At 38.0% G+C, this 1153433-nt stretch overlaps 8 protein-coding genes across 21 annotated transcripts; 3 read left to right on the plus strand and 5 right to left on the minus strand.

The window, feature by feature from the left end:
• Positions 1–475: 475 nt before the first annotated feature.
• Positions 476–65505, plus strand: UTP20 (UTP20 small subunit processome component). The gene is made up of 62 exons (XM_080394176.1): positions 476–634; positions 1278–1358; positions 2160–2226; positions 2423–2555; positions 3045–3233; positions 4715–4796; positions 5855–5992; positions 6393–6548; positions 8208–8354; positions 8870–9004; positions 10443–10520; positions 11192–11370; positions 13354–13509; positions 14031–14119; positions 16495–16600; positions 17750–17900; positions 18327–18389; positions 18718–18876; positions 20088–20164; positions 21046–21125; positions 21402–21645; positions 22650–22850; positions 24677–24767; positions 26344–26429; positions 26998–27123; positions 27683–27849; positions 28367–28575; positions 31877–32020; positions 34430–34509; positions 35396–35622; positions 36554–36698; positions 37123–37210; positions 38556–38699; positions 39310–39360; positions 39452–39604; positions 40616–40771; positions 41161–41301; positions 42203–42340; positions 44185–44324; positions 44801–44880; positions 45732–46021; positions 46514–46653; positions 47122–47278; positions 48094–48192; positions 48814–48981; positions 49667–49833; positions 50704–50845; positions 51100–51216; positions 52054–52224; positions 53002–53130; positions 53652–53762; positions 54480–54559; positions 55286–55355; positions 56393–56575; positions 57529–57660; positions 59145–59277; positions 60445–60644; positions 61005–61076; positions 61833–62105; positions 62665–62791; positions 64658–64803; positions 65117–65505. Exons 1-62 carry the CDS (start codon positions 590–592, stop codon positions 65270–65272), a joined length of 8385 nt encoding a protein of 2794 aa, XP_080250302.1. The 5' UTR covers positions 476–589; the 3' UTR covers positions 65273–65505.
• Positions 65506–65921: 416 nt separating this feature from the next.
• ARL1 (ARF like GTPase 1) lies at positions 65922–72005 on the minus strand. Its single transcript, XM_080394193.1, has 6 exons — positions 71765–72005; positions 69787–69924; positions 68331–68412; positions 67310–67421; positions 66461–66639; positions 65922–66258 (listed from the first exon to the last, which is right to left on the minus strand). The coding sequence occupies exons 1-6, from the start codon at positions 71766–71768 to the stop codon at positions 66228–66230; spliced, it is 546 nt and encodes a 181-aa protein (XP_080250319.1). The 5' UTR covers positions 71769–72005; the 3' UTR covers positions 65922–66227.
• A 1872-nt stretch (positions 72006–73877) lies between these two features.
• LSMEM1 (leucine rich single-pass membrane protein 1) lies at positions 73878–98227 on the minus strand. 2 transcript variants are annotated; one of them, XM_080394194.1, is made up of 5 exons: positions 97473–98227; positions 93461–93592; positions 90009–90146; positions 83191–88221; positions 73878–74055 (listed from the first exon to the last, which is right to left on the minus strand). In XM_080394194.1, exons 1-4 carry the CDS (start codon positions 97498–97500, stop codon positions 88013–88015), a joined length of 507 nt encoding a protein of 168 aa, XP_080250320.1. In that variant the 5' UTR covers positions 97501–98227; the 3' UTR covers positions 73878–74055; positions 83191–88012. The 2 variants fall into 2 exon arrangements, with proteins under 2 accessions (XP_080250320.1, XP_080250321.1); XM_080394195.1 differs by lacking the exons at positions 73878–74055; positions 83191–88221 and adding an exon at positions 88228–89641.
• Positions 98228–98362: 135 nt separating this feature from the next.
• IFRD1 (interferon related developmental regulator 1) lies at positions 98363–111297 on the minus strand. Of its 2 annotated transcripts, XM_080394185.1 has the most exons (12): positions 110977–111296; positions 108292–108396; positions 107254–107335; positions 106685–106809; positions 106224–106381; positions 104897–104947; positions 104625–104803; positions 104411–104519; positions 102254–102388; positions 100876–101004; positions 99816–99911; positions 98363–99060 (listed from the first exon to the last, which is right to left on the minus strand). In XM_080394185.1, exons 1-12 carry the CDS (start codon positions 111020–111022, stop codon positions 98971–98973), a joined length of 1305 nt encoding a protein of 434 aa, XP_080250311.1. In that variant the 5' UTR covers positions 111023–111296; the 3' UTR covers positions 98363–98970. The 2 variants fall into 2 exon arrangements, with proteins under 2 accessions (XP_080250311.1, XP_080250312.1); XM_080394186.1 differs by lacking the exon at positions 104897–104947 and having other exon boundaries at positions 110977–111297.
• A 41308-nt stretch (positions 111298–152605) lies between these two features.
• ZNF277 (zinc finger protein 277) lies at positions 152606–207553 on the minus strand. 2 transcript variants are annotated; one of them, XM_080394183.1, is made up of 12 exons: positions 207398–207553; positions 185172–185370; positions 181969–182057; positions 179918–180000; positions 169641–169732; positions 168123–168233; positions 164933–165065; positions 157765–157832; positions 156414–156510; positions 155839–155881; positions 154488–154662; positions 152606–152956 (listed from the first exon to the last, which is right to left on the minus strand). In XM_080394183.1, the coding sequence occupies exons 1-12, from the start codon at positions 207438–207440 to the stop codon at positions 152764–152766; spliced, it is 1326 nt and encodes a 441-aa protein (XP_080250309.1). In that variant the 5' UTR covers positions 207441–207553; the 3' UTR covers positions 152606–152763. The 2 variants fall into 2 exon arrangements, with proteins under 2 accessions (XP_080250309.1, XP_080250310.1); XM_080394184.1 differs by lacking the exon at positions 207398–207553 and adding an exon at positions 206296–206873.
• Positions 207554–207639: 86 nt separating this feature from the next.
• DOCK4 (dedicator of cytokinesis 4) lies at positions 207640–461748 on the plus strand. 4 transcript variants are annotated; one of them, XM_080394177.1, is made up of 54 exons: positions 207641–207870; positions 297002–297085; positions 298083–298123; positions 300543–300598; positions 302448–302544; positions 306387–306535; positions 307917–308001; positions 309731–309882; positions 332202–332283; positions 332900–332960; positions 334857–334989; positions 336461–336549; positions 351204–351329; positions 368569–368693; positions 370160–370322; positions 371885–371991; positions 372679–372835; positions 378619–378716; positions 378822–378905; positions 379001–379101; positions 379812–379893; positions 380971–381141; positions 382615–382807; positions 390190–390317; positions 392511–392645; positions 396306–396404; positions 403635–403729; positions 411947–412022; positions 413624–413724; positions 414379–414437; positions 416569–416717; positions 418283–418368; positions 423553–423579; positions 423742–423837; positions 425517–425577; positions 429218–429311; positions 433047–433195; positions 434268–434354; positions 436146–436250; positions 438528–438669; positions 439281–439447; positions 440697–440783; positions 442486–442662; positions 446133–446216; positions 448057–448176; positions 448530–448651; positions 448896–449016; positions 449534–449615; positions 449832–449941; positions 451088–451255; positions 453417–453489; positions 455973–456086; positions 457018–457079; positions 460391–461748. In XM_080394177.1, the coding sequence occupies exons 1-54, from the start codon at positions 207834–207836 to the stop codon at positions 460814–460816; spliced, it is 6075 nt and encodes a 2024-aa protein (XP_080250303.1). In that variant the 5' UTR covers positions 207641–207833; the 3' UTR covers positions 460817–461748. The 4 variants fall into 4 exon arrangements, with proteins under 4 accessions (XP_080250305.1, XP_080250303.1, XP_080250306.1 ...); XM_080394179.1 differs by lacking the exon at positions 451088–451255 and having other exon boundaries at positions 207640–207870; XM_080394178.1 differs by lacking the exon at positions 423553–423579 and having other exon boundaries at positions 207644–207870.
• A 20423-nt stretch (positions 461749–482171) lies between these two features.
• IMMP2L (inner mitochondrial membrane peptidase subunit 2) lies at positions 482172–965648 on the plus strand. 7 transcript variants are annotated; one of them, XR_013929243.1, is made up of 7 exons: positions 492746–495966; positions 499432–499569; positions 506376–506479; positions 803289–803354; positions 863086–863188; positions 880014–904383; positions 915882–916802. XR_013929243.1 is itself a non-coding variant. In XM_080394190.1 (7 exons), the coding sequence occupies exons 1-7, from the start codon at positions 495964–495966 to the stop codon at positions 881343–881345; spliced, it is 564 nt and encodes a 187-aa protein (XP_080250316.1). In that variant the 5' UTR covers positions 492746–495963; the 3' UTR covers positions 881346–913879. The 7 variants fall into 7 exon arrangements, 6 of the variants coding, with proteins under 6 accessions (XP_080250314.1, XP_080250315.1, XP_080250316.1 ...); XM_080394190.1 differs by lacking the exon at positions 915882–916802 and having other exon boundaries at positions 880014–880155; positions 881338–913879; XM_080394188.1 differs by lacking the exons at positions 492746–495966; positions 915882–916802 and adding an exon at positions 482172–486098 and having other exon boundaries at positions 880014–913879.
• Positions 673545–722116, minus strand: LRRN3 (leucine rich repeat neuronal 3). 2 transcript variants are annotated; one of them, XM_080394182.1, is made up of 2 exons: positions 720315–722116; positions 673545–688506 (listed from the first exon to the last, which is right to left on the minus strand). In XM_080394182.1, the coding sequence occupies exon 2, from the start codon at positions 688153–688155 to the stop codon at positions 686029–686031; it is 2127 nt and encodes a 708-aa protein (XP_080250308.1). In that variant the 5' UTR covers positions 688156–688506; positions 720315–722116; the 3' UTR covers positions 673545–686028. The 2 variants fall into 2 exon arrangements, with proteins under 2 accessions (XP_080250308.1, XP_080250307.1); XM_080394181.1 differs by having other exon boundaries at positions 720087–722116.
• Positions 965649–1153433: the final 187785 nt, after the last annotated feature.

Raw genomic sequence — 1153433 nt, forward strand, 5'->3', positions numbered from 1 at the left:
CCAGCCCCGGCGCACCTCGCAGCCGCAGGCGGAAGGTGCGGCAGGCGCGGCGCTGCTGCGGGCGCAGCTCCGACCGACCGTCAGCCCGCAGCCATTTGCGATGGTTCAGCTGCACACGCTTTGTCCGGGGTGAGGTTTTGGGGGTGAGGTTTTTTGAGGTCCGGACAAAAGTCTCTACTGAAATCACGGCTGTGCCAGCTGGGCAGCCTCGGGCCGAGCCGCCAGCGCTGCGCTGGGCGCTGCGCTCCCCAGCATAACCTTTTCTCGCCGGTACCGGTTTCTTCTCGGGCAGCGCCGGTGCCCCCCGCGCTGCACCAGAGCACGGAGCGGAGGGCCGAGCCGGGCTGCTCTGCCCAGAGCCCTCACGAAACGCCGCGCATCGCCCAGGCGGGCTGGAGCAGGCACAGCCCCCCCTTCCCCCGGGTCCTGCCGTCGGGTCCCGGCCCGGGCGGGCCCCGCCCACCCCTTCCGCCGGCGGGCCCGCCTCCTCCTCCCGGCAGCCCGCGGCCGGCATGGCGGCGCCCGGCGCGTAGGGCCGCACGTGTGGCCATCGGTGCGGGGCCGTGTCGCCAGCGGGGCCCGCGCCGCCATGAAGAGCAAGTCCTCAGCCCACAAGCCGGGAAACACGCACCGGGTGAGCGCCCGCCCGCCCGGCCGCGCCGGGTCTCCGCGGTTGGTGGCCGGGGAAAGGGTCTGTAGGTCGTTAGTGGTAGCGGCCGGCTCCCGAGGCGGGGCGGGGGGTCGCCGTGAGGGCCGGGGGGAGCCGTGAGGCGGGCGCTGTGGCGGGGACGCTCGGGTCCCTTCGGCGCCGCGGGGGGGGCGGCCGAGGCACCCGCCCCGCCGTGCCGCCTCTCCCCCTTCCCCCGGCACTCGGTGGCACCTCCGCGAGCCGAGCCGCGGCAGCCCTCATGTAGAAAACTGACAGAACTTTATGAAAAATTGTACCCGGTGGGGACATTAACCTAGGCGTTGTCTCAAGGAAGGCGAGCGCTGGGCAGGCCGGGCCCGTTTCGCTGCCGTTTTTTAACCGTGTTGCAGAGACGTGAGCTGCGGGCCCTGGGGAGAGGGGCAGGTCTGCTCCTGGGCGTTTGAAGCCTTTTTTTTTTTTTTTTTTCCCTTAAAATTCTGGTAGGGCTGTTTACAGGTCGATGGGTGCTATCTAGCAGCCCGCCTTTAGCCATGGCATTTCTGTTTGTGGTGTGCATGCTGTTGAGAGGGACTTAGGAGGGCCATTCTCGGAATTGAGCCAGAAACGTCTGTGTCCTTTCATTTTACAGTTTCTTACCTTTTCGGAGCGCTTAAGCAATGTTAACATCGATATTATTCATCGGATTGACAGAACTGGAAGCTACGCTGAGGTAAGAACAGCAATTGTGGTAATTTTCTGAAAGCACATCACAAGTAAATACGCTCCATGAAAGATTCACTTAAGAAATTTATTCAGGAGGGAACTGGAAAGAAGCTCCTGCAAGAATTGCCTTTCCTAGAGCTTCATTTCATGCTGTGTTCCCCTTTACTTCTTCACCTGCTTCACAGTATTGCCATAGAGCCTCTTTGGCTGTGCCACCCTGATGGCTTCCATGTGGCTGGTGGGTGTTTCTCATTGTGGGAGATGCAGCTGTGGCAGTCAGCGGTCCGAGGTCCAGACCTGCAGGTGCTGAGTAGTTGCAGTACCCACAGCATGTGTCTAAAGCATGAGTTTTTATAGATCGTAAAGAGCGTTCATTTGTATGGGTCCTAGAGATCATCATTGTCATTATAGTGCTTTGCAGGTTGTTACGTCCTGACCTGCTGGATTGTTCTTCTGAACTTCCCACTCAGTAGCTGTGAGGATGCCAAAGAAATCCCAATGCATTTGTGCTGGGTGGGGTATGGCTCAGCATCTTAGATTATCAAGGCCAGTCAACAGAGATACAAAAAGCAATTATGTAAACAAGTTCTGTCACCAGAAAATATTTTCAAATGTGTTTTGAATATAGAAAGAAAAATCTTATTTTTGGGGAGATTCCATAGCATCTTTTGAAATGAAGTCATCAAGATTCTGTGAAATATTCTTAAAATACTTAAGGCAATTGATAGTTTTCATCATTTGAACTGCTCATCTTTGCAGGCTATGTTCATTAGAGTTGGCAGCTATTATTGTATCTTTATTTTGACAGGAAGTTGAAACATACTTTTTTGAAGGACTACGGAAATGGAGGGAACTGAACCTCACTCAGCATTTTGGTACGTCATATTTATTCATGTTTCCTGCTTTCCTTAAACTGTTAAAATATGTTTCTTCTGCATCCAGAGCCCAATGCAAGATTTTCTGTTGACTGGGTTTTAGACTGGGCTCTGGAGAGCTGGTATTCTTTAACATTCTACATGTTTACCAGGAACTGGACTAGCGTTCAGGGTTTCTCTTTTGTGCTTTGAACAGTGCAGTTCTACAATGAAGTGGCCAACAAATGCCAGTCCTTCAACCAGCTGGTTTATTACCAGAGTGACATAGTGCAGAGCCTGAAGACACATTTGCAAGTCGAAGGCAGTCTTGCTTATCAACCCCTGTTAGAGTAAGTATAAGGTGACAAAACGTAGTCAGAAACCTTGACGGTATTAGAAGTAAGCATGAGTCCATTGTGAGTGTTCTTTTTCTTTATCGCAGCTGAGGAAAATATAGCAACGAGATGCCCAAAGTGGTCATGTTTCCCTGATAGAGCTTTATGTTCTAAGTCTTAAAAAAACCCCAAAACACCTATGACAAGGCAAGCAAATTAGCCCAAGTGCTTACTGAGTGTCAGACAGAATATTGATGTGCTTTGTTGGATGTTAGTCATTTATGTCATCTTGTTTACTGTGGTCTGCATTATTTATTATTTTTTTTAATCTTAAGATTCTTGCCACCCACAGCTGCTTAATAGATGATATTTAAATAAAAGTGAGAAGTAAAGGTGATGCTCTTTCTTTCCAAAGAGACTGTGCTGGGTTATGCAATGTTTGACTACATTTTTATTGGTTTGTTTTTGAAATGCACTAATACTGGTGTATTTTCTGAAACGCAGCCTAGTGGCGCAGCTGGCTCAAGATCTTCAGGGTGATTTCTATCCTCACTTTCATGACTTTTTCTTGGCCATTATCAAGTTACTGGATACACAGGACACAGAGCTGCTGGAATGGGCTTTTACCTCTCTTTCCTATCTCTACAAATATTTGTGGAGATTGATGGTGAAGGACATACACAATATATACAGGTAAAAACTGTACTTAATGTCTGTCTTGATCAGCAGTTATTACGTGCTATAGAAATGTAAACGCCACACAAATACATGGCTTAATGCTTAAATATGCTTGTTAGCATGCTTTTGCAGCTTTCTGAGAGACTCGGAGACTTTTTATCATACACAGCTCCTTTGAGAGCCTGCTGATTTTCATGGGCTTCTGTATTGGAGGAGGCATGTGTGTTGGGCTTGCAGATTTGGGCCTTTGGTCCCCTTGCTGCCGGGGGGATAGGAGAGGAGGCATTCCTCCTCAGCTGGCTAAGCAAAGCTCAGAAAGACACTGGATTGTCAGAGTCGTCTTGGAAGCCTGTGACCAAGTCTAAGTTCAACATAGATCTCTTAAGTGTCTGTCAAGTACCTCAGTCATAGCTGTATAGTTTCTGTCATTCTCATGTTGCAGACATCCAGGCTTATGACATTGAATGGATTCCTTGGAGTCTTTAATTGTTCCTTTCCCATCATTTTCCCCTTTATTTTTTTCCCTTTTTCCTGTCTGTTTAGTGAGAGAGCAGATGGAGTATGCACAGTTTTGTATGCTTTGAGACTTCTTGCAGCAGGATGCTGTGAGTGTGGAAGTTTGGCATAGGTTTGAAAGGAAACTGGCCAAGTTGGAGGGAGTTTCCAAATGCATAGGAGCCACTTATGGCTTGGGGAGTGCCTGAGCTGCAGGTGACAGAAGACTGATTTTGTATGTGCTTTCTCAAACATCCACTTCTGGCTGCTGCTGTAGATTGAATACTGGGCTGGATGTTCCTGTGGCCTGACACAGTTATGACTGCTTGTTCAATCTTACATTACTGTGGTAGCAGGGCTTTTCATTTTGTCATAGCTAGTGGTCCATGTTGCTTCCTCCTCATTGCAATTTGGAACAGGTGAAGCAAAAGAGAGGTTACAGATTTCCTCCCTAACCCAGCAAAAGCTGTCAAGCATGTTGAAAAAACGTCTGCTTGGCTGTGAATCCGAGGCATCACTCCTCTGCACTTAACATGTGGTGAGCCACCTGCAACTGTTACTGATACTTACCAGCAAACTGCAAATATTTATCACCCCTGTACATTGTATCTTTAGAAACTTTTAAGAGCACAGGAGAGTTTGTTAGCTCAACTGAAATACAAATCTGGCTTATCAGAGTCTAGTGTCACCAGCTGCTGAGTATGTATGTTGAAAATCTTGATGCTGCAGTTGAATCTGTGTGGATCCAGGGATTTTAGACATACTTCTGAATTCAGTTTAATTTGCCTGGCATTGTCATATGACCTTCTTTGCAAAACTGTTCTTTATCCAGGGAGAGTGGGACAGAATTTAGTTGAGGAAGGTATTTTCCCTCTCTAGGAGGACAGATTCTTAGTGTTTGTAAAAAGTGGCAACGTAAACTGCAAACATAGGTTTTAAAACCAATTGGTGGTAATTCTTGCATTGCCATTAAGACAGTGGATTATTTTGTGTCTTTGTAGCCTGTACAGCACTCTGCTGGCTCACCACAAACTTCACATCAGAAACTTCGCTGCAGAAAGTTTTGTCTTTCTATTGAGAAAGGTGAGGTGTTTAAACTATCTCCTGGTATCTCTCTGTCTTCTAATATCACTGTCTCCATTTTGTGGTTGCTCTTGGATTCAATGTGTAATACTAGGTTTCCTCCAGAGAAGGATTAACAAGGCCTGAACTGACATTCATCATGTTCCGAATTGTCATTTTTATTGAGTGTTTTGTTTAGAATGTCATGCGCTTCATATCAGCAGTGGCAAATAGAGGCCTTGGCACTCTGTGTTTTAAGAGCAGTTAAACCAAACATCTGTGGTTTGTTTATCTAAAATGACTAAAGTGATAACATAATCTTGAAAAAGGGAGGGGTTAATTTGTAAATGCAGATTTACTCACTGCTTTTTCACTAATGCTTTAAGGCCTTTGTAGAGCTGAAATTCTTGTGACAACCTTTTTGCACTTCTGAAAATCACAGTATATAATTTTCCCAGGCAGATCAATCAAGATCAGACAGCAGCCTTCAATGGAGTAAAGAAAGGGAGTGGTAGTTGTTGGCTTTTATTTAGTCAGAATATGCAAAAGCCAGTATTTCTGGGACTGGCTAGCAAATTTGAGTATCCTCGTCTTTGTCCTAAGTTAAGAGACCATAATAAAGCACATTTGTTTGATTGTTTTCAGAAATTGCTGAACTTCCAGTCAAGTACGTCCTTGCAGTATTCCCAAGTGTGGTTATGGTTTTGGATGACTGTGTTCAGCTGATACACGTCGCTTTCCACACCAGTGCAGTGATCTTTGTGTTTCATCTGGGACCAGTTTAATGGTGTATTTATGCATATGTTTAAAATCCTAAGAATAATCAAAAACACATTTCACCTGCAATGATCTCAGTAGACCCGTGTACATCTTGGGGCCTGGAGGGCTCTTGTGACTGAATAGCTGACCATTTTTCTCCTTTCAGTTTCCTTGTGTGGTTGCAGAAACAAGGAGTTTGAACTGTTATGAGAAGGCAGGACTAGGAGAGTAATGTGGTGCTGTGGAGTTAGTTAATTGCCTCTATCCATATGGCAGCTCTGAATAGAAAATAACTTTTTTTTTCTCCTTATGTTTTGTAGGTTTCTGACAAAAATGCTGTCTTCAATTTAATGCTCAGTGACTTGGGGGAGCACCCCGAGAAGGTGGAAGGTGTAGGACAGCTACTTTTTGAGATGTGCAAGGGTGTTCGAAACATGTTCCATTCTTGTGCAGAGACGGTAATGACAAGAAAAGATTGCTGGTTTACATGTTGCTGTGATGGAGCCGTAGGCAGTGCTCAGTGAAGCCACTGAGTGTTTTCTTGTTCACTTCAGTGGTTACTTAGTGATAAGTATGCTGTTAGTTACTTAATAGGATCTGAAAGCCTCCTTGTAAGAATATTCTTCGAGATAGGAAGGTTGTTTTTAGTAATTCCTATATAATTAGTATTCCTATATATTAAAATAGTACTGCTTGCTGGTATTTCAGATTTTAAGTGAATGTGTTGGTTTCTTCCCTGCAGTCATTCTAGAAAGAATCAATATCACTGGGATATGTTAGCAGTATATTGCACTAACTTTAGAATTGCTAGATGTATTTTCTAAGTACAAGGACATGATGTGCCCTTTTCCTGTGCAGGCTATGAAGTTAATTCTGTTAAAGCTGGGGCCTGTTACTGAAGAAGAAGTGGAACTACCATGGATAACTGTAGGAGAAGCGTTTGAGCAGATGATCAGATCAGCTGTAGTGCATATCCATAAGGAGCATTTTGACATTGTCTTCAAGTGCTTGGAGGTACATTGATTTTGAATATTTATTTATTTATTTTTACTCATGAGAGACTGAAAAAAACCTGTGCTTTTACCGAGAAAAGGATTTGTGTTTTACTGGATCAGAACTGGGGTTTTTTTCTGCTTTTTTTTTTTCTGCTCAGTGTCATGTGCATGGGACAAATCCCAAACTGCTGTTGTAAGTTCAGTGACTCTGGTGAATGTGCTGTGAGTGAGAAACAAATTGCTGTGTGCGAGACTTGGAGCTCAGTCCCATGACTGGGCAAGGAGCGTTTGTAATATCTGCCTGTGCAGACATCATGGACCCATTGCAGGGGTGGGAAGGCTAGGGCTTGTATTATATTGCTGACCTAGGTATATTGGTCATTCCAGAACTACTTTGTGACAGTAAAGGGAAGCTTTTTCCCTGCAGCGCTCTCTACAGCAAAGACCTGGGCTTAACCTGGAGAGCCAAGTTTAAGCCTCAGAGCCCAAGTACTGAAAATCACAAAGTGTTTTTGGTTTGGGTGTTCCTATGTTGCTGCTTGGAGGTTAGGCTCTGAGGTTTGAAGGCACATAGCTGAGTGCCATGGGCTGTGCTCTGTTGGGTCAGAGTGATGTAGCATAATGAGCAAGGGCCTAGCAAATGTTTTTTACTTAACTGACCGACGTTTAGATGTTTTCTAACTAGCTATTGGGATTTGTGAAGGGGCATTGAAGCCTTTTGGAACTGACAACGCCGTCTGTGTCAGTTGTGCTCCTCAGAGGGGTGAAATGGGAGACTGGAGGAAATGGTACATGTGAACTTCAGGGTAGTCCTTACAGCATGCATTAATAGTCCTATTTATTCCTTCTTGGAGTTCTTCCCTGTGACTGTCCATAGTTTCCCAGAAAATTCCATCCTGTTCCTCCTGCCTCACCCAGTATGATAGCAGTTACTGCCTGTCACTAGCTACAGAATTGTTTGCCACTGGATGTTTTGTATCTCTGGGATCTGAGACACTCGGCATCTGCAGTTGTGATGAAATCTTGCAAACTGGTGGCATAATTCCCTTTACTTTTAATGAGTCTTGGTTTTTTTCACCCTGGGAACCAGGGGCTGCATGGGGATGTCTCGCTCAGAGGGAAATATTCATGTAGTCTATGGTAGCTCTCTAAATTGGGTTCAATTTTTAGGATCAAGGACGGGTGCTTATATCCCCTGGACAGAAAGGGACACTAAGGGGAGTGATCCAGAGCAGCTCCATGGTCTGTATAATGTAAATGATACAAGTGATCTCTCAGCATTCCCATAAGCATAATGATGCCTGAAGTGTAAAAGTACCTAAGTTCTGATAATTCCAGTGAAAGCTGGGCACTTCCATAACATTGTGTGTCTGGGCCCAAGTATTTCTCTTTCTTCCTCTTTCCTATTTCGTATGTCATGAGTTGGCCTTTCAGGAGACACTCATCTTAGGAGGTATTTGTGTTCTGTCCAAGGAATCTGGGATGTATGTGTTTACATAATGGGAATCACGTAGTGTCTCTGCAACATTTGGTTTGTTGAACATGGACGAGAGAGTCAACAATAGTCCGTTGGAAACACGAGGTGTTGATTCGTTAGAATGCCTTTCAAATAGCAGTAAGTGAAACAGCATCTGATCATTTCTCTGAAACAGTTTGCTTTCCTTTTTTGTTTAAACAGCAGTCACTGTTAGACTTGCAGAAGAAAATAACTAAGGCCAACTGCTGTCTGGCTTCAGAGCAGGTGGAAAGGATTCTGCAGGCTTATCTGATCCTAGTGGAACATGCAAATGGATCCAAAATCTCACTGCCTGAAGACGTCTGTCGGGTAGGTCAGACCATCACTTTGAGTGATGTGCCAGAGAAGTATCAATTAAATATGGAAGATTTGTGGTCAGCTGAAGCACTCGTACATATTTCTGATGCACCATTAGGCTCAGGATTTGAGTAGAGTGAACAGAAATGTTTGTTTTGAGGAGGACTACCTTGCTGATCCATTAGAATTTACTTCTGTACTGTAATGTTGGTGTAGTTCTTCTTTAAATGAGCAAGGGAGAAAGCAGGCTGCTGCTTCTAGAGACCAGTTCCTGCCATTGTGGAGGAGATGGAAACACCCATGTCAATGTTAGAGCAATTCTACCAGATTCACATACGTTTGACTGACCCCGTTGGGTTCAAATATAGGTTTAGTGCCTTCAAACTTTGACAGGGCTGTCAGGATTAATTTCTGTGGGCTGAAGCTTAGAACACCATGCCCTCCTGCTCCAGGGACTGTCCAGGTCATTCAGACCAGACAATCACTATCTTCATAGACTAATGTCAGTTTTCTCTCTTTCTTTTCAGATTTTAATAAAAATGTTACAAACACCACATCTCTCATCATCTTGCTGCAAGACCCTGCTGAACACCATTTCTGCATTCCTGCTGGCCGAGAATGTTTTGTTGCCTGATTCTTTGACCAGGGAAGCTGTTGAGAAGGTAACAAGGACAGCTGAAATCCCAGAGTTCAAGTTCCCTAGAGCAGGCTGATTTCAGGGCATTCCACTTGAGGCTAGGAAATATACTACAAGGTTCCCTTTAGCCTTCTTGCACAGATAAGGGAGAAACTGACCAGTGCCTTAAATGCCTGCTGAGGTCTTGGGGCTCCTTGACAGTCTTACACAGACTGTCAGTGTAGAAATGCAACTGGCAGACACCTTTGCAATGAAAACCAGGCTCTGATTCAAATACTTGCAGTCTCTGTAGAGAAAGGAGGGATAACAGACAAGGGACATGTTCTGCCTTAGATTATAAAGCAGGTCAGTGAATTGGACTTAGTGAAAAAAGTATGTTTTAGTGAGCATGGCTTAGCCTTGTGAACAAGGTTCAGGCAAGCACAGTCTGATGTAGAAAGTAGGACAGACACGTTTCAGTACTACCACTGCTTCTGAAGCTTTGACAGGATTAGCTGCACGCAGTGTTGCGAAGATGAATAGGAGATGCTACTATGCAGTCTAAGTCTTTAATTTTCTGTTACAGTACATTATAATTTTGCAATTTACAGTGTGGACTGTTGTTGTTATATATATACTGTATAGTTGTACTGTGTGTATAAAAAATACTTGCAAGGGAAGGTGTCGTGATTTATAATGGGAAAACAAGGCTGTTGCAATTGTTTAAAAAAGATGAAATTTCATCTGGTCTTCAGTGTTGGCTTATGTTGAAGTAATATTGGTTCTGCCTGTGGCACGAGTCCAGTTTCACTCAGGAAACATGGTCCTTCAAACATTTGAGGATGTTTGTATGGGCTTCTGTTAAACTGGAGGAGGCTTAAAGCTGTTCTTGTCTTCTGAAGGGTCTGGAAAAGAAAGGTCTGGGTGCGTATTTCTATGTGGCACATCTCAGCATTGAGGAGCACTGATTCTGGATATCTCAAAGGACCATTCCTTTCTTGGGTCCTTCAGAAGCACAGAGGTTGGCTCTGCCCATGAGGTGGTAAACTTTCTACATCCTGCTATGCAGAAAAAATGGGGAGTTGAAAGGTCTTTTGGGCCTATTTTTTTTCCTCGCAGTTGGTGTGTCTATGCTGCGGTCCTAGAACTTTCAGCTTACATTTTCCACATCACACTAAAGAGATACCTAAGCTGGCTTTGCACAGAGCCAGCTTGGTTCCTGGAGGATTTGTTAAGAGTTGTGTCAGCAGGGTCTGTTAAAAAGGACTGTGGTCTTCTCTACCTGAACCGTCACTGGAAACTATTGCTGTGTGTGCCTGAACTAACAAGCCTGCTAGCCATGAATGGAGAGCCAGGCTGGATGTCTCAGGTTCAAAGCATGGTTGATCCATAAACCAGAAAAATGTCCCGTGGGTAGTAGAGAGCTGACTATGAAATGTATCTTGTTATTGTGTTCCTGTCGACCTTTCATTTACGTCTTACAGGTATTTGCAAGTAGATTTGAATGGCACTTTCTTTTGGACTTCTCCGAAGCAATGTTCACAATGAAGCAATTTGAGAGGGTAGGTGGAAGCTTTTGTGCATTTTGTTTTTCTTGCCAAAGGGAACAACTGGGAAATCCATAGTACATTTACCTGCTTTGTATGCTGAAGCATTTTTGTGTATTGACATGCTGTGTATTTATACTTCTGGTGTGATCTGGTAAGAATGAAAGAGGTTACTTATGCCACTGTGTTGAATTTTGGTAATGGTGCTCAGTGTTAGACAAGGTGACAGGTATCAGCGCTCACAAAAAGAAGCTTGTTTGTTGGGACCTAAAGGGGTGGGCTTGTGGATGGGATGAAGAGAAGGAGTTCTGGAGAAGGTAAGTGGAAATGAAGAATAAGGGATGTCTGATAGGTCAGGCCTGGAACTGGTGATCTGGGAGGAATCAAATTAGTTAAAATGAGTAGGAGGTGAAAGTGAAGTTGGGGGATCTGGAATGTCCTGATGAGACTAAATTTAGGGCAAACTGAGTTTCTACATCAAATCTCTGTCCCTGCTGGGGTAAGAGGATGTCTGTGTGCTGGTATCTTGGGGCACCAGGACTGATAAGTTTGGTGCTTTGCTGGCTCATTTGTATTTGGATTCCTCTGTGGCTAGTGTCTTTTGTTTTTTGTGGATTTGATCATGATTAAAGAGGCTTGCCAATCCTTGACTTTTTTTTTTTTTTTTTTCCCCTTTGTCCCTTCAGCATTTTCTTCCATGCTTTCTAGAGTACATTGAGCGCTGCTTCTCTGGCACAGATACCCTTGCAAAGGATGAGGCAATGGCAATTCTGGCTAAACTCATTCTGGTGAAAGCAGAGCCTCCTACCGTTGGTTCAATGGCATTTGAAAAGTACCCTCTCGTTTTCACTGAATCATCAGTCAGGTGAGACTTCTCAAGTTTAGCAAACACTAGATATGTCTGCATGGCTGCAGGCTTGAAGGCAGTGAAGAGCTACATAAAAGTTGCCCCCTAGTATTTGCTGGAGTTGTGTAAATGGCAACGTTGCTGGCAGATTTGCAAACCAAGTGAATACGGTAGGATCCCATTTTTCTTTCTGAGATTATTTGAGAAGAGATACTGCTCTGGAAAGGCTATCCCTGATGTAGAAAGACTAGTGAGTGTTGTGGTAGGTGTGTGATGGAGATTTGTTACACCAACATGCATGCTGCATCGTTGGACAGTTAATCTTTGTAGTGATTAGTAGTGTAGCTGCAGTCCAGGTTGTCATCATTACTAACCTGCCAGTGCCCCATCTTTCTTTCCTGTATGCACGCATCTTGCCCAGGAGCTTTCTTGGCAGCAGTACTGTAGTCTTACCATGGAGCACAGCTGGATACCAAGGTGCATGTAATTAATACAGATACAGCAGTGTGCTGGCACAGCTTGACTGCCTCTAGTTGCAAAGCTAGCTTTTTTGCAATGAAATGGTGATTTTCACCCCTGGAGCCTCTTTGGAAAGATTTGAGGTAACCACTGTCAAGCACAGAATGACCGTTACTAGTCTACTTCTAATGAGTGTTCTAATCATTCTAGCTCAGATAATTCAAACCTTTCATCTGCAGAGTGATGACTTGTATTACCTTTTATATAAGGTTTTATTTTTCCTAAAAGTAATCCACTCTGGGGTTTTTTCCTATTTGTATTTAATAGAGTAGATGTATTAGTGTCTAGAGAAAGAAGGTTGAGCCAAAATAATTAAATTTGGGGGTTTCCCCCTTGTTTTCTTTCTTTATTGATCTCTCTGGATTTTCAGTGTTATGGAATACATAACTGATCTTGGGACTTATTTGTGTTCCTGCAATGTCAGTGGTAGAAATTAGGGCTGGGAGACATCTCAAGAGTTGTATATCCCGCCTTCTACCTAGGATGGAGTTAAGTCCCAAATCAGTTCTGAAAGATGTCTGACCAAATTGTTATTAAATTCTGGAGATTCCCCAGCTGTCCCTGACAGTCTGTGCCAGTACTTTGCTGTCTTTATGGTTACACAGGTATTCAGTGTTTTTGTTGGGGGCAAGGGTTTCCCTCAGTCCTCAGTGTGTGAACTAAACTTCCTTTTCTGCAATTTGAATCCACTGCTGCTTATCTTACCTGCAGGGAATGTAAACAGCAGAGTATTTCTTATTCTATCCATCTGCCTTTTACAAATAATGGGCTTTGATCATCAGAAACATCTGAAATCTTCTTTCTCTGGACCAACAATCCTAATTCCTTTAGGTTTATCTCATAAATTTTGTTTCTTAAACCTCTAATGATTCTTGAGGATGTCTTTTTGTTGGCTTCTCTATTTCCTGAAGGGTGGAGCTTATGCAGCCTTCTGACTGTGGTGTTGCAAGCACTGGGTGGAATGGAAAGATTGCTGTCCATGGGGTGTGAAGTACTCCTGTTCATATGTTGCAGTATGGTCCAGTCCTGCAGATAGGCTTGTTGATTTGGGCTCAGCTTGCGGTTCCTTTTAAGTCCTCAAACTTTTACCTTACTGGTTGTTTTTTGTCATCCATTAGTCTTATCTGTGTCAGCGTGCTCATGATTTATTAACAGTAATTACAGAGACAGCTTGCAGGTGCTCATAGAGGCTGTATGTCCTAGTTATGAGGCTGCCCAGCTGAGAACGAGTGTCTTTCCTTCTAGAAATACTAGTTAAACTTGAAATACAGACCTGACATTTCTTGTGGTCCGTGTTTTATGCTTCTCAGCATGACTAGATGGTGCTTTGTGTGGACGACATTAAAAAGAAAAAAAACCCTTGGGTTGTCCAAGTCCTTTTTGCTAGAAGTAGCAAAATAAAATTTGGAATATCTTGGGAGGAAAAGGAACCATCTCTGATATGCAGTGGTGGGTTACTAAAAAGTTTCGGTTTATTTGTAGCTCTAATACAAGGCAACAAACATGTAAAAGACAAGGAGGAAAGGCAGAAGTACCGGTGTTGGATCATGTATTGTCTTTAATCCATTTACAAGAGAAGGAAGACATCACTGACCTTTCACAGCCTTGGGTTGCCTTGGTTGTACTGCCACATATGAGGTAAGTGATATTTTAAGATACTGTTGTCATGTATTTCTGTAATACTGTCTAGTTCGCTGTCTGTCAGAAATCATTTTAGTAAAGCAAGGACAACAATTACTCAACCTGTTTAGGGGAAGCTGGGGTTAGAAGGTGGAAAAATGCTGTGTGGCAATACTATAAGTCAATAGTAAAGTCAGGAATACAATATAATTTTCTTGATTGGCCTAAATTTAGTACTCTAGTATGTAGACACGTTCTTGATACATTCCAGTTTCTGTGTTTTAAGTGCTGTGCTTTCTGGGCAGTGGGTTTTTCAGTAATTATGATGTTCTTGCATGGAAGGAATAGTTGGAAAGAAGGTGCATTGAATGCTACAACTTAAATTGTGAATTGGAAATAGCAAAAATGGTTTGCTGCTGGTTTCAAACTTTGGGTGAGCTCTCTGTAATTTAATACCACATAGATGTGAAAGAAAGCTTTTGTATGTGTGTAGGTGTCAGTGTAACAAAGGTAAAAGTCTTCCCGTTTATTTTGGACAGACCAATGGACAAAGAAAACGTTCTGCCCCATGTGACAAGTTTTATAGACTCTCTCTTCACAGCCATTGACAAAGGAAGCCTCTGCAGAGGTCAGTTAAGGTTATATCCTGTTTATTTGCTTTTTGTTGATATACTAAAAAAAAAAGTATAAACACAGCATGAAAATGAATAGCAGTAGGATTGTATCCAAATTTATTGACCAGCTCAAGTAAAACTAGAAAAGCAAAGCCTGGGAGGAAACACCCTCCAGGAAACAGTTCTGCATTTGCTGTTGGTAATAATAATGGGGCAGCAGATGTTCTGCAAAGTGGAGGACAGAGATAATTGGGAAGGAGAAAAGAAAGTGGGCAAAAAAAGAAGATGGAAATCAATGTAAACCAGATCCAGGTTGATGCTCCAATTAGACTACCACAAACCTATAGTGCAAAGTTTGGGACATCACCACCTCTGACTGAAGTGACGGCACCAATTCTAAAATCCCTCCAGGCATAGGTGATCACTAGTTGTCTTCCCTCTCTGGCCAGAAAAAAGTGTTTTAACCGAGCTTGCATTGAGCAGGGCAGGTGCTACTCACGGGATTGCAAGTGTTTGGCCTTGTGTCAAAGTATGAGCAAGTGTTGGAATGCCCCAGGTTCAGTGTTCGTTGTTCCTTGGTTTGAAAGAGCTTGTCTAGAGTCTGGCCTTTTCCCTTTATAAGTCTCTTTATTAACATTCCTAAATGTGTCTGCCAATTGGCTCTGTTGCCTTTTCGTCTAGTCTTTGTCAAGCATGGTCCTTATTGATTTAGCCTTTTCTTCTATCCTGTTTGCAGGGTTTGCATGCTTGTTGTGATTGTGTTAGTCGCAGTGTACTTACCCTAGAAAAGGAATACCCAAACTTTCTTTTCTTGGGTCTCATCTTTGGTGGTATTAGGAGCAGCTCTACACCAGCTTTGTGCGTGTGTGTGCACACGCATGAGGCACATTGCTGTTTCTTCCTTTGCCCATAAAAGAAAACAAATGCAACCTCAATCCTACACTTCTGCCTCCTGTCTTCCCATCCTACGCATCTTTGCTTGATTTTCCTCACCCTTCTCCCAAACTAAAGTTCCAGGACACTTTCTTCATCCTCCGGCATTCTTTACAGCTCCATGATCTCTGCAAGTCTTTCACCTTCTACTAGGACTCCAGCTCTTCTCACTGCCTGTGCAAGGCACACCCCAGCCCTGTGCTCCTTATTTGACCTGCCTGGCCTCTGAGGCAAAGTGCAAGTCCCAGAACGGGGTGTTTTTCCACAGTTGCTGTGGAGTGCAGCGAAGCTGACTTGTGAACTGGGACAGAGCAACAGCGGCTTACCCCTGGCAGCTGTTCAGGGCTAACTGCCTGTATGGAAGCGCATAGGTGCATTTGTAGTGAGGTGGAAGCCACTATCTTTGTCCAGCAGAGGCATACTACTGCCAAATGATGTGCAGATTACAGTTTGGGAATATGAGCCCTTACATTATAGATGCAGAAAGCTTCATCCTGCTATTGCTTCTTGTTTCTTCTTACTTTGAGGAGCCCCTTAGAGAGTGGTGTACAGAAGGTGGGCAGGATTTGTCATACACCTGGGGAATTAAGCAACTTTTAATAGAGGGACGTTTTAAAAGGAATAAATGGGAAGTGGATGCTCACTTCCCCTTCTTTTCCATTGCAGCTGGCAGAATGTAAGAAAATTATATCCTTTAGAAACTTTTTTCAGTTTGGCTGGATTAGAAGCAGTGTTTCTTCTGCTTGGAAAGAGATGGAGGAGAGGGGAATTTTTATTTTGTATTGTTTTTAAACAACCTACTTGCTAACTTAGGAGTGTCAGAGGAAGGCAATTTTCCCTCCTCTTTTCTTGCCTGGAAGGGCTTTGGCTCTCCTGTGCTACTGGAAAATCCTCCATCCCTAAAGGAGGTGAAGAGGTTTAGGAAGGAAACGTGATTGCTGTGACAAAATTCACCAAACCCACTTTCCATTCACTAACAAATATTCAGTCTTCAAGTACATGGGACAGCTCTGAAGTAGTGCATTGCCAAAAGTGCCAGAGTTTATAGGCACTTGTGGGGAAGCATCTTTTTGCTTCTATTTTGCTGCATTAATATCAGTTTGGGCATCATTTCTGAGTGCCTTTTATAGTATAGAAGTCTAAGATTTCTGCAACAGTGCTTAGCTCCAGATCTCTGCTCTCTATGTATGCATGTGTGATGGAAACAAATGCAAACTGGGAGCTGCATGCAGCTTTCAATGCTGGTTCACTGGAGTAGGCCCTTACTTTGATAGCCAGAGGAGCATTTCCTTTATGGGTTATGATAATGGCTAGAAAATACACGTGCCAGTTCTGGAATCCATGTTACCGTATTTCTGTGACTCCAGCCATTTCAGGATGGGTAAGCACCGTACAAACACAAGTCATTGAAAGCTGAGTAAATACACAGGCTGTTCTTGTTCTCTTTCTGCTCCAGGAAGCCTGTTTGTGGCCTGCCAAGCTGTAAGTACTCTTCTTAGTTTGGCAGAGTCCTCTGAAATACTCCATTTGTTACCTGTGGAGCGTGTCAAGAGCTTGGTGACGTAAGTAAACTCTGCCTGTTCTGTGCTCCTTCATGATTCTCTTTGGTATGGAAAAGAGTTGATGTTGCCTTGATGTAGGGACTTGTTACATGCCTCTTCGCGTGTTGCCCGTTGTGTTACGCCAGCGCATTGCTTCAAGGTTGTGGTTAGGTAAGGTAGCAATGTTGCAGGCGCTGTTTGTTTGGAGAACTAAGTAGATGTATGTTCCTGTTCAGCGAAGCTTTCTTAAACAGCTGCAGGGTAGTATGTCAAGTAAATTGGTTGTAGTTTTATCTAGGAGTGCTACATTTAGTACCTGTTTGTTATATTGTAATGATACAAGACATGAACAGCACTTCCTGAATTGTGTCAAAAGCCTAAACTTCTGCAGTCTGCTGGTGGTTTAGGGTTTCCACCATGTTCTTACATACCGATGCGTGTGATGGCTTCACAGTGGGAGGAGGTTTTGTATGCTCAAGTTTTATTTATTGTAACTCTGTTCTACTTATAATTGGCACACATAACTGAGTGGCTGGAGGGATCGAGGGAGACTTGATCTTCCTCCAGCAAATCCTGCTGAACTTGTCATCTCCCATCACTGTTGAGCTGGAGCATCTCCAAGGCTTTGGTGGCTTGAGCTTCAGAACATCCTCTTTCAGATAGGAAATCATGGTGCCCATGTCTGAGGCATGATGGAGTTTAAACAGCTTGCCCAGATCAGGCAGGAAGTCTTGGCAGGGAGCTTCAGTCTAGCGCTTTTCTGCCAGCTCTGGGCTGGGGATGTGAAACCCGCTGAGGAAGGGATGTAAGGTAGCAGGGGGTTTCCCTGGTCACTGACTGGGCACCTGGGCAGCAGGCAGCAGCCCTTGTCTGACCTATGCAGATTTGTTTTCTGGCACTCTGTGTGTGTGAGTCCATCCTGCTAGACCAGCTTGACAGGCCTGATTAATTCAAAGGAGGAATCTCATGCCTCTTGGGCTATCATAGGTAATTGAGCTTTGAGACTGTAAGCCAGTATGATGGTGGAGTTTGACTTCACTGGTCTGCCAGCGCCAGCAGAGTCTGAAGCCATGTGGAATTTTCCTCTAATATTGTCACTACTGCCTTATTTTCAATAGCTATATTGTTGCAGTGCTCGCTGTATGCTAATAAAACACACTGTTGTTTTAGCACTTTCCCTTCAGACCCCTCTGCGTTGCTGTTGGCTGATCTGTATTACACGAGGTTGGCATTGTGTGGCTGCCAGGAACCCCTTTCCCAAGGGAACCTAATGGACTTGTTTGAGAAGTTGCACCCTAATATTTCCACTGGTGTTTCCAAGGTAATCACTTACAAATTGTCTTGTACAAGCTCAATTATTTTAAACAATGTAATTTAAGAGTAAACTAAGTTAAATGATAAAGGCTGAAAGAAGAAACATGAGACCGTGTAAAGCTATTAGTTCCATAGTATCTCTTTAAGACTGTCTTTCTAAGAGGCTGCTGTGGGGCATGAGTTAACAGAGGTTAACTTTTAGCCCTGCAAGGCTTGCCTCATCCCTGGAGGTGAATCAGAGCAGGAACCTAATGTATTCATTTTGAATCGCCCGCTAGACTACAGGAGCTCATCCATTTCTCAACTCCAGGAGGAACCTAGTGAAATCAGCCTCCTGTGCAAAACAATAACCTCTGTGTGGATATGTATGTGTCTGCGTATGTAGCCTGCGTTCTCCTGCACGCTTCTGATGTTATGTTTCCACTTTGCATAGGTCCGGCTGTTGACTGTTCGAATTCTTAACCATTTTCAGAGTCCACCTTCTACGCAGATTGAGGTAGGGCTAAAACTTTTCATTTGACATTTCAAAGCCATCTGTGTTTGATGTTCTGTGTGAACTGTTTTCCACTTTGCAGGAAGAAAGCATGTGTCTGGTAGAGGTTGTCCTCTGCTTTTGTGCTTTCATGTTCCAGTTTTATCCTTTTTCCACCTGCCTCGTGATGTTTTCATATGTGTGAGTTTTGGTGCCTAATGGTGGAAACCAGAGCAAGTCCCTTGACTTTGTTCTTTGGTCCAAAATGGCTGGGCCTTTGTGTAGGTTTGTTGAAATACCTTTCAGTGAGAATAAGATTTGCATACAAAATGTGTGTCACTTGTTTGTTCAGGGTGATGGCACAGGGGAGCTTCAGCCAGTATTTGCCACGCTGCTCCAAGCAGAACTTGTGCCAGCAACAGTGAATGATTACAGAGAGAAACTTCTCCATCTGAGGAAACTAAGATGTGATATAGTGAAGTCTGCAATACCAAGTGGATCTTTGCAGGAGGTCAGTGGTTATTGTCAAAAAGCTGTTGTCGCATTCTTTTATTCCAAGAGATCGTTCTTACTCCATCACATGGATAGCAGAGTTTTTAATAAGTGATTTTTTTATGAACTCTTAGGTCCCAGATTAGGTTTTAGAAAACTTACTTGTTAGTAGGGATCACAGCTCCCATTGTCCTTGGGACTGTTGTGTTCTTTTGTGTATTTAGTCGAACAAGAGTAGTATCTAGGTAAATGGCCCACAACCAGATTAATCAGGTTTTGATATTGTGGAAAGGAAGGCAAATGTTTCCAGGGAGAAGTGAGTCATGGCAAAATTTAAAATCATGACTTTGCCATATCATCAGCATGGTGGGACTCCCACCGGAGAGCCTGGGTTCTGAATCTTGCTGCAGGGTGAGAATCTTGTATGCCTGTGACTGTTGAATCTCCTCTGCTGCTGAGCTAAAGGGGAGCTCGCTTTCTAGATGTTGGAAGATTCACAATTTTACAACTTTAAATGATCGTGGATTTGGTAGGAGGGTTGGGGGTTTTTATTATTGTTTTTCTGGCTGTTGCTGTACCTGTATAATTTTTTTTTACCTTTACTTGTAAGCTCCTGTGAGGAGGGGTTGTAGGTCATTCCTACTGCGTATAGGTCAGCAAGGAGTCCGTCCAGAGGACTTGTAAGCCTAGTGCAGGGGTCCTCAAACTACGGCCCGTGGGCCGGATACGGCCCCCCAGGGTCCTCAATCCAGCCCCCGGTATTTACAGACACCCCTGCCGGGGGTTGGGGGGGAAACCAAGCAGCCGCAGGTGACTGCCTGCCACTGCATCCATGCACCGGCCCCCTGGTTAAAAAGTTTGAGGACCCCTAGCCTAGTGCAATGAAGACTCCTCAGGGCAGACTTTCCTCTTTCTGAGGTCCTAATGCTGCTGTGGCAGCCCTGAAGTTAGAGAGGGAGGCAGGCAATCAAATCACGTGCTGTGCTGAACTGGTTTGTGCACATTCATGGTACGTAGGTATGGTGACTAGATCTCAGTGCAGCTCACAGTAAATGGGCTCTAGATTTTATCATGCAGCTGTGACACAAGGAATGAGGATGTATGTGACTTGTTTCGTTACTTGTAGTACTTTTGAGAACTAACTCTTTGAAAGGAAGAAAGGTTAGAGGAGGTTCATTAGTCTTTACTATTGTTTTTTACATCTCAAGATGGTATTGTATGTCATTCTAGGTGCCTCTTCGGTATTTACTGGGAATGCTTTATATTAACTTCAGCCCCTTATGGGATCCTGTAATTGAACTCATAATGTGAGTATATGTGTGTACACGTTGCAGTCTGTGGTGGTCTCGCAGAATGTTCCTTCCATTGTTCTGTGAAAAAAAGCTGAGGTAAAAATGTCTGATTTGGGGGGAGATCTGTGCATTGGAGCCTTCATGTGAAATAATCTGAAATTAATTTGATCTCTCAAATCTCAACCTGTGTAGACTTTAACTTAGTTTCTGATTTTTTTTCTTGCTATTAAAGGGAACTTAAAACAAATACAGTCAAATAGCATCAGTATTTTCAGTCAAAGGTAGCAGGATTTGATTAGTGTTTCACAAATGCTTAAAGGAGCAAGAAGTCCTTCTCAGTTTCCCTGTCTCTGACTCTTTTGTCCTTACTGGAAAACCTCTAAATCCTACTAAAGAGTAAGGAAGACTTACCATGGTGACAGCTGAGCTAAATACAGAAATCAGTGTCTGCTTTCAGCACGGTGTTATCTTCTTGATTTTTCTCCTCTGTTATATGATTAAAAAGTATAGGATTTTCCCCTTCAAACTAGTGAATTAATAAAAATAATAAAAAAATAAACCAGCTCTTCAAAAGATATGTCTGTGCTAATTCTTCCTTTGGTTCTATATATTACTGTACAGAAGTCAGTAGAAAACTTGAGAACATTTTTTTCACTCAATTTGAGTTCATTTGAACTCATGAGATACAACCAGATTATGTTAATAACAATTGCCATTTGGGACCCATGAGTAAAGGCAAGGCAGTGCCACAGCTGTATTGTGCAGATGTCCCGTCTTCAGACAGCCACATTAAAGCAGTGATCAAAGCCTTTGATTGTCTTAGTTGTTAACTTGCCTAGTGACACATGGCTTTTTTTATATTCTCTTTAATTTCATGCTGTCTTATGCTTTGTTAGTTCCCATGCAAAGGAAATGGAGAATAAACAGTTCTGGAAGGTCTTATATGAGCATTTGGAGAGGGCTGCTACCTATGCTGGTAAGTCACAGTTCCACCCAGCTAACTGTGAGTGACGTGACTCTTGTTTTTTATGGGCCCCAAATTTACATGTGATGGGGGAATTCAGAACCAGGGCTCTTGACTGCCAGTGTCATGTGTAGGGCACGAATGGAGAGGCTTGGGAGAAAACTGTTAAATGCAGTTGTCTAAACAGGTACATGTCACCAAAAGTATTACTTTTGTAATGGGGGACCGCTTACTTGTTACTGGCGATTATGAAGTAACCTGAGGAGATTTTCTTCATCTGTTGTATAGAAATGGAGCTGCAAAATGAACTAGATGAGCAGGAGGAAAGCATTGCTGAAACAGAAAGTGAGAAGATGCCAGAACGAGAGGTGGGGACTGTCTTCCTGAAGCAACTGAGGACTAGAACAGATTGCAGCGAGCGGCTGGACCACACAAACTTCCGTTTCCTACTGTGGAAAGCACTGGAAAAGTTTCCAGACAGGGTGGAACCTAGGTCGAGGGAACTTTCCCCGCTACTTTTGAGATTTATTAGGTAAGAAAGATTTACTTTTCAGTTGAGAGGACACATTGCTTTCAACGTGTTACTGAGCTTTAAGACTATGGCTGTTGCATTATAGACTTTATTTCCTGAATGCATGGCTGATGAGGTGCCTGTTTCCAGTTAAAATAACTTTTTTGATTGAGTTGTAGAATCTGGTAAAAGCATCGCACAAGAAGCAGGCTGAAATGAAACTGGCAGTACATTTGTGCTGCTCGATCTCTCGTTCATTTGAATTGTCACTGTCACAGCCTCACTATTCCATCAGGGAGTGATTTCAGTGGAAATAAATTTCCTTTTTTTAATGTGAAAATACATTTTAATGTGGAATCAGAGAAAAGCAAAGTATTTTCCCCAGGACTGGAAAAATACTGGTTTTGTTAGAGGTTGACTCAATTTCCTTCCCCTGGAGGGAGAGCAGTGGGTGCTTGTATGCTTGATTATGTATGATTGTTCCCTTTAATAGCAAGGCGTGCACATATCAGATATTATGGTGCATATGGGGTAGATGTGATCTCTTGGCAGAGGAAGGTTTCTCATATTCCTTTTCCATGATTAGAAAACCTATGTTTTGCTTTCCTTCCAGAAAAAATCAAATCATACTGTAGTAAGTTATTTTCCTCACTCTCATGCTGCCATTCGCTGTTCACCTGCCTGCTCAAGCAACCACAAGCACCATGCCCTCCATATAACCTCTTTACAGACCTGTAGTAACTCAGTGACTCAGTCTCTCTTTTCCTTTCCACCAGTTACCTCCAGTCTCCTTTAGTGTATTTGGTCACTGCCTTATATCTCTGTAACTTGTAGGCAAAGAAGCATATACTTGCTGAAATAGGAGTTTTTAGCCGTATAGTTTCCTGAAATACAGTGCTGTAAATGAGAATGGTGGATTGTGGAGTTTTTAGTTATTCTTGTGCAGAAACCAACCCTGAAAAATGCTATGCTGCTTAATTACTTCTTTTTGGTTTTGGTTTGGTTTGGTGTTTGTTTAAACACAGAAATGAGTACTACCCAGCAGATTCATTAGTGGCTCCATCTCAGGATCTTAGAAAGAAAACTACTGGTACAGTGGTAGCAAAAGAAATATCTAGTGAAGAGGTGAATGATGTTGCTATGGAGGAGGAGGAGGAAGAAGAAAAAGAAGGGGAACCAATTACTTTAGGACTACCGAAAAAGAAAACAAGAAGAGCTGCTGCTAAGTAAGTATTTTTAGTTTTCCCTTGCTAGTACTTTCACAGAAAGGCAAATTCAGCAGCTCGTCTTGAGATAAAAAGATAAAAGCAATATTTTTATATATATTACTTTTTCTTCTCTTGCTTGCACTTTGTAATTTTTCAGTGGATTATAAGCATTTCAGAGTGAGAAACGCTGCCTGCACAGTACTAAACATCTAAAGATGCTGCTCAGGCTTTATCGCTATCTCATTACCTGCTGACAGTCTGTGGTTTGTGTTGCTTTAAGCAAGTTATGTGGTATTCTGAAGTTTTCAGAGGCTATTGTAGCTGCATTCCCTTGACTTCTCTCTGTGTGTTGGTCTTTTAAAATCATGGGTATCGCTAAACACTTTGAAAAATGACACTATTTGTTCAGGTATTTTAATACTGGGATTCTGCCATTGCCTACCTGTTAAAAATCTTTTTCCTGGTGTTTTTCTTGGGGACAAAGATTTTTATTTGGTGATGTTTTAGAAGCTACAGAAGCTGTTGTAGTGTCATTGTTTGCAGTGCTGAATACGTGGAGAAAATGACTTTGTATGAATTCTCCACAATTTCTGTAATCAGTCTTTTTGCTCTGATGACCCCTGTCAAATGTCCATCACAAATACATCACAAAGATTTGTCTTTTGCCACTTTTTCTGCAAAAGATGGCCCTTGTAATGACAGAATTTCAAAATGTCACCTTACATGTTGGAACACAAATATTTGATGTGTAACCTGAATTGTCATTTAATCCCAGGTGTCTTAGAGGTGTTTCATTTTGTTCCCAGATTCTGACTTTTATCTGCAAATTAGCAGCAATTAAAATACAGTGTCAGTCCATGATGTTTTGTTAATTTTTTTTTTATTCAACCTCCATCTCAAAATGTCCATATGCTTAAGTGGAAACATTAGTTCCTGGTGGCAGTAACAAAGGCATAGAAGACTTGGGGGAGGCGTGTTTATGAGTTCTGGGTGACCTCCCTTCATCTTGGCCCTGGATAGTTCATGCGCTCAGGGCTGTGCCGCGGAAGGAGAGCCCTGGCAGGGCTGTACCCTGGCTGTGAGGTCTGGCCGAGGCAGCGGGAGGACCCACGCCTGCCCCAAGCTCAACACAGGGTTGCTGGAAGGCATCGTACTCATCCTTTGGCTGAGCCCAGCCATGGAGTAAGGTGGCCCAGCTAAATGTCTGGGGAGTTCAGTGTAAACTACCAGGGTGAGCAGCTGTGTGAGAACAGCCTTGGTCAGCCCCGCAGTGTATATGGTAGAGGAGATCTCACACCTTCCTTATCCTTGTCATCTCTCTCCCCTCCCCTAAAGTGGAGGTGGGGTAACACAACCACTTGTAGAGGAACTGCCATTGGTGCTTACAGCTTGGCGTAAGTCCAGCACAGCCTGTGGCTAAACGCAGCCTTTCATGTTGCTAGAGTGAAGTGGGCACCAGTTAAGGACAAGTGAATAAATAAAGAGGTAAACTCACTTGTTTGGTGTTCCAGGCTGGGCTGGCAGAGAGTAGTAAGCTGCATCCTGCCTGTTTATATTCCTTTTTCATCAAAAGCAGAGGCCATCTAGTGCTACTGAGGAAATGGCCTTCTCTGTGCAGTAAAGTGACATTTGGAAGGAGCTGCTTAGGAGAGGGAACGGGATACCTGTGTCTCTGAAATGGAGGCCTGTAGACTTGGGATCCTCTTGTTTTGGGGTTTTTTGTGTGTTTGTTTCTCTTTCTTGTTAATCATAAAAATTCCCCGTTTGTTTATGGTAATGCAGGATTGTCTCTTCTGGTCATTTTAAAAAATAACTGTTCTGTTTTGTTTTGTTTCGTTTTACAGGCAACTAATAGCCCACTTACAAGTTTTCTCTAAATTCTCGAATCCTCGTGCATTGTATCTGGAGCAGAAATTGAATGCATTATATACTCAGGTAATGCTGTTTGCTGGCTTTTAGAATTACTGCTAATAAACTCATTTGAATGCAGTGTCTGAGACTACAGAAACCTGCCATTTTCTGAACCGAGCTGTCCTTGAGAGTGCTTTCTAGCAGGCGTCACTTGAAATGAGCCCCTTTAGCGAAGACCTGCTTTTGAGATAACTGGCTTCATTTGCCAGGAGTGGCTCATGCATACAGATCCGGCAGCTGACAAGTAGTAGTCTTTGGCATGGTGGAGGAGTGGCTGTAGAGGGAGGCTGTTGCACTTGCACAGCAGGATCTGGAAGAGGATTTTGAACCCAACGACTGAGGAAGGTCTGAGGAGATTTGTCCTTGTCTTACAGTGTTGTGTCTAAAAAAAACATAGTTGGTGTGAACAACAGATTGTTTTGCATCAAAAAAAGGAAACGGAGTTTCTTCTTGAAGGATACTCGGTTTGATAAGATTCCTTTTTGAGGAACTTCCTTGAAGGAACTGTCAAAAATACGACTCTGAGGAGGGATTCTCAGTCTTTATCCTACACTCCTTAAAAGGCCACTTTATTAGTTTTACTGGGGTTTCTTAGTTCCTGAATTGTGGATTTGTTCACATCATTAGGGTTTGCTCTAATTGTTCCCAATTTGTGTTCTCTCAGGCTGTGTCAGTGGGCTGTAGAACTGTATTAAATGGTACAAACCTGTTAGTTCCCTGATTTCCACCCAGTGTGGGAGTTGGAAGGTCCATTCATTACTCTGCAAATTTGAGAATGTAATGAACATTCCCTCTGTTTCAATCAACCTTAGAGGTTTGCTTAGGAAAAGAGTGAGTTGGTCCATGTGTTTGCTTGCCTGTATTCTTAGGAAAATATTGGACAGATGTGTACAGTTCAAAACAGTGTGAAGAAGAGCCTGATGTAAGAAGAGAGATTTCTTCATCGCTTACTGTTTGCCATTTCTCTGTCTTAACATATGTATTGTCATGGCTGGTGTGTCCATCTGGCATAGGGATGTCATGGAGAAGTGACCTTTGATGATTCTAGCCTGTGCTGTTTGGTAGGAGACTGACGAACTGATAAGGGTGCTGCCTGGGGAAATTATCTGTATTTCTTAATATCTAGGTTATGAGGAGACATCTTCAAGAGAGGACAAATCTCAGTAATACTTTGTATATCAAGACTTAGGAGTTATTTTTTGTTTGGCACAGGAAAGAAATACAAGTGTCTTGTGATGGTTTGGCAGTCTGCATTTTAATCCAGTCTCCCCAGGTATACAAGTGGTAACTGATTTTGGACACTGAAAACGCAGGCTGACAGTGGTCCAAAAGACAATTATGAAAACCCAGATATTATAACTGTCCTGTGTAGAGGGCAGGGAAAGCATATATGAACTACCAGCAACTATGTCCACTTTTTATGAGTGACAGTTGTATATTCACATCTTAGCTTTGTATCGCAACACATGCATTGTTTCCATTTTGCTAAGTTAGTCCAAAACCTGGTTGACCTTGGAGCCTGTGGGTGGTTTCACTATTTTTCAGTGATCTCTCTTGTCTTCTAGATAGGGACTGATTTTCTTTCTTTTGTGATTTGCAGTTACTGTCCCATCAAGACCAGAATGTACAGAGAATAGCTCTTGACTGTATAATGACATACAAGCATCCTCATCTACTGCCATACAGGTAAAAGCTTTTATATTATATTAGCATCAGTGAATGAGCCTGCTGTCATATCAGAAGCCTGCTTGGGGTCAGTTGCCTCAGAGAGAGAGCCTTTCCTGTATTTGTTGAAGGCGTATGTATAAATTTTGATTTTAGCCAGCTCTGTATTTCCTATCTGAAATGGGAAATAAGGTCTTGATGTTGGTCAGTCTCTTTCATTTACAGAAAAATGGCAACACTTTCATTCTGTCTTAGAATAGTGTGAGCATAGTACTTGAATAATTTTCAAAGAGGTCTTTTGTATTGGATGATTTATAACCACCCAGAGAAAGTGACAGCATAAAACGGTATTTATGGTTGAATAATCTCTTCAGATTGTGTCCAGGAAATACTTCCCTACATAATTAGCTTGAACTTGCTGGCTTTTTAAAATATTTTTTGATAAAAGGGTGGCAACATAGTATGTTAATATTTTATATACAGCATACATTAGATAGGTAGGTAATTAGATATAGATGCATGTGTATGTCTGTCTGTCTGTTTGTTTTTATAACACTACCTGCCCTCGAAGAATGTTTATTACTTTCAGGGAGAACTTGCAACGGCTACTGGAGGACAAGAGTTTTAAGGAGGAAATAGTCCATTTCAGTATTTCTGAGGAGACCGCAGTAGTAAAAATGGAGCATCGCCCAGATCTTATCCCTGTTCTTATGAGGTGTGTTACGAAGTGTGGGCTTAAAAGTTTCATGTCAAAGTACCATGAACAGAGATGTAAGGCTGCTGCTTCTTGTTTTAAACAGTTGAAATACACCTATGGTTAATGGTATAGTTTGACCACTTAGTTTGAGATGTTCTCTGTGGTTTCCTTATCGGCACATTACATAAATGTGTTAATACAAATGGTGTTTTCTTTAAAAACAGTTTTTTGGTAAATACTATTTCTGCTAAGGCTTACAGAGAATTGTGAGAACATTTCAGTTCACTGAGCATTGCCACTTATTTTTATTAAGACATAGTGATGCAAGTTGTCATGGAGATAACTAGTTTTATACCTGAAGTCTCCAGCAAAGCTTCCATTGCAGTAGCAGAAGCTGATCTTTCACTGCAGTGTTTTTGGGTAATGTGTACTAATTCAGTGGAGACCCTGAATCGGGGACTTCCATTCAGGTTGTTCTCACTAGAGAATACTTTTCAATAGAGTTTCTGCAGAATAAGAGGCTAGGAAACAGATGGCTTGCTGAAAGCTAACGCAACCTCTTCTTTTACTCTTGAAGAATTCTCTATGGCAGAATGAGAAACAAAACAGGGAACAAAACACAGGGCAAGTCTTCAGCAGCCACTCGCATGTCAATCGTTCTGCGATTTCTTGCTGGTTCACTGCCAGAAGAGATAAGGATGTTCTTGGATCTGCTCTTTGAAGCTGTGAAGCAATTCAGTAATGGTAGGTACTGGCATTAGAACCTGGGGGTTTGGTGCTTCCTGACCTGTAGAGATGTGGGAGGATAAATAGGCTTAGTACTGTTACGTGCTTCAGTGTGTCCCTAACGGTGCCTTGGAAGGATGAAAGGATGAAAGTAAACTTTTGGTAAGGACTGTGATTCCCCTGAGTTTTTTCACGATTGCTCTGTTTTACAGGGCCAAGGTCAGAGAAACTGAATGACTTGCCACAGCTGTGCAAGTAAGCTGTAACAGGTCAAGAATGAGTGATCGCTGGCATCGTAGCCTAGCCTGTGTATGATGGCAATAAAAGGTGTAAAGTGCTCAGATACTGTAGCAGAGGGAGATGTCTGAGTGTCACAAGGAGATGGAGACCCAGAGTTGACCTTATTTAAGAAGTGAATGTGAGGATCTGTAATTTAGGGCCAGATTATACTACTTCTCATTTGAAAATTATTTTTGGTATTGGGCATCTTTGTGGTGCTTCTCTAGATAAGTTGCTGTCCCTTTGCCTACTGCAGGGCCTTGCCAGACTGCGGTGCTTCGAAGTATGTCAGAGCTGGACTTAGCTAAAGTCCTGCCTCTTGGGCGTCAGCATAGCCTCTTTAACAGTCTTGAAGTTGTATTGAGAAACATGGGACATTTGATCCATCAATACCTGCCTGAAATTCTACAGATACTGCTCTGCATGACAGCTGTGGTGTCCTGCATTCTTCAGCAGAGAGAGAAGGTACAGTATGTATGCAAACAATACACAAACAAACATAAATTTAATTCCTTTCTCTTCTTGACCGCTTAGCTTGCACATGTACGCACACTTATACTGGCTCAGGTAAAGATAAGCTTTAATGCCAGCATGGAGTGAAGCTTAGTAATTAGATATCTGTCAAAATAGAGGCCAGTGATACTTGAAAATCCTACAGGGCTCAGGCAGTGCAGGCAGAGTTAATGTATTTAGAAAGCTGCTTTGGACTGCATTTTTGTTTGAGTTACTGAAGAGAGGGTTGAGGGGGATCTCTGCATTGCTACCTGCCTGCTCTGTGGAGGCATGGGCACGAGGGAGAGCTAAATGATTTCTTGTGAGGGTATAACAGGGTCTTATGGCTGGAAGTTGAAATTGGCCTTAAAGATGTAGCTTCTTCAAACATTTTTGAATGGAAGGAGAGGATTAAAAGTTCCTTGCCTGAGGACTTTGGAGCAAAACTTGTCTTTGAGGTGTTTTGTTGCAGTGCTAGACCCCAGGGGAGTTCTGCGATGTGGATGATCATAGAGATTATCTACAGTGATTGTCTCCTGTCGTACATGCCTTCATGTACATGAGAACATGCTTTCAGCACACTAGAAGTACGTTCAGCTCTGTATCAGTAGTAGCCATGTTTATCCCGTGTCACAATCTGGGTCTCAGCCAGGTATCTGCAGAACACTGCGAATATTTTTTTCCCTTGCTGTGTAATGGCTGTACGTGCAGAAAGGGTCAGGTGAGGAAAACATTCTGTTAAATCTTGGCTGCACCTAGAGATATGGGGTGTGTTGCCTTACTGCTGTCCTGTGTGCAGGAGGGCAGCACAGAGATTCCTGAGCTCTAGCCCAGCTATATCGGGGGGGTCTGTTGCCAGCTGTTTGGAAACTATGACATTGAGCCAGGCTTTTCTGTCTTTCTGAAACAAGTGCCTTTGCCAGGCTTCAATCCAAATAGGAAAAGGAAAGCTTGAGTCTGGTCTGGTGCAGAGCCTGGTAGTATATTAGGTGCGAAACAAGCAAACTGCACAGTCGTCATCATCGCTGTGACGTTGAAAGGAATTACGCGATGATAGACTGAGCAATTGGTGTTAGGTAATGAATGTGTTGTCAGCACGTGTGCATGTTCTTGCCAAGGCTGATCTGTAAGCGTCTGAGGATTGAACTTGCCTTGAAAACAATCCATCAAACAAAGCAAGCCCTTGCAGTCAGGCAGCATCCAAGGTCCTATTGTTGCCTGCAGGCTGCACAGAACCTATGTCTTCATAATGAAGGGGACAAGTGAATTTCAGGACAGGAGCATCCCACAGTCTGACTTAAGCAGTGGATTGCGTGCATCTACATGATTTAAACTGGGAAAGGAGTTTTAAAAGCTGCTTCATCCATTGCTAAGAGAGTCTCATTTTTGCTAGGGTTACTGTGGTAATCCTGTCATGGCTGTGTAATGTATGGAATGACAGTCTGTCATTTGTCTGAACTTTAGCACTTCATTAGCCCATGAGATGTTAAAAGCTCAAGGAAAGTGTGAGAAATCTGTTTACCTTGGCTAATGATTAGAAGACATCCTTGGAGTTTGAGAGTAATTTACTGCAGGCTGATATTGCCTGGAGAGTTAAATGTCAACTTTGACCATTTTGAGCCAAGTTATTAATTTACTGTTTCCTACTGATTGTATTCAGTATTGAGTCTGTTTGTCTTCTCAAAGACTTGGTCTTAGAGGACTGCTCTTCTGGTGACTGAACAGTGAGAGACAAAATTATTTCACTTGGGGGTCAGCATTAGCAATAGCAGCCTGGTTTGTGCTTTCTTTGGCCCTTCAAGCAGCTCATTTGCTGTCTGCAAGGTGGTTGTACACCATTAGTAGACATTCAGCACAGCTTGGGAGGTCCCGGGCAAGAGCATGTTTGTTTCCTTTTTCACCATCTCCTTTTTGTCTTTTTACCTGCTATTTTGGGTACAAAGGTGGTATAGAAGAGTATTGTATGGTAGAGGGTAGTGTCTTTAGAAGTCTGTAGGTACATCGGATAAAAAAAACTGTGATGTCTTTCAGTGAGACTTTGTCACCAAAGCTGCTTTGTAAAATAAGAGATACAAGTGTTTGTGTGGTGGATCATGGTATGTACTGGAGACCCTGAGGAACCCAAGACATAGCTCCAGTCTCTGATAGGTGCCTTTACTTGCTTTGACATGGCTCTGTTGTTTCTGAGACCTGGAGTTCAGTACCTCTGCGCTGTGGAGCTACCTCAGCTGCGCTGCGCAGTATGGAAATAATTTAGGTGACTCAAGTCTTTTCTGAGGGAAAAAGAGTCAGAACACAGCAGTGCATGAATAACTTCATTGTTAGCTGCGTGGCTGGTTTCCTTATTGAAAATGCTTTTCCCAAGAAAGGCTATGGAATGTAACAACTAAATGGGTACAGAAAGCATCCTCCTCTAACCAAATGCTGTACTCCACCCACACACCACTGGAGGAAGTGATTCACATTCTTGCCTTCTCTGTTTCTCCCCCTTCTCATTGTCTGTTGACTTATTTTCTTCCCAGTAGATCTCAGCGTGCAAAATACAACTTTGCTTTCAAGAGCTGATTTGGGTCCTTTCCTGTGTAAACCGGAGTTATTTAAGTGTTAGGGCTAGAAATGTAACTGTGGTGTAGTGTCACAGCACTCTCCAAACTATCAAGCTGTAACAAGGTCTTTTACCGTCTCATACCAACATACTCTTTGGCCAGTCCCTCTGCTGCCTTCTCCTGTTCTCTCCTCACCCAGGGCGCTGTTCTCTCTCCCCTCTGCTTTTTCCACCTCTCTTCCTTCTGCTTTTTCCACCTCTCTTCCTTGGCCTCTCTCTCTTCACTGGCTGCCCAGCCTCTTACCAGAACCAGCCACAGCTGCACCTTGTCTACATCAGCCAACCCACCACCCCTGAAGCCAGCCCACAGCTGTAGGTTATCAATGATAATTAACCCAGCTTCATTCTTCTACAGTGTAGCTTTATGTATTTTGTCCAAAAAGGGCAGGTGCTACTTCAGACCTGTCAGCACGGATTTTCATGAGCAGAAGGAGTCCTGTGAAACTGACTTAGTGCAGGAAATAGGCATCTCTTAGAAAAATTCAGGTCAGTTGTGAGAGGTAGATTGCTACTGTGAACAAGTTACAGGAGAAAACAGAAGAACATTGTGATAGTTCCAGCAAAGATTGTATCTGGTTAGTGAATTGCTGTGTTTAATTTCAGAGCAAGTAGGTAGTAGCTGTTCTGCAGAGCTCTTATTGGGGTGGGTTTTTTGTTCTGTTTTTACAGGTTCAACCTAGGTTAATTAACCCACTGAAGAATTTGAGACGTCTTGGACTCAAGCTTGTGGCAGAGTTTTTTTCTGATTATGAGACCTACAGCTTTAGTGTGGAAGAGATTGATGCAGTTTTCCATGCAGTGGTATGGCCTCAGGTAAGTGTCAATTGTTCTTCCAAACAGCTTGTGTGTAACACGTATCATGCAGAAAACTCTAGCCGCACTGGAGTCCATCATGTCAGCTATGTTCGTCACAAGATTGGATATGGCCTTGGACAGATTCTGGCATTCTGATGTGTCTGTGCAAGGCCAGTTTCTTGTTTTGTCTGATTAGTTCTGAAATAATCAAGTCACGGGCTAAAGTACAAATTAATTCATCTGAATAAAATGCATGCCATTTCTCTGATCTTTAACCGCATAAGCAGACTTCTTCCCTGGATACTTCAGGGAAGCAAAATTATACTTGTCCCTTCTAGGTAGACTTTGCTACTTTTCTGTGTGACGGTTACTGGGCCTGTGGTAGGGGACTGCAGAAACAAATGCTGCTGCAGGAAAGGAATGACCCCAGCATGGTCTGTCAGTGGGCTGTGTGCTCTTATGCCTCCCTGCTGGGAGTCCCATGTGAGCACAGCAACAAAGCACACAGGGTTGTGGCCTTCACCAGAGAAATTCAGGTTGCCTCTGAGCTGGGAAAATGTACTACTGTGAGAGGAAGAGAGAACACACAGTATGGAAAATGAAATTGTGCTGGCTGTTTCGGTGCACTGGGCTCTGAGGTTATCAGGGAGTGCCTATACCAGCTGCTGGGTTGTCTCTGCTCTAAAAGCAGTCGTCTCCACCCAAAGAGTAGCTGAGCAAGATGGGCTCACCCCAACAAAACTGTTTCACTGGGGCTTTTGAGGTATCCAAATGTTCAGCTTCCTTCAGCAGAAAAGCCTTGGTAACAGGCTTTTTTTAAAACAGGAGTAACTGCTGTGGTCTATGAAACCCCAGATCTGCTTCTCTAGATACCGTGTTTGTTTACTGCTACCCTGTTTCTTTGCTGTACCAATAATAATATGCGATGTATAGTATGTGTATGTGGAAAAACAACAGATAAAATGGTTTCAGGTAGTGCATATACCTCTGAATTTCACTGGGCTGAGCCACAGCAACAAAGTTCTTGGTTTGTCCATGGGGTCTTTTCAAGGCCAGGGTGCCACCTGGGCAAAGCAGTGAACATTTACCGCAGTCCCAGAGCAGTTCAGGCATGTGGTTCAGGCTTTAAGTCAGCAAAGCACTTAATGCTTTCAGGGAGAATTGGGTTTGGAAATGCTGAGTTAGTCTGAAAAAGATGTAAAATTGTTGTTAAATAGAATTTCTGTTGTCCCTATAGGTGTCAGGGAGACGGAGATGGTTTTGGAGCTTGGACGGTAGTATGACCCAGGAGCTCCCTCTAGAGGGAGTCTCTGCCAATGAACTCCAGGAAGATTTGTTGGACTTGTGCGCTTTCCTTTTTTAAGGCTATGGAGCAGAGGTGTATTAAAAACTCGTGGAGAGAGCAAATTGTTTTAAGCCTGTTGTACTTGGAACTGGAGTTTGCTGCTCTTCATACCGCAGGACTTGCAGAGGCTTAGTATCATTAGCCTGCACAGCAGCATTCCTGCAGGGCTGGGTTAACAGTTTACTTTTCATTGTACATCATTCAGGAAAGCTCTGTTCTGTGCAGAGCAATAACATTACCAGCCTTTGGGTGCAGGAGTAGAAACTTTCTAAGACCCTGGCTGTGACTGTCGGACCTGCCTTCTTTGGTGTTATGCTCAGATCTTGAGCCCAGACTGAGCTAGTCCAAACCTCACATGCATCATGCTGGCTATTGCCTCTGAATGCAGTGGAGCCTTTTCTGCCTGTGTGTTCAGTAATGGTGTCCTGCTGACAGTCCAGCTGTGGTCAGGGTGACTTGTGTGCAGCCTGTTGGGTTGCAGAGTGGCAGTGAGGAGGGAGCCAGACCTGTGTACTAGGTCTCTTTAGCCTGTGTCCAGTCATATGAAGGAGCAGCAGCTACTGTGTGGGTCTTAGGCTGCACAGCTGTTAGGTGAGGTTGTTTTAGACACAGAACCCTGTTAGGAGATCCTATTCCTGGGATGCAGTGCAGTGCTTGAGCCTCTCTCTGAGCAGAGAGGGTGCTTTTATAGCAGTGAGGCCATGCAGACACAGAGCAGATGCTGTAATGGCAGGTGCTGTGGTCAGGGCATAGGAAGTATGGGGAGGAGTGAGTCTTGGGTGTTGCGCTTGAAATCTCATAGGTATATCTGGGAAGCATTGCTAGGTCTCTGCAGCCAGTGAGATCCTCGATGGGGAGCCAGTTTCAAGTGGAAGGCAAAAATGGTAGCTGGAATAGTGTGTAAATAGGAGTAAGATAATCAAAGAGGCATTCCACAAATAGGGAGGAAGCTGGAAAAATGATCATGAAATTACTTTCTTTAAAAAAGGTAGACTGTAGATTGTAATGAGGTTTTTGTTAGAGATGAGGATTTTAAATGGCTTTACCTACTTGTGTTGGTATCTGATTTTTATCTCCTTTAGGTCTGCAGATTGGCTTCAGAGAGTCAATATTCTCCAACTTTTCTGCTCAAACTCATTCACACCTGGAGTAAGAATCCCAGGTAAGTGTTCTCCTCACAAAGAAGCAGAAGTATTTCTGAATACCAAAAAATCAAGGAAAAAAGAGCACAGTAACAGGTTATAAATAATTGTGTCAAAACCCATTTTTTCTTTTTTCCATTAGACTGCTATTCTTTTTATAGCAGTTCAGAAGCCTTCCAGTTTATGCAGTTGCTCTCATTTTAGTGGGCTGCTTTTCCCATATATTAACAACTAAGCACATATGTAGCCCAAACCCAGCTGACTGGTGAGGAGGTGGGCTGACCTTTTAGAGTATGTCTCTGTCGTGACCACTGATGACTTTGTCTTGGGAGGTGGGAAGTCAGTTTTACAATATATCGTTTCATTCATGTTTTTCAGTGCCCTGTTTCTTTCTGTTTCGTGAAAGAACATGGGCAGGTTCAGCACAGAATCTGTGACTGAGATTCTGATACTGAAAGTTGTAAGAGAGTATTTTTTGATACAGACACACTGAAAAGTTCCAGCTCAGCTGTCCTTTTTGCCTCTTCCACAGACTCGCTGCTTTTCCTTTGCTAAAGTATCCAGTATCTTTTTTAAGACATGTAATTTGTAGGTGTGAAGAACTTTGTATACAAACTTCTGTAAAAAATGGTATTGGATCAGTAGCTCAAGAGCAGACTAACAGGAGACTTGGACAAGCATCTATGTAGAAATTAGGTTTAGATGGTGCTGTCTTGAAGCAAGGAAAGGGACTCAGTGACCTCTCAACTGCCATTCATTGTTTTTCATGACGCTGTCGTTCTGTGATTTGCTGTGCTTTTTCCTTGTTTGAAGTAGAAAACAATTGTTTTATGTGACTTTTTGCAGAAAGGAATTATAAAGTTCTGAATATACAATTTTCAGCCAGCTGTTTCTATAATCTTCCAGGTATTTCCCCTTGCTGGCCAAGCAGCAGCCAGATCACCCAGAGTGCGATATACTGTCAAATGTGTTTGCTGTGCTGTCAGCCAAGAATCTGTCTGAGGCCACATCCAGTCTTGTGATGGACATAGCTGATAGCCTTCTCAACAGCCCAGATTTTGAACCCACGGAGCAGGTTTCCAGTTTGAGTGTGACTGACTGTGTTGTCATGGTCACTAGAGATGTGACAGAAGGTATGCCTGCATAAGGGTCATGAGAGACCTGCTGGGTGCTTTGGAAGGAGGTGTTAGATTACTGTGATGAGGTTGTCTTTGTGCTGGCTGAAAATATGGGGGAAGGAGACCTCCCAGTGGAGTTGGAAACATCAGTGTACAAATTTGTCTTGACATGCTCAAGAACTGTAAAGACGTGCTTTTCTAACGACAGGTGAGAGCCACATTTAAGTGTCAGGGTCTTGAGTATGGAGAAATTCCATATGAAGAAGAAGAATGGTTGTGTTGTCGATCTGCTTTGTCTGTGAAGCTTTGACTGATACAACCTCAAGAACTGCATTGCTAACTTCACTTTGAGCCTGACATCAAGTTTTATATAAAGACCCACTCCCCATATGCACGTGGTTGTGTATCACTTTGATGTTTAGACTGTGGTCCTTGACAAGAAAGACCTTCCATCGATTCCTTTTACCTTTGAGTGGTAGTAGACAGGAAACACCCTGTGTTTGATGCTGTGGAGCCATCTTTCACCTGTAACACTCAAAGGTAGTAGAAGGGAGAGCACTTATCACTGTGCCTTTGTTATGGCAGCTTGGATTTGGACAAGAGGTCAGTGGTAGAATAGAGAAAACTACATCTATAAATGCTCCAGTCATTGTGGGCAATGGTTGCTGCCTTTGAGGAACACCATTGGTACCTTTTGATAAGCCCATACTTACCAGGGCTGTTACTGAAATTTGTGAGGATTTTAATTCTCCGTGTGTGCTTTCTTTGGTCCCAGCTCAGATGTATTTGACTTGGTCTCAGCAAGTGCTGGGCTGCCTTTCATTTTCATAGCTCCTGTTACTTTTTTTTCCTCTGATGAAACCTTTGTCTGTATTTTCCCATTGGATCTCCCTTCTGTTGCTTGTAGCACAGACTTTGGTGTTGCTAACTGTTGTATCCCTTACAGAGACCCTCAGCCTGGGTTGCCGCTTGGTTCTGCCTCATGTTCCTGCCATACTTCAGTACTTCAGCAAAACAATGTTGAATGTGGAGAAGGTGAAAAAGAAGAAGTACAGAGCTCAAGTCAGCAAAGAGCTGAGTATACTTTCCAAGTAAGTGGTTCTTAGGAGCTCAAAACAGTTAAATATTGGAAGGAGGAAGGAAAAAAGAGGCTTTTTGTAATAGGTTCCAAATTAAAAAACATTGTCTCAAAGAGTTTAAATTTAGAACAGTTGAAAATACCTGGGTCTGTCATTGACCTTGCAGGTTGCTGGTGACTGAAGTGAACAGTTTTCAGAAATTTATTCTGGTTGTTTCTGTTGCTGGTAATCAAACCAGTGCCTCTTGGGGGTACGAAAAGGTACAGAAATGCCTGCAGTCATGTGGAACTGAATACTTGGGCTGATACCATGATTTTAGTTGGTACGCTCTATTAGTCTGGATGGGCTGACAAAGCACTAGTGCTGAGTCATTCTTTGCTCTATACTTTTGACTGGATTGATATAAAGTAGTAAATTATCTTGTCTCATTGTGCAGGATCAGCAAATTTATACAAGAAAAGAGTCAGAATTCAGTGCTTGTGAGCCTTCTCCTCCCCTTCCTTTATCAGAGTAACATGGAGCAGGTAGGTAGAAATTACTTTCCCCTGCTATTAAACGTATGTTTTTCTTTTAATAAAGTATATTTGTTTATGTTAAAAGTCCTATTGATTACATGCCATTTCTTATGATTAGCCTAAAATCAAGACTTCATGTGTTTGTAGTCTGCTCAGAACTCTGTGCCATTATGTGTTAATGCATATGAATCACTGGATACCATGCAGGGATGCCAGTCTCCAGGCTGACTCTGTTCCCCGTTTTCTTGGGGAAGGTCTGCAGAAGTTTTTATGTAGTCTTTACCTCCTTTGCCACTGTAGACAATCCACCAAATTCCTTGCGGTGTTTGAAATAAGTGCTTTTCTTCACTGTGAATTTTATGCATGCCAAATCCAAAGGCACAGCATCTGGACAGCAATATAAATACATATGGTTGAGTATGTAGTACATGCTGTGCAGTGGGCAGTGCCACATAGGTCTATTGCAGGATGAAAGGCAAATGTTATACAGTACTGTCAACATGCTCCCATATCTCCTGCTTCCACCTGTTCTTCTTTGACTCTTAAGGAATCCACCTGTGGGTACAGAAATGTATCTCAGAACTGAAACATCCCTAAAATCCTAAATTCCTTAGACATGCAAAGCATATGGGCTGCAGTTGAAGCAGAGGTCTCCATGGCTTAGGTTTTTGTAAACTGTTAAATATATCAAGCGCTGAAGATATCAGTAGACTATTTTGTCTGAGTTTCCCTTGCTGCCATACCTTGTTTTCAGAAATATAGTCCTCATTGTCCCCAACTATTGATTATTGAGCTTGATTGCCTGAATCCTTGGGTCAAGGCTTGGGTCATCTTTTTCTTAAAAGACACAGTGTTGCTCAATGAGAGATTTTAGGTTTGCAGAAAGAACTGCTAGGCAGCAACCTGTAGCTTCTGCTTTGGAAGTGGTCATTTAATTGTTCACAGAGGATTCTTGGTTTATAAATATGTGAATCATTTCTGTTCAGAGAGGTCATGCAAGCATATGGTGCTGTTAATGTTCATTTCACAGCTTAAAGAAAGATTACTTTTTAAAGCTCTTAGTTCTCTTGACCTTTGAGTCATTTGAGGAAAGACACAAAAAAGAGGTCTTTATCATAGTGGCACTCTAACACAATGCTTGTGTCTAATTGAAAGGTTGCAACTGCTTCTGAGAGATTTGGTGTTGCATTGAGTGTGTCCTCCTAATTCTTTGTTGTCATTCAGTATCTGTGATCTGAATAAAATACAGCAAAGTGGCTAAGTTCACTCTGTGTCTTGAAATATTTCCCAAGGAAATGAAATAATCTTGTGATGGTTCAGTGTTTATTGACAGTTAGTTATCTGTCTCTTTCAGGGTACAGAGATTGATATTCTGGAGACAGTGCAGAACTTGCTGAAGCATTGTGCAAACCCTACAAGCTTTCTCAAACCACTGGCAAAGCTTTTTTCTGTCATTCAGAACAAACTGTCTCGACATAAGTTGTGCTTGGTATTTCAGGTATTGCGTTTTTATGTGTCATTCTTGTACTGTTCTTGATCAAAATAAATAGCAATATTTGTCTTTGTTGTACATAAGCTTAAAAACCTTTCCAATCTACATAATCCATTAAGTGAAAGTAACAAAATTGTATATGATAGAAATTAATGAGCTGCACAAAGATTTGTAAAAATTCTGGCTTACAGCCTGGTTGATGGGAGCATCACCAGGATTCTTTTGTGTTGGAGAAGCCAAATAAAGCACACTTCATCCGTAATGAACCCTGTATCTTTATGAAGTAAGAATGATTTTCAGTGTCCTGAAGATTATTTTTATTTGTATTCTTCCCTCACAGATTTACAGTAGTCAGGCCGTTTGTTACTTCCTTGAAGTGACTTACATAATTTTTTCAGCAGGAAAACCCAGGGAACACTTAATGTAGGTATTTAGAAACTTAGGAACTTAAAGGACATCTTCCAGCTTACAGAAGAATGGTTCTTATTCAGCTTCTAACATAGAAAAATCGATGCTGCTGTTTTCTTATTTTTTGTCTCAAGTGGTAAAGTCATGAGTTGTCCAAATTTTTAGCAGCTGTAACAGTTAAACTATTTTCTTTTACGTTTCTTTTTAGACTTTATCTGATTTTGACAGTGAATTGAAGTATATTACCGATGTTGTTAAGGTATGTGCAGTTTCTTTGCTCAGTTTTCCCCCTAACATTGTATTGTCAAGTTTGTGACCTTTTTCATTAAGAAGTTGTTGCTCTCTCTTAGCTGAATGCCTTTGATCAACGACATCTTGATGATATCGACTTTGATGTACGTCTGTCAGCATTTCAGTCAATCACAGCCCGCATCAAGGAAATGAAAGCCGTGGATATCGACTTCCTCATCCCTGTTATGCACAACTGCTTTTATACCATCCAGGTTGGCTGAATGTTCCTTCTTCTGCTTTGTGTACCATGTGTCCATGATGAATCTAACTGTCAAATTGTTTCCATTGGCTATTCTTTGACACTGTGAAATGTTCAAAGAGCATATTTGAGTCTTCCTACAAACACCTGTTTTTAAGTTTTGTCTGCTTACCTTTTCATCGGTGTACCCAGAAGGGTAAATACAGTGCAGCAAGAAGGCTCACCCAAGTGCAGTGCACCTTTCTGTCAGTGAGCCCTGGAACTGGTCAGTGAATTTGTACTGTATGAAAGGTATTCTGTAGTCCTGAAAGTCTGTTTTTGTTGCAGTGTGTTCTGGTTGTTTGGGCCTTCCGGTAAATCGAGACAGATTTTTCCTAATTGGAAGGGTGGGCATTAATTCAGGACTGGAACTTCTGCAGGAATGATCTCAAGAATTAGTGGGGTTTGTTATGATAGAGTCATCTAGGTTGAAAAAGACCTTTCAGATGAGTTCCAGCCATTAACCTAACGCTGCCAAGTCCACCCCTAAACTGCGTCCCTAAGTGCCATGTCTGCATGAATCTTCCAAATATCCCCAGGGGTGGTGACTCAACCACTTCCCTGGGCAGCCTGTTCCAGTGCTTAATAACCCTTTCAGTGAAGAAATTTTTCCTAATATGCGCTCTAAACCTCCCCTGATGCAACTTCAGGCCATTTCCTTTTATCCTATCACTTGTTACTTGGGAAAAGAGACCAACATCCACCTCACAACCTCCTTTCAGGTAGTTCTAGAGAGCGATAAGGTCTCCCCTGAGCCTCCTTTTCTCCAGGCTAAACAGCCCCAGTTCCTTCAGCTGCTCCTGATAGGACTGGTTCTCGAGTCCCTTCACCAGCTTTCTCTTCTTTCAGTGTGCTCTAGCACCTCAGTGTCTGTCTTGTAGTTAGGTGGTACTGTTCAGTCTGGTCTTTTGGGGTGAAAAATGTGTCATATCCAGACTCATGTACATCTCCAGACTCATGTGGTACTGTTTTTTCATCCATTTAGCTAGGGGATATGGCTCTCAGTGACAACGCGAGCCTTTGTTTGACCAGCCTTATCCAACGACTGGCAGAAATCGACCACACAGAAAATGAGTACAAAGAGCTAATCCAGCACACTCTCCTGGAGTCTGTGAGAAGGGGGCTGAAAAGTAAGACTGAGGTAAGACAGTGCTATCTGATTACACATCTCCAGCTGTCTCCAGGACACCAGAGTATATAAGACATTTTATGGATGAGTTCTTGAAGTCCCTTGCTCAGATAAGAAGTGCAGGTACCCTCTGTGAGCTCACCCTTCATTTGAAATCTTAAAAAATCTAAAAAGTTATAGAACTCAGCTGTCATGTGTTTCTTTGCCATTGTTCAGCTTTTCTTAGTTGTAGCTCATTCTTTGGAGGGGAGACTTTAATTTATATACAGTCCAAAATATAGGTGTATTTGCTGTTACCAAAGTATAGGACTCGTTGGCCTGAAACACTTGTACATGACAGCAGTGCTGTTCTGAGGAGTGTGTAGCAACCTTTCCAAATGTTCACTGCTTGCTGTTTGCAGAGCATCCAGCAGGACTACACATCATTGCTTTCCTGCCTCATTCAAACGTTCCCAGCAAATCCTGAGTTCCGGGATTTGGTCCAGTTGACCAACCGCCATGATCCTGACATGGACTTCTTTGAGAATATGAAACACATGCAGGTAAAAGGCAATAGGCATTCCCTAGTGCCTCTCTCCCCCTGCCAGAGCAAAAGTATTTTACTGTGGGGTAATGTCTTCTGAAGCATCTATGCGACATCTTTACAGAGAAATTGAACCTGTGTCATGAGATGCTGTTAAATAAAAGGGATGTGGGCATCATCACATGGGTGACTGTGAATCAAAGTCATATTTCTCTAGAAATTTCTTGGGTTTATGATTTCGTAGTACTGCTTTTTACCTTTTCTTAATTTAGCTAAAAGAATTACTTTCATTCTAAGTGGTTGTTCATGGTCTTGAGCAGGCAACTCCACATTAAAACCTGTCTGACCCAGCCCATAGTCAGCAACAATGACATAGGCAGGGAACAGGTCTTTTTGGTTTTTTTCTAGCCTGTTCCCTGCTGCTTTCCATTTGGAGGCTCTGCAGCCCCTTTTTGTTCACAGACCTTTGTAATAGAAATGTTGCACAAAGCTTGGTGTCTGGTTTTCTCTTGTGGTATGAAAATAAAACGTTTCTCCTACTTCCAGAGGTGCAATCAGAGAATGCCTTTGCTAAATATGTAGTTATATAGAGAGTGTAAATTTTTTCTTTGTAATTTTATCAGGCCTTCTCATCTGGTATCAGTTGCCTCCCTTGTCTGATACGTGAAGATGGCATACTCATATGATTGTGAATTCTCAGTGAAATATGCCATTGAGTTGGAATATTTATTGAGGCAAAAGGCTAGTGAAAGCCCAGAGACTGAAGGAAAAGGCCATGGCCTGTCCTTGGAAGTGGCCATAATATGTTTATGTCATTACTTAAAACAGAGGCATTTTCAGAACTGCTGAATGTATGTGCTCCCTCTTGTTCGCTGTGACTCAAGCACCACCTCATTCACTGTCTCTCATGTTTGGCTCAGATCCACAGGAGGGCACGAGCTCTGAGGAAACTAGCTAAGCAGCTCACTGAAAAAAAGCTTGAGCTGTCTTCTAAATCCCTGCAGAACTACGTCATGCCTTTTGCTACTACTGCCATTTTTAATGAAAAAATGCTTAAGGTAGGCTTTCAAATTGAATACATTCATTTGACCCTTTCTTGTATACCATTCTCCTTAAGACTAACCACTTCAAAGGCTGATAGGTTTGTGGACGAGAGTGCTGTGCTGCTTTTGGTGGCAGAAGGAGGGTTTGGAAGGTGCAGATGTAGTCTGGGATCAATCATATCTGCTAAACCTGTCCTGTTTCTTGGAGGTAGAACTTTTAACCAAACAACTCTTTGGTGGTTGGGATTTTTTTGTTTGTTTTTTTTTACTCGGGGTTATGTTTGTTTGCATTTTTTGTAATCAGTTGATTATTCTTTTCCCCTTCTGCCTCCAAACTGCCCTATTCCTGTTCAGTTGTGAGATGAGTTACTGTCCATCAGCAGAATGTGTGTGGTGGGGAACATAGGTTGTGCCTGGTAATTGAGGTGGGAATAAATACTGTTTTCTTTGGAGTTATAGGGGAGCTGCAGGGAACAGCTGAAAACCTCTGACATCATTAGCAGCTTTGTAATTAAAGTTTGAAGGGTGACATTTTATTAGTCACTTTCCATACATTTTATTGAAAACATACGTAGTGAAATTACTTGCTATGTTGTGGTTTAACCCTGGCTGGCAACCAAACCCCATGCAGCCACTTGCTCGCTCCCCCTCACCCAGAGGGATGGGGAGGAGAATTGGAAAAGAATGTAAAACTTGGGAGCTGAGATAAGAACAATTTAATAAGTAAAGCAAAAGCTGCACATGCAAGCAAAGTAAAACAAGGAATTCATTCAGCACTTCCCATGGGCAGGCAGGTGTTTGGCCATCCCCAGGGAAGCAGGGCTGCAGCACACACAGTGGTTACTCGGGAAGACAAACGCCATAATGCTGGACGTGGCCCCCTTCCTTCTTCTTCCCCCAGTTTATGTGCTCAGCCTGACATCATATGGTGTGGAATACCTCTTTGGCTAGTTCAGGTCGTCTGTCCTGGCTGTGTCCCCTCCCAGTTCCCCATGCCTCTCCAGCCCTCTCACTGGCAGGGCCCAAGAAACCGAAAAGTCCTTGACTGAGTATGAACATCACCCAGCAGCAACCAAAAAGATCAGTGTGCCATCAGCGCTGTTCTCACCCCAAATCCAAAACATGGCACTGCACCAGCTGCTAAGAGGAAATCTAACTCTATTCCAGCTGAAACCAGGACATATGTCAGTGTGGATAGACTTTCTACTTGTGACATGGAAAAGCAAGGTTTCACAGTTCTGTAGTTCCCTGCGCCCTATCAGGAGAACAGCAGAGATGCTTATGTCAGACCAAGCAAACTTCTAATTTGCTTACTGTCAGAAATAATTCTTCCGAGGCTGAAACAGTTAGACCTTAAGCACAGGACCCAGCACCTGCAGCCGTACAGACTGTGCCCATCAGTAGAGTGACTGCAGTCGCTCTTTGACCCATGAGGTAAAATGCATGGATTGAAACCTGGGTGAAGAAACAAACACATCTTATTTCACATCAGAAATGGGTTAACAACGTGTATATCTAGTTGATCAGCATAGCCCAGCAATGTGCCATGTGTCTGTGGTTAGATACCTTGACTGGTTTTTAGTTCTTAATGCAAATGAACCCATAGATTTAGTTACATGAGAAAAATAAAGTATGTGCAGAAATATTTGGGGGAAGTGGGTCTGGACATCTGCTTGTTGAGCTGTGATTTTTTTTATTTTTATGTTTTACCTGGTGATTGGGAGGAGATCTAAGCTGAATACGAAGGATTCCCACTAGACAGACATTACTTCTGGCTTTTGTTGCTTTGAGTAAAGTATGGTGTAGACACATGTTCATCATGAATGCTCACAGCAACTGAATTTCTGTCTTTTGAGCAGCATGAAAATATGGTAACGGCCTCAGTTGAAATTATTGGAGCTGTCTGCCGACATCTCTCATGGTCAGCATACTTGTACTACTTAAAGCATTTCATCCATGTCCTGCAAACAGGACAGATCAGTCCGAAGCTTGGAGTCAGGTAGGTACTGTGAGTGATGGTGCTTTATATCTCTGCAAAGACTGCTGAGGCAAAATTCAGTGTCTTGAGTGTCACGTGGATTTTAGCCTCTTCCTTGGGATGACGATTGCCGACTTTGAGGTGGGCTTACAAGTTAAAGTGAGCATGGCATTGCAGCCTGCAACTAGGAGGATTAACAAGTCATCACATTCTCACACTGTGTCTCACTGAGTGCATGCCAGCATTAGCAGCTTCTGCTTCTTTCAAACTGTCCCTGCTCCTGGGACACATTGCTCCAGTACCACTGGAGGTTTCATAGTGAGCTAGGTCACAGAATGAAAAGCAACCAGTTGTTATTTCAGGATAAACCTCCTTATGCTGAGGTGTTACTGAGTCTGAAGTTTTCCAAAAAGTGCTTTTAAGATATTCTGTTGTGTTGGTCTATGCAGCCTCCCCTTTTTGTGCAAAGGGCTGATCTTCATGCTTTCTTTCCACAGCTTGTTAGAGACAGTGCTGGAAGCCTTTCATTTTGACCATGAAACGCTTGAAAAGCAGCTTCTGACCATTGGCAGCCAAGGTGAGCTTTCTGCTCCTGATTGTAGAAACACTACCTCTGACTGCTCAGAGCGCAGCTAATCAAAATTTTGTGGTTTACTCTTGAGCTCAGCTACTCCCAGCTTTTTAAAACATGCACACTGGAAGCTAGTTTTCATTTGCCTCCCCAGGAGCAATGCAGACTGTCCTCCTTTGTGTTGACAAAGTGAGGAGAGGTGGGGGGAACCATCTTTACATTACCTCTCCATCCCAGGCCTCCATAAGCCAAAACAGACAGGGATGGGTTTATGCAAATCTGGGAGGTTCTCCAAGGTCTGCATCCACCCATGTGGCTGCTGAGACATCTGAGTGGTTTGTCCTTGATGTTGGCAGTTCTCATGGTTGTCTGCAGCCTGAAAAGGGTGCTGTATGTCTTCACCTTGGTTCCTTGGCATCTCATGGGAAGAAGTGATATCTTTGGCTTTTTCACCATTGTGGTTACCTATGTTGTGGCTTTTGGGATATTCTGAGGAAGGAGGAGGGTATCTCAGAACTGTGCTTGTCAGTACCTCTTGCCTTGTGAAATTTTCAAATGTTGGCAAATGTCAGTTCTCTAAGGTTCAAGCACATTGACCTTTGCTAAGCTGTCTATGGAGTTTAGCCAAAGAATAACCCAGTCTTTGCTTTAAGCTTAGCCCTGAGGGGTGATTATCAGAAACCAGCATGCCAGAGCTTCTCTACCCAGTAAAACAACTCCAATGCTTACTGATTTTTGCTGTTGCTGATGATAGGTAGGAGCTTTGTCCAGAACAAAACCATCACAAGAGTCTATTTTAAGGGCTGAGTTTTTGTGGCCTTCTATATTTACCTGTGCTTTTGGCAATTACCTGACAGAAGCTGCTGCCATGGAACTTGAGCCAGTGGTGGAGAATGAAGAAGGCATGGAGCTGGAGCAGAGTGAAGGAGAAGAGGAGGTGACTGAGGAAAGGAAAGAGAAGAATCTCCCTGAGGAGCTGGCAGAACCTGAGCAAGCAGCTGAGACACCTGAAGATGCTGAGCAAGTGACCAAACCTGTGTCTTTTTTACCCCAAAATAAAGAGGAGCTGGAGTGTCTGATCAAGCACATTCAAGATACAGTTACAGTCAACATCTTGCCTAAACTGCACAGGTGTATTGTTGCAAAGGTGAGGAGTTGGCATTGGAAGGGTTTTATACAGGCCTGTGCTGCCGCTATAAAAGTTGAGGTGCTACTTCAGAGCCAGTGTAAATGCAGCACATTAAAAAAAAAAAATAGACACAACTGGAGAGAGATTACCTGAAAGCACAAAAGAGGCTTCATCCCCTTTGTTGTGTCATGGGGATTACTGACAGACCCTCTGGTCAGTCTGGGTGTGGTGTCTTTCCTTCCCTGCAGAGAACTGGCTGGAATCACACAAGTGAAACAATTCACTTTGTGCAGCCTGTTGAAAAGTTCTCGGCCACTTGCTAGCACCCAACTTAGCTTCTGTATTGAAAACGCAGGGTTTCATCTCACCTGTCCTTTAGCTTTCTGGGTTTTTCCTGTAGTCAACAGAGGATAGCAACTTGCCTTGTTGGCCTCTTCTAAGGTTCATTGAGAAAAAGCAGGATTTGTTTATGTATATTAAATGTGCGTTGTGTCTTGCTCTCTTAAAAAGGTTAAGAGGGATGAGGAACACAAGCTCGTGAAGTCCAATGTTGTGAATGACGATGAGGTAGTGCGTGTTCCATTAGCTTTTGCCATGGTCAGGATGATGCAGTGTCTTCCCCAAGACGTGATGGAAGCCAACCTGCCAAGGTAAATACTGTCGGAGCTCCTTAAATGCTGTTCATTGTGCTGAAAATGAGTGCAAGCACCTTTCTCAAGATGTGGTTAATGTACCAGGCTAAATCCAAGAAGAGCATCCCTAAATATTTCTTTTGGAAACTGATTTTCCTAGCAATATTCCCCTCTGTCAGCATTTGACTTCTGTAAAGCTAAGTTTGAAAGGAACTTCGTAAATCCTTAGATAAGAGCAGAGCTGTGAAACAAGGTGCAGAGGTAGGGGTGGCAGAGTGGGGAAAGAATAATGTACAGGAATAAAGGACAATCAGTAAAATGTCTTGAAGGACAGTAGGTATGTGTATGACTTTAAAGCCTTTCTGTGAGGCTGGTTTTGAGTATAGCTCTGGTTGTGAAACAGCCTTGAAAAGCAGCCTCCTTAGCTAGCAGTAATTGGTTCTGCTCTGTTTGGGGGTGAACTAAGCTGTCTATCTCTGTTTCTAGTATCCTGCTGAAAGTCTGCACGTTTCTGAGGAACAGATTTCAGGAAATCCGGGACATTGCCCGTAACACCCTTACTAAAATCATGGAAGTGTTGGGAGTACAGTACTTTCTATACATCTTAAAAGAGCTGCAGTCCACTCTTGTCCACGGGTACCAGGTAATGATGAAATTCTTCCTCTTCTGCTCTCTGTAGGTTTTGGGTTTTTATGTGTTAGGAGGAGAATTCAAAGGGAAGGTGTTGCTGAAATTGTTTTACACTGATAGAATAGCTTGATACAACTAAATACTATTGCTGCTGCCTGCATCAGTCTTTGTTATGCCAAGTGTCAAATGAGAGTCTGTACCCAAAGAACGTGGAGTCGAAGCAGGGAAGAAGAGAGGATCTCCATTTTCCCAGTGAAGAGCTGAGGTATGGAGGTCAAGGATGCATTTCTGGTTCCAGTGAGATTAATGGAAATCTTTCTAGTAAGGTCATTAGGGCCAAGCATCATCTGAGGTGAGTTGCCACAGAGACTTGCACAGACCACAGATGTGGTGATGCTAATTGAAATCTTACTTCCTAGATCCACAGCCAAGGCTCTGACTATTAACTCACCTTGTGGAGATAAGAATAATTTTCTATGTGAATTACCACAGTGGCATAGTGTGAGCTTCTGGCTGCTGTAACAGTGAAAGCACCAATTAACAGTGCCTAAAAATATCAGTAAGAGCACTAGGGGAAAGAGGAGATGCCAGTTCTCTTGCCAGTATGTGGAGGGACAGGAGGTCTTCTTCCTGCTGCCAGTACATGGATTGTCATCCTTCCAGTGATTGTTTTTTTTTTTGTTTTTTTTTTTTTCTTTCCTCCCCTATAATGAGAGATCAAGTGCAGTGTGTGTTGTGATGTTTCTGCAATGGGAGTCTCCCCATCCAGTATTATCAAAGAGGTCTATGCAGGGGTTTGGAAACATGATCTGTTCTCTTTTTCTCTAGCTCCATGTGCTGACTTTCACTGTGAACCTGTTACTGAAGGGCCTTAGTACCAGGCTCAGAGCTGGTGATTTGGACCCCTGCTTAGATATCCTGATTGAGGTAAAAGCTATTTGAGATTGAAGGAAAGAGCATTGTGAAGCATCTGGGGAAGGTGCTGGGAGGAGAAGGCTTTCTGTAGATTTGTGTTGGACGTGGTGGCAAACAGGGCTGATTGTGTGTACTGCAAGGGAAGGAGACCATTTTCTACTGAGGCATCAGCAGACCCCTTGTAGAGTAGCCAAGTATCTCTGGGGCTGTATTCTGAGCCCTGCATCCTGACAGGGAATGGGTTCAAGATTAAAATACCTAACTGTGTTTCCCTGTACTCTAAAAAATGGATGAGCAAGTTAACAGACATCTAGTCAATGTGGTCCATGGAGCCCAGGAGCTCAGCTAGCCACCCCAGATGGGGTATATTTATTTGGATGTCTTGGTCTGACTACAGTGACTACTCCTTGTATCACAACACCACAGAGGGGTGTAAAAACAGCATTCTCACCTGGTATGCTCAAACTGGAGTGTTTTACGCCGGCAAAGGAAAGGGAGACATGATTTGTGGGAAACCTGGAGAACTGTTTTTTTCTCTGTGTGTGGAAAAATAATGTTGTTTTGCTACTACTGGACGAACCTGGCTTTGCTTTTCTGCTCCTCTCATTCATTTCTCTTGCCTGATTTCCTAAGATTTTCAATCAAGAGTTGTTTGGGAATATAGCTGAAGAGAAGGAGGTAAAGGGAATAGTCTCCAAGGTCATGGAAGCACGCAAGAACAAGAGTTACGATTCCTATGAAATTCTTGGAAAGTTCATAGGGAAGAGCCAGGTGACAAAACTTATTCTGCCACTGAAAGAGGTAAGAAAAGTCAGCCAGAGTCTGTCTTAACTCTGAGCACTCTCAATTCTGTATGGTCTAAAAGAAACTAGAGCCTTCAGGTAGCTACTGTGAAATTATCTATATAATCCTGCTTTGGCTTCCCATTTTCCTTTCGGAAAGCAGCATGCATCTGGCTTGTAAAATAATACTTCACTATTGGTATCCAGGGCAGGGAGGGGCATTCTGGGAAGCTTTCAACCCCTGCTAGAAAAATCCCCCTATGAGTTCTTTATGCCATCTCCCTCTGCCAACTCTTGTTTTCTTTGGAGCTCCAAAGTCCCGCAAGGCTGCTCTGTGTGGTTTGGTGTCTTCTGCATGAAAGAGATGTCACCAAAATGTATTCAGGGTCCATCCATGTGCAATAATTGCCTTTTCAGAGATGCAGGGTTTGGACTAGAGTTAAAGCTCACACAGAAGTGGAGCCCTGGTTTACTCATGAGCTCTGGAGTGTCCTGGTGTGGTGATAGGGGAAGAGACTGGAGAGAAAGGGAGGGATGTTGGGGCAGAGCTGAGGCGATGGGACACTGTTCATGGAGAGAGCTGGGAACCTGCAGCAGTATGTGACGAGTGAGGAATTGCTCTGGCTTTTCCCATGATTTCTGAATGCAAATAGCAGATTGTTGCCCTCATGTTGCCCTGCTGACTGTCCTGATTGCCTTTGCAGATTCTGGAGAGCACCATGAGCTTGAAGATAGTCCGGAAAGTGCATGAGGCACTGCGTCACATCATGGCGGGACTGATCTTCAATTCCGACATGAACGCAGAATCCCTTCTCCTCCTCAGTCATGGTCTCATCTGTGAAAACTTGCCTCTGCTCACTGAGAAGGCCAAGTGAGTTCCAGGATGTTACCCAGACAGTCTGTTAGTGGTTGGGAGGTTTGCTTGCAGAAATGGCAGCTCTCAAAGCCAACCAATCAAATGTGTGAGAGTTTCCTTGCTTTCATTTGCCTTTTGTTTTCAATGTAACTGAATTTTATGGGCAGTCAGAACACTTGCTGAACTCGGGGAGTCTACTTTTGCAAGTGCTTAGGGCCTTCGGCCAGGCTTTTTCCCCGTTTGGTAAGCTGGTATATGCATTTGAGTGTTTGGATGAAGGGACAAGGGGCAGTGTTTAGAAGTGAGCTGCAAACTACTAAGCAGAGGTGTTTGGGGTCCTGGGCATTTTCATGAGGTCAGGAATAAGAGAAACTGGGCAGTCACTTTATGGCTTTGGTGCTCTTGCAGAAGCCAGGGAGAGCCATCAGATTTCCTCTCTATCTGGTGGTGTTGCTGCTCAGAGCTTGGTCTGGGTGTCTTGCATTTCCTGTTACGCAGCTCTAGGATCTGACAGCTGTTTGCAGACTTCTTGGAGCAGTTTTTATAAGCAAGTATCAATAAATGGATTGCAGTGGGCAGTGACGGGACATAGATTTGCTTGAAGGAACTCGAAAGGTTGGTCTGTCCACTGAGAGGAAAAAAGTGGGGATGTTATGCAAATCAGTATGCATTTTTTATCTTCTTTGCTCTCAAGTCTGAGAGTCCCATCTGTCATGCTGCTCTCAAGTTCGTTTTTTATTTAATTTTGTTCAGGCTGTGACCTGCTTTTGCTTGCTGTGTGGGAAGCAGCCGAGCACAGTATGGCTCTATTCATTCCCCACAGCAAGCTCGTTGTGGAAAGGGTTAAACTCTGAATATTCTCCTTTGCCATATGTTGCTTTTCAGAAAAACAGTTGCCCCTCCTCCAGATCCTCGGCTGCAACCAGAGAGCTGCCTGCTGCTCCAACCCACTCCCACAAGAGGAGGGCAGAAAGCACGTGTCAGCAGCAGGACTAATATGTATATCTTGGTTGATTCAGGACTTCGGGTAAGGATCTACTCAATACAAAGCTTTGTAGTCAGAATTTTTGTTAAGAGCATTCTGGATAATATGGTGTTAACACAGCCACTACCTTAACTTTATTTTGTGTGTGATAACTCCAGTGCCTCTCGGCCTTTTGCAGATATTTGAATGGGATATGGCATAAATTCTACTATAACCTAAAACAATGTGGGACCTTACTTAAGTTATTTCAGTCCCAGCCTGAATTTGAAATTAATATCCTGTGTTTTCTATGCCAGTTGCTACACATGAGCCTGAAGAGATCCAAAGTAAATTCTTCAGAGGAGCATGTTTTGGAAATGTTAGACCCTTTTGTTCAGCTGCTTATAGACTGCTTGAAATCTATGGATGTCAAGGTACAGTTCTGAGCTGGAGTCTGTCTATTCTCTTTGTACCACTAAGAACGGTCCTGCCCACAAATGTCATCCCTCACTTGATCTGCAAGAGAAGAGAAAGTTTTCAAACCTCATTGCATAGGTGTGCAGATGAAGTTGATTGAGGTTACGTTATCCTAAGGGGGTGGAGGGATGGTGGCTGATGGAAGACTGAATGCTCTGCCCCTAATGCTGTAGATTCAAGGATGGATTAGTGTTCGTAGAGCATGTTCATACAAGGACTTTGGCAACTTCGTGGGCTATCTATGAAGAGGTTCATGAGGTCCTGTGGCTGCTGGGAGCAGTGTTGTCATGACTGTGGTTTCTTTTGATTTAACTCCAATGTCTTTATTCCCAGCACCATAGGCAGCCTCCTTTTTGGGCTGCTTTGGGTTTGAGTGAGCCTAGGAAGGAATCTTTTAAACCTTGAGTTTCCCAGGAATGGAAGGCACGTCTCATACGCTGTCAGATAGGTGGATCATGGCTTTCAGGTGACCTGGGGTTTTGGTAGAACAGCTTCTGTGCCTTGAAAGCACCTCTGCTTTAGGAAGAATTCCTGCCATCTGCTGAATCAGCACTGTTTTAGTGTCTTTACCTATTAAAATCAAAGTCAGAGGATTAGGGACTGGCAGAGAGTGTTTTTTAGAACTGAGAAACCCTTTGTATTACATATGAATGGTTTGAAAGAATTTTTTATTTTTGTTAGTTCATTGCCTTTTTACCACAGTTGCAGATAGCCTGACCATGTCTGTAACAGTGAGAAAAGTGTTCTGTCAGCGTCATTGTACCCATGTGCTGTCCTTTGGATCTTTCTTACAGGTGATAACTGGTGCACTGCAGTCCTTGGTATGGATTTTAAAGTTCCCGTTGCCTTCTCTCAGTACTAATCTGGAGGCACTGATCAGGCAGCTTTTCCTCTTGCTGAAAGAATTTGCCAAGACAGGAGTAGCCAAAGGCCAGAATTTCCATCTGGTCGTGAGCTGTTTCAAAGTAAGTCAGACCCATCTCTGCTCTTCCCTTCTCTACTTCAGGATTAACTTTGTAGACTGAGACTCCTGCAACTGCAGATACCTCCTGCAGCTGTCCCTGGAGAGGTAGTCTGGAGATCACAAGGTAGCGAGAGAAATGTAGCCTTGCTGATCTTTCCCGAGTGCAAACTTAAAGAAGGTTACTACCAAAAAAATACACAACTTGTATCTGATTTTTTTAGAGAAGCACGTTTGCCTTCTTTCTTCTGTATAATAGTATCTTGTTACCCCCCTGTCTTTTGAGAGGTGTCGGTTTTGTTCTTGAACAGCTTGCTTTTTAACATGATTCATTGGAGTAAACCCTGGCAGCCGATGTGAGGCAAGGGAAGAAGGAAATTAATAGTAGTAATAACTACACTTAAGGTGTGCAGTGTCTTCCTGTAGAAGTCTTGTAAATGCATTGCTGGATTAATTACAGCTTCATGATCAAAAGGGAAAGTTAAAGTAATTCATGCTGAATGCCAGTGCCAGAAGAATTTCCCCCTCTTCTTGGCTGTGTTCCTGCATCATGGTTCATGGCTGAGCATCCCCAGTCGTTTCAAGGACTAGTCTGAATTTGTGTATTTGCTCTCAAAATTGCCAGCTGAAAGCAAAATGTGATGAGAACGGTGTCAGCTGCATGTTTCAGAGCAGCAGTTTGTCTTTCTAAACCTAAGTGGTATAAACAGTCAGGCTTTAGTGTGGGCTTATATTTTATGGCACTGCATGTATATTGACAATGTGCAATTTGATTTTGTAGTGCGTAACAATACTTGTGAAGAATGCAAAGAGTCAGATAACAAGCAAACAGCTTCAAGTGTTGCTTGGCTTTGCTGAAGAAGACATTTATGATTCATCACGCCAAGCCACTGCCTTTGGTCTTCTCAAGGTATTTCTGTGGAGCAGGCCTATGGGTTCTGTGAGCCACTGGAATGACAGTGATTCTGCCTTATGATGAAAGACTGAACAATCTCACGTCAGGATCAGGCCACAGAATGCTGTTAAGGCTCCCTGTTACCTAGGGGGTGGGGGGAAGCAGCAAAGCTTTCCTGTTTGACTTGTAGTCACTCTTGTTTGGGAGGCTGTTTTATACACATATATATGAGGATGTATTTGAATCTGAGGATGTTTTTGCTGAAGAATTGACATCCCTGATCATTAGATCAGGTATTCTGTGGCATTCAAACAAAACAAATGCGGATTTGTAAGCAATCCTTCTACCTCTTTTTTGCCCATACCCCCTTTCCCACCACCCCTGTGTTTTTAAAGTTGCTCTGGCTACGTTTGAAGATCTGAAAAAGTCAGTGTTAATGTACCACCTGAGACCAGTGTAGTCGCAGGTTATGGTACTGCATCTCACACTGCGTGAGCAAAATAACATAACTTCAGCTGTGCTTTGAACATTTTTAGGCCATTTTATCCAGGAAGCTGATTGTCCCTGAAATTGATGAAGTGCTGCAGAAGGTTGCCCAGCTGGCCATCACAGGTCAGAGTGAGCCGGTGCGAGTCCAGTGCAGGCAGGTTGGTAGAATGGAAAATCTCTTGTCTTAATTCACTTACAGGTGTCTAATGAGCTAGAGGGCTTAGTGTGGGCATCCCAGCTCACAGACATGTGCCTTAGCCCTGCTGAACCCCTAACCCCAAGTCCCGTGCTTACTAATCCTTGCTCCCCTTGTTATCTGGCTGACTTCAGTTCTTGTGATAGCAGAATCACAGACTGCTTGCCATGCCAAACCTTCAGAGAGTTGCTCATCAGCAGTGACATAGTCCCTCCTTTGGAGTCTCTTAGGCCCATGTAACGAAGAGCCTTGCCCTTTTCTGAATCCCAGCGGAAGAGAATTTGCCATAAATCCATGATTCCTTCCCACTACTTCCTCATTCTTTCCAAGCTAAAAGCAACCAAAAGGCAGAATTGGTTGCTTCTCTTCAAGCATTGGGATACAGATGCAGCAGGAGCTGTGCATTGCCATAGTTACAGGATGAATTTTGAGGATGCAGAATCTCTCTGTAACAGAAGCCTGCACAAATCACAGTAATACTGTAAAGACTGATCTGGCAGTTGTCAAATGCCTGCAGATCCTGTTCCAGGCACAGAGCTTGTGAGCAGTTGTTGGCCCCTTAAACTTGATGCTCCATCACTAAATTTTCTTCATAACCTTCCTATAAACTGCTAACCTTCCCAATCTTTCCTGAGTGTTTCTTGTAACTCCCTTCTGTGTTGTCGTTTTTATTTTCCAGATTTATTTAAAATATATTCTGGACTACCCCCTTGGTGACAAGCTGAAACCCAATCTGGATTTCATGCTGGCACAGCTGGAGTGAGTTGATATTCCTGACATCGCTAGGAGAACAGAGCTTTGTTGCTTAAATATGTCTTCGGTGACCACCTTGTGTGCCAGGGGCTGTTGATGAGGAGCAGAGCATGTGGCTGAAGTCATGATTTTTCCTACCTCTGAAACACTTTCCTTTTTCATAGATGGGCTGTTTGATAAAGCAAGTCTTTTTTCTCCTCCCTGTTTCACAGTGGGTTTTGTTGTTCTTACCTGTTGTTAAGCAGAGGCTCTGTTGTGTACTTAGTGCTTAACCAGCTCCACTGGTTGTGAAACAGCTGAACTGGAAAATCCAGAAAGAATCAGGGAAGGTGCATTTATGTGAGTGCTGTCCCATGGCAGTGGTCGCCACTGCAGTTGCAGGCACAGTTGCTACTAACTGCACCAATGCAGCAGGAGCAGTGAGCCTGAAACCTCCTTCTGAGCAGCACCCCTCCCTTGCTCAAGGTCACAGTAATTTCCTGTGTTTCCCAGCTCCATGCTGGCTCAAGTTGACTGGCACCCTTTTTGCCTGTTTGTTGCCCTGTGCCCATTCTCTGAGAGCTGGAGCTGATGGGCCTGCTGCTTCTCTGCTCCTGAGTATCAGACCAGGTCTGGTAGATGTTATAGAAAGACCTTTGTCAGTGTGTACTTCTAGAATTGGCCATTCTTGTAAATTGTTAGTAGCTTTCTAGAGTGTTAAGCCAGCCCTAACCGTTAATCATTTCCTCACAGGTACGAGTATGAAACTGGAAGGGAATCTGCACTGGAGATGATTGCGTACCTCCTGGACATGTTCCCACAGGTAATGAGCACCCCTTGGTGTTCCAAGCATCAAATAGTTACTGTGGCTTGCGGTAACAGCTTTTTCAGAGCAGTTTATTTTGGAAGCACTTGGTAGTTCCTCTTCTCTCTTATCATGAGCAGAATGTTCTCTAAAGAACGTGGCTTTGCTCCAAAAGAGAAATGATAGGCTGGAAAATTTGCAGTACTTCTTTATCTAATGTGCTCAGTCTGCAAGTAAAATAAAGCTCCGTCAGCTGGAGTTGGATAAACTTGATGGTGATTTATGCCAGGAAGAAACACAAACCAGTTTAGGAAAAAGGGTATGAATAGAAAGCGAAGTCTAGAGTTTTCTCACTGGAGGGGTTTCTCAACATTCCTGAGAGATATTGTTGACTGAACTGGTGTGTGATGTACTGTATCTGTTTTCTTGGCCTGACTGAAGAGGGAGGGGTTCTCAGTGAGGTGGATCAAAATGAAAGCTGAAGAATAACAGTGCATCTATGCAGGATAACATATGCAGAATGCTGCCTTGAAGCTCTGCAGCTGGAGCTTGACTGAGCATTCAGGAGACTGAGAGAAGTGCAATCAAGCAAGAATTTTGGAGGAAGTAAGAGAAATTCTGCACAGTAAGCTGTGCTTCACCACTGCCTGATTAGATTTAATATCTCAGCTTGGATGCGGCCTCTCTGTTAAGTAGCAAAGAGCTGCTATCTTGAGAGAGGGACCTTTGGGCTGATTGCTGCAGTGCTGAGGGGCTTAAGCCTGTTTCAGTGAGAGCTGGGCATGATAATACCCTGTAAGGTCTGACACTCAGCGTTGCTGTCCCAGGGACATGTTAGCAAGTCAGAGTCAGAGCAGGGCTGTGGCAGCCATGCATTCCCTGTGTGTTCCAACAACTGGATCACCCCATCCTTTCAGTTGACGTACCTTGATGTGCACCCCACTCAGGGCTGACATTGTCCCTGCATGCAGTGTAACAAACGCCCTTCTTTTCCCCTTTAAATGCCAGAAGTTATTTGGGGGACCTGCAGCTGACTAATTGTTGTTCCTTTCTAGGATCTCCTTCACAAATACTGCGGGCTGTTTTTTCTCTCTCTTTGTATGATGATGATAAATGATGACTCTGCCAAATGCAAAAAGATGGCGGCTTTGACGTGTAAATCTCTCCTCAGTAAGATAAACAATGAAAAACAAGATCTGATGTTTTCGCTTGTCACAGAATGGTTTCACAGCAAGAAGGTATTCTTTGGTCTTTTTGCTGACCAGGTCTGAACTCTGCTTGGGGGCTGGGTACAATTAAGGCAAGTGAGAGATTCCTAGTAACAGGTTTGGTGGACTGGTGGCTTCAGCTGGACCTGACTTAGTAATTTTATGAAAGGAGTATGGGCAAGTGTAAGCTTAGAATAAAAGGAATTTAAAGCTGTACCTAGTGCCACAGCTCTTGGTAATGAGAAGAGCAAGAAATGGTATAGCTTCATAAAGCTGCACAAACGTAGGGAACTGCTGATGCTGTAGGTCAGTCAGCCTACAGACTTCCCAGCTGCATTGTGCTGCTTTCTAACAGTTCCTCTTTTAGGTCAGGTATTTCACCAAGTGTAGTCTTCGCGCAGGTTAAAGTATTGAGCAAATTCCTTAAAGCACTTCTGATCCCAGTAACTGGCTTTTTGTGCTATCCTTAGCTCAGACTTGCCTCATTCTGTTGCCAGCAGCTGGAAGGTGGCAAACCTAGTCTTGCAGATCTCCATTTTGATCTGGGTGCCTGGGTGTTTCGTTACTCTCACACTGGAGTCATGTTCTGTCCCTCTACCCTAGTGGAGTAAGTGTTCTTCAACACTTCGTCCTTTTCGTCTCTATTGTGCTCAGTTCTGGTTTATAGCTGTGAGCCATCTGTTGTGTTGTAAAAAAAATCAGAGTACAAAGTAGCCCCCAGAGCTTTGCAGCTGTGGAAACTGGGATGGAAAAGGCTTCTCAGCATTCAGTTTAGGGTGTGTTCCCAAGGGTAACTTGTGCTGCCAGGTGCTTTTGTCCCTAACTGGCAGCATCTCCTTTCTCAGTAGTACTCTGAAAACCGTCTTCTCTTCAGATGCTGTTGCTATAGGCAAAAGTCAGGGTGGCTCCAAGCTCCTGCACGTGGCAGTTGCAGGATTTGATTATCAAGAAGTAACAAGGGGTGTTATTCTTTCTGTTGGCAGAGCTCCCACAGGAGGTTGGCTGCCCAGGCATGCGGTTTGTTCGTTGAAGTAGACGGAGTGATGTTTGAACGGCGGCTTGAAGCTGTTCTCACCTTGATTGAAAAAGAAATCAACCCAATTAAATTTGAAGATGTAAGTAATTTTTCCCTTGGAAAAGAGAGGCTCGGAAAAAGAGAATGAAGAAAATGAAAAAAGTAAGGAATTGTAGGAGAGATTTAACGGTTGGCTCTGCTGTTTGGGACTGAGGAAAACCACAAAACACATACATTCGTTCTGAATAGGACCTTTACTGACCTAGAACCATATTTTTTATCTGTAAGCCCAAATTTGATGTCATGTGTCACAGCACAAGGGGCAAAAGAACTTTGCAAAGCCACTAGGTCTAAGCCTGCAGCCATACTGTGTAACCAGCAGAGATACTGCTCCTTGCCCCAGCCTCTATCAAGATCTCTGTGGGTGGAAGGGATCCTTAAGACAGCCCTCAAGTCTCAGACTTCTGCTTTTTACCAGTCAGACTTGGGGGGTTGACAGCATGTAGCAGTATGTACGCTGAGGTAGCTTTCCCTGCTTCTGGTCTTTCCTGTGGTACGGCCGGAGAGAAGGAACTTCTGGTTTCTGTTTAAAGTGGGGTTATAAAAACCACCATCAGAAAGAATGGCAGGGTGCACAGGTAGCACTGGGATGGGTTAGCATCTTTAGTTGGAAAAAAACTGACAATCACAGACAATATCCACTTAACTGGAAAACGTGTCTGCTGGCTGCAGAAATTTCTGTAGGCGTGGAAGGTCAAGAGTGCACCGCTTGTGACTGTCTGCTTTGTTCAGTGTTATCTACAGCTTTAGCTTTCAAAGGAGTTCCCTTCCTGTACGTCCTAGTGTGGTTTTGCTTTAAGAAAAAAATCTTTTTAGTGCACATCATTAACGCAGAATAACAAGGCTGCCTCAGATTCTGCTTGCCATGTGATAATCCCAAAGGGATCCCAGTCAGTGCCCCTGGGGGGTGGCCACATACATTACTGATGTGCAAGGGCAACATGCTGAACAAGAGAGAAGAACCTCAGAGTATGTAAATTGGCAAGAGATGAAAATAAAACACCTGCAGTGAGGAGAAATTCAGTGTAATCGCCCCCTGTGCTGTGACATGTAGGTAAAGCACTGAGTAGTTATATCAAGCCAGCTGGTGATTGCAGGCAGGGTGAGGACCTGAAGGTGATTCACTGAAACAGTGTTGTCATAACAGCGTGGGGCTTCCAAGGTGACACAGGCAAATCTCTGCTCAGCTTGGCTCTAATAATGAGAAGCAAATGTGTACAAATACGTGTACAGACATAAATGGTATACACTGTGAGTAGTTGCTTGCATTTAGAAACCTAACAGTTTGTTATAGTAATGTTCGCATAAAAAACAAGAGTGATTCTAGGGACAGTCTGCTGCAGAGGTTCAGTCTCCAGAGGAAATGCCTTAGTGAAGCTGCTCCTCTTCTCCTTATTTTGGGAATTGGGTACACGTCAGTCTTCTGTTTCTTTGCAGGGCTGATCTGAAATTCATCTAGTAGGGCAAATAAGCACTGTCTTCAGGCTTTCATAAGCATCTTTGTTGACTTGCTGGTTTTATTAGATAACGGAAGAGGAGGAAGAGAAGGCTGCAGATAGGCTGCTGTTCAGCTTTCTTGTGCTGGTAACAAAGCTCATCACAGAGTGCAACTTGATTCAGTTAACCAAGAACCGCGACGCTGTGAGCAGTATCTGGGGTAAGCATCGAGAATTACGACAGCTGTGTTACAAGGAAGATTCTTTGTGTGCCATGTGGTTTTTCACATCCTAATATAAACAACTGAACTTTGTTGTACAAGGTTTGCATGCTGCAGAATGCTAGTACGTGGCAGTTACTGGGCAGTGAAAGATGATGTTAATGGAAAAGGTTACCTGGTTGATGAAAACAAGATGCTCTCTGTCTCAGTTTCTGGGAAGTATTTTCTATTATCCCAAGAGCAAACAGTTGCAAACTATTGCTTGTTTGCCCATAATTACATCCTCTTGGATGAAAATGTTAGTTCTCTTGGGAAGGAGGTTTTCTTTATGAGACCATGCGTACCAGCCAGCAAGTGATGACACATGGTAATACTGCTGTTAATACTGTGTGTCTGCCAGGCTGTTAAAGCCCGGAGGTTATCTGACTCAAGCAATTTCTCTGAGTGAGATTGCACAATATCAGGCTGGCTTATTGGCATTTTATTGCCTTGGTTTTAATTGCTTCATTTGCTGCTATCAGAAGGTTAGTCTTTATAGAGTTCAGCCTGCCAGGTGCCTTTAGTGAGACAGGAGATAACCTTATCTCAGTATATCCAGCATTGCTTGGTGATGTGCAGCTTGGACAGAGGCGGGACAAGAGGGCAATTCCATCTCTTCTCTGAAGCATCCTCAGCCTCTGTCCAGTGCTTCAATGTGACCATCTGCAGCAGGGCCAGCTCACCAGAGTCTCACAGCAGCCAGTCCCCAGACATCATGGGCAGATAAGCTGTGGCACCGAGTCCCTGAGGAGACCATAGTTGCTGCAGAAACATGACTTGTCAGCCAGGATCAGAGCAAGTGTCTTTGTGCCGTGCCCACTTTTTCTGCCCAGTTGCCAACACTTTCTAGCAAAGGCCCCATCTTCGGATGTTTGTAAGTGCTGTGGGTGCATTCAAGAGTGCCTGGTCACTGGGGGGACATTAGGGTGACCTGTAGCTTTTTGTCACGCTCTGGTTTGGCTGGATAGAGTTGCTAGGAAGTCTGATTACGTTCTAAGCACATAAGCACTGTTCATTTTCTTTGTGTTTTTATTGTAGCATGTGCTGTAGTAATTCTGGAGGGACCCGGTTCTTTTTCTGCTCTCACTGGGCCAGTTCCTATGCTGAAAGAGGTTTTCTTTCCCCCAGGTCATGTCCAGTCTCACCTGTGGTATCCTCACAGCTGGGTCTGGCTGACAGCTACTGAGATCTTTGGCTTGTTGTTTGCATCTTACAAACCAGAAGATCTTGTCAACAAGTGGAGGGAAAGAAAGGCAGGCAAGAGGAAAAAGATGTCAGCAGAGCTATCTGCATCCACAGTCTTCTTGACTGCTGAACTGGACAAAAAGGTAACGATGTCTGTTATTACTCCTGCCCCGCTGTCCATACCCATTCCCTGGCTGAGACATAAAAGTAGTGTTGCAGTTTGGTATGCACATTTCTCTTTAGTTGCTTGTCGGCTGCCTAATCCTCATCGCTTAAAGCATATGAGGAGGTGTCTCTAATGCTGGGAGGGGGCTTCTCTGGGGTCTTATTCTCAGCAGCACAAAGATTCCCCTTCTAGGCTGCAAGATGCAGGCAGAATTTGTGTTGAGCTGAATCCTTGGCCTCTGCTGGGAACTGGCCTTTGAGGAATGCAAAACATTGCTTTGAATTTCTGCTGCTGGCTCCCTTTCATGGAGTAATTTCCTTCTTTTTCCTCTTGCCAGATGAAGGAACTTGCATTTGCATTCTGCCATCAGCTGCAGTCCAAGTTCCTGGACCTGTCTCTGGGAGAGCAGGTAAGAGCAGGAGCAGGTCTGGCACTGCAGGAGGGCACAGAGCTGGCCCTGGCCCATGAGGGAGTGTTACGTCCTAGTTGGGACAGCAGCACTGCTGCCGGGTGGTGGTTCAGGGCAAATCCACCGTGCGGGGCCAGCTGCTCTGTGCTGAGGGCATCTGCTCAGATGCATGTCTCCGAGGGGCCGGAAAAGTCCCCCTTGTGGTGTCAGCCTGCTGGAATTGATGAGGGGTGGCAGGGACAGAAAGGGGAAGCACCATGCAGGGCAGAACTGGGGTCCCTTCTGTCAGGGAGAGTCTGGCTCTGCAGCCCAGGCTGGAGCAGGTTGGGTAACCACATCCTGGAGCAGGGATCCAGATCACTGGTTCCCTGTAGCTGCACTGGAACCCTGACTGCTTGCTTAGTCCAGCTTTATGCTGTAGCTTGAAGGTCTGATTCTACTGTGAACCTGCTCAGAGGTTTCCTTGTGGAGAGCCAGAGGCGAAGACAAAAGGAGCAGCCCTGCCTCGGGACGTGCTGGAGCCCCAAAGGCGCAGTAGCTTATGGGGAAAGGCTCCCAAACTGCAGGATATTGAGGTGGGCCTTCCTGTTAAGAGCAACATGCTCTGTCACATGGCTCACATGGCAGTGGGTGAGGCCATTACAGCTTCCTGGGTTGGCAGGTTCATTTTTGAGATCTAGCCTTGGCTCTTACATGCCCTGGTGCAGACAAATGAGGATACCCACAGTGACCAACTACTCTCTTTTCACATTTCAGGTTATAAAGAATTTGCTTTTTGTGGCCAAAGTTGTTTACTTGCTAGCCCCTGCCTCAGAAGAAGGTAAAGAGGCTGAAAGAGAACTTGGCTGCGAGGTGGAAGAGCGGGAGGCCTCAGAAGATGAGGAAGAGAAAGACACTTCTGCTCAAGGAGAGGGAGAAAGAGAGGAGACGGAAGAGAAAGGCCAGCCAGCCACATTGCTGTGGTTAATGAAGAAGCTCTCTCTCATGGCAAAGCGAGAAGCCGCGTATTCTCCTAAGGTCCCTTTAAAAGTAAGAACAGTGTTAGACAAACCGCTTTTGATGCAGTAGGCACTTCCACAGGCGTGCTGCTGTGGCCTTTTGCTTCCAGCTGCAGAGAGTGCTGAGAGCTGGTGTTAAAGCGAGGATTAGTAGGTGCCAAAGAAACAACATGCGTTTCAGTTCAGGATTCTCAGGAGAGGCTTGTGCTAGTCTGTTTCTCCTTGCTGATGCTTCTAGCCTTCTTGTGGGGTGGTGGAAAAGTGAGTAAACCCAAAGGCACTGAGTTGAAGGGGGCAGAGCACTGCCTTTGAAAGCCCAAGAGTGCTAGGTTCATGCAGGCAGGAGAATGGCGGTGTGAGGTTACTTGCTAGGGGGTGGGAGAGTGTCAGGAAAAGCACTGCGCTTCCTCGTGGGTCAGTTAGAGAGGCTGCCTGCCGTAAGACCTTGTAATAGCAGCACTTGTCTGACTCCAAGTGTCCGAAACGCCACCTTGTGTGTTGAACAGTGATGCACAGCGCTCCTGTAGCAGTTCAGTTAGGCAGTGTTCTTCCAGCATTCCTTACCTCATGTCCCATGTGCTCACTTTCAGAGAAGCTGCATCTTTAAGTTCCTGGGAGCAATCGCGGTGGATCTGGGGAAAGACAGGATCAAGCCCTACCTCCCAACAATCCTCACCCCTCTGTACAGGGAGCTGAACAGCACCTATGCGGAGCAAGGTAAGTGATTTCCCTCGCAAACAGGAAAGTATGTCGGAGCTGTGTCATTCCTTTTGTCTGTTGAGGCATAGACGCCATAATCGGTGAGTTTCACCTACTTGCAGTCTAACTGAAATAACAGGAAAGGGAGTATACGACAGCTGGAAAATTAAGTGTTGACAAGACTGGCATCAAGTCAGGCAGGCTCCTGCATGCAAGCGGGTAAAGCTTCACCATGTGATGTAGTGGAATGAGTGTAGCACTCAAGGGCAGACTCATGGTGGCAAGACCCGTTTCAGACAGGAACAGAGCGTAGGTCTTAAGGCAGGCAGAACGAGACTGCTGCTAAGTGTCATTGGTTTTGAATTGCCATGTTAAATCTGCTCTAAGGCTTAGGGGCACGAAGATCCATGCCTTCTGGTTAAAAGTGTTTCGGTTCCAATGTAAAATAAGGTGTGTTTTATGGCTGCTTGTTATTACTGTAGGGCAAGGGACTGTACAAGTTGGAATTGCCGGTTTGCTGGTGGTTGCTTGACATTTTCCCCAAACTCATCCTTCTGAAATGGAGAAAACGACCTTCAGTGTGCGGCCTGTGTGCGCAGTGGCTGAAAGAGTAACCTTTGCAAGTAGGGGAAAGGGAGCTGTGTGCAGGCAGGTGTATACCTGTGAACTGTGTACAGAACTTCTCCCTTCCTCCTGAATGAGTCCAGGTCACTCTGTCCTGCTAGATACTACCTGAGCAGGAAGAGTTGTTTCTCCCTGGAGATCTATGTTTGTTTAAAAGATTTAAAGAAACCATACCTGGTGGATGAAAGACAAACCAACTTCCCATTTAACACAAGTATCTCGGCTTAAGAGGAAGACAGTGGTGTTTAGTTAACACATTTTCATGAACCAAGTCAAGCAGAATCCAGTGTCGGGAGAAGAACAGAAAGCAAACCAAAGTATTATTCTAAATCTGTGGTTTATATATGCCATGAAAATTCAGTGTGCAGCACACTGCATCCTCACATCTCAGAAAGGATAGAAAAGAACTGAAAAAAAAAGTTAAAAACCTTGGAGGATAGTAGCAGTGTTCTAGGTAAGGAACAGCTGCCTTAGCTACCATTTATTTTTTAGCTAAGCAATTCAAGAGACTTGGAAAAGATACGGTAAAGAGTGGCAGTATTGGGAGTGGATAGAGATCAACTTTTTGCTTTCTCTGCCAGCACAAGAACCATGAGCCTTCAAATGACTTTTTCAGGAAAACTGCAGAGATGTTTTTTCGTATGATAGGGGATGTAGACCTTGGGAACTTGTAACTGAAGGATATGGAGGCAAGCAGCTTGCATAAGGTTCTCTCTGGTGGCTGTACAAGCGCTTGGAAGTAGGATCTGTTGGAAGACATTTCCCCAGAGTTTTCCCTTAGCACCTCTTTATAGCCTTCCTCCCAGTATCTTTTTTTTCCCCCCCTAGTGATTGTAGTAACTAACTAGTGATTGAAACCATTAAGATAGCCCTTACTGTGTGTACTAGACAAAGATGTTGACCAACAAGGCTGGAATCATCTGTTTCTAACAAAGCCTATTCCAAAAGGGCCCAGGTGGCTATCTATATACAGCAAGCCGCTTTTAATAACACCTGGCATACCCTTATCCCTCTGAAAAAAAATTAATCCTTCTCAGAAGCATTGTTTTTTGTTTGCCTGTGTGAAACACCACTTGTCCTCTGGGAAAGCTGGTAAAGAACCAGCAGCTTCCACAAGCACCTCTGCTGTGGTCTCTACAGATATTGGGCAAGATGAATCAGTACAGTTGTCCTTTAGTAAAGGCAGAGGAATCCTTACTAGGCCATTAGCTATCATTCCATATGCTGAAAAGACAAAGCAAATGAATTCTGTTTTATTAGATCCAACACTGAAGAACCTTGCCCAAGAAATCATAGAACTGCTCAAGAAGTTAGTTGGACTGGAGGATTTTTCGCTTGCCTTCTCTTCTGTGCAGAAACAGGCCAATCAGAAAAGAGCGATGAGGAAAAAGCAGAGGGCCTTGCAGGTAAGCTTCTGCCTTCTCTTCTGGAAAAAAGGGGTTTTTCTGAAGGCTTGAGAGCTGACCAGGAAGGTGAGTTGGAGAAAGAACTTCATCCTGCATTGAGGCAGTTTCAGTGTTTCATTTCTAAAACTTCCCAAGAAACTGTTCAAGATCAGCCTGAAGAGCACCGGTAAACCTGGGCAGAGCAGCCTCAGTTTTGAGGAGCCTAAGAAAGCATGTGTGTTGACTTACCAGCCACCAGTTTCTAAGGAAGTAGCTGATGTTTACAGGAACAATTTGTTTAGTTACAACTAACAAACATCTTGTTTTTCACTAGACTGTTGCAAACCCCGATATCGCTGCAAGGAGGAAGCTGAAGAGACACGGGAATAAAGCAGAAACCAGGAAGAGAAAAATAGAATTCCTGCGCCCTACCTATAAGGCCAAGAGACCTCGAAGTCATGCACTGAAAGATTTAGCAATAGTGGAATGAAGAGGTTTTTCCTTCTGGGAGGATTAGTTTATAAAAAGCTAAAATTTACTTTTTTAAAAAAATTACATAATTGTATTTATTAGTATTTTTCCATGTCCTGGTTTTCATCTGGGACCTTAAATAAATAAAAGCTCTTCAGTTTTTTCAAACCTGTATATTATTTACCAGAGCACATAGAGTTGAATAGACAACCACCATGATCTTTTATATTAAATTTTAGTTCATTTTTAAAAGATGGGTTATGTGATGACTGCATTTGTGCCTGTGAACATCCTAGCTCCTGAAGACAAAACAGTCTGCCTCCCAGCTTTGACTATTTCAGTTTCTGCAGCTGTACTGAATAACTTGCTGGCAGTTCTGGCTAAGCTGAAAGAAGAGGAGTAACAGCTCATGAAGGTGGAAGTTACATTCAAATTAAAGTATTGTATTGAAGGCTTTTTTTCCTTTCAGAAAACCAATGCTATGCTAACAGCTAGAGGTGCGCTTGTTATCTCCATTGCTGTACTGCATTGTAAAAGCACATCTACACTGAAGGATCTGAAGCATAACAACCTCAGCTTAAGAAAACCTCTTTAAATGCTCAGTTTTCTGGCTGTTAGAACTGGCAGCAGTTGAACTTGCTTACAGAAACAAGCATCACACTTATGAGTACAGCTGACAGTTCCGGATTTTATTAGTGTTTTAATTACACCAATATAGTAGCCACTCACACTTAAAACCAAGGGCAGGGGAAGACAAAACAAACTCTGCCAGGCAGTAAGACTTCCACAGAAATAAAGAAATGGAATATCATGATGTACATAGGCATTCGCTTGGTTCAGTTTTACAGTTCAAGAGAGGCATCCACATTACAGGAGTCTGTCCTATTTACAAGTATTTGTGGCCTGAAAGTACTTTACCGCCAAAAGAAGTATGTGGATATAGCTGAAACTTCTTTGCAATGGTCAGCTTTGTATCACTGCCTGCTCTTCAAGGCCTCCACCAACCTAGGAAAAAAGGTTAAATCAGTTTACTAAAAAGTCATTTCAATTATGTTGAAATATTTCCAAGAAAAAGCTACTCTTTCTTCTAACGTAGACTCTTGTCTTATGTCAGTCTTGCACAGATCCAGTCTTAAAAAATAAAACAAACCCAAGAGTAAAAGACATTTTTCTAATGAAGCTAGTATAAATTAGACTGTTCACTCACCACTCCATTGCTTCATCAAGCCCTGTGCCTTTAGTTGCAGAAGTTTTGAATATCTGCCATTTTCGGTCCTTCAAAGCTGGTAAGCCAAGTGCATTTGCCATTTCTGTGGGAGTCATGGCCTGTTCCATGTCCTGCTTATTTGCAAACACCACCAAAATGGCTTTCTTCAGCTCTTCTTCCTAAAAATAGGGAAATCATGCAAGATGTTGCAGAGACTTTTACTGAATTTATTTAAGCAGAGAAAACCCATAGAATGAAAAGAAGTTCCAGCAGCTCTCAAATAATTTTCAGTTTGCCAGTTTTGTTCTTTAGGAAATTCTTCAGTGAAAAAATGGTACGCACTTTCAACTCCAGCATGATACCACTTAGGTGCAATTCAAAACATGGTAGTTATGTCTGTTACATTATGAAACAAGCTGGTGGTTGGATTTAATAAGGTGTATCAAAAAGTTTGCAGGAATGTGGGAGGAAATACAAAGTTTTGCTCATCATCTTACCTTGTTCTATATATCCTACTATGTTTTGAAACTGAAGATCATACTAATTACTGTTAATGCTTCAGGGCCTGATTTTGCCACCACTGAAGTACTGAGCAGCTGCCCTTGCAGACAGATACATTTCCATATGACCAAAAGGCTACCTGTAACTTACTGCCCAGACAGTGCTGCATGAAACTATGAAATATCTGCAGCGTACTTTGTGCTTTTCAGTCAGAAGTGCTGCACGGGCTCATTCTGAAGTTTCACAAGTAAAGCTGAGCTTCATTTGGTTCACTAAATCAAATTTCATATTCACTCCACAAAGGCTTTGATTTCTCAGCTTTTGATACAATTGTCATCGTTTTCTTACCTCCAACATAGCAACAAGCTCTGATTTTGAAGTGCCAATTCTGTCCCGATCACAGCTGTCCACTACATAAATGACTGCATCTGTATTTGAATAGTAACACCGCCAGTATGGCCTGTAGAAGAAAGGTAAGTTCCAGTCATGCAATTTGCACTTTTAAGCAGTCCTTTTCAGCCAGATGCCGGGGTGGGGAGTGTAGCAGCCTTAAAACAGGGGAAGGACACAAGTCCTGGGGACAGACTTATTTGGGAATCAGCCTGCAGGACATCAGGTCCATAACTGTGGCACAGGGCAGAAAGGAAGTTTAAACACACAAGCTTTTGCCATAGGTAATCATTATGGCATATATGAGAAATCTTAAATGACTAATTTATACAGGCAAGTAACAAACAAGGCTGAAACCACCATTTTCAGAATTACCTAACTGAAACTAAAAAGGGAAGGAACCTGCACCTTACTAACTACACTGGACTTTACTACCAAGCATTCAAAAAGGAATCACAAAAAGATCATACGGGAGTACTGAAGAGATCACTACAATTACGCATATAATGAATGACTGCAAAACTTGTAACGCTTGCTGAAAAATTATCATCTGCAACTAAATGCTACTTCCTAGCTTTGCATTCTTAAGAATATTTAAATGTATGTTGGGGTTTACATCACTCACTTCCTAGCTTTGCATTCTTAAGAATATTTAAATGTATTTTGGGGTTTACATCACTCACTTCCCTCGTTCTCAGAATGCTACACAATTACCTACTACTAAGTAGATTTGTTTTTCAAAGTAAAACCGTGTACAAATGAAAACGTTCACTTCTTTCTTTCCAATCTGTAGTCCAAAACAGGTTTTACTAACTGAATTCTGAACAGAACGAAGTGCAACAGATGAAAGTGCTCTCATGCCAATGGGCTGGTTTTAAAACTTAATCCATTTTCAGAAGTGCCAGCTAGAAGAACTCCAAGAACGCAGTACTTTTTCGAGAAATTTAATTATATCTTTTGATTTTAAGAGATCTACTACCTTATGCTTGTCTGTCCTCCCAAGTCCCAAACTTGAAATTTCAGATTCTTGTACGTCACTGTCTCCACGTTGAAGCCAATGGCTGAAACAAAGTTAAAGAAAAATCACCAACAGTGGAATTGTTTATTTTTCTGAATAACATTACAGCACTTCAGTTTAAAATTTTCAGGCCTGAAAATTATCAGTAGTTACATTATGAAGTTCATGCCCTTTGCAAAGTCATCCCAACATTTATGGCTCAAAATAACATAATTTTTTTCTTTGAATAACAAAAGCAAATTGTAAACACATTGTCGAGATTTGTAACAAAAGCCAAGGTTGTTAAAAATGGATGGAAGGGTGCCTGAAATCACCACAACAGAGCAAGCGCTAAAAGAATGGCCTCTTTTGATAACCAAGCACACAACTGACAGCAATAAAATACCAAGGAATGTGTCCTTTGTGTCAGCACCAGAACTGTGTTCTCATAAGACCACAGCAGAACCAGCTTCTCAGCAGCAGACCTACCTGACACTGTGATATCTGGAAAATGGCAATAAGGTTACAACATACTGCATGTCATTCCTTTTCCTGCCAGCCCAGAGAAACACAACACAGGGAAGTGAATGATGGACACAGACTGCCTAAAATTTATGGCAGCTGAAATAAGCAAAGCCCTAGGGCTAAAAGATTATGGCATAGTAAACTGCTGGCTTCTAAAGGGCAAAAAAAGACCTGACCAAAGTCAATTCATTACGGCCATTCAGGAGGAACCCAAGAGACATGACAGGGACTCAAAAAGCCAAGCATCCCTTGTTCTTGACGTTACACAGAGTGATCGTGGCCAGACCACTTCAGCACACACACACTTCGGTGTTTGTAATAAGTGAGCAGGGCTGCATGAATGCCAAGACAACCGGTGAAGTCAGGTATGTTTTTTTAAGCATCATCTCCTTCCATGAGATCTCACACCAAGTTTTGTTATACCTTCTACATAAAGTTAAACAATCTGATTTCTTCTTCTTCTCTGTGTTAAAAGTTTATATAACAAACTGAAGACCCTTGTCAAAAAAAAGAAAAATAGGTACGACTTACTGACACCATCCCAATGTACCATAATAATGATCTCTAAAATTTGCATTACAGCTATATTTAGAGACAAACAGCTTACACAGTCAACAGTGACCATCTACTGAACGTTTACCTATCAAGAAAAGCCTGCCAAATCATGGTAGAAATCTTAAGGTCAAATACTTTTTGCATTCAGCAGGGCAACGTAAAATACTCCTTTAGGCAGTACTTCTATAGCATGCTGTAATACTTCTATGCAAGAAAGTTCTTAAATACAACAGTGCAAGGCTCCTACAAAGTAAGGTCCTTTTGTTTACGAAGGAAGCACACAGCGAGTTCAGCTGATAGCTTATGGATTAAAGCTACAGGCAAACTGGCTATTTTCACTAAGGGACTGATCACTTACTCGGAATGGTGGTAACAACTTCTCCAACTTGTAACCTGTAGAGAATTGTTGTTTTTCCTGCTCCATCCAGTCCCAGGATGAGAATCCTCATCTCTCTGGTTCCAAACAAACTGGAAAAGATGGTGGAGAAAAAGCCCCCTACAAAAACCAGAACACAAAAGATGTTTTGATTTCAGCTAACAATATGGAAGATACGGAAAGGCAGACAGATCAATCACATTTCTTACTGGGCAACAATATATTTTCTCCGGTGAAAACAGAGAAATCTAGGTTGTAACCTAGACACCTGTGTGCTGAACTACATTTATTTTCCTGCTGTTTATGCTGCTATTTTATGGTAGCTCAACCCAGCAAAATCATGTTGCAGCAGCACCAAGCTTCCTCTGTGTGGTTAGGAATTTTTCCCCCTTTTCTCTCATATGCCAGAACTTGAGCCAACTACTTTCTGTCTGTATAGAACACTTATATTTTCAATACAAGAGACTATACAATCACAGGAAAGAACTCCTTCTGATGTTTACCGTTTCCCTAAAGGACCATCCACTTCTTTTCTTGTATGAATCAGTAGGTACATGTTAAATCACAGTCCATTACAAACTATGAAACTGCACTAGATTAAGTACACGAATGCTACAGAGAAATCTAGGAGCTGATTTTAAATGCCTCTTTCCCCCCTTTTTTTTTTCTTCCCAAAACTGGCTTGCCCAAACATCTCATTTATTCTTTAAATGCATGGAAGACTACTTGTGGCCAGACTAGTATCTGATTTCCACTTATTAGATGTTTAAGTGCAGAAAGAATACTAATGTTGTAAGCCAGTAAAATGTTATTTTTCCAATTATTTTTATAAATATACCTAATACTAAATAATATTTTTTTTAATCCACCTAAACCCTGTAAAAGGTAATGAAACACCAAAGAAGCTAAAATCACATGTGATACCTACATCGCAGAAGAGGCGAATGAAAGATTTGCAACCAAAGTCTTACAGAAGAAGGTTTTGATAAAAATTATTCCCAGCGTTTGCCTTTCCAGGGGAAGTAGGGAGCAACGAGCTGCATGCTTATACCTCAGAAGGAGTTCACACCGGTAACAGGCTGTGGGCCTGGAGACCAAGGGCAGGTGTGCGGGCCCCTCTGCGGGCGGGTGTGCGTGGTGCTGCTCGGGGCGCTGCTGCCCGTGCGACAGGCACAGTGCCCGCGCAGAACCGAGCTGCAGGTGTTCCAATAGATACAGCCCAAGTAAAAGGCTACCGGGCGACCCACGGAGGCCTAGGCGCTAACAGCTCTCCTCTTGGTAACCTGCTCGCCGCCAGACACCTCCCGCGCCCTCCTTACACTGCAACCGGCTTTTCCCGCACACCAAAACGCTGCCCCAATACACCTGTAACAGAACCGGTGCCTGTCCACCGCCCAGCCCCCACACCCGGGGCCTCCTGCCGTTCCACCTACTTTACTTGCTGTTCTTCACAGCTCCCTTTCCAATTAATTCCTTGCCAGCAAGCCGTTACGGGCTGAACCAACACAGCCGCGCCTTCGGAGCACGGAAGCGCTGCGCTCCGACCGACGGCAACTCCCGGCAGCACCGAGCGGCCGAAACACCGCCCCGAGCGCCCCAGGGAGCGGGCCCACCCCGCGCTGCGAGCCCGGGAGGGGGCAGCGGGCAGCGACCGCTCCCGCCGGCGCTGCCGGGCAGAGGTCGCGGCCCGCAGGCGCCCCCTCCCCTCGCCCCGCCGCGTTCGCCACCCACCCGGTCGGCTGCGCAGCTCCCACTCCCGCTCCGCCCTCCCCCGCGGGCCACTCCGGCCCCGTCTCCACAGGCCGCCGGGGGCGGGGGGCCCCTCGCGCCGCTCCACGGGCCGCCGCGCCCGCGCGCCGGGGCCCGCCGCCTCGCGCCAGCCGCGGCCCCGCCTCTCCCCGCCGCGCCCCGGGCCCGGCGCCGCGCGCTGAGGCCGCCGGCGCCGCCGCCCGCTCCTCACCCATGCCGAGCCGCTACGCCGCGCCGCGGGCGCCCCGTCCCGCTCCGCTCCGCCGGCCCTGCCACCGCCGCCCGCAGGCTCCACGTCGAACGCCGCGGCGAGTAAACGAGGCGCCGCCCCCGCCCCCCCCGCGGCCTCGCCGTTTCGACACGGAGCCGAGAGGCGCCCGCCCGCCCTCAGCGAGCAGGGGCAGGGCTGCGCGCGGGCCCCCGGCGCGGGCATACCGGGCGGGGGTGGGGGGGAAGGGGGGGACACGAAAGGTGTGACCCAGCGGCCCGGCAGGAGCGGTGGCGAATCTGCGCCGGCGGAAGAGCGGGTCCGGGGGGCGGCGCTGAGTCCGCGCGTGCCTCGGGCGGGGCTTCCTGCCGCCCGCCGCGCCCGCACGCGACCGCACGCCGGGACTGGCGCACGCGGCTGGAGGCAGGCGCCGGGTCACGCCCCTCCCGCCCTGCTCCGAAAACAACGAAACCGAATAAATAAAGAGAGCGAGAGAGCGTGTGTGAGAGTGTGTGTGTGTCTGTGTGTCAAAAGCCAAGGAACTTTATTTGCCCAACAATAAATCTGCGAGTGCAAAGGAGAGAGAGCGAGAGATAAGGAGAGAAAGGAAGGCAAGAAAGGGGAGGGATCAGAGCGACAGCTACCCCCACCCCGGAGCTGCGGTGTCCCAACAGTCCGATTCGTTTCCAAGTCCGGTGGGGAAACGTTCTGTCCCATGTTAGTTGGCTCCGTTTTTTACAGAGTTGTTACAAGCTGTTCTGCTCAACCACACCCCCCACCCAACAACGGTGTACGTGCCCAACGTTCCTCAGGGGCCTCCAGGCACCTTGACCCCCCTCCCCCCAGGTCTGGGCACGTGCACAGGGGTTTGGTTAAGTTTTGCAGGATCAGCCTCCCCCGTTGCTCCGTGGCGTCAGTCAGTAGATAAAACTACGGTGGCAGTGGTGTTACCTTCCTGCCTTAACAATGTATAGATCATTCACTGTGGTGATGGCGTGAGTTTCCTGCCATGGCCATGGGGAGACAGCACATCTGCTGCGGCGATGGTGGGTCTCACCAGCGCAGTGTCTTAAGTGTGTCTCTGCGTGCGCATCTGTGTGTTCGTGTGTCTCTCTCCTCTCCCCTCCCTTCTCAATTTGAAGTAGGCAGGCTTCCATTCATGATGACCAACCTTGCCTTCAAAAGGCAAGTGAATACAAATAAAACACCACAAAACAAATATGCGAGTTAGCCAAGCCATAATTCTCAATTCAGTGTTGACAAGCATAAAGATGCAAAATCATTTCAATTCCAACATACTGCATGGAATGTCTTTGCTTGTTTATAGCATACATAAATTTTAAAAAAGATCTATGTAAGTAAAAAGATCAATGCACAAGTCTTATGGAGATGATGCTGTGAAAACGGCAGAAAGTCAGTCACATGCCTCTACAGAAGATCAGTCCATCCACCTGGGGACCATGATCTCCATGCAGTTTTAATCCCTGGAGTTATAAATCACAGGAGAAGAGCATCCTTTGAAGACAGTTGTCTTTTTTTTTGTTCTGGCACACAAAAAGAAAAATAAGCATTCAGCCACCAGCAGCAGTAGCAATAAATATTCAACATTCTACTATCTAATTCCTGAGCATTTATAATCTAAATACCGGTTCTATCAACAGTCTGTTTTAGCATGGTCCAAATTTTTATCACTGACTTCCAATCTAAGATGAACCACCAGAAAACCAAACAATAAATTACTTCTGGCATTATATCCTTGTCATTAACAAAAACAACTTGTCCTTTGCTGTGTATAAACCCATTTTCTAAATGTTTAAATGTTGAACAGGAGTGATACCAAATTCTCTACGCTAAACCTTTCCCTGCCCCGCCCCCCCCCCCCCCCCCCCCAGTTTAATCCCTGTTTTTGCAGTCTTCTGATTTGGAGCAGCTCCCAGATGGCCTCCAAAGTAGTTAAAGCAAATGACCTGAGGGCTTCAGGGGACCACTGCAGAAATACTGACCATGGAATGCTTGCATGATTTTTCCAAATGACTATTCTCATTAACGTTTTGCCAGTATGTTTAGATGAACCATAGTGGAATTATTTGGTCTATAACTACACACAAATTCCTACCTTGCTAAAAGGCACATGGTAATCATGATTCTCGAATCATTCTCACATCAGTCCATATTTTCCTGCTGTAATGCCATTAGTTCCACTGAAGTCACGCATGTAGCCATGGAATGAGAAGTGTCCTTGGGGGCTGGAGGGCAGCCCAAGTTGTGGGCTTCTACTTTTCACAGCATACCTCCTATAAAAGAATTAGTGTGTCTTGGTTAGAGCTAAGTAATTCTATTTATACACACCTGTAGTATGCAATGCCAGTACATGCATGCTGTCTCTCTCTCTCTCATACATACATTGCTGCTCCACAAGAATTTCAGGATTGGAAAACTCTAAGAAATCAGCCACAATTTTGTAATAGATGTTAAATCAGAAAGAATTGTATCCACAAAAATGTTAATTCCACAAAAGTATGAAGTACAAAAGAGGTTTTCCCCATCTAACCTAGACTACACGAAGCAACAAGGAAAGGAGGCGTCACCAGTGTCCCAGGAGGCACTGGACAGAAAAGCCAGTGGCATTGGGGCTTACAACTTTTAAATGATTATAAAAACAGATTGCTAACCAAATGTCTGTACTTTTCGGGTGGCACTATCTTTGCAGTGGAAAAATGAATGAGACAATGAACAAATGAATGTAGAAATGAAAGAAACAAATTTCAAACTTGGATTGGCCATGAGCTATAAGGGCACTCATAGTCCTAAATAACCTCACCAAAAATAGGAAGACACAACCAAACTGAAAAAAATGACATAAACTTAGCTTTTTACATTCAGAACTGTATCTTGATATGAAAGTGTGTAGAAAGGAATTAGATAACTGAACACAGGAAAATAAAGATGCAACAGACAGTTCATACCACAGCAATGTATAGTCCTTCTATACTCAGTTTGACTTACTTTTGAAGTTAACCCAGAATCTGAACTATATAGCAGTGCTATTTTCCTCAGCATAGTAGTTGGGAGTAGGATAAAACTCATGTAAATGAAATTAGGTACTCATGTCTCATCCTGGAACAGGCTTTGGCTGTATTAATTCCTGGTGGGACATGATAGTCACTCCATTGCGCCTGAGTAAGCTAAATACTCTTCATATGGAAGTCAGGCCAGACTTCTATCGTAAGGATTTTTCTGTTTTTATGTCATGAAATAAAACAAAATAAGTCAAATTTTTCAGCAAATTTCCCCACTGTAATTTTATTAGAGGAGAGACTGGTGTTTCTTACAAGTTCACGAAGATTCAAACATAAGTGTTTGAAACAGAAGTTGTTCAGAGATGCTCATGCATGGGTTTTTATCTTAGCTAAAATTTTGAACTGTTTCAAAGCAAGAGGTAGACTCCAGAGAAGTCAACGCTGGAATGCTTTGGGATGCTGAAGGTCCCTCATTTCTCTAGCATGGACAGCTGCGTCACGGAGTCAAAGGTCTGTGAATACGGGATGTTGGAAACTTAACAGTTGTAACAGTACAAGGAAGATATGTAAGGTCTAATATTTTTCTTTCAGTGGGTGAGAAACAACACACATCCAATACACAACAAGCACGCACATTTACACTGCTCCAGCCACTGACTGTCCTGGTGGTCTTCTGCTGTACTCAAGCTACTTCAAGTGCTGAGTAAGCCTACATTAGACTTTACAGAGAAGTTACACCATAAAGTTTGCAAATGCTTTCATATATGCTCACTGATGTACAAAAGAAACTGTAGGCTGTCTGGGTGTAAACTTGGAACTAAGTTTGCCCTGAACCCTGAGATTATAATCACACTGTGGCAGTTAGTACCATAGACTCTGAAGCTTGTCTCTTCTGCAGCCAAATGCCTGATTCAGCCTGGAGAAGAGAAGGTTCTGGGGAGACTTCATAGCAGCCTTACAGTACCTAAAAGGGGCTTATAAGAAAGATGAGGACAGACCTTTTAGTAGGGCCTTTAGCAATAGGACAAGGGGTAATGGTTTTAAACTAAAAGAGGGTAGATTTAGGTTAGATATAAGGAAGAAATTCTTTACTGTGAGGGTGGCGAGGCACTGGCACAGGTTGCCCAGAGAAGCTGTGGATGCCCCATCCCTGGAAGTGTTCAAGGCCAGGCTGGATGGGGCTTTGAGCAACCTGGTCTAGTGGAAGATGTCCCTGCCCATGGTAGGGGGGTTGGAACTTCGTGATCTTTAAGGTCCCTCCCAGCCCAAACCGTTCTATGATTCTATGATCCGTAAAGCTGTCTGAACCCTAAATTAAAACTAACTAGTGTAGGTCCTCACAGAAATGTATGTTACAGTACAACACTCAGCACAGGCTTGCCCCTGTGTTACTTACTGTCTTGGGTGAGCACTACAATCTGAGATAATGTTGCTGCAGGTGTACCCAAGCTAGCTGAGTCAAGACAATTTAGTATTGATATATTCCATTTTTATGATGGGAAGCATTTGCAAATGAAGTGGTACTTTACCAGGACCATTAAATAGCAAATAAAGTTGAGAAGTACTGTAACTTCTGCATTTTAATAATATTTTCCTGGCTGGAAGTCTCTGCACAGAGAAGAAATGGTTTGGATTGCTGATGTGATTCTGTGTAACAAAAGCCTCTAAATTAACTTTTATGTAAGTGATACTACATTTTTGAGGGTGAAGGATAACATTGCAAAATGAAAGACCTAAAATTAGGTGTAACATTTAATGAATAATGGATTTCTGGAACTTACTACAGAGTATCTGTGGAATGCAGAGCTTCTACTGCTTATATTTAAGCAGGGGAAAAAAAAAAAAAAAAGAGGCTGTCTTCTTCAAACAACTTAACTTTTTGAATGACACTCCAGAAATCAAAGCAAAAGGGAATAACTGCCTCCTTTATTAACATTTCCACTGCTGTAGTTTTCAGCAGTCCGTAAAAAACACCCAGGAAAAAGAACAAAAATTTTACTTAATAGGAGCAAAGTAAACTAATTGTGGCTCTATCTAAGTATTGCCAGCTAACTTAAGATTTTCTGTCATTCATTGCTGTAGCACTGCATTTCAGTTCTGATCTGGTCTTCCCATCGTAATGTATATGTAGCCAGCATACCTGTTTGCTTAGATTTCAGTTGAGCAGCAACCAAATATTCATCTCAAAAAAACCCAGAAAAAGTACACCAACTTCAGTAGTCACCCAAGTACATGAATGGCTAATTCACGGAACAGTATTTTACACTAGTTTCAGAATAACCACTGTATGCTCCGTTATTTTTTGACAGTCAGGCTGGAGGTAAGTGTAACCGGGCTTCCTGGCACAATCACTTTATCCAGAGAAAGGACAGATAGTGAGAAAGCCTCTTAAAGTAAACAGAATTGAACAGGCCCTCTTCTGGTTACCGCTACCAGTGCTGCAGTTCATGGCCATTCTCTAGAAAGGTGCTAACATGTTTTCTGTTTTGTTTTCCCCTTGGTTGTTAATATCTTTTTCAAAATTCTCCTGAAAGTACCCAGCCACATTAACTACACAGTACAGCTTAATTTCATAATCCACTAGGCACCATGCGCACAGGGGGATCCTCAGCTGGGGGAACCTGTGCAGAAACCGAGACAGCCTCCAGGAGCACATAGCTTACACCACAGCACATGATGGGACCTGGGCAGGGCCAGCAGCAGCAGTGCCCAATCCCCCCACATGCATAAAAGAAACCCTTAGGGCAGTGCCGGTGACTGGGGCACAGAAGTTTACATCCCGTTTCCCCCAAAAAAGGTGGTGGGATCAACAGCCCAACTGAAGCGCATCTACACCAATGCACACAGCATGGGCAACAAACGGCAGGAGCTGGAAGCCATTGCTCAGCAAGAAAATTATGACACAGTTGCCATCATGGAAACGTGGTGGGATGACTTGCACAACCAGAGTGCTGCAATGGATGGCTCTAAACTCTTCAGAAGGGATAGGCAAGGAAGGAGAGGCGGTGGGGTAGCCCTGTGTGTTAGGGAGTGTTTTGATTGTCCAGGTTGTCAATGACGGTGATGACAGGGCTGAGTGTTTATGCTCTGGATGGTGGCAGATTCCCACCACCTAGTGGAAAAAAGTTGGTCTTGTCTCCTGAAAAACTGCTCAGATTTCGCTCTAGCGCGTTTTAAACCTTCCCCATTGCAAGCTCCTTTTTATCAGCACTTATTACCAAAGTAATTTTCTTTTTTCTATGCACTAGTGAATGTGCCCAGGTGTATACAGCTCTCCTTGAAGGTGTCAGGTGTTACATATTCCACAAAACATATGACTCAATATATAGGAATGGAAAGGGAAACTGAAAAGTTTAAAAAATGGAGCAAGAGCTGCCAATGAATGTCACTGCTTCCCAGCAGTTCATCTGCTTCACAGGGAACCCTGATCCCCACTCAGGTGCATACCCCAGTGCAAACTATGCCAGTATCCTCCATACTTATTCAGGCAATGTTCTGTGCCAGCATACTCTGTGCTTTCAGTGCTGAGACTGAAATGCCAAGTCAAGGGAAAAATTCCAGAAAGGGCAAGGTTAAAAAGGCAAATGTAAGCAGGGCCATTATCACCATTTCTTATTTCTGCCAGGAAATTCTCTACTCCTTGCACACCTAATCCCCCTTCCCACCTGTTCCAAAGTGAGCAAGATCCCTCCTTTGGCCTCAGAAGAGAAGAAACTACTTTTCAGATCCAGCTTTGAATGGCAATTGCCAGAGATAAGAGCAAAAGGGTTAAGCTCTCTTCCTTTCACATTGTCCAGGTAGAATAATGACTCTTTGAAAAATCCTGTGCCCATTGAACCCAATAGATTTTTTTCCCTGTTGTTTTCCCTGGAAAAAAATATGCCATTATCTGGTTCTTATCGCTAGATGACTTACTGTATTTAGCTTATCCTCATAATGCCTCTTTGAATCAGGAAAATGCTACTACCTCCACTTCACACCTGGAGATATACTGCTCATGGAGATTAAGGCTGTTGTGGTTTAACCCCAGCTGGTAATTAAGTATGAGGAGAATCGGAAAGGAATGTAAAACTCAAGGTTTGCGATAAGAGCAGTTTAACAATTGAGATAAAATAAACACAAAAGAACAATAATAAAAATAACAGTTATAATGAAAAGGAGGGAGAATGGGAGAGGAATGAAATCCACAGGGAAGGGAGAAAAGAAAACTAGTGATGCACAACACAGTTACTCGCTAACTGATGCCCAGCCACTCCCCGAGCAACTATCAGCAGGCCTCGGCCAACCTCCCCAGTTTATATACTCAGCATGTTATGGACTATCCCTTTGGACAGTTCAGGTCAGCTGTCCCGGCTGTGTCCCCTCCCAGTTTCCCTGTGCCCCTCCAGCCCTCTGGCTGGCAGGGCCTGAGAAACTGAAAAGTCCTTGGCCTAGTACAAACACCACCCAGCAACAACGGAAAACATCAGTGTGCCATCAATATTGTTCTCACACCAAATCCAAAACACAGCACTGCACCAGCTACTAAGAAGAAAAATAACTCTATCCCAGCCGAAACCAAGACAAAGATGTAGATTTACAAAAAGCTATCATCATGACAGTTACCTTTAGGAGGTGTAGGATTTATGACACCTTTAGCAGTTACTAGGATTTGAGTGCCACAGGCATCCTGAGAGATCTCCTGTTTGGTTGTCTTCCTAATCCTTTGGACTGAGTACCAGGATACAGCTTTTTTCCAGCACCTTATTTTCAGCTAACGGCCATTTCATTCATCTGTGCTCAAAATCGAGATCTTCAAAACTCCATCTAATTTGCCATGTAACGCTGGAAGCATGCAAATACATCTTTCCAGAAAAAAAATTTCCCTGAGTGTCTAAAAACCCTTTCCTGGCAATGCTGATCACACACAGCTAGTTCACATCTAAGGTCTGCCAGGATTCAGAAATGAGCTGTATGCACATCTCTCTCTACTAGAGTACCCAATCTGCTCAGTCTTTTGGAGCACATCTGGTGAATCAAGGATAAAAAAAAGCCAATGGTAGTATTTTTGTCCCTTCTCTGGCTTTGTCCAGTAGCTCAACGAGAGGCTGTTCAGCTGCCATGTGGCATGCTGAAGATTTCAGCTGTTGCTTATTTCCCAGGTAAAGGCTATCATTCTCAAATTACAGGCTGTTTAAATGTAGCTCTCAGTGACACTTGTTAAAGTTGTACAGTTTACATGGAAAAAATACATTTGAGAAAGCAAAGGTTTCAAGTAAACCTATCAGTAGTTAGGACTTTCATATGAAGTTTATGTTTTTGCAAAAGAAACAAGAAAAAACAGTGCATGAATAGCTGGCAAGAAATTAACAGTAGGTGAGAAGTACAGTCTCTGGTATTCATAAAAGAATCCCCCAAAGAGGCAATTTAATTAGAAATTAGAAATCCCATTGCTTTTTTAGATACCTAACAAAGAACTAGAACTAAGCTATAAACCACAAATTGTTGGAAACTTCCATAAAGGCTTTTTACTTGTCAAGAACATCTGGAGCTGGCAAGGAGAACCTGGATGGAAAGTTTTCCAAATAGTTTATTGCAAGCGAAGTAATGGTATTAGTGATTGTTATTCCTAAGTAAAGGACAGGAGACTTATATCAACTGTTTGGGAAGGGGGTGTGTTTCCCTTACAATCAGCCTGTGTAATACTTTTGTGGTTGCAAAAATGTGGAGCCTGCAGTCCTTTAAATGGAAACAGGACTCTGTCCTAAGATGCACAGAGTCATGACAACGTCTGTTACAAATAAGATGCTTCATGTTCTGACAAGATGCATAGCTAAATTGACTGTAAGTCCTGGTCAAAATTCCTTATATACCAGAATGGCAGCTTTAAGGAGACAAGCAAGAGTTTGTCTTGAAATACCTTAAACTGCAACAGGTTGCAATCACTCAGAACAGAGAAATGAGCCAGATTGCAGCTATCCTGTGAGCACAAAGCCAAGACCACAGGTCCCCCAGGAAGAAATGTGAATACAGGGGAGACTGCAGTCTCTCAGTGATGAGACTTCCAACCCATTCTGAGTAGACCCAGCTCGCTTCAGAGTATCTAACTTCTCCTTTCAAAAGCAGAAAGAGGTGGTTTGCTGGCTACTTTGGGATGGCAGGTATTGCATAATAATGTAGTATTGAGACAGCTAATGTAGCTACTTCAGTAGGATGACAGAAATTCAAACTACAAATGCCAGATTCTTATGGAAAGGGAAACGTTGGTCTATAAAGCATAACAGAGGGCATTTATTGAAAGAAATGGCTTCATCTTTACTAGCCCTGCAGTGTATTGGGAAGGGTTCTTTAAATGGCATAAGAAATTCTCCACCTCAAAATGTGCGGATAGATCACATATAAAATTGGCCCTTGCATTATAATAATTTTCAAGATGGCCAGCATCTCCCCCAGATCCATGCACATGTCTAACCCTTGTCAAATAGTAATTTAAGTGTGTGCCTCCATGTCAATGATTGTCTAATAGGCTTAACAGTATGCTCTCCATCAGTGTGTGAATAGCCATTCTAATCACTGGCAAAATGTCATTTTATCACAGATGTGGAAGGAAGAAAAAAATAGGCTGAATAGACTGTGAGATCCAAGTTAACTGCCTCCGAGAAAACACTGCCCCAGCTACCAGGCCTGGCAAACGCTACGTGCCGAGCACAGGGCACCCTGGCTCCTGCCTTACCTGTCCCCAGGGAGGGCTACATGTCACATGCCTGCTGGGGCCACCACAGACCCAATCCTGGGGACACACACACCAGGCTCTGCTGGCCCAAAACACCCATTCCCCACCTCCAAGCTGGGCTGGGGGTCCTGCTATGACAGTCCCTGCCGCAGCTCTGCCCCACACATCAGCAAAGCAGGTATTTGAAAGGCACATTTCCTGGGGCTGACCCACCAGCCACCACCAGCACGTCCATGCTCACCCTCTGGAGCAGGGCCTCGCCTGCCTGCTGCTCCTTCCCTCCGTCCCCGGGGCAGCAGAGGAGCGCAGGCTTCCCCTTGATGGCTGCCCTTCCCTGTTCTCCTGAAAGGCTGCCCTGTTTACAGTGCAGGGGAACGCTGAAATGCTCAGGGACATTTCAAAAGACTTAGTGCTGTTTTAATTCCTTTTTAGACTCGATTTGATCATGAGCCCCTGGGTGTACTATTGTAGTACACAGCGGAGTAGCTTCACAGACCTAGGATAATGGAGTCAGCAGCGACTGGATCGCAAATACTAAAATGAAAACTCACAGCAGTACAACCCTATTTCTCTCTTTAAGATAATAGTTTTGATCAACTGCCTGTTCGCCAAACCTCCTTGCTCTTTCTCCATATGTAAGCCTGGCAAGCGTATGAATTAACGATTTCCATCAAAATAGCAAGAGGCGCATAAAAACTCATTAGAAAGCCATCACTGCTGCCCTTGGGCGGGGGGTGGGGGTGGGGGGCGGGGGTGGGGGGCGTAGGAAGGGGGGTGGAGGGGGGGGCGCGGGGGCGAAGAAGGAAAAAAGAGAGCCATTGAAGAAAACCAGACCTTCCTGACAGCGGCTCTGAGCAGCAGTGCCCCTGTGGCTTAAGCCCACAGAAGCGCCTCCTGTACCTTCGCTCCCGCACTTCTGCGCTACCGCCTGCGGCTGCGGGCGCTGCGCCCCCAGCCCCCGGCCGGCCCATGGCGAGCGCCGCAGGCCGCGCTGGCCGTACTCGGCTGCGGAGGCGCCCGCCGTCGCTCCTTCGGGCGGCACCGCGCCTCCCACGGCGGTGCCCAGGGCTCCCCCGGCGCAGCCGCGCCACCGGGGACACCCCGCCTCACGGGACAGCTCCCCAGCGCCCCTGTCCCTTCCGGTGCCCATCGGGCCCCAGGCGCGGCCGCCCGCCCCACCGGGCAGCAGGCGCCGCCGGCCGCCAGGGGTCTCCCTCGGCCGCGTTGGCCGAGCTCTCCCGGCGGGGCGCGGGGCGGCGGCGCCGGCGAGAGCGGGGCCGGGCTCCCGGCTGAGGGCGGAGCTGCGCCTTCCAACAGCCGTCTTCTGGATTTCTGCGGCAGGTTTTTAATTGCCAGCGGGGTCCCCGCAGCTGCACGGGCCACCAAGTCTAAATAAAGGGAAGATCTTTCTGGTACAGACACCGCAAAACACCGACCGCCCCCGGGGCCTGCTGGGCGCCGCAGCCGCGGGCACGGGGAGGTGAGGCGGTGCCAGCGGGCCCGCCGGGAGCGGCCACACCGAGCCGGGCTGCTGCTTCCCGCGGCCGCGGCGCTTCATTACGGCCTTAAAGCACCTGCTCAGGCTGCAGATGACTTACTGGGGAAGACACGGAAACATGAGGAGCGTCAAGTCACAGCTTTCAAACTCAGGGGGCTGCTTCCTCGCTCAGCAGTTTAGCTTGGTGTCATGTTCTTACCCCTGTTCCTTGAGGAGGAGGCCTAAGTGCGTCAGCCGGGGTTTATTTATAGGCGCTGAATCAGTTTCCGAGGCTCCATTCACTGCCGTGCACTTCAGCAAGCTGACTCACTTGCTGCCCGTAGCCAGGGTTCCTCCCGCCGCACAGATTTGTGTGAAGCTGAACGTAGTTCAAAACAGCCCCAGACCGCTAGGCAGGACCTCAGGGGGCTCTTTTAAAGCCATTCGGTTACTATATCCGTGCCAAGAAGTGCAACCCAAGAGCCGCTTCAGCCCAAAGTAGCAGCTCAGGCACAGCAGTCTGAACTGAATCTTACAGGTAAGCATCTACAAGAAGCACCTGTAAGAAAACTTTCCTTCCACTCCACAGTAGGTTGGTTGACGCTGTTTTTTTAAAACAACACTACACTTGAAATTCTATTTAACATAGTATCATTAAATTCTGTTTGTTGTTGATGGTTTACAGGTAGCAAGCTTTTCCTCTGTTACCTAGTTATTTAAGCTTGCTCCAGGATGCAGTGTCAGTCACTGATGATGCACAAAAAGAAACGGAATCCATGTCACACCTTCTGTTGAAAAATCTACACATCTACCCATATGATTTTGAGTACTCAAGGAGAGGTCTTCTGAAGAAAATGTTTCAGTGTTCCTTTCAGAAAAAAAACTGAAAGCATTATTGGAACTTAATGAATTAGCCATGAGCTTTTGCTGAGGAGCAGAGGGTGTCTTTGAGTTTCAAAATTTCACGTCACCTTGCAGACAAGCACTGTTCTCCAAAGTCGGTTATGTGGTGAAGAAGATACTAAGATTAAATGGGCAGTGCAGAACTTGAAAAGCAAAGCCATAATTATTAATAGATTTTTAAATTGGCAGGCAATCGATTTTTAGATTGTCCTTTCACCCTTGTGTGTAACACGGTTTGCCTCACAGTGATAAATTAGCAGCAGCACTGTGCTGTGACTGTTTCTACTGGAAGGTTCTCATTACCATTCAGGGGGTTTGCTGGCTCATCAGTGAATCGTGGACAGCATTTTGATTGCTGGTGTGGCCCAGAAACCAGAGAAAGGACAGGAAACGGAGTCTATAAAAACCTTTTCTTGAATTCTAAGATTGATCGGGTTCTCAAATAAGACTAACCTTTTTGGCCAGAGTGTTGCTATTTCTTATGTATCACACAGAAAGTGGCAGTACATTCAGCCCCTCTGTTCCTCTCTTTAAATCTCAGTATCCTTGTTAGCCTGTCAGGAAAATAAGAACAGTAACATGTAATGGACCGAATGTGCTTTTTTTCTTAATTGAAGAAAACAGTTCCCTTAGTTTCAGTAGCACTGGCATGTGATCTAAGGTTTTGATCCAACTTCCATTATGCATCAGTGTCTTCCAAGATAAATTACACTAGCAACATATAAGAAGATCAAGTTAAGAATATAGGACAGAAGATTTTCAGTTACTAGTCCAAACGTAAATCCAATTATTTAGTTGCTATTAGGCATTTGTTTTATCTAGGTATTGCTTAATCAGATTTCTAATTAGAACTGGATGCAATTTTGTTTGTCAAAATAAACATTTTCAAAACACTAAAGCTTTTGTGGAGCACATTGCTTTGCTGCCGTTTCCAGTGGGGTAGGTTCTGAATCTCAGAGCAGCAGAAACTTGTCAGACAGGGTGAAATGAATGAGAAAATTTGGAATTTTGGATCTGAAAATGCATATCTCCAGGCAATTTTGTGTAATTTTACAAGTTTATGCTTCGGTAGAATGAAAATAAATATTTGATCTTCAACAACCAAAACCTCATGAAATGGGATTTTGTTCTTCAGATAATTCTAGTTCTGACAGTATTCCTTTTGCTTTGTTCCACATTATTCCACTCTGCTCGGTTTGCAAATACCTTGACACTGCATTTAGCATTCTGAACAGTTTGGATTGTGTGCAGCACACAGCACATTACCTTCAAGAGCACGTGGTCTAACAAAACTTGTGACAATCCTTTTGCCACTCCTGGAATTTTCTCTTCTCTTTTCCCAGTTTCAGAGTACGCACATCATTACTGGTTTTTTACACATGTTTAACTTTGTATTGTTAGCAGTGAACAAAACACATGAACTGAATTCATTACTAGAGTTTAAGAATAAATGTTGTATTAAAATTCCAAGTATCTCAGTGGGTAAAAAAGTTTTCTTGAGAGTAAAATTGCCTTGCAGGGTTAGTCTAATATAAAATAACTGAAAAATTGGAAGGTAACTAATTTTCATATTCACATGCAATAGATAGGTAATAATGGGCTTAAATTTCAGCAAGAAAAATTTTAGTTAGAGTTTGGGCAAAAAAATAACCATGTGGCTAGTTAAGTACTAGAAAAGGAGACTTGTGGAAGCTCCATCATTTCAATACTTTACAATACGAATGGACAAGCATCTGTCAGGAGTAGTGTAAGTAAATCTGATGCTGCTGTCAGGCAAAGGGATGGATCTGATTGCCTCCCAAAATCCCTCTTTACTGCCTGTGCATCATTTTCTGCTGAAGATGCCCACTGTCTGGATTTACCTAACCTCTGAGTGGTTCATAGACAGGCCTCCATAAAGAATGTGTTGTCCTCAGTTCTTAGGTGCAGCTTGTAAATATTGGGCTCTGTTTCCTTCTAGAGGAGCAGAAGACTGAGCACAGGCTGATGTTCTCATGGTAACATGACCCCAAGGAAGGCAAACAAATGCGCACAGTAGCTGACCCTCTATTACTGTATAGTCTCTCCATGTGTAGTTCCACATAGATACAGTCTGGTGGTTTTGGGTTAACAAGAACACAGACGTGTTCTAATAGCTGCAGTTGCAATGAGGGATGTGACAAATCCACAAGATGCACCAAGTACAAAATACAAGAGTTGCTGCTCCCTGGCTAACAAGTATGGATGTGTGTCAGTGCAAGACAGGAGCTTGAAAGCAGTTACAGTAACTACAAGATGAGTGGGAGAGATGAGAACTTAATACTGTCACTAAAGAGCAGATGACAGCTTGGAGAAAACCAGAGAAACAATGCAAGTCTTACGATACTTTTTCTTTCATCATTTAATGGCATTTACAGAAAGATGTTTGGGTTGGGCTTCCACTTCTTTTCCCTTAACAATTTATACCTACACTTACTTCTGTCATTCTCAGTTAGCTATATTAAAGTAATCTTTGTAACAACTACCTGTGATGTTCAGAGGAGGTAATTACAGCTGCAGCTGGGAACTAACAGCAGGAGTAATAAACTCTTGAAGACCAAACCTGACTGCTTTCATGTGAATGACAGTAACACATTAGGAAAAGAAAAATCAAGAAATAGAAAGAAGATGATGTAAAACATAGGTGTAAAGCAAAACACTACAATAGCAGGGTTAGAATTGGCAGGCAAATCCTAGTAGAGTGATACCAAGAAAGATTCTTGGACCTAGTTCTTCACTCTGTTATAGACAATGAAGTAGTCATCACAGAAAGGACTATTATTCATTCTGGAAAAGGAGACTACAATGCAAGTTGTTGGCTTTGATGACTTTTTTTTTGCAAAATTGTCCCGAAGAGATAAGAAAGCATTGGATGAGAAAGAAAACTCAAAGTAAGACAAGATGTTGGACATACTCCACAGTGTCAGCTGCCTTTGCACTGCTGTGATAGGAGTAATCACTGTATTTATATTGGAGGTGGCTTCTTAATGTATGTACCAGTAGAAGGTTCTGAATACTAAAATGACAAAGCTACTCAGCAGTCCTTTTTGTAATCACACTTTTGAGTGTTGGTCTCCACAAGTCCACAAGTGTGTAAAGTCAGAGTGAGAAAGCGTCGACTCCTGCTTTCATGCTGTGAGGTACTGCTCCATTTTAAAAACGTGAAGATTCAGACCAGATTTCACCTGGACCTTCTCCAATAGTGGCCAGCAGCAACTACAGGGAAGACTAGAAGAACATGTAGTATTTTCCCCACACCACTTGGCCTTCACCCCGAAACTGCCAGCAGTGTACCAGCATTGCTATGAGATGGGTATTTCCTGACTGAGTTCTCTAAACCCATTTCCCATGTAAGACAATATGGCACCCAGCTTTCAGTCAATCCAAATTTGGGCTGAATATAGCATGTTATGAAAGGATTTGTTTTTATTCAAGTTTCTTTTTTCACAACAGGAGTAGTAAGTCAATCTATTTGGAAAACCACCAAACTCCATGGCAGAACTGGATTTATTTATAAGTTACGAAATCTGAAGTTATCCTTAAATACAAATAATACAGAAGCAAACACAAAACTTGTTCCAAAGAAACAGGAGAATGACTAAGTGCACAAGGTCAGGCTGGAATCATGGGAATTGAAATCACTGTTTTCTGTGATCATTTACTTACATTTAGAGCAGGGCTCCTCAAACTTTTTAACCAGGGGGCCGGCGCGCGGATGCAGTGGCAGGCAGTCACCTGCGGCTGCTTGGTTTCCCCCCAGCCCCCGGCGGGTGTGTGTCTGTAAATACCGGGGGCCGGATTGAGGACCCTGGGGGGCCGTACCCGGCCCGCAGGCCATAGTTTGAGGACCCCTCGTTTAAACTAAAACTGAGCCCTTAGCCCTGCAATTTACAGTGCACAGAGAACCTGGAACTCTTGCCTAAAAATTGTTGACAATGCATCATCGTAAATCGTATGGGCATAGTTTTAAAATTCTATATGCACACGAAACAGGATAAAATCTATTTTCTAATACTTTTAATTCAGCTGGGTTTTCCAGTGCTCCTGTGGCCATATCAGAATGTTTAAGTAACCTGTGTGCCATCTGAGTACATAAATATGCTGAATTTAATTCCAGCGATCTATTCTCCAGGGACTTTCAGCTCAGCATGGGTAAAGAGGTAATCATGAAGATCAGGAGACTGTGTGAAGAGATATCTCCCCTTTTCCTTAATTCGTGATTGATTTAGATGCTTTAATATCATCTTGTTCATTTTCTTAAGCTCTTCTATGTTCTTCTTTTCAGATATTAGTCTGCTTGATATTTGGTCCATCTTGTTCCTAGTTTGAACTTGAAAAGGAAAATGTACCACATTAAATTGGCAGTATTTAAGTCAAGAGCATCACTACCCTCTCTTGCATTCCTCTGGGAGTTTGTAGGGAAATATGACAAGTAAAAATATTGAAGAGGAAACCAACTGCAGAACCTCATGAGAAGTTATGCATCTGGTGGAGTTACCTGATCACTACTTTCTTTAATTGCTTATTTTCTGTTTTATTCAGTTTAGTGCAGTGTAATAAAAACAAATACAGCTCAGACAAATTTTGCAGTCTTCAGGAGTGTATCATTCCAGTAGTGTCCACAGGAAAATGTTTTATTTAGGGGCTCCAAGATACTATTTGTGGGCAGTATGCATCTGTATTTTTCTAAAAGTACAATTACTTAAACACACAGTAGACTACAGTCACATCACTGGAATCCCTAAAGCATTTAGATTAAAGGAAAATTCTTGCAAATATTGGCATTTGGAGGCCAGTTTCCTCTGGAGCAATATGCAGTATCCATCATGGACACTGGAGCTATTTTTATTTTGGCCTTCTGAAGTTAACAAAATTTACCTATGGGTTTTGAAGCCTAAGTCCAATGGTGCCAGTGTTAAAAGACTCTGTCTCTTTGAATTGTGACATCATCTGAAACACTGCTGGAAATCAGTTTCAAAGACCACAGGCTGCCACCAACCCGGGCCCAAGCAAATTCCTTTAATCCCTGTAAGTAGACTTTTCACTATCACTTTAACATTTTTCTACTAGAGGGGCACATTACTCATTTTTCTGTACCAGAAAAAAATACTCTTTTTTTCTAGTTTTAGCAGCAACCTGTTAAATAAATCTGGAATTCAAGTATGAGGTATTTTAATTAGGGTTTTACCATCATTCCACTTTAAAATTTCCTTTGTGCTCTTTACGTGTCTGATATTCTATTCTCTGAGCGCTTGTGAGCAAATTCAGTCAAGAGCTAGGATTTCCTGTTCATAAAGGAAAATGAGGATTTTTCCTATGCTCCAGCAAATTCCCTACTATAGGATAAAAGAAATCTTGATTTTGCATGGATCTCAATTAATTAAAAAAGGACTTTTAAGTTAAAATAATGCACCTCATACTCTGCTCAATACCATTAGCCCAGAAAACCCCAAGTTCACAAGGACTCCGTAAACCAAGGTCACCTGTAGCCACATGTTTAGCCAAGCCAACCCCACAAGTCCAGCCAAAGCAGAACAATAATTATGTCTACAGGCTCAATGCTATGTGCCAATTGTGGTATATCTTTCTAATTTTTTTCTTTCTTATGTCTGAGATATTCTTAGTTCCAAACCAATTTCCAGTCAGTACATAGCTGGCAACCTTCAGGTCTTTTTTCGGGTAGCCTGATTTAAGTGTTAGCCTGGCTGTAATTCCATTTTCAGTGGAATGACACCAGTAGTGAGTTCTATCTGGAAAGGAATGGAAAGCATGTTTTCAAAGTATCTCACTGCCATACAGTCATGTTTAAATTTAATTTAATTTCCACTCAGCATTTTTAGCAATATTATACACAGTATAATCCTGCCGAGCAAAATTCTTTACAGCTGTTGAACCTTATAAAATCTTTGCAGTAAGAACAAAATTGTGCCTTTTAGCTCAGAGAGTAGAGGCCTGTGATTTTGCACCCAGGACCAACACCCACTGTCCATAACCAGCCAAAGCCTTTGACCATGCAATTTCAGCAGTAGCATGCTATAGGGCAGCATGATGCATTTCAGCAAAGTTCTTCTTCCAATTGGCCCTACATTGTTATGAAGCACTCTTTGGTTTACTTACTTATTAAGAATATTACGAATGAAACAAGTGCCAAACTGACGATCAGAGAAAGAATGAAGACGATGAAGAACAGACACTGGTTTCTTATGTTGCTCCCTGCCATGTTTTCTCCAGTACCACCAGTGTTCTCTTCCTCATCTGTTATGAGATGACAAATCATTTGGTGACAAAGTTTGTTAAGGTTGGTTAGGATAAACATGACAAAATACTTCTGACTTCATGACACGATGCAGAATACATTGTCATTTTGGCCAACAGATTTTATTTCCTGTGATACTGCATGAGAAGGGAAGAAACCAACTTTATGAGATCAGCTTGAATTTGGAAGTATAAAACCAAATACATCTGCTATAGATGTTGGATTCAACAAAAATATTTCTGTTGTTGAAATACACTGTTTTCTTGAAGTTGACCTGTTTTACAGCTCAGTTTTACATATACAAAGTTGCAATGAAGTTTTCATGAAAAGGCTTTCTAAGGGCCTGAATGGACTCAAACTTTTCAAAAGAGAAGAGAGAATAATTAATACTGAAAACCTAGGTACAGATTCATCCTACTCGTTCATCCTCTAGATCTGCTTCTTTTTCTGTTTGACCAGAGAGTATCCCTGGGATGATTAATTTCCCAAATCAAGCATCTCATTTAAGCTCCTGATGCTGGATAGTATGCATGTAAGTCTTGACTTCTTATCTTAAAACAAATGGCTTCAATATTTTTATTCTTCTTCAAGTTCTGTTGGTTTAATTCCAATAAAGAATGAGGTACATATCCTTCCAAACTGTCAAAAACGGAACAGATTCTCACATGGACTACATATGTTGTCCTTCAAGCACATGAAAAATGAGGGGGAGAAAAGGACAAGTAGTTGCTATGCTGCCTTTGAATCAGCACAGCAAGCCAGTTTATTGCTTTTTGAAGAATTTGTTGCATATCGGGAAAGTCAGTAGTTTCATAGAAAGAGTTGCAATCAAATGAGAGGTGGCAATAAGCCCTAAAGATAACAGGCAAAGTCAAATGAACACCGTGAGGAAATTCATGTGAACATAAAAGAAATTTATAGTTGAGCCAGATTTGTTTAATGCCAAGTTTTGTGCACTACTATAACTACTTACTAAGGTTTGGCTTTATTTTATGTTTTTGGGGGACCAGGGAGCTAATGTAATTTCATGTTGGTGTCAGTCTCATACATCCTAAAATTACAGGCAAATTACTGCAATTTCTTCTCCTGTAATTGCTGGCTTGCCATTCTGAAAGGAAGAGTTGCATGTGCATCTGTGAAAAATATACTTCTAGATCATGTTCTTGGTTTAGCTGGTAGAAATCTCAGAGGTCTTTGAAACTGAGCCTGCAGTGATAAAGCTGAGGGAAGGCAGCATATGCCATTACAGCATTTAATAATGAGCCAATCTGGGGCTGAGCAATTCACTGAACTAGTAGGAGATCTCTGGGAATGTCTCAGCTTTTCTTTATTGCGTTTAGCAAGCTCCTGCCTGCGGGTAAGTTGAAATCTTTTAATATTTGGGGTTTGGGTTTTTATTTTTATCCCCTTAGCATTCATAACAAATGCATCATATTCTAAGTGCCTGCATCAATACTGATTCCCAATCAGAGTAATAAGGATGGGGAGGGCCTGCTACTGCCGTCTCTCAAGCATACTAAGCTATCAGTAGAGGTCTCAAAAGTGGTTTGTGCTTGCTCTGCATCATGAATGCTTCTTACTATTTCAGCTGGCTGAATATGCCAGACTGTGGTGTTGTGAGGAATCAGTGAGCACACATTCTTGCCAAACTGCAAACAGCGGGACCATTTTCTGATCTAAAACATAAAAGAAATTACTGCATGTCTGCTACCAAGGCAATCAAAAGGTATATACATTTTAACATGATTGCTAGTGTGATTATGCCAGGTCACATTAAGCTACTGAACAAAAGGATTGCTGTCTACTGCAACACTCCTGAAACCCTGGTTTTAAACCAGATTGGGCATCTGCTATACTAAAAATAGATTGTTCACAATATTTTAGTATTTATCAGAAACTGAAAAATACCCCACAGATTTCACTGATTTTCTGGCAAGGGAATTTTATGCTGCTGAATAAGGCAGCTAAGGACTGCGAAAAAATTTTTTTCATGTATTTAACTGATGGGGTAATATATCCACAAAATCTCCCAAGTGTTTTTTTTTTTCTAAAAAGTATGTTAAAAAGAATAAACCTAGAAGGAGCCAAAGCACTTTACAAGTTGATGCATAAAGTATGTATTAGGCTACCTTCATTTACTGCTGAAGTGTGAGGAAAAGCATGCCCATGATTATTCCACAGAACAATATATGATTCCACAGAACCCTCTATATTTACCTGGAAAGTAAACAATACTGTCTGATAAAAATTACAAGAGAAAGCAAGACAGTCACACTGCAAAGGGTTTCTTTGACATTAAAACTGATTTATCCCAGAAGTGACAATACCAAGATGATCTACATATGAAAGTTAAGTAGCTTATGTCTATCATCTTTGTGTTAAATACAGAAACCAGCACCACTCTAGTTAGTTGCATTAGAAAAAGTTAGAGGACTCAAAAACAGAAGTAATGGAAAGACATGTAAGTCCTATAAGTAGAAGTAGAATGATCAAATTGTGGCCATCTGAAACTCATTTAAACGTAGCTGTTGTTCTATAGTTTTTCTCAGTCAAATTTGCCCTTACAGTAAGGGAAATAAAAGCAGATTCAAATATTGTTATGTGGAATGCTGCTGAAGAACTCCAGGTGCTAAAATGTTTTCAGGTCACAAAGAATGCAAATATGCTGTAGCTGTCACTGCGTGAAAATATTTTTGGTTGCCATGAGAAATCAAAGATAAAAGCCATATAAAACCAGTAGAAGTGTGAGAGCCCATATCTGAAGTTGCAAGTAAAGAGAGTCTGTGAATTAAAATGCTTAAAAGTCTCATGGGACATTTCAGATAACTGGTTTGAGTCCTTAGGAGATGTGTCTTAAAAGAATGAATATAAATTCTCTGGTGTTTCTATTACTGCATGTGAATTTTAGTGCTTGTGAAGAGTTACGGTGCTATTTATGTAGTAGGTGTATATTGAGCATTATTAGAGACATTATCCTGCATGGAATCACCTCATGAATCCCAATGGAAATTGAAGATAAGCTCAGGCTTGACAGTGAATCCCTAGCCAAATGCAAGGATTTTTAAGAACCTAATTACTGAAATACTCAGCAGGAGCAGCTAAACTATTAAGCTGATCTGTCTAAATTATGCCATTTTCAAACTTTTTCTTATATTTTTCATTACAGAGCTTTACACATACATATATTGACCTATTGGGCTGTTGACATCAGTGATACACAATATGGGCAGCCTTTTCAAATGTTATACATAATTCTTTTTTGATGGCCTAATCTATGTATAGAAACCCACAGAGCATCAGCTATCATACATACCTGGCACATGTTGGGACCCATCTGGACAAACATTTAGTTTGTTTAGGTTGTTTAAGGAATCAACTACATAAAGTTTTCCTTCTTCATGAGCATCAGGCAGGTTAATTTCCAAGGAAGGCCTCTCCATTGTATCTAAAATAAATAATAATTAAAAAGGTAAATTAAAACATGTATATGGGAAATAACTGCTAACAGTTGGCTTCCTGTTCTAAGGAAATGCTGAGCAGCCTTAACAGCCCTTAAAATACAGGCATTTAAAGGACAGCACACTTATTAGCCCTTGAAGGCAAGGGCAGCTCAGCACATAGCACTTGTTTATTTTTGGAGATCTTTGATGAGTACAAGATTTCATTTCTACATTGTGTATGCATATGTAGGTGTGTGGAGAATGGGAAAAATCTGTTTGACTGGCTCCAGCATTGATGTGAATGTTAGTTATTTAGTTGTATAACCCTTCTGGTTTGGTGCATACTTGGTAAGATGTAGGGTGATATCCTGATCACAGTGACAGCCAAACCTTCACTGGCACTGCCAGGAAGGATGGCACTCAGGTCCTCTGCTTTCAGCATCAAATAATTCAGAGATAAGACAGAGAAAGCAGGTACAGATGTAGGAGATAAGTGGTAAGAATATGGGTCTGCTTATACATCTTAAAATACCACTGTGAAGTTATTATTTGTGAAAAATGGAGCAAAAAACAGTCTTCTGATGTGGTTCTACTCCACATAGATGCTAGTTCTGGACAAATTAAAGCTGATGACAAAGTCTTTTCTTCAGACTAATACTTCTTCCTTTGAAAAAAGTACTGGATGGGGCTCAGTCAGCAAAAACAGCTTCTCTGCAGAGTCTGGGTGCATGAACTATTGAATGATTATTTGTGTAAATACAGTTAGGAAGGAAGATTATATATAGAAAAGAAGCAATACCTAAGCAGGCTCCTCTATGAATTGCATATTATTTCTTAACAGTCTTGGTTTTCTTTATGCTACCCTGCCTGACTCCGAAAACATCTTCTAGAAACAAAATACAGTTCTAGCCATAAGGACATGCAGATGATCTAACTAGGCATCTTCAGCTACACTGCTCACTGAAAACTCCCTCTGTAATTATTGAAGAAATATACGTACATCCAGGTAGTATTCCTTTTATTCTAAGATAAATCTTTTTGACCTTACATTCACAGTCTAAATGTACCTTTCCCTTGCTAGTGAATGTGAGGAGGGAGCTCACAGAGACTAGTTGAGACTTGGAGTTGAATACATCTTACCCATTTTGTCCTTTATCAAAGTTCAGTTTTACCTGCCAAACGTAACTCAGCACTTCGTGGGATGCAAATCTCCTGTTGATGGAGGGTGTTAAGCACCTAAGGGTGGTTTCTGCATCCTCGATGGCTTGAACAGCACTCTTGATGTGCCTCTGAGCCCTCCTTCCCTCTCCAAGTAACAGAGAACGCAGTGTGGCCAGATTCCTAACATAGCACATAAATTAAAAACCTAAAGTCTGAGGAATATAGCCCTGAGTGTTTACAGAAAAGACCCACTCCTTCCCTCATCAAACCAAATGCAGAAGATTGTCATAATTCCCCCAAATTTGAGCACACAGCCAAATAAACACTCACTGAGCCTCAGTAAGTTTGAAGACCAAGTGCTTAAATTGCTCCTGACAATGGGGCTCGTTTTCCTGGTAGTGGAGGTTGACAGGCCTACATGTACAGTTTAATAGGGTATAAGGAAAGATTACAGCTTATTTTTTCCTCTGTTCAGAATTGTTGCTGCAAGGTACAAAGATAAGGTAGAACAGCTGGCATAGTCGTGGTTATGCTTACCTAGTGTATGATTTTTAGGCGTGCAGCAATAATGTCAGGACGGACGGCTGTGTCCACTGCCCTTCCCCTATAGCATGCCCGTGGTGCCAGCAGCACATCTGCCAGCTGCATCCCCACCAGCGCCGCTCTGCTCTCTCCACACAAGCACATTGCGGTCAGCCACAATCATGACAGAGCCCTGCGTTTCAACAACGGCGCGCTAGAAGTTACCGCCTCATGCACAGAGGCTTTTGGTTATTTTTAGCTTCCTAATAGCAGTAGTTTCTCTTGGGTATTTTGATTAGTACCTCCGTGAAACTTCAGGGAAGGCTATTCTTAACAACTTGAGCTGTAATAAATGTGAGTACCTTTGGTTCATTAATATTATAAATGATATGTTTCTGCAGTCATCATTAATTATTTAAAACGATTTCCCCACTGTGCATGTAACTGCAACGAAGATAACCACCGTTAATTCAACAACGGCTATATTACATTTGTTTGATTCCACTGACATGCCAAACAAAGCAGAGAGGATACAGACATCAGTGTCACCGGCCAAAAAGCAGTCATTGATTATTGTCCCAACAAACTAATCTTAACATTGGGGGTTTTGAACTTGCTCTATCTTGTACTTTAACCTTGCTTAAAGTAATTTTTCCCCACTCAACTTTTAAATTTCTTCTTAAGCTTTCATGGTAAAACTAGAACTTAGAATGAGAACACACTAAAAATTCTTCACAGGAAAAAGGAAATCAAGTCTAAAAGGAATTAAAAACTGGGACAATGAAATGTTACTTACAACAAAACTATGTTCAGGTAATGTGCCGGTATGGAAGAAATCAGCCAGTGAAAATCACCCGGAGAAATCTTGTTCTGCTGTTCCTCTCTCTACTTTTAGACCCATAGGAACCTGTCAACTCTTGCAGGACGCATGAAGGCAGCTATGAAACAGACTGCCTCTTTCAATCTATATTTAGAGTTCATCTTGGCTTAATATACTGGCTTCACAATATTGAACTGTTTAAAAAGAAATCGGCACATATACAGCTCCTTTTTATTACACTGGAATTGTTATGATAATACCCTGTCATGAAGAATGAGGAGGTTTGTTACTGATGATCAATATTTCACTAACCTTTTGGTTTATGATGGCTTTTTAAAACTCATCTGATATGCAGAAGAGTCATCTCTACAACACTGTAGCTATGAGTAACCAGTTTGCTATGCAGAAGAGTCATATCTACAGTATTACGGTCATGGATACTTCAAGGGCATAGACTAGAAAAAACAGGGTATTTTCCTCCTCCCACACACACCTTACAAATTCAAGCAGGACAGTATTATGGGATGGACTAATTTGTACGGCATCCTTAGTTGTTCAAAGAATAAATTCTGAGGAACTGTTTGTGAGTACTGGTAATTGCTCCTTCACATATAGTTCTTTTGATAATTATTTTTTTTTCTTGCTGATGTGGCAGAACATAATGCTACAGCACACTGTAACGACAGGCAGCTGATGCTTACACGAAGGGACCACAGCTTAGAGCAACAAATCCTTTCTGAAGCCATTCTATGTCTAAAATTTTCGACCCCTCCAAACTGACATTAAATGTATTTGTCTTTCAGGAAACAACAGAGAGAATACATCTTCTGACTCATAGTTCCCACCCCAAGCTGACAAGCTCTGCTGCTGCCCAGTCTGAGCAGCTGGGCCAGTAATGCAGACGTCACAAGCTTGCTCCCTTTCCACAGGGGTCTCTCCTGAAAGTCCTCCCTCCAAACGAAGATATGCAAACCAAAAAAAGAATCTCACCTCCATCCCCAAAAGATTCCCAACACCCAGCCCTCTCCAGCTGTAAGCTTGAAAAGGTCTACAAACCCATCAGACCTCTGCAGGGCTGCAGGACAGCCCACCCCACCTCCCCCTCAAACAGCCTTGGAAGCCGTCCTCGTCTGTGTGGTTGGCAGCTGCAGTGTAACAGGGGAAAGGGCACCACATGCTTGGCCACCAGCCAGGAGGTGCTGTAGAAAGCCATTTGGCATAAAACTGGCAGAACAGGAAGCCATCAAAAGCACTTTACACTAGCAAAGCACACCAAAAGTGACTACCCAGGAGCTGTGAGACAGACCAGCAGTCTCGGGGGAATGGTTTAACTCAAAGCGGGTATAATCCAGGGCTGGGCAAACACAGGCAGACAACTTCACCTAGTTCTAGGATCAGAAGTTTCTTCATTTGTGTGACAAACACTGACAAAACATGTAAATTATAGCACAAATTTCAGTTGAAGGCCCTGTTGAAGTCTAAGTTTCATAAGCCAAACAAGTTCTTAGAAAATTGTTTGAGAAAAAAAAAGTTCAAAGGTACAAAATAGATTAGCACATACGGATTTTCTGGAACAGGTTCTGCTATAACCTGAAACTAAAAAAAAAAAAAAAAAACCAAAACCACCAAACGAAAACAACCAAAAAACAACCACCACAAAACCAGACTTTCCTTATCAGAGCAAGCAGTAGTTTTCAGGGCGTGGGGGTGGTTTTTAATGGGGGTGTAAGGTTTACTTCCTTTGCTAGTAACTCGACCTGCAGTTTTAAGGATGTTTATTGTAAGAAGTGCTTGTATTTATAGATCTTCTGGTTCAGAAACTTCAGCTACCTATGTTTTAGTGTCTTTATTACCTAACCCTCCCGCACCACACCTTCCTTAAGACAAACAGTTCTCAGTTACTGGCACTTTCAGTCCTCTAGAGCCAGAAACTGAGGGCAGAGGAGTAGTTTTCAACATGACCAAAACAGGGCAGCTGGAACGGCTCCTCTAAGATAAGGGACAAGGTGTTTTGCAGTACCAGAATATTTTGACCATGACACACATGATTACAAATCAACAGTAGGCTGTTGTGCAGACCATACATAAAGAAGATATACCTTCAAAACACAGCCAGGTAGAGTTTGACATTGCATCTACTAAATCATCAAGACTAACTCAACCCCACATGTCTGAATGGGCAAATACACAAACCCATCTGTTCCAGCCTGTAGGTTTTACTAGCATTCCAGCTTTCCATTCATGTAGTAATCACTTTTACACAGAGAGCAAGCAGTGAGAAACATCTTTATTCCAAAAATTAAACACCCGATTTCAGACCATGAGAAGCTTGTTTTTATCTTACACTGAGGTGAGTATTTGTCATTCACTACTTCACTGTAAGTGAAGGTAATTGAACTTTATAGTCTCCTTCAGGTTAAAGTCAGACTATGTAGAAATTTTTGTCCATCTGCCATTGAAAAGTTTAAAAAAATTACTAAAATAACTTCACATAAACAAGTTCATCTCTTCATATTAGCATATTCTTACCAAAACACTTGGCCAATGAATTAATTTAATTTACCTTTATATAAAGTAAGGAATCCAATCTTACACATGGCATTTGACTAGTGACCCACCCCATTTAATAGTTCAGTTACAATGTATTCAGCCTTTGAGCAAGTTGCACCTAATGCAAGCGCTATAATGTATCCCCGCACCCAATCTTCTATGGATCTATATACAGTGTATACACAACTAAGCAACAACATGCATTATATTTACAGATTTTATACAACATCCCAGCGCGTAAGTGCAAGCTGTGACTACGGAAATTAAAAAACTACATTTAAAGGTTACAAAACTATTTTAAATATGGAAATTAAACCCCATGGAAAAGATCTAGAAAAATTCCCCCACGTCTGCTCTTTTGTCACGACATTTACTTCTAGCCTTTGTCCGGGCCTTGAATGCTGCAGAGTTGTACAAGTGCTACAAAAGAAAAAGAAAAATTAATCACAGATGTTCACAAGGGTTATGTCCTTTAGAAACTTTTATGTTAAGAAACAGCTGAAAGTATCTTTTTTATTAATCCATGAAGTAAATTGGTAGACGTTCTTAAATCAATAGTATATATTTGCACCAAAACAATGATTCATTTTATTATGTATACATTTAAAAGAAACTTGGACTGTATAAAGGCTGAGCTAGAAGCAATTCTGGAAGCCAGTCTATCTTAAACATCATACAGACACAATGCAGATTAAGTTTGCCCCCAGATTAAACTTGGTAACACCATTCCACAAACTGTTTGTATACGGGATTAGTACGTTCACAGCCAACAGAACAAAGTCATCCCCCTCGTGTCCATTTTCAACTAGGGAGTTCGGGATAAGACTCAGTTTCTATGGTTTCCTATAGGTCCCTACCCCAAAACCTACAGTTCTTGTAAGAGTCCAAAGTTTCACATGTATGGAGCATGAACTAAGTACCAATCAGCAATCAAGTCAACCTTCAGACCCCCTTGGGAGAAAAGCAGCAGCAGACATGTGCCTAGTTGAGCTCTTATTTTAGATTTTCCAAAACACATACAAGCAAGATTTGGTTTCATTCAGATGAATATGGGGCACTGTTAGAATTAAAGTGACAAGTTTAAAGATGATGGCTTGTCAAGTGGGTGTTTGGAATACTATTAAATTCAGGAGAAATATATTAGTGTGTAAAGTAAAGAAAATACAGTGACATACCCTTTCAAACCGAGATATCTTCATTGTTTTAAGAGTTGCAGCATCTAGCATTACTGGTGGACCAAGCTCAAAAACATTCCGGAGAAAGTCATTTGACTAAACAAGAAGCACACCAAATGATCAGTTTCTTCTCCTGATTATTAAATCTCCAGTAAGAAACAGCAGCAATTAGACATAAATCTTAGATCTTATTATGCAATTAAGCCAGGGAATGCTTCCTCCTTTGACCAGAGTAAGGCTAAGAACTAAAAATGTCCTCCTGAGAAGAGACAGCTTCCCCACGACCCTGATATTTTTTTTTTTGTCCCAACAAATTAGGTACTGTTCTGTTACATCCTCTAGACAAGATCAGGCAGCTGGAAACAGACCCATATGGTTTCACAACACCGATTTTAAAGCATCTGACCGTATATTGGAAAATCTGAAAAAATGCTACATATGCCTGGGCTCCCTCAGTCATATAAAAATACAATTGACACTGGACTGAAGATTTTAACACCATGATTATTATAGCAATTTGGAAGCACATGCTCCTATGCTACAATTCCTGCTTCTGCTTCGTATCTAAACAGATGACTAGTGAACAGCAGTTCCTACAACAGAGATGAGGACTCAACCCTTCACTTCTAGAATGCTGTCATCATCGAGCTACAAGTTGTGTTCATAATTTTTGACTAAAACTTTGCGTACCTTTTTACAGGCTTGAACAGGAAGTGTTTATAGCTTTATTGCAGCCAGATGGCTACACTACTCTGCTGAAAGACAGCATAAGGATTCAGGACGAAACCCTGAAGCTAAGATAATTCAGCTTGAATCTCCTACTTCTTGGAGAAGTCTTCTAATTAATAAGCCAGTATACTCAGGCTACAGCTCCGAAGGAGCTCACCCCAACAGTTCCAACCCACTGTAGTTCATTTTGCAAGTGCTGTCTTTTAACCCTTCTAATGCAAAGCCCATCATTCTACCAAGTTCTACTCATGATTTTGTAATTCAGACTGAATTACTATGAAGAAGCCAGATGGGGAACAACAGTCTGAGCAAGTACCAAACAGCAGCTCACCTGCAAATGATATTGCATCCCCGACCCCAGAACCTCCTTGAAGGTATCATAAGTTTGTTTCTTAACCCAGCAGTCAATATACATGCGCTCAGGTCCAAACTTTACCATCTCTGTAGGAAAGTCACGTTCCTATCCAAAATTAAAGGAAACAACAAATATGATTTTAATTCAAAGTCTTTTGTATTAGGAATTTTATATATATCAATGAACTTTATTTTCATTGATAAATTTGGCCCACAAAAACCTTCCAAATGATATAATATGCATACACTGAAGATTTGTTCATAAACTGATGCACACCTGAAGTTAAATCTCATATGAGACTTGAAGCTGACATTCTTCAAGTCAGAAAGCATTTTAAAAAAAAGAACACTTAACTTTCATCTTTAAAATTACTTTAAGAATTGGACTTCTCTCCAGAAAAAACAGTTCTGAGTGCAGGAGTCACCTATAAATCAGTTTGTAAGCTTCATTTAGTCCTCTCACCTTTCAAGTGCAGCAAGCTACATATGTGACAATGGAACGTAACAAATGCTACTAAGGACTCAGATTCTTCTACAGGCAGAATTTTAAAGGTGACTTCAAATCACTTCAAAGTCTTCTCCTGTTTCCTAGATGTTTAATTGTTCTGAATTTCAACTAATATTTAGTTCATCTTACCCGCACAGCAACATAAAAATTATCCAACAAATAAATAATCTAGTTTGAGAGGTACAAGATAACAATGTATTTAAAGTGACAGAAGTTTAACATTTGCCTTAGAGGCTTTACTCAGAAGTTATGTCACTAACGAGGTATTTTTAGTCCTGCTTTGTGTATTGTTCTCTTAATCTGGATACAGAAAACCAGAAGATTACCGCCCAACAATTAGGACGACACCCCTCCTCATACACAAACATTTCTTTGGCCCCCAACAGAGGTTCCATTTGGAAATGTATCTTACTATTAACTTGCTCTTTGTTTATTATGGACCGAAGTTCAGTAAGAGACAGTACAATAATATTGCACAGAATTCAGGACACTAATTTAGATGTCCTACAAAGCTTGCTATGAAAAAAAAATCTGCTCATGGTATAAAATAAAAAAGAATTTAGTATTTACAAGTGCAATGTTTAGCCTTCTTTAAAGAAAAAAAATATTCTTCAATATGAAAGTCAAGTTTGGAACAAAATAAACCAAGTTTGACTTACTTTGTCCTACACTCCTAAAAAAGCAGCTATATTTTGTGTAAGTGATCGGAATTTCCAATCTCATTTGAAATAGTTTTTTCCTGTTGCTTTCACTGAAACAGTAATTCTATTTAATAGAAAAGACATTTTCATTAAATTATACACTACACAGTTAACAATCCAGACATTCAAAGTAAGAAAAGAATCACCTCAACAGCTCGTAGGACATCTCTGAAGACAGATCGCTGCTTTCTTTTATCTACTTTGGCTCGGTGCTTGTTTCCATCAGTAGCCAGAGCTCTTAGTTTCTCTGTTAGAAGTTCCATATCTTCATAAAAAAAATCCTAATGCACCCCACCCCAGAAAAAAAGAATATTTTTTTTTGTTTTTTTGGGGGGTGTTTTTTTTTTTTTTTTTTTTTTTAGTTTCTGGCCTCAAGATCCATGCAAATAGGAAAATAGATCTGACTTCTGGGTAGACCTCTACACAAACTGTTACTTTGTTATTTAAAACAAACTGTTACTTTGTTACTTAATGAAGACACAGATGGCACTAACTTCTTGTACTTCCATTTGCAATGTTTAAACTAGCAAGAACAGTCACAGCATCCAGTTTACCAAGCAGGATTCTATCGAACTCTGTTCTGGTAGTCTGAGCCACATGAAACAGTACAGCTCCTTCAGTGTGTCTATATACCTGTCAATCTGTTTTGCTCCATAATTCCAAGGGACTCAAAATGCTTAACTGATAAGCTGAACCTGGCTGCCACTCTGGTCAACGAGCTGAGGGAACTTTCAGGCTATTAGCACAGAATTCACACTGCTGGAGATGGACGGGGAGACACCATTAGACTGACAGTATGAATATTTAGTCATAAGTCTTGCATGGGGTGAAAAATAGAAAGCAGTTTTAAAAAAATCCTCAACAGAACACTCCAAGTAAACTTCAATGTATCATCCTTTAGCAGGAAGTATGTTCTCCCCTCCATTTACAAATTCTGAAGTAGTTTACCTTGATTAGTAAGAATGTATGTAAACTTATGTAAAAGCAGGGTTTTTTGCTTGTGTGGGTTTTTTGGGGTTTTTTTGGGGGTGGGGGGTGTGTCCAATCTGGATGTTTTCTCATGTCAACTAAATGGGCTGAGTTTACTTGATGCTTTTTGCAAGAAACTGGTCAAAGGTAAAACACAACAATCATTTTTAATCTGTGCTGATTGTTAAGGATCCAAATAATGATTAAAGGGGCATTACCTCAATGGAATGGAGTGATTTTTTAGCAAATATAGTATTACTTGTTAATGTATTTTAAGATTTTAGTTACTTGCAGTCAGTTCGACCCAATAATGGATCAAGTTCCCTTTTTTTTTCTTTCAAAGTTGAATTCCATAGGAAAGAACTCCTACTGTCTGCAATTGTATATAAGTCTCAGCATATTGTTTCAGATTATGCAGTGTTAGTGTGTGATGCATCCTGACTGAATTGGAATTATCTTTTCAACTTCAGACAGTGTTCTGGCAAAGCACAACAGCCTTGATCAAGCTAGGATCCATTCAGGTAACTCTTGCAGACTGTGCCATGGGTAAGTGGAGACTATTTCCTTCAGTGCTGTCAGAAAAACAGCTCAAAAATTAATAAGGCATTTTGAAGAATGTAGAGACAGGTTTAGGTGTGTATGAGGTGCTACTGAGAAGCTTGCACCTAATCCAACTCAAAAGCAAACCCCACGGAATCTCACCAAATGTAGTAATACTGATATCTGTGCAAGTCCTTTCAAAATCTCCCCTTCTAAACTGACTAGTCACCAACTGACTAAAATAGTCACAAATGCTGTGAAACCATCACACAGTAACTAGTTACTCTTCTCAAGGTACCTAAATAAGGATACTGGAAAAACAATACTACAGGTCAAAATGGTTTCTACTAAAGGATAGATTTTTAGCTATGGAAGCAGAATTGTGCAGGTTAGGTATCACTGGAACTTATCTGCCAAAGTATCTAATGAGTGTTCCCACTACAGTAAACAATAATGTTTTACCTTGGAATCTATATAGGGTTTTTTCCAATCAGCAACACCTACAGTGTGTTGGATTTAGATTTTAAAGCCTGCACACGACATTTCTAGTTGCTCCTCAGTACTGTCTGATGCATTTTATTATTTACTAGTATGGAAAACAGTGTAAAAATGATAATTAAATTGCTGTCAACCATTGCTATACCCACTTAGACTGGGGCAGACTCACTACAAAGAACATAACCCAGTGAATTATCTGCCACTTGCTGAGATCTGGGGTGCTACACAACGCAGTAAATAATATGCCTTGTTATCATCCCCAATGAAAGAAAATTTAGCTGCAGTCATCTACTTACAGCATCTGTCTCACGTGCCAGTTCAAACAGAAGCGCTAGTGTTTCTCCAGCAGCTATTCTCATGTTGAGATCATCACAAGACAGCAGACTTGGAAGTTTATGCAAGTGCCTAAGGAATAAGTCACATTTCATTAAGACGTAAATTCTGTGAACACTATTTCATTGCATATAAAACTGGACATTACAAATTTTGTTTTCCAAGAAAGATACTCACATTTCAATTTTCTTCTTCACTTCATTCATTGGACAAATAGTCAACAACAGTGTCCAGGCTAAAAGAGCGCTAATGTGAAGTACAGTGTTATGGGTACTTGATACACCATTAGTGTCTCTGTCTCGCTGATAGGCCTTTGTGAAGATGTTTTCCAGGCATTCCATAGTAGAGTGCAGCTCCTGAACAGGGGAAAAAAAGATAACGGAAGTGGCTTAAGATCCACACATTTTCATAATGTCCATTTATAGATTAAAAAAAATATTTATCCTCACCGTAATGTCATCAGTAATGATGAAACAGCAAATCCCTAAGCAGGTTGCACACTAGACAACAGAAAAAAAACATCAGTATTTTACATTAAAGTTACTGTTGACAAAAACCTTCAAACTCTGACCTTTGAAATTTAACATCAGGAATAATGGAAACTTGAGATTAAGACCTTAACAGACTACAAGTCTTCGACACTTTTTAATTCAGCCACTGTCTAATAGTTAGCTCTCAGATTCCATCCACTGTCAGGATCATTTTACAACACAGACTACCCACAAGCCTTCACTTTTCATGCTGTATTATTTAATATAGCTTACAAAGCCCTTCCAAAAAAGCTACATGTAGCACCCCTCTCACCCAATTATTTTAAATCTCACTAGGATTCACTAGGAGAAATCATGCTGCTAAACAGTAATGGATATATATTTCTTCACAGCTACAGGAAGTATTTTCCCTTCTCTGCCATCTGTTCCAACTAAATGTCATGAAAACACTGAACCTTCAGGAGCTTTTCCTAGAACTTCCCGGTTTTTGCTGTGAGGTCCTACGTATCTGTTCCCTGTTCCCCATATTCTACTCCATCTTCTCTTACAAAGAGGAGACTCAAAATTACGCTTAAGCAGGACAAGCTTTAATAGCATTTGTAGAAATGGCTGCTCTTGAACCAACACTAATTCTTCTTCCAGCTGACAGTATCTATTGTAACACAGCTTGAGCACAACAGAGAAGCAGCCAGCGATGCAATGATAAAGGCAAGTTGGAGAATATTAGTTAAAACTGATTTTTTTAAAAAAAGTCTTGGTAAGAGCTTTAGACTGTCTTCAGTCAGTATTTAAAATATATCACTGACATATAGACAAGATGACTGGGCGAAAAACTTATACTTTTGGTAGTGTGAATGTATCAAATACATAGTTCTAAATCTGCTATATGCAATTTTATCATATATAAACACATTTGCATAAGCAACATTCCTCTTGTTAAATGCTGTTAAAGAAGTTAAAATTAATACAGTAAGGATACATAAGTCAGGGGGAAAACCTTCATTTTTTTATATAGGACTTCAACATCAGCACTCAGAACTGCAGTACAGAGACTGCAACATAGTGAGTTAAGAGACTTGACAAGGTAGTTTCTAGCTTGAAGAAGAAAGTGAACTTCAATCTCTAGGTAGAACTTTTTAAGCCAGTGAAAAGTACTATGCATCATTTAGAGCATATGTCAATACTCTGAGTTTACACTAGTGAAGTAACCTTTAGTTCTGGATTACACAACAGTGAGCTGGTCAAAACTCTGTCCTTGTCTGGCAAATAAACATTTTATACTTACAGCCTGTCTGGCTTGGATACTGGCTGTTCCATCACAGACAATCTTCTTCAGAACTGGACCAAGGGTCTTAAAAATCTCTTCACTTTCAATTCCTGACCCCATCTGCACACACAGAAGGCATGCCAGTCCGGCAGCTGCACACTGTTCATCGCTCTTACCTAGAGATTAACACATTATGAGTAATCACCTTGTGCACTGCCTCCTTCCTTTAACCCTTTGAAGATAATAGTCTGAAAACTTGCAAATGGAAATTCAGAAACCAATACAGAATGTCATTTCAGTTAATTTTCTAGGTCAGTTAAAATATGACATCTAAAGTAAAAAAAGGAATGTTATATTAACATAACTAAATTATTAAGCACTCTATAAAGTACTAGAGAAGTCTCACAGTCTTAATTCCTTTTGAACAGTGAGCTATTTCATTGGGATTATTGCTTTCTAATAGCGAGCATATTAATTACCTTTCTTTATGCAGCGTTCAATGCTATCAGCTAGTGTCATTCTCCTTTCCATGACAAATTCATATAGTATTTTAGAAGAAAAAGCACTTTTCAGACTTTCAAGAGCTGCTTGTCTTGTCTTTGCACTGTTGGAAGACAGAAGGAAGACCTCTTGGAATCAGCACATACCAGTTAAAGCTCAGCCTTTATTTTTATATGTAGTTTGTATTTGCCTGCACCCAACAGAAAAGTAACCCACAGAAGTACCATGCAGTATGAAATGCAACAAATTTTCTCCTTCTTCAAGGACAAAGAAATTTTCATTGCAGATGGAGCTCACAACAGTGCACTAGACTAGAAATAAAGCCATTTTACTGCAAGCTATTAGGAAAGTCTGACTCTCACTTATCCAAAAACTCAATGGAGGGAAAAAGTTCTGCTCAGATCCAGAAGAAAAGCCAGTCCCTCCCCAGCATGAAAACATTGTAATTTCAGTAAACATATAAAAAAGTTTGATGCATATTTCCTTTATTATGTCAGAGGAAGCTAGTACACAACATATGAATGCATTTCTTCAAAGCATACTATACCTCTTATCCAACGTAAGATCAATAAATCCCTTCAATTTGTATTCTAAGTCTTCTTGAGTGGCTTCTTCATCAACTTCAGGCCCTAATCCAGAGGAAATAATTTAGTCCTGATATGCATTTTATTAGCAGTCACAGTAGTACCCAGCACTTAATGTTTCCAATACTAATAAGAAAGCAGTTTAACACAGACAATAGCTACAGAATTGTTCAGTATTACAGCAACAGAATGGTGTCAAAACTACTACATCAAACTGCCCCTTAAAATACTTCAGCAAAAACTGATCTATTCATACATCTGAGCTGTTTCTACACCTGCTTCTTACATGTGCCAAGAACAAACGAGTGAACTCATCAGATCTTACGTAAACTTGCTACAACTGACACCCATCAGCCAATCCTGTCAGCAACACATTTTCATCCAGTCCACTGCATTCTATCCCTGGAGTACACTGGGGTGTTCACTACTGATGCAGCAAGTTCTGTCTAAGCAGCCTGTCCTATCTGGCATCACTTCAGATGCCTCTGCAACAGCAGTTCATTTAAGAGTAACAAGTATTCATAGGGAAGGTTCTCTGCCTTATCCCCCTGTAGCAGGCTTTCAGGTCCCCTACTCCCAAAAAAATGACATTAGAGCAGCCCAAGTTGCAGAGATGGTAGAGGAGACAAAGTACAAATCCAGTTCAAAACAGGCAAAAATGTGATTCTTTCCATCTCAAATTCTTCTGCAGTTCTTACCACCTCAACTATATGTTATGAAAATCAATGTCTTAATAATGACCTTAAAATTCTTATTGTCTCCAAAAGTTAGCATTGTATAATTTCAATAGAAAAAAGCCTAATAGTTTCATGAGAGGCTCATGAAACCAGGAATATATTCTTACCAAACAAAAACAATAGCCACTAGATTAACAATCACACAGTGTTTACCAGGATGTCATAATTTTGCTACTGCTACTTACAGTCTAGTACTTAAACACCTAAGTCAACTCAGGTTTTATGTTTTTAAAAAGATGAATAGATACAAGTGAAAGAATATACCATCCTCAGTGAAGCTAGCAGGATCACTGAAGCCACTGCAGTGGCTCATAGTTTCAATTGAAGCATCTTCATCACTAAAAGGCTGCACATTTCTGGGCTGACCACCTTAAGGAAAGACAAAAACAATAGTTTGGTCATTTTTCATACAGAAAAGGAAGATCAGAACACCAAAAGTAGAATTCAACCGCCCCAACAGATTCATTTTCCTTGACCCAGAAAGCATATTTTCTTCCTCTGCTGGTTCCTTTACTCCCATCTGTTCTGAAGACTTAGTTGGCTTTGTTCGGGAGGATTATTTGTGAATGGTGGGGAAGAACCCACCTAAGTTTTCAAAGTATTGGTAAAATTCCTAACTCTAGGTTTAGGGTCTTTCTACAATCAACTTCAGGTTAAGGCAAATTCCTGTGACTGTGTTTTAAAAATAGTTTTATATTAATTTAACTTAGGACAAAATACCTAAAATAGACTGCCATACAATCTTTATTTTTCAGTTTTGAGGGACTTCAGACCAGGATAAGTTATACATTTAGACAAACATACGTTACCCAGTTCAATGCCGGATTTATGGGATTAAGTGTAGTATGTGCAGCATCAGCAATGTCCAACCCTGTTTTAACACTGAATTACAAATACAAGCCAGAACATCAAATGCTTCAACAGGGGAAAATTATTTTCCCTCTCAGCATCAAGAAGGCCTCAGGGCTCAGTAACTTCAGTCTTTTTGAAGAAAGCATCATTATTTTATACCTGTATCTCATTGTTAGAGCATTAAGAGTTGGAGGAGTTTCACCTGATAATACTGCGATCTATCACTGTCCTATCCTAGCCCTTTATTTGCATCTACTAAAGTTAATAAAAGAAGAATAAAAAAAGTTGAATAAAGAATAGTATCTCTGTTATTTCTCCACCAGCTCCCAGATGTGATTTACAGATGTGCTGGTTTTGGCCAGGCTAGAGTTAGTTCTCTTCATAGTAGCTAGTACGGGGCTACTATGTTTGGACTTGTGCTGGAAACAGTGTTGCTACTTCAGGGATGTTTTAGCTGTAGCTGGCCAGTGCTTAGGCAGAGTCAGAGCCTCTTCTGTGCCTCATCCCACCCCACCAGCAAGTAGGCTGGGGGCACGCAAGAAACTGGGAGGGGGCACAGCCAGGACAGCTGACCCCAACTGTCCAAAGGGATATTCTGTACCATATAACATCGTGCTCAGCCATATAAAGCCGGCGGGGAGAGAAGGACAGGGGGACATTTGGAGTGATGTTTTTTGTCTTTTCAAGTGTCTTACACATGATGGAGCTGAATATGGCTGAACACCTTCCTGCCCATGGAAAGCAGTGAATGGATTCCTTCTTTTGCTTTGCCTGCACGTGTGGCTCTTGCTTTACCTATTAAACTCTATTTCAGCTCACAAGTTTTCTATTACCTTTCTGAGTCTCTCCCCCAACCCACCAGAGGAGAGCAAGCAAGCAGCTGTGTGGTGCTTAGTTGCTGTCTGGGGTTAAATCATGACAACAGCACTCATAATTCTGCTCTTCGACTCATTTTTTGTGGTACAATTGATTCTAAATTATTTAACGCGGCAGTGCACAGCTCTTGCCAGCTTTAGACTGGCTTCCCGACTACCAAGATCCCCCAAAAGCATACTGATCTGGGCAGAATCAACCTCGAGGTCATCACTGTCCAAGTACTTTCCAATGAAGTTAAACTCACACTCCAGAGGTTTTGCTTCATGGGAAGTTTCTTCATTTGCGCCAGGGAAGTTCATGGGAAAGAATGACAGGCAGTTCCTTCACAAATTAAAATAAAAGCAGCTGCAGAACGACCCAGTGAACTGCTCAGCTCCTGAACATTTGATACTAGAGACAGATGCCGCTCACAGCCACAGCCGCCTGAAGTGAAATTCCTCACCATCCCACAAAACCTCCGTTCTGCCCAGGCATCAGCACCTCAGCCACACACATTCCGGATCCGCGTTAAGATTATTTTATAGCATCCTCTTTTAGGCTAAGAAGATTATTTTAAAGAGACTGCTGCCTGTGGGAGCACAGCGCGCTGGCATACGGCCACACCAGCCACCGGAGTGACAGCAGCAGCCGCCCCCCCGCCCCGGAAGGGCCCACGCCGGCGGCGGTGCCGCAGCGCGGACACCGGAGGCCATGAGGGCCGCGGACGCGCCCCAGCACCCCGCGGGCGCCGCCTCGCCCGCCGCAGCCCGGCTTCCCGAGCTGCCCGAGGGCGTCCGGGCGGCACCCGCGACCGCGGCGGCCAGGAGGCCCTCGGCGGGGCCGGCGCCGCCCGCCGCCCTTCGGGCGCTGCTCACCGCCGGCGGCGCCAGGCACGGCCGCCGCCCGCCGCCTCCCCGGGGCCGCCCGCGCCGCCGGGCGCATGCGCGCAAGCGGCGTGAGGTGGCGGTTTCGCGGCCGGCTCCTGCCAGCCTGGCGGCGCCGCCCGACCCGGGCCCGGCTCCGTCCCGCCGAGCGCAGAGCTCCGCGGGCACGCCAGTCCGCCCTGCCGCTTTCACACCAGCCCCGCAGCCAGCCGCGGCGCAGCCGGCCCGCCCGGCCGCGGTCTCGCCGGCCAAGGCCGCCCTCCAGGGTCTCGGACGGCCACGGGAAACGCTGGGGGAACTCCGCGCTCCGCGAGGCCGCCCGGCCCCAGCCCTCGGCCGCCGGTCCGGCCGCGCTCACCTGCTCCGCGCTGGTGGTTGCTGCCCCGCTTCTTAGGCTTGGGCATGGTCGCAGCGGCGCTCGGCTCGGCTCCCGCGGCCCCTCTCCGCTCCCCCCCGCCCGGGACTCAGCGACAATCAGCCGATGGATGAGCAGGATCGCTTTTTACTCCAACGCCTCTGCGAGGCCGACTTCCCGAACCGGGGCAGCGGAGGTGATTGGCGGAAGCAGGCGGAGGACGAACCGGCGGCGAAGGCAGAAATCCCCGTGGAGGCCCGTGAGCGGAGTCGATGCATCTTTCTCCTCTCAGACACCCGGGGCTAAAGGCGCGGAGGCGGCGCCGGCGCCGGTTTTATAGCCGCGCCGGGCTGCGGGGGCGGGGCCACGCGACGCGCCGTTGCCGCTGCCAATGGCCGGGCGCTACGACGGCGAGCGGGTGACTCAGTCGCGTGAGCCCGTGACGCGGCCGCGCCGCTACCCAGTGGTGTGGCTGGGACGTCACCGGCGCTTCGCGCGCGGCACGCCGCGGTGTACGCTGGGGCGCGGCGGGCTCGCCCGGCGGCCGGCGGGGGCGGGGAAGGGCGGGGAGCGGGGGGAGCAGGCGGGCGGTGGCGGGGGCCCGGCCTCACCCACCCCGCCGGTGCCGGCCCGCGGCTGAGCCTCCGGCTGGGGCTGGCAGCGGCCGCCTGAGCCCGCATGGTGCTCAGCGCCGCCGGGGGCGGGCGCGGGGTCGAGCGAGGGGCTGCGGGCTGGCGGGCCACCCGCGCCCCCTCACCGGCAGGGCCTCCGCGGGGCGGGCGGCGGCGCGGCCCGGCCGCCCAGAGCGCACCCAGCCGCCCATCGTGGCCCCCGCCGCTGGAAGCGGAGCTGCCGGCGCCGCGCAGGGGGCACCTAAGGCCGCGAAGGACGGGGGGAAGCCCCGGGCGGCCCCAGCGGGCCCGGCGAAGCTACGCTGCTGAGGTGCCCGTGCGGGTTTGCCCGTGCTGGGCTTTTATATCGGGTCCTGTGCCGTGTTCGTGGCTGGCGGGGGAAGGTGTGGGCTCGGCTCCGCCATGGGAAGTGCTGTCGGCCTGCGGGGCGGCTCCGTCCCCGGCCGCAGCCTACAGCTGGCGGGAGATGCCGGAAGGGCGCGACCCTGTGCCTCTCCTTCAAAGACAGACGTGCGGGATAGCTAGCTTGCTTCCTCGCGACAGATCTTCTTCCACACACAAAAATGTTTTTTGTCGTCACATTTTTGTCAGTTACATCTTCCAGTTTAGAGACTTGCACTTCACGCGGTTTTATTTGTAATCCCAAGCTGATTTTTTTCCTGTTTTCTGCTGAACTTCAAATGAAAAAAAATAGGATAGCATTCCTGTCCACCACAAAGAGATTGGTTTATAATATTTCTGAAATGTGAATGTTTCTGTGTGATCACCAATGGGCTGTAACAGGATTTGAGGGAGGGAAGACAATTTTGCAGAACATGCTGAGTTGCATAAGACATGATAGCAATTACACTGTTTGAGTTCCTTTGCATGCGAAATATATTTACTCTGACTTCTGGCAAGGTAAACTTCCATAATTCTATATAAATGTTACATGAAAAATAAAGTAAATGGGGTTTACTGACCCATTTGTGCATGTTGAGCAACGAAATGCTAGTATTGTCTGTTTCCAGAAAATGGTAGGTGTCAGCTGTGATACCTGTGGGCGCTGGTAGAGCCTGATGTTTTGCATTGCTGTGCAGTTTGAGCCTCCTGGTGAACAATTGCTTGGGCATGGGAGAGACAAATTTCTGAAAAGGTCTAGCAAGTTCTTTCAGCATCCTATTCAAGAAAAGAGACAAAAGTCAGTACATACTGCATGCGTAGAGGACAACGTATGAGTATCCCAGGGGCAACAGTTTTTCTCCTTCAGGTTGAAATGTTAGAGCAAAGGACAGCCTTCCAGGTAAGTAGGCGGAGGAGCTGCAATTAAATACAGAAGGCATAACTGTACCCTTGGATACACGAGAGTTAATTTTAGAACAAGGGAGCAGTGCTGGATAAGCTACAACACCTGATAGCAGCCAAGCAAACTTGTACAGTGGGAGTATTTGAGATGCAAGATGGCAATAGCATTTTATTAAGGTCAGCCATGTCCTAACAATTTCGTTTGTGCTGGCCTTCTTAATACATAAATTAATCTCAGAGGTGCAGGCTGACTGGCCTAGACTTAACTAAAATCATTGCCTTTGTGCACGCAGCCCCGTTCCACAGGAATGCTGCTGGCAAGGTTGAGGTTAAATGCTGAACTCCTTGCAGGTATGACAGAGAGTCATACCTACAGAACAACGTGCAGAACTGTGCGCACACACATGGTAGTCCTGTAGCAGGCAGGCACAGCAGCGGTAGTACCTTATGGTGGAAGTGAAAGAATGAAATGTCAGAGCCCTTGTGTGTTTGAAGGTGATCTCAGCAGGACAGGCAGAAGAAAGAATGTTGCAGCTGAGGTGGGAAAAGCAACTGCTAAGGTACAAAAAAGTGTAGCCAGAATGGGACAACCACAGTAAGTTACAAAAGGTGACAAAGCCAAAGAATTTGTGACTACTTTGGATATGTGACCACTTTGAATTTTACTTGGGCTTCTGAAATACACAGACTCCAGGTTACCAAGTTTCCCTGGTACTGTGGCCAGCAGTTCAGTGAGATCGCACAAGTTGTGTATCACTGCTTAGTGCTGCCGTCTGTGGCAGAACAGACTCTTTGTCTCGATTTCTGACTTCTTGCCCGCTATCCTGATTTATCCTATTGGCAGGAATGTGTGGCGCCAGTAAGCTGGCTCAAGACAACTTTCTAACAAAAAATCTGGCTAAAAGGAGAGTCACATGGTGTCAGCAATCTGTATACCTATACTCTAGTCTGGCTGGTGCTAGAGCTACTGGTGTCAGGGGTGTCACAGTCCCATTGGCACCGATGATACCAGCGGTAGGTGAGAGGTGACATCCTTTGGAGAAATGCATTTTATGAAGAGGCAAGGAGAGCAGGGGGCAGAGGGTGCCAGCAAGGCAGGCATGGCAGTGGCTTCGCTACCAAGCTGGAGCAGCCCCACAGCACCCAAACAAGAAGACCAAAGCAGGTCTGGTGGCAGTTACGAGTTTCAGCTAAGAGTATAGGTTGCCAGTGACAATCCAAGTGACCAAATGACGAGGAGGTCTGAGATCAAGGCAGAAAGCACCATCAGTGAGTCTGGGTCAGAATTGGGTTCAGTGACAATAACCAGGGCCAGCCAGCCACCAGTCTGGTCAGCATCAGACAGGCCTGCAGTGGTGGGAAGGATCTGAGATCATTCAAGGTGGCTCAGGGTTTGGACCAGCCTGTGCATGGCCAGCCACAGGCATATCTGTAACATAGCTCAGGCAAGGACTGAGGGAGAGTGCTTCAGCGTTAGCAAAGCTCCTGAGCTTCTCACAGCTTTTTCTCATGCAGTGGTCTGATCCAAAGCCATTGCACTGCACCATGGCAGAGCTGCCTTCAAGCACAGGCAGCTTAATGCTGACAAAGGCCCCAAGAAAATGTCTAATGAAGAAATGCAGCCAATCTGAGGGACATATGTATGTGACTGACTCAGTGTATGTGGTTTAATAAGTGTTTGTGTGGGAGAGTTTATTCTAAAGACATGTAAACTATCACCATTGTGAACAATTGGTGGCATGGCCAGACATACTCTGTTTACACTATTAAATGTTGTAAAGAAGTCAGAAATTAAGGAGTCACATGGATTGATTCATATGGGTGTTTTCTTCCTCTTTTGACACAATGCTTCTGCTATCTTTGCAGACAAAATCCTTTGAATTTTCTTTTTTCTTTCTGCCATTCCTTAGGATATGACTCTCTTCAGACACAGAAGAGAATCCCAGACTTGTCCTGGTTGCCTTGTGTTGCACAATCGACTTTCTCACAATCATAAAAGATTTAAGTACCAAGAAAAAGGGTCCAAAGCTGGAAGATGGGCCATCCCTGGACAAATACTCAAAAATGCCTGTGTTTCTAGTGACCTACTAGGACTGACAGGCCTTCAGAGCATGAACCTGTTAGCAGTGCCACGGTCCTCACTCTGGAACACTTAATGCTTCAAATGCTATCAACATCAATGTGTAGCCTCACTGCCCAAAATAAATCTGCCCATCACAAATCACAGCCACAGCCCCCCTCTGTTACGGCTGCAGTGGTACGCTTGGCTGGGGACTTACTCGGCTCTGTAGGCAAAGGTAATTCACTCATTTCCTTCACGTAGGTAGGGCACCTGGTCTTGTGTCTGGGGAGAAAGACTAAGACTTGGAAGGGGAAGCTCATGTCAGATCTTTACTGGGAAAGTGCTCAGATGTGCTTCCAGACGTATGTGCAAGATGTAGCTGATCAGTTCTTACAGAGTCCTTAATGATGTTTCTGAGATAGCAATTGCAAGTGATGTGAATTTTTAATGGACAACAGTAAGATAGAAACTTTAAATAAAAATACAATGAAGGAGAGCCAAGAGCTGCAGCTTTTTTTCCCTTTGAATGCTGGAGCACATTGGAGGGCTAAACAGTTCCCACTGTATTTCAGGGGTATTACACTGCAGCAAAAGTTGTGTAACATCCAGGTTGGAGGTCCTTTCAGTTTCTTACATGATTTACCTCCCGTCTTCTGATTTATATTTTGGAAGCCTGACCAACTGTGGTCCAAGTACATCCAAGAACCCCAAGTCCAGAATAAAATTAAATATGATGGCAGGCTTGCTATTGGAGTCACTATTATTAAAGCCTGACAGAATTTTGGTCTTAGCTGAAGGAGTACACTCAGACATTGAGGGAAACTCCTGATGTCTACAGCTGCCTGAAGTCCAGAGCTGTAAGAAGTTGCAAAACTAGCCCATACTCTTCCCTGATTTCAGCAGCCCTGTGTGTATGGACATGCAGAGGACATTTTGAAGGGAAAAGAAAGCAATCAGCAGAAAAGTTCATTTATTTCTGGTGAGTGGATGGATTTAGCAAGCCTGCCTGCTGAGGCAGACATGACCGTGCAAATCAGCTGAGTGGTTAATGGTCACAGATACCATCCTCACACAGCCCTCACGGTGTTTATACTATATATACAGTGCTAGAGGCATATATTGCACTCCACCCATAAAAAGAAAGGTGGCTTCTGTTCTTTCAAAATACAATCTTCTTTATATTAACAATTTCTACAGTACAATACATGTGGACTTTATCAAACACCATGTATTTTATGTGGCTGAGCACATCCTCAGTCACACACTACCCTGACTTTCCATGGCAGGGGGGTTCAGCTGCATTCATACCCCAGGTATTTTGGCCAGTTTTATCCATATTCTACTGATACGTACCTCCTTTTCTTGAGTCAGATCCTTTGCTCCATATTTAGGACTCATTCATGCCAAACTTTATTGGCTCTCAGTAAGAATTTTTCCTGGTAAGTCATGAAGAAACAACGCATACTTAAGCTCTCTGGTACATATGCCATTCTTAATTTCATGTCTAAATTTGGCTGCCTGAACTTCAACTGTCACTGTCAATGGCAACTGACCACAAACATTATCCCTAACAATAACAGCATTACAGAGCAACTGTGCCCCCATGGAAAGAGAAGTGTAAATCTCTTTGTCAGATGTAAAGCCCTTGCAAACTTTTTGCAACAGATAATAAGATTTTGCTAGAATAATGGTGAACAACTTTTTTGACAAAAAATGTATGGGAGTCTAGATTTGTCTGTAGTTCATTTTTTCTTGTGGGGCTTTAGTGAACAAACAACTTTGAGTAATGAGCATTGGTGCTGTTGTAAAACTGTGTTGTAAAAGCATGTATTTCATGCCTCTTAAGGCTTTGTATGTTGTCACTTTGTGTCTTGCTTCACTTGTTTCTCTGCCTGTTTTGCAAAATTGTGGGTTTCCTAATGTCAGCCACTAAGCTCATGCTAAGTATTCCAGAGGAAAGTGTGATATTCTGCTATTTTGAAATTAATTTTTTAAAAAATTTTTTTCTTTCAGATCCAGTTTTAAGTTTAAACATAAAATTCTTAATGACTTCCATCCCCCAAATTAATTTCAAAATATCAGGGTTAGATAGAATTAGGGGACTGTGACACAGTCATGTTTCCCCTAGCATGTGATACAATAATAAAGAGCACACATCTTGTTCCCCTTAGCAAACATGTTTCTATTGCATTATAATGTCGTTGACCCAACTGGTTACCCAATATTCAGTGTCACTTGTAGGGGAATCAGATAATTCTCTGTTTCTGCCCCATTATTTTGGGACAATGTGTATAGAAGCTCATTCCACTGAAAATTAGGAAGGATGAAACAGCAGGAGACAGTACCCTAAATCTCATTTCTGCCAGTGCTTTAGCCAACCCCACACTCCCTGTGCTCGCACTCCCGTGTCCTGTTGTAGCTGTTTGCCAGGAACTTGGCTGTGCCCTGATGCCTCATACAGCAATACATAGCTGCACTCGATAGGCCATGTTTGTATTTGCTGGGACACTTTTAACTGCGTGTCCCAAGCATTTCAGGCTTGCATGTGGTGCTGGCCAGTGGGCAATGATTTTCCATTACCGCAACAGTCATGAAGTGGAAGGACACTAACTTTGCCCAACTGGCTCTACTTGTATACCCTGCGCACACATCACATAGGCCAGTGACAACTTGAAGCATGCTCATAGCGTTTCAGTTCCTTGTGGACAGCACCTTGCCATGCACTTGCCCATCGCTTTGGAGCATGTCCCTCCCTTGCCTTGGGCAACACAAGCATTTTGCTCAGTTTGCTGGGACTTATAACACAAGGCTAACTCAGACAGCCAGCGCTGTAGCTGTTCTTTGTTTTTCTCTCTAGCAGTTCTGGTCCCAGGAAGTGGATTTTGCTGTCCTTCCCCTTCATGCAGATGGACAATGACAAGGCAGAAGCACCCTCCAATAATTCTTCACCAAAACACACGTCATTTTGCAAGACATCCCTTTTGATGCAGATATAAAGGATTAGCTCCATTTGTGTTCAGTAACAAAACCTCCCAAATAAACCAGCATAGCACAAAGGATCGTAAGGGACCTTTTTGTATCTGCCAGTTCAAATATTTGCTCTTCCAGGTACATTCATCACATAACATCTCACACAAACTCATTCAGCTACAATTTAACACTAGCCAAGTTTCTTCTTCCATCATTGATATACAGAAGGCTGTTTCCAAGGATCAACCTTCTGTTTATCAGAACAATTTATTTGTGCCCACCATTTATCAGTTTGTCCTGCTGATAAACTTGACCTTCACCTCTTCTGTGGTGTTTACACTTCTGGGAACAGCTGGTTCCTTTCTCAGCGTTTGTTTTTGAGGGTGCCATGCAAATTCCTTGGGACAATATTCTTCCTATGTAGCTTAAAGTATTTAAATAAAACTTCTAATTTAGGAGCCAAGTCAGAACTTAGGTAGGCTGAATGACTGGAGATGCCCATCACTTTCCATTGACTACAGGAGTCCCTGGTGACTGTGCTCCTAATTCATGTGTCTTTGTGAAGTATGTGAAGTTGGGCAGTGTGAATGTGGGCTTTGATGCTGTTGGTTTTTATTTCCTGACCAGTCTTGAAGTCCTTCTCTGCACTGATTCCCATGGGAATTTATTTTTCTTGAAAATAGATGACCGGTATTCCAGAGGAAGTTTCACCAGTCATTGATAGCGTTCCTGCTTCTCTGTCAATTGGAAATACCCTGTCTGAAATAGTTTGCCATCGTGTTTACTTCAAACAGGTCTGAATTCTGTACGGTATTTCCTTCCTCCCCATGATTTATAGTTCATTTACTCCTTAGCTGAGACCTGAAATTCATGTTAGTCCTGAAGTCCGTGATCTTTCACCATGGATTATTAAATTTTACTTCTGTAGCCTAGACCTCATGGTCAGTTCTTCCTAGGCAATATGTAAAAATTCCTTTATAAAGACATGACCTCCCACTTTACGTGCCAATTTTAAATTTCATTAACACCCCCTTGTTTCTGGTGTCCTGGTAATTAGTAGCAGCATTAGGTTGCTTGCTCCCAAGAACAAGAAAATCCTGTTGGAAGTCCACATTTTGTGTTGAATTGTCATCCACTGGTTGCTTATACATTTTCCGGGCTGCCCAAAAAGGGAATATTGGAGGGTGTCATTTCTTTATAAATATGTTCTTGAAATGGAGGGGAACGTAACAATAAAGCTGTTTTCAGCTATCATGTAATTGCAGCCCTGTTTCCATTCCATCAGTGGAAACTGCTACTTATTTGGAAGAAGATTATTTGATTGCTGCTTGATTGCTGCTTATTAGAAAGGTGATTTCTCACTGCAAGTTGCACTGAAGCTGCTGGGACCTGCCAAAGCCTGAGCTCTCCAGTCTGAATAATATACTGACTTCATACTTCTCTTTACAGCAAAAGCTGGAAATGTGAGGAGTGGTTCATTGTTGGAGGAGAAAGATTGTTTCAGCTGCTGGCATGTAGGGAGCTGGTTGAGCAAGATAGGGGGAGGAGTGGCAGAGGTCGTTTCCAAAGAAGGGAGAGTTGGTCTTTCTCTGTCTTACCAAGAGAGCTGATAGCTAGATGGCTTTTATTCTGCCGAAGTCAAAGCAAGTACCAGGCTGTACACCTTGTGGTGCCTCAAGGTCCAAGTCCTGGTGCACCCCCGATACTTCTGCATTCCTGCCTTCCTCTTCCCCACAGGATGGCTGTGTGCTTCCTGCCTCTCTCTATTCGCCATCTCCAAGTCCTTCACTGCAGGGCTTCTATGTCACCCGTATCTAGGTACATTTTTCCTTCCCTAAGGAGTTCAACATCCCTTGTTTCTTTTTCACTCCCCCCAACACCATGATTTCCTTCTCTCTCATCCTTCTCCCATTCTCCTTCACAGACTTGATCAAACACTTCGGACTTGCACTGAGAAGAGGTGAGAACTTTGCAATGCTGGAAGATTCTATGAACTTACTTTCTGAAAGGTGGGCAGTTCCACCTGTTGTTGGAAGTACTGGACATGCTAACTAGAGGCTCCGACCACTGCTGTCTGGTTGATTGGCCTCAAATCAGACAGCTTCTGCCCAGGGATGTCTTTAACATTACTCCAATGTTCTGGAAATGATTGAACACAATGTTGTATAGTTATCCTATTACAGCAAACATAAATAATCAGACATGGGTATGAAGGTGTCTGCGGGCCCTGGCTTCAACTCCCAAAGGTGAGGACTCACTCTTGGATGCAAAAGCTGCATTACCGGTTCAGGCACTGATGTATAAAATTAACAGAATCAAATTGCTAGTGGTAAGTATTCACCATTTGCTCAATAAGCAACTATACGGAGGTGCTTTTGTACCAAGGGGAGAAATGTACATGCCTGGCAGGAAGCAGAAGGCCCTTCCTGTCAGAACAAGTATGTTGTCAGATGAAAACAGAGAAAAGAGCATGTGAAGGGAGCAGAAATAGGATGTAACACATGTAGAAAATTCCTGTGCAATCTATGGAGTGTAGGGGATGTACAGGGCAACAATGTTTAGATTTTCCAGTTGTTGTCAACGCTGGCCAGAAATAATGACTCATTCAAATATGCTTAAGAGCTGCACTTTGAAAATAAGAATCTGGGCAGACAGGTACTGGAATGGAAATGTACACAGCAGTTTGTTTAAACAGTGTCTTTCACAACCAGCTACTCAGTGACATGTGACAAGCCACAATACTTTTGCCACATCAGTAGCCTACGCTGCCTGTCCCAGCTCTGTCACCTTCATCTGGGTCCATGTTTGGCACCCCCATCACACTAACCTGCCCAGCTGCCACATGACTCTCATCTGCTCTCAAGAGTGTTTCAGCCCTGACGACATGGCAGTACAAACTCATAGTCTTATTGGACACCTGCTCTCCCCATCCTCTCAAGGTTTTCCTATGGTATACAAGCAATTTTTGGAGGTTGTTTAAGAAAAGAAGAATTTTGTCAAGATAATTGTTGTGTAAATACCCATCCCCAAGAGAAACTGTTGGAAAATAGATGTATGCGTGCCATTTGGAGTGAGGTCTGTGGGTAAAACCATGCTGTCTTCCTGATATTTGAGTATTCCCAGGAAAAGGACCTTAAGAAAGAGGAAGAAGAAACTATGTTAAAAAAAAAAAAAAAAAAGTGAGGGAAATTTGTGACGCTGCATGGGTTTCACATTGAGTGCTTGGATGTGTAAAACTCCACATGGGAGACCTCCTGCCTCCAGCAGCTTGCTCTCTCATACAAGAGAAAAAATACTGAAAATACTGCTAGGTGCTCATCATGCACTGAGGAACTTGGACAGTGGAACTTGGACAGCGTGTCTGCAGACCCAGGGATTCCCCTGTGGCCTCTGCCGCCACCTCTGATGGCTGTCCCTGCAGGCAGCAGCACGGAGGCATTGCCTCCCCCGAGGGGGTTTGACATGCCCCTAATGACAGCTGTCGTGAATATTGTAGGAGAGACGAAGTGAAAATATCCAGACTCATGTCCTCATGAGCTGGCTTGTTGGAGGCAATAATCACAACGTATAGCGCAGGCAGCATTCCTCTGCCTTGAGGTCAGCATTCCAAACCAGTCAGACTGATGACAGCACCTCACCACACCTGCCAATAATGTTATTAAAAGCCAAATCCTCATCTCCAAGAAGTCAGTACCAAAGCCCTCTTCAGTCCTTTACTGCCTTTTTGGCAGCCCCAGCCATCCAGCACCTCCGTGGGGTGGGGACAGGCCAAGGCCAGGTTGGGAATGTGGGTGAGGGTCAGGATCAGGCCCTGTGAGAGATCTCCTGACATCTGGCAGCTCCACTCCACTAGTCTCCCTGCTGTTTCTAGGACAGTCAGCGGGCTGAGGACAGAGATCAGTATGAGCAAGGCCATAATGGAAGAGATAAGATGTCGCAAGATATAATACAATACATGTCGCAAGATATAATACAATACAATGCAGTGTTGTATTGTGTAAGATATTGCTGCTGTGGTTATGAGAGCTCTAGGTTGATCAAGCGACAGGGAAGGGCAAGGTAACTCTTTCAAGTTGCTTTCTATTTATCTGCGTTTTGGTGTTTGGCTTTGGGGTTTTTTTGGTTTTGTTTTGGGGTTTGGTTTTTTTTGAGATTCCACTACTAAATCTAGAAAAATCTCCCTTTTGTCTGGCGACACTGGTGAGAGCTGATGGCTATTCTAGCCTGCATAATAAATCTGCATCTAAATTCAGGCATTTCAGAGGGCATCTCGGCTTTAAAGGAATCTAACTGTAAAGCTCTGTGCTGCAACTTGAAAAAGCAGCCAGCACCCAGCCTGCAGCAGGGAGAGGGATGGAGCTCACAGGCCTCCAAGCGCCTTTCCTCCTCCTGCAGGGCAAAGCCTATGGAGCAAAAGAACCAGAGCAGGACGCTCTTGGATGCTGCTGCTCAGGACCTCCACGCTTCTGAGTGATACCACACCGCTGCATGCCTTTTTTGCAAGCATTAAGAAAATCTGCTCAGAGGACAGTTAAACGTTGTTTCCCTCTTCCTGCATCACAGAATTTATCTATTCATAATTGTACCTAGGATTATTGAAATGTCTTTAAATCTCTCTGATCTATTTGTTTGCTATATAAATAGGGCTGGAGGAATGAGGCATACCCTATAGATCAACAATATGCCAGTAGTGCTGCATGTACTATCTCTTCCATTTTTTTATTTGAAAACATTTCAGAGGCAGTAAAATAACATGCTGAACATTAAAATCTGGCTGCCTTTTGTTGCAGTTGAGTAGCTAGAATAAGGAAGAGAGACAGATATACATATTAGAGTATTATAGACCCAGGTAGGATGCGTACTCACTGTAGCTTGTAATAAAATTTTTGACTCAGGTAGTAATAGGACATAATTATGTTCGAGGTCTTTTAGAGAATACAGACTAATCACCGGAACAATTAGAGGTGCAAAAGTCCATTTTCCTCATGTGCTCTCACAGAATATATTAAACTATGAACAAACCCAGAGGTTGCAATCTTTTGTTCTGCAAATTAACTAACCTCATAATAACAGTTTTTTTGTATAACTAAAAGAGGCTGCTTTTGATCTGCTCTTCTTTTAAATCACGTTGCTTTACATCAAAATAATGACTGACCTAGTTTGCACAGGGGACATCCCCAAGCAGTATTAGTGAGACTTTCTTGCAATAGAGCTCATTATGTCTTGAGGGCTCTGGATTTTTAATTTTCAGAATGCAAAATTGCTCGGAAGTCTCTACCATGATTGAAGTGGCTTGTAGCTACAAACCCCATGTATTCCTGCTGGCAATATTAGCCTTCCTAACTCAGGCAAGCCCCATAAAATCTCCTAACATCGTTTGTTTCCAGTAGTCACAACTAATTTCCCACTCATGAAAAGAATGCGATGCAGGACAGATTTATTTCCATAAACATGATTTACTTTGTTATCTATCTCATCAAAACAAGCAATTAGCCAAAGCTTTAGGTATCACAGACTTTTCTGTGAGGATATGTTGATGATGAAAACAGATGTTCCTCCAGGACAGGAGTTCCTGCTCTTCCACAAAGGCAGTCACACAACTTACACCCCCAAACCCAACAAGTAACGTGATGGCAGGCTGTGTCTTTTCTCACCACTCAATTTCCCTTTCAGGGGAGCACATAACCAGCAACATTTGCCTCCTAAACTTTGTGGGGACAGGGTGCCCCGGCTGTGCTGAAAGCTCTGGGCATATCAGAGCATTTGTGCCAGCCGTAGTGCCCTGGTGCTGGTGCTGCCATCGCTGCCCTGCAGAGCCCAGTACAGCACTGGGGCTTTGCTGTGGCCCTCAGCTTCACTGCTCCTTCTACTCAGCAGGTCACAAACACTACCCCCTGGCGGGGACGTTCATTTCCCCCATGTGCTCTTTATTTTGGGCAATAAATAAATAAAATAAATAATATACTGGGAGCAAAAGCTTGCAACTGAAGCTGAGACAGTTTCGCGTTTATCATGCATGATAAATCCTGGCTGTCACACAAGCACTCATGTCAATAAGTTTAGCAACTGTATTGCCCTGAAGACTGGTCTGTATTTAGAAGGGTAAATAAGATTCTACTTTTCCTTAGCGGTTGCTGAAAAAGCTGGTATCAGGGCTAATAATGCTCATGTCCTGTGGGAAATATGTATGTTAATTTGCCTGTGTAAACACTCATTCCTCCTAAGGAAATACTCTGCCTGGCTCTGTGTGTTCCTCCACATGTTTTATAAAAACAGTTACATAAACAGGTCCCTCCCAGTGCCCCTCCTCACTGAATCAGTGACACGAGCCAGAGTCCAGCAGTCCAAAACTTAATCTCTGATTTTTACATCTGCAGAAACTGCCCAGTCCTCCTCCGCTCCAGAGTCAAATGCTTTTTGTTGCGTGCCATGAAGATTTAATGAATTAAGGCTGCTTTAGACTTATTTGGTCCTGGCAGCCTGGGAAGGTCACTCCTTCCAACATCTTTATTTACGGACAACTCTGTCCCTGGTCTTTGCAACTTACGCGTTGAAAAAAATGACCTTTAAATCTTGGGAAGGGGGCACGTCGTTCTTTCCACGCTTCACAACTTTTTAAACATCTTTCAGCATCTACAGCTGTGAAGACTGCTCTTCTTGCTTCTTTAAAACAATTTTTACACGTTGATTAACATCATCGTATCAGTGCTTGCCGCTCTGCATGAAACATCATTTATGAATGGAGGGCGCGAAAGCGGTTTCCATTGCTGCCACCTTCTGGTGCAGTTACTGCACGCCACGGCAATAACAAAGGCACATCGACGGTGGAGAGAAATTAAAGGAACTCAGATAGCATATAACTCTTCCTGAAGGCAGCTGCTAGACGCCCAAAAAGCACCTCAGAAGGTAATACACACCAGAAGGACCATTGCCAGCTGAAAATTGCAATGCTTGCTGGAACTGCCTTGCCTGTTGTAGTACCAATGTAACACCCGTGATGATATTAGGAAACATAAGGGGGGAAAAAATATTTCTCTGTGTTTTGGAATGTGTTTGGTATAGCAGCTTCACAATCAATTTTATGGCTTTGCTGAAGTAATTTTGCTGCTGTTTCTACGGCTCTTTCAAGGTGGGAAAAAAGAGAACAACATTTTGGGTTTTAAGCAGGTAAATGTGAAAAATGGAAATTAACCAGGAAAGTTCAAGGAGAGGTGCAGGGTTAGAAATTACTTTGATTTACTTTTTGGAACTGGTCAGGTGACAATGTCCCTGTAGTTACTGTGGTTTGGTAACTGTGGTAAATGAAAGGAAAATGAATAAATTTCCTGGGGTTCAGTAAAGGCAAAATAATAAAATGCAGTAACCTGAGCAAAAATAAATAAATATATTTAGGAGCTATTTTTGCTGCATACCACAACGCATTTCATGGCAAAAGATAGGCTTTGTTCTGCTCTGCATGGAGAGTAACTCCATGAGGGGCACAACTGAATCCAGCGGGAATCCATCATACCGATACAAAATACATTGAATTTCTGCCCTCATTTTGTGAACAAAAGTACAGTATTCTGTCTGTATTCCATTCATTCATGCTGAATTTCAAATTCTTTGGAGTTTTGTCAGTGTGTTGGCTTGCTTGTGATCTGAAATTAGTTTTTAATGATTTAAGAATCCAGGATTCACTCAATATTTACTGAAATCACACCTATATACTTCAACTGCAAGCTTCACTAATCCTCAGAATATCATACTGCTGCCGTTATGGGGGACGATGGAGGACTCTTTAGCTTTTTGATCTCTTCCACAATCGTTACTCCATTCATCAGCCAGCCAGCTGGCTGCATCGCCTCCCTTTGGAGTCCCTTTCCCTGACTAAGCAGTGCTGCCATAAAACTGCATTGTATCCGCGCGCTCTGCCCTTCCTCCACAGATGTTACCATTTCAATGGGCATACACAGTCCCTCAGCAAAGCTAAAATACTGCTTTGCCAAGTTCCTCTTGGCCAAGATACTTCCTGATGCGGATTTTTTTTTTATTTTTTTTTTAGAGCTTGTGCCAACTGTGTACCTTTCCCACCCCAAGGACAGAATGTCTTTGGTTTACCCTGGCTGGCAGCCTGCCCATATGACATCCAGGTTTCTGGAGTTCAACATGGTTTCCATATGATCAGATTAAATTATTTTGGGATAATAAATGATTTGGCAGTGCATAGCAGTCTCTGGAGCATAGTCATTTATGCTCAACAAATATTTTGCATACAAAAATGAATGCAAAACTCAGAAATGTAAAACCTAACCTTAGGCAGAGCTATTTTTCTTGCGTGGTGGGGTAAAGTAATAGTGTCAAATAAAATGTTCTCTACCCCATGCAATGAACCAAGTAATTTTTATATCTCATTCTCTATGTTTTAATCCCACTATCTATTACCTGTGTGAAATACAACTGGCTCTCATGAAATTGCACAAGAATAACCGTGATCAGAATTTGGACTTACTGTGTGTATGATATCACTGCTGTTCAGAGTAAGCTAACCAAATATGCACTTCTCTTTGTTGTTCTTATGGCTTTCCTAGTTCGTGTGTCATGTTAAGAAAGCGTGTAAAAGAAAAACAATTAGCACTTACTAGAGACAAGTGCAGTCTAATAAGGAATTCACGGGGAACAGCAGGATGAGCAGGGACTGCATGGTGACAGCCGTGGTGGTGGGCAGGTGTCTGGTGTGATTCAAGGCTGCTTACAGCAATGAACATCAGACTTAATGCTCTCTCGTAGAACGGGTGAGAATGAAGGTGCATGGAAGACAGTATAAAATATTTATGGTTTATTTGTTTTTTCATAACTGCTATATGTGACAGATATACCTGTGGGAAAAGTCCCCTTATCTTTGGCAGATGCCCGGGAGCGTTTGCAGACAGATTGCAGCCTGAATGAAGCATTTCAGCAAGCTGTGGGCGCGTGAGCAAGAGGAAAGCTGCAAGCACATGTGTTCGGGCTGCAGGTGGGGCTCAGGGCAGCTTCCAAAATGTTTCCACTGCAGTTACACCGCTCAGCAGTTTTATCATTGACCCCAGGAGGGAAACTGGAGAGTGAGAGGCTCGGTGAATGGCGAACAACAGGCCCACCTTTCCTTGAAGGTATTTCTTATTAATGCGGCAGATGTTGACTGTGCCTCTCTGCCTAAGTCAGGGACAGCGGCTGCCGTGTTTTCCAGCCAAGCAGCTTTCCCAGGTGCACAGTTACATTACATGCACAACAGTTAGTTCCAAGTAGTTGTTCCGTGGGCAAAATCTGGCTCATCACAGATCATTTCACATGTCCCCCCACAGCCTCCCACACATGATCGTCTCAGTCACCTCCTCGTCATCTCTGCACCCGCTCTCCTGTAACACTGTTCAGATCTCCATCTCCCTTACTCTTTCCCTTGTTTCCTTCAGCTGTACATCATGTTTTCACTAATTCCTCACTGTGGCGCTTCATCTTCCTCTCATGCCTCTATATTTTTGGCAGCTCAAGAGGTAACATACGCTCCGGTGGGTTCAGAGCTACGTGTGCTGCCTGGCTCACCAGCACGCACATGCTGTTCATGCAGTGGCACAATGCTTCTTGCAGCGGAGGAGGGCTGAGCGACCCCTTCCTCTCCTCTTTCAGGGCACTCCCTCAGTACTCTCTACTCTGCCCAGTCACCGCTATTTTGTGATCCTTGTAGGAGTTAAACATTTTTGAGACTTCTACTTCTTTGGCAGATTTGGTAAAAATAGACTGACAGCTTCAGGATTCTTTGCGGGGTGGGGAAGCAGACAGGACAGCCAGCTGCTGCGATTGCACAGCTCCAATTCCTTAGAAAACCAAGCTAAAAGTGAATTACATTCGTAAAAGGATCCGAAGGCGCTGGACTCAGTACCATCCCCTTTTGTTTGTCTACCAGGCTTCTTCTTGTCTCTCATTCTGAATTTAGACTGCAAGGTTCGTGAGGCAGGAAATGTATTTTTCCTCTCTGTAATTCTCCATTACAGTTATATAAAAGCACATGAGGCCAGTGGACTCAAACTTCAGTATGATTGAAGGTGCTGCAAGTTGCCTCTTGACCTCTTCTCCAGCTGCTCCTTTCCTCCCCGATACATTTCTTTTTGCCACTGTGACCTCCTGGCACTCGGTATGCCAGGTCTCCATCCCAAATCTGTTGCCATGGAGATTTAGGCCAGCACTCCTGGGGGAGAGTGTGCCTCTCAGCCATCCAAGTGACAAGTCCTGAGCAAAACTGCAAGCTGAAGGAGCGTGGTCCCCAGCAAGGTCTGCCTGCCACACGGCTTGTCAAGTCTGCCGGCTTTGCTGGGGTGTCACGTGATGAATGTAATGCAGGGAAACAAACTGTGAATTCTTAAAACCACCAAGGTTTGTCCAGATTTCCTTGCAAATCTGCAGGCTAATCACAGGAGGTCACCCGCTGGCTGGCTGCACTGCCACAGCGTTGAGAGCCATAACGAAATAATAAAGCAGGGGAGGTTGTGTTCATGATGTGCTAATAACATCTCTAGGGTGGTCTGGAGTGAGATGGAGTGATCAAAACTTTGCCTTGATATTCAGTGCTGAAGGCAGGGGGTGAGGGACATCATAAAATAATGAATCAGCTTAAGAGAGTTAAATTTTCTTCCTTGTTAGTTTGAACAGTAGGATAAGTGATTGATATTCATGCATGTTACAAGGGGACCAGAAAGATGGAGGTTAGCTCACGCAGGAAAAAGAAGCAATATTAAATATCTATCCAATATGAATAAGTGAAAACCACTGTAAACAGATAGAAGTAAGCCTGCTCTCAGAGGTTGAAAATATGGTAATATTTATGACCATTGTCCTGCAGGATACAACAAATTTGCCTGTCTCAGGTGGCCAGTCAAATGAAAATTAAAATTTCTCTTTTCCAAAAGGAGGAGACAAGAGCTATGATGCCAGCTTATCATTTCCACTCTTGTGTTCCTGGGCTGAAGGTCTTGCCTGCTCCTTGCATGTTAAATCACTCCTCAAATCCACACAACTGTTGTTTGGCTCTGCCTGTAATCCAGCCCCCAGGCGATGGAGAATATTGGTGAGGTTTAGCACCTGCTAAAGCAGAAGTGAACTGGAGCTGGGGATTTTCCCAGAAGCTCTGTTTCTGTTTTTACACACTTTGGTTACCTGCTGTTACCCTTAGTTTGAATCCAGTAAAGGCAGTGTTTGGCAAGGGGACAGAAACAGGTATCACACAAGAAAGGGGCCAAGGGCTCGGCTGTCTAACTGCATGGCATTAGCTGGTGCTGGCCCTTTGTAAAGCTGTCCCTCAGAACCGAGGCACTTTGAATGCTGAAGCTGCCCCAGGCTTATCTGGAACCCCCTGAGGAAAGTCCCTTCTCCTACATGTGACCCCAGCAGGGTGGAAATGCTCTGCCTTGAGCTACCTTGTAGTGCTAGAAGATGTAAAGTCATATCTGGCTCTTAGTTACAGATGGTGAGGAGAGCTGTCTTGCTCTTTGCTGATTGTGGACAAGGGGAACTTCTCAAGAGACTTTCTGGGTATCCTTAACTTTCACAATACAGGCTGCATGCAGCAGCCTGCCTGCCCCAGCAGGCAGGGTCGTATGCAGCAGAGAGACGTGAAGGCGAGGGCTGTGAAGGCAAAGGGGAGCACGCTTGAAAGTGGTGCCAGTTGCTCTGGGTTGGGCCTGGCAGTGACAGGTGCTCTTGCTTTCTGCACCCAACTGCGAGGCCAGCTGGTGCCTGCTGGGTGCAGGTAGGAGGAGGGTCCCAGCGTGGCCCCTGGGGCATCACTAGGAGGAAGACTCTGTGCTGCTGTCACTTGCAACGGACCATGCCCTTGGGGAGGGGAAGAGGTGTAGGTTTGTATCAGGCTGGTGTGAGAGCTCAGCAGCCCACAGGGCTGCCCAGAGGCACTGGTGGGCTGTGGCCACCCAGCTACCTGCTCCCCTCCTCGTAAGCCATCTGCCTGTTGGTCTCTGCCCACAGCACTCGGCCAGCCCTGTGGGAGCCAGCGGCTTTCGGCCAGCGCTGTTTTGGCAGGTGGGCTATTGAGGTGCTTTATTTCTGGGGCTGCAGCTTGACCTGTGCCTTCCCGCTTCCCTGGGTGCCTGGTGCCCTCCTGGCCCAGCAGCACCAGCCAACCTTGCCGTGGGTTGCTCTACCTTGCACTGATTTTGCTTTCCTCCCTCTGCAGAAATAGATGGGTGGATACTGAAGGCTGCACTGACATCTGTGACCTTATTGCTACGCTGGCTTTCTTTGTGTAGTGCTTGCAATGTTCTCAAGCAAGTCGCTGTCCCCGGGTACATGGAGCCAGGGCTCAGGTGGGTGTTTTCCTCTCGCCTCCTCGCCTCTTGTCTGAGACAGTGGCAGCTCTGTCTTTTGCTGTGTGACAAACGGCTGCTGGGATAAAGTCATCTCCTGCCGGGGGCTACACACAAGTGCCAGAGAAAATGAGCGCAAGAAAATGTGGAGGTTTTTCATAGAAATTAGTAATTAAACATACAGTCTTTGAGGCACGGCTCCTGCCTGTATGCACGTGCTGAGCTCTGTCAGCCTTTGGAGAAGGGCAGATCACAGCCACTTACACAAAACACTCGGCCTGGCTGGCTTAACACCATGAAGCTGCTCAGTCTGAGGGCTGCTTTGCATTAAAGGTGTGGAGAGAAGCAGCCAGGTCTGTGACAGGAGAGGAGTTTTATCAGTCGGAGCCCTACCCTAAATGAAACACCCAAGGAAGACCTGAGCCCCAGCAGGGTGTCCCTAGGCACCAATGACTGATGCAGGGACAAGCGTGTGCTGGTGGAGGAAGGAAGGAAAGGCCACAGCCAGAAGAGCAGTGCGACTGCAACAGAAAGCCACAGGAGCTGCTTTTCTGTATGAGTTAAAAAGGAGTTTGGAGCTGTAAGCAAAACAAATCTCAAGAAAATGACTGTTATTAATAGGGAACCTAAAAGGGGCTCCTGACTCCACCAATTGACAACTTCCATGACCCCCAAATCATACAATCATTCAGGCTGAAAAAGACCTTCAAGATCATTGAGTCTAACCCTTAACCTAGCACTGTCAAGTCTACCACTAAACCATGTCCCCGAGCACCACATCTACACATCTTTTAAATACCTCCAGGGATGGTGACTCCACCACTTCCCTGGGCAGCCTGTTCCAAGGCTTGACAACCCTTTCAGTGAAGAAGTTTTTCCTAATAGCCAATCTAAACCTCCCCTGGTGCAACTTGAGGCCGTTTCCTCTTGTCCTATCACTTGTTACTTGGGAGAAGAGACCAACACCCATGTAACCAAAATGATTTACAATATTAGCTGTGGGAAAAGCTGCCGTGGGATACCTGAAAACCCTGCTTAGGCATCAATGGCAAAGCATTTTGAATGATTGATATTCCCTTATTCCCTTATCCCATCCTACCCCATTCCAACCCACCCCATCCCTCCTTTTTTTTTTTTTTTTTTTTTTTTTTTGTAGCAGTTCATCTTTGGTTTAGTCTTATGCATGAACTAAGTCACAGCAGATCATCACAAATTATGTGCTTATGTGAGATGTGAGCACTTGGATGCTCAGGGGTGTACAGCTTGTATTGCATCCCCTTTTAAATTCCAAGTAAGTAATGAGACAAAAAGTCACTGAAACTTGTGTCTTAAGGAGAAAAAAACCCAACAATCCTGTCTCCAGGTCCTTTCTGATATTGTTGCAATGCAGCAGATTTAAAATACCACTGTCAACAACTATTAAAAGAATGTGGCTTCACTAAACGAACATCCTAAAAGCCATTTCCCTAAGGTGCTAGTCCAGAAGCGGCTGTAGCCAGCTGCTTGTCTTTGGCATTTATTTCTATCCTATTTAGGGTAAGCCAAGTCATTCAGGCCAAGACTGATTAAAGCAAAGGCCAGGCAGGACCAGGAGCTCTGGTAGTTCTCTGTAGGTGGGGTGTGTGTGTGGCAGCATGGGAGCAAGCAAGGACATAACAGCCACTGGCTGATCTCTGTAATGACTGTGAAGTCCCCACCAAGCTGGCAGTGGCACAACACAGATAAGCAGTAGGACTGGATTGGGAAAGAGCTGTTAATTCCAATGATGTATGTGAAGTTACAGTCTTGTGTGATCTCTGATTCAGTGGCTCAACAGGATAAGCTTATTTTAACAGATTGCTTGGGCAAAGGCTACCCGATCAGTATGCACTGTTTCCTGACTCAGCTATAAAGCAGTGTTAATGGCATAGGAACATATGACCAAACGATCAGTGGGGTGTGCTGGCAAGGCTCCTCCGCAGATGTGTGCCCTAACTGAGGATCTGCCTCTGAACCTCTCTGCCTGGTTTGGTTGGTAAGACATGTGATCTCTCTGATCCTGCTATCCACTTTGCGATGGCACTCTGACCCTGTAGACACACTTGCTTCCGCAGCCTGCCAGCCCCTTGGCACTTGCGTCCTTCTCCTTGGCCCCCTTCCAGGAAGCCTGCTCTTCTCCCTTTGCTGGGAGTCTGATGTCATCTTTCTGAGTTAAAATGAGTTCAGTGGCCATGTACTTGGGCAATAAGACCGAATCAGTCACCGTCTTCATCTGACACCTTCTACATCACCTTTTCTGGAACTGAGTTTTGGCATCAAGTTCCCAAAATGTTTTGCAGGTTTTCCTGAACTGTCTTTTGTAGACGCCTTAACCATGTGAGTCGTGCTTTTGAGTCACTCTTTTCTAATGATTTAAAACATTCATCTTGCTTCCATACAAGTGGCATGAGAACTTTCTTTCCTTTTCCTTGCTTGCTCATTATTTTTTCTGTTGCTTCCACCCACTAACTAGCAAATGAGAACATTTCTCTCTCAGCTGCTTTTCTAATCCAACATTTTCTTCTCAACTTTGTAGGTCACACTCTCTGCAAGGACATATGTTTCTTTCTCTTTCTTTCCCACCTGTCTCCACATTGCATTTGGAGACAGCTTGGCTGAAAGAAAGGTTTAATATAAAAGAAATTGTGTTGCATTGTGCTGAGAATGCACTTGGGCTTCGATGATGCAGCAGACCAACAGGGTGCAGTACCACACTGCACGTTGCTCCTCACAGACGTAGCACACACATTGTCTCTTTATATGGGAAAAGAGTAATTTTCCAGCTCCAAAACATGAAATTCAGTTGGTTCTCCCCAACTTAACATCTATTTTGCAAGCACGTTAGCATTCTTACCTAAATGAATTTAGATTGCGCATAAATAAGAGAGGGCAGATAGAGAAACGGCTTTCTTTGTAAAGCCACTTAAAACAAACACTTTTTACCTGCTCAGTTGAAACCCTCACAGTAACAATTACCCACAGTGTGTTTTCAAGGCTATGGAGCCTCAACAAATAGCTGTGAGTCTTCAGATGAGATGTACGCATGCTGACTGCAAAGGGGATTTAAAGTGATCTCTTATAAATAGTTAATATAGCGTAAATGGAGTATAGAGAAAAAGAACTGCTAAGCAGGAGAAATCGAATGGTGTCTTACTTATGCACGGCACTTGCAGTCAGCCTGAATGCTTTTCCTCTAACACAGTACACCAATTTCACTCATGGCTTGCCATTTCAATCCTCTAGCTTGGCTAATATAACTGCCTAAAAATCAGAGGAGCTGCAAGCCCATGTCTGTCATTTGCATTACAGGGTGCTGGCCACGAAGACCCTAGTCTTTGGCTGCTGTGAAATGGCACGGGTCCACTGAAAAGCAAAGAAAACCTGTTCTGTAAACCAAGGCACTGCTCTATTTTTATAGTCACACTATAACCTGCTTGAGATGGCTGGATTCTTTAGTTTTCAGTCCAAAGGTATTTCAGTTTCCCTTGACAATGACAGCAAACAGCCCAGACAGCCTGTGTGTGAGCTATCTAGAATCTAATTCCCATGAACATTATTTTTTTTAATTCATCTTCCAGACTCTGAAAGCTAAAACTGCCTATAAATCCCCTGCAGGGATATGCAGAAATACCAGGAATTTGGGGCTTGTATTCTTAACGGGGACACTTGTTATTTCTGAGGCAAGCGGAGAGCCCTAGGGCAGTGAGGGCAGCAAGGCCTGCGCACATCGCTGCCTCCCGGGCCACGGCTCCCGGCCGCAGCAGCCCTTGCGGGTGCCGGTCCCTGAAGGTGGGGTGGTACTGCTGCACAGCTGGAGGTGATGCTCCTGTGGGTTCCCCCATTTTCGTGCAGGGAGGATGCTGTAGAAAGCTCTGATAAAGCACCACTTCTGTGCCAGACAGATGTGATGCACAAGGAGTTGTAGATGAATGTGTACCTGGGGCTTCTCTCACAACTGTGAGATGTTTTTTTGCTACCTTTGGGTAGCAAAGGGTTTCTACCTTTGGAGGAAGAGAACTTCCTCCACTGTTTTGCCAGCAGCTGATGCGTTTGGGCTGTGCACAGATGCTGAAGTTCAGCCCTCCCCTTGCAGAGCCCACTCCTGCCTCTGCTCATACCTGCAGCAGGGCTCGGGCAGCCAGCAGCGGGGTGCAGCCCGTGCAGGTACCACCGCAGACAAAGCAAGCTGCAGGAACTGAGTTTGGGCAAACAGTCCTAAGTCTGTGGTGTTAGGGCTGGTTTTGACAGAAGCTGAAATGCACCCCCTTTGTGTGAAGTCAGTCCTAGTTAAATGGCTGCTCTGAGTCTCTATTACTACTTCTAAACAACCACAATAAACCTAACCTTCCTCAGATATTTCATTCATTTTTGATTATTCTAAGAAGACATTGTTAAAAACCTCTTAACAGAGAAGGAGAATGGTGACTCCTACTAGCACTCCTGATATTTGCAAACAGCATTTTCTTTCTAAAACTGTTTTGTTCTGTTTCCTTCCTGGCTTCTGTGTGACAACACTGGTAACAACAAGCAGAAGACAAAGGACAAGGAAGTGAGAGTTCAGTTCTTCAGATATGAGATCATCCCCAAGGAGAAGCTGCCTTTATTTTTGTGATCTGGCTTCCTTTTCTCCTCTAACTTACCTTCAGCTATCCGTTTGCCCAGTCGCTGTGCACTGCCTGAAGCAGTGTCTCCTGGGGTCGCGGACCTTTCCTACCACTTTTTGCAGTACTGTGCAACACAGACTAGTCAGCAACACTTTCTGTGGGACTAAAAGAGGGAAACAAAAGTATTTTAGAAAGAAACTATTAGGCACTTCTGTGTTGGCAATATTAGGAAGTTTATCACATCAGTTGTGGGTAGTGCAGATGCAAGTAGCAGTGATGGTGGCACCAGTGAACATCAGCCAAACAGATAGCAAAGGGGTGAAGGAGTGGGGAGGCCAAAATCTACAGGAAAAATCACCCGTGGAGTATTCTGATGCCTGAAAAAGCTAAAACAAAAGCCAAGCCTGTTGCTCACACCTCTGTCCCCTGCTGAGCAAACCCACGGGATTTGGCAGAGAAAGCCCCTAAAGATGCAGGCAAGACTACAGTGGTTCTGGGAAGTGCCACCCAGAGCTCCCGTCAGCACCAAGGGCATCTTTGATGCTGGGGAAGTATTTAATTGAGGAAGATTGTCAGAACACAAAAGTAGGATTAAAAGGCTCTGAAAGCCTTTTAAAAGCCTTTGTACTGTTTCTAAAAAGTGTTGTGCCTTTTATCTTCAGAACTGTCAAACCAGCCCTTCAGAAGATGTAGTTGTGGAGTAGAAATGCATTAAAATGCTACTTAAAATCCATTCTGTTTTCTGTTAATGTGCCTAATTTATGTCTTATTCAGGTGTGTCTAGGTTATGTTTTCATGCTTTTCTTGCCAACAACGAGTGTAGAGTTACCCTTACAAAAAACAGAAGGCTGCTGGGGAATTTTTTTCATCGCAAAGAGCTACAATATTTGAAAATGAGCAGAAAACTATGAAACTTGTGTTAAAGCTGTGGAAGTTCACGTCACCTTGTCCTTTACTGTAATGCTGATGCATTTGTGCTTATGTTGGTGCTGAGCTCCCGTTTTGGCAGGGGGGAGGGGGAAGGCCAGCAGCTGGGAGCTGGCACCAAGGTTTGCTGTGCCTGTGTGAGCAAGTGCTTCCTCCGTTCCTTCAGCTTTCAACCCAGCACAGCACACACAACTGTATCCGCCAGGAAGACTACCTGTGCCTTGCAGCTTACTCATTTCTTGCTAACAGTGCATTGAATTTCAAGATGAGACACAGATGATGGCAAATGTCAGTTTTAAGGTGCAGTTACATTTTCTTCATTACCTGTGCTGCTTTTCAATGCCTTGCAAGCAGATACTGAGGTTTTAAAGAAGGGTACAGCCGAGCATGGGCTCAGAGAGCAGCAAAAGACGCCTGCCTTTGGTGTCCTTCAGGAGTGGGGGTGGCTTCTCTCCCTGCACATGGAGAAGGGAAGGAAAAGGAGCATGAGGTGGCTTTGATCCCTCCATCCCTTGCCCTGTAAGCTCCTTGGCTGCATGATGTGACTGTTTCCCCTCAGAGCAGGGCTAATGTACCCTCACTGTGCTCTGTCCACAGGGTGTCTGGATACTCCCTGGTCCTTCCCTGGACCAGACAGCAGCGAGCTGGGCTGCCTGCATCTGTACTGGGGCTCAGTGAGGAAGTTTGGAGATCTGAATAGATGGTATGGAAAATAGAGGTGCTAATGAGCCGAGAGAAACAGATGAACTGACAGATACCTTGCAGCATTTCCAGGCAGCAGTGAGTCCGGTCATGCTGTGCTCACAGAGGGGACTGCGGAGGACAGCAGCAGAGCGCTATGCCAGCACTGGTGGTTCCTGCCCTGCTGGCTCAGCTGAATTCAGCTCCGAGAATGTGGAGCCTGCCAGCCCCGCACCGGTGGGACACGTGGGACCCCTCAGCAGGGTGTACAAGCAGGGCATATGCAGAAGACACTGACATGGTGAGACCGATGAGGGGCCAGGAAGATGCCTGTGACCTCAAAAGGATCGGCTGTGCCTCATGTTATTTGGCTTTCTGTTACCGCAGGGAGGAAGGATACTGCACTGCTGGCACACCCAGGGCAGCCCTGACTCGTGCTGCACCCCCGGGAAGCCCTGGCAGGTGCTCCCCGCTGCTGCAGGCTGCCCTGCAGCATCTGATTGCTGGTGGCAAACCGCTCTGATCTCCCTCCCTGTTTCCAGGATTTCACTCAAACCCTGTAAAAATGCAGAGGACTTTCAGTTCAGTAATAGCAGAGTGACTGCAGGGGCAATACAAATGATTAGGGCAGGCTGAAAACAAGTGAGGTACCAAGCTTAAAAATATTCTACTGCTTTCTTTTCTTCTTCTCTTTCTGTTTTTTTTTTTTTTTTTTTTTTTTTTTTTTTAATATATTTTCCTCTGTGAATGCTTATAAGAAATTCTTCCTTTTGCACTGTTTAAGCTTTGACTCCAGCCCAGTAGTCCTTCAGGGAGATGCTTCCTTGACTTAAACTTGATGTCTGTGCGAACACTGTCTGCAGTACTGACATCTCCAGTCTGAAGGTTTGTAATGCAGAATCCCTGAATTCATGAAACACTCTACTGTATTTGCTAATTCTCACCTGTGCCTGTCACTCGCACTACATCCCAAGTAAGCTGGATAAAACATGGAAGCAGTGTCTTCTCTTGAAAGCTACGTGCATGAGAAATAAAATGCATGAGACTAAAATGAGTTTGTCACAGCAGAGGAATGAAGTCTGCATTCTGGATTTCCTGCATGAATCATTCTGTGTGTCTGTGTGTTCCTCTTTCGGTGACTTGGCAGAGCAGAAGTGCATGTATTCAAAGCTGGTCTGGATTCTGCCCTGGGTTTCCACCAGCACTATGGTTTGTGCAGCAAAGGCATTCAAGTGACAGTGGTTTACATACAGGATTAAGTTTTTCCTTTGATTCTAAGATTTCTCAAATGGCCTGTCCAGCACAGGGACAAATATTTGTGTCAGCAGAGAAATGGAGAGATCATGATCTTTCTGTTTATTTTATTAACACTGCCTGTGGTAATGAAATGATGCTGCAGACATGGTAACTACGATCAGTTGTCTGTATGACCCTGCCTACGATAAGGGTTAAAAATATCTCATTTTACAAAGAAACTGGTCTGCCTGGAAGGGCAGAACAGGCAGGAACCAGATCACTGAAGATACTATAGTAAATTATTAGATCATTTTTGTATTTGTTCACCAGAAGAGAAAATTATTTGAAACCACCCCTGCAGATACACGACCATGATTTAAACCCTTTATAACTGTCCTGCCTTCAGAACTTTGTACCAACGAATGGAGATGAGAATTGGCCTCTCCCTTGTCACAGCCTGAGAAAGACCATTGGTTTAATACACCTAAAGCAGAGCTACTGCCTCTCAGTCTCTGCAGTTATGACATGTTTATTTTAGGATTCGAGCAGTTTGTACTTCACTGGCAAATTTCAGAGATTTCTGTTGTACAGAGAAGATAGCAGCAACCTCAGCCGTGCTGCCTCGGGCGGGCTGCTGTGTGCACTGCCTTGTGTGTGCAGCCTTCAGCCTCAAGATTCAGCTTCTAATTGCCTGGGCTGCTGAGCAGCGGTCTTTGCTGTGGCCACGAAGGAGCACGTTCCCCTCCTTGCTTTCACCAAGCTCTCCTGTCCCCCAGAGGGGTCCTGGGCTATGTGTAGATGAGCTGGTCAATCTTCTGCTCATTTTACAGTATTAATCAGAAAACCCATGATAGGCATGCATTCTGTTAGACTCATGCCCTTCGCTATTTTAAAAGAGCTGTTCACAAACTTTCCACCCATATTCCTCTGCTGAAAAAGCAGACTAGCTTAGACCCAAATGTCCTAGGGAAGGTATTATTTTGACAACATCTTAATTTTCCATAGAATATTTTGTCTTCCTCTTTTGAATAGTAGTACATTTCAGTACTTGAACCAGTTACCAGTTCTCAACTGGAAAGCAAACTGGCCCATTAATGGCCCACTAGTATTTTTTAAATGGGCAGCAAGCAGATTTTTCAATAACCAATTATCTGTTTCTTTTATTGTCATTTATTCAACTCCAACTTTAAGATAAAAAGATGAAAACAAAATTTATCTACCTGACCAAAACAATTTTTTTAAAAAATCTGTCATTTTCTGCCATGCAAGCAAACCAATTTGCATAATGTCATAGTTGCCACAAGCTGAAATCACCAGCTTGCATCTAGCACTTGTGTTGTGTTGGTGAGAAGACACATGGAGGGAATATCATGCAAGTTTACTACAAACTATTATATAAAATATAATATGATCAAATGAACATGCTTTTGTTTGCCTGCTGAATCCTCTAACAAGAACCTATACCTAGTTTTTGTTTTGCTACAGAGTTTGAGGATTTGAGTAATGAGTTTATATACCGAGAAAGCAGATGCACACTCAGCCACCCCTTTTGATTCTTTCCTTGGGTTCTCTGTGCTTTGATCCCTCTCTGAAAGTGAAAAAAGTCGCAATTCTCCGTTTCACAAGGAGTTTATGATGTATTTGGGAATTTCAGAGAAGTAGCTCAGACTTGCTGGACTCTGCCTGGCAGCATATACTCATGCTGCCAGTACACAGCCGTGGCACTCTGGCAAACTCTTCTGAGACTGCTGAATCTCTTGGGAGACCTTGGTTTTGCACTCACCATTCATGACAACTGCAGTATCTTCCACTTTCCATGCAGTTTTGAGCTTCTGAAAATAAATGTACTCATCCCAAAGAAGTACACTTTGTGGGGCGTACAGTCTACTAAAGGTGTATAGCCTTAAACACCAGATGCTTGAAAAAACAAGCAACTTCGCACGAAGCCACTGCTCCAGAGGAACCCATAGCAGATGGTGCATCTTCCACTGTGCTAGCTGGGAAGCACCAGGCTCCCCTTCCCCCAGAGAAAACAAAAGGAAAGCTTAAAGTTAGGCTTGGCTTTGAGACAGCCCTGGGCAAGGCTTCTTGTGCTCTGTGTAGAGATGCCCTTGCCAGAGACCAGGATGGTGCCCAGCCTTTGGTGCTGCGAGGGGCAAGAGCTGGCTAGGAAAGCTGCTGGTGACAGGCAGCAGCACCGGGTGGACCTGGCTGAGCTGGCCAGGGGCACGGTGGGGGGACTGCTGGCGTGATGGCCTGATGCACTCCAGAGGAGGATTTGACTTAGGAAAGGTTTTGATTCCCTTTTCCCAGTGTGGATGCGCTGCCTATGACATAGCCCTCCAAATGGACACACTGATTGCAGTAAAAAGCTTAATTATGGTCAAGAAAAAAAATGTGCCTCCCTCTAACAGTAATGCAGGTGCCTGACTGCTCCAGTCTGTCACCTGAAGCATGCATGGGCAAGGTTAGGCTGTGAAACACAGCTATCATCACCACATTTTTTCAACAGCTATGCTTCCTACCTGATCAATATTCCAAATTCAATCTTCTGTTAACTGCCTGCAGAGAATCTAATTTAGGCTTATGTATTTCAACCAGCTCAGCAAGCATTTCAGAGGTTTCTTAGGTATTATCAAGCTGGGATCATATTTTTTTAAGGAAAAAAGAAAATAAACCCTCTCCATCTTTTAAAGGAAATTAGGTTCCAATTGCTACACAGGTTTCCAAGTAATTTCCTTCTCTTGCAGAAGCAGGTGATCCCCTAATAATACTTCTAATGCTCAAAGAAACTGGGAACTGGCAAACCCACTGCTGCCAGCAGTGACTGGGGTTGTGAGGGGTTTGAATATGTGCGATGAGCCCAAAGCAAATGAAGTGTGAGGCCAGAATTCTGGATGCTGGAGCTACAAATGCTTTTTTTTTACTGGTGCTCCCATGGCTCTGCTTCCCTGTGAAGCAAGAATGCAATGTTCAAAGGGAAAAAATCTTCAAAAGAGACAGAGGTAGACAGTGGACCCAAACCTGAAAGGAAAACATCATAGAAAAGGAAAAGCTGGCACAGAGCCTGTTTCCAACAGAAGGGTTTCACAAGCAGTCATCCAGGCTGCCTCTTGCCTCACTTGTTTTCCTGACTTGCTTCTAGCCTTGTAGAGCCCCATTTGCAACACAGCAGTCTGTAAAAGGCTGTGCAGAGCACCTAACTTGCATGTCTGATTGCTGGAAATGTCAGATTTTCAAGGTATTCACAGTAACGGAGCATTTAACTAAGCCCTGCTGTTGTACATGAACTTCTGAGTGCAGCCCCGGGCAGATGTCAGGGTTTTTTCTCATGTCTGTGTATCATTTTATGTCTCCAACCATAGCAAGCTGCTCGATGGGATTAGCATATGACTGATTCTTAAAAAGGACTTGACGAGTTAAGGTTTAATCTCTGCCTCCCTGTCCATAGGCAGTGAGAGCAGAAGGGTTATTTTTGGAATGGCCCTTGCACATCCTCTTACTGTGAACAAAGATTTAAAGCAAGGATATTTAGTTGCCACAAACTTGTAACAGACCTTACCTTGTGCTCTCACTAACATGGAAATCTTTTTAATGACCAACCCAGTTATAACATGCACAAAATTTGTAACATGTAAGCACCATGCAAAAATTGTCACAGCTTGAGGAACGTCTACAAGGCGTAACACCATATCCTACAGCTCGTATTTGGAGGTAGCTTGATGTTTCTCTACAGAATTACCGCATGCCGGAGACATGAGCTTTTGAGCTGGAAAGGTTTCCAACTTAAACTCAATGCAGACATGGGTCAAGTCAGAAAAAACGTTTGCCTAAAAAGCTTACAAATGCAGCCATGTTTTCACAGCTCATCTGCATTTCCTGCCTAGCCCATGGGCACACGATCCTAAACCAAAGCCCAAACCAGTCAGCATAGGAACTGGGGAGCCAGCAGAAAAGGACAAAGAAGTGTGCATCCAAAAGCCCTTTGCTTGCTAGCATCTAATTGCCTGAACGAAGGCTGCAGAAATTTCACCTAGGTAAGGTATGGAGCCCACAGTCTCCCCTGGAGGTTGTTTTCATCTGATTTGAAATTATGGAAAGGTGTTCACTGCTTTCTTTAATGCTGCAGGCAGAATTGCCACATAAGGGCCCAGTTAGTACAGTCACCTAAAACAGTTTCAAGCATCTTCTGTATGGGCAGCCCCATCTTAAGCATTTTTAAGTCTCACGGATGTTTTGCCGCAGAAGAGAAAGGCCAATGCAAGAACGTGGCACCAAAACGGGCACAGGTCTGCAGCCGTGCTGAGGGCAGGCAGCCCGGCGGGGGCAGTCCCTGCCTCGGAGAACAGCACACAATCCACAGACAAGCCCTCACGGGGGGGAAAGACCAGTCATGGGAACTGGGAACCATTCTGCTTAACTCATTTTTAAAGCACCCAAGTCCTTACTTGGATTTAGCCAAGAAATTCAGAGATTTCACTGAAAATTAATCTGTTCACACGTATGAAATACCGTAGCAGGAAATTCAGTAAGCAGCGCTCTAGTTGTGTTTTTAGCTGGCATATTAGCTAGTTCCCTCAAGGGGAAGGAGAGATTAAAGAAATGGGGGCCTGACAGTGACCCATCTGCCTGTAACCCCCTACGTAACCTGCTGAAGCAGGGATATAAATTTGTGCTCTGCCACAAAGTGGAGAAGGGTGACTATAAACAAAGTACTCTTGGAAGAAGGCATCAGGAGGGTTTCTCACTCTTCTGGCTATTAAGGATGGGGAGGCCATAACCTTCCACCACCACAGGGGAAGGAGAATTTCAGACAGGGCAAGGTGCCATGAGATGAAAGGGCAGTCGGCTGCAGAGCAGCTGGAGGATGGGAGAAGTCGTGTTACTGAGCTGCTGGAGAAGGAAGGGGCGAAAATGGAGAGGTATCTTTCCCTTCCTTGTTGTCTTTGCAAGCAGTTAAGTAGATCTTTGTCATAAAAAGAGGTGCTGCTCACTAGAAAAATACATTATAGCGTGACACTGCAGTTACTGGCTGCAGCAGTCAGCCATGAGAGTGGATATGTTCGGTGACTGCATGTGTAAGCTGCTCCGGGCAGCTCCCATTGACATCAGGGAGAACCAAGGGCCCTTGAAACCTTGCAGGTGGTTTGGGACATCAGGACTCATCAAAGGGTGGGAAGGGAAGGAAAACCTCTAGGAGTGATTCATTAGGGCAACGTAGTTTTACCTCTGCTGTTCTTCGGTATTCAAGCGAAAACAAGTTACATCTACTTTGTCGATATGCCTTCTAATACCTTCTGTGTGCTAAGTAATCTCAGTGTCTACCGTTCCTGAAAAATGAAGATTAATTTCAGAAAAGAAATACTAATGTATTTCCAATTTTTGCAAGAATTCTGACTATTCTGGGGAAAATATGCATTTATTGGCATGCCTTTGACATTTTTGGAAATCTTGCATCTTAAGCTGTACCACCATTACAAGGTTTCTGCCTTTTTTTTTTAATTTCAGCTTACAGACTCTAAGCATCCTATTTTCCACATAATGTGAGACAAAAATAAAGTCAATTAAAATAATGAAAAAAAATAATAGAATTAAAGGAGCTAAAGCTAAAGGGTATTTTAAGTCAGTCACTGAAAATGAGATTTATTGGATCACTTTTTAAACAGATGGCTGCCGTCTCACCACGTGTCTTAGCTAAGACAATTTCAATTTCTATTTAAAATCAGAAAGGCAAGGAGTTAAACATATTACAAAACAGAAGAGCAAGCAGTGACCACTCAAAACACCTGGACTAAAAGATCAAATCTGTTGGATGGATATGGCATTCTCACAGGCAGACATAAAAACTCAGTAAATAAAAGGACGAAATACTAACTGATTCTTTGAAATTAGAAAAAATTCCAGATTTCCTTTACTATTTTGTAGCCCCCAGAATATTAATTCACAGCCCGCACAACAGATGACACCAATCATCTGTTTCTATTATGCTCAAACATTGCTACATCCAATAGATTAGTACATATTATCATTGTGATTTATAAAAGCCCTTTTGCAAGATCCCATAACCATTGATTTACACGTGGATCATCCCATGTACATGTAGAAAACATGTTCTTGCCTTTTCCTACATGACTAGAGCACACTAACAACATTTAACGTCTTACTAGCTTCCCCTGCCTCTGCAAAGTCCTTAGCCTGCATAGGAGGCAGCCTGCACGTGTACGAAATGCTGCTAGACCCTTAGCTACTTAGAAGAATATTTAGTCTAGTTCCCAGATGATACAGTGATATCTCAGTTACATGGCTTCATCTGCAACTGCCACTTCCACTTAGGTGACAGTTTGATGCTTTGGGTTTTCTCAGCTCTCTTTTTGGTTAATGTTGCCCTGACATTTTGAGCTTAATAGTTTATTCTAATAGAAGATGTTTGGTGGTTGTCTTGTTATCTTTCTTAATTTTTTTACTTCCAGCCCTTGCAGTCACTCTGGAAGGCAGTGCAAGTTTCCACTTCACATTCCAGGAGGGTTCCTTGTCCCTCCTGTGATTTCTCCACAGCTAATTATCCAATTTTCTCTTTCATTTTAGTCTTATTTTTAAGGTAGTGCTCGGGGTATCATTTTTACAAATTCCTTTCTCTTAGTCCCAAAGCCCTTTATTTCTTTTCAGGTCAGCTTTCTGTGGCTGTTACAGCCTTATTAGAGTTTGTCATCTCATGGGAGGAGAACCAGAATCTGAGCTTACTGTGCAGATGACTCCTGTGAGGCTGCAAGGTAGACCAGACTGAGAAGTGGGAGGTGGCCAGGGGTAATGGGAGGGATGGTGGCAGAGGAAGAGATGAGGAATAAAACAGTGTGCCAAAGAAAGGGCAGAGTTTAAAACCATACTATTTTTAATCAGCACAAAGCCCAAAAGAAATTTAGTGGATAAACTGTCAAACACATTAAGGAGTTCTTTTTTCAATGGAAAAACCCCTAAAGAGCAGAAAAACCTTGCTTGGCAGGATGCTGACATTTATTTTAGATATTGATTGGAATCCTATCTAATTGGTTTCAAACCAGTCATTACGGCAATTAGACAACTTTCCCAGTAGCACCAGATTCTACCAGGAAGCAGCAGGAACTCCATCTCTTTGATCTTTAAAGGTCACCAGGGACAGTCCAGCGTCAATGCAGAAATAGTCCATGCTGTTCCACCACAGCATGAATCCCAGCATCCTGCTGCAGGCTGGAGGTGCTGCTTTCAGCTGCCTCGCTACAACACTTAGAGAGTGAAGGGTCATTGAGAGCACTCTGAGACTGCCACAGATATAAGCAGCCATCTGATGAAAATCTCCAAAAGATTTTTTGCCAGCCCAAATAGAACAGAGGTCATACAGAGGATATCAGCAGTTCTTTAGTAAAGATTCTTTAATGGATCGTCATTGCTTTCTGTGCAAAAAGAAGAGAAAATAATTAAGATTTTTTTTTCATACTTCATGTCTACAGAAACAGTATCAGCATTACTAAGCGATCAGTCCTTTCACAGATTGCTTACCTGAAACATAGCCTGTTTGCCTACTGACTCAAAGCAAGTTAGAAAAATCAGGCCTGCGGCTAAGATGAGAATAGGAACAAAAGTGCCATTGCAGTAACCTTTGAGAAGAGAATCTCACCCAAGTATCAGCTCTATTAGGGAAACAAAGTCCTGTTTTATGCAGAAACTGTCCTGGGATGAAGCAAAGGCAAGGTACATGCGGTAAGACAAGCTTAAGGGAACCCTGAGAAATCTTATCTAGCTCACATGTATATACTCTATGAGGTAAGTATTAAACCTGCACTTGAAAAGTTCTTAGAGAGCTAGGATTTTAAACAGAGACGGTTTACAATTCAAAGGAACAATTAAATGATTTAAAGGATGTATTTATTTTTTTTTTTTTAATCTCGGCCAACTCAGGGTTTTATAGCTTTTAAGGCTAAAGGAAACTAGCATGAACACCTCTAATCTGTGTGGACCATAGCTACTTTACATTATGCAGTGATTTTTTTTCTTACAGAAAATCAGTCTTCCTTAGTATGCAACTAAATAAACACTTGGAAGATCTATAATGTGATTGAAAGCTGAGGATCTTTTTATATAATATTTCTCTACTTAAAAACTTCAAGTGATGGCAAACCAGACATAGTCTGAAAAATCTGATTCAGAAGTTGACCCTTCTTTTTAAAAGATGTCATTTTCAAAATGTTTGATTTTTGTTTCCTTATGGGAAGAATGTACTCACAACACTAAGTTTCTTCTTCAATGAGCAACTATTTTGTCTGTGACCTAGTCATAAACCAAGTACTTTAAATATGAAAACTTGACTAATGCAGATCAGCTGCACACATACGTTGGAATCCAATCTTATATGTGCCTTTTTTCCCCTGGTAGTTATTATCATATAATCACAATCTTGCTGTTTAGGAAACTGAGGCACAGGGAAATAACAATATTTGTCAAAGGATGCGTGGTAAGTTACTGTGTGTAAAAATACAGGAGGCTAGCATCATGATTCTTCTTCAAAAACGCTAAGCTCCATCCTTACTTATTTGCCCTTTATTTCACCTAGATTCAAACAAAATATCAGACAATTTACAAAAATAGGTCCAATATTTGTGAAGATACACAGCAATATTTCTGTAAATGGTGTGAAGACAGACAAATTGACCAAAATACAATTGGAAGTTTAAGGCTAAAGCCACCTGAAGGTAAAGCAGTACTCTCTCTGCAAACTGTGGCAGGCAGTTTATAATGGCAGACTCTCTAATGAGCAATCAGCAATTCCTGCATTATTTATTTCTATAATGTTCTGGTATTTCCAGAGAGCATAAAAATAAAAATTAAGTCTCCTCACACTCAGTGAAACTGTGGCCGAAGGTGATGCCAAAAGTCTGCCTGTAATTACTCTGAGGGATCTCACTACATCCTCATGTGATGTGATAGAAAAATGCATTGCATGACCTCCTCAGAGTTTGGAATTTTGAAGCATTTGTTTATACCAAATAATCACATTTGCAACTTATCAGTGTTCAGCTGCTTGGCAGTTAATACCAGGGAGCTGCCACTGGCACTTCAAGGCTCCTTGTGGTGCGAAAGGGAAGAGCAGGGGCTTCTGGAATGTCTCTTATCTGAGTAACGATACCAGTGGGTATACTCCCGAAAGAAACGCTGCAGGAGCAGTAAGAGTCTGACTGCACGTGGGTATGCCGGAATAGTAAATGCAGATAAAGAGCATTATGTTTTTCTTCCCTGTGATGCGATAAGGCTCCTCATACTCCTTGTACTCTCTTTGCAATATAGTCAGATAGACAGTTTGTAAAAACAACCGCTCGCCTGCAGATTTTAAAACATAATTAGCACTGACTAATATCCGGTTTAGGTTTCAAACCTAGCAGCAGCCGCTCTTCTTAGAATTCACACCAAAGTCCTTGTGGTGTTCCGCTTTACTGGTTTATGCTGGTACTGAAAGGCATGCACTGCCACAGGGAGGGACACATTTTGTTGGGGTCTTTTCAGTCCTAGTCTTGTGCAAAACTACAAACTCTTTCCTTTGCAAAGGCATCCCAAGGGGATATATGTTATTTTAAGTGTTACCTGATGTTTTCTGCTGTGATGAGTTGGTACAAAGATTGTTACAATTTGTCAAGAGCCAGGTTAAATTAATCACCATAAACCACAGCTCTTTTTTTTGAGATGTCATTACAATGTCATTACTTTGCATTGTATTAGTGCCTGCTGGTTTCAGTCTGGTTAAGCCATGCATGCCAAATGCTGGAAATAACATCTTAAAAAAGAGAAAGCTAGTTCTTGACCCAAAATGCTTGTAAACAAAGAGATTATGAATGAAAAACCTGGGATGTGGTTAGAAAGGTACGAGTGGGAGTCAAGTTTTAGCCGTATTCTTTAGTAAGGTCTATGGACTTCTATTACCATCTTTTTCACTTGCATACAGTCTCAGGAGGGACTTCCAAGACAAAATCACAGCCACAATGTTCATGGGCAGGAAGAACAAAGACATCACAACATATCTGCAGAAACTGTTCAGCCTCTTGACTACTCCTGTTTAACATGCATCTATTCGGTAGCAGATTATAATCGAGATTCCTTGAGTCACGGAAGCTTATCTATAAAGAATGTTTTGTGGGCTACTTCTGCTATGTCTTGGTGGTTTCTACACTTAGATCCATGATTATAATTTAACCTGTGACCCTATGTGCCAAAGGGTAACCAATTGTTGTCCTATCCCTAAAGCTGTTGTGGAAGCAGAAACACTTAGAGCAGCAGAAACTAAATGACTAGTTTTAGGTATTTCCAAGGTAGCTATGGAAGCTTGTTCTCCCTTCCGGAAGACAAATCATCTGATCCATGTAGATATCTACATTCAGATTAAATGAATTGCACAATAGTAGGGTAGAATTCAGCTCTAAACTAATATAACTAAATTTAGGAGTTCAGATGTAGTGGAACACATGCGACCTAGGTGCCTAAGTTTCCATTACAGCTGATGCAGCCCAAAGGAGGTATTTACTTCCCAGCCAAAGGTGCTGGATTTAGCTGCTTTGACTTAGGCATGCCTCAATGCCATCTGAGATGCTCCATGGTATCTGAAATGCTCATATGTGGTTGACAGAACGGACACGAGACCTGTAATAGATCAGCATCTTTCAGGAGAAGCAGCTGGAGACCATGGTATTTTCAAGCATCTCGGATGGACGCTAGATGTCTGTGGGAAAGAAACTGAATAAAATTTTAGGTGATTACTTTAGGGTGACCTGAATTATTCTAGAATCCAGACTAGATTTATTGATTATAATGGCAGCTCAGACAAGAGGCTCATATGTAATCTACACATAGGCAGCTTCTCAGTGTCATGATGGTAAACCAGATGGAGAGAACTGTTCCAAGGAACATTTGCAGAAGGAAAATATTTTTATTTCTATATAAATTTATGCAAAGACAACTGATGTACTTTTAGGTGTAAATATCCTAAATTCCCCTGCTCTTCCTATGGAGACAGTGAATTTATCAGGGATGTAAAATACTGAATGTGAGTTCAACTACAGGGTTATGTGGTAATTTCTTAAAATACATACCTTATCTTCATGAGCAAGAGCCTGGGAGAAGCTGTAAAATCAAATTCAAGAAACAACTAAAGATTTCACTGGTGGAAGAAGGTAAATTAAGCACGGCTGAGTAGCAGAAAACTTCCAGTAGAAAAAACCCCATTAACCACTGGGGAGAACAGCACATTCAATGCTCATGGAGAAAAAGAATGTGTTTTACATGAAATAGCTTCCTCATGCAGCCACTGTTGCCTGTAGTATTACTACAGCAGCTGATTCTAATGACTCTTATTACATGGATGAAGTAATTCATTCTAGGGTTACAAATTAACTGTTCCATGTAACCAAGTTTGAGGTACCTGGCAGAGACAGATGAGAGCATAATTTGACCACAGACACTTAAGTCGTCCTATTGTAACTAAGGCCCTGAAAGTACCACGACTTAACAAAAACTCTTGGGGAAAACAAAGTATTTTTCAAGTTGCTTCTGTGAAATACAGCTTTTCTCCAGGGATCTTTGATTCTCTTTTCCCGCTGTATAAATAAAATGCCAATCGTGCAAGACCATTTAATGCAGCACCAAGTCATAAGCAAAGCCATGGAATTTGCTGCTGTTCAATGGCAGTGGATGGCAGATGCTGCCAGAACCTATGTCCAGTGTCCACTCTGGACTTGAATTTGAGCATGGAGACCGGTAACCTTAGAAGTGACTGCACTTCTGTTCACAGTTCAGTTTCTGGTGTCAAATTTAGGTCAACCACACTGTAAAATGGGAGAAAGACAGACACTGTACCAAACACCTCGCTCACTTGTAGAGATCTAACTGCAATTCAGAAGCAGTGATGGCACTGAGAGGTGACAATAGCAGAGAGACTTTTCAGAGACTTACTTCGGTGCTTTGCACATCGGTTATCATTTAGCCAGCCAAGTGCAACCGCTGACAGCTCTCTCACACCATGCCAGACAATGTATTACAGAAACTGAAAACAGTAAGCACCTTAAATGAAAGTCAACAACCATTAACTCGTTAAGTCATATTAAGTCTGCACAGAATTATCAGAATTAATTGTGTGTGGAGGAGCATCAAAGAAATAATTAAGGTATTTGTAAAAAGGGCAGGAGGAATTACCAGTCACCAGGACACAAGCCTATTTCCTCCATTTACCCAGCTCCTTCTAAACAAGGGGATGGGTTTAGACAAAGCAAAGTGTGTAGCACCTATCGTCCTCCTGATCTGACTCTCTCAAGAGCATGTGCCTACCCCAGCTGTCATTCCATGATTTATGGTAACACTGTTTTTGTTGTAATGTTCCAAGAATGGTCTTTTCTTGGAAGGACATATTTTCTCATATAACAGCTGAGCTTATACACTGCATGCAGTCATAACTGTGTCCTCTACTCGTGACAAAAAAATAACTTCAGTTTTTAAACAGACACTGATGTTGGCTTTGCTTTAGATAGAGGACAAGGATGCCTAGGGAAAACTGTGGCCATTATATGAACAAATATGTATGCTCCAGCAAAATGCCAATTAGAAGCATAATTGTGCTAAATGAAGATGCTCAATTTTAACTCTAGAAACTGTACCCAACTCTCTGAAACTTAAACCTACTTTGTTGCTGACTCATGTTCCTTATGTTTTCAGAGAACAGTTACACACTGCTGATAATTTTTTCCTAAGTACCTCCTTCTCTTTACTCAAAAAAGACAACCAAAACATTATTTATACAAGTTCTTTTAAGATATTCTTTTAATCCTACACTGATAAACCTACACTGATAAACTGCTATTTCAAATACCATACCAGTTATGCCATATTGCTGATATTAACATTCCTGTTTCCATTTTGTAGGGATTTGAGTGACTCAGCATCACATTCCACATGATTAGGAAATGTTTTGTAATTTCACTTTATGATGTATCAATAAAACATTATCTTTCCCTTAATGTGCCCTTCTGAGATGGGCTTGCCATAAAACACATTAACATGCTGCTAATTTAGCCATAGTTCTCTTGCTGATTTTTACTATTGCTCAACACACAGATGTAAACCCCATCAACTATTACTCCCACCTCAGCTAAGAATCTGACTGAAAATCAGACTGGAATTAATTTCTAATTTAGGAAGAAATTAACTGTTTTGGAAGAAAATCCCTTCAAAGAGAAAAAAAAAATAAACAGCAACAGCCATTGCAATTACTGTATGAAATTAAGAAATTTACAAATGCAAGAAGTACAGACTATAGCTTATTTAAGATGGTCAGATGTTCTAGTTCAAAAATATTGGAGTTGCTCCTCCTAAATTTTTGTACCAGTTTAATCAAAGCCAGTGCAGACATATGATTACACCTGCCCCCTTCTTTTGTCTTTTGTCTGTATTCTCAGCACCTGCTGAACCACTTCTATCCCATTTCCTTTTGACAGAGTCAGATGCTGCTTCTGGCTCTGTTTCATTGTGCAGTTAAGTGGCTGATCTGTCTTCCTCAGTACATTTTCCACATCTTGTTCAAACTTGCCTCCAGCGCACCTACGCCCCAAGAGAAAATAAGAAAGGGGAAGCAAAGAGAGGTGCTAGTAATGCCAGGAGTAATGGGTGACGGGCAATGCCAGGAGAAAGCAAGTTCAATGCAAATTAAAAGAAACTGATGCAAAAATATTGTAGGGTGAATTAGGCTGGATGTGGAAGCTTAGCAGAACACAGGTAAAGATTTGAACTTTAGCCCCTGCTCCCATGGGCTGCTATATCATTCTCAATCGCTGTATAATGACAAACAACAACTCTTACTGACAGCAATCTATTTCAGGTAAAGAAGGCTGTGCAAAGGCAGTGCCATGGCTTTAAATCTTCTCAGCAGGGAAGGGCACTGAGCTGAGACTCCTATACTTTGAGCCAGTGCTCTAACACTGACCTAAAGAAGAAAAAAAACCCCATGCTGCCAGTTTTGAAAGCAGTTATACATATCAGGGAAAGCAAAACCTGAACTCTGGATATATTTCTTAAGATTCCATAGCAGAAAAAGAGGCAGGAATACCTAGTTTGGATTATCCTAGCAGGACCTATGCTCTAGGCTGCTTTGCCCTATCAAGACTGAGGTGCTTTCTGGACATGCTGACCACCTTCTGGTACTTTGGAAACTTTAAATGTTCAGTATTAAAAGAAATACAGTAGCTTTACTGGAGAGTAGAATCGAGATTTTGAGGATTTAATCTAGATTTATGCATCTGCAATCCCTTAAGTAACTCTTGTGTATCTCAGTTCATGACCATACAAGCAGTCTACTTTAAATTCTTCGGATCTTTGATGCAACCAAGATTGCAATTATTCCTATGCTTTTTTTAGGCTTTGGATTGACAGCTTTCCATACAGTCAGATATCCATGGGACAGACAGAGCTCTAACGGTGTTTCTAAGTTTTCAGAACAGGCACCATATATCTTATATACTAATGCTGAATAATAGAGAGAGAGATATCTGTTTTCACTTTGAAGAAGGTCTAAGGTTAAAAATAGCAAAATTTGTTTCATGTAACAGACCAAGAATTAAATTCAAGCTCTTTTCTGTGTGCTCTCTAACAGCAATGACACATAGAAGATTCACTCATTGGCTCATATATCAAGATATATTGTCTCAATTGTTTGTGCCTTTCACAAGATGGCCTTAAAATAGAATTCCAATTCTGATTTATAAACAAAACCCTAAAAAATGGTGAAAAATCCTATTTGTAAATAATACTAAAGGTAATTGGAGAGCCAAGCAGAAAATCCAGCATATAAAAACAAAGCTAAAATTAAAAGGAAGACAAACCACAGAAGTTTACACTTACATTTTATTTAACATTCACTTATATATAATATTTGCCTAGTGATAACATCTATCAGTTAAATTGTATTCCGGTACTAGTGAAAGTATGTAAATTTTTTTGTCTTGCAGAAGAAACACTAAAAGGTCAGCAACTGTAATTCAAGGTCAAAATTCCTCCTGATTCTTTTCTTCTTTATACAGGAGCTGGTTTAAAACACTGCTCTGTTTGAGAGCTTTTAGATTGGATATATCTTCACTTACAACAGGGCCATCTTCACTTTGACCTTCAGTTATCAGATCTTCACTGTCCGACAGCGTACACAGGAGTGTATCATTTTCATAGGTAGGAAAATAATACCTGAAAGCAACAAGGCCTAATTACTAGATAGTCACATATTTTGTTTGAATCATGCTGAGCATATTTTATGAGATTTGATTTTTAAAAAGGAAAAATGAGAAAGTCTGGTTGTCTAGAATGACACTGAACAGCATACCCAAAAAAATCAACTGGTGTAGAGGAATTACAGAGGAATGAAAGCAGGTTAATTATCATTGATAACATACAGCTGTGGGCTGGCTTCAGGGGCGGTGGGTTGGCTGATGTGGATAATGAGCAGCTGTGGCTGGTTCCTGCTAAGTAGTTAAATAGGTCTAAGGGGTATGGAAAAGGAGTACTGGAGGAAGAGACCTAGAAGAAGCAGAGGGAGGAGAGAGAGTGTGCCCTGGATGAAGGAGCAGTCCCAGGAGAAAGAGACAGAAGAGGGCCTGGGTGAGGAGAGGCTGGCTGGAAGAGGAGCCTGGAGAAGGAAGATCCTGGAGGCAGCAGAGGCAAGAAGCAGGGTGGATTGGCCTGAAGAGGATGAAGAAACAGCACAGACAGTAGATGACCTTTTGAAACCTTGTGGGGGATTGATGGCCATGCCGGGGCAAGGTGCAGAAACTACTTATTGAAGTTAACCTGGTATGGGGCAGTAACAGCCTTGTTGCAGCTGGCTAGTTTGTATAGTGCTGTGACAAACTGGCATGTACATCTTAGAAGAGTCGTACAGAAGACTTGGCTACAGACAAGTCCTTCCCTCTATTTCTTCACCTGTATGTTGTCACAACTGAGGCTGCAGATCTAGATTTGTTCCACAACAAATGCTCAACTGAGGTGTTTGAGTTGGAACACTCCCTGTGTTCTACCAGCTATAGCATCATCCCCCAGACCTATTCAGCCTACTTACAATCTGAACCAGTGTTATGTTACACTTTATTTGCTGTGGAGAAAACTAAGTGTAAACAACCAACTTGCTTTGATGCTTTAAGTTAGGCAAACATTATGCATATATTAGACAAGCAAAAGAAGGTGTTTGATTTGGTTCTAGAACCATATGTCCACAGCACATCTTTACTGGCAACAAAACATGTGCTAGATGGCCATCCCAGGCACAAACTGCATCTGTGTGGAGAGCCAACAGCTGGAAGACTTCATGCCTACAACAGGGACATTAAAGATGTCACTGGTGTACAGACTCAGTCTTGGTTCCATGAGGAGGGAACGTGGTCTGCACCATGTATGCCTTTCACTGTATACTGCACAACTGCAAATACAGGCAAACGACCATTTTGCAAACTTCTCTAGTATGTTGACTTGACAGTGCAGACAAAACCCACAGGGACAGTGCATCCTGGATGCAACCAGAACAGCAGTATCCCATGTTCATTTTAGCTTCAGATAGTACTGAGATCTCATTCTGAATAGTTTTCAGACCACTTATTTTATCTGAGCCAGTAAAGCTGGGGAGCTCAGGGTACCTTTGTACTGGCAAAACCCAGAACTTTCACCTGTTTTACAGACATTATCAAGTAACAGTATAAAATGCTGGAAGAAACATGTTTGCACTCACTGTGGTTGATCCCACATAGACCTGGCTGGTAGCAATCTAATGTGCTTGGTCTCTTCCATGTGACTTATCAATCCTTCTTTAGACTGAAATTTCTCCTGGCAGTTGTAACAACGACAATGATGGATTTCTCTTCTGATGAAATTCACTAGCTTTACTTGCCGATAGAAGTTCAGACCTGGGAGAGATGGTAGCAAACAAGCACTTGGGAAACATAAGACTTAATTTACAAATGCTTTCTTGGATTAAGCATAAAGATTGATAAGATTTTCCTGAAGACCAGCACTGCCTGAATGCTGTAACAGCAAATTAACTGAACAAATGCTTTTTCCCAGCTGCAGGGGAGCTAGTCCTTCTTTCAATGTAAAATTTGCAAACACTTTGCTTTCTCTCAGTCTAAACCTCTCTGCTTAATGGCAGGGCTCCTAGAGGAGGTGAGTAGGCTGAGGAGTATCAGGGAGTGCGAGAGAGACATACTACTGGAATCACATCTTCCCTGAGACAGGCCTAACAGGCAGACAGGACACATGATATGGAGGATTTCCTATCCTTTCTCTGTCTGTCTGAACATGATGACTTAAGGGATAGGATGCAATGGTGACAAGCCCCTGCCCAGCACAGCAGGAGCATCTCCCCTGCGACTATCACACCTTCCCAGGCCCCCTTGCATAATAAGTATAGGGATCTGCAAGTGGAACCAAACAATAACGAGGACGATGGTTCATCTAGCATGGAGGTGTTGCTGAGGTTTAAGAAAAGTTTCTTTACTGGAAGAGTTGTCAAGCCTTGGAACAGGCTGCCTCAGAAGTGGTTGAGTCACCATCCCTGTAGTATTTAAAAGATGTGTAGATGTGGTGCTTAGAGATATGATCTAGTGGTGTGGTGAACTTAGCAGTATTAGGTTTACAGTTGAACTTGATCTTGAAGGTCTTTGCCAACCTCAATGACTCCATTCTACAGCAGAAAGCAAACGTTGCCCGAATAAAAATTAGCAAACAAAAAAAATATTCTAACCTGCAAACAAGTATTAACCGGCATAATAGTAGTAGTAAAACTAGTCATAATCACAATATTTTCAGGGCTCCAGCAGCCAGACCTGGGACTCATAAAGTGGGTCTGCAAAAGAATCTGATGTTTTTAAAGAAAATGGCACACATCATTGGCACTAACAACAGTTCCAGAAAAATGAAGTGTTCTTGGCTTTCTTTTTAAGCTGGCAGAAACAGTTTCCATAACAGAAAATATAAATGTCCAAGCAAAAATCAGATTGATAAAGTTGTTTTCCACTGTTCTTATGATGTGGTTTTCCCCACACTACTGGCAAATGCTGACAGTTACAGCACCTCTTACTCACCATGCTCTGACTTTATTTTAGGAAAGTCAAATCCATGTGATTTCTGAAGGAAAAAAAAGGAAAGAAAAAAATACCTTATTTCCACTATTTCTATTACTCCAAGTCAAAAAGGCTCAGCTTTTCATAGACTGACACAGACATATGCAAACACTAATACATGAAACAAACCCCCAAAAGTTTTGTTTTGTCAGACTTTTGTATTGTGTTAAACTGCAATGCTCCTGCTAAATAGTTTATTAAAACTAAAACACAGATGTTAAGTTTAATGGTTATTAAATCATCAAGCTGCTATATTAAATGGTGTATTAAATCGAGCCACTATAATATTGATGCTACCTCTTTATTGTCTGTATCAATCTGTACACTCGCAAGTAATAGCTAGTCATACTCTCAATGTAAAACTTGACTCCTCTCTCTGTTTTAGAGAACAGATGCTGGACACGCATGTAGCACTTTAGTTCTGTGCTAAAGAGCGCATTCTAATGCAGCAGCTGATTTGATCTTAACAAAGATGCTACAATTCTATTTTTTAATTCCAAAGTGATGAAAGAACTGTTATTTGAAACAAGTCTTACCTGCATGTGAAGATAGAGCTTTTCTGTGGTGTCTGCTTGTTGTTCACAGAACAGGCAAACTGCACATACAGGATGCTCTTCCCAGTCAGACCAGTCTCTTATGATTAAGAGTCAAAAAGATTCATTTAAATGTGGAAAAGAGAAGAGACATTTTGTGAAAAGGCCCTTCAGATTCTGCATTCACAGCACTAGAAATACATCCAGAGAAACTGAATACTTTAAAGGAGTGGAAGAGACAGTGTGGATTTATAATTGGATACACAATTTGAACCTGGTTTACAGTCTAACAAAAATTACAGATTCAAGAATAACTGAGCAGTTACTTTTGGGTAAATCCTACTTGAATTTGCCTGCACTAACAAACAGGATCTTAACTTCAGTTTCTAACTGGTTTAGCAAATCATAGAATCATTTAGCTTGGAAAAGACCTTTAATATCAATGAGTTCAACTGTCAACCCAGCACTGCCAAGACCACCACTAAACCATGCCTCATCAAATATTGCATTCAGTGTTTATTTTTATAAGGTCTTTTAAAATTCTTTTTTACCTTTCTAATCGTTCAATACGCCAGCCAAAGACATAATCATCAGGCAGAGTTCACTCTAAGTGTTATTTACTTATTAAATATTATTATTCCTGGAAGAGACACTGATTTATGCTACATTTAGACATGCACACAGAGAATGCATGCACACCAACATGTCCATTTAAATCCCAGTACTGCTGAGAAGTAGAAATATTATTGCAACCAGGTATAATCAAGTAAAATTAAGTTCAAGTCACAGACAGAACCAGGAAGGTCAGGGGCCCTGATACCCACAAATTACTTTCTGCTGATTCAATTCTTTATGGCCAAGGAAGTCACCTCTGCAGTAATCTGAGGGCCTGGACCACAGAAGAATGCAGAGGAGAGGTGGATTTGCCCTCAGTCAGCACTGCTGACAAGTTTCCTTCAAAATCCTGTTTTAATCTCTAGTTGCAACCTTTTTATCAGACTTCTGCATAACATTCCTTTCTCATGCTGACATTTCTGATGCTTAGTCTTGATTTTTAAATGTGAGCAAAACCCGTTCAACTGTTTTTTGGTATAATAGTAAAAAATAACCGATTTTGCCTACATCATTACAAATCCAGAAGGCTCTTGTTTAAGCTCTATGCAAATGAAAAAAAGGCTTCTGGTTATGAAATTTGCAGCTCTTGTTGTGAAGTGTCTTTAATGAGAACAATTTGATTTTATTGGCTTAAATGTATTTTGACTGTGTACTAACTATGCATAGCATCTTCCCTGTAACTACTTTCAATAACAATGGTCTTGCAAGTGTTTATAATGGGCACGTAAGTAACTCTTACTCTTCTAGGTTATCTAGTAATTCCCGGTCGTCCTCTGACTGCACTTCCTCCCAGGACTTTCCAAATTCCTGGGGAGAAAAAAGAAAAAAAAGTATTTCCTGATTCACATCACATTTTATATATCAACTAAATGAACATCTCAGAAGTCATGATCAACATCTTATTTTGGGTCACTTTGGTATTTCTCTGAGTTAAAGGTATCATGTAACACTGGTTTAGTAATAATTTTAAAATCACAATTTGTTTTGACCTTTAGTGGGGCATTCCCCACCCTGTGTTTGGGAAGAAGATGATTTGGAGCTTTCAAGAAAACCATCCAAGCTCTGTGTAAAACTAAGAGCGCTGCAACACTACCAAGATGCTCCCAAGGTGGGTATGTTATCACTGTCTCTAGTTTGCAATCACACTTGCTCAATCAAAAATGCTTACCTTGCTCTTCATGCAGCATACGCTGCTTAAACAATGCAGCTATCACACCTGAGACTTAAGTTGGCATAGTTACACCAGTCAGTGCTCATACCTTGTACAAGGTTATGTCAGTAAAAATGCACGGTGTAAACTTACTCCAGAAGGCAGCACGAGCCAGGGCATAGGTCTCCAAGCTAGACTCCAGTTTCTCTTCCATGCTTTTCTCAGATATGAATGTAAGCACATTTAGTCATGGTGTTCTGTTCTTCCTTTTATTTTTTGTGTTGTTTATATCTTAAAGACCTTCAGCACTAAGCATATCACAATATGTTTGTGCAGCATTCAGCACAATGGCAAGCACTCTCAGCATGACTGCAATATAAATAACAGGCAATAAAAAGCACTCTACTGAAATACCAGGAGTGATCTTTAGCTGGTGTTTTTCTTTCCTCTGATTCTTCTTGCCTTTAAAAATAAACCTGCAAAAACTAACTTGTAATCAAAATCATATTTTTGAATTCATACTTTTGATGGCTGTGAAGGATTCACAAAGATCATGGTTGATAATCTTGTCTCCATTTAAAAAATGGGAGCTAATAAAAAGATCATTCTTTCATTTACTTCATTCAAATATTCCCTCTAATATATTTAATAACATCCTTACTTACAAGTCTTATTATTGCCTTTATGGTTGTTTGGTAAAAGAAGGAAAAGATATCCATCATTTAACAATTTAATGAGAATTTTAAAATCTGTTACTGTAAATGATAAACAAATGTCTCTAGACAGCTCTAAACATAATGTCGTCGTCATATATTACAGAATGAAAATTCAGCAATTAATTCAGTGATGCTACATGGTAGTGTGTAAACTCTCTGAGTTACAGCGGAGACTCATTAATGTCACCATTACTGTGAGATAACATGAAGCCATTAACACCTCTCACCACATGTTCTCTCAGCTGCACACTAGTTTCCTGTGGCTGCTAATGTTAACACCTTAATGAGCGGTTAGCAGCTCACAACCACTGCAAAATGAAGATGATTCCATCTAGCTCACAATTTTTCCCCTTACCAGGTTGAAGTATATGTGTGCAAAAGAGTATGCTCAAAACCGCAGCCAATATTAAGCTTCACCTTTCAATTAAAGGTGGAAGGGGAAAAACTACTCACAAGCTTTGTTACTGTTGCTGATTCTTTATGGTGTTTCTGTGGAGAAAGCAGAGAAGGATCTTGCAAGATGTCTCCATTTCCCTCATCTATTTATATTCAGAGGGGGAAAAAAAAAAAGGAAAAGAAAAAGCTAACCAGGTCTTGTATCACTGGAAAATTACACAGTGAATGGATAACTAGGGACGCTGTGATCGAAGTGCCAAGAGACTGAAGCTGACCAACTGGGTGGGAAAGAGTTCTTTAAAACATTCTTGAAGCCCTTTCAAATTTTTTTATGCTTTCTTTTTTTAAAGACATTTCTTCAGTTCTACAGCTTGATGGCATCTGGGACCAAGGGTGCCCAAGGGTTAAGTATTCAGCTTCCCTTGCTCTTTTCACACAAGATGCAAGAGCTCCCAGCAATCATCTCTAGAGATTCCCAAGAAATTCTTAACAAAACCAGAGAAAAAACTAGACTTGACATTGTTAATAGTTCAAACAGTAGAAAATACATAATTAAAAAACCTGCAGGCCTTACTATATATCCAAGGAAAACCAACTTCTTTTTTAAATACTTGCTGTGTACCTCACAGAGAAGATGATCGTACAGAAAAGTGAGGAAAGCATGCAAATGAGTGTGGTTTGATTATTTCCTCTTCCAAAATGAAGTTCAAATGCACAGAGATTAATTGCCCCACCACCAATTTACCTTCTCAACTTGAGCGCAGTTTTAAAGGTTCTACAGGAAGAAGTTCTGTGTGCTGCCCTGAGGCAACATACCCCAACTTGGGTAGAAGTGTGGAGATGGGAAAAACTAGAAATGGCAGCTGGTATCTCAAGCAGTTTTGCCAAGAGCGGTTACTGAACTAGATGCAAACAGAGTTCCAGGCCTGTGGAGCTCAAAAACTCCAAACAGACGCTGTTTTCCTCTACAAATTTCCTCTCGCCCTTCTTCTCACCTGCCTTACTGTGATCATCCGAATTGTTTTATATTGCTGCAAAACACAAGATGCTTTATCACATAGAAGAGATGGTCTTATCCCAACGTTAGTTAATTGACATTGGATGAATTTTAATATGACGCATTCCTCCACGTGGGGGATAAAGGGCTTCCCTTTAGTATTTTACAAAATATGTGTAAGTCAAAACAGGTTATTTACAAATAGTAACCCCCATAACAAAACATTCTTCTCCTGCCCCCAACAGATAATAAAGATGACTTAGGGCAGGGGTCCTCAAACTATGGCCCGCGGGCCAGATACGGCCCCCAGGGTCCTCAATCCGGCCCCCGGTATTTACAGACCCCCCTGCCGGGGGTTGGGGGGGAAACCAAGCAGCCGCAGGTGACTGCCTGCCGCTGCATCCGTGCGCCGGCTCCCTGGTTAAAAAGTTTGAGGACCCCTGATAGGGCTTGCCAATAAGGAGAAAACATCTTTCTATCTTTGAAGAAAAGTAAAGGCTTTATGAAGCAAGTTTTCTAGTAAGTAATAGGTGCCATTTTTCAGCTGTCTAGCTTAGTCATAAGTGCATTCATTATAGTGATGTTACATTACTACAGATACATGCCATTAGTCAATTTCAAAATAAACATCTGTGCTTCCTAGGAAGGATACTCTATATGAAGTGCTGCTGGTAACAATCAGGTGAACATAGAAGGAAAGGCCCTGTCAGTCTCGGCCTGCCTCTGTTCCTTGGGCTGGGATAAGAGAGTTTTAATACTGCCTTCTGTTCTTCTAGGGCCTCCAGCAGGCACCACGGACTACAGGTTCTTCCCTCCCCATTTTAACTGGCTCTTTGTGCAAAGTGAGTCATGAGGCCACAGGCTACCGCAGGCACAGAAATGAGCAAATCAGGTTAGAAGTGTTTTTGGAAAAAAGAAAAATAAGGTGGCCTACCTATATATCTTGGATACATTGTGGCTCAGTTCTTCAACCTCTACTATCAGTTGGTCTCTTTAAACTTATACTTCAAGCTCTTCCAAATAGGATTGCTATAATCTTCCATGCTTACACAATACCGACAAAAGACCTCCAAATCCACTAGGGAAGAGACCCCACTGCCTTTCAAGTAATCTGCATTATTGCAAAACTCCCACTCTAATTTAATGTAACTATTTAATAATAAATTTTGATACTTATTTGTGAAAGGAATCTATCACACACATGACAAAAAAAAAGCTTCCACTCTTACTAAAGATCACATGTAATCTTAACACTAACCTGTGAGCAACAGAACAACAGAAATCAATGATACGGGGGTAGACAAATCAAAGCAGCTTGCAGGTCATGACAGAAGTCATAAAAAGTCTCAGAATACCAAACTACTTACGAAGTAATTTGCACTTATTTGTAATTTGCCAAATTCAAAATTTAGGAAAGGGAATTACTAACACACATACATAAAATGTAAATTACGTTCCCAAAACAGATTCTTACAACTGTACTAAAAACACAAGTGAAGACAAAGGCAGAAAGGAGGGAAAGGAAGAAGACAGGCAAGCCTACTGCTCTAAATGAAATCAATGGGATCTCTGCCATCAGCTTAAAAACACAAGTAAGAACTGGCCAGAAGATCATGAGGCAATTCAGCAGACATTCTCAGGACATCTGAACAAAAAGCTCTTAAAACCTCTCAGTACAAAAGGCACAAAATGAAGGAAACCACCAGTTCCAGTTTAATAAGACTATTTTACACAGTGCTTGGTAAATATAATATGTTATAGAAAAATATAAGAAAAGGACAGTAATGCCTGTAAAATGGTTGTAATAAAGAACTATCCATTTAAATAGTGTAAGATCCAGCTGCTGATAGAAAAGCTTTATGGTGCACATCCTAAAAGTAAAGTGTGTAAGACTGTGATAATATTGATGTTTATCATTAGAGACCTACTTAGTCTTAGTCTTTTTATGATGAAAACAAACTTGATCAAACTGGCATATAGAAAGATCTTTGTTACACTCTCAAAATTCAAACTCTTCTGTGAAAACAGACAAAAAATAGATACATTGTATGCCTACATCTTTAGGTCAAAGTGAATTAAGTAGTAAATTCTGTCATTTCAGAAAAGATACATAATCTGTGTCTGTGACATCATATAATTCCCCTGAACATTTAGAGCAATGTGAAGCACAGATCTTTAAGACTCATTGAGAAGTCAGACTGACAGTACACACTAAAAAAAACACCTCTAGTAACTTGTAAGATGCTAGGAGAGGGGATCTAAAATCACTACAAGTCATTACAGAGAGCAGACCTTGCATAACGTCTAGAATTCATGGAATATAGACTCAGCTTGAAAAATAAGCATCCTATCACATTAATATAATCTACTGTAAACTACATATGTGCAGTAGAGAATAACAGTGTAATTTCTCCTTACACGTAAGGACCAATCTACTGAACCTCCAGTGATCAAATTATAAAGTTCTTCCTTTTAATCTTTTTCTCCTTTGTGCAAAAATAAAGGGTTTTCCAAAGGCTACTTGGAAAGCAAACACTCTACTATGTAGGAAATATCCTAAAAATTTCATGTTAATGAAAATATAATCTCATGCAACATTAGTGTGCAAATGCACATTTTATAGTGAAGTATTTCGTAAGTGTTTAAGACAGAAGTTTTAGTCTGTTATTAATCTTTTATTCCCCCCCAAATCCTTTCTTTAAAAGAAGAAATGTCAGCAATTCTGATATGGCTACAGTTTGAAGGGTCAGAAAGACAGTAGAAACAGTCCACTGCGTGGAATGTGGTGAAAGACAACTGAAAATGTGTAGAAAGAAAATATGCCTGTAGCAGAGCACATAAAGCCAGACAAAGAACTGTGATCATTCACAGTATGTCCCAGAAGCAGCACTGGCAGCATGCTGGTACAAACTTTGCACATGTAGACCTCCTGCCCAGTTTTAAACTTTTTGGTGGTTTGGCATATGTTACTTGAATGATATTTACCAAACTCTGTCTGTAACAGCAAGGACCTGAAAAATACACCTCTTAAATGATACTGCTAATTGATCAATACCTGAATTGGTTCAGGCTGGCATAAGAAGTTACTCTGCAACGTTGTGCCCAGAATACTGGCGATGTCTAGAGATGCCCAAGTCCCTGACTTGAGCACTGTCCTCTGATTGCCCATACTGTGTGAAAGTTTGCATGTTCTGCACTACCCAGACAATGCCTGGATGTTGTTTGGGAAGCACACAGGCCACAGATCATTCTCACTAGTCAGTGTGGACAAAGCCACCAGTTTTGGAGACACTGGAGAGAGTGGGAAAAGAGGTTAGGTATATGAATATTAGTCTTGCTGATATATTTACTTTGGCATATTCTGCTTATTAACATGACACAGCCACTGTGGCTGCACTGATGTTATGACCTCCCTGCATGTATCTCAGGTTTCTGAAGGAGTATCACATGCTTCTCTGTGCTTCTGGGCAGTCATCTAGCTCAATTTCCTGATCAAAGCTGGGACAGATTAAAATCTGAACAATGAATGCAAATTAGAGACAGAAGGTAATTTAAAGAGGATGCCAAGTTCTGAAAACAAGATTATCTCCAAGACTAGCAGAGAAGAACACACTATTAAAAACACTTAAAACAACTACAACATTAAATTCAAGTCTGTTAACTTGCAAGGAAGAAGAGAATGCTCAATTCTGTTGTGGAGCTGAGAACATCTACCCTGCAGTACTTGTTCTCCACTGTGCAGCAAGTACAGGTCAGTTTTTAAAGCAGTGATATCCGAGTATCTATAAAAGAGAATATAGGTCTCAGATCACTGATTTTTGGAAGGAAAGTATACAGGATAACAGAGAGAATTCATTCCATCTTGGGTAGAAGGGATTTGGCAGAGCATTAAATGTACAACTTTTTGATCTTACCATTAGAGTAAAACCTAGGGAGAGAAATCAAAGGGAAACAGTAAGTAAAACAGCCAGGGATGCTTATTTATAACCTGGGTATTAACACATATAGAAGGCACAAAGACTAGTTCAGGTGAAATATAGTTATTTCTGGGACAGAATGTAGCAGCTTTTGAAGCACGTCCTACATTCGTAAGTTGAAGACAGTAAGTGAAAATCTGTTCCACACACATGCATACACACTCTCAAAGGTATGAGATAAAAAATATTAATACTTAGCAACATACACCTACCTGGAGGGCAAAACCAAACACTTTTTCTTTCATCTATGTAATTTTCACTCCCCCCCCTTCGCATTTAATTTATACTCTGAAGAGCACTTCCAGCTTAAGGTTTGTAGAAAACAAGCTCAAAGCAAATAGCATTCAAGTTAGACCTCCATTTACTGTTACTTTATCTCATTTTCCCTTCTGGTTATTAAAGCAGAGACTGAGCACTAATGACATGATGATTAGTATCTCTTCAAGCTACATTCTTGCATCTCTCAAAATCAATTCTCAACAACAAATATTTACTATTCCTTAGTTTAAAAATTATTCAGAATATCAGACCACAAATGAACATATTTCTTAAGAGTCCTTCACTCGATTTTTGACCTTTGTACTAATTGCTGGTTTGGAATTACTCACTTTCAACAAGACATTGTCTGTATCTCTTTAGTCAATTCACTAGTTATTCATGGAACCACTTACCAAGTAATTAATGACATAAAATTTGTCATATTCTTTGTTTTTGGCATTGATTCTGCGATGCTGCTTCTTTCTCATGTGATCTTTAAGCGTGTTTTTGTCTCTGAAGACTTTTTCACAGTATAAACACTGCAAACTAAGATAGAAAGATAAACAGGTCAACATATTAAAATGAAAATAGTAACAGGTAATTTCCTTAAATAAGCTGGAGATACAGACAGTTAAGATTAATCCCAAGCATGTGAGAGCAAGTTAAATGAGAAATACAGTTTAGTTAAAAAAAAAAGTCCAAGATAATCTTAGATCACAGTAGAGTCAATCAAACACAGAGATGAAAAAAATGACATAAAATGAAAATACAGGTAATAAAAAAGTTTACTGTTCACCCCACATGCAAAGTGGGAGAGAAGTCTGATTGCCCAAAATTGACCTACCAGGGCATGGGAAGGTCAACGTGAACTCTTAACTCAGCATGCACTTATACTGGCATGTAACCCACCAGTAACTGTTTCTTTGTAATTTAGACTGAAACTCCCTGAACTCTGAATGTGCTAAATATCTTAAAAAAGAATTTAAAATAGCTAAACTGAAAGTTTTATACTTCTAGCTCAACAGTGAGGTTAAATGAAAGTTTTCCAGGGTGATCGATGGGTTTTGAAATCCTGAGAAATAAAATTTATTAAATAAATTCATATGTACACGTGTGTGTATATATATATTATTTTTTTCACATTTATGTATATACATACATACATATATGTACATACATATATACCTAGACGTGCTTATATATATACACATTACTTGAGTATACTTGCTGTCTTAAATTCTCTATTACAAGTACTACAAAACAATTGTTCTCTCCACTAAAGTTTCAGCTGACATCTGAAAGTTGAGCTTATAAAGCATTAAATGAAGTCTCTTGACTCAGACTGCCTGAGGACAGCAATCTGCATTTCAGCCTAAATAGACAATTTAGAAATAGATGATGGTCATTTTTTTCTGGCAGAGAGGTAGCTGAGCCCGGAGCTTACAGGAACATACTTGTTTAATGGATGCAGGTCTTGACCCTCTAGTTAGCCAAGGTGTTAAAATATTTTTCTTCTAAGTGATGGCTTAGGTATCTTACCAACATGTAGACAGTTTCTTGGGCTGTTTGAAAAAATTATCTCCACAGGGGTGAGGGGGCAGTGGGGAAACCCCCTAGAAAGTAATTTCTCATGAAATAAAAACTTTGTAACTGTGGCATTATTATCTTTGTATTGGAGGTGTCGGTGAGCAGGAAGAACGATTTGATGGGAGGTATAAACAACCGCACTTTAAGACATAAACCCCAGGGATATAAAAAAAAATGCAGTGGTTTTGAATTAAAATTATAGCTTTTTTTTTCCTTTACTTACAAATGGAAACATGCCTGATTGTACAGTCAGAAGGAATTTTAGCAGTGTCTAGGTCATCCCTTTCCCAGGGGTTTAAGATACAGATGTTGAAGAAGAAAATTATTTTCTTATTCAAGCGTCTGACCCCATAAAAAAGATTAATATTGTACCTACAAGGTCTGTACTACACCCTGTAAACCCTCATACTCCTTCAGCAAAGGTGCATCCAGATTCCCCTTAGCTCTTGTGTGTGGAGCAAGATTCTCAGTAGTTTTTTGATTTCCAAGAACTGCTGTAACATTTATGCTTACTATTAAGGAAGTTTTGAATTCTCCTTGTGCTTGCAGCCTCAAAATCTGAATACTGCCCTGCTGGTGAATTATAGGTCCGATGGCAGAATATGTCTATGAATTTTAATATCTGCTTTGCTCCACCTGCTAACAACAAAGTGTTTGGTCTACTTCTGAAAAGCATTCCCAGGGAGAGCACGTAATGCTTTCCCTCACCATACACAACAGTCACACTATTTGACTGAAGCAAGATTTTTCTCCTCTTAATAATACTTTCGGGTACTTTTCTACTAGCATATCTATTTAGTCTGTTCTTAGCAGTAAGAGGAGTGGCCTTTCACTACTTCGGAAGCAATTTCAGCATGCGTATTAACGACAGAGAGGACTGGCTCTGTGAAGCCTCCATCTAAATGAAAGCCTCAGGTCCTACTTGTAAATTGTAAAGCTACAATCTATCAGTGAGGATGGTAACTCAGTGCACTAGGCAACACCAATGATAACATAAAAGGCATTCTTAATACATCTTCATTTTTGGAAAAAGTTAACATGTATTTATTGTGACTGCACATTCTTTGCCAGGACAAAGACTAAATTAGAGAGCGCTGTTGCCTTTTGTGTCTTTTGAATCTCTTCCCTGCTCCCCTGCCTTAGATGTACAAACCAATGGATCCTAAATTTACTTGAAAGAATATTTAATCTAATTTCCATACCGCAATTTTCACAAAGCCCAGCGTTCTGTGGCTTTTCATAACTAAGCCTAAGATTTAGGCAAATTACTCCCACAGTTTTTTATTACTAGATTGTACTAAAATCTAATAAACTTGTTAAAGCCACAGTTTTGCTCTTAAGTTAATTTTCTGTTAGAGCCCAATTTATATTTGCAGCATACTTCAAATTGTCCCATTTAAAAAACCCATAAAGGGCACTTAGATAATTGCAAAGAAATCTCAAAGTGAAGAGTTTCCTGCTCTTTGCTACCCAATTTCTTCTCCCAAATTCCCTTTTTAACTTCTTCAGTCATCTCAGGTTTATGTGTTTCTGAGGCTGCGTATACATTGGCTTTCCCTTTCTACTCTGAGATGTACTCTGTAAGTGGTAGAGAAGGGAGACACCAAACATCCCGTGCTATTGATATACAGGGACAAACAAAGATTGGCGTAAGAACTTTGTAATCAGTGATTAAAGAGATGTTTAGCAAAAAGATTGTTATGATGAGAAAGAAGAATATTAATTCTAACAGTTATGAGAAAAAGGGAAGTGTTGTCATTGAAGTCAACGGAAACCGTGCCATGCATAAGAACTGAAGCACTGCATGTGACTCCAGTTTTCCAGCAAATTCATGCAAATTGTTATGAATCTCCTTTCAGTAAGTCAAGAAAAGCCTTCTAAGAGCACTCACAATAAACTTACATTGACTCTTTGTTTCTTCTTAACTAACCATGAATGTTGAATTAATTTTAACCAACTTATTTCCAGGGTTAAAAGAAATATGATCTAAGTCGATTAAAACAAAAACCTACTTACTTGTCGAGCTTCCCCTGTAACACAGCCAAAAATTCATAGCAATTCACAATGTTATCTGGCAGCCCAATGTTAAAAGCATGCTCTCTTGCCATATGATTGAGAAGGACAGATCTACAAAACACATTCAAAAAGAACATTACATATTTTGGATACATATAAGAATTACTCAATTGGTGACTTGAAGTACACCAACTGCTCTAAAAATGCATAAAAGCCAACATGAAATAAAAAATAATAGTGTTGCTCCACTGCTAGAAAGAAAGAATGCAACTTTATAGGAAGTTTTCAATTTTAGCTCTGCTGAATATTCAGTAACATTTCAACTGCTTAATCCGCATGCATGACATACAATTTTAAACAAAAATTACAATATAGTTTATTTTGATCCTCACTGTTAGCAAAGTTCATTTATTAACTTGAATAAGCAAATCATGTTTCAAACAATCATCTTGAGAAACATTTTAAAAAGTCATTTGGCAGTTTTTTCTATGCTGGTTAGCAAAGCAGAAATACTTGGATGTGATACACTTTTACATCAATATTGCTTCACACGGCACTAGCAACACAAGCAGCACTCAAAAGTACACATAGACAAACAAAATGGATATTCAAATAAGATGTTTTTCTAATAGAGATAAACTGGTTAATTCCTTAGGTAGCCAACACCTCTATATGCCTCAGCTTCTGCTTTTGCGGACTAGAGATAATATGCAGGTGTTGACACTGCTAAGCCTTGCTTTCATCACACTTCAGGCTGATTTTCAAACAACGTATTCTACCTGTCAGACCCAAAAGTAAGCAGAGGATGAAATTTTTGGGGGCTGAATGATGTGAGCTTCACTGTACTAGGCAGTATAGAGAAAGGGCATGTGCACAGCATTGGGATGACCTGGAGACACATGACCCTGGGTTCTTCTACCTATCTAGAGCACCAGAACTATCCATGCAAACAGACATTCAGGGATAAGACTCAGTCTTTCCAGATGAAACTCACTTCTGTGTATAAACAAAGTTTCTTTGGAGCAAGCACTTGAATGCAATTCCTCGCACTTGACTGATGCTGCAAAGCACTCCATTCTCTAATTTTCATCTCCTCTTTTTCATTTGATATTCAAATTCACACTGGTTTGGTGAGTTTTAAATAGGAAAATATGTAACTGAATAGAAATATTTTTTAACAGCCACACTGGCTTAAACAGCTCTCCTTGCCACTAATACAACTGCTGAAAAACTCTCTCTCTCTTTAAAACGGGTCAGTTCCCAACTCCAGCTTACTGTGTAGTATAAGAAGTTGTACTGGAATAAATAAAGGATTGAGAAGTAGGACAGGGTCTGTTTAAAATAGCATTGCAGTTGAAATACTTAAACTGTACCTTAGACTTATTTCTATCTTCTGAGTCCTACCATTAGGAACTGGTTCAATGACATTAAAACCATAAACAAAGATGATGATATGAAAGAACAAAGATGAAAGATATGAAAAAAATAAACCAAAAGCAAACAGGTCAAGAAACAAACCTGTTTCCTGTGAATTCTTGATCGCAGAACATACACATACTATGAAAACTTGTGTCATATCTTTCTCGCTGTTGCTGTTCTAGAACTTCTCTCTATGAAAAGAAACAGATACAGTTATTCAGATGAAAAATAAGAATCATTCCACCACATAAGCTTATTATACCTCTGTCCTTACTGGTAACAACGAACATATAAATTTAAATGTGCTGCTGACACAAACCAGGTGTTAGTATTTTTTGAGGGTGGGTTCTTAGAAAAATTGCAAGTTTTTTCAAAGGTAGTATGTGCTCCAGTCAAATTCCAGTAAAATTCTCCTAACATTATACAAGATGCATGGAAAGAAATATAATCCACAATGAGATTTTATGTAGCTATTTAAGTTATTCTATATATAACATATCAGCTTATTGTTTCTACTTATGGTTCAGATTTAACTCTGGTATTAGTGTGCAAGTTTATGGGTAACCACATAATGCCCAGTGGAATGATAAACTCAATTTTACATGGCTAACTGCAGGCAACCCAGAGGACGACTTCATAATACGGGACCGATGACAAAAGCCCTGGCAGTTTCTGCAAGGCACTATGGCACATACTAAACCCAGAGAAAAGGAGAAGCTGATTGCCTTCATTGTTGGCCCTGTTTAACATAGAGCAGCAGGCTAGGCTAGGCACTTTACAACGCCTGACACCATTTTCCTAACAACAACAAAATCCCACAGCAGGCGATTTTCTCTGGTGCTGTAACAGCAGCAGTGTAGTTATACTGTGGAGTTACTATGCACTTCAGATGCAAAGGCTGTAATGATCCGAGACATGGAAGAATTGGTGTTTGGATTAAACCAGCATATTTTCAGCCCAGCAGTACACTGTCTTACACTTGCGTTTGGAGTACTGGTAACTGGTAAAGGATTTATTTTCTGTGTAATGTAGAGGTGCCAATGCCTGCTTTCTGACATTTGGGATCCTGACTGAATTTCTTGAAGGATTTCTTGATCTCTTTATCTCCTTGGAACCTGCGATGGTGGAGCTTTGTGTTTCTCACCTACCTCTTTAGTTAACTCTTCTGTGTGGATTAAAGCCCAAATTTGCCCATAGTCTATACCTGAATTCACACTCAGCTACATCTGTTGAACATGCTCCACAGAAGGTAGAAAGAAAAAGAAAAGAAAAAATGAAAGAAAAAAACCCAGAAAGAGAAAAAAGAAAGGAAAAAATGACTGCACCTCCCAAACCCCAGGGAGGGGAGGAAGGCTTCAGCTATTGTCACTACAGGCTCAAGCGTGTCCTGCAGCACGGATGGGCTGGTGTGGGCCCACCATGCCACATCCTGCTGCCCACTGAGAGATTCCAGGAGGCTGATATTGGGCATATAAATGTGTTGGTTTCTCTTCCACAAGCACAGCGTGCCACAGCTGCATTACCTGGGCCTAGGGCCAGGGGCTGCTGTGGGGGGCAGCGCGCCGTGCCACAGCCCATCCTAGGGACCGTATTTAACCACACCATTTGGGAGCTGTAGCCATTGCACATCACCTAAGAGTCTGTTACCCTGAAAATGCAGATCCTAGGGCTTTTTTGTTTGTTTTTATACTACAGCATGTGTACTTTATATTGAAATTATGCTCTGCAGCATCTACTCAAATTTTAGACCATATCCACTCACGTCCTGCTGCGTTACGGAAAACACAGACTGACAGAAATATGGATTCCTATTTTTCAGGGATGACTCTGTAAAGAGATAATGGAGCATAACACATTTTGTGAGAGCCCTTTAGCAGAGATGCAATTAAGTAAGGATATCTGCCTGCTCCGCACGGGCAGAGAACATCCCACAGCACGTCAGCAAGAGCTGGGGCGCGCTCTGGTACTCACAGCTGTCACCCCCCTCCACTCAGCGGCATGTCCGATCCTGTTGGGCTAACCTTGGATATGAAAGCATCTGTGTGTAGTTTATATGCTTTTTAAAACACCCTAGAAATTATCTAAAAGGCAATCAAAAGATACTGTGTACAATTCAAACATTAAGACAGCAAGGGTGTAAACACCCTCACCCTTCCATTAATGACAGTCCAACGTAGCTTCCTAATTGTACTCTACTTGGAGAGGAAAAAATGTTCTGCGATACTTGCCTGCCTAACTCACAGATTCCCAACTCACACAAACTGTTTACTATATCCCTGGTGAGCTGCTGCTCCCACTTATGCCTGAGGGGGAAGAAGTGCACTGTATCCCCCGCGCAGATGGTGCTCCTGCTACTCTGCTCTCTCACCCTTCCCGTTTCCCCCTACACCAGAATGCCTGGCAATTGGGAAGCTTTGACTAACGTAGCATCGTTGCTTTATCAACTTACTTAATAGAGTTTAAAAAAAAAAACTTTCCAAGGTAGACACTCCTTTTACCTGTTGACATCCTTCATTGCTAGAGGGAACTCTCCAAGCCAGAAAGCAAACCCAGCACTTGCACAGGTGAGGAACTGAAAGCACTGGTTCAAGTCAAGTACAGTAAGACCAAGAGGGGCTGTTCTTTCCTACAGACATTTCCAACACTCCGCTTTGTTGCTGGGACTCTGAAGGGAGAACAGCAATTACAATAACTTGTATAAAGCTTTAGAGATTTTTCTGGGTGGAGGCTTTCAGCTGGTAATGAAAGTCAAGCTCCAGCTGATATTATGAGGCAGGAAATCAGTAATTTACTTTAGTACCTGCACCAGTTTCCAAGCCCTTTGAATTCCTGGGGATATTACCATTAATTTGTGGTTAATACTAAGACAGAAATGCCGAAAGGATTTCAGCCCTGAAGATTTTCCAGAACTCTTTTAGGATACTGTGTCATATCGAAGTGTCAGAGAATGAGAAGGCGAAGTCACTTGAGGAAAAAGCACGTATATTATTTTTATTTTTCCATAATGAATAAAAAATTAAGCATAGACAGAAAAGGTAATCCAAAACACTATAAAAAAGTGTTTATACTAGGATGATCATCTTTAAATACACCAGCACACTAAACTGATAATACAAAAGAAATTTGATCATTTGCATGACAATTTATAACTTGGAGTCTAGAAAAATGTCCCACACATTCACGACGCTCAGCTTGGGGTTGTGAGGAGTTCAGACTTTCTCTTAGGAGATGGTAATTTAAAAAGTGCCTGGAAAAAAATGTGCCCGTTCCTCTCCTGGGAATCAATATTTTGGAATAAATTACCTGTTTTTTTCCAGAAGCGCTTAAGCAATATGCATCAGCAAGAATCCACACTGATAATCAGTATAAGATGAAAAATGCATACTTGCAGCTAGTAAGCACTTTTCTCTAAACAATTACTTTGTCTCTGGTCTATAGCTCAAGAGATATTCAAGACATAAAAAATGCCTTCAAAAAGCAAGGCTAAAAACTAACTCCTTGAATGTCAAAAAGTCATGGACTCAGGACAGTTGGTTTTATGGCATATGAGATTTTTCTGATACTGTAATTCCTGTTATCCTTCCCTCCAACAGACACTGTATCCCAGGTGCTAAACTATCTTTCTTTATTGCTGGCAGGCCATTACTTTTTTTTTTTTTTTTTTGTCGTAAACCCCTTTACAAACGAGGCCCTCATAAATAATTTACATAGCTATTTAAAAGCATGGCTTGGATCACTGACATAGAACAACCATTCACAACTAGTACTCAACACAAGTTTTGCTGCTTCCAACTTGAAGAAAGAATTGGTGGTCAAAATTTTGCCTGTTTTTTTCCAACTATGTCAGTTGGTCTGACAAAAAAAGTATTACTTCGCCTTCCAAACCTGGCCTATTTTATAATCACAGCACTTCTGACAGATAAGAAATTAAGACAGAAAGTATTCTCTAGTGTTAAGATAGAGGCAGATTGCACTCTGCAGTTGGGGACAAGATCATACAGTGAATCTGTGACTGTAGTGAGACCTGAACTTATCATTCCTCACTCCAGGAACCTGCTTGTGCAGTGGAGGATAGATTCTGCAGCTCAGTCTGTAAAACAGAGCTAACAGCTGTATATGTCTTTCTTCTTTTTTTAGATGTTCAGGACCAAAACCAACCAAACAAAAAATTACTGCCATAAGCCCTGACAATGCAAAGTCAAAGCCTCTGTTCCAAAGACATAAGCATACAAGTGCTCTCAACTTTAAGTACTGTGTTTCAGTACTGGCTGCACTGGGGCAACAGCATTTTGTAGTTTGGTGTTCTTGTTGCCATCTACCTTGCCATTTCTGGTCCTTTGCTCTCATCCTCTCTAGGCAAAGAGATTAGAAAGACAGTACATTACACAAATGATCGCTTGAAAGAAGTTCCAAGAAAAGCTTTTTATAAATGGTGCTATAACCTCTGGAAAGGTAGTCTGCCTAAAGATGTTCCTTTGATCAGGAAACTTCACAACAGTTACAGCATGAAAGACTCAAACTTTGAGTGCTCAGTCACACTGTTGTGAGGAGTGTGTAATCACAGGACACATTCCTTCTGTTATGGTAACGGACTCAATACCACTGAAATCAGAGTGTATGCCTGGGAAATGAGGTATTACCAGAGACAGAAATGTGAGTATGAATTTGGATCTAAATAAAGTAAGCTAGAGACTTCAAAATAAGAATATGTATTTTATCAAGCTCTCCTAGGTGATCTCGCAAACACACAGCATGTATCTTAAGTTGTAGTTCCTTCCAATTTAAGTAAGAGTTACATTTCCCTGCTGAGTGCTCACAGAAACTAGCTATTGCTGTAGGCAAAGGAAGCAAGTGAAACAGATACTGGTTTAAGTACAAAACAAAATGAAAAAATTGTGCTTACAGATCACAAGAAGCTGCTTATAGACTTTCTGGCAATAAAACAAACCAGCAAAGTACACTGAGACAAGGAATAGGATTGGTGACACCTGAGATGCACTACCACCTCTAAAAACTTGCCAAGCACATTATTTGACAACTATGTACACTGTTAGGATAAACTACTTTTGAAGTAAGACAACTACATTTGGTTTTGTGTCCAGTTTCCTCAAAGACTGACTGATGAGCTTTAGATTGTGCTTATACTGCTAAATAGGAAAAATATTTATAAAGCGTCATGGTATCAGAAACTTCATGTCTCTGTAAAGACCTGAAGTCTTATCTGTATATCAATAACCTGTCTCCTAACTTCTATAATCAACTTATCTCCTTACTAATTGCTATATTCAGCTCTCCCACTTCAAACAGTACTCTATTGGCTCTTGAGCATAAAAACCCCCAAAACTTCTGATTCTGTAATCATTATCATGTCCTCTCCAATGTTCTCTCAAGAATTATTTTTAAGGGTACTGTGACGCTGATGTAGAAGACACTCTTACACCTTGTTCAGGAAGCTGAGTCAATTAAGAAAGGAAGAATTTCATGATATGATGAAAACTAAGTAATTGCAAAGATGTATAAAAGAAAGAGTGTTGTAGTTACAGTAGACATGTATCACAGGCTGCCAAACTGAAGCAGGAAAAAGATTAAGTTTGTCTGAAGTAACACAATCAAAAGAAGATGGAAACAGGCTAACACAGTAAAATGGAATAGCAAAAAACCAACTTCCCCCACACCCAATTAGAAATAAAGAGCAAAGAAAAGCAGAGATCCATTACTTAATGTATGAAGAGACAGAACACAGACAAAAGAGGAATGCTTGTAACATTCAGGGCTTCAGTCTTTGCAGAAAAGGTTAGTTATGTCACAACCATTAATTAAAAGCATTTAAAACAAAAGTAACGGAACAATGACCAGAAAAGGGCAAGAAAGGGTTAAAAGTTGGACATTATATGTATTCAAATCTGACAGAGTTTACCCAAGAGTCATTATGGAATTAGATAAAATGATTTCTGATCATTAGGGTGACAAGTCTCCAAAAACCGATGGAGTACGGGCTAGGTGCCAGGGCGCTTGATAAAAGCAATAAAATACTGAATGTAGGCAAAGAAGAACCTATAGAATCTCAGACATAGGTATTAATAAGCTGACATTATTAGCTGCTCTGTCAGCACTTCTGATGTTGCATTACACTCTGATGTTGCTAGCGTCTCGATCCCTTCCAGTATGTAGCTTCAACTTCTTGAATCTCATCTCAGCTTAAGCTTGTGACAAACTGGGGATCATACAAGCAACTCGTCTGGGAAACTGGTATAGCTGAGTCATCTTCCGGTTTTGGTGAAGACTCCTCTTCAGGGTCTATTTACTGGGAGGAAGAATAGCCTCTTCACCTAAAACTACCAGTCACAAGACAGGAGAATAGCTGCAAACCTTACAGCAAGACAAGGCCAATGCTGCAGTAGGAAGTGTGTATTTTCAAAAAAATATGTTTGGGGTTTTTACCTTTTTTAGAAAAATCTTAAAGCTACGCCCAAGTGGCTTATACTGACACTGTCCCCCCTAGTATCTTAAGTTTTGCTGCCAGGACTTCATTGTCTGGTACTGCTTCACAACTACAAATTCTTTGTCAAGACTGTTTTTCCAAAAGACCGTATCTGTTCTGTATTACATAGCCTTGTCAGCTATTACAGCAAGCTGTGCTCTCTAACCTAGTTCAGGCTCATTCCTTGGCTTCTCTCAATACATCACAGTCACCATAATGCCTCTGCATGCCATCCACCTTGGCTAGCTCCCCTGCTGCAATACGGCCTGAAATATCCCTAAACTGGAGTTTCAAAACTGCAAAATGAAATGCTTCAGCTAGCACATTTTAAAGACAACATTTGTCCTTCTTTGGGCTTGCTGTTGGAGACAGTTAGGATTCAAAGGCTGCAGAAAAATCACTAAAAGTTGTATAATCCTGGTCTTTATTCTGCACCACTCACAAGAGCCCATTTGCCAGCTCACTCTTAACTGCTGGACTTGTCTTGAGGTAAAAGACTTTGCAAAGCAAAATAACTATTTAACTTGCAAGTCAACACTCAGAATGCAGCAAAAGGAAATGAAAAAATAAACTGACTTCATTGCTGTAACTAAAGTGGTGACTCCATTAGTCTCAACTACAGTTGCAGCTTGATTTCATAAAATCCTTCTGTTAAAACTGAAGATACAATTCTGATATTTAAACCAGCATTAATAGCAAAGACTATTTCACACCGTAATAAGAGTGCATACCTCTTTCTTTTCTAACTTAATTACTCTGCAAACAAAACCAGCACTTGCTTTGAGCTAAATCCTGCACTCTTTTCTAAATTTAAGGAAATATGTGTTTGCAGAGATGAGATGGCTCGCCTGCCAACAGTCTCTGCACTCCCTTGACACTGGTAGCAGAGAGAAGGCATAGTTGGAAAAGGACCGCATAGCACAAAACGCCACAAACCCAGAAACAAATACCCTTTAAAAAAAGAAAAACTACAGTCCAATGTATAGCAGCCAGGAGTTACTATTACAATACATGAGCTGCATGCTCAGTCATGACCCTCTTTCCTTCCTCAAAGCCACAAACAACATGATATGTGCTTGGGAAACTAACATCATTATGACACTGCATGCCCGCATGCAATACTCAAGATGCCTTTCATAACCTCAAAGGGATTTACAGGAAACGGAAAAAGTACAGAAAAGTGCAACAATCACGCACAGTGAAGAACCACAAAATAGACAGCTTGCTCAACCTCAATTCACTGAATCACTGAGGTTGCAAAGGACGTCTTGAGAGTAACTAGTCCAACCTCTATGCCAAAGCAGGGTCACCTGGAGCTGATTACCCAGAACTGTGTCTAGTTTTGTTTTGACTGTCTCCACAGATGAAAAGTCTACAACTTCTCTGGGCAAGTTGTTCCAGTGTTTGACCGCATTCATAGTAAAAAAGTGTCTTACTGTTTTCAGAGGGAATTTCCTGATTTTTATTTCATGCCCATTGCCTCTTGTCCTGTTGGTGGGCACTGCTGAGAAGAATTTGACTCCTTTGTTCCCATCAAGTATTTACACATACTGATAAGATACCTCTGTGAGCCTTGTCTTACGGGTTTAACAGTCCAAGCTCTCAGCCTCTCCTTGTATGAAGGTTGTTGCAGTCCCTTACTCATCTTTGTGACCCTGCACTGGAGTAGTCCGTAAGTAAGTCTGTATCTTTCTTGTACTGGGGGAGCCCAGCACTGGACCCAAAACTCCAGATGTGCCTCACCAGTGCTGAGTAGAGGGGAAGGATTGCCCGCCTTGACCTGCTGGCAACACTCTTCCTAATACAGCCCAGGATGCTGTTGGCCGCTTTTGCCATGAGCGTGTACTTCAGCACATGACTAACAAAAGACAAAAAGTAAGGTAGATAAGGTAGATAAATCAGGAAACAAATCATGAATGGTTTGGATAAGATTAAAGATTAATTGTTCACCACCTCTTCTAATATAAAAACCAGTCAAGTGTGAGGTGACAGGTTCAAACAGCTCAAATAGGTGGCTCTCTCCCAGTGTGTAGTTAAGCTGTGCAACTCAATACTGCAGACAGCTGTAGATCCTGGAAATTTGTGTGGATTAAGAATTGGAGGTTCATGAAAGAGAAATCTATTGTGTGAATAAACACAGATACAATGTTGCTGAATTAGGAAATTCTTGGGCTGCCAGTTGCTGGAGACTAGGAGAATACTTTGAGAAAGAATTACCACTCTGTCAGAAGGGGGGAAATACCACAGACACTTCACTGCTGTCATGGATAAGAGACTAATCTAGACAAACTTTTTTTATTGATCCAGGATGGCTTCTCTTATGATGAATTGGAAGAGAAGCATGCTAGGCATGAGTGTATCTACTGCTTTTTTCTGAGTCCATGCCAATCCAATGGACCTACACAGGAATGAAGATTTCAGCTAAGCCAGCTCCAAACCCGTGGGAAATCCTCAGTGGCAGAACTACCACAATCCTCCTTTGCAGAAGCTGGGATTCTGTGGAAAGCTGTGTAAAACTTGCACGTAACCGGTTCTAGGGATTCACTAGTCATGAGTCTTGAGCTGCAGAACATTACTTTAGCCAGCAAACTGAAACAGCACTCACAGGGCAGTTGAATCAGATGGATTTTGCCTGCCAATCCCAATTTTCCTGGGGACTAAAATTTGTTTTTTTGTAAGAACCTCCTTCATTCTGAATGTTTATGATTTAAGGTATCTTTAGTTGCATGCTGTGCACATACAGACTTGTACTAGAAACATACCAGAAGAAACAGCATAACAAAGAGTTAAAAGGTCTGTGTTGACAGTTCCCAGGACATAGCTGCCAGCAGTAAACTGAGGAAGATATTTATGTAAAGACTGTAAGGCCTGCACTCCAACACCTCACAGTACAGATGACTGGCCAGCAGAAGATCCTGCATCCTAACATAAGGAGACTGGCAACAAGGCCGCTACGTCTCACATAACATTCATTTTTAAATTAGTCCAACAGCAAAAACAGACTACAGACATGTATTTCAAACAAGAAAACAGCAAAAAAAACCCCAGTGGTCAGCAACCTGGACTAAGACTCGTGGAAGCTGAAGTCAGCAAGAGCTTAACATGAAGGACCACCCATTCAGAACTGACAACTCCTGAAAGATATGAGAGAACTGTCCAAAGTACTAGGTTGCCATCACTGAGCAAGAAGAACCAGAGCAGTTCATGAGGACTCAACATCTGGCATTTCTTGTCCTTTGCATCCCACAGAAACAATACTGGTCAGACTTCCTCTGCTCATGCACCATGCTGCCTGTGAGTATGCAGTTCATGAGGACTCAACATCTGGCATTTCTTGTCCTTTGCATCCCACAGAAACAATACTGGTCAGACTTCCTCTGCTCATGCACCGTGCTGCCTGTGAGTATGCGAGTGTGAATTCATGAAATCTGGGTAAGAGAGTGTGAATGCAAAAAACCAACATGTTTGAAGATTTTGTAAATAAGTATCACCTTCCCTTTTCACAGCATCCCACACTGAGTTTTATTTTGCTAATTTTCCTACATGTATATTATTACACAAAAGATAGTGTGTCAATGCATTGCAGATTCTTGCAAGAAAAAAAACTGTTCAGCACACTCAGCCTTTTTCAGTGCTCTGGGCTTATTTTCCACTCATGTGGAACACTGACATACAGCCTGTAAATTTATTCCAGGGGAAAATCTTTAAACAAGGCGTTTGTTTATGTTTGTGCAGCAGCCAGGGTAAAAGCTTAAAAAATATACAAAAAAATGAGAATTCTGCAGTCTAGCAAAAAACCCAGGACATGCTTTCACTTCAAAATGCCCACTGAGTTACCATATATTACACTACGGAACTGTTCACCTCAAAAAATGAAACAAGGGTAATTTCTTACCAGTCTTTTCTGTTGAAGCTGTTCTCTAAGTAATCTGTCTTCTGGTAAAACATCACATAGAAGAAAATAATTGTCCTGTTCTTCTGTTAAGAGATTAGGAAGTGTGTATAAAGAATGGGAAGTTGCAGCTGCTTTGACTGTTTTTGGCATATAATTTGCTAAACCTTTGGTATGTGTTAAGAATGTGAGAAAGCATTTTTAAATCCATAAAAGTCAGTTATTTTAATTTCATAATTTAATGAAACATGCTTAAAAATTTGTATATACATATTTACAAGACTTTTACATTATATATTTTGCAGCACAAAGACAAAAGTCTTGTATAGGTTTTCTCCACTACCAGCTTTACTCTTTTCTATGATGGTTATTTGGGAGACATAAAGCAATTTTCATCATTTACAGTATAAAGTCAGCATGAAAGAAACATGAAATCACCTTTAATTTCATCTTGCATGTGGGATTTTCAGTTATTTGCTTAAGTAATGGTCAGTTTCCAGTAGTTAATATCATTTGGTATAGCCTCCCCTTACCCTGACAGATCACATTACCATCAGATCTCGTTCCATCTGCCAATATGCACGACAACTGTTTAGCAACACTACTTCTGTGCTTCACCCAGAATTTACTTGTACTAACCTTTTACTATTTATGTTCATATCCAATTTAATAATAAAACAGATCTTATTCAAATAAATTACCTTAAAAATACTCAGCAGATAAGAAAACAAAAACGCAAATGCAAAATATTTTTGTAAGTTACTCATGTATTAATCAAAGGGTTATGTGGTTGGTGAACTGAAGTCACCATTATTAAGTCTTTTACAGTTTTAAACTTGCTAGATTTCAGCCTTTCCCATCTTTTCAAACAGAAGCCTGTGTGAAGTAAGACAAACCCCCTGATTCCTGAGCTATCAAATCTGAAGGAGCTAGCCATTAAAATTAACAAATTTGTTATCAAACAAATAAAAAAGTATGTTCATTGTCCTCTGGAAGAGCTATTGATTGTTTATAATTCTGGCAAGCTCAGACATCAGATGCTTGATTTGCAACTTTCAAACTGAGTGTTAATTGTTAACATTTCAGAAGCAAACCCATACTTATGTAAGAGAAACACAATTATGATATTTGGACTGATTTTCATGTTTTATAGAACTATTTTTCTTAAAATTAGTTTGAATAATTAAACCAATTTATTTTCATCCATTTTATACCCAGTTTCCACCTTCCATTCATCTCTGACACCAGCAGCATGCATTTCTTCCTCTCTGTAAAGCTCTCCATGGAGAATTAAAGATGTAGGAAAGCCCTAATGTTCTTTTATCTGCTTTCAGGTAAACTCTATTTCCCTGTTAGAAAAGGGGAAGCCAAAAAAATGAATCAGCCACTTCTGAGAAAAACACCTCCTTCGCACAGTCATCACTGTCCTTACGATGGAATGCCCCACTGTGCCAACACACCAGAACTGTGAAGTATGGTATGGCCTTTGGGCTTGTGCTGGAGCCCAGAAAGCAGCAGTCTTGGAGCCCAGAAAGTGGCAGTCTTTGTACCCCTGCTGTGAACATATTGTCTCCTAATACTCTCGGGACAGTAAGCACTGTGGCAGGGGAAAGGAAGGATGATTGCGGCCGTGATGAAGAGTTAGTGGCATCAGCAGGGGTGGCGGACAGAGTGAAGTCAGAAAAGACAAGTCACTGGAAATGTTTCTCCACATTTCTGGGAGAACTGTCACCAATTATTTACGCAGGGGGTACCAAAGCCTCCCCAGCCATGATGTAAGCAGCACTGCTTCTTAGGTCTCGATTTGCAACCGGCCCCACTTGGGCAGTGCATTTAAGCATGTATTGAGCTCATCCTCACACAGCACAGTGCTGAAGCACATGTTGCGATCCTTGGAAAAGGTAAGTTTGAATATGTGGTTAAGAGTTAAAACATCACTTCTGTGGTTTTCTGACCTGTGTCAGATTACTTCACACTTGGCTGATCAAAGCAGCAGTACATGCCAAATTGTCATATGATCTGGCCAACAGAGAGTAAGCAAGCGGCATACTTACCTAATGGAGCTTCTGAGTTTGTTCTTATCACGCTACAGAAGTCTGTGACGGGCTGTTCTGCAAACCTCCTCTTCCAGTATAAGATGTACCTTTGAAAATAAGGGAGACATGATTAGTAAAAAAGGAAACATTGAAAAAACTTTAATAAATAGTTGATCAGCTCTTGTATTTTCCATCTTCTAAATTCCAAAGTGCTTTGTGGATTTTTTTAAATTCCTGTCTCTCTTTTTCCTTCCTTTAATTTAATTTTCAAATTCATTAAATTCATTCAACTTCCATTAAAACTGGGTTTAACTATCCTGTCAGACAGAAATGCCATTCAGATGCATCTTTACTGAGAAGATATACTACAGAATACTCTCAAATTCCCAAAATATTGTGCTCTGTGTTCTACAAAATGCAGGCAGGAATCTGAAACCTGGTAAAAACATCAACTTGTCAAAAGTGAGGTTCTGGCAGGTCTCCTGTGGAGTTACAGTGAAAGCTGTAGCTTGGCAGACAACCAGAAAGAGAGAAAAATGAGGTCCCCAAACACCTGGGGGTGGGGTAGTAGACAGAATAAGGAAAGACCTAACTAAATTGAAGGTTTAACCCATCAACTAGAGTTGTTTAAAAACATTCTTCTGCTATCATTGTTTGTATTACAGCACCATCAACAGATCCCAACTGAGATTAGGTTTCTACTGAACTAAAAGCTACTGTCTAACCAAGAAGATATCATCACCTTCAATTATACGATGGATTAAGGATTCAAGCAATCCTTGTGCTAATTATTCAGAATCTTACTAAAAAAAATAATAATCTGAAAATGCTTAAGTGCGCACATATTTATACTTATGTCTCATGTGCATGATATGAATTATGCAAGAGTCAATAAGATAAAGGCTAACTGTTCAATGACAGCTTCCTATTGACATGCCAGCATACTAGGAAAAGAATCATAAAAAAATCAGATATCATTACTATGAGGACATTTCTAAATACTTGTAGCTTTTAATACCTGTGCCATCTAAAAGTGTACTTGCCACAGCTATCACATCCCACAGTGGTTCACATTTACTTCTATTTGCCATCTAACTCAATAGATAAGGACTTCAGCTGCAGCACGTACTTGTTTCTGCTAAGTCTGACATGGAGAGGATTAACCTCCAGTACAGCAGACAGCTAAGCACAGTGAAGCCAGCATGCATGGCTGAAGCTCATTCAGAAGCATCATTATATGTCAGAAACAGGCAAGCATTTTGTTGTCCCCTGCCTACTCCACTGTTGATAATGCACAATAAAACAGTCTTGCTGCTACATAGAACAGCAAGTCTTCCAGAATAAGCCATCCTTGATCTTTAAGGACATAAATGTGCAAATGAAGGGATTTCAAGACGTCATTTAGTCTATCCCCTGCACTGAAATTAATGAACATCATTCAGACAAACTCACCTAACCATAATCATCTGTGCTGTGAAGCTTACTGTTAAGGGATTTCATATCATAAGACTGAACCCAAATAATCAACGATCATATAAAGCAAATGCCTTGTCACACTTCCAGGGAGACAGAATAAGTGATTAGCGTCTATGAGTGATCATGTCCAGTCATGCAATGGAAACTTATTCCCCTTGTCTGTTCCCCTTGCCCTAATGCCAGCTTATCTTTATTCTTCGAAGATTATTAAAAAAAAAAGTAAAAAAAGTTTTCCATTAGCATTGCTCTCCTCTGGATTCTCCACTTGTAGTTCCGTCAAGAAAATGTATTCCTAAGACCGATTGTAACTCACTGCTAAGTATAAAAAAAAAATACTGTTTTTATAGTTATTTTCCACACTTCAGTTTAACACAGATTATACTTCCTTTTTCTGTATAGTATTAGATCATTCTATGTATAGCATAGTACTAGACTGTTTCACTGGTATTCAGTACAGCAAATAAGAGAAGGCACACTTCAGAGTAGCAACTCCATTTCACATCCTGGGGCCACATTCTATAAGATCTGGCTATCTTCCAACTGCATTAGCAGCAAAAAGAATCTAAATGCGCATTTTCTCAAAAAGGTGATTTTAAAATACATTTCTATTAACACAGAATAATCCTCTGAGCACTCTTAAACTAGTGGTCCATGACTGAGCAGCTCCAATCCTTTTATTTATCTGAAGAAGCTAGCATTATCTCCAAAGAACATTGCATTCTTGTACTGCCTGCTTTCAGCATAAAACCAAACTAAAACAAGTATCAGTTTTCAATTTTAAGCAATGTTAAGCTCATACATCTGAATAAGGATTTATATGACTTACATTTCTCTTCCTTAATTTCATCTTAATATTTCATCTTTTTTTGGCATCTTGATAGACAGAAGTTATTGACTTTGGCACAGAAGACCTACTAGAAAACTTTTTAGTTGAGAAATTATCCAGCTAACATTTAAACACCGTAACAGAACTATCTATAAACTGGCAGGTACCATCTAATCTACCACCTGGCCCATACATTGCTGTGTGTGAAAGCAAAATGCCAAGCAAGTGCCTTGTCCCTGAAGTTACAAGCCAGCTGGGACCATGCCAGCTACTGGAGGAAGTTAAGAGAGAGAAAGCCAAATGCGTCCCTGCTGAGATGATCAATGACACAGCTGGAGGAGTCACAGTTGTATGTAGATCACAGTGCTGTAAAGTATAGTCAAGGGTTAAATGTGATTTCTATGGGGAAATACTGGCATCCTTAAAATAGGGCAAATGAATTTCATTCCAGAATGTAAAAGATCCTCTACTGAGCAACTTCTGCATACAATACACAGCTTTAGGACATTGTACAGTGGTAGAAATAGCCTTGTCCTATACGAATAAAACCCCAGATTAGAAGAGTTAATTGTTTAGAATGTGCTTTACGAAATAAACAGCTTTCTGTTTGTACACAACTTCTTGATTAGTGACAGGACCTGAAAAGTCCCTAGGATATGTCAAAGAATGTCTAACACAGGAATTGCCCTGTATTCCAATATCAAGTCTCCTGGTCCCAGGAACATCTAGGGGTTGGACAGTAGAAGGGGTACAAGAAAACAGCCTTACAATCCTGCAACAAAAACTCATTGAAAAAGTAATAAAAATCCTCCCACAACATCCTACCGCTTTTTAAAGTACTTTAAAATGATGACCTCTAGTTTTCTGAAGGTTTCTATCTGCACACACACACACTCATTGTAAACAATATAACCCTTACCTTCTAAAATCTGCAACCAGTTTCACATCTGCTATGACAAGTTTGTGTTCAATGATCATGTGCTTCAGGAGCTGTTTTTGTTCTGCTAAGAGATAGTATTCTTTGCAGAAAATACAAGGCACATACGGAGAACCTTCTACAGCAGCAACACCACCTGGACTTTCTGGCAGAGACAGAGGCTCCAAAATACACTCCGTATCTAAAACAAATAAAAAAAATAATTAATTTTGACTAAGTGAATAAATCTACATTACTTGGAGGAGTACTTTTAGGCAGTACATGCAAAACCTGTTTTGCTGGGTCCCAGTTTTGTTGCATGGATCACTCCAACACAGTGCTTGGCAGTGAGATGACTGCATTATTTTCAAGAAGGACAGTGGGAGGTTAGCACAGGACAGTTCTCAAGTATCTGAGCCAACTGAAACTCCCAGCTGACATGAAGTCAAACAGACACAAGAGCTCTGCTTATTACCAAAGGAAGTTTTATGAGACACCTACTTTTCTTCCTCTCACTACCTAGTCTACCTGCCGGTATGAATGAAGCTACTCTCTTTGCCACATTCCTCATACTGTCAGGAAGGCTTTAGACTGTATAGCACAAACTGTTTTGTATGTTGATTTCTCCTAATTATACTTTTATTTATTGCACAATACTTCTATAATTTTCTGATTGACTCTTGAATGTCTGTACGCGTTTCTCGACTTTTTTTTCCTCATGAGTATCTCATTTACTGTTCTGTGACAAAGGAAAAGACTCTTCTTGATAAAGATTACTGCCACATCGAAGCTTGTGCCCACTGAAACACCTTCTTACTGCACAGATGTTGAGGAGGGGCGCAATGTAAAAGGGTCAATGGCCTGTGTTTGCACTATACTGCACCAATCAAACAGGTTGCTCAAACGGCAGAAGCACACACTGGTGAGTCAACGGCTTATGTTCTCCAGGTTCGCTGCTATTTGTAGTTCAACAAGTGGGTGGATTGCACAGTACTGCAGTAGTATTGCAAACAAGCAGACTGACCCAGGGTATATGTGTGTAGCAGTGTAAATTTGTAAGGCTCTTCCACCGGTATAAATTAATTTATTAAGAAACACTGTGTGATCAACAGATTTCAACAGCTGACCTCCCTAGCCTAACCAAATTCCAGTTGTCCAGAAATAAACCACGGGGTTCATTTCCCAAACAAATCATACCTCAGTCCTTGCTAAGAGTTTATCTTTGAAGCAAATGCCAATTTCAGTACGTATCTTTGATTTTAGCTACATCAGTTTTGGACAGCAAAAGGAGAGTAAAAGCATGCAGGAAAAGCTCCCCAATATTTCCCACACTTTGAGGATGAAAACTGAAAAAAAACCCCATCACGGGTCTCCTTGACTCTTGCGGTATGAAATTAACTTGTGCAGAAGGAGAATAAACTGTATGGATTCCTGCAGCAACATGATGCCTCTTGTAGAAAAATGAAATTTTACAAAATCATAGAATGGTTGAGGTTGGAAGGGACCTCTGCAGGCTCTCTGGTCGAATGCTCCTGCTCAAGCAGGGCCACCTAGAGCCAGTTGCTCAGGACCATGTCCAGATGGCTTTTGAGTATCTCCAAGGATGGAGACTCCACCTCCCTGGGCAACCTGTGCCAGTGCTCAGCCAGCCTCCCAGTGAAATTGTGTTTCCTGATGTTCAGAGGGAACTGCCTGGGTTCTAAAGAACTAAGAAAAAGGCCTTCTCCAAGTCTATTATTTTGTCATGCAGGAATTTTAAAATGGGTATGTTTAAAGGAACTTTAATAAACAATATTTACCAGATACAAGAATCAATGTATGACAACTTTCACCCTACAAAATTCACGTGTATGTATCATACATTGGCAACCACACTAAATCTGATAACCTGGTAACTTGTCCACATGGAAAATTTGATAAATAATTTTTTAAAAAACATAGCCATTTAGCTTTTTTCCCCTAGGAAAATAAGCTAATGGAACAGTGCTCCCCCCACCCCTGACTTTAAAAGAACCAAAGAAGCGTTACAGTTACAGAGATTGACCTGAGAAGCTCCTAAAAGTTCTGTGAAAAATTTCCATTCAGGTAAAGGAAGAGGCATGGAGAGGGAAATGAGATTGCCATCCATTGCACATGTTGTTCAGCAGTGGCCGGCGAGCCAGCGTGGACATGTGGTGCTCCAGAGCAGCCACAGCATGTACTGATGGCTGCCTGATGGGGTTGCTCCAGGGAACTGTCAGTAAGCTGGAGCTACCGGGAGCCACAAGTGAGAAGGGGTATAAAATCACAGGAAACACAGCTTCATCATTTCCATGCTGCTCCTGGAACAATGTATCTGCCATGTACAACTGTTGAGGCTTCTACTTAGGATGTCTGAAAAATAAAACTTCCTGGAAAGTCAGTGACTTGGCTGAAGACTGATGGCTGGGTTACACTGAATTCAGTTTATACCATAAAAAGCAGCACAGAGAGATGGCAGCAGGCAGAGCATGGCATTACCTGGAGCAATACAACTGCTGTTGACAATCTAACATTTTTCCTGTTGTAATTTTACCTGAGCTTCAGCCCATTCCCTTTCCCTAGACATTTCTTTATCAAACTGGCATTGTACAAGTTGTTCCTTTTTTTCCTACTTTAAGAATAGCAGCTGCTGCACTAAGTGCTAGAGCAGTCCTCATGATAGGGTCAGCTCTCCCAAGTAAAACTGCTGTTACCTGCAAGAATCTAGCTTTGTGTATTCTTAGAGTCAGTATTAGTTTTTAGGCTAAAGAATAATTAAAACATGTTTACTGAGAAAAGTAGAGCAACTTAATTTCCTTTGCAATTGCTGACTCTCACTGATGCCAAGAGAACTAAGAAGATACTCTGTCAGCCAGTTCAGCTGTGCCCAGTAAGCAGCTACACTGCTTTTTGTTCATTTTCAGTTTAGGTCTCTTGCAATGACCTATTTAAACATTTAGAAGTCCAAATAAACACGTGCCTATCATCTGCTTCAACAAACCAACTTTCAAGATAGGTGTGTATGGCAGGAACTGCTACTCAACATACACAAGGAGCTGATAAGAGTTATTTAGCATGAGTGCTCAGGAACAGCAATTGTTTGGGTTGGAAGAACAGAGCTGTTAATCTTTAATTGCAGTGGTGAGGAGCTGAAAGGAATAAACTGGGGTGAAGTTTTTTTTTGCTGCCCAAAGAGAGTAGCTAATACTAAAAGAGAATAAACTATAGACTACTGGACCAGTGTGGCAACTGCAGAGGCTTATGCAATTTATTTCAAAGGCACTTAAAGGAGGAGGTGAGGGGAAAAAAGAATTCATGAAAATATCTTTGTATTCATCTGCTGCAAAAAACACTGCACAAGAGAATAAATGCACAGAGCTGAACAAAGATGCACAGCCTTTAGCACAGCACTTAATGGACTAACACATAGCACAAGCCTCAAATGGTACAAATAAAGCTAAGCATATTATTGAAATCTCTGCAAAACCAGCTAATTTTGATTCTGTATATGGAGCAGAGTGGCCACAGGTACTGAAGAAAAGCTGTTAACTGAAGCACAGCTAAGGGCTAACATGGAAATAAAAAACCCTCAAGATAAACTTCTCAGACTCCACCAGGACTCCCACATTCACACATACTGGAAAATCAGGGGAAGGCAGTGAACTTTTCCCTTAAAATATACTGCTACAAGAATGACTTCACAGGGTCAGATTAAACATCCCTCTAGTGCAAGTGCCCTGGGTGACAATGGCAAGAAGCAATTACCTGGGGAAGTGTCTAAAAATAGGGCAAACAAATAGGAGTCACACAAATAGCATAGTCTTCCAGAAATCTGAGGGCTGAGAGTTTTAAGTCACAGGCTATACAAGTACCTCAGTTTAACAGCATTTTATGTTGGTTTTTGTGTTTTGGTTTGGGTTGGTTTTTTTCCCTCTCCATGGATTTTTTTCTACACTGTTTTAAACTGTTGGTCTTTTAACACCTACAAAAACCTGCAGCAACATTTCATGTTCTCCTAATGGTCCTTCATTCCTTGTTGTCCTTGCTCAGCTCTTGGCTACTTCTGCACTACCTTTCTTCATGTGCTGGGGTGAGGGGTTGCTTCAAAATGCTCGAGTGGAAGAAGATGGGTTTCTAAATGAGCACGGTTTTTTCTCAATCTGTTCTTTATTTCTTTTTTATTCCTAGCATTTGCTTGCTTTTAGGATCATTGAATTAACCACTGAATTATCTTCAAAGTCTCAGAGAAGCTGTGAATCAGGTGTTAATGTACAAGACAGTGGACATACTGTGTTCACTCCCATCTGTGTTTCTCTGCATTTATTAACACTGAATGGCACTTTTTTTTTTGTCCAGTTCACTCAAATACCATGATATTCTTCTGTAATGCTTCATTTGGCCCTCAAGCTTACCACTTGTGGGAAAAAAAAAGTCTATTAACAGCAAAATTTATCAGCTTCCTATTTGTGTCTGTGGTGAACAGTATAGGACCTAGCTCCCTATGAGAAGAGCCCTATAAAATCCATCCATTAAATTTCTGCCAAATCATCCTGTCACCACTGAATTTTCCTCCTCTGCCTAATGGAAAAACAGCGTGACTGTTACACAAACAGATACTCCAAAGTCTTCACAGAAAGCCCACCGAACTTAGGAACTAAGAAAATCCCTCTCTCATTCACAGAATTGACAGTTCACACCATGTTGTCCAACCTTTAACAGGACAGATAAAATTGTGGTCTTTTACAGCTAATTCAGAGCTAGAAAATGTAGAATAGTAGAAAGAAAAGACTAGAGGAATATATTCTTTGACAGCAAAGACTAAGAAATACACCCAGCTCTTCAGAGGAAAATAAAATGAATCCTTTGAAGACATCTGACAATGAGATGGTATAGAAAATGATTTGGATTACACAAATTACTTTCGAAACTAGAATGAGCACTATTTTTCTTTATACGCACCCATAGGATACCTAATGCAATGCAGTCCTGGTCCCTGCACAGGAATTCTACACACTGTTACAACAGTGATAAAAAGAAAATGAAATAAAAGGCTGCCTATTACAGTAATTATACGGCTTTATTTTAACTGTTGTTATAATATAGACTAGTTAATCTTCACAGCTAATGAAGCAACAGGGTCAAAATGCATTAATTTTCCTTACTGGAACATTTTTAGTTGAAAACACAATTGTTCTCAACTCAACACTAATGTTAGTTTGCACATTAAGTAAACATTAACACCCACACAGTTCTCATACAGAGTACAGCAGTACAGGCAATGTACTCTACCTGCACAATCACACATGGAATTACCACAGAGCAATACGCTGTGTAATTTTATGGCCAATTCAATAGATGTGTGAAAATGAAGGTAAGATTCAGCATTTAGAGATGAATTGTGAAAGGCAAAGTTCTCAGAGATGGTTTAGCCAGCATAACAGCTTGCTGCCACCAGAAAGAGAAGGGATGTCTTGTTATCCTGTCTTTCTCCACCTTACCCTACCACTGCAAACTATCTGCTATTGCCCTTGTGCTTGTGCTGGCTCCTAGGCTGGGCAAATCCTTTGAGGAGTCGATTCAAACTCTAACCAGACAGAACTACTCACTTCCCTTCTTTTTGCTTAATAATGTTGAAAATGCTCACTGAAGAGTCCACCACATACAAGAGCAAACTAAAAAGTGCATGGCGAGAAGCAGCAAGATGTAACAGGACCTTCCTCTTATCTCAACTTCCTCCTCTCTTCTCAGCTTAACAGCTTCAGCTGCTTCATGTAATTTTACCATAAGCATGCCTTAACAAAGTGTGCAACGTTCCTTCAAAAGCATTACACACAAAGGAAAAGAAAACACTTAAGATTTTATCACTATGCTTCCTAACAAGAACACCCAGCATGGACTTCAGTTTGCAAACCCTATTATTGCCAGCGTAGGCATATGTAACATACTAAATGCATTAAGAGCTGTCGTGCTCAGTTCTTCTTGGTCGCACATCTAACTGTGCTCTGACTAGATCTGGGGACACACTGAACGCTGCTGCATAAATTACATTCTCTACCTGGAAAGTGGAGGTACTGGGGTTCAGATCAATAACTTCACTGTTAGAGCTCCTAACTCACATGGCTTGGCCCTGGGGTACAACCTGCAGCTGTGACTCAAGCACCAGACTTTTGGGGGAGGCAAACCCCCCCAGCAGGCAAGTAGGGAGCCGAGGGAGGAACTCCCTCAATTAGTTTGCAGGGAATGATGAGGAGAGGGGCACTCGCATCCTTCTTTTTGAAGCTTTGCCCCCAGGTGAAAAGTAATGAGAGTCACAAGACTAGAACAAAAAGGAGATACAAGTCCAAAGACAAGGGTTTTTAACAAGGAAATAAGAACTCTAACTAATTTTAAAAAGATTTAGCATAAGATGAGGAATATTCTGAAAATTCAAAACTGTACATAGTCTGAGAAATGAAATGAGGAATTCATACAAATCAGGTTAAGACACATTTTTACAGGTTTCATGTATTTTTTTGCAGTTTATGGCACAACAACAGAGCTTCAGGTTGAAAAGTGTATTATGTAAATATAGACATGCAGAGTACATAAGCTCACTATTGGTAACACAAGGATAATGACACAAAATAAGAACATCTGCTGGAATGTTAAGTGTCTTTCTAATTAAGTCCAGTAGTTGAATGAATCAATTCATTACCAACAAGTCTGGTTTATTATCTCATTAATACAGCTGGTTAATATTATGAGGAGATTAGCACAGGAACTTGAAATGATCCTAAACCAAAAACGAACTCTACAAAGATATGCAGGCAAATAAGGGAGCCCAAACAATGAGTAAAAGACGGAGGTTTTCAGACATGTAAAGAACAAAGGGGAGAAAGAATGACAGGAAAACAAAAGACACCTAGCAAACCTGGCACTCCACACTAACAGCGTAACAGATGCTCACTGGAAAACAGGCTGAGCACCCTCCCCCAAGCTCACACTGATGGCAAAACCATTTAGTTATCAAAATGACCAGACCCCCAGCTATTGTAACATTAGGGAAACAAGCTGGATTCCTACAGGTAATTCTGCACAAAACAGTGCTGTGTTTAAAATTAGTTGGGAAATGAGTAGTTTTAAAGCTTTGTCTAGTATTCAAGGTTTTTTGAGCTATAACGAAAATGAGTATTGAGAAGCACTGGCTTGACACTTGAAATACACACATGACAGCTTCCAGTTTTGCAGCCTTGGCACTGCAGCATCTATTCGTTGGCACAGCAGCATTCCCTAATTTGTGGTCATATTCTTGGAAGAGATTTTATACTGATTACAGGATTTTTCCTTTGTTTTCTACAGTATAAAAGATGGATGACTAATGACTTGCCAAATAAACAGTATTCAAAAACAAAACTCAGAATAACAGAAATAAAACACGCTGTCATCATTCTCACCAATACTACATGCAAATATGTTCCTCAGTGAAAGAAGAATCAATGTACATTACCATTTCCTGCCTCTATATATTAAAGTGCTGAAGTACTTCCATTAAGTTGAATTGAGTCTGAGTTCATGAGGAATTATTTAGCTATTACTTCTGCTTGTTAACACGCTAAGACTGATATTTAGTTAAAATGTCCATGTGCTTTAGGAGACAACATATCCTCTAACTGCCCCCAAGATCAGTCAGTCTCAACCCTGCCCGGTTTTTCATTGAATGCAAATGGGCACTTCAAAAGAGTAGTTAATCCTACAGCTAAACCTTGTCAGTTTTACTGAAACCATACATATTCTGTAGCATCCACTGTCTGGAATATGAGAATTTTACTCCAGTCAAATGACAGCTTTAAGAAAAGCTGTGAGTTACCAAATCCTAATATCTCAGGACACAGTTTCTATAGAGCAGGTGTCTGCTGGGAGCTGGAACTAACAGAAATACAACTGTGCTTAATAGCCATATTTAACAGGGCTGCTCTGTCGGGGAGCTTAGGATGTTGCAGTTTCATTAGCATTAACAAGTGTTGCTATGGGTACCGGTGCACAGGCATCAGAACACAAGTGAATAGAAGGAGTGGGAAAGTGATTAATAAAAATATGAAGTGTTGGAATTTTAATAAAACAAAACCAATGTGCTTGCCAATAAGATCATGTTTAACTAATAGACTACATTATTGCCCAGTTCACCAGCAGATATATGCCGCTGCTTGTCGTCTTTCTGCTTAAGCCCAGACAATCCCCTGCATCAATAAAAATAAAGACTAGAGCAAAGCCACTGCTCTCACATCGAGAGGGACACACATGCACACACAGGAATTAAAGTGACCCTAATAAACATTCATAACAATATTTAATTGCTGATGTTAATATGCAATTTATAAATATTTAACATACTACAGCCAGGTTCTGTGCAAGCTCAGAGCCACATAACACCTCATGCCCATGTAAACGGCATGGAACTGCATTAGTATAACTAAATGCAGGCTTTGATATCTTGGTCACAAACATGAAACTATTTATTTATTTCAGAATGAAATTTCGAATAATTTTATTACACTCTTCAGAGCTACTCTGATTTTTAACGACTGTTGTTAAGCAAAATTAGGACCACTTCAGTTTACAGAATACCTGAAGGGTGAAAGTAGTACTGCAGGAGCATCTGTGTTATACTCAAAATACAAACCCAGTTCCTACTCTTAGCCAAACTAGGAAAACATGCCTTGCCCTAATTACTAAACAAATGTATGTTTACCCCCCTTTTTCCTCACCTTCCCTGTCCAACAGTTCGAATTAAAAAATGCACAACAACAGTAATCGCCACAAGTGACCACCCATGTGACGATTAATAGCAGAACTTCTGCTTTGCAGTTTCACTGCGCAGTGAAGGCTGTAGTTTGGACTCACAGCAGGTATTTCCTTGACTTTAGCAACATCTTTGAAATATCTGTCAAGTCCTAACACATCCACTCTCATCCACTTTTGCCAGTCAATAAATTCTTAGTGATTCCTTTGGAGGTGCCGTAGGACTTACTTGTGTGGCCTCCCTCAGCTACGGGTGCTGCTGTGGGCTTGCAGGACAGAACACACCTATTCCATATGAGCTGCACTGTGACTGGCATGCAGTTTTTCATTACTCTCATGGCCAAAACATGTTCTCAAGTTTCAGCCTGCCAGTCTCCCACACCTCTGCTATAGCTTCCCTTCTAACCCCACTCTGCCAGAGTCTTCCTCCTCTGAACACCTTCAGCACTCAAATCTCCTCAAGGGTGTGACAGGAATCAGGAAACCAAGTTCAGTTTAATTCCTTTACACAATTTTCCATAAAACTTAATTCTCTGTTTCCTGCCCACTACCCAAAACCTCTGCAGCACAGAGGTGGCACACGTATGAGTTACATCACCAGCCATCAGTCTCCCTTCACGCCTCAGCTCCCTCCTTCCAAGAACACTTGTTTATCTTAACCTTTGCCACACAAGCTCACCAAAGCTTTTCCTTTCCTGAATTCTGGCTTTGGATGAAGTTTTCCTTGCAATCTCCGTGGTCAGTTCTACAAACATTTACCTGTGCAAACATTTTACTTACGTGAACAATCTTAATCAGTTTGGCAGGCTATTTGACTTGTTACTCACCTCAGTGTATTTTCAAGATGAGAACTGTTGATCATAAATATGTGAAGGCTGTCTTAAAGAACATCCATAAAGATCTAAACCCCTTCTTTTGTTGTTTTGTTTTTGTTTTGTTTTTTGTTTGTTTTGGGTTTTGGTTTTTTTTGTTTGTTTTTTAATAGAAAACCAAAAAAGCAAATCAAGAAGACTCTGAAGTGGTACTCAATACTCAGTGGCCTTCCCTGACATTTTCTCTGTAATTAAATGGCTGATTTTAAAAATTGATATTTATGAATTACCTAGGCTTGTATGAATTTTTATACTGATATCTAGAATAATAGGACACTTCAACAAAAGGATATTTTTGAAGTAAATAATATCAAACTTTTCTTGTTCAATGTGATTATGTGACATGGTAGGCATGGAGAGCCGAGATCCATGTTATATACTAAAATCAGGGATTAAGAAGCAATGATTAAACCTTACTCTATTATCTGGAAAGATTAACAAGATAATTATGCAACCAGAAACTCAGAATGTTTAGTTGCAGAGAAGAGGAAGAAAATACCCAGCACAAGAATTTGAAATGGAAGGACAAAAGTGATCATCTAGGTTCTTCTTTTGTACATATCATCCAAATCTAATTAATTACAATTAGTAGCTTTTCTGTGTTTTATCTTGCTATTTAATAGAAAAGCATATCAAAGGCATCTTAATAAAGCATAAACAATGGTGCTTTAAACTTCAAGTATAAAGACTACATTTCTGCTATTTTCACATGAAAACTACTTAGGAAAAAAAAAAAAAGTATAATTTCATGCCAAGCTGATCAGGACTATAATTTTAAACTTTTAAAAACATGTACTGGAAGGCATCACAAGTAAACATGTGGATGTGAATTTAGGACTTGTGTATGCTACCACTGTTCCGCTGACTCCTCTGTAAGCGTTAGCAAGCTGGAAATAGGCACATCTTAGTTTCCATTCACTGTGATTGTGACCTTAGCTCTTCCACAAAGGAGGGGTCTTAAGAGTGTGTTTAATACTGATAGTAAAAATTCTTCATTGCTAAAATTTATCTTTGCAGTGCCTTTAACAACTACTGTACTAAGCCTAGTAACTTTTACACCAACATTGCTACATAAAATATGTTAATTGGTTTACCTCTTGTTGTCATTATTTAGTAGAGATCACTAATTCTTCATTACAAGGATTTCCCTTATCTTTTCTCTTGTCACCTGTCCTATTCCTCTAACAGGATTTAATCCCCAAGCAGGTTCATCCTGCTGATGTTAAAAGGATTGCCTAGTGGTCTTTTTAAATGATTGCTTTAGCTACATTCTCTAGCTAAAGGAAAGGTGGTGTGATTCTCATTTAAAAACTTAAAGGCCGCTTTAGCCATTCCTATGATACACCCCCATGTCATTATGACAGGAATTTTTACCATGCTCCTGACTAAAATGTTTGCATCACAGGGTTTATAACTCTTTTCCAGTGCTAGACATTCTTTGAAAAAAGCAACGATTTGAGAAAAACAATGGAAATTAGTGTGAAATTTTCATTTAAAATGTCACTTTAATTTTTTTCAAACTCACATAAATTAGAATTAACCTCAAAGCGCACCCTGAGAGGTTCCATTTCTGAGATTCTGATGTCGGTGGGTTTCATACCGACAGTACAGGCTGCAATCTGCTGCAGGTATTCTGACACTCAGAAAGCCTTCGAGGCTGAATTGTTTAACCAAATTTTGTTTGTTAACTGTGGTGTTAGAAGCTCCATGGTCTGTGGCTGCTTTCTCAGTGAACTGGAGCTTTTCCAGATGAAAAGTAGCAAAATAAGTTGTTTCTACTTTTAGAATCAAACCTCCATAAATTGGTATTCAAGCTGGAAAAAACAATGGCTGAAAAGAAAAGTTCATTATAGCATGCAGTGATGCGGATCAACATACTTCAGCCTAATTGATATCTTAGCTCAGGAAAACAAAGCTTTGACTGTATTTCAAATAATCCACTATTTATATACTTCATAAATAAATTTCTGAAAATTAATTTCAGATGAAAGTATTTTCAAGTCAGAGCTCAAATACTGATGTCTTAGATCAAAGGGACATCTCACAGCAGGCTGTATCAAATTTCTACGAGCATATTCTGACTGGGTACCAGAGTTTGAAATAAATATTTTTGTGATACTGGAGTAATTTCTCTTGTCTTTCATGCATTCATTAAACATATGACTCAGATTTTGACTTCTTAAGTATGATATACAGTTACTAACTGATACTGCTGATGTAGCTCAGGGACATGAATGGTAAAATAACTCTAATTTCCTCAAGAAACAGGACTAGAATGTTAGAATTTGTGATACAAGTTGGTCATGTTTTTCAGGCAACATTTTGCTAACTGTATAAATACATGCAGATTCCTGAACATTAAATCAGTACGGTAATAACACAGACTGCATGTTTTCATCCCATATAAGACAAAATCAAATTAGAACTTCAAGCAGGATGCTTTCTGTTACATACCAGCCTGCAGAGAAAAAGCTCTACCTCATTTATTCATGCATTACTGAGTCATAATAAAATTCAATGCTGGCACACTGGTCAAGACAAATGATAGCAAAATGCTCTGGTAACAGCAGTATCACTTATTACTACATGCATTTGTTCCATAACCATTCCCGTTTTTGCATGGTGAGTCTTGTGTACTCCTATCATGGGACTGCCAGGGCTGACCTGGGGCACACACTACACACATTAAAAGTGGTCCTGAATCGCAGGATGCTGTACCATGCTTCCCTGTGCAAGCTGCCAGCCCTGTCCCTCTTGCATCTCAGCACAGTTCTGACCCACGCAGGACTCCTGCAGTCCCTAACCGTCCTCCAGCTGCTTTGCACATTGGCTACATTTAGAGAGCAGTTTTGGCGCATGTAAATCAGATTCATATGGAGTCCAGGTACTTAGGAAATGCATCCAACCTCCCAGCAGAGACATCTGGGTCTAAACCAAGGGGCTTTTCTTCAGACAGCTTTGGAACATCTGCACGTTGAGGTTGGTTGGTGTGGGAAGACTGACTACAGGTAATCCAAAACAAAAACAACAAATCATGTAACATAGTTAGAGACTGTGGCACCAATTGTCTTTATCTACTGCACCTTATTATTTGCTCATGGGGACAGAGCCACACCACATCATACCAGCTTGTGAGGTACAGATGGCGTATCCAGTTATAAAGCTTATATACCAGAGGGATAAAGAGAAGGCTCTTAAGCTACTACTACACTGGGCAAGAAGTAGAAGTAGCTACTCCTTGGGGATGGAGCCACTGATGAAAAATGGGAGGATGACATCTCAATAAGCAAGAATCAAACAGAAGCAGCTGGGCCATTTCACATGTCTGTCTGTCAGTCATAAAAATTAGAGAAAAATACAGGGAAGTGGAAAAAAGACCATTTGGAAGAGATGGTCCAGTGAAAACACAGGGCAAAAAAGATCAAAAGGGAAGTTCAAGAAACCCATTTGAAACATATTACTAAGAAGAGACAGGTATCAGAGTTTTGGACCACTGAAGCCACTGACAAAACATCTACTACAATTTCTCATTTACAGGTCTCCTATAGCAAAATACTAGGACAGAGTGCCAAACAAGCATGAACATGGAATTACTTGCTGGAAAACCAGGCCTTGATATCAATGATCAGACATCAGACTTTCAACTACGCCATTCCCTATAGTGCCAAAACATTAAAAGTTGACAGTTACTGCTGTACACTGATGACCTAAAATCCTTTATAATCAGAGAATAAACTCAAGCAAAACACAATGCCCTTTTCATTTACTTCATAATTACAATTTGACTGCCAAAACATGTAGCATGTTTTGGAAAATCAGTAAAGACTCTGGTTGAGCACTCCTGGCTCCATACCATAATCAAAGAATTACATATGGGTACTATTTCTCTACAAAGTAGTTTGAGCGTTTCACATTTGTACAGCAAGAAGTGTCATTGTTTATACTACAGAGCATAAATCTACTGCCCTACCAAGTGGGGCAACAGAAGCTCCCTAACAAAACTGTATTGCATAAACAGCCACACACATTACATTTGTGCTCTTATGTAGTATCTGGCATATTCTTACTGAGAAAAACTGCTTGCGCGCCCCCAGATTACCTAGCTCTACTGTTTAGTAGTTAGACATCTTTCAAAAATTTGCATGTTGTATCACAAGCTAAGCAGCACGGTTTCAGTCTGGTTATGTGGTTTTAATGGTACGGACCAATACGTTATTTAATTCAAGAATTATCAGGTCACTGGATGCCAGGTTTTTTCCACTCAAGTGACTGTAAATAATTACTGATGACTCAAGACAACAACTCTGCAAAGAACCCACACTTTCACAAACGCATTCCCCTGACTTCAGTGAGACACCACAGGTCAAGATAACGTGCCTGACTCCTCACAAACACAGATCCGCTTTAAAGCAGCACAAAAGTTACCCCATTATTTCCCTCCTAGTTCTCCAATGCCATGGTCTTTCCCACATTGTGCAGGGATTTTACTGAGGCAATATTTAAAGGTATTTTAAAAGGTCCATAGAAAGACATTCAAATGCCTTCAGGCTTTTCTCCCAGCTTCAGCCTGCTGGGAATTCTTGGATGAGAATGTGAAGCAGAAGCCTCAGAGAGAGCCTGGGAGCAACTGTAGTTTTAGGATGCAGATGTTCACACAAAGATGCAGAGTTCTAGCAGGGGTTGCAAGACAGGACATGGTAGTAAGAAGCACACAGCGTTCAGAAAGGTTATGAAGGCTGTTTGGACAAACAAGAATTTCACCCATACTGAAGGTAAAACACCTAACGCTTGTAATTTCATTATATTTAAGCCCTTTTCTTCCTTTCCTACTGTTCACTCTTATCCTAACTGTACCCTAGTTTGAAACCTGCATCCCTTCATCAAGAAAGCTGACTAAAGTCTCAAGGGGAGAACTCTATCACCTGTTCATATGACAGGAACAGCTTTTGGCAGGCATCATTTGTGACAAGGACTCACAACTTTGGTGCTCTTCCAGAAAACCAGCACTCCTCAGTAAAAACAAAATAAAACAATGAACAACATGTTTCAATAGGTGTAACAAATTATCCTGGCATCTGTGTTACACTTCGAACATTGAAAAACCTTGTAATACCCTCCTAGTCCACACCTCTGCATCTAAATAAAACATGCCCACATCTCAGAAAGACTTTTTGGGCAAGAATCAGGTATTTGCTAATACTGAGACAATTTAAAGGTCTTCATCCATCTCTGGACTGATGAACCACCACTCGCTATTGCTGAAAGCCTGAGCAGAGATTTCACAGAACTTAACTGAAAGGCTTTAACATAAGAACAAGTTATAATGTGTAAACTGCATACATGGCTCATATCAGGTAGTCTGAAGCAGCTTACTTCTTAAAGAACTCCAGTTAGTATACAGAGCAGCTGATACTTGGTAGTTTGTTGATGTACCAAAGCCTTTACCTGCTACTGAGCAGGCAAGAATTGGCTTAGATTACTGGAATTAAATACACATGCATGTCCACTAGTAGGCAGTTAAAGAAATTGTATCTAACAAAGATAAGGGCCATCTATCTGTGCTTTGAAGCTATGACAGGTGTCTGAATTCAGAGAAAACCAAACAGCAAGCCTTTATTTGGTACTTTTTTGTGAATATAACATATCCTATCCCTTGTGCTAATGGGAGTTACATATTAGTGCCAAGGTGCGGGGATGCCCCTTTGTCTTCAGCTTTAGCTGAAGTGCATATTTATGACACAATTATTTGTAAAATTACAGCAGGATCACAGGCAGTTCAGATCTGTATTACTAAGCAATACAATCCATTTACTTATTTTATTAATCCATTACTATTCATTTAATGAAATACTTAGTTTCACTTGTATATTCTCCCATCATCAGTTTTTTAAGAAACGTGCCGTGAAGGCTAAAACCACTAACATCTTATTGCAACAGTTACATGAAAGGATTTTGCCTTTTTAATTTTCAAACACAGAAGCACATAAAAGGTGACTTTACAAATAACAACTTAGTAATTTCCAGTCCTCTACAATATCCGTTTTCTTACTGGGTAACTGGTTAAACTGCCTATGAGATGGCATTTGTAATTAAAAATCACAACAAATGCTCTTAAAACATTTTAAAAGAATACTGTTAGGAGATTCACTCTTGTAATCATATTAAAATAATGTGTTGCACTTGACAGAATTAATTAGTGAACCTGTCCTCCAGGTATAATTGCTAGCTGTTCAGTTCACAATGATTAACCTGTGTCAAACCAAGATCTTTTACAGAGCTTATAATGCCTACTGGTAGAAGGAATGCTTTCTCTCCTCCAAAAAATATGGTATGGCAGAAGCCTCAGGTCTTGAAATCCTTCACTGAACAGAGATTTAACCCAAGAAACGGATCACCGGTGGCTGAGGATGCAACCACGAGTGTGAATGTTTGGAACTGGCCGAGGTTTTAGGGAAGGGTACCGAGCAGCATACCAACCTCTAAAACAATCAAACAGAAACAGGCAGATATGGGTGGGCTGGGTGAGCCCATCTGGCCAGCATCTGAGGAACTCTGATAAACGAGCAGCCAAGAAGTGGCAGCTGTATGCTTGGGGTAATGGCTGCTCTAACACCTTGCTGGGGTATTCACCCACGGCAGCACGCAGCCAGCAGCTCCTTATTCACAGCCATGTGGATATCTGAAGGGAAGGAGGCAACCCACTCACTGGGGGCTGATCTGAATAGGAGGGGCTGTGTTAAGGATGTGTGGGACAGGAGGGCATCTGGTTCCTTATTTGGTTAAGGACTATTCAGTAAAAAAGAATTAACAAATAAGAAAAGTGGTAGATTACACACAAACAAATACTTATGAGCAGGTGATAAGAGAGACAATGTCATCGTCATTCACCACATGAAGTTATGCCGTTAAAGGAGCTACTCAGACACAGCCTTAAACAAGTTCGGCCTGAACTTTATCACTGAGAAGAAAAGGGAAACATGATTATCGTATGTATTACAGTATATTTGAGGGTGTTTGTGGAACTACATGGAACTTGCTATGGGATATCAGAAGGGGCTTGTGGGATTATGTATGTCATGTCTTATGCCAAATTTAGAGGAGAGGTCACAGGCAGAGAAAGGGAAGGATGACGGGGAACAAACACCAGAAAATGGAGGCAGGGAGTGGGGAGGCATAAAAAGGGCCAGCTGCATTGTATGTTTCTCTGATCAAACCCTGCACCTGATCACCACAGACTTTCCTTTCTTCTTACTAAATGTTTTACTTAATTACATTTTTGTATAATTCACCCTCTGTCCTACATGTGATACTGCTGCAAGGTCTAAGTGCCAGCAACTGCAAAAGACGCTGCAGATCTCCAGGTCTGGAGGTCCAGGAACCAACAACTGGAGGGATCATGGTGTGTCCATGTTTTTCTATACTTAACCCCATATGCATGTGTACGTATGCATAATTTGCTAGCAAGGTTCAAACTGCAGTAGCCAGTGAGTAGAAGGGGACCTGCACCTGCAAAGACTCAGGGTCTGAGTCAGTGGCTGGGCAAGGGGCCCGGGAGCTGATGACTGGCAAAGGCAGTCCAGCCAACAGACTTGGAGACGCTGCTGATATTTGAGGGATCCGTGATGAGTGAGATAAATGTGAGCTTGTATATCAATTTTGATAGCCAACACCAAGTTGGATTTGCTAGCAAACAGGAAGAAACCTGCATTCTGGGTAAGAGGGCCCAGGCACAGATATCAGACAGGTTTAGAGGCCACAGTAATGTTCAAGGGATCCATGAATGTGCATGTGCTTCTGAATTGGACAGTGTGGGTGTCTGCTCAGTGTCTACAGTGTTTTTACTAGTGCACTTCAATCCCGGTCAGTTTTGGCACCAAAATGTGACTCAAAAGTACCACCCTCCTTAGCTTTCCACATCTTGAGAACTGGCTTTAGGTCTGGGCACAGCCACATGTATCACTGCTGTTGCCATTTCCCTCCCTGCCTAGCTCTGCCAGGGAAAGGGAGTCAGAAAGGGAGTAAGAGAAGTTTCCATTGCTGATGAGCCATAGGCAGCCAGGGGCCACTGCTGGGGACCTGCTTTAATCACTCCTTCAGCAGGGCGAGCTTGAGCTTTGTGTAAGCTGCCCTGCAGCACCATACCCTGTAACATAACCATAGCTTGGAGTGGCAAACACGAAGGCAGCTGTCACTACAGTGCTATCCTCAGGAATTACTGATAACCTGGGGACGTAACTGAAGACTAGAAAAAGGGAAACACTTGTCCACTCCCCTCCTTACTTCCCAGCTTCCAAGACAGAAGTGAAGCAGCAACATGGAGGCCAAATCCCACCTGTGTTTTAGGACACGGGACCCAAGAAATGCCTCACTTCCCCCACTCCCAAAAGTTTTTGGGTGGACTTCTAGCTACCCAGCTCAGTAGGTAGGAGAGCTGCAGAGAAACTTAATCTTTCCGTGACTCCTAATTTGCTCCTGCCTTAGAGCAGAGATTACGATGCTGCTGAGAGCCAGGCACCTGATGTAGCAGTCATGCTTTGATGCTCTGCTTCACAACCTTCTGTGCTGTTGTGACTCCATCAGGTCTAGTGAAGTTTAATACCAGGGAAGAAGATGCAGGGACTATGATGACAGATCACACAGGTGGAGAGCCAGGAGTGGTATGGAGTTAGAGGTGGAAAAGCATAAAGAAGAAAAAAAAAAAAAAGTATGTAGAGTGGGGGTGAAAGCAGGATCTAGAAGCAGTTTGTGGGCAACAGCTGTTGAGACATATGGCAGCGGGACAGGAGCGGTGGGACCAAAGGAAGAGCTGTAGGCAGTGGAGGCTGTGGAAGGGAAAGGGGCAGGACCAAAGGAGTACCTGAGCTGGGTATAGGAAAGAACAAGGGCAGGAGGGACCAAATTAATGTTGGAGAGTAACCAGCTGAGGAACTGTCATTAGAGCATCAGAGGAGCCTTCTAAAAGCAGGAGGCAGCTGAGGAACAGAGGCCACAAGTGAGAAATGAAAAGCAGGCTCCAAGCAGATGAGAGGACAGCATGAAAAGCTGGAAAGCCACGAAGGAGTTGTTGCAGAAGTGAAGAGACAAGCCCCTTTTTTTGCTTGATGGGGAAAATCATGAAGAAAATGAACTGGAAGCTAAAACATCCACCAAAACCTCAGGCTGATGGAGGCCTGAGAAGCAGAGGGGTTACCCTGAGAGCACAGCGATGAGACAGCAAGCCCAGCTTCTCGGAGCTGAAACTGAACACAGGGCAGAAAGGGTGCTCAGATAGACAGGACAATGACTGGGACATGGACTGAGGCTTAGCTAACATGAGAAACTACTGGGCATGACATGAGGAATGGCTGAACATAAATAACAAAAGTGAGAAGCTTGAAGAAGTTTCTGAGAGGATAATGAGGAAGGGCTGGGTTTCAGGTAGTTAAGAGGGGGGTTATGCAAGAGGCATCTGGGCTTCACAAAGGCTTGGGGGTGGTGGTGTTGGGACCTTTTGGGGGGTGAAATTTTGCAAGGCACACAGGGCTGAGGTAACTGTATCAGTGATACCGTGTGAGGCTGAGATGGCTCACATAAGAGCATCAGAAATAGGAGATTTGGTTATGCATCAGGTAGACAACATCAAGCTAGAGCAGCTGGTGAGTAGCGGGAGACCCTCAGCTGGAAAGACTCGGTGTCCGAGCCAGTGGCTGGGTAAGGGGCCTAAAGTTCAGGAAAGGGTGTTAAACAGACTTAGAGCCCACGCTGATATCCAGGTGACCTGTGAACATGGGGGAAACTAAAGAGAAACGCATCCATCAACCCAGATGGAGAAACCTCTCGGGTCTGAGAGTACATGGGACTGGCTTTCAGTAACCAGGAAAGAGGACCCCTGGATCCAAGAGTCCACTGGGGTAAGTGGCTCTCATAGCATCCTTAACAGAGAGAACTTAAGAGCTGAACTTACAGTACCATGAACAAAACAATTTTCACTAGGTAGCAATGAAAAAACGTATACCTGTGCAAGACCAGTCAAACTTTAGTTTTCCACAGTGAACCAAATTCCCTTAAAAATGAGACACAAGATAGACATGGAAGGAGTAAGAATAACATGCTATGCTCCAGCATGGTACGCTCCAGCAGCATAGTATTAAAAAGCATTTGAACCCATAAGGACCCTGAGCAGGAAACCGTAGCTGTCAGACTGCCAATGAAACTATTAAAGATACACTTCTAGAAAAAACCTAATGTTAAAATCCATTGACAGATGCTGTAAGAAATGTTGATATGTAGCATAATTAATGTAGACTGAACAAGTCATACTGTGGACAGTGGTATGTTTACTAAAAGCCACTTGGTGAAGGCTGCTGGAGGGAACCAACTAGAAAACAACACAGTCCTAGATTAGAATAGAAAAGCACAGGCTTTTCTGTAAATAGGAAACAGCAAGACTGTAAAAAAACACGTCATTTAATTTTTCCTATATACTGTCTCCAAAGAAGTGACACACCTCCTGTGCACATGCAAGTACAAGATGTTGCTAGAGCAAATAGCTTTGTAGCAATGAAACCTCTGAAAGAATAAGAATTTCAGTCAGAGGCAGGAAAATGATAAATATTAGGGTGAGGTAGTTTTTGCCCACAGACTGTGGGATTTATAGTAGAAGATCTCTTTACCATAAACGACTGGGTTCTCAATGAAAAATTTTGAAAAGGCTATTTCAACTATTGGGTAGCATTGTCTTTGTTCAAGGGAAGAAGAAAGACATGCTCTGAGCCTAATACAAACGTGCTGAATTCAGTCATGATTAACATGACAGACAGCAGTTAAAAGGCTGTGGCAGAATTTCATGACTCCCAGCCAGCATGTTGGCAGCCCTCTCTTATGGAGACAGGGACAGCTTGGATGTACGTAGAAGTCTATAGGCCAAGGTGGAAGTTAATTTAGCCTGGGACCTATTATTTTGATTTTCAATAGTGACTTTTACACATTTTGTCACCTAGAAACTCCAAAGGCTCTGCCAGGGGATGCAAACCGAGTTTGGGAGCAAAGACTCCAGAAGTTCACTAATCCTTTCAATGAGTGTTTGAGCTCACCAATAGGAAAACAACATAGGCCTCTGAATTCCAGTGGAACAAACCTTTCTTTTCATCACAGTGCCAATCTCTTTACAGGAATTACCTGGAAAAACCTCAGAGTAACCTCATCCTCTCTGGCACTCCACAGACCTAGAAACAATTTCATACAGCAGAAGACCTGCACAGACAAAAGTGTGCGTCCTTTTCAACAGTTAAAACTGCACAGCTTTGCCTCTGGGTGCAATTACGCCAGTGTGGAAGTGCTCTAGAAGGGTCTGGCTTTTCATGTAGGAGGGGCTCAAGCCAACACACTGCAACACATAAATAAAGAGTAGTGCTTTAACTACTAGCATAAATGAAGTCGTATTACTTTTATGAACAGAAGCAGAGTACATGCTAGAGAAAAACACAAAAGTCACTTACAAGAACACCCAGTACCACAGTTTGACAACTAGAAGGATAAACCTGGAGTAAGTGCACTCCAGCTCTCCATTTGAAACTGCCTGCTTGCAGATGACTTCCTTCTGCTGTCCTTCACACTATTGGCGACTTTAAAATTCAACGTAACTTCTCAGTAGAGGCTTAAAGCCAACCTGAGATGAAAAAAAATTAAGCCACTTTCCCCTCTTAAAACGTGAAAACATTAAATTCTATTTTTGTGTCCAGCTCCAACTGAATCATCCCATAAAATTCCTCTTTACCAGTTCAGGGTGCTGGTTTGATTGGAGAACGCTTTTTTATAAGCCAGACATAGTCACCCTAGAGACAACCTGCACCCAGGGAGGCCTGCAGAGCAGCGCCGTATCACCCGAGTTCTCCCTCCTCCCCGCTGCCTGTGCCTTGCTGCAGGACCAAAAGATGTAACACCAAGCCCTTGCTCCCGTCTCACAGCGCCCGGGTTTTTCTCACAAGGATCGGTCCAGCACCCTCCCTACGCTGAGCTCCAGCTAAGCTGCTTCTAGAAGGGCAGAGGCACACAGGCCCCTCGGCGAGGACGCAGGCCTTGCTGCTCCCGCTGCTTGCGGTGCCCGACTCGTCCCCGGCAGCCCGGCAGTGCCCCCGCCGCACGCCGCCCCGCTTCCCTCCCTCTCTCCGCACGCCTGTGCCGAGATCCGGGTTTATGTGGGAAGCCAAAAGCCACCCCGACCACCAGCTGCACGTCCCGCCCCCTGGCACGCTGCCGCCACCCGTCCTCTCCCCAGCACAACTCGCTGCTGAAACCGCTCCCTGTCCCCACAGCTCCGGCCACCAGACGCGGGGCTTCGCTAAGAGAAGGCTCGGCGCCAGCAGGGCCACAAGAACGGTCTGGAACACCGGGAGGCGGGGACGGGGCTGCTCGGCGCGCTCCGCGGAACCCCCGCTCCGCCCGGTGACCGGCGGCGACCCCGCCGCGCCGGGCCGTGAGGGCTCCCGGCCGTTCCACACGCGTCCGCCGCTCCCCACGCCCCGCGGCGGCAGCCCCGTCCCGCCGCCCGAGCCAGGACACGCGAAGCCCGGCCGTTAGGGTCCCCCGCAGCGAACTCACCTCTGCGGGCCGGAGGCCCTCCGGCCCTGCGGGACGCAGCCATGCCGCCGCGCCGCTCCGCCCGCCCCGGGGTGAGGCGGCCTCCGGCAGCCGGGCCCGGCCCCGCCCCGCTCCGCCCCGCCCCGCCCCGGCGGGGAGCGCGGGGCCAGCCGGGGCTCGTAGTCTCTCCCTCGGCCGCGGGCGACGAGGGGCGCGGCCGCGCTGAGGCACTACGTTCCCCGGCGTGCAGCGGGACGGGGCATATAAGTGGCTGGCGGTGAACGCGTCTCAGTCAGTCAGTCCGCCCGCCTGCCCGCCCGAACAATGCCCGCGCAGCCAGGGTCGGGCAGCCGCGGCTGAAGCAGCCAGGCAGCGGACGCGCTCGCCGGCCGCCGCCGCTCCTAGCGGAGGGGCTGTCGGCCGGTGGGGGGGTGACGGGCGCCCGCCCGCCGCCAGTATGTGGATACCCACGGAGCACGAGAAGTACGGCGTGGGTGAGTGAGCGAGGGAGAGCGGCGCGGGGGGCGAGGAGCGGCGCTGCTGGCGGAGAGCGCATCCCGCGGCGGAGCGGGCTCGCCCCGCGGGGCCGGTGTTGGCGGCCGGCGCCTCCCGCGGGAGCAGCGCCCCGCCCGTGTGAGCGGCGGGGGCCGGGGGTCCCGGCGGGGCCGGGGGGCGAGCGAGCGGTCCCTTTCCTCGGGGCGCAACAAAGGCCGGCGGCGGCTCCCGCTGCTGCCCGGGGATGGGGCCGGTCCGCCGCCGCCGAGGCGGGCGCTGGTGGAAGGGCCGGTGTTCCGCGGGGAACAAAGCCGCCTTAAAAAAAGCTCGCTGGGAGAGACGGTGTTGGCGGCGGCGCCCGGGGAGGCGCGGGAGCGGGGCCGCGGGCATTGTTCGCGCGTCGGGGGTTTTGTCGCTGCTTCAGTGGAAACCAGACAAAGTGCCGCTTGTGGGAGTCGCGCTTCCTTGCCGATCTATTCAGCTGTGCCCGGTGCAGGGCTCTGAAGCCCGTTCGTTTGCCTTACGAAGTGGTCGGGGAGACTCGCTGTGATTTTTACATTTTTTTGACATCACCTACTAGAATGGCTAACGCTTGCTGAGCTCAAGGGGGCTCGTCCCGGACAATGGCCCGCTCTGACACAGAGGCAGCTGAACTGCTATACCGACCTACTAGCGTAGTAAGCAGCTTTGTGTGAGTTTACACCGCATTTGAACGCGGAGTCCTGCCCATGACAGAAAAGGCAGGAGGAGCGCGGAGCCCTCCTTTGTGTGCGTGTGGCAGTGCGCTGGGCAGCTGCGGGAGCTCCGTCCCATCTGGAGTTGAGCCCAGATGTTGCTGGCCTCCGAATGCGAAATTACAGAGATCATCGGTGGGATTTGTTTTCTTGACTAATTTATTTGCCAGGTCACAGCTGGGTGGCAAGATATTGATTAGTCCTGCCACCCGCCTTTCTTTAGGAGGATGGGCAGAGGCTTAAAAACCGCCCTGGGACTCCCTGGAATGGCAATGGCATGCTGGATATTAGCAGTCAAGTATTTCTAGCTGCAGCACTCCTCTAGGTCTGGTTGTTGGGGTTTTTATTTTTGAGGATAGTGTGCTATTTCACAACTGAAGCGGGTTTTTGGTTTGTTTTTGTGGGGTTTTTTTTGGTGTGTTTTTTTTTTTCCCTTCTGGATTTATGAGCTAAAAATTTCTGTGGAGCATCTCTTGTCATACTGAAAGCCAGCAGCCAAACAGCGTTCACCTTAATTGAATAATTACCTCCTGGTTGCTAAACAATTAAGTGATATCCCTTAAATAAGACTTTCTATGTTTAGTAAACCTTTTCAGGTACTCACATACAGATTGCTTCCAGCACTTAACAGGGCTGGTGACACTGAACCCTTATGCCTGCTGAAGGGATACAGTTGTGATTACTCAGTAGTGGGCTTCCTTTGGATCAACCAGAACCTGTAGTTCACTACAAAGATCCTCTTTATTTGTGTAAATATAATATAGCCACAAAAAAAAGATGATTGTTCCTACTTAAATTAATTCCATGGCTTTCTGTGAGGTGGCTTCCAAAGGCCATTCAAGATAGTAACAAAAAGCCACTGTTCAGATTGGGTCCTCTATACCCCTAGGATGGGAGTGATATTGTAGTTCATATGACCATTGCAAAATGTTGAAATACTAACAGCCTAAAGTAATTTTATTTTTCTCTCGGGCTGCTTTTTTATTATATATTTTATATATAGCACATAGTTTTATGCTCTGTGCTTGCTTAACAGCATGATGAGTGCTGTCTGCAAAGCCTTCACACCCAATTATCATATAAGCTATTGTGCTCTACAGCAGTGGTAGGGGAGGCAGGAGAAAGACTTGTATCTTGCCATATAATTCTTTAAACTTCATGTAAAGTGAATTTGGTAGATCTAGCTTACATTTTGCACTGCAGAGCCGCTTACATATTTTCTTTTTTAGTGATGGGATTATTGTGTTTCCAAACAGTTTCTTTTTAATACTGATGTATTTATCTGCCCTGGGAAAATGGGTGCATTATAAAAACCCCTTTGAGAATCCCGATTAGTTGTACAAAGCATATGTATCCTTTGTATAAAGAGCTCAGGGCTTGCATCAACGTCAGACCTCATCTGCATTTTCAATCTGAGTTTTGTAGCACATGCTGTGTGCTGCACATTTCTACTGTGACATGCCAAAATGGATGAATAACCAGGCAACAGCCACCTGGTTGCACTGAAGAAGGGTTGCTGGTAACCAGGTGGCTGTTGCTTACTTGCACAGCCTGACCAATTCCCACTTCGAGGTGTAGTTAATACAAGTAATAGTCTTCTCTTCTGTAGATTTTTAAACTTCTGCCTGCTAGCCACTGTTACCTAATTTCTTTTTACTGAGCAGGTTGCTTTACTCTGAGTTCATTTGCTAATAGGCAGACACACTTCCAGTTCATTTCCTAGTCGATGGTACTGTCATAATGAAGAATGTTACTACTTAATGTTACAAACTTTGTACTACAGTTATGTGGTTTTTGCTTCTGAGGCTATAGATTTGTCTTTTCTGTATTATTCTTTAGGATGTTAAAGGTGAAATATGCATTGGGATATTCCTGGTTCTGAGAGAGTTTGCTTTGTCTGGGTTTTCATATCTTTATTTTCAGAACAGAAGGCCACTGTATTTCACTTTGAAATTCCGTTTGTTTTGAATCATGCCTACAGCTGTTATGTCAAACTAGCGATGGCATTGCACGAAGGATCCACTAGTCAGTTATGTGGAGTATTTAGCACAAAGTATGCTGATGTAGGGGTAGGAGAGGTAAGATTGTTCTGCTGTTAATAGTATTTAAATCTGGTAGGTGACAAATGGAGTTGGCTTGCATAAATGCTGTGTGTTTTTACGTGAATTTGGAACCTAACAGAACAATACTGTTTAGAACAATAACCAAATCCTTTGTTGAACTGAGTCATTTAAGACTGCATAGCTGTGGGAGCTCCGCAGGCAGCAAACTGTTAAGTGTAGCTTTCAAAGGTGACTTACTGGTTGGTGCAAACTGGAAACTTTGGCTGTAATAAATAAAACACAGGACTACATAGTTTTCTTGTAGCTGCTGTCTGGAGTAAAGATACAAGTTCTGTTAGACAAACTGGTCCTCTCTATTAAGGCTTTCTTTTTATCTCACCAGATCTGCATACTGTCGTATCATCAGATTTCTTTGATTTACCTGAATTTCTAAAAGTGCAGTTAAGCTTTCTGGAACATAGGTGGTTCACCTTTTTCTGCTAAACACAAAGCTGCTCAGCATTTCTCAGGAAGGTGTTTTTAGAATGGAAGGATTAATTAGGGAGAATAATTAAAAATGGTTGCTGAATGCATTGTCTAATTTATAAGCAGAGTAGTATTCCAGATCCTGAAGTCATGCCATACAGTGAAATACACCAATTTAACTCAGACAAGTTTAAATAGTGCTTGCTATTTTTAGTGTGGGTAAGCCATAAATCTGCCTTCTCAAGGGTGTGTGAAGTGTGGCCATCTCCTATTTTATTGACAGAGAAATGGAAGGATCAAATGACTTTGTGCTGTAAGCTGAGGTTTATAGGAGGAAAAAAGACGGGTGTATTAGTTGATCACAAGAGCAGTACTGACTTGCAGAGACAAAAGCCAAATCAATTGGCTTGTGCCCTGTTCTGAGTTGCAGCCAGACTAGTCTCGATAGCAGTCCTGTTGCAAGATAGCTAAGACATCTTTATCTTTGTGCCATAATCACTTTTTTTGACTGCAAGCTGATTTTACTGTAAACAAGCTTGGTTTGTGTAGCCCAACAATATCTCTGTCAATAACATGCTAGACTTGTTACATAATGTGTTTTGTTTGACACAAACACTTCATCAGCCTTTCTTGCATCCATCTCCAAGTAGTACAAATGCAGCCTTCAATCTTGTTTTCTCTGTTCTACATTTCTCTTGCCTCATGTTTCTATGGAATTCAGCTTGTATCTTTTTTTCTGTCTGTGGCCACTAATAATAAGCTATATCCAAAATTTCTGTCATACTGTCTAAATAACTGTTTAGAGGTGAGGCAAGGAAAAACATAGTGCGTTGTTGAGCTTATTGGGCTAAGAAATGGGTGGAAGATGATCTTTGCTTTCTTGTTGCAGCTTGTAACTGTTCATGGGGCTAGCCACCTGCAGGTAGGTGAAGGTGAGGTACCATTGGAGCACTGAGAATGAGTTTAGCAGGGTACCAGTGCTCCCTGATCTTCACTGGGGTGATGGGAGCCCGTTCCTAGTTTATGAAATACCCTGAGTTCTAGCTACAGAAGATAGCAAATACCTACACATTTTCTATAGGAATATTTTTGACATGTGATATACTGTCATGAAGGCTTTTATATCAGTTAAGGGTGCCAGTTGGATAAAGATGGTGTTTTCCCGGTCTTCTACATAAGCAGTAACTTTCAGTATGTTACAGAAATGGAAAAATCTCAACTTGCAGCTCCTGGACAAGAAAAATAACAAAAAAAATAACTGACTGTATTCTGTTGGAATGCAGAATATGAAGGTTGAGATTTTTAAGTCATTTTGGTCATAAGACTAGTCTTAACTTCACTTTATCAACACTTGTTTGTCTTAAGACTAAATCAAGATTTTAAAAGTTTTTTTAACAGCTGCCTCCAAAAATCTAATCTTTAATATGCATGTGATGTTTTAAGTGGCTTTATCTCCTAATGGACTAACCAGCTCTGGGTTGTCCTTAACACCTCCTTACATAGTGCCCTTCAGAGATCTCATCTCTCCTATTCACTGTCTGTCTAGAGCTACTGGGAAAGATTTTTTGAAGGCTAATGTGATTTCATGCTTAGCTGTATGCTGATGGCACTGTTTTTCTTCCTCTTTTACTGTATTGAGGGTTTTTTGCCACCATTCTCAGTGTTGGACTGGTGTGGCTACTAGCTGAATCAGATTTAGCCAAAAGGTAGTGGAACAACGGTGATTTAAGTTACATAAGGAGGGAAGGTGAGAATGTGGTCTCCCTGCTGAAAGGGAGGATGCTTTTTTTTGTTGTTATCTAGCATAGGCTAATGTAATCTGTGCTTGCTTCTGGGAGCTCAGACATCACGTGATGGTATCACTGACTTCCCTGTCAAGGAAGCTATAATTGGTTATTTTATTTGTACTATGCAGATATCAGCAACTTCTTGTACTGCTGCAAGAGTGTCTGCTTTGACACATCCCTTTGCTTCCCTAGCCTACGGCCCAGAACAGAACTTCAGAATAAAACAGGGTTTCATGTTTACAGCTTGGTTCAAGGTGAACATGTTATCTACCTCATTCCATAGTTTTCAGTTCATTTCTGGGTGTAACTCACAGTGTAGGTTTTGGTCTATAAAGTTCTCCATAATTTGAGCCTCAGGATCAGGTAAAATCCTGAGGAGAGCATTCTGACTGCTTGAATAATTTGTGACACTTGCCTTGTCTTAGTTGCTGAATACATTCATTTTGAGCGGGGGGTTTACACCCCTGGGAGATGTGTTCCCTCATTTCTTTAGTTTTGAGAGACTGAGTGTTGTGTGTGGTTGTTTTTTTGGTGTGTTTTTGTTACTGGGTTTGTAGTTGATTCTGTGAAGGTACAGGGGAACACACTAGGTAACCCCTCAAAGTCATTTCAGACTTACCTTTGTGGTTCTGTACAGAACGGATGAAATGCAAAAGTTTTGCTTCAGTTTCAGTCTGGAATTTCTTTTGTTGCTGTGGGGTTTTTAGCATGTAACTACATCATTGACTAACCTTTTGTTCTGCTCTTGCTCATTTTCTTGCTATTTGTCTTTTTGGGAGGAGCTGAGCAGAATGCTTTTGAGGTGACCACTGTCCCATTCCCAGTGATTTGGAAGCCAGGAGACTAACCTGGAGGGAGATGTCCGTTATTTGTCATAGGCATTTAATTTGTTTTAAATGTCTCTGTGTAATACAAGGGATTGATGTTTTTGTTGTTGTTTGTTTTGGAGATGATAAATAGAAATGTAGAAAAAGTTTTGAGATTTAATCTGTATTACTTCTTCAAGGCCAAGTCAACTCTGTCACTTCTGAAGGATTGCTGATGACAGAGCATCTGCAACTTCTGTAGTAAGTGCTTAGCAATCTTACTACTAGAGTGTTTAGCACTAAACTTAGTTTTCCTCTTGCATGTATTATGTGTATATGAAGAGTTGCCAAGACAGTATCCATTTCCTTGTATGAGATAGCTCCAGTTATTTCATCCTTTCTTTGTAGATGATGGTTTTCTTAGCTTTGGCCAATTGATCTATGTTCAAAACTGGACAGGAAAGCTTTATCAAGTAAAGAAGGAGAATCTTTTAGTGTGTGCTTTAGGCAATGTGTCTGCTTGTCATTCCTGGTGTTATGTTTGTTCCTTTTGCAATAGCATTGACTCATGTTCAGTTGGGAACTGCTAATCAATCCTTCAGACCTTTTCCGGAATACTGTTGTCTAGACAGTTGTTCTCCCATCCTGTATTCATCAGCTGATTATTTCTGCTTATGTATACTTAGTGAACAGCACCTCTCTTCCATGCTATTTCTCTTGTTTGTCAGCCATTCTGCCTCCCAAATTTCCTTCGTCACACAAGACTGTTGAAAGCACCTTGTCTGACAGCTTTGTGAGAGATGCAATTTAGGAACTTCACTTGCTAACAGCAGCTGAGCTTGCTAGGAGAAGCAATGCAAGATGAATAACTAAAGACACTTGAAAGCCACAATGATTTGCCATTAGCTTGCCTTTGTATGTTTAAAGTAATGTATTTTTCATATCTTTACAATGACAAGAGACTGTTAGCTGTGTTCTGTTTCTCTTCATAACACATGTTTTTAGTTATTCAGAATGCGTGTTCCCGGTTATATAGTTTAAAGATGCTATGACAACTTGTCAACTTTGCATTCCTGGGCACCTGAAATATTTTGTTTGAAAATAATGCTGATCTAACTTCCAGATGCTCAAGGGTGGATAGGAGGAGCTGCAAACAGTGCAACTCTGAAAGTCACCTGTGCTATAGGGACAAAGAAAGAAGCTTGGATTTTGCAATTTGTAATGCCTGTGCTTGCTGATTTTTCTTGGTTTGAGTAAGAAAATAGGATAAAATCAAATCAGTTTTGCAGGATTAAAAAACCCAACACAGTCTTACGGGATGAGGCAAAAAATGTGCTCTTAAAGATGAGCCAATATAAGGGAAAAAAACCCTGCTGATACTGATTACACTTCTCATCTTTCTCCAGTTAAGCAACCAAGTCAATCTGTTTTTTACAGATTCACATTTTTTAAATAGTAACAGCTGGAATTGTTACAACTGAGAGTGGGTAAAGTCTGTTTACTCAGCTCTCTAGTACATTGAGGTTTTTTCTTTATAGGTTGTGTTTAGAAAACGTAAATAGTAGGTGAGGTAATAAACCTCAAAATGGGGTTGTTAGTTAACAGAATTCACAGTAAGGTTTTTAAGGAATTTATTTCAGTTTTGCTTTCAGCGTTACTGGATTTCAAGTGTGTGTTCCCTCTCAGGGCTCTAGAAGCAGGCGGTGGCTAGTCTTAAGCAATTAGTAGCTAAATGATGAGCTTGTTCAGCTCTTTATACAGCAGAGAAGAAATGGAGTGCCCTTTCCAATCCATTGCTAGGGATTTCTTGATATATTTTTATTATTTGCACTGAATTTATGATGTCTGAGTTGTATTTAGAAATGCAGAATGAGCTCTTTAACTATAAAGGTGTGTACTGACATTTGTTGAAAGCAATTTGCATTGAGTTTATGGGAATCTGTATGCTGTGGGTAAAAGGTGAGCACCAACTGTGCAATAGGGGCTCTTCTGCAATAAAAGTTACTGAATTCTATTTAGCTATTTTTAAAACAAAACATTTTCTCTTGATATCTTAAATCATTGACCACTTAAGGTTTCATGTTTTGAACCTCTTTAAAATTACAGGTTGCGGTGCAGAAAGCAAATGATTACTCCATGAAGCCTTATTTTAACTTTTCTGCAGAGTACTATAGTGAGCTAAATATGTACAAGGCATTGAAGCTGGGGGGGTGGTGGGGGGGAGGGGGTTGGAAACCAGTACTTCTGATGTTTTGTTACGCAAGTTAAAAGCAAGTGAGCTGCAAAAATGGTACTGTTTTATTATTGTATTTTATACAAACAGCAGTCGGTAACAGCTTGATCCTTAAGCTTAGATATGTCATAGACTATAGAAGTATGAAATAGCTGTACTTATATGAAGTAGCATTCACGTTTGTGTGGAGTGCCTTTTTTTTTTGGGGGGGGCGGGGAGTGGCAATGGGAGACCTAAATGTTATCAGTGGTTCATAATGTTACTTTTGACTGCATAGATACAGCTGTGTGGTCTGCTCCCTGAAAGTAGGCTGTATAGAGATGGGTCATGGGTTATAAATACTAACATTTTTTTAAGTGGTAATATTTATAAGGAATGAAGTTGGCTAATACTTTGTAACTTGAAGGAATAAGCCTTCCTAGGCTGTGTGGTTCCTTTCCTGACATCTGTACTAGGTCTTTAAGTGCAGCGAGGATACAGAGCTTGACTTGGGGTTTCTGCCTTTGCATGGGATACAGAATTGCTCCTTCTGGTGTTAACATTATCTCTCCTATTACTGTGATAAGAAGAAATCTGAGCACGTATTTTTGAAACAATTTAGTGGACAACAGCTGGCAGAGCTGCTGTGTTATTCATGGTTAATAGTGGAAACTTAAACATTCTTCACTTATCTCTCTTCCTTATTCCTCTACCTTCCCCCCCTGCCCCCAGCTTCCTTCCTTTTTTTTGGTCTGTAAAACTTCGGACAAAAAAAGAGGAAATCCTAAGGTGGAAAATAGAAGATCCCTGTTCTTCTGTTTCAGTGTAAGAGAGCATGTGTTGGTTTTGTGCAGAGTTCATTACTGTTGCTATACTTACTACTTTTCCTCCACCCACCCATATCAGAAGAAAATTGAAGAGCTAATTATAACACAAGCCAAAATGATATTACTTCGTGATATCCTTTCTTCCTCTTCGAATAACAAGATCCAAAAGCCAAAATTCTTCTCATTGGGCCAGATACAGTTCTGAGTGCTCAGCTGTGTTGAACAAATGGGATTATTCCTGCCATTTGCCAGGTAAAATAGGTAAAATAAGGGTGGAGATATGTGACAGCACATATTTTGCCATTATATTTGTCTTAATGTCAATGATAATAGTAAACATCTCAAGTTAAAGATTTTCCAGTTGCTCACATAACTGGAAAGCTAAATCAAATAATTTAAACTTTTTTTTTTTTTCAAATCGGATTAGAAGACAAAAGACTTGTCTGTCTTCTGCATACAAGTTTGGATAATGAAATCATTCTTAAAAGCCTAAGACTGAACAGCTTCTTTCCACCAATTAATTGAAAAATCATAGTGAAAGATGCTGAAAAAAATACTAGAACAATATGTTTTTTTCTAGGAAAGTGTGCTTCCTGAATGTGAGGCAACTGTTGTTGCATCTCCAAAGACAATCAAATTCTAAAACCATGGTAAACAATGTTCATAAGAATCTGAAGTAATGGGCTCCCCACTTTCAAAGACAGGATAATATGGAAATCGCTTAATTCCATAGTTACTTGGAAAGTGGGTTTTGGGTGTTTTTTAATGATACTCTCAGAGGTTGCTTGTAAAAAACTGTTGTGTTGGGGGTTTAATTTTTTTAAAATAAAATAGTAGCTTTATCTCAACCTGAGCAATTAGGATGTGCTTTGAGAAGTAGTATTTAAAATTTCCCCTTGATGAAAAGCCTTGGCTTCCTGGCAGCGTGAAGGAAGGATGAGTCATGTCAGTCCTGCTACTGCTACCTGTCTGTTCAGTGTTAGACCACATCCACTGCTTTTGCATCTTAAGATGTAAGTGTGGTCATACTTGGTTTAAAGAGTGAAAATTGTTGGGTTTTATTGTATTTGCATGTAGAGGGAAGTGTCTTTGTTTTGCTTCTGCAAAGATCCTGTTCTGCTGAATAGACTGGGGCTTGAATAGCAATGCCTCTAAAAATGTGTTTAATAGGTATATTAAACAACACCAGTTTTGAAGATGGCTGAGAAATTACAGAGGGTAGTTGTCATATTAAACAAGCATAAATGATGTGGTTCCCTCTTTTACCAATGTAATCAGAAAAATGTAACCTAGTAAAAAAAAAAGTGCAACTGTAATTCTAGAGAAATTGCGTAGGTTTTTCATGATGATTCTTGCAAAGATCTGTTTGAATTAATATTGATAAATATTGCTACTAGTGCTCTTTGAGCAGCCAATTCACAGGATCGTAATTGCAGCATAAAGGTGATTGTGCAGCAGATGGAGGTCTGTGGTCTGTATCAGTGTGCTTTGTCTCTTTGTGGGTTCCTCAGCAAAATAATGACCAGGTAGAGAGGGACTGGACCGATGGGGAGGTGCTCACTATTAGAGATACAGAGGTCCAAGAATAAATTTAGCTGCGAAGTGTTGAATCAACTAGCAAGTTAGAATCTTTTGGTTAATCTATGAAGCGGATTTGTTGTTTGCAGAACTGTTTTAAGTTTAGCTTTTTAACTACCTCTGTAAAATGCTATCCATATTTTTACATACCTTATGCAAAACCTCAAAAGCACTCTGCAGACTACAAATCGCAGATTTTATGCAAAAATACAGGGTTTGTGTAGGATAGGAATAAGTACAGCTACAGTGACATGTGTTAAAGCAATTCAGGACACTCAGAATAGCAATTGTCTTGAGAATGTGTGTATGGGGAAACTTTGAAGAGCAGAACATAATTGTCTAGGGACCAGCGTGACCCCCACCACGCTGGACGAGCTCTGGTGCTCACCCAGCTCTGGCCATGTGCTTCCCCCTGCTCCCTTGTAACAGCTTCTGTGATGAACAGTTGGGAAAAGCTGATCTGGCTGAAAGCTAATCACTTTTTTGGCAGGAGGGCTTTCCACTGGATCAGCACCTCTAGCTGGGCTCAGATTTGCTGGCATGCAGGCTTTGGCAGACAGGGGGAGGTGAAGGAGGGTGCAGCTGGGAGTACAAAAGATGGCAGGACCCCGGTGCTCTTCACATGTCTTGCTTAGAGCGCCTTGCAGCCACAGCATCCTGGTGCTTCCCCATGCTATACCAGTGCTGCCAAGCTTGGGGCTTTTCTGCTTTGAAGAGAATGTGGCTGTAGGGTGAGCCCACTGGCTGTGTGGCTCTGGAGGTGCTGGCCTCCTTGGCTGGTGATGGGTGACTGGGTTGCTGCTGCACAGCTGCTGGCCCTGCTGCAAAGGAAGCTGCCTTGCTCAGTCAAACCTGCAGGCACATTAGATGAGGTGTAATAGAAAGCTATGGCCCAACGAAGAATTCTGTTGGCCTGTCAAGAGTATATGGCTTTTCTCATGAGGTAGGAACAAATAACAAGGTGAAGTGGATACTTTACTTGTATATCTTCTCATTCAGCTGTTCAGGCTGGATTCATGAGTGTGCTGCTTACTGAACCCACTGTTAGTTCTAAAACGTTCATGAATTTTGGGTTACTTCTACTTGCTAGTGCTGTTCAGAAAGTCTTAATTTGAGCACTTTGACTAGCATGGCCATAAGTGTTTTCCTATTCTAGAGGCTACTTGGTAAGCAATTGCTTGTCCTTCTTGTCGCAAACTGTCTCCACGTGCAACAAACAGAACTGTCCAAGCACATATTTTTGGACACTAAGTTGGGAATGAGTCTTGTCAACTGAGCAGGCTGCTAAACTAATTTGGGTGTCACAAGATCAGAAACTAAGAACTCTAAAGGCACAACTTCAGTTCTGTGGATGTAAAATTTGGCTAATTTTGCCATGTAGCAAAACTTTTGGGAAAAGGTAGAACAAGGACAGAACTGAGACCTAGGAAATGTATAGCAGGAGTTCAGTGAGATGTAACAAAGTAAAATGAGCACAGATGTAATACTTCTAACATCCTTTTGAGAGGTCTGTCTCACTGCTACATCCAGAACTTAAACTGCTAAACTTTGAGTCCTTTCAATACATTAATATGGGAAAGAAAAATAAACACTTCTGCCTGATATAATGATAACACATATTTTCCAATAATGTGCTTGATATGAAAACTTGATACCATGAGTCTGATGAGAACTGCTGCTTCTCAAAATGATGGCTCCTAAGCATTGCCATTGTTGCTTCAGCTAGGATAGTTCTGGGGATCATGCTGAAGAAAAAACCTTGGCAGTTGTTTCTTCCAACTATCTCTACTAGTCATATTCCATTTTTTCCTTTGCTGTGGATGTCTGAGGTTGCCCTCCTGGAAACAGTGTGTGGACATCCTGCACTGCCACAATAATGTTCCCTTCTGGCTTTTGTGCCCCATCACCCAGATCCTTTGACTTCTGTCTGTTTCTTTAGGTCCAAAAACTGGGACTTGAGCTTAGAAAAAATATTTTTTTTTGCTAATTATGCAAAGGTTTTGTACAAAAATAAGTTTTGGACATATAATAAACCTGATTTGCCTGTGACCTATGGGGATACCTAACTTTTCAATGTTTGTTAAACATAAAGCAGCATACTTGTAACTCCTCTGCTATGGTAGCTCTAAAGGTAGGGTGTCACATTGATCATATTGGAGGCATTTTCTTGGGTGTCTTCCCTCCCTTTAACTCAAGTAATTGTGAACTGATTTTTACTGTGTTCAAAGCATTTTTTTAAAATCTCAAACATCCCCTGAGAGTGTGTGGTGGGTGTGTTTGATGTACAGAAATATATAAGAATAGGAACTAAAATGTGATATGTAACCTGTGTGTGTATTTTTTTCTCCAAGTTGCTTAAAGTTGGCAATTGTCTTGCTTGTGACACTTAAATTACTGAGTGTGTTTTCAACTAGTTTTCATACAAGGTTTCAGATTTGTGTGTCACTGCTCTTCAGTCCTACCACAATGAACTGGGAGGTGGAGGGGGGAAAGAAAGAGCTACTGTATGTCTGATAATCATTGGCATAGCTCAGATCCAGGATTCTGTTTATGAAGAGCTCCATAGCATGATCTTAAAATGTAACTTGTCTGAAAATGTCAATATTTACTTTTCCTCCTGGAGTCTTGAATCCTTGAAGTATTTTTAAAATTTAAGGGCCAGCTAGTTGTTGTTGGGCATCAGTATTACTGTTGCTTTTTGCAAAGACAGCTTAGATAACCCTTAGTTTTCACATTTGTATATGTGCCAATAAATTTTTATGTTCTGTAGATGATATTTTTTTTTTACAGATCTACAGTATCAGTTTGCAAAAGGAAGTGCTTTATGGGTGATATCTTGTATGAAAGGGTAGATAGGAAGACAATTTAATGGTGAAATACGTAAGTATTTGGAAAAGAATAGCTGGTCTCCTTAGATCTATATTTGATAGGAATGCTGTTTGGACAGTTCTGGCTTTGCTTCTTTTTAGTTCCAAATGTTGGATACTGGGTAATCCAATCAGTCATTTTTCTTCCTCTGTAAAGGAGTTTACCTCCAGAAATTCATCAGTATGTAGTTCAGCCATAAAACTATTTGACTTTTTCCTAGTATGAGTTATTATGCACTAGCTAAAAGTGTTCTGTATGGATGTTGACTTAATGAATGTGTGGAGGCATTCCTGCAGCCTGTGGTAAGTAGCGCAGGCCCTGGGGAGGTGAGAGGAATGCTGCGGCTTCAGACGTTGCACTGAAACACTGGCACTGCTAGTGTAAAGTGTTGCAGCGCATAAACAGTATAGCATACCTGATTTAAATATCTCAAATTCTCCAGGGTTAGAGACAGAGCAGGATTTCATATAACTTGCTTTGTAATCTCATGTCAGGCTCTCTTCAAGTCGGCATTACATACTCATGTGTGAGGGTGAATAGCACTTGGCAGGCTTTTCTGGCACTTGGCTCTTCTAACATCTGCAATAATGACTTAGAACCAAAACTTCTACCCTTCCCCCTACTTAAATTACCCATGTGTTTCACCCAAATAACATAATCCTTTCTGTACAACGTTAGTTTTAAGCTAAATTAATTTATTTTTCTGATATTATGAAGCAGAAATCTGTCTGTGCTGTTGTGTGGAGATACACACAAAGAAGTTATGCCAGTTTTGTGGTTACTTGCAAACTGTTTTTACCTAGAAATTACTTGCTTTGTTAATCTTACAAAAGTGAATTGCTGTAACTCCTGAAGTAAACTGGAAAATGTTAAGTATGTACTTTTTTGTTATTTTTTTGAGGGGCTTTTTTTTTTAAATACAGGAGCTTGCAGATTTTTGCAGCAGTTCTGGCTGGAAATTAAGGGAGACTTGGAGAGATGTACCTAGGAAGCTAGACTTGGCGAACCCAATAGAGGATGGTCCGTACTGGGTTTGGGAAGTGACTGGATGAGGGATTATGGAGCTTCAGTTAAGTGACAGGCAAGGGCAGAGAGGTCAGAATTGCCACATGGTTTTGTCAGGTCATGAAGTGGGACTTGCAAAAGGGTTTACTAGTGAACTGACAGAGGGAAAAGCTGGTAGCTGGGCACAGAAAGTGGAGTTAATGACTGTAGTGAAAGGCTCAGAAATATGTGGAAGTGTGGGAAGCTTTGTGAGCAGCTTTCTTTGTGCTCCACTGATGGCCTCTTTGTGGCATTTGCCTGCTGGCCTGTTCGGTAGGGAAGCTGTAATTAAAGTTTGCTGCAAAACTTGCAGAATAAAGACTGTGGGGAGGAGAGCTTCTGGGCAGTTGCTTCTGGGCAATGTGCTGTCAGGGATTATGGTCTGGAAAGTATACATAACATTACTTGTGGTGCTAACTGGATCTTATTGAAGCATACTTCAGAAACAAGACCATGTCAAGATTTTCAAGTGCTTGATTCAGCTTGAATTTTCATGGTATCTTGCTTAGTTGTGTGGTTTTAGGTAAGGACCTCAGATTTAAGCTTTCTGTAATCAGTTGTATTTATATGTTTGTAGGTCATGCAGGTTTTAGTTTGCTAGATAACTCCCGAGATTCTTGAATGTTGCTAATGAGCTTTGGGCTAATCAAAAGTCCTTGTCCTGTGGTGCTAAGTAAGGGCTTGTTGCTCTGAGCTGTTTCTGAGCATACACAATTTCTCACTTTCAGAACGCTACTTGGAAACTTTTGGCTCTAATTGTGACTTCTAAAGAAGAGTGTTTGAGTTGAGAGCCTCTGGGGTAATGCTGTTTCCTGTGTGATGTGCTCTAACCATTGGGGTGCTGGTGAATTAGCTAGGAATAAGCAGTGGTTAGCTGCAACTTAAGGATTCAGTCACTTTTGTGACAGACAGTGGTTGATGTTGAAAGATGTTGACGCTACAGATCTTACTGGTATCGTTAATGCTCCTTCACCAAGGTAGTGGATTCTGTCAGTGTCCTGTTGCTTATGGGAATCAAGTTTTAAATTTCATTTGTAAGTGAAGTTTCAAGTGGCGACACCAATCTTGATTAAATGACATGTTTGCTTGCCTTTAAAAGAAAGGCTTTGTTTGCTGTACAATGCATTAGCATTCCCTGTATTGTCTGTGCCACCTTGTTTCACCTCAGTGAAACTTAGAGACTAGAACTTGTGTACCAAAAAAATACCATTTATTAAATATAACTAAGAGTATGTATTTGTTCAGAAGGGTAGAAAGTGATGAATGAGTGTGATTTTGTTGAGCTAAGGTTGATTGCGCACTGCAGGCCTTTTTGGAGGCTGCAGTGTAGTAAGACTTCTGGGGCTTCTGGCAGGCACTTTTAGTTGGAAAACAAGGTGTTTGAGTACTTGTGTACCGGTACTGCTCAAAATACCATCAGAAGGGGCTGTTGTGCAGTGGTAGGAGTTGAACCTGCATTATCATGAACTGCATGCAGCAGAAGTATGATGAACACAAAGTGTTTCTGTGGTGGCCTGTTATTGTCTTTTGTCAATGGATAACATTAAAATGTTTTAAATGCCTCTTTTCTTTTGCAGTTCACTTCTGTAACTTCAAATATGCATCTGAAAGTGCTTTCTGTTTTCTTACCAAATATGATTTAAGTTTTCAAGTAATGCAGCTGTGTGTGTTGTGGGAGATGCTGGTGACCTTACTAAAGACCAAATTCAGGCCATTTGGCTACTATCCAAATGCTCTGCCAGCTTAGCTACTTGACCACCTGCTTCTGTTTTTCCATTCCCTTTGCAAATGTAGGTTTTGTTCATTTTCTGGCATCTCAGCATTGTCTTTTTGTACAGGAAAAAAGTGGCTAAGGCCTATGCTGTAGAATGATTGGAGGTCTTTGTGATTCTTGTAGTCACTTGAATTTTCATTAGCCATTCAAGCATGGGCTTGTTGGAAAAGAACAGAGAATGATGGCTTCTGCACCTCCACACTTGCTTTTCTCGAGCGGGCTTGTACACTTCAGGTTGTAAGACACAACAGCAGCTGTGTAGTTCTGCTCAGTCATACTATAGCTTTCCTGCTCTGCGTGAGCCTAGTGGCAGTCTCCAGTGGGAAACATCCAGGTAGCATTGACATGCTGTTGGGGTGTGATGGTATTTCTCAAACTGCCAAAACATGCAATTTAAGCTTTTTGTCTCTGTTCGTATCATTTCAACATGAAAAGTTGAGGAAAAAGGAAACATAGATCATAAATCTGACTTGGAGACGCAATGGTAAATACCTTTTCAGTCTGAATTCCTTAATACCCTGATGTGGTTGAAGTGCTGAATGGGGAGTCTCCAGTAATGAGTTACACTCCCACAGCAAGTGATCTGCTCATTGACTATGTCCAAATTACATGACCTCAGTGCCTGGTTTGTAAAGCAGCATGCTGAAAAGCAGGCTGTCGCTGCTGACTGAAAACTTGTATACTTGTATCCTCTGGCATAGCTGAGATAGTTCAGGAGTTACGTCTGTAGTGGGTTGATGAAAACTAAAAGAGAAAGGGTTGGCTGTTCTGTGACTTCTCACTGTTAAACACTGCTATCCGTTTCTAAAGTTTCTGTCCCATTTTTTGTCAACAGATATGACCATGAGGCAGTGACTTGGATGCACACGGAATCATAGAATAGTTTGGGTTGGAAGGGACCTTTAAAGGCCATCTAGTCCATGGATATTAAGGCACTAAACTTTAAAACAGAAAAACCTTAAGTTACTTTTGGTATCAGTATAAATGATAATGGATTGTTTTTATCTTGTAATTTTAAAAATGCGTTAATCATGTGGACAAAAGTTGTATCTCTTGCTTTTTTCTGTTGTATCTGAAGGCTGCCTTGGAGAAGCCATACCTAGCTGACACACTGAGTCCATGCCACACTTCCAGCACATCCTAACAGTACCCACGTTGCAGTGAGTGCTCATAGCATCACTTGTGTGAAGCCATTTTACTTCTCAGCAAATGCCCAGTGGTACTATGCTCCTCAGCATGCATCTGTACCTGGCCCTACCATCCATATATACAAGTGTTGCTTGGTGTAACTCGCTATCACCCCATAGTAAAAGAGGGTCTAAGCTTTTCGGCTTTCACCACCTGTCTCTGGACTTCAGTATATGCTTTTGGTGTTCACAGGCTTGGTCACCCAGAGTGAATAGGTTGGAATAGAGAGGTACTGCAGAAGCTCTGCAGATAGTTGGAGACCACTCACTTTTATTTTGGTGTTTACTTTCATTGCATTCTGTAATTCTTGCAAGAAGTGCCGTCTTTCAAAAGGTGGCTTGACCACCTGGACTATCTTCTGCTGGTTGTTTGGGCAGGAGAAAAAAGTGGGCTGAGCAGGCACTGGCTATGGATCTGATCTAAATATAGTCAGCTATGCACATACTTGCAACATTGGCTGGGTGAGTGCAGTGTTAGCTGGCTCTATTGCTTGTTAGACAGATTACAATGAATTGGCAGTGCTTAAGTGGGAACTTTGACCTGTGAGGCACAGAGTCTTTTAAGAGGGTTGAATGCTTACATGTTCCAACATTTCAAAAAGTATCTGTTGTGTTAGGATTATGGGATCTGGCATCAGGATGTGGATGTGAAGACTCCACAGTGAGATATATAGGGGGACCTGCGTGATATCCATGTAGGTGTGGGGTTTAGAAGTCTGCTGGATTGCCCCTGTGGTGTCTGGAGGTCCTAAGGTTTCTTTCTGACATCCTAGAGGATTGTCATGAATCTTCCAGTTAAAGTGTGACAGTGTGAGTTGTCAAGAAACTTAACTTTCTCTATGCTATCATTCTATAGAGACTTTGACAGAAACACTGAGAATTCTTTAGGAGTAGCTTACTGGTTTTGATAATTTATTTATAAGAAGTGAAATACTTGAGCTCCCACTCCTGAGCTTTCTACAGTAAATATTTATGTTGTCTTTTGATTTTCATTACTGGGTACCAAAGGTGTACTTGAGAGCCAGTGTTCCTTCACTCATTTCTCTTCCTCCCCTGATAGGTAAAGGAATCTGTGACAGAGCAAGCCCACAACACAAGATGATAAATCTTTGTGGTTTGTTTTTTTTTTTTTAAACACCACAGAAAAGAACTCTGAAACAAAATACAAAGCCACCCAACTTATACCAATTAGTGCTTAGTATTCTGCTTCCAGGATATTAGAAAGACAATGAAATTAAACTCTGCACACAGAAACAGTTTGCTTCTTAAAGCTAGTTACTTGTGAACATCAAGAGTTAAATGGAGGAGGAAAAAAAGCTGGCTTGCTGTCATCAGGGGGAAGATTTCTGGTGTTGTCCTGTTCATGAAGTTTCTACTTCCCAAGTGGCAAAGTACTGTATAAAGGTCAGTTAAGGAAAACATTACCTCTTTGAACCAATGATATTAGGGTCCTGTGTAAATCACGTGCTGTCAACTGGTTTTCAGTGTCAAATGGAGATATTTTTTTGTTACTGTTTGTAATAATTTAGAGACTGTGTCAACAAAAAGTGGATTACTCTCCACCAGCAGTGTGCCACTGCAAGTTTGAAGTAGTAGTGTTTGGATTAAGATAACAAATAACAGCTTTTCCTGATATACCCTAAAGAGAGAGTTGTTATTACATCCAAGCTCTCCAGAGACTTTGTTTTTTAACTGGTTATGTGCTCAGCGTATCTGGGCTTCAGCCTGGAGAGATTTTGACACATGTCTGCTAGGAAGAGTTTGAAGAGGTGGTAAGGAAAAAGTAGTATTTTGTTTCCAATTAACTGTGCTTTATATTGATTACTTATGTTTCTTGTGGCTAAAATTTAGGGTCTTATTTCTCAGCAAGTGCAGCAAACTGGAAATTCTGTGATGCATCACATAGTTTTGTCTTATTTTCATTTAACCTTTTCAGTTGTAGCCATTTGGGCAAGGGATGCTAGCAATCTCAAAACCAGTTCAGTGTAGTAACAGTTGGGTTGAGAACTGACCAACCAGTTGTTTGCCCTTCATTGTTAGATTACTGAAAGAAGAAACAGGATTAATATTCTTCTTGCTATTTTCCAGACATTGTCACTGGAGAAAAACTTACACTTATTATGGCTTAAAGGTTTGACAGTTGACTTTATTATACCACATTAAACATGATGTAAATGTGCCATACATACCACAAGAGTGCTCTTAATTCTGTCTGTCGTGCCCAGTAGAGTCTTCAGTACATGAATAAATAATCATTACATTAGCTTGCTGTGACAAATTGTGTTGAGTGTGAATGGCCAACAACTTGTTGCAGGGGTGCACTGGGTTTGCATGGCAAGGTTTCTGTGGTGGGGGGGCTACAGAGGTGGCTTCTGTGAGAAGCTGCCAGAAGCCTCCCCTGTGTCCAATGGAGCCCATGCCAGCCAGCTCCAAGCTGGACCCACTGCTGGCCAAGGCCAAGCTCATCAGCAACAATGGTAGAGCCACTGGGATAACATATATAAGAAGGAGGCAAAAAGCCTGCAGTGCAACAGCAGCTGGAAGAGAGGCGTGAGGCTGTGTGAGCGGAGCGTCCCTGCAGCCCCCCAGGCCGGTGCAGACGGAGGGGCAGGGGGGGCTCCAGGCCCGGAGCAGAGGTTCCCCGGCAGCCCCTGGGGAAGCCCCTGGTGAGGCAGGCTGTGCCCCTCAGCCCATGGAGGGTAACGGTGGGGCAGATCCCCACCTGCAGCCCCTGGGGACCCCACGCCGCAGCAGGGGGTGCCCGAAGGGGGCTGTGACCCCGTGGGCAGCCCGTGCTGGGGCAGGGTCCTGGCAGGGCCTGTGTCCCCGTGGGGAGAGGAGCCCGGGCTGGGGCAGGTTTGCTGGCCGAGCTGGTGACCCCGCGGGGGACCCAGGCTGGAGCCGTCTGTGCCTGAAGGGCTGCGCCCCGTGGGGGGGACCCCGGGCTGGAGCCGGGCAGAGTGTGAGGAGCCTCCCCCTGAGGGGGAAGGGGCGGCAGGGACAGGTGTGAGGGACTGGGCGCAGCCCCCAGGCCCTGTCCTACTGCCCGCTGGTGGGGAGAAGGGAGAGAAATTGGGAATTGAGTCTGGGAAGAAGGGAGTGGTGGGAGGAAGCCATTTTTAAGATGTGGTTTTATTTCTCATTATCCTGCCCTGATTTGATGAGAAAATTAATATATTACCAAAGTAGAGTCTGTTTTGCATGTGATGGCCATTAGTGAGTGGTCTCTGCCTGTCCTTATCTTGACCCAGGAACCTTTTGTTATATTTTCTGTCCTCTGGTCAGTTGAGGAAGGGAGGGATGGAGCAGCTTTGGTGGGTACCTGGCATTCAGCCAGGGTCAACCTACTGTGGGGAGGAATGGGGGTGATGAGAGGTGTTTGAAAGTACTTGCTGCAACAAAAGGAAATAATGCTGTCAGATCACTTCGTTTGGGTCAATATTTAGGTTTCTTTAAGTTTGGAAACCAGAAAGGCCTTGTTGTCAAAAGCAGACTTCATGACAGACAGATTGGAATACTTAAACAAAACTAAACTCTCATTACCCATTTCTGTCAATCAGACTAGAAGCTTGTCAGCTGCTGGGAAAGGAGCAAGTGGGATGGAAGGGGAAATAGAAAAGGTAAAACTGGAGTTTCTTGGAAAATGTCCAGTTATCTAAGGTATTTCTGAAATGGTTTTATTTCCTATTGATATTTCTGCTTGACATAAAGATTTTGGTAGTATCTAATGCAGGATTTGGATTAACGTTTTCAGCAAGACTAGAATATTTTTTTTGGACAAAAATACTTTATTTCTATATTTATTACAGTAAGTCTAGGAAGCTTTTTGCATTCTAGCATCTACATATGTTCTGTAGAAACAGCTACTCTAGGGTCTTAACACTGTTCCATGTTCCAAATAGCACTGGAATTCTGTGTCCTTCAGGGCTTATATGGCAACTTGTTAGCTCTTCCAGATGACTTTTAAGTATAGGGAACATTTCTATTTTTCAAGAAAACAGAAGTTCTATTAGTTTTGAGTAACATTTATTTCATATACTTAACAGTTACTGCCGGTGGTGATGTATTAAATACAGCGAGACATACGTTAGCTGTACTTTGCACATAGTTTGGAGATACGAAGTGGGAACAAACTAGAAGGGAAAAGTAGCAAAGACTGGATTTTGGTAAGATGAAGCCCCAGAGCAGACATTTAGGAGTGGGAGCTTGAAACTGTCAAGAAGTATTTGAAAGAGGAGACTGGGAGGCAAGGAAAGGAGGATTTTGATCTGCCTTTGGCAGTTGTCAAAATCTGCTTGAGCCCATGAATATGGGAAGATAAATGAATAGGGAATGTCACCTCTTTGTGGTCGAGCTGTAGCCTTTTTTCCTAGCTATCTCTAAGTACTGGAGATGTTATTTCCCCCTTTTCTAACATCTACTCTGTCCAGTTGGCACTGACAGACTGGGAGTGCAGATGCTCTGGTTTGTTTCCTGGGTAGGCACTTGGTGTACTGCTGATGTCCTGGGCTGCCATTACCCTTTGCAGCCTGAGCTGGGCAGGTGTGCTCAGCCCTTTTGTAACTTTTTCTTTAGTTCATTCCCAACTAATGTCCTTGTTTCCAGCTGTCATTTTCAAGTTCTTCTTGCATGCCTTGCAGCAGGTCATTGTGGAGAGAGTTAGTGACAGGAAGGCAGTGGGACGGATTTGGGGAAATCAAAGCTTGGAGTTGTGAAAGTAGAAGTATCTCAGGCAGGAGCTATAGAAGGGGAAGTGAAAACAGATTGATGATTAACGGGCAGATGTCTGGACAGGACTCCCTTGTGCTAACCTGTTTGGGTGGGTTTGTTTTCTTCACATGCTGTCACTTCTCAGTGCATGTATGAGAGCTCAGGTCTCATGCAGACATACTCCTGTTGCTTCTGTTCCAGTCTTGCCTGGCAAGCACTGAGATACGTGTGCCTGTCTTCCCCGCAGGCCCCTCAGTACCAGCTTGGAAGGTGATGCAAAGCAGCTGCAAAGGCAGTTCTTCCTAATACCTGTTTGTACCAAGAAAAGCATTTGAAGTATCTTTTGACTCAAAAAGTATGGGGAAGGCTTCAAATTAACTCAAATATAGCATCACTTTCATATAGTAGTTTTTACTGTTCCTGGAGGACATCAATAGCAATGGCTTAAAAGCTATCATTAAATATACATAGTATCTAGCATGCTTGAGTCCTGAGGACTTTACATTCTATTGTAATAGAAATAATGGTCTCTATTTGTGGTCCTCTTCTATACCCAACATGTATGCCTTAAACTGGCCACACATTTTACATACAAATTCCTTGTACTTGCAGTCCCCAAACAGTGGATTGGTGTAAAGCATACTTTGAGAGCTACCTTGGTTCTCTCCACTGACAAATGTCAGTGTGGATAGTCTGCCCTGAGGCTGTACCAGGTAGTTGCTGAAGGAAAGTTTTGAAAAATAAACAACCTGAGTCATGATGTGAGAGAATTTAAGACTTGAGCTTGAGAATGCTTTGAATGTGCCATCAAAGCACTTGTATAAACTACATGTAATTCTAAATTAACCTCCACTGGATGCTTGACTGTACAGTCTAATAAATATGTATATAGGCTGAGGTTTGTGTGTTAATGTTGGAAGACTGCTGTACTGGGGTGGATGGGAATTTAGGAGGCTAGTGCACTGGTCAAGCTTCATGGCAGTCTGGCACATGAGGAATCAAAACTTATGATGGGCCATCTTACTCTGGTAAAAAGTGGTCACCTTTCCATGTTTCGCATAATGCAAAACACTGTTTCAATTTTTAGCTAGTCTAAATGAATTTGGAAGTGGACATAATGGAGTGAAGTTTGATCTTTACTTCAGAAGTGAATCTGAAGTAACACTAGTGAAGAAACTTGATCCTACCTAAACCAGAGAAAGAGGGGTTGTTTTTTTACTGTAAAAACACGTGTTTAAGTTGATTTTTAATAAAAACGTTGATATTTTAATTTATAGAAATACATGTATGATGAAAACTGGATCTTTGGAAAAATTTAGTAGTGTTACTTTAAGTAGATATTTTAACAAGTAATTTTGATAAAATATTATAATTTATGATTGGCAGCTCCTCTGGTAATTAGCAGATGTCTTTCCTGCATAAATGTTTTTTTGTTATTAATGAATGTAATGTTAATCAAAACCACTTTAACTCATAAAAGCAGGCTAGTGAAAAGAAATAATTACGGAGAGCTACAGAGACACAGGAAAACACTTTGGGTTATCAGTTAATTTTAATGACTGCTTCTAAAATGCCTGGAAAAAGAGCTTTGAGATTTGTTTTTAAAATTAAACCGTGTCTGCCTCTTTCTCCATGCACAGAATAAACTGCCATGTGACAGTTTTCAATACTGGTTGTAGTGAACTTCCCAATGGGTCTAGCATTTCTTGCTGTGTCAGTGTACACATAGTACTGCCACTTCTCTTGTACTGGACTTGTTTGTGCCTATGAGGATTCAAATGATTGACAACATTAAGTAGAGTCTTTGTATTTTAGAAAGAGCAACTCTGATAGAGATGAACCCTGTTACAGATCTTCCCTTTCTCGGTTTATTAATCTGTGCCAATATTTCTGTACGATATGAGAGTGCCTTTCTCTTATGGAGGAATAAATGCCAGCCTCTGTTTACAAATTCTTTGCAGAGAGCAATTGTTCTGTTATAGTAGACAATGCTCAATGTGATGGTCTAGAACTCTTCTTTGTGATACATGGAAGCTGTTCTAAATTTCTGAGCTACTGTAGAAGGAAAGTGATACGTGCTTTCTTCTTTTCCAGAACCATAGTAGAACTTAAATGCTTAAAGTAACCATTTACTCCAGCAAATATATAAGATATCCTTCAAGAAACGCTACTACTTCTATTGTCCTAATTTTTTTTTCTCCTGCCACTTCTGCGAAGAAATGCAAGCATATGTTAGACTTCAATGGACTTCTTACTTTCTACCCTGTACTACATGTCATGTAAAGCTCAGTGAATACTGACAAGTGTTTCATTATGTAAGGCTGTTAAAACATGCAGTTACCACACCTTGCTTACCAACATTTTTTTCTGCAAACTTTCTTTAGCTTTTAATTGCAGTCCCTTCATCTTTGTGACTCTGAATTGTCTTCATGTCTCTTGCACTGGAGACCCCAGAACTGGATACAGTTCTGTCCATTTGGGGCCTTCCCTGGTGCCGAGTGGAGTGGAAGGATCACCACCCTCAGCTGCTGGGAATAGTGTGCCTAATGCAGCCCAGGATACCATTACCTTGCTTTGCCACAAGGGCACACTGCTGGCTCGTGTTCAACTTGGTCTCCACCAGGACCTGCAGGTCCATTTCTACCAAGCTGCTTTCCAGCTGGTTGGCCTCCTGCATGTACTGGTGCCTGGGGTCATTTCTCCCCAGGTGCTGGACTTCTGAGTTCCCCTTGTTGCACTTCAGGAGGTTCTTGTCAGCCTGTTTCTCTAGCCTGTTGAGATCCCTCTGGATAGCAGCATGACCCCCTGGCTTACCAGGCACTCCTCCCAGTTTTGTCATCAATAAACTTGCTGAGAGAAACTCTGGCTATGTTGAACAGTTTTGTACGTTGTATTGACCTGTGGGGTACACTACTGGTTACTGGCCTCCAACTGGGCTTTGTGCCACTGATCACCACCCTCTTGGCCCCACCATTCAGCCAGTTTTCAATCACCTCAATGTCTGCTTATCCTGCCTGTACTTCCATCAGCTTCTCTGGGACAGTCTTATGGGAGGCAATGTCAAAGGCCTTACTGAAGTCCAGGTAGGTACTAGCCACTGCTCTCCACTTGTCTACTAGGCCAGTCATTTCATTGCAGAAGGACATCATGTAGGTATGTGTTTGTACAGATGTGTGTGTTTAACTTCTTAATCTTCAAGTGTTGCTCTGAGCAGGTTTGCCTCAATCTGTACTATTTAGACCATAAATCTCTTCCTAGACTGCCACACTTGAAGCTATGAACTCCTCTGTTTAAGACAAATGACAAGTGCCATGCTAATTGAATACAAACAAATCTTGGAATGCTGTAATGATACATTTCAAGGTGAACTTCCAAGCTTTGAAACTTCATTTCCAGATATTTTTAAAGGCATTTCATTAAAAGTAACTATGGAGTGATTTGCTGTAGCTATCCCTGTTTAGTCTATCTTACGTGATAAGGCTTGTTACAATCAGATAAGCTTTACACTGTTTAGTTCAAAGATAAAATTACAGAAAGTTCTACCACAGATTCCTGCCTAAAGGCTTTAATATAAGCAACTCAGAAATGAAACTTAAGCTTGGGAACAGCATTATGATATTTTTTCCTATCTGTTAAAAACAAATAAAACACCCCAAAGTGTCCCACAATTGCTAGGTTGCCATGGCAACTAACTTTGCACTGTATTGTTTCAGAAATGGATATAGGTACACACTTGAACTGGTTCAACAGCAGCAAAAATAATGGTAAATAAACTGTGTGATGGTAACCTTACACCTCTTGCTTAAGCACCTTTTGTGCAAATCTTTTTACAATGAGAGAGTTTGTATAATGTTTTTATGCTAAATTTCTGTTGTACTTGTCAAATAAAACAAGGGTTACTGCTCTGCTGACTCTGGCTGCCTGCTTTTCCTTAAGTTACAGAAATGAATGACAAAAAAGCTGTAGTTCTTTCAGATGAGACTGTACCATGTTCATAGAGCACCCAGTGAATTTTCTTGGGCCACTTCATGTTACAGGCGTTGTTTGAGGGGATTTGTGTGTCTTCATTGAATTTATAAGAGTAGAACTAAGGAGAACTTGCTAAAGTAGGAATCTTTTAGTTTAGAATGTTCCAGGTCAGGTATCTTAGCCACAGTAATGAGCTACTGAATCTCTAAGTGGTAGGACATGTGAGGCACAACTGAAAGGTTTAGGTAATTGAGGAATATTCACATTATTATGTAGAAATTAATGCCTATTACAATTGTAGGTGAGTTTGCCAAACTGTAAATGTTGGTCTGTGGCACATGGTGACATCTTCCACAGCAGATACTGAACTTCTCTGAAATTACATTTGTCTGAGCTTGGGCCTAAGAGGTGGTCATCAGTGATACCAGAGTACCAAGTTTACCTCTCACCACATGGTCCTGTCCTCAGGCTTTGTGCATGCCCTTGGAAGTGCATCACTGAACATCTAGTATCCTTAAAGATCCTAAAGAAGAAAATAAAGACCAAATCTCTTATCTCAGTCACTGACAAATTTCAGGGCACTCATTTTTTTTCTTTTTTTTCTGATGGCATGCTTGGCAATAATATAATGTTAATACAGTAAAGAAGCTCTCCTCTGTAGCATCAGATGCAGAAGGGAACAAGCATCTTCTGTAACGATAAACAATGACTTAAACTTTTCATGTTGGGGGGAGAGGAAGGACTATATTCTTTTAGCATTACCATAATGTCTTCAGTAGATGCTGCAGCCCAGGAATTACAGTACAGAAGATGCAACAGAACAGATGCTTTTTCAGTTCCACTGTAGCTGATGTTGGCTCTCAGGAATGCCCTGACCAACTTGCTCCTTCCAGAGTCATACAATCACAGAATGGTTTGGGTTGGAAGGGACCTTAAAGACCATCTAGTTCCAACCCCCCTACCAGGGGCAGGGACACCTTCCACCAGACCAGGTTGCTCAAACCCCCATCTGTCCTGGCCTTGAACACTTCTAGGTATGGGGAAGAACAGCTTCTCTGGGCAACCTGTTCCAGTGTCTTACCACCTTCATAGGGAGAAATCCTTTACTAATATCTAATCTAAATCTATCCTATTTCAGACTGAAGACATTCCTGCTTGTCCTAGCACTACATGCCCTCTCTAGCTTTCTTGAGGGCCCTCTTTAGGTACTGGAAGGTTGCTCTAGTGCAGGGGTCCCCTCAAACTGTGGCCTGCAGGCTGGATGCAGCCCCCCAGGGTCCTCAATCCGGCCCCCGGTATTTACAGAACGCCCCTGCCCCCACTGGGGGTTGAGGGGGAAACCAAGCAGCCGCAGGTGACTGCCTGCCACTGCATCCGCGTGCCGGCCCCCTGGTTAAAAAGTTTGAGGACCCCTGCTCTAAGGTCTCCCTGGAGCCTTCTCCAGGCTGAACAACCCCAGCTCTCATCCTGTCCTCATAGGTGAGGTGCTCCAGCCCTGTGATCATCTCTGTGGTCCTCCTCTGAACTCAACCCAAGTCCATGTGCTTACATCTGTGCTGGGTGATGGGCTAATGAGAGCATGACCTTTATTAAATACCTGTTCCTAGAGCTCCTAAAGGACAGGTCTGAGGAAAAGCCTTGGGCAGGAGTCTGTCAGACATCACTGTAGCTGAAACAAAGGTCCTGAAAGGAAAGGTGTTGATTTGCATGTTTCTGAGTATCTGTACAGTATTTATTGTATAGGACTGATCTGGGGGAGACACAGTTGCTATGGGGCTTCTGATAACTGTAGACAAAGTACAGAATCAGATAATGTGTGATTAGAGTCCTTACCACAGGCTTCTTGTTTGAATACTTAATGGAGGCAAAAACTCTAGTTGCCTTTTTAATTGTAACAAAACCAAAATAAATTTCTTCAGGGATTAGAAGTATGTTAAGGACTTCAGCTGTGGGATTTGCATTGTTCATTTATGTCCTTTAATTACTTTCTGGCTGCTGTCAGCCACACACTTCTTGCAGTATAGTTTTAGCCATAATAATTATGCAATAATATACAGAGCCTGGGCTGGGAATAAGGAGACAGTGTTCTATTTCTGTCTGTACCTCAGTTTCTGTTTTGTGACATGCTGCAAATCACCAAACGTCTATGCTAATTTGTTAAGCCTAGGAATGAAATGGTATTCTTACATTTCTGAAATACTTGAAGATACTTCAGACAGTTAATTGATGTGCAATGTATCTTGGTTTTAATCTTTTAATAGAAATAAAGATATTTGAGGAAAGCAGTAAATTAAACTCTTAATTTGTATATTTTTGTACAAAAGGGAGCTTTTTAGTTACAGGATGCCATGGTTGAGGTAAAGTGTAAATAATACATAGAACAAAGACTTGAAATGTAATAGTGTGTGAAAATAGCGGTGCTTGCTAAACAATCAAAATAGTAAACAGTGTTTGGTACTAGTTAGTTTTGTTTCTACATTTTTATAATATACACAATTTTTACAATATAGAAGTAAACCAGTTTATCCTGGTATTAAGTTTAACTGTATGGACTTACATTCATGGTGTGCTCTGGATATTTTTGGAATAGCTGGAAGCAACATGTTTCCAAGAAAAAATGAAATGTGATAACTTGTTAGTATCACTACTAATGAAAAAATCAGATTTGGTAAAATATGTTGTATTCCCCAGACTGATTGTAATTTTGGGGAGATGAACTGCTAAGTTTAAGGCTTTCTCTGTTTGGTGGTTTGTTTTGTTTTTTTTAAATTAATTTTAGAGTGTAAGGTAGGGATACTTGAGCATAATGGAAGAAGTAAAAGAGTCAATGTTCAGTACAGATTTGCTTTAAGTATACTTCAGTTGCTCCAGTATTAATTTCACTTCTGCTAAGAAGAAAATGAATTGTTTTGGTCATTTGGTCAGAACAACAGGAGGAGATTTTTTTGTGATGCCACAGAGCCTGGCTCACAGGGAGGAGCTGTCATCTGTCAAAAGTACTTACAGAGAGTGCAGGTCACTGTATAAAACACACCATATTAATGTTTACCTAGGGACCTAGACCTACGGAGTCTATAATATTGGAACGATTGCCATGAGTAGACCCCAGCTGTATGTTGATAACAGTCATTGTATTTATATGGTAATAGTTTTTTCTAAAGACATAGTTTGAAGTATCAGAGTTAATTGGGGTCAACCTCTTGGCTACTATATACAGAAGCTCAAGTTAATGGAAATGTGTCTCCTGTGGTAAACGTACCCTTTTATGATAAAAAATTATGCCCCTAATGCTTTCTGTTCTTTAAAAGGATTGAGCATGGACATAGATCATAGATGCTTCTTTGCATAAAGTGGGGATTTTCTTTCTTATTTGAAATTGTTTGAGCAACACGTAATGAATGGGAGAATTCTTAGCGTGGCCACTTACATCACAGGTGAAACCCATTTATTAGCTGACTGTATTCTACCTGACCTGGTCACAGAGTCTTCACTCTACTGCCAACCTCTTATTTAAGGGTATCACAGAAAAATAGGAGGAAGTAGACCCTTTTCTCGCTGCTCAATTCCTTTTTCTTTTCTCTTTCCTGAGTCCTCCACGAAAAGTGGAGTTGGGGGAAACATGCACCTCTGAATTAGATCTAACCAGCGATATCCGTGATTTGGCTGAGTGACAGATCTGTACTTCCTTGCATGGCGGATGATGGTTGGGCAGTACTCACTTTCCTTGGCTCCATCAAGGCAAAACAGCTATTTCAGCAAAAGGGTTGAGGTTTGTTGGCTAAGTCCAACTGAACAGTGACTGTTTGTTCATGTTAAAACACATTTTACGCAGACTATGAAATCAAGCACTTGTGCCTGAAGAAAGCAAGAAGGGAGAGAATTGCTCATTCTTGTAGTATGATTGTGCTATTAAATGTTCAAACGTTCCACAAGATATAAAGAGTCAGCTTGTGGAAATCATAAAAGTACAGTTCAAAAGTGTATCTCCACTCTAAGCTTACTTCTGCTAGGAAAAGCAGAATGAAATAAAGGACAGAGTGTGAGATTATTTTAAAGACTATTTCAGGTGATGATTTAAACGAACAAACTTCCCTTGGTTTTTATTGTGCTTGGCTTTATTATTTGGACAAAGCAATTCTTGAATCATGGTTTTATAACACTTCGGAAGAAAAAGTCAACGGTTACAGATAAAATTAGATTGATACTTGGACTTTTCATGTCTGCAATAGAGCAGCAATAATTGTCAAGTGATAAGAACAGTTAAGGAAATTTCACAATTAAATTAATCTTTAGTTAGCTGTGTTGGGATCTATTTCCTTATTTCTGTAATAATTCCAAATTCAGCAGAATTTTAGTTTTGCAAGTGAGTTATGTAGGTCAGGATGTCAGTAGGCTGATATCAGTAGAATTCGTAATATAGCTGGCATACTTAAATTTTTAAAGGAGAAAGAACACGGCATAATTTTCCTCTGCTTTGTACTTCAAAGAATCTTCATGTGCTACTTAGCTGTTTAGGTTTTGTTTTGTCCTTTGAGAAATGGCCTTTCCTAGGAAGGATGTGGTTTCAAATGCTGAACTTAGCTTTTAGGTAAACATTTATTTGAGTTTATAACATATACTGAATTGCTGTAGAATATTAAGACTTCTTTTTGAATTGTAGAAACTCTGTGGGTGTATATGTGTGTTATGGTATGGTCTTAGAGATCTGTTTTTCTCCTTGTAACATCAAACAATGTCCGGTGGTGACAATGAGTTGAGCATGTGTATGAAGGGAAATGTTACTGCTTGGTGACTTTTGAAGAATTGCTGTGGCAGATGTTGTTCTTGGAAGGAAGATATTTTCAGGTTTTATACCAGCGCAATTTCTGGGATGTAGAGTAAGAACTGAAGAAAACATTGGATTATGAAGTACCAAAAGATTCAAAGAAAAAGTATCAAGAACAGAAGGAAATAGTAAAGGGAAGACTTATAAATGCCTGATTTGTGGCCAAGTATGAATTGGGATATACTTCTTCAAAAGCTGCCAAACTTAACTTAAAAATGAAAGTGGCTTAGAAGGCTAGAGCTCTTCTAGAGTAATACACCTCATCCACTGTTTTTTTTTTTTTGGACTTTGCTTCTGTATGACTTTCCTGGGTGAAACTTAACCCTTTCCTTCCCATTAAGCTCTTGCTGAATCTCAGTGGTTTTTTTTCCATGTGTCCATGATGGAGCAATCACTTAGCATATACAGCTACTTTAATTTAGATTTACTTTTGCATTCACACACTCTGCACACAAGGAAAAAACCAAAAAGCAAAGACTATAAACAGTTGCCGAAAGTTGAGATGGATTATTTAAAGCTTGTTGCCATCTTGAATACTGGTTCTCAAATGCGTATTAAGTATTGCACTCTTCTCCATCTCAAGAAAAAAAAGTAACTAGTTAACTGTGCTTGTAAGTTGGAAATATTATTCCAGCATGGGAATTACTAAATGCCTTTAATTGCTGATAACAATGCAGAGGTTGGGCAGTTGAATGTCTTAACTCTACCCAATTACTATGGCTGCTGCTTTCAGTTCCCTGGAGGAATTGAGCTTGTTTCTGTTTTGTTGGAGCTGTGATCAAGCTTGGTAGGAAGTGTGTGGCCATTCAAGTCTTGATTTAATGTACAGCTTGAGGAAATAATAGTCTAAAGGCTTTGCATGAACAAATTTCCTTGAGAAATGCATTACTAAGGATGAGTTCAGGCAGGATGTTTGGATATTTACTTGGAGAAGTGGACGACTTTATAGAAGGCCCTGTTGTCATTGATTAGAAAGGAAATCTGACTTACAGGTGGTAAGATAAGACTATTCCATGTATTTTAGGGAAAGTATAAAAAGCCAAAATCTAGTCTACATTCATAAGAGTGACTCTCTGCTGTGCCTGTCTTTGCATGCAGTTCTAGCACTAGCATATCCCTGCTGCTCCTGTGTTTTGCGCAGGACAAGGTGGAATATGCCAAATGTGGAGTTGGTGGGTAGTAGTGTTTAGAACTGCTTTCAGTTGTACTTTTCATGTGATTTAGGTTTGGGGACCCTGCTATCCTGCTGAGTGAGAGTTAATTCCAGTATCTGTATGCAGTTATCGCAATGCTCCCAAAAAAAGAAAGTTTGAAGAAATGCCTCCCTCCTGCAACAAGCTGGAGAATTTCAGGTCCCCCAAACAGCCATGGGCTGGTTGTTAGAGACCTTTTTGTTCTAATTCTCCAAAAACTGCATGGAGTCCCCATGGCAAGCTGAGCAAATTCAAACTCTGAATTCTGCAATAATAAGACATTATCAATGATAATTCCCAAGCTAGCAAGTTCTCTGAACAATCAGGTGACCTGGAAATTACGGGGCTATTTATACTACTTATGCTGTAGAAACTAAAGAGCCACAAGGATGAAACTTGAGGGAGAGAAGAATTTTCTTTTTACTTCCTCTACAGTTTTTCCTGTCTGTTCTTCTGTGCAGCTCTACTGGCATGCATTATTTCTCATGACATTGGGAATGCTTAATGTTTTGAAAACAAACGTCCAAAACCACTTTGCAAAGTGACAGACACTAAGCCAGGCAATTATAAAATTGTAAAATTACAATTATAATTCAGTTATAAAATTGTAAGGTATAAACTCTGGAATAGATAGCTGGTATTTATTCATGGTGTATGGGGAGATAGGAAATGAGAAACTCAGGAATTCTGGTGGGACTGATAACCATGACAACAGTGGCTAATACAAACTGGACTGCAGTATAACGTATGGCAAAATGTATTGAGGAGGTAGTTTTCTGGGGGGTTATTTAAAATTTTGCTACTGAATGCTTTGAGTTGTATAACTTGAAATACGTAATTCAGGGTTTTATGAAAATAACTGTTTAAAACTTAGGATTCATTTATTATACATTACACTAGCACATAACTCTCCCAAAGTAATTAATCTCTTTTTTCTGCTGCACAATTGAATATCTTTCAACTGTTCAGCCTACTCTGTTTGATACAGGGAGCTTAACTTGATAATTTGCAACAATCTCTTCCTATTAACTTCCTGCAGGTGAGTAAAGTGTTCTCTCCAATCAGTTTTAAACTGCTGGCTGGAGCTCCTTGGTGTGCTGTTTCTGGGCTAAGAGTTTGGGTGTTGGAACAACAGTAAATTGCTTTAGATCAACAAAATTGGGGAAAGATGAAGCAGGATTTAGCATGAGTTCAGGAAACAAATCATCCATCTCTGCTTTGTGAACAGACTGCTTCACTTCTAAATGTAAACATGTAGAAAACACTAAATGCTAGCATTTGTGTCCAAAACATTTATAAGGCTGAAAGCTTTGGAGGGCTGACTTGTACAACTGTGTATATTCTGTGTTTCTTAGCTTCCCTGAAAGTTCAGAAGACTATTAACAAAACTACATTGCAAGTTGGTTGCCATACCTACATATGTGATTAATGCACGTTTTCTATTAAATGAAGATAAATGGAATGGCCAGTTAACTGTTTTAGTTGCGATAACTAACACCTCACTCCAATTTAATAAACTATAATTAGATAATGAGAACTTTTTTCTTTCACAGTGGCCACAAAGAAAAAATAAAATCGAATTCTTGACCTATGTGTGCTGGTAAGAAATGGAAATTGAGAAGTTGAGGTAGAAAATGCATGTGACAAATTTCTGCATTACTGATTATACTATTCATGACTGTAGATGGGGCTGGAATAAACTACCAATATTTCAGACATGCTTAAAAAACAAGTGAGCTTTTTTCTTTTACAATTTTGTTATATGCAAAAATTTGAAGATTATCTCTTACAGATGGATCATGTAGCCTTTCTTACAAAAATACAGAAACCACAATTTTAATTGGAAAAGTGATTCGCTTCAAGAGGCTGGGGTCTGTTTCAGTGGGAGGTGTAAAAAGACCGTTTTGGGAGCCACAGAACCTGCCAATGGGGAAGGGCTCCTCTCATTTGCAGGGTAATGTATATCACCTATGGATTTGTGAACATTTCGGAATAGTTCACATCTTACGTGTTGCTTCTAACGTGTTGAGTACCCTTGCAAATATCCAGGGTTTTCTGGCAGTTCTACTGAACACTTGTGGTCTTTTTCTTCTTATTAGACACAGTAATTACTGCATAGAATTTCTATTTTTTCTGTTACAAGTTTTAATTTAGTAGCCTTTCAGTTGCATCATCTACTTGTAATTTCATGAGAAATGTTGAAAAGATGTTCCTGACCTACTTTATGTGTGCCGTTCATCATACTGTATATCTCTACTATGTTGCCCCTTTAGAGACTTTATTTTTCAGGGGAACAACTCCTTCTATTATCCCTTCATTAGGATGCATTTCTACTGCTCTAATCTAAAATTTGCTTTGGCAAAATTAAGAGGCTGTGGTCTCCATATTGTCAGCACTCAAAGAGAACGTTTTTTCCCTTTTCTGATATTTGTAAGAAAGCTTTTGCAAGAGCTATTTCCCCCAGGGAAATTTTCTTTTCTGCCTTTTTCATAATTCACTGACAAAACACACTGCTGTTATGAGATGGAGTATCTTGCTGTAGGTGGATTCTCTTACTTCTAGATACTTTACCACTTTTTCTCTCACCCTCTGGCAAGATAAAGATTTTTCCAGGACAGAGGAATGAGCTTTCCTGTATTTAGATATTAAATTACTTGTGTGCAATTACATGTGTCCTGCCCTCGAGGAAAGATCAGTCATACCTATAAAGTCTGCGCATGCTATAATTTTTAAGTTTTCCTTATTTCATGACTTTACCGCAGTAGAAGGGTTAAGGAAGCACAAACCTTTTTCTGCTTCTTCAAACAGCTGTTCACAACTAGGAAAAAGGATGCTTGGATTGGTCTTAGACAATGGCAAATGTTCAATTTGGTTCATCCAGAGAAACCATTTACTAGGCTATTTGAACTTCGGTTCTCTAGACAAACTATTTTTTGACAGTGGCTGAGCTGTGTGACTACAGGGTTGGCTGAAAAATTGCTTTTTCTTTCCTGCAGATGGCTTAGCATATATGAATCTTATTCGGTCACAGGCTCGCTCTGATTTAAGGCACTGTTTCAGTGGATGCTTGTTAGGTATCTCAAGTTCTCATGACTTAGTTGCCTTCTGTTACTTTTTGGTAGACAGTAGTTGCTCTTTGCCACACAGAACTTGGTGGAGGCTGGTTGGGATAACAATGCTTTACTGGAGGAGGAAAGCCTCAAGAAGAACAGGATTTCTTGGGATGTGTTGGGAAACCTTAAGCTAATCATGTGGGTAATTTCTGTCTGATTATAGATTGGATCTGCTATCCTCTTAAGTTTTTTGAGAAGGTATGTACGAGAGGTCATAGATCTTAATTTGGGTTAAAAGTTCAAAAATGGAATTTACGTACAAAAGCAAGCTTCTTACTTTCCAAAAGGCAATCCATAAACACAGAGGAAATGGGTATTACTTCCACATTCAGATAATATTTAGAGAAATGAGGGAGGGATAAGCTATGGTACACTAGGTATAACTCCTTAATTATATTCTAGCTGGCTGCATGTGTGAAATGAAATTGAAAGAGATGCTCAAGAAAATAGACAAATATTTCAAAAGTACCATCTGTCTAGATTGCCTTTCAGGAAACTACGGGTAAGCTATTCATGGGGAATGACTTCTAGGCAGTCATCGGGTGGTTTTATCTTCCCAAAGTCTGAGATCAAGAAGAATATTAAGCTATTCAGAAATGTCGCCTGGAAGAGGTGTTCCGAGACTGCAACATGAATGTAAGTAAAAGAACTGCAGACATTGCACTACTTGGGAGTTAGCAATGTGGTATGGTGCATTACAACAAAGGTAAGGGCTCCGCAAGATGGGTCCACATGCAGGCACAGCAGTGTTCACTACGCTTATATGTCTGCCTGTGTTCATGTTAGCTACCTAGCTCAGACTCCTCTAGCCTATAGTTACAGCCATAGCTGTGGAGTGAGGCAGACATACTGTAGATCCCTTGTGACCCTTCCTTTCTGCTGGTGCTATGCTTGTGTGAATGTGTGGAAAATCAGTCTGGAAGCAGCGGTTTTGGGGTCACTTTAGCAACACAGCATTTGCAAGCCTAGGAAGAGCATCTTGCAAACAAATTTTTAGTGGTCTCTGAGTAGCTGTCATGTTCTTTGCACCAGTTTGTATATGGACCTGTACATTAATATGTTTAGTAAATAGCTTTGCTATCCTGGGCCTCTGCTAAATGATTACAGTGAGCAGTTCATCTTGGGAGGAGAGAGGTCGGCATAATGGCAACCTATCATGGTATGTCAGATTGCAAGGCAGTGTAAGTTATTTGCCCTGTAATCGTCGTGGGATGCTAAGAAATGAGATGTCATAGTGCGGAGACCTAGTTTGAAATCAGGTGAAATGTGAATTTCATGCTGTAGAGAATGCAACTATGGGGCTGTCATTTCAATATAGTTCCAAAAAAGAGAGCAGAGGAGAGGTCAGAGATCCTAGCTCAACCCCCCGCTGTAACGAGCTTCTCTAATGGTTGTGAAACACTTCCTTTGTCTGCCTGCTCCCTCACAGGGAGTGATACTGACAGTGCTGGTTCCTCTTTTTCCATCATGCCATATTTTGAAACCAGAGAAATATTTTTAGAAACTATTTGTCTCTGGCATTCTTTGTGAATGTAGCCTATCCCTTTTGGAACCTGTAATTGTGTTTATACGCACTAGAGTCCTTTGTTTTTGAAAGAGCTGTGGAAAATAACCTTAAAACAGGGAAAGTAGAAAGCAAGTGGGTCATCTTCGCTTTTGTTTTATTTTATTACTGTCCTCATCTTCTTTCCTGCAGAAGACAGCATCTGAAGTCTGAAAAAGCTAAAGCTGTTGGGAGGCAAATAGTTCTACCACTACCAGGGTTGCTTTTTACAATAAGGTTTCCATAAATATAGAAATTCAGAGTAATTGTGTAGATGAAAATGAAATGAGGCAAGATGTAAAGAGCATGTACGTAAGCAGAAAACCACTCAGCTTGCTCTGTACCCATCTGCAGTTTGAGTCGGTGATTAGTCTGAAGAGAATCTCTTGAAAAATGCAGTTTCTTACTCCTTCCATGCGGTGTCAACCGAGAAACATAGGAAATAACAAGGTTGTTCATGCTCATTATGCCAATGATACTTCTTCTTTCTGTCCCCTACTGTTAATTTTCTCTACTTAATATGGAATTACTGTTATCAAAATGGCCCTAGTATTCACCAAATGAGCAACAATGAGACTTGAATGTTTGTACACTTACTGGCTGGCTGTGTAGAACATGCCAGTCTAATTTGTTAAACGGTTTATGGTTTTTTTTTTTTCGTTTTCTGAGATAAAGTTGGGGATGAGCTGTGTATTTGAGTGTCAGTGGCCTTGGGTGGTGATGTTGCCAATTGCTGAGTAGTCAAAAATGTGTGCTATTCAAAGCAGTGCTGAACATTGCGCAAGGGGAGACACTGACACAATCTGAGAAATCTGGCTGGATGTTCTCTGACATACTTGGTTTCAGTCTCTGAAACTTAAATTTTATTTTTTTCCTTGGGTAGTAATTACATCTCAAGTGTTTTAGAAGTTTCAGTTCTTTTGGACCAAACAGTTTCGGCAAATTCACTAACAGAGGAAAGGATGAACTAATTATTGGCAAATGTGAATTAAGTTAAAATCTCCAATGTAGCAAACTGCAGACATAAGTTGGAGATGAACGTATTAATAAAAACTGCTCTTGAAGAACTAACCAACAGGATTAAAAAAATGGATGAGGCATAGACAGAACTTCGGCTTGAGGTGTTTCTTACAAGACTTCAACTAAATCACAATGAAAAGGAAAAATACTTCATCTGATGTGGGAAGGTAATTGAATAACGGTTTTGGAAAGAAAAAAATAATCACAAACTACTGGTGTTAGTTATTGACAGCTGCCAAAGGGCTGAAGGAGAACCATGAGATACTTCTAACATTTTTCCAAAGAAGTGTCAATAATGATCAGGTACGCTTTAGAAATTAAGAGAAGCCTTCTTAAGGCTGACAAACACCAGAAAGGTTTTCCTTGGCTTAAGGTTTCATTTAAAAATTAGGATACAGGTCCTACACTGCTGCACACTTGATGTAACTAATTTTTAATTGGAAGATACTCTAAACAGAAACTGCTGTGGTTGAGAAGGAGGAACAAAAAAATGAGTGACCATGCAACAATAATTCCTATGCTGAATGCTTATTGTAATTGGCTGGTTTTCACTATGCTTTCAGCATCTTGATTTGAAATAGACTGCAAGATCTAATCATTGCATGCTAATCATCTTTGCCTGCTTGAGGTGAGTGTGTGTGTATTGGGAACACGCATGCACAACTACTTCTAAAAGGTTGTTAAGGAATTGCCGTAATACATTATGGTTTTGAATTAACTTCTTCTGTGAGCAATGACTTTTATACTCACTGGAAACTCTTACTATACCCAAAATAGCTGTTTTGGAAATGCAAGCAGCCATTAGTATAAAATCTGCAAACCTGAACAAGCTGGATACATGTTGTCCAAAAGCACTTCCTCCATTTCCTGCCACCTTATTGACATTATGGTAAAAATCAAATGTCTTCGAAATTTGTTTACAATTAAATGAATCTGTTAAATTGAAGCTTGAAAAGGTCTTCCTATTCTTACTGTCCTGCTAGATTAAGGAATAAAATATTAGGAATGCATTGGAAGGAAACCTGGCTTCAAAGCAGAAATTTAAGAAATTAAGGAAACATCGTGGGCACACACCCTTTTTCTCCTGCAAATTCCACATATTATGTAGGTGTAAGTTAATTTCCCTTCTGCAGCTTGGCTTTTCTAACTACAGCAACATTCTGCACAAACATTTTCTGTGGCTTGATATGTATGTACATGCAAACATACCTAGAAACTGTCTAGGATGTCTTCCTTGTGTCGTCTTTGAATGGGAATATGGTTGTCTCATGCATCCACAAGCACAAGAGGTGCTCAGAGGAAAATGCTGGCCAGATTATGGCAGGATAAGAGCCAGAAAGTATTTGGTGTAAGTTATTACAGAGACGTTAAAAACAATAAATACAGACATGAAACAGGTCTCTAACTAGACTTGCTTATGTGTGCAATAAGAAATTTGGTCCATATCAGAAAGTTCTGTACCAGTGTGAGCTAAGGGGAGTTAAATGAGTACTCAAGTGTGGCCAACTTGTCTAAACTGACTGTTCAACATAACTTCCGCAATGGAGAAGGAATTTAAGAAAAAGTAGATTTAAAGTGGCTCCTCCAAGTATATTAGGCATACATGTAAGTTCTTTGAAAAGTTAAATGATGGGTGGTTTGAGCCATTTACATGAAATAAAAATATAGCCTGTAATCCTGAATAATGCTTTGTCTATTGTGTTATTTAAAAATCAGATGTTCCTTACAATTCAAATTTGCTGTTCTTTGTTATTCTCTGCAGTGGGAAGATACTAATAAAATCTTAGTTGTTCTATGTATATAGCAGATGGAAGCAGCTATTAACTGGATCAGGTGGGTTATACAGAGGGATTATGATTCCTAGACAACTGGTAAGTAAGGACAGGCAGATATACTGGTGTGGTGAGCTGACCTCGGCTGGCTGCCGGATGCCTACCCACCAGCTCGCACTCCTGCCCCTCAGCAGGACGGGGCCAGGGGGGAAGCAAGATGTAAAGTTTGTGGTTGGAGATAAAAGACAGAGATCACTTAGCAGTTACTGTCACAGGCAAAGCAGGCTTGACTTGGCGAAAATCAATTTATTGCCAATTCAAAATAGAATAGGATGGTGAGAAACAAAGACAAAAGCTGAACTACCTCCTGCCAGCCATCCCTCTTCTTCGCAGGGTCAGCTTCATTCCTTCATTCCCAGCTGCTCTGCCTGCCCAAGCAGCACAGAAGATTGGGGAACCAGGGGGCTGTGGTTGGTCCATAACAGTTCCTCTCTGCTGCTCCTTTCTTTCTATACTTTTTCTCTGCTCCAGCGTGGTTCCCCCCTGGGGTATGGTCCCTCAAGAACTGCTCCAGTGTGGGTCCCTCCCACAGGCTGCAGAAAACTGCTCCTGCATGGACTTACCATGGGCGGCAGCTTCCTTCAGGACATGTCTGCCCACTCTGGTGTGCAGCTCTCCATGAGCTGCAGGGGGACAACCTGCATCACAGGGGTCTTCTGCACAGGCCAAGGGCAGTCTGCTTTGGCTCCTGGAGAGGAAGTACAGCCACCTGCCCACACAACCTCTCTCCTTCAGCATAAAAGTTTATCAGTCTTTGCTCCTGGAGCACCTCTTCCCCCTCCTTCACTGACCTGGGTGTCTGCAGGGCTGTTTCTCACTCCTCTGTCAGGCATTTTTGCCCTTTCTTAAATCCATTTCCCCAAGGCACCACTGCCATGCTTGTGGTGCCCTTCAGCGAGTGGGCTGGAGCCAGCTGGAACTGTCTGGAACCAGCCTGGGGCAGCCCTGGCTGCCACTCACAGAGGTTGCCCCAGCCCCACCGCTGGCGCCTCACTGGGGACACCCGGTGTGGTTGGGTGTCAGCTGTCTCAAAAGGTACTGTCTGTTGTGGAAAAAATCCCCCAAATAAGCTGCTGTGTTTATGTTAAAACAGTGTTTGACAAGTACGATGTGGTAGATTTCCAGTTGGGGCTTTTCAGGGCACCTTGCTGGGCAGACCGGGCTGCTCTGAATTGAGGGATGGTGGAATCCAAGTATTGCGCCTGTCAGTATGTATATGGATTTAAAACTCAGTGGGCTTTGTGTTCTTCATAAAGCTTTTTCAACATTTATGGAAAAAGACTTGCTTAACGTGATTTAATAAGCTATTCCACACTTGGTGCAAGGTCTTTCTAAAATTTTTATGACCATATACTTTGTCTCATAGAGATGTAAACATCTTGGATCTTACCCGGCCCTTCCCAAACAGACTGCAGTTATGAGGGTGTCTGTCTCATGGAACATATGTAAACCAAGAGAAGGAATTCACCTACCCTCTGCCCCCAGTTTTAAAACTCATTAAATTCTGTACTCTTATCTTCACCCAAAATAGAATTTGGACTTTGTAGCCTGCCTGTCTGGATAGTCATTAAATGTGATGTCTTGCTGATCAAAAGTGACATTAATTCAGGGTCAGTTTTCCTGTGCGAAGAGGCCTGTGAGCCCCCACGCGTGAGCGAGTGTTTCAGCTAGAGCGCTCTGCCGAGCGTGTCCTTCGGAGATAGTGGAAGAAAGTCCGGGGTTTGGATCTGGATGCCAAGATTTAATGCTTTTTCTGTTGGTCATATTTGGGAATAAAACTGGGATCTCTTTTCTTGAAGAAAGTTGTACATTGTGTATAGTTTTTCAGTCTCATTAGTAGAATTGCAAATTGTTAATGTGCTTGCTGGACTAGGCCCTGGGGAGGGGAGGGGTACATGAATGCCAGTTACGTTTAGGTCTAGAAATGTGCGGAGGTTTCAGTAGCTTGGCCAACATGCTGCCATAAACTGTAGGAACCCAGAGAAATATTTTTTTGCAAAAAAGCTAAGGGCGCTTGTAGATTTCATCTGTGTATTTAAAAACCTGATTAAGTGCACAGTGTACAGTTACAATGACATTTGAGTGAAACACCTTAAAATACATACTATAACACTAAATGGCTGATCAAAAATAGAACATATTATTGAAACAGGCTGTATAGGATAAGCCTGATGAGCTTCCATTAAAACCTGAGTGCTTTAGCAGAAGCTTTGGTGTAAGATAGAGAGTGTGTGAGCCAGTTTACTTGGACTCTAAGGAGCGATTTGTTTTTATCCTGAGGTAGATGTCTGGATGCAGCTGGGGAATTTCACACCTCATGTTCATCGCATGCATTTGGTGCCTGAAATCTTAGGCAGAGCTCTTTCTGATTTGAGGCTGAAAAAAACTGAGCTAGCATACAAAAAAGGAGGATTTTTTTTTCTCCCTTTTCAAAGTAAAATATAGATTTATGGTAGGTACTTATCTTCTTTGGAGGAACATACATTTTAATGTAACTGCAACTATCTGAATTTCTGAATTAGCTGTCTAGCAACCTCAGTACATGGTGTCCCTTCCCCTTCTTTGAAATATTAATATGGGACTTGATCAATGTGGTAGTATTAAATATTCTAGAGTGCTTTGTATACTTTAATGATTCTTGAGGTAATTTCTACTATTTATTGTTTCTCACATAAATATGCAGAATTTGTGGAAGAAGCAGGAACTTATGTTGGAAAACTTTTTTTTAAAGCTGATTCTTTCTATGCTTTCAGGAAAGACTGTTGGTTCTTTGTGATTAACTGTGAGCTGCTTTTATGCACACATGCGCACACACAGTTTTACAGCAATACTACTTAAGCTTGTGGCTTTATTGTTACCTGATAGTACATTCCTGAAGTAGACTGTTTCAATGGAACTGTTTTGGAGAAACATTTCCCTCCAGTTGCCTTAATAAATATCTACTACTTCCGTTCTCATTCTTTGCATAATCATCTTGCTTTGCTAATATGTAAATCTGGAGCAGATGTTACAGTATGCTTATATAGAAACAGACTCATGAAACCTGATCCTACATAGGCCCTTTGGACACTAATTCCTTAATGTATTCGTGTCTACAGCTGATAGGAAAAGCTTGAAAAAGAAGTTTCTTACACTTATAATATATAGGATTTAAAAAATTAACCCTATTAAGTTTTTCTTTCTAGCTGAGACGTCTAATATGAATCTCAGACATGTCTTCATTAAGACACACATTTGCTCGGTGTCAGATGAAGTTACTGACAAAAAAAACCCCCACAACAGACAACCCAAACCCAATTCATTAGTGTGTTAGTGTGCTTTTTAAACTTCTTCCTTCACATGGTTTGTCGGGCAGGTAGTATGTTGTAGCCTGTGGCCACGTGAAGGTTTCTGCTCTGCAACTTCTAAGAACAAGGAGGTTGCTGAACAGTGGTAGCTGTTAAGACATTGAGAGTAGATTGTGAAATGGTTTGCGCCAATGAGTTGTGGCTTAAGCTGAAAGATAACACCTTCGGGAGACTAACCCTGTATCTTGCATTGAAATAGTATTGTGTCCCTTTAAGTAAAGACTCGAGAGCAGAAAATATTTCTGTAACCAGTTATTTTAAATGGAGTAAAATGGGTATATCCCAAAAGGGGGAGAACCTGGGGAATGCTAGGGACATAGTACAGGAACATTTCAGTGACTCTGCAATAGTTGCCTTTTTTTAGCAGGATTTATCGATCTCTGCAAAATATTAGCCATGCAGGACCTGAAATGACTCTAAAACCAAACAAATGTTGCTGCAGTGCTCAGGTTCAGCATGAGTACAAGTGTACAGGGCCAGTAGGGACCTCAATGCAGTGCCCTGGTAAATAAACCTTCTCAGAATCCACAAAACTGGGGGATGCAGCACAAAGCTGTATTGAAGCTTGTGTGCCTTTCCATTTACTATCCTTGGCTATACATGAGACCTGGGGGTTCTGCAGCATGTAGTCCACAGTTCAAGGATTATGGTCTTAAAACTAGCTGAGCTCTATAGCCAAAGTGGGTAGTAACTTTTTCAGGTACAAGCCAATCCTGGAAGTGATACAGCTGTTCAGCCAGGCCAGTGATCATTCTTGTCTCTGCCTCCCTTGCTATTACTGCTTTGTAACAGGAAAACTCATTATGGGTGCTTGAAAGCTGACTGTGTTTTTGATGAAAAGGCTAGATAACTTCTTCAACTCTGTTCCAAAATTTAAGAAAAAGTTGAAATCATATATGCCTCAGCTTGCTATATTGTTCTGCATAATGGATCCTAAATCATTCAGCCTTATTTTTTTCTGACTTGCTTACTAATGTCTTTCCTTTAAAAGAACTGTTCATGCTTCTCTTAAAATTTGAGGTAATTAGAATTGCTTTCTGTAACTTCTGTAAATGGCGGTTCTGCCACAAGAACCTGTTATAGCTTCCCACTGTGCCCATGGAGCACTGTCAATGCAGTATTTGAGGCACATATAGTAGGACTATCTGTGTACTGAAATGTATGTACACATAATTAACATGCTGTCATTTGCAAAATGTAGAAACAGCTCAATATTAGGATGATGAGGCTGCTAGCCTTGTATATCTTTCTAGAACAGATAAATTGTCTGGTTTGCAGGAAGAATGCTGGTGGTGATGATGGAGAGAAGTGGAGTTGTTTATCCTTTTAAGACATGTGGCCAAGAATCAAAGACCTGCATCCTCCTGGTTCAGCTGGTGCTGGTATGAAACTTACTGAATTATGCCTTCTGTCGTCTTTACCCTAGGCATTGTGGATAATGATTTTCAGTACTTATTTGTACAGTACTCAACATTAGAGTAACAGAAGTATTAAGAGGGAAGATACGATAGCAATACTACAGAAGTAAGCAACTGAAACCTCAAGGATTAAATAGCCATCCAAATAATCAATGAAGCAATAGGTTTAAATGAGGGTTTTGTGTTGTTCGGGTTTTTTATAAATCATTCCTTGATGGTTTTTGTTTTAAACGAAACCCAAAAGAACCCAAGTGAAGCCATCATTGGTTTTACCTATTTTCATCCCTGCTGCCTCCCAATTTTTGCCATTGTAAGGAAATTCTCTTCAGGATTTTCTACCTATTCTGGCAACTCGTTGTTCATGGCTTTTTTTTTTTTTTTTTTTTTTTTTTTCTTTTCCATGCTGCTTGTCTCCACATTGTGAACCAAACGAGGAGTGGGGTGGGACAAAGTATTTCAGTCTGTAGACTATCAAAAGGACTCATGTTTTGAAACAGAATTCTACTCCCTACAGACTTGATTGTATTCTATCATATGTCAACATCTAAGGATGTCTGGTTTTCATGGTTAGTTATGCAACTTGTGGATTGTACCCCTCTCCTTTCATCCCTAATTGCAGCTTTTAGAGACATGATTCAGCACAATACTTAAATAGTACTTGTACACTGAAGGGCTTTGAATTTTGACATGGACCACAAATGCAAGTGAATGGTGGAGAAAAGCCTACATTTCCAAGGTTGGAATTGCTGTAGATGACATGAAAAACTACTGGTCTGGGGTTCTGTTTAATGTTCCCTGCAAAAACCCTTTTTTTGTGGGAGATGGCTGTTGCATGGATTCAAGTGTATGTGCCAGAGCTGTACTAATGTGGTCTGTTTTTTCCACTTACCAGCTACATCTTGTTTTGAAGGTACACTTCTGATGCTAAAGAAGTCTTTTTAGATGTGCAAGAAGCTTGAGTGCAGTCAGCTTCTGTAAAGCTACTTCTTCCATTATAGTAACCTTTTTGAAAACTATGTAGTCTTCAAATACTTTTCCAAGTAAACAGGCTTTTCAGTTTCTTCCAAGTAAAATTACAGTCTCATCAACATGTATTTGTATGTTTTCCCTTTCCCTATTATGTGAGAACTGGAGGACTAGCCTCTGCCATCATCAGTGCTTTCTTAGAAATGAATAAGCAGTTGATGTTGTATCTTGGGTGTAATTCCAACACTTTTATGATAACACGCCACTGTCTCGTTGACAGTAAAATAAATTACTCCATTCCCATTATTTATACACTGGGGAAAAGAGTGCAATAATACCGTGTAAAGTATGTGAATTCTTTTAAGAATTGGCTTTGTTTACCATGATCACAGCTGTAGCTTTTTTTTTTTCATGCTGCTGATGCAAAAATCCTGTTGAATTTCGTATTGGTTGCAGTTAGGAGATCTACTGTAGTGATTATTTGTATTTTTGCAAAGAGGAAAGGCAATATCTGCATTAGTTAATGTACTTAGCCTGTGCTTCATATTCATGAAACTCATGTTAAATTATTTCAGTGTTTCCTTAGGTAAATAGTAATTTAAGATTTGATTTGTTATCTTTTCTCTGTGGCAGTTCTTTGTATCTGAATTTGTACTTGATACAGCTTGGAAATTTTTGAAGATCGAAGGTTTCAGTAAAAACACTAGATGCTAAAGTCTCTAAATAATTGTGCATTCAGCACATTCATATTATGTGTTTTAGTCTATTCGAAGTTCTGGCAAGTCTGACAGAACAAACTGAATGGAAGTATTTAGTTTAAATCTGTTGTAAAAGGAAGAAATGCATTGTTCTGTTTTGTATGCATGACTAGATGACTTCATAATTAGTGTTAATCAATATGGACATCTGATTTGATATCTTACCCTTTCCTAGAATTGTGTGGGTTGTGTTAAATAGTTTTACTGCTTAAATTCAGTTTTGGGGAGCCTTAATATTAACAAATATTTGAAACAAATATTGTTTCAAAAGCTACTGCTATAAAGCAGTGGTTTTTTTCTGATTGTATGTGCTGAAGACTTGATCCACCATCGCCATTGCTTATTTTGAGATCTGGCCATAATACCTTAAAATATGACACAACCTGTATGTAGCTGGCTCTTTGAAAGCATATGGTGACTTAACTTTAGAAATCTGAACTCATGTGAGAGTTCATAGGAAAAAGGATTTTTGGGGTGCTTGTCCATTGCTCCTGTTAATGCTGATTTAAATGTCTTGAAAGTTGCATGTTTTTATTAAGCAAATGGTGATTAAACAGCATGATTGGGGCTAGTATTTGTTATATAATATTGATAGTTATGTTGATGTAACTTCTTTGAAGTTAAAACCATGATTACTGTTTATAAGATGTTGAGCTAGCAGTGGAGGACAGGTTTTGGATGATTAAAAGAAAGATTTAAGAGGAATCGAGTCCCTTTTCCCATTTCAGCATTTTGAATTTTATTATAGAATGGGCCTAATACCTGCCCACACCCTTCTCTAAACTATCTTTAGAATTGCATCAGCAATTTTCAACATTGCTCTCTGTAGCTCTTCAGCTGTTCAAACCCTGTTGGTGTTAATGAGAATTTAGACTATTGTTTCCTCTAGTAATTTCAATTTGAGTTACATCAGCCCAAGGAAAAATGATCAGTTCTCATAAAATAACATCAGAATCCGCATTTTGTGACAACATTCAGTTCAAAACAGTTTGTAAAATTAAGTTGCTTATGCCTACCAGTCTCTAATTTCTATGCTGTCTGTGTTGCCCTTCACAGTTTTGCTGTGTCTTGGGCTTCTATTTTCATCTGCTGAGATGTCCCTTTGTTATATCCCCAGAAACCCTTCAACTGCAGTTCTCGTGAAGTATGCAGAATTTACTTTTTCTTCTCAGTCTCCCTGCCAGCTCTGCTGTTACGAATTCCATTAATGCTTAATACAACACTTCCAGACTTGTAAACTGAATAACGTGCTTCCAATTTTAGTACAAAATGAACTTGGTGAAACTACAATTGAGAGGTAGAACCTTGGCTTTTAACTTGCTAGGGGCAGCGTTGCTGTCTAGAGATTTGTGTGGATGGCTAGCTTCAAGGCAACTTCATTGGATACAATGAGCAGCCTAAGTAAAGGATTATTTAAGTTAAGTTTTCTTGGTTGCCAGCAATAAGTAAACTTATGTTTAGCTGGGATTGGAAGGATTTAACTGTCCTGAGGATCTACCAAAACATCTTTAAATACTAGACAAAACCTCTGTTTGAAACTGGATTTCATAACTTTGGGCTGCCTCAAACACAAACATTCCCCTGAGCTGTTTAAGTTACATGTGTGAGCTGAATTTTATTCATGTTTGAATGTCATCAAAATTGTTAAGACTTAATTACATCTGCCTGTAACTTAGTTTCTGCCCCTTTCAAGACCATTCTGACTGATTCAACATGCTAAGTCTGCTTATTTTGGCATGTAGATATAAAGGAAGAGAAATGTATGTATAGGAGAAAGGTATTTCCTGCTAAGCAAAATACAGTAGAAAAAAAGTAATTCTACTGCATTGTTTGATGTAGTCTCTAAAAAACAACTTTTAATTAACCTAGTACCCCCTGACTTTGAAGGCTTTCATATGATTTTTTTTTTCTTCTGTAGGTTACTTGTCTAATTTGAAGCCCAGCATTACTCTTATTTCCTTTGTTTGTTTTGCGGTGGATTTGTGTGTGTGTGTTTTTTTTTTTTTCCCAATCTGCTGTTGCAGAGGGAGATACAACCCTGAGCTATGCAGGTGCAGTAGGTTAGCTAGCAAATGACTGCTGTACTCTCTTCTTGGCTTTTAGAGCAGCACAATGTTTTTCAGTCTTTGCCAGTTCCTCTCAGTAAAGCTTACCAAGAAAATGTTCTGCATCTTGCTGACTTCTGTTCTTTCATGTCTCACTGCTAGAGAAGTAATGCTACTTCATTCCGTATCTCTGAGCCAGACTGGATGTAGCAAAACTGATGAGCTCTGATCCTTATGTCCAGCCAACGAGACCTCCCTTAGTGATTAGTAGTCACTGATCTCAAAGACAAAGTAGTTAAATATAATGGTACTCTGTCCTGATTATGATGGGCTTTAAAGCTGGGATCATGGTATAGAAAAGTTCATGGTTGCTACCATAAAAGATAATCGCTTAGTCTATTCTCTTTAAGACAAGAGAGTCTTAAAGCTACAGTTCAGATTTGTAGTAGAGTGTATACCCTTCTCAAGACTATTGTACTGTGCGTGATGTGTTGGTGTACCAAAATTTGTCACGAGTGTGCTTGTATACTATTCTATATTATATTTCAACTTCTTTTGCTAGAACATGCTCAGATGACTGCAAGTTACCAAACGAATAGGTATGAGAACGTGCTCCTGTCTCTCCCAGGCTGAAACATGGCATGTGATAGTGCTTCTGCCTCTGGTGTGCTGCACAGAGGAGCAGGTCAGTTCCGGCTTACCCTGCAGCACATGGCTGCGGTCATCTTAAGACGCTTGGTGCTTGTATTTGGCTGACTGATGAGGCAATAATAGGATCTAGTCTTTCCCATTTACTATGGATAGATCATTTTTCTAGACAAACATAACATTTTTTTGGTTAACTTCTATAGACTGTTTTAAACATCAATAAATACACTTAGAAATCTGTGTTCATATAATTTGTTGCAAATACTTGCAAAATAAATGGTTTTATTTTTATATTTGGTTTATAAAATAGAGCCAGTGTTCTGTTTTGTGAAGTTAGTTTCCCTTTTTTGCAAAAAAACCCCCCAACCCTCCACAGTTACAAGTTTAAATATCCAGCTTTCATATTTACTCTGACACTGGAACAGACATTGCTGCTCTGTGTTTGAGAAGCTGTCTGGTGTTTTGAAGTTTAGAATTAGAAGTCACTCAAGTTAAATTTCTTTTGTGCATACCAGACTAATTAAGAATCCATTAACATGATCTGCTTTGCCAGTTTTTATTGGTCATGGGCCTGGAGGTGTAGAATAAAATCCTTGAAATTTATTTCACCTTCTAACTAGAGTGTTTGGGGAATAATCACTTCTGAAGTAGTATTCCAATAATCGTAGATCAGCACTTAGAGATTGGGTTCACACATGTTTCAATATATTGTAATTTATGTAAGCTGTGAACTCTGCATTAATGTGTTTACTTCTACTGTGATCCCACATTGTTGTTTTTGTGTACATATATATAATATCTCTTACACTGGGTATGACTTTAACTTTTCTGCTTGCACTTAAATATCTGGAAGTAAAACTTTCTTGGTGTATTTAGTCCTCACTGTTTTTAAGGGGGGGTGGAGGTGGGGAGTGGAATATCTGGCATAGCTCTGAAAGTTCCATGTGGAAAACATATCATAAATATCACCTAATTACTATACTCTGCAAGATATTTGAGAACATGCCTGTACCATAACCAGTTACAGAAAATGGAAATATGGTAGAAAGTGTGCTTGCTGCCCTTCCTACTGCATTATTAAAGTGATGCTTAGCATTCCTGTCCTTAGTATAGCTGGTAGAGAGCCCTGAGGCTTTTCAGTCAATATGTATTTGCACAGTAGTGTAGATAGGGGACTCCTTTAGCATCAGGCTGAAACCTTCATAAATCCTCAAAGAATTCCACTAATTTTTCAGTCTTTGAACACTAAGCAATTGAGATGGAGATTGGGAGTGATATTAGTTGCAGAGAACTGATGTTGCTGTTTCATGCCATGTGTGAATCATTTCAACAAGTAATTCACTTCAGTTAAGGTGAAGACAGCTGAGTTCTTACAGTTCTTCATGCTCTCTCATCAGACTTCAGGACAAGCTTCTTTCTTCCTCTTGGGTACTTCCTGCTGTGGTAGAAGACATTATATTGTTGAATGCTAGAGTATGCTTCCAGTAACATATAACAGCTGTGAAGATTGGATACTCTTCTGTAACTAAACTTAAAAACAAACAAACAAAAAAACCCCAAACCACAAAACCCAAACAAAAAAACCCTCAAACCACCCACCCCCACCCCCCCAAACCCAAAGTCTTCTATTGCTTTAAAGAAACTGAAGTAACATGTGCAATACAGTAATGATGCAAGTAAATGCTTAGATACTCATCGTAAATTTAGTTTGGAAATCATCCATTGATTGTAATTGAGCATAATAGACATACTTTCCAATGGCCTTCTCATCTCCTATTTTTAGATTACTTTCCATAAAGTGATCTACATGTTTTCTTTGCCAGAGATGTAAATGTTCAGTAATTTAGTATTTCTCACTTGAGTTACCTGTAAACAGTACTATTAAATTTACTAGAAGATGGATTATGGATTGAAAGGTTCCTGGGGTTGTAGGGTAAAGGCAGGAGGTAATTGGGATGCCTTTGCTCCCCTGTCTGATCATGGTCAGTGGGAAGAGAGAGGATGCTCTGTTTCTGTGGGGTACCTCAGTTCATACCTGAGGCTACAAAATAAGGTGCTGTGGGGGCCTGGTCCTGTGAAGTACACAACCTCCTCCACAGGTAAGCCCCTTCTCTCTCCCAGGACTCAGTGGTGCTTTTGCATTTGCCTAATGCTTGACACTCCAAAACTACAATTTTTTTATCAGCTGAGCCTGACTTCTACAGAGGGAGGAAGAAACTTGAAACAAAGGCCTGAAGTAGCCACGTGGTCTGCGACTGGGCTGTAATAGTAATCAGACCTCTGAGTAAGATATGACTTAATCTGTAGTAGCTCACAGCATTTCCTCAGAAACTGATGGGTGCTGCCTGGACTACTGTCTCTTTATTATACTTACTGGTTCTTGGTTTTTTTTTTTATAAAATAAAAACAACACAAAAAATCATACCCACCAAAAATTCTTTCACTCCAGTGCCCTAATTTTCCCTCCCCTTGCATTTGTTTGTATGTATTCACTACTTCTTCTATTTTGCCCTTATTTACTCTGGCTCTGTGGATTGTATCCCATTTTGCCTTCCCAACAGAGCTTTTAATTTTATAGCATAGGGTCTGGGGCCATTCTTGCTGCAGAATCCTCTGGGGACAGAAAGCAATAAGAGCAGGATCATCAGCCTCCTGTTCGAAATGGGAGCGAAGGGCTTTTCCCTCCCATTACCTGGCTCTTTTCTGGAAGAAGAGGAGGGAAATAAGAGGAGATTGCTGCCACAACCACAGCTGCTACCACTGCTGTCATGATCATTTAATTTCTGCAGCACTCTCAATGCCAGCACATGGGAGTAATTAACACTGATGAGAGAAGATCATAGTTGTGAAGTGCATACCCTGCTTTACATATCTCCATGCAGAACAGGTAAATCAAAATTAGAATTCAGCAGAATTACACAAAAGCAACTTGCTGCTCTTGGCTTAGTTCTTGGGAGTGGCAAACTTGGGCAGCTTTTTGTTGCAAACATAACTTGAAAGCATCGCATACTGTAATACTGTAGAAGTGAATTGTTAATGGAAACAAAGCTCTTTGCTTGTAGGGCATCTCATATCAAACTGCACTGGAGGCACTCAAGGCCAGCAAAGGCACACTAATCCTACAACAAATCACTTCTAGAACTGTTGGATTATATCAAAAGTCCAATTAGAAGCCATCATTGCTCTCTAGTACAGTGTTAATATATCAGTTTTTCCATTAATTGCATAATGACTGTTAATTTAATCTACAACAGATCAATAGTAGTGAACTGTGGAGTATGGTATTTCTATTGATTAGCAAATAAACAGGATGTTTGAACTAGTTTAATGTTTTGTTGAAAAGGACAGCAATTCATTGATGTGGAAAACATGAATGGGAGAATACCTGTATAAAACATGTGTGAATCTGTTTTACCCTTCCTATGATTTTTCTGATACTTAATTATAGTCATGACATCTATAGCATTCACGCAGATTTCTGTGAAATGATCCCTGATGATCAAGGAGATAACAAAAATTAAATACAGTTTGCTGTTTTATAGAAGTATGCGTATCCTTTTCCCAACTCTTCCAACAAATTTCTCCCTCTTCCTATATGGAAAAAAATAATCCATCATAACTTCTTCCCATGACTCAAAATCCCAAATGACAAGAAACAAGCTGAAAAATCCATTTAATTGAACTGTATCTCAGTTGTTTGTTCATCCTGTTGACAGACTTAGTTTCAGGCCTCTAGAAGTCTTAGACATTTTGTGTGATTTTTGTTTTTATTAATAAACCCTCAACAATAAGCATGCAAGCAGTCTGAGATACCTAGGCATGGGATTTAATGAGTGCTATCAGGAGAGTTGTAGCTGGTATTTGTACTTCCTCCTTGTATCAGAAGATTACTATTGGTTAGCATTTGAAAATTCAAATTACTACCTAATGTATTATCAGCAGGTTACTTGTGGTATTTAATGTAAATGAGTTTGGAATGTGTCTTCCAACTCTTGTGTACAACAATTTTTTTAGTTCTGATAAAATGCTGCCTCCTGTTTGCACTCTGAAACAGGTTAGAATAATTTACTGATATTTCTGGTATAGAGTGGATGAACAGGAATTGATTATTAGAAGGGAGTAGGGAGCTTCTTCTGTGGAGTCTCTGTGAGCTGCTGTGAAAGGTTATTAGCTGTGAGGGGAGTGGTTCCTACCTACCTGTCTGGCCAGAGGTAGCAGATCAGAGTGCCAGCTGCCTTTTGGTATGGATGAAGAAGCAGGAAGGTGTAAGCAGTTCAAGAGATGAAAAAACTTATAAGCTGTGACATCTTCATATGTAAAGCTTAATATTTTTAACTCAGTGGGAACTTGGATAAAAGAAAGTATAAGAACACAATGTTGTCTTAACCAGTGTTGCAAGAGAAGGGTTTTTCCCTTAAATTTTCTGTTTCTTTTTGCAGGTGACTTTAAACACTGAAGGAATTAAAATAAAATGGGTACCAGTGTGGGAAAGCAGAGGGCATGTATAGTATTTAGGCCATGAATGATATGTTTTTTATCATTCTTGTATTTTATAAAAGCTTATAATGAATGTACAGAGGTGTTTGTAGGAGATGTGATGCTGTTTTAGTATGTTAAGTGTGTACGTAAAGGGAGTCCTACAGTATACTCATTTTCATTATGGTTGTATAGTCTTTAGCACCAAAGGATATATGCTTTGTTCTCAGAATTCACTGATTATCAAATGTTATTGTTTTAAGTTAGACTTTTATCATTAAGAGGTTGATGTAAGACAAGCATCCTGTTTGGAAGGTCTTCAAGAATTCTGGAAACTACATAAGTAATGTCATCAGCTGTATAGGGAGCATATAATAGCTTAAGTTGAATAAGAATTCCTGTCACTCACATTACTAGGCACTGAAGGCTGGTGCTAGAAAGACTTTCAAAATGCAAGTGCATCATGCTACAGTAATGGAGGCATTTAACAAATGGGTTTGAAGTTACCTTGCATAAAAAAAGATTATCTCCCGGTAACTCTTCTAGTTACTTACTCGGATTACTTGCTTTTGTTCTCCTTTGCCTTTTTGCCTTAATGTGGTAAGAGAGAGAAGATACAGCTCTCAGTGAAAAGCTTTTTGAAACAATAGGTTGGATGCCGGAAGTGTAGTAGGTTTGGGAAAGCCTCCATGATATCCTGTCCACTGTCAGCAGGAACATTCCCTTGATGTTTCTGACTTGTCTTTCAGTGCTTTTGAAACAGTTAGTAGAGGAGCAACACCACTGACAAAGTGTAATTCTACAAAAGATGTAGGGAAAGGAGAGAATGTAGGTTATTATTATCACCAACACCAGGAGCACTGGTTTGTAGTGGCCATGCCTTGAAAAACATCCTTCCAACTTACACTTCAGATATCATAGCTCTTCAGAACAAAAGAAGAAATCTTGCAAGACTGTCTTGCTGCTTTTGCCACAATGTAGCTGAATATATACTTATTCTGTGGGTTAGTTAATAATGTGCTTCATTTAATCAAGAAGCTTTCTTGTAACTGAAATTGAGATTGGGCAACTGTAAAAAGTATCCTTTATTGAAAGTTGGGTTTGTTCGTGTTGTGTACCTGTGATAGCCGTGCATTCTAGTGCTGTTAGTACTTAAGGTTAATAGACCTTATGTCAACAGAGATCATCTTTCCCTTAGCTAGGTCTCTGGATCAAAAGAATGGTATCCTTAGGAGACACTATGCTGGGAATTCTGTAGCTTTGACCTGGGTTCTTATTTTGCTGTGATTAAATGAAATTGTGGCCTGCCATTTCCTTTCAGTGTGTATTATTTATTCTTCCCATAGCAGAGTCACTCATTTATCTGGGTTTTTTTCTGTGTTTGAATGGGTATACAATTTGGTAAAAAGAGCCTTCTGCACAGAAGTGTACAGCTTTCTGACTTTTAGTTGTGCTTTCTCCAAAGATCACAGAATCACTTGAAAGCAGAGGCTGGAAGACACCTCTGGAGATGATCTAGTCCAATCCCTATGCTCAAAGGAGGGTCAGCTGTAGCATGTTGCTCAGGGCAGTGGCCTGTTGGGTTTTGAGCATTTCCAAGCATGGAGACTACATAACCTCTCTGAGCAGCCTGTTATGATGTTCAGCCAAGCTGAAGTGTTTCCATAGGTATTTCAGTTTGTGCCTGTTGCCTGTCACTAGGGGCCACTGAGAAGAGTGGCTCCTTCATCTTTGTTCACTACTGCAAAACTGGGTATTTATATGCATTCATAAGATCCCCCTCTGAGCACTCCCTTCTCCAGGCTAAACAGTCCCAACTTTCTTTGCCTCTCCACGTATATCAGTGCTCCAAGCTCTTTATCTTCATGGCTGTCTACTGAATTTACTGCAGTAGGTCCACATTTCTCTGGAGAAGCCCAGCAGCAGTTGGACTAGACGATCATTGTAGGTCCCTTCCAACTGAAATGGCCTGTTCCTGGCCCTGGCACTCTAGATGTCTCATCTCCCTTGACCTGCTGGCAGTGTGTTTCCTAATGTAGCCCAGGATGTTACTGATTTTGCAGCAAGGGCATGTTGCTGACTCATGTTCAACTTGGTGTTCACTAGCACCCTGAGGTTCTCTTCCAGAAAGCTACTTTCTAACCAGTTAGCCCCCAGCATCTACTGGTGTAGGTGTACTAGCGGGCTCAGAGTTTATGGTCTGGTGGCTGAAAGGGGTGCATCACTGTTCTTTGCAGATTAGGCACTGGGAAATCGCAGGAGATTCTTTTAAGGACACGTCTCTGTGAAGATGATGATCATTGTACTGATGTGTACCTATGCTTTTGAAAGCATCAATACTAATTCACTCAAAACTTACTGTTTAAATATGTAAAAACATTTTAAATTGAGTTTCTATTTACTCTACATATGTCTTTTGCGGTTTGTGTAGGAGTTATAAATTGTAATGGTACATTTTGAAAAAGTTCTCAATTTTCAAGACTGATCAGAGAATTTTGAGTGCTGCTTTGAAACTTTTAAAGGAAGGTCTAACTATTAAAGCCTTATAGATCAGTGCTTAGTGAGAAGCAGAACTCCCCTTAGATGTCCCATTCTTCGTTGAAAATACTGGTGTGTAATGCAAGGAAAGATATGGAAATAAGTGCATGAGCAGGTGGAATAGCATGTAGATTAACTGTTACCAAAAGATTTTTTTGACAAGTTACTATCAGCCCTCAAATTTTTTCACTGACTAATGAAAACCTTGTTTATGAAACTTCGATTCTGGAACACCACTGCTTATGGTCTCCTGTTCTGCCACTGGTTAAGACTGAGATGGTTAGTGTGTGTGAGAGAGCTCCATAAGCCTTGCTTGTAAACTGTTGTCAAATATTTGTTAATTTCTTACTTGAAAATAAACTACTGTCTTAGTTTTACTCTTGATGTATCAAATACTTTAAATTATTTAATATGCTGTGAATTGTGATATGCCAGGCAAGCTTTATTACTTGCGTAATCTTTCGCTTTGAAAACATTCATGAATGCTGTATGCCTCTCGTAGTCAGAACTCTAGCGGTGATGTGAAATAAATAATTTCAAACAGTAAGACTCCTGCTATGTGTATCTGATAGTAAAGAGTGGTGTAGCAAACATTTTTGTTTTCTGCTTGGATCAGGTAGCTTACTAGTCTTATCTTTCCTATAACATGCATTGTTGAAAATAAGGTACATGCAGTTGTTTACGTTATTAAATACAGAAGTGACTGCCTAAAGCTTGTGAAACCCACTATAGCACTAATTAGTTATTTTTAAGCTTACATATTTCTACATTGAGGATTTGAACTGAATGCTTAACCCAGGTGATTTTTGCTAGCTATTCAGGGTCTGAAACAGCACTGTACTGACCAAATTCTAGCATAGGGCTCTACTATGTAGTAGGAAGTAGCAGACATGCTGTCTATACTGCAACTGTTTCCATTTTCCTAGGGTTAGTAAACTGATTTCTCTTATTAGAAAGACTCAAATGCTGTGCAACATGAAGTACTTAATGTCTTATTCCTACCTTTAAGAGATCGATATAAACAGATGCAGATTGGTTGGTTTGTGAGCAGAACTGTAGATTTTATTTCAGTCGTGGTGAAATTTGAAGATGGAAGATGGTGCAGTAACGCTGATGCAACCTGCAGGCAGTGCTGTACCTGCTTGGTATTGCCAGTACCTTGTGGTGTGTAGCCCTTGATTAGCATTCCAAGAGCCTTTAACTTTATACTACAGTAAAAGCTTTCTGTTAATACAATCAGATTTCTAGATTTAAAAAGAATAAAATTCTCTATTTGTGTCTGAATTTTATTTAACTTATGTATTAAATAGTAAATGCGTTTTGTGCAACTCTGTCTTTCCCTTTGCCATTAGATGTTACTACTGTTGATTAGGAGGATGCTTGAAAATGCTTCTCAAGTATTGGCATAAAATGGTAGTAATATCAGCAATTATGTCAAGATAATATTTTTAATATAAGTAATTCCTTTAAGTTACGGAATTTTGACTTGGCTGTTATGTGCTGAAGACAGGTGAGGACCATTTTGTGTGCCAGGCAATCTCCCTGAGAGGGCCTGGTTGTTTGGCTGACAGCTGAGCTAACCTGATTCAGCTGGAAAGTGGGACAGAGTTCAGTAGTGCAAATCACTTCTTACATGGAGTTACTGACTGCATTCGCCGCTTCTTCCCTGGGAAGTTTAATGTTCAACAAAATCGAATGTATGTGCAGTGTCCAAGGCCCATTTATCAAATGAGAAAAGTATCTGAGGTCTCAAAGATTTGTTCAATACTTTGAGAAATAAAGTGGTAGCCTTCTATTTCAGTACTGTATTTCCCATACTCATTTTGATTTCTATTCTTAACTGCAGGAATCTATCTAGTGTTCACTAGAGAGAATGCTATTTGCTTTTCTTTATTTTCAGTTAGAAGCATAGGCATTTAGCAATATGGGTCACAGTTTTTAAATTGTCCTCTGATCCTTCAGTCGAATACTTCTACTTAATTTTTGAATATGAACTAAAGTTTTTCATATCTTACAAATCATTGCTTTCCTTTTTTTTTTTTTTTTTTTTTTTTTTTACAATGCTATGTCAGAATCTGTTCGTTATTGTTCTAGGTATCGTACAAGTCTCTATTCTCAATTTGCTGGAGATTTAAATAACTGAAAATTTTACTTCATTATATATAGGGCAAGTAAATTACTCGTTCTGTAACACAGGTTTTCAGCTAGGCTTGTCTAATATGGGAAAGTTCCCTGGGACTGCAAAGAGCTTACTTGATCCGTATATGTTTATCAGCTGAAAACACGGAATTTCATAGTGACACATACACTCCCCTGAACATTGAAAAAAGCTGTGTTACTTAGATTTAAAAATAGAAAAAAAGACTCTGTTCAGAGAAACACTGATTTATTTTTCGTTGACTTACCATGTTAGGGTATTTTTTTTTTGGTAGGCTTTTTATTCCTCCTTAGGGGAAACTTCCCCTAAGTGTGTCCACATGAGGAAGTAAAGTTAGAGGTAAGAATGCTTTTTCTTTCTAGTTTTGGCCAGGTAGAGTAGGTAGTCCAAAAAGAAATGTCTCTAATACTAGAAACATATGTTGCTTGTGGTGGTTGTTCAGACAGGACCAAAAGGAACAGAAGTGTTTTTATGACTTTTCAGTATTGGTGTTATATTAGCAGTTAAAGATGCAGGTTCCACTCAGCTAAACACTGTAACAGCACACAGAAATATGTAACTGCAGTAAGTAATGTCTTTCCTCTCCTACACTCTTGTCTTTCTTTTTATTTCTTTTCTATGAGATAATGTCTGGGAACATAGGACTACCAACATTGTGAAGCAATCGTAATTGAAGTGTTAGGGTTTGCTGCACTAGAAAAATGAAATAAAAATGATTTTCTGCATAGTTATTAATGCTAGCTATGGAAACCCTCTCCACAGAAGTGTCTCCAAGGCGAGTGTCTGTTAATAGTGCTGAGCTTTGTGATGATTTGAAGTGGGCCGTCTCTCTACCTGCCAGGGGAGACAGCATGAGGATTAAAACATAAGTGCAAAATGTTTCATAGCTTTTCTCCTTCAGACTTTATGCAAATTCCATAATGGATCAATTTGCATATTCTCAGGTAGTTTGCATATCTTGTTTAAACTCCGTGGTTTTGTTCCAAAGATTAATCTTGGTAAATTAGGTTTATTGTTTCAATGTAAGATAGGGATGGGACAAGTCTCTATTACTCCGTTTATGCCTCACCTTGATCCCAAGGGTATGGGTTCTTTTTGAGCAAGTCAACAGTCTGGGTTTTCATTGTCTGGTTTATTTTTTTTCCAGTTCTGCTAAGCACTAGATATGCAGGGAGTTTATGCTGTGACAGTCATCTTTGAAATCCATTTTGCTCAGGAGGTGCCACCAAGCACTCAGCTGAAGTAAAAGCTACTGCTGACAACACACTGGTATGTGTGGGCCTACAATAAATGTTCAGTTGAAAGAAGTGATGTTATAGCACTAAAAATGCAAGTTAAAATTGAGGCTCACCTTCCCTGTCAAATGGGTTGAAGGCAGTGTGCTGCAGGTCTGGAGCTTGTGGATTGAGAAGAGACTTGTGATCTATGCTGAAGAACAGTCTGATGAAAACCCAGGACAGGAAAAAAACTAAGTTTTCATGCACAGATAACGAAAGCCCTGGAGTTGAGGGTTTGGAGGATGTTTAAGTAGGGTTTAGCTGAGCTACATTTATTCTACATGAGCCTTTTCAGTATTTGTTATGAACTCTGTAAACCCTATTTTATTTTGTCACCTTGTCTCTTTCTTGTTTCTGAGGGCTCTGGAGCTATTTATTGTCTTAGTTTCTCATCCTATTTGTCTCCTTGTAATTGTTTATAACTAATGATACCAGCCTCTCCAAGATTTCCAAGTCTCATGAAATGATGGCCTCTAGAATTACCTCCTGCTTTGGATGGTCTGTATTGAATCAATATTGGATAGAGCTGGTGCAGTGGAAAGTACTGCAGGAGCTGTGTAGCTTTCATCAGTCTCTCTTGAGATACATTGTATGAAAGAATAAAAAACAAAACTGGGGAGAAAGAATTTCACCCAAGTGATTCTGGAGGTTGCTAGAAGGTGGCTGGCAGCATGAAGCCAGAAGAAACATCAAAGGTGCTACAAAGAATCAAGCTCTGAGAGTTTTTCCCTGCCCTTGATAGCTAGGAGTTAAATACAAAATATTTCAGCTAAACAGCGCAGCTCTTTCTGTTGGGGCATATGCGATCAATCATCCCTGGAAAGTGCTATTGACTGGTATCTTAACTAGACTGAATGAAACACTGTTGTTTATTGCAAGATGTAATTTTACATTGATAGAGGAATTTGCTAACGACCCAATAGATGGCTTTTACTTCTATTATTCACTTAAAATGCAGACCTAGAATGTAAACTTTTCACTGAGGAGTAATTTGAGTAGAAGAAAGAGTTCCCCTTTTTTCCCCTGACTTGACTGCTGGGCTTGTGTAACAGCTTAGTCTTTGTAGAACTGTATCAGTAGGGATTTCAAAATGTACAGTTCTTTGTATGCCAACAGAAAGGTTTAGCTCCTCTGTGTCCAGCTCTATGGGAAATAACGTTAATATCCTGTGATTTTTAATATTTTTTTGTTCCTACCTTTTCATAGGCACAGCTTGCAGGTTGTGTGATGGTAGGTGGTGTTGGGGTGGTTTTTCTTTTTTTGTTTTAATGTTTGTGGGGTGTTTTTGAAAAGGAAGTTAAACTGGAATGGAAGTTACTACTTAATGGGCCTATTTTTTGTCAGTTTCCTAGTGAATGGGTTTGTTGCCTTAATCTCTCAACTTCCCAGTTTAAGCCCATTGCCAAAATGATGCAAATATTTATATGTATTGCATAAAAGCAAAAGTGAAGGACCTTCTGCCTTCCATTCATTGTATATGTTTGATGTTTTGGTTCTGTTGATGGTTTTTAAGGGATAGGTGGTGTTTTCATGCATTTTCTCCCATTTTCCCTGCAAAGTAATTAATAGGTGTAGTCTCTCTTTTTTTATTTTTAACTTCTAGTCTTGCAGGAGAGAAGAGTTCAGTTTTAACTGTAATGCAGTGAGGTGAAAGGTGCTTCTGTTTGGTTGTCATGCAGAGCTGAAATCTAGAGTCCAGATGTCTGGCTTTAGCTCTGTTGCATGCTGTGTGTTGGAGTTTGTTGTTCAGTCTTCTGCTTTTAATACAGCAATGATTTTTATCCACCTCCATGATTTTTAGGGGCTTTTTTTTCCCCACAATGAAGCTTTACTTATGTTTGTTTTGCACTAATGCAGAGCATACCCACATTTCTTAGAAACTTTTACTTACCTTTATCCTTAGATGCAAACTAAAGATTTTCTGGAGACACTTGTTATTTGCTTTTTACCTGCAGTCTATCCTGCTGTTTCAGACGACAAATGTAGTTGTCATCATTTGTTCTTTCATTGTAATTACATATATTTTAATTATGTCTTCCTACTTAGACATATATTGCACATAATTTTTTTTTGTTGGAGGATGTGCAGGGATGTTCAGATCCAAATAGTTTGTACTTTCTCTTGAACTTTTTTCCTTGCAGAATTCCTTTCTACCATTTGTATTTTGATTTTACTTCTGGGGTGGTTTCTGTGGACATATTTTTATGATTTCCTAGGTAGCTTTCAGCAGTTAGACTGTTTTATATTTGTCATTTTAGATACCAATACTGCCACCAACAGTAGGGTCTACAGCTCAGGCAGATTTACGTAAGCAAGACATGGCAGTGCTGTTAGTTCTTTGTCAGAAGTGCCCCTTTCTGTCTCTGAGAGCAGGATTCAGGCAAAGGACTGTTCTGAAGGAGCTGCAGGCTTTATTTAGATAAGTCTGTGTTCATGTAAATAGAAGTTGTATTCGCTGTAGTCTCATCTGGGCTGGGTACGAAATGTACAGTTACGTAGCTTTTAAAGTAAGCAGAATTTTGTCGGAATACTGAATAATAATGTTTCTTCCTCCTTTTGAAGATAAAACAAGATTACCCTTAACTTGCTTCTGAACATGACAACAGCAGCAAGACTGTAAACATAGTAAAGGAGCTATTCAGAATTTACTTGATAGTTTTGAGCTTCTTTTCGTGCATGGTTCAGAACTGTAGTCACAAACCCGGCTTGAGAACTCAGAATAAATCATAGTATATTCAGGGTGGAAGGGACCTCAGAAAATCTCTAGCCCAACTTTCTGCTTGAATCGGGGTCGAATGTGAGATGAGACAGATTACTGTCTTATCCAGTAGCCTTGAAAATTCATATCTGCGGAGACTGTACAACCGTCCTGGGCAACCTTCTGCACTACTAGGCTGTGTCGTGGTGGCAAAGTTTTTCCTTACATCCACTTGGACACCAGATATCAAAGTCTAGAACTTCAAAAGGAGGAGGAAGAAGGAATCTGTCTCTCTTAAATTTCCTACCTCTGTTCTTGTAATTTGTAACCTTTTCCCTCTTTAGCCTCTGTTTTAACTTTATCTCTATTACCTCTCCTAGTGTCACTGACGTGATGTGTCCATCTCCTTTTGAATGTCCCACAAGCACTTATTTTTAAAAGTTTGTAAAAGTGATGACAAAAATAACCAAAAAGAGGAGACCAAGGCAAAGAATGCTTTGCTGGTATTGTTTATTTAAAAAACGTAGCGCATCCTTGACACTCCAAGCCTGGTACAGGTGGTAAGCAAAGGAATATGCTACAGTTATTTTTCAGTTTTACTTTTCTGTTTAAGGATACCGTAATATGTGTTAAAAGTATATTTGAAAGTTTGTGCTACTAGAAGCTACGATATAATGAATGTTTTTTCAGTAATGTTAAATATGATATTCTACGAACTGCTTCAGTAGGAAAAATGTAACAACATGCATACAATTATTTCTGATAATTGGTTTTGTTTTTTTTTTTTTTTCAATTTTGGTAGGTTAAAGTTTTGGTTAAAACAATTTTTTTTTCTTTTAATGGCCTAGAGTGAACCTCAGTTTTGCACCTAAAGGACATTTTATGAAATTAATAACAAAGATCCTGGTTTTTGTTAGAATAATAGTTGTAAAATTAAGAACCGGTCTAACAAAAAAAGCGAAGTATGCAGAAAGAGGTTTCAAAATATGATTACATGGAATTCAGTGGGTTACTCAAATATTAAAAAATGAAGATCTGCCTTGAAAGACTTGAAAAAAGTGACCATGGATTTTGTGTCTAAAGTCTAATGAATTTAGAAACCAATTGTATGGTGTGAAAACAGAGTTTCTCTGGATGTGAAGTCAATAAGTTGATATCTCAAGGGAACAATGCTGCAGTCAGTGTTGCTATATGCTTTCATCCATGAGGCAGTGGAATGCTGTACAAGTAAGGTGATACGACCCAACACAGTGGTGACTCACTGCTGTTCACATTAATAAAAACACAATGAAGTACTACTACCAGAGCCTCAGAGCCCAGCAGAAAACAAATAAATTAACTTGCACTAGTCAGTTACGTTAAGAAAAAAACCAACTTGTTCCTATACTTCTCTGACTTCCAGGTTCTTCATTTGGAGGCTGGGAGAATGGTATTAGCAGATTTTGGCAGTTAAGTGACAGCATATCCCATTCAAAAGAGGAATTTAAAGCAAATAGGGTTCTTCAGCTGTTTTGAAAACAAATACGAAAAATGTGGAAAATGCATCCATTGAAATGGTGACTTGCTTTCAGACAGACTAGTAATCGATTCTAATGTCATACCTAAAACTGAAGCAGGCTAGGTTAGTGAATCTAAGCTGTTCTGAGTCAGAAATGAAGTTAAAATGGTTGCTTACAGATTTATTAGTGGGACAACATGAAATGACAGAGAAGCCAAGAATTAATCCAGAACTGAAAGGCAGCTTAATTACCCCAGTGTGTAGATGGTGCTTTAGATAAGATACTTGCTGATCCTGTTGTCTCTTGAAAATCTGGACATTATCCAGAAATAATAATAATAATAAAAACAAACCTGAAACCAGTTCATGCTATCTCATTCACCTCCAGGACTAACTTGAATTTATTGTAACAAATTATTTAATAAATTAAAAATATTTTCAAAGTCTTTCATAGGAAATCAGCTCCCAGGTGATTTAATACAGTTTAATACACTAGGGAAATCATTGTATCTGGTTTTGTAAAAGGCAAATGTAGTAAGTAACCTGTGGTGGTCCTCATAGCGTGATAAATTATGAATAAACTGCCTATCGAATGTAAAGTTTTCTACTTTTTTCTGTCTTACAAATCTGTCAGCATAAAGAATAGCTGCTTTCAAGAATTTTTAGCCTGAGCAAAGGCCGTTTCTAGGAATGAATGTGCTTTTCTTGGTAAGGTATGACCTACAGAAAGTGGATGAGAGCTCCAGGCTTTGTTTGGAATAATATCTTATACAGGTGAAAATCTTTCTTTCTGAGGATATGTAACTTGTTAAAATTGGACTAATCATACATTGTTCTTGTCAGTTGGAATATGCAAATTAAATGCACTGTGGTGGTTAAAATTTACATAAGTCGTTGAACTTGAATTTGAAACTTAAATTTCCTACCTGTGGAAGAAGGAACAAGAAAGTTAGAAGTCTAGAATGCTGTGCATTTACCTTTTTCAAAAACACAAACAATAATGCAATAATGGGTTGCCGGAGACCAATGGATGGTTGATGAAAACTTTCTTATGAAGAACAGAATTGAAAGTTAAATTTTGCTGGTTTTTCTGTGTGGAGAGAAGAGTACTTATTCTTCTTCAAGGGGGCATGCCATGTGATTGCCAAAATGTTTGTAAAAATGCTTGTTATCCTCAAATTTATGCTCAAAACATCTCAAGGATAATGTTACTGGATTAGAATTGAAGGGAATAAGGTTCAACAGACTTCAGTAGTAAAAAGTACTGAACTCTAGAATGGGAAAACATGCCATGAGAAAGCCAGAGGGGTAAGTGGAAAACATGCATGCAACCCTGTCCTTAGCAATGCAAGACATATAAAATAAAAGATCACGGAGGTGTTGTCAAGGTGTTTAAAAAGAAATATTTTGTTCTAAGCCAAAACTTAAATGTTTAAACTGCAAATAAACATTTACTGCTCTGTATTTCTAGTTTTGTAACAGATTGTTCTGTGTGCAGTGATTTCTGAGGCTTGAGTTAATATGCTTATTCTTGTTGCTGTTTTGCAGAAGCCTTTAATAAATTTTAGGAAGTGAAGAAAGTCCCTTTGTACTTCCTCATACTTTTGGGTTTTGAATAGGCAATGTCTGCTTTTGTTCCTTTGTTAATTGTTAACAATTAATTGCACAGGCTGCTCTTCCACTTGTTGAACTCTGCTTTGTACCGCCCAGTTTTTCACTTGACTGTTGCTGAAAGTATGTTTGATAGGTGTTTGTACTAGGTGTTTGTGCAGGTCTTGCTATAATGGTGATGTATGGTGTCTATAACAAAGTGTATCATTTACAGCATTTATTTTTAAGCAACTGTGATGTTTCTTACTGGCTTAATGGTGCTGTCACTAGACCTCAACTTTCTGTTTTCTTGGGGAAGTTGGGGAATTTTGAGACCTGAGAAGAATGATACAGTGAAATAGTTCAAGCTTCTATCAGTGTTTGATTTCTTGGTTCTTTATGTAGTGGAGGAACTTTTTGCTTCATGAATAAGGTGGTTAAGTGAGGAATTCCCTGTTTCTTGGGTCCCAAGAGCATTGAATGGATTGCTACCTCAATAGCTACACCTTAGTTTACTAGTAACTAATGACATAAGGTATTTGAAGTAGGAACTTGCCATGAATACCCTAGTCAATTTAGCAAGGAAGAATTAAAAGAAGATTTTTAAAGTTGTCTTTTATGGGAGCTTTGCTTCTGCAACAGGTGAGCCCCAGTGGCTGCAATGCCAAGGTGCAGAGAGCCAGTGGGTAAATGCAGTTGGGCCTTTTAGAGGGGGAATAGGCGATGTATTACATTCAGGCTTCCATCTGCAAGCACAAAGGTGAAGAGATGTACATCTGCGTTTTTATACTTAATGCCTATTGTTTATATGCTGTGAAATACAGAACATCCACTCCTGTTTCTGTCAAAAGGTAAGTCATGGTTTAACCCCAACCGGTAACTACGTCCCACACAGCCACTTGCTCGCTCCACCCTGGTGGGTCAGAGGGAATCAGAAGCGTCAAAGTGAGAAGACTTGTGGGTTGAGATAAAGGCAGTTTAACAGGTAAAGCAAGAGCCCCATGTGCAAGCAAAGCAAAACAAGGAATTAATTCACTGCTTCCCATGGGCAGGCAGGTGTTCAGCCATCTCCAGGACACCAGGGCTCCACCATGCGTAATAGTTTCTTGGGAAGACAAAAGCCATTGCTTGGAACATGCCCCTCCTTCTTCCCCCAGCTTTATATGGATGAGTATGACATCATATGGTGTGGAATATCCCTTTGGTCAGTTGGGGCCAGCTGTCCTGGCTGTGTCCCCTCCCAGGTTCTCGGCACCCCCAGCCGAGAAAATACCGGTGGGTGGGGTGAGGGGCAGAAAAGACCTTGAGTGTGTAAACATTGCTAGGCCATAGCTAAAACATCCTTGAAGTAGCAACATTGTTTCCAGCACAAATCCCAAACGTAGCCCCATACTAGCTACTGGGAGGAAAACAATCTCAGCCAAAACCAGCACAAGATAATAAGCAATTAACTTTCCAATTTCTGTTTGTGTGTAGGCTCACTTTCCATCCTTCGCTTAGCTCTCCAGACTTGGAATGTTGGTCCTGGATGTGGTGTCGAAATTAAATGGAGAGACTAGCAAATATGCCAAAGCTGGAAACTAGGAAGCAAAATCATATGTTTTGCCTATGATATTCTCATGTTTGTGTCTCTAACTGGCAAGCTGCCAGAACGTTTGAGATCTGGTCAAAGGTAAAACGGCTGTGTGAAAAGCTGTAGTCACAGACATGATGTTCACGTAAGCAGTAGTTATTATAGCAAAAACCACTGGTAAACTAATTTAAGTATTAAATGCTTTATTCGTTTGCTACTTTTGGTAGTTTGATCTTATATAGGCTGCTTTGACTGGATGTGAATTCCACTGGTAAGGGCTATGCCTTTTGTGTGTTCCAGGTGTAGTAACTAAGAATGAGCTTTGTTGCAGGTCCATCGGATGGATGAAGAAAATAGGATTTGAGAGTCTCATGTTTTTGACTAGCTGTACAAACACTGGATTTTTGGATAAGCAAACACTTTGAGCTCAATTTAAGTGAATGAGCAGCCACTCATGAGATTGATTCAGATTCGTTTTTTTCCTTCCTGAACTTTTAAAGCTCTTCAGATATTTTTATAAACAAAAGCAAACATTCTTTTGGCTCCTGTGCTGTGCATATTGTGCTGTTGACTAGTGTCTTCTAGATAGAACCATTTCTCTGGGCTTGTCTTAACTGAAGGCTTGTTGCAGTAATAAATACCTTTGTAGATATTAGATGATGTTTGTCCCTTGAAGTAGTTAATTATCTTGTAATTGCTAGTTTGGCTGTTGCTGGAACTTTTATTCTGGGCTACAGGTATTTGTAATTTACTCTGACATGTCTAGCCTGATCCCTAGGGTAAATTGCAATTATTTGTTTTAGTTCAGAAAAAACAGTTTAGGATCGCCTAGGTAACTTTGACAGTTATATTTATGGCAGCATAATTGGTTCAGTCATCTTGAGTTTAAAATATAGTGTAATTTTACAAACTTAGAAAAGGGTGTGGGGGATGTAATTGAAGAAACACATCGTCATCCTTTGGGACAGAGGTACCAATGCAAATCTCAGGGGGGAGGTTTAGTTTTGGGGGTTTTCTATTAGGTTGGGTTTTTTCCTCAGTGTATCCTAAAACTGTGTAACAGCCAGTTACACTACAGTTACCTTGGCTGTCTTTCTGGAGTACTTGATTTGCCTTGGTTTTGTAACTGTGTGTTCTGAAAGGTGGTGGCCAAGTCTCCCTGCTAGTGTTAGGGTAGGACAGAGTAGCCTGATAAATGTGGAGGACAAGAGCAGGAGGTGTGTAGTGGTGGGCTCAAGTAATTGAAGTGGAGCTTTGTCCCACCTCCAGGCTGTTGGCACTGATGTGCTAAACCCCAAGTACTTCACAGAAGTTAACAAGCACTTTCCTGCTTATGGGAAAGGGAATCTCAGCTACAACTTGTCTTAAGCTGAAGAATAGAAGTCCATGTTTATCACAGCATCTCTGTGATTACTGAAGTTTTCCTCCAAAGTAACACTTGTATTACAGCCATGGCTGGGAAAATGAGTCTTTGGAAGAATCTAATGACTTGTGGTCAGCTTGAGTGAATTCCGGAAGACAGGATGAGTTGTTACAGAGGTCAGTGTGCTGAAAGAGCTGGTTTCCTACCTTGCTTCCTTGGTGGGATTTGTGCCCATAGCAACACCCATTGGCAGCTGTGAGATTGCAGCACCAGTGCTGCCCAGCCCTCTGCAGCACTGCTTTTCTCAGCACACTGACCTAGAATACTGCCCTAGATCTGTTTCACAAGATTTCTTTAATTTTCCCCTTCTAGCTTGTCAGAAACCCCCTCAGGATTAAAATGGTTGGTGGTTGCAATGTGATAAATTGGCTGCTAATTAGTTTTTTCTGGAAACATTAGTTCTTACCTTTTATTTTTTTTTCTACCCTGCACTTACTTTTCTTGACACTTTACTTTCTCTGACACATCAGAATGTTAATTAATCTCTTTAATCTATTTGTGTAGTTACAGATCCTGTAGGCTACTGTTTCCTATTCAATTTTGGCTTTGTATGACTGTAAACTAACAAGTTCATTGACTATCAGCAGTTGCAAACATTCCATCACCAATTTTTTTTTATTGCAGTGCTTTTGTTGTGATAAATGACAACACTGAGACTTTCATTCACAGTAATTAGTATCAAGTCACTTCAGTATGAAGTACTCAACTGTCAAATATGAAATGCTGACTGTCTTTTTTTGGCCTGTGCCTAAATAAGAGACATAAATAACCCTCTAAAATAGGAAAGGGCGCTGATGGCTAGTCAGAAAGGGCATTCACCTTTGAAATGGTCAATGTAATCCAGAAGTCATAGTAATCTGCTGCTTGTTTAATGATTTAACTGGAATGACTCTTCTGGTCTTAGTCTGATTCTCTGAGGACAAATGACCAGATGATAAAGGAAGCATCAACGCATGCTCAAGTCCTTTGAAGAAAGCAGTCTGAGAAGCCAACAACCAATTGCTTTTTTCAGCTTCTCTGAATTCAGCACCTCTCCTTTCTTTTAAGATTTAAAGTTCTTTGTAGTTTCCTTTATGCCAGCAGTTAACCTTCTCACTGAATAAATTTCAAAACCCAGCTGTGTAAGAGCTGCTAGGCTTGTGTTAGCATTATTGTGTGTCGCTTCAGTGTGACAGTGTGCCTTAGCGTTTCTTAGGTTACGGTAGACTCATTTTGTGTTTCATCTGCACTTGCCTAGTGAGGGTTATCTCTATGCTGTCCTTCTGTGAAAGTGGGTTCCTGGTGCCATGTCTGATTTGGTGGGACCACTTCCAATCTCAGAAAAACTCTGTCTTGAGAAGACGCTGTTCTGACCCTGTCAGCACTGTTAACAGTTACTTATCTAGGTAAATGTTGTATTAAAAAGATACTAAGAATATTTAAGTATATGTATGTTTCTGAAAGATTTCTCCACCTAATTGCATCATTCCTTATGAATAAAAAGTTTCTAGATTTTCTCTCTGCCTTAATTTCTTAACTTCTCTGGTGCTTGCTTTCTTTTGCTTATATTTGAGTCTTTGAAGGGTTCATTCTTATATTTCCCCCCTACCTCACATTACATCAACTTTGCATCGTTGACACAATACCTTTGTCCTCCTCCTAGAAGTTCCCTGGTATGGGAATAAGCTACTGTCTCTCCTGCAGAACCTTTCTGCAACTTCCTCAGATTCCTCAGATCTTTTGACATACTTTTGTTGCTTCTTCCAAATCTCTCCACCTCTGCCCACCTGAGACCAAGACTTGCAAGAATCTGCGTTAATAATTGACAAAAATGATTCTGTCTTGGAGTTTTTTCCCTTTCCAACAAACTTGGTCTGACTTCCATGGGTAGAAGTTGTTAAAGTTTAATGATCCTTGATTCTATTACTGACCCAAAGGCCAGTTGGGTAACACACATCACCAACCTCTTAGCAATGGAGAAAGGACTTGTGATATAACCTGGGCATGGACAGATAGGCACTCTGAACTGTTGCACCTGATTTACTGAATATTTAAAGCCTCATTAAACAGCATCAGGAAGTTCTGTTCTGGCACCTTAAGGAGGATTTGGGTTTGGAAGATTCCCTTATGTACAGCTACCTTGATTACAAAGCAGATATCTGAAAACATGACTGTATATTGACAACAAAGATGAGTCCAGTACTGTGGCCCTTAAAATGTAGAGAACAGAACCTAAGTTTTAAGACACATGGTTTCACCTAGTCGGTGTATTATATCCAGTATACTGTAACCATTTTTGTTCTTCCTTCTTGCATCAAAGCCTCACAAGTGTACAGTCTTTACATCCGATTTTTTTTTAAAGTTGTACAGAAATAAAAGAAGAAGAAGAGAAAGGCTGCTTGGCAGTAGTTAGCTAGATTATTTCCTGGGTAAAATAATCTAGAGTACAATTAATGTGCTACGTTGAGTGCAGTGTTGGTGCAGTAGTAGTATCTCACTTGATGTTATCGTGAGTACATTGCTTTGTTCCCATGGTGAATTCTGAAACACTGAGCTGGAAAAAAAGTCTCTAGATAAAGTAAAATCTCTATCAGAATATAGCTTTCAGATCTAAGAATGTGATTTGGGAGCTGCTTGTAATAGTTTTACTTACGAAGAATTTTTATCGTGAAGTGTTGGCCTTCCCTTGGGCAATAAGGCAAAAAAACTGTTTTGAAGTTCTAATATCCTAAATGCCCAAGTTAACTGATTGAATATAGGGAAGAGACAAATTTTATTTGATTATTTAACTTGGTAAGTGTTAAGCATATTAAGTGCTGAAAGTGATGATTACAGTTTGTAATGTAAGGAAGCCAGGCACTTTGCAGACTTTTTTCATTCTTGGGTCATTTTTTCCTTTTTTTTACCAATAAACATAGTTTTCAGGATGTGCTGAACATTAAGATAAACGTGGCTACACAAATGTTTCTTAGAAATGTTGCTCAGAAAGGAATAACTGTGAGTTTACCTCTTTACCTTTCACAGGTACATCAGTTAATTGAAGTTTGTTCTGAAATTCTTCTGGAAGTTAGGTTAAATTCTCCATTAAGCCTGAGTTCTGAGAGTATAAATAAAAATTTTGTATATTTAGAACTAGGATTTCTAAGTAATGCATTCAGTCTCTTTAATACCTTCTAATCATAGCATTTAAGATCATACTGAGCAGCTGTTAACTATTCCATAAACAAAGTAACAAATTCTAGATCAATTAGAAGTGGTCTAAAAGCAGATGGTTTGCATGAATATTATTTTTAAAGGTGTGTATGTAAATATTGCCCTGTCTGCAGAGACAGTGGATCATTTTGTAGTTGAGGCTTGGTCAAAATCAAGGGTGGGAGGGAAGAAGTATCAACTTTGTAAGGAAGGTGATTTGCATACTATTACCTCTTAGTCTTTGCTTTCTGTCAAATTGTAAGCCTGCTGTGACCTACTTTAGAGTCTTATGATGAGATTAACAATTCCAGTGAATTCTGTTGTAGGTGACAGTAGTTTTAGCACTTGTGTTTACATTACCACTTTTGTTTTACTCAGAATAATAGTTTCTTACCTTAAGCTTTTGATTAATTTTCCTGTACTGATTCTTGTTTTTCTTTGTTGTTTTTTCTTGTTTGTGGGTGGCTGTTGTTTTCATGGGTTAGTTTGTTTTCGGTGTTTTTTTATTGTGTAAAAGAATAATGTCTTGTTTTCATGGTTTTCAGTTTCCAAGTTATATCAGGCAAATATTGCAGTTGCAGGTTCACACCAGCTGTTATGACAGTCAGCTTTGTTATGAATTCCAGAGCAAACTCAGCTGGAAACACTTGTTCTGTGCCAAAATCTTCTAAGTCATTGCCAGAGTATTCTTTTTGTCATCACAACTATGGCAAGTCTGGTAGTTCCTTTGCTTTTTCTATCTTCTGTATACTTCTGTATACTTAGAAAAATTGGAAAAGCAAAACCCACATATACGAAATGTCACTCCGACACTTGGGTATTAGTGACTGTATGGCAGAATGTAGTATCTTCCAGAGATACCAAAGTGACTCTGAAAGACCTTTCTTGGATACCAAAATTAAGGTTAGATAACTTTGTGTGGTGAGTAGGCATGAGTTAATATATTGTCTGCTGAGAAAGAGGTATAGTGTATTATTTTTTACAGTTGGACTTGATCTTAAGGGTCCTTTCTAACCTAAATGATTCTGTGTTTGTGGTGGTGGCTATTCTGCCACTTGCATTGCTGCTTCATGCTACTTTACTAGAAATCAGCATATGCAATTTTACATGGGTCCTGTGTTGTAGTTCATGAGTAATCCATGGTTTTGAAAAGCATGAAATATCAGTTTCTGTGCATTAACAGTTTTATAGTTGGAGATAAAAGGAGTTAAGTAAGAAGTTCTAAGTTGCAAAATATATGCTTCCAAAGATGGAAAGAGTTTTTTTTAATAAAGGAGGAGTTAAAATGGGAAAGCATCTTTCTTAGAAGCACCCTAAATTCAGGAGGCATGAGATGAAATACATCCATCTGAATTACCCCAGTTTTTGCTCTACTATACTTTCATTAGCTTTTGAGTTGCTAAAATAAGAGACCTGATTTTCAATAATTTTGGAATAAATTAAACAAACTTTTAAGAACTATGAAAGGGAAAAAACTCTACCCTAAACCAGAAAAGCCAGAAAACTTTTGTCCTGTCACTTAATTACACTTCCCAGTCCTAGCTGTGCAAGTTTTAAATAGGGCTAACGTTGATGAAACCAGGTCAATCCTGAATATTTTATGTAAATCCCTAGTCCTGATGAAGTATGTTCATAGCTCAAAAGTCTACCTGGGCAAAGAAAGTTGCAGGGTTGAATCGTTAAGATGATATTTTAGTCTCCATTTGGCATGTACTTGCCCTACATTGCAATAATTCCATTAATCAGTTTAATATTGTAATGGAGACCAATCTCCACACTTAACATCAAGCCCTTTCTGTGTCCTGGTTACTACTGTGCTGCTTTTACAAAGGCACAAATTAAAAGGTCTCTTCAGTTTAACTTTTTATTCTATTTCATTCATCACTATTTGATCACTCCTTTTACTGATTGTTACTTGCTGTGTGCCAGTGTTTGGTGGTTTTCCTTTAAAAGGAGGAGAAGGAATTGAAACAATAAAACGGATGAAAATACGTACATCAAATTTCATAATCAGCATGCCAACTCTTTTTCAGAAAAGGTGGTGTGTTTGTAGTGGTATTTCCTAATAAAATTCATAGTCTCTCTTCCCATGTCTAATCCAACTGAAATATAAAGGCTGCAAATTCCCCAAGAAGCACTTGAGCAAGAAAATTCTGTTTTGACTCACTTGATACCTCCAATTCTTTTGGAGACCGAAAGCATAAAATAGTCTAATTTCCATACATGGTAGAAAACAATTATGAAAAGTCATAACACTTCACTGTTTTTGCTCATATGTAATTTCCTTTCTGTGACGCTTTGATGCAAGCCTTCAAGGAACAGGTAGGGTTATGCTGGTCACGTAACCCTTCTGGCACAACAAGTAACCAAGCCACCAATGAGTGTAATTATTATACCCATTAACATTGCTGCTGGTTGGAACTAATGAATTCCAGTATGAGCCCAGCAGTGATTGTTGGCTGACCTTTCAGATAATCCTAGTGAAATGGAAAGGGGATTTGTTTTAATTGGGATGGTAATTTTAGAGTTAATAAACTGCGTATTTTTTTTGAGTTGAATATAGCGTATTGAAATTAAGGAAGTTAGAAGCTGTGTTGCAAGCCTTGGTGTGCCTCTTACTCTCCTCTTCCTCCCAAAGTTTAACTGTGTATTGGGTTGCAAATACTTTACTACTCCATAAAATGTCACTTTTATTCGATTTGGTCTCTTCAATTCGCTGTTAGGAGGAATAAACCCATTACAGACTAGATGTGTTATTTATTTACACACCTGCAATAGTTTTAATTAGTGAGTGGGATTATGATATGGATCATGGATCAAAACCTGCTGCTGAATCAAATCCAAAGCAGTGTTTATTCATGTATGGTGCTTCCAGGGATTCTATATTTGAATTGGTATCGCAATTATTTAAACTCAGAGGTCTCAGGCATATGATTTTCTGAGAGGGGGGAAGGGGATAATGCAGAAGTACTAAATCATAGAGTTGTTTTACAGCCAGATATGTCTAAGGAAAGCAACTGTTGTTTTGAAAGTGTGTATGTGCTTAGTCATCTTCAGATGGCTTGGCTCTCAGCAGCTGACTTTTTTCCAGTGGTATTGAAGGTCTTCCAATTAAAAGAAGAAATCTCCATATAGTAGACATGCCACATGATGTTAATCTTACCAGTACTAAGGGCTTGATTTGCTCCATTTAAAAAAAAACAAAAAACAAAAAACAAAAAACCTCTTTCTAGTCTACTAATCACCTAAATTGCTAATTTTCAACATCTGTATATTGCTACTTAAGTTCAAGTTGGTATCAGAAACTGATTGGTGGTGTATAGGAAATAAACAACTGTCAAGCTGGATCGAGCCACAGATGTCGGTAACCTGTCCATTAATCCTTTATTGGGAAAGCATATAAGAAGTAAGGTTAGTATAGATTTAACAATAGTTTTTAGAGGCTTGCAAAGCCAAAGAATACATTAGGACTGTTGTAATTAAGTCCTCCTGTATCTTTAATCCCTTTTTTTAAACTTTGCCTATTTTTGACCTTCACAGAGTTTTGTGACAGTGATATTCCAAAACTTGATTGTGCCTTTGTGAAAATATTATATGGTTTGTTTCAAGTCTGCTGCCAGACTATTCATTCCTTGAAGTTGTTATGCTTTGAGAAGGTGATAATTCTGTGTTCATTTTCCCATACCGTTTGTGATTTGCATACCTCTGTAGTATCTTGTCAGTTAGTTTTCTTTTCCAAGCTCAGTTCTTCACTGCAGTGGAAGATGGTGCATGCCCCTGATGAGCCTTCCTGTCTTTCTCTAACCAGAATCTGTTCTAGTGGTTCTTGTGCCTTTTATTCAAAAAATGCGGAAGAGAATTTTGTGCAAGTGGGGGCCTCACCATGGATTTTGGTAGTGGCAGAACTTCTGAGTACTGCAGCAATTGGTTTTATATACTCTTTGGAGCTTTGAGTGTGCTGTGTGTATTTTTTTTTTATGTGCCACTTGCTGCAAGCTGACCATGATTAAACAGAGTTTTGCTTATGCCTTAACTGTAGAGTTTTTTGTTTTGCTTGTTTATTGTCATGGTGACAGCTACAGCTGTTATCTGAAGCATTGACCTTTGAGTAGGATGTAGGGTAGTGGTGGTCCTCTTGATGCGGATAAAAACTCTGACTTCCCTGTTTCATGTATCTTGCTTCTATGGGTAATGTGACTGCCAGACTCTGAGAGAATTTTTTTCTAAAGCTAGATTGGTGGGAACCATTGGTTCTTCACTTGTTTGGGATTTTTTGCCTAGTGGATTCCTGAGCACCGTCATTGCTGTTGGGCAATACTGCTTTCTGCCTGCAGCACTGTGCAGCTGCAACTTGGTCTTTGAAAGAAGTAAATGAGATATTTTTGTGGTAAATTATTTTTATCAACATTTATTTAAGGAATAAATTCCTTTCTCGGATGTCAGTGTTCGTAGCAGAGAGGAAAACCTCATATAAGGAATTCCCAGAGTAATTTGCAACTATCTGTCTTTACTTTGTCTGTGGACAGTGCAATTTTGTGCATTATCTTGACAGTGTCCTGCAGTTACCACTGCAGATTATAAAAACGAAAACAATTACATATGTGACTGTACCATAAAGTTAAGCTCTGGGTGATCTATTCTTGCCAATTAGTTTCTGAATTAATGTCCCCTTTCTAAGGGTGTTCATATGAAAAGCCAAAGGCCCAATACATTTGGAACCAGTTTATGAAGGTAGATGTTAAAAACAAAATTTTTAATGGCTGTGCAATGGAAAAGGTCCATTCACACTCCACTACCTGATGAAATAATTTGTTCAACCAGGTGCATAACAGCTAAAGGATACGATCTCCATGGTTTATCACTTAGTAAATATCCATTTCCACAAAATTTACTTATTTGTTGAATATTTTTTGCAAGGGGTCTTCTGCTTGCGTTTCATATTCTTGTTTCAGAAGGGCTTTTCAGGCATGGGAGGAAAATGCAACTTTGTCCTCTCCTTACCTCAGATGCTGGATAAATCGCATGAAGCCTTTGTCATTCTATCTGGATCCCCAGGAAGCTAGTAATTGGAGAGGGAAAGAACCGCAACACCCTAGTATTTAAGAAAATGAAATATTTTAAATTAGTGTAATAATTATCAGCTATGTGTGATGTGATGGTGCTCTTGATGAATTGGGACACTGTGGCCAAGTCTAACTCTGGAGTTGCTGTCCCTCCCTGGGAGTGGTGTCCCCTCCAGGGCCTCAGCCTCCTGGGAGGAGGCTCTGCCTTCTTTGCTACAGGTTTTGCATTGACTTTCATTTCACTTCATTCCCTGCCTTGTCCGTGCCTCTTTCAAGTGAAGTTTGGCAGCTTCTTTTCCTTTAAGTCTGTGAGTTTTGTACCTCCGTTCAGTTTAGAACAAATGATGTGGTTTAATAGCGTGGACAGTGGCCAAGTAGATAGATTGCAAATCCGCTTGATTTGAGTTAGCTTATTTCAGCTTTGTTCTTAACCTGCTGACAGGCAGCTGGGCTGGCACAAGTCTTTTTACCTCCTGTCTCTGCTCATCTTTCTTATATACAAAACAGATCTTTACTGAAACTCTTAAAAACCACAAGTAGTAAGAGTCCTGTAGTAGTTTCATCTGGAGAAGGATGGGATAACTCCTTAATACTAAAAGAAGTACCTGTGTCTGGTTTGTCTTGGACTGCCTAGCTGCTGGTCCATACTTTGACTAGTTTTACTTGGAAGTATTTAATGGTGCAGGATGATAATGTGTTTCTCCCAGTACTAATTTCTTAGAAATATGTCAGTTTTCTATGCTTTCCTGGACCTGTGGTATCCCAAACATACTCTAGGCTTCTGTGCCAAATCTAGAGGAAGGGGTAAAGAGAGAATTGTTACAATAGCAGTTATTTTTAGTGACTCTCCCAGGGTGTCAAAACCCAAAAGAATTCTCTTCTCTGTTTAAAAGTACTCGTGCATAAAAAGATAAATGTTCAGATGCTGCAGTGAATCGTCATATAAACATTATAAAGATGACCCTTTGGTCATACACTTCTTTTACCCCATTACATCAAACAGAACAATCACCCCCTTGTCAGCAATCTTCATTATCCTTAATTAGTTGCATATACTTTTCAGCTATATTTTTCTCATGCTGTTGTGCACTTTTATGAACAGCTGCCAACTGAACCTAAATTCTTTTCATCCTTAATTATGGAGTAACAGGCACTGTTCTTATGCAAGCATGAGCAGAATGTAAAGGTCCTGGTTTTTCAAGAGGGATCATACAGTTGCGCTTCTGAAAGTGCACCCTAATACCACAGAGATACTGTTAGAAGTGTACATCCCAGTAGTTTTTTGTTGGGTTTTTTTTTAGAGCTCTGGTTTGGAAAAAAGCGTATGCGCTTGTTACAGTTCTCTTTGGTCATACATTTTAAGATACATGTGGGATTATGTTAAACATCCCTGAAGTTTTAACTTTACAGAGATTATGGATTAGTGATGAAACTGCAGGGCTAAACACACTGAATTCTGCTGGTTCAACTATTGAAATCAGTTTGAAAAGTGCAGTGGTTATTTCCAGCCATTAAACCTAATAAACCAGTTTAAAGCCAGAGTGGGATGTTTGAACTTGTGTTCAGCAGTCTCTGAGGATTTGCACAGGAGAAAATAGTTTTTCTTTACTAGTCCCGATAGCTGTATTCCAGTGTGCTTGTAATGCCTCTTAATTACACTAGATCAAGAAAGTTATGCCTCATTTAAAAGAAGAAACATGTGCCAGGGTACTTGTAAGTGATTTGTAATCATTGTCTTCCTTAGCTGCACTTAATTCCACACCTTGCCAAACTGTCCTGTGTTTCAAGAGGTTTTCTGATACTGAGTTTGTATCTACAGAGAACTGGCAGACCTGTAGGACAGGCTACAGGAGCTCATAATTACCGTTTACTTTTAATGTTAGCTAAATTGCACAACTTGCTTATTGCATACGTTGGTAGGATTTTTGTTTCATTACTGAAGAAATGACTATTTATGATTAAAACCATATCCCAAAGATTTTTGATATGCAGCCAAAAAGTGACATTTAATAAACGTGCATTGTAAGTAGCAATCTGGTTAAAGCTCATATCTTACAAAACACAGAATAATTTCTTGAGTTATGAAATGCTAGAGAGAACATTGCAGGTAGGTTAAAGTCAAAATAAACAGAACTCTTAGTGGTAAAATGAAAATATTTAAAATAAACTTATAATGAAATGGTTGAATGTTATCAGAGACGTACAGATTACCAGAAAAATAAAATTCATCTGAAAAATAATAATACCAGACAAGCTTAAAAGAAATGGCATTGAAAATTGCAGGATACATTGACTTTCTTTTTTTTCTACATTCTTTCGTGTGTGTTTGCATTTTGTTGGTTTTCCAGTGATGGGGGTTTTTTATTGTCTTCTACCAGTGGCAGGTCAACTACAGAGTTAAACTCTGCTCTTCTAAAGGAAACGGGAGAAAACTGGAGTGTTTCATCTATATAAGGTCATTTGATGGACCTGTCTGTTAGAAAAAAAATTACTGGAGAAGGTGGGTGCTCTGTGTCTTTCGTATTAATGAAGTTACACCCTGCTTTTCTTGGCTTCCTTGAACGCTATTTATTACTTGAATGGGAGTAAACACTGAAATATTAAGAGGAAACTGGTCTCATTTGCCAAACGCTTCGATACCAAACACATGAAGTTTCTCAGCTACTGTACCGTTGTCTGTTTTTCCCCTTAGGTGGCTCTGATCATTAGCAAAGAGTAATGCTTGCAGCTTGCACAGCAGTCTTGTTTTCTTTGCAGTTCACAAGACTCCAGCTCTTCTGAGATTGGGTTTGCGTGGTGCTGCCTGCAGTTTAAGGCTGTGAAATTATGCCTCCCAAGTTTGGAGCAGCATGTTGTATTATAATGCTTTTGGGGAGGAAAGAGGAGAATTGGGAAATGTCTGGTCATTAGGTTTTGGACCGTACCAAGTGTTCTTGCATTAAGTCATTACGAAATTGTAAGGAAGTACTTACCTATTCAAGACCTATTTAAAAAAAAAATAGTCTTCATATTGTTCTGAAAAAAAAGTTAAGCATTTTCTGGAAGAACATCCTCTTTCTTTAGTTATGAGAGGCATTTAATCTTCCTGTTCAATTTCTGCTGGCTTTGTACAAATATGACAGGTAGCCAGCGAACCTTCCAGCACGTACAAATGTATCACCATAGATCTGGATTTGAAATCACATAGAAACTTGTGTCTCTTAAATCTAACTTTTTGGAGACTTTTGGTGAGCACGACCTCATGCTTTAAAGAGGTCCAAAATGCACTGAAGAGTTGTCATGAGATCAGATGTCTGCGATCACAGGGCTTTGTTGGCTTTGATGGACCTTAGCTGATGTACTTATACTGTGAATACATTAGCCTGCCTTCTTTACTGTACCTGATTCTTACAGGAAGTTACAAAAAGTCCTGACGGTTTATTTGATTTTAATCAGAAACTTCAGATCTCTGAAGACTGTGAATGAGGCAGGAAGACTTCTCAAGTTAAAGTTAAATAGCAATAACTCTTTCGCTTGATCATGCTACTAAAGATCAAGGCAATTACTTAACAACGTTTGAAAATGCTTAGAACCTTGGAAATACTTAGTCTTAATAAAAGTCATAGTGAATAACATAGTTACAAGTCTAACCTTTTTAAGTTAAAAGTAAAGACCTGTTGGTTTTATTTTCTTTTTACTTTTAAATTCCTCTTTCCAGAACTAATACAAATCAAGAAATTGCTCGTAGCAGGGTTAAGAGGTAGACATTACAATATGCAGCATGAGTTCAAGAAATATGAAGGGCTTAACTAGCTGTTTGACAGAATAAAACCACCAAATAAATCTCATACCTGCAAGGACAGGGACCCTGGTAGTACATGCTGAATTATTCCATTTTTGGTGTTCTAGATTGGCAACCATTCTCAACAGCAAATAGGTGCCATGACTTGTTAATTTTAGTGCTCTTTTCTAAGTTACATTGTCTAATAGCTAGGGTATCAAAAGGAAAGATTTAGCAAAAACGTTGGCAGGTATTGGGAAAACTGATCAAACTGTTATCAAAGAGGTGGTAAGGTTTCTGCCTGTTGCCGAGATGCAGAGTGAGGAGAGCTTGACGAATGTTCAGACAGTCACACTAAACTGATTACCTATGTTACAATTGTCCTATGGCTTTTGGAAGCATTGTAATCCAGGATTTGAACGTGATTACATTGCTGAATTCAAATGTTGAGACTAGCATTGGAAGGAATATGGTCCGTTACAGCTCTGTGTCCTTGTGTACTTAAAACTTGGCATTTGTCTTACGTATATGTAGCTTGTGCTGTTGGGAGTGGGAATTGCAGATGATTTGGGTGTTTTTTTTTTTTTTTAGAGATGTGAAGAACAATTGTATGTAAGTATTCTACTTTATATAGTATTTTCAAAGCTTTGACATTGATACAAACTTTTTTGATTGTTTTTGATGTGCCTTGAGGTATTTGTATGAGTAGCTGTTCAATAAATGTTCTTATTAGGAAAATTCCGTGCAAGCACTTATCTCTTAAGAACAATTGAATGCTGCATGTGAGCAGCACTAGAGATGTTGAAAAGCCACGTGTGGCTCAGGAGTCCTGGGCTGCCATCATCTGAGCTATGCGTTTGATCCTTTTAATTGTGCTGTACGTATAAAGGTGAGAGAACTCACGTTCTTTCATTTCAATATAAATTTGAGTGTGCTTATCCTCAGTAATCTGCAAGAGATTTAAGGATCTTTTATGTTATTGAAACTAACATTCATATATATTGTGTTTATTGAAAGGAGATTAGATTGATTTCCCACCCACCCCCTCTCTGCTCTTCGGTCTCTGTTTTCATTAGCTTGTTTTTGGTTTGCAGCAAGCCTCCTAGGGTATCTGTAGGCAGCACAATGCATTACTGAACAGATGCCTGAATTAACTTGGGTATTAGAAGCATGAGGATGTAGCTATGCTGTCATGCTACTCCATCCGGATCAATTCATATGTAGGCAAAGCTCAGTGCACGTGATGGCCTTTTACAGTAAGCTTTGACTATTCTGTGTTAGCAGAGTTAAATGCTTCTGTGTTTATGCTTCTAAAAATTCTGCCTATTTAGAAATCTAAAAAGGTTCTTCAGCTTTTTTTAAGCTTCATCCTGGAAAAGGTACAGCGAACATGCAGGGAGGGTGACAAGAATTGCTTATTCAAACTTTCCCACAAGAACAAGGGGACATGAAATGAAATTTCAAGTGGCACTGTGAAAAAAAAGGAAGACTCTTTTTCTGTGAAGCGTATTTAAATTGGAATGCTTACTGAGTTTTTGGATGCTAACACTGTGATGGACATAAAGCCTGGTTAGGCAAATTCACAGAAAAAAGATCTTATCAATGGTGGTTGAACACAGCAATACCATGTCTATTTCAGGAGATCCCTGTGCTACAAAATAGAGAGCTCTACCACTGGATGCTTGCATTGCTTGCCAGTAGTCAGTAGCTTCAGATCAGTTTACAAACACTATCCTGTGTAGTATCCTTGGCATGATTGTTGTTTTTTATTATTATTATTTGCTTGGGTTTTTTTAATAGCTGTCCTGATGATGTGCGCTCTCTAATGCTGCATTTTCTGCAGCTGCTTACAATGCCAGATGTCTTTTGTATTTACTAACCATAAGTACATATCAATTCTACAATAAAGACCACTGAATCAGAGCCTTCCTTGAAGACAGTGTGTACACATAATTCGTTACTTATCAGCTAAAGAACTACTTTAAAACAAGCTTAATTTTCCATCAAAAAGGAAAAACGCAACATTAACAGATTGTTTTAACTAATGTCAACGAAATCTGGGAGCTTCTAACATTATGAAGTTGTTATAGCTTTTTAAATTATTTTTTCTACTGGTGAATAGGAAGGAAACCCCTTGACATGATTGTACCTGAAAGTTTCAATCTGGTGAAAGAATGACACTTCAAGGCCAGAATAAAAATTTCAAAAATTGCTTTTGCCACTGAGAGGACTTGATCTCAATTATAGCAGATAATATTTGGAAGCAGTAGTTTCTGGACATCTGTTAGGAAGAAAGGAACAACGTCTGTCTCATTAGTTCTTGTGTGGAGATTTCCAGTTATTTGGGCATAAACATTGTAAGAATGTAACCCAAAGCAAAACTTTGAAGTGGGCCACCCACCCCCTGCTACCAGGAAATCAATTTCTTTATCAGAGTGTCTTGCTCCCCATCAAAACCAGTCCCTCTGACACAGTGTGCCTATCCTCCAAATCTGGTGTTTTCCAGTGTGTTTTTATTACATGTCTGTGTGGTTCATGTTACCTCTGACAGCTGGGGCATCATGACTTAGGGCATTGAACTGGAGTCTGTTTTTCGCTCCAGCATTTAGCATTTACAATATGGCCAAGTAATTATTTAAGTAATTTAGATTTTTCTAACCCATATCCTTTCCCCCCTCCTCTTTCTTCAGTTGAAGGACTGTTGTTTATTATGTGAAACCTGAGTCTGCTATTGTGGTACAGATGCCTGTTTTTGAGGTATTAGTAGTTACTGTAGGTGTTGCCTCTACTGCTGTTGATTCCTTTATATGTGGGGATGTATGTCCTGCTACTCAACTGGGAAGTACAGTGTACTTGGTGTTTCCTTTTGTGGTGTTGACCTTAATTTTAACTTGTGATGGGGGCAGTCTTGAACACCATGTCACGTTGTATGCTTTTTTTGGGAGATGTTTTCATCTTGTAAACAAAAAGTCAAGCCAGTCATGAAACCCAGCATGCTCTTGGTGAGTATCAAACGCTTCTATATAATGCTGGCTCATACAAAATTTGAATGAGGTAGTTGCAAGTAGAAAGAGAATCTTGTTTTATTTTTTAGAACAACAAGGCTGTCAGTGCTCTAGGTGAGCAGAAGGTGAGTTTCTGCACCAAAAAACTTAGTTTAGGCTCTAATTTAAGACCTTGGGCTTGGATTGATCTTTTTATACATGAGGTGCTTGCAGAAGTGCTGGGTCCTGCACTTGAGTCACAACAGCCCCACGCAGCACTACAGGCTTGGGGCAGAGTGGCTGGAAAGCTGCCTGGGGAAAAGGACCTGGGGGTGCTGGCTGACAGCTGGCTGGACATGAGCCAGCAGGGTGCCAGGTGGCCAAGGAGGCCAACAAGGTGTTGAAAGGGTGTTGAAATATTGGAACAAGCTGCTAGGGAGGTGGTGGAATCGCCATCCCTGTAGATATTGAAAAGATGTGGGGCTTAGGAACATGGTTTAGTGGTAGACTTGGTAGTGCTGGGTCAGTGGTTGGATTTGATGATCTTAAAGATCTTTTCCATTCTAAGTAACTATGATATGTAAAGCTGTCCAACAGCGAGCACAGACAGGCAGTGATGTGGATGAAAGCAGAAACATCATGTTTCGTTTAAGAAGCTGGACCTTAAAGTGTCATTAGATTATTCCTTCTCTTTCCTTTTTTTTTTTTTTTTTTTTTTTTCTAATTGCATTGGTGCTCTGATATGAAGGTAAGGAATGGAAACTTCTTTCCAATTATTAATACATGTCCTTGTAGTGGAAACACATAGAAAGGATGTTGTGTAAGATTTCATATTGTGTTGACAGATTGAACTGATTCTGTTATATTGAAAGGTAGAGGAAGAATATTAAGAAAATATTACAGTATTTGATTGATTTTACAAGTTAATCAGGTAACTTAACTGGTTATGTCATAAAGGTTCTTCTCTTTCTGATTATTTCTCCATAGTTCTCAAGGAAATGGGTTCTTTAATAACTTGGGTTTCACTGCACCTGTGATACTCTAAAAATTCTAAGCTTGGCATTATACCCAAAGCTGCTTTAGTATTGCATGTCTTCTATAACTTCACCTTCTGTATGGATTAAACTTTTGTGTCCTGTGTTGTTGTCTTGCTTTCTTACCCTCTGAGTACCCTTTGGGAGCAAGAAAATACTTAATGTGAGCTGGCTGTTGTATTTGAACTCAGTTTGTAAAAGAGTTTTGAGATAATGTCCGCCTACAAACTTTTATTGTGGAGTTCCACATTTGTCCTGTTGTTGAGAGGTGACTGAAGCGGGCATCAGTCACTACACCTGTGCTTCAAACACAAACAGGACATTTATGACCTTCAAGTACTACAATGACAAAAAAAATGTATCTAGATGTAAGTGCTTTTAATACTTAGCTTCCTGGGGGCATGCATGCGGACAGCGCATCTGCACAGACTGCAATAATTGGTAGCTGAGCTATATTCAGAGTGGATTTCTTTTCTTCTGTCTGTCGTCTTATTAAGGCCTCTGCTATCCAGTTGCAATGGAATTGAGAAGAAAGTGATAATTGCACCAGCTACTGTTATTATGAGAATGAAAATGGTGCGTATTTGTGCATGGCTCTGTGAATGCTGTGTATATAAAAAGCCCAGTTCTATGAGTATGATAACTATGTAGTGCTCTCAAGGTAGGTTGAGAACTCCTTAAGTCATGGTCGCCTCACAGTGATGGATTACGTATTTACTACTACTTGGAGAAAGAATTAGGGAGCATCTGCAAAGTGTTGCAGAACAATGCGGTCATTGGAGGAAAGGGCAAGAGATTTAGTGCATGAAATTTGTATCACAGTGTTGCGAATGAGTGGTTTAGGTTGCTTGAAGAATCACCATAAAGAGTACTAGCAAAACAGTTTTAATGTGCATTTGTGGGAGTGTGACTTCACAAAGTTTGATGGCAAGGTTCAATCTATTACTTATTACATGGGTGAAACATACGAAAGAAAATCAAGTTAGAATCAAGCTAGAATGATTTGCACAGAGATCAAAGATGCAGAAGGGGTAAGGGAGACCCTCCTGTTGAGTGAACCCCTTTGCTTTCTAAACTCCTGATGGAGCTTAGATGCAGCTAGATCTAATCTTGGTCTCAGGCTTGGACAACAGTTTATGCCTAATGGAGGAATATAAAGGATAAAAGAAATCCTCCTGTTAAGTCATGAGGTTCAGAACAGACCCACTTGCTTTCTAAACTCATGGAGTTTAGGTGTGTCTAGGTCCAATCTTAGTCTCAGACTTGGAGAATGGATTTAAACCTAAAGGATATCTAAGGTTTATTCACAGTTTAAAGTTGATTACAAGATTTTATCAGCACTTAATCATAGACTAATAAATCATAAAATCAGTAGGGTTTACTTGAATTACAACAGTGACTTAACTATGGATCCAAAATGGTAACACTTATACTATACTTGCTATGAGGCATATAAACCAATGCACATACACACGCACACAGAACCAAAGGAATAGATGGAGGGAGAGAGATGTACAAAGGTATACCTGTTAAAAGCTCCCCTTGAGTTCAGTGAAGTACTCACATCAAATGTATTTGCATTTCTCAACAGGTGAAGGGTTGAGCCTTGAGGAGCAGGTGTATAAGCCCATGCCCCATCATCATCTTTCAGCAGTGGTCTTCCTAACTTCACAAACTTGGGAGTTTGCAAGCTCTGAGCGGCATCCTGCTCAGAAGGAGGTGCTGTCACAGTCTGCTGCAGTGCAGGAGAGCTCAAAGGGTCTCACTTAGGACTGTTCTTTATAAGGTTGTGAGATGATTGGCTTTAGTCATCGGTAAATTTCCATCCTGGCCATAACCTGAGTAATTTATTTTTCAGAATTCCAATAATAATGGTACTGTTCCACTCAGATTATAATTCAGGTCAGGAATCTGCAGGGCTGTCAAGGAATAACTGATTGTCCCCCACTCCCGTTCCCTACCTTGGCCAGGCAACAGGAGTTCCTGGTACAAACAGTGCAGTTCCCCATCTTAGCCATGCAAGAGTTGCTGGTATGGTCAAGGGGCGCTTCAACACCCAGCTCATTACACAAGCACTAAGGCCTAATGGGGATTCATAAGACTGTAGGGTGGCCCAGAGAAGGATGTGAAATGCATCACCACAGATGACTTGGTTAGGAACCCTGTGTCATGGCTAAACTGCTGAACCCTGGGTTCTTCTCTGGTGGAACCGTAACTACCTCTTCCACGACTTCTTCGTTATCCTCCGTGTAGTCTACTTCTGTAAATACACCACAGATAAACTAAAAAGACATGAGTAGCCACCTTCTCTCTCAGTCCCAATTCTGTAATGTGACTTGTTTATTAGAAAGTCAGGCAAGCAAACATTTGTGTGATAAGTTTGTGGATTCCTGTGCTTTGCATTAAATTCTCTGCTGCTCTGCGATGTACCTTCTTTTGTTTTGAGTGGCATTGCTAAAGACAATGAGCTGCCTGTTTTCAGCCTGACCTCACTGCAAGACCTCCACAGGAATCCAGCCAGACGTCTATGAGTCGATGGGGTAGATGTGCTGGCTTGGTGGCTCAGGTGATGCCCTCATTTCTTTCTTTCTTTTTCTGATATGCTCTCTAGGCCATCATCCTAGAAGATATTTCAAGGTATAACTTTTTTTCTTCCATACATGCCCTAAAACAAATTCTAGCTATTTTCTACGCTGTGCCAGATTTCAATCTCCTTTTGCCCTAAAAGTGTTTTTTTAAAACTTCCTTTGGAAAAAAAAGACCAAAAAGAAATCTTTAACAGATTCAGTAACTGCATAACACAAACTGAATGTCATGGCAAAGTCAGATCATAACTATGTGGCGAGATATGTTGGCTCTTAAGGAGAAAATTACTGTCATTCTTTGTATCTCATGGAGTTTAAAAGTAAGACATCTCACAACTGTAATAATACGCAAGGGTTTGGTTTGGTTTTGCATGCTGCCTCTGTTAATACCTTAACTTTATTTCAGTGGCTGCAGGTGCTATTTTGGCAGGCTTCATAAATTGGTTTTGGTTCTTGCAAGCTAGAAAGGTGACTGGAATGACTCCTGTCAATCCAGTGCCTCAGAGGAAATTAGATACACGTTGTATTGAGGGAGTTTTGGTTTCATTTTAATCTGTTCATAGTTAATAAGCTGATTTAATTTTTAGGTCTTTGTATAAAAATCAATTAAATCACATTTTTCAACTCTTGGACAAACTTTTTTGATGTAAAAATACTGTCGTGCAACTAACCTTCTTTAAAAATGATGTACTTGATCATGATAGGGGAATCAAAGTAGCTGTTTTTATTTCATAATGCTTATCTTGGCGTATTCTAGTTCTACCCTTGAGAGTAGGAGGAGCTCCAAAATGAATAGAGATTTATTCAAAACTTTTGCCTTGGATTAAAAAAACAACAACAACAAAGAAAACCAAACCAAAACTTAATGCTACAAATACTTGTCATGTTAGATCAAACTCTTGGGGACTAACCAGGCATATAATGTCACAGGCTTTTTTAGTAGGGATAAATAAAGATCATGGGTTATGCACAATGATGATTGAAGGGATCATTGAATTCACTGAGCTTTGAAGCCTTTGGATTCCGAAGAAAGTTTAGGCAAAAATGTACTTTTTGTACATTTTTATACATTCCATCCTATAGTGTAAACCATATCCTGGTGGTTTACTCTTAAATAAATCTGGAACTTTCTGGCAAAGATTCACAAATGAATTTTGGGGTTTTGTGGTGGTGCTACATTGCAGCTAATCTCTCCTGCTGCCTTTTGACACACAATTGACAAGCACAGGCGGTGGATGCCGGGTTATATGGTGTTTGAGCATAGTCTCTGCCTGTTGCAGGAGAGACCTCTGACAGCAGACGAGAGCCACCAAAATGGGTTGTTGTGACAAGATCTTGCCAGTCCTTTGGTGGAAAAGTAGTTACTTCATACGCTTATCTGCACCCATGGGGCTTCCTTTAGGCTTTTACGTGTCAGGATTTCTTCTCATGCCTCTGAGTTGGTGTGTTTTTCACTTGGCTGGGGGATTTGGGTTTTCAAATCTAGGTGGATGGATATTTGATAGCAGCAAGACCACTGGTAGGCCACTAAGTAATTTTGTGCATTGTACCCTGCTAATACTGGTAGAAGGCCGTTTTCCTCTTCAGCTTCAAAATTAAGCTCCAAAAGAACATTATAATATGGAGAATCAGAATCACTATTGCTTGGTCTCATGGCCTGGATTAGGCAATATTTTAAGTCAGTTTCAGATACAACAAACACAGGATTGAGCAGCTGAATTGCTATCTAGCATGTTAATAGATTTTTAGCATTAGTTGGAATAAGAATTTTGCGTGGCTTTTGAGTATTATATTTTGAGTCTGAATGAAAAAAAAAAAAAAACCACCACCTGGCTACTTTTTCAGCACTTACAACGTAAGTCTTAAAATTTGACCATTGTGAGTTTTTGGGAACATCACTGCTCTGGCAGACATTTTGCTTCCGAGATATTTTTTATCTCCAGCAAGGGAAGACCATTTCTGTAGCTCTTGTCCCAGCCTGAGCTCATGACCTGGACTTCACTGGCATCGGGGAGGCTGCAGGGGAGATTGTGTGTGCACTTAATGTATTCTAGTAAACAACACGCTTTATTGGTCTGCACCCCCTAACTGTTTCCTCACATTTGGGATTATATGGAGTGTTGGTTCTATAGCATCCATTAAGCAAATGTGAAATAAGGTTTTCCTTTTTTTGGCATGTGGGTGGAATAGATGGCAACAAAAATACTGGCACTTTCAGCTTGCAAAATTCTGAGGTCTGATATGTGTTACTGTGAGCATTTGGAATAAAACAGTTTCTGTCCTTCTGGGTAGTTATGGTCTGGCTAACAGTGTTCTCCAGTAGAAGCTTTCTATTCATGTAAAGGAGGTTTGTAGATGTTTTGGTTGTGTGTTTTTTTTTTCCAAGTCCTATATTTTAATTTTTCTGCTCATAAAAGTGGCTTAACCTCTGAATCTTTCTACAGATTATTAAATTTCAGTAAGCCTGTTTCTTCTAAAACTTAACTTCCCCTGTTAATATACTATTTTTGTTAAGAGGAATAATAATTTGTATTTTAATGTTGTAAGTAAATGAAACTTATATTTTTCAGTAATAGCTGGTTTTCGAGGGACAGTCCCACATGGCCTATCACTGGAGATCGGAGACACCGTTCAAATATTAGAGAAATGTGATGGTGAGTTCACAGTTTGGAATTCCAATGATAATGAAGTTTCATATATTGTTGATTCAACCCCATTACTATTCACTTACTTTCTTAAATGAACACATTTTTGAAGTCAATAATATAACGCATTCTGACCTCTTAATTTTTTTCACAGTTCCAGTGTGCTCTAAGACCTATAATAATTAAATTTCAGTTCATTCTTAGTATTTAATCTCTCTGTTTAGTAAACTTTCATAGAGGTTAACAGTTAAGACAGCAAGGAGTTCTCATTGTGATTCTTATGCTTTCTTGGTATTTCCAAGGGAAGCCTGGCTGCTGTCAAGACCCTTTCAAATAAATTCAGTCATAACTTCAAATCTTAAAGCAGTATAAACATTCTCTTCTGCCTCTGTTCTGAGGTAGAGAATACTAATACGATTTTAGCAAATGTCCATTACTAGTGTAAGAGAAATTAAGTTTCATTTTTTACATAATCTGCCTCCTTAATACATTGCTTAAGGTCTTGTCTGCCAGTATGAATTTCTGATCATTTAGGATTATATAGGTATTTTTTGGTTTCATATCAGGATTATATACCTGTAAGGATACAGGAGGCATAGGATCTGTTCTTTTCAATCAGGTATATCATGAATTTTTTATTGTAATGTGGTTTATAGATTTAGAGCATTAAGTCCCAAAATTACTTGTAAATGTTGACAGTCGATATGAAACAATTTCCCTTTTGTCTGGTGTGGTGTCTAGTGCAAAATGTGCCTGGGTTACAATGTTAGAAACATTTGGGAATAGAGGTTTAAAGAGTAGTTCCTTAAATTGTGTGAATTAAGTAATCTGAATATGAGCTGGTTTAAACAAAAGACTTTTCTTTCATTGTATGGAAGTCTTTTAAATGTGTGAAGTCTGACAGTTTTATATAATTGTCCTATCTGTCCAAAAGGGAAATATGAAATCTGTTTTACATATGGAAACAATTTGCATACTTTAAAAACAAAATGTTCTTTCTTCACAGGATGGTACAGAGGATTTGCCTTAAAAAACCCCAATGTTAAGGTAAAGATCAATTACAGTTTTCCACTTTTTGGCAAAAATGGATATTTACTTTCCAAAAGTTTGTAGTCTCCATGTCAGTGTTTGATACTTAAAACCCCTAAAGCTTAGTGTTAAGTATATTATTGATTTTGCTTTAATTAGATTTGGACATGGACTGCACTCTGAAATGCTCCAGTGTATTAGGATGAGACACTTTAGAAATCTGAGGCTCTGGTGAATTTTCTTTTATTTCTGATTTTTAGATTGTGAGCTCAGAGAAAGCCAAGTTGAAGGGAAAAGACTTCTGAGAATACAAATTGTAAATACTGTTGGAAAAGTTGGTTAGACTGTGACTGTTTTGCTTGATGCTGTAAATTAATTTGGAGCAACCAGTGGAGACGGCTAGTTACAGAAGCCACGTGCAGAATATCAGTTGAATAAAAGATCTGTATTGTCATGTAAAATATATTGTTAGTTTTATTTTTCTTTGATGTGTAGTTTTTATTTCCATAGTAGTGTAGTTGATAGTGCTCTAAACCAGACTTCACGGATATTTTTTCTGCATTCAGATGTGAAATATGAAATTTGTATTTCAACATTTGTTCATGTTGAATATGTATAGGCTTTACCTATCTTATTTGTCTTTCTATTTTCTTAATCTCTCCTGTTGACTTGTATCTGTGACTGGAAAGATTTTATAATTTTTTCCATATGGGAAACCATTTCAAGATTTCTGTTTTTTCTCAACACATTAAGTTTTTAGTCTTATTAAAGCCAATGAAGGAAGATCTTAAATCATCTATTGCTCCTTGAAGCCCCATTGTAAGCTTTGGGGTTTTTCCCCCCCCTTTCTGTTTCCAACCTTCTTCAGCTGCAAAATAGGGCACATGTGTGCTAATTTCAAAAGTTTCTTGTGCTCATGTCATAAGTAATTGGCCTTTTGTGCCTAGGTATGCAGTCTCTGCTCACATAAATTTCCTTTGCTTTATATGGAAGGTCAATGTGAACAATAAATTTAGCCACAGAGTCTAATCCGATGTTTACTACTTTGACCTCATGGATATAATGCAATTTGATTTCTAAGACATGAGCAGTTGGGATTTGTTATTGCATCTTCTGTGTCTTTTGCTGCAGTTCTCACCACATGCTTGCTGTCAGTCTTGCTTTGTGATCTGTAAAATGTGTTGATAGAAGTTATGAACAGGTTTTCTAAACATGACTTGATGTGTGAAGAAATGAGATATATATTTTCTGCTTTCCTGGTGTGAATGTAAACAGTTTCCTGAATTGGATTTTTGAAGGGAGTCTCTCCGAAAGTAAAGTAAGAGCACCTTGTAACTCCACTTGTTATTGGTATTGCTCTTATTAAATAATAAAAAATCTCTGAAGAAGATTCTTCCCTTTTTATTCTGCCAGCTTTGACACTCAAATTTTATCTGTGGCAGCTGGTCTGCAGTAAGCATGCATATGCAGCCATCCTGATTTCTGGCACTTCGCTACAAGTGCGAGGCTGTACATCTTACTGTCCTTGGGAGATCCTCTCCTGAACTACTTTACATTATAGAGGAGTAGGAGCATTTACAAGAGCAGTTGCCTCTACATAGTAGATGCATTTTTGTTGGAAGTCTAATGTCTATGTTAAAAGCAAGTGGGACACCGTCATCACAAAGGAAAGCTATATGCAGCTGTACTTATTGTAAAGAGAACGTACATGTATTTTTCCCTCATTGCATTATGTAATGAGCTGTAGTATATTATGTTCCCAGGCAGAAGCTTGAAGTTGAGTTGCGTCATCTTGCACATTGTTCTGATTTATGAAAGTTGGTGTCCTGTAAGAGCAATTTGACTGTTGCAGCAATGCTGCCCATTCAAAAGAACAGTGGAGAGCCCTTAAAAAAAGGACTGTTCCTGTCAGGCCACTGAGGCTCTTTAGTAGGCATCTACAGTAGCTTGTTGTGCATTGCAGGGTATAGTAGCCACCAAATAAAACTATGTTGACTTTATTTTACTTAACAAGGTTCAATAAAAATAGTTAACTTTATTTATTTTGCTTTTTTTAAAAAAAAACCCTAGCTGAAAATACTATTTTTAACATGCAGTTGATGTTACCCCCCCACAGCTGGTCCATTTTTTTGTCAAGGTGGGAATAATTGATAAAAACATCTAAGAGGAGTGAGGTCTCAAGCAATCTTCGACATGTACTACACTTGTTTATGTTCTAATTTTCTGAAGTATTCAAGGATTTAAACTGTACTGAATCATGGCATTTTCATTTCCATTAGATCTATAGTGAGAATGTATGCTTTTTTGTGAGTGTTTTTGGTAATTATTTGGAGGACTTTTAATTCAGCAAGCATTTGCATATTAAATGGTTCTAAATTACACTGAAAATATATAAGGGGAGTTTTTTTGGTTTTACCTAAACTATTTTATTTTTCAGGGCATATTTCCATCCAACTACATTCACTTGAAAAATGCGTGTGTTAAGAACAAAGGGTAGGTGAAATGTTCTGGATTCAAATATTTAATCATGGTCAATGGCTTGTACCAAAGATCTTTTGTGGTTATAAAATCAAGTCATGATTTTGTTATGTTGTAATATCTTACTGCCCCAGAACTTGAAATTACTGTCCTTTTTAAACTGGTACTCCTGCATGGTCATAAAATTGGGAGTGATGTATTGTGAAAAGACACGCAGCACAATTGGGAATATCTGTCTGTTTTGTCTAGAGGAAAGAGAAAACAGTTGCTTCCTGCTGCTAAGTTTGGCTTGAAAAAGGTATTGCCTTAATTAGAAGTTACTCTGTACAGAAGCTGGCTGTTTAAGATTAGTTGTTTTCTTTGAGGACAGCAGTTGTGCCCATTGTAAAAAAAAAAAAAAAAAAAAAGTGTATCACTTTTGTAAGATTTCACTCAAACTGTAAATGAACTGAGATGTGCTTTCCTTTACTACTTCAGGTAATGAAGAGCCAATATTTTTGACAACAACTGATCTCTCCATTTTTAGAAGAGTTAATAAAAAACATAACAATTGATTAAAATTAGTTTAAATAAAAATTTAAATAAAAATTAAAAATAAACTGAAATGTTCTGACTGAAAGAAATACTGACTATTGGGGGTTTTTTTAGATGTATCACTTAAAAAAATCTGTCAGTGATGTTCAACAATTTTTTTTCCGATGTTTTACTTAATTTGGGAGCATTCACATTTTATCATTTATTTATATAATTAATATTGATACGTAACAGTTTGAAACCTGTTTGGGTAAAAATATTTCTCACCATAATAGATGGATGCTTAAACATCAGGTATAGGTGACCTTCATTTTGGGAGCATGATTGAGTAGAAGGTTCATGATTCATGATGAGCAAAATAATTATGAAGACTGTATTCATATTTAAAATCTTGTTCCCACAGGTGAAAATGGCTCCACATTACTGTTAAACACTGTTGTTCGGTGTGGAGCTCAAGCCACGTATGGTTTGTTGTGGGCTCGATCCTTTCTCCCTTAAAAGTGGTTTTAGATAATACTGAAAGTTTGGTGAAATAAAGTTGTTGTAAACTATCATAGTAAAAAAAGGCTTAAAGATGGAATGATTTTTGTCAGCAGCCCCCCTGTGACAGTACTTGCCAGGAGTTCAGTCGTTGTTGCCTATTTCCTTTGTTAGTCTTTCCCATTCCACATATTCAGTGCCCTACAGTGCGTCATAGCCAGGGGCTGTCACATTGTTATGTGACAAAAGTAATCCAGGCATGAACGCAAATCTTTGAAATACACTGTGTGTCAGAGCAAAGTGTTAGTGATGATGCTGTACGAATTGGTGGTGTGGTAGAAAGTTTTTAGTCTTGACCAAGCCAATCCAACTTTTTCTTGGCCAACGTCAAATAGGTGAGAACTCACTCACACTGTGCTAGTTTTCTTTTGAGTCTTTGTATCCTCTTGGAGTTGAAGGAATGACATTTTCTTGTCTTATTTCTATAAACAGAGATGTAAAAGAGTGGCAACAATTGCTGGTTTGGGATCTAAGCTTAAGTGGCAAGATCCCTTTGGAAACTGCAGGAATTACTCTGCTGTTAAAGTAGTTTTTGGCATGCTTATCTCATAGTAGAAAACTCACCTTGACTTCTGAAGGACCAAGACTTTCCGTGAGGTTTACATTATTTTCACCCAAGACTTTTCCATGGGGATTAATAAAATATACGACTGAAAAGTGTCATGAGCTGAAAGAGCACTTATATAGGTTGATAAGCATCCCTGTTGGCAGGAAGGAGGTATTTATATTAGTAACTGTAATGGCATTTGTAATGTTTATGTAATATCATGTGTTCTTCTGCATGTTACAGACAATTTGAAATGGTTATTCCAACAGAAGATTCTGTTATTACAGAAATGACATCAACTTTAAGAGACTGGGGAACAATGTGGAAACAACTCTATGTGGCAAGTACCCTGAATAACATTGCTTTGATTTAATGCCAACTCAAGACACAGTGTTTTAGATGCTCTAGTTTAAGTACATATTTCAGAAAAAAGCATTCAGTTTGGTTTGAACTGTGCTAATTATGGACTAAATAAATGTCTTAATTTGTTCCAATCGTTGACTTACTACTGCTGCTGAACTTGAGCAGCTTAGTGACTGTCTTGTCCAGCTTCATCGTGTAACTGTTGCATCTAGGGATTCCTTTGCTCAGTTGAAGTTTTGGAAGTAGGTGTAACAAATTATTGGAGTTTTATTGAAATATAGAAATTCAGTAAGTTATTGAAAATATCTCAGCCAGTTGATTTAATTTATACCCATTTTCTTACACATTTTTATTTCCTTTCACATTCACACACTTAAGAGTGCTGAGATGTATCCATGTTATTTGACCAGGATCTCTTGCATATGACACACAGCTCAAGGGATGCCAGAGCTTGTGTCCTCGTTGCTGAGGGAGGCTGGGGGCTGGTTCTTGACTGGCAGTAATGAACTGATTCTGGATTTATGTACTGCACATTATAGAATTGGATTCTGGTTTTGAACTTCTTCCTTATCTCACACTTCATAAGTCTGAAGTCCCATGTTTCACAGTTCTCTTGTTTTCCTTATCTGGATATTTTGTGGCTCTGGTCTTTCTCTCCCTCTCCCCAATATCTTCAGGTCAGTTTGGTTTTCTTTTGTTTAAATGAAATTGCACTTACATGCCATAACCTTTCCTTGTTCTGTCATTTCTTCTCGTACCTATGTATACATTTTCATATTGCATTCATACCAGTCCTAGTAATTTTATAACAACTCCCTACAGAATGCCCCTCTATGAAATTGTTCTGTTTTAGTAGATGCTTACAGTCTTACCTTTGTGTTTAACTATCTTAGTTGATCCATCTTCTCAAATTTCACTTTAAATCATGTTTTTTGGCCTTAACCATTCCTGTTTTCTAACCCATATTCTATTTGTTGCTGCATTTCTGGGCTAAGAACTGGATATAGTATTCCAGTAGTGGCTGTGCAAGCAGCAAAACACAAAGTGGCAATAAATAAATAACTATTCTTTCTTTCTCAAAGAATACCCGTGGTGTGTGTTATTTCTATAAATTCCATTTATCACTCCATTGTGCTCACTTTGTAAATTGGGCCTCTCCAATTCTGTAATTACATCCCTTAAAAACTTCAGTTGAAGCAAAGATTATACCAATAAAAATTCTACCATTTCCTTCTCTAACTGGCTACCACCTTAGGTAGAAATTGTTTTGTTTTGGTGTACTTAGAACACACAAAAAGAAATCTATTCAATATCTCTCTTTATTCTGACTGAAGTCCAGCTTTTGCTGACTGTTCTGCATTTTTCTTTTTTTTTGCACATCATAATTAAGGCATAGTAATAGCTATAACTTCCTTTTTCCATGTCTACTTCTATTTCCTCTGTCAACTGAACTTTTTTCTTTCTCTTGACTGTAGAGTTGTGTCTTTAAAGGTTTAACTAAAATACTTTCATTTAAAATTGTGATTTGCATCATGAGTTTCTTAAGTTTTAACACTTGACCTTCTAATCTACTACACTACAACCAAAACATGATTTGGACTGGGCAACCATGTGCACACATAAAATGTGGTCAAAACCTGTTCACTTCCATCTACGTAGTCTCCAACCCTTCATGTTAACTCATTGTTGATTTGATAATTATAACTTAATTGTGAGAAGATTAGCTACTTTCTGATTCAGGGGCAGCTGCTGCTACATAAGAAACAACAATAAGTGATGCCAGCAGACCTTCTACAAATCAGGATGGTACAGAAGTAGATAGTCTGCTACATTTTTGAGACTCTTGTATGGGTTGTGTTCAGAGAGGCTTTTTGGAAGCAGATGACCTTTCTGAAACCTGCAGTTGCAGCAGTTTCTAGTTTGCTTAGTGAAAGCTTTTATACAAGAGCCTACAAAATCAAGTATTTATTTGTTGGATTCTAAGTAATAGAGTATCGCTTTACACTTGACAGTGAAATTGTAATTAAGCAGTATGAACTGCTTCTTGAGAAACAAGAAAGTGTTTCTTCAAAGCTTGTTTGAAATTTCCCTAGATTATAATGGGAAGTAGCTTTCTCTGTCTGAAGCACATCTAAGTGTGATTGCTTTTTGTATGTTAACAAGTATATTAGTATATTGGCTTCTCCTGGAACAAAAGGAGCAAAAATATGATCCCTTAGAGACCTAGATCTACAATGTAAGCACAATTGTTTGCAGATCCAATCAGCAGTTTGAGATACAAGCAACTCATAGACAAATTCTAGAGCTTTGGAAAAGAAAGGATACCTGAAAATGTTATTTTGAGCTTAATGGTGGTGTTAAACATTAGCATGTCTCTTGTATTCACATGAATAATTTACTTCTGTAGAGCTTTTCATCAGATACCAAAACCAAAAGTGCACCTGAATTAGTGTTTGGTTTGTTTTTTACCTGTAGAAACAAAAATCTTTATACACTGGTGTCAGGAACTGTGAAAACATACTGTCAGTCTAGTTCGCTAAAACATTTGTATAAAAAAGTCTTTTTTTGTCTTTTGCTCTTAATTTAAGGGCTATTTGTATGACCATTTTTTTTGTTTTCTTATAAAGTTCATATCTTCCTATTGTTCATACTGAAGTTGTTCCTCTTTTGGCAGCTTTTTCTTCACTGCTGTTGTTATTGCATGTTAAAAATATACTGGCTTTTTTTTCAGACAAAAAGCCCGGACAAACAAATTAATGCCCATTTTATTAAGCTTATGAAGTTGAATGACTGTGAAGTAAAAATAGCAGATTGATCAAATGACAGTTTGTCAGAGCCCTAGAAACATAAAAGTTACTGACAGAGAGTAATGGTGCTTCTAAGTGAATTTTAGCTTTTATGCAGCAGAAGTAGCTGAACTTTGTTTTTATGCTGTTTGTTCATAGGAAGAAAGAAAAGGGAAATGGTCTTAGGGTCTTTTGGCAAGAATTAGCAGAACAAATCTGAATAGGAATGTTTTTTCAACTTTGTGTGATGCATCATATAAACGGAGGTTGCAATAATTTCTTCAAGCTAAAGTTTCTCAGAAAAACTTTGTATCAAGTAAAACTAGAATTAGTGAATGAAGAGTTAAAAGAAATTCTGTTTGGGAGGAAACTTATTGGAAATTGTTGTCCTTAACTGGTATATAATTAGAGTAGGAGGATGTGGTTTAAAAAGCAGTTGTATTCACGTAATTTCTCCTACTTCACAGTTACATGAAGAATAACTGTCTGGGCAAGATTCTGCCTATACGATACTATGTATTTATGGTCAGATAGTAGTGTGTAGAGTTATATCCATGCAAGAAACTGTTAAAAGAACATGAACACTTTAAAGCTATTGCCCTTTCAAACACTTACACTTCAAATAGTCTTGAATTACATGATCACATACTCAGTTTGGATGAGACAGCAGCACAAAATGAATATGAATGAATATGCTCTTGGAATAAAACAGTGCTATGGCATGAAATAATTTGTTGTTGAGGGTTTTTTTTATATCTATCAAAAAATTAGTCTGCGTTAACATGAGACATAAGGAATTGGAGTGAAATTTTGGAGTGAGTGTGGTGCAAATACAGGGTCTGTGCTAAGCTCTGAAATTATTTTATATGCATACCTGTGTGCAAGGTAAAATGGTTGCAGGACGATGAGGAGAAAAAAGACTAAGCAGGGGAATAAGGAAGGAGTTTTATTGATTTCCCCACCATATCTGTATTTCTTAGGATTGTCAGCTTATACAGGTGATGTAGAGGCAATTACATTTTTTATCTCACAGAGGAATGAGGGGGATCTCTTTCACCGACTGTGGCACATAATGAATGAAATCCTAGACCTGCGAAGGCAGGTACTTGTTGGCCATCTCACCCATGATCGCATGAAGGATGTCAAGCGACACATCACTGCTCGTCTGGACTGGGGCAATGAGTGAGTACTAATTATAATGCCATGGCTTGAGGCTCAGTGTAGAATGTTGAAATAGGAACAAAGTTTAGATAGGCATTACCATTTTTTTTTTCTTTTAACAGACTTTCTCCTTCATTGTTTTTCTGTTCACTATGTTTTAACAGTGAAAAGTGACTTGGCACTTTATTTAACTTTTTTCTGTCTGTTTATTTTACATAATAGTGGCACTGTCTACAAAAGAATTGCATTGAAGTATCTGCAACATCCTACTATGTCTTTTTAAAACATACCTGGCCAGATTCCTATGTGATGCAGTTAACATCGCTTTATTGTCTTAACTGAAACTGTACTGGCTGGAATTGCTTTCTCTTTGGCTTGTATCACACAATTCAGTTCCTACTTTGGTGTCTCTTAACGTGCATCTTGCTACTATGCTCTGCGCCTTTCTTTTATCTGAATAACTCATAAGAGCTAACACAAATCATATTCTCCTTTTTGTTTGCTTGGTTTTGGTGGTTTGGTTTGTCTTTTTTTTTTTTTTTTTTTTTTTCCCCAAAAAGTGAGAAAAAGGGCTGTTTTCAAAGACTTCTCTTTAGCCTATATTTATTCAGTGAAACTCTGACTAAATGCAGCAACATTCAATATCAGAATTCCCTGAATTTCAGGGTTTTCTGCAGCTACTGCTATCTGAAAGCTGAAATACGTAACACAGTGGAACAACTGTGATTAACATTAACTGTGTATGATTAACTGCTCAGAATTTTGTGCTAACCAAATGGAATTTTGATAGGTTTTGAAGTGGTTAGTTTCTACTCTTTAAAAACATATTTTTGAAAAACTTTCTAATCTTTCAAGTTTTTCAAAAGTTCAGCATGGGTGCCCTATGTGTTCTTAATCTTTATTGCTTGCTGCTGTAATGAGAATAAGTTTTATTCCAGTTGATACAAGTTCATTTCATTATTTTGTTTAGGGGATACAGCCAGGCAGCTCTGATGCCTTCCAGTCCAAATTAAAAATAAGATGATGATTTGGCATTTGATGGATATTCTCCTTATCTTCTTTTCCACAGTTGTCATTCAAATTGAAGACGCTAGTGTGATTGACATTATACGATGTCCACAATAGTACAAAGGACAATATCAATTGCACATTGTCTACAGTGTGAAACAGATGTAAAAATTTTGGGGAAATATATTCTATTAATGTCACAAAGTGAGGAAAGTGGGGAGCAATCATCTGTGAATGGTGGATTCAACCAAAATATATTAAAACAAACTCTAAACCAACTGTAGAGTACCAATTAACATATACATTGTTTGTTGTAAATGTAAATGGAAGCTATGAGTTAATTTGTTTCCTTTGGGTGCCGAAACTACCTATTGTTATTCCGTTTTTCATACAGACAACTGGGACTTGATTTAGTTCCAAGAAAAGAATATGCTATGGTGGATCCTGAAGAGATCAGCATCACAGAGCTCTACAGGCTGGTGTGTGAATATAGTACTCAGTACTTTTGCTATCAAATGACATACTGATGTTTTAATGCAGCTTTCTTCTACTTAACCAAAAGTACTTTTATTGATAAAATAAAATGACATTTCATAGTGTAATGAGTTTTACTATGAGGGAAGTTTTCTTTTGAATAGTTATGTCATCTTTACATCTGTATGAGATGCTTTGCTTTGATATCAAATTTGTGTGCACACATGCTCATTTTACATGTTATTTGTTAAAAGTTTTATTTTCTGATATATCACTGAAATTGTGACTACTAACATTAATTTAATGAGCAATAAAAAGCTTATAAGACTCTTTTTCATTAGAGTTTTACCAGACACTGGAGTCCTGTTAGGTAAGATTTATGGAAACACTCATGGTACAAGTATCGTCACAGTTAATCATACTGAGCTAGTGGTCTTTTTTAATATGTTAATGTAAATGGCAGTTAAACTGCATAGAAGAGCTCTCCTTTGGATATAAGAGCCCATCTTGATTTAATAAAAGCAGCACTAATATTTCTTATTCTGGTTTAATCTCCAGTGCGGTCTAAGAAAACTTGCCTATTAACTTATGTGGGTTTTGGCTCATACAAGTACTGCGGTTGTTACAGACAGACAGTTCTGAGCCTTACTTGTTTAACACTAAGGTTTTATTTAAACTAGATTTTGTTTATATTAACTCTTCTGCGTTTAAATACAGAATAAACAAAAATATAATTGCTACCATTTTCTGTGGAGCTGAAATCATATATTTTTGATAATTTTTAGCTACTTATGTTGATTACTTGTGATGTCACACCCAATAGTAACTTCTTCATGCTAGAATCAGTATACCTTTGGGCAGTTTCAAAGTCATAGTAGTTGTACAGAATCCTGTTGAAGCACTAGATGAAATAACAGTGAGGAACCATTAATCATAAGAAGAAACATACAGAGGAAGAATAACCCAGAAAACTAATAATGGAACTCATGGAGTCGACTTTGGAAAATAGAGGGGGTAAAAAAGCCTTCAAACTGAGGTTATCTTGGGCTAAGTCACTTGGGAAGATTGATGTTTAAAATTATTTTTTATGCAATGTAAGGGAAAAATAGTACAACTTAAGATTGTCCTACTCTTAATGGGCAGTTAAAATGGTGAAGATTAAACTGTGAAATCAAATCAAGAGAATTTAGTATGTTCTTCGTAGAGTCTGCCAATTATAAAATATGGATGTGATTTTTTTCCATTTTAAAATACTGGTATTTAGTCTTTTGCAAAGGCATTTTTGTGTATTTGAATGCTAGAATATCAGATCATTAACTATTTAAACTAGCTATGAAATACTATATTGTTCCAGCACAAAGTTTTAAAGTGGCTTAGAATTTTCAGAGTACAAAAAAGGTACAACTTCTAGAGTTATTGTTTTTCTCCTAGAGATGATAATGGTGCAGTGCAACGCTAGGAAAGTCACTTCCTTGCATTCTCCTTCTCAAATTAAAAAAAAAAAAACAAAAAAAAAACAAAAAAAAAACAAACAAGAAAACCCAACACACACACCCCTGCAAACCCCCCTGCCCCCAAACCCCACCGCTTTTATAAGTTAGTACTGAATTAAATTTTTTAAAATTAAAAATCTTCATTAAGAAACTAGTTCAGTATTACATCTTCTACCTCGTTTTGTTTTGAGATTTTTACAGTTAATTCCAACTGCCTGCTTGTTGTTTGTGGTATTTTTAGATGGAACATCGTCACCGAAAAAAAGACACACCAGTACCAGCGAGCAGCCACCATCTTTTTGTTCAGATGAAGAGTCTAATGTGCTCCAATCTGGGAGAGGAACTGGAAGTAATCTTCTCGCTCTTTGACAGTAAAGAAAATCGGCCCATCAGGTACCTCATGATATTTCACTGGAATACTGATTTTATAGACTCCTAGAATCATTTAGGTTGGAAAAGACCTTTAAGATCAAGTCCAACTGTTAACCTAGCACTGCCAAGTCCACCACTAAACCATGTCCACAAGCACCACATTACCTGTCTTTTAAATACATCTAGGGATGGTGACTCCACCACCTCCCTGGGCAGCCTGTGCCAATGCTTGACAAACCTTTTGGTGAGGAAATATTTCCTAATAGCCAATCTAAACCTCCCCTGGTGCAACTTGAGGCCATTTCTTCTTGTCCTGTTGCTAGTTATCTTGGAGAAGAGAATGACCCCCACCTGCCTACAGTCTCCTTTCACATACTTGTAGAGAGCAATAGGGTCCCCCATGAGCCTCCTCTCCAGACTAAAAATCCCCAATTCCCTCAGCTGATCCTCATGAGACCTGTGCTCCAGACCCTTCACCAGCTTTGCTGCTCTCCTTTTGGCCACACTCCAGCACCGCTATGTCCCTCCTGAAGTGAGGGACCCAAAATGTAACACAGTATTCTAAGTGCAGCCTCACCAGTGCCAAGTACAGGGGGACGATCACTTCCCCTGTCCTGCTGGCCACACTGTTTTGGATACAAGCCAGGATGCTGTTGGCCTCCTTGGCCACCTGGGCACCCTGCTGGCTCATGTCCAGCCAGCTGTCAGCCAGCACCCCCAGGTCCTTTTCCACCAGGCAGCTTTCCAGCCACTCTGCCCCCAAGCCTGTGATGTTGTGCTTTACATAAGCTTTGTCAATACACACTGTATGTTTTGATCCAGGTGAGAGATTTCACATTAGAAACAAGCAGAAGAGAGTCTTGATTCAGGATAATTTTTTGCTTCCTTTTGAAACTCAGTTTCTATACTTAATAGTATCATTTTAGGTTTAAATAATGTGTATTTCTCTGTCTTACTCTGTTTACCTGTTTCAATTTTCAGTTGATTTTGTTTATCTAGGAACATATACACCGGTATGCATACAAAGTGAATGTTAGTTCTGTGACCTACAGATCATTTTTCGGTATCTCTATTATACTGTCTCCTGATCAGTGCACATTCAAAACTTAGAACTGTTGCTTGCTCTGTAATATTTATGAGATAAATTCTCCTAGGTACATGACTGGAATTAGTGAATTAAGAGTCTTTTTTATAAAAGGAACCTGGACTTCAATGAGGAAATGCCAGTTCTTCGGTAAAAGTCAAACTCAATCTCACATCAACTTTGGGTTTCTTTTGGCCTCTTTTTTTTTTTTCAGCTGGCAGCTGATCCTGAAACCATTCTTTTTCTGTTTCCTAGAGCTTAAATTCTGTGAGACCCCTGATAACCCTTGAATTTTAAAATATTCAATAGTTAGTTCTAGCACATTTCTGGATGAGAGAGAGAACATGGGAGTGAAGAATATTGGGACCAGTATGCAGTTAATAAATATGAGCACAGGAGGAGAGCAGAGTTCTTGCAAGAGCCTTGTAAATTGTTTGAGGAACGTGTCAGGAAGATTGAACAATTAAATGCCTGTGCAGTGGTGATGCAGGTGGTAGGTCGACCCTGGCTGGATGCCCAGTGCCCATCAAAGCTGCTTTGTCCCTCCCCTATTCAGCTGGACAGGGGAGGAAAATGTAACAGAAGGCTCATGGGTCAAGATAAGGACACGGAGATCACCCACCTGTTACCATCATGGGCAGGCAAAACAAACTCAACTTGGGGAAAATAAATTTAATTTGTTACCAGTCAGATCAGAGTAGGATAATGAGAAATAAAACCAAAGCTTAAAAATGCCTTCCTCCAGCCCCTCCCTTCTTCGCAGGCTCAGCTTCACTCCTGATTTCTCTGCCTCTTCCCCTCCAGCAGCACAGGGGGACAGGGCCTGGGGGCTGCGCTCAGTTCATCACACTTTGTCTCTGCTGCTCCTTCCTCCTCAGGGGGAGGCTTCTCATGCTCTGCCCTGCTGCAGCGTGGGGTCCCCAGGGGCTGCAGGTGGGGATCTGCCCCACCGTTACCCTCCATGGGCTGAGGGGCACAGCCTGCCTCACCAGGGGCTTCCCCAGGGGCTGCCGGGGAACCTCTGCTCCGGGCCTGGAGCCCCCCCTGCCCCTCCGTCTGCACCGGCCTGGGGGGCTGCAGGGACGCTCCGCTCACACAGCCTCACTCCTGTCTCCCAGCTGCTGTTGCACTGCAGGCTTTTTGCCTCCTTCTTATATATGTTATCCCAGAGGCGCTACCAGTGTCACCGATGGGCTCAGCCTTGACCAGCGATGGGTACGTCTTGGAGCCGGCTGGCATGGGCTCCATTGGACATGGGAAAGCTTCTGGCGGCTTCTCACAGAAGCCACCTGTAGGCCCCCTGCTATCAATGCCTTGTCAGGCAAACCCAATGCAATAGGAGATCACCTTCTGCTCAGAAGGCTCCTATTCTTCATTTGCTGCTGTTTTTTGGCCACTGTATTTTTCTCTGCTCTCCTCGTGAGAGAAGGAAACGTGTTCTGGAGGCAACAAAAACCATCTGCTTTAAAACTGACCGCCAGAGAAATGAAAGGCTGTTCTTCAAAACAAAAAACTGCTTAGATAAGACAGCTCAGAAATACATTAAATATAAGCTGCTCCTCTAAGTCTGTTAATAGGGTTAAAAGTGTTACAGTCATGGCTTTCTATGCATTTTGAGTGTACTAGTTGTTGTTGTACATACAGCAATAGACCAAAGTCCATGTGGTTCCACAAACTCCTGAGTTTGACAGATTTATGTCTGTACCTTTTAGTTAGGCAAGATAAATAACCAGCACTTTGAAGGAATATGACACTGAGTAAATTGATATTTGTTGTTAATGAAATCATATATAAAAAACTGTTGTTACAGTGTTAGCTGCTAAATACTGACAATTCATTCTGGCTTGCACTTCAGACCTTAGTCACTGAAATGCAGTTTACTGTTGTTTCTGAGGATTAAACGTGCATCAGGGCATATCTTTTTTGTTCACTCCAGTGAATGCCACAGCAGGTGACAGTTTTACAAGGGAGCTTCAGATCTTGACAGAAAAAAAATTGGGGTGTTATGGATTGCTGTAAACAAGGTTATGGCAGTAGTGATGGTGTGAAAGCAAACGGATTGGATTTCATGTTCACATGAGAGCACAAATTCTAGAGCCGTTTGTCACATGCTTGCCTTTATCTGACCTTTAGATATTGATTCCTGCCTCCAGTGTCTGTTTGCAGCTGCTTTACTATGTGTGAACTTCCTCATCCCATTTCTGGAAAACCTTGAAGAAGTGAAGTGTGTTGCATTGAATCCAAACTGTATTGTAGGGTATGGGGGGAATGACAAGATGAACTTTGTGAAGGTAGTTTGCAACCATCTGCAAAACAAACAAATGTACACCCCACAACAACAAAACCACAACAAAAAACCCTCACAAGAAACATTTACCTCTCAACGTGTTTGAAAAAGCTGCAGCGGAAGGGATTTTACAAGAACAGATGAAATACAAGTTATATCTGAATTGCAGAATGAACTCTGGAGTGCAGAAGTGTCCAAGTTGGAGATTTAGATGGTCTTTCTTGACTAGACCTGGAAGTGACTAAGCTAGCTGGGTTTGTTGTTGCACAACAGTATGGTGTCATGTATAACGTGTATTCGGTACAAATGGATGGGGTATTTCAGAAGTCTTTAGGCCCTGGCTGATGCATGCATGAAACAGCCTCCCTCACAAAGATGATGTATGAGAAGAGACAGTTTCTGTGCTTCTCAGGTAATGCGCTTCACACTCTGCAATGACACCAAAGCCTGCTGGCAGTAAGAGATTTGTGGAGCCTGGATATGCAGACACTTTTGCTCACTTCTGATAAAAGTGCAGGTCAAAAGCTGTGTGTAGCAAGCTTAAGGTCTGTCACAACCTAGCTGTGTCACTTGTCTTGTGGTCCAGTAGAAAAATGCTATGAAAATAATAGATGAAACTTGCTAATAGCACAGTTACATTATCATGTATAATTCCTTAAGTTTATTTCCTGAAACAGAAAATCTTTGATTAAGAGTAGAAGTATATGAATATATATGATTTAAATTTTATTTCTTCAATTTGTTACTGACAGTATTAGAATTTTTTAGTTTGGTTTCTTTGGACTTGGTTGCTTTTTACCTCAAGTTTTGGTTTTGGAAGCAGTGTATGTGTACCAAACTTGCTTCGGGTGGGTAATCCTGCTTGTTTTAATGAGACCATTTCAATGCGTAACATTGAGTAGAAGCTCACAGGTACAATTGCTCCAAAATGTGCCTTTGTGGATTCTAATACAGTGTTCATTGTCCATCTGATAGAAATTGGCATAAAGTGAGTGATCTCTGTAGCCCTTAAAGAGTTCATTTGGAGAGAGTAAAAATAGCAGAATTGACATTTAATGATAGAATTTCTGTTCTGATATTTTTCTTAAGACTAACTTAGCTTCTTGGCAGGTAGACCTGCAAATGTAAGAACCCTATTTGATTTTTTTGTAACCTCAAGTTTATGCAATTGGAATAGCTTTAAAAAATTGTTGGAGGACTAGAACCAACATTATCTGATTAATTTTTTTAATTGATTGCATATCTTTTTATGTTTTATGTTACCTGTTTCATATATTCAGCTGTTTGAACAGAAACATCTGTTCCAGTTCAACTGAATTGCAATTGTAGGTATTGAAGTGGGGCAAGTATCTACAAAAACGAATAGCAAGGCTTTAGGAAGCTTGAGTATAGTAGCTCCCTCCTAGTCCAGCTCCAGACTAGTGCAAGAAAAAGCAGAAATAGTATGAATCTATATATTGCTACAGAGTTTTTACAGAATGTTTTCATAAAATTTGGAGTATTTATACATTAGTGATAAGAGGATGTAATTTTTACTAAAATGCATAAAACAATTTCATTTTAAGATAGTGAGTTGGTAAATTTGCAATTAGTGATTTTTTTCTAATCAGCTAATGTCAGGTACTTTGAAATGGTTTAATTTTTCTCTTCCTTTATTTGGAAAATATCTGAGTTATTATTAATGTAGATAGCACATTACCATGTGGAAAAGTCTGTGCTTTGAAAAAGCAAGGAAAAAAGGAGGTACTTGGTAACATAGGAAAGGTATGGTTTAATAGTTGAGCTATATATTAAAGCACAAGAATAAAGTCATCCTTAGACCATTGTAAAATTGTAGCTTTCTCAGGCAACATTAAGAACAGATAAGTCTTAGTCACTGAAAAATGAAAGGTAATGAAACTTTTTGGTTTTTTTGCTATAGTTAGATTCTCTATGAAAAAAAGCATGCCATAGCAGCTGAGACAAAGCAAGTTATAAGCAGAAAGCACAGTGTGTTAACAGTTCTTCTGTTTGACCTGGGACTAGAATTGAGTGTCTCATAAGAAAACATGACATCATTACATGCTAAGAACAGATTAAAAGCATATAGGTGTATACAGTAGAAAGAAATTAGATATCAAATTGAAAGCCACGATCCTGAGTTTTGGCACACAACTTTTCTCTAATTCTCATGAGCCTTGTGTTTTGCCACAGGATCTAAGGTCAGTAAGTATTCTGGATAGGGCTGATTCTAACAGGATGCAATGTTAGACACTGTTTGTCTTTGTAAAGACAACCAGAGAAGGAAGAGGACAATAGTAATAATTGTAATTCCCTTTACGCTTTATACAATATCTTAATGATGATTGCCGTGGCTTAAGAGACAGTCCAGACTTCTGGAAGATAGGAAATGTAAGTTTGAATATTCAAAGGCAGAGCAAGAAACTGAACATGGCACTCTTTTTCTTAAAGAAAAAATGAACCCATTAATATAAATCTGTTCTTCGCCTACACTATGATCTTGTTTCTCTTATTAAAAAAAAAAAAAATAATTAAAAATCCAGAGTGGTCACAGCATGCTTCATATTTAAATTTATCATTGGTTCCTCTTCATCACCTTTTGTTTCTCTGATTAGTTGTGCTTCATTAAAAAAGAATCTGTCCTGAAAGAACATGCATGTATGTCTTCAGGGTGGTGGTGGGTGGGGGACGACTATGCCATCAGGCTCTGCATGAGTAGGTGGAGGTATTTTTCTGTAATTACGAGTAAGATGCCAAAGTTAAGACATATGCCAATGCTTAGCATTTCCTTTTTGTTAATTTTAGAAGGTTTCATGATGAATAAATGGACTTCAGGATTGGAATCCAGCTCCAAAGACATCTAAGCTTAAGACCTTTGTGTAAATTGCATCTCTAGGCTCCTGTCACAGTCTACAGAGACCTAGTTATAGTCAGTGAAACCTAGAAAGCTATTCAGCTGATGAAATGTCTGTGTTTTCTTTAGGGCATGTTGGATAGCTCTTTAAAATCCATAGACTGTATTGATTAAAGAGCTGCTCAGCATATCCTGAGGTAATTTTGAACTGAATCTATCCTGTTTCTTTTTTGGATTCTGTTTCAGTACTTTAGATCTCAATGAACTTTGGGCCTTCAAGTTCAGAAAAAGTTGATGCTGAATTCGTAAAGGATATAGATACTCAATATTAGTTATCTGACTTCCTGACATTAGCCACTCAGGGTGGAATCCTTATGGAAAACAACTCTGAATTTGCTCTTCAAATATTTGCAAAGGATTTAGAGTAGATGGATCAAAAATAAGTTATATATGTATGTACAATTTTACTATTGTTTCTTCAGTAGATATTGAAATTCTTTTGTTAGAAGAGAAAGCATGGTCTGTGTGTCTGTTATGTTGTGGTAAGCAGTGTACATGTTTAAGAATAGTCTTCTAATTTAACATATAAATTGGTACTGTCATTGTGTGACTTACTGGTGCATTTCTAGGATAACACCTTTTAAAATAAGAGGTGTAAATTAAAGCAATAAAACAAATAAACCCATTATCATGGTTTGATAATGTGTGCTTTAATAAAAGGAAAATTAGGTAAGTTTACAACTATTATTATTTACAGTTAAACAACTTTTCATCTTAAAAGCGTGGATAAATGCTCATAATTTTCCCAACATGTACTAAGAATTAAATAATATATTTTTCAGGTGAGATGTGAAAGTGTGATGTTGAAATGAATTAGTGACTTACCCAGAGGAGAAAACTGATATCAGATAGTGACAAAAAAATCATTGTGATGCTTGGGATTCTTTTTGACCTTCAGTCTCCCGTACTAAAAACTTTTCTAGATTCGTTAACAGCTGTGATGCATCACTTGCACCTGGTGTAGTGTGATTAGTACCCGCTTTGTGCAACAGAGATTTTTTCTGTCAACTTTAGCAAGCTAGGGATGAATATACTTTTGCAATCACGTGCCATTTGGTTGGAGCAGTATGGGGCTGTACTTTAGTCCAGGCTTTAAGTGTAGCTCGAAATTGCTCTTAAAAATAACTGTTTCTAATTGTGTCGGTTTCCACAGTAACTTCAGTTCTGTTGTGTTAAGTTAGATGTAATAACAAAATACAGGTTTATTTATACCTTTATTGTTGTTATTAATAAACAGTAGTAATAAATATTACTTTGCAGACTCTTTCTTTATTGATACAATTGTCTAATGTGTGTCTTCACACTTTAAAAGGCTTCTTTTGGATGTGAATATTCTACTTGTATGAAAGCAAGAAAACTATTTAACTGGAGTGAGTAAATCTCAGTAATGACATGCTTATGCACTTGATGCATTAGGACTGCAGTTGCCAGTCATTAATTTTCTACTTAATTGGTGCATACCAATTTCACTTGACTGTTCATGCATATGTATATATCCATATTTTCTAGCTAAACTAGCTGCTAGGAATAATTTTTGTCATCACTTAAATTAACAATAAACAGCTGAAGTCAGCCCCTGGTGATTCTTGGAGTTTTCCCTGGTGTGTTCTTGTATCTTGTTCCATTTGCCTTCCCTTCTTGCTGTTTTGCAGTTTTCTTTCCTAGAACAGTAACAGCCCCTGAATGGGAGAGAGCAAGTGTATGAATGGCACTGCTTTTAACATGGTACAGCCATATGGCTTGTCCTAGTAAAATTCTTATTTTATGCATTACTACATCTTGTAACCTTACATTCCTCCTCCTCTTTCATTTCTGTTAAGGTCACAAGCCCTGGTTTTGTATTCAATTTTTTGTTCTTTAAGGAAGTAAAAAGCTATTTTGATAACAATTTAATTTGTAGAACCGATCACACTGTTAGAATTCTAAGGCAAAATTTTTAGCATACACAGTTGTAAAGTAGTGTTGTTACTGTATTTGGAAAATAAGAGGTTCATGATCACATCTTTTCTTGAGGCTTTTTTGTCTTTCACTTCAGTCTTGTTTTCCTGGCCACTGCTGAGCTTTTACTGGCTACTTAGAGTTGTACAGCATCTTAGACTGTTTCTGAAGTATTTAATCTCAAACATACTCTGTCTAGATCTATTGAGAATCCAGATGGTAGTTAATTAGTGTTCTTAAGAAATGCTTTTATGAAGTCTGTTCCTTGAACCTGGCATGCTCAACAAACATTTGAGAAAAGCAAGATCGGAAGGACTTAGCAATTTAGTACTGAGCTTTGATTTTTTTTTTTTGTATCATCTAATGTTCTTAGAACAATATGAACAGGTTGAAAGTCTCAGACTGCTGTCTACTTCAGCAAATAATGACAGCCAGTAGGAGTGAATCTGTAGAGCAGCGGTTCATGCTAAGCCCAATGTTAACATGTGTAAATGTTTTAAGGATTTTACATTCCAGTTCAGTTTTACGTAGAAGAAATCCAGTTGACTAGCTTGGGCTGTTCTGCGTTGTGAATCAAAGTGCAGAGATGATCAGAAGATTTTGTTCAGAAGCCAGCACCTGATTCGAAGTAAGAGAGTCATGTAGATGATAAAATAGTTATGTAAGTTGAATAATACAGGATCATGGTTTGAATGAGGAAAAAAATCCTGTAAAACATGGAGTAACTCAGCTGTACTTGGATAATTTTTTTTTACTTTAAAATTTAAGTAATAGATAATACATTGTTGGAGCTCCAAAGGAAGACTGGGAATGTATTTTTAATGTTTCAGCAGAGTGCAACAATCCTGTGTTCTGATGCTCTTTATTAGCTGCTTTATAGATCTACTGTAATGTGTGGTCACTTATGAGATTTGTGAAGTTTTTTTGGGTTTCTTCTATTACTAAGAAATTATCAGTAGCTTCTGTTCTGTAAAGTTGAAATATGAAGATGGTTAGATTCCCAGTATTTAGAGTACTGAAGAGTGTAGTGATCATTTGCTTTGGGAATATTTCCTCTTACCAGAACAAAAATTAATGAAATGAACCTTTTTTCCCTCAGATAGATCACACTTACAAAGCCAGTACTATGTACTTCCAAAAGATTACGCAGTTGCGGGTTTTGTAGGGGCAGATTTTCAGAGAAATAAAAGCACAAGTACTGATGATAGCATGTGCTTTTCCCCCCTGCATGTTCATATCATTTACCCAATACAGCAGTTTATTCCAGTAGTGATGACCTTAGTGTAGCCACAGGGCCCACTTACACTGCAGCTATAAGAACACCAATCCTTTAATCAAAAATAGATAGATTTTTTTTTTTTTTTTTCCTATCAGATCCTGGAAGGATCTCACTTATTAGCTTTTAATAGAATCAGTTTAATGAGTTGCAAGGGACAAAGTAACAGCTTAGCTGTTTTCCAATGTGCATTATTCACTGAGATTCTGTTACCTTTATTCTTGCCACAACAATATCCTACTGTTAAAAAACAGAAAACAAAAAAAATCCAAACCTGAAAGAAAATGTTTATCAGGTGACTGTAAATACCTACCTTTCTATTGTAGGTACTGTAAGTTTATATTTATAGCTATCGAGAGATCTTGCCTGTTATTTTTTTTTTAAGAGAATTTTGAAAACACCATCACCACTGGCCACTGTGTTACGAAAAAGGGAATGGAGGGTATTAAGCCCGCTGTCTACATTTGTTCAATTCAGACTGTGGACCCTCTTCTTGGCATTGATGAGTATGCATAAGAACACTGCATGATTTCCTGCCCAAAGTCACAATTACTTTACTGACCTTTACATTTATGTAGGGTTTGTGCCTCTGTGTTATGCCAGCATACTGCTGTAGAAATTATTATTCTGAAATCTGCAGTGTAACAGACAGTTCTTGGGTAGCAGTGTGTTTTCTAAACCATTTTCTTAATGTTGTTATTTTTTCCAAATAGCAGTGCTATTAATAGGACAATTTAAAGCAGCACTTCAGAAAGATGGAGTGCAGTAAGATTTCTCTTTTATTGATACATACTTCGTGTCTGTGTCAATATGATATGAATGTCTTATCACAAAAGATTGATGGCTCTGGCCCCATCTGTGTGAGGAGCAGAGATAAGTTGGCATGCTAATCCTCCTTTTCCTATCACCTTGAATAACCTTGTTTGTAACTATCAAATTGCCCTCAAATGAGCACGGATTCTTAAGCAGCACAAAGAGGAATAGGCTGTTTATCCAAGGCCAGTGGAAATGAACTGCATTTTCTATTTTGTGAGTTTTTGATTATATGCTTAATGTTAGTGTAAACTCCAGACCGTATCAAAAAATGAGAAGATTACCCTTCCTTTGCTGTGCTCTTAACCTCACCTTTTTGGTGACATTCACACACAGCATCAGTCTTTTTATGCCTTTCTTCTTTCAGTTCTGCTATTACTTTAAATCAGTTAAATCACTTGCCAAAAGCTGAAATACACATTTTGTTGGTTAAGATATTTACTACTCTGTGTTCTAAGTTACCTTTTCAGTTTATTTTGTTTTGGGTGGGTTTTTTTTGTTTTAGTGGGTTTTTTTTGGTTTTGTTTTGTTAGTTTTTTTCAGAAAAAAGCCATAACGTCAGTGTTTCTCCCTCTGAGAAACACATACTCCTCTCCTCCTTATTCTATGAAAATGTTAAAGGATTTGGTATAATAAGAGAATGTTTTAAGTCATTTTTTGCTACCTCCATCAGCATCTTCAAACCTGAGATCTGCTCTGTTCTAGCACAGCTCAAACGACCTAACTTTTAATCATCCCTCTAACTAAAGTTTACACAGCAGGCTGTTGTTAATTATTAACAGTTAGAACAACAGCAAGGAAGGACTTGGATACCTTTTGAATCAAGCTGGTAATACATTTCCATTACCTGGAACGCTCACTACTGAGAGCCCAAGATGTCTGTCTTCAAAGGTATCGCTGTGGCCTCTCTTGAGCAAGAGCTCAAAGATTCAATATTACTTCAACCATGTAAGTGGCTTACACTTGAGTTTCAATATCTACTGCTCCAGATATCACCACTCTAAATGCAGGAGACTTGAACAGTTAAATTCTTTGTTGCTTCTGAACAAAGTTGAACCTGGAGATGGAGAATATATTTGTGAAGCTGTAGGGTGTGTACTCAGTTACAGAAGTTAATAAACTTCTACAGAAGTTATTAAAAAAAATACAGAAGAGAAATCCTGTGTGGATGGCCCTCTAGCTAATGAAAATGTTGCATGTTGTTGTGAAGAACAGTTCGTTAATTATTAATTGTTAATTAACCAGTCATTTGGAACTTCAGGGCAAGTAAAGCCAAGTGATAAAGTGTTGTAGCCTGGCAGTTATTAACTCACAGATAGAAGATGAAGAAGAATGTGTAAAGAACCTCATTTCTCTAAAGATCCAAATGACCCAGCTATCTATCCATGCGGCCTTTGTGTGGTACTTACACATAATCAGAAAAGCCCAGCACGGTTGGGGTTGGAAGGGAACTCCAGAACTCTTCTGATCTAACACCCCTAGAGCTGGTCGCCCAGAACCATGCCCAGATGGCTTTCAAATGTCTCCAAGGATGGAGACTCCACAACCTCCTTGGGTACCCTGTGCCAGTGCTCTGACAGTCTCACAGTAAAGAAATTGTTTCCTGATGCTCAGAGGGAGCTTCCTGTGCTTCAGTTTGTGTTTACTGCCTCTTGTACTGTCACTGGGCACCACTGAAAAGGGCCTGGCACTGTCCTTTTTGTACCCTTCAGATATTTATGTACACTAATAAGGTCCCTTCTGAGCCTTCTCCAGGCTAAACAGTCCCAGCTCTCTCAGCCTTTCTCTACAGTCCCTTAAACGTCTTCATGGCCCTTTTTGGACACTTCTTCATGGTTCCCTTGTACTGGGGAGCCCACATCGGTACGCAGTACTCCAGGTGTGGTGTAACCAGTGCTGAGTAGAAGGCATAAGGATCACCTCCCTGAACCTGCTGGCAATAAGTTGTCTAATGCAACTCAGGATGCCATTGTCTCTTTTGCCATATTTTTTGCCACATTACTGGCTCATGTTCAACTTGGTGTTCACCAGGACCCTCAGATCCTTTTTTGCCAAGCTGCTTTCCAGCTGAGTAGCCTCCAGTATATACCGATGCCTGGGATCATTCCTCCCCAGGTGCTGGGCTTTTCACTTCCCCTGGCTGAACCTCAGGAGGTTCCTGTCAGCCCATTTCTCCAGCCTGCTGAGATCCCTCTGGATGGCAGCCCAACCCAGTTTAGTGTTATCAGCAAACTTGCTGATAGTACGCTGTGCCACATCATCCACATCGTTCAGCACCATTCTGGCCATTCAGCCAGTTTTCAAGCCACCTTGCTATCTGCTCATCCAGCCCATATATCAACAGTTTGTTTTGGAGGATCTTATGGGACATAGTGTCAGAGGCCTTACTGAAGTCCAGGTAGATACTATCCACTGCTCTCGCCTCGTCTACCAGGCCAGTTATGTCATCATAGAAGTTTTATCAAGTTAGTCAAGAAGTTTCAGTTCAGAACCACCTGCTAATTAATTTCAACTTCTTGATGGTTCTTTTTGTAGCATGCTTATCATACAAGTAATTTCCTGCTAGAAATGTTACTTTGGGCTTTTTTTATTGTATATGATGTGTGTGACTATTTCTTTCCATGTTCTTTCCAGACACTTGATTATTTTAACATCAAAGAAGAGAGCAAAATAGGTTTGGAAATAGTTTGGAGGGCACTTTAAAACCAGATCTGGAAATCATTTTTGATGGTGCAATGGATTTCAAATATAAAAGCTGGAGAGAGAGAGAGGGATAAAGAATTTATATATATGTCCGTACATGCACACACATGAGTTGATATTCAGATTTTCTGCTTTAGTAGTACAATATCTCATTGTTCAATATTGAGGTTTTGTATTTCTGAATGTCATAGAAATTCAGAGGTTTTATTATTAAATAATGCTGCATAAGGAGAGAGGGTTTGTTTCTACCGTGATCTATGAGAATGAACATCATCCTGAGGAAAAAAAGTGTGCGTTTTTCTTCAGTTGTTTAAGGATATGTTTTAACCGTATCTCAGACAAAGTTGCCTGAGCACAGAATTTCTGGGACAAGTGAAAACTGACTAGAGAGGCAGAGTTCAGACTGGACTTTGCAGTTTTTCAACAACACAGAATTTTTGTGAAGAAAAAAATTATGTACATGAAAGTGTGCTCAGTACAATGCCATACCATATGCTACATGCAACCTAGGTGCTTCTCATAATTTTTAATCTGTCATTAGTTGATAGGCTACTCTGCCTTTTCCCCTTAATATATTTTTTCATATGCATAACCTTCACTGCATTAATACTGTTCCTTGGAAATTATTACTTGGGTACCTCCACATTATCCGTGGTCTCCATATGAATGTGCCTGCTATGCAGGACAGGGATTTGAGCTAATGCAGGTAGCAGGGTTTCTGGTGGACGAGCAGCCTGTGGGAATCGGAAGCAATGAACTAGCTCAGGGCTACTTTTCCTTTATAGTATTTCCACAAAAGCATAATCTGCACTTTTACTGGATTACAGCACAGGGTATCTCAGTGTTATTTTCAGCTTCCTGCGTGGTCTGCACAAAAATATCTCATCTAGCATGGTATTAAAACTTGTGCCACAGCAAATTCCACAAAATCAGTGTGTGTGTGTGTTCGTGTGTGTATATATATATATATACGCACATCTCATAGATACAGAAGAGATTAAAGCATCTTGGATTTTCTGGCTAGCAGACCCTTTTAATTAGTCACTTATTACTCTGTTTTGTCCCTTCTCCGAAACAAGATAAAACAGAACCAGCCTGATTTTATTTACTTCCTGCCCGTTCAGGAGGTAATCCTGATTTTAGCAGGAGAGTTGAAACACCTCAAAGGCAATGCACAGATCACTTTGGCAACAGAGCAGCCACTGCTCTGTTAACAGTCCTTTATGCATTTAGAATAAAAAAAAACCCCTCTTTAGATGGGTAACTTGGTATGTACGTTTGTGAATATAGTAGCTAATTTTTTTAAAAAAAACGTCATCCTTTGTATTGAGATAAATATACATACACACTCAGTATATAAGCAGGCTTAATCATTTCACTGTTGGCTTTAAGGTACATGGTAATTTGCCCTTGTGGACAAGAATGTATTTGGTGTGATTGTAACTGCAAGTAAATACAGGGTTATAAAAAATAGCTTAAAAGAGAAGCCTGAAGTTTCAGAAACTTTAAAAGCTTCTCTTCAGAAAATGTGCCTCATTTTTTCCAGTTATTCATTGTGAGCAGAAAGATTCCTATGTGCAGGAATATAGTCAGGATGTATATAATTAGTCAGCCTTTTCTTGGCAGGAGTAGTGAAGTAGTAAAAATCATAGGGCTTCTCCTCTGCTTGGATCCTAGGTGAGGAGAAATTCTGGAGCTGGAGTTGTCAGAGGTGATTGCAAAAGAGTTGAGTCTTGGTCCCAGTCAGACTGGAAATGTGAAAGATGTGCTTCAAGGGAATAATACTTTTTGCTTGAGAATACTGACTTGAGCTGCCTGCTGTGGAGCAACACCACAGCAAAGGTCAAAACACTAAAGGTGTGGCCCAGTCAGTCAGCGTGCCCTATTAATTATGTTTTCATTTGTTTTACAAAGCATAACAGTTCTGAAAGCGAAGACACACTCACTGTAACTAACAGCCTTGGCCTATGAAGTACTCAAGATACAATAATCAAACATTGGAACTTGAGCCTCTTTGTTACCCCATGAGTATTCAGGGTACATACTTTACATTGTGAGAAGATGTTGGTTTGTTCGGGTTTTTTTACCCTGAATCTGGTTTTGACCCGAAAACTGTTCTGGATTTAGAAAGGTTGGTATCTTACAAAGATTTCTGTAGGTCTGTCCACTTTTTCCTTTGTACCTATTAATATTTATATTTTTTTAGCTTTTGGATATTGGTAGCAAAAATGTATTTTATTTATTCCTCACAAATAAGTAATTTTTTTGGTAGCTCACTTTTCCATACTCATCAACAACAATAGTAATAAGCAGATATGATTCACATAGTGGAAAGAATGTGTATGAAAGGAATGTCTGGCACAGCTTTATTCTCCTGCCAAATAATTTGGCCTTGCAGTAGTTTCTGTAATAAATGCCTTTTCTACAGATTTGTATTGCACTTCATTGCCAGGTGATCAAAAGTGTTCGTCCTGGCTTTAAGAGGTTCTAGATGGCTTGGTAATGCTTTTTTTGTGTGCTGGTTTTGGCTGGGGTAAATTTAGTTTTCTTTGCAGTAGCTAGGGTGGAGCTAAGTTTTGGATTTGTGCTGGAAACAGTGTTGCTAATTTAGGAATGTTTTAGTTATTGCCTGGCAATGTTTACACACTCGCCTTTTCTGCTCCTCATCCCACCCCACCAGTGGGTAGGCTGGGGGTGCACGAGAAGCTGGAAGGGGACACAGCCAAGACAGCTGACCCCAACTGTCCAAAGGGATATTCCATACTGTATGATGTCATGCTCAGCCATATAAAGCTGGGGGAAGAAGGAGTGAGTTACGGTGTTTTGCCTTCTCAAGTAACTGTGAGGCATGATGGAGCCCTGGTGTCCTGGAGATGGCTGAACACCTGCCTGCCCATGGGAAGCAGTGAGTGAATTCCTTGTTTGGTTTTCCTTGTGTGTGTGGCATTTCTTCTACCTTTTAAACTGCCTTTATCTCAACGCACAAATCTTTTCACTTTTACCTTTCTGATTCTTTTCTTCATCCCACTTGGAGAGAAAGTGAGCAAGCAGTGGTGTGGTGCTTATTTGCTAACTGGGTTAAACCATGACATTTTTAGAAATCATTCATTTAATCTGACTTTGTGCAATGCTGTGTAATTTGCTGTCATTAATGAGACATTTTTGATAAATTGCTCTTTAAATACTGACCATTCTTGAATTGCAGTAGAATAACATTTTACTTCGGGGTAGCATTCCAAATGTTTTTTGAGGAGTTGGCATTTCAGTAAGCCATTGGCCTGACTGCCCGGACTGTCCTATTCAGCAGTTGTACAGGAACTGCTGTGTGTGACTTTACAGCAAAATAACTACGTTTGTGGATAAGTAAAATGAGGTAGATATGGTAGGAGTGAGTTTCTAAAAAAAAAGGCACTAGTGTAGTCTAGCAAGAATATGCTTTTGAAAGGGTTTGGTTTTGTATTTTATGGGGAGACAGAGCCTGGTTTCATCTTTCATGTTGCCTCAAATCAACAGGTACAGATGTATTGGTCCCAGGTGTGAGGGTATTTTAGAAATTAGTTGTATTGCATGATGTAACTCAGTTACTCTCATGAATGCCCATATTCAGTGAAACAAATGTGCCTATTTACTGTCTGAAGAGTCTTTTTCAAATATCTTCTGCTTGCTGCGGTTAGAGTAAGTGTGCTAGTTAATACAGATCTTTGATCTGATCTTCTGTATATAGATGCTTTTTTTAAAGCAGACAGACCAACCCAAGCAAGAGGAACCTGTGCTATCGGTCTTTCATGTGCATTAATAAATAATCCTCTTACTGTTTGTCTTGTAAAAATTGGAAAGTAACAGGAGAAATAGCTGTTTTTAATTGCAGTGATAAAAGCACTGAAAGAGATGAGCTTAAACAATTAGGCACATTCAGAAATGAATGCAGCGTTAGAATAGTGGTATGTGTACCAGCCATGACATATTAGTGATGGATTTAGGTAATGATGAGATATATTCAAAACCAGTGGTATTCTGGTGGGTTTACGGATCATCTTCCTGAGAATATATTGCAGTTGCACTGGCTACTGGCAAAGGGCATATTAGGGTCAGCACAGAAATTTAGACTTGCTGTTTGTAAACCCCCAAATGGTGATTAATACAGAGAAGCCCAGGTGTTGTTGGAGGGAAGGGATTTTTCTTAAACGTTATTTATTCCCTTCACGTCTACCAATTCCTCCTGTTCTCTTTGAGTTTCATTTCCATTTTTTTGGGAAGATACAGCAAATTGCTTGTATCTATGCTGTTACCTCAGTGACTAAGATAAAATGACTGTAATTCAGCTTGAAGGATCTGTAGCTCTGTGCACCAGTAATGCTGTGCTGTAAAATGTTTATCCATGGTGGCAGACTAAGCTCACTATTAGTGAGAGCTCTGGCTTCTGGTGTATGTTGTTTCTTTAGTTGTAAATACCTGCTAAAAGATTCCAGTATGTTGTCTTTCTTTTAAAACTGTATTGTCTTTCTCTGGATCCTGGTACCTCATGAAAAATAGTTTAAAACTACTGCTTGCTAGCTCTCCAAGAGATGTGTGATGCCATCTTTCAGTTAAAATACAGGTGCAAATGGCTAAAATAATGTAGGTTGTGTTAATAAAAAATAATTTCTCAAGGCTGTCTTCAGAAAATAATGAGATAGGAGAAGATGAAAGCAGGAGCTTGAGTTAGCTACATGTCTGTTTTTCTTTCCTCCCATCTTCCTTTCTGCTTTCCCTTTTCTTTTTTTCCCTGTTAACTATACAGCTAACCAAGGGAAATTGGGCTCCACAGCATAAAGTTAATGTTTGAAAATGTTGTTTTTCTTCTTCCCCATGTTGCCAGCATGGCTAGGAGACACGAAGATAAGCTTTGATATATCGTCATAATATTGTTTTGTTTGGTTTATTTTTGTTGGTGTTAATGCTTTGATCTTTATCTGAAATTGCCCAAAATCTTATTTTTATAGTACTTATTCTTCCTTTTCTCTCCCTGTTTCCTCACTGCTACTTATTTTACAGTTAGAAATTTGAGTATTGTTTTCATAAGTGCCTAACAAGTAAAATACAGGGGCTGATTTACTGTGGAACAGCTTGTACTGCTAAGTCATGTTGTCACACTTATCATTCAGTTATTCTCTGATTAAGAATAATTTTTAAGGCTTTTCTGTCTTTACTTCACTAACTTATGACATGTTGTACCACATTTCTCTGCATTTCACCACTAAATATGAGGGTAACATTTTGGCCTGATCTTGGTTTTGTAAGTCAAAGAGCCTTTAGCTGTAAATGAAGTCAATTCAAATTCAGGTTCTTAATGAACAACCATTAACGATGTTCTGGAATGTGATAAACTTGAGCTGGTGAATTATGTCGCAGTATTCTCTTACTGTGGCTCATTATTTGCTTTAGAAATCACTGTAACCTGTATTTAAGTAGAGAGCATTTATAAAGATGTCTGGAAGTGAAGCTATACTAAGAGCTATGACTGTTTGATGACATAGCTTTAACACAGGGATATGCCATGTGGTATAAATCTGGCTGGTGGTTGGTGTTGGGTTTTTTTTTGGATGGTGTGTTTATAAATCATAGAACAAGCAATCTGTCTAGACTGGTAACATGTGACTGGTAACATTTTCCTGCTAATACTAAGGAAATAGGGGTCAGTAAGGAAAATAGAACAGTTTATGGCTGTGTTTCTTTTAAATGCGTGTGTTAAGCCTGCAGATTTGGAACACATTGTTACTTCGCTAATACACGGGAAGTTACAGTACAAAAATCCCTTGTTGACCTTCTTAAATCAATCTCTCCAGCATTAGTTATTTCCTTATTTTCAGTGGGAAGACAGCAGAGTTTAAATGTGTACAGCATGTTTAAGTGGCAAGATTGGTGCTTATAAAAAATTAATTGCAGTCTAAACTAGAATATAGAATAAAAAATCATCTTAATACAAAGGAAAGGTATTTCCGCTTTGGGGTACTGCTGTGTGTATTTACCGTACGTTTGTATGTATAACTGACTGCTGAGAAAACTGCTGTGCAATATGATGCTAGCCCTGGATTTCACCCTCTGGAGATTTTGCTGCTGTTTGAAGCCAAGCTTTCAGATCTTGGGAATTCTGTCATCATTTTGTTTTAAGAAGGCTGTTTACTTTTCTTAACCATTTTCTAACCTGTTCGTCTGTATAGAGATCTTAGAAATGATATATAAATGCACATGCTCTCTGTACTTAGATTTAACGTTGCCTTTTTTTTTTTTCTCATAATCGTATAAGTCTAACTGCTTCCATTTGGTCCCTGGTAATGTTCAAAGATAACTGTTTTAATCTGAGCTGTAACTGGTACTGTGATACATTTCAAGCAAAAAATGTATCAAAGCACTAAACAAGGATTAAGATTTTTATTTGTTGTTTTTAGTTTGCTTTTTTTCATCACCACTGGGTCCTACTCTTCAGTCAAACAAAATTTCAAATTCAAATGAGGAAATTAGGTCTGCATAACCATTAAATGTCTGTTGCAATCAGTGCATTTCTTTGTGGCATGACAAAAGTGCCTGGCTTTTAATTGTGTTGTGAGTCGTAATCTCATGGTCTGTGAGTGTAAGCAGAGCTTGAAAATTTCATATTGTAGTGGATAGTGAGTAGGAAGCTTTCAAAAGATGTGCCTTTGTTTCTGCAAAATGTAAGCTTCGATAAAAATAGAATACGCTCCCAGTTAAAGTCAGTATTTGCCAGTTTCATAGGTAAACTATGCAGATAGTTTATCCACAGCAAGATAGTTTCTTATTGAATGATATTTTTCTTTGACCCAACATGTCTAGTGGTTGCTTTAAAGAAAAAAAAGAGATGTAGTGAAATGTGGTGTGTACGTGTGTATTACTTTTAAATAGTTCTACAGACTGAAGACAAGGTGGTAAAATTTAGAACCACCTTGTATTGGCCAAACTTGTATTGATGCATACCAGTGCACTGCAGGCTTCAGTGCACAAAAGCTGTGTTGTTACTGCTGGAACAGAGACTTTTTTTCTTTTTATTCAGTTTTGTGTGGTGCCCAGCATAGTGGGGTCTTAAAACTTTAGCTGCTTCGGTAATACAAGTACTAATTCTTGCTCAATGTACACTAACTTTGTGTGAGACCTATAAAGAAAGCTCTGCACTTTTTTCTGCTGTATTTTCTCATACTGCAAATGAGTTAAATTTAAATGAAAGGGCAAAATTATTTGAAAACCATTTTTAAATCAACAGCAAAATACCAACTTGTTTCTCTGTAAAAATATACTCACATAAACAGTCTTTAAAACTCAGTTTTAATGTTTCTATGGAGACCTAAGCTGGAGAAGTTGACGGTATCATGAAACATGGATATTTCTGAGAAAATAGCATTTTCATGCTTTAAGGTATTTGAGTTCAACTCTGCTATTCTTAGGTTCTACCTTTTATGTTGTCTGATAAAAAGGCTGCATAGCTGAAGATTGCACAAATGTTTTCAAATAATCATAATAAAAAATTCTAAGCTTTTGTACGTTCAGCCTAGATAGCTGGCACATAAAAAAAATAAAGCGTTCTCCAGACATAATTCCTAAGAAATGTGCTCTTGAGTGTAACAGCATCCTGGGCTGTGCCACCAAGAGCATGGAAAGTTGCTTAAGGGAAGCAATCATCTACTGCGCAGCATTGGTTAGACACTGCCTGTTGGGATCCTCCATACGAGACCAATAGTGATGAACTGAAGTGAGTTCAGCAGGAGGTCTCATGTTGTTTGTGAGCAGGAGCTCCTGCCCTGGGAGGTCAGGCAGAGGCAGTGGGACCTCTTCCGGCTGGAGAAGAAGCAGTTTTGAGGGAAGCCTGTACCTTGTACCTACACGAAGATCAGTAACATCAGTAGTGCGTGGTGGGATAATGGGAGACAATGGGTATAAATTGAAATAAGAGAAGATCCATCTGGATATAAAAAAAAAAAAAAAAAATTGAGGACAGCCGGACACTGGAATAGGCTTTCCAGAGTGACTGTGTGGTCTCCATAACTGAAGGTTTTTAAGACCTGACTGGCTAAAGCTCTGAGCAAGCTCATCTTGCCTTACAGCTGACCCTGCTTCGAGCAGGAGGTTAGATTTAGAGGCCTTTTGAGGTCCCTTTCAATGTGAATGAATGATTCTGTGAATGATCAATGCAGATTTTCTACAAGGCAAATACTGGTGCAATAAAGATTTAATTAGTCTCAGAGTTGGATCTTATCCAGCATATTCCTAGTGATTTTCCAGCTGCATTTTTGAAAAGCTGTGGATGGTATAGAGCAGTGGTAAACCATGTTTACCCTCTGGGATAAGCAGAAGAGGTGGATAAGGCTGAGAAAAAAACTAGTTGCACTTGGGAAATTTTCTTTCCGATTTGACCATTACAGGGCATTCTGACTCAAATATCTGACCAGCTGGGGCTGGGGGTGAGAGAGCGGAGAGCAACATATGTAACACTTTTACTTCTTTGCTTTTCCCATCTTCCACATCTCTAACTGCAGAAATATGTTAGTTACATTTCCTATGAAGCTGTATCTTGGAAAAAATTATCAAAAGCATGGGAAGTTTGGTTTTTCATAAACTTCTCATGTGTGAATTGCCAAGTTTGCTCAGAGATTATCCATAATGGACCTACTGTCAAATAGGAATGTTTCAAAAAGCAATTTCTCTTTCAGTGGGATCTTATGCCCTTTTCTATTCTGAAGTAAGTACTAATACCGTGGAGAATTTTTATCAGCTGCAGCATTTAACACTCTGCAGTAGATTGCAAAGCAGAATTCTGAAAATGAAATTTACCTTGCTGGAAGTTCCAGGATTCTTAAAAGACTGCTAAAATCAGTGTACTGTAGTTGAGAGATTTTGATAGAATTAAGTAGGACAAATGTCCCCTGGGACCATCTTCCTCTCTATGAAAAAGAATATTGGTTGAACACAAGCGTGGCAATGTTGACATTTGTTTAGCAGGAATTGATGCCAATGTACTATGCATCTAATTTCAGTGCTATGATAAATGGGTTTTATTGCTTGTATTTCTCTGTGTACTGGGATATACAATATCATTCTTCCACATGACAATCAATCTTCTGTTTTGTATTGAGTTTTCAGTAATTTTTTTGGATGATAAGTAAATTACCACCCTTCACTAGTCTCTCTTTTTTTTTAATTGATATGGCTGAGACTTAGAAACGAAGTATTTCATCATTTGTATCTCGAGAAAGGTTACATATGGAAATAAAATCAAGATGATATCTGTTTTGCTGTAGTGTTGTTCAACATATCTGTCATATGTGTTTTCTTACAGTGAAAGATTTTTTTTAAGACTGAATAGAAATGGTTTGCCAAAATGTCCAGAAAAGCCTGAAAGACACTGTTCTCTCTTTGTGGTGAGTTCTTGCTGTTCTCAATCGTTATTGTGCTGGCTATTGAAAATCAAGTTGAATTAAATTGTTATTCTGTGGTTGACTCAGAACTACTCCCTAAGCTTTTATGTACAGTGTTATGATCATCAATCCTAAAGGCTGGTTGAGGTGTATTGCTGAACTCCCAAACTGAATGTTTTCTGGCAGTATGCAGGCACTCATGTAAGCCTCCGCATGGGCATATATGCCAGTCTTTCTCCCTGAAACAAGGACCAGTTAGCTTTCCTCCTTGTGCTTTTTACACACAAAAGATTGTTTGTGTAATGCTGCCTGTACTTTCAGAATATTTGGAATTGCACAAACATATCACTGCTGTTTAAGGCATGCAGTGAGTATCTTATGTCTGTCCACTGATTTTGATGCAGTATGGCATATTCTAGCCCGCCATATTTTTAGGACAGTCATTTTGAGTGTATGACCACCAATTTAAAGTGTTAAAGCGATAATTTGTTAACGCTGTATAAATGAACTCCCTGTTCATTTATCACTTTCACTGTCAGTGAAAGCGGTGTGTAAAGATCTCTTTAAGTGTCACATTTTAATCAGGAGTCAGAAATAATGAGGTTCTGTTCTTACACAGGATTTGGGTAGCAGTGAACTCAGGAAGGACATCTATATCACTGTGCACATTATCCGAATAGGTAGGTATAATTATCTGTGAGTAGAAATCTTACATTTGTTAAACATATGGCAGTAAATAAATCTGCTTGGGGTCAGCTTTGGGATTTGTTAGATTAGCTAGGCCTTGGAATAAATCTTTTGAAAAGAAAATGGCTGGGTTTTGATGCAAAAATTGCTATGGATTTCTCAGCATCGTTTTGTGTTGTTTTTCAAGTGTACTGCTAACCGAGTTTGGATGCAGGGTATTTTGTTACAGAAAACAAAAGGAAAATGTCAAATATGAACAGTGTTAAGATGATGGAATTGTCATTGGAGAGTCCATTCTTGTTCCAAAGAGTAATTTCAAGCACCCTTTTTTCATAGAAAAACTTGCCTGGAAATTTAGTGTACGTAACTAGTATATTTTATCTGATGTATATGTGAAATTGTTCAGATGAATTTTGTATTCCACCTGAGCCCTTTAAAAAGGGAAAGAGGGAAAGAAGTGGAGAAGGTATCATAATAATTTTAATCCCTGATGCTATAGATGGATATCAAGTCCTCTAGAACAAAGTGGAAGAGAAGTGTACACTTGTGTTAGGTATTTCAAGAAGTTATCTTCTGGCTTACAGATGTGAAACAGTAATCTTTGGGTCTGCTTCTGAACTCTTTAGATACACTGTTTTCTCTGTAAACTGTCTCTGTTGTTGTATCAGTGAAGCCCTAAGTATTACTTTTCTTCCTATTTTTGGAAAATATTTTGGTTTGAAATACAGTTGCTTTAACTTGTACTGAGTTTGGAAACAAACTTGTTATAAAGTAAACACTAATTTACAGCTTTGAGGAATAGTTTTTCCTTGCATTTTCGTGCTGCTGTAGTGTTTCATCAATTTCAGAATGCCGTGTTTTGCTTTTATTAGCAAGCATTGGAAAAAGGCATAATGAGCTGATATAATGGAAGTATATTTTGTAAGAATAAATGCTTTAAATAAGGGGTAAAAATTTTCCTATTGTATTGTTTTAAAATCTCAGTCAAGTTTGTAAATGAACCATTGAAAGATTAAAAAGTGGAAATAAGATTTATATGCTGTATAGCGTGAAAATGAACGATTACTCTTCTAGCCCTGCGATGCATAGAAATACTTGGAGGAGGCATTGCCCTGCAGTGACTGCAACCATAGGCTTTTCTTGTCAGAATTTAAGACTTCGTGGGAAAGATACATAGCTACCAGTGTACAATTGAATAAAATGGTTAGAAAGAGGCCAGTTTCAAATGCCAGGAATGCAGCAAGAAGATTGATCAATTGTATTTAAATCAAATACAAAAGGCTAGGAAAAATATTTTTTTCAGATCTGTTTTCCTTGGCTGTCTTCTTTCTTTCCTTATCATAAATTCTGCTGCCCTTTGTCATCTTTCCTCCCCACGTTTCATCTCTACTTGATTTTTCTGCAGCTGGCTGCTTATTCCCTTGCTAACCAGTTGCCTATTTGGAAACAGTGTTTGATTACTAAACTGTAATGGCTCAGTCAAGACACCTTCTGTATAAATCACAGGTAGCAACAACCACAGTAAAAGAATTCTTAGTGGACAGCAAATATTGAACGCTCTGTCATGTCTGAACTCTAAATTTAATTTGATGGTGTCATGAATGCTATTTCTGAGTATCAGAAAGTGTTGTTTGAGTGGGTGTCATGAGAGGATGAGCAGTACCTCTGGTCTAAGACCTTTCAAGATCACTACATATTTAGTGGACTTCCTCTCCTGTTTGTTACCCTAAGGTAGTCTAAAGATGGACCAGATTTACAATGAGTACACTTGGCATAGTCTACTTAGACCTGTCACCATAGTGAGCTGGATTACCCTCTGCCTCCCTTCTGTGCTTTTAAGAGAGACAGTTCCATGGATTATGCATCAAAAATATATTTTTGTTTGGCAGGACGAATGGGAGCTGGAGAGAAGAAAAATGCCTGCAACGTACAATACAGAAGACCCTTTGGCTGTGCAGTCCTTAGCATTGCAGATTTGTTGGCAGGAGATTCAAAGGATGACCTCGTCTTAAAAGTATACATGTAAGGAATGTTTTTTTTCTTAATTTTTAGAAGTTTCTTACAGTCAGTATGCATCAGAAGCAGTGGTGTTAAATGCAGTGCAAGCAAATAGCTGTAGCTTCATTCTGCAAAAAAAGTGTAGTAGCTAATTTTTTTTTTGTTAGAGTTTGGAAATTTTTGCTAGTTCTACAGATGTGTTTATAAAGTGGCATAATATTAAAGATAAAGGTTACATCCTTTTAGTTTTCTGTATGTTTCAGTGCATTTTGCATCCTTGTAAGAGCTTCTGGAGCTCTCTTTTTATAGCATCATGAAGTGCTCTTAGGATTTATTTAAATGCTGTGCTGCCTAGGCAGCTAGTGGAAGTATTTTATAACTACAGAAAAAAGCAGTCAGAGTATCTGTTTGTGAATTGAAGCAGTTATATAGATTTTAAAATGATTGGTTAATTAAATAGTGGATTTTGGCTGATAGTAATTGAAAGAAAGTTCAATTTTCTAGTTATAGCAACACAGTGTATGTATTTTCCTGCTTACCTTGAACACTATAGTGAGAACACTTCTGTGGAGTGGTCTGTTCTAAGTATATAAACCTGGGACACATCATGCACATGAGGAAGTTCTGTCATTCACGGGGTTAGCACTCAAATCTTGAAGGCATGGAATTCTTTCAGGCAGCCTTTCTCTTCTCCTCTGTATCCCTCCGTGCTGAATTATAGCTGCTGGCATCAGTGCTGCAGAAAAGCAATTTAGTGTGGCAGTGGATGTGTGGGCTGGCTCTTATTTAGACTCCCAAGACACCAAAGTCAGAGAAGTGTCTGTTGTTGGCTAACAAATTGTTAGATTTATCTGCCTATTATATTTTTTTTAATCTTGCCTGTTTATTTTAAAATAACAAAAGCAATGGAAGAAGAAATGCTGCTCAAAACCAGATTTGATGCTAAGACTAACTCCAGTCTACACCATGAAAAGTGGTGATTAGAACATGGTCAATTTTTTCTTATGGAAAAGCAACTATTTTCTAAATGTATACTGAAACGTAATTTGTTCTTTCATTAAGTACCTCCTGAAGACCACGTCCTGTTTTAAATAAATCTGAAATGTGCAGCACCAATTTTTCTGTCTGCTAAGACCAACTCTGCGTCCTGTGTCTCTTCTGGAGTGTCACAAGATAGATTTCTGTGTGGTTTAGTGCTGAAGGATAGATCTATACAGATGATGAACTTGGTCACGGCTGAGTTCCTGAGTATAATTGCTTATCTCTTTCTCCCACCCTTTGCCACATGAAGCAGGTATTTCCATGGTGCCCTTTTCAAATGGTAAGAACACTCTAACCCTTTCCATTGAGACACAGGCAGTTTTGTGGGGCTTTATTAGCTCCCGTTGTATTACTGGTTTCATGAACAAAAGAGGATTTGTGTAGGGATTTGGTGAAGCCAATCTGAAAAACTTGTGTTCCTATTTCAGAGTTAAGAAAATTATCATTTTTCTAGGTGCAACACAGAGAGTGACTGGTATCAGATACATGAAAATATTATTAAAAAGCTGAATGCACGTTACAACTTGACAGGCTCCAATGCAGGTGAGTAAGTTGCCACATTCTGTTTGCATTCTTAGGGTTTCCTTTAGTTTGCAAATGAAGTGGCTCTATTTTAAGAAGGATCAATGTCTAGGAAATAAATATTCTTTTCACATAGAGGAAAATACTTATATTGGATGAAAATGTATGATATTGCTGTTCATGTGCACATTTAAGAAAAAAGTCACTGATTTTCTTCAAGGAACTATGTAATTAAACTTCTGGTTTGTGCTGAGGAGCTACAGTTTGCTGTAGAGTTCTGTTCACATGTGGGGCTGGTTAAATCATTGATTCACGTTGCTTCACATTTCTGCTTCACATTTTCATCAGGAATAAAATTTCCCATTGACATTATATATTAAACTTAAGAAAAAGAAAAATGGGAACTACCTGTGCGACCTGCATTCCCACTGGTAGCTCTGCATTCCAGCTGAGCAAGATACAGAGTTGATAATTAAAGACTTAACAATAGTCTTCACCAGTCAGCTATATGTTGATGTAACTGCCATCAAAATAAATTTGGATGTGAGACTTAAGAAATGGGAGACAACTGACCTTTGTTATTGCAAGATGGTGGATTTTTGGAGATGTTGAATTTGTATGTTTTTTCTTGGGTTGTTTTTAATACCAACTTGTTACCTTTTCCTGAATGCTGTCATCTAGGGACGCAGTCAAACTTGAAATATGAAGCAGAAGCTTAAGAGTCTATTGTTCTTGTATTCAAATATTTTCTTGTCCCTGTGAAACACTGATTAGTTGAAATATGACTATAGAAAAATCTTGTATAAACTCATTTTTCAGGCTGTAGTGTAATCGTAATCCCTTCCATGTAGTAGATTTCATGCTTCTTTAACTTGATTTCAAGCATAATGATTATCTTGAAAATGTATGTTCAACAGTCTTTAGCAGATAACAAAGAAGCACATAAAAGCTCATGTTATTTCTCAGGACTGAAGTTATATATTTAACCATTTCTAATCCTGTTATTTTGTCCTATAGAATCTAGCCACATATATACATATATTTAAGGTTTAGAATATCATGCACATTGTTGGACAATAAATGTAAAAATCATGTAGTGAAAATACAAGATCACATTGCTGAGTAAGTATAATGTTGGCTGGCTTAAATATGTTAACCGTATTCTTGAAGGACAACATACTCTTGGTCATTCTGACTGTCCGTGCAATGCCTGCTTATTCTGTGTTACATTGCTTATCCTATTATATTCTCATGAAGCTAGAATCCACAGTTAAGCACCCAGCTGTCCTAGGAGACATTGGATAAATCTGAATACTCTCAATTATATGAATATTTGACATGAATTTTTTTCCAGGTTACAGGGTGCTAGAAACTTAAAGCTAGCAAATTGAAGATCAGTTACATTTTGAAAAGGGCTGTCAGGGGAGGGAGGCGAAGGGAAGAGCAGCACAGAATTCCAGTAGCACATGTGGAATTGGAGAGGGAAAGAGGAAGTGAGCCATAACACCACTTTGAATGCTGAGCAACTGAAAGATAAACTATGAAAGGTTATTTACGGCAGACGTGTGAAATTTTGTTCCTCTGCTCTTGCTTAGCAACCCGAAAAAGCACTTAAAAGGCTTTTGCAATATGTTCAGATACTTCTGCTGACACCTCATGGAAAATATTGTTGTTACACTACTTTTATTTTGCCTTTGCTGTCTTTCTGTAATAGTATTGAACGACTGGTTCTAAAGCCTCATTAGCCTTGTCTGCCACCTTATAGTTGTCAAAAAAGGAGAAAGTCTTGCATTACAGGAGATATAGGTGTGTTTTCTCTCTTAGAAAGCATTGTAAGTATGAGCCGAATGTAGGAAAACTTGAATTTTTTGTTTATATCGTACTTGCCCTTTTCAAATCACATTAACAAAACTTAAGAAAGGAAACACAGTAAACAAACAACTGCAAAGGTGCTTCAGACCGTTGTCCTCTAGGCTTGTTCCGTCTTCAGATTCTGTCCTATACAGTTTCTTTCAGCTCAGGAGATTTTCACACTAGTCTTTCGTTTCCACAAATTATCTCCTTGGGCTGAAAGAGTTTATCAGATATTTCATGATAATCCTCAGAAAAAAGAATTCTTTCAGTTTTCTGGGGAAGATTAAAAAGGAACCTGAAATGTACTCAGTGTCTTGCCTGTAAAACACATATTGCCAGACTAAGCATTCGTGTCTAACATTAAACCCCCACTCCCCCAAAAAGTATTGTTTCTACTTCAACTCATGACAGTTCTTCAGTACAGAATCCTCTTGTGTCTTATTCTCAGCTTGTGTCTAAAAAAAAAAAAATCAAATAAAGGCAAATAACCATCACTTCTTAATACCGCCCAGAAAGAAGCAGAGGACAGATGTTCATGCCCTTTCTTCTTAGTGGATGCAGGAATGGAAGGACTCAGTCTCATGGATAATTTAACATCGTTTGCTGGAGTGAGAACTGGATTTTTCTGCATGAATTTGCAGCCTAACAGACTAGAGTAGCAGGTAGTGGATCAAATTACTGTTCACCACTAGTCTTTGCAGCTGGTACCATGTGTCAGCTTACTGGAAGACACCTGGCTCTGCCTGGTGTAGGAGACCAAACCATGAATGCAAAGGCCAAATTGTATAGCCTTTGCTGCATTTAGTAGCATTGCTATTTCTTACATTGAGTTTTGTAGTTTTTGTGGAATAAGTACTAGTAGATCTAGATGATTTTGTAATTGTTAAACAAACCAGGTTTCACTAATATCTGGAATGGAGCTGGCTCTAAAAACTATAATATATTTTCTTAGAATTAGAAGCTAGTTACTTTGTTTTAAAATGCAAACATCTGTGAAAAAATTGAGTCAGTGAAATATATACTGCAGATACAGAAAACAGTTACTGGCTTCTCTCTAACCACATAAAATCATCCTTTATCCTCTTGTGGTATATTTTAGATAGTGAAACCTAGACAAAGTCATTGCTTTCATATCAAAGCTTGAGCTTCTGTCAAATGTCAAAATCTCTGTAGGGTTTGCAGTGTGGGTCATAATTGCAGATCGTCCTCTTCGGGTGGGACTGTGAGACTATACTCTGGATCTTTCTTGGGACTACGATAAATAAGTAGTATTGGGTGTGGGCTGCTTTTCTCTTTAATAAAGCAGGCAGTAACGGACAAAGTGCCTTGTAAACTGTTATTGATCTTATAATAGCTGCTTCATTTTCTCACAGAATTACTGTGCCATGAGTAAACCTGTTGATTTAAAATGTTTTGAAGTGTGTTTTACGGCAAAGAGCAGGAGAACAAGGCCAAATCTGGTTGTTATTAAACATGGTTCTGGTAAAAAAAAAAAAAAAGTAAAATAACTGAAATCAGAGAATGCTGCTTCAATTTTACAGACTTATGCAGTATCATGGGTTTCTTTTTTCTTCTGATTTTCAGTAAGAATTTATCACTTGCAATTTTGTATTCTTGCTTATAGCACTACTTCTTTTCTTTTTTCCCCAGTTCTTCAGACTTTCAAAAGTTGAAAGGTATGGGTTTTTTTAACATAGCACATGATGATGGAGGGAAGGTCTAGTAATTGGAGCAGGGCTTTATGTCTAGTGATTGGAGAGTCCTTTGGGCTCTGAAGGCAGAGGGTTCTTGTCCACAACAATTATCCACTTACGACTGAGCAAGTCACACAGTTAAATATTGATGGCCCTTACTGTAATACCTACTTAAAGGCCATCAGCATCTTCCAAGTACCTCCTTAGGCACCAGATCTTCCTGTAGGTATCTAAAGCTAAGGTAATTTTCATATCTGCCACTGCTTGAAGTTGAGAACAGGTGGGTAGCTGGACGCACCCAAGGACACCTGCACTGTCAGGATATGAGTGAGCTAGACTTAGCTGCTTGGGCACTAGGCTGAAAAAAAAATGCTGGAGGTGATTGCTGTGACTCTTGTGCCTATGCTATTTCAGGGAATAGATAAACATTCACTGGGTTTACTACAGAAATTATTTACCCCAGTGTTTGAGACGTTCTTCAAAGACTCTGATTTGGAAAAGGATTTTCAGTCTGTCTCTCATGTCCCAGATGAGCACGCTAAACACTTGGCTTGTCAGACTTCCCTGCAGCAGCTATTCAACTTCGTATACAATCAGGAAATATTCATTATACCATGGGGAAAGTGAAAGTGGCTTTAAAGCCTGCCAAGTAGTTCATGATTTTCCTAAGTGTGATCAGTATTCATGTCCTCTTAGCAAATCCTATAGAGGAGAGTTTTAAACCTTGATCTTGTGTTACATGTAAATATTCTCCCCATTGAGTTAGTGTATAAAAAAATAATTTAAAAATTGTTGAAAAATGCACTACGGCTTCCCCTTTCTTTGCTTTTCTTTGAGAATTTACTTCACTTTCCTAACATTCTCATATATAAGCTGTTGTGTAAATGCCGATTTAGATTCCCTTATAACAAGTCTTGAAAAGCTGCATGTGCCTGATGCAGTAATTCATGAGAGCTGAGACAAGGATACACATGCTTTTCAGTTGTTACAGCGAAGGAGGTGAAAATCCTTTCAAATCCTGTAGAGATTAAATAACTGGTGTAAGAAATTATAAATGTATCCAGCTGCTTTGTAGCCTTGGACTCTTGTGTGGATTCCACAAAAATAGCAAATGTAGTGGGAAGGCCTTTTCCTGTGCCATTTATCTTGAAATGCTCTGATGAACTAGGCATGAGTGATGTAACCTAACTGCATGCTTACGGAACACAGTGTTGTGTATTCTGGGGTGGCAATGCCAAAGAACTTATATTGCAGCTCCCCTGGAAAGACTAATTGATGGGAGGGCCTGAAGCTTTAGAGGAAACACATTCAAAACGGTGGGATTTCTCTTGCCACTCTTGGCTTGAGCATGTTTTCTTCTTTTCTTCTTTTTTTAAAATATTGTGGCAGTGTTAATTTTTTAGCTGTTGTAGAGGGGGGCAGAATACAGCTCTTAAAATTACCTAAATCATATCCTCTTGCATACAGTTGAGGTCACAAAAATAATAAAATCAGAAACTAGTATAGTGTATCTAGTAGATTGCAGGAACGTGAATTTTTTAATACGGTGGAGGCAAGACCTGGATTGGCAGGCTGATTTTAAGACAAATGCAGGTTGTGTTTCAATTTGTAAAAGACTGGGTGAAGTCTGTCAGCCACAAACTGTTAACTTCTTTCTTTACGTATGTTCAAAAATCTGTAGGCAGAGGGTCATCCAAAGTGATGCTCCCTAACAAAAAGAGACTGGTCAATAATTGAGCAACAGCATAATACCCTGACTGAAGCATGGAGGACTCGAAGCCCATATTGTTGACAGATGTTTGCCAAGAATCCCATCATGAGGAAGGACAAACTGTCATCTTAAGTGGGGAAAGTCATTTCTCAAATCATACAGTAAGTTAGGTTGGAAGGGTTCTCAGGAGGTTATGTGGTCCCACATCAGTTCAAAGAGGAACCAGCTTCAAAGTGGGATCTAATTGTTCAGTGAGGCTGCTTATTCAAAGGCAAACTTCATTACACTGCTATAATTTTAATTAAACCAGACAAAGTAAGTTTCAAAAAGTAAACATCCTTTGGTTTAGGGAGCTATTGTTGCCTCGTATGTATAGTTTTTTTCCACAGTGTACATGTCAGTTGGCACTAAATCTCAGTCTAGATCAGTGGTCATGTAAGACTCAAGGAAGTCACAAGGTAGATCATCGCAATGCATAGACTCATCTGACAAGACACAGGTTCTGAGACAAGTATGGCAATGGGGACGGTTGGATAGAAAAAGCAGTGCATGCCTTGGGGCAATATATGTCTCCCCATGCCTATTTCCCTGCAGTCAACAGCTTATTTGCACTCTAATAACGTCTTTTCTCCATGGTTACTGTCAAACACTAAGAAATTAAAAAAAAAGGTGGAAAACCATATACTTTGTCTATTTCGTCTCCTATTACAAAAAGCAACCTTTGGCTTACAAATTCCTGGATTCAGAGGGGGGAGCCTGTTAGAGTAGTCATTTACCTTGCAGTGGAGAAACTACAGAGACCCCGTGAAGTGAGATAACTGAGAAACATAATTTTTCCACACTTTTGTAGCTTTTCATCATAATGAAATCAAATACAGCAGGGTATTGGTAGCTCAGTATAAGTTTACAGAGTGCACAGTATTTCTAGAAACAGGGCTGTGGTAACTTAGAATATATTCTAGATACAAGATGTAGTGTGACTGTGTTTGCATGACACTACCCCAGCAGTTCAGTGTTACCCCACTCACAGTTGCAAGGAGAGCTGCTTCTTGCGAATCAAGTGAGAAATGTCAGATGGGAAACAAACTGTATATTCCCTGCTGTGAGCAGCTATGGTTTTTAGCCACAAAAAAGAAGACATAGGCTCACAATGGAGAACTGAGTGCAGCTATGGCTAGTAGAAGATGAGAAGGAAGGAGAAAAGGAGTACTAACATACTTAACAGAGAAGATAGAACAAAATTAAGTACCTAACTTTTAGGTAGCTCCTGAGCATATGATTAATCACAGAGTAGTTCTCTGGTGTTTGTCTCTTTTCAGCAGTGTTCACAGATCAGTGGTGTTCTGAAATGTATTTTGCATCTACACATCACTAACATTTAAACAGCAAATGCATTTAATTATTTTAGTTCTACAACAATCTGTTAATCTATTGGTTTTAATCTTTGTTATATTTTGTGACAAGGAGATCATGTGTATTCCATTTTGATGTGTTTAAAAATCAGTTGTCACTGAAGGCTGCTATTTGAAATATATTTAAAATAAGAATAGCACTCATGTGCACTGAAAGATTAAATATATAATTAAATATATAGACAATTTTGCACCTAAAATTGCTCCAGGATCATTTTGCCCTGATAACTTTGACATATTAAAAAAGGCAGTTTTAGAGCAGCTTTTTAGACGAGGATTTGTAGAACTTTACTTTTTCAAGTAATTTTTTACAGGATGGATGTTATTGTTCAGCAGTTTAATGTAAAACCCTTTTGCCTAATTCAGGAGTAACCAAATCTTTAAAATCTATAGCCTAATCTAGCATGTAATATTAATTATGGTGGTTTGGGGAAAAGTAATCATTAAAGGTGGCAGACTTATTGAGCAGTCAGATGTAATCGTGTGCATTTTTATAGCAGTTCAAGCTTGTGGTTTTGTCTGTTAAAGTTCTGGCTTTACAATAAGGATTTAAAAAATCAAGTTCAGGGTGGGTTTTTGGTGTAGTTACCTTTAAGTGTCATCCTGTGCTGGAAACAAGGGCTCTAATAAAGTTAAATTCATACTGTGCTCTTGGGTGTTGCCAAAAGACTTGTTTTTAAAGAAGAAAGAAAAACGTGCTGTTGTGGTACTGTCAGGGACATCTTATATCCAGTAGAAGCTGTGACTTGCTGTTCATCTCAGTGCTGTGATTATAGAATCATAGAATTGTTTAGGTTGGAGAAGACCTTTAAGATCATAGAGTCCAACCCTTAACCCAGGACTTCTAAGTCCATTGCCAAACCATGTCCCTAAACACTGCATCTACATATCTCTGAAATACCTCCAGGGATGGTGACTCAACCACTTCCCTGGGCAGCCTGTGCCAATGCTTGACAACCCTTTCAGTGAAGAATTTTTTCCTAATATCCCATCTAAACCTCCCCTGGTGCAACTTGAGGCCGTTTCCTCTTGTCCTATTGCTTGTTACTTAGGAGAGGAAACCTACCCCCACCTGTGTACAACCTCCTTTCAGGCAGTTGTAGAGGGTGGTAAGTCTCCCCAGAGCTTCATTTTCTCCAGACCAAACAACCCCAGTTCCCTCAGCTGCTCCTCATGAGACCTGTGCTCCAGACCCTTCACCAGCTTCATTGCCCTTCTCTGGACATGCTCCAGCACCTCTTAGAGTGAGGGGCCCAAAACTGAGCACACTGTTTGAGGTGCGACCTCACCAGTGCTGAGTACGCGGGGTCAGTCACTTCCCTGGTCCTGCTGGCCACACTGTTTCTGCATGTGATTGAAACGGTACCCAGTTTAAACCCAGAAATTTCTTGCTAAAGCTACATAATGAGAATAGCTGGCTCATATTACCATCTTGCAGTTAGGTTATGTCTTAGCAGTGAGGTTTTTATAAGACTTTTCCAAAAATTCATTCTGCTTGCTACCATTGGTGTTGTTGACTTCCTTTATCTACTGAAGGAATACAAAGTCTTAAGACTACTTCAGATGATACGTTATAGAACATATATGCATGATTTTAGCTCTTCAAGGGTTATATTTACAAATTCATTACAAACATTACCTGGGCTTTTATGTTGGTGGAGGTTTGTTTTAACACTTTCTTTAGGTCCCAGTTAAAAATTTACTGTTTCATTAGTTGAAGTGAGAGACGTAATTAGAATGCAGGTAGCTAAATTTTCAGTGCAGTGGTGTGAAAGCGGTTTGCATGGCAGAGCTGCACTTCATGAGGGAGAAAATAACAGGTGTTCACTGGATCCTGTTGTCTGTTATTTGCACTAGAAGCAATATAAAATACATATAATTGTAAAATTGTATATTTTGTGCAATGCCTAATGTTCTAGTTAACAAAACAGTACGTAAAAGTGTAATTAAAAAAAAATTAGCAAGATGATTGACCTTTGCAATAGAACAATATAGCGTGGAAATGGGTATTGACATGCTGTGTATATTGTTTATAGCAAAGGGCATCAAGTTAAGAGTTGGAGAAGTTATTGCTGAGATCTTTTGTTGTCCTTAGACTAGGTGCATGTAATAGTCACATAGCCTCCTGGTCCTCTAACCTTCAACCTACAGTGATTCTGGCAAGAAATACTTGAGGCTCTGCCACCTCCCTTGTAAATAAATTCCAAGCCAGTTTTCTTGTGATAATATAATGCCATTTGCATGTAAGTATTTATGTTCCACTTGAAGAAGAGAAAAACCCCTGCCTTTCCACACTTGGCGTTTCTGACAAAAGTCTGAGGCATGAGAGCTCATTTAATTCATGAGCTCCAAGAAAGTTGTCAAAATTTTGCAAAGGTTGTTTTTCTTGCATTCCTTTTCACTGAGCTAAAACCCCCAGAATTTAAAGCTGAGAAGAGACAGTTTGGACTTTTCCTTTGATAATGCAGAGTAATCACAATCAAGTCTTTAACAAGGCCTTTAACTGAACCTACCCCTCTTTTTTTTTTTTTTTTTTTTTTTTTCTCCTTTCTGTTCCCAGACCGATTCGTGGGATTTACTACCTAGATTTTGCTGTGGCCAAGTTGCACAAGATTTATACAATTGTTTTTCTCAGATCACATTAACTCAATAAATCATGTTTGCCAATAATAGTGTGGAAATCCACTGGCTTTACCTTTGCAGTGGTACTTTGGACACTTTAAACACTACCAGAAATGGGAACACCTGTATGCTTTCAGAATACTTTTAACACCCTTTGGCAGATATATTTGGACAGATGCCTTATTTCATTACCTTTCCTAAAATGCAAACAGTGTTGAATAGCATTCTGTCTGAGCTTTTTTTTTCTATCAGCTTCCTGAGCAGCTGCTAGGCATTTTCTTCTTAATATGATCTAGGATTCTCTGCTGCTAGTAGATAGAAGCTGAATGCAAATTTCCCCTCCCCCCAGAAGCTCAAATGCAAATAAGTGGTCTGTAAGCATAATGAACAGTTGCCTTTTGTCACAAATAAATGCAGAAGTCAATAATGCAGTATAAAAGCTGTTTTTAAGGTAAAACGACAGATCTGACCAAAACCCTGGAATGCTTATTCAGCAACTTGTCAATTTCCTGTATTCTGTTTCATCTGAATGATAAAAATAATCTGTAATGACCTGTGGTACAAGTTAATTGTGAGAAATTTCATGTGCTTGCAAAAGAAATGAAAGCAGATCTGTTTGCAGTACCACACAGAATTTTGTAGTAATATTTTCAAAGCTGGAGTAAATAAAGAATAGCTAATTCAAGAGGTTTTAATTACCACCAGGGCAGTAGTTGTAATTTTTTTCTGGAGGGACAAAGATACACTATGTACCTAATTACAGAAAATGTGCCAGTCCTTCAGAGACTGCATGATAATTTTCATTGTTAAGTTTTAGCTTCTAATGTACAAGAAATGAAAAAAAAAATTAGGGAGTTTTGGATAGCTTCTAGGTTTCATAGATAGTGTAATGATCATATCAACCACAGTCAGATGTGGTGTATGGTGGCATGCTGCAGTTTTCTGTTTTGCTTTTTCCGTACACAGCTGTTCCATCAAGAATGCTCTGATTTTTTTCTAAAGCTGATCATTTTACTGTCTAGTGCGTGAAATGGTTTCAGAACTAATGTTGACATACATCATCAGAGTGGAATAAATTAAAACTAAAGTATGTAAATTTTTTTATATGACAGAGAAGTTATTAATGTTTCCATAGGAAGAGCATCAATGAATTAACTTTCTGTCTCCATACACAAAAAGATTATCTCTGAATTCTTTTGATTGCGTTCCTTTTCCTTCAGTGTCTTCTCCATCTCTCCCAGATTGGCCACTGACCAAATTCTTTGGAATCCTGCTCCACCTTGACCCTGTCTCATTACTGCCTGGTGATCAAACCTTCCTTTCTAGGACCAGCAACATTTCCCCTCCACCTCTTCATTTCCTCTCCGTAGAGAAAGCTTTAATCACCTGTAAATTGAGTTTAGTTTCTAGCCATTATGGTATGCAAAGTCTAGGTTACATTTTGGTGAGGAAGCTGGCGTCTTTAACTAGTTGGTTCCTCTTCACTTTGTTTTGCGGTGTGTCTGAGGGAGTCCCTCTTCACTTCAACTGAATGTGCGACCTTCTGAAAATCTGAATTGCTCTGCAACATGTCAGTGTGTTTTAAATGATGTCAGTTAACTCTAATTGATAGTGAGTTAACTTCATTTGTAATAAGGATAAAAACATCAGTCCCTTGTAAAATGTGAATTATTCCATCTTTTTGTAGTACGTCGTCCCTATGGCTTTTATTTTAGATGGATGGTTTCTCAGTTGTGGTGGATGTCTAGACTCTTTGGCAAGCGTATTTTATTTCTTTAGACCCATAAATACAGGATTGCTGTGGCTTGGAACTGGCCACTGGCTTTGCGTTTAGCTGGCAACACAGTCCCCATTACCTGTCTGGCTGGACTTGTCTTAGCCTGCCTTGAGATTTGTTCTGACTTATAAAAGCATTTATCTAATGACAAAGTAATAAATTCCATCTCCTTTATTTTAGCTCTTGCTTAGCTTTGTACAGCTGTGTGGTGTAACCTTCTTTGGTATTAGATGCTTTGTATTTAATAGGTAGTTACAACATGTAGTCACTATCTATCTATAACCCTAGACTAAAACGGGACGTAGAAGAGTAAAGGCATGTGACCATTACTGAGGCCTTGAAAATACTGGCATGGGTTGACACTAGAGGCCTCAGACCTGTGAACAGCTCACCAGTGTCCAGTTACAGGTCATCAGATAGTGTGACCTTGAGAGCAGAAAAAAAAAACAGTTTTAGCAGAAACAAAGAGAACAAAGAACAGATATGTGACATATATAAAACACGTCATAAATGATGAATGAAGATGTATTGCAGGCTTGCAGACCCGTGAAGAAATAGCAAAGTGTAGAACACATTAACAAACATAAAAGTCACTCCAAGAGGAGCCTAGACGGAGAAGAGGAAGAAACAGGCAACTTTCTACTCATCATGGCAAAGGGCTTGGGAGGCTGATAACTCATTCACCATACCTCGCCTTCCAAGGTTGAAACCATTGACCTTATGACCCCAGAGGGACAGTGGAAGGGTGAGCCATGGGTAGATAGTAGAAAGATTGTGTGTATGTACATCATTTTAACAGTATGTATATTGTTTAGAGTGCATCGGTATCATTGTAAATGGATTAATAATAACTCTTGATTAGACTGTTACAACTTCTATTAGACAACTTTCATTAGGACTGGCTTTTTACATACAGTGTGTTCCTTTTGCCCATCACAAGATCCTGAATGTAACAAATCAGTGGAAATTCAAGCAACCTATTCTCTAACTTGGGTATCACACCTCAGTAACAGTGTGCATCTTCTGATTTTAGGCTCTTAACTGCCCCCCCCTTGCATTTCCCTGCAAAAACTAGTGTTTGAGAGAACAATCAATGCTTAACTGTGGATTGCCTTCTTTGCATTGGTTATATGAAGTCCATATACTCCTAACTTTTAGCGTTTTTACCAGATTTATCAGATCTCCTGCTTCCCTTCTTGTCAATTCCCTTTTCATTTGTCAGCTGGATCCTCAGTGGTAAGATTTGTTGTTTCCATTCTAGTTTAGTTTTACTCTTTCCTATTGTACTGGACTGTTTTTAAGCAACTTTGCTATCTTTAATCTAACGGTCTTCATTATTCTGAAGAGTTGGGGGTGCATACCATTTATATTCCAAAGATTTATTCAAACTATAGGTAAAATGACTAAACCATGTTTTAGGTGTGTTCACTGAGAGATTTTCTTGATGCTTTTGGACACAAGAAGATAAGTTTTCATTTTCTGACAGCAAATGCTGTGAAATACAGAGCTCTTAATATCTTCCTCACTTTGCGTGAGGAAGTACTTCAAATCCTGACAGGCAGCTTATTTCTGAAGTTAAAACTATTTTGCCATTGGTGAGGAGTTTTTGACATTTATCTCCTTTTTGAGCTAAATAAAATTTTTCAAGGAAATTGTGGAATTTGTGCATAAAGGACAACTGGATTTGAGGTCTTCAGGTTTTGTTTAGAAAACACAATAACTTTGCTCAACACCAGGCGGTGTACAGTATCTGATTAACGCTGTTGTGGTTGATCTGGAGGAATGGCAAATGTTTTTTTAGGTTTCCAAGGAAACAGTGCAATAGGGCCATATGGGGGTATGAATATACATATGTACGTATAACAATTTCTTAAAATATGAAGGAAACAAGATTGGAGGTGGACTAGATATCCATATTTATATATGTGAGCTGTACCAAGCCTAGCTTTTCCCATCCAGCAATAAAGAACCTTTCACCTGCTCTAAAAGACTCATGAGTTTTGCCTGTATGACTTCCTACCAATCTCCTGTACCATCAGCTGGCCATAATGTAGTTGTCTCATCTGCACCAATGATAATTGTCACTGCTACCTAAAGGTTGTTAACTGGGTAGCCACAGAAGCATTCCCATTACCAAGACAAATAACATCCATGACATTAAATACAGTCCTTAAAATAAAAGACTTCACTGAATGCTTTTCCTTGTAAGACTTGTTTATGTACTCAGTTGGAGATGTGTAGGTGAGCTGTTTTTCATCAGAGAATGGAAGTCTGGTCAGTGTATCACATTCTCTGGAGTTGCCAAAAATAAAAAAAATGTAAGTGTAGGTAAGAGGAAAAAAAGATAAAATTGTCCTGCTAATTACATCTCTGATCTCTTTAGTGCAGTAGCCTGGATAGTACAGATTTCTCAAGCTCTGATTTAAGAACTATCAAACTTCAAGTAAATTTATTCAGTTAAATAGTAACATGATTGTAGGGGAAATTTCTTCCAAAACCCAAAGGACTGATGACCTTGTTGTTCAATCTGTGCATACATGTTATTTACACAAGTTTAATCTAAAGTTAGTTATGACTCTTCAGAGTTGTCTGTTTATCTCCAGTTGTTCAGTGTGTGTGAAGAGTTTACTCTTATCTTCTCCTTGATCTGCATGTTGACACGTGATATACTGTTGTAATGTTGAAGGTCAGGGAAAATTAATCTTTACAAGATGTATTAGCCTGACACTTTCCTCGGTGATTATATTTGAAATAACCAAAAGGCATGCCTGTTGTTTTTGTTAATCTCAGCTGTAATGAAGTATACTGTTTGCAGTTTGTTTGTATACTGCAGATATATTAGAAGAAGTTACTCTTTCTTGGTTCTAGAGGAATAAATTTTGGAAAGTTATTGTATGGCCACCATTGCATTTTGCATGTAATCAGTCTTGCTCTTTCCTATCTTTGCTAGAAGACATCTGGCGAATATTGAAAAAAAATTTTAATTTCAGTTCTTGTGAAATTACTGTACCTAAGAAAAAATTATTATGCAATATTGGTTTAATAGTTTGTTTCATCAGATTTTAAATTAATAAATTGTATAACTTTGTATCAGATTAAGTGATGCATTGTAATGGGACTTCCATTTTTCTCACATAGATGGGGACCATTGTGTTTATACCTTTTCTTGCATGCCAATGAAGGCAGCATTGTGTTGAAGTGAAAAAATGAAATGGTAGCAAATATACTGATTGACATTTCTCTAAATTGAAGTTTTTATAATTCTTTTTGCAGTTAAGGCCTCAGTCCATCTCCATTGAAATAACTTTGATCTAATGTGTCATTGTAGTTCAGTTACATATCAGTAGTGATTTGCTACTGCTTTTTCAAGGGTTGTTTGTTGCAAATTGCTTTCAAGTCTCTGTTGGTTTCTAGATGTTGGTAGCCTTCCCAAATACAGAAAAAAAATTGAGGTGAGCTGGCCTGGTATTACTGAACTTCCTTTGAATTTTCTGAGTTCTCAGGAATGCATATATACTTCTAAGTATATATAATTTTTAAGAAGTAGTGATCACCATAATCTGTTTGAATGTCTTATTTTTCCTTGTTTTTCTCTTCATTTTCAGGTCTGGCGGTTTCGCTTCAGTTGCTTCATGGAGACATAGAACAAATTAGGAGAGAGTATACATCCAGGTTTACCCATGGAGTATCCATAACAAGGAAACTAGGTTTTTCCAATATTATAATGCCTGGTAAGTTTAAAAGAAAAAACACTCAATAAGCAGTAAAAGAACTAGTGAGAACTAGTGAGAAATTACTTAGTTTTCAGCGGATTTCCAAACAAATACTGTATTGTAAAACTTCTTAAACTTTTCCAGAGACTTTTATATTAGTGTTTTTCAGATAGATAGAAGAAAACTGAGTCCCAGTGGCCCCATTGCATTATACATTGTATAGTTAGCTATATTAATGCCAAAAGGGCATAAAGCCATAGCAACCTTTTTTGAGAGTTGGAACCCCACTTTAGAGAAGTGAAGATGATTGAATGCAAGACTGATGAGCTCTGTGCAGAGAAAAAGATAACCAGCAAGAACTTTATGGTCTTAGGGGCTGGTAACTCTCTGAATAAGGATTCACAGAATTTCACTGACACTCTACAGCTTCTGGTTTCATGTGGTTTGTGTCTCAGACACTGGAAATGAAGACACTGGAACTGGATAATAATAGGGATGTAGAGACTTTATTTTAGTTATATGGTATGACAAAATATGCAAATACTTAAATAGATACTAAGGAAGGTAGAAAAATTGTGTCAATATGAACATGAAGAAAATGTAGGAAAAAAATAGCATTGATAGCTATAGTTCCATCCCTGAAATGAAATTAAGTTTAATAGGTTGCTGGAAATTATAAGGCAGATGTCTCTTTAAAGGAGAAGCATAGTTGCAAGCAGACTAGTTTGGCATGATTATGGTGTTGTGTTGTTGCTGAGAAATGTTGCAGGGAGGAGCTCACATCTTGATTTCCGCTGAGTCCACACACAATGCCTTGACTCTCTCAAATGTAAACCATCCTCATGACTTTGCATGTTTTTAACAGAGGCTACCTTCTTAAAGATCTGTCTTTGCATGCATGGGTACCTAAATCAAAAGTAAACTAAGGTTCTGAGGCAAGAATAAATAAGCTGCAATACTTCACTAATCAAGGAAGTGTTAAATAGGCGTTTAACACTCAGTAATGAGACTCAGCTTTAGCTATGGGCACGTATTTCTCTTGAACTTCTGCCTGAAACTTGATAACTGAAATTTCACTCTTATGTTCTTACTGCCAGTTAAACATCTGTCCTTCTGCATCCTTGATCAGTACTACTAATCACTTAAAACATACACAGAACACAAGTTAATAAAACAGTTTTAGCATTTTTATGAAAATACTCTGCTGATGTGATTGTAGTATTTAGAACAATAAAACACGAGTCATGTGCCATTTAATTTGAAAGCAGATTATGTATGTTTAATGGAAGCATTCAGTTGAAATCTTAGGGCTTATTAGCTAGAATTTCTCTGTTGTATTATCGTTGAATTTGTAATTTGAATCAAATGACTGTTATAGATAATATGGCTGATAACATGGAGGCAGTCTTTACTGAATACACTGTAACTCCCATTAAGAAACCCTTCTCCATTTATCTATATTTAGTGACCTTCTGCTCTGTTACTAAATTTTCGAAGTTCTATGCACAGCTCTTGTATCCCCTCACCTTCCAGTTGTGTAATAATGTGATGTACTAGACTGTGAAAAACATGTTACAGCAGACTCTGTAATCAGCTGCTGGAGGAGTTTCTCAGCTCAAAGAATTGTGTAGGGTCAGTTTGTCCTGTTTTTAGTTAACAAAATAATACATTGATTCTGTGCTGCTTTCTCAGTCCAAATATATGCATACCTCGGTTTAGAAAATGTACAAATTTTATTTTATGTTTACTGGCATAGAAGAGACTTCTCCTAAAGAGAAATAATTATGTTACTCTTGCAATGATGAGTTTCAAGGGCTAACCAGAGCAGTATGCCCTAGGCACTGAAATGCCCGCAGGAGCCTAGCCTTTGAAATGTTTTTTTCTTTTCAAGATCCTCTTTCATTTTGTTTCTTTTCTAGTGTCGTCTTTTCAGAGATAAATTAGAGAACTTCAACTTTTGGCACTGGAAATGGTCATTAATTAGATCTTATTTTATAATTTTGTTGAAAGAAAGTATGTTGCAGTGGCTAATTAGCACTTAGGTTAGGGTTCTGAACCAGACTCTTGAATTATTCAGTAAGAAATACTTCATGCTGCTAAACTACAGTATGTCTTTTATAAATGCCGTATTTTAAGTCTCTCTCGTATTCTGGTGTATTTAAACTCTCTCTGACCTTCATTTTTCATCCGACCAAACCTTTTCTCTTTGGAGGTTACTGTTAAAATAACTAGGTTCAGCATACATGCCAAACCAGAATTTTGTTGACAATAATAATGCACAGTTTATGGAGCAGTGCTTTTTATGTCTCTGGAGTCTGACAGGGTGAAGCCACAGAATGGTTTTTCCGGCACCCCGTGAAATTTTTTAATGAACTCTGAGTGTTTTAGGAAATGAAGTAGATGGCTAGGAAAAAGGCGTATATGATTCAAAAAGGTTGTGAAATGGGTAACTCACTTTATTGTAGCTGACAGGAGGAGGACAGGCATTGAAAGTGTAGTCTTGTGAGTTTAATCAACGTGTATTTTCTAGGTTTAACTGGAATTTAAGCGCACACTCTATGCAAACACTAGTAAACTTTCCAGCATCCCAGTGTAGCAGTCTGCAGATGCACAGGCCAGTATTCTCAGAAAGCTTTGTACAGCATCAGAGGGCAACTGTGCTTGCATCCTGAATTTCTGTGTTCACCATTTCCTAAAAGGACAGACAACCACATCACCACTTAGTATACAAAATTTTGCATTTAATATTTACAAACCTACTATACTTTGAGCAGTGCTTTAAGTTAGATTAATGTATATGATAGGTGATGGAATGTGAAAGGCCTTTTGTATTTTTCTGTACATGCTTTTACCAGCTTTTTTGCTGTTTTATGTAGTGCACTCTTATGGACTCTGTTTCCAAATTCGACTTACAGCATCTGTGTCAGTGCATAACTTCAGTGCTGCATATGCTCATGTGTTCTAGCACATATGCATGTACATATTCTTTTGCATCTTTGGAAGATACCCACTTCCATAAAGGAGCCTGATCATTAGTGTGTGTTGTCTGGGGGTTTTATAATTGGAATAAACCCTAGCACAGCTGTTTGTCTAAATGAGGACTTACTGGAGGAGCCATAGCTCCCTGCTAGGACTGCCAAGTTGTAAACAGACTCTAAACTATCATATGGTAAGCATCCATATAGTTGCATATCTTCCTTTCTTGTGCATTTCAGACAAGAACTGCATCTGCTTTACTTTATTTAAGCTATACTGTTCTTAATAGTGCTAAGTCTATTACTGGTAGTAGTTGTCTTGGCTACCTGGTACATTCAAAGCCAAAATCCATTCAGCATGAGACGCTAGAACATGAAGTAATCTCATGTCTTTCTGTAGAATCCTTTCTTCACTAAGCAAAGTTAGGTCCAACCCTTACTTCCTGGAACTTTATGCATTTTTGAATTTGTGTGGGTTGGGTTTTTTTTTTGTTTGTGTGGGTTTTTTTGGTTGGGTTGTGGTTTTTTTTTTAGAATTACAAACTTATGCAGCTTTTTCTATAGTACCAAAGATAATTTTTAATTAAAACAGCTATAGATACAATTTTGAAAGGTTCTGTATCATAGAGGACAGCAGCTTGCTCCAAATGTCTTAGTCCCTAAAATGTACTGCAATGCATAAACAATTGGCTTGTTTACCGACATCTCAACAGATTTTCATAGATGGATATCAATTAGCTATAGAAACCTTTTCTCAGCTTATGATATCAACTGGTGGCATTACTACTGCTGACATCTCTCTACCACTTTGAGGTAAGATCAGAGTTTGTATTTCTTCCTGTCCATCCAAATTATTAAACTCTTATGATATTAGAAAAGGTTTGAGAAGAGAATTGAGAAGGCAGTACAACAGTATTACATTGACCATTGTTTTCCTGATTCATAAGCTTAGAGGGTTTGTAATGCTGGTATCTATAGCTGAGCTAGTCAGTCTTGACTGCAAAATTCTTGGCTTGTAATACTTCACTCTGGATTTTTGGTCCTTTTCTAACCCTGTGATATATTTTTGCAAATAACATAGCTAAGGACTCTACATGAAGCTGCAGTATTAATTTCTGCGATGGAATTTTCATACTTTCAGATATTTGTCAAATAATAGAAGTTGCCTTTTGTTTCTCAGTGTTCTTTTTTAAACAACTTCTGCTCCTTCAGTAGATAGAATAAGCTGTGCAAGATGTTGCAGTGCTTGTAAGTTTCCAACATTAGGCTGTCATATGCTTAACTTAAGAAAAATGGTTTATTTTTTTACCATCATATCTGTATTGCTTTGCATTTGTAAACTTTTAACTTCATTAGTTTTCCTTTAGCTGTCCAGTTAAATCTCATCAGAATCCTGTCTTTGAAAGTTACTGAATACACTCATTACTCCTTCATCTGGATTATTAAAAGGTCTTTTATTGTCTTCATGTGCAAGTACACACTCCAATATTTCTTACTTTCTATTTTCAGAAGCTTTTAAAATGAAACTAGACTAGAATCTTTGTCGTTTTATACAAATGATCTCACAAAATGCTATCTTTGTGATAACATGCATTTTTCAATTATGTGATTTTGACTAGAAGCATATTCCCTCTTTCAAAGCTTAGAATAAGAGTCTGGAGAGCAAAAATTTAAAGAAAGCTATGGAATCTGTTCTCTTCATCATGGTCTCTGTATCTGTCAGTGAGTTTGGACTTAGTAAACAGCTGTTGTTTCTAGCAAAAGAAAGTCTGACACACTTAAGCATTTTTCTCCCACAAGCAGTGGTATAAATTTTTCCAATCTTATTCTATATGGAGTACAAACAGTCTAAATTTAACACCTGCCATTGTTTGCAGTTCTGATTTCCAAGAATCCAGAAACATGTATTTTTGATTACTAGAAGTAATATCGCCTGGATATATTAGTTACACAAAATAAGTTTAAGCAATATTGTGGAGTAAAGACACCCTCAATTTTGACCTTTGGCAAAACTGTAGTACTCTGTGGGGAATGCTCTCTGCTTTCCAAATCCTATTTTAATGTATTTTTAAAGCTTTGATTCTATCTGCTAAAGGAATTACCGTTTCTGCAGGTCACTGGAGAAAACAAAGGTACTAATACGTGACTACATTCTTGGTGAGATAAGTGCCAGGAACTTCTGTGTTGTTTTCCTTCTCCTTCCCATCTCTTCTGTCATGTTTTCTTGGTTCATTAGGAACTGAAGGAAAAATAGAAGAGAACATGGAAAGAGAAAACAAGCCAGAATTTAATTAGAAATCCCTTAATTTAAAGTCTCTGGAAGCAGAGAATGGGGAAGAGAATCTTCTGCATTCTTTGGTATTTGGAAGATTAAGTTGGCTTTCTTTGGAACATAGAATAAGTAGCAGTGATCCATGGGAAGTGTATACAAGGGTAGTTATGGTCTGGAAGTCTTTTTTTAGTAAACCAGGGAAGAAGCACTAGCAAACTGACAGTTGAATGCTTTAGCTGTGTAAAAATAAATGGTCTTTCAAAATTCTGTTGGAAAATTTTTTCTTTGTATTGTAGCTATACAAAATCAACAGGTCAAAGTTCGATGTTAAAAAAGCTTGTAAGTCTTTTATTCCCCACTTGTTCAAAGCAACTTGTTTTAAATATCCCTGTTAAAAGGAAGAGAAAAAAAGAAAGGCATAGAGCAATTTGGTCTTATGTGGTAGATCTACAATCCATTTGACATCTGAAAATATTAGTTTGAGAATCCCTCGTAAAGGGCATTTGATTTGTTTAATCACCTGTTTTCTGATGAGTTTTCTTAAGGCTTGTTGACTTCCTGTGATAAAGCTGAAAATGCAGATAATGTTCTGTTGAAAAAGGACAGTAGGGTAACTGAGGAATCTGTTTATTCATCTTTGTCTTTGATTTATATGCCAAAGCTTACTTAATGTAATAGTAAAAAGGCTGTAGTGTTACCAGTCACCAATGCTCCCAGAATTCTAATACATGCAGAGTTGTTTTCTTTGCCTTATGTAAACAAGGATATCAGTAATAACATAAAAACTAGCTAGCAGTATGTAAGTAATAGGAATGTTCTTATTCTGTCCATCCCCTGTCATGTACTTAAATGCAGACACACACCCTGCCCCAAATAAGTTTTTGTCAAGTATCACCCAGAGGGTGCCAATCTTAAACCTTTTTTTTTGTATGTATATCTTTAAGCACTGACTACAATGCTTTCTCACTCTTGAGATTTGTGAATATTACTCATAAACAGTTATTACTCTGAGTCTTGCAGAAGCTTCTTGCAAATAGTGAAGTTGTTTGCCACAACAATGAGGAAATCAAGGTGTTGCTATATGGTGAGAAAACACTGAACAGAGCTGACTGGGGATTGTCACAGTCTTTTAAATCTGACACATTTACTGGCAGCTTCAGGGATGACAATGAGATTTGCCCCATTTCCTAAAAGTCTGGAATACATTTGCTGATAAGTAGCCAGCCACTCTTTTGGTATGATCTACAATGCAAAACAAAAGAAGAAATTGTTTCAATAATGGCATTTTACTTCCTACAATGATAAAATTATTTGTGAAATGCAGTGTACCTTTATCTTTCTAAGCTGATCTCCTTAAGGGATGCGCTTCTCTCAGGTAACATTCTTCTGTACTATGATTTTCAGGAATGGTGCCAGAGTGCTTAACCTGAATTTTCTTAATTGATTTTTATTTTTTTAATTAAATACAACTCTGGATTGTGTAAGAAATCAGGAAGGAAAGGTGAGAGACTGGCATGGTTGAGTAAAGATGTGCTGGGCAAACTAAAGGGCAAGAAGGAAATGGATAGGCAGTGGAAGCAGGGACAGGTATCCTGGGAAGAGTATAGAGGTGTTGCCTGGCTGTATACGGATGGGGTCGGGAAGGCTGAGGCGCAGCTGGAGCTGAGCTTGGCAGAAAACACAAAGAATAATAAGGGCAGCTTCTGTAGATATGTCAGCCAAAAAAGAAAGGTCAAGGAAAGCATACCCCCCACTGAACACGACTAGCAAACAGGTAACAACAGACAAGGAGAAGGCTGAGGTACTCAGCAACTTTTTTGCCTCGGTGTTCACTGACAATCTTGGTTCCCACACCTCTCAAGTGGGTGGACCTCAAGGCAGGGAGTGGGAGAGCAAAGTCCCTCCCACTATAAGATAAGATCAGGTTTGAGACCACCAAGGGAACCTGAACATATGTAAGTTTATAGGAGCCAATGAGATGCATCCCAGAATCTTGAGGGAATTGGCTGATGTAGTTGCCAAGCCACTCTCCATGATATTTGAAAAGTCACAGCAGTCAGGGAAAGTCCCCAGCGACTGGAAAAAGGGAAACATGACACCACTTTTTTAAAAGGGTGGAAAGGAGGATCCTGGGAACTACCAACCTGTCAGCCTCACCTCTCGTGCCTGGGAAGATCATGGAACAGATTCTCCTAGGAGCCATGTTAAGGGACATGGAGGACAGGGAGGTGATTTGACACAGCCGGTGTGGTTTCACCAAGGTCAAATCTTGTCTGACCAGCCTAGTGGCGTTCTATCATGGAGTGATTACAGCAGTGGAGAAGGGAAGATCTACAGATGTCATCTGCCTGGACTTCTGCAAGGCCTGTGTTACATTCCCCCACAACATCCTTCTCTCTCTAAATTGGAGAGATATACAGATTTCATGTGTGGATTGTTCAGTGGATAAGGAATTTGTTGGATGGTTGCATTCAGAGAGTAGTGGTCAACAGCTGTCAACTGAATTCAACTGAATGTCAACAGCCAGAGAGAGATCATTAATGACTGGTGTTGCTCAGGGGTCTGTACTCGCACCAGTATTGTTTAATATCTTCATCAATGACATAGTGGGATGAAGTGCACCCTCAGCAGATTTGCAGATGACACCAAGCTGAGTGGTGCAGTTGACACACCTGAGGGACAGGATACCATTTAGAGGGACCTGGACAAGCCTGAGAAGTGGGCTCATGTGATCCTCATGAGGTTCAACAAGGCCAAGTGCAAGGCCCTGCACCTGGGTATGGGCAAGCCCCAGTATCAATACAGGCAGGGGGATGAAGGGATTGAGAGCAGTCCTGCAGAGAAGGACTTGAGGGTACTGGTGGGTGAGAAACTGGACATGAGCTGGCAAGGTACATTTGCAGCCTAGAAAGCCAATCATATCCTGGCTGCCTCAAAAGAAGTATGGCTAGCAGGTCAAGGGAATTGATTCTGGCCTTCTGCTCCACTCTGGTGAGACTCCACCTGGAGTACTGCATCCAGCTCTGGAGTCTTCAGTACAGGAAAGACGTAGACCTGTTGGAGTATGTCCATCGGAGGGCCTCAAAAATGATCAGAGGGATGGAACACCTCTCCCATGAGGAAAGGCTGAGTTGGGGTTGTTCAGCCTGGAGAAGAGGAAGCTCCAGGGTGAGCTTAGAGCAGCCTTCCAGTACCTAAAGAGGGCCCTCTAGAAAGCTGGAGAGGGCATGTAGTTCTAGGACAAGGGGGAATGGCTTTAATCTGAAACAGTAGATGTAGATTAGATATTAGTAAAGGATTTTTTCCTGTGAGGATGGTGAGGGACTGGAACAGGTTTCCTAGAGAAGCTGTGGATGCCCCATCCCTGGAAGTGTTCAAGGCCAGGTTGGATGGGGCTTTGAGCAACCTGGTCTAATGGAAGATGTCTCTGCCCATGGCAGGGGGGTTGGAGCTAGATGATCTTTAAGGTCCCTTCCAACCCAAACTGTTCGGTGTTCGTATGAAATTATCAAAGTTGAACTGTCAGAAAGTGTCACAGCACTCTCCAAATTAGCCGGCTGCAACAAGGTCTTTTACCATCTCATACCAACATACTCTTCATACTAGTCCCTCTGCTGCCTTCTCCTAGTCTCTCCTCTTCCAGGGTGTGTGTTCTCTCTCTTCTTCCTTTTCTCTCTTCCTTGGCCTCTCTCTCTTCACTGGCTGCCCAACCTCTTAGCAGAACCAGCCACAGCTGCACCTTGTCTACATGGGCCAACCCGCTGCCCCTGAAGCCAGCCCACAGCTGTATGTTATTAATATTAACTAACCCAGCTTCATTCCTCTACAATTCCCCCTTCTTTTTTTTCTTTTTAACAATTCATACCTCATGTTTTTATCAACCATCACAAACCTTCTACAAATAAACTTTTCATACAGTCCTATATAATTTTTCTACAAGAAAGTATTTGCAAGAGTTTAGTGTTACTGTGTTATTCCAGGACTTAGTCTCCCCCCCACCAGCCCCCGTCAAACATATATTTAATAAACACATATATTTTGATAGTTAAAGTATTTACAACTTTCAGCTTGTGACTACTGGAAATATGATCAGCTTGTAGTGTAATGTGTTGAAATTTAGTGATGGGCAGCACTGCATCACTCAGACATAGGGCCACCTACTTTTGAATTCAGCTCTTCTGCAGTTTGCTGTGTTTCTGTGAAGTGCTTGTTCTTGTTGTAACTTTAAGCTGTGCCAGTTCCAAGTCTACTGGGCTAAAAAGGGAGTGGAAGTTTTCCTGCCCTTATCTTTTGTCTTCTAGTTTTGCTTGTCGTTGTATCAGCATGGATAGTAACATCATAGAGCATCCTAGCTGCTAAAAGACATAGAATGGATTGGCTGAAAGGGTAGGAGGCAAGGTAGACTGAGGGCCCCTAGCCCTCCTCAGATCTCCTAAAATCACCTTCTACGTGTGTTTTTTAGATCCTCCCACTGACAGTAGCTACACAACTCTTGTTCCATTCTACAAAGTATTCTAAGGAGCTTTACTCTAAAACATTTTGCATCCTGGATAATACCATTTTGTCAGAGCCACATCCAGAGATTTTCAGTCCCTACAACTGAAATTAAGAGCTGTTCAAGTCATGTTTAGGGTATAAAACAAAGCAACTCATTAGCTTGTATTTTAGAAAGATGTAAATGAACAGGAACTTTGTCTAAACAAAATAATGTTTTCTGTTCCTTTTCAATTCATGTTTGGAAAGGACCTATAATTCTGAGCAAAGCTTTCAAAAAGGCAGTTCCTAACAAAAGCTCCTAGCGGGTTCTGTGTAATTATTTTTAAATTAGTGGCTGCTGTCAGAACAGTTTAGATTTGCACACTGAAAGCTGTAACTATCAGAGATGCTATCTTGTTCAAATACAATCATGCTGTGTTTTGTTACAGTAATAAAGAATCAAATTGGAGTTTATTTCCCTAGAAAGCTTTTCAAGGATAGATGGCAAACTAAACTCTTCTTTCTAATGAAGACAGCTACCTTTTGATCTTTGACAGCTATCTTCAGCTTGAAAACCTTATTCCACATTAATATGCTGCAAAAAATTCTACAGTTCTAAATGTGGATGGAATATGAGGAAAGTCTTGTTGTTATAATATCTGTGTTGCATTTGTAACTCACAGTTTCCTCAGTGTAACTTTAAAAACAGTTTACTTTGATGCTTAGATTAGGTACAAATATTTCTAGAAAAACAAAAGCTCAAACGGTACATTCATACAAATGTTCTTCTGATGCTTATCTTGATCTGACATTCTCCTTAGTAGTGATTACCTGTGGTGTTCCTGTCACCTGAGGTTCAGGGGGAGCATTCAAGCCCCTGTGAGCTGGGGGCAGCTTGCACATAGATGCCATGGCTGGGGGCACACCCTGTGAGCAGCAGCAAACCAGTGCTTGTATGCAGGACCTGAATAGTGATGATGCAACCTCCTACTTGGGAACGAAAGGGAGCCTGCAGAACCATCCCATAATGAAAATGCACTGTAGAGATAATGCATGCTCAGGGGTCCTATTGTCATCTCCAACCTGGAAATCACTCCTGGCTCTTTTCTCGTTACTGATTATTTAAAATTTGTGGTTTATAGTTGGGAGGTTCAAGAAGGCTGACCGACCTCCATTAGCTAAGTGTGTCCTCCGGCAGTTTGTCTCATGATTGTTTTTTGACTTTAATTGGCCTTTTTTTCTTGTTCCTTATAATTGCCTCTTTCATGTAATTGATGTTGATCAGGTCTCTGTCCTTTGCTCCTGTTCAGCCCTTGGACAATTCATTGGTAGTTGAAGTCATGAAGCTTCATCTGTTTCTTCTTAGGTCAGAAACCTTGAGCTGTAATCTGACTGGTTAGCACTTATATCTGGGGCATGAAGCGTTTTGAATTTTTCTTTTCTCAGTCTGTATATAGTACTTTCAAGATATTTTTGCCTGGTCAAAGCTGAAATCTATTGGCAGGACCCTATGAAAAGGCAGGTACTGCCAATGCTGTGCTGTACACGTTTTGATTTAGCAACCCAGATATTTCAATTCAGCACTTTCCACATACAATTCAATTCAAGTACCAGAGTAAACGTTCCCACAGAATGTGCACTGAACATTTGTGCTGCATGGGAAAGTTAAGGCTGTATAACCATCCACGTCACTGCAGCTTTGTATTTTGTGGTTAAATTTTATGGAGCTTCAGTTTCCATATAGTTCTAGCCCTTGCTTTGTAGTAGAAGCTCTTGTTGGAGTGCTTCAGTCTGCAACTCTTAATATTTAAAAATCTGGTTTTGATTAAGCCAAATAGGTGAAATAATAGGGTGCTAAGTAAGTTCCAAGGTGTTGGGGTTAATAGGTCACTTCTGTAATTGGCACAGAAGATACTGATACCATTTTTCAACACACTGCAATATTGTCTGAAGTAAGAACAAATAGCTCCCTTAAATACATGCTTTTGATCCTCACAGTTTTTGTTTTTTCATGAGAGAGCTTATTACTTACTTCCATCTCTCACAGGGACAAACACCAACTTTTTTTTGGTTTGTTTTGTTTGGCATCTTACATCCAATGTAAAACAGCCTTCTGCCTTACCTATGGTTTGTTGTAACCTCATTTTTTTTTTTTTATTTGGATAGTGGCTAGAAAGGAGTTTTACCAAGATAAGCTTTTAAGGTGTTGAAATGATTCAGAAACAATACAGAAATGCAACACATAGCTTCTTTAATTTGCTTTTCTCCAGCTTTTGTTGACTCAGCTCATAACCCACATGTCTAGAAGTGTCCACTTCTAAGGAGGCCTAGGTGATTTAGTTTCACAAAACACGTTTAATAATATGTGTGTGTGTGGTTCACCATTCCGTAGTCTTTTCTTACTCAGAAAACTGTATGTCATTCCTAGATAACACTGACTTAGGCGTTTGACCCTGTACTGTTAACAGCGTTACTAACGGGATGTTGATATTCACATGTTTGTTGTACAGTCCAGAAGCTCTGCTGAATTTAGAAAGCAGGAAGAAAAGTTACAACAGGAGCTGGTGGAAGGAAATGCTCCATAAGAACAGGGAAAAATGAACTGCCCTCTCTTTTGAAAGAAAAGTTTTCAAGTGACCTAGATATTTTCATCCCACACAACTTAATTATAGGTAGAGGCCGGTTTGTACCTAAAAGTTGAACAACATTTTTAGTATTGCTTTTGGTTACTTATTCCTGTACCAGACTTCATGCTGAAAATAACAATTGAAGGTTTACACTGAAACGAGATATAGAAAAGGGGACTTCACATTTCTCAACATGGAAATAAGCTGGAATAATTAACGTTGCTTTTTTTATCATGTTTCGAGTCTTAGCATGTCTGATTGGAATCCAATTATATAGCCATGTTTTCAACCAGTAATTAAAATTTGATGTCCTGTACTAATTAAGATGTGCCTCTTGTTTCTGTGTAAATTCCTTAGATTTGGTCAAGTATAAGACTGTGTAAAAATCTCAGTACACATATACCTAGGAGAGATTTGAGTCATGCAGATACTTTAGCTGAAGATACAATTTGTACTCAGCGAAGTCTACATCATAACTCAGGTGTTCAGCAAGACTTTGCCTTTCAGTAGTACTTATGGCTGTAATTGCCTCTCTTAGTGAAAAGAATCCACCAGAATTACGTCTGGTATAGTGATTAAGGCAAAGATCCCATGGAAAAATATCGCGTGTTCTTGTAATCAGGTGTGTAATAACAGTTGCCAGAAATTAAAAAGATCAGTTAAAAGAACATAGATAATTTCAACAACTTGCTGATGTTTGAATATTTTACAGAGCAAGTTGGAATTGTCTTTACTGAAAGAGGGGCTGCAAAAGAATGCCCTAATTTAGTTTTACACAGACAACCTTATTTTTATTTTTTTTTTGAGCGAATTTCTGTTAAGGAACATCAAAGCAATGTTATTTCTGTGCTGAGGAGGTTAAAGAGATTAAGATATCTCCAGAGCAATATATTAAGAGTGAAATAGATTTTTAAATTTGGATCAAAAACTTAGAAAAATATATTTTATTATTGTTTTATTTCATTTTTCCTTTCCAGAGTACAGTTTGCTTTCCAAATTAATTTTCTTTCATCACCATCAGCTATTTTCTGATAAGACTTTGTGCTTGGTTTTTACAACTCCATTGACTTTCTGATTTTATGAACTTTTACTTGTAATATGTTCATATAAATACTGTGCTAAAGATTTGTCAAGAGCATGACTTTAAGTTCTGAATGTTCTGGTGCACCTACCTGAACTGTGCAAGTTCAGTATAGTTGGGGTTTTTTTGCATTTTGGTTGCAAGTAGTGATTTTTGTAAAGTAAAAGTGAAATATATGTGTGTACAAATCCAGACAGAAGGCCGAATTTAAACTAAAAGTTTCTAAAATGTCAGGTAGGTCACATACAACAGCAGCTTCATTTTCTCAAAGTATCTACCTGCTGCAGACTGTACCCTTGACGTGTAGGCCATAGTTTACATTCTTTTTGATTAATTTTCCAGCCTCTTTCAGTTATCTCCCCTCTGCTTTTCTATTCATTTCCATATAAAACATTGTTATTTCTCCTATAGTATGAGCAGCTTGGTCTCCTCTTGGATTTAATTTGCCTTGCATGATAGTGGAGAAAATCTGGCATTTCTTTCAATAAGGTGACCCATGTTATTTGCTCTGAGACATTGAAAACAAAGTAGAGCTTCCTGAATGGATGTAGATCAGGACAAATTTCATCTTAACTATCTTCTCATGTCAGTGATTACAAACTCTGCTAAGGTTCTGTAAGAGGAAAACAGGGCAGTATTTGTGAAAGTACGTTCTACTCCTTTGTCTTTTCTTCCATGTGATTTGATTTCTGCTGGTATTAAAGAGGTGAAATTCAATGGGTTTGGGTTTTTCTTAAAAAGCTTAAAATGCAGACACCATTTTTGAAAGCCTGCTTAACTCCTGTGAAGCTCTGATTGCTTCTTTTAGAAAGAAATGCTTTCTTATTTTTGCATAGACTCATAGAATGGTTTGGGTTGAAAGGGGCCTTTAAAGATCATCTTGAACTTTAAATATCATCCCTGCCCCACCCACCCCACCCCCTATGGGCAGGGACATGCTTCACTAGTCCAGGTTGCTCAAAGCCATGTCCAACCTGACCTTGAACACTTCCAATGACAGGGCATCCACAGCTTCTCTGGGCAACCTGTTCTACTGTCATTTTCATTTGCACTTAAGTCCTGGACAGTTTACTCTGTTTAAAAAGGAAATAATACCGTTTTCACTGTGGCTAGGTCATGACATCTGTGGTGGAAACAGTTATTTGGTTATGTTTCTGTGATGACCCCATGCAAAACTGAAATAATTTCTTACTGATAAATGAAAATAATTACTGAATGTAGCACAAATGTGTGTAGAATTCAAGTTAATTTTAAAGAGAAATTGCTGCAACTACAAGCTATTTGCTAAAATCAGTTATGTAGAAAGCTTCTGTCTTTGACTAATCCCTGTTGTCGTTTTCTCTGAATGTAAAGCTCCTGAAAGTGGCCGACTGCCAGCACTAACTAGAACTGGTCCTAATATAAGTGTAAGCTAAGCAATGACCCAACATACTGCATGCTTTTTAATAACCATACTGTACAAGCTTCTAAAACTTTTATAATAAAAATCACTGCACTGTAGAAATAATCAGAATCTAGTAATTTTAATGGTAATTTTGTGACTTGATTTAAACATAAGAAGGGCTTTACTGATTCAAACCAAGGGCCCATCCAGCAGTGTTGTAAACAGACACCTAAGGAAGAGTAAGAACTGAGCATGCATATATGCATGTATGATAATTACCCCCTGATGCTCTCCCAGCCTCCAGCTATTTTCAACTCAGGGGATTTCCTGAGCTGCTTGTGATCATTTGTTTCATAACCTTTATTGGATCTTCCTTCTGTGACTTCTCTGTTATTCCCTTGAACCCTTATATATTTCTACATGCTTTGGAAAGGTTTTGGTTGTGTTTGGTTTTTGTTTTGGGGTTGCTTTTGTGATTTGGGGTTTGGTTTTGTTTTGTTTTACAAGTCTTGCTGTCCATTACCTGAAAAACGACCCCTTTTTTGCTTATCTTGAACCTGGTTTCCACCAGGAACTAGAGATTGATTCAATGATTGCACACACTTAGTAATTCAGCTCTTTTATCCTTGACTTCATACAAAACTATTAAGTGAATACCATCTAGTCCTAGTATTTGTTTCTGTACATTCTATCTAGCTCTATTCTAGTCTCTATTCATAGTTGTTTCAGAAGAGAATTGATAATAAGGTAATACACTAGCAGATTTTTCCTGCTTTTTTATGGGCATGGTTCTTGAGTGCTTAATAATACAATGGGTTCCTTTTTCTTTTTTTTTCTTTTCTCATTTGGCAGTGGTTTAGGTTGTGCTTTGGAGGAATCAATTATTTTGCATACAGTGACGGAATAATGTTATAAAAATATGAGAAGACTGTAGCAAGGTCATTGTTTCTGGTGTTTAAAAATCACTGGAGAGTTGCATGCAGTAAAGTAACTGCAAGAAATGTGAAACAAGAGTATCCTGGAAAGTTCAAGCAGATCAAATTCATTAAAATGAAGCCAGAAACTGAGGATGCACTAATTATTTATCAGTTACATATATTAATTAACTTTACTCACAGTACAGGTATCCATCTCATGTTTGATTTCCAAGTGGTACACCTATAAATACACAAAACTGTCATACTTGATTTCTTTTCACCAGTGCTCAGTGAAAATCTGCTTTATTAAAAGAGGGTATTCCCATTGTGCTAAACTTACATTTCACTAGACGAGAAGATATAGTCTCAATTCCTTTTCCTACCAAATCTAGAAATCAGAATTTCAGAGATGCTCCTAATTATGATGCTGTTAATCTTTCAGTTTTCTGTGTTTCACAATAGAAGGCCAGTTGCTTCCAAATCAGAGCTAGATTCGTTTACACTTTTTAGAAATAGGTTTAGCACCTTCAAACAGAACATGGACTTCCCTTCCTTGCCACTCCAGTCACCACTGGTACTGCTTCTCCTCCCATCCCATCCCCCTGCAACAACTGCCAACCAGTCTTTCTTCCTTTCATCAACTATAAACTTTGTGGTTTGTGTCAACTGAAACAAAAATAAAACTATTATTGATCTCATCCAGAAGATCTGTTTATGGTCTGAAATAATACCTAGCATGTTACTGTATGAACATGCAAAGAATTTTGATTTAAATATGCTAGCAGCTTTTAATAACTTGTACATACTATGTAGCACTTTGGTAGTGCCTGTATTGGATTTGTGGTTTGAATTTGTTGATGAAGATTTTAATTTCTCAGAAGCCTTTCCAACAAGTGAAAAATAAACTAACTTAGCTAACATTTTGCTAGTAAACTTTGGAACACCCTGTTAACGTAAAAAGTCTTTAGATCTTTTGGATCAGAAAGACAAATCTGCATGCTAGCAATCTGGGAAGCCTGCCCTTCTAATAGACAGAACACCAACCTCTTGTTTTGCATCTTCAAAGTAATACACTTTTTTTTTTTGAGATTAAGCAAAAAAGTAATAATTTCTTCAAGGAGATATTAAACAGAGAAATGTAATGATTACAAATGAAAGAAAATACATTAATACTGCCTTAGATCAAAAGAGGAATTAAATGAGGTGAAACTAGACACCACCTTCAGTATAGCTAGAGGTGCCACTGTAAAGACCAAAAAGAGCCAACAGATGAGTACAAGCCCCTACAACTGGTTTAATATGACATATAATCTCTTGGAATTTGAGAGGGATGAAGCTTTGTTGGCTGTCTTGGTTTATGAAAGCAATTGTTATTATTTAGAGTATGAAAATACTGATAAACTGTGGCTATGGTACTATCCCTTGTCTGGAAGAGACGATGAAAGTCTACTGAAGTACTAAAAGCAAAAAGTAAACAAATTGAACTCACTTTTGTACCCTTTTTGTTCGGTATATTTTTTTATAGGTGAAATGAGGAATGATTTATATATCACTGTAGAAAGAGGAGAATTTGAGAAAGGAGGAAAAAGTGTGGCCAGAAATGTGGAAGTGACAATGCATGTTGTGGACAGCAGTGGTCAGATTTTAAAGGTACCTTTGCTGTATGTTTTTCCTTGCTGTAGTTAGTTTTGATAGACTTTTGCAGATGTAAATAATCTTTTGTGGCATTGTTTGAAGAGTACAAAATTGCATTGGAAAGGCTGTGTTTATATTTTGGTGTGTTCAGATATTACAAGTATTTCTAGTTTGCTTAAAACCTTTAGAAAATGCATGTTTGTTTTATTTCTATGATCAATTATGTGATTCAGATGAACAGCTATAATTGCCAGCCAAATAACTAATGATTCCATTCAGATACTGGGAAATATGGAAGGAAGATCAAGTTTTGGATAATTTTTTGTTTCATAATAATTCTTCTTAGTGGGTATACATTTCTTCATCCCACATGGAACATGTTTTGATAATTTCTAGGTTTTTGTCTGATGTTATTAGATCAGAGATCCTTGATGTAAAAATCACTGCCATATATCAATAAAAAAATAAATTAATGTTTCTGCTTTTCTTCAGATTTGATTGCATGGTGCTCATGATAGCTTACAAACAGGCAGTGTTTTGTATTTTAATTATTATATGGATGAATCTTTCTCAGATATTTTTCCTGTACTAAAAGAAACTGTAAACTTTTTCCGTATGCATTTAAGATCTTCCCCCCTTTTATTTGAAAGCACTTTTTTCACATGTTTTGCATGATTTTGAGGGTTGTGGGGTCAGAAAATGAAGTTTGACGCAAATAGTCTGGTGTGAGTGAATTGTGTGTGTGTGAAGTGAGATTGTGCATATAAATGCATAGTGTGCAATATATGTATGTTTTAATATATATATACATAAGTGTGTGTGCATATCTCCATTTTTTATATACATAATTTAAAAAAAAGGATATTGAGATGCAAAGATGATCCCTTGTAAACTGTAACTTTTCTCCTCAGCAGTTATCTTTCCTGCAGAGAATTAATAGGTATCCTCAAGTCAGGACTTAGACGAATCCATTTGCCTACTTTGCTATGGAGAGACCATTGTGGGTGTTGCAAAGGCAACTAACGCTTTGTTTCTTCCTAATCAGAGAATCTGTGTTTCTTTATTTTTCGTGCTGGGACATATTACTGATAACGGCAGGGCTACGGGCTTGCTTGAGGACTAAGGATCTTTTCTTGTCTCAGTTACATTCTTGTTTGTTGCTTGGGCATAACAGTGACTAGACCGTGCTGTGTCACAGGACTCCACATTTGTTACTTCAGCCTTCCTGATCACCCAATTCACCTGATGCAACACTTTGATTATCTATGGGGGTTATTCTTGCTACTTTTTCTAATCAGCAAATATTAACAAAGTGCCACAATTTTTGTGGGGTTTAAGACATTGAGGATTGTACCACATGTGGCATTTATGATATGAATATAAATATTAAATAGTCTTCCTTGGATGAGCAGTCCTTGTTGACATCTTACCAGTGAACTAATCTATATTTAAATCCTTAATCATATTTTTTTCTTCATTAGGATTTTATCTCATTCGGCTCTGGAGAGCCACCAGCCAGCGAGTACCATTCCTTTGTGCTTTATCATAACAATGGTCCCAGATGGGCTGAGCTGCTGAAACTGCCTATTCCTGTGGATAAATTCAGAGGAGCACACATCCGCTGTGAATTCCGGCACTGTTCCAGTGAGTGCTGTTCATGACTTCTGCTAGTCCGCCCTGTTAAGCTGCTGTCAGCACATGAGTTTCTGTAATACCTCAGGAAAAAAGACAGCTGCATGATCTTTCTCTGTAACGCTTTCATGACAGCTTCACAGGTTTGCAACTCTACTTGGTGGAACTCGGTGCTTTGGTAAAGTCTAAATACCAGGAGAAACCGTTCTAGTTCTATTAAATAGAAATAGACAACATTTCAGCTGCACATATAAACAGAATTTCAGGTAAACTCCAAATGCAAATTTCAAATTTACCTAGTGAATTACCCAGAATTATACTTGTTCCATAATACATGTTTAGCAATTCAACCAGTGGGAAATATACACAGGTACATACATCATGGTCAGTTAACCATTTTTGTATCACTTTTTTTTTTTTTTTACTTACGAAATTCCTGAATGCTCTAAACATTCTGAAAAATTTCAGAGGTAATTTTGAGGTAAAAATTGAGGTCTGGGTTCACATTCTGCATACCAAGGTATGCAATACAAGTTTCATAGCTATGGTGCTGACTGCTGTCAAGCTTGTAGAGAAAGGTGGATAAAATAGTGCAGTTTTTAAATTGCGGCTGTTTGGCTTTTTTTGTGTAGATATAGCAGGATTTTGATTGTTTAGATTCCCTTTGTGGAAAGTGGCATGCAATGAGTGATAGTATGTTTTGATTTTGAGTATGTAAACTTTAAAATGTAAGAAACAGATAATACAGGAAAAAAATGCATTGATTCCTTTTCAAGATTTCTTTTATAAGCTTTGAAGTAATAAAGGAAAAATTTCAGTAGTATGTTTCATGTGATATATTTTTGCACAATATTTCCTATGTGGTGTAAGTCAGATATTTTTGTTACGGTTGCCTACACCCCCCAGCTGTGCTAAACCCAGACTCAAAATTCATATGTATACACATTTGATTAAAAACTGATTGATTTTCAAGTGTTCAGCATCTATACTCATTGTCTTCAGTAAAATCTGTGCCATCTCACTGCTTTGTAGTCTGCTTTATATTTAGGTGATGGATGAGGTTTTTTGCATTTGAGCTTAGATAACCACGTTTGAAAATGTTATCTGCTGTCTAACATTCACATAAGGAACAGTGACATCTTGTCATATGTATAGAGGCAGATGCCTTATTTGAAAATAGAAGTGTGGTGCAGTGTAGCCTGAGGCTGACCTGAAATGGAGACCAGTCAGTAGAAGCTGCTAGGATTCTTTTTTCTTGTTGGACTGGCTAGGTCACATTCATTTGCCTTTCCTGGTATTCTATGTATTGCTAAGACTGCATATTTGGTGAATTTTATTATTTGTTGTTAATAAATACCAAATCATTACAGAATACTGCTTTCTGATTTATAGTGAGATAAAAGAAACCATTACAGAAGATGATGCGCAAATCTGAAAAGAAATTTAAGATAATCCTTGTCTGACTATCTCCAAATAGCTTCCAGTATTCTTTCTTGTGTTGTATTATATCCATTTGATTTGTCTAAAATGTATAATATTATCTTTAAGTGCTGCTATTCACATATGCATTTCAGCAAAGGAAAAGGGTGAGAAGAAGTTGTTTGGCTTTTCTTTCGTGCCCCTGATGCAGGAAAATGGGAGGACTTTGCCAGATGGCACCCATGAACTCATTGTACACAAGGTAATTTGAATTGGTAATCATTAGCTGTAATGATTCCTCTGGAACATACTCTAAATGCCCAGAAACACTGGGTTGAGAAAGTCTGAATTCATTACCAAATGAGTGATAATTTTGTCACCATTAAAATATCCATTGCTGATAGCTTAATATTAAGCTTCCTGGTACAAACTGCAATTCAATCTAGGTATGTGTTTCAGTGCACTGGTTTTAGTAGTTCTTACTGTTATATTACATTGGTAATGTTATATTAAATTACAAAGGTAAGTTCAATTAAAACACACAAAGTGAACTTTATGAAACCTTTTTACCGAGTCGCTGAAGTTGGAAAATCAAGCAAGCTAATTTATGCAGATCTACTCAATGTTACAATTTTTAGAGATATTTTGGTTTATCTGAAATAAGATAGTTATTCCTTTGTTCAGAGGATTCAATAAATTTTAAATTTATGTCCCAGATAAATTTTAGATTTTAACACCACAATTTGTAGCTATCCATTTGACATAACCTTTGCGAATTTGTTAGACTTTGATGTCAGATATGAAGCTATGATCCAAAAACAAAGTTAGAACAGGCATAGTGAAAATTCTTCAACTTCTGGCAAGAGAAACAACAATAATGCATATAATTCAGGGATTTGGTCCTTTGTTTTTATGCAGTACAGTTATTTTAATTGGTTTGTTTTCACAGTGTGAAGAAAACACAAACCTTCAGGATTCCGGTCGCTACCTCAAACTCCCCTTTTCAAAGGGAATTTTCCTAGGAAACAACAGCCAAGCAGTAAAAACCACTAAAGAGTCCTTCTGGATTACATCCTTTCTCTGCTCCACAAAACTCACACAAAATGGTAGGATATGTTGATTATTTAAAACATGATGAATTCAAATGAGCATGATAGCTACCCTTTCCATGCTAAGCAAGCATGGATGTACTCCAAAATAGCTTATGTTCTATCCATTTTACAAACTGGTTTTCTTCATATTTTTTTATATCCAGATGGAAACCAATGCAGCATGCTAAACCACTGATTTTTAAGTAGTTCAAGAATGCTTTTTAGATTAACATCATATCGTAATCAGATGCAACACACTTGGAATCAACTATTAAAACCCAGCTGCTTTACAAAACCTCTTAATCTATTGTAGAGCTTTTATAAAATTCTTATTGTAGGCTTTAGGCTGTGGCAGTTTGGTTTTAATTAGGCAATGCTGCTTTTCTGTTGTGTCAATTCTCTTTCTTTAAGCCAGCAAACATTTACTACTACTTAAAACAATCTTATACCCTGGTTATATGGAGCGGCAGACAGAAATACATGTGTTTACGCTCTTTATCATTGCTCTGTATAAAATTCTTAAGAGGCTTGTTTATTTGCCATATTAACTACAGTTTGTAACTGAAACAGTTTTCCACAGAATTCTAAATATCATGTATTTGCTTGGTAATGTGTTCCTGACCATTCTTCGATATATCCACAGTTTTATATTATTTTTTCTAAGCTGTTTATCACAGTTTTTAGGATCTTGCTTAGCTCTCTTGTGTCTTTACCCTTCTTATATGAGTGATGATAAAATTGATAATTGCTTGCAAATTGATCATAGGTGTTTAACAACAACTAGAGCAGCTTTTAAAATTGAAATAATTATCTTAATTGTCACTATTTAGTAGCAAGTGTACAAAATAGAGCCATTGTTAGTTCTATTTGTGCAAATAGTAAGTGGTCTGTTTCACTGTGCACATCCATTCCATACTCTCATAGCAATTAGCTTCAAAGTAATAAAAGTTAGCCAATAAAAGATTTTCCCAAAGGTTGCTAATAGGCAATCAGAGACAAAATTTGCTTCTGTTAAAGGCCTTGATTTAGGAGATCACATGAATCTACTGGTACTTACACATGCATGCAAGTGCTGCCCAGAACTTAAGTGTCTCACTGGTAAATAGTTGCTCTGTTGTCTGGGGTTATAATACTAATTTATGTTCACAGTACAGGAGTTACTTTGTACTTGATATAAATAGATGTTTGACATAGGGCATAAAATTTCCTTTTTTTTTTTTGAAACCATATTCTGAATAAGAGGGTGTAGAATATCTGAATAATATTGATCCCCTTTTCAGCTCTGAAAGAGTTAAAAATTATTTCAGCAGTACTTCAGAGGGTGGAAATATTTTCAGTAGACAGGCTCATATTTTCTCCAAGGATCTTCTTTGAGAAGTTCATCTTGGTGAGTTTCCAAATCCCCATTCTTTTAAACAAAAATTTGCCAAAACCTATTGCATGCTCAGAAAATGAACATAGAGCAAAGCGTGTGGATATTTGGTCATGTGAGCATTACTTCAGTTATCCCTGAGAGAATGTAGCGTATTTATTAACAGTACAGGATTTAAAAGATCTGTGTATTTACGTTTTTAGTAAGCATTTGTATTGGTATTTTTGAAAATTGCTGATTATTTTTTTAATTTGTTTTTAAGTTTGGAGATTTTTGTGAAGTTCTCAGAGACCTGCTTGTGTCTACAAACAACAATGTCCAGCCTGGAAATGAAAGTTATGCTATTAGTCTGGCCATGGGGTGGGGGAGGACCCCAAACCCAGACTTGTAAAGGGTGTAACTGAGTTAGGCCACAGCTTTACTAGCTTGCTGGGAAATTTTACTCAACTGTCACTCTCTCATTGATTGTTCCCACATGCCATCATCTCTCACACATATTAAAATTATGGAGACTGAGGGAAGGAGGTCAATTCCCAGTTGTTGGGATCCATAACTTCCTTACCCTGGGTACTTCAGAAGGGTTTTTAGGATTACTTCCAAACAATCTTCAGACACCTTCTAACCAGAGGAGTCTGTGCGTTCATCAGCATATCTCAGGAGAACGCATCCTTATCTAATGAGTCTGCCAGTTAGCTTTTCCTTAGCTTGGCTTTTGAACCTGGATAGTTAATCAGCTGGTGTTAGCAAAAAAGTATACAGGCTTCTATATATTACATTCTTAGCTGGGTAGTTACATTTCATTATCTTAACAAAAAAAAGAAAAGGTGTGAGAGGACATAGTATTTTTCTACTGAGCGGTTATCAATACAGTCTTACTTAGGTTTTGACATATAGGGAGTTCTCTGCCTGCCAAAGACTAAGGATCCATCCAGCAAGTCAGAATTTTTTAGCAACTTGGCATCCACCCATTTCTCAGCACTGATCAGCACATCCCCAGTAAGCAGCTGTTCATCAGCAGAGCAACTTGCCATACAGCATGTCTGTTGCAAGGCAGAGGTGTAATCCATCTATCTGCATTTGAAAAAAGTCAACCTGGTGATTAATAAAACAAAAGTAACAGGGGGCAGCTTTCCAGAATGACCCCAGTTTGGAGGGAATGTTGGAAACAACAGAAGCAGCCTGTTAGAAAGGGAATGCAGCCAGTTCTGGAATTCGGCTTTTTACTTTTGAAGTACAGTAGTGGTACACCAGGCCAGTTTCTGATGTCTCATGGTTTATAGGATAGAGATGGAAAGGTCATCCCAAACCACTTCCTTATGCACATGATTCTAAACCTTTTATTAAACCTAGCACTTTAGTTTTAAATTACAGACTTTGAGAAGGGAAGTGGTTTGTTTGGTAGGAATGGTAGATCAGGTATAGTCTATTTTAAATGTACAAATCTGATCATGATTAAGAGAAAGTGTTGGAAATGGTTTTTCTTCAGCAAAAATTTATCATCTTTTTTCCTTTTCCAAAAGTGTGTTTTCCTAGTGGGCCTATTTTGGGGCACAATTTTATATTCTCATTTCTCTTAATACATGTCACATTGCTATCCCTTCCCCTTGTGATTCACATGTCAGATTTTCTATTAGTGTCACTTATGCTTGGGCTATTGGCTAATGTTATCTCAGCAATGTCTTTCCTGCTTAGAATTTCACTTGAAAATAAGTGCTTTGAAGTGAGTGTCTTACATATGCTTTCTCTCCTTTTTTAATCCCTCAACAAATCCCTACTATTGAGTGTCAACTATCTTACACCAAGTTCCTCCAGCAAACCTACAAAGTAGTGTGTTTCCTGCTATGAACTGACAGCTTCAGCTAGTCTCGCTACTTCTCAGCTTAAGTTGAGGTTGAACAGAGTGAGGCATAGAAGTCCATTTACTTACTCAAAAGACAAATGCAGTTCACTAGATTTGTAATGCTTGTTCCCTTGAAAATTCCTGAAAGAAGGAATAAGACCTATCGTTCGTCCTTGATCTTTGGGATGTCCCTGATGCCTGTGTGGGGCCCTTCATCACTCTTAGTGCAACCCAAGGGACTCTTAATCCAAACCGTTCCATACTAGCATGGCATAAAGCAAAACAAACAAAAAAAACATATAAATGCATAAAACCACTTTGTGCCTGCCAGAACCAATTAAGGCAGCAAAATATTAGTGGAATAGCATGTAGGGTGTTTGCCATTAACACCTCTGACAAGATTTGAATATAGGTGGAGATCTATTTTATGCTATTAAAGACAGAAATATTACTTCATTTTTTGTTGTGGTAGAGAGTAGCTTTCCTGGAGCAAACTGGGAAGGAAATGACACTAAGATGGGTGTGGATCAAATGTTACTTGACTGTGAAAACAGTCTGTGGTAGAAAGCACCCAAATGGTTGCTGGTGCAAGAGGAAAACTTGTTCTCAGTACTTAAGAAACTAAGAAGCTACTAGCATTTCAGAATGGGATCTTTCTAAGAGAATGCTGGACAATTGATACTGGACAGTAGTTTAGCTTAAATTGATGGAAGGGTTGGGTGATGGTTAAGGTTTTCTACTTCAAACAGCCAGGATTTGAGGAATTCTGAAAAGATGGTTGGTGAAACATGGAAGTAGTAAATTTGAATGTAAAGGAGCTTTGGGACGTATTTAATTCAATGGTTCAAAAAAATGTGAAATTTCACTGAATACAACTTGAAAGGAATGCTGCAGATCTGATCGAGTCACAGGCAGAAAAATGTAAGGAATAAGCACAGAACCTGCAACAGAAGGGAGAAAAATAACAGCAATGTGCCAGGGTTCAGCAAGGGTCAGGATCAAATGAAAACTGCTGAAAAGCCAAGCCAAGTTTGAAAAACTCTTTTAGGATGTTGAATGGTATGGGAAATGAAATTCCCAATCTCATAGCAAGGTGTTTTTTTCAGCTCTGAAGCTGAAAGTAATAATATATGACCAAAGAGTAATAAACATGTTACTTTTAAGACAGATGAAAGAGCAGGTATGTCAACTGGGCCATCAGCCTGTGATGAATGTTATGCAAGCATTTACAAGAAATTATGGATGAAAAAATAGATCTGTAGCTAAGTGGACTGTGCTCTAAGATGAGTTTATCAAAGCCATATCATGCCAGAATAAACTCCTTAATCTGTCTTTTCAAACTTGGGTTTTTTTATTATTATTATTCAAAGGAAATGTAGCAGAACTAAACCATCTGGATTTCAATATCACAGCACACGCGAAATTAGAAAAGATACAGATTACAATAAGAATTTTGAAACTGGTAAATAAAGGCTAAAAGGGAACTAGCAGGTTGCACTGTAGTGGAAGGAAATTCTTTCCTGAGTGGAAGGAAAATACTGCTAGATCTGAAGAATTAGACCTGGGATTGATCCTTTTCTTTTCTTTTCTTTTTTTTCTTGAGGTGGAAGGGGGGTGGGAGTGAGAGTTACTTCATTAAAACCTGAGGCACTGGAGAAGCTGTTAATGGAACTTGCTACTAATACATAGTTGAAAGGGCTCATCAGTTGAGAGGGACAAAATCAGAATATGATACAAAGCAAAGCAAGGTAACTTTGATTTAATAAGTAAGAAAGAGTAAAAATTGGATCAAATCTAATGGTACAAAAGGCAAGATCATACCCCAATAGAGTCTCTTGGGGTTTCTGCTGTAGCCAGGGAGTTGGACAGCATTAACAGAAGAGAGACCTGTTTTTCACTAATATTGTGTATCTTTAAAAAAAAAAAACCAACCAAATTCGAGAACATTTATGTCAGGTGTTTACAGCAGCCATTTGAGCTTGCCAATGGTGTAGAAAATAATCTCATCTGTAGTATAGTTACCATTTTGGTCAACAAAGCTGAAAGGGGGGAATGAATTAAAACTGGAAGCATGAAGACACTCATGTGTTTTAGCTCAGAAGAGTTTATTTTCTGGAATAGATTGTGTTGCTTATTTATAAAGCAAGATCTTAGAAGCGTTGTGTTTGTTCTCTAAAAAGACATAGGAAGATGAGTATTTCAAATGTATTCAAACTAGTAGTTAGGAGACTATTCCTAGCTGTCAGGGGACTGCTCTGGAAGGCATCCCTCAATGCGAAGAGAGACGGCAAAATAATTACTTTTCTTAAAGATATATTGACAAATATCTGAAGAAAATTGCATGATACAGTTTCCAGAGGAGACTGATTTTAATGACCCAGTACCATGTTCTTATGTTTCTATTGGTGGAGCAATTATGGGATGCAATGAAAATTTATTTTTGGGCAGATCATATTATAGCAAATCTTGAGATGTTTTCTTTTGTTTTAATGAAGCCAAGTTTTACTAAATTGACTGTAATAGTAGAATTTGAAATCTGAAATAGTGCTTTGCTTCCAACTTTAATCTTGCGTTTTGTTTTTGCAGGAGATATGCTTGACCTGCTGAAATGGAGAACCCACCCAGACAAAATTGCAGGCTGCCTCTCAAAATTAAAAGAAATTGATGGCTCGGAAATAGTCAAGGTATATACCTTTCTATCCTTTTAGATAGTATGAAGGAAATCATGTATTTTCATGTCACAAAAATACCTGTTTAGTAACAAACTGTCTTTTATTCTCTCCAATCAGTTTCTTCAAGATACACTAGACACTTTATTTGGCATTTTAGATGAAAACTCTCAAAAGTATGGATCAAAAGTATTTGATTGCTTGGTAAGTTTCGTTTTGTGATGATGCTTAACACTGCTTAAGAACTAAGAAAAAGAAAAAAAAAAAGCTTTTTTAAATTTTTTTCCCCTCACATTTAGGTTCACATAATAAATTTGCTGCAGGACAGCAAGTTTCACCACTTTAAGCCAGTAATGGACACTTACATTGAAAGTCATTTTGCAGGAGCCCTTGCATACAGGTGAAGTCTGTACTTTTTCTATCTGATTTGAATACTGACAGTTATTGATTGGTAGACTAAGCAGTATCAATCATTAGGTTAAACTAAATAGTATCATTAGAAATAAAATGCAATGCTTTTTTGAATGTCCAGACTTAGGTCATTAAAAAAGAGTAAATAAGTTTTATTTATTAAATAACAGAAAGGTTACTTGCTAATGTTCTAACATTGGCTTAATTTTGAAAATTTTTTCTTCAGTGGATTTCTTTATCTGAATTACTTTGAAAAACACAGGAAACAACACCATCCAGCTGTAACTGTTCACTGACTGTGTAGAGCAGTGCCTTAATGAGCATCACTTACTCTGCTGTACTCTATTTGCTACCTAGACTTCCATTAAAACCAGTGCAGTCTCACGAGGCTGTTGGAATAGCAGGGGCAGTCCATGCTGGCAGGGACTCTTCTGGCTTAACTGCTTGTGTATCTCTGTCAAAATCATTCTGCTGCATAAGTAAGGATGGTATTACTTCCTATTCATCAGAGATCTAGGTGACTTTCATCAGACTGAAAATGATCTGTAACTTTGGGCCTGTAGTAATTAGTGAAATCTAGCCATATATTTTTGACTTTATCAGTGTTTCTCATGTGACCATTGTTGGTTTGCATTTTACATGCAAAGTTAACCCTTCTCCCACTTCTGTGTTATAATACTTTCTGATGTGCTATTCTAGAGATCTTATAAAAGTACTCAAGTGGCATATCGATAGAGTCACTGAAGTGGAGCTGCACGAACACATACAGGAAGTACTAAAGGTAATAATAATCGTCGAAGGCAATTATATATTTGAATGATGTATTCATTCAGTACCACATGTTTACCTTTAGGAAATGAAGCAGAGTATATATAAATGATGAACTGGAAGTACCAATTCTAGGGAGCTGCAGACTTTTTTCAGTGCAATCAATTTGTTCATTGTTCTTATTTGTCACTAAGTTCATCAATGCAGCTTACTGTCACTAGGCTCTGGAGCTCTGTGTTGCTTACTGAATGAGTGGATGTACATGATGTGGACGTGCATGAGTAGCAGTTAGATCTAAGAAATCAGATATAGGTTGCATTGGTGGTATTAACATATGTTGCATAACTTAATCTAAATGGCAGACATGCATGCTGACTTAATGGTTCAGTCCTGACACCAGGCAGTTCTACCGAAGATGATGGGTTTGGTTGCTTTTCTTGCCCCATTGTGTACCACCAACAGAGTATAGCGTGGAGTCAGGCTGAGTTGTGCTACACAGTAATCCCATTTAGGGCCAATGCTACAGTCTGGGAATAAAGTTCGACATGATAACCTTCTGTGCTTTTCTATTCTGCTGTTAACTTGGGTGTCTTGCTAAAAAGGAAGAGCTGTATTTTTCATTTATATTCCAACTATTTTGCAACTTAATTTAAGATTGCTTTTTTTTAAATTATCTTGTTAATGGTTGATGGGAAAACAACTTTTAACAGGCAGAGAAATTCCCAGCTCAAAAGTTTTATCCTATTTCTTATATCGGCCTTGTATGTTTGGCTACATCTTTCTGTAGCCAGAGACATCCAAGGGATGTCGAAGGGCAGGGCAGTGGTGAAATTTTGCAGTTTTCCATTTGTTAAAAAAATAAGTGGTCCCTGGTTTGTAGAGATTTATGAATGGCAAGAGAAGAGCATTTCAGAGTGTGTGCTTTTGAAATGTTGTGAATGTTTTAATAGAAAGATTTTCCAAAATTAAATAGCGTGGTGCCCTGTTTCAGACCCTTGTTATTGTTTGAATGTTACAATCATTGCATGTATTCTATTTAAAGATGAGCTGGTTCATTTGTATATGTTATCTCTGATTTTGACATTTGTAGGCCCAGGAATATATCTTCAAATATATAGTTCAGTCTCGAAGGTTGTTCTCTATTGCCACTGGTGGACAAAATGAGGAGGAATTTCGCTGCTGTATTCAAGAGCTTCTTATGTCAGTACGCTTCTTCCTGTCCCAAGAGAGCAAAGGAGCTAGTGCTTTATCCCAACTACAAGTAAGTTTTCAAGTGTGCCTTCCTTTTTGCCACTTTCCACATGCAATGTAGAAAATGTGTGCATGTTCTTATCTATATTCCCAGGAAAGAAAATGTGTTTTTGTTAGGGCAAAATGACATTTTCAGTTTATCCTCATACCTTTTGTCCTATAGCATGAAATTTTCATACCAGCAGCTTCTAAATATGCTTGGCGTAGATAATCCTAAATCTAATACATAATTTTAAGTTATATATTTTAATTATAGTAATTACATTGCTGGATACAAATAAAGTAATTTCTCTGTTTTGGGCATTTTACAGCTTAGTTTAACCATATTGGAACTGAAGAATTTTAGCCATACAAAAAGTTATTAGAGTTTTCGTGCTTTACGGAAGATTTTTAAGTCTTGATGAACTGTATGGTTTAATACTCAGCTGGTATTCTTTATTTCAATTGAGACTACTAAAATTGACTAGTGCTAAAACACAGAGGCAAAACAACAGGAGACAGCTCTCTGTTAAGTGCTGTGGACTTACCAGCTTCTACAGCTCATAGATATACTGTCCTCTTCCCCTGTTTCTGTAACCAAAGGTGTTTAAGACCTGTTAAGAATTGTTAATTTCTTAAGCTCTGTAGAAAATTGTTCTTCCAAGAAAACAGCAAATCAGAGAGAAAGGAGTAGCAAAGTTCTTCCATCTGATACCATGTTAAGCAGGTGGAGTGAAAAGGTAATAGCAAAATAATACAAAATCACCACATTTGGGATTCCTCTTCAGTATCTTTAACCTTGCATGTCATCTTTTCTGACAGCAGTGTGAAGGTCTGAAGTATGAGTAGATTGTCACAGTCAGCAGAATTTGGAGAAGGGAATGTCAGTTCTAGCTTCCTTTCTCTGGCATTGCCCTCTTTTCCGTGTTTTGTTTCCATATTCATTATGCTCACCAATTAAATTCTAACCCTGTTTTAGGACTATAGAAGTGAAGACTGCAGTAAAGACAAGAGAGACAAGACTGCCAGTGCTGTCTCACTCTAAAATAAAAATGTGTGTTATTAGAAAAATTGAAGATACAGGGGCTGTTACATTACTTGTCTTAAAACAAAGCAAACCGAAACAACTCCACTCAAATCTTTTTGTTCTGATATCAGCTAGCTTTTGTGTTATCCTTTTAAGAATTTCCTCTCACACGTAGATCCTGAAGTTATGTGTAAAGTATAAATATTTTTTGTTTATGTTGAATTTCACTTTCTCCTGGGAGAAATGAACAGTAATTAGAAAATGCTTAAAGGAAAATAGTCACAAGTGTAAGCCTGTTAATGAATGTTGAGGATATTTCTTCTGAAAATGCAATCATTTTAAAGCTACTAACTACCCTTGAAATATAAACCCAGGCATTTTTCTACAGTTACTTAAATTTCTGTAGTTATTTAAATTCTGTAGATGTCAAAATTCTACTGCAATACCTGACTGTCCATTTTTATCGCTTTCCTCTAGGCTGTGTTTCTCAGCTCATTCCCATCGGTGTACTCTGAACTTTTGAAGCTCTTTGATGTAAGAGAAGTGGCAAATTTGGTTCACGATGCTTTGGGCAGCTTGCCAACTGTCATGCATGGGGATGAATCTCTTCAGGCTGTTAAACTGCAGAGTATTGGGAAAACTGTGGAGAGTCACCTGTATACAAATCCAGGTAAGGTTACCCTAGGCTGCCTGCAGATAAGGAACTAAAATTCTGTGCTTGGTACATGGGCCAGCAGGGCTGGAAGGAAGAGTTGCTCAGAGTAGTGTTTCCAAAGGAACAATTCTTGAAGTGCTGCTCAGTACAAGCTGCTCATTTACAAGAATACAGTTGGTTAAATTTAGTGGTTTGTTTATAAAGACTCTTAAAATATAATTTTGTTTTGATCTACTTCTGGCACAAGGTCTCTAAAGGAAGTTCGCCTTACACTTTTCAATAATTATAAAGGAAAAAGCTTTACTTAATTGAGGATTTTTTCTTTTGTTCCCCTTTGGGGGCAGTTCAGCAAACAGATTGTCACTTAACCATTAAGTCTTATTTGTGTAACTTGCTAGTTCAGCTCTTTTAATCCTCCATTTCTTAATGTAGCATTAGAAGGCTACACAAAGGCAATTGATACTTCATGCGTAAAGTATATAACAGCATAGTTATTTGCTATGCAGAAGAAAAAGCTGCTGTACGGTGGTGAGCCTGACATTCTTTTTTTCTGTTCTAAGAAACCCATAGAAGTGACCAAATATTAGGTTTGAGATGAACTAATTTTGAAATAAAAGAATTAAAATAGAAGAGTTTTAAATAATTCTCATTTGTTAGTTTACTCACCAAAAGCTGTCTTGAGAGCTATCTGAGTGTTGGCTGATGTTGGAGTTCAGTAGAAACAGTAACTCTTACCATCTAAGGCATTAAAGATAAACACATTACAATGATGAAGGCTCTGCAAAAACCATGAGTATATGCATAAATATTTTGCATCAAAACAAAGGAAGAGATTCTAGAACACTTATTTTAAAATGCTTTAAGTGATTGTACTTTAAAAGTATGAGCTCAGAGAAATGGGTAAGAAGTATTGGATCCTGGCTACATCGCTTCATTCTGCTTACGAAAACAGCTTAACCTTTCACTTGTGAGCTTCCCTGGTGGTCCATTCTTGAACAGTTAGCTCTCCCTACAGCTGATTGATCAGGCCTTTGATACCCTGGGTAGATAATGACATGTTCATGGAGAAATCTTAATGACAGTCTAACTTGTGTTTTTCATTTTCTAGGCTACCTTGGGACCAGGTCACGTAATTTCCATTTTCCTCACATTATCTCAGTTAGGTCAGCCTAACCAGAAGATACAAATGAATGAGTGTAATAAGAGAGTTATTTAATGATGTGTAAGGGACTCTTGGCGACTTTCTTGGAATTATAAATCTACTTTCAGCTGTATAACAATTTTTTTTTGTTGACTTCCTTTTTTAAAAGTGTTAGTTTTTTATTCAAATCCAGTTTCATTATTAGTAAGTCATACAAGTTGGTTTGGCTATGAAAGCAATGAAAATTACATGTTAAATTTCACATGGAGTGCAGGTTATACACAAATTGAATACAAATTTCTTAGACCAAGGGAAAGTGATGTGAAAGACATCAGGCAGTAATGTAAGATGCCAATGTCCATGATAAGAAGCTCAGTCAAACACTTATACAGTATAATTTCAGTTGTCATAAAGTTGAAGGGCCTTGTGGAAATCAGCATCTTGGTCTCTTTGCCCTTAATTTTTTATCCCTTTAAAATACAAAACATAAGTAGACTTTCCCGTAGAGGGAAGTCCCTTTAAAATCTTCTCAGGAAAATAAATATTGTACTAATGTGCAAAGTAAACTGTACATTGTAATGTGAAGTTGAGGCTTGCTGCTGTGAAAATGATAATCAACCATCTTCCAGATGAAGATGAATGCTGCAAGCTGCGGTGCCAGCTAACAGGTTGGAACTAGACGGAACTCAGGAAATAACTATTTATTCAAACATCTAAAAATGAGGAGGGCACTTCTTAGATAACATTTTCTGTTATGTTTGCTTGGAAACAAGTGAGAATAATTTAGCATGGTAGTTTTACACATTTTGTGCTGCAAGGGCCTGAGGAGCTAACACATTAGCTCCCACTGCTGCAGAAATCAACTGACATTAAAGCTATGCTTTTGCTAAAATAGGGAGGTATATTGTTGAAAACAGAAACATCAGACATGCAGGGGTTGATTTCAGGTGCCCAAGCACAGATGTTTAGTACAATTACAGATGCATTCAATGAGTCTCTTCCTGCCTCTTTAGAGGCTTTGGTATAGCTTGCTTTTTCTATTTCAGTGATTTTAAACTTCAGCTCTCTCTATAGGTGACAACTACAGACACGTTAAAAGGTGTCTACAGCAGTTATCTGCCTAGCTCCTGTGAAAAGTTAGTGGATGTTAAGGCCTTAATTTACTTCCATTTTTCCGTATTTACTTCTGCATCTTTGTAGTATGCTACATTGGGTGTCTAGAAAGAAACAGATGACAGTTTTCCTGCTGATAAAGACTAGTAGTATTACTATTATTTACTAGTAGTATTACTATTATTTACTAGCAGTATTACTATATAATATTACTATTATTTGGAGTTGTTAGTGGATGTGTGCTTCTATACATACCTGGAGGGGATGGATTATGTATATTGCTGTAGTGGTTTGACCTTAGCTGAGTGCCAGGTGCCCACCAAAACTACTCTCCCCTGTCCAGTTGAGGAGGGAAGTGATAAGAGCAAATATAACAAAAGGTTCCTGGGCCAAGATAAGGACAGGGAGATCACTCAGCAGTTACTGTCATGGGCAAAACAGACTCAACTTCAGGAAAAATTAGTTTAATTTATTACCATTCAAATTTGAAAAACTACCTTCCCCCAACCCCTCCCTTCTTTCTGGGTTTAATTCCTGATTTCTCTCCTTCCTCTGCAGGAGCAGTGCAGGGACAGGGCCTGGGGGCTGCGCCCCGTCCCTCACACCTGTCCCTGCCGCCCCTTCCCCCTCAGGGGGAGGCTCCTCACACTCTGCCCGGCTCCAGCCCGGGGTCCCCCCCACGGGGCGCAGCCCTTCAGGCACAGACGGCTCCAGCCTGGGTCCCCCGCGGGGTCACCAGCCCGGCCAGCAAACCTGCCCCAGCCCGGGCTCCTCTCCCCACGGGGACACAGGCCCTGCCAGGACCCTGCCCCAGCACGGGCTGCCCACGGGGTCACAGCCCCCTTCGGGCACCCCCTGCTGCGGCGTGGGGTCCCCAGGGGCTGCAGGTGGGGATCTGCCCCACCGTTACCCTCCATGGGCTGAGGGGCACAGCCTGCCTCACCAGGGGCTTCCCCAGGGGCTGCCGGGGAACCTCTGCTCCGGGCCTGGAGCCCCCCCTGCCCCTCCGTCTGCACCGGCCTGGGGGGCTGCAGGGGTGCTCCGCTCACACAGCCTCATGCCTCTCGCCTGCTGGTGTAGATTTTTAAAAAATATATTTTATTATTATTATTATTCGTTTCCCCCTTTTTAATATGTTATCCCAGAGGCGCTGCCACCATCAGTGATTAACTCGGCCTTGGCCAGTGGCAGGTCCATCTTTGAGTCAGCTGTCATGGGCTCCGTTGGACATGGGGGAAGCTTCTGGCATCTTCTTACAGAAGCCACCCCTGCAGCCCGCCTGCTATCAAAACTTTGCCATGCAAACCCAATACAATTGCATACAAAAAATCAGCCTTTATTAGTGCCTCTATAGTGAAGAGCAGAAAATGTTTTGCAAAAGCTTTGCAAATGATGCTTCACATCTGTGGCTTTTTTAGGCCAAGGGAGGACTTTCTCAGCCATACTTGCATTTTCTTTCTGCACTACAAGCAATTTTTTCTTACAGCTGAGAACAGTTACTCATAAAAGTTTTGAAACTGACAGTTCTGAGAACAGTGACGTGTTTGTGCAGTCATAGAGCAGGCATGTATGTATGGTTTCAGAATTGCACTGATATCTATTTGTATCAAGTATTTTTTTCTCCTACCATCCTCAAGTCCAGTGGTTCTTCCAGTCAAAGGGGAGTAAATTGAACGAGTCCAAGTAAAATTATCAATAGCAAGAGCAACTTCCTTGCTTCTCACTGTTGAAGGAGCATGCTGTTTATTTGAAATGTTCAATAACACTAATTCTTTTGTCAAGGAGACTGAAGTTTTGACCGTCTGTTTAGATGTAGTCATTGAAGTGAATATCGCCTTTCTGAAATTAATCTTTAAAATATACTACAACTAAGAAAATTTTGTATGTCTGTGAAGGTGCTTTACCACTAACTGAAAAGCAGGGAGCAGGGGGTTGTACTGTGGTTTAAATATTAAATGTTAATGTAGTTTGCATAGGAAAGTCACAAGGACTGCCCAGAGTAGTGTCTCTCTCTAATTATGCCAAGCATGTACTTGAAAAACTCTGTCATGATTTTTCCCCCCTTTCTGTATAATATTTGTGAAGGGCAAGCATTAGCATATTAAACAGTCAGCTAATTGGGCTTCCTGCACAGAAGAAAAATTAGGACAGTGACTGATGGCTAAGAGTTCTGATTATTGCACCATGCCTTGTGCTCATTAATTTTTCTATACACAGTGGCTGACATTGCAGCTGATAATTTTTAAGTAAAAGAGTAACCTGAGACAAATGTTGTATGTTGCGTTCTCCAAACATTCTCACATAGTCCTCGGTTTGTCTCAGAGGTGAATGTGCAAGCTCTCCTCTTCTGTAATACCACTACATCTGTCCATCTAAACAGGTCAAGACACAGAGGTATTTAGATTATGGGCATATGAGGAATATGTCTACAGCTGTGTTATATGTGGTGATTAATTCCGTAACTGGCCCTGTTCCCTCCCATGTATAGTTGCAAGTCATTGTAAGATGCTTTTTGCTAATCTGTTTGGTCTTGGTAAGAGAAAGTTTGTGATAACTTTGTGGAGTTTTTGCAAAAGAACGATTGAATAAGGATGCTGAATTTTGCCTGAAATGCTTCAGGCCATGTTGTATGTAAGAGTTGGCTATTTACAAGTCAACTGTTGCCAAACGTAGATTCTCTGGTCTTCAAAATGGAGTTCGTAATGTTGCACTTACATGTAAGTAGTGCACAGAGTAGTGGGCACCTCAGAAAAGGTAAGAAAAGGTACCAGATTGTGTGCGTGCGCATCAGGAAGCTGCCTAGAGTTAACAAAGAAGAAACACCTTGGCACAAGGCTGTTCCTCTTTTCTCCTCACCTTCTGGGCTGAGGGATTTGAATTGTAGCAGCAAGAGAGGACCTGCTGTTTTCAGAGGACCTATGGGCCAAAGGGTAAGGCTCACACCAGTAATGTGTGAAAGAGCTACTGTAACTCCTCTGTGACATTTGTGGAGTTAAGTGATGATTTGAGCATTTGCCTGGGAATGGAATACCAGGTTCAGTGCTCTGTCAGCCTGGATTCAGCTTCCTATCACCTGCCTGCCAGGAGAGTACCCCAACCTCAGAGCCACTGGCTGGTGTACACAATGAACCCTTCATCTCTTGTCTTGAAGTTGGGTTACCAGATAGTCTAGAATTCAATACATGCAAGGCCTAACAGAAAGCAGGGAAAAGGAGCCATCCCTTGTAATGTAGAGATTAGGTCTTTTTAATAGGAATGGAGAGTCCTGCTTTTTCCACTTCAGCTGAAGGCATTAGTTCTGTTTTTTCATCTACCAGTAATCAATAAGCAGATTTAGCAGTGGAGATCAGAAGCTGGCACTTTTCTAACCACAGGTCTGCACATTAGCAATCTTCCTGCCTGCTTTTCTGTTGACCCTATAGATCTTGCACTGGATGGGAGCACAGCAGCTGTGCACGCTTGACATCACAGACTACCTGCAGCAACACTTTGCAGAGCTTCTGGGTTTTAGGTAGACAAAAAGAAAATATCTTGTTGGTTTGGTTGAGACACTTCTTCCCAGCTGCAGTGCTACAGGCAAATACAAAATCTCAGGCCAGTCCTGATGAGATGAAAACCTACTGAGGCACTTGCAGGAGTAAGCAGTCACTGGATAGAGGCTATTTGTTTCCCAGTTTTGGGTTTCAGTACCACTGGGTTTAGATTCATTGATGTCCTTTGGCCGATTGCCATACAGTCTTTGTTTATATTTTTCTTCAGTAGGAAGATACAATGGAACACCTGAATAAATAATAAGCATAGAAACACCCATTTAAAAAGAGCAAGCAGACTTTTTTCTAAAACAAGAATATACTTAAATACTGTGTACAAATCAACTTCTCTGTATAATTTCTCTTGTGTTATACACATAGTTAGACAATGAAAACAAGGGAATAATAAAGAAAAACAAGGTTAGTGCTGCATTTCAATAAGTGAATAAAGCATTCAACAAATAAAATCTCAGAATAAAGGGGGGGGGGTTTTGTCCCTTGTGATAAGAACAAAGGAAATATTTGAGGAGAAAGAAGTGTTTATAGAAGGACTAATCCACAAACAGTATCTGCTTGGCAAAATTGTTTTAAAGGAGTAATTTTCCAGTTAAAGTCATTTTTTAGGAAATAATTACATTAATGAACAAAAGAACTGAGTATATTTAGATAATGTAGCATTTAATCATCATTAAAATTTTAATGGAGGAAATTATTCAAGTACATTTCTTCGAGAATATGGTTTCTCAGTTATAGAAAAGATCTAAAAACAACAACAAAAAGAAAGGTACACCCATTCCATTTATCAGGTTCTAAGTAGGTGTTTAATGTGTTGTTACAAGTGTAGATATTGGGGCTCTTCCCAGTTAACATTGTCTTTTATTATAAGAAAAAGAAGCAAGAAAAAGTAGCAAGTTAATGAAGTTCTTGCATAATTTTGAGATAATTCAGGACTGAAAATAGTACTGAAGAGCTGTGTTCAGAAAATGAAATAGAGGAAAGGCAAATCATTTTATGTAGACATCATTAGTCTGAATTACTCATACTTAGTAGGAGTGAGGAATCTGGAGTGGAAATCCTGAAAGAAATCTGAAAGTACTGCTTCTCTGTAAAACGGAACTCATTTGTGTAATAGCATAAGTTCAGGACAAAGTATGTTGTGACCTGGGCTTGCAAAGGAATCCTGTTCTTATGGCAGAGAACAGTAGAGCATAATTTCACATTATTTTGAATACAAGTATTACTGTAGCTAAGTGTTTTTGTTTGGTTGGTTGTTGGGTTTTTGTGCGTGTTTGTTGTTTTTTTTTTTTTTTCCATGACAGTTTAATAAATATCGGAATTTCCTGTTATATCTGATGTATTCCACAGTGGTGTTTTTCTCCATCCGTGATATGACATACTCACTTTCAGCGTATTGTTTATTCTTCAGATATTTGCTTTAGCTTATTACGATTATGTAGTAAAAGCTTCTGCTTATCAAAAATATAGGTTAAAGCACATAAAAGCTTCTGCTTATCAGAAATACTGTTTTGGACAGAAGATTCACTTTATGTCTTTTTTAAAATTAAATGATTCTATGAGAAGCTCCTACTCATAAATTTTTTCATTTTTTCCAGATTCTCGATGCATTCTTCTTCCAGTAGTTTTACATCATCTCCACATGCATTTACAAGAGCAGAAGGACCTTATAATGTGTGCACGTATCCTTAGTAACATATTTTGCCTCATTAAGAAGAACAGCTCAGTGAGTAAACACCATGTCACATCCGCAAGGTGTTGAACTTCTTTATGTGGCTCAATGACATTTAATGACACAAACTGGACTGTGACCAAGAGCATTTTAAAGAGTTCTCTGAGTAATGATTCTGCGTAAACATGTCATTTGGATTTCTCATGAGCCTTTTCTTCATATGCAAGATTATTTTAATTGTAGCATATAGTGTTCTGCCAAGTGTTCTCTGACTCTTTTTGAGTGTTGTGTTGGACAGAAAGAAATGTCTGCTTTTTTAGAGGCATTCTCTGCTGTGGGCTGTTTAGTCATAGGAAATACAGGGGTATTTAGGTACCTGGTAGATAGATAGATAGACTGATAGGTGTATTGCAAGAGGGGTTGCACTTGGTTCTTAGTTGATAAAATTTGTGGCCAGTTTCTGATGCTTGTGTTTGCAGACTCATCTGTGAAGACTGCATGTGAGAGTTCTCTTGCAAATATGAAGATAATTATAAGTTCTGACAGGCAAAGTGATATAAGACAATTGAAAACAAACGTTGCCTGTAGTTAGTGCAGTACATGCATACCAATGCCAGCATGTATTGTATTGTAATGCATTAGTGAGAATTGTTTTATGTGTTTCTTCTTTTCATACCACAGTCAGTAATTACGTTTGCTCCATCCATGAGTTGATATGGATGCGGCTTGCAACTTTGGCACTGTAACAATGTTTTCATTGCAGCTGCTCCTGGATTAGTATAATCCATCACAAGATAAAGTGATAGATAATAAAGCATAGCTGTGGATTTGGACTGGGAGAAAGGTGTACATGTCTGCTCTTAATTTCAGGACATCTTTCATTTGGAGTCACCAAGCCAGAGTTGTACACAATAACAAGTGGATGTCTGCAGAAAACTCTCTCCAATGTTCAGGATAACCAACTATTATTTTTAATAATCCTTGAGTCATTGAGAGAGTGTTAACGGCTTGGTGACTTTGATATGTTTTTTGTAGATCAGTTCAGAAATTCCTTCCTTCCACAGTAATCAAGATAATCTAAAGACTGGGGAACAAGTGAATTTGCATTCAGGCAGCTTTGAAAATGAAGGCCATTGGCCATTCTAATAGTAGTTTGTGCCTGAGTCCTTGCTGTTGATACAGTTCCTAAATACATTGTATACTGTTAACAGTTGTTTGATGCTAGATGAAGTAACAGAGAACACAGCATGACACTAGACTTAGCTTGAGTCAGAACAGGAATTTTGGGTTTTGTTACAAATCATAGGCTTTGGGTGTGTAGCAGGAAAAAAAACCCCAAACAACAACAACAAACTATAAACAACAACAACAAAACCCCATTCCTACACCTCTATGTCAGCAAAGTTGATTGATCTGTTGGTCAGCTGAGTTTTAGTTTGGTTGTGTGCATTTGATTATGAAGTGTTTCTTTCTGTAAAGAAATGTCATCTTAAATTGTGGATAAAATTGCTCAGATTAAGGTGGTGGTGTCTGCTGCAGTGGAGACAGAAAGCACTGAAGCAGGGAAAACATATTTCCATCTGAATTAAAAAGGGAAAGTAACTACAACTTGACTTCATCAAGTGTTTTCATGTGTGTAATTAGGGTATTCATGGTGTCTTTTGGTGGTGAACACTTTGGTTCCTTTGTATTGATGCTGCATATAAGCAGTTGTAGGCTTAAATAAATGACTAATTTGTTTGTGCTACTCAGTTGATGGGAAGCAGCATAGCTGGTCCTTACTGCTGAAGCAGGTCTTGAAGGCTGAACACCATCTGCTTATTTCTGGTGATGCTTTCAAAGTGTGAAAACAGAATTATACTTATTGGAGTTTAAGCCTCTCTTGGCAGTTTCCCCTGAAAATATATGGACATTACCTATAAAAATCTTGCCCAAAAAGTTCTTGTATGTTATTTACTGTTTTCTTCTAAACATTAATGAAAAGTAGAGCTATGCTGATTTGATGAACACTTACATATTCAAAGTCATCCCTGTAACTGTTCCCTATATTTCAGTACAATTTAATTTATTGAAAACTGTTAGGAAAAATGCAATAGAATTAAACAGTATCTTAGAGAATAGTCCTTGTTTCTTGAATGTAACATTCGTAGTAAAAATATAATTTGTTTCTAAAATGACATCAAAGGAAATATGTCTGTAGTCATCTTTCCATTTTAAAATCTTTAAATATTTAATTTATTATTAAAGGAAAAATCTGTCCTGGAAGAAATTGATGTGATTGTAAACAGCCTGCTAGATATTCTGTTAAGGACCATACTAGAGATCACCAGCCGACCACAGCCATCAGGCTCTGCTATGCGCCTCCAGTTTCAAGATGTGACTGTAAGTTTCTTATAACAAAATAGCTCATAGTTGCCTCTGGTTGGTATACTAGATTTCTGGCATTGTGTTTATATTGTAATTCACAGTGTAAGACTTTGTGTATAAAACAGAGAAAGAGGAGAACAAAGAAAAGTTTTCTTGCATTTTATTAATTTTCAGTGGATATAGTAATTATTTTTTTCATCAAATTACTTTATAAATTATGGAGGAAAAAAAAAACAACCAAAAGATAAAATGCTTATTGAGACTGTTTCAGTTCAATGATTATTTCATTATGGGTTTTTTGCTGACAAATTTAGTAGATTTCTGAAGTTCCCTTGAAGTTTGAATTCCTGAAAATGGAAGAGTATCAATCAATAACTTTTCACTTTCTGAAAGGCATATATTTTTACATGATGAAACAGTTCTAAAAATGCTGCATTATCTGTGATGGTAACTTGCACAAATCCAGATTCATTAATTGAAAGACATGTTGTTGTTTTTCATGCTGAGCATTTGAGCTTCATTTTCTATGACATGAAGTAGAGCATAGAAGATGGGTTTAGAAGATTAGTGAATGATATTTTACTCAACCTGCTATAACAACTCATGCAAATTGGAAAGTTGAAATGTAGGTGTTTGCAGAAAAGTCTATGATGAGCATTGATGAAGCAAAAAGAAGTTTTATTTTGCTTTGTTTTCAACAAAGTTCCCAGTTTTCTTTTGAAGGGCAAATGAATTCTAATGTAGCAAAGGATATGACCCTAATATGAGGTGAGGGGGTAACATTTTTTGCAGAGAACATACTATGCTGTGTGATTTACCATCTCATTATACACTTAATTAATGCCCAGTTTTTACACTGTAATGGTTTTCATAAATTAATAGATGGTTGCTTTTCAAACCAAAATTTCCTTTAGATCAAACATTTCAAAAGCATTTAATAACTGTGCAAGGAATGTGTTGTTGGGGTTTTTGTTTGTTTGTTTTACTTTATCCCACAGAGAACAAACATTATATGAAGTGTTCTATGGAGCTGACCAAGCTTTGTGAGAAGATAGCATCATGCTTTAATCACTGTGATTCAGCACTACTATACATCTAAGAGTTTGGGGTTTTTTTTCTTTAAATTACAAAATTAGAAAGGTACGCTTTGTGGCACATCAGGCCATCGCAAGAAAATCCAAGCTGAAGTAAAGATTGTAGTATTAGACTGTTAGTGTAGGAAAGCTCTGAGCTTATTGGTTTCTTCCGAGATACCCACTTGCTTGCAGATTAAGTTTTCATAAAACACCATGACAGCCTAATTCTTTCACACCATCAAAAAATTAGGCTCTGAAAATGCTTTCAAGTTGCAAAATTTTTTTATGCATCAAAAAAGCCATGTCACTGTCACCACAGGCTCTCAAAGAATACTTAATGTGGAAGTGACTCACAGCACAGCATAAGGCAATTACATACATTTATGTAGAAACATCGTGCAGTATGGGCTTATGGCAACACATGGAGCCAGATTCTTGGAACTATTTGTAGAGTAAGTATGATAAAGTACTCAATGTGAATACAGCAGCAGAGTCTGTTCCAGTATGTTACCATTATTTCAAGCTGCGTGTATCACAAGATATTCTTCGTGAGATGTATTATGGCAGCACTGGATTTTTAAAAAAAACAAAAACCAAAAAAACCGAACCAAACCAAAACCAACCAAAAAAACCCCCAACCTGCAAAAAGTAATTTTGCATTAGATGTAGTCTTCCTTGTGGAAGTAGTCCCAAACTCATCTCAACGTGATCTTTTAGGCCCATGTGTCACTGTTCTTCTGTACAAAGCAGCAGCATAAAAGCAGGCAGCATCAGGCTGTGTGCTGCCATGACTGCACATTTTTTTTCATCTCAAGTAGTTCTGATAGCTTGGTACCATTTCAGTTTGCAGTGAGAAATCTTGTTAAATGGTAACCTGCAAGATGGATGTGATGCTTTGAACTGAGCACAAATAAGACATGGATTCAGGATGTCAGTGTTACAGGTGTTGCACTAATAAACATTGGATTTATGCAGTGGTGAAAGCGAAACTTCTGCTTTAGGATATCGGTGATTAAACCTTTGGATTTCCTTAAGAAAAATGTATTTGCATGTAAAGAGTTATCAAAAAGCAATCAAAAGTGAACCTTTATTCATTTCAGATCTTGGAAGTTCAGTCACTTTGGAACCTAAATGAATTTCAACTTAATTGTGAGCTTCATGTATTTTAATAACTGTGCTCCTTAATTAAGACATGAAGAATTACTTTGGGATTCTACCTAAGTGAACTGGATAAACTGCTTAGCTTGACTTATGGCATTAGAACTGGATCCTAAATGGTTTTTGTCAAGGATGTTAATGTGTGTGGAGGGTTTTTTTTGTGCATGATTTGCAAGTTAGTTTGTAGCTAACACTGGCAGATATCTTACAACATACATTGTTATGTTGAGTTCAACAAATGCAGCTGCATGTTCATTGTTATTTTTAAAATCAGCTGCCTGTATAGCTACCTACACTTGAATTAAAAGCTCAAATTTAAAGGCAGTTAACAATTAGCTAAAGCTTGTACCCTTTTAAACCTAATCTGTCTGTCAACAATAATAGTAAAACTTTCCTCGATGGATTGTGATTTTTAATATAGTACTGTAAGTCAAAGTAAGTGTGGGAACATAGAAGGACGGTGACTGGAAAGGACTGCTTAAAATGCTTAAGCAAAAAGGGAAGCATTCAAAAGGTTCATACTCAAATTGTGTCACTCAAGCTAGCAATCAGGTAAGCTTACACCCTTATTAATTACACCGTTATTATTAATAGGAAGAACCTATTCCTTCCCGTAATGTCTTGATCATTTGATTGCTCACTGGCGATACCCAGTGCAGTTCCCTGCTCTTTTGTCCCTGAATCCCGTGCTCTTTGAAGGACAGCCTGGTGAATGTGCATCTATAGAGGCAGGGAGGAATCTACGCAGCAATGCAGTAAGTCCCTCAGCTGCTGCCTGGAGCATCCCTTGCCTGGAGTGTGGAACATGGTGGAGTGTTAATTCAGGAACTGGGACTGTAGCAGAGAGTGGTCTTGCCCTATGATTAAGATCAACTTCTAGATATATGTTTTAATGAGGAGTCCCTCTATTGGTTCAATGAAACTTCTGATCACAATATTTTCAAAGTTTTTTCAGTCCTATAAATGGGTTTTCTTTTTGACAAATACTGTTTTTTGTATAAAAAATGTTTTGAAAAATTCCCCACTAATGCATATAAAACAATAGCATTCTTCCCAGAATTGTTGCAAAATATTTTTGCTATGCTTGTTTCAAAACTGACTTGACTAAGAGCTGGTAACTTTAGCAATGCAAATAATCTGTTTAAAAACAGATACAAGGGAAACAAATCACAAATCAAAATTTTACTGGTTTAGCCTTTCTGGAACTATTTCAAATAGATTTTGCCAAGCAAATATACTGCATTTGAAGAAAAATAATTCATTAAATGGGAGAGAAGTTCATAGCTAAATTAACATATTTTCACAAAATATGGAGTCTAAGCCTAATTGTAGATTAATTTCCCTTGCATTTGTTGATTATGTTTAAGTGCTTATAATATGACAGTTTGAAGTACAGAAGACATTAATCTATAATATTTCTATTCTTGGTTTATCTAAACAGGGGGAATTTGTCTCCTGTTTGTTGTCACTCTTGCGACAAATGACTGATAGACATTATCAACAGCTTCTTGATAGCTTCAGCACAAAGGAAGATCTGAGGGTAAGTAACAGAATTGTCTTTCCACTTGTTCAGGTCTCTTTTTATTTATCTTTTTAGTTTGTCACCCTTTAAGATATTCCTGTGCTTTGATGAACCGCTTCAGTATTTAAATACAATCTGGTTTTCATGTTAGCTAACTTTTGCATAGGCTTTCTTCTCTACTCAAGTCCACTCTTACAGTGGGGATAGGATTCTATTGCCTCTGCAATGACAGCAGGTACAATAAGGATGAGGGGGGAATAAATAATTGCTTTAAAGCCATAAAGTTAGCCTCAAAGCCTGTTTTAAAAATTATGTCAATCAAAGGTTACAAAGTTCTGCTTGATTCTTCCTGTCAGGCAGTTGGTTTTTTGTTTGGTTTATTGTATTTATTTATTTATTCATTCATTAAATTATCTATGGCAATGGAAAACATGCAGCTTGAAAAATGCATATTTGACTACCTCTCCATTTTTCTTAACTGAGCAGCAAGTCCATTGGCAGGAGGACCTGTCATACCTGTAATGTCTGTCTGCTTAGTTTGATATGAAAGTAGCTGCAGAGCTCTTTCAGGGCAGCTTCTACCAGTTTCATCGATTGAGTTACTAGGTTCATGGAGGTACAGCATTTTTAAATCCTGGGTTTTTTTGGAGGACAGTAGTGGATAAAAAAAAAAAAAAATCCCACATGAAGATATACACTTAAGACTTCCACTCTGCTAGATCCTGAAGAGCTTATATAGTACCAAATCTGATCCACACAAGAAATTTTGAGGAATCACTTAGGCCCGTTATTCAGCCAGTGATCCCAGGTAGGAAAGTAATCAAGTCCTAGTATAAGAGTATATTTTTAGGTGTTACTCTTAAATGACTGTTCAATAAGCTTACATACTTCTCGGAAAAGGAAGAGCTAGTCATGGTGTAATTTCAGATTTCCTTAAATTCCTGATAGCTGTTTAGAGCTGTTCTGAAGAGAGCATACCATTTGTGAGTGCGTTTTCTTTGTAGTGATGTGGCCATAATGAGCTCTGAAGATAGAAAACGTGGCTAAGAAGTTACCATGAATTGAGTACTACCTAGGAGTTACATAGGGTGGATGATTTTTATACTAGCATTACAGCATCTGTTTTCACCTAGCATAGCTGCTATCCTTAGGCAATTTTTAGTATATTTTGTAGAACCTAGGCTTTTTTACTAAAAATACTTTTGCTTTTGTCTGAGTTCTGAGCAGGTTTACATTGCTAGGTTTAGTTTTTTATATTTCCTAGAGGTTTCAAGCTTGGTTTCTGTTTGTATCTATGAAATATGGTGTTGAGTTTACTCAGACTTTCTTGCTTCTAGAACATGAAAAAACTCCAGAATTAATGCTTGAATGGTGTCTGATTTGACACATTTAAATTCCCCCCACGCACATACCCTACTATTATAAAGAGACTTATGGAAAGCAGCTGTAGCCAGTGCCATCAGCAATCAAAATAGAGGTCTGAAGAACTCGAGTCCAGAGTTTATTTCCATTCAGATCTCATCAAATCAGCATCAGCTCCATCAGTGATTCAGTGGCAGTAGGTTGATCGTAATTAATGCAGCATTCCTTCTCTTCTGAATCTTAAATAATATATATTTTTTTTACTTCACTTGGAAATATCAAATATCACTGAAATATGTATCACTGAGAGCAAGAGGGGAAGGTGAGAGCAACTCTGTGAGGCTGACGCTGATGTTAATCATGGAGTGATTGTGTATGACTTAGGCTATCTAAGCCCTTTTGCCACTTACCTCAGTATTTTCCTGCTTCCTTTGCCAAGTGTGGAATTCCTTGGTATTTTATACTGCTTTAAGATCTGCTTCTGAGGAAATTACATCAGTATGACTAAATGGAGATTAAGAAGCTGTAAATATCTGCAATAAGACTGTTTTTTTGTCAAAGATGCTTTCAGAGGCTGAACTAGTAGCCATAGTTAATCTTGTGGCTAGTATGTACTTTGGGATTTAAGCTTCAGTGGTAACTACCATCAGCTTGCTGTATTTTGAATCCTCTTTTTTGCCCCCTGGTCAGTGATGTCAAAATGGATTGGGTCTTCCCTAAGCCACATCACAAGTCACAAATCTGATACTGGGTTTGCAAGGGACTTACCCAAATGTAACCCAGGCCTTTGAATTGCTATCTGATGTGCTTTTTTGCTTTGACTAACTCTGTTTATAAATAATGGTTTATACTGAACAATTAGACACTGATATAACAAGAAATTTCTTCTCTTCCAAACTAATTCTCAAGGTGAATGTCAAGTGCTTGCATGTTTGCAAAGCATTTGTGATACTATTAAAAAAATACCCCCACCATACCACTTCTCCAAACAAAGATTAACTCATGCAAGTACTTTTAAAAAGGGAGTGTTGTCATTCATTCTATCAAAATACATTAGCAGTTCTTTTTTATTATTATTTTTTTAAAGCAGTCTATACCAAAATTAGTAAAGGCCGTTTCCAGCTTGTTAATCACAGTATAGCAAAATGGAGACTTTGTACGAATGTCACGTACACATTTTTGTATGACATGCATTCAAATGATTCTTTAAACAAGTGGTTATTTATGGAAATATTTCCTCTATTTTGTAAATAAATTTCATTTAAGTAATTGATATGGTGACTATTTTTATTTTAGTTAGTTTTTTCCACACAAAGCAGAAGATAGAAAAAGTGTTTTATATTTGAAAATGTGCAAATGAGGTAAAAAAGGAATGACAGGGTATTCATGGCTGAGTGGTAGCACCAGAGACTATTCTTCATTCACTTTTTGAAGCATTTAATTTAACGAGGCAGTAATTTTAAATGCTTCCTTTTATCTTTCAATATTATTTTAAAGATATGCTCCATTTGCTTACCACAAAATATCATCTTCTTCTAGTAAATGTAATTCATAGTAATTTATAGAACAGAGGCACCCTTGTAGGCAGCTATTTGCTGCTGCAAAAAAGCTCAGATACAATTTATGGCAAAAGGTAACAGTGGAAGTTATAAATAGGAGAGAAGTGAGAAAGTGAATGAGAAAACCAGTATGTTAGCACAATGCAGCTTTGACCACAACAGCATGGTTTTCGTTGATATGTGTGGTTTTTTTAATTAATAGGTTAAAAGAAGACAAAACAAACAGGTAAGCCCTTGCCAGAAAGCCTAGTTTTTATCCATTGGCAGTGTACCCTACATAATGTAGCAGAATAGATATACAGGAGAGAGCTGATAAAGGAAAAGGTAGTATTTCATAGGGCTGCATGGAAACCTTAATAGTTAGTTCTCTGATCCCTCTCTTCCAGCTACAGGAATCTGGGCAGGATAAGGTGGTTGCCAAACCCTACACCAGGTGCAATTTATTCCACTGTTCTTTAATGACTCCTTGAACACAGGCTGTGTGAGGTCTGCAGGCATGGGGAATGCCTCTGGTGGGCAAGCTCAGTTGTAGCCACCATCCTTCCCCTGCTATGCATGGACATCCGCTCATGTATGAAACTACTGAAAGGATGAGTGCTGGGGCAGAGGGATAACTCTAAAATAAATATTTGGGTGGCTTCTGATGTAGATTGAAGAAGCAGTGAAGGAAAGAAGCTCTGGGAAAGGAATTTGACGTGGGGTGGATGAGTTGTCCAGGCAGACAGTTCGCTGTCAAACCATCCTCTTCTTTTATGGGCACCTTGGCACTCTGCAAAAAGCCTGAGGATGCTTTACAAAGACTTGATACCAAGCAGCTTGCCAACTCCATGGTGTGAACCAAAGCAATTAGCTTCAAAAGTAAACTGTTGACCCAAACTGAAATGCTATATAGGTGTACCCTGAGAGATCCAGTGAAGTCTGACCTGCTTTACGGAGGATTTTACATGCATACAGGGAGATGTGAAAGAAATTCCAAGGCAGTTTTTCATTAAATGAATAGTTGGTTTTCAGTCTTTCAGAAAGCCATGCTGCTCACTTAATCACAGTTTGATAATTTCATCAAGCAAATGTTGCTGCTGCAGTTAACTGAACTGTGATACTGTGATATTAAGTGGTATAAGATAGTACTAGAGCTTAGGTACACTAGGTAGGAATATTAAGAGATTATATTTAGAGTATGTAAAAGGACAAAATTACTTCCTTGCTGTCTCTGAAGATAGAAGACATATGAGACATTAATTATATCTGTACTCAACCAACCAAATGTTAGTTCACTTATACTGCCGGCAAAAATGTTTTTTAAATGTTAAAATATGTTACTAAATCATTATTATAGAATCACAGAATCATTTAGGTTGGAAAAGACCTTTGAGATCATCAAGTCCAACCATTAACCCAGCACCACTAAGTCCATCACTAAAGCATTTTGCTAAGCACCACATCTACACATTTTTTGAACACCTCTGGGGCGGCGATTCCACCACCTCCCTGGGCAGCCTGTTCCCATGCTTCAACACCCTGTCAGTGAAGAAATGTTTCCTAACATCCAGTCTAAACCTCCCTTGGTGTAACTTGAGGCCATTTCCTCTTGTCCTGTCACTTGTTACTGGGGAGAAGAGACTGACACCCACCTGCCTACAACCTCCTGTCAGGTTGCTGTAGAGAGCAATAAGATCCCCCCTGAGGCTTCTCCTCTCCAGACTAAACCACCCCAGTTCCCTCAGCTGCCCCTTGTAAGACTTGTGCTCCAGACCGTTGATGAGCTTCCTTGCCCTAAATGTTATGTGTTAGGCAGAGCAGATAGAATTGTGAAAGTAGATACAATTTTACACTAAGGGAAAGGAAGGAATTCAAAACATAGTTACAAAATTGATCTTCCAGGAGTGGTACTTCATAGTAGTGTCTTGCAACTTTTGGATCATGAAACAAAAATGAGTGATTGCATCATGCAAAGCACGAGGCATTGTAATGCTGATCAAAATATTTTATGAAATAGCTATGTGGAAGTGGATTCCTTGGGAGTGAACACTGGCACTGACTATCAGTGAGCAGTGCAGACACATGAGGGATACCAGGACATTAATGGCAAAATGTCAGACTAATTGACTGGCATTTTATCCTTCGGTTATTTTAATGCTTATAATGGATTACTAGGGAAATATATTACCAAATACAGGAAAAACTATTCACGAAAATAAAAAATTGCTACAGGTCAATTCTGTTAATAGAAGCTTTATAGTTGTATGTTGAAAAACTTACAAATGAATATTTTTTCTAAAGTTTTTTTATGAGTTAACTGTTCCTGTTACATTTCAGCTTTGAATTATACTGCATTTTGTTTATGTTTTTAATATGTACTGTAACAGAGATCTTCAGTCTTACTCAGGCTTTTCAAGTCCACATTTTGTATCTAATATCACTTACCACTAAATTAATGACACTATTTTCTTTTTTTCCTGTTAAAATTAGAAATTATTAACCTGGTGTTAACGATTCAAAATTTAATGCCATTGTCTACATTTGCTTTGTTTTAAAGTTTGCTTGGAATAAAAGATGTGTTCTGTTTTTATCTTAGTTACCTAAAGAAATTAAATGTAGATGATTCTGTCATTCTTTTCTTAATGACTTTTGAACAAGGTGATGAATTTCAGCAGGCTTTGGCAGTGGCCTGTGGCTCTCAAAGGTACTAAGTTTACATCTCATGCAGCCTTTGGGTTTTAAGCCCTTAAACCAGTGCTTGGTTTCCCAACAGCAGCCATTTGGTCTGTTCAGTTCAGCAGCCCAGTCGGTTTCCCAACAGAAGCAACATGTATTGTGTCTGGACAACAGATGGAATGAAAATGGGATGTGGGAGAATTTGGGACGTTATTGTGAGGTGACATGCAGCAACATTCAAGGCATTGCTATATTGTTGTGATTATGGCACAGAGCTGCAGGGATTACTGCACAGAAAGGGGAGGTAACCCCAAAAGAAGAAAAAGGAGCAGGTAGAAGTGTTGAAATTTAAGTACAAGGTGCATTGCTGTAGGAAAGCAGTCTGGAATAAATGGGTTTCTCATAAAACTACTTGTTTATCTGTAAAGCTGGTCACCTGATTATCACCGTGTTATCTGCAATGAGTATAATTTATAGTTTTTAATACAGATAGTTTTTTGGCATCTTGCTCAGAAAACAGGTTGTCTCTTTTATGTAATCTTCTCTGGTGGGTGGGTGCAGGGATCTCAGCTGCTTTTCCCAGTGCCTGCATTTGTCCCCCTTTACAGTGATTCTCTAATGAAAGACATCTGTTGTGCAATGCCTGTCATCTACTCTGTGGTAAATGCACTTGAGAATATATTTCGGTTTTCAAAATTATTTGGTATCCTTTGGTTGTATCTCCATCTCATCCGTGTTTCAGGCTAACTCTCTACAAGTGATGTGGGCAGAATCAATACAAAACATTTCAAGGTCAGGTACCACACTGATTCTGTTAGGCATGTTACATCATTTGCCTCATGCTCTTCATGATGTCAAAAGCTCCATTTTGCTTACTGAAAAAATACTGGCAGTAATATATACAATCAAGATAGGCCATTAAAAATACTACCCTTGTTGGTAGTTTTCTTTGCGAAAAGAAAATCTAAAAAAAAACATGTTCTGAGTAGTTTAATTTAGTTATTTGTTAGTGAGTTAAATGACATAAGGGACAATAATGCTAAAAGCTCTTAAACAGTGCTTTCTACATTCAAAGTAGCTCACGTGTTCACCATTTTTTATAGATTCAGCAAATGAGGCAGAATGGTTAAGTGACCTGCATACAGACAGACAGCTGTGATAACAGTTTAGGGGCCTGGGCACTGCTATTGAATTCACTGGTCTTTGCAAACCCAATGACAAAATTGTCCTTACACTCCCTCTTTCCCACCAAATAATGCCACTTTTAGAATAAATCTTGAAAGTGTTGAAAACCTAGCATGATTAAGGAGATATTCAGAACTCTGTGGTGTTTGTAAAGTGCTTTTTGATTTGCAAATTGCTCTCAGGAGGATCGCATTTGTGGAAGTGTATGGGTGGAAACCAAATGCATCTTTGACATTTCTCTTATGCATTTCTGTCAATCAAATGGCACATTATGTTATTTTCCTTCTTTTAAGAAAAATGAATTGAATCAATATTTGAAGCTTTCTTGGGGAATCAAAAAAAATATTCAGAGGTGTATCTGTGTTGAAAATAAATGCAATTCTACTATTTCTATAATTTTTTTTTTGTTTCTGATTAAAATATTTTTAAACCTCATTGCTCTTTTTAAAGCAGCAAAGACATATGACTGCTTCTTTTCCTTCCAAAGGATTTCCTGCTGCAGATTTTCACTGTTTTTCGGATACTAATACGACCAGAGATGTTTCCAAAAGACTGGACAGTGATGCGTTTGGTTGCAAACAAGTAAGACATTTTTAATGTTAAGAAAAAATATGGGTAGTGTGAAAGATCATGGTATAAACTTATATAATTTATGTAATAAAAATTCAAAACACCTTTTATAATGCTGGCTGCAGTTTTTCATTTTTTAATTTAAGATTTAAAATCTCTGGACTTATTTTACACAACAAATTCATAACATAAACTATAACTCTTTCTATTCTGAACTTCAGTAAGCACGTATAACTGGAAACTCAGAAGCCCTTTTACAAAATGGAGATGCTAAGCATCAACAGCTTTGTTTTCCAAGTAGCAAATGACAGGTCTCAACAGAACATAATTTCAAATCTGCTTGTTGAAATGCTGAGTTGGAAAAGATCTGTTCGCTCTCAAGAAGAAATTATCTGCTATAATATCATTAATGATGTTTTTGCATGTGTTTTAATTTGGTGTTTGTCAGAAAAATCACAAATCGGGAATGAGGTACAGCACAGGACACAGTGACGTAGGACTCCTAAGCACTGCTTAGTGATACTTTGAGATGTAACCTCCCCTTGAGATATTCTTTCTCTGCTCATGCCTTATTTTTAGAGAAACAGGTTCCCAGCATTTCTGAGAAGTCATTACAGCAGGTCTGAAACTATTGATTTCTATTTCACCTATATCACCAGCTAGCCTGTTTTGTAGGCTTAGCTTTAGATTGGATAAGCCAGCTGAAGAGTCAGTACAAATATACAAAGAGCAGTTTTGGCAGAGGAGGTAGGCAGACCTAGGAATCCAGAATTTAGGACTGACTTAAACTTTCACGGTACATATTGCAATATCTGATGGAAATCGGGTTTTAGTCTGCATACTGCCTGTTGGCTCCAAGGAGAATTTAAATTTACGGTGCTGTACAGACTACCGGTAACAATTGTATTGTTACAATTAAATTGGCAAAATTTGTGTTCATAATATGTATTTGTTACATGTGTGGATATGCAGGCATCATAGTACTTGTTCAAACTTTGTCATGACTTGAAAAATATAACATTTTTTGCTCATTTATTGCCTCAGTGTTGCTGATCTTGCCAAGTGTGAATTCCAGGGAAAAAAAAAACCTGTTAATAATCAGAGAATGGATATGGTCATTTGTTTCTGTGTATGATATTAAAGAAGGTATGGCTGATACCAGCCTGCATCTGGTAATCATGCTCAAGAAATAAATTGAGAAACACAGGAAAGAAGGGGAAAAAACATAGGAACTTTTAGATGAAATATATAATCTAAGAAATCGTTATATATTCCAGAAACAGCTGGCTTACCAGATGGATTTGCAACAGCTGACATGTACAAAACTAAGATTTAGGAACGACCTTGGCACATGTTTCTTGGGCTGGTGGTGTTCAGATATGCTAAAGATGATAATAAGTTCTGTAAAAGGAATATTTACTTGCAGCAGTATTTTAGTTAGCATCAATTGCCGAGGCCAATTGTATGAGGTTCAACAAGAAGTGCTGGGTCCTGCACTGGGGTCACAACACCCCCCCACAACACTACAGGCTTGGGGCAGAGTGGCTGGAAAGCTGCCTGGTGGAAAAGAACCTGGGGGTCTTGGCTGACAGCTGGCTGGACATGAGCCAGCAGGGTGCCAGGTGGCCAAGAAGGCCAACAGCATCCTGGCTTGTATACAAAACAGTGTGGCCAGCAGGACAGGGGAAGTGATCGTCCCCCTGCACTCGGCACTGGTGAGGCCTCACCTTGAATATTGTGTTCAATTTTGGGCCTTTCACTACAAGAGGGATCTAGGGGTGCTAGAGCATGTCCAGAGAAGGGCAATGAAACTGGTGAAGGTTCTGGAGCACAAGTCTTATGAGGAGCGGCTGAGGGAACTGAGGTTGTTTAGCCTGGAGAAAAGGAGGCTCAGGGGAGGTCTTATCACTCCCTACAGCTACCTGAAAGGAGGTTGTAGGCAGGTGGGAGTAGGTCTCTTCTCCAAGATAACTAGCAACAGGACAAGAGGAAACAGCCTCAAGTTGCACCAGAGGAGGCCTGATTGGCTATTAGGAAACATTTCTTCACTGAAAGGGTGTTGAAATATTGGAACAGGCTGCTGAGGGAGGTGGTGGAATCGCCATCCCTGAAAATATTTAAAAAATGTGTTATGTGGTGCTTAGGGACATGGTTTAGTGATGGACTTGGCAGTGTTGGGTCAACGGTTGGAACTGATGATCTTAAAGGTCTTTTCCAACCTAAATGATTCTATGATTCTATCACACATCTCCATTTATTAATCTATGTTATGTTGTTTCTGACCATCTAGGAGGGGACTCCGTGTGCATTTCTGTCAGGCAAAGAAGCTGACAATAACTGTGTTGCAAATGGGCCATGAGAAGCTAATGAGACTGACTAACTGATCCGGGTAACACACAGTCACTGCCAGCAAATGGGATGTAAACACATCTTTACTAATTCAGCATTCAATGATTGCTTTGCTCCATTTGTTCCTTTGTGGAGGAATCCTGGTTTGCTATGAAACAGGGAGTTGGCCAGGTGTACTTAAAAGTGTGGTGTGAACTGAAAACTTAGCATTCCTATGTTCTATATCTATGGCTTAGTTTCTGTTCCTTTTTGAGGCAGTAGGAGGGAAAATTCACTTATATTCTGTAATTTGCTGCAAAGCACTAGCTTTTCTGGAGCTGTTCCTGAACCAGGAGCTCCTTTAACTTGCCCCCTACTGCCATGGCAGTGGCTGCCTTCCTTCGGCCTACTTGAGGTGTTCAAAAGCACAGAGCCACAGAGTAGTAGCTTTGCTAGACTTGTCCCAACCCAAAATCTTTAAGAGCAAAGGGGAGAGCCTAGAGGCAAAATGAGAAATGAGGGCACTGCCTGCACCACAGCCAGAAGCGGCTGTGACCATGAGCTGTTTTTCCTGAGTTTCACTTGGTGAACCAGAGTGCTTCAAATGATCTGAAGCTCTTCAGGATTGAAGGCAAAACTTCTTAACTCCTTGCTCCATTCATGTCTAAAAGGAAAAATCATAGTCTATCTCATCTTTTTAAGAAAATAATCAAGTAATCCATTAACAGTCTGGATCTTTTCTAACTTCTGCTTCCCAGGAATGAAATGATTGTCATGTTTCCTGTGTCAGATGGCCGCCTTCTCAGCTGTCTGACTTCAGCCTGAGAAAAGGTAGCAAATCTGAAGGCAGCGTGTGTCTCAGGAGCTTCACCCATCACTGCAGGCACATCACCAGCAGCGCTGTCTTTACTCTTCTCTGTCTCTAAGCGATATAAAGATTCAAACTGTCTAGTATTTACAGGAAGAGAGATTTAGCCTGTCTGAGCCTAGGAAAGAAACGAGTCCTAGCAAGGATATAATCAGGTACTAAGCTTTTCCTGAGGGGAGAAATTTTTTTCATTTTTTTTTTCTTCTTTATATATGCAGAACTTCAGTTACCTGAAGGATTTTCAGGTCTTAAAATGCCATAATTCTTTCAATATATAATATTTATATATAAAAATATTGCTGCCCCCTGGCTTCTGGATTTTCTTCTTTCTTGTTGCAGTGTTTTCAGTAATTGTGTAACACCTGATATTTGGATGCTGTCTGGGATAAAAAAACTAGCCCAGATGACACTGTGAGCTCAAGAAGACAAGTCTCTGACTGTGAAATATCTTGATTTCTGGAGTGACGCATGCATGATCTATAATTCTGAATGTCCAGATGCCCAACATGAAAAAATTATTAATGGCTAACATTATAAAACTACCAAGTGACTTCCAAAATTTGGGAAATAACGTAACTTTTAAAAAGGCAGACTTAGCACTAAAGCAGAGAAATAGATCTTTTATGAATTGTAATCTGTGATGGAAGGATAACATGCAAAAAAATCCTTAATGTTTATTAGCTTCTAGCAGCCAAGCAATGAGGCAGAAATTAACTCTATTTAAGACTGCATAACCACATAATATCTGTAGTGAGCTAATTTGCATACATTCAGCAAAGCAAAATAATTACTTATGGTTATCTAATACGTCTACCATGGATGTTACTGCTGAGTGACAAAATATGCTTTTATGTACGTTATGGGAAATATAACTTTAATTTCTGTTGTTATAGGGATAGACTTACTTTCTACATTAACTAGGTAGAAAGCTAGTTTGCTGGTCCTCCAAGCAAAGCTTCAATTTGTAACTGCCAATGAACACCACATAATATAGGAAGACATCTGAATCAGTTGCCTAGCGCCAGAGAGGAATCCAAAATTCTATAATAAAATATGCCAGACTAAAACTGAGATTTCTGAATAACACGTTCATCATGTCTTTCTCAACTGGAAATCATTATGCAATGGCCACTTGCTTAAGTTACCCTAAAGTTAGGAAAAGAATCACTTATCTAATGCTTTAGTTGACTGGCATCTTTTGAGAGCATTTAATGGACTCAGCTGAACTCCAGGTACATCATGTTTCATTAGTGATTGAGGAGGCTGTTGGAGAGCAAAGTGAGTTTCTATTACTTGCTGAGCAAACGTTTGATATTTATAACACACTATGCCTATTTATTATTGAACAATGAACTAATTTTTCACTGCTCTGTATACAAGAAGCTTTAATTTTGAAGTTCTCTGTATTATTAACTATGTATATTCTGTCAACAATGTGTTGAATGGTACAGATGCTAGATCATCCGGTTCTCAGTTTGAATTTCATAAGCATACAAAATGAATATATGGATAATATTATTTATAGTAAAATAATTTATTTGTAAGGTAAGATTTACTATAGTGTGTTGCTTATACTAAAATTCCAAATTTATCTACTGATGGTTGAGCATAGGGAATTCAAACAGAGAATCCTTTTGGTCATCTAATTCAGTAATGACTAAAAGGCATTATTGTTTTTTAAAAAGTAACTCAAACAGAATGCACAATAAAGGAAGACATTGAATTAGCATTAGTTTCATCGTTATGGCTGCTTTGAAGAATCCTGTTAGCTCCCGTGATGTGGGAGTCTGAGACTCCTACAATGAACAAAAATTCTTGCTTTTATGTAATACACAGTGTTGCTAACATGCTTTTATGTAATACAAAATGTTGCTAACAACTGAACCTGACATCCAGTCTGTCACAAAAAGCATATATATGCACAGGTATGCATATATGAATATAACAATAGATATATACACATATATGTAACTCTAGGTTTATTTCATTTATTTATGAAATATGAAAGAAACTTTTTTCTGTTCAGACACTGCCCTTGGGAAAACTTCACTCTGAAATGACAAAGGATAAAATGAGAAGCTAATGGTTATCTATTTGTCTCATATCAGAATGGAAAAAGAAAGCTTTCATTTTCTATCGTTGGCTGCCCAGGCAAAAGCCAGGTTGCCAGAGCACAGTCCAGGTAGCAGACCAGGGGTTGAACTTCTGGAGGCTGCTTTGGATTTTTTTTAAACAGGGTATTGCAGAAATGTTTTCTGTGAAAATTTGATGGAAAAGTCACTAGTCAACAATGGGCCTGACTGAACCTTGGATTAGCATTCCGTGTATAAGCCCAGAATAATTTAGTATCTTGAAGTTATTAGATTTTAGAAAAATGAGAAAAAGCAGAGGTTTTTCTCCTGTAAAACAGCTAGTGGTTCTGAACAAATTTGTGGCAGGTGGTAAGAGGAAGAAAAGCAAGTCTTGTCACAAACTCAATGTTTTCTAGTTTGATACTCAAATGGATTTGAAATAATGGTTGTTGTTATTTTGAAATTTTTGCCTGGGAAGCAACAGGCAGCTGTCCATCTGTCCTCTGGCTGCTGTCTCTGCTTTGTGCATTTTTGCTTTTTTTACAGAACCTACATTATTGGTAGAAAAAGAGGAAAGAGACACACATCCCCCCCCCAGCATTAGCTATGTTTTCTGTCCTACCTGATTTTAGTTTGTTGTAGATTCAGAATAACAGATTGTGGGTCAAAACCAATGGCTTCATCTTTCCATGTTCAGTCTAACATTTTGAATTTTTTTTATCTACAACATACACACTCCCACTCTACAAACCCACTTTTTATCAGCTAATCCATATCATGTCTTTGGCTTACCAAATAAGTCAAGCCTGAGCTATGCTGCCTATAGCAAGAGATACCTGCATTGCAATTATTCTGTTATCTCTGGAAAATTCTGGAAAAAAAATTCTAAAAATTACATTTTAAGATTTCTAATCTAGTCACCTCCTAAGAATTGAAGCAGGTCTTTCTCTTCAGTTTCACTTGCCATGGGAGTAATATGGCAAGAAAGGAATTGTCTCAGACATAAGTAGAACTGCGTAATGGAAACTTTGCAGTGCAACAACATACGGTTGTAGTTCTTGAGATCTTGTGGAATTTTCTCTTGCATACAGTGTTCAGGCATTTTTTATTTAGGACTTAGGTTGAAATTTTGCATAGCAATAGCCCTGATGAACTGACCTTTTCTATCAGAACATCTTCCTGAAGTATGCAGACTGTTTCCATTTTGTGAAACATATGGGCTGTAGATTAAATCTCACAATAACAAGAATGACAGGACTCTTACCTGTGCTTTGATTCTTAGCTTTGCTTATATTACCGTTTGTTAACGTTTCACTTTGTCTTCCATGCTGCAGCAGGGAGTGCTGTAACACACTGTGACTTCCTGCTGGTGGAAGAGTGGGGTAAACTATACAGTGTATAAAGTATTAGAGTGCTAAAGGTGGAACACTACTTGGATCGAAAAGCTATAATATAATTGTTGAGAAAATAATACATATGGTATTTGAACAATGGAACTAGGAACAAATAAAACCTGAGACTCAAGCACTGTTCTAAAAACAGTCTCAGACTTGGCTCTTACAGGTGTTCAGACACATCAAACCAGAAGGTAAAGTTTGGCAGGGACAGTAATTTTAAACATAGAGAAATCGAAGCAAACATTTGAACTAGTAATAAGCTAAATGATACGTGGCCATTTTGTATTTATACACTTAAAATCTGTCAAAAGTGCCAAATGAAAAATATAATTTATCTCTTAGGTGGGTTGGTTAATATATAATTCTTCAGTATAGTGAAGGTGAAAAATATTATACCTTTAGAATATATCTATTGCTGTTATTATATTTAATAAAACATATTTTGTCCTGAATGCATTGCAAAAATAATAATAAAAAAAATAGTCCAAAGTACAGAAGGGGAAACAAATTTTAGCATTGTAACAGCATACGGGTCAAGAACCATGTGCAAAGAAGTACTAGATGTATTAATAGTAGATGGATGGTAATTAAATGAAATGTGTAGATAAAAACCTTTTTCTCAGAAGGTCTTTAAAGAGTTGATTGTTGTAAAATACATGAGTGAAATAACAAAAAGATCTTTCTGCGTTTATCTTTTTTTCTCCCCCATAAGCATCCATTACTGACTACTTTTAAAAAGAATTTAATGGTTCATATAGATTTATGGTTTGACTAAATATATTGATAGACCTAAGTGCTGCAGAGGTTGGCTTAAGGGCTTAAAGAATCGGTGAAATGAATTCTGTTTAAATACTCTTTAAGGTTATTTTGTTTCTGTAGATTACCAAATTTGGTTGCTACAATAAACAAGCCTGTTGTTGACCTCTGCTGACAACCACTGTGAAAGCATTTTGGCCGTTACCTAAGATAGATTAATACAGTTCAGGCAGGTGTCATTATAGGGCAATGCATGGCCATTTGCAACGTACAGAAGAGAGATCTGCAGAAGCAAATTTTCTCACAGATCTCTTGCAGTTCTGCATTTCTCTGTTGTCATTAAAAAGACTCTTTGTCCATAGGGCTGTCAATATTGTATATTGGTAATTACTAGATATCTTATATTTATAATCAAGGCACATATATTTTCTGTATCAAGAAAGCTGAAAGCAAATTGTTCAACTATGTATATTAGCGCTAGTAGGACAGAGGTTGTATTAATTCTGATACGAGCATTACTTGCAGAACAAATGGTTTGTCTTTTTGATCAATTATATTTGTCTATACAGAACATGTTCTCAGCACTCCTTATATCACAACTGTTTTTACTATTTTTTTTCTTAATGTGCATGTTCTCTCTCTATAGCTGCTGTTAGAAGTCGGATATTTGTATATGTGTAAAATGTAGTGTTTAATGCCACCGTACATGCTACAGCTATTTCTTCATTGGAAATTTGTCCAGCTCTGGATATTAAATATGAATTTCCATTTAACAAAAGCTACTGTCTTTTTGTTCTTTTCTTCCCAGCGTGATCATTACTACGGTCTTGTACCTTTCGGATGCCCTTCGTAAAAACTTCTTAAATGAAAACTTTGATTACAAGGTAGAGTAAACGTGTCTAACAGAAGATAGATGTGATAGCTGTTACATCATTCTGTGGCATGGTGGATTGTTATTAAATTTAGCTTCAGCATCTAAATAGCTAGAACATATACTAAATCAGCAATTTCAAAAGCTCAGATAAGGTTTTTTCTGAAATACAGGACTGTCTTAAAAATCAGTGCTATGAGTTTTTTTTAATTTCATAATTTTAATTTTGTTTTTTTCACCCTCTATGTTAGACTCCTTGCTCAGGATTTTTGTGTAGCAATTTTTTTTGGATTATAGAAACTGATCTTATTATTTGCTTATTATTTTGGAGTTATCGCAGAAAGGAAAATTATTCCATTTTTGAATTAATGTAAATTTATAAAAATACAGATTTGCATTTCTGTCATTTCTCTGAAGACCAATTAACATGCTGCATAATTAAAAGTAGAAAATTATGACACTGCATGGTGAATGTAGTTAGACATGTACCTCATGCAGTGAGATATGGCACCTATGATAAACTGTGAATTACAAAATGATGCTTTTAGGATTCAGATGAGAAGACCTAGGAATGTGTCTGAAAAGACCCATTTCCCATGGAGACCTGAGTGAATATCGTGCCCAACCAAGAGGCTTTAGTCCAGTTGCTTTATCATAAAAAGTGCAGAATTTCCATCCTAGAGAAGACAACAAGCTCCTGTTGACTTTCAGCAGAGTTGTGGATGCTTCTCTGAAAATCCAGACTCCTGTTGGGGAGATTGATGGGAATGCAGATTTATTTGCTTGACATAACTGTACACGAGGAAGCCTGTCCTTTATGAAGTTCCACAAGTTCAGAGGCTAAAACTGATAAAAGAATTGCCTGTAGGCAAGGCATCTATGTTCCTTAAACTTGTTTAGCAATGTTATTACTATCCTGCAGAGCTGCAGTGTCTGGAATAGGGCTCCTCCTACACTTCTTTCTTCCTCATGCCATGGAGCATCTATAATTGAGTTATAATAATGAATATTGTAATGTATTTTAAATTTATTTTTAAATTTATCTTTAAATCTTCAAAGTAGAATATTCAACATCTAATTCATAAAGCATGTGCACAAAAAATCTGTATATTTGCAAGACATTAGCAAAACCTGGGTTTGGTTTTGTCCAGTGAAGCCTCCAGCGAGACTTGCAAATAACATAAATTAAGACTGGCCAGGAAATAACAAATCTGTTATGTGATAGCATTTGAGGTGTCAGAATTTTGGGGGTTTTGGACTTAAAGGCATAACTTTTTGCAGTCTTCCATATAAATTTACCAAAAAAAAAAAAAGTTTCCAAATTTAGGAGCTAAAGTTTTCTGAATTGGGGGGGCTGAAAAAAAATTATATGCAACTCTGACACTTTCACATTTAAGAGATGTAGTATATGTCAAATAGATGTATTTCTACTGAATATTTTGGGGTTGGTGAAAAGTGTATTTGCATGCAAAGAAATTTAGTCAAAAACAGTTGGAGTAATTTAATTAGTTGAGACTGAAACAAGTGATGTGATTTGAAATTTTGCATCTTGAGTGGTCATAAAATGGTGGTACTGAGGAAATGAAATAACCAAATGTCATATGCTTATTGTAGATATGGGATTCCTATTTTTTCCTTGCTGTGATTTTTATAAACCAGTTATGCCTGCAACTGGAAATGTTCACACCTTCCAAGAAGAAAAAGGTTTTAGAAAAGTAAGTACTGCTGTCAGCTTCTAGAAAACTGTAATAGATCAAACACTTCTCGAAATGGAAGACATGGAAGGTTGCAAAAAGGCCTGCCAAAAAGATAACGGTAGCAGTATTTCCACTGACTAGATTGAGAGTTGGTTCTGACCCTTTGTATAGGTCTTCAGAGCTGATAGCCTTCATAAAAGTGCCCAAATTGCTTCAGATACTTGGAGCAAACTAGCCGAATTGTAGCAGTGCCAACACTAAATTCCAGTTCATACGTTGAGTCACGCTGGTTCAGGTGTTTGCCAAGCACTGCACTGCTGTCTCTATGAGTTAATTATATTTCTTTAAGCTACAGCAAAACTGTTCTCAGAGAGAAAACCACATCATATTACTGCAAAAAACAGGTTTTGCTTCACAGCTGTGTTACTGATGTATAGCATTTAGAAAAACCTGATACTTCTGACAACGTTGCAAGTAAACCTGGGTTTGAGAATTGGTTTTAGCTGGGTACAATGGAAAGAGCAAAAACTTGGAAGAAATGATCTCTTCTAAAGTAGTTGTTGATAGACTACAAATCAGGCGCTTCATTTAACAATGTTACACAATGGCCTATGAACTTGATTTTCTTACATGGTCTTTCACTGTTTGGCTTTATTTTTTAATACATTGCAGATATGGTGATATGCGGGTAACAATGGGATGTGAAATCTTCAGCATGTGGCAAAATTTAGGTAAGTAATTTAACACATTGTCAGTGGCTCATAAAATCAAACCCAATTATTATTTCTTCACCTATGAAATACACTTGCCAGTGATAGAAGAGTTGTTGGTAATTAAGTTCACATGAATTCCTGATTCAAGTTTAGGAAGACCCTAGTCAGCTGTAGTTCCTTTCTTTATAGCTAAATGCAGCTTTCTAAGCCTTGATACTGTATCTGACCTATCCCCGTTTCTTCAAAGAGAACCAAAAGAATACTGTCAGAAAAAATTAGAAAAGAAGGTACTGCTCTTTTTGGGCAGAATTATTTTGCCTGGAAATATACTTATGTTCACAATTTTAGTTCTGTTGCCAAACAGTTTAAGGAGCAGACACATATCTTAATTCTGAAGCTCTCTTGAGATGCTGGATTTGCATCAAATCTTCCCCTAAGTCCTAGTTGCACTAAAATATAAAGGCATAAACAAATCACCGACTGATGTATAAATGACACATTGGACAACACGAGAAAAATATATGCTTGAATATAAACTTAGGAACACTTTTAGATTTATAAACAGTAACTGCGAATTGTTTGAAGGTATGAGCATCAGAGAAATGCAATTAAATGTTGTTTGGGAAGAAAATAAAAACTGAGCAGAAGGTTTGGACCCTACCTTTGTCATCCTTATATTTCAATTATTCAGTAGTTCATTAAAGGGCTCATGAAAGATATGAAGACTTTTGGTGGTTACTGAGACATTGTCGTCTCAATTCTATGAATCCCCAGCAAGATATGTAGTTGTAAAAAACTGGTCTTTCTGATCAGCCTGTACTAGAACAAGAAATATTCAAAATAATAATTAGTTGCTTAATATTTTTAACAGGTTTTTTTGTGTAGTGTAATTTACTTATTTAAAGTGTTTAGTATTGTTTACTCACTCTAAAACATCCCTCTGAACTATTTGGATACATGATGAGTATTTCAAAACTGGTATCAAGGATCCACTCCTGGGTCCCATCTCCTTTCTGCATGCTAGGGTAAGACCTCAGTGTGTAGCATCTCCCCACTCATGTTGTTTTCTGCTGAACAAAATCTCAGTATGCAGGCAAGGAAGGAATCATCATGCCTTTCAATAGTGGGAATTTTGGGGGTACAATATGGAGTTCATTTGATAATGTGTCCAATTAATTACTGTAGTCAGGATATTTCTTATGATTGGTGTTATGCTAGTCAGCATTTTACAGTTCTCTTAGCATTAGGAGTCATCATAAATAAGTCTTGATCTTTGTACAGTCACCTTGCTTTCGTATAGATATACAACCCAGGATGTTTCTAGCAAAGGTTTTTCTTTGCACAAACACAGCCACCAAACAGAACAGGAAGCAGGGGTGACTGCCCACTGGAATACTGAGGGGTAAGATGGATGTAAATTAATTCCCAGCTTGGAAAAGTCAGTGCATTGTGGTTCATAATTCCCCTATTCTGAAAATATCAGAAGATATGCTTGTGAAGAGTTGAAACTGAATGGTCAATCTTTACTGTATGCCATTTCTAGCTTTCCTGACAAGAACTTAGTTTTCTGCTAAGTGGAATACGGTGAGTTAATGGAAGATGTTTTAGCACTGATTTTAAAGCAAGTTGTATTGAGAACAACCGAGTCACATCTTCGCTTTCCTGCAGTCAAAACATGTACTCTCAGTTCTGTACTCACAAAACTAAAGATAGATAAAAGTCAAAGTACTTAGTAGTAAAAGTCAAACTACTCTTTTTTTTGATGAGCACAGAATATCAGAAAGTTAGCCATTTTGTAAACACAAGAATCTAGAGCTTAGAAACCAAGCCATTCCTGTGAAAAATAAGTTAAATGCCCAGAGGGTGCTTTGTCTCCATTTTCTTCCTGGAAAACTAACTTGAGATAGAGATAGATAAGCCACTGTCATTTCTGAATTCAGTATTGCAAATTAAATGATATTAGCTTTATATTCATATATTGTCTGCAGCTTTTCACTTTTGGGGCTTAAGAAATAGCCTATTCTGTGATGGTCCTGAGCTAAAAAAAATTTAGAGGGCTCTTTTTCAATTCTTCAGATAGTGTGTGGATTGCTTGATAGCTCACAGGACACCCAATTCACACTCAAGTTCATGTTCATTTTCATTTTAGGGGAACACAAGCTTCACTTTATTCCAGCATTGATTGGCCCCTTCCTGGAAGTGACCTTGATCCCTCAGCCAGACCTGAGGAATGTAATGATTCCTATTTTCCATGACATGATGGACTGGGAGCAAAGGCGAAGTGGCAACTTTAAACAGGTACTGTGTATGAAGCAGTTTATAAAACAACGGAAATTCAAGCACTTCAGAGAGTGCTGGTCCTAACCATTGGTGGTTAGGAAGGTCCCCACAACATTATACCTGTTGGAGAGGGATTGCCAGGGTTTTCCCTTTTTGCTCTGTGCAGGGGTGGTAAGATTCTCCAATTAATGCTATCATGTTAGTAATGTAAGACAAAGGATAAAGTCCATGGCCTGCCAAAGTGAATAACAAAACTTGAATTGTCTTTGCAAGGCAGATTTTGTTGTGGTTTTTTGTCTCTGCTTTACAGCAGTACAGATGACTGGTTAGATAGGATTCAACTAGCTTCCCGTCCAGTTAGTATGAAAAAAACTCAGATGGTCCTTCTGAGGAATGTTCTTCTATAAGGAGCCGAGTATTCTTGCTGCTCAAACACTTTAACAGGCTAAGAAGGAACAACCAAGTATACCATCTGCTCCCGCAGCTCCCACTCAGTTCTTTCAGACTGCCTCAAACCATTTCTCAGTGCCCTCCTTCCTGCTGCTTCAAATGAAAGAAAGCAGAAGAATTTGAATTACTCCCAGGCAATCATAATGTTTAGGGTAGGAGCTGTAACTAAAACACAAACCAAACTATTAAGAACGGAGGAGTGCATGCGATGTAAGTAGTAGCTTTTCGCTGTCAATATATAAGCTTGTTGTTAAAAATCACCATTGAAATGGTAACAAGGAGTGAGAAGGAAAAAATCCACTTTTTCTACTTTTCTGTGTTTTCAGCTTGAGTGTAAAATGTTAATTGTAATAGACTTATTCTCTAATAAAATATCTTGACAACAGCTTGGTTTCTCCTCTAGATTTGTGGTTGCTAATATATTACTGCTAAAAAGGAGGTTTGAAATATTCATACACAGTGTAGCCTCACCTCTATATTTTATATAATCAATACACTTAAGAATATACATTGAAGGAACCATTAGCCATCAGATATGTACTGTAAGTTTCTTTAGCTAATATGAAAATCCAGCAAATAGGATTTCTAACCAAATACACTGGCAGGTAAGGAAAGTTCAGAAAGTAAACCTGAGCCCCTAAGTGTTCTGAACAGTACAGACATTTTAAAGAATTAATTTATAAAGAGTGGGGTGCAAGTCGGAAGAGATGATAATTTTTATTAAAGTCTAAGAAAATGGCTTGTGCTTACAGCCCTGCAGTGAGAATTCAGGCAATTTATTTGGGCTGTGTGCTTTTTGTCTGACTCCATAAATAGATAGCTGCCTTAGCAGCAGCAAACGCTACTCAGCCTGTAGTTTTAAAGTCACGTTGCTCAATTTAGATTAGCTCCCTCCCTCGGAAAAAAAAAAAAAAAAAAAAAAAAAAAAAAAAAAAAACACCAAAAAAAAACCCCACAAACCTTGGGAATGGTAACAGCTTCAAAGAGATTAAGTGACTTACCAGATTTACATGATTGACCAATAATTCTAAGATATGCTTTTAGCAAAGTCCCTTATATAAAATCTTCCCTCAATTTTCTCTAATCTCATTAAAGGAAAAAGAGGCTGTTTACACCACACTTATATGTTGCAGGTGGAAGCAAAACTGATTGACAAACTGGACAGCCTAATGTCGGAAGGTAAAGGTGATGAAACATACCGAGAGCTCTTCAACAGTATGTGAGTAATATGTTTATTTGATGCTGATTCCTTGAGTTCGGTTGGTTGTATCAGATGCTAATGTTATTGTAGAGAAGTAATGCTTAAAACAGTTGTAATTTTTTTTTTCTGAAAAATCTGAGGAATAAAACATTTTATGATGCTGTATGGCAGATGTAAAGTCTGGCTGTACTGCTTGCATAGAGCTATAATTGGGAAAGGCTGAATCTGTTGTATCACAGAACATGCTTTACATACCTACTAATTTTAAAATCAGAAAAGCAGGAAGTGCTTCATAATTGCATAGGGTGCAGGTAGAACTCAGATGAAGCCTTTTGAAAACAAGGCATGAGAATTCAACAAAAAACTGTTTAGTAAGTAATTTGCTGTTGCCAGAAACTTGTACTCATCTGTGTAATGTCACTTGTTGATTTCTTGATTGATGCAAACAATTTTATTTATTCTGATAAGACTATTCTATTTCTTGATAAGCTTTTTAATATATTTTCATAAATGTTATGAAATTTAATAGGAAAAGCTAATAATAATGCTGAAGTCCCTAATGTTGCCCATAAGTTATCCCATTGACCGAAATAAATGATTGTCACAGAGTACAGGTACAAAATAACTAACTGAACTCTGTCTCTGTTGTTCCTCAGAACTCAATTCCACCTAGGTGGAAGATTCCACCTGTTTCTGTTGTGTTTAGTAGGAGACGTACTGTTCCTCTTCAGCATTCGAAGCTGTGTATTCTAAACACATGCTTTTTTTCTGTTTATATGGCTTCTTAACCATTCCTCCTTAAGTATTAGTTTTAGCTCTGTTGTCTTTGCCTAAATAAGAACATTCAGATCTTGGAGTCTGTGAATAGGAAACATAATAATCTGTAATTGTGTTGAGTTGGAAAAAATTGAGTTCCCAAATATTTAACATTTACAGAAGCAAAAGTGGGTAGAGAGATTAGGCAGAATATTACAGAAATGGATGAATCATGGCAAAGAAAAGTACAGTATGCTAAAGCAGAAGTTTATTATAATTGTTGATGAATTTTTTTATATTCTGAGTAAAGACAATAAAGGTAAGATGATTTCAATATTTTAGTAATACAGTATTCTAAGCTAAAAATTAAGTCATTAAGGAAAAAACTTATTATTGAATGAAGTCTAAATGCATTCTCATGTGCAAAATACATCAGGAAGTCTGTCACTGAAATAACTTAAAATTCTGTAAGAAAGCATATTGGTATGATATGTAGTTCCTAATTTTTGTTGTGGTTTTGAGTTAGATTTAAACTGGGGGATGTTAAACAAGATACAGTGAAAAATGGTGAAAGCCTTTTATAAATCTAAATGCTAAAGATGTAGTCATAGTAATTTAAATTGCAAAATGTCTCACAGCATCAGTATACTTGTTGTTTCTGTTCTGGTCTAACAGAAGTTAAAACTAAACTCTTTGTGAGACTTCAGAGTAACTGCTCAAGTTCACTCCCAGCTTAAGAAAAAATAGTATTTATCATTAGGTTTTTATCTGAGTTTGATTTGACTCTGTACATTAACACCTCTTGAGAGCTTGCAGAATTAATCTAAAATGGAGGATGACATAGTATTCTAGGGTATGTGAAGGAAAATGATTAAAATCAGATGGACATTTTAGGGAGCTGAATGCAAGGGATGGGGTCAGTTAGCTTGAGGTTTGGTTTTTTTTATTTCTTCCATGGATAATTTAAACTAAGCAATATTAGAGTGTCTCAGGCAGTGCAAGAAAGCAGACTTGTTTAGGCTGAATTGACAGAGATGTGGTATGAACCCAAGGACTGTGAAACAGTAATATAGTTTTGCAGCAAGCAGTGATTTTGTCATCTTCAATGAAAGCAAATGCTACAATATTACCTGATCTTTCTGAAGATTTAGCATGGTTGGTTTTGATGGGTACAGTTAGGAGCCAAGGGGATGCACACACCTACTATGGATACAGCCTAGTTACTGCAGTAGGTATGACACCTTCAGATGTTGTCACGCCTTTTGTTTATTTTGTCTGAATTGGAAAATGGATTTAAATCTCTCAACTCCTACGTTAACTGCTGGTTTTCCCCCAAAGACAATGACTGCATCTTTCCTTTGAACATCTTCTAGTTTCAAGGACAAATTATAATCATCTCTGGACATATCTGAAATATTATGTGCTTATAATTTACTGCTTATAATGGATTTATCTTTATCAAATTAAAAGTCATACTGAAAGTAGGGGGAAGATGATTGCTGTTTGTTTTGAATCAATGTCTTTCCAGGGACTTGAATGTGGACATTCAGTAGTTAGCTTCTGATGTCATTTGAAGAGCTGCAAAGCATGGAGTAGTGAACATTTTGCTATCACAAGAAACTAGATGTCATAATTGCTACCCAGTGTAATCATGGTATGAAAGGTGCCCTGATCTACATTTACACTGTGACACTGCAATTGAATTCTTGAGTTAATTAGAACAGGGAAAAGAACTATTTCAGTTTATTAAACAGTCAGTGGTTAGAACAAAATTCTTGGAAGCCAAGGGGTATACTCAAGTAGCTCTTTTACCTGAATCCGATGGATGCTGCCAGTTTATTACTTCTGTAGCTGTATTCCAGTTTGACCTGATTCAAGTAATTTCAGGTTTGAAGGTTAGGTGGCCCCATTATCAAAGCACAAAACCTGGGCTATAGAGCTCCACCGGGGACCTGGTGACAAGGCTTCTCTTTGAAGAAATTGGAGCTGATGTTCAAGCTGAGGAGGCATTTAATACTGAGATCTGCCTATTTGTGGGTGATTTCTTTAGCTATGAAGCTACTGTATAAAAAGTGATGACTGCTACCTCTCCCATGCTGTCTTCAGTCCTCTTAATTTCTTCCCCCAATTGCGTGACTGAATTCAGCACTGCCCAGTGCATTAGACTTCACCTGGACCGAGTCTTTCAGAGCCCTTCTGAATATTTTTGTGAGATTTGGGTAGCTCCTTACTCACCTCTGAACTTTTGCAGCAAAGTTTGACTTTGACCCATCTGACTAGATGAAGAAACCTCTGGCTGCAGTGAGGCACCTGGAGGGCTTTGTACTCTGGAATAGACATCCAGATGTTTTAAGGCACCTTTAGGATTAGATGTCTGTGAATTAGTGGTCTGAATAACTCTGTGGCTTAGGCATATAAAATCCGCTTACTACATGACTGAGCTAGCCTGAACATGGTTGTAAGCCTGGCATTCATCCCCGGAGATCTCTGATCCTCTGGGTCCCCACTCCACTCCCACTTCTGTATTCTTGGGAACCCAAGATTACAAAAAAACAAAACAAAACCAAAAAAATAAAAAACCAACCAAACCATAATTATTCAGATGAGCCCAGATGTTAGGTTTATAGTAGCATGGATAGGCAGAAATGTTTTCATTGTTTCTCTGTATTGTTTATCCCCCTTAGTACTTTGTAAAATTCTCATAGCATCATGGTTGTGCTTTGGGACTTCTAAGTAATAGGAATTTAATTATATCTAGATATAGCCATGAGGAAGCTGAGGGATATATTTGAGTAGTCTTTCATTCTGAGTGTTTGTTCTCTGCATTGTGGTGAAAGATGTATGGTGGAAAGTGTCATGAAATTGTTGAACAATTTTAAGGCTTTTTCTTTTTTATTAACTGATGACATTGATGTCAGTGTGAATAAGTACTTTGAGTGTATCTACACAACCCATTTGTAGAAATTGTGTATTTATAATGAATATGTCAATACGTTTATAAAGAACATGCATAAGTCAAATGCAGATGAAAACCATCTTTTTTACAAGAGAAGTCAGACTTCTGCTAGTTTTCTACATGAACTGTAGGTAATTATTTTGATTAATTTAGCTTGAAACGTTCCGATTTAACACAGAGTTTAAAGGCAATAGAAAGGAAAAATCAGTGCAGTAAACAGTGCTTAAGAATGTAAGAGGTTCTACTCTTAATTCTTGTTAGACACGAAAACTTGTATTGAAAGGAACATAAGGGGTTTAAAAGCAAATTAAGTCAGCCTGTATATTCTGTGTCGAAAGCAGAGATTCCCTTCTGAACATGAGGGGAAGACATGCGATTGCCTGCTAAAGAGCAGTAGCGAGTCTAAGATCGATGTGAGGGTGCAGAATGAAGATCAATGTTTCCTCCTTGCTTCCAGCAGAGCACATCATCATTTAAGTTGAATTAGTTTGGAGAATCGCATCTGTGACATCCCCTGCATGTAAGAAGCTGAACAGAGCTGGAGTGTATAGCTAGTGCAGCTGGCATGTAGGAGTTATTGGGCGCTGTTATATGTTTGCTGAAATTTGGATGTAGGAGTTTTATGGGACTGAACATGCTCAGTATAGATGAAGGTCAGTGGAGCCGACAGCTTGCCCACTGCAGACAGAAGGTTTGGAGATGCTATTAACAACTCTAAAAAGCTCTAAGTATTTGGATGTGGCAATTTTCAGAGACTTCTAAGTAAACCCTACCTGAGTGCATTTTCAGGAAGACTGCTAAAGTATCTCCATGGACATGTGATCCATTTGAGGGTGCATCCATCCCGCACCAAAGCATAAAAGTAACAGAGATCTGTACATAAATATTTCCTCGATCATTCTCAGAGAGGACATGTGGGAAATTCATGCCCAAATGATTAATATTTGATAAGCTTAAGCAGTAAAAATCAGAGGCCTGTAATAGAAAGAAATATTAAGTATAGCTTTACTGAAAGCTCCACTTACAACACCGTTTTGAAGCCTTCTCACTTCAGTGTGTAATCTGCATTTGTCTTCATGTAAGGACTCAACACAACAGTTTTTAATAAAGAATCTTATGCCAGTTTAAGCTAATGGAATTTTACATGTGCATGATAGTATGTTCTCAGATGGAAAGATTAAGTGAAGAGATTAAAATCCCTTCCCCATTCTTAAATTTCATTCATACTGAAATATTGGAGAGGAGAGGAGGAAAAAATCTTAGTTTAAAAAGATGAGGTTACATTGAGTTGATAAATACTCTGTTCAAGGTCCATCATTAAACTCCCTGTTTTCTGATGTATTAGCATGAAATTAATATATAAATTTTATGGAAGAGTTCTGATAAGTCTTTGGGATATTAATATATTCTGAAAATTAGATATTTGATATATTTTAATCTGATGCAGCTAATATAAAAATCATTTGTTTTGTCAATGCTTCCTGGACTAGAATTCCACTTTTTGGTCCTTATCCTAGGTAAGACATTGTTTGCAAATTGTGCTTCTTGGGAGGGTGTTTGTAAAAGAAAATCTATCAAAGATGTTGCTAAGGTATTACAGTGCTGGTAAAAGCAGGCTGGTTGTCATAGCGACAGTTAAAAATAAACTGTGAAATTGTTTTGGCTTTTTTTTTTTTCAGTCTACTGAAGAAAATTGAGCGGGAAACATGGAGGGAAAGTGGTGTTTCGTTAATCGCCACTGTGACTCGCCTCATGGAGAGGTTACTGGACTACAGGTGAGTGATTATCACAATTTGTAGGGTTGTCGTCTTTGAAATATTAGGAGTCAAATACAGTGATATTGCACAAACAGTGACTGCATGTGGACGCATCAACTGTACGTGCTCAGGATCTCTGGCAGCAGCTGCTTAATCAACAGGAAAATGAGACAAGCAGGCTGAAAACCAACGAAGTAGCCTCCTCATGGTATAAAAACCCAGTGACGTGCACAAGTTTCTTATCAAGGAAGATAGGAACCTTTGGCAGTCAGTGACTCAAATCTGTCTGAAGACACAGAGCTCAATACTAATCACTTGACAGTTGTTTTATAGAATACATAACATTCTTTTCACTATGTCAGTCATGCTTAGTTGTAGTGTTAGGCAACATAGCAAGTATGTATACAAAAATATGATTTCTGGGTGAGGAGCTCACATCTGACTGTATTGCATGAACAAAGGAAAGAGAGAAATGAGAGACATACTCCCTTTCAGGAGTGGAAGACTAAAAGGGGTTTTCTCAGCCAGTTGTGAATTCCATGTAGTAACTTCAGATTTCAGCTTAGTCCTTATTGCCATCAACTGTAGCGCTTTCTAGAGCTTAAGTATTAGATTTTTTTCCCCTGATACAATACAGACACTGTTGAGACCTGGCACTCCACTTTCTGTCGTTTCTGATAGTTTGATGGGAAAGCTGTTTCATCCACAGACACTGAACTCTATTTCTAGAAGCCTGACAGTGCTATTGCTCTTCAGGGATCAGTTGAATTACAGCCTCCAGGGCTCTCAGTCTTTCAAAACAATTGTGGCTACTGATAGTTACAAGAGTATTTGGGATGATGGCTTAGGTCATGTAGGCAAGAATGTTTTCAAGTTACGTTAAATTTCTTTTAGTGACTGCATGATGATGCCTGCCTGTTTGTTTTTGACTCCAGCATGGTATACTGGCTATTTCCCCTGTGCGATAATGAAACTGCATGGTTCCATTTTAACTTTTGGCTTGGGGGTCAGATCTGTTGCTTCCCCAAACAATAAATGATACTAATTATAAAAGTGCTACTGAGGAAAATTTGGACATCTTACAGAGATCAGTGTCATTCTGTTTTTAGAGGAAGAATTAATGCTGTAATTCCATGACCACTTTAGATGTACACTGTCCATGAAGAAAGCAAACTCATCCCTGCTCACTCCGTCATTCACATCACCCTCTTCCTTGTGCCAACACACTTGTTTGCGCTGCACTGTGGTGATCTGGCTGACATGGGCTAAAACTAACCCAGCAAAAGATGCTGCCTAATCTGTATCTCTTCCCAAGGTTTGTGCAGGCAGAGGTGCAGGACTGGGAATGAGTGCCTGAGAGCAGGACTGCCTCTTCTGGCAGCTGTGCTGGCTTCTGCTGGCATGATTTGAGCACAAGGTATGAAGAAAACAAATGATCTTCAGCAGTCACCTAGAAAATCAATGACAGAGCCAGGAAAAACAAAAACAAAAACAAACTTTCTTGATGATTGAGGTATTCCATGTCCTAGAAAAGGAGGCATGAAATCCCTTACACACCTGGGTCAGCTGTTCACCCAAATACCTTTGGGTTGCATCATTTCAGTCAGCTTGCCAAGGCAAGTATGTCTTTCTGAGGTGTTCTTCACTATAAGAGGTTACACGTCATTGCTTTTGACTTTCTTTACTTTCCGTTCTAGGGACTGCATGAAAATGGGAGAAGTGGATGGCAAAAAGATTGGCTGCACTGTTAGCCTTTTGGTTTGTATAATACTTTTTCTTTCCCTCTTTTGATTTCAGTTGAGCGTTTTCTAGTATGCAGCCACACATTTGAATAGGAAGTACCTTGCTTCTTGATGCAGTTTGAGTGGAAGCTGACAGAATAATACTGCGCTTAGGATCACTGATACTATTTTTTTTCAGGGTGAAATTAATACAATGGGGAGTTTGTTTACCTTGGCATTTTATAGTTGGGCTCTGAGAGATCTCTAATACTGCTTTATTCAGTTTTCAGTCTCTTCCTACTGAATAAATGTCACAGAAGTATTTTTCAAGTTTAGTGGATCTCTGAGTTCATAGAAACAAGCCTTTCTTCCTTCCCTAAACCCAACAAAACTTACTTTTCTCCTGTTTCCTCTCTTCCCCAATAACTGACGCAAGTTGGTTCTTATGACATGTAATTTGGGATATCTTCTGAAGACTGCAGGCTATCTATTTTCTTCCAAATAGAAGAGCAAGAAATGCTGCCCAAGACCACCTCTTGTCTTGTTGTCATTACAACAAACAATGCAAATTCTTAGTATGAAAAATATTTCATTTTTGCTGACAAGATGTGTTTTTGTTCTGGACCAGTTTCCACAGACAAGTTTGTTGACTTTCCTTAACCTTGGAAAGTTTCAGTTTTGGAAAGATGTATTTTTAGCCAGAGAAAAAAACCAGAATAAGCTGACTTGTAATTTTGCATTTTTCATGTCAGCAAAACAATTTGGTATCACTTGTAAGTCACAGTTATACATGAGAGAATAAAGCATTTTTTCAGTAGGGAAGTAGCACTCTAAATAGGGATGATATTTACTATGTAGCCATAGAACAGCTGGCTTTCTGTCAGAATATCTGGCATGATTTGAATTCTGTAAAGCACCTGGATTTTTTTCATCCTATCCCTAAAGATGTTTTGAACTATTATTAGCAAAGTTTTGCACAAAAAGAAAATTCAAATATTTTAAAAACACAAACCACCAGAATACTTTTTAATGGGATTTTCAATTACTTGTACAGGCTAAGGTGGATTTCATATCCTAATAATTTTCTGGCAAATGTTAATACTCTTTACACACCAGAGAAACAACAAATGCTCAATTTTGAAAAGGAAATTTCAATTACAGAAGTAGCATACAAATTTTAAGACATTTACTTGCCCATATGACAGAGAACTGGTTGTCATCTCAAAAGCTGTTTCATGTAACAAGTAATTTGAGGAATGTATAATATTAAAATGATTTGAAATCCAGAGGAGGAAGCAATATTTTATTTTTCAGCACTACTTTGAAGGTATTCTGACTTCCAAAGGTGGCAGGACTGGTTGGCACAAGAAAAAGAATTTTTACATTGTTTTGCCATAGAGGTATTTGCTGTTTCTCAAGAGAATAGAATTGTCCAAGTTAACCAAGTTATTAAATAAACTGGAATTATGCCACATCATGAAATCTCAGAAGGGGTATGCACCAGCAGCAATAACTTAGATGAAAGGAGAAGGTAGAAACTTTTTTCCTACTCTCCCCACCATCTGGTTCATCTGGAGTAGGTTTCACATTTGTAATGCTTGTTTGAAAAAGCTGGTTTGAGAGATGTCTAATAGAGTTAGTTTCTTATGCAAAAGAATCATCTAACTCCAATTTGAAAGTTGACTTTCTGATGAAAGATCTGTCATCACTGAGCTGTACAGAAGCATTGAAAGTATGTTGAATAACTTTGGTAACTCACTGAGAAGTTTTTCGCAGGCATCCCTGGTCCTCATTAAGGTTTGATATTTAATTGATATTTCAGGTGCTATTAATCTAGAATTATATCTTCTTTTTAGAAAGAGGATGTTTTCCTATGATGCTCAAAGCTGGCATATGCCATCATGCCATTGAGGTAGAACATGTCCACATGGCCTGTTTGAATGTTGTTTTCAGGCTGTTTTTTCTTAGGAAAAAAAAGCCTGTTAATTAGGGAAGTTTACTTTTTATGTCATGTCCCCTTTGGAAGACTAAATCGGCTATATTTTATATCTTGAAATAGTCTGTTGAAAAAACATGACTCCTTTATTAGCACAGTGTATTTCCTGAGCTGTGACTGGGTTGCCTTGGTGCGGTCTGCCTTGCAGACCAGCTCAGCTGGACATTGCTGTAGTTGAGCTTCAGACAAGAACTAGCTGATCTGTATAGTTTAGACTTGTGACAAGTACTGGAGCCTTCAGCGCTTAGGGGTAAGAACCAAGAAGTCTAGTACTGCAGTTCAATGCCGTATTTTGTCCTAATCTTTATGCTTTATTGCTTGCAAATCTGTGTTGCAGATTATGCTTTTTCTCAGACAGGTAAATATAAACAAGCAAACAGATATTTTTTCATTTTCTCTTGTAAAGAGAAGCATCTGTTCCTGATCTACACCTTGTGGGAGAAAAAGAGAAATCTTTGGATTATAAAGGCAGATGGCAGCCTAAAGGCAGCATGTCATTACAGAGCTATTCATATGTAGTCATTTCCTCAAGTCAGTTAAAATACTTTCTCTTCAGGGTTTTTATTTTGGTTTTTTCATAATGTTCCTCCCACCTTTCTCTTTGATAATAACTCATTTTAGGAAACAGTAACAGAATAAGAATACTGTACAACAGGGGAAAAACTTCGGCCACTTGCTTAGATTTTAAAACAGTAAGTGATTTGAATAATGGAACAGAAATTGTCAATTCCTAATGAGGACCATTGCTAAATTCTTCTGTCCTATAAATTTTTATTAACCAAAGCAGATTATCCTGAACATTAAGGATGGGCTAGCAGGGGGGCTCTAGCTGCATGTCCATAGTGAGTATGGCAGTACTTGTGAACAGTGCTATTGGGTTCTGTTCCTCTTCCTATAACTTCTTCATACTTTGTTTTAGGGCTTGCATGTTTTGGACTAAGCGTTTTGATACAGCATTCCATATTTTATCCATGTAACAACAAATAGCAGTGTTATGTCCAGGAAACTTTAGCCACTTCTAGAAATTTTGTCCTGGATATCACTTTAGAGTGCAACTTTGTGTATTTCAGTCATGCAGTGCAATATTTATGCATCTGTTGTCAGTTTCCAGCATTAGTGAGGGCTGAAGAAATCTCATTTTTCACTCAGGTTTATGCTGTTTACAATACTGAATAGTTCTTCGTAAAGCTACCAAAGTCCTTCTGGCATTTTGGTATGACAGAAGGGAGAGTAGACATACCAGGCAGTAAATATTTTATCAAGATATGAATATAAAAGTCAGATTTCTGTCAATATTTTGAAATCAACATACAGCTTTCAGCAAGATACTAAACAACCTAAGTAAGGATATATGGGTGCACTTTTTGGATGGATTAGTATTTATAAAGAAAGACCTGTCAGGCTTCACTTCTATCAGGTTCTTCCTCATGTTCTATGAGAGTTTAAGTAAAGTCATGTTCAGGAGCATGTTAACTTGTCCATTGAAAATCTGCTATTCTATTTACTGTTTCTTACTGTATTACTGCAGCTTTTTGTAATGACTTTGTGCATGTGAATCATGTACATTTGGATCTATGCATGTGTTTTTAGAGCATTATGTTTGAAGTCTTTTGTTTGTAAGCACTGCCATATATATATAATTAACTACTACATTTCATTAAAAAATTCAATTTTATTGCAGAATTTTTACAAGACTGAACTGAACAAGGAAGAGATGTATATTCGCTATATTCATAAGCTCTATGACCTACATCTGAAAGCACAGAACTTCACAGGTAATTTAGTACAAACTAGAAAAAGATATTTAGGGCTGGTCTGTGATTTGTGGTCTTCTGCAAACCTGTAAGCTGTATCCTCAGTGTAGAACATACTGACCCAGGCAACAGCTGAGTTTCCTTGCCCAATTAAACTCTCTCAAAATACGGGTTTTTTTCAGCTCCACAACTCTGCTGTGCCATGTTGAATGTAAATGACTACTATTGATAGACACTAGCAATAAATGTGTGATACAGTCATTCTTCACCCAAGAGTAGTAAAATTCAGAGGAAGTTTCTGCGAGTCCATTTGGTAGTATCTGAGCCTGTATACTTTTTTCTAATGCTGCTGGTTAGCTGTTTGTGATGTTTCGCACAGCTGTGTTTCAGAATCTAACTTTTAGGTTAAAAAAAAAAGAAACAGACTCATATGGCTTACTAACGATGAGACAGAAACCCTAAAACCTTTAACAAGTATAGCACTTTGCTGCTGTCTTTCTGAGTCTTGGCATATCACATTTGCAGTGCTGTTGTCCAGGATTTCTCACTGTGAATGTAGTGCCAGGGCTGGCCATTATCTTTTAAATGAAGAAATAAGAAGGTAATATACATGGTTGTTTATACAACATAAAGTGCACTTCATTTGGGTAACTACATGCCATCAATAATTGCTGGAGAAGATAAATTCAGTATCTCTTTAAATTAGCCAGTCTTTGATTGTGAAAATATTTAAGTGACCTTATAATACCTCTGTCTTTTTCCCAGTGTTTGCAATTGCAACTGCATGTGTTCAAAATCACTCCAGAATATTTTCCTTCTCAAAAACAGATTAGTTCACTGCGGATCACTAGTGAACAGGCTACAGGTACCTACTGCCACAAGCAAATTTCCTTGTGCTTTTCTGCTATCCATAGGAAAGATCCTTTCTTTGAAATTTCCACAGTCATGGGTTTGAAGTGTAGACTAGCTTAGGATATATTAAGGAGAGGTTTTAATTTCCTCATGTGACCTGGCAGTAGTGAGTCACAAGAGAGTTTTGATTATCAAGCAGCATCTTTGCCACAGCTGGCTTTTGTGCCAAACTGTTAATTTCCTGATTTTACATAACAGATGTTAGTAACTATTTAAGTAACGTTGAGCTCCCTTTGCAAATCAGCTGCTAATGTCTAATGTGTGTCCAGTTTACCATCAGCAGTGATATGAACCTAATTTTAATTATTTTGCTATCCATTCTTATTTTAAACAGTATTTTGCTCAAAAATTATTTCCAGGACTTTGTTCTATTTCCTGTGTATTTATTATTAACATGTGTGATTTCTGCATTCTTCACCATAGTAGATTACAACACTTTGATTTTTTTTTTTTAATTTATTTTATTTTATTTTTTTCCCATGACAGCCTTAAGGAAGGATTGTATCACACCCATGGCACTAGGATAGAGAGTCTTTCCACTAGAAAACAGACCTATGTAGTCCATTGCCTTGCCTCATCAATTGGTAGCAATACTCAGACCTTTTGTAAAACAGCTGATCAAAAGTACACAGGAGTAGAAAAAAAAGTTTGGTACTTCAGCAGCATTCATACACATTGCACCATTAGCTCACGGACTGCAGTTTCATTCTAGGGATGAAACCAGCTTGCTCTTAAAATAATTTTTTTTTCTCTTTTGATAGTATGATTTACAGGACTGTTTCTAATAATTCTCTGGAAAAAAAAACCCACAAGTTCTTTTTAATACAAAACGTAGCTTCAAATCTTTCTTTACACCGCACTTAGTTACAGCTATAAATGTAACTCTTTTGAGGCACATAAATGCAGCGTTTCCTCTTGTGTCCCCTCAGTCACCTGAGAAGTGTAATGAGTTTGTCTTTTTATCTATCTACCTTAGAAATGTTTAGGTTTTTTAATCTTTCCTGTATAAATTGAATTTCCCATATCATGAGTCGACCCTGTATCTCTCTCCTTACTGTTTTGGTGCACAGCCAATAGTTACAGGCCTCTCTCAGAGGTACCGATATGTTGGTTGTTATGCTGGACACTGCCAGACACAGGATGCTGTGTAGAGGCACTCTTTGGATCTTTCATCCAGTATGGCCATTCTTATTTTAGAAACTTTCTATACATATATCTATCTATAAAAACTTAAAAAAATGGTATGGGAGACAAAAATACGTAAAAACTGAGGACTTGTAAGCCAAGTTAGAAAGGAAGGGTCATAGTGAGATATCCTGACATGTATTTATGCTCTGCTATCTTTTGCTTCCTTATTATTTTGAATGATTTGTTATCAACTTCATGTTTGTTTTTTTTAAATTGGTATATAATTGTGTTGCATATTTCTAGTACCAAACCGCTGCATGAAACTGACAACAGTTGTTACCAGTCAAGCAGCCTGAGAGCTGGGTGATACCAGAATCCAGATTGTCTGTGCAACTTCAGCCCATTTCCCTTGCACGTGTATTGCAGTGCAGCATAGTTTTGCACCGTGCTTAGCATTTGACAACATTGGGATTCAAAGCACACTCTCCAACAAACATCTCCTGCAGTGACGGTTTTTTATCCACAGGTTCTTAATCTGGATGCGTAAGAGGAACACTGCTGTTAGAATGTAGAGTTTGATTTATGTCGCTTGTCTTATGGCAACTTATATGGCAGAGGCAGAAGTAGGATATGGTTCTCTGGGAGAAACTTACCTTAGCATAAAAAGTACTTTAGTACTTCACAGTTATTTTCTGCCATATGTACAACCTATGAAACCTGCAAGAAAGTAAGTCCAGTAGGTGATGTCTTTCTCCAGTGCAGTACACCTCCAGAGCATGGCCCATCTTTGTACTGACTCACTCATGCAAAGTGGTCCTGTGAGTGGAAGAACAGACTGGGAACACTAACTTGGAAAACAATAATGCATATGCACAGCTAGCCAAATTGAATTGTCATAACCAGTAGTAATTCTGGTGTTTTGTAATTGGCCAAAGTCTATCTTTGTATTAGAGGCATTCATTTAATATCAGTTTTAGTGTACTTTTTCTAAGGAATCCTTTAAATCGAAGTAAAAATAGTAATAATTTTTATATTCCCAGGCTATTACTACCAACCATGATCTAAAGATTACTACACAGTTCTCTGACCAGAGAGCAACAGTAGGTTTGACTCCTTCCCAAATGAAAAAGAAATAAAGAAATTATATTTTTAAAAAATATATTGTCTGTGTACTTCTAGATTACTTGTTAGGGTAAAGGCTCAGCTATGAGGGATTTATTTCTCAATGGCAAGAATGGAGTCTATTAAGCACACATCTGCCTCTCCATTTCCCTCCCAGCCCTCATCTCTTTTGGACTGTGTCCACGGTCCTATCTGTTGTCTTTCCTTTATCTCTACTGAAGTTCTTCATGTTCTGGTCCTTGTTTCCTGTTCAGACAGCAGAGCCGTTAGGAGTTTCTTCTTAGCAGTAGGGAGAACTAGAGTTAAGCAGAAGTTGTTTCTTAATTTCTCTGTCCCCTTTGTATTGTCAGACTTCAGGAAAACTGTCCCAGTGATTCCACTTTAAATAGTGTGTGAAAATCGTAAGCTGAATTTATTATAGCTATAGATAGTAACTGTCCAAAACCAGCACTACCATCTGTCTTATACTTGAAATAAATCAGTTACGCATTAAAAAGGTGCATCTCATCAAGAGCATTCACATTTCTGTGTACTTTGTTTGGCTGTTTTATTTGTTTGGTGTTCGTAAGTACCATGCTATAATTTGTCTTGTAGAGGCTGCCTACACGCTCCTGCTGTACGATGAGCTGTTGGAGTGGTCAGATCGGCCACTGAGGGAATTTCTCAACTACCCCATGCAAACAGAGTGGCAACGTAAAGAGTGTCTCCATCTGACCATCATTCAAAACTTTGACAGGGGAAAGGTAAAACAGTCCTATTTTACTGCGTGGATCTGGAAAGGATAGTTTATTAATTTTAGGACCTTACTTCGAGGGCTGCAATCTTTTCTCATATAGAGGGGAACTGTTATTGCCTGATTAAGCAATTACTTAGTGACACAGTGAATTTCTTTTAATCCTGTGTTTGTATCCTAGAAATCCCACAATTACATGTGAGAATAATTTGCACTTGTGTAGCAATTCCTTTTGTAATTGGCAAAGCACTTTAGAAAATGTAGTATAATTTCACCTCATTTTAAAGGTGGTGCAAATGAGCCATATAAAGCTAATGAAATTCACTTGGTGACCAAGTGAGGAAAAAAATTCAGGCGTCTGGATTATAAGGACTATGTTTACACCTTCTAAATTGTGTTCTCTCTTTTAGAGTAGCAATTGCAGAATCTCTAAAAGGGAATGGGTTTGGGGAATCACAGTTCATTGCCATCACTGAGAATGCTTATTTTGAATTAAGCAAGAGTAAATATCCTGTAGTCTAAAATTTCATATATATTTTCTGTGATTATTTGTCTGGCTGATAAACAAGGAATTCATTGCCATTTTATGTAGCTAGTGTAATATCCATTTAAGCCTATTAAATGTAATCAAACTGATGTTGATCATAATTTTTTTCAAAAGATTCTGTAATCAGCTTATAGAGTTTAACTTATATGATGCAATAAAATATTTTTCAATATACGAAAATTGAGTATATGTAAAGAATAGAATTTTAAAATGTAAAAATCATACTGTATTGTATCAATCTCATATGTAGTATCAGAAGAGATGTTTATCAATATAATGACTTATATCTTGTGTAGTGATATTCCTGTAAGAATAATTTATTAAATAGGTCTCTAAATATAATTTCAATTCTTCAAAGAATTCATCAGTATTACTCAGTAGCTATCGTCAGTGTGTCTAGTGGGCAATATGTTCTAATATTTTCAGTTACTGGAAGAATGACTTGGTATAGAAGTATAGAAAGAACAGACCACTAAAATCACAAAGTGTCAAACAGTTGCTTTGAAATTACTGAACATCTTTTACTTGCTTGCAGTGTTGGGAAAATGGCATTATCTTATGCAGGAAAATTGCAGAACAGTATGAGAGCTACTATGACTACAGAAACCTCAGCAAGATGAGGGTAACGTACCTGAGTAACTTTTGTCAATCAGAGATCCAAATCTTCATAGTTTGGATTAAAAATATTACTTAAAAAATGAAATTTTCTATGGAACAGTCCTTAAGTTTGGTTTGCAAATTTTATTTTTTAGCTTGTGGGTTTTTTTCTACAGTAAAGAATTTTAAAAAAAGGGGAGTGAGCTTTTTGGAGAAAAATAGTAAAATAAATGATCTTGCAGTGTTTGTACCTGTAAAGCATCCCTTTTGTGTGCATGCTTATTGCTACAAATTATTCAAATTATTACAGATTCACTTTCATTGGTTTCCTGTGGTTTAGCCAGGGAATGTCCTTTATACAGTCCTTCACTAGGAGCAGCAATGTATCTTTGTAGTTGTGATTGCGAGCATACAGCTTGCAATAAGCAACATACTCCTTTGTCACTTTTTTTATTTACTGCTTAAAAATATCATCTCTTTAATATCCTGTAGCCAAAATAAATCTTTCCTGGCACAGTCTTCCTGCTCTTTCATTTTTCTTGGAACTCTAAAGCATGGTTTCTTTCTTCATTCTTTCTGATACTGTATTTTAAAGGTTAATCAGTCTTCCCTTTTCTTACCCATTTCTGATGGATTCGATTTTATATTACAGCTTCCTTTTTGAATTTTCTGTGTGCCTAGGATGCTTGCTTCCAAGACTGACTGAATTATACTTAATCCAGAGCTGTTTAACAGCATTATGGAAAATTCTCAACACAGAGCTGTGTGGTAGTACTCCCTGTGATCAGCTTATTCCATATATATTTAGATATCCCACTGACAGAATCCTATAAGCGAAAGCAAACTGACTATCATCATGTGAATAAAATAATTAGTTTATGCACATTTAATTAATTGCACTTAATATGGTTTATGTTTGAATTGAGAAATACCCTTCTATCTCTGTGCCATGTATGTTAATTCAAGACGGGAGGTGCAGGGATTTTTCGTAGCACTATAACAAGGCAGCTGTTGGTATGGTATACACATTAAATAGCTGTCTGCATAGCTAAAATAGGGCTAATACTGGGGGTTTTTTTCACAGTGTTAAGAACTTAAGAACAGAGAATGCTTTGCTGAAATATCGTCAGAAAAAGGGGGCTTCATTAAGATCACTGTGTCAGTGTTTTGAGTAAAATAAAAGCAGAATGTTTTGATCAAAAATAATGTTCATTGCTACTGTGAGATTTTTAAAGGAACTCACATGTGACACTGAAGTCATTGGAATCTGATATGATTTGGACACAACTTTCTTTAATATGGAAATTGTACTTTGCTGACTAAACTGACAATATTACTGTCATGTTTGGATGATTAGCAGATTACTGGGTCATACGTTTCAGACTGCATTTCTGTTACTTCCGTTTTTCATTAAAGATCTATGCATTTTGTCATTATTTTACCCCTTTAATATAGGTACTTCATATTTAAAAGCAGCTTTTTTACTACTTGGAAATTTTCAGGTCATTAAGAAGTATAATTATTTAATCTGAATCATTCAGAGTCTTCATAGAATGGTTTGGGTTGGAAGGGACCTTAAAGATCATCTATTTCCAACCCCCCTGCCACAGACAGGGACACCTTCCACTTGACCAGGTTGCTCAAAGCCCCATCCAAGCTGGCCTTGACTTCTCTATGCCCTTATCATTGCTTAGAGGTGCACTGCAATTCCAGTACTCCAGAGCAGTGTGCTGAAAGCCCCTCCCTTTTGTAATAGCTTAAGGTAAAAACATGTTTTCAAAAAAGACTAATTGCATTTCTTATCAATCTCACCCAGATGATGGAAGCATCTTTGTATGATAAAATTATGGATCAACAGCGTTTGGAGCCAGAATTTTTCAGAGTTGGATTCTATGGGAAAAAGTTCCCATTCTTCTTGAGAGTAAGTGATGCGAAAACAAACAGAATGGAGCAATTCTGGAATTAATTAATAATTTATTCATTCATAATCACTTTCTCTATGTGAGAATTTGATCATACCACGTGCAAGTTCTTAGCCTATGAGAAACAAGGAAATCTTTGTGGTAATTAATGAAATATCCTCATGTCTTCAGGGTTAAGAAAAGGTTGTGTCTAGTGAAAGGACAAATGCTAGGCTTCCAGACTCCAACACAAACTCAATATTCATGTTTATGTTGGAAACCATGCACCTATACTTTTCCACACACCGGCATCTTTTCATGGTAGTTGGTTCCTTTATCCTGTTCTGTTTCTGCTGGTGGCCGCTCAGAAGGCGGCTGTCAGGAGAGTTATCCCTTGGTAGTGGGACAATCAGCAATTTAGCATTTAAGTAATTACGTTCCCAAGTTCCATTTTTTTAAAAAATTAGTTAAAATTCAACATGCTGACTTTCATTAATTATCAATAGACTAAAGCTGACAAGATATGTAAAGTTACTCTTGAACATTTATCTTGGATTCTGAAGTTACCGAAGTGCCCTCAAAATTGTTAGTTACGTTTACACTGTTTCCCTCTTTCACAGTCTGCAGTGGTTTAGCCGCATTGACTGTCACATTGGGAAGAGAACAAAATCCATCTTATTCATGGAGCTGCTGCAATCGTAATGCAAGCTCCTCTTCCTGTGGTAATTCAAATAAGTGACAAAGGAACTTCCTCTGTATGGTGGAGGCCTAAAAAGCCTGAATTTTCTTGCCTTTGTGGTGGGGAAAATGACAAATTCCAAATGGTAAATACAGCATGAAGTTCTCCCCTTTAAAAGAGATGCACAAAAAGTCTTCAGGGCACATAGTTTTTCGTATTGCCTAGTAGTCATCTGAATATAACATCTGTGTAAACCAATTTGAAAATGTTAATTAGAAAGAATTTTAATGTTTAGATTACTGAATGTTAACTGATGAAGTGAAAGTACTGAAAAGTTACACAATAGTGCAGTACTTTCGGACCTGTAGGTCTTTCAACTGCTTATGCATCTGCCCAGGAAGTATTTGTGCATTTTCCAAGTTAAATGTACATTGCACAGTTTTATACATGCAGCAGCAATAAGGAACACCTCAAAACTTACTATATTTGATCTATTTTTTTATGGCAAAGCAGTTTGTAAGTCTGGCTGTGTTAGCTATAGAAGGAATAAAGAGTAAAGCTTTCACGTTTTCATTTGTGGTTGCACAATGACATTATTGCAGTTGATTTCTTAAAGCAATTCCTATGAAATTCCAGGCTCTCAGAATTCAATGCTTACTGTCTCTGTTGTCAAGATATTATGAGGAAAACAGCTGTTTCTATCTAAACCTGCTTCGAAAGGAATACAGCAGTAATGACTTTTTAGAACTCTCTAATGTAGCCTTTAAGAGAAAACTCATTTAAGAGTGTTTTAGGAAAATGGTTACGGTATTTCCTTCTTTTAAATATGTATGCAAGCAGAATCAAACCAAAAAGTGCTGTCCACTGCTACAGGAAGCCCTCAGCACCACCACAGTCAGTGACCAGTTTCAACAGCTATTCCAATTCCAGGCATCTCCTGTTGCATGTAGGATGTGTGTTGTATCTGTGTTCATGTTGCACAATCTCAGGAAAATAATGGTGCAACTTCACAGTGGGCATCCAGGTAAAAGAAATTATGTTGGAGCCAGGAGTATTCTTTTACTTCATATTGCAAAAACTGGATATTTTTAATTTACCAAGCTGATAATTGATAAACATTTAGAGGAAAAGGCAAATCAAATGCATTCTACTATTTCCTTTTGCATTTTCTTCAGAATGATAAAACTTCAGAGCAAAGTTTCCTAGTTCCTTATGGGAAGGACTTTCAGCCCATCTCGTTGTCTTAACCGTCTGTTGCATTATATCTTTGTTATATATTTTATACAATCTGATATATTATGTTAGTTACATACTTTAATCCAATGAGAACAGTTTTTCCTTTCAGACTTTTATTAAACTTTAAGTATAACAATTGAAATTTTCCAGACTTTTGAATAAAACATACTTTATATGGTAAATTTTCCTTCTTCTAACCTGTTCTTTCTAGATTTCTTATTTTCATTCTTGCTTTTTGTTTCTTTTTTTTTTTCCCCTTCTTAAAATGATGTAAAAATTGCCCAGAAAGTCTATATTCAAGAGCTTGTGTTTGGATCTATTTAATGATACCCAATTATTTTCACATAACTTGCTCTTGGGTTTTTTTCCTCATTCTGTTCAGAATAAGGAATTCGTTTGCCGAGGACATGACTATGAAAGGCTGGAGGCCTTCCAGCAGCGCATGTTGAATGAGTTTCCACATGCCATTGCTATGCAACATGCTAATCAGCCAGATGAGACCATCTTTCAGGCAGAAGCACAGTGTATCCACATAATCGCAAACCCATACGCTGCAGTTAAGTTTTTCATGCTTTTAAAAAATGTAGGTACACCAATAGCCAATTTCAGTCACAATGTGCCTCTACTGAAATAAATGGTAGGTAAGAATTCCCCTGCAATTTGTCCCATTCACTCTGTTATGTTTAGAATTCTTTTGTGTAATTGTTGGTTCTATTTAAAAATTCCTTGACAAGTTATTAAGATTCTTACTTTAGCCAAAAGTACTTCTAAAACTATTGCTGCTGTGATAATGGTGTACCAGTTCAAGTTACAGTCATTCAGGTTCTTACAATACAACATAATGCTAGCGTGGCGTGACATATCAAGTGTAACAATACATTTAATTAAATCCCTTTACTCTATGTACTAGTCCATTGTAAGTAGCTCTATTTGAAAAATAAATATGAAATTTTCAACAAAACAGTACAAAGAAATACCAAAACATGAAAAATCTCTCAGGTTCCTTTCCCAAGCCAAGTCTAGAAGCATTTCATGATGCACACTTTTTTAAGAGTTTTTCTTCTGTCATGCTTCGGGAGTCAATATGTTTTGCTAATCTGAATGAGGTGGGATAGCCTTAACTATATACACATAGATTTGCAGATTTATGCAGTGACACCAATTCCAGAAAACCAAGAAGTCCTGCAGAGAGATGGCATTCCTGATAACATCAAGAGCTTTTACAAAGTAAATCACATCTGGCGATTCCGATATGACAGGCCATTTCACAAAGGGACCAAGGACAAGGAAAATGAATTCAAGGTAAACTACTATGCTCCTTTGCCAAGCTACTGAACCTGTAGATTTTTTTGTGACATCAATGATAGTTGTGTTACTGAAACGTATCTATAGTTGTATTATTCAACCAAGTGTAGTATAATAAATATTCTAGAGGATGTGCTAGCTCCAGCTTGACTTATTTTAAATAAAGTAATATGAAAAATATATGGGTGACGGGAGGGTCTTGTTGTATATCAGAATAGGGGAGAAAAACAAGTACTTATTTGTTTTTGCATTGGTGATATATAGAAGGCAGAATCGGAGACAGCAGAGCAGCCTCCAGAGACATTTGTAAGGTAGAAGAGAAAACATTGAGTAATCAGTGGTATGTTTAGGACTGACAAAAGTTCTCTCTCCCCAGAGCAAGGGCGAGACAGTTTTGACTAAACTACAGCATAATGTTCTGTTCCTGTGATATCAAGACTAAAAACTGCCTCTGAACTTGGAGATTGTCTCAGGGAAGAACAGTAGTTCATTCCCTAATATGTAAATGAACACTGTTCCTCCTAATAAAAGTGTCACATGGAAAATTCATCTTATATTTTTCTGAGGCAATTTGAATTCTGACCCACTAAAAACACATCCTGACACAGAATATGTTCTGGTATTCAGACACACAAACAGAATCATCCCAAATAATTTTGTTATAAAGTTAGAGAAAATAACTTTAAGGGCATTAAATTAACTAAATTAAGTCACTATTATCTTCTAATTAAAGCTTAGGGCTTTATTTTAATTGTACACCTTATATATTTTGTGTTAGCATTATCTTTTGTGTTGATTTGTCATTTTAAAAACCTCTTGCACAAAGTGTTTAACAGTAGTACATTTGAGTATCCCATCAGCCATACCTTGGAATCTCACATAAGATTTCATAGAGGAGTTGTTCTGGTTCTGAATGCTCCCTCTTCTCACGTTATCTGGGATAGGAAACGTTAAAGTGCTAAGTCAGTTGTGAGTGACTTTTGGAGATTAGGGGACATCATAGAGTACAGAATAATACCATGTTTAGGGATGAAGAATCAGCAGAAATTACTGCTTAGTATTAGGTACTAGAAAGCAAGGAGAAAAGTGAATGTCAAAGGCTTCTGGGATAAACATTTCAGTAGAAATTTGGATGTTAATTTTATGTATATTGTTACTTAAATGAAGGATTATTAAAGAAAACTGAGAATGATTAAGAAAATTATAGAGGAAAATTGGGGAAATAATCTGGGTTTATGTATTGCAGAGTCTATGGGTGGAAAGAACCACACTGATCTTGGTGCAGAGCTTACCTGGAATATCTCGTTGGTTTGAAGTGGAAAAACGTGAAGTAGTGAGTATGATACAGATGACAATACATATTGTGGGTTGGTTTACTTCCTTAATCATATGTTATTTGATGAACTAATTTAAGATTTATTACCCATATCTCATTTCCTTGAGCCATGTTTCAAGTTGGCTACAACAAAATTATTTGCAAAGTATTTTGAGTTTTTTCTTGGTTTCTCTTATCTTGAAAAGTATTAAGAACCACCCATATGATTCATTTAAACAGTTGAGGAAAACAGAAGTTGAGAACAATAACGGGCTGCCAAACACAACATCTAATGTCAGCAAATTACTTTCTTAAAACTCAGCATGATGAAATATTTTATACTTAGAATATCTATAGCTTAACTTATCTTTCAGTATTCTTGAAAAGCACGCATTCTCCAAGTTCCTGTAACATAGCAAACTCCATGTGGGTATATCTCTGTGTCTGCCTAGACCTCTGTTGAAGTTCCCACTTCTCAGCATGGGTAGGGAAGCGTGCCTACACAGAACCCATAGGAACAGTGTCTAATGCAGCAGTATTGCTGACGCATCGTAATTTCTTCTCCTTTCTTGTTATATTTCTTAGAAAATCCTTAAAGACATTTCAAATGTATTCGGAGGAGAGCTTCTATAAAGATCTCTAAATAACTGGTCAGTTGTTGAGCCCAGGAGTATAACATCTGTAACTACTTTCTTTCCTGTCAAAGCCAGACTTGCAATAGTCCCATTAAATATAGGGTTCCCATTGTACAACTGATTTTGTCTAAAACTTTGTTGTGTTTTTCTTTTACAATAGCAACAAAATGTCATTTGTTCACCATCCTGATATTCCCCTGTAGAAAACTAAAAAAGGAATTTAGCAAAAATTAAAATTGTGTGCAACAGGAGAAATTTTTAGTTGACTCCTACTGAGTCCTTATTAGGTTAATATGACCCTAATATGAAGATTCTCAGTTTACTATCATGTTACCATTATATCAATGTTTCTAAAAGTTAACTGTAAAAATTTTTCCTAGACACGTACTAGATCATGATTGAGGTTTGTACTCATAAGTTTTGGTAAATTATAGCAACTGCAGGTCTGTACTCTTGATATTGCTTAGCTTTTTGCTTTTCCTGCAGATCACGCTACCTGTGAGAAAAGCTTCCTCACCCTCTAGAAGGGATAGGCACACCCCGCTCAAGGACTACCCTTGATTATCATCTTATCTCAAAGCTTACATTTAAACCCCTCATCCGTAATCTAGTTGTTGACTTCACTTTGGGTGAGGGAAGTAACTTGCTGGAACTGAAGCTCTGCTCTGTGCCCTTAAGCATGGTGTGAAGCTCTCCCTCACCTCAAGCCCAGTTTAGGTAAAGTTACCAAGGACAGTTTAGCCCTGAATTCCAGAAGTTCTACCACAGGCTGAAGTGTGTAGGTGCTTTGCAGCAAGGGCTGAGTAACTTCTCAAGGTCAGATAATGAATCTACAAGAGGGGCACAGTCGTTTATTTTGGTCCTTGTTTATGTGATAAAATTAACTCTCTGTGCTCAGAGTGTACACTCAAGAGAGTGTAGCCCAGGTGAGAAGAACTTTCTCTGCCCCAATACTCTAGGAAATAGAATAACATTGTTGTTTTTTTTAAGAAATAAAAAAATACATTTAATATGTATTAATATTAATATGTTTCATCTTTCAACTAGATTAAGTATGTTTGCAATGTTCCTCACTCCCCTTTCAGGTGGAAATGAGTCCCCTTGAGAATGCTATTGAAGTCTTAGAAAATAAGAACCAGCAACTGAGAACACTGATTAGTCAGTGTCAAACTCGACAGATGCAAAATATTAACCCTCTCACGATGTGTCTGAATGGGGTCATTGATGCAGCAGTTAATGGTGGAGTTGCTAGATACCAAGAGGTAAGCAATTTATTTTCTGTTTATTAAAATTTGTCATAAGACAGTTTTTTATTGATTTCTTTCTCTTACTATTGTAGATCCTCTGTATGAATTGAGGACAGAAAGTACTATATCAATAATAGTTTTAATTATACCTATATCTCAGTTTTGGTTGAGGTGATGTTAAATATGTACAGCTTTATTGAAACAACGGTCTTGTTGCAGATAGTACCATGAAATCTGAGTCATGAGTTTGTTCACAATTACCTTGCATTCTTGCATGGTTGGTTTGGGGATTTTTAATGAAATAGTTAATTGTAACTATGTTGTTATAATGTATTTCTTTCCTCTGTCTTTCTAGGTCATGAGCTACTTCTAGCCAACCAGCAAATTTACTTTTGTATACTGAAATTCTGATTTTAAGATATAGATACATAGATCTATAGATATGTAAAAAATTATTATCTTGAAGAATCATATTTTTCTAGATCCCACTTCTTTCTTTTCTCGAAGTTTTTAAGGAAAGCTACTTTCTGGAAAAATCTCGTAAGAAATAATACATATAATTAAGAAATGTCTAATGCTGCATTTGTTCTGAAAAGTTGTTCCTCGTATTATCATCTCTGAATCATCTTAGGAGAACCTTAAATGTTTGGGATGCTGTATTTCCACAAAGTTCTGTGGAATTTCAAAATGGCAGTAAAAACAAAGGAAGGCTATTTCTTTTACAGCCCAGCTTGATCTTCCTCTTTCTCCTAATGGTCTTATGAAATACTTGAGTCTGCTGGTGGTTCCTTTTCCATTGAAAATGTCAAGTTGAATATTCTGTCCACTTGTCTCAAAGGCTGCAATATTCAGTGTTCGCTCAACAGCGTTGTATTTGGTAAAACTGAATCTAAACTACAAGAAATGGAGTCCACTACCGCGTTAGGATCTGTCATAAAAACTGCAACATTATGAAAATTGTGGGACTTAAGCAAAGCAGTATCATGTTTGATGTTTCCCAGCTGCCTTTTAAACAACAACAACAAAACTGCTTAGCACGATAAAGCGCCACAAAGGGAGTCCGTTGAGAAATACAGTCATGTCAGAACTATGTCTGGTTTGAATTAGCAATTTCAGAGCTAGCTCTGTGTCTCTGAATAGCTTTCCATTCTTCATGAGCATATTAAAGATTCTAGCTTGCTCCTTTCTTATTGTTCTTAGCTACAGTTCTTGATCTCCTAGACAGTCTTCATGTTTCAATTCCCTTCTGTCCTCTCCCCTCTCTCTCTTGCTACCTAAAATAGGACTTTTCACTAATTTGTGTTAGAAACACCAAAAATTTCACCCTCATTCTCTTTGCATGTCCCTTTTTCAGTCTTTATATATAGTCTTTCTGCTGTTTTGCCACTTCCTATCTTCTGCCTTCTTTCTTTTCTTCTCCTCTATAAATGCTTTTCTCTGCCTGTTTCACTTGCTTTTGCCTTCTGCCCTGTACAAAGCTTAAAACTCAGTCTTGGAGCATGTGGTCTTGGGGTAAGCATGGCCGTGGCTTTACAGGTATCCGTCTTCCCTTCAGGCAACTCCCAAGGTTTAAGAAATGTTAAGACCCGGCAAATAACATCCTTTGGCCCCTGATGCCTTCCTTGATTCTGCTTCCTTTTTTCCTCTCTTTTTTTCTTCTGCTCCCCCTCCCTCCTTGTTTTTTCCCCTTCTTTTTTTCCCCAAGCAGCTGTTCTAAATTATTTGGCACTTTGGCTGGTATTGCAGGTGTTAAAGCTATGTTTTCACTGATTTCGATGCAGGAACAGATTCCAGGAAAATCTACAGAAGTAATAGTCATCATGCAGCATCTTCACGTGTGCTAAAAAATGGCTATAAACTGAACCACTGATTTTTTTAAAGTCTTCCAGACACTGCTGGAAAGACATGAAGAGTGTATTTTGTGCCCACTAACACCTCTCAAACTGCAACTATAACTTACATTTCTTTTAGTTCCTTTACATGTGTTGGAAGAGTAGAGGCACTTTCACGACTAATTACTGGAAACTACCAGTCCAGTTCCAATAACTTCACTGGATTTAGTCAGATATCTTTTTTTTTTTTTCCTAAAATACTTGTGATTCTGTTTGAAGTTACATTGTTATTACATCTCTGACTTGTATTACAGATCTGTATAAGTCTCAGCCCAAAACCACTGGGACACCACCTGCTTGATACTGAAAGAACATTAAGCTTGTAGCTTGAGGGGGAAAAAACATAAGCTAGAAGAAGTTTGGGATTTGGGATTTTAGCAAGTATCAGAGGGCTCCTTTGAACAATTTAAACATGGATTCTTACAATTATGCTTATCTGTGGTGAAAGCACCATGTGAAATAAATGTTCTTCATTACAGTATCAGCATTTTCTAGATAGGTCTCAGCACTTCCTTGTTTTGGGTTGTCACATCATGAAATTTTGGAACTGAATCAGAGGAGTCTGCCTATCTCCAGCTCTTCTGCTCTCCATATTTACAAATTATTCTGCATAGCAAAGATTTTAACAGCTAAAGCTAAATGGAGAACCTTGTAAGAAATATATGAGGGAAATGCTAAGACAAGTGCCAAAGGAAAACACAGCACAGAGCAGCCACTATTACGCTTTCAACTCCATGAACAGAAAACCATGTGTATGTATAGTATGTGTACAGACACTTTTTGTGACAAATGCATTTTTGAGAAGGTCTAGAAATCTTTCAGATGAGCAGCTGGACATTTTCTTTAAAGAAAATATTGTCAAGAATTCCTGTAAACACAATATAATCCCCTTTCAGGGTAGGACATGTTAAGAAAAATGGAATCGTGAACAAACAGTTCTATGTCCAGGCCGTTGCTGGTGGGTAAAATGACTCTGGGGTACTATAGCTGACTGGAGCATTGGAGATGCGGTGGAAACTCATGTAAGCTTATGAACAGACCTGAATGTTGGTCAGATGCTCCTGAAGTGAGAAGTAATAACTTTTTGATGTCAATGTCGCTGTGAGTTCTTCAAAACTGTATTTATATGAAGAGTGAATAAGAAGATAATGTCATAGCTCCGATACATATAATAGCATACAATTCCACACTGTTCTTAAGACGTCTTCATATTTAATGAGTAATGAAACTCCTAGTATGAAAAGAGAGCAAACCCCAACTCTAATTATTTAGAAGTCTTATGTCACAATTCATGGGGGAGAGATACTTAGTTTAGGTGACCTGTGTGTGGTTTCAGCTCTGATTTGCAGGTTTTCACATTTGATCCAGGATCTGTCTTGGATATTGAACAACTAGTAAATTCCACTCAAGAGTAGCTCCACTTTATTTGTCCATGAATTCATATGTGAATAATTAATTATTTAGCATTTATTATTCTCTGTTGCTGTGGAAAGGAGCTTTTGTTTTGCAAATATCATCTAGAAAGTTATTTTTAAAAAACAGTTATGTGTTTTTAGTCACTTCTATATTACTTTGTGCTTTTATTTTGCCTAGGCATTCTTTGTCAAAGAATACATCTCAAACCATCCAGAGGACGGAGAGAAGATCACACGCCTGAGAGAGCTGATGCTTGAGCAGGTAAAGTGGGGAAAAAGACAGACTAGGTGGCCTGCTTAGCTGTTCTAGCAAAAAGTGTCCCAAAACAAAATACAAAATTTCAGAGTTTAATAATTGCCTGGTGGTCTTCAGTATTTTCTCAATCAGATACCAAGTAGACAGTAACTTCATATACAGGCAGGTTTCTGGGTAATGTTAGTATTTTTTTGCTAGTCCTTTTCATCATCATCTTAATCACATCAGACTATTCTAAGTTAAAGTTTGAATGAGAGGCAAATCTTTGTGTTGTCATGCTTGTATGTATTTGCACAACAAACATATATTATTTTACCATTACTACAGAATAAACATAATCTCATTAAAATGTTTGATGGCTTTAGCAAATACTTCTGTGATGTATTTTAACAATACTACAGAACAAACATTTTCACAAAAAGGTTTTGCATAAGAGCAAAAAACCACAAAGGATCTTATTACAGTAGAAGATATCTAATAATAATTGCCATATAGGTAAGCAGTAAAATAAACACCAAGTGATTAAATTAAACAGGTGAGTATTCTGTGCATTGTATGACTTTTGTATTATTTCTTCATTTATTTATAAACCAACAACCTATTAGCCTCAAATATGAGGTTGTCTCCATTTGCAGATGCTGAAAAAAATTTTTTCATCAAATTGTCTTACCAAGTATTTCAGCTTTCTTAACTGGCATTTACCTATCTTTGTTCTATGCAGCATGTTTAAATTTCAAACTTTATTGCCAGCTTGGGATAAAGAGGTCAGAGTATTGGAATTTGGCAAGATGGAAATTTCATTTTTTGTCATTATGGTATCATTTGGTCAGATCAGCTGAAGGACAGATTCTCAGGCAGTATAAAGTAGAATGTGTTCACTGAGCTCACGTTAATTTCATATAGTAATTTAGATTGCAGTTCTGTTTTTTCAAGCGATAGTTAATCTCACTAACTGTTACAATTTAAAGCTGGAATTAGTAACTTACTATGACAAAAACATGAATTCCAAGCAATAGCAGTTAAACCCTGTCTGGCACCAGCCGATGATTTAACAGAAACCATGGAGCGTTCAGAAGGGCCAGGATGGCTGTATGCGCAGATGGATGTGCTGCAGTCCTGACCTCAGGTCAGTGATGCTGTGCAGCTGTGTGCCCATTCGCAAGCTGCCTGAAAACATCAGCTAGTAGCTCTCATCCAAAGATATTACAGCATAGTGTAGCTATTTTGCTCTTAAATTTGAGTTTATCTGATTCCTCATGTAACCAGTTCAGTATTTTACGTGCCTGTGACCAAATTTGAGCAAGATCAGAGTGTTAGCAATGTTATTCTGAAGCCTGTCATGCCTTGCATCAAGAATATGCATAAAGTCACCACTTACTGAGGCCTCTGGGGAGTTCAAACAGGATAGGGAACTGTGGACTTAATTAAAAATACATTACAGGGTCTCTGGTGGATTTGGCCATTGCTGCTGTTTTCATGCTTTTTGTAACTGCTCTTGTTGAAAACAGCTGTTATTTAGGGTTTAGAACTGCTCTTTTGTAAAGTTTCCATTGAGCCAGGTTTTTCACTGTGTTATCCATAGTGGGTTTTATATTAGAGTTGAATTTGCATAGGACGGATCTTTGGGAAAGTTGAATAGTAAAATGGCAAGTGTCATAAAACCTCTTGTGTATTGGTTTTGGCCTTAGGTGTTGTTTGATTACAGGTCTGTCAGGGACTTAAATACTTGTTTTTAATACAATGTGCGTTTTTTTTTCTTTTATTAATATTCTAATTGACGATGAAAGCATGAAGAAAACGGATCAAAATTATATTTCCCCCCACTTTCCTGCTGTCTTTTCTGCAGGCCCAGATTCTAGAATTTGGCTTGGCGGTGCACGAGAAGGTGGTGCCACAGGACATGAGGCCGTTGCACAAAAAGCTGGTGGATCAGTTCTTTGTGATGAAGTCAAGCTTGGGAATACAGGTATGTAGCAGCTGCATGGATAAACCGGGAGACTGCTCAGCTACAGTAAGGGTTGTTTCATTTTCCTGGCAACAGATAGTGACATCTTTTGGTTGGTTGTCCACATTACAGCTTGTAGCATTCTTAACACTACCGGAAGACAAAGTTAATAAACTTTCTGTACAGTGCAGAGAAAAATAGTTATGTTTTACTAAGGGGAAAGTGTTACCAGTGAAAATCTAAAATATTTTTCTTAGCAATGATGAAGCTGATCCAAAATGCAGATGTAACTGTTCAAATTACTATCTGTATCTTACAAAATGCTTAATGATACTGTGTTGATTTTAATTAATCTTCTTTTAATAACTTGCCAGGAATTTTCTGCCTGTGTACAAGCTAGCCCTGTTCATTTCCCAAATGGAAGTCCTCGTGTATGCCGAAATTCCATACCTGTTTCTATGAGCCCTGATGCTGCCAGGGTAATACCACGACGCAGGCAAGTTAAAATACTAGAACTCGCAGAAGATGACTCGTAAAATACTGTTATTGTGTGCATGCTTCCTCATATGGTCCTCTTGAAGTATCTTCAGTCATGAATAGCTGATATATATGTTCTCTATCTCTCTCTCAATAAATAAATCCAAATTAAACTGTGGAGATCACTAAATGTGCTGTTTTCTCATGAAAAATTATGATTTGCAACTAGTTAACCATTTTGTGTTTCATTATTCTTGTAATAGTCCCTTGAGTTACCCAGCTGTCAATCGGTATTCGTCCTCATCACTGTCATCCCAAGCTTCTGCTGAAGTCAGCAATATCACTGGGCAGTCAGAAAGCTCCGATGAAGTTTTTAACATGCAGGTACAAATTACTGTCATTCTTCAAACTAAACAGACTCTTTCTTACAAGGGTATTTACTAAATTAATGCTTCTATTATTTCATTCGGAAATCTCAAAGTTATTGCTGATACTATTTTTAAAAGAGAAATCTTTAAATGGGCTGTTAACCTTCTTAACATAGAAATAATTTTTTATGTAACTGTTTCTTTTTCTTTAACCTAGAGCATGAATTTTTTACAAAATAAGCAGCAACACACTAGGATGCAGTCATCTGACCTTACATAGACTTTTCTGTGCAGTCGTCACAGTTGTGATGTAGTTATTTTAATATATTAATTACATTTCTATTTATTTGATACTTTACTACATTTTTGTGTATTTACATTGATGCTCTTTACATGTTTGCTGTTTTCAAATGCTGAGAGACTAGTCTAACAGATTACAAGTTCTTTGTTTTAGTGAAAAGTTGTCTTGCAAATTTTTGTTTTCCAAACCACTAAGTGTGATGTGGTAACAACAGCATCTCTTCTGTACACAGCCTAGTCCGTCTACCTCAAGCCTCAGTTCTACTCATTCTGCTTCACCTAATGTGACCAGTTCTGCTCCATCCAGTGCCAGAGGTCAGTGCTGGTCTCCCCTGGTAAACCATATTAAATTCTTGATACATTACACAGCTGAATTTCTGCATGTTATCACTGGTCAGGCATCAAATTTAACCTATTTTTTGAGGAATATGTATTGTTGGGAAAAACAGGATTTCTTTGTCATAAGCGTAGAATTGAAATGTCTTGAGTTTCACTGCATGAATTTAATCACTTGACACATTCATATTCTAGCCTCTCCTCTGTTGTCTGACAAACATAAGCATTCCCGAGAAAACTCTTGCCTCTCCCCCAGAGAGAGGCCCTGCAGTGCCATCTACCCTACTCCTTCGGAAACCTCGCAGGTAGGAAGCTTGTTGGGAATCCTCTGAATGCACATAGTTAAGGTGATGGTTAAAGGCACTTAGTGAGCTTTGAGCAGATGCAGTGTCTGCTCACTGCTGTTAGTTTAGGGGGGCGGGGGTTATAGGCAAATACTCTTACAGTATTTTACATGAAAGAGATATGAATAGAATACACAGTGCTTGATCACGTTTCTGCTTGCTTTGTCTGGATTTAAATCTGTTTTTTGATACTTACTCACTGCAGTGAGAAAGAGTTGCAAAGACTTACCTGATGACACAGCCTGCTTATGTGAAACAGCAGTGTTTATTCAATCTAGGGAAGAAGAAAAAAAGAAAACTGTTACCACAGCAGTTGTCCATGTTGACCTCCCCTTTATTTCTTCTGAAATAGCTAACCCTAGCCACTGTGAGATAATAACCCACTCCCTGTGGCAATTTCTGTTTTTCAATGTAGTTTCAGAAGATAGATATTTTTTTATTACTCTACAGAAAAGAGTGAGTTGTGTTCGTGCCTTAAAATTCCTGTTGGGTAGGTCTGAATGAAATTTGTATCTTTTGACTTACTTGAAATGCAAAATAAACTTGATGAGCTGACCAATTTTAAATCTTTATTTCATCTTTTCTCCTTATGTTCTTAACGGACCTACTTTCCTAAAGCGCTTTCCTTTAGCACAGTTGCTGTTTTAATGCCATCACACAATGCACCTCTTGCTGAAGCAAATACGAGAACCTAGGCACAGTGTGAAAGGCCCCCCTCTCAATGCTTTCATTTCCACCAGAAATTTTGCCTCTGATTAAAAACAACTTGGTAGCCCAGCTTCCTTTAATTTAGAAATTATTTGTTGGTTTCTCATTAGTTGTATTCTTGTCCCTTGCTTCTTCATTTATTGAATTGGCTCTTGATTTAATTTTTTCCTCTCTTCTGTTTAAGCCCTCATGCTTTTACCTGAGGGCTTAAGAAGTAATACTGAAGCTTAGCCAGACGTAAGGGCTGCTCTCAGAAACTACTTACTGATATATCTACTGGGCACTTTCACAGTGGTAGTGAAGCCAGACCAACACACAGGAAAGACCAGGGGATGTTTTTTAAATAAAGCGGTTTTACGGTTTGCCGCAAGGAAAAAATTATCCCATTTTTGCTCCCAGACTGCAAACTCTTGCTTTGCCAAGTGGAATGCGACTTCTATCCCCCACTCTACCCGAGATTCGATAAAGGAGGCTGAGGAGCTCGTAGGCCCAGTCTCCACCCTCTCTGAGACTCGCCCGTCAGGAAAATCTCCCAATCTGTCTGTACCCTCAGTGTCCCATGAGAGGGTAAGTAGAAAATTAACTTGCTCATACAGTCAAGTATGTTTCAAAGGTGAGAAGGTCTGACAGTTTCTTTCTGCCCTCATAACCATAAATGAGGAGACACCTTTCTGGGGAGAAGTGCAATTTCATTCTCTGGTGCTTTATTCACTGAGCAGCAAAAATGGACGGTGATTAGAAACAAAATTCTGATTCTCTGCCTTCCGATAAGAAGGGGAAAAGAAATCCTCAGGACAATTGTAGAGGGATACTTTAGAGATACCTGCAACTCTCATGAGAAGTTACATGCTCAAACTGTTCCGTGTCGTTACCATTTTTATGCTAACACCAGTTAACTTCAACAGTCTTGGTTGGAGCTTGACACTAAATTAATGAGGAAAGGACTCATTTATTAATGTCTTTGTTACGGCTTAATGAATGCAGTTTTCACAATAGTTTTTCAACCAGGACAGGTGAGATACACAGGCAAATTCTGGCACTTCAAGTCCAAATCAAGTCCTTTCAGGCCATAGCTACCTCATTTACAGAAGTTTGGTGGACTTCATAGAACAAGACCACAGCAGTAAAGCATCCGCTTCCCTCATTGATGCTCAAGGTTATCTATGTACAGCGCTTTTCCGTCAACATCCATTTGTGCTTGCTTTTTGATCTCTGGCTGAGCGATTGTACAGTGTCTCTCCAGCTTTTCCCATACTCTGAAGAGGAATGCCTGCCATCATTGACTGGTCAACAAGCTCCTTGGGTTTTCACTATTACTCTTCCTAATAGAGCTTTTCGGGTTTCACATTCTGGGGGGGGTTTTGCATGTCATTAAACATCCTGTGATTGCTCTTGTTCTTCCATGTGGTTTTATATTTCATTATTTTAGTATGTCCTTGTTTTGCTGTATTTCATTCAGCTTTTATCTCTTTATCTCCTCCAATTTCAGTTGCTTTTTCAGCCTTTGCTCTTTACCTTCACAACAGCAGACAGACTTCAACACTTGCCCACCAGATCCTAGTGCACTGCAGACTCAGTAAACAGTGAACCTTCAATCCAGACCAGTCAGGAACATCTGATCCCGTTTTCTGTCGCATTAGAGCACACATATAGTTGCACCACCTCACTTTAAACAGGTATTACCTGACCCAGCGTGACTCTAGTACAGCATAGATAGGCAGACCTAGTGTAGGCCAGAGCCTCCCAAAGCATTCTCTCTGACACAGATGTTTTAAGTCAAGTTGAGTTGGCCAAGTGTTTGTTCCTCACTTTGTAACTTGGAGCTGCAGCATGATAGATCACTGGTGATTATTTTGCAGCTGGGTTTGCCATCTTGTGGAACCACAGCATAGTGCCTTGCTGACTTGGCGTAGTCCTCTGCGAACACTGGAAGGAGTTACAAGAATAGGATTTGATTTGATCTGGATTTCACCAATTGTCTGATCTTGCTTTACATAAAAAAAAGAAAGGGAAAAAAAAAAAAAGGAAAGTTTATCTGTTCTCGTTTTCTTTGGAAGGTACATCTGAATTACTTGTAGGATTAGCTGTATGCTGCTTACGTCTGTTATGAAGATAAGCTGATGACCCACAGATTATTTGAATGCTGCCAAAAGAAACTACTAGTGAAATTTTAAAATTGTTTCATAAATTTACTGTGTTTTTTTAAAAAAAAACCCAAATATTCAGAAAAGGAAAGACAACACACTTCATGGGTCAATTTTTATCCACAAGAGAACTAAGAACACTGCTACCAAAAAAAGTTAGGGTTGGAAAAAAAATGTTTTTCAAAGATAACAGCCATACCCTGAATAATGTCAAATGTTACACCTTGTTCAGATGCCGATTGTACCATGAAATTATTGCACATCTATCCCTGCATTTGTTTAGTAATCTATCAAGACACCACCTGAGATATGAGCCTTATTTTGTTTTTAGGTGGCTGGAAACTGTCAGAACTCAGTACATGATAATCCCCCCTCCAGCGTGTACAGTTTTCAGAAAACTAGTCTACTTCCTTTTTGTATATACATATTTTTATTAAACTATTTACGTTCTTAGATTGTTTGTCGCTCTACCTCCAAAGTAGACCTGTGTGGTGGGGATAATAACAAAACCCCCCTTGTTTTCTTAAAGGCTACTGAAATAACAACAGCAGCTATGCATAAACCACGCTGTTCTCAATTTACAGAGAATGCTGTTTAATCATATTGGTGACGGTGCTTTGCCACGAAATGATTCCAGTCTGCCTGGCCCTGACAAAGGTGAGTGGAAATGCTGCACCATACTGATCTTTGAAGCAATGAAAATATAATTAATTTGTCATATTCCTGTAGAATGCTAATTCTTTTGAGTGCATACTGTCATCTCCAAGTTTCAAAACATTCAAACTAACTAAATTACACTAACACTGTTAAGTTTCAAAAAACTTTGCTGAAAAGCAGGAGGGGGGGGGGGGGGGACATGGTGTGTGTTTGAACTGAGGGTTGCACTCAGAAAAGCACAGAATTTTCCAGAAAGGGGTGATGGTGCAGCACACTGCCTGTGAAAGCTGTCCTTTCTGCTTCTCAAGAGAGACATATGGGGTGATGAATACTGGAGATTAGCTTCTCTGCGCCCTAGTCTCCAGAAGTTAAGAGAATAGTCCTCAAGTGTGGTACCTGCAAGTCCTCTTTACTAAGTGTAAGTCACTGTGCTTTTCATTACACTTTGATGGAAGATAAGAGATCAGTTTGTGGTTTGTTGGGGTTTTTTTGCTTTTAATTAGGGTAAATGAGAAACCTATGAATTTCCAAAGACAAAATATTGCCTTTTACAATTTTGCACATGGGGAAATTCAATATTGTTGGCACAGTTACCGTGCCATGATTTCATTGTGTGTTTCACATCCATAATATGCTCCATCATTTATGTGCTGCCTTTTATGGTACCCTGAATAAATTAAAATAAGTGTATTGAAAATAAATATTTTAAGAATATGCTGTAACAAGAACTGATCAAGAATCACATTTTCATCATTAAGAGTTGAGATTTAGAAGTATTTTTGTGTGAAAGTTTTTATGAAAGCTCAAGTGTGGAATTTTTCACAGGGCTGAAAAGCGTATAAAATAATTTAACATGGAAATGGCAAAACTTTTCCACTGGCCTATGTAGCCAAGTACATTACAAAGTTGTTAAAATAAAATGTTCTCTCCTGGAGACTTTGGCAGACCAGAGAACTGACTGCACAGATGATTTCAAAGAAAAAATTGGCTTGTCAAGAGATTCGGGCATTTGAAGTACCTTGGTCTGGTGCCAAGTAATTTTTAAGATGAGGGCAAACCCATACTGCTAGGTGACAGCTTACGATAAAAAGCAAACAATGTATTCCGTATTTTGGCAATGAAAAAGCAAAATGATCCTGCAGAAAATGGATTATTCTGTGCGCTGTTCTCAGAGTCAACTAATGTGAAATTATACTGTAACAATATTGTTACAGACATGAAACAAGTATTATTTGTACTGTACTTTTTGTGTTAAGTCTGGTATACACTGGTATAGTGAGACTGCAGTCCTTTGGAGAGCCCTTGATGTTGCTATAATAGCAATAATTAATACCACCAGTTAGCAACAATGATTTGCTTTTTGCTTTATCTTTGTAAATGAGCACAGAGTACTTGCATGTGGTTCTCTACTCACAACTATGAAACAAGCAGGCAAGAAGGAAACTGTCATAGCAAGGCAAGAGATTTGAGGCTTTGAAAGTGTGTGTGGGGGGAGTTGGTGGTGAGGTTTTGAGGGGGGGAAGGGGGAAATATGAAGAAGGGTGTTTTCCACTTTTTTTACAGGATGTGTAAGAAAAATTGTGAGGTGTAAGTTAGCTTTTGTCCTTTCCATGTTAAATGCCTTGCCTTTCTGTCTGTCTGACTTCTTCCCAATATTGGTGGCTCCTTGATAACATGCGATAAACCAGTTCTAGTAAGGAAGCTGTTCCAGGCCTTATGGGATCATTCAGTTAAAGTAATGGAATTTGGTAAAGGTAACACAGACAAATACATCAGCTGATCTTATGCATGTCAAGGTGATTGTCAATTTACATTATTAAGCATAGATCCTTGACCATGCATACAAACAGGGTATATACATTTTCTCAGGCAAAAATAATTTCTTCATTTGATTCCCTCCCCCTGCCTCGCTCTTTCATTTTTCCCATTTTTACTTCCTTGGTTTTGTGCCCTTCTTTTCTTCTTCCTTTCAGTTCTGAATGTGTAGCCTATGCAGGCAAAGAAGGCTGTTAGCACAGAAAGCTTTCTGAGGGAGGTGATTGGAATTTGGCAAGTTCCTTTCCCTAGTCCCTTCTGTATATAAAATGAGCTAATGGAAACAGTTTACGGATAGTTTGTTCCCCTCTGCCTAGAAAGCTCTAAATAGCAGTCCGGTGCAAAGATAAACCAATTGTATTAACAGGCTTCAAGCTTATCTCCCTTTGTGGCTGCATTTGCAGTGCACCAGAGTGCTATCTCGGCTGCTACTGTTGATGGTCCCAACTTCTATACAATCACAAACTGACCGAAGGGCCAGTTGCATACATCAGGCAGCCAAGAGATTGACAGCCATTATTTAAGAGCTTTTCAAATGCTGATGTAATCATGAGAGCTTTTCAGTCATGGTTGTTGTTTTCACTGTGTATTTTTACCCTCACGGATAAAGGCAAGTCAGAGAGCTAGAAGTGGGTGATGCCAATGCCAGCTTTTTCATTCTCTTCCAGCTGTAAACACCACGCCCAGCAGCTGGAGCCTGGACAGTGGGAAGGAAGCCAGAAACACATCAGAAAGTGGAAAGCTTATATCTCCCCCTGTACCACCAAGACCTGCACAGACTGGTGAGTTAATGGACATTTCATGCTAAGCTCCAGTAAAAACCAATGATTTACTTGAGGGCTTAGATTTTTTCCACTCTGATCTTTAACTTCTTGGGCAGGTTATTTGATTACTTACATAGAAGGCTGTAGAATTGCCTCCACAGGAATTTTCATCTCATTAATGTTCTCTGTAGCATTCTGTTTCCAGTACTCTGCCCCTTCGCTTAATGACTGAGTAGTTTCAGACATTCATGCTAGTACTAGGGAGGATGATAAAATGCCATATTTTGATCTTATGCTAATTGGAGGTTAGCAATCAGCAATGATCATTAACCACAAAGAATCTTACAGGCCAGAAAATGCACATGGAATCATGGAAGTACATGAGTTCTGTTACTATAACGAATTTGCCTTTCAAAAGATTAATTTCCATTTAAAGGAAAGGCTGCTTAAGTGGTAATATAAATGTAATTGTCCTCAAGGGAGCGAAGACACTTTGTGTGTGTTAGACTTATGCCTCAAAAAATGTTAGGCATGTTTACAGTGTATTTACAAGTAAATGTTTGATATAAGTACATTATGTATTGTCTTTTTTTCTTATTTGACATACAAATACATAATATATTTCTTAAGAGGAGGGGACAGTTATTATACTGACTTTTTTTGAATTCTGTTATCATTTGGTAGGATATAAACCAATTTACAGAGATACAAAATTTGTCAGGGAGGATGGATGCAGAAATTTCTTATGCTTCATTGGTTGTACTGCAAGATAATCCTGAGAACAAAGTAAAACAAACAAAATCTCTAAAACTATTTTCAGCCATCAGGCAAGTACCTAAAGGGAACCAGAGATAAGTTTGTTTATTGAATGATCTCCTGTCCACTTAAAAAGATTTCTTTGTGAAAACTGTAATGCCAAGAATGCACTGAAATCTTTCTGACTTTACAGCATCACCAGCAAGACACATAGCCTCCGTTTCCCCTTCTCCTGCTGGGAGATCACCAATGAAGGTACTGTTTTATTGCAGTGAATTGCCTTTGTGGGACAGATTGTACATGTTGTTGGGTAGATATAATACAATCCCAAATAATGTATATTAAATATATACTATTTTCCTTTTATTAACATAAGCCTATACAAAAACCATTCACAAGAGTAAGTAGCCATAACAATTACAGCATCTCTGAAGATTTTTCAAAACTGCAGGTAAGAAACCTGATCTTCAGAACCTTTAACCTCTCAATATAAGGCTTGTTGACTATGTAGATAATCAAGCTCACCTGAGTTACAGTACGGAAGGGAGTTTAAGAAATAAATGTAAGAGGTGCCCAATGAGCCACCTAGTCCAGAAGTCTGTCTCCAGCAGTGGCAAAAGGGGAGATGCCAGCTAAGGAGAGCCTGTTGTGCAACCCATTGCTCTTACTCCTCCAGCATCCAGAGCTGTTGGATTAGAGGGTGTGTTAAAGAGTAATCCCCACTTCCATCATTTCAATATCCATTCCCTCTGCAGATTGATCCAGGGAGGCTGCGTAAAAAATTGGAAGTAGTTTGAAGCCTGCCAGTAGGAAACGCTAACCGCAGGCTATGAATAAGCATTGGGTCTTCTCTGGCAGTTAATCACCCATAGCAATTGGGCCAGGCTAAACTGAGCAGGTTTCATTTCTATTTCAAGATACTTGAATGTGTCGGTACCTGCTTGTTGCACAATAGCTTATTTGCTGGAAAACTTGACCAGAAAATCTGTGTCTTCCCCAGCACTGGAGGATGTGAACACAGCCTGTATATTCAGGCAAACCCAAGTATTGACAGACAGTACAACATTTGTCCAGGGGATAGCCGCTACCACCCCATTGAAGAAGAGATTGTTCTGCAGTTAGAAACACGAGGGTCAACAGCCGGGAAGGAGAGTGTATAGAAAGGAGCATGACTGGTGCTTCAGGCACTTGGCGAGAGGGCAGAGGGAAGCAGCCCTGCTGAAGTGGTCCCTCAGGTACCCAATGCCTAACAAAAGCTGCAAAAAGGTACGCATCTCCTGAGGAGGAGGAAAGTACCACCTCAGAATGCCTCCTTTCCCCTTGAGGTCCCTAATCACAATCCCACAGTCATTCTTCCATTGGTCATCCCATGAGCTTGTAACATTTCCACTTGTGGCTGCATGGTGCTACAGTTTCAACATAGAGCAATTGTGCTGGCCATCAGAGTGCCCTATAGTCCTGTTACCATAGTATGTCTTCTGCTGAAGGGAGCACCGATCCCAGGTTTCACACTAACTGGTTACTAGGAAGCTCTTCAGAGCATTAGCAGCTTGTACGAAAGGTGAGTGACTCTTCCTTTTTTCCTGAATGGGCTTGGTAGTGATGATTCTCGGGGAGGCTTGAAGCTTGTCCTAACATTTTCTTCTAAATGCCTGGACAGAATTGAAGCATTTTACAGCCAAAGTCTGGATTGCCACTTGGGAGAGGAATGCTGGCCCAGACTCATTCTGACAGTTGCTGAATCTAACTTCAAGCATCTGTAAATTTCCAGACTCTTACGGTGTCTATAGACTGTTACTCACTACTGGTACAAGCAGTCTGCACTGTTGTCAGGATCCAAGTGCTTACCCCTGCTCAGGTCCTAAATTGAGGCAGGCAGGATTTACACATATTTGCTCTTGTTCTGAATGACAAAAGCAAAAGTCCTAAATCTTATTTATGGTCACTTAGTCCAAGTGTCAGGCATTCATGGAAGTTGAACTAACTACATCATTTCTTTGAAAACCTTGACCCTGGACCTTTTGTGGGGTTAAGAGTGCAGCTGCCGCCTCCTCACATGCAGAGGAATGGAACCTGAAACAAGTAGTTAAACAGGCTCCTCACAATGTCTGAAATGTCTTCAACATGTGTTGAGCTTTAAAAAAAACTTGCTCTGCTTTTCCCAGGCCATATACAGGGCTTTTTTTTTGCCTTTGTGTTCCAAGTGTTACGTGCTGCCACAGAAGGCCGTCTTAGTACAAAACCCACTGATGCAAATTAAGATTTTCTTCCATTGCTTTCAGTGCACTGTGGATCTAGTTCTAGATGCATAACTAAAATTATCTCAACAGCATAAAGATAGTGCAGCCAGCTCTATACACCCCGCCCCTCTCCTTTTCCTCCCCTCCCCACCTTCTGTTGCGTGGCTCACACTCTCACGCTGAGCCACTGAGTACTAACCAGTCTAACTGGAGTGAGAAATTTGTCTTTGTGATTTCAACATCCCTTTTTTAGCCTGTGCTTGGGGCCAGTAAGTCTAAGTTGTCTCGGATGGCTCCAGTCAAAATTAAGATGTTGCAAAAACTTCTCAGCTTGCAAAGCCTGGTCTAACCTTTTACAGTTTTTGGTTGACGTTGCTTCACTAGAATAGGACTGCTCAGTGGGTTTAGGTAGGGCTTTACTGTCCCAGCCTTCTATTCTTCGTCAATGCTGTCGTTGCCACGGGGGCCCTCAGCTGCCATCCCTCACCTTCCGCACAGCCCTGCAGGGCTGCTGGCCCCGCCATTTGCAACCTCTGCCCTCGGCTGGACCCTTGTCCCTGGGGCCCACAGTGGCGGGTTTTGTGCGAGCGGCACAGTGTGTCCAAGGAGCGCCTGGGAGATGGGAGAGAGGAGCTGCTGCAGATCAAATTGCTGCCTGCAGCAGCTGGGATGTCTCAGCCGGCTGCCGTCCTGCTGCTGCCCCTGAACACGCCAGGAGCTGCCGGCTGAACGGGGCTGGCGCACAGCAGCGGCTCTTAGCTCGGCATCTGCGCTCCACCTCTGACATCGGTATTGTGACACGCTCGGAAGTGATGCACGATGTGACTGCACTCTCCATAGCGTGACGGTGCACTGAAACTGTGAGGAAAACGAATGTGGAAGGTGAGAGCCTGAAGCAGCAGCAGTGAGCGGGCTGCAGGTGCGGTGCCTGGCCGCTAGGGGGCAGGACGCCACCAGGCACGCCCCAGGCGCCTGCCGCTTACGGCTGGGAAAACCCGCTAGGAGGGTTCGGTTTAAAGGCTTCCAGGGCGCTCCCGGGCTATTACGACAGTAAGATAGCGTTTAAATACAGTTTTACGTCCACTTACACGAATTACTGAATTACGAGCGTGACCACACTATGTTTAAGGTGTACCTAGGCACTCTTGAAATGATCTTTTTGTTGGTTTCTTACTGGATCTTGATTAAACAGGGACACAACCATTTAAATTTATCAAGCCTCAGAATATACGTGCCGGTATCTCCATATGTTTTCAGTCTGAGCACAGAAATGCTCTCCCTCGCTTACTCCAGGTAAATTCTTCTTCTGCCCTTTCTTTCGAGCAGGGGTCTCTGCAGTCATTCACACCATCTCCAGTGGAGTATCATTCCTCGGGGCTTATATCCAACTCCCCGGTGCTGTCAGGGAGTTACAGCAGCGGCATCTCTTCGCTCAGCCGATGTAGCACATCAGAGACGTCAGGCTTTGAAAGCCAAGGCAGTGAACCGACAGTGACTGTCCCAAGCTACAGCATTTCTGAGGAGCCTGTGAGAAAAGAAAGTAAAACTCCGCCGCCTTACAGCGTGTACGAGCGGACTTTGAAACGCCCTGTTCCTCTACCTCACAGCCTCTCCATCCCACCCACCACGGACCCGCCAGCGCTGCCGCCCAAGCCACAGCTGGTCCGGCCGAACAATCTGGAAAACAGCAGCAGGAGGACTGAGCAGGTTCCCCGGCCCAGGCCCCTGCCCCGCAAAGTCTCTCAGCTATGAGAAGCCACTTTTCTATTTAATTGCAGCCAGTTCTTTACCGTTTAAGAAATAATATTTTTTAAAAAATGGTAAAAACCGTTTAGTTAGGCACTTTAATATTTCACCCACCTTTTCTTTTGAGTAATTTTGAAATGCTTATTAATATTATGTTGCACATTTGAAATGAAATTACTAATTTAGGTTGCGCCAGATATTATAGGAAGCATGAATGAGAGGATTTTTTTTCAAGTTCATGGTGGTGAATACTGATAAATGTTTTTATTTGTACTTTATTTTTGTTTTTAAAAAAATCTAAAACCCTACAACTCTCATCTGAGTTAGCCAAATGCTTCTTACAAAATGCAGAATATACTGACTGGATCTTTACTACTAGAGATAAATGCACGCTTTCTAACAAAGTAGTCTGTAGATTAGAATGTTTCTGCAAGTAGGCTGGAAGTTGTTTCTCTTAGCCGATGAACAGGTTGGTCATTTCAAATGTCTGTGGAAAAATGGAAATATAATGCAAGTTATACTGCAGAGAACTGTTGTAAGAATGTGGTTTGGAATTTCTGAAACACACACTTGGTTTATATTATTTTTAAGATGGAAAAATACCTGCATTTCATTCAGCATACAGCACCATTCTGAGGAATCTTGATAAAGTTTTGTGCCATTAGTGTATTACTGTACCTGACACATCCTTTTCTTTTTGAGGTGCAATTTACTTTTATTCTTCCAGTTAATGGGATTTTTTGTTTGTTTGTTTGCTTGGTTTTGTTTTTTAAAAAGCTAGCACTTTGCTAGTGGAGGCTCTCTCCTCTTTTTCAAAGTTCACCCTAAAATACAATCTGTGTATGAAATGGGTACAAATGAATTGTTCATTTCACTTGTGTACAGGAATGAGTACTGACTAGTACCAAGGCCATACAGTAAATGAATGGAGTTTTTTTTTAAATACAAACTACTAGTTATAAATCAATAAATTTTGAAAGCTAATTGCAAAGGTCACTAATAATTCTGTAAAAACCTAGCAAAAATTCTGACCAGATCTTTCGATGTGCACATACCAGTGAAGCCAGGTTTTGGATTTGCTTTTTATCTTGAGTTCATCACCGTCATCTTTATTGTAGGAGAATGGTGTTTGGCCTTAGGTTGTATTTCACTGACTGGCATCTGAAGAGTTCTGGAAAGCGAATGCCAAGCCGTAGGAATGTGGAGGGGAAAAAAAAAAGCACCTTCTGTATGTATTTTTTGTATCCTCTTTCTCTTACTGACTGTTTAATGTGCTTGGGAACAGCTGTGTGAACTGCATTTTAAATCAATCATGCTGTTAAAAATATTCTCCCTCTTTTGTTGGGAAGCTCATGTTGATTTTAGCTGTGTTTGATTTGTTGATAGTTTAACTGGAAGAAAGTGACCACTTTTTATATTCTGTCAATTAAACCTTCAGCAGTTACATGCTGTTGATGGTAGTTATAGAGGTTTTCTATAATAAATGTTCAAGTATTTTTGTACATAACTGGTAAATTTTAATAAGGAGTGTACCATTATGTGAAAAAGAAGCAAACAGTTGTGTATGCAGTAAGATTGTTATAATTATGCCAAATACTTTATGTATGGAAAAAAGAATATTTGTAAATATGTGCTTTTAACAATAATTCTGCCATATTGACTTTACAATTTTGAATGTCAGAAAAAATTAATATATGTTAAAATATTTATGTTTTAGTGAAGGTATTCATAACTTGAAAAAGGAACATATGAATTTTAGCTTTGTGTCTTGCTGATTTCAAAGTCTGAAATTCCTTGAACTAGCTCTTGCTTTCTACTATAACATTTTTGTGTCTGTAACCACATCATAAGAGCTGTAGAAGGCTACATATTTATGCTGATATAAAGAAGTAATGCCTGAGACTTAAATAAGGTGTCACAAGTCAGATAACAAAGCTGCTTTGATTTTTTATTTCACCTGTGCAGTTTAATAGATTTTGTTGACTAGTGCTTGAGCACAGTATGAATCAGTGTTATTTGCTCCTGAAGCCATTTTTTTTATTTCTGGCAGTGAGCAGAGTTGATGACTTTATCATTTGCGTGCATTACTGAAGTCAGCTTTGCAGCAAAACATTTCACAAAGTTTCTGTTTACCTAGACACTCATATTGGTTGCTGCATAATGTTAATAGGGAATAAAAGGACTTGATTAATCTTTACAGTACAACTTGTTTTCTACAAAATGAGAGATTATAATTCAGTTTGTCATGGAATTAAAGTTCTGACTCCTTGTCTTGCTACATCTAGTTTCTTTCTGTTAAAAATCTCCTGATGGATCTAGTTTTCTCCCTATTTGGATCCGTAATTGCTTTGTGAGACAATGTGGAGAGTATTGACCTGCTCTTCTAAACAAGTGAAGAATGTAAAATTTACTAGGTGAGTTCACTGTAAATTAACCTGCATGAGCGCTCTGTTTTTATAACCGTGACATCAGGAATACTCTGAACGATAGCAGACACTGTAAAATTGACAGAGTACTCTAAAACCAAGCTGACACATTTTCTGCTTAGCCAGTTTTGACAAATTGATTCTGTAGAACAGCTTTTCAACCTGATTTCCTATAAAAAATGTAGTATGAAATTTTGTTATGTATGTTGCAACACCCAGCGCTTGAAAACCCAATGTAAATAAAGGTCTCGTTTGAATTTTATGTATTACTCATAAATGTAGTTTTCTCACTTTCTGGATGACGGTGAGTAATTCAGAAGCTTATATAGGAGGACCTATGAGAACACATTGCTGTTGCTACTCAATAGCTTGAATGTTAGCCAACGTATGCATAATAGGTGAGATGATCTTATTTTCAAATACTGCATTTAAGATGCTGGTACCTCTGGGATGCTGTAGAAGCAACTGCAAACTCTGCTGGCTGGCTTTGAAATGCAGACTGGTTCTTATGATGGGCTAATACCTCTGCAGTGTGAGTGAACTCAGTTGTCATGATGTCTCAAGTCAGATCATAGCCAATAGCCCGTGTCCTAAAAGAAGCACAAAGCTGAACTTAATCCTTGATAGTAAAGATTTCAGGGTAGCATAAATGTTTGAATGGAACAGGGTTTAACTATGTGTAAGCCTTCTCTTTTGTATGAAAGTGCACTTTGCCCTCCTGCCCAACCATTCTTCTTGTTCACAAGTTGTCCAGCAACGTCTGGAAAAAGCACGGTGACTGAGCAAAAAGATATCAATAGGCAGAAGTCAATGCTGAGATGTAAATGATGAAAAGCATCTTGTTTTGAGTGTAACTGTAAATGTCAGTGGGGCATGTAGCGGCATTGTATCAGTAATCCCAGGTGGTGACAGACATGACTCTTTGCTCCAGAGCTCTGTTGGTAGCCAGGTTTTCCCACAACATTCAGATGATCCGGGTAGAGCCTTGACACGTGCTTGCTGAAGGGCAAAGCCACATCTGCTGAGACTGAGTGAAAGGATGTCCGCCACTAGAGCCCTTGAAATTCTGACCTTGAACCAGATTCTGTAGCAGAAAGCTTTTTCCGTATTAATTTGTTTTTATCTTCTCATTGTCATTTTAATTCAGCTTTTGACATACATTTCATGTAAGAAACTAGGATCATTAGTTACTTTGGATAGCGTTAACAAAAAAATCTTGTGATTAAATGGATGAAGTATGCAAGCCTTAGAAACACGAAAGGTTTAGAGATGCATAGCTTGTGTTACTGAGCATCACGATAGAGTGACTCTTCCTGGGTGGTAAAATAAGGCTGCTGAAGAAAGAACATTAAATTTTTTTAAAAAATTGGATTGCTCAGTAAGGAACTGGTTGTTCTTGTAATGACAGGCTGATGGCTTTGCAGGCTTCGGTTGGGACGGGGCCTATGGCATGAGCCTCCCAGGCACTGCTGGGCAAACTTACCTAGGTTAGAACTTGTGGTAAGGATACAGTTCATAGCTCCTCTCTAATTGACTGATGCTGGGTTTGTATTTGCTTCAGGAAGACTGCATGGGAAGAAGGGAAGAGAGGGTGAAGAGCTGGGGGGCTGGGTACACACAAATAAAACATAGGCTGCATAATTAAACCACTTGATGGCTAGGTAGTTAAACCAAGTGTATTTTCACTTAGCCAGAAATAATAATAGTGGGAGAAATTGAAATGTTAGCTGAAACTGAAGCACTAAATATATTTATTTAAGCTATTGTAGCAGGACTTTATACCAGCATAACTGTTGGTTGAGCTGAAGAGGGCAGAAGGGAAGCTGGAAGTCCTGACAAAATACGGGGGGGGGGGGGGGGGGGCGGATAATTTTACAAAGGCTTTGGTGTGGAGTTTTTCCTCTTTTGCTATGGTTTACCAGAGGAAAATGCCAGAGGACAGAAAACACTGACTGCCATGAGTTGCAAGGGCAAAGAGTTTCTAAATTGCAAAGCTCTGCAAAATATTAAAGTATTTCCTGCATTTTATTACAGAGTGTTTTTTTTTTTTTCTTACCCCATGGTGCAGAACTGATAGTGTATTTTACAGTGAACATCTCAATATTTTAGGGAGTAAATCCATGTCCAAATTTCATAGGAAATAGCTGCTTTGGTAGTTCATAAGCTGCTGGAATTTTGGTTATATATTTAAATGTTTTACATCATTGATTTGTTCTTGGTACTAGATCCACTAGTATATTTCAATTTGTTCCATTTCCTGAGAAATTATTTTGCAAAGGGATTCTCTGCATTGCATTCTTGCTTATTTGTGACAGACTGCTGTTGCTGCTGTTTTTCCTTGACCTTCCTCACTGACTTCCCTTGAAGTGTTTCCTCTTGCTTTTCAAAAGAAAGGCCGTCAGCAAGGAGCTGCTTCAACCTTTCCTGTGGGGAATATTTCAGAAGCACAGCCTGAAGGGGATGCAGCACAGGCACGCAGCTGCTCCCCGGGGTGGGGGGGAGGATCACAAGGGCCTTTGGAACAAAAGGCGGGGGGGCAAGGCGGGGAGTTGACCTGTAGGAGTTTGTGTTCACAGAAATAGCGATAGCTCAAGGACAGGGACTAAAGTAATTTCCTAAAACCAGGAGGTGAGGTGTAAGTAATGTCCTGCGGGGACTAAGTTTTGCTGAAGGGTGAAACTCAGTCCCAGCACTCCCTGTAAATGGAAATCCTTTGCCTTGTTTCCTCATCTTTTGCTGAACGTGGGATAAGGAGACACAAACTACTGTACAGGCAGCAAAGAAATGCTGAATCGACACCTTAAGCCTAAGATGAACTGAGAGACCATCGCTCTGGGTCTTTGGGCCAGCTGCTGCTGGAGGGATGTATCTCGTGCAATGATTTGTCCTTATACTCCGAATACGCTCTGTTAGAGCCAAAGCAAAGAGCTCTGCAGGGCCAACTGCCTGCACTCTGTGAACTCCTGTGCCAGTCTCATCTTTGCCGTCTATTGCAAGAGGAGGGCTGGCTGCAGGTGTGCTGTCTGGGGCAGCATCTACTGCAGCCAGCGCACTGTGCTTGTTTTTGAGACATTTGGTTGACCTTTGTAAATACAGCACTGCAGTAAATCAAAGAATGGGATACAACACCCCAGTAAAATGAATCCAAAGGTTCGTATCGACATTTTTAGAAACTGGCATGTGTCCAAGGAGAGTTGGGTGAAAGCAGCTGATACCTAATGAATTTAGTCCCACCTGAAGAAAATGGTCTAACACTGACCTCAATACACTTCGCAATGAACAAAACATCAATAAAATCAGCTATTTTTTTCAATGAGTACATTAGGACATGAAGCAACAAATATTACTGTGCTGCACTCTTCTCAGGACATTACGTGCAGCAAAGGAAGATTGTGCACACTGGCCAGAGGCTTTTTATGTTGCCAAGGAGAGTTTTCCTGCATCTGCAGACCCCTCTCCCAAGTTCTGTCTCAGAACTGAAGCACATCCTGTCAGTACCTCTAAAGCTGTAATTCAGTGTAGGTTTTATAGCTTTAAAACCTGAGCTGAATGATGATAAGCAAGCAAAATCAAAGCAAATCATAACCTGCTACTTTGAACATTCAGACCGAGTCTATAGGGGAGCAAGCAGGGAGAAAAAGAGAAAATTGTTTTTCAGGTAATAAAGATTTATTTTAACTTCTGGAATATTTGCTACTTTTTGAGGAGTGCTGGATTTTTACCACATGCTTTACTGGGTTTTTCCCCTCTGTGTGAGATAATGCTGGGGAGTGGTTTTCTGCAGTGTCCATGTAGGTTTTAATGATGTTATTCTTGTACCTACAGAAGATGGGCTTTGGTTGGTGGTTTGTTGGTTTGGGGTTTTTTTTCCCTCAATCCTGTGCAGAGAAAGGGTAGAACAGAAGAAAGAAGGTGACAGAAAAGACAGTGGTCACTTCTATGTGATCTCTTAGCTCAGACGTGGTCACGTTCAGGTAAATTCTCTGGCTAGCCCCTGACCCCAAGCCTTTGAAGAGTAAAGACCAGTTCTAAACTGTGAATTTACAACTCGTTTGAATATAGTTTAAAAATAGCTTCTCAATCCTAGAAAAGAGCTAATAGTGCTCCAGGGAGCAGGTTGTGTTTATGAATGAAGCCAAGCCTGCAAGCACCTCCAGCGTTTGCTGCAACACCCCAAAAGTATCTAAATGGGAAAGGATAGCTACTGACAGAGGTTCACACATTGTTCTTGAAGAGATGTGTTTACTTCCTGCTTCTCTTCCTTTCCATGCCCAAATCTGCCCAGCTGAAGGCACAAAAAATCATTTCACAGACTTGCAGAATTGTTGAGGCTGGCAGGAACCTCTGGGGGCCACCTGGTCCAACCCACTGCTCAAGCAGGGCCACCTATAACCAGTTGCCCAGGATCATGCCCAGATGGCTTTTGAATGTCTCTCCAAGAATGGAGACTCCACAACCTCTCTGGGCAACCTGTGCCAGTGCTCGGTCACCTTCACAGTGAAAAAGTATTTTTTGATCAGAGGGAACCTCCTGTGTTTCAGTTTGTGCCCACTGCCCCTGGCCCTGTCACTGGGCAGCACTAAAAAGAGCCTGGCTCCATCCTCTTTGCACCATCCTTTCAGCTCTTAATATTCAGTGATGAGATAAACCCTGAGCCTTTTTGTCTCCAGGCTGAACCGCCCCAGCTCTCTCAGCCTTTCCTCACAGGAGAGATGCTCCAGTTGCTTAATCATCTTCATGCCCTTCATTGAACTTTTTCCAGCGTGTCCATGTCTCTCTTGTACTGGTTTCTCCACCACCTTGGCAGCAGTTTCCATTTTCAGAGCAAATCACACAGCGTACCTGTGCTGACTGTACCCACTGGTCTTACTGGAGGCTGCGTGGTTGGCACAGGCAAGGGGAGCGGAGTTAGCAGGGAGGAGAAGGAGCGGATGTGGGGAAAGCAGGGCTTCCAGAGCCAGTCCAACAGACCTGGATTAAGCAGCTTCCTACACAGCTCTGGTGGAGCAGCACGGGTGCCAGGAGGAGCCCCACAGCCTGGCTGCTGGCCCCTCGTGCCCCCGCACAAGGACGAAACACAGGCCAGCCCCTTGCTGTGGAAGGCGTGCTCCTACACGTGCCTCGGACATGGTAAGCTATGGACACAGATGTGCACCACAGCACACTGCCCTCTCTTATTTGGTGTCCTTACGGCTGCAGCAGTGATGTACTCGTGGTACGTCGAGCATCTCAACTAGCTGTCACAGTATTACACGCAGTCGTCTTACCTGCGACGAGCCACAGCGCCGTACAGAACAGAAACGGTTAAAATGACAAATTGTAAAACAAAATTGCAATTTATAATCCTCACCAACCCTGCACGCACTTAGCTTGAGAACTGGGAATCTTAGCAGATTGTGCAAATTCTCTTAGTGAACCTTTTCTGGTTCAGTGCTGTTTTATTGGAGACGTCCGTCACCAGCCCATCTCGCAAGTGAAGCTTTCGGCAGTTGTGTTAGATGAAACCAGGCACAGCCTGAATGACAGGTCTTCAATACTGTGTTGGCTCATTAGAGGGATTTGTATTCCTCCCTGAGCTGAAGGAAAGGGAGTGACCTGGGAGACCCTGAGCTAGCACTAAAGGCGGAAGCAGCAGCAGAAATGACAGCAGATGGCAGGGCCAGCTCATTAACTGCATTTATCTAATTGAAGACTTCCCGTATATTGTCAGGTAACGATAAAAAAAAGTCATCTGTCAGAAATTCCACCCAGTCATAATTGATCATCATTACTAAACCTGTTCCAGAAAAGGCTGCCAAAATCTCAGCTGTGATCACATAACTCAAACTAATTAGCAAACGACAACTGCTGAGATTAGTTGCTTTGGTTGGGTGACAAAAGGAACCAAAGCCATGGCTGCTGTCAGCAGAATGGAAAGCTGTTTTGTGAAGGTTTGCTGGGCAGACAAAACATCTGGCTAGTTTGCTGTTTTGGTCTTTCTCTGACAGTTTGTATGTTGTGGAGCACAGGGTTGTAACACTTTTTTGTAGAAACACAGATTAAACATAAATGAATAAATACTGCAGCTAGATTAACCTGAATTTGCTCTGAAAACCGCGGGTTTATCCCTGATTTCTACCTTGACCTCTAAAGAAAAAGGCATTAGACAGGAGTTTACTTCCCAAAATTAAAAGGAGATTTTTTTTAAGCCATATTACGAATTTATTGTTGACAAAATATTGCCAAATTTCGAACAATAAATTAACCTTTTATGGGTTTCTCTGTGTTGCACTCCCAGAGGAGCACTGTGCTCCCCCACAGGCTAGCCCTGCCTCGCTCCCCAGCTTAATTTTGAGGGGCCAATTTAAAACTGTTGCTCTGCAATGTGTACCGGTGCTCGCAGTCAGGCAGGTTCTCAAGAAAGCACCATGCCGTGCTGTCCTTGTACAACATATTTAGTGGTGCTAAAAGTAAATTAATAATGACAGAGAACGACAGTTTTTAATCTCACCGCTGAATCCTCGGTCTGGCTGTAGCGCAGGCAGCAGCACTTTGCAAAGGGTACTGCTACAGTTGGGTTTGTTTTTATCTGGAGCAGACAAACTGCTGCAGCTCCTCCTCGGGTCTTCTGTAAGTGTCTTATTCTGTGCGTCCTGCCTGGAGAACAACATATTGACAAGGTCATACAGCAGTCAAGGGAAGAATAAGTTATCTGCCTTACCTGCTTTGCCTGCGTTTGCCTGCACAGTAAGTGCCTATTAAACGATGCTTCTGCACAGCATAGCCAGAATAACTCAATGCAAGCAAAAGGGCAGGCTCCCATCCTTACGCATGCTTTCCAGTGGGAAATCATGTCATAGTAGAGCCAGAAAATAGGTGAATAAGCAACAAACCAGAACAACTGAAATACTGACTTCACAGTCAGGGCGAGGCTGGTCCTGGGTGATCCGGTTATTAACTTGCGTACGTGGCCATATGAGTTCTCAGCACCCAAAGAAACATGTTGTAGGTAATAGTCAGGTCAAAAAGATGTTACCTTCTTCAAAAGGGATATTTTCTTACACAAACAGGTTCTAAAGGGACTCTAGTTTCCGGGGGGTGGCGGTGTGGGGGTGCTGTCTAAATATGTTTGGAATAAATAGCAGAGGCTGGTGCTAGATAACGAAGGATTTAAGAGGATGTGTTGAAGAGTAGTTTATTATTATTTTAATGACCTTCTAAAATTATTTAAGCAAACTCCATGCTTGTATTCTCAATTTTTACCTTGGTTTGTCTCTTCAGACTAAAGATTGTTTTAAATTTAGTGGTTTATTCGTAAGAGGGTTATTTTATAGGCTTATGCATTATGCAATTGGAAATAGCCACTCATTTCTTTGCGTAATTTGAATTCTTCATACAGTTAGAACAAAAGTATTTAAACCTCAAGACTGGCTTACTAAAATAGTTTTGCTTTAGGCAGATTGCAACCTACACCATTTTCTTCGAGATCCTTCCTCTGAGAACATTGTATCTAATAGGAGTATGAAAAACGTATATATGATCTAATACATACGCAGGGTGAAAGTGGAAGCTCTTTAAACCATTTACAATCATAGTTCAGAGGCAATCATCTTCAATAGACTAATCTTGAAATGCTCTGATGTGGTGGAGAATTGAAGCATAAAATTGCAATTACTACTTAGTTGTAGTTTATTTCTGTAATGTGTTTTGAAATCAAGTGATGCTACACATTAGAACTTCAAAAAAATTTTTATATACAGCATGCAATTAATAAAAATGCAAAACAAAACCCTCATATTCTTTCTAAGCTGCCAGAAATAAATTATAGCAATGTGGCAAGTTACAATCCACATGTTTTTTGTGTGTCTTTGGAGAAAACCTGTCAAGTGTAAAACCTGAAGTAAACGGAGATGTCTAAAAGCACAATTACTGTACTAGATCCTCCAGATTCAGTAATTACCAATGAAGAACTACACATAACATTACTGGAAAAGACATGTTTTATGCCAGTAGAGGATTATCACAGTAACTATTTGAAACCAAAAGTTTGGATTACAGTGTCATCCAGATGCTGTTCCACAGATTTCAGAGTACTTATTCTCAATTCGCAAGAGCCAAATAATGAAAATAGTTTTCCTTTACCTCTCCAGTCCTGAATTCAGTTTGTGTTCCCATGCTGACTTCACACTAAACTACATATGAAGGATGAAAAAGCCCACCCCAAACACACACACAAACACCTGAACTTCAAAACCATATACTCTGATTCCTAAACAAAGAGAAAAAAACATTTTTAGAATTATTACTTTTAATATATTTTGTCCTCATACACACACACAATTTGCCCTGCCATAGCTCATGGCTTATGTCCTAGTAACTCCCTTAATCAAAACTGTAGTGGGGCTCAGTGCATATGATTTACAGTGCTCCCCAGAAAATACAGGATTTTTAATCTGATATTTGATCTTAGTTCATGCTATAATCTCTGTGCATCGTACAAAAGGGTGCTTTATAACTGATGCAAAAAACGGGTTGCCTCACTCTTCAACGAAGACATATAAAGTTTTGCCATCATTATACTGACTGCACAAAATACTCATGATACTTGGACAAAACTGGACTAGTATTCACAGAAAATGTGTTATTTGATGTTTTTCCAGGCTTTTGACTTGTTCAGTGTTTGCAATTTGTTTAACTAAGTCACAATAAATGCACTATTCTTTTTAAGAATAAGTATTTTACTGTATGTTAAATGCTTGAAGGTTCACATTTAATGTTTCAGAAGTTGGGTTTTTTTCCTTTTGTTCTTAAATCCTAGGTATCAGGCACCTGGAAAAAAAATAAAAGTAAAATTATTAATTCTTAATGCAAACTACCTCTTTCTTTTTAGGAGAAATAGTTGGTGCTATGGCTTAGGTACAAAACTGAAGTCAGTCATCCAGACCTAATTAAAAAAAAGGCTTAAGTAGATTCAGTGGAGTTACTTTGGATTTACAGCAATGTAACTTGGAACGGAACAGTCCAGCCTGGAGAGAGCTATTGAATTTAACTGAATACATCAAATGCAATACATTCAAAGGGATATATTTATCGAGCTGACACCTGGTGTATGCAGTCATCCAAAGTCTTCAAATATGAGATCCAAAAGGACAAGGTCTGACCTCACACACTGTTCTTTGCTGATACTTAGAAGTCTATATGAATATATATCTTTGCATTTAGCATTCTGTAGGTTTGCAGACTGCCACGATCAAGGCATGCCTATACAACTGTGCCGAGTAGCTAAGGGTTTAGCTCACAGGCAGGTCTGCAGCACTCAACCTGATAGTTTCCACGGCCTTCCTCCTAGAAAGGGAGACACCAACAAAATATCACCAGAAGAGGCAGCAGCTCCTCTTTCACCCCCATAGTCCCCTAGTTAAAGCACTCAGCTGGTATGTGGCTGATCCATACGTAGTATCCAGGTAAATCTTTGACTGTTGTAGAGACAATGCAGCTGTGGTTGTGGAGACCATACTACAGCTTGGGGCAAACCTGCAGTATACTGGTAATCCCTTCCCAAATTTTATCTTAAATATTATGTAAAATTAATTCTGCAAATGTTAGTATTCAGGTAAATGTTATATGCAGTATGCTTTAATTATGATAAATACTAGTTGGTGAACCTGTGACCTCCATTGCCAAATTAAACCCAGATGAATGTCAAACCCACCGGAATGAAGAGATGCATTTGTTCTTTCATGTCACCTGTCTTGGGTCTGTGTAAGTAGTTGTTGTATACGTGGTACAATAATTGCTCTCCATTGGAAAATACTCTGCAGTGCTCTGTCATCTACAGCTTCCCCGGCACATGAAAATGCTCACCTTAATAGGCTACCAGCGCAGTTAACGCTCTCCTGGTAAAGCTCTTTCATTTTGGACAACATAATCAGCAATTTGCTGCATTGTCAAACACGGCATGACTCTGTTCGTGCCTTTCTGGGGGTAGCAGGAAACTTGTGATTACATACCTGCCTGGCTGGTTTCATTTTTCATTTAATAGTAGCCTGCTGAAGTAGAGTCAGAGAGCAGCTCTCACAACTTGTTTAGCTCCCTGGGTAGACACTTTGGTGACTAAGACATTACATATATCACCAGCAGCAACAAATCACCAGAGCCGTGGCTCTTTATAAGAGCTAATTCAGGTGCCTGAATTCAGCGCAGGATTTGGGGCAGCACCTGGGACTTTCACCTGAGTACACTGAGGTACACAAGCCTTAGCAGCGGCAGAGTCCAACCACAGCTGGCCCTGCAGTTTCATTATTGACTAAGGAAACCTGGTAGCTTTGGTGGCCACCCTGAGGACCAGCTGCCCCTGGGTGCTTCCCTCAGGGCAATGCATTCCCGGGGTGGGAAGGAGACGGAGGAAGGCAGAAACATGAAGGTTAGATACTTATAGTTGGCATGAGAGCTAGCCCTCAGTACATATACCTGGAGTATATCACAACGTTTGTTTCCCTGCGAGGGAGATATATATCCTTTTATTGACCAGTTTGCTGAAGTTCCAAATGATTTTTTGCTAAGTGTTAAATGTTTTGTTGTGTATGAACTTTCCTGGAGGTCTGAGAAGAGCTTTGAGGGTGAGAATGAGCCCTGTAAGCGTACCTGTGGACATACAAATATAAGCAAATTAAAAACATGACTGTTTTCAAGTGAATGCTATCACTGAGGTTCTTTTGATGACAGACCCAAAAACCTGCAGTGTAATGCCTTCATTTGTCCAGGCAAGAGGACGTATGCATATAAAAATTTTGTATTTTTAGCTCCTGACAAGGCTGGTTTTTATGAGGTTCAGCTTCAGTGGCTCATGCCAGAATGCCTGAAAAAAAGTTTAGAAAATGTTTTTAAAATATCAAGTATGCAATGAAAAAGAGACCCTTTCTCAGTATTCAAAGAAAAAAATCGTACATGATGTCTTAAGCGGCTTCGAGGTTGAGTGATGGGAACTGAAATGTGGTGTCACAGTAGGTGGCTGCACTAGATTTGACTCAGCCAATAGACTTGACCCTTGGAAACTGCAGCATGTATTATGGAAGAATGCAGTTCAGTATGCCAGTGCGGTCAGGGCCAGAGAATGAAAAGTGAGCCAAAGAGGTAACTCCATCATTACTCCCTCTGGCACGGGTAGGGCTGGCACAAAGGAGTTGGGGGGGGGGGGGCAAGTGGAGGCAGGGAGAGAGAGTGTCTGTCTGTGTGTCTGTGTGAAGAGACCAAACCCCACTCAGTTAGCCGTCTCACCAATGTTACCTCAGGTATCCCCAGCTAAACTCAGTAACCTTCAGAATGACTGTTTTACAAAAAATGGTCCCTGAGGGCTCAACATTTCTTCCCAAAGAACATATGATGTGCCTCAGAGGTATAAGTTGAGGCTATGAAGGTGAGAATTGCCTCCTACAAAGTACACAGCATGAATTTTACAGGAGCAAGTTCAGTGCCTAAATTGTATGCCAACCTGGTCAGGTTTTGGAAACTACTCATTTTGTCTGTAGCCCTTGAGGTCTAGCAGGGAATTTAAAAGTATGCACTGAGCACTCTGAATGAAGTCGAAGCTGTAGAAATTGCAGAAGTCACCATTTTCTTTTACATCTCAGCAACAGCAGTCGGTGTCTCTCTTCTACATGGAGCCAGACAGCACATTCAATGTATGGATCAGCCCTAGGGACTCCTGAGCTCCATAAACTGAAACTGAAAGGTGAGCAGGAAACTGGGATCAAGCTCTTCTGCTTCCCTGCAGACCTCACTGACTACATGGTGCTTGTACACTAAACGGCATTATTTTTTTTAAAAATAGCCATATTTAGAAGTTTTGAGAATCCTGATCCTTTGGGGTATGTGTAAGTCATGCCCTGATAATTCCTATGAGATTTAAAAGCCTGTTCTGTTCAGTGCCTTGATTTAGGTATGTGTAACCATAGCCGTATGCTTGCAGGAAAGCAGGATTTCAGAAAGAACTTGTAGGTCAAATGAGGTATTATCCACAAGGTTATACAACAGCTGAGCAGTAGGGTTTAGACCATAACTCTGGATTTAAGTGTCTCAATTCCACATCTGATGCTTTAGTCCTTTATTGGCTCTAATTTCATATGTTTGGAAGGGATTTTTCCCATGGGAGGTTTAGAAATGCAGCTCTGAAAGAGTGCAACTAGCTGTTCTTTGAAGATTTTGGATTCAGAAGGTGCTGATGTAATTTTAAAAAAAACAACATTAACTCAGCCCGGGCTATAAAATTAGATATAAAAATTGATCCAGCAAACAAAATGTGCTTGGAACATGGTGACCTGACAACCTGTAATAAGGTCCTCAAAATAACTACTAAATACAGGCACATGGAGATGCCAATTGCTCTTAACAGTGACACCCACTGTTCTCCTGTCGCATTGTGTCACATACTTGTTTTAAATATAATAAATATAGTAAAGAATGTATCATGTTTTCTAAATTAACAATCAATGGAAAAAATAAATGAAGTTCCACGTAGCATTAGTAAAGAAAACCTTTTAAGAATTATTTGATGCCACCACTGCCAGTGCCACACCGCTGACTTGGAACTGCTTATGACTGCCCCTCCAGCCTCGCGTTTGCTGGCAGTTAGCAGGCTGGTTAGCCGGGACTGTGCTGTTGTGGCTGTCCATGGCCAGCAATGCTGCTGCTCGGCAGACAACGCTGGTATCACATCTGCCACTGCTGGCTGAGGTGGGGGGTGGCGGGGGTGGGGTGGGGGGGTGGTGGATCAGAAACAAAAGAGAGAGGAACTGTTGCCATCCTCTGCAAAGTGCTGCGTTCAGGGTACATGTCCATTCAGTAATTGCACAGAAGTTTAGCCGCAGCAGGATTTTGTAATTACACAGCTTAATTGTCCCTGCCTGTTATAAACGGCTCTTTGTTTTTGCCATTCACCCACACTATTTCTGATTGCTTGTCCCTCACTTGTCCCCTACCGGTTCCTCCAGATTCCTATTTGCCATTTCAATACCCTTTGCCATGCACGTCTCAGGTGAATTTCCTCATGCCTCTGCTCACCAGTGTTTCTGACTCAGTAGCTCTCAGCCTGCTCCCCTGCTTCCTTTTCGGCTCCCACTCTCTCACTGGAAACTACTCGTGCTGATTTTACTTAATGCAGTATAATTAAGGGTAAGGTTTTTCAGAGGGAACAATGTCACTTTTCATAGACCGGAATGGAAAATCTGGCAGGATGATATCAAATCTTGCAGACAGACTTTAAGATCTTGATCATGAGCCAAACAATGTCCATTCACTTGGGGTTTTTGTAAGGTTTCAGGGTTGTTTTTTTTGATTGGTATGTACCATTTCTGTGTTTGCCTGAAGACCATCTTGAAGGCCAGCATCACCTACAAATTTGTCTTAAAGAACCAAAATCTGCACACAGGAATATGTGCGCTGAAGGAAAGATTTGCCTTTGGCTTGCTCAGTTTGATAACATAACAAACCTGTATTTCGTAACTGTTTGTATACAAACAATGTAAAGAATAAAAACTATTACCTTTTTTTGACAGTGGTTTCCTCTCCACCGCTTCTAGTGCATCTTTGAGGTCAACTGCCTGTCCTCCTGACAGTGACTAGCTCTGGGAGCGTTACCAAATCTTGTAACCACGAAAACTCCAACACAAATGATAGTTTAGAAAGCCAGCATCGGTTTATTGCAGCGCTGGGTGTGTGAGGAATTTTTCTTCCTAACGTGCACACCAAGTTACTTGAGGGTACACATTATATACAGTTGAGTACTTGCACATTCCTAGGACATCACATATTCATTTTCCTTCGCACACAGGACTGGTTACAAGTTTCTCACTTCTAGTGCCAACTGGTGCACACCCTCAGCTACTGCTGCTGGAGGTTTTTACCAACTACACATGCTGCTGAAGAGGGTGTTTGCCCTCTTTTGGGGGTGGAGGGGAGCTGTTTGACTTGGAGGTCATGATCTTCCATTACCACAATCACCTTTGTCCTACTTTCAACTGATTTTCTGAGGGTTGCAATACCTTCCTTACCAGCTTGCCTCCTCCTGCAGCCAGAACTTCTTCAGTTGGAGGCTTCTTTCTGCATAATTTATATAAAGGTGTTCTTATCATTATCTGTTCTTTATCTCCCAAGACTGACTCCTTTGATTACAAGTCCTTTCATTCATCAGTTTTGACACCTTGACATGGTGGGTACTTGAGAGTGTGGATCAGATTGACCTAAACTTTGTGCACATTCTTGTTTACCTAAATCAGAGTTTGGTAATTCGGGAGTTTAGGCAATAGAGGCACCTCCTGTGGCACCCTGCCTGGCAGGAGGGGGATGTGCATTCCCATATGATCTGCTCTAGTGTTGATGCTGGACCTATCAGAGAGAGCAGGTGCAGAGGGCTGGTACATCTATTTTTGGATCTTCTCAGTTTAAGTGGTGGCCGGGACTCTCTCTGGTGCATTTTCAGATAGGATAACATAGATGGCTTCGATGCACTTATTCCATAATGGAAATCAAGCATACTTGTGTTTCCAACCTTATGTTAGTGCCTTCACCAAACTTAACGGGCTAAGTAGAACAGCAGCAACATTATGTGGCCTTCAGCACTGCACTAGCAACCCTGGACCTTGCAACCATACCAGATGCACCCAGTAACTGCCTGCCACGACCCATCGTGTAACCAGAGCATGCAAGCTGCATCTGCTTTGTCCCATGCTTTCCTCACAGGATCATCTACACCAAAGAACACCAGCAGCTTGATCAAGCCTGTTCCCCTTTTCTTTATACTTGCTACTATGCATAGCATCAGCTCCCTGTTCTGTCCTTTTTCCATCACCATTGCTGCGGTCTGAGTACTGGAAACAAGTCTGAGCAGACACAGCAGTGTACATGTTAGTGTGGACCTACAAGGCAGCTCACTTCTCTGAGTACAGGCCCTCTAGCAGGACAGGACCATGTGGTGTAGTTCAGACTGATCCATTTTGCCATCAGCATTATAGGCTGATGGTAAAAAATATAGGTGCAAAGTGTGAGGGACTGCTTTCAGTGGGAGCAGAAAGCAAAAGCTCCAGCCCTGGCTGCCTTGCATAGCTGAGCTGCTCCTGTTGTTACGGCAACAGAGGGAGATGTCTGCTGTAAGAAGAAAGGGTCAAGAAATTTGAATGACTGAAGACAGGTGGGAGAGAGAAAGAAAATAAATTGGTTCCAGGAGAGATGTGGCAGCAGCCACTGACCTAGGGGGGATGGAGAAGGCAACTCCGTCTGTGTACATGCACATTGTGCCATATCCATCTCTCCCCTTGAGAAGACACGCTCCTGCAGCACAGAGCTAACACCGTAGCAGTCCTCACTCTGGACCGGTTGACACTGTGTGGGGTAAAGAGAGTGCCTGCTCACCCCAGGAGGGAAACATTAGCGGGCTGAAACAAAGTACGTGGGTACTCTGAAGCCGTGCCTGGCACTCCCAGAGCTAGCATGACCTCTTAGCACGCAAGAATCACCCACAGTGGTAAGCAAGACTTTGAGTGCTGATTACAACAGTCATTACTGCCCCTCAGTAAACACAAGGAATGAAGGAACGCGTCTCTGCCTGCACTGCTAAGCTAGCTGGGCATGCTGTGTCATTGTGACCATAGTCATCTTTTTTGGCATAAACTAGCTAGTTTGTGGTCTTACATGAATGTTACAGAAAGTGCAGCAGCTGCTTTTTTTAAGCAACTCCGTTGCACATCTCTATGACCCTGGAACGGCTGCCTTCCAGACAGCAGGTGTGCACCTATGCCTTTCCATCACCAATGCAGGTGCCAATTTCTGCCATCAGCCATGACATCGCTCTTCTGTGAAGGGCTACAAGCGGGCTACTGGGTCGGAATGTAAAGAAGGCAGCTAGGCACACCAAAAGATCTAGGGGAGCTGTGTTGTGGGATATCAGAGGGCACAGAGGCTAGGTTTCACACCTGAGGACACTGCGTCCCTGGGCAGCTGGGTGGTGCATCAGGAGCACACCGTGTGAACACAGAGCACTCAAACCCAGTCCCCTCACCAGGGCTGGCAGTGTGGCTGCGGTGGGTCAACCTTGGCTGGTTGGCAGATGCCCATCAAGCTGCTTTCTCATTCCCCCTCCTCCAGCTATAGCGGCAGGGTGGATTAGGCAGTGTGACTGGACACTGACATTCTTCTGAGGTACAGTATAGTAAAAATGTGACAGGAAGGGTTTGTGGGTTTTTTTCATTGCAAATTGGAAGTTAACATTTGACGAAAAGATGACAGTAAAAATAATATAAACTGAAGTGTCAAATAAATGGTAATATTTTCTGATGGGAGGCACCAGCACTACAAGTTAAGAAGGACTCATGGCACTCTGATTTCCTATCAGGTCAGCTGTCCTGTGGGATCAGTGACCAGATTCAGAAAAAGTCTCACCGTAACCCATTTCATGGCAGACAAAAAATGTGGGAGGTGACTTGGAGGCGATCTGGATGCAAAGAGCGTTGCAAACCATGTTGCTCTACTAACCCACAGAGAACAGTTCTCACTAGGAGAACTAGGACCAGTAAAAGGAAGGAAAGCATAAAAAGATAGACATTTCAGGCTGCAAGCTATTTATTATGCTTGCTAGAAACAATGCTAAAATGAATGTGGCTACAAACACTCAAGGGTAGACACCTTTGACATAGGTAGACAGACACTCAGTGGTGGCCTTTGTGAGACCCCAGTGACGAAGCTGTCTTCAAATATCTCCCTCCCTGCTGCTTGGCTGAAAGATGGGTTGCCCCACACAATTATTATTCTCTCTGGTTAAAAGTGAATAGGTAGGGGAAGGACTGAATAATGAAGAACAAAAAGTTCCTGAAGTGTCTTGGTCTTCAAAACCAGCATATTGTTGAACAGCAAGCTGAGAGCGGTCAGCCGTGCTGCTACGCCTCAGATAAAAGCAGGCACTTCCCTCCCTTGGTTATCTGAGCCAGCCACAGGAGTGCTGGTGATGTTGGTTTTCATCTTTTAGTACTTCTTATGTTTTTGATTAAGGCTTCCCTGGACACTAACTTTTAATGGCATTTGAGGAATTGCAAATGGCTTCGCAAATGGCTTCTTAATCTGATGAAACAAGCAAGGAATAATACAAAGGGTAAAAAAGCCTCAACATCCTGCTTTCATCAGAGTATTATGGGAAACATGTAAATAAAGAAAACAAATCAGTGCCCTGTTCACACTTCATCAATTGCCTAACAACTTGCAACCCGTTAATTACACACCTTTAAAATGCATGTACAGGAGAAAGGATTCAGAAATAAGCTTCTATAATGAGAAAAGCCAGCACTGAAGTACTGACTCCAGTCAGGTATATTTAACCCTTTAAATTTGACTGCTGGAAGAATGTACAGCAATGTAACAGCAAAGTAGCTGTTGGCTGCGTTATGTTAAGCATTTAATAACCACTAATCTACAATGATGACTCTACATTTGTTTACTGCTACTAACCTTTGTAACCTTTACTCCTTATTTAAAAGGAAGATAAAGATTTACACATAAGAACTGAATGCTAAGTCAGTTACTGTTGATTAAATATATTGAAGACTATCAAGTGATAGGCAGTATTAGGCTGAGTTACTTTCACATTTCCAAATGTTTAGGACCTATGTAGCCCAGCAGCTCAGCAAACGCAGTATTGTTAAGCCTAGCAGCAGAACGTGAGCTTCATACAGACTTTGCAAATCCTCAGGACCTTCAGGCTTTGCCAAACTTGCTTTAGCATGCCTACAACTCTGTTTTACCTTGTTTACCTGCAACAACAATTTTCTAACGATCAGGTGGCAGTTGTCTAATATGCTGAACTCCTCTCTCTAGTGACCAGCAATAGGATGTGGGGAAATGGAATGAAGCTGTGTCAGGGGAAGTTCAGGCTGGACAATAGGAAAAGGTTAATCACTGGAAGGCTGGTTGGTCACTGGAACAGGATCCCCAGGAAAGTGGTCATGGCACCAAGCCTGTCAGAGTTCACAGAGCGTCTGGACGATGCTTAGTCATATGGTTTAGTTTGTAGGTAGTCCTGTGAGGAGCAGGGAGTTCGACTTGATGATCCTTGTGGGTCCCTTCCAATTCAAGATATGCTATGATTCTGTATTTTACTTTTGTGTAGTTCTATATAATTCTGTGATACAACCATGATATCTAGTAACAAGCGGTAATAAGCAGTTACTTGTTAGAATGAAACGTTTATGCCCTTACTATAATAATGCAATGCAGGGGATTACAGTCATGGAATGACAGGAGTGGGGGGGAGGCAGAAGGTGACAATGGAAACTTCAGGGCTGTAAAAAAGTCACCAGCAGTCAGTGAAAAATACAGACCTGGGAGTGGGGGAAAGCCAGTTCTAGAAGTAACAAAACAAACAACTCCTACAACACTGAACCAAACCACCTTAGCACCTATGGAGGCAACAGAAGAGTGAGCATAACACCAGAGAAAGAGGGGTGTATGTTAGGAAGTTATTATAAGAATGTAAACTGTATAAAGATTTATCCCCCCCCGCCCCCCCGCCCCCATCACTAGTACTGTTTTCTTCCTCTGTAATTATTTGTTGGGGTCTGCAGTGGGTCTACAGACAAGTTAGTTGACTTCAAAGACTTAGCCGTGTACCTTTAAGACAGCCACAAATTGTCAGGTATGTAAACAGGATGTGAAGAATCGGAACTTAGAACCTCAGCACAGGGCACCTACAGCAACAGCAAATAGCAAGCAAGAAGAAGGACACAAAAACCTATCAGGGTCTAACACCTGCACTGTCTAAGATATATAAATAGTTTGTATAAACAATAAAGGCCATTTTGTCCGAACCCAGCCACGCAGACATAGTGTTTCTTTTCAGTCCGCCTCGACTTGTGTCACCACAATTATTAGCTCTGGACTTACAATTCTTTCATTAGCCTGTCAAGATTTTACCTACACTGACAAGAGACTCTTGACTTTGCAGATCATGTTTGCTTCCTTCTTTCCTATGACAAGAATTTGAGGGTAATAATTGTTCCTTGAGGAAAGGTCACACAATTAAGTTGACTATTCTAAGTTATTTATATATTTTCTGCCCTTCAAAGATTATGCTAGTTTCACTGACCGATAATAGGATTTCAGGAATAATTTTCTTGTGTTTCAATTCTTCTCTTTTTCCCTGATGGAGAGACTACTACAGACTTTTATGATCTGCCGCCTGCCTGACCAACTAGAAGCAAAATTTACTTTATTCTGACCAGGCTGTGTTTCAGTATGTATGAGGCATAACGTAAACAATACCTGATAGTCAAAAAGCGTATCCACATCAAGGAACAGAAATGTTTGTCCAAGGATCTTTATATGGTAACTTCCATACAGTGTCATAATCAACCCAACCAGGTTTTTTCTTTTTCTGTGTAAGTACAGAGCACTGAACCAAGTGCACTGGCACTAACATTAGTCAGGGACTTCTGGCCTGTATTCCTGCAGTATTTGGTACCAGCCTTCAGCTGGGTCCCTGGGAACTCTGGCACAGGCAGGGTGTGAGGCTTTTCCTCCCACAGTGAGCAGCCCTGTACATGTCTACACCTGACTGGGTCATCAAGATGCACTCAGTAGCAACCAAGGAGAAACATTCTAAAATGTGATTTATCTGATCTCTTTGCAACATCCACCTATGAATAAGATTGATCCTGTCCTAGAAGGGTCCTATGTCACCTCCTTGACACACAGGAAATCTAAAGAAATAGTTCATATATAGATAGCTACATTATGTATATGTGGGTAGTTACCTCCCACTGAATATAAACTTCCATTAAAAAAAACCAACCACAACCCACCCGCAAAAATGAGCGTGTAATCCTTTATCACAAGCCATTATTGGAGGCCAGAAGCTAGCAGGGGTTAGGTGCCTAGTCATATAATAAAATGGAAATGTGTAATAATATAATAATACTGTAGAAGCCACAATCACTTTTTTTACTAGTACAATAGCAGTTTTAAGATTCATTGCCCTCTTTTGTGCCACACCATTCATTGCTGTCCTTGGGCCACTGGTCCTTCAAGCCACAGCTGGATGATATGAAACATTCGTCCACAAGATCCATTTCAGCAATCAGGCTTCTTGATCTTGTGCCTTCAGTGCTCATGCTTTCTTCACGGCACCTTTTCTGTGCTCTCAGGCTGCCAGATCCAGCCCAATATTCTCCTCCAAAATACACTTCTTCAGAACAGTACACTCAACACCACTCAAACATTAATTCCTTTACTATATGGAGAAAGATAAACAAGGCCTTAAATACCCTACAGATGATAGTTGTATTTGCAAATGTATGGTACTTGACTTTTAGCTCAAAACAGGTCTTAGGTATCTGCTATAGATTTTCCACGCTCTTAAAATGCAAAATGAAATTAAGCAAGGGGAAACTGAATTAAATGTGCTTTTAGCATAAAGCTTGCTGCAGTCTGCTGAGAGTCTTTTAAATGAATACTGTGGTACAATAGTTTTATGGATTGCCAAGAACACTTTATAAAGATACTCTCAGCTGAAAAGCAATTGAAGGGGTGGGTGAAAAGGGCATGCTTTTTCTTTATTTCAGCCCCTGATGAATCAAAGCATGGAAGCAGCAAAACACTTTCAGTAGCTGTTTATTAGAGTTGAAAGCAAAATAAACTATCCTCTACCTCTAGATAGCAATGTAGGAATACTTATAAAAAGAAGAAAAATAAAATGGTGTGAACATTGGTAATGCATCATTTGTACCTGGTAACTTTAGTATTGGCTTTGATAAGTATAATTTTATCTACAAATAAATGAAGAATAAGAATAGGTATTTCCTGCTAGTTGTTTCACACAGGCATAGTTTCAAAATGAAGAAAGCTGCTGCTAAGCCATCATTTGATCTTGAGAGGTTTACAGCAAGTTTCTAATCAGAGAAGAGTTTCGGTTCAAGCATTTCAGTCGGAAATATTTCATATTGTCAGCTCTGAATACACAGAAACATCAAGGCACATTCCCTTAAGATGCTTCTCTAACACTACAATTGAATGTATAATATCACGTTTTGCAGCAGTTTTTGAACATTTTGTGAAGATTTCCCAGTTAATTTTTTTTTTACATTATGGCTAACAAAAATGAAGATGGTGGATACCGTAGGCCAAAGTGTTTTTGCTCCTGCACAATGCACTGAAAAGCTTGTTGTGGAGTCCTGCTGTGAGCACACAACTCAAATGTGTTAAAGAAATAATGCATCAAATAAAGAGTAATCAATAATAAAATTACTAAGAATTATTTGATTGCAAAGGTAATGCTTATTTAAGAATTTTTCAAGGGAAGACAAATATGAAATAGGCTAACACTGGTTTACACTAGGTAATAAATATGTTATCATGTGGTTATTTCAGCAAACAAAATCACACTAAAACTAATTCTATGCTTTGTGAAAATGTTGTTTTAAGCATTAAAAAAAACCACTGTAAGCATCGTTGAAAGGTTCAGATTTGAGAACAGGCTGGGCATGTTGTGTTTGGAGTACTGTAACAAGAAACTTTACAGATTATGTATACATAATTCAAGAGCATCGTACTAAAAAATGGTCTTAGGAGTGCGTATTCCAGTTCAGTTTATTAACAAGTACTCTATGGTGTTGTCTTCTAAGATAGTTGATTCCTACATCAAAAACTGTGGGAAGAGTATTTTACCTCTGTCAAATGACAGTGTCAGACTACAGACAACTATGCATTCATACTTTCATAGCTAAGCTTCAAAGCCAAGATAATTTCAATTATAAACAATTTTATATTTGAACTTAAAAATAATGTTTTAGTAGGAGATTTCAAATAACTTTGCGCAGGGAGGCAGCAGAGCTGTCATCTTACATTGTTTCTGAGGGTGGCCTGACTAGTAGAAATATCTGCCAGCGTCTACCTGGGGACTCCCTGAGCCAGAGGTAGTCTCTGTGTGCATAACCCTTAATGGATTTTTCTGCCATTAACTTGCCCGTCACCTCCTGAAGGTACATGAAGTACCTGGAAAAATCTCCTGCTTCAGACTATACTGGCACCTGCTCTTCTTACAAGAGTGCATAAAACCCAAACACTCTGACAGTGAAATCAGAAACCCGAGTGTATCTACTTGCACTAGATAGGAAAAATCAACCTCCGTTCCTGACCATGGGCCTGAAAGTACAACACAGCTGCTTCTGGTGCCCAGCAGACGTGGTTGCCATCACTCAGATGAAATCTGCTCTGCACTAGGGAACTCAGATCCAGCCCCATTTCTGTGTGGATTGCAACACCATGTGACTTACAGAACTGGCATATACCATTATGTAAAACCTCCCAGTATCACACGTTAATATCCAAACCAGTTTATTTTTACTGAATTGCCAAATAATGGCCACAGAACACGGTCTTTGTGTATTTACATCTTCATCGTTGGTGAAGGAAATCACAGCTGCTGAATCCAACGGCCTCAAGCTCTGGGGGGCTCTTACACAAGCTATACAAAACAGTGCTTAAAAGAGACCAGCCCAAGCGCGTTATTTTTTGTGAAGAGCCTAGTTTGCCGCATGTCTGACACAAGGTGAACCCGTCAGGCCGCGGCACCTGCAGGGCACGGCACCGAGCGTGCCGGACACAACGGCTCCGTGCAAGCCCTGCAGCCCAGCGGCCCTCACAGCGCGCCGGGAGCTCTGCGGCGCCACCGCGGCCCGGCCGCCGCGCCAGGCGCAGCCCCGGGCCGCCGTCCCGGGCGAGCAGCCGGCCCTGCCCCGGCGCGGCCCGCAGCCCCCTCACGCCGCGCCCGGCGCCTCCGCAGCAGTTAGCCCACGTGACCGCGCGCGCCTCGCCTGCGGCCGACGCGCTGCCGCCGGAGGGAGGACAGGGTGAGCGGACAGGGTGAGTGGGCCGGGGCGGCGGGCGGGCAGGGCGCGCGCAGCGACGGAAGCCGGGCCGGCCCAGGCCGCGGAGAGCCGGGGCGAGGAAGCGGCGGGGGCGAGCCTCGTGGCGGGGGAAGGAGCGGGGGCGGGTGGGGGAGCGGGTGGGGGACAGCGACACATGGCCGCGCGGCAGGCCCGGCCGCCGGCCCGCCCCAGGCTCTCGGTGCCGCCCCTCCGCCCCGCCTCCCCCCGGCCCGCGGCAGCCGGCGGCGGCCGGTGTCCCTGCGCGGGTGAGCGCCGCCGGGCGAGGCGGCGGGCGGGGCTCGGGGCCGCCTCAGCTGGGCGGGGCGCGGCGCCGTCGGCGGGGCGCGCGCGGGGAAGAGGGGAGGAGCGCGGCCTGCACGCCCGCCGCGTCCGGGAGCGGGGCCGCCGGCCGGGCCTCCGCGCTGTCTGCGGAGCCGCTCTCCGCCCGGGGGCGAGCCGCGCCGGGAGCCCCGGGGTAGCGATAGGGGAGCGCGGCTTAGTGGCGCCGCTGCCGCTTATCGGGTGTGGGCTTCCTCCCTTGTCCTGCCCTCCTTTGAATTCCCGACATACTAACAGCGGGGGGGAAGGGGCGGGATTAAAAAGAGGCGGCAAAGCCAACGGCGTGAGGCGCTGCGCCCTCTGCGTTCCGACGGGTGGCGGTTACGGAGGGGGACCGGGGCCGCGCGCCCGGCAGGAGCGAAGCGGCGTGAGCGCCGGTGGTTGTGCAGGAGGGAACAGAGCGGCTTCGCTGGCGCTTTGTCTGTAGCTGGGACTCTGCTGTGCGCTGTTCTTCGCCCTGGGCTGGGTGCAGCTCATATTTAACATAATTTCCTGCTTTGTTAAATTTCTATCAGATTTTGTATTTACCCTGTGAAGACTACGGTTCATGGCAGTTCTCTAGTATCCTGATGGAGTGGCTTTCCCGTTACTCTGCGTCCAGGATATCTGAGAAACAAATTATTTGGTTTATAATGATGCAGCTTATCTCAGAGGGGCTGCTTTTCCGTGTTAGGTGCTTGTCCTTCAATCTGTTCTTAGTTTAATGTTTCTTTGTATACGGGCTACAATACTTGAAGAGATTCAGCCAGTTCCTAGACATGTCTCTCTGAAATTTTTTTTGCTGTTGTTAAGGATTTTTTTTTTAAGTCTGTGAAAACCTTACATAGAAAAACTTCAGCTGAACATTAAATAGATTCCAATCTTGTAGTATCCTTTAATTAGCCAGTATTCCGTAGTGATTGTTTTGTTGTTATCCTATCATTGCTATTCCATTGAAGTGGAATTAATACATGTGAGGTACCAGAAAAGGAGAGAGGTGATCTAGGAAGGCTGCTTTTATGTCTCTTATGTCTCTTTCTTGTACCAGCACATTTTTATCTTCTTTTTCTCCCCCCCCCCAAGATTATGTCACATATACTTGTTCATTGTTCAGTTAGGAAGGAAATAGAAATTACTTGTCAGCAGCACATGCTTGTAAGACAAAGCGCCTTGAGGATTTTCAATAACTTATAAAATAAATGCAATAATTTCTCTAGAAGACTTTAAAATTAGACTTGTTTTTTCTAATATGCAGCTTTGTAACTGAATCTGCATGCATCTTCTAAAACATGTAACATTTCTTTAGCTACTGTGATTGGGAGATTTCTAGGAGTCTTCCGTGTCTTTTACTTTTAAAATTATGAATGCTTCTGTATAAAATAAAGTTGCCCCTGGAATTGATAGGAAATACCTGTACACGTGGTTTAGTAGCGGGTGGTATCCAGAATCATGAGAATAATATTTGAATCATGCTGAACAATAATGTTAAGTCGCAGCTGAATTTTTGTGTCGAGATCTTTGTAGGTTGACCATAGATTCCAGCTGTTTCTGGAATATCTGGATCCTTCTGCTTATGGTTTATTTGTTTTGTTTATTCTTCAGACCTGAGAAGTTCATATTGGCAGTTGAAGTCACAAATCCCCGACTCAAAATCAATATGGTGGTGAAAGGTTGTTACTGAGTATGCTAGGTACACTCTTAGAAAGCCCCACAGTGACCTCTAATGTTCGAGGATAAAACCTGAGTTGTTAAAACGAAGTTATTTTTCAAAGGCACAATTTTGCATGTTCGTTTGTACGTTTAGGTTATCAATACGCCACAAACAGTAGACAGTAAGTGGTTGGTTTATCAGGTGTTACTGCTAGGTTTCATGGGAATGTTATGTTGGGGAGTCAGTTCTGATTCTTCCATGTTTTGACCAAATATGCAAAAAGCCTTCTTTAAAGTAGTCATGGGAGAACTAGTTATTTTCATAAAGTAGGCTGAAAAAGGAAAATGCCTTTCCAATATTAAAGACATTCTCTCTGTTCATTCTTTTGGAATTACTTATTCATTCTATAATAGATACTATTGTCAGTTACTGTTCTGTGCTTATATACTCAATGCAACCTTGAAAGATCCGTATCTGAGAAGCTTGTTTCTTGTATATACTCATTTGATTTTCCATTAGACTAGAAGAAACTTTCCTGTTCTGTACTAAACTTACTTGTTCTTAATCCAAATGCAAAAAATTCTAGAGTTTGCTTCTGACTATTCATGTTTTGAGTGGAATGCTGTTATTCTTAGGCCATTCATTAAATATTATACAAACACTTTGTATTATATATTTTGGTTAAAACTGACTGAATGTTTCCTTTCTGTTGTTGTTGTTTTTGCATAAGTTTGATTGTGGATAACCACAGCTAACATGACAGTTTCATGGTACTTTGCAGGAGTGGTCTGCAAACTAGGACCATGCATGGCAATCAGTTAGCTGAGGGGAATGTGCTCGAGCTTGTCTAGACAACAATTAACATGATGAGGCATGTTTGCAGAGCACAGGGGAGTGGGAGATGGATGGCGCCAAGGAAAGGTAACACCTTGTTGTTAATTGATGGTAGTTAACCACCAATCAGGGATTGCCTAGTATGCAATGCTTAGCTTCGAGAACCAATCTGTTTAAAACGCGCAGCTTCTGAAAGAGTATAAAACCTCGTGCTTCTGTACAATAAATTGACATTTGCTTGCATCAAGCTGCGTCCCGTCTCTTCATTCGCCGCAGTACTTGAAAGAATCCAGGGAGTTGACTAGGTAAACGTGCAAATGAATTAAGAATCAAAGTTCCAAATAAAGTTATTTTGGAAACAACAGCTTATTTATGCAGTCTGCCCAAGACCAAAACATAACAGCAGCTGGTAGTTGTTTGTAAAGGGCACTTCAAATCAATTGATAGAATTAACTTTGCATGCATTGAATCTTTAAGCTGAAAGGCAACATACAGTTGTCAGTTGCAAGAAGCTAAATATGTGTTATGTTGATCACTTAGGTGTGTTCCGAAATTCATGTAATATAGTACTTTCCTTTATATACTAATGATTGTTAGTTTCTTTGAAGATACAGAAACATGAGTAAAAACAATTATTGTATCTTTTATGTTAGACCAACTGGTACTCTTGTCAGTCGCCTGTGTGATAGTAGTTGTAGACTTTGCATTACATCTTGAGTTTAAATGCTCTGAAAAGATTCGAGATGTAACGATTACTGATCTTTTTTTTGTATTGCAGTACCCATAAAAAAGTAATTCTATTGCTGTTCCTTTTCTTGATTGCTTATGTGTGTAAAATTGGAATCCTGAATAACTTGTCAGAACCGAGGGGTCGCTGACTCCTCTGCATTCTGTAGTGGTTGTTATTTTAATTGCTGAAGGCAACTTTCACCTAGAGTTGCATTTTCTTCCACTTCTCTTTGTTTGAAGAGTGAAATGTAATGTTTGGAAATAAAAGATTGTCCATGATGGTAAAATTTGTGTCCTTGAGACAGAAAATTAATTTGTAGGAATAAACAATATGCATTTCTTTCCAGTTACAACCAACATGTGGCCTGAGCCTTTGTACATAAGATAGATCCCATCACTGGGATCTAGTAATATGAGGTTAAAAGAAGAATCAGTTCCACATTTTTTCTCCAGTAGTAATTCTGTGACAGATTCATATTGCTGGTTGTTGTGGTTTAAGCTTTTTTGTTCTGATGTGGTTTGTTAGCCAAAAGTTCATTGTATTGATCTATTTATTTGTCTGCTTCTGAGAACCTCTGTGTATGTTGTGACTCTGCAAAGATTACAAAACTGGGTTTTTACTGTTGATTTTCTGTATTGTGGTATACTGGAAAAAATTCTGCATATCTCATAGTGATGGGAGCTATTACATGGAAATGATAATTGCTTTAGTTCAAATTAAGGCATAAGAAAACAGTGCACAGTGGAGTTGAGGCTAACAAAATCTACTGCTTTGTGTTTGGAACAAGTGAAATATCTAGGTATCGGGACAAAATGACTAACCCAGGAGAAACAGGATACCAGAGCATTGCAGAACGTACATGTGTAGTTACTGAAAAGTGCTGATTAGGGTTAGGATTTGCTGCTTCAGAAATACAAGTCATTTCCATGGTCTGTGACATTTCCAAATGTGCAGTAGAGTGGTATTCTTTAATGGCTGTGCCAGAGAGATACAGGGAGATTAATATGGTGGAGGACTACTGTGAGGAAAACCTGTGTGTCGAGTATAAATACATTAATGGAATAGACATGTCACCACTATGGTGGAATAATACCAGGATGTAATTCTCTTTGTGGAACTAGGCAGTATTTTTAAATTAAAAGTTAAATGGACTGATCTTTTTTGATTATTTTTAACTGGAAACTTACATGGACTAATCTATTTTGATTCTTCTGTGTCATTCATCACCATCATATCTGTGTGCATCAGCCTGTATTTAGATAAGTTTGTAAGAATTAAGTTAGCCTACTGAAAAATCTGCGTACTTGGTACTGTATGTATATGCTCATTGTAATGTAAAAGCTATGGAAATGTGCAACTAAAGTGGGAAATGAGGGTCAGACTGCATGGCAGTAGTTTGCTGTGTCTTGTATCATGAAAGACTGTAGAAAAGGCAGATGTTAAAGATCACACTAATTCTGATACTGAGCAGCATCCTGTTCATCACAGTTAGACTGGGTATAACCTTGTCTTCAAGTTGTACCAGTCTGTCTTAAAACAAAAGCTTTTGTGCTCGATTTTGTATTTCATAGCATGCAATAGAATTAGGGTCATTCATGTGTTTTGGTATTTTCTGTTATAAAAGTATTCCTTGTTTTCAGACCATATATGCTTGAATTTTAATGTGATGCCATTGATTTACAGAAAAATGCATATTGCAATTGACAAAGAAGTTGGTTATTTCAATGCATTATGAAATGGTATGTAGTATAGTTACTAGTCTCTTACCTAAATCAAATGGGTAATTTCAAACTAACTAGCAGTCCTGGCTGGGTAGTTGTTTTGCAAATAGGTTGTGATTTCCTCCTTCCTGTTCCTTCACAGAAGCACATCAGGGGCCATTTTATTTTCTTTGTGGATGACTGCTAATGCCTTGTTTTTACAGCTATTTTTCCTATCATACTTCTGTGGGTAATTTTAAAGTACCTAGATTTGCAAATATATTGTAACCTGGGGCTTTCTGAATGTTACTTGATGATTTTCTGCAGGCTGTTTGATAAACAGTGTCTTCTAATGTGCAAGCAAGTGTAAGAAAAAATAAACATTTTATACATAGAGAGCTATCTAAATAGCATCTCTACTCCATATGTTGTAGTACCCACAAGAGGCTCATTATAATCCCTGGACCTTTTGTGCACCAAATACTTCAGTCCAGATAATGCAGTGCTCCATCTGCCTTAATCTCTGAGCTGCACAATGTGAAATTCTTAATGCTTTGACCTACAGTATGGTAGTATTTTTGATCTTGGATTTTTCTTGTCCACGTTGCCATTTCAAACAAGTTTTCAAGGCTGCTGCTTTGAAGTTTGTCAGTTCTACTGAATTACTTTGTTGGTTTTTTTTTCTTCCTAAATTAAGTGTAATTTTCAGCACAGCGTTTGTAAAGAATAGGCATGCATAAATAATTTTTTTCTATGTTTTATATGTTTGGTTTTGTTGCATCATCTTTTAAGTGTTGCGAACTGTTGAACTTATTGAAGGCATCACTGACTGGGCAGAGATCCAGAAGTTTGTGCTGGTGAAATTTATTTTTTTCAGCAAAGAGTCCTTGGTTTATTTAATTTACATACCTTTAAACCTGCTGTCAGCATAAACCAGACGCTGCACATGGAGTATCATTAAACAGTGATAATTCACAGAGATCTTAGTTTTAGAAAACATTTGAAAAAATTAACAACTGTTTATTACTGGTTAATTACTTTGATGCATTTAAATTTTTTAAATACTATAGAAGATTACCATCTTTTTGTGTTTATATATTAAATAATGTTGCATCTTTCAAATTTGTTAGTATATCTTTTCCTATGAAATAATTAGCTTCTTGCTCTTAACATTTTAGTTGGGTGTTACTGTCGAACACTTCCTCAGATTCTACATGTTTAGATTTAAATCTGTTAAAAAACTTGATGATCCATCATGGAAGATATTCTTCTTTAAAAAATAATTAAAATGTTATTTATAGGAGCATTAGAAACAATGGTGTAACCTCAGATTCTAAAAATAAAGTAGATTAGAGACTTTAGATAGAGAAATCTAGATAGAGTAGATAGAGAAATAGTAATTTCAACCTTGTTAAAATTTGTAATTAATTTTGAGTATTGGATGTATATATTTTTGTATACAAATGACAGGCAAACATGTTATTTATGCATTTTTATTGAACCCATATATTAATTTGATATAGAAATATATATTCCTGCTATACATACCATGTTTAATGTATTTATATAGTATAATTTTGAAATTAGTATAAATACAAAAATTCTATATTATAAATACAATTTTCTCTATAGTATAGTTAAAATGTATTAAGTTGAAGTATTAGAAAGTTGTGGCAATATTTCCTTCAGAGGTTTTCACAGATTTTTTCCAACTGAGTAAGTTTTCCAAGAAAAAAGCTAAATAGAGCACAATGAGGTTATAAAATATAATCTCTAAGAGCAGAATATTATCTCCAGAAGTGATAGCTGTCTGTTTCCTTTATTTTTAATCAAATACTCCAACAAGAAAATTATTTTCTTTTAAAAAAAATTGTAAGGATCTTTGTGTCTGTCTTTGACTACCCTAAATTCTTTCTTGTGACTGCAGTAAATGCTTATTATTACTTTTTGCCTTTCTTTTCTCCTAAGACTGTCTAAGTATAAGAAAACACTGCACATTTTAATCAAACAATATTTTTTTTATTAAATTTTTATTTAATCAAACAATATCAATTGAAGATTATCCATTCATGTGTACAGTTACTGGTAGAAGATAATGCTGCAAGCTGTCTTTCTGTTGCCTACGCTCAAGGTCTTCCCCTGTGGTGATGCCAGACAACTTGAAGCCCCTCTTGGTAGTTGGATGATGAACTATTGTGTCAACAGTTGCATGGCAACTCTGCATGTGCATATATACTTATCCCATGATAAATGTTTGTCTGTGCTTTTTGAAGGGGAAAGCTTATGGAATAAGCCTCGCAGAAATGTGCACACTGTTCAATGAGATACTGACATGTAGTAACTTCTTACCCTTTTGTAAAAAATGTTTTGTTGTATGGAAGAACTTAAGGTTAAAGACGGATTTGTTTTTAAGAAGTTCTTCTCAAACTGCTTAAAATGTGCATGCATTACTGTCTTCGGGAGGAAGGGCTTCTGCAGTACGCTATGGACCTGCTCAGTTTGTACCTTAGGAAAAGCTACGGGAGGTGGGGAACCAGGAAACGTTCAGAATGTAGCGTGTGACTGGAAATGAAGGATTCATCTTGGTGTGGATGGAAGATAAAACTAGTGGTTTGATCACTTGCCTAGTAGAGGAGGGGAGGAAGGAAGGATGGAAAGAAAGAATTAATTTCAGGGCAAGTATAGAAGTCTTTCAGCATAACAGCTGTTGCTGGCTTTGGTGGCTTTGTGAATTGGTTGCTTGTAGGGGAGCTGTTGGTGTTTTCCCCCCTCATCCTGTATTCATACTGTGCTTGTAATACTGCATGTGTCCAAAAATGCAGAAGTAGGACCTGAACTCCCAGGTTTGGCCACAGCCACTTAATACTCTTTGTGTTGCCTTGGCCAAGTGGTGTACTGAGAATGAAGCATTTTGTCTTAACTCTTAACCTGATTACTAGATTCTCTGTCACTATTAATTGGCTTGTAGTTCCAGGAGCATATGATTGGTCTCCTGTGGGTAGTCTGACCACTTACTTTTCTTCAGATACTAGATTTTTCTGTAGATACCAGCATGGGGCTTTTGCATGAAGTTTATAACAAGATCTGTGGGTGTATTTAGTAAAAGGGATGGGGTGATCATTCATGCTTCATTATTAATGAAAAATAGGTTTGACTATGAGGCATTTAAAAAAAATAAGTAAAATAATCTGATTTCTTAAAGTTTCAAAAAAGTTTCCTAAATCAGTCATATTGTGATACGTCTGTCAGGCAATGTCTTTCAGCTAAAAGAATGTCTGTAGAGAACATGGGGGATATGTTTGTGGGCAAGGCTCAATATTGTGTTTTGAGGCTGACGTTAGAGTGTGGGAGGTCTGAGATACGACAGACCTCATAGCAGAGGAGTAGAATTCAAGCCAGAAGACTCAAGAGGTGAATTTCAGAATCAGTTGAGAGAAGGGTGTTAAGCTGTGTGAAATGATATAGTTTGTTAAATTGTAGACAAACCCCTGATTTTAGAGATTCTGTTTTTATGTGGAATAATTCTAAAGGTAAATTGTTGCTGATTGAGGTAATATATCTTTTGGTGGATTGATACCAATAACAGGTTCTTTAATGGTAAGCTGAAAGTAAAGCATTTCAACATTTCTTTTGAATTTATGAGATCTTTGTTCTGTTTCACAACATATTTCAATTTTTTTGTTTTGTGAAAACTGTTGATGCAAATTGAAAATATTTTCATGGAATGAGCAGAAAGAAAATAAAACAAATTACAAGCATTAAGTACATTCAGACTTGATAAAACTTATGAGGAAGAGTTAGATGATGGTGAAGTATTTCCACTTTATATAAAAAAAGAAATTAAAACCTTGTGAATGTTGGAAGTAATAGTAAAGATGTTTCTGTCTTTTAGAAGACAGATCTTGTCATTGCAAAGCCATTAATATCTATAAAGAATTTTAGTGAAGAATATGCTGATGGCTGGTTTGTAGAACTGGGTTTCCTCTCAAGTTTAATGCTTTGTAGAATTAAGAAGCCATATCTGTGACAGAAATACTGCTTTAAGTACTGTTTCATCAGAGTGATTTGAATTTGTATTTTGCTTATACATAGTTCATCATGTCCATATTTCTGAAAGTGCAACAAAGAAAAAATGATTATATTGTGAAATCCTAAATATTCTGTAAGAGGGTTGAACAAAACTGCACGTATTTATGTTTTCCATTGTTTTGGTTGAAAAAATTATTCTGTGTCCTTGAATGTAAACACACTGAAAAGCTCAAAAGTTTAGGGCTTGGTTTGTTTTCTATTACTGGCTTGTCAGAGTTAGAATGTGATAGACGGAGCAGGGACTCCACAGGCTGATCTTGTGTGGGGTCTACCAGGGATTCATTAGGTGGAAACAACAGTTTAAATTAGATTTGCCAATAGGTGAAGAGCAGCATTTCATGTAGTGAAACTGCAGTTATGTGAAATAGTCGTGTACCTTTGCAGCAGTACCTGGATATTCAGCTTGCTTTTCGGAGGCAGAACTAACACAATCCAACAACTTGTGTTTCAATGTAATTTGTTGGTATTTTTCAAGAACGTTGAGTGATTTGGAGCTGAATAAATAGATGGGAGATAGCATACTAAATGGTGAGTTGCAGTGGAATAGTCCCATGTGTCATTGCAGGAGCGGGCTGCAAACTAGGACCATGCATGGCAATCAGTTAGCTGAGGGGAATTTGCTCGAGCTTGTCTAGACAACAATTAACATGATGAGGCATGTTTGCAGAGCACAGGGGAGTGGGAGACGGATGGCGCCAAGGATGGCGCCAAGGAAAGGTAACACCTTGTTGTTAATTGATGGTAGTTAACCACCAATCAGGGATTGCCTAGTATGCAAGGCTTAGCTTCGAGAACCAATCTGTTTAAAACGCGCAGCTTCTGAAAGAGTATAAAACCTCGTGCTTCTGTACAATAAATTGACATTTGCTTGCATCAAGCTGCGTCCCGTCTCTTCATTCGCCGCAAATTGGTGACCCCGACGTGATGCGTTTAAGGATCTGACGTGAAGGGCTCTCGAATCGCCTATCTGAGCGACATGCAGCGAATCCCGCAGAACTTTGAATGATCTGCTGAAAGGAAGCAGGAGCCGGTCAGAAATCCCTTCGGAGTTGAGAGGTGAGCTGTGGGAAATCCGTAATGGGGAATCAGGCTTCGTCCCCAGAAAGAGACGTATATGGACTCATGAAGGGTCTTCTAGTCAGATCAGGGAGTCCGTGCCTCAGTCTCCTCAAATGGTGACCCCTATGGTGGTGTTCCGAAGCCTTGGAAGAATAAGGACGGAACTGGTCGATAAAAAAGACAGCTCGTGGAAGAGGGCTGCGTTCCGGAGGAGACGGCTTGGCTGAACTTGCTGTCTGGACCAGGCGGACAACCTAAACCCCGAGGATAACACCTGTATTCATCGAGACAGGTAAGCAGCCAAGAAACTTTAGAGACTTTGAAAGAATGAAAGTGTGTACATACAGCAGCCAATTGTATGATGCTGCCGCGGAGGGGAACTCCGTGTCGGGAATGCATTTAGCATCTTGGTGGCAAATTCTGACTACTCTTTGCCAAGTGTGGACTAATTCTGCTAACGGTGCTAAACCAGAGGAAGCTGTAAATTCCACCGACAGCGCGACTCTTCTCAAGACACCGTCAGCGATGGCGATTCTGTCCACACCTCCTCTGCCCCCAAAGCTTCTGTCACTGATTGCAGCGACCCTCACAACACAGGAGCAAGCACGGGAACAGGACAACTCGGACAATGATTTTATTGACACTGATAAACCTTTTGATCCAGGTCCTATAGATCTGGAAAAGGAGCTAGACCTTTCCCCCACCCCCTTGTCTCTCCTGATGCATTGATTGTATTTCTGGGGAGGGTGAAAGGGAGTCTGAGGGATTGGTGGCAGGAATGCAAGTGGGAAACACTTCAGTGATGGGTTTTGGGAGTCGCTATGGCATGTTCAGTATTTTGTCAGACAAATGAACCTGCAGAGTGGCAGCCTGTGCAATACGAGGCTGTTAAAGAGTTAAGCAAAGCAGTGCGGGAAGGGAGGATTCATAATGAGAGAACAGCTGGGTATTGTGAAGGAGAATAGGAAAGATAAACATGGTGATCTAGTGTTTAATAGGTGTCTGCATGCTTGTAGAGATATATAGCTATGTAACTGCATGAATGATTTCTGCCCTGAGCCTGGTGGAGCATACAGCTGCGGTTTGTGTCCGGGCTCAGAGATGTAAATAGGGGCTTCTTTGTTATGGTAAAAGTGTTTCTCTTTGCATAAAAAAGAGAGGCAATGAAGGGAATGACCCCAGAGGTATGTTCAGAGAAGGCATGCTATGTTTCGAACTTTTTGACTGAACCAGTTCTTGTTTGGTGTGCTCTTCCACCTGTGTATAATGTTAATCCAAAAGATGATATTGTTTACACTTTGAATGTCGATAATTGTCTTTCTGTAGATGCTAATGTAGTAGGAGGCTATGATGGGAACGTATTGCAGCGGTTCTTCTTATCCGGAGTAACAGCAGGGAAAGCATTAAGGAGTTAAATCACCTTGTTTGGTAGGCAGTTAAGAATGTGAGTCAGAATTGCCACTGCTTTTTGTTGTTGGTTCAAGGACATGGCTGTGAGGATTTTGATGGTATGTGCTGCGTGGATTTTAGGCGCCCCATTGCAGCAACAGGTTGTCAAAATCTGAGAAAATGTCAGCCTTTTTGGCATTCATTCACTCAATTGGCAGTATTGTTTGTTTCCTATTACCTTGGTTGCTGTCATGTTTGCAAGGGCCCTGCAGAACATGGCAAACCTGGTACTAGCTGTTCAAAAACAAAAAGGGGAAATTGTAAAATTGTACGGAACAAAGACAGTGGGTTATTTTGACATTGATAATATGTCTCAGTTGGTTTTTTATTTGTTCTATTACTTATACCTTGTTTTTACTCGTTCGGTTTCAAAGGTTCTTTTTGTGCAACAGGAAGGGGGAGATGCAACAGGAAGGGGGAGATGCAGGAGCGGGCTGGAAACTAGGTCCATGCATGGCAATCAGTTAGCTGAGGGGAATTTGCTCGAGCTTGTCTAGACAACAATTAACATGATGAGGCATGTTTGCAGAGCACAGGGGAGTGGGAGACGGATGGCGCCAAGGATGGCGCCAAGGAAAGGTAACACCTTGTTGTTAATTGATGGTAGTTAACCACCAATCAGGGATTGCCTAGTATGCAATGCTTAGCTTCAAGAACCAATCTGTTTAAAACGCGCAGCTTCTGAAAGAGTATAAAAACTCGTGCTTCTGTACAATAAATTGACATTTGCTTGCATCAAGCTGCGTCCCGCATCAAGCTGCGTCCCGTCTCTTCATTTCGCCGCATGTCATTACTTAGCTGCTCAGTCCGCCAATATGATTTTAACTTTCTGATGTAGTGAGCAAGGAGTCATTATGTTACTGTGTGTCTGAATGATATATGTGACAGTTTGAATTGATTTTACATGTTTATAGTTACCACAAGTGTAGAGATGATGCATTTGTGAATTTTTATGTGTGAAAATATTTAATAAAGAAATGGTAATGTGTTGCAAATAGCTTTTCCTTACATAACACTATCCGTCTTTGAAGCATCACAGATTAATAATTACCATTGTATGCAGAGAAAATGATAGAATTGGTTGTGAACTCCAACTGAATGCTCTGTAATTGGTTGTTTCAATCTAGTTGGTTTTTTTTTCTCTAGATTTTGTCTGGTTATCGGTTTGATTCTTGCTTAGCTGAGCTGTTATCATTGAGTCATTTTTATCGAGTACTTCTGCTAGCAGAGGATCACAAGAAATGGTCAAATGAGCTAAAGGGTAAATGTCAAGTATCAAGCTCTCTTTTGTAGAGTAGACAAATTCTGGTGAAGACTTCTATTCTTTTATATTGCCATGTGCACGTTTCCCACCCCCCCACCCTCCGCCGGCCCTGTGGCTATAATCAATATATTCTGAAGTGCTCTTTGTTGTATTGTTGCAATGTTGTTACTTAAGATTTATTTTATAACAACTTTGTTTTCCATTTTCTTCATGTTTTCCAGATTATGGCACAGGCTCAGGGTTTGGGGAAGAGATACATTAAAGCCTTTTTTAAAGGTTTCTTTGTTGCTGTTCCTGTAACCGTGACTTTCCTGGATAGAGTTGCCTGTGTAGCAAGAGTGGAAGGAGCATCAATGCAGGTATTGTTGGAAATATCTTTTGTCTGTCAGGAAATTAAAAAGTGACTGTGCACTGACAATAGCAAGGTAGAAAAAGATCTTTTTCTCAGTTGTTATTAAATGACTACATTGTAGCATGGAATAGTTGAATATCGACTTTCTTAAATAAATACTTTTATGATGTGAAAAGAAAAGCTTTTGAGAATAAAACTTGCCAAAATTCTGTCTCAGTAAAAGGAAAATAAATAATAAGTAGTGCTAAGAATATGTATTTTTTTCCTATCTTCCTAGTCATTTAGAAATAAAAAAATGTTTTTTCAGCACTACCTTTCGTCTCTTGAGATTGAATTGGTGACTCACAAAGAGACTATTAACTTTTAGTAGCTATATTATAGTAATTGTAAGGCAAAACTGGTTCTCACTAAACTTGCTTTTAGTAAAAGACAAGTATGGCACCATTTCAGTGAAGAATACTGAAAATGGCATGAACCTATTATTAATACCTGTGCTTACCAGGACATAAGTATCAGTTCACTTTTTTACGTTGGTTATACTGAATGTTTATACAGTGTAAGCCAATAAATGTAAATAGGCTCTGTAACATTTAGAAGATAAACACTCATGATGGCAAACAGCTACTTTGTTTCTTCTGTTATTTGGGCTTGAAAAATACATTTTGTAACAGCCAATTTTTGTGTTGTTACTTTGCATTAAATTACATGCACTGCATATTGCTGTGCATCACCACTGATAACTATAATTTATTTTGTTCCAATGTTGCAACATTCCAATTAGCAGAAACTAAGGATTTGATTCTTAGCTGCCAAGAATTTTCTTTTCTGACTATCTGAATTGGCTTGGAACCTTGAAGAGGGGTTTCACAGCAGTGAAGACCAGCTGCTGGGGCTTGAATTGTGCAGCGTTCACACAGACAAAACTTGGGCTGGAACCTGGGCTTGGTTGATTTGTGTTTAATGCTATAAAAAGCATGTGGTGGGGAGGAGGGAATGGCGAGGTGGCATTGTGCTTTATGTGGCAGTCTATAATCTGATGTTTCGTCTCTGTCAAGAAACCTCAGCTGGTCTAGAACGCAGCTCTCACCTCAGGAACAGGGATGAATGTAAAATTATTGACTCCAGTAATTGTACAATCCAAGACCAGAAGTTAGGTGTAACATAAGTTACCTTTGCCCTTTTAATGAATGTTATTCTGAATATCATTGATGACCAAAGATAGGAGAATCTCAGGGCCTACAGCTGCAAAGCCAGAAATTTCCTCTAGAAAGGAGGAGTGGGAAACTGTGAAAACCAGTTTAATTCTCTTTTTTACTATTTTCACACAGGAGAGAGGAAAATATAAACCACAGCATCTAGATAAGTGTAAAATCAGCCAGATGGATACAGTTCTCTCATTTCCCATCTCCCCTCTTTTTGCCTTTGTCGGGACCTAGAACCACGTGCTGCATTCAGGATGCAGATACATCCTGGATTTTATGTTATGGTTTTGTGTTTTGTTTTGTTTTGGGTTTGTTTGTCTTTTTTGCACCCACTCCCTGGCCCCGAGCATGACCTGAGCATTTAATTTTTAAAGGGTTGTGTTTTTAGCATGGCACGTTGCCTTTCTTTGCTTGTTGTTTTCTGTCTCTGACATAATGTTCTGTGTAACATGCATTCTTATTTGAATATTTTTTCTTGGAAGCTGGAAAACCTTTTTCTAGATTTCCCTACTCCACAAGTCTGTTGAGCCCCTCTGATCAAGACCTCAGTTTTATGTTTCCTTTGAAGTCAAAGCCTCAAGTATTAGGGTGTGCTCTGGTATTGTTCTGGAGTGTTACTTCTGTACTGACTTGAAGGGCATATAGTTAACTGTGGTTTATCTGTGGAAGATTTGAAAAAACACTACAGTTATTTGCTCAGATTTATTCAGCCTGACAAAGAAGGATATGCACTCTTCATAGTGGCTGGGGAAAGCAATATATATTCACTGGGTGATTAAAATCTAAGCTTTTCGCTTGATGTGCCTGTTGACTACACGTTTCCTCTGTTCATTGAAGTATAGCTAGCTTGAAAGCTGAGATTTCTGGTTTTACTGACATCTCAGTGTCTGTGAAATTCTTTCTGGTTTTATTCTGGACTGTCTCACTGAAGTAGAAGTTTGATTTAAACTGCATATGAATGTTTTTCAGACTACAAAAAATACTTTCTAGTGCTTTTAATAAGATACTAATTTCCTTGACAAGATTTATTAGACACCTAACCAAATCTGACAGGGACATAGTTATAAGGAAAATATACCTCTCTTGCAGAGTAGCTGAAGGAGCACTGGTCATCACATTGCAATTCCATCCATTTACTGTGTTCTCTGAAGGGTGATCTATGTTGAATGTATCTGAAAGCTATGGATATGAGGGAGAGTGAAGTCCAGTCAGCATGTAGTCATATATCAATCACATCCTTCCAATGATATCTTATTGTCTCAATTTGAAGATATCATGCTATGATTCCCAAGAATTTGTTTGTAATAGACCTCTAAAATGTATAGCTGGCTTTGTGTACTCATCGTTGTGGCTCCTGCTGAGCCTGAAATTAAAAGTTCTGACAAGAAGCAAGGAATAAATCTCTGTGTGTCACACTCGCTCTACTACCCACGTTCTCTGTTGCACAGTCTCTCGCCCCCTCACTTTCTGTTTTTCTTTTGGACCAGCGTTACTGCTGCTTCATAGTTCCTGATGTTAGTAATAGTTTTTGACACCCTGGCAAGCATGCTGAAAAAAGGTTCTAATGAAAATACAAATTTTCTGATTTATTCCCAACCAGTTAAGACAGACTAAATGCATTTCATGGTCTCAAGCTGATTTTGTGTTTCTACAGTGCTTTCAGCTATGTGTCATAATTCTTTCACTTGCGCTGACTTCAGTGTATATGAGTATTAACTCTAACCTATAGGGAATAATAGTGAACTAGTGCAGTTCATAATTTAACATTTTTTAATTGTTTCATTACCTTTTCTTTTTCCAAAATTACTGTTTTTTTTAAATTCCCACACGAGGTGGTTTTGTTGCTTAGGATTTTACAGATTGATGTGCTTGTCTAGCATTTTGTTACTAGTGAGTTTCAGGTGAATTGTAATCTGTTTACAGCATTGAATGTAAGTGACACAAACAGCTGGTAATATGCATTCATAATTGGCTGTTGTGGATTTTTTATGACTCCTCCTGTAATGCTGGATGTGTACTTTAAAATGTTATCATATGGATATCTTCATACCCATTTATGTTTGGTTTTGGTTTTTGGGGCTGTTTTTTTTTCTTTTTCCTATTGGGTTTCATTGCTTGTCTTGTATTACAAACTCTTCATACATAATTATATGGAAAAGGGAACCCCCTGTGGATATACAATTTTGTAAATTCATTAAATCAAATGGAGTGTTTTCAAGTGACATGGAAGATGACAGCGTATGTGCAACTATATATGCAAGTTCTATTGTAAACTGTTCAATACCAGGGATTACACTGAGTAGCCTGACCAGCGATCTCTGATGAAGCACACTTGTTTCAGCAGCAAATGTTATTCAATGTTCTATTCCATTATGCATAATAGCAGTTGTTATTATTCTATGGCAGTTTCTCCTAACTTTATTATTAGGATTACTGTACTTAAGCCTGTGAGCTCATGTGAATATTCTTTCTGTTCCCCAAGCTGTAAGCAAATCAGTTGTGACCTTCTGGTGTTCACTAGCAGCATAACAACTATCAAGTTAATCATTATTTATAGTAAAAGGGCATGCTTTTACCCTCCTACTTATGGAACCTCATGTCCTGTGAGGCTTCATCATATGGCTGGGGATCTCAATTTGCATGCTTTTAGCATTAGATTAGTTAGTAATTGGAAAGAGTGAATGTTTTGTGACTTCTGCTCCACAGTTCTAAATTAAGACCTGTGCATTTCATTTGTAGCAGGCTATTATGCCAAGAACTTGGGCAAACAAGTTATAATGCCTTACGCTAGAGGAAGGAAGAAGCCCCTGTATTATTTCACTACTTACAAAAATAAAGCCCTTGTGAGCCTATTTGTTGGCTACTTTTTCAGAACGTGTTTTTTTTTGTTTTGCTAGACCTGAGACCTTACTACTTGTAAAAATGTCATGAGGAATAAGTTGTCTCTAGACAGAATGCATTAAATTCTTTCTGTACATTTTGTTGTGGCATCACAATTTATTTTATTTACATTAGAAAAAGACTTACTGAAGGATTTAGATGACTTTAAAAAAAAAAAAAAGGAAAAATACAATTTTGATGTAAAATGAAAGTTGTCTCCTAGTTTTCCTTACATTTCTTCTACCAAAATAGTAACTTTATCTGCATTTTTAATATGTCAGGTTGTTTTGTTGGAAAGAGAAAGAATACTCTACATTGTCATATTTCTCTCAAACGTAATTCTAATACGTAACGAGATGGATATCCACTCTGTATGTCAATACCACATGAACAATAGATTAAAAACAGCAAGCAATATGGTATTACATTTAGAGTGCTTTTAAGTTAGAGAGACTGTGCAATATCTAAATGCATTTAAACTCTGAAGCATTTCTGTTGTTTAAATACAGAAGGCAGTAGGATTCAACTGGGATAATGCAGCACCTGGTGTATTTTTCTGTAAGATGAAGCTGATGTAGATTTAGTCAAGAGGAAAAGTTTGTGAACACTCATGTAAATCTTTTCTAAGTATCAGCTGTGAAATACATTATCTTTTGGAGCAGTGGGTTTTAAATTTCCATTTGTTTTGATCGTCTTCTTCCGCTCTTTAAGTGGATACTTTTGAGTACCAAGCATTTTACTTTTTGAGAATATACCATATGCATGATTCCTGCTTAGTAAGATTGGCCTCTCTGCCTTATATGTAGTATCATTTTTAGCTTCTGGCCCATGTGTGCCTGCATTGTTAAAATGAGTATGACTGTGAATTTTGTGAATTTGTACATAAATATTTTGTATGTGAAGATACTATCCTTTGGTGGAAGATGCTGTGAAGGTGGAACATAATTCTAGAAAATTGTGATTAAAAAAAGTAGTAATGAAATATCTGGTAATTAGCTTCTGGTTTACGTTTATCTGACTCTTGCAAGGCATAGACTCTAGTAGATACAATAGTCATGAGTGTTAATGTATTTATAGCTTATGCTTGGACCATATCTCTGTGAATGTTAAGGTGATCTGCTTTGATCCGCAGACTTAACTTGGCTAGAACTTTGCCCTATAGCCCACAGCTCAAAATGTAAGTAGCCTAGTCTGATGTTCAACTAAAATTATTTTGTCATTTCCTTCCTTCCACCCTGACATATTTATTCTTTTCACCTATCATATTCATTACTGTTCCTGTCAATTACACCTACTCAGGCCCATGGCACGTTACTTTTTCTAGAACACTGAAAAGGTAGTTTTTCACGAGTCCCATTTGAAGTAAGTCTTCATCAACTGATCTGGTTAGCAAAGAAGAGATGATTGGGGAAAATGTAGTAAAACGAAAGCAGCACTTCTAAATTGCTTTTGAAGTTAAAAATAAATACTAAGTGTGTATCCTGGTTTGGGAGCACAATTTTACTGACTAAAAATACAATGAAATTTAACACTGTAATAGCTTGTGTTGAGAACAGTTCATTTCTATCCTATATCCTGATTGGTTTCCTCGTCAAAGCTACAGTCATTCTTGGGAGGGGAATCTCAGCAGTGAAAGTCTGGTGGTACATGTGAAGGGCCAAGTTATATTTAAAGGTGAACACTGAAAACCTCTTCTTAAAAAAAAAAAAGTAAAAAAAAATAGCAAATACTGCAGGTATCATACCAATAAATGACAGGCTGCCTAGTCTCAACACTCTTCTTTATTACATATGTCAGCCAACTCTAGAGTCTAAATCAGAGGTCATCTGCTAGCCAACTTGGTAAAACTGTAATTGTATTAGAAAAGTCTGAAAAACCTTACCGAGAAATAAGCTATTAAAAGACTTTAGCCTGGATTACTCGTAAATGCTTTCTGTCTAATAGAAGGAGAATTTGTATTGAAATAACCCCTGCAAAAATCAATGACAACAGTGCTGTGGAAGTTACTTCCTTCCTCTGCTGTTTCTGGTGGGTTAACTCAGAGCCAGCGTTGACCAGGTACCCTGGTTTTGTACCCCATCACACAAAATAATTATGTATGGTTCCATGTACCTCCTAACACTTTGTACTAACTAATTACTAGGTTATTTTAATATTGACATTAGTGACCAGTCTCATCTAACTGTACGGTTCTTTGAGAGTTCATACTTCTTTGTATCCTGTTACGGAAGGCAGTGTCAGTGTTTTCTGTAGGTGTAGGGTTTGTTTTTTTTCCCTTTGCAAAGGGAGCTGAGATTAGTATTGTTACAAGTACATATTCCATTTTTAGTGTGTTATGCTTGTATAAGCAGTAATATGCTTGCAGAAAGTTTGCTTTATCTGGGAATTTGTGTTCTTGGTTCTCCTTTGTTTTTACTATTAAATGATTTGCAATAAAGGCAATCACTTCTTTCATCGGGCTCGTCATAAGTATGTATACGGTGCAATTTAATTTGCATGCAGTAGTGCGCTGAAAGATGTGAACTACAGTTTGTTATAATTTAATGCCATTTAACATGGCATTTAATAAATGTATTTCCCAGAATACAAGATTCTTGGTCCTCTTATCACAAGTGGATACATCTTTACTGATTTTAATGCATTTTACCTGTTGATAGAATGAGAGTTAGGTGGAGGATTCATAGAGGAAGTGTAGATCTAAAGCTGTTTGTTTTTTTTTTCCCCTTGTCAGCCTTCTTTGAATCCTGGGGGAAGACAAGCATCTGATGTAGTACTCTTAAACCACTGGAGCATTCGAAATTATGATGTACAACGTGGGGACATAGTGTCATTGGTGTAAGTACTTTTGCATATATTTCAGTACTTGCTTATATAAATATTGAGCTATCAGTATTTAATATTTAATCTAAGATACTTTAAGTATATATATGAACAAGGAACATACATTTTTTAATAATGCATTATTTTTATTCATATAATCAGTTTTCAAAACTCAGATTTTCAAAGAATGTATTGTCAAGCTTTCACTTGAAAGGAATGTGGTGGTAAAAGATTGTGATACAGTGTGTATGCGTACCAAAACTGCCAAGAAGAGAGAGCAGTGGGATAAAGAGAGAAAATAGACAAAACATTACGTGGCTTAATGGAGTATACTTTTGAAGTTGTTTGCCCATGCACTCACATTTGTAAGAAAAATAGTGTTTCTTCATCAATTAGTAATAACTTTATTTATTTTTCTGCCGGAGAAATCTGGCTACTACTGAATAAAATGTTAAATATGATCACAGGAATTCAACCGTCTCCATAAAGGACAAATGTAGCAAAAAAAAAAAAAAAAAAAGTTGTTTTACAATTACAACGGAGAGGTCTATGTATCAAGCCAAAAGGTGGCAGTGTTTTGCTGTTAAAAATATTCAAGACTAACAAAGGACAGAAACTATTTCAGCCTTAATATAATATAGAAATGGAATGTCAAAGTGTGCATAACTGACACAATGATATAATACGTTCTCATACTACATGCTTGGATAGTTTAAGGTTTTAGTTTTGTAAGTGAAATGCACAATATGTAGATTATAACAGAACTGTCTTTGGAAGCTATATTATCTGGCTTCCTTTTTGTCATGTATCTCTTCTAATGGTCCCATTTTTTTTGCCTACCTCTTCAGTCTAGTGGTAATTTGTATGACAATTTTCATTGCCAGCTCTTAAAGCAAACTCTTTCATGTAGTCTTTTGTTAGAAACTTAAAATTTGCTTTATGGTCTCTTTTATTTTCTGGCATGTAAGATTGTCTGTAAATGGTCTAGCTACAAATATGAATTTATTCATGTTTTCAACACCTAATATTGCAAAAGGACTCCAATTTCAAGTCACATAATGACTGCTTGTAAAATTTGATTCTGCCTGTGTGTTGCATCCCTCTGCCCAAGTCATGGTCTGGTGATCGTTTAAAATGGTGAATGTAACTGATTAGTCATTAATAGACTGAACAGAAGATGAGCATGTTGTCTGATCGGAAAGCAGAATAATTTCATTCTTATCATACTACTTGAAGATCTGTGATACCATCTGAGCCATCTGCATAGATTGTTTTAACTTTGCTATATGTTTGGACATGATAACTAGTATTTTAAATACTGTGGGGTTTTTTGTATATTTTGAAAATTCTGCGTATTTTTTGTGGAGCTTATGTACACCCACATGAAAGAAGTCATATATTTATGTACTGTACTGAGGTTTTTCTTAATCTTTGGGGAAATACACTGACTAATCGGAGTAGAAAATTAAAAAATCATTTTAAGAACAGTACAAAGGAAGTTAAAACAACTTTAAAATAATATATTGAATATTTTTGATACAAAAATATTGAAGGATATTTTATATATCATTAAAAACTTTTAAATTATAAGTGCTTCATGGTGCGGGTTTGTTAGGAGCAGCTTTGGCCTACTAGCTTATTGTAATGAAATGTTTTTAATTGTGCTGTAAAGACTTGTAGGATGTAGTATCTGGATGTGATTTTGGACCAATGTGAGTTTATTTGAGACTTAACTTTTGGTACATGAGGCTTTTATTGTGTAAATGTGTTAATGTTTTTATCCTTTCCATTTTGATTGTTTAACAATGTTTCTATAACTCACTATTGAATAGATACCCTGCATGCATGTATTATACTTGGTGGTCTGCAGACAATTTGGTTGATTTAAGCAAGGTGTAAACAGGGAAGGCCAGTCTCCCATCAGCTGCTGCTTTTTCTGTTCCTGTCAGAAATTCAGATGAGAAAGTGTTGGTGTGACTGTGATAGGCAGATGGCTATGTAAACCTTCTTTCATATCCTGCTTGGCTGCTTAGCATTTACCCACTGTCTCCTCTTTGCCAAGTCATAGTAGAAAATAGTTATGAGGTTGTGGGAGGATGGTCTTTTGCAGAACAAGAAAGAGCTGAGGTAAAATATTCCTTAATGGCAGCTTGACCAGGGCCATCCAAGCTCTTTGCTTTCTTCATATCATCAGAAATACTGTGTTGTTCTAGTGCTGTTCATATCACAACTCTTAAAAGATATTGTTGAGATCCCAACTGGCAAAGTCCTGCTTAAGCAGATGGCCAGCAGCCAAACTTCAGAGCAAAGAGATGAGTTAGGTTTGGTGGCTCCGAATACCCCAAGAGAGGATCAGTCAGCCTGTGATGATGCTTGTGACACTGCTTGCAGACCCAAAAGCTTTTCCTTGCTCATCCAGTCTAGTTCTTGAACATAGGTAATGTTGTTATTTGCTGACTTTGATTACAAATGAGCACCCGGTCCGCAAGCACTTGGCGGTGTTTATGCCTGGTTAAGGTCTTAAGTAAAGACTGCACGTTTATGGAAATGTGCCATGTATCTCTGTCCATCCCTGCCTCTGCATCTGATGTAAATATGCATCACAACCACAGCTGTGAAATTAGTCACTGTAGGAACACACATGTGCATATACCTGGTTTTAGACATAATATGTAGAATGGTATTAGTCCTTAAAAGTATAAAACTAGTCAGATAAAACCAATGGAAAGAATAAGTTGGTAGCAAAGAAGGATTTACTTACTTGTAGTGTAGTGTTTTACAAATAGTTAAATTTTACCTCAGCTTTTTAGAAGACATTTTAAGTGAATCTTTTTAATTTTAGGTTCAACTCATCCTTATTGGTACCAGAATTAAGAGCACTTGATGTTACATGTTATAACTTTTGAACTCAGAATTTTAAGTTGCTTCAGAACTACGGGAAGTTAATATAATCTTTTATTTGATCACTTGCTTGAGTGCTTTATTTAGATACTGCTGTATTACTGGGACTTAATAAATTAAAAAGCAAAACAGGAATATTTTTCCATTATCAATTATTATTAATTATCACTTATCAATTAATTATCAAGAGTATCCATTATGATGTGTTCCAGAATACTACCTTTAGTATTTTTTTTTAGTATTATTTGCATCTCTTAAACTGATGCAAAAAAAAAAAAGTGTTTATTATTTTGTTTTGGAAATGCATTTATTTAACTTCAAACAGAGAATATAGTCATGTGGCAAGAGGTCATCTTTAAAAGATAAATGAATGCATATTTTTGCTGGGCAGACCTTGATCTTTCAGTAACTTTTGTGGTCAAATCGGCTTTCTATTTTGTAATTGCTTTGCTGAGGTAGATCCCAGCAGTTATGCAGAACTCTCATCAGATACTGCAGAATGAGTTATAAGACGAGTTGCCTTCTCCCAGCTGGTTTCACTCTGTAAAGTCTGAGTTGCCAACAGCATTGTAGCTGTAGTGGTATGCATCACAGTGGGGGTCGTGCAGCTCATGCAGGTCCTTGGGAATATATGCTGCAACTGCGCTTCCTGGTACTAATGGAGATCGTGCTCTTCAATTGCGTATTAATGGAGGATTTTGCCAACTTACCTACATGTCATTTGGTTTCTACTGTGTATAAATGTAGGCATTGTTATAAAAACATATTACCAAAGAGTCATTTATAGCTCTGGAATTTATTTTACTACTGTGTACCTTTATATCCTAATTATAAAATTATGTCCTCTTTTTATTCCAAAATTCCTGTCTTAATGTACAAAAAAGTTGTTGCAACATGTAGAAGATCGCAAAATCAGAGTGTGTATCTAGAATGGGTATTTTAAGGATATGACAGAACTTAAGTAAGCTTTTGAAATGAAGACACGAGAGTATTAATTCAGACATTTAATTTTTTTTTTTAGATAAATAAAAACTTGGGCTTTGTCTTGTTCTTTACTTGGTTAATAGGTTGTTAACAAAGGAGTTAACCATGACTGCAGTATAAATAGGGTTGTTAGATTTTTGAATGATGAAATTTCAAAGCTGCAAATATTCACAGATAATAATTTTAGCCTTTGGAGGTTGTGTTACTTCTAAAATAGAACACCTTCTCCAAGGTGTGGCTGAGAGCGGGAACCTGCTTCCTGGGTAGGTTGCCAGGTGTCCCTCCATTTCTAATTTAAAATGTGTGCTTATGTGTTAAATAAAGATAGCTGTGCTGATTTAATCTGGAAAAAGATTGAGAACCAATGCTGTTTGTTCCGTACATTCTGAATGATAACATGCTTCCAAAGTTTTGAACTGTAATAGTGAAATGAAAATGGGCAGTATATTTAAAAATGTTTTTAAAGATCAGCTATAATAATAAGGAAATTAATGTTGTATATTTTGTCAGCTTCTTGTGGGTTCCTATATAGAAGCATAATTGCTTTAAGTACAAAGCAATTTTTTATGTAGAAATTTCCTTGACATTTTTTTAAAAATAAGCATACTTCTATCTGCTATCCTGATGAAGGATATCCTGATGAAGGACAGAAGGTGCCTTCTGTCATGGCTTCCTCTGACTGTAAGATTATATCCAGGACTTTTGGCAAACTCCCTTACTTTTAATAACTATTGAGTATTTTTGTGTAAGGTTGTGTGTGTTTAAGGTCTGAAAAATCCAGTGCAAATCAGGATTCTGGAGGAAGAATCAAAGTACTGCGCATGAGGTTGTCTCTGCGACTGTGTCCCTCGCTGACGTCTGCTCAGAAATGAGAACTGGAAAAGGTAGTTCTGTGATGATATTGTGGGATGGTTCAACAAGTTTCAGCCTATTCACACAAATCTGAATAATCCAAATTTTGAAGAAATGTGGTCTTGTTCAGTTGACGGAAACAAAAGAGTTCTCAAATGGTGCGAAGTGAATGCATACTATTAATAAAACATAATAATTAATTAATAATAAAATAAATAATAGAATTTAAGAAAACATAATAATTAATAAAATCGGAATGTCATTAATAAGACTAGCCTAGTAAAAAAAAAAATCACTAAGTAGTAGTTACTGAAGGAACTGCTTTGAATTAGAATCAGTAGTTGTAATTATGAAAAGACTTTCTACTATATTCTGATAGATGTAGTATGAATGGATATTTAATGGTTCTTGCATTATTTTTAAGAAAGCTTCTTTCTGACTAAAACACTGAACAACCTTTTATGAATACCTCTTCTTGACCTTCTTAAGTCTTCCAATTTCTATTCTATTTTTGTTTGTACTTGGGTCCCTGTACCAAGTCATCTGTCTTCTGGCAGGTAGGACACTGCAAAGGAGGTTGTGCTGACATAGAAGCTAAATAATCACTTTAGTTTCTGTGTCTCAATGACCTCAGGAAATCTTTCCCTATTCTGTTCTTTTAGCTGGGAAAAAAAACCCTCATGTCTTTTCCTGATAAGAATCAACTATGTAGTTCTACTTGTATTATCTGTATTACAATCTATTATTAGAGTAGATATATTATATTAAGACTTGCATCTTATATTTATAAAGTAAGTAAAATCTATTTTCTAAAGAAAGTTTTCAGATACTGTACATGTTCCCCAGTTTTATTATGAAGCACTCGGGATGGGTTTAAGTAGGCAATTATTCTAATAGTATGGAAACTGAGCAGTTGTGGAGGAAATAAATTGTGGTTAAAGTAATGGTTATTTAATTTAAAGTCTGTGGATATGAGTAGGAAATTTACAAGATTTGACTGCAAGAATCATTGCTGGAGAGAGTCTGGCTAGAATCTGTAGGCCAAAAAGCAACATATATGGATGTTATAGCTTATGGATTCTTTAGTGGTCAAATTGCAGCTTGGAGAATTATAAATAAATGTATTTTATTTTCTGGAAAGTTAATGATGTGGAAGTCAGTTAAATGGCCTAGGCCTTTTGTGAAGGAGGTGATAGCTGATTAGGAATATTACTGTATTGTTGAAAGTGGTGCCAGTGAGGACTTAATATTCTGATTCATTTTGATTTTATTGGCCTTGCTTTTGAATTTAAGTGCCTTACTATTGAATTAAGAAACAAAGTGTTGGTTGCTGAATGTTTAGTGCTGTATCCATTAGAATACCATATTGCAAGTTTACTAAAAACTACTTCATTGCTTACTGAGTTAAGCTGATTAGACAAAAGCAAACATTAAGCTTATGTACATTATGTACACAGCAACGTATGTCAGATAAAATTATTAAATCTACATCAGGTACTTAATAGGATATAAGAGGACCTAGAACATTGCCACAAGATCAACGATTTTGGGTCTAAAAGTAAATGTTGAGGTTTAATAACAAGATATAATTATCTGAATAAGCTTTTTTTATTCTAGTTAGCATCCTTGAATAAATTTATGGACATCAGTGTGGTTGTCAGGAATTCTGTTTAAAATGTGAATTCCTATTAGTTAGGAAATAATTTAATCTTAATTACTATTAATAAGATAATTCCATCAGTTCTTGTCTGAGGTACTGCTCTTAGAGTGGCTGAAGGCTACAACTTGGAAAACCTATAGATCACTATTACCGTGTCTTTTGCTGTCAGTTTTGTTTTGGGGATTTTTTGCTGCATATAGTCTTTGCCTTTTATTTAAAATGCACCATTGAGGGACTTGACAAAAATAATTAAAATCAGATGCACTGTCTGTGATATTTGGTTGAATTTACTGCTGAGATAAATAGCATAAAATTTCTCTAAGACATATTCTAGTGAAAGTGGAGGGAAATTACAGTCTTGCCAACCTCAGTACCAATTCAATAGCATCAAGATTAAAGCTGTACAGAGCTGTAGCTCTTGTTTTAAGTATGGTTTTTTTTTTTATTGCCCCATGTGTATTTACATTAGAATAACTGTGAGTTATGGTTATGTTGCAACCCAGCCAGATTACGATGGGAATAATAAAAGCAAGTTACATTTGAAATTTCATCCAAATATATATATATATGTATGTATGATACTTTAGAAATCAAGAAAGATGGGAGAAAAACTTGCTCTGTTGTGATCTTTAAATTGTAAGATAGTCAGATAAGGTGTTAGCAGCTTATTAATACATAAGGAGGACCTATGTTGTGCAGAAGGAGGGCTGTTAACAGTAAATTTCAATCTCAAAAAAAATTTAATTTTTCTCATTTATGCAATTATTTCTACTTCACTTTTTAGTGATCAGGCATATGAAGAAGAGAAGGGGGAAAACCCTATTTTAATAAACAAAATGACCTCTACCTGCCTCTATTCAATAGAAAAGTGAACAGCATAGAATAGATTTTCCTGATATTCTTGATGACAGACAGTCATAGTATGTTGGAGATCCTGGGTCTAAGTGGACAGCTGCTTGAAATGTTGCAGAAATTACAGCCATGGTTTGAATGTCTGGAAAGCTGTCTCTGATCCTGTAACTCTAGCTTACAGTGTGATGGCTGACTGCCCTGAGAAGGTCATGTTGAACAAAAGGAGCTTGAAACCTGCCTTGATTTAGAAAAATGTCACTTTTACCTTTTGAAATATTTATTATTTAGATGCTAGCGACTTGCTTTGCTTTCAGCAGTCTGGTGATATGAATGCCTGCTGCGATATATGTACAGAAAGGTAACAGTGTATTTTTCCTGAACTTTTTTTTCTTTAACCTTAAGAAAATTTGACAACTCTGATAGGAAAATACTGATAATTTTTTTTCTCAGTACATTTCCAGCCGTGGAGAAGTAATTACTGGTTGTTCATGACTGGCAGTGCTTGTAGGTACCTAGAGCTAGGAAAAGTTTCACAAGTCAGTGAAAGAGGCTACACAATCTTATTGCTGGAAGTGGCAAGAAACATGACTGTTTTGGCAACTAATGGGGAATTCCAGCATTCACTCTCTATATGGTATTCAGATTAGACACCTCCTTAACTAAATTCAGGCTGAACATCTGTGATGGTATAGGATGAAAAAAGTAATGGGTATCCATATGGTTATCCTTGCATGAAAATACCAAGTGTATTTTAGATTATGATAAATATAGATGGACCATAATTTTTGAATGTGTACTCAGCTGAACAGATAGGTTAAAGCTTTAGAGGATTGTTAAACTGTAAGTAAACTGATAGCTTGTTGAAAATAAAGTATTTTCCTTTCCTTGAAGATAAAGGACTTGAGGAAGCCTATGCACCATTCCTAAAGAAGATAACCTATCAAAGTACTTAAACTTAGGTTCCACTGAACTGATGAAATGCTGAGTGCTGAATTGGTGAAATACTAGATTCAGTTTAAGATAAACTTCTTACTAGATTAAGATCTTAGCTTTCATATTGCTTTACTTGAATTGTGAATGGTATACATTTGGCGTCTAAAGATGCTCTATCAACTTCTATTATGAAGAAATGGTTCTATACTTAGAAAATGAGTAATGAAAAATCTTTTCTGTAGAACAGTTCTGGAGATTTTCTTTTCCTATGACACCATTCTCTTTCAAAGATACTCAGTTCCTTAACATCAAGTCGTGCATATTCCAGTGCTAAATTCTGTTATCTGCAACAGCATAAAAGCTTCAACAGAGAAATGTACGTAGGATGTTGTACCATGAATCAGCAGTGCTTAAAAAAAAATAAAAAATCAGTTTCGCTGTTTAAGAAAAATTACTGCATCCTAGGTTTCAAGTGCTGGACATAAGCTGTTAAATGTGATTGGTTCTGTAGTTTTGGAGTATGCAGAAAGATGCCTAAATACATTTTAGCCTTTTGTGTAGTTAGACTGTTTTATTTTGTGTACAATCTGGGAAGTACTGAGGTGATATTTTATTACATGGGATATTTCATACAGTGTTCTTGGACAAGTTATAGTTTAAATACTGCCACAGCTGACTGCATATCTTATAGTAATAACTTCTCCTAAGCCAGTTTACTGAGTTGTATTATGAGCAACCATAAATATTTACTGCAGAATGTTACTTCTAGGAATCTTTCAATGAGCTATACATATGCTGACAAAGTGAATTCTGCTTATACATTAAAAAATATTTATTTCCCATCTAATTGGTGAAGTTGGAAGAAAAAGCATGGGTCTTGACCTGTGCTGAGTATATTATGGACATGAATATTTCTGCATGTAATAAACAGAGTCTTGGCCTTGTTTTCTGTTTCTTTTCAGCCTGTTAGTAAAGGCAAAAACAAAGGAATGGCAAATTATCAGGTTTAAAATGATAATTAACCTTACCATCGCTATATTTTCTAGGGAAATTATATTAGTCTGTATTCATGAATGTAACATTAGGGTTTTTATGTGTAATCAGCTGCTCCTGGAAAGTGCAATTGAACAAAATTTAGCTTTAAATACATGCATGTATATTTGTTCAACTGAGAGGGTACCTTGCTGCTGTTGTCAGCTGTCTGTCTATCTGTAGATTAGCTACAAAGAAATAGAGTCAAGTTCTTCTTAGAGATGCATAGCAAAGGGATGAGAGACAATGGTCACAACTGCAGCAGGGCATTCTGAGCAGATACAAGGGAAAAACAATGCAGAATTAGAATGGCAAAGTCATTAGCCAGGGAGACTGTGTGAAACCTCCATCCTTGGAGATATTTAAAACTTAACTAGCAAAAGCCCATGCACTCTGATCTACCTTTGCAATTGTGTCTGGTTTGGCTGGCAGTTGAAGTAGATGATGGCCAGAGGTCCCTTCTAACCTGAATGATTCTGTTTGTTTACATCAAATAGAATTTCAGCAATGGAACTTTCAAGATAGGGAACATAATAGTCACAGCCTTTCAAAGTTAGAAGTCAACATTACCAGTTAGTGTTTACAACATGCATTATGATTTTTCAAATGTGTTTTATATCAAGGAAGTGAAGTCCCTGAAACCCTCTTATTCTCTAGATGTGGTGGTTATATTTGTCTTATAGTGGTTTCTAAAAGACCCAGTCATGCATTGGAAGCCTGTTGTGTTAATAGCTGAATGTACAGAGAATTAGAAGATTGCATTTGGGTTTTATAATAAGATTGTAAATTCTTTAAAGGAGAAACGAGTACAGCAAGGCAGATGCGTATGGTGAAACAATCTGGGGTGGGTGGCAGTCTGCACATTGAACACTGAGTCATGTTTAACATACTATAGTAGAGGGAACTGCTTTGCAAATGTATATGGAGAGCAGTTCCCAAGTGAGAAGAGAAGCCTGGAAAAGTACACAAGTAATTGTTTGCTCACTTGTTAAATTTTCAATTAAGTCTGACCAGATTCATTCATAAGGGACAGGGTCAACATTTTGACTGTAAGTTGGAGAAAAATGTGTCAGGAATAAAGTATAAAAGATACCTAAAATGAAGGCAAAAAAATTAATAGGAAACTGAAAGCAGAGAGAGGGGTTACCTGCAAATTTTAGTGCTGTGGCTGTAATTTAATGACTTGATGTATAAAGAATCCACAATAATTTTTTAAATTTATTTCATAAATAGAACTCAAATTCATTTCAACTTGACCTGTGTCCTCTGCCAGTATGAAGCAGAACAATCTAGCCTGCTACTTTCTAGCCACTTGGCTCAGATGTTCCTGGTATTGTAGATATCTTCTTTTATAACTACCTTTGTAAAATGTAAAAAAGTACTATATAAACAGAAATTTGGACTAGGGAAAAAGGTAGAAGTAAAAACTTATAGTTCACTTAAAACCATGATCTATAGCATAATGCCATTTAGGGTTTCAGGAACTAATAGTGTGTATCTTAAGGCAAAAAAGAGATAGCTAGTGAGTATCTTTCTTGTGTTATGTGTTGTCTTATGTGTTTGCTTTAAGGGAAAAATTAGTGATGTTCTCAGAACAGTAACTTTGATGTTTCAAGAACTAGGGCAACTGTAATGAGAGAAGTATGGTCTTGCCATATAAAGGGAAGTATATTGTCAGCAAGCTCAAGATAATAGCATCCTGTACACCCAGAAGGCCTGCTGTGGTGTTTGCGTCTGCATATGATCCCCTTTGCCCTCAGAATAGTCTATTTTTAAAGTTGTGCTGAGTCTGACCTTAGTAAAGAGAATACTCTTGGAAGATTTTTAAATGCATGATCATGCACAATGTATTCCTCAGTCCTGTAGGACACTGACAGTAGTATTTTTTCTACAGCAAATTTCTATTAGTTTGCAAGTTCCTTGAGTTCAAAGGCTTACCTGTTTAATGTTAAAAGGGAAAACTTGATTACAAATTATATTCCATACCCTTAATAGCTTAGCTGAACCCATGAGACAGAATTAGAGACTTAGGTTCATTGTTCAGGACAGTTTATGATGAGGTGGTTTCAGATTTCTGATTAGAATAGGAACAGTTTCTATAGAACATGACACACTGACTCTGTTGTGAACTGCATTTTCCTCACTGTGAGCTGTGATTTCTTTGTAAACTTGTGACGAATATAGATTGTTCTAAGTCAGTATAACCACTACTTAATAGGAACACCATGCACACCTTTGAGAATTAGGAGGTGGCTGTTGGTATGATTGACATACGTTTATTGTCACATATTTAAAACACCTTGCAAAGCCAGGAAATTGTAAGAACAATAATTTTCACGGGCCTTTTGTGGCTTTCGAAGATATTGTTTGACCTTTACCTTATCCCATGATATCTGGACTGTAATATTGAATATTAGTTAGATTTTTTAAAAACAGGTTGACTTAACACTTGTCACCCTTACTGCATGGAACCTTACACTTTCCTGTACTCAGATAGTGCTTTTTGTGTATCAGCAGAGCTGCAGAGAGAGGGCACCTCATTCCGTGTGTTTTAAAACTGATAGTGATGGGAAGGTGCTGTGTTGGGAATGAGTCTTTGCTGGGAGAAATGTATGATGTTGTGAAAATACGTTGGCTAACATTCATTTAAACTTGATTTAGCAAAACAAAGGATCTCTGAATGTCTGAACCCAAATTTAGCAGTAAAGATGTGGATCTTAATCTCTGAAACTTTGTCTAGATGCTTCTTAGTTTTGATAATTGAAATGGCAGAGAGCGCTCATACAGAATATTTTCTCCTCTGTATTTCCTGTTTTATTGACCTTTTTTTAGGCATTATCTCAGTGGTTATCTTTGAGAGAGTTTTGAGTAGCTGGCCTTCCAATTTTGTTCTGGTCATTTCTCATTTGTAATCCTGTGGCCATTTCTGTTGTTGAAGACATTACGGTTTAAGAATGCCTAAGGTGGGTAGAGGTTTATGTAAGTATTTGCAGAGTGTAATAGTTGATTCTGTGATGTGTTACCTTAAAACTGGAGGACTGTGGTCTGCAGCTTAAGAGCTGTTGTCTTCTACTTTTCTAAAATCTGCCACCTTTTTTCCAGCAGTCTAATTCTAAATAGCTTCCACTTTCTCTTTTATAACATTTAGCAGTTTTATTTTTTTCTGTGTGTTTGTTTTCATGTATGTTTTAATCAGCTTTTACTTGTGGTTAGTGAGCAGGTATAGCATATCTGTCTAGTCCGTATGTGAACCAAATGACGCATTTGAAAATACTTAGAGCTTGCCAAGACTCTTAACAGTTGTGCTCAGGATTTCAGTGGTGTAACTATACGCAAGGCAACTCAGCAGGGTTTTTCAGTTCACAAGATTTGCTAATGCAGCAGCAGTTAACCACCAAGGGAAATTTAAATTTGAAGGGACTCTTCATGTCCTGATTTGTAAAAGCCCTCCTGGGCTATTCTAGAAATTTCTGCTAGCAACTACCTTTAGCTCTGCTGTGTGGCTTCTTTCAGTTCCTATGTGCAGCTGTGTACTGTTTGCTAAAGCTCCTCAGGTATTAAGTCACAGCAACAAGTAAGTACACTGTCTAGCTGGTAGTGCCAGGGCTAGCAAATATGTCAGCCCCTGGTATTCAGACAACATATACAAAGGATTTGGTCTGATTAGCACAAAGCATTACTTCATGCTAGAAATACTCCGTTTTGGTATCTCTAATTACCAGTTGTACTCCTGCTTTATGATAGTAGTAGTAATGTGAATGATACTGGAATGAACTCAGGAAAGATTTTACTGCTTTTCTGTCTCATACTTGCAGTTGACAAACTAAAGAAATAAAATACATCAATAATGCTTTTGTCATGAACTTCATCTACATGAAGGTAAAATTAATGCAATTTTTAATGTTGCCTCATGAAGAACCCCTTTTTTAAACATGCACTTTGGACACAACAGGTTTATGATTCATGTATTAATATATTCCTGATAAATCTCCCATGTATTTTCTAAGAATAAACTGATTTTGGAGATTACTGGAGAAGTTTGAGTCAAGTATAAAAGGTGACCAAATGTAGACTGGTGTGAATAGTGGATACTCAAAATGAGGTTTAATTTAGGAAGAAAATTAGCCACCCCAGGAATTAGTGAATTGTAATAGCAAATTAATGGATGTAAATTGTTGAGATTATAATTTTTTTAAAGTATTTATGATATACATGCTGGCAAATAAGAGGCTTGCATAATAATTTAATAATGCTTATCATGTGTATGTAATATTTGTAGACTAATGTCAGATTACACAATCCATTTGGGAAATACTAATTATGGACACATAGAGGTCGTATTTTGAAACGGTTGGCATCCAGTAGCAGAATGACTGCAGCATATCACTCACACCCATTACAAAAGTTCTTAAAGGTATATGCTCTTCATGAAAGTCAGTCATTTTTTCCTTTCCCTATGTGAGTTGAAACAAAAGAAATGGTTGGTGCTGCTGAGAACCCACACTGTGAAAGAATTTGGAATCCCTGTTGTCCTAATTCCTTAGAGTGTATGAAATTCATATTGCCTGTGAGAAGAGAGACTGTAATCCCCATCGTGCTCTTCCAACCTACAGCCCAGAAGATTACTCTCAACTTTTTCTCCTTAGGGTCCAAATCTAATATATATTTTAAACTAGTTCAGAAATTCAAAAGACTTAAAAAATAGCAAAAGAAAAAACGTTAAATGTGTTTATTTTACAGTTTATTAAAAAAATCAAAGATTAAAAAATGGCATTTATACTCTTTTAATGTGTTGATTTGTAGATGTGTTTATGGTCTATATTGTATATAAAATTTTTAGATCCTAGAATGACACAGTGTTGTATTTGAAAACAAAATCCTTGTTCATCGGACTATATCATGTATGCAGGCAGCAGCTGAAGATCCTCCCCATAGCATGGTGAGCTTCTAGAGAGATATGGGGATTATTCAGTATCTTAATAATCAGTAGGAAATATATGATGGTTTTTTCAATTTAGGACCCATTTTTTTTAAAAAAAAGATCATTCTGACTTCTGTATTTACAGGCAAATTAGATCTCTTTCTGAAGTTGTTTTCTGTCTTGGGATTGTTATATTCAGGAGAATACTAATAAGCAGAAGGGAAATTATAGCACTGCAACCAGTGTGATTATGAGATTCATCTAGGCAGATGCTAAAGAAACACTTATTTAGATTTGTCTCCACTTATGGTTTTTAGTGCTTAGATTGCATCAGTATCCAATGTCCTACCCAAGCCACAGATGGTATGCTACTGGACAGTGAACTGCTTTTCAACCCCCACTCTGTTTGAGTGTGTAAATCTTGAGATGACAATCATGTCACTTTGAACCAGTCCTAATAAACACATCCAGAAAAGAGAGACAAACCAAGGAAGCTGAGAACAGGCCTATGATGGAGAAAAAGTTATATGATCAGCAGTTCATGAGACTGTTCTGTTTTTGTTGATCCTAGCTGCATTTTGGTAGAATCTTTATTCAGTGGAGCTTCTAGAGAAGGAGTTGACGTGTTCATTATACTTCTTACTTGGTTTGGTTTTGTTTTATTTTATCATTGCTGGCTTCCTTAAACAAACAGATTGCATTAATACTTCCCTTTTTAAGTGCTTGCAACAGACTAGTTCACCTATTAAAGTTTGGCCATCAAGCAAATCTATTTCCTGTCTTCATAGCGTCTTTTGACTTGTTTTTTGTGTTTTTTTTTTTTTGTTTTTGTTTGTTTGTTTTTTTCATTTGAAGAGTCCTTAATGAAGCCTTAAGGATGAAGCCTCTAGGCTATTATTTTATTCTTGTTTATATTTTGTCATGCCTAAGGATGCTGATATTGGACAAGAGCATCATTGTTCTAGAAACTCCACATAATTTCTTTGTTGCCTCAAGGGGGTTTTCTGCATTAAACTTATTCCAATTATCTGTATTGTTTTAATAGTTAGATATCATAAATCAAGCTTACTCACCAGAATTTCTCTCTAGTCAATGGAGAAAAATGAGCACTTCCAGAAATGAGGTTTTATCAATTATCTGTAGACATTTTGTTTTAAATGACGGGGCTAAATAAATTCCATGGATTCTAATTTAGATTAAAAACTTACTTCTATATGAATTTTCCACTGCTGTCCCTTAACTAGGTGGCCAAATAGCAATTAAATTATTTCAACCTGTTTAATCATGCAATTTTAAGGATTATTTACATGCATTTTACTTATGTTCAGAAAAAAATATTTTCCGCATTCTATCTTAAATTTCAGGGTGACATGTCTTACTCTTCACTGTACATACCTTGGAGCTTCCTTTTGTAAGATTGTAATAGCTGGCCAACAAGTCTTCAATGTTAGTCAAATTTTCATCTTGTCATAAAGTATCTGTTAATGAGTTATACTTGCAGTTAATTAAATAATAGTGGGGGTCTTCTTTACTGTTCTTGTGTTTACATCAGTATTTTCTTTTTGCCCTTCCTCTCTGTTAAACCACACAGAAGAAAAAAGGTCATAATTTAATGAATGACCCCTTGGATCACAGATGCTGACAAAATGAAGCCTGAAAATTTTAAATTGGCTGGCTGCTGTTATCCTAACAGAGCCCATTAAAGTCACACAAGAGCGCATAACTTATTATGTAGTGAAACTGTGACTTTTTCATGGTTTCTTTGTAAACATGACAGAATTTATGGATGGCATTAGTGATACTAAGTTGACAGAATTAAAACCCCTGTTTATGGATACAGTTCAGTAACTTGATTTAATTAGATTCTCACCACATTGATCTAAGAGGATTTTCAAGCAGTATTTTATGATGGAGGGTTTAAAAGAGAATGCTGAAATTCTCACACGAGTGATGAATTGCGAGAAATATTTTCATTTAAATATACACATATTCTTTATAGGCTTGCACTTTGAAAGAGCGTGCAGTGTTTTGTACAGGGGCTTTGGCCACCATACAATCCCAAGCTTCATCTTTGAGTAATAGTATACTTCACTAACACTGGGTTTGTTAGTATTACAGGTTCAGCTCTACTCGGAGACATGCTAGAGGTAGGCCATCACAATCCAGGCTCCATTGATAGTATTGACTATAATGGGAACTTCCAACCCTTTTAGTTCCTTTATTGATGCCTACATTTAACATCGTGTATAACAGTTTCAGAAGTGAGTGAGGTTATTAGGATGATTGATTATCTCAGAATCTGTCAGAGCAGATAATGCCTTTTAATTTCTTCCTGTCCCTTTCCTTTCTCTTTCCTTTCTCAGGCTATCTGTCCCCATTATTTACCAACCTGGCTGTAAATACTAAGCACTGTATTATAACTTTTTCCTATTTGATAAGCTGTACTGAAGACGGCAGGCAATAATAATCTCTGAGATTTCTAAGATAAAGCTTTTGGATGTTTAAATAGGATAGACTATTGGAAAGTGCAGTATAGAACTGTGAAATGTGCATAAGGAATGATAAATTGAATGTCAATTGATGCAAGAAAGTTGAACAAACCATGAAATTACTGACACAAATGTATGGAGGCTGTTACATAAGGGCTTGTGTTCCATTAAATGTGGTAAAAGGTTGTAAGGACACTGTGTTGTATGAATCTTAAAAGTACCTGACAGAGATTTTACTTGGGGAAAAAAAATAAAATTACTAAGAAATAGTGTTCATCATGTAGAAAAAAGTTTGTGTTTCATTTTATTCTGCATCAGAATGAGATTATAAAATTAACATCAAAATTCATAACACTTTTGAAACACAAAATAATTTTGATTGTGAAGTGTGGAAGGTTCAAAAGGAGCAGTGCCTTCAAGTAGGAACAAATACATGAAAGCTGGCCTGGCCCCAACTTACTGCAAGCCAAAGTAAATCAAAACTCCTTTGGTGAGGACTCTGGTGGAAGGGTAGCTGGGAGATGCTTTACACCACATCTCAGTAGCTCTTTATGTAGAATCCATGCTGGGATGTATGGAAGCACAGTCTTCAGAACTGAAGATTCTTTCCAGATTCACTTTTCTAAAACATAAGAAGTTGCCAGTTATGTGAAAAGTGTATACTTCTTGCTCAAACTTCACCTTCCTCTTCATAGATGTTATAGCAAAATGAGAAACACTTAAAGAAGATCTCTAGTTTCTACACTTTATGTAGACCATATACTGAGTTCTGATGTTAAGGTTTTGTCTTCCATTATCATTAGCTCCAGGCTACGTGGTTCATATTTAATATTGAACTTACATCTTATTGATGTATTTGATGTCAAGTAGTAGTTTTGGAAGAGGAAAATGAATGCCATGGTAGTTTTTCTTCATATCTACATTTATTTTAGTCATGGTGCTCTTAGGATGAGGTATATTCATTTGATTTTTAGTTACTTCTGCCATTTTTTTATACTCTCAACTTGCATCTGTGGAGACCATCATTGTGAAATCTGTGCAAAATAAGAAAGCACGAGAAAGATTCACATACATTCAAAATTCAAGTTTGTTGCTATATTATAGTAAGAGATGTGCCTGTAGCCAGATGTATTGATTTTATGTAGGGTTTTTTAACGATGGTTTCAAATTCTGCTATCAAACTTAAAAGTTTATTATGAATCCTACAAAAAATACTTTTTTCCCAAGTGACAGGACAGAAAAACTGAAAGAACCCCACACCTGTGCTACTCTTTCTATATTTTTCATATGATGATTCATAATGTATCTAATACTTTTGTTTACAAAATCCTGCTGTGATACTTTCTGATGTGTGTTAAAATTAGTGGAAACAGTAATGGTGCAGGCAGAGGAGCAAGGTGTATTGAAGAAAATTGTAGTCTTTCAACTTAAGTAGATCTGGTTTTCTACTTTTCATTGCACAATGTATTCCTTTTTTACAGTTACTGGTTTAAATTTAGAAACTTGCAGCCTCTCAAATATTTTCCTTTTACTGATGAAAGAATGTCATGACAATGTTGAAGGCTGCTGTACAATAGGAACAAAGAATTTGTTTTACTAAATATACCAAACTTTGCCCAACACTGACGTACTCACTTGGTTACTTTCTAGTTCAGTTATAAAAATAACTCAGCAAAGCTTCCTTCTATAAAAGGATTATTCTAGGGTACATTTGCTTTACAAAAAAATAAAATATATTCTGTGTTACTAAATCTGACAGAACAGAAGACATTCAGGATTGTCGTCCTGTATTTACAATGAAGTGATGCTCTTTCTCTGGTGCTAGAATTCAGAGATTATTTTCTTAGAATGATATAAAACCTCCTTCCTTAAGGAATGTCATGGTACATTTAAAAAAAAATTTTTTTGTAGTGTTCTTCATACTAAAATAAATAATAGAATCTTTAAGGCATGATGGAAGATATATGGGATGAGCTTCTACTGCAATGAAAACCGGTGCAGTTTCAAGGGATTATACAGATAAAACAGGACTAATCTAAGAAAACAAAGCTATAATATTGCTGAATGCTTTCACTTTCAGGCATTTTACAGAATACTGATGTAGCAAATAAAAGGGCACATTCATCAAAATGCATAATTTAATTAAAAAAACCCCAACAAAACCACACCAGTTTAAGCATACAGTACTTGGATTTCAGATGAAGGTGAAGAAACCCCTTAGGACATTTAAAATTTATGAGGAGTCTTGTGATTTCATTCATTATGTTGACAATATGTACAACTTCTTTTGAGAATGGATTGGACCAAAAGTGAACAGACGTGGATGTAATAGCTCTTCCCATAGTGTGTGTTGAATTATGAGAGTTACTTCAGTTTATACGTTACCCAGGAGGACTGTTAAATGTGCTTGGTTATATAGATCTGCAAATTTTTAGCTGTGGGCTGGTATCCATATTGAGCTATAAATTTATAGTTGATGTATTGCTTTCTAGGCAGACAACTCATACTCTGATAGAATTAAGGGCAAGAATTGATTTCCTGCTAAATAAAACACATTTTGGTTTAAAGTATAATAAATGAAAACTGGAGTCTCTATGTGAAGCAGATATATGTTGTAAATATTGCATATAGAAAAAAAGACTTTATAATTATAGATTTGCATATAGATATGGAAGGATACTTTGTGAATGAAAAAAGTATCTATAGTCTTTTTACCATTTGAATTTTGGTTGACAGAAACATTTCTACTAACGAATCTTTGCTGTGGCTACATCTCTATCAATATACAACACTATCAGAATATTGGTTTGTTTTTTATTGTGTACTGAGGTGAATATTGCATGATTTAGCACTCTCATATGCTCATAAGTACCATAACAAAAAGCACTTTATAGAAAAAAAAAAAAAATTAAGTGATTGCTTATCAGCATGTACCAGCAAGGGTGTAAATGAAATTTGGAAGGATGTTGATTCACTAAGATGCAGAGCAAAATCTTTTACGAACTGAAGCAGATTTTTTTCTAATCAGCAGTTAAGCTGCCAAGCAAGTCTGCTTAATTTCACTTCCACTCTGTGAAAAGCAGCTGCTGTTTTAGCATTTCTATGATACTGTTATAAGAAGTAAAGGAGGAAAAAAACCTACCTCTGCTGTCAAAATAAGGAAAACTTTGCTCTGTTATTTCAACTAAATTTATATCTGGAATTACATCCTGGTTCAGAACTAAAAATCCCCTCAGTCTCCCCTTCCCCCCTTTCTCTCCCATGCACTCTTTTTCTGTCTTTTTTTCTCTCTTTCTCTGTGTTGTTTTTGGAGTGAAGAATGTGCTGTGTAAAGTTTAATGAACTTGGATCATTTCTTATCAGACAGAGATTTATCCTGGAGGACTTCAAGCCACGTTTTTTCCTTTAGAAGGGTTTACTATAAATTTTTTCAGTTGACTTGAAATAATTTGTATCCTTCTTGATAATAAAGGAAACATTTTTCTGTAAATATTATTTCCCAATTGTAGTCTGATTTTGTGTCAAGGCTGTGTTGCTGTCCAGAAGAAACACCCTATCTAGTTTTTATTTTCCATGTGAATTTTTCATTTGATTTGTTTGTTACTCTATACATTTATAGCTTAATTTGTATATTTACTCTGAAGTAAAAGAAGCAGTTGCCATCTTAAGGTGTTTTAGCTACTTGGTTAAAGCAAGTGCTAGAAAATAAGTCCGTAATTGGGATTTTGCGGTCTTGGGGAAGAATCTTCTTCATGATAGCTTTTAAAAGTGTTCAAGATATATGTTGCTGCAGAACTCTACTAAACAAATTTTAGGATGACATCAGAAATACATGTTTGTATGTGTAATGAATTTTCTGAAGATAAGTAGTAAGTGCTGAAGAAAGAAACATCTTTCTTCTGAAGAATGGCATAATTTTTTGCAGTTTACTGTAGGGAATGTGGTGTTTTACAGAAATTCAGAACATGGTTTGTGCCTCAGAAGTCACCGAATTCACCAAAAAATTCTGAGTTATAGCCAGGCTAAAACCCTGCATAGATTTGGGAATGTATGCTGAATACTTCAGATACTAAAATAACACAAAGCTGTCCGGTCTAACTGGGTGTCATGCATGTACTCCTCTGATCCTCTCCATGCGTGATGTGATGATATTTTAAATTTCTCCAGAGCGCTTTTATCACCATGCTCTCTAATTTGATATGTATGTCAGATGAGTTGGCTGTTGTCCACCAACCAGTGGTTGATAGGAGGATTTATAAAGGAGGGCAGACATCATTATGCAGTGGCTCAAATATGCTTCTAAACACAGCATTCAAAAGAACGCAGCCTGTAAATTGCAGCCCCATTATTTCTTTCATCATGTGGCACCTTTATATGACGGCACTGAAATGAAGTCTAATCCTTTGATTCAGATGTCTGCTACAGTTACGTGAATGTAAAATGTCTCCAAGAATTTGAGCTTTAAGAAGGACAGAGGATTCAACTTTAATGCTTCTACAGTGGAAAGTTTGATAAACCTGGGAGAAATTAATTTAATTTCAGTTGGCGAACAATTTTAAGTGTAGGAGGTCATAGTATCAAACTGTATTGGGTCTGCCTGAGGCCCCCAGCAGCCCTCACAGTGCAGTGCTTGTACTGGCAGCTAGAAAGGCAGTGACAACACACCAGGGTTTTGGCTACTGCTGAGCAGTGATTGCACAGCATCAGGGCTGTCTCTGCAACCAGTAAGCTGGGGGTGGGCAAGATATTGAGCGGGAACACAGCCAGGGCAGCTGACCCAAAGTGACCAAAGGGATATTCCATACCATAGGAATTCTGCTCAGATATAAAAGTTGAGAGAGGAGGAGGAAGGCGGGGCATTTTTTATTTATGACACTTGTGTTCCAGAGCAATTGCTACATGTACTGCAGCTTTTCTTCCCGGGAAGTGGCCAGACATCACTTGCTGATGGGAAGTAGAGAGTAACATCTTCTGTTTTTCTTGTGCGCGTAACTTTCGCTAGTGCTTCATTAAACTGCTTTTATCTTGACCCACCAGGTTTTTTTTCTGTCTTATTTTCTCCCTCCCTGCTCTGCTGAGGAGGTGAGTGATACAACAGCTTGGTGGGCATCTGGCATCCAGCCAAGGTCAACACACCACGCAAACATCGTGTGCAGTAATTTTACTTATCCACAGTCTTTCATTTATATAGGAAAACCCCCACAAATTATGTAGACTCACCAAATCAAATAAAAGATAAACTTTCTCTGTTGGAAGAGAATATTCAAGTTGGTGAGATATGAGGTGATGCTACTCTTTTCCTATTTTTATGGAGATCAGTTTTCAAAACTGTCAAGCAGTTCTTAAGTTTTCCATATTACCTTTTATTTGGCAGTATCCTTATTTCTTGAAATAAAACCTTCACAATAATATGATATCATATAATGCAGAGAATGAACAAGAGAAGTGAAATAATGTTGTTAATATAAATTTGTAGAATCAATTAAGGTTAAAAAGCAAAGTCCTTTGTTGAGAAATCAGTATGATATTGTGGTTGTACCGTGCTGCTACTGTTGACATGTTAATGTAGAAGTGTCTAGAGCTGCTGATGGATTTGATTATTTCTGTTGTAGCGCTTATATCCAGGACAGATCTTGTGAAAATCCATCTAATCCTGGTAGTATATAAATTTTCTTGGTATTTAATTTCTGTCAGTAAATCTGCCTTGGGAATGTCTGCATTTGGTAGCATGGCCAAAGCTCCCTATCACCTGAAACTTGTGTGTGCTGAAAAACTCATTGCAAATAATTAAACCTACTCAAGATCCATGAATTGATTACTCTCCCACTTTCATATGGAGTCCACTCATTAGGCTTTCTTGAAACATCCATCTAAAGTTCAGAGAATTTGAACTAGCTCTCCTGTCTTGTTTATGGATGTTTTACTTTGAAACCAATCTACTGTTTTTTCTCTTTCTCACAATAACCTTTGTATCTCATACTCCAGGAAGTCCACCTCTCTGTGATCCTGTTCAGCCAAACCACCCTTTTTCCCTTCTAATCATGTATCTGTTTTCAACAGGGGCTTGCAGTTCTCCCCATTTTTCCTAGCCAGCACTTTGTTTCTGTAGGCAGTTAAATAGTTTAGCCTCTGGCACTTGAAGTGCAGAAGGAAGAACCATCCTCTTGTTTCTACCAGTTCCTTTCCTAAACTGTTTTCCTTCTCCTTTCCTGACAGCCGTGTTCCTTGTATCCTGACTGCTCTTTGTGCTAGCCTGTGAGTCTGATCTGCAGGAAGAAGGAAGGACTGTGTCTGGTGCAGCTGTTGCAATGCATTGCTCAGGCCTTTCTCAGCTCTCCATTTCCCAGAGCAAGGGCATGCATCGGGACAACCCAGCCTAGGTTTAATGAGATGGTCAGTGGAAGAAGATGTTGCAGTCTCTAGCCTTATTTGTATTCTATACATTGGTTGAAATACTACATTACTTTTCTGGAAATAAAAGACAAGTTTTTCTGGAGCTTCTCTTCAACTTATCTTGATACATTTAATCTCAATTTATCCTTGTTTTCCAGAGGTGGAAGTAGCAGAGAGTAAAATGCTAGTTTTGAGAAAACATATTTTAAAACCAAAAGCTTGCTAGAATCTTGATACATCAACACAGTTTTTTAGTTTTTTACTTTTCTGAACTGGTATTTACTGAACAAGATTTAAAGCTTTAGAATTTCTACAAGATTGTATTATCTCTGTTCATCATGCCATTTAAAAAAAAAAAAAAAAAGCTGACCTGTTTCTGTTTTAGTCACCTTAGTTTGGAGTCATATCATCCTTGATTCTTCACTCTAAGCTCTCAGTTCTAGTTGTTTTCCATATCAGTGCTTTGATTAGAGTTATTTTTTTAAAAGCATTTCCCAGAAATAACATTTACCTGAGATTATGAATTTAGAGCTGAATGTAGACAAGACTTTTATTTCTAAGAAGTATCTGTTTCCAGGTGGAATCTTGCAGGCATCACCCCTAAGCATCACCTCTATGCAGATTTGCAGTGCTGTGTCTGCTAGTTTTTGATGTACTGTACATATGTATGCTTGCTAGATGCAACTCTTCTTACTTTGAGTTGGCAGCTCTTGGCTGCATCACTGTAGTTGTACGTTTTTTTACAAATACCATGCATTGCCCTACATCCCATATGTTTCTTGTCTTACACTGTTTCTAACAGTATCTCCTTTGTGAGGGTTCTCCAAGGTTTTTACTTTGTGTTCTTTCATTTTTTTATTTTCTTCTGTAGCCAAAGTAAGTATATTTGTGGGTTTGGATTCTTTTCTTCTGGACAATTTCTTTCTATCCAGAGTGATTTCTGCAACCTGCCATATCACATATCACTCTTTTCCAAGTGTGAAGTCATTATCAACTGTTAATTCCTTGCCCATCATCCTCCACCCTGCAGTTTTGGATATCTGAACTGAATTAGTATCTGATCTGTTATAATGAAATCTGCCAAGTGCCTTAATTATAAGTCTGACTTATTAGTTTTAAAATGAATAAAAGAATCTTCAAGGAATTTGTTCTTTTTTTTTGCAGTTTCATTTGTAATCTTTCAAAAGTGTCTCTTTTGGGGTTTTCTATATTATTGCAATTTCAGTTCAGAGCCTGTGCTTTCACTCTGGCTCTGGAAACTGGTTAAGGCATCAGTAGGTATGAGTTCAGCAAAAGTAAAAAAAGTAGTTGTCACTGAAATTTATTTTTCTTTACTTCAGGTGGATTCCAGCTTTTCCCATACAGATATCAGATACTTGTCTGATTTTTCTTCCTATCATTCATCAATGTAACGCTAGTTTTGGCACTGCCATTTCCCCCTCTCTCTCATTCTTAGGGGTCTGGCTTCCTTACTTGTCTGATAATCGTAAAGTAGTTTAGTTCCGAGCTACAGAGTTATGGACTCTACAGCTTCGGAGTTTTGTGGTCAAAACACCTGCTTAAAGCAGAGCTAATATTAGATCAGGTTGTGCAGGGACTCTAATCAGGTATTTTGAGTAACTCCAGTAGTGAAGATCACATAGTCTTGTACGAATTCTAGTTGGGTATTATGTAGCACTGTGATGTATGTATGTCTGTTTGTTTAAGAGGAGAATGGAAGAAGTAATAAAAGAGCAAGTGTTACTGAAGTGTAAGCCCTGATTAGAGTGTCTGTGATGTAGGGAGATCCTAATTTTCCTGGCTAATTGCTCAAGAAGGATTGGTACGTATTTCTGAAGATGCTTACATTGATGTAACTCTAGAGCAAGCAACAGTATGTCTCCTGGAAGCTGTAGGTATGGCTGATAGAGTGTAACTCTCCATGAGTGAGATAAACTGTATAGCCAGAACCTGACCATTGTGTAAAGAACATATAAACACCCCACCTCTGTGGCAGGATATCAATCCCTTTGTATTCTTTTTGTCTTATTATATCACTAGATTTTTCTGTAAGTTCTTTGTTCTGTGGTAGTAGCCATATTGCTGTATTTGAACTAACGTATTCAATTCAAATATTTAAAATGTTACTGGGAATCTTAATTTTCTGCATATCAGTCAGATGTTATATATTTGAACAAATGAATGTTGGTGTTATGCAGAGATACGGTGTGTGATGGCAAAGGCTCCTTGACTGGAAATATATGTATAGTCCAGAAAAAAGTGGAGAATAGTATTTGAGAGGGGAAGCTATGTGCTTACCTCCTTGAGGAAGAAAGTGTTATATTTACCAAGTAATGAGTATGGAGAGTTAATAAATACTGTGTAGTCATTGAGAATTATTCCTATCCACCATTTCTAATATTTTCAGTACTGTTTGGAAATGAAGACTATCCTTGAAGGACAGATGGCAATTGCATATGAAGCACTTTCTGAACTGTTTGCTGCCTCAGGCTTGATGATAAAATAGGAGAGTTGGCAATATGTACTGCATTATCCTTTCATGGAATAATAATCACTTCTTGTGTTTTTTTTTCTATAGGTACTTCATTTTACATAGTTCAGATGCAAGCTATTATGTTTTCGTAACAAAAAGCGTTGGTTCTTGCCTGTGTCATTTAAATGTTTGAGAGTAGCTTTGTAAGCAGGATTTTGAAGTTAAAAATTGAAACTTTTTTCCTTAACGTTTCAATAGTGACTACTGTGCTTCTGCCTTCATGTGACTCTAATGATTATTTTGGTTTCATTGTAAATGTTGAGTATATTGAATATTTCACTATTTGAATGTATTATAATGGTATGAGTGTCTCATCCCTGCTTAGAACATGTTCCGTTTTCATATACATTTATGCCTAAACACTAATTTTGTTAACTCCATCCCATTTAAACTATTATTAATAAACCACGCTCATATGCACAGTATAACATGCTTCATGAAACAGTGGGAATAACTTTTAAAAAGCTGTTTCTAAAGATATTTTTTACTTACTACAACAAAACTGGGGAAATGATAGGTAACTTCTTATGCTTGGTTCATTTACACAAGCCATTCGGTGAAGTGCTGCTCTAACATTTCAGTGAAATGTAAGACCAGAAGGAGGGAGTGCTGAAATAATTAGATATTAAGCCCTTTTAGATGGGGCCTTCTGTCCCCAAAAACCTGCTTATGGTTGCAAATTTTCTTTATAGTGACTAAAAATGATCTGTGCAAGCACGTGTGAGACCTACCATGTTTTCCAAAAGATCTGGAAAATTTCCACAAGCTCTGAATTGCTCACCAGGTCAATAACATAGCTGGACCCGTATATACTGCCAGGAATTTTTATTCCTTCCTGTTTTCAATATTAACCATACTGCATGCAGATCCCTTTCATATGTTCAGTTTTTCCTTTTTCTTACATTACAGATATTCACCATAAGACACTAAACAAGTTAGAGGAAGCAGTTCAAGGATATTTTTGCTTGCCTTTATAAAGCTTGGGCTCTCTAAATGAGTTCTCAGCTTCTCATGTTACCTACTGACAAATATTGTGCATAAGAAGCTTGTATTAGTGTAGGTTACTGTGTTAATTTTTAAAATGCCAATTGACATGATTCTCGTGGGGAATCTTGTGCAGCTTTATATTATGTTCCAACACAAATGTGGAAATTCACTGTTTTAGAAGGGAAGGCATTTGTAGTACTGAAACAGCTTAACATGAATCAAGTGATGTTTTTCTAACATTTAAATTCTAATAGATGCAAGTAGGCAGACTTAGAGATTTTTCACTGTCATTGCATGCTTAACTCTCAGGAGAGACTTGGGATTGTTGTCCTTACTTCTGGCACCAAAATTCACAACTGTGGTTGATTGTATTTTGCATAGCCAAAAATGGGAGTTAAGGTACTTATAAAGGATACAGTTTATTTCAGTCCAGACATAGGGACACTAAATGCAGGAGGAGAAACAGCCAAAGAAAAGCTACTCAGAGCTATTTGTGTGAATGATTTTTGATTGGAAAGATCTATGGGATGGTACTGGTATTTGTTATATCTTGCTGACATTGGGCCTGTGCTCTGTTTCTGTCAAATAGTCAAAAACAGAGCACTGTAGATGAGAGATAACAATTAACCAATAAAGCAGGCTTTTCACTTAATTGTAGCGCTGCCCAGTAGCAGCACTGCACTTAATGGCTTGTCAGCAAGTGCTTTGTATTCTTCATGCACTGAAGCTTAAAAAAAAAGCTAATTTTTATTTTGTAGAATTGTGAAACATGGTACTTGGTCTGTGAGTCTGAAAGCAGGGTTGCTGTCTTTGGCCTGTCCTCCATCATAGAAACCCTCTAACATCATCTTGTCTGCTTGAAAGTTAAAATTTGTTTGGGGCTGATACAGAAGTTACCAGAATTAACAAATCACTTACTGTGAAAATGCTGTGAGTTTCTACAAGCACAATTGTATGCCAGCGTATCAATCTTTTCGATGTCAAGATTCTTCTTCCTGTAGGTATGGACAGTAGGACTTCTTTCACTTAACATAGCAAAGTGATTGTGACCCTCTTAAACTCATCTGTGGTGCTATTGAGCCATGACTCCTGTATTGGGAACCCTCATCTTAGTGACAGGAGATACGCTAAAGAAAACACTTAATCTACTTTTAACTAGCTAGGATAAAACACTGGGTAATATTTTTTTTTTTTTTGGCAGCAGGAAGATAGACTTTATAGCATGTTGGGTCATTTCCCAGTTCACATCTCTAATTTGTATGATTGTGTCTGTGAATAAGTAGAATTCTTTCTGGCATTCTCCAGTAAGAGTTTGTATTAATAATGCATTTTTCATTTTATTTTTACATTTTTTGTCGATCATTCTTTTTTTTAAGGTTTTTTTTTTTTTTAGCTTTTATCTGTATGTGAAGCTTTTAATGGCACCACAGCATGTCAAGATATCATAAACTACATTGTGCTGAACTTTAAAAGCTGTAAAAGCTGTTTTATATATCTTTTTGGGTTACATTGTTAATGATGGGTTAAAAGCTAACACCAGTTGAGGGAAAAGGAGGGGGGGAGGGAAATGCTTTCTTTGTGTTGTATAGGCTGCACAGAGAATTTACATAAGAATTTTATCAGCATTCTTGGTGATATGCCTACTCTGAATGAATTCCCCACAGATGCAAATTTTTTGGACTGGCTTCTTTATCTTACTTCTTTTGAGATCCTGGCTTAAAAGGATGGATCTGCCTTTTATGTCTAGAGAACATGCCTTGAGACTTACTTGCCATATATTTCAGACAGCCTGTCCAGCTGTTGAAAGTAAAGAGCAATTCTCCAGACAGCTTTGACTAGTACTAGGGGTGAGATCAAGGCAAAGAACTGGGGAGGGCAGCCACTTCTTCGACCATCCTTTTTATGGTAGTTAGTGAAAATTACTCTAAATACTCCATGCTCTGAGCATAAGCCTGCCTATGTATGGCACCAAAAAAACTTGGACATTATAAAGACATGGATACTTGCCTTAAAACTTCACTGAACTTAAAGACATAGAACATAGGATCACATACTTGATCATAGGGTAATTCAGGTTGGAAGGGACCTCAGGGGGTCCAGCTCCTTACTCGGAGCAGAGCCAACTATGATGTCAGACCAGGTTCTGCTGGACTTTGTCCAGATGGGTCTTGAAAACTGCCAAAGATGGAGAGTGTAATCCCTCTGGGCAGCATCTTCCACTGCCTGCCTGTCCTCACTGGAAAAAAGTTTCTCCTTATATCCGTTCTGTAACTGTCTTGTTTCAGCTTATGCCCAGTGTCTCTTGTCCACTCACCATGTAGCAGTGTGAAGAGCTGGCTTCTTATGTCGCCTTCATAAACTTGTAGGTATTGGCATGCTGCTAAGTCCACCTGGAGCCGTCTGTTCTCAAGGCTGAGGAAGTTTGTTCCCTTAGCCTCTCCTCTCAGGGCTAGTGCACCAGCCCCTGACCAGCTTGGTGGCCCTTTGCTGAACATGCTCCGCTTTATCAATGTCTTTGGTTTTCTTGGGGGCTTAAAACTGGAGACAGAATTTTTAGATTCCCTGTCTGTGAGTGTATCAAGTGATCCCCACTATTTGGTGTTATCTGCAAAGTTGATGAGGATGCACTCTGGTCACCTCCAGGTCACTGACAAAGAAGTTGAACAGGACAGGGTAGACACCTGCAGTACTTTGTTTGCTACTGGCCCCCAGGCAGAGTACCCCATGAACCACCAGCCTTTGAGCCTGGTCATTCAAACATTGTTTAAAAAACTGTTTGATTTTCCACCCATCCAGACTGCAAAGTTCTGCCATGAATGCAAGAATATTGTCAGAGACAGTGCTCCTTGTGAGAATCAATTAAAAATGCATGATCATTATTGACTGTCATGTTCTTTTTTGGAGTCAGAAAAATTTCAGTTATTATTATAGTAATACTTACAGGTACAATGCAGTAGCTTAATCCATTTTGTAGTACAATTAAAATGACTCTCCTGTGCAGACAACTAAGTTACAAGTCATTAACTTAAACTCAATAAAGTCAAATATAGAGGATAACTACAACTTTGACTGGGACATACCTGTGATTGTTCTTTTTTTTTTTTCCTTTCTTTATATGTTTTTGCTTAGATGTCCAAGTCTTAGCAAAAAATTTAAAAAAAGCAATGTTTTCTGAATTTAATGCCTGCAGATGATCTGGCAAAAAGTCAAACTGAAAAATATGTGTATTTAAAATGAAATTTTGATCTAAAAAGAAGACTGGAAAGACTGGTAACCTGTAATAGTGTGGTTAGTGTTACTTTTTCTAAATAGGGAGCTGTGGTCAGTTCTACTTAAAAGCCAGTAATAAGTATCTGTAAGGATCTTTGCTGGCTTTAGTGTGAGTAGAACACTGGACTCTGTATAACTTTGAGTAAATTAGTTGTGTGTTTTTTTTCTCTAGCACATGAGGAAGACAGAATCAAATGATTGATTAGGATGCATGTTTGCGTGACAGGTTTTTTGTTTTATTTTTTGTTTGTGCTTGCTTTTTTCTTTTCCTCTTCAGGTGGAGCTACTGTAGTAGTTCCATGATTTCATGGCTTCATTGTTCTGTTCTCTTTGGACAAAATACTGAGGACTATGTTAGGAGAAGGTGTAAAATTAATTTTGCATAATGTGAAATCTGAAGGGTGACATTTTAAGCTCTCAGCATGATTAGCAAAACCTAGGAAAAAAAATCATTCTGCTTGGTGTAGTCTGGGTTTTTATGCAATACCTACTGCATTATGAAAAATATCATTTGCCAATGTAACTGAAAAAGGTCTGTTACTTCAAGGCAGCAGTGCATCAGGTAGCTCTTGCACTATTGCATGGCACCTGGAGTTCTCAGGACAGGGAGTGGTAGTGACAAGTACCGGAAAATTACGTTTCTGTTATGGAAAAAACTGTTGTTTTCTTCCTTTAGGTCCCCGTATCATGAAGATGACGTAGGGTTTCTCTCTGTTTCGGTATACTATGCATTTGGTATATCGATGCATTTACCATTTGATAAGAAATTGCAACTGAGTACATTTTGCATCCTGTTTTGTTACAGGAGTAACACTGGAGGGGGAATATGACTGTCTGCTCTGGGCAAGAAAATCCGAACGGAAATACTAAATCATTTCAGAGTGTAGCTAGCTTGCATTATCGTGGGCCTAAAAGAAAACCTGAGGATTTGGGTCCTGATGTAACTTTTGCCTGTGTATATCATATAGCTTTGAGAAAGGTTGTGCAACTTCCAAGTAGACTTTTTAAGGAATAGTTCTTTTTCTTTTTAAAGACTTTTGTGTCTTTGTGCACTATTCAGCAGGCAAAAACCATCGAACTTACTCAAATTAACTACACTGTGTTCAGCTCTCTTTTTGAGCCTGAGACAGCTTCAAGGCACTCCATATTTATCATACTCCCAGATCCCACCTTTCATAGCTTTTTTTCACCCAACAGCAAGAAAAAGTAGCATGTATGATACGTATGTATACATATGGATATATTTGTGTACTATTCTTAGTGTTGTCACATAGTATTATGAAATGCTGTAAAATTATCAATGCATTTACCATTTGATAAGTTTGTTACCAACCACACAAAAGCATTTTTCTTTTTCATTTGGGACAGCTTCTTAAAAAGTTGTACTTATCACTATGCACCTTTGCGCAGTAGAATACCCTCTAATGTCTTCTTATCGTAAAGAAACTAAGCGTGTGCATTTTGTAATGATACCAAAAAAATGCTTGAAAGAGAGCCTTTTCAGTGTTAATGTTTTTGTAACTGTCTTCAAACTATGTGCTATGAGGACAGTCTTGAAATTTTTGGCTAAATACTCTTTGGAAACCTCATTGTATGTAGAAGCTTACTTTATTGTACAGTTTGCCAGCACATACATTTTATTTGTCTCTTATTATAAATTAGAACATGAGAAGTGGCATATGCAGGACATACCTGTGGAGTTCACAGGGTTTATTTTGGGGGGGGAGGGGGGTATTTTATATTTTTGTATTATTTTTTATTTTTTATTATAATTTTATATACTAAGGTGATGCACATTTTAAACCAAACCACTGCAACTCCCTTTAATATATCTCTATATCTATATTTTAGTTATTGGCATTCATTTTGAAATCGGTTGACAGGTGACATCAACAATCACAGTGTCTGGTCTAATTCCTCAGGTATTGTACTGGGTTTGCATGGCAAGGTTCTGGTAGCGGGGGGGCTTTCGGGGGGGGGAGGGCTTCTCTGAGAAGATGCCAGAACCTTCTCCCATGTCCAATAGAGCCCATGACAGCCAGCTCCAAGAGGGACCCACCGCTGGCCAAGGCCATCAGCAACAGTGGTAGAGCCTCTGTGATAGTGCATTTAAGAAAGGGGGAAAAACCTGTGCAATAAATTGCAGCCAAAAATATAAGGGAGGCTGTGTGAGCGGAGCGTCCCTGCAGCCCCCCAGGCCGGTGCAGACGGAGGGGCAGGGGGGGCTCCAGGCCCGGAGCAGAGGTTCCCCGGCAGCCCCTGGGGAAGCCCCTGGTGAGGCAGGCTGTGCCCCTCAGCCCATGGAGGGTAACGGTGGGGCAGATCCCCACCTGCAGCCCCTGGGGACCCCACGCCGCAGCAGGGGGTGCCCGAAGGGGGCTGTGACCCCGTGGGCAGCCCGTGCTGGGGCAGGGTCCTGGCAGGGCCTGTGTCCCCGTGGGGAGAGGAGCCCGGGCTGGGGCAGGTTTGCTGGCCGGGCTGGTGACCCCGCGGGGGACCCAGGCTGGAGCCGTCTGTGCCTGAAGGGCTGCGCCCCGTGGGGGGGACCCCGGGCTGGAGCCGGGCAGAGTGTGAGGAGCCTCCCCCTGAGGGGGAAGGGGCGGCAGGGACAGGTGTGAGGGACTGGGTGCAGCCCCCAGGCCCTGTACCTGCTGCTGGGGGGGAGAAGGGAGAGAAAATTGAGATTAAAGTTCGACTTGGGAAGAAGGGGGGAGTATGGGAAAGGTGGTTTTAAGATTTGGTTTTTTTCTCATTGCTCTTCTCTGATCTGATTGTTAATAAGTTAATTTGTCCCTAAGTTGAGTTTGTTTTGCCCGTGATGGTATTTGGTGAGTGATCTCCCTGTCCTTATGTCAACCCATGAGCCTTTTGTTACATTTTTTTCTTCCCTGTCTGGCTGAGGATGGGAGGGATGGAGCAGCTTTGGTGAGCATCTGGCATCCAGCCAGGGTCAACCCCCCACAGGTGTGTTGTGACTAAGGGGTCTCATCTGTACAAAGTTTCAGCCTTTTTGAAAAATGCCATACCTGTCAGATTGTGTTCAATGTTATTGTTTGAGTTTTAACAATTTGTCAGCAGTTTATTCCTTCCACAGTCTTAACAGCATTTTCCTGAAGGTCTTGTTTTCCATATTTCAAAATATCACACCTCTATCCCTTTTCCACTAGTTGTGGTGTTTGATCTCAAGAGTGACTTGCTGTTTCTTTATTACTAATGCATGAAATATATGGAAATCTGAGGTCTCTGTCCATCTATAAAATAGAAGCAAATCAAAGTGATGATACTTCTATTTCAAAATGATGAAAACAGCTTTAGGACTGATCTGATCTAGTAATCGATATCCCAGATCTAGTATGTGTGTTCTGTGAACCTGACTTGCTAATAGTTTTCACTGACACATCAAAAACAAACACAGAACCAGACTTTGTTAAGTGACTAGGTTACATGTGTGTGAAATTACTGAATGAATTATCTGATGGTTTTACTACTTTGTGCTTTGCTTTTGCCTTGGAACTGAAAGGTTATTACATTTATTTTCTTGATGCTTTCCTTCCTTTTTTTAATACTTCATTACAGAGCACTTCTATGGAACATTTCAGTATAAAGAGAATTTTGGGGCAGAAATCATAAACTGATGAAATTTATCTGAAGTTTGCAAATACTATGTTAATTAAGACTGAATGTTTTTTATTTCTTTTGGCACTTCAGAAATGTCTTTGTCAGTTTACACCATACTCTGTTCTATTAAGTTGGAAAACGGGAAAAACACGCAGATAAACATTATGAGTATTGAAGGAAAATTTGAAGGCTTCTCAATTTGAGTTTGCTTTCTGTCTCCCTGTACTTCCTTATTTTTTCTAGAAATTATTAAAGTAATAGTTTATCACAGGCAAAAGGCAGATCTGATTTCTAGATTTGATTACTATGATGAAAACCACAGCCTTTCTCTCTTACGCTCATAAACACTGACATTTTGTTAAAATATTTAGTAGGTATTGAAGATAAATTTTTCCAGGAAGTCATTAATTATCCACTTAATTGGATATTTTCCATTTCTGCTTTGTCACTGTAACAAATAAGAAATGCTAATTTTTGCACTGCCTTTGTGAAACACCTGCTTTTATTTATGAAAATTAATATGAAAGGCATTTCTTTACCTGACTTTGCATTTCTGCCTTTGTACTTTGGGTTCTGTTCTCTGACTGAGACACCTTAAAGGTAGTCATGCTGCAGAATATCACCAGGCTTAATTCCTCTTTATTGGCTTTTTAAAAAGGCATGTAAACATCTGTTAACACTGGTAATGATGGCAAGGCTTTGTTAATACTTAGCTGTGTAGCTGAAGAGCAGTTGAAGAAATTACATTTCAATAAACTTGAATTTAAAAAAGGGGAAAAGCTTATCTGAACAGTGGTTCATTGTTAGCTATTTTTAATTTTTGTAACAGGATTCTAATCTAATTTCTTTGGCATAATGCTGTCATAGAATCATAGAATGGTTTGGGTTAGAAGGGACCTTAAAGATCGTCTAGCTCCAACCCCCCTGCCATGGGCAGAGACATCTTCCATTAGACCAGGTTGCTCAAAGCCCCATCCAGCCTGGCCTTGAATGCTTCCAGGGATGGGGCATCCACAGCTTCTCTGGGCAGCCTGTGCCAGTGCCTCAACACTCTCACAGTAAGGAATTTCTTACTATTATCTAATATAAAATACACTTTTCCCATATAAAAACTTTACCTCTCGTCCTATCGCTACACTCCCTGATTAAGAGTCCCTCCCTATCTTTCCTGTAAGCCACCTTTAAGTACTGAAGGCTGCTATAAGACCTCCCCAGAGTCTTCTCTTCTTAAGGCTAAAAAACTCCAGCTCTCTCAGCCTGTGCTCAGAGGAGAGGTGCTCCAGCCCTCTGATCACCTGTGTGGCCCTCCTCTGGATATGACTTAAATCTTTTTATGCTGGTGGCCCCAAAGGTGAAAACAGTACTCCACACGGAGTCTCAGGAGAGCTGAGTAGAGGGGGAAAATCACCTCCTCTGACCTGCTGGCCACGCTTCTTTTGATGCAGCCCAGGATACAGTTGGCTTTCTGGGCTACAAGTGGACATTGCTGGGTCATGTTGAGTTTCTCATCAAGCAATACCTCCAAGTTCTTCTCCTTAGGGCTGCTGTCAATCCACTCATTGCCCAGCCTATATTCATATTGGGGATTGCCCCAACCCACATGTGGGATGTTGCACTTGGCCTTGTTGAACTTCATGAGGTTTGTATTGTCATTTGGTAGAAGTTCACAAAATAGATAACTGGTTTGCAGCCTGACACATGGTCATTCCTCAGCTGCAAACATACATCAGAAACCAAGACTAAACTAATAGTTTAGGTCATTCTTACATAGTTACCCTTCTTATGATATATTTATAAAGGACAGTATTCAACAAATGGAGGGCTATCACCCTGTTGGTAAATTGTAAAATATCACACCTATCCTTATTTTTCTACATCAGCAAAATGAGACTATTTACAGTCACTGACTCAATTACAAAGAAAAGGTATTGAATTTTTTTTTGATGAAGTGAGTCAGTAACATTTCATTTGCAGTATGAATAAAAAACATTCTAAGTATTTCAATTTACTATCTCAAGTGAAAGAGCGATTACTAAAAAAAAAAAAAAAAAAAAAAAAAAAAAAAAAAAAAAAAGGTGTGACACCCTGGAGGCAAGGTACAAAACCGTGTATTTTTTGTAGCATTCTAGTTGCCTTTGTCACTTCTTCCTGGAATTTTGTATGTGCCTCTTAAATTCTGCTGGCAACCAAAATTAGTTTTAGTTCTTTCATACCCTCCTGATTTAAATGGAAGTAGTAGCATCATGAGCACATTTCTTTTGAAATATAGTAGACTTCTATGAGTTAGGTATGTAAATCCTGGTTTTTAAGTGTTGTGAATTTAGAATACTTGTTGGTGAAAGAATAATAAAATATGAGGCTAGAAATAATTACACTGTTGGTAATAAATTAACAATTTAATGCCACACAAAGAAAGAAATTACCAAGACACTCTCTGAAATTAAGCATGTATGTCAGTTGGACAGCCCATGATGATTCTGAGTTAATACGAGCAAATATTATGACACAGTTCAATAGAAGTATGTGCTTTCTCTATGCTTTCCTTAAATATACTTAAATGTTTGTCAAGTAAATATACTTTAATGCTTGTCAAGTAATAAATTTTAGAATATTTCATCGCATGAACAATAAACCCTTTCATAGTTTACAGTAATTTTAATTAGCATTCTATGTGAAGAGGTAATTTAGCTGACTTTTTAGAAGTTTTTCGTGTTTTCTCTGATTTGTCCAATTCTTTGTTTTTTATACATTTGAGCCTGAAATTACTTTTGGTATGTGTTATGATACCAGGATGTTAATCTGGTATATTACTTGAGCTGACCAGGAAGTTTGTATACATAGAATCTTCCTATAAAAATACTCTGCTGGAGTTTTGAAAATGTAATAAATTAAAATTGTATCATTTGCTATACTTCCCCCCGCCCCCACCCAGGTGGTAATTTGCTATCCATTATTGTGTAATGTATATTGTACTAGTTTAGTTGCCATATTGAAAACTGCTTTATTAGCCATTCCTTAAACAATAGTGTAAATTAAAGTGAAATTGAGCCGTAATGTTACTGTGCTATCACAGTAATGTGATCATGTTTTTCCTGCAGTGGGGGATGGACATAAATCTGTCAATAGCAAAACCCACAAAATACAAATACAAATCCACACTATTGTGCTGATTTGTTTTTTAAGATCTCAGGTCTATAACCAGCTAGCCTGAATATATTGAATTTACTTTTGCTGTAGCAGTGAAGAAATCAGTTCTGTGGTTTTGCGCATGTATCATGAAAATCAGATTTCGGATGTCATTGTGGTGATTTACAAAGAATTGATTTATTATTTACATTGAAGATAAAAATCCTGTGTGAATGTAAAAGGTGAAGATGATTGTGAATTATAAAAATCCATCTTGGCGTGGTCCTGGGCAACTGGGTATAGATGGCCCTGCTTCAGCAGAGGGGTTGGACCAGATGATCTCCAGAGGTCACTTCCAACAATTCTGTCATTCTGATTCTGTGAAAATAAAATTTAGAAGAAACCAAGTGGCCTCCTATCACTACATGAGTGTTTTCAAGTAATGGAGGATTGATTTATGTTAGTAACAATGTTGCACGTGTTCCAGTGAGAATGTGAGAAACTCATACTATGTAACATCGGTAGACTGGAGAGATTCTGGAGGAACAAAAAAAAAAGTTTTTTTTTAAAAGCCTTGCAAAGGAAGAAAGAAAATCTGAGTTTAATTACTCTAGGAAAAAAAGATGATATGGAGGAAACAGAATTCCTGATATAGAGAGCAAATTGGACAAAGTTCTGCCAGGAATAAATCAAGTATTATTAGTTCCACCTCAGTGTAAGAAGGCTCGACTGGATCATCTCCCTCTTTTCCAGACATAGTGTTGTTTGATCTTAACTCATTGCCTTGCTCGTCTATCCAAAAGAGCTGCATCATTGTCTTAAGATAAAAAACTGATTTTTGACAGTAGACACTGAAGTCCTGCTGTTATTAATGATGGTAGTTCCCCTTAGTTAACCTAGAGAATCGAAACAGGGCACAAGTGCATGTTGATTGCTGGTTGATTGGTTTCTGTTACTACAGAGTGGGTCAGAGTGACAGAGTGAATCTTCATTGTCAGATTTTGTGGTTAAAATTATTTTCCAGTAGAAGACATGGCAGATATCATCTTGAATTCTTTGCTTTTAGGAAGAATTTTTAAACCACATAATCTTTGTTGCTTAATGGAAATCTGCTTGCCTGGAGCAGTGTAATAAAGTTAAATGAAAACTAAAATGTTTAGGCTGTATGGTGACTGCAAATGTGCAAAACTGCTCATGTTCAGCTGCGTAACTGTGGAAAGCTGCAGTAATTCAGATAGATAGTACACAAATTTAAAAATCAACTACATATATTAGCCTGGTCTCTGCTGCTTAATTAGCTTAAAGTATTTTACAGTGAATGTGAAGAATACATTTATATATTAATACCAGTCCTTGTTCAAATGTTTTACATGTCTTGATGCATCTTAGTCTGAACTCAGCCTACAGCTTTTCTCACTGTTGGGGGGGAAATTCTTTTAATATTTTATTCACTTGATCTTACATTATTTGTAAATCTAAGATCTATTAGTGTAGCTGACAGAAAAAGAAGGGAAGTTTTCCACCTTCATTAATATTTGAGGCATGTATATAACTGCTAATGGTACCAAAGCAGGAGTTGTGTAAGTTCTTTGGCCACAGAAAGAACAAACTATTATCATTTCTATTGAGAAAAATCTGAATTTTCAGTATGCATATTTTAGTTAAGTTCTTAGTAGTATGGGCTTTTTTTTTAGGTCTGGTTTAAGTTATTATCAAAACAAGATTAATAAATTTGTTCTAGAATTTGTATACTTTAAAGCTCTGTGTGATTTATGTATATGTGAGGAACAGCTCTGTCTAAAAAAGTGATCTAATTGTGTATGACCCAGTGGAATGAATCAGATATTCGTACTGTCTTTGTGGAAATTGCATACAAGTTGGAAATGTTTCTAATTCTTCTAACTCAAACTATTCATAGTTGTTTGTAAACAGCAGAAAACAGAATTTCAAAAACACAGCAGAAAAAGTGTGTTTCTGTAAAAATATGAATAAAATCTTTAGAAGAGGCATGGAACGTTCAACACAGTAGTTTGTCATCTTAATGTGATGTGAACAAAGCATGCTTTTTGAAGACTTGATACAGTATGGCACTAACACAACTTGGCTGTTGCATATACTCATTATACCTGTATTTTCATTCTGAATTCCTTTCTTAAGTACTTTACTGTCTTCTGAACTTTTATTTTCCAGTCAGGAGCATATATTCCTTAAAAAATGATGATACTGACTACACAGCAACAGTTTTCTTTTGTTCCAGACTTCTTTAGTTTTTCTTCTTTAATCTTAAATGTGTTATTGCCAAGAGTGTTCTGTCTTTTGATCACAGACTTATGAGGAGGCAAGAGAAAGCAGTATTTATGAGTTCAGTAGGCATAGCAGAGCATAAGTTTAATACTGTCTTTTCATGCCGTGTTTGCCTGATAAATATCAGGTTTAAATAAAGCTTTTGTTGTTCTTACTATTTTGGTTTAAGCAGATTTGTTTCTGTTTAAAAGATCCGGATATACCTGTTCCAATTGTTATTCTAAGTACATTTGGTAAGAACAAAACCTCTAACGTGAAAACACAAGCAAGTGATCAAGCCAACATCAGAGTCTGTTTTCCTTGCTTTGACTTCAAAATCAAAGATCTTGTATTACAAAGTAATTTTTTTTGCTATCATCCTACCACACTACCCAGAACTGGGGGATGATGTTTGTGTACAGGTCTAAAATGAAATTTGTTCTAGCACATTCTGCTCTGTATTTTATTGTACTTGTTAAACAGTTTGTAATATTTGCTGTGAACTGTACTTCTAGTTCTCATTTACAGATTAGAAGCTATGAATGCGCAGAATAAGCACTAATATTAAGCAGGATTCTTTTGCATCTCATCGATCATACCAAGCTGTGAACTTCTAAAATATTCAACTAATATATTTATTAATTTGTTGACTCAGATTTCTTATAGTTGCATTCTAGGCCACGCTTGTCAGCTTGTCATATGGAGTTTTGCCAGTGTAGCTGTGCTGGGTCATTATAGGAGAACAGCAAACCAGCTAAAGGTGCTGTGCAGGCAACTCAGTCTGAATTTGGCTCTGTTGACAGCAAATACCTTTTGTCTGCTTAGTCTGTGTCATTTTGAGGAGGTGATGTAACTATACTATCAGAAATAATCCTTTTGTTGACAAGTAATGGCTGGATTATATTTTATTTAAGTGTATCTGTCTAAAAATCAGGTTTTTAATAAAACGTAGTCACCTAGACTTCCTTTGTAATTAACCAGGCAGGCAGGTACCCCCCAAGAGAGCGGTTCATCTCATTTTGAAAGATGTCTGATATAGGTGAGATGAATTGTCTTCTTTTTGTGCTTGTCTATCCGAATCGATTGGATGGAAGGTCTGGGTGATTAGCTTAGACAAACCTATGTTTTAGAAAGGTGAAGTTAAGCATGAGGAATTTGACATGTAGGGTACCATATGAGCAGGTATTCTTACATTGAGTAACGGCGAGTTATTCTGAGGGATAATTGTGTATAAGGTTTTGTAAACAAGATAATGAATTCTGTTATTAGTCTGAAAATAGGAGTGAGCTGTATGTAGGCAGTTGTATGCAAATTCCGCAAAGACAATCATATGTAAAATAGTTCAGTCATTTCAGATGATTTCACCAAGATTTAAGAATAACACATTAACCTGAAGGGACCTGCTGATTTCTGTACATAATAAGGCACACGAGGAAGGGACATTTGAATTGCTGGTGTGTAGTAAAGGAAAACTAGCATCTCTCCCGGATCATAGCTTCTAGTTATTTCTAGAACAGTAACTTTAAGTAAGCCTGACTGTTTGCATGAGTATTATTACTATGTAGAATGTAAGTAATTAAAGCTAATGAGGGATTATTAGAGGGAGAATAGAATCAGAAATGGTTTAAGCCTTCATTTAATTTTTAAGAGCAGGGGTGAGAATTTTAAGGGGAGCAGGTGACCTCATGGTAGATTACATTGTTCTTAGTTGGCGTTGAAGACAAAAATTTGCTGTGAATGAATCACAGAGATAGAGTCTGGCAGTATTACTAAAAAAGAACTTTTTAATCCTGTGTGATCAATTTTATTGTCCATTATATTTGCATAGACTTAAGCTAAATACCAATTTACAAACAACTGTAATACTATACAGATCATCTATTTCTGTGTTACTTTCTTCAATGATTAAGTATTTAGCCTGTTTAAGTACTAGCTGATGGGGTTAACAGGTTGGCAAAAATTTCTTTCTGTTTCATAGTGCCCAGTCTTTGGTTGGTTTCATTGATACACTGATTTGAGCTTTACGCAATGAGTCAGGTCTATTCAATCTATAGAACCACAGGGCAGAAAAGTGATGGAAAGGAGCAGTCGGATGATTTTTTTTCTTGCCTTATTTCAAGCTTATATTATCTTTTATATGTTGCCCCCTGCCATCCATTTTCCTCTTCCAGATAGTTGGTATTTTGCTTCTTTATGTAACACTGGTAAGATCAAGGGATGAGGGAATGCATGTGTTTCCATAAAAATTGATCCATTAATAATTTTGCAGCATTAATAGTCAGTCTGTTGGTATCTGCAGACTTTATATTCTCATTAAATCCAAATGATATAATAGTAAAAATGGGTAAAATGAAACAAGGCTGCAGGAGGTTCATTGTTGTGCTGCTTCCTGGTTTCTATCAGTATTTCTGTGTTCATTAATCTTTGTATTTTGTGCAGTATTCTGCTTCTACCGCAGTATTGTTTGCTGTTGTGTGCTGGAATGGCTTAGTATCTTCATAGTGGCCTATAAGAAAATAGGTTTCTGCCCCACATGTAACTGTTAAGCAGTAAGATGGGAGAGTTGTGCAAGGGAAAAGAGAAGCAGATGGACAATAAAAGTAGAAGGTGAGAAGGCAAAATAAAGAGAGGTAAAAAAAAGGGTAGTGGGGCTGTATGAGAATGGAACTTGTATTGATGGGAGAAGGCAATAACTACAATCCTCCCATTACACTGATTGTTCCTTGGCAATACGTTTGTAAGCCAAATGCAGAGTGTCTTTTAAGGTTTTCAGTGCTTACTGAAATGATCTCTAAGGTGTGCATAGAGAAGACTTGGTAATTAGTATGTAAAACTATGCCTTGGCTTTATACAAAGGAGTACTAAAAAGGTGAGAAGAAAGTATACACGACTGTCTAGGTTTGTTATATACATACATTTTTTGAAAACCTCACTTGAATGAGGAACACTAAAATGCCCTAATAAAAGTTTGCACTCTGTAAGTTGTTAGTTTACCCTTTACTCATCAGCTATATGACACCTCAGGTTATTTCATAGATTATTAAATAATTTTTGTCTGCAGTGTCCCACACTTAGAAGATATATGGCACTTATTTTTCAGTAACAGATCTATCCAGGGCCTAGAATTTGAACATATGAGACCTGTCATTCCCTTCTGTGTATTTTACTTAGCATACTATCATCTTAAATGTTTCACTACTATCTCATGTTGGTCCCACTGTGCATATTTATGGTCAGAAAACCTGCATGCATTCACAGTTACCTGCTTCTTGTTGCATTTTCAGAAACACCATCAGAAAGAGCAGAGTAGTCTGCAGGTGGTGTCCATTTTTCAAACTTTGACTACATTTAGAGTCTTTAAACTTCTCTTAGATTTTATATCTAGAGGTATTTTTGTGTTTTGTTTTCATGCTCTGTAATCTTGTTTCTCGGGCTTGAATTTTTCTAGCCTTTTTACTGACCCCCCAGTTTCATGTGTTTTGTTGTCTAAGATCATATATATATTTCTAATTCAGTTAAGAAGTGTTTTGCATAAATGACTAGAGAGTTTTCGAAGTGTTGCTTTTAATCATTTCTGTGTCACCATCTGTGTGTAAGATCAGGGACACAAGCTGATTTGTTTTTTATTACCTTTTTGGTTATCCCCAGTTTAGATTCCTAAGGCTCATAAAGCACAGTGGCTCATTTCTCAGTGACATGAGAACTATAGGAAGTAAAATAACTTATATTTTATATCTTAGGTTATAAATATTTTAGATTACTTCAGCTGTCTTGCACCTAGACTGTTGTGCTTCAACTGCAGAGGCGCATACATGTTACATGCTTCTGTCTATTATGTTTTTTTTAATAAATAATTCTTCCAATTCCATGCTTTAATTTAGATTTAGTTCTGTTGATGATGTACCCTTTAATCCTGATAGTAGCCTAGTCTGCTATTCCTCTGTTTCCCCTGAGAAAATCCCCACACCTCATGGGTGAAATAAATATCTTTCAGTCATATTTTGCCCATAGATTTCTGTTCATATTCTTTTTCTTTGTTTCCCATTAATTTTAATAAAGGAGTTAAGAACTTCAGGGAAATTGCTTATATTTGCAAAAGTAGTCAAGTAGATGAGTCTTCATTTTGATTTACAAGTCACAGTTTAAAACATGATGTGTCAATTCTGTATTACCTGTCTCTCTTCACTGTTGTACATGTCATTCTATTATTTTTGTATTAGGACTGGCTATTAAGGTCCATGAAATCCAGTAGTATCTGTAGTGTAATGTGAAATGACTAACTTTGTGAGAAAGGTGTTAACCTTCAAAGTATACATAATAAAACAATGTTATGTAGGATTGCTGAAAATTATAAACATAGAAATATTTCTGGTAGATATTTTACTTATAAATCATTGCTTATTATTATAGAAAATATTACACATTATTTTCTTGTACTTAAAAAGCTACATGTCATTCACTTACAAGTTTGTAAACTTTAGCTTAGTTCACTAAAACAGTATTCTTCTGTTGAATTCTTTGTAAAGCTACCATAATTTTTTTTTTCTTAAAGTTTGAGTGAGAGAGATGTATCAGTCTTTCATGTGTGTGACATCAGAACACCTATTACATTGAACCTCTTCAACCTTAAAATGGCATTGGGCTGTCTGCAAACTCCATTTTACAAGGTCTTGCCAATTAAACCAGTCATACGGGTTCTGTTTGTTTCATCCAGAGTACTTCTTTCTGTGGACTTTAACACTGGTAACAATAAATGTTATCAGAATCTCCCTCCAGCAGCTGTTCTTGTGCCCTTTTTTTGAAAATCATTTATGATAGTGTTGGCTTCAGAGAGGAGTATCTCATTTCTGCTGTCAGGGAATGTGAGAGGTGGAAGGCTTTAGGAAGGGGACTGCGCTCTTCAGCTGCACACCTGGGTAGGATAACAGATAGAGTTTGAATACCAAACTCTCCTTGTCTGTTGTTCTAACCAAAAACTTGACCATCTTGGTGCAGTCGGAATGTTCTGCTGACGTGACAGCCATGTTTAGATGCTTGTTGTTTAAAGCAGTGTTTGATTCTTAGATTGTAGCTTCCAAACATTGTGATACTTTCAAAGATGATGCTTGTCTTTTGTCAGTTTTCTCCTCCCCTCTTTAGCAAGAGTGTATAGTCCAGATCTTATGCCTCATTTAAGAGGGATGTGGGGAGGAGGGGAGCTCCTGCTCAGACTTCACAGTCTCTGAGGCTCCACTGGGAGATTTATGCATATATGTGTGTGTGTGTATATAGACATATATATATATATATACACTTACAGACAGAGGAAGGGAATCAACAGTGCCAGTTTTCTGTGTGATTAAAATCACTATAATTCATGACCATCAGATCTACTTTTCAGGCTGTCCATGATATCGAAGATATTCTCCAGAGCCCACTCGCTTTCCTTTTATTGTGTGAGCCTTCATGCTGTATATTGTTGCTGCTGTGTAATAGTAAGAATTGTAGAGGTCTAGAAGAACCAGTGTAGGAGAGATTTATACTGGGATATATGCATTTACTGTCTGAAAGCTAATATGAACTGCATAAACTTTAAACTGCACAGCTTTCTGAGCTGGGTATATGGCAATGATACCACAAGATACATTACGGTGTTTTTATACTTTCATTGGCAACATCCTTTCAAAGTGACACAAATTTAAGGTGATAATTGAATTAAGGAGAAACAGGATGTAGGACTATAGGGGAGAAATGCAGGTGTTTTTCAGAAGACTTATAAGTTTATTTAGGCAAAGCAGGGTGCAAAAATAGGTAGAAGTGGCGTACCTTCATATAAAGCTTTCCTCAAATGTGGTTTGTTTTTTTCTTTCCCCCACATAGTCATCTGTGTCACTATAAGAAAAAAAGTCAGCTTTTATAATTGCATGGGATTGTTTCTTTATATTCTGGATACTTGTTCTTGCAATATTATTAATCGTAACTGCTGCTAAAATAAAATTGTTACACATATTGCTTCAGGAACTGGTCTCTAGGCCTCTCTAATTTCCATTCTGTGTTGATTTGATCATTCAGATGAACTCACTGAAGTGCCTGTTGTACTGTAACAGTGGCAATGAGAATCAGGACAAATAATAAATAAGGTTAGATAAATCAGAGTTTTCTGGTGGTTGTCCATATTGTACATCTTATGAAATTCCTAGTGTAACTTCAGAGAAATCCTCAAGTATCTTCCTTTTAAGGATTTTGTTGCAGAGTTACTGCAGGTGCCATAATACAGTAAAAAATATAGCTGCCAGTTTTTGTTGCTGCATATATTTTTTAAAAAGTCTGTTCTCTGCTGGCAATCATTCATAGCTTAGGTAAAACCTGGTTTTGTTCAGTAGTTAAAGGTTAGAATTCTGCTGGGAGATTGAAGGTGAAATGTAAGTATGTGCTTGTGGGTATCTGGGAAATCAGCTGTTTGAAGTCCTGTGATGTACAGTGGAGATCTAATAGAGACCATCAGTAGAGGCTAGAACCAGAGGGATGCTTACTTTTAAACACCTGAATTTGGCTTTCTGAACTCAGAACTGAAGGGTCTCAGTCTTTCAAAAAAGGCCTGTGCCAAACATCATTATTCTTTTGTTGGAAAGTCATGTAGGTATGTAGTTGAATTTGTGTTTGAGAGAGGCTGTTGAACCTCTCCTACTCTTACTGGGTTACCTTAAATGTAATTTGGCAACTTTGTTTCAAGAGGGATCGTTTGACTTTGCTGTAACACCCTCTCTTTAGGCAGCTGTAATCCAGAATGACCACTCAATAAGTGGAAAAGAGAACATCTGTGGTTACTTAGTCAATTATTTCATTTATATCTATAGAGCTCAACATCAATGAAAGGACTCTTGCTTCAGAATGTGAAGAACACAGGAATGGGAATTATATCAAATATAAGGACTGTTTAATGGTGATTGAATTATGTGGTTCTCTGGGATGTGCTTCTGAAATTTGGTAATCTGACAGAATCTTCACGTTCAAAACACCGTTCCAGGATTTTCATTCAAGTGGGTTAACTCAGTAAAAGCTAAAATATTTTTTCTTGCTTTGTTGAGAGTAGAGAAAACTTCTGTGTAGCTTTCAGTTTTCTCACTTGTCCTGCAAGGGATCCATACCATTTTTTGAAAGACGTATATTTGTAGTATTGATACTGGTTTCTTAATTTGCATTGTTGCTAGTGTTTTTTTTATATACAAATAGATGTGTTTTTTTTCAAAACGATCTAAAACTTTTTTTTCAGTTAAAATCTTCACTTACCTTCAAACATTTTTATTCAGTATCAATTTTTCTTTCTGTTTTAGTGTGTTTTAGACTTCTGTATGTCTGATTTCCCCATATACATCTGCAATAGTTTGCAGATTGGACTTCTAAAAATTTTATGCATTTTATGTAAGACGTGGTGAGTGAATCAGGGGCTGCTAGCACATGATACACAGTCATATCATAGCTGTGCAGTACTTCAGTACTTTCCAGAAGTGTTAGCTGTCGCATGTGCGGGAGCTCTCTACATACATATAACATGGCATTTTCCCAGAAAGTCACATTGCAGCTTCAAGAAGCATCCTCCTTGCTTGGCTCACTGTACATGTAACTGCCCAGTAAATCATATTGATGACCTGGATAACTGGCAGCCATTTGGAATAGTTTTGTTTATTTGGGTTTCTGTTTGTTTGTTTTGTTTTGGTTTGGTTTTTTTTTTTGGTGGGTTTTGGTTTTTTTTTTTTTTTTTTTTTTTTTTTTTTTTTTTTTGAGAACATTGTAAACCAGATCAATTCCATGGTTCAGGTCTTTGGGGAGCTCTACAAATGCTCTATCACAGTTGGAATGGGGTGTTGGAGGAGGAGAAGGTAAAGGCAAGGAGCTGCAGGGTGAGGAGAATACTTTCTTCATTTGACATAGTGCTGGGTGATGTTAGTTTAGTCTGTCCTTGAAGTCACCATAGATGTCTGCTGCATTTCATATGGACTAGACATTTGGTACTTGACTTATGCGTATATATGTACATGTGTGTGTATGTAGGGGCTTTAGTACTTGCTGAGAATATGGAGTTTGCTGTGCACATGCTATGCAATATAAGCACATGCATTTCTGTATAGGCTTTTCCAACACAATGGGAAAGGATTTTAATTTTGTAGTGAAATCTTCAGCTTGATGTATTCTTTTAGGTTTGAATCTTAAGTCATGGCTCTGCTAGGCATTGGTTACACATAAGTCTACTGACAAAAGGTTTTGGTATAATTGATACTGGATTTCTTGCTCAAGATTTGTTGATGCTCATTACAAGAAATGCAATGGATTATTTTCAAGGAATTGTTGCTCATTCTTTTTTTCCCCATCCAATTAACTTTGATTGGTATTTAATCTTTCTTCTAGAGAATACATTCTGCAGTTTAGACGTGGTTCATGTGAATCAGTAGCTAAAAATTTCCACCTTGATTTATGTTTCAAATAAAGTTTTTGAATGTTTTTCCTTTTAAAAACAGTGGATTACTGTATATCTCAATTAGAAACCCTTTCCTTTTTGAGTTTCTATGATTTACATAATATTAAAAAAATGATAAAATGAACTGTAAAAATATTTTCACCTATTATTAACATAGAAATGATAAGTGCACTAACAAGATTCATACAGAATCTTCAATGCTTTCTGTAAACTATTCATTTCAGAAAAGTTGGAAACTCTATTTCTGATATTTTGAACTTTATTATCTTATGGATTTCTTCCAGCTGATTTATTTAATTTCCTGTTTTATCTTACAATTTATAAGAGCAATTTGATCCTTTGAAATGTATGTCTCCTGCGGAAATGTCAAGGGTTTTCTGCTCTTAGCGTAGTTCTTTAGATTTGCTGAATTTGGTTTCCACTTTAGAGTCATGTTACATTCAGTTTTTGAAACTTCTGTTCTCAGAAAAGCTGCTTGTATTTTTTTGGCAATATTTTTTTTTTTTTTGCTTTGTTGTCGCTTGAGGGTTTTTTCAGTTTTTCATGGAGATAATTTTTTTTTCACATTAGTGAACTGAAGAGCCTATGCACTTAGCTTCTCTTTCTCTTAGATCATGACTAATCACCCAGTATTATGGCCAGTAACAATCAGCATAAATTTCTAGTAGCCATGATATTTTCTTTGGAAAAGAGAAGACATATGCATGCTTTTTACAATCTGCAGTACATACTCCTCATTTTCATTTGGAACATTTCTGCTCTTTGTATCAATGTAACAGGAAAGTAAAGGTAAAGTTATTATCTTGCTTTGAAATGGAAAAATAAGAGTTGAAAAATAATGTTATCTGGTAAAAGAAAAAAGATGGGATGGGTTATTTGTAAAATCTGGGTATGCAAGAAGGGGCCAAGTATCTCATGCACTTCATCTCTCACAAAAAAAATGTTTTGTTAGAATACCCTGTATGAAACTGCTGATGGTGGTATGTATAACAATACTAACTTAAACTGTCATTCCTTTTATTACCAATGTTAGGATAAACTATGTGTCTTTATCATATATTTGGGAGCTGTATATAAAAACATTAGGACAAACAGTACTGAAATAAAACTAAGAATTGATTAAGATTTAAATTAGTGCAAAGTGATGAAAACATCTACAGTTATAAGCAAATAGAATTCATCTGAGATTTCTCATGCTTTTTTGTCTGAATGCCTGGTACTAATCGCAGTCTGAAAAAGGATTTGGGCTGGACATGGCACAGCTACTTAAGTGCTGCCTATAAAACACTCTTCACATAAATGTATAAACACTTGTATATTTTAAGATACATATTGACACTAAATCAAGGCTAATAAAATGGTTGTTATGCAGAAGTATGATGGGTTTGTAAGATGCATTTATGATCATTCCCAATTCAGTGGAGCAGTTTAAAGTCCTCTGTCAGAACTCTAAATTTTATCTAGCATTACTGTGCTGAGTTTATTCATCACAATAGCTCAAGGGTAAACTAAAAGAAAAGACTTGATTCATCTTGGTGACAAACACTTGGTAGGACTTGATTGTGCTAATTGATTTAAATTTTGTAGGGCAAGTATACAAATGAGCCTCTGGTACCAAATAGTTTAACTGTTTTATGGATAAAGCAAAATTGAAAAACATGTTTTGAGAAAATTGGATTAAACAGGCAAGTTGTTATTTTCCTGTTCTGCAGTCCAAACTGAGTGCATTTTACTGTTCTAATGTTGCAATTAAACATGGTTAGAAGCTGCACAAATTAGCAAGTCTTTAATGACACTTATGGTCATCAGATTTCCATATGGATGACAGAGTTTCACTATGAGTTATGGATAGATAATTCTGTATTGTTGGTTACTAGGAAGTGATGCTTCATGCTTTGTTAGTTTTTGCTGAAATGAATGGTAGAATTCACTAAAGGTGCTGTAAACCAATGTCAGATCTTCTTCAAAGAAAGCGTCCCAAGTAGTCTCTGTGCAGGACAGAGTTAAAAAAATATGTAGAACTTACTTGTCACAAATCAGTTTTTCACAAATTTTAAATATTTCTAGTAATTTCCAGTGTTCTGGCAAGGTGATACATACTAATCCTCAGAATTTAGTAATTTTCTAGCATGTTTTTGCATTATTTTAACAAATGTGTGATGCATTTGCTTATACTTGGTATGTTTTCCCATTTCTATTATTTGCTAGGTGTACATCTTATCCCTTATTAAGATATATTATTTTATCCTGTACTTTAATGCAGAAAATTAGAAAATAAGTGTACTCAAGTGCATATCATATTATCTTTAGGTTATATACCAAAATTCAGTGAATTTAGTCCTTTCTTCAAAAAGCATCTCTTCACAGTAGTTTGCTTAACCATACACATCAGCTGAGTTTGCAGTAGCAGTTCAAAAGCGAAGACTTTAGTGAAAACATTGTGCTTTCAGTCCTCTCTATTTTGAAACAGTCATAGTTCAATTGTATAAAAGCATCACAACTTACAAAGTACTATGTGAAGATGGATCTCTCTCAAAGTAGCCAAGAACAAAACTCTTTTTGCAGTAGTCACAGTTACCAGTGTGAGAATCTTCTATTAGGGTAGATTGCGGTGGATTTTCTGTTGTTTTTTGTTTTGTTTTGTTTTTTTACTTGTTTTTAATGCTACTGAGTTATTGTTTCTTTCTCAAAAAACTGTATGTGGTGTCTGCAGAATAAATCAATAGCAAATGCAAAGAGCTAGTAGGAGCCTTAGGTAAACCTCAGAGGGCACACACTGTATTATGTTCTACCTCAGGGTGTGCTTAGTACGGGGCTCTCCCAAGATAATGAACTGCTGCAAATTTGGGAGACTACTTTATACACATGACTGGGAGCTCTAGAAATGGAGGATTTATTAAGGGTATCTGAGTTTCATTAGAATTAAGAGAAGTACCTTTTCCTGAGAAAAGTGAAACATGCTATGCTGACCTGAAAATATGCAAACAAGGAATGTATTTCATCAATGTAGGACAGCTGAATTGCCCGGAGATGTGCAGTCTCCATCCTTGGAAGTTCCTTACTAAATAAAGTCCTGAATAACCTGACCTTTCTGGCTGATCCTACTTTGAACAGAGTTCTCTTGATGTCCCTTCTAACTGATATAATTCTGTGATTCTAATACCTTGAGTTCTATGCCTTGGAAGACTACAAGGAGACAATTTAAATATGAATGTATATGAAACTGCTGTTAGTCTAATACTTCTACCATAAGACCTGTACTGTGAAAATGTTGGTGTAGAGTTTAAACTCAAATGTACGTACTCCTGATGATTTTCTTACTATGTTTCTATGAGAAATACATATTGCGCTTGTGTCCTGGATGAAGCATCAGATCAGGGCAAATGATTCCTAGTTACTAAGGATGGGCTGCCCTAGTCTAGGCTAAGGAAATGAGCAACAAATTGGGATGTGACTTGGTCAGGGGAAAGGTAATTAACACTTGTTAAAAACCAGTCAAGCAGAAAGCCTTGGAAGGAGTTGAATAGCAAATAGATAATCAATGTAACTTCTAATTGTGCATTTTTTTTATAACTGAAGGACGATCTATATAAAAGATGTGTCCTAGAAAAGACAGAGAGGAATAGTCTACCTAAACAGAAGCATAGTGTTTAATACAAGAAAATTTCTACTTAACCATGTTAGTAATACAACCCACTCCCTTTCTTCCAGTCCAGAGAAGTCTGTTGTAATGTTTCCATTATGGTGCACGTAATTAATTTATGTCTGTATTTTTTTCTCTTTTGTGGTTTTATTTAAATCAGGGGTCCTCAAACTTTTTAACCAGGGGGCTGGCGCATGGATGCAGTGGCAGGCAGTCACCTGCGGCTGCTTGGTTCCCCCCCCCCACCCACCCCCGGCAGGGGTGTCTGTAAATACCGGGGGCCGGATTGAGGACCCTGGGGGCCGTATCCAGCCCGCGGGCCATAGTTTGAGGACCCTTGGTTTAAATTAATATCCTGAACTGTTAGCAGCCTTTTGAATACTTTGGAATGCTGGTAATAAGTCAGAAACAGCCCATGACTGGGATTTCTCATCAGATGAGGATTAGAGGTCCCATTTGATGACACAGTTGCAGCAGGTGGCTCTGGTTGGACTAAAATCATAAAAGCCCTAGAGGGTTATCTGAAAGCAGTTCAGAAGGACAAATTTAACCATCAGTTTAAAGCAATAATTTACCCTTAGTCAGAAAATCAGTTAACAGCATTTTAATGTGTGTTCTGTAGTCTGTAAGTTAGTGCAAATTCTTCATAGCTCTAAAATATGCACAGTGCAACCTCGAGGTGATAAAGAGGATGGGTGGGTGAAATTGTTCATATCTGATTTTCAGTTGCATTCTTCCATGGAAATAGTTAAACCAATTTTTTCCTGAATACTTACGGGAGAGCCAGAAGATAGCTTGGATACAGAAAGACATCTGCATTGGCGAGAGTGACAAGGAACAGGCCTACAGATGTCAGAACTGCCATTTTATCTAATTAGTTTTGCCAGTGTATAAATACTCTTTTGCTCTTTTTCAGGACCTGAAACTAAAGTTTTCCCAACTAAATGAAATGTCTTGTGTTCTTATCTAGACAGTGAATCTAATAGACTGCAGTCTACAATGGCGAATCTGAAGGCAAAACAACTTTTTTCCCTGTAGATGGTTATTGGGACTTCTCTGAATAGACTGAATATCAGTCTGTTCTTTCCCTGTCAGGGAGGCCTCGATGTAAATTTTGGCAAGTGTCCTCATTTCAATTTTAGTTCCCCACTGAAATCGTGCACTCTGGTTTACAACTTAATTATGACACTGTTTCCTAAACTCCCATTGCAGGATATTTGTATTACAGTAGCCCTTATTGTTTTGGACATTGTGAAGTTTCTGAGTATTATCTAGGTGAAGAAATGCTAAATAAGTTTGGATTTTAACACAGACTTTCTGAATTCAAATCTAATCACAGCATCCTTGGAGATGTAAAATAGTGTGTGATATACCAGTAACAACACTGGCACACAAGTGACTGTAGTCAGCCTTGCATACTGCATTCTCATTAATCACACTTGCTAAGCTTAGATCCATGCAGAAAAGTCATACAGAGAGTGCTTTACAGATGCAGTAGGCAAGAGCGTAAAACAGTAATATGTATGGATATGAAAGACATTTTTTGACATGATGGAAGGAAAGCTGTCATGTCAACTTTCATTTTATTGAAATGAAATTAGTGCTGGTGTGGCTGAACATTATTTAGCTGAGATGTGGTGGTCTAATCACATTCTGCTTAATATTAATAAATAAAATGGGATATACTGAGGAGCTTTGTAAGAGCTTTCTTAAAAGACATAAGACTGCAAAGCACAAAATGGTGTAAAATGGATATATGATACATTCTGACAAATATGAGGTAGTTCTCATTCTTCACTGCTTAGACTATAAAGCAAAAAATGTAATAAAATAATGAATCAGACAGCTAAAATATTGTTGACATAACTATATATTAGACTTTAACATGCTTTTATTCTATATGTATAGAGATCACTTTAATATTTGAATTTTATAAAACCATTTAATGAAGAAGAATTTATAGGTTCTGTAAATGACATTTTTATCTGGAAGCCCAAAGTTGAAAAAGTTTTATTTTTGTGATGCTGGATGCTAGTTAGGTTTTCTGGATCTATGGTACAGTCTGTATATGTATATTATTCTCATTCATACTTACCCGTTGTTTGCAGTTTAGAATAACATGAAACACTTCTTAAGTCATGTGTTTAGCAGTGTGGCTTTGAAGAAAATTGTTTATAAATCTTAATAACATTAAATTCCTGCACTAATTATAATTTGGATAAACAAAACCTAAAACTGGCATTCAAACTGTTGGGGAAAACCCATAAAACTCTCCAAATCCTATTTTAAGATGCATGCAAAAACACACAAAAAAATAACTTCTGGTTACATCCCTAATTTTGTACACTGGAAAAAGGCTGAGGGACTGCTTGAGCAGGATGTTGAGGAAGGCCAGATTAAACTTTGCTGTGTCTTGTCAGTGGCTCAGGTGGGCTGTGAACATTGCTCCAAGCTCAGATATTCACTTACTTCCTTACAATATATAGTCTGAGGAGCCTGTTCTCATCTATTTCTGCTGAAAAGCTTATTTTTATTCCTGATCCTCTTACCTATATTGAATTTTAACTTTATGACCATAAAGTGAATTTCATGTATAATCTAAAATATTTTATCTGAAGAAAATAAACAATTTTAGAGTAGCCACCATATTTTATCTTTTCCTTTATACGTATACTTGCCTTATACATATACTAGTGCTCCACAATGCATAACAGCAAGACACACATACTGTGTAATACTTGCTTAGTATAGTTTTAGTCCACAGTAAATGTTAAGTATAGTTAAAGATGCATGGATAATCATAGTCTTTTGCATTATTTTCTGTGTGTGATCTCCCACATTCTGTATTTTGCCATAGTATTAAATCTGCTCATTAGGAACCAATTTCCTGTAAAACCCAGGAGGCAAATTTAATGTTACCTGTAGCATAGGGTGTATTCAAACATCTGTTTATTGCAGAGCAGCGGACCACAGAATATGCTTCTTATGTCCAGATATAAAATGACCCTGTATGGGCTGTGAAATGTGCTTCAGTCTAGACTTGACTTTAAATGAAGTGCAACCAGCTACTTTAATAGTGTATCTCATCAGTGCTTTCTTTATGTGCCTATATACACAAATTATTTATATTATGGTTACAATTACTGTCAGCAGGGCTGCAAAGGAGACGATTAATTCCTGAGTGATCCTTAATTTTTGTATTTATTTTGATCACCTATTGAAAACTATAAGTGCTTCAGATTTTATTTTCAGATGGAATCTGCTAATTTTCTGTCAAGTTAATGCTAAATAAAGCTGTTAATTCTGCCAACTAAAATCCTCTCTCATTACATGAAAATTGCTGTTGTGAATACACAGAAAATGTACCAGTAAATGGCTTTTCTTTTCCTTTGGCTGGTTGGTGGCTTAAGACAGTGAAAGTATCCCAAGTATTTCTGAGATCAAGGATGAAATTGATATGATGACATCAGTGTGATGGAACACCACACTTGGTTTATGTTTTACAAGTTGAATGGAGCTTTAGGAAAACAACACCTGGCTCTGAAATTCACTGAGATATTAACAGTTGGAAGCTGGGAGAATATAGAGTTAAGAGGGATGGAAGCATCATATAGGCTTTTCCTGTCTTAAGCACTTTTGAAGGCAGCCCTTTCTCTGACTGCTGTCAGAGGGTGAGATACCAAGATAGTAAGATCTTTGAACAGGTTTGGTTTAGCTATTCATGTGTTTTAAAGTATTTAAGAGAAAAATGGTGTAAAATTGTTGTTTGCAGAGTCATACTTTCCTCATTTTGTTTAGTTGCAGAAAAGGTTTTAGTTTTCTGTTGTGTATTTTAAACATACTTGACAACTGATGCACTGAAACAGTTATGCTCTAGATATGAAAATTTCTTAGCTGATTTTATGTTTGCAGTGCCTGCTTGCACAACTTGGCTGTGTAACTGAGTTTCTACTTCTGATTGGGTCTTGGAAAAAAATCTCTGTTGCTACTGCTATTTGGTATTTTGTTTTGTTCGCTGGAGCATGGCAAGACATGGGTTCAGTGGGGTGCCGTTGTTCTAGTGGGTAATTCCTGTCAGAGGAAATGCAAATGAAAAGGGTCAGAAAATGGCTTGTGTTCACTTCCTGATTTGAAATGTAAATGTACTGCTGAAAGTCTACCACTGGCACTCCTGGAGATAGGAATCAGCCAGCTTTATGATGTGCAGGCTAACAGCACAAAGTATCTTTTGAGAGACCAATTTGTAAACTGAAAACACTGTTTGAGATTTACAGGCTAAGTGCAGTCCGTCTTCTCTAGAACTGTATGGCATGGTAAGCCAGAAGAAAAGTGACCTACAAAACTTGTAAAGAAGTGCAAAAGTTATTGTTAAGTATCATCTAGTATCTTAATCCTTTTTTTCTTTGCTGTGTTAGAAAATACAGAAGTTTTTTAAGCCACAACCTGTACTTTGCCATAGCAATTTGAAAGCATTGATGTGCCCTGGAGTGGAAACCTCTAGCAGAATGTGAAATGCAGTTGGATCTACTAAGAGCTCATTTAGTGAACAAGGGATTTCAAACTTTGTGCAAGGAGGGGATGGAGCAAAATTGTTCACATGGAAAGAATGAATGGAGGGTTGGGGGTATGGGTTGCTTTGGAATTGTAACATCTGTGAACTCAGAAGGAAAGCCCAGGACTGACTGGGCACTATGTTCCTTCCCCTTCTTTCAGCCACCCATTTGCCAAGTTTCAGACTTCAATTTCAAATGAATTATAATGTAAAACATGGTATCTCTTGCTGTAAGCATACCTTGACATTATAGGTTTAAAAATCAATAAGAGATTGGCCAAGAAGTACTTAGAAAGTAATTTTTATTAGTACAGTGCAGTAACATAGGAGTTCAGAACTTGAAATTCAACCAGAACACTTTGTTTCAAGTTAAGTGATTTATATGCAGCCTGTATACCAGCATACAATGTCTGTATACCTCTTTGAAAGATGTATACACGACATGCTGTTTTAAAAGGTCAGATATAAAGAGACAGGAAGAAAAAAAAATGAATATAATGAATGTGTATTCATGAGCCATCAGTCACTCTGACTGATAGAAGTGAAAAAATATTGTAAACTCTAAGTATTTTTTTTATTTTTCTTTACTGCTTTTCAATTTAATTTGATACACCTGTAATGTGGTCATATTTATACTAACACTGACTGTAACTACTGAGATATCATTATGCTTGTAGCTGCTTCTTAGGTTGGTGACCATGTACTGGTTTGGGATTTGCCTTTTGTACTCTTTAGGAGCTTGACAGTGATTGTGATCTTTTGCCCCTCCATCCTATCCAGCTTCTTTGAATCCTTAGGATGTACTCGCTGTCTCGTCTCCTTACCCAGGTGACTCCAACCCCACTGTTTACCTTCCATCATCATATTTTAATGGTTTGAATCTGTAGATCTTTGGTCTAATCTACAGTAGACTGTCCCTTGTTTAGCCTGTTCTTTGTTTTCTTAATTGTTGTGTATTACGGAGTTACGTGTGTGGAGTCTTTAAGGCTTATTAATGTAATTTTCACCAATAAGTGCATTCATATAGACCTTCTTTTGCATTCCTTTTTGTTATTTCCTTCCACTCCCCTGCACGCTCATTAATTCTCCATTCATGTCAGTATTAACATTTCTATTACAAATCTCTGTGGCTGTATGTTTCTCTTAGTATGTGCTTACTTTAACTTTTTTGTACCTCTGTACATGCAAAACAACCAGGATACTAAAACTTAGAGAATGACATTGCAGCTAGTGGTAAATGTCTTACCTGTTAATATAAGTGAAATGCTGCCATACCAGGTCAGTCAATGTGGTATTTTATCCAAAGCCAATTTTTTGATCATTGGTACTTATAAAATTAATGGAATGGTGAGGAAAAAAAGATAACAGAAAAATACTCCCCTATCCCCCCAAAAAGGTATGTAATATAATGGCACATCAATTTAAGAATGTTACTAAAACTGTCCTATTTTTTAACTGTAATGAACTTTTTGACCTGTTATGAGACTTTGGGTCTCCATTGGGATGAAAACATACACTGAATCTCTGAACCTCCCCCTCCTCCCCCCGTAGCTTCTGTCAAGGTATGGAACTAGTCCTCCAGGATCAGTAAGACTGTTGGAAAGACAAAATTAGTTTGGTTATTAATGGCCCCGGGAGGCAGCAGGCACACACAGGGATACCTGAAGCATGGATAAATCTCAAAACCATCTCCCTCTCTCAGTGAGCATTGAATGGAACTTCACAGGAATAGCTGTGCTTTGCAGCATTGTTTCACAGTAAACTTACGCAGCTGGCTGAGTTGCCTGAATACAGAAACAACAGGCTAGGATAGAGGGCAAGGCAGCAGTTCTGTACCTGAAGGTATGGTCCTGGGTTTTTCTGTTTGAGTGTGCTAACACAGGCATATGCTTAATGTGTGCAGAACTTTCGTATCCTGATAGATATTATGGATGTGGAAGGTAGGGGAATGCATTTTCAGGTCCATTTTCATCTTTTAGACAAAACAAAAATAGTGTCAAGTCAGAACAGCAATTGCTGCTAATTATTTTTTAATAAGTGAATCATAGTCTATCCTCTTTTCTAAAAGATACCATAAATTATTAACTGTGTAAAGTATCAAACCTCTGTGCTTTAGTGTATCTTTTTAATATTAACTGTATCACATATGTCTCTTTGTGTTACTTAATTTTAAATAGAGGCAAGAAGTTGAAAAAAATTTACATTTGTGTTTTCAACTCGATTGAACACACTGCTTGATGAAATGTCTGTATGAAAAAGTGCATGCTTCTGTGACTTGACTTCAGCAGGGGGATGCCATTTCCCCCTCCCCTCCTTTTTCCAATCCACTAGTTGAATTGTGTCCACAAAGCAACTTTTTTGTTTGTGTTTTCCATCTCAGTTTATAGTTTAGCTGCTAATCTGTGGTTGGCGATCATCAGGTCTAAGATTCTGTTTGCTAACCTACCTGGAAGCACTTAACACATTGTAAACTGCTTGCCTTGAAGACGGTTGCACAAGTGCAGGGGAAATAAGCAATTTATGATACTGAACTGGAACAAAGTAGAACTGTTTGAAGATACAGGAAGTTCTTGAATTTTTGATTCTAGGTGGAGGAAGTTTTGAATCTGAGGGGTGATTACTGCATGAACTGTTACCACTTCTTGACTGCAACAAATCTCCAAGAAAATGAATTAATTACTAGGTATCATCCCAGTACACTACAGAAATGAGATGCAGTGATAGAACCTCTGTATCAGTTCTTTGCAGCAGGAGTCTTATTTTCTTCCATGTTTAAGCCATGTGTAGCACGTGAGTGGAATTATGTAAAGCTCAATCTGCAACAAGAAGTAGGCAATGTTGTGAATATATAGCATACAGTAATTCAGTTTTCAGAAAGAAGCGTTTTTATATATACAAAAGATTAGTAAGATTATTTGTTTTGTCATCATTACCTGCTAAGAATGGATAAGGGTGACAAATCTTCCGAGCTGTTTGGTAAGATTTCACTTGACCAGTCTCACGAGGTGTCTTTCAGCTTGGAAACTATATGATAGCTTACATTAATGTCACAAGTTTATACCTCAGTGTTTTTGTATTTTAGAGCTAATCTATCTCAAAAATGCACTGTTAGATTTTGGTGAATCTTGAATTGATTAATGTACAGTGATTGTATCTATTCCTTGCAACTAAAATTTTCCATACAACTAATCCTAAGTAATTTTGGGAATTCAGAGTAATGACACATGTTATTACTGCATTATAAAAGTAATGGACTTATTTGTGTAACTGCAACATTCCTCTTTCCATGTGCTTGGTTTGAGAAAATAGCGGCATTTCTATAATACATTTTCACATAAGTTATCAATTTGTCTTCTCAGACTTAATCAAACTAAGTCTCAGAGTTCCATGAACTTTTAAATCCGTACTTCTATGTGTGAAGAATAAACACAGAAATTAAAGAGACAGGAATTACAGGAGTTTAGTAATTTGCTTATACTTGATATCTTCATTCTGTTAAAAAATAAAATATGTTGCCTGTTGCATTGGTATTCTACTGGGGCAAAGAGATAAGAGCTCAGTTCAAGAAAGGGTTTGGTGGCCAAAAATCCTGAGGCAGGATTAGGCACTAAATTTGGGAAATCATGTGCAAATCATCTTAGAGAAAAAGGAAAAGCTTAATTCTAATCATTAGTTACTTCCCTAGGTCTATATTCTCCAAAGGAAAATTGCATTTTTCACTGTTAAAACATTATATGTTTTTTCTCATAATACCTAGAAGAATGTCTTGCTAAAACTCCATCTGATTTTTATCTGAACAATGTTACTAGCATTGTGTGTTATTTGGAATGAATTACATTTGCCACTGGTTGAGTAATGAAGTTCCCCAACTAAACAATCTTAAGGTAAAGTGAACTGTAAATATGGCTACCTCGATGTTTCTGGAGTTAGGTATTTGCTTCATATAATCAGTTGGTTCACAATTAAGGATATGCATCAGTGAAGACAAGCACGTAATGAAGATAAAGAATGGCTGGGAAGGCTTCCTGATCTTAATATGAAAGAATTAATTCAATTAATCCAAATATAGGAAGCTCTGGCAGTTATTAAAAGGCTAAAAAATCTAAACACACTCTTGTATACTGATGGCCTTAAGAGGTCTGCAATTTTGTGTGACATGTTACAGATGCTTTCAGATTTTGTACGGAAGGTTTGGATATAAAATTCAGTAGATTAGCTGCTATTAATCAAATATATTGATGCATGTTTCAGGAAAATTTGTTTCCTTCAACTTCCAGTCACAAGGAAGCTTTGGAAAGAAAGGTCACCCCTTCAGTGGAATTGCATTCATAGATTTTTAGCAAAATATGTCTGGAAAGACTGTGAGAGAACATATAATTAAGGATTACTTAAACTGTGAGATGTGCCTCACGAGGTTCAAAAGACTCTTCATGTGTTGAGTATTACTGCTGAGGCATAAGGGACACTAGTTCTTTTTGAATGAGAGATAGGATGTGGTGGGTTGACCTTGCCAGATGCCCACCAAGCCGCTGTATCACTCCCTTTCTCACCAGAACTGGGGGGGGGGGGGGGGGGGAGAGGAAGGAGGGAAAGAGAATAAGATGAAAAAAACCTTGGTGGGTCAAGATAAAGGCAGTTTAATGAAGCGATAGCAAAGGTCACGTGCATGGAAGCGAAGGAAAACAAAAGATGTTGTTCTCTATTCTCTACTTCCCATCATCAGGCGATGCTTGGCCAGTTCCCCGGAAGCAGGGCTTCAGTACATCATAAGTAATGAACGCCCTGGCTTCCTCATCCTTTCTCTTAGCTTTTATATCTGAGCAGAGGTCATATGGCATGGAATATCTCCTTGGTCACTTTGGGTCAGCTGTCCTGGTTACATCCTCTCGCAAAATCTTGCCCACCTCAGCCTGTGGGTGATGGGGGGAAGGTTGCAGAGACAGCCCTGATGCTGTGCAGGCACTGCTTAGCAGTAGCCAAAACCCTGGTGTGTTGTCACTGCCTTTCTAGCTGCCAGTACAAGCACTGCACTGTGAGGGCAGCTGGGGAGCTCAGCCAGACCCAGTCCATAGGAGACAAAATTTCCCCAGGAAACTAGGGACAGAGGGGGCTCTAGAAGCTCTGGTGCCTATCACAGTATCTGGAGAAAGGATCTGGAGTGAAACTGAAGAAATAGAAGGTGATGATGTGAGGTGATGGGATGATACAACAGGGCATGTTGCCTCAGCCAGGGTGGGGCACAGCAATTTGTACAGCAGTTCGTGCAGAGAGGGCACCGTCACCCCAACAGCTCAAAGAGGTGAGCTCACATTGCGGTAATCACTCTCCCAGAAGAAACCTAGCTATGGTTTCTGCTGGCACAAAAGCGAGCACCTGAAGGCATGTGGCAGCCCAGATGGAGCTCCCACTTAAGCATGCAGCTGCCCAGGCCGGGGGCTGCAGGGGGTGCCCAAGCCTGTTGCTGCTACGGGAGAGAACACCTGTGTGAGGTGTGAGCGGGCGGGCGACCTGCTCAGCCTGGCGACAGAGCTGAGGGGGGAAGCAGAAGGGTCAAGGAGTATCAGGGTGTGTGAGAGTGAGTGCTGGAGCCGCTCTCTACCATCACTGAGACAAATGCACTGGCTGGACACATCACAAGGAGTGGAGGCTCCCCTGCCTACTCACCACCAGGCAGAAGGAGGAGACCTAAAAGGTGAGGAGGACTGGAAACATGTCCCTGCTCGGGGCAGCAGGCAAATCGTCTCCTTTCCCAGGTACCCTGTACAATGGGTGTGCGGCTCTGCGACCTGAGGGCCAGCAAAATGGTGATGTGGGTGGAGGCCTGTCCAGGTCGGAGGAGCTGCCTAGGGAGAGTGGGTCGACCCCACATGTCATGAGCACCTCTGCTAAGAAAAAAAGGAAGGTGGTTGTCACTGGTGACTCCACTCAGAGGAAGGGAGGGCCTGACATGCTGACTGGACCCAACCCATAGGGAAGCCCGCTGCCTCCCTGGGGCCCGGGTGAGGGATGGTACTAGGAAATGCCCTTGTCTGGTATGGCCCTCTGATTATTATCCTTTACTGGTTTTCTGGGTGGGCAGCAATGAAGTCCAAACAAGTCTGAGGGCAGTCAAGAGAGACCTCAGGGCCTTGGGGTGACTGGTTGAGGGACCAGGAGCTGAAGCAGCGTTTTCTTCTATCCTGCCAGGTGCAGGGAACGATGGGGCATGCAACTGGAAGATCACACAGATCGGTACCTGGCTCCAGGCCTGGTGTCAGCAGCTGAATTTTGAGGTTTTTGATCATGAGTCAGTTTATACAGCAGCAGGCCTGCTAGCAACAGATAGGGTTGACCTGTCTCAAGGGGGGAAAAGCATCCTAGGTCAGCAGTTAGCAGGGCTTACTGAGAGAGCTTTAAACTAGATTTGAAGGGGGAAGGGAATAAAACCAGACTCACTAGAGATGAGCCTGGGGGCAGCATGCCAGTGTTGGAGGTGAGATCTATAACCCACCTGAAGTGTATCTATATCAATGCCTGAAACATGGACAGGAAGCAGGAGGAGCTGGGTGTTATCGTACAGCAGGAAAACTGTGATATAGTTGCCATCATGGAAATATGGTGGGATGACTCGCACAACTGGAGTGCTGCAATGGATGGCTATGAGCTCTTCAGAAGGGATAGGCAAAGAGGAGAGGTGGTGGGGTAGCTCTGTATGTTAGGGCATGTTTCGGCTGCCTAGAGCTTTTGGTGGTGGTAACAAAAAGGTTGAATGTTTATCAACAATCTGGACGAGGGGATTGAGTGCACACTCAGTAAGTTTGCAGATGACATCAAGTTGCAGGGGAGTGTTGATTTGCTTGAGGGTAGGAGGGCTCTACAGAGGGATCTGGACAGGCTGGATCAGTGGGACAAGGCCAACTGTATGAGGTTCAACAAGGAGAAGCACCAGGTCCTGCACTTGGGTCACAACAACCCCACGCAGCGCTACAGGCTTGGGGCAGAGTGGCTGGAAAGCTGCCTGGTGGAAAAGGACCTGGGGGTGCTGGCTGACAGCTGGCTGGACATGAGCCAGCAGGGTGCCCAGGTGGCCAAGAAGGCCAACAGCATCCCGGCTTGTATCCAAAACAGTTTGGCCAGCAGGACGAGGGAAGTGATCATCCCCCTGTACTTGGCACTGGTGAGGCCGCATCTTGAATACTGTGTTCTTTTTTGGGTCCCTCACTTCAAGAGGGACGTAGAGGTGCTGGAGCATGTCCAAAAGAGAGCAAAAAAGCTGGTGAAGGGTCTGGAGCACAAGTCTTATGAGGATCAGCTGAGGGAACTGGGGCTGTTTAGTCTGGAGAAAAGGAGGCTCATGGGGGACCTTATTGCTCTTTACAACTACCTGGAAGGCGGTTATAGGCAGGTGGAGGTCATTCTCTTCTCCAAGATAACTAGCAACAGGACAAGAGGAAACAGCCTCAAGTTGTGCCGGGGAGGTGTAGACTGGATATTATGAAATATTTCTTCACTGATTTGTTGCTTGACAAACACTGGTTTGTCAAGCAACAGGCTGTCTAGGGAGGTGGTGGAATCACTATCCCTGGAGGTATTTAAAAGATGTGTAGATGTGGTGCTTCAGGACATGGTTTATTGGTGGACTTGGCAGTGCTTGGTTAACGGTTTGACTTGATGATCTTAAAGTTCTTTTCCAGTCTAAGTGATTCTATAATTCTAAACTGGTCTGACCTAGTCAGAGTTTATGCTGGTTTGTAAACTACTGTTTTAAATTACTTTGGAAAATAGGCCCTTTTGATGATCCCTTAGCTTCCTAGGCACAGTGTTTCAAACCTCACTCATCATTATAAACATAATTTTTTATTCCTCACTTTCTTGTCTTAATGTCCACTGGTACCATTTCAGCCTGTTGCTTTTTATCCCATCTGCAGTGGAAGTGAAGAACTGTTTATTGCCTTTGTGTTTATTTGAAGACTTCAAGTCTTCAGTCATCTTGTTATATGAAACAAAGTCAAATAATTCTGTATTTTTTTCTGTTGATCATATTTATAGACCTCTTATTCTTACTGCTCTTCTCTGGGCTTCAGTATTCTCTGCACTTTGTCCAAATTTTTCCAGAATTTTAGTGTCCAAAATAGGACACAATATTTCACCCAAGAGCTTGCTAGTACTGAATACAGTGGGAAAATTGCTCTGTGCATTATAGAATGGTTTGGGTTGGAAGGGACCTTAAAGATCATCTGGTTCCAACCCCCCTGCCTTGGGCAAGGACGCCTTCCACTAGACCAAGTTGCTTAAAGCCTCATCCAGCCTGGCCTTGAATAGATTACATGTAGTCTAGAAAGAGATTGTCCATTGCTATTGATAAAACAAATAATTGATGGTCATATCCAGGTTTACTATTGATAGGAATAGTGGTTTTTAGTAATATACTACTTCCCTGAGTTTAAACAAGGATGGTACCTTCATTCTAACAAGCATGACATGATGTCTAACAGGAATATTACAGTGTAGTACATTCTGGAGAGCTTACTTCACGTCTTTCTTTCATTGTCACTATCTTGATATTTCACATGGTTTACCCTTTTTATTTATGATGTCTGCTGACCCTGTATCCAATTAGATCCCAGGATCTTGTTGTTTTTCTTCAGTATGTCCCAAAGTATCCCTGTTAAGGGGTCAAACATATTTCTTTTTAAAATGACATTATGCTGCTTACTTGTGTTCAGTTTGTAAAACTCTTTGCCCCAAATACTTTGATTTCCCCATTGTAGAGAGAATAGTATCTACTCAAATGGAAGATGGCAATTCTAATCTCTGATGGTAGGCACCCACTCCTTTGTAAAAGAGAATTTATACTTTAGCATTTGTGCAATATAATATGGAAGAAGAGACTGTAGATATCAAAGATCTTGAAAGTATGGTCTGAAAGAAACAAAGACATAAACATATTTCTTACAATATAAATTGTGTGTTTCCAGGCATTAATGGAGCACAAGATAAATCATTCTATGTGATTTTATTTGCTAGAGCCTTTTCTGACCAAGTTTTGCCAGTGGCAATTAGTATTCAAATAATTAAAAGGTTTTTTTGTTGATGTATTAGAGGCAATGACGTTCAGATCATTGAAGGTGGGATCCATCTTAAGTAGCTCTAGATACCTAGAAGTAGTCATCTAGGCTCCTGTAATACTCATCAGAGAGGAAATACCACCTTCAGGGATTAAGTCATCACCTTGCAAGGTTGCCAAGTAAAGCTGCATGAATCATTTCAAAGGTATTTCTCTTTTTCTTCACTGACTGAAGAGGGGATTTAGATCTCTAGTATAAACCCTATTTCAACTTCAGATGCTTAAGGTCAGTTGAGGTAAATCCCTGTGTGTTTTAGAAATTGTTGTTTACAAAACATCTATGAAGCCAGAGTACCTACAGTATAAACATCTTCATTGTGATTATATTTATTTTTTAAAAGAAGTATTATGGATTTATATGTATATAGTAATGTCACATGCAAACAGATTCTCTAAATATTTTTGTTTACTAATAATATTAAAGTATAAACTTCTAAAGACTGTGCCAAGTCACGTGTGCCAGTTTAAGGACATTTTCAGTATCTTCTCTACATATTTGGGGAATATGCTGATTGTGAGAGCTTTGAGTATTTGCTCAGAAAGTTCACACAGTTAAAGAACATTGCTACCTCCAGTTTTAAATTCACAGTAGTTGGTACTATTTTTCAGAAATTCATTGTGGTGAACAAGAAATGATGATAGATCCTAACTAATCTGTTGTCTAAGTGTACTTTTAACAATTAAAACAGCACATAGGTTATTAAAAGAAACTTTTCTTTTATTCAGTCAGGCTAATTTTGCAGCCAGTGCTTGCTCATTACTGAGAGCTTCTTATACATAATGAAGAAGGAAAGGAATAGGAACTTGAACTCAAGAGAATTTCTGAGGAGGTGGTACTTGTTTACTATTACTCCTGGCACAATCATATCTTTTATCTTCTGCTGCTGCTTTGCTTGCCAGTAAGGAGAGATAATGAAGGCTGATGTTTTTTAAGGGCTTACTGCATACCCTGAAAGGTGTGAGGATAAAAGATTTCAAACACAACAAGTACTTTAGTCCTTTTATAAATTCACTGACTTCATTATCTTATGAGTATATTGAAGTGGAAATCACAGAAAATGAAATGGCATAGCTAAACATTTACTTGAGGCTGGATGTGAATCAGTGTGTTTTGGAGTTCTGTTTCCAACACATCAGATGCTTCCTGTGATTCTATAACCCAGGTGTCACTTCCAATAGTTTTGACTGGATTTGTGCTGCCTCATAAGCAGGACATAAAACAAATTATGCACATCAAATTATTAAAAAAATCAAGTTTCTGTTGGTTATAACAGACACTAAAAGTGTAATGTGCCTTATTGCCACAGGAAATTTGTAACTGCTGACTCCCTTTGATAATGGTCTCTGATTTCTATCTGTTTATAAAATATGTAACTGGGTAATTTCTAAACTTCATTCTGCTGTCTAGTTGAGGCATAGCATATGCTACCAGTTTGGACATCTCTGAATCTGTCAGGCAGAATCAGTGGTTATGTTTTTGCACATTATTATTTTCATTATGGAAAGTTCATCTTGGATAAATATATAAGTAAAGCAAGTTGAAAGGCATGTTAAAGTTGCATATGAAATAGTTATGTGGGATTTTGTTGCAGAAATGTCTCCATTTAATGATAAATAGTTATGCACATCACTTCCCAAGCTATACATCTTGTTCTGGCCTTTTAGTATTATATAGAACCCACCCACAGACATGCACATTAATTCTGTCCAAAATCCAACTGTTATCTGATCCAAGAAGCAGTATACTTTTAATTTATCTGTATCAGTTCAAGACACAGGTCATAGATACATGCAATAATGCTTTTAGTTTTCTTTGGGGGCTTTTGGTTTGCTTGGGGTTTTCAGGGGTGGCCTGGGGTGTTGGAAAGGCTTTGCCTTGGCTTTGAGTCTTGAGTTTCTAATTACTTTTAAGACATGTAAATGTTTCAGCAATTTTCTAATTCCTGCCTGAGATAGGAGGCTCAATCTGGGATTCTAACATGTCAGAAAAGCTGTGAGGTATTGCTTTGTGATTAATATTTTATGTTAATAATCTCATCAGCAGTGTAAGGCATATAAATGTACATTGTGATTAAAATCGGTTTCAATAGAAAACTGTTTTTTAAAAAAGTCAGGGGAGCATGTAAATGAAAAAAACCAATATATTCCAGAATGTTCAAGTCTATATTCAGGTCTTTGCAAGACTTAACTTAGGTTCAGACAATGACTGAAGCGTTATAATGTGCATTTAAATTATAATCTTTAGATACCTTTTGCCAAGTGAAATTAAATATCCAACTTTTTTATACAGTGTTGTGAAGAAGGAGCAGGATTAACATACGGAATTCTGGCACAGTAGGTAGGCAAGGATTTAAATTGCTCAGTAATGGCATAAGCCTGTAACTTCTGGGAATTTGGACATCTAGTCTAAACAGCAAGGTAGCATCTGGATCTTCTAAAAGTTAGCCTTAAACTTTTCATTTTTTTAAAGAAAAGTCTGCCTTTCAAAAATGGGAGAAGGGTGGGTAAAGAGGGAGTGAAGTAGTACTGCTTCCTCTTTCACTAATGGCTCCCTGTCTTGTGGGGGGCTGCAGCTCATGCTTTCTCTGATGAAGATTTAACACCCAGGAGCGTGCCATGACTATGGTGTCATAGGGTATTCTGGAATAAAGGTTTCTTTTCTTCTGCAAGTTTTAGCAACATAATTCTTGGCACTGAGGTGCCTGCAGGGTTTTGTGAACCTTTGTGAATATTTAAATGTTGGGCTTAAAATCAATAAAGTGCCTTGTCTCCCATGTTCTTACTTTAATTTTCTCCCCCCGAGTACACAAGGAAATACGAAGTTATGTACGTACAAATTGCTGTTAGTTTAAAAAAATACAATTTTTTTTACCTTCTTTGATTTTGTTGGGGTTTTTTTTGTATTTTATAAATGGTTAGTGTATTCTCTTTAAGTTATAGATTTTAGAACCTTAATACTCAAACTGATTTTTCATATCTGTATATTTTTAATGGATGTCTACCATTACAAATGCTATGTTTGAGTCAACTCACATGTCATTTCTTCTCAGAGCTAGTCATATGTCAAAAAGTAAGGCTTGAAAAACTCTTTAACAGTTTTGTGCCAGTTTTTCAGGTAATGAAAATTGGTCTGTTATTACTGAAATTAATGTAGCTGTACTGATTCATGCAAACTGTAGATTTGGTTTCTTCCTTCCAGGTATATTGAGGATGATGTTAACTATGTCCAAAAAGGCTTACTTTCTCTTGTCGAAATTGCTGATGCAGTAGGTAGTACTCTTTGAACTATATTCCTGAATATGACTTTTCTTTTTAATTTGCTGCATGTTCTCTTTAAATTACCTTTAGAGACAGAAAGTCACAGGTAAAATACCATGTTACACACACTATTGAGATCACCACTAGCTACAAAGGGTTAGTGCTACCTCTGATTAGAGCGAAGAGATCTTTTTGTTCTCTCTATTCAAGAAAAATAAGTTCTGTCTGAAAAGCCTTTCAAATAATAGTTCCTTCATTTTCTTTCTCTTGCTTTAGCCAGGAGTTACCTGAAAGAGGTGATCATATTAAATACCATGCAAAAAAGAAAATATAATCTGAATATTCCTTATTCCTAATCTTTAAACTTGTCCTGTAGTTTACTCTAAATATGTGTGGGTTTTGTTGTTGTTGTTGTTTTGTTTTGGTTTTTTCCCCCCCTTCTCTATTAGAAATAAAAATCTTTTTATAATGAATGTAACACTTCGGAGGAAAAGAAGAAATATAAAAAGATATAATATTTTAAAGATAAAGATAAAATTTAAAATAACATAAGGGGTTTTATTTTAGATGTAGCTTGTTTTAGATATATTTGGTTGAAGTAGCTAAAGGAAGTGACTGAGAGATGAGAAAGTCCAACAGTTTTTTGTTTTGGGGTATTGATCAGTACTTGAAAATGCTCCATTCACTTGGTATATTTTTGGGTGGTTGAGAAAATACACTTAAGAAATATATATTATATTACTTTTATTCCTGTTGAAAATGGTGTAATTTTTATATTTAAATATTGTATTTACTGAGAAAAAATTCTTTTTTATCCACATACTTTGAAAAGCATTGTATACCTTTGAAAATGCATAGTATCTTGTAATATGGTAATGCTATACATAATTAATACAATTCTTCTTTAATTTGTAGGCCACCTAAAGAAAAAAATCCACATTAAATTGTATTGTCCCTGATAGATTTATTATTTTTCTTTAAAAATCTGTAATCTAACTAAAATGCATATGGTTACGTGGAGTTAAATAGTAGTTTTAAAATAATGCTGCTGGAAGAGTATTTCTCTTGGAAGAGCAGATTTTTTTTTTTTTTACTTGGTAAATGTATTGTGACAAAGAACAAAATGTTGCTGGATTTAATTATTCAGCATACATGCAATGGTTAAAAGCTGAAGTACAGCTAAACATTTTTATATCCTGTGAAATAATTTGGATTTTCAGAGTCCTTTTTACCACAGCCTTGGATAGATACTTGTATTGTAATCTTTGCCAAGAAACTATTTTGACATATGCAAAGCATCTGCTGCTTATTTACAGAGAAGAAAAGGGCTGTGCAAAGGATGTGTGAGGTATGATGCTGTGTAGACAGCGTGTTTAATTTGAAGAGATCAAGTAGGGAGTTCGAGAATGATAGAGCCTTAACTGCCCTTTGCAGCTGCGAATGTCTGTTGCAGTATAGGATGATGCAATGCTTCCAGAAGCTACAATTTATAATTTTTGCTTCTGCTGTTCCAACTTTGATGGGCTTAGGTCCAGTCTTTATCCAGGTGTTATAATTAGAAATTACATTGCATCTATTCTGTTAATTTATAAGAGTAAACCCAAACTACCTGAAACTTCTGTCTTTTCAAGAAAACCCAAATTGTTTTAATGAAATACCTTTAATTTTTTGAGAACAAGATAAATTGTGGTTTAATAACTTGTGGTACAAGTTACCAACCCTGGCCACTTTGATATAGATGCACAGTGTGTGAGGTATTTATGGTTACATGGTTGGTAATGTTTGAGACTGGCCAGCCCGTCTGCCAGGTGGGCTCCTGTTTTGGCTAGAACATAGTGTGAGACTGAGCAGAACATAAGCATGTGTGAGAACAATTAGATTTTCCAAAGTTGTACAAAACCATTTCAACACCCACCCACAATAGTTTTTCCAAGTATTTTAGCAAATGAACATGTTTACTTTTGCTTTGGAAAGCCTTATTTAATAGAGTAGCTCCATTTCTGGGTAATGTCTTTGTACCTTTCCTTTGAAAATCTGTGTATCAACACTATCTTTCTTTTTAGGGCATTTATACTATATTTTTCTGTGTTTGTGGATTTTCCCCTGTTGAATTTAACAAATAATAATGAGTTGCATTCCATTAAATCAGTATGTTCCATTTCATGGATTATTATTGAAGTACTGGAGTGTGATGGCTCTCTCTGGGCTGTTAGGTTTATCAGAATAATCTAGCTACTTAAGAAATATTAAAACGACACACCAAAATCTTCATTGAAGAAAATCAGTGTGAGTTCTCTCTTGGTAAATAAGATAGCATTTTTTAATATTTTGATTTTAATACCCAAAGGCAATAATCCATGTTATGGACTTAATGACCTGTGAAGAATTCTGGAAGGCATAACAAGACTTTAAAAAAAAATAACTTCAGGGTTTTTTTTTATTTTTAAATTAAATGTGCGTAAAAATTAACCTGATTCCTCTTCTTCAAGCTTCAATTTGCTATAGCTCTTCAAGATTATGGTTTTGAACAATATACAAAACATCAGCCTGAAGATAGTTGTTATGTCCAAAACATGGAAAGTAAAACGAGGAAATTATAGTGGCTAGTAACTGATGACTAAAATATCTAAGGTTGGTTTTGGGTTTTTTGATTTTTTTTTTTGTTTGTTTTGTTTTTATATTCTGGTTTAAGCAATGAACAATTTATCTGAGGAGGTAGTCCAATATTAGATGATGTCTCAATTTCTCCACTTTAAACAATTTTGACTTTTAGTATTATATAGATAAAGCTACACTTTTAAAAACTTTAAGTAGTTTTTTTAATATTTAAATGAAATCTTTGTATCACTTCTTACTGCCACACTTTATGTGTAGCACACAAGCACTTCATACAAGAGCTGTCGTGATTGAATTAATGTTCCTTGTTTTATTTTTTGGGGAAAAAAGCAGTATTTGAAATGATGTGGTGGGTGTGTAGGTCACATGTCTCATATAGTAGTATACAATTCAGCTAGTATTGCCTGTATACTTTGGACTTTCTCATGTGGTTGACATCCCTCACATGAAAACTGGACGGTTTAGTAAAATTGTTTTTTAATTGGTTCTGTCCGTGTAAACAATCAAATGAAAATTATTAAAGTATAAGAAACATTGTTTACTTGCATAATAAAATAAATACAATATAAGTTCAATAGTCTTATTTAAAACTAAAAGCATTATTAACAAGCTAATCTCAATAGTTTGTTACCATACTTGCAGTATCTTTGGCTTAATGAAAGCAAGTATAGGAATTTATAACAGATCACATTTCAAAAATGCCATTCTTCCTCTAACCGAATCACTATATAGATTGCTTTTATACCTCTATACAATGTAATTTACATGCATATGTAAATTATACCTAATAATTGCATAGATGGTAATATAATTCTTAGTATACCAACTGTACCTATTACATGCTGGTTAACATCATTTCTGTACAGTGGTACCTGTAAACTTGTAGCATGTTAAAATTTAAATCTGCAGATGCATAAAAGGATACTGCTTGAATTTTTTATAGCATAAACTGTTGCTAAAACATTATTATGCTTAGTTTGAAAACATTCCAAATCTAATATTTAACTTACCACAAAAGTAATTGCTCTTGTTACTGCAGTAAGAGGCCTATATGCTCTCCCTTAAACTAAACTACTAGATAATTACCTTAATTTTATGTGCAGTGTAGAAATACTTTTTCTGCTGTAGACAAAAGAACATTGTAATCAGGCTTGTTGAAACCCTACATGGTTTTGTTTTATTTATCTCCCTAGACATTAGCACTTAAAAGTCTTTATACTAACAACAAATACTTTAATGCATTCATGGCATTGCAACTATGATTTTCTAAGAATAAAAGCTTTACAGGTTTTGTAAGGAGGTGGTAATGTCCTAGACTAATTGCAATAACTGGAAAATAGGCCTCCTTTTGAGGATGTGAGCCTCTTAAAATCTGAAATAGCAGGAAAGGTCTTGAAGTGCAACTGTAAGTTGTTACAAATTTAATCTGTTTACTGAGCTGTATCATCTGAAAGAAAAAATAGTGGATATCTGTGGAGCAGGGGTGGAGGAAGGATATTATCCAGAAAAGAGACAGCAGAGTCGTTAAGTCCTTTCAGGCAGGGAGATAGAGATGAATATGAAACATTGCATTAAGGATGAGTGAGAATTATAAAGCACTAGAATCCTAATGTTCCCTGTTATGTTTTTTTAGCATCTTTGGAGTTTATGTTTTAGCTCTCAGAATCAGCTGGGTTTTCAGAGTCTTCCTCAGAGGCAGAACTGAGAGGTTTGGAAGACTCCGTGAAAGATTTGACATATTTCTCTAGTGGTGTGTTTGTTTAGTTAAGGGTCTGAGATTGCTGAGCTGGGCATTGTGAGAGTGCAATATACAGTGAATGTTAGTGGTGTCTGAGGGCTTCCTGTATTTTATAGCTTTCTTGGGGTGTTTCAAGAAGCACCTGTTTTTATAATGATGGATATGATGGTTTGCACATTTTTTATGTGTAGTAGTTTGTATCTTTTCCTTTTTATGTTGAGTACAGTGGCTAAGAAACTGATACTGCTGTAGGTGTAGTTGAGATTCAGTTTGCTACAGAGGAGTCGTGGTTATTGAATCTTCAATTCTTCCTTTCATAAAAATCTTCAAAGTGGTTATTGAAATTTCAGGGAGTTTAGGAGATATGAATGTTATCTGTGTATTTTGTGTGAATAATAAAATGGTACTACGTTTAGGGTCTTTTTTGTAACTTGTCAGGCTGTGGATCAGTCAGTGTTGGCAGGCGATGTTGTTGTGGGTGAGAATGAAATGAATTTATGTTTAGGCAGGAAATCTGAGTATTGGTCTTGTTCTTACTGAATATAGACCATGACTTGCTTTTGTGGGATTGGCCAAGGTGGTGTTGGTGTTACTTTTCTTTTCTTTTTTTTTTTTTTTCTTCTTTTTTTTTTCTTTTCTTTAGTGTGTATGGGAGAAATCTGTTGTGTATCCCAGAAAACTAAACTGTTGAGGATTGGAGGTTTGATGCTGGTTCCTCTGAATTCTCATGATTCTTCAGTGAGAGTATTCTCTTGCATGTAATACAACTGTGGTAGGATTTTCTTCCTTGTGGATTTTAAATATGCTGGATCTGTGAGTGACAGTACAGATTGTGGTTTTTCTAGGAGCTGGTAAGGATGGGATTTGATGTCATTGTTAATAATGTGAAGCAGGATGCAGAGTCTTTGTTAAGACCTAGTAGCAGGTGGGGTCAATTGGTTGTTGCTGCAGTTTATAATTTTCATGTGACATATTTCTGCTGACACCAGTGGAAGAATGAGTGATGGAGTAATGGAAAAACTAGTCATCACCACAACTTTTCTCCATCTGAAGAAGATCTATGAAGTCCTTGGCTGTAGTTCTTAAATTAGCAGACAAAAGATGATCTTAGGAGGAGAGGCATCAGATATCAAGATGGACTTGTGTATCTGAAAGATTAGCTGTGCAGTTGTTCACATTGTAAGATTCCAACTGAGATGAAACTGTGAGACATAGACAAAATAAGTAATTCCTGGGACTGATTTTACTTTCTTTCCTCATCCCTTTACTTTCTGGGAACAAGAATAACTTTTGAAGTACATTTCAGGCAATTATAGCAGAAACTTTAACAAGCTGTGATACTTTAAATGAAAGGTATATACAGATTGCCAAGAGCAAAATTGGGTGGTGACTACAGAATGAGGATTATAAGGGTACTTGAGAAAGAGCTGACATTAAACATCCATCTGCTTGATCACTTTGTACTGAAATAACTCCACTGTGGAGCCTGTACCAAGGTATCCCTGCTAGGTCAGTGCTTGAGACCCAACAGAGATAGCAGTGGCAACAAGACTTCAGATGCCACTTTCCAGAGGTCTACCTGGAATGCATCGTAGAGTCACAGCAGCAAATACCTACAATGATTGGTCCTCTGTAAGGACTTTCAGTATATGTACTCTTAATAACTCTGACTGGTATTGAGTATCAGTAGTTAAACAGCCTAGACTTAATGAACTGCTAGCCAATGCTATAAAACAGTCAAAAGTCCACAAAATGCATATGGAAGGTTTAGCAGATATGTATGTTTAGGGTATCTTCGGCTGTGTTTTGATTGAGACTAGCATGCACGTGTTTATTTCTTTTTCAGCAGAAAAATACTTGTATTTGCATATGCAGAACCAGGCAATGCTTACAGAAATTCAAAGGAGATGGTTTTACAAGATCCATGACAGGTGGATGATGAGTGAAGTGATGATTTTTGCACTGATTTCTGCAGTGACAATTGGAATTTTTCCATGAAGGACAGCAACGGCATCAGTATTCCTCTGATCATTTGTAGAGTTAAATCATTCCCCTTAGCTTTTTTGACCTATGAAATATGTTACTCCGTTTGTGCATAGGAGGAAAGAACAATTTAATGTGAGATAGCAGAAAGGAAATGTTTCTCTGGAAGATCTGAGTGTAGGAAGAGGTGGCTGGTAAGTAGGTTGAGTGCTGCCGAGGAATGTGTGTCTCCTGACAATTGCTTGCAATGTTTTGCAAAACCTAGGATAGAAAATGAGAGTTACAGACATGAAGAGAATGTTTCAATCTCAGAACAACTGAAGGAGAGGATTCTAATAAAAGTTACAGTTACTCAGGGGAACAGAACATCTTAATGCCAAGATTAAGTCAAAACGGAGACACCTGTTGTAGTTCTTAACTGCTCTTGTAATTTACACTTGAGTGCAGGTCTGTGGACATGTAATGGTTGTTTAATTTATATGTATATTCAATATTAGGAAATACAAAATTTTTTTAAGACTCTGCAGTATTTACAATGAAATAGTAGCTTCCTAAATAGCAAGTAGGTGGAAATGTTTTAGGAGCCAAAACCCATGATGTTTTAACTATAAAATGTTACCTCAATTAAAAAAAAATAATATTCCTTTAGTAGGAAATCAGTGGAATGAAACATATTAAAATGTGATCTCCATATAATTGATATAATTAAATGAACTGTAGCCATTGTATCTAACAGACATGTGTCTATACATGCTCCTTTGTGTCACATCTGTGCACGCTTCTTTGTCATCCCAACAAACTAATTCAAGTTTCTGATTTATAAGAACATACTTGTTCTCAAAGTATAATTACCTAGTAATGAATTATAAGTAAAATGACAGAGATATCAGAATTTCCTGCAAGATGATACTGAAATCTGAATTGTGTGTGAGCATGTTCACTGGAAGGTGACATTGAATCAGAGTGACCTTGGAGCAGACAGGTGTTCCTGGTAGTCAGCAGAGCTGTAGGGGATGCTGACAGGAGGATTTGACAAGTGCGAAACATTTGCTCCTGGCTGGGAATATATTCCTCATTATGTCATGGTTAAACAATATGATAAAAAATCCTCCATTTCCTCACCCTCAGAAACCCTGTTTCAAAATGGTTTTCTATGTTCAAAGGCTAGATAATACCTAAAAGAAATTTTGTTTATGGATACAAGTCTCAATTTGAAAAAGACTGAAGTGTCTAGGTGTAAAACTGCACATAGACACTTCTAGATAACACTTTGATGAGGCATATTGATGAAACAATTCTGTTGCTTAACAAAATTGTGTATTTGCAAAATAATCAACCCAGTGGCACATCCCACTAGCAAATAGGTCATGTCAAAACATTTTAGGATCACAATGGGAAAAAAACCCCACTTTACAACGTTTTACAATACAAAAAATAAAAATAAAACTCTTGGGTCATAAAAATATTTTTGAGCCCTGAAATTTTCACACTTCTAAAATTGTTGTATTTTTATTAAGTTTTATAACTTCTAGCATTTACTGTATGTTCTTCAGAAAGCAACGTTTTATTTGCAGTATTTGCTTCAGAAACATTTTGATAGTACCATGTTATTTGAGTACTCCATTTTACATCTAGGAAACTAGAGGATATAAAAGCCAAGATTATGCAAAGCGTTTACTATCTTTGTGTCCAGATGGTAGTTAAAGAAAAGTGTTGAATGGTAAAGAATTTAATAATTTCTTTTCTTGCTGGCTTTTTCCAAACTTCATATCGAAGCTTTAACCTTCAAGCTGGCCTATGTATTGATAAAGCTTCTTCAAATTTAGGTGCTTCTTAGACTGTGCTTTTTTTCTTAAACTGTGATGGGTGACACAAGAAGTTCTGTGCATCATAAAGTGCTTATATTAACAAGAAGAAGATTTGCATTTGTTTCAACAAAATATTTATGAGCACTATTTACTTTACCGAGAACTTCAAAACCTGCCTTTTTTCCCCTCTTCCAGTAATTTGTTTTCATTGCTGTCTAAAAATCTTTTAGAACAAAATATCTACATGCATTTTTTTTGCACTGTAGGTTATATGCCTTCTCACAGGCAAAATGCCTGGTATATATTATATATATTAAATTCAGAGCCATTCATGTACATTACTGCCATGCAAATATTATTTAATACATAAAATACTTATAAAGCAAAATTCAATAAATGCAGAATTCTCCATGGAGTGGCAGTTGAAAAACTCGTAAATTTAGATTACATGGTCATGTCAGTGATTTCAAATTAATGAAATGGCACCCCACACAAGCACTACAGTAATTTACATATTAATTTCCGCTAATGTTTTTTATGGCTGTAACAGATTTGTACTAGTCATATTCAATAAAATACAACAGATTGTGGAACAACAAACAGTGAGCAGTTGGGTATGATTTATCTGTTGTTCCATTGGCTCCTCATTTTCCCAGGAAAATGCTCTGTCTACATTATTAATGTCTGACAATTTTCTTTATTCATACCCTGAAGCAGAATATGTCTGTTAATTCTGTATAACGGGTGCTTTCTTAACAAATGGTATTTATTTTTCATATTATGACAATACCAATAAATGGAAAGTAAAGCAAGCTTTGTGGAGTTGGATGCTAATATGAAACACATTGCTGTTTCATATTAGTGGACATGAATGATGTACTTATTTTAGATTACAGAGATGTAAATATAATTTTCTCTGGATTTTGTATGCTCTCACTCTATGCCATAGTCCCTACTTTGATATTGAATGTTCCTTTTTTTTTTTTTTTTAATGAGTCCTACAAATGTGGGCAAAGAACATGCTGTCAGAATGTGCTAGCAAGCTGCTGCCCTTCAGAAGATAGCCCATGTCAACGCAGTTGTAGTAACCTCCCCAGAACCCAGGTCTCTTATCAAAAGGCTTTTCTTACATTAGTTGTCTTAGCTTCCCCTCTGATTAAGTGGTAGTGTAGAACAGAATACAGTGGATGAAGGAAATACTGTTTTTTTGGAAGCTCTGGTACTGCACCAGCCAAATGGTGAGTAAAGTCACATAGAAGTTCTCCAGAAAATCTCAGAAACTTCTTAAAAAACTAACTAATGCTGTTAATTTAAATGGTACCTAAATATCAGATACCTTTGAAAGCAGTATTTATTTCTGTCTTTAATGGGAGTATTAGCATTACATGACTAGTCAAATACTTACTGTCATGTAATCCTAGATCCTAGAAAAGAAGTGTTCTTCTCAAGAGTTGTGAGCCTTTGTGGGAGAAACATTCTGTAAAATGTCTACTGTTGACAGGGTAAGTAGGGACGGTGAGAATGTGTTTAGCATCAGTGTTTTCAAGGAAGAACCTGATGTCTGTATCTATATACTTGTATACAAAATATCATGCTTGCCTTTTTTCTTTTCTTTCTTTTAATTCTGGCAATAAACATCTCCCCCTGAAACCTCAGAAGACTTAATTTCCCATTTCTTTTTACTACATATCATTTGCATTATTCTGTGATATATTTATTATTGACTTTGACTTTAGAACTTGAAAAAAGAAATATCAGATAATTTTCATGTCTCGGTTGAAATAAAAATAAATGAAAAGCTAAATGTTTCTTAATTTTTTTAGGGAAAAGAGTATATTAGACAAACTTCAGTGTGACTAATAATGCTGTAATACTAATAGAAACAAAAGTGCTTCATTAAAGTTGTTAAATGTAATGCTTCAGGATATGTTTTGGAAACAAAGAGTATCTGCTGTCTACTCCAGCCCCTACCTTTGCTAATTATTTACAGGTATTACCCATTCCTGACTACCCAGAAGGCATGGCCTCAACTTTTCAACTGGTGCCAACCGGAATATATTAGAGTGGGATGGTTGTTAATTGATTGTTGTGTCTTTCAGTCTTTCACTAGCTGTAATTGCTTACACTTCTGAACATTTTTAGTAATTTCCAAGCTAAACAAAACCTTGGTTCTGTGCCACATGTGCGTTAATATAAATTAGACTAATTTTAGGTAAGAGCCTTTCCAAGTTAGCTTTCTTTCTTTTTCTGCATGGGTAGAATGAAACATTGAGATGGCTCTTCCATATTTTTTCTGACCTCTTTGATTTCATGGCAATAAATTCCTGTTCTGGTTTTGTAGCTCAGCCTGTGCCTAGCCTTGTGCTTCATGGATCCTTGGACCAGTCCCGCAGGAGGTAAAATAAGTCTTTAAATACTCCTGCATCCTATTCAGCACAGCATGTGCTCATCCAGCTGATCCTTCTGTCTTAGTAATGCCTGCATTTTCTTGGTTTTGGAAATGAGGAATCAGAGGCTCACTGAATCTAAAGACACTTCATATATTTCAGTGGTTTTTACCAGGGTAGAATGCTTTTAGAAGTCTCTTCTGAATGCTTAGAATGATTCACTGCTAAGAACAGTGGCAGTGGGACCAGAAAGTAAAATCTTGTGACGGTACACCTACAGAAGCTTTTCCCTGAGTATGCCATTCTTCAGAGGTGCTAGGTTTGCGAAGTGGTGAGTGGTGTAGCATCCTAATGTGTCTGTAATCTGATAATAGTATTTAAATTATCACAGAATCACGGAACAGTTTGGGTTGGAATTATTGCAGCCTTTGTCAAAATCTGTTGTTTATTTAGGAAATTTATGTACAGGATTATTTGAAATGAACTTGGAAATGGCTGTGAGACTAGTGACAGTGAAAGGAAGATAAAATTCAGGCTTCATACTTCTGTTTTCCCTTTGTGCTGCACGTAGCTTGCATTATTAAATGTTTTGCTTTTTTTTTTTTTTTTTTTTCTTTCCTTTCAAAGCATGCTTTCTTACTTAATCTTTACTGTATTTTTTCCACATACTTAGGGAACTGACCTTTTTCCAAATCAGCATTAACTAAGAGTACAGGAATGCCTATGCTGGCTCAGACCAAGGTCTGTTTAGTTCAGCATCCCCTTCCCAGAAGTATTATCTAGTCTTTGTATTGTTTTTCTTTCTATAATTCTTTCCATTATTATAGGCAGAGAATATCTTTCTTCTTGTATAATAATTATATATACTTCACTGCTGAGACACAAACTGTATCAAAATATGTATTTTCTTCTGTAAAATGATTGACTTTATCCATACTAGTTGATTCTATATATCAGCTGTTTGGAAACTTCCCCTTCTTTTACTAGATAACATCAGTATACATGAAGCTGTGCAAACAAATAAAATAAAATGAGCAAGATTACTTGTCCACAGAAGGCTGTCTGAATTAATCAAACTTGATAGAACTTTGTGGATGTAGAAGTTTCAAGTGTTTTGGGGAAAAGTTAAGGGCAAATTTTAGTAAAATGGACCATAACAGAAGAAAATAGCAGTCAGAAATGTTTTTGCTCATAAGCAAAGCAAGTTTTGAAGGACTTCATTTTTCCTACTGCATTAAAAGTAGATTCTGAGGAAAAGATATCAATAATGAAATGGTGTATTTATATGGCTCTTCTCACCTTAGTCATGCAATTGTGCATTTCTCTATGCAAACGTGTGTTATGTAGCTCTTATGATATCATAACATTACTCTTGCAGGAAAGAGAGAATGCCTTGGGTGGTACAGATTACACGTGGTAGCAATATCATGCATAGTAAATTAATATTAATTAATAAAATTTTACAGTAGTATTATGGGGCTTCTGGTTAAGTGGTGGAGAGAATTGCTAAGTGACTTATTGTTTCTAAAACCTTTCTTACGAATATCAGTTGAATTACTGTGAAATGGTAAAAAGTACTTCCTTATCTTGTAAATAGTTAAATAACAAATCTGTATTCGGTGATAGAATTTCTTAAAAATCAGGGATTCAATTTGCACATGGAATAAAACAAGAACCTTACCATGAACTTTGTGAGAGACAATACAATGTTAAAGGAAAACATTTCTTTGAAGTTACCTTAGTTTTGTAATAATAGAAAAATAATTGTTTTGAAATAATTCTTTTAGTTGCCTCAAACAACAATTTTCATATCCCGTTCGTTCCCATGTTCATTCGGTACATGTTGTTGAATAGCAAAAGTGGTCAAGAAATAGAACCTTAAGGGGTCTGTAATGTTGGTTTTCCCTTGCATCTGTTTGCCCAGAAATAGGTTGGTTTATGGGATATTTAGAAGTCTTTGAACCCTAATACCAGTTAAGTGTGTGGCTAGTTGTTTTGATTATCAAAGTTATTCTGATGTTGTTAATATGAGGTATGAAAATCTTATTTTCTTTAAATATTCTCAGAAAAAATTAAAGTAGTTTTAACCATTACAGATTCTTCTGCAGCTGTGTAAACAATTCACAATATATATTTGTAAAAAGGTTATATTAGATTTACAGAATTATCAGTAAACAGAGCACGTTGTTTTTATACAAGTGTGTTGCTGTTCAGTCTTTAATACATCTTTGAAATGAGTGGTTTCTCATAGAAATGATTTGCTAACTATTCTGATATGAGTATTTGCTGTTGGTTACTTGCAGGTTTTACCTAGTGGTTTCTTCCTTGCATGAAAAAACTAAGCTTTCCAAAGTGGAGATGCACCTGAAAAATTTAAATAGTGCTTATATCCTTCTGAACAACTTAATATGAAGCACTTTCATTGTCTGTTTTTTTCCTAGAAGAACAGACAGATGGAGGCAGGGAGTGGAGGAAGAAGGAAGGGGTGGAAGAAGGAAAGAGAAAGAGAGCAGGGGCAGAGACCAGAAATCAAGCAGGGTTAGAAATGTCTCAGGCTCTTAAAACTGTACCTATTTGTATTTTGGGATTTTTTGGCTTTTTTTTTTTTCCTTTTTGTGTGTGTGTGTGTGTGGTTTTTTTTAATCTGTACTGTATTTCACTGTGCAGTGTACATAGTAGCCCTTAATTAGTGCATGTGTGTTCATTATAATTTTTATGAGGTTTACTTATATATGCATTTCATTCAGCTGAGATGTTTTTGTCCTCTCTAGTCTCCTATGTTGTGATTTGCAGAAGAACTTTTGGCAGAACTTGAACTAGAGTAAAATCTTTCTTTTCTTTCAGTCCAGCTCAGATCACCTGGATTTATATCCCCTAGCTTGCACAACATTTTCTCACAGGATCTTTCTGTGGCATCATGCTTATTATCTGCCACGTCGTAGATCAAAATCCTTCCCTTTATTGCAATTATTAATCTTTTTGTTTTGTCTGTGGAAAAGGTAGAAGAGAGAAGGTAGAATAGTATCTTCTCTCCCGTTATTCTTTGGATAGAACATGAAGGTAAGAGAGACAGAAATCTCTGAGGAAGTAAAGGCTAAATAAAAAATATACTTTTTCTTTAAGTTCTTTCTTGATCTCTAATATGCATTCTGGAGTGGGTTTGGTATTGGATGAACAACTGAAATGGACAACAGTAACTTTTTTAGTCCAAAAGCGTGGACCAGGACAAATGTACCCTGACATTATACACTTAAGACTTTCCAGTAATGCCTATATTCACAGAAAGTTCAAAGTATGCATAGGGACATCAAGTATGAGGCAGCATATTACTTAATGTTGTTTTCTATGGATCAAGGAAGATGGAGAATTATTGGTACGGAAATCAGCTCCTGTAGAGGCTGTTCTGCAGCTTGAGGCAGAATTCTGTTTGAAGCTTTCAAGTTGTATGTGTTTTGTAAAGTGAGTTTTACCTTTCAGTCTTCCCCCCCGCCTCTACATTGCTCTGTTCCTTCCTTTTCATTTCTTTGTACTTCAGTGATTTACTACTAAACACAACAAAACTCGTAAAAGTGAAGGTAACTTAGAAGAATGTACTTAACACTTTTACTAGAACAACAGTGACCGCCACATAATAAGGGAAACTGCAAAGTGCAAAACCTGGTGTTTTTTGGGTGGTGGGGGGTGGAGGGGGAAAGCTTTTTAATAAGTTCAAATATATTCACTTAGATAATTCTTTTTCCCTGTGAAGGAGCCATGTTTGACACTCTGTAACACTTATAATCTGTTTATAAAGGGGTAGATAGATGCGTTCAAGATACTGATTACTTTTTTTCAGAGGCTGTTGAGGATTCAAACCTCATTTTTATTTAGTGGAAGCTAATTATTCTAACTTCACTGAAAATACAACATAGGAAAAGTACATATTCCTGTTTTGGAAGAGTTGGTACAATTTTGGGCTATTTCAAGTCTATCAGTATTCATTTTATAAATTGTTTTTCTGATGCTAAAAATTATTCATTCTCTTCTTGACTAATTTATTCAAATGTGTAATACAATCACTGATTTTCAAATACGATAGAAAAAAATAAACAGCTTCTAAATTTGGAACAAGATTTGATGTGTAGCAGTGCTGTGTGTGGTGATCTGTAGTGAGGTGGATAGGGAAACACTCTCCAGTGTTTATTATGAGCTTTGTTGCTTTGAAGAGAAAACTTTTTAATTGAAGCATTAAGTACAAGTTCTAGTGTACCGTGTGAGATTGGTAGTAGGTTTATTTTATGTGCAGTTGGCTAGGGCAACACATGACAAAACTTCAGCACAAAAGTGTGCCTGTGATCGTAAGTTTGATTCTCATTCGGTAGCAATCTGCTGTCCCGGATAGCAGCAAAGCATTTCTGAAACATTGTAAAAGGTATTGCTCTGAAACAGCAATGTTAATTGTAAAATACTTTATGTTAAAATAGTAGCACCCTCTAGTGTGGATTCAGTTATACTGGTTAAAATCCTTTACAGAAGTGTAGGTGTTTTAAAGGGATGATAAATCCTGGTAGGAGAAAGAATTTTATACCAGCATAAATATGCTGAAAATAGACATTGTACTCTAGAAATGTGTCTCAGCTGAGAGGATTGTATAAACACCTGGTGGGTAGTCACATCTTAAATATATTTGCAAAACAGGTCTATGTCTCTGCCTTTCTATAGATACTAACCACTCTAGGTCAGAAAAAAAAATGATTTATTTAAATAATTTTAAAGTTAAGCAATTACATCAATGTTTATAGCAAAATGACACCATATTATGATAGAATTGAAATGCTTTTTACTTTATTTACAGTGATTTTTTTTTCTCATAAAAACTCATTTATTTTTCAAAAGGTTAAGGAAGGATGATAAATTGGCTTGCACTTTCCTGTGTCATTAAGCTGCACTTTTTAACCAGAGAACATATGGGCATTTATGGGAACTCATGGAGATCTGAAAGTAGCGGTGACAGTTAGTGCTTCAATAAATGCTCATCCAACTGAATCTGGCAGGAAGTGCCATTCATTAAAAAGTATTTTGTGGTATTTAAAGCTTATTCAAAAGCTTTTGAGAAAAACATTTTTATTCTTGCAAGTTTTTAGATGATTTGAATATACTGTTCTCCTACAGAAGTGAGATGATACTCAAAGCTTTTGTGGCCTCTTTCCAGAAGGTAGAGGAATTGATCAGATTAGTTACACGTCTTGTGTGCCATCATGTTTATTTGAAAATTCTGTAATCCAAGTCTTCATTCTTTGAATATAGTAACAACAGCAAATGTGCTTCTTCTGACATCTAAACATTTTTCATTTTCATCTTTAGCAGGATCTCTGCTTTGCTTTACTCCTCCTTTGCATCAAAGAAACTTAGGTCTGAACTGGACTTAATCTTTTCAGCCTCTTTGCCCTTGTAAGAGATCGTATTATATTCTTTTTTTTTTTGACCTCCTGTGACCTCCACAAGCTCCAAATTCAGTCCTGTGCTGGTGCCCAAAATGACACAATGTTTCTAGGAATAACTACCTCACACGAATCCCTTCTTTGCACCCAATATAAGTTTCTCTGTTGATAACTGTGTTAAATTACTTTACAAGTGTTTCTTATATGCTCTTGAGCCACAGAATACATAATTTGGACACTCAGAGCAAGTAAGCTCTGATTGTTTTTTTTTTTTTTTCTTTTTTTTTTTTTTTTGTTCTTTTCCCTTTCAAAAGGTTAACTATTCTTCAGTTAACTGTATTTTCTTTAGGAGTTTAATATTTATGCTTTTGTTAAGGAGGTGTTAATTCTGTAATTTTGGTATGTACTGTATTATTAAATTTAGATATATTAAATATGTATACATACACAGCGAATATTATAACTATGAAATAATTTATGAAATATTTCTTTAATATTTTGGTGCTAAATTTATGAAACTATCACAAAGAACGTTAGAGTTCCTGTCTAGGATAAATTGCAGCTAGAACTGCTCAAATCAGCTGTAAAATTAACAGTGCACCCATTTATAATTGTTTAACTCAGGCATAATCATCCCAGTTCTGGAATGCTGACTTGCTTTTCAAACTGTATATTTAGATAAGAGTGAGGGACTTTTAGGTTGGATATTAAGGAGAAAAAGCAACAACACAAGACAACCAATTTTGACAGTGAAGTAAAAGCACTAGTTTATATTGCCTAAGGAAGCTGTAGAACTTCTGACTTTGCCAGTGCATTACAAAAGACCTGAAACCATCTGTCAAGAATGCTGTAGGTAAAGATGCACCTGCTTTGGGAGCAGTAAGGATGAATTTGGAGACCTTTTAAAGTCCCTTATCCACTCTGATTCTGTTTAAGAATTCAGCTTTCTCTGGAATGATGTTCCGTAGTCCCTGCAAAACAGTTTGCAGAAATGAAGAATATATGTCTTAAGAATGCTTTGTAGTATTATTGAAGAACTTATATTGTCTGTGTAAAGTTCTTTTATGAAGTTGTATTATAATATGATGTACATTGTTTATGATGTTCTTTTCTCATGAATACTAAGTAATTTTCTCTTTTTTTTGGGATGATATTATAAGAAGATTAGTTGGGAGAAATCAGAAGTAGTTCATTCATTCACTCATTCTCCATGCTGGTAATTCATAATACCATTTTCTTTTGTACAGTGGAATTGATATAAAGAGAGAGAATATTTCAAATTCTTTTCATATGTTCTTTAAGAAATCCTTTGCATTTCTTTGTAGTTTGACATAAACTTCTCAATTTCCTGCCTCTAGTGTTTAATTTTCTATAACGCTTGCTAGATTTTCATGTGTTGGAGTTGAGTTTGGGGAAAAGGAGGTTATAACTGAAGTTTCGTTCCCATAGAATTTATATACATGAGTAATAAAATATTAAAACTTTTTAATGATATTTAAAATTTTTTTTAATTTATTTTTTCTCTCAAAGGATCCTCCTTATTGTATGAAAAAAATAATGAAACAATTGACTGCTCAAACTTCAGATTGCTTCCAATGAAAAGTGTACCCATCTGAAATTGCACCATTGAGCCCTGTTATAGCCTTTCACTTTTGGCCAAATGGGACAAAGTTAGCTCAAGGAACATTGGTTATGAAAGAGATGAGGAGAGATGCTTCATTTTTACTGCTTTTTCTTTCTTGCCTTTTCTACTAGAATTTTATCCCCTATATAGAGATTCAATCAGGAGTTCTGGTGTAAAGAATCTGCAGAACTCCAGAATGCTCTGGGCAATGTTCCTGCCAAAACCATAATTAGATTCTAGAAAAATATGGCTTCAAATGGAAAGAGAGTGTAAATATAGAAAAGTTGATAATTTGATACTAAAAGGAATTAAGTACATATTTTTTTAAAAAAATTGACCTATAATCCATTGACTTTACTTTTTGTCTAAATTTGGAAGAGTATTCTGTTGAATGTAAAACTGCCATCAAGAATTTAGAGCCTTAAATGTAAGTAATTTTTCTGGCTCTGGAGAGGACATTGACTATCCTATGAGGTACATTTCAAAATTTTTTTATATATGAGATTTTGCAATGGCAACAGCACCACATTAGGTAGTACAAAACATCATACTAAGTGGTTCATATGTGTGCAAATTGTTCTTGCCGTGAGAAGCAAATTTTTTATGTGATCCTATTTAGACTGTGAACTTAGAAAACAGATGTCAAGTCTGCATGCTGCCCTACACCAATTTACTGATTAAGATGCTCTGATAATCAAAAAAATATTCTTCTAGTCAGTAGTCAGAATAGATTGTTGGGTATAGGGTATAGGACCTTGAAAATTATTTTTGCACTTAACATTTTAAAATACATTTTTTTTCCATTGATACTGAGATGTTTTATTCTGCAAATACAACATAAACATTTCAGAGTGACATATTTCCTCGATGTTTTATGCTGGAGGAATTTATACTTTTTAAAATAATTTTGCATTTTGAGTCTCATTAGTTTGGTGTCGATCTAAGGTTTCAGAGTGACATATTTCTTCGATGTTTTATGCTGGAGGAATTTATACTTTTTAAAATAATTTTGCATTTTGAGTCTCATTAGTTTGGTGTCGATCTAAGGATGGATATGCACTTCCTCAATGAAATAAATATAGCTCATTTCTATATGCACTTCTTCTGTAAGCTGTATTTTTTTTTTTTTTGGTGTGTTGACTCGCTGTTTCCTCCAGGAAAGAAATTGCCACTCTAGTGAAGCTGGAATTTTCTTTGATGTTGCTTTAATTTAGAGAGTACTCCACTTATACTCAATATTTCCAATGCATTTTGATTTTTTTTTTTTTTTACTTGAAAGTTGGCTTTATTAAGAAGTACTATTAACCTTTTTATTTTTTAATAGTTCTTATTAAGAATGTGCATCTTTTTCTTGACTTATCCTGGTGAGATTTAGAATTCAGGGAGTTTTCTCTTAGTTTTCTACTGTAGAATTTAGTTAGTAAGAGAGGAAAGACTAAATAATTCCTGCATCACTTCAGTCAGTACCTTCACATTACAAACTATCACACCATATAGTATTTTTCCTAACATTGTGTACCCAGTCCTTTGATTGGAAGATTGTTCCAGAATCTCTTCTTGCAAGATCAGATATTAGCACTTTAGCCTAAATATATTGATGATCAACTGATTATACATACATATGTAGTGTTAATATTAAGTTTATATTTATTTGTTTTGCAGTGACTGCAGTCTTTCAGCTGAAATAGTTCTTTCCTAATATTGTCCTTACTAATACATTTTAACGTGATTTAAGTGATATCCTTCCCAGTTTTCATTTTATGTGAACCAAAAAAAAAAGCTTTTAGAATTAACATGTAAGACTAACAATGTGATGGGGTTTTACATTTTTGTTTTCCTGAATATCATAGAAGTCTTAAATCAATGAACAGTTGTTAGCCATATAGAAGCATCAGCCTAGTTTCTTGGGGTTAATGCCTATCTTGAATTTAGCTGAAGTCTGTAAAAACTAAAAATAAAAGTTGTCTTTATCTGCTCACAGGGAAGAGGCTGACTTTGTTCACTTTGATTTTATAAATAGTGGGGAGAAAATTAACAGTATGCATCTATATAATCACCAGAAATAGCTGCCTTTTTGCTTCTGAGAAGGAATCAATTGTGACGGAAAACTTTGCTGAAGAGTTACTTTCCATTTGTTGTTTTGAGCTCAGTCATACCCAAATTTCTACCTGACAGCTAAGTCTGCATTTATCCAGCTGCTTTCTCACATGAACTGCAGGGTGTTTTATTTTTTGGAAGACTGAAGAAAGTAAGGGCAGTTTCTGTGTTAATCTGGTCCCACTGCATTCAATAACTTGTTGGGCTTTTCTGCAAAATGTTACTCAGTTTTTGTTTACATTTCTAAAATAATACTGATATCAAAATATAGTACCTGGTACCTGAAGTGTGTTCATAAAATAATTCAGATGAAATACCAGCGATTGTTATCTTCAAATTTCCAAATGACTTTTTATATGCAGCATGTGTCTTGCAGAGATGGTGAAATACAGAAATGGTCACACTAATCATGTAGATATCAAAATAAGAAATGCCCTTGTAAAAGCGGAAACACCTTAAGCTGCCTTTGTGGTGGTTTGGGCAAGAGGGGTATAATTCACAGTAACTGCTGCCCAAATTCATTGAAGTTGGTAGAAAAGAGCAGTGCAGGTATGAAAATGCCTCCAGGGTGGTGGGCAGCGTTTTCCTTTGCTCCCTTTTGCTTTCTAAATTACAATTTTGAAATTGCAAGGATCGTAATAAGCAGCAAACAAGAGTAGCCTCCGTATGTTTACATCCTTCACCTCCATGTATGCAGATAACAACATGACACTTTTATTTTGTCTGTTTCAAAACATCAAACTCTTTATGCAGTTTTAACTTCACCCGTTTCTATTAGGTCAATATTTGAAGATTATTCAAAACCAGGATGGGATGATTACTTGTTTATTATTTTCATTCATGCTTTTTTATTTAGTACCCTATAATGCTAGCAGCTCTTGAAATAGGAAAGTATTTTGAGATAGAAAAAATATTCTGTACTTTAATTCAGTTCTTTCTTTTTAATTTAAAACATGATTCAATGAAATTAGCTGCGATTATTCCTAGTGAATTTCTGTGTTCTACACCCTAAAAAGATAATGGCTAGATTTGTTCTGCAGTTGTTTTCTCTTCATTTGTGGAGCTAATTACTGCCTCTTAAAGTCAGGAGCTAATAGGGAATTTTCTAGGATGACCTGCTGAAGTTCTAGATTTGCAACTTTATTTCTTCTTTCTGGGGGAACTGATTGCAATAAATGGAATAGTAAACAATTACACAACATATTAGATACACAACTAAGGAATAAGTTCCTTTACATGCCAATAAAAATTGAGAAGTCCACTGATTTGCTCCCTGGTGGTTTGAACTTGTTTACCAAGTGCTACTTAAGAAATAACTTATTTTGCTTATGTAGTACGTACTTTATTCTGGCAAAGAATATTTACTAAATGGGTGCTAATGTAGCAGTTGATGTCACTGTTTTCTTTCTGCAAAGGTCTGATAACTGGTGAAATTAAGTTAGAATTAAACATATTAGAAATATGACAATGGTAATGTACACTGGACCTATTCACTGGGAAAGAGTATTGAAAGTAGAGGCAAATGATTATCAGTATCTTGCTCATAACTGCTGTTGCAAAAGACACAGTATTCTGCCCTGGAATTCATATTTTATTCATATTTGTCCAATGCAAGGTTGAAGTATTAGAGAAAAGGCTGCTGAACTGGGTCCAAGAATAACTGTTTGGAATCAGGGATCTTCATGTTCTCATTAGAGCTGTGAGGGAGACAAACTACCACACAGTTATTGTTTGCTTTTTTGATAGAAAGATGTTCCATAAATTATTCCCTGGCCCTGGAAGTTATTTATGTTCTGTATATGAGGGGCCAGGAACAGATCTTTGAGGACAGAAACAGACACGAAGTAGTAGAATGTTTATGTTGTATAAAATGGGAACAAACGAGGGAAGTGTCTCTTATGGATGTCCTTTTCCAAGAATTTTTAAATAACTAGCCATCACAACTTCGTGGCAGCTTAATTTGCAGGAGTACACTGTAGCTCATCCACCAAAACCAAGGGTAGAATGGAAATAGATTGCTCAGAGAAGAAATATGAGAATGGAGAACAGGACGTATATTTTCCCCAGCTCCATCAGTCATGCCCCAACTATGTGAGTGGTTTTTCACTTCTAAAAGGTAACAGTAAATATGTTCCATCTTCATGAAATTACTTCCATCAACTTAACTTCTCTCATGCATTATCTTAAGTGAGCTCAGTCATTTTTCTGTGATCTGAACCAACATGGTATTTTCAGAAAGGCCTGATCATCACATGTCCTGCCATTTCAGTAGTGAATAGGTTTTGCTTTTGCTTCCTGAGGTGTTTCTACTGCATGTTCATCTTGCTATGCATACTTTCACTTTTATTTAAAATGTTGCATCATGCTACATAACCAAGATGTTACTTGCTAAGTGAGTGCTATACTTGCTGTATATTCATAGACTGGGATGGGAACATGCCCAGAAAACTTGGCATAAGAGATAGGAAGATTATAAGACAAGTTGCCAAAAAACATATTTCTGAGTTCTTAGGGATTTTATTTATTTTGATTATCTATTGAAAAAATAAACTCGTTTAACACTTTGCCTCTTGTCATTTTAGAACACATGAATAAAAGTTTGTATGTCCCGATTAACTGAGCTTTTAAATGCAACATTGAATATGATTCACCACTACTGCATTTTAATCATCTACAAAAACAGAAGAACCAAAGAAGTTACAAACCACATATGTATGGCCAAAACAAATGTGTAACTACAAAATGCAGTTACACAAAAAAGTGTTGCAGTCAAACACAGTATTCTCAAGAACAGTATTAATATACAATATCTTAGGATTACGTTATTTTTAAAAATAGAAGAACTATAGTTATGAAAAGTGATTTAGCTTTTGACAACAATTTGAAGTAAACTCTGCAATAAGATATAGACAGTAACAAAACAGGAGAAGTTGGCAGGTAGTAATTACCTTATTGTTACCTTTTAACAATGACAGGAAAAACTACAACATTGTGAGTTGCTCAGTTTGGGACTATATTTTCAAACACGTAGGATGATTGTGGCCTTATATGACAGAAGATCTCTGATTAAAATTACTTTTTAATCTTACCATTTCATTCACTCTTATCCATAAACATAGATCATGCTAAGTGCTTGGCAGTCCTTCTAATTTGTTAATTTAATTATTACATTTCTGCAGTGCTTCTCAGTATAAAAGATATTCAGATATTTCACCAAGCTAGAACGATTCTATTGATCTCAGAGGAGCTATTGTATTGTATAATTAATACCAGTATAAACAAAGTAAGAATTTCTTTCATATGTCACTAGAGCCCATTCCTACTCTTCTTACTGTAATGGGACATGACTGCTTACAATACTGTAGAAACCAGATCTGTAGAACGGTTTTGTCAGGTTTTACTCATCTATTTACTTGGCACTAGAGTTAAGCACCCATAATAATGTTTTTTTTATAGTTAAGTACGTTCCTTCTTGTAATAAATAAAAAAACCCACAGGTATTCAAAATGTATGAAACTACAAAATAATTACTATTAAAATGTGATTTTTCCAGCAGTAAATTATACTGAGTGGTAAAGTGCCATGGGTATATTGTATCTGAAAAATGCATTGCCTCAGACAATTTTTAATTATTTTGTTCTTTTTTTCTTCTGTGTCTGCAAAAATATTTCATACCAGTTTCTTTATTTCAGTTACATGTCCTCCATTTTGTTTTGTAGTTTATCTTTTAGCAAAGGCAAGCAGCCCTTAATACTAGCTTTTCTGAGTGCCATCATTTTCTAGGCATTCGTTCTCAAGGTTAGCATTTATTAGTCCTGATGTTACATATCTTCTCTCCAGCTCCCTTGTATGTACCTTTTTCAGTCTATCTGCAAGCATTTCTGTTTTGTACTTTCAGATCCCTACTGCATTTTTTGATGCACATATTTTACTAAATTGTCATCTGTGGGTATAAATTTTAAGTCCATTTGCACATCTAAGTTAAAATACCTCTTTATCTCTTTTCCCCCCACTCTGTCTGTTGTTAGACTGGCAGTTTCTTGAGGTCTTTTTCAGCCTGCAAAATATCTAGTAGCATACCAACCATATTTTAAAAAGATAATTATTTTATAAGTTTATGTGGTGAAGTGTTGAAAGATATTCTGCTTCCACCATGATTTGTCAAAAAGGCAACCAAGGGTCCTGATTTTCTGTGTTCATTTAACAAGGAAGTACTGTTTCATTCCTTCCAAGCAATGGCCAGGAGACACAGTCAGATGTGTGCTGCTAGTTTGCTGAGATTTCAAAAACTAAGCTCTTCTTCAGAACTGTGCTGCAAGTCGTGTTTTGATTTTTTTTTTTCCCTGTTGGGAAGGCAAGACTTATAGGAGAGGTAGTGATTTTTGTCAGTTATGAAAAAAAGGCAGCCTTTGGGGTGCACAAACCCAGATCTTAAATGCAAGCAGTCCAACTGTATTTAATAAAAGATAGAACTTCTCCCTGCAAGTCCTGACTTACTTATATCCTTAAATCCTCACAGCTATAACCATACCATGACTTTTGACTATTGGCATTAATTTGGCGTATATTGGTATAAATTGGCATATGCCTCCATAAAGGCAGTGGTGCACATTATTATATTTATCAGACTCTGTTTTGAACTCTGAAACCTAGAAGTACTAAATAATAACAAATATATTAGCAATTATTAATAGTACTAACATAATATCCCTGATAAGACTACAGTCTTTGTCCTGGGGAGGACAAATGTTAAGTTTCCGTTTTCATAGTTTATGAAGCATTGTTACAAATATTCACCCTTTCCTTAAATTCTGGAACATTAGGAAGATTCTGAAACTTCCAGGTCTTCTCTTGAACTTTTTTTCTGGTTTTAAACCTGTGTACTGTATCTTAGCATTGTAGGAACAGTCAAAGCAGGAGATTTTTTTTACTCTAAGCAGGCTCAAGTGGTAAGAAAGACTGTGGTAAGCAGAAAGGCTTATCTTAACAGCTATTCCAAGAAAAATCAAGCTGTTCTGTAATAATTAAGCTGTCAATGGTATTTCTCATATTTAGTGCTACAGTAGGTTGAAAAAATATCAGAAAGAAAACATTTAATCTGTTCCAAAATGAACTGGAAAGGGGATGAGGGAATTTACACAAAGGTTGTCTGTTACTTTCCTTTAGTATTTTTCCAGCTTTTCTGTAGAAAAGCCTAGGCAGAGCCAAAGATGTTATGGAAGAAGCAAAGTTTCTCGAATGGACAGCCCCTGACAGAAGGAAAGTAGGCAGTAGGAGTGTATGTTCAAGTTTTATATTAGTAGTGCAATGTACTTCAGCTCTTTGCTAAGACCTGTGTTACTTAATGTGCTGATATTAGCTAGAAAATGAAAGATGAAGGGGAGGGATAGACAATTTTGCAGAAAACACAACACTATTTCAGGAACTTAAATTGGTACAGTTGTAAAGTACTGTGAGTGGCATGATTACCATAGAAATTCATCTGGATAACTGCAAGGCAAGATATCCTAAAAAATTATTAGAAATAGCTCTTAAGTCGTAGAATTATATCCACTCAAACAAAATACCATTGAATCAGGCTAGCATTAGGAGTAATACGTAAGCTTAGCTAGCTGTAAAATTTACTGTGTTGTATAGTGGAATTCATCTTGTTGCAGTTTTTTCTCTTATGCTTCTATGGGTCAATGTCCAGTTCTAAAAAAAAAAATAATAATAATAATAAAAAAGCAATATAGCATTCACTGAGGGTGAACAACAAGGAATACTAAAATAAATCAAAACTGGCACCACAGCACTGATAATCAATTTTAAAAAGTTACTTATCATAAGAAAGGCAGAGAATTTAGAGAGTGGCATGAAAATACAGAAGGCTTTTGAACTATTTGAAATGTTGAGCATGTTTACTTGACGTGGAGGTCATCATAACTCGATAATGTAACTTTACTTTGCAAGGATTGTTAAATCTGTGATAGTATATAGCTGGAGTTTTAGCTGCATATGCTTCAGCACAGTAGCTTATCAGTTAACACAGTTGCCCAGGAGGCAAACTCAGTTTATTTTAGCCAAAGTGGCTTTGGGTAGATCACCCCAGTGTTCTAACCACCATTCTGGGAAGAAGAATCCTTCATCTAACCTGTGAAACGAGTCATTGGGTACTCAGTGCAAGATTCCTGTCTACAGAATGAAGGACAGGCAGTCTGCAGCTTTGTGGCCAGGTAGGATAAGCAGGAAAATCAAGACTTCTTTGGGTGTTTCTGGACTTCAGTCAATCATATGGATTAAGCCCATGTGTGCGCGCACACACACACACATTAATGGTGTTATAGAAGCATCTACTTCTAGGTGCCATATTTTGACTTCTTGCCTACAACGATAACCTCTCACCCTCATGTCTATCAGATGTTTTTCCAAGCAGAATTAACACACTGTCAGGAATGGTGGAACCTGCCCTCAAAAAGCTTCCAGTAAAGAAGGACTTGTAAGCTTCAGAAGTGATGCGTTATGTTATTCTTTTTGATGATTGTCATACGATATAGTATTGGTTAAAGCAGGTGCATTTCAATAATTTCTTGCCGGAACAGTGGAAACACTGAAATGCTCTGGTCTGATCACGCCATCACAGTGACAGCCAACTTTTCATCTCAAATTTCTGGAACACTGCCAAATGAAGTGCCTTTTATATGAGCAGTGGTTGTTCTTAGTTTGAGATCTGATTACTGTTTTCTGTGTAAAAGCAAACAACATTCCATCAATCAAACCTGCAAGCAAGAAAGTGTGATCTTTTCAAAAGATAACAAAATCCTTTGCAGATGATGTGTGTACTTAGTATTATGGCTCTGGATTAATCTTGACATGCCATCATCCTGTTCAGATACATCTTGAAAATGTAGGTCTGAAAAATAGCCTAGGAATGAATGTTAAGGGAAATGGTTAGAGATGAGGGAATACTCCCTCAAAACAGAATGAAACTACCTGGGCACTGTATTTTTCAATAATCAGGAACCTCTGAATTGATGGAAAGATGTAAGATGTTTTGAAAAGACATAAGCTGCAGATTGGTCTGGGGAAGAAAGGAAGATGAAGTCTGGTCCAGAAACTGACATTTCAGCAAAAGTGCGTAGTATCTACGATTAAAATAAATGGAACACGGTTAAGAAAGCAACTCAGAATAACTATGTTTTCATTATTTGACACATAGGAACAATACATTCTTGTGAAATAATTATATTAATACAGTATTTGTTGAAACAATTGGGCTAATCAGTTAAACAAATCAACATTGGTGTTTGAAATAATAGGGAGATACAGTGATGTCTCTATTGTATCTTACAGACCACAGTTAAATATCGAGGAAAGCAAAATAACCATTGAAATGAAACTAACTGACTTTTCTCACCAAAGAAAAGTTATTGTGTATGAAAGGATTATGCAAACATAGGAAGTACATGCAAATACAAGCCTGTGTTTTAGTTACTTTTTTTATTGTGTTGAAAGAGTATCAAAGTATTTAGTAAGAGCAAGCTAGTATTAGGCTTTATATAAGCAACATCAGAGAGAGATGAGACACCAACTTTGCTAGTGACTTTTGCTGGTAGTTAGCAACATTAGACTAGTTTTTGTACTTGGCAAACACAAGTTCTATTCCAAAAAAGAATATGTAGAGTTGTGAAGACAATTTTCTGTGTGTTTGTCTCATCCTGTTTTTCTGTTGTCTCCCCTCCTTTGCCCTAGGTTATTATCTAGTCTGCTTCTGGTTTCAGCTCTCAGCTAGTGTTATATTCTTTGACTTCCCTAGATGCCTTTGGTGGAGCTATTGCAAGTACAGGAGAGACTTTCTGCTCAGTTTTAGTTCTCATGCTGAAGCTCTGCTTTGTCTAATACCAGGCATGGGGAGCAATTGCAGAAAGAAGCTTGCATGCTTGATAGCCTGAAGCAGATCTTGTTACTAATTGCTTCGCATGACACACACACTTTTCAGTGTAGGATTCACAGAAAATGTTGAATCCAGGACTAGAAGTTCAGTTTGTGGCATGATTAGTTTAATTGGGAGAATGAGTAAAGCTGGTAAACATGTCCAGTTTTCCTTTGGGGGTAGATGAGGTGTGCTAGCTCTATGGAGGGATTGAATATGCTCAGTATAAACAAGATTGTTGTAAAGCAGGTGACCTCGACAGAGTACAAGCAAAAAGCAGTCTTCAAAGATTTGTCACTTTGCAGGATTTAAATAGGTTTTTGTGGGCTCAGAAGACACGAACTTCATAGAAATTTAATCTCTGGACAGATGCGATGATCTTGGTTCAAAAGAAAAGGTCATTAAAATCTCTGAATGAAATAATTGTAAGAACTTGATAGTATTGGCAGAATAATATATTCTACCTCTGCCTGGTTTCCAATAATAGTTGAACAATTTTAAATGGAGAATTTAAAAAAATGCTCAGCTTTTAATAGACACCCAGCATGGAAAATTCTAGTCTGAATAGCAGACACTATAAAAGCTGGATCTTACAATTAAGCAATAGGTGTCACTGTACATGCTGTCAGTAATGATCCTAAGGAGAAAGTAATTTAAGTATTAAAGCAGGGAAGAAATATTTCAGATGACCTGGTTTTTGTTGAGGCTAATCAAACAAATTAAAACAATTTACAAGCTAATTATAGTCCCTTTGCAGAGGCAAATGGTACTGTAGTAGTGCTTCAGATAACTTTTGTCATTGGTTTGGAGTAGGATATTTAGAAGAGACAGTGACAAATCTAGATTGATAACTTCAGTTAATCACCCATGTGCTGCTTGCCAGGCTTGAAGAGTACAAAGCTATCAACCACACATGTGTGGACATAATTTGGGACACAGTTCAAACAAATATTTGAATCATTGTAATCTGTTTACAGACTCATTTAGGAGTCAAATATCTTCACTGACAGGTGCTACATTGAATGAATTTGAGTTTAGCTGTTCTGGAAACTACCACAGGGTTTTTAAAGCATCTTTAGCCAAGAGTGCTTCTTAGCAATCTTAATATTTTTTTTCTATTTTCTTGTGGTTTTCCCCTTCTCTACATTTCATTTGCAAAGAATAATAGCATTTGCATTGTAAGCTTTCTGGGTAAGGGCAGATCTGCCATTGTAAGAGGCTTTGCACAGTGACCCTTTTTGGGCCTGGTCCTGCTCATTATAATTATCCTTCTATTCATGTAATTTGACATATTGAGAAAAGCTATCATAAATAAATCAAGTCTATTTGAGTCCCTTCTCTTAAAATATAACATTATAAATTGCATGTAATACTAATTGGCACTTGACCTTTATTTATTTTTTTTTTTAAATATAGATTATTTTCTGAAATGGTTTGGAGTGACTACTTTTTCTAAATGAAATATTTTGAGTCATCATCCTTCTGAATTGCATTTGGGTTTGCTGGCCAAATGGATAAAGATAGATGATGTGGAAGTAGTTTTAATGTGGCCTTGTCTGTTGACCTATTTAAGGCCCCTGCAATAGGTATAGGCCCAGTTTAGAAATAATGTTGTACAGTATTCATTTCATAAACATGGGAAGAGAGCTCTGTTCAGGACAGTATGGTGCCTTAAAAACCTGCCTCAAATGTGTAATCTTTTTTGGCATGGCTGTATAGCTGTGCAATGAAAACTAAGACTTTCATATTTTTTACAAATAAAATTTTTAAACCTGTTGATTGTACCATAGGCTAATACTGTTAATTGAAAAAGAGAAATAGATGAACAGAAACTCAGTGTTTGCGATTGCTTATTTTTCCACCTGGCACTGATACAATTGAAACTGTATCTGTAAAGTCCAAGTTCGGTATTTTAAGATGTCAGCACTTTTTACCCTTGCCCAACTGATAACCATTAGGTGACTTTTGTCATGAAATTCTCTCTGCTCATAATGGCAAATGTGCAGTTTGCTGTCAAAATATGTTGATGTGTTGGATAAGAAACTCTTTCCTGTTTACTAGATTTAACTCCCTTTTTTCTTTTCCAAAACCAGGGCAAAATGTGAAAGTGACAAGCACTTTTCTTTCTTTCCAAGTAACAATCAGAATTCAAATCTTGTCTTTTTACACAATGTCTTAAGAAAAGCAATAACATACCAAGTACAATGTTCTTTCTTCTAAGCATAATTTGCCTTATTTACTGTGGTTTTATCATCTTCATTTGTGACTTGCTTATGTAGCATAACTTGTCATAGTCCAGAAATAAATTATTTGAAGCATAGGCTTCTTTTTTCTGTTGTAGTATCTTGATTTATGGTGTTAAAAATAATGTTATCTTTTCCAAAACTAAAAGATTTTCTTTACTGTGAAAAGTTAGGATAAACCTAGGTGCTAGCAGTCCAAAGTGTCTGCTTGCCAGTCATCATCATCTCCAGATTTTCTTGGTGAGCTGCATAGTGTACTATTAATTGAATATTCTGCTGCATGTTTGTGGGTATGTAAACTAATCTCTAATTCACCTTTAAAATTAAATGCAAGATGGGAGATCATACGGTATCCTTAAAACTAATTGAAGTAGTCTTGATGGTAGTAGATCTTCTGCCAAATAACTGTGTAAGTTATACATAGATATGTACAGTACGCGGTGCTTTGATAAGGATTTAAAATTGGCCAAATCAACAATTACTGGTCGGTTAATATTGTGCATAGAATGAATTTGTAGCATGTGGTTCCTGCACAACAAATGTTTACATTACAAAAAGAATCAGCATAAATGGTGTTAATTGCACACCTATAGGAGAGGATTTAGGAAATCAGTCAATGATTAAGCATCCATCTTACTATTTGGCAATTCACTGATTAACAGAGGTTTGAAACAAAATGGCAAGAGTGTAATAGGAAGAATAACGTTCAGTTGATGGTTTTAATGCATACCTGTTCTGTACATTTTTTTATCAACAAGTTTTTATCACTTAATAAGGCCAAACCCCAAAGCTGAATTTTGAAAGGCAGTTGCTGAAAGTACCTGCAATATATTAGCAGAAAATATTATCACATCAACAGCAGAATTTTTAGAAAAATATCAATATTGAGTATAGGCCACCATAAGTGGAGAAGTTTAATTTTGGAAGTGGGTTGGAAAAAAGTGCTGTGATGTATTTCAGGGTTATTTTCCATTCTTAAAATTTGTTTCTTTACTTTTTGTCTCCATCAAATTAATTCTAGTGTGAAAAACTAATATCTGATCCCATGACTGAAATAGTAGTTTTGCATTTAAGGAAAATTCCTAATTCTGTTAATATTATCTTCATCCTCTCAATATGTTAATTTAGGGTAATAATCCAAACAGGTTTTGATAATTAAATTCATTTTAGTAGCTGTATTTCCTAAATGCCAATTACTATTTTTGATTTATTGTTTTTATATGGCACGTAACAGAATGCATGAGTCCTTATCCTTTATGTCTTTTTATTGAGCTTTTTGTTGTGTGTGTTTTCTGTGTTCTGTAAAACTAACTATGAGGTTGTGGAGGAGCCATTTATTTACTTTCTACATCTTAAGATGGTTTTTCGTAACTTTGAGTTTCAAGAGTTGTTTGTTTTTCTCCAGTGGATACTCAGAAAATGAGGACATCTTTCCAGGAAGACTTTGCAAAATCCTACAGATCACCAAGTAAAGTTGCTAAGATTGATTTTACTTTTTTTTTCGTTTGGTGGTCTGGTTTGGTTTTTTTGTTGTTGGGGATACACACATACACCTTCTACATAGTTTTTTTTAAAGAGAACAGGTCACTTCTCCTGAGTATCCACATTTGATTAACATATTTTCAAAAATTATGAGCTGGACATACTGTTTGCAAGTGGGTCAGATAAATTACTATTCTAAAGAATAAGATAACTTGCACATGTATTACAATTTAACCATTATTTCTAATAATGATTTTTTATGTCAATTTAGCTCATTTGTTTATACACATTCTATTTTAGAAAGTAATTTTCCTGTTAGATATGCTTATCATTTTGTTGTTTTGTAATTAAAAAATTAAGTTGGTATGAAATTTGAGAACCCGTCAGAAGCAATACCAAATATCACAAATTTTAATAAACACTGAAAGCTGTTTTTTTCATCCAAAGACAGAGAATTTCCATCATGCCTTTTTATATTTGTATGATCTCTAAATGTGACTTTGATATTATATTTTCCTGCTTTCTAATCTGTAGCTGCTTGGGTTCATCTATCTGGCTAAGTGTACTGTGCTGAAATATATGTTTCTGACAAATATAACCAGTGTTTAACAAATGCTTATGTCCATATATAGGTCTCTGCTTAGTTTGCTGTATTTCTACCATATGTCTTGCTCTTCAGTTAAAAATGACTTCAGTTGATTTATTTTTTTTAACAGATAATACACTAATAACTTTGATAACTCTTACATGAAGAATGAGCTATCTTTCAATTAGCTTTTTGGTTCCCGCTTATCTTTCAACTTTTGTATATTCAAGAAATTATGTATTTCTCCAATTTTTTCATCTGTAACCACAATTTTTATAACCTCAGAATACTTAATTTGAAGTGAGTCAAGTCTTTTGAGACAGATAAAATTCAGATTCATAATGATTACAGAGTGCATTCTGAACAGGAGAGAGGGAGCTAGGAAGGATCATTTAAGGGTATTCAGGGGGCAAGAGAAGCTGTGGTTTCTAAAGGGCTGGGATGACAGGAGCTCTCTTTTTTCCTCACTGCCTCTCTTCCCTGCTGCTCAAATCCCTTTATCTTTCTCCATCATTTTGGGGATTAGAATTCGTGAGGTTCCTTATGTTTATTTTAACTGTATCCAGTAAGTAATAGCACTTTAATATTACTTCCAAAGATGTAGCTTGTTCTGCTAGTCTGCTGCAGTGGGTGATGGGAAGGAGAAGGAAATAGCGAGGCCAAAACTGACTCTGTATCCGTAGGGGAACTTGGTCAGAATAGCCACTGAGCTAATGGAGTAGTGATGATTATCTTGTCCACTTTGTTAAGTAGGTGTTTTCAGAAGAAGACAGACTCTCAATTATGGTAATACAAGCTTAAAGGTGACTGACTCTAGATGTATACAGAACTGCACCATTTCTAGTGATCAAGTGCTTCTTTCTGCCCCTAATGACGATAATTTTTTTTACTGTAAACCTGACTGTATTTGGCATGCTTTTGAGCAGATATGTTAGTGAGATTAATGTGAACAGATGGCAAGGTGAGCATCACAACAGTGCCTAAAATATGGACCATGGCTTGAAGGACTGTTTTGTTCCTGTAAAGGACAATACTGGTTCTGTATAACTGTGATACAAAATGCAATGGTATGCAGATTTCTTTAGAAAAGGGAAAATCCCAGTTTGTGCAGCTGTTTGAAGTCAAATGGCTGCCATAAAAATTAGTTTAATTTACATAATGATTTCATAGGCTAAAATATTAGGAGTCCTATAAATGGCTGAAATGTCTGTTCATTAATGCAGAGCATTTATGCAGTTGCTACAAATGTCTGACATAATCTTTATGCAGACATATAGATTGAGGAAATTGAGTGTGAAAATAAAACACTTCTTGGATATATCTGTGCTGTTTCTGTTATTCTAAGGAAAACATTCAATCGTGTCTGTCATCTTGTGTAATTGATGATTGCAAACCAAAAACTCTTCCTATTACCATATGAATGAATTTGAAGTTGGTATTAGAATGCACTGAACTCATTTTTCTGGTGGCCTTCAGTGAGGATTACTCTTCCTGAAAACTAATCTAGAATTTGAGGGCTAGAAGTGGCAAATATGATTGCAATTTAGAAAAAACCCAGGTGTTTCAGAGGCAACTAGGAGAAGTACAGACATGGCCAAATTAGTGAAAACTGGATGGATGACAGAATTAATGAATAAATGGATAAATATGATATGCTTTTGAAAGAGCAAGCATGGCTGTTGTGAAAGGAAATCTTGCCTTTTTGACATACAGTGCTGCTTTGAGAGAACTGGTGGTTATGTGGATCCTGTTAGTTACTGCATTTGGCTAGGATTTCTAAAAGGTGTTCACTCTGGTCCTTTACTGGAGGCTGTAAAGGAAATGAAATTGTTCTTGTGTAAGTGGAAAGGTTTGCAAGGATGCATGATGCTTTGATCAGTGAAGGGTGGTTTCCAGTGAAGTTTGCAAGACCTTTATTGAACACAATTTTTCAATCTATTTGTAAATAAATAAGGGGGGTGGGGGTGGGTAGGGCAGGTCAGGGGGGGTAAGTAAGCAGTGATATGAGTCAATTTGCTGTTGACTTACTAACTTATTCAGAGTAGTTAAGGTAGCACCAACACCAACAATGAAAATTTACCAGGAAACTTTATTGAATTGAGTGTCTGGCAAGTAAAATGGCAAATGAAAATTAGTATACATAAATGTAAGGTGGTGTACATGAGGGAAAAAAGAATCTTAGCTCCATATATAAAATTATGGGTTCTGAGTTGACCGTTATCACATGGTAATGAAAGCCTGGGGTTAGTACATGTAATTATTTTAAAACTAGATAGTCAACAGCAGACAAAAAATAAAGCAAGTACTATGAATTCTCAGTAAAGGAACAGAGAACAAAACAATATAATTATGAGATTGTATAAATCCAAGGTTTTCCTACATCTTGATGACTACCTGCAGTATTAGGTACTGTATTTCAAAAGGATGTAGTAAAACATGTAAAAATGCTCATATTGGGTTAGATCAGTGGCAAAAAGCATATTGGCATGAATTATGTTTCCCCTGTTCTTACAATTTTCTATAAGCATCTGGGAAACTAGATGCTGGAGATATCTTTTTACATAAGTCAAGCTGTGTGAAGAGAGTGAGATCTGCCAGGAAATTTTTAGGCTTAGGCTGTTAGCAAACTGTACTAATTAAGTTGTCTAAAAGGAGTGAAGGCTTATTGTAAATGCCACAGGTTTTTAGAAGGCTGTTGGAAGTTAAGGAAGAGTTTTGGGAGTAGGATAGTCTTTGCTGTCTACAAAAACTGCAAGGACTACACATTTTACAAAGATTGGACTTTGTGTCTAATACAGTTGTGTATTTCTTGTGCCTAATACGATTGTTTAAAAGACCCAAATATACATGGAACACTGAAATTACATGAGATTTGACAGGACTGGGAACACTGTTCTAAGTATGGTCGTATGATTTGCATCTCATGGCAAGGAGCTTCTTGGCCACCTTTTACTGTAAACTTGGTTTCTGTCACATATCTAAATTATTCAGAACGTCACAGTCTTAGGCTGTAAATCATATTGCTTCAAAACAAAGTTTACTAATGGACAAGTAATTTATTCATTAGAACTACGTCTTTTAAGAAAATGATATGTGTGAATCTTTATTTGTCTAACAGTTTATAACAAAACAGTAAGAGGTTCTAAAACTCCTAAACATTTTGAAAATTAAACATTCAGATTTCTGTGTCAAAACAATTTAGCTAAATTTACTTTAAAATTGAGTAAAAACAAGTCCAAATTAAACCCATCAACCAGTCTCCATTCAGCCCTGCTAGATGCCAGACATAAGCATTCATTCATTCTAATTTCTTCATTATGCTATTTACTATCCAAAGAAAAGAAATAATGGATAGAAATCCTGTTTCTAATTGTGAATAGTCTTGAGCTCGACATTACTGTAGATTTTTGTCTGTTAATCTGGGTGTGAGACAATAAAAAGATTCATTCTAAAGTTTTCTATCTTGCCAGACAATTTCAAATTAGAGCAGAATCTTTTGGTCCCTGATGGCTCTGTTCCTGGAATATTCTGTGTGTCTAAAATACATAGTTAGCAACACACGCCTAAAATATTTTGCTGTGTCATATTTGATTCTGGGAGATAAGGGGATGCATTCTGTCAATGTGACTAATGACTAATTTGGTAGTCTTATAAGTGAGAAGAGTACAATTATAGTTACACACTGACAAGGACTTTTAATACTACATATGTTAGTTTCTGAGAAACTGAAATTTAAGTTTCTCATTAGGCACATTGCACTGTAGCCTAGAAATATTCATGATGATTTTTCCATCCTGTTGAATTTTCCACAGCATATGAAGCAACTAAATTATGGAGGGGTGTAAAGAATTTGAACTAGAGAATAGAACATCATGTATTAACTCACAGAATCTAAATTAAGTAAAGAAGATGAGCCTAAAATGCATGACCAAATAGGAATCAGCCATCAGAACAGGTCATGAGGTACTGTTAAGATCAAGTGACATCAGTTAATGTAACATAAGACACTGCATAGTCTTTAGATTCTCTTGGAAGGCCTTCTCAGTGTTAAATGAGAAGAGATATTGTTCTCCAGCAACAGCCTTCTACATATTTTGCTCGCTGGATAGTTGCATTACTTATGCAAAAGTGAGCTGCTGCTTTATCAAAACATTGCCATCCCAGTAGTGCTGGGACCGTAAGTTTATTTTTTAGAAGATAACTTAGCAGGACTGTATGGCCATGGGCAAATCTCTGTTCCCTGGAAAATAGTGTGATGTTCCTTGAATACTCTTGCATGTACTGCTAGTTTCTGAAACATCTCTGGCAGTTCTGGAAACAAAATCACAGGTAACCTCAATTAGCTTCTCAAGAAGGTACGGTAGCACGGGGAGTACTGCATACACACTTTTTTCTATGACCGCCAATGGGTAAGCGGGAAGTTACAGCTTCCAGTACCAGCTTTATTTTGATGCCTGTAATTTACCAGGGGTTTGGCTAATGGATGCAGTACAGCCTACATACCCTTCTTCTGTCTCATCATTTCCATTCTCATCAATTTGTAAGCATGGTTGATTCTGGATGTACCTGTGTCACCTTGCTTTCCATTTGAATGCACATACAGCACACATCATTACAGTAAGATGAGTTTAAATTCACTAAAATTGTGACTGTTTTCCGAACAACTTTTTTAAATAATGAAGCAGATAATGAAGTGATGCTGAGGCCGAGGGGGAGATGGCAGACTCAGAGGGAGGCTTTTCCTAGATTACAAGGGAGGCAAGTTTGAGAGCCCTCAAACTCCCCCTGGAACCCTAGCATACCTGGACCTTTACTCATGGGCTTTAATTCTTGCGTTTCAAAATTGTGTATGACAGAAGAACTATCATTTTATAAATACCCACACTCTTCTATCTAACCTCTGTTTAGAAGAAACCCCAAAAGTTTTATGTGTAAATTGAAGGTTTAGAGATGGGTAATAATGGGAGTTAATGTTGCTGAAAGTATACCACCATGAATAGGTCATCATTGTAATTCTGTTAGGCTTATTTCTGCATGCAAGGTTTATGTGTATTCTGAGTCTGTAGTGTTGAGTGTCTCTACAGTGAAGCTGGGCTTTCTTTCCAGGGTATCTAAGGGTTATCTCCAGAAAACTTCATGATAGGAATTAGTAAGGAAGAAAATAGTGTAGGCCCTTCCTTGTCACTTATTGTCACTGCACACTCAAGAAAGTGATAACGCTAGAATTGGAAAAGATAAATTAGGCTTGAAATTATAATGGCATAGGCATAGAAAGAAACTATCAGATCATTTGCTCCATACAGCTTGGATGAAATCAATGCAGTTTGTGTAGTATATATGTCTTAGTGTGTAGACAATATAATTTTAAATACTGTCTTCCAAAAGGGATTTCTCAAAGCAGGTAAGTGAAAAATGCCAAGGTTACTGTCTTTGTTCATCAGCTTCCTTACAAAGTTTTCACATACAGCCAGCAATGTTTTTTGACATTGCACAGTGAGTTTTGTTGCTAACAATTCATTTTGAGAGATATCTTTGATTCTGCTGAAAATTATTAGGATGCTAAAAACCACGCACATTTTCCCTAGTGTCATCAGATTGAAATAAACTGGAAGAATGCCACGTTTATTTCTGATGCCCCTCAAATTTAGAATATCAGTGCGAATGAAGAACAATTTTGTCCCTCAGTTTTGTGGTTTTGGTGTATGAAACTAGATGTCAAGCAGACAAAGCTGCAAATAATAGAGTGCAAGTGCTTTACACATTAATGGGGAGGAGTTGGTGTCTTTAATGTCTATGAAGCATTAATACATTAAACAATAATAGCTGTACTGTTTCTATTGGGAATCAAGGAAGAAAATATTTTCTATTTTTGTTCCTAGACCATTGAAGAAATGTTTGTTTGCTTTAAAACTGTTTTTTGAGTCCATTGTTGTCAAAGAGCTGTTAAGAAAACAAGAGTTGTGGTGTATTTAAACATCCTCGTCTCTGGTTCTTGGGATTTAGCTATATCAGTGATTTATTTGTTTGTTAATTGCAAAATAAGAACAATTTTAATTTGAAATGCTTGTTAGTAAGAGTCTGTCAGTCCTTTGAGGGATAGCAGATAACCTTCTGTGTCCTGCAAAGGGATTAGCAAATGCTACTCTGGGAATTAAATAATTATTTTAGTGTAAATGAGTCCAAAAGCAGCCTGTCCAAAGAACAAAATAGGTTAGAAATTTGGAAGGAAATATAAAGCTATTGTTTTTGGCTGTTAGCTCTGCTCATCAACCCAATGTTTAAACTCATAAGCTCATCTGTAAAGGTTTTTAACATTTTGTGGAGGGAATATTGTGTGAAGGACTGTTCCAAATAAAGGGCACCTATGTAAGAGAGAGTGACCTCATCTAAACTGTAAGGAAACCAAGCTGTTGCGACTTAACAGCAAGAAGATTGCAAGAAAGTTTTTAAATTGAGGAGCTATAAGAGAGCTGCAAGGTACAGAAGAGAATGTGGTTCAGGATGACATTCCCACAGTTGATGATACTAAAATTAACCTAAGTGCGGTATAGCTCAGAGGATGTAACTAATTAAAAGGGAAATAAAACCAAACAGGTTGTCCTTTAAAAAGGATGTCAAAAAAAGACACCAAATCAATGGTACACTTTTCATACAAATACTGCAGACTGAAAAATTAAGCAAAGTGCTAGCCCTTAGGTCTGTCTGAATTTTGGTAGAAGTTAAGGTACGTACTGTAATATCAGAAACAAAAACATAAGACAAGACAAAGCAAACCATGCCACTGTTGGAATAATACCATATTTTACAGAGTTTAGAAGCAAATTACCATAGTATCCAGCTCAGGGAGTAGCACAGTGGAACTGTCTGGAAATGGGGTTCTGTGATACAGGATTAAAATCCCCCACAAACAAACCAAAAAACCCCACCACCCAACCACCAAAACCTGTTGGGCATGTGAATTAGAGATTGTATCTGGAAGGACTGGAAGCCTGGGATTCATCTGGCCAAATGGAGGTGTCTAAATCTAAGCTTACTTGACTTCTTAACTTACTTAACTTCTCTTACAGTCAGTGGAAAGGATTGGGCACTCCCAGGTGAGTAAACTAACTCATTTTGAATCAGACATTTGAAGTATGTCATAGGAATTGGGTCCTAAAAGTGACCATTTTCTATGTGCAATAAAGCATAAGGGGACTAGCTGAGATACAGACATCTCCAAAGTACATGACATGAATCCTGACTGAAATGGCAGTGAAAGTAGGCAATGCAGATTTCAGTTTTTAGATTGACAGAAGAAAACCCAAGGAAAACAAATCATGCAAATTGACAGGAGACAACTGAATTTGTTTTGATTTGCATGTCTTGTTTTTGTTTTAGGGTTTATTCTGCTTTATTGTGGTTTTAAGTTTATAAAGAGCCTGATGAGCAACTAAAGAATTTTTAAGAAGCTGAAGTCTTAGAGATCTAGTGTTCTTTTTATTTTTTTTTTTAACAGTAAAAATCTGTCTAATCCTGCCTACAAAGCAGAAGGGGAAACAACAGAGTAGTGGTTTCTGTTCCACATTAAAAAAGGATGCTTCTGTTCAGTTGCTTGGATTTGATGTATATTACAGCTGAAGCAATGCTTTTATCCACATTCGGTTAAAAATTCGAAGCATATTTAAAGTGTCCACAAAATAGAGGGGAAGTGTGGTTTCGTTAGCAGGAAGATGATTTTTAAAGAAAATAATCAGTATTTATGCTTTTTTTTCCTCACTGTAATTATTCACTGTTTTGTGGAAATATATAAACTGGTAAAAAAAGAGACATAACGAGGTTTTCATTTAGGAATAAGTAAATCAGTGAGGTGAAAAAGAGATACAAATCTTAAAAGAATTTTCCTCATAGAATAAATTCAGAATTGCTTCAATAAAATCCTAAAAGAACAAGGCTTTGTTGGACACAAGATTGTGATTGTATTAATATTGAATATTTCTGCCCCATTTGAAATCTGTTCTGCCTGAACTATTGTGAATCAAATTAGGTTGCTAGAAACAATAACGAAATGGATGACTGTTCCAATAAAGAGGCTGGGTTATTTAAATTTTCATTATCATATGTAGTGAGACACTGTGCAAGTGGCAATTTTTAATTTATACACTACCCGTAAGTTCAAAGTGTAAGGTTTTATCATTTGAAGATTTTTTTTTCTTTTAGAAGATTTGAACTTTGAAATTCTTGGAGGAATAATTGCCAATCTTACAGTATTTTTTTCCACTTAAGGGACTCTTGATCAATGTGTTAGGGCAATTTCTCATTCTAGATCATTTAAGTCTTTGATTTTTATTTTGAGAGTTCGTAGGTTAATTGCAAACAAGTTCCAAGAAAACAAAAAGTACTATATATATCAATAACTCATTTTTTAATATTTAAAATCAATTTTATCTTACTGTTGTCTATGCTTTCTGTTCTGTAATTTTCAGCAGTGTATATTTACTTTACCCTTTGGAATTAGCTTTTTACATTTGACTACTATAGGTTATCGTAATACCTTGTGAGAAAATAAAAAGGAAAAATATCTCTCACAGCTTGACTGGAAGGATGGAAGTTAATGTTATTGTTAGCATTTGTTTCATTAATTACTATTTAAGTACCAAATGCTGATGATTCAGAGGATATAAAGAAAAGTTAAATCAAGAAGATAATGCGTATTTTTTCCTCAAGGCTGTAAAAGCAGTGACTAACTTATGCTTTTAGGTGGTAGCATAGCATCTCAGAGACTTGTTGAGGTATGCTTGCCAGAGATACTTCCTACAGTTGTCCAACAGCTGTCAAACATACTCCAAATCAGAGGATTGCTTAACACAGGACAGACTGTGTCTGCTCTGTCTCCTTTTTATTCTAGTAACTTTTATCTCCTCCTGGGTTAAGCAGACCAGGTTATTAGTATTCTGATTGTTAGAGCAGCAATGGTATTGTATTGTCCTTGGCCAGGAGTTCTGGAAGGAATATATTTGAGGTAATTCCTGAATTTGTCAGAAGACCCATAATCGTAGCCATAGAGATCTTTTAGTACTCAGATCACTCAGCACTCTCCTCATTCATTGATGCCCGCTTTACAATGTGGGGCTACAGTTCTGGCCAGAATGAAACTATTTTCTTACACTGTAACTACTTTTGTTAGTTCTTGTACACAAGAGGAACTGTCTAGGGAAGAACTGTTCAAGGAAGAGGTAGTCTTAGGAAAGGCACATGTATTGAATAATTTTAAACCTTTATATGTTTGTAGATAATTGAAGCATATTTGTTTTCTAAAACTGTTGAAAAAATGCCTCTTAGGTTATTTTTACTTTTCATTGAATGGAAGATGTACCTTATTTGAGGAATCCACAACTAATTTAGAAAACAGCAGATGAGATGAGAACTCTTCATTGATACAGAACTAGCCAATTTCTAGATGAGCGCAGTAAGTGATTTGCGTGGTTGCTACAAAATGTCAATGTTAGACTCATCAGTTATCTAATCAGTAAGTTGTTGTGTATTCTGACAGTTCTCCATGAAGACAGATTTGTTTTCCTTTGCATACAATAGTTGTTTCTACAACTGTTTCTTCAAAGAATTTTGTCATCTGTGAAATAGCTTTTTCATGTAGTTTTTGCTGTATATTTCCTTACTCAAGCTGCATAGAACAGATGATTAGTAAGAGTAATTAAAACTGAATATATATCAAGAAGAAAATCAAGTGATTAAAAGTCTTTTAATTTGTGGCTTCCAAAAAGAATATTTTATATCCTGTAGTTGAATGTTATGAGCCCTTTAAATGCTGCAACCTGAAAAGACATTAAAAGCAGTCTGTCATAAAGTTCAGTGAAATACTGATTCTACGCTATCCTGCTTAATGCTGTCCTGCAGTGCATTTCATCTGTACATGCATTTGCTTCTGCAGTAATGAATACAAATACAAACTAAAGCAAAAATATTTAGAATTAACCTTTAAAAAACCCCACCCTTTTTAAAGTATTATTTCAGGTTAAATGTATTTGTTGTTGATGTGAAATAACAATCCTACAAGAAAATATAGCTTTTTAGTTAGAGAGAAAGAAGCAGGAGATACAAATCTTGCAAGGAAGCATATTTTATCATATCTGTGTAAATTATTCCAGGTCCGTTAAATACTGCTGTGCTTTGATTATGAAGAAATACTAAAAAAAGCTCTTTGTGTGAGCTAGTTGTGGGTTTTTGTTTAAAGCTATGGTCTTCTGTGTTTTTTCTAAGTTAAGGTCTCTGAAAAATGTTGTGTACTGTAAATTATTATTTAACAGAAATTTTATCTGTGATATCCTTCAGATTCTTCTGTCATATTATGTTAGCCGTAAGAGTGCTACCAAAACTAAAACAAATCTTGGTATTAGCAGTCCAGAGACTGACTACAGTCTGCGCAGCTTATGGCTTGAAATGAAGTCTCTTGGGAGACACCTCAGAACTGGACATGTGAGGCACCAAGAAAAAAAACAAGTGAAAAGGACAATGAATTAGGTGTGTCATAAATGCAGCCAAAAAGCAAAGAATCCTGGTGAAGAGCAAGTGACAAGTGGAGTGAAAGGATGTTCTGAGTTAGATAAAGTTGGGTCAAAAGCAGAATAGAGTGACTGTAGAGGAAGGAAGTAACTGGAGGACATGCACATTCCTGGGGAGGATGCATTCAGACAGAAAGACATTTGGGAATCCCTTGGACAAGTTACTAGCAGAGGTCAAAACCTTCTTTGGAATTTTCAGTACTTGAAAGGTAAATTTGATTGAGGTGGGCTGGGGGGGGAGGTGGGGGGTAGGAAATAATATACAACTTCTTAACTGAAGGAAAACATGCAAAATCAGTTATTCTATAGGTCTTTTTCAAGACCAACCACTAGTTAGCTCAGATCCTGCAAACTTTAAGAACCTACATACATGTAAGACTGAATAATTGAGAGGATCTGGTAACAGTATGTGTTAAAAAAAAATGTGTATAGTAGGAAATTTCAAACCAATATGCATTAACTTCCTACATGTTACAAAATAGAGCTTTTTTGAAACATTGTCCTAATATAGATAAATCTGTAAACAGGGTTAAGTAACAGCAAAACAGTATGTAATATTGCTATTCTTTGTTTCAAAAAATTCTTACATGTTCATGAATTCTGTGCATGTGACTGTAAGCATGTGTTGATAATGCAATATGGTGCAAAACTATCTTAAATCTTCTAGGATGTTCATTATTAAATTCACTTTCTGTTATTGATATAGGCATGATCCTATTTAGTTTTCCTTCATTAATAGGTTTTAGATTTTTAAGGGAGTTGTAAAGCCTTAGTTGTTTCTGAAAAGACATCTGCACTAGAAACATGTAGGGACACCACCACCACTTCCTCAGGCATAATTTTCCTGGTATAATCCAACACTGTGATGATATAAAAAACCATAAGCTTCAGGTGGACTAGCAGGGAAAGTAAGTTACTATAGAAATCTTAGGTCATAACTATATTTAAAACTGAGTTTCAGTGGGCCGATTTTGGAATTACTTGTAATTGCAATGGGGAAGTAATAGATTCCTTGTAGAGTTACTCCATTTTGAAGATACTTGCTACTGCAAACTTGAATTATGATGACATTGAAATTTAACAATGTAATGTTAATAGCATTAGGGCTAGAAAAACACAGAGCAACACTGCATATGTATAGCCAGTTAGTCAGCTGAATTTTCTTAGGGGTGTATGATGCACTTTTCCAAAGATGCCAAATGTGCATCTTGACAAAGAAGTCATCAGCTAATTTGTTTTTTAAGTAGCCATTAGATTTTGATCTATTTTGGCAAGCATATCCCAGACTACATTCAATTTTTATTTTGTGTTTTGTTTGTTTGGTTGTTTTTTTTTTTTTTTTTTTTAAACTCAGAAAAGGTAAGATGTGAATAAGAAAATGCCATAGTTTAGCCAACAAACTATAACTGAAATAACGCTCACCAGAACCACTAATACTGCAGAGTTGCCCATGTCAGTTGAACCATAGACCCAAACCAGAAAGTGGATAAGCCCTTCACTGATATAAATGTAGAGCGGATAATCCCTATACCAACCAGTAAAGCGAGTGAATTTATTGACTGTTTTCCTTCCCATCCTGTTTAGGCATATTCTTTTCTAGTTTGTTCCTTAAATGGCTGTCAGGCTGCCTGCACTTCTCCCATACTTTCAAAAATGTTATTACTGGGCAAATTTGGGTGAGTTAGTGATGGAAGCACATTAATGTGTCTTGTATTTTCCAGAGAAAGTTGGTCTCATAAACAACTTAACCATGATGCTTAGTATACAAAATAAAATCAATCCTTAATTTAGAGGAAATGTAAGATAAAAAGTAATCTTGGAAGGGGAAGAACTAAGAAAAGGAGAATATAAGAGAACATGCAGAAAGTCTGTTTGTAGCAGATCTTCAAAGAACTGGCACTTTTGATAGGAGTCCCTTAAGCGTGGAAATTTTCAGCATTGACCAGAGAGACAGAAGTTGTGATCCCTTTGAAATACATGCACTAATGATACCTAATATGTTAACACACACCCCACCCCCACCCCCAATCAAGTGTATAATATTTTTGTGACAAAGTTAAAAGATAATGTATTTGTTAGAGTATAGGTGGGTACATAGCAGGAGAAAAACATATAAAGTCAGGTAAAGTGATTACCTTGCATCATTGGAAGTAAAATACTAAATCATAGATTTAATGCAAGGGCCATGCTATTTCCTTACATTATTAAGTACGTTTTTTTTCATAGTACAAAATATTTTCTTGGCTAAGACTGTTATTTGCTTCTAAATGAATATATTGCTGCTTTGTGAAGAACATGACATTTGCATGTGACTTTTTCAGTGAGATAGTCACAGATGTTGTAGGATGACAACTAATGGCACTCACAATGGCTCTTCATTTTCTGCCGTTGAGGTAGATGTCATCTATACAGTGAATACAAAGTCTCAAAATATTTCTGTTTACCTTTTCTGAAGCCAAAGAAAACCTCCAAGAACTCCCATTTATCAACAAGTATGGATTCCTTTTTATAGTAACTTTTGTAAAGTAAGATTACAGTAATATTCAGAAATAAATAGTAAGAGATTCTCTTTATGTGCTATCTAGAGTAGTCTTTGATAGCATCAAATCTTGAAAGCCTCTACCCCAGCAGTAAGATTTTCAAACATATATTCAAAATGAGAAGTTACTTAGAACAACTCTGTCACCTTCAAAAGAAATGAAGTTTCCCAACTTGAGCTCACAGACAGTGAGCTTCACAGAGCTTTATACAAAAACATGTAAAGAATATTGTCATGGTTTAACCCAGGCCAGCAACCAAGCCCCACACAGTTGCTTGCTCACTCCCCCCTCAGTGGGACAGGGGAGAGGATCAGAAGAATAAAACTGATAAAACACGTGGGTTGAGATAAAGACAGTTTAATAGGTTAAGCAACAGCTGTGCATGCAAGCAAAGCAAAACAAGGAATTCATTCACCACTTCCCATGGGCAGGGAGGTGTCCAGCCACCTCCAAGACAGCAGGGCTGCATCACATGTAATGGTTACTTGGGAAGACAAAGGCCGTAACACCGAACGTCTCCCCCTTTCTTCTTCCCCCAGTTTATGTGCTCAGCATGACGTTCCACAGTATGGAATACCTTTTTGGCTAGTTCAGGTCAGCTGCCCTGCCTGTGTCCTCTCCCAATTTCTTGTGCCCCTCCAGCCCTCTGGCTGGCAGGGCCTGAGAAATTGAAAAGTCCTTACCTTACCTTAGTATAAACATTACGCAGCAACAACTAAAACCATCAGTGTGCCACCAACAGTGTTCTCACACCAAATCCAAAACATGGCACTGCACCAGCCTTTAAGAAGAAAATTAACTCTATGCCAGCTGAAACCAGGACAAATATGTATATGTATTCATCCAGCCTCCTGCTCAGGACAGTATGCAGCATTCAAATGTATACCTTTCCTTAGTATTTATGACATATCCAAAATATTCCAAATTTTATCGCCTGTTGTAAATGCCCCTGTCTTAATGACTTTATATTGGAGTTATGTTCATTGTTAATTGCCAATGTTTTTATTTTATTGCTAGTTTTTATTTAGTAATGTTTCATTTGTTCTATGGTCATGTAACTTATATTCTGTAATTTGGTTATATGATAACTTTTAAGTTTCATTCTTTGACCAAAATCCTCCAGTGAGTCTCAGATTATTAAATAGACATATATATTTAAACCAAAGGCAATTGTACACATCTTTGGCAAATATATTCCTCAGTTTAAACTGTTCTGTCATATCTATTGATATTTTCCCTACAGCTAACATATATTGCTTATCAGTCTATGGTGTGTCTAGGAAATCCCATTTCACACATCACTTGTCACAATATTTCATAATCACACACTCAAAAGATTTTGCATAATTGGCAAAACAAGGAAGTATTAAGTTAAACCATTTTTCATAGTGTTGCTTAAATTGATGGTCAGGTTCTTTGCTCCTTTATCTTTTCTGACATCCATTGCTCTGTTTTTACTTATTTTTGCGCTGTTTTAAATTTAGCGGTGTTAATAATATTAATTTTATTTGCATTGTGGATAAAGCAGATATTTTGATAAGCATTGCAATATTAAAAATAAGATATTGGGGAGCTAGTTACAAACACAGATGCACGCTTCCCATATTCAGGTCCATCTTGGGAGTCCCCTCTCTACTTTGGCTTCATTTGACTCTATGTTCCTTCCATACAGCTTTCCAGTTCCATTGTTGTATCATTAGCACAGAAGATTCCCTTCCTTATTGCCAAAGTTCAGTTATCATTGTATGTCTTTGAAAGTTTGGAGGTTCTCAGTTAAAAATACTATGCGCCTCTTCTGCTGTATAACACATTTGAGGAGCTGAGAGAAGCATCTCTCCTTTATATTTTTGCTTTCATTCAGCAGGAGAGTAAACCCATTTTTTATGCTTAATAAAGGTTCTTCTTTTTGTGTTCAGCTTTTGGACAAGCAGAGTCTGATTACTAGGGTTTTTTTGTATATTTTTTTGTGTAAATCATTCTGCACTACTCTTCAGTAGGTGCTAATTTATCCCATTTCAAATAGAGATTCTGTAAATTGTCTAGTTCTCTGGTTTTGTCCTTTTGCCTTTCTTCTATTTTAATTTTTGGCATAACTGTTGTCTCTTCTGTGTGGAATTATATATTGAATTGTATTTTCAGTAAGTATTTTTATTTCAGAAGTATTTTTTCAGTACTTCTTTTGATAAGCAGATCTCATATGCACTGCTGCTTTGCCATTTTTAGTAGTTTTTACCACCTAGAATCTGAGAATTCATTTGATGTTCATGTAAAATTAGAGCTTTGCTTTTAATTGGTGAACACTGACTCTCTACCCCTCTTCTGTGGACCTGTGGGCTTTTTCTGGACCCACTGATTACCATTTCTGAATAATTTCAGATTTTTCCTAGTCTAATTTTAAGACTGCAGCAGTGCCTCCCTTGTAATGTTGCCCAGTCTGTCCCTGAAGACCTTTGTTTACTATTTGATGTGTCATCATTTTCAGTGACTGGGGTAACGCTCATATGAGCTTTGGCATTAAGAAATGAAAAGTCTTGCTGTGGATGAAAAGGATGAGAAAAGGAGTGGTAATAGACCCAAAATTGTAATTGGTGATCAAAATTCCTTTTCAGTTTTTAATTTTCAGTGGATGTACTTAAAGATAATTTTGAATAAAATCAAGCCAAGTGATAAAGTGTTGATTGATATGTTAGGTGGTGTTACACGGTTTCAATCTTTTCCAGGAAATCCAATGTAAAATGTGAGATCTTTCAATTAGAATGCTTTCAAACATGATATGTAATAAAATTTAAATATGGGTAATTAAAGAAGTGCCTTCCCATTTAGGTCCCTGATCCCTGGGGCTGCCTCCAGCTGCCCTGCTCTCTTGCTGGGAGCAGTGGGAAGAGACCTGGCTATGAGGCTGTGCCCTGGGGAGCCCCCACTGCTCCCAGTGCCCCTGCCCACTGGGAGCTGCCAACCCACACTGCACCCTGACTTTATTTTTTCCTTGTAAAAATTTAATATTACACTATGTTTTACTTTTATATAAAAAAGAAATTACGTTAATTGTCTTAGTTTGACAAAACTTGCAATTTAATCATGTAAAGTAAATTGAGGCACAGTAAAATAATGAAGCAAAGTATGAATTTTAAGGCAATGAGTATACATTAATAAATCTGAAATAAAAGCTCACTCTACAGAGGAAAAAATTTAGAAGTGATTCAGAAGCCTTCTTTTTCAGATAGTTCTCTGCTTCCAAAAAACTGCTTTATCAATCATTTCTGTAAGTAAGCCTGTAAATTGGTGTGTAAATGAAGTGTTGTATCTGTTCTCTCCCTTGTTTTCTTTTATACCCTGAACCAATCCTCTGCAAGGCAGATTCATTTATTGTTTAGTTGAAATGGAATGACTGCAATTCCACAAACAAATTGGGCCTCAGTTAGGTACACTTTGTCATAAATAATCTCTGAGGAGATTGGATTTCTCTCCTTGCTGATGTACTTCAGCTGTACATTAAACGCATAGCTTCTTAAAGGCACTGAGTTATTGCTCAGCTGAATGATCACTGAGCAGCATGCACCTGTCCTTGTTCTCCTGCATTGTAGCCATCTCTATTTCTCTAAAGCATATTCAGCAAAGTTTATGGTAAAAGAAACTACCTGTCCATTTTATGGTTTTTTTTTTTTTTTCATTCTTTGTCCCAATTTTTTCTTATTCAGCTCCATGATACACAGCTCTTTTGACACATATTTCTTCATGATCTGGAGAGAAAAGCCATTTCATAGATTGGTTAAGGGCATTTTCCATGGTCCAGTCATCTAATACTCGTATTTCACATTCAGCAGTAGGCCACTTTGAAATTTAACAGCCTGTCTTTATCAGCTGCGGGAAATGTCCTTTAAATTTTCATTTATAAATTTTACAGTTATTTCTTTCGCTTTGTCGTAGACATTTACTCTCCATTTGAGTGTACCCTTTTCCCTTTCTCAAAAGCAAACTGAAACTTCTTAGCTCTGTGGCTGAGATGGCTGGGGTGCTGGCAGTGTGATAATGTTGTCTCTGCCTTTTCCCAAGCTACCTTCTGCAGGTAGTGTAATGGGCTGAGCAACATCTGCAAAGGTATGATAGTTCTGATCTGACCATTTTTGTACATAGCCAGTCATGCTGAGGAGTCTGAATTATACTTTGTTTAGATGGGATTACATAACCAGCTCAATGATTAAAATTGAACTGAATGACTCCTACAATATAGCAAGCCATAACTCTTTACATATAAATAGGGGATTGTGCATGTTTGATAAATGGCATGTTCATATTTTGAGCATCTTTGCATTTGATCTATTTCTCATGTGAAAAAAACCCAACAGTATATATAAAGATAGTGAATAGTAGACTGTCTAATTCTTATGTAAAGTGCTAAAATAACAGAAGAGCAGAACCATTTATTGGTGAATGAGATAATGTTTGATGCATACAAAGTATCCAGTGGGGCTCATTTAGAAAGCTAATGAGACACCATTTCTCTCTGTCTCAAATCTGATCAGGTGTGTGATGTGTTGTTGAAAGGATGCAAGCATGGGCTTTTAATTGAGAATATCACGTCTCTTCACTGCAAAATAACATTTAGGAAAAAATAACCAAGAAAGTCATTAATATAAATCCAATTGATAAGCTGAGGATGAGTACCAGATGTAACAAGCAGAGTAGCAGCTAGTCAGATGAAGTGGTGCTTTTCCCACATTATCCAGTGATCACATATATTACATAGCAGCTCTACCTCATTTATAATACAGTATTTCAGTACTTCAGAAGCAGTGAAATTCTGTCATGCATCATATGGGAACATGTGAACGTGGGTGCAAGAATGGACGAACATTACTACAAACAGTATGAATGTACTGTAAATGAGCTAAAGGAGCAGTATATGTTAAAATTTTTCTTCTGCCATGTTGCACTTTCTATATATCAGGTTGCATTTCTGGTATAAACCACCTCACCAGCTGTGTCAGGTTACACATGGGTGTAAGTAAGTAGAGTTGGAAGTAAGTGCATTTACTTGTCAGAATTCATCAGCTGGCTGTTTTGTATGTAGGCTGAAGGTAGGTATTAATAGAAGAGCAACTTGAAGGCAAAAATAAGGCCTTTGATGGAGGAACTTAACAAAACGGATTTGAAGGATCTGTGGCCAATTTGTGGTGGAGCGAATGGGAGGAACTGAGTACAGCAAAGTAGCCTAAATGTGTTTTAAAAAATTTTAGGACATCGTTATAAATATAAATTTTGAAATGGCAGAAGAGAGGGACGCACCAGACAGAGTCAAAGCCATGTGGTTTAACAACAATGTTGTTGCACAAAAAGTGTCATTGGGACAAGAAAGGATTGGTGAGAGAATAGCTGAGGGCCAGAACAAGTCCCTGTTAATAGAAGTGATGAGCTGCTGAATAGCAGTTCTTGCTGAAATGTGTGTGGGAATCAAATGAAAAGTACTAGAGAGATATTTTGGATAACTGATGAGGGGATAGAGAAGAAGGAACAAGGAAAAAAGATATAGCCCATAGTCCTGAAAGATTAAAAGATTAATAGTCGTAACAGTGATGGAAAAAGGGGCAAAAAGAGTTTGAAGGTGAAGATGGGAGAATCATCTGTTTGAAGTGATACTGGCATGCCTAAGAAGAGATACTAACCAGGCATACAAGATAAATTGGTGTGACAGGTAGGTTTTTGAGTCATCAGCAGGTAGATTTATAAGCTGTGTGAGTGGAGGAAAATGTTCACAGTCACTGCAAAGTGTCCAGAACAGGGCTTGAGGACCAAGCTCAGTTTTATCATTATCATCATCATCCTATCAGAAGAAAAAATATTTTTTGTAGCAGAGTACCAATAACTTTCTTCTATTTATGGCTCCTTTACTAAAGCTGCTGTCTTGTTTGAAGCATGAGAGGAAACAGGTGGGAATTGCTTTTTTATCTAACTGAAGTTCACACTGTTCTGTTTCTTCAGTTGTAGTATAACAAATTTTGTGAATAAAGTTTATTTCTTCCTAACTGAAGGAATAATGCCTTTTAAAACTGTTCTTATTACATGTTTGAGTTGATCCAGAGGTCTACAAAATATAAAATGATTGGATTATTCTTCCCTGAAAAGTGGACTTAAAGTAATAACGGGTTCCAATCAGGGCGCTTTACTGTAATTTGTAAGCAGCCATCGTTTTGCTCACATTGTGATGTTAAATGTAAATGGAAAATATAGAATCCAAGATAGAGGATTTCAGAGGAATTGTGTAGTGGATTTTTCATAGGCTCACAAAATACTCCACAGTATATATTAATTAGGTAAATACATTACATAGAGAATTTGTTTCCCATTATTCTGAAAAAAGAAACGAGATGGTTTTAAAAAGTCCACTGTGAGCTTTTTAAAAGGGATTGCTGTGTTATTCATGTGGTACAAAAAGAGTATTTCCCTATTTTGATTATACATCACAGACATTATTTTAATTTTATTAATTATTACTGCCTTGCAAAAGTGTTATATGTGGTTATGACTAATCATTCTGTACACTGACAAGAAACCAGAAATTTGTTCTGAACATTATATACTCTTACTTTCTTAATGCAGCCTGTGATTCTTATGGTGCTCATTGAAGGTAACAATTGCTTACTTTGTACTGAATGTTATCGATACAGAATATCCATGATATTTAGTTATCAGACTTCTTATGTGCATAATTGTAAAATGCATTTTAATACACAGTAAAGGTCTTTGACTGTTCTGTGTGGTAGAATGAGATGGATAGAATGCTCTGGAGCTGTAGGGCTTGAAGTCAGCAAGTTATGAGTGTCGGTTTTCCTTTCTTCCGTAATATTGCTATGAAGCTCCATAGACACCTAATATTTTGCTTCAGTTTGTTCACCTGTACAATATGGGTAATGACAGCTGACTAAGAGCGACTTAATTTTAATAGGCCTTTGAGTCAATTGATGTGGAAAGCTTACTGTCATTTCTCAGATAGGTTCATATTGGTATATTTTATGCGGATTTCATGAGGTTTAAAAAAGGACAGTGGTGTACTCATTTATCCTGCTGTGATATAGGGCTCTGGTATGGTTACTGCTTTCTGTTATATTGTATGTCTTCCTTTTGGGAAGTACCTGGAAACAGATAAAACCTTTATTTTTAGGGGTGGGGAAGAACTGCCATCACTGCTTTCAGTTTCACCTATTTAATGCGTGAGAAGATTGTCTTATGAGTCAGACCATAAGATACGTTATTTAATTTATTCACAGCAAAACTCTGAAAATTCCTTTGTTGGTGCTCATCATACCATCACTGTGAGAATGTGCTATTTTTCCCTCAAATTGACTGGATGTCTTGCAAGAATTTCCTGAAAATTCTCAACCCTCTTGAGCAGAACAAATAACTTCAGAAATTATGCTTTACTTGTTCTAACAACATTTCTTCATCCATAGTAAAGCAAGATTACTCTGCCTGCATTTCTTCACCTCTGTCATATGCAACTAGTATAATGTAAATATTGCCCTGTTAAGGACCAAGTTTTTCTGATCTAATGCCATTACTTTTATGTTTCTGTGTGTTATCTATTAATCTTTTCCTGCCACTATTCTACAATGCAATTCATACCTATATATACTTCTGTGCTTTAGAGAAAGTCTGTGTAAACTATATATGCTGTAATATTTTAATCCTCTTCTCTATAAACAGTTGCATCAATTTCACTTTTGCTCAATCAAAACTCCTTGAACACAGATCTTTAAAAGATTAATGACCAGCTACCCCAAAAAGAGCAATACGTTACAAGGAGATGTATTTTTGGTTGAGTTTTTCTTCTGTTGTTTTCTAGCCATGTAGTGTTGTATCGATGGAAGTTTAGGTTTATTGGAACATTCTACAAATATAAATTTCTAACTTTATAGGTAAGATCTAGAGTTGAAGTATGAAGTAAAATGAATAAATGCAAAATTTAATTCTGAAGATGTTTAGAGTGATTTCTTTAGAAGTGTATTTTCCTTGTACCATGGAGCATAACTTGCATGTTGGCTGGCTGCCCTAATTTTCTGCTGTATAGTTCTCTGGCCATTTTGTGTTAGGTAAGCTTCAACGTCTTTTCAAAATCCTCTGTGCTTTTCCCATCATTTTAGTTTTTCTATTTTTTCCTAGGCCTCTATAGGTTGTTGAAATACATAATAACTTGGTAAGATGAAAGCTTCATATTGTGTATATATATATATTTTAATGGAGATTGAGTATTCTAATAATTTTATAAGGATATGAAGGGTAGAGACCTGTGATCCTTTAAGTAATACTGTTATATTTATGGTAGGATTTTTCTTCTCAATGTAGCTGAGTTAAGAAATATGGAAATAGTAGCAATAATTTTGTTGGTACCTCACACTGAATATGTGTTAGTGAATAGGCTTGTGTTGACATTAATAGCATTCCCATATTTATTTACTGGCATAAATACATTCTTGAACTGTAATGTAGCGTATTACATTATATTTTAGACATGTTTATGTTGTAAAACAATGTTCTTTACATAGTGATCTGCATTCTTTACTTTAGTACCAATTTAAAGTCAAATTTTTTAAATTGTTTAATATCCACAATGGGGCCACAATTACAGAAACCTCATCATCCATCTAATTTCCTAAACCCAGTTACAAAGCCAGTCAGTCCTGGACAGTTTCTACTGAGAAATCACCTTTATGAAGGCTTCTCACTGCCCTAGTAACCAAACCTCTCAATGCACTGACTGCTGCTCATCAGCTAAACTCAACATCAGCACTGAAAGCGCTTCAGCTGTTGAGCCTTTTGGAGGCTACCATGGTATATAACAGACCTGTCAAAACAGTCGTGGCATATTTTACAGGGCATGGCAAGCAAGAGTTTCTGCAAACATGTATTTGTATAGCAATTTAACTTTGGATATGGCTGAATTAAATCTTACACTCTCACTTGGCCATTTAAAGCCTTTCATACCTAGTTCTGAATTAGGCACCTAACCTAGTTACATTATTCAAACGTGCTGAAAGTTAAGAGCTTTTTGCTTATTCCCCTTCGTTATTGCAAAACTTTATGCAGGGTCAGCATTATTAGCACAGTAGAAATCGATCTGTGAGGCCTTTTGCTAGCATGTTGACAATTTCTTATCTCCATTGAAATCCATGATACTGTATCTAAAGTAATCTCCTGGATCCCATATTTGTAAAGCTTAAAGATTACACCAATACTATATTTATGTTAGGAAACTCTCTATTCAGCTTTCTGGCTGAGCCTCCATGTATGGCTCCTCATCTTGTGTGACTTCAGTTAGTGCTTATTTCTGCTGTCCATGGGGGAACAGCTTGTCTTGCTATTTTTTTAATCTAGAGCTCTCAGAGCTGATCACATGTGGTTTCTGTTTCTAACAGAAAGTACTATGTGAATGTCATGCATGCACAATTAGTTGAGTTCATGTCTTTTGATGACATTATTAAAGTCATTATTAAACAGAAAATTCCATTTTCTGTTTGTGCCTCTAGTCACATGGATTTCTGAATTTATTTTTATTGCTTTATTTTTATATAAATTTTATATAAATTTAGGATTTAAATTGAAGTAAGAGAAAGATGTCACATACTGGAACAGCTATTGCAGAAGTAATAGCTATTCAGATACAAAGATAACGAAATGTCTACATCTTGAAGAATTTATCTCTTTATGAATTATTGTTTTGGAAGAACATAACTTATATATAGAAATATATTTAAGAGTTCCAATTTCAGATTTTTATTTTGGGTTTTCATAGACATTTTTCCTTGTCAATAACTTTTGCATGTTGGGAAACTTAACATGAATTTAGGGGGATACATTTCAAGATAGAAAAAATACAAGAAACTTCTTTCTTGTGTGTGTTTTTATCACTTTTAGTTTTGAATAATAGAAGTGAACTCCTTTCTAGGCTTTACAAGTGGGTTGAGTCTTCTCTGCTGAGTGGGTGTTATTAGTATTTTTAACAGCCTCAACAGTTAATAGAGATGTTTTAATGCCATTGAACAGTGATTGCTTCTTAAGACTCCTACGGTTATTATGAAACAAGCTGTAAAATGATCTGGATTACTTAGAAAAATTACAAGTGCATCAGCAGGGCTTAACATTTTTTTTGCCTGCAGTCTTTCTGGTTTTGATAGAATTAGCAGTCTGACTTTTCATGTCTAAATTATGCCAATGAAGCCTGTGATAGTAATGTAGTACAAGGCAACATCTTCCTGGGAACATTCTCTAGCATTTCAGTTTCTAAAACTTAATTTTTGCTGAGTACTTCTTTATGAAGTGTACATCTGTCTCTCTGTGCTACTTGTCACTGTGTGAGGAGAACGTACTGCAAGTTTGCCATCTTCTGCTGTAACTGTACCGTCTTCAGGGCAATACTGTTTGGTCATTGTGTTCACTTTTAAAGTTCTTCCTGTTCTCCCTCAACACCCATGTAAGGGTCAAATACATTAGGTTTCATAATAAATGTGATTGCACTGCTTAAAGACAGAAGCAACTGCTTCAATGGCTATATAGGAAGCCTGGGATATATATGCAAGTGAAGCACATAAAGTAGTGTGAATAATCCCCAAGTAATTTGAAATACTCTGTTTCCAAAGGTCAAAATGTTAATACATTACTACCTTCAATTAAAGTAGTTGGGGTGGGTTGAAACAGCATGCTATTGTTTTCAAAGATAAAATACAGCAGTTCATGGTTCTTTAAGTATTGAGTGAATCCACCAGGCCTTCATGGGCATTTTCTTTTCTGGTGCACACTCGGAGAAACATAGTCTGTGTATCTGAAGGGAAGTCTCTGATTTTCAAGATTCTGCTGGAAATCAATTGCTGCTGATATTTATCTGTCAGCTTGCCCTTGGCTCTCTGAAGGAGATCCCAAATGATCCATCAGGACAATCCATTCAGAAAGTGTTAGTGATGGTTGTCATTGTTAACTTGTGGTGCCCTGGTGACATGAACAGCCCATAGCTTATGGATAATCACAGTGAGGCAGATAAGGACAACCTCCACTTCATGAGATGTAAAGTTTCCAAAATCACACACATCCTCAAAAAAAGCTGTTGATTAGTTGGGACTACTTTGAGTAATAGTTTGGAGTGGGGTAGTTGGATGATTCATATAGATTTAATGAAAATAGAACAAATCACTGAAGTAATGGCAGGTTTGTATGAAAAAACACTGAAAATGGTTAAAGGAAGAACATTGATAAAAGTATTATAAAAGCCAATTGTTTTGCAGTTTAATTAGTTGTAGGTTATGCTGCGACCTCAAACCTTGCTTGAACATGGTTAGAGTGTGCATACCTAGTGTAATTCTTAGGATATGCATAAATATAAGCATGTGAGGAATCCCATTAAAAGCAAATACTGTTGTGGTGATTAAAGACCAGAGGAGGCTGCTTCAGCTGTCTACAGAGAGCCCCATGGGGCTGGACAAGTTGGTAGTTGTGAGGCACAAGGCTGAGCTGTAACCAGCTCCCAGCAAAAGCAGATGAGGGGGACCCTACAAGGCTTCCTACAGCTGCGGGACTCATGTTGACACAGCTACACTCCATCAGAGCTGGCCACGTCCACGGACGTTTCTGGGCAGCCAAACCCATACGAAGGGGAAAGAGGTAGAAGAGCCCGTGGGTCTGCTCAGAACCCTGATGCTTGTTTTTGTGTTTTAAAAATTATATAAACACTAAAATATAGTGGCTTTCATTAGCAGCCAAATAATTCTGACGTATCTATTCCTTACCAAGCTGAATATGGATTTGTCACCAGAGTAGTCTGAAACATCATCCAGGTTTGGTTTTTAAGGAGGAAGGACTCACCCAAAGGGCTATTTGTCCTATCGTGCAATAGATATCTAAGACAGATGGTGTTAAACCCCCTCCAAGGTACTGTCTTTCCCACTTCAATTAATCAAGAAGAAAGCCATGCTTAGCTGTAGAGTTGGCTTTCAGTCACAAGAAGCTTTTCAGTCCAGGAAAACCTGTGATAAATTACAGCATTTGTGTTCTCTCCAGCTGTTTCAGTTATGTGTATTTGACCTTTAGCAACAAAATAATCCCTTAAGTATGCATCGCATGGACATCATGCAGTTTTAAAAAAGTAATTCAGGAAATTATTTTCTGTATCTATGTATATTTTAAATACTTAATTAAAAATAAAAATTTAAAAAATATTTCTTAATCTTCAATATACGTTCTGTCTCTATATGTACGACAGCTACCTAGAACATGAAATGAAAATGGACACATATAATCTTGCATCCACATCTCATACAGCCAAAACAAAGACTTTTATTCTCTGTTCCATGCACCTTGGCCAGGCAAGCTTGACAGTTTTCAGACATCTCTGTGTTGCAGATTTTAAATCCCAAATTAACTTATTTTATTAGATCTTTGTCCTCAGTCATGGGTTGAGATGTGTATCAGAAGTCTAGCTGAGTAGAGATACAGTGTTTTGTAAAATTCTTGTAAGACATTGCAGAAATACATTTCTATGTTGTTTTCAAATGGGAATTACTTTTCAAGTTTTGATATCTATACATTTCTTGATGGAAGAATCACCTTTCTGTTGTTTTTCAGAATTTAGTAAATACAGTACAGCATGTAAGACTTACAGCCTCAACAGATTTATGTTTCTCTCATGAGAAATACATTTATTTGCCTGAAGTACTTTCAGAGGTATATGGATTGAATGTAAATGGATGTGCATATAAGCTTTTCTCTCTCTGCTGGGTAATTAAAGCGTAAAACATAATATTGGATTTTTTAAAAATTCTTTATTAAAATAAAGAAGCGACAGAACATTAATGAATGTTTGCTTTTGGACATTTATTTCATTAATAGATGTAACTATGGAGATCAAAACTTTAAGAATACTTGATTTACTTACATATCCTTATAGCAGCCTTCCAGTACCTAAGGCGGGGGTGCTGGGGGTGCTGGGGGGTGGGGGGGAAGGGAGATACAAGAAGGCTGGAGAGGGAGTTTTGACAAGGGCCTGAAGTGATGGGACAAGAGGTAATGGCTTTAACCTGAAAGAGGGTAGATTAATATAAGACATTAGAAAGAAATTCTTTACTGTGAGGGTGGTGAGACACTGGCACAGGTTGCCCAGAGAAGCTGTGGGTGCCCCATCCCTGGAAGTGTTCAAGGCCAGGCTGGATGGGGCTTTGAGCAACCTGGTCTAATGGAAGGTGTCCCTGCCCATGGTAGGGGGGTTGGAACTTTATGACCTTTAAGGTCCCTTTCAACCCAAACCATTCTATAATTCTATGATCTGAATCAAATAGCATCTGAATATAGTTAAAGTAAATAAAATAAAAATCAACTGCAGATGCTAGTATATGATTTTGATCATTGGTTTGGTTTTATAAATCCTTTAGAATGAAATTGAATTGTATATGAGTAATTTCCTCTTTTTTTTTTCTAGCAATATTGCCTACAACCTGGGCTCTTGAACAAAATGCAGTTTATTATTGATTTTGTTTTGTTATTCTATTTGAAAATCCAGAGATAGAACATGTCAACATGTTCCTGTTACATCCAAACTACTTTATTTTCAGTTATTGTCAAACTGAATCAAGAGAAGACTTGTATATTCATGGAATAGTTCCACACCAGTTTTTCTGGTGCTATGGTAAATTGGTGAGAAATGTTTGCATCAATCTATTGATGTAATACTTTGAAATGCTGTGCACATTTGTCGACCTTATTGCTCTAACTCAATAGAGAAATTACTTAATTATCATGGAAGAATCACATTTGGTAGTTATCTTTTGTAGTTTTGACTTGCTTTACTTGCCTCTCAAATGCAATTTCTGCACACTTGTTTATCAATATTGTAAAGATATAAATAATAATGGCAGAAGATTGTTCTCTAGTAAAAAAAATATATTTTTCTCTATAAAAATAACAAATCAGAAATCTGCATTACTTGATGGATTCCATATGTACTTTCACATTTCTTAAGTGGCTGGGTATCAGATGTTTAAATTAAGCATTCTGAAGCAGAATGATCTCTCTTTTGAGTAACTTTTTTCTGAAAGGCCTTTTTTTAAATGGAGATGTGCATTGGTTACAATGAAGTGTTCACCCACCTTCCTTTATGTAGAATACATGTAATGAATAAAATTGTATTAGGCAGAAAAGATATTTGTAGTAAAGACATTTTTAATGGTTTTGTTTTTTTTTTTATTAACCGTATTAAAAGCTGTCTGATCACAAATCACAATTCTCTTCTTTCTAGAGCTGTTACAGAGCAGCTAATAAAACTAGGATTATTTTTTTGTCCTCAGTGTTAAATTTCAGGATGATAGTAGACAAAGCATTAATAGACTAATTTTAGCTTATGGTCTTCCAAACCTGATAGTGCTGAGATTTTCAGAATGTACCTTTTGAAACAGACTTTTCCCAGGGAGGGCTTTCTGATAGAACAGCCAGTAAGAAGTCGTCATTATCTAGTGTTGATTACCAGCATGCTGGAGTTGTGAGGTGTAACTGGTACCCTATATAGTTCTTAAAACATGCTGTTAACATTAAGATACAAGAGTGGTAGCTGTAGAAAATGCAGATGAGGCAGTTTGGTTGCAAATGAATGTGGATTTTGGAAGTCTGAATGAATTCTGCCAGAACTCTAGGAGTGCGGAAGGAATATCCATTAGCAGGATCTTGGTGAAAAGTAAAGAAGTAAAAAAAAACACCAAAACAAACAAGTATTTTGTTAGTAAAGTTGAAGCTATAATGAAGCTATAATGAAGGTGATCTGAGAACAAGAAAATATACATCCTAATACATCTGTTACTTAGGAAGATTTGCCTTCTTTACTGACCAGTTAGGAAGAAAGTATGTTTTAAATTGAAGCTAGTTCTTCTATTTAGATGACATTTTAATCAAAAATAGTGATAGTGGATCTAATGATTATCTTAAACCAGAATATTTAAATGATTTTAACATCTACCAGCATCTCAATTCCAGGAGTTTTTTATATGTGTGAAAGAGTAAAAAAGATAGAGTATTATATTTCACGTAGAAAAGTGTTTATGCTATGTTACATTGCAAGTTCATAAAGATATTATGAGATGTAGTCTTTAAAAACATACACTGAGTACTAAAATCTTATTTGGATAAACTTTTTTGTGTTATTAATTTCAAATATGTACCAGTTGCATGTTAATCCGTGTTAATCCATGTTATATACCTAAAACGTTGAGCCTTCACTAAGTGAAATGAGACTATGTAAAATTTGACCTCTTAGGGGATGTAAATAGCAACCTGAAGGTATTATTGCTGCACCGATGAATAGATCCTTTTCAGCTTTTCGTGAAATCTGCTAAAATTATCAGTACTAATAAAAACATACTGGCACATGCTTTGTTATTGGCCAGCATACCCAAGGTGTACTGAGTCTGCAGCAGGCTTGCTGCTAATGTGTGCCTCTGCATTTCAACTATTAGTACCCCCTCTAGCTAGGTTGTTTTCCCATGCTGCAGTCCAACATTGTTATTGCTGAGGAGATTCACCAACAGTTCTTAAAATTTGTTAAGAGGCTTTTTCAGAAGTTGTTTTGCTGAAAGACTAGTTTATTAAATATAAGACAGGTGTATATGAAAATCTTAGACTACTTACTAACAGCTGTGTAGCTCAATCATTTAAGTGGCATTATTCCAGGCTTTTGAGGACAAAGCAGGTATAAGCAGTGTAAATGACATAAACAGAAAACCAAAGCTATTTTTTTTTTAATATTTAATTTAAATGGATAAGTTTGTTTATTTCTTTAAGGCTTGGAAAGTCTTGAAAGAAAACCAGACTTAAAAATGCAACATTCAGCATTCTGACATTTTCTGTTCACACATGTTCTTCAGTGCGTAACACTAATTTTATTTTCTTGTAGAGTATATAAACTGAGGCATAGCCCCCAGTAGTAAGGCAGTGAATGTTTAAAGCATTTATGCATAAAGCTGCCTCAAAGGATAATTAGATGATTATAATCATATTTGCTTTGAGATAGCTAATTAAAAAAAATCTAGTGCTCCCAAGTTTAATTATTTGAGTAATGATAACATATTAGCAACCTCCAGATTTGTTACAGACAGCTACAACTTAAAAAAAAAGTATATATGAAATGTGGGATTTCCTTGTGAAGTCAAACAGGTTGAAGCTTTACTAAATTTTTATTTTAATAATTTTCTGTCTTCTGTACTTTTTTGCTCATAACCACCTAATGAGTGCTTTATAAATGATCCTCTGCTCTTATATCGTAAATGAATGCCAGAGTATTCTGATATGTTGTAGGGAAGTTGCACATGCAGCTGCTCACCATTATTTCAGAGGTGGCAGGCATCGATGCTCATCTTCCATGCCAACTCTAGTTAGAACTTGCATAGTTGTGAATGCTGCTCTAATTTATGTCTTTAAGTAGCCAGTCTATTGCCACTTCAGTGTTGCAAAAATAACAGGATGCGTGCAGCTGTTGCATATTGCTGTTTCTTTGTGTTACGTCCCCTTTAGTTATAACATAATGAAGAAAAGTTCTTTTAATTTAGTTTTTTTAAAGCTAAAGCTGTTTGTAAACATTTCTTCAGCTTATTATAAACAGTTTACTGACATCATGTCACTCAGATATACAGAAAAGAGCAAAGGGAAAAATAATTTTTCATGGTTTCTATACAAGGAGACTACCTGACAGCTTTGACACCTTTGACTTCTGAAATGAATTATACTAATTTCAGATTGCCAGTGTACTTCAGTCAATTGTTTACTAGGACACGTCTGGTGATTCCAGAATTTCACTGCTTATTAAAGATTTCTCACAATTTTAAGAACAGACTGTACAAATATATTGTTCTTTTCCCATTTCCTCTGTAACAAATAAAATCAGAGAAGAACATAACATGCTTTTGTAATATCAGAACATATCTTTCATGTCTATTCCAAAATTCTAAAAAAAAATTAGATAGTACTTTAGGAGCAGTATTTTTAAATTTCTATTGCCTAACTATTTAAACCACAGGGATAGAAAAAAAGAATAGAAGAGAAATTGATTTATTTCTTCCCCTTGAAATCAATATCAGTGTCCTGATTCACTTTATACAAAAATGGTGAAGTCCCATCTTGCTATTTTGTGATCTAAGAAACTGATGGTAAAGTTCTCACTGATGTCAGTAAGGGCCATGATATTAGTATATGGAAAATATATTCAAATTCTTTTGCCAATAAAATTTGAAAAGCAAGAGAAACACTGAATTCAATGTATAACAGTACGTTACCTAACTCAGTGTGATCACTGATGACCATTTTGTAAAGCTTCTATTCTTATATTCTCAAAAATGGTGTTAGCTGTATTAGCCTTTTAAAGTGATTAAATCTTTTCTCCTTTTCCTATGATTTTCAAAATCTTTTATTGTGCATATCAGTGAAAAGAACTTCATACCTTTACTAAAACCCCAGTATCTGTATTTATAATATTAGAAACACAACATTGAAACCTGCAATTTGTGAGGGATAAAAAGTCATGTTTAAATTGAGAAGCTGAATTACTCCTTCCAAGAGCCAACAACCCCAAAAAGCATTCATTGTAAAGTAATAAAAACTTATGAGTCCCATTTTATTAAAACTACTATCTAGTTTCCTGATGTAACTCAATTACTTAGAGGATAAACTAGTGACATTTTATTTCTTGCAATGGGGTTTATGTCTAGGGTGAGTTCTCCTGAAATTAATATAATCATTAATATGACTAGCTGAACTAATCAATTGAATATTTTTAACCCTTTGAGTATCCACAGACCTTGACTGAGCTATAATGAAGTTACAATGACAGACAAGTAAAGAAATACAACAGAGCATAGTGATGGAGACTGATTTAGATGGAACAGTTAATGAGTCAGCCACTGTGTACAAATTGCCCTGTATTTGTATGAAAGAAAGAAGAATGAGATCCAGAGGACAATTTTTTTCTTGGTTTGAAAGACAGAAAAGCACAAAAAATTTAGAACAGAAGTACGTATCACCCAACAGTAGTAATTTCAGGCCAGTGGTTGAACATCTACTGCTGTACTGGGTTTGCATGGCAAGGTTTTGGTAGTGGGGGGTGTCCTGGCTTCAGCTGCAATGGGGTTAATTTTTTTCTTACTAGCTGGTGCAGTGCCCTGTTTCGGATTTGGTGTGAGAACACTGTTGGTGGCACACTGATGGCTTTAGTTGTTGCTGGGTAATGTTTATACTAAGGTAAGGACTTTTCAGTTTCTCAGGCCCTGCCAGCCAGAGGGCTGGAGGGGCACAAGAAATTGGGAGGGGACACAGCCAGGGCAGCTGATCTGAACTGGCCAAAGAGATATTCCATACCATAGAACATCATGCTGACTATATAAAGCTGGGGGAAGAAGAAAGGGTGGGGACATTTGGAGTGATGGTGTATGTCTTCTCATGTAACTGTTAACCGTGATGAAGCCCTGCTGTCCTGGGGACGGCTGAACACCCGCCTGCGCATAGGAATTAGTAAATGGATTCCTTGTTTTGCTTTGCTTGTGCATGTGGCTTTTGCTGTACCTATTAAACTGTCTTTATCTCAACCCACAGGTTTTCTCTTTTACCCTTCTGATTCTCTCCCCCATCCCACTGAGGGGGAGTGAGCAAGTGGCTGTGCAGGGCATAGTCACCAGCTGGCATTAAACCATGACAGGGGTCTAAAGGGGGGGCTTCCGTGAGAAGCTGCCAGAATCTTCCTCTGTGTCCAACAGAGCCAATGCCAGCTGGCTCCAAAATGGACCACCACTGGCCAAGGCCGACCTCATCAGCAGCAGTGGTAGCACCTCTGGGATAAAATATATAAGAAGGGCAAAAAGTTACTGCATGACAGCAACTGCAGCAGGCGAGAGGCGTGAGGCTGTGTGAGCGGAGCGTCCCTGCAGCCCCCCAGGCCGGTGCAGACGGAGGGGCAGGGGGGGCTCCAGGCCCGGAGCAGAGGTTCCCCGGCAGCCCCTGGGGAAGCCCCTGGTGAGGCAGGCTGTGCCCCTCAGCCCATGGAGGGTAACGGTGGGGCAGATCCCCACCTGCAGCCCCTGGGGACCCCACGCCGCAGCAGGGGGTGCCCGAAGGGGGCTGTGACCCCGTGGGCAGCCCGTGCTGGGGCAGGGTCCTGGCAGGGCCTGTGTCCCCGTGGGGAGAGGAGCCCGGGCTGGGGCAGGTTTGCTGGCCGGGCTGGTGACCCCACGGGGGACCCAGGCTGGAGCCGTCTGTGCCTGAAGGGCTGCGCCCCGTGGGGGGGACCCCGGGCTGGAGCCGGGCAGAGTGTGAGGAGCCTCCCCCTGAGGGGGAAGGGGCGGCAGGGACAGGTGTGAGGGACTGGGCGCAGCCCCCAGGCCCCGTCCCTGCTGCTGGCGGGGAGGTGGGGAAGCGGGGGGGTGAAGTTAAACTCAGGAAGAAGGGAAGATTGGGGGAAAGGTGTTTTAAGATGTGCGTTGTATTCCTGATTATCCTACTCTGATTTGAATGGTAATAAGCTAAGCTAATATCCCCAAGTTGAGTCTGGTTTGCTCATGACAATAATCGTGGAGTGATCTCCCTGTCCTTATCTCGGCCCACGAGCTTTTCAATACATTTACTCTCCCCCTGTCTAGCTGAGGAGGGGAGCAGTAGAGCTTGGTATTCAGCCATGGTCAACCCACCAGAACCGCTTAAATAGTCAGAAGTCTTCCCTTTAAAAGGTGTTCAAGTAATGTCATTTAAAGCTGCACATTATAAACTATTTTGACGTATATAAAATGACCAAAGAAAAAAGTTATTTAAGAAAAAGTGCAAAATTCATTTTGATTTGGTCATTTACCATGTAACATGAAAAGCAGAAAGAGTCCGTTTCTCCAATAAGTAGAACGGCATCATCAGCTGAAGTGCATTGAGACCTTCTTCTTTGGTTTTTGTATTTGTGACTGTAAAGCTTACAACAAGCACATTCTTTTAAAGATTCTTCTTATCTATAAAGAGCAATATAGGAGTACAATTCCAAAGAAAACTGTGTGTCACAAATATGCTACAGTTACCCAGAAACTGGAAGTTTGGACTGTTAATTACCCTATATTGGATTTGATTGCTCTTCCTAACGAGATTTAGCAACTAACTGCATATGTTCTACATGCTGTTTTTGAATAAAATTGCTTCGCTATCAACATGATATAAACAAGCAAACATAAACCACATAACTATAATTTAAAACCATTTAAATAATGGGTTGAATAATGTAAAGGTACATTTTCGTGTGACCAAAGGTGAAGAAAATTTGATCAAAAATCTTGTAAGTTGTTGAGTCTGTTATAATTAATTAGTATAGTACTTTTTTTTTGTCATGAGATCTTAGAAACTGTCTGCTGTGTCCTTTAACATGTGTAGAAACTTGATGTCATTAAATAAGTCTTCAGAATCAGTTGGGTTTCTGTCAGCCCAGTTTGTACAAGATGAGCAGTAGCAGCCTCAGATAAAATAGTGTTCCAAAATACATCAGATATTGCATAGGTAGTAATTGGATTTCAGTTCCTCCTGTCTGTATCACTTAAAATCACAGTAAATAAGCTCAAATAGACAGTAGTAACAAAAGCACCTTTGATATGTACATCATAGTAAATGTAAAGAGTAAAACTTCAAATTATTTACCTAAGTAGGTTTAAAAACATTCTAACATATGATAAATACTAAATACTGATTTGTTTTAACAAGTACTGGCAAGGAAAATAGCCTCTTTCAGATAAAAGAAAGTTTATGTTTAGATCATTTCAGTACACAAATAATTACGGTTCATTAAAGAGAAAAGGAAGATATCTAAGATTTATCAGCTGTATCTGTTAAACCTCAAAAAATTTTTGACTAAATTTTTCTCTCAGTTTTCATTTCCTAATATGGCTCATTAGCTTGCTTCAGCATGAAAGCAGTGATAATATTTAGTGTTAGTATGTGGAATTCTCTACTGTTTTAAATAGCTGATATTCCAAATTTGAGTCACTTCTTACTGGAATACACAGTTTTGTCACTACACCTAACTTTCATTAGTTAATTGAGTACAACATCATTAATATGTTAAAATATAGTTTTTTAGATGTTAAAAGCACAGTAAGTATATTTTTAGTTATTTTTTTTATGATTTCATGTACATAGATTATTATTGTCATATAAACCAGCACAGTAACTCAAGAAAATGAGACAGATAGCCTTATCACATTGTTTTAGTTTCCTCATATATCAGAAAAAAACCTTGGAAATAATTTTAAGTATTATTTATGAAGAGAGAAATTTGTGACAATGTTTTCAAGAGGTGAATAATTATGGAGAAAATTCACTATAGAATTAGCTCTTTCTGAAAATCAAACATCTTTAAGCTGAGTCAGATTGCACGCTTAAAATTCTGACTGTCTTGGCTTTTGGATATATGCTGCTAAAGGCAGAAAACCAGCATAATTTAAAGAGTTGCACACAATTATGTGTTAAAAAGAACAGTGCAGTGACTTGTGGTTTAATACTGGATTTTTTCTCTTGAGGACCTAAAGGTTAAAACAGGTTGACATAAAATAAAACAGGACTCTGAAAACAATGGATAATATTTAAAAATCCTATTGAGCAGTTTGGCCTATGAGGTCTGGAATCAATTGTTGGCTAAGGAACTACAGTAAAAATAGCATCAGGACTACATATAGTATTTTCAGCTGTGAAAAAATAATAGGAGGAGTAATTTAGTTATTAGTGGAGTTTAAAAAGCTAGTAAATAATTGCACAATTATTGCACAATCAGGAATTTTGTCCGTATCTAAGGGACAAGACCTCCTACAGTAATGATAGCAAAGTGTGATTCTCAGTGTCTTGAGAGACAGGATGCATATCCTTTTCTCCAAGCTCCTTTTTCTAGTAATTGATTGTCTATTCCTTAGCCTGTTTTTCTGAATGCTCTAGAAGAAGCACTGTGACATGCATGGCTTTCTGTGTGTCAGGGCAGAGGATTTGAGCTCTCTATTTCAGCTGCAAACCTTTCATGCCTTTGACAGGCAATGCCCATCAAGGAGTTTCTATCCAAGTTTTACCTTTTACTCTGTACAGCATTTCTTGCCTCCACTTCAATCTTGTCCTTACCAGGTTCTCTATAGTACTGAAACATGGCAATAAATATGTTCCAGCGTGGTCTGGCAATATGTAGGAGCCATGCAGAGTTTTAAGGAGCAGGCAGGGGAGCAAGTTAGGCAACAAGATTGAGTTATCGCTTGCCTTGGCAGTCCAAGACTCTTCCTCTGGCCAAACACTTTGTTTACCCATGATAAGCAGTGGTTCAGGAGACTACTGGTGTATCTGCAAATATCTGCAGTATGGAAGCTTGACAAGTGCAGCACAGATGTAAAGAAGGCATATATTTTTGTACATATTTGTACAAATGTAAATTTTGTACTGTGCTCTTTAATGAAAAGGGTTGACATCTCTATGCAGTGAAATTACTTTATTCATAAAAAAACCTATTGGCATAGAGTATCTGGAGGCTCTTAGAACTCCCCATGTAGCCCTCATGTTGTACAGATCTACGGTTATTTTCTAAAACCTAGGAGAAGGTTTAAAAAAAATGAAAAATGCAATTTATATCAAAAATAGCAATTTCAGGTTAGTATCAATTTGCTGATCCTATCTCATTCTGGTCTAATTTTATTTATTAGAGTAATTAAAAATTGCTAAGTTTTTATATTTCTAACTCAAACATTTTTTTAATTTCTTTTCCGTGAGAATTTTTATTCTTTCTTGTTTGAATGAAAAAAAAAAATGTTAGAAATGTCTTTTAAATTAAAATTCTTTTTTTAATAAAAAATCCTGATAGTAAATTGGAAGTTGATCCCGATACATTTTAGCTTTTATCATCATCTGTGCTATGGCTCTATTGTTACCTTTTATGCTGGGGAAGCCATTTATACAGGCAGGTGTTGAACAATAAAATGTGAGGAAGGATTGTTATTTTAGCTGGTATTTTAGGGTTTTTTGGTTGTTATTCTAAAAATTGTCACAAAGCAGCGCTAAAGCCTTTCAATAGACAGAAAATCCTAACCAGAAGAATTTGGCTTTTAAATACTTTTCCATCCACTTAAATTTGCAGATTTTTTGTTCAAATAGTAGAGAACTCTCTTACTGTACAGACTGCTTGCCCTCTCCATTATGCCACTACTACGTTTCATTTTGCTTTCTTTCGATTTTCCTTTCAACACTGATGTTTTGTACTCTTTCCACTGTAGACTGAGTGGAAGACCTTTTCCTTTGTTGCACTCAGGTGTCACACAGAGCTAGAAGCAGGTTTCCTGCAAAGTTATGATATGTTCCTGTAGAGCTCTCAGCTTCTTCCCCATTTCCCCACATTATCCTTCCCACTGTGGTGTGCTCCGTTGTTTCCTCTGCTGTTTCCCACAACAATAACTCCATGTCTTCCCCAGATTGCCAGTGTTTTTTTACCCCATAGTACTTCTAGTTTTCATCTAACACATTGTATAATACCTACCACTGTGGTGTGAATTCCTGCCTGGGCTTGTGGAAGGAGAGGAACTATGCCATTGCTCCTTTGGCCCCAGCACAAGCTATGTGGAACAGAGAATGATTATGGTCAATCTGTAGTCTTTTTCCCATGAGGGTGATTAAGTGTCTCCTTTCCCCTGCTGCTGATTTTCTTTACATTTGCAAAAACTTAACACCATGAAGCTTAATACATTTGCACTTAATACTCCTTTGCTAAATTAGGAGAAAATTGTTCAACAAATTAAAATAAAGTTTTCAAAGAGGTGGCTCTGCGGAGGTAGGCCATGCAATCACATCGAAGTCTATTCCTTTTTTACTTCATGAAGAAAATCCAAGATGTTTATATCTCACCTTTGGCCCCGGATTCTCCTGACTGAAGGTTGCTCAAACCTAGAAAGATGTTCTGGGGTAGTATGAATGCACAGCTACCCTGTTATTATGCTTTTCCCTAAACATCCATTTTTGGCCATTGTCAGACAGGATACCAGTTTAGGTGGACTATCTATACCTTCATAAACTAAATTACAATAAGATTAATAAGTCAGAGCGGTGGTTTTTTGGTGTTTTTTTTTTTTTTTTTGGGGGGGGGGGGAGGCGGTTGGTTGGTTACAGATTGGAGAGGAGGCTGGTGGACATGCAAGAAAAATTATGTAATTGTATGGCAACTTTGTTAAAGCTGGGCCCCAAATCAGCAGAATTAAAGAACTATTAGGGAAATAGAAGGGCAAGAGGGATGGAAACATAACAGGAGTAGATTGTACATAAACTAGTACCAAAACTTATGAATAAATACATGACTGAACTTTGAGACTGACCCCAGAACTAGGAGGTCTGGTTATTTGACTTGAGAGTCTTCAAAACTGTTTTGTTATTTCCATCTGTTAGAAGCATTTTAATAGCAATATGAGTGTCTGAGCAGCTCTTTTTGACTTTGGAGCACTTTGTGAACAGTAAGCACAGTTCATAAAACGCCAGTGTGATAGGTAAAGTATTCCCTTTTTTAACACTTTCGATCAATAATGGAAATGATGGGAAAACCCCTGTTATATTATTTGTCCTTCTAACTTGTGGGATATTTTTTCTGTTATGGGAGTATTTTTTTTTTGGAGCTTTTTTGATCTTGGTAGTTCTCAGTCATTTCACATACTGGTGAAAACATTTATTATATCTGTGTGTTTGGTGTCTTTATTTTATTTTTTTGACATTGCTTGCTCTCTTTTGGGATTCACATGTACATATATTCTCTAGATTTCCTTTGTGGCTAAAAATAGTAATACTGCCTGTTCCTAACCCATTTTCCCACATTATGCCCTTGTAGATTCAGATTCACTTTGAAGATTCCTTGAGCATTGAAACTCTTCCTCTAGAGCTAGAAAGTTGACCTGCACTCATACTTTGTTCTAGTTATTCAATGAACACCAGATATAGCTCACTCTATATAAGTTTGTCATTTTTAGAGGCTGTATGTTGGCTATGTATTTTTGAGTGGTATGTGTAGACTATTGTTGCCCCTCTCTTTAGCTTTCAGGTGGCATTCATGTTAGTTCTTCTCTATATGAGTGGTATTTTGTCTAGAAATAATAATCAGAATCTTAATCATAATCATAACTTTTAAATATTATCACATTTGAATATAATAGAAATTTGGGTGACTATATAGTTTCTTTCTTGTAATTCAGCATTGATCCATTAAATCAGATACAGACATAAGCCCTACAGGGCAAATTCTGCACAAAGAGAAAATTTAATATAAACTGAAATTCATTCTTTCTGGTAAGTGTAGGTGGCATAAGTGTTAGGTAGCAAATAAATAAAAAGAGTCTTTTCTCATTTACCTCAATAAGATTTGTCTGTAAAATTTATAGATCTGTAAAATTATCTTTATAAATTTTCTAAGTCTTTATGTAAAGCACATATCCATAAATTGTGTAAACCTATACAATTTAAATCTACAAAACATATAAAAATATAATCTTGAAATGTTAATGAAATGAGATTTGGTAGCAGAATTCTAGCAAACATTTGTTTTTCACTGAGAAGGCCAGAGCTTTGAAGAGAATCTGCCTTGACCTCCTCTTTATAGGGGGCTCCTGAAAATGACCAAAAGGGTTTTTAAACTCATAAAACCAGTTTATACCGCATAGTTATTTTTAAATAGAGAAAAGATCCCTACATGGCTGGCTTAAGCAAAACAGAATAAACCAGATTTCATTATGACTATTTTCATGTACAGTGATTCCTTGCAAGTAGGTCCTTCCTTCATCCTATGTTTGGTTTCAACTGCTATGTGGCTTTCTGAGCTGAAGAAAATTCTGAATCATCCCCTCTTATCCTTATTGATTTTCTTTCTCTGATGTCTGGTTGCATTTGCCCTGCTTCCCTTGGCACTCTCTGCTCTGCCATGCCTTGCTGCCTTTGGGACCTTCTGTCCCTTGGTGCTCAGCTGGTTACTGTGAAGGCACAATCTGCTCGTGGTCCAGATGGTTTTACCTGACTTAGTCTAGTTGAAGAGACAAAATAGGCAGTTGAGAACACACAATAATGTAGGTCACGCCCATCACAGAAGTCATACTTAAGTGAAAAGTAATCTCTGATCTATAAACTTTATATTCTATACCTGTGAATGAAGGAGATTAAACATATATTGCTACTGGTGGTCCTTTTAAGACTGAAGTCCTGAGAAACTCATCCCAATATGGTTTTTTTGGAACACAAGAAATATAGTTCCATGGTTTGCAGGCATTAAATGGATGTACAATTTAGCATAAATTTGCTGTTTCTAGTGTCATTCTTTATTTTGACAAATTAGTAATAAATGATTTCAAATAAATTCAGTGGGTAATTACAGAGGGAAAAAAATTATCAGCACAGACCTCACTGAAAGCTGGTATTTAGAAATGTCCACTAAGTAAAACCTAATGATTCCTGTATATAACTTGATATGTTGAGGTTAATCTACCATAGCAGTTTATATCTGCAAATTTTTGGGTTGAGAAAAACAACTTACGATATTTGAGTATAATTCTTTGAAACAATGTTAGAACAGATGAAGAGCACAAGTGCTTTTGGTGTCACAATATGTGGAACATTATTTACTGAATCTGTTATGAGGGAAAAAAAGTCGTCTACTAGCAAAATGCCCCATTTATTTGTGCTATATCACTAACAGTCAATGAAAAAAATTCGACATAACTAAAAAAGAAGGCATCACAAATGTTACATTTTACGGGGTTCACATTTACTTTTGTCAGTCTTGGTTACTTTTATTTTTTCACTGCAGTAAGTGGGTTTTAAGAAATAAGGAATTTTCTTGACAGAATGAAGACATAAACAGTGTTTAAAAGCAAAACAAACTCCCATCAATCTGCCCAAATGATAACATATGGAGGAAGAATCATGTGCTTTTCCCCTGGTGAATCTCACTTCCAACTGATAGGATTTAAGAGTCTGTCTGAGCCACAGGTTGCATTTGTATTGTTTTGTTTAATACTTCTGATCTAGTTGAATATCCACCCTCTTAATTCTGGTGACCCTTTTGTACCTCCAGACTTCTGCTCCGTAAAACATCCTGTGGCAATGAGCTTCCTGTGGTAATAACAGTTGTACCACTGATGTTGACTGTAATTCAAAGTTGCTTTGAAATGGGAGTTTGTAGCAGACATCTAAATTTAAATGTGTTGAGATATTTTCCCTTGACTTTGCTATGCTCTGGATCAGCCCGTTTTGAACTTTGCTTATTTATTGGTTTAGTCAAATGTCTATGCAGCAGAGTAGAAAAGCAATAAGAAAACCTCAGAAAATAGCTATGCTCTTTTTAGTGGGTGTTAGTGCAATTTTACTTGTCCTTAATGTTGAGCTAATTTCCTGTCTGTCTGGCACTAGCAGTATTTCACTTTTTCATTAAAAATAGAGGGGCAAAGAGAGGAAAAAAAGGAGTGAGGAAGATGTACTAGATGACGTAGATTACAACAGTAATTGACACAGTGGTTTAACATGCCACTGGGATAGTGTATAAAGCCTTCTGCCTTTGAAAACTGCAGTTCACCTACTGCTGTTTGGGAACATGAGCAGTGGTGGAATTTACTTTTTTCTAAGTTATTTGATGGAATCCAGATGAGAGGAAATGATATTTCACTTATATGAACCATTCACTGAAACTACCAAATATCAGTATGAGACTCCTTGCTAGTGATCCTCAAGTCTGAAACTGGAAGCAAAAGAGATTTTAGTCTTAGATGAAAATGGCTGCTGTCATGGTGCCCCCTGTTCTAGCAAGTCACATTTATAGATCACTTACCTCAAATAAATTACCATTTTGAAGTTTGACCATCATCATGTTTTGGTTCTATGAAGAGCTGTTAATGAGGTGCATTTCTTACTTTCAGTTACGTGTGTGCATAATGAGTATTTCTGAAATCATATTTTATATAAGGATGAAAATTGCATGTACAGCAACAGTGATTCTTCACTTCTATGAAACTAAAATGCACTCAGAAAATGCATTTCATTGTGTAAAAAAAAATGTCGTAGTAGCTAAGCCCCTTAATCTGCTGGCTGCCATCTTCCTTCACCCTATTAATTTACTACTCTCTTTCAAACGCTTCAGTTCACATCAGATGCTGACTGAGCTCTTGCAGCACACTAACCATCAGGAAGCTAAGCTGGCCACCAAAATAAAAGTGCCTTTGATAACTGAGCATGGTGAAATTACTCAGTAATGGGCATCAAAGCTGGAAAAAGGGTAGGGAAGGGCCCGAAGTAACCTCTAGCAAAGCTTGCTTTGAGGGATGTGTTTGGTATGTTCAGCTTAGAACTGCAGCTCAAATTACGTGCTTAGGCTCATCCAGCAGGTAGTACTATTGAAAAAAAATTTTTTTACCTGGCAGTGTATAACACTGTACCAAAAAAGGCTTCACTGATGTAGGACATTCTGCCTGAATCAGTTAATGGTAATGAGAACTGCGGGAAACCCAAGGGTTAATTTATGTCATCAGAAGCAGAAATGCAGCTGAGAAAGGGTGACCTACAGCAAGCTTTTACCACAACTCAGTGTTTGTTTTGCAGAAAAGGTGGATCTTTTTAAAAAAAATGCATGTCATTTTGGGTATGTGTTCAAATCAAGTGGAAATTTGCCAGTAAGAGGAACAGAGAAATCACTCTGAGCCCAGACCAGAGTGCTAGATAGCTGTGAGGCATGTTGTTTCATGTTTTTATTACTGAATATAGCAAGTAATCTTCTAAGCTGTGCATTTTTGGCAGATTAAACGAATATTATTTAACTTTAAAATTTGTCAGGTATTAGGGACTGACAGACCAGACACATGATTTTGCCCAGGAAGCTGGCACTTCAGAAATGGAATAGAGATAAGGGACTTTGGACCAAAAGCTTGAGGTCCTTCACAGGTTGGTGGAGATGTCTTTGGCTGAAGTCCAGCGCCTGGTTTGGAAACTTGCTCATGTGAGGTACTGGTTAGGGACAATTGCCTCATGTTGGCGACTGTTATTCAGAACTTTCATGGCATCCATGTGGAAAATCTGGATTCCATTCCCCCCCTTTCATTTAAGTAAATGTTATAAAAGATAAACCACAACTTGAAAGTAAACTGTATAAAATTTGTATGAGTTTTCTTCATGCCAAATTGCTGTCATTGAGTTTGGTCAGATACCCATTCTGTTCTAAGTACCTAAGTATCTTGAATCCAGGCAGTTTTAGCTAATTAGTATTTCCTGCAAGTATTTTTTCTTCTGTCAGGAAAACCATATGTTTAGGGACAATTTTGTAGTCTTCAAAACCCTACATGTTCTCCAAGTGCTTCTGGGTTCTGTGCTTGATTATTGAAGAATTTCTGTATTGCAGTAACTTTTCTGTTGACAACCCCTTCCTGGCTAATGGTTGCGTATCAGTAAATGATGAAGGTATTTGCATGATGCTTCCTATTTTGCTTCCAGTTACTAAATTCAAGAAGTACAGATTTGAAAAGGTGAGTTATAGGTGATTGCTTTTATGTATTAATGGTGCCTATGGAGGGTCTCATTAACACTCACAGCATGGAAAATTCCTGCAGCTACCCTACAGAGCACTGGAAAACATGACTGCTGAGCAGGCTTTATTGTTTATGCTTCATTTTTCTAATTTATTCTCTAAAAGGGTAGTTTTGCAGCCTCCATATGACAAATAAGATACCATATGGGAAAAAGAAAACCTGGACAAGGCAGCAGGAGTAGTTCTTTTCATTTATTTGTCTCTCTCTCTCTCACACACACACACACACACACACATATATATATATATATATATATAAAATAAATGTTGGGAGTGGGGGGGTAATTTTAATTGTATTCTTGTGAATGTTTAATTTCCAAGCTGGCATTTGGTACATTATTAGAGCAGCAATCAGTGATAAAACATCTTGTTGTGATATTTACACTTTGAAAACTGAATTATATATGTACAGTGAATATATATATTTTATAGCAGAGTTATTTTTCAACTATAGCATGAATAATGTATGTCCATATTAAGCTATTAATCCAAATCTAATGCTACTACTTCTTGTTGATATGTGAGGGTGATTTTGTAAATTTTAAGTATTTTAATTTACTTTAAAATTATTCCTTTATAGAACAACAAGGAAAAATATTTTTACACTCAAAAAAAGGAGTTCCTTGCTTTTCCTACCAGTAAAAAGCAGGAGATACCCTGCAGTTCAGTGGTTCAATATGCATATAGTAAAGGGCAAGGGGACCATATTTTTCATTGCATACCATAATGCTTTGGATTGCTATCTACTATATACTGTCTGCCCCTTTCTGTCTTGCAGTTGCATTCCTTAATGTTTACCTGGAAGAGCAAAATGGCCTGTGCTGCCACTTCTTATGCTACTTGTGATAGTGTTGTTGCTCTATAAAATTGCAGCCGTACAGCAATATTTGGACACACATTACCCTGAAGGCATCAGTCTTCTGTGATGGATGCCCAATGTATCCATTCATGAACTAGGAAGTTGTAGCTGGCAGCTGAGCCTGTAGCTGTCATGTCACTACACCAGCCAAAACTTTTTACATAGGTTGCTGAAAACCCCTGCAGTGTAACATACACTGATTTCAGACATAATCCTGCATTTTAAAAAGATTACTAGCAGAATGTATTTGATGTTTTGGGGTAGGCTGTGTGGGTTTTATTTTTGTGAGAGAAGAAAAGGGACAGAAGGAAGGGAGCAGACTGTGATGTGCTTGGAGATCGTTGTGTTTCTTCTCAGGGAAGCTGGAAAGTCTTATGTTGACTCCCTTTAGCTTAAATCCAAGGTCTTAAAGAAGATGGCTCAGTTTGATTTCCTGCCCTTCTGGGGCTCTTTTGTTTTCATGTTGGTATTTCCTGTTTCAAATTCTAATGATGTCTGCATGAATGGTTCAGGAATGTTCATGTCTCTCTCAAATGTAGCCTCTTTTCCTGCTTGTGAAATATATAAATTGTTTAATCAATTATTTTTCCTACATAATCAACATAATCAAATTGTTTGTGAATAGTTCCTTGTGAAGGCTGAATATTCAGTGTTCAATATTTGTGCTGAGCTACTAAATCATGGTTTTGCAGATGCATCATGACTGGATAAAGTTATAGGTCCTTTATTGATCGGATGTGTGTGTATTTCTGTAAATAATTATGTATGTTTATACATTTATATGTAATATTCTCAAATTATTTTAAAATAAGAGTTATTTGGCTTAAAAAAAAATAATTCCTCAGTTGTAATATAAGTGAGAGTTTTGAAGCTTGAAGCTGCCATCTGTCAATACTGTGAAGATGTATGTGAGGAGCCTTTTGATTCCAGGTATTCCCTTTGCACAAACTCTTAATGGTCCGTCTTGTATGTCCTGAATATTTTAATGGAGACAGCATATCAAAGGTCTGCCAGAATTTCAAAATTTTGTAGCTTGTGACTGTGATACAATGAAGATGGGTCCATAGACTTGACATCCTCTGGGAAATTAGAACATCTGTCTGCATCTGTTCAAGAAAAGTATGAAACCAAAGGTTTTCTGTGCCCTGATCACAAAAAGACTCAGGCAGGTTTCCTAAGTCCTCCATTCCTCTTTGTTATTACTAATTTATATCTAGCAGCGGTCCGTGTGTATCATTATGCTTGTCATAAGGCCTTTTTTCTTGGTATACAGTGATTAAAGATCAAATTCCAAGGTCTCTAAAGCAGAAGAGACTGAGAAAGATGTGACACTCACAAATGATCCCTGTCAATTATCAGGACTTTCCAGGAACCATTTAAGTATTTATTGCTTTAGGAATCAGCCATTCCAGTGCTTCTCATTTAGAGAAGTCTTTTTAGAATCAAAATTTTTCTGGATAGTTAAAAAGTAGAAAATAATTCTGAAGAGAAATTCTAATCCACTATAAAAAGTGGATGATATATTTTATGGGCCTTTTTTTTGCTGGTTTTACTTTCTAGCCTACATTGGAATCCATAACGCAATGACTGTACTTTCTCTCTTTGTATTCCACAGTTCCTGATGTAAAACTAGCGAACTCATAAAACCCAAGGAAATAGGCACTAAAATGAAGGTGGGGTGCTGCCACCTAAAATACATTTGTTTAATATATTTTTAATTGATTCTGCCATAAATTTTCCTTCATTGGTGTGAGGCAATTAAGCACTCCGCTACTTTGATTCTTGTGGAATTACGACTTTTTTGTAATCTAGTCTACTGAATATATTTCTAATATCTATGATAAATGCTGAGAATAGCATACATCAACATGCTTTATTTCACTCAGTTCAAAGAAATGTTTACTGGTGTGAATTTAATGGAGATTTTATAGGTTTGTAATTATACAGTGATACAAAGTATCGCTGAATAGGATATTAGCCAACTGTAGATAATGTATGTTTTAAAATGCAACAGTTTTCTTGACTTCATTAGTCTAGGTGTGCCACATCTTAGTGCTACTCAGCAGTGTTGGAAAAATTGAATTTTGTCCCCTTGAGAGTGAAGGTAAAATGCTTTATTTTGCCTTTGTCTAACAAACTAAAATTTTGCTGATGCAGAACAGCTGCTGTTCTCTGCCCTCCCTCCCCTACCCACTGGCATGATGGCCTCTTTTAAGTGAACTCACTGCCCCAGCAACAGGCCAGCTGTGCTTTTGCCTGTATCGCAGTCTCTGCAAATGTCAGATGTTTGTACTCCATGCCTTTGAATGACGTGGGGACATTGATTAGAAGAGGACGTAAGAGGTGCTTCACTGTCCCTGTGACCACCAGGCAACTCGCTGCATGCTCAGCATCTCTCTCCATGGGCTATGGAATGACTAGAGGAAAGCAACCACACAAACATGTGCCCCATAAGCTGCCAGCTGGTTTCATTACAGTCAGCACTGTGCCCTCCTTAGGGAGGCTGGTGCTTCAGATCTGCTCTCCTCCTCCATATTTTGTTGCCTTTACTAGCCTGACAGCTTGAGTAATGGCCTTCTTTGATGATAGCTAAATATAACTCGGGTCAGACATATGTGAAAATACAGCAGTTTAAGCATCCAGTTCAAATATTAAGTGGATGTTTTAGGAATAAATTACACTAAGTGGGGAAAAACCACCATACAGCTAGATTGCTGGTATTCATTGTAAATAGGTATGTGCATGTTTATTGCTGCATGATTGTCTAACATTTTGTACTACTAGGGAGCCAAAAGTGTGAGTAATGAGCAAATGGCAATTGGATTTTCAGCTAATACTGAGTCATCCAGATACTTAAGTTGGCGTGAAATCTTTATATCGGTTTGCATTTTTTCCGTAGTTGTTTCTGTCCTTCTGTTTCCTTAACCTTGTCAAGTTTTTTTACTGACTTGTATGTTCCTTTTTCCTGAATTTCCATAATGAGAGGTTGCAGATGTATTTAAGTTCTAATGGATGGAAGAGACCATTACTTTGGAGATAAAGACAGGGAAATAATAACCTTTTTTCAGCTCTGCTTTTCAAAAGCTGGTTCATCCTTGGTAACAAGACTTTTTATTTAAAAAGAAAAAAAAATTCTCTGAAATAATTTGCCTAGTTGTATATAAGAATAAACAAAAATTGTTTCATTACCTCATTACATTAGTAGTGTTCTTAGCTTTGCAAATGTCCACTTTGTATTTCTTGAAACAACTGTATTTGCAGGGCAGACATACTACTGTGCAGACAGAGGGAGAAGCTGGTCCGTGCTCTTTCTGCTCTTGCTCATACCTGCTTTACATCACAAGGCAGGAAGAGGTGTCCTAGCCTTCTCTCTCTCAGACAGCACAGTGCCTATAGTATATAGTAAAGTGTTTTCTACAACAACTTTTAGGTAGCAAATCTGGATGGTAATTCAAATAACAGATACAAACCAGCTGGAAATTATGTGGATGCTGATTTAATTAAAGAAAAAAGAAAAAAAAAAAAAAAAAACCCAGCAATAACCTGGTGATAAGAAATCATCAAATGTCCTTTTAAAAAAAGATTTTAGGGAGTTTTAATGCTTTGGATTATTGGGCTATTTTGTCTTGAGCAGATCTCTGACGTACAGAGATTAAGCATCTATACATTATGTTTATACAGGTGATTATTTCATTTTCTATTTATTAGAGTCCATTCAAACAGTAATAACAAGCTATAAATCAAAATCTGTTGTGCCTTTCTGCTGACTGTATGCCCCAGACATTCAAAAATCACAAGAATGCTTGTGGAGAACTATGAAATTAACTTTCTGAAGGATACAGAATGTCTTTTTTCCCCTGCAAAGTTTGTTTTTTGTGTTTTGTGTTTTTTTCAGTGAGGAGGAGTGGAATTTGTTTGAATTAAAGCTGAGATTCTTGTTTCATTATTTAATTTAAATAGTTTGCTTTATAAAAAATTGGATTATACATAAATTAAATATTAAATTATCAATGCTGTACATAGAAAGATATATTAACTCTGAATGTAAAGTTATCTGGTTTTTATATTAGCTAATCTAAGAAGCACCTGTGTATCCTATATTTTCTTTCCCCAACCCACCAAAATCAGGACATATTGGAAGGCTGATGGATTATCCTGTATTATTTGTATGGATACTGATATTGTACTGATGCCTATTATCCCAGTCTTGAAGCAAAATTCCTTTTTGCTGAGTTCTAAACCAAAGTAGTTTCTTTCTAAGGGATGTTATACTATTCAGTGTAAAAGAACAGATACATATGGTAGCCTAAGGGAACCAACACCTTAAATTGTTCATTGTATTTATTTACATTTATTTATTTATTTAAATTCTGTATTCTACAAATGTGAAACACATACTGAAAAATTGCCTGTTCTTTGTTGAATAAACCTTTCTCCAATAACTCCAGTTTAATTATTTAATATTTTTCTTTGATTTTTTTTCCAGGAAGATCTTTGAAAACAAAAAAAATTCTTCATAAGAAAGGCTTGACTTAACTGTATTTAGCATGCTTTCTTCACAGTGTTTTGATATTTGGGTTCTCCTTCTCCCAAAGAATAGCAATTGCTAGGAAAAAAAATCAGAAACACAATGATCATCATTGAACATTTAATCTTACCCTTTTTCCCTTGCTACCAAGTCGATTCCTGCTATTGGTGAAGCAGTATTGTTTTAAGGTGTCATCTTTCTCTAGATTAGATAATATCAGTGATATTCATATAAAGGCTTTGTCACCTGACCTCCAGTTAGTGTAGTCAGGTTAGAAAAGAATTTGCATATATTCCCTAGATATATTTGAAATCTTAGGCTCCTCACCTTTTGCTATCTGACTTAGTTAATTTTACTTTGTATTAATGATAAAGCTAACAATCTTGATCTATGTCAGGAAGGACTGTTGGGCTTTATCTTCCTATCTGTCATGAAAGAACATGAAGCTCACCTGAAATTTAACATGCCAGAGCTATTTCACAACTGTTTTCTGCTCTTGGGAACCTGATAGTATACACTTCCCAAAACCTATCCTGATTTATTATAAAAGTTGCTTCAAAAAATCTTTCATTGAAAGCTGCAGTACATTTTAATATTAATAGCATGATATCTGAATCAGGGCAGAAACCATAAGAGGACTTTAAACAATTTGGAGAAAGTCGTTTATTCTGGGGATCTTCATTTGTGTCCTTTGTTCCAGAGTTTACTTCACACTAGAAGGCCCCATTTAAAAGAAAGAAAAATCTTATAGACAACAGCTCTTTACTGATGCAGAGGTGGAATAGGCAGCTTCACCAAGTATGCTGCATCTCAAATACCAAAATATATTTTTTGAGGTGGTGGTTTCATTTTTTTCTGAGTATTTGTCTTTAGTCAAATAGAGTAATAAGAATCATATTGGAACACTGTATAGAAAAGTGAAAATCGTTTATATCATATATGTTATTCCTTCATGTGGGCTAGTATTAAAAATCCTCAAATCTGCTAATTCAGTCACAGGGAGGGAATATTGACTGACAGTAGTAAAGAGGTATCATGAGAAAATTTTACTCGGGGACCCTCAGTTTCCTATTTTATTTTGATGTTGTAGTGCCCTGTAAAAGAATACAAGAAGAGGTAACTTAAAAAAAATATTCTTAATTTGATAGCCTTAACTGTTACTCTGATTGTAGTCTTTCTTGCTTCTACTACTGTGACTTCATACAGCCGCTTTAACATATTTTCGTAAAATTAGCTGCACTGGTCAAGAATCAGTATAAGGTTAGAAAATATAGGCTTAGGGTGTTTTGCTTGAATGCAAAACGTTAAGAAGTTATTTTTGACTGTATAAAATATTCTCTTTGATTACAATTTTATAGATAGCATATACTGCAAATTTTCTCTTTACTGGTGACCCCTGGAGTCTCATTTCTGTCAGCAAGTGTATTGCAGTACTTGATACAGTACATAGCATCTCACAAGATAATATTAAAATATTTCTGTTGCTCTTCAGTTTTAAGAAGATTAAAGCATTGGAGATAAAATTTTAAAGCCAAATATATAGTATGTTTTGTTCTTTATTAATTATTTTTAATTATTAAGTATTTCAATAATTTTAATTAATTATTGATTTTTCATATTTATATTTATTTCAGATGGGAAAATGAAAACAGTTTCTTTTCCTGGCTATGAGGCTTGAATTTCATAATCTTTTTTTCTTGCCATGCAAGGATTGCATTTGAAACACTAGGAGAATGGTTTGAAACTCATGGAATTTACTGAAAACATAGCAACTGTGTATCCTTGTTGGTAGAGTATTTGGAAAGAAGAACAACAACAAAGATATTTTAAGATTGCCAGGTCAATGATGTTCATGGCTACATGGATAATCTTCTGGTACCTTAAGTCAGTTAAGTTTCACTCTGAATTTCTATTTTACTTTTTCTATACGTAGATTTATATCAGAATCAATTTTGTAGTCTTTAATGCAGAAATACTCAGTATGTTTAATGATTTTCTGAAAAAATTAACCTTGTAATCTGAACTCACATCTGTCTTCATAGGAAGTTTATGAAGACCCAGCTTCCTAGAAAATCAGTTGGGTTCCTGCTCAGTGTAACCACAGAAAAAATCTTAGTGAGTGAACAGAGTAAGAATACACTATCTCATCGCTAGCAGTTTTCCTGTATGCATGCCCGTGTAGCAACAGTTTTTGAAGTCTTGCTTGAAAACTGGTTTCTGGTAGTCATAGTAAGCATATGTCAAGCAGAATAGAATTTTCTTACTGTGCTGCCAATACCTACTACCAAAGGTTAAACAGTTCATTTTTCATATGATCTAAGGTTTGTGTGAAGTCAGCTTTTTCAATACAAATGTAAATGTATTTGGTATGGATTGGCTGGATTGGGAGGCTGAGGCCTGTTAGGGCTGGGAAGAGTGAGGCTGGAGACTGTGAAGAATTGGACAGGTTGGGGAAGAGAGATTCAGTTTTGAATTATTTTGGCAAAGGAAATGAAATGTTTCTGACAGTTTTACTGATGAGTTGGCTAGGAGGCATGAGTAACAGGGAATGGTAGCCAAGGGGAAATAGATGCGTGTCTAGAACTTGGGCTACTTAACCAGGGAACTGTATATTCCTCTATTATTAATTTTTCAGGATGAAATGCTATCCCATTGAAGTCAATGAAAATGTTGACCTAGTAGATTTTTCTTCTTACATAATGTAAAGCTCTTTTATAGAAGACTGTGATCTAACCTGAGTGTACCTTTGATATTTTACTGTTTCCGTCTAGCTGCTTATTTTCCATCTGTGTGTTTCTGACTTTCTCAACCATGCAAGAATTGAATAGTATAAGTGCACAGGGAGGATCCTGAATAAAATTGCGTGCTATCCTCCTTCTCATCAATGGTGAAAAAAAAAATCAACTTTTGTGAAATCCAAGCCTCAGTCATATGTAACTAACCCTGAATTTAGTGTAGTGAAACACACCCTCGTCCATGTAGCATGTTTCTACCTAGGTGAATTGTTACTTACTGCTCTGTTTCCCAGCATTAGTTTTGACTAGGTGGAACAAATGAGTAGGAGAAAGGTCAATATCCAGAAATGAAGGCATATATTTTATACTGTTAATTAAATTAAAAACATTCTTAAATATTTTTAGTAGTTTACTTATGGACTACTTTTTTGAATGTGTTTTCAGTCTTTATCCAGATAGTTTTAAAGGAACTTTATAAATTCTTGGATTTAGTAATCATTCATTACTACTCATTAAGTTTTCAGTCAGTGATTACGGTTTCTTGATTTTTTTAACATCTGCTACATAACAGAAGGTAAAGAACTATGAGTTAAATAGTTCTAGCAATTGCATTTAACAGGACATGAAATGAATTGATTCTTGAAACATTTCTGATTTGCAACCGTATCTGCTCATTTTCTGGTGGCTGTCCCAGTATCAGTGAACAAAACTAATATGACACCATAAATATCAAAGGCTCCTGTTTTATTCAGCCAACTATATATATGTTAAAATACAAATTAACATAATTAATGAAGAAGTCTTTAGTTCAGATAAGAGTGGTAAATGCCTAAGAATGCCTTAGAGTATCTTCTTGCTGGAGCTCAAGAAAAAAAACCAAACCCTCTCTGGTAGTCCAAATCTGTGAAGGCTAGTATTACACTAAAAATATCTGTGCCACGCTGACAATTCTAACAATTTAAAAGGGCTTTTAATGGCATAAAAGTTATACTTACATCTTCATGGCCTGAAGTCTTTCAGTGATGCAGGACTGGAAATGCAATATCATGTGATGTTCAGATCTTGAGCGCAGAAAACCAGGAACACCTGTCAGTGTCTTATGGATGTATATTCTCACTGCTACCCCTCTGCCTCTATCTGTTTGCTAGAAAGATTAGGTGGCTATTCTCAATTAATTTGGAACTTTTCTAGGATTTTAACTGAGCTGTCTACTAACTGATGGTGCCACTCTGTCCAATTTTATGTAGGTTAAAATCTGCGTGGTAACAGTTTTCAGTTTCAGAAATGCTCAGTCCAAGCCAGCAATACTTAGTGATGGTAGCAACTCTTGTGAAATATCTTAATGTTTTCAGGCAATTGTTTAGGCAATCTGTTGTCATTATTCTGTTCTCCTCCCCTCCTCCCCGCCCCTCGCTCCTTTCCTGCATTTTCACAAAATATAGATTATCCAACATAACATCAGCTGTGACAGGAAATGATTACTTTTTTTAGTTAAAAAAAAAGCTGAGAAGGAAAATGGCATCCTGTTGTCGGATCTCACATCTGTCCCTATCACATATTATAATATAGTTCATTATGATATTTAGTGGATTTCTGATCAACAAATTTTGTTACAAATATTCTGAAAAGAGAGCTTGAAATCCCACCGTTATCTTTTCATTCTGTGGCAGGCATGTTTTACCTGTAGGCTGCTTGCTCATGTGAAAGCAAGCATGTTTTACATTTAAAAGCACTTCAGTTTTTGCTTGGATTAAGTTTTTCTTGCAGCTGGCAAAGTCAGGATGATTTCAAGGCTTTACAAATAAATACGTTTGCTATCTTTAGATTTTACTAAATATGGAAATAGGTAAACATCAAAATGAACTTTTAAAAAATAAAACAAAACACCCAATATGTCCCCAAATGAAAACAACCACAGATTACAACTAACTTCTGTCTGGTATGCCAACATCATAATTTCATGTAGGAAAATATTTGGTTTTGAATCTCATTTATGGTAGGATTTGGTATTTATAAAACATGGATACAAATCTTCAACTTTTAACTGAGCTTAATGTCTGTGATCTTCAGGGCTGCATCTCTAAGTAAAAGCACTGTGATGGGCTTATCCCCTCATATTATCACATGGTCAGCATTTGTGAGATGATGTTAATTTGGCCTGTTATGCAGAGGAGCAAGATAAAATGTAACTAATCAGCAGTAAGTAGTGTGTATGTAGTGAAGTTTACTGTTTTTGTAGGCAGACAGTAAACAAATCTGTGCTTTTTCTTGATTTGATTTTGATTGACGGAGGACATATCTCAAAATGCAATTAAGGAAGAGAGATTGTTATATTCTTTAGAATATGAAGCACAATGTTAATGTAGTTCTTAACTTCCGACAAAAGTGTGTATGGTATAGGATTATTTTTCTTTAAATTTCCATTAAATTACTTTCTAGCATCTTTACAGAATTTTTAATAATGATAGTGCTATTGATGTAATTGTGTAGTATAAACTGTTGTGTTTGAACATTTTGAGTGCATTGGTTTTGTTTCAACGCATCTTCAGTCTTCCCGTCAATTATCAAAATATTTTTTAAAAATACTGGGTTGCAGTTTGATTTAGAATGTATAGTAAACTTTCATAAAGACCATTATAGAAATACGAGGTGCATGGTAAATTCATTAGGTAAGTGTGTGTGTTTGTTGTTAGAAAGCTGTTTTTCTCTGAAATCTATTGATTTAGGCAGCATACACTAGCCAGTAGCAGTGTATTCCATTTACTGTTGCAGTATGCAAAGGTTCTCATCTATTATGCTTTATTAAATTATGTTTTACTTATTATCCTTTTTGTCTAGAGAAGATGTGGTTATTTCTTTACACGAGTCCAAATCACGTTCCTTTCATGTTGTGTTCCAAAATGAGATTGCCTTTCTGAGACAACCGAGATTCTTTAGGTTCCTATAGCTTATAAAAATATTTTCTAAATATACCACTGTTTTTAAAAACATATTACAATGAATGGTATGAGTTTATGCAGTGTCTGTGCTAACATGACTATGCTATCTCAGCAGTCGAGCTAGCCCATTTAGAACTACTTCAGGCATCTCTGTGACACACTGACAGCTGAAAATCACTTGCAAAAAAATAATAATATGGGTTTTGTCTATGTGTATTAAGTGTGTACAAAAAAAAGTGGACTGCATATCTGCAGAGATGAGTTGCTTAATTCCTTAGTTATTGGTACGATTTTCAATGAGTACGTAATTCACAGATTGCTCAGGCTGTTTAAGTTCTGGCACAATGGACTGCCTCACTACAACTTCTAACTTCTGTTCATGAATTCATGAAAATTTTTGGTTTGTTTGGTTGTTTTTTTCTTGATGCAACAACATTGGAGATAAGAATATTAATGAAACAAGAAAATATCTCTCTGAACTTAAAAAAATATATATCAGGAAAACAGCCAAATAGAGTGTTTAGTGTTACTTAGTCAGTTAAAGCCCATGAATTAGCAAATAATTGATGGCCAGGTTTAAGAACATATTTCGACATGTAAATGCATGCATAAGAAATTAACATCTGGTTCAGTTCAAGACAGGCACCTGTTTGGTGTTTGCATATATACTTTCTAAGCTTCCACTGTGACTAGGGAAGCTCTACCCCAGGTGTCCTCAAACCTTTTAACCAGGGGGCCGGCGTGCGGATGCAGTGGCAGGCAGTCACCTGTGGCTGCTTGGTTTCCCCCCCCAACCCCTGGCGGGGGGGCGGGGGGGGGGGGGTCTGTAAATACCGGGGGCCGGATTGAGGACCCTGGGGGGCCGTATCCGGCCCGCGGGCCGTAGTTTGAGGACCCCTGCTCTACCCTCTGTCCAGGCTTAAGAGCAAAGCCTTCATCATCCGTGTAAAGTCATGAATTAACACAAGCATGTTCCTGTACCTGCTGTCAGAGCAAGAGCAGGGCAGTTCTGCCTGGGGGATGAGCCAAGGAGACCCCGTGCCCTCGCTGAGGGGTGCAGACATGGGAGCAGAGTCAGGATCTGGTGTCAGCCACACACACAGCAAGTGATGAGCTAGGGCCAGGGTCCATCACAGGAGTCCTGTCAGCAGCAAAAGCTGGTGGGACCAGAAACAGGGCTGGACATAGGCTACAATAGAGATCCAAAGTCCACCCATGAGCATCGCTGGGGCAGGGACTGATGGTCCCAGACTGAGGTGAAAGGGAGCTCTTGGTTGGTGGGCAGGGTGGGGGGAAGCCCCAGTGGGGGCAAGCAGGGACATTAAGGCTGCCAGATGCTCTCAGGGCCCAGACATCTGTCTACAAAACCAACCCAATGCACCACTAAGAGTTTGATGGCTGTTAAAGTGCACATTAAGAGACAGATGCCATGTTGCTTTTTCATCACAATGTGTAAATCAAGTTTCTTAACAGCATTCCCATAAAACTAACAAATGTCAGGTACTAGGCTTTGTCCTGCAGTTTAACAATTTGGTAGTAGTTCTGAGGTTTATATAAAAAAATGGTTTGCTAGTATCTGGTACCTAATCTTTGTCTTTTGAAAGCAAATTATAATGCCAAGTTTTTAAGAGCAGTTCAAAAACATGATGTTAGTACCAGCAGGCTTTTTTAAGCACTCAGGGATTTGTAAAAGCTGGTTCTTTAATGAACCCTTCTGGCATCTTTGTTTAGGTACATAGATGAGATAGATTTAAGAATTTACTGAAGTAGAATCAATGAGAGGTCATGAGTTACTTCTGTGAATTTTGCTTCAGAAAAAGCCCAGATAACACAAGGAAGTTGTTGTTTTTTAAACTAGAAGGATAAGTTACCATCTTGCCTGTTCAAGCTCAAACTTATGTGCATCAGAGAATTTAAATTAATAACACTCATAGCTTTGTCTGATGATATTTTTCCTCAAGAATGACAGGATAAGTAGACAAATTCTAAACCTTTCAAGATTGTAGTAATGTTATAAAAATCAGTTTCTTTGCTTGAAAATTTTTTGCACTTTCGTAGAAGTAAATATATACAGACTATCATGTTAAGACTGAAAAATATCATACAAGGACCAATAAATTAGGGAGTACAGAAGATTATCTAGGGCTTAATTGGGAAAAATGTTACCAGTATTTTCCCTGCACTTGATAGTGATGAGAAATGGCATTACTGTCATTGCTTAAATCTCTGTACTTTTGACAGTGGTGATCTTTCAGTTTATGCATTTCTATTCCTTACATCCAAACCCATTTTTCCTTTTCTTGTACTTGAAAACATAAAGGGTGGAGATTACTAGTGCACTTCTACTGCCGTAGAAAGTTACTGGTAATGAACAAACAAGGACAGAGAAACTTAGAGAATTAGTTGATATCATGACTCCTTTGCTTTCTGACTGACTTTTGTTTCATGATGATACAGTTACAATAATATATATTTTAACACATTTTTTTTCCCCTTAAATGTATAAACTTCACAGAGGAAGTGTTTTTATTTTGCTCTGCTTGACATTGTTTCTTCAGCTCAGAATTGTGCCAATGTCAAACTAATAAGAAACCTTAACATATAGATGTCCAAGCCATACAGTTTTCTTGTCGTTCTACTTGATTTTTCACTGTTGCTGCTTTCACTGCTGCATTTCCAGCTTCTAAGAACAATGATACTGAAATCTTCTCATTTCTGGGACCATATTTATTTGTTTGTGAGCTTACTAATTGGAGCAGCAGTTCCTATACATGACAATGCAGTGTGGTCCCATCAGCAGGACTCTGCAGTTTGCTATTCTCAGACCATGTTCTCTGTTTGAAATAATATAAAGATCACTCTGAAGTTTATGTGCTCTGTTTCAAGGTAATGATACATTACAGCAAAGAAACAATACGTCAGTCTAAGAGATGGAATGTTCCTGAATCAGATTGTGGTAGTTCGCTAATTTTGTGTGAATAGGTCTGCTTTGAATTATTGTTATTAGAAAAAAGAAAGAAAACACAATACATACTGCTTACTTAGAGTTAAGTCCTCTGTTACATTGTATATGCTCTTCAAGTTAGTAAGATAGAAGTCTTTTGCATGGTAATTGTACATGTTTAACATGCCTATGGCTTATTTCTAAACACTTGATAGGTGGTATTAAAACATTCAGTAAATAGAGAATTACACTCTCTAGTATATGGAAATATTACTTATTGATACCTTTGATTTAGAAATACCCATTAATGAAAACTTAGCGTGATATGGATGACTCTCGGTCTTTTCAGAGAAATGCAAGAATACCCATCCTAATAACTGCAGTTAGCAAGACTAGTTTCCTCTCTAATGATGTGAAGGTTTACAGTGTAGTGACCTATAAAACTGGCCTCTATCCAAACCTCCTGTTTTACAGTTGCTACTGGACTGTTTGCCTAGCAACATACTTAATGGACACACAGGGAATGAGTGTAAATGCTAAAGAGGAAGACCACAGTTCAGGTAGAGGAAAAATGAAGAGAAGAAAGCATCTTCTGACAGGAACCTGAAATGGTGTGGGTTTTACACAGAAACAGCTCCTTTCTACTTTTCATTTCACTTGCTTTCTAGATATATTTAATAAAAAGTTCTTATTGTACAGGTAAGGAGGTAAACTTCAGTTGATTTTACTATGCTAAAGTATAAACATTTTTTCTTTTTGTTCCACCCTCAGGTTTTTGTTTAGTGAAGTTGTCTTGGATGAAAAGAACATTAGAAAGCAAGACTGAGACAAAAAAAAAAACAAAACAAAATGCCTGGCAGATATTAGCAATGGAATTTCTGCTGACAATGGATGTCCTTGATTCTGTTTGTCAGACTTTCAAGGAAACTGCTATCTAATAAAGGTTTTCTATCAGCTTCCCCACTAAATTAAAAAAAAAGGAAAAATGTCTTTCAACATTTTATGTGATGTCTTAGGTATAAATCAAAACACAATTCAATTCTTTATCTATGGTGAGGTAATACTTTAAGACAGTTTAAATCTAAATTAGGTGTTGATTAGTCTTTTTTCTAAATCTTCCTCCTAGAAACAAATCTCCATTTGTTTTCTTTAAAAGATATGCTGTGTTCTTTTTAAAAATTTGTTCAATGGAAGGTTTTGCTGAGGTTCAAGTCACAGATAGTGGTAGACATTGTTTGGAGGTCATATTCATTAGTTTTTTCTTCATAACATATACACCTATAAGTTAAGCTAAAAATGCAAGCCCTTTTTGTATTTTGGCCTTTTGACTCTGCACTATAACATTGAAAAAGAAAGTTCTCTGTATTTTAATTTTTTAATTAAAAAAACTGTTTTAAATGTGGCCTCTAGTTCAACAGTAAATTGAGCTTAAGGACTGAAGTGGTGTGATTTGTAGGAGGTTAGACAAGATGATGTCAGTAACTTATCACTTTGAATATCTATTAGTAGTGTTGTAAGATAATGGTCAAACTCATTCCATGTGCAAACAACTCAGGATTGTAGGGCAATATTATCTTATATGCAGTGCTGCAAAAACATGTCGATACTACTTCAAAGTTCTGCTTCAAAATGGATGCTTTCATTTGGCATAGAGTCAAGAGGCAAAGTGTCTGTCCCTTGTGCATCCTGCAGTGTCCTTGCTGCAGGTTGTGGTCTTTACCCTCTTCAATGCCTAGATTTCTTTGTGAGGAAGCCAAAACAAAGATTTGGGGAACCCCAGCAGATTATCCAGATTAGGTTATAGATTATACAGGTTGCTTCTTATTTCCACATGGATGACTGAGAACTGACTATGCTTGAGAAGGTCTTGTCTCTTAAGACTTATTCCCAACACTTTTGGATCACAGGCATTATAGATGGGGAAGTTATGTCTTAGATTTTGCTTGTTTTATTTCCCGCGCGCCCCCCCCCCCCCCCCCCCCCCCCCAACATTTCCTTCTTTGTCACTAATGGCTTGTGTTCACCTATGAAGCAGAAGTACAGCACATAAACATTATGTTGGCTTTAGTGTTTTAATTACTACTATCTGAGAAGGTTTACCTAATACAGTAACAAAACCACCTCTACTAGAGCTGAATCTATTTAGCTAAAAAGGCTTTTTGAAAGAGAAAACTTTCCCTGAGATAATAGAATCATAGAATTGTTTAAGGTTGGAAAAGACCTCTGAGATCATCAAGTGTAACTGTTAGACTAGCACTGACAAGTCCACCACTAAACCATGTCCCTGAGCACCACATCTACCTGTCTTGTAAATACCGTCAGGAATGGTGATTCCACCACCTCCCTGGGCAGCCTGTTCCAATGCTTGACAAACTTTTTGGTGAAGAAATGTTTCCTAACAGCCAACCTAAACCTCCTCTGGTACAACTGGAGGCCATTTCCTCTTGTCTTGTGTCTCATTATCTGGGAGACCTGTCCCCACCTGCCTACAACCTCCTTCCAAGTAGTTGCAGAGAGCAGCAAGATCCCCTATGAGCCTCCTTTTCTCCAGACTAAACAGCCCCAGTTCCCTCAGCTGATCCTCATGAGACTTGTGCTCCAGAACCTTCACCAGTTTTACTGCTCTTCTGTGGACATGCTCCAGCACCTCTACGTCCCTCTGGTAGTGAAAGGCCCAAAATGTAACATAGTATTCAAGGTGAGGCCTCACCAGTTCTGGGTACAGGGGGACAATCGCTTCCCTAGTCCTGCTGGCCTGTACTCTGCGTGGGGTTGTTGTGACCCAAGTGCAGGACCCAGTGCTTCTCCTCCTTGAACCTCATACAGTTGGCCTTGTCCCATTGATCCAGTCTGTCCAGATCCCTCTCTAAGTCTTCCTATCCTCAAGCAGATCCATGTTCCTAATAAAACAGCTACATTGCTATTTAGTTTTCACCACTTGATGACATAAATAAATAAATAAATAAATCTACAGCTTTTTTAAGATAAGCAACGCTTTGTATTCTTTTTATACTCTCACCATTGTGGAGAAGAACTCTTTTTTTTGCTTTCTGTAAAAAATAGCAACCATCAGTACAATTTGAAATGTATGGAATGGAAGCTGAATTCTGAATTTTCTGGTACTTTCAAATAGAAGGAGGCTCTTTATCCCATGCACAAAAAAATAAATTGGTGTGACTAACAGTTTATCTATAATAGTTTCCTTCAGAATGATATATATAAAAAAAAGCAAGCTGTGCACCAGTATGATAGAGGTCAGTCCTATGACTAATGATCCAAGGTATCCTGAGGAATCTAAAAATTAGAATAAAGGATTCAAAGATGACGTATGATATAACAAATTCATAATTTTTTTCAGTTTGTCAGGGTAAGGCCATGAGCAGTCTGATCGATAGCAATGATTTCAGCAGGATGATCTCCACAGGTGCCTACCAATCAGAATTATTCTATGATTCATTTCCAGTAAATTTAGATCAAATTAATGTATTAATTTTTCCCCACTGAGACAACATATTAATTTTAGTGATTGAATTAAAATATTTATATTGGGGTTAATTTAACCATAGATAAGCCCATAATAAAAATGGGTGATTCAAGAAAATTTTGCAGGAAATTGAGCTAGAAAATATTTACTATAGTTGAGATCTAATAGCACCTAGAAAGGATTTTTCTCATATTTTGGCTTAATCAGGATGTGACAGCTGTAAACTGGGGTCACCTTTTGCTTCTGTAATTGGTTAGGCTGCTTACATAACATACATTATGGAAGCAAGTAGATTGTTTTCTCACAGGAATTTCACACATGATTTATTTCTTTCATCAGATGCTTTTTCTCATTTAGCTGTTCTATACAATAAAAGATATATATATATCTTCTGCAATTTTAAAATTTATCGCCCTAATCATGACATGGGTATATGACATATTTCATCTTATTTGGTATTATAAATTGGTGTGCAGAGTAGGGACAGAGTAGAACAATAATGATGGCTTTAGTTTATGATCAGAGTACTAATTTCATGTTAGTTACTGTTGCAGAATAGTTTCTGTTAGAATTCTGTGTTTCTTTGTCAAAGTCTTCTTTGTTAAAAAAAAATAGGTTACTTGAATAACTAGTTGTAGCTGGAGCAGAAAAACAAGATTTGGCCTTTTGTTAAATGCTGCTAGCAGGCCAGCACAAATTGTATGAATACATACATTTCAAATCATAAAACATTATGAAATTTTGATGATTATGAGTTTACTACAAATTAAGAAAAATGTAGTAATGCAGATTTTAATCTTCCAGAAGAGACAGAGTGGATCTGAATTTTGGCGTTATTTAAGAAAAACAAATGACTCATCTCTATAGTAAGACTTTCTTGAAACTAAGTGGTACCTTAAGTATTCCCAAGTAAATGTGACAGACTCCATTCAAATTGCCTTATTGTTATTGATTTTGTACAGGTGGTACTGATACTGTGGTGGTATTTCTAAGATGAGTCTGGAGAGACTGGATAAATGAAGGAGTCAAGTTGAGGGGTTCTTCTTTTAGTATGACAATTTTGTAAATTAATATCTTGTTCTAATGTTTGGGCTGTTTAGGAATGGTGCTACTGAAGAGGAGACAAATCTTATATGTAATATCAAATTATTTGAATGAGCTAGTACCATGGAAGACTGAGGAACTCCAGAAAAACAGCCAAGGTGAATAGGCAGTCTAATGGAATGTAAAATTAGCGTTCCTAAGTGAATTCATTAAATTTACTATTACCATATAGTCAGGTAGAGTGTTGAATACAGGGAGAGATTTTCTTGAGATGAGAGGGTTTAAAAACTGCAACTATTTCATTTGGTCAGTAGATGAATAAAAATGCTCTCTGGAGAAGTCTTAAAAAATAATGTTTGGTACAAGGAAGGTAATTGAATTGTGCTGATTGCTACTTCTGGAAACACAAGAGCAAAGATTTCAAAGAAATTGAAAAGTCACAAAATTGTAAGCACCATAGGGATTTAATTTGTCTTTCTTTTCACATTATGTGTACTTATGGAACACAGGGCATCACTGATACTGAGGAGAATTACTCAGATATAAAATACTGTCTTTATTTGCTTATCCTTCCTGCCTTCTTTTCCAGGACAAATTGCATCAATTTCGGATATACTGGCAGTTGTAAACTAAGGGGCCTTTAGCAGATGTATTATGCCTGTGTAGCTCCCTTGTTAATTGAAGCTGCATCTGAGTCTGTGTTCTTAAACATACATAGATAGAATTAATAAAAATACATTTGATATGACATAAATGCCAATCTTCAGAGGAAAGGAAGAATAAATTGTGTACTAGGTGGTAAATATGGGGGTGTTTTCTCAGCACATCAGCTGTGTAAGTAGATGTGCTTTTTATTAATATAAAGTCCTAAGCAAGTGTTTGAATGATTTTCTTTAACAAACTGACTGAAAGTAAAAGCTAAACTCTGATTAGCAGGAAATTCCCATTAATTTTCCTTATTATGTAACAGGTAGTAATCTGGTTTCATGATGAGTGGTTTCTGTATAGTGATTCTGCAATAAAGTAGTCATTTTATGAAAAGAAATAAATAAGACACATCCTAAAGATGCAGACGGATAATTGAGACCCATCCCCAAGAACAAACAAGTATTATCTTTTTGTGTCATCTTGATAATAGACACTGTGGTTTTTGCAACACTATTCTAAACCTGTTGTGTTATGCAGCCATTGTATGCCACTATATCAGAAAAACAGAGAAAAGATTTAGGGATATTTGTAAAACTGTGTTGGGTTTGAACCTCACTCTTTGGTAATCAAAATAACATCTGCCTCTGGCTTAATTTTAATTCTAAGCCTGAAGAAGTTTCATGAAATTGCTTCTTTTGTGGATTTATTTTTTTAATGTGTTGTTTAGCTCTCATATTGATAGTTAAACTGATACCATTGAATTCATACCTTTTTGGAGTTCCATTTCAGTGAAACAGTTTCCAAAGGCTAGTTCAGTTTTTGTAGCATCCCTATAGGTGCTACAGAAGGTAGGGTTTTTTTTGAACATTCAATTTTAGACTAGTAATTAAGGCAGTTAATTTTATAGTCGTTGTTAGCCATTTTACTAACCTTTTCAAACTCTCTAATATAGAAAGAAAACTCTATTCTCTCATGTAATTACATTTAATTAATTTCTAATATGGACATTTCCCCCTCCTGTTTTTTTGTCCTTTTCTTATACAGAAATTTTATATCATGCTATGATATTGATATTTAGGAAAAAATAGTTGTTTCATAGTAGCTTAACTGACTATAAATGTAAGAGCTATTATTTCTTTGATGTTAATGTTGAATCTAGGAATACATGTGGAATAAGTAATTGCAGTATTACTCAGAATGCTTTTCCAAGTCGCATATAGTTCATAAGAAGCTTTTATGTAAAGTAAATTGTGAGGGTTTAGTGTGCGTGAAATAGAGCATTTCCTAATTTTTAGGAATGAGAAATTTATTTGGTAAGTTTTCATAACACTGCATGTGCATGTATGAACTCAGAATCTTTTGAACACTTAAATATCTCATATTGAATATAGTGGTGCTTGATTTCTGCTCTGACCAGAAGTTGATAAAGCAGGTGATGCAACCACCACAGCACTCTGGGTCTGAGTTTATAGGCACTCACATGCCTAAGTATATGCTAAATTTTATGCGAGATTAGAAAATTACGAAGAAGTGCTAACATGAATTAGCAATGTAGCAGTAACCTACATGCTGAGTTTTGTTGGTTTTGTTGTTTTTCAGATGGGAATCAATCTCGTAATTTCTGCCATTTGTAGCAGTTACTGGTTATTATATGTAACAATAACATATGCTATAAGACATATGCATCTAGAATTTTTTATATGTAATAAGTAGGCTAGAGATTATGAAGGACTCATTCTACTATGAAATTACTGGGAATCCTTTGGTTTTAAATAAAAGGAAGAAAGCGAGGGTGCCTAAGCTAACTAGTAGCTCATAAAAATTGGGAGAATTGTCAGTATAACGTCTTGAGAATTAGAAAAATGAGATTTCTAGTACACAAAATTTGAATAGGCAGTAGAAAGTATGAATCTTTCCTTTTTCTAACTAGATACAGTATATTGTGTTGTACACAAGGGAAAAATATCCATGTGCTTTATAGACCAGTAATTCATGCTGACTAGATATGAGCAGTCATTCAGAGAACAATTGATTTTACAGTATTGTAGACTTGGTTGGAAACTTGTGCATTCATTTCACTATATGCTATTAAAATTTATATATAAAGTTCACATTAAAGTGGCTGTTTTAATAGGAAAATATTTTAAAAGTGAAACTTGGCCATCTTAACTGCAGAAGAGGATTTTTTACCAGTATCTCCAAATCAATTGAAGTGTGAAATCTCTATAAAGATGAAGTAAATAGGATAAAATATTAAATATTACTGATTATTTTGCCTTACTGTATTTAAACAAATTGTTAACAACTATGAACAATCTTTGAGACTTTTGATATTCCCTAGAGTAATGTGAAGTGTTAGTACTTGTTAGTACATTTTATAGATATTATTTTGACTATAATATCAAAATCTCAAGCTTTCACAGTATTAAAAAAATAATCATAGAATCATGGAATATTTGGGTTGGAAGGGATCTTTAAAGATTGTCTAGTCCAACCCACTCTGTGATGAGCAGAGGCATCTTCAACTAGATTACATTGTTCAGAGCCCTGTTCAGCCTGACCTTGAACGTTTCCAGGGATGGGGCATCTACCACCTCTCTGGACAACCTGTTCCAGTGTTTCACCACCCTCACTGTAAAAAATTTCTTCCTTAGTTCTAATCTAAATCTACCTTTTTCATTTTAAAACCACTACACCTTGACCTATCACTACAGACTCTGGTAAATAGTTTGTCTCCATCTTTCTTACCAGCCCCCTTTATATATTGAAAGGCTGCTATAAGGTCTCCCTGGATCGTTCTCTTCTCCAGGCTGAACACCAACGCTTTTGGCCTTTCTTCATTGGAGACACGTTCCAGCCCTCTGATCATTTGCACAACCCTCCTCTAGACCTGCTTGTGTAGGTCTATGTCTTACTTGTGCTGGGAGCCCCAGAGCTGAACACAGTACTCCAGATGAGGTCTCACCAGAGCAAAGATGCAGAATCAACTCCCTTGACCTGCTGGCCAGGGTTCTTTTTATAGAGCCCAGGATGTGACTGGCTTTCTGGGCTGCGAACACATGTTGCCAGTTCATGTCCAGCCACCAAATCCTACCAAATCTGGCTTGATTCTCTCCTCCTACCTTTCCTCCTTCTGGTTAAAACATCCCATAATAAATTTTACACAATCCTGAAATTCTTTTTCCTCTCTATCCCTGAATAAATCTTAACACCTCTTTAGATCATAATCACCTTTAGATTGCCAAGTGTTTAGAGAGATGGTTTCTTTCCTTGAGTCACCTTTAGTGGGTTTCAGACCAGGGACAACAGTCTTAATTCTGTAATGGTGTCAAGAGTATTGATTTAGTGCACTTTGTATTCACTGATTAGGATTCCTCCACCTACCCCTATCACGATGTTAGCTGCATTAGAATGCTAACATAAGTTTTACCAAATATTTGAGAAAGTTGATTCTTTAGTTAAAAGGAAAAATGTTTTGATCCATCTGTGTTTACTAAAAAGTAAAAGCTTCTTTAATTGCATCTGGCTGCAGAGAAATCACATACCTCCTTAGCATGTTTTAAAACATCATTAGAGCTCATTGGCACATCAGGAAGATGCTTTGAATGCTAAACACTTACATAGATTAAAAAACTGCTGAGAGTTTTTCAAGTGTCCATGAAAGGCTGGTAAACATGAATGTACATGAAAGTTCCCCTGGGCAAGGAAGTTTCTGAGGTCTAGAAATTCAAGGAGATGGTAGGGTGTGTTATGGAAAAAGTGTCATGGATAGTCACCCTGCTCCTGCGCTGTTCACCAGGCATCTTCTGTTGAACATTGTCAGAGACAGGATACCAAGATAGGCAAGCTTGTGATTTCAACATAATTATCATTGTATTCCTATGTATATACTTGATTGTTAATCGATTGCTTAATAATAAGAACTTTATATATATGTAGCTTTAGCTTACCAGAAAATTTATTTTCTGTTGTGTTCCTTGTTTCCCAATAGACAATCATGTTATCTCATAGCCATTTATAAGCTTTACTTATTACCAGCTTTCTCATTTGTGACAGAATGTCTTGATTTCTCCTGCACTTTCTATGGCCTTATTTCTGGCAGTTTTCCTGAAGGAATAGATGGATTCTGTCTCGGTTTTTTGGTTTTTTGTATCTTCTTTTTTTTTTTTTTCCTTTTTCCACCTACTCTTTCCACTTGTCCATTTTACTATTTTAATTACAGCATTTCCAGTGAACTATATATAAAGCTCTGGGCAGGGCATTGTTTGGGCTGAATTTTTCCTCAGGCACACTTTGAAAATATTTTGATATGTAAAGTAGTCTGTGCTTTTCTAAGTTCTTAAATTTCATGGTGCTGTCATCATAGTGGTGAAACTGCATGTTAAGGCATACAGTCTGGGACATTGCTTATAAAGGAATTATCCTTGATCGAAATGAAATTTCAAGCCTGTAGACAGAGTGAAATATTAAGAAGGAATGACTGAACTACTTTCAATCATTTATCAGCAGTCCTGGCTAGCTGGAGAGATCCCAGTTGACTGGAGGTTAGCCAAAGTGACCCCCATCTACAAGAAGGGGCCAGAAGGAGGATCTGGGCAACTACAGGCCTGTCAGTCTGACCTCAATGCCAGGGGAGGTTATGGAGCAGATCATCTTCAGTGCCATCACACAGCACATACAGCAGAACCAGGTGATCAGGCACAGCCAGCGTGGGTTTATGAAAGACAGGTCAGCTTGACTAACCTGATGTTCTTCTATGACAAGGTGACTTGCTTAGTAGATGAGGGAAAGGCTGTGAGTGCTGTCTACCTAGACTTTAGTTTAGCCTTTGACACCGTTTCCCACAGCATTCTCCTGGAGAAACTGGCTGCTCATGGCTTGGATGGGCATACATTTTTCTGGGTAAAAAAACTGGCTGGCTGGCCAAGCCCAAAGAGTGGTGGTGAGTGGAGTTACATCCAGTTGGCAGCTGGTCACAAGTGCTCCACAGGCCTCGATATTGGGGCCAGTTCTGTTCAACATCTTTATCAATGATCTGGATGAGGGGATTGGGTGCACCCTCAGTAAGTTTGCAGATGACACCAAATTGGGCAGGATCACGGATCTGCTTGAGGGTAGGAAGGCTCTAGAGAGGGATCTGGACAGGCTGGATCAACGGGACAAGGCCAACTGTATGAGGTTCAAGGAGGAGAAGCACTGGGTCCTGCACTTGGGTCACAACAACCCCACGCAGCGCTACAGGCTTGGGGCAGAGTGGCTGGAAAGCTGCCTGGGGAAAAGGACCTGGGGGTGCTGGCTGACAGCTGGCTGGACATGAGCCAGCAGGGTGCCCAGGTGGCCAAGGAGGCCAACAGCATCCTGGCTTGCATCCAAAACAGTGTGGCCAGCAGGACGAGGGAAGTGATCGTCCCCCTGCACTCAGCACTGGTGAGGCCTCACCTTGAATACTGTTCAGATACATTTTGTTTACATTTTGGGCCTTTCACTACCAGAGGGATGTAGAGGTGCTGGAGCATGTCCACAGAAGAGCAGTAAAACTGGTGAAGGTTCTGGAGCACAAGTCTCATGAGGATCAGCTGAGGGAACTGGGGCTGTTTAGTCTGGAGAAAAGGAGGCTCATAGGGGATCTTGCTGCTCTCTGCAACTACTTGGAAAGAGGTTGTAGGCAGGTGGGGACAGGTCTCCCAGATAATGAGACACAAGACAAGAGGAAATGGCCTCCAGTTGTACCAGAGGAGGTTTAGGTTGGCTGTTAGGAAACATTTCTTCACCAAAAAGTTTGTCAAGCATTGGAACAGGCTGCCCAGGGAGGTGGTGGAATCACCATTCCTGACGGTATTTACAAGACAGGTAGATGTGGTGCTCAGGGACATGGTTTAGTGGTGGACTTGTCAGTGCTAGTCTAACAGTTACACTTGATGATCTCAGAGGTCTTTTCCAACCCTAAAGTCTTCTATGGTTTTGTGAACGTATAGAACAAAACCATGACCCAAAGAAATGAAATCTGGAAATAATTAAAGTACAAGGAAGATTTTCTGGATCATCGTATTCATACTCTTTTCTGAAGGAGATAGGAAATTTGAGTCCTTTGTTTTTTCCATGTTGATGGATTTATTCTGAAATTTTTATAGGTTGCTAGTTATACCTAGTTACTCATGTCTGCATTGGAAAAAAAAGGAGGAAACATTCTTACCTTCAGATTCACAGTCTGTTGCTCTACATTTATGCAAAATCATGCTATTTAGATATGTAGAAGGAGCATCACAACGAAAATGGTAGAATATGAAAAAAGGCATGTGAAAATTTCCTAAGAATTTAGTCCAAAAGAGTAGACTACATATATTTGAAATACAGTATGCCCATATATTAAAAAGGTATGAAAATAGCAATCTGCATTATGAATGCAGTTTTAAAATTTAGACATTTAAGAGGCTCAATAACCTACCCAAAGTATAGCGTCTCTGCATGAAGAACTCTTTGAATTGCTGAAAAAGGAATAAAAGCATATTGCTAATTAAAAAACTTTGGAGTCATTTCAGATACAATATTAATGCTTCCCTGAGCAGGTTACATTGCGTGTATAATCTCTGGGGATATAATTCCTCTGCGTAATTATTCAGGGTGGAAGATAATTCATCTAGTTCAACCTCCTGATCAAAAAAGCATTAATTATGAATCTATGAATCAGTTGGTGTTGCTTATGGGTTTGTCCAGTTGGATCTTGAAAACCTCCAAAAATGGAAATTTCATAGTATCTTTGTGCATACTGTTCCTGAGATTATTTTCCTCATAATTTATTATTTTTTCTCTATCTAGTTAAAGCCCCTCTCCCCTAATTACAATTTATGATTGTCATCGCTCATTCTTCTGCTGTGCACATCAGTAACATGCCTGGCTCTTTTCAGTAGTCACCTCTTAGATACTGGAAGGCTGCTGGTTATTCCTCCCAGTCCTTCTTTTTGCAGGCTGAAGAAGTCCAGCTGTTCAGACTTTCTTCTTAGGGCAAGTGCTCCAGCCCCTGGCAGCTTGGGAGCCTCCACTAAGCTCAGTCCAGTTGATCAATGTCTTGAATGAGGGGACATGTGGGGAGCCAGAATTAGAAGCACTATGGTGGTCTAACAGGTGGTCTAGCAAGTGCTGAGTAAAGGAGAATAATTGTTTTCCTCAATCTACTGGCTACTCTCATGTTAATACAGCCCAGTATACTGTTAGCCAGTTGTCCTTAGGACCCCCCATATCTTTTTCAGCAGAGCTGCTCCCCAGTGGGGCACTTAAAGGTTTTAGCCATTCAAGGGTTAGGCCATCCTAGACGCAGGACTTGACATCTCTTCTTGCTGAATTTCATGTTAGCCTATTGGCCTAATTCACCAGCCTTTCTAGATCTCTATAAATGGCAGCCTGCCCTGTCCTCAAATATCTTGACTACATGCTCCAAATTAATGTTGTAAGATTGATAAGGATTTTGTCTCCTCCTCCAGGTCATTGATAAAGATGGCAAGCAGGGTAATTCCCAGAATAGACCCCTGAGGAACACCATTTGTGATTGGCCTCTAAACAGTACAAATCATTAACCATTACCCTTTGAGCATGGAGTGATGTTGCCCAAGCTACCATGGCTAGTACTGTGTATTTTAGCACCTTTGTGTATACAATTTAGGTATATGAACGTGGGATATTTCCAAGATAATCAGATTGGTGCGAGCAACTTTAAGCTAATGTTCCTTTCTGTCAGACTAAGAATGTTCAAAGGCACTTGGACCCAAGCTAGTAAAAGCCTTTAAGTGATGCACAGCACTTTATGGACTTGCTAATTCAGATCTCTCCAAATTGTATCTGAGATGAATCTTTATTTGTAGATATATCCTTGGGGGCTCAGCAGATCAGCTGTTTTTACATACAGACACTTTACTCAGTCTCTCTTACTTCCAACTTTTCACTGAGTTTTCAGTTATACTAACACTTTTAAAAATGGGTTTTAAAAAAATCCTTTTTTTAAAAAACGTTTCTGTTACTCTGTTCTGCATGCCTCTTTTACATTAGTATTTTCATATATAACTTAAATATATTTAACTTTTCTAACAACGTTGAATGGAATCATTCCTGTCTTCCGTCTTTCCTCTTAATTTTATTGCTTGTGTTTTCTTTGTTCTCCTCTCTGCTCCTGCTCTTCCCTTTTTTTTTTTCTTCAAAGTTTTAATCTATGTGACAATGATTGGCTTCTTTCTTAGTGGAATACAGTTGCTTTGCCTATGATTTAGAACAAACTTGAATACATTCCAGTGTTTTTTGTTATTGCCTTTACATGGATTTTTTTTTTAGTTAATCCTTTAGAATTAATTAGTTTTAAAGCATTTTGAGGCTTCTTAAAAGTAACAATAAAAATTGCTGTGGCTCTGGTAAAGTTTAGAAAAACCACAAACCTTAACTGGTTATTAGTGGCAATATAATTGATACTGTTAAGCAGCTCCTGGACCCTGAACATTGTCTTTAATGAGAGGTATGTCTCTAGTAGTGTCTCCTTCCCTCTGAGATTTCTTTGCTTAATAACAGTGTTAATAGCTTTCAATTGTCTTCTGGATGAAACCCCCCAAACGACACTACCTGTTTTATCTGCCTTCCTCATTTTAGCCAGAATTTCCAAGCATGCTCTTCATTGCTTAAAGCACTTACTTCTTTTCAGTTTCTAATAAGTATTTTTTGTACTTATTTTTCAATTAGTTTTGTGACTATTTGCTTGACAACTGGTGAATTATGAATCATAAGGTATGGAAATTATAATTTGTCTCCTAAGCATGGTTTTTTTCCTGTTGATTTTAAAATAGTCAGAAGGTCGGGCTTGTTAACAGTCTTTTTCTGTACTAAATATTTTGGACAAATCAAAGCAGATACTGCTGCTGTCTTGTCCTTCTCCCCCATTCTTGTTAAGTCTTGTCTTCATTTGAAACTTCTGGACATGTATATCTCATGGTATCTTCGAGATCACTTGTTTTCACTGGCTGTTTCTTCATCTCTTTAACAAAAACTGAGAAAAATTAATGATAATACTGTAACTTTCTCTTGTTCCAAATTTGCTTCCAACTACTGACTCATCTTTTGATGCCTTTAATACTTGTGTTACCAGGATGGGCTATTACACTTGAGTGTCTTAACTTGTTCCTTTCCGACAGTCTTTCCTATAACTGTCCTCTACCCTGCTTTTCTCTTCTACCATCATTAAGACTACTTGTAGCACCTTTTTGTTCATTCATCTTCTTTTTCCTTATATTTATTGATTTGATGCTGTTGTGAACTTGATCTCTTAGCAATTTTTTCCTCTTTGGCCACATTTTTCCAGCTCTCTTATTTTCTGGTGTTTTTTTGTTTGTTTGTTTGTTTTTGTTTGGTTTGTTGTTTTTTTTTTCCCCCCATGAAATATTTCTATCATCCTATGTAATAATTTGTTTTTACCACTGACTTATCTATCATTGAGTATCTTGTTTCTGATATTTCCTCACTTTTATTTGCAATACTTACATAGTCTGCACTTGATCTGTTAGCAATGGTAAATTTTGTAATCTACCATATTTTGGTTTAGGTATTCTGTTTTTCTTCCTTAGATTTTCTATTTTCTCAATACTTATGAGACAGTTTCCACACTCTTGATTAAAGTAAACCCCTACTCACTGAAAAGTCATCTCATTATACATAGTTTGGCATATTTAATGTAAGTGTTCTAGCAAGAAGAATTTAGATTATTTTATACACATCCAATGTGATAGAATATTAATTTTGGGAAGGGAAAAGTGGAGTTCTGTGCCAGGTTGATAAGCAAAAGAAGATGTTAAAAAAAAGATGATGGTAGTGGGAGAATGATGTTGCATGTCATACAAAGGCAGGGAATTGAAGCCAAAGGTAATTTTCAAATGAAGAAGACAAAAAGAGGAAGAAGACAAGCCGAAACCTAAGACATCCTGAAGGAAGATAATTGATAGTTAGAGATGAATAGCAGGAGCAAGCTCTTTCAAACTTTTTAGGTCAGGAGCAATAAGAATCTGAGGGAAACCTTTATTATTTGTGGTATCTTAACGTAATGTGATTTAGAATATGTATAGCATATTACTTTTGTTTGTAATTAGATAATATCTGAACACAGAAAACATTCCTTTGCTGGTACTTAAAGTTCTAGACTATCCAATATTTCTTTGCTGGATATTGAATTATTTAATAATCCTGAAACAGATGCTCTGCACAAAGTATTCTATTCTAAGCATTTTAAATAAATAATACTGTTCTTTTCCCATTTTGTCTTAATTAAAAATATATGTAATGTTTCAATTAAATGAATTATGTACATTGCTTTTATATTTGCTTCACTAGAGACATGCATATGCAAATTTTTGTGGGCCATCAGTCAGATAGATAGGTTAATGGGGCAAGGCTTTTTTTATCATCCAGGGGCGTGCTTCAAAATGTCCAAAACACCTGAACAGGCAGTGTCTAGTATCTGTTAAATTCAGTGGAAGTTATGGACCTAACTGCTTTTGCTGTATGAGGAAGTACTGCTGGGCACTTACCTACCTTTTGATGTGGTAAAGAAAAAACCCACAACTCTTTGACAATACATTTTTGTTTCTTTTATGCTAAAGTATTATTTAACTGATATTCAGGGCAGCGGGGAGCTTTCCTTTTTGGTGTATATGCCTTGGTGTAATGTCTTTATTGGTATATGCTTATAAATAGTAATATGCTTTTGATAGCCTGGATGAATAATAAGATTATTTTCTTTCTGTTTTCTTTCTAATAATCCAGACATTACACAAGCTAGAAATAACTTAAATGACTCTAGCTGCAGTGGACATCCTTCATTTTAATCAGGTTTTCTAAGACCAAGGGAGAGAAAGTGAGCTTTGGTTAAACATATTGTTTAGGAAGAGCTGACCGCTGAAGTAGGTGGGGGAACAGACTGCAGAGTTCTCACAGATTGTTTTTCTTTGGCTACACTTGAAATTTATTCTCAAATCATAGAACAATTCAGCTTTTTCTCCTGTTCTTCTTTTGATGTAATTGAAAATTAGAAAATTAAAACAAATAGCTTAGAGAAGGATATTCTGGAAATACCTTTCATAGGAGATTGGGAAAAAGATGAAACATTAATGAAGTAGAAAGTAGTTAAAAAGTAGTGCTGCATGCCCACATTGATTAATGCTAAATGAATGGAAGAAATGTGAAGGGTGAGAGAGAGGCTGAAGCTCCTTGAAGGAGGAAAAAGAAGTAATTTTGAATTGGAAAGTAGCAGCCTGAAAGGCAACAAAGTGATTTGGACATGATAATATAAATATATATTTATAAGTGCTGTTACAGTGGACAGTAATATTCTGGACTTGTCAAACGAAGAGACTGAAACTCTTGGGGATACAGTTCATCCTAGCCTGAGTATTGAAATCCTCTTACATGGCTGTAGAAGAAATGGAATTGAGGTAGTGGTGTGCATATGTTATATAATCTAGGTAAAGGTAGGTGAATTTGTGTAAGCAGATATTTTAGGAGAAAGCATTGTTCCATATTTTGGAATACATTGTGTGGCACATGAATATTCAATATAGCATTTAGTTTGCTTGTACTTCTCTTAAATACCTGCAGAGAATTTATGAAATAAATTATTTAATACTTTAACACTTAAGATTGGTAAACAATTTAATTTTTGTAAAGCACAAAGCCAGTAGTGAATTGATAAAATGTAAATGACTGCAGTTTAGTGTGTTGTGTCAAGGTAATATAGAATGGATTTATATAAATATTTCTCTGAAGTTTTCATTGTATTGCTGATTATACAGTAGTCTAACTAGACAAAAATGCTTTTTTTAAATAGCTACCTAAGTAATATACATTCACCTATCCCATTTTATAGTAAATGTTAAGGTGAGATTAAATTAATCTAAAGAGAGTATAAATGATAGTAACAGTTTGATTTAATTTAATCCTTTGATTACCTGATATGTAAAGAAAGACATAGCTGACTACCTCTAGTTTAATGATGGCAGTTGCTTTATTATAGCGAGAATAACTTTAAATGTTTGTGTTTTATTTTGCATAGTTATGGGACACTTTGCATTCAATTTAGAAGTGTTAATTCTAACTCTATTTGTACCTCTTTTATCTTCCATTTAAATGTTTAAATATATCAAAATAGATGATCTTCATCATACAGTTCTGTGTCCTAAAAAAATCATTCCACCATTATGTCAAAGCACTGTCTTTTAGCTGTCTTCAGCCAGTAACCCAGTTTCTTCAGTGCTATAAAGTATTCAGCTGTATGTTTTTAAGTCTAGATAAAATCCATGCTGGAGCCAGAAACAAAAAGGCATCATAAATGTTAACAACATAAAGTGCAATTTCATACAAAAAAATATGATTTTCTGACAAGTTTCTGCCCTCAAATGTTATTCCCAACAGCCATCTCAAGGAATCTGACTTGTGCTCACATGCTAAGTGACAAAACTGTAAACCCTTTGACCTGTAAAGTGTAGTATATGAATGCCAAAATGCTTTCTTTATAGAATCTAGGTTAGGATGGGAAGAAATGTGTATAGATGAAGAATATTATCACTGCTTTTTCAAAATTAGTTTTAGATATCTTTTCTTCGAGGTTTCTCTGTCTGTGACCAGTGCAAAGCCCATGTTTATTCTGCTTCTAAAAGCAGGATGTTCCTTCTTCTCTGTTGAGGTTCTGAAGCACAGCTAACCAATTATCAGGAAAGTTTTGAGTTTTGTTTTTGTGTTTCTTTATTATTCAGTTAACTTGAAAAACATCATTCAGTTTCTACTCAGTTTTGTGTTGTTGATGCTGTTGCACACCTTGGTTCAGGAATGCCTCACTTTTTTTTTTTTTTTTTTTTTTTTTTGTCTCGCATTGATAATCTTCTCATTTATTTATCTATCCTTTGAGGTCTAGTGATCCAGGTGGTGTAGTTGGTAGACTTAAATTACTTTGTTCATCTTTTTTTCCACTGTTGTGATGTCATTAGACTCCATATTTAGTGAGATTAGTCCTTTAAAAAAGAATATAAATAGGTTCATTTTTGTATCTTGATTTCTTCCTTGTCCTCTGTCTTCTGTTGATAAAAGAGACTTTTATTGCCTTGCTGGCCCTTGTTGTGGTACCTAGCTCTCAGGTCATCTTAAGTGCTGGAGAGTGAAATAAGTGCATGCTTCCATAACAACCCAATTTTTATTTGCTTTTTCATCTGCAGCAATAGTTTGAACTGAAGGGATCACCTATGAATAACTTGTAATTAACATGGGACTCTTCATGTTTGCTTACTTAGCTGTGTGAACCTGAGAGCTGTCTATATGGCTATTAGCAACGTTGTCTGATGAATTCCACACTGTGCAAGTACTGACAGGCAGTCTCAGGGTGATATGTTATGCCAAACATCACGGTGGGATCCTATACTTGCATTGGTCCTGGGAAAGAGTGTAAATCTGCATGACATATGGAGATAAAGAGGAAAGCTGGATTGGACTGTCAAAAGGAATCAACCAGTATATTTCACGATGATGGCTTGGAAAGTAATTTTGTCTCATGTGTAGGCATTTTGAAGCAGGAAGTGGTATTGAGGACAGGAGGAGCTATAGCCTTCCTTGACCCGTAATTTAGCACTGAGCTATGGTACACTATATCCTGTATGTACAGCTGTTGTCAGCATTTCTGTTTTCACCTGAGCTCTAGCCAGGACACACAATGAGAATAGTCCTGTATTCAGAGTAATGCTTAGAACTCAGTATTATCTGTAGGTTTTGTAGTCTCTTTATGGATAATCATTGGAAGGAAGAATGCGATCATTTACCGTGTCTGTTACATTCTTAGAAGTTATTTCTGTATGCAAATATTCTTCCATTTACTTTCCTTACTTTCTCTATTTTAGTAGAGAATTCCTACTAAAGGAAATACTGATCTTTGACTGAGGTGTTAATGTGACTGTATACTTTGAATGAGTAGGAGAAAACTGGTGTATTCAACTTGTGAGGAAATCCCAAATTTTAGCCCTGTGCCTTGTGTGGAAAAAACAACCTTCCTGTAAATGCAGAGATTATTAAAAAGTATACTATAGCACTGTTATGCAGTTCTTCTTATACTTTTTTTAACGGATTCTTGTTGTTAGATTTTTTCATCATATATCTGTGAAGTGATGTGTGTTAAATATACACTAAGCTATTAAAGCTAAAAGGTGGATTTATTACTTCCTAAGGACCCTCAGGTTTATAGAGTAGTATATCTGTCGAAGAAACAGCTATCCATTTTTACACACAGCTACACAAGTATCCCACTGCTTGCCTGCAGCTTCTATGGGGATTTTAACATGAAGAATGTCTTTGGTCATGGAGAAATAATGAACCTTCTTAGAGATTTGTTAGGCTAATATAATGGAGATGTTTCTGTGTAGATATTAAGGATGTTATGTTTATATGGATAGTAGGTGGTTCACACTATTGCCATTGTTAGCATTGCCGTGTGTTCTACCAGATAAACTTTTGTATAGTAGATAAAATAATGCAATACAGATATAATGAAATAAAGGTCTGCAGACAGGCTAACGTATTGATAACAGAAGTACTTCACACACACACAGAGAAGTGTATATAACAAAAGGATCAAACAAACATTCATTAATCAATATACATGTTGAAATCTATTTTTAAGTGGATTTAAATGGCCTTGCCTTCAACATACTTCTGCCTTTTACATGTTCTTACAGTAAACAGAAACTGATCAAAAAAATAGCACTAAACTTACGTTTCTATTAGCAATGTGTAAAATATATATGTAAAGGTGTTTAGAACCTTAGTATAATACTGAAGAATTGTAATGCTGTTGATATATAAGTTCATGAACAAATTGATCTTCATGTTAACTTGAATGTGCTAGTAAGTATGTATTTTTAAAGCTGTAATTAAATCTGTAAGCATTTCTTTCTGCAGATCCTTTGGTAAGAGTGAGAACTCTTTGATGGATTATCTCCATTCTCATTATTGCAGTTGTATGCCTTCTTTGTACCCCATCAGTTAAGCACCCCTACCAAATCACAAAGTTTTTTTCTATGAGTCACTAAAAATTTCATAATCTCATAACTTACTGTGGTGGCAATTTTGACCCTCTTCTTAAGGGCATTTTCTAGTATTTCTTAAAGTTTCACTTATGCATGATAGCAGTGAAGCATATTTGGACAAATAATATTACTCAGTGATAGTTACAGAAGATGCATCTTGTTGGTATGTTGAAAACAAAAGCTGAGCATATTCTTTCAGAGATACTTTCAGAGAAAGGAAGTTATAAAGTTGGAAAATGGCTTAATCAAGGTAATGTGAGGAGAGGGTTGAAAGCTACTTTAAGCAAATGCAGTTATATTTATCTTCTTTGGGATATAAAGGAAATAATTCACATCTTAGCAATTAACAGGATAATCCATTTCTTAAAATGTATGGTATATTTTAATGTGATATCAGTATAAAAGTGTAGAACAATTCAAATATTTGTGAGATAGATCTAGTTACGTTTCAGCTCTCAAAAGTTTAGTATGAGAATCCTTCTACATAAAAATGCATATTATCCATCAACAAAAACTTTTAGTGAGGTATTTAAATGAAGTAAATAAAGCCTATACTTACTCTGTGAGGGGGAAAAAGTCTCCTTATCAGTGTTCCCCATTAGACTTGTATTCATTTGCTGTTTTATAATACCGTGCAGAGATGTTTTGGACTGTAAAAAAAATCAGATTCTCATTTCTAAGCTCCAAGAGTTGTAAAGTCTAAATGTAGCTCGATTCCAAAGTTAAACCTGCAAGATATACCTACAGGTTCTTGCTGACAGCTGCGGTGTCTGCTCGGTGGTGGGTCCCACCTGGGCGACGGCGCCTCGAGGCACGCGCCGCTGTGGGAGCTGTCCCCGGTGCTGAGACCGGTCCCTCCACTGCAGCGCCCGCGGCCCCTTTCAATGGGCCTTTACGTGCGACAGCGATTTGTCGGGTTGGTAAACTTCCTCGTTCAGCGAAACGTACCGACTCTATGAGTATCCCAAGTTTGGTGGTTTAAAATTAGTATCAGGTTCTTCTTTCTGCCTTTAACAACTTTGAAAATTACCTTTACATAATTTAAAAATCCTGGGATTTAACTAGGAAAAGGGCATCTTTAACATGAAAGCAAGCTATTCATTGGTACTAGGTAAAATGAAACTATTTTTGTATGTTATAAGTGCTTGTAGACCAATAACATTTTAAAAATACGGAGCAAACGGTAAATAAGTGGAAAAGTTAATGTCTATTACAAGAAATAGCTCTCCTTTTTCTATCTACGGAAATACTGTCAGTGATTCCACAGAAACGTTTCCTTTAACCAAGTCTAGGAAGATAAAATGTATTATTATTATAGAGTTTAAAAAATGTTAAAGTCAGCTAAAGACTTAAAGGAAATGTTTGTTACTCCTACTTTTACTCTGTAATTCAAGCCACCTATGCATTCTGTGAATATTTACTTCCTTAAGCACAATATTCAGTGATATTTTCTTTCTTCATATTTGTTTTCATATATATGAACCAAAATAACAATTTTGCTGTTGCTTTCTGTATCAGGAGGTGCCACTTATTTTCATCAGATATTTTAATGGTCAGATGTCTCTACTGGATAGTAGTCACTTCTTCCATCCTAACAGAACAGGGTTTAGTTTGTAATCAACATTCTGATCAGCAGCTTCTCACGCGCATTTGCTGCTTATGGGCACAGTCCTACTCCCATGAGAACTTTAGCTTCAATATAAGTAGTCAGGTATTCAGTGTTCTCTTTTCATTTTGTTTCATTTCATTTCTACTAATAATCATTCTGTCAGTCATTTATTACTTGTTACATTGTTACATTGAAAGCTGAGGAGCTTTATAAACTAGTCAGTCTTTATTGCTGAATGAAAGTCTGCAGGTCCAGAAAGAAAACCTTAATATCATTTAAACTGTTCAAGCTATCAGAATTCCCTGTATGGCCAGCCTTTAGACGTTACTAATAACTGAATTGGCCTTTTGACTGAAGACAAAATATTGGATTTATATGATTTGAGTCTAAACATTGCGTTTAGTTTTCAGGCTCCTGGGAAAATACCAAAGCAGCTAAAACCTTGCTGTTATCAATAGCTAACATTCCTTTTCCCTGTCAGTCTGGTGTCTCCTTCCCACCCTCCTTCTTTCTTCTTCCTCCCACAATAAGCAATGTGTAAAATATGGTTGTTACTATTATTATGGGTAAGTAATTTACTAAAATATTTGTTGTGTTATTTGTTGCAGTTATACAGCCTAAAACCAGCAAAAATGTCCTATGTGCTCAGACTGGTATTTTAGCAGAAGAATATTTAAGGAGATATCTTACCAGACATTAGAATGAGTTACTTTATTGTCAGACAAAAGCTCCCAGAATGTATTTTTTAAGAAACAAACAAGGCAAAACCTGTTTTGATTTTAATCAAAAATGTATTTTCCTCATAAAAAAAATTCACATACTCACTGTGTCTACTCTACAGAATTTGCCCATTTCATTACACCATGTGTCAATCCTAGTATATCTGTTCACTGCAAAAACTCGTGGCTAGTGTGTGTAATACAGCACAGGAGGAGGTATTGCTCAGTTCCACTACTTTTATGTAATAATTAAAAAAAAAAAATACAGAAAACATTCTTGGCTACTTGCACTGTATTCCAGACTTAAAAGTCCTGTGAAAGTTCTAGAAAATGAATTTAATTGTATTTGGTTGGTAAATACCCTTAGAAGCCAGTTAAAATTCTTCTCTTTTGCTGAGTCAGTACATATTCCCATTTGTCAGCAGCAGCGAAGTCCAGGCATCCAATTCCTAAAAGAAATATTTTTTCCTGTTGACATTTTGTTCAGCACAAATGCAGTCATGTGCTTTTTATTTCAGAAGTTAAGTGATATACTGATGTATTTATGACATATTGGTTGGTACACCTATTACAGTTGCTTTTACTTCCATTGCTGTGCTTTTTCCTTTGCCCATATCCCAAAGACTGATTAGAGGAGGATAAAGCTCATTGAGTGAAAAGGATTGTTTCTTCAGGTAATTCTTTAGATAGCTGTGTCCAGTGTCATAGTTCATCTCTTGTGAGATGCAGCTGTAGAGATATATCACAGAGATGATTCCCAAAAGAGCACCAAGGCAAGCAATGAAACCTATTATATTGTTCTTTCCATAGCCTTTCACTGCCAAGTCCAGTCCTTTTGTGGTTACATTGACACATTGTTTCTTATTCTGTGAATGGACAGTGGGAATATCTATACAAATTTTATATTCAGTTGATGGATTTAGATGTGTAAGATTATATACCTTTATATCAGATGGTATTCGAGCGCTCTGTGCAGCCTGAGAGTTTTCAGCTTTCAGAAAGGCTGTCCATCTAACACTGGACTTCAGAATTTTAGAACTTGCTTTCCATGAAAGCAAAACAGAATTAGATTTTATATCCTTTATTTTGATATTCAAAGATCCATTGCTGTCCTGAGGGAATGAGCCATCCACTTTGATCATGACTGACTTTAGGTCTGCCCCAACTAAATTTGTTGCTATACATGTGTATAAGCCGCTTTCATTTTCTGTTACATCACTTATGTCTAATGTTCCTTCAGAATGAATGTAGTATTTATTCGAAACAGTGTTAGGCAAAAGTTTGTGTCCTGATGGTGTTATCCAGTAGATTTCAGGTTCTGGTTCTGCTGTTGCTCTGCAGTGCAAGGAAATATGGCTGCCAGTTTTTAAATCCAGAGTAGATGGAAAACTTTCAGGAGCTATCAGGGGGAGACAGATTTCCATCATTTCGCGGAAATGTATTTCTCTCACATTCTGGCCTTGGAATTCGGGAGGGTCTACACAAAATAGTGACTCTGGCTCCATGAAGCGGATGTTTGTTTTATTCATGTTAATCCAACGGATTACACAATCACATCTAATGGGATTGCTGTGTATACTGACTTCTTTGAGGTTAGGCAAGGATTCTATTGTACTGCGGTACAGGGCACTGAGCGCGTTGCTGTTTAGCATGAGGGATTCCAGCTTGGGAAGTCTGTAGAATGCGTTTGGATGAATGTATGATAATCTGGGGTTATTGGTAGCTTCTATTTTTCTTAAATCTGGCAAATTATCAACAGCAAGACTATCTATAGAGATCAGTTCAGGCATGTTATTAATTCCTAACTCTTTTAGGTGCAGCATATTGCTAAAATCTCCTCGTCGTATTCTGTTAATGGGATTCTTGTTTAGATCCAGAAATTTAAGATTTGTAGCCTTTTGAAGAGCAATGTGGGGCACTCTAACAAATCTGTTGTCGTAAAAGGAGATGCTTTCTAAATTGTCAAGGCCAACCAAAGCATTATCTGGTATTTCAGTGAGATTTATTCCTGCTAAAACTAGGCTGCGCAGATTGATAAGAGGCTTAAAGTTCATGTCTTCTATTCTGATTATTGGGTTTTCTCCAATCATGAGAATTTCAAGATTAGGAGTAGCTTCAAACCACTTCTTGTTGATCATTTGAAGACCATTCGAATTGAGATGAAGTCTGAGAAGATTATTGAGGCCTATGAAAGCTCCCGGTGCAATCACAGAAAGCAGATTATGATTAATATAAAGCTCTTGTAAATTGTGGAGTCCAGAGAGACATTCTTCAGGGAGTTCAGTAAGTTTGTTTTCTTCAAGGTACACTGAAAGCAGCTGTGGTATCTTTCTAAGATTAATGCCAGTCACTGAGGATAAATTGTTCTGAGATAAATCTAGACCAGTTAAATTCACTGGGAAGTCTACTGAATGTTCAATATTTGCAATATTATTTGTCTGTAGAAGTAGAACTTGGGTGTCAGCAGGCAGTCTGGCTGGAAAATGAAAAAGGCCTAAATCATTACAGTCCACTGTTGGAGCCTCCATATACACAGACCTGGGGGTGAACCATGGTCTGATCTCACATATACATGACTCTGGGCAGTCTGCTTTTTTTCCCACAGCTTGTACTAGTGCAGTGATAAATATGCCAAGTAGAAAATTAATTTTGAGTTGCATGTCCTTCATCTTAGCTCAAAAGTTCAGAAAAGTAACAGGCCCTCTAGTATTCCACAATTAAAGTTTTGGAAATTAGTATGACCTGGTCAATTGATAAAACACACACTTGCATTTGTCAAATGATGATCGTGAAGGACTTTCTTCGTGAGGATGAGTGATAAATTTGTAACCAACTTGTCCAGTAGTAAGAGGCATTTTGTGGAAATGAAGGTCACTCTGTCCTTGATGACATAAAATTGATAAGCTTTGTGAAGATGAAGTATGTATAGATGGTCATAGGAGATTAAGCAATTCATTTATTTAGTAGTATTAACTTCAAATCCCATGATTGATTAGTGTTTGCAGGAGTGACAGGATGACCTAAAATATAAGAACAGGAAATAATTAGTATAAGGAACTATAAAGTTATAAATTAATTTAGTTATCTTTTGCTCTCTAATGTTAATTATTGCAAGTAAGAAAAGAAAATTACTGTGGTGCCTAGAGTATTGTAGTGGTATCCAGATAGCATAAATGAAGTTAATATAGTAATATATCTTTAGACTTGTAGCTTGTCATACATCCAGTGGAGCATTGCTCTACAGAAAGATAAAGATCCACAAAGTCTAACACAAAATACATCAGTGAGGTTTTTCTATATATTTTGTGATCCTTTAAAATACTTTATTTTTTTCTTTCAGTTATCAGTAGAAGCAAACTGAGGTCTGTTGGCTTTGAAAATGTAAACACTGAGAAAAATCCTACAGAGCATGAATATTTAACTTTTGAATGTGAAGTTTATAAATATAAAGAATATAATTTATGTGTAATCAAAGGAAAATGGAATGGCTGGATTAATACACATTCCTAATGATGACATTCTTAGGCAAGCCTGAGATATTTATACAGAAATATAAAAAAACTGACAATCCATAAGTTTCATCGTTTTCTAATTCTTTTTGTAGCTGCTGTTTAGGAACAAAACTTGGTTGTTTGTTTTTTTGTTTTTTTGTTTTTTTTTTTTTTTTTTTCCTTTAAAGTGATAATTAGAAAGAAATATGTACCTCACAATAAATAGCTTGTCATCTTAGGAAATTCAGGCTAATTACTGTCTTGCTTATTTTGACTTCAACAACTTGAATTGCAAGGAATAATGACAATAATAACAGAAAAGTGTCTTTAGAGTGATAAGAAGAGGAAAAAATCTACACTAGCAATTTCTTCTTTGGTTTGTAGTTCTGCAAGATTCTGAAATTTGCTATGAAGTTTCAGATTGTCTTCATGTCCCAAATTATAGTAAAGACTGAAACCTTAGCATCCTGAAGCAGCAAATGTGCTCTCCCCAGATCTTTGGTATGTGCTAGTTTTATTGTGGAGAAAAATAATATCCTATTTTGGGTGTGCATTTTGTTCAAGCCACATAATTCAAAAGTTCCTGTGTTTTCGTATATGAAACAGTACACATTAACTGCTTCATTTACTTCAGAATATAGACTTCACACTAACTTTAACCAGCCTTTGTCTCAGAAGACTGTCACGGCCTTTCTTACGTTGCCTCTAGTGTTAAAATTCAGTGACCTTGTTTACAAACTTTAAGGCAAGATCAATGCTTTATTGACATTGATAAATAACTTTTGAGGTGTTGCTGGTATAGATAGACAGAATTGCAAATGTCAAGTGTCAAGGATTTGGACTTTAGGTTTCCTTTCCAAGACCAGGAGGATTAGGCATATTGACCATAGATGCATTCCGTATCAGCTCAGAGGAAAGGTGTTGGACCACGTTGAGTGACATGAGCACTGGGCCAGTTTGAAGTATATTTAGCAAGACTTTGAGGTGGCTGCTTGTTATATATGCATTTAAGGACATTTAATATTTTATTTTAACATATAAGTGTATTAATAGAGTGAACAGACAATGTGTGAGATAAACATACAGAAAACATTCTGCTGTTTTGAGGATTAATAATATGTTTTTCTGCAAATGGCCCACATTATACTGAAATGCAAACACATACGGACTGAAATAGTAAAATTGTAATCTGTTCCTTTGTTCTGGGAAATGAGATGAGCTTAAGGCTTGCAGAAAAAGAAAGGTTTGCATTGGACAGTTAAAGCCTATGACTTGCTCTTAATTTTGGCACCAGAAGGTGGCACCTATATGGAGGACTGTCCCCTTTACTAAAGTAGAAATCATTCTATGCCATGCTGTGCCAAGCACACAGATGTAGTTTACTATATAGGGAGAATGGAGGATGGCCGTTGGAGGAATTTTTTGAGTTGTATTCTTGATGAACTTTTTAAAGCGTGTCCCATTGACTTCTGGAATTCTATTTCAATTGTATATTAAAAATGTATCTGTAAGTGTGGCAAATACAAAATGTAAGCTTCTAATAATCAGAACATCATTGAAAATCTTACCTGAATACTAAATTAATTGAGATTCAACAAACTGCTACTGCAGATATCTAATCTCAGCATTTTGATCCCACTGTGATGCTAAGGGATATTCTGCTCAGAGAGGTAGTGGGAAAGTATTAGAGGGAAGCATAAATACATAGCTGACCTGGTTTTCTGCTCCTCCCTGGGCATTTGCTTTTGGCCACTGTGTAAGATAGGATGCGGACCAAGATGAACTTTTCATGTGTGTTCCAAGTAACTGAGGGGCTGTACCAGTTAAAGCATGTAAACTACTACATTTTTGTGTACATAGAGCCAACATCCTCCTGGGTTTGAGTTTATACTCCTCCTGAGTTTATACTTCAGCTTCTATGGGTTTCTCAAGCCAAAAACAAGGGCACCAGTAGACATTTTAATGTCATATATATGAGTGTTCTTTCCACAAAAGGCAGCAAAGAAAAAGAGGCGAGAGATCCAGGTTGAATTTTTTCTTCTTTATAATTTAATCTGATGTCTTTTCTCTTTCTGGTGAATGCTCCAGCTAATAAGCCACCAGCTCAAGCTCATATGGTGTTCTAGCATAAATCTTTCTTATTTCTCCGGTTAAAGTGCTTCTGCCTTGTGTAAAATATTCGCTGGGGTTGAGTGCCTTGAATAACAGATTGTAGAATAATTTTTACACTCTCTCTCAGCCTGCAGAGTCATTGTTATAAAATGCATTGTTTCACTTCAGAAAGATTTTTGGTTTAAATAGTGGCATATCTATGTATTGTTTTACATGACAATTATTTGGTATTAACTTTTATCCCAAGTGTAGAATAAAAGAATATTTCTGCAGTAGTATGGACATCCATGATGGCTTACAAGATCATAGAACAGAATATCTCAAGTTGGAAGGAGCCCAAAAGGTTCATCAAGTCTAACTCCCTGCTTCTTGCAGGACAACCTAAAACTAAATCATATGACTGTCTTACACATCATTTGATACAGTACACAAAAGAGGCAAAGTAGCGAAATGCACAGGAAAAAAATTATAGAATCATGTGAGTCGCAAAACATTTTTGTTGGTCATTTTCTCTATAATAATATTATTGTGTGACTCTGATATATAATGTTGACAAAGAAGGTAAGAAAGTACGGATTGCTGATGTATTCTGGTCCCTCTTGAAAACAGCAAAACCTAGAATCAAGTTATGCCGTATGACTTTGCTTATGCCAGCTGGTTGTATTGATTATATGTGTGTCTGTGTTTATGTAATTAATTTCTAACCTTGAGGTGTGTACAAACCATTCTGAACTGAGACGTGAGCTGCAATTTACTGTAACAAAATAAACCTCATGTAAATTGATATCTTGCACTCAACGCTATAAACTGTAATTGAAGTTCAGTTTCCTTGAAGAATGTAGCATCACAGAGATAAATGTGTTGGAAAATAAGCGTTTAACTTGGTGATACTTTGAACTTTGGGAATGCATTGATTCCCTTTCTTCATTAATGTACTGATAATAGTAAAGATGTACTGAAAACACTAAATAAAGACTAAATTAAAATACTTTTACTAACAGTGATTTTCAGAATTTTTATTAATGTGTTCCAGTGCTTTAAAGCTAAGTGCTTTGTACCATCTGGATTTTATGTGAAAGTTTTGCATTTCAAATGTTCAGTTTTAAAGGCACTAATATGAAGGACAAAGAGAGCCTGAAGGTTATTTGGCCTGTTCCTTTGAGTGGTATTTAAAGTATCTGACTTTTACATACACAGAGGTTTTCATGCAAATGTAGGTATCTTTCTTAAAAAAAAAGTTATTTCAAATAATGTAGTCAGCATTATCTGTTAAGCAAAAATACTTTTTAGTTTAGCTCTTTTGTAGTGGGTTTTGGTGACCTCTCAAGATTTTTGATGTGATGTAAGAGATTCTTAAAACTTGTACATATCGTGATGCACAATAGAAAAGCTTGTAGAGATGAGGTTCAGCAGCAAATTACCACCAGTAAGCTAAGCTGTGGGACAAGTGATTTCTCATAGGCAGCAGCAGGAGCTGTGCACCGTAGTTTTGAGTGTAATTCTTTACTCAGCTGCATTTATAAATCTTTGTGTGCACTCTGATTGTACATGTATTTCCTCATCCAGATAAAATGGTATGGAATGCTTCCTAATGTCTGGAATTAAAAATTCTAAACAGAGCCTGCATCTAAAAAGTTAGTATTGCTTAGTATTTATTATTGTTTTCCCATACTAAACTTCTGTCCTAAAACTGTTTAAATCTTTGTAGACAGATTATTTAATTTCTTCTGGAAGTCCATCCCTGTTGCAATCCACACTTACTAAATATGGTCTGCCTCTTGCTTTTAATGTGTTATCTCTTGCTTTTAGAAAAATGCACACTGATGTATGTGACTTTTTGCAGCCTAATTATCCCTTGTGTAGACAATGATTGGTATGTCTTAATTAAGTTTGTTTCATTTACTGCTATTGACAGCTGGAGCCTTGGTTTACAAGAGGGTATTACCATTATTTGAGCTGGAAAAGACATTCAGTGAATGAATAAACTGAGCAACGTTTCTCATCACTGGAGCAACAGACAGCTAAGAACCAAGTCAGAGTGGGCAGAAAGGAAAAGAAACACGTCAGGTTTTGGCAATCTTTCGTTTCCACTTCAGCAGTTAGAAAGACAGTGATAAAAACTAAAAATGCAGCAGCTACACTGCAATGTGCCCTGCTGGCAATAAGGCAAACAGTTCACTTCACAAGGACCAATTTAGAGGTGGCAAGCATTTTGAAAACACAGCTGTTCATACAAAGCTACCTTTCAAACACATCAAATGAAAGAGCCACTTTTCAATTCTAGTCATTATAACCACGTTGAGAAGTTCTATGGACAGGAATCTGGAAATGTCACTAACCAAAAATTGGGCATGAGGCATTCCATACCTCACTTGATAGCAGCTACATCACTTAGAGTTTTTTTTGTTTTTTAAACTGTTAGGGAAGTATACAGACCTGTTTAAACATTTAAAATCTCTCTGATAATTTTATAAGGCATTTTTTCTTTGTTTGTTCTATGATCAAAATAAAAAAAAGAATTGTTTCCTTGGGCAATTTTTAAATACAGCACAATTGATTGATTTTTTGAACTTCAGGCTGGCTCTGAATAGCACTAGATATAAGATGTAAAGGAAATTGCAGAACAACTTGTATTTAACCCTAGAAGCAATTTGCAGTGTCTTAATAATTATTCCAGCATATTATATTTATTTTGTGAACTTGTTACACCTCCTTTTCATTTTTTTTTCTCCTTACTTGGAATAACATTGCCTGAGGAAAAGCCACAAGCTTCAAATGTTTAGTATGGCTGTAAATTCTCGCACCTTAGACCACTAAAAGACAAGAATGCCAAAGATTTTATACATCATTAAAAGTTCTTCATATCCACGGACATCATGTGCTTTGAGGTTACTTTAATTTACAAATAAAGATAGATTCAGAAAAACATTATGATACCAGACTTGTATGAGATTTACCCGTTCTCTTTCACTAATTGAGTCTGGTCTACTATCCTTGTGCTCTTGTTTACTGTATCTTAATGGAATTTAACAGACGTCAGCGGAATTACCACCATGTACAATGCATTAAGAACTTACTGTAGTTCTATTTCTTGTATCAATCAAAAATTACATTACAGTATTTTGGAAAACACTACAATACAATAAATCATAAAGCTTTGAAAATACAGTGTTTAAAACAGATGTGATGAAACCAAAAATTAAAATGGAAACCAAAGGAATATTTACATATAGTATATAATCATTTATTACATATGATATTTTAGAATAACTTTTCAATGGACTCAATGAACATTTGGTAAAACCTGCCTTCAAAAGTGGGAGGATGGAAAGATATAGCACTTGTTTCCTAACTTATTTTAAACTGCATAACCATGACTGACCATGGAATAGCAGGTAACTATGGGACCACCTGCATGTCAAGTAAGGTATGTGTCAATCATAATCACAGCACTTAATAGAAATGCTATATCATTTTATTGCTATTATTAATTTGGTGGCAGCAGCAGCATTGTGCATCAGAGCCAATGCAGTGGCTGAGGATCACACCGTCTTAAGTGGTAACTTGCTGCAAAAACACCCTGTGAGCTTTACTCCATAAAGTTTAAATATAAGAAGAGGAACAACTGATGATTCAGATAGGGCAAGAATAACAAGAAGCTATGACAGTTTCTGGATATCTTTGATTTTATTCTTTTCCTCTAACCATAGTCTAGTGGTTTACTACTATGATGCTGGATTAGTTGTCCAGGCTTTGATTTTAGATTTTCTGTCTGTATATCTCTCTCTCACCTGCTTTTAACTTTTAATTGTGCACTTCCTGGCCATTGAATACACATGACCTTTTCACAAATGTCATAGCAAAAGAAGACAAAAAGTTCGTTTGATGATACTTGGCAAAGGAGTTAATAATTTCAGTAATTAGTTACCTATTTTTTTTTTACTACTTCTCCTAGTATGAAGTGCACAAAATAATTTTTAGGTATCATTTTATAGTGAGCAGAGATGTTTGTTAGAAGCTTATACTTACATGACAAGAGGATGAATTTCAGTGGAAGTTGCACATTTCTTTACCATCTGTGTTCTAATCTGTCATTTATGTCCTAATTTCTAATATGGCATTCCACATCTTCTTTTAATATTTTTAATGTGTGGCAGTTAGACTACATCTACTAATTTTATATATTTGGATAAATTCAAAAAGAAACTTTGAAAAGAATTTGAGCTGATTTCTTACTGTATTCTTCTTCTTAAATCAGATATTGAATGTATAATTCTGATGGTTTTATCTAAAAATTTAACTCATTGCTAGAATTGTTTTGACCTTTTCTGAAATATTTACTGCACACAGTTTCACTGTGTGACTTATTTATCATTGTCATTATCAAGCAATTATGTCAAAAAATATTTCTGTAACTTGGGAAAGTAATGTGTTAGTTTAATTTAGATTTGTTCGTACATGTTCAACTTCTTTTTGACAGTTGTCATGTTAGTAGTGGAGAAGCACATATTGGCAGTTACCTAGGCACATAGTTGGCAAGAGAGCAGTCACGTTCTGGATGTGGGTGCATGTACCCTGTTACCAGATGCTTCAAGCAGATGGCCAGAACTAAAGATGAGTGAGACCAGTTTTGGCTTGATTTTCTACAAATCTACCATACTGATTCTGCAGGTCTGTAGTACATTTGACTACTAAAAGAGCCGAGCCAAAATCCAGCAGAGCTGTTGGCAAAATCCGAATTTTGTGATTTTTTTTCTTTGGAGCTCTTAAAATGCAAATATTAAACATGCCTAAAACATAGAAATAGGTGTGTTCAGGTAGCTGTAATAAAGACAGACAAAGACAGTGGCTGTACTTAGGACATAGTATTCTCCTTGGAACTGTATTAATTTATCTTTTTTTGTTTTATCATGGGAAAAAGGTTACTGTAAAGAACCAGCATAATAATAAACATGGTAATTTTGGGAGCTAAAACTCCTATTCTAAATTTTTCAATAACAAAGATTGAGGCTTGAATGACTTAAAGACTGACAATTTAAATTAATTTAATGGCAGACTCCTAATTAGTGAATTCACCTTTTAGTTTTTGCTATATTTATGATTTGTTTGGGGAAATGGTCATATCAAGGTAAATGCCCTTATAATAATTTTTAAAAACTATAATTTCTAGTGTACACTGTATTGATTATCAACTATAATAATCTAAATATATAAAAGGGCTTAGTGAATGCAGTTACATCAGGAACATCCTGCTACAATCCCAACCAGTACTTGATGTATATTTACATTACATGAAATGTAGTTTGAGATCCCTGAAGGGGAAAAAAAAAATTGCTTGTCATTAGAGTAAGGAAAAATTTCGTACTAAAACCAAAAAATAATTCATATTTGAGTTTCCAGTAGTGGATGAGATATTTTCTATGTCATGAATTTTCCTACCAAATTAAGCTGAATTCCTTTAACTTTATAATTGTGAATATATTGGGTGAATACTTTCATTCTGAGCCACCTGGGGAACCAGGTTCACAATGTATTGTTCAACAGGAATGGGTAATTTTTTCTTAATCTTGCTTGCAGCAGTGTAGAGAAATAAATTGATGAAAAAACAATTTCAGGATACAAAAACTGGCAATGCATAAAATAGTATATTATTGTAAAGATTAGGAAGTAAAAGTTCTGTTTTCTGCTGTGTTTTGTATCAGTTGGACTGATTTATGCGTACTCCTAAAGAGCTCATAGAGATACTGTCATTTCTGTTTGTAGAAAGTATTTTAGTTTGTATTTAGTTTTAATTACAGTTTTTGCTCAGCTTAGCATCTCAATAATAACGGTATGTTAAGGTTTTTGATACAATTTGCAAAACTAATGTTATTTTTAGACCTCTATTGCTTTTTGTGCTTTTGCGACCCCTTTAATCCGCACTACAGGATTATCATGGTTCATTTCTTATTTCCCCAGAAATGAATATATTAAAATGTTGATCTTGTTTACTGTTTGTGATTTGTTTTTTTTAAATAAGACCAGAAGAGAGTGTATAAATAAAAAATATATAAATATCAACACATATAGCTAAGTACAGTATCCCTTCTACTGTGTGTGACACTACAGCCGGATAATCATAGAGTTCTTGGAACAGTAACTGAATCCTCTTTCAAATGTCCTTCTTTTCCATTCAAAATTGCAAGTTTCTTTTAAATATTGTACCTCTCCAGCATGTATAGATTCATAGCCGCCTTCCCCACTCCATTTTTTCCTAATCCTTCTGATGTTTCTTGTTATTTTAAAATATTTTTTTGCATTTTGTCTAAAGTGAAAAATTCACTCAGTCCCTTAATGTTGGATGATTTGGCTCGTCAGCATGTAACTGAATAGGATTATTTTGATGATTAAATTTACATGATATAGCCACTTCTTGAATTTGTATTTCTTCCTTAGCTCTCCAGCATCTATCATCCTTTTACATCACCTTTCTGCAATTTGGGTGCCAAATCTGACAGCAGTGTTAAAATAGTTCTGATCTCCCACAGAATTGTGACCAGTATTTACTGTTCAAGTATTCAAGTCAATCAACCAGACTGTGATCACTGTACTCAAAGCTGGCACTAGATTTTTGTTGACAAGCATAATTTCTCTTGCCTTTTGTTTTGATTCCTACTTATGATTCAAAGACTATGGATAGACATATCTGCTGTAGGTGCACATGTAAAAACATGTAGGAAAACTACCTCACAGAAGGCTGTTAGAGATACAGAGATGTATTTGTGCAATGAAACACATCTTCCCATGGGAAAATGGGTCTTCAAACTGAACAAATGGTAATTTTGAATTAAGATACTGAAAAGATCCTATTAGTGGTGATTATGGAATGATAGAATGAACAGTTTTGTTCATCACCGATGTTGAAGTGGGGTAGATGAACCATTTCAAATTGTCCTTCCAGTTTGTCCTAAAGACGGATTAGGTATAATTTTGTAATAATGATAATGTTAAGTTGAAGCAAACAGCTTTTTTTATTATAGGACATTTATTTTTAAGTCTGACTTCAGCCTTTCTGCTTTCAGACAATGCTTTTCCAGCAGTAAAACAATTTGAATAAGTAAAAAAAGATAGATAATTCAATAGTGTGACTTTTCAATAGTGTGAAATGATGAATTATGCTTTCAGGGTCTAGTAGTAATTTCTGCTTCAAAGTTTGAAGACATCAGAAATAAGAAGAAAAAAACCCATGGTATACTTGCTTGCTTATAGGAGGATCACTGGCACTAGAATGCCTGTGAAACAGCAAGTATGAACCTAGCATGTGCCAAACCCCATTAGTTTCATTTATCAGCTACAGATAAGAACTCTCATTAAATGCTGTATATGATTCTGGTCACCCAGGTTCAGTAAAATAAGTTGGAATTAGGGCGGAATTGGTTAGTATGAGGAAAATTATGATAGATTTTCTGAAAGTAAACTAGGAAAAAGAATGTTGCTTCCTCTGTAAAACAATTTTAGATTTTTTGACAACAGTGTAGAAATGTTTATTTGTACAAATATTAAATATAGTGTTATATCATTTACAGGTAGATGAGAAGTAGTTATATATGTTGAAAAAACCTGGAGTTGTTTCTCTCCGTGTATGCAGATGATAATTCCTAAGAAAGTATGTCAACTAAGAAGGGTCATATGAAGATTTAATTGCAAAAATGTTATTCTAGTTCTTAAAAATATTCTCAGGAATTGTCCTATCATATTGCTGCCGGGCTTCATTGAATCAATAAAATTTCTCCCTAGTTAACTAGGAGTATGTATGGAAACTAACTAGAGCTAATGGAAAATGCATACAAGCACATATGGAAAATAACTAGGAGTATGTATGGAGAAATTTAACAGGCAAACATAATGGACATAATGGAAGAACACTTTGTGTCCTATGCAAATGCTTGTGAAGCATTTGAAGAAAATAAAATTTCTTGGATGCATACCATAAATTCTATATCCCATAATGTAATAGAAGGAAGTAAAACAAGGATAGAATGATGTCCTTTTTTTTTTTTCTTTTTCTTTTTTTTATTTGAGGGATATGGTTATTTCAGTAATCTCTTCAGAAATTGCTTTTGGAGTTTTAGAATTTTCCACTGTTCCCACAAAAAACAAAAGCGGTTGGGATACCAAAGCTGCCTCTTTTTGAAAGTTCCCACAAAAAACAAAAGCGGTTGGGATACCAAAGCTGCCTCTTTTTGAAAGTTCCCACAAAAAACAAAAGCAGTTGGGATACCAAGGTTGCCTCTCTTTGAAATCATCCAGGTAATTTGCACAATTTAAAGCTGTACACATTGCTGTAGGTCAGAGAAGAAAAGTACACATGTAACACAGAAGAGTTTAAAGCAGGGGACACATATGAACTCTCTGACATGTGGAAGGGTTGATTTACCTCTGGCCCTTCCTCAGGTAGTAGATTAAACCCAGGCAGACAGCGTCTCAAGAGCATTTCATGCACCATCTCAAAACAGAAATTCAAGTGACAAGGTATTTCTCTAAAAATGCAAGTAGGTCTACTTTCTTGCAGTAGTGTGCAATACATAGCACAGATACTTTTGAAGGCAAGTAGCCAATTCATGATAGGGTTAACTAATGCAATACACAAACCAATACCAATAAAAGGGCATTGAGGATTAATTTGGTTAACTGCAATTTAAACAGGTAAACGAGGATAATTTCGCTTTGTGGTGTAGCTTTTTCTGCCAGATCTTATAAAGGTGAACTGATTATATAGTTTAGATTCTCTTATAGTATAATTATCCTTCCTTCAGGCAATAGTTGTCACCTTGTTCAATATTATAATGGTGGAAATTATAAACCACCTGTCTGTCTCCTTGCAAATGACTCTGTGTCCTCTGTTAATGAGCATGGAAATGTCACCTTAAATTGCTTTAACATTCTTAATACAAAGAAAACAAAGCATGGAAAGCATTTGAAGTTCAACATCCAGACTAGTTGTTAAGCTTGTTTTAGTATGCTTTAAACTGTCCATATCATGGTATCCTACTGTATGTGGGAAATGCAAATTTTGACAGTAAATTAAGATTTAACTTTTATCATTTGGAACAGGGAATCCAGAACAGTGTGAGCATTGTAATTCCGATATTTTCAAACCCTGACCAATCAGGTTCAGTTTCCACTACTGCTTGTGGAGAACTACTGTGATGTACTCCTGGAATTCCAATTCTGAAGCTCCAGTGCCATCCAGTAACTTTCAGTTGGTTAAAGGTTGAGAACTTTCTGGAATTAAATGAATAGGCAAAGCAACACATTTGAATGGCTGAGAACTTGAAAAGTCTTGAAAAAATTTCCCTGAAGGTGGTAGAGTGCTCTTTTCTGTCCCCTGTCATTCAAGAGAGAAAGTGAGCCACATGCAGGAAAGGTGAAGCAGCATTTGAAAGTTTGAGAAGTAATGAGTAGGAACTTACAGCAGTTATGTGGTGAAATAGCTTTGTTTGGCTGTCCTTCAGGAGCAGGCTTTTAGAAATGATCAAGACTTGCATGGCAGGCAGTAAGAAGAACACCCTAAAGGCCATAAAAATGTTTGGCTTGAAAATTGCGTTTTAGTTTCATTGTATTTCCCATCTTGGTGTTAAACATTAGAATCGAATGACTGATAAGTTACAAATAAACTTGCTGGTTAGTTGCACTTTTTCTACAAATAATTAATCATCAAGTATCAACTTTTAAAACACTTAGAACATTTTTAGTTAGTTAATAAAATACTATCTTGGAACAAAGTACTGAAGAATTGAGATGAGTTCTCTATACAGTCAGGATGTCTAAATGCCCTTTTAATGTCCTTGAGGCTTAGAGAGTCATGTGGACACAGAAGACCAATATTCACTAGTCTAACATTTTAATGAAAGATGGAGAATCTACTGCAGGTGGGGACATAGATATTTAGTTACAAAAACCTGGCATTACCTTGAAAGAAATAAAAATGGAAGACTGCTGTTACATAGTGATGGAGATAAAGGAAAGCTTGGTAGAACTTTGAAAATAGTCATGTAATGACCTGTGCCAGTCCAAAAAAGGTTTCACAACAGGCTGAGCCGGTTGTGTTATTAGTAGCTTGGTTTATTAACAAACTGTTTTGTCAAGGGAATTCCTGCTTTGAAATGGATTGTTGTTATGTTGAGAGTTAACAGATCTTCTGAATGTATCTCCAGCAGGATTGTGAATCCTTTTCCTTATGATTGCTGTCCAGGGTGATGATCTAATAAATAGCACAGTATCGAGGATGTTTTCGGTATTGGCACTGCTCACTTAATGTTTGCAGATCAAATGTTAGCTATTAACTATACTCAGCTGATAAGCACTCATAGTTTTGGTGTTTTTTTCAGTTTTTTTGGAGGATGGGGTTTTCTTTCTTTTTTTCTCCTTAGGCTGAATAATCTCATTTTAGTATGGTGTACCTTCCAAACTGATAACCTAGAAAACGTTAAGGTAAAAGAGTCTTGATGAGTTTCATTTGTTTCTCTTTCTGGTCTTCCAAGCTATTTTCAGGGGTTTAATTCTTTCAGGAATTGCTATAGGATGTCCCCTGTGTGTCAGAGAAGTAAGAATTCCTTTCTGTTAAAGCAGAAAGGCTCCTATTGATTACTTCTCCCTATACATGAACTCAATTTCTAGCACTGTTAGAGAGGCAGCGTTTCTCTCCTCTGAACTTTTTACAGAATGTAAAAGAACAGACTTTTTTTGGTGAATGGGAAGGTTGAAGGTTTGTTTTGATATTTTTTGCTTTATTGTATAGATAAAATAGTAGATTATATACAGATATGATCCTTGAAATCTAATGGAAATTTAAATCCACACATTCTAGGAAAAAAATATCTTTCTGCTTCATTTGCTTAATTGTGAAATAACGTATTTTTCAAGCTGTTATTAAGGTTTGAAATGATTAGCCTTCATTAGTTTGGTAATTAGGCAGATCGTTTTGGAACAGGCTCATTCTTGTGTTACTGCTACTGAGGCTATCATATTTTTGTTATAAAAATCACTCTTGAAGAACTTTTCACTATGGTTTTAGTTGCTTTCTCTTTTAAAAATAACAATAGCTAAGAAACATGAAACAGAATTTGTTTCACTGAAAAATAAAATGCTAATTCCAGAGCTTATATGTACTAGTTTGATATTTTAATGTTTAGAAGTGTTAGGCTTCCATTCTGCATGTTGTAGAAAGAATCTTACAGGGTTGTTTACTAATAGGTACCAGACAAATATAATTATTTGGTTATATCTGGCAACATACTTTTAAAGCAACAGTTGTAATACAGTCTTCATTACATGTCCTTTTCTATGCTCAAAATTATTATCATCAGATTTCAGTGACTTCTGTCTGATGTGACAATATGCCAGTGTGGACACTGACACTTGTTGCAATACCACATCTATTTCTCCATAAAGTAGACATTGTCAGTAGATTTAAAAATAATGTTACAGAGATTGACTGTAGAAAATGATGATACAGATAGACCATTCTGCAGTTTGGACATGTGTTAGAATCCAGTTGAAGTTTATTGTGGTCTTGTTTAATTTTGCGACTGGAAAATACTCAGAATACTTATTGATTGGAAGTCAACTTCAGGTAGATCCATACATATCTTGCAGCCCTGCATGTCCTGATTTGGGGAATGCTGATATGTCTTCCTATATGTCATAGTCTTCCTGCCACTCAGCTCCAGAGTTTGAAAGAAAAGAATTTGGTAATAAAATTTATCAAACTTTTCAGTGTGACTGTAAACTTTATATTCTTTTTGTTTTGGTTTTTTTTTTTTTATTTGGTCATCTCCATTGCAACTTAGCTTTGTAAAATAGCTGTGGATTTATAAGATATTGGTTAACTTCCTCCTTGATGGCTAGAATTCTGGGAACAATCAAAGTGAAAATTTTATTATAAATTAAAAGGTTTGTTTCTTCTGAAAGCTATAGATACAGTTATAACATTTTTGTCTGCTAGAGGCAGACAGGAGAGACTAAGATGAGGGGAGAGAGAAAGGTAGGTTTTCCTGCTGTTTTGTTATTCTCTTGCTCACCATCTTTGGAAGTTATCTGAGTTAGAAGTAAAACTGAATTGATGTTAACTTAGTTCTACTTCTGCTCTGCTCAGTGAATTCCAGCACTTCTCATTAAAAAAAAAAAGAAATATTGCGTTGTCCTGTGAGGCCTCTTTTTTTTCTTGCTCAGGCTAAGCCTATTTGTCTAATGGCTGTTTGGGGACCCATGTGGTAAGAATCAGACTTCTCAGTCTTCTGTAGGCCCAAAAGAGACAAGTGAAACCAGCAATTAGCATGTCATCAACCCACTACAAGAGGTCAGCTTTTATCACACATACTTTGAAAGATCTGAGGTTCTAGCCTAAGCTTCATGTCTGTTTGGGTTATCAATGCTTCCTACTTTCTGCAGTGTGCTGTCGTGTATTAGATTTCACTTACTAGTTCCAGGATACAGAATTTAACTGCATGTTCTTTTTAAGATGACGGGTTTTTTTCCGCATTTAACCCATTTAAATAAATACAATAATTCATATTTGTTGTTTGATACTCTACTGTTTGGTCTGTGTGATACTAGCTGTTGGAGCTACTGAGTGAATGATTCACTTTTCATAAACTGTCACTCATAAACTTTGTTGAATCCAAACCAGAATTTGCTTTGCAGCTGACAATTTCAAGTAATAGACCCCAAATTCATTTTGCACAGCATTTTGTGTGAACAGAGATTTAGTCTACAAACAAATTTGAAAAGCAAAAAGGATGCAAATATGTCATGAAATACCCTTCAGAATATCTCAGTAACCTTTGCAAATATTTTCTGCATTTTTTTCTCAGGTTTACCTTCTGATATTACAGAGGTAAGTTCTAAAAATACTAGAAATACTTCTAGAAATACTTGTAAAATATTTCTTGAATTCCTATGTGCAAGGAACTTGAGCAGAATGGCCCAGTGCACAGTGGGTTTTTTTCTGCTGAGAGATGCTTTTTATGCCACTTAGAGAAGTCTATTAATTCCTAAGGGCTCAATTATGTCTTGTTAGGCATAGATTATAGAATAGTGTGGCGATGAGCTTCATTTTCTAAGATAACCACATGGACCTAGAGTGCCTCTGGAGCTTAGACTTGTACAGAGTCACAAAAACCTTATCTTTCTAAGATAACCACATTGACCTAGAATGCCTCTGGCTCTGGAAATGGTGGGTTTGAGGACAGGAACTCAAATATGGTGTTCTCAAATCTCATTTATGATATGAAAATAAAAAATCATCACAAGCTACTCTTTTTCATATAAGCAATAAGATTTCTTGACTGCTTCTTCCTCTCTGCCTACCAACAGAGATCTAGTAACAATCAGGTTAGGTTTGCATCTGTTTGCTTCTGTTGTTAAAAATAAAAATGAAATTTTATTAAGCCAAAACATATAATAATAAAGAAGCTACAGTTTAAGACACCAGATTGTGAAGAATAGAAAAGTATTGGGCAGATAAATCATCCGGAAGGTTCATTATACACACCAAATTAATGCTCACTCACTTTGAAACAACACGTCTATGGCCTTGACATTTAATCAGAGCAAGAATGGCATTTATTGAATCTCATATTCAGTAAGTCATCAATTAAAATTAGTTTTGTTAAGGCCAATAAAATGCAAAATGCTTGTTATTTTTATACAGATTTTTCTTTTATTGCTTCATGTGCTTGTGCTTTCCCTTGAAGACATGTAGTTTGGGACTTTAACCATAGAGTGGCTTTTTAAAAATTTCTTTCCCTCTATCTATCTCTCTCATATTTTTCATATATTTCTTTTATCTGCTTATCTATTTATACCAATACAAGCCAAACCACAAGCAGGATTTTGTTTAAAGAGGACAATTTTTAGACGTATATATTTATATCATTAAAAACCAGTATTGGTTTCTATTGAATGTGTACTTAGAGCAGGTATTAAGTCTGTATAAGAACTAAAGAAGTAACATGGAGAGCTAGCACCGACCTGAATGCTTACATACAGATAGATTGTACAACATGCAACCTCTGTGCTATCGAGTGGCTTTGCATATCTGTACCGAGTGTGCCTAAATGTAATAAAATCATTATTAATTCTCATTAATTGATGAAGGATTTGATACACTCAAATAACTACTCTGAGTATTCCTTGGTAGAAGTTGTAGATTATCTAGTATTTTGGTCTAGTTTTACTTTTTTTAATAGAGATGTAGATTGTGGTTTATTGGTATTTACATCCCTGGTAATTGTTTTGCATCTCACTATAAAGAACTAGGCTGAATACATGCATAACATATTAGAAATGCCATTAAGCAAATGATTCTGAATTAATGTTTTGCCTCCCTATGCTATGCAAAATAAATTTTCCCCAATTAATTTACAATTGATTACTCTATATTGTGCCCCAAGGGAATGCAAAAAAAGTCTGTTTATATGTTCCCTGCTATTCTGTTTCTGTAGTCTGATTAAACCAAGCATCAAAAGAATAATTTATTTTTTGTATTACTAAAGGTAAATTATTTTAAGTTGTAAGAATCTAATCATTTGTGTGTGTTTTTTTATTTTAGACTAGCATAGCATTGCACCTGAATGTATTGTGTTTATTTTTGTATGTCTGTAATATTTTTTTAAAGTATATGTGCTTCCAAAGGGAAGTGTGAGCTTTTAACATTTGGACTGCCCAACATACTTAGGTATATGTGGTATGTATGAAATTAATCTGTTTCTCTTAGTCCAGTTCACAGACATTTCATAAGCCTTCATTAATGTCTGAGGCACTTTTAGTTTGAGTTCTTCCCGAAGCCTAAATACAGAATTAGCCTCTGTTAGCTTACCCTCCCAATCCAAGAGGTTGCTGCTACTAGACCTGTTCACAACTTCTAACCTGTTCAGGACTCCTACAAGTGCTGTTGTTTTTCTTGTCTATCTAATACTGTCATTTGCAGTTTTAGCCAAATGCCATTCTTTCTAAGTTTTCCAAAATCCCCATTCCTGATAACTGCACAAAAATGTATCTGGGGTTGTTTTCTTCTGTTGAGCTGTTCCTCAGTTTTTGTATTTTTTCCCAAGGCACGTGATGGTATCAAAGAAATCCGCAGACAAATAACATAGGCAGAGCAGCATTTACTGGTTAGAGCTTGTGAAAATAGCTAGCAGGAAGAATATTCAAACATACAAATGCTTATTTAAATATGAGGACTTTTTAAGTTTTGATTATTCTGTTTCAGGTACAAATTTAGAAATATTTTTATTATCTGAAGGGCACAATCATTTATTTCGAATGAGGAGTCAAGATTTAACAAAGTCTTTTCCTCTGTTCTATCCAAAAACATGTTCATGTAGAAACCAGAAAAAAATGCACTGGGAGATGGGGAAAAAAGCTGAAGATTTTTAAAAAAGCTTGATTCCTATCTTGACCTCTAAACTAGGAGTCCTGGCTTGATTCCTGCACTGACTGCTCAGAAAAAGATCTGTCTCTAGGACCTGGGCTGGGGATCTCTGGTGGACAGAAAGGCCTCTTCCAGACTTCAAAAGCTAAAGAATGACAGCGTTTTCCTTCAGGTGTGTTCAGGAATGGCTGACTTCAGATGGCTCCCTTTTCAGCCTGCTGGTTGTTTTGTACTACTATCACAAGATATCTCATAAATTATACAGAGCCTGGGCACATTACAAAGAGTTAATTTCCTTTTGGGGAGGGAGGGCAGATCATGATTAACTGTGAAGTGCCTTAATTCTTACTTTGAACTAAACGTTAACCTTTAACAGATGATAGGAATTGGAGATCTACCTTATTATTATGCTTTGAAAGATGGTATCTCCTACATCATTAAAAAAGTTTTGAAAGTTTAATTTGTTTGGTAAAGAAATCTGCTACAACTGCAATAAAAAGAGAGTGAAGAAAGCAACTGTCAGGTTGGACAGGGTATACATTTTTCTACATACAACTCTTGATCTTTGTTTTTAATTTACACATAAAGCAATAATGAAAATGAAATTGCAAAAAGATACATGCAAAATATATACAACTACTCTTTCTTTAATATGTTTTCTTAAAATTTTGAGAAAATATATGTACATGTTGTGACACGTAGTTCCCAATTCTCTGTGGTGCTGAGAGATCCTGATAAAACTGCACAGCATTATTCTTCTATAGGCTGCACTGTATCTCAGAAATAAACTGAGTGACATGTGGCAGTTGCTAGGGTAACCGTTTTTTGCATTTTGCAGAAAAAGTCCAAGAATAAAGCACATGTTAATTGGCAGTGTGGAAAGCAGTATCATATACAGTCTCATATTCTCAATTTGTTCTTTCTGGTTTTCATCTATAGTATTTACATAACAATGAATTAGATCTCTTCAGCTTTTACCTTGAGTCTCCCATACACTTGTATTTTGCATGGCTCAGGAAGTCATTTAAGCATTCAGCTACTAATTTTGAACTGGGTTTTTCCCTGTCAAAATATCTATATTTACTGTCAATAACATATAGCTGTGGTTGCTGTAAGTGCTGATCATGTTCTCTGGGTGTTATTATCAGGTCACGTAAGCAGAAATGAAATTGAATTTTAAAAGTTGTCCTTTGCACTTAAATACGACTTCCTGTAATTCCATTAAGCATCTATCTTTAATATGAGTATCTGAGTGAAAAGCCAGCATTTAGAAAGATGAGAATTTGTGGTTCACACAAGAGTCCAATTTAGGGCCCCAATAGGAGCTCTTATTAAGGCAAACATTTTTGTGCTTGTTTTGGAAAGAATTCTGCAAGTTGTTGCATAATGAGAAATGCATCTTTTTTATAAGAGGAAATAATTTTATAAGATATAATTAACATTTTGATTTGAATTACATTCAAATGCTTAACCACTGTGCATGGCAACAAGCAGACTTTGTAAATGTAAAGATCATAGCTGAGAAATAGTCTATAATACTATGTTGGTATTATTTTGGTGAACTGCTTGGTACTTCTAAAACTTCTTTGTACTTCATGCTTTTGAGTTAAGAGTATACTTGTGTTGGAATATTGATTTAGAGAGTTGATATAATACCAGTGATTAATATCAGCAATATAATTTATGTTTTCAGAAACATTTTTCTTTAAAAACATTATCAAATTACAGCTTTTACTCATAATAAATAACAGAAATTAAAAATGTCTGTACAAGATGGTTTCTAATATGAAAAAAATACTCCCAGGGCTTCCCAACCCTTCCTCTAAATGTAGTACTAAGTCAATCTCATTACAATGGTTAAATGAACATTTAGAACTTAGAACGGAAAGGGCTGTCTTATGTTATTCACTGATAACATTAGAGCAAATCCTGGAATTTAGTGCTGCAGCTTATTTTTGTCCTGATTTACACTCCATGGCTTCAGTAAAGTTACATATAGTATTATAGCACAGTTCTAGGTTGTCATCCTTTGCACATTGTTGTCTTCTTTCAAAGACTAGGTCTAAAAATGGTGTTCATTTAATCATCTGTAAAAGGGTACTCTAAATTTTAGACGACTTTAATTGACCAGTTCGTGTTTCTTAAATTACTCTGGTAGAAGTAATTACTGAATGAATCTTGATATTGGAGATAACTACGAGAAACTCAGCACAAATAATAGCTGCAAACTAGCAAGATTTCTCGGCAGAATCACTTGTCATGAAACTCATTGGAGTTCACATATCATGTGAAGTTTAAGTTTTTTACTTAAAAACATGTAAGTATATTCACTACATGCAGTAAAATACCACTCTAGGAAGTGAAAGCCAAAGTTTAGAGCTTAATATGAAGTGGTTATTATGCTAATTCTAATTCACAAATGGTAATACTGTATTTTCAATAATGTATATAAAGCTGTAGTATATTCAACCCTGGATCTGTAGAATACACTGAACACCTGGCTGAGCAAAACCACACAGACTACAAACTAAGATGGTAATGTTTCAGGGAATTGTTCTCATCTCCTACTAGAAAATAGTTGTTTTCTGTTATCTGAGTAAATATAGCATGTTATTTTAAATTTTTTAAACAAGCTAGGAGGGCATTTAAACAGTTTTTAGTATCCTGCTGGGATGTGGACAAATTACTCTTCTCTTGGTAGGTAACAGCAAAGCAAATATTGCCTCGTGACTAAAGGAGTTTTATTTCCTTTATAGCTGCTAGCAATCTATCAGACTGCCTGCCTTCTCAAAATTTCAACTCCATACCGCTGGCTCAGCTGCTAGACTCAAAACATGTAGCAAGAGAGATTGGACAATGCCTTTCATCTTTGGTAACTTCTTAATTGCTCTCATCCGATGCAGTCATACTAAGACATCTAAGCAGGCTCTGATGAGGACAGCGGTGCTGTAGATTGTCACCTAAGACACCTCTGACAAAGGAGCAAACCCCTCTACTGAGGGGATCATAGCATCATGGGATAGTCAAGTTGGAAGGGACTGCAGGAAGTCACTAGTCCAACCTCCTGTTCGAAGCAAAGTCAGCTGCTATGTCAGACCAGTTAATGGAAGGTGAAATCAGACTTTGGAGTTTCTCACTAGTTGCTATGCAGGATTTATTTATCTTGTCCCATAACCATTCCGTTTCACGTAGTTCAGTGTTGATTTTGGTCTGTGTGGATTCAATAGTGTACTTTGATATGCCAAGCAAAATTTATTTTTAAGCAATGCTAATGTGAATTTATTTTTTATGGAATTGAACGTTTTCCTCAGCCCTGAGTACTGATTACTCTTTATCTCTTCTATTAAAATATCTACATTTCAATTAATGATGGAATAGATGACTTCTGAAAATTGACTCGGAGTTTCTGAAAGTCTGGCAACCCCCCACATGCGAGATTAAACAGCAGTATACCATATTTATACCACAGGTCTTATAGACTTACCACTGAGTAGTTGTAGATAGGTAGTCTACAGTCTCAACATAACTCTTACTGTTTCCCTGCTGTGTTTGTGTAAAGCACTTATGGTGTGTGTTTATATAAACCTTTTATCAATTTGTCTTTATATTTTTGTAGTATTTTCAATGTCTTTGTGCTGTTGCTAGGGCTGATAGAATGACATGCCAACACAAGACATTGTTTGAAAAACTGATATATAAAATAATTTTAAAGTAAAGATTACAAAGACTTAATACGCATTCACTTGAGGTAAATGGAAAGACTTTTTTCTTGCTTTCTGTGAAGTTTTGGTAAAACTCAGAGACTGTTAGAGCAGTGATGAAGAATAACACTTGAAAACCAGAAAGTTTACAGGTTTTCCAACACTTAAAAGAACAAAAGGTATTTCCATTTGGAACAGAAAGCTAGGACCTGTGTCGGCATAACGCCAAGTGTGCCTACTCTAAGTATGTGAATCTATATACTTTACTTCAATTGATATGACCAAGGATACTAAATGTACTTGAGCATTTGGACTATGTATGGATAATTTAAAATTTCAGCAATTAAATCTTTGAATTTGCATGTAATTTTACTTCTCTGTTGTGGTTACAGTTTATTGTTAAATGATACCTATTGAAGGCAATGTTTAAATGCCTAAAAAAGGTACCTGGATCAGAGAAGCCTCTGAAGGCAGTGGGAACACTGACAATTATCAACTTTAAAATGTAAACTTTATTAGAGGAAGTTATTTTATGTAAGTACCTAAATATAAATTGAAAAACTTTACTCTGACTTCTACTTTCAAAATCCTTAAGACAAATACATAGTTACAAGGCAATGCTTTGTATTCTATTTGAATCAATACTTTTCCAATGAAAGCACAGATTTTTTAATTGGTGAACCATATAAATAATACAGTCCTTTCTGGAGCAGCTTCTTAAATGTAGTTGTGAAGCGATTAGTAACTGGTATAAGAGTAAGAAATTACACCAAATCATAGAAACACATATAGGAACAAGTACTATAACTTCTGTCTTTAAAATGGAGCGACAAATAATATAGCACTACTGTAATTAACGATGAAAATGTCCTTAATGTCCTTTATGTAGACATAAAATGTCCTTTAATGTAGACATTAAAGTTTATCTTCTTGTTTCAAATATCTTTTTGAAAAATTTAGTAGAAAATGCTATATTTTTTCCACAACGTCAATGATATCATGGCTAGTAGCTTGAGAGCACAGGTCAAAATATGTAAATGAAATAATTGAGGGGGTTTGGGGTTTTGTTTGTTCGGTTTCTTTTTTTCCCCATTTCTTTTTTATTCCCCAGTATGATAATAATGATCATGAACAGAACAGAATTCTTGAGACATGCTAGTTATAGGTGAATGGAGCACTCTTTAAGGTTAGCCACACTGTAGTGTTAGACAACTTTTTGATAGTCTGGAAAGGATGCAGCAATCATGTGAAGCTCTGAGTATCTGAGGATCACATTATGTTTTCTTTTCCGAGGGATATAACTCATTAACGGGCAAGAGAAAGGTACATGGGTCTAGACTAGAACTGGAGAAAATAGAACACAAATCATGAACAGTTTTGCATTTAATTCTAAGTTGCAGGTTAGTCCCTCCTCTGAATGTTCGGGAGAATTAAGTTAAACTCTTACTGGTAATAATGTCAGGAATAGGAATACATATTTGATGTCCATGCTGTTCAGACAAAGCTTTTTATTTTCCTCATTTGTCATGTAGACATAGAAATACAAAATAAATTTAGTTGCACGCATATATATATATATATATATATATATATATATATATATATATATATATATATATATAATAAATTAATCATGGCAACTCTTAGAAATAAAATACACACAATCTTTTCCCATTTACTCATAGGTGATAAAATGGCAATGTAAACACTGACATCTTTCATGGCAAAATGTTTATTACAGGCAAGTGAAATATAAATAGGAGGAAAAAGTTACATTGAGAACCAAATGTTTCCCTTTTGAAAGATTATTTTAATACCTGTGGGTTATATTTCAAGGTAAGGTGCATATTAAAAATTGATTATTACATTTATTAAAATTATTGAAGATTTAATAGTACATATTAAATTTTTGCTTCTCCTCATCAAGACTGATGATACGCTATTCGTTGTTTCTGAATATTACTGTTTCCTCACACAGGCAAACTAGAATGCACACTTGCCAAATGTTTGGCATAATTCTGCTTAATTAAACTCTATTTGACCAGAAATTGAAAACTAGGTTTGTTTCCAGTGTCCTTCAGAGTGTAGTACTTGAAAAATTACCTAACCAACTTTTCTAGGCAATATGGACTGTGATTTCAAGGCTTTTTGTAACTGGCTAGGTAGATTTCCTTTTACTGGAAATCTTGTTGTTCAGAAAGTTTTGGGTCTCCACCTGGATGTTTTAGATAAGCAGGCTGTACCACAGTATGTATAGTAATTAAGATTATTTTAAACAAGAAGAAAAGTTCTCAAGGCGATACATTTCCCTTTTACTTTGCGGCATGAGTGGAAATGAAGCAACATGATCAAATTTCTAGATAGAAAAATGATGAAAACACCAAAAAGCAAAGGCAAAACCCATTTATGAATCCTTTCTGCATCTGTTGACATCGATGGGAATTTGGCCATTTACCACAAATGGAAGTAAAATTACACTAAAAGATGGCAATTCTAAGAGCCATCTGTGAAAGGTTTCTGGATTGTTTTATCTAGTATCGAAATTTTAATGGTAACAATTTCATTTGTTTGTTTTTAGCTGATAGTTCTCTTGTAATTACTTTTACGCAGAACTCTGTTAAAACAGTGTTAATTGGAAAGTGGAAACAAACACAATAAGCAAAAAATCAAGAAGGAGTAAAAGGTAACTATTTCAATTGAGGCTTCCATAATGGTTTTGACCCAGCCTGGTTTAACTGAGGTATTTGAACACATCAGAAAGCACCAGCAATACACAATATCACCAGCTTTAGAGGTACAAGAGAGGACAATTTATGCTTTAGTACCTGTGGCTAGTGATGCAAAATTATAGTTATTCTGTGAGTTGTAGTTAAGATTTTCTTTTATTTATATCTTAAAGTTGTTTTAAAATACCTTTTGCACTTTTTTTTTTTTTTTTTTTGTGGTTAGCAGTAACAGAATGTATGTTATAAAATGAAAGTGTACCTGTTAACAGAATGAAAACTGGTATTTGCTTTTTTTTGTGCTTTGAAGGCATGGAAGCATCTGTACCAGTGTGAACACAAATGCATTGGCTTTCCTGACTGCTGCTGAGATAAAGCAGTGGTGACGGTATGGCCCAGGTATACTAGGACTTGTTCTGAGCCATGGGTTCTTGATAGCAAGTTTAGGTACAAAAATGTACTATTTTACAGATAACACCACTGAAATATAGAGGTAAGTTCATTGTATTAAAATTGCTGTATGCACTAATATCTAAGGGGATTGTTTCCTATCAGAGTGAGTATAGGGTTTGTATGATGCGTGTCCAAACATGCCAATTATTCTTGGGTCTGTGGAAGTGAAAAATGTAGGACTATTGCTGTGCAGTTCCACAGATTGACTAGCTGTTCTTTCTGCCCAGGAAAGGTAGAATTCAGCAGCTTGGCTGCTGCTCTTGGAGAGCAGAGTACTTTTCCTCCTTATGTGATTTTGGAGTTTGGAGTTTAGAGTCACCCTCTCTGCTAAATATCCCTTTTGTCTTTTACTGCACAATAAAAAGGAAATGACTAAAAATGTATTTGTCTGACACAATATTGATGTCTGGATAATCTATATCAAAGCAACATTCAGAAGAGTATGTTACCTGAATTATACATGCTGGGTGAAATTGCTATTCAGACAAACATTTCTAGCTTCACAGATTATTATATTCACAATTACTTCATTTTGTCTTCTCTCTCCTCATAAGGATAGCTCTATAAACTGGTATAATGGTCATTAATCATTCCATTTCTCTCAAGTGCTCTAGAGTTTTAGCCTTGTATTTGGGCTTACCAGCAAGTAACTGGACAAACAAATTCAGATTGAGTAGTGAAATTACTGTGTTCTGGGAGTGTCATGAAACAGCTGCTGTAGTCTTAGCTACCTTTTTTTAAAGGTAACATGATGCATCTTGTGTAAAAAGAAATATATATTCAAAAAGGTGTAATGCACTGAATATATCTGGGATAAACTTGTAGTGTTATGCTTAGAGGATAACCTAAGTAACTCTGTTTTGTTATAAACTGGTATTGAATGGTAGTTGTGCAGATAATGTCCCTCAAGCTACAGTGGTAATGGAGCACCACTTGACTGTATTTTTATTTTATTTATAAATTCATTGCATGGTTGCTGAAATATACTTTTTGCAGTGGGGAGGGAGGAAATCTTTTTAAAGCACTGCCTGATTTCTGTATGGCACACGTGAAAAAGAGCAGTTTCATATTGTGCACTAGGTTTGTTGTTACACAGGGAAGAGGTTTTTCTGGAAAGCTCAGCTCCCATGCGAGCCTTAGCCAGAGCAGGCTCTCCTGCCTCGGCGCCTTCTGTGACCTGCAGCACGGAGCCAGCTGGTGTGGGGAACTCAGCAGGTAATCCTGCACTTTGGTGGAAACACTGTGAATTAGCTCACTGTTAAGTGTCATCTGCAAAAATTGCTGATGCTTGACATGACCTCTAGAGAAAGCTGCTTTCCAGAGGGGAGAGAAAGTTCAGGGGCTTGGGCGAACTTGGCAACAGGAATGAGCTTGGGGTGAAGAAACGAATGTCTCTAGTCCTTTGATTTACAGCTACTGTGACACTTGCTAAAATCTGTGAGAAAAGTCTCTCTTTCCACATAAAAATTATTCCTGTCAAGATGAACAATTTTATTAGGACTTTAGGTACAGAATAAATCACATAAATGTGATATAAATAGGGATACGTATATATCTCTGTTTTCAGCAGAGATGTGCCACTATTGTAAAGCAGGAGACATTTGTGTTTATCCTTATTCAGGGAACAAGTTAAACATTTGCACTTATTTAAGCACCTCCCAAGTCAGGGATATATTTCTCATGCTGTCTTGAATAAGGATAGCTTTTTTTTTAGCACCTTGATGACAGAGCTAACCAACCTGATTGTCAGCTGTGGTTTCCTCTAACCTCTCAAGACTACACTAGAAGAGCCCTAGTAATGTCTGGCCATCACATTGCCTTTGTAAAGACTGTTAGGAGAGTCATCTGCTGTCATCCAGGATGATGGCTATTCTATGGTGGTTGTAAAAATACCTCAGTGCACAACTGCTCTTCATTGCCTGTTCTATTACCTGGTGTTTATTCATGTTTATTATTCTGTACTTCATTCAACAGGTAATTTCTGAAATTGTCTGGTCCATAGACAGAGAACTGTATTCAAAATCTCTGAGGTTTTTTTTTGTTGTTTTTTTTTTTTTTTTTTGTTTTGTTTTGTTTTGTTTTTGTTTTTTGTTTTTTTTTTCATACTGGTAGCCAGGGAATTTTTGGTACACCTAAACTTAAGATTTTTACCATTCTTCTAGAGACTTTATAATATTTCCTGGCAGAGTGGTTGTTTGCATGACGAAACCCATCTAGTAAAAGACTCTAGGGGTAATACTAATAATCAGTAGATATTTTGAAAAAAATATTCCCTGTAGCATTTTATTCAGCTTTGCAGCATTTACCTCTAAATACAGATGCTTATGCAGGGAAGGGACTTCCAAATGATTTCTTTTCTGCCAATATTGTCAAAAAGCATTTCCCACTTTGAGACTGTGGGAGCTGAGAGCAAAAAAGAGGCAAAATTTCTTTTTTGCTCTAATTCAGAGGTCAGTTAGAGTTAGGCTACTGTTTAAATTTGGGGCAGATATTTTAATGAATTCCAGAAATACAGCAGCCAAATAGAAATGATGAGAACACAGAGATCTTATTTCATATTTCCTTTGAATTAGCCTGTTACTGCTTGTGGCCAAGCAGTTACAGCGAATAGGCAAGCTGAGAGTGAGTTTTATTGAGATAAATCTTTTTGTGAAGAAGCATTTCTAAAAGAAGGATAATTGTTTCAAGGATACACTGTATAAGTTTGTGTTTATGAAATTAAACTTTCTGTTAATTTTGATGTCTTTACGTTTGTTTGTGCTTTGGGAATGCTAGGAGTGAGAGCATATCTGTAGTTTGTTCTTCCAAGCAGTTTGTAAAGCTAAGAAATCATAAAATAGAAGTAAATGAGCATGGTAAATATAATCCTATTTATCAAATGATGTTTCCTTTGGCTCATATGACTAGAACACGTCTTTAAGTATTGAGAGAAGAAAACTTGCACATTGACTATCTTTTTTATTTCTTTGCTATTTTTTTTCTTATGATTGATTTATTATACAGCACCATCTTCCATGTATAAAGGATAGGAAATCCTGCTGGGAGAGGGTAACTGGATCAAGAAAAATTTTGAAAGTAGTTTGTATTTCACCCTCATGAAAATGCTCTTTCTCACCAGGTGGCACACTCAGTTACTCCACAAAGAACCCAAAGTGGAATAATTTTATTGACATCTATCTGGATATTTCTCTGGTGCAGATGAGTATAGCTCCATGTGCTGTGCTAATAAAACTGTATCAGTTCAGATCAGCTGAGAGTATGAATTTATTGCGGAAACATTGATGATATCATTTATAGACTGTGTATGACACTGAAGGTCATACTATTTGTTTAAATAAAGTTCTTGGCATGAAGAATATTAAGGAAAGTTCTTTGAACAATGTCATTTCACAATAATGGCGTTTAACAATTTGTAGACTGGTCAGTTGAATAAGTAAAAGGCACAGTAATTCGTTTTACAGTTACATTACAGTTGTAATGAGAAGTATTGATTTTTCTCTTAATACTAATGACCTTTCTAATGACATCTGTCACTGCTATTACTTCTCAAATTCTACTGGCATTTTCCCTTCAGTAAAGTAAAGGATTTTAATTGCTTCTTGTAATGTTAGAATAAGAATTAATATTCCTTTTAAAGTAATATGAGGTCTTGAGGACTTATTCTGTTAAAAAATAATTAAAAATTTTAGAATCTCTCCTACTTTAGGTCTTCAGAAAGAGTTCCTTGAGTCCTATGTGTGAAATCAGTTTCTCATTGTCTGTTTTTGCTAGGTGATATTAAGTGGAGTTTGTGGAATTGAAAGTGGAAGAGTTTACCAACACAGTTTCTGAGGTCTCTCTCAAGAGTTTTGTTTTCCTTCAGCTTTTACTATCTGAAGGAAGGCTATAGGAATGAACTAAAACATTGATGTACCATAACTCACTAAATCCATATGCTTATAGTTCAAAAATGGTTTAGTTGTTTCTTTGTGGTATTTTTTCTTTCAGAAGTAATATAGAGCTTGTCTTGAAAAACTCTTCTGTTTTCTACTGCTTATCTTCTGTTGCTTTAGATACTCTAAAATTTGGCTATTAAACACCAACCATTTAAAGTTAGAGTGGTTGTCACCAAGCAGCAAAGCTTTAGGTTTACTTGTGGAATTATTATTAATATAAAAAAGATTAGGGGTAAGACTCAAAGAAAGTGGCACCAACACTGCTAAATGGTTTGCTCTCACTTGCAAATGATTTTGTCCTCTAGTCAAGGAACAAGTGATCACAAGTGATTTTCAGGATGTCAATATGTTCATAAGTTGCCCATTTTTGATCAGTTAACAAGGATTGTACATGGTATTTTTGACTGCATTACAGGTAGCAATGTTGCCTAGCTGATCTTGTCTAATTCTGGTGCAAAAGAGAAATACTCACCTACTTCTGGGTACTCCAAACAGGCATGATGTGATGTCATGGTCAGATCTACCTCCCTGAAAGGCGGTACTTCGGGGTTGCCATAACAACATCAACCAGTCATTGTCTGACACTACAACATTATTGCAGGAGCTTTGAGGGAGTATTAACCAAAATACAGTCACCATACATTTGACTACTTTGCTATTTAAGAATGTCTATGCTGTGTACTCAGACAATGCATCTACAGCATATTTTCTCTGTACATGTACAATTGGGAAGACCACTTTTTTCTGAAACTCTTTGGCATATCTATAAAATATTTTAAAGTAGCGCATTAGAGTATATGTGGCAAAACCCAATATGCATTACTGTAAAGTTATGCATATTTGCTTATTTTTTGCGTTAAAAATGAGTAGGGATAAAGATTCAGAACAGCTGAGCATGTACTGTGGTATACTGGAAAAGTTTCATCTGAGTAGTCCTTTGCATATAGCATGAAAAGATCAGAATCAGGTTTTCTCTCCTTATTGTATAGTGCATTCTGTAAAAATCCAAGCCAGTAGCTTGAAATTCTTGTTTTAACAACTAAAATGCACATGCAATGTAGGTGAAAACAAGATATTTAATTGAACCTGAGATTGTGGTTCACACAATAAAATAAGCCAGTTTGCTTTAAACAGATTTCATAGACCATCTGAAATAGAGGAAGCAAGCTTGCCAATAGCAGGAGCTAATGCTTCTCAATACCTTTCATTTTGTACTCTGAAAAGGAAACCTCTTCTTAAGCTCATTCATTTTCCAGAGGGAATATCGAATGCTGTGGCATATTGTCAGAGCTGCTTTATTGTCACCATTTACAAAGGTCACCTGAATTAATTGACTTCTTACCATACATATTGTTAAGCTACCCGTTTCCTGACATTTATGGAAAGGTGGCAGGCTTACGGCCATTGGCTATCTGTTGATGGTTGTTTCACAGTGTTTGTTTCTCAAAACACAGTCACTCAAAAATTTCAAGCAAATAATTGTGTTGCTGTACAGGAACAGATTATTTATAATGTTCTCCAAGGTATACGGGAGTGAGGGGGTGGGGGAAGAAAAAGGGGTAGGAGAAATAATCTATATACTGAGCTGTTTTTAATACAGGAATAGTACTCTAAAAAGCAAATAAAATCATGCAGGAAGATGCAGGTTGTATTTTTTCACTTTGAAGCAAGCATTAGATAGCTAACCTGTCTTTTTCACGGTGTAAAGTAAAATCTCTCTCTGGCTTTCACTGATGCATGGCTCACAGATCCATGCTGATGGACTTTACTGAATGTGTTTTCATCTGAAGGGATACTGAGGTACTCTTATACTGCATGAAAGAAATTATATACACATGCATAAACACAAACACATTAGTCAAGAGCAGTGCCAGCATGGAATTTTATGTTGATTAAATTGGTTGAATAGAAAATTACTGTCTGTTTTCTAGCCTTCTGTATTTACTGCCCCCTCCATCTCCCCCTGTGTTGGGTTCTTCTCTTTCTGAATAGCAGTGCTGGGCAAAAACTCCAACCAGACATGTGAAAACAAAGACATGGAAAGCAAAGGCAAACAGTTCTGAGCCTTCCTGTACTAAAACAGGCAAAGCTTTTGTAGTGATGGATTTGAGCAGTCTCCTTACATGAAAATATACTTTAGAGGCACCCTGCTGCGATCCTGTTAATTACCAAAGAAGATTAGAACTCTTCTGCTTAATGTGATCCTTTTTACCTAACGCATCCATTCCAGCTGCACCAGTAATCAGACATTCACACTGTCCCTTCTGACTGGAAAGGGGATGTTTTTAAGCGAAGTCATTTGCCACAATCCTTAAGATGTAGTCTGGCAGAAATTCAATAACTGTTTGTGATATGCTCATTCAGCCTCGCTGCTCAGTGGTTTTTAGGTCCTGACATAAACAGCATTTCCCTTAATCCTAGCACTGGAGAAAAGAAAGGAGGCTGTCCTGTATCTTGTTTTATTGGTTTCAAAACACAGAGCAACTGTGTAATTTGATTTTGCATCTGAAACACCAGGGGAAACGTCCTCCCTTTATAATTTTTTATCCTTTGATGTTCTTTCAGGCTAGCAAATGCACAAATCTGATACTCTTGCAAGCATATTTAGATTATCTCTGGCACAAACAGCAAATTACATTTGCGTTTCCGTTCAGAAAGTAAAACGTGAAAATATGCTAATAAAATAACTTTACAGAAAGAAGAAAGGGGAAAGAGTTTACAGGTTGAGATAAAAATCAGGATAAAAGATCGAAAATAAAGAGGAACTTACCGTATAAGAGTAGTTTCAGAGCTGGAGTTCTTGCATCTCAGTAATTTTGATTCCGTACTTCAGGTAACCACATACTTGTATTAAACCCAGAGTCTGAATAGATGTGCATACACGTATGTCTGTGAGTCGGTGTGCGTGTGTGCGCCTAATGGTATATCATATAAAGATGTATCTATTGATATCCTACAACATGCGAGACTCTCTGTGCTGCCAGCTGAGATCACTTACATTTGCCAGAGCGCTGTTGCTGCCTGGCTGGCTGAGGCTCGCAATCCAGTGGAGGGCGGGGAGGGGGGAGAGAGCAAGAGATGCTCGCTAGCCGTTCTTATTTCTCCTTGTTTCCATGGTGGTTAGTGGTGCATCAGTCACCCGCTCGGCTGTCACACTGACATGGTGCTGCCTGCTCGGCAGTCATTAATAACAGAGCCCCTTCCACTCCCCAGAGAGCAGCCAATGCTTCGGCGTGCCCAGATGCCGCGCAGCGTGCGTGGCTGCGCCAGCCTGGTTGGCGTGGGAAGCTGTCTGTTACGTGACACTGCTGCCTCGGCTATGGGTCCATGAAACAAGCCTTTGCACGCTTCCACATCTCTTCCCATTTGTGGGAGTTACAGGGCATGCTTTGTGTTTGTACGGAGCAGCTCAGGAGGTTGAACACCCACCCCACGCCCACCCCCCCACCCCCTTTTTTTTTAGGGCTATATAAGGATGCTTTCTGTGCTCTAGAACAACTTATTAGATATCACTGAAGTTCGGCAAAGGCTGCTGTAGTTCAGAGGATACTGCATGTTGAAACCACTCATGAAACATATGTCATGCCCGCCCCACCCCCCACCCCCAGTTCTGGTGCTTTTTTATTAAGCTTAAGAAAGAAAATATTTTTCATGCTCCTTCTTTTCCAATTTCTATCAAATATTAAATTTTATTGTATATGTTTATCAGTAAATGTAAGAGCAATAATACATCTTACTGAGAAATAAAAATTCAGAATAAACTGAGGAAGGGGTTGCTTAAATAAAGTCAGTTTCTTTCAGTCTCTGTCTACTTGACTCTCTCTTCTGTGGCCATCTAATTATATAAACAATGGGCTGCACAGATTTTTCCTTCCCTCCCCTCCTTCTTCCTTTCTTTCTCCCTTCTCCCTTTGTGCCATACCCTTTTGTGAAGAATTTTTTTCCTATTTATTCTGTATCTGTGAACAAGTGGTATACAAACTATGATGGTTTTAAAAATTGTAAAATGCTTTGTGATTTTCTTTTGAATTTAAGGGAAGTATACACTGAAATACATCATCCTTTTTCCCAGATATACAAAACAACAAATGAGATAGATGTTGTTAGTAAAAGGGTTGTTTTTTTTTTTTTTTCATACATACTGTTTTATATAAAGGAAGTTGCTCTGTAATAGAAAATGAACAATAGTGAAATACAAGGAGTTGATTATCAACAGGTCAAAGCGAAAATGTTGGATATCTTACACGAATTCAGCCCTGACTGAGGCAGCCCACCCTCTAGTGGATTGAAGTGAGATGTGGTTCTCTTTTCATGCTTCTGCTTTGAGGGCTCAAAGTCCTGTCTAATAATGTATGAAAAAATTCTGAAGATTAGCAAACAGTGTAAATTAATGTACTTTTTGTAACAGCAATAGCACCAGAATTCTGTTATGAAAAGCTTACTATTTTATGAACATCATATATAATTTCTATTCAATTTGAGTCAGAAAGCATGGACTACATTATTATTTTTTTTTTATTCTGTAAGAAAATTATTTTACACTTTAAAAAAAATCACTTTTTATGAAAAGTGAATTAAACTAATGCCAACTTCTTGAATAAATTTCAGTTTGTTATAATTGGTTAGGGCAAATTTTGCAAAATCAGTCCTGTTTGACTCACTGATACATTGTTGTGGCTGTAATAAAACAGTTTTCTGTTTTATTTATAAGAAGCTTCCTCAAATTTTTAAATAGTGTATTTAAACTAAGTACAGGGAACAACATTTTAATTTTTTTAAAGATATCTGCTGTTCTGTTTTCACACAGCTGAGTGGGACTGTCTCATACAGGAAGTAATGACATGTAAGTGACAGACTGCAAATAGGTAAGATACTGTAGGGTGGGAGGAAGGCCAAGTGCCGCTTTCATTTTCTCCCATTTGCTTATTATAGGCATTACATTTTTTTCTAATGTGCGTTAAAGAGGTATAGCAGAAACAGTTGGGGCCAACCCATATTTGGTTACCTTTCAAGTCTTCTTGCCTGGGGTTGAGACAGGGAATGCCTCAGGCCAGGAAGATGTCATGTCACCTTTCTGTAGCTTCAGGGCTCATTGGTGAAGCCATGAGTCTCCTTTACTCCCACAAGGTAGCTCTCTGAGCCTCTGATAGCACTTAATGTTCACCACCAGTAGCTGCAAATACAAACCATTGTACATTTCCCAAAGAGAACCTGTGAGCCTTCCTTCCCTGCTGCACGTGACAACCACTGTCTGATGGAACAGTGCTCAGGGTGTGTTAAGAAGCACAACCCAAAATTGGATTAGTAAGACTTCTTGTCACTTGTCACGCTACCCGCCCCCCGCCCCACCCCCCCCACCTCCCCCCCCGGAAAAATGGGAATCCTTCCTGATCTCATGATCTCAGCCATGTGGCTAGTCACACCTATCCCAAACAAAAGATTTAAACCTATGCTACAGGGGTGCTACGGTGCATAGAGTAAGAGAGAAGAAAACTTAAAAAAGTTTTGGAAAAATTAAAAAAAAAGGAAAATGTTCTCTTAAAACCAAATAAATACTGCTATTTCTCTTATCTCAACCAATGGAGATACAGAAGTTCTGGGGAAAAGGGAATAGGTAGGGTCTACCATTGCCCTACATGGCAATGTACTCACTGTTGTTCATTCAAAATCTGACTTTCTAGTTAACACGCGAATCATGCAAAAATATATTCAATGATTTGACATGTGAAATTAAGATTATAGAAGTGCTTCATTTTGGTTGATTGGTATGGACTATGTAATTAGAGGGCTAAATAATTAAATCAGCTAAAGTATACTTGCATAAAGAAAGTGAGTTCTTATGATAGGCTATATATGCAATTAAAGTACCTCCTTGATAGGCATACATTTACATATTCGTTAAAATGTTATTATATCATAATAAAGTTCTGTTTCATAAAAAGTGAAATAATTCAGTTTTTTAATTTAGCTAATGCTAAAGAGTATATGTTTTTTCAAACTATCTGCAAAAGAAAAATATCTTTTATAACCAATACAATTATGATGATTAAGTTTCATTAAGTTATTTTCCTGCTGATTTCAGTGTGATGTTTGGTGGTTTTAAAATAGCAATGTAATCTATTTCACTAGAATTATATATATATAGCTTAATGGGTTACAGGATAGAAAAAAAAATCTCAGACTGATATAGAGATGATGAAAGTAATGTAGGCTAACTCCAGGTATTTATTTAGCATGCCTTTTATCTTTTTACTGTGGGCACATGAAAATAAACTAGGTAATTATTTGTTTGTAGTGGACAATTAATAGGATGTATAAAAAACTTAGTTATAAAAATACAGTGGTTGGTTCTGGGTCTGCATTTTACTTAAAACTGGAAGAAGATTTCAAAACTTTTTCCTTTTTTCATTGCATGGAAAGGTGGAGCATCCTTGGGCTTTAATAACCTGTGGGCTTGTGGCTCAGGGAATTAATGGTGACCATTTCTAGTGTTTTTAGGCTTTGAGAACACAGCTGTGTTTAGAATGCAGCAAGTATAGTTAAAAACTGGAATAAATACTATGCAATTAAAGAAAAAAAACACACCAGTATTTGATTTAAATTCAAAGATAACACACGTTATGTCAGAAATGGGCAATTAAAAAAAATCTTTTTAAGTGCATATCCGTACAGATTATGTCCAAGTGTAAAAGAGCCAACACTTTTTGAATATCTTTATCGCTTATGACTACACGTACCCCGGTCTTGGTTTCTGAGGCACTGTAACTACAAGGAAGAGGGCTGCGTGGTGGCTCTTTGCAGTTGCTTCTTGTAACCCTTAGAGTAAAAAAGAGAGGAGCTGGTGAGCTGGTGTTTGACAGATTATTTCTCACCAGTTCTGTAATGCATACCCTTAGTGTATCTTCCGTGTGAGGTGCGGGACATATTCCTTTCCGAGTGAAGGTCTGAATTTGTTCAGATTCAAAGAAATCTGTCTTGTGGCATCATCAGTTAACTTATTGACTTATTAATTATTAGCAGGTTTCATTGTGTGATTTGCCTGGAAGAGAGAAAAAAGTGCCACTGCTTCATGTAACCCTGTTCTGCCAGCATTTTCAGTGCAATGTCATCAGCCTGACACTGTCATGGACATTTTTAGATATGATGGCCACTGTTGATATTTTACTAAGGGCTATGCTTCCATACAGATAAGGAGTAACTTTTATTATCGTGTATCCCTCTGAAACGGAGTCATGTTTTTCAATAATAAGCAAAAGCAATACTTCTAGCTCTATTTCTTGTCTTTTTTGAAGATGCAAGTCTTATTGCCAGTGAGTTCAGTTTCTAAGTATAGTTGTACTTTATAATGGAAAGCATTATGCTTAGATTACTTAACCTGCTACCAGCTTTCTTTTATCAGATCTCAGAGTTAGTGGTAGGATAGAGGTAAAGCAGATGGAAACAAATGTAGGCCATGAACCTGTAAAGAATTTCACATAAGGAAAAGTTCACATCTACACAAAGCACCAGCTACTTCATTGAAAGCTATGTAGGTAGTAGATGCTGTATGACTTAACAAAATCTGGAACTGTGTAGTAAAAAGAGCCATACAGCACAGGCCAATTCAGTCATGTGCGATGGGGATGAATTAAAGTAGTGGCTATAAGTTTGTGCTTATCTTGGTGATCAAGGGGATTTTGCATATTCCAGCAAACTTGCCTTTTCACATAGGAACTATGTTCTATGAAACAAAGGACAACATTCCAGGGAAGAGCTGTAACTTCTTTCCTCATAGGTTCTAGAGCTGTAGTCAGCCTTTTTCAGGAATCACCTGAGGTCTGAAAAATCTTAACATGTTTTATACCTATTGGGTTCAACTCAGAGTTCTGTCTGGGTTCTTATAATTTTCATCCCTGGCTCTATTTTAATAGGAAAGAATCTCTGGCATACCTTCAGCATCTGCTGAAAGCTGGAAGTGAGTCACACATAGCAACCACAACCTCGCTATGCTGTGTGGGAATCTTAATGAAGACAGAGTACTGAAAAGCAGCTAGAGAATCCTTATCTGCAGCTGGATTAGGTAGATGAAATATGGGATATGTAAAGAGGCTTTCAAGCTCAGTGTATGCATTTCATTTTTAAAATTGTTTCATTTCAGTATGTTTCTGTCCTACTTGTGACATTTCAGGTTTTTTGTAATCTACAGTAATTGAATATAACTTACTGGAAACTTCTCAATGGTATATCTTTAAGACTGGGATCACATAATCACAGAATGGTTCAGAGTTCAAAGGGACCTTTGAAAATTATCTAGTCCACCCCCCCCTGCTAAAGCAGGTTCACCCAGATCAGGTTGCACATAGTCATGTCCAGATGGTTTTTAATATCTCCAGGAAAGGAGACTGCACAACCTCTCTGGGCAGCCTGTTCCAGTGCTCTGTCACCCTCAAAATAAAGTTTGTTCTTACATTCAGGTGGAACTTATTGTGTTGCAGTTTGTGCCCGTTGCTTCTTGTCCTGTCGCTGGGCACTACTGACAAATCTGGCCCCATCGTCTTAACACTTGCCCCTAAGATATTTGTATGTATTGATAAGATCTCTTCTCAGTCTTCTCTTCTCCAGGCTAAACAGGCCCAGCTCTCTCAGCCTTTCCTCATAAGGAAGATACCCCAGTCACCTAATCATCTTCATAGCCCTCTGCTGGACCCTCTCCAGTGGTTCCCTGTCTCTTGAACTGGGGAGCCCAGAACTGGACACAGCACTCCAGATGTGGCCTCACCAGGGCAGAGTAGAGGGGGAGGATAGCCTCCCTTGACCTGCTGGCCATGCTTCTCCTAATGCACCCCAGGATCCCGTTGGCCTTCTTGGCCACAAGGGAACACTGCTGGCTCATGGGCAACGTGCTGCCCACCAGAACACCCAGGTCCTTCTCTGCAGAGCTGTCTTCCAGTAGGTCAGTCTGTGCTGGTGATTGGGGTTGTTCCTCCCCCAGTGCAGGACCCTACACTTGCCTTTGTTGAACTCCATTATGTTCCTCCCTGCGCAACTCTCCAGCATGTCCAGGTCTCGATGAATGGCAGCGCAGCCTTCTGGTGAATCAGCCACTCCTCACAGTTTTGTATCATCAGCAAACCTGCTGAGGGCACACTCTGTCCCTTCGTCCAGGTCATTGACAAATGAGTTGAACAAGACTGGATGCAGTACTGATTCAGCTGACTATGGGCCTCCAACTAGATTCTGTGCCTCTGATCACAACCCTCTGAGCTCTGCAATCCAGCCAGTTCTCAGTCCACCTCACTGCCCATCTTACCCACACTTCTTGAGCTTACCTATGAGGATGTTACGGGAGACAGTGGCAAAAGCCCTGATGCAGTCAAGGCAGAGAACAATCCACCACTCTCCTCTCATCTACCCAGCCAGTCATTCCATTGTATAAGGCTATCAGATTGGTCAAGCACAATTTCCCCTTGGTGAATCCATGTTGAATGTTATTGATGACCTTCTTTTCCTCCACAGGCGTAGAGATGACACCCAGCATGAGCTGTTCTATCACCTTCACAGGGACAGAGGTGAGGCTGACTGGCCTGTATTTTCCTGGGTCTTCCTTCTCACTCTTTTTGAAGACTGGAGTGACATTGGCTTTCCTCCAGTCCTCAGACACCTCTCCTGTTCTCCATGACCTTTCAAAGATGATGGAGAGAGGCTTGGCAATAACATCTGCCAGCTCATTCAACACTCAGGGGTGCATCCCATCAGGGCCCATGGATCTGTGGGTGTCAGGTTTGCTTAAGTGATCTCTAACATGATCCTCCTCGACCAAAGGAAAGTCTGCTTTCTACAGACTTCCTCTCTTGCCTCCAGGGTCTGGGACTCCTGAGGGCTGGCCTTAACAGCGAAGACTGAAGCAAAGAAGGCATTCAGTAGCTCCACCTTCTCTGTGTCCTTCGTCATCAGGGCACCAACCTCACGCAGCAGCAGACCCCCGTTTTCCTTAGTCTTTCTATTCCTACTGATGTCCTTGAAGAAGGCCTTCTTGTTGTCCTTGACATCCCTCACCAGATTTAATTCCAAACAGACTTAGCCTTCCTTGTCACCTCCCTGCATGTTCTGACAGCACACCTGTATTCCTCCCAATTCCTCCCTGGCCTGTTCCTTTTTCCACATCCTGTAAAGTTCCTTCTTCTGTTTGAGTTTTGCCAGAAGCTCCTTGCTCATCCATGCCTATCTCCTGCCTTCTTTGCAGAATTTTTTACTCGTGGGGATGCATCACTCTTGAGCATGGAGGAATTGATGTTTGAATATTAGCCAGCTCCCTTGGACTCTCCTACCTTCTGGAGCCATAACACATGGGATTCCTCCAAGCAGGTCCTTGAAGAGGCCAAATTTAGCTCTCCTGAAACCCAGGGTTGCAATCCTACTTATTGCCCTGCTCCCTCAACGCAGGATCCTCACCTCCAGCATCTCATGGTCACTGCAGCTAAGGCTGCCCCCAGCCTTCATATCCCCAACTAGTCCTCCTTTCTGAAACACAAAGTCTAAGCACACCTCCCCTTGTTTGCTTCTCGACTACCTGCATCAAGATGCCCTTGTTGAATTCATAATGATCTGTCTATTGCTCATGGGACCTAGTATGTGCATGGGATACACCTTTTAGTCTCACGGCAATTTTAGCTATTCCGTATCTGAGGTTGATGAAGAAAATGGTGGCAGCAATTATATTAATATAAGGTCTAGAATTTTCACCCTGGTTGGACTTGTTGTAGTTCTTATGGGTGGTGGTAAATCTTGAAGTTTCTGTTTGTATAGAGAGGACTTTCTACATTTCTTTGCTCATATCTGTTTTTGTTTCTATGGAGAATTAACTAATATTTTATCTGAAACATGTTTACCCTTTTTTTTGTTAACACTGCTCAGTGTGGCAAATAGTATATGATCAGGGAGAGAGAATTCCTTCTCCAACTAATCAATTTTTTTAACTTACCCACTTTCCCTGGTAATGTCACTGCTATTATTTTAGGTATATATGCCAAGCCTCCATGTGCTTCTCAAGGGTAGAACTTCAGACTTGATATTTTTTACCTTTTTTGATGAAACTAAACAAACACTATGTTTGTTACATTTTATTGTGTTTTAATATTAAAAATAGATAAACAGCAATTGCAGTTCTAGATTATTTGCTTTTAACTTTGCACAAGAGCTATATTGCTGGTTTAGAAATCTGTACAGACATTAAGCTAAATATTAGAACTAGAATGTCACGTTGCTTTTTGGTGCTTTTTAGTCTGAGACTGAGTATTGTGGTAATTTTTCCATGCCATGAATAGCATGAAGTTATCTTGGTGATGATAAGGAATAGCGTGGATATGTGCAGTGTGTTCAGAATATCATTACCACATGATAGTTTAAATCAAATACACTAAACTATTGGAATGTGATGGGTACTGAAGTCAAGTTCTTAGTAGTTTAGTTACACAATTTCATTTTGTTCAACTCGCAAATCTAGAAAATTAATTAAAAGGTCACTGGAACATACAACATCCTTTCTGATTAAAAACCAAACTATTTAATTAGGAATGCAGTAAATGTTTCCCCTTTCCTCTGTAATTTGACTGCCAAAACCTGTGGGTGCACATTAGGTATTTTTCTTTAAATACAAAGTTATCTTTACATTAATAAGTTTGGGGTAGAAAGAATCATATACATAATGACTTACTGGAGGAGGAGCTGTTTCAGAAGCTTTTACACAGTTCCCATTACTAAGGAAACCACTTATTTTGTCTGTGCATGTTTTGAATAGATATCTCATTTGAAGTCTGGTGCTCAAACACCGAGGATTGCATTATAGCACTGAGAGAGGCAAAGGAAACAAAAGAGGCATAAACCCACTCCATCTTTAAGGAATACAGTCTAAGAGTATTGTATTAGACGCTTGTGAAAGTGTACATATCTGCTTATATTTGAGAGATGTATATATATGCATTTTGATTGTTTTGTTCCTACTAAAAACAAAATGAAAGTATTGAAAGTAAAACAGGGAAAGCAGATGATGCACTTTGCATGCCTCTATTGTAAGGACACTTGTGAAATCTGGTGTATGCCATTTAGGTAGCATCAAACATGAGTTCTGATTTTCGTTTGCTGAAATGAAACATGGTATTAGATTGAAGTAGGAAGAAGTGCCTATCCAATGATAATAGCTAAAACAAGGCTGAAGCATGGCTATGCATTCAACAGTTGACCAAACCTTTGCTTGGAAGGTGAGTCTATTTTGGCTAAATTTCTCACTTAAGTTTAAGACATGAATGCAAATACATACCCAAACATACTTACATTATAGTGGAACCAGCACATTTCCCCCATATGAATAACACATGTATTCTGTGCTGACCAAAACCCTACATTATGAACTGAATTTAAAACCCCTCTGTTAGCAATTGTGTATGCTCAACTGATATGCTCAGAAACAAAAGGTTTTCTTAGTACAGCAGATTAATCTGGTTTGACAGGATATGTTTTTAAAGTATAAGTATTTAAGTAACTCGGAACTGATTCCAAACTATTTCTTACAGATCAGAATTGTTCCTAAATAAGCTGGAAGTTTCAGAGAGATGTAGAAATCTAACAGACTGCCAGAGAGCTGTAGGGAAATTAAATATGTGGCCAATAAGTGTTCTTATTCATCATGTCCAATATATGAATTAGTTTATCAGTTAGTTTTACTGTCAAACAGGATAGAAAACCAAAGACAAATATGGAAATTCCCATTTTTAAGGCCTACAAACCCCATGATCCTGTAGGGCCATGTGACAGCAAAACCAGTACTACAGAAAGTTAATTTCCTTTGAAAATAGGAATACATTCTATATTTTGATTGTCTGTTAATGCAAGTTTATTTTGAAATGAAGAACCTTAAATCATCAGCAGTTGATATCTGATATGTCTGATGAATAATTATTCTTAATATATATTGCATAGTTCACATGTCATTTTGGGTGGCAAGGGATTACTTTTAAAGCTAATATGCTTCCAAGGGATTTGTTTGGTTTTGTGTGCACAATTAATAAGCAGCCAGTCCCATATAAATTTTCTTCTTTAACTCCTTGACTTAAATGAGAGGGAGAATGACAGCTGTGGTAAAGCTGACATGTCCTTGGCTTGACTTAGTTGTATAATTTTTGATGAAATAAAATAAATGTTTTTAGATTACACAGAGATAACAGAACTCATTTGTCTCAGCTAAGAAATATCGATTTTTTAATATTCCAGAGTATTTGTGTTGTTTCAGTCCTTTACTGGTTGTGTTTGCTTTCTACTGTCTTACTGCAAGGATTCATAACATGTCTTAAGGTATACTAAAAGCATTGCTATTCATTATCCTTAAATTTATGCTTGCAGCAAGAAATAAGTTCTTCACTGTTTGGTAATAGTGACAATTTCCTTTACAATGCAGCTGGTATGTTTCCAGAAGAGTGCATTCAGCCTCCAACTCCCATCAGTATTATTAGAAAAGAGATTAAATCAATATTTTTTATAAAATAACTGGGACTCTCAGAAAAAATGAACATCTGTTTTGGTACAAGAGTGTCAATTTACTTGGTGAGGATCAGGACCATTTAATACTGAGAGACTGAAGAGTTAATGACTGAATTTGTAATTCTTGTTAACAGAGAAGAGGAACCAACATTTTTTAATAACTTAATTTAAATATTTGGGTTAAAATAAAATATAAAATTAAGTAGATAATATAAATAATAATTATAGTGACATCACTGTGAGGAGGAGGCAAAGGACAGGGAGAATAGAACCAGAAAGGAGGTTTTCCCACAATATGCAGCTCAGAGGAACACAGGAATATCACTCAGAAAGGCTGCTTGAACTTTAATAATAGAAATGGGATTACACTCTAAATAGTCCACGATGAAAGGTCATTTGGAGCCAATAACGTAATTTTGCTGTAGGTTGTGGGCTTATTACTTAGAAATAACTGAGGAGGAGAACATATCTCTGTATTACTGGTCGATCAAGAAGTATGAGCTGACAGCATGGCACAGCTGTGAAAAAGGCAAATATGGTCCTAGGATGTACCAGGAAAAGTATTTCAGTAGCAGTACGGAAGCAGTAGCACGTTGGACACCCCATTTAGAATAATTCATTCAGTTGTGGTTTTGTGCTTGGAAAAAAAAAAAAAAAGTGAACTCAAACTGGAACACATGCAATTAAATACTATTCAGATGACAGTGGAGCCCACATTACAGAGGGGTTTATAAAACCTTGCCTTTTATAGTGTAGGAGAGTTGGGGAGAAAATAAGATTCCTGCTGATAAGTACATCCTGCTGGTACACAATGAGGTAAAGCTAGCAGAAGAACAAAATATGTAAGTAACTGTGATTAAATTTAAGTCTGCAAATTAGAAAAGATTTGCTTTTTTCTTCATGTTTGAGTCATCACATCCTGGGACAAGTTTCCAGTGAAATAATTTGGGTAGAAAAACAAAACCAAGACCAAAACAAAACAACCACAACCCAGATGAAATCAAACAAAAAACCCCAATCCAACCCAACCCAAACCACAAAACTATGTAGAGATACTGATTAGTAGAATTATAAAATAAGATGTTTACAGAAAGCTGACTTCATGCCTACAGAAGGAGGAGCTAGGCTTAACATTTTAGGAAGATCTTTCCAGTCCTTTTTTGCTTATCAAAGATAAACTGTACTTGGCAGATTTCTGTATAAATCCAGTTCCCATCTCTTATGTTCTAAATTTTATCACACTGTTTTTGATAATCTTGAGTATTTGCAAGCATGGGAATTTCTAACTCTCCAACTGGTGTGAATACTCATTTTTCAGTGGTAAAACAGCTTTTCTCAATATTTACCCTGGTAAGTGTATATAAGCAAATATAAGTTTAGTATTTACATTTACTTGACATTATAAAATAGTGGTTTACTTATCTCTACATGCTGATAGTTGAGTGGCATTACAAAAAGTTCAGAAGAAAAAAGGGAATGAATATCCATATTACAATCTTTGATTTCTTCTTCTCTAGATAGTTCTGGAAAGAGTAATCCCCTTGATAATATTCTTTAAAACAAGTTGTCATCCCAAGGCCTTAGAATTTACCCAGAGTTTTGTTCCCCCCCATCTGTGACGCTGATCACTAAACAGAAAACTCACTCTGTTGTTCAGGTACTGTTTTTCTGCTGGTTTTGTTTTGTTACTGTGACAGATAATCTAAGTTCAGCTACAAGGAAGTCACAAAAAGCTTCATATGCACAAAAAATGCATATAAGTCATTATATGCAAAATCCAAATGCCCCAAAATTTCCCAACATTTTTTTGTGTGATCTTATAGCACTCTTCATTTTGCTGACAGCTACTTTTTCTATGAGTAGCTGTAAGAAATATCTGTAATAAATACACTTTTTAGATACATCTGTATTTCTTCCTTGGGCCTTAGGTTGAATTTCTCTTTAGCTAATAGGCCACCTATATGTTCAGCCATCTCCTGAAATGGCTTTAATAGGCAGGTACATTAACTCATTTAATATTTTCCTACAGAGAGACATTCATCAAGGTAACAAACTTGATGATGGAAGAGCGTATTTTTCTCATTACTGTTAATTTGAATGTTATGCCAAACAGGCTTTCAGGAACCAGAACACAGTAGTTATGGCCTTAATGAAATACTAATAACATTCAAGCTGGAAACCCTACAAGTTAAAATGTGTGGGTCGAAGAGGGAGAATTCAAACTGCTGATTCAGTCTCATATTTCCCTAACTGTACTCTCAGGCCACATATTTTTATCATGGCTGCTGTTATGTCAAATGGAGAATATTGAACTGAACATAAAGAAGACTCAATATTGCCATTTACAAATGTGCCTCTAGAGTAACCTAAATGGGGAATAATTTGGTATGTCAGGCAGGAGCACTAACTTTTGACCAGGAGAGGAGATTCTAGTAATTCCATTAATTCCACTAACTCCTCCTGAGACCATCCCAGTCCTGGGTGTGAGTGCAGCTACTTTTGGAGAGAAGCCAAACTCTTCATTGCTGCCTACACTGCTTTTCAAAGCCTTTAATTGAATATTCCTAACTGAGATAACTATAAATTACCTTAGGCTTTGAATCCGACTTTCCACAGATTATCTTCCCTGTGCCCGTCTTTCCCTCCTTTTTGTGGCTGTGCAAAGAACATGCAATTGCTGTCTCTCACCTCATTCCTAATTTTGAGAAAAAGCTGTTCACCTTTCTTTTCCCTGAAGTCTTCCCTGCTGACTGCTCAGATCTTTGTCCTTGCTAGCTTCTGTCCAGAGGGATGGAGATATCAGTCCTCTGCTTCCTCTTCAAGGTGTCTTACGCATCAGACGCTTTCACAGATGTCAGAGGGAGGGCCGGCCCGTGCTGTTTGTGTAGGATATATTCCTTCCTCTGGCTGTTGTAGAAAGGCTCCTGTATTCTTGGTTTAAAGACCCCTCCGAAGAGATCTGCTTTAGTGGGACTCAATGCCTGGCCAGTCTGACCCCAGGACACAGCTATCAGTCCAAGACCTGGTTCATAGACTCTGCTTGTGTAGATTCCCATTCTTTCCAATAACAGCAGAAAATACCATGGGGCAAGCAGGAGGAACACTTATGGATAGGATAAGTGCTGCCTGGTCAACATGTGCCCCTGCCCTCCCCCCCCCCCCCTCACCCCCCACAATGCTCCTGGAGTCAGCTGTGGCACCCCTATTCCTCACCAACTGTGGGAAGGTGAAATCATGGGTGAAGTCCATTTTTCTTCTTTTTGGTGGAAAGAAGGGGCAGAAAGAGATGCAGCAAGGCGTATATTTCATAGGTAAATGCTTTGAAAGCTCGTAAGGCAAATAAACTGAAAGGTCAATATTCTGGCTTGGATGAAGTGGTGAGAGAAGCTTTTACTTGGCATATACCAATATGACCTTTTCCTTGTCCATGATTAGCACAACTGTACTCCACGGGTTCTAGGGTGTCGATGGCACCAAATATCCAGTGTCTCTCTATGCAAATTTTCATATTGCTCTGCCCTGAGTAATTTTTGGCTCTATAAAGCTTGAAGATCTATGTTCAGAATTTACTAAAGCCCATTTAAATATTTATTTCTAAATTAGCTTGACATCTTTGGTATATTTATGGTCAACACCTCTTTCTGTATTTTAAAGAAATGCTCTGCAGATTGCTTTTTTTTTTTTTAGAAGTAAGTCTAAAATTTTATGGTCTTGGCTAAGGAGAAGTACAATATGAATTATTATCCTTATTCCTTGCAGGTTTTATGGTTCTTCTGAGCCAACCTAAGTGACAAAGGCTTTTCAAAGCAAATCCAAATAACAACAAATTAAGCTTTTTTTTTTTTTCTTTATACACAAATCACTAAAGACTTAAGATGTGCTAATTAACTGGCTTCAACACAAAGCAACAGGCAGGGTTCAAAAAGGTCCAGAATTTAAAACCAAGTGTCCCAACATGCAAGCTGTCTCTTGCACAGGTTTGTAACTGTGAATTACTAGCTTTGCCTGTATTAGTCTGAGCATAAATGTGTCACAACCTTTAAATAGTATGATTAATCAACCCTTTCAGAAGAGCTCTAGTATTAGAGCGCTCTATAATACATAGCAAATCTTTTTGTTCTGAGAACCATACTTCTATTATTTTACCTGTGTGTAAATCCTGTGAATATTAAAATCTTCATAGGCTTTTTAAAGGGTTTAAAGAAAGAGAGAAACTCCTTTTAAACAATGAAATGCTATAGGTCTTTATTTTTGAAAGCATTCAATAGGCTGTATAAACACATACCTCACCTTTAATACTGCGTAATTCCATATTTCAGTAGTTCAGTGGGATAATGCACTGGCTCTCTAAAGAGCTTGTGGAAATGAAACATTTAGCAACAGCAACATGGGGCTTATTTGGTAGCTAATTTGCAGTAATTTATTGGTAACATCTCAAGGAAGCATGGAATCATTCTCACTTTCTTTGACAAATCATTCACAAACATACTTGTAGGGGATGAGATAGATGTTTGTAATAAAACGTTTTACATTATGGGGTTCAGAATTAAAGTTTTATAAAGAGAAATTTGCCACTGGTTTTCTTGAAGCCATGAAAAGTGAAATGGTGGCTTTCATGACAGTGATTACTGCATATGCCACGGTTACTTTTCCAAGGCCTATAGTAAATGTTACTTTTATGCACTTGGGAAGCAAATTACCCATAAGCTAAAATAAGTAATAGTAAGCAACATATGTAAGTGAAAACCTGGGTAAAGTGTTGGTTTTGTTGAAGAGAGTTTTGTGAATTACTGGTTTCAGTGTGATCGGAATTTTATGTCTTCGTTTTAGCAGTATTAGTACAAAGCTTTTCTAGAAGGAGGAAGAGAGAAAATAAGTTATTTTTGAGATATGCAGCTCATTAGCAGTTAATTTACAGTATCTCTTCCTGGGTGTAATTTGCCATAATGCTGGTTTTGCATCCCCTCTGTCCTGCTTTTTGTGTACATGCGTGCATATATGTGTGTGCATATGCATTTCTGGTGAATTTGTTTTTAGACAACACAAGTGTATCTGCAGATGGAATGATCCCATCTTCCATCTGCATTTAGCTTGTGTTGGGTAAAAGACATTAGATGAACCTTTGGCCTGATTCTAGTTGCAAATCCTTTTTCCATCTGCATTTATTCCACCTTAAGAATTTAGTTCCTTATGGCTAAGATGTTCTGCTGTTTACTGTTTCTGCTTCCACGGTGTATTTGGTTATGACACAAGCTTGTTTCCAGTGACTTGGGAACTTGAGCCAGATACTAGACTTTATTTGTCATCCTCACAGTTTTTATCTCTCTATCTATCTATCTGTATGTATGTATGTATGTATGTATATAAATAACATTTATATAGTATAATACATATACATGTATATAAATGAATATAAGTAAATTGTAGATGTATGCATATTAGAGCATGTCTTAATTCCCCAAAAGGCAGGTGTCTAAGTTGGTTCCAAGCAGTGGTAAATGTATATGACACAGTTGAAACAGGTGAAAATAAAACCTTGCATCCAAAAGAGACTTTTGAAAACACTTAATTAGCCTAATTCTATTTAGCTTAAAAAGAAGACCAAACTGATCCAGCAGTATGCCTCTGAGTTTCAATCCTGGCTCTTTACATTTCAAATTAAGCTCCAGTAAACTCTTTCCCAGGCATATAAACTCACAAGTTTTCCAGCTGTTTTATGTTGCTGTTCACTTATCAGATTATGAAAAGAGCCATTGACTAATGGGCAGAAGAAAGAAAATTATATTGTTTTGCATGACAGATGATTATTTCTCTTGATTCTTGGTCTTTTTATTTTAAAAATTGGCTGATTAGATTGCTTTAGGTTTAGAATTCCAGTCAATCTGTAGTGCTGCTTATATTGTTGGGTAATGATTTTTCAGATTTGTTTTTAAATATATTATGGAACAAAAGACACTATGTCATAAATAGAGCACAAATAAGCCACCTTTGCACAAAACCAAGTAACTTAAGTATCAGGCTTATGACCATGGGCATAACCCTGCTTATGTATTTAATATCCATGTTTAGTTCCTGTCATGTAATGTTTTATAGTTTTCACCCTGCTTATAAAGTATCTCTTCAAGCAATTAGAGTTTTTTCTTTACTTTGGTGAATTTTCTTTCAAAATACAAAATTCCTTTTCAAAGAATTTCAAAATTCTTGGGGCAGATATGTTCTAGCTGTCTTTCCATTTCTAACCTTTTATGTCAGAATACTGAGATGCTCTCTATATTCAGTGTGGTGGAAAGGCTGTTCTTCAGATGTGTAAGATTTATTGGAAAAGGGTGATTGGGGGGGGGGGGGGGCATTCTTTGCTAATGTGGTCATTTAAACCTTCCTGTAATTTTTAGTGCAGTGAAATCTGCCTTCATCTAATGCAGACCATGTTGAAACTGTCCTCATTTCACTTACATTTGTTATTGCAGTTCATTTCCTTATGTAAAATTTGATACTATATTAACCTATATCTGATTCTCAAGTTTTCTGGATTATGAGAGTAATCTTTCTGTGTCTTTTCTGGTTTGTTCATCTATTTGAAACTTAGCCATATTTTTTTAATATGCATTACAAAATTTTGTCCAAAAAATTAAAAAAATGCGGCAAAACTTATGTAGAAAATATTATTTCCAGTACTATACTGAAGATTTCTTACAGTGCACATTGTTTTGCTTTAAAGACATTGATATTATTTATCTTCCTATCTCTCTTTGTTCCTCTATACCTTGTGCACAAAAAGTAAATACTACATTCAGAGTCATGGATTTACTGAAGGTCTAGTGAATGTCTTGTTAAAAGTGAGATACACAAAGTACGACTACAGGGCAAAGTATTCAGGTAGGTTGTGTAGTGTTGTATATTGTATACTAATGGATATAACACAAAATCTTTAAGCATAGAAAGTCAATTTTTAATGTAAAATTGCAGTATTTTATAATGATAAGATAGTCACTGCATATCAGATATTTAATTCCTGACATTTATATTTCTAATCCTACAAGAGTCTTTTCGTTAAGATGTCAACATGTGACCTACAGCACTGGTTTCAGTACTACATTTTTGGTGCCTTAAAAATTGACTTTGTCGCAAACCTGAAATAATAAGTTGTGATAAAGTATTCAAAGGATTAAGTTGCATATTAGTGTCTGAATTATTTACAAAAATGTGAAAAAACTGGTAAAAAATGGCAAGATGGAGAAAGGCAACAAGACTATGTGATATATTTTCTAGCTGATGCTAGGGTTTATTCCAGAATTTTTTTTTTTGTAAATGAAATTAAAGATGACGCTATAGTTTGAGCTGAGACTGCTAGCTGAGTAAGATAGATAGATGTATATATATGTAAAAGAGAATCTGATTTCTAAATCAGGAGCAGATTCTGTGTAGACAAATAATTTGGAATTTACAGAATCAAGTGGTGAAAGTATGCAATTCTATTAGAGAACAGCCCTGTGCTTATTTTCCTAGAACAATGGACAAATAAATAGGATAGCAAAACTTTTTTTTGTTTCTGATTCTACTTAGAGTTCACAACCAAGATGAACAATAGATAGCACTGCTGAGAATACGTAAAGCAGGTGAGTAGTTAGGGAATGTAAAAGATGAAAAGTGTACAGAGGCACATAAAGTTACCCTAGCTGAGATATTTAGTATGTGTAAATTGACTTCTGTCTTCAGACAGCATTTTTACATTTTCAGCACCTAAACTTCAGGTCTGAAATTTTGCTTGCTTGATTTCCTCCCCATAATGAGTTATTTTTTAAGGTGAATAAAATTATTTTGTTTATTTTCATAGAACAGTGAAGTAACTGTGAGCAGAAAGCACTTTGGAATAGAACAGAAAAGTTGCAGTACTTAACTGGAGTTCCAAATTACTAAAACTGCTGAAAATATTTTAAATTGCAATGGAAAACCAACAACTTTTTCATTGCCAAAATTTCTCGTGATTGCTATTTGCACAATTACCTGCAGCAGCGATTGTAGTGCGTATGCTCCGCAAAGGTAGAGTGCTGCCATTAAAACAGAAATAAAAATATATTTTCTCATAAGGATGTTAGGTGGCTCAGGAGGAGACAGATTTGTTAAGTCTTAATCCTGCAATTAATTTCATAGCTTCACAAAAATACTTTGCATGTAACAGAAGACTCAGTTAAGAGCACAAAAAATGTGTCTGCCAGGTTGACTAAACTGTTACTTCTGGAAGGACTGTCCCTTACCTTCCCTTTTATTACTGTTTATCTGTCATCTGCTCCTGTATTAGTATTTGGCATATATTTTCTGTTCTTGTCATTTCTTCCAAATAAAGACAATGTACGTGCAGGCAAAGAATATGTTTTGGTGCTTCTTATACTTATTTTGAAAAGAAAAGTCAATTGCAAATATTCTTCTTTGTATGTTTATCACTTTTGAAGATGTGTTGATTGGAATGGAGTTTGCAAGGTGAACAAATTCTAGCCTTCAAAGAAGCACCACTTACTTTTTAAAATAACTTTTCTATATGGCCAAAAGGCTAATTGTGTCAGAACCTCTTCTCCATTCTCAAGGCATGTAATAACTGTGGGACATTTTCTCAGCTGCTACCCTGGAGTTAAATATAGAGTTCGTTTCACAAGCCTTCTCTCTCTACTGCCTTCTGTCCTCATTAAAGTTTCATGAGTTTTTAAAGCAGAAGTTTGTCTTTAAGTCATAAATATTTGGACAAGACACCTTATTTAATGATATGTTTCTATATCAGCTGGTATGCCTGCACTCTAATATGACAAGATGGTGAATGTCAATTTCAGTTCTGCAGCGTGGCATCCCAGTATATTTCTTCTTGTCTTTCGGGCTTCTTCTGAAGGAAAGGCATAATTTTCCCCAAACTTCTCTAATTGTCCCACTAGGTAATCAAAAGTAACATGAGCTCATGTTGTGGCATTTGGCTGAGTTAGTGATTTAAATCTTCCCAACTTATAAATACCTTTCAAGCATTAATTTAAATTCTTGTTTTTATTTTGCATATTGTTTTTAACACTGAGTAGCATTACACTTGGTTTATAGCCAGCAAGTCAAATACATTCCTTAGTTATTATTACTACTACTAATTATTAGTTTGTATTAGAAGTCTATAGATAAAACAGTTGAAAAGGAGAAGAGCTGCCTTCATGCCTCTCTCCCCCTTGCTATGTGTCATGACGCAGCATCGGTACATACCGTCACTCAGCGGGTTTCAGGCAGTTCTTTGCTCTGAGGTGGGTGCAGGCAGTTCACAAAGGGGCTGAGCAATGCCCAGATTAGAAGCACATGACGGGAAGTGGGGAAGAGGAAGGGGGTCAAGGAGGAAAGGATCTGGTCCTCTGAGAGCAGCAAGCTCTCACCAGTCTGATACTGGGCTGTAAAATGACCTTTGCAAACTCACTTGCTGGCTGCAGTTTTTCCAGCCTTCTGCCGTCAGCAGCTGCATTCTCCACCCCCTCCATGGGCTTTTCTCCCACTCTGACCCTTTGCTCAGCCCTGTCAGCATGCTGACGTTGGATACTGGCAAGAGGTGAATGGTGGTCTCCTCTCTTAGCATCCTGAAGCAATGCAATGAGTGATGGATCCAACAAGTGCTGGGGCCAGGAAAAGGTAAAGGCCAATAGTGAAGAGAAGATCATGGCAATCAGCTGTTAGGCAGGCTGAGGCTGGTGAAGATCTACAGGGTAATGCCTCTGGAGCAGGCTGATGTGTCTGCTGAAAGGAGCACATCCTCCTTTCCCAGGCTTGTTTTCACCCTGATGTTGACTGTTGACAGAAGAACTTGCATGATAAACTGGATAGGGGAGCCAATATGGCTGAGGAAAAAGTATTTTTCCCCCCTCTTGGATTCGTTTAATTCAGATCAGTACTACTCCTGACAGAAATCTGTCTTGAACTGTGGCTTAACTTGGAGGCAATAGGAAATACTTCTCTGAGTATTAAGGCTGTGAAACTGGCTGATAGAAGATGGGAGAGTCAGATCAGGAAAGAGAAGCAAGGGTGAGTGAAACAAAATTGTGTAGTACAAAGTCTAATTAGGAACTAATAAGATTTTTTTGTTATAAGCTGGGAGTTATAATTGAAAGTGTCAGAGGAAGAGAGAGATCTGGCTTTATTAGTCTCAGGGTGGCTAAAGCCGTAAATGTGACATGGCAATAAAAAAAGACAAGTGTAAAGTTCTATCAGGATGCATTATAGCATTTTTAGGAGTGAAAAGAAAATATTATAGGCAATGCACTCGGTACTAACAGGATTTCATCTGAAATTCTGTTTGCAGTTTTGGTCACTTATGATTGAAACATAAATTCTAAAAGAAAAGGTGCAAGATGGGTAGCTAAAGTTGGGGAAATAGAGACATTGTTTTATACATGAATTATAAAATAATGTCATTATTTGTCCTTGGAATAAAGAAATTGTACTGTCTTTCCATTCTCTTCAAAGGGAAAAGTGCTGGCAGAGCAAGAATGTCTGTTTAAGCTGTAGAGCAATGTTAGCAGAAGAACAAATGTGTATATGCCAGCAGTGATGACTTATTTTGTAGAAACGAGAGACAGTAACCATCTGAGAGTAAGATTCTAGATTAGTCAGTAAATGTGCTGGCTTGGTTCTTTGTCCTAGTACTAGGAAACAACTTGACCATTTTGTCACATGGAATATGTAAAATATGTAATTTTAAATGCTGGACACTAGACTTAGAAATCAAAAGGCTCTTTCTTTCTAAATTAAAATTTGGAAATATTTTTTTCCCTCCAGTACCAGAAGTGTTGGAGGGTAGAGGTACAGTGGGAGGAAGTAGGAGCATGCCTCTTTCATTAGAGGAAAGCAATTGATTATACTTCTAATTATTTTATTTAATGAAGCTTACATTTATTTCCTAAGACATGAAAGATTTTCTGAGCAAAAGTTGTATATTGCAGTACTTCTTCCCTTAAGGCTTCAAATCACAAAGTCAGGACATATGAGGGTATCTGTAACGAGAAGTGTAGTGTTCTTTAAGGACTGTAAACAAATAGAAAGATTCAATTTGTTCAGTAGCTTATAGCATCTATAAAACTGATAAGATAAACAATATCTCTGTTTTCAATTAATAATTGTTACACTAAAAAAAAATGGAAATGCTTGTTCCCTTTGATATCTTCTGATTTTATTTGATTACACCTCTACTCACAAAAATAAGTCTTTTCTATTGTTTATTACAAAATATTTTCGCATTGGTGATAGACTTGGTTATTTTTGTATTTGAAGATGTGATTGTAATAATGACTGAACAGCTTCCTCCCTAAGACAGGTATATGGACTATTGCTTTCAGACAAGTGACCAGCATAAAGAACATAATCTATGAAATACATAAATTTCTCTGAAAACTTCCTTAAAAAAGCAAAGATACTTTTGCATGTTTTTCTGCATATCAGTTTCCAACAAACTGTACATACTTACTTTACTTATAATAAAAATATGCTTCTTACATTCATTGTTATAAATATACACTAATTCCAACATGCAACACTGCATCTTCACCACTCCAGCTTTGCAGAGAATGGTTTGTACCAAGTAAGTTCATAGTCAACTTCAGGTGTGAGTGTCGATGCATATGAAAATAATGAATTCCTAGAGTTGGTAAGTACATCTTGTTCTTTTTTCTCTTAAATGATAGATAAATTGAATGTATCAGTTCTCTAAGAACTCTCTATTTGAGCATTGTTGTGCACAAAAAGGAATAATGCATGTTTTTATCTGGCCTTAACTCCACAAAGCACTTAGGCTCAATCCAAGAGAGTATTCATAGCCAAGAGAGGCCTTTAGCATGTGCTTAAATGCTTTGCTGAAGCATGGCCAGTTAGAGCAGTTTGCCAACATCTTCTGTCATGAGCAGTAGTCTACTCTTACATTCATCTACCCTCACTGCAGTTGATAGGTTTGCTTAATGCAGTTACTGCCACAAATCTAGCATGCATTTAAGAGTCTTTTACAAAGCAGTTCCTTTGACTCATAAGATGCTTAGAGCACTGTGTGCTTTCTCTGTTTAGTTCAGGGGCCCCAGTCCTCATTTTGGACCTCTATGGTTGCATGGTAATAGTCATCTAGCTAATAATTTAAAATGCCTATAAAGTCTGTAGGTATAATGTGGCTGGGTGACCAAGGCTGTTTAATTTTTCTCCTTTGTTACAGTGCATTTAAATTTGTAAAATTAATATTTTATTGAAGCTGTCTTTCTGTATTTAAAATGCATTTTAGCAGCACAGTGAAGTCAGTTTATGATGAGCATTAGTTCATGATAAGCATTCAAAACCTCTGAGCTAATCATTTAATTAAACATCAATGCTGGCCAATATTGTGCCTCCAGAGGTTAGACAGAGAGGTAGGTCCATTCCAAAGCAAGGTGTGACTCACAATTCCATAGTGGGAATGAAAGATAATATTGACTATAACGTTTGTGTATAGTATAATAAACCTTTTTATGCATTTTAAGGTTTTTTTTATAAGCACAGAAGTAAAAATATAACTCTCTGCAGACAGAGACGTAAGGCCTGGTCTTGGTAAAAATTTGATCTGAATAATATTTGTGTAGTGTTCATCCTTTGTTTTGTAAGTGTTGTCAGTACTGGGCCTGTCACAATTGTTAAAGAGATTTTGGTTCATTAGATTAAAAAGCTAAAGCTATGTTATGCCAAAAGTGCAGGTTAGTTAGTAGTTTTTAATAATAATTTGTTTCAGTTCTCTTTCTCACTTGTGAACATTCTCTTGCTTGTTTCTCTGAAAAAATAGTATTATACTGGAATAAGTGAAAAAGCGCGTGTTCACGATAGTATGGGTTTCTTACCTTATATATTTTCTAACTGTGGTATATTTTCTAACTGTGGTCAAGAATGCTGTACAATATTTAAGTGGCACTTAATTCTAACTACAGTGTTCTCGTTAACATTAGGTAAGGAATAAAGATAATTATATCCATTTCAAGATGATCTAATAATATGGACTTGACTATAGGACATGTGGGTTCAGTCTCTTGATGGTGGATTTTCTGTGTAGTCTCTATTCTTTTCCTTTAGTTCTCATCTGTTGAAGCACTATAGATATAAGCTTATTGACTGTGATGTGCCAGAAATCATAACAAGAACAATAAAATAATTGAATCTTGTTCTTATTTGTCAGAAACAGAGCACAAAACTAATCTACACATTGAAGAGAAAAAAAAAGTTGGACTCGTGCAGGAGCCACAGTTTGTGTATATTACATGGCAGTCTTCAGAGCTGCTTACTACTGTAAATCTCTTTTCCTCATTCCTCCTTTCATTCTCCTCCCAGACACTCAGCTTTCCATGACCTTGCTGCTGCAGTCCTTGTCCTACCTTGTATAAATATTTCCTATCTGAGAGTCTTCTAATTTTACTAATTTTCACTCTTCTAATGTTACTATTACTCTTCAGTTTGAGGACTTTTCTTTCTCAGTCTCCCGTAAAACACCAGAAAGGGCCTTTTGGCCATCACATTAACCCATTCACTGTGTTCCATAAATTCATGTGGTACTTTCCATATGATATGTTGCCATAAAATATTTTGCTAGTACTGATCAGCCCTTTCAGAAAAAGTAAACCCCCAATGATTTGGCTCATTCTTAAGCGTTACACTGTCAAATAATTTTGTTACTTGTATGTGAGAAAACAGTAATCTAATAGAAATAAAAGCTGAAGCTCTCAGCTTATGTTATAATATCTGCCTATTTTATTGGAACTGAAGTTTGATTTAGCTTCAGGAATTCTGGCCTATATATCTTTTCCCAGCAGTGTGAGAAAGGGATCTCGAATACTAAATATTTTGTAGATTGTCTGCACAGCTTACACATGTAAAGTTTTATACTGATGTTTTCATTAGTCGTCTTTCTTTTCAAGTATAACTACTGGAAATTGCTTGTGACTGGGGTGACATCATGAATTAGAAAGGACATGAATTTAATCTCTCATAGAGGCAGTGGTGTCTGGCATTTTAATATGGTTTTGAAGATAAACAAAAGAAGGCCAATTAACGTGTTTATGTAAATTCTACAGATTACAGTGTTTAGCCACAGCCAGCTCTTCTTTGCCGTGGAAGGAAATGATGGTTGTCTTGTCTATGTTTGTTGCAGTCATTTAGGGACTACCCAAACAAATAATTAAAAAAGTGTGAATGCTCTGGTTGCTAAAGACAAAAACAATTAAACAGCAGGCTGATGAGAAGAAGCTTCTGACAAAATAATTTTATACTAAAAGAAGAAAGAAAGACTTCAGCTCAGATGTTACTAAGTATTTGAATTTCAAAACATAGTGCCACATTGCTATGGCCATAGAACGATAAAGTTTGTTCTGTGGTAACTGAAAAAACTTCTAAGGTTGATAACACTGGCAAATACAGATGTACCACTGAGAAATATACTTAGCTTTATGAAAGCAGTGAAAAGCCTTGTCTATTTGTTTAAAGGTCTTGTCCTACTATTTTAATTTTGTATTTCCAGCAGTGACAGTAAGGGAGGCTGAGCCATTGGGAGTAAGACTTCAGTGACCACCTGAATTATTGCTACCATGCTCAGCAGACTTGGAACATTGGTCAAATGTCCTTATGCACATGTGAGGCTTCAGCTGTTGTTCATGTCTTAATCAGTTTTAACCTTTAAATTTTTAATCTGTAACAAGAAATAATCTTTTCTCCCAGTTTTATTTATCTACAAATTGTCTTCTAAGAGGTGTATAATTTTAAGAATGTAGTAATTTTATATTATATTATTAGTGGTCAAACTTTTGTTAAAATCAATGCTAAAGGAATTGTCATAAACATTTACAATTATATAGAGGAAAGAAAATATGAAATGTAAACAATTTACTTCTGAGGTTCACCTTTCACTAAGATTCAAATGGAAAAAACAGGACACAGAAACTCTGTAGGATCCAAGCAAACATTTTAAAAGTGAAGTATGGCAAAGATGGTAATATAAATTATATTGTGGATTTCTGAAAACAAAATATTTATACCAGAACAAGTAACTATATAAGAGAGACAGAGGAAATAATTTTTAACACTTCCTTTGCGTCAAATTTGGCAAATAGATTTGGCCAAATATGGTAAAATTCAAACCAGCGAAACAGTTTTTTACATTTGTATATAGTGCCTGAGTTTCATTACAAACTAGCTATTAGTTAGCTTGCATTTGAAAATACCAAAGTGGAGTCAGTAATACTCCATGTTTCTTACAGTAGAGACAGAGATCACTATATTTTATTTTGTTTGTAGATATTCCCTGCATTGCAGAAATCTCTCTAAGCATCATCTTAATGCTTATGTTTAATGATGGGATGTCTCTAGGCAGAATTTCTGTGTTTACTGTAGTTATTTGATCTCTTTGCTTATACTCCAAGCTTAACATCCCGTTTTTACTGTCTTATCCTGTTTTACGTTCCAAAATTCTTCAAAACACATACAATAATTCAGTATTGTCAAAATGCAGAAAACTGACACGAACTAGCTCTTCTATCTGGGTAAGTTACAATTTCTTCCTTTTCAATAGGTATTTGAAAATCATTGGCGTTAAACTTGAGTGGGGAATCCCAGGCTTAAAGCTGTTTTACTGTACCCCAGTGAAGCTATCCATTGCATTTTGTTAAACAAGCATTCAGATTGACTTCATGTTACTAAAAGTAGGAGATTTGCTGTTGGGTTTTGCATATGACAATAACATGGCAGTTGCGATACATTATCTGGAAAAAGGGATCTGTGACATTGGGACAGCATTAGGAATGGGGCATTTTGGCTGTCAGTTGAAATTAGGCCAAAGAAAGACACAAATACAAAAACTTGCAATGATATGAAATTTTCTTTTGCAGAGTGTTACATTTTTATGAAGTGAAAAATCAATATGTAGAGGAACATTAATTTTATTGCATGTTCCGACTTTAAGGGAGTGAGTGAGCTTGACTTAATGTAGCCTTTGTTGGAATAGAGACAGTTGGGCTGAGTGTGCTGTAGTTCTGAGAGCTGCTTCTTTCCCAGGTGTGTCATATTTAGGTTTTGCCTATTACTGCAAATTGCCACTTCATTGATTCTCACTGATACTAGAGATCCATAGAAGACATCTCATTTCACTCTAAAATTGAAATACCTTTAGATCACTTTACATCAGAAACTGTGAAGACTTTAAGTTTTGGATACCAAATGTGACATTATAAAGTAGAATTTATGTGTTGTAAGCCTCCATAGATTTTGATAATGTAATTATTCACTTTCCTCATTGCTTGAAATTCAGAAATATTTAACTACACATAGGATCAGTGGTAATTGTCATATTTGAGTAAACCATGTGTTTACACAATAATTTTGTTATTTGGGCCTTGCTTTGTAGCAGGTAATTTGCAATTTACCTACTATCAAGCTAATGCTGTACAGGGTCTGTTCCACAGGTAATTGCTGTTGTGCGGTTTTTACTCCTACAAGCTATGAGGCATCTCCAGAATTCTGCACAGGATTGGAAATGTATCTGACACTGTCTTCTAGCAGGCTTGAGCTATTAAATAGAACTCTGAAATGGCAATTGTAAGAGTTTGATAGACAAACAATGTTGATAGAATATTTTTTTAAGGAAAGAAAAAAATACCCTAATTTGGTCTAATGTAACCATCAATAGTAAATGCTTCTTGAAGAGGAAAAAAAATAGTTAAAATATTAGATGTCTCTGAGAATTTTTACCTATTTATTTTCTATGAATTCACATGGTCTGGGTTTGGCCGAGACAAAGTAAGAATACATAGAAACTACATAAAAAGTTTGTCTTGTATTATTGCCAAAGCAAATATTGCTGTGTAATACCAGGTGTCACTTTGTATGTGTTTATGGCAATTGTGGATCTTAATTTCTGTGTTTGAATGTCTGGTCATTCTGTATTTATCCTTTAGATTAGCAGGTATATATTTGCTGATACTTAATGAGACAGTCATCAACTTTTTAATGATTTAAGAATAATTGCTACAGTTGTTAGAATTTCAGTAAATGAACCATAGAAAACAGGACTACCTGACCCCTGAGGTTGCTTCTAATATAGCTACCTTTCTTCAGTGTAGAATCAACTTTGTCCAGATTATATCTGACAGTTTTCTGCCTAACTCACTCTTAATAGCTTTCAGTTTCTGAGTGGTTTAAGCTAGACTATATTTCCTGAATTAACTTACATGATAGCACAGGAGTCAGTAACAAAAGTCTAAATTCATTAAGTTGTGGAATCTTTTTTTTTTTTTTTAATGATGCTATCTTTTGTTTTTTTAATGATGCTATTAACATTTAAAAGTGCGATTACACTTGTTCTATAATGAGAATAAAAGAAAAAAGTTGACTTTTGTGGCAAAATCTGTTATGATTCCAAGCAACTATGTAGTGGAGACAGTTTATAATTTAGTATTTTGTAGATGCTGCATTGTTGTGTAGGTCTATTAAACAGAAATTTTCAGTGTTGCGTGGTAGAAGTCAAGATATTTCGTCTCAGACTGTAGATGCAGTGGCATCTAAACATACATAAATCAATATCCCAAAAGGTTGTTGAGGATGATTCTATGATGAACAAAAATGAGGACGATGGAAGTTTTGTGTTAAGAGGAAAACATTAAATACACGTTTATATTATAAGTATTTATGTTTATGTGTGTGTTTATATATGTGTGTATATATATATAATGTTCAAATTATATTTATATATTATCTCTTTTTGTGTGTATGTGTGTGTGTTAATAAACTAAATGTTTATATATCAGGTAAGAGATTAGGAGAAGGCTGAGGAAGATGACCTCTGAAATATTTAGTGTATGTAAAGACCAAAGACAGGAAGGAATATGTAGGGTATTCACATATAGGACATTATATGGTAAAATTAAAAAACAGAAGATGTAGGTAGAAGGTTGGAAAAACTTTCTTCAGGAATATGTGTTAAGTGGAAAAAATCTCCCAAGAGGAATTGTTAAAAGTCCTCTTGTTTAGCACATTAAAAACTTCACTGCTAAAATACTACAAAATGTACCATGGATAAAATCTTGCTGTAGTGCAGAGACAGAATACCTGGCCTACTGGGTATTTGTTTTATCTGTAATATGTATGATTCTATTTTTTCTATTCAGATTTTAAGCACCTCTTTTCAAAAAGACCTTTTCTATAGACACTGTCCTAAAAGGGTGTACTAGGAAAAAGAACTAAAAAAAAAGGGTATTCATTTAATGTGCATTAATCAAATATGCACCCAGTATGCTAGTACTTTCCAACAGTGAAAAACACTTGCCTCCCTACACAGAGGCAGAGATTATAAAATGGGGAATAGGAAAAAACAATTTATGTACAGAGTGCATTGCTTTGCTTTAAATGGAGTTAGATTCTTAGGAAGAATTTTCATGTAGCTTTTATACTGATATTTTAATATGAGCTAATGGAAGTCACTGGGACTGCACATGAAAAAAGACACTAAGGGGATTGTATAAAGAATATCTTGAAGTTATGATTCGGTAAGAGATTAAACCAATTTATTGACCTTTAAGCACATGAGAATGTTAATTGACTTCAGTAGATCAGTAAGTTGTTGATATAAGGCAAGGGTTTGGGAACATTGGGGCCCAGTAGCTATTGTTCAGATCTAGTAAGATGTTTGCCAAACAGCGTAATACAGTACTGGTACCTTCTGGAGTATGAGCACCATTCCTCTTTGTTACATTTACCCTGACAAATCAGTTGAACCTTTGCCTTTTGGTGGGTTTTTTTTTGTTGTTGTTTGTTTGTTTGTTTGTTTTGGTTTGGCTTCTCTTCAATATCCAGCTGGTACATTAGTAAGTTAAGTATCTGGTGCATTATAGGTGAGAGGGAAAAATAAAGCTTCAAGACAGAGTACAGGTAGTTTCAACAGAAATATAGTCCAATTTTGTTTGCCACATAATTTGATTTATCCATTTGATCAAATAATGCAATCTCTGTAGAGAAGGGCTCTGTGATGTATTTTAGAATGGCTGGTCAGTGACGAAGTGCCTTAGAAAATGGAAGAAGAATCACACTGGGAAGTTTTAGATGTCTTCCGCTCCTAATAGAATTGCGTATGAGCAACTGTGTTAGGTTCAGCTTCTGAACCTCAGAGGGTATTTCTCTAAGCTGGTCAACAAAGCTGATGCTGTGTCTACTGCAGAGTTTCATCTAGAACTAACACTTTTTAAAACCTGGGTTTGTTTGGTGGGTGGTCCTCCTTAATTCAGCAATAATATCCAATCAAATCTTTGCTGAGAAATCACAAAGGCACTGTTAAACTTGAATCTCTGAGCTTAAGAATTTATCTGGCTTTTTTAAAAAAATTGTTTCATTTTGCTCACTTACTACAGCTTAGTTAACAGAAGTAGTAATTAACAGTAGATGAGGAACTACAAATAAAAAGATTACCACTGAGTTTCATCCTTTCTTCTTTTGCATAAACAGAACAGCAGAGGAGGTTATCATATTCTTTTCTGATTAGTGACTGTTCTGTCATTGATGAGTTGCCTTTTTTTTTAAGTTTGGGCTTAATTGTATTACTCTGAAACACAAGTGGTTTAACAAGTGGATAACATATGTGAGCCCTTGAATGTTAAGAATTGTAAATGCAACTATCCTGATTCAAAAATGTATTTGACTAGCCATAATTCCACATTAGCACATGTGGCTATTCTTGCCAGTGCTGCCTTTGGATTGCCCCCCCAGGCTTAAAAAAGCAGTAGGGAAAACTTTACTGGGAATTACCATGTGTTTTCCTAGAGCCAAGTGAAATGACTTTGAGAATTCCAGAGCATAAATTCTGGGCATGCATAGCTATGTAGTCCTGAAAGCAAAACATTAAAAAAGAAGAATGTAATGCTCCTGATAAGAGGGAGCTTTTTAAGGTAGTGTATATATTCTATTAAAAATATAGTTTAAAAATATAAAGAGTTCTTTCTGATATTTGGGTGGTTTGAAGGAGTAATGATTTCTAAATGCAAATTAAAACTGGACTAGAGTAGAATTTTCACTTCAAAATCTACAGTGGAAACATTGGAAAAGTATTATAACCCAGTGAAATAGTTAATCATCACATAGAGAACTGGAAAGATTAAAGAGTCTTTTGAGTAACATTAAGATATAATTGGACTATATAAAATGAAGACATATAAACATCACTACAGACACATGGAGAAAACAAGTTGCCTTAAAGCAGGAAACACGAATGCTTATTTTAAAATTCAGTAATACGTTTGAAGAAAATAAAGACTTCAGAGCTAGAGCATGCTAATAACTTGATCCAGACTAGCCACAATAATCTTGAAGCGTAGATGGTCATTATATATGGAATATAGTTGAAGTTGTTTATAATACAGATTGTTCTTTCCTTGGGGGAAAAGCACTGATTATGCATAGTTCCTTATGGCTTAAGGGAAGAGGTGGTGAAGATATGTAAATATTATCGGACATAAGAAATTGAAATACTGTTAGTGACATATGCTCAAGTCTATGGAAAGTTTAATTAAAATCTAAACATATTTACCATTATTGCTAGTCTTGTGATAGAAGCACAATAGCTGATCTACATACTGCAGTGTTAAGCCGCCACCAAAAGTTTCAGGGTAAATGGCCCTTTGGTCTTCTTTGCCAAACTGAAAATAACATATTAACTAAGTCTTGTGTTTACAGTATTTTACTTATACTTTTCTCACCTGGATAGTAACTGACTGCTGTTGTCCAGAACTATTCCTTCTCAACTGCAAAATAAATGTATGTGTTGTTTTGTTAGTTGTAAGTACTTGTGGTAACAGCAAAATCTATTTAACCTCATTCCTACAATCTGCTGTTCTTCTGGTAGACAAATCTGTCCCTTAGTCAGTGGTGGTTTGGCACTGAGGGTGAGGTGTGAATGAGTCTATGACTAGAGATGAGGTGACTTGGATTCAGGATATTCAGTTCAGCCAACTTGTGTGTCTCAGAGTTGTAGTGCGTTAGGTTTGAACTGACAGATGCCAAATTTGCATTTCATTTAATGTTTATGTATTTTCCTGAAGGTATTTTTGGTAGCATGTAAATAAAATTATCAAGATGTTTCTTGCTAAGTACATTCAGAACTGTTAAGCTGCTGGCATACAGCGTAGTGTCTCAGCACATACTCATGCATTAATAGATAATCTTTTGTGAGAGGTGTTCCATGTACTTGGCCAAGACCTTAAAATAAAAACAACAGAGTGTGTTTTATGCATTGAGGTTTTCAGCAAAATTTCTAGGAAGTGTAACAAGCGCCAAAAATGTCTCAGATCAGTATCCTAGTGCAGAGTAGTGGGGTTGTAGCTGGAGAGGGATGGAGCCTTACTGATGCTAAGCCATTAGAGTACACGCTGATTTCTATCATTATCATCATCAGACAAAGCTGGGAGTTTTCCCATTTGAAAAAGCTGTGTATTGTCTTCAGGTGAATTATAGATTTACAGGCAGGAACTCAAGAGTCTTGAGAGAAAAGTGACTCAGTTTCATTTTGCTTGAGTATGAGTAAAAATCACTTAATCGTCCCAAAAAATTCATAAAAAAGCCTGGATGTAACACACAATTTAGCCATAATGAGAGTATCATCAACACGCACTTCACATTTTCTCTGAATAAATGCTAGTTTAGTTGAACTGAAGCTGTGTGTTAATTTACAGTTTAATCAATGTACAAGCTGTGTGTTAATTTACAGTTTAGCCAACCTTGTTAACACTTTATAGAGCTGTGTAAAATTCTATTTCAGGGAAAAAAAAAAAGTAAATATAAAATTAAACTTTTTTTAGTAAAATTATAATATTTAAGCTAGATCTTCACTGATGTAGATTAATACAGACCTTGCAATTCAGCTATATCACAGACATGCTCAGATTTCCACTAGATTAAACTTGGTTTTTCATTTAATTTTTAAGGTATCTATCTATTTAAAGAAAATTTTTTTTTAAAAAAAACTTAGGCCTTGGTTAATCAGACAGATAGCTGATACCCAATGGGTTTATAACTGAGAAGAACAGTATTTCAACCAGCCTGTAAGGAGAAGAAAGGAGGGGTGATGCTGATTATTTGTCATTTAATGCCTGAATATTTGCTGGTGGTACAGGCTTTTTTCACCAGTTCAAGCAGGTGTTGCATTAAAAAAAGCTTTTTTCATATATTTTTATAATAGAAATAGTACAAGTAACTGTTGCCCTTAAAACATTTAATGTCTAGTAGTTTAATTTTATGTCCTTGGCAAAAAAAGAACTCTGAAAAATAAACTGAAGCAGTATCAACTTCTGTTAAAGGAATATGCCTTCATAAACCAGACCAGCTAGTATCTTTGAGCTCTTCAGAGTCTTTGCACATTATAAACACTAAAGCATCCGTGTTTACTGAAACCACCTTTGTAGATTTATTAGTATAAGTTGCATTTTAAGTCAAACCTACTTGCCTGGTTTTTGGAAACACTTCTGAAAGTATCGAGCTCTCTTTCTGCTGTCAGTTGATCCTCTGAAGGCTGGTAAGAAGTATAGTTTCCTATTTTGAGTAATTTTTTCTGTAACTGAAATGCCTATCATTTTCTACTTTCTTGCTTTGACTTACAACAATATTTTGTTCTAGAAAAAGGCTTCCAGGGGTAAGAAAAAAGTAATGTGTTTATCACAAGCAGGTTAATTCTTGGTCAGGAGCTTTGAACCCCTGAAACTATTAAATCATCACAGCCTTAAAAAAGTTAATTTGATAATTAGTGCAAAATTAAGCAGTGGCAGAAGATTTAGCAATAGTACAGTCTTCATATAAATATTTTGAAGTTGTGCAAAAGTATTTGAAAGATCAGCATAATTCCTGCAAACACAAAACCAAAAAGACTTCTGTAGTGTCTAAATGCATTAAAGAGAGGATATCAGAATTTATTTATGTTGTAAATGTTATTTCACAGTTCAATCATTTATCTTGCTGTGTAATAAAAGACCCTGAAATTAAAATGACCCCTCTTTGGAGAGTGTAACTGTAGGATTCCTTTTACTATAAGGCTGCCTTGATTTGATCTTACTCTTACTGAAATGGAAAGTGATATCCAACTAATGCATCTGAAGTGGGTTTTATGCCATCCAAAGCTCTCTTGTGAAATTAATGGCTTCTGCTTCTGGTCTCAGTTACATCTTATGATTCTCCAATTTCATATGGTTTTCCGTTTCTTTCTTCTGTGATTTTTCAGTATCCTTCTAGTGATATTCTAAATCAATCTGAAGCACACACATCTGATACAGCACATATTTACAAAACAAAAAAGATCCACCCAGATTTGAAAAGGTCAGGAATATGATTAATGTTCTGTGCTGGGTGTAGTAGTTGAGGATATCTTAGTCTTTGAAAGCAGCTTTGAAAGATCAAGAAAATCAACTTACAGCCGAACAGTATAATGACTGCAAAATGTTAATTAAATTTTCCAATGTTAAAAAAAATATTTTTCAGTCTGACTCAACATATACAATGGTTATTAGCTGAAAGCTAAATATCTGCTTCCTACCTGTAAGCACAAATTAATGGTTCCTTTTACTTAACCTACTTGCATACTTTTTCTACTGCAAATGAGTGTCATGCAAGGTAAAAGAGATAGGTGTTTCTTTCTAACTGCAAAATCCACACAGTATATTTCTTATTTGAGGGTATATATGTATATATAATGTAGACTGTTCATTTATAGAGATTGTAAATTAATCACAAGCTTAATTTTGATTCTTATTATGAAAAAAATGTTCTATTTCTCCTGACAAAATTTATTGGTTTTAATAATTGGGAAAAAAAATGAGGGGGTGATATTTATAGTGTAATTTCATTCACTAAACACACAAAAAATTTGCAGCTGCCAACATTATAGATGTCTGATTATGACATTGTAACAAAAAGGCATTTTATATTTAAAAAATCCCTGCAAATCTTGTGTATGCAGTGTTCATATTTGCAACTCCTTCCTGAGGAGACTGAGCTCTTGTGATCTTGGACTTAAAAATCTCTAAACTTTATTGTTCTGTCAGATTTCATAATCAAGTCTGAACTCTTGTATTTAGTTGGGTGTATTTACTTCCGAAGCGTTCATGTCTTTACCCAACAATATTTTTTTACTTTTTTACCCTGAAGACTAAAAGAAAGCGGAGATTTAGGCCTCTAGTTGATTATTCAGTGGAGTCCGTGATTCTGGGTTTCTTAAGACTGAAAAAAATGTTTCATTTTGCCTTGGTTATGTCAGTTGTGTTATCACCACTAATTTGTATATGGACAACCTGTGATAAAGAACCAGGAAGGAACAAGGAAGAGATATGAAGGTGAAAAATTAATAGTGAATCTGAATGATTGCTCCATAAAGAATTTTTCTGCTTATACTATGGATTTAAGGGAGATAAATAGTGTTGTCTTTCTTTCAGTATAACATCTACCTGGTTCTGATGAAAAGAAACATAACCATTTTTAAAGTGTTGGGGGGGGTTTGTTGTTTTTTTTTGTTTTTTTTTTTTTTAAATTATATGTTAGATTAATCTGATTCAGCTCAGTTGACAACTTCTGTAATAGAAAAGATGTTTCTTGTGCACAGATGCTCCTTGCTGAAGTTTTAGAACTCAGCTCTTCTTCATTGCCTTATTCTTGATTTGGACACTAGTCTGTTATTCATAAAGATTGATTGTACCCTACTGCATATAGCAGAAAAAAGAAGTCTCCCCAGATATTCACACTTGAATCCCAACTGCACTTCCCACTCAATTCTTGCTTTCAAATTTACCAATGGCCTTAAATCCCTAACTTTCTCAGGAGGTGGAACGATTGTAAAGATCGTCAAGATGGTCTTGATTCTAGCCCGCATCTTTAAATCAATTTGACCAGTGTTAAGAGTTGAGCTGTCTCTTGCCTTTGGCACAAACTGAGTTGGGCATTTGCTTGCAATTGACTGTTTTAGTGACAACTGATGGAAAAGTTTGGCCCTTTCTCAGCACTCTCTCTGTCAATAGCATTACCTCTCTATTGAGTAGCAGGTCAATACTTTCTTTGTCTTTCTCTCATTGCTAGTGTATTTACAGGGTGTTATTTTTTTCATGTTAATCTTGTTTCCTTTTCTTATTTGTATTCCATAATGTGTGTTGGCTTTTCTTCTTTTGTCACTGTATGTTCTTTTCTACTTGTCCTACTTTATTGTTTAAGATCAATGAAAGCTCTGACTTAGTGGAATTCCAGCCCTTCTGTCCGTTGGAAGAAATTGTTCTTTGATCCTCTTTTCTTAACTTCATTTCCCTGTCTTTCTACTGATTCATCCAAATTTGTTTGCCTTCTTGAAGTTCATGATATTATTTTGTTGTTTATCTCTTCCCTTTTAAAGGACTGTGAATGTGCAAATTATGAGTCCCACCCAAGTTACCTTTCACCTGCTGTCACATTCTCAACCAGCCTGTCCCCTGGGGTTAATCTCCAGTCTAGAGGAGCCCATCTTCCAGTTCCTCTTCCTAGCTCAACTACGGTTACAAAATATATGTGATACTATATGTTCTTTAAAAAATACGTATATATATTTGGGTTTTTTTTTAAAGTTACCAATGATTTTGAAGACTTTGCTGGCCATTATGCCTTTTCCTATATTCCTTTCCCAACATCTTTCCTGTTAGTTAGCATGTGGCCTTTCCAGCAAACCTTGTGCTTTGCTCGGTTTGGCTGGCTGGCAAAAGTCTTCACCCACTTAATCACATCAGTGCTTATGTTAATTTCTCTTTTTAAATTTTTATTATCATGACTTGTTCAAAGTGTATGGCTGTATCCTGAGAGCAGGGGCATACAGTTTCCTCTCAAGGTTTCTCCTAATTAGGGATTTATTGTCATTGAAAATGGCAGCAGTTAACAACTTTAGCAGCAGTTATGGTAACAACAGCTGTCAGGTGTGTGCTGGATTATGAATCCTATTTTATGAAACTCTGGCCAGTATAACTATGTTTAGAAACTGCCAGAAATGATTTTTCAAGAATTCTGATAGTTTTGGAAAAAGTTATTTTCTTTGGCATATATAACATTTTATAGAGGTCTCTCTAGCAGATAAACACTTCTTTCTATTGCCTCTCAGGAGCATACTTTAGTGTTGAAATCAGTAGACACTTTTGTGAAAATTCGCTGTACTAAGCCATACTCTAGCAGCAGCAAAAATGAGCAGCTTTCCGCCTCTAATTTGAATGTGAAGGTAGCATGCCTGTAACCACATGCACTGATTGACATGCCGGGATATCACAATAGTGTTATCTTTAGTGATAGTGCATTTTCCTGTTCTGTATTTCAGTAACATCTCTCAACTCTTAAGTGCTATGGTAAAGACAGCATTTTTCGTTCTTTTTGGTTTACTGCCAGGGTTACTGATTTCCATGGCTATTAGTTCTTATCCATCCACCAGAAACCAGAAAAAAGTGTGTCAAGTGCACATTTCACATGGCCACTAGGTAGCCATCAGATGTCCTGGGTGAATCTACATTCCTCTTTTCAGTAGCAGTTTCATACCTGCTCAAGCATTGATAGTTTGTGCCTGTACCATTAGCTTGTGGTTGGTTTTCAAACATGATAGAAACCATTTGGCTTGCACTGTGAGTTACTGACTATGTTATGAGAAGTGAAAATGGTGAGTTTTATTACACAATGTTCCTCATGTGCCTTTAACCAGAAACTCTGACGTTTGCATATGCAAACAGAGGATTATTGCATAAAAGAGGAATGAGCTGAGCTTCGTGCCATGCTGTGACCTAGAAGCTGAAGAGCACAGTATGCCATTATCTTTCCCTGGAGCTATATAGTCCTGCTCAGGAATTTACTTTGACATTTGTGCTGTCTCTATAGATTAAGCGGTTTGCTGTTGGCTGCAGTCTCACCATCAGGGAGTAATGTGCTTTGTTTTTTTGCTTCCTTGCCTTCAACCTTTATTGCTATCTAGTAATGTAATAATAATTTATTTACGATATGTTTCCTCATATGCTTTTTATGTCACAGAATATAAACACAATTGAAAATACACTTTAAATTATGATGTTGCCGTAGAAAGAGAAAAATCAAGTAGTTTTGGTGTCTAAAAGTATTGAGGCAGCTGATTTAATACAACACAAGTCTTTACTGGGATCATATTGTACGGTAAGCCTCATGGTGTCAAAAAATAATCAAATACATGATAAATATATTGAAAACATAACTATCATATGCATTCAAATGTGAAAATACATACACTGAAATCTGGTTTATTTCCATGACAAATAACGTTCGTATGGGTGCAGAATCATAACTACAAAATGGGTCTTACCTGTGAATTCAGGTGTTTTCATAATATAATTAACACCTCTGTTTCACAGGTGTATTGCCTGAGTAGCTGTAGGCATTGTTATTTAAATACTGTCATTTACCATGACAGTCTTTTTTCAAGCCATGTATTCATTGCATGTGGACTCTCTTTCACATATTCATCTCACATATTCACATTACTGTATTTAAAAAAAAGAGTTGGGCTAGTCCCTGAAACTCTCAGGTATGACAATTTAAACTTTTCTATATAATTCCCTTTGAAATGTTGAAATTTACCAAAATACCTGGGCCTGTAAATGGCTTTCAATTCATAAGCTGTTATTTCCTGATCTAAAGTTGTGATACGATATCTGTGTAACATCATACCCTACGTTTTGGCTTTATTTTCTTCATTATCACTTCCTGAATATATTTTACATATAATTATTTCCTGGTTAAACAGGTACAGAAGAAACAGTCTTCAGATCCACTGAGTATGTATAGAATAGGGAAAAAAGGGGACAAATGCTTTTTTTTCAAGCAGATTGCTATTTCAGTTGAACTTGAGAGTCTTCGTGAAGGTCTTCATTATCTGTAGTAAGATTCTTTAAGTGTCCTACCTGTTCTTTCTAAGGTCAAGGGAAAAATACATCCATACTTCCCTGCCTCAACCCAAAGTTATTTTTTACTGAGTCAAACTATTGTCATTGACTTCCCATTTTAGACCATTCTTTGTCTTTCATGTTGGGCATGCCTTTTACAACCTTTCTGTGCACAGCTTTTTGCCACAGCAGTGTGTCAAATGACAGGTGCAGTTCAAACGTAAAGAAAAAAATATTTCTAAACTGAGAAAAAGAAAGAATTATATTAGTGATACACATGGTCTTTCTATCCTTAACCAGGAAAAAACAATTGAGGATAAATACCTAAGAGAATTAGATGCATGTGGGGCATTTGAGATAAGTATTTAATGCTTTTTGCCTTTTGAAAGAGTTTCTATTCCGTCAGTAGTTACAATGCTTGCAGAATACTGTAGATCCATTTTGAAATGCTCTCTTTACATGGAGATTTTATGGTTAATTACTGGTGTTGGTTTATTTGTGTATTCTTTAGAGGATAATTATTAAGCAGATTCAAAGGTGGTGACAGCTGCAGTGCCTCTGTGCTGATTGCAACAGCTAGTTTGTGAAATTGCAGACCAGATATGTCCTAAAAATATTGTGACTGCTTGCTGTAATATTATTTGCTGCTAGTGTTTGTTATTTCAGAACTGTATGCAAAGTAGGGAGTGTCTAGAAAGCAACTATTTTAATAGTAGAAATAACACACGTATTATACCTGGAAAACTATTTTTTTGTATTTACAAGGTGTACTTCAAAAGTTGCATTCAGTAATTTATTATTGAACAATATTAAACTTTTTTTTTCCCCTTTTGGGAGTGTTTGTACAATTGTGCAAGAAAGAAGATTATAGGAGATTAGAGAGTGGTTGTATTTCATCAGCATTTTAGCTACCTGTCACACGTTTTGTCAAAGCTTTTAAATTCCTGATCTTTTAAGGTTTTTTTCACTTTAAATTTCATTAGATATTAAAGCATTAAAGTCCTTAACCATTCTATTGACTGCAGATACTGTACTTTTCCTGTTTATTGTATGTCTGTTATTTGAACTGACACTGTTAATTTTAGTGTAATCTAAATAAGCATTCTCAATGCTTTCAAAAAAGCTGATTCCTTTAAATCATTTCATACTGGGACAAAAAATAAGGCTGATAAATTCAGAAGTTGCACTTGAAAATCTGTGCTATTCTAGTCTCTGAAATAACAATCTTATGTTTGGGATTTTGTCATTTGGTAGTAGAGCCAGCACTTACCATTCCTTTTGTCTGCCTAGGTATTTATAATTTAAGGAAGGAAAAAAGGGCATAAATTTTCTGTTCTTCACTGTGGCTTTTGAATTTTCTTCTTGTTCTTGGTCAGTGGAAAAAGAATGCATGTGACCTTAGGCCTGCAGTAGTAATACAGCTCTCTAAAAGAAGTGCAAAATTGTCCTTTTTGACTGGAATCCCTATTGGTCACCTTTCTTCCACTGCCTTTTAGTGACTTAAATTTTTGCCTTTCTGGGACAATCTTTATGAAATTTTCCTTATAAAAGTCTGGGACTCAAGTGGTCTAATTAAAACCAGGATTTATTAACAGCACAGAAGCTGTTCAACATTAGAAGAAATGTTTTGCATAGCATATCTAGCCTGACACTCTGTGAAGCTCATCTAGATAGATCTCCCTAGAGTTTAGTTACAGTGAATAAAAATACCTTATTTTTATAGAAAATCTTTCTTTTTCTTTTCTGACTTTGTTTTTAGCTAGTTGCAGAAATCTTTCCTTTCAAGAGACTCAGGTTTTCCTTTTCTTTCTTATATTCCAGTCCTTTACATTTGTGACCTTTTCCGTTTTCATTTTCAAATTGTTATATGAAGTCACTGTTTGCGTATTTATGCCTTGCAAAGACAGGTCACCCCGTTCCTAATGACAGAATTCAGCATTACTTTAGAGACTCTTGTCAAAGTAATTAAACAACAGATACGAGTTGACATCTGGTCATGTCTGCAGTCTGTGTTGTCTGCAAAGCCCACATGTCTCTGACAACTGAGTGGTCCTGATCAACGAGGGAGGGAATGATTTAGCAGAGACAACTGTTGATCAAACCCTTGCTGCTACATGATAGCATTTTGGATGACATTATTCACTATTGCAAATAAGACTCATTTGCTTTGCCAGCAGGATGTCACTGAAAATAACATTTCCATAAGAGTTGTTGCTATTTTATGCATTCCAGAAGTGGGTTAAAGATATCCAGATATAGTGGGATGTTACAGAACCTTTCGATATTTTTTTCTGGTTTCCTATTTCTACTACAATGGCTTCAGGAAGAACATGGAGTGATGTTATTTGACTTAAAGCCATGGCAGAGCTATGACCTGTATGAAACCGGAGAACAGGGTATGAAATGTTTACTCCACATTCACTCACCTTTAAAATATCTTCCTTCCTGGCTTTGAGGGGAAATATTCAATCTGGGTGTTTACAGAACATATGCCAAAAATGCTTTTTCCTTATCTCAGGCTTGTTTCTTAAAGGAAGGAAGTGTTATTCTTTAAGCCACAACTCTCAGGACTTACTAAACAAAACAAAACAAATAATACAATTTCTATCTTGAAAACTTAGTCCAATTTTAATAAAATTAAAAGAAAATAGGCAAACAGAAATACCGTAATGGCAGCATTAGTGATTTATTTCTGATTGAGTATCTTTTAGTTGTCTGTCATATGTAGAGCGAGATATGGTCTCTTTGCCTTCCCTCACATAGCCTTGTTAAATATGTTTAGCATTTACATACAGTACATACAGCTCAGTAGTTCATAATGTGTGAACTCTTCTCAATGGCATGGAATAAATATATAAAACAATGTGGAATCCACACGTGTAAATACTGCTGGATCTGCCCTGGCTCTGTGCCCTGTGCTTCTTGGGCTGGCACAGAGGCGGAGGCAGCAGCAGCAACAGTATATGTTCCAATGATAATTGGAATTTAAGATGAGAGACCAAGAGCAGTATATTGTACATGAGACAGATGGAATGTAGTATTTAGTTCATAAAGGCATATCTTCCACCACAGAACTAATTCAAAGCTATTCAGAGTCATTGGAGAGCTTTTTCTCACTTTGGTGGAGTTAAATCAAACTTATGTAAAAGATATCTGTGCTGCTACAATCAGGAGTCATGTGTTAACATCTAGGGAATACTTACACTGATGGGAAGAAATGCCTATTTAGACACAGTGTCACACAAAGAGGTGACGCTGATCTAAATTACATTTATTTATTTGAATCAATTTAGTTAGATCAGCACAAAGCACAAGTTTCTCCATGTATGCATTTGAAGCTATTGCAATTGATCTATAGCAAATGAGTTTACAATGTGGTCAGTGGCCTAATTTGTGCAATTTATCTATAGATACCACAATGCGATTTTGTGTGTACAGTTGTGAAGTTATGGTCAAGTCAATTATATTCCTCAATGGGTGTAGAAGGCCTGAAAGTAATTTGAAGAGGATAGATGGAGGAAATATCAGTGTAACAAGGAAACAATTTCAAGTTTCAGAACAGACGTAAAAGTGGACCAATTAAGAAGACCTCTGTTTCCAGATGGTACCATGCAAAAAGACATTTTATTGAGTTACTGCAAGTTGTCTTATTGTTCAGGTCTAAGCACTCCCTTTTAGAACTGTTAGTGGATTTGGTGCCTTTCAGTGTCTTTAAGAGGAGGGTGTGCTGGGTTGAAAGAGGAATTCTAAGAACAGTCTGCGAAGTCAGCAGCAAGGAAGAGGCCGAGTTATTTGTAAATACTTTGTGTGTATGCTATAAAAAGCTGGGAATGCTGTGTTAGTGCTAATAGTGGAGCCTTACATTTTGAAAAGTGGGAAAGTTGAGTTTTGCCCAGAATATATTGAGAGTATTCTTTGACGAAAAAGCATGGAAATTTTTTGAGAAATGATTGCCTGTACATTGATTGCAAGGATGATACCTTTTGCTGATGTATGTAGATTCATGCATGTTTATGTTAACCTGTTGCAAGCTTGTAACTTGGGCGTTGCATGTTGTCTCTGCATTCTGTTAAGACAATGCAGATTCCTGCAAAGGGTAATTCAGAGCTTCTAAGCTAGATATTGAAGAGTCTGACAGTGAGATAGTATCCCTGAAGGTCTAGATGTCACATATCAAAAAGTGATACAAAATGTCTCATTTGATGTTCATTGTCATTCATGCAGTTTTCATGAACTCTTACATATTTTAGTGGATGTTCATGTAGTGTGGTCAGTGGAGAAGTGTGAAGTATTCATGAATATACATGCATATTTAATAGCTACTCCCAAAGGTATTTTCCTGTTCTGGTAATTGGTGTTTCACATTCCAGCTCCTGTACTTGTGAAACAAATTGTGTCAGATCTGACAGTCAGAGAGGCTTCACAAAAGATAGTTCTGGAGGCTAGATGGACGCTTGGTGTTTCAAACACAGAAACATGTATGCTCCTCTTCAAGTAGTGTATGGCCAAAATTTCATTAGACTTTTATACATGGGAGATATTTTTCTATTCTGTCATCAATCTGGTACCTAGGTTCTGTTCTTTCTCCCACAGAATCCTTCTTAGCTACATCCTGTGGAGTAGCTGTTTTGTGCCAAACACCTGTACAATTTGGTCTTAAAGCTACTTTAATCAGTCCAAGCAGACTTCTTTTAGGTCAAGAAGTGAGTTTCCCATAGTATAAAGCCAGCCTGTTGCCCTGACAGTGTCACTATTTTTGATTTAATGAGAAAGCAATGTCATGAAGAAGACCAGAAAGTGGGGTTTTTGACACCAATTTTGACTTTGCGTATTCTTGTAATATAAAAGAAATTAAAGCTGCCTTCAAGCATTGGCAGATGAAAAGAATGCAAAGATAATTTTGTGCTTTTCAGTTTCCTCATATTGTAGCCTACCCTTTCCACAAGCAAGGAAGGAACTAACTGATCTTACACATGGATTATTACTGTGGGATTGTTATGAGAATCTACCAAAATCACTTGTCTCAAAGATGCTTCGCTATAGCAGCAGTTCACATGCAACTATTTAGCAAAACAAACTCGAAAACATTATTCTGACTAGGAGAATGTTGTTCATTATAGCAGCAGTTGGAGCCATTTTCTGTAATTACTTATCCTACAACGATTTTTAGGTTCCAAAGGGAGACTTGCAATGCTTGATAAACCTTAAAGAGAAATGACAACGTGGCTTCAAATGGTACCTTGGAGGAAAAGTTGCAAGAACGTGGCTTTGAAACATGGATCAGGAATATTTTGCTTTTCCTTCACCAAGTTTCCTATGAGGGCTAGAAAATGGACAAAAATCATTACAAAATTCTACTGATTGTATTAAATGCTTGGAAAGGTTAAGCATGAATATATATTAAAAAAAAATAATATCAGAAGCAGGACTTCCCATCAAACACTTGATATTTAGTGATTTTTTTTTTTCTCTGTCAAGTCTATGTATGAGACAAAAAGAAATGAGACTAATATTTTTCCTTTTGTATGATGTGCTCATTTACTAGGACAAATCCTCTTTTTTCTACAGAAGCACATATGGCAGAAGGAAGCAAAATAAATCTGGTTCCTCTTTGTAGAATGGAACAGGATGTGGAAAGCTTATGTTAGAGTATAAGAGGACTGCAGCCTTTCACATTAGGGACATATGCTTAAATGGGATCCATCTGTACTGCCATGCAAACGTGTTACCAGGGCTCTGTGACTGCACTGGGCAGGAGCCAAGGCTGCTGCTGCTGTCAGGGACTCCAGCCACCTCCCAGCCAGTGCTTGGAGTGTATGAAGGTTCTGCACCCCACTGAGGGCTCCTTTGTCAGACTGACCTTCTTCAAATCAATGCTTACTTCACTCTGTTTTCAGAGATGATTTTTAAAATTTGTCCTCAGATAATTCCTGTGAAAAAAATCAAAATATCCATTCTTGATGTGGGACCCAGTGCCTCCCAGGAATATATTTTCAGGGTGAATTTCGAGCCTCTACATAGTAGAGAATTTTAATGGAAACTCAGAACGGAACCGGTAGTTTAGTACACAGTTGTGATACATTATCTGAGTTGAATAGCATGCACAATGCAGAGCTTAAGTGCCAGATAAATAGGAAGCAGGAACATTTCTTACTCTTGAACTTCTCTGGCCTTAAGCCAGTTTACTTAGCATGATATCATTAGCACTTTATTTTAGAATAGAATTATTGGACTCTGGGTGAATGGAAAAGAGTGATTCAAATTCAAAAATACTAAACAGCATAAAAGAAGTGCCATTCACTGACTATAATTTTCTTTGGTCAAGGGCCTTTCAAGGTGGTTTGACTCAAATTCAAAGCAAACCGTTGTGGAAAAAATACCATCTTTTAGGCACAGGGAGAAGGAGGTTTATGTTTCTTGTTACCAGGTCATCCTGCTTTTATTTAATTTTCTTTCCATTTTTCTTGCGCATGTTGTCATTATGAGACCCAAGCAATTGCTGTAGCAGAGCAGTTATAATAACATAGGAAAAGAAATTCAATCATATTTATATGTAAACTGCAGAACTGACATGCTTTACTTTGACTAGCTGCTTCCCTGCTGTTTTCCAGGCATTGATAACATACTTCTATGTATTATCAGAACTGCCACAGTTGAGGATGGTATGGATTAAACTTTACTACAGGACTGTAATAGTATGAGATTGCTCTTTCAGTGCACTGAAATAGATGTTTTCATTACTGCCTTAAAATAAATGCATTTGGTGCCTTGAAGGTTACAATGGAAGAAAACACATAAAACTATCTTTGCATGGAAATATTTTCTTCTTTTTTCTGGTGAAATATTTTTACCCTTTCATTTGCCAGTTTCTGTCCTATGCCACTCTTAATGCCAATAAGCACTGTTTTTCTCAGGGCCAAAATCATCCTTCAACGTCGGTTTCTTGCTGAAGACTCAACAGTTTACTATTTGCATAGTCCCAATCTGTTCTGCTTTCAATGCACTGTGCGGCTTAGTCCAATCTTGTTCTTAAAGTAGAGTCATGGGGACTATCTCCAACTGTGGAACGCAGGCTCACACCCCAGCCACATCCCTGTCTATTTTAGACATGTCCTAATTTCCCTGGAAAGGAATCCTGGGAGCCTGTGTCAGAGAGGACATCTGTGTGTCACCAGCTGTAGGTGTTCAAGAGACCAGAACTTCGGGACCATTGCGGAGGGCGCCTCTCCTGCTCCAGATTTCGTGGTCAGGACCTGTCAGTCTTGATCAGAATACCAGAAGGTGTAATGAGCATGCCAAATATGCCTGTCTATGTGTCTGGTAATAAACCAGATAATAATAAACTCTCCAAATCTGAAGAGAAGAAAGATACATATGGATTTACATCTGTAGTGTAGGCTGAGAAGATTGTTTCCCTGTCAGATTTTAGGGGGGAAAAAAAAAAAAAAAAGCAGATTCATCTGCTCAAAAAATGCTTTCAATTCCTTCTTCCAGCATTGTTTAAAATCCTGTATTGGAGTAGGTGTAGCTACGCTGCCTGCGGCAGAAAGTGTTTTCCCAGTGGTACCTTTAAAAAACCAGAGTCTATCTTTTTTCTGCATCAGTGGCTTTAAAAAATTTGGTTTTGCAGTGTCCACAATTAATGTGTCTGTGTCAGGGTGGTGGTGGTACTAACCATTGTTCAGGTTTCCTTTCATGGCCTTCATAGTCAAATCATCCTAGTTCTTCTGAGATTACAAGCCCTCCAAGCAAGTAAAAACCTTTGTTTTGTGTGTTGAATGGTTTACAGAGTATTGGCAAAAGTTACAAATAAGTACTAACTGTACATTATACAAAACAAATGGATTGTGGGGGTAATTTCATTTTACATAGACAATACAGGACTGGCTAACTGGATGTATGTGATTCAATTAGAGAAAATATAGAAAAAGTGTGTCAGTAAAGACAGTAAAATGATTTTCTCTTCAGAATAATATTAAAGAAGTAAAAATATATAGGTTGTTTAAACGTAACAAAATGGTAACCCACAGAAGTGATAGAAACCAAATCCTAATAACTTATTTTCAAGCTCTTTGATGAAAAAGATTTCTTCTATTTTAGTCCTATGAATTCCTTGATGTGTCTTTGGAACACTGCAATTAAAGTCAAACAAAACATTCAGTCACTAACTATAATGCTCTTATTATAAATTATTAGTAGTATGTTAAAACTGAACTCTTATTCATAAGTAAAATAAGAGGAGAAAAGCCCACCCATTTTGGGCTTGTGAGATTTGAAGCTGTCATCTCTAGTTTGGATCACTTGCATGAGCTGATCTTCATGAATCATCAGCTTTTCAGCTGCTAGTCTGTTTACATGTCTGCAGCAAACTCCTAGTTTTCTTTCCTTTTTTCTTTTCTTTCTTAGTTTTTTCTTTTTTTTTTCTCCTTTTTAATCTTTTCTCTCCCTTTCCTTTTCCTTGTCATGTGAGACTCTCAAAGCATCTTTAAGCTTAGATTATTGTGTATTTTTTTACATGCAAGCTATTCAATTTAGACTTCAAGATTTAATAGGAGCTTTACATAAGCCTGAGGAGCTTCTGCTTTATATACAAGTTTGCCGTCTCACAAGGAAATTACACAGAAACTCTGAAATGCAATAGTCATTATCTCTGTATCTATATATTTCTTTAAATTTAATGAAATGTATACATATATATAACATAATACAGCATGCACACATTTACTGAACATTTTTAGTAATAGTGGGGTTGATCTCTCAGCTGACTGTGGTTTTGCACAGTGCAGATTAAAGCTGTCCAAAGTCTTTTAAGAGCTGACTGGAGAGCTTTTTTTTTTTTTTTTTTTTTTTTTTCCCCCTGCTAATTGACATCTACAGCCCACTTAGAAATCTCTGTAAGTTAGAAAAGCAGTCAGGTTGACTTCTTATATCAGCAAGCTGGTTGGATCCATTACTTCCTGAATGTTTAGACAAAAGGGGAATGTGGCAGTAAATAATTGATTTAAATATAATTAAGTATTGACTCTATCATGTCAAATAAAAATTCCTGCAAGTCCTCTACAAGATCTGCTTATAAATAGGGGAATAATTCTGGGAAAAACTCAAATGCTGTCAAAACTGGATTATGTTATTTTTACCTTAATACTTAAGGCCACTAAATTTATTGTAGTGCTATAATGATGCTATGGGGTAATATCATGCTTTAGCCGTATTTCCTAAAGCTTTGGAAAGAGTAGTTAGCATGTGAATGTCTCAAGTTTTTTATTGCCTTTTCTTTACAATCTGGGAAAATTTAAATAAGTTTAAGTGAGATGATTTTATTTTTATCGTATATATAGGCATTCACCTAGAAATACATAAGGGATTATTCCAAGAAAAGAGCTTAGTGTCCTGCATTAGTATGGTGAATATAATTAATTGAACTAAGCAAGTGAAATAAATTAACATTTCAATAACTGTCCAATGGACCATGGATTTACTAGTCTTTTGTTTGCAGCAATTTTGGTCAAACTTGGATCTGACAAGCATAAAAATAAATTAAATCTATACCTGGGAAAGGTTGTCTGTTATTTTATATTCCGATGCAAAGTAGCCTTGTAATAATTGTAGTCACTTTTATGAGATTGGCTAGCCTTTCAATTTCTTGTATTAGTCTAGTTCAAAGGAGCAACTCAAATTGTGCACTTAACTGTCTATACATGCATTTTTTCATAATTTCTATGTGTGTAATATTTTTAAAAGAATATTGATGTTACTGGAGGCTGTATTTCTCTGTTCACAGCATCACTAATGCTAGATTGTGTGTATGTTGGCTTTGATCAGTTGGCTTCATCCCTGCGGGCTCTTTAGTTTTTGCAAGTACTTTATTGGTAACCTCTCTGATAGAGCAAAGTGCATCAAATACTGCTTTGTTATATGAACTTGTCGTAGAGGAACCATATGCTTAAATACCAGCTTTTCTCCCTTATGCTATCAGGAAACATCTTTCAGTAAGTAATAAATTGAAAAAGTGACCATAATTGCAAACATTGTGTTTGTGTGGCATCCCACTACTGTTGTGGGTGTTTTGACCCTGGGGGGACACCAAAGCTGCTCTATACCTCCCCTCCTCAGCTGGGCAGGGGAGAGTAAATGTATTGAAAAGCTCGTGGGCCGAGATAAGGACAGGGAGATCACTCCACGATTATTGTCATGAGCAAACCAGACTCAACTTGCGGATATTAGCTTAGCTTATTACCATTCAAATCAGAGTAGGATAATCAGGAATACAACCCACATCTTAAAACACCTTTCCCCCAATCTTCCCTTCTTCCTGAGTTTAACTTCACCCCCAGCTTCCCCACCTCCTCCCGCCAGCAGCAGGGACGGGGCCTGGGGGCTGCACCCAGTCCCTCACACCTGTCCCTGCCGCCCCTTCCCCCTCAGGGGGAGGCTCCTCACACTCTGCCCGGCTCCAGCCCGGGGTCCCCCCCACGGGGCGCAGCCCTTCAGGCACAGACGGCTCCAGCCTGGGTCCCCCGCGGGGTCACCAGCCCGGCCAGCAAACCTGCCCCAGCCTGGGCTCCTCTCCCCACGGGGCCACAGGCCCTGCCAGGACCCTGCCCCAGCACGGGCTGCCCACGGGGTCACAGCCCCCTTCGGGCACCCCCTGCTGCGGCGTGGGGTCCCCAGGGGCTGCAGGTGGGGATCTGCCCCACCGTTACCCTCCATGGGCTGAGGGGCACAGCCTGCCTCACCAGGGGCTTCCCCAGGGGCTGCCGGGGAACCTCTGCTCCGGGCCTGGAGCCCCCCCTGCCCCTCCGTCTGCACCGGCCTGGGGGGCTGCAGAGACGCTCCGCTCACACAGCCTCCCTTATATTTTTGGCTGCAATTTATTGCACAGGTTTTCCCCCCTTTCTTAAATACACTATCACAGAGGCTCTATGACTGTCGCTGATGGCCTTGGCCTTGGCCAGCGGTGGGTCCCTCTTGGAGCTGGCTGTCATGGGCTCTATTGGACATGGGGGAAGCTTCTGGCAGCTTCTCACAGAAGCTCTCCCTGAAAGCCCCCCCGCTACCAGAACCTTGCCATGCATACTCAACACCCTTTTGTAATCCCTGTGTGACTGTAGCCAGAGAATAAAATTTCTGTCGGTCTTGCATGTCACATTCATTTGTGATAGACTGAATTAAAATATCTGACCCATTGTAGCAGCAGTCATATTTTTTATGTGACCCCATACGACATAATGCTACATGTTCCTAATCCTGGAAATAAAATGGTATTAATCAGGTTATATACTGTGGGAAAAGAGCAAGGATGTAATCAAGAGGTGGCTGGAGCAGGGTGGAAGCTGGTTAAAAAAAAGCCTTTCTGACAAGTGTGGGCATTTAACTAGGTGACATTGATTAAAATAAACAATCTGTGTTGTGAGATTGATGCCTGCATATATTGCATTTGTATAATTAATGTCCTTTGCCTTCAGATTTCAAACTGAAATGGCAGATGATAAAATATAGGTGTTTAAGCACAAATATTGAAAAGTAACAACACTGATATCCAGTCAAATCACACTAAAGATAGTTTTGGTACAAACTGGTAACCTCAAGGTCATTTTTGTATAGAAATTACTGCTGTTAGGCTCCTAAAAAGCATTATTTTAAACAATGTCATTGATTTCTTTTAGTAGGGCCGTATTAATCATAAATGCCTACTTGCTAAGAAACAGGTACAAATAATGACTTCCCTTAATAAACTCCCAGGGATGTTCTCACATATTTAAAAATGACTGCTTGGGAAAGGAAATGTTCAATAATGAAAGTAGCGGGTTAATAATCTATTTTCACAATATATATTACAATATACTACATTTTTCCCCCAAAGTCAGGACCAGAAGAGCACCACTGTTGTCACACACCACATTTTTCACTTTTAATTTAGTTGATGTTAACTAAAAGTAGGAGGAAAAAACATGAAAGTTTGATTAAAATGATTACAGGGTTATGCTATATTGCTGTTTGCTCAAAAGCACATGACAGATCAGTGCTGCAGTTGCAGGACTACGTTCAGGTATATAGTGCTTGTGCCACTGGTGGGTGTTTATTCTCAGGGGAGATTGATTTCACTGGGCAGACAAGTATAATTGCTCATCAGCATTGCTAAAGGTTTTGCAGTTTGCCAATGTGATTAGATTACAGGAAGATACTACAGCTACCTCTGTGATTTGTAGTATGTTAGTCTACCATATCATAAGTCAGTGGTGTCTAAAAATATGTGGGAAGTATACAGTGGTGACTCAGGAGTGACAGTTGTATCTAGTTCATTATTTGTGTGTTTGCTACGTGAGATGCCAGCTGTATAAAACTTGCTTCCACTTCTTAAAAGGAAGAATATTTCAGCTGATTTTCACTTATCTGAGAATCCAGCAGATGAATTACTATTTGATGAAATAACCGGATATTCTTCCTTAAGTTCCTGTCTGAATAGAGCATTTAGGGAAGCTGAAATTGTGCTCATCAAATAACATAGTATCTGCATTTCCAAGGAAGTGATGAGAATGAATGCAAATTGGTACTATCGCAAAGTGTGTGATCAGTAATGTACTGGCATTTCTAGGGCAATAGTACCAAGTTCTCTCCCCACACATTTGGGAAAAGGAGACTAAAATAGACCCTTTGCTTCATGAAGGTCTGTCTCTGGCTATCTCTCGTATCAACATCATACACCTTAAAAAGTCTCAACTTTTATGCTGTAAGTGGTTTGTCTGTTTTGTTTCTGCTTTTTCCTGCCTGAGCCCTCTTCTTTGGGAATGATTATAGCATTTGGCTAATCCCAGGCTAAGTTTATTCATGGTAACTTTATGGTCATCAGTCCAGTGTCAACTTTTTCTATCCTCACAGTATTTAAAAAAAACCCCAGCAGTTCTTTCCACTTTTTGCTCCAATTTCTGCCCCCTAGTATACATAAAGAAATACCATATAGTCTTCTGTCTTTGCTTTGTCAGACAAACCAAATTCTGTTAGTTGTTTTTGTGAAATAGAGTATGAATTTTGGTCTTACTATTACCTCTTCTTGTTGTTTGTGCTGAATTGCCTCAGAATGGATGGCTGGATCTGTATGTGGGATCAAAGGGATACTTTCTGTTCTTTACTGAAAATAGGTTACATGGGTCTCTTTCACAGCTGCATCATGGAGATGCCTTGTAGTCCCCTTGACAGACAATTATGCACATTTTATTCTGCTGGTTTGGACTTTTGGGATGTATGTTCATCATACATAGGTGTGAAATATCTTTGCTGTGTTTTATAGGATAAGACTGTAAATGTGTGTAATTTATGAACTGCAGTAGAAAAGTCTGTGCATCTGTAAGTGCAAACAAACTGGTGATTATTGATAAGTTTTTAAAACCAACAGTATGTATAGCCTGTATAATGTTATTAAGGATATCTTTTTTAACAGCGTGGACTTTTAACAGTAGTAATATTTCTATTGAAAAATCCTTAAAAACACACCTGTAAGGTTTTTTGTTCTGTTGAAAGAGACTGTTAATAAACTAAGAAACAATAATTGCATGATTTGTGGTAGGCTTTTGGTTTTATGTGAATTGAGATATTTTATGCTGTGCTGGATCTAGCCTTCATCAAAATTACATACAGCTCTTCTCTCTTTTTGCCAGTCACACCTGTGGAAAATGTCTGGAATGCTCATCTGCAGATGCTAGATACATGATGATACGGTTAAATCTGTAACTGTCCAATTAGTGGTAAATTGCCAGTCAGCCTACGGCTAGGTTGGTTTAATAAAGGGTATGATGATCTAGATATTTTATTTCTTAATTTCCTATGCAAGTGAAAGAATATTTTTTAAAAAAATATATTGCCTTAAAGCAGTGACAAAGTGCACAAATGAAGTTCAGGACTTATTTTGAATTTCTCTTCAGTGCCTGTTACATTGCTTACAAACCACATAATTCTCAATTTGCACTGAGAGTCCTATGTGTATGTAAAATAGATTTTCCTTAAGTTATTTTTGCTGTTTTCCAGACTTTCACTGAACAATGATATGTACCTTCTAATGTTCATTTGGTCTCTGTTAGACTCTTCAGTAGCTGCAACCAAGAGACTGAGATGTGTGCTGGAACCCATAATGCTCATCTTGCAATTGGTTAGCTTGATGATTTCCAGCTTTTTAAAAACTTCAAAGCCTTTTACAATTTTCTGATGAAGCGTAGGCCTTGGAACAGTGCTTCTGGTCTGTTGAAAACAGGCCTGCATTTCACCATCACCTTGCACAGACTCCTTAAAATAGTCTGCAGCACACACTCCTTTCCCTCTCCTCATCTGTTCCCCCACTCCTATCGCTGCCCCAGTTAAGCTCCAAGGTTTCAGAAATTACTTGCATGTACCATCTGTATCTTTAAAAGGTTTCATCTGTTATTTTTTCATATCTGATGTCTGTGTGTAAGAGAGACCTGCTGCAGGAAGGACCCCATCCGACACTCCAGAAGTTTCCTAGTGTACCCAGTTGTTTTTAGGGAAGGAAAATCTTCTCCTTTCAGGGAGTTAAAACTGGGTCAGCGTGCAGCAACCAGGACTGCAAAACCCAGCAGTTTTTTCTGCTGCTGTCCAGCCATACCCCTTTAATAGTACATACATGCTAAACTGAAAACATATAGTTCTTGTATCTGTTTTGGAGACCTATAAAATGTAGAGCAATAGCTTGGTTGATGTGATACAGCAGGGGCAGTATTGACATGATCTAAGTGACAAACGAGTAGAATCATTTTTGTAGCAGCACTCTCTGAGTGGGTATGAGTAGAACAAGATTGCATTTGCTAAGGGCAGAGAAACTGCTGTTGCAGCAAATGAGCTATGTGATGCTGAGTGTGCAGTTGGGAGTTTTAAGTGTGTGAATTTCCAGAGATAACAGAAATAAAGATGAAGGGGAAAAAATTTCTTAAAAGGAGGAGGAGATTTTTGAAGATGAGAGAGACCCAAACTTTATCTTATTTCAGGGTGAAGGAGGTAAATGTAAAGGCCAGACAATCTTGTGTTGAAGCAAGCAAACAGGGTACAGGAATGGAATAACTGGAGAAGGAAGAGTGTTTTGAGAAGATCAAGTCTGTTGAACTTTTTCTGGGAAGTGGGGGATTTGGAGAAGAGCTAAAATAGGTTAGCAAGGAAATGACAAATAGATGAGGAGGTTAGGGAGAAGATGATTCATTAACATAGAAATTAAAGGAAAGACATGAGTTCCTGATAGTGAACAGCTGAACATAAGTACATGGCAGAGATAGGGAGGAAAAGAAGAGAGGTCACCATTTGCTGTACAGTTCTAGAAGAAAAGATAATGGAGGCAAGAGCTGATTTGGAGAAGTAGTTCAACATATCTTCCTCACGGTCTGTTTCAGGAGGGAGGCCTCTAAGCTAAGGCAAGTAAAGAGGTTATATCGCACTGTAAGGTCCAGGTATCTGGAATGGGCAAGAATTTGGAAAGCATGAGGTGTATAGTCTTTGGATAGGTTCAGCTGGCACACCCACAGCAGAAATATTATCAAGAGCAGACTTATGTTATCAGGAAAATGTTTTGAGCAGAAAGGCATGTTTGGAGGAGATACTACCAGAGTCTGAAGGATGACAAGAGATCTAGATGTGTTCTGAAAGAAGATTAAGAGAATGGGGCAGGATGAAAAGGATTAAAAAAAGTGGTGGAAACTGGTGGACATGTGAAGGTATTTTAGGGAGAAATGGGGTGAGTGGGGAGAAAGGAGAGTATAAAGGACATAGTGAGAGTAAAGTGAACCTCAGCGAAGGAGTGTGATGAATGTTATTGCTGAGTGGTTACATTTTCTGTTGTTTACCAATAAACCTGTAGATATTTAGAAGTTTCCAGAAAGCAGTGATATTTCATCACGTTTTCATACATGATTGGACATAATAATGTAAGGTATGAAAAAACTTAGTTGAGAGCTATGCATTGATTGGTTTTAATTATGCCAGCCTTTTCACTGCCCTATGAAAACTCTCGAAATGCAATAATCATTGCCTTTACTTTGAGCCCTGGAAATAAGTTGGTTTTGCTAAAGATAGTAGATATTACTTCAAACTAGTTTGGGTAAATTCGTTAAGAAGTCAAGTCCTTCTGAAAAAAGTTTTCCAAAACTGATAAAAGAAGTTTAGTATTTGCTTCATTTTAAGCAAACCTAATTTCAATATCCCTGGTTATATAATTTCATTTTTACATTTGATCAGTAGTAAGTTTTCCACTTTTGTATCCATTCAGATACCTCTGCAAAATCCTACAAAAGCAAGACCTATAACAAATTTGTGTGTCAATATTTATGAATGCCACCATCTTTCAGTTTTCATCCTTTTAAAAAATGTGTATCCTGAGAAATGTAGGGTGTTGTGGGGAATAAGATGGAAGATTCTCCTCCATCATATTTTTTTTATCAGTGCAAGCAGAATAATTAAATTCTGGTCAACAGAAAGGTATGCATTTAAGTATAATGTGGGGTTTACATTGAGCTATGTAAAAAAGTTATTTTTTTGTGATATAAATCGGTATAACCTAACTTCTGGCCTACCTCTGACAGAGAGTCAAATGGATGCTCAGGCTAGCTCCCAGCCCTGCAGGTGGCGTGGAAATGACAGCTGGCCATATCCATGTGAGATATCTTTTCATTCGCATAAGAAGTTAGAATGAAAGAGTTAGATAAGAGGATTTTAGATATTGGAATAAAATGCAATTTCTATGTAAATAAATAGACTGAAGACTCACTAACATGTGAAGCCAAGCTGACTGAACTGAAATGAGATGTGGCCAACCCATTTATTTAATTAACCATCAGATACATTAACAAAAATATATTTAAACCTGTAATCTGTTAGTCAGTTACACTTAACAAATGTTAAAACAAAAAGAAATTGTTAGAAATAGATATATTTTAGTACATTTTGGACTCTCTTTATGAAGGCTAAATAGTACTTCTAAAATAGCCTAAATAGTACTGCTAATATCACTTTGTAAACAATGTGATTTCCACTTCTGAATGCCCTGTGATTTGACAGTTCTAGTGTATGAAATGTGTAGTATTAAATGATAAGCTTGTATCAGAACTGGAGTAGGCAAATGCTGCCATTGTGAAATGATGTATCTACTTATTGTGGTGTGCACTTCAGGTAGTAAATGATATTGTAATAGCTAATATGGAGGGATGTTATTAATGATGAAAATCAGTAAAGAATCACAAATGAAAGAAAAAATAATAAATGAGGAAAGCAAGGTGAAAAGAGTCACAATAATTCTTTCTTTACAAAACTATAACAATGACAAATGCTGAGTCTCTAGCTGAGCAGATTTTTATTGTCAGAAAAGCTCATGACAGAACAAGTTTGGATAATATCTTTGTTTCCTTGAAAATCACAATATTACAAGTATGGGATGTCTGATTTTTAAGTTAAAATGTTAGAGTTTTGAAATGACAAATCTAATGCTTTTTGGAAATTTTTCAGTATATATTGAGTTTCTGTTTGCAAGCATTTCCTGATGTAGTACTTCATAATACCCTGTCCACAATATCTGTATCGAATAATGGCTTGCAAGAAGGACAGAAATATTTAAAATGGTGAGATTTAATCTATGTATTAACAAGATTCTGCAAGAGCCATAGAATTTTAGCTTTGTTAATTTTGACAGGTTTGGTTTATCCTCATCACCTTTGTAACCCATATAATATCTTCCTTTGGCAAAGATCTGAATTCATTGTCAGGCTAATTATTTTCTACATGTTTTGCTAACATTTTTAGATAGCTCCTTCAATTCAGACAACACTTCCAGAGCTGATATTTAGGACTTAAGCTTTTCCTCTTCTTTTGCAAGGAAAAGAGATGTAGATGCTAAGAAAGAGAAGGGGAAGAATAGTACCTAGTTGTAATTACTTGATAAAATTAATTTAAATTGTGTGGGAGTTAAACCTTGAGTCATCACTGGCTTGTTTTGATGACAATGTTGGTGCTTTGCATAGATACTGCCATTTAAAATTTTTCATTTATTTTCACTATATTAAACATGAGCCTTTGAAAACTTCTCCAGAAATATCCACCCTGTGGTGAAAGATTTAGATTTTTTTTTCTTTATTTGTTATCTTTAAGTCTTTAATCCAAAATCACCAGTATGATCAGTACAGAGACCTACATTAAATTCATTATCAGAAAATAGATGTGTAAACTGAAAATAAGTCATATATTTTCCTCAATACTTCAGAAATATATACCATTTTTAAAATAATAAAAAGTAAAAAAAAAAAAGAAAACAAAAAAACCAAACAACAAACTCAACACAACCAAAACCGCACAGTTAGTAACTATAACCAAGAAAGGAATACCCATTTTTATATGCTAAAGATGAACCATTGAATTTGGTGAAATGTACAGTGGCACCGTTTCTTAGTTATGGTCATTACTCATAGCAGTCCTTAAATGTCTTTCACCAGAATAGTGCTGCATATAAAAGTAACCAGATTTTTTTCACGATAAAAATGGTTTTTGAACCCTTTGTTTAAGATGGTTAAATATAGCTAAAATTATTTAAAAATTGGTAACAGTTTCTTTCACTGGGATGTATTGCCTAGTGTTAAAGGAAAATTTACACAGACGTGGTTACCACTAGGTTTGCCATAATCACAAGTCAGAGTTGGACCACCACCTCACTGAGTGGCAGAGAACAAAGGAATATAACACAGTTTATATACACTTACTAAATCATCAGTTAGTGTCGAAAGTTTTTAGAAGTTTCATTTGGTCTTCGTCAGTTCTACAAATCCATCACCTGACTTTGTCCCAGCAGATTCATCTATTCGGTTCCAGTCTCTGCCTCAGTTCCAAGGTCGTCCTCAGATCTTGATCTCCTTTCTGCCTGCTTTAACTCACACAGTCCTCCAAGCACACTTAGTCTTTGAACAAGCAATTCCTATTCAAATATACTAATTTTTCTAAAAACACCTGCATTTCTGAGAGCACCTGTGTACGCAAATTGATCATCTTTTTTTTTTTTTTTTTTTTCTATTCCCTTACTGATTAACCTGACTGGGTTGTAAACCAGCCTTGGATTAGGGCTATACAAGGGCCAAGGTCTAGTTATGCCAGTTAGCAGCTCCAGCACTTTAAATTTCTTAATTCAAAATACATTTTCTTTAACGTCTAGGACATGGTTTTAAGACTGGATCTGAAGAAGTCTCATATTAATGTGTTGCAAGAATCAAATGTCTTACCAGTAGAGGTGGTAGTATTCCATTCTACCCATTCATGCAATTTTATCTGAAATAAACAGTATATTTGATGTTCTTTTATTCAGAATTGTAGCACATGGCCTCTGTAATTGTACCCACTCTCAGGGGCATCCAAAGGACAAATATGAAGTACTACCCTTCCTGACTGTCACTAACTTTTTGAGAAAAATAGAATATATGTATGAAGCTAAATTTCTTGTACTACCCTTCCTGAATGTCACTAACTTTTTGAGAAAAATAGAATATATGATTTAGTAAGTTCAGAAATGAAGACACTTCAACAATCTGAATTAAGGACAGAGTAGGCAGACAGCTTACTGTTGTTTTCTTCAGTTGCTATTACATGGATTACACATTTAAATGATGAAGTCCTTACTAAAAAGTTTTTTTTTTTTCCTCGAGAGTTGTATGAGAGACTGTTACTTTCTCCTCACTTTCTTCTTGCTAGTCACAGTTTTCAGCTATTTTTTGGATTGTTTTGAAAATTCATTCAATGCATTTTCACTGAATTAATTTTGAAAATTGGTGCACAGCTCTTAGTGGATGTGGCCTGCAAAGCATCATTCAGTAGTCATTTGGTTTACGTAGAATGTTTATTTATACATTAATTACTAATACTGCAGAAAGTATTGCCCATTAACCAGTCATTTGTGGTTAACAACAAGACTCGGTTAAAGCTCAAGTAGCAGCAAGTTGCTTATAATTATCTTTCATTTTATATTTCTTTTTTTAATCCAATGAATATTCATCAAGGGAATGATAATTTTAACTAAGTGATTTGTAGCTGGATGTTAGCCAGATTAGTTTAACTCCAGGGATTGAATGCAAGTGACATACAAGAAGAACACTAATATATTTGCTGTGAAGTTGGCAACCTGAATAAATACAAAAAGTGGTAGTATGCCTGAATGTGTGCCTTAGTCATAAGTCTCTTCATATTGGCTTAGAATTTTGATGCTTTTGGATGAACTTTACATATGAACAAATGCTTGAAGGATCTTATTAAAGCTGCCTAATGAATCTGCTGTATAGTATGAAATTCATGCCAAGACATTTAGAAATGCAATTAACTATAAGAAAGTTGTAATGACAGAAGTTATTTTCATAGAAAAGTAATATATTTGTTTTATTCAAATTTCATTCTTAAAGGCATTGGTGGTGGCTGGTTGCCTTAAAGATGCTTTACTGTGATATGTTGTTGGATGACAATAAAACATCTGCATTACACTTAAAATAATAGTGAAGGAATAATTCCTCTGCTTATTACTGACTATCAAGTCTGGTTTCAAATGCTGTAACATGTCGCTCTATTCCCATTCTGTTGCCAAAGTTAATCAAGTGTAATTTGCTTGTCTGGGAATTGTTCAGGTAGATCCCCAGGAGGTCTAAAACTCTTCTTTTGAAATGGCAGCAATTAAAAGTATCTTTACTTCCTTTCAAAGAAATCTACTTCAGGACTCATATGACTTATTTTTGTCAAAGTTTGTCTTGAAAATCACCTTTCAGCTTCTGAATGCAAAGGTAAGCATCCTAGGACAAAAACCCCTAGACCGTACTCTTTAAAATTCATGACGTGGTTGGTTAAACTTTAAATCTCAAGCTGCATTTGAAGGCAAGGTTATAGTTATCTGCAGGTTTCTTTGTTCTAGTCCTAAGGATTTCCAATGAGAATTACAGCCTTGGCTTAACTTTGTCAGGGGAAGTTTTTCTCTCATTATTTTTATGGGAACTAAACCAAGTATTGTAACTTAGTTTGTATTAGCTTAATCTATCCTAGAAAAGAATACAATATTGGCTTGATTTCTTTGTGGAAGCAAGCAAATTGACCTTGACTTTTAGCATCAACAGCAGAAATCTGCTGATTTGGAGTTGAGCAGCCAAAGTTCACATGGGTAATGGGCCTGTGTAATTTCATGTTTGATTATTATTTTTTAAAGAGCAGCTAATTTCTCAGGAATAGAGACATAACTCCTATTGACAGTTTTCTCCATCCCTTTATAATTAACAAAACAAAAGACTTGTTCATTTTTTTTGTATCATTGCTAATTAGATTTTTCTGTGTATTCTGGTGATTTCATATGCTGTTGAAATTCTTTGAGTTGGAAATTCAATTTCAAATATTTTCAGTATTAGAAAATATTTTTTTTAGTGTCTGTCGGTTTCTAGTATGTCCTTTTGTTTCACATTCTACCTAGCAAAATCCCACTGTTCCTCAAAATTAGAAAGAAGCTGATTTAAATGCGAGCTCTTAACAAGTAGCATCTTTAGAAGAGGAAAAAGTACGGGCAGTGGCTGGTATGTGGGAAAAAAAGATATTTACTGCAGTGAAACTACGGAAACAAAAATTGCATGGCAAAAGAATATATTTTCATCAGAATCCTTGTAATAAGACCCAGTAAGTAAGAAAGTACAGTCTTAAATGTTTCAAGCAAAGCTATGTAGCATGACTTCTTTTGAGACATCATTTTACCTTTTCACATTAAAGACTTGGTTAGAATTCAGTATTTTCACATGCTCAATCCTTTTACTAAATGTAGGCAAGCTGTTATTATTTATCAAGAATTTTATTTAGAAATCAAGTGCATGTTTTCAGCTGCAATTAAATTGTGTGGAGTTCTTGCTAAAATGCTTGATATTGGATGTTACCAAATAGCTTGGAGTCATGAAGAAGGTGATGCAGGGAGTAGCAGACAGAGGCTTCTGAAAGGAGTCACAACTGAGTTTTTTGAGAGATAGTAGTCAGCAGATATTAGTGTCAGAAAACTGTGTAGGTAAATAAGTAAATAGGTTTTGAATAATGTATTTTGTCAGGAATAAAATAAGAACAAGAGAGAACAGAAACCTTCTTACACTGTTTTTATTCTAGAAGACATAAAATATTTGGTCATGTTCCATGTACGTGAGCTTCTACTTGATGAAGAAAAGTTGCAGCCCCTGCTAACATCCTCCCTACTTTTTGTCCATCTTTGGAGATAGTTTGTGTGTACCAACGGATAGAAAGCCTATAGGGATTGCCTTCTGCCTGAGGAAAAGCAGAACATATTGCATTTAAGCTCTTTTCCTTGCTACAGAGAAGAGGTGGGTCAGTGTGTTGTTATACTTTGTGGGTCACATGAGAAATTCTCAGAAAGACATCTGGCAGGACAGGATCGTTTATGCTGTCTTTTGTGCAAGGGGAATAGAGCTGGGCACATAATTTGCTTGTAAATACAGAGGTCATTCCTCAGCCCTAGATGTCAGTGGACCTGTTTATGTGATTATACCTTTACTGGAAGAGACAGAGTTATTAGCATTTGCAAAGTTGGATATATTGTGAAAAATATACTTGGTCTATAATACCTGGCGAGTCACTTGGACAAGTGAGCTTATATATCAATAGTGGTTAATTGCAGATATCTCTGAAATTTCCATTTCAATGAAACCTACTATTATGCCAACCCTTGCTTTTACTAGGTTATTTATTTTAAAATTTTAATGATATGATTACTTTGTGTCTTTAAGTATTTAAATGTAGCTTGATATTCCCTATTTTACAAAAACTTGAAAACAATCAATATCTTAATGTGATTTTTCAACTGGCAAAAAATCCAGTTATGCATGTGTAAACAATAGGAATGTGTGGCAGGATATTGTATATATGTTGCCTGTCAAATCTTTTTATTCCAACAGGATTTGACTTCAGCAAGTATTATTCGAACTAAGAAAACCTATTTAGAACCGTCTCATTGCCTTGTGTAATCTGCTAGATCACCTGTGGCCACACTGGCCATTTATTGCTACAGTAAATAGCGTAAAATTATACCCACTCCCACGTTTAGGGGCAGAGAGAACTCTCAGACCAAATCTCTACCCAAGTTAAAGAAATCAAGAATTACCTTTCCTCACAGGAAAAAGTAAACTGAAATGAAGCTACTTTGGAAGTGTGAGAGTAAGACTCTAAAAACTTCCTTGTATTAATTACAGAGAAGAAAAAAAATGCATAACCACTTCCCAGCTGTGGCCTGCAGTCAGAGTCCTTTTAAAGTTTAATGAAGCAAAGTACATGAAAAAAGCAGGCATGTAGCTGGGAGAGCGAATGGGTTGGTGATCTGAGACAGAGTGTTGGTAAGCTCTACACAAATGGTGATGAACACAGAGGCATTGATGCAGGAGGCTGTTAGGACCCATTCCTTCCCCTGTTGTTACCATAATGATCATGCCTCATCATGGCCAAATAGGAAACTACACTTGGTAGGTAACAGGCTCTGTTTTTTAGTAAAGTTGTTCACTTTTATCTTTGCTCACCAACTAGGGAAACACAAACTCTGATTTGCTTGAACTGATTTAACCAAGTACTGTGTTTGTCTGAGTGCAGTCAGGAAGTTACAAGGTATTGAATTATAGCAGTTTAAGAAGTTACTATCATTTTGCAGAAGCTGTTGCTCTCAGTAGTAATTAAAAATACCACTCAAAATTCTGCATAATTTACATAAGAGTGTTCTTATCATTATCTGTTTTTTATCTCCCAAGATTGACTCCTTTGATTGGAAGTCCTTTCATTCATCAGTTTGGGTGACTTGAGATGGTGGGTACATGAGAGGGTGGGTCAGTTCGACCTGAACTTTGTGCACGTTCCTGTTTAACTAAATCAGTTTGGGACTTTAGGCAACACTTCTGTTCATCTATCTCTTCCATCCCACAGATGGAAGACTGAAGCTTAGTCTCCTGCCCACTGAAGGGTTAGATTGTACAGCTTTTAGCCTGGGGTTGCTCATTGTCTGGCACAGGTGTCGAAACCTGTGATGCTTTCTCTTTCCTGCTCGAAGTAGCAATTTCCTTTCTTGTCCTGAGCTGCTCATCTAGTTTTTGGAATGATCTTAGAGATGCAATTGTTTTACTCAACACACAGAAGCCTTCATTTATTTGCCATCCTCAAGGGACACCTGTTTCTGTGGCACAGAGAAGAATCAAGAACATGCATGGAAATGAACTAGAGCTTTGTTAAACTGGTTTTAATTCTTCTACATTTGGAAATTTGCATTTGTTTAATTAAAGTAATTAAAAATAATTTTAGTTATGTTGAAGACGCTTTGTCAATGGTAATCAGGTCTTTGTAGTGCTTTAGTGCTATATGAATTAAGACAAAGGCATTCTGGCTTAGTGGGTGGCCTGACAGCTTAAAGAGTTGCAACTGAAAACCCTCAGGGAGTAACAGGAGCAGGCAAGAAGAGAAGGGACACAGGGAGGAGCAGGGGACAGTGAGGTGGCAGGGAAGTCCCTCACCCCCTAGGGGACAGGCCTGCAGCCCCTGGAAAAATATTTTGTGCCATTAATAGTTCTTTTAAACGAGTATGTGAAGGCCCTACTCACTCTTCTCAAATGATTGTATGCATTTCTTGTATGGGAATGTAGTCCTGCAACTTGGAGGAGCTGTGAACTCCCTCAAGGGTAGAGGGGCCTTACAGAGACATCTGGATAGACGAGAGCGCTGGGCAATCATCAGCCGTATGAAACGTAACAACAGCAAGTGCAGGATTCTCCAACTGGGATGGAGTGATCTTGGTTATACATACAAATTGGGGGACAAGAGGCTGGAAGGCAGTCCCATGGAAAGAGTTCTGGGGGTTTGGGTTGATGGCAAGTTGAATATGAGTCAACAATGGGCCCTGGCAGCCAAAAGGGCCAACCATGTCATGGGGTGCATCAAGCACAGCATAGCTGGCTGATTAGCAGGTGACTGTCCCACTCTACACTGGACTGGTTTGGCCCCACCTTGAGTGCTGTGTGCAGTTTTGGACACATAAATGTAAGAAGGTCATCAACCTATTAGAGTGTGCTCAGAGGAGGGCAACCAAGATGGTGAAAGGCCTTGAGGGCAAGACTATGAGGAGTAGCTGAGGTCACTTGTGGTCTTCAGCTTGGAAAAAAGAAGGCTGAGGGGTGACATTATTGCAGTCAACGGCTTCCTCAAAGGGGGCAGTGGAGGGGGAGAGGCTGATCTCTCTCTGTGGTGAACAGCAATAAGGCACAATGAAATGGAATGAAGCTGCTTCACAGGAAGTTCAGATATTAGGAGAAGGTTCTTCACTGGGAGGGTTGTCGGTCACTGGAACAGGCTCCCCAGGGAAGTGGTCATGGCACCAAGCACATCAGATTTCAAGGAGCATCTAGATGATGCTCTTAGTTATATTGTTTAGTTTTAGGTAGTCCTGCAAGGAGCAGGGAGTTCGACTTGACAATCCTTATGGGTCCCTTCCAACTTGAGATGTTCTATGATTCTATGAAAAGCAGTGTGGTACCAGGCCACGGACAGCTGAGAGTCCAGCCTGCTAGACAAGTCTCCATGGGTGAGGCAGGTACAAGGTGAAGCCAAGGAGTAAAATTTGTGCGTTGGGACTAGCAGCATCCTATAAGAAAGCAAATAATGTATTTGCTTGTAAAACATTCCAGAAAGGTCCTATAGCATTTTCTGAGGGCAAAGGAGATGATCTCTTTGGCTAAACAAAGACCTAATAATTATCTCATTCTTCTCATTGCTGTTCATTGTACACTTCAGAGATCATGCCGATTCACAAATGCAAGACTGAGAGATATAAGCATCTACAGCTTATGTACAGCTCACCATTAAGGGTTCTTCACATAGATATAAGTTGACAAGCGCAAAATTTTTCTGTATACTGAATGACTTTTGTACCTACTTTGAAATAGGTAGAAAAGGACCTCTTAACCAAGGAAATAATAAGGCCCTCAGGTGTCTAAAGTTGGGTATCCAGTACCACTGCTCATTTTATAAAATTGAATTTGAACTATGTTAGTACTTTCTAAATTATGTATGATTATAAACACATCAGTTAAGTACAGGGCTGCATTTCCAGGCATAATAAAAAACATTAAATACAAAGTACACACTAGTGTTTATATAGCTAATTTTATTTCCAGAATTTATTATGCTTTTTAGGGCTTGTACTGAAATGGAGAAGTTCTTTCTAATTTCATTCTTACATTTTTCTACTCCACTACATGAACGATGAAACTGTGATTCAGCAGTTGTGGAGAACACTCTGTCTCATGAAGATACTTACAGTCTAAAATTTTTCTGGAAGGTACGTGATGTCTCATTGAACTGCTGCCAGCAATCTAAAACTCATTTATTCATGAATGAACTTGGCAGTAAAAAATCTAGTTTATACAAGTTTTTATTCTCTCTTTCCACCTTATCTCCAAAACCAATGTCTTCATGTCATTAATATTTTAGAGAAAAGAAAAAATAGAGTTGTGTTCATAATACAATTATGAGCTTTTACTGTAGCTTACAAAATTGTTCTTGAGTGAACACTGTTGCAAGTACTCTTAAATATAATGTATATACTTTCTTCTTACTTATATTTAGCATTTTATGAAGGTAGGTTGGGATTTTCCATAAGCTGTGAAATACTTTTTACTTTCATGAATATAGTTACAATACTCTTGACTTTGGCAATGACTGGACTACAGACCATCTTGTCAAAGTTGAGAATATTTAAAAGAACAAATGTGATTTGAGATCTGCCAACCAAGACTGTTAGAAATTTATTTACTCAGCCAACTGCCAGCTGGATGGACCAGCCCTGAGCTATTAGGGGTCTGAAAATTTTTTTATGTGTTTCCTTTCTTGTGACTGTTCAAATGAATTCATAGTTCTTGGTTTATGATTATTTATTTTATAAGCTTTGTTGTTTATTTGGGTCTTATGCTGTTAAACAGGCTTCCTGCCTAGTCTGACCTTTTTAAAATTTTCTACTTAGACTCTTATGTTCTAAAATCAAACATGTTACCCATTTCAATGCACCAAAACAAGAGTCAGTAAGAGAGAAATCTCTCACAATTTCCTAATTTCACACTCTCACAAACAATAGTTATACCACTTCTTTAGGTTACATTGTGATTATATTTTTTTACATTTTTGCCTTTTTTTAAATTTTATTTTAAAGTCAGTTTTCCCTCTGGCTAAAACAATCATTTCTTCCAGTTCACCCAAGGTTTAGGCCAGCAAATATAAGCTAGTGGAGCAGAAGAGGAAAGTTTAAAGAAATATGTGAATGTGAATGTGAAATAAAGAATAAAGAAAAAGTGAATGACTACTGGAGATGATGTGAGGGGAGTGGAAGGTGTTTTTTTCCCCTGTTTAATATTTTGTCAAACAGACAGCATTAAATTATTCAGAAAGTGGTCATGGTGACAGCAGTATGTAAGTGTATAAAAGAAAAAAGATCTTGCATCTGTGTTTGGCTTGGCTAACGATTTTCAGGATGTAAAATGAATTTAAGTCTTTGTCATCCATGTCTTGAGAGAGGAGAGCTTTTCCACAGTCATACACAGAATTTTTCATGCATAAACATGGGCAGTGCAAGTTTTTCCATTTGGCCCTATTCTGTACATCAAACTTGGTCTTGAGGAAAAATTTAAAGGGTGTTGCACAGCTTCAAATGTGAAAATACTATTAACACTTTAAGAATAATTGTGATTACCTGGTGAAAAAAAAATTACAACAAAGGACCATTCATTAGAATCTTGAAATGAAGATTCTTGAAATGAAGAATCTTGAAATGAAGGTAGAAAGTTGTATTTTAATCAATCACAACTTACTAGACTCAATATCAAGTTAAATAAGTGAAATGTTATGACCTGAAATATCAGGTCTACATGTGCATTACCAAATGTAGTTGTTTCATGGCAGCTGCCTATGTTTTCCTTTTTAGCTTCTGATAGAGAAAAAATAATTTGGTCCATCTTTCACTGGAAGTTAGAGTAACTTTAATTGTCTCATATTTGGTTCTCACTAGTAGCAACCATGAGGATAATTCTCATCAACCGGCGAATGTATCTTGCAATTTTTTAGAGCTGTAAGGAGAAACCCCCTGTGGTGGAGGCATTGCTAGCATATACATACAAAGCCTGTCATGTGTGGGAAGTCAGACTCAAAATTACTGCCCCTCCTCATTGACCCTAAAGTATATCAAACAAACAAAGAATGAGCTCTGGTGAATAAGCTATGAATTCACCCAATAGTGCGAAGACAACGACATACGTCACTAAAAACTTGCTTGCATTACAGAAATTCAGTCCAGACTGTGTCAAGTTTCTCTGAGATGCCTAGCCTTGAATCTACTTTAGATTCTTGCCTTCACATTCAGGACAGGTATGCAGGCTACATTTTTTTTATGGTAGTGACCAGAGTGTCCTGGTCTCAGCTGGGATGGAGTTAATTTTCTTCTTAGCAGCTGATGCAGTGCTGTTTGGATTTGGTGTGAGAACAATGTTGATGGCACACTGATGGTTTTAGTTGTTGCTGGGTGATGTTTCTGGGTGATGTTTATACTAAGTCAAGGACTTTTCAGTTTCTTGGGCCCTGCTAGCGAGAGTGCCACAGCCATGGCAGTTAACCTGAACTGGCCAAAGGGATATTCCATACCATGGAGTGTCATGCTGAGTACATAAACTGGTGGAAGAAGAAAGGGGTGGGGGTGGAGGTGGGGAGCAGGGGAGATGTTCAGAGTGATGGCGTTTCTCTTCCCAAAATGTGTGTTGGAGCCCTGCTGTCCTGGGGATGGCTGAACACCTGCCTGCCCACCGGAAGCAGTGAATGAATTCCTTGTTTTGCTTTGCTTGTGTGTGTGGATTTTGCTTTACCTACTACACTGTCTTTATCTCCACCCATGAGTTTTCTCACTTTTACTCTTCTGATCCTCTCCCCCATCCCACTGTGGGGGAAGTGAGTGAGCAGCTGTGTGGGGCTTAGTCGCCAGCTGAGGTTAGACCACAACACACATGAAGAAAATCCTGAAATGATGCAGTTATCTTTTTAAAACAGGAATTGAAAAAGAGCACAAGTTAGCCACAGTGTTCTCCAAGGTTTTTCAATCAGCAGTGACTTCGTTGCAGTCATACTCAATGTATAAACTAATTAACAATGGGTTAAAGAGGTCTGTATAAAATGTGTAATGTACATGTCTCTCTCAGTTGAAGACAACATATAATGATATTTGGGAGGTATTTCAACTATTCCTTTTATGTATAATTTCCCATACTTTCTTTATGAAGTAAAAGTACAAAAAAGAACATTAAAAAATCCCCATTATTTCACATAGTGAATGTGTTGGCTGGACTAACCCAGCTGTGAAGGCTGCAAGTGTTGTTCTTTGGGAAGACACATCTGCAGACCTTCCTCACCCCTGTGAATGAGCTGAGATGCCTCATGTGTGGATTTAAGGGTCAGGGGTACTTGCTATTCACTGTATTCAAAGAGTTAATGCTGCCTGATCCTAGCAAAGACATGCTTGTGAAAATCCTCAGAAAGAACAGCTTTCGTTTTTTCGGCTTCAGAACTGACAAACAGGCAGGAATTTGAGGGATTCCCAGTTTGTTCCTGTATGACAGATTTATATCACAAACATCCTTACCTGCTGAGCACTCTTTGCCTGTTGCTAGTTGTTTTGCTGCTGTTGACTCATCTTGACAACTTGAACTGATCACAGCTTAAAGCAGGGAAATACCTTCTGTTCCAAATGTGACAACTATTTTTTTTTAAAATAACATTTGATTATGCTCCAATTATCCTTTTGTAAAGACTAGTTCCATTGCATAATGTCTGCACAGCAGACTTGAATAGCAGAGATGAGTGCATGGGTAGCTTTTTATCAAACACTATAAATCATGAGTGTTGGTAGACTTGTCGGTGCTTTGAATGTACAGAGAGTTACATAAGTGCTAAGTCTTAGTATTGCTGTTTCTCAGTTAAAAAAAAACAACATAGGCTAATCCTGAAGTTTCTGAATTATACAATCCTTTAGCCAAAACTCATAGGCACCTTTCTGTACTCTTGCAGTTTCCTTCAGAGAGGTAAGGTTATACTTGCACCATGGCTCCAACAGCCCTACTACTATACCACTTCCTAAAGATATTGCCAGCTTGAGTTTTAAGGAACCATGTTAGTAACTGTTTCTGTAGTGATGCATCATTTGGAGCATATATGCAAAAGCTATCTTTAGATTTTGAGCCAGAAGTATACAGTTAGTATCTCAAAACACTACATTATACAGCTTGAATATATTCCAGTATATATTTTATGGTCTTTTTCTGCAACAAATACTTATGGATAGTAGAATATTACTAAGAGAATAAAAATAAAAAGGTTAGATTTTTCTAAGTGATTAAATTTGTGATGCAGTAGGCACCAGTGCTGCAAAGATCTGTATGATTTCTCACAATTTTTGCTCTTGATATTGGGCTTTGTATAACCCCAATAATTTGCAGTGGTGTTCTTGCTTTCTTAAGGTAAAGGTGTGAAAGGGCTTCTCTCAAACCTGCTGCATTAAAGTTTGTGTTTCAAACCTGTTTTGCATATGCATTTCTCATGACAATATAAAAGCTTAAGTTTGGAATGGCAAAGACAATAATACCAATTTTGAATTAGCTCAGTTAATCTTTTTGTGCTTCTAATTGGTATTCTGTGTCAACAAGGCCCAATACATTCACTGAGTGTCAACGCATTTCACAATTTGTCAGTACTGTCCAAAATATACAGAATAATTCGTGAACGACATATTTAAAAGATTCAATAGTAGAGCAAATAGGATTTCTGAAAGTTTGGTTAATCCCACACCATATCTTGCATTTCTTGACTCCCAGGTTTTCATGCTGCTAATACTGCAAACATTTCCAGCCATTAAAAACTTGAGAATTACTTTCTTCCCTATTAGCTTCTGGCACAAGCCTGAATCATCAGTTCTTCTGGCTTGCATTTTCTTTTTGCTATCCTTCTGACTGTTTTCAGTGAGAGGACTTTCTTTTTTCCTAGAAAATTTTCAAAAAAAGAAAGCTTTTTTATAATAAAGCAGTGGATCAATGGGTTAAAAGACATATAAGACTGGCACAAAAATTTTGAGATTTAGTAAAACTAGAATTCATCTTGTTCTAACATGGATCCACTCTGAAAAATATAATAAAGATACAAATATGATAATTAACTTGTTTGAACTTTTGCCTCATGGGTAGAGGGAAGAGAGCAAGAAATGCATCAAGAGTGTAAAAAGTATCTATGAAGTTTAATTCATCCTTTCCCCCTCCCTTCACACCTCTTCTGCCAGTCTCTCCCTTTTCCAGCAATATTCTGAGCAGCATATCATTTACTTGGAGAAAAAGGTGACAGGGCCCTTCTGCAGGAAACTGTCACACAGGGTTGGGTTTGGCAGGCTGGATGGGGCTAGGACTGGTTTTGCTGCTGCCTGAGGCTGAAAAATGCATTTTGGGTGGAATAACCAGAGTGGATTGTAGCGTGGGAAGAGCTGGGAAGCAAGTGTACAGACCAAGCCCTGAGGCTGTGTGTACAGTTGGGGAAGAGAGGGAGAGCAGATTGGCCTTTGCAGAGAAGGGGAGTGCTATGTAAAAAGCTTGTAAACTACTCTGTGTGAAGGGAAAAATAATGTGTAAGTAGAGGTATTTTACTCATTTGTGCTGTTCACTGTTGGTGGCACCTGATTTATTTCATCTTTCTGTTTAATTTTTTAAATAAATGTATTTGTCATCATACAAGACAGGAAGTGTCTTGCAGCTTAGAATCCTGAAAATCTCATGGCAAAAACCAACACAGGACACTGTTTTGTCCTTGACAGACCCCTCGAAATTCTTTCAAGCCTGCTGAAGTGATCAAAGTCTCTTAGAGCAATAGCCTTAGTTATCGTGCAGGGTCCCTTCTGCTATCTGTGAACACAAACAAGTAGAGGATAATGCAATTAATATCAAATGGAGCACCATGCTTGATGACCTGCTGACATAGAAGATCGGGTTTTGAAGAAATAATATGTTGTGGAAAAATACTCCCTATTAAATTTCCCATTGCTGCTCTTTGCCAAATCTTTGTAAGCAGGTCATAACTCCTAGTATTACAAAGATTTCTGTCACAGTAGCCAATCTATGGTTAATTCAGCCTGGCTTCATCTGCAGGTGGACACCTGCAGTTAACTGTGGGCTTTTTTCCCCATACTCTGTCTAAGGTAAAAGCAGAAGTTGTGGGGGAACAAAAACACCACCCCCACCCCACCCCCCTTAGGTTTGTTTCTTTTCATTGTGAGAGATTATAGATGTGTCCAATTGTCTTACTACTGATGGCTTTTTTTAAGCATATCTTGTAACTTTTACAAATGGCATCTCATAACTGTTGGTTTAAAATATGTAGGTAACTTTCTTACTTTTTGTCTTGCTAATGTTAGTTCTGAATTTCTTTATTCTATTCTAACAAATGCTAAGTTTTCGATTTCATAAATAAGTTATCCTCAGCATCAGTCTCTATTTCTGATAAATGTTATTTTATCATATAACTGTATACAAGTTCCAGTGAATATAATGTTATACAGTGTGGGAATAATTTTTTTCTTTATGTGCCTACTGAACACATAGAGATCTTTAGGATTATGTCCTAGGGGTTTTTTAATAGCTATGAATAGAGATACAAAATTGTTTCTTAGTTAGGCCTCTGTCTTTACCTTTTGTTAGCTGTAAATTAATTGATTTTAATTTTCTCTGTCATAAATATGGAAAAAAGTATTTCTAGTGCATGCAGCACTATTTTACAAAAATTATTACAGATAATTCCAAAGTTAAGACTTCTATTGGCATCTGTAGAAATATTTTAAATTGTTGGCTTGGCTGTTTGTTTGCAGTTTGTTTTTCTGTGAATTTACATTGATGTAATGTTTCTATTCTTAAAGAATTTTTTACTAAAAAAGTTTATTACAACTATTGTAAATGTATACATTATATTGTTATTGCTCTTCTCTTTACCTTACCATTAATACTCTACTTCCTTTCCTGTGTTATTAAAAAAAAATTCTCCTACAGATACTTACAAGGTAGATGAAACAATATTTTTATGCAGTTTGTCTTTAGTCATTTAATATGAAGATGGCTACACTAAGCTGATGTCTGGCTTCCTTTGTAGTCAAGGAGGAGGGAGACTCTCCTCCAAAAGGTGATTCATTCCACTTTAATTGTCTGTTACATTCTGTGCACCGACTACAATCGACTTAGCTGGTCCAAAAGGCTTATCAAGCTAATCAGAAATATCAAGAAAGCGATTTTCTCAACACGTGCTTGAAGTAAGATTAAAAAAAAAAATTAAAAACAATGTGCTTGTGGACTTTAGGTGATCTCAAAGAGAGACAAAACTTCAGATACTTCAGAATCACAATTTTATTTCCTAAATATTGTATTCATCCTATCTGAGATGCTAAACTTGGTCTCCAGTAAAGAAAATGTGAGAACCAGGCTTCTTCTAAATTTCTTTTGAGATAGTCACTGATATTTTTAGCACGTAAATACGCATCCATTAATTTTTTTCAATAATTGTGGTGGTATTAGATAACTAAAAAAGTTTTCTGGAACCCCATCAGAAAGCAATAATGATTGAAAATTTCTGCACAAAATGTGTAGTGTGTAGTCACAATTAGTAACTTGGAACAGCGACTGATTGTTTAATTTTGTATGCTTAGAGGAGTTGCCGCTGCACACAGGTCTTATCCCAGAATCAAAGAAGGTATAGAAGTCCCATCCTGCAGTGTTTAAGCTTCTTAGAAAATTAGCATAATTTAAAGAATCATACTAATAGTTTATGTATAGAGTAAATAGATTTCGACCTAGTATCTCATATGGCAACCTAAGAATGATTTTCAAGCAGTTGTTTACATTTTGCAGTTTTCTGTGTCTTTCCGTCTGTTGTCTGTTGCAACAGAAGTCGGTCATATTTTATTTCCATTACAGAGTAGACTAGTTGGGCAGCTACAGTAAAAATGAAATATGTTTCCTATGCTACAACATAATAGTTAATGAAACAATGAATATATTACTGTTGTTGACTTAAGCATAGAAGCCCAGATACCCTCATTCCTAGATCATGCTAGCTTTCTATTTGGTAGATAAGTATTTCTATGTATGCTCTCAAAGCCAAAGGTTAAGGTATAGAGTTTTTCCACTCTTTTGGAAAAGGTGAAGATAAGGTGAAATGGCCAGTTAAAACAGCAAGCAATTAATTGAGTCTCTCTGTTAACAGGAAGAAGGTCAACTGCACATAACCATTCTGATTACACAGTTTCTGTTACAAGTGGCTGAGTCATTTAACCTCAAAGTGGTTAGATTGGAAGGCTGAGAACCAATTAAATGGAATTTTACTTCAAAATACTAGCTATGCTTCTGAGTTACTGTAGTATTTTGAGGTTTTTGAGAGTGGCTTGGCAAATAGTTTTACCGTACCAATTAGTTTTATTGCCATAAAGCATTTTAATTAGTTTTCAATTTTCCTCTTCTATTTATTTATTTATTTATATTACCTTTTTCCTTGCCTTACTTTGGCTAACTGGCTGAAATTTTTAATGGTAATTTCTAATGGAGATGTATTTGTTTGTTGTTTTTTTTTTTTTTTTTTTTCTTTCTGTCTTTTTAATGACTTTGTCTTGTACATAATTGTGAAAGTTTTCCAGATGCACAGTTTTGATTGCTGGATCCAAAGCATAGAAAGGGTTGCTTAATTTTGTCACATAGGAATTATATGTCTAGTTTGCACCAGGGAGAATCCATAGTTATCCACTGCCAAAAATCCAAATTATTTGTGATAGCCTTTCAACCATTTATGAAAAATGCTGAAAATCTGCTACTACTACTGTCTCATCTAACAATGAGGCCGCAGCTATATAGCATGCTGTAGATATACCAGGGAAAGCTCAGTTGCTTTGAAAGTGTGCAGATCTTTATTTTTTTCCCTCCAACTCCTGCTTCATCTTAGTGTAGGACATTTCCGCTAAATAGCATCTGGTGCCAGGAGATACATTATGGGTGGGTATTTACCATGGAAGCTATTTTTTTTTTCCTAAATGTATTATCCTTGGAGAGGTACTTTCCTGCTCTGTTTGTAAATTCAGGATGAAATCAGAATGTAGAGAGGAGCTAAGGAATGGGGGCCTGTGAGAAAGAGAAAGAAGAAATAAGCGTGGATATGCAAGAACTGCAGAGCCTGAGAGAATTTTTTGCATGTTCTAATTATTACATGGCTGTATGGCAAAGTGTGTGACTCCTTTCTGGAGGCATTGTGCAGATTATATATTCAGATTGTTATTTTTGTTTAGAAATTACTCAGGATTCACCATGAAGTTTCAAAGAAGCAATGTTTTAGGTAATGTCAAACACTTTAAAATTTAATAAAAATTAAATAGTACATTTCCTACAATGCATAATCCTGATTTGTAGTTATTATAAAACACTAGTTTCAGTAAAAACAAAATAGTTTTTTGGCAGTGAGTGATTTTGCTTTTTAACAGCGGTTTGACTAAAAAATGCTAATGTAACATGGAGTTAAATTAAGAATTACAGGATGTTATGAGAAGTACCATTTTCCCCATATTTTTAATTATATCTTTGTACATATTTTCCACTGGAGCTGCAGAGCAAATCAAGCATCACTGGAACTTATGCCTAACCAGTTGGTTCAACTGCTGTCTTGAAGTACTTATTTTGTAAATTATGGATGAAAAATCGTGCATGTTCAAAATAGTTCACTAAACCAGTATTTATTAGGACTGTGGCCTGCTTTCTAAAATTTAGCCCAGAGGGAATCCAGAAGCGATTGAATGTTTTCCATTGCCCTCATTATCTGCTGACATTGTCAAAATTACGTACAATTTCTGCGTAATATTTCTGTTTGTAAAAACTGCTAATCTATTTCATTCCTTTAAACTTATAATACTGTTTAAGGTCAAAACTGATTCAAAGATTGCTGGCAGGTGAGCATGGATTCAAACAGTTTTTGTAGTGTGGAATACCATTTGGAAAATGCCTCTTTAGCAGTTGAAAGGGAAGAAAGACAAAGGAGAAAATGCAAATGACTTCAAGACTTGCAATAACTTTCCAGTATTTAAAACAAAGATAAGGGCCTTAAAAATGTCTTATCCGAGGAAAATTATCACATGAAATTTCTCGTTCTATCAGTCAGAGCTAAAATGTGGTTGAGGTCAATTGATTCAGAAATAGGTCTTGTCAGCAAACCTCATATGTTTTATCAATATAATTTCAAAACAACTAGATAAATATAATTTTAATAAAGGCCATAATATAGTATATTTGGTTTCTTGAAGAATTCTTTTTACTACCACATAATATCCTGATCAGCAAACTTGCCTTTTATGGGATTTTTGTGGGCCACATTAGACATTATAAACAGGCTCAGTTCAACTGTGAATATGTAGATATGGTTGGAGAGACATCTGTGAATGGGAACAGTTCCAGCAGATTGCTTTGTGATCCAAAGCAAGGTACTAGTTTTGTCGACTGTCTTCATAATCGTTGGCTAAGCTTGCAAGCAATATAGGTGCAGATAGGGCAATGAATAATAAGGTAGCCATGTCATTACAGCATGACCTGAATCACATGGTTACTGTCCAAAAACATGCTTTACAGAATGTGAAGTACAAGTAGTAATCAAAACCTTATGGGTTAACTGCTAGCAAGCAGTTTTGGCATCAGCCTCTAGGATGAAAAGGATGAGCTTTTTGCCTGAATATACAAAATAAATGGAATATTAAGAAACAGGAAAGAGATTTTGCATTGAGCCAGCATAATAAAACCAGGTTGCTCTACTTTTTATCATTAATTATAGTAATAATTCAAGCTGAGTAGTACTAGGTTCTCATGTCTGTGTGCCAAGAAAAGAATGGAAATGTTGGAGGAAGTTTGAAGTATGGTCACAAAAGTGGTCCTGGAACTGGAAAACTAACTGTATTCTAAGAAGTTTAAGGATTTCTAGCTGATGAATCCAGTGGAAATTTAAGAACTGTTGTGCTTAAATCTTTGTGCATGAATAAGAATTAAGACATTGAAGATTTTCTGTCTTGTAGGAGAAGGCATGAAATTTAAATTTAAGTTGGATAAATTCAATTTTGAAAGCAGATGCAATTTCCTAATAGCAAGGATAATTAAACTTTGGAGTATTTTCTCTGGATATTAGTCTCATTGTCACTCAGAATATTTGAGACATGATATCATCGTAACCTTCTCTAAAAACACTATCCAAAAAGAAAGCATAAAAAAAGTAGCTGTGGGCTACAGAAGTTAATTAACGTGATCAGTATCTTCTGGCATCAGAGCCTGCATCCCAGAAAAATACATTGTTTTTTAAGGTATCAGCATCATGCTTCTTCATATATTTGTGTAAGACTAAAGGCTGTACATAGAAATTACAAATAATTTATGTTGTGAGGCACCTCTCATGATTACCTACTTCTACCAACCACTCAAGGCAGGTTCAACTCTGAAGTTGGGTCAGGCAGCTCAGAGACTTGTCCCGCTGAGCTCTGAGTACTTCTGTGATTCCCAGCCTGTTAGTGCAACCTGCACCCCCGCTTAACTACATGCAGTGCGAAATTTTTTTTGGTATCCATCTGGAACTTCCCCTGCTGCAACTCTGCAACTCATGCTGTTTCCTCACTTTCTTCTGCTATGCACCTCTCTGAAAAGTCTGAATTTTTAATCACCACTTAGATGACAATAGCAATTAAACTCTTTGTCTCCTCTCTGATCTGCACAAACCAAATTTCCTTAGCCACACTGCTGTTACATTACTCTTCTGTTGCTAATGTTTTGGTGTTCTGTCACTTTTTCCAGTTGTGAGTATCTTTCTTGTCCTGGTGGGTCCAAACTGAACACAGGTATTGGACCTGGTTACTGGATACATTTAATGCAGTGATTCCATATAGTAGAAATTGACAACAGGAATGACAGCAAAAAAGAATAAAAGAAGTGTGGTCATTTTTTTTCCTCCCCTATTATACTGTGTGTTATTTTCCACAAGACAGAAAATGTCTCAGAACCTGTGATGTAATTAGTTAAATATTACTTTTATTATGAGATTCACTATCTGCATAAGGTAGTATGGAATTCAGGTAAAAGTTAGGGACTGGGAAAAAGTGAAATGAACAGATTAAAAATGTTTTGGTTTAGAAAATAGGTGCATATATTAACTGAATTTGCATTCTTGCACGACATTTTGAGTTGGCTATGTTGCATCTGTTTTATCCTACTTATAGTACTGGGAGGAATGAGAGAATGGCTATGACTGCATAGTTCCTACTGAACAGAGTTTGAGCATCAACTACCATGCTGGCAACAGGAAGCTCCTTTGTCCACGGACTAAGGGCACTAAACTTTTTTGAGGGTCAACATCTTTATCTAGTATATGATGCATCCATGTAAAACTCGCTGCTTATCTTATTAAGCGAGACCAGAAAATAAGGATGAGATAGATCCACTGTTTTTCCATTTCCTCTCCTTCTAAGCATGTTTTAAAAGTAAAGCCACTGCAACTGTACTTTGAGGTTCCCAATTTCATAGGTATATTTATGCCATTTACTCTTGAGCTCCATCTACATTTTAGTTACTGCTCTAGCTATTTTCTGGATCCCCAAAAGGCTTGAGAAGGAGTTAAACAACTAATTTTTCATCCTGCAGCAATTCTGGAAATTCCCAGAAGTGTAAACCATAACTATGCTGGAATTTTTGATCAGACAATAATTAGTTTTGGGAAATGAAGAGGTCACTGAGTGAACGGCTTTGGATCACAGTGTTACGAATCTCAAAAGCTCCCCCTCACCCTGTTTTATGGATTTAAATCCTTCTCAGTATCTGGCATTAGCAACCTAAATAAAAGCAGAAATAATGTTTCTGAAGAAGGTCCCTTCATTGTATCAGTCTGTTGGCGCTCTAACAACACAGCGTTTATTGTTTCTATTGCCTCCATGTACTTGATGATCAAATCACATAAATCTCAATCTGAAGTAAACTGAGAATAATCAGAAGGCAAACTTCCAGCTACTGCCTATCTATCTCATAAAAAGTGAAGCCATGTGCTAACAGTAATATACATATATCTGCATATACATAGGTACACTGTGAAAACTTCAGGCACTTTTCACTGCAACTTTTTAATTAATTCCTGTTATTTTTCCTGCTCTAGAAAATGCTCAGTTAGTATCAAAATTCCAATGATTTTCAAAAGTGAGTACAAAATCCATCCAGGTAGACTAGGTTAATGGATGGGTAATATTAAATGTACATAGATCATCGAAGTATCTAATTCAAGCTATCTGTTTGAAATAATTACCTCCTTTTCAATTATGAGTTCAAAGTGGAAGGTCTTATCTTCTTTTTCTAGTGCATGCACCCAGAAAATATGATTGCTCATACAAGGAAAAAAAATAAAAATCGTATGTGGCAACACTCCTTTAGTTGGGCTTTACTGTTATTCAAGTCTAATTTCTTACTTTTTGTATTAGCTATTGCACTAATCTCTTGAAAAATAGTACTTCTTTTGATGTGGTTGCTGTGTGTCTGAGCATCAAACATTGTATTTGATCATTGTTCAGGATTAGTAGATTACTTTTTTTTAATTTATTACAAAGACTGCATGCTCAGCAGGGAATGATATCACATAGCATTTGGGGATACATACTAATGTAGCCCTTTGGAGATATGAATGAATCCATTTGGAGATACGAATCAACTATCTTCTTTCATGGGATCTTAGGATATAGCCTATAAAGCACTGTCTCTCTAGAAAAGCCTGCAGAAACTTCAGTTTCAAGCTCTTAAACACAATTTTCTGTGGGCACTCTTGAGAAGAATGTAGTTAGACAACTCAATGAAAAAAAGGGTCAAATAGCACATAAAAAGTGGAAATGTTATGAAAATTTAGTGATTGATCAAATGTTAATTAGCTTATGGAACAATTATTTAAAACTGTGCTACACAGTATCTACCAGAGTAAATAAATAATTGAAATGATGGAAAGGGAAAAGTTTAGGAGAAACATTGTGACTGAAGTACTCAGCTGCTCAGTCAGGAAAGGAGGTATCTTTCAGATAATTGTCAGCATTTTTATCTGACAATCACTTGCTAAAGAGTGGATTTTCCTTCCGGCTGTATCATTCCTCCTGTCTTTCCTGGAAAACATGTTTTGTAGTACTGCAATCCCATGCTGTTCAATACAGGGTTGAAGATAGAAGAATGGATGCTTGTATAAATTTATGTGTGTGTATATAAATATGTGTGTGTGTCTGTCTGTTTTTCATAAGAGTATATAATTAAAAATAAAAACATAAATAAATGTTTCATTTTTATTGGAGAAGCAATATTGAGGTAGTAAGTAGGAAAAGTTGTCAGTGCTCTCCTGAAATAGAACCCAGTGTCACTTTCTAACAGAGATTCCACTATTCTATCCCTCCTCAAGAAGTTACCTTTTCTTATGAATTTGTCAATTACTAGTTTCTTTCAAACTGTGGTTTTGGGGATACATCACTGATAAAACCCAGATGAAGATATCTAGCCAGTCTTCATCCTAATCAATATTTTCTCTCCATGATGATATGCAGTGTCTTCAGCTCTAAAAAGCATTTAAATAAAGGAAACTGAACTCTTTACAGCTCTTCTGCTAATGCATATCTTTTAACTTTAGGACTAAATGTGTGTGTAGGGAGAGGCAGGGTTCCTATGTATTCTGCATTTTTTTTTCCCAGCACTATCGATTGGATAGTTAGAGGGATACCTGCCCCAGAATAGTGTGTAGGCTGGAGGTCAGAATACTGCATTTTGAGGTACTTGCTCTGGGTGAGTAAGGAATGTGAATCTGCTCTGGTCACCCTCAGGCGTGATCTACCTTCACATTTACTTAATCTTTCTGTCTCAATCCCTTTTCAAACAAATGACCGAATGTGAGAGGCTTTAATCCAAAATTAGTGATGTCCTGATGGCACGAGCATTTGTTTATCTGTTTTTACTGTGGTGGAATTGTGCATTAGTTTTTAATGAAAGCTGGGTGTGGATGAGGACTATACAGCTGAAAGTCAATACACAGTAAGACGAACATTGGTTTAGGAGAAGGAACTGGGTTTATTACCAAAGCTAATTGTGGCAGGTTCTTTATGCTGAGTCGCTAAGACTGCATCTGGAAAACCACAAACAAATACATACCAAAAGTCTAATTTTCCCTTGGTAAATTGTTTATCTTAAAACTCTGAATCTGGGTTTTGGTGTCATGATTCATGTCTTTGTGCATGAGCCTGAGATTTCTGCATTGCACTGTGCATAAGTTTAAAGTTTGGAACAAACCACAGATTGTTGCTAAGGCCGAGTGGATTGTCCCATTGTCAGAAGGTGTTTCAGAGAATATGTTGGTCTTTTGTCCTATTAATTGCAGCCAGCTATCAGGTGACCTGTAGGTGAAGTTCAAATAATTGTTTTGACAGATGAACTAAAAAATATTTATCAGCCTTGGATGCTACACAGGCCATTACTTTCTTTTTATATTATATAGTGGTCATTTTCCTGAAGTGCTTGAACAAAGAATACCGCTGTTTAAAGAGAAACTGGCAACAACGAGTTATCTTCAAATTTGATGGTTTGAGGGACACACTGCTAGACTTGCCTGTTTTCCACTTTTCTTCATGGAAAAAGGAAAAGTGGCTGTAAGTGGAGTAGAACTGAATCTGCATTTAAGAAGTTGATTTATTTGCCAGAGGTGGTTTTCCCAGTGCATTCCTGATGTGCTGCTGACAGCTACTTGTGCATTAATATTTGTAATAAGCTTGAGATTTTCATAGTAAATTTGACTGTTTCTATTCACAGTGCTGTCCCTAATTCATGCCTAGTAAAAAACGGTTGCATGTAGATCAGGAAATATTTTACTGAGGAAAATGTAAGCTTAACTTTTTGGGAGGCTGATTTAGAAAATGGTCAAGGAATGGTGACTTCCCTATGAAACATCAGATATGGATCTGGTTGGTAAATGTACAGATAGTTGGTATTAAATCATATTAATTCATATTAATGGTATTTATATCTTCTGAGTGCCATCTTTGGGAGACAAAATATGTTCATTGTGTGTAAGAAATCTCATCTCTTCCCACACAATATCACTTGAAAGGAACATGCCTGAATACGAGCTTTTATATAAGGGGAATGAAAAAGTACAGCATACTTTAGGAGAGGTGCAAACAGGTAAAACAGTTTCTATTCCCTTCTGTTTTGAATGACTTGCAATTTCAAAGATTATTGCTTGTTATCCAGATATCAGTGACAGAGCAGGACTAAACTATTACTGGTTTTAGTAATTTTTTTCCGAAGGAAGTAAAATTAAGTGAGAGGTCAGTAATTACAGTACAATATATATGTACTAATCAAGTGAAAATGCTTACATGAGGAATTTCGAAGAACCTTTGAAAGTAAGGTGTTAAACCAGAACAGAATTTTGAAACAACAAACTTAAAATTTATTTTCATTCAGTCTTTAAGAAATGCACGGTTCATCACATACTTTATGTATTATTTCCATTACTTAATTTTTACATGAAAATACTGCAATCTGAGCCTAAATGAATAAAAATTTAAATCAATTAGAAGTATTTTTTGCAAATATTTTAAATTTATAATAGTTTGTAATAATAAAAGTGTGCTGTTTTTACTTAGACTGCTCTGATTCAGAATAAGAGGTGGTCAGTGCTCAATTGAGTGTGAATTGAAGCCTGCTAGGGTGCAGCATCAGAAAGCGCTGTGGATACTCTGTATCTTTAAATCAGCATCTAAAACTTGATTAATTCCTCCCAAGACTGACAAGTAGAATACTACTAAAGTGTGTATTCTCAGCCTGATAAAGAACATGAAAGATAAGACTGAGCTGAAATATACAAATCTTTGGGTAAAATTAATGCTAAATAAAATATTATCATAAATTATATCATGATTTGAAAATTCCAGTGATGACTAGGGAATAAAAGTATGGTCCTTATTGATGTCCACAGCTCCACACTGCTTTGTAAAAATAGGATTTTCAGGCTTGGTAAAATGTAAAGTGAAACTATTTGGTATTTTGCAATTCAAAATTATGCTTCTTGAATTTTGTATCATTACATTGAAATAGAAATATGTCTCAAATATATTGACACACACAAAAAAATCCAAATCACTTTTCAAATGTTTGGAATACTTTTTTCACTTCCTATAAAAAAAAATAAATCGAAAGTCTGAAAATATTTTTCTTTTTAACTTTTGGAACTGAAAGTGAACTGCAAATGCCTTTAGTCATGCAGCAGTGTGAGCAAGTTTTTCATCCAGATTCATCTCAGCTTTGCTTTTTAAGGACATGTAATCTTAGCGTGCTATCAGTTGACTAGAGATGAGCTTAAAGGTACTGGTCTATTGTAAGGGTGTCATGGCAAATGTATTTAGGCGTGAAAACTGTAATATAAAGCTCTTGCAACTTCATGTCTAGCAGGCTGTACTTGGAGTCTAATAGACAGAACCTAAGCATCAGCGGAAAGTCAAAATGATTTGTTCCTTCACTGACTTTCTTATATAAAAGCAGCAGATAGAAAGATTTTTTTAAGTAACAGGAAAACACTCTACTAAATTTGCATAGTTAAATAATTAAAAGTGAAAAATTGAAAAAAAAAAAGGTAAAGTATATAGAAAAGAAAGAAATCTTATGGTGCACATATGTCTACATTAACCTGTCAAAACTATTTGTTTTCTGATTGTCCTATCTATTAACATACATACAGCCAGTTGGAGTATTCAGGCCGGGCATGCGAGTTCAGCTTTGGTTTCTCATAATACTACATAATGCATGATCAGAATCCACTCAATAAAACATGCTTATCAGAAAATAACTTGAAGTGAAAACATGTTATTTCATTAAGAAGCTCTGGATAAGAATGAAACCTTCAGAAAATTTTACAACTTTTTTTAAACTTCCATAATTCCCTAGGCAAGTTTTACCTAAATTAGTGATTGATATATTAATATAACATAGGGAGCATTTTTTTTTTCCCAAAGTGAGTGAATGAGATGAATGTTTGAACACAATATGATTGGAAATTCTGGTTTCCATATGTTAATCTATTTGCAAAAGTACCCTCTTCACTGGTAGTGGGACGTTCTACTTTTAATGTTGTAGAGTGTAATTTTCATGATAAAAGGTATGTTGATTATTGTGGTGTCTGTAAGCCGGTCCATTTTTCAGCATTTACTTTTCAGTGATGGTTTGCAATAGGAATGATTACAGTAGCTTCACGTCAGTGTGGAACATCGTGATTGATGCTATATCAAGGAGAACATGGAATCTCCTAATGACTTTTAATAGTGTCTATTTCTTTGTGGAATTTCTTTTCATTTTCTTAAAACAACAGGAACATTACTGATTGTATAACCTTATTCCCTGTCTCAGGTCTCCTAGAAACCCTGAACAGAAGATCATTAAACGAGTGATTGCTCTTGAAGGAGACATTATCAAGTAAGTATTTTAAGCCTTAGTCTCTAAGTCTTTATAGGAATAGTGCAGCTTTTCAGTGGATTTTAAATCAGTATCCTAGACAACGAGAACTTTCTAGTATTTTCTTTCTATCTGTTCTTAACAGGGATGTCAGCATTGTACCTGTCTCTTTTTTAATGAGAGGAGAAATGCTACACAAAACTGCTCATTCTCTCATGAAAGGTACATGGGTGCAAATAATACTTGTTTCTTAGAATATCTCTGCCACACGTCAAGGCAGGTAATTGTACAGCATTTGTTCAATAAGATTATATGGCTGTGATTTTTCAGTTAGAGACTCCAGCTGCTGTTTCATACTGTGGTTGGCAAATAAAAGTAGGGTGGTTTTTAAAGTTTGTTTGTTTGTTTCATGTTTTTTTTGGGGGGATTAATTTATTTTATTTTATTTTTGAGGCAAAGAACCCTCATAGACTACTGTCTTCACTGCAGTGTGTAGGAGTCTATAGGGAATACGCTGGAACTGATATGGAGTAAATTATTCTATCAGAAAAAAAATGTGTAGCAAGAGTAGACTCTAGAGTACTTCAAGACTTGGTTTACTCTGACAGATAGACCTTCCTACTGGGGCTAGGTGGAAATAAATTCCTAGTAGATGTAAATCAAAAGTTTTTGTGAGAACAGTATTATTTTGATGAAAATGCTTGTTGAAAAGGTTTCTTTTTCCCAGGTACAGAATACAATTGGCATAGAGCTGGAAGTGTATATCCCTAGTTTCCCACACTATAATATGAATGACCCTGGGAGCTCTCAGACAATATGGCAGACTGAGACTCAATTCATTTAGATAATAACTCTTGCACTGGTGCGGTGAATACTTAACAAGTACTTGGCAGCTGCAATTCAAATCAAGTATTTAAGTATGATCTCAATGAATCCTAGTGAATAGCAGCACTGGTGGGCTTTTGGGTGCTTGGAATATGTTTGTTGAAGCAAAATATCTGAAATAACACACACTAAGAAGATAATTTGATGTCAAAACCTATGGACATTACAGCTAAAACTAGCTATCGCTTTAAAGAACTAAAAACATAGGAGTAGTGTGCATTACTGAGTGATGCCTTTTATAGACCTACATCCCTAAGAAGGTACTTATTCCTTGATGTAGTTGATATTAGTGCTGTAATTCATTTAAGTATAAAACTGGTGTGTTCATGATTCAGTATTCCTCATTCATTTCTGTAGTAATGTCAGAAAGAGATCGCAATATAAGGCAATTTCAAGTGTTACTTTTCACTGTTCTATAATATTCACATAGTTGTCTGAATTTTTGAAACTGAATATTGTTTTTAATAATACAAGACATTTAATAAATTAAACTCCAGATGTAGGAAATTAATTATGCTGTACATTCAAATGCCTTAAGACTCTGAAGTTTTCATTAACTTCTGTGGGTGTTCTTGGCCAAATGGACAAAGGTATGGGGCGTAATAGCTCTCAGATTGTTAGCAGAATACTGATGAGCCTGTAGGTTAGTGAATCACTCATGGACACAGAATTGAGAGAGACACTCTACAATGATCCTCATTTGTCTGTGGTAAAAGAGGTTAGATTAATTTATTGATAGAAATATTAATCTCAGTAATTCAGATGGGCATTTTTTCTATTTAAATGCATGAAAATTGTCCCACAGCTGTTTGCTTTAACAGTAGAAACTAGTTTTTAGCTAAAGAATAAATTATCAGACTACTATAACTTATTCAGTTTTTATTACGTATTTGTACATTACATAAATGTAAGTAATACTTGCTGCTCTTCATAGCGCTAGGGTAAAGCAAAAGCTTACATAATAAGATAAAACAGCAAAGCTGGCAAGGTTGTTCTGAATTGTATTATTTTTGTTGTGATACTGCAAGCAGGTATGTGACTAGGATATTTGTGAGTGAAACAGACAACTGGTAACTGAAAACATGTATAGAAAACATAAATAGATTTTGATTCCTATTTGATGTCTGAAGAGATTCTTTATTACAAACCAAAAAGAATTGGGTTTTATATCTTAAGATTTTGTATCTATATATTTTTATATACTGAATTATTCCTGATCTGCATGAAATGATGCTGTGAATGAAACTAAAAGTAACAAGGATAATGTACAAAAATGTATCTGAAAGTATGGGACTTTTCCCTCTTGTTCTGACTCTTTTTTTGTATGGGTGAAACATGATGCACAACTAATACATACTGACCTTGGAGGAATATTTGAACGTCCTCGTTCCTAATATCAAGTCTTTGAAAGGGAGTATATATATATATGCCTGTATGCTAAAAAAACAGGCACTTCTTTAAGCCTTTTGCTGCTCCAGTAATCAACCAGAATTCCTTCTTGCTGAGAAAACATCTAGTCTCACTACAGAGCAGTTGTTTCAGTTCCAAGGTACAGAAAAATGGGAATCATCAGTTAGATATGTTGGGGCCCTAGCACATATGAGGCTGTTTGTGGGCACAATGGTTTTGCAGAGGTAGTGGTTATACAGAGAGTTGTGTTTTGTGGGACATTTTATGTGGAAGGTCAGTGCAATGTACAAAGTCTATCTGTTGCTCTGCAAATTTTGCTTGGTGTCATGTGACAGAATTAATTAATACACACTTTCAATGGTGAGTCTTCCAGTCTCCCATTGTAAAGAAAGGATTCCAAATAACTGTGATTTGGAAGGTATTTTCATGTAGTGCTCCATGAGATAGGTAATAAGACAATATGATCTGTGAGTCTGTAATTATGCTTTCATAGATGAATGAATTATCTGTATTTATCTATTTGGTGCCTGATTAGGGATAATTTGTCACAAGAATACTGTGTTTTCTCATATTATCAATTAAAATAAGTTAGCTAGCATTTTACTATTTGTTAATTACCAAAAGTAATGAAAGATCGAATAGGCAGAGCCATCAGTACTGTAGGAAAGGTTCTTTGTATTTTGACCTGAGTTGAGGTGTTATGACTCCATGGCAGAAAAAATCTGTTTTTCAGTTCTTCCTTTCTAAAAGCATTAAATAAGTTTAAAAAAGTTACATTTTGCAAAGAATAATGCCTGTCTTCTAGTTTTTGAAAAGGAATGTAGTTAAGAGATCTGCAATGGGTCCATTTTGACCTTCATTTTGTATTTTTCAGGTAATCAGGTGTTATGGGCTACATAGTACTTCACCTTTTGAAATGTGCTTTGAGGGACTGAAAAATGCTACAGACTTACTGCATAAGAATTCTGGCACTTTGATTTTCTGTTCTGGTTTCCAGTCAGTTGGTAGTCCTGGTGAAGTGGGTTCAGTAGTGTTCTGTAAATCCCCAGGAGCATATAGTACATGCCACAGACCTGTAAGAGATAATTTAATTTGGATAAGCTAGTAGAGCTTCCTCTTCAGAACAATTTCAAGAATAGACAGAAAATCACCATTTAGCCCTTGAGAATGAATCTATAGGTCAGCTTGTATATAGACAATATTGCAAAGCATAGCTCCCATCGATCAGCCTTTCTTTTGTCTTCCATGGATTCACAGGAGAATTAACTTTAAGTAGGAAATGATTACAGTGGTTCCTGAAGACTGTTTACATGATAGTTCTTCCAAAGGAAGCCTTATTTTAAAAGTCAATATAATCCAGTCTGTTAAAAATTAATGTTGGTGTTATAAAACACTTTGAATAACTTGAAATTAAACTTATTAAAACTCATTTATCTTAAATGCAGTGGTGGAAATTAAAAAATCTATAGTAATCTATCACAGATGAGTTATGGTACGATTCAGTAACGCAAAGAAATGAAGATTTGCGCAAAGTGAACCAAAACTGAGTTTAAACTTGCCTCTCTCAGTAGGCGAGGAGGCAGCGGCGGCGGGCCGGGCGGAGGGCCGGGGCGCACCGGGACCCGCGGGGCCGAGCGCGGAGCCCCACCGCGGCCGGCAGCTCTGGCGGGCCCGGCCGGACCACGGCGGGTGTCGGGGGCCCGCGGCAGTGCTGGGCCCGGGCCGCGGGGCGGCACTTGGCGGGCGCGGGAGGCCGCAGGGAGCGCCCCGCACCGGGCGTGTGTGCCCGTGGCCCCGGGCAGCACCGCAGGGCTCTGCCGCAGCGCCGGGCACTCGCCTCGACTGCAGCCGCTACTTCTGCGCCCAGCTGCCAGCCCGGCGGGAGCCCTGAGAGCGGTGCTGCCTTCCGAAGGTGCGGCCGAGGGAGGCCACAACTCGTCAGGAGCACAGACGGCTGCCCGCTGCGGCTGCTGCACCGGGGCACGAATGGCACTGCAACCCAGAACCGGGGCAGAATCAAGGAAGACTACAGAGCCCTGGTGATGCAAGTGAAAAATGTCGGTGCCCAAGTTATCTTGTCTTCCATTTTACCAGCAGGAGGAAAGGGTGCAGTCAGAAGTAGATGCGTAATGCAAATCAGCTTCTGGCTTCATAGGTGGTGCCCTTGTGAGGGTTTTGGCTTCTATGTCAACTGGTCATTCTTTGCCGACTGTAGCCTGTTAGGGAGGAATGGGATCCACCTGCCTAGAAGAGACAAGGGAATCTTTGGCAGCAGGCTGGCCAGCTTGGTGAGGCAGGCTTTAAACCAGGCGTCCTCAAACTTTTTAACGTGCGGATGCAGCGGCAGGCAGTCATCTGCGGCTGCTTGGTTTCCCCCCCAACCCCCGGCAGGGGTGTCTGTAAATACCGGGGGCCAGATTGAGGACCCTGGGGGCCGTATCCAGCCCGCGGGCCATAGTTTGAGGACCCCTGGTTTAAACTGAAGGAATTGTCTGGGGGGTGAGGGATGTCCAAAGTCACGACGCTAACACCATCACATCCAACTGGGGAATAAGCCAGGCCAACAGCAGCGGCAACAAATCTTCCACAGCTGCCTCTCAAGATACAAACCAGAAGGCCGACCACCTCCAGGGTGCGTGTGGCTGTGGTGGATCCTTTTGGCCCCTCTTGGGAAAACTGCACGCTCCGTTGCCTCTCTGAAATACCTGTACACCAAGGCGTGCAGTGTGGTGGATACACAGCAAGTGTTAACGATCCGTGTGTGGTCACAGGGCCACAATCTCATTACGATTGCAGAGACATGGTGGGATAGCTTGCATGACTGGAATGCTGTCTTGGATGGCTTTGTACTTTTTAGGAAAGACAAGCCAGGAAGGCAAGGTGGTCGAGTTGCTGTTTATGTGAGAGAGCAAGTGGAATGTATCATGCATCAAGCTCTGCCTATGGGTGGGTGAAGAAGGAGCTGAGAGCTTATGGGTGAGGGTTCAGGCACAGGCTAAAATGGGTGACACATTGTGGATGTTTACTACAGGCCACCTGATCAGGAAGAGCAAGTTGATGAGGCCTTCTACAGAGAGCTGGAGGTGGCCTCACGATCACAGGCCCCGGTTTTCATGGGGGACTTCAACCACCCTGATAGCTGCTGGAAAGACAACACAGCCAGGCACACATGGTCCAGGACGTTCCTGCAGAGACTGATGATAAGTTTTTGATACAGCTGATGGAGGAGCCAGTGAGGCAAGGTTGCTGCTGTACCTTGAACTAACAAACAAAGAAGGACTGGTTGGGAACATGAATGTTGGTGGCAGCCTTGGCTGCAGTGACCATGAGATGCTGGAGGTGAGGATCCTGCGTTGAGGGAGCAGGGCAATAAGTAGGATTGCAACCCTGGGTTTCAGGAGAGCTAAATTTGGCCTCTTCAAGGACCTGCTTGGAGGCATCCCATCTGTCAGGGCTCCAGAAGGCAGGGGAGTCCAAGGGAGCTGGCTAATATTCAAACATCAATTCCTCCAAGCTCAAGAGTGATGCATCCCCATGAGTAAAAAATTATGCAAAGAAGGCAGGAGATAGGCATGGATGAGCAAGGAGCTTCTGGCAAAATTCTGGCAAAAAAAAAAAAAACAACCAGAAGGAAGAATTTTACAGGACGTGGGAAAAGGGACAGGCCACTTGGGAGGAATACAGGTGTGCTGTCAAAGCATGCAGGGAGGTGACAAGGAAGGCTAAGGTCTGTTTGGAATTAAATCTGGTGAGGGATGTCAAGGACAACAAGAAGGCCTTCTTCAAGGACATCAGTAGGAGTAGAAAGACTAGGGAAAATGGGGACCTGCTGCTGCGTGAGGTTGGTGCCCTGGTGACGAAGGACACAGAGAAGGTGGAGCTACTGAATGCCTTCTTTGCTTCAGTCTTCGCTGTTAAGGCCAGCCCTCAGGAGTCCCAGACCCTGGAGGCAAGAGAGGAAGTCTGTAGAAAGCAGACTTTCCTTTGGTCGAGGAGGATCATGTTAGAGATCACTTAAGCAAACCTGACACCCACAGATCCATGGGCCCTGATGGGATGCACCCCTGAGTGTTGAATGAGCTGGCAGATGTTATTGCCAAGCCTCTCTCCATCATCCAGGCCTTCACCATTTAATCACAGAGAAATAATTCTATGTTCACTAGTGCTGTAGCAAGAGTCATCTTGTTACCTTTCCATCCTGACATACACACAAAGACCTCTGGTAATTATTCTGAGGTACTGGTGATGTGGTAAGGTACTGCTTGCACTGGCTCAATGTTGGAATAGAAAAAATGGATTATCAGTAAAAGACATCAAAAGGCTAGGAATCACAGTTGATCATGATACACAGGGTATGTTTGTGGCTGTATCCTATTCCCTTCTTCCACAAAGCTCACTGTCTCTTTCTTTGGGTTGTGAGTATAGATCTGTGAGTGTGAGGATCCGCACTGGGAAGATTGCCATCAGAATTGACAAAAATGAGGACTGGTTGTGCTCTACGGAGATGCAGCATTGTCCTCAGATTACAGATTTTAGAAGATCTTTCCTTTTGACTAATTGCAGGTCTCCTATTGTTGTGTCTTTGTACTCTATGTATCTAAAGGATGTAGTAGCAGTCAAACTGCCCCTTAGATTAAAAACTCTTTGTCTTCCAAAATACTTTTGTTTTGTGGCCATGTGTACAGCATGCATATCTTGTAGGGTTTATGCAGTTTATTTTGAAATGCTTATTGTTAGGTACAGACAGGATTTTTTTTGAAGTGCTTATTGTTAGGTACAGACAGGATTTTTTTTAAGCCAAAGAAAGCTTTTATTATGTTCCAGCTATACTGCTCTGTCATGGCTCCCCAGCATTGATTGTATCCTTTCAAGTATCCTAAATGGAGTTTGCATTGATTTTGACTCCATTTCCCTATGCAGAGTCCTTGCATGACTGGACTCCATTTCTGTAAATGCAAATGATGGGAATATATATTGGTACAGCATCTTTGAGCTATAAAAACTATCTGACAAACCCGAGATGAAGAGTTTTTCTGTATCCATAATGAATTTCTAAGTTTCTATAGATCTTTAGGCCCAGTAATGAAGACCTGCAAAGCTGGATTTCTAAAATTTGGCATTCTTCATACTATTATAAAATACGGAGAAATGTTTTTGCTTTGCATTAGACTTTGGTTGTAATAGTTGAGGAAAAAGCATGAAGAGATAGAAAGAATAAGAACAGAAAGTTCAAGTTCAGGAGAAAAATGTACAAATGTGCTGTCTTTTGTTTTCAGAAAATAAAAGGTAAAATAATTTTTCACAAAGGCACAATATATGTACATACAAAAAATAGAAAGACATAGTTTTCCAGAATAATTTTTTACTTTTTTTTTCACATTGGAAAGTGTGAGTGTTAATATTATAGCCATATTTACTCATTGTTCCACTCAATAAGGAATTCATTCCTTTAATATCCGTAACATTTTAAAGACATATATTCTTCCTAACAGTAGATAGCAGCAGTAAAATTGCTAAAATATTGTGTATATCATCAATACCATTTCTTCGATATTTCAGTTGGTTTCATTTGTCAAAATTCATTGAAAGTAATGAAGTTACAATGCAGAGCCAGTGTGACCTCTGGAACTCTTAATATTAAAGGAAAAAACCCAGGGTAATATGATTCTCTGAGATTGTACAGAATATGCAGTGTTAGCTTATAGAAAAAAGAAACAACATATCCTATTACCTCTGAAGTAAGGAGGTTTGATTTGGACAACGCTATGAGACAATAAAAAAGAGACCATCAATAACGTGAGTTTTCAGAGTTACTATTCAGACTAAACCCAAAAGTACTAAAAATTGAGTATGCAATTGCAATTGCAATATATAGTCAGCTACTCTCCATTACTGTGTGTCTGAATCAAGCCACAAATGACAGCTGCATTTATAAGAGGGAGAAAGGGTTTTTTTATTATTTCTTCCTTTTTTCTTCCTCTTTTTTGTTTTGGGCTTTTTGTTTGTTTTTGGTTTTGTTTAATTAGAGGAGCAGCACTTTAAAATGTGAAAAGCAGCATCTCTTTTAAGATAGCGTATCTGTGAACACTGTGCATAACAAGTCTCTGTAGTGCTCAAAGACTATTTTAATCTGCCAAAGTAATAAACAGTGGGGGAGTCTTTTAAATGCTCTGTAGGCACCTTGGAGTAACATTTCTCATGGCTTTCAATAAATCCCTGTAGTTATGCAGCCATGGTTATTGTGAAGTATACTTCAGTATATGCAGAAAGTGTATCTGCAGACACTTATTGCCAGCATTAGCTGTACCTGTGTGAAGTACCATTCTGTCTTGTGCTCACATGTGTTATAGAATTAAGAGAAAAGAGGCAGACAAGCACTTTGTCTTTAGCCTTGAAAACTACAAGAATGGAGAACAAAAATCTGGAAGAGATGGGAAAAGTACTGTTGAAGTATCATGGCCTGTCTGGACTGTGCTCACACCAGCAGCTGAGAGCATGTAACTTTTGCTGTTTTATGCCATTGGTCAATTGTGACGTTTCAAATGTGCAAATATCCAGCAGAGTTATGATCACCAGTTTGCTTCCCCTGACTGGTTTCAATGTGCTGGACATTAAGCAGAGACCAGTGTAAGAGCAGATAATACTACTTATAGGCAGATTTTTATTTTCTATGAAATCATCTTCTAGGATGTTGAGGCCTTTTGATAGGTTTTAAACACAAACATTATAAACTGGGCTGTGATATACACAAATGCTGTTTCAGGAAGAGAAAAATACCTTTGTGTCATAGACCACACATAGACTTCTGTGTCCAGATTTGGGCAGGAAGGACATTGGTAATCTGGAACAAATCCAGCAAAGGGCCTCAAGCCTTCAGGCTGGTCAGGGGCTGCAGCACTTGCCCTGTCAGGAGAGACTGGGGAGATGGGACTGTTCAGCCTGGAGAAGAGAAGGCTCTGGGGTCACCTAAAGCAATCCCCCAGTACCTGTGGGGAGGTTAGCAAGAAGGTGGAGCCAGGCATAGTGGTGCAATGGGCATAACTTGAGAGGTTCAGATTTGATAAGAGAAGCATTTTCTCCATGAGGTCAGGCAGTGGGTCAGTTGCTAGAGAAGGTGTGGTCTCCATCCTTGGAGATGTTCAAGACATGACTGGGTAAAGCCCTCAACAACCTCACCTTATCTTGTAGCTAACCCTGGTTTGGGCAGGTGGTTGAACTAGAAACCTCCTGAGGGACCTTCCAGCCTGAATTATCATATGATTCTATAATCTCAAATATTAATTTTCAAATGTGTTACATCTTTTAGAGGAATGTTTTCTTCGTTAGAAGTTTAAACAAGTACCGTGTATTAATCTGGCTTAAGAGAGCATGTCTTTTGTAGGCATTTTTCTTTAAAGAAATACATTTGATTTCTGTTTCGCTGAAAGTTGATTTGCTGCCAAGACATCAGATGGTTAGAAAAGACATGCATACAAGTATAATCATCTCAATGGGAAGCTCAATAGATTGTCTTTATGAAGATTTTAAAAAAGTGAGCAGTGAGTAAAAAGCACTAACACTTAAAAAATGCAATAGTTAATAAAATGCTTTCATTTATTTTGATTTCCACAAGTTATTTCCCCTTTGCTTTCTAAGCTACGAATACAAATGTCATTTGTGGTCTGAAATTTGGGACTCAAATCCATACTTAGGCATTAGAATAAAGGGTGTTTTTAGTAAAAATGATCTGTCCTGAGCAATTCAGGGCTTCATCTTCTCAACATTTGAATGTCTGCTTAAGTAGTTTCTGGATAGAATTTGAGCTCCATTGCAACTCTGATGCTCATCTGTATATACTAAATTAAAAGCTCAGTGTGACAAGACCAAAGCTGGGGGTAGGAGGCAGGAGATAGTATTAAAACCCATTTTATAGAAGAGGAAGTCAGTATGAAAGTGGTTGTTGTAGGCTTATGCTCACATAAGAGGTTTGTGGAACAGCCATTAACTGAACTCCCTGGGTTCCTCATCCTAGAAAATGAACAACAAGTTCATGTATTTTTCAGCAGCAGATTTTTCTAAGTGTGCTGGAAGCCGAACAAGGTTCAGAACCTGGTAATTCATGCACGCACTTGCCTCCTGTAAATCAAAAGGATAATTTTTATTAGCTTGTGCAGTATTAGGATCAAGGATATTTTTATGTTTGCAAATTGAGGGAAAACACGCTTAAACAGAAGAGTCTACTCTGAATATTGTAAATGAATCTTATGGGTTATTTCATTTTACAGAAGTGCAAAAGTCCTCTCTGTCTTGCTTGAATATATCTGGGGTGCTGAACTCAGCCAGTGACACAGTGAAAGAATAGTATTCACCTACCAATAATGAGTAGAAAATTATCTTGTGAACTAGACTCAGTATGGGGTTGTTTCATTATCTGGATCATTATCATGGTTGCAGAGTCCCAAATAATGACTTTTTGTTTGGTTTTGTTATTTTGGGGGTTTTTTGGTGGTTTTTGGGGGGTTTTGTTTGGTTTGGTTTTTTTGTCTGAATTCCTTTGTCTCCTTTGAAGGAAGAATTAAGCAGACGTTCTGTTCGTTTCAAATCGAGTAGTGATAGGGTAATTACAAATTACAGAATTGGTGGTTTTTAAAAGGTACTGCTTTTGTGTGCACACATGCACACACACACACATATTCATTCACACTCTCTTCCCCCACCCCACCCCTTCCTTCTGTCCCCCGCAGCTGGAGATACTGCTCCCTCATGTGATTCATTTAAGCTGACTACATGCATGATACTGCTCCAGTCTAATGAAGATTAATTTCCATCTCCACTCATATGTAGGGAAACAACAGCAGTTGAATCACTTTTGATACTGTATACAAAAATAGCATAGCTCCTCTCCAAAGTGTTCCTAAATGCTCATCTTTCCAATGCTTTCCTCTGGGCTCCCTTTTGGAATTGCTGAAGGCAGCTTGAGTGAACACCATGTACTTGGCATTGCAATGAGCTGACAGGGACCACATGTCTGCTTACCAACTCCAGCTGAAGCACAATAACTTCTTAAAATGCATCAACACTGCCATTTGTGATGATCTGAACATACTCTCTCATAGGATCAGAGTCTCAGCTGGTATGAACCATCTTAGCTTTGTTAATGTTAAGGGAAATAGGCCAATTTAGTCTAAATAAAAATCTGGTTAAAACATTTCTTGGGATAAGAGCATATGTAAAGAAAACATTTTTTGTTGTAAGAACATATGTAAAGAATACAAAATATTACACCTCTTTAAAGACTTATAATTCATTTTGTACATTTCATATTTTTCTATTGAGTGGAGTAATGAATACAGAATTCTACACAGAATGAACTGATGATGCTTTATATCTTTTTATTTATTTTTTTAGTAAAATAGTGTAAAGTTTTCCATTTGTTTACTTTTTTTTCTTCACTGGATTTACAGCTTGACAAAGTTTTTTAGTACCAGTGCATATCTTATAGCATATCTTACAGCCATATGCAATAATTGCCCTTGTTTTAATTCAAAAAATTTGAAATGACTGTGTTTGCTATTACGTAAAACTTGCAAATATATGTTGGCAGAAATATTAATTGTAAATTGTTCATTTAAAAAGATTACCTTCATAGTTTTGTGCTGCAAACTGATCTTGAAATGAGGTCCTGAATAGTTCACAGCAGCAGAACTAATAAGGTTTTGAAATTGATCACCCCAGTACTTATGAGATTCAAATGAGAATAAGAGGGAAAATGACTATTATCTTTTTTCATTATTATCAGACTGACTATTGTTGACATTCTGCTTCTGTGGAGTAAATTGTGTGATGAAACTGTAGTGTATTTTGGGTATAATGGGTAACAAGTCATTAAGCAGGGTCTCCAGCATCTGTGCATGGAGGAGCCAAAAATATTTTCTGCTTTACTTTAGTCTGTTGGCAGTGATTGCACAAATAATTTCTGCTCACTGACCATTATGCCACAAGCTTTTTAATATGCAGCCAAAAATATGTTATGATAAACTGTATGTCATGTATTTCTAGAACTTCAGGTATAGCATTTCTAATGACTGGGTTTCAATTTTGTATATATAGCACAAATAAATTAGTATTTAAACATTTATTATAGCATGAAGGGGAGCAAGTTATAAATGCTGAAAATGATTGTGATAGGATTTGCTATAATTGAAAATCAAAGCATAGTGCCCTACAAGTAGAGGTGGGAGTATAATAACTGATGGACCTCTAAAAGAGATAGAATAGAATAATGAATGAGGAAATCAATGAACAGATTAGAAATAGGTACGTACCTAAAAAAGAAAGGTGACCTTTAATGGAATTCAGAGGGCTGACTTGGTGACTGTGTAAATTAATCACAGTTCCACTACTAGTGCAACTTTCTGTACAAAATCCAAAATTGCCTGCATGCAACATTGTGGAAATGGATAACGTGTAATTAAAAGTAGCAGAATCATGTGTCTTTTCAGGAGTATTATTGAGCATGTCTTGTCATATTTCAGATAAAGTATATGTAGGTTTGATCATATTTAAAATAAGGATGTAGATTTCTAGTAATAAAAGTCATTCTGCTGTTTCTAAAGCTTATACAGTAGTTAAAACTTTAATTAAACAGGCTTTCAAGAATGGGGAATAGAGACTAAGTTCATAAACCAGACATATATGCTTTGTAAATGAAGAAGAAAACTAATTAAGCCAAGCATAGCAGCATAATATTAATTTTTAAAAACACTTCAAGCATACTTACAGTAAATCTTGCCACAGCTATTGCATATTTCCTAATGAGTTATTCTACAGTTTAGGTTCAGTATCTATGCTGCCAGCACTCCATAGCCAGGTAAAAAATTATATCCTTAGGTGTTATGCTAATGTTTATTTCAACACAATTAACTCTTTGAGCGTAATTTATGAAAAGGGTAAAATAACAGAAAGAACTTTTAGGTACCAGAATAGTTTTCATTCCTCTAAGTTTTATTCAGCTGGTGTTAATTCTAGTTTCTTTCCAATGAGACAGAGGTCAATATGGAGTGCTTGCTGGTCTCTATCAAGAACTCTCACACATGGGACAGAAGAGGGCTCACGTTTGTCATACGTATGGAAGGCAATTAAGGGAATCAGTGAACTTCTGCCTTTGATTCCATATGAATACAAAATCCAACAACATGTTTTTGCATTGTTAGATTTAGATAGTTAAGTTGAAAGCATTTCTGATGTTTGGCTGCAGTGTTTGTGCTTCTATGTTTCCTCAAACTATTTATCTAAAAAATCTTGAACATTTTTAATTATTTGAGAGATGTGATAACACTGTTAGGATGTTGCTTCTCTGGTTGGATTTCTGTATTTCTGTAAAGAAAGCTTTAGTTTCCTGACAGATTACTGAGAAATCCCTAATTCTTGACATCGTCTGCTGGGCAATATTGATGTTGTTTGAACAGGTTCAGTTGGATCAGCTTTAGGTATGTTCTTTTGGGATCTCTACTACACAGAAACTGAAAATTTGGGTCAATTTTTGAAGTAATAACAAATGCCTGAGGACTTTTAAAATCAAACTGTTCCACTCTGTCAATTCAAATATGCCTTTTTTTCAGAGAATATAGAAGTATATTTAATATTCAATTTTCATAATTACTTTCCTTCTGGCTTGGCCACATAGACAAACAGTTTCATTGCCCAAATGTGGGCAAAAGTAGCAGATATATCAGGAATATTATATACATGTCTACTGATTTTTGTAGAAGATTTCTTAAAATCTGGAGTATTCTCTGTGTTACTCAAAGACTGAGCAGACAGGCTTACCTGTGAGGTCCATAGCTGATGGTATATATACTCCTAATGAAAAAAAAGAAAATTATTTGAAAATTAAAAAAAAATAATAAAAAGAGAGTGAGACAAAGAGAAGAGAAAGCTACACCAGTGGCCAGCTGGAAAGGAAGAGACTGGGTTATCTCCAGGCAAGACTCCTCTTCCCATAATTTTCTCCAGTGGTACAGGTATTCCCCTGAACACTTCCCACAGTGACTATACAGTTACAGAAGGACCGTCGTGGTGTCCCAGCTAGTTTCTCTCACATGTTACTATTGATGGTGCTGACTGCAGCACACAGATCAGGTGCAGATGTTGCACTCATTTAACATGTTGCAAAGTTCTGTGCAAATATTTCTGGGTACTGCTTCTGTGCTATTTAAATAATAATTATCTACTAATGTTACCTACTACGCTCTACATATTCCTGCCCATAAAGTTATAGAGCAAAAGCTACAAAGTGAGAGGTGAAAGAGGAGCAGGAGGATAAAGGGTGAATTAAAAATCAGTCATAATCTGTTGCCACAAGAAACCCATCAGAGACATATCAAAGTCTTGCAATTTGATGACGCAAGGCCATGAGGGCAAGAGCATTTGGGAGTGTAAGGTAAGAAAGTATTGCCACAGCAGCCTTGGGGTATGTCAGTGAAAGACAAAAGCAGACTTTAATGCTACAAGTTAAAGGTTACAGGGCTGTAAAGGAAAAGCCCCTAATGTTGCTAACCTTAAAGCACAGGGCAACAGCTGTACCTTTCATTTCTCTGTGCATAATGTGAATCATTATGATGATGATCTTTGTGGTTTAACCTCAGCTGGCAACTAAGTACCATGCAGCTGCTTGCTCACTCCGCTTCCTCACTCCGTGCCTCTCGCAATGGGATGGGAAGAAGAATTGGGGAAAATGGTAAAAGTCAAGGATTGAGATAAGAACAATTTAATAATTGAAAGATAATAACAAAACCAAGAACAACAACAAAACCACCACCACCACTAATAATAATAATAACAGGGAGAGAATGGGAGAGGAATAAAATTTAAAGGTAAGGGCGGGGAGGGGTGGGAAGTGATGCACAGTACAATTGCCTACCACCTGCTGCTGCCCAGCCAGCCCCTGAGCAGTGACTGGCAGGCCCCAGCCAACTCCCCTCAATTCCTGTACTATGATGTTCTATGGCATGGAATATCCCTTTGGCTAGTTCAGGTCACCTGCCCTGGCTGTGTCCCCTCCCAATTTCTTGTGCCCCTTGAGCCGTCTCACTGGCAGGGTCTGTGAAAATGAAAAATCCTTGACTTAGTCTAAGCATTACCCAGCAACAACTAAAACCATCAGTGTCCACCAACATTATTCTCACACCAAATCCAAAACACAGCACTGCACCGGTTACTAAGAAATTAACTCTATGCCAGCTGAAAGCAGGACAGTGATGTAAAAGAAAAGCCATTTTGTAGGTAATTTGAGACTCTATTTAATGTGAAGATTTAAAAAAATTTCATGGACAAAACTAACCATTTACAGTAGAAATACTCACGTAACAGTTAATCAGCTTCTGTAGTGCAACATAGTGTAACTCATCCTCTAACCCCCCTTTCTTTTCTTTTAAGTTTTAAGGAACATTTTAGGAAATTATGTTTCTGTTCACCCCCTCTTCCCTCACCCCTTATGCTCATGTATCCTCTATACATACTGTACCACTGCTAAAGTCAGTCTGTAAGAGCCTCTACATAGGTAATTGTGTTCTGTTCCTGTGTATCCTTTGATATACATAACAGAGTTTGAGGACTCTTTTAAAAATATTTACATATCTGTATGCACTATCCTTTCATATACAGGCATGTGAGGATAATTTTGAACATGCTAGGATATGTTGGACATCTACTCTTTGCCCACAGTTGTTTTTCACCAGAGTTTAAAAAGTTTCTGGAAAGTTTCATCTTTTAGGTGCTCAATTCTCTTCTGCTGTACTTAACTGTTAGATATTAACTGTTGCCAGGACAAGGACAAGAAATTAGCATCTTTTGCTGAAAGATGGGGGGTTTTTTCCCTTTTTCTCTTAGTGGCTAACTGCTGAAAGAAAATAATGTAATTCGTATTTGAAATTTTTGAATCCAAGGTCTTACCATTGAAATTTGAGTGATGAATTAAAAATGTATTTTTGTACAACCTTTAATTTCCAAAAGGAAACCACAAGTTTTACAGGCCTTATAGGTGGGATTCAGTTGCTTAAACATACCTGTCTAGTGGCATTTTAGATGTCCTAGCTATCCTGTCTGGGCTTATGAGCTACAGTTTCAGAAAGGCACAATTCTCTTGAACATTGTGTTATAGCTGCCCTTGTCATGAGGATGTCTCAGCAGACTACCTAAAATAGCACCAGTCACTTATGTGTAGGCACACGAGTCACTCTTCGTAACAAATTAGAAGGTTTATGAGAAGCAATTAAAAATTTCATGCTGAAGTTTTGGCAAACATCCAGCAACCTTTTGGGGCTTAAATCTTTGAGTCATTTACTGTATAGGAATTGTTCTTTGAATTTTCTTCTGTGTATGTGAAGTTAGCTTAAGGATGGTGTACATCTTTGGAGTGTAAGAGTACACCTTTAACAGCAAGTGAAAACCATTTGTATTTGACTCATTCCTTGTATCCTAAGTATCCTCACTGGCTGATATTTGAATAATGGTCACTAATAGAAGAGTGTCCCTCATGTTAAGGTGTCTGACCAGCTTCCAGTGTAATTGTTTTGTAGACATTATTTAACATACGATTGCTGGGACAGCTGCTCTTTTCTGGAGAAGAAATTTGTATAGACCACTGGCAGTGACAGCTTACAGTAAGGGCAGAAAGTGACAAGGCACTCTTTTTGCTAAATTTGTAAGCCCTTTAAATATTTGGTATAGTGTACCAAATCCAAAAGTGGATTTTCAATGTGAATATAGAAATATAGAAAACATAAATATATCTACTCATATAAATGTATTTTTATAAATATGTGTAGCTGATATATACATGAATGAGAAAAAAAACCTTGCCAAACTTATAAAAAATCAAGAGGTGGAAGATAGGTCTGCTGGGAACAGAACTGATAAATAGATTGAAATGAACCATGATGCAGCTATTCAAACCTAGAATCTGTGTTGTCACTTTACAAGCAACTGAAGCTTTCAATCTAAATATAAATTAAGTATATAATATATGCTTAAACACACTGACTTTAATTGCAAGATATTCAAAACATCCGTTACTTACTGGAGACAAATTCTGCTTGAATTAAATAGAACCAAATTGGAGGAATAAACTTCATGTCTCTTAAAAGAAGGAAAAATTGCTAAGCTGGTGTTCTCAAGTACCTGAAACTCTCCATCTGACAGTCACAGCGGCTGGCAATAAATGCAAATTTGAAAACAAATTAAGTTGAACAACTTAAATTGTTTTGCTTTCCCTCTTGTTGGGAATCATTTGGAAAAGTTATGCAACAAAGGTATTGTCATGAACAGGACATCTCTGAAAACAGGATTTGCATCCCTGTAGATCTGCAGAGAGAATGAAATGTTTCACTTATTCTGAAAATGAGAAACTTGCCAGAAATTGCCCCTTAAATTCAGATTAAATTGAACGTAGCTATTTTATTTTGGGTTTACCTTCATTTTAAAGCACTGCACAGATACAAGTGTGATTTGCTACAATAGTTATTTCTAGTGTCAGACATATAAACATCATCAGTTGTGATCACCCTGCAAGGTTTTGTGCAGAGAGATTCTTGGATAGATCAGCAGTTGAGAGATAATCAGAATCATTAGTCATGTTTATTGTCTGCCAGCTTTTCAGATACTCTAATTGAGTTAGATATAAAGATCTTATGGCCAAGTGGAGTCTGTAGTCCACAATGGAAGATGCAATACAGAGTGAATCTTGAATTCCAAAATAAAACCTGTGATTCAAATTGGAGCTTCACAAAAGAAATCATGTTTGCAAAACAGAATGGAGTTCCAGATTCACACAGATATACCTCCATTCCATCTCAGCCATTGTGATTATACTCGTCTTCTTCAATACTTAAAATAAATACTGAAATTAAAATGTCTCAATTTCTGACCAAATCAATATCAGTTACTTTTAATGTTGTTTTAAATGCTTCTTTAAGTCGACTACATGAGTCACCAAACCAAACTCACATCAGGCTAATATCAGAATCCCTTTGGTATCACATTGTTGGCTACAGCAGATCAAGGCTCTGGGTAAGTTTAAAACTAGCTGATTTCAAACATAAAATCCAGTTAAAAACTGCATTATCTTGAAACTCTGGCTGTGCTGCAACACAGACATTCAGACTGTTGAAAGAAAGCAAAGGGCCCATCTTCCTTAATTAAGAAAGGCCAAATGTATATAGACATAAATACCAGTTAATTATTGTTAAGTTGCAATATTTAATGTGCATTAAAGCTGATGAGAATTTCTGAGAACATTGGATGATAGAAAATTAATAACCTTGTGTTTTTTAATTTTTTTCAAGCTTTTTTAATAGTAACACACTGATTTTCAATGAATGCATGATGTTGATTATTTTATTTTTTTTTAAACCTTCAGTGGATTTCTGATCACCCAGTCAGGATTTTTTACAAGTACTCTGACCCACAAAGTTATGAAAGCAAATAAGCCTTCAAATTTTGCAGAAGACAGTCTCTCCCCAATCAGCAAAGAAATAATTAATTCTTCCTTTTATTTGTCGGTTCTGGAAAAACAAAAAACCTAATAAAACTCTTTCAAGCTCTTCAGTGCTGTTGTCATCGATGTGTCTGAAAAGAAGCTCCACAAAACTAAAAATGTGTTTATGCACAGGAGATCACAGGAAGCCAAGGAGTGTGACATCTCTAAGGATACCCTTCAGTGCTGTTAATATAACTGTTAACCAAAAGCTGATCTGAAATCCCTTACATCAGTGGAAATCTTTCCATTGTGTTTAGTGAATTGTGGATCAGATTTCTGTGTTATGGGAAGCACTGGAATTTCTACGCTCCACTTACTGAACAGGTACATGAATGTGACGTGTCATTGGCCAAGCTTTCATAGATTATTTGATCAAGGCATGTCAGTACAGGTTTGAGAAATCTCACTTTTGGCTTTTAGAAATTGTGGCTTAGTTATCTTACAAATGATGACACACATTATACTGACATAAGGCTATTCTACGACACAAAAATTTAAGAAAGTACTGCATCCAGTCAGTAAAATCTAAGTGAAAAGAATGTACTGTTGTTGTCTCAGTTCTGCTGCAAACAGTTTCTTCTCTGCTCCCAGGAACAGTACTTGTAATTTTGTCCTTGTGAAAATGGAAAAGCTGAACAACAGTGACAGTATGAGGGATGGAAAACCTGACATATTTCCACAACTCACTAAAAATAATAGGTGCAGATGTCATTTTTCTGCTCCTCTTTGGAAGAGGCTCTGGAGATCTGTCACAGTACAGAACATTTCCACAACCGCTGTATTACATCTTTTGGGCAATGCCTGTAGCAGAAGCAATAGCAAATACAATTTTCTCTTGAGTCTTGACAAAATACTTTGATTTATACAGATATTATGAAACAGTAGTTTCAGGATTTTGATATGGTACTGAATATATGATTGTATAATATATAGTTAATAGAGCTGTAAATAATTCATAGCTGGTGTTTTAATACTTTCTGGTTTCTGTGGTCATTTCTTTAAAAAAATGTTGAGCTCTAACCTTGAAAACCCCATAGCAAATCTGCAAATATATCAGTGACTCTTCCCTGATATAATATTCAAGTTAAGTAATTTTTTTACATGTCTATTATATGACAGTGGAACTGCACAAAAATAAATTAAACTGGAGAGTTCTAGAGTTTCTAGCCTGGGGAAAGCATATGTTGAATAGTTAATTTATGTTTATTTCACTTCATTTAGAGCTACACTTTTTTCTGAAATTTATACTGCATTGTACTGGGAGATAGAATTTATGTTTAAGAGGCTAGTAGTAGTATCTGTCTGAGATTGCTCTTCCATGAGCATCTACTGACTTCTAGATGTGAATTACTGTCATAGCTAATATGCTATAGCCTATGACAAGAAGTGTAAGAACATATTTGACCAAACGTACTGAAGTTTTTAGTTCCACACATCTCTCAACCACCTGTATTCTTTCAAGAACTAGATCAGTCTTACTTTGTATGACTGATATATTCCATACATTTGTTGGTATAATCAATGTGAATCAGCCTTCTCAAATGTAAGTTCAATAGGAGACTATGAATCTGTATTTGGTTTCACACATTATTTGTCTAAATGAAATATCCAGATGCAAGATTTTGCACTGGGAACATTAAGGAGATTTGATCTCCAAACTAGGGGACTTCTTGTCAGTAAGCTGATGAATGTATGGCACTGATATCAGTATAAGCTGCAGCTTTTTTTTCCTTGCAGTGCAGATATGTTAACGGTAATCCTCTTGGAACTGGAGATGCTAAATTCAATATAATCCCAATGTATATAAACAAATTATAATAGTATGTGACAATACAAAAAGAAGGAAAATATTTTTTTCCCTAGTCCATAGCATGGGATAGGGCAAATCTTTTCTCCAAGGAACCTCCACAAAATAATAAAAAAAATAATCCAGTCAAAGAAACCAACTTATCTTAAAACAAACAAAGAAATGAAAATTCAGAGTAGGCCATATCTTTCCTGTACAGATGCATCAATATAGGTATTCTGACAGAAATGATAAGGTAGTTTGTCATGTGCTTTTTACTTCACAGAGAAGCATTGTTCTTGTCATCACATTTGTCATGAAAATTTCAAGGTATAAAATAATTGGCCAGGTGTTGTTATAAAAGAAAAGAGATTAGAATGGGGGGAATTTGTGCAACAATGTAAATAGCAAGCAGCAATATGATAGTTTTATAGAAACTAAATTTAATTACTTAACAGAAACATCATTTTAGGACATAGTAGATAATTATTCTGTTCAGTGCAGAAATGGAGAAGCCTCGGCAAGAACAGCAGGTTGATTTTTCAGTGCACCTAAAAGGTGCAAACAAAGTGGATAGCTTAGGGAAGGCTGAAGGAACATTTAGAAAATATAAGATTGATAGAGGAGACCTGATAACAATTTTCAATATGTAAAACTTTGCTACATGATTGATATGATTAACTACTCCCCATAGCTTTAGAAAATATATGAGATTAGAAGTGGTTGGATTAAACTGTTAACAGTTATGCATTAAATTTTAGAAATTATTTGCTAATTAAAGGATTGTTATGTACTACATATTATGTAAGAAAGTTTTATTTCTGCCACTGGAAGATTGTAATGACAGGTTAAACAAACTTTTGAAGAGATGGTTAAATTTCATTATACTTTTATTTGTTAGTTTAACTGTGGATGTCCATAGAGTAGAGATTTAATGTGGTGCGATTAGTCCTATTCTGTCATTTTGGGGTGAGAAAACAAAATGCGGCTATGTTGCTTGTGACTATTTTCAAGATGGATTGGCCTAGAAATTTTTCTCTAGAATGAAACTCCTGACTCCATTAAAATCATCGGCGCTCTGGAAATTTATATAGAGTTAGAAAAGAAATGGTGTCTAATCTACATAGGATGTACGTACCATGATGCACCAGTTGCCTTTACTTCTGCATAGCTCATGCTGTGCCTCCTTTCTAGCTTCTGTTACTTGGTTTTCCTTTCCAATGGAAGAAGGGAGGGAGACAATAGGATGTACCTGTGGGTCTAGTACTAACATAAGATTCGGATAGAACAGGGGTGAACTGGAAGCGTTTCTGAGATCTACAGTGTGGCAGTAGGCTGATTCTCTTAATTTTAAGACAAATGGGTTAGTTAGAAGCCCAGAACTTAAAATACTCTGTACCACAGAGGAAACTGAAACTTAGAGATGCAGAGCTGGATCAGTTCTAAGCTCCCATAGTAAGGTAATAAAGTGAAAACAGAAGGCTTGAATATAAGGTAATTTCTTTTCACAATCACAGCCTTTCAAAATGTCGTGGTTTTTAAGAAATTTTCATCAGTTTTCAGTGATTGCAGTTGGCAATGCAGAGAGAGTCACTTAAAGAAGGTCTAGAGATGATCTTAGGAAGCAAATTACTAACTTAAATTCCAGCTCCCCTTATTTATTTTGTCCTCAAAACATATGGAGATTTTGGTGTATAAAAATATATGTATATACACAGAGACATGCATTCAGTGCGCAAGTATAAAATAATATATAAATATAAAAATAATATATATTGCATTATTATATATGCTTTTATATGTGTATAATTACAGGTATATATTTGTATATATGTGTGCACATGTATGTACATAACGTTGTGTTCACAATTGCCTGGCAGTAGCCGTGGTTGGAAGAGCAGGGTTCTCTACAGCCATTGCTGACACTTTAAGCATAGAGTTCAAAAGGAGTCCAGTCATTGGAGACAAAGCTGCAGCAACTAGTACAGTCAAAATGACAAGACAGAATGCAAATAAAGTCTGCTGCAGCCAATAAATTTTATTTTCTCTTCCTACCTGGGAAAAGGAGGAGGAGGGAGTACAGCTATTTAGAAGAGTTTCAGTGCTTTTACATGCATACATGAAAAGCACTTCTCCAGGCAAGAGACAGAACAGAAAAATTTAAGTTATTTGAACTTGTTCTGAACCTGCTTATCTCTTACTTTTCCTTGGTTTCCCTAGAGATGTTGTGTGCCAGTTGTTTCTTCAGGCACTGCCCCTTTTCTTCCTTTGTCCTGGATCCTGTTGGAGGAGGTGTCCAGGGAAAATTACTTCTGGACAATAATTATTGTAATAAGTAATAGTGTTAATGGGAAAGGACACATTGTACATTGAACAGAAAGCCTAATTGAACATACAATTGCATCACGTCTCTCTGTCTAGTAACTTCCCTTCTTTTGTGCTGTTATTAACTGCTAGCAGCTACACACTCCCCTCAATCTTACATCACTTTTAAGAGAGACAATGATAAACAAAGACAACTGCATTTCAAGATTTTTCTGCCATTAAAGATTTCACTGAATAAAATATAAATATTTTTATATATTCTGTTAATGATATAATGATTGTTCTCTCAACTTTATTAGGATTTATGCAAATACAGTAATTTCCATGGGATAAAGGTGATTCCTTGTTCCTCCCTTTTACCTCTTATTGCTTCCTATTCTTCTACAACTTGCTGTCCTTCCTCTAGTCACAGATGTAACAGTTTATTCTTCATCCTCTTTTATTTAATCTTCTGAATTTTTAATCCTGTTTATCTGGCTCTTTACCCTCACTCTGACTCATTATTCTTGTCTGTCTTAAACTTATCCTTGATCCCAATGATCTTTTTAGCATGTTTCTCATTTCACTTAATTTCTTTTTCCATCTATAGAATACCCAAACGTTTGTGTTTGGGTTTTTTTTATGATCAGTGCCTCATGTTCCTGGACTACTCTTCTGTCACAGGCACTGTCCAGTTTGATTTCCCTTTCACCTGAAACTTTTCTCACTAAAGTCTTTCTAGCCAAATTTCAAGACCATTATTCTGTTCTTATCTTGTTGATCTATCAGCTATAGTTTAATTTCTTCCTTGCATTCAAAGCTTGTTTCTAGTGCAAAATGCAAGGGTTTTTTTGGGGGGGATTTGTTATTTTGTTCCCCCATCACTGAACCAGGTTTAAGTTGTGATCTGATACCCTGTGTAAGTTATTTGCTTGAACATATATTGTGCTGTCACCATCATTAAGTATGCCTTACGTATCTGTACTCCAGATCTGCTTCCAACTGTCCCAAGTAAAATCTTGCTGTGCCTTCCTGACACCTTCTTGTGGAAGTGCAATTGCCAACTCCCATGTGACATCTATTCTAGGGCTCTTCTCTGCCCTACATCCAGGCTGGTCTCACTGTTTCCTTTCTCAGTCTGTGTGACACTGTCTCTGTGTTTCAGCTCACTTGGGTCAACTTGCCAAAATCCACTGCATGATTTTGTTGGTCCTCAAATCAGGCTGAAATTATGCCTTCTAGGTTGTCTTCATAAAGAATATTTCATAGTTCTAATATGTGTGTATGTGTTCTGTGTCTCTTCAGAAGAAAGTGTAGTAAAAGCTGAGTATCTTTAGACTTGATTAGATCTGATTTCTCTGGTCTTTACAAACACAAATACTTATTCTTTTTGGAGGGTGGGGGTGTTAGGGGACTTTGAGACTATTCTTGCTCATATATTTATCTTGTTACCTCTGTTTCTTTGTGTCCACCCATAAATCATCTTGTCATGCACAAGTAATAAATCATTCTCAAGACTCAGTTCTTTCTTAATTTTCAGTTCTTCTGCATTGTCTTGTAGTACAGAGAACTTGGCATCTGTCTCTTTGCAGCCTGAGGAAGAACTTCCTCTGACCACTGATTTAATAATTAAAATAAATACTGTCTAGTTTCTTTGATGTTTTTTAAAAAAAGGTAAACCTCTGTGATTCCATTTGCTTAGTCACTTGTGACAATCTTTATAATACTTGCAATTTAACAGAAGATGCTTTTGTGTTGCTCTTTCTGGTGATCTCCTTGTTTCTTTGCATGTCTGTATACTGATTTGCATTCAGTGCAACTTTTCTGGTTTGGGGACATTATGATAGAAAAGCTGTGAAATTCCAGATCTGTCGGTAGATATTCTAGATGCTAGTATGACACAAATGATAAATACCAATAAATAAGGGCTTTATTTAGTGACAAATACCTGCCTGCATGACATTTACAACGTGGATCTGACCAATATAATTGGTGCTCTGTTTATATAGAAAGCTTAAAGAGTCTTTTAACACATAACTGTTAGGATTTAGATATACTGTAGCTTGAAATAATTAAAAATGTTTTAGAAAAAAAAGAAAGAAGGGTATGTTTCTGAAAGTCTCGATAGCAGTAATGGTATATTACCCTATAGCGGTATCTTTTATTTAATGCCTTTCTTCATTTTATGTATTTGTCTCTGTTGTTTTTGAAAATCAGATCTATCCTTTGGGTAATGTGATTTGCAGGAAATGAAGAATAAATCATTACAAATGAAGTGCTTTTAAACAAACTGTAATTAATTACATGTGCAAATGCATTGACTAAGTTTGGGTTTGCAATTAGATAACTAATTATGTTGAAAATGGCATAGCATATTTAAATAGATTTTGGTGACTCTGGCTCATCCAGTTCTTTCTAGGCTGTTATTTAAGTATGCGACTATTCTCTTGCCCTTAGATATCACCTGTTATAGTTTAAAAGCATGGTTGCATGCCTAATTAGACATATAAATCGTGATGTTTACATATGCAAAACATAAAATCTTTGTATTAGTTCAAGGTATATTATTCTGTTTTACAGAAAAGCTGTCCATGAAATGATGTACAGAAGATCCATTTATTATTGCAGCATTTCTTAAAAAATATATATATAAAAACCACCTTACTATAAACTACAGAATTCAAACTGTGTTTCCTTGTATAATGTCTAGCAGCTATCTAGTTAGTACCTCTATAATTTTTCTTTCAGCTGTTTAAACCTGGTTCCAACCTCATACTATCTTTCAACGTAATTGTTCATAGAAAGGAGTTTAACCTCCCTATAATAGGAATACATAGAAGTTTTTAAGAAGGGATAGACAGTTATCTATCAGAAATAATGTAGATCCAGCCTAATTGCAAAAAGTACAATGAGATGAATCATGTCACCATTTTCTTAGACCTTTTTTAAATGACTAGATACATTTTTGCATGAGATGATAATAATTATTTCTGTATTTAATTGTTGGCTTATAAGTCATTAAGTCCATATTTCTGGTAGAATATCATAGTTGTCAGAAAAATCAGAATTAAAGTAGCTTCATAGATATTTTTTTAGCAGAATTCTTGTATATTAGTGGCCATATAAATTAGATTCTAAATAACAAATATCCCTTTTGATAGCCATTTCTTTGATCAGTATTCCAAAAGAGAATACTACTTGCTTATGTTCACATTAGCAGAAAATACTTGTAGTGTTCAAGTCAAAGTATATAATTTTAAGATACTGCATATGCAGGTGTGCATTATTTCTATTAAGATGCATGGTATTGATTCCTTGTACAGTAGATGGTATTTTCATTGTTTTAAAATGAAGACAAGTATTCATTTAAAATTTTGTTTATTTTAGTATTACATTTCATAGAGAAGCCGAGGACAATATTTTGAATTTGAAGTGGGTCTGTGGATGACATAGGAACATCTTTTATATAAACAGAATAAAAATATTTAAAGCGCTAGCATTACCTTTATCAATTCACAGGCAGTGCTAGAATAGTAGACAACAGCTAGATCTGGTGCAGATTCCTGTATATAAACCCCAGACTTTTTTATGTTGTGAAACCACTTGCTTAGTTAACAAGCTCGCTGAAAATTCTTTGCTCTCATATTTATTGGTCTTGTGAAACATCAAAAACTAGTGAAGATAATGTTGGGCAGAACATAAACACTTCACTAAGTATGAATAATGACATCATACTATTTCAATTAAGATGCAATGAAAAAAACCTGATATTTTTACATAGTTTTGTTGTTAAATGCAGCCCGAGAGTCTTAAAATTGAACTTGTTCTGCATACATTTCCCCACCTGGGAATGGTTCCAGAGCAGTTCTTCTGTTTGCTGGTGTACAGCATAAAGCAAACAAAATTCATAAATCATACTGTCTGAAAACATCAGTCCTCGTTGCTACTTAATGAGGCTTTAATCCATTTTGAACAGTGGTGGGGTTTTTTTATTGGTTTTGTCTAATATAATTTCCTTTTCCTAAAATTCCTAGGGGAGGAGAAGAGGGAACATGGTTAGAACAGCAGCATTGTCTTCTGTCTGGTCTTTCAGGGAAGCAGAGACTGGGAATTTTTTTCAAATCTGAATATTTTTAATAAATCTCATCTAAGCCCATTCATAACTTCATAGAACTACATTATCACAGAATCACAATGATGGGTGCAGTTAGAAGGGAGCTCTGGAGATCATCTGGTCTGTCTTCCTTGCTCAGGCAGGGTCAGCTACAGCAGGTTGCCCATCCCCATAATCAGAGAAGTATTTGTGGAGCAGCCACTGTATCCTATGAGAATGAACAATTCTATGAAATCTCTACAAAAATTATCAGGTGCCAGGACTAGGCACAGTCCTTTGGAGTATGAAATGTGAAGTAGAAATCCCAGAGTGAGATGTGTTATGGAGGGAGAGGGCTTTGCCCCGATAAGGCTCAGGTATCTGGGTTTAAGTAATTACTGTTTGAAACAATGTTAACTTTTTATAGGTATTATATTTGTTGAATATTTGTTGTATTATACAAGGCAGCAGCATAGAGAAGAGTAGTCATCAAACTTCTGTGTCTTTTTCCAACAAATTTCATAACATGGTTATGACTGAACTGTGTAAATAACAGATTATCAAGCCACTTCTCCCAGAACAAGTTCAGTGCTGCTTAATGCTACTTTTTAAAAAAAAAAAAAAAATGGAGTATTGTATACGTGTGTGTATATATATATATGTATATATATCTTCCATAAAATAAATGTGTTGTCTTCAACATTGTCAGAATAAAGAAAACATGATGGAAATTTATTGAATTTAGAAAATGGTTAACAAAGACCTTTTTTTGATTACTGTTTTCTATGAGACATTTTGTTCAATAGTACTTTCCGAAGATGATTCTTTTTTAACTCTCAATTTACTAGAAGCCTTCTTCCAATTACATTTTAGAGGGAAAGCAATTACCTTCCTTCTTTTCATTCTTCCTTTCCCCATCTTCTGTTAAAAACCTATGCTGGAAAAAAGTTCCTAACTTAGGCCTTCGTGATAGATTATTCTAGTATTTATGAATATTGTTGCTAGATATCTGCTGTTAATTATATGTGACAAGTTTGCTAGAAATGGTAAAACATATTTGTACAGGGAAAAATCACATAAACGTCAGTATGTTGTAATGAATTTTCTTCTAAAAAACTTAATTGGTTCGGTTTCATGAATGCATGTCTTGTGGTGGACTAGCTTAATACTCAGTCAGCTGCAATTCGAAGGTTATTAAGCCTGACCTAGATTTCATTGGTGTACAGGTTAATCACTCAGTAATTTATTTTTTTTGTGTGTGTGTATGTGTTTTAGCTCTCACGAATTTCTACTTTTAAGTTAGTGATTTGGAAACTCTAAAACGAACTCAATAATGATGAGAGAATTACTCCTTGTAAAAGTTAATTGTGTACACTTTTTTTCCTTTGCACTGCATCCTTTTTAAAAAGTTATCCAAAGATAAATGGGAGAAAAGTAGTGATTTAACATATCCTGGCATTACGCTTCGCTAGTCTGCTACAGCAGCAGCCACCTGAGGAAGTCAGATCTGTATCCCTTGTCCCACTCTATACAGAGAAGACAAAGTGAGCTTAAGAGTGAAAATAAAGAGGGAGTCAGTTAATTGACAAACCTTCCGGTAACCATTGGGTGACAAAAGGAAGTTGTTGGAAGTGCATCTATTCCCACTCTGAAAAAAAGAGCAGCGCTTCTTCTGGAGGGACCTGCCTCCTGTTTTGGAGCTTTATTCTAAACAAAATGGAAGATTCTGAACTTTTCCAGAAAGTAGTTTTTTGTTTTCTCTCATTAAAAATTTAGATTTGATTAATACTGAAAAATGCTTCCTCATTTAATTTTTTGGTGTTGGTTGGAGTTCTTTTCAACTGAAAAGCACTGCCTGGGTAGTCCTGGAGTCTGAAGTACGCTATATTTATCCACAAAACTGACTTTGTACAAGATAACAGGAGTTTATATATGGGCTCATTCTGTCTTTATTCGAGAGGTGACCTTCTGCTAATACTCATCCACTGAGGCTCAGTTCTGTGCTCATATTTAACTTTCTACCACTCAGGCTTCCTTTCTCTTCCTAGGTAATAGATTTGAAATGATAAAAAAGTGCCAGAACATTTTTCTTATAAATCCTTCAGTTCTGTTCATCACTTTCTTTGAAAGAATGAAGCGCCATATGTGTTGTCTAAAACCTTTACTTAATTAATTTAATTAACTTTGAAGTGTTTTTTAGTTAAGGGGGCACCTTTTATTGAAATACATCTTTAATTTTTTCATCTGCTTTAGTGGTTATAAGATAGAAATAAAGCTTGAAGAATAGGATAATTCTAATCAGTTTTGCTGCAAAGAAGAAAGATCAACTTTATTCTAACAAATGGTTATCTTATTCTTCTAAACCTTGCTGAAAGCTATCCTACAACCTCTATGTAGCCAGAATTTTTTTCATAATAATTCATAATAGTAAATTACATTAGTGACAATTAAGCAATTATTTTCTTTTGCTTCTCAAGTTATTGAAAAAAATTGATCATTGTTCCTTCTAAGGAAATTCATATGGCTCTGCAGTTGTTATGTGCTGCTTCTTGCACGTACTAGTCTAATTTTTGCAAACTGAAAAAGCTAATGGCCTTCTGTTTTTCCTGACAGATCTTATTTATCACAGGATTACCCTACCACATCAGAGGGGAACCTGAAGAGAAGGCAGGTGTATAGGGACACTTCTCCAGAATATTCTCCTAGCTTTGAGCAATGTCTTAAAGGTTGATGAAGTCTTTGAATAAACTTTTCACAAGACTTTTCCTCCATAAGCTTGATCACTTCTCAAACCCTTTGAGACTTGTAGCACCCACAACACCCTGTGCAAGCAGTTCTGAAGCTTCCTTGTGCGCTGTTTAAAGAACAGTTTTGAACTCACTAACCACTTTTCATGTGATATTCCTTACATTGTCTGTTGGAAATGTATTTCACTTTTTACCTTCTCTGTGCTGTTCACAATTATTTTTTTTAGTTCTTCATTACTGTCTTCTGCCCAATTATCTCTTTCTTGGGCTGAATAATCCAAGTCTGCTTAACAAATATATTGCTTATCTCGAAACCTTTGTCAGTTTTACTATACCATTTAAAATCTCTATCCAGATACATCATATTTGGCATGTATATTAAAACTGCACATACTATTCTGTTTTTTCTCCTCTGTTCCTTACAGTGAGTGATATTGGATTTGACTGCTAATAGACATTGAGCTGACCTTTGTTCAAACTACCAGTAATTTTTCCAATTATACCTTTACTGTGTGGTAACAGTTAGATCAGAGCCCATGCCTGTGTGCATAAAATTAAGACAGCTTCCCCCCCCCCCCCTCCTGGAAGCATTACTTTACCTGCACTGAGGTCTGTATCTATTTTTGAAACCTAGGATTACTTGTTTGCCCTTTCCTGGATTCTCACCAGTAGATGTGTCTTCTTCTTAAGTTTAATGTAGTAATCCAGCTGGGATCTCAGCAACTGATAGAAGAACAAATAACTTACCCATTTCCCTCATGTTTTGTAAGCAACATGTCTCAATATAGCTCTGCATTATATCTCTCAGATACACTTGTCTTTTTTCTTCTCATCAACATTATCTCATAATTTGTTTGTGATCAGCTATAGTCACCAAAATATTTACTGTAAAATAGTTGCAGAAATATTATTCAGTTACTCCTTCCTAAAGACAGTATTTTGCACATCTTCAGTTAATGGCATGACGGTGGTTTTTAGACCATCTTTAAAATGTAATAGAATAATTTAAAATTCTGATACTTCTTTTCAAAGTGTTTGCAACCCATCAAAATTTTATTTCTTCCATCATTATAGTACTCTAATCCATCTCCTGTTTCCACAATGAAAATGCTAAATTAAGCTTGAACTTAGAGTCTCTTACCCATACAGATTATGTTGGATAAGCATAACTCTAAAGAGTACTTTTCATTAACTGAAATATTAAAGATACTGGGAAAATATAATACAGATACTATGGAATGCACCTGGGGGCTTTAGCCAACTGTACAACATGCCAGGTATGCCTATAATTTAGTGATCATCCAGCTGGGACTAAGCTAATTTCTGCAGAACCATCCCAGAGAATATAAACTGTAGTTTTTGGTGCTCTGGAAGGGTTAGTAATCTCAGTGCAGCCCCATTTTCATGGCCTGTCACAGAATCTAGATAAGGGTATGGCATCATATAGCATGCTGTAATAAACTGTAACCTATCCCTACCCTTCTTAACTTGGTGCTTTACAGTCAGCACTGCTGCATTCCTGCTACACACATGCAGATTTATTCCCATGTCTGCAAAAAACTCATGCCAAAACCCAAAAGTTCCATGTTCCTTTAGAAATTCTACTGATGAATGGATAAATTGCTTTGGGAGAATGCATCTGACTCATGGATTGCCAATCAGACATCACTGGTGTAGACTGAGTGTCAAAAGCCTCTGTAAAATGAAGATGTAATACTTCTATTGCTTTTCCCATGTCTTGTAGACCAGGTGTTTTGTCAAAAAAAAAAAAAAAAAAAAAGAAAGAAAAAAAAGAAAATTGGACCAATTTAACACAAGTTACTAACTACAAACCTGGCTGAATGTTTATCATTTCATCAGGTATATATGGTTTCAAAATGAATCTATCATAATTTCCTCTGGCATAGTTTTGGCTGCAGAAATTAGACCAACTACTCAATAATCACTGGATCCTCCTTTTTATCTGATGTAAATGTAGGTGGTGTGCTTACTTTTCCAAGGCTTCTGAGATACCTTCCACCCTGCATGAGTTCATGAAGATAATCACTATTGTTTCATGGACTGTCTTAGTCTAAGGGAACTTCATTCTACTTTATCTTCTTGCATACATCCAGAGTCTATATCTTATATAATTATGTTCGCTCTGTATTCTGGTTTACCATCTTATTCCATCACTAAAATCCCATTAATGAAGTGTTTGGTCATGATTCTTTTTTGTGTGAAGGCTGATGCAAATAAGGAATTGAGCCCTTCAGCCTTCTTTCTGCCCAATGACAAAAACCAGTTTTTTGTTCTATGTAAAGATAGTGATTGTTAAGTAACTGAAGTGCCTTTTGCTTTCTTTTCATATTTTTTTGATTGAACTGTTTGGTTTTACATTTTAAGCTCCCTTCTTCTTTCAACTTATTTCATTCTTTACAGTTACGGATTTTGAGCCTACCAATTTATGTTATCCTTTTGTAATTATTCTTTTTTCTACACCTTTATTTCCACTTTTTTCTTTTTAAGTAATGCTTTCCACCCATCTTTAAAGCATGTTCTGTTGTTTTTGATTGCTTTCAAAAATACACATTTCATTTTAAATTTTATCATGAGTTTCTCCTTAAAAGACAGAATTAAATGGACAGTATTGTGCCTCCTTCCTAAATTTTTCTATGCAACAAAAAATATATTATGAGACTTTGGTAGAATGTGCGTGAGATAACCTGTTCCTGTCACAACCATTGATTGAGGAGTTAAAATTGCCTTCTCCAATTACCCTTCCTATTGGGAATTGCTTTTAAAAATCATGTATACCTCATATTTTTGATATGTAAAATTATACTACATAAATAGGTTGATGACAGATGCAGTGAATGATAATTCATCTGAATGTGCCTCCTTTGATAGTAATGAGTTTAGAATAGGTTTGTAACCTTTAAATTTAGCTAAGTGGAATCCCAGTTAATGGGCTTACACAGTATCTAACAATGGGACTCCAGTCGTGATTGCTGCTTTTAACATCTTAGCGAACAAGAACTGTAAAACGCGTAAAATTTATTTTAACATACAGGGGATAGAAAATCTTGGCTTTAAGGGTCATCGACTATGAGTCTGAGCAGATAATTGGTAAAAGGTATCACCATTTATAATCTTAGAAGGAAAATTCCTCTTTCATACAGCTATTTCAAATACAGCCTTATTTAATTTCATAGTACAATAAGTTTAAACTAATCACAGTGGAATCTAATCATTGTGAGGGTGATGACCCTTCCTGTAAGATGTTACCTAATAATAATCTTTGCAATAATAAAGGTTTTTGGTGAAGAATATTTACATAAGACTTTTAAAATAATTTAAAAGTTTAAAAATTTATTATAAAGCTATAATCTTTATTAAATACACAGAAATGGGAAAAGGTTCCATTAGTATTTGATCCGCTGGCTAGCAATTGATGCTACTCCTAGTACTATGAGCATAATGAAGGAAATAACCCTGACAAAATGCTGATCAAAAATTTAAAAAATAATTATTGTGGATTTTTATTAAATTAAATGCATATCAAGCACCATGGTGTAGTGAAATGTAAACGTGTTAACATATATTTTGTATATGCCAAATATATACTATTCACCTTTCAGTCAGTTGTTACAAAATTTGCTGGCATATGAAGTGGGATAGTGTCTGAGAAAAAGGCAGGCAAAAAATCAGAGATACAGGTGCAACGTGACAAGATGAGTTGGACTGTAATAGAATAAATTGTATAAGTAGAGACATACATCTTTAGCCAGCCTACACCACTCATCTGCAGTTTGCCAAGATAAAATAGAAATTCAGAAAAGGTCATTATTTTGAAAAACCTTGAACGGAGACAGTTATTATAAGTGTACTCTCTTACAGCAAATTTGTGTGATATGCAGAAAGCAGTAGTCTGAATACCTGCAGAATTTCTAAGAGTCATATGTAAATCCCTAAACAGTGTTACACAATTAAACATTGACTTCCTATTTGTGAGAACTTTATAACTCAGACACAAATTATACACAAATATATTTCTGCTGAAAGCTGTACTATTGGCATCAACCCACCGGCTCATACACTGGGTTTCAGAACACAGTTCTCCCTGCTGTAGAACCCAGCCTGCCTTTCAGTAAAGGGTGGAGAAGACCAGATTATCCTAGACAGGGATTTGGAGTTCACGGAGTGTGATCTGGGTGGCTGAAATGACTCAAGAAGTACCATTAAAAAACTTTTGTCTGCTTCCCTTTTGTTTTACTATCTGGCTGGAGGATTTGAGCCCAGAGAAGGAGGAACAGAATTGGTGCAGGGTCAAAGCGCAGCAAAGAGGATCAGCACAGGCTCTGGGGTGCTGGCTGGTGTGAGGCAACTCAGCATCTGCTTTGCTGATGTGTAAGATACAAGGACCAAAAGTGTCATGGATGGGTAAGTGCAGATTGTGTAATGAAGTGGAGTTTTGGTCTGAGAAAGTTGTGTGGATGTGTCTATGCGGATGATTAGACAAAGTGGGGTGGGGGGCAAACTCAGAAACAAAAAAGTAAAGAAAAATCTAACATTCAATGGTTATGAAGACTGAGTTTAATGTATCAATCAGGGCATCAGGAAAGTGAGATGTTGGTATGCTGTAGTTTGCTTAGAAGTAGGTATATCTCACTGTTTTATACTATATCTTAATTAGTTCTTAGCACATTGACCTAGAGTTGCATTAAATATCATATGAATGTAATCAAAAGAAGACCATATAATATGGACTTTTAATTTCAGACAGCAGGCACAAAGGTCAGTTTGTGTGAGAAGTCAGGCAAATAAAGAATCCATGACTGTACACCAGGAGTAAAGGTTTAATGGAACAATAAATTAAGTTTTAAAAGTAAGTTTTAAAGAATTTTAATAAAGAATCATCTGAGTTTATCTAGAAAGGAAAAGCAGTGTGATCTAACAAAAGTCAGCTGAAACTGTGCTAAGAGCTGTGCCTGTCCAGTTTATTGGGTGTACAACGCAAAACTACAGATGCTGAGATTTAAAAATACCAGTAAGTATGACGTATGTTTGATAAGGTAGACTTGTCAGCTTTTTAAACCTTTGATGTGTTTATCTGATTTTTTTTCAAGCAGTTTAAATGTTAGTGATTTATGGGTAAAAGGAGTGGATATTTGAAGGCTGAGATTTGCGTTACTGTCAGGAAGCACAAAGTAAAAAAAAAAAATAAGTTGACTTTCATTATAGATTTTACAACAGAATTAATTTTTAACGTTTGAGTATTTTTAATCTGTTTTGTTTTCCAAAGGCTTTATGCCTTGTAAACATTTCCAAAGAGTAAGTTTAATGTATAAACTTAATTCCTTGAAACTGTTCCAGTTTTATTTTTATTCTTTTACTGTATGCATTTCACTGACTGTTCCAGGAATATAAAAATATCTCTTTTGTTGAAGAGTCCACCACCTAAGGTCCTTTGCCGTACTGTGTGTTTTGCAGGCACACCTGTCTTCCAGGAGGGTGTTTCCTGAAAGACTATAATGTAAATCAGATAAGGCTGAGAGAGTAAGAGTTTTATCATTGTCATTTATCCATGACTTTAAGCCCAACACTCATCTTCCTTCTCTTAGAAGATATATAAAAAACAAATCAATGAAAAAGTAGCCTGGCATTTGGAGATTGACATAGTCCTCAGTTTTCAAAGGTGATAAATATCTAGAGCTCTTGCTGATTGTGAAGTGTGCATAGTCAGGTCTTTTGAGAGCCACTTTGCAAATCAAATGTTACTATTTGTGTGTTTAAAAAGTTGCTGTTTTTCAAAAAGCATACCAATTCTGAGACCTCTATCCTCTTACTTATCACATAGGCAACTGTTAGTTGGGCTTATTTTGGACTGGGACAGCCAAGGAATACATACTTCTTGTGCATCACACAGGAGTGCATAAATAGGAATACATGTGTATGCACACACACACATTTATAGGTCCAGATAGAGAATTTGTACTAGGGCTGAGCAGGCCTTCATGAAGCTTGAGTGCAGGTCCATTTGTACAGCACTCACAGCTAATTGGAAGGTGACTAAGCACCTTAAAATGTTCAATTGAAGTCAAGAAATTCCATTTCAGACTCTGTAAATGTCAAAGTAAAGCAGACAGGCCCATAAATTTTTGTCAAAATGTTTGCCATTAATGGTCTCTCTTTGGGCACTATTTCCTCTAGATATGCCCAGCTATCACATCACATATGAACTTACATTTAGAGCTTTAATAAATGCCTGACTTCATTTTTAAAAAGAACAGACAAGGGTTCATTGACAGAAACCAGCCCAGTTAGTTTTTGAGACATAAGAACTATCTTGATTATATTACATTTAGATTTATATTGTTAAGCTGAATGATGGGAAAATCGCCAAAGAAATTATATAAAGCATAAAATCTGAAATGTAATAGAAGACTTACTTGGTTTCTTGATTTCTTGCTTTGTGGCTTTGTCTTGCTTTCTTGCATTCATGCTTTTTCTATATCTCCCCTTTTCTGTTCAGCATAAGTGAGATCAGAATCAGATCTTCAGGGCATATTCCTAAGCAACTGTATTTGGTGCAGAGGTCTGGGATGAAATGATGACTCCCACTGAAGCTGATCGTAGAACTCGCATTGACTTAAAAAAGTTTGCTCAAGGAGAGCAAGCTACCTCTTGTGAGGAAGTAGTCCGTAGAAGACTGGTGGGGAAAGATAAAATTTATTACAAAATATTACGAGTGCAGCATTATATCTGAATTAGAAAGTTTAATATTATAGTTCCCATAGCAACAATAACTGTGCCACATTACACATTTCTAATAAGGTGTCCGTTCTTTAAAAGCATGTAATGTAATAAAAATGTATTCAGTATGTAATGTGTGAGAAGAAGGAGCTATGTGGTCTATAACTTTGAATTTCTTTATTTTGCTGTATTTAAATCCTTAAACATTTTTAAAACATTTTTCTTCAGGTTGAGTAATCACAATCTTGTTTACTTTTTATATCCCATATCCCATGACCATTAGTGCCCTGAAGATGAGACAATTATATAAAGAATGTTTTAAACATTATGCTTATTCAGGTTTTGATAGCTGATAAGACTTTTGATAAGAGTGCATGTCATAGCAGTAACATTTTGGAGGGGAAAAAATTATCCAGAAAATATTTCCTGACCAGTAGTAAGCCACATGTAAAATTTTAAGGTCTGGACGAATTTGCACCAGTGATTTAGAAATGAGAAGATTCTCTATTCTAGGCCATCCAGCTTTTTAAGGAAGTTAATTTTATTGTACAAGATTTAAGCCCTCTGTAGTAAAGATACTGTCTTCATATTTGTGCATTGCTGAGCATGTACCGACAGTACTGAAAGTAAATATAATATCTAGCTGAACAAGTGAGTGTCCTGATAGTATTCTTGGCATTTCTTCAGTTTATCTTTTTATCCTTTTCTGTCATTTCTTTCTAATACCCTTTGATTAATAATATGCATCAAACAAGCATTAAAGTGTAGACCTGATATGAGGTGATAGAATATGAAAATCATACTTTTCCTGAGGTTTTTTCACTGAAGATGCATTAGCTAATAGTCAGACTATTTTTGTCTGTTTGTCTAATGGTGTTTTAATGAATTCAGTATTCTTGAACTCCAAATTTGTTCATAAAGGGGTAGCTGTAATAACACCATGGTTCATAGGAACACACCTATTGGGACTCCTACCTGTAGCAGCAGTAAAAGAACATAGTTTGCTTTTTTGTTTGCTGGCTTGTAAGGAAGGAGTGGAGGTAAAGTTTCCAAATGTTTACTGGTTATTATAGAGCAAATTGTTTTCCTTTTCTTTTAATTCCATATTTTTTGCAAAGCTAAAGCAATGTATAGTCTTCATTCCATACGTTGTAGTTTCTGAATAGGAACTGAAGACTTTTATATGATCCATCTTCAAAACCTATAGCAGTCAGTCTCACAGACTGAGTATTGAGTTTTGTAACTGCCATAAAGGCTTTAAATTGAATTATGAGACTGAAGTGATTTGTTATATTGAGAAAATGATGTCGTGGAAATCTACAGAAGACTAAGAATTGTACCTTGTGTATCATCTAAGTATCAACAGAATGCAAATGTTCTGTACATCAGAATATTATGTATTTGTCCATTCCTATTACTGACCCGTCTATAAAATATCACGTCTCTTACAATTAATCTAGAGCTAGAAAGTTCACTCTTAAGTGATTTTCTTTGCTGCTCTCTGTCTTCCTTATGTTTTGTACTTTCTTTTTTTGTGCGATATACTAGTGGTAATAAATGCTAATGTTATGGATACATGAAATGTTCCCTTACTGGTAGTTTATGCTGTGGATTACTTAATCCAGACTTTTAATAGCGTTTGCATTATTTTTTTCACTGTGTTCAAAAGCTGCCATCATTTCTTTGCACTTTAAGTCTATTTATGGTATGTGCATCATGTACACTTGTGTATTGTTTCCTAACAGTCTCTAACCACAGAAACATCAAGCCAGTCTGGAGTTGTACCTTCCTGCCACCCCCTCAATTTTCAGTTTCCTAATATCTTCAGCCTGAAAAATCCAATGCTCTTGCCAATTTAATGGCTTATCACTTTCCTGTTAGCTGTTGGTACCTCTAATAATGGCCTCTCAGAGCTACTATATTTATTATCTGCAAGGTTGTCATTCTGGAGAAGCAGGTGTGCACAGCAGCAGAGAGCTGTGTTGACAGAGGAATTTGCAGATAAAGAATATACTTTAAGGTGCTTTTCACAAAGCAAATCTTTGCAACCCAATGTATGGAATGGCTGCATCACTGAGCCATGGAGGAATGTTTTGCTGGCTGTTTTAAGTGACCTTCTGAGAAAAGAGAAGAGATGACGTGGAGCTTATTTAGAGTATGGCTGTACAGAAGGGCTATATCACAGCAAAACTGTGCTCAGTGTTTTGTGGTGTGTTGAATCTGAATGGGCACTAAGAATTTAATGGACTGACTCCACTTACCCCTTATTAGGTGTCTGCTATTTCTAAAAGTATTGCTGGGGGTTGTTGAGAAACCTAAAAGCCATTATGGAGCAGGTCTAACATATATTAGCCTTTCCCTTAAGGAAATACAAAAGAAGGGGAGAAGCATATAAAGGCCTGGAGGAAAATAAGAAAAAAAAAAAAAAAAAAAAAAAAAAGAACTAAAGGATTCCTGAAAAGCAATAATAGTCTGGAATAGAAATCACTGGCTTGACTGCTGTGAATATAATCTGCTTTATTTCCAGGCTTCCCAATAACTGTTTTTAAGCTGTTAGTGGTAAAACTGGGAAAAGTCCCTTTGCACTAGCAGTGCAAAAGCCTGGGGTAGAAATCCTGCTTACTTCTTCCTCCTCAGTAACTCTGCTGTTAGATACTTTTGATGTTGCTAATACTTTGCTCTGCCTCGGTACAGCAAGCGTTGTAGTATTTCCACAGTGATATAGCAGGTAGCTTTTCAGATATGAGGATTATTTCAGACATACCAGCTGTACTGCTGGTTATTGCTTTCTACTGACTTTCCATAGCGAGGCGCTTGCTGCAGTTCATGAGGTGAGAAACTGAAGAATGAACTGGGTATGCACTGCAGGGGAAAAGTACATAACGTGCTTTTATGTCTTAGGAATTTTCCCAGTAGGAGATAACAAAGTATGATTGTCCCTCTTGAAAAATAGATATTAACTAATTCATTGACTAGGAAGAAGAACTGGCAATCACCAGGTGGCAACTACCCTATTTGCTCTCTCTCAAAGGCCAGTGCAATATATAATAGAGCTCTAACTCTGTCTGCTAAAGACATTCACATGCACATTTTTCTGCTTTGAAGCAAATGTTTACAGGGTTTTTTTTGAGCTGTCACGTGTCTGTCAGATTATTTCTTTCTCTTAAAAAAGATTCTCTGCTATGACAGGGAGAATGACTCACTGGGGATTATACAGTGCCACTGCCTTGCATAGCTAGGCATGAGGAATTAATTACAGTCTTAATGCTCAGGGGAAGTGACAGATTATGACTGATAGGGAGATGTGCTGGAGCAGCTCATCGGAAAGAAAGGGTAGGGAAGGTTGGCTTCCCTCTCACTGTTGGGAAGTAGAGCTTTTTTAAATGGCAGCTGAGCGAGGAGGCCCCCCATCCCAGCCCTCCCCTCCAGCAACATATGCAGACTCCTGGTATACATCAGTACTATGTCCTTCACACAGATACATCCCCAGTGGCCATAATGCATCTCTAGCTAGGCAATGAAGAGGAGAGCAAGGGCCAACATCCAAGGCAGAAGTTAGTGGTGATGGTACTTGTGACTGGCTTCGGCTGTGTGGCACCAAAACTAAATTATTATTATTCTACCACCTGTTCTGTTGTGATATACCTTCATAACTCTGACTCATCTATGGCCTTGAAAAAAGGTGGCTGTGGAAAGATGTTAATATTAGTGTTTCTGTTTTTCTGTTCATGGTCCATTGCCCTGGGTTCTGACAAAGCTGATTTTTTCCAGTGTTGAAGAACAAGCATGAACAGATGGGACTGGGTATTGTACAACTGAGTTATTAGAACAGCGTATACACATTATTTAGTCTTAATGTATTATAGTAACAGCTACTGATAGAAAAAACTCAAGGGAAAAATTACACTTAAAAGCTAGCTTTATAAATAAAGCCATACAAGTGGTCAAATAAGGAAGATATGGTCTTGTCTGCCACTTAAATCTGAGTTTTCTTAACAGTCTTGCACAAACCAATCATTCTTCATTTCAGATCAGTCTTTTAAATGTGGATAGTAGTGCTCAGTCTTCCATATCTTTTGCCAGTTCCTATATAAGGATAGTAAAGTCTTCTATGCAGAAGTTATTTTATAGTTAATTACATATAGTTTCCAGACAATATGGCAAGCATAAAAGGACCTCATTTTGGTTAGGACCACTCTACTCTGTGAAGTGAACAAGTGTTATCATTCTTGTTGCATGAGGAACAAAATGAACGAGTAATCCAAACTTCCAAGTGATTTTCCAATTTCACATCAAGGCCCTTTCAAAAACTTTCCAAGAAAAGTACCAGGGGAAATATATACCATAGTAAAATGGGTAGCTGGGACTTACTGAACTCACTGCTTTGTCAGTATTAGTTTTATACATCTCCCTGTATAGCCAATATGTTTATTCTTGTCTATCAGCTTTACCTGGTAGGTGTTTGTGGCTAATGGACATTTTCTCCTAACCCAAGAACTGGTTCAGGTCATCTGAGTGCTTTTTGTAACATCACTTCTTTCTACTCTATCATGGTTGACTGGCACAGTGGTAGCCCAAAATAAAGGGTTCAAAGCTTCTCCCTGAATGATCCTAGAAACCTGTCAGGGGAAAGTATTTTTTCTTGTCCCAGACTATTTTTTTTGTTGCACAAAAAGATCCATTTGAAGTGCAGACTATTCAGACTGAATGGGTCTCCATTTTTTTTCTTCTCTGAAATCACTGGGGGTACTCAGGCTATTCTATTTTTAGATATTTTTTTTTTAAAATCAGAAAATACAGAGTTACTATGTGATTTTAAATTAGAAAAGTATATTTGCTTTGGTGAAATTTTGATTATGGGTGTTATTCATAGCTAACATTCTCTCTTGGGGTGGTGAATAGCATCTATTTCATCTGTATACAAATGGGAAGGCAGTCAAAAAAGTATACTTTTTGTGGTGACATGAAAATATTTTCCACTGGGTTGAGTCACCAACCTATGGAATCTGATAATAATAATAATCCAAAATTGGAATTTGTAATGTTTAAATTTACAAGTAATTAGACTGGAAGTTTTATTTTTTGATCCTTTTGCTTTGCATGATGCCTATAAAATTGCAATTTTAATGTATATATTGACAAAAGGTGATGTCAACGTTCAAAGTAATGTTCAAGGAGTGATACGTTCCATGTTGGATCCTTTTTTCTTCTTTCATGTACCTCAGATTCAGCTTTTGGTGATAACTGACTGTTTATACTTTGCTAAAGCAGGCAGAGGCTGATCTCTGGCATGTTTAGGAACATACACTTTGTTGGTTTTTGATCCTAAATTACATATTTATTCTGGCCATTATAAAGAGAAACAGTTTTGATTTTGATTTTTATTCTTCTTTTCTGTAGTCTGTAAATAACGATTTGGAGTTTTGTGTCTGTCTCACTATTATGACTAGAAATCTGTGGCTTCCTGTCACTGCACTGTCACTTCTTAGAACCATCTTATTATGCTGATTGTACTTTTCTTTCCAGAGATACCAGCACACTGGGATTCTCCTTTGTTATAGAAAAATATATCTATTTTTTCATACTCGTTTTGCAAGATTATGTAGAGCAAAATCAGAAATAATCCCTGTGTAGCACTTTGTGGCTCAAAAAAGAAATACAAAAATTCCCCTACTTGCCAAGTATTTCTTAAAAATACCAGACCCATTAAAGTGTTTAGTGTACTTGTGTTCCCACTAACATACAGGGGAATGACAGGGAAGTTGCTGATATGACCAGACACTGGGTTAGGTTCTCTGTTGGTATTTTAAATGGTCAAACATGCTTCTGAAGGCTTTTTCAAGAATTAATATCGAGTGATCGTTTTCTTGGTTTATTAATATTAAATGGAAAAAAAATACTTGGGGAGAAAGAGAATGGGATAAATACACCAGTTTGAGGCATCAATTGATGCAATTCTGTGAGGTTACTGAATGCTGTGGAAGAATTAATTGTTTTGTAGGTGATCCTGATTATTTCTTTGAGGATCTTTGGTTTGGAATTTTTACTGCTTTGCAGGGTTTTCCTCCTAACAAAGCAATATGAAATTCCAGTGTTGTGAGAAAAAAAAGAAACTGTTATTAATATCTACACCTAAGAGCAAAGATCAGCTTTCTAAATCTTTTTAGGTTCCATGAAGCACTTCTTTACTGTTGTCCAATACTGGACTGTATGAAATTGAGCTCTTTCAGAAAAAAAATGCTTAAGACAGGCTCGTATGGCAAATGCTAGGCTGCTCTGAAAAGTATTAGACTATTCCAAAATTAAGCATTTCTATTTATTAGGTTTCTACTGTTGATCTAAATTGTAATACCAAAGCTAAAAACCAAGCAAAATATTCAGCAAATATAGGTCTGCCTTAACAGGCTAGGAATATAAAACCCCTTAAGGATATTGTCAATTCTTGCTTCTTGAGACATGGTTTTAGATGGACATAGAGGTTAAAGAGAAAAACAACAAAAATAATGTTGATGGAGCAGTTGTCTGACATTGCCAACTGAAAACACAAGAAGTCTTCAGTTTGCAGAGGCTGAGGGGAGGAATACCTAAGGTTTACAAAATTGTGAAGGCAATGTGTGAGCTGAGTTGTTCACCAAATCCCACAATACGGAAACTGGGACAGAGATGAGACTGGTGGGAGACTGGTCTATAGCAGACAAAAGACAGTATTTCTTTACACAGTAGATAGTGAACTTTTGGAATTTGTTGCCCCAGGAGACTGTGGGGGCAGACAGTATTAACAGGTTCAAAAATGTGTTAGACAAATTCATGGAAACAGATCAATAAATGGATACTAAAAGAAGTAGACAACAATGTACGATCGAACATCTCTGACACAGTAAATCTCAATGCTCATGGAAAGCAGCCAGGCTAGCGTGCTTTTCCTGGGCACTGTCTGCTTTTACAATTGTTTGGAGACAGACTATAGGGCTACATGGACTGCCGCTCAGACACAGAAATAAGGCATTTCTTATACTCTTCATAAAAGTTTAATGATGAGTATGCGTTTTGGATATACTGTAATGCTATCTTAAACTGAAACACCAATAAATACTGGTATCCATGTTTAGATATGAATCTGATACCACGAAAAGTGTTTGCATGATGCTTACTTCAAATTGTAGTAATTTCAGCAATATTCTTTGTAGAAACCTCCTAGAAGATATCTCCTTTTAAGAATAAAAATACGTTTCATTCATGCTTATCACCCCTCGCACCCACCCCCACCCCCCTTAAAGTAATCATGCAGTTGCAGTAAAGGGCAGAAATTACCCTGGCAGAAGTCACTTTGGCTGATTTTATGGGATTGTAGTGCAAGAAAAATATTTTTCTTCAGTAGAAAGAAATATTAGAAAAAATATCCAGCACATAGATTGCTCAAGGTGGCTATGCTAGCCCTGTGAAAAAACACGTATATCTTCAGATTTTTAAGCACACACCTATTTTTAAGTTATAATATCTTGAAATATGAAAAAAGATTTTTCTCTCTCATTTTTGTTTTTCAGCTAAGATTAAAAATAGGAGGATGAACCTGAATCTTGCATTAATGTTTAGACAGTTGGCTAGAAATTAAAACCAGCCGTTGTGAGCTATGATCTCTGCATTCTTTCCTTGTACTAGCTATCAGGCATGAAGGCACCAACATCATTTATTTAATGGGTTTAATCAGAATTGTGAAGAAATTATGAAATTGGGCAGCTGTGACTTTAGTTATAAAAAGTGCTTAGAGATACCTCTCTAAAATTTGTTAACTAAAGTTATTGTATTATTTCAGTCTTTTTATTCAGTACTTTCTGTCTACTGCTTGGAATTATTTCAGGGATCTCTTCGGAGCATTGTGTATCAGACAAATAAGTTGACAGACTTTCAAGCAAAATTTCTCTTTTATCCACCTTGCCTTGCTGGAGCTTTTGAATAAGATGTCTTGAATAGACACACTTTTAGTTTAACTTGGATAATTCTTGAATGCACGAGTCTTCAATGCTTCAGTTTGCGGGAGGTCATAGGTTTTTATTCTAGACCAAAATTTACCTTGGGTGTGACACCGTGGTGACATTTGGGGACAATAGCGAAGGAAAATCTGATGCCTCACCGCTCTCCAGGTGGACCCAGGTACATCTACCTGCATGCATTGCGAGCAAGGTGGACACACTAGGGACCAGTAGTTGTTATTATCTAACTTTGGCTTATTGAGATATGGTAGCGGGATACTTCTTGGAAGGTTTGGAGACTCCCTACCCAAGGACAGGTAAGACATCCAGGCAATCAAGGTCAGTCTGCCTTGTGCCCTGTGGGCATTTTCACTGAGAATGTGAGGCATTGTCAGGTTCAGCAGAGACACAAGGATCCATTTTAAATAACACTGTGAGCTGAAGACAGAATGGAGAAGAACAAAGTACACTGTTTTATAATATTTAGTTTAGCAACAATTACACATTTTCAGCTCATGGTTATGGACGGCCAGTAACCCATCCCTGATTAAACTTTCTTCTAATATGCACTTCAGGGTATTTTTTTAAAAAAAAATAAGTTAACGTAGCTCTAATGGAGAAGATGCTAAACACTTAGTATTTTGTAAATGTAATCTGTAAACTTCAGTGGATGTTTCCTAATGAAAATGAGAACTAAACTTGCCTCCAGTCACATGACTTTACAGGACTGGTCATGAAAAAAATAACTGAAATATTTTACAAACCAAAATGCAATTTTTGAGAAGCGTTCCATGATAACCACTCCTGAAAATGACACATGTTTTCTCTTGGAAGTTGGTTTTGAGTTGCAATTTGAGTTAAAATGGACAACAAATATTGCAATATACCCATATCAATTAGTTGCAACAGCTCACCTCTCATGGTGTTTGTTATGGGTCTCAGCTTCTCCCCTTCTCCCACTTGTCTCAGCTACACTGGGCACCAGTTGTAGTCAGAGTTCAACTCAGTCAGCCTCACACAGAGTACCATTGGCACAGCGCAGGCAAGCTAGTAGGCTGCAACAAGGCTTTTACCATTAGTCAGATTCTACTGTCCTTGCTGTTTCTCCTTCCTCCAGAGGCCAGGCCAGGCCTGATTTTCCTTGATTTTCCATTGGTTGTTTCAGATTTTTTTACCAGCAGAAAGTGTCATTATTTCTAATACATCTTTATTACTATTAAAAATGTTTTCTTACATATTTGAGATAAAGCAATTGAAATATTTTGGAGTTTTAAAACTCATAACTTGTATCACAAAAGTATAAATTTATTTAATAATACATAGTTAATATTTTTTATGGCTTGCTTGAAAGCTTCTCCGTTATCTTTTTGATTGTAGTGTCCTTTGAAAAAAGAAAATGCATTTTTAAAAGAAAAGCAATAAAAGGCATCTTTTCTTATTTTTTCCTTACAAACATTAATAGAAGGAAAGATGTACAATTTCAGGCTTCCATTGTACAAAGAATAACAACTCTTCCCTTTCCATTAAAAAAAAAAAAACAACCCACAAACATCTTGAAAGCACTTATTAAGTTAAGGTTCGCATTTTGTATATGCTGCCTAAAGCAGATTAGGAAATTTTAATACCCTTAGTTGGTGCTAAGGTATAAAGAAGTTATAACAATTAGCTTCTGTGTTAGAGATGTGTGGGTGGGGAATTATTTTTTACAGTTGGAGCTAGTCAGGAATATTGCCAGACTTTTTTAGCAGTCACAGGTCTACAAGAATCTGATTTTAAGTGAGACAGCTATTCACAGATCTTCTTACAAGGTTCCAAAAAACAGATGGGGTATTGTTCTTTGCGATGTATTAAAACTTATTTTAGCAGTTGCAAATGCCATTCTGACATGAGAAAATCTACAGAATCTCTCTTCACTATTTATTAAATAAGCCGTAGAGTCATGGATCTTACTTTTTCTCAGTCCTGAGTAAGTTGTTCTAGAGCCTTTGCAGAGCAGATAACTTAAAAGTATTTTGAAAGGCTCTTTTATGTCAGTGACCAAGTATGTTGTCAGTCTTGGAAGAACTGGTTAGATTGTGCTGAATGTTAATATATATATATGGTGCTTCAATAGTACTTTCATTTGTACAGCACAGTGCTCTGTTTCAGGCTTCATGGGCTCAGTAAAATCCAGACCATATGAATCTCAGCTACATGCAGACTTGTTGCCATCAGCCCCACCACTTCTGTCTCACACAGAGGTCTGGTGCTCCAACAGATCCTTGGTGCTTTATTATAAGGAGCTACATGTGGACGGAAGTGCTCGGTAGTTTAGCAAACTATGCCTAGACACCAAATTTGATGGAATCAAGAGCACAACTAACATCTTGTAAAGTCTCAGTGGGGTTTGACCCCACTCTTTCTTATGGCTGGAGAATGCCATAATCACCAAGCTGTAAGCATGCTCATAGTGACTTTGTGTCCCCATGCTCACTCCCAAGAGTCGAGTCAAGGATTGAAAGAGCTGGTTGAAATGTAATTGGAAGAGATTCAGAAAGAGAGCAGGCAACAAAGAGAGGCTGATTCTAGTCCAGTTGTTAGTGCACCCCTGCTGGGAGGAGAAAAGGCCTGATTTGTGATTGTCCAGTAAAGTTTATGTTTTAATGTAGTAATATCATAAAATGGATACCTACATCAGAAGTATGGAGTGACACCTCTGTGCAAGCAAGTCTTTTTCTCCTTGATTGCATCATTTCCTCTGCTGCACAATAATCTGGCCTCAGCATCTTGGCTTGGCATTTCTCTTCAGCCTCTGCTGATTTGTATTATTTGGGATTCAACCAACCTTATCTACCTTGGACTTCCGGAGGGTAGACTTTGACCTGTTCAGGAGACGGATTGACAGAGTCCCTGGGGAGATAGTTCTGAAAGTCAAGAGTCCAGGAAAGCTGGACGTTCTCCAAGAAGGAAATCTTTAAGACGCAGGAGCGGGCCATCCCCATGTGCTGAAAAATGAGCTGGTTGTGAAGAAGACCTGCCTGGCTGAACAGAGATCTTTGGCTGGAACTCAGGAGAAAAAAAGAGAGATTATGACCTTTGGAAGAAGGCACAGGCCACTCAGGAGGACTGCAAGGACATCATGAGGCTGTGCAGGGAGAAAAATCAGAGGGGCCAAAGCCCAGCTAGAACTTAATCTGGCTTCTGCTGTAAAAGACAATGAAAAATGTTTCCATAAATACATTAGCAACAAAAGGATGGCTAAGGAAAATCTCCATCATTTTTTGGATGCAGAGTGAAACATAGTGACAAAAGATGAGGAAAAGACTGAGGTACTTAATTCCTTCTTTGCCTTAGTCTTTAATAGTAAGACCAGCTACTCTCTGGGTATCCAGCCCCGGAGCTGAAATATGGGGACAGGGAGCAGAATGAAGTCCCCATAATCCAAGCAGAAATGGTCAGTTGTAGTGTAATGAAGCTGGGTTAATTAGCATTGATAATATACAACTGTGGGTTGGCTCCAGGGGCAGTGGGTTGGCCGATGTAGATAAGGTGCAGGTGTGGCTGGTTAAGTGGTTGAGAACCAATGAAGAGAGAGCAGCCGAGGAAGAAGCAAAGGGAGAGAGAACACATGTCCTGGATGAGATGAGGAGAAGGCAGTAGAGGGACTGTATGAAGAGTATGCTGGTATGAGACGGTAAAAAGACCTTGTTGCAGCTGGCTAGTCTGGAGAGTGCTGTGATAGTCAGTGACCTGCTACACCACTTAGACACATGCAGGTCTATGAAGCTAGATGGGATCTACCTGAGGGTCCTGAGGGATCTGGTAGATGTGCTCACTGAGCCACTTTCCATCATTTATCAGCAGCCCTGGCTAACCAGGAAGGTCCCAGAAGACTAAATGTTAGCTAATATGATGCCCATCTACAAGAAGGTTAGGAAGGAAGATCTGGGAAACTACAAGCCTGTCAGTCTGACCTCAGTGCTGGAGAATGTTACGGAGCAGATAACACGCAGAACAACCAGGCAAGCAGGCACAGCCAGCTTGGGTTTATGGAAGGCAGGTCCTGCTTGACAAACCTGATCTTCTATGACAAGGTGACCCACTTAGTGAATGGGGGAAAGGATGTGGCTGTTATCTACCTAGACCTTAGTAAAGCTTTTGACACCATTTCCCACAGCATTCTCCTGGATAAACTGGCTGCTCGTGGCTTGGATGGGCATACTGTTCTCTGGGTGAAAAACTGCCTGGATAGGGGGGCCCAAAGAGTGATGGTAAATGGAATTACATCCAGTTGGTGGCTGGTCATAAACAGTGTTCCTCAGAGTTCAGTACTGGGGACTGTTCTGTTTAATATCTTTATTGAGTGTCTGGACGAGGGGATGGAGTGCACCCTCAGTAAGTTTTCAGATGGCACTTAGTTGGGCAGGAGGGTTGATCTACTTGAGGGTAGGAAGGCTTTACAGAGGGATCTGGACAGGACGGACCAGTGGGCCAAGGCCAACTGTATGATGCTCAACAAGGAGAAGTGCCGGGTCCTGCACTGGGGTCACAACAACCCCATGCAACGCTACGGCCTTGGGGCAGAGTGTTTGCAAAGCTGCCTGGTGGTGAAAAAAAAAAAAAAAAATAGGCGGCCAATAACATCCTGGCTTGTATCAGACACAGTGTGGCCAGCAGGACCAGGGAAGTGTTTGTGTCTGCCCCCACCCTGTACTTAGCACTGGTGAGGCTGCACCTCTAATCCTGGGTTCAGTTTTGGGCCTTTCACTACCATAGGGGTGTAGAGGTTCTGGAGTGTGTCCACAGAAGGGTAACAAAGCTGGTGAAGGTCTGGAGCACAAGTCTTGTGAGGAGCGGCTGAGGGAACTGGGGTTGTTTAGTCTAGAGAGAAGAAGGATCAGCGGGGATCTTACTACACTTTACAACTACCTGGAAGGAGGTTGTGGTGAGGTGGGGATCAGTCTCTTCTCCCTAGTAACAAGGGATAGGACAAGAGGAAATGGCATCAAGTTGCGTGAGGGAAGGTTTAGTTTGTCTGTTAGGAAACATTCACTGAAAGGGTTGTCAAGCATTGGAACAGGCTGCCCAGGGAGGTGGTGGAGTCACCATCCCTGGAGGCATTTAAAAGATGAGTAGATGTGGCACTTAGGGACATAGTTTAGTGGTGGATGTGGTAGTGTTAGGTTAAGGGTTGAACTCAATGGTCTTAAAGGTCTTTTCCAATCTAAATCATTCTATGATTAAGATGAGGAGAATCCAGGAATCAGCATACAGGGGCTTTAACCAGCAGCCCAATAACCTCTAGCAGCAATGAAAAGGCTGCTGTGACTGACTCCATCACAGCTTTTTGAAAAAAACAGAGCTAGTCTCCATTCAGCATTTCCTCAGAAGAGGAATAGGCCAATGGGGTTGTCCAAGGTGGTAGATGCCACGATTTTCGCCTCTGGGATCAAAAGAATTTTTTAAACTTTTTTCTCTCCTCCCCTCCTCCTCCTCTCACAGAGCTCATTTGTTGGAAGGATGGCACAGCCAGCAACCTCCACTCTAAGGCTAAGAAAATATACAGGATAGTAACCAAAAGTCAGGCTACAGCTTCTCCCTGGACAGCTTCTGTGGCAGGAGAAATGGCAGAGGAACTGCTAAGCGAGAGGAGCTGGGTGAGCAGGAAAAGTGAATTCAAGCAGGAAGATCTTTATAGAGAGCTTTCTTTAATAGTTGCAGATTCTTCAGGCTGGAGAGTAACTACTGAGTCACTTTTAAGTTCCATAACTTTTAGTCTAGAAAAAAGTTTGACTATGTCTTTTCTTTAGGCTGGTAAAGGCATTACTGAGAGACAATTTCTACATCTGTTACTGAAAGAGGGAAAAAGGAAGGTATTGCCGTATTATGTCATTAAGCCCAAACCATTAAGTATTTATCAGGTAAAAGCTTGGTCCTGTTTACAGTATTGTAAATCTTAATTGTTCACTTCAAAACAATTGTCTTCAATTCCTTCAAGCATGTCTAAAGCTCAAATTTTGTCCAGTGATTTTCCCAGTTGGTTCAATATTAATCAAAAGAAAAGAGGATGTGGGATGCAAGAGTTAATCTTTTTGATAGCAGTACCTTTTTGGTGTCAATTTATCTTCCCATTCTTACAGGTATAAAATTTCTAATTTGACAATGATGGCAGTGTTTGCTAATTTTACTTAGATGACCTAGAATAACTAGTAAGTTTTTACCTTGGTAAAATTATGAAGCTAATGATAATGATTCTAATAAATGATTCCTGGCTAATATATGTTATAATATGATATTGTTAATAGATGTTAATGATATTAGCAAAAACCTGTCATGTTAATTATCAATGTAATTTCATAGAGAAATTTGAGAAGGTAATGAAATGATAGGCTCGTTTGGTTAATGGGACTTTTATCAAATGAAGCAAACTGAATAATTTCCATAATCCTAACTTGAAAGGGCACAGTGTTGACAGTTAGAATCAGACAGATTCACAAGTGAAAGCCTGTAGTAGAGAAAAATGAGTTATTGTATATTTTCTTTTTGCTGAATCAGTAAGCTGGTTAGCCATTTAAATTGACTGCAACAGATGAAATGTTCCTCTCTTTTTCAACACTAAATTACTCTTTTGTTTTCATTTTAATTTATCCTGAAAGTAATTATGGTTCTTCTGGTTAAGAGAATGTGCTAAGCAAAAGAATGAAGTCACTTCAATGTCTTAAATGGGAGTGACAGATTTGTGTAAAAGTGTGTAGGAAGATTTACATTCACATACATACAGTATATGCAGTTATCTTTAGATATTATCCAATGTTGAACAAATTGCAAAATACATATTGATATCAAATATAGTTTTTTCTAATAATAACTTTAAGTAATAATACTCTCAATACAACTATAGGCAGTAATGCAAGTTATATATGGACCTTGAAAGGAATATGGTCCTTGAACAGGTATTCCACAGTATCAGCTAAGCTCTACTTCACAATGTATTTAATCAATCTGAAAAAAACCCCACCCATGAACAAAAGATCACATTCTGAATTTACCTGAACTTACATATAGAGGTTAGCAGAAATCATTCATAGTTTCATTAAAAATTCACCAAAATTATATTTTCCGGAAAGAGTTGAGGAGAGCTGCCATGGAAAGATTGATAAAATAAGAATGCTGGTAGTACTAGAACAGATGAAACACATGCAGGGAAAAGAAAGCGGTACACAATATGAAGGGAATCATGTAGAAGACCCAAAACCACACACAGATGATATGGGAAAAAAGGATAAAGTCATCTGTGGGAGAGAAATTACTGTTAGTTCATCGTTCTTAGTAGTGGGAGCAAAATGAGTTCTGCTTTGCAGGACAAGCAATATTAAATGCTTGAGGTAGCCACATGCCTCCTGACTCTGTAAGCAAAACTCTCAGGAACAGAGGGAAATTCCTGTGCTGCTAAGTGTTATGTGCATAGTGATCTGCAGCGGTCTTTATATAGTTTCTGAATGAAGGTAGGATGAGTTGAAAAAATTACAGAAAACCAATGTGGTGCTAGAAATGAGAGTCATAAAAAGTGATGGCAAATGAATACAAAGAAATTCCACTGAAAGAGAAATTTGCATTGCTGGTTGGTACTGCTGCTACAGCTCTACTGTTCACAAGACCTAGAAAATAACTTTTGGTAGCTGTAGCGTTTTTAACTCAACTCACAGAATGCTTGCCAGCATCTGTGTAACAGGCCTTTGTGATGTGGATATATATATATATTGGTAAAAGCATTAAGAGGAGGAAAACCTAGGCCCCAGATATACAGACTATCTTTAAAGCACAGAGTAGAATATGTAAGGAAAAGAAAAGACAACCTAGGAAAGTTATCAACTCATATAGTTATTGTTCAAGAATAAATTAAATTAAAGCTTTGGGAAAAATCATTATTGAATGGCAAAGTTCATGAAAAACTTCTTCAGAAAAAGATACGTGAAAGAGAAGGGCACTAAGATAAAGGTTATATTTTATCATGTACATTGATCATATAGAACAGCAGCAGCTCTGTAGATGTTTACTCATTAAAAATCTTCAGAGTGTTTTAAGGATACGTTGAAAATTCAGGAAAGAAAGGAAGAAACAAACAGAACAGAAAAATGAATTGCATTGAAAACAGCCTTGAACAGAAACTTGAGGAATTATCTGGGAAATTATGTGATATTAAGACAGTTAAAGACAATCATTGCTCCTTTTTGCAGTTTAAGTCTGGTATGTTTTGGTCAAATATATTTGGATTCAGAGGTATGATTACCACTCTTTGCTGGGACAGTGATCTGTCAAGGATACCTTTGCTCATAGCAATGATCCTATAAATTCTGTGATTTTCATAAGCAATGATCTCTAATCTTTTTTCTCTTACACTTATTTCTAATCTTTTCTCTGCTAGTGCCCTGTCTGATACAAAATGGGGTGTTATCAAGTGAACTTCAGGCCTGAAATGAGGCTAATATCTCTAGTAGATGAGCTGGCTTGTTATTTGTCCTTTCAATCATTTTATCATTTTAGATAAATATGCACAAATCCAGCAATTTTCCTGAATAGTGTTTTGTTTTAAAAGTGATTAAATGCTATTTTGAAGATGCTGGTGAAGCAAGTAATGGCTAAATAAATACTTTGTTTAAAATGACATGCTTTGTGAGAAATTATCTAATTAATGAAACAGCTATAAACTTCTCGCATACTTTCCATATCAGATTTCTACTTATTTTTAGCATTGCTGAGTCATAGAAATATGCACCGGTGCATCACTTTGGTAGAAATGCTATAGCTGGGAAAAAAGAGATCCTGTTTGCAGTTTGACATCTTGCTTGCTTGAACTGCTTAGCTTATTTGTCACAAAAGTTGTGTCTTTCTCATATTTCTGTTCCGAATGAAGAAACCAGTAAATTACTCTTCACTTTTCCTGAAACTCCAAAATCTTTCATAGCAAAAGGTGAAAGCTACAGGGTTTAGATGCTAAAAAATTTGCCCAAGTGTAGGCAGAGGAAATCTCTGCCTTCTTAGTGGCTGCTCCTAATCTCATCAAATTGGCATCTCTTGTTTAAATTTCTGTCATTCTGGCATGTCTTCTTTTGGGGCTTCCCTACTCAATATATGTGATCTGGCAATGCTCCAGAAGCAGCATCCCAAGCATGGGGTCTCCTCCAGCAATTTCACAGTTCTGAACTTGGATCCATGTTTTAAAGTCAAGCCTCTCAGTAACTGACTGATCTGCAACTTTTAAAGAAAACACATTTCAGCTCTGAGGCAGAAGTTGATAGCTGCACACGACCAAGAATATTCCCATACCTTTTGATATACTCTCATGGATAGTATGTTAACGTGGACTTAAAAAAAAAAAATTAGTTGCTTCACATACAGTCTTCTAAAAACAGCTGATTTAAAAAACAGCTTGTGATCAAAGGAGGGTAGTATATGTAAAGGAGCAGTTGGAGTAGGAAGACACAGATGGCTGTATGTGTGTGCTGGGACAAAAAAAAGGAGATTTCCTCGTGGCTGGAAGGTGTTTAGTGTCATGTGAAAGATTCCCTGCAGTGATACTAATAAAATTTACATGATATGTTACAATAAGCTTCATGTCTTGGGATCTGGGTGTCACTTGAAATTGAGTATCTTACTAATTTTTCATTCTGTGAATTTGGTGAAGATGCATGTAGGTGGAAAACTTCCATGTTGCGGAGGGTTGGCCCTGTCTGGATGCCAGGTGCCCACCAAAGCTGCTCTGTCCCTCCCATACTTAGCTGGGCAGGGGAGAAAAAATACAATGAAGGGCTCATGGGTCGAGGTAAGGGCAGGGAGAAATCATTTAGCAGGTACCATCACGGGCAAAACAGAGTCAACCTGGGGAAAAATGAACTTAATTTATTACTGTTCAAATCAGAGTAGGGTAATGATAAATAAAACCAAATCATAAAACCACCTTCCTCCACCCCTCCCTTCTTCCTGGGCTTATTTTCACTCCCAAATTCCCTACCTCACCATCAGTGGTGCAGGGGGATGGGGAATGGAGGTTGTAGTCAGTTCATCACACATTATGTCTGCCCCTCCTCCTCCTCACGGGGCAGGACACCTCACACTTCCCCTGGTCCAGCATGAGGACCCTCCTGGGAGACAGTTGTCCACGAAATTCTCCAACATGAGCTGAGTCCTTCCCATGGGCTGCAGTTCTTCATATACTGCTCCAGCCCGGGGTCCCCCCCACGGGGCGCAGCCCTTCAGGCACAGACGGCTCCAGCCTGGGTCCCCCGCGGGGTCACCAGCCCGGCCAGCAAACCTGCCCCAGCCCGGGCTCCTCTCCCCACGGGGACACAGGCCCTGCCAGGACCCTGCCCCAGCACGGGCTGCCCACGGGGTCACAGCCCCCTTCGGGCACCCCCTGCTGCGGCGTGGGGTCCCCAGGGGCTGCAGGTGGGGATCTGCCCCACCGTTACCCTCCATGGGCTGAGGGGCACAGCCTGCCTCACCAGGGGCTTCCCCAGGGGCTGCCGGGGAACCTCTGCTCCGGGCCTGGAGCCCCCCCTGCCCCTCCGTCTGCACCGGCCTGGGGGGCTGCAGGGACGCTCCGCTCACACAGCCTCACGCCTCTCGCCTGCTGCAGTTGCTGTCATGGAGTAACTTTTTGCCCTTCTTATATATGTTATCCCAGCGGTGCTACCACTGTTGCTGATGAGATCAGCTTTGGCCAGTGGTGGTCCATTTTGGAGCCGACTGCCATGGGCTGTATCAGGTTTAGGGGAAGTTTCTGGCAGCTTCTCGCAGCAGCCATCCCTGTAGCCCACCCACTACCATAGCCTTGCTACACAAACCCAATACACATGTACAGCATTTTATGATGTTTGAAAGAAGTTGCTCTGAAGTATGATAGAGACAACCTATTTTACAAAAGCATTTGTAGGGTTTTTTTATCTCCTGTGCAGAGGAAATTATCAACAGTGTCTCTTCCCTGATGACACCCAGAGGTGTGCAGATTACTAAGAATTCTGATTTCTCAAGGTCAAATAAAACTGAAGGCAATCATTCCTCATCCAGCTTAGCTGAGCCAAGTTGCTTGCTTTGGCACTGGTACCACATCCTAAAAAAAGCAGATTTTTCTTGCTTGTGGGCAGGTGGTTAGAATACCATATAGAGCTCATTTTTGACTGTCAGGATTGAAATTATTTTTCAGCCAAGGAGAGATATAACTACATCTGTTAACTATTAAATTGTGGAGAAAAAAATTTTGAAAAAGTTCAAAAAGTACCTCAGATGTAAAATAAAATAAAATAAAACCCCCAGAATTTCAGACCAATTTCTTAAAAAACCCTAAAAAGATAAATGTAATTCCATTACATTCTGATCAACAAAATTACTCAACTCTCGCAGACAGTTTTTAAGCCAGTGAGTGTTTAACTACAACTTGAGCAACAGTAGCATAGGTGGTTATTACTAACATGTCAAAGACTTCAGTAAAACCTGAAAGGTTTTTTTGCACACATCAGTATGGTTTTTAACAGATTCTTGAATGCTATGTATAAAAATCTGGGTATTTTAATGTCCTTGCGTGTGCTATTCTTAAATTGAACCTTTAAAATGGGAATGGTAAGAGGTGTTAAACAGTCTTTATTTTTACTTCAAGTATAGTAGATTTCACAAAGTGAAAGACTACTCTTTATTGGTAGAGGCTTTCTGAAATTTAAAAGATTTTTCAGTAATTATAACTGATGCTAATGAACTAGATATGAAATTAACAAATACTAAGTTAATTATTACTTACACCAATTGTTCTTCTAAGAATTCATTCAGACATCTCCTAAATTTAATTAAAAATTTCTTGTGTGAGAGCTAACAGAGGTCAAGATTACAGGCAAAGTCAGAGAAATAAGTCATACTCAACTAAGAAAGAGAAAAAGTTTTTTACATTACTTTCAAAATATACAGTACATTATTGACTGCACTCCCTTTGTAGCAAAGGCCTCTCACAAGGAATTGATGTACAATTCCTGAAGAGCTAATTGTGGTTTTGATATTTGGCTTGAGGGTTTTGCTGTTCAAGAGTGCTATAAGCATTCCAGCGTAACTTTTCACTTTATATTATATTAATTTTTCACCAAAGTATTGATCATTATACTTTTATTTATTTACATGGTCCTGAAACTAAAAAGGACATGGCAGTGGCCTGCAAAGCTATCCTTAAGAAAAAGGTTTGAGTCAAACTCCTCCTTCTCAGAAATTTTGTTGTACAATTTCTGTGAGTAATTTGGCCCTGTAGGATTGCATGGGTAAATAAAATAAAAAAAAAAAAAAAAAAGATGGGTGATAGTTTTAATTCAGCATGTGTAACTGAAATGGTTAGCTAGTGCAATGAATGAATGGCAGTTTGTATATTTAGAGCAAGAGCTGTATTGCCAACATAGCACACCCATGTGATCTCCTCCTTGCAATTTAGGCCAGTGTAATGTGCTTAATTTCTACAAGATTCATGTAAGAGGGGAGCAGTGTTACTAACTGACTAATTCTGATTATGAAACAATTTGTGCTGTCTTCATAGGAGAAGAAATTACAGGTTTGTGGGTTTTTGTTCTTAAAAAAAGTCAATATTTTCTTTGCAACAGTAATTAAAAATAATCTACTGTCATGAACTGAATATGGCTTCCTGAAGCCTGTAGCCTGGTTCGCTTGCATGAATTGTTTATTGATCTGATGTGAAGTAATTCAGCAATGAAATTATCTTGAAAATTAAAACAAATATTAAGTAATGGATGATCCAATTTACTGTAATGTGAGCTTATTGCTGCATTCATTGCTAATTCATGAAGTGAAAATCTCAAATAAAACTGTTTTCACATTTCACCTACATTCCACAGCATAGTTTTTTGCAGGAGGATTGCTAAAGTGGATGCAAAGTCCCTAAATAACTGCCCTATGCAAATATTATACTTACATTTTGAGTGAAATAGTCTTAAGAAAATAGATTTTCTTGCCTCTCTCTAACACAGGTTAAGCGTTTCTATTTTCACAGAGTCTCTGCAAACCTCTGCAAGATGTACTCATGCAGACCAAATTCTTTCCATTTTTGTTTCCAAGTACTTATGGCAAAAGCTTTTATTTTCCTTCCTATGAAGTGATTTCCTCATCACAATAAAAGAGGAGATTATTTAGGGGTAGGAGACTGTGCCCAGTCTGCGAAGGAGTTACTGACTGTCATTTGCCATATTATTTTCCTGATATTTAAGCATGGCAGCAGAATTAACTTTCAAATACTTTCACCCTTCTGGATGAAATTCAGTCTTGTGCATGAAGCCTTTAAAGGTACAAAACTTTATCACAATCTACTCTTCCATATTCAGGAAGACGAATGGAAGAGAAAATTAAGTATTTTTTGTGCTATTGTTTGCCTTTATCACTGATGGAAGATATTATTTAATAATTTTCAGTGTGTCTAATCAAACAGAAGAGAATTAATGGCCAACTTCTCTCAGCCTATGTCTTAGAACATGTTTGTAGTAAAATATATTCTCATATGTACTTTATAAAAGAAATTATCAATGAAAAAAGCATTATGGAATCACCAAACAAAAATAATTGTATTGTCCAGAAAATACGCCATACTTATTAAGAAGAAACAACAAAAAGCCATCCTAAAAGAAAAAAGAGGAAGGAATTGCATAGTAATAAATTGCTCTTTTAGCGTAATTAAATTATTACAGAGGTAGTCTCTGTGTTTAAGAAATCATATATTTACCAATTTAGGACATTTTTGCATTTTGTTTTGAATGGTTTAAGAACTCAATCTTGAAGACTGTGTAATATGAAACTATTTTAAAGAAAGATGAAAATCAGAGTCTTTTTTTTTGCAAATAAGCTAATATTTTTTCAACCTTCCAGAAAAAGTACAGGTAGAACTTCCATTAGAATATAGTTTTGGCATGCTCATCCTTTTAGCTGCCAGAGAAAGCCATTTTAAAAAGCATGGGTCAGATTTTGTGACTTGCAAAGTAAATGATTATTATTTTTATTTGAGTAATAAAGTAAAATAAAGTTAATAAAATGCACTTTTGAAGATTCCTTATTCATGTAATGTTTCATGGTCTCCAGTTTATTAATTAGCTTGTCCTTATAACATCCTCACCATCTCCCCAAGCAAAATAAACCTCACCAAAACCAGTTTCTCATTTAAACTTCTGAACATCCCTGATCAGTGCTGTTGCACGATTCAGCTGAATCTCCTGGTGAAGTTGATTTTCTCTCTTCAGTTGATTTTCTTTAGTGTTAGAGTGTGTTCCTTCTGCTTCCTGCTTTGGGGGCATATCTTCCACAGTGAAAAGTGATGAGCAGCTAGAGGCAAGAAACTACATCAAAAGTCTGTTTCTGTCTATGGACAGACTTGGTTATCCAAAACAAAATAAGAAGTATCACCATCCGTAGTCCCATCTGTAAATGCTTCATCATGGTAATAATTCGGTGCATGATAAAATCACTTCTCAGCATGAATAACTGCAGAATAACAGATCCCATCTGAAAGAAAGCAAAAGTGTGTGGTAGGAGGCAGATGGGTATTGTGAAAATGACAGCTACTTGGGAACTAAACACAGGAATTGCATACTCTGCACCTCAGCTTTAGGACTCATCTGCTGTTTGTAATCTTTGTAATATCAGGATGTGCTGAGACAATTCTTCAAGTATGAATTTCCATGGAAAATGGCTTGAATCATCAATGTAGTTTTTTTTCTCAGCACTTTGCCTTCTCTTAAAGGTTTCCTTTAAGTTTATCCTGTTTAGCTTGCTACAGCTGAATAAATCCTGCTCCAGGACATAAGCATTGCAGGAATCACAGCTCACAGGTCCAATGTCTGTCCAATATCTGGCCAGTTCAGATATGCCAGACTATGATGAGTACCTACCTCAGAAGAAAAGCATTATCAATACAAAATATTTATGCAACTGCAACATGTGTCCACTGGCATTTACCTGAGATAAAATCTGATGGTTTAAAGAACTGTTAGAGATGGAAATAAGAATCCCTTAATTATATTTAACTGAAAAGTCTCTTGTTGCCTGTTGTGAATTGATTTTTGCCAAAACAACACAGTAAACAGGCCCTGATAGTGCAATTAGCTCACACAGAATTGTTATGTATTTTGACTTCAGTAGCACCCTTGAAGTCTAAAGGACTTCAGCACAGGTTTTATTAAGGAAGTGTGGGATGGTACACAAGGTCAAATTTGAAAAATATAAATATGTGAATTTTCCTAACAAAACATTGTAAATATTTTTTTTTAAACTAATTAGCTATTTTTGCAATTCTTTTAGAACCATTGGATACAAAAAGAAGTATGTGAAAGTTCCACATGGGCATATCTGGGTGGAAGGTGATCACCATGGACACAGCTTTGACAGCAATGCTTTTGGCCCGGTAAGTCAATTCTCTGAATATCATTTACGCTTTCCAACTGAAAAGCAGTGCATGTCTCCTGGGTCATATGTGCAACCCGTCAAGTACAAATTGATTGTGATTGTATCTTTATTATTTTTTTGAGAATTATTAGACTTCATAAAATATCTTGGTCAGTGGAGACTGAATTTGCTCCTAACTATTATAAAAAAAATAAAGGCTCCTTTTAATTCCTCCACATGGAAGGAGAAGTGATAGATTTTAAATCTGGAGGGATGTACTGGAGGAGTAGCCAGAGGGCAAGCCAGCTCCCTATAACTGACAGATGCTCCCTGAGGACCTGTTGCCAGCTGATGTAATTTGGAATTGTTCCCTCCCAGTAGCTCAGTCTTGCTTTAATGCCAATGCTGGGATAAAGAATTACGAAACCGTAACTGTGCTTAGTAAGTGTTAACTCTTAAATTGGTCTGTGGATGATGGAAAAGACATTTCAAAACTTTCCCAGAAAGAGATAGTTAAGGGTTTTTTTTTGTATAGGGTCATTTTCATATTGAATAAAGACAAAATGTCACCTGAAAAATCTGTTTCTTGACTGGTAAAAGTGTGCATCTGTTACAGTAAATGCTTTTTCTGCACTACGATTTTGGTCTGGTTTTGGTTTTGTTACACTTTGTGTAGATTCCTGTTCTTGTTTTAACTTAATCTAGCATGCAGGGTATAGTTGCATAAGCTGTGCATCCTGCTGTGGAAGTACAAATCCTTTTTGCTCTATTCCATATCCAGGATTTTGACATAGGTTTTTAAGACTTATCTACTTATATTATAAAAGTAGAAGACCTATCTTCTAATATTATTAAAAATCACTGGTTGTCACAGGGAAGGCTGGATTTTTTGACCCTTATGCATTTCATACTGATTTCATACAGAAGTCACCCTATTGAATTAATGACAATGACCTTACGGGTTTGTCTAGCTTCTGGAAGTTTAGACCATTTATTAACTTGAAATAATTTGTTCTCAGGAAAAACTGCAAAAAAGGCCTGCTTTCTGGTTTGGGGAATGTGATGCCTTTGCCCCTCTTTTGGTTTGTCTCACTTGTTTTGTGCTTCTGTTTCTTGCTATTTTTCATTACTACTTTCCTTCTACTATCCTCTAAGATTTCTAACATCTAGTTTTAGAGGTTCTTTCCTGCAGGATTGAATTCAGTCTATCCTGTGCAGTTGTCTCTTTCATTCCTTTAGTAGGCTTTTCCTTTTCTGTCTCACTCTCTGTTCCCAAGGTAAATCTTAGTCATAAAGCCACTAATCTTCTTTTCACTCTCAAATATATTGCCAATATAGACTCAGAGAATGAGGAAACTTCAGCAGCTGGGCATTGGTTTCTGCTGATTTGCAGCAGCTCACACAGAAATTAATACAAAGTAAAATCCCCAAGGAGGCACCATGTAGCTTTAATGCAAGATAACGTGTTGGGGTAAATTTGAATACCTTCAGATTTTCACTCAATTCAGTGATGCCTGTAAATATTAGAAAATCACCTTCACTAGGCTTTGACCTCACATTAGTCATCATCTGCTAGCTAACACTGGATAGCATGTCACTTTTCTTATAGCAGCGGCACCTTTCAAGAGCTAGTGAGACAGTTTTTGACAGTGAATTCCTTAGCTTTCTGCAGGGAAAATGACCTTTGTATTGTGTTGATGAATACATTATGGGCAAGTCAGCTGTAAATAGGTGTTTCCCTCTGAAATTAAATCAAAAAAGCAATTGTTGAATGCAGGCAAAAGGGGGCAGAAGAGATCACAGGGCTGGAAACTAGCTTGAGAATAATAAAATACAGAAAATTTTAATCTGTAGGAGAAAATAAAAAGTATATTTATGAGAACACACTTGACTCCAGGTTCTTTTGCATTCTAAACAAGTTAGATTTTAGGGTACTGGAACATTTTCAACCCCTCTGTCTGCTGTACTCTGGAGATCACTTGCACAAGTGAATTAAAATATTAAAATTACTCTCTTCAAGCCATTCAGAAAGTATGTTCTTGTGAACTTAAACACTTCTTCTCTCATAAGACTGCAGCAGTAATAAGGAACAGACTGCACAATGGTAAAACATTTTTCTCAGTTTGTTAGAATATAGGTCACTTAAAAGATTAGGTTAAATATTATGTGTGTCACAATTCTGACTTGCAAAAGCAGATCTACTTTCTTGGATCAAAAGATTCAGTAAAACCTGTGTATTTTTATAGTGGATTATGTTGTAGGCTACCATTTTCAATTTTAATGCAATCTTATAATAGAAAGGCATATATAGTGTGGACAGTCAGATACAGTAATGTTTTGTAGATGAGCTTAATGAGTTACATGGGGCATAAAAGGAAATTATGGAAAAACAGATTGAGAACAGATGTTAGAATCTGTTTTTTCTCTTGGAGAAAAAGAATATGTGTAATGGCCTAATGGGTTAGCTTGATAAAGCAAAAACCCTAATACCAATCAAGTTCTAAATTAGATGCACCTTTGGAGAAATATGAATTTCTAAAATGTAAACCCTTGGCAGATTATCTTTATTTAGTTAATAATAATATTAAATAATAAATTATATTATCTCTTGTTACTGCATGGTTTTCATAGGACTAAAATTTGTTAATAAGGCATAGAGAGACATTTTCCTGGAGTGTGTAAATAAAATGAGAGTGTTTTAACTAAGTTTTTTAAGGGGTCAGTATTTTCTTTCTGCTCAGTCAGTCTTTGAATAAAGTTGGTACCTTAGCTGATACTACAAAAATAACAGGCCATTTGTGGGTAGTGCTGAATTAGAAATGCTGTTAAGTCTTTCTGTGATTAAAACTTAGATATCAATTACTTTTCCAGAATTTTGGACACAAATAGTGCACGGTTATTGTACATTGTCCTTAAAAAACAATGGTTTGTGTAATACGGAATGGCAAATGTTATACTATTGCTGTGCTACTGCTGTCTTTCAGGTTTGCGAATATGTCGTGTCAGCCATTCATAATGCTGAAAATAGGTGCTTTGAATAGAAGCCAATAAATATTCAGAGAACTTGCATCTTTTTACTATTATTTAAGGGGATAAAAATTACATATTGCTGGAAATTTATTTTAATTACCTCAACTAGAATAGATATGTCTACTAACTGTCTTACTGTTTTAAAATTCTTACAGAATGAAGTCAGGATTTTATGATATTAGTTTAGCATTCTTTAGTTAGCATACTTCAGGAATATAAGAATTGATAGCTTATACAGTTATGATACCACTTTTTAAAGTTTCTCTTTTATTTTCGGTTCTGGTAATTTTCCTGTTTTGTGGGGCCTTTTTTTTATGAGGTTGTAGTTTGACAATATAGGAAATATAACATTGCTGTTCCTGGCAATATTTCTGCTTTCTTAGATCAGAAATGAGGAGATGTATTATATAGAATTGATCAAGTATTAAACTCCTCTGCTGTTTCAAATTTCTTAAAGATTTTAAAGTGTTAACTTTATGCCAGATCAGTTCTTGTCATTGCTTGCACAGCCAGGATAATACCTGCATAAAGACAAAATGACAACTTATATTTGGGATCCAACTGGCTAAATCAAGGGATATATCATTATAAACTGTACTTGTCCAGGTTAAATTTGTGGAGTTGTATCCAGCAGTGAAGAGATGTTTATACAACCAACATGTAAGGGTACCTGTTTCTCAGATAACTGATATATATATATCTTCCTGGATGTACACACATGAAGTGAATAACGCTCTCTGAATTAAAAAATAATCAGTTTTGTCTTATGGGGATTTCTTTGGTAAATATAATACTCTTATTACTACATTTCTATGTTTCCACATGCCTCCAAGCTGAGGATGCAAAAAAGCATTATAAAATTAGGGCTTGAAGTCAATGGCAGTCTTTCAGCTGTCATGTAAAGGACCTGAACAAAAGCTCATTAAAGTCAATGAGAGTTTTTTATTGGCTTTAATGGTTTTGGTTAAGGCTCTTTATGAGTTAAGCTTCACAATCCAGTGTAAGAGCAAAAACGCTATTGTCCTTCTTATCTTCCTGGAAAACTGGAGACACCCGTAGGTTGGGTATCTTGTCATAAAATACTTTTTTGGCTCAGCCATGTCCCTATCCTAGTCCTTTTACTAAAAATACATCTATCTTGTAATATGTTTACTCTCAAAACTAAATGAACCTGAGCCTGGCTTTTTGTTTAACAGGAGTTTTACACTCATAAGATTCAAATGAGTAAATTGCTTTTGGTCAGAATTGCTGTAGAGGCTGGTTTTATGATTGTCCATATAAGCAATTCTGTACTGTATATTCATGCAATAAACTATCTGAAAAACATTCCTATCTGTTTAACTATTTCTTCTTTCAGTAGCACAAACCTGTAGACTGTGACTAGAAAACTCTATAGAACAACATGCAAAAGAAGTGAATATGCTGAGTGTGTTAGTTATTTTAATTTGCTTTAAAAGGCTATCATCATCTTTTTCAGATAATAAGACAGAAACGGTTTAACTGTTAACACTCAATGGGCAAATTCAATTAATAATAATAGTACTACTAATAATAGTAATATTAACAGTAATAGTAGTAATAACAATAACAGTAACAATAACAATAATATTGGAATGTGGCTTATAATAATTATTTTCTTAAACTTATCCAGTATTTCTCTCTGTAACTACTGTTAGTGAATGCAAGTAGGCAAACCCAGAAAATGTGAAAAAATTCATTAGACAGTAAGGTAAACTGAAATAAGACACTTATAGTGAAGTGCAGTGCACTATAAAGGAGAACTTTGAACCAAGAGGTCTGCAGCCTGTGGGAATAGCCCTGCTTCATATGATCTGTCTTCTTGTAAGAGAGGTTCAGAGGACAGTCGAAGGAAGAAGCAGATATCTTTCTGCAGTTCTGAATTACTTACATAATAGCTACATGTCCTAAAAGTGCACATCATATCGGTGATGATCTTGCCATCTGCTGAAGCTTTCTTTTATGAACTATAAACTAGCGCAAGAGCCACATATGCCCCTGAAATGGAGCAGCCTCTAAGACAAAAGGTGGGAAGGGTTTAACAGCTCACAGTAGTGTGCTGAACAGCACCATGTTAAAATTGCACAGTAAGGTATGCAGGCAGGGCACGCTCTTCCCACAGAGAATTCTAGCAGGTCTCAAAATACCTGGTGACCCCGTTTGTGTCCCCATACTCCAACCAGCCATTTGGAGAGGCTTAAGACAAATAGTCTCATTAGCAGGGTCCCAAACTTTATTTTTCTTAGTTTAGACCAAAGTCAAGAGGAGACAGTCAAGCATTGCGAAACAAATGTGTGATTTTAGCAAGGAAACACCTTTCTGTGCTTTACACTTAAAAAGTTAATGCACGTGAGGATAACAGTAATGGCAAAGTAGTCAGTGAAGGCTGGAAATGACCTACTGAGGACTTGTCTGCATCAATTTGCTAGCTCTGTTGCAGCTTCTTCTGCTTTCTTTTTGCTACCGCTGTGACCAGTACTTGCACCTTCACCTTGTTGTAATAAATGTCTCCTTGGAGGGTAGCATGACTCTTATGGGATGGGTGACATTTCTGCTTTTTCTCTTGGGTATTAAAGAAGAAATTAATTTGTGTTTAAACAGGATGTGTAATGCAAATATTCAATCAATGACATTCCATAATATTTATCCCTGGCCACTGGCAAAAATGAAATAGGTAAAATTGTTCACAATCAGAAAAAAGACTTTGCATATGGACCATGAAGCTACCAGTAGTAAATAGCATGCATGCACAGCTTGAACTTGTAAAAGTCTATGATGAATAAAATGGATAGGACATTATGTGTTATGACTGATGATAAATAAACCTCAAAGGGTAAATATGCTTGTCCCTTTTGAGAGAATATTATATGTGAGATGCAAATTGAGATGGTGGCTTGTCTATTGAGAATGACAGTTCACTCCAGGAGCTGCTGAAGGGAAGCCTTGATAATAAGATTGTGTGGCCCTAACTGTCCATTAAATTCTCATTACTAACTAAATTTGCAGTATAGGGAATAAAAAGTCCTCAATGGTTGTCCTAATTCTCTTGGAAAGTAGAATATTTAGCCTGACTGTGGTCTAAAACAATGCATAAAAATTAAGCTTTCAAACAGCCTGGCTATCATCATGTGACTAAAAGCCTGCAATTAAGCCTACTCTATTTCTTAGAGTATTTATTATATACATTATATATATTAAAATATACAATGCTTATTATATACTATAGAATTTGCAGTAATATTAATATATTAATACAATACTTTGTTATTTTTTTATTAGAGTATTATGTATTTCTTATATTCTTAGCAATAGAATGTTCATGAGAACTTGTAAAGCAGCAGCAAGTTTGTTATTTTGTCTTAGTTATGTCAAAACAAGTATTTTATGCATTCTAGATAATTTTCTCTGGTACCGTACTTGGAAGTGTTACTGTTATTTAGCATTAATAAAACTTCAGTCATCCTGATTATGGAACAGGATTTATGTAATAAACTCAAGCACAGTGAGTTATTAATAAAATTATTTGGTGAATATTTCTGATTGCAAGTACCTTTAAAGGATTTTCCAAGCACATTGAAAAGTATGGTAGGCTGAGCAGCCCACATCTGTTTTTGACATCACTTAATTGAAATAAACCAGGAAAAAAAATGCTGAAACAATATTAGATTGATTTAATGAGATATTAGAAGACATCAGAGAGCTGTCAAATTCATGCTATCATTTGTAGTTAAATATATAAAAATATACTAATTTGCTGAACCCTGTATACTACTTCATCAGTTTTCTTACAATTCTATTTTGCTCAAGTTAAAGCTTGAAATACCCTTATATTTGATAACCACTCTGCAGAATTTATAGCATTATATTCTTTATATAGGATCTCATAAATTACCTTTTTCAAATGAAATTAGGTACAAAGGAATCTTTACTGACTTCTCTATGGTTTAACTGTATAGGGAATTTTGATTCATACTGGCATTCATTTTAAGGTTTGCCAGGACATAATTTAAAAATCCATTGAATTTTTTTGTTTCTTTCTATTTTTACTTCCTTGGACAGGGTACATTGTCAAAGCTCAGTCACTGATTACTAAAATAATGTTCTAAATTTTAGTTTGCAGAACTATAGGAAATTATTATATACCTGGTTGCATTTTTTGATAAAGGCTTTGGTGTAGTAAGTACTCATCTCATTAAATCTCCCAATCCTAAGGTAAGACCATTTTACTGTAGTACCTTGTTGACCTGATTGCACATCATGTTTGGAGGTTAGAAGTATATATTTATACGGCAGTGAATGTGCAAACCAATGCACATTTATTTATTTATAAGTGTATGTTTATTTATTTTAGGAGAAAAACAATATTTAAATATATGGGTAGTATTAATAGAAATATCAATATTTCTCTAAATCATTTCAGGGATGCGATTTTTTCCATCTACTTGTTGCATGTGTGGTCAGGAGTACTGTGCTTTGGAGATTCCCTGCACAACAGTTGCAGTGATACAGGGAAAGGACACCTGTGAAAGGCCCCCACGATAGAGCTGGAGCACGTGTTGCAGAGGAGAGGCTTCGAGAACAGAGCTTGTTCAGCCTGGAGCAGAGAAGCCTGTGAGGAGAGCTCATGGTTGTCCTCAGCTAAAGCACAATGTACAATGAAGGGAGGGACAGGTGCATCCTGGAGATGCAGAGTAGTAGGACAAGAGACAGCAGGCACAAGTCACAACAGGGGAAATAGATACTAAGATAATTTTAAATTTTGTTTACATTATGAGGAAAGTCATGCACTGATTACCCAAAAAGGGCACGGCCCTGTGCAACTTGAGTTGGCCCTGCTCCAAGTAGGAGGTTGGAATTGGTGCCTCCGGATGTCCCTTCCTAACTATATGATTCTGTGCATCTAGGAAAGCAATTTCTATTTTGTCAGAAAACTGTTTTGTGTAGGACATAGAACAATAAACTTTTGTAAGTTTGCTGTCCTAAATGTTAACATTGATGGAACCACATTTATCAAGAGTGGAAAAACGGTAATTTTATCTATTATAGTACTACTTTTCTGTTGCACTCTGTCAGAGGATTATAAAGTGTATCAAATTTAATTTCAGATTGGACAAGTGTTTTGAAAACCTTTATCTGTATTCCCTCTGTTCTAGAAGAAAGAGTTTGGAAAGTATACTAGGTAGCATGAGTTTTCCTAACTTGGCCATGTTTAAAGTTCAGCCTGTGCAGAGAAGAAAGGTTTTCCTGGTTTTCCTCAAATACTATATCAAATACTATATTAACATATATTAACAGCACACACTTTTTTTTTTTTTTTTTTTTTTTTTAACAGCACTCCAAATTCTATAGGTCTGTTATGGAACAAATAGAAATATTTAATTAGAGCTAAATCAGTAGGATCTTCATCTTGCAAACATCTATGTATATATAGCTTTATGTCTACAGGTACTTCTTAATAAAGTCAAGGGGCAGCACTGTTCACACTGCTCCTTTTTGTTTACATTGTTTCTTTTCTCTTTCCCTTATTTTAAAAGACATAATGAAGAACCCCAGTTTAAACTGAATCATTTAACTTATTTTAGTTGGTTGACAGGACAGCTATTTCAGTGATATCTAAAATTTTTAAATAGTCAAAAATTTCTTTTAAAATAATTGTACTCCTGATTATCAAAGCCATAAAAACATTTTCTGAACTGTATGGTTTTTTATAAAAATAACAGAAAATGGGCAGATTTCTTTATGTTTTTTTAAACAATTCAAACAATAGAAGTACAGAAATTATTTTCTTATTAACATAATCATGGTGTTTCCAGAGGATTTTTCACATTGATAGCAGAATTTAAAAGTTATTTGTTCTCCCTTTCACTGCAGGAAAGACAAGTAAGAATAATTCTTGAGAAGTAAATCCCATAGAATGTTACATTTGCTGAGACAAAAAATGCCAACTAACAGAAGAGTAAATATGTTTACAAAACAAATTGTAAAATATATTTGTTTTCCCTTGATTGTTATTTGAGACAACGTCATTTAATTAAAGTTGGGTGTAGTTATTTCAATTTAGTTGCCCTGAGGATTTGAGCACTGTGGATTAACTTTTACTGGGGTTTGAAATTTTATGTAGGTTTCAATTAAGAGCTACTGCAACTCAATGCCAGATCCAAGAACCAGTAAAATTGTTTGCGTTCTCTTGTAAACCTTGAGATTTGGAAAAGATTTGTATGTGATATGAAAACTGGTATTAGTAGAAGCATGAGATAGCAATAACTCTGTGGTACTTTCTGTGTAGTTAGTTAATATATACTGCTTCCTTTTATATTTATGTACCATTTACATAACTACAATATATGTCCTTATGTAATTATTGAAAATATGTTTAACTGCATTTGATGCAGAACAGAAATCTCCCATTAGGTGCCTAACAGCTCTCTGGTCATGAGGGCCAGTCCAGTGTAAATCTTTGAGCACCACTGATACACAACAGTGCTTGCAAGCTGCAAGACCTGTAACTCAATATCACATTTTCTAATTACAGAGTAGCTTTTTTTAGCTCCAGTGCATCTATCCCAACATGATTTTAATGAACGCTGTTCTGAAATATGTATATATTAAAGCTTATACAAATGCTGTCTCTTCTTCCTTGCAATATATTTTCTTGAAGGTGAGAGACCAGATTACAGGTTTTAGGAGATGTTAACTTGTAAACCTAATATTTGTGAGTCATCATTTGCTGAAATGAGGGTGGAAAGAAACCAAGGTAGCAGTTAACACAATGTGATAGTAAGATCTGATATTTCTTTCCTACCAAAGATAGAAATCTGAAGATGAGGAATAATTTGCACTTCATAAGCATGGATCTTGGATCAAGAGTGGATCAATAATCAGAAAGAAAGAGGAAGAAAGAAAGAAAGAAAAATTTACTCTTCTACAAAATAACTCTTCTACTTCTAGTGGGAGTCATACAATTTAAATCTGTATACCGTCAGTCAAAGAAATAAGAAAAAAAAAGTATTTTATGATTGTAAAATGAGTTACCAGGTATGTTCTTAACAAGTCACTCCATTGTGCTTCTTAGGAGCATAGTAAATGGTCCCTGCAATCACTGGCTCACAGCTTTTGTATTAATGTATGTTAAGTGGTATTTTCGCAATATTACACATTGTTAGAACTTATTAAAATCTTCAGTCAATATGACCAGAATTATTGTTTGTAGAATGTAGCTTTGACTTGGTGCACAATCAAGAAAGGATAATGAAGAGCTACAAGCCTTCCCAATTTTACTTTTGGATCACCTTAGTGGGACTCAGTTTTTTTGTGATTAAGCCAGTCAGAAATTTTAAAGCCAAAACCTCAGCTTCCTCCCACTAAAAATGCACAAAAGAAATAACAAAGTCTCAAAATACTAACTTGCTAGCAATTTAATATTTTTAATTCTGTATTATGCCTAATCATATTTACATGTTTTCCCATTACAAATAAAAATTCAGGTTTAATGTGCAACTCTTGAAGAAACAGGATTTATATAATTTAGATGCCAAAATAACAGACCCTTGTACTATCCATAACAGATGTGGAACTCATATCCAGCATTGAATTTTGGCCACATACACACTGTATCTAATGAAAGTCAGTGGAAGCCTAAGACCAGAACAAGGTGTAATACACTGAAAAAGGAGAGGGATCAGATGAAGTAACTGCCTACAAAATTCTCCGTGACTGCTCCTTGGCAGGTTATGGCTCTACCAATTGTAATAGCTGCCTTCACATTTCAAAGTTTGGCAGGAAGAAAGAGCACCAGAGGATGTTTTTACAATTTTAGTGATTAGATAGAGATATTCCATAATCTTTTTTCTTTTTCTTTTTATTTTTTTTTTTTTTTAGACTAATAATTGTGTCAAAACCATGGGCCACTAATTCAAATTTGTTCTTCAAAATGTTGCTAGTGTAGGTTTCCAAATATAGTATAAACCAGAAATACCTGCATTACTGTTCCAGAGTGAACAGTACCAAAGTGGACACGCACTTTGGAGTGAAGGTACGCATGCTCCCCCAAAGGTTCCTGATACATATTGTTTTCTGTTAAGTCCTGTAATACAGGACTTGAAAAACTGCTTCATATACACACGAGATCATATACTCAAATATGCTGTTAGGTCTTACACATTTTCAGTTATTTATTGTTGCAGAGTAATTTTACTTATATCAATGAATGCATAAGGGCACAACTCAAAACATTCCCAGTTAACATTAGATCTGTTTATATTTAGTGAATGGAGTCATGTAGACAGTAAGTCTACTCTTCCTAGTTATTGATAGCTATTAAAGTGTTTGTAATATCAGAGTGGATTTTTGTTCACATCAATTTTCATAGTATCCATTGTATTTTCACTTAAGGTCAGGAATTGAGTAGTATTACATGCAATTAACTGTTAAATGACAAATACTTATATTGAACAAGGCAAAAAGTGCTAATGAAGAATACAGTTTTCATGCTTACGTTTAATGATGCAAGTTAGGAAGAAATGTCTTTTATTTACTTTGGATCCCATTCAGAACTGTCATACATCTTTCTATATGCATCTACTGCTAGCTACTCTGAAAGGGAGTTTTCCTGTAAATATTTCATAAGTATTTTTCTGATGTAACAGTATCTCAATTTCAAGTAGCAGCATTGGTAAATATGTTTGTTTAAAATCTACATTAATTCTTTTGTTATACTGCTGAGTGATAGGAATTACTGGTATCGCTGAAGTCAGCAGCACTGTTAGCCCCATTAAGCTGTACGCATACCAGGTATGTTTGTATGATGGAAACTCCTTGTGCAAGAAACAGATGTTAACATGTAAGTTAGAAACAAAAGTTCTGCAATCCTCTAACCCAAAGCAAGTCTAACTTTAAAGTGAAGCAATTTTTTGTGTTCTTAAACAATACATATCTTGTTTGACAGGTACAAAGTCACCTTCCCCATCATGCTGAGCACAGTCCAAGCCTATTAGCCTCATGAGGAATGGCAGTCAGCCCTGGCGCAGACTGGGCCCTAGCAGCTTCATGGCTGTGATGTTTGAGATCTATGCTCTTAGAGCTAGGATTCATGTCCCTGTAATGTCTTTAATAGTCCAGCAAGATTTCCAAACTCTGTTACCCTACTGCATTAATTTAAAGCCCCATCTTTAACATTCTGTCATGCATATATGTATTTCTGGTATTAGTGTGTATTTATGACACTTTTATGTCAATCATGAAGAACTTGATATATCAATATATAGCCTTCAAAAACTTGGTGAGCTAAATGCTCTTGAATGGGCTCTCCAGGCTACAGTTATTCTTTTTAGCACATGATAGTCAGCAGACTTAACTGTGTTTAAGGAGTTTAGGGATGGACTGATTCAAATGTTTGAAAAACACTGTCTTCAAAGCAAAGCGTTATTCACATACTCAGTGGGTCTCTAGGAATAAGACAGAAAAGTTTGTACCATAAAGCTTTATCTCTTTCCTTATCTAATACTCAGTCTTGAAATTAAAATTTGTTCAAAAGTAAACCGCACATTGGCTGAAGCAGGCTGTAGTGCATCAGTATGCGTTCAGGCTACCTTTTTCAGAGGTGTCTGCCAGTATATTCCTATGTATCCTTCTTAGTATCTTTAACTCTGTGCAGGCCTTATGGCATCTAAAGCTGGGGGTTTTTTTTGTGGAAAATTAACACCTGGAAAATGTTCCTTTAATAAAACAGGTCTCTTTACTAAGTATTTGGTTTTATGTTCGCTCTCCTGGATTGTTCCCCTTATGTTTATTGAAGTGTCATTCTGTTTTCTTCTGTTTGAGTAAAGCCAAAGAAATCACCCAGGATGGTACTAAATGGATAAACTGAAGTTCTCACATACCTATAAATACAGAAGTAATTATAGTGCCTTTCCTGGTTGACCAAAGGAGGGGTTTATTCATCTTGATAGGAAGGGATTGCTGTGGCTAGGAAAACTAGGCATTAATTTTAAGAAAGATTCTAACATTCTTAATGCCAAATCAAAAAATGTTTTTAAAATAAATTCATCAAGTAGAATAAGGTATGGTTCACATAATAGCAGAAGTAAGCCTTGCGTTTCTGTTGTAGCATTCATCTTGTTTGAACTGTACCTTTAATAAAGAAAATAATAAAGATATTGTTTTAATAATTTTATTAGCATTTACATGCAGTGTGGCTTGTATGGAAAGTCTTATTTCACATCTGTGTTTTAGTCTGTAGTGTTAGAAAATGCAGCAGCCTGAAGTAAGTCATACACTAAAAAAGAAGGAAAATATAATAGGGTATCTATCTTCCCTGGTTTGCTTTCAGAGTTCTCTCCTGACAGATTTTGCACAAATTAATTTGACAGTTTCAAAAGCTAAAAAGGTATTTGGATTACTTCAGCAATAAACTAGCAACAGAATCATGTCATTTCAATTTATCACTTGTTGTCTTTAATAGTGTGAAATCTTAGTTCTTCATCACATTGCAATAGATTGCTTAGAAATAGAAAAAAGCTGCAGACTTCATGGGGGGCGGGGGTGTGGGGGGGTAATGTATTGACTGCCAGCTGAGCCTTCACGTTCTCCCTGACTTGCAGATTTTTTAGTGAATCTCACACTACCTGAACTAGAACAGCACAGTAACCTTAGCTTTGCCCTTGTTGCTGTCTCAAGTTATTAGGGTTTTATCCATCAAAAAGAACTACGGCCCAAACAGCACACTGGGCCTTTGAAATTGTAACCTTAGAGAGAAATCCTGCGAAACCAAAGTTAACCTCTACAGCTAGCTCTTATCCTACTAGCATAAATCTGTGTTTCTTAAGAGGATCTCCTCTTGGTGCTATGAAGAAAAAGAAATCTAACATATTCCTAGGGTTACACAGGAAAAGAGCACATCCACTTACCTTATTAAATGAGGTTTTGCACAAAGATTTTGAAAAAAGGAAAAAAACACCACCAACAAAAAAATTATAAAATAATTGGAATTTTTAATCTTTTCCTGTGGTTAGTTCTACAGAGACAAAAAAAGCTGAGATAGGCTAGACAGATGATACGTTACAAAGTAATTGTTAAACAAATAGAAAATGTTCCTTGAGTAATGTAACCTCCAAGTAGGTCCAGTTATGCAGTGTCTCTTGTTTATAAGCTCAGTAAGAAAGAAGTACAATCTTTTCTAGTTTTGCATATCTTAATTTTTGCCTTTTTTGTCAAAATCTGTGATAGCAAAGCAGACATTATTTTAGCATAATGCAACATTTGAGGGGGGATGATTGATCTGTTGAAAATCTGAGTTGACTTTATCATACATAATTAAAGAACTAGTACACTTACCATTTAAAACCACCAGTGAACAAGTTGTTCCAACTCAATGACAAATATCTGAGTAAAATAAACTTAGTAAACATCAACATTATAAATCTTTATGTAATTCAAATTATACTGCTTTTTCAACAGGACTTAATAATATGCTGCCTTCTGTAGCACATGATGGTTTCATTATTGATCATATGATCTTTTGCTCTTGATAGTGTCTTGCTGCAGAAACAAACACTAATGATGCACAGCTAACAAGATACAGTAACTTTAGGTGAAACAAAGCATTGATACATTTGATAAAACTGGGGTTTGATTATTCTTTAGACACTTTTTTTGTCAAAACAGGTGCTTTTTCTGAAAAGAAAACTATGTAATCTAAGGAGAAATGGTTCTGTCTGCCAGTAGAAACAGTAGCAGACACCAGTGATATCTGGAAAAGATTGTTGTCTTGGGAATAAAAAAAATTAAGTTTATTCTTCTGCCAGAATTCCACTTTAAAGCTTCTCTTCCTAGCTCTAGTCAAAGTCCCAATTGGCATTTAAATGCATGTATTTTAAAATGAGATTCATAAGGGGACTAAAACTATCAAAATTTCACATGAAAAAAGAATACACAGATGCTGCTTATAGGTTTTGAAATAAAAAAAATAAATTATGTCTTTAAAATAGAATGGTGCCATCATTCTGGATACTAGTTTAAACTTCTCATTGTTACATAGCATTAATGACAGGTAGCTATAGATTTCATATCTTATCTGCAACCAAAGAAAAACTCAAGATTTGTTTTCCATTAAATTTGGAAGTTGACAAAAGATACATCTTTTTCACAGTATTGACATCAAGTTGAAATGTCATTAAAACTACAAATTGAACTCCAACATTAAGTGGACTTTCAGTGACAGCATACTAATGACATTGAACAAACTTTTAGACAATTTTGCATTGCCTTTTTCTATCCTATATAGATATATTCCACTTTTCAAAGTAACTTGCCTCCATTGAGGTCTGGGACATTTACAACAGCTTTATTACCTAAGTCAGGGAAAAAAAAAGAAATCCCTTTCTAAGCTAGAATGGGTTGATCTTGTGACTGGTTTGAACGGTATATTAAAGTAGTAAAAACCTGGGAAAAGTCTCTGTGGGACTAACTTGGGGTTTTGCCAGAGAATTCAGTGAAGCCGGGCCTTCATCCCCCAGCAGGTTTTTCCTGGTGACACTGTGCTGCTGGCTTATAGCACCACAGACTGTCCCCAGCAAGGGATGGCACACGGCTCACCCATGGCACACAGCTCATGCCTTTGTCCAGCCCCTGCCATGCTCCATCTGTCTAGGGCTGGCAGAGACTTCAGACGGAGAGCATCTCCTTGTCAGACAGTCATGCACCACCAGAAGAATCTTGTTCTTTGCTTGATATCTAAATGTTTCCTCTCTTATTCTGATGTTGATTTGTGACACACAAATGCTAAATACATAGATGAAGAACTACTCTTCCTGTTTATGTAGTGAAGAACCTATCCTTCAAACGGCCATAGTCAGAGACATAGCACTTCCCAGTGAGGAACATCTCCCAGTACTTAGGGCTAATTCTAAAACTCCTATTGATTGCACCTGTTTTTACAGTAAGAAAAAGGATTACAGACCACAAGTGGAATTCATTCCCTAGCATCCTTTCAGTTGTGCACATCAGAAATGCTTGTAGTTTGTGAACTCTTCATTGTAATTCACAGCCTCTGTGCATTGGAAGCTAAAAATGAAAACAGCTGGCAAATTGCAAATACATTTGTGGTTGTTTTAGTTTATTATAGGTACAATATCAAGCATGAAACAGTAAACCAAAAGTCCCTTAGTGTTCTGGGTAATTAAGCAGAAATACACGTAGTGTGGCATTGCTAATCCAGTTATATAAAGGGAAAAAATGCTTACTAATACTAACCACTTATATTAAGCTACCTGAATAAAACTCACAGAGAGCCTCTTAGGATTTTTTAATTTAAGTAATATTTTTTTTTAGAAATTATTATTGTCAGAAGTTTATTTGTCATTATTTAAAAACAAATCCATTATAAGTTTTTGCAGTTTGATTACGGCTTTTTTGTTACATTTTCACTCCTAATTCATTCCTATCTGTATACGCTTTCCACTCAGTCACAGACTGAGGTAAGGATTACAGAATTGTTTGGTATTAAGTACAAAAGTATCTTTCAGGCCATGTGCAATCTCATCTAGTTTGATGTGTTACTCATCGTAATGTTCTTCTTTTTTGTAATAAGCTGTATGAATGCTTATGGCTGCTTTCTTCCTGAGCATCTGAGCAGCCCTGGATACATTTGAAAGAGTTCACTCTCTTGATGGGTCTCCTGAAAGGCATTTCATCTGTCACACCCAGCAGCCTTTGTTAGTTCACAGCAGACACTATAGATTTCTGTTTACATGGATGAAATAGAAAAGACTGCTTTTCTATAATACCTTCTGTATTTCAAGGTATATCAAAGCACTTTCAAAAACATCCCGACTGAGTTCAGTGCTACTGCAGTGTGTGAGCAGGCAGCTGCAGCAGCCCTTCAGAACTGCATATTTGGTAACAGCACAAAGACAGACATTTCATCTCGTGTAACGATAGAAGGTATGTTGAAAGGATTGTGAAAATGTGTGCAAGGGATTTCACTGTGGGAAAACAAGTAAACAGACAAAACCATAAAAAATGTGTGAGAAGCATAGCATGTTTTAAAACATTTTCCTCATGTATAAAAGATTATATGATTGCAAGATGTTTCATGCTGAAGAATTTTCTTGTCTAAATAACCTCTTCTCTCTCAACTTAGTCCATATGAAACTTTCAAGATCACCAGAAATTTAAAACTGACATCATGTTGTGCTCTTAGCCATCTCTGCAGAGAAGACAAAGAAGTAAAGCACTGCAGATACTGAATTATTTTTCATTACTGAATGTGGCTGTTTCTGTGTGCTCTGAAAAGTATAAACTCCATATAGATTTGGCATTGCTAATGTTCATTCTCTACCTTTTTGTGGAGCTGACATTTAGCAGCGGTCAGATTAGCACCTTTCCTCTGAATTAATCATATATTTAATATATGGCTATCTATATATTAATGATTTCACTTTTGGTTGTTCTGACAAATTTGTCATATTCCTAGTGTTTGCTTTCAAGTGCAGGCTAATAGACTGTCCCAAGGCAAGCACTGTGGTCGGAGGTGCATCTGAAATGTATATGTAATATTTTTGTAGTAGTGATAGAAATCTTGATAAACTAAAATTTCTTAAGAATGCTTATCAAAAAGCTCAAAACTGTAATTTCAAAAAAAATGTTGTGCAAAAAAAAAAAAATTATAAATTACAGAGAGGTAAGGTGTGGATTTAAATCTGTATTTGTAAGAAGGCACTTAATAAGAGGTCTAACTTTCAATAGTGATACCTGATTCTTTCCATTGATAAATATTCTATAGAAAATCAGGACATTTATTGAAGTCCAGTGAACACTGAACCTAAGAACCCTCTTAAATCTTGCATTTATAAAAAACCCTAACCTATTTTTTACTTTTTTCCCTGTGTTCCTGTCTCCCTTCACTTTTTTCTCCCTCCCTTTTTTTCCAGGAAAAATGAAAATAAATTTCCTTACAATGAATTTCATTTATTTATTGCCTTCTTATTCTCTAACTGAGGTCAATCTCAGTTTTTTTGTCAAATCTTATGAATTGCATTAGCTAACTTTTTTATTGGTAAACAGCCTTCTGGATCCATCAGCCATTTTTTTTTTCTTCCTTTTTTTTCTTTTCTTTCTTTTCAGTGCTTTGAATTGCTGAAATGGAAGCACAGCCAGTTTTCAGTCACATGTCTTGAACCACAGGAAGAAAGGCAACTCAGTTGTCTAGCTGTTCCCTGAGGAACACTTCTCATTCTTCCTAATGGAGGAAGCAGCTCTCAGACCTTGAGATTCGGAATCTCATTTGGGCTATTAGAGGTTCAGAGGTCTTGTAGGCTAACTTTCAAATATTGCCTATGGTTCTCAGTTTGTTCCACTAAATTCTCTCTGAAGAGTCACTATTTTGGCTTTACATAGTGACTTTATATTACAGATATTTATACTACATTTTAATTTTCCTTTTTTTGTATCACATTTGATTCTCTGCGTGTTATATTCTCAAATGTGAGTCAGTCTATGAGATATTCAGAATGGAAAGTGTATGTTCACATATCTGCTAAAGCTTCATACAACTTGGGAACTCCGTAGGAATTAAGAAAATACATTTTCTAAAATGATGAAACATGACATTAATATAGAAAATGTCGGTCACTAGTTATATTTTGTCAGATAAATATTTGCTGTGGCAGAGTTCAATGCTTAATAATACATTGTTCTTTTCAGTACTGTTTAAAGTGCACATGATTCATACTGAACCTTTATCTTAGCTGATCGTGTAAGTAGGCACTTAGCATTTTCCTAAACCAAATCTCAGTTCAGAAGTTTAATACACTTCCATATTTACAGCAACAGAGAATAATATTCTGGCTTCTCCAGAGATTTATTTATTTCAGTAGTATAGAAAAGGTTTATGCTGCAATTGCTGCAGTTTTACAAGATCTACTGAAACATTATTTAACAATGAACACTGTGATAATGCTGGATTTGCATATATTGGAAAAAAGTTTCCTATTGAAATTCAGTTTAGAATTAAAAAGTGTGTTTCCTAGGAGAATGAAAACATGAGAGGCAATGTTGCCTGATATAAATATTAAACTTTGCAAAAATGCTTTTATTTGGAGATATGTAGTGGTAACATTTTAGTAAAATATCAAATGTTAAATTTCCAACTTTTTGCTTTTTCTTTATCTTCTAAAAGTTTTAAAAGAAAGATCTTATAACAATTTTTAAAATGTTATTACAATATTATTAATTTACATGTATTTTAGTTATAAATACCAGCATAAGTAAGTACTGATAGAAAAGATATATTATCTAGGACTGTCTGAATCCCTTCTAAGATTGTTGTGAGATTTGTCCAAACTCAATTAACTTTTCAAATGTTTGCAGAGAACCAGTTTTGTCTAGATTTTCTCACACTTTTTAGTAAGATGAGGTTTCAAAAGAAAAAGTATACTTTACAATCATTTTCTCCATTCTATTTAGCAAGCTTTTAAACATTCCTCCTCTTACACAAATAAAGAGTCAATAGCATGAATTGGAAAAAGTGGCTATGGGAGGTACAGTCTTCTACCTTTAGGTACCTTTACGAATAATTTTTGGTCATATTTTTCAAATGTTAGCATTTTCTTATATTTGCAAATTCCCATCAATGTTACTTTATGCACCACTGGTACGGCATCACCTTGAGTATTGCATGCAGTTGTGGGCTCCACAATATAAGAAAGATATGAAAATATTAGAATGTGTCTGAAGGAGGGAAACAAAAGGTGGTGAAGGGACTAGAGGACATGGCTCATGAGGAGCAGCTGAGGATACTTGGTTTGTACAGCTGAGAGGAGTCTGAAGAGTGACCTCATTGCTGTCTACAACTTCCTCATGATGGGGAGAGGAGGGAGGTGCTGATGTCCTCTTTCTGGTGTTCAGTGATAGGACGTAAGGGAATGGCTTAAAGTTGCATCAGGTGAAGTTCAGATTGGGTACTAGGAAAAAAATCTTCACTAGGAGGATGGTGAAACAGTGGAACATTCTCCCAAAGAAAGTGGTCATGGCCCCAAGCCTGTCGGTGTTCAAGGAGTGTTTGGACAATACTTTTAGATATATAGTTTAACTTTGAGATTGCCCTGTGTGGAGTCAGGAGTTGGACTCAACGATCCTTGTGGGTCCCTTCCAACTGAAAGTGTTCTATGGTTACTTTTGGCATAGAGTGACATTTTGTACGCTGATCTAGTCTGACTGCTGCCACTCCTACTGTATAAAAATTACAAAGATAAGTAAGGTAGGACATCTTAGACTGAGTCTGGAAGTGTTTTGAATAGTGATATATTGATACTTGAAAAAATTCCAAGTCCTTCAGTAAGGTAAACCTGTATGCAACTTTTGCTGCTAAGAACATCAGCATTTAGTTTAGTTAGATTTCCAGATTCAAATACAGGTATGTATGACTATATTTTGCAGGCAATTAGAGATTGCTCTGATGTGAGTATTTTTAAGACTGACACATCAGGCCAGTTTTAAACTTTAAAACAAAATGTTACTAAACTTATTCATTAACAGCGCACTTCATGCTAATGTTTTTTTTTTACATGTTATTAATCATCATCACTAATTATACAAAGCTGTTAGTATTTATACTTACACTTACTTACTTGGTTTGTCATCCTTCTCCATCTTTATTCCTTGTGTTTGATATTTTAATGCTATTTTGGGACTACATCTGGCTGGTGACTGGTCACCAGCTGTGTTTCTCAGGGTTCAATTGCGGGACCAGTTCAGTATATTTACGAACAATCTGAATACAGGAATTGAACACACCATTAACAACTTTGCTGATGATACCAAACTGTGGTTTGCTGTTGACTCTTGAGGGACAACATGCCTTGCAGACAGTTGTAGATAGATTGGGGCACTGGGCTATGATTAGTGGGATGAAATGCAACAAGTTGAAATGCCAGATTCTACACCTAGGATGGAGTAATGCTGGCACAAGTATAAATTGGGAGAGGAGCTGATGGAGAGCAGCCCTGCCGAAAGGCACATCTGGTAGTGCTGGTCAACAGCAGGCTCATTATGAGTCAGCTGTGTGCCCTGGCAGCCACGATGGCAAACCACATCCTGGGGTGTACCAAACACAGCATAACCAGCTGGTCAAAAGAGGTGATTATCCTGCTGTATTGACTGTTGGTGCGGCCTCAACCTGGAGTACTGTGTGCAGTGCTGGGCCCCGCAGTTTAAGAAGGATGTGAAGGTCCTTGAATGCATCCAGAGGAGGCCAGCTCAGTTGGTGAAAGGGCTGCAGGGAACGTCCTGTGAGGAGTGGCTAAGGACTTTGGACCGGTCTAATTTGGAAAAAAGCAGCCTGAGGGGTGACCTCACTGCTCTCTGCAGCTTCCTGAGGAGGGGAAGTGGAAGGGGAGATGCTTATCTCCTGTCCCTGGTATCCTATGACAGGATGCCTGGGAATGGTTCAGAGCTGCACCAAGGGATGCTTAGACTGGACATTAGAAAGAATTTATTTACCAGGGGGGTGGTCAAGCATTGGAACAGGGATTGTAGAGAGGTGGTTTATGCCCCAAGCCTGTTTCAGAGGCATTTGGACAATGTCCTTAATAACATGCTTTAACTTTTTGGCAGCCCTGAAGTGGCTGGGCACTTGGACTAGGAGTTGTTGTAGGTCCCTTCCAATTGAAATAGTCTGTTCTGTTCTGTTCTAATTACAATCTTGATTATAATTCAGGTGATATTGCACAGCATTCTATTAGTCCAAGTAAATATTAACACTGGTTTTAATTTTTTTTTTTGCTTCCTCTCTGCATGAAACTTTTGTCCTGCTCCCAAAAGGCAGATTCCATCATGCTTGTCTTATTTTTGATTTTGCCATTCATCTTTCTTGTATATTTCACAAAGATGTCTATTTGCAGTCCTTTGCTTTTATTTTGTTCTGCCTAGCATCACTTGGGTGTCTCCTATGTCCTGTGTCTGCTGTTTGCCCCTTTGGTAGCCACATTGCTCATGTATTTATGTGAAATGCATGCACATTGTGTCTGGCTATGCATTCACAGAGTTACAAAAGACATATACTGTTGCTGGTTACACTATTTTAGTTGGATTACTTTTGGGCTCAAGGCAAAGGACATTAGTTATATTCTGATTTATGTTTTATAATTTATAATTTTTAGGTTCCCAGGCTTCTGTTTGGTTATATTACGTTACTTTGGCTGTTTAGAGGCTGAGCACTAAGCTCAACTAGTCATCTAAGGTCCCCTTTTCATCTATGACATCTCTAGAAGGTGATTCATCCCGTCGAAAAACAGGGATTTTAGATGGATGGGTGAATCATCCTCCAGAAGTGCTATGAACAATAGAGGACACTCAGTGACTAGTATAGGTTAGACAGCTCCTGTCAGATGAGAGGAATCCCATCTCTGTGGCACTCTCAGCCTTTCCACTGGCAAGCTGTTTCCATGTGCAGCCAGTTTTCTAGCAGTTCTCATACTAAAGCTAAGTAGGGAAGATCCTTCCCTGTTGAGTGCTGCAAAGGTAGATATTTATGTTTACAAAATTGCAAAATTTTATTGGCATTGTTGCATTTCAGGTAAAAATATAATTTGCTAACAAAACCAAATTCTAGATTCCTTTCTGTATTACCACTAATTAGTTATTCTCAGGAAGTATTTATTTTTGTTTTTCAGAGAAAATATGATGCACTTTTAAGGCTGGATTCACATTTTCTTATATTGGGCACATTTTCCTAGCTTATGCAGGGTGCTGAAGTATCCCTTTGCCTTTGCAAAACTTAAATCAACTCACTTAGTATTGTTTGCAGTGTCAGTCACAGTTAACCTTTTGAGTAATTGCAAATGTCAAAGGTCAGGGACAAATATCTTATCCTGAGTTTGGTTAAACCACTGCTATGGTTTAACAAAGACTAAAAAATAATAACTGAAGCCTACATCGTATGGAATGAATACTTTTGATCTCCTCTTGTATCTGTTTTATTTCCTTTGTCAAGTTAGAGCTCCTCACCTTTCAGTGCAAAATCCCCTGTACCACCTCTGCTCTTGCTGCATTGCTGCATGCTGCTAAGCTTAAGCTGTCTCTGCTTTTCACAGTTGTGCAGCTCCAGTGTTTGATTTCATTCCTTCCTCTGTACTGCTGTGTCTTCGTTTCTGCCTTGGGATCTCTTTTTACTCTGGCAAAATCTTTGCCTTGTCCGTTCAGACTCCTAATCAAATTATGTTATTTTATGATCAGCCTCACAGAAACAGCATCTTTTTTTTATGATCAGCCTTACAAAAACAGCATCTGTCTTTTTAACTAGGAATGAACAAAACAGAGAATAAAAAAAGAAGGTGATCGCATGTTTTATAAACTCTACACATCTATGCTTTCTAAAACCTATAATAACATGAATTCTTACAGCAATGTGTGGTTTGGATCACAAAACTTTGGTGCAAGGCCTCTGCCATCTTTTATAAGCAGTGACCACACTTGGGAGTTCTTTGTAATCAATAAAGCACAAAGTAGTTTGAGAGCTGGTTTTAATCGTGACTCTTCAGGCTTTTAGATGTGCTGTGACCAGGGGCTGGAGCTGGGATCTGAGGCATCCTAGTACTCCTGGTGTCCCAGTCACCCAGTGTGGGAAGTGTTGCAGTCTCCTTGAGGTCTGTACACCTATGGCCATATGAACGGCCTTTTGCTTATCTTTGATTTGCCTTGAAATGGTAGGCTGGAAAGTGCCCATATCTCCCAGCTGAGGTATAGACTCACATTTGTCTTTCAGTCCCTTGAGTTCACCCGTCCTTTGGCATGGGATTGATAGTACTGTCGGGACACAGAAGCAGCTACTTTGTAACTAACTAGGATTTATTAGTAACAGTTTGTCAGTTTTTAATATTAGCATTACAGCAGCCAAAATGCAGAGATGTGCATGAACCCTGCTCTAACTGTGCTTAGGTTTTCTCAGTAATTTTTAAGTGCTCTCCATTTCTGCACTGTATGCAGATGCTTTTTTTTTTCAGCCTGTGCCTGCCAGTTGCAGCTGACAGCTTCCCCTTTTCTCTTTGAAGGGCAGACCTTTTAAAAGATCAGATGTCCTTTGATCTCAGATTTGGTAATTTTCCATGTTCTCACAAGTCAGCTGAGGGGCTCCTCCTTGGTTAAACTCTTAACTGTTATTTTGGAAGAATGTTCTAATTTGGTATATGATTTATTTTTGCTGAATAATTATTGTTATTATTTATCTAGAGATGATTTTACAAATATGTAAATGATATACACACAAGCAATTGTAGATTACTTTATTACAAATGAAATATTGTAAATGTAAATAGAATGCCAGTGTTTGTACAAGGCAGAGGTCCTCAGTTCTCCACAAGAATTTCACAAGAAGTTCCCAGCAGTAGAAGCCAGAGGACCATCCTGTCGAAGGAAGCCTCTCCTAGCTGCATTAGCACACTCCCCTACTGGGACATGCTGCCATCCTATAATACAGTTTGTCTGTGATTTTTCAGACAGCTTTCAAGTCATGTTTTCAAGACAATCTGAAATAGTTTTAGTGTGATGCTTTACAAACATCTTACAGCTAGCAGTTTCACTTTATTCACCCACTTTTAATTCTGACAGATTGAGCAACATACCTTTATGTCATTACTGTACTATGTGCTGTAGAAATATACAGAAACTTATTATCCTCTTCAAGAAAATTTCTGTTTAATTGATCATACAGAAATACACTTCAGTATCATATATTGGGATAAATTTATCCAAATGTTGATAAACAGCTATCCAGAATCCCAGAAAACTTAACGTCATCAATGCATTCCTCTGAAGAGTGTTCAAATACTCTACATGCTGTGGTCACCAAAAATGATCCTTATTCTTTAGAAATAAGTACATTCATATGCATCACACATTAAAAATGTACCAACTTGCGGCCATCTATTCTTTAGCTTCTATTCCCCACAGCGGTCTTTTTTATCCAAATATTTCTGTGCCAGTCTGTTTCCTGCTGGGAAACCTTTTATCCTGGTAACAATTAGTTGAAAATTGCTTAAAGAAGCTGACCTCTCTGTTTGGAAGAAGAAATGCTGTGATAGTCCCATTAGTCCTGATAAGAAATATGAACAACGCATTAGCAACAATTACTTCACAGGAAATGGGACTTTCGTATTTTCTATGTAATACATTCTGAAAAGTTTGTTTGGGGGAGGAGGATGGATAGTCAGCTAGCCGACTAACTGTATAAGTAGGTTTTTTAGAAATAGCCAATCTCCAAAAAAACAGAAAACAATCAGCTGCAAGATAATCTTGAAAAAGCGATGTGTATATACTGATTAGAATGTTTTTAAAGATAATTTGAAGGGGATTTGTGTTAATTTAGAATTGGAACTGTACAACCCTTGCTGGTGTAGGGCTGACAGTAATTTTTTACACTTTCCCTTACTGGTTTCTGAAGCGTAGCTGGGGATAAAGGCATATGGGTTGGAAGACTGCATGTTTGTGAATAGCCATCTGTTAGAGTATCCGTTGGGGATAATACATCAAAAGGAGATCTCAAAATGGACATGCTATGTCACCATTATAGTGATGTCTTAGTTCACAGAAAGGCTGAAATCATGACGTGGGAAAGTGTGAATTGCTCCTTGTCTTCTCTGAGGTGTTAGTTTTGGAGCCAATACTCACAGATTAAATGTCAACACTGTAAGATATCATGCTCTTTATCAAGGTAGCCAAAATTTCCAAAATGTGTGTATCCCAAAATCCCAAGCAATCTTATTTGCCAGATCCCAAAATGCACTCTGTTCAGCTCCAAAGCTATCAGCTTCTCTTCGATTTCTCTTACAGTTCCCTACTGTGTCTTTGATATGAAAACCTTAGCACCCTGGAAACTGAGCTAGAGTCAAACTAATTTAATAAAATAAATAATGTACATAGTACAGAACTGATTGCATTAGTCAGTTTCATATTTAATTCATAAAATTTTCCATGTTTTAATTTACTACTGCTGCCACTGCTGCTACAGAATTTACATTCTTCTTCACCACAGGTTTGCTGGAGAAAAAACATTTTCAGAGATAGAATACAAAATAGTAGGAAAAGTTAAAGGATTAAATGTGGAAGTAAGTTAAATGATGTCACTGTGTGGAAAACAGATAAAGTACTGCTGTCTACTAGCAAATTCTAATGCTTTAGGGAAGAATTTTGGAGTTTTGCAATAGATAAAACAAAGATTGGGCTTGTCCAAAACCATATTGTTATTATTATTATTGTTGTTATTATTCTTACAGCACCACATGATCACAAGTGTAATAAGCCCTTCACAGACAGACATAGTAAGGCCATTATTTGGTCCAGGTTTATGAAGGGTGCCCCACTATTGTAGCAGTGGGCAGTAGCCCCGTAGGCAGGGGTGCAAAGGTGCATCTGTGTGGACTGCAGTGTAGACCTGGACTTCACCAGCTTCTGGGGGGCACCAGAATTAGACCTGGTCCTGGAGCCACGCTGGCTTTCTGTTCAGAATTTTGGTAGGTCATTGCACCACATGTTTTTCTGAGCTTATTTTTTTAGATTACATTGAAAAAAAGAAACCCTTTGAGATCTCTTTTTTTTTCTAGTTGTCTTAAAAGGTTCACAGTGACTTGGGACAATATGTTTACTGATTTCCATCTGTGATTAAAGGTATGTTTAAATGGGGTGGCATATGTAGGTCTTATGCTGCCTTGTATATTTCTGGGTTTGCCAGTTCCCTGCATGCACCTGCTGGCCCAGATCACCCTCATCAGGACGCACTGCCCATGATGCTGCCTTCCTTGGCTTCCAGCTCCCCTGCCCTTTGGAAGCAGCTAGCCTTTTTGTTCCCTCATGGAGCTCTCTTACCTTACTTAAAGAAGCAGTTTTATTCCTACCTGCTTTAAAAAATAACATGCAACTTACAAAAGCAGAAAATATTATTAGAAGGATTTTCAAAGAAAATTTCAATCTGACTCAGCCCTCATGATTTAGATTTTCTAATTTCTGGCTGCAGGATCTAAGCTCAGTGTCCTGATTTGGCCAGGAGTTTTAGTTTGCAGGAAAAACAAAATGATTTTCAGTTACAGTTTTGTTCCCCCATCTGCCTCAGTTAAAGCTGCCTTCCCTTAACCACTGCACAGAACCTCAGCTATGAGGCTGCAGAACAATGACATTGCTCACAGAAAGTTTTTCCTTTCTTTAGAAAGCATAGTACAAAATCAAAAATAAACAAATACGCAGTGCAATATATTCTCTTCTGTTTATCTCTGCCAGTTTATGTTAGCAGAAATCCTACGTGTCTTTCCATTTTTTGTGTGTATTGTTTGGTGTACATCTAAGTGAATAGTTCTTCACATAGTGGTTCTTCTCTTGGTTGTCCATAGTAGTACCAGAGAGGTAGACTGGGCATAGGACAGGAAAGAGACGAAGGGAAGGAACCAAGAGTGGGGAAATTGAAAAAGACAAGAATAATCTACCTGTGATAGTCTCCTAATGATCACCTCTGTGAGCTGAGTACAGTTTGACCTGACCCTCTTCTTTTACTGGATGCCTTTGCTTTTGTCTCCTGCCCGACTGCATTCTTCATGTCGTTATAGCTCTTTGCTGTGAGAGAGGCAAGAACTACATGTCTTGTTTAGCAAACTGGCAGTCTTCACTCCCTGCCCTTGGGGGCTTCCTGCACCCTTTCCATCAAATACAGCCATTGCTGTCCCGTGGCCTGTGAACCTGAACTCAGATTTCCCAGTTGGTGAGATATCATGCTGTTTCTCACCATCTGGCAAGCCAGTATTTCCATCCAAAAAAGGTTTGGATTAGTAGCGTAATGGAGCTAATTATGTTCAGTGAGTGTTTCATGACATGCTATTATACCCAAACAAACAAGAAATTAATTGTGGAAATGTTTTCTCCAGTAAGTCCCTATTCATTTGATTCAAAGATACAGGACAATATGCATAGAGTGGTTTAAAAAGCATTGAAAAGACTATTTAGCACATACAGCATAACTGATTTCTCCATATGTCCTGAATTACAATTCTTTTGAGATTATAGATGGGCAAGTACTCATAATATCTTGGGTATCATTCATTTACAGAGGATTTCACAGCAAGTGCTATAATATAGTCCTGTTGTGGTACAGTTTCAGTTTTGGCTGTGAGGTTTCATAGTGAGTTTCCCAGGGAAAACAGTTCATTTACTATTTTTGTAAATAGTCTATACAAATGCTTGTTTGCAATTTTTATTTTTATTTCCTTTCAAACCAAACTACACAAAGATAATGTGTTCTTTTAGAAAATACCACAGATAAAGTTGCATACTGCAAACCAGAATTTATATTTGTGAGTCAAAGTTTATTACTTCTTTGAACTGAAGTTACTGTTTCTGTTACCACTTGTGGTTTGTTTTTGATAAGTTCCTTTTTTTTCTTCCCAACCAATATGTAGCTCTCTTTAAAAAGTTGAAATGTAGGTATATATTTCTGCTACAGATTTGTGATATCAAAGAAACACAGAAATGCAGGGCTGTTTAAAAGCTCAGTGGCAACCTAGGCTGCTCCCTGCATGGAGACAGGACCAAGTATTCCCAGACCTCCTTGAATGCCTGTCTAATCCGTTCTTTGAAGGAGACCTAACAACTTCTGTGTGTGTAGTTAGTTTTTCTTCACAAACCAAGATCTTCCTTGCAGTCATGTGTTTTCTTCTAGTCCTTTCTCTAGTGGAGATGGAGGGCAGCTAATAATTGCCTTTTTGTGTGTGATTTTACTTGCTAAAAGACAGTTGCTATATTTCCCTCAAAATTCCTTTTTCTAAGTTAAACAAAAACAATTCCTTCAAGACTTTCTCACAAGTCCTGAAGAAATTATCATTTGTGGGCATCTACTCCATACTTCCTTCCCAACTGATGTGCTTCTTTTCTAGTATCCCACATAACTGTGCACACTTCTTCAGGGGAAGCCCCATGAGTGCTGCGTAGAGAAAGATTATAGCCTTCTCTGTGTCACACACAATTCCATTTTTAAAACAGACAAGAATGAGATTTGCTGTTTAGCAAGTGTTACACTGTTAACTTGTCATTGACTGCCACCCTCAGACCCTTTCCTGAGGATTTTAATGACTTTCTCTTGCATAGTCAATTTTAATGTACATGTCCCATGTACATTAAAGACTTGTCTATCATTTAAGTTCAGACTGTGCAGGAAAGTTTCTGATGAATATGGAGGAAATACTTATAATACAGATGAAAATATAGGGTTTTCCCATTTTACCTGATATTTTCATGTGCTACATCTGAGATATGGAGGGCTGCACTCCAATTATATCTGAAATTTATTGTATGAATTTATTTATTCTAAATTAGCAAAGCACAAGAAAAACTGAAATGTTCTGTGCATTTTATATTTAATTTTAAACACAGTTTAACTGTTTACTTTAGGTAAACCTGATAACCTAGTGTTAAACCTTGTGCTTCTCAAACTTGTTTCCACTGTCAGAGCATTTTTGTGTGCAGTTATTGCTCACCTGTTTTCAAATGACGGTGGCACAAGCTAGTGCTCAGTTGTTCGAAATACGGTGAGAAAGATTTGTATACAAGTAGTAAACAATATTAATTATTTAATTAAAATAGTTGAAGTAGATAGACAATAGCTGTGACCAACTGATATTTAAGCCAAACCTTCTACTCTCCTTTTGGCATCCAAGCAATACTCATGCAGTGATCCCACCTCGAAGGGTGTGGAAGTGTCCTTTGCATTGGGAGGAGAAAACAAGGCTGGAGAAAGCCTGGCTGTGACTGCCTGAGACCATGCCCAATTCTGCATAAGCTGAAGTGGCTGAGGAGCTGCTTCAAATACAGTACTAATTCTAAAAGACTTTTCAGTAGCAAATATCTGATTAGTGCAGGAAGAGTTATAACAGAATGGGGAGCCACGAGAACATAACTGTATTTTTTGTAGTCTGACCTTCAGACAATGGTTTATGATTAAAGGGCTAATAGAAGAGGCAGGCAGTGCTGTCCTCTGTGAACAGTCCAGTGGCAAGGTATTCCACATAAATAGCTAATATCAATGGTTATATTGCAACTTTGTATTTTGAAAAATGTCATTGGAATTTACAGTTAGCTTGAAGAAAGTCTAATGGGAGAAAGTACTGCTTCTACTTTTAAATAAGAGCAAAGCAAAATAAGAATCTTAAGGTCTTCCTGATTTCTAAAGTCATCTGAGGTATGAGATGTATGCTTTTTCTGCCACTGTAGGTCCTACCTGTAGTTTTCACCAAAGGACTACAGCAGAGAAGAAAGAAGGCAGCAACAATGGGCTGAAGCTGCGGAATATGTCTTGTGATAGCATAGTCCTCGACCACCTCGAATACCTAGACCCTCTTCTGTCATAGAATTTGGCGTAACTGCGGCATATTGCTACACATGCCAATTTGCACATCATGGGTCCATATATGCAAGACATTCTGTGAGTCTTGTAACTTGTGAAGCCTGAGCAAAACAAAAACAAGACTGAAGAAGCCATAACCAAAATGCAGCCCACCTTACTGCACTAATTTGTACCATGTAGCAAGTTCTAACACTCAGTTTATCAGACTGCCAGACCACAGTGGTGTCTTAAACGGAATTTTTTATACTTTGTAGAACAGAACAGTCACACCTAGCAAACCCCGAATATATGTGAGATTCTGTTGCTATGCAAAGAAGTATGAAAAGACAAAGGATTTGTGAATCAATTGCAATTTAGGTTTCTAAGTGTGTACAGGCACATATGACTGTTTGGAAATCTACCATTGTAAGATAAAATAGGTTAACTTTTTTTTCCATCTTTTTATTCTGAAAGTACTTTTTGCTCAAAAAATACCAATTATTCACAGTTGCAAACAAGTAGTCAGTGCTATATGTTCTTTAATATAGGAAAGTTTATGTATCAAATTACCTTGGAGATATAATTAAAAAAACCCCACAAAAATAGTATCTCTAGCACAGACTTCACAGTTAAAAAAGGAGGAGATGAAATACAATTTAGTGTTAGTATAATACTTGGTCTAAAGAGTACAATCAGAAACAACTTTGCTGACAAACCTCCATAAACCTATTGAGGTCTGTGTCACTTCCTATTTATCTCATCATTGCCTCTATCTGAAGTAAAAATTTGGTTTGGAAGAAAGAAAAATATTCAGGTTTTATAGACTATCAAAACTTAATGAAAGGAGGAAAATATATAACATGGGAGAGAAGAAACGAAGTCTTGAAATTTCCTAGGTTTGTTGGTGTGCTTCTAAAGGGAGCAAGACATTGCCCGGGGAGGTTGTGGAGTCTATCCCTGGAGATATCTAAACAGCATCTGAACACAGTCCTGGGCAACTGTCTCTAGGTGGCCCTGCTTGAGCAGGGGGGTTGGACCAGGTGATCTCCAGAGGTAATTTCCAACCTCAGCCATTCTGTGATTCTGTGATCTTCAAAGGAAAATCTTTGGACCATCAATGGCTAGTGGAGATACAATATTTACCTTAGCCACTTTAGAACTTCCTGCATCAATAGCAATCCTGAATACTGCAAGAATGTTGCTGTTTTATTATAAGTTTATTATTGTTTTAACTTTGAAGATAGGCCAAGAGTTGGGGACAAATTCTATTGTTAGCTGAGCCATTTTTCTTTGCTCTGCTTTCCAAGTTATAACTAGCACGACCTCAATTTCACCATAGCTTTCATTAGCATGAGACAGTATGTATTTCATATTGACTTTCTGTGATAGAAATGCAAAAATCATGCCCCTACAGTTAAATCTTGCCTTTAAGTCTTGGAGATTTTATCTGTGTGTACAAATTGATTTGAAGTGCGAAGTCTTTGTTGGCCAGTAGCCTTTTTGGTTTGTTTTGGTTTTATATGATGACATGCCTGCACTTTATTATCAATGGATTCTTTGAAATATATGTGATCATGTCACAGAAGTAGATGAGTGAATCACTCAATCCTATTGAATTCTAGTCTTGTCAGCACTCCCAGTAGCGTTCACTGGCCAGACTGCTATAATTCAACTGCCACCTGCAGCCAGTCTCAAAAAATATTTCTTCACATTTCTTCTAGTAAATACTGTACAGTGCTCCTTTTATGGTTCTGTCATTTGAAGTAAAGAAAGTTATGGCACAAATGTTTAGAGTAGGCAGTGGAAAACAGATTTTTTTCTTTGTTTTAGTTTGAAAATTTACCAGAAGTGTAGGCTGGATACAATCTTAGTTTTGTTCTCTGCTTTTGGCATGCAATTGGCTATGTCCATAAACATTCCAGTGTTTAGAAAGATCTTAAAATAAGTAATTAAAAAGGATGCAAAATGAAGACTATGAGAGCCTTTGGTTCTTTAAACAGAATTTTCTATGTTCAAAGTTACATCTTGATAAAAGGCAAGCATAACTTGAATTAAAATATTAATCCATCCATGCCATTTAGTTCTTTGAAATATTTATAGCCTTTTTTAGTGGTCATGGTTTGTGGTGGTGGGGGCAGTAAAGTGGGGAATGCTTTGATGAAAAAAGCTTTCATCGATACCAACACAGTCAAACTGACAGGAATGTCCTTCATGAATTTAGAAAATTGGCACAGCTGGGAGTTATGTTATTGTAGAAAATCCTCTTTAAACTTCATAGTCCATACTCATAAAACACTTAGAACATCATCAATCTCTTCCTGAAAAATCTACTTTCTTCTGTCTCTTTCCAGTGCTGACTTCCAGCTCGGTCTTATTTACTCCCCTATTTGTTCTCGTTTCAAAGTGCTATCAGTACTATTCAGCTGCCACTAAAATGTATCTATCATTTTCCTGTGTGTTTAATCCTTGTTTTGCCTTCTCTTCCCCCTCATCTTGTTTTATTTCTGCTGTTTTCTGTTCCTCGCTGTATAATCTTCCAGGCAGAAATCCTATCTTTTTAATTGTTTTCATTTGTACTTCACTATAGTTGTTTGACAGTTCTCAGACAAAAAAAGGAACAGCTGACAGTCTGATTTTACTTGTGACATTTATAAGTTCATGCAGGGTGGATAGGAGAATGAAATATGTAGTGATAGTGTCTTGCAATTACATGGTTTCGCTATCTCACCTTTTTTAATAATTCTGGGTTTTTTTAAGTCTGCCTGTAAAAGTATAGCTTGTATCCTGTTCTCAGGTTCTTTGTTTGTACTATGTGGGTACATTTTTGAAGTGGAAATTCAAAGATAGAAAAAAGAAATGTGAGCAGAAGATGTCAGAAGGAGGAAAATAGATAATATAAAAGAGTATTGAGTACTACTGGGCACCTGAAAAGCAAGGTACAGGCAAGAAGAGAAAATAGGTGAATACAGAGGGGAAAGATGATGTGAAGGATAACTTAAAGTTCATTGATAATATTTGAACAAATTAATTAATCCAGTGGCCAAAGAGAAACAATCAGTTGTTGCAGTAACAGGAGGAATGATGATGTTGGACTGCATCAGAAGTTTGTTGTATTCTTGCAGCAGCACAAGTGGATAATCCCTGGGTTCTGCTTGCCCTTTTGTACAATACCCTAACTATTATAATCCCTCGCTGGGTCATCCATACTCTTGTCCAATGACCTGAGATAATACAAGAGGCTAAAGGAATATCTGTAAGTTATATTATGGAAGATATGCATTGAAGCCCTCTTCTAAAATAGAAATCATGATTGTTTGAAGCAATAGATGTGTTAAAAAAGTCTGTGAACAGGCATTTAGGAAATTCACTAGAAATATATGGACTTATCTTTGTGTGGCTACTACTGAAGTGAAAACCAAAATTTTTCGTTTCTTATTGCGTTTTTTGAGGGGAGGCATTACAAATACACAACGGTCTAGGTATAATGCAATGATCTTTGCAATGATCTTTTCTTGTCAGCCAAAACCACAGTAAGGAAATACATAATTAACAAAAAAAAAAAAAAAAAAAAAAAAAAAAGATAAGTTTACAGTACTGTTCCTTTAGACATATAAAAAAAGCTTTACATAAATGTCAAATTAGTTTAAGGTGATAAGAGTATCAGGCTGTTCTTTCATAAAACTTGTTGGATTGAGTTGTATTATTTGGGTATAAAAATAAAGCCAAGACTTTCTCTCAGTGGCTTCCTTTTTAGAACTGCAAAAGGAATTTTTTTTGCCAGAGTTCACACAATAATTGGAGAGTACAGACATTTGCTGAACATTTTAACTGGAGCTCTTTAAACAATCTTTTACAGTTGTAGAAACATACAATTTGTAACTTTCTAAAATTCCAGGGAATACTAGACTTCTTATGTACGCATTTATGAAGTAACCTGAATTGGGAAGAAAAAAAAAGGTTATTATATGTGTAATAATTTATTATAAATACTCATAGGGCATTATATTCTTTACCATGACTTTCCAAAAAAGGATGTAGCTTCACAGTAACATTTTGTAACATGAAAGCTTTCTTACCCTCATCTTACTTTGAAACTTGGAGATGCTGTGACCTCATATGTATTTTGTCTGACTGTTGCTTAAATTTTAGGATATCCAGTCCTATATTTAACAAGAAAACTACCTCTTGGAAGGAATTCACAACAAATCTCATTATTTAAATTTTAGTTAGTGATCAAAATTGAATGGGAATAGAATATTCTAATTGGTAACTTGCTCCTATATCATGGTCCATGCTGAACTTCATATTTATCCTGTAGATGTTCTTCTTTCATAACCAAACAAAATCACTTCTGAGCATTGAATTTTCCTTCCTTTTCTTCCCTAGCAATATATGCAAACATGACAGGCTTTAAAAGTGCGTGGATGTAAAGTTCAAGAGAAGCTATTGCAAAACAACTATGACTTCCATTTACTAGTGCTTTTTATGGGAAACAATGGCAACTGCAAATGCATTCAACGCTGATATTCTAAAAGACTTCAGAGTTTGAGATTTTATACAAGGTGATGGTGCCATTGCTGTAGCCTTTACCCATTGTTTGAAAGTAGGTGATACAAAGTCCTGAAAATTTATTTCAGTCACAGTAAATGATGGAACCCTGAACTACTTTCCAATTCTCAGGTCAAGGAGTATACCTTGCAAACTTATTTAATCTATAATATAAAAAATATAATATAATTATATCAAGTTGAGGTTCATATTCCTTCCCCCCATGTCTTCTATAGAGTAAAACCCCCTGAACATTACACATAAAATAGGATTTTTGCTTCTCTCCAAGAGTGAACTGCATGATCAGAATGATTGGAGTATACAATTGGGATACAGCTTATCTGTACAGGTAGGCAGAGAGCTATTAATGCAATGTAGACAATCCTGATCACATTGTCAAAGACTCATTTTTCAGAAGCTAATCCAGCTTCTGCACATCTGTCTCTATGCCAACTGGTCTTTGATTATGTATTTCTCTTGTAGTGCAATTGCCTCAAAAACATGGACAGATGTGAACTATCAGGAGAATTCTGAAATAATTTACTTCATGGAAATCTCCCCTCTTTTTTTTTTTTTTTTTTTTATTTTGTTAGAGCTGGTAAGAGATTTATTAAACTCAATAGAGAGAGGAAAAACATTGAATATTTGTTTAAAGTGATGTAATTTGATGTGCATGTTTAGAATTTGAAAACCTCAGGGGTAACGCAGTTTTCACTTGTGTTTAGGGCACAGAGAGGAAGTGATTGCTTAGCATGGGTCCCTTTCAATCCAGGTCTAGTGTATTGCAACTCATGGTAGCTAGCAAGGATGCAGCCTACTTATTGTGCTTCTTTATATATTCTTGGATCTTTTAGGAGGAGAAAGGGCCTTTTGAGGACCTTAACTGAATTATTATATGGGCTTTGCTAAAGTCTCCTTAATTATTCAAAAAAGTGAAATAATGAAGAAGATTAAATATACAGATTAGTTTTTAATGTTATAAATCTTGTAGCTTCTTTCTCTCTTCAAATAACAACTTCTCCTACCAGATGATGAATGAAAGTCTTCTGTGTTTGAAGATTTCTTTTTGTAAATAAAGGGTAATGTAAAGAAATTCTTCAACTGTTTTGAGTCTGAGTATGTGAAGGACAATTTACACCATTCAGCCACTTTGTAGGGCTTCAAAGTAATGTTAATGCTAAGTCTACTCTCACATCATGTTAGAATGCTCAAGTGGTTTATATGTAAATTGTATTCTTGTAAATTTTTAAAAGCAATAAAAGCAAGTAAAAATACAACAGCAAATAGAAAACCACATACATGCAGTTATACTCAAGTAAGCAAACAAGGTTAAGTGTTGTACTCAACAGTGAAAACTCTGCTTAGAACTTTTTATTCTTGCCAGGATTCTGCTGAAACTGTAAAAAGCTGTTTCTTATAATTTGTTGCTTCTTAGTTTAATTTATGAATATATTACCCTCTATGCATTTCTCACAAAAAAGTAGTACTTTGCAATAAAGCCCTGTAGATTCAAGATCCAGATTCTTCTGTGACACTTTATTAGCCATTAAGCCATACCAATATTTGCAAAACGACAATTGGTGTTTATAGAGCCTTACTGCACTTGTAGAAAGTCCAGGAAGAACTTGTAGTATTTTCCTCTGTGTTTTAGAAAGACTTGCAATTCACATATTTGAAGTGAGTATTTTTAGTTATTATATCATGCTGTGAAGCTCATTTTCCCCCTGTTCCTAGCTGTTAACAATACATGAGGATGCTCCATGTTCAAGAAAGGAAAAGTATTTGAATAAAAATGTGAAAGGGAAATATGTAGATAGAATGTAATGGTCTTGATAATTTAAAATAATTTAGGGATTGCAAAAAGAACAACTGAAGATATTTTTTTCTTTTTATTACACAATTATTTCCATAAGCATATTTCCTAGTTATTTATACAGTATGAATAGAAGCAATAGGAGTAAAAGGCCTACATGTATTATCATCAGATGGAATATATATTATGAGCACACCTGAGATCTGCCAAAGTACTGCTTTTGGAAAGATGTTTCAGACAGAAAGGCCTCTGCAACATCACCCATGACCTTGGGTACATTTGAAGGCCATTTTCTGCCTGTACAGGAAAGTCAGTGTTGATTAGGGCCTTTTAACTTTGCTGTACAGGATGCTTCATTCATACTCTGTGGTAGTCCATGAGTCCCTCTGGTACCAGGTAATCTTGTGCAGATATGTAGAGTGTGTGAACCTGCTTTAGCCTTGTTCAGGACAACTGTGGGTATAACCATGGTAGAACAGAGAGGGAAATAAATTCTGTTTAGTATAGGGTTGAGGTAGGTTAAATCTGCCCTGATGCTGGGGATGAAAGGTCTTAAAGTGTTTCCCTTTGTCAGTGTTTGATTCCTAATCTGCACTGGGACAGAGTGGCTGCACACTCCCTTTTACTCAAAGCTTTTCTTTTCTGCTTGGGCTGGCTCCTCGTCCTTAGTCTTTTTATCAATATTTTATCAATATGGCTCAAAATTAACATTTTTTAGAACAGAAAATTATTTACAAGTTTACCTGACAAATTTTACATATCTTTTTTCTTGTAAATTTATACGCATGGAAAAATCTTCTGCCCTGCTCTGTAGGCTCGAAGCCATATTTTTAAGACAGCAGTGTCACTGTGAGTTTTCTAGCAGTTGTTTACATAACATGGAACAGGGTTGTGATAATAATGTTCAGACTTTCCTGTGCCCCACACACAGACTGTAAGTGAAAGGCTGTTAGTTGTGCAAAGTCTGTAAGAACAAGGAGCAGTAAAAAGCAATGTGTCTGCTATCATATCAGCAAAATGCCAGCACTGTTCAAGAATGGGATGGCTGTTGTTCCCCTGTCAAGAAATTATCCCCATTCAACTTGCGGAGTTGTAACTCTTTGTGAGAGTTAGAATCCCCAAAGAAATTAAAGCTTCCTAACCTCAGTGGCTAAAAGGCTCTCAATAGTTTAAGATAAACCAGATACATAAGGTGCATAATTTCTCTGGCAAAAAAAAGAAAGAATACATTAGAAGTTTGTTCAAAAATATAGTAATTACAAGTACTACTTGAAGAAATTTTAACAAGGTAGCATTAAGGAAAACCAAATCTATTTACAGGAGTAACTAACAATCCACTAATTTATTAAGAGAAAGAATACTTTTTTCCTTCAAGGGTAATAATTTACATTTGGTAAAATACTATGTAATTTGCTTGCTTCTGAATATTGAAAAGTAAAATTCAAGAAAGAGTTAAACATGAAATGTTAAAAAGCATTGCAAGATAACTAATGATAATGCCTGAGCTACCATGTGTAATGTAGATGCTTGTATGCCAGAAGTATAGAACCACATTTGTTTGTACACAGTTTATTGCTGAGTTTCTGTCATGTCATATGTGCTGAGTGTGAACCAAAAATTTTGAGTAATTTGTGGTTCCATAATCCATTTTTTCTTTCAGCCATTGTGGGCCAAGTGGACTTTGGGTAAGGTTTTTGTTGTAAGTGAATGCTTATAAGTTGATATCATTGTACTTTAGAAGAATTTCAAAGTAAGTTCTCTTCTTTCTGACCTATTAGTAAATACAAGTCTTGCACATTTTTAAAAGTAGGATCCCGGTTTCATTTTGTTCTGCACAGTCTAGGAAATCCTTTTACTAGTACACACAAGTGATCATGTTCTTCCCATTTTTTCCCCCAGTGATTTCCATCAGACTCTTGCCTTTTTTATTAATCATAGTAAGAATGTAAATATGAAATTATGTGTAATTTCAAAATAAGTATTTCCAGTGTTTTCCTGAAAATAGTTTTGGTTTGGGTTTTTTTTTTTTTTTTCTTTTCCCATCTTTTAAAATCTGGTAGGCATCCAGATATTCTGAATGTGTCTATTCAATGAATGCAGAGTGCTTTTAGACTCACTTGTTTGTTTACTATGCTTTCAAACATTTTGAGTATCTGTTTAGTATACAGTGAAATAGTGTAAGAAAAAACATCCGTACTGCAGCTGCAATGACACTACCTTTATGTTTGCTCTTCAGCAGGAAATCCAATGTATCTCTGTGTGTATCTTTTTTCTTTTTTTATAATGGTTTAGTGTTTGATGAGTGCTAAGAATAGCAGAAATTATAAAGTTTGCACTTTAAGTGAAACAGCTCAAGAATCTAAGTGTTCTGCTGGCTTTAATCCTCTTCTGCCTTCCTGAGTGCATCTCTGCTAATGATTGAAAGGTCAGTTACACCTTACAAAAATACCAAAGGGTGTTTATTGGCCCCAGATATTATAAATGTAATTCACTTTATGCTATGTTAATGCATAGTATTATAAGCAAGATTTATCAGAAAAGTTTGAGTTGTGAGAAAGTGCATTTTTAGGAGGTTTTGTAGTTGTTGTGTTTCCCCTCAACCCCCACAAGTATTAACCTACAGGCCAAGTATTGAAATTATTTCAGGTGTTTCCACTGTCTTTAGTGAGGGTTTTCAAAGTAAAAAAATATCTTCAAGAACGAATTGTTAATTAAGAATTGCCAATTCAGAGTGGCTTTTCATCACATTAAGTGAACAAAATAGAACATTGCACGATCTTCTTGATCCTCTTTTAGGAAAGTGTTTATTTATATGCACTATGTCAATTATTGTAAGCTTTTTCCCACAAGGCTTCAACCTCTTATTTATCTTCGGATAGGAGAAGCTTCCTAATGCATCAAAATATTTTCTAAGGAGTATCTAGAGAAATGCAAAAGCAAAAATTACCCATGTAAAAAAATTTCCTGGTACAAATTTCATCATAATCACTAAAGTTGGGCCAGGAACACGTGTAGTCTCTTGAGCTCAGAGTTCTAAGTGAGTTTACTCTAATGCCTCAGAAGAAAATGAAATTTATTTTTAATTTATATAAAAAAATTAAAACACTTTGGAAGTGCCATTGTGATGTTTTGAAATTTATGTTTGCAAACTTAATTTTTCTTGAATGAGGTTACTTACAAAAACTTTTTTTGTCGGCTCTTGTTCTTTGAAGACATTGATTAGCAGACAGGGACTGAAGTATAATTATTAGATGGAAAGTTTTGTATTTTTTTTTTCCTTAGCACAAACTACATCTTTTTTACGTAGTTAAAGTCTGAGGGCAAGACCTGAATGTTAATACTTGCATGCACAAGTTCTGATTCATATCAAATTTGATGAGGCTGTTTTTAGCACTAGTGGCTGCTGGATTCACAGTGCCCTGCAACTGCCTGTTAAAAAATCCTGAGACATCTACCACCTAAGAGCTAGCTACAGCAAGACTTGGAAGTGTAAAGGCAAAGGATATTTTCCTGTAAAATGGTATATTTTAAAAGGTTGCTTTTCATATTTCTGGTCTTGATATAGGGCTATAAATATGCTACCCAAAAGCAACCATACCCATTTTAGTTTGGAAAGTCCCCAGTGAAATTCAGGGACTTCAAATGGAAATGGAGAGGAAGTTGCTTACTTTTCTCAATTTAGAATGGTTTAGCATGACAGGAGGCCAAAAGAGAATGAAAATGCTATTTGTTGCAGATGTAGCTATATCAGTTCTACCTTGGTTTGTTGTAAAGGAGACATTTTCAAACAGGAGGTCTGGTGATGAAATCAATGTATAAGCTATCCCTGATAGGCACAGTATCTTAAGAAAGCTGAGGTTGCTGATACCTCAGTATACTGTAAGCATACACAGAAGTAGAATTCAGTACATTGCACATTGCATTTTATTGGGTGTTTTTATGTATAATTCCCATCACATCTGTATTTTCAATTTCTTATTCTCTGTGCAACTAAGTGAACAGTAAATAAAACCTCAGTTGGCATTTCTGCACTGATCTCTTTCTTGGGACTGTGTTTTGATATGAGTACCTCATCCATCTGCCTGCTCTCAAATTCCCTCTTGGGCTTAGAACACAGGTGCTATTGTAAGAGGATTTGCTGAATATTTGATAGAGTTTGCCTTATGTTTACAAGTAACGAAAGGTCACCACCCTTGTTTATTGGGATTTCAGCTATCCTGTGCTGACTGCATGGAACTATTCATATGAAAGACAGCAAGCACACAGGTGAACATAACCTTTAACTAAAAGCCAATAGTTTTGAAAAACATAATTTACTGCAGTATAACTTTACTAACATGAAAACACATGCGTTTATTGCTTTTGAGAGGGACAAGAACTGTACTGGAGTGACTGGTTTCCTGAAGACTGAGAACATTCCCAGTGTGAACTTGATCTTCTAAGGTGTCTGAACAGGGTCTGTATCACAAAACATTTCAGGATATCAACACACCTTATTTGCTTTCTCTCCCAAGGAAGAGATTCCTCTGTGTATTCAATATTGGAGCTAGTTAACACTCTTAAGACAGACACAGTGAGTAATACAGAGCAGGATGCCCTTTCCATCAGCCTCGTTATGTGACTTACCAAGTTTCACCTGAATTTATGAAGACCCTTTGAATCCGCACGATTGCAGTGCAGCATACTGAAGATCCAGACAAACAGAAGGCTTTGCTGAATATCGTACTAATTGAATGAGCGTACAGTTACTTGATACTTAAATTAAATAGAAGTCTTTATACTGCCTTTGGTTTGACCTCCAGAAAGTTGGAAATTTTTAAAGGGAAAATATACAACTGCATCTTATCAAGTAACAAATTGAAAATTAAACTTTTAGATGGCTATGGGTAGTACAGGGAGGATTGTTTGCACTTTAGAAAACAAATCTTACATATGCATTAGCTGCTTCTGTTAAAATAATCAGTGGGAATATAGTTAAATATCTGCTAGCTGTGCTTCTTTTGAAAGATTTAAAATCTATCATGTATTTCTTCCAGGATTTATTGCAGTGTCATTTTATGGTCAGCTCTTGCAACATTTCTCGAAAAGTAAAAGCTTCAAAAGAAGTCTTGTTAAAAGTATTTTGATTTCAAGAAAACTAAAGATTTAATTTGATCTGAGATCGGGTGTTAAGATCTTTTAAAACTGGATCCATTTATCTGTATAGTAATCAATACAGTTGTGTATGTGGCAGTGTAGTGTTAATGGCCCTCCACACATTGAGAAAGTTCATTCAAGCTTAACCTTAATACATCAAAGAAAGAAAAAAATCACAACTTTTATGTATGTCAGTCACAATCAAACGTTCCAGCTCTTTGAAATGAATGCTTTTAGTTAAAAGTCCCCTTTCAATATGGATCTTCCTGCGGTGTTCTGCATGTTTTAAGCTCTGTCCATTTAGCAATGGGCAAGTCCTCTGGACCTTTAACATATTGAAGCTTATAAAACCTTTTCTTGATAAAGTAGAGCTTAAGAAGCTTTACTGGGGAAGTGAAATAGGGGTCAAAAGAGCTGAGTACATTTCAATCAGTGCTTAGATGGAACAGCCAAAGAAGGTAGCAACTCAGCTATACTTTTTATCTCACAACATCTAACATAATCTTTATTTTCATTAAATCCTTTCAAAGATGTGAATGTTGGTTTTACTTTAGGTGTGGTAGAAGAAGTTTTATTAAACTTTAGGGGAACAGGTTTCTCTATTGTCATCAATATGACAATGTCATCTTTATTCTTAAGACAAAGGGGAGTCCTGAAGCAGGCTTAGCAAAGGTCTGTTTGAGATACAAAATGATGATGATTTTCTTCAGTGTTGCATCTGTCAACAATCTTCTCAACAATTTTACAGCACCTGAGTTACAGGACTTGCATTCTATCCTAAAGTTATTCAGCCAACTTAATAGAAGCCAGCTGATGGATACCTATGGATGATGGCGTGGCAGTTTTGTCACCGCTTTGAATGAAGGAATTGGTGTCTATCTGAATCAGGTGTAGGTCTTGAAAGAAGACTGAGATAACTTCACATTGCATTATTTCTATTACCTCAGTGGCAATTGCAAGGGCATACATGAACTACATAAAATAGTTCCCCCAGCATGGCAGATACTTAACTGGAGGAATCATCCATACCCTGCTGGCAGGAGCCTGCCTGCTAAGTAACTTCTCTCCAACTTTTGGCAAATGACCTAAGATCAGATGCCACCAGTGATGTAAATGCACCTGGGACTATTGGCTTTATCTTTTTTAAAGTATATTTTTCATAAAATATAAATTATAGTATAAGTATAAGCTTATTAAAGTATACTTTAATACTTCTATATTACTGAAGAGTATATAGCGACCTAAAATATTTCTATTCAAATATTAGCAACAACCTGTGGTTTATTATTGGCAAAGTAATTTCATATAGGGCCAACAGAGTCTATGTCTGTAAATGATGAAACTCACTTATTACAAAAGAAAATATTGAAGGCCTGCATTTTGTATTCCAAAAAAGGCTGGGGGTCATTGCTTAGGTATGTTTCATCTTGTCTTTAAATTATCTTTTTTTCCTTAGTCCCATTGTCCAGTAGGGATATTTTTTAATCTAAGATATTCGCAGTCATCCACTGGGGATTGATATCAGTACATTTCTTAAAGACAGAATGCTATATTAATATAGGCTAGCTGTACCTCTTTCTCATGATGCAGCCTGAATCATTGCCCCATCTTTGTTACTGTTTTTCATTCTGTCAGTACTGTGGGGTTCAAAATTTGTAGCCATCTCCCCTCTTATGTCCTTCTAGAGGATGGTGATGATAGCATAAAAGCCAGTGTTTACTCCTCACATTCTTATGCTTTTGTTTTTCCCATTGTTCTGGTTTCATTTTGTCATTGGTATTAGTATAACAAAAATTAAAAGAATTTCAAAAGTATATTATCTACTTATTCAGAGGACAGATTAAGAAATTAAAAAATCATGTTTTCTTAAGCATTTTGGTTCAGTGAAACTGTTCTACAACCCACCTGACCTGGTCATAGATGTTTTAGCCCGACAATGATAGTTCTGTTTATGCCCAGAAAAGAAAAATGTATGTTTTAAAGGAAGAGTCTGTCCAAGGCTGGCAATGTTTGCCAAGATGCAAATTGTCCAACACATTCTCAGTAAAAAAGTAGCTATTTTTAAACAAAATTTGAATCACTTTGCTTTGGTGGGTGATTAATGCAGTCTTTCATTAATTGCAGTCTTGACACAAAAATTTATTAATGATTCTGAGTTAATATTTTTAATCCACCAGTGTTATTTATGGTATAGTCAGAGTTGATTTTTGCAGTCATGTGATTCATGAAGTTGCCATCTTCTCGAACTCTAGCACAGACCAAGGAATTAACTATTATTTTCCCCTGTGCATGTGAAAAACATGTTGGTTCAGATATCTTTTAATGAGTCATTTTCTGCATATCTATTTTTCACCCTCTGGGATGCTATATGCTTCTGTGCTGTTCATATTTCTTTTGTACGTCTGTGAGTCAAGCTTTTCCAAGGTACTTGCATGTCAAACTGTATGATTAACATTAGCAGGCTAAAATAGGATAGTGCTGTGCTCTACGATCATCCAAATGTCAGACTTTGATCTGCTGGGCACGTGACTTCTAGTTCATTCTTTATAACTCAATTTTTACAAAAACTAGAAAGATTTCTTCAGATTTGAGAGCAAAATCTACAACTTTTTTGCTATCCATCCCTATGAGACAAGCTTTAGTATCTGACTAGTCATGATCCTGTATTTCATGGTTTCATGATCCTGAACCAATGTATGGGCCATTTATGTTTCTAACTTTGGGCAGGTTAATTCCTAAGTAAATATCTAGGGGAGTTCAGAAATGTAGAACAGCTATCAAGAATACTGTGCTCCTTCTCCTACAAGCTTCATTGCTGAGTCAATTAATTTCACTGTGTGACACAACTTCTTATGTTCCAGATATTTTATTCCCATCAATTTTTGATAGTTACCTCAAAGCATCTGACAGAAAATAGTGTGTTATATCAACAAATGGGAAAAAAATATATCAGTGACATGAAGGGTAATTCCATAAAGAAATATCATTCACAGATAATAACTTTCAAAAAGTATGGTCAATGTAAGAATCCTGATTTTTAACAGTAGGCTTAAACATTAAGATTACCACGTCAATTAATTTTAATATTTTCATTTAATTTGTTTCCATGGGCCTGAGAACTAACTTTTGAAGTGTTTGCTAGAGACCTGTGCTTGAATGTAACGACAGGCACATCCTAAGAATGCACTGCAGTTTAAAACTGGAAATAGTTCATAGTTACAGGGCATTTAGAAAGATTCACTGGAGTGGTCTGCATTGCTGATACCACTGTACTGTGTAGAATCTGCGTGAAACTACTAAGTGAATGATAAAAGATTAAATAGAAATTGAAAGGGAAAAATAAGCTTCCATAAATTCAGTTTCATTTGCAAATAATTCAAATGTGCTTATATAGAGATAATGATAATGTAAGGTCTCAATCATGGCTGTGTTGCTTCTGTTATCTGCCCATAAATGCAAGTCTATTAATGTTCACTGTGGAGAAGTGTTTTAGTAAGTTTTGGTTATGACTGATGTTGATTTGTTCAGATTTACTTAAGAAGGAAAGAAATTGTATCTATATCTATATCTAAATCTATATCTCAAAAAGAGAAATACCAAGCACATAATTTAATCAAAGTTTTCATTTTAAAACTGTTTTTGATGTTGTGACATATTTCTTTCTTGTATTTCTAAAATGAAACAAGAAAACAAGACTTGAACCTCCCCCAAACTATTTCTGTTTTCTTCATTAATTATATGAAAGAGAAATTATAATGTATCAGTTATGCTGCAGATGATACTTGATTCCCCAAAGCTGCACCACCACAGACAAACTGCAAAGGTAGATGAAGACTGGTGAGAAAAAAAAAAAAAAAAATTAATCTCAGCTTTAAAATGGAAGCAGAAGAGAATATAAAACCATTGTTAGAGAGTAATATGTCTAATAGAAGTTGCAGGCAAAAAATTAGAAGTGAAGCTGATAAACAAAATAGGTCTGCATTTTTGTTTGAATATAGCATCCAATTTATAACCACAGACTAATTTTCATTTTGAGGCTACATATACTATATATGACAAAGAAGTTAATCTATATTACTTCAGTACTATTTTCTTTACTTAAGCCTATATAATACTGGAGAGATACTGACAAATAAGAAGGGATTCACAACTTTATCAGGAGGAAAACTGAAACACTCATAATTACAGTGAAGGAATAGGAAATACAGTTCAAAAGCTGGAAGGAAAATACAAAGTACTATGTTATATAAGAACTAATAATTGATTTTCAGGATCTGAATCATGGGTTTTAGGCATAGTGTTGGCAATACTGTCATACTCAGCCTGGGTTTGCTGTAATGTTTCAATTTCACAAGGGCATTTCATAATCTCATCAATATATAATTCTTGTTGCATTAAGCGAGAGAAAATTCCAAGATAGAAATAGAATTGTGTTTTAGACTAACTGTTCAATAAATAAAAGTATTTATTAACCACTACTAGAAATATACAATCTACAAACTCAGGGTTGTTTCTCAGAATTAATTCCAAATTTGTTTCCATGTTTAGTTAGAAATTTAGTTCTGTAAGTATATATCAATATGGTGAGAACAGGAGCTACATGAAACTCCCCAGTTGCATAATAAAATTGCAAGGAAACTTCTGTGTAGCCAAAAAAAGTTCAGATGCATTCATGTTGGGTTTTGTTTTTTATTTTTTTTCTGATTCACAGTCTCAGTTCTAACTAGTACCAACAATTCTAAAGAGTCCTGCTTGTGGGGCTATTCTCAGCTTTTATGGCTGTACTGCAAGAAGCCAGCTCATACAGCTTTGAAAAATATGCATCCTTGTGAGATTTCCACTCCAGAATTAGATTCCATAGACTCATTTCTTTGTTAAGTTTCAGGGAAGCACTGAACTTGTATACACATCTGAGACAATCTAAAACTTGAAAACTGGAAGTTTGCTTATCTCAGATTCCTTCTTATGATACACCCCGTTGAACACAGTGGAATAGATTTTTCTGCCATAGTTATGTTGTCCAGGCACAACTGAGGATTCTTTGCTTATGTTTATTTATATGACTGCAGGAAAACACTATGCACAGATGCTCCTGCAATACTGAGCAATAGGTTGTGCTTAAGTTAATAAACTTCTGTTATTGTTGTTGTTATCATTGTTTTCTATTGGAGTGCACTCTACTTGACAGGTAACTAAAACCAAACTGTGTTTTAATAGCAATTATAATGACATGGCATCTTATGCTCCTAGAATAGTTCATGGGAAACGTAGAGGAAATTTTTGCCCAGATGAGTACTAGGGAGCTATATGGAAGAATATGAATAATCAAATATTGTCCCAATTAAAAGATTAAAAGGAAAAAAAAAAAAAGAAAAAAAATGCATAAACAGAGTCATGAGTCTAGAAGTGTGATTAAGCTTGAAAAAAACATAAAGGTTACGGGTGTTCTATAGTAGCACACAGAAATTCTGCACCTCTTCAGATATTATAACTGCACATTTGGCAAGCTTGTATTTGTTAGATGAAATATATGTCTTGTTCTAAAATCCAGAGGCCATATAATTTCACTGGGAATTTGGGATTATGGTAGGTTGGATTTGTGAAGTGCACTGTGGACTTTACCAATATTTTTTGCTCTATTAGAAAACAAACAAACAAACAAACAAACAAAAAAGCAAATTGAAGACATTATATGAGAAAAAAGGTCCTTTAACATTTCTTTATCTCAGACCTAGTCCAGAGGCAGAAAAGGTGCTTAGGTAGGATTTGATAAAAAGTATGTCCAAAAGTATACTCAGAATGCTTTGCTTAGGACATGCAGACATTTTTTCAAAACAGTCAAAAGCTGCTGTGAGAGAAAGGAAATAGATTTTGAAGGCATTATGAAAATGATACTCTACTGGTTTCCTGTCTTGTGTTGGGGTTTGGGTTTTGTGTTTTTTCCTTTACAATTGACAGGTGACTTCGTTAATCCTATAAGCAATGTTTCATTCTCAGCAGGTATGTCATTATGTATCTATCTTCATTTTAACTTGAATTACCATATAAAATCACATATCTCCCAGTAGATTATCACTATCCTTTTTTTTGGAAATCAAGAAACCCTTTCCAAGTCTTTCATAACATCATTGTACTTAAATGAAAATTATGTCTAATTTTAAGGAGACCAGACAGAAGATGACACTGTTCTAAATAAGGCAGGATTCACCATTTCATAATACAATTATTTTTATACCCTACACCTGTAATATTTCAACATTGATTAGCTAATGCTTGAGCTAAGAATGGATTTTGTTGTGGTGTAGATATAGACCTGTGAAATTGTATCTTTTTGTACTTGTTCCTGTATAGTGATTTTGAAATCAAATACATTCACCTAGTACATTAAAAACATAGTTTATTCCTAAGTACAGTCACTTAAACTGTTCTGAAGACATATAGACTTGTTTGTTTCTATGTACTTGTCAGTACTAAGAGCTCAACGGCCAACTGTTTTTTTTATTACATTAGAATTGTATTATATTTTCTGTGAGTAATTACAGTTACTAGAACTAGGCACTATATGTAAGTAGTTTACATTGTTCCTTCTAATGGGCAATATTGTGACTGTGTCACAATTGATTTTTTTAATTATTTTTTTCCTAGTCGTTATCATTTTCCTATTGTCCATAGTTCTGAAGTGGTTCACGAGAATTATCAGTGGTATAACCTCACTCCTGATGCCACTGGCATTTTAAACACCATGTGAGACAGATATAAACCGGATCCATTTAGACAACAGAAAGGCTGAATGCTGGCAGTCACTTAATGAATGTGGGATGGCAGCTATTTCCAGATCATAGTGTTGGGTGCGTGCCCAGCCACATCCCAACAGGATGTTTGGATGAGACCTGCATGTACATCAACCTCAGCCCTCCTACCCAGTCTCCTGTTCACAAAAGTGTGGCAAATGGGCTAGAAAGAAGTCATGGCCTTCTCCAAGTCCAGTTCCCTGATGTGCTCAGTCACTGTAAAACCTGGGACCCCCAAGTGTCCACAATGCCCACATTCACGAAGTGACTAGTGTTTTGTAAGGACCAGTGGTTGCAGTATGCCTAACTAGGAAAGCAACAGCAAAATAGTTAAGAAGGACCTACAATATTTTTGGGAAAACCCTCTCACTGTGAATGTAGCCTGGATATACATATCTTCACAGCATACTTCATAAAGAATTTTAGATCATAATCAGATATTTGGTTAAAATTGCCTCTGTGAAATACATACATATGGATTGTGCATCTCTGGAGAAAAAAATTCTTCGTATACCGTATAATCGCCTCAGTCATAGGCTCACCAAGCTGGTGAAGAGGACTTTAAACTAAAATTCCCAGGGAAGAGGAACCTCAATCCATCCCACTCCTACCAGTTTGAGGCGAGTGCCAGCAAGAGATGCCCAGAGCCTGAAGAGAGATCGAAGGTCAACAGGAGAGGACCTGAGGAGCAGCACAAAGGAATTCCATCCACTCCACCCAGTAAATGAGCTTCAGCAGGGGCCTGACTTCAGTGCCTCTATGCAAACACACATGCCATGGGGAATAAACAAGAATTAGAGATGCCCACATGACAGCAGGGCTATAATCTTATTAGCATCATAGAGATGTGGTGGGATGACTCATGACTGGAGTGTTGGAGTGAAAGGAGACATGGTGGCATGACTCATGACTGGAAGTTGGAGTGGAAGGATACAGGCTCTTTAGAAAGTACATGAAGGGGAGACAAGGAGAGGGTGTCACCCTTTATGCTAATGACCAGCTGGAGTGCATGGAGCTCTGCATGGGGGTGGATGAGGAGCTAACTGACAGCTTATGGGTCAGGAATAAAGGCAGGGCAGGGACAGGTGACATTATAGTGGGGGTCTGTTACAGGCCATCCACTGAGGAAGACTGAGCCCATGAGGCCCTCTGTAGACAGATAAGAGCAGCCTCACATTCACAAGCCCTGGTCCTCATGGGGAACTTCAACCACCCCGATATCTGTTGGAGGGACAGGGCAGCAGGACATAAGCAATCCAGGAGGTTCCTGAAATGCATTTAGGAAGACTTCCTTCTCCAAGTGATAGAGGAGCCAATGAGGAGAGGTGCTATGCTGAACCTTATTCTCACCAACAGCTGGTGGGGAATGTGAAGCTCAAGGGCAGCACTGGCTGCAGTGACCATGACATGGTGGAGTTCAAGATCTTTAGGGCAGTGAGGGGGGCACACAGCAAGCCCACTGCCCTGGAGTTCAAGAAAGCAGAGTTTGGCTTCTTCAGGGATCTGCTTGGTAGGGTACCATGGGATAAAGCCCTGGAGGGAAGAAGGGCCCAAGATAGCTGTTTAATATTCAGGGATCATCTCCTCCATCTCAGGAGTGATGTGTCCCAAAAAAGAAGAGGTTAGGTAAAAATGCCAGGAGGCCTGCATGGATGACCAAGGAACTCCTGGACAAACTCAAACACAGAAAGGAAGCCTGCAGAGGGTAAAAGCAAGGACAGGTAGCCTGGGAGGAATACAGAGAAATTGTCCAAGCAGCCAGGGATCAGGTTAGGTAAGCTAAAGCCCAGTTAGGATTAAATCTGGCCAGAGATGTCCAGGGCAACAAGAAAAGCCCCTGTAGGTACTATGGTGAAAAAAGGTTAGGGAAAATGTGGAACCTCTCCTGAAGGCACTGGGAGACCTGGTTACCTGGGATATGGAGAAGGCTTAGGTACTCAATGAATTTTTGCCTTGGTCTTCACTGGAAAGTGCTTCAGCCACACAATGCAACTCACAGAAGGTAAACGCAGGGACTGAGAGAATGAAGAAGTGGCTAATCCACTGTCCAATGTATTTGAGAAGCTGTAGCAGTCCTGTGAAGTTCCCACTGAATGGAAAAGGGGAAACATAACCCCCATTTTTAAAAAGAGAAGAAAGGAAGACCCAGGGAATTACAGGCCAGTCAGCCTCACCTCTGTGCCTGGCAAGATCATGGAGCAGATCCTCCTGGAAACTATGCTAAGGCACAGGGAAAATAAAGAGGCCAGCATGGTTTCACTGAATGCAAAGCATTCCTGACCAGTCTAGTGGCCTTCTATGACAGGGTTACAGTGTTGGTGAATAAGAGAGGAGCAACTGATGTCATCTACCCGGACTTTTACAAAGCACTTGATATTGTCCCGCAGGACATCCTTGTCTCTAAACTGGAGAGACATGGATTTGATATATGAAGCATTCAGCAGATAAGGAATTGGCTGGCTGGTTGCATTCACAGAGTTGCAGTCAATGGCTCAATGTCCAAGTGGAGGCCAATGACAATTGTCATTCCTCAGGGGTTGGTATCAGGACTGGCGCTGTTTAACATCTTTGTCAGCAACACGGACAGTGGGATTGAGTGCACCCTCAGCAAGTGTGCCACCGCCACCAAGCTGTGTATTGTGGTCGACACACTGGAGGGAAGTGATGCCATCCAGAGGGACAGGCTTGAGAGATGGGCCCATGCAAACTTCATGAAGTTTGACAAGGCCAGGTGCAAGGTCCTGCACATGGGTTGGGGCAATCCCAAGCACAAATACAGACTGGGTAGAGAATGGATTGGGAGCAGTCTAGAGGAGAAGGACTTGGGAGCATTGGTTGATGAGAAGCTCACCATGGCCCAGCGATGTGTGCTTGCAGCCCAGAAAGCCAACCGTATGCTTCATTTACTTCATATACTTCATTTACTGTGAGGGTGGTGAGGCATTGGTTGCCCAGATAAGTTTTGGATGCCCCATCCCTGGAAGTGTTCAAGGCCAGACTGGATGGGGCTTTGAGCAACCTGGTCTAGTGGAAGGAGTTGGAACTAGATGATTTTTAAGGTCCCTTCGAACCCAAACCATTCTAATTCTATGATTCTATGAAACAGGCAGGTAGAAGTAGGTACTGCAGAACTGGGAGGCATAACACAAAATGCAAGGCTTTAGGAAATGACAAGTTCCAAGACATTTCATATTCCCCAGTTCCAAGTTGCTTTGAGGGTTTTGATGTAATTACAAGCCTGGGAGAACTGTCCCAGTTGTGGTGTCTCTCCTGCCAGACTGTCTTATCACAGCTGTAGTCAAAAATCTCCTTTCGGTGCTCTGAAACCAGTATGTGCTCCCACTCTCAGCTCCATGATGTCTGTTTTACGGATATTTTGCCTTCTCTTGGCTGGATAGTATGTTTTCAATACTCCTTTCAGACAGTCAGTGTAGCACTTCAAATGTGTGTAAATTACTTGAAAGCAAGGTTTGACTCTTTATTTGCCTGAATATTGTATCCCTAAATTAAACCTTAGTTCCTAAAAAACCCTGATGCTTCAGTAAAGTCTAAACCCCCAGTTTTCAAGCACAGCTTTCTACTAGAGTTTACTAACATAATGAACATAATATACTCATAGCAGTGCTTGGATTGCCAATCCAAACCTTGGATGCTGATATTTCATTTATGCTCATGAATTGATAGATATTTTAAAAGGCTGGTCATTCCTGTTCATAGGTCTATATATGTCTTTCAGGGGGGAAAAAAAGGGGGGGTGGTGCAAATACAATACAATGAACTGTTACTGAATGAATAATGAAAAAATAAGACTTAACAGGACATGTGGTGATGTGCTTTAGCTGTACTTATCTGTGTGGTTTTTACTTTTTCAAACGTTATTTAGGTCTATTCTTATACAACACACATAAGACGGAAGATAAGTAAATGCTGCTGATCAGAGATACTGCTTAGCACAGCCTGTAGTTTATCTGACATCACATGGATTTTTCTGTCAAGTCTGAAAGTAACCTACCCTACTTATTTGCAGTTTCTAGATGTTGTTCCTAATGGAAACTGAGCCTATAAGCAAGAAGCATCAGGAAGTATATCTGACTGTACCTGCCATCAGAAAATCACGTACCAGATTTTCATCATTTTATCAACGCACATTTTGAAACTGAAATAAACTATGAAACTGATAATCAGGAATGATGGGATTATATTAATGTATTAGTTTTAAAGCCTTTACTGGAACATAAAGGTCCAGAATACAGCTCATCATAATTAGACAGCTGTATAGGTTCTCCATTTCCTGCCCTGAAGTGTGAAATTCAGAATGTACTTTGGCTTCAGTACAGCTGATAAAATTGCATATGACAGTGACTGCAGAACATTTCATACAGGGGATGATTAATTGCTTTGCTTTTCTTAATATCAGCATGAAATTCTTTCCATGAAGTGTTGTTTTGCACAAAGCATGCCATATGATGTTGGTGAAGATTCAAATTAGGTACGACATTGAATTTTGTCTGCTTTTTGACTGCTTTTTTTTAAAAAAAAAGATTTTAGAGAGTTAAAAGACTTCAGCTCTTTTGAAGAGAGTTTTAAGTGTTGGAGGTACCTCTTAATATATGAAAATCACTGGGAGAACAACTTCAGTATTAAAATTTCTGAAGCTGGTTGCAATCATTTAATCTAATTGCATCTTTTTATAATTGCTTTCAGAGAAAGGTAACTTCTAAGCTGAGAGGTAAGAAGTGGGAAAATAAGACAAGTAACAAACAGTAAAGGTAGATGGAAGAAAGCTCCAAAGCAGGAGTTGGAAAAGCTGCACTCATTGTCCTAGTCTTTTATAGATTTTATATTTGACATTTGGAAGGTCAGTTAATAAGTGTATATGTCCATCTTTCATATGTCTTCAACATAAGTATATTTAAAATATTGAAATGGTTTAAAGTGTAGTGAGAGGTATATTATTGACAAGTGCAGGACAAAAGATAGTAGACTGCAACTTTTTGTAACTCAGAATACCCCTAATATATCTTATATGTCATTGTCATCATTCATCCTCTATGTGGCATGTATCATGTTTTCTTTTGAAGTAAGCACTATGAAATTACTGCAAAGCAATAATTCTAGACTGCTAGGTAATATATTATGTGCTGTGAGTATTAACTGTGGCAAAGTGATGAGAACAGTAAACAATTTTTAGGTACTCCCTGAAGGAACTATTAATCTTTTCTATGGCAAAAAGCAGAATTTCAGCCTGTAGGTTAAAAATAAGTGCCTGACCCTGAATTATGAGCTATCAGTTTTCAACTCCCCCACCTCTTCAAACCTAATACCATTTTTTCTGTGATTTTAGTATTTGATTTCCCTGAGCTTTTTTTGCCTCTTGATACTGTAGATGAGCCCCATGTAATGCACCAGCACTTTAATGCTTTGTCAGTGATTGTTAAGGGAGAGGTATAATTAGTGCATTTGCACCATCTAAAAGACCATGCAACTTCTGCTTAATAATAAAATGTTTTTACTGATGCAAATTCCTGAATTCTTACTAATCCCAAATGTTCTACAAGTTTGGTGGCTTTTCAGTGCTCATTTGTTTATAGCAGTATCTGTCCCCTTGACAAGCTGAATGCTAAAATCTTTTGCAGTTTGTGACACAATGGTGCACCATAGGCTTTTCCTGAGGGTATTTTCTGGCCACCACCAGATATTCAGTGTGTTTAGATGCCATGAGTGTGGAGGAGGAAGACTTAAGAGCCTCATCTTTAAACAGCTTGGATGCTTAAGACACTACTGGTGTCATTTTTTTCATGAAAAAATTTCCTTGGATACATAGACATGTGCTCCCTTTGTCTAGGGCTTCAAGAATTTATGATTTTTTAAATGCTCAGAGCATGTTTAACTTAGGATAAACACTTATCAGTGCTTTCAAGGCTCTCTTCAGCCTGAGTAGATTTCAATACTTTGCTTTCACATCTTGTGAGTGTCTTAATTGCTCAGCTATGAGCTACTCTGGGCAAAGGTGCCCTCTGTCCCTCCTTCTGAATCTGGGCCTTTACACAGCCAGAAGAATAAAAGTTGTCATTAAAGTATGGGAAGTGGGTTAAAGCTGAGCTTTAAAACATGGGAATTGAGGCGTGGAGCCTTAGATGGTGACATGGAACTGCTGCCCTATATCATGCAGGAGGCAGAACTCCCACCATACCTTCTTTCCCTTTTCCTGCCTGTGATTTAGACAGTCTGTGCTCAGCACATCAACCCTTGGGAATCACTGTCTAGGAACCCAGCTCTCTTCTGTATGTTTAGGAGGAACTTTGAGTGAGTTAGTACTGTGAATTCTGCTGGGAGAACCCTATATATCTGTCATATTTATGAATGCCTACATATACATTAAAAAAAAAATCCTATGGTTTTGGACTAGAGTTGCTAAGTGAAACTATTTGTCCCACTTTTGGTTTTACTTCATTATGAATAAGATTTTCCGGAGAAGCACTGAGATGCAGCTAGAAGGCAGCAAAAGAGATGATCATTGCTATAGACCCAACTGAGCAGTATGTTTAACTATGGAAATATTCACATAGGATAATATTGCACAGCATCTAAATGGTCGGGTTTAAGACTTTGACTCTGTCTAGTACTAATTTTCTTGGGGCAAACAGTCATTGACTTTAGCAAATATTTTATCAGGAGACTGTGCTGAGGTAGCAGATAACAGTTTTTATGGCAGGAATTTGAAAACACAGTATAACTAGGGAGTGAACCAAACTTTGCAGAGAAGACTGCATTTTGTGTCAGGAAAAGAAGAAGGTTGTATTCCCATTCTTCTAATTCATCAGCAGATGATACTTTTTGCCCTTTTCCCCTTTCTCTTCAGTGCAGAACAGTGTGATATTTATGACACAAAGGCCTATGAGTTTATCAGAAACACATTCTGTGCACATGAACAAATACTGGGCATAAAAGCTGGGACGTGTGCCGTTTAAACACGCAGCACACCTGCTAAACTTGTTGCCGTTCTTTGGATGAGGAACTTTAGCAGTACAAATTACTTTGTTGTAGCTGTTGAAGTATTCATAGCCACTTCAGCAAGGAGAGACAGGTATAAACAGGCTTTGAAGGCTTGTTGGAAACCATCACTATGGCTTTTCTTGCCAATGATTATAAGGTGAAAGGGTTGTTATCTTGCTATTTTCTATCATGCAAAATGTTTGTAGGATAACTTAGTCTTTTGGTAAGGCAGTTCTATATGTGACAATAAAACTTAGTCTGACTATCAAATGTGACTTTAAGGACATAGAACAAAATGTACAACAGTGTACTGTTTTTTGCCTTTTTATTAGCAGTTTTTATGGAAAAAGGGAACATTCAAGCACAAGGATAACAAAAAGTGTCTCCCCAAACCAGCCTTACACTTTGTTGCCCAAAGTTACGTTTGCTGTGCAAAGCAGTAACAATTTTTATTAGCAAGTTACTATATGCTTTTTGAACTGTGTGATTTTTTAACTGTATGGGTTTTTAACTGTTAAAATGTCTTTCCTCTTTCACTGATGTCCTTGCAGTCTCATATTTCAGAAAGTGAAAGTCTGAGTCTTGGCCTTGAAATTAAAACCAGCTAAAATAAAAGGAGCTTTAATTTATAAATGTTTGTTTAACTGTACTGTCCTTGTCAGAATGGAGTGTTGGCATTTATCTAGTATGTCTTTGCTTCAAGTAGTTGCTAACCACCTGGCAGCTAAAGAAAAATAGTAAAGAAAAAATGTGTTAGGTTAGACATCACAATGAGGGTTCAAAATTGAATTGCAGACATATACTACAGTGGTATTTTTCATTCCATGAGATTGCTGGCTTTCAATGTAATGGAGGAATGCCTGATTAAAGAGAAGGCTGCACGTTAATTCCCAACATGCTCCTTGGCAGCTTTTTCATTTCACTTATAGGTGGGAGCAGGTGGTGTCATTTAGAATTAAATACTTCATGTCTAGGTTAGGAGGAAAACAGCATTTAGTGATGAAATGTCCCTGAAATGAATCTCATTAATTGTTCACCCATTTGTGGTGATTTTATTTATATTTGCATACTGTAACGTAAGTACAATGGAACATCATATATTTAAATTGCACTTAACACTGAATTTAACTAAAAACAATAAAGAGCCAGAATAACTTCAGAACAAAAGATCTTACAGCAGTACTATGTCCTTTTTTACTGAAATAAGAAAGCAATAGCTACTGTTTCTTTAAGTTGGGTTTTAAAGGAGAGATATTCACAGCTTGCTAATTTGTAGCATTATTTTATAACCAGTTTGCTTTTGTTGTGCTGTTAAACTATGTGAAATGTGAAAATGTGTATATACCTTACTCATATACTGTTTTTCATAATATCGTGGAAGTGGATATTATGCTACATTTATATGCTAAAAGTTGAGTTCTGTATTGCACTGTGGGTATCTACTGGTTACTGGATGGTGTTATGTTAAAAAAACCCAACAAACCAAAACCTTTCTAAAAATTATCTTTTGAACAATAAATCACACTTTTGCTCTAAATATACTCAACAAGGGCTCACTTGTGCCTTACTAGTGGAGCTCCACATTGCAGTTGTATTTGAGGAGCCCCAGGAAGGACACAGTATGCTCTCTACTTTGCACCCATCAGCTCCACCAATTAATATTGAAGGGGAAAAGACCCATTCCAATGTTATATCTCTGTCACCTATGGGTCTAACAAACTTGAAGAAGGCATGGCTTCCATTGCCTGCAAAATGAAGGGCCCAGGACTGGAAAGAATTCTGATACTGACTCTGAGAGGGCACCCAACATCCAAAAATGGAAGACATTTTAGCTCCAGGTAGGACTCCTACTTGCTTTTGTGCTGTCTATAGATTTGCTTGAAATAAAATTGACCTGTTAGAGACCTATTTAAGAAAAAGAAATAGTATCAACTAGTAGAAGGTAGTTTGACTCAAAAGCCGTAGTGAGAGTCAAGTTATCTGCTCTCCTTTGTTTATCCTGTTCTAGACATTCAGGTAGTGCTGCAACATTTCCATTTGGAGTAGTTTGGATCATGCCTACCCCTTCAGCCAATTCTCTTTGACATCTCTTGTAACTGATACTTTTTTCCTCCATTGCTGTCTCAGTGTGATTTACCTCATAAAGCTTCATTATGTTACTCAAAGAAAATTTCTGTGTTCTGTAAAAGCAATTAGTTTAAAGAGCACCTTAGTACTCTTATTTCCTAAACAAATATGTTGCATAATGAGACTTAAACTAGTCTATGCAGCTCAGAGACTCTGGACAGGACAACTGCTGCTTGGAAGAGTTTCTTTCTTACATTTTCTTTCGTAGAGTAGTTAATTAAGTACTGAAACGCTCAGGAAATATGTATCAGTCACTTTTCCATCTCCAGCTACCTGTCAATTGAAAAATATTATGTGCATGAGACATGCTTTTTCACTGTTACTTTCTTTCCACGGCTTTAATTTTCACGTTACAAAGACTTCTAGAAGAGAATAAAGCTGACCTTAATATGGTAGCACTTTAATGCCATCAAAAGATTTTAATACTGCCAGATACAAAGATTATAATAATTAATGTTATCATAATGACTTACCTGTTACTATTATTGTGATACATTTTTTCATTATCAACCAATATTAAGATCTCATGTAACTTACAAGATACATATCAGGTGTAAAACAGCCCTACAGTTTCATTATAATTCACCAGCTTTACAGTGAAATACAGTAAACAACCTAACAAAGTTTAAGAAAAATTGATTACATGCTTTATTTATTTAATAGTTGTTTTCAGAAGAGTTATACTGACACATAGTAGTAATGATGTAATATTTTTTGGTAAGTAAATCTCATATAGGACATTAGATCTTATATTTTCACATAAACTTTAGGCTACACTCCAGGAAGTAACTGAGTTTTGGTATTTCTGGTTTTGAAAACCAGCTGAAGAATATAAAGGAATTGTAGCTCAGTGGTTAGATGTTTAGTGTTTACTTGAGTGCAGTTCCCTTTAGGGTATACTGTTGAGCAGTTCAGAACTGAAGCACCTAAAATCATTGTCGTGTTTATCAATGTAGGCTGACTCCTACAGTCTTTTCATGGGTACTCAAGCTATACACTTTGAAAATGATTTGACACATTTCTTTTCAAGTAAGAAACCTGTGAAATAATTGAATTCAAAGTCATCTATGATCTCCTTTTGAAACTTTTTCAAATCCAACCCTTTCACTGTCATAAAGAATTTTCCATTATCATGCTCTAATTTTTCCTGTTATACATGCCATCCTTTTTGCACTACATCCAAAAAAGACAGTCATGCCAAAGCTTTCTTTAATTTTCATCAGTGATACCTCCTCCATTCTCTTAACTCCAAGTGAGAAAAAAAGTCAGCCTTAGGTGGAAGGGATGGCAGAGAAATTCCTGCTGTTGACAGATAGTACACTGACAGAAAGATGGAACAGTGGCTCACACAGTCTGGCCTGAATGGAAGCATGAAGTAAGCACAGTTAAGAACAGAAACAGCCTGTGAGCAGAAGGAGAGGAACAGCTAGACTAGAATAAAGATAAAAAGTTTAAAAGAAAAATAACTGAAAAGCTAAATAGCCATATTCAGTTGCTATGACAAGTAGCTAAGAAAAAATGGTGGTCAAAGGTGTATAAAATAAAAGGTATTTGGTGAACTGTTTTGTGTCATAATTTAAAGTAGTACATTTATGAAAAATTGCCACAGAGTTATGCAATTAACTTCTGTTCTAATCAAATTGTGGGATTCAGAGGTATGACTCTGTTCTACAGATTGCAATAACATGTATGGAGGCCTAAAACACCTGCACATGCTGGTTTGTGCAGACTCACCAGTCTGAATCCAACATGCTTCCCACATTCCTAAAGCAATAGGCTTTGAATTTCCAGATCCCTTGTATTCTGTTCTCCAAAAAGATTTTCTTCCTAAGCTTTGTGCTAGCTGTAGTCAAGCTTCACATATCCATTTGCTTTCTGGCTCTGATTCATTTATTCCTTACTATTTCCTGTTTAAAAATTCATACGCTGTTCACTCTTGTCTCCTCATCCTGCTAACTTATAAATTAATTTTTTTTCAGGTTCAATAAGAATTTTGTTGATATTTTTGATCCCATGATATGTTTATTTGAGACACAGAGGTCGGATGAGTGGAAAATGGAATACAGAAACAAAATATTTTAAGGAAAAAAATACCAGGAGGAGAAAAAGTATCAGGGAAGGAAAAAAATGGAAGAACTAGAGTAGCATTTGAATTAAATATAAATGAATTGTTCTTATGGAAAATGGGTTATAAGTGCATATTGACCAGTTTTTACCTACCTACAAAGAGGTGTATTTACTGGCCGTCTTCAGCTTTGCCTCCATAGTTCATTGTTGTGAGACTGCAATTACCATTACAAACCTCTTGTTATTAATTGTTATTAATGTGAAAACGAGCCTCCAAGGATATTGATTACACAGAGCTCTCTGCCTATATACAAGGTTCAATGAACTTCTGAGGGATTTAAGGAGCGTTGTTACTCCCCTTTGCTCCCATGATTTGTGTAACACATACCATGATATAGCTCTTCAAGTAAAAGATGCTGTTGTAAGTCTTCTGCTTTTTACTTTATTTTAAGAATACATTACTGAGAAAAAAAAATGGGCTTACATACAGGCAAATCAGTTTTGAACCCTAATTTCCACTACAGCAAATCAATCTCATCTATCAACTATATTTTTCACCTTTCCTTTAAAAAGGCCAGGGTTTTCATTAAATAAATATGTATAAGTAGGATGTTTGCAAGAAGTTTCCTTTGACAGAACAGCATTATATCTAAAATATCCTTTAATTCACATACCCTCAATGAATTTTTTTTTGTACTTCTTTTCATTGTTTTCAAATGTCTCAAAGGTAAAAATCAACATGAATATGTTCAGAATTGGTAGTCTGATGTAGTGAGTATGCTTTTATATTTTTTGAAAGACCTGATAAGGACCATACTTTACATTTACAATTTAATAATACTTAAATATTGAAGAAATATAAATGAGAGTATGCAAAGAATTTTCACCCATGTTGATACTGTAAATTAATATAGAACTTCTATGCTCTTAGAAAAAGGGGTGCATGATATTTTTTAGTGCAACTGTCAAGTTAGTAAATATATTCCTTGAATGGCTTAGGAATATAAAATGAAATACATTTCTGGGGGAAAGTCAGAGCCTTTCTGGTTTATTCTTATTAATGTTAGAGATGATACATTTACGTGAAATTATATAGTTGTCCATAAAGAGATGTGAAACTGCAAACAATAACTTAAAGAATGTACTTGGAATCTGTATTTTCAAACACATTATTGCACAAATAGTGCTGTATGTAAACTGATAAAATTTTGGACACCATCATCCTGCATGGCTACTGTAGGCACGCTGGCCTGAATGTACTTCATTTTCTTTAGGCCTGAATAATGTTATAAACTAGTTGGGGGGGAGAGTAATCTCCTGATGTAGGTTTCATCTTATTTAAAAATTAGACATGTATGTCTGAGTTAGTGACTCAAGGCTGGCTGTACAATCAGTAAGAGAGACATCCAACATGAAAATTCATATTGGGAGTGAAATGGCATATCTCAGGATAAAATACCTTTTGGTTTGCCTGAGTAACTAGAATGGAAGCCAGGAATATATGTCTTAGTTCTTTATAGTCCAACTTCTAAACACTAAAATGTAGGTTGAATGAATAGAATCAGTAAGCATAACTCTAAGCTTCCTACTCAGTTTGGTAAAGTCCTCTGATTTGCTCACAGTTTTACCCAGTTCCCAACATTCAGCTACCATATCTTGCATAGAAGTGTTGTCCTTTTTATTCCCAATCTTCTGAATTGTCTACAATGTTATCCTTGGTTTCACTGGAAAATGCTATACCTATTGTTATTTATTTTAGCATCAAATGAAGTACAAAATAAACTTGATTAAAAAAGCCAATGCAGCAAGACTCAGTATACCTTGCTACTTCCATTAAACCTAGTCCCATCAGCCTAACTTTGTTCCCAGCCAAAATAATGGAACAACATTTCAAAACTTGATAAATAAAGACTTAAAGTAGTCTGCCTAAAATAATGCCAATCAGCTGGGGATTATACAAAATATAATGGATTTTATGGAATCCATTATTTTTAATGAACTTGCAAGTAGGACTGTATGAATAACAGATTTTTAGTTCAGCTGATGAACCAAAAAAAATATGTAGGAAAAGGGAATCTAATTTAATTTTTTATATTTGTTTTTATTATACTAGAAATATTGAAATGCACTTTAGGACAACATGAAACATTTAATTTGATAGGAAAGTAAACTTTTCATTTGGCATATACAAAGACCCCAAGCACATATTTTAATTAAGTCTTTCAGTGCTGTGGGTTAGCTCCCTGCATTCAGAACACCTTCTATTATTCTGTGGTCCCAAACAATTATTTCACAGAGTTGTTTAAGTTGCAAAAGACCTTTACAGTCATCAAGTCCAACCCTTAACCCAGCACTGCCAAGTTCACCACTAAACCATGTCCCTAAGTGTCACATCTACATGTCTTTTAAGTACCTCCAGGGATGGTGACTCCACCACTTCCCTGGGCAGCCTGTTCCAATGCTTGACAACCCTTTCAGTGAAGAAATGTTTCCTAATATCCAATCTAAACCTCCCCTGGCACAACTTGAGGCCATTTCCTCTTGTCCTGTCACTTGTTACTTCGGGGAAGAGACTGACACTGACCTCACTGCAACCTCCTTTCAAGTGGTTGTGGAGAGCCATGAGGTCTCCCCTGAGCCTCCTTTTCTCCAGACTAAACAACTTCTGTTCTCTCAGCCACTCCTCGTAAGATTTGTGTTCTAGATCCTTCACCAGTTTATAGGCTGAGGTCAGTGAGGTGTTCAGAATCACTGTTATGTTGCCCTCCAGCAGTGTGGCTCATAGTTCTTATCCATTCTTATTGATCAATGAAGAAATCTCAATCCACTGGGCTAAAAGTAATTCTTCAGGAAAAAAAGACCAAACCCCCAAAATTATTGAAACATTTCATTTATAGAAGATGTAAAATTTGAAGCTGAGTATACCCTAAAATGATACATATGTACAATCAGAAACTTTCAGGATCATTTTGTGCTGCACCAAGATTACCTTGGCAATGTTGCCCAGGGCTATGGTAAGACTGATGGTCAGTTAGATCTTACCTTACAAAGGAATCAGGAGATCGCCAAGTGTACATCTGGACATGAAATGGAACTGGGATGCATCTTTGGGTTCAGTAACAGACATAGCCTAAATCCTCTTACTTAAAAATTAAATTGGTTGTTTCAAGGCAGCATTTTCACTTGATGGAAATCAAGCTCATTCTACATAGGCAGATAGAGATATATAGCTATTTATCTGAGGATCAGGTTTTACTGAATATTTTATTGATCTGAAAGGTTGATTGAGTTGGATACAGCTAGATTTTTGAAAATATTATACAAATTGGAAAACTTTGGTCACCTAGATAGCATACAACAGCAGGTATTGCCATTTTAGACAAGACTGGTTAAGTTTTCTCTTCCATTTTTTAATGCAGTCCTTCACTTGGGATTTTAGTTATCTCTATTGTGTAAGCAACAGAGTATTATGATAACACAGAATTGTTTTGGAAAAAATATTAACTTAATTCACCTGTTAAATATTTTATCACTGTTGTGTTCAATTACAAAAAAATCCCCTAATTATCTTCAATGGCATTAACATTCATAGGAGTATTTGCATATGCTGTAATAAGTGCCACTACTTTGAGGGACATATTGCGCTTGGAGGAATGCATTCATTCAGTAATGACTTTACATTAAATGCAGGTGCCCTCCTATGAAGTATTAGGCAAATCAGAAAACACTGGTTTCCATCAATGTGTATATGTATAGCATGTGGATGATAACAAGGTCTTTAGATTTGTGTGATATAGGAGTACCCATGCCTTTGAAAGTCAAGGCAATATGCACCTATTAATGTACAAGTACTACACTTATGAAAAGTAAACAAGAGTTTTGGATGTTTAGGAGGAAAAAATTTTATTTGCTGTCTCAGCGTTGTGGTTGAAGAACAAATGAAAATGTAGAGGCTAAATGGATTTGGGTACAACATCACTTTAATGACAAGATATATGCAGTTTTACAAATTGCACAACTTCCCTGTGCCTTAAGGGAGATGGTGCAGTAAGGCATAGAAGTTGGCTGGGTTTGTGTAGTGATTTTGTACACAACTTCCCTGTTCCACAGGAGAGATGCTGCAATCCTGCAGATAAGTTGTGTGGGTGAGTAGTGCCAGTCAGGCTGAGCATGGCCCTGGGGCACGGTTATGGTGTCCCCTGGGCTTTTCTGGGTTCCCTGGCAGTTTCAGATGCTGGTGTGTGGTCATGAGGTTTCCCTCCTTGGAGTCTTCCCAGAAACTCTTAACTAACCTCAGCATTTCCCAATGAAGTAACCTTAGTTACAGGATGGAGTGGAGAGTAACTTGGTGATTAGTCTGTTCAAATAGGGCTTTCTGATTTGCTGTCACTGCTGGTGGTGCTCACAGTCTGGACATTTCTTTAATGCTTTTGCACTTCTTGATGGTCAGCAGATTGTTGGCATAGTTTGGCTGTCTAGATAGATTTTGTGAGTGCACGAAAAACTATTCAAGATGCAGGCTGTTGTTGGGGACAGTTGATTGATTTTTTCTGCTTCTACTTACATAAAACATTTCCTAAACCTTTCTACTGTTATTGGAACTAAAAGCTGGCTAAAGTTCATGGGGTTGTACTAACAGCTGTGCTAACCAGGCCTACCTCATGCTGACTGCTGCACTCGGATGTGCTGGAGAATTACTGTGTCCAATGCTTCTGCTAGGAAGTGAGGCCACATAATAAAGACTTTAATTCATTGTATTGCAGCTGCCTACACAAAGATACTTATTACAGATTTTTCTTCATCCATAGCTGGTCGCAGAGATCCACAGTCTGTATGGCTACTGATCAGTACACAGTAAGCATCCTTCTCCTTTGAAGTATCTAAGATACCCTCACAGTTGAACATAAACAGACCTCAAGACTGACATGGCATGGAAAATTCTATATTCCTGTGATTACAGATGTAAATTACATTTTTTTTCCTTCTCTTTGATAATTAGCAGGGGCCAGAAACTTTATCTGGACTTACATATACCATCTTTCAGATAAGCAGAATTCCCACTTTCCTGGTAGTATAAACCTCTTATTTTATCAACATATTTCCCCATTGTTGTTTGTCTTTTTCTTCTTTGCATCCTTTTTGCCAATCTGGATGCATTACCTATTTCTTGTATGGCTGCAGATGGTGACAGTACAATGAGACTTTTTAGTGATGTGATCCTCTGCACTCAGAATTCTGCACAGCTTTTGCTTCAAAAGCAAAACATGAAGTTTTATTCAAAAGGTATATCACCCACTTTTGAAAACTTTAATTCTATCAACCTTTTTATTTATAAACAAATCAAAAAAAGTAAGGAAGCAATGTCAGATTCTTTCTACAGTATATTGTTCGGTCTAGATGGATATTTGATTTTGAAGACAGACAGACAGTGAGTTTCCTTAAGTGTGGCCAGCTTTGATAATAATGTAAAGGTGGGAAAAGAATGAGAAATAAAGAAGAAAACTAAAAGAAAGCTTCCCGACAAGTAAGCCTTAATTTAAAGTACTGTCACTCCAGACCTCAAAAGCTTAGTAAAGAAACAAGTTTTGGTTTCTTCCTGATCAGTGATGTGTGACCATTCCACATTTGTACAGCTCATTCCCAAATTTGAGCCATAACTCACCTTTTGGTGGTAATTGACGTAATGCATCAAACAAGTGGGATAGTTTTCAGTTATGAACAATAACATACAAAAGTAAAGGCCTCTGAAATATCTAAAACAACCAACAGCCTGCAGGAAAAATACGCTTTTATGTACCCAGCTGTACAAAGCCTGAAAGTGAAAGGACTTTCTGTTACAGCTTCAAAATCTGACATAGTACAAGATGCACACTGAGTTGCTGAGGTCTTTCTGCTCTGTCTCCCTGTCACTTCACCTGTGAAAGTGTAATCCTAGTAGTGGAGGCAAAGAATGAAAAGATTGGATCAAGTTGCAATATGGGCTAATTGACCAATGTGAATATTAGCTAAATATATTTTAATGGATCTTGAAAAAAGAAATATAGATTAGATCCATAGGATATCAATACAATTTCAAAGGTAGTTTTCCTCTGTTAAGAGATATAAGAGTTAAGACAGCCAACAGAATAAGACAGCTGAACATCATAAGCTTCCCAGCATGTCTGAAAAAACAATGCATATAATTTTGGAAAGCAAAGGGGCTTCAGATAGATTTTGAGGTTTATGAACAGTGTTAATTATGGTGGAATTAGTGACTATGTCTACTTCAGAAAGTAATGTGGACCAACAGGAGCCCGTCTGAACAGTGATACAGAAAGCTCTGATGACCTGTTACTTACATGATACACACTGCAGTGGTTTTTATCTTGGAATTCTCTCTAGTCTGATCCCACAGACCATTTGCAGCCGGAGAACTTTAGATATGTATTGCAGTTTAGTTTCATCTGAAAGTAATTGTATGCCCCCTTTTTGAGTTTATTTGCACATACTTACATGGGTGCAAAGGGATCTTACAAGCAAAATATATGCAAATATATGCACGCAGATACATCTATATGTTTGTATGATGTTCACAGCGTATAAAAAGAAGTAAAAGACCTACGTAAATGAATGAACTATTGCAAATAGAATCACCAGGGAACTAGCTGGTGAAAAGTGAGTTGAACTTGTAACTGTTTTTAAGAAGAATAATGTTAACTTGGATTTTTTTCAGAAAAATACTAGGCACAATTTTGCTTTCCTTTGTAGTGAGAGATTGAGGGATTATTGTCTAATAACAAAATATTTATGTGTGATCTCATTGAACAGTAGTAATGTGGTAGGTTTTTCAATACAATGGATATTTATTTACAGATTTTTGATAGAAGGGAGGGTTTAACAAACATAGCTTAATGAGATCAAATGATTGTAATCTGAATTTGGGTAAATAAAAATAAAAGATTAAAAAAATTAATAATGATGAAGGGCAGTAACCTCCAGGACAGCTTGCCTGATAGTATTGGATTGTTATCACTTGCAGTCTTAAAATCGATAGTCTCTTAGTAAAGAATTTTTCTGTACCTCATTAAGTTAAGTTTTGATAAGTGGTTACTGTAGAAGGTCACAGCAGATGATCATAATGATCTTTTAAAACTGTGAATCTATTAAAGACTGTTAAATATGTACGCTTTTACTCATTAAGGTCATGTAGTTTCTGTAAGTTCCATGGAGACTAGAAGGGAACATTGTATCACTTAGTCTGATCTCTAGAATAACAAAGTCTATAGAATTTTGCCGAAGGATCTTTTGCTTTCAGACAGGTTATTTCCTAGATCAAAAATGCTTTTTAGAGAGAGGAAAAGTTATTTCATTATATGGAAAATGTGACATATACACATGCAGTCCATAGTAACATTTCTACTGTTCGTTGAGTCCAAAGCATTCCTCATTCTAAGATTACAACTGCTATTATACCTATAATTTTATAAGAAATTTAATTAATTTTTTTTTTTGGTAACTAGAGATTTTTAATCAGTTCAGTGATGCTCTTCAACTTTTGATGCAGGTACTTTAGGATGACATGAAAATGTCTAAAAGGGTCATTCTCTGAGGGAGCTCAGAATAAGCTAAGATGGAAATCTAGTTATACACAGTACAGGAAGCTCTTGCTGTCTGTTCTTTTCACTATTTGTCTCAATAAGCTTAAAAGCTCCACAGACACACTTGCATGGACATAATCAGCATGCTGTGTGGAAATTTAGCTGGAGGACTTCCACGAGTAATGCAAATAAACTACTATTTGAAACTGCGCATCTTTCAAACTGCTTCTAATTCAAGCAGGCTACAGCAAGAAAAATGTAATGTAGGTAGGCTGTCTGCTCTTTGGTCAATGATCATATACTTCTGGGTCTGTGGGGAAACAGATAGAGCAGGAACAAAATAGCAGATATTTAGACACAAACTCATTCAGTCACAAAATGCCAAGAAAGGAATGCATCTTCTGCAAGCTAGTGCCTTTTATTTGTAAATAAATAAAACACTGGCATGCAATTGGGGTTAGAATTTATGTCACGTAACTCGAAGCTTTGTAAAATGAGCTGGTTGTGTCAGCTCCCTTTACTGCCAATGGAGAGAAATAGTCATTCCTGAAAGTAAATCATCCTTCTTACCTTGGACACGTCCTAGAATGGCATGAATTGCCTTCTGATGACAGTGTCTCATCTGGTGGTGTGCATCTAAAAGTTAGGTATTTAGTCTAAACTTCTCACTCAAGACTACTTCATTCAATATAAATATTATATCTAACTACATTTTTCCCAAAAGTCAACTGAACTGGCATAATGCATAGGTTCCTCCTGTGAACCCATCTAAACAATTCCTTTTTTAATTCTTGTAATCTGTGCTCTGTAGGATCAAGGGGACTAGATATCACTGATCAAAATGTCAGCACTTTTTTAGTTCAGTTAGGAAAAGATGGTAGGTCCTTTCCTCATAGGAGCAGATGCAAGGTAATGAAATGAAAAGAAAGCTTTGACACCTTTCTTTCTTCCTGCTTAAATATGGTTCAGATAGCTCAGCAACATACATGAAGGCAATTTTCCTAAAAGTTCGCTGAAGTCACATTGTGCTTGCTCTTCTCCTATTAATAGCCCATAACTGTAACTAAAGCAATGTCTGATCACGTCCTTTTCCTTGCTCACGCATCCTCAAAAAGCTGAGTAGATTCAGTTACCTCTGCTGCTTCCTTTTGTGTGACTATACTTTAGATCAAAAATACAATATGCAGCACACTTTAAGGGCATACATTCTGTGAAATAGGTGCTTCCCCTTAAAAGCATAAATGGTCCCACAGACAAGTTGACTTCAATTGGAATACTAAATTATTTTTGCTCACAGTGAGTGATAAGTAAGGTGGTTCTTACCTTAAAGACAGTATATTGAATATGATAAACCAAGATATTTATTTAGGTTTTGGTTATTTCTATGGTATATATTTATATAAATTGTCTGATCATTTTTTTAAATTGAAACTTGGGGATTTACAGTACATTCCAGTCCCTAAATGTCATTACTCAAATTCCGAGGAAACTTGGGAGGGTGATTTCCTCATGTTCAACCACCTTATTTTCTAAACAGTGATCACAATCCGGTGCTTATGTTTTATAATCTGTTACCATGGAGATATTTCCATACACACAGGATGGTTGCTCCATTGCATACAATCAAGCAGGATAAGTGTTGATTAAAATGGTTGCAAAAAATCTTCATATCCAATAATTGAAGGGGAAAAATAGAAGAAAATAAAATATGATTTAACTAATAAAAAAAAAAATCTTTGATCATGTAATTGTTCAATTTGCTGCTTTAAATTCCTTCTCTTGCATTGTTCTTTATTGTAGGAAAGACATAATTGTAAATTGGATTTACAATGAAAAAAATCTTACTTGAGTAGCTAAATAATGATATAACAGAGATTGATATCAATCTGACTACGAGATGATACTTTGGGCAGATTTCTACTACCATTGTGTAACACCATGGCAAATAGACCTGGAAATTATGAGACTCAAAGTAATTTTGCTTCATATTTGACATAGGCGGGAAAAAAATCCTTTTAAGAATTATTTTGCTTACAAAATATAAAATATATTTTGTGTGTCTTAAACTATGCTTTTCAGAATGCTTCATTCATTTAAATTTGTAATTATTTTTGACAGTATGTAATTTTTAATTATTTTTTTACTACCACATAGTGGTCTTAAGTATATCTTTGTAGGTACACTATGTTATATATCTATATCCGGTTCTATAGGACTGATCTTTTATCATTTTGACTCATTATATTATTACAGAAAACTCCAATGGCTTTCCCAGCACTGTAGAGGACACTTAAATATACTGTGATTTAGAAAGTATTAAACCCTGCCCGCCTGACCTGTGCAAGTGTGAAAATTTATGTTCTGAAATTGCTTGTTGAATCAGGACATAAAATATTCTTTGCTTTGACTGTCTCTCAGTATAAAAGACAGGCAAGATAAACAGAGAGTCTTGAAAGGAGTGAATTGAACTTGCTACATAAATCCAGACTAAATGCTTTTGAATATTTCCAGCAGTTTCTTAGAATTCTTTCACCTTTCATGTAACATTGGTATGTCCTAGACTTCTCAGGACTGTGGGTCAGCTGTTGTGATCCCTCCAAAACAATGTAAAGTCAGGAAATGTTCCATGCCCATGCTGTAGGAGATCGGAAAGTGCAGAATTGTCACTGAGAGTACATATGGCTGTCCTTTATAGAAACCACAAGAAAGATAAGATATAAAGTTTGCTAGAATGATGATGCATACATGTAGAAGATCCTTATAACTGAATCTGTTATTGATTGAATACTTAACTACTTGAATCTTTCATATGTCCTGAAAAGAAAAAGAATCCTTTTTTACCAGGAATTCTCTGTCTTTTGTTTTAGGTGCTTACAGTAATAATGTTTGAGTAACTGTTATGAGTACTAGGAGTACAGGAAAAGTAATCAATTAGTGGCAATAGTGTATGCTGGATGCCCTTCATTAGAGGAAACCCAGTTTGTGAAGGCATATGTTCTGCAAACTGAGCCCACAACCACTGGGAGAAACATATACAGTCCAAATCTGTCAGCATATCACAACAAAACTGTACATATCTAACCAACATGCTGACAAGAATACCAATAAACACAAAAGGGAGGCCAGAATTCTCACTTGCCACTAGGCTCCATTAATTATGTTATGGACAGCTTTTCAGCCTTTTGTTTGGATAAAAACCTACAACTGCTGTGCGTTTGTGTTCTATCTGTAAATAAAATTTCTTTCCTATATGGTAGTTTGTTTTCTAATACTACTGAAAAATAAGGGATTTAATTTTCAATCATTTCTTAGATTTTCATTCTTACTTGTGAATATATAGCTGTCTGACTGATAATGGAAGTGTACCCACTGGAGTCTGCCAAAGTATGGGATGCCGTCAGTTAACTGAAATTTTTTGTTTGTTGCTATAAAGAGTTTTAGAGAAAAAGGTCTGTAAAACCTATTTGAATAAAAATACAGATTCCAATTATATATTTTAACCTAATTAATACAAAAAAATTAATAAACTACCTCTGTAGGTGCAATTTGATCACAGGCATTCATTATGATATTCAGTAAAGAATAGAGATATTATTAGTGTTTAGAACTACACCTCTACTTTAAATATTAAAGTAAAATGTAATAACAGTTCACCCAGATATTTCTATTCACTGACCCTCTGTGCCTGCAAAAAAATTGATTGTGTCTTGGGCATTTTTAGAGGAAAATATTTCCTTTATCTAATTGAACTCTGTAGGAGCATTTCTGAAAACTGGTGTGAGAAACTTTCTTCTCCACTCACTGATGACAGTACAGGTAGAAGTGTTTGTTGCCATGACAGATTCAGAAAGCAGATGATAACCTTGGGGTTTGGGCCAGCATTACTTGTTACAGAAAAATTGATTTGGATGTAAAAGCTGAGCAATTTTAGAGATTATATTGAGTACGTGATAGTTTAGAATTTTTCATTTGCCTAGCCCGGTCTACTGATACTAAAGGAATTACTCTACTCTGAAGAGTGACATGTTCTGGAGAAGGTAATATAGAAGTCCAAACTATCTTTAACATAGATTATGAAACAATGCTGTGCGTGCTGAAAAAGGCACTTGGGAGTGAAATATTCAGGTAAATAGACTACTAGTTTTAGGCTACTAGTTTGTCTGTATCTTTTTCTTTGCACACTACCCCAGATTCTGATAGCCTTAAAATAAATGTTATAACAGCCCTCAGATGACCTTCTTGATCACATTCACAGCATGCTTCCTTGATATAAAATTCAAGTTGACAGCATTGTGAATAGACAAGTGTAGCTGTGGATTGTGTGATTCACGTTACCTTGCAAATGTGCTTACATTAGATTCTAGAAATAGACATTTGTATATAATGAGATAGACCTTAGTGGGCAGCAAATCAGATGACTTTCAAAGTGTTTGAAATGAAGGATTTACACTTCAAAATTCAACAAACTTTGTGACAAGCAAGGGAAAATCTCCAGATTGTTTCAACGTTGAGCATTTTGTTGCCACTTGGCTGAGTGGGAGTTAGATAAAGTGTTGGAGAGCTGCAAACATGATAGGGTGCAAAAAGCAGAAATCTCTAGCTAGAAGGCAGGGTTGTCTGTCTGGCCTGAAGGTTATTATTAGAAGAGTTTAGGTAGACGATTTGCCCCAAAAGTTGTTGCAGTGATTGTGGGCTATTAAGCCGTCTTCACATACCAGCATGGGAGCAAATTTTTATTAAAAAAAAAAGAAAAAGAAAAAACCCGTGCTGTTGTAGCTTTTATTTGATAAGATAAAGGGAACTTGTTTAAGAAGACATTATGAGAGGGTTATTACTAGATATGGTAAGGTGGGAGGACAGAAGGTTCAGGAGAACCTTTCTGAAGGCAGGGTTGCTTTTGCCCGATATCCTTCCATTAGTTATAATGGCCATTGCTGTATGCTGATATATCTTTTACAAAACTCATCATTACCCTTGAAAGTGCTTATCATTCACTTTAATTCAAACATGTTTTCATTGTTTTATGTTTTGTTTGGATTTTTCCATCAATCACTCCTTTAAATTTCAATTGCACATTCTGCTGCTAATCTTAGGCTGAAGAAGAAGGGATGAGTGGAACCTGTTTGTAACTGCACTCTCAGTACATAACTTGTTTAAAAATAAAAGCTAGAACTATATTTAAAATCTACTCTGCATTTCTTTCTATAGCATTGCTGGAAGTAATTTCCACAGCAGAGGGACGACTTCTGAGGGAAGCAGGATGCAGCCGCAACAGGGGCTCCCTGCAGCTGTGAGCTCAGTAAGAGTTTTGCTTCTAGGGGATGGGCAATTTCTAATTATTAGACAATTGGAGAGTATTGGAGAAAAGATGCCTAAAATCATTATGGAAATTTCATTAATAGCTCGCTATAGTCTGGAAATGAAATATCTCCCTGAAAATACGAGTCTTAGTCTGTGCTTGACATGAATTAGAAAAAAGGGTAGATCATGTTCTCCTGTTTTTTTTGTTTGTGCTTGCAACATGTGAGTAATCAGTGAAGCTGTTTAGACTGTTAGATCTTGGTCCTGTGATTTACTATGAGCAGGAGGATATGGGAAGCCCTACTGAAATTGGTGGGGATCTGCACAAATCAGTGTTGTGTCCTGGTTTTAGTTAAAAAAAAAATATTTTTTTTTCACAGCTGATAATTTTATTAGGAAAATTAAATTACTGTGAATTTTCAGATTCGCAACAAGCACAAAATGTATTTACTCATTGTGATACATATCCTAAAAAGGATCCCTAAGGCATAAATTAAATGACCTTCAGACATCTGAAACTCAATTTTTAATATGAAAACAACTGGCTAGTGCTTACCTAACTCTCTATGTCCCTAAGCTTTCAAGGAGTCTCCCCTTCTGACACCAGAATTCCCTAGTTTCCTGTAGTGCCATACATAAGTGGTCTTATGAGTACTCTGTGCTAGGAAGTTCAGTGCCACTGCCCAGCTCAAGTTTTCTTGGAATCCAGAAAACAGGTGAAGATTACAACCTGGCAGGCGTGTTCCATGGGGTCAGATTCCCCATAAAAGGTACTTGTAGCAGATTTCTTCCAAAAACAACTGGTGGCGGGATGTGGATATTCCTATTTGCATGCCTGTACATAACCTGGTAACTCAGAGCTTCCACAGGTGTGCTGCATAGTCCTGGCTGTTGCCACCTGCTTTCTGCAATATTTCTGCTTTGTGTAGCCCATCTTCCATGTAGTGTCTCTTCTTCAGAGGCCGGCTCACAAGGCCTCCTTCCTGTGGCCGTGGGAATATTGGTCTCTTTCTACAGTGATGCTCCCTGTCAGTTAGCACAGTATAGTTGTCGCCCTTTGGAGAAGGAATGCCTTGAGAAGTGCTTGATGCAGCTTGAATCTCTGCTGACTGTGAAAGCATCTTGCATCCCAGACTATCACTCTCATCACATGCAGGGGTTATGTACAAGGCATGTCTATTTCGCTCTCTCCATGTCTTGCTAGGTATCTATTTATGATGTCAACTGTCTGAGTTTCTCTCCATATATGTAGGACTAATTACTACGAGGGTATAGGGGCTCCTGGGCTTAGCAATTTCTGATGGCTATCTGTTTGCTGCCTAGTCTGAGAAGGAAATCTGCCCCTTTGAAATATTGAGTTTATTTTCTTAATAACATGAATGGTACAAGCCTCCGGTTTGACTGGGAATTATGTATGTGTGTGATAGGGTGATTGAATGCACTCCTTATGTATGTAAAAACCCTTCAGGTGTTCATGGCAGTTTTGGAATCTTAAAGCTCAAAGGAGTGGGAGGTCATTATTAATGCACCAAGCAATCAATTTTGCAGGTATCTCATATCAGAAGAGACTAATTTGGAGCCAATCTTTCCTACATGGCAGTATAACAGTTGGAGTAATTTGTGCTAAGTAAAGGCCAACCAGAGCCACAGCTGAGGGGCTTCAGATACTTAAGGAAGTGCAGAAGCTTTTGCTGAGATACTTTTTAATCAGAATAACTTGGCAGTCATGGAAAAAGGTGAACTCATATGGGTCCTTGTCCTCACATTTTATATTCCTTGAATGGGTAATGTCAATTGCTTTACCCCTTGTAAAATTGGCTGATACCATACAAGTTAGCAAGGCTCTTTACTTGTTCACAGCCCAGTCAAAGCGATTGCCTCCTTTGAACCTTGGCAAAACTCTGACCTTACTGAAATTGCACAGTTGTTTCATAGGCACCACTGGAAAAAAGGCTTCCTACTTTTGTGCTTTTAATAAAGCATTCTGAGAAGCTTTCTGTCATTGTTTGCTCTATCGTAAGGATCTGATTATATATTACTTCTATATATTTATATATAAATGTAAGATTATCATGCACTGTATACAAATAAATTTATGATACATTGTAATGTGTAATGAATTTTCCAGTGTACGAAGATGAATTTTATAGTTGTGGAATTACTAGGAGTATTAGATTCTCTACTTCCAATAATCTATTTTTATTTTTCTGGATGTCTCATCTTATTTTTTTAAGGTCTCCTAATCTTGCTTGACTACTGAATTTGAGAAAAGTTGTTCATCTGCTAGACAGACCTTAGGAAGGGCTAGACAAACCTAATTTAAAACATTTCATAGATATGTCACTTGTTCTGTTCTTGTGCAGACCATGGGGATGCTCTAAGTTCTTTTAATGATGCATAGTAAAAAGTGAAATTACCAGGTTTTGCCTGTGCTTAAATGACATTTCAAAGCAATTCAGGAAAAGCTGTCTTTTCCTTAGGCAAGCACAGCCCTACAGTGCATTGGATTTTAGGTTCAGGCATCAGAGGTCTAAGAGGTTGACCAACAGAGAGATCATTGTTATAATGAATTTGTTCTCCAGGTGCCCTCAAGCTGAAAGTTGTATGTGCGGAGACAATTTTGTCTGGAGGCAAGCTAGCATGACAAGTGAACAGACCTGGTCTCTACATGACAATCAGTGTTTTCTGATTATTTGATGTATTAGCTTAAAGCTCAGGAGAGCCCTGTTGTGCCCATTCCCACACCTACAATGTGAGCATAATGATACCATTTTATGAAGTTTACTGTGACTCACTGAGGAATAGCTCTATAACAACATAGGAATTATTAGTAATTTATTTTATTTATTCTGCATTAAAATACCTTTTGTAGTTTGAGATATGACCTGTACTTTGGAAACAGGCCAGTATCAAAGCTTGTAATTTTCTTCATGCTGGTATTCTGACTAGCTCTAGATTTTATTTGCATATTGAACCTCAAGCCTGAAACGATTTTAGATTTCACAGTATTGAGGTTTCTGAGTCATTTAACTGTCTGTGAGAAATTTTTGGTTTTGTTTGCATAGTCTCAGCTAAAATAGCCCTTCTATGCTATTATAGAAGAGTTACTGAAGAAATTCAACTGAAACGTCAGTTCCCTAATGCTCTGAGATAGTTTTGCTTGACAAACATGCTCTTGCAAATGGTTCTGATAAGCTGAATATGTTGATGTGCTGCTCAATGCACACAGATCAGTAGGCAGCAGCTGTAACTGTGCCTTCATTTTTTTAAAGTGTGAAGAATGTATGTGTTATAGATGGAAATATGCCTGGAAATCATAGCTGTCATTTCAATTTTGATATCACCCTTACAGTCTTAAATGAAGTGGTCCCTGCAAAGTTTGAATACTGAAAACTTTTATTTTAGAGACATATTTGTGCTTCTGTAATTAAAAGCCTGCCAAACTTACTCAGAATGCCTGTTTGTGAAAAGATGGAATTTGGATATCAAGAAATGTTCCTGGCAGATAATCTTATTCCAGAAAGAATTTATTCTAAAATTGAATTGAATTTATTTTTGTCAAGTTGTGATGTAGGAGTTTGGATTGCATTTCTGTGCTGCTAGAACATGATCACTAAAAAATGCTATAGATACTGCTCACACAGTGTTATCCCTCTTTTTTTGGCACATTAGATCACAACTGCCCATCATGTGGTAATATGTATGAAAGTTATGTATGCTTTAATGCCCAACATTACGTTGAAAATTTGCACAAAAAAGAGTTGTTAAGAGAAATGACACTTCAGGGCATTTGCGGTTTAGCCTGTTCCTTCGATTTATTTTCTGATTATACTTACCTGAATTAAAGCATGATCATCATGTTTTAGATAATAGAGAAGAATCGAACATATCAGAATAACACAGACCACACAATACAGTAAAATGTGCTAATATAATAAAATTTAAATATGCCTATTCCTTGATATTTATAACTAACCAAATAAAAGTAATTAGGGATAAAATTTGGGAATCAAGGCCATTATAACAGAAAAAGAAATGGTGTGTTGCACCATCAAAAACAAAAGAAGGAACAAAGAAGAAAACAACTTTATTTCAAGTATCCAAAAGCAAAGAAATTCAGTATATAGAATGGTTGTCAGATATTTCATTGACTAAATATTGTCTAAAATATATAGGAATAAGAATTTAATAATAAGCGCTCATTTAACTTAACAGGCCTACAGGTCTCTGTTAACAATCCCCACATAGACGGGACAGCAGCAAAGGGGTTCACATATACAGAATAGTTTTTTATTTCAGTCAAAGATTAATCAGCAGTAAGATGGATAGCAATTGCTTATTTAATTCCCAGCTTTTCTTTGAAATGTCTCAATGGGAGGTACAGGTCAGTTCCTTTGAAAATAACCTTAACATAATCCAGACGGGAGTTTGTAGTAATTTGCACCACCGTGACAAAGCCTCGATTAAGCCATTCTGGTGCTGAGCCCATTCTAGTCTCACAATTGTTAACACAGGTAGAGCTGCAAAGATGGTGAGAAGTTTTAAGTTTGTGTTTATGGTACTAGAGATGCCTTTGCATTTAATAATGGAGTTGCCTGTCTGGCTTTAAACCAAGTATTTTAGCTTTTGAGCAGATGGTAAAATCATCAATGAATTGCAACTGTTGAGTGTAGGGAGAGGCAGCAGCTAAAATTGCTGCATCCCAAATGCGTTTCTAGATTTATGAATGCTAGCCCACACTTTTAACTCTGCTGATAGATAAACAGGATCCCAAGGATAAACACAGAATGAAAATAGCATGTACTTACTTCAGTATAATCTCCTGCTATGTATAAGGATTATGTATGGTTTCTACATGTTTTAGCCTTTCTTAATGGTCTTCAAAAACTGGCCTACACATGGTAAATTATAATAGTTTGATATAGAAGAGTACGTGAATAATACTTGGAAAATAATTAACTTCAGGCAAAACTGACACAGAAGAACTACTGAATGTAACAGAACCTGCACAGCGGGTTTGTGGGGATGTGTATTAACCATAAGTAAATGAAGATCAACAGTTTTGCTCCTGAATACCTGCATTCATCAAACAGTAACATAATTTGTTCCAAACCCAACAGGTCCAATTTACTTACTACTGGGTATCTAGTCCCTTATGACCACAGCCAATGTTTAGGAATAGTGTATTTTTTAGGCAATTATCTACCTTATCTTTCAACAATATATATATTTTTGTCATTTCTACATTTGCATAGCAATGTATAGGAACACCCAAACCTATGGCTGTAATGACCTGTTTAGAAAATTGGCTAAAAAAGGCATTGGTGGGTGTTCAAAAAGGCTAACTTTAGGGTAAAGTCTTTATGCATGTATCGTTGATGGAAAAAGAGAAAAGAATTCTGTAGACAGTGATCCAGCAGGTTCCTAACCTCTGCTGCCATTAACAGTAAAGGCCATCAAGACTAAGTAGTTAGTGCCTAGAGTTAGCTACAACACACATAGTCTTTCTTGTATTTATCTTTGTCAGATTATGAACCTATATTCGTGAAGGCTTTTAATTGGATTTATGCTGCTGTGCCAGGTTGCACTGCTTATGCTTATGATTTGTTGTGATGCTGCTAAAATAAAATACCAAATATTCAAACTTGTTAATTAGTATGCAATGATTGACTGTGGAAATAGCCCTACATTTGGATTCTGATGATTAATCTTGTATAATCTAAATTATATATAAGTTGCTAACTGTTTACATTTTTAGTAACTTTTAAGATTTTTTAAAATGTTTTGAATTGATCCTGCTTTCCAGGATACAGAGGACATTTCTAAATTGAACAGAACAAGAAAGTATTTCCCCAACTAGGAGAAATAATTATTATATTACTATCCAAACGCCCATCTTTAATGGATTAAGAATCTTAAAACTCTAAATCTGTGTTACAGGTAAGCCTGTTAATACTACTTTGCTTTAGGACATCCGTGGCATCACAAACATTTTTTGAATTTATTATGAAGAGAGAAAAGGGTGGAATGTATGACAGTAAGTGGGTTCGCTCATAAGCTAAAGGATTTTAACATTATTTTCTTCAAGGCATAAATTATAATAATGGAAAATGGCTTTTTAAAAGTAATTTTATTTATTTGCTGTATCCTAGAGGGAATTAAACAAATGAATGAATGAAGGAAAGTGGTTGCCCTTTCATGGACATAAATTACTCATTGTTCAAAAAGACCTGAGCTGTCAAAGGCACAAGAATGCATACTGTTACTTGAGAAATTACCTTCTCTCATATATTGCTGCATCATCTTTATTTCGTGCTCTCTTTTTGCTTGCTCTGGTTTGTCATTTTTAGTGTTTCAGGCAAAGTAAAGTATGTTCTTTTTATTCCATTAGATAATAGAAACTTCAAGACATATTAAAGGCCACTAAATGGGAACAATAGCAGTTTCTCATTGTTTTGCTGACTTTGCGTATCTGGTATTGATTTGTACTGGCTTGCTTCTGTCTGTAAAAAATCCTGAGATATTTAATTAAATCCCACATTGGAAATTAGCAGCTGCTGTGGTAGCCACTTGAGAGTCATATGATTCCATCATGGCCACACAATAGCAAAATCCACTCCTCAACCACCAAGTCTCATTGGATCTCTCTCTGCTCTAAATGTGAAATAAGAGGGTGCTGGATGTAGTGGACCAGCTGCATGGTTTCGTGGGATTTATTTCTTTAAACATATTATTAATGTTTGCAGATATTCTGGAAATGTATCTTTAATACTTCTTTTCCTGCAGTTTCTATAAAAATAATACTGGAAACTATAGTAAACTTTGATCAGTCCTTAATAGGCATGCTGCAGCTGGCTTCATATCAACAGTCAGATGGCCACCAGTTATGTATAAAATAGTAACACTGGCATTAAGATTTCAGCATTACATGATTATTTAAAGGAGTTTTGCTTTAACAAGGGAAAGGAGTCTCTCTTGCAGTTTAGAAAAAAAAGAGCTTTTTTACTTTGTATATAGTTTAAAATAAAAAAAAAAGAAAATATTTATACTTGCTATAGTTCTTAATATAGTACATTTCATCCTTTATGACTTATCCAATGTAATAGCTACTGTCTGTTGCCTCCAGGTATAGTCATGCAAGATGTAATATTCTAAATGTTTGTAAGAAAACATTTGTAATGGAACCTCTTTTTACAGGTAGACCTTCTTCATTCCTTACCATAAAAGTGTTGAATATGAGTCTAGCAAATCTACAAAAACAGTGCTTTTGTTTTTAAACTTAAAATTGGTTTGAAAGAGTGCATAGTTCAATGACTCCAGATAAAAACAGTAATTAGGTAAAAGAAGAATCCAGTCATTTACTTTTTTAATCCTAGCTTTAGTCTAGAGAGACACAAAAGTTTCCAAGATTGTTCTTGGACAAACAATAGCTAAAGGTATTTTATTTTTTTTTTTTCCCTGGACAGCATATTACTTCCAGTTTTGTTTTACTATGTGTGCAATGATTCATGCACTCCTGCGTTCATGGCTACTTTTTCCTCTCTATAAGAGCAAAGCTGTGTTCCCAATGAAGGTAGAAGCTGGGACAACATGAAAGTGGGTGATGGGGGGGGTACAAGAAATGATGGAGTTTGCAGTCATGGAATTTTTTAGGCTCTTTCTTCAGTCTGGAGATGCCAGTCATCTTTACTCTGAGAAACTGGTCTTTATAGACTGGTTATTACAGCGTATTAAAAAGGATCAAAAATAAAAATGGTCAGGCATAAAAAGAAAGCTGTGGATTACATGCTTCTTGCAGCAAAAGTAATGTTAAATAGAAAGAGAAAAGGTGAACGTGACTTCTACTTAATTCTTGGTATTTGTAATATAGGAAGTGCAATTTAATTTGCAGATGGAACAGCATTTCCAAATTATCCTAAAATTAGTGCCTCCTTAAAGAGATGAGTAGCACTGTTAAATAGAGAACTCCCTGATGCATGAGATATGATAACTGCCTTACTGTGCAGCCTACTCTGCAAAAGTTGAGGCTTCCCAGCTGAGGAACTCTGAGGACCTGCATTGGATTGTCTGGAGGATTCTCTGGACAGTGCCAGCCTTTCTACAGTCTTTAATGTCTTAGTTCTTATTACTCTTGTAAAAAATGTTATGACTTCTATAGATATCAAGGTTAGTGACCTGTTAGATGGATTTATTTATTTAAATTTTTTTGGCAACGGGTGAATTTTAGGGTATGTTGATGACTTAGTAAAAAAAAAAAAAGAAAAGTAAATCACCTGAAATTCTGAAATTACTTTTAGTACATGCCAGTACAAGCCTTTCTTTGATCATGATTTGGAAAGGCTACAGTATTCTAGGAACGGTATCTTCATCATTTGTTCCAATTAGCTGTGAAAGTCTCAGTTGTTGGTCTGCTTAATCATTGCTGTTGTTTTCACAGAAATAGTGTCCTGATCCTTTTTAACCTGGTTTAACATCTCTTTCTGAAGGCTTATTTCTCAAGATAATTTTCAAGTGGAACTTTCATTTTTCCCTCGGGCAAGTGTATGATGGTACCAAGTGATTACTGATGAGATGATTCAATTTTCCTTATTTCAGTCTGCTTCTAAGGAAGTAGAGACTCCTCCAAAATAAAATAAACAGCCAGTGTGCATTCTTCTATAATTCAGAGAATAGTATAAAGTGCAATAAGGGTATATCAAGGACACTTCATTTCAGAGAAAATATTCATGGAAAGCCTGCAGAAACAGAGTTCCCACGTAAAGCTTTAAGTACAATACAACCACTTCTTTGTTCTCAGATTTTCTTGATTTTTTTTCTATTTAAAACTAAAAATAGAAACCTCTGGTTTACTTAAACCTAACAAATACCATGAAAGATAAAAACTTATAGTCCCTATTAGTTTAATATTAGTTTAATATAAGCATACACAACAATTATGACTATAAACAACTGCAAGCATTACATGTTAATTAACCTGGAGTAAAACTAGGCTGCATTATCAGCTAGGAAATTGACAGTGACTTTATCAAGTATCTAAAGATGAAATAAGAAGATATCCTTATTAGCTATTCTTTTTTTTTTTCCCCATAAAAGAATCAGCCATTTCTTACGTTTTAACAGTTCTTGAATTTTGTGTATGATATTTTTTATTATCCGTGTACCCTGGCTTTTAAAAGTAATACATAGGCTGGACACATAGATCCTCTAAAAGCAGATGAAACACAAACTTTCCCTGGCACACCAGCTTCTGATATTTTCCAGCAATTATTTCTGCATCTCACGATTGCGTCTCTGGTAGCGAATCCTCAATATATTTTTATTCTTCACTGGCTGCAGATTGCTTGAGCTTCACACAAAAGATCCAATCTTAAAGTACTTTTAGATGAAGTTCTTTTGACTGTCAGTAGTATAGAGTGACTGATTTCAGATGTGGTCCCATAGAAGAAACACAGCATAGCTACTGCACTGGAAGTGGAATCTAAAAAAGAAAGCCTGGGAATTTAGTTTAAATATTCAGTTCTTTAAAAAGAGAACATTGCATGATTTAATGATAGTCAAGAAGTCTTTGGTTTTAATATGTTATATTTTAATTCTGAAATTACTATTTTAAATCTATCTCTGCATCACTTTTTATTTTTTTTTTTTAATTTAGTTTTTGGTTGCAGTATGCTGCCATGGTTAGAACAGAGGCACTATACAACAATGCATTTGTGTTGGCTGAGATGTGATTTCTTCCACTGAGCTTAGCAGCTTCCTGAGCAAAGCTTTTTAAAGCAACAAAACTAGATATAACAAATGTGTTAGACAGGTTCTCCTACATTTTATCTGACTATCCCAAGGGACTTTGGCTTTACTATTCTCATATTCCCTCACTCCCAGAGCTGTCATGTAATATAATGTTATTTAATGAATTGCATTTGAAAACTGATTCTACTCAAGGTCACTAAGATTTCAAACCTCATAACCTACACTCAGTAATCCACCTGCCATTGTTACTGCTCTCCTTTAGCACTGCAGTATAAGAAGAATGATTTCTGAGAATTTTCTGAGGGAAAAAAACCCACTAATTATTCATGAAACTGGGAAAAAATGCATCAGTTACTGTATACTGGTCCTGGGCCAATGAAGTCCAAAGGCAGCTTTGCTGTTGTCCTTTCTAAAATTAGTATTGAGTCATTTAGGAAGCTAATTTAATGACAGATGATATCTTGCATTTATTTCGAACATATCTTTTGAACAGATGGATTTTAATGGAGAACATTACATGATTTTTAAGTCAATATAAAAGCCCAGATTCTTTTAATCTGATTGTAAGCCTTGAACAGAGACACCCAAATTAATAGGACGGTTACGTAGCCTCTATCTACAGTCAGTGGAGAGAAATGGGGAAGACTGATCCAGCTTACTACAGGTCTACATAAGTATATCAAGGTCCTCTCTTTGCTCTGGCTATCTGCAGAGTTTAGTATGATTTTAATTTTAGATTACTGAGTTAGGTGGAAGAACCCAAGCTTGCTGAATTTCTCACAGGATTTCAAGAGTGTATTGAGAGAGGGTCTAGTAAACAAACAATCCAGTCTTCATTTAACCGCAGGTCTTATACCTAGATGTTTTCTCAAACTCAATTTTCTAACTTTAATTTCCTAAATTTAAGATGTATTTTAAACTTCTCCAAATAATATTAATATCTTGATCAGTAATCACTGCTCTCTCACATTTGTGTTCTGGACATCACAGCACTTTCACAGAGTATTAATTGCTAAGTTAAATTAATATTTTTTTTTTTATGTCTCACTTCAGGACTTGAATTGTGTAAATCTGGGGCTTTCAAAGACCCAAAGGTATTTGGTTTATTATCCCTCCAGCATGCAAGTACCTCTTCTTTTGGGTCAGAGAGGTGATCATGTATGCAGCCTCTCTAAAGAAGGAGAAATTGCAGCAAGTATTCCAAATATAGAGAAATTACTTGAAATTTTTCTCTGCTGATTGCTGGGGAACTTTTCCCATCAAGTATCCTTGAATTAGGAAAAAATGCAACAGTATAAGTCAAGGATAATAGTAATAAAAATCTTTGAATCTCTGTCTTCATCCACCCAAGGAGGTCTGAATAGGGCCTGCATATGATTCCTTTTGTGGGTATTTTTCCAGATGCTTCAGTAGACATTGGATCATACCAATAGGGTTAAATCCTGTGTCCATTGAAACAAATGCAATTATATCCCTTAAATCTAATAAACTCTGTGTCAGACTTGTAAATTTTACAGTAGTCTGCACTATATTCTAATTGCTGTCTGAGTCTAATGCCTATGAGGCAATTGGCTGCTCACTACTCATATCTTGTCTTATACAAATGGACAGCAGATTCAGAAATTTCTGAGGAAACAAGTGTTCCTCTTTGTTTGCATAAGGCTTTGTTCTGGTAGATAAACAAGTTCTTTACACAAATACCTTGGGTCATCAACACTTTTTAATACTGAAAAGAATTTTTAGTAGCATCTACATTTCTGTAAAAGAAATCAAAATATATGAGTGGGATATTTTTTTTAATTGGAAAACCTAGAATTCCACTAAATAATTTCCTCTTATTTATTTTCCTATGAATAGAAGTACGTTTACCCAGCACTTCAGTAAGTACCATGGAAAACAGTGCCTGTGTACTAGTGACATTCACAAATCTCATGCATTTGCTGCAAGCCTACATGTTTCTCAGATAAGTCATGACAAGCTGTGGTATTGTTACATATTATGCCTATTGGAAATAACAGTCCTCATCAAAAACAAAATGCAGTCAATACTGGACTCTCATTTACTTATGTCAGAGTAGTAATACTGTTAAACCTTTTTCTCACACTTCTCTATAAATTAATAGTCAAAACCAGTAAGATTCAAGAGTTGAAGTTTGACATACACATATTTTACAATCTTCCATAAATCTGTTGGGTATTTTTTTAATCTGTCATTTTATAGAGGAAATGAAATAAATCTTAGGGTTAGATTCAGGTGTCCTTATGCATGAAAAATAGCATTGGTTTACAGCAAGGGTCCTCAAACTACGGCCCGTGGGCCAGATACGCCCCCCAGGGTCCTCAATTCTGCCCTCGGTATTTACAGACACCCCCCCCCCCCCCCCCCCCCCCCAAGCCGGGGGTTGGGGGGGGAAACCAAGCAGCCACAGGTGACTGCCTGCCACCGCGCACTGCCCCCCTGTTTAAAAAGTTTGAGGACCCCTGATTTACAGGAGCAGTCCTCTTGAGTTTACTGCAGCTAGCTTTCAGGTAAGTTACTAATCAGTTTGAGGAAAGGTTCCAGTCTCCAGTCAATGTTCAAATTACATCTAAAACGAAGAAATTAAGAAATTCACAGCTCAGGGTGGCTTTTGATATGCAACATGTGTCATTTTTAGGAAAACACACACACATATATATATATAAAATCAAGAAATTATAAAAAATATTACCAGGTTGTAATTTTTATTTTTCTGTCACTGTATCTAGTTTGTTTATTTTTGTTTTGACAAAGTAATTAATTTAATTAATTTGAAAAAAATAATTAATATTAATTTGTTTTATTGTCATCTAATTGACTTTCTGTAGAATAACAAATATTATTAACAAAAAAATGTTGATGTTTTTGTTAGCAAGCAGATTTGTAAACACTCTACGCTTCAAGTAGCTTATGAAAGATAAAGAGAACTTCCTGTTTCTGAATATCTATTTTAAAGACAGTATTTATACTGTGATTTGAAGGCAGAGTTTTCAGAACATTTACTGTAATCCTTGCCACACGCTTAAAACAGCACAACAAAAATTCAGACCCAAGCTTTCTCTATGAGTGATGTGTCTTGAGAGTTGACTACTCACTGATACAATGTGACACACTCCAAATTTAAAAAGGATTTTACACAGAAATGCCACAGCTTATCATGTTATTGTCTCTGTCAAACACAGAAAAATTAAGGCTTCATGAGCCTGTTGGTTTCCTTTTCTGTTTACTTTATGACTCTCTTACATTGTAACAGTGGCATTTGATAATGGAGAAGTTGGAGGACACAAACTGAGTAATGATTTTCCAGTATTCACATGGATGATGTCAATAGGTTGTGAAGTAGGAGGGAAAAAGCTTGTGATGGCAGAATTTTAAACTTTTTTTTTTTCTAGAGAGTAATAATAATGTCATTATTTAGTGATTAACAGGGCCCATGTATCAAGCGTAAGATTATCTGACAGGCTGTCATCTGAGCACTTTTTTCTGTCATGGCTTTAGGATCCAATCACAACTTATTTGTAAGCTATCATTTTAAATTACTTACAAATAGTTCTAATGAGCATGTTTCAGAATTCTGATATTTTAAATCCTTTTCAAAAAACCCTCATTAAACAGGGATTAATTCTGACATGGTTCTAAGAAAGAAATCTCAAATGATAATCATAAAGTAGGCTCAACCTTGTTTGTGTATCAGTAATAAATTCAGTTAAAGTAAGATGCAATTTGACATAATCGAGATTCTGATATCTCTTTCTTAGTAGCTTCATGTCTATGATGCTCAACAAAAGGAACATTTTACATGTGTTTTGTACTTACGTAAATGAGTATGTATAATGTACTAAAGAACGGTAAGAGGAAACAACTTTTTTTTTAATTGTCATAGGTTTGGGAAAATGTTGACTTTTAAAAGAATGTCTCAGTTTCTGGGTATATACCTCCACCTGCCTGCAACCTCCTTTCAGGTAGTTGTAGAGTGTAATAAGGTCCCCCATGAGTCGTCTTCTCTCCAGGCTAAGCAACCCCAGTTCCCTCAGCCGCTCCTCATAAGACTTGTGTTCCAGACCCTTCACCAGCTTCATTGCCCTTCTCTGGACATGCTCCAGCACTCTACGTCCCTCTTGAAGTGAGAAGCCCAAAACCAAACACAATATTCAAGGTGCAGCCTCACCAGTGCCGAGTACAGGGGGATGATCACTTCCCTTGTCCTGCTGGCCACACTATTTTGGGTACAGGGCAGTATGCTATTAGCCTTCTTGGCCACCTGGGCACCCTGATGGCTCATGTTCAGCCAGCTGTCAGCCAGCTTTTTTTCACCAGGCAGCCGTCAGTCTTCCCCGAGCCTGTAGTGTTGCATGGAGTTGTTGTGACCCAAGTGCAGGACCCAGCACTTCTTGTTGAACCTCATACAGTTGGCCTCGTCCTATTGATCCAGCCTGTCCAGATCCCTCTCTAGAGCCTTCCTATCCTCAAACAGATCAACACTCCCCCCCCCCCAACTTGGTGTCATCTGCAAACTTACTGAGGATGCCCTCAATCCCCTCATCCAGATCATTAGTAAAGATATTAAACAGGACTGGCCCCAATACTGAGCCCTGGGGAACACCACTTGTGATGGGCTGCCAGCTGGATGTAACTCCATTTACTACCACTCATTGGGCTCGGAATGTCAAACATTTTGAGATTGCAGAGATAGCTGCCTTGATGTAGAACACAGGAGGTGCTGCATTGGACTCTGCTGTTGCAATGGATGTTAAAGATTGTTCTTCCTCAGTGTACGTTTGAAGCTCTTGCCCTCTTACTTAATGCATTAGTACTAATTGGGAAGGTTTTCCAGTTGCAGCTAATGCTCCCTGAATTTATGTAATTACTGAAGTTTGGAGAGGAAGTCTTTCTTCTATTTTCAGGATGCAGGTTGTTCAAGCAACTCTAAATTCCCATCCAAAGTTTTGGTGCTATCTATATCTTCCTTGAGAATCTGGCCCTGCATTCATTCACTTTTCATAAGAACCACACTTTCCCTTATCATTAGATACTATCTTCTATCTTCTTATTTGCTGTGTTTAGAGTATCATGATTTTGACTCATGATATGTCTTTAACTCATGGTTAAAATCTCATCCTCATGTCTACAAACATACAGTGTGGCAGCCCCCAGTTTGAGGCTGATTCACTCTTCAAGTGGTTTGATGGTGCGTACCACAAGATGGTAAGACTTCTGAATACAACGCAGCTTCATATTCACCTCTGGCTGTGTGTGACTCCAGACAGAATGAAAACTTAGGTCACTGCAGGAAATTTGGAATAAATCATGGAAGTCTTTCTTTGCAGGTTTGGGGGTGAGTTTTGCTGTTCAAGAATAAAAAGCATTAGGACTCACTGAACAAAAAAATACACAAAATATTTTGGAAATAATAATCTAGCGTTCTTACCAAGCTCAGAATTGGTTGCTTAAGCTGTGTGGTAGTAGAACAAAAATGCTTCTGGGATGTTGCCAGACCTCCATTTTAAAGCAATTGCAACAGCCACCTTTCCATCACCTTTACCTATAGCTAACAGAACTTTAGCACTCTAAAGCAAATTAGAAGATGAACTATTCATAATAGTCTCACTAAAATATTTTCATCTGCTTTGAGCATAAAGATCCTGAAGCAGAAAAACAAATTCAGTAAACATACAGAATTATATTTTTTCCAGAGCAGACTGATGAAAATGTGTCAGATTGTGCTGTCTGCATATTTCACTGCTGCTGTCTCCTCAGCTAATTTCAGAGACAGTATGTGGATCTCCAGGCACTGTACCAAAGGTAATAGATACACAGGCTGCTGCTGACCAGAAATGTGATTACTTCCCCACAAAACACTGAGGTACAAATTAAATTTTGGATTTGCAGCGTATTTTGAATGAGATTGTGTTATGAAGGTAAGCATTCAAAAGGAATTTTAATTATGTCGATTTTCTTACAGGAAGTGAAATAGCTCCATATAATGAATTAATTTTAGTGGTGTTAAGTTTTAACATTTAGATCTTTGATCTTAAATGTGTTAATCCTTTTCCAGTACTGATGACCTGGCAATCCTGTGTAGGTATATCTTGCTGAAATAGCTAGTAGCCTCATTTAATCTGAAAAATTGAGTAATTTAAAGAGTTAATAAATATGGATCATCATCTCACTAGAAATTGCATTTATTTTATTTTATTTTACTTTAATAATGTGCTCAAGTGTTTTACTTTAGTATTTAAAGTTCAGCACATACTTTGCTGAACTATGTCTTGATTATGACTAAGAAAATATTTTATTAAATATGCAGGCAACTGAATTCATTAGTCTTCTACTTTCTTGCTCATGCTGTATAGCTTAAGAGCAAGTCTTAATATTTCTTTGAGGTAAACATATTACTTTGAGATAAATACAGCTCTTAATGGTAAAGTAGTGTATTAAAACTGCTGTATTGGGTTTGCGTGGTAAGGTTTTGGTAGGGGAGTGGGGCTACAGGGGTGGCTACTGTGAGAAGCTACCAGAAGCTTCCCTCAAGTCTGATAGAGCCCATGCCAGCTTGGCTTCAAGATGGACCCACCGCTGGCCAAGGCCGAGCCCATCAGTGATGGTGGTTGCACCTCTGTGATAACATATGGAAAAAAAACCTGCTGCACAACTGCAGCCAGAGAGAGGCGTGAGGCTGTGTGAGCGGAGCGTCCCTGCAGCCCCCCAGGCCGGTGCAGACGGAGGGGCAGGGGGGGCTCCAGGCCCGGAGCAGAGGTTCCCCGGCAGCCCCTGGGGAAGCCCCTGGTGAGGCAGGCTGTGCCCCTCAGCCCATGGAGGGTAACGGTGGGGCAGATCCCCACCTGCAGCCCCTGGGGACCCCACGCCGCAGCAGGGGGTGCCCGAAGGGGGCTGTGACCCCGTGGGCAGCCCGTGCTGGGGCAGGGTCCTGGCAGGGCCTGTGTCCCCGTGGGGAGAGGAGCCCGGGCTGGGGCAGGTTTGCTGGCCGGGCTGGTGACCCCGCGGGGGACCCAGGCTGGAGCCGTCTGTGCCTGAAGGGCTGCGCCCCGTGGGGGGGACCCCGGGCTGGAGCTGGGCAGAGTGTGAGGAGCCTCCCCCTGAGGGGGAAGGGGCGGCAGGGACAGGTGTGAGGGACTGGGTGCAGCCCCCAGGCCCCGTCCCTGCTGCTGGGGGGGAAGAGGGGGAGAAATCAGTAATAAAGCTACGCCCAGGGAGAAGGGAGGGGTGGGGTGCAGATATTTCAATATTTGTTTTTATTTCCTCTTTACCCTAATCTGATTTGATTGGCAATAAATGAAATTAATTTTCCCCAAGTTGAGTCTGTTTGCCTGGGACGGTAATTGGTGAGTGATCTCCCTGTCCTTATCTCAACCCGTGGTTATGCTTCCTCTCCCCTGCCCGGGTAAGGAGCAGAGGGATGGAGCAGCTCTGGTGGGCACGTGGCATCCAGTCAGGGTTAACCCACCACATCTGTTTACTGTATTTGGCTAATGAGGAAGGTAACTTTTGAAAGAATGCAGTCTATGATTCAGTTATTTGGTTTATAGTATGCTGTCTCATTACGGGGGTTTATACGCCAAGAACATCAAAGGTCTCAAAGAGAGCAATGGGGGAACTCTAGCTGTCTGCAAAACTGTTTTTCCTGTGTCCTAGTAAATCTGAGACATTTATGTGCCTTTGGAAGATGTAGCACAAGACTTTGAAGAAGCCTGTGCCCTTCTGAATGAGGCACAGTGGCCAGCAGAGGTATTCTGGGACATCTCAAATGGCAGAAGGTACCTCTGTTTAGGTCAATTAGCCAGACCTTTAATGTAATGTTCAGGAAGCTTACATGGAGGCTCCTTCTGCCCTTCCTAGTTTTTCTGATGTCCCCATAATGACATGTAGCTGCATGACTCTGACTGCTTGTCCCCTGCCCCTCCTCTGGATCAGTCTACCTGGGCTGCCAGGTGTATGGGCCAGGTCTGGTGACTTGATCAATGATGTCACTTCTCTAGAAAATTGCCTTCTCCAAAAGCACTCATGTGTCCTCACTGAGGGAGTTTTCTGTGGAGAATTAAACAATCATCTCACATGTGAGATGTGCGATCCTTGTAGAGTCAGGATTCCACAGAACTGTAACAGTATTTGATTAAGGATATGAATCTTATTATACTTCTGGTTTATTTTTGTGAAGCTTTTTTCCTCAGCAAAACCTGTTATGCCATTATCTTAAGCTAATCAGGAGTGAACTAAAGAAAAAAAACATGAATATGGAGAGGATTACTTATGTAGGATGGGGAAATTATATTCATAAGTATATAGTGTCAATTATTTAATCATAATTTTTGTTATGAAGTGAAAGGATAGCTATATGGTTTGAGTTATACCAAGAGACCTTGTACTTTGACAGATGTCACAGTATCGTAAAACCACAGAATGCTAAATAACAGTAAGATTGACGAGGAAAAAAAGAATGTTTTGGTGATAGTTTTTCCAACATGAAGTAAAAGCTTGATTTAGTACATGCAATGTCTTCTCCACAGTTTTAACAAAAATACAGAATAAATCAGATAAAGACAAGAGAGGAAGCATTCTTAAATTCATAGCTATTATTATAGGTATAAGGAGGAAAAAAATCTTTGTATATATTTGAAGTATTTAGATTATTTTTTTTCCAGTAAATCAACTTGGGGAGATTATATATACAAAATCAGCTTGATGAAATTTAGCATTTTGGATGAGCTCTAGCTGTCCTCATACAAAGACATCTATTAAAAAGTCTTTTATAATTTTAATAACATATCATGCAGCTATTTAATGACATTTTGATATCCTAGCTGCTCATTGAATATTTACTCCCCATTGCTTTTCATAGCTCATATTGCCAACAGCATGTTTTCTGTAAGTCAAAGTGTTTCTGCATGCCATTTAGAAGAAAATATAGGCAAGCCTCACAGTAGGATTTTTTGAAATATTTAGTTAAGTGGAATAGTCTATTGAACAGTTGTCTTTTTCAGGTATGAGAAAATCAAAATTATTCTATTAACAGTATTGCAACAACCTCATTTGCATCAGATTAAAACTGTTGAAATGTGCAATAAAAACCAGAGAAGCTGTGAGCAGGCTGCCAGATCTATTTCCTGAACATACAAGTTATTGTCACTGAAATTTTATGAACAGTTCTAGCTTTAGAAAAGTCTTGCTTTGCCCAGTAAGAGTTGTAATATCTTTTTTTTTTTTTTTTTGGTACCATTTTGTTTTACTTAAGACGTATTTTTTCATCTATTCCATTGAATTAACTTTTCTGGCTACTGCTGGCCTTCTTTATTTTGTCTTTTTTTTTTTTTTTTTAATTTTTTTATTACCTCAGCATTTGGTAATTACTGTAACGTCATCTTGACTGACTGCCAGGTATCTGCCAAGTAATATTTAAGGTAATGAACTTTCCCATATGCCTGGGGTCTGCTGCGCCCAGTGCTGTCCCATAACTGATCACTGATGGAGCCACTCAGGCTGCAGCTGCTCCTAACAGAGCAGATGAGGCAGCAGTGGGCTGGGTTGTCGTCCATGACATCCCTCAGTGTGGATATTTCTCCAACTTTATAAATAGCTCTTATTTATGACCTGTGAGATCAGGTACTTTTCTGAGATCTAGATAAGAGTATGAAGAATATAAATTAGATGCAACAGGTAACTAATATGTGGGGGTTTTTTGTGTCACTTGTCTTGAAGGACAATTTGAGTGTATCTAGAAATTGAAGCCTACTGCTCCCTTCTGACAGTAGGACTGCTTCCTTTCCTTTCATTAATCCTGAATGAGTCTGAAACATCACCTCTCCCAGCCTGTATATGTACGATCCCTTGCACAATCATACTTCCAGAAATTTGGTGGAATTTGATCTGTCACGTTAGCTTGTTTGCTTAGATTTGCCATGCTAGCCACTCATCGCTGGGGCCCACTTTAGCGTATTCTGTGAGCGTGCAGTGGAAGCAGAGCAGGAGCATGCCAGGCCTCGCTCCTGAATCACACAGTGTCACAGGAAAACTCTGTGGCAAGAGCAGTGCTGAGGTGCCTCTGCCTGGCGCTCCTGGAAGCGCAGAGCACCGCAGAGGAGGGCTGATGGAGCAGAGGGCATGGTTCCGTCTGCTCGAGCACCAGCCCACGGGGAGGAGGTGGGTCTGTGGAGTGGTGTAGCGGGAGGACAAGTGCGGTCCCTGGGTAGTGTGTGAGGTCTGGGAGCCGCTCTGTGACTTCCCTTGTAGTCATCGCACTGTACTGCTGCGTGTGCCAAAGCTTTAGAATGAAACTCTAAATAAATGACGCGCAACAGAACAAAACTGGAAATCAACAATTTATAATGTACAGTGTTACTGCATAGTGTCCTAAGTATTCAGTCAAGAAAGACGAGACACATAATCAGTATCAGTGTAGTGATCTGAAAAATGTCGACAAGCCTGACATTCTTCTGACTCTGCTGGCACTGACACAACACGTTTCTGAACAGGAATTCACACCGAAGGCTTTTATACATTCCTAAATAATTAATATGCATAGATTTGGGATATAGCTAATACTTTCTAGATGAAAATAATAAATGTGTTTTCATAATTGTTCCCTGCTGCTTGATTTATCAATTCGTAAAATATTGAATTGTAAATATATTACTGCTTTTTAATGTGGGGCTTTTTCATGAAAGCTATTAAATCATTTTGTTCTTTTGTTGGGTTACATGACTTAGTGACAATCCTATTTAGTCTAGGAATTTTGTGCATCACTTAGTGAAATATTAAAAAGCTTTTAACTATTAAATGATATTTATGCATATGCAGCATGCAAAGCACATCACACACACTATGCAAATTCTTTCACCATTTTCATGACTAGAAATCAAAAATAAATAATAGATTGGCTTGTAAATATTTTTTACACCTATTTAGCACAATGGTTCTGTTAAACTTAAGCAATAAAGAATAATTTCTAAGAATACTATATTTACTGAAAATAAAAGAGTAGTAGTGTTGTGTTATATGTTAACCTCTATTTTAAAAATATGTCTTTGGGAAAAAATGAAAGAAGAAACTGGGAAGGACTGAAGAAGTTACTTAGCTATAGTGTCCCTTTCAATAATATATCCTTGACAATTCCAAGAAAATGCACTGAGACAGAGTTCAGATCAGACTTTTACCAAGCCTGTTACTGTGTTTAATTTCAACAATGGCATTGACAGTTGATTCCTTCATGTATTGAATAAAAAATACACTATTTTATACTGATTTCCTTTAAATCTGCATTACTTTTATGAATGTAAATTACAGTTCAACTTTAACGAGTCTCTGCACATCTAACAGTAAAAGAAATCTCCTGTTAAATATATTCTATTTTCAGTGACCATTTCCTTCCTTTACCTCTTTTGTAACTTTGGGTTTAACATAGGTGTGCAGACATAGAACATATGAGAATGCAACCCAATTATTTTGATAATTATTAAGTACATTAATTATTTTCAGTTCAATCAATAACCTGAGCTTTTATTACAATGCAGTGACTGTGCTCACCTCTTCTGATATGAACAGCTTAAATTGCAAAACCATGTTGGATTGGAGCAGTCACAGTCATAACTGTTATACTAATTTAAGACAGCTACTTTGTGCTAACATGCAAATCTTATTCATTCTGGTAATCATCCATTGCATTTGAAATTTCTCTCTTTTACATTTTATTTCGTGATTATGTCTGTGCATATATGTGTACTATATGTGCATCCCTTTTGAACGTCTATTTTCACTGTTTAAAATGTTCTTTCAATAAAATAACTGTTGTTTATATATTTTCATTTTTTATAATGTATTTTCTATCACTTCTGAATTTAGTGACTTTAATAAGGACTTTTACTGATTATACAATAGCTCTGTGAAAGAAAACACATATGGGATGTTTTATCTGTAGCTGGAGCTACATCAGCTATCAAACTAATGGAACCGTAATGGAACACTTACTAACAAAATTAATGGGCTGCATTCTTTTCTTTGTCACTAGATCTGTATGGCTCCGTTAGGTCTGATTTGTTCAGTTACACAAGCAAAGAATGATGAAGATGCTAGCATTTTGCTATGTAGTTGAAAGGCATCTATCACTGTTCTTGTATTCATGAGCTACTTAGCATCTTGTTATATCAATGAGCTGATATAAGTTAAAGAACATCATTTTGGTGTGGTTTTATTTACAAAATAATGTATTGGTTGTCATTTTTGTGTTATTTTTACATTCATGAAAGAAGGAGGTCAAGGATATTTGTTTCTTCTGCCATTGTTGATTATCCCAGATACTTCTACTAGAGGAAGTGGTTTCACTGGGATTTTACTTTAATCCACAGGATTTTATTTTTATTGATCCTTTTCCTGCTACTGCACTTGACAATAGTTGTTTCAAAGTTCAACCATGTACAGAAAATGAAATGTAATAGCAATCATGTTTGCTTTCTATTAAAGTATGGATTTTTTGAAGAGACTAATTTATGGGGAGAATTCTCTGTGAGACCATTTTACACCTACAATCTAATATCAAAACAACAATTGCTTCCTAAAGACAAGCAATCTAATTTGGCACAGATAGCTATCCCATGCTATATATTTTTATTATTATTATAGATGGAACACTGCATAGTTGCCTAAGTGTTTCTATTCTGAGGTTTTCTTTGAGATTTTGGGGGGTGAAGTATTCTAGAACTTTCTTCTTTCCTTTCTTATTAGCCTGGTCCCATTACACAGTTTTCAACCTCCATGCAAATTTGGCATTCCCGATCTTTCAGAATTTCAATATAGTCAAACAACAGCTAATTGGTGATACGATATAGGTAGCAGGGCTATGAACTACTACATCTGGAAAAATTCATTAAAGCTATATGTCTGCTCAAATGGTGCCATCCATAAATCATCGAGGATTTCTCCATGTTAGAGGATTTTTCACCTAATTTGAATTGCCACATTTCAGAAACTCTGTGGGGCACAAGTATCCAGCCAGCAAAATGTAATCTGAATAGATGTAATCTGAATAGAATTCGACTGCTACAGAATTCCTCCCCCTGCACTCCCCGCCCCCCCCCCCCCCAATGACTTTGTGTCGTGAAACAGAAAGTTTGAGAAGAAAATTTTGAATACAACTGATGTTCCATAGTGCTGAACATATGAAAGGCTGTATATAAAGCTTTTTTACTAACCTGCATATGAACAACAACAAAAAAAGATGTAATGAGAATATATTACTTCAGAGAATAGAAAGCATAATTTGTAACACTGTGATTTTTTGTATTGTATCTCTTTTTGGTTTAAGAGAATTTAATTTTTTTGTATTTGTGTGCTTATCATTGGCCATGGCATTTGAAAGGCCTGTACAATATTGCTAGAATGTAACTCAGTTTAAGAGACTAAAGTAAAAGTGACTTTTCAAAACCAGAGGCTGATATATGCCTTTAAAGTAGTGATTATCTGGCTGTTGGTGAATTTTCTCAAGTACACAGGTTATAATCTGTGGTACTTCGAATTTAGTTCTGTTTCTAATTTGTTGGATACCTATTATTGTTCTCTTCAGTGGTATTTTAGAGGATTTGTACAATTTAAACACTTATTAAATTAATGAGTCCAGGAAACAAAATGCAAATTAATATTGAATTTTTTCTAGACTTTAACTTGATGAAACAAGATTATTTTTCAGACAGTATTTTTTAGTATTTGTTCTTCAGAAAAAGTATGTTTGTATTCAATTATACAAAATATGCCTTCAGAGAGGGTTGTTGTGTTGATGCAATGTGAAGGATTACTGTTGTGATTTATTATTATCTTTCTTTTATCTTTATTATTTAGTCTCTTATATGACTGATCTAGATATTCCCAGATTTCTTATGTTATTTTATACTTTATAATATGTTTATTACAGCGACTTCTGACACAAATATGTAAATGTTTCATGTATATTTCATGTTTTTATTGAAATAACTAAGTTAAATTTCAGCCACATTCCCTCAAATCAAAATACATTGTAAGGAAATAATAAAACAGTCTATTTTTTTTTCTAATTTTGACTAGTTGCGGGTTTTTTGGAAGCAGAAGAAACAGTGAAACCAAAATGTGTTTATTCATTTCATTAAATTTCATTAAAATCACTGTTTTTGTTAGGAAAAGTACAAACCCAAATACCAAGTGAAGAAAAGAAGGATAACACTTCCCTGTTTTGCACCACATAATGAGTTTATATAGTCTCAATTAGAAAACCAGCAGTAACATAACGTTGCAGTCAAAACTTTGTTGTGAAGAAAAAAGCAGACTTAACTGATACGTGAAGCCACCAACTCACAGCCTCATTAAAATTTTAACTACACTATTTCACTTAGAATCCCAGCGTGGTTAGTCCAGTTACAATGATATTACCATTTGTACTCCAAATTATCAAATTAATGACAATGAGTTTCATTAAAACTCAGTTTTAAAATATCACACAAACATTTTCAAGTATCTACCTTTTTCCCAGTGTTTATGCTGCCCCTTTGAGTCGTAAGGCTGGCAGCATCCATCCTCCTCAAAAAGAAGGGCAAAGTGTGGTTTAGTGAGTTGTCATCCTGAATTCTTCAGTAGGAGGACTATGATGATGGTTTCTTCTTCCTCAACCTCATTTCCACTTGGGGTTGATTTAGCACATTTTCTAATGTTTTTGTGGGGGAGTTTTGTTTGGTTGGTTTTTGTTGTGTGGGGTTTTTTTTTTTTTTTCTTGTTCTTTATTGATTGGCAACATCACTTTTTATCTGTATTTATTATATATTTTATTTTACATATGTTAGTATATTCCTTGTTCTTCTCCACTTTTTTTTCTCTTTGCTAGCCTTAAAACCCTTTTGTCCAGCTCCCCAGTCAGTTTTTTTAATGACCATTGCTAGTTCTTTTAGAAGCCTGTCTTTATTATCCCATGCTTATAGTCCTGTAAACCACATTATGTTAGTCATAAATATTTCATTCTACACAGAATAATTACTTTTTACTGTATATGTAAAAACTTTGATTATACCCAAAGATTATACAAATATAAACAATTATAAGTGATACATGCAAAACTGTAACAAATTAGGCAATGGTCACCTCATCATTAGAAAAATTGTTGCAGCTAAACAAGCTAAATAAAACTCCAGGCAGGCAAGGGAAGTTCAGACAAAGCCGGAGAAATTAACCTTGAAGCCTGGCAGAGCTGGTACAAGGTGTAGTTTGTTACTAGCAATAGCAATACTGGTTTGCAGAATACAACAGCTTGGATTGGGCTTTGTGTCTTTGTCTTATTATTACTTCTAATTGGCAAACTGACTAGTTAGGAAGTCTAACTTCAGAAATAGGTGTAATGTCCTGGGGGTTTTTGGTTCTGCATTGCTGTTTCTCAGATTATATTCAGTGGTGCTGTACTCTTGTTTTAACATTGATGCAGAATTTGAAATCTTTGCTGCTTTAAGCTAAAGCAAAATCACCAAAAGTTCAAGGAAAAAAGAAGCAAAGAGAAATCTATGGGGAATGCTCCTAACATAAAGTGAACTCACAACTAGGAGCAGCAGTACCTGAATTTAGCAGGTTGGGTAGACTTTACATACCCTGAGAAAGTTGAGAGTACTTTAGGTCACATGTTAGATGTTATGGTCAAATCCTTATCCGGTCTTTTCCTTTTCTTGAAATCCAAACTGAAGACCTGGATTTCCATAGACATTTTGCTGTGCTCCACTGCATGCTACATCTATACAGGATTCTTGCACAGGCTGCATGCTGCTTTTCCCATTGTGATTTAGGATGAGAAAAGGCATCATTCTAAGAGAACGTGAAGGTGTCAGATGTCAAACAGACAGGAAGAGGTGGAAAGTACAGTCTGTAAATCAATGAATATCTTGAAATGACATATTTTAGAACTGGGAGAAGTGATAGTAATGTAAGTCTCTATACTAATAAAGGTGCATTTATCCCAACCTATTAGGCCAGAATGAGCAAGATAGTTGTAAATACCACTGCAGATAGCACTATCAAGTTTAGACTTATCTTTCCCTAATGCAGTGCCAAAACTTATCAGTCTCCATACAACTAACATACTAACAACTACAAGACTCTGCGGAAATATGCGTTTATCACAGTAACAGTGTCAAAAGAGTATTATTCATTCAAAACTTATTTTGCAGATATTTTTTTGCTGTGTTAACAGAATGGCTTCTCAGTTATTCAATTAAATATTCAAATTTAAAAAAAAATAGAATTAGTGCCTAAAAAGCTCAGGTTAGGGAGAATAATATGGATTCATTTCAACATAGTGCTTGTTGTTGCCACAGCAAGCACAGATCTTCATGCAGAATTAAAATTCAACTATTTAGATTGCTGGCATTTCTTACTCAAGTCTGTAAATGAAATATGTTCCTTAAAGAATTTGTGCCTGATTTTTCTTACAGTTGACAGTGTTTCAAGGTGGTAAACTTATTTTCTTAAGACAGTAAACAATGTCTGGAAAGGGAACTGATTAATCTCTTTTTAAATATTTCAGTATTTCACTGCTGCAACAGCAAGTGTGCTCTCTTAGTTCACCCTTTGTCCATATCTAACCTTGATGAGGGTAAGCCCATTAACAAGGGCAGGCTATTCTCTGCAAACAATTCTGTTCTTCAGTGAAATTCATGGCTGCTGTGGTAACTACAGAATGATAATAGGCAATGGACAAAAGTTATTAAGGTTGTTTGTAAAAGTCAAATGTCAAGGTGTTTTTAAAGTGAGCCTTTAAGTTATTATAAAGGAAGCCCTATAGCATCAGTATCATTTGTTATTTAGTAAAGACTACCATCACCCAAAAATACCTGTTTTTCCTTTTTAATGCTAGTCATTTTGTCCTGTAAATCAGTTTACGGGAAGGATATTTCTTTATTAGTTTCAAGTCAGATGATGGTCAGTAGAAGTAATCCTCTGGGCAAAATTATTCCCAGCCTCAGGTTCAAACAAGTTTTGATTCATTTATTATATTCTCAGTCTGAGTGTAGACCTCCTACTGACATCAATAACAAGCAATGCACTGAGAAAATACAAAGCTTTGAAAATAAGATGTTATTTGTGTTTGAGAAGAGCATTTTAACATTTCTCTCCATACTAATGCTGTCACATTTTATATGCAGTGGTGGGGTTTGCTGTGGTTTTATAATTTGGCACTAGCCTGTGAAGTGTGTGCCATAATGCTGTATGCTTGGGGAACAAATCCACACGGTAATATTACATTTGCAGACAACTTTATGGGATAATTAAACTAAAGGATATCGTGAATTCCATAAATATCCAACTAACTACACAGAAACATGTCAAGACTTAAAAAAATGTAGCTAAGCCCTATCACAAAACAGTTGTCATTTAGCAGCCTGTATTTTGTTTAAATGTAGGGAAAAAATGCAATGGATCTGGGAAACAAGTGATCCCTGCAAGGGATAAAGTAAATGACATATGATGCTAGAATGCAATTTTGGTGATCTACTTCAGATTCTTTTAGATATCATGGGTTATTAAGTAACCAAATTATATTCAAGTAATTCAGCACCTGCTTCATCAAGCTACAGAATGTGGAATTAGATATAGACCACTTCAGCTTCACTGATTTGATTATATAGTAGAGAGAGACTGGTGAATATACATTAATCCTATGAAATTAAATCAAGACAATTAGCTGAAGATATTCCTAGGGGCCTATTTGATGTCCATTTGCATAAAATGCTGAATTACCTGCTTACTGAAATCACTTTTTTTTTGTGTGTGATGAGAAATGGAATGGAAATGAAAAAATGAGTTTTCATGAAAACTTAAGCAGCAATGTATGGGTTCAAACCAGAAATCCATTTAACACCTGGCTCTGACAACAGCCAATACCAGACCATTGGAGCATAAGAACAAACTAAGTATATAATTTTTCCCTTGGTGTTACCTAATGTGGAGTACAGAGACTACACTGTTACTTTGTTTATGTTCAATTATGTGTGATGGACTTTACTTCTGTTACTATTTTCTGAACAAGTTTGTTATTCTTTCCTGGTCTCTTCAGTATCCTTATAATGTATGCGAGTATGATGTAATTGTGTAGACTCTGAAGAAGTATTTCCTTTTTGTTGGTTTTAAAAATTCTTTCAGATAATGTCATAATGTCATCTGATATTTCCCCATTCTTATGAGCAATGATGACATAATAGGCAAATAAAGCCTATGCATTCTTTACCCATGCCATTCATAATTCTACAGACTTCTGACCCTGTTGTCTCCTTACGAGTCTGAATTATTTCACCTTTTCACAAATAGAGACATTCCAGTATTTTTAATCATGTTTTTGTCCTGTTTGTAACTTTTCTATTGGCACTGGACACTTTATGGTTGGTGGGAAGCTTATTACTCGCTGTTGTCTCCAGAAGAAGCCTAAACATAATTTAAGATGAAGAAGTCTATCCTGCAGACTTTTCAAATTAAGCGAGATGAACTCCATACCAAATTACTTAATTTCAATGTTAAGTATAGACGTTGAAGCCCTGTCTTATTAACTCAATCTGAAAATGTGACTGTTCTATTCCTAGTTACTCTTAGTCTAGCCATTTCATACCATATTTGAAAGTGCCTTGTTTGTAACATTCTTAAGGTTTTCTAAGCAATTCAGTTTTCTAAACTATGCCACCTGTGATTCATTTGTAAGCAATATCAGTATTGACTTTTATTTGATTTATTCAAGTAAAACATTAGTGAAGTAAAATTATTGAAATAAAACAATAATAGTTTTAGTAGTTAAAGTAGTAAGATGGTAAAACATGTTTACAAAACATGTGAATGAAGTGTAAGTAGTTCTAGAACTTCAAAAATATTTGATCTTTAGATATGTTTCAAATAATTCTGTCAGAAATAATGTTCATCCTCAGGTAATACTTACAAGTCACAGAAATTTCCATTTTTGGTTGGAGACAAAATGGAATTTTGAAGGACAGTTTTAAATGGAAAGTACAACATGTTTAGATAAGCCGCTGTCTTGGTGTGGTTAGTGTACATAGTTCAAATCCAAGACACAGGTTCAGTTTAAGTTATTCAGAATAGATACTTGAACCTTGTTCTGCTGTATCCAAAATAACTACTAACCAAAAGATTTAGGTGGATTATAGAACGCCTCACCTCTTTTGTCCGGTTGTTTTCCTTGAACCTGAGAAAAGATTCCTAGTTCATGTTTGTTACAGACAATGCACTTCAGCAAACTGTTTTGAGTTGCATGGAATTTAATAATAATAATAATAATAATAATAATAATAATAATAATAATAATAATGCTACTGAAATGTTTTTTCTTTTCCTCTCATTATATGCATGAGGCACTTCTCATTCATGCAAAGTTTTCTGCTTTTTATTCTCTCATGTGCTTTGTACTTTCCACATTTTATTTGCAGTATTTAATAATCTCTCTGGTTTATATTTTGATTACAGGTTTCTCTTGGACTTCTACATGCTCGAGCTACTCATATCCTCTGGCCACCACAACGCTGGCAGAAGTTACAGCCAATGCTACCTCCAGAGCGCAAACCACTCCAGAGAGAGCAAGAGTGATTTAAATGTTCAGAGAGAAGAACACTGATGAAGTTTTAACCAGGAAGAGTTGCAGTGGATATACCATCAGCCATAAGAGCTTTGTCAAGTGTACTTCAACATCAGCAAACACATGCAACATCTTCATGTTAAAATGCCATCTTGAGTGTAAGAGGTTTTTTGGGATTTGTTTTGTTGTTTGGTGGTTTTTGAAAATCTCACACAGTAGTGCATTGTGCATTATTTTGATTTGAAATAGTTGGTTGTAGAAGGTTTGAATGTTCAGTTTTTCAGGGAGCAGTAAAATGCTTGACTTACTATGTCTGTACCAGTACTTCTCTGGATAAGAAATTATTAAAACCTTCAATAAAATATTTTAGTATTTTGCATTCAGCTTGTTCCTTTAGTAACTGAATGGAACCTTTATTATTATCATTGATTGCACACGAAAAAAAACCCAAACGTGTAATATGCTTTGGATTGTCCTATGATTTCTAATACTGAAGAATCAGTACTTTTGTAGCTGAAAAGTTAATCATATATGTCATAATTCTTTTAAAAAACCTAATGAGATGTTTTTTTTTAAATTGAGTACATATTACTTAGTTTTAATTTCTCTTTTAGGAGTGTTTTATATAAACATTCCTTGTATATGTCACTGAAGTAGATAGTCAAAATATACAAATTACATTGCAGTATCTGAAGAAAATAATTCATTTCTCAAATGCAGCAAATCATTGTTAATATTGACTGCCACATTTCTGTGAAACCATGTAATTACATTATAAACACTACAATTATTACTATAAATATATAATTAATATTATAGATATACTCTGTGAATATGCAGTAAAGCTTCTGCACACATTATAAGTAAAAAGAACTTGAAAAATGACACATTTTCAGCTGCAGATTAATATTGTCCAGCTTATTCATATTTATTAAATTTTACTTCAGATAGGACAGTACTTTAAAAATTTAACAAATCACACAAAATATCTTTAAACATTTCAGGTAAAATCATGCAATTATCAGAATTTCAGGCAAGATGAAAATAAGTCTATAGCTCTTTGAATACACACATCTGCATACAATAGGTGCAAACACCATGGAAACTCTATTACTGTCTAACTTTCTTCCTAAATGCTCCAGCTCTGTAGACTGTCTGAAAACTTTACTGTCTCACATGCCATGTTCTCTTTTTGTTCCAAAAAGATGTTCCATAGGTCTCTGAACTCATCTTAGTTAAAACTAATGCATTTTTTTTGGTTGTTAATTGCAGTAAATTCACAATTCTTTTGATTGACACAGGGTGATCGAAAACACTAGTTTCCAATCTTCCCCCCTCCCCCCCCCCCCCGAAATTAATTAAGAAAACTGAAATGAGTTCAAGAAATTTACTGCAGTCATAATTAATTTTGGTGACAATGATAGAAACACACATCCATGAAAGGACAAAGAAAAACATAAAAAGCAGCAGAACAAAACCATATTAGAACAGCTTTCTTTCTCTCAGTTGTTCAGGTCTTCATTTGCCTTCTTTCCACTAGCTCAGTCCCTCTCTCCTCCTCCTGTTTGGTGTCAACTGGGCAGAAGTTCTTACATATATTGACAAGCTGGAAAATTTGGTTGGCTGATCTGATTCACTGGTACATATTCTGCAAAAACAGTGCCAGAGAATTATCGAAAAACCCAAAGGCATTTATTCCTCAGTCAGTATCTTAATCCTATTTTTCTATTCACGTTGCCCAAAGAAGATTAAGTTCCTTGGGACTGCAGACCTTATTTTCCAAGGGAGAAGAAAGATCCAGAGATATGTGAGAATAAAATAACAGAAGAAATAGAACCAAAGGCTGTATGCAAGGTCTTAGGGGGTGCCAGATCTTGCAGCCCAGCAGAGGCAAGGCTGCTGCAGCTCCTTGTCTCCATCCATATACATGTGACTGGCCATGCACATCAACATAGACAACGCACTCCACTTGGTACTCACATAAACACTAATGGCACCAGTGACCTCGTCCTGTTCCTCTCGCTGGCTGATCACCATGAAAATACTTATGTGGGAAATAATACAAATATATACAGCGTGGATCCCTCCAGTGTCTGACACGTGTTTTGCTCAGCATACAGAATCCTAGTCTCCTCATTTGCTGGCACCTGGACAAATGAACACCCAGACACCCTCAAGTGGATCACTGCAGTAACTGGGCTTAGACCCCCAGTCCATCCAGGCCCATCCAGTAGCTGGACCCAGATCCTCACTCTCCCCAGGCACACACGTATGCACACAAATGGGTCTCCCAATGGAACCGCAGTCTCGGCAGCTGGCTGGAACCCCATGGTGCCTCTGTTAGCCAAAACCACCTGTGGTCCTACCTCTAGGGACACCCTCACCCTACCCTCCAGGCCATGTGCCCCACTCGCCGGCTGGTCCGGCTTGGTGCTGGCCTGTGTCATTCACTGACAGTGCAACCTCATGGCAGCCCACACTGGCACCACAGGCATGTGGGCCTCCCACCCCTGGTCAATCCCAGCCACTGACACTCAGAACCTTCCCACACATGCACAGAGCCCAAGGAGCTCCACACTCAGGAAAATCGCTAGAAATTGAGGTTAATGAACAAATGAGACAGACTGCACTGATCAGGCTCAGGTGTCCACAGCCCAGCATCTCTTTATGTGTGATTGGCTCCTTTCACACCCTTCTCTATTTTTCCACACTTGAACCTCCCCCAACCAGCCTCATTTCCCTGACTTTGGTCCCCTTAACATCCTGCAAGAAGTCCTGAGCAGTACTGAAATGCTCTTCCCTGAAACCCACAGCAAACCCCGTATCCCTGGGCACTGTCACCAGTCAGTCTATGGGGCAACACACAGATCCTCCCCACTGACTCCAGGTGTTGGCTGTCCCCCAAGTGGCTAGTGCAGGGGCCTCTGTCCTCCTTCATGTCTCTGAGGATGAGGCTTTCATAACCTGCTGACTCCTGTAACAGCCACAGATGAGCTAAATCATGGTATATTTTGGCTTCCCCCAGCTGTCATTGCTCCTCTGGGCTCCTTTGTCTGTGTGGACACCAGCTCTTTATCATATAACCTTATGCAAGCTATGAAAGTTTATGTGTCCCAGACAGTAATCTGCAACATTCCTCAAGGAATACCTATTAATCTATATTTGCATATATATATATATATATATAAATATTTATGAATTTATATGGATATATAGGATATACATGATGGAATGATGGAATAGAGAATATACCTATTAAATGTGAAGATGTTACAATGGTTGTAAAGACTGCCATCATTTTGGAGAATGGTATTAGACTGCAGTGATCTGAATTCAATAATTGATGAGCAGACAGTCTGGTGGAATAATTACACATGCTATGTTACAAGAAAATCTGGAGATTATATTGGATTGTAGTTGAACATGAATCAACAATATGCTGTTGCGAATAAGAAAATATCACTTTGTAAACAGCAGTACAAACTGTAAACACAGGGAACAATATTCCTACTTCATTCATCTACAGTATGGTTTTAGGCACCGGATTCACAAAAAAGTGAGGGACAACTGGAGTCTTTAGAGAGAAACAATAAAAATGAAGAGAAACCAGAAAAAATATGACCTATAAGAAATGTTGCAAGAACTTGAATTTACCATTTAGTCTTGAGAGTCTGAGTCACAGTCTTCAAAATCATGAAAGGTTGCTGTGAAGTAGAAGACAATCATTGGTTCTCCAAGGCCATCATGTACAGGAGAGGAACTAACAGACTTACAGTGAAACCGTAAGACCTTTAGGTTAGATATGCAGAAAGAAACATTTGAATTTTAAAAATAAAACATTGGAATAGATTACTTGTCATTGCAAGGGTTTACTTTTTTTTTTTTTTTTTTTTTTTTTTTTAATCAAGCTTGTTTGTACTTTAAGGCAGGAGGATGGCTTAACTAGACCTTGAGATCCACATCAGCTATTTTATACATTCTCTGATTAGGTATTCTGTGATTGCAATCTTGGTAGTGCCTTTGATGCTGGGCGGGCAGGCAGTTACATCCTGCTTCCTTTAGACTTATAAGACTCAAACGGAGTGCATGTAGTTTTTTCATCAGTCCTCCTGGTCAAAAAGAAGAGATTCAAAGGGGCCAGTCAAATCTGGTGAATCAACAAAGGGTTACAGGACAGGTGCCACAGCCAGGGGTTCAGCTGCTTAGACTATGGGAATCACTTTGAGAAACCTTGTCTACTAGGAGCTGATGGGGTTCCATCTGACAGAGAAGGGGAAGAGCATCTCTGGTCATAGGTTCACCAAGCTGGTAAAGAGGGCTTTAAACTAAAGTTCTCAGCGGAAGGGAACCTCAATCCATCCTGCTCCTACCAGTTTGATGCCACTGCCAGCAAGAGGTGCCCAGAGCCTGAAGAGAGATTGCAGGTCAACAGGAGAGCACCTGAAGAACAGCACAAAGGAATTCCAGCCACTCCAGCCAGGTGTTGGTTGATAAGAAGCTCAACATGGCCCGGCAATGTGTGCTTGCAGCCCATAAGCCAACCATATGCTGGGCTGCATCAAAAGAAACATGGCCAGCAGGTTGAGGGAGGTGATTGTCCCCCTCTGTGCTCATGACATACCACGTGGAGTACTGCTTTCAGATCTGAAGCCCTGACATAAGAAGGACATGGACCTGTTGGAGTGAGTCCAGAGGAGGGTTACAAAGAGGATCAGAGGACTGGAGCACCTCGCCTATGAAGACAAGCTGAGTTGAGTTTGCTAAGCCTGGAGAAGAGAAGGCTCTGGAGAGGCCTTATAGCAGCCTTCCAGTACCTAAAGGGGGCCTACAAGAAAGCTGGAGAGGGGCTTTTGACAAGGGCATGTGGTACTAGGACAAGGGGTAATGGCTTTAAACTGAAAGAGGGTGGTTTTTTATTAGATATTAGGAAGAAATTCTTTACTGTGAGGGTGGTGAAGCATTGGTTGCCCAGAGAAGCTGAGGATGCCCCATCCCTGGAAGTGTTCAAGGCCAGGCTGGATGGGGCTTTAAGCAACCTGGTCTAGTGGAAGGTGTCCCTGCCCATGGCAGGGGGGTTGGAACTAGCTGATCTTTAAGGTCCTTCCCAACCCAAAGCATTCTATGATTCTATTATATGCAAGACTAACAGCATTACAGTAGCCTCATGTACCACTTACTTGTAATAAGCAACCTGATTCCTGTAAAAGAAGCTATTTTGCTATATATCAGCAGTAGATTAATGGGCATGACATTTTGCATCATCACATAGCTCAGTGAAAGAAAATAGCTCAATGAAATGTTAAGCATCTGAGTAAGAGAATGTAACGGATTGTTCAGTATCCAAAGCATGAAAAGCAAACCCATATTGCCAAAGGAAAAAGGACCAAAAAGCAGTAATAACACACAACCACATATTTTAAGGTGATTTTATTTTATTGATAAAATGACATATTTGATTTTCAACCTTCAGATATGAAACAGATAATGAGAAGCCTGTTCTGGCAGAATGAAACCAGTAGGAAAAATCTCATGCACTCAAGCCATCATGATTAGCTTTCTAAGCCAGCACGTTCCTTTTCAGCCACAGACCTTTTGGTGTTTTGGTGCTGGCTCACACCTGCAATGTCATAAGGAATTGGTTTCATAGCAGTTAAATAAGAATGAGCACAAGTGACAAGTAAGACATTAAGAAATGAAAGGTTGATAGGCTATTTTAAAACTTGATCTTTTTAGTGTATGGCAATTCACATAAATACTTTTTTCTATGGCCCAAGACATAGAATTGTCTTGAGTGGATGCCAGACTATACTTGTAGAGCAGGGAGAGATGCTGCAAGCTGATCAGGAATTGGCACTCTTAGCAGACATGAGCAACTGCAACTGAGAGAGTGACAGAATGAAGCTATGTACATCAGCAATGTCTAAGCACCACAGCCTCTTACAACAAACCAAAATGCCAGTTGAGAAAGTAGAAAGTTGGTGCAAGGAATAAATGATCTCTAATCACATGAGGATCCTCAATTAGGTGCTCAGGATTTCCCGCTACAAAGAAACACTGTAGTAGATGTGTTGAATTTCATTTCTTCCATCCATTCATCCTTTAAGATAATGTACCTAGATGATGGAACATGAAGACTAGCAATCTGTCATGGCATGTACAAAACACTAGATGTTCAGGTCTGAAGCCATTACAAAATAGATAATTTACTGCTGAACTATCCAAGGAAAACAAGGTAAATACAAGAGAATATCCAAACCAGGAGCCAGTTTCTGCTGCCTGGATCCACAAGTATTAACACTAATGAAATAACACACTTAAACAGACATCAAAGATTGCATCTAAGACATATGCACTCAAAGTAACACAGTGAAGTCAAGTGATTACAGATATCAGCTCTTGCTATTCAGAATTTTGGTTTTCACAAATCTTTTTCATTCCTTTAGGTTTTATTACCACACTAAAATCAGAAAGACCTCTGAACACTTCCAGCATATTACAAGCAAAAAAGCTGTTGGAGGCATCATTCTGTAGGCATGTTGCCCGGGAGTCTAGCAGCTGATGAACCTGCATGCTCTTGTGCAACTTTGGGGATCCTTTGGTATTTTACTATAATAAGGAATCACCATCTCTCTTTGGAATATTTGGCTATCAGTACCATTATAATCAAGAAAATTATTAATTTCTTCCTCCCCACACTGATATGGTTTATTCTTCTTATCATGGTCTATTAAGCATCTTGTCCAAGGTCATATAAGATAATCATGATGGGTTTTGAAAAAAATCAGGATTTCTTAGATCAGTTTACCTTTTTAGTGGCAAGACTGTCTTTCAGTGTCGTTCATTATCTGGCAAAATTAATGCTCAAATGTACTATTTGTGAAATAAAATACAAATCTAAATTAAAGAAAAAGATCAGTGAAAACCAAAATTCCAAGTAGATAGTTTAGTCCTCCCCCATTGTATGGTGGGAAGGAAAGACGAGTCTCTTGAGATCTCAAGTTTCCTGGCCATACTAATGGCAAATACTGTAGAAAATTTCCTTCCATAAGTATTCAATGTCACCCAAAGAGACTGGATCTGTGTAAATAACATGTAGCAGCACTTTCTAGCTGCCCTACTGAAGCTGTGCCTTTGTGCAGAAACAATTTAAAGTTCTTGAAGAAAAGTAGAGGACAAAGGCTACAAGAAAACCACACAGCAGGGATAGTCCAGTGTTGTTTAATGCCAGCCAGTAACTAAGTACCACACAGGTGCTCACTAGCTCCCACCACACACCCCAGAGGGATGGCGAGGAGAATCATGAAGGAATGTAAAACTCGAGGGTTTAGAAAAGAACAAGTTAATAATTACAACAAAATGAAATACGAAAAGCCCCCACTATAATAGTAGTATGCTCTATGGTATGTGATATACTTTTGGGTAGTTTTTCTCAGCTGTTCTGCCTGTGTCCCCTCTCAACTTCTTGTGCCCCTCCAGCCCTCTTGCTGGCAAGGCCTGAGAAACTGAAAAGTCCTTGACAGTATAAACATTACTCAGCAACAACTGAAAACATCTGTTATCAACATTATTCTCATACCAAATCCAAAACAAGGCACTGCACCAACTACTAAGAAGAAAATTTACTCTATCCCAGCTGAAACGAGGACAGCTGGGAATCCCAGATATAGCAGAGCTGAAATCCTCATCCGTGCATCTGTACTCTTTTCAGTAATTCCTTTGTGTGAAGTAAAAGCGCAGATTATTAAATATGGTGCTACAGCTACAAAATTAATTTCACTTACTGTTTTCCAGTGTTCTATAATTTAAAAAAAAAATATGTATAGCCTATTGTGTATATTCTAGCATTGTTATGCCCTGAATGCTGTGGGTTTGTTTGTTTTTTAATTTGTGAAATAAAAGATAAGCCAGGAGTTGGTTTATGTAACTGCATATCAAGAGACTTTTAAGCAGAACATTACACAGAAAATAGTGCCAATACTCAAACTGTGTCACCATCCAAATATCTTCTTGATTGGAATTTATTAAGAGTTATTGGATGAGTGGCTCACCTTTGGATGATTTAGTAACTAAAAACTTCAAGGTGTAGAAAATTTTAAAAATGCAGGAGCTGTTTCTGAATATCAGGTTATCCTGATCACACAGTGACAATAACTTTAATTTAAAAAAATGCTTAATTTGTAATAACTTGGAACTATATTAACCCACCACATCATGTACTGTCTTCCTCATCCCACTCACAAATGTCTCAGCATTTTATTTAACATCTAACCTTTTCTCATATCCTTTTATTAAATGTCAAAATTGAATTTCACATCCTTTGGGAGCTAAAATGCACCACCCTCATATTTTTTTCTTATAAGCATTTTAATTAATGAATAAAACATGTAACAGCATTTTTTTTTAGCACTCCCTATAGTTTTTGTTCATTTAGTTACCAGGGTTAATCTCACAAAAATTGTCCTGAGTTTTCTGTAGGACTGTGATGCCTCAGGATCTGAGATCAGGCTATAGTACTTAACTTTTTAACCTGCTTTTGATGAGCCTGTAATTAAAGAAATCAATTACCTTTATTCTTCCGTATTCTTCTCTTATTATGAATGGATGATATCTGACATGATATATCTTGAGGGTTCAGATAAGTAGTCCATTTGTCCAGTAACCTGTTCCTGACAGGGGTCAGTAAGTTATACTTCCTATAATGAAGAGTATGGAATAACCTGCCATAAGGGAAATTACTTTACAACCCCAGGCAGTTAATGTTAGTGTTATGCCCTGAGGCATGAAAGTTTAAAATCCTTATTTATTTTACATCCTTTCTAATGTAACTAAATGTTTTCATTCTCTATACAAATGTTTAATGCTCCCATCATCAACAACATCCAGCTTGTTACAAGCATATCCCAGTTTTTAAGTAGCAAAGAGCTGAGTAAAGTCTGTAATTTTCAGTGTTAACATCTGTTTACTTGTTTACTTCAGGGACATGCATGAAACTGTGAGGAACAAAGTGCTAGAGAAAAGCTGAAATATCTTGCCACAGAGCTCTTAAGTACAGAAACTTTTAACTTGTGACCAAGATAAGATATAAACCTTTTTAAAGAATATCCACAATAGGAAAAAAAAAATCTGTAAATGGCTGGCAGAATCTGTAATAGCATTACCTAACACCTAGTAGTGAGGTCAGCTGATTCTTAAGGCTTTATTTTCAGTGAAGAGAAGGTTGTTAAGTCTCCAAAGAAAAAGAACAATTATGTCTAAAAATAGAAGCAAGGTGAAGCTTGAAATAGAAAAGCTCACAAATGTGGACAAAAATTATGACTAAGAAGGAAACCTACACTTTTAGGCTTTAAACAAAATGCCTTGGACTTTATTTCAGCAATTACCAAGATGGTTTTCCTCCTGCCAGAGGTCTAGAGTGACAGAGAAAGCCATATCATGAGCTTTCAAGTACTTATTCATGGAAACCATGTCTGCTAAGGGTATTATCTTCTCACACTGTTATAATAATTCAAAAAGGAGGTATCTTCTGTGCCTGAAGTTTGGAAAACAGTTGGGGTAAAATTAATTTCTCATCTCATGTTTTTCTTTGCTTTTTTTTTTACAAAAAATCATCCATATCAGGTGTTAGGTGACATGAAGTGTTGAGTAAACAGCAGACTAACACTCTCTGACATTAAAAATTTGTTTTCTGTCCTGAAAGATAACAGTAGTTGTCCCTCGGAGACAGTTCTGCCCTACAAGCAGAACAGACCTCTGGGTTTACAGTAGGATCCGGAATCTGAAAGGCCTTTTTAGAGGTAATTCATGAAGAAGGAATATCAAATCCTCTACAGAACTTCTAAACCCAGAATCACTTACCAAACTTCAGCCATTTAACAGAGGCTGTACTCATACCCAGGCCCCTGCTTAACAGATTTTCAGACAGGTCGCTTTAGAGCATGCTGCAGGACTTAGGTGATTTGAATCACTTTCTGAAGATACTCTTTCCAGTCACTCTAAAAGAGCCCTTGGTTGTTTCAGTTAAGTTCCATGAATCTGAGCCTTCATTTTTTTATATGATTTGGTACTTTGCACAGCAGATTGCTGTTAAAAAACTTTGCAAGTCAAAATCAAGACCAAATTGTCTCCTAGTTCTGCTTGAATTTTTTTTACACAGATTAAACTTGAACTTCCCTTTGATCCTGCAAAATTATGTAGCTGCAGGTTTCCCCAAGTGCTTACTTTCTTCACAGATTGTTCAGAGACAATGACTTCAAGATTTTAAAAAATAATCTCCACCAAAACTAATGTCTATTTTTTTACAGAAATGTTGAAAAGAAAATTTAGATATTTTGCTTTGACTCACATTTATCAACCAGATTATACAGATTATATACATTTGTATAAACATATATATGTTTTATACATGAAAACATCTGAATAGCATCACTTTACAGGTGAGTTTAAAAGTTCACAGTCCAGAAAACTCGTTTTGTGTTAGCTCTTTTGAATTACTTTAATGTTAGCTTTTCATTAAGAGATCCCATTCCTGTTTCCTACTCTTGAAATTAGTAGTTTTACATGAACAAATGGAGCAATATGTACTTTTCTCATTTCTCTAATGGTTCCAGAAAAAAAAATCAAAATTTTTGTTCTAGATCTTAGCAAATAGATACAAAATCAACTATTTAAGTAAGTGAAATCTTTTTTAACCTGCTAAACACAGTAGTACCTAGCAAGTTCAACAAAAAAAAGGAGTTTTTATTCTCTTTCTATAGTTGGTTAAACTTATTTGGGTTGCCTTATGGCACAATTCCAAATCTGACATTAAATCCTCAATAACTGGGTGCCAAGTGTGAAAAAGACTGTTCTTCAGGGGTTGACTTTTTAATGCTTTTACAAAATCAGGTCCTTCTCTTTATAAGGCACCTGAAATGAAATGTTTGACTTGCAGAATCACTAGCCACTATTATCAAAATCACAGCAAGGCTGTGATACTTAGTTTGAACATATTTGCTCTTTTGCTAAGTGGATAAAAAAAAGCAAATTATTTCCTTTACCTTTTCTCTATTAATAAGCTGTATTTGAAACAGACAATTCCCTGATGCAGGCAGATGACAGTCTTTAGCAATCACTGAAAACCTCTGATAGGATATTCTAAAAATACTTTAAAAACATAAGTCCACAAGTAAATGTATTAACTTGCTTGAAAGGTAATGGAACTTTTTACCCTAAATCATTTTGGGATAAATCCAAAGAGTAATTTAGGTATCTAGCAGTCAGCAGAAGTTCTTTAGCCTACCATTTAGGCACAGTGGGTCTAAGCTATGGTGTGTGTTTCTTTCTGTCTCTTTCATACACGTGTGCATGTGCACATGCATGCACGCGCGCGCACACACACACACACACACACACAAATGTTACTTAATCCTGTAGGTATCTAAGGTACAAAATGCCACATTCACAAAAGGTTTCAGGTGCTACACTACTTCTTTAGTGAATTAACATCTTCAATCTGAATACCCAGGCTCCCTATACAATAAATAAGAAGAACTAGCTGTGGGAAAATAAGATTTCCAAAGTGCACTGAATAAGCAATGTCCAAACTGTCCAAAGGTAGGAAAGTCTCTAAGATTGCATTAATACTCATAATTTAAAAGTGCCTGAGAAGAGTCTCAGGCATAGTTTTGTCTCAGGAAAATTAGCATTTTTTTCAAGCAGTACTCAGAGTTCAGGAGTTTACATGGGCCTGTGACCATTCTTACAGATGGTTTGAATGCAGTGACCTATCCTGCTTTGGAGAGTAATAATCTATTTAGTAGTGTGAACACGGTCCATTGGTATCAACACCAGAGAATGAATGGTTCTAGACACACTTCATTTACCTATATAGACATAACATAAGGCAGCTGGTAGCCATTGCTTTTCCGGGATACAGACACCTCTTGTTCTTTGTATCATCTACTGGAATCAGTTGCCAAACACAGCTATTTTCCATGCTTTCTACTTTGTTAGACCACTTGTCTAGTTTACAGAAAGCCCAGTATCTACTCCACACAAAGGATGTGTATCTGTATCATCCAAAAAAAAAAGTCACCTTTTTGCATTTTAGCAGAAACTTTGTTCGTGGCTTTTACAGGGCTCTTGGATCTTGGTCTAGATGATCTGTGCACTTGAACCTGTCTTTGTACTGCCTTTTTTTTTTTTTTTTTTTTTTGTCCTTGCAATGTCTTGCCATTCTGAGATGTTATTTAGTAAAAGTATATCTTTTTTTTTTCTTCTGAGAATTTCCTTAATCTCTGCACTTTTAAAAATCAATATGGAATATTTTCCCATGAGTATTTCCTCAGAGATTCAATGACATTGTCCTCACTTTTCCTTCACAACTTCCTTTCAAAAAATCCTTCCTTAGGTTTACAAAGACAAAGCCATTTCTACTCTCTGATCTATGAGCTTGCAGATTTTGCTAACCTGCTCTGAGAACCTTACCCTCCTTCCTTTGGGGTTGTTTTTCTCTTTTCCTTTGGACAAAAATAAAACAAAGCAAAGCAAAGCAAAGCAAAGCAAAGCAAACCAGCAAACCAACAAATGACCCCTCCTCCCCAAAACCCAGAGACCCGTAAGTTCTAGGCTGGACATATCTGCACAGAGGAATGCAAGCATTTTCACTAAAAGGCAGCCTCTGCCCACTGCTGCCTCAGGTCTGCTGACCACTGCTGTACATTCCCCTGAACAGTGAGTGTCTCTGCAGTTTCCCTCATCAGCAGTGCCAGCAACAGCCTTGAAGTAAAAGCTATAATGGCTTGGAAACCTTTGCAATATTGCTTAAAAAAATCCATTAAAATATTGGAGAAAGACACACAGTTTATCACATCATGCACTCGTACAAGGCAGAAATGGAAAACAGCCATGGCCAAGTGAGTAGTTCCGCAATTTTCTAGCAGATCCTGGTAAAACCCAATGCCTGTTTGCCCCACGGATTGGTGAATTGCCTGTATGTAACAGATCAGTCCTTCTTTCCCCCTTGGTGCTATGTAGTGGAGGGCTTGCTGTGGTTGTTGGGGGCATCTCCCTGAAGTAAATGCAATATGAAACATGTCAGTGTCTTGGAATTTCTGATTTTTTATATAACTTTAAAAAAACCTTATCATGTGCTGCTTTGTTGATGTCTGAAACGTAAACACATCCTTTCAGAATGGAAATATAAAAATGTATGTAATTTAAATTGGCATATAGATTGAAACTCTTTAGTTATAGACTTCAGATTTTAAAATTATAGATAATTAATTAAGAAAGCACATGTTCAGCATTGATGCTGCTCCAGCCATTTAAACATCAACCAATTAAGGAAATCAAAGAAACTGAATTGATGAGCTGTGTTTATTTACAATAATCTGCCCTTAAGCCTACGAATGAGTTCAAATACACGTTTTACTCATTTCTGTCTACATGGATGAAAGGTATCTATATGAATAAAACTAATTAGTTACCAATGGAAAATCTACACTGTTACGTTGCAATCAAAATTTATGGGCCTCTTCAAAGGTTTAGCATATTACAAGAGCTGCCAATGCTTGAACAGGAATAAGATAATTCTCTTAATTAATGCAGACAGTTATTATTCTATTTAGAGAGAAAACGCTTCCATGATAGAAAGAGAATATTTCTTTTTGTGATGTAAGGAAAATATAGACGTTTATGATGAGTCATAGACATGTTTTTTGACCTGCTTTCAGTATCTAGTTTTAAAAGATTCCAGTGTTACAGAATTGTTAGTAATTCTGTTGTGCATAGTCAAGAAATCATTATTTCATAGCCACAAAATATAAAAGAGGTAATAATTCATGCTTTTTCTGAGTTTCATTTAGAAACTCCCATGTCTATATCCCCCAGGGAAAGAGAAAATAAAAATTTCATGTATTTGGGTAATGCTTAACATTATCAGAAAGTAATGTTACTATAAATGCAGTAATGTTTAGGTAAATGATCTAAATAATTGCTACTCATTTAATGAACATGATGAGTACCTTTGTTCCATTACGTTGAAATGTTTTGGGGCAGGATAACTGCAGTATTGGAAGCATGGGCTGGTGAATAGTGCACCTTGTCTGATGGAAACATCTTGAAAATGTAAACAGCTTTTAAACTTCCTGGAATCTTGAGTGGAGCTATGGCTGCAAAACCACATAAATAAATAAAAATCGCCCCTGCTTCTGCTTGAAGCTTGTTAATGGCCCACAGAGGGTGAGTGACTGCCTGGCCACCAGCAGACCCCAACACCCTGTGCCCCTGTCCTCCCCCAGCAGCACCCCGTTGCACAACCCCAGCAACTTAAGGGCAGCGTGTGTTGGGGCTTGGAGAGTTGATATACACAGAAAGTTTATTCCACTTTTTCGCAAAAATAGTAACGCTTCAGAAGAACAGCCTACCTCCTGGAGTAGTTGAAGGCCGTATGTAGGAGGAGAGCTGTTTCACTGCCTCATCCCTTCCCTTGGCTTGCTGCTGTCTCTTCAGTACCCATGCGCAGATTCTCATTTTGTCTTTTGAGTTTACCATATATTTTCTGTAAATTTAACAGTCTGTAACCTGAGGCAATAATTAGCTGTATCTAGCATGTAAATTAGAAGCAAAGTGTTAAAATTTCATGCTTTTTGGATGTGCTCCCTCCAGAAATTATTTTTTTTTGTATTTAACAGTGATTTTGGAAATGATGTGTTGACTACTGTCTTCACTACCAAATCTCTGTGCTCATGGGGTTCAATGGACACAGAAAGCAAAACATCAGTGCTAAATCTTGATTTAAACTTTGCCATGGCACTTTGTGAATGACAGGACAAATCCCATAGTAATCTTAATCCCACCTTGGTTGAAGACACATTTCTATTTGCAAAAACAGCCTAACAATCTGCATTAGATATGATTTTACATTTGGTTATTGTAGCCTTGGTGGCAAGAGAATCCCAATTTCAATGCAACAGCAACTAAAAGAGTTGTGAGATTGGGTGGACAATAATATTTCCCACTGCCTTTGATCTCCTTGTTCCAGCTGAGGAAACAAACAGCACAAACCAGTTAAATGATGTTATCCCAGTCTGCTCATGTGAAATAACTCTGATAGACAGTTTGAACTGTAGCTTCACGATTGCAACAAAATCTTTTAAAGTATATTTTGAAAAATACAAGCCATTTTCCAAGCTCAAATCTAAACATTTTTACTCCATTGACATATTATTCCATAGTTTCTAGATAAGTCATCAGTGAAATGAAAATTATGCAGTACAATTTTATTGTAAGTAAATATATTCTTCTACATGCTTACCTCTAACTTCCAGAAATACTTAACCTGATACTTGTCAGATCTTTCACCCTAAAGCAACTGTGTTGTCTGCTGTTGTTTTTAACTCTCCACATCACAGTGTTGAAGGAAAAAACTTAGCAGATATGACTAGGAACCCAAGGACAGCTCGCATGATCAATTATGGAAATATTCTGACAGTCACAAAGCTCATAAGTCTAACATAACAAGATTTATATATAAAAATTTCCCTTACTCAGGATAGCATTAGGATATTACCTGGCAAAATGCATTTTTAATATGATTTTCCTGAAAAATATACACACATATTTCTTATAAAATATTTGCCTTCTGCTTAGTTGTTCTGGTTTACTATTTAATTTGAGTCAGATTTTCAAATTGTTAATTACTTTGAGCCATTAAATTTTCCCCAAGAATTTGTGCTGGAATATATAGAACTATGTATTTAGTAAAACTATGTTTAAAATTAGTTGTAAGAGTCTGAATACACAAAATATTACAAATCCCCTAATTTGTATGTGTATCATTTAGCTGAGAAAATGACAGGGTCATTTAACAAATAATCTTTCTTTTTGAACAATGAAACCTAACTTACTTTTAAATCACATAATTAATACAGTAGACAACACAATTCTAACAAATAAATATAATCATATACAAATACTTGAAGTTTATTCTTCTGCAAAAGATTACAATGGTTTATTCCAATTAAAAATATGGAGAGAAAGATTACAAATTAGAAACGAAAAGATCATCTTCAATCAGATCTGCAGGGTGCCTAGTGTGAAAGAAAAGCTCAGAAGACTGTGAAACACTAATATCTGAGTCTGTAACATTCAGGCAACATTTGATAGCTGTTGTTTCTGATTTTTCATACCAAGTTTTTCAACTGAGCTGTTTTCTGCATGTTTAGACTGGGTATGTGCTGTCAATTTTCACCACTGGAAAGCATGCTATTGAGTACCATTGCAGTCAGCAGGTTTTCAAGTTTAAGCAAGTCCCTGACTAACCAATATATCTATACACACATTATTTTCTTCTGTTCCATATATTACATCTAATATAATGCCACTGAAATATATTTGAGAAATTATATGTAAGCATTAGTTTTAATTACTTGTAAAATTGTCTCTTTATAAGGTCTACTAATATGGCATTGGCCAGAGCCCTGACCTTGCTGAAACCTGTGAAAAAGAAAAAAAGATAATTCACTCTGGAAGTAAAAATGCTCTCACAGAAACTTGAATTTAAAATTTATTTACTTAAAACCTTAGGAGAAAAGTTTGATTCAGACTAATGCTTTTGTTAGAGGTGCCAATAAAATATGCACTTGCTAGTTCATTAACTTTCTACTCTCTGTCTCTGTTTTTGCTGTGTAGTGGACTATGGTATATCAACATATTAAATACATTGTTAGGTATTAGGTTCCCTGTCCTTCACTTCATTTGTCATATTTTTCACATTCCTACTGTGGCCATCACTCTTTAAGACAGGAGCATATCTCATGTATAAAAGGAAAGCAATTTAAAATCCCACCACTGTGAAAAAGAAGTATGTGAGAAATCCGCAGGAAAAAAAAGGAAAAGTAATGAAGAGATCTCCAGATTTCTTATCTCCTTCTTACTCTCCTATTGTAAAAAAGTTCAGGAATGAATGTACCTCCTGTTCTAGTGGACCTCAGAAAACTTTACAATCTTGACAAAGGAAAATTCCTGGACAGATTAACTTTAAAGAGACAAAATGTCCCATGTATACTAAAGACTAGTTTTGGGAACTGGATGAGCTAGGAGAAAATTACTGGGGAATGTTGGAGAGGAAAATTTATTTCACATAAAATTCTATCTTGCTAACTCTGTTGTAATAGAAAGAAAGAGCAGCAGTGGGTATAGTAACTCATGACAGTAACAGAGAGACCTGTACAGCAGATGAAGGTATTGTAAACATAAATCAAGTATGAAAAGAAAGTGACATGAAGCATCAGGAACAAGAAATGGACTTTCTGGAATTTTGCCATGCTAATAGCTTAAAACAAACAAACAAACAAACAAACAAACAAAAGAAGGAATAGAGAGTGGATTACATAAAGCCGAAGGATTGTCTGTAATACTGGGCACAATATTACAGTATCAGTCTTGAATAAGTGTGTTAGATAATATTGCTTGGTTTTTTAAGAGAATTTTCTTTATATTCATTTTATCTTATTTGAATTTAAACTGAGGTTTACATTATGATACATGACATTTCAAAAAGATTGTCTTGTAAAGGAAAACCAGGAAAAACAGATTCTGGATACTGAAATAGAATCTAAGAGAAGAATATTTAGATAAATACCATAACCAAGTTTTATTACTACATGCATGACTGTAATGCTAAATGCAGGGTACCTCACAGTACAGAAGAGCTAATAAATTAATAAGGAAGATTTTTGTATTTGGTCCTCAATTCTGAGGTATCTTTTCTTGCAAATGGAATCAGTAAGAATAGGTTAATACCCAAGCTTAGAGAACAGTGTGTATGCCTTTCCTTTGCTCAGGTCAAACAAACCAGAAGCAGACAAACCCAGACACTGAAGTAGTGTACAGGAAAAACATTATGGTGCTATTTTTTATTGAGGACTTCAAACAAAAATATTTTTTAGGGGAAAACACATTTTAAATTTTCAAATTTGTATCAATAAAAAAGAAAAATAATTAAAAAAAAGAATATGATATAAATGGTTATTTATATATTTAGTTAAATAAGTTAATTAGTTTTGATACGGGACTGGGGTTTGAGTTTGGGGGTTTTGGGGTTTTTTTTGGTCTGTTCTCTGTTTTCCAAAGATTATCATGCTGACAATTCACAGGGAAGTAGCTTTTGCTAACTTCAGGTAAAATTCCAGTTAACAATGATTAGTAGAGTTAAATTAATTAAGGCTTGTGAGAAATTGTATTTACCAGAGCATATGCCCCATCTGCATTTAACAAAATCTGATTTAAACTAGACTTGTAAAAAGCATAGGATACATTTCAGGGTCCAGTAGAGAGTGGTTTGACATTAGAAAAAAATAATAATACAATTAAGACTTAAAGATAGCCTGGACTTGACAATGTAGGGAAAAGATTCCACAGTTCTCTATACAAAGGCAGGTCACAGGGTTATCTTGGAGGAAAAACAGCCAAATATTGTATTTTTATTATGCCAGTTTTAGATAGCCTCCCACAAAAGAAAGCTAGAGGAAGAGGACAGAAATTTAATATGCACAAAAGCAGACAGATCTGGGCTACAGAGGTAGGTCTGTAAACTGTCTTTTTAGAGACTGTAGTGAGTATTCATTTGTATATGAGATTATCCAGGCAAAGGAAAAAAGGAAGGCCACACTATGCAACCCCTATATAATTCAGGAATGGGGAAATTTCTGAACATCCTTAATGAATACTGATACGAATAAGTAGGAGGGCCAAAGAAACCCCACCGAAATTGTGGAAGAAGAGAGAGAATAATTAATATTTTTCTAGATAGCCTAGTCCCAATACTGTTTTATTTATACTTAGTGTTTGCCTTTGGCTATCAGAAGTTAACTTTTCAGCCAAGCTGGGCTCAAGTGGCTGAGCATTTGACTGAGGACAGATTGCTGTGGTTCCCTGAAGAATGGAAACCAAAAATGCAAATAAGCAACGCTGACAATGCACACAAAAAAATTTAAACTGGCACCTTCAGTAAGCTCGGGGAACGAGGGCTGAGACAGCAGTTAGGATTGGAAGTGGTTCTCAATTCAGGTGGTTGCACTCCATTTTTCTTCAGATGGAACCAGTTAAGATCATAAAAATTGGTAAGGAAAGAGTTTGTGGAAGTATGCCATGAAGCATGAGTGTCATGAGAATGACTTGTAATGACTGTTTCATCTATGATTATTTCAAATACATATTTTAAATAATTCAGTCATCTATTTGGATACATAAGAAAATGACATTTCAATCAGCAAACACTTTACAACAACTTAAATCTTTTCAACCCCTTACACCTATCTATAGCTTCTACTTGTTTTATTTTAGTAATCTTTCTGCTAGTTTTTCTTTGTTAGTCACAGTCCATAATCCTTATTTTCAACATACTGATTAGTTTGATCATGATAAGCTTTCCCTCTTGCTGGAACTGGTGAAAAATCTTTTCTCCCCTTTTTTGAATTTTATTCTCACTGCTCCTAGTTTTCACTCTGTTCCTGATCTACTCACCCAAATTACTTCCTTTTCCATGAACATTTGTTTTTTTCCATAGTCTTCAAAGCATTTTTTTTTCTTTTCCAGGAACATTATTATGTAATTCAACTTTCTGAAATAATAAAAATCCTTAACAGAATGAAAATATAAACCATTGTTTCTTTTTTTTTCTCTCACAATGTTGGCATCTTTGGATAGTACTGCATTTTAAAATTTAACTTTTGTGTATCCATGTAAGAAAATATAATTATCTAGTTGTGTGATGGACCTAACCTGACATCCTTCAACTCAGTGTTAATGCATCATAAAGTCAAATGCTGCAAAGCTACAAGCCATGTGGTACTTGCAGAAAAGGAAGCTAAGACTTAGAGCACAGTTGGAACATGATGGGGGCAAAAAAATTCCACTGATTATTACCTTACAGAAACAAGGTAAGCTGTGTCTTTAACTGTATCTATTTCTACTTAAGATTTTTTGATTTTTGAAAAATGTCACCTTATTATTTTACATCAGCTTGTCAAAATTATTCAAAAAAAAAAAAGAAAAAACTGCAACAGGTTTGTTTTTTTTTTAAAGGTAAGTTATCTTGTTTAACAGATTTTGTCTTTAATGATCGCATTAATTAGTGGCTAATTAAAATGTCATAAAATGCTTTAAATTCTGAGAGTAAGAGAACAGGCTGGTCAAAAAGCAGAGTTTGAATCAGTGACCACCCTGGTATCTGCTGGAAAGACAACACAGCTAGCTAGGCTCATGCTGTCCAAGAGGTTCCTGCAGAGATTGATGAGAAGTTTTTGACACAGCTGATGGAGGAGCCAGTGAGGCAAGGTTGCTGCTATACCTTGAACTAACAAAGAAAGGACCAGTTGGGGATATGAATGCTGGGGGCAGCCTTGGCTGCAGTGACCATGAGATGGTGGAGGTCAGGATCCTGTATCAAGGAAGTGGGGCAACCCTGGGTTTCAGGAGAGCTAACTTTGGCCTCTTCAAGGACCTGCTTGGAGGAATCCTATGTGTTAGGCCTCTGGAAGGTAGGAGGGTTCCAGAAAGCAGGCTAATACTTAAGCATCACTTCCTCCAAGCTCAAGAGTGATGCATCCCCATGAGTAACAAATTGAGCAAAGAAGACAGGAGACCGGCATGGATGAGCAAGAAGCTTCTAGCAAAACTCAAACAGAAGAAGGAGGAATTTTACAGGATGTGGGAAAAGGCCACTTGGGAGGAATACAGGTGTGCTGTCAGAGCATGCAGGGAGGTGACAAGGAAGGCTAAGTCTGTTTGGAATTAAAACTGGTGAGGGATGTCAAGGACAACATGAGGGATGTCAAGGACAACAAGAAGGTCTTCTTCAAGGACATCAGTAGCGAAAGGAAGACTAGGGAAAACGGAGGCCTGCTGCTGCATGAGGTTGGTGCCCTGATGACGAAGGACACCAAGAAGGTGGAGCTACTGAATGCCTTCTTTGCTTCAGTCTTTGCTGTTAAGGCCAGCCCTCAGGAGTCCCAGACCCTGGAGGCAAGAGAGGAAGTCTATAGAAAGGAATATTTTGCTTTGGTTGGGCTCCTCAGTTCAAGAGAGACCAGAAAATACTGGAGAGGGTCCAGCAGATGGCTACGAAGATGATTAGGGGACTGGAGCATCTCCCTTATGAGGAAAGGCTGAGAAAGCTGGGCCTGTTTAGCCTGGAGAAGACTGAGAGGGGATCTTATCAATGTGTACAAATATCATAAGGGCGAGTGTCAAGAGGACGGAGCCAGTCTCTTATCAGGGGTGCTCAGTAACAGTTTAACCAGGGGCAACAGATACAAACTGAAATACAGGAAGTTCCACCTGAATATGAGGAAGAACTTCTTTACCTTGAGGGTGACAGAGCACTGGAACAGGCTGCCCAGACAAGTTGTGGAGTTTCCTCTGCAGGTATTCAAAACCCACGTGGATGCAACTCTGTGCAACCTGATCTAGGTGAACCTTAGCAGGGGGTTGGACTAGATGTTCTCCAGATTTCCCTTCCAGCCCTGACCATTTTGTGTTTCCATGATCCTGTGACTAGGTCAGAACCAAAAGGTCATAGAATGTAGTTAAATAGGACATTGAATTGTAAGTCAGTCTATAAACACATTATTGAAATAGGGAACATGTCAAAGATTTGAACTCTAACAAGAAGTTTAAGTTAACTGAAGAGTCAGCTGGATAAACTGTTGAATGAATTGGAAGGCAGAATGAGACTTTGGGGTTAAAAGAGGTCTTGTATCGATTGGTTTGATTTTTATCTAGATGAAAACAAATTAAGTGAAAGAAAACAATCTGAAGGATAAAAGGGTTAAGACTCAGTATATTACATGGTTTCATGTGTTATGCATTCCTATGCTGTCGTCATAATCAATCTCAGCTTTACTGACAGAGCTGTAAGTGCCTCTAAAGTAAATCAGATACTGTAGGTAGAATGGAAATTATTCAACATGACCAAGTAGTTTCTTTGAGAAATACATATCCCAGGGCTACAAGTGCTCAAAATCAATACTCAGTGTTCTATTACAGATGGTAGACAATATTGTGAGGCATACAAAAAATATTCATGATGTTAACTTCTTTTGTCACTGAAATGTCACTGGATTGTCAAAATGAATAACTGAAAACCTATGTATTTAGTTTAAAAATCTGTCTATGGAGAAATTATATCTGGTATATTGAACAATGACATTTCTGTACATATTAGTTTATTTAAAGAAAACAATAGTAAAGGAAATCTTCACATATGGAATAACTATTTCATGGGTTAAGAATTCTAATTATAAGAAAAATAATTATTGAAATAAAATCTAAAAAAATCTTATTTCTCATGATCATGTCCATGAAATTCAGGAAGAAAAAAAGACTAGATAAGTTAAGGATATGCAAATATTTTTAGGTAAACAACACATAAGCAATTATGCCTAAAGAGGCCACTCTATATGGGAACTTCTCACAAACACAGTTATCAATGATATGATATTTATATGGAGACCCTGCAGGCTAAAGTTCAGAAAAGTGGAGCTGGAGGTTAATGAACAGGCAATGTATCTGCATAAACAAATGGATGTACCTCTTGACTAACTGCATATGGAAAGGAAGTTTTATCAATACATATTTTCTCATTCATAGTCAGACTCTACTAACCAGTATTTACTTAAATGATTCTTTTGTTAGTATGAGTAAAGGGACTGCTCATCAAGTTTATCTGGAGTAATACTAGTACATAAAATATGAATGGTTTTTCTTTTCCTTTGCAATGCTTCATGATTTTTTTCCCCATTTCAGCTGTGTGAAGTCTGATAGCTCAGATACAGAGCAATTAGGCAAAATAACCAAACTCTGCAAACATCTGTGAATCTTTTTATTTCAGAGCTCCTTTTTCTACTACCAGCTAAATATCCATATTCAAATTTTGTCAGGGTACTTGTAATACAACTCAAATGGGAGTAACAGACGTATTCAGAATGCACATCCATATTTATTTTCCCAAGAAATTGCATTTTACCCGATTCATTCTTAGGAAACATTGTGAAAATACATGTTCTGGGAGACACTGCAAGATGGTGTCTGAGTTGTTATTTGTAGGTGTGTAACCAGTGTTCACCCTTTGTAGACAAGCTGTGTTCTTGTTTAGTAGTATTATACAAATTTCTGAATGGAAGAAACTGATTAGTTTAAGAGTTTGCACTGTACTTTGGTTGCCAGCTAAAGTCTGTTCCCAAGTAATAATTTATCCACTGAGGCCAAGTCTGCTAGAAGTGTTTTGCTTTGATTTGTGAAAGAGGATTAGCTGAATGCTGTTTCTTTGCATGTCTGTTCCAGGACTTGTATAAAAGGGTTACACATGAGAAAATACTGAAACCCTGTCAATATTTTTTCCTGTATTGGGAATTTGACCTGCAAGATGTTGAACATCTGCTACTAGTGCTTATCTGGATTTACAGAGTTGAATGGTGAGTTAACATAAGAGTAGACAAGCACAATTAAATATAAAATGTAGGGAAGATTAAGAAAAATAAGCAAAGTGCTTGTGTATTATTGTTTTTAGCTTACTGAACCTTTTTTGCCCTAGAGCACTTTGCCTATCATTGGTCAGACAAAAGTAAAATGGTAAATATAAATATAAATTTTACTTATCAAATAACTGTGCTAGAGCTCCTGTTTCCATCTTCAGTGTGTCACTGTAACTGTCTCCTTAAATTCAAGTGTCACTGCCCTATGGCACTGCTTTTAAAAACAGTACTGTGAGCTTGTAACTTTCCGTATTTTCACACTGTGTTAAAATGCTTGCCTACTTGAGATTAAAAGGCAAAAAAAGGCTGTTAATAACATATATATTAAAGTGATTTTTTTTGTAAGTAAGTAACTGTCTGAAAGCACTCCATTATACAATGGAGTTTTATCTAGAACACAAGAAACTGTAAGCCCACACTCCCGTTGACATTCATGAACAGGGAGAAAAAACATGTTCAGAATATGATTAAGGCACAGTGATCTCTTTCTGAACATTACTTCATGCTATTTCAGCAGAATAGGAAAGAATTCCTTTAGTTCTAGTGCTTGAATCCTACATGAAGCTGAATCATTGAATGGTTTTAGTTGGAAGGGACCTTTAAGGATCATTTAGTACAACCTCATTCTCATGGGCAGGGACACCTTCCACTAGATCAGACTGTTCAAAACATTGTCCAGCCTGACCTTGAACACTTCCGCAGATGGGGCTCCCAGAACATCTCTGAACAACTTGTTTAAGTGTGTCACCATGCTCATAGTAATATCTTCCTTACACGTAATCTAAATCTACCCTTTTTTTAGTTTAAAGCTATTACCCTTCTTTCTACTGCTACAGGCCCTGGTGAAAAGTCTCTCTCCATCTTTCTTATAAGCCCCCTTTAAGTATTGAAAGGCCACAATAAGGCCTCCCTGGAGCCTTCTCTTCTGTAGGTTAAACAAGTCTGCAATTCTTAAGTTTATTTTTCATACTAAACTTAAGAAATTAATGTGATTGAATTTACAAGCTTTTCAAATGAGGCTGAAGAGACTTGTAGACAAGTCTTGATTTTCTAGAGAGCAGATAATTCAACTTTTAAGATACTTATATATTCATTTTTAGATAAATACAATCACCATCAGCTTAACTATATTTTAAAGATGCTTACAGATATATTTTATAAACATAATAATAGGGATCTCAGGAGACTTTTTAAATAAAATGCCAAAGATCTTGGAGTGGACATTTAGACGGAAAATGGGAAACTGAGTTCAAGAGAGCAATGCAGGAAAACCATGCTTAAAATGTCCAGGTGTTTGAGACACCTTCACTGCTTAGTCTTTCAAGCAATGATTTTCCTAGCTACCTAAACCTGTGCTACTTCTTATAACAAGTAGAACTCCTGGCTCAGAAAGCTGCAAAGCTCAAAAAGCTCAGTCGAAATGTCAGTGAGTGACTTGACTTCTTTCTGCATCAGACTGTTGTGCTGTACCAGACTACATGGTGTTAGAAATAACAGCACAACCCTTTTTTTCAGCTTACTGTTCATCCAAGAACACAAAATTGATGGGGTCAGAATTTTGGACAAGACCAAGAGGAAGACAAACTTTACAGTCTGTCTGCAGAGACTTGGTTCCAAAATAGGAATCCTAGTATTTTGCTCTGTAAATTATTTCAGACTTATAGCTAGTCAACATTTGATGTAAAATCTGTAAAATTAATCAAATTTCTTCTTTCTTGCTTTCTTCCTTGCCTTAGCCATGAAGAGTTTATTGACTCTGTACTTCAGTTTTTTACAATTCAGCAGTAAAAGCTGAAGAGCCAAAGTTTTGCACAAAAGATCTGGGGTTTCTGTTTATTGTCTTGTGTGTTACCCACTCAGCATTCTAGCCGTTATAAACCCCAGCCTGGCACCATGTCTTCTCTGCATTCGTTGTAGGAATAGTAGCTCTGAGGATCAATGCTGAGTATATATTTAGTTGGCTTCCCACAGGAATCTTGTTAGTCAGTGCCCTGCAAGTGGTCACAAAGTCATGGCTTGCTTACAATTCAACAGAAGATAACCCAACCTGGACAGATTTCCACCAGGTCAGATGACTCTTTATGCTCTGTGTCTACTTCGTTTTCTGACCCCAGATCTATTAATTGGATGGAAGGCTTACAAACAATAGCTTTTTCAAATATCCCTTTACTTGACAGAGAAAATGAACATATTGGTCTTGTAGTTTTTAATCTATAGCTGTATTCATTTTTATGCCATATGCAAATATGATAGATTAATGGCATCTCACACTACAGGATAGTTGACTCAAGGCTAAAGGCAGTGTGATGTTAAACAAAGGATCTAGTCCCTGTATGCCCACCAGCTCATGAAATGTTTTGGAACACTGGTAGCAAAATAAAGTCACTGTTTTGACAAAAATTAAACTAGACTAGTTTAGAATGAATAAACAGATGCCCACTCTGTCCCTTCCTTGACCTTTTCCAAAAAAAGGTCTGTCCAGCTGGCTTATGAAAAAGGGACATTATCAGTCTCAGTTGAGTGTTAGAATACAGCAGCTGCTGACATGATGCATGCCAATTCTGTTAAATCATTTGCCTAGTGAATTTGTAGAGAAGTTGAAAGACATGTAGATGTCAGCGTGGATTCTATTCTGACTGTGCCATGATAGACTTTTTTTGCTACCTGGATCTTTCAAATGAAGCACTTTGAAGAAAACCAAAACTTTTAGGTGATCTTTCATAATCCTTTTAAGGTCTTTGATTGCTATGAATTGCTCTGATTTGTGGAAAGTCCATTTGGCTGCCCTGATTAGTAGATCAGCAGTATTCAGTTCTGTTACATGAGAAAGAAGGTTTCATCTCATTAAGCAAAGATATTTTCTGAAATCATTTTTGCTTTTTCAGATAAGTTAAATTGACTTCATATTGGCCCTAGCACTGTGTATGATGCAGGGTTGATGGACAGATTTAAGGACCACTATCAGCATGTGTTATTCCATATTCTTTAAACCTGTACATGCAAAAAAATTGGTTCATATCCTGCAGATATCCTACTGACCACTGATTTCTTTGCTACACAGCAGAATGATCTGACCATCTATCAAAAAAATCCAAGGCCCAGAATTTGTGCTTCCCACAAGACAGGGTAGCTTTGTAACAGTCCCCATAGTGTCCACTGATAATGTATGACTCAGGCTGCCGACAAGTTTTGTCATCTTGGTAATGAAATGCAGTGATTGCTGATGATACGACAAAGTGTGTCAACATGGCTAACAATACCTCGGTAAATCATAGTGCCAGCCACTGGCTGAATTCAAAATTGTTTTTTGAATGGAAATATTATGCTGCTGTCGTCATAGTTTTATGGATTCAAGATCTGGACAGACTGCTATGTAAATGGCTCCAGTCATTTCCACCTATGGTGTTTTCAGCAAATATCTAGTGTCAATTGGCAAAATATGATAACTAGTACTGAAGCTGTGCAGGTCTGTAAAAGCTCTGACATCGACACTCTAGTTATCATGTCTCAGATGAGACAGCAAAGTCATATAGTTCATGTACCTGAGGGGAGCATACCATTTTTTTGATAGAAAGGCAAAGGTGCAGAGCTGGGTGGCTAAGACATTAGGAAGATGATCTTAATCTTAAAGCATGTAAAATAAACATATCTCAAGACAAATTTTGATGGCAACATCTTCTGAAATTCTAATGACCTTGAGGGTCATACGTATTGCTGCTTATACAATGAGTTGAAAAATCTCAGTGTGGAGCAGGAGAAGCAAATAAGAACACAATGAAAAAACAAGATCAGGAAGCGCACAATTCACAGATACCTCCAAGCTGCCCCAGGTTTTGCCTGTGATACATCCACAGGGTACTATGCCTTCCAACTGGACTCACTCTTATCCTAGAATTCATGAGTGAACTTTGGAAGGCTTGTGCAGATTTTCACATGTTGATGACAAGGGAAAGTTTGTTTCCACTGTAATTGTATGAAATGGGATTTTCACCACAAATCCCTCTTGGATCACTCTTGACTGCTCCAGGACATCTATTGTCTGTTGTTTTTTTTATTGTCTGCTTGCTTTGAATATGAATGTGGGAAAGGCCAGATTTAGTCCTGAAGCAGAATTCATACCAGTGAACTTTAGCAAGTTTGTGCTAGTATCTAAAGAAAATTTACTAGAGTATTGTGTTATTTGGGAGCTTTTTACATTTGGATGCAGAACAAAAATGGAAATTTAAACTCTGTGAGCCATAATAAGACTAATTATAAAATGCATAACTACTGCAGACTTTAATTAATGCAAACTGCAGCATTGCTTTCTATAGTTAGGAAAGAGGAGTTGCTGTCTTTTCAAGCAGTAGAAATGTTCAAGTGCCCTACAAAATAATTACAGTCTGAAGTGTTCTTCTAGCTTTGAACCAATGGGGAGGAAAATAAAAATCAAAAGATGTAAAGATTTCACCTTTCCTTGAATTTTTATCTCAGTTTATATTAAAGAAATTATAACTGTAGTTTAAATTATAAAAGCTACAGTCTAGTTTCAGTGCAGTACCACTGAAATTATTAAACTTATTCATGTTAAAACAGAGAATAATTTGTTCAGCATAATCTCGTGTGAAGAAAATTGTCTTATGACTTAATAGGGTCATAACTGTTTCCCCAGTGTCTACAAGAGACCTATAGCAGGACCTCAGAGATAGTTGAAAAAGTTGGATATATTAGATCTACACATCTGAAGGTTAAAGTAGGAGAATGACACATGTTCATGTTAAGTGATGCTATTAATACAATCACTTCACACAGTCTTTCTAAAGCATTAATGTATAATCACATAGTTACTTTATGCTTACATATCCCATTAACTACTACTTTACTTATAGCCAGAAGAACTTGTAGAAAATGGAATATATATATTTGAAATAAAGCACAGATACAATAAATGCATCTTTTTTCTATTCCTCGATGTCTGATCCTGGAGGCTAAAGGTGCTATATCTCAGACTTAACTCTTAAAAAACAATCAAAGCTCCATCTTGGTCTGAATTTCTTTAAGGTTTGGTCAGTATTCAGATGCCAAATCTTGTTCTGAAATTTAGGATATAGGACCCAGACAATGCACTGGACAATGGACAGGTGATCAGGATGTTTGTATTCACTTCACTCAGGCCTTTTTTTTTAACAAGATGCTCAGTTTGCTGTCTCAGTATCACTCTTTGTGAAATATTTTCTTACTGTTCCAGGGTATTATTATGGACGTCAAAGCCCATTAATAATTGAGAAGTCCTCAGAAAAGGTAGAGAAAAAATGTCGGTCCTTCCTCTGAATCCACAATATCTTTGTTTAGATCAGAATTTCTATGATGGATGAGACCTTAATACCAAGAAAAGAGGAGTTTCTTTCAAAAATACTGTGTCTTGACATGGATGCACTGAAAAAGGAATTTCTTACAGTCAAAAATCAAAGCCAGGGAAAGGCTAGGATGGGTTAGTAATACCCAATTTTAAGTTTTCTAACACCTTGCTAGGTCTCTCATGCACACACTATGGCTCCATCCACACCTTTGCAGTCAGTAGGAATTCTTTTACTGATTTAATATATATTGGTCTGTCCACCTTGTCTGGTCATTCACCCGTTTCCATCTGTATACAGCCTTCATTACCAATGACTAAAGGTAATATTCTCAGAAGGGTGGCTTGGTTTTTTCCCGTGTTTAGTGCCCTGATTTGTGTTTGTTGTGTTTGCGTATGCACAACTGTGTATTTCTGTGTACTTCTGAGCACATATGCTTTTGTTATAAATTATGGCAATTGTATTTATATGGAAGAATTTTTAATCTCTAAATAATAATACAAGTACTTGTGACCAAGGAAGATAAGAGTCTAACATTTAGAACATACCTGAAACTCCAGGTATTTTGTAATTCTTTATTTTATATATTGTGTGAAATTCTCATTTTCACCAATTGTGCATTTTTTTAATTTAATTTATGTCAAACTAGTGTAATCAAATAATAAATATATGTGCATAAAACACATTAATGTATTATGTATATAAACATCAGTTACTGCAAATTCATCATGCAAGATCACTTCAACTGCTTGGTAACATTACTTTCCATTCCGTAATTACTGGGGAAACTAAAAAAATATGACAAAGATAATGAGCATACTTCCCTGCCTTGGATACTTAAAATTTCTTACATTCCATGCTGAGGATGTTTTCTTACTCTTCCCAGTCTCTCAAGAAACATTTTTCCCTCTTCCTTCTCTCTCCTGAGATCCCACTGCCCCTTCTAGAATACCCTCCTTTCTTCAGTGTCTTTTGAAAGAAGCAAAACTCTGCTTGCTTATACTAGTTTCAGGCTGACCCAACGCAGCTGTTATCTGACAGCATTCTAGATTTTCACAGATGCTACTTAGAGCAAACTGGACTTTCAGATTCACAGTATCATTCTGTGACACCAGGTGCCCACCAAGCTGGTCTGTCACTCCCCTCCTCAGCTGGGCAGGGGACAGAAAATATAACATGTGCGTGGGTCAAGATAAGAACAAGGAGATCACACATCAATTACTGTCATGGGCAAAACAGGCCTGACTTGGAGAATTAATTTAAAATATTGCCAAAAAAATCAGAGTAGGATAATGAGAAATAAACCCAAATACTAAAAGCACTTTCCCCCTAATCTTCCCTTCTTCCTAAACTCAACTGCACAATCAATTTTCTCTCCCTCCTCCCCGCCAGCAGCAGGGACGGGGCCTGGGGGCTGCGCCCCGTCCTCACACCTGTCCCTGCCGCCCCTTCCCCCTCAGGGGGAGGCTCCTCACACTCTGCCCGGCTCCAGCCCGGGGTCCCCCCCACGGGGCGCAGCCCTTCAGGCACAGACGGCTCCAGCCTGGGTCCCCCGCGGGGTCACCAGCCCGGCCAGCAAACCTGCCCCAGCCCGGGCTCCTCTCCCCACGGGGACACAGGCCCTGCCAGGACCCTGCCCCAGCACGGGCTGCCCACGGGGTCACAGCCCCCTTCGGGCACCCCCTGCTGCGGCGTGGGGTCCCCAGGGGCTGCAGGTGGGGATCTGCCCCACCGTTACCCTCCATGGGCTGAGGGGCACAGCCTGCCTCACCAGGGGCTTCCCCAGGGGCTGCCGGGGAACCTCTGCTCCGGGCCTGGAGCCCCCCCTGCCCCTCCGTCTGCACCGGCCTGGGGGGCTGCAGGGACGCTCCGCTCACACAGCCTCACGCCTCTCTCTGGCTGCAGTTGTGCAGCAGGTTTTTTTTCCATATGTTATCACAGAGGTGCAACCACCATCACTGATGGGCTCGGCCTTGGCCAGCGGTGGGTCCATCCTGAAGCCAAGCTGGCATGGGCTCTATCAGATTTAAGGGAAGTTTCTGGCAGCTTCTCACAGAAGCCACCCCTGTAGTCCCGCTGCTACCAAAACCTTACCACGCAAACCCAATACGCATGCTTGTTTTCAGAACCAAAGAGGATGAGGATAATTAAGGTAACAGCCTGAACCTCTGAGCAAGGTGCATTAAAATCCTTCCTTCACTTTGAGTGAAATTTTGCTGGGGTTATAGGTAGTGGTGCAACACACTTGGGGTTTTTCCATTCTATTCATTGTAAACAGAAGTGGTCTTTAAAGCTTCAGAAGTTGGCATTGCCATAGAAAATAGCACGTCTTTTTTCTTTTTGCTTATTTCTGAAAATAGACCTTCCTTAATTCATCAACATGCTATTTTTTTTTAAATCTATTTTAATTTGGGGGGTGGGTGGGCATGTCAGCTGTTTAATCTTTGGCAGAGTAACACTCAGCAGATGGATTAGAGGCCTTATCTTGCTAAAACCAGCAACATCAAGAACTGGTATGTGAGTGACTTCCTCAAGTAATATCTCAGGACAGAACACACCATTTTCATAGGTTTACAGAAATGATCCTAAGACTTGCAGATATATCTGTGAAGTGAGATGGAGAAATGTGATTGTGTCAGTACTATTCAGGATCACAAAAATTCACAAGGGATGAACATTTGAGTCCAGGCACATCTGCAAACAGCCTTTTGCTGCTTTTTCAGACTGAGCAGCTAACATAGCTTACAAACTTTGACAGCTGTAATCAAATTTCAGTTTGACAAATTGGCTATTACCTTTTCTTCTTTTCTTTAATTACATCAGGCACAATGAACTAAGTGCAAATAATATCTTCTTCAGTCATCAGGGTGTTCTACATGGAAGTTTCATTTATAGTTGCGTGAGTAAATAACAACACTCTTCAGCATCTAACTTCCATAAAGATCCTAAAATGCCTTTTGCAGACGATGTTAGTCCCTTTTCATGTAGCGAGCCCAGCTCCTCAAAGCACTTTACACAGTGAGAGTGCCTATGCAGGGAAGCTGAACCACAAAAGCTCAGTAAGCACTCAGTGAACGTTCTTTGGTATAGTTGAGCCTGACCTTTGCCTGTTGTAATCCAGTGTAGTTCCACTGATATCAAGGGAACTGTAACAATTTATACAGGGTGAGAATACAGCCTGTAATATTTATTGTTTCCTCTACTGTAGAAATAACTAGGTACCCAACAGAGGTAAATCAATGTAGTTTCATCAAAATCTATGGAGACACGCTGATTTAAAGAAGTGAGAGACCTGGTCCTCAGGCCCTTTACAAATGAATGCACTCTTTTTGCTGATATTGTCTTCATCTGCTTATGAAGTTCTTACATTAGGAATTAGTTTGCCCATCTTTTCTGTATGTCTTTCTGCAGTAGCACTTCCCCAGTCTGGGCCTCCTCACCCTCTCTGACTGTCACCACTACAACACCGCTAGGGTCACTGACTTCCAGGCTGGAGGTTTCTTCCATTAAGTCCCATGAACATTTTCCACCATTGCCAGAGGGCTGCTGTCTGCACTGTCTGGCTGCTCAATCCCTGGGCGTGACTGTGCTGTGAACACAAACCCAGGTCTGGCACGAACTGCTGGGTGAGGCCTGCTGCCTTTGTCAGGTGGAGCACAGGACTCGCAGCCAATGGAGCACACGGCAAAAAAACAGGCTTTGAAGCTATATAAGAATTTGCAGACTGCTACAGTGCCCTACACTGAAGCAGTAAGGATGTGCTCCAGTCACTGCAAACTGCCTAAGACAGTGTTAGTCTGTAAGGTTATGTTCAAGAAAAGACTCCATATCACTGTTTTGGTTTGTGAAGTGCCTCAGCTTTACAGGGCTGCTTGCAGCTTATTTCTAAAAAGGCTGTGCAGCTCCATCTTTGGGACATGGTGTGGAGAGTATGCCAAAAGGCTAAAGAGATTCTGCCTTTTGATTCTGCAATCAAAAGATTGTTTTTAATTCTTCTTGCAGGTGCTCTTCACTCCAGTGAAGCCTGCAGAGAAAAGGGATGGACAAGGGATGGCTCTTCCCAGAGCTCTTCCTGAGATTTTTACCCATGCCCACGTTCCCATGTGGAGGAACAGGCATAGGTCTACTCTGGATCCTGACTGGGACTGTGCTGGTGGGGCAGAAGTAGGTAACTCTGGGGGTGAATTGCTGGTGCCTAGATTAGAAGTTCCTAATGGGCTATGTGGTGAGAGAAAGCAGCACACTTAAAAAGCTGAACCCAAGCTACTGAATCCTTCCAGGCTGTGTCAATAGTGGTAGAGACACAGGTAAAGAGCTAGCCATCTTAAGAGCTGGAAGGAGAGGAAACAGGTCTGAGGCAATTGGATCCAAAGACATTTGAGACTGTCTCAGTCTTCTTTTTTTTTTTTTTTTTGGACCTGGTTAATAAAGATGACTTCAACTCACCCAAGCCCCCATTTCTGATTTTTTCCTCTTATGATGTTCCTGCTCTGTGTCTGTGTCAGAAGAAAACTTACATTCTCCACTGTAACACAGTTCCTACCCTCTGAAGTTGCTAAAGGGGATGCTCCACTGAAACTAATATTTATTCTGCTTCTAAGTCTCAAAACACATTGCACTGAGGAGTCTGCAGCTGCACAGAGAATTGAACTGAAAAGGTGTGTGCCATGGCTTGTACAGTACTCTGCACTGGATTGAGAAAAACAAACAATTGTTACATTTGCCTCTGCCTCCTATTAATTTGCATATGGTTGAAAGTGAACAAGCTCAAGGGTAATTAAACTTTAAAAGTGCAGAAGGAGGAAAGAAAAATATTCATCAGTAGGAATGCTAACTTAATATTTTTTTCACCTTCTGTTTATATCTATTCTCCATGAACAGAAAATGAAAAACATGTATTGCCATAACAAACACCTTTAACATATGCAACTGTCACGGCAGCATATAACTCGAGGTCTTCCTGACCTTAGCAGCTTTGCGAGGTGTTGGGAATTGATTTTTCTCATCTCGGTGTATGAAGGTTGAGAGTGTGCTTCTGGCTCCATCTCCTAAGGGTGCTTGTGGCACAAACACAATGTATACATAGCAACTTCACATGTATCAGAAATAGAAATAGCAGGAATATCAACAAAAGCAGACCATTCTGGAACACTTTCCTTCTATCAGCTGCTGAACATGTCATACAGAAGGAGCCTGACTTTGCTTTTATTCATTCCAATGCAAAGCTCTTGGCAGACATTATGCAGTAGCTTGTCCTCCTTAAAGGTGAAGAGTGGGGAAATTCTTGAAGCCTTGCTTACTGTAAGAAACCCCAACACTGACATGTTTGTTTACAGTTAAAACAGGTATTTGAAAGTCTGTTCTGTCTTAGGTATTCATTTATTTCACACATCTGCAGGTAGTAGCTGTATCTCATAAACTTTAATCCTCATATATTTAACTAATGCCTTCAGCTACTGGAAAATTCAGAAGCAATATTATTTGTCATAATTTCTATATGAAGTGTGTTAGGTATGCCCCCCTCAGTACAAGGCACGTTAAAGCAGTGAACTGTTTATACCCATAGCTCTTCAGCGAGGGCAATCTCTTGGAATATGGATAAAATCTTTTTTCTACAGGTATTTCAAGAGTATTTCACATGGAAATGCCATAACCTCAGTTTTCTGTCACAAATATAAGGATCAGAGATACCTATGAGTCAGACACAAATGGCATAGGAATTTGAAAGTCCTAAACAGCAAGCTGACTCTGGTAGTAAAATATAAAACAATGATTACACATGTAGGTGTGCAATTTACATGTCTAAACCTAACAAAGCAATATAAGAATGGCATGACAACTGGGCTGGAATGGCTAGGCTGGAAGCAATGTACTGGACTAGAAGAATAAGTTATTAAGTGGCTCGAAAATTGCACAGAGGCTCAAAAGGGCTCGGAAGATCCAATCTTCCATTTGATAGGTGTGAACATCAATAGCTTGAGGTCAGTACTGGGTCTCATACATTGATGGCCAGGTTGATGACAAACAGTGCAACATCAACAAATTTGTAGGTGGTTCTAAACTACAAAGAGTCATTGACATAGAGAATAGATCTACTTTGGAGGTGCCTCTATAAACCTGAGGACAGCCAACAGTGGTGTCAGGAAAGTCAGCAGCGAGAAATGCAGAACTCAGCACCTGGAGCAGAAAGCCTTCACCACCTGATAGCACAGACTGGGAAGGAAGAGACTGAACATCATTTGCAACTTCCAGCACCTGGATGTGCTGCCATCATGGGACAGGTGAACAACCCAGGTGCTTTTTGCTCATGAACCCTGGTACAGTCACACATTTTGTCTATTGAAGGCCTGGTGCAATTAGCCTAATTCATGTGCAGAGAGTACTGAGCTGATTAAACCAGCATTGTGGGGGGGAAATATTATCCTTTTTATTATTTTTTTTATTTGCAGTAGTAGAACAGCATGTTTTGTTTTGTTTAGAGGTATAGTGACTGCTGTGCATACAAATTTATGATCTGGCTGGCTTCCTGAATATGTCCAGTTTATCTCCATGACTTCTGAGCCTCAATAAGATCCCAGCAAGGCTGACTGTAGTAGCCTTGAAGTAGAATAACTTCTTAAGTAGGAATTCCTTTGATGTCATCAAGCTATAGAAGACTTACTTGGTGTCTGTGACACAAAAAAAAATAGCCCTAAAAAGGACTGAAAAGGCATACTGCTGTGTTCTGAAAAATAGGAAGTGTCCAAAACTACCTCTGAGTCAACTTTAGTGTTCAGGTTTTTATCATAATGTCAAGGATCGGTGCTAGAAAAGCCCAGTTGCTCAGTACTTTTTTCTTCAACACATTTATAGCTTTCCAGTTAAGTGATATTCTTTGCTAAGGTTAGAACCAAATATTGTATTATATTAACTTAAATTTGCATTAGAAATTATTTTAAGCAATCTCACTGAACAAATAACCTCCTTTGATTATGTAGCCATATGCTTACCACCAATTATTTCCCATGATATATATTTATAGACTCATATTAGCAATAAATAGATCCAGGTGAATACAATAATATTATCATTCCTACCTACTATTGTTTTATTGTATCATCATTCCTGTAATGTTCACATGTTATGCTAATGAATATGTCAGTTATGCTCATATACTCATATGCTTCTTGCAGACTTTTTATTTCTTAAAAAGTCTCTAAAATGTGAAAAAATTAAATATGTTTGTGTATTGATATACACTCATATTTATTACAAAGTATGTTAGCCAGAACATACATTAGGAATACAATAAAAACCTAGTGGGAATCTTATACAAGTCAAAGTACAACAAGAGTTTTGCAGACTCTTTTTGATAACTGCAGGTATAACGTAATACAGTAGCAGAAAAGTAAATTACACACAAGAAATCAATTTCCATGCTAATGGAGTGTGTTGTGTAAGACTGTTAGCATGCTTTCAGAGACCAATGTTATTTAAAAAAATCACTTCTTAGAATGAAGGTGTACATTAAAATTACTGTCTGAAAGATTCTAGTCAGCTAAAAAAAATCTATTCCCTCTTAATGAAAGCATTTATTTCCAACTAGAAAATGCCGATGAGACTAACAACTAGATAAAAAGCAGTGAAGAACTGTAAAGACTGGGATTTTCCATTTCAAAGCCCTTTAACTGGTTTCACAATAATAGTTTAAAAATGAATAATATAAGATCAGAAAATTTTGTGGATGTCAACCGACAACAGTTTCTGCCAGTTTTCACCCTGTACAAATGAAATTCCTCCTGAAAAGCCTTTAACTGGAAAAGTACTGTGGAGAATTTCAGCTGAGAGCTGTCATAATCAAAGCCGAACAAAGAAAGAAGTGTTGTGTGTTTGCGCATGTGCATGACCACACGTATGTGACCGACTGAGACTGAGACAGAAAAGGAAATTGTGTATATGCACTGGCAGTACTGTGCTAACATTTCTTCCTGATACATGAAAAGATTAACAGACTTCAAAAGCGAACAGGTAAATGGCACAGGCACAGCTGTCTGTTGATAAGTTCTGCTCTCCAACAGTTTCACTAAACAGCCCTCCTGCTGTATGGTGTGCAATCTATAATACTTTCTTATTTCTAGAAGAGTGAGAACAGCGATGTCTTTAAAAGCAGAAGTGGAAGACGGCTGGGAAATACAACAGCACAGTGATTCTTAAACATCCAAGTTGCCCATTTGCTTTGCTGGAGGTGGTATTCACCACCACTATTATTTGCAGTCATTTAGGGAGGAAAATGCATGCTCTAGCAAATGTTTGCAGAGAGCAAAGTAGTAAAAAAACCCCAGTGAAAGTGCTTTGTGCTCGAAGTGCTTACAAAACTATTTTAAAAAGCTGTGGTTTATCTTTTGCACACGGTACTAGCAGGTGTCCACTGCAGGCGCACAGTTCTGACGCCACCTGTCTCCATCTCGGCCCCTCTAAGGCCGCGCAGCCCCTTACCGGTTCCCCGAGCCGCCTGAGGTAACAGATCCTCACCCTGCCCACACCTGACGCAGGTGCTCACGTCGTCTCCAGGAGAGGGGTCTGGGCACTGGTGCGACCCGCCGCCTGCACCGAGGTCTCCGTCCTCACCGGTTGCGGTCGGACCCTCAGGGCGCAGAAGCAGCGGCTGCAGCCGAGGCGAGTGCCCGGCGCTGCGGCAGAGCCCCGCGGCGCTGCCCGGGGCCACGGGCACACACGCCCGGTGCGGGGCGCTCCCCGCGGCCTCCCGCGCCCGCCAAGTGCCGCCCCGCGGCCCGGGCCCAGCACTGCCGCGGGCCCCCGACACCCGCCGCGGTCCGGCCGGGCCCGCCAGAGCTGCCGGCCGCGGTGGGGCTCCGCGCTCGGCCCCGCGGGTCCCGGTGCGCTCCGGCCCTCGGCCCGGCCCGCCGCCGCGGGGCTCGCCGCCGCCTCCTCGCAGGGTGCAGTTTATAGAGTGACACGAAGTGCAGAAGTGCATTGACCCGGTGCAACCCCCTGCTTTGTTTGATTTGTAGTAATGGTTGGACCCCAGTGTTCCACGTGTTGTGTAGATGAAGCATATTCATATGGATCTCTGTTGAAGCTCTGTTTCACACATGAGTATCAAGTATCTGTTGGAGCAGTGGAATCCCTCAACAGTGTTTACATTGCATGTAAGTGAGTTTCCTTCCCCTCATAACAAATTCTGTGGAGTTACCAGATCAGACCCTATAGACTTCTAAGAGGGGCAAAAAAATCCGAGGCCACGGACACATTTTGAGTAATATGTGGAGCCTGGTTGATACATAGGTGAATGGGCAGCAACAGCAATGTCATAGAGGCAACACCACAAAGGAAAGTGGGCAACTGTCAAGTTATTATAGGCAAAGGATGTTACTGAGGCCTTGAATATTGGTCTTGGGCACAACACGAAGTGCTTAGGCTTGTGCGTTTTTTATGTAAATCTGACTTGCGCTGAGTTAGGGAGCCGCTGCCCACATTGGTTTTGCTGAGTTCCCATTCCCTTCCCATGGGTGAAACTGTGGTTTTCATTTCCAGGCCCATTCACTGTGAGGCAGGATATGTTCTGTCTGTAGCCCTCTGTCTGAATACTCTTGATAGTTGGCTGAAAATCTAAATATACCATGGAAGATACAAGAAAATACACACTGTGGTGTCTTCCCAGGAGATGTTCAGTCCACCAGCACTTCTCACCTAGATAAAAGTGGTTAGTTCCTCCTTGTCATGGCTGAAACAGCCACATTAGACCGTTGTGGGTATGTCAATACTTGGCAGAAGGATGGATTTATGCCAGATTACAGTGACTGTAACTATGCCTAGACATTGCGCTTAATGAAGGAGCTGGTGTCCCTAAAAAGCAATATTGTAATTTATCCTTGGTCAGACACTCACACAGTGGTGTGGAAGCAAGCGGCAAGAGAACAGAGGCAGCAGGAAAGATAAATTAACATGTATTTTTAGGATGGGACCAGTCTTTCAGCAGCCAGAATTCAAACTGTTTAAAGTGATCTGATATACTATTAGAAGACCCTCAAAACCAGCCATGAGGTACTTCTTTTTCTTCTGAAATAGCAATAACTGAAAAACTTACAAAAAATGCAACCTGTTGTCTACTTTAATCTAGCATTTAGGGCGTGCTAAAAGGGTGTAGGATCGAATTCTTATTCCAAATCACTGAAGTTAGAAGTTTTGAGCTTCAGTTTTCCCCAAATTAGTTCTCTAAGCATTGGGTAGATGGATGTGTATGTATGAAGATTTGTCTTCTATTTTTGTTTTGTGTAAGGGGAAAAAAGAAAAAAAAAAGTAATTGCCTTGTGTTATATTTGTACCAAAACACTGCATATGTGGTTAGCCAGTGCCAATGGAGCTACCTCCCAAAGTTGAAACAATATGTGTGTGTGAGGCCAACATGGTACCTGAGCAAAACTGTATTTAGAAGCATGGTTTTCATGCTTTCATTTGCTGCTGCTTTAATTGTTTATGGTGCTCTTGGGACTTAAGCTGTTATCTCCGTATGGCATCGCGCTCCACCATATATTCGTGCCAGCCTAATTAGAACTAGTTCAGGGGCCTTTACACCATGTTTTATTTCATGGGATAAGAATCCCATTTGATTCCTGACTCAGGGTTGTGAATGCTTCCTAGAGGGAATATTGTAATCTTTGCCATGGAGGTAGAAATCCTAGACCAAACTTTTTCTTTATCAAGTAGCAATGTACAAGAAATGGAAGTAGGGTGAAGTAAACTAGGCGTATAGAGATACTGTCATAGGAGAGAATAGATGGAGTTAGGCAAGCCAGAGCTCATCCAGACTTAAATATGGTGAGGGACATGAAGAGAATTAAGAAGGGCTTCCCCAGGTGTGTAAGCAGAAAATGAAGACACGGGGAAATGGGATCACAGTGGTGAATAGGATGCAAAATAGTGACAAAGGGCATGGAAATGTCTGAGGCTCTCGGTGCTTTCTTCTACTTAGTCTTTACTAGCATTATTTGTTTTCAGGAATCCCAGCCCCTGAGACTAGAGGGAAAAGCTGGAGAAAGAAGGCCTTACCCATGGCAGAGGAAGGCCCAGTCTGTGGAACAGTTAAAGAAATTGGACATGCACAAGTACATGGGACCACATTCTTAAGGAAATACTGTTTTTGCAGACTTTTCTGACTTCACAGGCATTACTGAGTATGATATCATAAGATGCATATTGCCTCTTTCTTGCAATAGCTGTCTTACTTGAAGAAAAGAACTTTTAGCCTTATTCTTATCATTCTGTACACATTTACACAGTCTGACCTGGTAGTCGACTGACATCTGATAAGTGAAGAACAAAGAGAACCCCATTCGCTATGATTTATAATCTCTAAAATTCGGTGTGCATTAGATTGCTTCCCTCTTTTTATCTTTACTTCTTTCTGGCTAACCTTTGAAATTGGTGACATTTCCTGAGTACTAAGTCTGTCTGTTAAAACATATTGTCTGAGGCTGTTGTTACTGTTTAGGTAAGTAAAAAAAAGCTGAAAAAATATTATTCAAAATGTCCTCTTTATTTAGTTTCAACAATGCTCATTACTCTACTCCTAGAAATTTTACATACGAATTATGTTAGCAATAGAGTTACCTTTTTGTTTTTACTTGATGTCTTTTTTGCTGATGTGAAACCACTTGTATCATCTAAATTAGAACTCCTGAAGCATTTTCATGATCCCGTGGGATACTGTTTTATAGAAATGACATATACACATTCTATTTTCTCCCTGGAATCAGATTGTCTTATATTTTGGTTGTGTTTTTCCTCTTGCTAAAGTATGTAGTATTATAGAAGGTTTAGAAACAATGATATGAAGAAAATACCTTGTGAGTATAGTAAACTATCCCAAAGTTGTTTATGTCATGTTCCTTATGAAAGTCAAGGTGATGTTAATATTCAGTGTTAACAGTCATCTAATCCATGTTGATTTCTTTCAGCTTTCATTGAGATCTATCAGTCAAATTAGATTTTATTCTCTTCTTGCTCTTTGCTAAGCTTAGTTTATGGATTTTCATGAAGCTTCCAGTGGAAAAAAAACCTAAGCTTTTGAAAGATTGTTTAATAACTTCCATATTGCTGAATGATGCTGTCAATTCCAATGTGACTATCCCCAGAAACTTTTTTTATTCTGTCCCAAAGGCAAAACCTCCCAAAGTTCTTGACAAAATGTCCTTTGTAGTTCATTTTCTCCAATGTCTTATGAGTACTTTTTAAAAAAAGAGTTATATGTGAACTCCATCAACTGTAGGGTGAATAATGCAAACACATTGAAATAGCTCATCAGAATTATAAAAAATGCAACCTAAATTACAAAACTCAGAAGATAATTTTGTCTTTTATAAGTTCTGTTGCAACTGGTTTGGGGAAAAAGTGTTATAATTCATTACTCTCTGTCAGTTATAAATCCTATAGTAGTGAACATATTTTGAGTGAAGTTGGTCTCTACAGGTTATGTTATAGTGTAGACTTGCAGACATTTAGAACAGGTGTCTGAAAACAAGTGTTCTTGTTTAGCTTATTCCTCTTTACATTTAATATAATTATGTGTTGAATTATCTGCTGAATAATGTATATATATTCAGATATATATGAAAAAACTTCCCATTAGTAACAGATGTAAACTTTTAGAAGGCCACCACACACATTTTGCAAGTTACAGAATGTAAGAAAATTGCATTCATTTTCTTGAGGAGCAGGCAGGAAATCTTGGGTGAACTGTGAAATTACTTTTTAAAATTGGCAATAGAATGCCTATGTGTATGCTTAAAACTAGTTGGTAAAAATCATTGCATTAATTGCCACTTATTGTCATCTAAGAAGATGATGGATTAAATTCTGATTTTTATAAAACTGCTTGAAAAAAATTCTGTTACCTCTGTTACATTTGGGAATTACCATACTTGTGGTTTTTTCCTGAAGTGATTCAGTGCTACATGATAGTACCCTTAATACTGTTATTTAGTGATGCAACACTAATGAAAGGAAAAGGACCTCCCATACCACAAACAAAATACATTGTGTCTGGTATTATTTTAAACCTAAGGAGGCTAAAGCAATAATATTTGCTTGTGGTATTAGTATAATGTGTCAGTTACTCTTACTATGTTTTCAGAAACTCACTGCATTTTAAACCTGTGTTGAAGGTCATAGAATCACAGAATCATACACGATCCCAAGTTGAAAGGGACCTCCAAAGATCATCTGGTCCAACCTTTTGTGGGAAAGGGAGCCTAGATGAGATTATCTAGCACCCTGTCCAGTTGCATCTGGAAAATCTCTGGTGATGGGGACTCTACCACATCCCTGGAAAGACTGTTGCAGGGAATGATTGTTCTCAATGTAAAAGATGTCTTTCTTATGTTGAGATGAAACCTCTCCATGTACAACTGGTACCCATCACCCCTTTTCTTCTCCATGTTGGTCCTGTGAAGAGAGCCTCTGTCCTCTTCCTAGCTGCCCTTAAGTACTAATGTACTGTGATGAGGTCTCCCATAAGCCTTCTCAGGGACAAAAGACCTAACTCCTTCAGTCTTTCCTCACAGGGCAGGTTCTTCAGCCCTTTGACCTTCTATTATGGTTAAAAATTGCAAAATACACCTATGGATTAAAAATGGCTAATAAATGGGAAATTTGGATTAAACCACATCAATCAGAGTGGGGGCTGGTGAACATGAGTACAGACTCGACTTAGGTCTCAGTTGAAACTGAAGGGTTGTTAGAGTTTGTTTGAGTAATAGAGATAATAAAATTAAACACACAGAATCAAGAAGATCACTTTGCAGCATGACCCTTTTTACAGGATAGTCATGGATACTTTGAATAAAATAAATGTATGGAAAGGAAATTGTTAAGACAACACCAGCAGAAGGCACTTCATCAGATAGATGCAAATGAAAGAGTCATTTAAATAATTATTCCTGATAGTACTTAGACCATAATAATGGTGATCTAATTAAAATAGATCCCTTGCATCTTGCCTCTTTCTGTTGTACCCAGTATAATATTTATTGTGGTCCTAAGAGTGCTGAGAACTTATTCTGCTTGGAACTTAAAGGACTGGAGCTGATCAGGAAATGTTACCTGTGAGGACTCTCAAGATGTTTTCCTGACTTGTACTGATGCACCTTTCTGATGGAAATGTTATGTGTGGCATGGAAAGATACACAGGTAGCTGATTAAGTAAAGCTGTCTTTTAGAAATGTTTTCCTTAGCCATAAATGTTAGTAATGTGAAGTTCTCAGGGTTTCTTTCCCCAGCTGTCGTATTTATCTTTCTTCACCATAGCATCCTATGCAGTGTCCCCTTTGGATACAAGGAGAGATTGCCTCCAGAAAAAAAATAAATATTTCACAGTTGCATATTTTATTTACCTATTTATTATAAGTTTTTATTAAGGTCCCTGAAGTAGATTTATTTTCTCTGTTACCTGGAAACTGTTGTGGAAGATGTGTGTTATGACCGTGTTCATTTTGCCAAGCTCCGTTATGTTGTTTCATTGGCACTAACACATCTGTAATCTAATACCTTTTAGTCTAGCATAAATGATCTTTTCATGCCATGTTTAATGCTATCATGGTTATTCTAAATAGAAACAGTGTTTTAGAGTCTGTACAATCATTCTGTATCTAAAATGTTGAGAAAAGGGAATTTATTCTTGTGGAATAAAGAAAGCTTGAATTTCATAGATTTAACTAAATCATCATGACTAATTTATTATTTTCAAAGCATCATTTCAGGCTGATCAAGGTGTTGAGCTGGGAGACAGTCACAAGTTTTGCCTCCCAAGGTTTATATCACTATTTCCTGGTATCAATATTGTCCCATATCAGCTCATGTCCTTTAGGTGCTCCTATTTAAATGGAAGGAAAATATCACCTCAGTCAAGTACTGTCCAGCTTCATAACAGAATGGTGTAAACTACAAATATCAAGTGCTGTCAATGGAAGAAAATGAATTGTTGTAAATTTACTCAAAATTATAAACAATTAAAAAGTTTTCTGCAGGTCATACCTTTCCTCAAGGAACCCAGAAGGTTTAGTGACTTCATTTGCATTGCAAGCATTTCATACTAGTCTGTCACAGTTAAGCACACAGACATTTCTTTGAAACCTTCCACTCTCATCTACATAACATAGTCTAATGTATGTTCCATGATTGCCAATCCTGCCTGAGGGCATTATTTGACTGTTCCTCAACTTGGAAGCTCAGTAGGCAGAAATCATCACAGTATATGCATGTGAGATTCAAACTAGTTAATCCCTTCCATGCTTATTTCATTGAATTCTGTATCTTTTGCGTCACAGGACATGATAATCTGGGTTCAATGGCAATGCACAAAACTAGGGAAACTCAACAGAGATTTTGTTTTGCCTGGTTTTAAATCCTTCCTTCCTTTGCTAAGATCAAAAAGACAGACCTTACCCACAGCCTTTCTCATAGTGTTTTCCTATCCTATTCTCCACTCCCAGAAATGAAAAGGCTATGTGAAAGCAATATTAATAATATTCTTGTGTATGAGATAACGTTCTGCTATAGATCTGAATGACGCACAGAAGAATGGCTTGATTCAACCTAGGGATGAGGCAGAAATGTTTGTAATTTCCTTCATTGTGCAAAGTGGTTAAAACATTGAAACTGAAAATGGCTTTGAACAAGCTTAACAGGGACAATCAACTAACCTCCTTTCCAATAAGGTCGTATCTTTCTGCTGGTATATCTGGCTTCTTCAGTGTCCAGCTTCCCTGCAGCACAAACTGGGAGAGCCAGATCTGCTTGCCTCGGGTTGCTCTTCTGCCTGACGTAGTTAGAAAGGCTCAAGTTGTACCCATTCAAAATGACACTCATAGGCTTAGACAAGTACAGGCTTTGATTATTCATTTTCTCATTATTCTTGCCAAGGCAAAGGAGGAGCAGATGACAATTTTCCAAAATTCTCCTATTTTCATGCCTATAGGACTTTTTTTAGGAAGAAAACAGCCCCAAGGTAGGTTAGACCGCCTGTTGTTTTCCACTTTATACATTTCATTTTAAACTGTGCTATGGCTTATTCTGAAAATGCAGGGCATGATTTGATACTCTTTAGGAGTGTATTCTTCTTATAAAGAAACAAAGACAGAGAATAACGTCTTTCCAGCTCTAAGCCAGCCTCTATGTCTTCAAATCACATTTGTTCCCATGGGGAACATTGTGTAGGGTCAGGCAAAACACAAAATCAGACTTTAGGCTTGGGGTGTTCCTCTAGGTTGTAATTTCTAGACTCTTGCTATTATAATCTAGCAGGTAATGTATTATTTTAATAAGCTACAGGTACACTATCTCAGAAGCATTCTTTCCAATGTAAACTTTCTTTGTAGTTTACAACTTTGTAAACATTTTTACTTATCAAAAAACAGATTAGAGCTGATAAACAGTCCATTTAGCCTTATCAAAAAACAGATTAGATCTGATAAACAGTCCATTTAGGCTGGTAACAGCAAAAATAACACCTTCTTCAAAGAGAATTGTTTTTCTATTGTTAAGTTATGGAAATCCATAGGATATTAATCAGGACCTTACATAAGGTTTTAACCAAGGCTTGCTAAATCCTTTTAAACCTTTCCTGTCCTGTTGGTGGTCATCCTCTCTGCATCCTGAGATATTACTTCTAGAAATGGTCACACAAAATTGGTTTTTTCTTCACTTCCATTTCTGAGACCCAGGGACTACTGCCAACTTTAAGCATGTTTTATTGAGAGAGGCCCTTTTATAGAGCTTGGTTATCTGATGAACAAGTAGCAAACAGCCTATTTGAACTTTTCACTAGGGAAACCGCAATCCAGGAACCAACCAAATTTGTGAAAGGTTTTGACCACTTCTTCTACTTAATTGACCAAATCCGTCTGGAAGGAGCACGTTAAAATCTATAGAACATTTGCTCTGTGTTGGAAAGCATTGTACTTTTCATGTCTGCAGTGAGAGGTTTAGTTGATAGGTTTAATTGTTCCCAGATTCAGCATTCCTCATTAGTTTGCATTCAGTGCTGTGTCTTTTATGGATGGTAGATTATTTGACATGACTTGGTATTGCAGAAAGTGTTATTTCCAAGCTGCTACTGAGAGACTGCAAATTATTTTTATTGTCTAACACCCACAAGTTTATACTTTCACGTTCTTCTACCCAATCCTAATGAACCTTGCTTAACAAGGAAAATTTGAGCATGACTATCTCTTCACTGTAATTTCACACACATTATCTTAAACAAATGGGAGTGTCTTGAGACTTGCCTAGTGCAGGTGCCAGGGAATATCCAAATGCTCATTGATTACAGTAACAGTTTTGGTCACAGATTATGTCATTCTCCCCTATGACTGTTCCTAATATAGAAATATAAAATGGGGGGTTGGTTGCTCGCTTTACCTAAAATGCATTTTAAAATACTTTACTGTTTGACCATGTAAATTTCAACATTCTGGGAACGATGCTGTTTCTTGCTCTGATCTGCACAGGAACCAGTAAGTATCTCTGTGGTATAATAATAAATAGCAACGACTGTTACGCTGCAATAATATATTACCTACAAACTGAGTTAAGCTTGGCTCATGCTGTGTTTATGTCCATATTATTCATAGTAACACATTCAGAATTCTTTTAGGGTTTGGGGTTTATTTTTTTCTTTGTTTGTTTACTTTTTAACAGACAGCCCATACTAGCCTGTGTCCTGCCTTATGTTTCTAAACTATTCATAGAATTGGATGTGCTCTTTATGAAAGAACTTTCTACAGAGAGGCAAAAATTGCAGCTAACACTCAGGCTATATGCCTACAAGGCTGATTTCTTGGTGCTGCCTTTCAACCTGGATTCCTTCTTCCAAGTTACATTCAGTTAGCTACTCCTTATTTTAGCAGTATCTATAGTTAATCTTTTATCTTCTGCGACTGTTGCCTGACTTGATGGGGCAAGAGGTGGCTAGTAAATATGATATCATATGGCCTGTCCTTTATCTGCAGCTCATTTTGGCATGCCTACCAGTTCTTCGTATTTACTGAACAGCTTACTGTTACTTCCTAAAACTTAGTTTGAGTTGTAACCACTGATTTCACTCTGGCTTTTCACCTGCCTTTGCTCTGCAGGCATACTTGATTTTATTTCTGCTGCCCTGAGTTCTAGTCATATTTTACACCCAGGACTAATCTTACTAATCTTTCAGCATTGCTTTGTGTAAGTGCTTGTGTAGCTATCTTGAAGCACATATAGTGGCTACAAATTTCTGTTTTCTTCTGTTGTTGATGTCTATGCCAAACACTTGAAAAATGTGCCTGAAGTTTCCCAGTTGGTTCCCAATGCTGAGTCCATGAGAACCTTTCAGGTATGAGAGTGTTTACTAAACATAGAGTAGAACTCCTGCCCATAAAAATGAGGTCTGCCTTCATCATTTCAGCACCACGTTGTGATTTAATGAGTTTAGAGAGTTTTATGATGTCTGAACAGTTGTGCATTTTGTGCTGTTCAATATACATGTTTAACAAATTCATGGCCTGTAGTTATGACTTTTGGCTTGCTCCATGCATATTGTTTTATGTAAGTATGAAATGTTTGCTTGTCTCAGTGTCAGCTCCTACATTGCTGGTTAGGGCTATCTCACATTCACAGCTCATCCACAAATAAGCTGGCAGTAGGTGATAACTGCCTTCAGCGATGGATCCTAAATTCTAGAGTATGCAGTTTTAATGGATTAGGCAGCTTCACATCAAAGTCTTTTTTGGTTGTTTGGGGCCTTCTGGAGAGATGCACAACTGTACCACATGGATAAAGCTTGTCTCCTGTGCTACAGAACTGCTGTCTGGAAAGTGTCTGTGTTTTGATCTGCAATGTGCCATCTGCTCATAGCACTTTTCTTTGACTTACCTTTCCATTGCATCATTGTAGGCTGGGTTAGAGGATTCAACAGTGTCTTTTCCCTGATGCTTTTGAATGTGATGGATGGGTAGACTGTTGAAAAATAATTTACCATTCTGATAAGTTAGTGAATTGTATTTATTTCTTGTGATGTGTCTCAGCTTTCAGTCTTGCTGTTTCTCTAGGTGTCTATATAACCAAAACAGAAGAGTTCAGGTGTCCTCAGCTTCAGCTTGTTAGCATGCAGGTTGTTGCTGGAACATGCTATATAGTCATTTCAGTTTCTTATTGTAGTTCTGGATTGCTTCTTCCTCGACCTCTATTTCTATTACAACAAAAATGCCATCAGCAATTTTAATTCCTGGGAGATTGTTACTGTCTGGTTACAACAGCCCCATTTTTGGCCACAAATTTATCTGACTTCACCATTTAACACATTCTTGGCATTTGAAGTCATTAATGCATTTGCTCTGAATACATTTTGCCTGATTTCCTTGGTTATTATTTGTAAGTGGTTGAAAATACATCACAGCTAGACTCCACCTTTGCTCTCATCTTGCAGTTGTAGTTCAACAGCTTGCAGTCTTCTGCAGTGTACCTCATGTGAAATCTTGGATTTTCTTAACTTACTCATGATATTCACTTCTCTGAAAACGTGTGCAACTCCAGTGATGACAAATACTGCTGCTTTTTAATCTTTTAGCTGTAACATAGCACAAGAATTATTTTCAGACCATGTTAAGTGATAAATTAATCCAGCTACACACGATGTCGGCAAACCTTCAGTGTTGGTCTGGAGACGAGTTCACTGGTAATGCCAGAGGAGAGGAGAGACAATTTCTGGCATGACATGTAATCTGCACTTGGACATTGCAGAGATCACTTTGAATCTGGCTTAGCTGCTTCTGTGCAGCTCATTTAACCAAATGGCAAGTCAAAGTCAGGCAGAAAAGCCAACTGTAACTCCTTCAGAGGACTCCCAGCTTTATTAGTTCCTTCCTAAAAAATGCCCTGATATTAGTTTCTATATGGGACTTTCTGGCAGCCTGAATTCAGTCTGAGTTCAGGTTACTGACAAGAGCATTGCGATCATATATATAGATCCATGTTTATTACGAAAAGATAGCCAAAGTTGTTTTCTAGTGTACCTACATGGAGATGTCATTCTGTATGATGTGTCCATTTATTCTGCTCCCTGATTTGATCTAGAATTAACTGAATTACACTATATACTATTGATCACTTGGCTTTTGCCACTGGATGCTTTAGCAGTCCTTCTTAGTTGGAAATATTTTTCTATGGCTATATCTTTTTTTTTTAATAGTTCACCACAAAATCCAGCTAGTCAATAACATGGAAACTTTTATGTCTCTGGGGTTTGAGGAGAAATCTGTTAGTCACAGCCTGTACTCCTCCCAGTATGTTGCCAGCCAGCTGTCAGCTATAGCACAAAGCTTGGTGACTTTGACAGTGCTATGGCAGGATATATGGCAGGGTCGCCCTCCCAGAGCTCAGAGTGGGGACCATTAGATTTACTGACTGGTAGTCATACAATAAATAATTGTAGCATTTCTTTAAATTTCGGTTAATATCTCCCATAGCTATTGTTGACATTTGCCAAAGAAATATGTGAATGTTTGTAAAAAGTAATTAAATCTCTATCACATTAATGATATTGAACATAAAATGTATGTTAAAATATTTTAAAAGTCTAAATGTATCAGAAATATTTATCTTTGTACTAGAAATATAATATTTCATGATTTTATTTAGAATCTTTGCTAGATAAAGCTCATTTTGTTTGGTGTGGTGTATTAAACCAATATACAATTTATGAATTTTATAATATAATAAAAATATAACATAATAAAATAATACATTGAAATTTATTAAGTCATTTTAATCTCATAAAAATATTATTTTGAAAAATATCTACCAAGATATTACATATGATTATTATAATGTTCTAAGTGTCAAACCAAAGAAGTTATTTTTTTTAAATGTATTGGTTTTGGAAACTGCTTAAAAAATTTTTTTAACTCTTTTTGGAGGACAAAATTGGCTCAAAATAAAAGACTGGCTTGAAAAAAATAATTGGCAATCACACAACTTAAAATTAGGAGGATAAGGCTTTAATCTCTGTTTTTTTTCAATTCCTGTAGTTTCAGGGAGGCTCTCTGAGAAAATTTTAAAAAGTTAATTATATTCTGCTGTGAACTTTGAAGAATTGTACATAATATTTTCCAGTTTTCAATGTACTTTAAACAGGCATACTGAAAATCATATTGCGAACTTTTTAATGTTTCTAGATTTAGGGAACATTTTGCCTTAAATCATTTCATGAGGCTAAATAAAATGTGCAAAGGAAGAACAGTAAAGGGGAATTGTTTATGTGGTGGAAGTTAGTCCATGATGGCTGTTGGATTTTAAAAGGCTCATAAATCAGATTCTAGGTTCACCCCAGTTTCCCCGTCAAACTGCCACAGAGAAGAAAAAGCATTAGACATATGAAGTAGGTGGTTTTTTGAATGGAATCGGTACTTAGGGTAGGAGAAGAACAATAGCCACAACTGGCATTCAGTTTAACAGTGAGATAAGTTTGATGATTTTATTTACTACAGTTTTTCTTTTGTCCTTTAAAGCCTGCATCATTTCTCTCCCTGAAATCTGTGCAGCTTTGCACCACAGCTGTCACCTCCAGGGCCGTTATCAAACATATAAAGAGGCAGCACCCTCTAGGTCTGCCATGATGCATCCTGGCCCTCATTTTTGTCTCTAATCTCTTCAGGACTGATTCACTAAGTAGAGATTAGGTTGGCAATATTGACATTTATAATACTAGGTTGGTTGCTAGGCTTCCTTCCAAAACATCGGTGTTAAAAAACAGGGTTTCCTTTACAGTGAGCATAGAAAATTTAGGTCTTTAGGTCTACAGCAAGTATATAAAATTCTCAACAACTATTATGTTGAGAGGAATTAATTGCTTGGAAGTGACAGGGAAAATGATGTGACTCAAGCTGAGATACTTTTAGCGCATAGGGAAATGCAGGCAGCTAGCTGTTTGGGATTATGTATGATAGATCATAGAATCACAGAATCATTTAGGTTGGAAAAAAACTTTAATATCATCAAATCCAACTGTTAACCCAGGACTGCTATGTCTGCCACTTAAATGTGCCTCTAAGCACCACATCTACATGTTTTTTTGAACATTACAGGGATGGTGATTCCATCATGTCCCTGGGCAGCCTGTTCCAATGCTTGACCACCCTTTCAGTTTGCTAATATCCCATCTAAACCTCCCCTGGAATACCCTGAGGACATTTCCTCTTGTCCTGTCACTTGTTACCAACAAGAGACCAACCCCCACCTCACTGCAACCTCCTTTCAGGTAGTTGTAGAGAGTGATAAGGTCTTCCCTGAACCTCCTTTTCTCCAGCCTAAGCAACCCCAGTTCCCTCAGCTGCTCCTCATAAGACTTGTGCTCCAGACCCTTCACCAGCTTCATTGCCCTTCTCTGGACACGCTCCAGCACCTTGATGTCTTTAATGTAGTGAGGACCCCAAAATGAACACAATATTCACCAAAGCAGTGTCTTGGACTTAGATCTCTTCCCAGCAAAGCTATTACCACCAGGCTGTGAAATCACTCTTTCATGATCACTCCTTGTATTTTGTAGTCTCCTCCTTGTAAAGTGGAACACCCACAACAGGAAGGACGGAGAGTCCTGCTTGTGCAGATCATACATTTCCTAATGAGGCCATTCCCTGGAGTAGGGATTCAAACTTTTTTTGAAAGGGGTGATTTGGACACATTCCTGATGAATGCTATAAACTTCATATTCATGGATAAAGTGAGGCATCATAAGCATCACTGCCAACTCCACCTTTTCCAGTTATGTTTTCTGCTAGAAGATGACATGAGTAAATGAAACCCTTTGTTATACTATACAAGGCTAGGCTGAAGACAACTGCTGAGCAAGTGCATGCTGTTGGGTTGATGGCATACAGTTCATTTGTGAGACCTATAAATTCTGTGGGAAGTTTCCAATTCAAGAGTAGGTATCTACAAAATTAGGCAGGGAGTTTGAGAATATCACTGATGCCAAAAGTCACTGATGTGATTACAACTTAACATAATTTTGTCAATAACAACATGAATAACAAATCCAAGGTGATCATCTGAGGTACCGTTTGTTTCTTTGCAGTATGTTATGCAAATAAACATATGTATTATAGGAATATAGGTTGAAAATGAAGACTTTGGTAGATGTCCTGAAGTTAATTAATGAAGAACTCCCACTGAGTTGTTAAATAATTAATCTAATTTTTAACATTCTGCTAGTCATTGCATGTGAAAGAATTTTAACAAATATGATTAAACCAATATATTAGTTCATATATTCATATATTCATATATTAGTTCATATATTAAACTTCAATATATTAGTTGATACTCTAGAAGAGATATTTTCTTACTATTTGTGTCTACTGTCCAAATAGATGCCTGTCATTTTACCAGTTTATGCTGTAAAGGAAAGAAAAAAGGGGGGAAAAAAAAGAAGAAAAAAAAAAAGAAAAAGAAAGCCTTAAGGAAAACAAAAGGATGTACAGAAAAAATTGTGTCTCTGAATGCAAAAGAATTGCAGTTTGCTTTCAATGCTGTTTCACAAAGCTAATTTTTTACTAACATTGTTGAAACTTTAGAACTTTTTCTTATGGAGTGAGATTATCATACTTGTAGACTGCCAATCAGTCAAGGCACTGATGGCTTGTATTCTAATTTAGATTGCTTCTGCAACACTGTATGACATCTCATACGGATTAAGCTTGAAAAACTCATACTGAAGGTGGATCACTGACAAGCTTCAGCCTAAATGCTGCATCTGTAGCTTTGGCAAAAAAATCCCCAACACAGTATGATGAAACTTCTTTAATTTCAGCTGTTACTTTTATTTGGAGAAGAGCATTTTTGGTATCTTTCAACTGTGTGTGAGTATGTGCTTGCGTATATGTGGAGAGTTGAATTAACCCCATTACATTTCCCTGGTAAACCAAAGCTTGATTACATTACACATTAGCTATTTCTGGCCTTCTAATTAATCCTATTGTCTTTAGTCAATTTATAGAGTTGGTTTGGGGTTTGTTTTTTTAAAAAAAATTATATAACTGAACACATCATACTGTGAAATTTAACAGTATATATTTAATGTACTGGAGCTGGATACTAAATAAGTAATAACGAGTCAAATAGCTAAATAAGTTTATTTTCCTCCACATCTCCCAAGGCACCAACTTCTCTTCACAACTGCTGTAGGGTTGGGTTTTTTGCATGTGTGTTTTGTCTTCTATTTGTGTCTTACTATAGGGGAGGCAAAAGCTTAATTAAATTTCAGCTATGGTTTACCAAAATTGGAACAATATTTTCAGCTAAAAAATATTGTTAAAAACAAAGATGAGAGCATAATGTGAACTAAAAAATAGTGTGAAAATACACCTTTATATTGGTAGATACAATAAGAGTATGCTCCTGGAATAGTCTTAGGTGGGTCAAATTCCAACACCTGTTTCCTTGAAATGCATCTAGACCCCAGGGATCTGAAAGAATAATTCAGAATTAAAGTGTTTTAATAATTAAAATAATAAATTTTACAAATGTACCATCAATCCATCACCACCACACACACACACACACACACACACTAAAATAAAAAAGAAGATGGAAACACTCAGACTTTTTTTTTATTTTGTATGAACCAGATAGAAAGAACTTCTGACTGCCAAATTCCAGATTATCGACTAAGAGTAACAGCAATTGTAAAAAGATATAAAGCAGACTTCATGAGGATGCTACTTAGTAATTGAAAGTTTTTGATCTTCCCTATTACAAGGAATTTCCTATCACAGGTGCTTTAAAACACCACCCCCCAAAACAAAAAAAAACAAACAAAAAACAAACCAACCAACCAAAAAAACACAAACAAAATGCACTAAACCAAAACCCCTAAAATCTGTGCTAAACATACTTATTGCAAGGCAAAACCACAAGTTAAGTGAATTCAATGCCTGCAGTTAAATTTCAGTGACTGAAAAGAAAAAAAAGTATATTTTTTCTTACAGTTAAATTATTCCATGAAATAATCACTGAATTTGTTTTCAGACACATCCCAGTAACATCTGGAATGATTAGCTGCATGACTTCACATGAGTATGTTTCTGCTAAACTGCAGTCAAATGTTTGTCTTCATTCTTTTATCTTTTTGCTAGCTTTCTGGTAATACAATAGTATATTGGATTAAGAGATTTGGTTATCAAAGGGAACCATCTTCCATTCTGCAGCAAAGCATGTCACACAAGCACATACTGGAATCATGACATTTGATAGTATTTTAAAGACAGCCGTCTTTACTAGCTGTTACTGCATACAAGAAACCACAAATTAAACTACTATGGTTGTAAACCAGAGAGAGATTTTTAAATTGTCCTGCTAGAGAAAGTCTGAACTTCGGAAATGACTACATTTTTCAGCAAAGATTTTTGGGTTCAGATTTAATTCTTTTTACTTACAACTAAAGAGTAGTGCTTATTAATCTGTTACTGAGTTTGTAATTTATACATGTAAGTCTTAATCCTTAAACTGACGTAAGAATATGTTTTCATTTACAGCTGTAGAAAAAAATCCTGAAGGAGAAGATGGTGTGGGAAGGACTATGTCAAAATCCATCTTTTTTTAGAATAATAACCTGAAATTTAATGGACAGAGAAAATTTCAACATTGTTCAATAGTGATAATGCAAAATTACAAGGGAAGGAGAAATTGTCCAATATTTCTTTGTAGGTGTTAATTTGCATTCTGGCAGCTGGCCAGTATTAGATGTCTAGAATATGACAGGTTTACAGAAGCACTGATGTTAAAGCCTAGGTAAAGTATTAAAATAAATTAATAACACTAAAAGCCCAAAAGCGACAATTTTCCCATTTGTGAAGATGAAAATCAAAATTCTGTGCCCTGCCATGTAACATATATCAGCTTATAGTAATGAACATTCCATGTGACACCAACCTTTAAATTCATATTTGTCGTGTTACTATTAAAGGGAATTGTCCGATATTTCTTTGTAGGTGTTAATTTGCATTTTGGCAGCTGGCCTTCAGTAAAAAGTTTAGTGTTCTTCCTTTAGATGTGACTTTGACATTTATCCTTAGCAAGGTAAACAGTGTTCTAATGTCTTTCATTTTTTAGAGTATCCTTACAAAAAGAAAGAAGCAGACACAGAAGTGATATGACCTTTCAAAAAATATTTTCAACTACTTGTTGCTCTATTAAACTGCTTTTCATGATTCAAAACATGAATTCTGAGAGCTAATTATCACACCTATTTCCAAAGCAGAGTTCACTGAAATTTTTCAAAAGCTTGTCACAAACATTTTTGAACAATTTCAAGATGAGGAAGTGTGGATGTGGGTATGAAAAGACTGTGCTGATATGCAGATAAATACAAATTCACATGTCAGCAATTCTACATGTTTTCTTAAGGATAATTTTTATTATACCTGGTTGTAGAAAGGAAACTGTTTTGCAGATAATTTAATTAATAACATGTCCGTTTATATAAAAATATAGGTATTCTATCTATTTAGAACTTAAATTTTGCTTTATTTCCCTGAAGTAGGCTCAGTCTGCAAGCATTGTGTAAATTACATATTTTTCCATACCTATTTTAAGTGTTCCTGCTCTCTTAAATCCACCAAAATGTAATATTAAAAAATTAATGTGAAAGTAACAGAAATAACAAGATGAGAGTTGCACATGCCCATATGGAACTCTTACAGGTACCCTCTGGATGGCCTTATGTGGGACATCACTCTGCACCGGTTCTTATTTCATTAACAGAGGTTGAACAGAACACATTTTATTATTCAGTAGAATAAAGATCCTGCTTTTGTCAATACAGAAAGATTTCCTGAGGTAGTTCATTATGTTTAACTTAACATCAACTTAACATCAAGAGTGGATTAATTTCATCTGCAGACACCTGCAGTATAGATATTTCTATCTGAAATTAGTCAGTGTAAAGTCACCTTTTTATTTCAATGGAGGTTCCATTGAAATAAATACCTCCATACAATGGAGATATTGTTTCCATAAAAAGAAAGGGGTGGTGATTTTTTTTTTTCAGAACTTACCCAGGCATTGACATGTTCCAACCCACTCTTAACCCTGTGGTGTCCTAAATTCCCCAAGTACATATATGTGTGCCAGTCAAATTCCCCTGGCACCTGAGTTCTGATACTGGTGCATGAGTCACTGGTGGTGTTGACTTACGCTTCATTTCCTCGTGGGATTCCCAGGGCAGGAATTAATGCCTTCACATGTAGCTTTAGACCTTTCTGTGTAGATGGCTACATCTGAACCTAGCCAGTGTAGGTTTCATTTTAGCCAATAGACATTAACAAGTGCATGAAAATTTTTTTCTGCTTTGTTTTGTAATAAGATTTTATGCTAAGATAAAGCATACCCTGGAAGTGCCTATTTCTTCCCACTGAGTGTAAAGGGAGTCTAGACAGCTAGCTCAGACCACTGGTTTCATGACTTGGTGTGAACAATACCATAGTTACAGTTCAGTGCCTTGAATTTGTCTGAGTATTTTGGTATTTTCATAAAATCAGAGAATATCTCAAGATGGAAGTGACCCATAAGGATCACTGAGCCCAACTCCCTGCTCCTTGCAGGACTACCTAAAATTAAACTGGATAACTAACAGCATTGTCTGTCTGGCCCGTTGAACTCTGACGTGCTTGGTGCCTTGACCACTTTCCTGGGGACCCTGTTCCAGGGACTGATGACCCTCCCATTGAAGAACTTTTTCCTAATGTCCAGTATGAACTTCCCCTGAAGAAGCTTCATTCCATTTCCTCGTGTTCTATTGCTGTTCACCAGAGAGAGATCAGCATCTCCCCCTCCACTTCCCACCTTGAGGAAGCTGAAGGCTGTGATGAGGCCACCCCTCAGCCTTTTCTCCAGGCTGAACAAGCCAGGTGACCTCAGCCACTCCCCATAAGTCTTGTCCTCAAGGCCTTTCACCATCTTGATCATCCTCTGGACACACAATAGTTAAATGTCCTTCTTATACTGAGGCACCCAAAACTTTACACAGTACTCAAGATGGGGCTGTACTGGTGCAGTGTACACACTGGTCAATCACATCTCTGGGCTGGCCAGCTGTGCTGTGCTTGGAGCACCCCAGGACATGACTGGCCCTTTTGGCTACCATGGCACAGTGTTGACTCATGTTGAGCTTCCTATCAGTCCAAACCCCCAGATATCTTTCCATGGGGCTGTTCTCCAGTCTCCTATCCACCAATCTGTATGTATAATCAGGATATTTTATTCAGATTGCAGTCTCTTCATCTTAGTGAACCAGCTTGTGGATATGTTGGCTGGAGGGGGTTTGGCTTTTTTTGCTTGTTTGTTTGTTTGATTGATTTTGTTTTGTTGCATGGTTAATTGTAAAGAAAGAGTGACCCACAGCAGTCAACCTCTGCCCAACTTTTACTGAAAAAAAGCTCAGACAACAAAAACACCCAACGTACTTCCTTGTGACGACACATAATAGTAATTTGTAATGGTCACACCAAGTCATTGAGTATAAACTGTAACCAGATACACAGTAATATTTACAGATTTTTTAAAAAAATTCAAACAAAATTTTAAAATTCTCTTTTCTACAAAGACATTTACCCACCCACCCTGTTTTAAGAGAGTCTTTAACTGTTTGATTATGCCTGGTATTTGAAGAGTGGGAAAGACCTGAGAAAATCAGAGTTTGTATATGTCTCATTTTCTTCTGATGCAAATAAAATATTTTTGTTCATGCCTATAACTTGAGAAGCAATGAGTGTTTCTGCTTTCTATAAATTCATAGTTTAAGGAACAAAGCATTAGAAAATCAGTCCTGTTCCTACATAAGGAATTAGAACAGGAGCAGTTTTCTCCTTTGGAAATAATAGACAAGAAGCTCAAAAATGTACAAGAAGTTTGTAAAATGAAATAGCTCATCTTTACCCTGCACAGGTCAAATTAATGTTGTAAAATCCATCTCTGTGGGTTTTTATTAACCCTCCTTATTAGCTTCCATTGTAGCTGTTATATATATATTTAAAAGAATGGAACAATTAAGATACACTCCACATAGTGCAGAGTTGAGAATAATCTTTTTTAAAGATATAGTTGATATAGTTGATGTATAATGTGTTCTGCACTTTGTGGGTGTTATTCAGAAACACAAAAGGTGTTATTCACAATGCCTCTTTTACTGGCAAATGTATGCTCACTAACTTAGTTTCAAATGCTGTTAAAAGAAAATCTGCAGACGGAGCAATAGGGCAAAAGTGTGACATCTGGCATAGCAGACTTTCTAAGATGATTTTGGCACACAGCCTGCATTAAATGGCAGACACTGAGAAAAAAAATATTGGGATCAAAAGAAAAAAGGATACAATGAAAAATTGATTTCTGATCTTTAGCTATTGCAAACCAGTCAGAACTAGTCAAAGTACTTTAGTGTATTATCTGTCATGTCTTGCACTGGGCCATTCTTTGATCTCTAAATGACCCAAGAACAGGTTTGAGGTGTGACATTTTGTCAGCCTGATTACATCTACTCACTGTAGCATTTCCTAATCGCTATCACTTGATTTCAACTTTTCAGTTTTCACTTGAATGAGTGATGTACAAAAACATCCTCATTATTGCCAGACCGCATGCTCTTCCTTTTCCAGAGTGGCTGAAAGACGAAATACATGACATACTGTTTGACATGTGGCCAAATGTATATTATACTTTAAACAAACTGATATGCATGTCCTTGGAGGAAAATAGTCCATGCTTTTCATCTACACAGGGGAAAAAAAACAGATGTCAGAATTATTAAACCTACCTAGAGACAGGGACATTTTTAGAGAGCGTGTTTGACTGAGCCAGAAACAAGAATTGGTGATCTCATTGGCCCTTTTCTTTCACTGACATACTGACTGGACTACTTTGTTTCAGATGTAACTAAGGAGGAGTGGAAAAGAAGGTATTAATTTTTAGTGATCAATAACTCATTGCTTTATAGGTTTGAGGAGCTGATTCTGCCAAATGTCTGAGTTACCAATTCTTTCTGCGTAGACTTTCCTATGCACCTGGGAGGCTTTGTCACCTTTTAAAGCACATACACATTGGGGAGGTACTTCTGTGATTTCTGTGATGCAGATGAGAATTCACACCACTGATTAGCTTTGAGACATCTGTGCTATAATAATAGCTAATATAATAACAATAATAGCTAAAGTACACAAGCCTGTGCTACACAAAGTGTAGATAAGTCTTTTGCATAGCCTTGGGTTTCTTTAACTATTTTTCCTTGTTTGTTTTGCTTAAATTATTGCCTGACCATGTGGGTTCCTCTATGTTGATAAATGAGAAAAAAAAAAAGGGATTTTTTGACTTTTGGTTTTGGAAACAGCTTGGGCACTCTGGGAGTGAGCATTTTTTTCTATGGTGCCTGCTAGTCTGAGAATTTTGATAGATGCTGTGGAAGTAACATTAATAGGTCAGGGGATTTTATACTGTTGCTTATTGGGTAACAGAAAAGAAAGTTTGATTTTGAGCTCTTCAGTAGATTTAAAGTAGTTTCCACTAATGCAGCATGAGGCATGAATTATCACAAAATAGATCTTTGGAAGCAGTGTATTTGGAGAAACCTAGCAAACCAACCAATCAACCAACCAACCAAACCAACAAATGTGGTGCATTCCCTTTTCTCAGAGGCTATAGAGAAACTTTGAAAAGCAAGTTCACTTCTACAGCTCTGTGATAAACTATGCTGTCAGATAAACATGCATGTGTCCTAGTCCAAATTTCTTTACTCAGTTTTTGATTGTGCAAGTCATCACTAGGGTTTTAGACTTCTGTATTACAGTATCACCATCAAGAGCCATATTTCATTAAGCAGAAAGGGAAACACCATAGACTGAACTCCTGCAGTGCACCATTAATCTGGGGAAACAATGAAAATGAAATTTATTCTCAATTGAAATTAATCTGGAAGTTTCAACTTAGTATCCCATGAATATTTGCCTTCCATCCAATATCAACATAAAATTTGGCAGAGTTTACCATCTTTGCACAGAGTAAGCCAAGAACTGAAATAAAAATTAAGAACAATTCAGTGTTGAATGCTGATGGTAGAAATTTGGACATAAATTTTATAGTGACTTTATCAAGTGTTATTAATTCTTAATTGTCATGTTTAACAGAATAATGTGAGCTGAGTAAAAAGTAATTTAAAATAACATTTACAAAATTAATTGCTTCTAGCATCCAACCTTGTAGGTCACAAAGTATCTAGAAATTCTTTCCTTCCCTTCACTAGAATACAGGTTTCTAAATCATTTTTCCCATTTTTTTTCCCCTGCCAGATCTTCTTTTTACCTATTGTGGGAGTACAGGGTTGGTAAATCAGTTCAAAGCCATTCTTGTAAGGAGTCCTAGCTACACAGAAAAGTGAAAATTGGCTGAAAGTTAATAAAGTTAATAAAGTTTCTTCAATTAATTATAAGTGCATAAAAGTAATTCCAATAAGCTAGTTATAAAAAAGTTACAAAGAACGGGCTTCTTGAAATTGCTTCAAATTACTTCAAGTAAGGCTAGGGACTGATTTTCATCCTCCTCCTCCCATTCTACAAGCAATGCCTACAAATAAAGCATACACTAATACAGAAGAAATTCCTGAACATAATTATATTTAATTTGAGCTATTAAAAAAATTGGTACTTGGTACTGGGCTACAAATTGCTATAAATTGGTCGTGAGTTGTAAATGTTTAAAATGAAAAGCAGGCAAAACTTCTTTACACACATGACTGAAGGAAGTATTTCAGGGATAAAGAAGGCATTTTTCATAGGCTTTCTCCCCACTTATTATTGTTCATAAAGGCATCCAAGTATTTTCAATCTTGCATCCATTTTTTTGTCAATAATTATGTTTGATGGAGGGAAATCACATGCATGCAGCATACTAGTTGGGCCGGTAGTGGTATGAAGCTAATTGTTTTAATCTCAACAGTAACAAATTAATCTTTTGAAAATTCTGCTGCTTTATTATCCTACCAGCTGTGCTATAAAATCTGCCCAATACTGGCTAATGGAACATGCTGTAGAGACATGATCCTGGGTGAAAAGATGTGAGGAAACATTATTTGTCAGGTTGACTTCAGACAGCTTCCGTGCTGACAAAGGAAATGGTTTATGTTCTCTAGAAAAGAGACAAAGGCCATACATGAGAAATGGAAATTCTAAAAGAAGATGGATATGCACAAACATCAGTATGCCTCATCTTTGTTGCAGCTGTATGTGTTACAGGTTCACTGTATTAGTTTGGATTACATTTCACATTATTTCCCATTCTTTATTCAGCTTATTGTGGGAAAGAGAAAATCACACATCCAATGCAAATAATCAATCAATCCAAATAATCCAAAACTTGGGCTATGTCTCCATTAGCTAGTGATTTGGTGCAGTTCACTGGATCCATATACTGAATTTGTTGGTGTTGAGATCCACCTCTTATATCTGCTTCATATGTGATTTAGGAGTTGTGCTCCCACCTAGGTTTAGATTGGTCTCATGAACTTAACATCCCCACTGCATGTATGTCCTAATTTTTGTCACCTTGGGTCATGGTTTAACCCTGGCAGGCAGTTCAGTCCCACACAGCTGCTCACTCAACTCCCCCAGTGGGATGATGGAGTAAAAGGGTAAAAGTGAGAAAATGTGGGTTCAGATAAAAACAGTTTAATAGGTAAAGCAAAAGCTATACACACAAGCAAAGCAAAACAAGGAATTCATTCACTGCTTCCCATGGGCAGGTAGGTGTTCGGCCATCTCCAGGACAGTAGGGCTGCATCACACATAACGGTTACTCGGGAAGACAAACACCATCAGGACAAACATCCTTCCGTCTTCTTCCCACAACTTTGTATTGCTGAGCATGATGTAATATGGTACAGAATATCCCTTTGGTCAGTTGGAGTCAGCTGTCCTGGCTGTGTCCCCTCCCATCTACTTGTGCACCCCCAGCCTACTTGCTGCCAAGGTGGCAGGGCAGGGTGAAGAGCAGAAAAGACCTCGACTCTGCGTTAAGCACTGCTCAGCAGTAACAAAAATGTTCCTGTATTATCAAGACTGTTTTCAGCACAAACCCAAAACATACTGGCTACTATGAAGAAAATCAGCTCTACCCCAGCCAAAACCAGCAGACTGTGCCTCTCGGTCAAAGCTGTCTGAAGGCAATCATTTATTATTTTGGATACTTATGTTTCCATTGAGAGTTGGAAAGTATTTAATGTGTTTCAGGAACAGAACTTCTACTTTAGTATCCGCTAGTAATCTAGTCTGTGCACTAAAGTAGAAGTTCTCAAGAGCTGTTCTTCAAAATGAGTCAACTCACAGTCAGTGAATGCAGAGTTTATCCATAAGAACCAAGAGTGCTCCGAGATAATGATGAAGACTCAGGCTTAAGTAACTCCTGTTGTATTAAAAATATACCATAGAAATCAGTGGCCATTTAAAAAAATATAATCTGTGCTTTCTTTTCCTGTAAATTGACATATAAATAGCAAACAGCAAACAACATGCATAATATTGGGTAGAGAACCTGAAACAAACTCCCTTTAGACTTGAGTATAAATTACATTATTTTAATTCTATGGAAATGACTCCTGAAAAAGTTTATTGCAAATAGTATGTCCAGTTCCTCATCAAGTTATCTAAATTTATTAAACAAAGAACTATCAAGTTTTCTAAAATTACTGAGTACCCATTATTTTACATTGTCTCAGTAAGTTTACAGCAATGTGAAACCTATAAAGAGACAAGAAAGTCTAATTCTATATTTAAAATCAAGATTAAAAACATCAATACCTATTTATAGCAACACATACAAATCTTAAATTTTATACAAAACCTTCAATTTGTTCTTACTTAGTATTCTTTTTTACTTAATTTGAATATTAGAGATATTTGACTTGTTCAGAGAATCCAGATTTCTCATTTAAAATATACTGCCTATCTCATAAAGAACAGTGAATGCATTCCATTATATTAGCTGTACTTGTCTGTCTCTGATGCCTGTGTTAGTTTTTTCTGAATAATTTTCATCACCATTGATGAACTTTTCTATTTTTGTATGAATTTACACCCATCTTACTGCTATCTCAAACCACAGAGAAGTGTCTTCTTAGTAGTAAAAGTTCACATACAGAATTTTATCTTGGCATCTCAGAGTTTCTACATAGATCTAAGAGAGAGGCTGGAAAGCCTGCATTTTTTTTTATCTTGTGTTAATTTATATACTGTCTATATGACTGTAGTATATTTTGTATATTTTTGTATGGTTTTTTTTTTCCCCCGGAGAAAAGCATTTTTATTAAAATTTCATTCCCAAACCACCCTCCACCCCCCCTCACCCTCCCATTCCCTTGTTCTTACTTTGATCTGATGTGAAGAAGGAAACCTTACCATGGGAATTAAAATACAGTTTTGGATAATGGGTAAATTTTGGACCGTGTTCAACAGTTTTTAAAGTGATCCCCAAGTGAAATTCTCTCCTCTACTGTGGCAGTTTTTTCTGTGTTAAATTTTTTTGTTGTGACAAAACACAGGAGTCATCAATAGCATTCCTGGAAGAAGCCTGGAAAGTAAGTTTTGCTCCAGGGGACTTGATCTGGGCAACTCAATAGAAGACAGATTATATGTTCTGTGGAAAGCTGCTGTCAAGAGAAGCCAAAACAGTGCTATAGGTGTTTAAAAAGCAGAAAGAAAAGAGAGCTGAGAAGTTTGCAGTAGTTTACATGAAAGAATACTGGGATATGAATGAGAGCATCATGCATGCTGTAAAAAGAAAATAAAGAAGTGGGAAGGAAGTGGCAGGTTCACAGAATGGGTTTGACAGAAGAGTTGCGTGATGCAAGCTATAATCTTGGAGTAAACAGCTAAGAATTGGGAGGATTTGAATATGACTGGCTTCTTGGTTTTTATTTAAAATATGTTTTATTCTCACAGTTGGATTTAAATCACTTTAACCTGAGCCTAAAATGGAAAGAGGCACCCTCCTGGATATGCCGTTCATCTTTGTCAAAGGGATAAATAGCAAGTTCCAGAGTCTGGGCTGTAGCTCTGGGGTTGGGTTCTTGCCACTAGCTGGGTAGGGAAAGTTATTTGCTTTACATCTACCTGTCAGGGAACACTGTTTCATCTCTAAGCTTAATAAAACTCAAATGATTTCCCTCTCTGAACTGAGCTGACTATGTTGCTATCGTTCTTTTAAAGCTCTTTGAGGCTGCTTTGTGCTGAAGTTGGATACTGGACTGAGACATGCAGAGGCCTGATTGCAGTCTGTAAATAAGGATACACTAACCTGATTAACTTTGGAAGTTGTTTTCCTTTTTTTCTTGTTGTTATTCTCATCTAATTAAGGTAATTGTAGTTAATTGAAAAGGCATGATTGGTTTAATTGGATCTGAAGATGCAACAAGAAAATCACTAACGATGAAAATGGAATTGATTTGATGGAAACTACTCCAAACAAAAGTGCAGTCTGAGCATTATGGATCTCTTCAGAGAAGAGCATTCAAGAAAACATAATTTTTTCACCACACATGCAATGAACAGATGCAGGACTGTTGTACTGAAACTAAGTAGAAATAGTGTTGATTTGATAAATATGTTCAGCTTTGCTATCTTATATAATGGACTTCACCTTTCTAATTGTACTGCAAGCTGCTTTAGTTTGCAAAAGGTGGTGGGGATGGAAAGTTTATATTGTTTAGGGAAGTAGGCTTCACCCATTGTTGGGCTCTAAGAGGATTAGAGCATATTGGGGGGAAGCTCAGACCACATTAAAATTTATTGGATTTTTAGCCAGTGTGGTTGATTTGTTCAGTTCCCTTTGTAATAAATTTATATCTCAAGAATTGAGGAATTAAAATGTTCTGGTTCTGTCCCACAAGGAATTAGTAAATAGGCACTATTTCTCTGGTACCCACCAGAAAAAGGTCCAGACTGCCCCCACGGGGTTCATGGAAGGAGGCTTTGAAGCCTTGTGGAGGAGGAACAGCAATGTACTTAGCATAATTATGACTCAGACGACTTGGACAGAAGTCATATTGTCTGATAAAACATTTGAGCAGCTTTGTCTACCAAAGTGCATGGTTTTCTGAAGAGTCAGTTTTATGATAATGTTCTATAATTAATTTCTGAGGGGTTAAAGGTATTTGCAGGTGGAAATGAGGTAAAAATACAGATGTTAGCCATTGTGCACTCCAAATAATGTTATAAACTATACAGGGTCTGGTTTGTACAAACTTTCGCAGAGACACAAGAGAAAATGAGAAGAATTCTCACAAGATTATATTAAAAACTTCATTTTTATTAAATAATTCAACACAAGAGATGCCAACAAAAATATTTTTTCATTGGCTGGAAATTGTGTTTGCTGTCTTTAGATCAGACTGAAACAAAAAGTTATGCAAACATCAGGGTATAAAAATCTTAAATTTAAGTCTAAGAATTATTGTGATCAGACTGAAAGGTATAGGATAAAAATCAAAAGGAATACAGCCAAGCTGTAGTTAAAACAATGGCTTTGGGACAAGTGAAATTTACAGTTTGAAATTCCTGGAGAAATAATAAAGACACATTGATTACTTGCAATATAGAAATACGCAAATAAGGTACAAATGAAATGGACAGACATGGATGACCATACTAGGTAGAGCATTACTGTTGTAAACTGATAAAGTTTTTCTGAATCAGTGAAGTAATACCATTTACCCCAGCTGAGCAATAATTTGTAGGGAAGGAATGCTTTCTCTTCTTGCCCAGGTGGAAATTGCACCAGTAATGACATTATTGTAAAATGGAACTTCACAAGTAGAAATATTACTACAAAAATTAATTTGAACCCACATGATTATTGGAAGGATTGAGAAAGATCTGTTCTTGAGAAGGCCCATAGATGAATGAGGAAAACACTGTTCTGAGGAGAGCTTATTGGCTGTGGTGTACCTCATGTAGCTGCACTACTATGAGCCTGAGCTACCTTATGTCCAGCAAACATTGATCTTTTCACGCAGCAGTTTCATGTGCAGTTTCCTGGGTTATTTCGAATCAGGCTACAGCCCTCCACACAAATGGGTCTGCACTGCGGTCTTAAATGGAGGTGAAAAATATTGGGCTACTGTTTTATTTTGTAATGGCCAATATTTTTGTTTGCTTTAATTGGGGGATCAGGCAGCCTGGAACACAACTTGTCAAAATTTCTTAGGTCTGTTTCCAGTGTTCCTTGGAAGGGCTGCGGTGCAAAGAATTCTCAGTTGGTTTGTTCCAGACTTGTATAATTTTTGTTTTACAGTAACAGGGAAGGGAGGGATGATGGAAGGATGTGATTCAAAATGGGCATCTCCTTTAGAATAATAATGATTTAGAGAAAGATGGAGATTTTGAATCAACACATTTCTGTACTGAAAAATAACTATCACAGCTAATAGGAAACAGCAAGAATCATAAAATGTTACTTTTATGTTAGGTTCTTACATTCATTTCTGCAATACTTAGTGTCTGCCTGTGTAAAAATGTGCAAACCTTAATGACCCAATTTTCAAATACATATATTAAAATAGAGGTCCTCAAACTACAGCCCGTGGGCCAGATATGGCCCCCCAGGGTCCTCAATCCGGCCCCCGGTATTTACAGAACCCCCTTGCCGGGGGTTGGGAGGGAAACCAAGCAGCCGCAGATGACTGCCTGCCACTGCATCCATGCACCAGCCCCCTGTTTAAAAGGTTTGAGGACCCCTGTATTAAAGATTTGGCAGAAGATGACTCAAAATCAATGATTTGCAGAGGAAGCCTGCAAAAAAGTCAGAAATTTTACTCAAAAAAACTGAATTTCCATATTTAGGGCATAATATCAAGGAAACTCACCAAAGTGCAAGTGCATGATTAAAAATAAAAACTGCTTTTAGGTCAGCAAATTATAGAACCTGCTAATTTGTCTCACAGCTTCATCTTTGCCACTTTTTTTCCCCTCAGTAAAGCTCCTACATCAAAATTTGAAAAATGCATTGCAGGAGGAAGAAATTGAAGGGAAATGGCCTAAGCTGAATGAAAGGGTCTGAATTTCAACATGATATTTTATGCTACTGAGATTGATACTTTCTACTTACAGATCAAGTTTGATGTTCTAGATCCCCAAGGTTCCCAGCTGGTGTTACAATTGCTAAATACATATGGCATTTCCTGTCCTATATAGCTAAACCTGGGGCCTTTGTCCAGCATAAGAAAATACCAAAGAATGGTGTATTGGGTTTGCGTGGCAAATTTTTGGTAGCAGGGTGGATATAGGGGTGGCTTCTATGAAAAGCTACCAGAAGCTTCCCTCAAGTCTGATAGAGCCCATGCCAGCTTGGCTTCAAGATGGACCCACCGCTGGCCAAGGCCGAGCCCATCAGTGATGGTGGTTGCACCTCTGTGATAACATATGGAAAAAAAACCTGCTGCACAACTGCAGCCAGAGAGAGGCGTGAGGCTGTGTGAGCGGAGCGTCCCTGCAGCCCCCCAGGCCGGTGCAGACGGAGGGGCAGGGGGGGCTCCAGGCCCGGAGCAGAGGTTCCCCGGCAGCCCCTGGGGAAGCCCCTGGTGAGGCAGGCTGTGCCCCTCAGCCCATGGAGGGTAACGGTGGGGCAGATCCCCACCTGCAGCCCCTGGGGACCCCACGCCGCAGCAGGGGGTGCCCGAAGGGGGCTGTGACCCCGTGGGCAGCCCGTGCTGGGGCAGGGTCCTGGCAGGGCCTGTGTCCCCGTGGGGAGAGGAGCCCGGGCTGGGGCAGGTTTGCTGGCCGGGCTGGTGACCCCGCGGGGGACCCAGGCTGGAGCCGTCTGTGCCTGAAGGGCTGCGCCCCGTGGGGGGGACCCTAGGCTGGAGCAGTGTCTGAAGAACTGCAGCCTGTGGGAAGAAGTCACACTGGAGAATTTTTTGTGGTGGGCTGACTGCTGTGGGAGGGACCTCGTGATGGAGTTGGGCAGAGTGTGAAGAGTCTTCCCCCTTGAGGACAAAGAAGCAGCAGAGGCAGCATGTGTTGAATTGACCACAGCCCCCTTTCCCCATCCCTGTGTGTTGCTAAAGAAGTGGTTAGGTCAGATTACTCAAAGAAAAACCAGAGTTTGAGTGCAGTAGTTTAATACGAATTTGTGGAAAAGCGACTACACAATATTTAATGACAAGTTTTGCTATATTACTTATTACATGGAGTAAATGCACAGAGATAAATCAATTTGAAATCGAGTCAGAGAAGGTTGGAAATAGTTTATAAAGATCAAAGGTGTAAGAGGGTAAAGGAGATCCTCCTGCTGAGTCACCAGGTTTAGAGTAGACCCCCTTGATTTCTAAGCTCTCACCAAGTTTAGGTGCAGCTGGATCTATTCCTAATCTCAGACTTGGACAATGGATTAGATATAGAGTGTGTGTGGGGGAAGAGAGAGAGAGAGAGTTTGTTCACAGTTCAAGATCATTTATAGGTTTAGCAGCAAATCAATGACATTTGTTTCAAATCACAAAAATTGCATAACGAACCTAATTACTTCAAGCTTGCAATGTATATTACAGCAAAGGTATACCTGCTAAAAGATCCCCCTTGAGTTCAGTGAAATGTAGGTTTGAGCCTCAAGGAGCAGGGCATCAGCCCAGGCTCCATCCTGTGACTTTCCACGGCTATCCCCCTAGTATCGCCAGCTTGGTGGTTTGCGATCTGGAGGTGGTAAGCCACTCAGAGGGAGGAGCTGGTTGCAGCCCACTGTCCAGGAGATCTCAAAAGGGTCACATTTTAGGACTTCTGTTTATAAGGCTGTGAAATTATTTGTTTTAGTCATCGGCAAATTTCTGTTCCGATCACAACCCGAGCTGGTAATTTTCTCAAAGGTTCCAGGAACAATATATCATTCCACTTGGGTTACTACTTGGGCTATGATCCAGCAGAGGTGTTCCAGGGTTTACAGGGAATAACTGTCTGTTTCCATTCTTCTTCACTGTTTTGACCCGTCCATGGGAGTTCCAGTGCAGACCTTGCCATTCTCTGCCTTAGGTGACTAAGAGTTACTGGTACAGTTAAGGTGTGCTTAACTGCCCAACTCATTGCTCAAGTTGCTGAGGCTCAGTCAGCAACTCCCAGGGTCACAGAACAGTCCAGAGAAGGGGAAGAAGTGTAGCAGTACACCCTGCACCACTGGCGGGGAGGAGGTAGAGAATTTGGGAATAAAGTTAAGCCCAGGAAGAAGGGAGGGGTGGGGGGAAGGTGGTTTAAGATTCAGTTTTTATTTGTTGTTATTTCTCACATCTCTCTGATTTTGATTGGCAATAATTTAAATTAACTTTTTTTCCTAAGTTGAGTCTGTTTTGCCCATGCTTGGTGAGTGACCCCCCTGTCCTTATATCAATCCATGAGGCTTTTGTAATATTTTCTCTCCCCTGTTCATCGGAGGAGGGGACTGACAGAGACGATATGGTGGGCACCTGGCAACCAGCCAGGGCCAACACATCACAAAAGATTGCTGCCCACATGCAGATGAATCGTACGCATACTGTTAATCTGTGCATGCACAACACAATTTGACATATACACAGTTGCTTTGACTGGAGTTACTGAAAACATTGGATAATGTCCCTGTGTAATATAGTGGTTTGGGCAAATAGAGACCTCAAAGTGAAGTCCAGATATCTCTAAAACCTTGCTTAATTTTTATGTCCATGGATGTGTGAAGGACACAGTACTTTAATGTGCATTTTTCCCTGTACTATTTTGATAGTTTGAGGTTTTATGTTTAAGTTACAATGACAAAATTTATTCATGACACTTGAGCTTTAACCTGTTTTGTCCTTTTCTCAAAAAAAAAAAAAAAAAAGAAAAAGAAAAAGAAAAAGGGTAAAATAGGTGAATAAGTATTATGTTAAATCTAGAGGCATTCTATTACAGAACTTGATTTAAAAATGGCAGCTCTTATGTGAAAAATGATGGTAAGGAAAGAGTAAGTGGAGGAAAACACTGTGTTCTATTTCTACAGAGAAAAAATATATTCATTTGTTTCATGTTTAACTATTGATGCTAAAATATAACCATATATTTTGAGAGTCATTTTTGTACTTAATGGTACTGTATAATAGATACAGTATTTTTTTCCCTTAAAATCCTACTATAAAAATGTAGAGCAGCACACCATTTCTAGAAGAAGTAATTACTTTTTTATGATGATCATATAGCACCTTGCCTGGCTGTGAAGTTCATGGACTGTGCACTCATTTTTGAGTTACAAAGTCATACTGACATTAGTTTCTTGTAATACCAATATATTTTGTATGACTACTCCTGAACATGTCTCCAAACTGAAATCTCTAGTTCACCTGGATAGCTGAATCCTAATAACTTGATGTTGAACAATGAAGGTCACCACTTCTTTTGAGGTACAGAAAATTCCTACTGAACTTCTATTTCAGCTAGGAAGTTGGTGGCAGCAATGTACTGAAAAGTGTGACATGATGTGCTGAATTTATTTCTTAAAAATAAAATTACTATAACAATTAATACCTGGTAACAATATGCAAGCCATTGTAATGCTGCAATACTATGTTAGCACCATGATAGTCAGCTATGTTTTTGTCACATAGCAACAAGAAATATAATTAATATCACACGTTTTGCTTTTATTGAGAGTGTAAACATTTCTTACCATTTTTTAAAATTGCATGACAGTATGCACCTACCCAGATGTAATTATGTATTTCAAAATAAAGAAAATACAAGCCAATGTGCTAAAGTTCTTTCTGGAATTCATTCACAGCCATGTTATTCACAGTGGCAACATTTTCTCTGCTTTCTATGGAAAACACAGGTCACTAGTTGCTAGACCAGGAAGGCCTTCAAATATAAGGACCAAGCTGTACCAAGCAATTAGGTTGTTATTGGTGACATTTTAATGATGCTTTCTGTGATACTCCTCTTCTATGGCAAACCACCCAGGAAAATTTCACTACCATTTTTACAAATGTTAAAACACACAAACAGTTCAGAAGTTTGTAAATTTCTAGGCCATAAAACTAAAAGCATGTAGATTTGCTTTAACAGTTGTATTGCTGCTTCCTGGACCTACTCTGCATAACAGCTAACATTAGGTACAGAAATATTATTACCAGTGATCCATCCTAAGGTCTATGTTTGTCTTAGTATCATGAATATAGAATCAAACAACGCCTGATCTTCATAAATGAAAGAAAGCATAACGTTCATAGAAGTGGTTGTATTTTAGCCACTACTTGTCTTACTAAAGGTCAAACACAAACTACTTGTTAAAAAAGTACCCATGGCAAAATAAATTAACAAATGAAAAGGCGACCAAATTTCTGTATAGAGTGGCTGAAACCGTCAGCTTGCCTTCTCCCCAAATCCCCAGAAGGATATATCTCTTCCCCTAAAGATAATTGAGAATTGATTCTAAGGCATTTTTTAGGGAGCGTGCTCCTTAGCAGTGCTCCTTTAATGGTCCTTAAAGGGAAGCCTAATTGATTTTTACCAGTCTAGAGTGGCAGCAGTATGATTCAGATATGAAAGTAGGTGTATAGACATATATATACACATTGGATATAGAGGCTGATGATTGTATAATTGCTACTGCTTGATAGTCCAGATGGTACTATTAATTATTATTAATCATCTATATAATACTATGAACATAAGTGCCATTGTACAAAAAAAAAAAAATCTCTGTGCTTTGAAATGTATATATATAAATACATATACATTTATGCTTGGTAAGGAAAAGAAATACTCTTCCATACAAGTTTCAAACTTTTAAAACAAAGCCAGGGTTTTTAGCCAATATTTAATACTTTTCTGTTTGTAAAACAGAAATTAAATACATCCCACTGCACAGATCTCAAAACCAGCTGTTAAAAAACTCTGAAAGGTACAGCTGTAACCCTTGGATGGCATAGTGGAGGTCACAGATAAAGCTAATGACAAAGACTAACCTTTAAAATCAGTAACAGTGTGTGTATATACCACTGACCTATTTCTAATAAGAAACACTAAACACTGTATAAGCAGCATGTCAGGAACTTATTTAAACAAATGATGAATAAAATCACAGCGTCTCTTTCAGGAATTTGGTGCTTCTGGTATTGACCTTAACTGAAACAAGAAAGCAAAGAATCAAATAACTAAATTAACTCATATTTTTTATGCTTTTTAAATGACTCATTTAGTTTGAATTGCAATCAAAGGCTTGAGAAAGCTCTTATAATCCAGCCTGATTTATGGAAGGCTTTGTGGTTAAGGCACTAGGCTGAGGCCTGAGAGTCTTTGCAGTGAAGTAGCAAAAGTTTAGTTCGTTAATGTTTGGGAACTGCTCTGATACAGCAAAGATGCATCCATATAAATAAGTGTAAATGTGTCTTACAACTCGGAGGTTGATTGAAGCAAATTCCTGCAAAGTTCTGCCTAAATCAAGACCTCATTAGAGGGTTAACTATTTATGGAGGAATTCTACATTTGCACATGTAAGCAACTCTTAAATATGTATGTAATGACAACCTAAACAGGGTGGTAAACTAGAAAGTCATAAATAGACACACTCCATATCATTTTATTTCTAATGATACTTTGAATTTTACTTTTTTAAAACTTTTTTAGTTTTTTTTATGTGAAAGAACCACATTCTGTATGCGATCCTCAAATTATTTCCAGTTTCATTTCTGCTAGTGTTCTCTTTGATATGTCTTCTGTAGCCACACAGAATTTTTCCCTCCCAATCCTGTTTCATTTCTTTATTAGATATAGGTGACAATGTCATTGACAGCTTGAGGTATGGACATGGAACTGTGGTGAACTTTGTACGCTCCTTTGCTCTCTGGGTCCAGACCAGTCTTAGGGTGAGACCTAAGGACTTGGTCATGTTTGGTAAGAATAGCGTGGCTGTAGTTCCCAGCTTACAGACTGTTAGGGATCTTGTGCTGTGAATAGTACAGAAGCAGTTAAGTGTGTGAGGGAGTGTAGGAAGCAGTTAATTGCTACCTTCAAATGAGAGAGAAGACCTGATTTAGGTAACAGGCTTAAAATCCAAGAAACCAACAGTGGAAAGAACCAGTATAAAAATCTAATAGGTTTTACTGTGATAAAGCTGTGATTGCTAAAAGCACTTACAATGAGATTTGGATTTGAGTGTAAATCAGATGAAAGACTCAGAGGAGCATGCCAGTAACTAAGATTCAATATTAAACAGAGATGAGTAGATACATTGAGGGAAACTGGTTATTGAAGTTAACAGCATAAGGGATGTGAGATCATGTTTCTTTAAGGAATAGGAGCTCAACTACAACTTTGTAAAGAAGGAATGCAGACCCAATGGTGGAAATAAACATTTAAAGAAGAGAGGAAGTAGTCCTGAAGTGGAAAGGAAGGATTCACATTGGCAAAAGCAATGCTTGGAGTCTAGTAAACAATGAAATCTCAACACTAAAAAAAACAGAAAAAACAGATATGGTATTATGCTAACAGGAATTTGCATATGATCATTCTTCTGCTGAGTTCTGAGTTCCTGCCACTCTTTGATGATGATGCTTTGGGATGAGGTAACAGAAACATCCATTTTCTTGCAGCTGTGTGCAGTACATAGAGTTGCCAACAGATCTTAGGATTTTTTTGGGGACTACAGCATCATTGGTGTCTGACACCATTCTTGTAGGTTGATTGTGTCTACTTACTGAAGTATTCTAATGTATGGAGTAACAAGATGAATTTCTGCTAGGAGATACTTCTTCTGGGAAATGACTGGTTGTACTATCTAGTGACAGGATTACAGAACGGCTGTCTCCTCGCACAGGGAAATGACCAAGAAAACCCAGTGGTGATTCTATAGTGTATCTGAAGAGGTGCTTCCGGAAGCTGAACTGATAGGGTGAAACCTCTCTGTCATTTTAAAGGCCCTGGTGAGATCTCAACTCTAATATAATGTTCCATTTTGGTCAATTTATTAAGGAAAGATGAACTGAAATCACAACAGCTGCAGAGAAGGGATGTAGGATCTTTCAGGGGAACAAAAAGCATCTCTCAGGAAAAGAGATCCAGCAAAATGAAACATGAGGGAAGATATTGTTACTATATATGAGTATGTCATGGGGGCAAGCACGTCAGAGGGAACTATATTTTAAGATAAAAGATCAGGCTGGTGTGGGAACAGGTGGCTAGCAGCTGGCTATGAGTAAGTTGAAGCTGGAATGAGAAGATGGGTTCTAACTCTCACAGCACAGTTCTTGGTCAGTCTTCCAAGCACAAGTACTGAGGGCAATTCACCCCAAATGCTTTAAAGATAGAACTTGGAGAGCTTATGAAAGTGATTTCATATTTGATTTGTCTGCAGGGAGCTGACCCAAGAGGTCTCTGCCAGCCCTGTGAACAGACCGTATACCTTAATCTCTTCCTTCAAACCCTTTCAGAGAACTCATTTTTCTAGGCAGTCTTCCCGATATTACTCATAGCTGTTCTTTCTCTACTGTTTCCCATGTGTCCCATGCTTTTTCTTTGTTTCTTTTGTATGGCTTGTTATTATGATCTCCACAGCACAGACTTTTTTTCTTTTGTACAATGGCACTTATGTTCATAGTATTATATAGATGATTAATAATAATTAATAGTGCCATCTGGACTATCAAGCAGTAGCAATTATATTATCATCAGCCTCTATATCCAAGTCTTCTAGATAGCTATTTCATTAACTGTAAGTTTTCAAAATATAATTAAATATAAAAATTTATTTGAAGAAAAAAAAATATATATACTGAATAGAAGAAAAAACCTTAAACTATTTCTTTGGTTGCAGCTTGAGTTCATCTAGTATACAAATATTGTATATGGATTCACATATACATAATATAAATGGTTATATATAATGCATAATAAGTGTATATATAAAATAAATATTTGGTGAAAAAAAACCCCAAATAATAGGAAATCATGTAACATGATGAATCTAACATAGTGTTACTATATATCATTCAAGAAACAAAACTCAGTGAAAAACTGGTTTAAAATGGAAATGCTCATCACTAATTTAATGGGGAGCTGTTGTGATTATGCCAAATCTAATGACTTTTAGAGGAAAACAAGTATGTTATAACCTGGAAGCGCTCACTTAACTGATTCCTGCTGTACTGGCAAAAAAGGCCACTGATTTATTTTACTGTTTGTAGTCCCAAGTGGGATTAATCTGATTTTTTATTTTTATTGTCCACATATTATTTGGCTTGGCTTTTAGCGCAGTCTGTAGTCTAAAGAGAGGGCAAAGACAATTCCGATGTCTCTGCAGACAGGTTCATTGTCTCTTGCATCAAAAGTTTTCCCCTGTGCTCCTGTTTCAGTTCCTTCCCTGATGTTGAGTAATTTAAGCAGTATTGACAAGGCAGTGGTGCTGTAAAGTGTTATTCATGCCCAAGTGCCCAAAAAGCAATTGGCCACAGAACCTTTAGAAAGCAGCAACAGTTGAATGAAAAACCTACAAATCAGAATTCTTAGCACATTAATGGCAGTCATCCACTGAAGCAAATTGAATTACTGCATGCAAATTAGTTTAAAAGAGGATAGGGGTGACTAGTTACTACCTCTGTTGTCACAGTAGTCACACTGATGAGTTACACATGCTGCTAGCCTGACCTGTCTATAGTTTATGTAATCATAACAATTAGAGAGAAACTAAATTATAACCTAGTTTCCTTCAAATATAGTTTATGCACAAATGTTCAATAAATGTTGATGACAGAAAATCAAAACGCCTGTTTTATTCCATTTCTGTGATCATTTGGGACAAAATAAAGACTGATACAGGTGTCAAAATTCTTAAACACCCCCCCCCCCAAGTTTTTAATTTATTTTAAATCATAAAGTAATTAATGGGTAATAGTAATAATAATGATAATAAGAACAACAAAAATAATAAAGTAGTAGGGATATGTAGTAAAATAATTGATATGGTTGCTGTCTAACAAAAAGCATATTTTTGCTCTGTATAGCAGTCATATATTAGTTCGACCTGACAGTGTTTAGGGTTGAAAAAACTTGTTAGTACAGCAGTAGTGGCACTGCATTTGGCCTCAGCTGGTGCAGGCATGGTGCCATGCCATCCTGGGTGGACCACTTTTTCCCCAGCTTTGAGTGTGTACAAATGTTAGTTGTGCACACCCTCAATAGACATCATAAACCTATATGCAAAGTCTGGATCATTGGAAAAGATGGCATTTTTTCTTGCAAAGGAAATTTTCCCGATTGAAAGCTGTTTAAAAGTAATCACTTCATCCACATGATTAAAGGCTGCCACTAAATAACTTACTGAGTATTTCAGAGTAATGTTATAATAGAACTAACTTATACAGAAGTCTACTTCTAGGAATCATATATATATATTGATTCATATATATATATAGGCAATGGCTATACATTTTATCTTAGTTTAAGGAATCATAATGAAAAAGGTACTTTACAAATTGCTATTAATCAGTACCATTTATTCATGAAGTAGCATTGTTTCATAAAAACATTTTCTAAAGTTCTCAGTACCTTTTCCTGTCAAAGATATCAGAATAAGAATTAGCTCTGTTGCTAGTTTTATGGGGCATATTTTTGTACCACTTAGCATACATTCTTCTGAAGAAACAGAAATTTATCAAGTAGCTGTGCTGATAAAACTGGAGAAGAAAGGAGAAAAGTCTATGTTTCATAATAACTGGACAAAATATTTCTTTATGCTTTACAGAAACACTTGATTCAATGGATTCAGTGTTCCACCCCCTCCACACCCCCCCAGTTTCTTTTATTTCTGACATGTACTGCAGTCTCATAGGTTATGGTATAGTTGAATATATGCTCTTCAGCCTTTGTTGTACGATTCCTGGGGCTGACACAATGACTAGAAACACAGAGTCAGGTATTACCACTATTCTTCAGCAGTAGAAAAGCAGCTGCAAGCCTGCCACAACTTGCCACTTAAACTAAGTTTGTGGTTGTTTGTCAATGCAAATGGTTTCAAAATTGCTTTGTGTCAGTGAAGAAGCATGAAAGAATCAAAGCATATCAGTGAATTTATCTTCCAATTACAAATTAAACTCACACACAAAAAAAAATCACACACACAAAAAAGTGAAGGCGGCCCACAACCTTTAGCCCTTTGGGCCATGCACCAAAGCTTGAGCTTTTTCCATTAATATTAATCTCCAAGAGAAAGCTGATGACAGGCTGTTACTAAAGTGAGCAGACACTTCAGAGTTAATAGAATTCCATTCTATTAAATATTATCTCCATGGACCAAGATTTTGAAAATAAGCCTTTTATTCTCTAAAAATGCTTATATGAATCGTATTACATTCAAACCAAGTCGAGCCATGTGTTCAGCTTGTTTCCCAAGATCTGATTCTTATGATATTGGGGAGCTCACCTCCCACTAAATCAAGAAATTCAGAATATGTTAAAATCAAAATACTGTTTGGGTCAGAGCAGCTTCCCTCTTCTGCACTGCACCTCTAAACTTAGTGAAATTTGAGATTTTACTTTATCACTTGGTCTTAGAATGTTAGATCCTGAAGTAATTTACAAGTGTGAATTTACTGCTTACACATCCTTGCAGTAGGTATAATTTATGCCTATCTACTAAGTAGCATTCCCTGTAATGCTGCCAATATGACACTGGATTAAATTCAAGCTGATCTTCACCTTCCAGTGCCCTTCCTAAGTAAATCTGAAGGCCATCTTTACCCACTTAGTTTGATATTTTTGGAAATATGTTTTCAAAAGAAGGTATCATGTCCTTCATTCATTGGCATCATATCACCAATATAATACAGATATAGAACAGTTGCTGGTGGTGAAGCTGTGAACTGGAGAATTTTGTGTGACACCACTTTCCAGCAGTGCAGGGAATGGCACCAGTCTATCACTAGTTTCTACCTTAACAACTCATATGCTGATCTTTGTGGCTTTTCTGATTGGCAACTCTGATCTCATGTCTATTAAACACTAGGGACTTATATCCTTAGATTTCTTTTGGAACAAGGTATGACCCAGTCTATCACTTGTACAAATATCCATAGTAAAATGGAGGGGTCAGCTTGCCCGTCCATATTTAAAATCTTCCCTTGTATATATGTTCTTTTAGGTCCTCCAGATCAATATCATGGACTGCCTGTGTTGTTACTGTTGAACAGTGCAGCCATCGCACTCATTCTGCTGTACCAAATATCACGCAATAATGAAAGTAGCTGAAGTATTTATGATTAGGCAGAGCCTTTGGGATATTTTCCTCGTCAAAAGCAGTACACTGATATTGCTTTGTAACATTTTATTTAATCTTTTAATGAATTTTCTGTTTTCTTTTTTAATATATTATTCTTTATAATAAGTTTATATTTACATATATTAACATCATCCCTCTAAAATTCTTCCATTTGTCAAATCTTTGTTCTTTGGGGAGAAAATCCTGAGTTTCTCTGTGCTTTGGTAAAGAAACTTAAGGGTGATGTCATTTAGTCTGTACTTGCCAGTTCTGGACAAGGAAGAATTTGATTTCCCTGACATTACCATCCTGATTATTTTTTATTGAGTTGTTTTTTGAGGTTTTGGGTTTTTTTAATTTTCTGCCAGAAATCTTTTTGCATATGCTAAGGAAATTATCTTCCTTTTAATGCTATCACATTATTTTCAAGTTACATGCAGCTTTTTTAAATAGATCCATAGATACAGGCAATATATCTTTACAGATATGAACTTACAAGAGAGGCAAAAGGAGCTGTCATTCTGTATCAGTACTGCCAGGATGGCAGGTGTTGTACATCTCTTGGTGGGGAAAAAGCTGCTTTTTTTCTCCAGCCACATGGTTTATATATCAAGGTCTAGGTCCAATGAAATGAAACTGTATTGATATACTAAAGGTCTAGTTTAATACATTCAGTCTACAGCAGAAATCTGCTCCTCATTTTAGATTTTTTTTTCTATTTAAGTCTGTCTTTCCATTAATTACCTCCATGTTCTCCCTATCCCTTATCCAAAAGTTAATCCATATAAATTCTTATTTAGCTTATGTGTGGGAAGAACAGTGTTTAGTTCTATTCTCCCCATCCTTGTGAACTTACAACTGCCAACTATTCACACTACACTATTGCTTCACTTGCTCTGCTTGCTTTAAAAATCTGCACGTTCTTCCATTTATGCTATCATATCTGCATTTGAAATCCCTGACATCTGCCTTTTGACTTTTGCTTAATCTCATTGATTTCTATGCTGCTTTCTGACACTTAGATTTTATGAGTATTAATAAAGATTTTACTCTTTCTATCTCTTCCTGAAATATGTTCTGATTTTTCATTACATGTTCTGTACAATAGTTGACTGCAATCATCTTTCTTGAACTCATTACATATTCTCTGCAAATGTGCCTTTTAAATTTTAATATCTTCAGTTCCTGTGTTTCCCAGATAAAGTCTGATGATGGACTATGTAACTGTATGAGTGCTACATAGGATAAATCAGACTGTATTTTCAAGACTGCTTCCTCATGTGTATCGCACAGCATTCTCATTTCATTAGAACATCAATGTGTTTGTTTTTCTCCAATTAATTTTATTGCTGCATGGGATGAGAATGAGGGACTATTTTCCCAAACAGACCTTCAGACACATTCAGCAACAAAAAGAACTTGAAAAACACTTACTCTTTTCAAACGTTAAGACATTATTTGGCAACAATATAATATATTACACATAAACATGTTACAAATGATACTCAAGCATATTGCATGTATTGTTTTTGTGGAAAGTGTATTACAAAGACAAAAGAGCACACAATTTGTCTTTAATCTCACACCCTCTGAGAAGAGTATTCTAAATGAAGAATCACATTTCTTCATTAGATTTTCTACTTTCTAACATAACTTTGAAAGTAAAAGAAGTATTTTTAGCATAATCAGAGATCTGGGTTCAAAGAAGTCTTTGAGACAGTTGAGTAGCTCAGCATGTATCTTGAATGACCTTGAGCAGAGGTTAAGTAATGTTTAATATTTTTTCTGCATACTTAAACACATTCCTTAGATGCATTTTTAGTCTACATCTCAGAGACACCACAAAACTCACAAGGATGTGCTTGCTAATGCATTGTAGCTACTAGTATATTGTTGCACCCTTTCAAAATGATGCCTTTCTTTTTGTCCATGAATCTATGTTTAGATTGCACTGCCAAGTGTGACTGCTAGACTGCTAAGCCTCTTCAACAGCCAGCACAAGCTGATTTTCAATACTTCTAGATGCACATCCTATGCTTAATGATACTACAATGACTCAATCAATCCCATAGATGATAACTTAATCCCCTGATCAGTGTTCTAACTCTGCTGATGCTCAGTTTTAATGGCATTGCATTTCTTTGTGTAACTTCCCATGTTTCTAAAGTGCTATAACTGAATATAAAGCAGACTGAAGAGGATTCATATCAAAATATGTTTAGAAAAACAATCAATATTTTCATGGCCTCTTTTTTTACCAAATAACTTTTAGCTTACCTTAAAGCTATACCGTTAGTATAATTTCAATTTTCTCTGCAGTGTTATCTTAGATGTAAAAAACTTACATGTATATGTATGACAAGTTAACTAATCTATCCTTCCTATGCAATATTAATTTGCCCTCTAGATTTTCTGACTTTGGCAAAGTCTCAATTATATCTGTTTATTGATTATTGTGGTTTGCAGCAGAACATCAGTAACACTATCAGCTCAAAAAACCACATAGTATTATAGAGTTAATGAGGGAATGCAGCAAGAAATAAAACATATAGAAACAAAAAATCCAGATGATAAAATCTTGGAGTAGCCATGACTGATATATTCCTATTGATTAATATTCAACTCTAGATACCAAATAATATGTACCTTGATATAAAGTAGAACCCTGACTATTATCTCAATTGTAGCAAGAGTAAGAAGTGGTATGACTAATCTAAAACTTTGGTTAGTTACTATAAAAGGGGTATAACTTGGGGTTTTCTGAGCTTATTGAATGCTGTTGATTATTGAGGGAGGCAAATGATGGTAGATGAAAAGAGTTTTAACTTAGCTGTATATCTTTCCACATCCCCAAAACAGACAGTAATAAGGATGGGACTAGTACCTCCAGGGTGTTTGTCCTGGATGTTTGGTAATTGATACTTGGAAATCAGCCCACAATATCAATTCTGTGACCGTGTTTTCCATACATAGAACTAGGAGAAACTCTGCATTTGCTACTGGAGAACTATTCTGAACCTCAGTGTGATACAGTGGAGCCCTAGCCTGACATAGTTGCTGGCCCAAAATACACAATCCCATTTATAGAAGATGGATTGACACTGTTTACATCATCCAGTTAGAACCACTGAAAAAGCTTTAGATCTCCCAGTAGTCAATGTAGAATATACATAGTCATTGAAGACTCATGCTTTGCCAGGGGAGTATTCAGAGCATGAAACTAAAGTAGGTGAGACAAATTATCTTCTGTAATCCCCATGGGCAAAATTCATTTACTCACATATGTGAATTTAGTGCCATTTTTGGTACTATAGAAAATTTTACCTGGCCTTTGGCTACTGTCCGTAATGGGACAGGTCTCCTGTAAGATCCATGTAAATATCTCATAAGAATATAATGTCTCTAGATGACTATGTGAGGATGACCTCTAAATTAATCATTCAGGAATATTAAGAAATAAGGGGTCTACATACAAGCTGGGGGACAAAATTAATTTGGCTAAGCAGAGACATCTTTGAGATCCCATGTTAGCTGAAAGAACTGCATTGGGTTGGCAGGTACAATAATGGACTTATGGATGGAACATAGTGCTTCTAAAGACGTAACTGTAAGCCAGGTACGATATCCTAGGGAAACTAATACGGCTGCATGTTGAGAACTGAGTCCTACCTCAGCTGTCTCACCTGCAATTAATGAGCACAAATCTGAATTTCGTGTTGCTTGGCCATAAAAGCTTAGTGCTATTTGAGATGCTAGGTAATCTGTTTTTTCCATTTTTACCATCTTTCATGAAAAAAAAATCAGGTTACCTTACAGAAGCTCATGGCATAAACTGTATGCATTTGACATTGTTTTCTCAGTGGGGAAGTACAGACCTGTGGCTTTTCCATTACTGCGCAGTACTGGGGGCAGCTCTGTTGAATAATTTTACCAATGACCTGGATGAGAGGATCAAGTGCATGCTCACTACATTTCCAGGTGACACCAAGTTGGGCAGGAGTGTTGATCTGCTTGAGGGTAGAAAGGCTTTACAGAGGGATGAGGACAGGCTGGATCAATGGGAAGGGGCCAACTGTATGAGGTTCAATGAGGCTAAGTGTCGGGTCCTGCACTTGGGTCACAACAACCCCACACAGCACTACAGGCTTGGGGCAGAGTGGCTGGAAAGCTGCCTGGTGGAAAGCAACCTGGGGGTGCTGGCTGACAGCTGGCTGAATATGAGCCAGCAGGGTGCCCAGGTGGCCAAGAAGGCCAAGAGCATCCTGGCTTGTATCCAAAACAGTGTGGCCAGCAGGACTAGGAAAGTGATTGTCCTCCTGTCCTCAACACTGCTGAAGCTGCACCTTAAATACCATGTCCAGATTTGGGCCCCTCACTACAAGAAAGATATTGAAGTGCTGGAGCACATCCAGAGAAGGGCAATGAAGCTGGAGAAGGGTCTGGAGCACAAGTCTTATGAGGAGCAGCTGAGGGAACTGGGATTGTTTAGCCTGGAGAGGAGGCTCAGGGGAGACCTTACCACTCTCTACAACTACCTGAAAGGAGGTTGCAGTGAGGTGGGGATTGGTCTCTTCTCCCAAGTAACAAGGGATAGGACAAGAGGAAACAGCTTCAAGTTGCACCAGGGGAGGTTTAGATTGGATATTAGGAAACATTTATTCACTGAAAGGGTTGTCAAGCATTGGCACAGGCTGACCAGGGAAGTGTTGGAGTCTCCATTTGTGGAGATATTCAAACCCATGATTTAAACCTCTCAATATTTGACATGCAATGCTCATTAATAGTTGTTCTTTGTGGTTTTTTTTTTCTTTTTTTTTTCTTTTTAATACTTTTTCCAGAAATAAAATCATCAGGAAGGGGGAATAAAGGGTGAAGTTTATAGTCTCCCATAGTAGATAACCTTGCCACCTGGGAAGAAAGTGGAACTGTTTTGAAGCTAAAGATACAAGTGTATGGAACATAAATAGGTAGAAATCTAGGAGGATAATTAACTTGCTATCTCAGAGCGTACTGTTATTCCTTCTGACTCTACAAAATCATGTCTGTTTCATGTCTTGCCTTTAATGATATGGATACTTTGAAGTCACAGACAGTTGAATCTGTGGGATGGTGGACAATAAATAGTGGTCAGAATATTCTGTAAACATTCTTAGAAATATTTTTTTCCTTCCAATAACCAAACATAAATCAAGGAAGGCTACTGCACTGTTCCAAACTTTTTTTCTGGTTTGGATGCTCATGTAGTATATAGTAAAGTCCCAATGATTAATCAGTTTGGGGAATATTTTTATTGAATAAACAAAAGACACAGCACCCCTAACAACAAAACTATCCTTCCACCTTCAAGTTCTTGCTTCAAACTGGGTAGAAAATAATGTTTAGAGGAAAACTTTCAAGGTTTTTTTTACCATGTAAAAATGCATATTTTCCCTAGATTCTTTGAAAGTCTATTTTCATGATCTAAAGTAAAATATACGTTAAAAAAGCAGAATACCTAACACATTGTAAAATTTCACCTTGAGGGTTAAATTTTGGCTCTGCAAAAAGCTGTACATTGGTTTCAGATCATATTGCAGAAACATGAGCAATTCTGATAATAAAAAGTTTTACTAACTCCACTTATAATCCAATATAATATCTGGGTCTCCCTGATTATCTCTTTGCACACACGTGTGTGTGTATCTCTATACACATATATATTCTATCTATTTAGGAGTGAGTATGTGTGTCTGTGCATTTATAGAGAAAGAGCTAGTGTGCATATTTGCTTTTATAACTATGTATATAAAATTTGGAGGCAGAAATATTAGGAAAAATATTTTGAAAGGGGAGGAAATTTTTAAAAGACCTTACCAGTATCCATCTCATAAAAACTTATTCCACATAAATCTGTAGTATTATTTTGAACAAATACGTAAGAGCAGTTTAGTGTGTTTCCAAGTTTTCCCTTTTTTGCCCTTGCTCTCTTACCCCTCTGGTGTTCACTGACTACCACTGCAGAGTTAAAAGGAAACTGCTGTTCATGTATTTCAGGCCTCTGTAGTTTAATTCCTTTAGGAAAAAAAAGTTCATAAAGTTCAAATGTACATAAAAATTATCCAAACCTGGTTCAAATCATTAGTGTAAATGTGTTTGCAAGCACATCTGTTTCCTCGATGAAAAGTGATGTACTTTAACCTCTTCAACCTTTGCCAAGCAAACAATAGCTTTTGTCTGTTTCTTTCAAGCAATATGAACAGTTAAATCATGTACAGGTATTTCTGGCATTAGGAAGCCTTCTCTCTTTTATGAATTTACATAGCTAGTAGGTGAAGAAACAATTTCACCTGAAAATGTAGAACATGGGTTGGAAACACATTTTTTAAGAGTTCTGTAAAGTGTAGTAGATTAAATAAGAAGTAGCTGTGAGATGAAGATAAGAAAATGTGACCTGTATATAAAGATACAGAGTTCTGTATGGCTGCAAAGGAATATAACTTCCATTCTGTGAAGGAGGGAAAGAATAACAGCAAATTTATCTACTGTGAAAAAAATTCAACAACTCTATAATAAATGTGCTAAATATTCTAAATATTTGCACACTACAGTGAGCTGTTACCAAAATCTATTCAGAAAGTGGCAAAATTTTCAATCAAAAAATATAGGTTTTTAGAGACATCATATAAACCAGAAATTTTGTACTTTGCATGTGACTTACGAATGAGAAAAACTGGACAAATACCTATGCCAACACAATTTAATGGAAAATAGAAGCAGTAGTTATTGAATGGTGTCTTTAGAGTTTCAAATTACTGATATTTAGATTTTCTTATATATGGTGTATATTAAATACGTAAGGAAAACTGTTACAGTGGCCTGTGACATTATTGAATTTATGAGACAACACTGCTGTACATATTCAAACAAATCATGGGAAATTAATAAAGAAGGCCGCTGGCCATATGTTAAAATTTTCTACCATTTAGAATTGACTGGGTAACAGAAAAGGTGCTCTTTATTGCAAAGCAAAGCAAGCCATTGCATGTTTAAATACCCTTCAATGTAACAGTACTTAATATTTTTCATTATAACCAAGAACACAAGTATGTCCTCCTCATTCAGAATTTTCTTAATCTTTACCTTTGGCACCATATCGGTCAAGCTGAACACTGGTTTATAATTGTTTAGAAGTTTAGAAATTTTTTAGCCCAAACATTTTTTTTTCCCAGTTACTCTTACCCAGTAAAGGGCTTCTGTTTCCACTGAAAATTTAGATCTTTAGTGTTACAGTTGCTTTGAATAATTATCAAAACCGAATTTTAAAGTTCCATAAATTCAGCTCAGTTACCATTATTCACTGACTATGTCAGGCTGGTTGGCTGTCTTCCCAAGACATATTTCTGCATTTTTTCTTATACCAGGCAATGTAAATTACAAGACACTGGGCTGTCCAAGATAAAACAAAATTTTAGCAAGCTGACTACAAAAACTTTTTTCTCTTAATGGAGATACAGTGGAAGGTTTTGAATTTTAATCCTGTTGGGCAAATAATAGTCCAGACTTCCAAAACTAGCTTTACACTTTTGATTAAAAAATAACAAAAAGATAAAAATATGCTATTGCACACAGAGACACTAGACTAGAATTGTTTTATTCATTAAAATGTGATAATAAAATAATGGTTGGTGTGAACTCTTTCTAAGATGGTAGCAAGTATTTAACTAAATTTGCTGAATATAGTAATATCACATCTCTGCAATACTGCAAGATACTGAAAGTCATTAATATTTCTTGGCATATCACTAATCAGTTATACAGGACTAATTGCATGTTTTATAATTAGTAGAAATAATGGTAATATTTTTCAATTAGGAGCTTTAAATAAAAAGTTCACATATTATAATTTACTTACATCTTTTTAATGATATAATTACCAATATCATAGTAGAAGCCTATGCATAAAAAATGCAATTAACTAAAACAAAGTGATTGGAAACTGAAGGAAATTAGTGTTTTCTTTTCATCAAATTCTGCCTATCATTTTGGAGAACACTGAAAAATGAGTTCTCAGATATAAACAGAAGCCTTCTTTGTGGCTTTGTGGATTTGTGGCTTTTCAAGGGACAGAACAAGCCTGATGAAGTGGACAGCTTTCTGTGATGAAATAGGTGACTTTGTGGATGTGGGGAGAGCAGGGGATGCTGTTTATCTTGCTTTTAGCAAGGCATTCCTCATGTTCTCCCACAGTATCCTTAGAGCCATGTTGATGAAATATCAACTGGACAACTGGGTGGAAAGCTAGTTAGGCTTCTGGGATCAAAATATTGAGACAGAAGATCCAAAGTCCAGCTGGTGTCTGGTCATGATGAGCGGCATCCCTCAGGGACTGATGTGTTTGCTGATATTTAGCATGTTTGTTAGTGGCCTGGACAATGGGATGGGATGTTAACAAGTTGGTAGATGGTATCACTGGAGGGCAGGTCTACTATGTGTTGTGAGAGCCATATAGGCTGGAGAAATGGACTGGCAGATCTGTCAGAAAGTTCAACAAAGACAAATGCCAAGTCCTGCACTTGGAGAGGTATAACCCTGTTAGCATTTGGGAGTTGACGGGATAGAAAGCAGCTGTGTAGAAATCACTGTGGAGTGTTGGTAAACAGCAAACAACCTTAGTCAGCAGTTGTGCACCTGAGGTGAAGGTGACCAGCTGCATACTGGACTATATTGGCTAGAGATTAACCAACAGATGAAGGGCAATGATTATTCCTATCACTGACACTTGTGCAGTTGCATCTGAAATATTTAATCCAGTTTTGGGTTTCTCAATACAAGAAAGACTTTGACATATTGGAATGAGTCCCATGGAGGGCAACCAAAAAGTTTCAGGGGGTTGTTCCAATCTAAGAAGAAAAACTCGAGTGAATGATCTTATTGCTGCATCTGACTACATAGTAGGAGATACAGAGGAGACAAGCCAGACTCTTCTCAGAAATACAAAGTGATAATAACCGAGTTGCCTAGTTAAATATTGCAGTGCAGGAAATTCTGATTAAACATCAGTAAAAACATGTTCATAATGAGAGAATTCAAGCGTTGTTTTGCCAAAAAGTTTATAGGTTCTCCATCCTTAGAAACAGTCAAACCAGAATTGAACAAGGCCTTGAGCATTTTGCTCTAGCTGAGCCTGCTCTGAATAGGAGGTTGGACTGGACAGTCTTCAGAGGTCCCTTCTAACCTGCATGAGTCTATCCTTCTATGAAAGCCATTTTTATCCTGTATACAATGTGGATAACACAAGCGTGACAAGAACAGTGGGATTTAAGTTATAAGTATGAAAATCAAATTCGTTCTTTAGTTGTGGTTATGTACCAAGGCTGTGACTGTACACACATCCAATGGTTTTAAGTTTTTGATTCCATGAGTGGCTCAGGCACTGCCCAACAAGTCATCTGCATAGATGAGATAATAGGCAGGCTGGAAACACTGGACCAACTTCTGACTATATGATTCTTTGCCTTTATAGTCAAGTATTAAGAATCAGCAGTCCCTCTGTAGTCCCACTGAGGACTACAAGAACCTTGCAAGGGCATGCAGAGATGCAGTCAGGAAGGCTAAGGCTCAGCTAGAGCAGAAATTTCCCAGAGATGTCAAGAACAAGAACAGGTTCTTCGGATACATAAGCAGTAAGCAGAAGCATAGGAAAGACATAAGGCTATTGCTAAACAGTGCAGGGAAACTATTTACTACTAAAGCTGACAAGGCAGAGGTTCTCAATACTTGTTTTGTTTTTGCCTTTACCAGAATAGCTGGACCGCATATCACAAGATAAGTAGCTATAACTCATGTGTCGACCCAGAGGTAGTGGAGGTCTGTGGTCTCTTGAGGGGCTGAACCCACATAAATCTATGGGCCTAGATGAGATCCACCCCAGGGTATGAAGAGAGGTGGCTGACATGTTTGCAAGGCCACTGTCCACTGTCTCTAATCTGTGAAACATTGTGGTGATCAGGGCATATCCTTGATTGTACAAGAAGGGACCAAAAAAGGACTCGGGAGACTATAGGCCCATTTTTTAGTCTTACTTTGATCCCTGGGAAAGTAATGGAATTAGTCCTTTTAGAAACTAGTAGAAGTCAAATGAAGCAGGTGATTGGGAAAAAAGCCAGCACAGATTTACGAAAGGCAAATTGTGCCTGACTCACCTGATCAGGTTCTACAACAAAATAACATCTTCTCTCACCATGGGGAGAGCAGTGGATATTGTTTATGTGGCCTTCAGCAAAGCATTCAGCACTGTTTCCCAGCCTCCTCCTAGAAAACCTGGAAAGATACAGATTGAGTGGGTGGTCTGCAAGAAGGGAAGGAAACAGCTAACAGGCCACACTCAGAGGGTGGTAATCAATGGTTTTTGCTCAGGGTGGAAGCCTGTCAGAGGTGAGTTCCCCCAGGGATCAGTACCGGGTCTTATGCTGTTCAACATCTTCATAAATGATCTGCACAATGGGAACCCTCACCAAGTGTGCTGATGACACTAAACTGAGTGGAGAGGTGGACGTGTCAGAGGGGAGAACCATTTTACAGAGAGACCTGGATGGGCTGGAAGAGTGGGCAAGCAAGAACTGTATGAAGTTCAGCAAAAACAAATCCAAAGCCCTTCACCTGGGACAACATAACAAAAGAGCTGAGTACAGGCTGGGATCTCTGTAGCTGGGAAGCAGGCTTGCTGAGAGAGAACTTGGGTCCTGGTGGAGAGCAAGCTGAGCAAGAGTCAGCAGTGTGCTGCTGGAGCAATGAAGTCAAAATGGATCCTGGGCTGCATCTACAGGGGCATTGCTAGCAGAGAGAGAGAGTTGTGATCATCCCACTCTACTCAGCACTTGTAAGGCTGCACCTGGAGTACTGTGTCCAGTTCTGGTCCCTGCAGTTCCAGAAAGACACAGGCAGACTGTGGTGTTTAGTTGACTACTGGAATTAATTGCAATCATTAGCTTTTTAGTTTTATCAAACTCTGTATGCCTGTGCAACACAATTATTTTCTATTCTATTGTGAATAGAGGTAGAAACACATGGATCAAAAACGGGAAAATAGTCTATGCACTGTAGTATGACTTTTCTAACACTGAATTCTCCCAGAGGATTATAACATGATTTATCAAACTACATTTCAAATTGTACAAGTGTTCACAAACATTTGTCTGCATTCATTTGATCGTAAAAGAAAGGGCTAGAAACTATATGAGGTGGCATGGGTAAGGTGAACTGAGTTTCTAAACACAAGTAGCATCTGTGAGCATTTAGGAAATGTAGTAATTGGAATGATGCTTCAAAATTTTTTTTCACTTTTGCTGTTTCCTTTTAGGTTGCAAACTTATTCAAGTGAGTTTACAAGCACTTTTATTGTTCTCCAGAGTTCAGATAGTTGCTAAACTGCTCACTGCAGCTTTACATTTAAAACGCTTGTTATAACTCCCTACAGAGCAATAAAACATTGTGCCTTACCCCTATTTGAGCATACAGAAGAATACTTTTAACACCTTTGTTATTGCTACTTGAACTATTGTTACTTGAACTAATGTGTTTCACCATATCAAAACTGATTGCCATCACTTCATAATTAGAAAAGAGTGTGGGGGGAAAAAAAACCCTTCATAACAAATGGCTATGACAATTTGCTTGTTTGTGTGGATATGCACAAAGGACAATTCTGCCATGAAGACGTCACAAATTAACTGAGAAATATTCAGATAATCACGTTTGTGACCCAGCCAAAAACACTAATGCTACCTTACAAAGGCGGAAGAACTTTGGATTCCAATATTACTTCAAGTTAGTTTCAAACAAGTCTAGTCAATTGGAAAGCCATCAGCACCTCACACTGATTTCGACAGAAATCTTCTAGTGAGGGCAAGTCAGGCACACAGACACAATGCATGACTGTGGAGATTACAAGGATAAAAATACACCAGCTAGGGAAATAAACAATGTTAGCTTGAAAAACATTGCCACTATTAGTCTGTTGTCACAAAATATTTTATATGTGTTGACCTCCACCATATGTTTTTATTTGAGTCCATTAAAACAGTATTATGTTTCACTGCCTTAGGAAACTCTGGAATCAATGTGTCAAGGTCAAATATTCTTCACAAATACGCTTTGCTTTATATAGTTTAATCTATGTTGATTTGCTAACTGAGAAATTTCCAGACATGTAGAGGTAGGACATAATAAAGCATTATATCTGCATATTTGTCATTCCTTCTACCTCCAGACACTAATACTAAAGATCATTTGAAAAAGAAAAAATTATAATCTTGTTAATAAGGATGCTTATTCTGAATGCAGAAAGTATTCAGGTAAAAATTCCTTGAAACATCTGAGTATTGCAAAATAAAGATTACTTTCTATCTCTGCACCTAACATGCACATTAAAGGTACAAAGTAAAGTTTGTGGTGTTTACAGTCTAGCTAATGGTGCTCATGTTGAAAACATGATGATAATTTCATTTTAACTTGAGTTGAAGTTAACATATCCTCCAACTAAAGAAGAATGTCTGAATTTAAGATTCCAGCTACAAGAAATCATTTGGAGATATGACTTGCAATGAGAATTGCAGAATATAAATACATTTCAGGAAAGAGGAAGAAGTGACAAAAGCCAGATCAATTAAAACACAAGGCTGGCTGCACTTTCAGTATCTCTTTGGTCAGACATGAATTTGTCTTTGCATTCACAGTGATAATAAGGGATGAAGTGAAGAGTAGAAGCTGGCCATTCTCCCAAAAAGTGCATTTCACATTACACAAGTTCCAAAGCTTCTGTGTCACTGTAAAGTCCATTGACAGATCTGTCAGATAATAATATGATTTCTTCTTCTGTATGGCTGTCAAAGTTGGATGCTTCAAAACCCTCATTATGCAAGACTCAGTGCACACATGAACTTCACCGAGTTAGATGTTTAATTTAAATGGGTCATCTAAGTTTATTCTTCAGGTAGTGAGAGTGATAGGCACCTCCAGAAGGCAATTGTTTCTTTCATACTTTCTGGGTGAATAATATTCTGAAAACATCAATCAAATGTAGTGGATCTTCTTATAACAAACTAGTTATAATAACTAGAATATTTTGGCATTAATATTAAGGATACTTAATGGATAAAGTTTAGCATTAGCTTCTTATATTAAAAATTTCAAAGATATTTGAGAAAAGTTTGTATTAAAAATGACACAGAACCATAATATACTAACAAGAAAGAATGTACTTTTGTCAACATTTAACATACACTATTTGGCAAATTCGGGAACTTGCACTCTCATGCTGAAAAAATTGAGATCCAACTACACTGAATCTGAATCAGCCCCTTTTGAAACCTTCATCCCTTCATGAGTAAAGTAGAAGCTCTAACAGTTAGGGTTTTTTGCTTGATGACCTTCAGTACATGCATAAATTTGTACAGAAATAATCTGGTCCATGATCCCCATGGTTTACAATCATAGAGTCATAGAATCATTTGGGTTGCAAAAGACCTTTAAGATGATCAGATCCAGCCATCAGCCTAGCACTGTGATGTCCACCACTAAATCATGTCCCCAAGCACCACATGTACAAGTCTTTAAATACCTCCAGGGATGGTGACTTAACCACTTCCCTAAGCAGCCTGTTTCATTGCTTGACAGCCCTTAAAGTACACCAATACCCTTTGTATAAAACAGCCAAGTAGAGTACCGACAGGTTTGGCAGCACAATTCAGAATTATTTTCCTGTATTACTTTTAGCACCTTGAGTGGATGGACAGACAAAAAGATTTGGTCAGGTTTGAGGTTTATTGAGTAGCATATTACTTGCTAAGTTGTCTCCTTGAAATCAGTGTGACTACCCAATGAGTAAGGAATGACTACTCAGCATGTGCATTGAAATGGACTCTGACCCATGATATATCACTTCTGATGAAAAAACAGGATATTAAACAAGGTACATTAAATAACAGCAATGCCCAGAATGTCCTTTTAAAATTAGCTTTGTTGATTGACAGATTATTCTCTGTTGCAGACTCTAGGATAAAAAGGTCATTTCAAACATATTATAATTGAAGTCCTGCTTATGTTTCCTGTTAGCTTCAGATTCTCATAATCATTCTGTTATAATCCTTGCTTTACAATACAGTACCTAAAAAGTAATCTTATTTATTCATGTTTTCCTGCAAGCTAATGGTTTATTTCCTTTCTTTTTCTCTCCTCCCTACTCTTGCATTCCTATCCTCTCCAAGTTGCTAGTCTCAATTAAAATATAAAAATGTAACTCACTTCTATATAACATCAAACCAATTTAATCTACCTCATTCTTCTACTGGCTGCAGGCAAATTCTTTGTCTAAATACCAGCTGTACTGAATGTTTATTATAAATCTGTGGTACTTTCCCCTCTCCACTTACAGTCCCCAACTCTTTGTATCTGTAATGGTAAGAGACTGAGGGAACCTGGGAGGGCAGAGGGGTCAAGGTTCTGAAGATAAGTGACAAAAGACAAAGTACAAGGATAAAAAGAAAAAGGTAGCTTCGCAGCTGGAAAAATGAGAATTGCAGAGTGTTGGATAAAATGAAGATCAGTGGCTAAACCAGTAGAATCTATTTATACACAATTTTTTCTTTAGAGAGGGAAGTATGCAATTACATTGGAAGAGACAGGAAGGTTATTTTATAAAGAATTTGCTTTGTAATATTCCCCATGTTACAGAAATTTGTTCTGAGAATGAAGTGATAAATAGCTTTCTCCCCCAAGAAGCAAAACAGCGAAGATGTTTTGCCTCAGGCAAGCACTGTTACTTCCCTGTTCGTGACCTGGAAGCAGAGTCAGTGGGCCATACTAACAACACATACCCAGTACAATACACACAATACATAATTTCTTCATGAAGATGTCCACCTGCTGATGAGGAAAAGGGGAGGGCAACACCAGTAAAATAAAAGCAGACCAGACATCATGTGGGTGCAAAATATGTAAAGACTAACATGATCCCATGACAGGACTGGGTCACTGGGTGTTTTTCTTTGCTTTGCTTTTATTTGTAAAATGACCTTAAAAAGAAGAGTCTTGTTAGAAACAAGAGACTCTTGTTATCTTCTCTGTCCCCATTGACCCACTTTCATCTGTTCACTTCATTTAACTGCAATGCCTTTGTGTAACAGTCAATAAACACATGCTTCATCTCACCTAAATTCAGATGCCTAAAAGCTAGAGGCAGGTAATTTCCTTAGGCTACCAGAATAAATGTTGGAGAGAAATGGATACCACAAAGTGAGATTGAGCTGTCCTTTGTCAGATACGCACCTCAGACAACAGGGTTGCTCCCTGATAATTCATGTTTCTCTCCTTGACCACATGTTACTAGCTTGATCTGGATCCGGCTGTATCTTTACATACTGACATTAGAGCAGTGAATCCTACCTCATATCTATATTGATCCACATTTGTTCTATTTTAGCTTTTTTTTGCATGGGAAAAAATTTACCACTTACATAGTAATTGTACTTTGAATTTTGAGAGGGGAGGAAAATCAACTAAAATAATTTAATTAGATACTTTTGGATTTCCAGAAAATTATAGGAGGCCTTACAGTAAAAATGCATACAGGACTGAGTACTGCAGTGGCTCCAAATGGATTATGTTGTAAAATAACACATGAACATGCTTTAAAATCCTTCTGCTTAGAAGGATGATATGTTGCTTCCTGTGCATCACATCAATCAGTTTTGTATGCCATTATATAACTTCTCAAAAGTGGAAATGGAATACTTTTTTCTTCAGTACATCAGTGGTTATAATGCCTCTGTTTATAGCTGTCTCAGCTGGCTGCTAAAATACTTTTAATCTGAGGGGCTGCTTTGTATATTTAATCATTATACTTGTGTTTTACTCAAATGCTTAGAAATTCATTAATACATTTCATTTAAAAAAAAAAAGAGTAAATAACTTCTTTTCTAAGGACTGGTCTACAAAGCTTTAATTTTCACAGATAATCTGGCTGTTTCCTTGCCAATTTGCTGTGCCATTTTACTTCTCCCCATTTACCTGGCAAGAAGCTGATATACAAATGTTCTTTTTATACTAATTCTAAAATCTTTCAGTTTATACCACTATCCATGGTTAGCAATCAGTGAAAGGATTATTGTTTGAATTTATTTTGTAAAAATGTCATCAAATCTTCATGAATATGTTAAGATTTTTTTTTTTCTATGAGCCAATAAAGAGAGACATCAATGCAATCTACAGTTCACTACATCTGGCTTTATATGATTTTTTTGATGTTAAAAAATATGGCCAGAAGATAATGCTCTTGCTGCATACTTTAGACAAGTTAAAATGAAAAAAATGGTCATTTATCCATCAGCACTGTGTGAACAGAACTGCCAGTTAAGGACTTCTTCAAGACAATGAAGCTCTCAACTTCTTCTAGAGAATGAAGCTCTCACTGGGGAAATATAGATCTCCAAAGCCTGATTCATCAGACACATCAGTTTTAGGAAAGGTGACTCACCCCTACATACTCATCTCCAAACCACATTATTTTTTGGTAACTGTGTCATTCTGACTAAAGTAAAAAAAAATAATCCAAGTCATCTCTGCTGTATAGGAAGACTGAGACATGGTGAAACAAGAATATCCTTGAGTGTTCAGGCTCTGAGCAGAATTAACCCCTTCCTTGAATTTCCTGGACAAGCCCACTGTCTCATCTCAGGATGGTGAAAAAAAGATACAGAAATTAGACTACTATCCTCTCACGAGAAACAGTCCTACTACAGCAAGAAAAAGAATGACTTACCATACAGAAGCATCTATATCTTTCTATAGCGAAAGATAGAACTTCCTGGGCTTTCATAATGAAGGCTGATATTTCTGTGAATTCAGATTTTTGACTGATCATCTTTGAGTGTTGCTTTAGAACACAAAAGGGAATGGCACTCTCAGTGCTTGTTGCTGAGGTGGCTGGTGGTTGATTCAACAGCTTTGAATGATGCATAAATAGAAACAGTGAAGAAGTTAATTTCTACTCACTTATGATATTTTGCTTTACTTTTTGCACTCCACTTAGCTTGAAAAGGAGGTTCTTTAAATTTATATTAAGATAACAGTTTAATCCACTTGAAAATATTTTGGGTTTATTCAAAGAGGTAAATGATATAAAAAATTTCTTTCAGGACAGAAATAGTCTGGTCACTGAACATATCTAGCCTGAAAGATGTGGACAAAAGGAAAGGTCATTAGATCTCTACTTTGACCAGAACTATCTTGGATATTTAAGACTCTCTGAATTTGCTGAAAATAAAAAAAGACAACAATGGAATTAATGACATTTACCCCAGTGTTCATGAGAAACTAAAAAATGAAACTGATACATTTCTAATCTGAGTATAATATATGGCTTATAGCAAACCTATTCAAGGAATGGAGGGAGGAAATAGGATTTAAAACTTGAAAATTGTTTGGAGAATTAATTTAGGATTATAGACCAGTTTTCCATATCAGGCAGCTTGTTAAAAACTATAATAAAGAACAGGATAAATAAATACATGGAAAAACATTCCACTGTCTGCAACAGGTGACTTGGAAGTAAGACGCATTGCGAAGGTGTATCAGAAGGAATCACTGAGTGTCGGGATAATGGATGCATGTGAGATATACAACTTGGGTTTAAACAAACCTCAAAAAGGATAAGAGGGTAGGAAGGTTCTCTTGTAATGATTAGAAAATGACAGAAGAATAAGAATCATAAGGTAGGTATAGGTGAACAGTTTTCTCAGTGGTAGAAAAGTTATACATAAGATTTTGTGCTTAGATCTTTGTTGTTCAGTACCTCATTAAATAAAGGCACAATGGTGAAGAAAAATGATGTGAAAAATTCTCATACCCAATCATAAAAAGCAGCTGAAGAAAAGTTAAAAGGCATTTACAGTGTCCAGTCAGAGTCCCCAGAAAACCTTCTTGATTCCCAGCGGTTCCAGAAAATGCTAATCACTCTCCTGACCACCCTCCCCTCACGTCACCCCAGTTGCCACTCTGTCTGCTTTAAGAAGATGAAAATGGGCATGCCCTTTTCTGCTTTGGGCACTTGGACTAATATTCTGGGAGTATGAGTTCTGTCATGGGCATCTTAGGAAGGTTCTTTAATAGAACTATTTGACTTTTGTTTCAGGAATGCCTTACTGTTACTCACCAGTTATCTAACTCAAACCATGGTAAGTAAAATACAGAATAAATGATTTTGTTTACAAAAGAGGCAAAACAACCACAAAAGTTTATAAAAGGTGGGGGCAGGGAGAAAGAAAAAATATTCTTAATTTGCTTGCTTTAATGTTAAGTTGAGAAACAGCTATCTTTCTCTTCCTTTTCCTCATATTTAGCTGATTTGTGATAAGTTTTCCAGCGAAGGATCTTGTCAGGGATTTTCTTTTTTTGCTTATCATGCTCCTCATGTTGCATTATTAGAGAACACCCTGTCTTGGTGATGCATGTTAGCTTTTATAGCCAATCTCTCCTTTGAAATCCTCCAAGGCTCCAGACATATAATCTCTTTCCCCAAAACTTTTTTAATGTCTTCCTCTCACAAGAGACAGACAGCTTGTCATGTCTCTTAATCCAAAGAAGTGGATTAATCTACATCCCTGGAAATGCTAATGTGTCTTTGTTAAATCAGATGTCTTTTTAGCTGCTTTGCTATCTAATAAACAACTTTTGCCTTAGCAAGAAGTAAATCCTCCCTCCTCACCCCGGTTTTGTTAACTCACTGTGTACATTTCATAATAAAGTGTAATTAAAATAAAAATGTATGGTTTATATCTATCTGTATTTTATATCATTCTGGTCATAAAGATATATAAAGATCTAAAGTGGATAAATTTATGTACTTTATCATTGGTTCCTCAACATAGATCAGAGCAGACAACAACTAGCTTCTCTCACATGACAATGGGTCTGCATGATTGACCCTTGTTACCTGTCTTGGAAATTTAGTAGAAACTACAACTAGTTGCATAGAGACAGAACAGTCTCACAATACTGAATGATTAGGTAAAAAATGTCAAATGTAATTCAGTGTGGGTAAGTGAAAATCAATGCACATGGGTAAAAATATATGTATAACGATAGGCTTTAAATTACTCAAGATCACTCTGAAAAATCTTATTCAAGAGTTCTCTGAAAAGTTCATCACATGTTCTGCAATTGTCAGAAATACAAGTAGACTGTTTAGGATTACTTGAAAAGGAATGAAAAGCAAATAGAGTAATCATTATGCCACTAAGAATTTATGTTGTGCCTTTAACTTAACAACTTCTGCAAGTTCTAGTCTTCCTTTATCAAAAAGAAACAAAGAATTAAGAAAAGCACAGAGAAGTATAGCAAAGATTATTAAAAAGTGAAGTTTTCCTATAACATGGACCAGAGCTCTTCAGATTAGAAAAGACAAGTTAAAGAAAGACAACATAAGGGTTTGTATCATTGGAAGTAGTGTGGAGAAGAAATAAAGAATAGGAATTATTTAATTTTGTTTCCTTATTTATTTAACTGTGGAACTCATTGCCACAGGGTGCTGTAAAATCAGAATGGTAAAGACAGACAGAGCAGTGTATGAGTCTTCAGACTGGAAGAAGACAGCTGAAGGGAAAGACAATGGGAGTTCATAAAAGCATATATTGTGTGGAGAAGGTAATCTGGGAACAGTTTGTCACTGTTTTTCTATTATTAAACTGCAGATCTCAATGCCACAGGTTTCATGGAGGTCAAATTATAAACAGGTTCAAAAAGAAATTCATAAATTTGAGCTCCATTGGAGAACATTAACATTATGGTTCAACCACAACCTCTGGTTCAAGGTATTAAATTACTCTTTTCTAGAAATGATCACTTTGTACAGGTCATGCTTCCTGTACTCTTCCCCAGGAATCCTTTTTTAGCCATAGGCAGAGAGATATCATTGAGACAGAATGATATTTTGCTAACTGCAGGTTTTTGAGACCCACTGCTACTCTTCTGTGCATTTATTTGTTATCAGATCAGGGAGGTGGACGAGTGAGACCCACATATACTGTTTTTCCATGTATATTCTTTGCCATTCATCACACCTAGAATACGCAATTGGCTCTTTTCTCCCTACTACGTTGCATGGATCATGTCTCATTTTAATAAGAGGAACAGCTTGGCTTACTCTAAAAACTTCGTGATTTTTCTTACGCGGAAGTACTTATATTTAGTCCAACAGATTTTCCAGAAACTTAGATAATTAATACTTTTTACTTATCTACAGCTTTTGTTAGTAAAGTTTTAGTGATTCAATAGGCCTCCCCCTTCTCTTCCCCACCCCCCCCACCCCCCCACCCCCAATTTTGGAAATGGATAAAGCAGAAAATGTCCTTAAAAAAAGAGAATTTTATTTCAAGGCATATACTTGCTACTGGGTATAGTTTTGAGCTTTACTCTTTGTCACTTTGTTTAAGGAAACATCACCAGCGTAGGATACTAGCAGGTAAGGTGTCAAACCAAATGAAGTGGATGAAATGCCTCACATTTATGATGTTAAAAAACCCCAGAACTTTAGAATGCATTGTAATGTTAAAGTTGAATTATTATTGTATGGCAATTAATAACATTGAGCACTTTATTTCAGGGCATTATAGACTGTGCAGTCAGTAAGTATACATTTTGAGGCTTGTGATGTGTCACCTCTCAATAAAGGTCTGTGCTTCTGCAGTATAATTCATTTTAAGAATCAGGCAGTACAAATCTCTACAAAGCGAAAATTGTGAGACAAGTCCTGGCAGTAATATCACAAAATCCTGTGTTGTAGGTCACAGTGAAGTAACAAAATATTTCTGATATCTATCTCCTTTGTTGTTGGGCTTAATATTACTTTAATTGCTGATATTCACAGTATTTATAATTTTGATGTAATTTAAACAGATAAAGTGCCAGAAAAAATCCAGATGTGTTACAGATCATGATTGATATGATGCTCATTTCATTTAAATACATTTGTATGTGAACAGCCATCCAAATATATCTATTATAACACCAGCAGTATGACAGAATCATCATTCCTTAAAATCTCTATTACTAGACTGTAAGTGGACTGTTAAACTTTGGCTCAAGGGCACAATAACCCTCACATCAGCATAATTTAATCATCAACATAAGCTAATGGAAAGTTAAATTTGATGTTCAAGACAGTGTAATTCTTTCCTGTTTCATATATTCCATGCCTATAGATTTTCCAAAATGGGTAATTTTTTTTATATTGAAATGTCTTTCCGGACATAAATACTTTAAATGCATTTTTATACTCTTATTATTTGATGGAAGGGAAATTATCTTATTTCTTTTCTATCTGCCTTAAGAATTACATTTTTATACTTCTGGAAAATATTTTCTGATAAAACTTTCAAGAAATTGAAATGTATATTTATCTTTACTGAGTATTTTGACAATAGATTCCTTTGACAAAATCTTTCTTTTTTTTTCTTTTTTCTGACAACCATATAAAACATGCTATTTGTCTTACAAAACATTGTGGACATTTCCTTATAGAGGGAAATGACCTAAGAGCAGTGCATAAGTATCCTTTTGCTTGTTGTATGAATCTGCCTCAAAGATTTTATCTGACACAGTGTAGCCAAGGGGCATGGAGTGAAACCAGGATATGCCATATGGGAAGACGGAGCAAAGACACTACATCATCCTGCTAATGTGGATTGGGGAAGATCATGGCTGCTCCACACATTGTAGGGCATCTCTGACTGATACTGAAACTTTGCTCCATTTTCTGGGGACAACTGAAGCATACATCAGCTTTTCTGGCACATCTTCCTTCCTATATTCACTGTGTCAGTAATAGTAAAATAGCTTGGTAGAGGTGGTAAAGAGCCTCCACATGCAGCTGAATAGATTGTGCTGAGCAGGTTAGCACTAGAATTCTTTGCTTTACTGACCTGATGTAAACCAAGTTAAATGAAGAGGTTGATTGGGGCCAATACCTCTTCTGACACTCTGTGGGGTTCATATGATGAAATAAATTATGGTTTTGTTGCAGTGGCCCCATTAGAGGTTTTTCTAGAATAGTTGCAAAATGATTGCATTTCATTGAATTGTAGCACAGTGTAAACTCAGCCTATTCTTTCAGAACACTCTAAAAATTGCCTTTTCTGTGTCTACCAGTGATATTACCATAGCTTTCATCTTAGATACTATGTTCATGTTTAATATGCCCAATCAGTAAAACGATAACAGGCATATCCTTATCTTAGCTTTTGTCCAGGATCTTCTACACTTTTCTTTTCACTAAGTGATTGCCTGACCTCTTGTGATTTCATTTCATCCTTAAAACCAGCTGGGTCATTCAGCACTGATGGCAGTGGCCTTGAATGAGTCTGATTTTGATTCTGTGTGTGAGAGTAGAAACCACATATACATTTACCCTAATGGAGTTAGCCCACTAACAAATCTGGTTTCTGTTATATAAGTCAGGCCATCCAAGTCCTTTGCAATTATTTACCTCACTTTTAAACAGTTTATTAATTTAAAACATAGCTGTTAACCCAAATATGTCTCCAAAGATTAAAAGATCTAGCAGATCTTAGAGTATTTGGATGGAATATTGTCACTGTTCTGACTGATGATATAGGGCATTTACAAGGCAATCTTTTTGTTGATACCTAATATTATCTCATTACATACTGTTCAGATTTATTGCTGCAGGTGATATGAAAAAGAAACAGTAGAATTTTTTTGTGCACTATTAATGGGTCTTTAGCCCAAATGTAGTCAATTTTATTGGAGCTTTTCTTGTTGGAACTATCTTTCTATCACCAGACAGAAGGGTCCTGCATGACTGAGAAAGGAAAAGTCATATTGACTAAACTGTTTGGAGTTTAGTTAACATCTGTTTAGTTCTAGTACTCAAGACACTCTTGTCTGACATGAAATCTTTGTCAAAATGTCAACAGTGAAGACACTTCAGCCAAAGGATGATCCTAAACTTTTGAGACATTCAATATGATATTTTTGCAAAGCCAAGGAGGACGAAACTCTAATTTCTTAGCATTTATAAATAGGAAAAAAGGCAAGAATTATGTCTTCAGGAAAAAAACCCAACACTTACTGTCAGCAGATATGTCCATGAAGAGCATGGCTTCATTGACGTCATAGTGGGCCAGACTACAGAACAGGTATTGAAGGAGGAATTTACTAAAGCCACTACATAATGGAAAGTGGGTTAAGAACAATTAGGTTTGCAGGGTAGAAGTGCCAAACTAGTCTTCTATATTGCTGTGATAAAGCACCTGATCTTGTAGTATTTAAAAAAAAATAATATTTTTTTTACATTAAGCTGATGGTGGTTGACAGAAAAATTGCTGAACATGTATGAAATTAGTCAAAGGCAAGAAGGTATCTGTGATGAAAAGAAGCTGTAAAGTGGGGAGAAGTGAGTAGCGCATTCCTCAGCTCAGAATGTTGCCATGAAAACTGGTTTGCATTGCTGACATTTGACAATGGCACAAGTTCAAGGACATTTTGAATATGAAAATATGAGAAAAGTCGCATCCTCTTGAGTTAGTAGAAATGAATAGAAATGCAGAAAAAAAAAAATTAAACCCCATGAATTTTTGCAATTAGCTGTGAATCAGTAAGCAGAAGCAACACAGGAAGACAATCATCTAAATATGTTAGTCACAGGATACTTAGGAACAACTAATACACTATGGCACTGAAACAGTTAATTTATCTGAAGTTAATTTGGAAGGATATTCTAACACATATAAGGATCATAATAATTCCTTTGTAAAAGACCCTATTGAAACTTTGCTGGTAATAGTGTACACATTGTACACATGTTCAAGGCAGATGAATTTAGAATGCAGATGTGAAGAAAGGCTACTAGCTGTATCAGGAAAAGGAATCTAACACACAGGGTGAGATAATTTATTTTCATCTTGTCTAGCAAAACAGAAGTTGTGAAGGGACGAAACTGCTACCTGTAAGTGCACTGGGGAATAAATGTTACGTAAACTGAAGGGAAATGCTAGCCCAAGAGCAAACAAGGATAACCTATCATGAATAAATTTAAGTGGAAATTAAAAAACAAATGTCTAACCATAAAAGACTTGGTTTCTGAAAAAAACTTCGCTATAAAAGAAAAAGAAAAAAAAAAAAAGAAAAAACAAATCACTGTTTTAAGGTAGATGTCAGATCATTGTGTTTAACCCAACTGAAAAGGACCTGAATCTGAAATTCACAGGTTAGTAAAAACATTTTAAATAAGTTCAGAATAAGCCACCTTGAATTGTCCCAAGTTAATGATGTATAAAAGTATGGATATGCTCACCGCGATAAGAACCCCGTCCTTTCCAATAGTAAATGCAAGCTAACTTGCTCTGCTACTGTGGATGGTAACTGGGCTGCTATCACCCCACACAGACACGGGGTCAGTCAGTCAGTCAGTCAGTCAGTCAGTCAGTCACTCACTCACTCACTCACTCACTCACTCACAGTGTCTGCCCACATGTAGACTCACTCCCTCTGCAGAAACAAGACAAAGTAAAGCAGTTTTTCATTTGGTGGAATAGGGGTTAGCTGCCGCTCATTTGCTTCAGGGCTTTAGTGGATTGGCTTCCAGTGGCCTCTGAGCAGAGGACAGCAGAGCTGCACTTTACTATTCCAGGATAACTTCCTAATGGGCAGATCTAAAATAACCTCTGGATTTTCCATCCCTAATGGATGCAAAGTGTCATGTTTCATCTAAATAATATAGTGTATGGCATTACAAAATTGCCTATGGTAGTCCATTACCGGACTGAATGATCCAAGAGGTTCATATCCATATATACTCCAGGTATATATTAAATGCAAAATTTATTATAGGATTCAGGATGTTAAACATTTGAAACTGTGCATCACTCAGCTCTTACTAGTCTGAACTAAATTCAGTCTTTTCAATATAATAAAGTTTTAGAATTTTTTCCTGCCTGTTGTTGTTACTGGGCTTTTTTGAAAATGAATGTTGAAGGACAGGATGACTCTATGGCTGAATCTTTGCATATAGTGAACAGATGCATAGAAAATAGAAATTTTTAAACATCAGAAGTCAAGATTTTGTAGCGAAAATCAGGACTGTAACCTAGCTATTCAGTTCATGGAACAACTTGCAATATTTGTTTCCTGTGGGCATAAGTGCAATGTCATTCTTCCTATTCAGAGGTTAAACCCTCTGAGCTCTACCAGAATAGAAAATGATCTCAGTAGGAGCTTGAAGAAATTATATGCCTTAGACAACAAATTATACTTGAATGCGTGACTGTTCACTAGCAAATTCAAATAGGACCTTGTGACTAAAATGCATAGGCTATGAGCTACTGAAATTAGATTATAGCTGTCAGGGAGCCCATTACAGAATTCATTGCTCTAGTTCATTTGTTTCTTTCCATTGAAAACTAATGACAGGGACCACCCAGCCCACCTCCACATCAGAGCCCATATATATGCAAGTACCAAGTGATTTAAACAAAATGTGAAAAAAGCCAGTCAGAAAAAAACTGTTCTGGCTGTGAGAACAAATGTTAAATCAGAGACATGAGCATCAACATCTCCTCTGGCAAAACCAGAGAAGACAAAATTTCTTAATGTAGACCATTCTGAGGTGATAAAATTCATAATCATGGTGATTTATTGAATAGCTCACAGAAATGAAAGAAGGCACTAACCCAGTTAACTCCCCCTCACCTCACCCCCCATGTACATCTTGTAGAAAACTTCTTAGTAAGATTCCCAGATAAACCCTGATTGTGCCTGACAGGCTTTCAACCTGAAATTTTCACTACTTTCACTTATATGAATCATTTAGAAAATCACTTTGCTGAAGAATATTTCCCTAGTAATTAATGAGATTCATGCTTCATTAGCCAGTTCACCGTGCCACTAAGAAGCTGGTCTGGTTTAGTTTGATAATCCTGTGTGGAGGGGAAACGCAACGAGTATATACTATAACAAGATGTTTTTCTCAGGAATCTTGTAGTAGGTGGAGGACACTTGCAAGTCTGCTGTAGCGGGGAATATTGAGCAATTTTAAAATTTTCACTTACTTTCAAATCATCACACCTCCACAGTCAATCTTCTGCTCAATTTTATGTTTCTCCTTGTCTTTTTTTTTTTTTTTTTTTTTTTTTTTCTTTCCAATTTTACTTTCATAGCATGACCCAAAACCTCCACAGCATGGAATATCCTCCTAAGAAGTTTTGGACTGTGGACTACTACCAAACCTAAACATTTCTAAACAATTTCATGAATATACTTGGACCTCATGGATCACTTTTTGTCTGCAAAGCACAATGAAGGAAGCAGTATCTTAGACAATTTGGTCAGCCCTTGCCCCTAGTCTCCATCCTTTACTTTTGATTCCAAAGTCAGGGTTCTTTTCTGCTATAGCTTAACAGCAATCTGATATTTTGGATGCGTAATGAAGAGGCTTAATTTGTGATGCCTTTTTCCCACTGGAGTTTTTATTTCAACAGCAAAGAGAAAGTATCACTCTTATAGTAGGAATTTCCCAGGGAAATACTGAATGTTATCTCTGAGATTTCCCTCTGAAAAGTAACATTAATTCTCTAGGGGAATGATTGGATCCTAAAACACCAGATGAGATATAGTGTATTATTTTTGTGAACAACATACTCTATACATTTCCAAATGTTTGACTCGTATTTTTGAAAACTGAACATGAAGAGGTTATTTCCCATTCCTTTAAATGCAAAAATAAATTAAAGCAAGTAAGCGATAACAATGGAGTATTTCCTAGGCAGAACTATCTATTGATATTGCCTTCTGATGATGAAATGTGATGATAAAGGGAAATGTATCTTTTTGCTGTATGGTCATTTCACAGTAAACTAGACAGTGTTGCCAAGCAATTGTTTAGATTCAACAATGTTACTAGTATTACCATACTACATGGCTGGGCACAGGAAGAAGTGGTACGTACTTCTTTGTCATGCTACCCTCATCTCTGGCTTTAGTTTAGATCCTTGGAGCTGGTACAGCCAGAATAATTGAGATACTCTCTCAGGGGAAATCTGCCTCAGAAGGTGTGCATGTATTTGCACTCCTAGAGATAAGATACATTTTGCTTTATGGTTCTAGTGTCTGTCCTATTATCTTTTGACTGTTGAGAAATGAAAAAAAAATTCAAATACATTAAAAATCTTATAACTTTCACAGGACACAATGTTATTCTTAAAAAGGAACTGTATCCCCTCATGTTTGGCTTTGGATCCACTTTCTGGTGTCCCAGAAGTATATTTTTGCTATTAAAGCATCTGTAGTTTCAAAACATTACACCAGACAAGTAGTACAGCTATGGGTCTCCATAAGAGAAGATGGGTCTACTGGAACAGGATCCATTCTGTCAGATAAATGCCTTCAAAGTAAAGATAACTTTGCACAGATGTATTGTGCATTTGTAGACAGATGGGCACATGGCACTACAGATTTTTCTTTTTCTAATAGGTCCTAAAAGTGTACTGCCTTATGTTAGTTTCACATGAGGGTCTTTCTCCTCTCTCAAAGAATTTCATCTGTTCTGCAATCCTGAACGTGAGTGGGTTTGCTTGTAGTAGATGAACTCTCCCTTCACCAAACATAAGCTGAGACTCAAGCAGTAAATTTCACAACAGATATTGCATATTACCATTCCTTTGTGCCAGGCTCTGGGTATGGAAGTCACAAGTCAACACGAAATATGTAATTTTCCAGAACAAAGGCAGTGGTCCAGAGGGTGTTTACATCCGTCCTCATGCTAAAGAAGCAATCCACTGATCCAGCAGGAAATTATTTTATGTTTGACAAAACTTCAGAGTCTAAAGCAGTTTTCTTCTGTACTTCATTCATGTCTTAGAATTTGCATGATCCAACACAGATTTCGATCCTCAGCAATCTACTCTTTGTTGTCACTGTAGCATAGATGGTTTCAGACTGTGCCTACTAGATTCTTTACCTCAGGTCTAGGTCTAGTGCTGAATTAGAAACAGCCTTATGTGCAAGTGAGGCACTCAAAAGCTGCTGAACCACTCCATGAAGGTGAATCTGAACACATGCAATAGGCATCAAATTAAGTTTCCTAATAGAAATGTAGACCCACTGGAGGCTGCCTCATCTGAGCAAATGTGTATGCACACAAAGTAGACTCTTCTTATGGTAGATGAAGTGGGTACTTCCATGGCATAATAGATCTCATCCTAAAATTAATGCCTAAAATAGAACTGAATTGTACCATACGTACTTTAGGTCATTCATTATAAGGAGGTTTGAATGAGCAGCTCAGACTTAAATGCTGACACTGTCAATCCAAATTAAGTGAGAAGACACCCTTATGGACACTGTAGGTGCCTGGGTATCTAGATAGTGAATCCCATATAGGCTCCTGGACATTTAAGCAATTCTTAGATTAACCACTGTTCTTACAGATCTTCCTTTTGGATTTAGATTTTCTAAATTCTATTTAAAACATACTGTAGATACTGGAATGTTTTTTTTATAGCTTGACTTTAAGGACTATAGGGGTATTGCTCTTGAGAAACCTTATACTAAGCTATGGTGATCTGTGGCACTGGAAGAAAATGGGTTTGGGAAGTTGTACCATACTTTGATTTAAGTCTTGCTTTCATCATTATAATGGGAGAAGAAATTGAAATATATTCTATCAGACACGGAGAAAAATATATAAGTTGCAAATCTCACTCAAAGTAAAACCTATTCCTTAAATGGCCTGTTTACCACACTGCCTGCATTCTTCAGCATAGGTTAAACATGAAATAATAGTAGCTTCCTGAAGGTGATCTTTCTAGTTAAAATTAACATTTTAAACATTTGATTTTGCTGATGTTCAAAGGGGGCTTTAAGTGGTAACATGTCCTTTATATTTCTAGAAGTTAGATGACACCTATATATCTAAATTTTTGCCTACCTCAAGCACCTTGGTGCTTAAGTTACCACATTTTTCTCAAGTTTGTATGGGTTTAGTCTGCCTTCTGAATCTAGTGCTTTCTTCCTGTCCTGGGTTTAACAATTCCAGAAAGCAACCTAAACTAGATTTTCCTCATTCTTATTACCATTCACAGTCAGATGCACCAATGCCAAAGAAATAAATAAATGTGGTAACACATTGTAAAGAAGCACTTCACTGTAATGCTTGCGCCTTGTTATGTGACACCTTTCACATTGCTTTAGAGTAATCTGAAATAATTCCAGGCATACACCAAGAGGTCATTGGCTGCTTCTTGTGGCATACAGATCCACTGGAGCTATTTATTCTTTGCTGTGGTTTGCTTTGTAATGTAAAGGCTCTGCAGCTCTTCGTTCAGTCACAGCACAGGTGACTGGTTGCAGTCTTGTTACTGTACACAAGATCAGTGTGACTTGGAAAAGGCTGCCTGAAGTCTGTATGTAACTTATACTGGTTTCGTTGCATTAATGTAAATGGCAGAAAGTTAAACAATAAATTTTTCATGAAGTGACTGTAGGTGATGTAATACCTTGAGCTGAACCAGAGACTTAAAACTAATTTTGTGGTACATGCTACATATGTTGCAAACTGGGGATAGGTTGGAATTCACTGTAAAGGAAAAGAGAGCAAAAATTCTTTTTGCAGTTCTTCAATCATAAGAGTATTCTGTGCACGATCATTTTCCAGAGTAAGTTACTGATGTTGTTATTATCTATATTAGCATCAGTACTGCTCATGGGCTAGCATGGTGCTGTATTAGAAACTAATAACAAAAATAACAAAAGGTCTCTTCTGCAAAGAATTAGTATTCTAAAGGCAAGAGATGAAACATCAGATAGGTACAAGCACCATAGAGAGACCATGCACATCGACAGGCGGTTCTGCTACCACATCTGTTGCCTGACTTTTTCCATCTTTTTCCCTAGGCAATTTAACAAAAAAGGTGTTTAATAAGGAGGGTGAAGACAAATACAGTTGTGTAGAAGTAGTTCCTCCCAAGTGGCAAAGGGGAGTGTCGAGCCCAGAGTTGTTTTCTTGAAAATTTTCTGAGGTGGGTGACAGAGAATATAATTGTGGTCCAGTCAAGATAAAAATACTAGTAAGATTTGGTACAGAGAAGGAGAAAATATTTAACACAGTACAGAAGGGGAAGACAGAGGGAAAATAGAGGAAGAGATGGATAATGGTTAAAAAAGAAACAAAATCTTTGTAACAGCATCTCTGTGGTTATTAGTAGGGAGGACTGTGTTTTTTAATCTGGAATAATAAAAAATTCCTTTCACATGTTGGGATGCAAGGTAGTAAGAGTTTTATCTTCATGAATGGACAGGACAGGCTGTGTCTTAGATCTGTCACTCAGGCTCCAGGTATTAAGAAAATCTTTTATATAGAATGAGAGAACGGTTTTAGCCAAAAATGATATACAGGGTGAGGATCCTGACCTGTAGTTTTCAATAAAAAAGCTAGCGAGAAATGCTTTTCAATAGATAGGAAAGAAGTGAATTTAGCTATGATTAGACATGTCTAAAATAAAGTTGGAGAAATCTTTAACATTTAGGTTAATAATACCCCTTTAGGGGTATATGTATATACCCCTATATAACCTATAGGTTAATAATGTCCACCCTGCCCCACCCCTTCACCCGCCCCACTCCCCCCCCCCCCCCCCCAAGCTACCTTATGGAGCCACTATCCAGATGCATTCCAGAAGATGGTGTAAGGATAGGTGAATGTTTAAAGACTTTTATGCTGGCTTTTTACAATTAAGCTACCCCTGTGCTTTGTATAGAATTTTTGGTTTGGTTTTGTCATACCGGTTGTGGACTAGAATCTTCAAGTGAACACATTTCAATAGAGGCCTAAACTATGTACAAAGAATTCAGACAATTAAATTCCAAATAAAGGAACAAGATTTTAGGCACGGATCCCTGAAGTCCACGGCAGTAATTTCCATACGTCTTAATAAAAAATGTATTATGTCTGAAGAAAAATTAACTGAGAAACAATACCTGTGTTCATTGTATTTGTTTGTTGAAATGCTCCCTCATAGATGTTTTTTTTTCTGAAAAAGAAGGATTTGCTAGTAGGAATGCATTTTGATCTTTATTTAGGAAACATACAATTTTCAAAAGACAACCAATTAGGTCCCACTAAGATCAGTTGCTAAATATCAGCTGCTTCTATGCAGTGACCTAGAACTTGCTATTATATGAATAATAAGGGCTAAACAAAGACACAGGCATTAATTTCTGAAGTGGAAGAAAAGAGTGGATTACATTTTAATTTATTTGTACTTTGAATAGCTTTGCCTGAAGAATTTTCAAGCTTAGGATGAAATGGAAATTTATTCACTTATCTACTTTTTTTCTACTTTTCTGCATGGTAGCAATCAGATCTATTGACACTGGTTAAAGCTAGCAAATAAAAAAATGTATTTGACAAAGCCAAATCCTCCGTGCTATGTAATAACCTGCAAATAATTTTGTTGTCTGAAAAAATAATACTTTAAAAAATCAGGTGTAATTACTTAGGATGCTGATATCTGGTATTATAATAGTCAAATAAGTATTTGGGCTTATTAAATGTTGCAGTTCTGAATTGTGCGGTAGCATAAACTTACTTTATTATCCAGGCTATACTGAGCAGGATTTAAGGGAAATGGAGGCACTGACCTGAAAGATTAATTTGGTACTGTGTTGTTAATATATCATAAACCAGCCGTCCTGGACAGGATTTCCACACACAGGTAAGCCTTCATTGAGAAAATCTGTAAAGATATGTCAGATGACTGAATAAAATAAATCAATGGAAATGTATTTTCAAGAGAATTGCAGAGGAAATTTACTGCATCAAATGGCATATGACAGTATAAGGTATGCATGTATTTGTGCAAGCCAGGGAGCCAGAGGGAGCATTGTTGTCTGCCTGTCTCTGATGAGGAATACCTGAACCTGCATGAGGGAGGGACAAGACCCTGGGTGTCAAGGTTTGTGCTCTGCACTTGAAGGAAATGCATGTTAGAACCCTGGGACCAGAGGAAACACAGAGGATATATATGGAGCTGCTGTGAGACATGCATGTGAATGAGACTGCCAGTGCTGAAGTAATGGAGGTGGGTGAGAGGTCAGAGCAGGGGCAGGAGAGAGAAAAGGCCACAAGCAGATGCAGGCATAGCCTGACTGCTTCTCCTCATTGTTCAGAATGGGGAGGGGGAGGAGGGAGGGGGATTCCGTAACAGATTTACAGCAGAGTCCCTCTTCAGAGATCCAGAGAGGCAGTATGAGCAAAAAGCAGGTGAAACAGGTATGAAGGAGGTGTAGTTACAACACACTTGTCTGCACTTTGGCTGCTTATAACCAGAGTGGTGTTCAGAAGTCTTCTTAAAATTGAATTACACGTGATCTTTATGGTTCAGAAAAAAAGTTGTGAAGTTGCCACCAGAACATAACTCAGTATCCTGGTTTCAGCTGGGATAGAGTTAACTTTCCTCCTAGTAGCTGGTACAGTGCTGTGTTCTGGATTCAGTATGAGAATAATGCTGATAACACACTGATGTTTTAGTTGTTGCCAAGTAGTGCTTACTCTAAGTCAAGGACTTTTCAGTTTCCCATGCTCTGCCAGTGAGGAGGTGCACAAGAAGCTGGGAAGGGACACAGCCAGAACAGCTGACCCAAAATAACCAAAGGGATACTCCATATCATACAACATCATGCTCAGTCGAGAAACTGTGGGGAGTTGACCAGGAGCTGCCAGTCGCTGCTCAGGGACTGGCTGGGCATCGGTCAGTGGGTGGTGAGCAGTTGTACTGTGCACCATGTGTTTTTCTTGGGTTTTATTCCTCTCTCTGTGTTTATTATCTCCATTTTCATTACAATCATTATTATTACTAGGAGCATTAGTATTCAATTTTACTTTATTTCATGTATTAAACTGTCCTTATCTTAACCTACAGGTTTTACCTTTTTCCAATTCTCCTCCCCATTCCACTGGGGACTGGGGGGTAGTGAGTGAGTGGCTGCAGTCAAACCATGATCCTTGGGAAGTGTTCTGTGCGTGTGTGTGTATGCATCTCTAGGCAGGCTGGTAAAAACGTCTCTGACTGGGTGAGTGGCCTGAGGTATCTAATTTGGTGGTTTATTCAGGAAATTAAATGGGTGAAGTCACAAGTATGACCTAACAAATGTCATTCAGTTCTACACCATAGCTGAAAATGAGAGGAATAGAATAAAATAAATTGAATTTGTTAACAAAACAAATACTGCAGAGTCTACTGTGTTGACTATTTTATTAGTTTTTGTATCTAATTATACTGAGTCCTTGCATGTAATTTTAACTTTTTGAACAAACTGCAGACTGTCCAGATGAGGCCATAATAGCCAAGGATTGTGCCTGAGACTTTACATCCAGGTTTCAGAGACTGCACAAAGGCTTGCCTGTGGGATGCTGACCATGCACAGACCCATTGAGGGCACTGCCCAGCACCCAGCAACAGAGTAAATGACATCCCTCACTTGTACATGCGTGTGTACGTGCACGCACACACACACACTGCTCTAAATCAGTTCCTCTGGGAGTCCGACGGATCCTTACCACTTGATCAGATCAGGGATAAGCCCTGGTGAGGGCACTGGGGGACCTTAACAAACTGTACTGCTCAAGCTTGTAGGAAAGCAAGATTTCTGTCTATCGTATCTTGTGATTTTCCTTCAACAAACACTAAATTTAATAAATGCTTTTTAAAACCCAGTGAACCAATGGAATCCACAGTAAAAGACTCTCAACATCTAAGCGTGTTACAGGGAACAAGAAGTATTGTCTTTGAAGTGTGTTTTTTTTTTCTAAATTAATTCCCAGCAGCCAAAAAACCCTGGATACATAGCTGACAAAAAAATAATATGCTCAGGCCATAAACCCCAAGGCTATTTATTGAAGACTACAAAATAATACACCAAAAAATTAAATTTTCAGTGCAGTTATGGGAGTTGTATAGCTAAATTCCCATAAGTACTGCTGTGAAAATATAAATGCAAGAATATATAAAACAAGAATTTAATCACTTTTGCAATAAATTTGTAATTAATTTAACAGTAATTCCATTTAAGTTCTAGACTTATTGTACTGGAACCAAAACCTATTTTTCTTGCTAAGAGGGCACCTGCCAATAGACAAATTTCTGGCTTTTTAAATGCAAAACATATCTGGGTGCTTTATGAAACACTCACTATGAAACTATCTGAATGCCTTAGAGTTAATAATAAATAAATAATATCAGGAATCACTGTGCTTGTGGTGTTGTTTGCATAAAATAGACTTACAAATGTTAACCATCATACTGATATGACAATATCATTAAACATAATATTATTCCTACATAATTACTGAAACTAGTTAAAGTACTGTCACAGGAAGACTTCTCACTTCAGTATGATAAGACTATTTCATTACAATTTAAAGATCTTTCATTTATACCATGAATCATAGTTTCATTTTGACTGTTCTGAATAATATTTTATGACTTTGTGTATCCTAAAATAATAACAGATATATCCACATACATATAATCTCTTTATTTAATTATTCAACTTTGTTAACAAGAAACTTGTACTGAAATTCTGACACTTCCAAAGAAATAGTTGCCTGGAACTGTATCTTAGAAAATGTTGACATCTGGAATTTTCATTTTAATTTTAATCAGAATAAGAACAGGTTCCAAAATGCCGGAATTTTCCATTCCCAGAATAGGAATTCTCTTTTTGACCACATCTAATATGCCTACAGAAAATCTGGTAATGGTTCAGCGGCTAATGTTCTGTAATTTCTACTTTTGCTGAGCAACAGTGCCATATTTTTACCTTGTGATCATTCTATTGTACTATTTTAATGCAGGAGCGGGCTGGAAATTAGGACCATACGTGGCAATCAGTTAGCTGAGGGGAATGTGCTCAAGCTTGTAGGTCATGAACCCTGGGAGGACAAGGAGTGTGAACAGACACAACAATTAACATGATCAGTCATGCTGAGAGAGCACAGGGGAGTTGGGGATGGATGGTGCCAAGGATGGCGCCAAGGAAAGGTAACACCTTGCTGTTAATTGATGGTAGTTAACCACCAATCAGGGATTGCCTAGTATGCAATGCTTAGCTTCAAGAACCAATCTGTTTGAAACGCGCAGCTTCAAGAACCAATCTGTTTAAAACGCGCAGCTTCTGAAAATATGTATGATCTCGTGCTTCTGTACAATAAATTGACACTTGCTTGCATCAAGCTGCATCTCATCTCTCCATCACAGCATTTTAAACCCTATATTTCTCTTTGTATTGCATTCTTACAGAAAGTTTGGGGTTTTGGTATATGGGCTTCCACACTGGTGCCTTCATCTGCATTTACTGTGTCTCAAATAATGGTGGCTGCAGATGTATCTTTTGGAACACCAAATTCCTTTTCTGACATGAGATGTCACTGCTGGTCAGTGACATCTGTTTGGAGCCAGGAGCATCATCTTCCCAAGGTGGCTGCGTCAAGTCAGTCTGTCGTTATCTGTATTTACAGGCTTTCTGCATAAGCACTGTGGCCTCGATGGTAAGTGTTGGCTGGTTTAGCTCTAGAAGGAAATGCAACTGGGGAATGAAACGGCTGACAAACGATGTAAAGGGCAATATCAAAGGTAGACAGAAATCTACAGTATCTGTTTCTGCGATCTCATTCACTGTGAACAAAAGCCTGAAAATTAAGTCCCTTAAGAGAACTAAGAAATAAAGAATAGGTGCCAGTCTGCTATCCAAAGACAGGCACTAGGAAACTCTTTGATATGACCTAGCTGCGTAGTTACAGTGCGTTTCTGTGAAGTGCAGAAGATTCCACATGCACAGGAATTCTGTGTTCAATCTCCCTGCTGTTTTCCTCTCACTGTAACACAGAACTGATGAACATCTTCAGTGACTCAGATCTTACCCTGAACTTGTAAAACATGGGTTAATAGTACCTGAAGGAAGCAAGCGCAGAAACTTCAAAAGAGGTCACTAAAAAAAAAAAAAAAAAAAAAAAAAAAAAAAGACCTTTGCATTACCCACAGCAGTTTTAGATTTCTATTACAAAAAGATAACCCATTCTTAACATGCAGAGCACTTCTTGTCGGTATTATCTTATTATCTTGATAAAATCTGGATAGCTGGGTATTTGCAGGAATGTTAGTCTTCAATCACTGTTTAATTTGACCTACTTCTGTGAAATATGTAATTTGGAAGGTTATTGAATATCTGTAGAAAATGTTCTCTGTGATCATAGAGCTATAATAACTCATCACATATGATGACTTTTTGTGCTGGTGATGGTAAGGTGAATGTACATGGGACTACAATGTATCATGGATCCTTTCTGAAGTACTTTATACAACACTTTATTATTTCAGGCAACAGCACCATTTGATACTTTTTTCACATTCAGTAACTTGTATCTTTTTTTCAGAGCAAAATACTATATTAACTTCAAGCAGATTTAAAATAAATGTCAAAGAAAAAATATCCCAGATTATTAACAAATGGAGTCACATAGTGTTGGCCATGAATACACATGATTGTAAGCAAAATCCTATTGATAATGGACAAGATATCCTGTGGTGCCACTGGTTATGTGTTTTATGTTTGTTGGTTGAAGGGATACTTATGTGCAAGAATAACATATCTCCTGGTAATGCTAACCCATAATTTTTAACATCTGGCACAACAACTGATGAAATTACCATTATTATTGCTACAGCAATCATAAATATAGATACTGTACTGAAAAAAATTCTGGAAAGAGAAGTGCTGGCTGTCTATGGCATAGAAGAATCTGTCATAAAACATAATTTTCTCTAAGCCAATGTGACTGAGGCTTAGGAACAAATATATGTAAATCTGAGGAAAGCTGCAAAAGCCTTGACAACAACCAGTCACAGGTAAGCTATAGTACCCAGAAGCAGCATCTACAAAAGCCAGTAGTCAAAATAAGGAACTGTGTAAACTACAGAGGAGAAGGCTAAGGATGGTGCATGGGTCCTACTTTGAACTACTGGGAAAAAAAAATGTGTTTTGGTCAGGCTTCACTGGCCTTAGCCGTTTTCTAGACCTCTGATGCTAAGCTAATCATCCTTTGATTATTAACTGGACCAACCTAGGATCAGAAAGGAGCACAGCAGCCAGCCACCAGTAAAACCTTCCACCAGAGGACAATGGAAAGATTTTTTTCTTCCAGTAAACATTAATTGAAAGAAATGGTAGCGCAACACTTAAATTGTTTTGAAGGCTAGAACACTCAATAAAGGTCTGGATAAAGTAATATTTATTTATTTTATTTTCATAGAAATAGACCACAGAGCTTTGCATCTTAGTTTCATAAAAATGCTTAGCTATACCCCTGACATCTTTGCTGTGTTGCATCATATTGGAAGCCATTCTTTCCCCTCTTCTCATGCTTTTTGGATCTTATACGCCTCTTATTTGTACTTCTTACTGTTTGGGTAAAATACTCTGACATAGGAATCACAATGCAAGAAATTGATTCTTCTCCCTTTGGTATATCTTGAGTGCAAGTCCACTACCAGCATTCTGGCTTCCTTTTCTAGCTCACTGTATGTCTTCCAGATTACTGCATTGAAGACTATAATGACTGACTTTTTTCTGAGTTCCTGTTCTAGCCTCTAGATTCAGAAATTGCAGATACCCATTGACTTATTCAGAATCAGTAGGAATGCCAGCTGCTCACTGCCTTCCAGTATCAGGCTGTTTTAATTTAAAAGGCTGTTTATAGGCATAGTAGCTAACTTCTAGTAAGCTAGTTTAGAAAGTACCAGCCTCTCCAATTCTGCTGTCCTGTTTTCCTTTGCTGGTACCACTATCTCACAGGTTATACCATTGTCCCCTTCAAAAGTAACCTGTTGCCACATCCTGCTGTCTCTGCCTCCAGACATTCTCGTGTTTTCCCTATAACCCTAAATTTTTAATGAAGTCCTCATATCCTGCCTTGCTGTCATTCTAATAGTAGACTACATGTCCTTCAGGGTGAATATCTTTTATCTGTCATTACAACTTATGTCATCCTCATTTTATGGTTTATTCAAAGCTGTGTATAATTCTGTGCTCGTGCTTAGACATACTTTTATAAATGTTTCCCTTGTTCTCTGTTCAGCCAACACAATCTACACTAACATGCTCTTCATGCACATTGTAAATAAAGATTCTTGTTTTCTCTTCCATATTATTTTTGAAACTCTTTAATTTACTTCTGGTGTGGCAGACCACAATGTTTCTGCTTTAAAATTCTTCTCAATAATGTACTCTTAGACAGGTAGCTACACACATAATGACAGGATTATGACAGAATCTGAGGCTGTTTATATAAACTTAGAGAAAACAAGAAGCAGCATATATAAAGAACTTCATCATGGTTGCCATGGAGATACCTTAAAAGTTAGAGGACACTGCAATTAATGTTGCCTGCAAATATCCACCTGACTTGTTTTGTTCCCATGCCATGGGAAAGTTAATATGGCTTTGGACCCTTGCCTCATTCAGGGTACAGGATAGAGTACTAACTAAAAAAGCAAGCACCCACGACTGTGTTTTCACTTACATGTTTAGACATCTTATTTACAGCAAAACATACAGATTATGGTCTGAAGACAAAACCATTAATTTCCTCTTGAGTTTTTCATGGCATCCATCTGGACAATTTTACTAAATGCTTAAAAAAACCCCAGACAACTGAGTAACTGTCAGCTCTCAGTTCTCCACAGACAGATTATATAGGTTTCAGATTAAGCATGGAATGGATGTGCGGACATGTAAGCTGACCCTGTGCAAAGCCAGCATGGACCCAGCTGGACTTTGAGGCACGCAGAGCACCCTGCAGTGGGTGCCAAGTCCAAGGCTATCTCAAGCTCAGCAGCACAGCTGCTCTTGCAGACAGTGAAAGCCATGAAAACCAACCGCATAGTACACATGCCAGTGATGCAGGCTATCAGTGCTTGTGCCTCTGCACTGTTTCCTTGAAAGTGGGAGCACTGGTGGGTGTAATGGAGAAGAAGCTGACCCAGCTCCACATCCGACTGCCCAGAGCCCAGCAGGTCTAATTGGCTTCAGTGTCAATACCAGCCCTGCCAGAGCCAGGCTGTGAGGTGTCACCACACCCTGTGTGTTTCTCTAGTGGCTAAACCTTTACACCCATTTACCTCCCTTCCCAATGCAATCACTCATTCCTAGCCCCCAGCTGAATTTGTCACACCTTATGAAGGCTGTGCTGTAAAACAGCTGATGGGAATTAGGAGGCTGAGAAACAAACAGAAAATGCTCCATACCCTGAAAAAGGTATTATTACTTTTCAGTACTGATGATTTCATTAGTTTGGCTCACAACACGAGTCAATACGTGTAGTTGAATCAGCTTAACTGAGTGGGTAGTAAAATGTGTTTGGGGGAAGGTTTCAACCAGTCAGAGAGAAGGTAGGTCAGGGACCTCAGTTAACCAGCTTTGCTATTGTGCACCAGGCAACATCGAGCTCTTCTCTAAGCAAGTCATCTCAGACACCAAATTGCACCTGACTCATCAGAGCTCTTCACACAAAGCAGGGTTACCTTTGTCTTTGTCATACTTGTGGGGGCTGAATACTTTGGATCTGATTTTCAAGGCAAACCTCCTGAAAAAAGGACTTGATAATTACTATCTACCTGTTGAAAGTTTAGCAAGAACTATTCAGCTGCCCTAATTGTAGAGAGATCCCTCTTATTGTTACAGTGGACTCTTACCTCTCTAACCACACAGTTATCTTTTTGTGACAAACAGGTAAACATCCTACAAATACACATGTATGTCCCTGTTTAACTGATTCACCTACAGAGGTTTTTTTCTATTATTTCAGAAAAATGAGACATACAAATAAAGTAAAAATCACCACAGTATTCTAAATAACTCATATCTGAGTGTTTGCCTTTTTAGTCTTAATAACATTATTTCTTAATAATATTATTCAAGTATCTCTCTCTGTAACTGCATGTGTGGGGAGGGTGGGGGATGTCTGTATATAATGACTTTTGACCCATGAGTCATGGCATTATCTCTCTGTCATCAAGATGGGGCCCAATATCTCCTCTTCACTTAATTTCTGTTCCTCTATTCCATGCTATCCAAGATCTGTATTCTTTTTCTGTGTTATTTATGTGCATATTTATTTTAGAATCTAAAATCTCTGGGAAAAGAATTTTTAGTTTGGTGATTATGCTCAACACATTCTTGGGTTGTGGGGGGGAAATTACTACTATCACTGTAATAACTGTAAAAATAACTTCAAATTAATAATTTTTACCTTCTGTCACAATATGTTGTATTAATAAAGACAATGAAAAGTGTTATGTTATACTGCACAAGTAGCATAAAAACATAGATTAAATTGTGTGTAATCAGTTACACAACTGAAAAATCATAAAACAAAAACATGGGAATAAAAAAAGACAACTGAAAAAAAAATCCTTTTACTGGTGGTACTGCTCTAAGGCCTTTTCTTTTAAAATTACTTACTGTATGCAGAAGTTTATTAACATTTCCCTCCTGATTTATTTACTAAGTATCACCATTTCAGGTCCACGTTACTCTGTGCAGAAGTTTGGAAACATAACATTGTTGTATTAGGCATAGGTTGGAATGGTAACAGTATTTGATTCCACCCCCTAAAGAGCTAGTTCATGGACTGGAAAAATCCATCAATGCCTGTTGATATAAGCATATACAGCAACAAAGACACAAGCTTGGACCCAGGAAGACCCTAAAATTTAAATGGCTGAACATGAAGACAGTGCACTGGAATTGTCAATTGTTTGTGCTGTTTTCATACTTATTTTGCAAAAGTAGCCATCATTTGTCTGCTATTAAAACACTGGGCTGAACAGATTTTTAGTCTGGCCAAGCATGGCTGTTCTGTTATTTTGTTAAGTGCATTACATTGTCATATACTGTCATTTCGTTTTGCAAGGCAAGGCAGTAGAAATGGAATTATTTCACTCTTACAAGATTTACTGTGCAGTCCATTTCTCTGAAACATGTTTCCTTAAAAGTGATTGTTTTGTGAGAACATTAGCTTGTTTTCTTTATTACCTTATATGAATGCAATTAACTTGTGTACAATAGTAATAATAGCATCAGTGGACTAAGATATACTGCAACACAATTGAATAAACTCCCAGTAGCCCCTACATTCTAAATAATCCTGTATTTTCTTTTGGCTGATTTAAAGCCCAACCTAGAATTTTAATGGCAATAAAACATAAAACAGGAATACAAACTGGAGTAGAGGAGTTTGAGATCCTTTTCCGACAGAAATGCATTATACAGTGTATATATGCAACACAATAGAGACTATATACTGTTCACAGGTAATTCTAAGTACCTACTACTTGAAGACATTAGGACTGTAAATAAATGATTAGGCCACTGAGGGGGCCTAATGGCAGAGATAACTAAATGAGATGTAGAAAATCACTGGACACAATGTGAGAACCACTGGATGTGGCAGTAGCACAGTGAAGAGCTGAAAAAATGACAGCTAGTGCCATGAGGCTCTCAGGTGTTTAAGGGGGAGTTCTGAGATAGATGACCAAACGTTGCAGATAATGGGAGTCCAGTGATCTTTTGGAGATTAAAATTCTTAGAAGCCAGCAATGCTTAGTGTAAAGGAATCAGTGATAATACATAAGGCAGAGAGTGTCTAGGTAACAGGCATACCAAAACTGAGAGTATAAGCATTAAAGTAATCATCAGAAGGTTGTTTCTTTGGGATTGGGGGTGGAAAAAGGGAAGTACAAAGGTGGTGAAAAGGAGGATCAAAACCCAGGAAAATATAGCATAAATTTTGGTGCTGCATGAGGATACTTGACCACTGCAGCTTAAATCACGAAGATGGGAATGGTGTCCCTGGCTTGCAGGGAAAAGCCTGAACTGGATGGACCATGTGACCTGATATCAGTGCATCAGTACCTGTTCAAGGTCTAATGGCATCAGTATCTTCCCAATAATTGCCTTATAGAAGTAATTGGTAAAGTGTTCAGGAAAAAACTTTTTAGGGCCAATGGGAAGTTGAAAGTGGAGGCAACAGTGTCTACTTCCACTTGCTAAATAAATGATCTTGCTAAATTGCCTTTTTTTATTTATCGCTTGCTTAATGGTGCCTTCAATTAATTTTTCTAGCATTGCTTTCTGCAGAAATTCATTATGGTGAATAACAGTTTTTTCTGGGTTCTAAATTACAACCTGTGTCACTTGCTAAAATTCACATCATATAGGTTGAAGACAGATAAAGCAGTACACTCATATGCCTACAATTTTCACATGCACCCATCTTTAGTATGCACACAAAACCCACAGGTGAGTATCAACTGTATTAGCTTTCAAAAAAAGTTCTCAAAATTAAGACCTTCTAGTCTGATGCACTTGCATATAATGGCATGACTAAGTATAGGTTTGCCTAGGTATTCCAGGTTTTATTACTTTAAAATAATCTACAACCCAATCCCATCCCTGTTCTCAAAGTAAGAAAGTGATGAGCACCTGTATTTTCTCATCTTTTTCTGGACCGTCACTATTTTCTTGATTCATCATTCCCATAAAAAAAAATCATTACTTCAAACTGCCAGAGTTAGAAAGCTAGATGGCAACCACCACGTGCAAGATTACTAAAATAAAACTATGTATAACCATACCTTTACTGGATATTTGCTACTTAAATTCAATTAAGAAATAAAATTAAAGATATTTGCATAAGTGAGTAGAGTAGGCTTGCAGCCCCATGCTACTGAATAAAGAAATGGTCAGATTCTAAAAAGTATCAGTATACATGAATGCCTTCTCCACAGGCTGATGGCTTTCCTTCCCTGGTTTAATTGAAAAGGCTCAGAGAAAGTTTGTTGTGTGTGTAAATTGTGGTGGTAGTGATAGAATATCGGTGACATTTTTACACTGAGCATCACAGTGATTTTTCCACTGACCAGCTGCAAGGCATTTTTTTGTCTGGGCACTGTGGAGTGCCTGCAAAGCACAGCTGATAGCCTTTTCAGCTCCATCTGGGATCTGCTGTGACACTACTTCCCTTGTCACACTTTAGGTGCTTTACACAGCAAAACTATAGCCTGAAATGGTCTTACTGTCATTCAGTACCTCTTCTTAATGTTCAGTTTCTCTTCTCCCTGCCTTTGCTCTTTACCACGGGAATACTTGATATCCTTTCTGGAGAAGTTGCTCTTTTCACACTAACAGAGCAAATAGACTTGGCAGGTAGTTTGGCAATAATTGATCATATCCAAACAGTAATTGAATTTTGTTTGCTGTCAACATGGAAGAAGCCAACACCATGCTGTCTCTTCTGCAACAATAAGCACCAAATTACATTACTCATTTCATTGCTCATTCTCCAACACACTTCTCTGGATATTGAACTTTACAAGTTACATGTATGGGAAAGGAAGAGAAGGAAAAGACTGAGGACACAGCTTGGCTGTGACTGCACCAAGTGGCCAATTGCATTCAGATTAATGAATGGAGCTATGTCCCCCTTTCTCACATCCTCTCCGAAGAAAATCCACTGTGCTTTGGTTTCAGCGAAGCATGTCTTGCTCATTTCACATTACCAGTTTTACAATTTTCAGGACAATAACTTCAGATTACTGTATGGAGACCTATGAACAATATTTATTTTTCAATGGGCCAGATACTCTACTTTGACAACTGTGTCAAACACCAGCTGGGGCTTGGGCTCAGTTTTTCCTAATCACCAACAGTGTAATTGGCTCCGTACATAACACAAGAGACATTTTTGTGTCTGTTACAATACAACACTTGCCACCAACATTGTGGGGTTTATTTACTGACACTTTCAGATGTGAAAAAGGATAAGGTAAGGAGTCTGGCAGTCCTGTCCCCTCAACCCCCAGCCCCAAAGTATACTTAATGCCTGTTAGGTGTGCTATCTGTTGTGTTTCAATATATTGACAGGGACCACCACAGACATAGGTTCTTTTATGGGTTTGTTCTGTTAGCAGGAGAAGAGTAGATTGAAGGCCAAACTCAAGCACACATTCCTGTATCATGAAGATTGCTTCTGTGCAAGCAGGCATGAATGGGTCCTACTTACACCCATGAGCTAGAACAGAGCAGACTGAAGAGAGGAAAAGTATGGGCTGAGAGGAAATGTGTGAAGAACTCCCAAATGCTGACAAGCTCTGGAGATTTGTCATCATATTGCACCTTCAAGAAATGAAAGATGCCCAGCCTGCCAAGCATGCACAAGGCCATTGGGCCATACCAGCGCCAACGAAGGGCTGTGCAGCTCGGACCACATCTGAGGTGGCAGCGGCAGCTGTGCGCCGTCACGGGCACGAGGACTGCATGTGCTGCTGTGGAAACAAAGGACCCTGCAAGGGACTCTCGAGGAGCCAAGGGACCCCACAGGGGACTATCTGCACATCTGCCTAGAAGCCACTGTCACGCCAGTGCAGGTCTCCGCAGTGAGCAGCTGGGCTGGCCTCCATCTGGGTGACTGAGTGACTGCGTGTGCAGCCGTGTCTGTGTGATAGCGCGTACCCGTGGCTGTGAGAACAGTGGGAGGGAACGAGCAAAGGTACTGAGCAAATAGTTACCTGCTTTTAATAATACTGGCTTGATTCCTTTAATAGTAACACTCTAATAAAATATATTCCAATAAATATTACTGTGATCTGTGTTTCCTCCCAACTTATCTCGCTATCAAGAGAAGGGGAATTTGCAACACAGACAACATGTTATGTATGTGTACAAGCGTCAAAGAGTCTTTTGCAGCAGTAGGTACAACTGCCAGGAAAGATCTTGGGTGTTTTGGAGAGCTTTCCAATGCTCTGAAGAATCAATTATGTTATTGAAAATAAAAGTCTCGCTATAAATGACTTAATGTTGTGAGTTAGAATTTAACTGACTTCACTGAGACTGAAAGGAAGTAATTTAGGACAGGAATTGCTGGTAGATGTAATGGATACATTACAAGCTAGTTAAATTTCCTTTATTGAAGAAGTTGTTAAAGTAATGCCATTTCTAAGCAGACCTTTTGCATTTGGTCCAAATTAAGAGGCCATCCTCTGTTCTCTCCTGTCAGTTACCTCCATCAGTGCTTGGTCACTTTTGAAATCATTTGGCCTTAAGGCTGCCAATAATAATAATAACAACAAAAACAAACAAAAAAGGTCGTTACTAGTAAATAAAGTAGTGGGCTTATTTTGGAAAGTTCGGTATGGCAAACCTATCTTTCTTTTGGAAGAAAATGACCTAGTTATGTCTGAACATGAAACTGTGATTTCTGTGTGATACCACAGGATTAAAGAGTGCTGTTTCTCTTTTTCTTATTATCTTCAGTCTTCAGGGTTCCTAAACTGTGGGTGAGAATGAAGTTGACCTATGAGGCCAATCTATTATCCCTGTCAAGTCAAGGAAACCTCTAAGAAAAATTTTAAAAATATTGGTACTCCTGATACTCTGAGACACAGAAGAGGGAAACGCCTCAAAAGCACAGAAAACTCTTTTTGTTATCTAAATCTGTAAGACAGTAAATTTACCAGAATCCTGGAGAAAATTGGTGCAAAATAAAAAACATAAATTAAAGAGAATTTGCCAAAATGCTTCAGATGAATCAGAACACCTTGTGACTGTAGAAACTTCTCAATGATTTGTGAAGTTTTGTTAAATAGGCAAATCAGTTTATGAATTCATTTGGCCTTGCTTCTTTCTTGAAGTTTTTATCTTTGCTGTTTTCTTAGACAAGCTGTGTTTGATCTTATTCTGGAGGGTGTCAGAGGCACTCGCCTTTTCCTTTGAGGCTCGCTGTGCTGGCAGCTCCAGAGGAAAGAAAATATTCCAGAAGTCTTCTGAAAAGGAAGATGAAATCATCCCTAGAACTTGAAATTAATAAACAGACAGGGCAACTGAAAGTAGGTAGGAATACCTCATCTCAAAACCCTGTAACTCTAAGAGATTCTTGCTGAAAGGGTGCTGGAAATGTAAGGGGGAAACCCCCAGGGTGTATTCTTTATTATTTCCGTTGAGATTAGACTCATATACAGATGTAGGTCTTATCTCCCTGCTGCCTGAAGTGCGATCTTCTTTGGTGGGAATATACTCTCACCCTTCTCCTAAGTTCTTCTCGTCACTCTCCCTGGCAGTAGCTACTGGCCTGATATCTCTGGCCCTGGAGCCTTCTCCCCTCCTGTGCCCACAGAGCCATGCAGCTAATCCGTTCCTGGGTAGCACTACACCTTTGTTTCCTTTGGCCAGTTTTTAGGCTAAGCAAATTTAATTTATTTTATCATGATTTCTGAAACATTGCTACCAAATTCGGGGGGGGGGGGGGGGGGGGAAGGGGTATTTCAAGGAAAGTGCACCATTCTGCTGTTTGAAAAAAATCTGTTTGTGTAAGAACTCTAAGTAGAACAGTTGTGCTGTGACCCTGGGCAAATCACTCGATCCCTCTGTCTCCATTACAGGTTTGGAGAAGGTATTAGGAGCATTACATGACTGATGCTGCTGCAACCCTTGAAACCATGGCTATAGCTAGACTCTGTTACTGTGAATACTATGCATTATTTAATGCAAACATATCAGTGAATCTGATCACGCACAAGAAAATGGTAAACTGGAAAATGGCCAACATTTTCTTGTTTTCAAAGTATTTCAGTTAGATAAGTGAGGCATTACTAATTATTAAGTTGCTTTTCTGCTGAACATGTCTAAATAATACCTTGGACCTGGATCTACAGAGAAAGCTCTGGTTGATTTCAGGATTAATTATCCATCCATCTCAATACCTCTGAGAAGCTGGACTTGAATGCTTTTTCAGACTGAACTCTTATTATAATGAAAATGTAGCAAAAATCTTTTTTTGTTTTGTTTTGTCTCCTCTTAAAAGCCATTATAATTCCTGAAGATTGAAAGGGCTTTTATTTTAGGAAAAGCAGACAGACATCAATAGAGAATGACTTGTTACTATCTCTATATCTCTACTTAGAAGTGGAGTTTTTCTCGATTTTTTTCTCTTTACAATATTTGATTTCTCTCTCTTTACAGGATTTTATACTGACATGTTTTTTGAAAAGTAGAGAAGTACCTTGTCACTATTTTACGGATTAGGAGCTGAGGAGTATGAAGACAAAGAGGCAGATCTAAGCATTTTAGCAACAATGTCTTAACACCTACCTTTATGATACAGAGGTTATTTGTCATCCTCAGCCCTATGTTCAGCATGTTCATGGCCTGTATTTGCGGTTAGGTTGGCACTAAAGATTAATGCCATTAACAGATGCACGTGGAACAGAAAGCCACTTAAAGTGGCCAATAAAAACATTAAGTAACTTAGCTGTTTACCAAGGCTTATTGACCCTAGTTAGACATCCTATGGTAGTTACTGGAGGGAAACAGACACTTCCAAAATATGTTTCACTGGACCAAAAGAAGATGTCTAGTTCAGTCTGTTTCTTTGCAGTGATTGTGAAGGGGCCTGAGAACGACTAGCTCAGATGTGGGTAACTGCTGGGTCAATACCTTGGTGCAATTGGCAAAGCCCACAGCAGTTGAGACGGACGGTTAAGGGTACCAGGGTTTGAACGGCTGGATCTACAGGGGAATACAGGCCAGGTTTGGGCACCTGCATGGTTTTGCCTACTGAAATGCCTAAAGCTTGGCAGAGCATCTAGCTTAGCAAGGTTTTAAGACTGGTTTTCCTGAGTTCTTGTGCTAAATGGCAAGTCTGAAGCTACATATTTTCTACAATAATTAAGGGAGATGCTGTCAGTTAATCAACATGTGGTCTGTTGCAGTGTTGGGTTGGGTTCCATGTGGCTCTGTACTCTTGGTTTCAGTCTCCTATGAGCAATATGCCAGGATTTTCTTCCAGTGTCCTGGCTTTGAGTCTCTGTTTTCTCATGGGCAAAAAAGGTCACCTAGACCTTTAGTGGACTGAGTCACCAGCTCCAGAAGCTGCAGATCTCATCTGTGTTTTACCTGCTTTTCAGCCATGAAGTACTTTTGTGGATATCATGGAAAGATTGGTGTGGTGATTCCTCAAGCAGAATGAGAACAGTCACTGACACACTACCTAAAGGTGATTTGCTTGCCAGGACAAATCCAGCAGGTGGGCAGCAATGCCTGCCCTGCAGAAACAGACCTCACACAAGTAACAGCTCAGCCCCACTCATGCTGTTCACACCAGCCCATCCAGATGGCCCCTGAGAATGGCAGGCTCACTGCGATCATGGCTGACAGCACCACAATCATGACCGACAGCACCACAACCATGGCTGACAGCATCTTGACCATGGCTGACAACACCACAACCATGGCTGACAGTACCGCAACCATGGCCAACAGCTCAGCTCCTACATGTGGCAAGTCCTCCCCTCAGACTGCAGCTTCTATGTGGTGTTGGAGGTCTGAACACCATGTTTCTCCTGAAGGGGGCTATTTATTGCTTTCTAAATTAGGTGTTATCTTATTATATAGCTTCTGGTGGATTCAGGTAGTTAGTTCCAGCTGGGGGCATGCAGGGAGGTCTCCTTTATCCAGGTGGGTAGGTTTTTTGATACAGTCAGGGGGAGTTACTCAAAGATTGTGTGATGGCCGCAGTTCCTCAGTGCAGGGGGGAAAAATAATTAACAAAAAATATCTGTAGTTGGATGCATCATTAGTGACTTTCCTGGGCGATACACTTTTGCAGTTCATCACTGTCTCTTCACTACATTTATATAGGTGGAATAGCATACAGTGATTGGCATAACGAGGAAAGATTGAGATCTAGATTTCCTCTATGAGTGTTCAGAATTACAAACTCTGATTTCTACAGAAGAACCCTGAAAGTCTTCCCATGAATATTTCAACCAGTACAGATTATTTATTCAGACCTTAAACAGGAAACATACTTAGCTCTACAAAGAGTTTCTAACCTGCATCAAACTTCATTGCTAGAATATTAATGGAAGCATACTTGAAAGGATATGAAACTATGTGCATTATTTTTAAAAATCAATTAATACTCAGACATAATTTTTTGCAATACTTAACGAGCCCTGCTCCTGACTTTGTGATAGTTCCTGTAATCCTTTTTGCCATGAAAATTGACACAATATGGTATAACATTTACTTTTACAGTAATTCTTCCGACTTTGATTTACAATTTTTTTTTTTTGCCAGCTACAGTTGTCGGTTTGAAATATAGAAAGTGATGAATATCAAGAAGCAGTAAGACGTCACAGCTTGCTACTGTCAGATTCACTGGGATTTAGACCATCTTTTCTTGAATGCTCATTAAACTACCTAATACCACTGCAGATTGAAAAAGAAGTATCCCATCAGATCTATACAAGGTGATATTCAGAAATAAAACTTACACAAGAGTACTATTCTACTACTTTAACCAAACACATCTCTACCTCTTTTAAGTTCACAAGATAACCTTAAGTATAGGAAGAATCTTCAAAAATTGTGAACACAATTCCCTGCAAGGCCTGGCTTTTTATAAACCTTTAGAAGCAATTAGAAACCTGTTGGAAGGGCTGTGTTGTAACTGTACAGGGTGGTAACTGTAAAGGGCTTACAGTACTGTCAGTCCTGGTGTAGTTTCTGTGTATTAATGGAAAATGCATTTCGAGTGCAGATGGATAATAATGACATCATATTTGTGTATGTGACAGGCATAGATGTTGTTGTCACTCAGTGTGTGTGTGTGTGTGTATTTTTGTGCATGAGTGCACATACTGATACACTTGCATAAAAGCAATCATTAAATTGGTGGTTTGCTGATTTTGTTCCTCTTTTTTCCTTCTTATGCAGAAGAGATGAAATCCCAGTTAGATGCTGACAATATAAAGGATGCATACAAGCATTCTTTAGGAGGATTAATTTTAATTCTTGACAGTTTGATTTAACCTTAGTTTTGTTATGACAAATGAAGTGATATAACATTTATTCTTGCACCTCCCTGCACACACTCTATATTAATAGACATATTTTTGTCCAGCTTTTTTTTGGATAGCCTTTTTTTCCCCCCAGGAATGTAATTTATTATTATAGAATTGTTTAGAGTATTTTTTAATGAAAGATTGGCTTAGTGAGAAGATTATGGTTTCTCATACACATTGTAAGAGGTCTAGGTTTAGAACAGACATTCGTATCATACAGGGTGAGAAAACCTAATTGCTCATGTCATGCTGAATAATCCTTGTTTCATGGTTTCTTGACAGGAAACCAGGATAGCTATGGATAATAAGGATCTTTCATAAGCATCAAAAATACAGATGGAACAGCCCTAGTCAGTGGTTCTCATAGCACCCATTCTCAGCAGTTTCTGGTGGGAGTGGAGCCACTATGTGGTCTCTTCTTCTAAACCAGCTCCTGTAGAAAAACAGCTGTGGGAGAAAATAAGCAGCTATTCCAAAGTGAAAGGATGAGAAAAGGTGTGATCCATGCATGGACACAAAATTAGTCTTTACCTAACTTCTGCATTAGGTATCTGTTTTGAAAAGGTGATTCTCAAAAATTCTGCACAGCTGCCATACATTTCCTGAAGCATCTAATTCCCATAAAAACCTATTTTTTGCTGTTTACCTGAAGATATGTATTTGGTTTGCTCAAAACTACCCAAGCAGAGAAATATCACCTTTATCCTACAATACATAAGAATTTTCTAACATATATTGTCCTCTGCCTCCAATGTCCATGATGATCAGTCTTGCATTTTATCTAATTCACATGAATGCAGACATCACCATTGAATTGAGGCTAGGCTATGGGTTTATCTACCCCAAGGTAAGTGTCCTAACCACCAGGAAATAATCTTTGTCCAAATAATATTTTACCTTGGCAGTAGGGCTGCAGAAAAGCTGTTCTGCACCTGAAACTATATTCCTTCTCCCCCATATATATATATATATATACACACATACATCTTCTATCCTCCTCTCCCTCACATTTCCCCTACTTCCACCAGCAAGAGTATCTGCTTTCAGCAGAGGTGACAGAGAAAATCCCAAGCACAGCTATAAGTATTTGTATGGAAATACTGAAGACTGAAATACCTTCAGTCCTAAAAGAAATCAGAAATGAGGTTTTCTGGAAGGACTGCTCTAAGCTCAGACCAATTACTTGAAATAGTGCATCAGGCACCAGGGACATTTTTTACGTCCTTTTGAAAGTCATTAGATCTGCTTGTGTTTTGAAAAAAACAGGATCTTGTAGAGCACAGCTTTCTTTTCTAGAGGCTTTGGGGTGGAAAATGTTGAGGAGAAGGGAAATGACTTTTACTACCTAAGCTTTACAGATGGGTAGGATTTAAGCCATACCAATGTTCTCAGCATTACAGTGTGTTATAATTTAGGCACGTCTGCATCCAAAATACAGGTCTTTTTTAACGCTGTTCTAAGACACACAACTCATATATAGACCCTGTATGTTCCACTGCAGTATTGATTGCCTAAAGCTTGGGAGCTAGATTCTGAGCATTACAGCACTGACATCTCTTTGGACATCTAGGATTGTCAGGAGATAAAATGAAGGAATGGAGAAGAAGAATGGAACAGACTGCAAAGGTATATTTGAAGGTTTACAAATAGAATAAAGTAAGAAAGAAAGAAAAAGACTGCTTTTGTTGGAAGAAGAAATTACCTGTTGTTTTCCTAGAGTTGCTTTGTAATTCTGAATAAGTAGAGAAATGTGTGGGCTTGGAGGACTGAGTGTGTAAAGCCTCTAATTTGCCATTAGAGAAGCCATTGCCACGGTTTTTTTTGTTTTTGTTTTTTTTTGGGGGGTGGGGTGGGGTGGGCGGGAGGGGCAGGGTGTGTGTGCTGGGGTAAATAAACACGTGTTTGGTTAATTTGTTTTTTTTCCCCTCATGGCTAGCTGTTTCCTCAATTTTTGGCTGCTGAGTAGCTCCAGTGCCTCTTAGCAGCTAATATGGACTGAAACACCTGGCTGCTTTCTACCTTTCCAAGTGAGCACAGGCTGCATCAGCATTTCTGCTCCCCAATCAGTTAGGCTCAGACTGCAAGAAGAATGGAAACTGAAGGTGGGGACGCCTTCAGTTCATATTATTAATTCCCAGTGTGCAGGGGGAGGCAGTAGCAGGAAGAGAGAAGGGAACACAGAAAAAGTAAAGAAGTCTGTGAGATGTGGTCTTGTCCCTATAAGGAAGGAAGGGCTTCCTCACAGCAGCAAAATCTTTAGGACTCCAGTACCTGGAAGTCTGGGGATTCTGAGGAAGGGATATGAACAGCTGCCAACGGTTAGCAGGAATGCATGTCCTGGGCATTTCCTTGCATTTTCTAGATGTCTGGAAATCTGCTGGATTTCTGCTAACAGCGACAATCCGCCAGCAGAAGTGATGGTCTTAGCAGAAATGGGAAGGAGTTGATGGTTGTGGAGCAAGGGACAGTGCCCAAAGGATTGGCACAGTTTGGAACCCAAAAGGAGATGGAAATGCTGCACATTTTCCTGATATTGCCAAGTATCTACTCTGTAGAGACTCTCTTGTGCAAGGTTATGGTCTAACATTCTCCTCGAGCAGGTGCAAATGCATGCACTGGCAGTGCAGGACAATAAATGAAACATCCAGAGCCTGTTGCACATGTAGAAAAAATTACTGTCATTTTCCAGCAGCAAAATGTACCTTTTACATCTGTTCTTTTGGATGTCCTTTCTATGAATTTCAGATAGATTTTTTTCACTTTAGAAGAACAAAGCTTCACCCTTAACATTTTTTCAAATCTGAGGCAGAGGCAAGAAATCTATGTTTATAAAAAAGCAATGTGGTTGGTAATGTATTTTTATAATTCCATTTAGGTCTGGTTTGTGTTTTTTAACAAAGAAAATCAGCAACGTTCCCAATGTTTTTCTTGAGGTCTGACTTATGAATACCAGATTTCAGCTGCTGCTGCATCTCTCTGGCAAAAACCAGACTTTGCATTATTTTCAGCGAAAGATCATGGAGGCATGAGAGTCATAACAGTAAAGTCCAAATTAAAGTCATCACTGAAATTTGTTATTTGAGCAACCCATTATATTTTTCAATAAACTAAAAAACGTTTTGCTGATAGGAATATGTCCAGGTGCCCTCATGTTACAATTTAATGAAATACTTATTGAAAAAGCTTTCTTGAAGTACTTCTATTGAAACACTTCAGCAAGTGGCAGATGGCAGCACCCAGTAGACCACAGCCTGGAAAGTCTTGCAGGACTTAATTATGTTGCATTGTGAGGAAAATTGTAACAAGTTTTGTGTTTCATTTTTCGTACAGTATGTCATAGGCCACTCTTCAATTCCAGTTCCCACTCTTACTCTAACTGGCTTGTTTTGGTTAGGTCATGACTTTGTTTTTAGAAACATTTAATTAATCCTTTTTTCTATTCAGAAAAAAGTATTTTTTCAAAAGGTTACATTATTTTTCAAAACAAATGTGTGTTTTCAAATTTCAGTAAAAGCAAGTAGTAGGGTAAGTGGCCCATTAGGATAAGGATGAAAAATCTTAATTGAAAATTATTGCACGTGAACCAGTCAGAGTCATCAGAATTACTTGAAGGATGGCTTATATCTCCTAGCTGTAGGGCAAAGTCTAAAGTTGTGCAGTCTTTTCTAGACTCTAATATAAGATTGAGTTTAGGCTTCTGTTATCTTCCTGAAAATGACAAGTATTTTCTTTTGGTTTAGTTCATGCATTTTTGCATCACTGGATATTTTTTATTTTCAGTTTCAATCTTCAAAAAAAAAATAAATCAAGGATGTATTTGTATTTTACAGAATCTATTAGACTTTGGCACTGATTTGAATGATTGTAAAAAGAGGCCTCCAAGTGGGAACATTTTATGCCTATTTAGGAGGCAGTTTCACATTGTTGGAATGGTGACCATCAAGGGATCTAAGTCAGGCAGCACACAATGCTCCTAAGCTTGGTATGAAGTAGCGGGACAGTCAACATTTAAATTCTAGCATGTCTCTTACAGGCTTTTACCCTCATAATCTTTGATTCCAGCTGTATGATAAATATGATAAGTACTCCCTGCAGTGTAGGCACATTAAATACAGGGAAAGATAAGTTTCAAAACAGAATTATCAGTATAAAACAGAGAACAATAAGGGGACAATGAGTAAAGACTGAGAAATCTAGGCAAATGTTGATTTAGAAGCTGAAATTGCCTCCACTTGGGACTGAAAATCTGTAACATCTGTATTCAGAACATAACAGAAACAAGAGCACAGAAAAATATTCTTTTGAATGCCCAGGATGCATTTTGAAAAACTGCCCATAATTTTAAAAATATATTAATTGTATACACTTTTATTTAATAATTTGTGCAATTGAACCATATAGGGTGAGACTAGTTCCACCTTGTCTAACTCCTTAGTGCTCAGAGTAACTTGTAGCAGAAGATTATGGAAAGAAAGATACCTGATTTTTACAAACAGAACCTTCCCCTTGAACCCTTCTGCTTTGCAATGACCAGAAATCTCTATTGCCTATTTTACTGGGAATCTGGATCTCATATAAGCCTGATTATCCCTTAAGACTCATCCCTCCTAGCAGTTGAAATGTACATTTGCTGGGAGATTCTGAGAGCAGAGCAAAAGACCTGCAGTTTACACATGCTTACACATAAAGATTGTCTGGTTTGCTGTATTTTCCTCTGTCTTTATTGATTGTGCTGTATTAAGCCTTCTCATGAAAGGTCTGTTTGAAGGGCTTTTGCTTTTTCTTGCTATGGAAAATTGTCTGCCATTGACTGTGCTAACAAGTTGCTTCTTCTGATGTATGGACAATACACAGCCAGCACATTAAAAGGTATATATCTTAAAAAAATGTAACTCTTCATTTTATGAAATGTTAAGTAACTGGAATTGCTTGTTGCTTCTCAAATATGCCATGAAGTTTATAATCTGCCATGCAGAGATTTACTGGTTGAGGGAGGGGGAGAGATGCTTTAGCTGTATCTGTTGTTACCGATTTTCTGAGCATAATCTGAGCTTGCCTGACCTCAGGGCTGAGCAGTCCCCCAGCGCCACCAGTACTTTTCTTCTCCATAGCAGTGATGGTGCCGGGTAGACTTTCTGACTACAGTGAGAGCAGCTGTTTGCACTGTGGCCTCTTCCAGTCTCTGTGAAGCACCTTTTCCTTTGGGTCAATGAAACATGAAGAAGAGGATTAGATCAGGATTGACAAAAGCAGTCTTCTAGTATCAGAGGCATTTTAATGACCTAGTCATAAACTCCACCTTAAAACCCAGCAGGTTTATTTGTTTGATTGGTTTGGTTTGGGTTTTTTTTGTTCCCATTGATACTACTGTCAGGTTGTTTCAGAAGAAAACCTCTTTCCTTTGAGGTTTAGAACCTTTCTTTTAAATGGCATGTGGTCATTTTGTTCCCAGCTTTCCACACTGTTCTTTAGTTTACATGGTGATTACACTGTAATGTGCATAACGTACTTTATGTCTCTCCATATTTGGCTAAGCTAAACAAGCCCAATATTTTGTCTTCCCTCAGAAGGCTTCTTGGTCCCTTGATCATCCTAATAACTCTACTTTATGTCTGTTCCATTTTGGATTTCTCTTTCTGGTTGACCAGAATTTTATGTAGTTTTCACTGAGACAGCTGATATCCCTTAGCTGATGCATGGGGTAGTGTGTGATTGCAGGACAGATGTCATAAAAGAATGAAAAAAGAGGGAGACTCCAGACTCCTTCCAAACACTACCTTTTAAAATCCTCTGGTAGTGGTAGAAGGGGAAACCGGCAACTGTCTGCAAAACGTGATCTCCGTGAACCTAACTGGTTAGTCCAGTCAGTCCTTCTTCTCACCTTTTTTAGGCCATTCAGATGCACAAAGAAGCAAAACGGCAACACGGGCTCTATGCAATGTCTTTTATGCAGCTCAGGGAACTGATGTGGAAAAATTCTTCTGGAACACCCCTCCCTGTCATGGTGTAGTAGCAGGACCTGGTGGAATTTCAACCTTGTAGAAAAATTGTACTACAAGCAAAATCTTTCATTTTGCCCTTTGTCATGGAGTTGTGACACTGATTTTTCATACGCTTTGAAACAAAACAAAACAAAATTATGACTCCAGCCTTTCCTTAGCTTTGGGAAGGACCTTGAGAAAGAATAGCAATATTTTTCTTTACTTTCTTTTCTCCAGTTACAGATTTTAGACACACTTCAGTCCTTTTCTCCTGAATCAGTTTATAACTGCTTCTTTCATTTAATGTTACTATACTATTCACCAGGGTTTGTATACCAATAACCTTAAAAAACGAAGGGATTCCAGCCTTTTTTTGTCTGAAAGATCAACTTCATTACATATGTATGTTCACCAAAGAACAATAGGAGACTTCCTCAGTCTAAAATGCTAAGATGCAAAATTTAAGATTTAAGTCACAAAGAACTTCAGACAGCAGGAAATTACTATAACAGTATCTGAATGAACCCTGCTGAGAAGCAGCCAACACAAGGACTGAGAGGTCTGAGCATCTTTCCCATTAAAATTATTGCATTACCTCAGCTATCACACAAAAATACTCACTGAAAGAGGAAGTTAGCAATTCTAAGGAAGAAGCACCATGATTCAGTCCTTTGCTAAGTTTCTGTGTAAAACTAGTCTGTAAAGACCTGTAAAATTGCCTCTATTTTTTTTTTCCTTTCTGTCTTTATTCCTTTGACACAAGCACATTAACTTAAAACTGAAGTGGGAATATTGCCAGCAAATCTTTTAAGGTGAAATGAGATTGGACTTAAAGCTAAAACTATTAGAAGTGTGGGGTTTAATGCAAATTATACACATTAGTTGGAATGTCTGATGAACCACTAAACATTTTACATAACCATTTTGTTTCACCTGTACTGTTTAATTATGTTTATTATCAATAGCCTGCTCAGGGTATACATTTAGCTGCTTGCCAGGCAAAGTGCTTTTATCCAGAAATACTTTAAGACAAGGATTTCTAGGTGTGCCTAAGGGAACCAGACATCTGGCTTCAAATGGTTGTGAATCCTAAAGAACCTAAAGGTTTCCTTATAGGACTGTGAAATAGTCCTTTCACTTTTATTTTTATCCTGGTAGTGCTTAGAAACCTCACCTATTGTGCTGGCTACCAAGAACATAAACATAATATACCAAACAGCTCAAATTTAGTCTGTAAAGAAAGAAACCAAAAGATGGAAGACAAGATAATATGATGAGTAAATAGTGACCAGATCTTAACTTATCTGTGTGGGTACAAGGAGTCTCATTGACAAGAGCAGAAACTGCAAGGACACATGGGTTGCTCAGGGAAACGCAAATCTACCCTTGGAATAGGTACTGAACAGATCTATAACTAGTACAGTTTTACCAGATGCACCACTGCTGGAAACAGTAGAACTTACCCAAAGAGTGGAGATGTCATGGACTGAGCAGCTCAGCACCATCCCGAATCTGTGCATTAAAGTCCCAAAAGGGCCCAAGGGCTACAAACACATTGTCTTAACTACACCTGTGATTAAATGCTTTATTTATATGTTTTTTTCCTTTACAAAGAGAGACATGACGACACTGTACCTCTAGTTCAGAATTTGTTTTATCTCTTGGGTGAGTGGAGTGTCTTATGAGTGCTTCCTGAATTGCAACAAATTATGCATGCAGTAGAGAGCAGCACAAAGGCCACCTTAAGGAAGGCAGAGACTAATTGAGGAGGTGAAGGAAGAAGTGGTATGTGGTAAGAAAGCAGTGGAAGAAAACTAATTTGCAGATTCGGTTGCCAACAGCAAGCCTCTGCTTTTGTTTGTGGCTGGCAGCTGTGGAGGGAGCATAGGATCCTGGACAAGCCAGGATCATCCCTGCTCCTCCTGCTAGTTTTAGCTACTGTTGGAGACCATCTCCAGGTCCCAAGTGCCAGGCTCACCTGTACTGGCTTCTGCCTCTCCTACCCTCTGTGGCTGGGGGAAAATGTGGAGGGGAATTTTTTTATTATTTTACACCTTTCTGCTTTTTGAAGAGGAATCTTGTTTTCATCCCAGGGCTCAACTTACAGTAGAAGAGACTACCATTTCATACAGGTTGTGTTAATTGTTTTAATATAGATTTTGAATAATTAAATAAAGATCTTGCAGTTCAGAAGGCAGGAACCACGGGCAGAAAAGATTAATGCATGTTGTGAGTTCTACATTTTGGAGAAAATACTGTCCCCTCTAAGTTCAATATGTATTTTCAATTAAAAATACATTTTAAAGTGTTCCTTTTAAAAGTCTTTCTATTCTTGAATATATACTCTAAAGGTAATATTGTAATTGTTAGAAAAGTGCCTATGAAAGATCAGTATTTTCAAACCAACATAGATAAAATTGTGTGATGTAGAAGCAATTTACACTTTTTAATAAGAACATTGTTCTTGTTGAAAGAGATTATTGTATTCACTGACAGCCCATTTTCTAGTGACAATTTGTCTAAAACCCCTTCTTTCTGATATTTTTAGTAAGTAGATTAATAAGTGGTAAGCTAATTTTTATGTCTTTCTTTACAGATCAAAGCATTCTTTTAATTATATTTCACACCAAAGTTACAGATAAACATATGGCTGCAAGAAACAGTAGCCACATTACATTGTTAGAAAGGTAAGTCTGTGTCTTGTAATTTTTAAAAATTCTGTTATTTGTTCATCCAGGGCCTGAAACAATGACCAGGGAAATCAGTGAGAAAGTCACTGTCAATTTCAAAGATTTTGGGATAAAACTTTAGGTCTAAACTTTTTCCCTATGCATAAATATGTCCTTTTTTAAAGTAATTTTCAAATGCTTTCTATTCCCCCTCTCCCCCTAGTATAAAGAAACCATAAAAGCCTTGTTGATGGGGAAGTGGTTTCTTTCAGAAAAAAAAGAATAATCTTAATTTAGTTTGCGGACCTCGCACTCTTCTGGTATAGTCTGTGCACGTTAACTCCTGTTTCAGTAAAATCCTGTAAGTAAAGTAACTGCAACAATGATACAGAAGAGTGACAAGTATATAAGCTTGTATCCTGAACAAGATAAATCTAAAGTGTAATGGGAAAACTTAAGTTTTAATTTTTTTCTCTTTCTTTTAGAAGTACAATAATTATGAATGTGTAAAAACCACCACAATCTTTGTCTGTTGAAGTTATCAAACTTTTTTTCTCAGTCTTTGCACACTTGCTGTAATGTAAAGGAGTGAAGCATATACCCTCTCCATAACTCTTCTTGAAATGCTTAGATTTACTGTGCTCCCACTGGTGTGACAGTCACCTACTGAGCAGTGCTCAGATACTGACCCCTTCCAGCACCCACACTTGTGCACGTTCCGATATCAGTTCTGCTGTGTCTCTTCTTCCAAGCTTTTCTGTGCAAGGTGAGGACCCCCCTTTGTCCTTCCTGCTCCAGCCAGTGTGCTGAAAATAATCTGTATCCTGTAGGGCAAAGAAGATAGGATGTGTGCAGATAGCAAACTTGACTCCATTATTGCTATTTTAGAAAAATGTTGTTACTCTCTGGTCATCTTGGACATTTTCGAAAACTGTGGCACTGAAGGATGGAAAGAATAGCCTACAGTCTAGAAGGTAGAGCAGTAACTGTAAAGAGAGAATGAAATGAGTCCCTCGAGATGTAATACAACAGAATCTGGAGGCACAGAGCAGCTGGGAACTTCTTAGGCTCATAGCGTGAGTGGAGTTATTTGGATTGTGTAGAAATCCCATCTTGGACTGGCCAATGTGGCTTCAGACTGGCCTGTGCAAATCTGTGATTACATAGGAAATGAATAATAGAGATTCTAGCCTGGTTTTTATTTCTTCTTTTTAAGTGAAATATGAGATGAATTGACACAGGGCATCTGTGTTGAAAAATGAGATGATCTACCAGATTAGAGTATGAAAGGCTACATGTAGCATAACATCATAACGCTGAAAAATATAAACAAACTACTATTGAATAGTAACATTAGTATTGTATTAATAGGCAGTATACCACAGTATTAAGCATATTTTTTTAAAGCAGCAGACTGTCTACATACCTAAAATTTCAGTAAGGGACACTGTGTGAACATTCAGTCAACTTCATCTCACAATATGTATATATGTGTAAGAGCCCTTTCTGAGATAAGGCTTTGTTCATTGTCTGGGTGCCAGGTTGCAGAGTGATTATGCCTTAAAATGTAGTGAGGAAGCAACTAACACTAAATCTGCCTCTCTGAACTCACCTTCGCATTAATTCTGTGCCCACCTTAAGTATTGGGGAAGAAGAGATATCCTCAGATGAGCATGGAGTGAGTAAACAGCTTGATGGAGTGTGAACTGGCTGCAAAGGTGCTTCACTGCAGATATTTCAGAGCAGAACTTGGGTGGATTAGTCATTGCATGTACCCAGCACTTATATATGCAATGGGGATCTCACTTGGGGTCCATGCCTTCATATGCCACAGATATGTAGATATTGTAACATCTATACGTGTGTTACTATGTCATACATCCTGATATACATCCAAAATATAAGACCTCAAATATTGGTTTCATCCAGAAGCTTGTCAACACCATATATTGCTACCTCATAGAGCCACCTAAACTCCTTCTTCAAACGTAGCTTAAATATCTGAATCACTCTGTGGGCAATAAGGAGCTATTTGTAGAGTTTTATCTTCAAATTCTCTGTTCCATGAATAAATCTGTCCAGAGCTAATTCTATATCAGAGATGAAGCCCCTGGTAACCTCTGGGGCATTACAACACTCTCCTGCACTGTGCAGTTTAGATACATTTCAAATATGCTAACTTTTGAAAATGCATATTTAGAGTTCTTGTTTATTAGGAGCATTACAGCATTCATTGATCAAAAGATCAGTATGTGGTTTTGAAAATGGTCTGTGTCAACAGCCCTCTTTTACAAAACAGTAAATAGGCAGAATTTGCTGTATAAAAAGTTGCACTAGTAAACTGCCACTGTTCCAAGCAAAGAGAAATCACAAGTACTTCCAAAGTTTTGACCTATTCTGGTATCTCATTTTTTTCACTTATATCTTAATATTCTTGACTGTAGTTCAAAGGAAAAGCTGAACCTTCCTATAATCAGTTCAGTCTCTGCTACCCTGCATGCTGAACACCACGGTGCTGACTTTGTCTATTATACCATGCATTTGACTACTATGTGTCAGCCTAAGCCAATGGCTATCGGAGCCATCCACTCTAAAACGAAAAAAAAGATCTGAACCATAATGACTGAACCGACATGTGAAAGGAATATCTGTAATTATTTTGCAAAGTGGACATTAAAAAAAAAAAAGAAAAAAAAAAAAAGAAGATATTTATGATGGCTGCAGCCACCTAATTGCTCAGGAGAGACATTGATTTGAAGAGCTCTCCATGGCTGTGCATCCTGCCATCAATCAGTTGAATCCCTCAGTGAAATAACAATATATCATGTTAACAGTATATTGTACATTTTCAAGGAATGTAACACCACACACATGTCAGTTAGTTAATTCCCCAAACTATGCTCTGAAACACTATGCCCTAGGAAGTATTATTATCCTGCCTTAGGGTTAAAAAAGCTGAACCAAAGCAAATAACTACTCATACAAAGTCAGTGAGCTATCCAGGAACTGAAGCACAGTTTTTAACCATAGAATTTTAATCATACCTTACTAACCACTACATAATAATGCCAGTTATGAGTCTTGTTTACCAGTATGTTTAATTCATTATTTTTCAGAAACACAGATTTGAGAAACCATGTGTAGATGACTTTCAAATACCTCTTCAAGCATAAACCACTTTTTTTAATGTTTCAGTTATATTTGTTTCTATACTGCTGTGTGATGTTAACTGTCCTAAAGTGCACACTAGAGCTTTGCTTCAGTCGGTAATCACTGGGAACTACCAGCTTTCCACTGTATTTGCAGCATCTTGTATTCTTTAAAATTGTCCTGTAGTCCATGTTTCAGCTAAAACCACTGACAATATCTTTCAAACTATTTTTTGAATATTTGTGTTTAGTATGAATTGATATGTAAGAGTGTTTAAAGTTTATAACGCATACTCTTTAATGTGAAGAGTCACTTTGGCATATCATTCGTTTTTAGATATCCTTTCTCTTGTTTTTAAACAGAAAGGATACACACATAATGAAGATTCTTCGTGCTAAGAGATTTATATGTTTCTGAAACAAAACAAAACCAAGGAAAGGAAAGTAATTAAAATAAAATCATAATTATTGAAGTTAGTGGCACATGTATAAACCTTTATTAAAGATCCTTTTCAAGCAAGAAAGAGATTTTTATCTTTCATCATTACAGACTCATTTATGTTTACTCCAATCATGTCATATTTTCTGGGCACGGTCCAAAGTCTGTAGTGGTTAGTGAGCATGTGGAGGTTTTGAAAATTGTAGTAAGGTGTGGAAATTTGAAGAAATGTCAGTTTTCTGCTTATGAATTCCAGTTGATGTTACAAAAATGCTGATGGTATTGAAGTCAACCGAACATCACACAGAGACTCTGAGATGGACATGAAGAAGTTGGGGAAGCCATATATAATAGCCTTGGTTTTGTTAACACTAGGCATGTTACCTGAGCATACCATGTGGAGTTCTTTCGTGTTGATTAGGAAGTGATGAACTTTTTCACAGAGCATTTTTTCCCAAAGACAGGGAGAACAAATCATACTCTGAGGATATTTCTTCCCATTTAACACAGAGGGACAATAAATGACCTAGCTGTCATGACACATCTGATGTGTAGACTCCCAGATGGAGAAGATGAGCTTCATTTAGTCTTATCATTGTCTTCAATGCTGTTCAGTCAGCTCCATGAAATCAACTTTGAAAAGTATTAGAAGCCTCCATGACCTTATTCGCCTCTGGGCCCTCCCCTTCACTTCTTCGCTTTTTCAATAGATTAGCTCTTAGAGGAGTCTGACAAGCACCAGACTCATCAAACAAGAGCAGGGGTGTGGAACAGAGAGGGGAAAAGGGACGGGAAGGAGTAAAACCTCCTGGTTTAGGTAGTGGCAAGCTGTGAAATCAGCTTGCTGTCCAAGTGCTGCTGCTGGGAATCATGGACTTCTACTTGCAGATGAAACAGCTGGAAAAGTGGGAGGATGAAAGGAATATGCTTACAGAGCACTGGGGAGAATTCCAACTTGAAAAATCAATTTTTTACATGAGGAGTTGCAGGCAGATCCTTCTTTTAAAACCTATGTAAAAAATCTGTCGTACTGAATTGGGGAAAGCCTAACTAGCCTTAACCAGTAAAAATTAATAAAGTTAACAGAAGTACTGTTACTTCCAGGCCAATATTTTAAAGACATTAGACATTTCTTTTCTCAGCATTATGGCACTATTTGACCAAGGGCAATAACACTCAAACAGTTTTCAACCTCTGGTTGTACTTTAATGGGACTCATGCAATCAGTAGAACACAGCCATTGTGAACACTTATCTTCAAAGAGCTTTACAGACATTAGAAGTCTAATCCTGCCACTTCTAAATCTGTTCCATGATCACTTACTTATGCTGGGGGTCAAGACAGCAAAATCATAGCCAGGGTCCAATGCCATTACTCATGTTGAACAGCCCCATTCTCCACCTTCTGACTTAGTACACTATCCCTAGGAACTGGACATAAAGTGCAGTAAAAGCACTTTGATGTATTTCCTTACACTGTTCTTTTGTTGTGAAGTTGAAGGTAGTTTAAAGGCAGTTATCTCAAAAGAAACTAAAAGAATTCTAAATGTTTTGGATCTTTCTGGACAGCAACTAACAGGTTTTAGTTGCTCACCTTTTTGTAAGGTGAAAGCATATAAATCTAGTATGAAATGAGGATGAGAGAGGTACAGCTAAAGACATTAATTTAATACTCCCTACAGTTCAGGACAGTGTGTATAAAAACAACAACAAAAAAAACCCCAATATAACTCCCAAAACCATTCTCACTAAAGCCTATGACAGATTGCTGGATTTAAACTTCAGTACTGTTCTAACAGTTCATTTATAAAGTTCAAAGTAAATGCAGTTAGATAGACTGCTCTCATCAGCTTATGTTCAAAATTAGTCGATTTTATTCCCCAAAAAACCTGAGTCTCCTGTTTGAAGCCAAGCTTCTATCATCTAGTTGAAGAATTTACTCAAAAAGCAGGAGTTCGGGGAGACAGTGCAATAAATAAATTATCTTAATGCAGCATACATTGCCTTCTAATAACTCCAGAAAAGCATTTTTGGAGTTCAGAGAGCTTATTTCTTTTCTTATTTGTTAGAGGCATTATTTATTTATTTAATTAATTAATGAGCATTTGTGCAGTGTGCTGCTGCAGATAGGATGGTTTCTCTATGATTGCATTTTTCTATGCAGAGTTAGCAAGTGCTAGAGTGGTATCTGCTGCCTTATCATTAATATATTTATTTCTGTTACTGAAATTAAGATCATTATCAAATCTGTTAAAAATTTCATACTCATATATATAGTTGGCACGGAGAAAAGGATTTATCTGAAGGAGATGTGTAACTGAAAAAGCATAAAAAGAATTCATACTGTAATGCCATTCCATGCTTTTTTAATTTTGGAATGAAAAAAGAGAGACAAGAAATTCATGGCATCAGTATTCCTCCATTTACTGTCTGCTTTTGAGAAGGGAAAAAAAGGTATCTGTGAAAAGGCTGCAAGAAAAAAAGGACACGTCTGTGGTAGTTTCACATATTTATCATAAAAACTACTGTGGAAAAATCTAAGAAAAAGACAAATTTGCACAACTGAGCAAAAGATGCTATGAAAACAAACAATTACCTTGGAAAGACAGAGGCACAGAAAAGCTGTTATTTAATGTCTTGACTGGTAGCTGCTACTATAATTATTATTTTTTTTTCAGTAGTGAAGAGGTTCTAGAAAGGCTCCAAAGCTTATCATATGTGGTTATCTCAGCTTCTAATGAATATTTATATTGAAAAAAAACCCTGAGGCTCTCCTACTAATGCAACTAAAATACGAACAGTATCATAACAGTTACCAATTGCTGTGAGTAGAAAGAGGACTGCATACCCAAATCTGACTGAAAATACATTAGGGCGAAATAGACGACAAAACTTTATAGCTCTCATCTTTTTCTCAAACCCTCAGGTATTTGGATTTTACAGAAAGAAAAATCAGATCTCATTACATCTGGTTTTTGATATTTGGGCATCTAGTTAGGGGAACATATACCCTGGATTAGGCAAGGGCCATCGACGTAGTGTGTGGGTGGAACTGATAATTCCCTCGTGGTAATAAGCGATATGAAGGAGTGTCATATTGCTTCAATCAGCAGCTTTATGAGGTTTCTGTACTCAGAAAAGCCAAGGCATATTACACTGAACTGCTGAAGAATTACCTTTTCTCAGTAAGTATGAGTATCCTTTTGTTTTATAAGTACAGCAGGAACTTTCTTTCTAGGAGCTGATATTTATTTTATTAATGCCCGCTTGTAGCAGCTTTAACACATGGTAGTTATCCATTGCTTTAAGCATATAACAGTTGTGTGCTCAGTGGAAAAGTTACCTGGAGCAATTTTAGTGGAACTCTCTTGCTGGCTTTGCTGATGTAAATATTGAAGATCTTTTGGCACTACCTGAAAGTTCTACTTTTTTATTAGAGCTTGAAACAACTTCAGTACCTGGAACTATAGCAAAAAGAAATAATTTTTCCCAGAACATTAAAAATATCATTCCTTTTTTTCTGTTGATGGTTCCCTGTATGTTGCACTGCATTTCACATCACTCTGAACATAATAGTGCTACTGTTCTCCACACATTGTTCTCTCTATTGATTTCTAGGGAGACCGGTGCAACTCCTGCTTAATCAGTTGAACAGTATAAAGCCAATGCTCTGATTGAGTCCACTGCATCTGTCATTAAATTGTTAGCTTGGCATGTGCTCAGTATTCAAAGAATCAATTGCCCACATTCTCAGCATTTGCTAACAGAAAAATGGGTCATGTATAGGTGTCTGGTGAAGAGGCAGACAGTTCTGAAGCACATCTAAACAACATATTTACACAAAGGCACACACAGAATTAAATGCTTTATAATAGACACAGAACCAGTACAAAGCAAAACTTGCACCTTTGATTGCAGAAATCCTCAATTAAATGAACTTATTTGGCTTGACAGTTTTAGCTCAAGGTAGGTCTGTGGTTCAGACAAGTTGGTACATAAATATTTATGACAGAAAGGGGAGGGGTAAATTTGAAAATTTTCCTAGAATATTTGAGAAAAAAATATTGCATCATTTAATATGAAACAGATACATTACCTAGATGCGTTAGTAGAAAATGGAGGGTATATATTTGTAACCACGGAGACAGAAATAATCTGCCTGATATAAAAACTCTCTTCAGTCCCTTCTGAGGCAATATCTCACTCCCATTCATCCAATTTATTAAACATACATAGGATCACAGCACATCATAGGGAATGTGAGAATGAAACGAATAAGATGGGTTGACAAGTTTGTAACAGGAGGATGCAATTAAGAAACCATGGAAGCAAAGGTTAAAGCATTAGAGAAACCACACAAACATGTGTTAAAGAAATGTTTATGCCTAGCTTACACCACTAGCCCTAGAGTTAAAAAAAAAAAAACCAAACAGGTTATTTCCCCAAATATGGGGGAAAATATCATGACTTATCCTGAGAAACAATTGTATATTATGGCAATATTTTAGAACACTTGCCAAGATTTAGATTAAGAAATATGGCATACTCTAGTGCTAGAACCTGGTACAATTTTATTAAGCCTTTCACATACAGCTTTGCATGCTAATACTGTGCTCTCCTTTGATCTGGTTAGTCATAAGGCAAGAAGCTAGTAGAAGAAAGTTACTTTATATCAAGAAGCACAGGTACTGAAATTACTGCCTTCTTTGTAGGACCCAGCAAAAGGCTGAATACACCACCTAGCATAATTGTGCAAGGCTTGAGTTATTATCGCTGCCAGAAGACACTATACAATTTAAATGTTGAAGTCTTCCTTCTAATGGGCCAAGAGAGGTCTTTCACATCTCTGAGTGTCTTAGATAGAGATACAGTTTGTTTACTGATTTAGTGTTTGGACTGGTGGGGTGTGGGGTGTGTTGTTTTGGGAAGGGGTTTGTGTTGATGGAAGTCATTGTTGAGACAGATTAGCAGTCTGGTGGATTTTGATTCAGACACAGACTATCTGGGGACAAACAAAAAATATTAATGTTGTCTGGCTGACTGTCCTAGAAAGCGTACTAAGAAGAGCAGATGAAGCCTGCACTCACAGCGTTTCATCATAGCATTTCATCTTAATGAATTGTGCCAGGGGACAGTACCTCCCAATAAACTATAGTACAATGAGGATATTTTAATTAAGTGGAAGTTGATTTCTTGTTTGATCAGACTGTATCTAGCTGATCTGTGATGGCGATGACAGCAACAATAATCTAATCTTATCCACCCACCCATATGGTATTTCTAATGTGTTTATTGTGCTGTTGTATCTACACCATCAGTCATGGACGTAAAATATGTAAAGACTGCAAACATAAATAAGGAACGACATATTAATTGAGCAACGTGCAAATTGCTACATTTACAATGCTGGGAAGTGGGTACTCTAGGGAACTTCTCATTACAGATCAGCTGCTGATACGCTGCTATTACCATACAGCTGCTTGCTTCTGCCTCATGGAGGTTTGAGGTGACATCTATTGCCACTTAATATTGCACAAGGAATGCAAGGAAAAAATCTTTGCTGGGCTCTTAAATGTGATTCTATAAAACAGTCACGAGGAGGGGGAGAAAAAAGTGCACAGCAGTATTTCATACACATTAAATTTATTTACTATCTTGCAACTTGCTTACACAGAGAACTCTCTTCCTCAAAACTGGCCAGTGTGTCACTGCCTTCTCTTGTTTTCTTCTTTATTACTGCCTGCTTTGGGGTGTCTGCATACTCACTCAATCTTTCTTTTCAGATAATTAATCTTCCAAGTAAGCATTGTACTGTCCCTCAAACATTAACTATTAAGTTCTAGTTTCTCCTTTCCAGTGACTACCATGTCTTATTCAGCTTTATGCACTTATCTCCCTGCTCCAGCCTTATCAGACAATCCTTTTGTGATAAAAATTCAGGGAAGGTTCTACAGCATTGTCACTATTTTCAGTGTCTACATAATGTCATAAACAGTTTGAACTCAGCTGCTGGCTAGACTGTAGGTTTTGATTCCTTTTTCAGCTGTTTAGGTATTTTATATACACTTATATTTTTTCTGTTTCCTAATTGAAAATGGTTGTTCTGCATCTTACTTCAACCTACATCTTTAAATGTATTGCATTCCCTGTCAAACACTCTGACCTGATCAGAAATTTTGTTTTGTACTTCTTTTAAATTTTAAAGCTTGAACCAACTTATTAAAGCTGATGCATAAAAATGACATTTACTTCAATTTCTGTTGGTTTTTTTTTTTCTTTACGATTCAAATCTCTTAAAGGCATGTAAGAACACTTGTAAGTTTAAAAGATAGAATGCCCTTTTAATGAAGGTTGTGTTCAAGTTAACAAAGAAGGTAATTTTGATTTGTATAAACAAATTACTTAGACAATCACACATATATACAAATATACAAACAAGCAAATACTTTAATTTCATTTGTCTCCCCACTTTACCCAGGATTTTTTGCATGTGACAGAAAATACAGTGAAAATACCCATGTGTATTCTGTTCATTCATACTCTGTCACTTGGGTGGGACATTGAATTCACTAGTATTTAACAGAGAAGCATGATAATACATCTTATCTGAATTGTTGGAGCACAGATTTGTTTAAATCTCAGACATATTTTCCTCTCTGGTGAACAGAAATCTCCATGAAGAAAACACTGATGAAGAGAATGGTTGGCATACAACACCCAATTGCCTCAAACAGAAGAGCCAATGATGTCAAAGAGCTGGTACTGGGAGGTTCTTGTTCTTGGTCTCCTAAAACCATATTCCCCTATGTCAGTTTGTGGTTTCCTTTGGCTGCACTAACTGTACTGCAGGCAGATTTTGTGATCAAAGCGTTTGGTATCTATTTCACTCCAAGATTCAGAGCTGTCCTTACAAATATTGCACAACCACAATCAATTTCACTGAAAAAAAAAAAAAAAAAAAAAAAAGTGTGAAACTCATAACTAGGTAGCACCTAATTTGTACCCGGGTTTCTGAACTTAGCTTCCACTACACCTTTCTAAGATTTGAGCTTTTGGGAACACAACATCCGTATGAAAAACATTTGTGAACATAAGCAGGATACTGACATTTTCATGTGACATAAATAAACCTCAACAATTTTGCTTTGTTAGTGTAAATGTGAATACATTATTTGGACAATAAATTGTGCTGCCAGTAGCTGTTTCCAGAATGGATTAAGGAACAAAATTGAAACATGTAATTTAACTCTTCACAAGAACAGTCTGAAACAGAGTAGTAGTGTTACAGTATATCAAGAAGATGACACTGTTTTACCAAAGATGCTCTATATTACCCCTATTTGTAAGAAGAGCTAAGTGATAGCTTCAGTGAACATACAAACTTGTATACATATATATATTTGAGCACAAAGGGGCCTAAATAAAACTCAAAAATATACATTTGCCTAAAGGAACAATGTTGAATACACAGTTTACTGCCACAATAACTGGAACAAAAAGGATAGAAGATCCTGTTTTCTGCAACACAAGGAACTCATCTCAGCACCCTTTACAAATTTAATGTATATATTGTCCAAACTGTACTATACTCACTGCTTCCTTAAAAACATAAATTGATTACCATAACGACTCTGGGGAGCTTAATGGATTTAATATCTAAATAATTCCCAAAGGTGTAAAATTCTAAAACAGTATTCTTACACAAATATGTATGTTTCAGCAGAAAAACTACTCAGTATGCAAAACATTATGGTTAATTAGATAATTTAGAAGCATTTTATAAATTAAAAAAAAAAAAAACAAAAAACAATTAACAGAAGTCCTGAAAGAGGCATTAGTTAAACATTTCTTAGAAGATGTCAATAGCATATTTTACCTGCTTGGCACATCTGTAAAAATGGAGCCTTCACATTGGAGATTTGGTAGCTATCAGGGAAAATTATTGTACCACAGGGATTTTGTATGAAATATTCATTCAATTAAATATTCAAAACCCTCTGAGCCATTCAACTGCTCAGTCAAAATGAGCATGTTCTAGAAGCAGAGGCATTGTTTTTATGATAATGCATGAAATCTTATTTCTTAAGCAAATGCACTTTTTGACTTGGAGATCGATCTAACAATAGTATTATGATAAAGGCAGGTTCCTCACTCAGGAATTCCAGTAAATGTTTTGCTGGCTTTGCTGTGCTTTAAACACAATTTGTTGTGCTCTTAGTAAAGTTATTAAGATGTCACAAAGCTAGAGGTACTGCTCTGAGTTAGGATGATTTGGTTTGATGGGTGCTCAAACTGGTGCTGGGATGTACAGCCTTCCAGTCTGGTTCTTTCTTGCTCTGATTAGCGTATTTTATTTTCTTTTAACTACGCTAATTAACATTAAGTACTCTGAGGTTTCTGTCTGCTTGCTTTGTTTTTCTCAATCAAATGTGAAATAGAGATGTAGCTTCTGTTGCAGATTTTTATGCTGTGTTAAGAACTTTGGCCCATATTGATGTTATCCAGATTCAAATACTATCACAATGAGCCTGGCTAAAGGTCCATTTAGTCTAATTTTTCTGTATACAAGAGCAGCCATCTACAATGACTTCACAGAAGAAAAGAAGAAATAGAGGACATACAGATGACTTTTCCTTAGGATCTCCTTTTATCCCTTAATAATGTTATTATTAAAGTGTACTGTGTAGCCTTTAGCTTTTAGTTGCTTCTCAAAGAATTTTTTAGATGCTTTAGTTCTGCATTTGTCCTAGCTTGCACAGCAATTTCTACTTCTCTTGTTTGAATGGGAAAAGAGGTTTTAAGGTGATTTTTCTTTTAACCAGTATTTTCATGTTTCTATTTTTTTAATTGTGCTGGATTTTTTGTTGAGCCTTTGCAAATCTTTGTGTAATTGTTCATCTTTGTCCTTGCCCTCCAACCTGAAATGTGTCCTCCATCTTGAAATGTTTAATCAGTCTCTCTGTTGACATTTACACTGTGATTACTCTATTATAAAGTGACTATTCTGGAAGAATGGATATGTGAACTACTAGGGACTAAATAAAAAAACCCAACTTTTTCTTTTTGGAGATCTCCACTTTCTCCAAGAGAAAAAAAAATAAAGTTAAAATACAGATAAATTGATGATAAATATTAAGACAAAACCCTCTAATATGAAATTATGCATGTATCTGTATTTGAAAAAATAACAATACATTCATAGGCTGTCAGTATTTATACTTTACTACAGTGCAGCAAGAAGAAAGTCTTGCATTTGACTCAATGCATACATCTGTGCTAGTGCTCAGTCTGGTTGTAAAAAAGAAAAAATTGGGATTTAATTTCTGTGCTCCTGTGTGGTCCCAGGATCATGGGCATACATGGCATTTTTGCCAACAAGCAAGCTCATACCTGTTGGTGGCACTAAGCATGCACTGCACATACATTGAGAGGTGACTGCTGTGTCTGGGGCTGTCTTGGTGGCTTCTTGGTGTATAACTTTCCCCATGGACCTGCCAGGAGTGAACACATTTTGAGACCACCAGTGCTGACCCTGTGTGTGTCCTGCTATTCCATCCTGGATTGATCAGGCCAAACTATAAATGACCTGTACAAGTTCAAAATAGTTTCAGTTTGCAGTCTTCCAGTTAGCTTTCCTTTTAGTGAAAATTCATCCAGCTTTCTCTCCATCTATATTTTGCAACATCAAGCCAACCAGAACATAATTATTCTTCTTTATTTTTTGCAAAATATGATCCAAACATGCTGAAGTGTTTTCTCTTGGGTCAAAATGTTTAGTAAGCTAGACTTTCCAAAGCAAATTTTTAGCATCGTTTTTCTACTTTCACTTGTCTAAAGAGGTATGAAAATAAATCTAAATAAAACTCACCTGGAAACACTGGGGTCCTGATTCCAAATGTACAACAAGTAGTACTGCAATAAATGTAGTAATTACAGACAGGCAGGGCTTGTGCAACAGGGTGTGTTTCCTCCAGCAGTTTTCCTGAGGTATGAAAAATCTTCATTGTTCTTTCTGCCATTGCATCAAAACTGTGTCATTTTGTATATTTTACACCTGACTAGTTTAATAATGTTTAATGTAAAGCTATTTTTTTCTGAGCAAAACGTTCCACAGATCTATTGGTACTGTATACAGGGTTGATTCAGAAGTTGCCATATTTTGAACCTTACTTGAACTGTGTTATGTGATATCTTAAAAAAATACCAGTGATGTTAAATGTAACTAAATAAATTTCTTATGTATCATCTAAACTCTGACCATCTGACTGTAAATGTGCTAACATCAGTGGTACAGAAATGTAGTTTACGCATAATTCTAGATTATTTGTATCTTGGGTAGGTTATATGTTCAAACTAATACCTTAAAATGGCTTACATGGATAAAATACTTCTGGCAGCTGGAATCACTATCTGTATTTGCTTTTTATCTGTCTAAAATCTGTGGTATTAGGCTTAGATTCACGCCACGTAAGTCTGCATAGTTAACCATAGTGACTACATTAAGAACATACTCTCTCTAGTGTCTTACACAGTCCACAAAAAAGACTTATCACCTTCAGAAGGGTACTCAGGCTGCTTAAGATGTTAATTTCCTTAGAATTTTGCACTTGGTCTCTGTTGATCACAGAGGAAACTGTGGCTTGCAGGGGAGACCATACTCTACTACAGGCACCACATTAAAATGCCTGTGTTTAAACAGGAAGAATGGAACAACAAAATCTAAAATAATATGAAAGGGCTTGTTGATAAACGCCTGCATTTTAAGAGGCTTTGAATCATTTACATACATTTCTCCAATAGAGTATATTTCCACACTGAATACCTCAGAGAACCAAAAGAGAATCAACCATGGCATTAGTTCTAATGCAGACAATATTCCATCTCAAAATCCTTATAGGTGAGGACAACCCTTCCTATATCTTTGAACAGTAGAAAATGGGAACTACACAAAAATGAGGATGCTAGTTAAAAGCAAATGTAAAGGGTAAGTTGAACAGGCAACATGTTCACTGGAGACTTTAAAATAGCAGTAATACTTGGAAACAGAAACCATCAAATGAAAAAGGCTCCAAAAGGAACAAATAAACAGTCAGAATGATTAAATTTCTTAGTAAAAGAGGTTAATAGAGGCAAAAAGTCATCCTTCAGCGAATGTAAGTTGTTCTCAACTGAAGAAGACATGATAGAGCAGGTATTCTGGCAAGGCAATCATAAAATTAGCATAAACCCAGGGGAAAAAAAATTGGAGGAAAGCATGCTAAAGGCTGAGGCTATAAAAATATTTTAAATACATCTGATTGCAGCAAATGCAGAGAGGAAGATGCCTCTGAAGAGCAATCCAGAAAAGACAATTTTTCTGAGATGTTCTTTGAAAATGAGAGAAAGGGAACAGTAGCATCCTTCTCTGGGAGTGACATGCCTGGTGTAGGACTACATATTTGTCTATGAAGAAAACCAGCCAGGAGTCAATCACCTTAGAGGTGATAGCTGTATAGAGTGTCCCACTGTCTAGGAGAAAAATATGTGGTTTTGCTCTTACTCCCTTCTGAATAAAAAGTCATGATTTTTGCACCTGCCTAGAAGATGAGATTTGAACTCCAGTGCTTCTCCAGACTGGAGACTGAAATCCATGGAGGGTTTTGTCTGCTGGCTTGTGGTCAGAGCATCTGGAGATCAAGGGAAAGACAGTGGTTTCTGGAACTGTCTTGGATGCCTCCTGCCTCTCATCTTCTCCAGGTCAGCAACACAATTTGCTATCCTGGGACCTGAAGTCAGCGACAGGGACTAAATCTTCCTCCTTTTAGTGGAGTGAGAAGGAAAGGAGAAAGGAAAGAAGCATGAGGTGAGGGAAGAACTGAAAGATCCTTTCAGAGAAAAGGCTTTCTGGTGATGCAGCCATGAGGGCAAGATTGTAGGGGTAGATCCTGTTTTACTGTTCCTGAGAGATGTGCCTACTGCACAGCTTGAGTATTCCCTCTGTCTCCTGGTTATAGCTGGGACAGTCACTGAGTAAGCAAAATAAGGGATCTGGCACTATAACATTTTGTTGCTGCATATTTCTGTGCACTGTCTGGAGTGCTCAGCGGAGCTCAATTACTGCCTTTTTTTTGGCTGCCAACCAAGATTTCAGATGTTCAAATGCATATAATAATTTTTTCAACATACGTATGGTAAATCGTGTCTTCTAGTTCTTGCTAGAATTAGCAGTTTGAAGTTTTTCAGTGACTAGACCAGTTGTGAGTATATTTGTTCAGATTGGTAGATGCTACACCTAGTTTTACATTAAACAGCTTTAAATCAAGCTAGAAGTGTCTGCCACAACATTTTCAAACAGGGCTGAGCTAGTTGATCGTTGTTGCAATAGCGTTACAACTCTTGGAAAGTAAATCTCCTAATTAATGTAATTATGAACACCTTTATTGAAAACAATTTTTTGCAACTATCTGAAAGCACTTGTATATCAAACACAAGGTGGCTACATAGACTGTAACTGTTTGATTTTTACTTTTTTTCCCCAGGCATTCAGATGTCTATTTTTACTTCTTTGTTTTTCTCACAGTTGAAGGCATGAAAGATTCCTCTTTGATGTTCATGTTTCTATATTTAGGAATGTTAATTTATCAGAATTTATTGGAAGATACAGAAATTAATCTTTCTCATGGTATCACTGTCTCCTTGGGCTTCTCTCTATATCCATTCTTAGAATTCAGAAACATCCTTTTTGATCTAATGTGTCATTAGTTTTCTGTTATCTACTTTCCACTGAGACTACACTTTGCAGTATTTTTCTTCTGAAATTGGGCTGAAAAGGGGCACTCAGCTACTATAGAAATTAAAGTCACTATGTGTACATGCACATCCTGACTAAGACTTAGCTTGGATAATGGATTTGTTAGTGATAAGAATGGTGATATTTAGAAAAGCAGGCTTGCCACATCCATACACTCCAAGAATCCATAGTTTACAGTTTCTGGATTGTATGATGTCCTTTTCTCATTTAAGGTAGTCCTAGGAAAAGCAAGGTTTATCTGAAGAATCAATGTCACTTTAGCTCTCGGTATGACTTACATCTCTGTCTGAGTATTACTCATACTACTTCTCTTCCACATCCAGGTTTGATGACTGTTATCCACTTTACTGTTTCTTCCAGGATGACACTCTGTGTGGAAGAAACATCATAACTTGGTAAAGTTAACTGCAGTGTCATAGCTGAACATAAACATCCTCAGGGTGCATTGAAAGATATTTTCTGTTCCTCTAGTAACAGTCAGGGATGCAAGAAAATGTCCAGGCCAATGACTAGGGCCTGGCCTGAGGTTGAGCTAACTGAAAAGGATGTGAAAAACTACTGGGGTGATTAAGAGGAAGTTATATGACAAATGGTTGAACTTCATGGATGACCAGAGGGGAATACCGGGTGCTTTTTAAAGGATAAAATCTTGCAATACCAACTCAATCTAGGTAACAGTATCAGTCATCTCACATTACTGAGGGTAATAGGAACAGAAATACCAAATTTTGGAACAGATGTAGAAACACAAACCACTGGGGAGAAAAAAAGGAAAGGTGAAATGCAGGATCAAGAAAATGTAACAGATAGTAAGGTATCTAAATCATGTGGCTGGTGGTCTTTGGGGGACGTGCTGGGCAACCCTGCTCTTGATCACTGAAGCTTAAACCAGGGCAAAAAACCAGCCTATTCTTCTGACTATACCACAAGAGATATACTCACTTCTGCAGTCAGGAAGACAGGGGTGTTGGGGTAGATGGTGGGATCCTAGACTGATGGATTGGGTACCCTTGTGTCACCATCTTGTAGGCCTGATGGCATCAACATCTATACAGTACTTCCTGACACTAAGTAATTCAGGTTATGTGGTTTTTTTAAAAAAAATAATTTGTGGTTTTGTTTTGTGTTTTGTGGTTGTTTTTTTTTTTTTTTTTTTTTTTAATTTTTCATTCTTACTAGACATTCACAGTCTTTTTTGCATTTTGTTCACATTACTCATTCATTGTTGGTCATCTGATACCTAGATCATAAGCTTTCTAGTATTTGCTTAATATTTCTTATTCAATTACACATTGATTTAGATTCAGTTGTGTAACAACTGTCAGGTGCCCACTGAAACTGCTCTACCACTCCCATCCTCAACTGGACTGGGGATAGCAAATATAACAAAAGGCTCATGGGTCGAGATAAGGACAGGGAGATCACTCAGCAGTTAACATCATGGGCAAAACAGGATAGATTTGGAGAAAATTAGATTAATTTATTACTATTCAAATCAGAAAAACACCTTCCCACCACCCCTCCCTTCTTCTCCAGCTTAATTTAATTCCCAATTTCTCTAGATCTTCCCACTGAGCAGCACAGGGGGACAGGGAATGGGGGTTATGGTCAGTTCATCACATGTTGTTTCTGCCACTCCTTCCTCTTCACATTCTTCCCCTGCTGCAGCATGGGGTCCCCCCCACAGCAGACAGTCCTCCAAGAACCTCTCCAGTGTGAGTTCTTCCCACAGGCTGCAGTTCTTCACAAACTGCTCCTTTCCATGGGGTGCAGCACTTCAGGCATAGATGGTTCCAACATGGGTCCCCACAGGGCCACAGGCCCTGCCAGGACCCTGCCCCAGCACGAGCTGCCCACAGGGTCACAGCCCCCTTCGGGCACCCCCTGCTGCGGCATGGGGTCCCCAGGGGCTGCAGGTGGGGATCTGCCCCACCGTTACCCTCCATGGGCTGAGGGGCACAGCCTGCCTCACCAGGGGCTTCCCCAGGGGCTGCCGGGGAACCTCTGCTCCGGGCCTGGAGCCCCCCCTGCCCCTCCGTCTGCACCGGCCTGGGGGGCTGCAGGGGTGCTCCGCTCACTCCTCTGTCCTGCTGGCACAGACTTTTTTTTGTTTTTCCTTACCATGTTATCACAGAGGCTCTACCAACATCATTAATGGGCTTGACCTTGGCCAGCAGTGGGTTCTTCTTGGAACCTGCTGGCATTGGCTTCATCAGACATGGGGGAAGCTTCTGGCAGCTTCTAACAGAAACCACACCTGTAGCCCTCCTGCTACCAAAACCTCATTATGCAAACCCAATACAACACCCATATTTTCCAATGTAAGACTGATTCCCTCACACTTATTTTCCGTAAGAGGGAATGAGGTATTGCTGTTTCTTTTCTGATTTGTGAAAAGAGTGATATTTTAAATATTTTGCATTTTTAAAGATTTTAAGAGCACTGTGATACTGTGAATCATTTATAAATAAAGAACATTGCAATTTTTTTCTAAGGAGAAGGGAAATGGCAAGTAAGTATGTTTTATGAAAACTTATCTTTTAAAATTTGCAGCTATACAGCAGTTGAAAACAATCCATATAACTTTATACTGAGACAACTATGCCTTTTTGGAAAAGATTTCTAATAGTTTGTGAAAATCTAAAAAAATGTACACAGAAGTTAAAACAGAAAACATATTTTTGTTCTAATTTTTCTTGCCTCATGAGAAAGAATTATATTAGAATCCAAAACTTTAATATATTCAGTAACCTATGATACAATAAGTTTACATTTAAAATGAAATATATTATAACTGAAATATTTCCGAGCTTCTTTTTAGCCAAAAGAATATCAGCATTCAATATTGCATGTTCTCAGAGTCTGAAGAGGTCAATAGCTGGCCAGGTTTTCAGAACACCTCAATCACTGTAGCTCTCTTCAGTTTTATAGAGTTATACTGAATTACACTGGCTGAAGATCCAACGTAGCATTTTTTATCAGAAAAGTATCACATGGTTTAACTGTGGTAGTACAGAGTGCTGAGCTTAAATTTGACTATGTTTTCTTAACAGGAAAATATGTGAACCCAGTGTACAGTTATACTGAAAGGAAACAGAAATGTAATAGTAACAAATGAGGAGATATTGAGGGAAAACAGCAGTGTCAAATAGAATACATGGATGGTATACATGAAATACTGTAAAGGATTTATCTGTCCAATACCCATTAGATTACAGTAGGATTTTGGTATCACAGAATTCTGTAGCTAGAATATAACTTCTCTGTTGCATTGGCAACAGCTGTACAAGTACACTGAAGGAAAAAAGAACAGACCTTTTAAGGTAAGATTAGAGAAAATTGCTAGCCTCATCACTATTTCAGACATCCCAGATGAGAGATCCGCAAAGAGGTGGAACATCGTTTAGCTGTTTCATGAAGACTGAATATATTATGCATATGATTGCCTAACATGGGAACTGCAGTGCAACTCCTGGTCAGACAAAGCCATCTAAGATGACAAGCAGGATATCTGATAGTCTTTACCAAGGATTAGGACACTGTCTCTGGTATGAAGTGCTTCTCTCCAGGCTGAATGAGAGGCACTATGCAATGTTAAGAGTGCAGTGTGGTTATTACAACTCACCGGCTAAAGCCCAGGGCCCTCTCTTTCTCTTCTCATCCTCCCATTTAATCTTTTGAACTGGAAGTTGTCTTGCAGAATTGCCTCAGGAGGACAAGGTAGCTTTCTTGGGAGTTCTCTAAAGCCTTCTTTAATCCTTTTTCTTTTTTTTTTTTCAAGTAAGAACTTAAAGTCTGTTACAAGACTTGAACCAACCTCACAAGAATATAAAAAATAATGAGGGGTAGTATTCATGGGCAAGGTTGTGTATCTATAGTGGTATTTGATTATTTTACATCTTCACTATTTACATAGTTATCTTTTTGGCCTAGTCTGTAAAAAGCTAATACAGGATTATTCATTACCACTTTTATCCTCAGAGTACTCAGTTAATGATAGCTGTCCCACAGAAAAATGTTGTGTGTTACTGATGGCATGATAGCTATGGTTAGGACATCCTGGTTAGGTCATGGTTAGGTCAAAGCAGCTTTCTATTTTCTTTCAGTATTTCTCAGTTATATTAACTTGATAGGAGTATTTGCTTCTGAGAAGTTGCAGAGAGAAAGAAGATACTATTGAGTAGTCAGAGGTATGGTAAGAGGTCTGAAACTGACCCATGGAACCAAATAAAATAGTAAAAGCCACTGTCCTTTTTGTAAAATATTTGATGAAATGAAAACTGTTTAATTTTGGCAATAATCTTCTGGGCCAAAGAGCTAGGTGTTTACTGTGACTGAAAACTTCCTGAAACATAGATGCTTACTAATACTCAGAAGGGTCATTGGACAGTCCAAATCCGTATAATTCTGCTAACAGTTGTTCCTCAGTGAGGAAGCCTTCTTCAGATGGGAAAGAAAACTAAAAAATCTCAGTGACAAAAGCAAAGTTCTTAGCTAAGAAAGAATTCTTCTCTTAAAAACTTGGGGTTTCTCCTATATTGTAAGAGCTGCCTTAAAACAGCTCCTCAGTATGCCATTGCTAGATTAGTTTAAAAATAATGAGACTCCACGTTCAGAGTGGCTACTTACATTTATTACCATCTGTCATGTTTGCTTCTGAGATGCTTCTTGCAAACTAGAAATTTATCATTTAAAGAAAGAACAGTTCTGTATATCCATTATATTTTATACTTCACACTGAGACAATCAATTATGCCTCTACATTGGCACCAGGTTAGGGGCAGAGGAAATGATCACTGTGTCAGAAGTATGAGTTTCTGCTCTTGTAAGGCAGGTCTCCTAGAAAACGGGTGTTGCATGTGAATAAACAGAAAACAAAAGTTGGGATTCATCTTGTACAAGTTAGGCAAATGGGCTTTCTCTATATTCAATGGGACAATGGCCAGTAGAGACAGTCCCCTTGAGGAGGCAGAACATCTTCACTGCAGAGAGTCAACATGAGGGTGTCCCAGGGGGCATGCTGTCTCCTCATGTCCGTATTGCTGCATATCCATCCATCCATATGCAACTATATGTGAACATTATGTACAATGTAAGATACAGAACATATAAAACATAGCATGTTGCATATTTTTATTTGTTATGTATCTTATGCATTATACAATCTGATAAATAATTAAATTAATTAAAAATTTATTTTCATCCTATCTCTGGCAGTCCAGTTACTGTAGATTGAGTCTTTCTAATTACCTAGACTAGATGCCTAATTACATGGCTGAGGTTATGTAAGGTAGCTCCAGCAAAACCCAAACGTATTATCTTGGAACAGGACAAAGTCAGTTAAATACAGGGGGGAAAATCTCTTACATGTGCTATGTATTAATAAGCATACATGTTCAAAATTTTTTTTTGCATAACCATTATTATTAATAAATATATCAAAATCATCTGTTATCTCATCATTTTTTTCCTGATTGTTAGATAAAAGCAGAATATATTCAGATGTTGAATACTGCTGCATGATATCAGCGTAAATAGTGCACAGGAAAGGTGGTCATATGAAAGTTTATCCACAGTGTGCATTTTACCTATACGTATTTAAAATGGATATATTTTACTCACAACACATAAGTTGTATTTTAACTCTAATAACATAGTAACATAAAATAAAATAGTGGTTTTGTATTTCTTACCTTGTGGCTGGATGCCAGGTGCCCACCAAGCCACTCTAACACTTCCTTCCACTGCAGGATGGGGAGGGGGGGAAATAAGATGGGAAAAACGTGTGGGTTAAGAAAAAGGGAGTTTAATAAAGCAAAAGCAAAGGCCATGGGTGGAAGCAAAGGAAAACAAAGGATTTATTCTCTGCTTCCCATCAGCAGGTGCAGGTGATGTTCAGCCACTTCCTGGGAGGTAGGGCTTCAGTATGCAGAGCATACTGAATTTGTCTGGAAGACAAATACCATAACAGTGAATGCCCCCTCCACCCTCCACCCCCACCCCCTGCTCCTTTCTCTTAGCTTTATTGCTAAGCAGACGTCATATTGTACGGAATATTCCTTTGGTCCATTTAGGTCAGCTGTCCTGGCTATGTCCCCTCCCAAGATCTTGCCCAATCCTAGCCTTTTGGTGAGGGGGTGATGTTGGAGAGACAGCCTTGATGCTGTGTGAGCACTGCACAGCAGTAGCCAAATACATCGGTGTGTTATCACCACCTTTCTAGCTACCATTCCAAAGCACACTGCTGTGAGGGCTGCTGTGGGGAAAGTTAACTCCCTCTCAGTCAGACCCAACATACACCTTATCCAGCAGAAAGCTGTCCTACAGGCTACCTATGACTTAAGGAAGGAAAACTATGTTTAGGCATGCAAGCAGTGTTTATGTCATTGAGGTGAGGAAGCAAGAACACACAGCATAATGCTGCAGGGTCTGTCAGATGCATTAGGTCCAGTTCCCCTGTAATCACAAGCAATCAGGTTATATAGTCCCACTGATACACATATTAAGCTTCTCCTGTACTGTAGTAAAAGAAAGCTGCATTATCAGTAAAAAGAAAATGTATAATACATCACTGCAGATAGAAAAAGTTAATTTAAATATTTAGAAGCTCTTACACAAAGTGTGAAAGGTAAGACAAATGGTCTGCTTGGGTACATGAAGGGAAATAACAAGCTCTGATGCACAGTTTCATTCCTGGCAAGACTAGTAAGCTAATGGGCATGTGTATTGAAGCAGTGAAACTACAAGGATACTTCTGCCTTTTGCTCTCAGTTTCAGGAAGACATGTATTCTTCCCTCTAACTATATTCCTGGTACAGGAAATCTCATAGCTGTTTTCTAAAAGAACATTTTATCAGTAATAACTCCCTCGCACAACTGCAGGAGCAGAAAAAGAGGACTCAAGCCCCCTGTAGTTGACAATTACAAGAGTGAAAATATTTTAAGTCATTATACCTCTGTTAAGATGTTGTAGAACCCACTGACATTCAGTTTCTTGAGGTGGATCTACCTGTGATTTCTTCAAATGTCCACACCAAAACCATCAAAAGAATATTCAGTCTTTGATAGTAAATTTTACTGTAACAATAACTAAGGGGAGTAGGGTGGTGGTGGTGGTAGAGTTCTTAAAGAGAAAACTCAGGTTTGGCAAGTAAAGAGAGGTTAAAATAAGAGGTATCTCCCTTCCAATCCACTGAACTCTTGCTGGTCATTTTGCTGTTCTACACAGCAGCTTTCAATGGCTCCTTGAGTTGTGACAGTGTCTCCAGAATAAGAAGTTCACCAGATAATTCGGGCTGGAAAGGGCCTCAGGAAGCTTTAAGCCAACTTCCTGCTCAGAACAAGGTTAGTTACCAGGTTGTTTGGAATTTTATCCAGTCAGGTCTTGGCAATCTCCAAGGACAGAGACTGTATAACCTCTCTAGGCAGCCCATTCCACTCCTTGACTGTCCTCATGGGGAAACTGCTGAACTCCAGGTTATCAATGTCTTTCTTGTATGGTGGGACACAAAACTGGGCATAGAACTCTAGGTACAGTTTAACATGTGCTGATTAAAGGGAATAATCATCTCCCCCCATCTACTGGCTGTAGTCCCCACTACATAGCTCAAGAGACTGTTGGTCTTCTCTGATGCCAGGGCACACTGCTGGCTCATGTTCAGTTTGCTGCCCACCAGGATCCTCCTTCCAGAAGAACTGCTCCTCAGTCATTTTCCATGCCGTACTGTTGTGGGAGGTTAGTCCATACTAGATGTAGGATTTTGAATTTGCCTTTGTTGATTTTCAAAATGGGTCTCTGTTGGATAATTCCTCCAGCTCTGAATATCAGCTTTGCCCTCAGCATATTAACTGCACTTTACAACTTGTCATCTTCAGAACTGACGAGTGTGCACTCTTACCTCCTCCAGATCATTGACAAAAACATTAAACAGGACAGGTCCCAGGATAGACTTCCAGTACACTCCTCATCTCTGGGTACAGTAGACTTCCTTAGTCTAACCAATTTTTCCACCCATCTACTTGTCCATTCATCTATACTGTAACACTCCAGCTTGAATGCAAGAATATAAGTAGATCATGTCAAAAGCCTTGCTAAAATCAAGACAGTCAAATATCCTCTGCCGTTTGCAATTCTCAAATCCAATCAAGGCAATCAGGTTGGTCAGACCTGATTTGCCCATTGTAAATTTGTGCTAACATTTCCAAAGTAGCCATTGCTCAGAAACTGCGTGGGCATCAGCCTGCTGGCAGGAGGTGTTGAATGGCTGTGTTTGTATCTCTTGCTTGCTATTTTCGCCCTTTACTTATTAAACTTTCTCTATCTCACCCCATGAGTTTTTCTTGCTTTTGCCCTTCCTATTATCCCCCCATCTCTCTAGGGGAGAGTGAGTGAGTGGGGGCTTAGCTACCTGCCAAGGTCAACCCACTCTATCCCTTACACAGGATGCACATTATGCTGCATGGCTTACTTGTAATACCCTGTACTGTCATCCTCATTCAGAGTGGCAGATCTTATATTTTATATGTGATCTAAATTGTGCTGTTTCCTGGCTAATGTGATCTTAGCCGCTATGCTTTAGGGATATTTATAAAAAGTGTGTATCTGAGTACGTGCTGGCTTTAAATTTTGAAGGCCATGCCTGTTTATGTAATAATGATTAAAAACTTTCAAGAACTTAATGATCAGAAAGATTATTTGAGAGTTTATAGTATTGACTTTGAGAACACTTGCAAAGCAGTTGTATATTGCATCCTGCCTCTCTGCTGTGCTAATCTGGGCATGGTATCTAGTTCTTAAAATGGAGCAGGAGGGGGGAGGATCTTAACATATGGCAAACTGTTGCCAGGCACTGTCGTTATTATTAATTTCCATGAGCTTACAGAGTTTAGTACGACTGAAACCTTATTATAAGTATGGGTGTTTAGGTGCTAAAGCAATACAACTGTTAAATAATGTTTCTGTGCACAGATGTGCAGAAAAAGAAGAAAAACAGTTTGAATAAAACATCCTGTTAAGGAGCACAAAGCTCTTTCAGTGGTCTCATGTCTATCAGTCTTTGGAACTTTTGTCCCATTTTTCATCTTATTAACATACTAAACCGCCAAATATTCCCTGAAAGCAACTCATGTTTATAAATATGGTCAGTGTTATTGACATCTCATCACTTTGAAAGTTTCATGAAATGATGAATAGGTACACCAAAAAAATTGGCTTATTCCAGGCCACTCCAGAGCTGTACAGGCTGTACAGAGAAACAGATTCATCTGGATAGTCAAGAGCACTAGGTGAGTTATACAGACCTGTCGGTCAGCTTCTGGGGATCTGTTTAATAGCAGCTGGGAGCATGGGGATATTCTGAGATTACAGAGTTGTTTTCTCTAGCTAAGCCAACGTAGCAGAAGTTGGAAGCCTCCTTTCTGACCACATCTCTGATTATTTTTTTTTTCTAAAAAAAAAAAAAGAGGAATAGTATGCCAATACTTTCAGATAGAAGATAATTCAAAGCAAATTTTATTCAGTAGGGCAATGAATTGGAGCAAGCCTGAAGCAGGCAAACTGCAGGTACTGCATATGCAGACCCATCAGCAATTTCTGAGCCACCAGCACAGCTGCCTGAGGAACCTGCCAAGAGGCCAGATGTCATTTTTGGAAGGCTGCATAGCACAGCTTGAAGTGTGAATCCTTTGATGGCAAACCATTTTCGCTGGGTCACATTCGGATCTAATATACATTGTTTCAAAGCTGAGATTTCATACAAAATAAATGAGAACAAAAATTCTTAAATGAAAATATAAATGAAAAACCAGCTGGAATTCTTTAGATAAAAATAGTGAGAAATACAAAGTATTTAAAATTGGATTCTCAGTTTGCAGGAATATATTTTTCCAATAAAAACAAATATTTATATGTGTAATTTAAATAATAAAATCAATGGAAGGTATTAAAAGTATTGCACACATTTTCCTAACAGGGTTTAAAAAATAATTCTTATTGCAGATTCAAGTAAATTAACTTTTATTATCATTTGATATGCTAGCCAGTAGGTGTGTTACCGAAAAACTAATGAGTATGAGGTGCTTAGCTATGAATACTTTTAGGGTATTTTTTAAAGTAGACTGTTTATTAGAAGACTTTCAAATGCTACTAAAAGAAAAGTGTAAAAGGATAGGCCTAGTAAAAACTAAAAACACGTTCAGCAAAAAAAGTCAGACTATCACCATCAATGTTTAATCCCAGTAAGCCTTACAATGCCTGTCATATATGCATAATGATACATGAACTAAATTTAGCAAATAAATGACACATCAGCATCATTACAGCAATACTGTAATACTGCTGTAATACTGCTGCAGAGTTAATGAAAGAAGTTGTGATGTATTACTTCTAGGAATGTAAAGGACCTGTAAAATTTTTTAAGACTATTTAAAGATTATTTGTTTTCACAGAAATTAAGCTTTGTTTTTTAAGATTGTGACTATTTTATCTGTTTATTAAGGAACATTTCTTTCATTTTTTTCTGGTTTTGTGTAGAAGTATGAACAGCCAGATCTGCAATGCTGCCTTAACCTCCCTGATGTCTTCTATGATAATCAAAACACTTTAGCATTCTTTTTAAGTACAGCTTTGCCCATAGACACTCATAAGGCTTAAAAGCTCATATGAAGAACACTACTGCCCAGTTTTGATTAAGCAGCACTAACAGGCTTTGCTTCTGTACCTCTCTTCATGTCTGTCAACCAGAGGCCTCAAACAAGATCACATTATGTTTTCAGGAATGACAAGATTCACAGAGCATGGGAAGGACTCTTTGGAGCTGATCTATGATTGACATTATTTTCTTCAAAAGAAAAACATGTTGTCTATTGGGTTTTTTTTAAGACCAATGGGGCACTCTAAAAGTTACTGTAAATCTACATTATGCTAGCTAAGACCAATTATTTCCTGGATAAATTATTAATAGAGGGTTTTTCTTGCTCAGCCACATATTTTAATATTTTATGCAGTTTTTTCTGCACTTCCTAAAACAAAAAATGTAGTCTGATCATTCTACTATTGCCAATAGTCTGATAAAAATCCATCAATATAATTGAATAAAGGTTATTATAAACACATATGTCAGAATTCATTACATGCATTGTGTGTAAAACCTGAAGTTTAACACTAAAAGAACAGGAAAAAAAGAGAAAAAGAGTATTCTAGTGTCATATATCTTGTTAAGCAATTAAGAATATGCAACCTCAGATGTGTAACATTGCTGTTGCAAACCCACATGCAGGAAGTACAGACTAAGTTATTTTTGTATATGATAATGTGCTTCCATTTAGCTTGTAGGTGACAATTTAAAGGACTTCTGGAAATTTGGTAATATTTTTTTTTTCTTGATGAAATAGAAGCTTTATTTGAATTTTCAGCATTTTGTAGGATAAAGGAAGTTTTAAACAAAATATTGATGGAAAAATCAGAAAGGAATGTTTAATATCTGTCAAAAAAATTCTTTGAAATGATATGTGATTTTTTGCCAACTTCTATAAATTCATATATCAAACAGGTGATTTTCTGCAGAATGGAAAACTGGATGGTTGTCCAATAAAATCTAATTTTCAGTTATATTTTATGCTTTTGATTAAAATATAGGCATTTTTGTGCCATTTACACCATTTTTTTTTTTGCTTTGCAACACTCTAGTTTTCCTAATCAATCCCAGTAAACTGGTGGTTTCCATCCCAGTTAAGAGATTGGTGGGTTGCAGTAAGGAGACCATGCATAAAATTTCAACAGTAGGAAGACACATACAGGTCTCTTTCATGATGTTTAAAAGGGTTTCAAGCAGCTCATCCATCTAGTCTAACCTTCTGTCCCATGTTTCACCATAACTTAGGCTATCCCTAACAAACATTACCCAACTTGTTTGAGCTTTTCAGGCTAAAGGGATGACTGAGAGGAGATGTTAGAGAGGACCGAGAGTGGCACTGGGATGGTGAATAAGGAAACATAGTTCACTGACTTTTTCAGCAGAAGAACCTATAGGTATTAAAAGAAGGTGCCAGGTGGAAGGCTTAAAATGATCATTAGGAGATAGTTTACATAAAGCTGTGAAAAGTGTTTGCACTGGATGTTGTGCAAGATAAAAACTTCAAATGGGTTCACAGGAAAAATCCAGAGAAGAAAAATCTCCCTGAGTCAAAAATTACTGGAGGCTCAGTGTGTATTCTAGAGGAGACAGTTATATCCACTGCCACACACTCACTTCTTCCCATCTCCCCAGGACAGTATGGAAACATTGCCCCACTCAGCCCAGGAAAACCATCTAACCAGTCATGCTGGCTGTCTCTCCTGAGTCCTGGATAACTCTATTAGTGGATTAACCTGTTTCAGTCGTTCTTATGCTCTTGTATCACTTAAACATCTGCTGAAAATCTCCAAGGATGTAAATTTCCAAAATTTCTCCTAGTTTGACAATTTCAGTGCTTGTCATGATATTAGAAAGTTTTTCCTGACATCCAGCAATATATTTTTATTGTTAATCAAAGAGATTATCCTTTTGTCTTTGCTCAAGTAGACATGGAAAACCCTTGATCATAATCTTGTTTATAACATACAGTGGGGAAAAAAGAGACCATTTTCAAGTTCTTCACACAGTCTTCTATTTCAGAATTTTAAAATCTGTACAAAAAAAAAAATCTTAGATCATACCTTCTAGGTATCTTTCCCTGCTTTATAGTGTCTTTGGTCTGTCTGCATCAGTGTCATTCCCCAGATTGGATATATGATTGCAGATGAAGCTTTCCCAGTACTGAGGGGAATAATTTCTTGAGTTTTATACAGAATACCTCTCAAAGAAGCATACTGAAATTCTATGATAGCCTTGACTCCAATTAGCTTTGTCCTACAGAACCTTTGCCTGCCATAGAACTGCCTATAGTCAATCTATCTCTATGCTGCGTTGATGACTTTGACTTTTTGTCTTGCTGCGAATGGTACTTTGCACTTTTCTTGACTGAATTACCTCCTGATGATTTTTGCTATAGCTCCAATTTACAAAATCATCCTGAAATACAATCTTCACCGCAAGGCTATTTTTGATTTCTCCTGTTTTAGGGTGACATGATTTCCATGCACATACTCTTTATTCCCTTGTCTAAGTGTAAGTCTGGAATAAAACCATGCTGAAACAGCCCCATATACAATTTCTTTTAGATTAATCTGCTTTTAGTAAAGAACTGAGAAAAAGCCCTGCTTTTTTTCAAAAACAGTTTCTTTTCATTTGAACTATATTTTCCTCATCTTCTTATAACCTGTGTGACCTATATGTAAAAATTACAATAAATCATGTACCATTTCACATTGTCCACCAGAGCATCCATTCTGATAAACAAGGAAATTATATAATTACTTACATAACTATGCTGGCTCTTTGTTTCAGATCTTATTATCTCCTAGGAACTTACATAATATTTGGTTAAAAAAAAATAAAATCAGACTCTCCATGAACTGAAATCAGACTGATATCTATAACTTCCTGCTTCTTCTTTCACCCCCCTTTTAACAATAAATACTATGTTTGGCCTTCTTCAGTACCCTGGGACTTTCCTCATGTTCAGTAGTTTGTCAAGTGGAATGACTAATGATTACAAGATTGCATTAACTAGTTCCGTAAGTACTTTTGGGAAAATTTTATCTGAGCCTGTGGATTTGAATGCATCTGATCTATGTACAACTTTAAACCTATTTTTTTACACATTCTGCCTATGCCTGTCTCCATGTTAAAATTAATTTTCCTTGGAGTCTGTTTGCAATTATTGTTTTTTTCTTTTTTGGAAGAGTGAAATGAGACAGCATTGACTACTTCACCTTCACCTGCACTATGCATTATGTTTACTTTTCCCTCAAACAAATAATAACACTAAGCTGTCTTAGTCTTCCTCTTAGTTCTAATGTGGACGTGGAACTAACTTTGCTGCTTTGTTTGGTCTCATGGTAGTTTTAACTTGTTTTCATTTATGGTTCTTTTGATTTTATCTTTTCAGACTGCACTCTTTTCTAATGCATTCACTACTTCTCTCCAATTTTATATGACTCCTTACTGACTTAAAAGCCTTTTGAAACTGGAGGTCATCCAAAAGGCACAGCTCTAGGTGGGTGCTATGACAAATATTGTATGTGTTTATCTATATCATAGATACACACAGTGTCATATGTACACAGATTTATATTTTTGTACCAAACATTTATTCAAAACACATGTATCTGATCCCAGTAGATGTAATGGAGTACTTAGGTTGCTGAAGTAGTGCACATTTTAAGTACTTCATCCTTGATGCTTTCTCCTATTGAAAAGCTCTGCAGGTGTTGGAGACAACTATGTAGGACAGGGATCAGCCTCTGAAGTGACAGAAATGAATGCCACCCTTTATATGGGTGATAATGCCAGAAAACAGAGGAAACAACCTAACATACACAAATATGCCTTTATGGCAGGACTTGATGTAATCCATTAAACTGTGATTTTCTTTGAATTCTTAGGCACAATAAAATATTCTTTAATGTTTCTTGGAAAAAAGATTACTTGCAGTCTTGCACAAAAGAAACTACCCGCCCACTCACCCACCCACCCAACCAAAAAAACGCTTTAACATAACTTTAGAAAGTACAGAACTTAGTACTGAAGTGGCTAACATTTTGACTGTAGCAATGTCAACATGCATTTGCTCTGAAGGAAAAAAACCCTCTGAAATAGGCAGTTATAAAGTGATCTTCCAGAAAGTCAGCTAGAAAAATGTCCTGATTATAATAAAATACCACTAGCCAAAGAGGCAAAAGAAGATGACATTTAAATGCAACTGAATGTGCATTTGGATGAGTGATAGGATTCAAAGTTTTCTTTACCCATATTCTTGCTGAAAAAGACAATCTTAATTCAGCATGTACAGACAATGTTTTCTGTAATGAAAACTTTTTCCTTCATTTTGTCTTTTTCTTCTCTCATGAATCTTTAGCTGAAAGAAGGTGTCACTCCATACAAGTAGATGTGTTTTTGAATACTCTATTATTCATTTTTATTTAATCAATACATTAATTTATTAAGTTCACAATTACCATGTAGAATTACCTGCTAGAGGTGAAGTAACAATTTTCTGTAAATTGGATTAACTGAAGTTGTTGCAATTCTGAGAAAACAAAAAAAAACCCCACCCTAAAAATGTTATAAATCATTGTTTTCTAATTTTATTCTTTCCATTCTTTTTCCTAGTGAAGTGCATTTTATTTTCTTTTTTTGACAGTCACGCACATAATCAAGCTGCAAACCACTGATGGGAACCTGCCCATTACAGGCTTTCATGTATAATAAAACAATTGCATACTATATTGAAATAAATTGCTCAAAGGAGTGACAACTTAATTATCTAGACTGAGCAATGGGTTAAAATTGAAATACCTTATACCTGTGGATAATGATACATTTAATCTGATCAGAATAGTATCTGGAAGACAGCAGTTTGGTTTTTGACACGCAAATTAATCATCTAAAAATAACTGGCTGAAAATGCAAACGAATGTTGATATACCATTAAGAATGCAAGAGGATGGCCACAGTCTAGAATAGCAATATAGTTGTAGCATAGCAGATATAAAATTAAGAACAAGGGAAGTGATAAATGATACCTTAAAATTTTGTAGACTATGTTCCCTCTAGCTTTTGACACGATGTTCTTCTATATCATGTCTGGGTTTCTTGGAAATATTTTTTTTATACTGAATTCACTAAAATATCCATAAAACGAACCATCAGGAGTGACAAATCACTGCATACATAATACGCAGGAGACAAAATAGTTCACCTGTATCTACATCAACAGACGTTGCTGCAAGGGAGGGACAGAAAGAGTAATATTAATCTCCCCATAACTAGTGATGAAGGAATCCCTGAATTTTCAGTCAAGAATCCTCAGCATCAAACTTCCATCTGTGAACATTTGAAACTGAGTGTGAGATTTCACCTGTACCTATACATTTATTTTCCACAACTGTAAGGAAACAATATTTTCTTAGGGCCAGACTATGGATGAAATAATGTTTATGTATGTATTTTGCTTAAATAACCAGGACATGTATTGCACTTTCTTTCTTGCTCTGCAGCAGCAATACAAAGAGATGTATTGCTCAGATCAAGCTCAGATGTTTGATCACTGTGGATGCAATACTGTACATCAAGTGGTGTGAGGCAGTGTAAGGCAAAGGAATAGCTGATACTGTGAAAAATTAAACAAATATTTGGCAGATGCAAAATTTCTTGCATAATAAATTTAAAAGGTTAAGGGTACTAGATTTATTCAGGTTATTGTATGACAACATTTAAACACAGTCAATTTCATGCAAATGGTAGTGTAATGTGGATACACAAAACAGGTGGTGGGCAGACAAATTGGAACTAGGCTTTTTTGTAAGCTACAACATCTCCCCTCTCCCCCCCCACCCCAGCCTTGCAGCAGAAAACTTGGCCATGAAGCAATGGACAGGAACCTATTAATTCCATCTCTAATATGTATGGTTTTGTTACTGGGTTTGGGTTTGGTTTTTTTTGTTTGGCAATATATCCTTTATGAGTTGAATGGTTTGGGGTCTTATGTACTGTATTACTATTACCATTCCTTTTGTAACTTCTGGTGTAAATAGGTGGTTGAGGAAAGACTCCTAACTTGCCTGGGAACTCAGACAATCCATCCTAAAATGTTACAGAACCCTGACAACCTCCATTTGATAGCTGTAGTGCAAAGCAAATGATTATCTGTGGCTATTGAAGACCAATCTGTTCTGACAGAACCTAAGGAGTGATAGTGACTACAAGACAAAATGGTATTTGCACAGCATGATGGTGGTGTCTGAACGGTTTGGCTTTTCACACAGCAGGAGCAAGGCCCTTTAAAACCACCAAAATGTGGCACAAGAAGTGGATGGGGCATACAGAGGTAAATGCGAGGGGAAGCTTGGGAGTAAGTAATATGTGATTTTGGTATCCCAGCTGCCAAATTAATCTTTAGAAAAATCAAACAAATATTTGAAAAACCTAATAGGACAACTCCTCAATCCTAAAAGTCATGGCCTATAGCTAAAAGCAGTAGGACTAGTAACTATGCAAAAACTTACTCTTTTTACATGAAGACGCAGAACTAGATTACCGATTGTGTAAGAACTTGATTTGTCATTATTTTGAGACTTTGGCTTCCACTATCAGGAGTTCAAGACAATATTAATGCAATCAAGTTAGTCAAAATATATGAAATACTTCACTGAAACTCTGGAATATTGAAGCACTGTTGTTCTGAGAAACTAGTGATTTTAAAGTACTGAATTCTTTTTAAAGCATTACAGTTTTGGAGAGTATTTGATACTTATTTCTGTCACAGATTTAAATAAAATTAATATAAGCATGCTCTGTGCTACCAATTTAAGTATTTCTTCTATCCTAGAAGGGGATTCAAGGTGACCCAAAGAGCTCTTCTTTTCCTTACTTTACTTTTTCCTTGTCCCCTCCTCTTTCTCTTTTCTTCCTTTTTCCATTCTGCCCTTCTTTTTCTTTCTCAAAAGATTTTTTTATCATACCAGAACTTCTCATATTCATGTCAAAGTGTGGTTAGTTAACTGTTTCATCAGTGAACATATGGCTGAATCTGTATCTGAAATACCTGGTCATTGAAGAAGGAATAATTTTTAAATGGCACTTCTTAATACAGCTTATACATTGTAACATGAAAATGTTAAGAATTTCTAAACAGTTTTTGAAAGAGTAAATAGTATTTTTTGAACTGCTTAATGTGCTCATGTACTTAATCATATTGAAAAGTTTATATTGTTCACAGGTATTAATCATTAACCATGCTGAACTAATTGAAAGTAAAATAGTTTTATGGTTTTCAACATAAAACCTGACACTGTGTCCTCTGTAGAGGCAGCACTTATTCAAAGCAATACAAAATTGTGCTCAAGCTTATAAATTAGTCCTTTAATTTTAAATATTACTAAAATATACATCCTGGAAATTCTCATAGTAATTTTTTCCAAAAATAAATGCTTTGAGGCAAAAGCTTACCTCCTAATAAACAGTAAGGTTGTTTAGTAACACATTTCATAGAGATTGAGGGCTGATCCTGCTGCTGGTTAAACTGGAGAGGAAATGCTTTTGTGAATTCTGGGGTGAGCACAGCAGGGTACCTGATGTGTTAATAACAATTTATGTTATAATTTTTCTTCCTTAGCTGTCAATGAACTTCTGTCACAAGTTCTGTATTTAAGGCACAAGCTGGCCAGTGGGCCACTTAATTATAGAGGGGCAGAGAACAAGAACAAGATTATCATATAGATTTAGAACTTTAAAGCCCAGCTCCACAGAGCAGAATCACACCAAGAAATTGCAAATTTCACAGCATTCATAGCTAGAAATTGTCTATGTTATTTCCCCCCACCTCATGAGAAACATCACACACAGCTTCTTATACCTAATTTATTTTGGTAAATAGCATGTCATGGCATTTCCAAGTTCAAGGGAAACTATTTTCAGAGTAGGCAGCTTTACATCAGCCAGAGCATTAAGGTAGCGAGCATGCAGTAGCTTACACCTGTCTAGCACTCATGTTGGTTAAGATATTTTTTTTCCGATAATACACTTAAAAACTATATAACTCAAACACCTGTAGAAGCCTTTATGTATGACATAGTGATGTCATTACATAAATATGTGAAATAACAGTCAATTAACCAATGGCATCTGGATGACAAGATTCCTCTGTAGACAAGACTTAAAAATGAAAATAACAATGAAGACAACAACTGATAAACTCTTGCTACTCTGAACTACTCAAGCTCTTCAAGCTAATTTCTTCCCTTCTTTTTGTGTCTTTTTGTTCTTTTTGTGTTAGCAAAACAGAATTCTGTACAAAAGTCAGAAAAGAGCTAGATTGTTGCAACACTAGCAAAACTAGTCAGCTGCAACAAAGCTTTTACCACCCAATACCAGGTTAACTTCAGTAAGTAGTTCCCCCACCTTGCTCCAGCACAGCCACCAATCCCCCACAAGGTTTCAAAAGTTCAACTACTGTCCATGCTGTTTCTTCATACTCTTCAAGTCAGTCCACCCTGCTTGTTATCTCTACTAAATCTGGATTTTTTTCTTCTCTGGGCTCCTCTTGTAGCCAGCCTCTCCTCACCCAGGCCCCCTTCTTCTCCTAGGGCCTCACTTTTGCCTCACCTCCTGCTTCTTCCTGGTCCCTCTTCATCCCAGACCCCTCTTCTAGACCCCTTAGAGCTATTTAACTACTTAGCAGGAAACAGACACAGCTGTGCATTATCTGCATCAGCCAACCCACCGCTCCTGAAGGAAGCCCACAGCTGTATATTATCAATGTTAATTAATACAGCTTCATTCTTCTGTAATTTCTCTACATCACTGTCTTCTTCCCACTACCTGACTTTTACTTCCCTCTTTCAGACTTTTGACTAGAAATACATAAGTGGTAACAGCCATGAACTTTGCCTTTCCTTTTTATTTCTCAGACAGATGCCTGATAAAGGTATTGCCAATAAGTGTATTACAGAACTTCTTATTACAGAATTTACTGCAAAATTACTTATAACACATTGTATCCATGGACTGCATCTGATACAGAAGGCACAGGAGTGCATTTACAGAATAATAAGAAAATATGTATACAGAGCCCTTGATAGCTGTTGCAAGTAATTTTAGTAAACAATGTGTTTGGTTATAATTGTGAAACACTGTTGGTGGATTGAAAATGGACTAATGCCAGAACTGTTGCCTTTGGAATCTCATTACTTCAAAGACTATCTTCTAGAAGTTATCAAGTCCTGATTTAAATACTCAAAGCATGGGGGAAACACTGAAGGTTTTAGCAGAAGTGTCTAGGTCTGGGCAATTCAGTGGGTAAGTCTTTAGGTGTTTGAGTTGGAGGTAATTTAGTAACATCTTTTATACTAAGCCAACAAGAACGGTGGGACAGTCCTCTGCAATTCAGTATTAATTTAAACAAGTCATCTTACTTGAATTTATTTTTTTTAAGCATGAGCTACCACTAATGCTGGCTGATAAGAACCAATGTTCACGTAGATAGACAGGTTCTGTAAAATGGTAAGATAATGTTGACATGATTACAGAATGACATTTTTAAAGAGGAATATGAGGCAAAGGAAAACCTTACATTTCTTAATTCAATACGAATGCAGTATCATTATTTTGAAATCTCATTCTATAACATGATAGCAGTTGCATATTACTTTTCCATTAATTTGACTCAACCCATTCAAAAACTTTTTCTCAGTTATCTTTTTTGTTTACATAGTTGAATTAAGAAATAGCCTAATACTGTTGCAGAATACCACATTGGTAGTGAATAATTATAAGTGGCATTATTGAAATCTGCCTGCATAAGTTAAAACCTCAAAATAGTCATGCAATTTGGGAGGAATATTATAAGAGGATCATATAACATTGGAATGTTAAACTCCGAATTCACAGCATGATATCCTAGAAAACATCCTAGATCTTTTGGGGAAAAAAATCCATTCAAACAAGAAAATTTTTATGACACTTTTTAAAATGAGAAATAACATCTGACTTATGTTGACTATGAATATGATGAAGCTTGCTGTTAAACTTCACTTATTAGTGAATTAGCAAATTATTACCATTATGTATCACATCACAAGTTCAAAAAACTATTACTGAGATATAAATTTATGACTGCAGCATTTGATTTCAACTCTTGGGCTCAATGCTCATAGCAATAAAGTACCTGGTAGTGATGTCAACATTAGTAGCTACTTGTGATTATACCTTACTACATTGATAAGTTCAATGTTCGCATATCTCAGAGCAGAATTGGATCCAGAAAGTGAATTTTTCTTTCAGTTTAGAATAGATCCACATGTGAAGTAGAACTATGACTGAAGAAATATAAAAGGTTCATTTAAAATATCCCAAGCTCCATGACTTCCTTTTGCATATAAAAGCTGTTGGGTCTTGGCTAAAACTATGTAGTACAGATATCCAGTAATTACTTCTAGCTACCACAGTTATTTCTGCCAGCTGGGCAAATACTTTCCTGTGAATATTAACTTTTAAATGAATCCTTTCACTTGTACTCACTGCTTTATGTTCGCCTTTTTGTGAATATTTGAGCAAATGAGTTGTTGGAAGGAAGATGTGCCAGTAAGAATAATTTTCTGTAACAATGACAGAAAATTCAAATAAAATTAATAATGAATTCAGCAACTTAAATATTTATAATTTCTATTCTGGGATTCTCTGGCCCTGGAAATTCTTTGGGTTTCAAAGAATTCCTAATGTGTCAGCTTTAACCCTGGCCAGTGACTAAGCACCATGGAGCCACTCGCTCACTCCCCTCATAGTGAGATGGGGGAGATGATTGGGAGAGTAAAAGTTAAAAAAGTCATGTGTTGAGATAAAGACAATTTATTAGGTAAAGCAAAATCCATGTGTGGAAACAAAGCAAAACAAGGAATTCATTCACTACTTTCAGCCATCTCCAGAAAAGCAGGGTTCCATCATGTGTAACGGTCACTCAGGAAGACAAATGCCATTATTCTGAATGTCCCCCACTTCCTTCTTCCCCCAGCTTATATATACTCAACTTGATGTCATGTGGTATGGAATATCCCTTTGGCTAGTTCAGGTCAGTACCCTGGCTGTGTCCCCTCCCAACTTCTTGTGCCCCTCCAGCCCTCTGGCTGGCAGGGCCTGAGAAACTGAAAAGTCCTTGACTTAGTATAAACATCACCCAGCAACAACTAAAACCATCAGTGTGCCACCAGCATTGTTCTCACACCAAATCCAAAACACAGCACTGCACCAGCAGCTAGTAAGAAGACAATTAACTCTGTAGCAGCTGAAACCAGGACAGTGTCCCAGTTGCTTTGGTCTTCTACTCACTGATGTAAGATTTATTTCCATAGATTTGTACCCCTGGAAATTACAGCAGAAATGGGATTTAATCTTTAACATAGACTCACAATAAATATTTTGTGAACATGCTATTCACCAGTATCTGCAGAAAATAGTCTTTGAATAATTACTATATTTGAGAAATATGTTTGCATATAATTCATACAGAAGAAGGAAGATAAATTAACCCATACATCTATTACAAATAATTAATTCCAGACTACTTAAGGAGATTCACAGTAGGTGTGAACTGTGCCACTGTATATGCATGTGTATATTTCAATGTGTTTATTATCTCAACCCTTCTAAATGAAATAATGCATATTTTACTATCATCTTAAGGTTCTCTGATTTTTGAGCATCTTTTTTCAGAATGGATTTTTTTTTTTTATTTACTGTCAAGGTTTAACTCCAGCCAGCAACTAAGCACCACACAGCTGCTCACTCACACACCCCCCTGGTGGGATGAGGGAAAGAATCGGAAGATTGAAAGTGAGAAAACTCATGGGTGGAGATAAAGACAATTTAATTGTCTTTAAATTAAAAACAAAAGCCGTGCATGCAAATAAAGCAAAACCAGGAATTCCTTCACTGTTTCCCATGGGCAGACAGGTGTTCGGCCATCTCCAGGAAAGCAGGGCTCCATCACGTGTAACTGTTACTTGAGAAGACAAATGCCATCACTCTGAACGTTCCCCTCTTCCTCCTCTTCCCCTAGTTTTATATGGCTGAGCATGACTTCGTATGGTATGGAATATCCATTTGAACAGTTGGTGTCAGCTGTCCCAGCTGTGCCCCCTCCCAGCTTCTTGTGCACCCCCAGCCTACTTGCTTGGTGGGGTGGGGTGAGAAGCAGAAAAGGCCCTGACTCTGCCTAAGCACTGCTCAGTGATAATGAAAATATCCCTGCATTATCAAGTCTGTTTCCAACACAAACCCAAAACATAACCCTATACTAACTACTGTGAAGAAGATTAACTCTAATGCAGCCATAGATAGCAGATTTACAGTTACATTAATAATAATAATAAAGTAACAATTATTAGGTTGAGTTTAAGAAAAAAGTTAATCACTTATTAAGGTCACCTTTTTTGAGAAATTACTTGGGGTGATTATAAGATTAAAGAAAAAAAAGGAATGAAGCAGGGAATACGCAAATTAAATTTACATTAATTACTTTTCTCTGCATGACAAGGACTAATGATATTATTTTAAAATGAGAGAGTTACTCCTGAACTGGTGTTTCACAGCTGACTTTAATTGTCATGGTAATTTCATAATGAATCTTAATAACATTATATTCATTATATTCATGTCTTTCAAGTATGAGTGCAAAAATGATGTGCTATTAGTTTTAAGACTGTTACTTTTTTGCATCCAAATAAAACAGAAAACAAAACAGAAAACAAAAAGCCCTCATTTTCCCCAGAAACTGGAACACAACTCAATAGCTAAATCAAATCATGTAGTGACACTATTTTATTTAGGTAGGGAATCTTTAATAAAACAGAAACACCTTTTAGATAAGAGTTTAAAAATTTTGGATGCTGTCTTGGTTAGAATCCTGTACATTTTTCTATCTCACACTCACAATAAAGACTCTTTCACAAAACCCTCCCTCAAGATAATGGAAAACTGTTACCTGATATTTCCTTTTTTTCTTCTGATTTGAATAATGGCATAACCAAGATTAGAAAAGTAACCCATGGCACCAGACTTATATATAAAATCAACTTTAAAAATACTAACCCACTAGTAAAAGTAGTCCTGCATCACAAATTTACCCATCAGAAACTCTTACTTTAAATGCAACCTTCATTATTTGGGAGCATTGTACAACTGTAGAACTGCAAACTCAGGTTCAAAGCATGTGGACATAAGTGTTTTGCATTTCCCTTAAAAATGTAACAGTATTGAGTAGAACAATGGACTAAAATGTGTGCCTTGGAAGCCAAAGAAGCCCTGTAGAAGGTAAACTTTCTACACATCTTGCTTTTTTGAACAGATGCTTACACATGGCAAGCTGTCAGTGACTGTACGTGTAAGTTTTTACCTTACATTTTAACACAAGCTCTAGTATTTGCAGACTTGCAGGAGAAAAGTTAGATTGTCTTTGGTGATATTTACATATGAAAGCACTGATCAGTATTGGAAAGGCAGTCTTATAATTCAGGCAGGTAAGTATGATTGTTCTTTAGAAAGTTAACCTTTAAAATATTTAGATAACACAAAAGGATCTATAAAAAATTTATGAAAAAACCATTCAAACAATTTCCCCCTTAATACATAAACATATATAGATAGATATAATTTCTTCAGGTGAGTCAGTTTCCTATACATTTTGATTGTCAAGTTACTCCTTACACTACATTTTTTCCCCTTGAATATTGTATTCTGACTTCTGCAGAATAAATGTGATTAACAGACATGCTAAATGCTGTCACATTGATGGATTAGGGTCAAAGGCATCTGCAAATTCTCTTTGTTCTGACAAACTTGATCTTTAGAAAAGTCTATCAGTGACAGTGCCAAAGGAAGAAAACCTCATATGGTTAAAGATACATTACTATATTAGTATAGGAGGGCTTCTCTTTTTTATTTCTTTAATTTACATCTAACAGTTTTGTTTCCAGTCTTTGGGCTGAAGGAACATGTTGAAGGAACAAGAGATCATGAAGTTCTCTTATTCATGTTCGCTTTTCATATATGCCTTGTTTCAATAAAAAGCAAACTTGCCATAATAAAAGGAAGTTGTTCACTGTAACAGATGAATGTGGACTGAACTTGAGACTACCTCCCCTGCAAACATCAGTATTATCTATGAAATTTTGAATGTAGGGTACAAATATCTCAGAATCATTTCATCAGAGACATCAAATTTTCATGAATTGTTAGAGGTATGTACTTTTGTCAATTGGTTAGAGTAGCAGGTGGAAGTAATTAACTTAGGCTTCCATATTTATGTTTTGGACCTCTGAAATTAAGCATAAATCCTACTCCTTGCATACCAACCCTTTCATAAAATAATACTCTGAGGCCCAACAGCACAAGACATGAAATGTATTTTGGAAAGCACCACCGAGAGTTGCAGAACTTGTGTTGCCATCATTCCGTCTTCTTGGCTACCAAAACTTTTCTCATGACAAATGTGTTAAGGAATGTCTACATACAGAAAAAGTAAATCTATAAACTAAAACTCTTTATTAATAGAAAAAAAATAGAGACTTATAGATCTGAATAAAAAAAAAAGAAAAAGAAATTCCCAATATACCTGTGGAGCATAATTATTGACTGAGAACTACTCAGAATTTTGTTAGATCTTTTAGGGCCTCTGAAGCATCTTCTCCTCTGCTTATTTATTTGGCTCTCTTTCCTTAGAACTGCAACCACCTCAGTTTAGATTATTCAAACCTGGAACTGAAGTAGTTCTCTTGAGCACAGAGAGCAGATCTTTATCGATAGTTACTACTATGTTTTTCTTTTCTCCATTTTCTTTTGGGCAATTTATGTTGTCCTTGAAGTTTGACAGTGTTAAATTTCCTATTGTTTTTCATCTTACCCACCAAGGAAATGTTTTCCAACTTTAATTAATTTTCATAGTCCAGTACAATCAAAGGTCTGTGCAGTTCCTGTTAATGGATCATTGACCTATTACACACTAATGGTAACAGCAACAAAATTAACCAGAAATCATGTTTAACATGAAAAGGTTCCACTAAATATTGCATTTATAGCCAATGTCTTCAAGTTGACATGGTGGTCAAAAGTTGCTTGTCACTGTGTACTTATTTGTTTGAAGGGCATTACAGCATTTTATCATAATTGCGTATATGAACATGCATCTAATACTTTTTAGAAATGTTTAGCTATCTTAATAACTCCTTTGTCCTCTTCCTACCACATATTTTGTGTCTGCAAAAGATAAAATTGTGTAAGTTGATGCATTAATAAATGCCTAATAGGACAATATGGTGTTTCTGATGTGCCAAACTATACTGGGTAATAAAAAGAGCTACATCATTTATGTTTTCATGAAAGAATATACTTCCAGTAAAATTTTCTGGGTTTTTGGTTTTTAATCTTTTGAATAACTGAAATATACTGTCTTACAGACTTCTTAGAATATATTTTAAATTTTATATTTGTCAGGCATTTATTTCAAAATTGTTTCCTAAACTCCAACAATACTTTCTTTTTTCTCAATGCATGTTATAGTTACATATTGTACTAAGCTTATTCTGATTCCATGCATCTTCTGGATGTATTTCAAATTGCTCTGTTATCTGAGATGTCTTTAAGTCTTTCAGCAGTGTAGTCATGTCCAAGGAGGACATAATACCTTTGCATTACTTTTACAGCCTAAGGAGTCAGTTTGAATCTGCTTTTGGCCATAGTACAGAAAACAAGCCCAGGCATCTCTCCACCTGCTATGTAAATATGTCCCTAGGACTACAATTGGCAGCAATCAGTGTAATATTTAAAAGCCTTAGAACTGGTAATGAGTTTACTGATAAATCCAAGTAGAAACAAAAATTAAATCTGATTTTTATAGCGAACTGCATGAGCTGCTCAGGGACTATGACCAATTATGTATGAAGGTTCTAGAAACTGGAAGAAAAATCAGATAAAATTATTTTATAATATCCTAAAATCAAAGCTGATATAATCAAGAGATTACTAATTGAACTAAATGTCATATTCCCATAAGTCATCCCATCTCCAAACAAAAAAGAATTTTTAAATTGATATTAACCTCACAAAGCTCTAGAAGCATTTGTAGCCCCATAATCCAGTAAATGTGGCCTTGCAACTGCTAATGACAACCCACAGTCTTTACAAAAGCCTCAGGACCTATCAGGTTTTCTCTACACTTCCTTGATCCACTTGGATAATGACCAGATGGTCATTAGATACCTAGTTTAGGTTTAGATCACCTTTGCTCAATGGTGTGAGGTGATGACTACTGTTATCATAGTGTTGATATATTTATGTAAATAATGGCTTGTTGTGGCTTAACCCTTGTAGGCAGTGGTGAATTAGCTGTAATAGATCTATAATTTGGACTACCAATATTATCAGTTAATTGGACTAATAATAATAAATCTGATTAGATTATCAATAATTTCTTCACTGTTCTTATGCATCTCTGGAGTCTTTGAACTGTGAGAGGTATATTGCAATTTGCCAAATAAGTATTTTTCAGGAAAAAAGAATCCCAACTCTGTGGAAAAAAAAAAAAAAAGAAAAGTAAAAAAATGAAAGCAACATAAATTATGTACTATACAAAAAGAGGAAAAAGAAAACAGAGAAGTATAGAATAAATCTTCTTTCAAAAGCATAACTGTGACATTCCTACTCAGGACTGTAGGAGATGGGTGAACTGGACTTAAACAGAATTTAATGAATCTAGCTGTTGTCAAGACACACACATGTGAAAGATACAGATATGAAAAAACCCAGCAACTAGAGTACAATAAAACCATTTAAAGGAAACGATATTACCTATTTGACTGAATATTTAATTAGAGCTTCTAATATGATGATCCTTTGCATTTTTCAAATAAAAATACAAATTTTAAAGAAAAAGCTTTAGAAAAGTCCTATTTTGGCAAGGAAATTAAATATATATTTTGATTAAGCATTTACTTAACTCCATGGTCTTCAGTGATCGTGTCTGTGCTTCAAATTTGGCTGAATGAATTGGCACTTTCTGATTATATGTGTTTCATCAGAAAAAAACTTACCATATATAAATAGAATAAATGCTGAAATAAATGCATTGTAACCTCTTAGGAGAAATAAATGAGTGTCATTCAGTTAGCACAATGAAAATGTCTGCTTCATGCACAGTGTCAATCAAAAAGAATAAAGACAATGCCAGGAATTATATGGAAATGAACAGAAAGCAATGTTGACAATATTATACTGCCATTATGGAAATTAAAAGGCATATTTTCTTTTTGCAGCTTCTCAGGCAGCATGTGCAATAACAACATAATATATCTTTTCTAGCCCTAGTGAATATAAGATGAGTACATCAAAATAACACCACAGCAAACGATGTGTTATGTCTTATGTGTATGCTAGAGTAGGCACTCCCTTGTTACATCATGAGCTCTGGTACAATTGTTCTGAAAACTAAGTTAAGGTAATTTTTTTTTTTGACATTTTTATTTCTGTAATTTCTTAAGTCTATAACACAGCAAACCCAATCTCTATTTCTCAATATCATAAAAATGAAAGTATGTAACATTTTTTTACATTTAAAAACTTTTTAAATTGGTAAATGATGGAATACCTTTGGCCACAGACTTCCTGGTATGGTGTCTGCATGCTGTTATGGTTCAGCAGCCAAATCTGAGTACAACAGGCCTGAGAACCTGCCACATGATCTACCCTGGTGTAACCTTCCCTGTCTCACAGGGCTGTCATCTGCCAAAGCAGCTCACGTTGAAGAAGAGCAGTGACAGGGTCACTGGTGAAACCAACAGTAGAGATGTATAGTCTCATTTGCCTTAGCAAATTCCTCATTTTCACAGATGTCAGAGTAGAAGATAACTCTTTCTCAAAAGATTAATATCATATGAATTCTCCATTTGTCCAGGCTTATCACAATTGAACTTGAATTTACATAATTTAGTAAAGAATAATCTTTACTTTGTTCTCAGACTTTAACTCCAAGTTATTTTAAGCAAGTTATTTCAAGGAATTTGTTTATTGGTTGGTACTCTAAATTGTTCCTTCCCTGTATTTTTACTGGACTCAGATCTACAAAGTTTTTTTGCATTTCTTTCTTAAGTACCAAGGAATAATCTTATTTTGTTGTCAAGGACAGATATCTGAATACAAGAGTAGTAACAGGAAAAAAACCTTCACCACCCTCTGAAGTTTTAATTTAAAATGTTTTCCAATGTCTTAACACAAAAATGTCATCCATTTTCTTAATCAGATATTATGATGTTAAGCACTATCAAAAATAGCAACATGCCCTCTCCCTGATAAGTTTTATGAAAATGCTTCAGTTACTCAATTTATCTTCTTTTGCTTGCAAATGTTCATGGAAAGAAAACCATGAGGTTTCTAGGTCTTTTGAAGGGATATAATAAAATAATTTTTTAAGGTAAGACAAGCTGAAAGTTGTCATAACTCATAAGAAAAGGAGCAGCCAAATGAGAGTTGCTTTCCTGTCATTCACAATACCCAGTGTTTTTTACTAACAGTTCCCTCTTTATCTGTGGCAAAGCCAGTATCTTTGGAAGAAAGATAACAGCTGCCAGAGCATGAAATACTGGAATGGTTTTTTCAATCAAAAAGTTTAAGTGAGGAAACTAGCTGATTTTTAAGTGTACCATGACAAAGTAATTGGGGAGATTAAAATGATATAACTTCATGTAAGAGCAAGCGACTGACTGGCCCAGGAGATCTTGTCCAGTTCTGTGTTCCTCGTAGCATTCTTGGACAAGTGTATCATCTGTAATTTAAAAAAAAATGCTGAAAACTTAATCTTTTTTTAATGTTTACTTGTGTTTCCTGTACTGTGCATGAAAAACCTAAGAGCCAGCCTGAGATTTCTGATGCTCAAACAGATGATGTTGAAGAAAATTCTCATCACTTACTGAAAATTGGGACTTTTTGAAATATTTTAGGTTGTGTCTTTGAGAATGTAGCTTCCTTAATTTATAAATCCTTCATCTCTTGTATGTAGATACAATCTTGCAGTCTAATGATGCTATACAAATGTGGTTGCTTTAAGGTTTGGAGAATGAATCCCAACAATCTTCAACAGATTCCACACTCGTCTTTCAGGCAGGAATCTATTAAATGGTACTATAAGATTTGAAATACACTAATACCTTGTATAAAAATTAACATTGATGGGCAGGTTATAAATGACTCTATTTCTTCTGCTTTGAAATGAACTGGCACAGAGAACAGATTTTTTCCTTCTGGCTTCCTCAAATAAGAAACAAAGCTGTTTCCCTTGCAGTGGGAACAACTGAACAGAAACAAGCTCTTAGAAAAATTCAGGGTCAAGACCTTCTATTTTCCATCAGTTAGGGCAGAAGCAGAATTGAATTGCCTTTTGCCACAAAAGTATAAAAGCCAAAGACCAATGTTCTGGGATGAGCATTACCAGTCAGAGCTGTTGAAATACTTTATTATTTGCTTACTAAATAAATACTAAAGGGAAAGAATGCTTGCTAAACAAATACAAAATAAATACTATTAAATAATTCAGAATACCTTCATCTTCACTCGACTGGAAAGAAGAAAAGGTAATTCTTCCATAGCCATGTGATTATGGCAATCTGCTGGTAAGTGACATAATCTGATTCCCATGCCTTTTCCACAAAATATTTAATTATTTTAAACAGAAACCAACAACTGTGAGAGAAAAGAAAATCACATCTACATACCCTGAAGCATAAGAAATTCTCTTGGAAAGTGATATAATTAGTTTTTCCCTAAAAAAAATAAGGGGTTTAACCTTTAGCCTCTTACAGGCTCCCTAAGTGTGGTTTATCCTGTAACTCGTGTGCTGTAGAAGCAATGTGTCTTCTCATTTTCTCAGTTTCCCTTGATTTTGGGCGGTGGGGGTGGGGGAGGTAGGGCAGGGAGTAAGGAAGGAAAAAAATAAGGTACTCACTACAGAATTTTAATAATATTTTTAAGTTAAAATATTTTCCAAATTTCATTCACATTTGTAAATCATGTTGAATTGACTACACCTATAATTTCAGTGAAGTGCACTACTAACCATAAACTATACTATCCAACAAAAATTGCAGCTTCCCATGTTTAGAACTGTAATACTTACGCATTTAAACCTGAGAGGATCTGGGCTTCACTGACAGGAACAACAAAAATACAAATCAAATATTATAAGTCAGTGTGAATTTTTCCTATGTAGTTTGGAATTGGTTAGTATGAAGTTAAAAATGTATAATAGTCATAATACTTTCCAAATATGTACTCCTAAACCAGTAAAACCAGTATTACCTTGCTATATAATACTTTTTTTCCTAACATATTTTGAGATTATAAAAAAAATTAGGAATAGTTTTTATTATGAGTTAAGGTAATTACAATTACCTTCATTGTCAGCAGCATCAGAACACTGGACTACATTCTGCTCTTCAGTTGCAAACCTGACCAGAGTCAGTAATTTCTAGTTGTCAGAATCAAATAACAGATATTGTATTTTAATTAAGAGGTAACATAAGTTAAATATATCAATTAACCAATACAGTAGGGAGTATACTTGGGAAAGAAATTATATCAGTATATTAAGAATAGCAATATTTTCTGAGAATATCATTTTTCCTCAGTGTTAATTGATACTAAGAACACCACTGAAGACTGTCCTTTCCTCTTTTAAATAGTATCAGTTCTATATCTTCTAGATCAGTTATACTTTTCATATATTATGGGTATATGGGCTTAAAATCTTCTAGGGAGTATGTCTGACATCTGGCTTGGCATCTGGCTATTGTTTGTATTCCCTCTTCTCTATAAATTCTTGAAGATTTTTGAAACAAAGTTTTTGATTTTTCTGTGATCCAATGACTTCCACCCTAGGGATACAGATTAGCTCTTTGTTGCCAGAATAACCAAGAATGTTTGGCATAGCTTTTATACAACATATGTGTCTTATTTTGTTTTAAAAATCTCCTTTGCTTTAAAGGCATTTACAAATAGTTCATCTACCTCTAATGTATTCTGCAAAAGATTCAAATTATCCTGCTTGATTTCTAAAGAGAATTAACTTTAGTCTTCTAATATATTGTTTCTCAACCAACTGTTAGCTCTGCATCTGTGTCAATGTCTCATTTGACTTTATAATTTCCAGGGGTATGAGTAACAAAGCAGTCAATTTGCACTGTAACTTGAAGGTAACTCCCTGAGAAGCTGCGGTCCTTCCTGTGAGTAAATTTTTGATATCACTGAAATCTATTGCTTGTGGGAGTTTTACCAGGTGAACTCTTATGCAGTAAAGTAAGCAAGCTATGCGACCACCTACATATTAGCTTACTTGTAAATATACACTCACCGCAGATGCTATGATGTTTTGTGTTTCGGTTCAGAATTCTGAATCGTAAATCAGTAAAAACACAAACTTCAGCCCTGTGGTTTTTTTTTTGTTTTTTTTTTTTTTTTTTCTTGTGGGAGGTTTTTGTTGGCTGAAGTTGTAGGTCCAAATACTCAAAAGATGTAGCATGCTTCTTAGTAGTGGCTCAGACTCTGTTATGGCCTTGACTTTCAGAAAACTTGGTTAACTTTTCTTTGACAGAGGAAAATATTATAGCATATCAGATATTCTGGGTTAGTGTGCTTTGCTGTAAACAGGTGATGGGGTGGAATAATATGAACAGATAATTATTACAATGCTGACTAGACTTGTATCTTTGCCATTTCAGCTGGTACCCATGGTATCAAAAAGGAGTAGGTAGGTCTTAGTGTCAGATTATTTTAGGTCTTCTTTTCCATCTTTCTTTGTTTCTTCCTCCATGTCCCCATCCTAAGATGCCTCATTTTGTCCTGTGACTTACCTCATTAACCATTTTTTCATATCCAGTCATCATGGCAATCCTATCATGATATCTCATTTGCTAATACATGGTATTTGGCTTGTGGACATAGAATATCAGGCTGGATTGACAGCTGACATCTGTTAAGCTAAGGATATAATTAAATGGTGGAGAATATCTCATCCTATTACTGCAGATCCTATATATTTACTTGGCCATATCTGTGCTTGGTGAACCTCCAAAATTTGAAGCTGTGTTCTCAATTATAGTTTATCCTTAGTCACAACTATTTAGGTAGTGTGTTCCCTCCTTCTTCTTACTCTATTATCCAGACTTGTGTGATTCATAACTGAAACAATGTTTTAATTTTTACCATTTTATGTCATGTCAATCTTGAAATGACTGACTGACTGACTTTACAGGATGTTACAGGTTCATACCTCTCTGCTACTTCTAAAGGAAACTTTCAGTGACTAGTTAAGACAAAGATACTATTATTACTCATATATATCTATATGTACACCTGTGTTCCAGTGGATTCCACCTATGCAATCCTACTCAATAAAGGCTATTTAATAACTCTGAAGTGGCAACTTCAGTTTCTGTTATTGAATAGTTACTTGTTAAATAATGCAACAATACCATTCCTGTTTGATTATTTCCTAAAGTAAAAGTCACTGTCGCTATGATAGCTAAATTATTTCATATCTCTATGACAACTAAAATATATCATATTGCTATAACAACTAGAAATATTTCAGGCAGTATCTACACATTGACATGTTGTTTTCACATAATAAACTTGAATTTATTTTGATATAATTTACCTTTACACTATTTGCTCTTTCATACCACTGTTTGAACGTGCAAACTTATATTCAAGTAAAGCCAACAGATACCTGGTTGCTGCCTTTTAGTGGAATCTAGGTAGACTTGACAGATTGCAACTTGGAAGAGTCAAATATAGAAAGTGTTTATACATGGTGAGAGATCATGGATAAGAATGTCACTACAGATTGTAAACTCTAAAACAGTAAATCAGAACTGAAATAAGGAGTAGCTGATTTTATCAAGCTCTCAATATAAAAATAGGACACCGTGTATCTAAAATCCTTTTTTTTTTTTCATACTTCACATTACTATAAATAGAGGTGCTAAAAACAAGGGTTTCCTAGTTTCTTGTACTTCAGTACAGTGAAGGGTGCTTATGGATGTTTCTAAAAGTTGTAAAAAAAAAAATATATATATATATATATATATATTCTTAGGAGAACAGTTATCATTCATGGAATGGCATAGAATAAAAGATAAGGACACTTGATAAATACAGAACATGTGTTATCATTAAATGTGCATACATTATTCCATTTCCACTAGATATAAATAAATAAATAAATCTATGGGGAGAACTAATAAAAGTTATATACAAAAAAGACCCCTCATGTTCTGATTATCTACAGGGCACTACAGTGGATCATGTAGACATGCCATATTGCTAATTAAATGTTCTCTGTAAATGCAAAACCCCAGTCAGTTGGTACCAGAGACCCTGTCTCTAGGAAAACAAATGCAGCAGATTATGAATTTAGAATAACAGAAAAATCATTGAATGACACCTGTGGGGTATAAGTCTAATTGAGGTCCAGTGAAAGGGTTTATGACTTCCTAGGTTGCTGGAGGAAATAAGCGTGCAGAATACCCTAAAGCATCTCATGGTTCAGTCTTAGAAACACCAATTTACCCATGTTGCAGGGCAATGAAACGGAACATTTCTAATAGCATCATTCTGTTGCAAATTATCCAGGATATTTTGTGCTTGGAAATGACAACATTTCAATATAAAGCGTATTCTTAGAGTAACGTAATATGGCATTTAAAAACAAATTATTATATTCTTTATCTACCTCTGCTTTTCCCCAACTGACATAACAAAGTTTATGCTGGTATATAATTTCAAAGCGTATGACCAATTGCAACAGGCAATGAAGGTAAGAAAAGAAAATATCTTTCCCAAGTAATTTTACACATTTTTTTGTTCCCACTGGAGTAAATCTTGTTTTGGCTACTGACATCCATAAGACACTTTCCAGAGGTTATGCTGAGTTTAGATAAGACCGCACGTAATTAAAGTCGCTCTTCAGCTGGATACTCAGCGTAGGAGTACACTGCCTGTATCAGATTCCAAGCCCACATCTGGAGTTTTTCTCCAGTCTTCTCTCCTGTCGTCTGGAAAGATGAAGAACTACTTCTGTTAATTTCCTCCCTGATGGCAGATAAGATCTTTTGCTTGCAATCATATCGTAAGGACTTAGAAAATACATCTCAAGGAGTGGAAACAGAAAAACTGAATATGGAAATGTTTTCATTGGATCTGATCTGAGCTCCAACTATCTGTGTGTTCCAACATACAAACAGGCAAACACTGAACACCTCAAGGGAAGGTATAAAAAAATGCAGCACTTTTATAAGTAAAAATTGACTAC

This window comes from Falco punctatus (genome assembly GCF_963210335.1).
Source record: "Falco punctatus genome assembly, chromosome: 6".
Taxonomy (NCBI): Eukaryota; Metazoa; Chordata; class Aves; order Falconiformes; family Falconidae; genus Falco; species Falco punctatus.

Excerpts from the sequence above, each read along its gene's own strand:
- UTP20 (XM_080394176.1), top strand. The coding sequence starts at position 590 with ATGAAGAGCAAGTCCTCAGCCCACAAGCCGGGAAACACGCACCGG. Across the intron at positions 39,361-39,451 it reads ATATTACCGATGTTGTTAAG|CTGAATGCCTTTGATCAACG; the intron begins GTATGTGCAGTT and ends GCTCTCTCTTAG. Across the intron at positions 62,792-64,657 it reads CAGCACCTATGCGGAGCAAG|ATCCAACACTGAAGAACCTT; the intron begins GTAAGTGATTTC and ends CTGTTTTATTAG.
- ARL1 (XM_080394193.1), bottom strand. Across the intron at positions 67,422-68,330 it reads GGAGGACAGACAAGCATAAG|GCCATACTGGCGGTGTTACT; the intron begins GTAGTAGATCTC and ends TTTCTTCTACAG. Across the intron at positions 66,259-66,460 it reads CTTGATGAAGCAATGGAGTG|GTTGGTGGAGGCCTTGAAGA; the intron begins GTGAGTGAACAG and ends CTTTTTTCCTAG.
- LSMEM1 (XM_080394194.1), bottom strand. The coding sequence starts at position 97,500 with ATGAAGAAACTTCTGATCCTAGAACTAG. Across the intron at positions 93,593-97,472 it reads ACTTCTGATCCTAGAACTAG|ATACAATGGAGAGGCCTTCC; the intron begins GTGAAGTTGTCT and ends TATTTATTTTAG. Across the intron at positions 88,222-90,008 it reads ATTCGTAATATTCTTAATAA|TTCAAACTAGGAACAAGATG; the intron begins GTAAGTAAACCA and ends TTCCTTTTCAAG.
- IFRD1 (XM_080394185.1), bottom strand. The coding sequence starts at position 111,022 with ATGCCCAAGCCTAAGAAGCGGGGCAGCAACCACCAGCGCGGAGCAG. Across the intron at positions 108,397-110,976 it reads CAACCACCAGCGCGGAGCAG|GTGGTCAGCCCAGAAATGTG; the intron begins GTGAGCGCGGCC and ends TCTTTCCTTAAG. Across the intron at positions 104,948-106,223 it reads GTATCCAAGCCAGACAGGCT|TGTGCAACCTGCTTAGGGAT; the intron begins GTAAGTATAAAA and ends TCTGTTGTCTAG.
- ZNF277 (XM_080394183.1), bottom strand. The coding sequence starts at position 207,440 with ATGGCTGCGTCCCGCAGGGCCGGAGGGCCTCCGGCCCGCAGAG. Across the intron at positions 185,371-207,397 it reads AGGGCCTCCGGCCCGCAGAG|ATACGGAGTGTATTTTGGAG; the intron begins GTGAGTTCGCTG and ends TATTTGTTTTAG. Across the intron at positions 156,511-157,764 it reads TTACTAGATAACCTAGAAGA|AGACTGGTCTGACTGGGAAG; the intron begins GTAAGAGTTACT and ends CTTAATCATAAG.
- DOCK4 (XM_080394177.1), top strand. The coding sequence starts at position 207,834 with ATGTGGATACCCACGGAGCACGAGAAGTACGGCGTGG. Across the intron at positions 413,725-414,378 it reads AAGAAAAAGGTTTTAGAAAA|ATATGGTGATATGCGGGTAA; the intron begins GTAAGTACTGCT and ends AATACATTGCAG. Across the intron at positions 423,838-425,516 it reads GAGAGGTTACTGGACTACAG|GGACTGCATGAAAATGGGAG; the intron begins GTGAGTGATTAT and ends TTTCCGTTCTAG.
- IMMP2L (XM_080394187.1), top strand. Across the intron at positions 803,355-863,085 it reads CTTGAAGGAGACATTATCAA|AACCATTGGATACAAAAAGA; the intron begins GTAAGTATTTTA and ends CAATTCTTTTAG. Across the intron at positions 863,189-880,013 it reads ACAGCAATGCTTTTGGCCCG|GTATATCAAAGCACTTTCAA; the intron begins GTAAGTCAATTC and ends CTGTATTTCAAG.
- LRRN3 (XM_080394182.1), bottom strand. The coding sequence starts at position 688,155 with ATGAAGGACATGCAACTCAAAATTAATTTTCTACTTGGCATATTTATC.